This window comes from Schistocerca cancellata, chromosome 9 (genome assembly GCF_023864275.1).
Source record: "Schistocerca cancellata isolate TAMUIC-IGC-003103 chromosome 9, iqSchCanc2.1, whole genome shotgun sequence".
Lineage (NCBI taxonomy): Eukaryota > Metazoa > Arthropoda > Insecta > Orthoptera > Acrididae > Schistocerca > Schistocerca cancellata.
The window spans coordinates 402696175-403849607 of record NC_064634.1 but is presented as its reverse complement, the minus strand read 5'-3'; the positions used below and the strand labels follow the sequence as shown (position 1 = coordinate 403849607).

Genomic DNA, 1153433 nt, shown 5'->3' with positions numbered 1-1153433 from the left:
AATGCAGTCTTTCTAGAAAGGAGTTTGCTTACAAAACATTTGCGAGACCCATCCTAGAAAACTGGTCAAGTACGTGGGGTTCGAATGAAATAGGACTAACAACGGACGTAGGACCTATACAGAGAGGGGCAGCACTAATGGCCAGAGATTGTAACTGCATGGCAGATTAAAACTTAATGCCAGACTGGGGCACGAACCTGAGAACTTCACTTTTTTGAGACTAAGTGCTGTGCCAATCGAGCTATGCAAGCATGGCTCAACAGCGCTCCTCACAGCTGTGCTTTGCCAGTACTCCATCTCTTACTTTCCAAACTTCACAGAAGTTCTTCTGCATATGTATCGGGACTAGCATTCCTGGAAGAATGGACAATGTGGAGATTGACTTAGCCGTAGCCTAGAGGATTATTTCGAGAACGATTGTTTCACTCTGCAGCTGAGTGTGTGTTGATATGAAAATTCCTGGCTGATTAAAACTTCCCACTTCCGTTCATCAAGGAGTACTGGTAACAAACGGTATGCAGGAGCTTCTGTGAAGTTTGAAGGGTAGGAGATGAGGTATGGGAGGAAGCAAAACCGCGAGGGCAGGTCGTGAGACGTCCTTGGGTGGCTGAGTCGGTGAAACTCTTGCCTACGAAAAGCGATATTCGGTGGTTTCTAGTCCCAGTCAGGCACACAATTTTAATCTGCCACGAACTTTCGTATCAGCAAACACTAGCCTGCAGACTGAAAATGCTGTGTCCTCGTCGCCACTGTTGAATCCTCATCAACAGTGAAGAGTCTTGTACCATAGGAATCAAGCGAGAGGATGTTGTTTTGTGGTCGGTATCCTCTTTTTACAACACTGAAGCACACATGTATTAACAGGGTTCTTTATCTGCATGAAAAGCAAGCTACTTATCTTTAAGAGAGTCCATGTGTGTGTTACAAGCTCTTCCATAACAGTCACGTTAGCCTCATTGCTGGTGAAGTACAGGTCTCGCTATGTGATCAATGACAAACGCCAAACTGGAGTGCCAGCTGGTGCATCAGTGACTGAGCTAGTGACTAAGTGACTGCACTAGTGACTGAGACTCGGCTCTCCGGTCAGCGTCTGAGTTCTAGATACTTGCGGTCGAGGGGGCGATGGTGGCTTATTGCTTTCGAGTCTGTCTTTGGTGTCTCTCCTGGTAGCCACGCTTGATCCAGCGCATACTATCGATCTTCTCGTTCATTTTTGCCAACCGGTGTGCTGGTGACAGCTTACGCCAGCACAGAAAAAAATTATTCTGGACAGTGGTTTGTTTGATCCAGGGAGAGTGTCATGGGAGTGCTGAAGAAACAGACCTGGCAGACACTTGGATACAAATTAACTTGAGAAGCCTAGTTACAAAATTTCAAGAACTAGCTTTAAATGATGAATCTACGAATATACTAAAGCCCCCAATGAATCACCCCCATAGGGATCGCGAGAACGAGATTAGATTGATTAAAGTGCACATAGAGACATTTAAACATTCTTCCTGTGTTCGATACACAAATGGAATGGGAAGAATGGTACACAATGAGCTGACAAAAGTCACGGGATGCCTCCTAATATTGTGTCGGACCTCCTTTACAGCGGTGTGGAGCAGCAACTCGACGTGCCATGGACTTCGAAGTCCCCTGAAGAAATAATGAGCTATACGAAACTGTTGCCAGTGCAGGATTTTGTGCATGAACTGACCTCGCGCTGAAGTCAGATAAATGTTCAATGGGATTAATGTCGGGCGATTTGGGTGGCCAAATCTTTCACTCAAATAGCCATAATGTTCTTCAAACCAGTTGTGAGCACGTGTGGCCCGGTGATGTGGCGTATTGTCGTCCATAAAAACTCCATCGGTGTTTGAGAACATTAGGTCAATGAATGGCTGCAAAAGACAGCCCTGGATCAACGATATTTCCGAACCAGGGCAAACAATTGGCAGTGGTGCCCCCCCTCCCCCCCCTCGAGCGTGTGATATAGGACGTCAAAAACCTAAAAAAATCGATTTTTCAAAAATGTGTTCATTTTGTAGTGCACATTTTTCTAGAGAGTTTTATATACAGGGTGTTACAAAAAGGTACGGCCAAACTTTCAGGAAACATTCCCCACACACAAAGAAAGAAAATATGTTATGTGGACATGTGTCCGGAAACGCTTACTTTCCATGTTAGAGCTCATTTTGTTACTTCTATTCAAATCACATTAATCATGGAATGGAAACACACAGCAACAGAACGTACCAGCGTGACTTCAAACACTTTGTTACAGGAAATGTTTAAAATGTCCTCCGTTAGCGAGGATACATGCAACCACCCTCCGTCGCATGGAATGCCTGATGCCCTGATGCAGCCCTGGAGAATGGCGTATTGTATCACAGCCGTCCACAACACAAGCACGAAGAGTCTCTACATTTGGTACCGGGGTTGCGTAGATAAGAGCTTTCGAATGCCTCCATAAATGAAACTCAAGAGGGTTGAGGTCAAGAGAGCGCGGAGGCCATGGAATTGGTCCGCCTCTACCAATCCATCGGTCACCGAATCTGTTGTTGAGACGCGTACGAACACTTCGACTGAAATGTGCAGGAGCTCCATCGTGCATGAGCCACATGTTGTGTCGTACTTGTAAAGGCACATGTTCTAGCAGCACAGGTAGAGTATCCTGTATGAAATCATGATAACGTGCTCCATTGAGCGTAGGTGGAAGAACATGGGGCCCAATCAAGACATCACCAACAATGCCTGCCCAAACGTTCACAGAAAATCTGTGTTGAAGACGTGATTGCACAATTGCGTGCGGATTCTCGTCAGCCCACATATGTTGACTGTGAAAATTTACAATTTGATCGCGTTGGAATGAAGCCTCATCCGTAAAGAGAACATTTGCACTGAAATGAGGATTGACACATTGTTGGATGAACCATTCGCAGAAGTGTACCCGTGGAGGCCAATTACCTGCTGATAGTGTCTGCACACGCTGTACATGGTACGGAAACAACTGGTTCTCCCGTAGCACTCTCCATACAGTGACGTGGTCAACGTTACCTTGTACAGCAGCAACTTCTCTGACGTTGACATTAGGGTTATCGTCAACTGCACGAAGAATTGCCTCGTCCATTGCAGGTGTCCTCGTCGTTCTATGTCTTCCCCAGTCGCGAGTCATAGGCTGGAATGATTCGAACGTCTTCCTGTCGGGACACCGTCGTTCTGGAAATCTGTCTCGATACAAACGTACCGCGCCACGGCTATTGCCCCGTGCTAATCCATACATCAAATGGGCATCTGCCAACTCCGCATTTGTAAACATTGCACTGACTGCAAAACCACGTTCGTGATGAACATTAACCTGTTGATGCTACGTACTGATGTGCTTGATGCTAGTACTGTAGAGCAATGAGTCGCATGTCAACACAAGCACCGAAGTCAACATTACCTTTCTTCAATTGGGCCAACTGGCGGTGAATCGAGGAAGTACAGTACATACTGACGAAACTAAAATGAGCTCTAACATGGAAATTAAGCGTTTCCGGACACATGTCCACATAACATCTTTTCTTTATTTGTGTGTGAGGAATGTTTCCTGAAAGTTTGGCTGTACCTTTTTGTAACACCTTGTATAAATCATATATGTCGATGAAATATAAGAATTCGTGCTAGAAGGGCTCTCAACAGGGGAAGTGTCCAGGCGTCTGGGACTGAACCAAAGCCATGTTGTTCGGACATGGAAGAGATACAGGGAGACAGGAAATGTCGCCGGCCGGTGTGGCCATGCGGTTCTAGGCGCTACAGTCTGGAACCGCGCGGCCGCTACGGTCGCAGGTTCGAGTCCTGCCTCGGGCATGGATGTGTGTGATGTCCTTAGATTAGTTAGGTTTAAGTAGTTCTAAGTTCTAGGGGACTGATGACCTAAGATGTTAAGTCCCATAGTGCTCAGAGCCATTTTGAACCAGGAAATGTCGATGACATGCCTCGCTCAGGTCGCCCAAGGGCTACTATTGCAGTGGATGACCGGTAACTACGGATTATGGCTCGGAGGAACCTTGACAGAAACGCCACTATGTTATGTAATGCTTTTCGTCCAGCCGCAGAACGTCGTGTTACGACTCAAACTGTGTGCAAAAGGCTGCATGATGTGCAGCTTCACTACCGACGTCCATGGCGAGCTCCATCTTTGCAACCATGACACCATGCAGCGCATTACAGATGGGCCCACCAACATGCCTAGTGAACCGTTCAGGATCGGCACCACGTTCTCTTCAGCGATGAGTGTCGCATATGCCTTCAACCAGATAATCGTCGGAGACCTATTTGGAGGCAACTTGGTCAGGCTGAACGCCTTAGACACACTGTCCAGCTCAGTGCAGCAAGGTGGAGGTTTCCTGCAGTGTTGTGGTGGCATTATGTGGGGCCAACGTACGCTGCCGGTGGTCATGGAAGGCGCCTTAACGGCTGTACGATATGTGAATGTCATCTTCCGACCAATAGTGCAACCATACAGGCAGCATTTGGCGAGGCATTCGTCTTCATGGACGACAATTCGGGCGCCCATTGTGCACATCTTGTGAATGACTTCCTTCAGGATAACGATATCGCTCGGAGGGAGGGAGGGAAGAGATTAGTGTTTAACGTCCCGTCGACAACGAGGTCATTAGAGACGGAGCGCAAGCTCGGGTGAGGGAAGGATGGGGAAGGAAATCGGCCGTGCCCTTTCAAAGGAACCATCCCGGCATTTGCCTGAAGGGATTTAGGGAAATCACGGAAAACCTAAATCAGGATGGCCGGAGACGGGATTGAACCGTCGTCCTCCCGAATGCAAGTCCAGTGTGCTAACCACTGCACCACCTCGCTCGGTGATATCGCTCGACTAGAGTGGTCAACATGTTCTCCAGACATGAACTCTATCGAACATGCCTGGGTTAGATTGAAAAGGGCTGTTTATGAGCGACGTGACCCATCAACCACTCTGAGGGATCTACGCCGAATCGCCGTTGAGGAGTGAGTCAATTTATACCAACAGTGCCTTGATGAACTTGTGGATAGTATGCCACGACGAATATAGGCATGCATCAATGCAAGAGGACGTGCTACTGGGTGTTAGAGGTACCGGCGTGTACAGCAGTCTGGACCACCACCTCTGAAGGTCTCGCTGTATGGTGATACAACATGCAATATGTGGTTTTCATGAGCAATAAAAAGGGCGGAAATAATGTTTATGTTGATCTCTATTCCAATTTTCTTACAGGTTCCGAAGCTCTCGGAAACGAGGTGATCCAAAACTTTTTTTGATGTGTGTATTATCTCGTCGAAGTTTGTCAAAAGTTTTGCCACGTGAAAAATCAAAATGTCATTATCTAATGCTGAAAAAGCTATTAATACGAATAGTACCCAAGACTGGTGTGTTTTCTCGATTTGATTAGGTCTATTTTGTCACTGTCTGCTACATAAAACGAAATAGGCCTGTCTAATGTTGCAGCAGTTGTAACACACGCCAAGTAAACGAGATTGTTTTGGCACAAATGATCATTTTTTATGTACCTCTTTTATATAAATAACACGACAGAGCATATAGTAATTCACGAATTACCAATATCAAATGCCTACTAGGCCTAGTACAAGCAAAACGTTTTATGATAGGAAATAGTTTCACTTTTCATTCATATGCTCCAGTTTCTCAAGATGAGATTGAAAAGTGGTAGTGCGAAATTTTTACATAAATTTGGAATCGTCATATCCTTCCATATAATTTGTGTGATGTTCACGTTTCTTTCCCTTCCTCGTGCTAACAATCTTTTCATCATTAATTCTATAACTATTCCTGCCATTGTCAAAACTTATTCTCCGGTTAACTTCACTAACACTGTCAGAATCACAGGTTCGTTATACTGCGTTTATTCTACGGTTAGACGTTATTACGTGTCCATACAACGCGCTTTCCACGTTGCTCTGAGAACAGAACTTGAAGGGGCTGCTACTCGGGGACTGTACAACCGGTAGTGCAGTGATCTGGCAAAAGTTTCCTGTAAAAAATTTCATTTTCTTGGATATGCCGAGAAGATAATATGTAATCTTTCTTACCTGCTATTCCTGCTAGTCGTTTATTTCCTCTCTGGTAGTCAGAATCTATGGATTTGGCTAATAATTATAGCAACGCTGATCATTCGCACACCCAATCCACCACATAAACAAACATCGACTGGCTTTCACCCGTTCGGATTATTCGGCTCAGCTAGTATAGCTCCGTCCGCTTTTGGCTGTGGGAAAGTTTTTCACTTCTTGATGGGACAAGGATTGCCCTGCCAGAAACGTCACGTATACTAAGCCCGCATTCAGAAATCTACTTACGATTCGTTCAGAAATCAACATAGAATGTATTCAAAAATGTTCAAAGACTAACTGGGTTGCGTTTCAAAATCGTACGAGTAATTGATAGGCCAACGTCCGTTGGATGCTAGGTGCTTTATAAAACAAGGTCTTTTTCTTCGAGAATATAAATTTGGTGCCCCCTGAAATTGCCACCCAAGGCAGATACCCGGTTTGCCCTCCTCCCCTCCCCCCTAGATCTGGGCCTGGCAAACGGTCTCGAAGTAGCCAAAAATAAACGTTTCCAGTCAATGATCGGTTCACTTGGACCAGAGGACCCAGTTCATTACGTGTAAACACAACCCACACCATTGTGGGGCCACTACCAGCGTCCACAGTGCTTTATTGACAACTTGGGTGCATGGTTTTGTGATGTCTGAGTCACACTTGTATCCTGGGTCGGTTCACTTGGACCAGAGGATCCAGTTCATTCCGTGTAAACACAACCAACACCATTGTGGGGCCACTACCAGCTTCCACAGTGCTTTATTGACAACTTGAGTCCATGGTTTTGTGATGTCTGCGCCACACTTGTATCCTAGCATCAGCTCTTAACAACTGAACTAGGGACTCATCTGACCAGGCCACGGTTTTCCAGCCGCCTGGAGTCCAGCCGATGTGGTAAAAAGACGAGGAGAGACACTGCAGGCGATGTAGTGCTGTTAGCAAATGCGCGTCTATCTTCTGCTGCCACAGCCCATTAACGCCAAGTTTGGCCGCACTGTCCTAACGGATACATTCGTCCCACATTGATCTCCGCGGTTATTTCACGCCGTGTTGCTTGTCTGTTAGCACTGACAACTCTAAGCAAACACCGCTGCTCTGAGACGTTAAGTGACGGCCGTCGGCACTGCGTTGTCCGGGATGAGAGAAAACGCCTGAAATCTGGTACTTCTGTCACACTCTTGACACTGTGGATCTCGGAATATTTAAGTCCCTAACGATTTCTGAAATGGAATGTCCCATGCTTCTATCTCCAACTACTATTCCGCGTTTAAAGCCTGTAAATACATGTCTTTACGTCATAATCACGTCGGAAAGCTTTTCACATGAATTACCTGAATACAAAGATAGGTCCGCAATTGCACTGCCCCTTTATACCTTGTGTTTGCGTTACTACCGCCACTAATACACTCCTGGAAATTGAAATAAGAACACCGTGAATTCATTGTCCCAGGAAGGGGAAACTTTATTGACACATTCCTGGGGTCAGATACATCACATGATCACACTGACAGATCCACAGGCACATAGACACAGGCAACAGAGCATGCACAATGTCGGCACTAGTACAGTGTATATCCACCTTTCGCAGCAATGCAGGCTGCTATTCTCCCATGGAGACGATCGTAGAGATGCTGGATGTAGTCCTGTGGAACGGCTTGCCATGCCATTTCCACCTGGCGCCTCAGTTGGACCAGCGTTCGTGCTGGACGTGCAGACCGCGTGAGACGACGCTTCATCCAGTCCCAAACATGCTCAATGGGGGACAGATCCGGAGATCTTGCTGGCCAGGGTAGTTGACTTACACCTTCTAGAGCACGTTGGGTGGCACGGGATACATGCGGACGTGCATTGTCCTGTTGGAACAGCAAGTTCCCTTGCCGGTCTAGGAATGGTAGAACGATGGGTTCGATGACGGTTTGGATGTACCGTGCACTATTCAGTGTCCCCTCGACGATCACCAGTGGTGTACGGCCAGTGTAGGAGATCGCTCCCCACACCATGATGCCGGGTGTTGGCCCTGTGTGCCTCGGTCGTATGCAGTCCTGATTGTGGCGCTCACCTGCACGGCGCCAAACACGCATACGACCATCATTGGCACCAAGGCAGAAGCGACTCTCATCGCTGAAGACGACACGTCTCCATTCGTCCCTCCATTCACGCCTGTCGCGACACCACTGGAGGCGGGCTGCACGATGTTGGGGCGTGAGCGGAAGACGGCCTAACGGTGTGCGGGACGGTAGCCCAGCTTCATGGAGACGGTTGCGAATGGTCCTCGCCGATACCCCAGGAGCAACAGTGTCCCTAATTTGCTGGGAAGTGGCGGTGCGGTCCCCTACGGCACTGCGTAGGATCCTACGGTCTTGGCGTGCATCCGTGCGTCGCTGCGGTCCGGTCCCAGGTCGACGGGCACGTGCACCTTCCGCCGACCACTGGCGACAACATCGATGTACTGTGGAGACCTCACGCCCCACGTGTTGAGCAATTCGGCGGTACGTCCACCCGGCCTCCCGCATGCCCACTATACGCCCTCGCTCAAAGTCCGTCAACTGCACATACGGTTCACGTCCACGCTGTCGCGGCATGCTACCAGTGTTAAAGACTGCGATGGAGCTCCGTATGCCACGCCAAACTGGCTGACACTGACGGCGGCGGTGCACAAATGCTGCGCAGCTAGCGCCATTCGACGGCCAACACCGCGGTTCCTGGTGTGTCCGCTGTGCCGTGCGTGTGATCATTGCTTGTACAGCCCTCTCGCAGTGTCCGGAGCAAGTATGGTGGGTCTGACACACCGGTGTCAATGTGTTCTTTTTTCCATTTCCAGGAGTGTATATGTGAATACCGCTGTCTCATGACTCTTACCTCACTGTATAGTTGACAGTGTTTTGCAGATTATGGTTGTACATGTAGACGTGCTGTGATGAGTCGTGAAGGTGCAACACCTTGTCGCCTACTCGTTGTTTCACTGACCTTCAATGACTCTGTAGACGTGCGCGACAGTAGCACGCAAACAGCCGATCAGCTTCACTGTGTTCGTTCCCAGGCGCTGGGCGGTAACAATTCCCGTAAGTCAATTACTATCCGCAAAGTAGTTATAAAATTTTATTGTAATCAGATAGGAAACTTACAAGAACATCATTTTTCGACATGGTCTCCTTGCGTTTCAACGCACTTGGTCCATCGTTGTACAAGCTTCCTGATGCCCTCATAAAAGAAGGTTCTCGGTTGAGCTGTTAGCCAGGAATGCACCGCTTGTTTCACTGATTCGTCCGAGGCAAATCGACGGCCCCTTAATGACTGTTTGAGTGGACCAAACAAGTGACAGTCAAAAGGGGCAAGATCGGAACTACATGGAGGATGATCCAGTACTTCAAATTTGAGTTACTGAAGCGTTTCAGCAGTGTGGGCAGCAGTATGCGGACGGGCATTGTCGTGCAACAACACACCTTTTGGCAGCAAACCTCGGCGATTGCTTCGAATTACAGGCTTCAGCCTGCCAGTAAGCATCTCACTATAACGTACACTGTTTATTGTTGTGCTCCTTTCCCCATATTGTTCCAGTACTGGACCTTGTGCGTACCAAAAAACCGTAAGCATCAGTTTTCCTGTGGGCGGTTGGGTCTTGAACTTTTCCTTGCACGGCGAATTTGGATGTTTCCATTCCATACTCTGCCGTTTACTCTTCACCTCGTAATGATGGATCCATGTTTCGTCATCAGTAATGATCCTAAGAAGTTGTCCCCTTTGTTACCATAGCGATCCAAATGTTTTTTGCAGATGTCCAAGCGCGTTTGTTTATGCAACTGTGTGAGTTGTTTTGGGACTAATCTTGCACAAACTTTATGAAACTCAAGTCTGTTGTGGATGACTTCGTAGGCAGAACCGTGACTAATTTGCAGACGATGTGCCACTTCGTCAGTAGTTAATCGTCTGTCTAAGAGAATCATTTCACATGAACGCTCAATGGTTTCTCTATTTCTGGCGGGGAACGGTCGTCCGGCTCCTTCATCGTGCGTAACACTTGTGCGACCATTTCGGAATTTTTCAATCCATTCGTTGACACTCCGTTGTGGCAAAACACTGTTCCCGTACTGTACAGAAACTCTTCGATGAATTTCGGCCCCTGATACGCCTTCTGACCACAAAAAACGGATCACTGAACGTTGCTCCTCTTTGGTGCAAATAGACAGAGGAGCAGCCATGATTAACAGCACGGCAGCGATAACGAAACTAAGCATACGTCTTCAACTTAAAACGACAGTACTATCAAAATAAACAAAAATACAACTAAATTGTGGATAATAATTGACTTACCCTCGTAGTCTCTTTACCACATCACTCATCAGCAACGTCACTGGGAGGTATATTGTCTTAAACATTTGTATAAAGATTGCGACCACAGAGTCGATGTTAATATCTGTACTTTCTATGCAATAAAAGAGGGCGCAGTCTTCAAATTTTTTGAGAGCAGCTAGGAGAAGCTTGGTTGTTCAGCACTGTCTTCCTGCGTCCAGCTTTTGACATGTAAGAGTCTTGATCGGTAATTATAATAATTTCGCAATATACTAACACATCTTGAGTTACTTAAATGCTATTTCATTATCAGTTAACCAGTTCACTTGTTCAATTTCATTATCCATTATGTGATGAGTTTTAATTTTCAGAATTTCTAGCATTCTAGCAGGGAAGAAGCTGCACCGATCCACCATTCGCGTGATATCATTACCATCAGCTGTGTCCTTTCTTACCTGTTGTATGTGCGGAACCTGCAGCCATTCAGAAAGAAATCCGAGATTTTGAGATCAATCATACAGCGTAGAGCGACTACCAAATCGCGAGAGGCAAATTAAATTTTCTAAAATTCAATTGGTCCACATCCTCTGCTGCGTCACTTCCTACACCAAACTGGGGTTCATTCAGGTAGTAACATTTTATATTTGAGATGGCGGAGGTGGAAGCGCGAACTTACGCTAGCGGCCATGACAGGACAGTTATTAAATAATGCCAATTGTATACGATTGTCACTGTTTGCATTGTACTAATTGTACTGCTTGAACATAAAGTAAACAAAAATCTGAACTTGAAACGACTAGAAAGAGATAAAGAGGAAATACATGGAAAGAAATTATCAACAATAATACGGAAGCCAACTTACATTGTAATGTTGTCGCTTGTCTCTGTATTACATGTCATATCAAAAAATGAAATCCATCCTATTATAAACATATGAAGTTTAGACCCCTGGACTGAATAAAATACGTTGTTGTTGTTGTGGTCGCGACATAATTCACTGGTCATACCTCAGGTGAAACTTCGCGCCACGTCTTTTGGAAGAGCCTAATCTACGTTGTGCCAATCAGTGGAAGCTGGAAGGATATTCGGCGGAAGAAACGGAGCGCACTGGCGTAGCTGAAACGGTTAAACATTAAACTACGAGAAGATTCATTCATTCATTCGTCGTACTTTGTAGATCAAGTAAAAAACGAGAACCTTCAGGAATGTGGAACAAGTAAACATTCTCATTAAAAAAAGAAAAGGACATAACAGAAACTTAATCTGCATATTGTATTAACAACAAACCTTCACTATCCTGTTTTATGCTATTCACGCTTAAGGTTGCTGAATTTGATCAAGAAAATTAGAAATAAATGTGCCTGTTAAATAGAACTGCCGTCTCTTCAGATATGCTAAATTGTTGCTGTCTGTCATCTATTAGTAGCTTAATATTTAGTTGTTTACGTTGGCATTTGTCAAAGAAAATAGTAATTACTTACAACTGCAAGTACTACTGTATTTCCAGTACGTGTCAAATTGTCATGTAGATCTACAACAGACACCGCTATGTGCACTGTAGCTAACAGAAACCTTCAATCTAGACATTTACATAATCTGCTGGTAGAATCGACCATGAGGACTGTTTTTTTTTTATTTTTATTTTCTCTTCAACTGGTAGAGACCCCCAATTGCTTGCAGTATGCTAGATGGGAGCTTGTTGAATACCTTTGCACCTGAGTTAGTAATGCAAGCCTAAGCTCTAGAGGAGCAGGGAAACAGCACATGAAAATTATTTTAGTGTCTTATCTTGTGATTCTGAAGATAATAGTTCACCTGAAAGTTATTTCTACTGTCAGCAACAAAAACCATTAAAGAGTAAATATATAGGGAAATGAGTGTAAAAATTCCGAGATCCTTAAAAAGACTCCTACAAAATTTGCAGTTATCTTCTTTACACCGCATTGTGGCTGATCGTTTGTACTGAATAAATAGTTTATTTATTTTAGATGGCTGCGCCATGGGATGATCGCATAAGACAAAATCGATTGTAGAAGTGCAAAATAAGCTATTTATTTGGTGATGGATTTGTAATACTATCCAGCTTGGAAGTTACTCTATCTTATTCATATTTATTAATTACATAAATGTCTGAAAGTGCAAAATTTGTAATCAATAAGAAGTAAATGCATTAGATGTGCTGGCTGCAGGAACATAATTGAAGTGTATCATAACTGCTTTCATTTGCACAAATGAATCTATCTTGGGCCACAAATACATAGATTATAGTAATCCTTCATAATAAGGTTATTAAAAGCGATTAACTTTCAGAGTTTATTATCATATCAATATTAAATTTATTGATTAAATTGTTAATAAGTCACTTAACAACTTTCTTTTCAGGGTTTGACCCCGATCCAATTCACACTTATCCATCTCATGTTACAATTAAAAAGAAATTAATAATAAATCCATTTTTTTGTGTTAAGGGTCGCTGCCTGAATGAGAAAACTACTTTGATACAGACAGAATATTAGCAGGTGGACAATTAATGTAGCAATGCTTTGTCATTCAGCACAGGAAAAATCATTAGATGTCATTCTCTTCATCATTTGTTTATTTTATTTTAAGATGCTGATGATGCCCAATGTGGTCCAATGTAGACCATTTTGTGACTGTGTGAAATGAAAATATAGCGTCAACAATTTAACCAGTCACTTTGTCTGACTATAAAATCTCATTCCTCTCCAAAACAAGAATATCTGGGGACATCATTGTCTGGTGAGAAACTTTGTTTTTAATCTTCATTCCTATCCATATATAGACACTCTACTGTAATCTTCCTGTTAGTGATTTGCAAACCAGTTCCGACACATCATAGTAACCGAACTTGTCTATGAAAAATCGACTTACGAGTATACATGTCGTAGATAGAAAACAAACTCACGCTTATTCAACTGGGGTAAGCTGGCGCAGGATGACAAGATAAGTGACAATAATAGCCAGAGTATTGAGCAGCAGGGAGCGGTCGACGGTAAAGAATCCAGCGGCGCTGAAGCTGAGTGGCGGAGTGTAGGTGATCTACCGCAGGAAGGCTTCCAGATGTGGACAGCGCCGATCACACGACACTGACGTAAGGAGGATCACGCCGGTGGCTGTGTCTGTGTCCCTGATCGCCGCGCACGCCATCGCTATCGTGGACAGCTTGACCCAGCCCTGGACGAACCACATGGTCGAGCTGGTCGCTGACGAGCAGAGGCGCTCTTTGGAATACCACGCCGGTCTCAGCACCTCCAGGAGCACTTCGTACGCCGTGGCTGTTTCGCTCCAAAACGTGTATGCTATGATGGCAGCCACTGGTAGGCCAAAGTGGTTTTGGAGGAACTCGAAAGCATTTCGTAGAGCCACTTGCGCCGCCAGCAGCTGGCGAAGTCTTCGATGCACTGGAGGCGACTGAGGCACCGCGCCTGGTGGCGTCGCAAGTGGCGCTGGAACTACCTCCAGGAGGATGGAGTTGAGCGTACTGAGCCTGGTCCACACTTCCAGTACCATCAAGACGAAGTGTAGCGTTATCAGTGAGTCAAAGCACAAGTAGAAGGCATAAAAGAAGTACCGAGCGAGACCGACACAGTTTGGACCCTGGGTGATTAGTATTCCTGCTATAGCTGCGCAGTTAACAGCAAGGAGAAAGCCACCCATTACTTTCCCTTTACGTTTGTCACTCGCTGGAAGGTCGAGATCTGCACATTTCAGCTTTCTGTAGAAACACTGCAAATGTTCCAGGCCAGTCACGGTGCACTGCCCGAAAACCAAAATAAAATTGACGGCCCCTAAGAAACTTACGACTAAATATATGAACGTGATGAGCTCTGGCCTGGCCATCTTTAGCATCTTGCCGATGTTTCGATAGCGTGCTGTAGAGGCGAGAAACACCAGGAGCCATAAAAAGGAGGGGGTCATCAGTTTCTTAAACAGACTCTTCTTCCGATTTTTGCAGCATATCTGTGGGAGAGGTGCCAAACCACAGGCCTGGCACAGTCTGTGTAATGCTATGAAGGTCACGCGGAACTCCATTAATATCTTTCTGTGACGCCGAAGTGCAGTTGCGAATTCACTAAGATTTTCAAAATGCTACTACTTGCAGTAGCGGGAGAGACTCTACGAGATATGTGCGAAGACCACAGCTGGTGACTTTTGTGAAATGGAAAGGCGCTATTTTCCACACAGTCGCTATGCGCTAGTAGTTTACTGATGGGACATGAACACGAATATACAGTTTCATGCATAGCCGTGACGCGGTCACTAGCGGCTACATGCTCGTTTGCTGATGGCGTGCAGAGACAACGTGAATTTCAAGCAGAGCGCTCTCGGCCCCAACCCGACGCTGCGTTTATCGTTCTATCTCGTCGTGTAAGCACAATTCAGGCTCCTCTACCGAGAGAATAATCAATTGTGCGAACTAAGCAGCTATCTGTGGTTGGGACATTTTCCACCATATTTACTAGGTCTAAGTTGGTTAATCTTTGTAAAGATATTGGGAACAGCAGCGACCGCAATGAAGTACTAATAAAATATTATATAGAACATTCTTCATCGCATAAAAACACTTTCATTTACTTACACTTACAACTGACGACACCAGTGTGTTGTATCCACAGTTCATGCTCCGTGACGTCGTCTGTATACGTCATCACTGGTGTATGGTCAGAACATGATTCACATCAGGTCGATACCGATCACCAATTATGAGTAACAGTGATTTTATGCGATCAGAACTGTTCTATATAATATTTTATCAGCAGGTCAGTTTATTTTATGTTCTTTTACAGTCATACGCTGAAGAGCACACAGATGTGCCTCAACACGAAGTGGTATGGACTCGACTAATGCCTGAAATAGAGCTGGTGGGAACTGATAGGGGTGGAGATTTCTTCTGAACATCACGTTGCAAGGCATTCCAGATATACCCAATAATGTTCATGTCTGGGGAGTTTGGTGGCCAGCAGATGTGTTTAAACTCAGAAGAGTGTTCCTGGAGTCACTCTATAACAATTCTGGACGTGTAGGGTGTCGCATTGTCCTGCTGGAATTGTCCAAGTCCGTCGGAATGTACAGTGGACATGAATGGATGAAGGCGGCCAGACAGGATGCTTACGTACGTGTCACCTGTCAGAGTCGTATCTAGAAGTATCAAGAGTCCCATATCACTCCAACTGCACACGCCCCACACCATTACAGAGCCTCCACCAGCTTGGACAGTCCCTTGCTGACATGCAGGGACCATGGATTCAGGAGGTTGTCTCCATACTCGTACACGTTCATCCGCTCGATACAATTTGAAACGTCTCGTCCGACCAGGCAATATATTTCCAGTCATTAACAGTCCAATGCTGGTGTTGGCGGGGCCAGGCGAGGCCTAAGGCTTCTTGTAGTGCAGTCATCCAGGCTACAGGAGTGGGCCTTTGGCTCCGAAAGCCCATATCGATGATGTTTCTTTGAATGGTTCTCACGCTGACACTTGTCGATGGCACGGCATTGAAATCTGCAGCAATTTGTGGAAGGGTTGCACTTCTGTCACGTTGAACGATTGCCTTCAATCGTCGTTGGTACCGTTCTTGCAGGATCTTTTTCCTGTCGCAACGATGTCGGAGACTTGATGTTTCACCGTATTCCCGATATTCACAGTTCATTCGAGAAACGGTCGTACGGGAAAGTCTCACTTGATCGCTACCTCGGAGATTCTGTGTCCCATCGCTCGGGTGCCGACTATAACACCACCTTCAAACTCACTTAAATCTTGATAATCCGCCATTGTAGCAGCAGCAACCGAGCTAACAACTGCGCCAGACACTTGTCTTACATGGGCGTTACCGACCGCAGTGCCGTGTTCTGCCTGTTTACTTATCTCTGTATTTGAATACGCATGACTATACGTGTTTCTTTGGCGCTACAGTGTATTACACATTCATACGTTAATATGTCTTCGGCTGATATACATACAAGTAATCAGCACGTCCTGTATCACAAGCGCACTACGATATACGGTAAGTTATGCTAATAACGTGTACAATAAGATATCTTCCGTCATAAAATATTGTGTGGTCTGTTTCTATTTGTTTGTTACATGGCTGTGCGGACATCCAGAACCTCCTCTATTGGTATGAGAATATTCTACCTGAGCACTGATACCAGCATCGTTGCACAACTGATGCAGCATGTCCAACTTGTGTGGCAATTCTCCAAGAGGATCATTCCGCCACTCGGAAGTCCCCAATTTCAACCCTTCCAAACACACTCTGTCGACTGTAGTAAGTACGAGTGGTCTCCGTAGCATGGTTGCTAGCTTGTTTCAGACGTTTGACCACACTGACCCTGCTGGCTGTGAGCTTTCCGTACTAAAGGTTACACACAGATGGCGCTCTTGTTGGAATGCCGCTACGCTATCTGTTGGTGGACAACGCTGAAACCGTTCTCGCGGGTATATGCCGTCATCGGATAAAAATCGACATCGTCTTTCCAGGTGTACTATTTTTTTGCGGCAGAGTAGATATTTTTCTACCGAATAGAAGTTGCTCTCAAGGATAAACTTTTTCAGTTTGTTTAAAAATTTAACTTTGCTATGTCAGGCATTTAATACCTCTGGATAAGCGACGAAAAATTTTGATGGTATTATATTGCCCTTTCTGTGCTAAAGAAGTGTTAAAATGGAGTTGTGAATGTAATTTTTTTCTTGTGGTTTTGTAATTATGTGCATCATTGTTCCTTCTGAACTGTAGTGGGTATTTACAATAGCCTTCACGGAGCAATAAACATACTGTGTAACAGTGATCAAGATGCCTAACTCCTTAGACAGACGTCTTCAAAACGATCATGGGTAAACACCACATATTATTTTTGAAAAAAAATCATTTTGGGTGTTAGGTTGCGTCATTATTAAATAATGAAAGAACTAAAATGCCGTCTTTTCGATCGACTTTGCAACAGTCATCTTCAGGGTGATTAACTGCCCGATTCTGGTGATGGTTTCCCTAAATATATTGTCATATTGCGGTTGCCAGGTTGCTACGCCGGCCGCGGTGGTCTAGCGGTTCTGGCGCTGCAGTCCGGAACCGCGGGACTGCTACGGTCGCAGGTTCGAATCCTGCATCGGGCATGGGTGTGTGTGATGTCCTTAGGTTAGTTAGGTTTAAGTAGTTCTAAGTTCTAGGGGACTTATGATCTAAGATGTTGAGTCCCATAGTGCTCAGAGCCATTTAAATCAGGTTGCTATCGAAGTCACATTCTGAGATAAAGTTGGGCAATCTGAAGTAAACATTGCCATGTAAGGGTGGTAGTCAATAGCAGGGAAAGAGGGCTCTGACCCCAATTTGATATCAAATTGATGTGAAATTAATTAAGTTGATCAATTAATTACTCCAACCCCCACCCTCACCTGAACACCCACCTCCACCCCTACCCCTGAATGATGTAGTGTTTTCCTCAGCCAGCACGTTGGTCCCCACCCCCGACCCCGCCCATTCCCACCCATCCACCCTCTCAACCATCCCCTCCCCGTTCCCACCCTATCCTATTTGCAGGAATTCTGAATACTGGAGGGAATTTCGAATTTTTATGGGAATTTCTTTGTCCCAGAGCTGTGCTGACGTCCCACCTCATCTCCCACCAGGAAATTGACGGGGAATTAAAAAATGGCGATGCTTTTTCCGGGACTCAAACCCCAGTCCTTCTGGACAAAAAGCCCAAATGCAGCCCCCAACACAAGGAAATAGCTCAGATGCAGGAGAGGAAGGTTAGGTGTACTTTAATTATTTTTGTTGAGAAACTGAAGTAAAGATCGGTCCTAATTACTTAATTAACCATAAGTATCGATCCTAATTGTACAACTATATGTACAGTGTTACACAGGGCGTGCGTAAATTCGTAATACAGCTAATCAATTGATGATGCCATACAACCGGTGCTATCCCACTGGGAAAAAATTATTTCACAAGACCACTTGAAAGTAGTGGCAGATGTACTCAGACGCTACCCTTCACCTACAAGCCGGTGGGAAAAATAATGGAGTGGAAGGTTCTATCTTTATTTTTGGAGGGAATTTTGTTCAACTGACGAGATGCCGGTGTTAGACAGCGAGGAATTTAATAGGTCTATTACTTGCAAGCATGCAACTGAGGACAATATCTATCGCTATTTGACGTCAGAGTTGGCTGCAAAATACTCCCTCTGCATTGCTCGACATTCAGCCAACAACCCGGGTAATCAAAACCAATACATACTATCTTAACTGATGGAAAAATGCTTCACTGTCCTAATTACACATCGAAATTGCCGTGAAGAAAACAAGCACTCATAAACAATAGGTTAAAATGCAACACATGCACTGGGGATTGGGAAAAATCATCGCAATAACGTAACTATCGCAAAACTAACACCAGAAGATTGCTTCAGGAATGAGGGGCGGCAGTTGCAGTTGTGATCTCCACGATGGACGCCCTTGTGCTAACCATCTTAAAGGCAGTCTAACCCTCCCCCTCTGCCACCTCTCATCCCTCCTTCTCGTGACTGTTGTATTTCAATGGTGATGGTCAACAAAGGGATCCTTCTGGTGACACTGAATACTGTCTGCAGTCTGCGGAAATCAGTAACAGATAGACAAAAGACAAGAACAGGAAACTTCATGCAGTACGTTAAACGCATTTCTTAGAAAGACTGGGCCATCTGGAAGAACAACGAAATTCTAGAGAACTCTTCAGATCGCTTTTTCAAACGTCTGCTGCTTGGAGAACAGCATCTGCCGCCACCTCTGCTGATTGCAGCACCGGCCCTCATCGCATCTGAAGCAGAGTCGTGGCATACTGTCCTCCTGCCAGTAAATGAGTAGGTGCTCCACGTGTGGCACCTGGCCCACCTTGAGGCGACGGACCATGAATCAGTCATTTGCCAACACAAAAGAATGTATCGCTGAGCCGTGATAACAATTGCTGTTTTGAAGAGCGCGCCACAGCGCGTTTTGTGAAACAGTCGCCCTCCGTTTCTGGCTGTTGCGCAGCTGTGGCAATCGCAGCTTTGGTGTCTCCCTCTGGTAGGAAAGGTTGCCTGTTCACGTGCATTTTAGGGGCGCTGTGAGCTCGCCAGTGGGCCAGTCTGGGTGAGTCTGGAGTCTGGGGTCAGTTTCTCGTAGCCAGCTTACTAGTCTGTCTCTCGTCCGAATTTGTGGCGCAGTGAGAGAACTCAACGAGTGGTCGCCCGGTCAAGGGCTTAGTTCCTGCATCCGAGTCTGCGCGTTAGGCAGCCAGTCCGCTCGAGTTGCTCAGGCAACGGTCATTGGCGGTTGGATTGATCGGTTGGTCGGTCGCGCACCAAGACACAAGATGAGTTGTCCGCCTTGAGCGTCGGCGCATGTGAGGTCGCCACGTGAGTCCAGTGGGCCGCGCCGTTTAGCGAGGGGTAGTGGCTTCGCGGCCGCCACGAGAGCAACAGGAGTCAACCCACGACAGCGGTCTGGCCGGCTGCGACGCCGTGAGATGGGAGATCGGCGCGCCTTCCTGCGTCCGTTGAAGCGGCTGGCAGCGGACGGTTCGGGAGATCGTTTTGGGGGTGCTGCGCCAGGTCTTCGCCAGAAATCGCAGTTTATTAGAAGTTAAGTGATTGGTGATATGTAGTTTCATTTACTTGTTGAATTCTACTTGTTTTCTTGGTGAGGTCACCAGCCGCTTTGTTTTGGGGTCGTCCCACCATTCTTCTCCATTTTTCCCTTGTGGAGTAGGGGCGGGTTAGAGCAACCTGCAGTTCGGGTTGTTCGGTAATCTCCCTATCAGTCTGCGGTACGTTAATAGCAGCCTTGTCATGTTTGTCGGATTCGATGTGTTGTTGAATTTATTGCTTGAAGTGTAAGGGCCTAATTCCTGAAATATGTTTTTATCTTGCCTATCATCTTGAGAGACGGTATATATGTGTACAGTAGAGCATGGTTGGACAAACCTTGTATAATTTTATGTAAGATTGCATTTCATGGGCTTTTATTTAAATGGTCATTTTAGTATATAAAGTTGCCACCCGTCCACCGTAAGACTTTTCTTAGAAGTTAAAATCAAGTTGCACTGTCGGTGACAAATTAATCTTTTAATTATAGTGTTTTGTACCATTTCCATCCCTCCTACGGGGTACATAGTTTGTGTGCTTGTGTGAATTGTTAAAACTTTTACTTAAGGTAATCTGGTGTGTTGCAGATTTGCACCTGTGTAGTCTTTCAGAGGTTGTTGTGAGCAGTCCTGACTACGGCCGTGTCAAAAGGGAGCAGCAAGGTTATCAGCCCGAAAGCTTATACACTCAAAAATTTGTTTCTTTCTGCCTCTGAATAAATTGTAACTTGATATTTAGAGGGTGATTTCTGCTTATAATTTTAAATCTGTTTCTTAAAAAAAATCCCATTTGTTAAAAGGAATTTCATTTTTATTTCATAAGTTGCTCCCTGGCAACTACTTCCACGCTCACATAGTGTGATTAAATGTGTTAATGTTCTTGATGAATCGCTAGTAAATAAAGTCAATTCTTAAGAAAAGGTTTTGAAAGTAAATTCCCGGTTCAATCGCCAACTAAAAAAAGTGAGATAAATCAAGGCCACGCCAAGTACAACTTGTCTGTTCGTCTGAAATGAAGCTGCATTGTACCGCAATCCCCTACACCGCCACCACGTCACCCGTGGTTGGAGCGCAGCAGTGTTGGGCGACCACACACAAAGCAGGACCACCCCCAATGCCAACCATTCTGCCATGGAGTACACCTCTATTTAACGTCAACGCATCTGTTTTAAGAGAGCATCTATTAAAAAGAAAAACAGAAATGCAATGAATGTAGGTGTCCTCTATCCACGAAAATAGGTGCAGTCAATTTTGTTTAGTTTTATGAGCAAAATCAGTATAGAGCTGACCTCTGAGTGCAGGATACAATTCGCATCTCTGTCCCCCTCCCACCCCGACCTCCCATTATTTTACGACATCCAACGAAATGGAAAAAAAACTATAGCTCTGTCATCGATTACAGATGACCAAACTGCAGAGGTCGGGCTACACACTCCCTATACATGTCCACTTTGCGTAAAATCGAGAAAAAAACTTCCACTATTTTGATGCGAAAACTACTGATTACTGTAGAATGTCCTCATTATTTCGAAACCATCATGGAAGTAAAGAAAAAGTGAGAGTTTTAACTCAAAAGGAAAAAAAAATCTACATTAAACAACTTCTTTCAGCTTGATGGAAAAAATTACATGACCTGAGAGCGTCCCTCATGGTCATATCAGTGTGTGTTAATAAACTATCACGCATGTGCGTATTATAAACGTTTCCGACATGTGAAATAACGTCACAGAATACAGCATTTACTGCCATTTGCTCACATGTCAGAAAGTACACAATCATTTAACGTTCGACGACAACAAGCTATAATTCGAAAGGACATTCCTGTTTTGTACACCATGACAGCTCCAGCTTCACCAGTGCAATGCTGCGTCACACTGGCGTCCATGAAACAAATCGTGAGAACCTGTCTTGCGACAGCACCTCCTATAATCATTCGCAATAGCAGCAAATTCTTGCGTTCTAGTATTGTCAGCAATTTGATTGTCACAGTCTGTTTCACACAATCTACTCACATGTCGTAAAAAACACTATCATTTCTCTGTTCCACAATGAGCTATATTTAAAGTATTGTTACTTTATAATCTGAGGTTATGAATTTTGAAATAACACAGGACTTGCAGTAACACTGATTTTTAAACATGAGTTGTCACAATAATAATTAAGACAGTCATGATTCCATGAGAACAGATACAGCCATTTTCTGTTTTATGAGCAAAATGGGTATAGTTGTGAGAGAACTACATATGCATCCAAACTTTAACCAGTTATACCATTCCTTGTAGTAGAACCTCCTATGATATTGTATTGCATCTCTCTCTTCCGATATATCGAAAAAGGAAAACAAATACCGTCTGCATGATGACATTGAGCATATTACATATACATGTATCGTGCCATTGGAGCAGGTGGCCAGAGGTCGAAGCCACTGCACATACCTGCATGAAGTTTTGTCTGAAGTACTGGAGGTAGACTGAATCCAACAGACTATCAATCACAAGATGGCTCCTGTACTGTTTATTCATAAACAGTTCAATACTTTTTTTCCTTCGGCTGTAACACTAGCAAGCAGTGTATGACTACAGCTTTGTACACCGCCACGTCTACATGATGACTTCGAGATCTGTGTTAGGTGCTAAACCAACATTGACATGTTTCAATCCATTGGCACTCACAGAAAGCTGAACATCGCATAGTGTAAACTATGCAGCTCCCACAACACACAGGACGGTAGAAATAAAACAAGAGGTGAGGTTTCTCATTGACAAAAATGTGTAAGACGTCGCATCGTATGGAAACTGGAAGAGTTTCTGGCAATGTAGAGCGTTTCCAACAGCCATCCAATGATTTATACACTTAATCTCATCTTCCACAGTGACAGAGTGGCAGATGTCTCAGCGTACCATTCTGAAGAGCATTGTTTCTTCATTTTGCCATCATGTACATGAGTACTGTTCCGGTGTTGACTATCGCCGAAAGCTGCTGTTCACAATACGTGCAGGGTAGTAGAAATAAAAAGTGGTACTGTTATCTTATTGATGAAAAAAGAAATGTGGATTGTATCACAGCATACGGAAATCGGACGAGTCTGTAATATTAACGAATGCTTCCAAACAACGGTATGAAGGTGATGACCCCAACATTTAATTCTATGCTCCACAGTGACAAGTGGCAAATATCCAGTGTTCCGCCAAGGCTTTCTCCATCTCAACCAAGTGGTGTCAGTCAATCATTATAGGGTAATCAACAGCATACCAGTGGACAGATAGGATGGGAAAGACACTGTTGATATGGGACGATGTACTGTAATATGTACCACAATTGATAGTGCTATCAATTTTACCAATTTTTCCGTAATTTCAATGCCAGCCAATGACACAGCAGAATGCTTCCCAATTTCTGTATCATTGCTTAATCACCACACCACTATTTTGAAAATACCATACACTAGAACACAAATGCAGATGGATGACTGTGCAGTACGTCCATTTGGCCATATATGCCAAAGTGTACGAGACAGTGTCCTATACTGACGTGATTATCTTTTCTACATATTTCCAACACATCGGTCATAGAGCAGAATTTACGATTACAAGCGGTCATCTTTCCCTGTGCAGATGGCGTCACAAAGTATTCTCACATTTGTAGGACAAAGTCGGAGATTGACTGATCCCTCTCACATTGTCATTGACCAATCCTCTCTGCAACACAGTCGCCAATTTACTGTAATATGTAACTGACCAGAAGTATGAGGGTTGTGAAGGAACAGAGAGAGCTGTGTCCATAACTGCTGTTCAGCGAAGACTGTTCCACACAATCCTACCCACGGCACCCAACCAAATGCACATCTTATATCGAGGAGGGTAGCATCCCTTATTGGTGTTAGTAGACATGAGAGAGTTGTGGTGATATAACAGATGGTTAAGACGAAATGTGTGGTTTGTACACGATAGAGCTCCAGATGGACGAAGTTTGAAACATTTTACTATATCAACTTTGCTATCAGTTCTGAAATATAGGATGTATCAAAAAGAATCATCTGATTTGGAATGTCTTTATTTCTGAAACTAATAAACATATACAATGAATTTTGGTTTTTGATGAAGAGATAACTCAATAAGGTTTCTTAATACCTTTTCATAGGCTTTCAATATATCCCCCTTGAGATGCACGACATATGTCAACGCGATATTCAAATTATTCCCACACTGCAACGATCATGTCTTGAGTTTCAGCTTCCACAGCTGCTGTTATGCGATGTCTCAGTTCATTCATTGTTGCTGATATTTGAGGTACACAAACAGAGTCTTTTATAAAGCCCCGTAAGAAATATCATGTACAGTCATGACTGGTAGCCTTGGAGGCCAGTAATGTAAGGCTGAATCATTTGGTTCAGTGCGACTGATCCATCGTTCAGTAATTCTTTGATTTAAAAATTCTCACACTTCCAGTTGCCACTGTCTCAGTGCTCTATCCTGTTGGTAAATGAAGTCGCTTGAACCAGTCCCCAAATGCGGGGAAAGAAAGTTCTCAAGCATATCGAGATATCTCTTACTGTAACAGTGTTCTCAGCAAAGAAAAATGGACCATACACCTTTTTCCGTGAAATTGCCCAAATCACATAAAATTTTGGAGGGTCCCTCTTATATTCTACAACTTCATGCGGTTGTTCCGTACCCCACATTCTCACGTTAAGACGATTCACCTATCTGTTTAAATGGAATGTTGTGTCCTCACTAAAAACTAAGCGTGGGAAGAAAACTGTCGTCCTCCATCTTGCAAAGAACGAAATTACAGAACTCCACACGTTGCTGTTTGTCACCTTCAGGAAGAGCTTGCAGTAGCTGAATTTTGTATGGTTTCATGTGTAAACGTCGATTCAACACACGCCAGACACACATCAGGGACGTGTTGAGCTGTCGAGCTGCACGGTGAATGGATTTCTGCGAACTCCTTGAGAAACTATGGCAGATGCCATAGACACTCAGGGACGACCCGGTGATTTGCCTTTACACAACCAACCTGTTTCTCGGCATTGTTCATGCCATCGTCTAATGCTCTGTGTGGTAAGAAGATCCATACCATACCTCGTACGAAAGTCGCGCTCAACATTTATTACTGACCCACAACGCGCAAAATGAAGAGCACAAAAAGTTTTCTGTTGCCTCGACACAATTTTTACTAGAACTGAAGTGGGTGCAAACTGCTGCTACCTAGTGGGAACCATGTAAAACTCGAGAGTTTGCTGTTTCCAACAGTATTTTGCTCACACGCATATCTCGAATAACATAACAGTTATGATTTTTTAAAAATCGGATGGTTCTTTTTTTATAAACCTCATATTATTCCACTGTTGTCCAGAGTCAGTACCGGGAAGGTAACAGCATGAGAGAAACTATCATAGAGCATAAACAAGCACTACTATGGCTGCACAGGTCTGCACCTGTAAATGCTATATTGTTCAAGCTCTTTCTTTATTCTGATGTTGATTTCGAAATAATGAGGGCATTCTGCAGTGATCGATAGTTTTTGCAGCAAAACAGTGGAAGTTTTTTTTCCCAATTTTACGCATGGTGGACATATACAGGGGGTGTGTAGCCTGATGTTTGCAGTTTGGTCATTTGTAATCGGCGGCGGCAGAGCTGTAGTTTTTTTTCACATCGTCGGATGTCACAAAATACTGGGAGGCAAGGGGAAGAGAGAGATGCAAATTGTATCCTGCAGTTGAACATAAAAACTGCACTAATTTTGGTCAAAAAACTAAAAGAAAGTGGACTGCACCTGTTTTTGTGGAAAGAGGACATTTGTCATTTAGTAGATGCTCGCTTATAACAGGTGCACTCAGCCCTTGCGAGGCAAACTGAGGAGCTACTTGATTGAGAACTAGTGGCTCCGGTCTCGTAAACTGACGTACGGCCGAGAGGGTGGTGTGCTGACCACATGCCCCTCCATATTCGCATCCAGTGACGCATGTGGACTGAGAATGACACGGAGGCCGGTCGGTACCATTGTGCATTCGTGGCCTGTTCGGACGGAGCTTAGTTTTTAATTTTAATTAGGGCAGTGAAACATTTTCCATGTATTGGCTTCGATTACCTGGACTGCAGGGTGAATGTCGAGCAATGCAGGGGGAGGAGTCTGTAGCGAACTCTGACGTCAAACAGCGATAGATGCAGTGCTCAGCTGTATGCTTAGAGGTAATACACCTATTAAACTCCTCTCTGTCCAACACTAGCATCTCATTAGTTGAACACAATTCCTGCCAAATATATAGTACCTACCACTCCATTCTTTTTCCCCGCCAGCTTGTAGGTGAAGGGTAGAGTTTGAGTACATCTGCCACTACTGCCACTAGTTTTTCGAGTGTTATTGTGACATTTTTTCCCAGTAGGATAACACCAGTTGTATGGCATCGTCAATTTTTAAGCTGTATTGCGATTTTAGGCACTCCCTGTATAGCGCTATGCATATAGCGGCGTAATTAGGATCAGTAATTATGATTGATTACGTAATTAGGACCGGTCATTACTTCAGTTTTCCAACCACAATAAATAAAGTACACTACCTAACCTTTCTCCTCCGCATCTGAGCTTTTTTCATGTGCTGGGAGCTGCACTTAGTCATTTTGTCCAGAAGGACTGGGATTTGAGTCCAGGAAAGGGCACCGCCATTTTTAATTCCCTATCAAATTCCTGGTGGTGGTGGTGGTGGGGGGGGGGGGAGGATTAGTATGTATCACAGTCCTGGGACAAAGAAATTCCCACCAAAATTCGAAATTCTCTCCAAAATTCGAAATTCCCGCCAAAATTCTAAATTCCCGCCAATAATGTAGGAAGGGGAGGGGAAGGGGAGGTATGGGAAGTGGGAGGGGGGGACCCTCGTGCCAGCTGAGAAAAAGACATTACTGCATCCGGGGGTGGAAGTGGGGGTGGTTGTGCAGTCGGGTTTGGTGGGAGGTAATTAATCGATCAATTTAATTAATTTGCACATCAATTTGATACCAAAATTGGTGTCAGAGCTCCCTTACCATACTACTGCTGTGCTATTGTGGCAGGTGACTGGTAAGCAATCCGGAATTGACAGGTGATTTCCTGGTGTTGTGTTTTCCAGTATTGATACATTGATGCCGCACAGTGGTTCTCTTGTGGCTGCTCGTTAATGGTGTTGAACTCAGGTCATGTAGAGCTGCTGGTTGACAAATACACGCCTCCCGATTGACTGTGTTTGCTGGCAGCCAGGCTGTCGTAACTTGTAGCCTTCCTACCTACTCACTCTGTTTGGGCGTTTCATAATTTTGATAGGTTCGATTATTTTTCGCTGCTGTGTCCACAATAGCGGAGAAAGAGCACAAGTTCCTGCCATAGTTCTCGTGAAGTTCAGCTGCAGCACTAAATTATAGGCCCATCTTGTTAACATCGATATGCAGCAATGAGCTGTGCGTGGCTCATGTGCCAGCCATCAAGTATTTTACACCCTGTTTTTAACATACTTCCACCTCACTATGTTAAATTAAATTAATACTGCCATGGAGTTGCTGCTTTGCCTGACCGTGAGCGGCGTTAGCAGCGCATATCAATATATCCCCTCTCTTAGTATCTCTGTTTGACTGCTATTACTTCCCAGTCGTTGTCGGTCGTGGAACCAGTTGGTCGCAGTTCGGGTCTGCCAGTCAGTTGGAATGCGTCTGGAGTGCAGTCCGGAAGTGCCAGTCAGGGAATTGTAATGCGGCGCTAGAGCAGTCGGGTTGGAGCAGCAGTGAGGCCTGCGTCGACATGGCTCGCCCGACCATTGCCGCCACGTATCACTTGAGCCAGGCCACGGTCCTGGTCGATCGTCGGTCGGTCGTCCTACCGAACGACGCGTTTGGCTCGCCGATCGTTCATGAGTCGGCTGCGTGTGTGTGCATCGACTCCCGATTTCTCTTCGTGTTTGCTCAGTTACTGTTGGGTGTCGTTCAGGTTTTCGGGCAAGTGTTTGTCAGGTTGGGTGTGTAGTTGGCGTTATTTCCTGTGACAAGTTATTTTAAATGTTGTCAGCGTACTGCCTCTGAGAGGTCGGTCGTCTCATAGGGCGACGTGTAACTGGTTCTCTGAGCGCTTCTGGGCCACTTCAATTACCATCTTGTGGAACTTGGTCGGCCCTGTCCTGATGCAGGGATGTCGTTTAGCCAGTGGGCGTGTTTCCTCTGCATGGTTGGGTCTGGGCCACTATTTCCGCCGTCGTGTGTCTGGAAGTGTGTGGGAGACGCACCAGCAGTGCACTCGCGATGAAGCAGCAGTCGCGACGGACGAGCAGCTAGCTAGTCGGTCGGTTGTTGCGGACGAGGGAAGTTATCTCTGCGCGGTGCAGTCGGCTCGGGCCGCTGGCAGCCCCTGCGCAGTGTCGGAGCGTGTGTGGAGTTCTCCAATCGCTACAAGCTTCGTGCTTCACCGACCCAGGACGTCAAAGTTGAGTAGTGGTTTCAGATCTTTTTCGTATATAAGAAACAATACTGATCCTCAGACTGAGTCTTGTGGAAACCCGTAAGTGATTTCATTTCAGAATGAGATTTTCACTCTGCAGCGGAGTGTGCGCTGATATGAAACTTCCTGGCAGATTAAAACTGTGTGCCCGACCGAGACTCGAACTCGGGACCTTTGCCTTTCGCGGGCAAGTGCTCTACCATCTAAGCTACCAAAGCACGACTCACGCCCGGTACTCACAGCTTTACTTCTGCCAGTATCTCGTCTCCTACCTTCCAAACTTTACAGAAGCTCTCCTGCGAACCTTGCAGAACTAGCACTCCTGAAAGAAAGGATACTGTGGAGACATGGCTCAGCCACAGCCTGGGGGATGTTTCCAGAATGAGATTTTCACTCTGCAGCGGAGTGTGCTTCGGTAGCTCAGATGGTAGAGCACTTGCCCGCGAAAGGCAAAGGTCCCGAATTCGAGTCTCGGTCCGGCACACAGTTTTAATCTGCCAGGAAGTTTCGATTTCATCTCAGTCAGAAGAAACCCTCTCTGATTACACTGGTTAAATTATTAAATACAACTTTCCGAATTCTTTTGGTTAAATTTAACCTTATCCATCGGGCGGACATGCTATCATTTAGAGTAAATCTCGTTTTATCTAGGAGGATATTGTGATTTATACAGCCAAATGCCTTAGATAGGTCACAGAAAATGCCAACTCATGCTATTCTATTGTTTAATACTTGTCAAGTACGGTGATTGAACGTGTAAATGGCATTGCCAGTTAGGCGACTGTTCTGTAATCCAAACTGTGATTTCCCAAGGACATTATTGTTGTTCAGGTAGATTATTATTTTAAAGCTTTCGTAAAATTTTTAGAAATTGGTGTCAGTACTGAATCAGTTCGATAGTTAATGACATACCACATATCACCTTTTTGTATACCAGTTTAACTATGTCGTCTTTCAGTCTGTCTGGAAAAAAATACCCTGAGCTAGTGAAGAATTATATTTTTCAGACAAGACAGACGTATTATATGGAAACAAATCTTAAATAGTCTTTCGGAATACTATCAAATGCAGACGAGCTTTTATTTGTCAGAGAATAAGTGAGTTTTCTAATTTCAGTAGGGGAATTGAGCGAGACATCCATGGATTAAATTTTATGTTCTCGATGAGAAACTAACAGAGGGAGCATTAGAAAGAGCAAAGGTCATCACTGTAGGAGGAGAAAAGATAAACACAACTAAGTACGCTGGTGACTAAGCAGCTTGTTGGGTCAGTGGAAGAACTATAATTTGTGATTGAGAGGACAGTAAAAGCGAAAAAACAGTAGGAAATGAGGATAAATATGGGACAGACCAACGGACGACGGCCGCTAATCTAGAAGGCTCGATCAAAATATCATTGAATGGAATAATACATTGTATTCAACACACTAAAAATTGACGAAATGGTCAGCAGATTAAGGAAGAGGCGGACGGACAACAGAAAGTAAGGGGTGTCCTGTGGTAAGATGGATGCACCAAGAAGGATATGGACCCCAAAATTGGTTTCCCGTAAGTGGCTTTTCCACTGGCGCTTCTGGGTATCACGCAAATAACTCGACGTCAGTTTTGGGTTTCAAATCTCAAAAGCGATTTCACTTGCCGGCGAAAAAATATTTCTGTATTTCTTTTCATTAGGTGCTAACTGAACCGAAGAAATATTGGGCACTGAATCAAAAATAAATATGCATTTGGAAATGACAAGCAAAACATTTAGTCTTCGACTTCATCTTCTCTTTCTCTGTCTTGTTATACATCTCCTTTTACAGTGCAAATGACAGGTAGTGACTTCCTCGGTATGCTGCTGTTGTCCGTTAAATGATAAATTGGCGTATAGTTTACGTTCTCCCAGCTGATGGACGCCGCATGTTGAAGGACATGCTGCAATCAAATTATACACTCATGTTCAGAAAAAAACACGTTGAACGGCTAGAGATAGGGTGTTCTTATTCACAGGACATGTACATTAGTATATTCTGCAGTAATGAGTAGTATTTGAACCTTGTCGACTCGCGGGATCAAGGTCAACATCGATATCGCGGCGCAACACCACCTACCCGTAAAATGTGCCTGCGACTCTCGTTGTCGCTATAAACCGAAGTTAATGGATCAGTTTGACTTGAAGAAAGGTGCAGAATGCCTCGCAGACGTATACGCGAACCGCACCATCAAGTCATTTGAGTCTAAAAGAGGGCGCATTATTGGCATGAGAGACTGTGACGCACCGCACCCGCCCGGGAAATTGCTGCTCTTGTGGAACAAAGTGTCCCGATAGTGCAACGGGTATGCGCAGAATTGTTTAAGTAAGGGCGTAGAACAGGACGAGATGGATCAAGACGCACCGCCGGTGAAAGTGGAATGAAACATGCAAATTTGCATGAGGAGGGTTCGTAGTTGCAGCCCGCACGGTCGTTAACCTTGTTAAAATCTAAAAGAGCAATGGCTACAAAAGATTCAGCTTGTTGGGTAGGGTGAATGTCTCTTTGGTTGTCATATCACACCTCCCCGGCTGCCACGTATATTCATCCGTTTGGTTTCCTGACTCCTTTGTATTTTCTCCTCTTTGTATTTTAGCTACCAGTTAAGAGTTCCCTTGAGCATTTCTACAACTGTATCTACATCTATACTCTACAAACCACTGTGAAGTGCATGACAGAGGGTACGTCTCATTGAACCACTTATTACAGTTTCTTCCCATACCATTCAGGTATGGAGCATGGGAAGAACGATGATTCCAGTTCCTCTGTGCGTGCTGTAATTAATCAAATTTTGCTCTCGCGATCTGTATCAGAGTGATGAAGAGTCGGCTGTAGTATATTCTCGAATCATCCTTTAAAGCCAGTTCTTGAAACTTTGTAAGTAGGCTTTTTCGGGATAGTTTACCTCTATCTTCAAGAGTGTGCGTTTCACTTTCTTCAGTATCTCTGGAACACTCTCCCACAGGTCAAACAAACCTGTGACCACCCCTGCTGCCCTATTTCTGTATGCGTTCAGTTATTTGGTACGGGTCTCTCACACTTGAGCAATATTCTAGAACGGTTCTCACAAGTGATTTTAAGCAATCTCCTTTGTAGATTCATACATTTCCCCAGTATTATTCTATAAATAAACGGAAGTCTACCTATTGGCTTTAAGCACTATGGGACTTAACAGCTTAAGTCATCAGTCCCCTAACCTTAGAACTACTTAAACCTAACTAACCTAAGGACATCACACACACCAATGCCCGAGGCAAGATTCGAACCTGCGACCGTAGCAGCCGTGTAGTTCCGGACTGAAGCGCCTGGAACCGCTCGGTCACCACGACCGGCCGAAGTTTACCAATTACTTTACCCCTGACTGAGCCTATGTGATCATTCCATTTCATAGTCGTACAAACTGTTGCACCTAGGTATTTGTAGGAGTTGTTCGATTCTGTGACTCAGTGATATTACAGTCATAAGAAACTACATTTTCCGTTTTGTGAAGAGGACAGTTTTACATCTCTCAAAATTTAAAGGACGTTGCCAGTCTTTGTACCATTCTGAATTATTACCAAGATTTACACACCTTCTTTCAGTCAGTACTTTGCTATAGATAACTACGTCATTTACAAAAGTCTGAGGTTATTACTAATAATCTCTGCATGGTCATTAATATATAACATGAAGAGCAATGGTCCCAACACGATTTCCTGGAGCACACCCGAAGTTACTTGTACATCTGACGATGATTTTTCATCCAGAATAACATGCTGCGCCCTCCTCACCAAAAAATACTCAGTCCAGTCACAAATTTTGCTTTATACCACTTATGATCGTACTTTTGACAATAAGCTTGTATGTGGTACAGAGTCAAACTCTCTTCGGGAGTGAAGAAATATCGCATCTACCTGACAGGCTTGGTTCAAAGCTTCTCTTATGTCATGTCAGTTGGATTTCACATGATCAATGTTTTCGGAGTCCATGCTAGTTGGTATGGAGGAAGTCATTCTGTTCCAGATACTGCATTATGTTTGAGCTCAGAATCTGTTCTAAGATTCTACACAGAACGATGTCAAAGATACTGAACGGTAGTTTTGTGTTTTGTTTCTACTACCCTTCTTGCAAACGAGTGTAACGTTTGCTTTCCTCCAATTTACAAAAGGTATAATAAAGGTACAGTTACCGTCTCAAAACAATGAAGTTACGCTATTAACTGATTGTTTGTTTGGAGGTATATGTCTGAAGTTCTGGTGCCTATTGAAATCCCCGCGCCACAATGCCATATCACGCCACTAGGGCCGCGCGGGATAACCGAGAGATCTAGGGCACCTTATCACGGAGCGCGCGGCTTCCCCCGTCGGAGATTCGAGTCCTCCCTCGGGCATATGTGTGTGTGTTGTCCTTAGCGTAAGTTAGTTTAAGTTAGATTAAGTAGTGTGTAAGCTTAGGGACCGATGACCTCAGCAGTTTGGTCCCACAACACCTTACCACAAATTTCAATTTACACCATTAGGGGAACCAAAACAAGATGGCTCAGTCCATTAACAAAGTGGAATGTCACGCTGCAACTCCTTCTCTGCATTTCGTGACGGTACAACGCTGCAACAATCCCTGCCGTTACGGTCGCAGGTTCGAATCCTGCCTCGGGCATGGGTGTGTGTGATGTCCTTAGGTTAGTTAGGTTTAAGTAGTTCTAAGTTCTAGGGGACTGATGACCTCATATGTTAAGTCCCATAGTTCTCAGAGCCATTTGAACCATATTTGAATCCCTGCTGACTTCATGGAAATATGCGGTAATTATGCTCTTTCATATGACACAATGATTAAGTTGTGCGGACGCTTCCATTGCGGTCAAACAAGTGTGAATGACGAAGAACGAAGTGGCAGACCATCTCTCTGTGAAGAACCAGAGTTCTCAATAGAAGTGGACGTTTGGTGCACGAAGACTGAAGAATCACAATCAAGGTGAAGGTAGGAAAAGAGAAAATCAGGCATTATACCACAGACACCACAGACTTGCATCATGTACAGCCAGAGTCGAATGGAACACTCAATGAAATTCTGCGGGTTCTCCGCCCTCTTTGTTCTGACAGACTCTAATATGTCCGTAGACGACCTGCTGAAAGCTCACAGAAACAATGATAGTCCCGTGCCTACCCATCTCCTCCAGTCGTGTTATGAGCAGCTACTGAACATGACAACATAACCGATTTGGTAATAGTCGACGTGAGGCTGAGTGCTCACTAACACATGGCAAGAATGGTAAATCGAGATGTCATAGCCTTTATGGCGAAAGTGCGAAAAGGCATATCCCAGCACGATAATGGAAGACGAGACATTGCAATTTGCACCATAAACGCGTTGAATAATGTAAAAATCGCTAACTGGCTTTTCTGATCCTCTGATTTGTCACTCAAATAGTGTGTCTGGGATGCAACTGGAAGATGCATACTTTCATACCATGCTCTAGATAGTAGTCTCCATGCACTGCCGCAGCATATGTCTTAAGCATGCCAAGAAGTCCCTCAAGATGTCATTTGGAGCATGTTTATTGCCATGCATCAGCGAATACAAGAGTGCATTCGTGACCCTGGGGGTTGTACCTCATGTGCATGACTTCCAAAATTAATCATTTAATAAACAATAAGTGATGAACGTCCATATTTAGCCTGATGATTACTGGTTGCTTCATGGAGTAACACTTTCCTTCAGAGACAATGTATTATGTTACTTAATTGCTCAAGTGGAATTTGATACATCGCAGCTTGTTGACACGAAATCCTCTTCATTTTAATCTTGAGGGAAATAGTGAAACGTCCCCTTGGAAAAATTGTACACGTGACTGGGCTTAAACTAACACACAATATTTTTAGCGCAACGCAATCTGACTTTCAAAAATCCCTACAAAAGAATGGCCCTGACTAACATTAACCTGTACCTTTCACAAATCACTTACCTCACAAAAATCTTCATTACTCGAACTACTGCAATACGGCGAGCGCCACTACTGCCAGCTAAATAAAAGATTCAAACTACTGAAGGCACTAACTACTGATAGGCATAGTTAGCAAATGAAAGATTTTAATAGAGAACAAACAATGTATGTACCTTAATAGTCATCAAAAGTCATAATATATACAGCAGCTCATGACATCCATTTTTACAAATTTCAAAACTCCTCCATCTCTCTCCTCACATCCACCACTGCTAGCGGCTCACCTCCAACTGCGCAACGCTACGCGCTGTTCACATCCAGCTGCCGCTGCCCAACACTTCAATGGCAGACAACAATGCAAACTAGCCACAGACTGCACACAGCACAGCCAGTGATTTTCATACAGAGCGCTACGTAATGTTGCCAATAAGAAAACATAAACAGCCTACTTACAATAGGTCCCTTACTTTTATTTATATCTGCATAGAATTTTACATTATCAGCTATTTTAATTTAAAAATTTGCTACCTAATTATGGTTCAAATGGCTCTGAGCACTATGGGACTTACCATCTGAGGTCATCAGTCCCCTAGACTTAGAGCTACTTAAGCCTAACTAACCTAAGGACATCACACACATCCATGCCCGAGGCAGAATTCGAACCTGCGACAGTAGCAGCTGCGCGGTTTCGGACTGAGCGCCTAGAACCGCTCGGCCACCGCAGCCGGCGCTATCTAATTAATCAAGTGGATATGCAGATGGCATTTCCCTCGATGGAGGGAAGAATGTGCCTAAATCCAATGGATACCTTCCTTGAGGATGCACATCGAGTAAAAATACGAGACAGTAGAGAACTCAATTTGTGAAAACTGGGTCATTCAGTATCGAAACTCACAGATTACACTCGTTCACAATGACCATATCATAATCACCATAACGCATGTTCGTCATAAACGAACTGCTTTCATCCATTTGAATAGTACTGTATTTTACGTGGGGTAAACATAGATACAATCAAATGCCCATGTTTCGGATAGGTGAAGCTGTTTTACTAGCTGTGCTGAATAAACTTAAGACATGTAGAAACTAGTAATTCTTATATAGCATCGAAACCCTATAGAATGTTATGAGTGACTTTTGGATTCTCAAACTAAGTGCGTTCTTAAATTGTATTTCCGTTTTTGATAGTTTTGCGTATTTGATTTGTGTCACATATTGGGAAAGTTCTATGGAACACCAATACAGACATCACATTAATTCTAGTAGACAATTTTTCCAAAATGTCTATAATGACTTTTTATTTAAGACATTTTACGTCGGTTGTATTATTGTCTCGCTCTGGTGAGTGGCCACAGATAGACGCCGGCCATAGAGTGTGAAGAGGGTGCTGGACTCAGTAAGAGGACTTTGAAGACACAGCCGGCTCACAGCGTTGCTACATCAACCAGGTGACAGTGGAATGAAGTCATGCCGTCAACACTCTGGCGAGCGAAGAAGCACAGTGTCAGATCCCAGACAGGAGACTGGCATGCAGATACTACAGTCATCACAGAAGTCGGCCTTCTGGGCTAGCATAGATGCGCAGCTTCGTACAGAAAGCACCCAGGTGTGTATCAATGACCCAAAGAGCCCAGTGTAGACTCAAGAGCAGTGGCCTGCACAGACAGAGTGTGCCTGCGCAGAGCAGGCAGCAGCTCAGCAGTTAGGCCAGGTGCACATTGGGATGCAGCCAATGAAGGGCAGGACAGAGCTGGGCAGTGCTGCAGAGGTTTTTGTTACTGATGGGTGTAAATACAACAGCACAAATTGCAGTGCAGGACAAGGCAGGGCAGCACAGTGCTTGAATCTGCCATCGACATGAGTATTCAGGCACAGTGTACTGTGTGAGTGCCACGAAGATGATGGGTGGCATACAGCGTGCTGGCGTACGCTGGCGTCGGCACACCAGGTAGCGCAGGGGTTAGGAGAGTATCGACAGGGGCCAATGACAAGACTCGCTGGAAACACGCCCCCAACGCCCTCTCAGCCGCCAGTATTTAGGATCGTCGCCAGAGGGCCAGTTTAGCCAGTTAGTTCGAGCCTGTTACGTCAGTTAGTTCAAGTCTGTACGCCGTGAGAGCTCCAGCGTGTCTCCGAGACAGAGCGCAGAGTTAGCCTCTAGCACAGAGACAGGCAGCACCTAGCAACCATATAGGGAACATACGGATCTTCAACAGCATTGAGGCTACTTGGACTATACAGAAGAGAGCTTGTACCACAGCACATGGAAACACAAGTAGCTCCTTCTTTATGAATAAAGAACCCAATTATTAATTGCGTGCAGTTTACATTATAGAATGAAGATACCAGCCACCAACCAACGACCTCTCCTTGGTTTCCATGGTACAGCTCTACAGAGACAACGAGACGACATAAAAGCGGCTAAGAGAACACAGCATGCAGAGCATGTGCTATAGTGAGGTGCACGTGATAAAGGGAACTGCCTGCCAGCATGAACATGTACTGTGTCACGATGTATTTCCTTCACAGTGCTGCCCTCCTGTACACTTCGTTGGCTGTGTCACAATGTGCACCTGACATTAGTCAGTCCCAGGAGTCAACTATGGACTGGGTAGAGGTCTGTCAACAGATGGCCCCCATGATAGAAGGCACCAGTCCAGCTCCTAACAGCGTCAGACCTAGGCACAGCCCATAGTTCCACAGCTGGTAGAAGTGGCATCTAGTGACAGCAATTAGATGACCCATTTCAGGTCGACAGCTGTCGTGGAGTAGTTGTCGAAGCTGGCTCAGGTGGTGACAGAAATTGCATAGCTGAAGCAGGTGGTATTTATGGTAGATTGACCCACTTTTGGTTTGCCACGCCGTCAGTCTCCGTCATGTAGACCATGGAAGTGTCTCAGTGCTGGACCCCATGGAAGAGCGCCTATAGCACGGAAAAGAAGAGTACCGGAGGAAATATGTTAGTGCGAGAGCACAAAAAAGACGAATATGTTACTCTTTAAAAGACTGTGACGGAAAAGTTGGGAACCAGCTGCCTCAATCCTCATTCAGCCTTTTCCACCAAAAATTTTGGCACGTGAGTATATTCAGCCTCTTTTGTGTTGAAAGAGAGTAGCAGAAAGATAGTAATGGTGGAAGGAAGAGAGACAGTGCCAAAGAGAGAGAAAGAGAGAGGAGATAGTGATGGTAAGACAGAGAAAGTGGCAGTGAAAGATAAAGGGAAATGAATGAAGAGGATGGCAGTGAGAGCCAAAGAGAGATAAAATAGTGATGGTCGCTTAGAGACAGTGGCAGTAGTAGAGAAAGAGAGATGGATGGATATAGAAGCAGTGGAAGCAAAAGAGAGAGGAGACAGTAAAAACGAAAAACAGAGATGAATGGAGACAATACATAGGCCTGGGGGATCTGTATACCTCCAGATCAGCGATATTTAACGTGTAGGTATAGAGGATGACGAATTTTGGACCCAAATTTTATACATGTGGGTTTAGGGGAAAAAGTATGTTGGATTGCAGAGAATATTTGAGCTGCTGAGATATGGTAGAGACAGACAGTGAAGAAGAAAGACAAAAGGAGACAATGCTGTTGAGAGAGGAAACAGCGGCAGTGACTGGCGCCTGCCAACACGCCACCCCTCTGGAAGCAAAAGTGACTTTGTGTGCTGACGGTTCTTAGGCGGAACGTCTCCTAATGTAGTTTGTTATTGAGTGATCGTAACTGATTGCCACGATCGCCAGTGGAGAAGACGGAACTAGCTGTTGCATAGGCAGTCCTTGTGTCCTACGAATGCTCTGCTGTGTTCCCTTGATGGTTGATGGTTTCGGACGTGGGTCTCCATCTTCAGTTTATTTTTCTCCTGAGTACCAGAAAACATTGGATATTTTAGAGGGTTCCAGGTAAGAAACAAACTGCAGATGGAAACCTGTGTCCAAAAGCGTCATACTTGGGGGCAATACACCATAGAATTCAGGAGAGACAAGGCCTTCCTGCGCAGCAGCTAATCCACCTTCTCCACTGGCGGTCACGGGAATTAGTCGCGCTCACTGAGTAACAAACCACACTGCAAGACGTTCCGGCTACGGTCTGTCAGCATGCAAAGTCACGTTTGCTGCCGAAAGGGTGGCCTTTTGGCAGGCGCCAGCGGCTGTAACTACGAAGCTTTGTAGCGTCTGGATGACGTTTCCAGACACAGGTTCCTATACTTGATTTGTTTCTCAAGACACCCCCTACAATCTCTCGAAGTTTGTAACAACATTTCTGGGACGTCTTGTGTAGGTAGTGTCAATGAGAGGGAGATGGTGAGTATGGAGGTTAAACTACAAAGATAGACTGCCAAAAGGATTTAGAATGTTCAGTGTTAAAAGAGCACAGATGTGTTTGCATGCCAAATTTTTTTGTGAAGAAGGTAGAATCAGGATTAAGGCAGCTGGTTTCCAACTTTTGTGTCAGAGTGTTTTAAAGCGGAACATATTTGCGTTTCTCCGACAGGAGTATTTTTTCTTTGATGAATTTGTATGTAGCTTCCCTGAACAAACGAATGTAGTAGCCCTTCTCCAAAGTGACAACTTGGACGTAAGTCAATTTTATTTCGTGGTCGGTCCCACAAAGTGCATGGTACAATATCTCAACTTGAATCGACCCTCCCTCATCAAATTTCTCAATAAAATGTATATTCTATACACTGTAATGTGTAGAGTAACACATCCTTGCACAGCTATTTTTAATTAAAAACTACTTAATGATTTATTTTTGATAGTTACTGTCATGCAGTTCCTTAAAACATTTATCACCAATCAACAGTAAATAAAAATCCAAAGAAAGGTTGCCTACGTCTTCCAGGCAATGATGGTAGGTTCCCAGGTGAAAAAAAGTAAGCGTGTTTCAGTAAATTACCATCATCAAGTTTCATTATAATCAGGAAAGAAAATGGCGGGAGAGAAAGGGCACCTCCACTAACCTAAGTCACCCAACTGCCACCTCATCCTAGGAAATAGCAGGAAGTTTGAGTTTTGGCAGTAAAGAAACATCACTTGGGCTATCTCTACTAACCTAAGAAAATGGCGGGAAAGAAAGGGCACCTCCACTAACCTAAGTCACCCGACTGCCACCTCATCCTAGGAAATGACAGGGAGAGGACTTGACCTGTGCTTGACATAAGTCTTTATTTTGCATGCACTATATGCTCAAGGCGAACCTGTATCGCACCCCCTACTACTAAGTATAATACTTCGTCAATAACTGATCGCTGACGATACAAAATAATATTGCCCGAAAATCAGTGTTGGGTGGACATGTCTCATAAGTTTTTCTTATGTTTGCTACCACTGTATCTCAGAAAGAGAGGTTTAACTGTCTTACAAACCGCCAGATGTTTAAAAAAAACCATCCCAACAACTACTGTATGTTACCATCACAAGCGGTTTTGATTCTGTAGTTGCACACAAGCATCCATGTTAAAAGCTATACTGTCTTTATAAATCGAGGTATGGCAAGACCTCCGAATGAATTGGTTTTTCTGGACAGTCACACTGAATATAGGCGGTGGTCGCCAGAGTGTATACTGTCAGACCAAAACGTCGCCGACGGTGCAACCTCGGAATAAAATTACCGCATTTTGAAAGTGATTCAGCTAAGGAGCATGGTATGAAACTAGTATTTGCAACTCCTTCACGACGCCGTCACTAGATATTTCTCCAGTATTTGAAAAGCATTCTATCTCGATGCAATGTCAGAGGGTCAGTGATATAGCCACTGGGGTATAGGCAGTGGTTGATTGAGAAGGATCACAAACAGTAGTAGATGGTGTGATGATTGAGGTCGTAAGAAATGTACACAAGCTTTTCAGACCTCTAATGCCACGCTATCTGCTAGAAATGCTGTCTGGGATTTGGAATCAAGTCTTTCCATTCAAGCACATACCTGCGTTGGATCCTATGGAGAAGTCCATTAATGATAACAGCCACTAATGAATCATATTTCTGGCACTCTCATATCTCGAAACGAGTCACCTTTCTCGAATCTATCTGCTACAGTAAAGTTACCGCCTCGTTTTAGATAGCCCCTATGCATCCTACAAATGCCTCCTCAGACTCTACGCTACCATCCCTGCACTTTGCACACATGATCGTTCCAGTGTAAGTCGGAATTGAGTAGGGTCAGAGGAAACTATATCTACCACCTTCTGCAATCCGTGCAGAAACAGGCGAAGCTGAGCTGCTGCAACAGAACTGTGTTTTGACCATTTGATTGAAAAGAAGCCTGCACCTGTGACATCAAGTAGCATAAAAGACAGTACAGGAACTGGGGGAAGGGCGTGGCTTTTCCTACTGCATTGTGGTGCTTCTCCAAACTACATTCAAATACTACAGATCCATGTCCATTCACATCTATCTTCCCAACATGCTATCTTTGTTATTTTGTACCATCCATCAGAGAAAAATTAGGACATATAAAAGCTCAACTAACTTCATCCGATAGGTAACTAGATAAGATTTTTACCGGATCTCCCTTCTCCCATATATCGAAAACAAATACCACATGCATGCAGGCATCGAGCACATGTAACGATCCTATTAAATATACAGGTATTGATCAACTGCACAGACCAGTTTAAAGTTCCATCACCTGTACTGTAGGAGGATGACCATATCCCCCAGACCATACTGTAAGACGCAAGAGACGCTCCCTTTGACCCTGTCTCATTGTTTGAAACATATTTTCTGCTCTAATACGGTTCGTACACTGCCAAACATTTTGTTTTTCTGCCACGACTTCAGGGTCCTTGTCAGGTTCTAAACTGACATTAATACGCTCTGATCTACTGCCTCTCGCAGGCAACAAGGACGTCACGCCAAAGTACCGTTATTCAAGACGTCACACTGACGACATTCAAGATAGCTCCACTGATGTCAGCTGATGACGCGATTGACGTCATTCATTTAGACGTTCTGATCTGTGGCCTCTCACAGGCAACAAGGACATCACCCCAAAGTACACATATCCAAGACGTCGCATTGTGCGCGATTGACATACACTACTGGCCATTAAAATTGCTACGCCACGAAGATGACGTACTACATACGCGAAATTTAACCGGCAGGAAGAAGATGCTGTGATATGCAAATGATTAGCTTTTCAGAGCATTCACACAAGGTTGGCGCCGGTGGTGACGACTACAACGTGCTGACATGAGGAAAGTTTCCAATCGATTTCTCATACACAAACAGCAGCTGACCGGCGTTGTCTGGTGAAACGTTGTTGTGATGCCTCATGTAAGGAGGAGAAATGCGTACCATCATGTTTCCGACTTTGATAAAGGTCGGATTGTAGCCTATCGCGATTGCGGTTTATCGTATCGCGACATTGCTGCTCGCGTTGGTCAATATCCAATGACTGTTAGCAGAATATGGAATCGGTGGGTTGAGGGGGGTAATACGGAACGCCATGCTGGATCCCAACGACCTCGTATCACTAGCAGTCGAGATGAGAGGCATCTTATCCGCATGGCTGTAATGGATCGTGCAGCCCCGTCTCGATCCTTGAGTCAACAGATGGGGACGTTTGCAAGACAACAACCATCTGCAAGAACAGTTCGACGACGTTTGCAGCACCATGGACTATCAGCTCGCAGAGCACGGCTGCGGTTACCCTTGATGCTGCATCACAGACAGGAGCGCCTGCAATGGTGTACTCAGTGACGAACCTGGGAGTACGAATGGCAAAACGTCATTTTTTCGGATGAATCCAGGTTCTGTTTACAGCACCATGATGGTCGCATCTCTGTTTGGGGACATCGCGGTGAACGCGCATTGGAAGCTTGTATTCGTCATCGCCATACTGGTGTATCACCCGGCATGATGGTATGGGGTGCCATTGGTTACACGCCTCGGTCACCTCTTGTTCTCACTGACGGCACTTTGAACATGGACGTTTACATTTCAGATGTGTTACGACCCGTGGCTCTACCCTTCATTCGATCCCTGCGATATCCTACATTTCAGCAGGATAAAGCACGACCACATGTTGCAGGTCCTGTACGGGCCTTCCTGAATACAGAAAATATTCGACTGCTGCCCTGGCCAGCACATTCTCCAGATCTCTCACCAATTGAAAACGTCTGGTCAATGGTGGCCGAGCAACTGGTTCGTCACAATACGCCAGTCACTACTCTTGATGAACTGTGGTATCGTGTTGAAGCTGCATGGGCAGCTGTACCTGTACACGCCATCCAAGCTCTGTTTGACTCTATGCCCAAGCGTATCAAGGCCGTTATTACGGCCAGAGGTGGTTGGTCTGGGTACTGATTTCTGACGATCTATGCACTCAAATTGCGTGAAAATGTAATCACATGTCAGTTCTAGTATAATATATTTGTCCAATGAATACCCGTTTATCATCTGAATTTCTTCTTGGTGTAACAATTTTAATGGCCAGTAGTGTAATTCAAGATGACTGCTGTGACGCCAACTGATGACGCAAGTACCGCTACCCAAGGTGGCTGGAAAGTGCCACACACCCTGGCCAAGCCCCCAATGGCGGGAAGTTCGCATTTTGGAGGGAAGATAGGTCAAATGGGCTACCTCTAGACGTCGCACTGTGTAAATCATATTATTACTGCTGTTACCATAACACACCGCACACACTGGATGATTTTAAATATTAGTCATTTACAACACAAGGAAACTGGAAGAGTTTTACGGCGTTGGTGTTGGTTTCCAAACTACTTTGCGAGTATCATTGCGAATGTGGATAGATGACTGTGCAGTATGTCCATTCATTGTCAATTCTCGAACACATACACAATTAAAGTATATCAGACAGCGCTCTACATATTTCTAACACATGAAGCATAGTGATTAATTTGCGTATGGGAGTCACAGAGCATTCTCGCTGTCTTAGGGTAAAATTAGAGAGTGAAAGACCCTCCTCACACTGTCATTGACCAACCCACCCCGCAGCACCATTACCGATTTAATCTGAAACTAACTAGAAGTAGGCTGCAACCACGTCTCGTGAATGAATGGAGCTTTCTGAATCCTGATCCATCCAAATGCATAAGATTTCTCGAGATGCGACCATGGTTAGGAGGTTAGCACTCCTTATCGATGTATAGTAACATATTTGAAAGAGTCGTGATGTAATAGCAGACAGTTAAGAAGAACAAGAAACGGATGATTTTTATACTCAATGGAGCTCCATACGGATGGAGTTCGACGCATTTTTACGTAAATCAACCAAGCTACCTACTCTAAGCTATTGTTCTAGAGTCTAAGATCTGTACCTGGATGGTATTGGTGAGAGAGAACATAAACACACGCACTCATAAGGCCACAACTTTCTGCACTTAAAACAGACTATAATGTTAGGTCGCTTGCATTTCCAGCCTATCAGTTATATGGAATGTAGTGCTGTTAATATTCCAATGTAATAAATATATTTCAAGCGCAGGACATACATCCTTCTTCCCAGTTTTTCTCCGATAAACTATGTTATCGAACCGTAAAACGAAAAAACTACTTCCATAAAACATTGGCTCTGTGTGACACAAGTACAATATAGCTTTCCGGAGATGTATAGCGCCCACTGTTCACATCCGATCACGGTTCAGAAATTACACGATGCCTGCATCAGCCCTATATAAAATGGTCGTTAGTAACAGCGAGTACCTTTTATAAGGAAACAGATAAACACATAGCAGAACCGTCAGGTATGTGAAAATGACAAGTCATTCCGTCATTAACTCTGTAAACAGCACATCTGTCAGGCAGATGTGAACACGGGGATTGCAGTGCCTCACAAGCACCTATCGCTAACTTAGTTATGACGCCGAAGTCTTGATTTTACGCCCAAGATGCGACAGGGGGGATGGAGTACATCGCATAAATCGAAGTTAGTTTAGAGGAGTGTGTCAGGTTTCAGTATACATGAGATGAACGTCCTCTGATGACCGACAGGCTTACCATTAACGATCGGAAGTAGACAGTGCTTTAAACCAGATACAGAACACTTGGCTGTCTACGAGTTGAAAACTGGCTATGTCATGCGACTGATACATCCTGACAGGACAGTGGAAAAACAGACCTGCAGCAACTTCTCTCTCTTTAGAATGCATCATCAGTCAACCATTAAATCGTACCTCGTTACAGTTCCATCTCAACTGATCACCCCGTCCACTCTCTGTTATCCTTTAATGCAGATGCAAAGAAGTTTAGAGATGGATGGTTCTCTGTCTTCCTGAAAAGCATCAAATACAGTAGTCAACTCGTGTGTATCACTGCTGCCTCAATAGACATACAGTATAATGTTGCCTCGATGGAGAAAAATTGACTGCTTCCCTGATTCCCTTCGCTTCGATACCGACGTTTTCTATACTTGTTCTCAGGTACAAGTTGTTCGGCGCGAACCAGAAGATATGCAAATACTTCCTCAATTTCCCTGCATTTCGGTGTATACTCGAAAAGTTTATATCTATTCCCTCATCATTTTTCGGAATTCTATCGATTTTACGTCAGATCTATCAATGCGATCATGAGTTAACCTCTCGTTCTCTGTTCTAGCACAGGTGCCAACACTTAGCCCAATTGCACTGATCGGGGTGTGCAGTATAGCACTGTACTCGATTGTGTCCAGTCGCCTCCACATTTGGAGAGCGTTTGCTCTTCACATATGCAGTAGCATGCATTAGTTTTCTTCTCACCACACCATTCCCATCACATAATGGCAAGTCACCAATGAAACTTTTGTATGAACACTAACATAGGACATTGTTTCACTTGCTGTACCCTCCATAGTGGTTGAACCATCCTTTGCACCGCTTTAAGTTTAATGGTAATGATGTTGTCTTTCTCAGAGTTTTAAGCAGACACAGGTACTGGGCATGAAGAGATATCAAGAAAAGTCTTAGGGCATTCTTTATATGCCTTACAGGATTCCACTATCTGCATAAGCGCTATCACAATTGGCTTCACTCGTGAGCGCTGCGTGATCATGCTGTGGGTTTTTCTTTCCAGATTTGGTGCCCTGCCTCAGCCTGCTGCTGACGTCAGATGAGGAAGCAATGACCATCGATGTGGCACCATCACCGTCGAATACAGAGGTGGGCCACCATCTAGATGCCACTGTGGGTGTTCCAGGAGCTGTTGCACCTTCAAGAACGAAAGAAGTTGACATTGCTGTATGCCCTTTGGCTATTTTCTATGGCCAGTATTTATGGTCATTCACAAGATGAATGTTGAGGTGTGGGCAGAAGCTTGTCATCAGCTGCAGTTTCATCTCCTACCTCCACAGTCGCACCTGCACCCAGACCTATCCCCCACCTACTCCCCGTCATTTCTGGCAGTAGCAGAACAGCATAACAGTGAGGAATCTCGGGGGAGAAGAGGGGGAAGTGGAAAAATGTAGTTTTGTACACTATTGACTCCATTCCAGGCATTCTAAATTCAGAGGTTGGCAGTAACACATTTGACTGCCCTGCCAATCTGCAGCCAGATTGTTGACATACTCTGCAGCATGTGTGAGTAGAACCAGCACCAAATCAGCTTATGAAGATGCCACGCTGATGCCAGTTGTCTAATTATAGAGTTCACTTGGAGACTATACAGTGTTACTAGTTTGTCTCTCTGTTTTCGTGATTGTTTTTGACTAGCATACCTATGTAAGGGACTGATGTGAAATACTATTTGGACTTGCAGAAAGAAGTTAAGTAAATGACGTTGCATAGATATTATATGTGCTTCTGATTATTTTGCTCTGTGTCCCAGCACCCATCTATTCCTCACTAGCTGCTCCTTGATCAATCCAATATAAATACCATATAATGTGAACTACCAATATTGTGATAAAGCTCAGTACATATAATACAATTAACTATATAGTCAGTTGAGTGCAACTATTTATAATGTGTAGATACCCATCTTAAGCATCCCCTTAAATTGACTTTAATTAATTTGAATAAGTAAATCAAAAACTATAAATCCAATTAATCATATCATTTCTACAACAAGGAAGCAATACTAATATCTCTCATTCTATATGTCAATATTACTCAGCACCTCTCTGTGGCAAAATATCCAAATTTAGCATTAATATGTATTATAGAGGGTGTCTCAAGAAAACAACATGCTTTAGGGACAAATTCCATACACCAAAACAAAAAAAGTCTATTAAACTTGCACTCTAAAATGCATACCAGTACCTAAAGAGCTATGAGCACTTTATCATTTTTCATACTATGAAACAGATCTCTTCTACTGCAAGAACTTTGCTTTCCATATTTTGGGAGTAGGTAGTATGGACCAAACCAAGGAAACAATGTCCAGTACATGTAGCATCTAAAATGCATACTTTAAGTGCTATGAGCACTTGCTCATCTTCACTCATGTGAAACATGACTGTTATAAGTTGAATAAGTGATTTCATTACTTACTTATTCTCTTTCTTTTGACCTTCACTGTTCATCTTTTGCGATACTACTTATTCAGCCCAAAGCAAAGGTGTTGCCAACTCACAGAATCAGAGTATTTCTTCATCTTTAACCTATGTAATTACAATAAGTAACACAATTTTATGTATTTCTTTTCTTCCACTAAAAAAAAACTTCAGCTTATGCAATAAATTCCCTTCCTTTAAAATTGTTAATGTGCAGGGTATAAAATATTTGCTGTTCTTTTATACTGTCAATCTTAATGTTTGAAACTACTCTATATGTAAGCCAATACTACATATAATAATGTTTCTTTCTTTCTTTGAAGATATTACTTAAAATTATGAGAAAAATCATTTTGTCTGTATTTTTTCTTTCGATTTTGATTATGACCTTTACTTTTTGGCATCATAAAGACCTGACCATAAATTCACATCCACATAATAAGACAGAATATTTTTTGTTTTCACTTAAACACAGGACAGGATTTTTCACTAATAATGTCAGGTACACAGTTGCTGTAATAGTATCCCTTGTAAAGTATACTACTAGAGCCAAATCTACAAAAAAAAAAAAACACCACCACCACAGTTTTACTGACATTTAAAACAAAGCTTATCCAAGTCAGGCATTGGTAACTAACTATCACTATACCCAAGTATGCGTTACATCATTTCTTGGGTTCTTGTTTCATCTTCTGCAGAAGTGAACAGCAGTACTGAACATAAGTCACATTAATGGTGCCATATGGCATATAATCAAACTTAAAATTTGAGTTAATGTATTTAATTTTGTTACATTCAGGACACATATCACATGCTAGCAAATCTCCAGTTCTGGTAAAATCTGTGTACCACCTACTAAATGAATATTCAGCACCTGAATCATACCCATGAACTCAAAGCAATTCAACCTCAAAAACACAACACTAAACTAGCAACCACTCTTCCATACAAGGATTCTGTACTGGACCACCACAACAGTCTGAAATAAAATCAGAACGTACACCAGTTCCAAATAATACTCCAAAACAAATCATTAAATTGCAAGCAATCTGTTAGCATCCAATATTTAGGTTAATATTTATTTATTTACTTATTCTCCATTGACAAATACAAGGATTTGTTTTGGATAGTTTACATATTGATCATTTACCCTTATAACACTGTGGGACACAATTACATACAATAGGTCTAACAGATAAAAAGTTATGTTGCTATTTTTTTGCACATGTAAATACTATTTATACAAATGAAAGTATTCTACTCCTCTGAGAGGAATTCTTTAATACTATAAAAACACTTATTGCTGAGGAACTCCCTTATGGATACCTCAATCTACTTTAGCCTCATACGTAGACCCTATCCTTGGACTGACCAGGAATTCAAATCCATTTCAACACTGAATAATACCTGAACCATATCTATGAAGCTCTATAGAGGCCTACAGAAATTACTCAAAGCAATCTGTTAAATTACTGTATTCACTTGTAATCAGGCTCCCATTCTGATTTACCCAACCTTGTAGACATCAAACCGGCTGCCTAGCTCAGACAGACACAGTTAGACAAATCTCCAATGCAGTGACTAAAATCAAATTACTATGTTAAATACTCAGAAACCATTAAATCTGAACGAACAAGAGTGATAGTGCTAGTACCACTGTTTAAAAATTCAACATTGTATCTTATGGCCATCAGAGAATTTATCTGTCTCCATGTATGATACAGTGAAGACTGAGATACTAGTATAGCTGCATGGCTGGAAACATCTGACACCCATAGGTCACACGATCTTTCTGCTCTGATTCCATTTACAACAATTTTTCACAAACATTTATGAAGAGACATCATAAATATGCATCAAAATCACATTTTAATATAATGTATATCTGATGAGTAAATGAGTTAAAATGACACATTTATTTTTACCATGATGCCAACTACCACATATCTGGTGCATCACAAGATGTTTCTGTGAAAACATTGGAAACAGTCTTCCAGTGCCAGAGCGTATGCCTCCAAGTAATTATCAGGTCATAGCTCCTTTTGGGCACTGCATATGTTTCAGGGTGGGGTAAGGTGGGGGAGGGGGCATTGATGTTGACAGTGAACCATCTGCTACATTTTATGTAGGCAGTGTAAGGTCTTGGATTCTTCATGCTGTCTGCTAGCTACAAACAAATGATGTGTACATATAGATGTTCCTTGTAGTCTTCAAATTTGTAGGACCCAGGGTGTAAGTGGGCAGAGTGATGAGCTGTTGGGGCCAAGAAGAACACTTTACTAATATTCGGTTACACATTTTGCCACTGTAAATGTGAAGCAGACATGTCCCATCCTGTGTGGCAGAGCAGCAGCAGTCAGTGGATGGCTAGCTTCTGCCACAGTGCAGCAGAACTTGCATAGGTGTCCTTCATTGCTGATGTCAGACCACGTGGCAGCTAGTGGTCTGTCAGTGGGCCATGACCCTGACTTTTGTGGCACGTTACTTCTTCTTTCTGTGTCTACCATCTTCTGTTGAACTCCATTGCCCAGCAACCTCAGGTGTGGCTCCCATCTTTTGTAGAGGCAATGAAACACTGTCATGCATGGGACATGACCCATTGCCTCCTGGCAGGAGTCTGGTGGTGGCAGGTGCAGACAGCAGGTCTATTGTGCTGAGGCACTAAGTCCCAATAGGCAGAGTCCAAATTACAAACCCTATGTTTCAGCCAGTGTATCAACGCATTACGTCGACACCAAGGACAACAAACAAATAAATAAAGCAGGTGGAACCGCTACACCCAGGGTGGGATTAGCGCAAGAGGTGGTTTTCTTGATCTAGTCTCAGTTCTGTGGCAGCAGCTGGTGATGCCCAGTCATCTCATTGTTTAGCATAACCCCTGCATCACGGTAGAGTCACTGGACTCCCGATGAATCTGACTCCAAATTCACTGTTATTTATGCTGTTCTGGAGCCCACTTGTTGCACTATTATCTGCCACCTGGTCACATATTTCATAGCATGGTTCTTGACCTGGAGTGGGGCGCTATTCTGCCTGCTCAAGCTATTAATTTCATTGAAAACTAATTGATACAATTGTAATTAAATGAAAAATTAAAGTCTGTATGTCTCTAATAAAAATGTAATCATGCAATGAGTATGTTCATCTGTTGATGTCTGCCAGTCAATTCATGCATATTGCCTTACGTACTATAACGGGAATAAATGTAGTTATATTTGATGACGAACTACAGTTTCAAATATTCAAATGTGTTCCCGAAACTGAACTTATTTGTAATAGATTTAGATGTACTACTTAAAGCGACATACGAAAATTTGTGCCTGCCTGGAACTTGATACCGGATTTCCCGCTTATCTCTTAGGCTATCCGAGCATGCTTCCCAGACCGACTCAAACTTCCCTATGTCAAAAACCTATCTACTTCTTCTCATAGAGTATCAATTCATTTAGCCACACTTTCACATTTCATGTTTCCCATTCAGGTTTTCGAATAGGGGAGAGTGGGGGAAATACACGCACCTTAGGAAAAATCGATGTGAACCATTCGTTACGTCATTAAAACCTAAGAAAATGAGTACATACCATACAATGGACATTTCTCCACACATTCCAATCGTCTGTAAATAGTTGTAAATAGTTATGATGAACTACAATTTCAAATACTGAAATTTAGTCCTAAAATTAAAATTAATTGTAACGGATATAGATGTATTACCGACAGAGACATATGAAAATTTGTGCCAGACTCGGACTCGAATCCGGATATCCTGTTTAGAGTACGTGTATTAATTAACATGCCACAGTGGCATAAATACTTAATTGTCGACAGCCGCTTTCTACAGACTTTGCTGTCATCTGCTGGTCTTCAAAAATGTTTGTTACAAAATGTGTCCATTGTGTGTTATAATTTGATGCCAAGTTGTCCTATTAGTGGATAAAATATAGTCTCTCGAAACCAGTTGTCGAAAATAAGGAGGTATTTATGCCATCTTAGCTATAGAGAGTTTTTTTACCAATTGAAACAAATCTCTCCTTCTAAGTTCTCAACACGAGAAAATTCAATCAAATATTAACTAACATTTTATTGATCTTCCACAACAAGGACCTTACACCCACAACCTACACGGAAACATACTGGTAACTGAAATTCAAGTATGATCGAACTTATTTATTGAAAAGTACAATTATGCTAAACTCTATCCTCGGATCAGAAGCAATACACTGCACCTGGCGGACCATATTAATTGTTATCACAGACTTTTTGCCTAAGATGCAATTATGTGCCGGTCGGAGTGGCCGTGCGGTTCTAGGCACTACAGTCTGGAACTGGGCGACCGCTACGGTCGCAGGCGCGAATCCTGCCTCGGGCATGGATGTGTGTGATGTCCTAAGGTTAGTTAGGTTTAATTAGTTCTAAGTTCTAGGCGACTGATGACCTCAGAAGTCGCATAGTGCTCAGAGCCATTTGAACCATTTTTTGCAACTATGTAAAATGAAGTACTGTCTGAAAAAAGCTGCACAAATATTCAGTCGGATCATAATGAGATTTAGAAGTGGTATCAAGATTAGCGATTTGATTTAAATTTTCAGAAATGTAAAACTGTACATTTTAAAAAACGAAAAAACGTAATATTCTTTTAACACTATGTCAGTGAACGACAGTTGTTATCGGTAGCCTCATACAAATACCTGGGTGTCACCATTTGTGGGGGAATGAAAGGAACGATTACTGAGCCGTAGATGAAGCAGGTTCTTTGGTAGAATTCTAGGGAAATACAGTCAGTCTACAAACATGATTGTTTACAAAACACTCGTGCGACCCATCCTAATGTGTGGGACTCATACTGAATAAAACTAATAGGGGACACTGAACGTACATAAAAAAGGTCAGCACGAATGCTGACAGGTTTCTTTGACTCTTAGGAGAGTGTCACAGAAGAAACTGAACTAACAGGCACGTGAAGATATATGCAAACTAGCCCGAAAAGTCTACGTACAGAAGTTGAAGAACCAGTTTTAAATGATGAATCTAGGAATATACTACAACCCCTTACGTATCGCTCCCGCAGCGATCGCGAGGACAAGATCAGATTAATTACAGTGCACAAAGAGACTTTTAAATGTTCTTCATGAGCTCGATACATGAATGGAACGGGAAGAATGGTTACACCACTGGATTGCAGACTATGGCTGTACATCTAGTATGCTGTGATGAGTCGTGGATGTATAACACCTTAACGTCAACGCATTCTTTCACTGTCCGTCAATGACTTTGCGTAGACGCAACGACAGCAGCACGCAACAACCGACCAGCTTCGCTGTTTCGCGGTGTTCGTTCCCAGGCGGCAGGTGGCAAAACCCTTGATGAAGTCGCTTACGTCTCTGGGTTTCCCCATTCATGCATCGTCGTTAGAATGATTTCCCATTCGTGTCTGCTGTGCTCATATACTTTCTCTACCGTGACACTAGCCATAAAAGTGACCAGGAGGCATCCAGTATCTCGGTGGGCCGTGGTCATAATGTCGTAGCTTATCTGCGTACTACAGCTCATGTAAATAAGTACAATACAGCCTGTTATAAAGATACGAAGTGCAGGCCACTGAATTGAATAAAATTTCGCGACACACTCCACATGACTATGCCTCACAGTAAAACGGTGAACCACGTCTGTAATGAAAACCTGATCAATGTTGTGTTAATCAGTGGAAGCCTGAAACCTAACACTGTGATACTCGCCGGAAGGAAACTAGTACACTGGCGTAGCTGAGTGGGTTAAACATTAAACGACGGGTTCGCTTATTCATTCGTTCTGTTTTGTAGATCGCATCAGAAGGAGAACGTTCAGGAATCTGATACCAGTCAAGGTGTTCATTAACAAAAGAAAATTTTGTCTGTGTACTGTGTCAGTAATAAAATGTCACTCTACTGCTACATGTTACTCACGCTTCAGGCAGCTGAATGTAATCAAGAAATAATAGTAAAGGTGATACTTATTCAGTTACAGTGCTACCGGCAAAGAAAACAGTTACCTATTTCTGTATGTACTATGTACAGTACGTTACAACTCATCATACAGCTCTACATAGAACGCTGCTATTTGCCATGTAGCTAACATTAAGCTTTAAACTAGGTGCTCAGATAATTTATTGAAAGAATGGATCGTGATGAATGCTTCTAATTTTCTTTTCAACTGATAGGTATCCCCCATTTCTTGCTCTATATTAGATTGGAGCTTGCTGAATACCTTTGGAACTGTGTTCACAACTTAACATTGAACTACAGACAAACAGGCAAAGTCCACGTGAAAATTATTTTTACGTCTTGTATTGCGATTTTGCAGATCATAGTCCAGTTGAAACCATTAAATAGTGCACATGTTGGGTAGTGAATGTAAAAATTTCAAGTTCCTTAAAAAAGCTCCTGCAAAATGTGGTTTACACAAAGTTCTTGCTATTGCTTCTGCTTTATAAACACTTTATTTACGTTGAGTGACTGTGCCAGATGATGACTGCATAATACAACAGGGAGAGTAAACATGCAAAATAAACTATTTGTGTGGTTGTAGATTTGTTATATTATTCAGTATAGTAATTATTCTATGTTATTTATATTTATTAATTATACATCTGAACGTAAATGTAGCTTTTGCCATCAATAAAAATAAATGAATTAGATGTGCCAGCTGTGGGAACATCGTTAAAGTGTATCATATGTGCATTCACTTTCACAAAACGTATCAATTGTAGATAACAAATATATTAATACAAATGCCTCTTTATTAATTAAGTAATTAAGAACAAAAAACTTTCCGAATATCTGGTCGAATCACTATTAAATTTATTAGTTATGGTATTCACAAGTTACTTTAACTTACTCTTCAGTGTCTGAATCAACGCTAATTCATACTTTTCATTTTACACTAAAATTAAAAAGAAAATAATAACATATCGTTCTGTAAATGATAAGCGTCATTTGCCTAGGTGAAAAAGGACAGAATAGTAGCAGGTTGACAATTTGTGTAGTAAGTGTTACCCTAAACATAGAAAAAATCATTTTGTATTACAACGTTCAATATTTTTTAGTTTTTATTTTAAAGATCAGGTCCAGTGTACGGCAACAGAAGTTAACGATGTTAAACATTTCGTGTCTGTCAAAAGAAAAAACAGAGTAAACAATTTAGAGAATCACATTTTATGACTAAAAAATCTCATTCCTCCAAAAAATTTGGGTAGACTATCTGGGGACATCGTTGTATGGGGAGATACCGTCTTCCTAGCCCTTAGTCCTTCCCAATTATAGAAATACTGTTGTAATGTTCATATTGCTGCTTTGTAGACTAGTTCCACTACATCAGAGCAATCAAAATTACCTTTGAAATAAAAACAACTTATGAATATCCATTTCATAGATACTAACAACATTAAACTCATGCCCATCCAAGTGGAGTAATCTGGCCCAGGATGACGAGATAAGTGACAATAATGGTCAGTGCATCGACCAGTAGCGAACGGTCGATGGTGAAGAATCCAGCGGCGCTGAAACAGAGTGGTGGTCCATATGCAGTCCACCGGAGGAAGGCTCGCAGGTCTGGACAGCGTCAATCACACAACACCGAGGTGCTCAGGAGGATTTCAGCAGTGTCTGCGTCTGTATCCCTGATCGCCGCTCACGCAAACGCCATCATGGAAAGCTTGACCCAGTGGTAGACAAACCACAGGATAACATTGGCCGCTGACGTACAGTGGACCTCTTTGGTGTACCACAACGAAGCCAGCACTGCCAGAGGCACTCGTATTGAATCCCGATGCAATTTTTGTGTTTCATCGTCAATGTGATGGTCGACGGATTACAGTAAACCTTCTGTGGTGCATCGGAGTATAACACTGAGCCCCCAGGGAAGAGCCAAAAAACAGACTCCCCGAAACGTTACTCTTGTCAATATAAATCGGCATTGCGAATTTTGTATTGAATCCCGATGAAATTTCTGTGTTTCATCGTCAATGTGATGGTCGAAGGCTTGCAGTAAACCTGCTGTGGTGCATCGGAGTCTAACACTGAGCCCCCAGGGAAGACCCAAAAAACTGACTCCCCGAAACGTTACTCTTGTCAATATAAATCGCCAATGCGAATTTTGCATTGAATCCCAATGCAATTTCTGTGTTTCATCGTCAATGTGATGGTCGAAGGGTTACAGTAAACCTGCTGTGGTGCATCAGAGTCCAAGACAGAGCACCCAGGGAAGATTCAAAAAACAGACACCCCGAAACGTTACTCTCGTCAATATAAATCGGCATTGCGAATTTTGTATAGAATCCGGATGCAATTTCTGTGTTTCATCGTCATTGTGATGGTCGAAGGGTAACAGTAAACCTGCTGTGGTGCATCGGAGTCTAACACTGGGCCCCAGGGAAGAGCCAAAGTACATACTCTTCGAAACGGGACTCCTGTGGACAGAAATCGGCATTGCGAATTTTGTATTGAATCCCGATGCAATTTCTGTGTTTCATCGTCAATGTGATGGTCGAAGGCTTGCAGTAAACCTGCTGTGGTGCATCGGAGTCTAACACTGAGCCCCCAGGGAAGAGGCAAAAAACTGACTCCCCGAAACGTTACTCTTGTCAATATAAATCGCCAATGCGAATTTTGCATTGAATCCCAATGCAATTTCTGTGTTTCATCGTCAATGTGATGGTCGAAGGGTTACAGTAAACCTGCTGTGGTGCATCAGAGTCCAAGACAGAGCACCCAGGGAAGATTCAAAAAACAGACACCCCGAAACGTTACTCTCGTCAATATAAATCGGCATTGCGAATTTTGTATTGAATCCGGATGCAATTTCTGTGTTTCATCGTCAATGTGATGGTCGAAGGGTAACAGTAAACCTGCTGTTGTGTATCGGAGTCTAACACTGAGCCCCCAGGGAAGAGCCAAAAAACAGACTCCCCGAAACGTTATTCTCGTGAATATAAATCAGCATTGCGAATTTTGTATTGAATCCCGATGCAATTTCTGTGTTTCATCGTCAATGTGACGGTCGAAGGGTTACAGTAAACCTGCTGTGGTGCATCGGAGTATAACACTGAGCCCCCAGGGAAGGGCCAAAAAACATACTCCCCGAAACGTTACTCTCGTCAATTTAAATCGGCATTGCGAATTTTGTATTGAATCTGGATACAATTTCTGTGTTTCATCGTCAATGTGATAGTCGAAGGGTAACAGTTAACCTGCTGTGGTGCATCGGAGTCAAACACTGAGCCCCCAGGGAAGAGCCAATGTACATACTCTTCGAAACGGAACTCCTGTGCACAGAAATCGGCATTGTGAATATTGTATTGATTCCCGATGCAATTTCTGTATTTCATCGTCAATGTGATGGTCCAAAGGTTACAGTAAACCTGCTGTGGTGCATCGGAGTATAACACTGAGCCCCCAGGGAAGGGACTAAGTACATACACTTGGAAACGGTACTTCTGTGGACAGAAATCGTCATTGTGAATATTGTATTGATTCCCGATGCAATATCTGTGTTTTGTCGTCAATCTGATGGTCGAAGGCTTGCAGTAAACCTATTGTGGTACATCGGAGTCTAACACTGAGCCCCCAGGGAAGAGCCAAAAGACAGACTCCCCGAAACGTTACTCTCGTCAATATAAATCGGCGTTGCAAATTTTGTATTGAATCCGGATGCAATTTCTGTGTTTCATCGTCAATGTGATGGTCGAAGGGTAACAGTAAACCTGCTGTGGTGCATCGGAGATTAACACTGAGCCTCGAGGGAGGAGCCAAAAGACAGATTCCCCGAAACGTTACACTCGTCAATTTAAATCGGCATTGCGAATTTTTTATTGAATATGGATGCAATTTCTGTGTTTCATCGTCAATGTGATGTTCGAAGGGTAACAGTAAAATTGCTGTGGTGCATCGGAGTCTAACACTGAGCCCCCAGGGAAGAGTCAAAAGACAAACTCCCCGAAACATTACTCTCGTCAATATAAATCGGCATTGCGAATTTTGTATTGAATCCGGATGCATTTTCTGTGTTTCATTGCAATGTGATGGTCGAAGGGTAACAGTAAACCTGCTGTGGTGCATCGGAGTCTAACACTGAGCCCGCAGGGAAAATCCAGAAGACAGACTCCCCGAAACGTTAATCTCGTCAATATAAATCGGCATTGCGAATTTTGTATTGAATCCGGATGCAATATCTGTGTTTCATCGTCAATGTGATGGTGGAAGCGTTCCAGTAAATCTGCTGTGCTGCGTCGAAGTCTAACACTGAGCTCCAGGGAAGGGCCAAAAAACAGACTCCTCGAAACGTTACTCTCGTCAATATAAATCCGCATTGCGAATTTTGTATTAAATCCGGATGCAATTTCTGTGTTTCATCGTCAATGTGATGGTCGAAGGGTAACAGTAAACTTGCTGTGGTGCATCGGTGTCTAACAATTTTACCCCAGGGAAGAGCCAAAGTACATACTCTTCTAAACGGTACTCCTGTGGACAGCAATCGGCATTGCGAATTTTGTATTGAAACGGAATGCAATTTCTGTGTTTCATCGTCAATGTGATGGTCGAAGGGTAACAGTAATTCTGCTGTCGTGCATCGGAGTCTAACACTGAGCCCCAAGGGAAAAGCCAAAAAACAGACTCCCCGAAACGTTATTCTCGTCATTATAAATCGGCATTGCGAATTTTGTATTGAATCCGGATGCAATTACTGTGTTTCATCGTGAATGTGATGGTCCAAGAGTTGCAGTAAACCTGCTGTGGTGCATCTGAGTCTAACACAGGGCCCCAAGGGAAGATCCATAGTACATACTCTTCGAATCGGTATTTCTGTGGGCAGAAATCGACATTGTGAATTGTGTATTGATTCCCAATGCAATTTCTGTGTTTCATCGTCAATGTGATGATCGAAGGGTTACAGTAAACCTGCTGTGGTGCATCAGAATCTAATACTGAGCCCACAGGCAAGAGCCAAAAAACAGACACCCCGAAACGTTACTCTCGTCAATAAAATTCGGCATTGCGAATTTTGTATTGAATCCGGATGCAATTTCTGTCCTTCATCGTCAATGTGATGGTCTAAGGGTTACAGTAAACCTGTTGTGGTGCATCGGAGTCGAACACTGAGCCCCCATGGAAGAGACAATGTACATACTCTTCGAAACGGGACTCCTGTGCACAGAAATCGGCATTGTGAATTTTGTATTGATCCCCGATGCAATTTCTGTGTTTCATCGTCAATTTGATGGTCGAAGGTTTCTAGTATACCGGCTGTGGTGCATCGGAGTCTAACACTAAGCCCCCTGGGAAGAGCCAAAAAACAGACTGCCCGAAATGTAACTCTCGTCAATATAAATCGGCATAGTGAATTTTGTATTGATACCGATGCAATTTCTGTGTTTCATCGTGAATGTCATGGTTGAAGGGTAACGGTAAACCAGCTGTGGTGCATCGGAGTCTAACACTGAGCCCCCAGGGAAGAGCCAAAAAACAGACTCCTCGAAACATTACACTCGTCAATATAAATCGGCATTGCGAATTTTGTATTGAATCCGGATGCAATTTCTGTGTTTCATCGTCAATGTGATGGTCGAAGGGTAACAGTTAACCTGCTGTGGTGCATCTGAGTCTAACACTGAGCCCCAAGGGAAAAGCCAAAAACAGACTCCCCGAAACGTTATTCTTGTCAATATAAATCGGCATTGCGAATTTTGTATTGAATCCCGAAGCAGTTTCTGTGCTTCATCGTCAATGTGATGGGCGAAGGGTTACAGTAAACCTGCTGTGGTGCATCTGAGTCTAACACTGAGCCCCCAAGGAAGAACGAAAAAACAGGCTCCCCGAAACGTTACTCTTGTCAATATAAATCGGCATTGCAAATTTGGTATTGTATCCCGATGCAATTTCTGTGTTTCATCGTCAATGTGATGGTCGAAGGGTTACAGTAAGCTTGCTGTGGTGCATCGGAGTATAACACTGAGCCCCCAGGGAAGGGCCAAATATCAGACTCCCTGAAACGTTACTCTCGCGAATATAAATCGGCATTGCGAATTTTGTATTGAATCCGGATGCAATTTCTGTGTTTCATCGTCAATGTGACGGTCGAAGGGTTACATTAAACCTGCTGTGGTGCATCGGAGTTAACACTAAGCCCCCAAGAAAAAGCGAAAAAACAGACACCCCGAAACGTTACTCTTGTCAATATAAATCGGCATTGCAAATTTGGTATTGAATCCCAATGCAATCTCTGTGTTTCATCGTCAATGTGATGGTCGAAGGGTTACAGTAAACCTGCTGTGGTGCATCGGAGTCTAACACTGAGCCCCCTGGGAAGAGCCAATGTACATACTCTTCGAAAGGGGACTCCTGTGGACAGAAATCGGCAATGTGAATTTTGTATTGAATCCCGATGCATTTTCTGTGTTTCATCGTCAATGTGATGGTCCAAGGGTTGCAGTTAACATGCTGTGGTGCATAGGAGCCAAACACTGGGCGCCAAGGGAAGAGCCAATGTAAATACTCTTCGAAACGGGACTTCTGTGGACAGAAATTGGCATTGTGAATTTTGTATTGATTCCCGGTGCAATTTCTGTGTTTGATCGTCAATGTGATAGTCGAAGGGTTACAGTAAACCTGCTGTGGTGCATCGGAGTCTAACACTGAGCTCCCAGGGAAGAGCCAAAGAACAGACTCCCCGAAACATTACTCTCGTGAATGTAAATCGGCATTGCGAATTTTGTATTGAATCCGGATGCAACTTCTGTGTTTCATCGTCAATGTGATGGTCGAAGCGTTACAGTAAACCTGCTGTGGTGCATCGGAGTCCAACACTGGGCCCCCAGGGAAGAGCCAAGGTACATACTCTTCGAAACGGTACTCTTGTGGACAGAAATCGGCAATGTGAATTTTGTATTGATTCCCGATGCAATTTCTGTGTTTCATCGTCAATGTGATGGTCGTAGGGTAACAGTAAACCTGCTGTGGTGCTTCGTAGTCAAACACTGGGCCCCCAGGGAAGAGCCAATGTACATACTCTTCGAAACGGGACTCCAGTGGACAGAAATCGGCATTGTGTATTTTGTATTGATTCCCGATGCAATTTCTGTGTTTTATCGTCAATGTGATGGGTGAAGTGTTACAGAAAACCTGCTGTGGTGCATCGGATTCTAACACTGAGCCCCCAGGGAAGAGCCAAAGAAAACACTCCCCGGAACGTTACTTTCGTCAATATAAATCGGCATTGCGAATTTTGTATTGAATCCAAATGCAATTTCTAAGTTTCATCGTCAATGTGATGGTCGAAGGGTTACAGTAAACCTGCTGTGGTGCATCACAGTCTAACACTGAGCCCCCAGGGAAGAGCCAATGTACATACTCTTCGAAACGGGACTCCTGTTGACAGAAATCGGCATTGCTAATTTTGTATTGTATCCAGATGCAATTTCTTAGTTTCATCGTCAATGTGAGCGTCGAACTGTTACAGTAAACCTGCTGTGGTGCATCGGAGTGTAACACTGAGTCCCCAAGGAAGTGCCAAAAAACATACTCCCCTAAACGATAGTCTCGTCAATATAAATCGGCATTGCGAATTTTGTATTGAATCCGGATGCAATTTCTGTCTTTCATCGTCAATGTGATAGTCGAAGGGTAACAGTAAACTTGCTGTGGTGCATCGGAGTTAAACACTGGGTCGCCAGGTAAGAGCCAAAGTACACACTCTTCGAAACGGGACTCCTGTGGACAGAAATCGGCAAGGTAAATTTTGTATTGATTCCCGATGCAATTTCTGTGTTTCATCGTCAATTTGATGGTCCAAGGGTTACAGTAAACTTGCTGTGGTGAATCGGAGTCCAACACTGAGCCCCCTGGGAAGAGCCAATGTACATATTCTTCGAAACGTGACTCCTGTGGACAGAAATCGGCAATGTGAATTTTGTGTTGAATCCCGATGCATTTTCTGTGTTTCATCGTCAATGTGATGGTCCAAGGGTTTGCAGTAAACCTGCTGTGGTGCATCGGAGTCTAACACATGGCCCCCAGGGAAGATGCATAGTACATTCTCATCGAAATGGTACTCCTGTGGACAGATATCGACATTGTAAATTTTGTATTGATTCCCGACGCAATTTCTGTGTTTCATCGTCAATGTGATGGTCGAAGGGTTACAGTAAACCTGCTGTGGTGCATCGGAGTCTAACGCTGAGCCCCCAAGGAATAGCGAAAAAACTGACTCACCGAAACGTTACTGTTGTCAATATAAATCGTCAATGCGAGTTTTGTATTGAATCCCTGTGCAATTTCTGTCTTTCATTGTCAATGTGACGGTCGAAGGGTTACAGTAAACCTGCTGTGGTGCATCGGAGTATTACACTGAGCCCCCAGTTAAGGGCCAAAGAACATACTCCCCGAAACGTTACACTCGTCAATATAAATCGGCATTGCGAATTTTGTATTGATTCCCGATGCAATTTCTGTGTTTCACCGCCAATGTGATGGTCGAAGGGTAACAGTAAACCTGCTGTGGTGCATCGTAGTCTAACGCTGAGCCCCCAATGACGAGCGAATAAACTGACTCCCCGAAACGTTACTCTTGTCAATATAAGTCGGCATTGCGAATTTTGTATTGAATCCCGGTGCAATTTCTGTCTTTCATCGTCAATGTGACGGTGGAAGGGTTACAGTAAACCTGCTGTGGTGCATCGGAGTATTACACTGAGCCCCCAGTTAAGGGCCAAAGAGCATACTCCTCGAAACATTACTCTCGTCAATATAAATCGGCATAGCGAATTTTATATTGAATCCGGATGCAATTTCTGTGATTTATCGTCAGTGTGATAGTCGAAGGGTAACAGTAAACCTGCTGTGGTGCATCGGAGTCCAACACTGGGCGCCCAGGGAAGAGCCAAGGTACATATTCTTCGAAACGGTACTCCTGTGGACAGAAATCGGCAGTGTGAATTTTGTATTGATTCCCGATGCAATCTCTGTGTTTCATCGTCAATGTGATGGTCCAAGGTTTGCAGTAAACCTACTGTGGTGCATCGGAGTCCAACACTGAGCCCCTAGGGAGGAGACAATGTACATACTCTTCAAAACGGGACTCCTGTGGACAGAAATTGGTAACGTGAATTTTGTGTTGAATCCCGATGCATTTTCTGTGTCTCATCGTCCATGTGATGGTCCAAGGATTTCAGTAAGCCTGCTGTGGTGGATCAGAGTCTAACACTGAGCCCCCAAGGAAGAGCGAAAAAACTGACTCCCCGGAACGATACTCTTGTCAATATAAATCGGCAGTGTGAATTTCGTATTGATTCCCGATGCAATTTCTGTGTTTTATCGTCAATGTGATGGTCGAAGGTTTACAGTAAATTTGCTGTGGTGCATCGGAGTCTAACACTGAGCCCCCAGGGAAGAGCTAAAGAACAGGCTACCCAAAACGTTACTCTCGTCAATATAAATCGCCATTGCGAATTTTGTATTGAATCCCGATGAAATTTCTGTGTTTCATCGTCAATGTGATGGTCGAAGGGTTACAGTAAAGCAGCTGTGGTGCATCGGAGTCTAACACTGAGCCCCCAGGGAAAAGCCAATGTACATACTCTTCGAAACGGAACTCCTGTGGACAGAAATCGGCATTGCGAATTTTGTTTTTGATCCCGATGCAATTTCTGCGTTTCATCGACAATGTGATGGTCGAGGGGTTACAGTAAACCTGCTGTGGTGCATGGGAGTATAACACTGAGCCCCCAGGGAAGGGCCAAAAAACAGACTCCCCGAAACGTTATTCTTGTCTATATAAATCGGCATTGCGAATTTTGTATTGAATCCCGATGCAATTTCTGTGTTTCGTCGTCAATGTTATAGTCGAAGGGTAACAGTAAACCTGCTGTGGTGTATCGGAGACAAACACTGGGCCCCCAGGGATGAAACAATGTACATACTCTTCGACACGGGACTCCTGTGGAAAGAAATCGGCATTGTGAATTTTGTATTGATTCCCAATGCAATTTCTGTGTTTCATCGTCAATGTGATGGTCAAAGCGTTACAGTAAACCTGCTGAGGTGCATCGGAGGCTAACACTGGGCCCCCAGGGAAGAGCCAAGGTGCATACTTTTCGAAACGGTACTCCTGTGGACAAAAATCGGTTGTGTGAATTTTGTATTGATACCCGATGCAAATTCTGTGTTTCATCGTCAATGTGATGGTCGAAGGGTAACAGTAAACCTGCTGTGGTACATCGGAGTCATACACTGGGCCCCCAGGAAGAGCCAATGTACATACTCTCCGAGACGGGACTCCTGTGGACAGAAATCGGCATTGTGAATTTTGTATTGATTCCCGATGCAATTTCTGTGTTTCATCGTGAATGTGATGGTCAAAGGGATACAGTAAACCTGCTGTGGTGCATCGGAGTCTAACACTGAGCCCCCAGGGAAGAGCCAAAGAACAGACTCCCCGAAACGTTACTCTCGTCAATATAAATCGGCATTGCGTATTTTGTATTGAATCCCGATGCAATTTCTGTGTTTCATCGTCAATGTGATGGTCGAAGGGTTACAGTAAACGTGCTGTGGTGCATCGGAGTCTAACACTGAACCTCCAGGGAAGAGCCAATGTACATACTCTTCGAAACGGGACTATGTGGACAGTAATCGGCATTGCGAATTTTGTATTGAATCCCGATGCAATTTCTGTGTCTCATCGACAATGTGATGGTCGTGGGGTTACAGTAAACCTGCTGTGGTGCATCGGAGTATAACACTGAGCCCCAAGGGAAGGGCCAAAGAACATTCTCCCCGTAACGTTACTCTCGTCAATATAAATCGGCATTGTTAATTTTGTATTGAATCCGTATGCAATTTGTGTGTTTCGTCGCCAATGTTATAGTCGAAGGGTAACAGTAAACCTGCTGTGGTGCATCGTAGTACAACACTGAGCCCCCAGGGAAGGGCCAAAAAACAGACTCCCCGAAACGTTACTCTCGTCAATATAAATCGGTATTGCGAATTTTGTATTGAATCCGGATGCAATTTATGTGTTTCATCGTCAATGTGATGGTCGAAGGGAAACAGTAAACCTGCTGTGGTGCATCGGGTCTAACACCGAGCCCCCAGGGAAGAGCCAAATAACTGTCTCCTCGAAACGTTATTATCGTCTATATAAGTCTGCATTGCGAATTTTGTATTGAATCCCGATGCAATTTCTGTGTACCATCGTCAATGTGACGGTCGAAGGGTTACAGTAAACCTGCTGTGGTGCATCGGAGTATAACACTGAGCCCCTAAAACGAGGGCCAAAAGACATACTCCCCGAAACGTTACTCTCGTCAATATAAATCGGCGTCGCGAATTTTGTATTGAATCCGGTTGCAATTTCTGTGTTTCATCGTCAATGTGATAGTCGAACGGTAACAGTAAACTTGCTGTGGTGCATCGGAGTCCAACACTGAGCCCCCAGGGAAGAGCCAATGTACATACTCTTCGATACGGGACTCCTGTGGACAGTAATCGGCAAAGTGAATTTTGTATTGAATCCCGATGCATTTTCTGTCTTTCATCGTCAATGTGATGGTCCAAGGGTTGCAGTAAACCTGCTGTGGTGCATCGGAGTCTAACACTGGGCCCCCAGGGAAGATCCATAGTACATACTCCTCGAATCCTGTGGACAGAAATCGACATTGTGAATTTTGTATTGATTCCCGATGCAATTTCTGTGTTTCATCGTCAATGTGATGGTCGAAGGGTTACAGTAATCCTGCTGTGGTGCATCGGAGTGTATCGCTGAGCCCCCAAGGAAGAGCGAAAAAACTGACTCCCGAAACGTTACTCTTGTCAATATAAATCGGCATTGCGAATTTTGTATTGATTCCCCATGCAATTTCTGTCTTTCATCGTGAATGTGACGGTCGAAGGGTTACAGTAAACTTGCTGTGGCAATTTGGAGTATAGCACTGAGCCCCCAGTGAAGGGCCAAAAAACATACTCCCCAAAAAGTTACTCCCGTCAGTATAAATCAGCATTGCGATTTTTGTATTGAATCCGGATGCAATTTCTGTGTTTCACCGTCAATGTGATAGCCGAAGGGTAACAGTAAACCTGCTGTGGTGCATCGGAGTCTAACACTGAGCACTCAGGGAAGAGCCAAAGAACAGACACCCCGAAACATTACTCACGTCAATATAAATCGGAATTGCGAATTTTGTATTGAATCCGGATTCATTTTCTGTGTTTCATCGTCAATGTGATGGTCGAAGCGTTACATTAAACCTGCTGTGGTGCAACGGAGTCTAAGGCTGAGCCCCCAGGGAAGAGCCAAAAAACAGACTCCCCGAAACGTTACTTTCGGCAATATAAATTGGCATTGCGAATTTTGTGTTGAATCCCGCTGCAATTTCTTTGTTTCATCGTCAATGTGATGGTCGAAGGGTGACAGTAAACCAGCTGTGGTACATCGGAGTCCAACACTGGGCCCTTAGGGAAGAGACAAGTTACATACTCTTCGAAACGGAACTCCTGTGGACAGAAATCGACATTGTGAATTTTGTATTGATTCCCGATGCCATTTCTGTGTTTCATCGTCAATGTGATGGTCGAAGTGTTACAGTAAACCTGCTGTGGTGCATCAGAGTCAAACACTGGGCGCCCAGGGAAGACCCAATGAAATTACTCTTCTATACGGGACTCCTGTGGACAGATATCGGCATTGTGAATTTTGTATTGATTCCCGATGCAATTTCTGTGTTTCATCGTCAATGTGATGGTCGAAGGGTTACAGTAAACCTGCTGTGGTGCAACGCTGTCTAACACTGAGCCCCCAAGAAAGAGCGAAAGAACAGACTCCCCGAAACGTTACTCTTATCAATATAAATAGGCATTGCGAATTTTGTATTGAATCCAAATGCAATTTCTGTGTTTCATCGTCAATGGGATGGTCGAAGCGTTACAGTAAACCTGCTGTGGTGCATCAGAATCTAACACTGAGCCCTCAGGGATGAGCCAGTGTAAATACTCTTCGAAACGGCACTCCTGGGGACAGAAACCGGCATTGCGAATTTTGTATTGAATCCCGAAGCAATTTCTGTGTATCATCGACAATGTGATGGTCGACGGGTTACAGCAAACCTGCTGTGGTGCATCGTGGTCTAACACTGGGCCCCCAGGGAAGATCCATAGTACATATTCTTCGAAATGGTACTCCTGTGGACAGAAATCGACATTGTGAATTTTGTATTGATTCCGGATGCAATTTCTGTGTTTCGTCGTCAGTGTGATAGTCGAACGGTAACAGTAAACTTGCTGTGGTGCATCGGAGTCAAACACAGGGCCCCCAGGTAAGAGCCAATGTACATACTTTTCGAAACGGGACTCCTGTGGACAGAAATCGGCATTGTGAATTTTGTATTGATTCCCGATGCAATTTCTGTGTTTCGTCGTCAATGTGATGGTCCAAGGGTTGCAGTAAATCTGCTGTGGGACATCGGAGTCCAACACTGAGCCCCCAGGGAAGAGTGAATGTACATACTCTTCGAAACGGGACTCCTGTGGACAGAAATCGGCAAAGTGAATTTTGTATTGAATCCCGATGCATTTTCTATGTTTCATCCTCAATGTGATGGTCCAAGGGTTGCAGTAAACCTGCTGTGGTGCATCGGGGTCATACACTGGGCCCCCAGGGAAGATCCATAGTACATATTCTTCGAAATGGTACTCCTGTGGACAGAAATCGTCATTGTGAATTTTGTATTGATTCCCGATGCAATTTCTGTGTTTCATCGTCAATGTGATGGTCGAAGGGTTGCAGTAAACCTGCTGTGGTGCATCGGAGTCTAACACTGAGCCCACAGGGAAGAGCCAAAGAACAGACTCCCCGAAACGTTACTCTCGTCAATATAAATCGGCATTGCGAGTTTTGTATTCAAACCGGTTGCAATTTCTATGTTTCATCGTCAATGTGATGGTCGAAGCGTTACAGTAAAAATTCTGTGGTGCATCGGAGTCTAACACTGAGCCCCCAGGGTAGAGCCAAAATACAGATTCTCTGAAACGTCACTCTTGTCAATATAAATCGGCATTGCGAATTATGTATTGAATCCCGATGCAATTTCTGTGTTTCATCGTCAATGTGATGGTCGAAGGAATACAGTAAACCTGCTGTAGTGCGTCGGAGTCTAACACTGAGCCCCCAGGTAAGAGCCAATGTACATACTCTTCGAAACGGGACTCCTGTGGACAGAAATCGGCATTGTGAATTTTGTATTGATTCCCGAGGCAATTTCTGTGTTTCATCGACAATGTGATGGTCGAAGGGTTACAGTAAACCAGCTGTGGTGCATCGTGGTGAAACACTGGGCGCCCAGGGAAGACCCAATGAAAATACTCTTCTAAACGAGACTCCTGTGGACAGAAATCGACATTGTGAAATTTGTATTGATTCCCGATGCAATTTCTGTGTTTCATCGTCAATGTGATGGTCGAAGTGTTACAGTAAACCTGCTGTGGTGCATCGGAGTCAAACACTGGGCGCCCAGGGAAGACCCAATGAAACTACTCTTCTAAACGGGACTCCTGTGGACAGAAATCGGCATTGTGAATTTTGTATTGATTCCCGATGCAATTTCTGTGTTTCATCGTCAATGTGACGGTCGAAGGATTACAGTAAACCAGCTGTGGTGTATCGGAGTATAACACTGAGCCACCAAGGAAGAGTGAAAAAACAGACTCCCCGAAACGTTACTCTTATCAATATAAATAGGCATTGGGAATTTTGTATTGAATCCAAATGCAATTTCTTTGTTTCATCGTCAATGTGATGGTCGAAGGGTTACAGTAAACCTGCTGTGGTGCATCAGAGTCTAACACTGAGCCCTCAGGGAAGAGGCAGTGTACATACTCTTCGAATTGGGACTCCTGTGGGCAGAAATCGGCATTGCGAATTTTGTATTGAATCCCGATGCAATTTCTGTGTATCATCGACAATGTGATGGTCGAAGGGTTACAGTAAACCTGCTGTGGTGCATCGGGTCTAACTCCAAGCCCCCAGGGAAGAGCCAAAAAACTGACTCCCCGAAACGTTATTATCGTCTATATAAATCGGCATCGCGAATTTTGTATTGAATCCAGATGCAATTTCTGTGTTTCATCGTCAATGCGATGGTCGAAGGGTTACAGTAAACTTGCTGTGGTGCATCGGTGTATAACACTGAGCCCCTAAAAGAAGGGCCAAAAGACATACTCACCGAAACGTTACTCTCGTCAATATAAATCGGCATCGCGAATTTTTTGTTGAATCCGGATGCAATTTCTGTGTTTCATCGTCAATGTGATAGTCGAACGGTAACAGTAAACTTGCTCTGGTGCATCGGAGTTTAACACTGAGCTCCAGTGAAGGGCCAAACAACATACTCCCCGAAAAGTTACTCACGTCAATATAAATCGGCATTGCGATTTTTGTATTGAATCCGGATGCAATTTCTGTGTTTCATCGTCAATGTGATAGCCGAAGGGTAACAGTAGACCTGCTGTGGTGCATCGGAGTCAAACACTGGGCGCCCAGGGAACACCCAATGAAAATACTCTTCTAAACGGGACTCCTGTGGACAGAAATCGGCTTTGTGAATTTTGTATTGATTCCCGATGCAATTTCTGTGTTTCATCGTCAATGTGATTATCGAAGGGTTACAGAAACCCTGCTGTGGTGCATCGGAGTCTAACACTGAGCTCCCAGGGAAGAGCCAAAGAACAGACACCCCGAAACATTACTCACGTCAATATAAATCGGCATTGCGAATTTTGTATTGAATCCGGATGAAATTTCTGTGTTTCATCGTCAATGTGATGGTCGAAACGTTTCATTAAACCTGCTGTGGTGCATCGGAGTCTAAGACTGAGCCCCCCGGGAAGGGCCAAAAAACAGACTCCACGAAACGTTACTCTCGACAATATAAATCGGCATAGCGAATTTTGTGTTGAATCCCGCTGCAATTACTGTGTTTCATCGTCAATGTTATGGTCAAAGTGTAACAGTAAACCTGCTGTGGTGCATCGGAGTGCAACACTGGGCCCCCAGGGAAGAGCCAAGGTACATACTCTTCGAAACGGAACTCCTGTGGACAGAATACGGAAGTGGGAATTTTGTATTGATTCCCGATGCAATCTCTGTGTTTCATCGTCAATGTGATGGTCGAAGAGTTACAGTAAACCTGCTGTGGTGCATCGGAGTCTAACACTGAGCCCCCAGGGAGAGCGAAAGTACAGACTCCCCGAAACGTTACTCTCGTCAATATAAATCGGCATTGCGAATTTTGTATTCAAACCGGATGCAATTTCTGTGTTTCATCGTCATTGTGATGGTCGAAGCGTTACTGTAAACCTGCTGAGGTGCATCGGAGTCAAACACTGGGCCCCCAGGAAAGAGCCAATGTACATACACTTCGAAACGGGACTCCTGTGGACAGAAATCAGCATTGTCAATTTTTTATTGATTCCCGATGCAATCTCTGTGTTTCATCGTCAAAGTGATGGACGAAGGGTTACAGTAAACCTGCTGTGGTGCATCGGAGTCTAATACTGAGCCCCTAGGGAAGAGCCAAAGAACAGGCTCCCCGAAACGTTACTCTCGTCAATATAAATCGGCATTGCGAATTATGTACTCAAACCGGATGCAATTTCTGTGTTTCATCGTCAATGTGATGGTTGAAGCGTTACAGTAAACCTGCTGTGGTGCATCGGAGTCTAACACAGAGCCCCCAGGGTAGAGCCAAAATACAGATTCTCTGAAACGTTACTCTTGTCAATATAAATAGGCATTGCGAATTTTGTATTGAATCCCGATGTAATTTCTGTGTTTCATCGTCAATGTGATGGTCGAAGGAATACAGTAAACCTGCTGTAGTGCATCGGAGTCTAACACTGAGCCCCCAGGTAAGAGCCAATGTACATACTCTTCGAAACGGGACTCCTGTGGACAGAAATCGGCATTGTGAATTTTGTATTGATTCCCGATGCAATTTCTGTGTTTCATCGTCAATGTGATGGTCGAAGGGTTACAGTAAACCTGCTGTGGTGCATCGTGGTCAAACACTGGGCGTCCAGGGAAGACCCAATGAAAATACTCTTCTAAACGGGACTCCTGTGGACAGAAATCGACATTGTGAAATTTGTATTGATCCCCGATGCAATTTCTGTGTTTCATCGTCAATGTGATGGTCGAAGTGTTACAGTAAACATGCTGTGGTGCATCGGAGTCAAACACTGGGCGCCCAGGGAAGATCCAATGAAAATACTCTTCTATACGGGACTCCTGTGGACAGAAATTGGCATTGTGAATTTTGTATTGATTCCCGATGCAATTTCTGTGTTTCATCGTCAATGTGATGGTCCAAGGGTTGCAGTAAACCTGCTGTGGTGCATCAGGGTCTAACACTGGGCCCCCAGGGAAGATCCATAGTACATACTCTTCGAAACGGTACTCCTGTGGACAGAAATCGACATCGTGAATTTTGTATTGATTCTCGATGCAATTTCTGTGTTTCATCGTCAATGTGATGGTCGAAGGGTTACAGTAAACCTGCTGTGGTGCATCGGAGTCTAACGCTGAGCCCTCAAGGAACAGCGAGAAAAAAGACTCCCCGAAACGTTACTCATGTCAATAAAAATCGGCATTGCGAATTTTGTATTGAATCCCGATGCAATTTCTGTCTTTCATCGTCAATGTGACGGTCGAAGGGTTACAGTAAACCTGCTGTGGCGCATCGGAGTATAACACTGAGCCCCCAGTGAAGGGCCAAAGAACATACTCCCCGAAAAGTTACTCCCGTCAATATAAATCGACATTGCGATCTTTGTCTTGAATCCGGATGCAATTTCTGTGTTTCATCGTCAATGTGATAGCCGAAGGGTAACATTAAACCTGCTGTGGTGCATCGGAGTCTAAGGCTGAGCCCCCAGGGAAGAGCCAAAAAAACAGACTCCCGAAACGTTACTCTCGGCAATATAAATCGGCATTGGGAATTTTGTGTTGAATCCCGCTGCAATTTCTGTGTTTCATCGTCAATGTGATGGTCAAAGGGTGACAGTAACCCTGCTGTGGTACATCGGAGTCCAACACTGGGCCCCCAGGGATGAGCCAAGGTACATACTCTTCGAAACGGAACTCCTGTGGACATAAATCGACATTGTGAATTTTGTATTGATTCCCGATGCAATTTCTGTGATTCATCGTCAATGTGATGGTCGAAGGGTTACAGTAAACCTGCTGTGGTGCATCGGAGTCAAACACTGTGCGCCCAGGGAAGACCCAATGAAACTACTCTTCTAAACGGGACTCCTGTGGACAGAAATCGGCATTGTGAATTTTGTATTGATTCCCGATGCAATTTCTGTGTTTCATCGTCAATGTGACGTTCGAAGGGTTACAGTAAACCTGCTGTGGTGCATCGGAGTATAACACTGAGCAACCAAGGAAGAGCGAAAAAACAGACTCCCCGAAACGTTACTCTTATCAATATAAATAGGCATTGCGAATTTTGTATTGAATCCAAATGCAATTTCTTTGTTTCATCGTCAATGGGATGGTCGAAGGGTTACAGTAAACCTGCTGTGGTGCATCAGAGTCTAACACTGAGCCCTCAGGGAAGAGCCAGTGTACACACGTTTCGAATTGGGACTCCTGTGGGCAGAAATCGGCATTGTGAATTTTGTATTGATTCCCGATGCAATTTCTGTGTTTCATCGTCAATGTGATAGTCGAACGGTAACAGTAAACTTGCTCTGGTGCATCGGAGTTTAACACTGAGCCCCCAGTGAAGGGCCAAACAACATACTCCCTGAAAAGTTACTCCCTTCAATATAAATCAGCATTGCGATTTTTGTATTGAATCCGGATGCAATTTCTGTGTTTCATCGTCAATGTGATAGCCGAAGGGTAACAGTAGACCTGCTGTGGTGCATCGGAGTCAAACACTGGGCGCCCAGGGAACACCCAATGAAAATACTCTTCTAAACGGGACTCCTGTGGACAGAAATCGGCATTGCGAATTTTGTATTGATTCCCGATGCAATATCTGTGTTTCATCGTCAATGTGATTATCGAAGGGTTACAGAAAACCTGCTGTGGTGCATCGGAGTCTAACACTGAGCTCCCAGGGAAGAGCCAAAGAACAGACACCCCGAAACATTACTCACGACAATATAAATCGGCATTGCGAATTTTGTATTGAATCCGGATGCAATTTCTGTGTGTCATCGTCAATGTGATGGTCGAAACGTTTCATTGAACCTACTGTGGTGCATCGGAGTCTAAGACTGAGCCCCCAGGGAAGAGCCAAAAAACAGACTCCACGAAACGTTACTCTCGGCAATATAAATCGGCATGTGTTGAATCCCGCTGCAATTTCTGTGTTTCATCGTCAATGTGATGGTCAAAGGGTAACAGTAAACCTGCTGTGGTGCATCGGAGTTCAATACTGGGCCCCCAGGGGAGAGCCAAGGTACATACTCTTCCAAACGGAACTCCTGTGGGCAGAATACGGCAGTGTGAATTTTGTATTGATTCCCGATGCAATCTCTGTGTTTCATCGTCAATGTGATGGTCGAATGGTTACAGTAAACCTGCTGTGGTGCATCGGAGTCTAACACTGAGCCCACAGGGAAAAGCCAAAGAACAGACTCCCCGATACGTTACTCTCGTCAATATAAATCGGCATTGCGAATTTTGTATTCAAACCGGTTGCAATTTCTGTGTTTCATCGTCAATGTGATGGTCGAAGCGTTACAGTAAACCTGCTGTGGTGCATCGGAGTCTAACACTGAGCCCCCAGGGAAGAGCCAATGTACATACTCTTCGAAACGGGACTCCTGTGGACAGAAATCGGCATTGTCAGTTTTGTATTGATTCCAGATGCAATTTCTGTGTTTCATCGTCAATGTGATGGTCGAAGGGTTACAGTAAACCTGCTGTGGTGCATCGGAGTCTAACACTGAGCCCCCAGGGAAGAGCCAAAGAACAGAATCCCCGAAACGTTACTCTCGTCAATATAAATCGGCATTGCGAATTTTGTATTCAAACCGGATGCAATTTCTGTGTTTCATCGTCAATGTGATGGTCGAAGCGTTACTGTAAACCTGCTGAGGTGCATCGGAGTCAAACACTGGGCCCCCAGGAAAGAGCCAATATACATACTCTTCGAAACGGGACTCCTGTGGACAGAAATCGGCATTGTCAATTTTGTATTGATTCCCGATGCAATCTCTGTGTTTCATCGTCAATGTGATGGTCGAAGGGTTACAGTAATCCTGCTGTGGTGCATCGGAGTCTAATACTAAGCCCCCAGGGAAGAGCCAAAGAACAGGCTCCCCGAAACGTTACTCTCGTCAATATAAATCGGCATTTCGAATTTTGTACTCAAACCGGATGCAATTTCTGTATTTCATCGTCAGTGTGATGGTCGAAGGGTACCAGTAAACCTGCTGTGGTGCATCGGAGTCTAACACTCAGCTCCCAGGGAATAGCCAAAAACAGACTCCCCCAATCGTTATTCTCGCCTATATAAATCGGCATTGCGAATTTTGTATTGATTCCCGATGCAATTTCTGTGTTTCATCGTTAATGTGATGGTCGAAGGATTATAGTAAACCTGCTGTGGTGCATCAGAGTCCAACACTGAGCCCCCAGGGAAGATCCAATGTACATACTCTTCGAACGGGACTCCTGTGGACAGAAATTGGCAATGTGAATTTTGTATTGAATCCCGATGCATTTTCTGTGTTTCATCGTCAATGTGATGGTCAAAGGGTAACAGTAAACCTGCTGTGGTGCATCGGAGTTCAACACTGGGCCCCCAGGGAAGAGCCAAGGTACATACTCTTCCAAACGGAACTCCTGTGGGCAGAATACGGCAGTGTGAATTTTGTATTGATTCCCGATGCAATCTCTGTGTTTCATCGTCAATGTGATGGTCGAATGGTTACAGTAAACCTGCTGTGGTGCATCGGAGTCTAAGAGTGAGCCCCCAGGGAAGAGCTAAAAAACAGACTCCACGAAACGTTACTCTCGGCAATATAAATCGGCATTGCGAATTTTGTGTTGAATCCCGCTGCAATTTCTGTGTTTCATCGTCAATGTGGTGGTCAAAGGGTAACAGTAAACCTGCTGTGGTGCATCGGAGTCTAACACTGAGCCCCCAGGGAAGAGCCAATGTACATACTCTTCGAAACGGGACTCCTGTGGACAGAAATCGGCATTGTCAATTTTGTATTGATTTCAGTTGCAATTTCTGTGTTTCATCGTCAATGTGATGGTCGAAGGGTAACAGTAAACCTGCTGTGGTGCATCGGAGTCCAACAATGGGCCCCCAGGGAAGAGCCAAGGTACATACTCTTCCAAACGGAACTCCTGTGGACAGAATACGGCTTTCTATCAGCAATTTATCGTAGATCGCTGGAAGAACGTAAAGTACCTAGCGACTGGAAGAAAGCGCAGGTCGTTCCCATTTTCAAGAAGGGTCATAAATCAGATGCGAATAATTATAGGCCTATTTCGCTTACGTCAATCTGTTGTAGAATAATGGAACATGTTTTGTGTTCTCGTATTATGACGTTCTTAGATAATACAAATCTCCTTCATCATAACCAACATGGATTCCGCAAACAGAGATCATGTGAAACTCAGCTCGCCCTATTTGCCCAAGAAATTCACAGTGCCGTAGACACTGGCGAGCAGATTGATGCCGTATTCCTGGACTTCAGGAAGGCATTTGATACGGTTCCACACTTACGTTTAATGAAAAAAATACGAGCTTACGGAATATCGGACCAGGTTTGTGATTGGATTCAGGATTTCCTAGAAGAAAGAACACAACATGTCATTCTTAACGGTTCAAAATCTGCAGATGTAGAGGTAATTTCGGGAGTACCGCAAGGAAGCGTGATAGGACCTTTATTGTTTACAATATACATAAATGACTTAGTTGACAACATCGGTAGCTCCGTGAGGCTATTTGCAGATGACACGGTTGTCTACAAGAAAGTAGCAACATCAGAAGACTCGTACGTACTCCAGGAAGACCTGCAGAGGATTAATGCATGGTGCGACAGCTGGCAGCTTTCCCTAAACGTAGATAAATGTAATATAATGCGCATATATAGGGGCAGAAATCCATTCCAGTACGATTATGCCATAGGTGGTAAATCATTGGAAGCGGTAACGACCGTAAAATACTTAGGAGTTACTATCCGGAGCGATCTGAAGTGGAATGATCACATAAAACAAATAGTGGGAAAAGCAGGCGCCAGGCTGAGATTCATAGGAAGAATTCTAAGAAAATGTGACTCATCGACGAAAGAAGTAGCTTACAAAACGCTTGTTCGTCCGATTCTTGAGTATTGCTCATCAGTATGGGACCCTTACCAGGTTGGATTAATAGAAGAGATAGACATGATCCAGCGAAAAGCAGCGCGATTCGTCATGGGGACATTTAGTCAGCGCGAGAGCGTTACGGAGATGCTGAACAAGCTCCAGTGGCGGACACTTCAAGAAAGGCGTTACGCAATACGGAGAGGTTTATTATCGAAATTACGAGAGAGCACATTCCGGGAAGAGATGGGCAACATATTACTACCGCCCACATATATCTCGCGTAATGATCACAACGAAAAGATCCGAGAAATTAGAGCAAATACGGAGACTTACAAGCAGTCGTTCTTCCCACGCACAATTCGTGAATGGAACAGGGAAGGGGGGATCAGATAGTGGTACAATAAGTACCCTCCGCCACACACCGTAAGGTGGCTCGCGGAGTATAGATGTAGATGTAGATGTAGATGTGTGAATTTTGTATTGATTCCCGATGCAATCTCTGTGTTTCATCGTCAATGTGATGGTCGAAGGGGTACAGTAAACCTGCTGTGGTGCATCGGAGTCAAACACTGTGCGCCCAGGGAAGACCCAATGAAACTACTCTTCTAAACGGGACTCCTGTGGACAGAAATCGGCATTGTGAATTTTGTATTGATTCCCGATGCAATTTCTGTGTTTCATCGTCAATGTGACGGTCGAAGGGTTACAGTAAACCTGCTGTGGTGCATCGGAGTATAACACTGAGCCACCAAGGAAGAGCGGAAGAACAGACTCCCCGAAACGTTACTCTTATCAATATAAATAGGCATTGCGAATTTTGTATTGAATCCAAATGCAATTTCTGTGTTTCATCGTCAATGGGATGGTCGAAGGGTTACAGTAAACCTGCTGTGGTGCATCAGAATCTAACACTGAGCCCTCAGGGATGAGCCAGTGTAAATACTCTTCGAAACGGGACTCCTGTGGGCAGAAATCGGCATTGCGAGTTTTGTATTGAATCCCGATGCAATTTCTGTGTATCATCGACGATGTGATGGTCGACGGGTTACAGTAAACCTGCTTAGTGCATCGGAGTATAACTCTGAGCCCCCAGGGAAGGGACAAAAAACTGACTCCCCGAAACGTTACTCTCGTCAATATAAATCGGCATTGCGAATTTTGTATTGAATCCGGATGCAATTTATGTGTTTCATCATCAATGTGATGGTCGAAGGGAAACAGTAAACCTGCTGTGGTGCATCGGGTGTAACACCAAGCCCCCAGGGAAGAGCCAAGAAACTGACTCCCCAAAACGTTATTATCGTCTATATAAATCGGCATTGTGAACTTTGTATTGATTCCCAATGCAATTTCTGTGTTTCATCGTCAATGTGATTATCGAAGGGTTACGGAAAACCTGCTGTGTTGCATCGGAGTCTAACACTGAGCTCCCAGGGAAGAGCCAAAGAACAGACACCCTGAAACATTACTCACGTCAATATAAATCGGCATTGCGAATTTTGTATTGAATCCGGATGCAATTTCTGTGTTTCATCGTCAATGTGATGGTCGAAACGTTTCATTAAACCTGCTGTGGTGCATCGGAGTCTAAGACTGAGCCCCCAGGGAAGAGCTAAAGAACAGACTCCACGAAACGTTACTCTCGGCAATATAAATCGGCATTGCGAATTTTGTGTTGAATCCCGCTGCAATTTCTGTGTTTCATCGTCAATGTGGTGGTCAAAGGGTAACAGTAAACCTGCTGTGGTGCATCGGAGTGTAGCACTGAGCCCCCAGGGAAGAGCCAATGTACATACTCTTAGAAACGGGACTCCTGTGGACAGAAATCGGCATTGTCAATTTTGTATTGATTCCAGATGCAATTTCTGTGTTTCATCGTCAATGTGATGGTCGAAGGGTAACAGTAAATCTGCTGTGGTGCATCGGAGTCCAACACTGGGCCCCCAGGGAAGAGCCAAGGTACACACTCTTCCAAACGGAACTCCTGTGGACAGAATACGGCAGTGTGAATTTTGTATTGATTCCCGATGCAATCTCTGTGTTTCATCGTCAATGTGATGGTCGAATGGTTACAGTAAACCTGCTGTGGTGCATCGGAGTCTAACACTGAGCCCACAGGGAAAAGCCAAAGAACAGACTCCCCGACACGTTACTCTCGTCAATATAAATCGGCATTGCGAATTTTGTATTCAAACCGGTGTCAATTTCTGTGTTTCATCGTCAATGTGATGGTCGAAGCGTTACAGTAAACCTGCTGTGGTGCATCGGAGTCTAACACTGAGCCCCCAGGGAAGAGCCAATGTACATACTCTTCGAAACGGGACTCCTGTGGACAGAAATCGGCATTGTCAATTTTGTATTGATTCCAGATGCAATTTCTGTGTTTCATCGTCAATGTGATGGTCGAAGGGTTACAGTAAACCTGCTGTGGCCCATCGGAGTCTAACACTGAGCCCCCAGGGAAGAGCCAAAGAACAGAATCCCCGAAACGTTACTCTCGTCAATATAAATCGGCATTGCGAATTTTGTATTCAAACCGGATGCAATTTCTGTGTTTCATCGTCAATGTGATGGTCGAAGCGTTACTGTAAACCTGCAGAGGTGCATCGGAGTCAAACACTGGGCCCCCAGGAAAGAGCCAATGTACATACTCTTCGAAACGGGACTCCTGTGGACAGAAATCGGCATTGTCAATTTTGTATTGATTCCCGATGCAATCTCTGTGTTTCATCGTCGATGTGATGGTCGAAGGGTTACAGTAATCCTGCTGTGGTGCATCGGAGTCTAATTCTAAGCCCCCAGGGAAGAGCCAAAGAACAGGCTCCCCGAAACGTTACTCTCGTCAATATAAATCGGCATTGCGAATTTTGTACTCAAACCGGATGCAATTTCTGTATTTCATCGTCAGTGTGATTGTCGAAGGGTACCAGTAAACCTGCTGTGGTGCATCGGAGTCTAACACTCAGCTCCCAGGGAATAGCCAAAAACAGACTCCCCGAATCGTTATTCTCGTCTATATAAATCGGCATTGCGAATTTTGTATTGATTCCCGATGCAATATCTGTGTTTCATCGTTAATGTGATGGTCGAAGGATTATAGTAAACCTGCGGTGGTGCATCAGAGTCCAACACTGAGCCCCCAGGGAAGAGCCAATGTACATACTCTTCGAACGGGACTCCTGTGGACAGAAATTGGCAATGTGAATTTTGTATTGAATCCCGATACATTTTCTGTGTTTCATCGTCAATGTGATGGTCCAAGGGTTGCAGTAAACCTGCTGTGGTGCATCGGAGTCTAACACTGGGCCCCCAGGGAAGATCCATAGTACATACTCTTCGAAATGGTACTCCTGTTGACAGAAATCGACATTGTGAATTTTGAATTCATTCCCCATGCAATTTCTGTGTTTCATCGTCAATGTGATGGTCGATGCGTTACAGTAAACCTGCTGTGGTGCATCGGAGTCTAAGACTGAGCCCCCAGGGAAGAGCCAAAGAACAGGTTCCGCGAAACGTTAGTCTCGGCAATATAAATCGGCATTGCGAATTTTGTGTTGAATCCCGCTGCAATTTCTGTGTTTCATCGTCAATGTGATGGTCGAAGGGTGACAGTAAACCTGCTGTGGTACATCGGAGTCCAACACTGGGCCTCGAGGGAAGAGCCAAGGTACATACTCTTCGAAACGTAACTCTTGTGGACAAAAATCGACATTGTGAATTTTGTATTGATTCCCGATGCAACTTCTGTGTTTCATCGTCAATGTGACGGTCGAAGGGTTACAGTGCATCGGAGTATAACACTGAGCCACCAAGGAAGAGCGAAAGAACAGACTCCCCGAAACGTTACTCTTATCAATATAAATAGGCATTGCGAATTTTGTATTGAATCCAAATGCAATTTCTGTGTTTCATCGTCAATGGGATGGTCGAAGGGTTACAGTAAACCTGCTGTGGTGCATCAGAATCTAACACTGAGCCCTCAGGGAAGAGCCAGTGTACATACTCTTCGAAACGGGACTCCTGTGGGCAGAAATCGGCATTGCGAATTTTGTATTGAATCCCGATGCAATTTCTGTGTATCATCGACGATGTGATGGTCGACGGGTTACAGTAAACCTGCTGTAGTGCATCGGAGTATAACTCTGAGCCCCCAGGGAAGGGCCAAAAAACTGACTCCCCGAAACGTTACTCTCGTCAATATAAATCGGCATTGCGAATTTTGTATTGAATCCGGATGCAATTTATGTGTTTCATCATCAATGTGATGGTCGAAGGGAAACAGTAAACCTGCTGTGGTGCATCGGGTGTAACACCAAGCCCCCAGGGAAGAGCCAAGAAACTGACTCCCCAAAACGTTATTATCGTCTATATAAATCGGCATTGTGAACTTTGTATTGATTCCCAATGCAATTTCTGTGTTTCATCGTCAATGTGATTATCGAAGGGTTACGGAAAACCTGCTGTGTTGCATCGGAGTCTAACACTGAGCTCCCAGGGAAGAGCCAAAGAACAGACACCCTGAAACATTACTCACGTCAATATAAATCGGCATTGCGAATTTTGTATTGAATCCGGATGCAATTTCTGTGTTTCATCGTCAATGTGATGGTCGAAACGTTTCATTAAACCTGCTGTGGTGCATCGGAGTCTAAGACTGAGCCCCCAGGGAAGAGCTAAAGAACAGACTCCACGAAACGTTACTCTCGGCAATATAAATCGGCATTGCGAATTTTGTGTTGAATCCCGCTGCAATTTCTGTGTTTCATCGTCAATGTGGTGGTCAAAGGGTAACAGTAAACCTGCTGTGGTGCATCGGAGTGTAGCACTGAGCCCCCAGGGAAGAGCCAATGTACATACTCTTAGAAACGGGACTCCTGTGGACAGAAATCGGCATTGTCAATTTTGTATTGATTCCAGATGCAATTTCTGTGTTTCATCGTCAATGTGATGGTCGAAGGGTAACAGTAAATCTGCTGTGGTGCATCGGAGTCCAACACTGGGCCCCCAGGGAAGAGCCAAGGTACACACTCTTCCAAACGGAACTCCTGTGGACAGAATACGGCAGTGTGAATTTTGTATTGATTCCCGATGCAATCTCTGTGTTTCATCGTCAATGTGATGGTCGAAGCGTTACAGTAAACCTGCTGTGGTGCATCGGAGTCTAAGACTGAGCCCCCAGGGAAGAGTCAAGAAACAGGTTCCCCGAAACGTTAGTCTCGGCAATATAAATCGGCATTGCGAATTATGTGTTGAATCCCGATGCAATTTCTGTGTTTCATCATCAATGTGATGGTCGAAGGATGACAGTAAACCTGCTGTGGTGCATCGGAGCCCAACACTGGGGCCCCAGGGAAGAGCCAAGGTACATACTCTTCGAAACGGTACTCCTGTGGACAGAAACCGGCAGTGTGAATTTTGTATTGATTCCCGATGCAATTTCTGTGTTTTATCGTCAATGTGATGGTCGAAGGGTTACAGTTAACGTGCTCTGGTACATCGGAGTCTAACACTGAGCCCCCAGGGAAGAGCCAAAGAACAGACTCCCCGAAACGGTACTCTTGTAATATAAATCGGCAATGTGAATTTTGTATTGAATCCCGATGCAATTTCTGTGTTTCATCGTTAATGTGATGGTCTAAAAGTTACAGTAAACCTGCTGTAGTGCATCGGAGTCAAAGACTGGGCCCCCAGGGAGGAGCCAATGTACATACTCTTAGAAACGAGACTCCAGTGGACAGAAATCGGCATTGTGAATTTTTTATTGATTCCCGATGCAATTTCTATGTTTTATCGTCAATGTGATGGTCGAAGGGTTACAGTAAACGTGCTGTGGTGCATTGGAGTCTAACACTGAGCCCCCAGGGAAGAGCCAAAGAACAGACTCCACGAAACATTACTCTTGTCAATATAAATCGGCATTGCGAATTTTGTATTGATCCCGGATGCAATTTCTGTGTTTCATCGTCAATGTTATGGTCAATGCGTTACAGTAAACCTGCTGTGGTGCATCGGAGTCTAACACTGAGCAACCAGGGAAGAGCCAAAAAATAGACTCCCCGAAACGGTACTCTTATCAATATAAACCGGCATTGCGAATTTTGTATTGAATCCCGATGTAATTTCTGTATTTCATCGTTAATGTGATGGTCTAAGGGTTACAGTAAACCTGCTGTAGTGCATCGGAGTCTAACATTGAGCCCCCATGTCCGCCGCTCGTGGTATCGTGGAAGCGTTCTCGCTTCCCGAGCTCGGTGTACCGGGTTCGATTCCCGGCATGGTCAGGGATTTTCACCTTCCTCGAGATGACTGGGTGTTTGTGTTGTCCTCATCATTTCATCATCATCCAGGAAAGTGGCGCAATTGGACACACTTCAACTTTAAAAGAGCGAATTGGGACAGACTACAACAAATTGTTCAAAATGAGAATATATACAACATACAGGGAAGCGTGGACTACAGAGCACACAAACTGACACAAATCATCCAAACAGCACAAGAAACAGCAATACCTACGCACACACATAGCCAACAACGGGAAACACCATGGTCAGATGAATTAACCAGACTCAAACGTGACATGACAAGGAAACGAAAACTATACCAGAGGACATGGATACAAAGAGACAAACTACTAAGACTAGCTGCATATAGGGAAGCCAAAGAACTCTTCAAAAAGACATTATTTGAGACCAGGAAACAACATTGGGAGAGCTACTTGACCACACACACACAACAGAATATCTGGGGGGAACAATACGAGATCCTGACAGAAAAAATAAAGACCCCATTGGCATTAAGCACGCTACGGCCGGATGACGGCACAATGACAGTGGGGTGGAGAAACACAGCACAATATCTGCTGAACAAACTCCTCCCGGAAGATGCCACAGACTCAGACACACAGGAACAGATCACACTCAGACAAGAACTTCATGAACAGTATAACACCGACGCCGTCACCTGTCCCTTTGCGCACGAGGAAGTTGCGGTAGCGATAAGAGAGCTAAAGAATAAAAAAGCACCTGGACCCGACAGGATCCATGCAGAAGTGCTTAAGAGGCTAGCACCACAGATCACCCCATACTTAACAGAACTACTAAACGACGCCTTAAGGCTAGGTCGTGTACCGACAGTCTGGAAAACCTCAAATGCAGTCATCATACGAAAATCATCAGACAGAGACCAATCAGATCCGAAATCCTACAGACCAATATGCCTCATAAACACCATGGCAAAAATCCAAGAGAGGCTACTGTGTGACCGCTTGCAGGCTCACAGAACCCTACTTGGAATGAATCCCCACCAGTTTGGATTTCGGAAAGGGAAAAGCATCGATGATGCAATAAACAGAGCTTTAGAAATTACACAAAACACAGATAAAACATACTCTTTGGCAATCATGATAGACATCGCAGGAGCATTTGACAACCTGTGGTGGCCAGCACTGTTTCTGAGGTTACGCCAGATGGAAGTACCCGCAGCCCTATACAACAGTCTTTTAGACTACTGCAGAGACAGAATAGTGGAATGGCGCGTGGGCAACCGGAAGGTAATAAGGAAAATTACCAAGGGATGTCCGCAGGGATCGATCTGTGGACCCATCTTCTGGGACATAATTTTTGAACCTCTCCTGCAACTGCTGGAGGAGGATATGAGGACAGACGGTGCTGTCGCCTATGCAGATGACCTATTGGTGGTTATCTCAGCAAACACAAGAGCCCAGCTAGAGGAGAAGGCGAGTGGCACACTGCAAACAATAACACAATAGTGCAACACAAACAAGCTCAAGATAGCGGGCAACAAAACAACATTCACACTGCTCAAAGGGCAACTCAGACGCAATCCATCTATTAAAATACAGAACAACAACATAAAGAGAATGACGGTAACCCGCTACTTGGGCGTATACATAGATGAGAAGCTGAACTTCCATGAACACATCAGAATAACAACAAACAAGGCAGAAAAATTACTACATAAACTGGCAAGGATTAATTCAGGACAATACAGACTTCCTCTGTCAGTCACACGAACTTACCACTGCGCACTCTTCGAATCAGTGCTAAGCTTTGCGGCCAGTACATGGGCGCACAGACTCAACCTCGCCACAAACAGAACAGCGGTTAGGCGAGGGCAGAGAAGCGTCCTTCTGCGACTATCGGGAGCCTTCGGCACTACATCAGTTGAAGCACTGTGTGTTGTGCTAGGAATCTTCCCGATAGATATCACAATCAAATATCGGGCCGCTCTGTACTGGTTAAAGATGGGTAGACTAGACCAGGTCAACATATTGACTGGTTCCCCGCTTAACAATAAGCGGGACCTCAAAAAATGGAAAATCGACACATGGCAACAGGAATGGGGCACAAGTGATAAGGGACGGAGAGTCTATACATTTTTTCCGAACATAACGGAAAGATTAAGAATGAAACATGCCGATCCTAGCCGCGGCATGGTGCATTTCTTGACTGGCCACGGACCTTATCCCACGCACTTAAATCGCGTGAGTCTTAGAGACACATCAACGTGTACATGTGGAGGTATGGGAACCCCCGAACACACAATCCTATTCTGCGGGAAATACAGACAGCACAGGAACACACCTGGGATACAACACCTACAGACAGAGGAACACATATACGATGCGATCAGAACACCTGAACTTTGGGACATACTGAACGCACTAACAGACAAAATTTCTGACGAATGCCACAAAGAGTACAGGAACAGAAGACCACACAGACAATAAACCTATATGCAGCACCCAGACAGACACCATAGTGTGGAAGAACTAAACTAAGTCTCAATATAAAACAACTGACATGCAATAGACTTACATAAGTAGACCTAAAACTGACAATAGATTAATGTATAAAATTAGACATAAACAGTGTCGGCGCACCGTCGCAATTGCCATCAGCTACCATGGCACTCCAAACCTGTATACAAGTAACCAGATAGAACATAAATAGAGATATCAAACGCCATAAATAGAATAGAATAGAACTTCCTAGGCTAAGGTTAGGGGACTGAGGATCAGAGGCTTGAAGATAAATCCCAAGGCGCTCATCCTCAGTCCCCTACGGTGGTGGGACTATCATCTCTTCCTTTCCTATCGTCTTTTCTCCTCTTCAATCTAAACTATTCCTTGTATTTCCTTCTTCTATTTCAAAATTTATTTTTGTAAAAAAAAAAAAAAAAGAGCACAGACCCGCCTCCACGTGGCGGGACACGGGCAACGGTGCGACCGGATGCGGGAACTGGTGTGAGTTTCATCAACTACATCAGTGTCCGCACACCGGTCGTAGCGGCCAAGTGGTCAAAATAGACCCACCTTAAGCACTTAGGTGGTGGGTCGTAAAATGAGGGCGGCAAGTGAAAAAAAAAAAAAAATTGGACTGAGCAAAGATTGGGTAATTGTACGGGCGCTGATAACCACGCTGTTGAGCGCCCCACAAACCGAACATCGTCATCACACACTGAGCCCCAGGTAAGAGCCAAGGTACATACTCTTCGAAACGGGTCTCCTGTGGACAGAAATCGGCATTGTGAATTTTGTATTGATTCCCGATGCAATTTCTGTGTTTCATCGTCAATGTGATGGTCCAAGGGTTACAGGAAACCTGCTGTGGTGAATCGGAGTCTAACACTAAGCCTCCAGGAACGAGCCAAAAAACAGTCTCCCTGAAACGTTACTCTCGTCAACATAAATCGGCATTGCGAATTTTGTATTGATCCGGATGCAATTTCTATGTTTCATCGTCAATGTCACGGTCGAAGGGTAACGGTAAACCTGCTGTGGTGCATCGGAGTCGAACACTGAGCCCCCAGGGAAGAGCCAAAAAACAGACTCCCCGAAACGCTACTCTCTTCAATATAAATCGGCATTGCGAATTTTGTATTGAATCCGGATGCAATTTCTGTGTTTCATCGTCAATGTGATAGTCGAAGCGTAACAGTAAACCTGCTGTGGTGCATCGGAGTCAAACACTGGGCGCCCAGGGAAGAGCCAATGTAAATACTCTTCGAAACGGGACTCCTGTGGACAGAAATCGGCATTGTGAATTTTGTATTGATTCCCGATGCAATTTCTGTGTTTCATCGTCAACGTGATGGTCGAAGGGTTACAGTAAACCTGCTGTGGTGCATCGGAGTCTAACACAGAGCCCCAGGGAAGAGCCAAAGAACAGACTCCCCGAAACATTACTCTCGTCAATATAAATCGGCATTCCGAATTTTGTATTGAATCCGGATGCAATTTCTGTGTTTCATCGTCAATGTGATGGTCGAAGCGTTACAGTGAACCTGCTGTGCTGCATCGGAGTCTAAGACTGAGCCCCCAGGGAAGAGCCAAAAAACAGGCTCCCCGAAAGGTAACTCTCGGCAATATAAATCGGCATTGCGAATTTTGTGTTGAATCCCGATGCAATTTCTGTGTTTCATCGTCAATGTGATAGTCGAAGGTTTACAGTAAACCTGCTGTGGTGCATAGGAGCCAAACACTGGGCGCCAAGGGAAGAGCCAATGTAAATACTCTTCGAAACGGGACTTCTGTGGACAGAAATTGGCATTGTGAATTTTGTATTGATTCCCGGTGCAATTTCTGTGTTTCATCGTCAATGTGATAGTCGAAGGGTTACAGTAAACCTGCTGTGGTGCATCGGAGTCTAACACTGAGCTCCCAGGGAAGAGCCAAAGAACAGACTCCCCGAAACATTACTCTCGTGAATGTAAATCGGCATTGCGAATTTTGTATTGAATCCGGATGCAACTTCTGTGTTTCATCGTCATTGTGATGGTCGAAGCGTTACAGTAAACCTGCTGTGGTGCATCGGAGTCCAACATTGGGCCCCCAGGGAAGAGCCAAGGTACATACTCTTCGAAACGGTACTCTTGTGGACAGAAAACGGCAATGTGAATTTTGTATTGATTCCCGATGCAATTTCTGTGTTTCATCGTCAATGTGATGGTCGTAGGGTAACAGTAAACCTGCTGTGGTGCTTCGTAGTCAAACACTGTGCCCCCAGGGAAGAGCCAATGTACATACTCTTCGAAACGGGACTCCAGTGGACAGAAATCGGCATTGTGAATTTTGTATTGATTCCCGATGCAATTTCTGTGTTTTATCGTCAATGTGATGGGTGAAGTGTTACAGTAAACCTGCTGTGGTGCATCGGATTCTAACACTGAGCCCCCAGGGAAGAGCCAAAGAAAAGACTCCCCGGAACGTTACTTTCGTCAATATAAATCGGCATTGCGAATTTTGTATTGAATCCAAATGCAATTTCTAAGTTTCATCGTCAATGTGATGGTCGAAGGGTTACAGTAAACCTGCTGTGGTGCATCACAGTCTAACACTGAGCCCCCAGGGAAGAGCCAATGTACATACTCTTCGAAACGGGACTCCTGTGGACAGAAATCGGCATTGCTAATTTTGTATTGAATGCCGATGCAATTTCTTAGTTTCATCGTCAATGTGAGCGTCGAACTGTTACAGTAAACCTGCTGTGATGCATCGGAGTATAACACTGAGTCCCCAAGGAAGTGCCAAAAAACATACTCCCCTAAACGATAGTCTCGTCAATATAAATCGGCATTGCGAATTTTGTATTGAATCCGGATGCAATTTCAGTCGTTCATCGTCAATGTGATAGTCGAAGGGTAACAGTAAACTTGCTGTGGTGCATCGGAGTTAAACACTGGGTCGCCAGGTAAGAGCCAAAGTACACACTCTGCGAAACGGGACTCTTGTGGACAGAAATCGGCAAGGTAAATTTTGTATTGATTCCCGATGCAATTTCTGTGTTTCATCGTCAATATGATGGTCCAAGGGTTACAGTAAACTTGCTGTGGTGAATCGGAGTCCAACACTGAGCCCCCTGGGAAGAGCCAATGTACATATTCATCGAAACGTGACTCCTGTGGACAGAAATCGGCAATGTGAATTTTGTGTTGAATGCCGATGCATTTTCTGTGTTTCATCGTCAATGTGATGGTCCAAGGGTTTGCAGTTAACCTGCTGTGATGCATCGGAGTCTAACACATGGCCCCCAGGGAAGATGCATAGTACATACTCATCGAAATGGTACTCCTGTGGACAGATATCGACATTGTAAATATTGTATTAAATCCCGGTGCAATTTCTGTCTTTCATCGTCAATGTGACGGTCGAAGGGTTACAGTAAACCTGCTGTGGTGCATCGGAGTATTACACTGAGCCCCCAGTTAAGGGCCAAAGAACATACTCCCCGAAACGTTACTCTCGTCAATATAAATCGGCATTGCGAATTTTGTATTGATTCCCGATGCAATTTCTGTGTTTCACCGTCAATGTGATGGTCGAAGGGTAACAGTAAACCTGCTGTGGTGCATCGGAGTCTAACGCTGAGCTCCCAATGACGAGCGAATAAACTGACTCCCCGAAACGATACTCTCGTCAATATAAATCGGCTTGGCGAATTTTATATTGAATCCGGATGCAATTTCTGTGATTTATCGTCAGTGTGATAGTCGAAGGGTAACAGTAAACCTGCTGTGGTGCATCGGAGTCCAACACTGGGCGCCCAGGGAAGAGCCAAGGTACATATTCTTCGAAACGGTTCTCCTGTGGACAGAAATCGGCAGTGTGAATTTTGTATTGATTCCCGATGCAATCTCTGTGTTTCATCGTCAATGTGATGGTCCAAGGGTTGCAGTAAACCTACTGTGGTGCATCAGAGTCCAACACTGAGCCCCTAGGGAGGAGACAATGTACATACTCTTCGAAACGGGACTCCTGTGGACAGAAATTGGTAATGTGAATTTTGTGTTGAATTCCGATGCATTTTCTGTGTCTCATCGTCAATGTGATAGTCCAAGGGTTGCAGTAAACCTGCTGTGGTGCATCGGAGTCTAACACTGAGCCCCCAAGGAAGGGCGAAAAAACTGACTATCCGGAACGTTACTCTTGTCAATATAAATCGGCATTGCGAATTTTGTATTGAATCCGGATGCAATTTCTATGTTTCATCGTCAATTTGATGGTCGAAGGGTAACAGTAAACCTGCTGTGGTGCATCGGAGCCCAACACTGAGACCCCAGGGAAGAGCCAATGTACATACTCTTCGAAACGAGACTCCTGTGGACAGAAATTGGCAATGTGAACTTTGTGCTGAATCCCGATGCATTTTCTGTGTTTCATCGTCAATGTGATGGTCCAAGGATTTCAGTAAGCCTGCTGTGGTGAATCAGAGTCTAACACTGAGCCCCCAAGGAAGAGCGAAAAAACTGACTCCCCGGAACGATACTCTTGTCAATATAAATCGGCAGTGTGAATTTCGTATTGATTCCCGATGCAATTTCTGTGTTTTATCGTCAATGTGATGGTCGAAGGTTTACAGTAAACCTGCTGTGGTGCATCGGAGTCTAACACTGAGCCCCCAGGGAAGAGCTAAAGAACAGGCTACCCAAAACGTTACTCTCGTCAATATAAATCGCCATTGCGAATTTTTTATTGAATCCCGATGCAATTTCTGTGTTTCATCGTCAATGTGATGGTCGAAGGGTTACAGTAAACCAGCTGTGGTGCATCGGAGTCTAACACTGAGCCCCCAGGGAAAAGCCAATGTACATACTCTTCGAAACGGAACTCCTGTGGACAGAAATCGGCATTGCGAATTTTGTTTTGGACCCCGATGCAATTTCTGCGTTTCATCGACAATGTGATGGTCGAGGGGTTACAGTAAACCTGCTGTGGTGCAAAGGAGTATAACACTGAGCCCCCAGGGAAGGGCCAAAAAACAGACTCCCCGAAACGTTATTCTTGTCTATATAAATCGGCATTGCGAATTTTGTATTGAATCCCGATGCAATTTCTGTGTTTCGTCGTCAATGTTATAGTCGAAGGGTAACAGTAAACCTGCTGTGGTGTATCGGAGACAAACACTGGGCACCCTGGGATGAAACAATGTACATACTCTTCGACACGGGACTCCTGTGGAAAGAAATCGGCATTGTGAATTTTGTATTGATTCCCAATGCAATTTCTGTGTTTCATCGTCAATGTGATGGTCAAAGCGTTACAGTAAACCTGCTGAGGTGCATCGGAGGCTAACACTGGGCCCCCAGGGAAGAGCCAAGGTGCATACTTTTCGAATCGGTACTCCTGTGGACAAAAATCGGTAGTGTGAATTTTGTATTGATTCCCGATGCAAATTCTGTGTTTCATCGTCAATGTGATGGTCGAAGGGTAACAGTAAACCTGCTGTGGTACATCGGAGTCATACACTGGGCCCCCAGGAAGAGCCAATGTACATACTCTCCGAGACGGGACTCCTGTGGACAGAAATCGGCATTGTGAATTTTGTATTGATTCCCGATGCAATTTCTGTGTTTTATCGTGAATGTGATGGTCAAAGGGTTACAGTAAACCTGCTGTGGTGCATCGGAGTCTAACACTGAGCCCCCAGGGAAGAGCCAAAGAACAGACTCCCCGAAACGTTACTCTCGTCAATATTAATCGGCATTGCGTATTTTGTATTGAATCCCGATGCAATTTCTGTGTTTCATCGTCAATGTGATGGTCGAAGGGTTACAGTAAACTTGCTGTGGTGCATCGGAGTCTAACACTGAACCCCCAGGGAAGAGCCAATGTACATACTCTTCGAAACGGGACTATGTGGACAGTAATCGGCATTGCGAATTTTGTATTGAATCCCGATGCAATTTCTGTGTCTCATCGACAAAGAGATGGTCGTGGGGTTACAGTAAACCTGCTGTGGTGCATCGGAGTATAACACTGAGCCCCCAGGGAAGGGCCAAAAAACAGACTCCCCGAAACGTTACTCTCGTCAATATAAATCGGCATTGCGAATTTTGTATTGAATCCGGATGCAATTTATGTGTTTCATCGTCAATGTGATGGTCGAAGGGAAACAGTAAACCTGCTGTGGTGCATCGGGTCTAACACCGAGCCCATAGGGAAGAGCCAAATAACTGTCTCCTCGAAACGTTATTATCGTCTATATAAGTCTGCATTGCGAATTTTGTATTGAATCCCGATGCAATTTCTGTGTACCATCGTGAATGTGACGGTCAAAGGGTTACAGTAAACCTGCTGTGGTGCATCGGAGTATAACACTGAGCCCCTAAAAGGAGGGCCAAGAGACATACTCCCCGAAACGTTACTCTCGTCAATATAAATCGGCGTCTCGAATTTTGTATTGAATCCGGATGCAATTTCTGTGTTTCATCGTCAATGTGATAGTCGAACGGTAACAGTAAACTTGCTGTGGTGCATCGGAGTCCAACACTGAGCCCCCAGGGAAGAGCCAATGTACATACTCTTCGATACTGGACTCCTGTGGACAGTAATCGGAAAAGTGAATTTTGTATTGAATCCCGATGCATTTTCTGTCTTTCATCGTCAATGTGATGGTCCAAGGGTTGCAGTAAACCTGCTGTGGTGCATCGGAGTCTAACACTGGGCCCCCAGGGAAGATCCATAGTACATACTCCTCGAATCCTGTGGACAGAAATCGACATTGTGAATTTTGTATTGATTCCCGATGCCATTTCTGTGTTTCATCGTCAATGTGATGGTCGAAGTGTTACAGTAAACCTGCTGTGGTGCATCAGAGTCAAACACCGGGCGCCCAGGGAAGACCCAATGAAAATACTCTTCTATACGGGACTCCTGTGGACAGATATCGGCATTGTGAACTTTGTATTGATTCCCGATGCAATTTCTGTGTTTCATCGTCAATGTGATGGTCGAAGGGTTACAGTAAACCTGCTGTGGTGCATCAGAGTCTAACACTGAGCCCTCAGGGGAGAGCCAGTGTACATACTCTTCGAAACGGCACTCCTGGGGACAGAAACCGGCATTGCGAATTTTGTATTGAATCCCGAAGCAATTTCTGTGTATCATCGACAATGTGATGGTCTACGGGTTACAGCAAACCTGCTGTGGTGCATCGGGGTCTAACACTGGGCCCCCAGGGAATATCCATAGTACATATTCTTCGAAATGGTACTCCTGTGGACAGAAATCGACATTGTGAATTTTATATTGATTCCCGATGCAATTTCTGTGTTTCGTCGTCAATGTGATAGTCGAACGGTAACAGTAAACTTGCTGTGGTGCATCGGAGTCAAACACTGGGCCCCCAGGAAAGAGCCAATGTACATACTCTTCGAAACGGGACTCCTGTGGACAGAAATCGGCATTGTGAATTTTGTATTGATTCCCGATGCAATTTCTGTGTTTCATCCTCAATGTGATGGTCCAAGGGTTGCAGTAAACCTGCTGTGGTGCATCGGGGTCTAACACTGGGCCCCCAGGGAAGATCCATAGTACATATTCTTCGAAATGGTACTCCTGTGGACAGAAATCGACATTGTGAATTTTGTATTGATTCCCGATGCAATTTCTGTGTTTCGTCGTCAATGTGATGGTCGAAGGGTAACGGTAAACCTGCTGTGGTGAATCGGAGTCTAACACTGAGCTCCCAGTGAAGGGCGAAAAAACATACTCCCCGAAAAGTTACTCCCGTCAATATAAATCGGCATAGCGATTTTTGTATTGAATCCGGATGCAATTTCTGTGTTTCATCGTCAATGTGATAGCCGAAGGGTAACAGTAAACCTGCTGTGGTGCATCGGAGTCAAACACTGAGCTCCCAGGGAAGAGCCAAAGAACAGACACCCCGAAACATTACTCACGTCAATATAAATCGGCATTGCGAATTTTGTATTGAATCCGGATGCAATTTCTGTGTTTCATCGTCAATATGATGGTCAAAGCGTTACATTAAACCTGCTGTGGTGCATCGGAGTCCAAGACTGAGCCCCCAGGGAAGAGCCAAAGAACAGAAACCCCGAAACATTACTCACGTCAATATAAATCGGCATTGCGAATTTTGTATTGAATCCCGATGCAATTTTTGTGTTTCATCGTCAATGTGACGGTCGAAGGGTTACAGTAAACCTGCTGTGGTGCATCGGAGTATAACACTGAGCCCCTAAAAGAAGGGCTAAATGACATACTCCCCGAAACGTTACTCTGGTCAGTATAAATCGGCATCGCGAATTTTGTATTGAATCCGGATGCAATTTCTGTGTTTCATCGTCAATGTGATAGTCGAACGGTAACAGTAAACTTGCTGTGGTGCATCGGAGTCAAACACTGGGCCCCCAGGAAAGAGCCAATGTACATACTCTTCGAAACGGGACTCCTGTGGACAGAAATCGGCATTGTGAATTTTGTATTTATTCCCGATGCAATTTCTGTGTTTCATCGTCAATGTGACGGTCCAAGGGTTGCAGTAAACCTGCTGTGGTGCATCGGATTCCAACACTAAGCCCCCAGGGCTGAGCCAATGTACATACTCTTCGAAACGAGACTCCTGTGGACAGAAATCGGCAAAGAGAATTTTGTATTGAATCCCGATGCATTTTCTGTCTTTCATCGCCAATTTGACGGTCGAAGGGTTACAGTAAACCTGCTGTGGCGCATCGGAGTCAAACACTGGGCGCCCAGGGAAGACCCAATGAAAATACTCTTCTAAACGGGACTCCTGTGGACAGAAATCGGCATTGTGAATTTTGTATTGATTGCCGATGCAATTTCTGTGTTTCATCGTCAATGTGATTATCGAAGGGTTACAGTAAACCTGCTGTGGTGCATCGGAGTCTAACACTGAACTCCCAGGGAAGAGCCAAAGAACAGACACCCCGAAACATTACTCACGTCAATATAAATCGGCATGCGTATTTTGTATTGAATCCGGATGCAATTTCTGTGTTTCATCGTCAATGTGATGGTCGAAGCGTTACATTAAACCTGCTGTGGTGCATCGGAGTCTAAGACTGAGCCCCCAGGGAAGAGCCAAAAAACAGACTCCCCAAAACGTTACTCTCGGCAATATAAACCGGCATTGCGAATTTTGTGTTGGATCCCGCTGTAATTTCTGTGTTTCATCGTCAATGTGATGGTCGAAGGGTGACAGTAAACCTGCTGTGGTACATCGGAGTCCAACACTGTGCCCCCAGGGAAGAGCCAAGGTAAATACTCTTCGAAACGGAACTCCTGTGGGCAGAAAACGACATTGTGTATTTTGTATTGATTCCCGATGCAATTTCTGTGTTTCATCGTCAATGTGATGTTCTAAGGGTTACAGTAAACCTGCTGTGGTGCTTCGGAGTCTAACACTGAACTCCCAGGGAAGAGCCAAGGAACAGACACCCCGAAACATTACTCACGTCAATATAAATCGGCATGCGAATTTTGTATTGAATCCGGATGCAATTTCTGTGTTTCATCGTCAATGTGATGGTCGAAGCGTTACATTAAACCTGCTGTGCTGCATCGGAGCCTAAGACTGAGCCCCCAGGGAAGAGCGAAAAAACAGACTCCCCGAAACGTTACTCTCGGCAATATAAATCGGCATTGCGAATTTTGTGTTGAATCCCGCTGAAATTTCAGTGTTTCATCGTCAATGTGATGGTCGAATGGTGACAGTAAAAATGCTGTGGTACATCGGAGTCCAACACTGGGCCCCCAGGGAAGAGCCAAGGTACATACACTTCGAAACGGAACTCCTGTGGACAGAAATCGACATTGTGAAATTTGTATTGATTCCCGATGCAATTTCTGTGTTTCATCGTCAATGTGATGGTCGAAGGGTTACAGTAAACCTGCTGTGGTGCGTCAGAGTCTAACACTGAGCCCTCAGGGAAGAGCCAGTGTACATACTCTTCGAATTGGGACTTCTGTGGGCAGAAATCGGCATTGCGAATTTTGTATTGAATCCCGATGCAATTTCTGTGTATCATCGACAATGTGATGGTCGACGGGTTTCAGTAAACCTGCTGTGGTGCATCGGAGTATAACTCTGAGCCCCCAGGGAAGGGCACAAAAACAGACTCCCCGAAACGTTACTCTCGTCAATATAAATCGGCATTGCGAATTTTGTATTGAATCCAGATGCAATTTCTGTGTTTCATCGTCAATGTGATGGACGAACGGTTACAGTAAACTTGCTGTGGTGCATCGGTGTATAACACTGAGCCCCTAAAAGAAGGGCCAAATGACATACTACCCGAAACGTTACTCTCGTCAATGTAAATCGGCATCGCGAATTTTGTATTGAATCCGAATGCAATTTCTGTTTTTCATCGTCAATGTGATAGTCGAACGGTAACAGTAAACTTGCTCTGGTGCAATGGAGTTTAACACTGAGCCCCAGTGAAGGGCCAAACAACATACTCCCCGAAAAGTTACTCCCGTCAATATAAATCGACATTGCGATTTTTGTATTGAATCCGGATGCAATTTCTGTGTTTCATCGTCAATGTGATGGTCAAAGGGTAACAGTAAACCTGCTGTGGTGCATCGGAGTCCAACACTGGGCCCCCAGGGAAGAGCCAAGGTACATACTCTTCGAAACGGAACTCCTGTGGACAGAATACGGCAGTGTGAATTTTGTATTGATTCCCGATGCAATCTCTGTGTTTCATCGTCAATGTGATGGTCGAATGGTTGCAGTAAACCTGCTGTGGTGCATCGGAGTCTAACACTGAGCCCACAGGGAAGAGCCAAAAAACAGACTCCCCGAAACGTTACTCTCGTCAATATAAATCGGCATTGCGAATTTTGTATTCAAACCGGTTGCAATTTCTGTGTTTCATCGTCAATGTGATGCTCGAAGCGTTACAGTAAACTTGCTGTGGTGCATCGGAGTCTAACACTGAGCCCCCAGGGAAGAGCCAATGTACATACTCTTCGAAACGGGACTCCTGTGGACAGAAATCGGCATTGTCAATTTTGTATTGATTCCAGATGCAATTTCTGTGTTTCATCGTCAATGTGATGGTCGAAGGGTTACAGTAAACCTGCTGTGGTGCTTCGGAGTCTAACACTGAGCCCCCAGGGAAGAGCCAAAGAACAGACTCCCCGAAACGTTACTCTCGTCAATATAAATCGGCATTGCGAATTTTGTATTGAATCCAGATGAAAATTCTGTGTTTCATCGTCAATGTGATGGTCGAAACGTTCCATTAAACCTGCTGTGGTGCGTCGGAGTCTAAGACTGAGCCCCCAGGGAAGAGCCAAAAAACAGACTCCACGAAACGTTACTCTCGGCAATATAAATCGGCATAGCGAATTTTGTGTTGAATCCCGCTGCAATTTCTGTGTTTCATCGTCAATGTGATGGTCAAAGGGTAACAGTAAACCTGCGGTGGTGCATCGGAGTCTAACACTGGGCCCCCAGGGAAGAGCCAAGGTACATACTCTTCGAAACGGAACTCCTGTGGACAGAATACGGCAGTGTGAATTTTGTATTGATTCCCGATGCAATCTCTGTGTTTCATCGTCAATGTGATGGTCGAATGGTTGCAGTAAACCTGCTGTGGTGCATCGGAGTCTAACACTGAGCCCACAGGGAAGAGCCAAAGAACAGACTCCCCGAAACGTTACTCTCGTCAATATAAATCGGCATTGCGAATTTTGTATTCAAACCGGTTACAATTTCTGTGTTTCATCGTCAATGTGATGGTCGAAGCGTTACAGTAAACCTTCTGTGGTGCATCGGAGTCTAACATAGAACCCCCAGGGTAGAGCCAAAATACAGATTCTCTGAAACGTTACTCTTGTCAATATAAATCGGCATTGCGAATTATGTATTGAATCCCGATGCAATTTCTGTGTTTCATCGTCAATGTGATGGTCGAAGGAATACAGTAAACCTGCTATAGTGCATCGGAGTCTAACACTGAGCCCCCAGGTAAGAGCCAATGTACATACTCTTCGAAACGGGACTCCTGTGGACAGAAATCGGCATTGTGAATTTTGTATTGATTCCCGATGCAATTTCTGTGTTTCATCGTCAATGTGATGGTCGAAGGGTTACAGTAAACCTGCTGTGGTGCTTCGGAGTCTAACACTGAGCCCCCAGGGAATAGCCAAAGAACAGACTCCCCGAAACGTTACTCTCGTCAATATAAATCGGCATTGCGAATTTTGTATTGAATCCAGATGAAAATTCTGTGTTTCATCGTCAATGTGATGGTCGAAACGTTTCATTAAACCTGCTGTGGTGCGTCGGAGTCTAAGACTGAGCCCCCAGGGAAGAGCCAAGAAACAGACTCCACGAAACGTTTCTCTCGGCAATATAAATCGGCATAGCGAATTTTGTGTTGGATCCCGCTGCAATTTCTGTGTTTCATCGTCAATGTGATGGTGAAAGGGTAACAGTAAACCTGCTGTGGTGAATCGGAGTCTAACACTGGGCGCCCAGGGAAGACCCAATGAAAATACTCTTCTAAACGAGACTCCTGTGGACAGAAATCGGCATTGTGAATTTTGTATTGATTCCCGATGCAATTTCTGTGTTTCATCGTCAATGTGATGGTCGAAGGGTTACAGTAAACCTGCTGTGGTGCATCGTGGTCAAACACTGGGCGCCCAGGGAAGACCCAATGAAAATACTCTTCTAAACGAGACTCCTGTGGACAGAAATCGGCATTGTGAATTTTGTATTGATTCCCGAAGCAATTTCTGTGTTTCATCGTCAATGTGACGGTCGAAGGATTACAGTAAACCAGCTGTGGTGCATCGGAGTATAACACTGAGCCACCAAGGAAGAGCGAAAAAACAGGCTCCCCGAAACGTTACTCTTATCAATATAAATAGGCATTGCGAATTTTGTATTGAATCCAAATGCAATTTCTTTGTTTCATCGTCAATGTGATGGTCGAAGGGTTACAGTAAACCTGCTGTGGTGCATCAGAGTCTAACACTGAGCCCTCAGGGAAGAGGCAGTGTACATACTCTTCGAATTGGGACTCCTGTGGGCAGAAATCGGCATTGCGAATTTTGTATTGAATCCCGATGCAATTTCTGTGTATCATCGACAATGTGATGGTCGACGGGTTACAGTAAACCTGCTGTGGTGCATCGGAGTATAACTCTGAGCCCCCAGGGAAGGGCACAAAAACAGACTCCCCGAAACGTTACTCTCGTCAATATAAATCGGCATTGTTAATTTTGTATTGAATCCGGATGCAATTTATGTGTTTCATCGTCAATGTGATGGTCGAAGGGTTACAGTAAACCTGCTGTGGTGCATCGGGTCTAACACCAAGCCCCCAGGGAAGAGCCAAAAAACTGACTCCCCGAAACGTTATTATCGTCTATATAAATCGGCATTGCGAACTTTGTATTGAATCCAGATGCAATTTCTGTGTTTCATCGTCAATGTGATGGTCTAAGGGTTACAGTAAACTTGCTGTGGTGCATCGGTGTATAACACTGAGCCCCTAAAAGAAGGGCCAAAAGACATACTCCCCGAAACGTTACTCTCGTCAATAGAAATCGGCATCGCGAATTTTATGTTGAATCGGGATGCAATTTATGTGTTTCATCGTCAATGTGATGGTCGAAGGGTAACAGTAAACCTGCTGTGGTGCATCGGAGTCTAACACTGAGCCCCCAGGAATGAGCCAATGTACATTCCCTTGGAATCGGGACTCCTGTGGACAGAAATCGGCATTGTGAATATTGTATTGATTCTCGAAGCATATTCTGTGTTTCATCGTCAATGTGATGCTCCAAGTGTTACAGGAAACCTGCTGTGGTGCATCAGAGTCGAACACTGAGCCTTCAGGATAGAGCCAAAAAAGACTCCCCGAAACGTTACTCTCATCAATATAAATCGGCATTTCCAATTTTGTCTTGAATCCGGATGCAATTTCTGTCTTTCATCGTCAATGTGATGGTCCAAGGGTTACAGGAAACCTGCTGTGGTGCATCGGAATCTAACACTGAGCCCCCAGAGAAGAGCCGAAAAACGTTACTCTCGTCAATATAATTCGGCATTGGGAATTTTGTATTGAATCCGGATGCAATTTCTGTGTTTCATCGTCTATGTAATGGTCGAAGGGTAACAGTAAACCTGCTGTGGTGCATCGGAGTCTAACACTGAGCCCCCAGGTAAGAGCCAAAAAACGGGCTCCTCGAAACGTTACCCTCGTCAATATAAATCGGCATTGCGAAATTGTATTGAATCTGGATGCAATTTCTGTCTTTCATCGTCAATGTGATGGTCGACGGGTTACAGTAGACCTGCTGTAATGCATCGGAGTCTAATACTGAGCTCCCAGGGAAGATCGAATATACATACTCTTCGAAACGGGACTCCTGTTGACGGAAATCGGCATTGAGAATATTGTATTAATTCCCGATGCAATTTCTGTGTTTCATCGTCAATGGGATGTTCCAATGGTTACAGGGAACCTGCTGTGGTGCATCGGAGTCTAACACTGAGCCCCCAGGATAGAGCCAAAAAACAGACTCCCCGAAACGTTACTCTCGTCAATATAAATCGGCATTTAGAATTTTGTATTGAATCCGGAAGCAATTTCTGTGTTTCATCGTCAATGTGATAGTCGAAGGGTAACAGTAAACCTGCTGTGGTGATTCGGAGTCAAACACTGTGCCCCCAGGGATGAGCCAATGTACATACTCTTCGAAACGGTACTCCTGTGGCCAGAATTCGGCATTGTGAATTTTGTATTGATTCCCGATGCAATTTCTGTGTTTCATTGTCAATGTGATGGTCGAAGTGTTAAAGGAACCCTATTGTGGTGCATCGGAGTCTTACACTGAGCCCCCAGGGAAGAGTCGAAGAATAGACTCCCTGAAACGTTACTCTCGTCAATATAAATCTGCATTGCAAATTTTGTATTGAATCCCGATGCAATTTCTGTGTTTCATCGTCAATGTGATGGTCGAAGCGTTACAGTAAACCTGCTGTGGTGCATCGGTGTCTAACACTGAGCCCCCAGGGAAGAGCCAAAAAACAGACTCCCCGAAACGTTACTCTTGTCAATATAAATCGGCATTGCGGATTTTGTATTGAATCCCGATGCAATTTCTGTGTTTCATCGTCAATGTGATGGTCGAAGGGTTACAGTAAACCTGCGGTAGTGCATCGGAGTCTAACACTGAGCCCCCAGGTAAGAGCCAATGTACATACTGTTCGAAATGGGACACCTGTGAACAGAAATTGGCATTGCGAATTTTGTATTGAATGCGAATGCAATTTCCGTGTTTCACCTTCAATGTAATGGTCGAAGGGTAACAGTCAAACTGCTGTGGTGCATCTGAGTATAACACTGGGCCCCCAGGGAAGGGCCGAAAAACATACTTCCCGAAACCTTACACCCGTCAATATAAATCGGCATTGCGAATTTTGTATTTAATCCGGATGCAATTTTTGTGTTTCATCGTCATCGTGATAGTCAAAGGGTAACAGTAAACCTGCTGTGGTACATCGGAGTCAAACACTGGGCCCCCAGGGAAGACCTAATGTACATAGTCTCTGCAACGGGACTCCTGTGGACAGAAATCGGCAATGTGAATTTTGTATTGATTCCTGATGCAATTTCTATGTTTCATCGTCAATGTGATGGTCGAAGGGTTACAGTAAACCTGCTGTGGTGCATCGGAGTCCAACACTGAGCCTCCAGGGAAGAGCGAAAAAAAAAAAACAAGACTTTCCGAAACGTTCCTCGCGGCAATATAAATTGGCATTGCGAGTTTTGTGTTGAATTCCGATGCAATTTCTGTGTTTCATCTTGAATGTGATGGTCGAAGGGTAACAGTAAACCTGCTGTGGTGCATCGGAGTATAAAACTGAGCCCCCAGGGAAGGTTCAGAAAACATACTCCCCGAAAAGTTACTCTCGTCGATATAAATCGGCATTGCGAATTTTGTATTGAATCCGGATGCAATTTCTTTGTTTCATCGTCAATGTGATAGCTGAAGGGTAACAGTATACCTGCTGTGGTGCATCGGAGTCTAACACTGAGCCCCCAGGGAAGAGCCAAAGAACAGACTCCTCGAAACGTTATTCTCGTCTATATAAATCGGCATTGCGAATTTTTTATTGAATCCGGATGCAAATTCTGTGTTTCATCGTCAATGTGATGGTTGAGGTGTAACAGTAAACCTGCAGTGGTGCATCAGAGTCTAACACTGAGCCCCCAGGAAAGAGCCAAAGAACAGACTCCCCTAAACGCTACTCTCGTCAATTATAAAATAAATAAAATAAAAAATATTATTTGAATATTAATTTTTCTATCTGTATGATGGTGATTGTGATTGTATTAAATATTTGCTTATCTGGAACGTGGACGTTAATTATTCGGTATCAGACGCTTGACAATGGCTTTCTCGTAAAGGCAATGTTACTCGTAGTTGACCGTGAAATAAAACTGAAATAATCGGACTTCGTAAATAAATCGTTTCCAAAGACTGCTGCGGTAGGTGCGGACTCATAATCTAAATCTCAATATTTCAATAATTTGCCAGCCATGCCAATACGTCGTACAGAGGTGATTGTCTACTAAACATAAAAAGTTACACAGTTAGTTAAGTCAGATATATTCAATGAATAAGCCTACAGTTCATAATCCTACTTACTTTTATAAATATAAATTCTTTACAGAATCGAGTGCCTAGTCTGGTTGCAACTCGCAGTATTCTTCTATAACATGAAATATGGCGGTGTGCCAGACAATAGAATAAAATACGTGCTTCTCGCACCACTTCTACCAGAGCTCTCTCCTTTCTTAATCAAACATAAGAGTAACGTAATTGTGCTTTTTTTTTTATCAGCGACACAGCGCTGCAGTTGTGTGCCATAGGCTTTATTTATTTGTCACTGATTATTTATTTAATTAATATTTCGCGTTTTTGAGTAAACTCACGCTCGGCATGCAAATGTGCCTTTATATTGCCCCCTGAATTGCGAGGCGAAAGGGCACACCTGCAGGCGAGCAATTCACCTAAAGGCACAAGAAAATCTAAGTTATCTACAACTATTTACATGACCTACATTATACACATTATACACATTATATACAAAAGTTGAATGACGCGGGTTCGTCGTAAAAGTTCTTATGTTGGCAGATAGAGTGCGCGCATGCGCAGAAGCGTCTGTGTGACTCCGGCACTGCCGTTATATCGTACAGTTAGATCACGCGGCACAGTATTGCAGTTCATATTGTTCGTGTGCGCGCGTTTCTCAGTCGTTGCACAAAGAAAATATTCAACCAAGATTACATATGAAGACTACATTCTATGACAGGTAACTTAGTTTTAAATTTACAATATTTGTTATCACACAATACAACTTAGATTGTTGAATGTTCTTAGTTACATAGTATTGTTTTGAAATACTTCAAAGAAAAATGTCCGTATGTTTCAGGTGCGTTGACCTATACACATCGTGTCGTTATTACAGTTCATATTCATCTGCTGCACAATAATTTTTTTTTTTACAGGTTAGTATCGTCGTGGTAAAGTTTTTTTGATCACAGTAACATCGTTGTATAACAACGTGATTAATACATAAGCATGTCCATTTCCCATTTCCATTATAGTCGTTGTGATGCAGTTCGTTGTGACTAAAGGCATTGCTCATTACAGATCAGACGTGACCCGTCGAGTAATTGGTCCACGTGCAGTTCGTTTTTTTTTACATTCCGTGGAAGCTTGGTTGCAGAACCTCAGACGGCACATAGCTGGCGTCGATCCTTGGACAGTCCAGGTAAGAGTGTCCGTCACATTTCGAGAACATTTCATTCCCTGAAGTTCCAACCAAAATTCTTCCACCCGTCGTGTTGTTTTCTGGACAGGCACTTTGTGTCCATTTAATCCAGTTAACATCTTGAAGTTAGGTACTGTAGTAATGTCACTAGACGATGCACGAATTATGCCCTTCACATTTTCAGTTTTTTGCTGAATATAGCTCACCTAAATGTTCGTAGTTATTAATCAAAGAAATCATTCATCGCATTTACATAGATACGCTGCATAATGAATGGCATTAACCGTTTCTTTCACATAGGTTTCTGCGTAGTTGCAGAGTTAGTAATGTTCGTTAATGTCAGTGAACAGAGGTTCACTATGCAATGTCTTTTTGGCACTCGTTTTGTTCAAATTTTTTTTACGTAGTAACAGTTACATGATACATCAGTTAAAAAAATAAGTAATTATACATACACACGTCACATATTTTCTTAGCATAAACATAATACAGTTGCACATAAACATGTTTGCATCATCATTACATAGCTATAGGTTATTATATTGTGTCACGTGATGTCATCTGAAATTAAGATAGGTTAGACACAACATTCATTACATCAGTAGGCAAGACCAGGCGTTTTCACTACTCAATAATATTCAAAATAGTAAGAGAGAGAAAACGTTCGATTCCTCGCGTTTTGTGCGTGTGTGTGTAGAGTGTCTGTGTGGCCTTGACTACTGATAGATGCTTTTCGTGTTGAGAGATGTGCGTCTAATCTATTTCTCAAAGTAAAAGATCGCTTCACAGATGACGTCTGTCGGTTCGTCAGGTGTCATACCAAGTCAGTGGTACCTACAATAACAAATGTTCCGTGAAAAATTAATATATCATTCACTGCTACGTAATCATAAATTTTATTTTAATATTCCGTCTTCCAGGTGGTGGCGCGCGCTGAAAGAAGAGTTCTTCTGCCTTCAACTGCGACTCTGGAACCGCTGAAATGAAAATTTCTACACTACTTATTATCTGTGTTGTAACAACAGAGTTTTTCGAGTTGCTTAGCAATATTTTGATGGGTATGACTTTGACATTATTCAGCATGAAATGCTCTAAGATCTCGGTGTGCGTATTTTTCTAAAATTCTTTGAAGTGTGTCAACGTGTTCCTTCCAAGACTGTGTAGCTATCAGTATATCATCTACATAGTGTGTGACTGTCTCAACTAAATCGTCGCCAAGCACGGTATCCAGGGCTGTAATGAATACCCCAGAGCTGACATTCAGTCCGAAAGGTAGAACACAAAACTGATAGGTTCGCCCCCTGAACATAAATGCAGTATATTTCCTATATTTCCGTGAATCAGGAGTGACACCCACCTGCCAAAACGAATTAGCGAGATCTATTGTGGAAAAATATTTTGCATCTAGAAATTTCTGTAATTGCTCTTCTAAATTTTCGCGTTTTGTGTGAACTGGTAAAATTATTTCATTAATTGCTCGTGCGTCTAACACTAACCTAATGCTTCCATTTAATTTTTTGACAACAAGTAGAGGACTACAATAAGGTGAGGTGGATGGTTCAATGACCTTCCAGTCTAACATTTGTTTTAATTCTTGCCACACAGCAGGTCGTTGAGATAACGGTACGTTATATGTCTTGTGGTAGAAGATTTTGTGAGGCTTAACTTCAATCTTGTACACATACGTGTTGATAACACCTAATCGTTTGGTAAAAACTTGTAAATATTTGGATAACACTTCCTGTAGTTTTATACGTTCATGTACACTGAGAGCTGTAGCTTCACTTATCTTATGATCAAGCAATGTTTTCAAGTCCAATAGCTCTGTGTCAGATGAGTGTGTTTGCATATCTTGAATGTCATTGTCAAGTACTAACTGAACCTTGTACCCTGTACAGTGTTTGTCATGCTTTAGAGTTCTCCTGTCCAAATCAATAATAATTACACTGCCTTTATCATTTAAAATACATTTACCTTTGGAGAAGTCTATAATAGAGTCCTTCTCGCTCATAATATCTATTCCTAATATGCAATTTGTCACAAGGTTTTGTACAACCAGGAATGGCCATTGTACGGTTCCATTACCTATTTTAATGTTTACAAAAACTTGCTTTGTAACCCTACATGACTTATTACCTAGTGCAGTAGTTATTTTACAGTTTTGGGCAGGAAACTCAGGCACAGGTTCCAATTCACACATCTTTTTATAGAAATTGAAAGACAAAACGCTCACAGCTGCACCTGTATCTAGGATAATAGTAGTTGGAATCCCACCTACTACACCAGTAGTAGACGCTAAAACAATTTCATTTGTGTTTGAACGACATTGTGTATTGTCTTGTAAAAGTTCATCTGATATATTGTTATTGTAGTTGTATCTTATAAATAAAACAGGTAGTTTTTGTTTAGTATTATTAGGCATATCAATATTTTGTTGTTCAATTGTGGTGTCAAATAACTGATTAACATTGCAGTCGCCCCGCAAGAATTCTTCAGCCACGACCTGGGGCATAGAAGTGACTGTTTCTAGTTTGTCGGATTAGCATTTGTACTAGGTACTGACACAGATTGAGGTTGTGCATCAGGTGTCATTTCTATTATATTCACATTCGGATATTGCCTATTATGATCTCCAAACTTTTGTGGTTGTTGTTGCTGTTGTGCATTATAACTTACCTGTCGGTCGTAAGGTATGCTCCAATTTTGTCCTGGTGGCTGCTGTGGTAAAGCAGAGTTTGAATGGAAGTACTGATCGTTACGAGTCCAACCTTGATGCTGTCTTGGCTCGTAGTTATTATTATTTCTATTTCTGTTTGTGTTTTTGTTGTTGCCTTTGTATCCGTTGTTACCGTTGTAGTTATTACCGCGGTGCCTTTTGTATGGATTGCCGCATGAAGTGTTATTACTGTTGTAACTATTGTTTGTATTGGAATACGCGTGTTGATTTTGATTTTCGTATTGAAACGGCATGTGAGTTTGCTGTTTTTGCTGTACCGCGTATCCAACTGTGGACGCGCCAGAATTGAGTTGGCAAGCCTGCATGTTTTGCATGCCACTAGTGTAAACATTGTGGCTGCTGTTTTGCCGCGCGAAGCGCTGATCTTCAAGTAACATGTCAACCGAATCTAAGGCTGTTAAAAAATAATCTGAATCGTCATCCGGGATATGTAGGAGTTTTTCTTTAATGTTGAAAGGCAATTTGGCCTTCAACGCACGGAGTATATCACGCGTTGCGACTGGTTCGTCTAAAAAGTGTCCCATGTTCAAGTATTTTTCAAAATATCTGCGTAAGTTGCCATTTTTACTGTTAAAAGTTTCAGGTTCTAAAATTTGTCTTCTGAGTCGCTCCTGGACGGATTGCGACCAGAATTTGTTCAGAAAAGCACGCTCAAACTCACTGTACGTGGTACATACGTCAGCTTGACTGTATGCCCAGACAGCTGCATCGCCTTGGATGCAACCGACAATATATGAAATCTTTTTCCGGTCACTCCAAGTGCGTGGAAATGCGTTACTAAAAGATTTAAGAAAAATCACCGGATGAATGGTTCGTTTTTCTGGGATAAAAATCTGAAATTGCCTGTGTTTCATTAAGCTTTCTTCTTCCTTCGTATTGTGATATGGATTTATTCCACTGTAATTACTGGTATGTTCAGCTGGCGAGTAATTACGATAATGTTGCTGTGGTTTACCATGATAATAGCTTGTGTTTGTGTTTGCACATCGTGGTATGTGTTGTAGTCGTGGTGTGTTTTGTTCTTGTGTGTTTGTCGTGTGCGGTATGTGTGTGTCATACTCGAATGTATATTGGTTCCTGAACTGTGCATTTTGACTGATATTTTCGTTACATTCAGACTGTGGTCGATCGGTGAATTGTCTCATGGGTGCAGTGACGGATTGTACTGCGTCACTGATCAGCTGTTTGTTATTAGTAATGTATTGCGCTACGGAGTCGTGCACAATTGTTGGTAAATTTTCACGTAAGCATCTATCAAAATGTTTGTCTTTGTTCACTACCCAATCATGAAATTCTTTATTAATATTTTGAAAATGAGCTGTGGCATCAGATTGTAAGATGTCAGTCAGGTGTTGTTCAACATTGTCAAATTTATTCTGTACGTCAGTAATTCGTTTTTCAAGGTTGTCATGTACTGAAGGATATGTTTGAATTTGTTCAGTAAGAACTTCACACGTGACATTAAGGTTTTTTACTTGTGTCTGTAAAAGTGCTACGTCAGTTGTAGTCTTTTCTTGTCTCGTATTAAGCTGGGAAAATTTAGTACTGAGTTCAGTCATCTGTTCGGTCAGTGTGGCCTCTATAAGTTCCACACGTTTACATAAAGTGTCATTACCTGTCTTGAGTGCTATGAGGTCAGATTTAATTGCGTCATTTTGTGTCTGTAAGGTTGCCATGTTTTCGGCGTTTTGTTTCATTAGCATTTGTAACATGTCGGCAATGTTTACTGTTTGCAAGGTCTGTGCCCCCGTCGCGTCATTAGACGTGACGTCATGGATCAACATGGGCTCTGACTGAGACTTTGAAATTTTTGTAGTGGACGGCCTATTGCCAAAATTTCCGTCAACACTTGCGTCAATGTTTGATAAATCGTCACTACCGGTTGCTGTCGTAAAGTCATTTTCTAACATTTGTCTCTCGTCCGAGTCGGATTGCGTCTGAATAGTACGTCTTTGCTGTTCCATTTTTGCGTATTGATTTCTAGTTATTACCATGCCACACGTGATATATGTTTCAAGAAAATATTTGACACTGATTTTAAAATAAAATGCAGTTGAGCATGAATCGCTCGTAGCAACAATGGCTGTCTGTTAATTTAAAAATATAAACTGAATGTGAGATTATTGGTAATGGCTGCTGTCCATGTTACTACGTATCGTACAGAAGTCGGCCATATTGTACACTCGTGTATTGGTATTGTTGCATACGTTATTGTTTAAGGAAAAGTACTGAGAATGAAATTTATCACTGAAAACTGTTATCCACGAAAGAAACACTACAGAATCTACTGAAAAGCTAATACACTGAATTATACGTCTGGTCAAGCCTGCTAATGCAAAGATGCTGCGTCTTACCTTATTTTGCTGGAAGTTTCATTAAGTCTTCCCGCAAAATTTTAAAATTGGAAAATATCTTCAGATTTTTTGTTATCTCTCATACATTCACGTCCAGGTCCAGAAAGTTGATTTTTCACATGAAACAAAGAGAACAATGTAACAAATGACAAAATAACAAATCCGACACGCAGTCGCCAATATAAAATAAATAAAATAAAAAATATTATTTGAATATTAATTTTTCTATCTGTATGATGGTGATTGTGATTGTATTAAATATTTGCTTATCTGGAACGTGGACGTTTAATTATTCGGTATCAGACGCTTGACAATGGCTTTCTCGTAAAGGCAATGTTACTCGTAGTTGACCGTGAAATAAAACTGAAATAATCGGACTTCGTAAATAAATCGTTTCCAAAGACTGCTGCGGTAGGTGCGGACTCATAATCTAAATCTCAATATTTCAATAATTTGCCAGCCATGCCAATACGTCGTACAGAGGTGATTGTCTACTAAACATAAAAAGTTACACAGTTAGTTAAATCAGATATATTCAATGAATAAGCCTACAGTTCATAATCCTACTTACTTTTATAAATATAAATTCTTTACAGAATCGAGTGCCTAGTCTGGTTGCAACTCGCAGTATTCTTCTATAACATGAAATATGGCGGTGTGCCAGACAATAGAATAAAATACGTGCTTCTCGCACCACTTCTACCAGAGCTCTCTCCTTTCTTAATCAAACATAAGAGTAACGTAATTGTGCTTTTTTTTTATCAGCGACACAGCGCTGCAGTTGTGTGCCATAGGCTTTATTTATTTGTCACTGATTATTTATTTAATTAATATTTCGCGTTTCCGAGGAAACTCACGCTCGGCATGCAAATGTGCCTTTATACAATATAAATCGGCATTGCGAATTTTGTATTGAATCCGGATGCAATTTCTGTGTTTCATCGTCAATGTGATGGTCGAAGCGTTACAGTAAACCTGCTGTGGTGCATCGGAGTCTAACACTGCGCCCCCAGGGAAGAGCCAAGAAACAGACTCCCCGAAACGTTACTCTTGTTAATATAAGTCGGCATTGCGAATTTTGTATTGAATCCCGATGCAATATCTGTGTTTCATCGTCAATGTGATGGTCGAAGGGTTACAGTAAACCTGCTGTAGTGTATCGGAGTCTAACACTGAGCCCCCAGGTAAGAGCCAATGTACATACTCTTCGAAACGGGACTCCTGTGGACAGAAATCGGCATTGTGAATTTTGTATTGATTCCCGATGCAATTTGTGTGTTTCATCGTCAATGTGATGGTCCAAGGGTTACAGGAAACCTGCTGTGGTGCATCGGAGTCTAACACTGTGCCCCAGGGAAGAGCCAAAAAACGTTACTCCCGTCAATATAAATCGGCATTGCGAATTTTGTGTTGAATCCAAATACAATTTCTGTGTTTCATCGTCAATGTGATAGTCAAAGGGTAACAGTAATCCTGCTGTAGTGCATTGGAGTCAAGCACTGGTCCCCCAGGGCAGAGCCAATGTACATACTCTTCGAAACGGGACTCCTGTGGACAGAAATCGGCTTTGTGAAATTTGTATTGATTCCCGATGCAATTTCTGTGTTTCATCGTCAATGTGATGTTCCAAGGGTTACAGTAAACCTGCTTTGGTGCATCGGAGTCTAACACTGAGCCCCCAGGGAAGAGCCAAAGAACAGATTCCCAGAATCGTTACTCTCGTCAATATAATACGGCATTGCGAATTTTGATTGAATCCGGATGCAATTTCTGTGTTTCATGGTCAATGTGATGGTCGAAGCGTTACAGTAACCCTGCTGTGGTGCATCGGAGTCTAAGACTGAGCCCCTTGGCCAGGGAAGAGCCAAAAAAAAAAAAAAAAAAAAAAGACTCCCCGAAACGTTCCTCTCGGCAATATAAATCGGCATTGCGACTTTTGTGTTCAATCTCGATGCAATTTCTGTGATTTATCGTCAATGTGATGGTCGAAGGGTAACAGTAAACCTGCTGTGGTGCATCGGAGTACAACACTGGGCCCCCAGTGATGACCCAAGGTACATACTCTTCGAAACGGAACTCCTGTGGACGGAAATCGGCAGTGTGAATTTTGTATTGATTCCCGATGGAATTTCTGTGTTTCATTGTCAATGTGATGGTCGAAGGGTAACAGTAAACCTGCTGTGGTGCATCGGAGTCTAACGCTGAGCCCCCAATGAAGAGCCAAGAACAGACTCACCGAAACGTTACTCTCGTCAATATAAATCGGCATTGTGTATTTTGTATTGAATCCCGATGCAATTACTGTGTTTCATCGTCAATGTGATGGTCGAAGCGTTACAGCAAACCTGCTGTGGTGCATCGGAGACTAAGACTGAGCCCTCAGGGAAGAGCCAAAAAACAGTCTCCCCGAAACGTTACTCTCGGCAATATAAATCGGCATTGCGAGTTTTGTATTGAATCCGGATGCAATTTCTGTGTTTCATCGTCAATGTGATGGCCGAAGGGTAACAGTAAACCTGCTGTGGTGCATCGGAGTCTAACACTGAGCCCCCAGAGAAGAGCCATAAAACGGACACCCCGAAAACTTACTCATGTCAATATAACTCGGCATTGCGAATTTTGTATTGAATCCGGATGCAATTTCTGTGTTTCATCGTCAATGTGATGGTCGAAGCGTTACAGTAAACCTGCTGTGGTGCATCGGAGTCTAAGACTGAGCCCCCAGGGAAGATCTAAAAACAGACTACCCAAAACGTTACTCTCGTCAATATAAATCGGCATTGTGAATTTTGTATTCAATCCGGATGCAATTTCTCTGTTTCATCGTCAGTGTGATAATCGACGGGTTACAGTAAACCTGCTGTGGTGCATCGGAGTCTAACACTGAGCCCCCAGGGATGGTCCAAAGAACAGGCCCCCCGAAACGTTACTCTCGTCAGAATAAATCGGCATTGCGAATTTTGTATTGAATCCGGATGCAATTTCTGTGTTTCATCGTCATTGTGATGGTCGAAGGGTTACAGTAAACTTGCTGTGTTGCATCGGAGTCTAACACTGGGCCCCCAGGGAAAAGCCAAAGTACATACTGCTCTAAACGGTACTCCTGTGGTCAGAAATCGGCATTGTGAATTTTATATTGATTCCCGATGCAATTTCTGTGTTTCATCGTCAATGTGATGGTCGAAGGGTTACAGTATACCTGCTGTGGTGCATCGGAGTCTAACACTGAGCCCCCAGGGAAGAGATAAAAAAAAGATTCCTTGAAACGTTACTCTCATCAATGTAATTCGACATTGCGAATTTTGTATTGATCGGGATGCAATTTCTGTGTTTCATCGTCAATGTCATGGTCGAAGTGTAACAGTAAACCTGCTGTGGTGCATCGGAGTCTAACACTGAGCCCCCAGGGAAGAGATAAAAAAAAGATTCCTTGAAACGTTACTCTCGTCAATGTAATTCGACATTGCGAATTTTGTACTGATCGGGATGCAATTTCTGTGTTTCATCGTCAATGTCATGGTCGAAGTGTAACAGTAAACCTGCTGTGGTGCATCGGAGTCAAACACTGGGCTCCCAGGGAAGAGCCAATGTACATACTCTTCGAAACGGGACTCCTAAGGACAGAAATCGGCATTATGGTTTTTGTATTGATTCCCGATGCAATTTCTGTGTTTCATCGTCAATGTGATGGTCGAAGGGTTACAGTAAACCTGCTCTGGTGCATCGGAGTCTAACACTGAGCCCCCAGGGAAGAGCCAAAAAACAGGCTCCCCGAAACGTTATTCTCGTCAATATAAATCGTCATTGCGAATTTTGAATTGCTCCGGATGCAATTTCTGTGTTTCATCGTCAATGTGATGTTCGAAGGGTAACAGTAAACCTGCTGTGGTGCATCGAAGTCTAACACTGAGCCCCAGGGAAGAGCCAAAAAACCGACTATGCGAAACGTTACTCTCGTCAATATAAATGGGCATTGTGAATTTTGTATTAAATCTTAATGGAATTTCTGTGTTTCGTCGTAAATGTGATGGTCGAAGGGTAACAGTGAACCTGCTGTGGTACTACGGAGTCTAACACTGGGCCTCAAGGGAAGAGCCAAAGGAAACGGTACTCCTGTGGACAGAAATCGGCATTGTGGAAATTGTATTGAATCCCGATGCAATTTCTGTTGGTTTGGTTGGTTTTGGGGAAGGAGACCGGACAGCGTGGTCATCGGTCTCATCGGAATAGGGAAGGATTGGGAAGGAAGTCGGCCGTGCCCTTTCAGAGGAACCATCCCGGCATTTGCCTGAATTGATTTAGGGAAATCACGGAAAACCTAGATCAGGATGGACGGACGCGGGATTGAACCGTCGTCCTCCCGAATGCGAGTCCAGTGCCTAACCACTGCGCCACCACGCTCGGTGCAATTTCTGTGTTTCATCATCAATGTGATGGTCGAAGTGTTACAGTAAACCTGCTGTGGTGCATCGGAGTCTAACACTGGTCCCAAGGGAAGAGCCAAAAAACAGACTCCCCGAATCGTTACTCTCGTCAATATAAATCTGCATTTCTGATTTTGTACTGAATCCCGATGTAATATCTGTGTTTCATCGTCAATGTGATGGTCGAAGGGTTACAGTAAACTTGCTGTGGTGCTTAGGAGTCTAACACTGGGCCCCCAGGGAAGAGCCAAAGTACATACTCTTCGAAACGGTACTCCTGTGGACAGAAATCGGCATTGTGAAATTTGTATTGAATCCCGATGCAATTTCTGTGTTTCGTCGTCAATTTGATGGTCCAAGGGTTACAGTAAACCTGCTATGGTGCGTCGGAGTCTAACACTGGGCCCCCAGGGAAGAGCAAGGTACATACTCTTCGAAACGGTACTCCTGTTGACAGATATCGGCATTGTGAATTTTGTATTGAATCCGGATGCAATTTCCGTGTTACATCGTCAATGTGATGGTCGAAGGGATACAGTAAACCTGCTGTGGTGCATCGGAGTCTAACACTGAGCCCCCAGGAAAGAGCCAAAAAACAGACTCCCCGAAACTTTACTCTCGTCAATATAAATCGGCATTGCGAATATTGTATTGAATCCAGATGCAAGTTCTGTGTTTCATCGTCAATGTGATGGTCGAAGGGTTACAGTAAACCTGCTGTGGTGCATCGGAGCCTAACACTGGGCGCCCAGGGAAGAGCCAAAGTACATACTCTTAGAAACGGAACGCCTGTGGACAGAAATCGGCATTGTGATTTTTGTATTGAATCCCCATGCAGTTTTTGTGTTTCATCGTCAATGTGATGGTCGAATTGATACAGTAAACCTGCTTTGTGCATCGGAGTCTAACACTGGGCCCCCAAGGCAGAGCCAAAGTACATACTCTTCGAAACGGTACTCTTGTCGACAGAAATCGGCATAGTGAATTTTGTATTCAATCCCGATGCAATTTCTGTTGGTTTGGTTGGTTTTGGGGAAGGAGACCAGACAGCGTGGTCATCGGTCTCATCGGATTAGCAAAGGATTGGGAAGGAAGTCGGCCGTGCCCTTTCAGAGGAACCATCCCGGCATTTGCCTGAAGTGATTTAGGGAAATCACGGAAAACCTAAATCAAGATGGCCGGAGACGGGATTGAACCGTCGTCCTCCCGAATGCGAGTCAAGTGTGCTAACCACTGCGCCACCTCCCTCGGTGTCCATACTCTTCGAAAAGGCACTCCTGTTGTCAGAAATCGGCATTGTGAATTTTGCATTGATTCCCGATGCAATTTCTGAGTTTCATCGTCAATGTGATGGTCGAAGGGAACAGTAAACCTGCTGTGGTGCATCGGAGTGTAACACTGGGCCCAATGGTAAGAGCCAAAAAACAGACTTCCCGAAACGTTACTCTCGTCAATATAAATAGGCATTGCGAATTTTGTATTGATTCCGGATGCAATTTCTGTGTTTCATCGTCAATGTGATGGTCGAAGTGTTACAGTAAACCTGCTGTGGTACATCGGAGTCTAACACTGGGCCCCCAGGGAAGAGCCAAAGTACATACTCTTAGAAACGGAACTCCTGTGGACAGAAATCGGCATTGAGAATTTTCTATTGAATCCCGATGCAATTTCTGTGTTTCATCGTCATTTTGATGGTCCAAGGGTAACAGTAAACCTGCTGTGGTGCATCGGAGTCTAACACTGAGCCCCCAGGAAAGAGCCATAAAACAGACTCCCCGAAACGATACGCTCGTCAATATATATCGGCATTGCGAATTTTGTATTGCATCCGGATGCAATTTCTGTTTTTCATCGTCAATGTGATGGTCGAAGGGTTACAGTAAACCTGCTGTGGTGCATCGGAGTCTAACACTGGGCCCCCAGAGAAGAGCCTAAAACAGACTCCCCGAAACGTTACTCTCGCCAATATAAATCGGCATTGCGAATTTTGTATTGAATCCGGATGAAATTTCGGTGTTTCATCGTCAATGTGATGGTCGAAACGTAACAGTAAACCTCCTGTGGTGCATCAGAGTCTAAAATTGGGCCCCCAGGGAAGAGCCAAAGTACATACTCATCGAAACGGTACTCCTGTGGACAGAAATCTTCATTGTGTATTTTGTATTGATTCCCGATGCAATTTCTGTGTTTCATCGTCAATGTAATGGTCGAAGGGTAACAGTAAACCTGCCGTGGTGCATCAGAGTCTAAAACTGAGCCCCCAGGGAAGATCCAACAAACAGACTCCCCGACACGTTTCTCACGTCAATATAAATCGGCATTGCGATTTTTGTATTGAATCCGGATGCAATTTCTGTGTTTCATCGTCAATGTGATGGTCGAAGGGTAACAGTAAACCCGCTGTGGTGCATCGGAGTCTAACACTGGGCCCCCAGGGAAGAGCCAAAGTACAAACTCTACGTAACAGTACTCTTGTGGACAGAAATCGGCATTGTGAATTTTTACCGAATCCTGATGCAACTACTTTGTTTCATCGTCTAAGTGATGGTCGAAGGCTTACAGTAAACCTGCTGTGGTGCATCGGAGTTTAACACTGGGCTTCCAGGGTAGAGCCAAAAAACAGACTCCCCGAAACGTTACTCTTGTCAATATAAATCGGCATTGCGAATTTTGTATTGATTCCCGATGCAATTTCTGTGTTTCATCGTCAATGTGATTGTCGAAGGTTTACAGTAAACCTGCTGTGGAGCAGCGGAGTCTAACAATGGGCCCCAGGGAAGAGCCAAAGTACTTACACTTCGAAACGGTTCTCCTGTGGACAGAAATTGGCATTGTGAATTTTGTATTGATTCCCGATGCTATTTCTGTGATTCATCGTCAATGTGATGATCGAAGGGTTGCAGTTAAATTCCTGTGGTGCATCGGAGTCAACACTGAACCCCCATGGAAGAGCCAAAAATACAGACTCCCCGAAACGTTATTCCCGTCAATATAAATCGGCATTGCGAATTTTGTATGGAATCCGGATACAATTTCTGTGTTTCATCGTCAATGTGATGGTCGAAGGGTAACAGTAAACCCGCTGTGGTGCATCGGAGTCTAACACTGGGCCCCCAGGGAAGAGCCAAAGTACAAACTCTACGTAACGGTACTCTTGTGGACAGAAATCGGCATTGTGAATTTTTACCGAATCCTGATGCAACTACTTTGTTTCATCGTCTAAGTGATGGTCGAAGGCTTACAGTAAACCTGCTGTGGTGCATCGGAGTTTAACACTGGGCTTCCAGGGTAGAGCCAAAAAACAGACTCCCCGAAACGTTACTCTTGTCAATATAAATCGGCATTGCGACTTTTGTATTGTATCCGGATGCAATTTCTGCGTTTCATCGTCATTGTGATGGTCGAAACATAACAGTAAACCTACTGTGGTGCATCAGAGTCTAACATTGGGTCCCCAGGGAAGAGCCAAATGTACATACTCTTCGAAACGGTACTCCTGTGGACAATAATCTTCATTGTGTATTTTGTATTGATTCCCGATGCAATTTCTGTGCTTCATCGTCAATGTAATGGTCGAAGGGTAACAGTAAACCGGCCGTGGTGCATCGGAGTCTAACACTGAGCCCCAGAGATGAGCCAAAAAACTGATTCCGCGAAACGCTACCCTCGTCAATATAAATCGGCATTGCGAATTTTGTATCGAATCCGGATGCAATTTCTGTGTTTCATCGTCAATGTGATGGTCGAAGGGTTACAGTAAACTTGCAGTGGTGCATCGTAGCCTTACACTGGGCCCCCAGGGAAGAGACAAAGTACATACTCTTCTAAACGGTACACCTGTGGACAGAAATCGGAATTATGAATTTTGTATTCAATCTGGGTGCAATTTCTGTGTTTCATCGTCAATGTGATGGTCGAGGGGATACAGTAAACCTGCTGTGGTGCATCGGAGACTAACACTGGGCCCCCGGAGAAGAGCCAAAAAACAGACTCCCCGAAACGCTATTCCAGTCAATATAAATCGAATTGCGGATTTTGTATTGTATCCCGATGCAATTACTGTGTTTCATCGTCAATGGGATGGTCGAACTGATACAGAAAACCTGCTATGTGCATCCGGGTCTAACACTGGGCCCCCAGGGAAGAGCCAAAGTACATACTCTTCGAAACGGTACTCCTGTCGACAGAAATCGGCATAGTGAATTTTGTATTGAATCCCGATGCAATTTCTGTGTTTCATCGTCAATGTGATGGTGGAAGGGTTACAGTAAACCTGCTATGGTGCGTCGGAGTCTAACACTGAGCCCCCAGGAAAGAGCCAAAAAAAAAAGACTCTCCGAAACTTTACTCTCGTCGATATAAATCGGCATTGCAAATTTTGTGTTGAATCCGGATACAATTTCTGTGTTTCATCGTCAATGTGATGGTCGAAGGGTAACAGTAAACCCGCTGTGGTGCATCGGAGTCTAACACTGGGCCCCCAGGGAAGAGCCAAAGTACATACTCTTCGAAACGGTACTCTTGTGGACAGAAATCGCCATTGTGAATTTTGTATTGATTCATGATGCAATTTCTGTGTTTCATCGTCAATGTGATGGTCGAAGGGTTACAGTAAACTTGCAGTGGTGCATCGTAGCCTTACACTGGGCCCCCAGGGAAGAGACAAAGTACATACTCTTCTAAACGGTACACCTGTGGACAGAAATCGGAATTATGAATTTTGTATTCAATCTGGGTGCAATTTCTGTGTTTCATCGTCAATGTGATGGTCGAGGGGATACAGTAAACCTGCTGTGGTGCATCGGAGACTAACACTGGGCCCCCGGAGAAGAGCCAAAAAACAGACTCCCCGAAACGCTATTCCAGTCAATATAAATCGAATTGCGGATTTTGTATTGTATCCCGATGCAATTACTGTGTTTCATCGTCAATGGGATGGTCGAACTGATACAGAAAACCTGCTATGTGCATCCGGGTCTAACACTGGGCCCCCAGGGAAGAGCCAAAGTACATACTCTTCGAAACGGTACTCCTGTCGACAGAAATCGGCATAGTGAATTTTGTATTGAATCCCGATGCAATTTCTGTGTTTCATCGTCAATGTGATGGTGGAAGGGTTACAGTAAACCTGCTATGGTGCGTCGGAGTCTAACACTGAGCCCCCAGGAAAGAGCCAAAAAAAAAAGACTCTCCGAAACTTTACTCTCGTCAATATAAATCGGCATTGCAAATTTTGTGTTGAATCCGGATACAATTTCTGTGTTTCATCGTCAATGTGATGGTCGAAGGGTAACAGTAAACCCGCTGTGGTGCATCGGAGTCTAACACTGGGCCCCCAGGGAAGAGCCAAAGTACATACTCTTCGAAACGGTACTCTTGTGGACAGAAATCGCCATTGTGAATTTTGTATTGATTCATGATGCAATTTCTGTGTTTCATCGTCAATGTGATGGTCGAAGTGTAACAGTAAACCTGCCGTGGTGCATCGGAGTCTAACACTGAGCCCCCCAGGGAAGAAGCAAAAAAACAGACTCCCCGAAACGTTACTCTCGCCAATATAAATCGGCATTGCGAATTTTGTATTGAATCCGGATACAATTTCTGTGTTTCATCGTCAATGTGATGGTCGAAACGTAACAGTAAACCTCCTGTGGTGCATCAGAGTCTAACATTGGGCCCCCAGGGAAGAGCCAAAGTACATACTCTTCGAATCGGTACTCCTGTGGACAGAAATCTTCATCGTGTATTTTGTATTGATTCCCGATGCAATTTCTGTGTTTCATCGTCAATGTAATGGTCGAAGGGTAACAGTAAACCTGCCGTGGTGCATCGGAGTCTAAAACTGAGCCCCCAGGGAAGATCCAACAAACAGACTCCCCGACACGTTTCTCACGTCAATATAAATCGGCATTGCGATTTTTGTATTGAATCCGGATGCAATTTCTGTGTTTCATCGTCAATGTGCTATTCGAAGCGTTACAGTAAACCAGCTGTGGTGCATCGGAGTCTAAGACTGAGCCCCCGGGGAAGATCCAACCAACAGACTCCCCGAAACGTTACTATCGTCAATATAAATCGGCATTGCGAATTTTGTATTGATTCCCGATGCAATTTCTATGTTTCATCGTCAATGTGATGGTCGAAGGTTTACAGTAAACCTGCTGTGGTGCAGCGGAGTCTAACAATGGGCCCCAGGGAAGTGCCAAAGTAATTACTCTTCGAAACGGTTCTCCTGTGGACAGAAATCTGCATTGTGAATTTTGTATTGATTCCCGATGCTATTTCTGTGTTTCATCGTCAATGTGATGATCGAAGGGTTACAGTAAAATTCCTGTGGTGCATCGGAGTCCAACACTGAACCCCCATGGAAGAGCCAAAAATACAGACTCCCCGAAACGTTATTCCCGTCAATATAAATCGGCATTGCGAATTTTGTATTGTATCCGGATGCAATTTCTGCGTTTCATCGTCAATGTGATGGTCGAAACGTAACAGTAAACCTACTGTGGTGCATCAGAGTCTAACATTGGGTCCCAAGGGAAGAGCCAAAAGTACATACTCTTCGAAACGGTACTCCTGTGGACAGAAATCTTCATTGTGTATTTTGTATTGATTCCCGATGCAATTTCTGTGCTTCATCGTCAATGTAATGGTCGAAGGGTAACAGTAAACCTGCCGTGGTGCATCGGAGTCTAACACTGAGCCCCCAGAGATGAGCCAAAAAACAGATTCCCCGAAACGCTACCCTCGTCAATATAAATGGGCATTGCGAATTTTGTATTGTTTCCGCATGCAATTTCTGCGTTTCATCGTCAATGGGATGGTCGAAGGGATACAGTAAACCTGCTGTGGTGCATCGAAGTCTAACGTTGGGCCCCCAGTGAAGAGTCAAAAAACAGGCTCCCTGAAACGTTACTCTCGTCAATATAAATCGGCATTGCGATTTTTTTATTGAATCCCGATGCAATTTCTGTGTTTCATCGTCAATGAGATGGTCGAAGGGTTACAGTAAACTTGCTGTGGTGCATCGTAGCCTTACACTGGGCCCCCAGGGAAGAGACAAAGTTCATCTTCTTCTAAACGGTACACCTGTGGACAGAAATCGGCATTATGAATTTTGTATTGAATCTGTGTGCAATTTCTGTGTTTCATCGTCAATGTGATGGTCGAGGGGATACAGTAAACCTGCTGTTGTGCATCGGAGTTTAAAACTGTGCCCCCTGGGAAGATCCAAAAAACAGACTCCCCGAAACGTTACTCTCGTCAATATAATTCGGCATTGCGAATTTTGTATTGAATCCGGATGCAATTTCTGTGTTTCAACGTCAATGTGATGGTCGAAGGGTTACAGTAAAGCTGCTGTGGTACATCGGTGTCTAACACTGGGGCCCCAGGAAGAGCCAAATTACATACTCTTCGAAACGGTACTTCTGTGGACGGAAATCGGCATTGTGAATTTTGTATTGATTCCCGATGCATTTTCTGTGCTTCATCGTCAATGTGATGGTCGAAGGGATACAGTAAAGCTGCTGTGGTGCATCGGAGTCTTACACTGAGCCCCCAGGGAATAGCCTAAAAACAGACTCCCTGAAACCTTACTCTCATCAATATAAATCGACATTGCGAATTTTGTATTAAATCCGGATGCAATTTCTGTGCTTCATCGTGAATGTCATGGTCGAAGGGATACAGTAAAGCTGCTGTGGTGCAACGGAGTCTATCACTGAGCCCCCAGGGAAGAGCCAATAAACAGACTCCCCAAAACGTTACTCTCGTCAATATAAATCTGCAATTGCGAATTTTGTATTGGATCCGGACGCAATTTCTGTGCTTCTTCGTCAATGTGATGGTCGAAGGGTTACAGTAAACTTGCTGTGGTGCATCGGAGTCTAACACTGGGCCCCCAGGGAAGAGCCATAGCACATGCTCTACTAAACGGTACACCTGTGGACAGAAATCAGCATTATGAATTTTGTATTGAATCCGTATGCAATTTCTGTGTTTCGTCGTCAATGTGATGGTCGAAGGGATAGAGTATACCTGCTGTGGTGCATCGGAGTTTAAAACTGAGCCCCCATGGGAGAGACAAAAAACAGACTCCCCGAAACGTTACTCTCGTCAATGTAAATCGGCATTGCGAATTTTGTATTGATTCCGGATGCAATTTCTGTGTTTCATCGTCTATGTGATTGGCGAAGCGTTACAGTAAACCTGCTGTGGTGCATCGGAGTCTAAGATTGAGCCCCCAGGAATGATCCAACAAACAGTCTCCCCGACACGTTACTCTCGTCAATATAAATCGACATTGCGGATTTTGTATTGAATCCGGATGCAATTTCTGTGTTTCATCGTCAATGTGCTGGTCGAAGCGTTACAGTAAACCAGCTGTGGTGCATCGGAGTCTAAGACTGAGCCCCCAGGGAAGTCCAATAAACAGACTCCCCGAAACGTTACTCTCGTCAATATAAATCGGCATTGCGAATTTTGTATTGATTCCCGATGCAATTTCTGTGTTTCATCGTCAAAGTGATGGTCAAAGGGTTACAGAAAACCTGCTGTGGTGCATCGGAGTCTAACACTGAGCCCCCATGGAAGAGCCAAAGAACAGCCTCCGCGTAAAGTTGCTCTCGTCAATATAAATCGGCATTGCAAATTTTGTATGGAATCCGGATTCAATTTCTGTGTGTCATCGTCAATGTGATGATCGAAGGATTACAGTTAAATTCCTGTGGTGCATCGGAGTCCAACACTGAACCCCCATGGAAGAGCCAAAAAAAACAGACTCCCCGAAACGTTATTTTCGTCAATATAAATCGGCATTGCGAATTTTGTATGGAATCCGGATACAATTTCTGTGTTTCATCGTCAATGTGATGGTCGAAGGGTAACAGTAAACCCGCTGTGGTGCATCGTAGTCTAACACTAGGCCCCCAAGGAAGAGCCAAAGTACAAACTCTACGTAACGGTACTCTTCTGGACAGAAATCGGCATTGTGAATTTTGTACCGATTCCTGATGCAATTTATTTGTTTCATCGTCTAAGTGATGGTCGAAGGGTTACAGTAAACCTGCTGTGGTGCATCGGAGTCTAACACTGGGCCTCCAGGGTAGAGCCAAAAAACAGACTCCCCAAAACGTTACCCTCGTCAATATAAATCAGCATTGAGAATTTTGTATTGAATCCGGATGCAATTTCTGTGTTTCATCGTCAATGTGATGGTCGAAGGGTTACAGTAAACCTGCTGTGGTGCATCGGAGTCTAACACTGGGCCCCCAGGGAAGAGCCAAAGCACATACTCTTCTAAACGGTACACCTGTGGACAGAAATCAGTATTATGAATTTTGTATTGAATCCGGATGCAATTTCTGTGTTTCATCGTCAATGTGTTGGTCGAAGGGATAGAGTATACCTGCTGTGGTGCATCGGAGTTTAAAACTGAGCCCCCAGGTAAGAGACAAAAAACAGACTCCCGGAAACGTTACTCTCGTCAATATAAATCGGCATTGCGAATTTTGTATTGAATCCGGATGCAATTTCTGTGTTTCATCGTCAATGTGATGGTCTAAGGGTTACAGTAAAACTGCTGTGGTTCATCGGAGTCTAACACTAGGCCCCCAGGGAAGAGCCAAATTACATACTCTTCGAAACGGTACTCCTGTGGACAGAAATCGGCATTGTTAATTTTTTTTTGATTCCCGATACAATTTCTATGTTTCATCATCAATGTGATAGTCGAAGGGATACAGTAAACCTGCTGTGGTGCATCGGAGTTTAAAATTGAGCCCCCTGGGAAGAGCCAAAAAACAGACTCCCCGAAACGTTACTCTCGTCAATATAAATCGGCATTGCGAATTTTGTATTGAATCCGGATGCAATTTCTGTGTTTCATCGACAATGTGATGGTTGTAGGGCCACTGTAAACCTGCTGTGGTGCATCGGAGTCTGACACTGGGCCCCCAGGGAAGAGCCAAGTTACATACTCTTCGAAAAAGTACTCCTGTGGACAGAAATCGGCATTGTGAATTTTGCATTGATCCCCACGTTATTTCTGTGTTTCATCGGTAATGTCATGGTCGAAGCGTATCAGTAGACTCGCTGTGGTGCATCGGAGTCTAACACCGAGCCCCCAGGGAAGAGCCAAAACACAGACTCCCCAAAACATTACCGTCGTCAATATAAATCGGCATTGCGAATTTTGTATTGAATCCGGATGCAATTTCTGTGTTTCATCGTCAATGTGATGGTCGAAGGGTTACAGTAAACCTGCTGTGGTGCATCGGAGTCTAACACTGGGCCCCCAGGGAAGAGCCAAAGCACATACTCTTCTAAACGGTACACCTGTGGACAGAAATCAGTATTATGAATTTTGTATTGAATCCGGATGCAATTTCTGTGTTTCATCGTCAATGTGTTGGTCGAAGGGATAGAGTATACCTGCTGTGGTGCATCGGAGTTTAAAACTGAGCCCCCTGGGAAGAGCCAAAAAACAGACTCCCCGAAACGTTACTCTCGCCAATATAAATCGGCATTGCGAATTTTGTATTGAATCCGGATGCAATTTCTGTGTTTCATAGTCAATGTGATGGTCGAAACGTAACAGTAAACCTGCTGTGGCTCGTCGGAGTCTAACACTGGGCCCCCAGGGAAGAGCCAAAGTACACACTCTTCGAAAAGGTACTCCTGTACACAGAAATCGGCATTGTGTATTTTGTATTGATTCCCGATGCAATTTCTGTGTTTCATCGTCAATGTCATGGTCGAAGGATAACAGTAAACCTGCCGTGGTGCATCGGAGTCTAACACTGAGCTCCCAGGGTAGAGCCAAAAACAGTTTCGCCGAACTGCTACTCTCGTCAACATAAATCGGAATTGCGAATTTTGTATTGAATACGGATGCAATTTCTGTGTTTCATCGTCAATGAGATGGTCGAAGGGATACAGTAAACCTGCTGTGGTGCATCGAAGTCAAACACTGGTCCCCCAGTGAAGAGCCTAAAAACAGACTCCCCGAAACGTTACTCTCGTCAATATAAATCGGCATTGCGAATTTTGCATTGAATCCCGATGCAATTTTCGTGTTTCACCGTCAATGAGATGGTCAACGGGTTACAGAAAACTTGCTGTGGTGCATCGTAGTCTTACACTGGGCCCCCAGGGAAGAGCCAAAGTACATACTCTTCTAAACAGTACACCTGTGGACAGAAATCGGCATTATGAGTTTTGTATTGAGTGCGAATGCAATTTCTGTGTTTCATCGTCAATGTGATGGTCGAAGGGATACAGTAAACCTGCTGTGGTGCATCGGAGTTTAAAACTGAGCCCCCTGGGAAGAGCCAAAAAACAGACTCCCCGAAACGTTACTCTCGTCAATATAAATCGGCATTGCGAATTTTGTATTGAATCCGGATGCAATTTCTGTGTTTCAATGTCAATGTGATGGTCGATGGGTTACAGTAATCTTGCTGTGGTGCATCGGAATCTAACACTGGGCCCCCCGGGAAAAGAGCCAAATTACATACTCTTCGAAACGGTACACTTGTGGACAGAAATCGGCATTGCAAATTTTGTATTGATACCGGATTCAATTTCTGTGTTTCATCGTCAAAGTGATGGTCGAAGGGTTACAGTAAACCTGCTGTGGTGCATCGGAGTCTGACACTGAGCCACCAGGGTAGAGCCAAAAAAAAGACTCCCCGAAACGTTACTCTCTTCAATATAAATCGGCATTGCGAATTTTGTAATGAATCGGGATTTAATTTCTGTGTTTCATCGTCAATGTGATGGTCGAAGGGATACAGTGAACCTGCTGTGGTGCATCGTAGTCTTACACTGGGCCCCCAGGGAAGAGCCTAAGTACATACTCTTCTAAACGGTCCACCTGTTGACAGAAATCGGCATTATGAATTTTGTATTGAATCCGGATGCAATTTCTGTGTATCATCGACAATGTGATGGTCGAATGGATACAGTAAACTTGCTGTGGTGCATCGGATTTTAAAACTGAGCCCCCTGGGAAGAGCCAAAAAACAGACTCCCCGAAACGTTACACTCGTCAATATAATTCTGCATTGCGAATTTTGTATTGAATCCTGATGCAATTTCTGTGTTTCATCGTCAATTTGATGGTCGAAGGGTTACAGTAAACCTTCTGTGGTGCATCGGAGTCTAACACTGGTGCCCCAGGGAAGAACCAATTTACATACTCTTCGAAACCATACTCCTGTGGACAGAAATCGGAATTGTGAATTTTGTATTGATTCCCGATGCGATTTCTGTGTTTCATCGTCAATGTAATGGTCGAAGGGTAACAGCAAAACTGCCGTGGTGCATCGGAGTCTAACACTGGAGCACCAGGGAAGATCCAAAGTACATACTCTTCGAAACGGTATTTCAGTGGACAGAAATCGGCATTGTGAATTTTGTATTGATTACCGATGCATTTTCTGTGTTTCATCGTCAATGTGATGGTCGAAGGGATGCAGTAAACTTACTGTGGTGCATCGGATTTTAAAACTGATCCCCCTGGGAAGAGCCAAAGAACAGACTACCCGAAACGTTACACTCGTCAATATATTTCTGCATTGCGAATTTTGTATTGATTCCGGATGCAATTTCTGTGTTTCATCGTCAATGTGATGGTCGAAGGGTTACAGTAAACCTGCTGTGGTGCATCGGAGTCTAACACTGGGCCCCCAGGGATAAGCCAATTTTCATACTGTTCCAAACGGTACTTCTGTGGACAGAAATCAGCATTGTGAATTTTGTATTGATTCCCGATGCAATATCTGTGCTTCATCGTCAATGTGATGGTCGAAGGGATACAATAAACCTGCCGTAGTGCATCGGAGTCTAACACTGAGCCCCCAGGTAAGAGCCAATGTACATAATCTTCGAAACGGTACTCCTGTGGACAGAAATCGGGAGTGTGAATTTTGTATTGAATCCGGATGCAATTTCTGGTATTCATCGTCGATGAGATGTTCGAAGGGTTCCAGTAAACCTGCTGTGGTGCATCGGAATCTAACACTGAGCCCACAGGGAATAGCCAAAAGACAGACTTCCCGAAACGTTACTCTCGTCAATATAAATCGGCATTGTGAATTTTGTATTGATCCTAATGCAATTTCTGTGTTTCATCGTCAATGTCATGGTCGAAGGGATACAGTAAACCTGCTGTGGTGCATCGGAGTCTAACACTGATCCTCCAGGGTAGAGCCAAAGAGCAGACTCCCCGAAACGTTACTCTCGTCAATATAAATCGGCATTGCGAATTTTGTATTGAATCCGGATGCAATTTCTGCGTTCATCGTCAATGTAATGGTCGAAGGGTGACAGTAAAAGTGCTGTGGTGCATCGGAGTCTAACACTGGGCTCCCAGGGAAGAGCCAAAGTACATACTCTTCGAAACGGCACCCCTGAGGACAGAAATCGACATTGTGAATTTTGTATTGATTAGCGATGCAATTTCTATGTTTCATCGTCATTGTTATGGTCGAAGGGTAACAGTAAACCCGCTGTGGTGCTTCGGAGATGACACTGGGCCCCCAGTGAAGAGTCAAAGTACATACCCTTCGCCGGCCGCGGTGGTCTAGTGGTTCTAGGCAAGCAGTCCGGATCCGCGGGACTGCTACGGCCGCAGGTTCGACTCCTGCCTCGGGCATGGATGTGTGGGATGTCCTTCGGTAAGTTAGGTTTAAGTATTTCTAAGTTCTAGGGGACTGATGACCACTGAAGTTAAGTCCCATAGTGCTCAGAGGCATTTGGACCATTTGAACATACCCTTCGAAACGGTATTCCTGTGAACAGAAATCGGGATTGTGATTTTTGCATTGAATCCGGATGCAATTTCTGTGATTCATCATCAATGAGATGGTCGAAGGGTTCCAGTAAACCTGCTGTGGTGCATATGAGTCTAGCACTGAGCCCCCAGGGAAGAGCCAAAAAACAGACTCCCGGAAACGTTACTCACGTCAATATAAATCGGCATTGCGAATTTTGTATTGAATCCGGATGCAATTTCTGTGTTTCATCGTCAATGTGATGGTCGAAGGTAACAGTAAACCTGCTGTGGTGCATCGGAGACAAACACTGGGTCCCCAGGGATGAGCAAATGTACATAATGTTCGAAACGGGACTCCTGTGGACAGAAATCGGGGTTGTGAATTTTTATTGAATCGGGATGCTATTTCTGTGTTTCATCGTCAATGTCATGGTGGAAGGGTAACAGTAAACCTGTTGTGGTGCATCGGAGTCTAACACTGAGCTCCCAGGGAAGAGCCAAAAAACAGACTACTCGAAACGTTTCTCTCGCCAATATAAATCGGCATTGCGAATTTTGTATTGAATCCGGATGCAATTTCTGTGTTTTATCGTCAATGTAATGGTCGAAGGGTAACAGTAAACCTGCTGTGGTGCATCGGAGTCTAACACTGGGCCCCCAGGGATGAGCCAAAGTACATACTCTTCGAAACGGCACTCCTGTGGACAGAAATCGGCATTGTGAATTTCTTATTGAATCGGGATGCAATTTCTGTGTTTCATCGTCAATGAGATGGTAGAAGGGTTCCAGTAAAACATACTGTGGTGCATCGGAGTCTAACACTGAGCCCCCAGGGAAGAGTCAAAGAACAGACTCCCAGAAACGTTACTCTTGTCAATATAATTTGGCATTGGGAATTTTGTATTGATTCCCGATGCAATATCTGTGTTTCATCGTCAATATCGTGGCCGAAGGTAACAGAAAACCTGCTGTGGTGCATCAGAGTCTCACACTGGGCCCCAGGGAAGCGCCAAAGTACATACTCTTCCAAAAGGTACTCCTGTGGACAGAAATCTGGATTGTGAATTTTGTATTAAATCCAGATTTAATTTCTGTGTTTCATCGTCAATGTGATGGTCGAAGGGTTACAGTAAACCTGCTGTGATGGATCGGAGTCTAACACTGAGCCCCCAGTTTACAGCCAAAGTATATACTCATCGAAACGGAACTCCTGTGGACAGAAATCGGCATTGTGAATTCTGTATTGAATCCGGATGCAATTTCTGTGTTTCATCGTCAATGAGATGGTCGAAGGGTTCCAGCAAACCTGATGCGGTGCATCGGAGTCTAACACTTAGCCCCCAGGGAAGAGCCACAAAACAGACTCCCAGAAGCGTTACTCTCGTCAATATAAATCGGCATTGCGAAATTTGTATTGATTCCCGATGCAATTTCTGTGTGTCATCGTCAATGTAATGGTCAAAGGGTAACGGTAAACGTGCTGTGGTGCATCGGGGTCTAACACTGAGCCCCCAGAGAAGAGCCAAAGAACAGACTCCCCGAAACGTTACTCTCGTCAATATAAATCGGCATTGCGAATTTTGTATTGATCCGGATGCAATATCTGTGTTTCATCGTCAATGTGATGGTCGAAGAGTTACAGTAAACCTGCTGTGGTGCATCTGAGTCTATCACTGGGCCCCAAGGGAAGCGCCAAAGTACATACTCTTCGAAACGGTACTCCTCTGGACAGAATTCGTCATTGTGAATTTTGTAGAGATTCTCGATGCAATTTCTGTGTTTTATCGTCAATGTGATGGTGAAAGGGATACAGTAAACCTGCTGCGGTGCATCGGAGCCTACCACTGAGCCCCCAGAGAAAAGCCAAAAATACATACTCTTCTAAACGGTACTCCTGTGGACAGAAATCGGCATTGTAAATTTTGTATTGATTCCCGATGCAATTTCTGTGTTTCATCGTCAATGTAATGGTCAAAGGGATACAATAAACCTGCTGTGGTGCACCGGAGTCTAACACTGAACCCCCAGGGAAGAGCCAAAGAACAAACTCCCCGAAACCTTACTCTCGTCAATATAAATCGCCATTGCGAATTTTGTATTGAATCCGGATGCAATTTCTGTGTTTCATCGTCTATGTGATGGTCGACGGGTAACAGTAAAGCTGCTGTGGTGTATCGGCTTCTAACACTGGGCCCCCAGGGAAGAGCCAAAGTACATACTCTTCGAAACGGTACTCCTGCGGACAGAAATCGGCATTGTGAATTTTGTATTGATTCCCGATGCAATTTCAGTGTTTCATCGTCAATGAGATGGTCGAAGGGTTCTAGTACACCTGCTGTGGTGCATCGGAGTCTAACACTGAGCCCCAGGGAAGAGCCAAAATACAGTCTCCCCGAAACGTTAATCTCGTCAATATAAATCGGCATAGCGAATTTTATACTGAATCCGGATGAAATTTCTGTGTTTCATCGTCAATGTGATGGTGGAAGGGTAAAAGTAAACCTGCTGTGGGGCATCGGAGGCTAATACTGGGCACCCAGGGAAGAGCCAAATTACATACTCTTCGAAAAGTTACTCCTGTGGACAGAAATCGGCATTGTGAATTTTGTATTGATCCCCGATGCAATTTCTGTGTTTCATCGTCAATGAGATGGTCGAAGGGTTCTAATAAACCTGCTGTGGTGCATCGGAGTCTAACACTGAGCCCCCAGGAAAGAGCCAAAAAACAGTTACCCTGAAACCTTACTCTCGTCAATATAGATCGGCATTGCGAATTTTGTATTGATCCGGAAGCAATTTCTGTGTTTCATCGTCAATGTCGTGGTCGAAGGGTAACAGTAATCCCGCTGTGGTGCATCGGAGTCTAACACTGGGCCCAGGGAAGCGCCAAAGTACATACTCTTCGAAACGGTACTCCTGTGGACAGAAATCTGCATTGTGACTTTGTAGAGATTCCCGGTGCAATTTCAATGTTTCATCATCAATGTGACGGTCGAAGGGATACATTAAACCTGCTGTGGTGCATTGGAGTCTAACACTGAGCCCCCAGGGAAGAGCCAAAATACAGTCTCCCCAAAACGTTACTCTCGTCAATATAAATCGGCATAGCGAATTTTATACTGAATCCGGATGAAATTTCTGTGTTTCATCGTCAATGTGATGCTTGAAGGGATACAGTAAACCTGCTGTGGTGCATCGTAGTCTAACACTGAACCCCCAGGGAAGAGCCAAAAAACAGACTCCCCGAAACCTTACTCTCGTCAATATAAATCGCCATTGCGAATTTTGTACTGAATCCGGATGCAATGTCTGTGTTTCATCGTCAATGTGATGGTCGAAGGGTTACAGTTAACCTGCTGTGGTGCATCGGAGTCTAACACTGAGCCCCCAGGGAAGAGCCAAATAACAGACTCCCCGAAAACTTACTCTCGTCAATATAAATCGCCATTGCGAATTTCGTATTGAATCCGGATGCAATGTCTGTGTTTCATCGTCAATGTGATGGTCGAAGGGTTACAGTAAACCTGCTGTGGTGCAACGGAGTCTAACACTGGGCCCCCAAGGAAGAGCCAAAGTACATACCCTTCGAAACGGTACTCCTGTAGACAGAAATCTGCATTGTGAGATTTTTATTGAATCCGGATGCAATTTCTGTGTTTCATCGTCAATGTGATGGTCGAAGGGATGCAGTAAACCTGCTGTGGTGCATCGGAGTCTAACACTGAGCCCCAAGGGAAGAGCCAAATAACAGACTCCCAGAACACTTACTCTCGACAACATAAATCGCCATTGCGAATTTTGTATTGAATCCGGATGCAATTTCTGTGTTTCATCGTCTATGTGATGGTCGACGGGTAACAGTAAAGCTGCTGTGGTGTATCGGCTTCTAACACTGGGCCCCCAGGAAGAGCCAAAGTACATACTCTTCGAAACGGTACTCCTGCGGACAGAAATCGGCATTGTGAATTTTGTATTGATTCCCGATGCAATTTCAGTGTTTCATCGTCAATGAGATGGTCGAAGGGTTCTAGTACACCTGCTGTGGTGCATCGGAGTCTAACACTGAGCCCCAGGGAAGAGCCAAAATACAGTCTCTCCGAAACGTTAATCTCGTCAATATAAATCGGCATAGCGAATTTTATACTGAATCCGGATGAAATTTCTGTGTTTCATCGTCAATGTGATGGTGGAAGGGTAAAAGTAAACCTGCTGTGGGGCATCGGAGGCTAATACTGGGCACCCAGGGAAGAGCCAAATTACATGTTCTTCGAAAAGTTACTCCTGTGGACAGAAATCGGCATTGTGAATTTTGTATTGATCCCCGATGCAATTTCTGTGTTTCATCGTCAATGAGATGGTCGAAGGGTTCTAATAAACCTGCTGTGGTGCATCGGAGTCTAACACTGAGCCCCCAGGAAAGAGCCAAAAAACAGTTACCCAAAAACCTTACTCTCGTCAATATAGTTCGGCATTGCGAATTTTGTATTGATCCGGATGCAATTTCTGTGTTTCATCGTCAATGTCGTGGTCGAAGGGTAACAGTAAACCTGCTGTGGTGCATCGGAGTCTAACACTGGGCCCAGGGAAGCGCCAAAGTACATACTCTTCGAAACGGTACTCCTGTGGACAGAAATCTGCATTGTGACTTTGTAGAGATTCCCGGTGCAATTTCAATGTTTCATCGTCAATGTGATGGTCGAAGGGATACATTAAACCTGCTGTGGTGCATTGGAGTCTAACACTGAGCCCCCAGGGAAGAGCCAAAATACAGTCTCCCCAAAACGTTACTCTCGTCAATATAAATCGGCATAGCGAATTTTATACTGAATCCGGATGAAATTTCTGTGTTTCATCGTCAATGTGATGCTTGAAGGGATACAGTAAACCTGCTGTGGTGCATCGTAGTCTAACACTGAACCCCCAGGGAAGAGCCAAAAAACAGACTCCGCGAAACCTTACTCTCGTCAATATAAATCGCCTTTGCGAATTTTGTACTGAATCCGGATGCAATGTCTGTGTTTCATCGTCAATGTGATGGTCGAAGGGTTACAGTTAACCTGCTGTGGTGCATCGGAGTCTAACACTGGGCCAAAGTACATACTGTTCGAAACGGTACTCCTGTGAACAGAAATCGGCATTGTGAATTTTGTATTGAATTCGGATGCAATTTCTGTATTTCATCGCCAATGTGATGGTCGAAGAGATACAGTAAACCTGCTGTGGTGCATCGGAGTCTAACACTGAGCCCCCAGGGAAGAGCCAAAAAACATACTGCCCGAAACTTTACTCTCGTCAATATAAATCGGCATTGCGAATCTTGCATTGCATCCGGATGCAATTTCTGTGTTTCATCGTCAATGTGATGGTCGAAGGGTTACAGTAAACCTGCTGTGGTGCATCGGAGTCTAACACTGGGCCCCCAGGGAGAGCCAAAGTACATACTCTTCGAAACGGTACTCCTGTTGACAGAAATCTGCATTGTGAATTTTGTATTGAACCCGGATGCAATTTCTGTGTTTCATCGTCAATGTGATGGTAGAAGGGATACATTAAACCTGCTGTGGTGCATCGGAGTCTAACACTGAGCCCAAAGGGATGAGCCACAAACCAGAACACCCGACACATTACTCTCGTCAATATAAATCGCCATTGCGAATTTTGTACTGAATGCGAATGCAATGTCTGTGTTTCATCGTCAATGTGATGGTCGAAGGGTTACAGTAAACCTGCTGTGGTGCATCGGAGTCTAACACTGATCCCCCAGGGAAAAGTCAAAAAAAGACTACCCGACACATAACTCTCGTCAATATAAATCGCCATTGCGAATTTTGTACTGAATCCGGATGCAATGTCTGTGTTTCATCGCCAATGTGATGGTCGAACGGATACAGCAAACCTGCTGTGGTGCTTCGGAGTCTAAGAAATGGCCCCCAGGGAAGAGCCAAACTACATATTCTTCGAAACGGTACTCCCGTGGACAGAAATCGGCATTGTGAATTTTGTATTTAATCCGGATTCAATTTCTGTGTTTCATCGTCAATGTGATGGTCGAAGGGTTACAGGAAACCTGCTGTGGTGCAACGGAGTGTAACACTGGGCCTCCAGGGAAGAGCCAAAGTACATACTCTTCGAAACGGTACTCCTGTAGACAGAAATATGCATTGTGAATTTTTTATTGAATCCGGATGCAATATCTGTGTTTCAACGTCAATGTGATGGTCGAAGGGTAACAGTAAACCTGCTGTGGTGCATCGGAGTGTAACACTGGGCACCCAGGGAAGAGCCAAAGTACATACTCTTCGAAACGGTACTCCTGTGGACAGAAATCGGCATTGTGAATTTTGTAGAGATTCCCGATGCAATTTCTGTGTTTCATCGTCAATGTGATGGTCGAAGGGATACATTAAACCTGCTGTGGTGCATCGGAGTCTAACACTGAGCCCCCAGGGAAGAGCCAAATAACAGACTCTCCGAAAACTTACTCTCGTCAATATAAATCGCCATTGCGAATTTTGTACTGAATCCGGATGCAATGTCTGTGTTTCATCGTCAATGTGATGGTCGAAGGGTTACAGTAAACCTGCTGTGGTGCAACGGAGTCTAACACTGGGCCCCCAAGGAAGAGCCTAAGTACATACCCTTCGAAACGGTACTCCTGTAGACAGAAATCTACATTGTGAGATTTTTATTGAATCCGGATGCAATATCTGTGTTTCATCGTCAATGTGATGGTCGAAGGGATACAGTAAACCTGCTGTGTTGCATCGGAGTCTAACACTGAGCCCCCAGGGAAGAGCCAAATAACAGACTCCCCGAAAACTTACTCTCGTCAATATAAAACGCCATTGCGAATTTTGTATTGAATCCGGATGCAATATCTGTGTTTCATCGTCAATGTGATGGTCGAAGGGTAACAGTAAACCTGCTTGTAACACTGGGCCCCCAGGGAAGAGCCAAAGTACATACTCTTCGAAACGGTACTCCTGTGGACAGAAATCGGCATTGTGAATCTTGTAGAGATTTTCGATGCAATTTCTGTGTTTCATCGTCAATGTGATGGTCGAAGGGATACACTAAACCTGCTGTGGTGCATCGGAGACTAACACTGAGCTTCCAGGGAAGAGCCAAATAACAGACTCTCCGAAAACTTACTCTCGTCAATATAAATCGCCATTGCGAATTTTGTACTGAATCCGGATGCAATGTCTGTGTTTCATCGTCAATGTGATGGTCGAAGGTTTCTAGTAAACCTGCTGTGGTGCATCGGAGCTTAACACTGAGCCCCCAGCGAAGAGCCAATAAACAGTCTCCCCGAAACGTTACTCTCGTCAATATAAATCGGCATTGCGAATTTTATATTGAATCCGGATGAAATTTCTGTGTTTCATCGTCAATGTTATGGTCGAAGGTATACAGTAAACCTGCTGTGGTGCATCGGAGTCTAACACTGAACCCCCAGGGAAGAGCCAAAAAACAGACTCCCCGAAACCTTACTCTCGTGAATATAAATCGCCATTGCGAATTTTGTACTGAATCCGGATGCAATGTCTGTGGTTCATCGTCAATGTGATGGTCGAAGGGTGACAGTTAACCTGCTGTGGTGCATCGGAGTCTAACACTGGGCCAAAGTACATACTGTTCGAAACGGTACTCCTGTGAACATAAAACGGCATTGTGAATTTTGTATTGTATTCGGATGCAATTTCTGTGTTTCATCGCCCATGTGATGGTCGAAGGGATACAGTAAACCTGCTGTGGTGCATCGGAGTCTAACACTGAGCCCCCAGGGAAGAGCCAAATAACAGACTCCCCGAAAACTTACTCTCGTCAATATAAATCGCCATTGCGAATTTTGTATTGAATCCGGATGCAATATCTGTGTTTCATCGTCAATGCGATGGTCGAAAGGTAACAGTAAAACTGCTGTGGTGCATCGGAGTGTAACACTGGGCACCCAGGGAAGAGCCAAAGTACATACTCTTCGAAACGGTACTCCTGTGGACAGAAATCGGCATTGTGAATTTTGTAGAGATTCCCGATGCAATTTCTGTGTTTCATCGTCAATGTGATGGTCGAAGGGTAACAGTGAACCTGCTTGTAACACTGGGCCCCCAGGGAAGAGCCAAATAACAGACTCTCCGAAAACTTACTCTCGTCAATATAAATCGCCATTGCGAATTTTGTATTGAATCCGGATGCAATATCTGTGTTTCATCGTCAATGCGATGGTCGAAAGGTAACAGTAAACCTGCTGTGGTGCATCGGAGTGTAACACTGGGCACCCAGGGAAGAGCCAAAGTACATACTCTTCTAAACGGTACTCCTGTGGACGGAAATCGGCATTGTGAATTTTGTAGAGCTTCCCGATGCAATTTCTGTGTTTCATCGTCAATGTGATGGTCGAAGGGATACATTAAACCTGCTGTGGTGCATCGGAGTCTAACGCTGAGCCCCCAGGGAAGAGCCAAATAACAGACTCTCCGAAAACTTACTCTCGTCAATATAAATCGCCATTGCGAATTTTGTACTGAATCCGGATGCAATGTCTGTGTTTCATCGTCAATGTGATGGTCGAAGGGTTACAGTAAACCTGCTGTGGTGCAACGGAGTCTAACACTGGGCCCCCAAGGAAGAGCCAAAGTACATACCCTTCGAAACGGTACTCCTGTAGACAGAAATCTGCATTGTGAGATTTTTATTGAATCCGGATGCGATTTCTGTGTTTTATCGTCAATGTGTTGGTCGAAGGGATACAGTGAACCTGCTGTGGTGCAACGGAGTGCAACACTTGGCCCCCAGGGAAGAGCCAAAGTACATACTCTTCGAAACGGAACTCCTGTAGACATGAATCTGCATTGTGAATTTTTTATTGAATTCGGATGCAATTTCTGTGTTTCATCGGCAATGTGATGGTCGAAGGAATACAGTAAACCTGCTGTGTTGCATCGGAGTCTAACACTGAGCCCCCAGGGAAGAGCCAAACAACAGACTCCCCGAAAACTTATTCTCGTCAATATAAATCGCCATTGCGAATTTTGTATTGAATCCGGATGGAATATCTGTGTTTCATCGTCAATGAGATGGTCGAAGGGTAACAGTAAACCTGCTTGTAACAATGGGCCCCAGGGAAGAGCCAAAGTACATATTCTTCGAAACGGTACTCCTGTGGACAGAAATCGGCATTGTGAATTTTGTAGAGATTCCCGATGCAATTTCTGTGTTTCATCGTCAATGTGATGGTCGAAGGGATACATTAAACCTGCTGTGGTGCATCGGAGTCTAACACTGAGCCCCCAGGGAAGAGCCAAATAACAGACTCCCCGAAAACTTACTCTCGTCAATGTAAATCGCCATTGCGAATTTTGTACTGAATCCGGATGCAATGTCTGTGTTTCATCGTCAATGTGATGGTCGAAGGGTTACAGTGAACCTGCTGTGGTGCAACGGAGTGCAACACTGGGCCCCCAGGGAAGAGCCAAAGTACATACTCTTCGAAACGGAACTCTTGTAGACAGAAATCTGCATTGTGAATTTTTTATTGAATTCGGATGCAATTTCTGTGTTTCATCGTCAATGTGATGGTCGAAGGAATACAGTAAACCTGCTGTGGTGCAACGGAGTCTAACACTGGGCCCCCAAGGAAGAGCCAAAGTACATACCCTTCGAAACGGTACTCCTGTAGACAGAAATCTGCATTGTGAATTTTTTATTGAATCAAGATACAATTTCTGTGTTTCATCGTCAATGTGTTGGTCGAAGGGATACAGTAAACCTGCTGTGGTGCATCGGAGTCTAACACTGAGCCCCCTGGGAAGAGCCAAATAACAGACTCCCCGAAAACTTACTCTCGTCAATATAAATCGCCATTGCAAATTTTGTATAGAATCCGGATGCAATATCTGTGTTTCATTGTCAATGTGATGGTCGAAGGGTAACAGTAAACCTGCTGTGGTGCATCGGAGTGTAACACTGGGCCCCCAGGGAAGAGCCAAAGTACATACTCTTCGAAACGGTACTCCTGTGGACAGAAATCGGCATTGTGAATTTTGTAGAGATTCCCGATGCAATGTCTGTGTTTCATCGTCAATGTGATGGTCGAAGGGATACATTAAACCTGCTGTGGTGCATCGGAGTCTAACACTGAGCTCCAGGGAAGAGCCAAATAGCAGACTCCCCGAAAACTTACTCTCGTCAATGTAAATCGCCATTGCGATTTTTGTATTGAATCCGGATGCAATATCTGTGTTTCATCGTCAATGCGATGGTCGAAAGGTAACAGTAAACCTGCTGTGGTGCATCGGAGTGTAACACTGGGCACCCTGGGAAGAGCCAAAGTACATACTCTTCGAAACGGTACTCCTGTGGACTCAAATCGGCATTGTGAATTTTGTAGAGATTCCCGATGCAATTTCTGTGTTTCATCGTCAATGTGATGGTCGAAGGGTAACAGTGAACCTGCTTGTAACACTGGGCCCCCAGGGAAGAGCCAAAGTACATACTCTTCGAAACGGTACTCCTGTGGACGGAAGTCGGCATTGTGAATTTTGTAGAGCTTCCCGATGCAATTTCTGTGTTTCATCGTCAATGTGATGGTCGAAGGGTTACAGTAAACCTGCTGTGGTGCAACGGAGTCTAACACTGGGCCCCCAAGGAAGAGCCAAAGTACATACCCTTCGAAACGGTACTCCTGTAGACAGAAATCGGCATTGTGAGATTTTTATTGAATCCGGATGCGATTTCTGTGTTTTATCGTCAATGTGTTGGTCGAAGGGATACAGTGAACCTGCTGTGGTGCAACGGAGTGCAACACTGGGCCCCCAGGGAAGAGCCAAAGTACATACTCTTCGAAACGGAACTCCTGTAGACATGAATCTGCATTGTGAATTTTTTATTGAATTCGGATGCAATTTCTGTGTTTCATCGGCAATGTGATGGTCGAAGGAATACAGTAAACCTGCTGTGTTGCATCGGAGTCTAACACTGAGCCCCCAGGGAAGAGCCAAACAACAGACTCCCCGAAAACTTACTCTCGTCAATATAAATCGCCATTGCGAATTTTGTATTGAATCCGGATGGAATATCTGTGTTTCATCGTCAATGAGATGGTCGAAGGGTAACAGTAAACATGCTTGTAACAATGGGCCCCAGGGAAGAGCCAAAGTACATATTCTTCGAAACGGTACTCCTGTGGACAGAAATCGGCATTGTGAATTTTGTAGAGATTCCCGATGCAATTTCTGTGTTTCATCGTCAATGTGATGGTCGAAGGGATACATTAAACCTGCTGTGGTGCATCGGAGTCTAACACTGAGCCCCCAGGGAAGAGCCAAATAACAGACTCCCCGAAAACTTACTCTCGTCAATGTAAATCGCCATTGCGAATTTTGTACTGAATCCGGATGCAATGTCTGTGTTTCATCGTCAATGTGATGGTCGAAGGGTTACAGTGAACCTGCTGTGGTGCAACGGAGTGCAACACTGGCCCCCCAGGGAAGAGCCAAAGTACATACTCTTCGAAACGGAACTCCTGTAGACAGAAATCTGCATTGTGAATTTTTTATTGAATTCGGATGCAATTTCTGTGTTTCATCGGCAATGTGATGGTCGAAGGAATACAGTAAACCTGCTGTGTTGCATCGGAGTCTAACACTGAGCCCCCATAGAAGAGCCAAACAACAGACTCCCCGAAAACTTACTCTCATCAATATAAATCGCCATTGCGAATTTTGTATTGAATCCGGATGCAATATCTGTGTTTCATCGTCAATGAGATGGTCGAAGGGTAACAGTAAACCTGCTTGTAACAATGGGCCCCAGGGAAGAGCCAAAGTACATATTCTTCGAAACGGTACTCCTGTGGACAGAAATCGGCATTGTGAATTTTGTAGAGATTCCCGATGCAATTTCTGTGTTTCATCGTCAATGTGATGGTCGAAGGGATACATTAAATTTGCTGTGGTGCATCGGAGTCTAACACTGAGCCCCCAGGGAAGAGCCAAATAACAGACTCCCCGAAAACTTACTCTCGTCAATGTAAATCGCCATTGCGAATTTTGTACTGAATCCGGATGCAATGTCTGTGTTTCATCGTCAATGTGATGGTCGAAGGGTTACAGTGAACCTGCTGTGGTGCAACGGAGTGCAACACTGGGCCCCCAGGGAAGAGCCAAAGTACATACTCTTCGAAACGGAACTCTTGTAGACAGAATTCTGCATTGTGAATTTTTTATTGAATTCGGATGCAATTTCTGTGTTTCATCGTCAATGTGATGGTCGAAGGAATACAGTAAACCTGCTGTGGTGCAACGGAGTCTAACACTGGGCCCCCAAGGAAGAGCCAAAGTACATACCTTCGAAACGGTACTCCTGTAGACAGAAATCTGCATTGTGAATTTTTTATTGAATCCGGATACAATTTCTGTGTTTCATCGTCAATGTGTTGGTCGAAGGGATACAGTAAACCTGCTGTGGTGCATCGGAGTCTAACACTGAGCCCCCTGGGAAGAGCCAAATAACAGACTCCCCGAAAACTTACTCTCGTCAATATAAATCGCCATTGCAAATTTTGTATTGAATCCGGATGCAATATCTGTGTTTCATTGTCAATGTGATGGTCGAAGGGTAACAGTAAACCTGCTGTGGTGCATCGGAGTGTAACACTGGGCCCCCAGGAAAGAGCCAAAGTACATACTCTTCGAAACGGTACTCCTGTGGACAGAAATCGGCATTGTGAATTTTGTAGAGATTCCCGATGCAATTTCTGTGTTTCATCGTCAATGTGATGGTCGAAGGGATACATTAAACCTGCTGTGGTGCATCGGAGTCTAACACTGAGCTCCAGGGAAGAGCCAAATAACAGACTCCTCGAAAACTTACTTTCATCAATATAAATCGCCATTTCGAATTTTGTAATGAATCCGGATGCAATATCTGTGTTTCATCGTCAATGTGATGGTCGAAGGGTAACAGTAAACCTGCTGTGGTGCATCGGAGTGTAACACTGGGCCCCCAGGGAAGAGCCAAAGTACATACTCTTCGAAACGGTACTCCTGTGGACAGAAATCAGCATTGTGAATTTTGTAGAGATTCCCGATGCAATTTCTGTGTTTCATCGTCAATGTGATGGTCGAAGGGATACATTAAACCTGCTGTGGTGCATCGGAGTCTAACACTGAGCCCCCAGGAAAGAGCCAAAAAACAGACTCCCCAAAAACTTACTCTCGTCAATATAAATCGCCATTGCGAATTTTTTACTGAAACCGGATGCAATGTCTGTGTTTCATCGTCAATGTGATGGTCGAAGGGTTACAGTAAACCTGCTGTGGTGCATCGGAGTCTAACACTGGGCCCCCAGGGAGAGCCAAAGTACATACTCTTCGAAACGGTACTCCTGTTGACAGAAATCTGCATTGTGAATTTTGTATTGAACCCGGATGCAATTTCTGTGTTTCATCGTCAATGTGATGGTAGAAGGGATACATTAAACCTGCTGTGGTGCATCGGAGTCTAACACTGAGCCCAAAGGGATGAGCCACAAACCAGAACACCCGACACATTACTCTCGTCAATATAATTCGCCATTGCGAATTTTGTACTGAATGCGAATGCAATGTCTGTGTTTCATCATCAATGTGATGGTCGAAGGGTTACAGTAAACCTGCTGTGGTGCATCGGAGTCTAACACTGATCCCCCAGGGAAAAGCCAAAAAAAGACTACCCGACACATTACTCTCGTCAATATAAATCGCCATTGAGAATTTTGTACTGAATCCGGATGCAATGTCTGTGTTTCATCGCCAATGTGATGGTGGAACGGATACAGCAAACCTGCTGTGGTGCTTCGGAGTCTAAGAAATGGCCCCCAGGGAAGAGCCAAACTACATATTCCTCGAAACGGTACTCCCGTGGACAGAAATCGGCATTCTGAATTTTGTATTTAATCCGGATGAATTTCTGTGTTTCATCGTCAATGTGATGGTCGAAGGGTTACAGGAAACCTGCTGTGGTGCAACGGAGTGTAACACTGGGCCTCCAGGGAAGAGCCAAAGTACATACTCTTCGAAACGGTACTCCTGTAGACATAAATCTGCATTGTGAATTTTTTATTGAATCCGGATGCAATTTCTGTGTTTCATCGTCAATGTGATGGTCGAAGGGATACATTAAACCTGCTGTGGTGCATCGGAGTCTAACACTGAGCCCCCAGGGAAGAGCCAAATAACAGACTCTCCGTAAACTTACTCTCGTCAATATAAATCGCCATTGCGAATTTTGTACTGAATCCGGATGCAATGTCTGTGTTTCATCGTCAATGTGTTGGTCGAAGGGTTACAGTAAACCTGCTGTGGTGCAACGGAGTCTAACACTAGGCCCCCAAGGAAGAGCCAAAGTACATACCCTTCGAAACGGTACTCCTGTAGACAGAAATCTGCATTGTGAGATTTTTATTGAATCCGGATGCAATTTCTGTGTTTCATCGTCAATGTGATGGTCGAAGGGATGCAGTAAACCTGCTGTGGTGCATCGGAGTCTAACACTGAGCCCCCAGGGAAGAGCCAAATAACAGACTCCCCGAACACTTACTCTCGACAATATAAATCGCCATTGCGAATTTTGTATTGAATCCGGATGCAATATCTGTGTTTCATCGTCATTGTGATGGTCGAAGGGTAACAGTGAACCTGCTTGTAACACTGGGCCCCCAGGGAAGATCCAAAGTACATACTCTTCGAAACGGTACTCCTGTGGACGGAAATCGGCATTGTGAATTTAGTAGAGATTCCCGATGCAATTTCTGTGTTTCATCGTCAATGTGATGGTCGAAGGGATACATTAAACCTGCTGTGGTGCACCGGAGTCTAACACTGAGCCCCCAGGGAAGAGCCAAATAACAGACTCCCCGAAAACTTACTCTCGTCAATATAAATCGCCATTGCGAATTTTTTACTGAATCCGGATGCAATGTCTGTGTTTCATCGTCAATGTGATGGTCGAAGGGTTACAGTAAACCTGCTGTGGTGCAACGGAGTGTAACACTGGGCCCCCAGGGAAGAGCCAAAGTTCATACTCTTCGAAACGGTACTCCTGTAGACAGAAATCTGCATTGTGAATTTTTTATTGAATCCGGATGCAATTTCTGTGTTTCATCGTCAATGTGATGGTCGAAGGGATACAGTAAACCTGCTGTGTTGCATCGGAGTCTAACACTGAGCCCCCAGGGAAGAGCCAAATAACAGACTCCCCGAAAACTTACTCTCGTCAATATAAATCGCCATTGCGAATTTTGTATTGAATCCGGATGCAATATCTGTGTTTCATCGTCAATGTGATGGTCGAAGGGTAACAGTAAACCTGCTTGTAACACTGGGCCCCCAGGGAAGAGCCAAAGTACATACTCTTCGAAACGGTACTCCTGTGGACAGAAATCGGCATTGTGAATATTGTAGAGATTTTCGATGCAATTTCTGTGTTTCATCGTCAATGTGATGGTCGAAGGGATACAGTAAACCTGCTGTGGTGCATCGGAGACTAACACTGAGCTTCCAGGGAAGAGCCAAATAACAGACTCTCCGAAAACTTACTCTCGTCAATATAAATCGCCATTGCGAATTTTGTACTCAATCCGGATGCAATGTCTGTGTTTCATCGTCAATGTGATGGTCGAAGGGTTCTAGTAAACCTGCTGTGGTGCATCGGAGTCTAACACTGAGCTCCCAGGGAAGAGCCACAAAACAGACTACCCGACACATTACTCTCGTCAATATAAATCGCCATTGCGAATCTTGTACTGAATCCGGATGCAATGTCTGTGTTTCATCGTCAATGTGATGGTCGAAGGGTTACAGTAAACCTTCTGTGGTGCATCGGGATCTAACACATGGCCCCCAGGGAAGAGCCAAAGTACATATTCCTCGAAACGGTACTCCTGTTGACAGAAATCTAAATTGTGAATTTTGTATTCAAACCCGATGCAATTTCTGTGTTTCATCGTCAATGTGATGGTCGCAGGGATACAGTAAACCTGCTGTGGTGCATCGGAGCTTAACACTGAGCCCCCAGCGAAGAGCCAATAAACAGTCTCCCCGAAACGTTACTCTCGTCAATATAAATCGGCATTGCGAATTTTATACTGAATCCGGATGAAATTTCTGTGTTTCATCGTCAATGTGATGGTCGAGGGGATACAGTAAACCTGCTGTGGTGCATCGGAGTGTAACACTGGGCACCCAGGGAAGAGCCAAAGTACATACTCTTCGAAACGGTACTCCTGTGGACAGAAATCGGCATTGTGAATTTTGTAGAGATTCCCGATGCAATTTCTGTGTTTCATCGTCAAGGTGATGGTCGAAGGGTAACAGTGAACCTGCTTGTAACACTGGGCCCCCAGGGAAGAGCCAAAGTACATACTCTTCGAAACGGTACTCCTGTGGACGGAAATCGGCATTGTGAATTTTGTAGAGCTTCCCGATGCAATTTCTGTGTTTCATCGTCAATGTGATGGTCGAAGGGATACATTAAACCTGCTGTAGTGCATCGAAGTCTAACACTGAGCCCCCAGGGAAGAGCCAAATAACAGACTCTCCGAAAACTTACTCTCGTCAATATAAATCGCCATTGCGAATTTTGTCCTGAATCCGGATGCAATGTCTGTGTTTCATCGTCAATGTGATGGTCGAAGGGTTACAGTAAACCTGCTGTGGTGCAACGGAGTCTAACACTGGGCCCCCAAGGAAGAGCCAAAGTACATACCCTTCGAAACGGTACTCCTGTAGACAGAAATCTGCATTGTGAATTTTTTATTGAATCCGGATACAATTTCTGTGTTTCATCGTCAATGTGTTGGTCGAAGGGATACAGTAAACCTGCTGTGGTGCATCGGAGTCTAACACTGAGCCCCCTGGGAAGAGCCAAATAACAGACTCCCCGAAAACTTTTTCTCGTCAATATAAATCGCCATTGCAAATTTTGTATTGAATCCGGATGCAATATCTGTGTTTCATTGTCAATGTGATGGTCGAAGGGTAACAGTAAACCTGCTGTGGTGCATCGGAGTGTAACACTGGGCCCCCAGGGAAGAGCCAAAGTACATACTCTTCGAAACGGTACTCCTGTGGACAGAAATCGGCATTGTGAATTTTGTAGAGATTCCCGATGCAATTTCTGTGTTTCATCGTCAATGTGATGGTCGAAGGGATACATTAAACCTTCTGTGGTGCATCGGAGTCTAACACTGAGCTCCAGGGAAGAGCCAAATAGCAGACACCCCGAAAACTTACTCTCGTCAATGTAAATTGCCATTGCGATTTTTGTACTGAAACCGGATGCAATGTCTGTGTTTCATCGTCAATGTGATGGTCGAAGGGTTACAGTAAACCTGCTGTGGTGGAACGGAGTCTAACACTGGGCCCCCAGGGAAGAGCCAACGTACATACTCTTCGAAATGGTACTCCTGTAGACAGAAATCTGCATTGTGAATTTTTTATTGAATCCGGATGCAATTTCTGTGTTTCATCGTCAATGTGATGGTCGAATGGATACAGTATTATTTATTTCGAGTCAAAAACATTACAACAATATTTACAATATATACAATATAACAAATCAGGTCAAATCATAAAAGAACAAACTAAACGGTATTAGCCCAAAATTGTGCAACGGCAGCAGCATTGTCTGAAACATCAACAAGCTCTTGTGCGGAACATGATACAGGACATCTAGGACAGTTAATTAAATGTTTGGTTGTCTGCTCTTCTCCGCAGTCACACAAGGTGGAAGATTCCTTCATGAAGCCCCATTTAAACAGATTGTCCTTAGTTCGTCCGACGCCACTCCTGAGCCGATTTAGAGACTTCCACACTGTCCAGACTTGATTTCCACCAGGAGGAAGGGTCTCAGAAGGAGTCATCCAATCATTACTGTCAGATTTTGCTGTCCACTGAGATAGTCTGGCTGCTCCAGTCCGACCGGTGAGGGGTGTAGTAGTTCTCATGAAGCTCCTCCTAGATTTGAGTCTACTAATTGGTGGCTGGTATCCATGTAGCAGGTGATCGGTGTTATGATCTGCTTTATGTCTCTCAAGTTTGGCTGCGACTTCACGCCTTATGTCTGGAGGAGCAATACCTGCTAGTTTATGGAGTTTATCAATAGGTGTAGCTTTGAGGCATCCCGTTACTGTCCTGCAGGTTTCGTTCAGGGCCACATCAACCTGCTTTGCATGAGATGACTTGTACCATACAGGACATGCGTATTCAGCTGCGGAATAGCACAAGGCCAAGGCTGATGTTCTTAGTAGTTTGGGATCTGCACCCCAAACGCTGCCAGTGAGCTTCCGCAGGATGTTGTTACGAGCAGCAACTTTCTGCTTAGTGTTAGTGCAGTGTTTTCTGTAGGTCAACGTTCGATCTAAGGTGACACCCAGATATTTGGGGTAGAAACAATGTTCAAGCTCTTGATCTTCCCAAACCACTGTAAGTTTTCTATAGGCCTCTCGATTGCGTAGGTGGAAAGCACAAACTTGAGTTTTAGCAGGGTTCGGTCTTAAGTTATTGACTCTGTAGTACTCAGATAGGTCCTTGAGAGCAACAGTAAGCTGGTTTTCTACTGTGTCAAAATCTCTGGCTTGTGTGACTAAGGCAAGATCATCTGCATAGATGAAACTCTTTGTAAGAGAAGGTTGAGGCTGGTCATTTGTAAATATATTGAACAATATGGGGGAAAGGACACTACCCTGAGGCAAGCCATTCCTTTGACTTCTCCATCTACTCTTTCTTCCTTGGAACTCCACATAGAATCGCCGGTTTTCCAAAAGTGTCTGCACAGTTCTGGTGAAATTAATGTCTCTAGTGATGTAGTAGACTTTGTGCAATAATTGTCGATGTTGAATGGTGTCATATGCTGCTGTGAGATCCACGAAGACAGCCCCGGAAATGTATCCTTTTTCATATCCCTCTTCAATATGTTCAGTCAGATTAAGGACTTGTGCTGTACAATTCTTTCCAGGTCGGAAACCTGCTTGTTGAGGTATGAGTTGTTTTTCAACAATGGGAGTGAGTCTATTTAGCAACATTCTTTCATAGATTTTATACAAATGGCAAAGGAGCGAAATCGGTCGGTAGTTCTTGGGATCAGCTGCACCCTTTCCAGGTTTTAGTAAGGGAATAACTTTAGTTTTCCTCCAGATGGCAGGGATCTGTTTCCGCTTCAGACAACCATTATAGAATTGCAGAAGCCATCTTTCCGTGATGGGACCAAAATGTTTAATTTGCTCAATCATTAGGTCGTCTAGACCAGGCGCTTTACCATTTTTGCATTTCTGAATTGCGGTTCTGAGTTCTTGTAAGATGAAGTCATTTGATAGATGGTTGTTTTCACGTTCAGGTTCTCTTTTGAGTTTTGTTCTATCTTTAGAACAATTGACCCTTCCATTCTGAACTAGATGATGAGCAATTTGATCTGGTGCAATGTTTGCATGGCCATGATTGTGGACAGGGTCGTTGTTCAGGCGTCGCAGCAACTGCCAGGCTTTCTGACTGCTTTTAGACATATCAAGGTTCTCGAGTAACTCTATCCATCGTTCTTTTTTGGATTTGGCTAAGGCTGAGGATAAATTTTGGCCAGCAGTTAAGGTTTCAATGCTGTAAGGATTATCATTGAAAAGTTGGATATAGTTATGTAGATGCTTCACGGATTCTTCTGTCAAGCCAGGTATGTAGTTAACTCGACAGCCTCTGGGAGTTGAGAGTCTTGAGCATCTTTTCACGGCTTCTACAAACTCATCATAGTTGGAAACTGAGGGTTCTATGCGTGAAACTTCTGAGTCAAGGAGGTCAGCAAACTTCTGCCAGTCTGCTTTCTTGAAATTGTATCGCCTTCGGAATGATGTGATTCTAGGAGTAATGGCTGCAAACACTTGGCAGCCTATGGGGCGGTGTTGAGTATTTGGTATCGGATTTAGAACAGTTTTTCTGCATTGGTGAGCTATGTTCTCGCTAACAAAAATTAAGTCGGGGTTATACCCACGTTTCCAACGCCCACTGTTAAAAGATGGTGGGAGTTTATTATCATGGACAAGATTAAGATGGTTGGTATCAGCCCAAGTCAAAACTGCTTCACCATTACTGTCGTCCTCAACATAACCCCAAACACTGCTATGACTATTGAAATCTCCAACAATAAAGTGAGCTTGTTGATTGGTGTAGTTGTCTGTAGGTGAAAATTGGAAATCTGCTCCTGGGGGTTTGTAAATTGACGACACAATACAACCATTCAGTTCTACAGACAGTATTTCAATATTGTTGAATTCTGTAAGTGAGGTAGAGAGAACAGCTATATCGTTCCTCACAAAGATAGCACTGCCATATTGTCTATGGGGTCGCTCAACTGCCAGTTTCATCCCAAGGATTTTTGGTCTTCTCATGGTGTCATCTCGATGGGTTTCTTGTATACATAAAATATCACACCTAGGTTCCTTGGCAATATGTTGCAGGAGTTCTTCTTTGGCAACAGACAATCCTTCTATGTTGATTGATACGATCACAAGGTGAGGTCTTGATAAAGACCTTTGGTTTCCATTCATAGTGAAACCTATAATGCAATGCTTTTGGAATGCTGACGTTCAGTTCAGTACTGGAGAATCTAGTCCAGTACCTATGCAGGGGCACCACGTGCAGGAGTCAGCTTCACCCCCAATGGATACAGTAAACCTGCTGTGGTGCATCGGAGTCTAACACTGAGCCCCCAGGGAAGAGCCAAATACCAGACTCCCCGAAAACTTACTCTCATCAATATAAATCGCCATGGCGAATTTTGAATTGAATCCGGATGCAATATCTGTGTTTCATCGTCAATGTGATGATCGAAGGGTAACAGTAAACCTGCTTGTAACACTGGGCCCCCAGGGAAGAGCCAAAGTACATACTCTTCGAAACGGTACTCCTGTGGACAGAAATCAGCATTGTGAATTTTGTAGAGCTTCCCGATGCAATTTCTGTGTTTCATCGTCAATGTGATGGTCGAAGGGATACATTAAACCTGCTGTGGTGCATCGGAGTCTAACACTGAGCCCCCAGGAAAGAGCCAAATAACAGACTCCCCGAAAACTTACTCTCGTCAATATAAATCGCCATTGCGAATTTTTTACTGAATCCGGATGCAATGTCAGTGTTTCATCGTCAATGTGATGGTCGAAGGGATACATTAAACCTGCTGTGGTGCATCGGAGTCTAACACTGAGCCCCCAGGGAAGAGCCAAATAACAGACTCTCCGAAAACTTACTCTCGTCAATATAAATCGCCATTGCGAATTTTGTACTGAATCCGGATGCAATGTCTGTGTTTCATCGTCAATGTGATGGTCGAAGGGTTACAGTAAACCTGCTGTGGTGCAACGGAGTCTAACACTGGGCCCCCAGGGAAGAGCCAAAGTACATACTCTTCGAAACGGTACTCCTGTAGACAGAAATCTGCATTTTGAATTTTTTATTGAATCCGGATGCAATTTTTGTGTTTCATCGTCAATGTGATGGTCCAAGGAATACAGTAAACCTGCTGTGGTGCATCGGAGTCTAACACTGAGCACCCAGGGAAGAGCCAAATAACAGACTCCCCGAAAACTTACTCTCGTCAATATAAATCGGCATTGCGAATTTTGTATTGAATCCGGATGTCATATCTGTGTTTCATCGTCAATGTGATGGTCGAAGAGTAACAGTAAACCTGCTGTGGTGCATCGGAGTGTAACACTGGGCCCCCAGGGAAGAGCCAAAGTACATACTCTTCGATACGGCACTCCTGTGGACAGAAATCGGCATTGTGAATTTTGTAGAGATTCCCGATGCAATTTCTGTGTTCATCGTCAATGTGATGGTCGAAGGGATACATTAAACCTGCTGTGGTGCATCGGAGTCTAACACTGAACCCCCAGGGAAGAGCAAAATAATAGACTCCCCGAAAACTTACTCTCGTCAATATAAATCGTCATTCCGAATTTTGTACTGACTCCGTATGCAATGTCTGTGTTTCATCGTCAATGTGATGGTCGAAGGGTAACAGTAAACCTGCTGTGGTGCATCGGAAAGTAACACTGGGCCCCCAGGGAAGAGCCAAAGTACATATTCTTCGAAACGGTACTCCTGTGGACAGAAATCGCATTGTGAATTTTGTAGAGATTCCCGATGCAATTTCTGTGTTTCATCGTCGATGTGATGGTCGAAGGGATACATTAAACCTGCTGTGGTGCATCGGAGTCTAACACTGAGCCCCCAGGGAAGAGCCAAATAACAGACTCCCCGTAAACTTACTCTCGTCAATATAAATCGTCATTGCGAATTTTGTACTGAATCCGGATGCAATGTTTGTGTTTCATCGTCAATGTGATGGCCGAAGGGTTACAGTAAACCTGCTGTGGTGCAACGGAGTCTAACACTGGGCCCCCAGGGAAGAGCCAAAGTACATACTCTTCGAAACGGTACTCCTGTAGACAGAAATTTGCATTGTGAATTTTGTAGATATTCCCGATGCAATTTCTGTGTTTCATCGTCAATGTGATGGTCTAAGGGATACATTAAACCTGCTGTGGTGCATCGGAGTCAAACACTGAGCCCTCAGGGATGGTCCAAAGAACAGGCCCCCCGAAACGTTACTCTTGTCAGAATAAATCGGCATTGCGAATTTTGTATTGAATCCGGATGCAATTTCTGTGTTTCATCGTCATTGTGATGGTCGAAGGGTTACAGTAAACTTGCTGTGTTGCATCGGAGTCTAACACTGGGCCCCCAGAGAAAAGCCAAAGTACATACTGCTCTAAACGGTACTCCTGTGGTCAGAAATCGGCATTGTGAATTTTATATTGATTCCCGATGCAATTTCTGTGTTTCATCGTCAATGTGATGGTCGAAGGGTTACAGTATACCTGCTGTGGTGCATCGGAGTCTAACACTGAGCCCCCAGGGAAGAGATAAAAAAAAGATTCCTTGAAACGTTACTCTCATCAATGTAATTCGACATTGCGAATTTTGTATTGATCGGGATGCAATTTCTGTGTTTCATCGTCAATGTCATGGTCGAAGTGTAACAGTAAACCTGCTGTGGTGCATCGGAGTCTAACACTGAGCCCCCAGGGAAGAGATAAAAAAAAGATTCCTTGAAACGTTACTCTCATCAATGTAATTCGACATTGCGTATTTTGTATTGATCGGGATGCAATTTATGTGTTTCATCGTCAATGTGATAGTCGAAGGGTAACTGTAAACCTGCTGTGGTGCATCGGAGTCAAACACTGGGCCCCCAGGGAAGAGCCAATGTACATACTCTTCGAAACGGGACTCCTAAGGACAGAAATCGGCATTATGATTTTTGTATTGATTCCCGATGCAATTTCTGTGTTTCATCGTCAATGTGATGGTCGCAGGGTTACAGTAAACCTGCTCTGGTGCATCGGAGTCTAACACTGAGCCCCCAGGGAAGAGCCAAAAAACAGGCTCCCCGATACGTTATTCTCGTCAATATAAATCGTCATTGCGAATTTTGAAATGATCCGGATGCAGTTTCTGTGTTTCATCGTCAATGTGATGTTCAAAGGGTAACAGTAAACCTGCTGTGGTGCATCGAAGTCTGACACTGAGCCCCAGGGAAGAGCCAAAAAACAGACTATGCGAAACGTTACTCTCGTCAATATAAATCGGCATTGTGAATTTTGTATTAAATCTTAATGGAATTTCTGTGTTTCGTCGTAAATGTGATGGTCGAAGGGTAACAGTGAACCTGCTGTGGTACTATGGAGTCTAACACTGGGCCTCAAGGGAAGAGCCAAAGGAAACGGTACTCCTGTGGACAGAAATCGGCATTGTGGAAATTGTATTGAATCCCGATGCAATTTCTGTTGGTTTGGTTGGTTTTGGGGAAGGAGACCGGACAGCGTGGTCATCGGTCTTATCGGAATAGGGAAGGATTGGGAAGGAAGTCGGCCGTGCCCTTTCAGAGGAACCATCCCGGCATTTGCCTGAATTGATTTAGGGAAATCACGGAAAACCTAGATCAGGATGGACGGACGCGGGATTGAACCGTCGTCCTCCCGAATGCGAGTCCAGTGCCTAACCACTGCGCCACCACGCTCGGTGCAATTTCTGTGTTTCATCATCAATGTGATGGTCGAAGTGTTACAGTAAACCTGCTGTGGTGCATCGGAGTCTAACACTGGTCCCAAGGGAAGAGCCAAAAAACAGACTCCCCGAATCGTTACTCTCGTCAATATAAATCAGCATTTCTGATTTTGTACTGAATCCCGATGTAATATCTGTGTTTCATCGTCAATGTGATGGTCGAAGGGTTACAGTAAACTTGCTGTGGTGCTTAGGAGTCTAACACTGGCCCCCCAGGGAAGAGCAAGGTACATACTCTTCGAAACGGTACTCCTGTTGACAGATATCGGCATTGTGAATTTTGTATTGAAGCCGGATGCAATTTCCGTGTTACATCGTCAATGTGATGGTCGAAGGGATACAGTAAACCTGCTGTGGTGCATCGGAGTCTAACACTGAGCCCCCAGGAAAGAGCCAAAAAACAGACTCCCCGAAACTTTACTCTCGTCAATATAAATCGGAATTGCGAATTTTGTATTGAATCCAGATGCAATTTCTGTGTTTCATCGTCAATGTGATGGTCGAAGGGTTACAGTAAACCTGCTGTGGTGCATCGGAGCCTAACACTGGGCGCCTAGGGAAGAGCCAAAGTACATACTCTTAGAAACGGAACGCCTGTGGACAGAAATCGGCATTGTGATTTTTGTATTGAATCCCGATGCAGTTTTTGTGTTTCATCGTCAATGTGATGGTCGAATTGATACAGTAAACCTGTTTTGTGCATCGGAGTCTAACACTGGGCCCCCAGGGCAGAGCCAAAGTACATACTCTTCGAAACGGTACTCTTGTCGACAGAAATCGGCATAGTGAATTTTGTATTCAATCCCGATGCAATTTCTGTTGGTTTGGTTGGTTTTGGGGAAGGAGACCAGACAGCGTGGTCATCGGTCTCATCGGATTAGCAAAGGATTGGGAAGGAAGTCGGCCGTGCCCTTTCAGAGGAACCATCCCGGCATTTGCCTGAAGTGATTTAGGGAAATCACGGAAAACCTAAATCAAGATGGCCAGAGACGGGATTGAACCGTCGTCCTCCCGAATGCGAGTCAAGTGTGCTAACCACTGCGCCACCTCCCTCGGTGTCCATACTCTTCGAAAAGGCACTCCTGTTGTCAGAAATCGGCATTGTGAATTTTGCATTGATTCCCGATGCAATTTCTGAGTTTCATCGTCAATGTGATGGTCGAAGGGAACAGTAAACCAGCTGTGGTGCATCGGAGTGTAACACTGGGCCCAATGGTAAGAGCCAAAAAACAGACTTCCCGAAACGTTACTCTCGTCAATATAAATAGGCATTGCGAATTTTGTATTGATTCCGGATGCAATTTCTGTGTTTCATCGTCTATGTGATTGGCGAAGCGTTACAGTAAACCTGATGTGGTGCATCGGAGGCTAAGATTGAGCCCCCAGGAATGATCCAACAAACAGACTCCCTGACACGTTACTCTCGTCAATATAAATCGGCATTGCGAATTTTGTATTGATTCCGGATGCAATTTCTGTTTTTCATCGTCAATGTGATGGTCGAAGGGTAACAGTAAACCTGCTGTGGTGCATCGGAGTCTAACACTGGGCCCCCAGAGAAGAGCCAAAAACAGATTCCCCGAAACGCTACTCCAGTCAATATAAATCGCATTGCGGATTTTGTATTGTATCCCGATGCAATTTCTGTGTTTCATCGTCAATGTGATGGTCGAACTGATACAGTAAACCTGCTTTGTGCATCCGAGTCTAACACTGGGCCCCCAGGGAAGAGCCAAAGTACATACTCTTCGAAACGGTACTCCTGTCGACAGAAATCGGTATAGTGAATTTTGTATTGAATCCCGATGCAATTTCTCTGTTTCATCGTCAATTTGATGGACCAAGGGTTAGAGTACCTGCTCTGGTGCATCTGAGACTAACAGTGAACCCCCAGGGAAGAGCCAAAAAACAGACTCCCCGAAATGTTACTCTCGTCAATATAAATCGGCATTGCGAATTTTGTATTGAATCCGGATGCAATTTCTGTGTTTCATCGTCAATGTGATGGTCGAAGGGTTACAGTAAACCTGCTATGGTGCGTCGTAGTCTAACACTGGGCCCCCAGGGAAGAGCCAAGGTACATACTCTTCGAAACGGTAGTCTTGTGAACAGAAATCGGCATTGTGAATTTTGTATTGATTCATGATGCAATTTCTGTGTTTCATCGTCAATGTGATGGTCGAAGTGTAACAGTAAACCTGCCGTGGTGCATCGGAGTCTAACACTGAGTCCCCCAGGGAAGAGCCAAAAAAACAGACTCCCCGAAACGTTACTCTCGCCAATATAAATCGGCATTGCGAATTTTGTATTGAAACCGGATGAAATTTCGGTGTTTCATCGTCAATGTGATGGTCGAAACGTAACAGTAAACCTCCTGTGGTGCATCAGAGTCTAAAATTGGGCCCCCAGGGAAGAGCCAAAGTACATACTCATCGAAACGGTACTCCTGTGGACAGAAATCTTCAATGTGTATTTTGTATTGATTCCCGATGCAATTTCTGTGTTTCATCGTTAATGTAATGGTCGAAGGGTAACAGTAAACCTGCCGTGGTGCATCGGAGTCTAAATCTGAGCCCCCAGGGAAGATCCAACAAACAGACTCCCCGACACGTTTCTCACGTCAATATAAATCGGCATTGCGATTTTTGTATTGAATCCGGATGCAATTTCTGTGTTTCATCGTCAATGTGCTATTCGAAGCGTTACAGTAAACCAGCTGTGGTGCATCGGAGTCTAAGACTGAGCCCTCGGGGAAGATCCAACAAACAGACTCCCCGAAACATATCTCTCGTCAATATAAATCGGCATTGCGAATTTTGTATTGATTCCCGATGCAATTTCTGTGTTTCATCGTCAATGTGATTGTCGAAGGTTTACAGTAAACCTGCTGTGGAGCAGCGGAGTCTAACAATGGGCCCCAGGGAAGAGCCAAAGTACTTACTCTTCGAACCGGTTCTCCTGTGGACAGAAATTGGCATTGTGAATTTTGTATTGATTCCCGATGCTATTTCTGTGTTTCATCGTCAATGTGATGATCGAAGGGTTACAGTAAAATTCCTGTGGTGCATCGGAGTCCGACACTGAACCCCCATGGAAGAGCCAAAAATACAGACTCCCCGAAACGTTATTCCCGTCAATATAAATCGGCATTGCGAATTTTGTATGGAATCCGGATACAATTTCTGTGTTTCATCGTCAATATGATGGTCGAAGGGTAACAGTAAACCCGCTGTGGTGCATCGGAGTCTAACACTGGGCCCCCAGAGAAGAGCCAAAGTACAAACTCTACGTAACGGTACTCTTGTGGACAGAAATCGGCATTGTGAATTTTGTACCGATTCCTGATGCAACTTCTTTGTTTCATCGTCTAAGTGATGGTCGAAGGCTTACAGTAAACCTGCTGTGGTGCATCGGAGTCTAACACTGGGCTTCCAGGGTAGAGCCAAAAAACAGACTCCCCGAAACGTTACTCTTGTCAATATAAATCGGCATTGCGAATTTTGTATTGTATCCGGATGCAATTTCTGCGTTTCATCGTCATTGTGATGGTCGAAACATAACAGTAAACCTACTGTGGTGCATCAAAGTCTAACATTGGGTCCCCAGGGAAGAGCCAAATGTACATACTCTTCGAAACGGTACTCCTGTGGACAATAATCTTCATTGTGTATTTTGTATTGATTCCCGATGCAATTTCTGTGCTTCATCGTCAATGTAATGGTCGAAGGGTAACACTAAACCGGCCGTGGTGCATCGGACTCTAACACTGAGCCCCCAGAGATGAGCCAAAAAACTGATTCCGCGAAACGCTACCCTCGTCAATATAAATCGGCATTGCGAATTTTGTATCGAATCCGGATGCAATTTCTGTGTTTCATCGTCAATGGGATGGTCGAAGGGATACAGTAAACCTGCTGTGGTGCATCGAAGTCTAATGTTGGGCCCCCAGTGAAGAGTCAAAGAACAGGCTCCCTGAAACGTTACTCTTGTCAATATAAACCGGCATTGCGAATTTTTTATTGAATCCCGATGCAATTTCTGTGTTTCATCGTCAATGAGATGGTCGAAGGGTTACAGTAAACTTGCTGTGGTGCATCGTAGCCTTACACTGGGCCCCCAGGGAAGAGACAAAGTACATACTCTTCTAAACGGTACACCTGTGGACAGAAATCGGCATTATGAATTTTGTATTGAATCTGGGTGCAATTTCTGTGTTTCATCGTCAATGTGATGGTCGAGGGGATACAGTAAACCAGCTGTGGTGCATCGGAGTCTAACACTGGGCCCCCAGAGAAGAGCCAAAAAACAGACTCCCCGAAACGCTACTCCAGTCAATATAAATCGAATTGCGGATTTTGTATTGTATCCCGATGCAATTACTGTGTTTCATCGTCAATGGGATGGTCGAACTGATACAGAAAACCTGCTTTGTGCATCCGAGTCTAACACTGGGCCCCCAGGGAAGAGCCAAAGTACATACTCTTCGAAACGGTACTCCTGTCGACAGAAATCGGCATAGTGAATTTTGTATTGAATCCCGATGCAATTTCTCTGTTTCATCGTCAATTTGATGGACCAAGGGTTAGAGTAAACCTGCTCTGGTGCATCGGAGACTAACAGTGACCCCCAGGGAAGAGCCAAAAAACAGACTCCCCGAAACGTTACTCTCGTCAATATAAATCGGCATTGCGAATTTTGTATTGAATCCGGATGCAATATCTGTGTTTCATCGTCAATGTGATGGTCGAAGGGTTACAGTAAACTTGCTATGGTGCGTCGGAGTCTAACACTGGGCCCCCAGGGAAGAGCCAAGGTACATACTCTTCGAAACGGTACTCCTGTTGACAGATATCGGCATTGTGAATTTTGTATTGAATCCGGATGCAATTTCCGTGTTACTTCGTCAATGTGATGGTCGAAGTGTAACAGTAAACCTGCCGTGGTGCATCGGAGTCTAACACTGAGCCCCCCCAGGGAAGAAGCAAAAAAACAGACTCCCCGAAACGTTACTCTCGCCAATATAAATCGGCATTGCGAATTTTGTATTGAATCCGGATGCAATTTCTGTGTTTCATCGTCAATGTGATGGTCGAAACGTAACAGTAAACCTCCTGTGGTGCATCAGAGTCTAACATTGGGCCCCCAGGGAAGAGCCAAAGTACATACTCTTCGAATCGGTACTCCTGTGGACAGAAATCTTCATCGTGTATTTTGTATTGATTCCCGATGCAATTTCTGTGTTTCATCGTCAATGAGATGGTCGAAGCGTTACAGTAAACCAGCTGTGGTGCATCGGAGTCTAAGACTGAGCCCCCGGGGAAGATCCAACCAACAGACTCCCCGAAACGTTACTATCGTCAATATAAATCGGCATTGCGAATTTTGTATTGATTCCCGATGCAATTTCTGTGTTTCATCGTCAATGTGATAGTCGAAGGTTTACAGTAAACCTGCTGTGGTGCAGCGGAGTCTATCAATGGGCCCCAGGGAAGTGCCAAAGTAATTACTCTTCGAAACGGTTCTCCTGTGGACAGAAATCGGCATTGTGAATTTTGTATTGATTCCCGATGCTATTTCTGTGTTTCATCGTCAATGTGATGGTCGAAGGGTAACAGTAAACCCGCTGTGGTGCATCGGAGTCTAACACTAGGCCCCCAGGGAAGAGCCAAAGTACAAACCCTACGTAACGGTACTCTTGTGGACAGAAATCGGCATTGTGAATTTTGTACCGATTCCTGATGCAAGTTCTTTGTTTCATCGTCTAAGTGATGGTCGAAGGGTTACAGTAAACCTGCTGTGGTGCATCGGAGTCTAACACTGGGTCTCCAGTGCAGAGCCAAAAAACAGACTCCCCGAAACGTTACTCTCGTCAATATTAATCGGCATTGCGAATTTTGTATTGTATCCGGATGCAATTTCTGTAGTTCATCGTCAATGTGATGGTCGAAACGTAACAGTAAACCTGCTGTGGTGCATCAGAGTCTAACATTTGGTCCCCAGGGAAGAGCCAAAGTACATACTCTTCGAAACGGTACTCCTGTGGACAGAAATCTTCATTGTGTGTTTTGTATTGATTCCCGATGCAATTTCTGTGCTTCATCGTCAATGTAATGGTCGAAGGGTAACAGTAAACTTGCTGTGGTGCATCGTAGCCTTACACTGGGCCCCCAGGGAAGAGACAAAGTACATACTCTTCTAAACGGTACACCTGTGGACAGAAATCATCATTATGAATTTTGTATTGAATGTGGGTGCAATTTCTGTGTTTCATCATCAACGTGATGGTCGAGGGGATACAGTAAACCTGCTATGGTGCATCGGAGTTTAAAACTGAGCCCCCTGGGAAGAGCCAAAAAACAGACTCCCTGAAACCTTACTCTCGTCAATATAAATCGACATTGCGAATTTTGTATTCAATCCGGATGCAATTTTTTGTGTTTCATCGACAATGTGATGGTTTTAGGGCCACAGTAAACCTGCCGTGGTGCATCGGAGTCTGACACTGGGCCCCCAGGGAAGAGCCAAGGTACATACTCTTCGAAACGGTACTCCTGTGGACAGAAATCGGCATTGTGAATTTTGTATTGATCCCCACGTTATTTCTGTGTTTCATCGGTAATGTCATGGTCGAAGCGTATCAGTAGACTCGCTGTGGTGCATCGGAGTCTAACACCGAGCCCCCAGGGAAGAGCCAAAACACAGACTCCCCAAAACGTTACCCTCGTCAATATAAATCAGCATTGCGAATTTTGTATTGAATCCGGATGCAATTTCTGTGTTTCATCGTCAATGTGATGGTCGAAGGGTTACAGTAAACCTGCTGTGGTGCATCGGAGTCTAACACTGGGCCCCCAGGGAAGAGCCAAAGCACATACTCTTCTAAACGGTACACCTGTGGACAGAAATCAGTATTATGAATTTTGTATTGAATCCGGATGCAATTTCTGTGTTTCATCGTCAATGTGTTGGTCGAAGGGATAGAGTATACCTGCTGTGGTGCATCGGAGTTTAAAACTGAGCCCCCAGGGAAGAGACAAAAAACAGACTCCCGGAAACGTTACTCTCGTCAATATAAATCGGCATTGCGAATTTTGTATTGAATGCGGATGCAATTTCTGTGTTTCATCGTCAATGTGATGGTCTAAGGGTTACAGTAAAACTGCTGTGGTTCATCGGAGTCTAACACTAGGCCCCCAGGGAAGAGCCAAATTACATACTCTTCGAAACGGTACTCCTGTGGACAGAAATCGGCATTGTTAATTTTGTTTTGATTCCCGATGCAATTTCTATGTTTCATCATCAATGTGATAGTCGAAGGGATACAGTAAACCTGCTGTGGTGCATCGGAGTTTAAAACTGAGCCCCCTGAGAAGAGCCAAAAAACAGACTCCCCGAAACGTTACCCTCGCCAATATAATTCGGCATTGCGAATTTTGTATTGAATCCGGATGCAATTTCTGTGTTTCATAGTCAATGTGATGGTCGAAACGTAACAGTAAACCTGCTGTGGCTCGTCTGAGTCTAACACTGGTCCCCCAGGGAAGAGCCAAAGTACATACTCTTCGAAAAGGTACTCCTGTAGACAGAAATCGGCATTGTGTATTTTGTATTGATTCCCGATGCAATTTCTGTGTTTCATCGTCAATGTGATGGTCGAAGGGTTACAGTAAACCTGCTGTGGTGCATCGGAGTCTAACACTGGGCCCCCAGGGAAGAGCCAAAGCACATACTCTTCTAAACGGTACACCTGTGGACAGAAATCGGCATTATGAGTTTTGTATTGAATGCGAATGCAATTTCTGTGTTTCATCGTCAATGTGATGGTGGAAGGGATACAGTAAACCTGCTGTGGTGCATCGGAGTTTAAAACTGAGCCCCCTGGGAAGAGCCAAAAAACAGACTCCCCGAAACGTTACTCTCGTCAATATAAATCGGCATTGCGAATTTTGTATTGAATCCGGATGCAATTTCTGTGTTTCAATGTCAATGTGATGGTCGAAGGGTTACAGTAAACTTGCTGTGGTGCATCGGAATCTAACACTGGGCCCCCAGGGAAGAGCCAAATTACATACTCTTCGAAACGGTACTCTTGTGGACAGAAATCGGCATTGCAAATTTTGTATTGATACCGGATTCAATTTCTGTGTTTCATCGTCAAAGTGATGGTCGAAGGGTTACAGTAAACCTGCTGTGGTGCATCGGAGTCTGACACTGAGCCACCAGGGTAGAGCCAAAGAAAAGACTCCCCGAAACGTTACTCTCTTCAATATAAATCGGCATTGCGAATTTTGTAATGAATCTTGATTTAATTTCTGTGTTTAATCGTCAATGTGATGGTCGAAGGGATACAGTGAACTTGCTGTGGTGCATCGTAGTCTTACACTGGGCCCCCAGGGAAGAGCCAAAGTACATACTCTTCTAAACGGTCCACCTGTTGACAGAAATCGGCATTATGAATTTTGTATTGAATCCGGATGCAATTTCTGTGTATCATCGACAATGTGATGGTCGAAGGGATACAGTAAACTTGCTGTGGTGCATCGGATTTTAAAACTGAGCCCCCTGGGAAGAGCCAAAAAACAGACTCCCCGAAACGTTACACTCGTCAATATAATTCTGGATTGCGAATTTTGTATTGAATCCAGATGCAATTTCTGTGTTTCATCGTCAATTTGATGGTCGAAGGGTTACAGTAAACCTTCTGTGGTGCATCGCAGTCTAACACTGGTGCCCCAGGGAAGAGCCAATTTACATACTCTTCGAAACCATACTCCTGTGGACAGAAATCGGAATTGTGAATTTTGTATTGATTCCCGATGCAATTTCTGTGTTTCATCGTCAATGTAATGGTCGAAGGGTAACAGCAAAACTGCCGTGGTGCATCGGAGTATAACACTGGGGCCCCAGGGAAGATCCAAAGTACATACTCTTCGAAACGGTATTTCAGTGGACAGAAATCGGCATTGTGAATTTTGTATTGATTACCGATGCATTTTCTGTGTTTCATCGTCAATGTGATGGTCGAAGGGATACAGTAAACTTACTGTGGTGCATCGGATTTTAAAACTGATCCCCCTGGGAAGAGCCAAAGAACAGACTACCCGAAACGTTACACTCCTCAATATAATTCTGCATTGCGAATTTTGTATTGATTCCGGATGCAATTTCTGTGTTTCATCGTCAATGTGATGGTCGAAGGGTTACAGTAAACCTGCTGTGGTGCATCGGAGTCTAACACTGGGCCCCCAGGGATAGGCCAATTTTCATACTGTTCCAAACGGTACTTCTGTGGACAGAAATCAGCATTGTGAATTTCGTATTGATTCCCGATGCAATATCTGTGCTTCATCGTCAATGTGATGGTCGAAGGGATACAGTAAACCTGCCGTAGTGCATCGGAGTCTAACACTGAGCCCCCAGGTAAGAGCCAATGTACATAATCTTCGAAACGGTACTCCTGTGGACAGAAATCGGGAGTGTGAATTTTGTATTGAATCCGGATGCAATTTCTGGGATTCATCGTCGATGAGATTTTCGAAGAGTTCCAGTAAACCTGCTGTGGTGCATCGGTATCTAACACTGAGCCCACAGGGAATAGCCAAAAGACAGATTTCCCGAAACGTTACTCTCGTCAATATAAATGGTCATTGTGAATTTTGTATTGATCCGGATGCAATTTCTGTGTTTCATCGTCAATGTGATAGTCGAAGGGTAACAGTAAACCCGCTGTGGTGCATCGGAGTCTAACACTGAGACCCCAGGCAAGAGCCAAAAAACAGACTCCCCGAAACGTTACTCTCGTCAATATAAATCGGCATTGTGAATTTTGTATTGATCCTAATGCAATTTCTGTGTTTCATCGTCAATGTCATGGTCGAAGGGATACAGTAAACCTGCTGTGGTGCAGTGGAATCTAACACTGAGTCCCCAGTCATAAGCCAAAAAACAGTCTCCACGAAACGTTTCTCTCGTCAATATAAATCGGCATTGCGAATTTTATATTGAATCTGGATGCAATTTCTGTGTTTCATCGTCAATGCGATGGTCGAAGGGATAAAGTAAACCTGCTGTGGTGCATCGGAGTCTAACACTGACCCCAGAGAAAAACCAAAAAACAGACTCCCCGAAAGATTACTCTCGTCAATATAAATCGGCATTGCGAATTTTGTATTGAATCCGAATGCAATTTCTGTGTTTCATCGTCAATGTGATGGTCGAAGGTAACAGTAAACCTGCTGTGGTGCATCGGAGACAAACACTGGGTCCCCAGGGATGAGCAAATGTACATAATGTTCGAAACGGGTCTCCTGTGGACAGAAATCGGGGTTGTGAATTTTTATTGAATCGGGATGCTATTTCTGTGTTTCATCGTCAATGTCATGGTGGAAGGGTAACAGTAAACCTGTTGTGGTGCATCGGAGTCTAACACTGAGCTCCCAGGGAAGAGCCAAAAAACAGACTACCCGAAACGTTACTCTCGCCAATATAAATCGGCATTGCGAATTTTGTATTGAATCCGGATGCAATATCTGTGTTTCATCGTCAATGTAATGGTCGAAGGGTAACAGTAAACCTGCTGTGGTGCATCGGAGTCTAATACTGGGCCCCCAGGGATGAGCCAAAGTACATACTCTTCGAAACGGCACTCCTGTGGACAGAAATCGGCATTGTGAATTTCTTATTGAATCGGGATGCAATTTCTGTGTTTCATCGTCAATGAGATGGTAGAAGGGTTCCAGTAAAACATACTGTGGTGCATCGGAGTCTAACACTGAGCCCCCAGGGAAGAGTCAAAGAACAGACTCCCAGAAACGTTACTCTTGTCAATATAATTTGGCATTGGGAATTTTGTATTGATTCCCGATGCAATATCTGTGTTTCATCGTCAATATCGTGGCCGAAGGTAACAGAAAACCTGCTGTGGTGCATCAGAGTCTCACACTGGGCCCCAGGGAAGCGCCAAAGTACATACTCTTCCAAAAGGTACTCCTGTGGACAGAAATCTGGATTGTGAATTTTGTATTAAATCCAGATTTAATTTCTGTGTTTCATCGTCAATGTGATGGTCGAAGGGTTACAGTAAACCTGCTGTGATGGATCGGAGTCTAACACTGAGCCCCCAGTTTACAGCCAAAGTATATACTCATCAAACGGAACTCCTGTGGACAGAAATCGGCATTGTGAATTTTGTAGAGATACCCGATGCAATTTCTGTGTCTCATCGTCAATGTGATGGTCGAAGGGATACATTAAACCTGCTGTGGTGCATCGGAGTCTAACACTGAGCCCCCAGGGAAGAGCCAAACAATAGACTCCCCGAAAACTAACTCTCGTGAATATAAATCGCCATTGCGAATTTTGTACTGAATCCGGATGCAATGTCTGTGTTTCATCGTCAATGTGATGGTCGAAGGGTTACAGTAAACCTGCTGTGGTGCAACGGAGTCTAACACTGGGCCCCCAAGGAAGAGCCAAAGTACATACTCTTCGAAACGGTACTCCTGTAGACAGAAATCTGCATTGTGAATTTTTTGTTAAATCCGGATGCAATTTCTGTGTTTCATCGTCAATGTGATGGTCGAAGGGTAACAGTAAACCTGCTGTGGTGCATCGGAGTGTAACACTGGGCCCCAAGGGAAGAGCCAAAGTACATACTCTTCGAAACGGTACTCCTGTGGACAGAAATCGGCATTGTGAATTTTGTAGAGATTCCCGATGCAATTTCTGTGTTTCATCGTCAATGTGATGGTCGAAGGGATACATTAAACCTGCTGTGGTGCATCGGAGTCTAACACTGAGCCCCCAGGAAAGAGCCAAATAACAGACTCCCCGAAAACTTACTCTCGTCAATATAAATCGCCATTGCGAATTTTGTACTGAATCCGGATGGAATGTCCGTGTTTCATCGTCAATGTGATGGTCGAAGGGTTACAGTAAACCTGCTGTGGTGCATCGGAGTTTAACACTGGGCCCCCAGGGAAGAGCCAAAGTACATACTCTTCGAAACGGTACTCCTGTAGACAGAAATCTGCAGTGTGAATTTTTTATTGAATGCGGATGCAATTTCTGTGTTTCATCGTCAATGTGATGGTCGAAGGGAAACAGTAAACCTGCTGTGGTGCATCGGAGTCTAACACTGAGCCCCCAGGGAAGAGCCAAATACCAGACTCCCCGAAAACTTACTCTCGTCAATATAAATCGCCATTGCGAATTTTGTATTGAATCCGGATGCAATATCTGTGTTTCATCGTCAATGTGATGGTCGAAGGGTAACAGTAAACCTGCTTGTAACACTGGGCCCCCAGGGATGAGCCAAAGTACATACTCTTCGAAACGGTACTCCTGTGGACAGAAATCGGCATTGTGAATTTTGTAGAGATTCCCGATGCAATTTCTGTGTTTCATCGTCAACGTGATGGTCGAAGGGATACATTAAACCTGCTGTGGTGCATCGGAGTCTAACACTGAGCCCCCAGGGAAGAGCCAAATAACAGACTCCCCGAAAACTTACTCTCGTCAATATAAATCGCCATTGCGAATTTTGTACTGAATCCGGATGCAATGTCTGTGTTTCATCGTCAATGTGATGGTCGAAGGGATACATTAAACCTGCTGTTGTGCATCGGAGTCTAACACTGAGCCCCCAGGGAAGAGCGAAATAACAGACTCTCCGAAAACTTACTCTCGTCAACATAAATCGCCATTGCGAATTTTGTACTGAATCCGGATGCAATAACTGTGTTTCATCGTCAATGTGATGGTCGAAGGTTTACAGTAAATCTGCTGTGGTGCAACGGAGTCTAACACTGGGTCCCCAAGGAAGAGCCAAAGTACAAACCCTTCGAAACGGTACTCCTGTAGACATAAATCTCCATTGTGAAATTTTTATTGAATCCGGATGCAATTTCCGTGTTTCATCGTCAATGTGAAGGTCGAAGGGATACAGTAAACCTGCTGTGGTGCATCGGAGTCTAACACTGACCCCCAGGGAAGAGCCAAATGACAGACTCCCCGAAAACTTACTCTCGTCAATATAAATCGCCATTGCGAATTTTATATTGAATCCAAATGCTATATCTGTGTTTCATTGTCAATGTGATGGTCGAAGAGTAACAGTTAACCTGCTGTGGTGCATCGGAAAGTAACACTGGGCCCCCAGGGAAGAGCCAAAGTACATACTCTTCGAAACGGTACTCCTGTGGACAGAAGTCGGCATTGTGAATTTTGTAGAGATTCCCGATGCAATTTCTGTGTTTCATCGTCAATGTGATGGTGGAAGGGATACATTAAACCTGCTGTGGTGCATCGGAGTCTAACACTGAGCCCCCAGGAAAGGTCCAAATAACAGACTCCCCGAAAACTTACTCTCGTCAATATAAAACGCTATTGCGAATTTTTTACTGAATCCGGATGCAATGTCTGTGTTTCATCGTCAATGTGATGGTCGAAGGGTTACAGTAAACCTGCTGTGGTGCAACGGAGTCTAACACTGGGCCCCCAGGGAACAGCCAAAGTACATACTCTTCGAAACGGTACTCCTGTAGAAAGGAATCTGCATTGTGAATTTGTTATTGAATCCGGATGCAATTTCTGTGTTTCATCGTCAATGTGATGGTCGAAGGAATACAGTAAACCTGCTGTGGTGCATCGCAGTCTAACACTGAGCACCCAGGGAAGAGCCAAATAACAGACTCCCCGAAAACTTACTCTCGTCAATATAAATCGCCATTGCGAATTTTTTACTGAATCCGGATGCAATATCTGTGTTTCATCGTCAATGTGATGGTCGAAGGGTTACAGTAAACCTGCTGTGGTGCATCGGAGTGTAACACTGGGCCCCCAGGGAAGAGCCAAAGTACATACTCTTCGAAACGGTACTCCTGTAGACAGAAATCTGCATTGTGAATTTTTTATTGAATCCGGATGCAATTTCTGTGTTTCATCGTCAATGTGATGGTCGAAGGGATACATTAAACCTGCTGTGGTGCATCGGAGTCTAACACTGAGCCCCCAGGAAAGAGCCAAATAACAGACTCCCCGAAAACTTACTCTCGTCAATATAAATCGCCATTGCGAATTTTTTACTGAATCCGGATGGAATGTCCGTGTTTCATCGTCAATGTGATGGTCGAAGGGTTACAGTAAACCTGCTGTGGTGCATCGGAGTCTAACACTGGGCCCCCAGGGAAGAGCCAAAGTACATACTCTTCGAAACGGTACTCCTGTAGACAGAAATCTGCAGTGTGAATTTTTTATTGAATGCGGATGCAATTTCTGTGTTTCATCGTCAATGTGATGGTCGAAGGGAAACAGTAAACCTGCTGTGGTGCATCGGAGTCTAACACTGAGCCCCCAGGGAAGAGCCAAATACCAGACTCCCCGAAAACTTACTCTCGTCAATATAAATCGCTATTGCGAATTTTGTATTGAATCCGGATGCAATATCTGTGTTTCATCGTCAATGAGATGGTCGAAGGGTAACAGTAAACCTGCTTGTAACACTGGGCCCCAGGGAAGAGCAAAGTACATATTCTTCGAAACGGTACTCCTGTGGACAGAAATCGGCATTGTGAATTTTGTAGAGATTCCCGATACAATTTCTGTGTTTCATCGTCAATGTGATGGTCGAAGGGATACATTAAACCTGCTGTGGTGCATCGGAGTCTAACACTGAGCCCCCAGGGAAGAGCCAAACAATAGACTCCCCGAAAACTAACTCTCGTGAATATAAATCGCCATTGCGAATTTTGTACTGAATCCGGATGCAATGTCTGAGTTTCATCGTCAATGTGATGGTCGAAGGGTTACAGTAAACCTGCTGTGGTGCAACGGAGTCTAACACTGGGCCCCCAAGGAAGAGCCAAAGTACATACTCTTCGAAACGGTACTCCTGTAGACAGAAATCTGCATTGTGAATTTTTTGTTAAATCCGGATGCAATTTCTGTGTTTCATCGTCAATGTGATGGTCGAATGGTAACAGTAAACCTGCTGTGGTGCATCGGAGTGTAACACTGGGCCCCAAGGGAAGAGCCAAAGTACATACTCTTCGATACGGTACTCCTGTGGACAGAAATCGGCATTGTGAATTTTGTAGAGATTCCCGATGCAATTTCTGTGTTTCATCGTCAATGTGATGGTCGAAGGGATACATTAAACCTGCTGTGGTGCATCGGAGTCTAACACTGAGCCCCCAGGAAAGAGCCAAATAACAGACTCCCCGAAAACTTACTCTCGTCAATATAAATCGCCATTGCGAATTTTTTACTGAATCCGGATGGAATGTCCGTGTTTCATCGTCAATGTGATGGTCGAAGGGTTACAGTAAACCTGCTGTGGTGCATCGGAGTCTAACACTGGGCCCCCAGGGAAGAGCCAAAGTACATACTCTTCGAAACGGTACTCCTGTAGACAGAAATCTGCAGTGTGAATTTTTTATTGAATGCGGATGCAATTTCTGTGTTTCATCGTCAATGTGATGGTCGAAGGGAAACAGTAAACCTGCTGTGGTGCATCGGAGTCTAACACTGAGCCCCCAGGGAAGAGCCAAATACCAGACTCCCCGAAAACTTACTCTCGTCAATATAAATCGCCATTGCGAATTTTGTATTGAATCCGGATGCAATATCTGTGTTTCATCGTCAATGAGATGGTCGAAGGGTAACAGTAAACCTGCTTGTAACACTGGGCCCCAGGGAAGAGCAAAGTACATATTCTTCGAAACGGTACTCCTGTGGACAGAAATCGGCATTGTGAATTTTGTAGAGATTCCCGATACAATTTCTGTGTTTCATCGTCAATGTGATGGTCGAAGGGATACATTAAACCTGCTGTGGTGCATCGGAGTCTAACACTGAGCCCCCAGGGAAGAGCCAAACAATAGACTCCCCGAAAACTAACTCTCGTGAATATAAATCGCCATTGCGAATTTTGTACTGAATCCGGATGCAATGTCTGAGTTTCATCGTCAATGTGATGGTCGAAGGGTTACAGTAAACCTGCTGTGGTGCAACGGAGTCTAACACTGGGCCCCCAAGGAAGAGCCAAAGTACATACTCTTCGAAACGGTACTCCTGTAGACAGAAATCTGCATTGTGAATTTTTTGTTAAATCCGGATGCAATTTCTGTGTTTCATCGTCAATGTGATGGTCGAATGGTAACAGTAAACCTGCTGTGGTGCATCGGAGTGTAACACTGGGCCCCAAGGGAAGAGCCAAAGTACATACTCTTCGATACGGTACTCCTGTGGACAGAAATCGGCATTGTGAATTTTGTAGAGATTCCCGATGCAATTTCTGTGTTTCATCGTCAATGTGATGGTCGAAGGGATACATTAAACCTGCTGTGGTGCATCGGAGTCTAACACTGAGCCCCCAGGAAAGAGCCAAATAACAGACTCCCCGAAAACTTACTCTCGTCAATATAAATCGCCATTGCGAATTTTTTACTGAATCCGGATGGAATGTCCGTGTTTCATCGTCAATGTGATGGTCGAAGGGTTATAGTAAACCTGCTGTGGTGCATCGGAGTCTAACACTGGGCCCCCAGGGAAGAGCCAAAGTACATACTCTTCGAAACGGTGTTCCTGTAGACAGAAATCTGCAGTGTGAATTTTTTATTGAATGCGGATGCAATTTCTGTGTTTCATCGTCAATGTGATGGTCGAAGGGAAACAGTAAACCTGCTGTGGTGCATCGGAGTCTAACACTGATCCCCCAGGGAAGAGCCAAATACCAGACTCCCCGAAAACTTACACTCGTCAATATAAATCGCCATTGCGAATTTTGGATTGAATCCGGATGCAATATCTGTGTTTCATCGTCAATGTGATGGTCGAAGGGTATCAGTAAACCTGCTTGTAACACTGGGCCCCCAGGGATGAGCCAAAGTACATACTCTTCGAAACGGTACTCCTGTGGACAGAAATCGGCATTGTGAATTTTGTAGAGATTCCCGATGCAATTTCTGTGTTTCATCGTCAATGTGATTGTCGAAGGGATACATTAAACCTGCTGTGGTGCATCGGAGTCTAACACTGAGCCCCCAGGGAAGAGCCAAACAATAGACTCCCCGAAAACTAACTCTCGTGAATATAAATCGCCATTGCGAATTTTGTACTGAATCCGGATGCAATGTCTGAGTTTCATCGTCAATGTGATGGTCGAAGGGTTACAGTAAACCTGCTGTGGTGCAACGGAGTCTAACACTGGGCCCCCAAGGAAGAGCCAAAGTACATACTCTTCGAAACGATACTCCTGTAGACAGAAATCTGCATTGTGAATTTTTTGTTATATCCGGATGCAATTTCTGTGTTTCATCGTCAATGTGATGGTCGAAGGGTAACAGTAAACCTGCTGTGGTGCATCGGAGTGTAACACTGGGCCCCAAGGGAAGAGCCAAAGTACATACTCTTCGAAACGGTACTCCTGTGGACAGAAATCGGCATTGTGAATTTTGTAGAGATTCCCGATGCAATTTCTGTGTTTCATCGTCAATGTGATGGTCGAAGTGATACATTAAACCTGCTGTGGTGCATCGGAGTCTAACACTGAGCCCCCAGGAAAGAGCCAAATAACAGAATCCCCGAAAACTTACTCTCGTCAATATAAATCGCCATTGCGAATTTTTTACTGAATCCGGATGGAATGTCCGTGTTTCATCGTCAATGTGATGGTCGAAGGGTTACAGTAAACCTGCTGTGGTGCATCGGAGTCTAACACTGGGCCCCCAGGGAAGAGCCAAAGTACATACTCTTCGAAACGGTACTCCTGTAGACAGAAATCTGCAGTGTGAATTTTTTATTGAATGCGGATGCAATTTCTGTGTTTCATCGTCAATGTGATGGTCGAAGGGAAACAGTAAACCTGCTGTGGTGCATCGGAGTCTAACACTGAGCCCCCAGGGAAGAGCCAAATACCCGACTCCCCGAAAACTTACTCTCGTCAATATAAATCGCCATTGCGAATTTTGGATTGAATCCGGATGCAATATCTGTGTTTCATCGTCAATGTGATGGTCGAAGGGTAACAGTAAACCTGCTTGTAACACTGGTCCCCCAGGGATGAGCCAAAGTACATACTCTTCGAAACGGTACTCCTGTGGACAGAAATCGGCATTGTGAATTTTGTAGAGATTCCCGATGCAATTTCTGTGTTTCATCGTCAATGTGATTGTCGAAGGGATACATTAAACCTGCTGTGGTGCATCGGAGTCTAACACTGAGCCCCCAGGGAAGAGCCAAATAACAGACTCCCCGAAAACTTACTCTCGTCAATATAAATCGCCATTGCGAATTTTGTACTGAATCCGGATGCAATGTCTGTGTTTCATCGTCAATGTGATGGTCGAAGGGATACATTAAACCTGCTGTTGTGCATCGGTGTCTAACACTGAGCCCCAAGGGAAGAGCGAAATAACAGACTCTCCGAAAACTTACTCTCGTCAACATAAAACGCCATTGCGAATTCTGTACTGAATCCGGATGCAATAACTGTGTTTCATCGTCAATGTGATGGTCGAAGGTTTACAGTAAATCTGCTGTGGTGCAACGGAGTCTAACACTGGGTCCCCAAGGAAGAGCCAAAGTACAAACCCATCGAAACGGTACTCCTGTAGACATAAATCTCCATTGTGAAATTTTTATTGAATCCGGATGCAATTTCCGTGTGTCATCGTCAATGTGAAGGTCGAAGGGATACAGTAAACCTGCTGTGGTGCATCGGAGTCTAACACTGACCCCCAGGGAAGAGCCAAATGACAGACTCCCCGAAAACTTACTCTCGTCAATATAAATCGCCATTGCGAATTTTATATTGAATCCAAATGCAATATCTGTGTTTCATTGTCAATGTGATGGTCGAAGAGTAACAGTTAACCTGCTGTGGTGCATCGGAAAGTAACACTGGGCCCCCAGGGAAGAGCCAAAGTACATACTCTTCGAAACGGTACTCCTGTGGACAGAAGTCGGCATTGTGAATTTTGTAGAGATTCCCGATGCAATTTCTGTGTTTCATCGTCAATGTGATGGTGGAAGGGATACATTAAACCTGCTGTGGTGCATCGGAGTCTAACACTGAGCCCCCAGGAAAGGTCCAAATAACAGACTCCCCGAAAACTTACTCTCGTCAATATAAAACGCTATTGCGAATTTTTTACTGAATCCGGATGCAATGTCTGTGTTTCATCGTCAATGTGATGGACGAAGGGTTACAGTAAACCTGCTGTGGTGCAACGGAGTCTAACACTGGGCCCCCAGGGAACAGCCAAAGTACATACTCTTCGAAACGGTACTCCTGTAGAAAAGAATCTGCATTGTGAATTTGTTATTGAATCCGGATGCAATTTCTGTGTTTCATCGTCAACGTGATGGTCGAAGGAATACAGTAAACCTGCTGTGGTGCATCGCAGTCTAACACTGAGCACCCAGGGAAGAGCCAAATAACAGACTCCCCGAAAACTTACTCTCGTCAATATAAATCGCCATTGCGAATTTTTTACTGAATCCGGATGCAATGTCCGTGTTTCATCGTCAATGTGATGGTCGAAGGGTTACAGTAAACCTGCTGTGGTGCATCGGAGTGTAACACTGGGCCCCCAGGGAAGAGCCAAAGTACATACTCTTCGAAACGGTACTCCTGTAGACAGAAATCTGCATTGTGAATTTTTTATTGAATCCGGATGCAATTTCTGTGTTTCATTGTCAATGTGATGGTCGAAGGAATACAGTAAACCTGCTGTGGTGCATCGGAGTCTAACACTGAGCACCCAGGGATGAGCCAAATAACAGAATCCCCGAAAACTTACTCTCGTCAATATAAATCGGAATTGCGAATTTTGTATTGAATCTGAATGCCATATCTGTGTTTCATCGTCAATGTGATGGTCGAAGGGTAACAGTAAACCTGCGGTGGTGCATCGGAGTGTAACACTGGCCCCCAGGGAAGAGCCAAAGTACATACTCTTCGAAACGGCACTCCTGTGGACAGAAATTTGCATTGTCAATTTTTTGTTGAATCCGGATGCAATGTCTGTGTTTCATCGTCAATGTGATGGTCGAAGGGTTACAGTAAACCTGCAGTGGTGCAATGGAGTGTAACAGTGGGCCCCCAGGGAAGTGCCAAATTACATACTCTTCGAAACGGTACTCCTGTAGACAGAAATCTGGAGTGTGAATTTTTTATTGAATCCGGATGCAATTTCTGTGTTTCATCGTCAATGTGATGGTCGAAGGGATACAGTAAACCTGCTGTGGTGCATCGGAGTCTAACACTGAGCCCCCAGGGAAGAGCCAAATACCAGACTCCCCGAAAACTTACTCTCGTCAATAGAAATCGCCATTGAGAATTTTGTATTGAATCCGGATGCAATATCTGTGTTTCATCGTCAATGTGATGGTCGAAGGGTAACAGTAAACCTGCTTGTAACACTGGGCCCCCAGGGAAGAGCCAAAGTACATACTCTTCGAAACGGTACTCCTGTGGACAGAAATCGGCATTGTGAATTTTGTAGAGATTCCCGATGCAATTTCTGTGTTTCATCGTCAATGTGACAGTCGAAGGGATACATTAAACCTGCTGTGGTGCATCGGAGTCTAACACTGAGCCCCCAGGGAAGAGCCAAATAACAGACTCCCCGAAAACTTACTCTCGTCAATAAAAATCGCCATTGCGAATTTTTTACTGGATCCGGATGCAATGTCTGTGTTTCATCGTCAATGTAATGGTCTAAGGGATACATTAAACCTGCTGTGGTGCATCGGAGTCTAACACCGAGCCCCCAGGGAACAGCGAAATAACAGAACCTCCGAAAACTTACTCTCGTCAACATAAATCGCCATTGCGAATTTTGTACTGAATCCGGATGCAATGTCTGTGATTCATCGTCAATGTGATGGTCCAAGGGTTACAGTAAACCTGCTGTGGTGCAACGGAGTGTAACCTTGGGCCCCCAGGGAAGAGCGAAAGTACATACTCTTCAAAACGGTACTCCTCTAGACAGAAATCTGCATTGTGAATTTTTTATTGAATCCGGATGCAATTTCTGTGTTTCATCGTCAATGTGATGGTCGAAGGAAAACAGTAAACCTGCTGTGGTGCATCGCAGTCTAACACTGAGCACCCAGGGAAGAGCCAAATAACAGACTCCCCGAAAACTAACTCTCGTCAATATAAATCGGCATTGCGAATTTTGTATTGAATCCGGATGCCATATCTGTGTTTCATCGACAATGTGATGGTCGAAGGGAAACAGTAAACCTGCTGTGGTGCATCGGAGTGTAACACTGGGCCCCCAGCGAACAGCCAAAGTACATACTCTTCGAAACGGTTCTCCTGTGGACAGAAATCGGCATTGTGAATTTTGTAGAGATTCCCGATGCAATTTCGGTATTTCATCGTCAAAGTAATGGTCGAAGGGATACATTAAACCTGCTGTGGTGCATCGGAGTCTAACACTGAGCTCCATGGAAGAGCCAAATACCAGACTCCCCGAAAACTTACTCTCGTCAATATAAATCGCCATTGCGAATTTTGTATTGAATCCGGATGCAATATCTGTGTTTCATCGTCAATGTGATGGTCGAAGGGTAACAGTAAACCTGCTTGTAACACTGGGCCCCCAGGGAAGAGCCAAAGTACATACTCTTCGAAACGGTACTCCTGTGGACACAAATCGCCATTGTGAATTTTGTAGATTCCCGATGCAATTTCTGTGTTTCATCGTCAATGTGATGGTCGAAGGGATACATTAAACCTGCTGTGGTGCATCGGAGTCTAACACTGAGCCCCCAGGGAAGAGCCAAATAACAGACTCCCCGAAATTTACTCTCGTCAATACAAATCGCCATTGCGAATTTTTTACTGAATCCGGATGCAATGTCTGTGTTTCATCGTCAATGTGATGGTCGAAGGGTTACAGTAAACCTGCAGTGGTGCAACGGAGTGTAACAGTGGGCCCCCAGGGAAGAGCCAAATTACATACTCTTCGAAACGGTACTCCTGTAGACAGAAATCTGGAATGTGAATTTTTTATTGAATCCGGATGCAATTTCTGTGTTTCATCGTCAATGTGATGGTCGAAGGGATACAGTAAACCTGCTGTGGTGCTTCGGAGTCTAACACTGAGCCCCCAGGGAAGAGCCAAATACCTGACTCCCCGAAAACTTACTCTCGTCAATATAAATCGCCATTGCGAATTTTGTATTGAATCCGGATGCAATATCTGTGTTTCATCGTCAATGTGATGGTCGAAGGTTAACAGTAAACCTGCTTGTAACACTGGGCCCCCAGGGAAGAGCCAAAGTACATACTCTTCGAAACGGTACTCCTGTGGACGGAAATCGGCATTGTGAATTTTGTAGAGATTCCCGATGCAATTTTTGTGTTTCATCGTCAATGTGACGGTCGAAGGGATACATTAAACCTGTTGTGGTGCATCGGAGTCTAACACTGAGCCCCCAGGGAAGAGCCAAATAACAGACTCCCCGACAACTTGCTCTCGTCAATATAAATCGCCATTGCGAATTTTTTACTGAATCCGGATGCAATGTCTGTGATTCATCGTCAATGTGATGGTCCAAGGGTTACAGTAAACCTGCTGTGGTGCAACGGAGTGTAACCTTGGGCCCCCAGGGAAGAGCGAAAGTACATACTCTTCAAAACGGTACTCCTCTAGACAGAAATCTGCATTGTGAATATTTTATTGAATCCGGATGCAATTACTGTGTTTCATCGTCAATGTGATGGTCGAAGAAAACAGTAAACCTGCTTTGGTGCATCGCAGTCTAACACTGAGCACCCAGGGAAGAGCCAAATAACAGACTCCCCGAAAACTTACTCTCGTCAATATAAATCGGCATTGCGAATTTTGTATTGAATCCGTATGCCATATCTGTGTTTCATCGACAATGTGATGGTCGAAGGGTAACAGTAAACCTGCTGTGGTGCATCGGAGTGTAACACTGGGCCCCCAGCGAACAGCCAAAGTACATACTCTTCGAAACGGTACTCCTGTGGACAGAAATCGGCATTGTGAATTTTGTAGAAATTCCCGATGCAATTTCGGTGTTTCATCGTCAATGTGATGGTCGAAGGGATACATTAAACCTGCTGTGGTGCATCGGAGTCTAACACTGAGCTCCAGGGAAGAGCCAAATAACAGACTACCCGAAAACTTACTTTCGTCAATGTAAATCGCCATTGCGAATTTTGTACTGAATCCGGATGCAATGTCTGTGTTTCATCGTCATTGTGATTATTTGAAGGTTTACAGTAAATCTGCTGTGGTGCAACGGAGTGTAACACTGGGCCCCCAGGGTAGAGCCAAAGTACATACTCTTCGAAACGGTACTCCTGTAGACAGAAATCTGCATTGTGAATTTTTTATTGAATCCGGATGCAATTTCTGTGTTTCATCGTCAATGTGATGGTCGAAGGGATACAGTAAACCTGCTGTGGTGCATCGGAGTCTAACACTGAGCTCCCAGGGAAGAGCCAAATACCAGACTCCCCGAAAACTTACTCTCGTCAATATAAATCGCCATTGCGAATTTTGTATTGAATCCGAATGCAATATCTGTGTTTCATCGTCAATGTGATGGTCGAAGGGTAACAGTAAACCTGCTTGTAACACTGGGCCCCCAGGGAAGAGCTAAAGTACATACTCTTCGAAACGGTACTCCTGTGGACACAAATCGGCATTGTGAATTTTGTAGAGATTCCCGATGCAATTTCTGTGTTTCATCGTCAATGTGATGGTCGAAGGGATACATTAAACCTGCTGTGGTGCATCGGAGTCTAACACTGAGCCCCCAGGGAAGAGCCAAATAACAGACTCCCCGAAATTTACTCTCGTCAATACAAATCGCCATTGCGAATTTTTTACTGAATCCGGATACAATGTCTGTGTTTCATCGTCCATGTGATGGTCGAAGGGATACATTAAACCTGCTGTGGTGCATCGGAGTCTAACACTGAGCCCCCAAGGAAGAGCGAAATAACAGACTCTCCGATAACTTACTCTCGTCAACATAAATCGCCATTGCGAATTTTGTACTGAATCCGGATGCAATGTCTGTGTTTCATCGTCATTGTGATGGTTTGAAGGGTTACAGTAAACCTGCTGTGGTGCAACGGAGTCTAACACTGGGCCCCCAAGGAAGAGCCAAAGTACATACCCTTCGAAACGGTACTCCTGTAGACAGAAATCTCCATTGTGAAATTTTTATTGAATCCGGATGAAATTTCTGTGTTTCATCGTCAATGTGTTGGTCGAAGAACCCCCAGGGAAGAGCCAAATAACAGACTCCCCGAAAACTTACTCTCGTCAATATAAATCGCCATTGCGAATTTTATATTGAATCCGGATGCAATATCTGTGTTTCATTGTCAATGTGATGGTCGAGGATTAACAGTTAACCTGCTGTGGTGCATCGGAAAGTAACACTGGGCCCCCAGGGAAGAGCCAAAGTACATTCTCTTCGAAACGGTACTCCTGTGGACAGAAGTCGGCATTGTGAATTTTGTAGAGATTCCCGATGCAATTTCTGTGTTTCATCGTCAATGTGATGGTCGAAGGGATACATTAAACCTGCTGTGGTGCATCGGAGTCTAACTCTGAGCCCCCAAGGAAGAGCCAAATAACAGACTCCCCGAAAACTTACTCTCGTCAATATAAATCGCCATTGCGAATTTTGTACTGAATCCGGATGCAATGTCTGTGATTCATCGTCAATGTGATGGTCGAAGGGTTACAGTAAACCTGCTGTGGTGCAACGGAGTGTAACACTGGGCCCCCAGGGAAGAGCGAAAGTACATACTCTTCAAAACGGTACTCCTGTAGACAGAAATCTGCATTGTGAATTTTTTATTGAATCCGGATGCAATTTCTGTGTTTCATCGTCAATGTGATGGTCGAAAATATGCAGTAAACCTGCTGTGGTTCATCGGAGTCTAACACTGAGCCCCCAGGGATGAGCCAAATAACAGGCTCCCCGAAAACTTACTCTCGTCAATATAAATCGCCATTGCAAATTTTGTATTGAATCCGGATGCAATATCTGTGTATCATCGTCAATGTGATGGTCGAAGGGTAACAGTAAACTTGCTTGTAACACTGGGCCCCAGGGAAGAGCCAAAGTACATACTCTTCGAAACGGTACTCCTGTGGACAGAAATCGGCATTGTGAATTTTGTAGAGATTCCCGATGCAATTTCTGTGTATCATCGTCAATGTGATGGTCGAAGGGATACATTAAACCTGCTGTGGTGCATCGGAGTCTAACACTGAGCTCCAGGGAAGAGCCAAATAACAGACTCCCCGAAAACTTACTCTCGTCAATGTAAATCGCCATTGCGAATTTTGTACTGAATCCGGATGCAATGTCTGTGTTTCATCGTCATTGTGATGGTTGAAGGGTTAATGTAAACCTGCTGTGGTGCAACGGAGTGTATCAACTGGGCCCCCAGGGAAGAGCCAAAGTACATACTCTTCGAAACGGTACTCCTGTAGACAGAAATCTGCATTGTGAATTTTTTATTGAATCCGGATGGAATTTCTGTGTTTCATCGTCAATGTGATGGTCGAAGGGATACAGTAAACCTGCTGTGGTGCATCGGAGTCTGAGCCCCCAGGGAAGAGCCAAATAACAGACTCCCCGAAAACTTACTCTCGTCAATGTAAATCGCCATTGCGAGTTTTGTACTGAATCCGGATGCAATGTCTGTGATTCATCGTAAATGTGATGGTCCAAGGGTTACAGTAAACCTGCTGTGGTGCAACGGAGTGTAACCTTGGGCCCCCAGGGAAGAGCGAAAGTACATACTCTTCAAAACGGTACTCCTCTAGACAGAAATCTGCATTGTGAATTTTTTATTGAATCCGGATGCAATTTCTGTGTTTCATCGTCAATGTGATGGTCGAAGGGACACATTAAACCTGCTGTGGTGCATCGGAGTCTAACACTGAGCCCCCAGGGAAGAGCCAAATAACAGACTCCCCGAAATTTACTCTCGTCAATACAAATCGCCATTGCGAATCTTTTACTGAATCCGGATGCAATGTCTGTGTTTCATCGTCAATGTGATGGTCGAAGGGTTACAGTAAACCTGCAGTGGTGCAACGGAGTGTAACAGTGGGCCCCCAGGGAAGAGCCAAATTACATACTCTTCGAAACGGTACTCCTGTAGACAGAAATCTGGAATGTGAATTTTTTATTGAATCCGGATGCAATTTCTGTGTTTCATCGTTAATGTGATGGTCGAAGGGATACAGTAAACCTGCTGTGGTGCATCGGAGTCTAACACTGAGCCCCCAGGGAAGAGCCAAATTCCAGACTCCCCGAAAACTTACTCTCGTCAATGTAAATCGCCATTGCGAATTTTGTATTGAATCCGGATGCAATATCTGTGTTTCATCGTCAATGTGATGGTCGAAGGGTAACAGTAAACCTGCTTGTAACACTGGGCCCCCAGGGAAGAGCCAAAGTACATACTCTTCGAAACGGTACTCCTGTGGACACAAATCGGCATTGTGAATTTTGTAGAGATTCCCGATGCAATTTCTCTGTTTCATCGTCAATGTGATGGTCGAAGGGATACATTAAACCTGCTGTGGTGCATCGGAGTCTAACACTGAGCCCCCAGGGAAGAGCCAAATAACAGACTCCCCGACAACTTACTCTCGTCAATATAAATCGCCATTGCGAATTTTTTACTGAATCCGGATGCAATGTCTGTGTTTCATCGTCAATGTGATGGTCGAAGGGATACATTAAACCTGCTGTGGTGCATCGGAGTCTAACACTGAGCTCCAGGGAAGAGCCAAATAACAGACTACCCGAAAACATACTTTCGTCAATGTAAATCGCCATTGCGAATTTTGTACTGAATCCGGATGCAATGTCTGTGTTTCATCGTCATTGTGATGGTTTGAAGGGTTACAGTAAATCTGCTGTGGTGCAACGGAGTGTAACACTGGGCCCCCAGGGAAGAGCCAAAGTACATGCTCTTCGAAACGGTACTCCTGTAGACAGAAATCTGCATTGTGAATTTTTTATTGAATCCGGATGCAATTTCTGTGTTTCATCGTCAATGTGATGGTCGAAGGGATACAGTAAACCTGCTGTGGTGCATCGGAGTCTAACACTGAGCCCCCAGGGAAGAGCCAAATACCAGACTCCCCGAAAACTTACTCTCGTCAATATAAATCCCTATTGCGAATTTTGTATTGAATCCGAATGCAATATCTGTGTTTCATCGTCAATGTGATGGTCGAAGGGTAACAGTAAACCTGCTTGTAACACTGGGCCCCCAGGGAAGAGCCAAAGTACATACTCTTCGAAACGGTACTCCTGTGGACACAAATCGGCATTGTGAATTTTGTAGAGATTCCCGATGCAATTTCTGTGTTTCATCGTCAATGTGATGGTCGAAGGGTTACATTAAACCTGCTGTGGTGCATCGGAGTCTAACACTGAGCCCCCAGGGAAGAGCGAAATAACAGACTCTCCGATAACTTACTCTCGTCAACATAAATCGCCATTGCGAATTTTGTACTGAATCCGGATGCAATGTCTGTGTTTCATCGTCATTGTGATGGTTTGAAGGGTTACAGTAAACCTGCTGTGGTGCAACGGAGTCTAACACTGGGCCCCCAAGGAAGAGCCAAAGTACATACCCTTCGAAACGGTACTCCTGTAGACAGAAATCTCCATTGTGAAATTTTTATTGAATCCGGATGCAATTTCTGTGTTTCATCGTCAATGTGTTGGTCGAAGAACCCCCAGGGAAGAGCCAAATAACAGACTCCCAGAAAACTTACTCTCGTCAATATAAATCCCCATTGCGAATTTTATATTGAATCCGGATGCAATATCTGTGTTTCATTGTCAATGTGATGGTCGAGGAGTAACAGTTAACCTGCTGTGGTGCATCGGAAAGTAACACTGGGCCCCCAGGGAAGAGCCAAAGTACATTCTCTTCGAAACGGTACTCCTGTAAACAGAAATCTGCATTGTGAATTTTTTATTGAATCCGGATGGAATTTCTGTGTTTCATCGTCAATGTGATGGTCGAAGGGATACAGTAAACCTGCTGTGGTGCATCGGATTCTGAGCCCCCAGGGAAGAGCCAAATAACAGACTCCCCGAAAACTTACTCTCGTCAATATAAATCGCCATTGCGAATTTAGTATTGAATCCGGATGCAATTTCTGTGTTTCATCGTCAATGTGATGGTCGAAGGGTAACAGTAAACCTGCTTGTAACACTGGGACCCCAGGGAAGAGCCAAAGTACATACTCTTCGAAACGGTACTCCTGTGGACAGAAATCGGCATTGTGAATTTTGTAGAGATTCCCGATGCAATTTCTGTGTTTCATCGTCAATGTGATGGTCGAAGGAATACAGTAAACCTGCTGTGGTGCATCGGAGTCTAACACTGAGCACCCAGGGAAGAGCCAAATAACAGACTCCCCGAAAACTTACTCTCGTCAATATAAATCAGCATTGCGAATTTTGTATTGAATCCGGATGCCATATCTGTGTTTCATCGTCAATGTGATGGTTGAAGGGTAACAGTAAACCTGCTGTGGTGCATCGGAGTGTAACACTGGGCCCCCTGGGAAGAGCCGCAGTACATACTCTTCGAAACGGTATTTTTGTAGACAGAAATCTGCATTGTGAATTTTTTATTGAACCCGGATGCAATTTCTGTGTTTCATCGTCAATGTGATGGTCGAAGGAATACAGTAAACCTGCTGTGGTGCATCGGAGTCTAACACTGAGCCCCCAAGGAAGATCCAAATAACAGACTCCCCGAAAACTTACTCTCGTCAATATAAATCGCCATTGCGAATTTTGTACTGAATCCGGATGCCATATCTGTGTTTCATCGTCAATGTGATGGTCGAAGGGTAACAGTGAACCTGCTGTGGTGCATCGGAGTGTAACACAGGGCCCCCAGGGAAGAGCCAAAGTACATACTCTTCGAAACGGTACTCCTGTGGACAGAAATCGGCATTGTGAATTTCGTAGAGATTCCCGATGCAATTTCTGTGTTTCATCGTCAATGTGATGGTCGAAGGGATACATTAAACCTGCTATGGTGCATCGGAGTCTAACACTGAGCCCCCAGGGAAGAGCCAAATAACAGACTCCCCGAAATTTACTCTCGTCAATACAAATCGCCATTGCGAATTTTTTACTGAATCCGGATACAATGTCTGTGTTTCATCGTCCATGTGATGGTCGAAGGGATACATTAAACCTGCTGTGGTGCATCGGAGTCTAACACTGAGCCCCCAAGGAAGAGCGAAATAACAGACTCTCCGATAACTTACTCTCGTCAACATAAATCGCCATTGCGAATTTTGTACTGAATCCGGATGCAATGTCTGTGTTTCATCGTCATTGTGATGGTTTGAAGGGTTACAGTAAACCTGCTGTGGTGCAACGGAGTCTAACACTGGGCCCCCAAGGAAGAGCCAAAGTACATACCCTTCGAAACGGTACTCCTGTAGACAGAAATCTCCATTGTGAAATTTTTATTGAATCCGGATGAAATTTCTGTGTTTCATCGTCAATGTGTTGGTCGAAGAACCCCCAGGGAAGAGCCAAATAACAGACTCCCCGAAAACTTACTCTCGTCAATATAAATCGCCATTGCGAATTTTATATTGAATCCGGATGCAATATCTGTGTTTCATTGTCAATGTGATGGTCGAGGATTAACAGTTAACCTGCTGTGGTGCATCGGAAAGTAACACTGGGCCCCCAGGGAAGAGCCAAAGTACATTCTCTTCGAAACGGTACTCCTGTGGACAGAAGTCGGCATTGTGAATTTTGTAGAGATTCCCGATGCAATTTCTGTGTTTCATCGTCAATGTGATGGTCGAAGGGATACATTAAACCTGCTGTGGTGCATCGGAGTCTAACTCTGAGCCCCCAGGGAAGAGCCAAATAACAGACTCCCCGAAAACTTACTCTCGTCAATGTAAATCGCCATTGCGAATTTTGTACTGAATCCGGATGGAATTTCTGTGTTTCATCGTCAATGTGATGGTCGAAGGGATACATTAAACCTGCTGTGGTGCATCGGAGTCTAACACTGAGCCCCCAGGGAAGAGCCAAATAACAGACTCCCCGAAATTTACTCTCGTCAATACAAATCGCCATTGCGAATCTTTTACTGAATCCGGATGCAATGTCTGTGTTTCATCGTCAATGTGATGGTCGAAGGGTTACAGTAAACCTGCAGTGGTGCAACGGAGTGTAACAGTGGGCCCCCAGGGAAGAGCCAAATTACATACTCTTCGAAACGGTACTCCTGTAGACAGAAATCTGGAATGTGAATTTTTTATACAATCCGGATGCAATTTCTGTGTTTCATCGTCAATGTGATGGTCGAAGGGATACAGTAAACCTGCTGTGGTGCATCGGAGTCTAACCCTGAGCCCCCAGGGAAGAGCCAAATTCCAGACTCCCCGAAAACTTACTCTCGTCAATATAAATCGCCATTGCGAATTTTGTATTGAATCCGGATGCAATATCTGTGTTTCATCGTCAATGTGATGGTCGAAGGGTAACAGTAAACCTGCTTGTAACACTGGGCCCCCAGGGAAGAGCCAAAGTACATACTCTTCGAAACGGTACTCCTGTGGACACAAATCGGCATTGTGAATTTTGTAGAGATTCCCGATGCAATTTCTCTGTTTCATCGTCAATGTGACGGTCGAAGGGATACATTAAACCTGCTGTGGTGCATCGGAGTCTAACACTGAGCTCCAGGGAAGAGCCAAATAACAGACTACCCGAAAACATACTTTCGTCAATGTAAATCGCCATTGCGAATTTTGTACTGAATCCGGATGCAATGTCTGTGTTTCATCGTCATTGTGATGGTTTGAAGGGTTACAGTAAATCTGCTGTGGTGCAACGGAGTGTAACACTGGGCCCCCAGGGAAGAGCCAAAGTACATGCTCTTCGAAACGGTACTCCTGTAGACAGAAATCTGCATTGTGAATTTTTTATTGAATCCGGATGCAATTTCTGTGTTTCATCGTCAATGTGATGGTCGAAGGGATACAGTAAACCTGCTGTGGTGCATCGGAGTCTAACACTGAGCCCCCAGGGAAGAGCCAAATACCAGACTCCCCGAAAACTTACTCTCGTCAATATAAATCCCTATTGCGAATTTTGTATTGAATCCGAATGCAATATCTGTGTTTCATCGTCAATGTGATGGTCGAAGGGTAACAGTAAACCTGCTTGTAACACTGGGCCCCCAGGGAAGAGCCAAAGTACATACTCTTCGAAACGGTACTCCTGTGGACACAAATCGGCATTGTGAATTTTGTAGAGATTCCCGATGCAATTTCTGTGTTTCATCGTCAATGTGATGGTCGAAGGGTTACATTAAACCTGCTGTGGTGCATCGGAGTCTAACACTGAGCCCCCAGGGAAGAGCGAAATAACAGACTCTCCGATAACTTACTCTCGTCAACATAAATCGCCATTGCGAATTTTGTACTGAATCCGGATGCAATGTCTGTGTTTCATCGTCATTGTGATGGTTTGAAGGGTTACAGTAAACCTGCTGTGGTGCAACGGAGTCTAACACTGGGCCCCCAAGGAAGAGCCAAAGTACATACCCTTCGAAACGGTACTCCTGTAGACAGAAATCTCCATTGTGAAATTTTTATTGAATCCGGATGCAATTTCTGTGTTTCATCGTCAATGTGTTGGTCGAAGAACCCCCAGGGAAGAGCCAAATAACAGACTCCCAGAAAACTTACTCTCGTCAATATAAATCCCCATTGCGAATTTTATATTGAATCCGGATGCAATATCTGCGTTTCATTGTCAATGTGATGGTCGAGGAGTAACAGTTAACCTGCTGTGGTGCATGGGAAAGTAACACTGGGCCCCCAGGGAAGAGCCAAAGTACATTCTCTTCGAAACGGTACTCCTGTAAACAGAAATCTGCATTGTGAATTTTTTATTGAATCCGGATGGAATTTCTGTGTTTCATCGTCAATGTGATGGTCGAAGGGATACAGTAAACCTGCTGTGGTGCATCGGATTCTGAGCCCCCAGGGAAGAGCCAAATAACAGACTCCCCGAAAACTTACTCTCGTCAATATAAATCGCCATTGCGAATTTTGTATTGAATCCGGATGCAATTTCTGTGTTTCATCGTCAATGTGATGGTCGAAGGGTAACAGTAAACCTGCTTGTAACACTGGGACCCCAGGGAAGAGCCAAAGTACATACTCTTCGAAACGGTACTCCTGTGGACAGAAATCGGCATTGTGAATTTTGTAGAGATTCCCGATGCAATTTCTGTGTTTCATCGTCAATGTGATGGTCGAAGGGATACATTAAACCTGCTGTGGTGCATCGGAGTCTAACACTGAGCCCCCAGGGAAGAGCCAAATAACAGACTCCCCGAAAACTCACTCTCGTCAATATAAATCACCATTGCGAATTTTTTACTGAATCCGGATAAAATGTCTGTATTTCATCGTCAATGTGATGGTCGAAGGGTTACGGTAAACCTGCTGTGGTGCAACGGAGTGTAACACTGGGCCCCCAGGGAAGAGCCAAAGTACATACTCTTCGAAACGGTACTCCTGTAGACAGAAATCTGCATTGTGAATTTTTTATTGAATCCGGATGCAATATCTGTGTTTCATCGTCAATGTGATGGTCGAAGGAATACAGTAAACCTGCTGTGGTGCATCGGAGTCTAACACTGAGCACCCAGGGAAGAGCCAAATAACAGACTCCCCGAAAACTTACTCTCGTCAATATAAATCAGCATTGCGAATTTTGTATTGAATCCGGATGCCATATCTGTGTTTCATCGTCAATGTGATGGTTGAAGGGTAACAGTAAACCTGCTGTGGTGCATCGGAGTGTAACACTGGGCCCCCTGGGATGAGCCGAAGTACATACTCTTCGAAACGGTATTTTTGTAGACAGAAATCTGCATTGTGAATTTTTTATTGAACCCGGATGCAATTTCTGTGTTTCATCGTCAATGTGATGGTCGAAGGAATACAGTAAACCTGCTGTGGTGCATCGGAGTCTAACACTGAGCCCCCAAGGAAGATCCAAATAACAGACACCCCGAAAACTTACTCTCGTCAATATAAATCGCCATTGCGAATTTTGTACTGAATCCGGATGCCATATCTGTGTTTCATCGTCAATGTGATGGTCGAAGGGTAACAGTGAACCTGCTGTGGTGCATCGGAGTGTAACACAGGGCCCCCAGGGAAGAGCCAAAGTACATACTCTTCGAAACGGTACTCCTGTGGACAGAAATCGGCATTGTGAATTTCGTAGAGATTCCCGATGCAATTTCTGTGTTTCATCGTCAATGTGATGGTCGAAGGGATACATTAAACCTGCTGTGGTGCATCGGAGTCTAACACTGAGCCCCCAGGGAAGAGCCAAATAACAGACTCTCCGAAAACTTACTCTCGTCAATATAAATCGCCATTGCGAATTTTGTACTGAATCCGGATGCAATGTCTGTGTTTCATCGTCAATGTGATGGTCGAAGGGTTACAGTAAACCTGCTGTGGTGCAACGGAGTGTAACACTGGGCCCCCAGGGAAGAGCCAAAGTACATACTCTTCGAAACGGTACTCCTGTAGACAGAAATCTGCATTGTGAATTTTTTATTGAATCCGGATGCAATTTCTGTGTTTCATCGTCAATGTGATGGTCGAAGGGATACAGTAAACCTGCTGTGGTGCATCGGAGTCTAACACTGAGCCCCCAGGGAAGAGCCAAATAACAGACTCCCCGAAAACTTACTCTCGTCAATATAAATCGCCATTGCGAATTTTGTACTGAATCCGGATGCAATGTCTGTGTTTCATAATCATTGTGATGGTTTGAAGGGTTACAGTAAACCTGCTGTGGTGCAACGGAGTGTAACACTGGGCCCCCAGGGAAGAGCCAAAGTACATACTCTTCGAAACGGTACTCCTGTAGACAGAAATCTGCATTGTGAATTTTTTATTGAATCCGGATGCAATTTCTGTGTTTCATCGTCAATGTGATGGTCGAAGGGATACATTGAACCTTCTGTGGTGCATCGGAGTCTAACACTGAGCCCCCAGGGAAGAGCCAAATAACAGACTCCCCGAAAAATTACTCTCGTCAATATAAATCGCCATTGCGAATTTTGTATTGAATCCGGATGCAATTTCTGTGTTTCATCGTCATTGTGATGGTGGAAGGGTAACAGTAAACCTGCTTGTAAATATTGGGCCCCCAGGGAAGAGCCAAAGTACATACTCTTCGAAACGGTACTCCTGTGGACAGAAATCGGCATTGTGAATTTTGTAGAGATTCCCGATGCAATTTCTGTGTTTCATCGTCAATGTGATGGTCGAAGGGATACATTAAACCTGCTGTGGTGCATCGGAGTCTAACACTGAGCCCCCAGGGAAGAGCCAAATAACAGACTCCCCGAAAACTCACTCTCGTCAATATAAATCACCATTGCGAATTTTTTACTGAATCCGGATGAAATGTCTGTGCTTCATCGTCAATGTGATGGTCGAAGGGTTACATTAAACCTGCTGTGGTGCAACGGAGTCTAACACTGGGCCCCCAGGGAAGAGCCAAAGTACATACTCTTCAAAACGGTACTCCTGTAGACAGAAATCTGCATTGTGAATTTTTTATTGAATCCGGATGCAATTTCTGTGTTTCATCGTCAATGTGATGGTCGAAGGGACGCTGTAAACCTGCTGTGGTTCATCGGAGTCTAACACTGAGCCCCCAGGGAAGAGCCAAATAACAGGCTCCCCGAAAACTTACTCTCGTCAATATAAATCGCCATTGCAACTTTTGTACTGAATCCGGATGCAATATCTGTGTTTCATCGTCAATGTGATGGTCGAAGGGTAACAGAAAACCTGCTTGTAACACTGGGCCCCCAGGGAAGAGCCAAAGTACATACTCTTCGAAACGGTACTCCTGTGGACAGAAATCGGCATTGTGAATTTTGTAGAGATTCCCGATGCAATTTCTGTGTTTCATCGTCAATGTGATGGTCGAAGGGATACATTAAACCTGCTGTGGTGCATCGGAGTCTAACACTGAGCTCCAGGGAAGAGCCAAATAACAGACTCCCCGAAAACTTACTCTCGTCAATTTAAATCGCCATTGCGAATTTTGTACTGAATCCGGATGCAATGTCTGTGGTTCATCGTCATTGTGATGGTTGATGGGTTACAGTAAACCTGCTGTGGTGCAACGGAGTGTAACACTGGGCCCCCAGGGAAGAGCCAAAGTACATACTCTTCGAAACGGTACTCCTGTAGACAGAAATCTGCATTGTGTATTTTTTATTGAATCCGAATGGGATTTCTGTGTTTCATCGTCAATGTGATGGTCGAAGGGATACAGTAAACCTGCTGTGGTGCATCGGAGTCTAACACTGAGCCCCCAGGGAAGAGCCAAATAACAGACTCCCCGAAAACTTACTCTCGTCAATATAAATCGCCATTGCGAATTTTGTATTGAATCCGGATGCAATTTCTGTGTTTCATCGTCAATGTGATGGTCGAAGGGTAACAGTAAACCTGCTGTGGTGCATCGGAGTGTAACACTGGGCCCCCTGGGAAGAGCCAAAGTACACTCCTGGAAATTGAAATAAGAACACCGTGAATTCATTGTCCCATGAAGGGGAAACTTTATTGACACATTCCTGGGGTCAGATACATCACATGATCACACTGACAGAACCACAGGCACATAGACACAGGCAACAGAGCATGCACAATGTCGGCACTAGTACAGTGTATATCCACCTTTCGCAGCAATGCAGGCTGCTATTCTCCCATGGAGACGATCGTAGAGATGCTGGATGTAGTCATGTGGAACGGCTTGCCATGCCATTTCCACCTGGCGCCTCAGTTGGATCAGCGTTCGTGCTGGACGTGCAGACCGCGTGAGACGACGCTTCATCCAGTCCCAAACATGCTCAATGGGGGACAGATCCGGAGATCTTGCTGGCCAGGGTAGTTGACTTACACCTTCTGGAGCACGTTGGGTGGCACGGGATACATGCGGACGTGCATTGTCCTGTTGGAACAGCAAGTTCCCTTGCCGGTCTAGGAATGGTAGAACTATGGGTTCGATGACGGTTTGGATGTACCGTGCACTATTTAGTGTCCCCTCGACGATCACCAGTGGTGTACGGCCAGTGTAGGACATCGCTCCCCACACCATGATGCCGGGTGTTGGCCCTGTGTGCCTCGGTCGTATGCAGTCCTGATTGTGGCGCTCACCTGCACGGCGCCAAACATGCATACGACCATCATTGGCACCAAGGCAGAAGCGACTCTCATCGCTGAAGACGACATGTCTCCATTCGTCCCTCCATTCACGCCTGTCGCGACACCACTTGGGGCGGGCTGCACGATGTTGGGGCGTGAGCGGAAGACGGCCTAACGGTGTGCGGGACCGTAGCCCAGCTTCATGGAGACGGTTGCGAATGGTCCTCGCCGATACCCCAGGAGCAACAGTGTCCCTAATTTGCTGGGAAGTGGCGGTGCGGTCCCCTACGGCACTGCGTAGGATCCTACGGTCTTGGCGTGCATCCGTGCGTCGCTGCGGTCCGGTCCCAGGTCGACGGGCACGTGCACCTTCCGCCGACCACTGGCGACAACATCGATGTACTGTGGAGACCTCACGCCCCACATGTTGAGCAATTCGGCGGTACGTCCACCCGGCCTCCCGCATGCCCACTATACGCCCTCGCTCAAAGTCCGTCAACTGCACATACGGTTCACGTCCACGCTGTCACGGCATGCTACCAGTGTTAAAGACTGCGATGGAGCTCCGTATGCCACGGCAAACTGGCTGACACTGACGGCGGCGGTGCACAAATGCTGCGCAGCTAGCGCCATTCGACGGCCAACACCGCGGTTCCTGGTGTGTCCGCTGTGCCGTGCGTGTGATCATTGCTTGTACAGCCCTCTCGCAGTGTCCGGAGCAAGTATGGTGGGTCTGACACACCGGTGTCAATGTGTTCTTTTTTCCATTTCCAGGAGTGTACATACTCTTCGAAACGGTATACCTGTAGACAGAAATCTGCATTGTGAAGTTTTTATTGAACCCGGATGCAATTTCTGTGTTTCATCGTCAATGTGATGGTCGAAGGAATACAGTAAACCTGCTGTGGTGCATCGGAGTCTAACACTGAGCCCCCAAGGAAGAGCCAAATAACAGAATCCCCGAAAACTTACTCTCGTCAATATAAATCGCATTTGCGAATTTTGTATTGAATCCGGATGCCATATCTGTGTTTCATCGTCAATGTGATGGTCGAAGGGTAACAGTGAACCTGCTGTGGTGCATCGGAGTGTAACACAGGGCCCCCAGGGACGAGCCAAAGTACATACTCTTCGAAACGGTACTCCTGTAGACAGAAATCGGCATTGTGAATTTTGTAGAGATTCCCGATGCAATTTCTGTGTTTCATCGTCAGTGTGATGGTCGAAATGATACATTAAACCTGCTGTGGTGCATCGGAGTCTAACACTGAGCTCCAGGGAAGAGCCAAATAACAGACTCCCCGAAAACTTACTCTCGTCAATGTAAATCGCCATTGCGAATTTTGTACTGAATCCGGATGCAATGTCTGTGTTTCATCGTCATTGTGATGGTTGAAGGGTTACAGTAAACCTGCTGTGGTGCAACGGAGTGTAACACTGGGCCCCAGGGAAGAGCCAAAGTACATACTCTTCGAAACGGTACTCCTGTAGACAGAAATCTGCATTGTGAATTTTTTATTGAATCCGGATGGAATTTCTGTGTTTCATCGTCAATGTGATGGTCGAAGGGACGCAGTAAACCTGCTGTGGTTCATCGGAGTCTAACACTGAGCCCCCAGGGAAGAGCCAAATAACAGGCTCCCCGAAAACTTACTCTCGTCAATATAAATCGCCATTGCAACTTTTGTATTGAATCCGGATGCAATATCTGTGTTTCATCGTCAATGTGATGGTCGAAGGGTAACAGTAAACCTGCTTGTAACAGTGGGCCCCCAGGGAAGAGCCAAAGTACATACTCTTCGAAACGGTACTCCTGTGGACAGAAATCGGCATTGTGAATTTTGTAGAGATTCCCGATGCAATTTCTGTGTTTCATCGTCAATGTGATGGTCGAAGGGATACATTAAACCTGCTGTGGTGCATCGGAGTCTAACACTGAGCTCCAGGGAAGAGCCAAATAACAGACTCCCCGAAAACTTACTCTCGTCAATTTAAATCGCCATTGCGAATTTTGTACTGAATCCGGATGCACTGTCTGTGGTTCATCGTCATTGTGATGGTTGATGGGTTACAGTAAACCTGCTGTGGTGCAACGGAGTGTAACACTGGGACCCCAGGGAAGAGCCAAAGTACATACTCTTCGAAACGGTACTCCTGTAGACAAAAATCTGCATTGTGAATTTTTTATTGAATCCGAATGGGATTTCTGTGTTTCATCGTCAATGTGATGGTCGAAGGGATACAGTAAACCTGCTGTGGTGCATCGGAGTCTAACACTGAACCCCCAGGGAAGAGCCAAATAACAGACTACCCGAAAACTTACTCTCGTCAATATAAATCGCCATTGCGAATTTTGTATTGAATCCGGATGCAATTTCTGTGTTTCATCGTCAATGTGATGGTCGAAGGGTAACAGTAAACCTGCTTGTAACACTGGGCCCCCAGAGAAGAGCCAAAGTACATACTCTTCCAAACGGTACACCTGTGGACAGAAATCGGCATTGTGAATTTTGTAGAGATACCCGATGCAATTTCTGTGTTTCATCGTCAATGTGATGGTCGAAGGGATACATTAAACCTGCTGTGGTGCATCGGAGTCTAACACTGAGCCCCCAGGGAAGAGCCAAATAACAGACTCCCCGAAAACTCACTCTCGTCCATATAAATCACCATTGCGAATTTTTTACTGAATCCGGATGAAATGTCTGTGTTTCATCGTCAATGTGACGGTCGAAGGGTTACAGTAAACCTGCTGTGGTGCAACGGAGTCTAACACTGGGCCCCCAGGGAAGAGCCAATGTACATACTCTTCGAAACGGTACTCCTGTAGACAGAAATCTGCATTGTGAATTTTTTATTGAATCCGGATGCAATTTCTGTGTTTCATCGTCAATGTGATGGTCGAAGGAATACAGTAAACCTGCTGTGGTGCATCGGAGTCTAACACTGAGCACCCAGGGAAGAGCTAAATAATAGTCTCCCCGAAAACTTACTCTCGTCAATATAAATCGGCATTGCGAATTTTGTATTGAATCCGGATGCCATATCTGTGTTTCATCGTCAATGTGTTGGTTGAAGGGTAACAGTAAACCTGCTGTGGTGCATCGGAGTGTAACACTGGGCCCCCTGGGAAGAGCCAAAGTACATACTCTTCGAAACGGTATACCTGTAGACAGAAATCTGCATTGTGAATTTTTTATTGAACCCGGATGCAATTTCTGTGTTTCATCGTCAATGTGATGGTCGAAGGAATACAGTAAACCTGCTGTGGTGCATCGGAGTCTAACACTGAGCCCCCAAGGAAGAGCCAAATAACAGACTCCCCGAAAACTTACTCTCGTCAATATCAATCGCCATTGCGAATTTTGTATTGAATCCGGATGCCATATCTGTGTTTCATCGTCAATGTGATGGTCGAAGGGTAACAGTGAACCTGCTGTGGTGCATCGGAGTGTAACACAGGGCCCCCAGGGAAGAGCCAAAGTACATACTCTTCGAAACGGTACTCCTGTGGACAGAAATCGGCATTGTGAATTTCGTAGAGATTCCCGATGCAATTTCTGTGTTTCATCGTCAATGTGATGGTCGAAGGGATACATTAAACCTACTGTGGTGCATCGGAGTCTAACACTGAGCCCCCAGGGAAGAGCCAAATAACAGACTCTCCGAAAACTTACTCTCGTCAATATAAATCGCCATTGCGAATTTTGTACTGAGTCCGGATGCAATGTCTGTGTTTCATCGTCAATGTGATGGTCGAAGGGTTACAGTAAACCTGCTGTGGTGCAACGGAGTCTAACACTGGGCCCCCAGGGAAGAGCCAAATTACTTACTCTTCTAAACGGTACTCCTGAAGACAGAAGTTTGCATTGTGAATTTTTTATTGAATCCGGATGCAATTTCTGTGTTTCATCGTCAATGTGATGGTCGAAGGAATACAGTAAACCTGCTGTGGTGCATCGGAGTCTAACACTGAGCCCCCAGGGAAGAGCCAAATAACAGACTCCCCGAAAACTTACTGTCGTCAATATAAATCGCCATTGCGAATTTTGTATTGAATCCGGATGCCATTTCTGTGATTCATCGTCAATGTGATGCTCGAAGGGTAACAGTAAACCTGCTGTAGTGCATCGGAGTGTAACACTGGGCCCCCAGGGAAGAGCCAAAGTACATACTCTTCGAAACGGTACTCCTGTGGACCGAAATCGGCAATGTGAATTTTGTAGAGATTCCCGATGCAATTTCTGTGTTTCATCGTCAACGTGATGGTCGAAGGGATTAATTAAACCTGCTGTGGTGCATCGAAGTCTAACACTGTGCCCCCAGGGAAGAGCCAAATAACAGACTCCCCGAAAACTTACTCTCGTCAATATAAATCGCAATTGCGAATTTTGTACTGAATTCGGATGCAATGTCTGTGTTTCATCGTCAATGTGATGGTCGAAGGGTTACAGTAAACCTGCTGTGGTGTAACGGAGTGTAACACTGGGCCCGCAGGGAAGAGCCAAAGTACATACTCTTCGAAACGGTACTCCTGTAGACAGAAATCTGCATTGTGAATTTTTTATTGAATCCGGATGCAATTTCTGTGTTTCATCGTCAATGTGATGGTCGAAGGGATACAGTAAACCTGCTGTGGTTCATCGGAGTCTAACACTGAGCCCCCAGGGAAGAGCCAAATAACAGGCTCCCCGAAAACTTACTCTCGTCAATATAAATCGCCATTGCAAATTTTGTATTGAATCCGGATGCAATATCTGTGTTTCATCGTCAATGTGATGGTCGAAGGGTAACAGTAAACCTGCTTGTAACAGTGGGCCCCCAGGGAAGAGCCAAAGTACATACTCTTCGAAACGGTACTCCTGTGGACAGAAATCGGCATTGTGAATTTTGTAGAGATTCCCGATGCAATTTCTGTGTTTCATCGTCAATGTGATGGTCGAAGGGATACATTAAACCTGCTATGGTGCATCGGAGTCTAACACTGAGCTCCAGGGAAGAGCCAAATAACAGACTCCCCGAAAACTTACTCTCGTCAATGTAAATCGCCATTGCGAATTTTGTACTGAATCCGGATGCAATTTCTGTGTTTCATCGTCATTGTGATGGTCGAAGGGTTACAGTAAACCTGCTGTGGTGCAACGGAGTGTAACACTGGGCCCCCAGGGAAGAGCCAAAGTACATACTCTTCGAAACGGTACTCCTGTGGACAGAAATCGGCATTGTGAATTTTGTAGAGATTCCCGATGCAATATCTGTGTTTCATCGTCAATGTGATGGTCGAAGGGATACATTAAACCTGCTGTGGTGCATCGGAGTCTAACACTGAGCCCCCAGGTAAGAGCCAAATAACAGAATCCCCGAAAACTCACTCTCGTCAATATAAATCACCATTGCGAATTTTTTACTGAATCCGGATGAAATGTCTGTGTTTCATCGTCAATGTGATGGTCGAAGGGTTACAGTAAACCTGCTGTGGTACAACGGAGTCTAACACTGGGCCCCCAGGGAAGAGCCAACGTACATACTCTTCGAAACGGTACTCCTGTAGACAGAAATCTGCATTGTGAATTTTTTATTGAATCCGGATGCAATTTCTGTGTTTCATCGTCAATGTGATGGTCGAAGGAATACAGTAAACCTGCTGTGGTGCATCGGAGTCTAACACGGAGCCCCCAGGGAAGAGCCAAATAACAAACTCTCCGAAAACTTACTCTCGTCAATATACATCGCCATTGCGAATTTTGTACTGAATCCGGATGCAATGTCTGTGTTTCATCGTCAATGTGATGGTCGAAGGGTTTCAGTAAACCTGCTGTGGTGCAACGGAGTCTAACACTGGGCCCCCAGGGAAGAGCCAAATTACATACTTTTCGAAACGGTACTCCTGTAGACAGAAGTTTGCATTGTGAATTTTTTATTGATTCCGGATGCAATTTCTGTGTTTCATCGTCAATGTGATGGTCGAAGGAATACAGTAAACCTGCTTGTAACACTGGGCCCCCAGGGAAGAGCCAAAGTACATACTCTTCGAAACGGTACTCCTGTGGACAGAAATCGGCATTGTGTATTTTGTAGAGATTCCCGATGCAATTTCTGTGTTTCATCGTCAATGTGATGGTCGAAGGGATACATTAAACCTGCTGTGGTGCGTCGGAGTCTAACACTGAGCTCCAGGGAAGAGCCAAATAACAGACTCCCCGAAAACTTACTCTCGTCAATGTAAATCGCCATTGCGAATTTTGTACTGAATCCGGATGCAATGTCTGTGTTTCATCGTCATTGTGATGGTTGATGGGTTACAGTAAACCTGCTGTGGTGCAACGGAGTGTAACACTGGGCCCCCACGGAAGAGCCAAAGTACATACTCTTCGAAACGGTACTCCTGTAGACAGAAATCTGCATTGTGAATTTTTTATTGAATCCGAATGGGATTTCTGTGTTTCATCGTCAATGTGATGGTCGAAGGGATACATTAAACCTGCTGTGGTGCATCGGAGTCTAACACTGAGCCCCCAGGGAAGAGCCAAATAACAGACTCCCCGAAAACTTACTCTCGTCAATATAAATCGCCATTGCGAATTTTGTATTGAATCCGGATGCAATATCTGTGTTTCATTGTCAATGTGATGGTCGAAGGGTAACAGTAAACCTGCTGTGGTGCATCGGAAAGTAACACTGGGCCCCCAGGGAAGAGCCAAAGTACATACTCTTCGAAACGGTACTCCTGTGGACAGAAATCGGCAATGTGAATTTTGTAGAGATTCCCGATGCAATTTCTGTGTTTCATCGTCAATGTGATGGTCGAAGGGATTAATTAAACCTGCTGTGGTGCATCGAAGTCTAACACTGAGCCCCCAGGGAAGAGCCAAATAACAGACTCCCCGAAAACTTACTCTCGTCAATATAAATCGCAATTGCGAATTTTCTACTGAATTCGGATGCAATGTCTGTGTTTCATCGTCAATGTGATGGTCGAAGGGTTACAGTAAACCTGCTGTGGTGCAACGGAGTGTAACACTGGGCCCGCAGGGAAGAGCCAAAGTACATACTCTTCGAAACGGTACTCCTGTAGACAGAAATCTGCATTGTGAATTTTTTATTGAATCCGGATGCAATTTCTGTGTTTCATCGTCAATGTGATGGTCGAAGGGATACAGTAAACCTGCTGTGGTTCATCGGAGTCTAACACTGAGCCCCCAGGGAAGAGCCAAATAACAGGCTCCCCGAAAACTTACTCTCGTCAATATAAATCGCCATTGCAAAATTTGTATTGAATCCGGATGCAATATCTGTGTTTCATCGTCAATGTGATGGTCGAAGGGTAACAGTAAACCTGCTTGTAACACTGGGCCCCCAGGGAAGAGCCAAAGTACATACTCTTCGAAACGGTACTCCTGTGGACAGAAATCGGCATTGTGAATTTTGTAGAGATTCCCGATGCAATTTCTGTGTTTCATCGTCAATGTGATGGTCGAAGGGATACAGTAAACCTGCTGTGGTGCATCGGAGTCTGAGCCCCCAGGGAAGAGCCAAGTAACAGACTCCCCTAAAACTTACTCTCGTCAATATAAATCGCCATTGCGAATTTTGTATTGAATCCGGATGCAATTTCTGTGTTTCATCGTCAATGTGATGGTCGAAGGGTAACAGTAAACCTGCTTGTAACACTGGGCCCCCAGGGAAGTGCCAAAGTACATACTCTTCGAAACGGTACTCCTGTGGACAGAAATCGGCATTGTGAATTTTGTAGAGATTCCCGATGCAATATCTGTGTTTCATCGTCAATGTGATGGTCGAAGGGATACATTAAACCTGCTGTGGTGCATCGGAGTCTAACACTGAGCCCCCAGGGAAGAGCCAAATAACAGAATCCCCGAAAACTCACTCTCGTCAATATAAATCACCATTGCGAATTTTTTACTGAATCCGGATGAAATGTCTGTGTTTCATCGTCAATGTGATGGTCGAAGGGTTACAGTAAACCTGCTGTGGTGCAACGGAGTCTAACACTGGGCCCCCAGGGAAGAGCCAAAGTACATACTCTTCGAAACGGTACTCCTGTAGACAGAAATCTGCATTGTGAATTTTTTATTGAATCCGGATGCAATTTCTGTGTTTCATCGTCAATGTGATGGTCGAAGGAATACAGTAAGCCTGCTGTGGTGCATCGGAGTCTAACACTGAGCCCCCAGGGAAGAGCCAAATAACAAACTCTCCGAAAACTTACTCTCGTCAATATACATCGCCATTGCGAATTTTGTACTGAATCCGGATGCAATGTCTGTGTTTCATCGTCAATGTGATGGTCGAAGGGTTTCAGTAAACCTGCTGTGGTGCAACGGAGTCTAACACTGGGCCCCCAGGGAAGAGCCAAATTACATACTCTTCGAAACGGTACTCCTGTAGACAGAAGTTTGCATTGTGAATTTGTTATTGAATCCGGATGCAATTTCTGTGTTTCATCGTCAATGTGATGGTCGAAGGAATACAGTAAACCTGCTGTGGTGCATCGGAGTCTAACACTGAGCCCCCAGGGAAGAGCCAAATAACAGACTCCCCGAAAACTTACTCTCGTTAATATAAATCGCCATTGCGAATTTTGTATTGAATCCGGATGCCATATCTGTGATTCATCGTCAATGTGATGGTCGAAGGGTAACAGTAAACCTGCTGTAGTGCATCGGAGTGTAACACTGGGCCCCCAGGGAAGAGCCAAAGTACATACTCTTCGAAACGGTACTCCTGTGGACAGAAATCGGCATTGTGAATTTTGTAGAGATTCCCGATGCAATTTCTGTGTTTCATCGTCAATGTGATGGTCGAAGGGATACATTAAACCTGCTGTGGTGCATCGGAGTCTAACACTGAGACCCCAGGGAAGAGCCAAATAACAGACTCCCCGAAAACTTACTCTCGTCAATATAAATCGCCATTGCGAATTTTGTACCGAATCCGGATGCAATGTCTGTGATTCATCGTCAATGTGATGGTCGAAGGGTTACAGTAAACCTGTTGTGGTGCAACGGAGTGTAACACTGGGCCCCCAGGGAAGAGCGAAAGTACATACTCTTCGAAACGGTACTCCTGTAGACAGAAATGTGCATTGTGAATTTTTTATTGAATCCGGATGGAATTTCTGTGTTTCATCGTCAATGTGATGGTTGAAGGGATACAGGAAACCTGCTGTGGTGCATCGGAGTCTAACACTGAGCCCTCAGGGAAGAGCCAAATAACAGACTCCCCAAAAACTTACTGACGTCAATATAAATCGCCATTGCGAATTTTGTATTGAATCCGGATGCAATATCTGTGTTTCATCGTCAATGTGATGGTGGAAGGGTAACAGTAAACCTGCTTGTAACACTGGGCCCCCAGGGAAGATCCAAAGTACATACTCTTCGAAACGGTACTCCTGTGGACAGAAATCGGCATTGTGAATTTTGTAGAGATTCCCGATGCAATTTCTGTGTTTCATCGTCAATGTGATGGTCGAAGGGATACATTAAACCTGCTGTGGTGCATCGGAGTCTAACACTGAGCCCCCAGGGAAGAGCCAAATAACAGACTCCCAGAAAACTCACTCTCGTCAATATAAATCACCATTGCGAATTTTTTACTGAATCCGGATGAAATGTCTGTGCTTCATCGTCAATGTGATGGTCGAAGGGTTTCATTAAACCTGCTGTGGTGCAACGGAGTCTAACACTGGGCCCCCAGGGAAGAGCCAAAGTACATACTCTTCAAAACGGTACTCCTGTAGACAGAAATCTGCATTGTGAATTTTTTATTGTATCCGGATGCAATTTCTGTGTTTCATCGTCAATGTGATGGTCGAAGGGACGCAGTAAACCTGCTGTGGTTCATCGGAGTCTAACACTGAGCCCCCAGGGAAGAGCCAAATAACAGGCTCCCCGAAAAGTTACTCTCGTCAATATAAATCGCCATTGCAACTTTTGTATTGAATCCGGATGCAATATCTGTGTTTCATCGTCAATGTGATGGTCGAAGGGTAACAGTAAACCTGCTTGTAACACTGGGCCCCCAGGGAAGAGCCAAAGTACATACTCTTCGAAACGGTACTCCTGTGGACAGAAATCGGCATTGTGAATTTTGTAGAGATTCCCGATGCAATTTCTGTGTTTCATCGTCAATGTGATGGTCGAAGGGATACATTAAACCTGCTGTGGTGCATCGGAGTCTAACACTGAGCTCCAGGGAAGAGCCAAATAACAGACTCCCCGAAAACTTACTCTCGTCAATGTAAATCGCCATTGCGAATTTTGTACTGAATCCGGATGCAATGTCTGTGTTTCATCGTCATTGTGATGGTTGATGGGTTACAGTAAACCTGCTGTGGTGCAACGGAGTGTAACACTGGGCCCCCAGGGAAGAGCCAAAGTACATACTCTTCGAAACGGTACTCCTGTAGACAGAAATCTGCATTGTGAATTTTTTATTGAATCCGAATGGGATTTCTGTGTTTCATCGTCAATGTGATGGTCGAAGGGTAACAGTGAACCTGCTGTGGTGCATCGGAGTGTAACACAGGGCCCCCAGGGAAGAGCCAAAGTACATACTCTTCGAAACGGTACTCCTGTAGACAGAAATCTGCATTGTGAATTTTTTATTGAATCCGGATGCAATTTCTGTGTTTCATCGTCAATGTGATGGTCGAAGGGTAACAGTAAACCTGCTTGTAACACTGGGCCCCCAGGGAAGAGCCAAAGTACATACTCTTCGAAACGGTACTCCTGTGGACAGAAATCGGCATTGTGAATTTTGTAGAGATTCCCGATGCAATTTCTGTGTTTCATCGTCAATGTGATGGTCGAAGGGATACATTAAACCTGCTGTGGTTCATCGGAGTCTAACACTGAGCTCCAGGGAAGAGCCAAATAACAGACTCCCCGAAAACTTACTCTCGTCAATGTAAATCGCCATTGCGAATTTTGAACTGAATCCGGATGCAATGTCTGTGTTTCATCGTCATTGTGATGGTTGATGGGTTACAGTAAACCTGCTGTGGTGCAACGGAGTGTAACACTGGGCCCCCAGGGAAGAGCCAAAGTACATACTCTTCGAAACGGTACTCCTGTAGACAGAAATCTGCATTGAGAATTTTTTATTGAATCCGGATGGGATTTCTGTGTTTCATCGTCAATGTGATGGTCGAAGGGTAACAGTAAACCTGCTGTGGTGCATCGGAAAGTAACACTGGGCCCCCAGGGAAGAGCCAAAGTACATACTCTTCGAAACGGTACTCCTGTGGACAGAAATCGGCATTGTGAATTTTGTAGAGATTCCCGATGCAATTTCTGTGTTTCATCGTCAATGTGATGGTCGAAGGGATACATTAAACCTGCTGTGGTGCATCGGAGTCTAACACTGAGACCCCAGGGAAGAGCCAAATAACAGACTCCCCGAAAACTTACTCTCGTCAATATAAATCGCCATTGCGAATTTTGTACTGAATCCAGGTGCAATGTCTGTGATTCATCGTCAATGTGATGGTCGAAGGGTTACGGTAAACCTGCTGTGGTGCAACGGAGTGTAACACTGGGCCCCCAGGGAAGAGCCAAAGTACATACTCTTCGAAACGGTACTCCTGTAGACAGAAATGTGCATTGTGAATTTTTTATTGAATCCGGATGGAATTTCTGTGTTTCATCGTCAATGTGATGGTTGAAGGGATACAGGAAACCTGCTGTGGTGCATCGGAGTCTAACACTGAGCCCTTAGGGAAGAGCCAAATAACAGACTCCCCGAAAACTTACTGACGTCAATATAAATCGCCATTGCGAATTTTGTATTGAATCAGGATGCAATATCTGTGTTTCATCGTCAATGTGATGGTGGAAGGGTAACAGTAAACCTGCTTGTAACACTGGGCCCCCAGGGAAGAGCCAAAGTACATACTCTTCGAAACGGTACTCCTGTGGACAGAAATCGGCAATGTGAATTTTGTAGAGATTCCCGATGCAATTTCTGTGTTTCATCGTCAATGTGATGGTCGAAGGGATTAATTAAACCTGCTGTGGTGCATCGAAGTCTAACACTGAGCCCCCAGGGAAGAGCCAAATAACAGACTCCCCGAAAACTTACTCTCGTCAATATAAATCGCAATTGCGAATTTTCTACTGAATTCGGATGCAATGTCTGTGTTTCATCGTCAATGTGATGGTCGAAGGGTTACAGTAAACCTGCTGTGGTGCAACGGAGTGTAACACTGGGCCCGCAGGGAAGAGCCAAAGTACATACTCTTCGAAACGGTACTCCTGTAGACAGAAATCTGCATTGTGAATTTTTTATTGAATCCGGATGCAATTTCTGTGTTTCATCGTCAATGTGATGGTCGAAGGGATACAGTAAACCTGCTGTGGTTCATCGGAGTCTAACACTGAGCCCCCAGGGAAGAGCCGAATAACAGGCTCCCCGAAAACTTACTCTCGTCAATATAAATCGCCATTGCAAAATTTGTATTGAATCCGGATGCAATATCTGTGTTTCATCGTCAATGTGATGGTCGAAGGGTAACAGTAAACCTGCTTGTTACACTGGGCCCCCAGGGAAGAGCCAAAGTACATACTCTTCGAAACGGTACTCCTGTGGACAGAAATCGGCATTGTGAATTTTGTAGAGATTCCCGATGCAATTTCTGTGTTTCATCGTCAATGTGATGGTCGAAGGGATACAGTAAACCTGCTGTGGTGCATCGGAGTCTGAGCCCCCAGGGAAGAGCCAAATAACAGACTCCCCGAAAACTTACTCTCGTCAATATAAATCGCCACTGCGAATTTTGTATTGAATCCGGATGCAATTTCTATGTTTCATCGTCAATGTGATGGTCGAAGGGTAACAGTAAACCTGCTTGTAACACTGGGCCCCCAGGGAAGTGCCAAAATACATACTCTTCGAAACGGTACTCCTGTGGACAGAAATCGGCATTGTGAATTTTGTAGAGATTCCCGATGCAATATCTGTGTTTCATCGTCAATGTGATGGTCGAAGGGATACATTAAACCTGCTGTGGTGCATCGGAGTCTAACACTGAGCCCCCAGGGAAGAGCCAAATAACAGAATCCCCGAAAACTCACTCGCGTCAATATAAATCACCATTGCGAATTTTTTACTGAATCCGGATGAAATGTCTGTGTTTCATCGTCAATGTGATGGTCGAAGGGTTACAGTAAACCTGCTGTGGTGCAACGGAGTCTAACACTGGGCCCCCAGGGAAGAGCCAAAGTACATACTCTTCGAAACGGTACTCCTGTAGACAGAAATCTGCATTGTGAATTTTTTATTGAATCCGGATGCAATTTCTGTGTTTCATCGTCAATGTGATGGTCGAAGGAATACAGTAAACCTGCTGTGGTGCATCGGAGTCTAACACTGAGCCCCCAGGGAAGAGCCAAATAACAAACTCTCCGAAAACTTACTCTCGTCAATATACATCGCCATTGCGAATTTTGTACTGAATCCGGATGCAATGTCTGTGTTTCATCGTCAATGTGATGGTCGAAGGGTTTCAGTAAACCTGCTGTGGTGCAACGGAGTCTAACACTGGGCCCCCAGGGAAGAGCCAAATTACATACTCTTCGAAACGGTACTCCTGTAGACAGAAGTTTGCATTGTGAATTTTTTATTGAATCCGGATGCAATTTCTGTGTTTCATCGTCAATGTGATGGTCGAAGGAATACAGTAAACCTGCTGTGGTGCATCGGAGTCTAACACTGAGCCCCCAGGGAAGAGCCAAATAACAGACTCCCCGAAAACTTACTCTCGTCAATATAAATCGCCATTGCGAATTTTGTATTGAATCCGGATGCCATATCTGTGATTCATCGTCAATGTGATGGTCGAAGGGTAACAGTAAACCTGCTGTAGTGCATCGGAGTGTAACACTGGGCCCCCAGGGAAGAGCCAAAGTACATACTCTTCGAAACGGTACTCCTGTGGACAGAAATCGGCATTGTGAATTTTGTAGAGATTCCCGATGCAATTTCTGTGTTTCATCGTCAATGTGATGGTCGAAGGGATACATTAAACCTGCTGTGGTGCATCGGAGTCTAACACTGAGACCCCAGGGAAGAGCCAAATAACAGACTCCCCGAAAACTTACTCTCGTCAATATAAATCGCCATTGCGAATTTTGTACTGAATCCGGATGCAATGTATGTGATTCATCGTCAATGTGATGGTCGAAGGGTTACAGTAAACCTGTTGTGGTGCAACGGAGTGTAACACTGGGCCCCCAGGGAAGAGCGAAAGTACATACTCTTCGAAACGGTACTCCTGTAGACAGAAATGTGCATTGTGAATTTTTTATTGAATCCGGATGGAATTTCTGTGTTTCATCGTCAATGTGATGGTTGAAGGGATACAGGAAACCTGCTGTGGTGCATCGGAGTCTAACACTGAGCCCTCAGGGAAGAGCCAAATAACAGACTCCCCGAAAACTTACTGACGTCAATATAAATCGCCATTGCGAATTTTGTATTGAATCCGGATGCAATATCTGTAATTCATCGTCAATGTGATGGTGGAAGGGTAACAGTAAACCTGCTTGTAACACTGGGCCCCCAGGGAAGAGCCAAAGTACATACTCTTCGAAACGGTATTCCTGTGGACAGAAGTCGGCATTGTGAATTTTGTAGAGATTCCCGATGCAATTTCTGTGTTTCATCGTCAATGTGATGGTCGAAGGGATACATTAAACCTGCTGTGGTATATCGGAGTCTTACACTGAGCCCCCAGGGAAGAGCCAAAGAACAGACTCTCCGAAAACTTACTCTCGTCAATATAAATCGCCATTGCGAATTTTGTATTGAATCCGGATGCAATATCTGTGTTTCATCGTCAATGTGATGGTCGAAGGGTAACAGTAAACCTGCTGTGGTGCATCGGAAAGTGACACTGGGCCCCCAGGGAAGAGCCAAAGTACATAATTTTCGAAACGGTACTCCTGTGGACAGAAATCGGCATTGTGAATTTTGTAGAGATTCCCGATGCAATTTCTGTGTTTCATCGTCAATGTGATGGTCGAAGGGATACATTAAACCTGCTGTGGTGCGTCGGAGTCTAACACTGAGCCCCCAGGGAAGAGCCAAATAACAGACTCCCCGAAAACTTACTCTCGTCAATATAAATCGCCATTGCGAATTTTGTACTGAATCCGGATGCAATGTCTGTGTTTCATCGTCAATGTGACGGTCGAAGGGTTACAGTAAACCTACTGTGGTGCAACGAAGTGTAACACAGGGCTCCCAGGGAAGAGCCAAAGTACAGACTCTTCGAAACGGTACTCCTGTAGACATATATCGGCATAGTGAATTTTTTATTGAATCCGGATGCAATTTCTGTGTTTCATCGTCAATGTGATGGTCGTAGGGATACAGTAAACCTGCTGTGGTGCATCGGTGTCTAGCACTGAGCCCCCAGGGAAGAGCCAAATAACAGACTCCCCGAAAACTTACTCTCGTCAATATAAAACGCCATTGCGAATTTTGTATTGAATCCGGATGCAATATCTGTGTTTCATCGTCAATGCGATGGTGGAAGGGTAACAGTAAACCTGCTTGTAACACTGGGCCCCCAGGGAAGAGCCAAAGTACATACTCTTCGATACGGTACTCCTGTGGACAGAAATCGGCATTGTGAATTTTGTACAGATTCCCGATGCAATTTCTGTGTTTCATCGTCAATGTGATGGTCGAAGGGATACATTAAACCTGCTGTGGTATATCGGAGTCTAACACTGAGCCCCCAGGGAAGAGCCAAATAACAGACTCTCCGAAAACTTACTCTAGTCAATATAAATCGCCATTGCGAATTTTGTACTGAATCCGGATGCAATGTCTGTGTTTCATCGTCAATGTGATGGTCTAAGGGTTACAGTAAACCTGCTGTGGTGCAACGGAGTCTAACACTGGGCCCCCAAGGAAGAGCCAAAGTACTTAGTCTTCGAAACGGTACTCCTGTAGACAGAAATCTGCATTGTGAATTTTTTATTGAATCCGGATGCAATTTCTGTGTTTCATCGTCAATGTGATGGTCGAAGGGATACAGTAAACTTGCTGTGGTGCATCGGAGTCTAACACTGAACCCCAAATAACAGACTCCCCGAAAACTTACTCTCGTCAATATAAATCGCCATTGCGAATTTTATATTGAATCCGGATGCAATATCTGTGTTTCATTGTCAATGTGATGGTCGAAGGGTAACAGTAAACCTGCTGTGGTGCATCGGAAAGTATCACTGGGCCCCCAGGGAAGAGCCAAAGTACATACTCTTCGAAACGGTACTCCTGTGGACAGAAATCGGCATTGTGAATTTTGTAGAGATTCCCGATGCAATTTCCGTGTTTCATCGTCAATGTGATGGTCGAAGGGATACATTAAACCTGCTGTGGTATATCGGAGTCTAACACTGAGCCCCCAGGGAAGAGCCAAATAACAGACTCTCCGAAAACTTACTCTAGTCAATATGAATCGCCATTGCGAATTTTGTACTGAATCCGGATGCAATGTCTGTGTTTCATCGTCAATGTGATGGTCTAAGGGTTTCAGTAAACCTGCTGTGGTGCAACGGAGTCTAACACTGGGCCCCCAAGGAAGAGCCAAAGTACTTAGTCTTCGAAACGGTACTCCTGTAGACAGAAATGTGCATTGTGAATTTTTTATTGAATCCGGATGGAATTTCTGTGTTTCATCGTCAATGTGATGGTTGAAGGGATACAGGAAACCTGCTGTGGTGCATCGGAGTCTAACACTGAGCCCTCAGGGAAGAGCCAAATAACAGACTCCCCGAAAACTTACTGACGTCAAAATAAATCGCCATTGCGAATTTTGTATTGAATCCGGATCCAATATCTGTGTTTCATCGTCAATGTGATGGTGGAAGGGTAACAGTAAACCTGCTTGTAACACTAGGCCCCCAGGGAAGAGCCAAAGTACGTACTCTTCGAAACGGTACTCCTGTGGACAGAAGTCGGCATTGTGAATTTTGTAGAGATTCCCGATGCAATTTCTGTGTTTCATCTTCAGTGTGATGGTCGAAGGGATACATTAAACCTGCTATGGTGCATCGGTGTCTAACACTGAGCCCCCAGGGAAGAGCAAAATAACAGACTCCCCGAAAACTTACTCTCGTCAATAGAAATCGCCATTGCGAATTTTGTACTGAATCCGGATGCAATGTCTGTGTTTCATCATCAATGTGATGGTCGAAGGGTTACAGTAAACCTGCTGTGGTGCAACGGAGTCTTAACACTGGGCTCCCAGGGAAGAGCCAACGTACATACTCTTCGAAACGGTACTACTGTAGACAGAAATCTGCATTGTGAATTTTTTATTGAATCCGGATGCAATTTCTGTGTTTCATCGTCAATGTGATGGTCGAAGGAATACAGTAAACCTGCTGTGGTGCATCGGAGTCTAACACTGAGCCCCCAGGGAAGAGCCAAATAACAGACTCCCCGAAAACTTACTCTCGTCAATATAAATCGCCATTGCGAATTTTGTATTGAATCCGGATGCCATATCTGTGATTCATCGTCAATGTGATGGTCGACGGGTAACAGTAATCCTGCTGTGGTGCATCGGAGTGTAACACAGGGCCCCCAGGGAAGAGCCAAAGTACATACTCTTCGAAACGGTACTCCTGTGGACAGAAATCGGCATTGTGAATTTTGTAGAGATTCCCGATGCAATGTCTGTGTTTCATCGTCAATGTGATGGTCGAAGGGATACATTAAACCTGCTGTGGTGCATCGGAGTCTAACACTGAGCCCCCAGGGAAGAGCCAAATAACAGACTCCCCGAAAACTTACTGACGTCAATATAAATCGCCATTGCGAATTTTGTATTGAATCCGGATCCAATATCTGTGTTTCATCGTCAATGTGATGGTGGAAGGGTAACAGTAAACCTGCTTGTAACACTAGGCCCCCAGGGAAGAGCCAAAGTACGTACTCTTCGAAACGGTACTCCTGTGGACAGAAGTCGGCATTGTGAATTTTGTAGAGATTCCCGATGCAATTTCTGTGTTTCATCTTCAGTGTGATGGTCGAAGGGATACATTAAACCTGCTATGGTGCATCGGAGTCTAACACTGAGCCCCCAGGGAAGAGCAAAATAACAGACTCCCCGAAAACTTACTCTCGTTAATATAAATCGCCATTGCGATGTCTGTGTTTCATAATCAATGTGATGGTCGAAGGGTTACAGTAAACCTGCTGTGGTGCAACGGAGTCTTAACACTGGGCCCCCAGGGAAGAGCCAAAGTACATACTCTTCGAAACGGTACTACTGTAGACAGAAATCTGCATTGTGAATTTTTTATTGAATCCGGATGCAATTTCTGTGTTTCATCGTCAATGTGATGGTCGAAGGAATACAGTAAACCTGCTGTGGTGCATCGGAGTCTAACACTGAGCCCCCAGGGAAGAGCCAAATAACAGACTCCCCGAAAACTTACTCTCGTCAATATAAATCGCCATTGCGAATTTTGTATTGAATCCGGATCCAATATCTGTGTTTCATCGTCAATGTGATGGTGGAAGGGTAACAGTAAACCTGCTTGTAACACTAGGCCCCCAGGGAAGAGCCAAAGTACGTACTCTTCGAAACGGTACTCCTGTGGACAGAAATCTGCATTGTGAATTTTTTATTGAATCCGGATGCAATTTCTGTGTTTCATCGTCAATGTGATGGTCGAAGGAATACAGTAAACCTGCTGTGGTGCATCGGAGTCTAACACTGAGCCCCCAGGGAAGAGCCAAATAACAGACTCCCCGAAAACTTACTCTCGTCAATATAAATCGCCATTGCGAATTTTGTATTGAATCCGGATGCCATATCTGTGATTCATCGTCAATGTGATGGTCGACGGGTAACAGTAAACCTGCTGTGGTGCATCGGAGTGTAACACTGGGCCCCCAGGGAAGAGCCAAAGTACATACTCTTCGAAACGGTACTCCTGTGGACAGAAATCGGCATTGTGAATTTTGTAGAGATTCCTGATGCAATGTCTGTGTTTCATCGTCAATGTGATGGTCGATGGGATACATTAAACCTGTTGTGGTGCATCGGAGTCTAACACTGAGCCCCCAGGGAAGAGCAAAATAACAGACTCCGCGAAAACTTACTCTCGTCAATATAAATCGCCATTGCGAATTTTGTACTGAATCCGGATGCAATGTCTGTGTTTCATCATCAATGCGATGGTCGAAGGGTTACAGTAAACCTGCTGTGGTGCAACGGAGTCTTAACACTGGGCCCCCAGGGAAGAGCCAACGTACATACTCTTCGAAACGGTACTACTGTAGACAGAAATCTGCATTGTGAATTTTTTATTGAATCCGGATGCAATTTCTGTGTTTCATCGTCAATGTGATGGTCGAAGGAATACAGTAAACCTGCTGTGGTGCATCGGAGTCTAACACTGAGCCCCCAGGGAAGAGCCAAATAACAGACTCCCCGAAAACTTACTCTCGTCAATATAAATCGCCATTGCGAATTTTGTATTGAATCCGGATGCCATATCTGTGATTCATCGTCAATGTGATGGTCGACGGGTAACAGTAATCCTGCTGTGGTGCATCGGAGTGTAACACTGGGCCCCCAGGGAAGAGCCAAAGTACATACTCTTCGAAACGGTACTCCTGTGGACAGAAATCGGCATTGTGAATTTTGTAGAGATTCCCGATGCAATGTCTGTGTTTCATCGTCAATGTGATGGTCGAAGGGATACATTAAACCTGCTGTGGTGCATCGGAGTCTAACACTGAGCCCCCAGGGAAGAGCCAAATAACAGACTCCCCGAAAACTTACTCTCGTCAATATAAATCGCCATTGCGAATTTTGTACTGAATTCGGATGCAATGTCTGTGTTTCATCGTCAATGTGATGGTCGAAGGGTTACAGTAAACCTGCTGTGGTGCAACGGAGTGTAACACTGGGCCCCCAGGGAAGAGCCAAAGTACATACTCTTCGAAACGGTACTCCTGTAGACATAAATCTGCATTGTGAGTTTTTTATTGAATCCGGATACAATTTCTGTGTTTCAACGTCAATGTGATGGTCGAAGGGATACATTAAACCTGCTGTGGTGCATCGGAGTCTAACACTGAGCCCTCAGGGAAGAGCCAAATAACAGACTCCCCGAAAACTTACTGACGTCAATATAAATCGCCATTGCGAATTTTGTATTGAATCCGGATCCAATATCTGTGTTTCATCGTCAATGTGATGGTGGAAGGGTAACAGTAAACCTGCTTGTAACACTAGGCCCCCAGGGAAGAGCCAAAGTACGTACTCTTCGAAACGGTACTCCTGTGGACAGAAATCTGCATTGTGAATTTTTTATTGAATCCGGATGCAATTTCTGTGTTTCATCGTCAATGTGATGGTCGAAGGAATACAGTAAACCTGCTGTGGTGCATCGGAGTCTAACACTGAGCCCCCAGGGAAGAGCCAAATAACAGACTCCCCGAAAACTTACTCTCGTCAATATAAATCGCCATTGCGAATTTTGTATTGAATCCGGATGCCATATCTGTGATTCATCGTCAATGTGATGGTCGACGGGTAACAGTAAACCTGCTGTGGTGCATCGGAGTGTAACACTGGGCCCCCAGGGAAGAGCCAAAGTACATACTCTTCGAAACGGTGCTCCTGTGGACAGAAATCGGCATTGTGAATTTTGTAGAGATTCCCGATGCAATGTCTGTGTTTCATCGTCAATGTGATGGTCGATGGGATACATTAAACCTGTTGTGGTGCATCGGAGTCTAACACTGAGCCCCCAGGGAAGAGCCAAATAACAGACTCCCCGAAAACTTACTCTCGTCAATATAAATCGCCATTGCGAATTTTGTACTGAATTCGGATGCAATGTCTGTGTTTCATCGTCAATGTGATGGTCGAAGGGTTACAGTAAACCTGCTGTGGTGCAACGGAGTGTAACACTGGGCCCCCAGGGAAGAGCCAAAGTACATACTCTTCGAAACGGTACTCCTGTAGACATAAATCTGCATTGTGAGTTTTTTATTGAATCCGGATGCAATTTCTGTGTTTCATCGTCAATTGATGGTCGAAGGGATACAGTAAACCTGCTGTGGTGCATCGGAGTCTAACACTGAGCCCCCAGGGAAGAGCCAAATAACAAACTCCCCGAAAACTTACTCTCGTCAATATAAATCGCCATTGCGAATTTTGTACTGAATTCGGATGCAATGTCTGTGTTTCATCGTCAATGTGATGGTCGAAGGGTTACAGTAAACCTGCTGTGGTGCAACGAAGTGTAACACTGGGCCCCCTGGGAAGAGCCAAAGTACTTACTCTTCGAAACGGTACTCCTGTGGATAGAAATCGGCATTGTGAATTTTGTAGAGTTTCCCGATGCAATTTCTGTGCTTCATCGTCAATGTGATGGTCGACGGGATACATTAAACCTGCTGTGGTATATCGGAGTCTAACACTGAGCCCCCAGGGAAGAGCCAAATAACAGACTCTCCGAAAACTTACTCTCGTCAATATAAATCGCCATTGCGAATTTTGTACTGAATCCGGATGAAATGTCTGTGTTTCATCGTCAATGTGATGGTCGAAGGGTTACAGTAAACCTGCTGTGATGCAACGGAGTCTAACACTGGGCCCCCAAGGAAGAGCCAAAGTACTTAGTCTTCGAAACGGTACTCCTGTAGACAGAAATCTGCATTGTGAATTTTTTATTGAATCCGGATGCAATTTCTGTGTTTCATCGTCAATGTGATGGTCGAAGGGATACAGTAAACCTGCTGTGGTGCATCGGAGTCTAACACTGAGCCCCCAGGGAAGAGCCAAATAACAGACTCCCCGAAAACTTACTCTCGTCAATATAAATCGCCATTGCGAATTTTATATTGAATCCGGATGCAATGTCTGTGTTTCATCGTCAATGTGATGGTCGAAGAGTTACAGTAAACCTACTGTGGTGCGACGAAGTGTAACACAGGGCCCCCAGGGAAGAGCCAAACTACATACTCTTCGAAACGGTACTCCTGTAGACAGAAATCTGCATTGTGAATTTTTTATTGAATCCGGATGCAATTTCTGTGTTTCATCGTCAATGTGATGGACGAAGGGATACAGTAAACCTGCTGTGGTGCATCGGAGTCTAACACAGAGCCCTCAGGGAAGAGCCAAATAACAGACTCCCCGAAAACTTACTCTCGTCAATATAAATGGCCATTGCGAATTTTGTATTGAATCCGGATGCAATATCTGTGTTTCATCGTCAATGTGACGGTCGATGTGTAACAGTAAACCTGCTTGTAACACTGGGCCCCCAGGGAAGAGCCAAAGTACATACTCTTCGAAACGGTACTCCTGTGGACAGAAATCGGCATTGTGAATTTTGTAGAGATACCCGATGCAATTTCTGTGTTTCATCGTCAATGTGATGGTCGATGGGATACATTAAACCTGCTGTGGTGCATCGGAGTCTAACACCGAGCCCCCTGGGAAGAGCCAAATAACAGACTCCCCAAAAACTTTCTCTCGTCAATATAAATCGCCATTGCGAAATTTTTACTGAATCCGGATGCAATGTCTGTGTTTCATCGTCAATGTGATGGTCGAAGGGTTACAGTAAACCAGCTGTGGTGCAACGGAGTCTAACACTGGGCCCCCAAGGAAGAGCCAAAGTACATACTCTTCGAAATGGTACTCGTGTAGAAAGAAATTTGCATTGTGAATTTTTTATTGAATCCGGATGCAATTTCTGTGTTTCATCGTCAATGTGATGGTCGAAGGAATACAGTAAACCTGCTGTGGTGCATCGGAGTCTAACACTGAGCCCCCAGGGAAGAGCCAAATAACAGACACCCCGAAAACTTACTCTCGTCAATATAAATCGCCATTGCGAATTTTGTATTGAATCCGGATGCCATATCTGTGTTTCATCGTCAATGTGATGGTCGAAGGGTAACAGTAAACCTGCTGTGGTGCATCGGAGTGTAACACTGGGCCCCCAGGGAAGAGCCAAAGTACTAACTCTTCGAAACGGTACTCCTGTGGACAGAAATCGGAATTGTGAATTTTGTAGAGATTCCCGATGCAATTTCTGTGTTTCATCGTCAATGTGATGTTCGAAGGGATATATTAAACCTGCTGTGGTATATCGGAGTCTAACACTGAGCCCCCTCGGAAGAGCCAAATAACAGACTCTCCGAAAACTTACTCTCGTCAATATAAATCGCCATTGCGAATTTTATATTGTATCCGGATGCAATATCTGTGTTTCATCGTCAATGTGATGGTCGAAGAGTAACAGTAAACCTGCTGTGGTGCATCGGGAAGTAACACTGGGCCCCCAGGGCAGAGCCAAAGTACATACTCTTCGAAACGGTACTCCTGTGGACAGAAATCGGCATTGTGAATTTTGTAGTGATTCCCGATGCAATTTCTGTGTTTCATCGTCAATGTGACGGTCGAAGGGATACATTAAACCTGCTGTGGTGCGTCGGAGTCTAACACTGAGCCCCCAGGGAAGAGCCAAATAACAGACTCCCCGAAAACTTACTCTCGTCAATATAAATCGCCATTGCGAATTTTGTACTGAATCCGGATGCAATGTCTGTGCTTCATCGTCAATGTGATGGTCGAAGGGTTACAGTAAACCTGCTGTGGTGCAACGGAGTCTAACACTGGGCCCCAGGGAAGAGCCAAAGTACATACTCTTCGAAACGGTACTCCTGTAAACAGAAATCGGCATTGTGAATTTTGTAGTGATTCCCGATGCAATTTCTGTGTTTCATCGTCAATGTGATGGTCGAAGGGATACATTAAACCTGCTGTGGTGCGTCGGAGTCTAACACTGAGCCCCCAGGGAAGAGCCAAATAACAGACTCCCCGAAACTTACTCTCGTCAATATAAATCGCCATTGCGAATTTTGTACTGAATCCGGATGCAATGTCTGTGCTTCATCGTCAATGTGATGGTCGAAGGGTTACAGTAAACCTGCTGTGGTGCAACGGAGTCTATCACTGGGCCCCAGGGAAGAGCCAAAGTACATACTCTTCGAAACGGTACTCCTGTAGACAGAAATCGGCATTGTGAATTTTTTATTGAATCCGGATGCAATTTCTGTGTTTCATCGTCAATGTGATGGTCGAAGGAATACAGTAAACCTGCTGTGGTGCATCGGAGTCTAACACTGAGGCCCCAGGGAAGAGCCAAACAACAGACTCCCCGAAAACTTACTCTCGTGAATATAACTCGCCATTGCGAATTTTGTATTGAATCCGGATGCCATATCTGTGATTCATCGTCAATGTGATGGTCGAAGGGTAACAGTAAACCTGCTGTGGTGCATCGGAGTGTAACACTGGATCCCCTGGGAAGAGCCAAAGTACATACTCTTCGAAACGGTACTCCTGTGGACAGAAATCGGCATTGTGAATTTTGTAGAGATTCCCGATGCAATCTCTGAGTTTCATCGTCAATGTGATGGTCGAAGGGATACATTAAACCTGCTGTGGTGCATCGAAGTCTAACACTGAGACCCCAGGGAAGAGCCAAATAACAGACTCCCCGAAAACTTACTCTCGTCAATATAAATCGCCATTGCGAATTTTGTACTGAATTCGGATGCAATGTCTGTGTTTCGTCGTCAATGTGATGGTCGAAGGGTTACAGTAAACCTGCTGTGGTGCATCGGAGTGTAACACTGGGCCCCCAGGGAAGATCCAAAGTACATACTCTTCGTAGCGGTACTCCTGTAGACAGAAATCTGCATTGTGAATTTTTTATTGAATCCGGATGCAATTTCTGTGTTTCATCGTCAATGTGATGGTCGAAGGGATACAGTAAACCTGCTGTGGTGCATCGGAGTCTAACACTGAGCCCCCAGGGAAGAGCCAAATAACAGACTCCCCGAAAACTTACTCTCGTCAATATAAATCGCCATTGCGAATTTTGTATTGAATCCGGATGCAATACCTGTGTTTCATCGTCAATGTGATGGTCGAAGGGTAACAGTAAACCTGCTGTGGTGCATCGGAGTGTAACACTGGGCCCCCAGGGAAGAGCCAAAGTACTAACTCTTCGAAACGGTACTCCTGTGGACAGAAATCGTAATTGTGAATTTTGTAAAGATTCCCGATGCAATTTCTGTGTTTCATCGTCAATGTGATGGTCGAAGGGATACATTAAACCTGCTGTCGTATATCGGAGTCTAACACTGAGCCCCCAGGGAAGAGCCAAATAACAGACTCTCCGAAAACTTACTCTCGTCAATATAAATCGCCATTGCGAATTTTGTACTGAATCCGGATGCAATGTCTGTGTTTCATCGTCAATGTGATGGTCGAAGGGTTACAGTAAACCTGCTGTGGTGCAACGGAGTCTAACACTGGGCCCCCAAGGAAGAGCCAAAGTACTTAGTCCTCGAAACGGTACTCCTGTAGACAGAAATCTGCATTGTGAATTTTTTATTGAATCCGGATGCAATTTCTGTGTTTCATCGTCAATGTGATGGTCGAAGGGATACAGTAAACTTGCTGTGGTGCATCGGAGTCTAACACTGAGCCCCCAGAGAAGAGCCAAATAACAGACTCCCCGAAAACTTACTCTCGTCAATATAAAACGCCATTGCGAATTTTATATTGAATCCGGATGGAATTTCTGTGTTTCATCGTCAATGTGATGGTTGAAGGGATACAGGAAACCTGCTGTGGTGCATCGGAGTCTAACACTGAGCCCTCAGGGAAGAGCCAAATAACAGACACCCCGAAAACTTACTGTCGTCAATATAAATCGCCATTGCGAATTTTGTATTGAATCCGGATGCAATATCTGTGTTTCATCGTCAATGTGATGGTCGAAGGGTAACAGTAAACCTGCTTGTAACACTGAGCCCCCAGGGAAGAGCCAAAGTACTTACTCTTCGAAACGGTACTCCTGTGGACAGAAATCGGCATTGTGAATTTTGTAGAGATTCCCGATGCAATTTCTGTGTTTCATCGTTACATTAAACCTGCTGTGGTGCATCGGAGTCTAACACTGAGCCCCCAGGGAAGAGCAAAATAACAGACTCCCCGAAAACTTACTCTCGTCAATATAAATCGCCATTGCGAATTTTGTACTGAATCCGGATGCAATGTCTGTGTTTCATCGTCAATGTGATGGTCTAAGGGTTACAGAAAACCTACTGTGGTGCAACGGAGTGTAACACTGGGCCCCCAGGGAAGAGCCAAAGTACATACTCTACGAAACGGTACTTCTGTGGACAGAAATCGGCATTGTGAATTTTGTAGAGATTCCCGATGCAATTTCTGTGTTTCATCGTCAATGTGATGGGCGAAGGGTAACAGTAAACCTGCTGTGGTGCATCGGAGTGTAACACAGGGCCCCCAGTGAAGAGCCAAAGTACATACTCTTCGAAACGGTACTCCTGTGGACTGAAATCGGCATTGTGAATTTTGTAGAGATTCCTGATGCTATTTCTGTGTTTTATCGTCAATGTGATGGTCGAAGGGATACATTAAACCTGCTGTGGTGCATCGGAGTCTAACACTGAGCCCCCAGGGAAGAGCCAAATAACAGACTCTCCGAAAACTTACTCTCGTCAATATAAATCGCCATTGCCAATTTTGTACTGAATCCGGATGCAATGTCTGTGTTTCATCGTCAATGTGATGGTCGAAGGGTTACAGTAAACCTGCTGTGGTGCAACGGAGTCTAACACTGGGCCCCCAGGGAAGAGCCAAAGTACATACTCTTCGAAACGGTACTCCTGTAGACAGAAATCTGCATTGTGAATTTTTTATTGAATCCGGATGCAATTTCTGTGTTTCATCGCCAATGTGATGGTCGAAGGAATACAGTAAACCTGCTGTGGTGCATCGGAGTCTAACACTGAGCCCCCAGGGAAGAGCCAAATAACAGACTCCCCGAAAACTTACTCTCGTCAATATAAATCGCCATTGCGAATTTTGTACTGAATTCGGATGCAATGTCTGTGTTTCATCGTCAATGTGATGGTCGAAGGGTTACAGTAAACCTGCTGTGGTGCAACGGAGTGTAACACTGAGCCCCCAGGGAAGAGCCAAAGTACATACTCTTCGAAACGGTACTCCTGTAGACATAAATCTGCATTGTGAATTTTTTATTGAATCCGGATGCAATTTCTGTGTTTCATCGTCAATGTGATGGTCGAAGGGATACAGTAAACCTGCTGTGGTGCATCGGAGTCTAACACTGAACCCCCAGGGAAGAGCCAAATAACAGTCTCCCCGAAAACTTACTCTCGTCAATATAAATCGCCATTGCGAATTTTGTATTGAATCCGGATGCAATATCTGTGTTTCATCGTCAATGTGATGGTAGAAGGGTAAAAGTAAACCTGCTGTGGTGCATCGGAGTGTACCACTGGGCCCCCAGGGAAGAGCCAAAGTATTACTCTTCGACACGGTTCTCCTGTGGACAGAAATCGGCATTGTGAATTTTGTAGAGATTCCCGATGCAATTTCTGTGTTTCATCGTCAATGTGATGGTCGAAGGGATACATTAAACCTGCTGTGGTATATCGGAGTCTAACACTGAACCCCCAGGGAAGAGCCAAATAACAGACTCTCCGAAAACTTACTCTGGTCAATATAAATCGCCATTGCGAATTTTGTACTGAATCCGGATGAAATGTCTGTGTTTCATCGTCAATGTGATGGTCGAAGGGTTACAGTAAACCTGCTGTGGTGCAACGGAGTCTAACACTGGGCCCCCAAGGAAGAGCCAAAGTACTTAGTCTTCGAAACGGTACTCCTGTAGACAGAAATCTGCATTGTGAATTTTTTATTGAATCCGGATGCAATTTCTGTGTTTCATCGTCAATGTGATGGTCGAAGGGATACAGTAAACCTGCTGTGGTGCATCGGAGTCTAACACTGAGCCCCCAGGGAAGAGCCAAATAACAGACTCCACGAAAACTTACTCTCGTCAATATAAATCGCCATTGCGAATTTTATATTGAATCCGGATGCAATATCTGTGTTTCATCGTCAATGTGATGGTCGAAGGGTAACAGTAAACCTGCTGTGGTGCATCGGAAAGTAACACTGGGCCCCCAGGGAAGAGCCAAAGTACATACTCTTCGAAACGGTACTCCTGTGGACAGAAATCGGCATTGTGAATTTTGTAAAGATTCCCGATGCAATTTCTGTGTTTCATCGTCAATGTGATGGTGGAAGGGATACATTAAACCTGCTGTGGTGCATCGGAGTCTAACACTGAGCCAACAGGGAAGAGCCAAATAACAGACTCATCGAAAACTTACTCTCGTCAATATAAATCGCCATTGCGAATTTTGTACTGAATCCGGATGCAATGTCTGTGTTTCATCGTCAATGTGATGGTCGAAGGGTTACAGAAAACCTACTGTGGTGCAACGGAGTGTAACACTGGGCCCCCAGGGAAGAGCCAAAGTACATACTCTTCGAAACGGTACTCCTGTAGACATGAATCTGCATTGTGAATTTTTTATTGAATCCGGATGCAATTTCTGTGTTTCATCGTCAATGTGATGGTCGAAGGGATACAGTAAACCTTCTGTGGTGCATCGGAGTCTAACACTGAGCCCCCAGGGAAGAGCCAAATAACAGACTCCCCGAAAACTTGCTCTCGTCAATATAAATCGCCATTGCGAATTTTGTATTGAATCCGGATGCAATACCTGTGTTTCTTCGTCAATGTGATGGTCGAAGGGTAACAGAAAACCTGCAGTGGTGCATCGGAGTGTAACACTGGGCCCCCAGGGAAGAGCCAAAGTACATACTCTTCGAAACGGTACTCCTGTGGACAGAAATCGGCATTGTGAATTTTGTAGAGATTCCCGATGCAATTTCTGTGTTTCATCGTCAATGTGATGGTCGAAGGGATACATTAAACCTGCTGTGGTGCATCGGAGTCTAACACTGAGCCCCCAGCGAAGAGCCAAATGACAGACTCCCCGAAAACTTACTCTGATCAATATAAATCGCCATTGCGAATTTTGTACTGAAACCAGATGCAATGTCTGTGTTTCATCGTCAATGTGATGGTCAAAGGGTTACAGTAAACCTGCTGTGGTGCAACGGAGTGTAACACTGTGCCCCCAGGGAAGAGCCAAAGTACATACTCTTCGAAACGGTACTCCTGTAGACAGAAGCTGCATTGTGAATCTTTTATTGAATCCGGATGCAATTTCTATGTTACATCGTCAATGTGATGGTCGAAGGGATACAGTAAACCTGCTGTGGTGCATCGAAGTCTAACACTGAGCCCCCAGGGAAGAGCCAAATAACAGACTCCCCGAATACTTACTCTCGTCAATATAAATCGGCATTGCGAATTTTGTACTGAATCCGGATGCAATGTCTGTGTTTCATCGTCAATGTGATGGTCGAAGGGTTACAGAAAACCTACTGTGGTGCAACGGAGTGTAACACTGGGCCCCCAGGGAAGAGCCAAAGTACATACTCTACGAAACGGTACTTCTGTGGACAGAAATCGGCATTGTGAATTTTGTAGAGATTCCCGATGCAATTTCTGTGTTTCATCGTCAATGTGATGGTCGAAGGGATACAGTAAACCTGCTGTGGTGCATCGGAGTCTGACACTGAGCCCCCAGGGAAGAGCCAAATAACAGACTCCCCGAAAACTTACTCTCGTCAATATAAATCGCCATTGCGAATTTTATATTGAATCCGGATGCAATATCTGTGTTTCATCGTCAATGTGATGGTCGAAGGGTAACAGTAAACCTGCTGTGGTGCATCGGAAAGTAACACTGGGCCCCCAGGGAAGAGCCAAAGTACATACTCTTCGAAACGGTACTTCTGTGGACAGAAATCGGCATTGTGAATTTTGTAGACATTCCCGATGCAATTTCTGTGTTTCATCGTCAATGTGATGGTCGAAGGGATACATGAAACCTGCTGTGGTGCATCGGAGTCTAACACTGAGCCCCCAGGGAAGAGCCAAATAACAGAGTCCCCGAAAACTTACTCTCGTCAATATAAATCGCCATTGCGAATTTTGTACTGAATCCGGATGCAATGTCTGTGTTTCATTGTCAACGTGATGGTCGCAGGGTTACAGTAAACCTGCTGTGGTGCAACGAAGGGTAACACTGGGCCCCCAGGGAAGAGCCAAAGTACATACTCTTCGAAACGGTACTCCTGTAGGCAAAAATCTGCAATGTGAATTTTTTATTGAATCCGGATGCAATTACTGTGTTTCATCGTCAATGTGATGGTCGAAGGGATACAGTAAACCTGCTGTGGTGCATCGGAGTCTAACACTGAGCCCCCAGGGAAGAGCCAAATAACAGACTCCCCGAAAACTTACTCTCGTCAATATAAATCGCCATTGCAAATTTTGTATTGAATCCGGATGCAATATCCGTGTTTCATCGTCAATGTGATGGTCGAAGGGTAACAGTAAACCTGCAGTGGTGCATCGGAGTGTAACACTGGGCCCCCAGCGAACAGCCAAAGTACATACTCTTCGAAACGGTACACCTGTGGACAGAAATCGGCATTGTGAATTTAGTAGAGATTGCCGATGCAATTTCTGTGTTTCATCGTCAATGTGATGGTCGAAGGGATACATTAAACCTGCTGTGGTGCATCGGAGTCTAACACTGAGCCCCCAGGGAAGAGCCAAATAACAAACTCCCCGAAAACTTACTCTCGTCAATATAAATCGCCATTGCGAATTTTGTACTGAATCCGGATGCAATGTCTGTGTTTCATCGTCAATGTGACGGTCGAAGGGTTACAGTAAACCTGCTGTGGTGCAACGGAGTGTAACACTGGGCCCCCAGGGAAGAGCCAAAGTACATACTCTTCGAAACGGTACTCCTGTGGACAGAAATCGGCATTTTGAATTTTGTAGAGATTCCCGATGCAATTTCTGTGTTTCATCTTCAATGTGATGGTCGAAGGGATACATTGAACCTGCTGTGGTGCATCGGAGACTAACACTGAGCCCCCAGGGAAGAGCCAAATAACAGGCTCTGCGAAAACTTACTCTCGTCAATATAAATCGCCATTGCGAATTTTGTACTGAATCCGGATGCAATGTCTGTGTTTCATCGTCAATGTGATGGTCGAAGGGTTACAGTAAACCTGCTGTGGTGCAACGGAGTGTAACACTGGGCCCCCAGGGAAGAGCCAAAGTACATACTCTTCGAAACGGTACTCCTGCAGACAGAATTCTGCAGTTATGAATTTTTTATTGAATCCGGATGCAATTTCTGTGTTTCATCGTCAATGTGATGGTCGAAGGGTTTCAGTAAGCCTGCTGTGGTGCAAGGGAGTCTAACTCTGAGCCCCCAGGGAAGAGCCAAAGAAAAGTCTCCCCGAAAAGTTACTCTCGTCAATATTATTCGGCATTGCGAATTTTGTATTGAATCCGGATGCAATTTCTGTGTTTCATCGTCAATGCGATGGTCGAAGGGTAACAGTAAACTTGCTGTGGTGCAAAGGAGTCTAATACTGAGCCCCCAGGGAAGAGCCAAACAACAGGATCCTCAAAACGATACTCTCGTTAATATAAATCGGCATTGCGAATATTGTATTAAATCCGGATGCAATATCTGTGTTTCATCGTCAATATGATCGTCGAAGGGTTACAGTAAACCTGCTGTGGTGCATCGGAGTTTAACTCTGAGCCCCCAGGGAAGAGCCAAAAAACAGACTCCCCGAAACGTTACTCTCGTCAATATAAAACGGCTTTGCGAATTTTGTATTAAATACGGATGCAATATCTTTGTTTCATCGTCAATGTGATGGTCGGAAAGTTACAGTAAACCTGCTGTGGTGCATCGGGGTCTATCACTGAGGCCCCAGGGAAGAGCCAAAAAAGAGACTCCCCAATACATTACTGTCGTCAATATAAATCTGGATTGCGAATGTTGTATTGAATCCGGATGCAATTTCTGTGTTTCATCGGCAATGTGATAGTCGAAGGGTAACAGTAAACCTGCTGTGGTGCATCTGAGTCTAACACTGAGCCCCCAGGAAAGAGCCAAATAATAGATTCCCCGAAAAGTTACTCTCGGGTATATAAAACGGCATTGCGAATTTTGTATTGATCCCGGATGCAATTTCTATGTTTCATCGTCAATGTGATGGTCGAAAAGTTACAGTAAACCTGCTGTGGTGCATCGGAGTCTAAATCTGAGCCCCCAGGGAAGGGCCAAATAACAGACTCCCCGAAAACTTACTCTGGTCAATATAAATCGCCATTGCGAATTTTGTACTGAAACCAGATGCAATGTCTGTGTTTCATCGTCAATGTGATGGTCGAAGGGTTACAGTAAACCTGCTGTGGTGCAACGGAGTGTAACACTGAGCCCCCAGGGAAGAGCCAAAGTACATACTCTTCGAAACGGTACTCCTGTAGACAGAAATCTGCATTGTGAATTTTTTATTGAATCCGGATGCAATTTCTATGTTTCATCGTCAATGTGATGGTCGAAGGGATACAGTAAACCTGCTGTGGTGCATCGAAATCTAACACTGAGCCCCCAGGGAAGAGCCAAATAACAGACTCCCCGAAAACTTACTCTCGTCAATATAAATCGCCATTGCGAATTTTGTGTTGAATCCAGATGCAATATCTGTGTTTCATCGTCAATGTGATGGTCGAAGGGTAACAGTAAACCTGCTGTGGTGCATCGGAGTGTAACACTGGGCCCCCAGGGAAGAGCCAAAGTACATACTCTACGAAACGGTACTTCTGTGGACAGAAATCGGCATTGTGAATTTTGTAGAGATTCCCGATGCAATTTCTGTGTTTCATCGTCAATGTGATGGTCGAAGGGATACAGTAAACCTGCTGTGGTGCATCGGAGTCTAACACTGAGCCCCCAGGGAAGAGCCAAATAACAGACTCCCCGAAAACTTACTCTCGTCAATATAAATCGCCATTGCGAATTTTATATTGAATCCGGATGCAATATCTGTGTTTCATCGTCAATGTGATGGTCGAAGGGTAACAGTAAACCTGCTGTGGTGCATCGGAAAGTAACACTGGGCTCCCAGGGAAGAGCCAAAGTACATACTCTTCGAAACGGTACTTATGTGGACAGAAATCGGCATTGTGAATTTTGTAGACATTCCCGATGCAATTTCTGTGTTTCATCGTCAATGTGATGGTCGAAGGGATACATTAAACCTGCTGTGGTGCATCGGAGTGTAACACTGAGCCCCCAGGGAAGAGCCAAATAACAGAGTCCCCGAAAACTTACTCTCGTCAATATAAATCGCCATTGCGAATTTTGTACTGAATCCGGATGCAATGTCTGTGTTTCATTGTCAATGTGATGGTCGCAGGGTTACAGTAAACCTGCTGTGGTGCAACGAAGTGTAACACTGGGCCCCCAGGGAAGAGCCAAAGTACATACTCTTCGAAACGGTACTCCTGTAGACAAAAATCTGCAATGTGAATTTTTTATTGAATCCGGATGCAATTACTGAGTTTCATCGTCAATGTGATGGTCGAAGGGATAGAGTAAACCTGCTGTGATGCATCGGAGTCTAGCACTGAGCCCCCAGGGAAGAGCCAAATAACAGACTCCCCGAAAACTTACTCTCGTCAATATAAATCGCCATTGCGAATTTTGTATTGAATCCGGATGCAATATCCGTGTTTCATCGTCAATGTGATGGTCGAAGGGTAACAGTAAACCTGCAGTGGTGCATCGGAGTGTAACACTGGGCCCCCAGCGAACAGCCAAAGTACATACTCTTCGAAACGGTACTCCTGTGGACAGAAATCGGCATTGTGAATTTTGTAGAGATTCCCGATGCAATTTCTGTGTTTCATCGTCAAAGTGATGGTCGAAGGGATACATTAAACCTGCTGTGGTGCATCGGAGTCTAACACTGAGCCCCCAGGGAAGAGCCAAATAACAAACTCCCCGAAAACTTACTCTCGTCAATATAAATCGCCATTGCGAATTTTGTACTGAATCCGGATGCAATGTCTGTGTTTCATCGTCAATGTGATGGTCGAAGGGTTACAGTAAACCTGCTGTGGTGCAACGGAGTGTAACACTGGGCCCCCAGGGAAGAGCCAAAGTACATACTCTTCGAAACGGTACTCCTGTAGACAGAAATCTGCATTGTGAAATTTTTATTGAATCCGGGTGCAATTTCTGTGTTTCATCGTCAATGTGATTTGCGAAGGGATACAGGAAACTTGCTGTGGTGCATCGGAGTCTAACACTGAGCCCCCAGGGAAGAGCCAAATAACAGACTCCCCGAAAACTTACTCTCGTCAATATAAATCGCCATTGCGAAATTTTTATTGAATCCGGATGCAATATCTGTGTTTCATCGTCAATGTGATGGTCGAAGGGTAACAGTAAACCTGCTGTGGTGCATCGGAGTGTGACACTGGGCCCCCAGGGAGGAGCCAAAGTACATACTCTTCGAAACGGTACTCCTGTGGACAGAAATCGGCATTTTGAATTTTGTAGAGATTCCCGATGCAATTTCTGTGTTTCATCTTCAATGTGATGGTCGAAGGGATACATTAAACCTGCTGTGGTGCATCGGAGACTAACACTGAGCCCCCAGGGAAGAGCCAAATAACAGGCTCTGCGAAAACTTACTCTCGTCAATATAAATCGCCATTGCGAATTTTGTACTGAGTCCGGATGCAATGTCTGTGTTTCATCGTCAATGTGGTGGTCGAAGGGTTACAGTAAACCTGCTGTGGTGCAACGGGGTGTAACACTGGGCCCCCAGGGAAGAGCCAAAGTACATACTCTTCGAAACGGTACTCCTGTAGACAGAATTCTGCAGTTATGAATTTTTTATTGAATCCGGATGCAATTTCTGTGTTTCATCGTCAATGTGATGGTCGAAGGGTTTCAGTAAGCCTGCTGTGCTGCAAGGGAGTCTAACTCTGAGCCCCCAGGGAAGAGCCAAAGAAAAGTCTCCCCGAAAAGTTACTCTCGTCAATATTAATCGACATTGCGAATTTTGTATTGAATCCGGATGCAATTTCTGTGTTTCATCGTCAATGCGATGGTCGAAGGGTAACAGTAAACCTGCTGTGGTGCAAAGGAGTTCTTATACTGAGCCCCCAGGGAAGAGCCAAACAACAGGATCCTCAAAACGATACTCTCGTTAATATAAATCGGCATTGCGAATATTGTATTAAATCCAGATGCAATATCTGTGTTTCATCGTCAATATGATCGTCGAAGGGTTACAGTAAACCTGCTGTGGTGCATCGGAGTTTAACTCTGAGCCCCCAGGGAAGAGCCAAGGGACAGACTCCCCGACGCGTTACTCTCGTCAATATAAATCGGCATTGCGATTTTTGTATTGAATCCGGATGCAATTTCTGTGTTTCATCGTCAATGTGATGGTCGAAATGTTACAGTAAACCTGCTGTGGTGCATCGTAGTATAACTCTGAGCCCCCAGGGCAGAGCCAAGGAAAAGGCTCCCCGAAACGTTACTCTCGTCAATATAAATCGGCATTGCGAATTTTGTATTCAATCCGGATGCAATTTCTGTGTTTCATCGTCAATGTGATGGTCGAAGGGTAACAGTAAACTTGCTGTGGTGCATCGGAGTCTAACACTCAGCCCCCAGGAATGAGCCAAAAACCAGACTCCCCGGAACGTTACTCTCGTCAATATAAATCGGCATTCCGAATTTTGTATGAATCCGGATGCAATATCTGGGTTTCATCGTCAATGTGGTCGTCGAAAAGTTACAGTAAACCTGCTGTGGTGCATCGGAGTCTAACACTGAGCCCCCAGGGAAGAGCCAAAAAACAGTCTCCCCGAAACGTTACTCTCGTCAATATAAATCGGCATTGCGAATTTTGTATTGAATCCGCATGCAATTTCTGAGTTTCATCGTCAATGTGGTGGTCGAAATTAACAGTAAACCTGCTGTGGTGCATCGGAGTCTAACACTGGGCCCCCAGGGAAGAGCCAAAGTACATACTCTTCGAAACGGCACTCTGGTGGACAGAAATCGGCATTGTGAATGTTGTATTGAATCCGGATGCAATTTCTGTGTTTCATCGTCAATGTGATGGTCGAAGGGTAACAGTAAACCTGCTGTGGTGCATCGGAGTCTAACACTGAGCCCCCAGGGGAGAGCCAAAAAACAGACTCCCCGATCTTTACTCTCGTCAATATAAATCGGCATTGCGAATTTTGTATGAATCCGGATACAATATCTGGGTTTCATCGTCAATGTGGTGGTCGAAAAGTTACAGTAAACCTTCTGTGGTGCATCGGAGTTTAACTCTGAGCCCCCAGGAAAGAGCCAAAAAACAGACTCCCCGAAATGTTACTCTCGTCAATATAAATCGGCAATGCGAATTTTGTATTGAATACTGATGCAATTTCTGTGTTTCATCGTCAATGTCATGGTCGAAGTGCTACAGTAAACCTGCTGTTGTGCATTGGTGTCTAACTCTGAGCCCCCAGGGAAGTGCCAAGAGACAGACTCCCTGAAACGTTACTGTCGTCAATATAAATCGGCATTGGGAATGTTGTATTGAATCCGGAAGCAATTTCTGTGTTTCATCGTCAATGTGGTGGTCGAAAAGTTACAGTAAACCTTCTGTGGTGCATCGGAGTTTAACTCTGAGCCCCCAGGAAAGAGCCAAAAAACAGACTCCCCGAAATGTTACTCTCGTCAATATAAATCGGCATTGCGAATTTTGTATTGAATCCGGATTCAATTTATGTGTTTCTTCGTCAACGTGATGGTCGAAGGGTTACAGTAAGTCTGCTGTGGTGCATCAGAGTCTAACTCTGAGCCCCCAAGGGAAAGTCAAGGAACAGACTCCTCGAAACGTTACTCTCGTTAATATAAATCGGCAATGCGAATTTTGTTTTGAATCCGGATGCAATTTCTGTGTTTCATCGTCAATGTGGTGGTCGAAGGGTAACAGTAAATCTGCTGTGGTGCATCGGAGTCTAACACTGAGCCCCCAGGGAAGAGCCAAAAAACAGACTCCCCGATCTTTACTCTCGTCAATATAAATCGGCATTGCGAATTTTGTATTGAATCCGGATGCAATTTCTGTGTTTCATCGTCAATGTGATGGTCGAAGGGTTACAGTAATTCTTCTGTCGTGCATCGGAGTCTAGCTCTGAGCACCTAGGGATGAGCCAAGAAACAGACTCCCCGAAACGTTACTCTCGTCAATATAAATCGGCATTGCGAATTATGTATTGAATCCGGATGCAATTTGTGTGTTTCATCGTCAATGCGATAGTCGAAGGGTAACAGTAAACCTGCTGTGGTGCTTCGGAGCCTAATACTGAGCCCCTAGGGAAGAGCCTAACAACAGACTCACCAAAACCATACTCTCTTTAATATAAATCGGCATTGCGAATATTGTATTGAATCCGGATGCAATATCTGTGTTTCATCGTCAATGTGATGGTCGAAGGGTTACAGTAAAGCTGCTGTGGTGCATCTGGGTCTAACACTGAGCCCCCTGGGAAGAGCCAAAGAAGAGTCTCCCCGATACATTACTCTCGTCAATATAAATCGGCATTGCAAAATTTGTATAGAATCCGGATGCAATACCTGTGTTTCATCGTCAATGTGATGGTCTAAAAGTTGCAGTAAACAGCTGTGGTGCATCGGAGTCTAACTCTGAGCCCACAGGGGAAAGCCAAAAAACAGAATCCCCGGAATGTTACTCTCGTCAATATAAATCGGCATTTCGAATTTTGTATTGAATCCGGATGCAATATCTGTGTTTCATCGACAATGTGGTGGTCGAAAAGTTACATTAAACCTTCTGTGGTGCATCGGAGTTTAACTCTGAGGCCCCAGGGAAGAGCCAAAAAACAGGCTCCCCGAAACGTTACTCTCATCAATATAATCGGCATTGCGAATTTTGTATTGAATCCGGTCGTAATTTCTGTGTTTCATCGTCAATGTGATGGTCGAAGGGTTACAGTAAACCTGCTGTGGTGCATCGGTGTCTAACTCTGAGCCCCAGGGAAGTGCCAAGAAAGAGACTTAAAGAAACGTTACTCTCGTCAATATTAATCGGCACTGCGAATTTTGTATTGAATCCGGATGCAATTTCTGTGTTTCATCGTCAATGTGATGGTCAAAATTAACAGTAAACCTGCTGTGGTGCATCGGAGTGTAACACTGAGCCCCCAGGGAAGAGCCGAAAAACAGATTCCCCGACAAGTTACTCTTGTCAATATAAATCGGCATTGTGAATTTTGTATTGAATCCGGATGCAATTTCTGTGTTTCATCGTCAATGTGAGGGTCGAAGGGTAACAGTAAACCTGCTGTGGTGCATCGGAATCTAACTCTGAGCCCCCAGGGAAGAGCCAAAAAACAGACTCCCCGAAACGTTACTCTCGTCAAAATAAATCGTCATTGCGAGTTTTGCATTGAATCTGGATGCAATATCTGTGTTTCTACGTCAATGTGATAGTCGAAGGGATACAGTAAACTTGCTGTGGTGCATCGTAGTCTAACACTGAGCCCCCAAGGAAGATCCAAAGAACAGACTCCCCGAAACGTTACTCACGTCAATTAAAGTCGACATTACGAATTTTGCATTGAATCCAGATGCAATTTCTGTGTTTCATCGTCAATGTGATGGTCGAAAAGTTACAGTCAACCTGCTGTGGTGCATCAGAGTCTAACACACGGCCCCCAGGGAAGAGCCAAAGAAGATACTCTTCGAAACGGTACTCCTGTGGACAGAAATCGGCATTGTGAATTTTGTATTGAATCCGGATGCAATTTCTGTGTTTCATCGTCAATGTGATGGTCGAAAAGTTACAGTAAACCTGCTGTGGTGCATTGGAGTCTAGCACTGGGTCCCCAGGGAAAAGCCAAAGAACATACTCTTCGAAACGGTACTCCTGTGGACAGAAATCGGCATTGTGAATTTTGTACTGAATCCGGATGCAATATCTGTTTTTCATCGTCAATGTGATGGTCGTTGGGTTCCACTAAACCTGCTGTGGTGCATCGGAGTCTAACGCTGAGCCCCCAGGGAAGAGCCAGAAAAGACACTCCCCGAAACTTTACTCTCGTCAATATAAATCGGCATTGCGAATTTGTAATGAAGCCGGATGCAATTTCTGTGTTTCATCGTCAATGTGATTGTCGAAGGGTAACAGTAGACCTGCTGTTGTGCATCGGATTCTAACATTGGGCCCCCAGGGAAGAGCGAAAGTACATACTCATCGAAACGGTACTCCTGTGGACAGAAATCGGCATTGTGAATTTTGTATTGATTCCCGATGCAATTTCTGTGTTTCATAGTCAATGTGATGGTTGAAGGGTTGCTTTAAACCTGCTGTGGTGCATCGGAGTGTAACACTGGGCACCCAGGGTATAGCTAAAGTACATACTCTTCGATACGTCACTCCAGTGGACAGAAATCGGCGTTGTGAATTTTGTATTGAATCCGGTTGCAATTTCTGTGTTTCATCGTCAATGTGATGGTCGAAGGGATACCGTAAACATGTTGTGGTGTATCGTATTCTAAACCTAAGCCCCCAGGGAAGAGCCAAAATACATACTCTTCGAAACGGTACTATTGTGGACAGAAATCGGCATTGTGAATTTTGTATTGATTCCCGATGCAATTTCTGTGTTTCATCGTCAATGTGATGGTCGAAGGGTTCCAGTATACCTCCTGTGTTGCATCGGAGTCTAACACTGAGCCCCCAGGGAAGACCCAAAAAACAGACTCCCGCAATGTTACTCTCGTCAGTATAAATCGGCATTGCGAATTTTGATTCCCGACACAATTTCTGTGTCTCATCGTCAATGCGATGGTCGAAGGGTAACAGTAAAGCTGCTGTGGTGCATCGGAGTCTAACACTGGGCCCCCAGGGAAGAGCCAAAGTACATACTCTTCTAAACGGTAGTCCTGTGGACAGAAATCCGCATTGTGAATTTTGAATTGAATCCGGATGAAATATCTGAGTATCTTCGTCAATCTGATAGTCGAAGGGATACAGTAAACCTGCTGTGGTGCATCGTAGTCTAACACTGAGCCCCCAGGGAAGATCCAAAAAACAGTCTCCCCGAAACGTTACTCACGTCAATATAAATCGGCATTGCGAATTTCGTATTGAATCCAGATGCAATTTCTGTGTTTCATCGTCAATGTGATGGTCGAAAAGTTACAATAAACCTGCTGTGGTGCATCGTAGTCTAACACTGAGCCCCCAGGGAAGAGCCGAAAAACAGACTCCCAGAAACGTAACTCTCGTCAATACAAATCGGCATTGCGAATTTTGTATTGAATCCGGTTGCAATATCTGTGTTTCATCGTCAATGTGATCGTCGAAGTGTAGCAGTAAACCTGCTGTGGTGCATCGGAGTCTAACATTGGGCCCCCAGGGAAGAGCCAAAGTACATACTCTTCGAAACGGTACTCCTGTATACAGAAGTCGGCAATGTGAATTTTGTATTGATTCTCAATGCAATTTCTGTCTTTCATCGTCAATGTGATGGTCGAAGGGTTACAGTAAACCTGCTGTGGTGCATCGGAGTCTAACACTGAGCCCCCAGGGAAGAGCCAAAGTACATTCTCTTCGAAACGGTACTCCTGTGGACAGAAATCGGCATTGTGAATTTTGTATTGATTCTCGATGCAATTTCTGTGTTTCATCGTCAATGTGATGGTCGAAGGGTTCCAGTATATCTGCTGTGTTGCATCGGAGTCTAATACTGAGCCCCCAGGGAAAAGCCAAATAACAGACTCCCCTAAACGTTCTCTCGTCAATATAAATAGGCATTGTGAATTTTGTATTGAATCCGGCCGCAATTTCTGTGTTTTATCGTCAATGTGATGGTCGAGAAGTTACAGAAAACCTTCTGTGGTGCATCGGAGTATAACACTGAGCCCCCAGGGAAGAGCTAAAGAACAGACTCCTCGAAACGTTACTCACGTCAATATAAAGCGGCATTGCGAATTTTATATTGAATCCGGATGCAATTTCTGTGTTTCATCGTCAATGTGATGGTCAAAGGGTGACAGTAAACCTGCTGTGGTGCATCGGAGTCTATCACTGGGCCCCCAGAAAAGAGCCAAAGTACATACTCCAAGAAACGTTACTCTCGTCAAAATAAATCGGCATTCCGAATTTTGTATTAAATTCGGATGCAATTTCTGTGTTTCATCGTCAATGTGATGATCAAAGGGTGACAGTGAACCTGCTGTGGTGCATCGGAGTCTATCACTGGGCCCCCAGGGAAGAGCCAAATTACATACTCTTCGAAACGGCACACCGGTGGACCGAAATCGGCATTGTGAATTTTGTATAGAATCCGGATGCAATTTCTGTGTTTCATCGTCAATGTGATGGTCGGAGGGATACAGTGAACCTGCTGTGGTGCATCGGAGTCTAACACTGAGCCCCCAGGGAAGAGTAAAATAAAAGACTCCACGAAACGATACTCTCTTCAATATCAATCGGCATTGCGAATTTTGTATTGAATCCGGAATCAATTTCTGTGTTTCATCGTCAATGTGATGGTCTACATTAACAGTAAACCTGCTGTGATGCATCGGAGTCTAACACTGGGCCCCCAGGGAAGAGCCAAAATACATAGTCCTCGAAACGGCACTCGGGTGGACAGAAATCGGTATTGTGAATTCTGTATAGAATCCGGATGCAATTTCTGTGTTTCATCGTCAATGTGATGGTCGAAGGGTAACAGTAAACCTGCTGGGTGCATCGCAGTCTGACACTGGGCCCCCAGGGAAGAGCCAAAGTACATGCTCTTCGAAACGGTACTTCTGTGTGACAGAAATTGGCATTGTGAAATTTGTATTGATTCCCGATGCAATTTCTGTGTTTCATCGTCAATGTGATGGTCAAAGGGTTACAGTAAACCTGCTATGGTGCATCGGAGTCTAACACTGAGCCCCCAGGGAAGAGCCAAAAATCAGGCTCCCCGAAAAGTTACTCTCGTCAATATAAATCGGCATTGCGAATTTTGTATTGAATCCGGATGCAATTTCTGTGGTTCATCGTCAATGTGATGGTCGAAAAGTTACTGTAAACCTGCTGTGGTGCATCAAAGTCTAACACTGGGACCCCAGGGAAGAGCCAAAGTACATACCTTTCGAAATGGTACTCCTGTGGATAGAAATCGGCATTGTGAAATTTGTATTGGACCCGGATGACATTTCTGTATATAATCGTCAATGTGATGGTCTAACGGATATAGTTAACCTGCTGTGGTGCATCGGAGTGTAACACTGAGCCCAGAGGGAAGACCCAAAAAACAGACTCCCCGAAACGTAAGTCTCGTCTATATAATTCGGCATTGGGAAATTTGAATTGAATCCGGAATATAATTTCTGTGATTTATCGTCAATCTGATGGTCGAAAGGTTGCAGTAAATGAGCTGTGGTGCGTCGGAGTCTAACACTGAGCTCCCAGGGAAAAGCCAAAGAACAGACTCCCCGAAACCTTAGTCTCGTCAATATAAATTGGCATTGCGAATTTTGTATTGAATCCGGATGCAATTTCTGTGTTTCATCGTCAATGTCATGGTCGAAAAGATACAGTAAACCTGCTGTGGTGCATCGGGATCCTACACTGAGCTCCCAAGGAAAAGCCAAAGAACAGACTCCCCGAAACGACAGTCTCGTCAATATAAATCGTCATTGCGAATTTTGTATCGAATCCGGATGCAATTTCTGTGTTTCATCCTCAATGTGATGGTCGAAAGGTTACAGTAAACCGGCTGTGGTGCATCGGAGTCTAACACTGGGCCCCCAGGGATGAGCCAAAAGTACATATTCTTCGAAACGGAACTTCGGTGGGCAGAAATCACCATTGTGAATTTTGTATAGAATCCGGATGCAATTTCTGTGTTTCATCGTCAATGTGATGGTCGAAGGGAGACAGTAAACCTGCTATGGTGCATCGGAGTCTAACACTGAACCCCCAGGAAACAGCCAAAAAACAGACATCCCCGAAACGTTACTCTCGTCAATATAAATCGGCATTGCGAATTTCGTATTGAATCCGGATGCAATTTCTGTGCTTCGTCGTCAATGTGATGGTCGAAGGGTAACAGTAAACCTGCTGTGGTGCATCGGAGTCTAACACACGGCCCCCAGGGAAGAGCCAAAATACATAGTCTTGAAACGGCACTCCGGTGGACAGAAATCGGCATTGTGAATTTTGTATAGAATCCGGATGCAATTTCTGTGTTTCATCGTCAATGTGATGGTCGAAAAGTTACAGTAAACCTGCTGTGGTGCATCGTAGTCTACCTCTGACCACCCAGGGAAGAGCCAAAAAACATACTCCCCGAAACGTCACTCTCGTGAATATAAATCGTCATTGCCAATTTTAAATTGGATCCGGATGCAATTTCTGTGTTTTATCGTCAATGCGATGGTCAATGGGTAACAGTAAACCTGCTGTGGTGCATCGGAGTCTAACACCGGGCCCCCAGGGAAGAGCCAAAGTACATACTCTTTGAAACGGTACTCCTGTGGACAAAAATCGGCATTGTGAATTTTGTATTGATTCCCGTTGCAATTTCTGTGTTTCATCGTCAATGTGAAGGTCAAAGGGATACAGTAAAACTGCTGTGGTGCATCGGAGTCTAACACTGAGCACCCAGGGAAGAGCCGAAAAACAGTCTCCCCGAAACGTTACTTTCGTCAATATAAATCGGCATTGCGAATTTTGCATTGAATCCGGATGCAGTTTCTGTGTTTCATCGTCAATGTGATGGACGAGAAATTACAGTAATCCTGCTGTAATGCATCGGTGTCTAAAAGTGGGCCCCCATGGAAGAGCTAAAGTACATACTCGTCGAAACGGTACTCCTGTGGACAGAAATCGGCATTGTGAATTTGGTATTGAATCTGGATTACATTTCTGTGTATCATCGTCAATGTGATGGTCGATGGGATACAGTAAACCTGCTGTGGTGCATCGGACCCAACACTGAGAACCCAGGGAAGAGCCAAAAAAACGTTACTCTCGTCAATAAAAATCGGCATGGCGAATTTTGTATTGAATCCGGACTCTATTTCTGTGTTTCCTCGTCAATGTGATGGTCGAAAAGTTACAGTAAACCTGCTGTGGTGCATCGGAGGTTAACACTGGTCCCCCAGGGAAGAGCCAAAGTACATACTATTCGAAATGGTTCACCTGTGGGCAGAAATCGGCATTGTGGATTTGGTATTGAATCCGGATGAAATTTCTGTGTATCATAGTCATTGTGATGGTCGAAGGGATACAGTAAACCTACTGTGGTGCATCGGAGTCTAACACTGAGCCCCCAGGGAAGAGCAAAGGAACAGACTCCCCGAAACGTTACTCTCGTCAATATAAATCGGCATTGCGAATTTTGTATTGAATCCGGATGCACTTTCTGTGTTTCATCGTCAATGTGATGGTCGAAGGGTAACAGTAAACCTGCTGTGGTGCATCGATGTCTAACACTGGGCACCCAGGGAAGAGCGAAAGAACATATTCTTCGATACGGTACTCCTGTGGACAGAAATCGGCATAGTGAATTTTGTATTGAATCCCGATGCAATTTTTATGTTTCATCATAAATGTGATGGTCGAAGGGTAACAGTAAACCTGCTGTGGTGCATCGGAGACTAACACTGAGCCCCCAGGGAAGAGCAAAAAACAGACTCCCCGAAACGTTACTCTCGTCAATATAAAGCTGCATTGCGAATTTTGCATTGATCCGGTTGCAATTTCTGTGATTCATCGTAATTGTCATGGTCGAAGGGTAACAGTAAACCTGCTGTGGTGCATCGGAGTCTACCACTGAGCCCCCAGGGAAGAGCTAAAAAACAGACTCCCCGAAACTTTGCCCTTGTCAATATAAATCGGCATTGCGAATTTTTTATTGAATCCGGATGCAATATCTCTGTTTCATCGAAAATGTAATGGTCGAATGGTAACATTAAACCTGCTGTGGTGCATCGTAGTCTAACACTGGGCCCCAGGGAAGAGCCAAAGTACATCCTCGTCGAAACGGTGCTCCTGTGGACAGAAATCAGAATAGTGAATTTTCTATTGAATCCCGATGCAATTTCTGTGTTTCATCGTCAATGAGATGGTCGAAGGGTTACAGTAAACCTGCTATGGTGCATCGGAGTCTAACACTGAGCCCCCAGGAAGAGCCAAAAAACAGGCTCCCCGAGACGTTACTCTCGTCAATATAAATCGGCATTGCGAATTTTGTATTGATTCCCGATGCAATTTCTGTGTTTCATCGTCAATGTGATGGTCAAAGGGTAACAGTAAACCTGCTGTGGTGCATCGGAGTCTAACACTGAGCCCTTAGGGAAGAGCCAAAAGACAGACTCCCTGAAACGTTACTCTCGTCAATATAAATCGGCATTGCAAATTTTGTATAGAATCCGGATGCAAATTATGTGTGTCATCGTTAATGTGATGGTCGAAGGGTAACAGTAAACATGCTGTGGAGCATCGGAGTCTAACACTGAGCCCCCAGGGAAGAGCCAAAAAACAGACCCCTCGAAACGTTACTCTCGTCAATATAAATCGGCATTGCGAATTTTATATTGAATCGGGATGTAATTTCTATGTTTCATCTTCAATGTGATGTGCGAATGGTAACAGCAAACCTGCAGTGGTGCATCAGAGTCTAACACTTTGCCCCCAGGGAAGAGCTAAAGGATAGACTCCCGGAAACGTTACTCTCATCAATATAAATCGGCATTGCGAATTTTGTATTGAATCCGAATGCAATTTCTCAGTTTCATCGTCAATGTGATGGTCGAAGGGTAACAGTAAACCTGCTGTGGTGCATCGGAATCTAACACTGAGCCCCTAGGGAAGAGCCAAAAAACAGACTACCCGAAACGTTACTCTCGTGAATATAAATCGGAATTACGAATTTTTTATTGAATCGGTATGCAATTTCTGTGTTTCTTCGTCAATGTGATGGTCGAAGGGTAACAGTAAACCTGCTGTGGTGCATCGGAGTCTAGCACTCAGTCAGCAGGGAAGAGCCAAAAGACAGACTCCCTGAAACGTTACTCTCATCTATATAAATCGGCATTGCGAATTTTGTATTGATTCCCGATGCAATTTCTGTGTTTCATCGTCAATGTGATGGTCGAAGGGTAACAGCAAACATGCTGTGGTGCATCGGAGTCTAGCACTGACCCAGCAGGAAAGAGCCAAATGACAGGCTACCTGCAACGTTACTCTCATCAATATAAATCGGCATTGCGAATTTTCTATTGATTCCCAATGCAATTTCTGTGTTTCATCGTCAATTTGATGGTCGAAGGGTAACAGCAAACATGCTGTGGTGCATCGGAGTCTAGCACTGAGCCAGCAGGGAAGAGCCAAAAGACAGACTCCCTGAAACGTTACTCTCATCAATATAAATCGGCATTGCGAATTTTGTATTGATTCCCGATGCAATTTCTGTGTTTCATCGCCAACGTCATGGTCGAAGGGTAACAGTAAACCTGCTGTGGTGCATCGGAGTCTAACGCTAATGCCCCAGGGAAGAGCCAAAAAACATACTCCACGAAACGTGACTCTCATCAATATAAATCGGCATTGCGAATTTTGTATTGATTCCCGATGCAATTTCTGTGTTTCCTCAACAATGTGATGGTCGAAGGGTAATTGTAAACATGCTGTGGTGCATCGGAGTCTAACACTGTGCCCCCAGGGAAGAGCCAAAACACAGACTCCCCGAAACGTTACTCTAATCAATATAAATCGGCATTGCGAATTTTGTACTGATTCCCGATGCAATTTCTGTGTTTATCGTAAATGTGATGGGCGAATGGTAACAGTAAACCTGCAGTGGTGAGACGGAGTCTAACACTTAGCCCCCAGGGAAGAGCCAAAATATAGACTCCCCGAAACTTTCCTCTCATCAATATACATCGGCATTGCGAATTTTGTATTGAAACCGAATGCGATTTCTGTGTTTCATCGTCAATGTGATGGTCGAAGGGTAACAGTAAACCTGCTGTGGTGCATCGGAGTCCAACACTGAGCCCCCAGGAAAGAGCCAAAAGACAGGCTCCCCGAAACGTTCCTCTCATCAATATAAATCGGCATTGCGAATTTTGTATTGAATCCGGATGCAATTTCTGTGTTACATCATTAATGTGATGGTCGTCGAAGGGTAACGGTAAACCTGCTGTGGTGCATCTGAGTATAACACTGAGCCCCCAGGGAGGACCCAAAAGTCAGTCTCCTCAAAACGTTACTCTCATCAACATAAATTGGCATTGCGAATTTTGTATTGATTCCCTATGCAATTTCTGTGTTTCATCGTCAATGTGATGGTCGAAGGGTAACAGGGAACATGCTGTGGTCCATCGGAGTCTAACACTGAGCACCCAAGGAAAAGCAAAATGACAGACTCCCTGAAATGTTACTGTCATCAATATAAATCCGCATTGCGAGTTTTGTATTGATTCCCGATGCAATTTCTGTGTTTCATCGTCAATGTGATGGTCGAAGGGTAACAGTAAACCTGCTGTGGTGCATCGGAGTCTAACGCTGAGCCCCCAGGGAAGAGCCAAAAAATAGACTCCCAGAAAAATACCTCTCGTCAAAATAAATCGGCATTGCGAATTTTGTAATGAATCCGGATGCAATTTCTGTGTCTCATCGTCAATGTGATGGTCGAAGAGTAACAATAAACCTGCTGTGGTGCATAAAGTCTAACACTGAGCCCCCAGGGAAGAGCCAAAAGACAGACTCCCTGAAACGTTACTCTCATCTACATAAATGGGCATTGCGAATTTTGTATTGATTCCCGATGCAATTTCTGTGTTTCATCGTCAATGTGATGGTTGAAGGGTAACAGTAAACCATCTGTGGTGCATCGGAGTCTAACACTGAACCCCCAGGGAAGAGCCAAAAGACAGACTCCCCGAAACGTTACTCTCGTCATTATAAATCGGCATTGCGAATTTTGTATTGATTCCTGATGCAATTTCTGTGTTTCTTCGTCAATGTGATGGTCGAAGGGTAACAGTAAACCTGCTGTGGTGCATCGGAGTCTAAAACTAAGCCCCCAGGGAAGAACCAAAATACTGACTCCCCGAAACGTTACTCTCATCAATATAAATCGGCATTGCGAATTTTGTATTGATTCCCGATCAATTTCGGTGTATCATCGTCAATGTGATGGTCGAAAGGTAACAGTAAACCAGCTGTGGTGCATCGTAGCCTAACACTGAGCCCCCAGAGTAGACTCAAAAGACAGACTCCACGAAACGTTACTCTCATCAATATAAATCGGCATTGCGAATTTTGTATTGAATCCGGATGCAATTTCTGTGTTTCATCGTCAATGCAATGGTCGAAGGGTAACAGTACACCTACTGTGGTGCATCGGAGTCTAACACTGTACCCCCAGGGAAGAGCCAAATAACAGACTCCCCGAAACGTTACTCTCGTCAATATAAATCGGCATTGCGAATTTTGTATTTAATCTGGATGCAAGTTCTGTGGTTCATCATCAATGTGGTGGTCGAAGGGTAACAGTAAACCTGCTGTGGTGCATCAGTGTCTAACACTGAGCCCTCAGGGAAGAGCCAAAAGACAGATTCCCCGTAATGTTACTCTCGTCAATATAAATCAGCATGGCGAATTTTGTAATGCAATTTAAGTGTTTCATCGTCAATGTGATGGAGGAAGGGTAACAGGAAAACTGCTGTGGTGCATCGGAGTCTAACACTGACCCCCAGGGAACAGCCAAAAAACAGACTCCAAGAAACGTTACTCTCATCAATATAAACCGGCATTGCGAATTTTTATTGATTCCCTATCCTATTTCTGTGTTCCATCGTCAGTGTGATGGTCGAAGGGTAACAGTAAACCTGCTGTGCCGCATCGGAGTCTAACACTGAGCCCCCAGGGAAGAGCCAGACAGACTTCCCGAAACGTTACTCTCAAAATATAAATCGGCATTGCGAATTTGTATTGAATCCGGATGCAAGTTCTGTGATTCATCGTTAAAGTGGTGGTCGAAGGGTAACAGTAAACCTGCTGTCGTGCATCGGAGTCTAACACTGAGCCCCCAGGGAAGAGCCAAATGACAAATTCCACGAAACGTCACTCTCGTCAATATAAATTAGAATTGCGAATTTTGTATTGATTCCCTATGCGATTTCTGTGTTTCATCGTCAATGTGATGGTCGAAGGGTAACAGTAAACCTGCTGTGGTGCATCGGAGTCTAACACTGACCCCCAAGGAACAGCCAAAAAACAGACTTCCTGAAACGTTACTCTCATCAGTATAAATCGGCATTGCGATTTTTTTTATTGAATCCGGATGCAATTTCTGTGTTTCATCGTAAATGTGATGGTCGAAGGGCACCAAAAAACCTCCTGTGGTGCAACGGAGTCTAACACTGAGCCCTCAGGGAAGAGCCAAAAAACAGACTCCCAGAAACGTTACTCTCATCAATATAAACCGGCATAGCGAATTTTTATTCATTCCCTATCCTATTTCTGTGTTCCATCGTCAGTGTGATGGTCGAAGGGTAACAGTAAACCTGCTGTGCCGCATCGGAGTCTAGCACTGAGCCCCCAGGGAGGAGCCAGACAGACTTCCCGAAACGTTACTCTCGTCGGTATAAATCGGCATTGCGAATTGTGTATTGATTCCCTATGCGATTTCTGTGTTTCATCGTCAATATGATGGTCGAAGGGTAACAGTAAACCTCCTGTGGCGCATCGGAGTCTCACACTGATACTCCAGGGAAGATTGAGGAAACGGACTCCCCGAAACGTTACTCTCATCAATATAAACCGGCATTACGATTTTTGTATTTATTCCCGATGCAATTTCTGTGTCTCATCGTCAATGTGATGGTCGCAAGGTAACACTAAACCTGCTGTGGTGCATCGGAGTCTAACACTCAGCCCACAGGGAAGAGCCTAAAGACAGACTCCCTGAAACGTTACACTCGTCAATATAAATCGGTATTGCAAATTTTGTATTGAATCCGGATGCAATTTCTGTGTTTCATCGTCAATGTGATGATCGAAGGGTAACAGTAAACCTGCTGTGGTGCATCGGAGTCTAACACTGGGCTCCCAGGGAAGAGCCAAAGAACATACTCTTCGAAACGGTACTGCTGTGGACAGAAATCAGCATAGTGAATTTTTTATTGAATTCCTATGCAATTTCTGTTTTCATCGTCAATGTGATGGTCGAAGGGTAACAGTAAACCCGCTGTGGTGCATCGCAATCTAACACTGAGCTCCCAGGGAAGAGCCAACAGACAGTCTCCCCGAAACGTTGCCCTCGTCAATATAAATAGGCATTGCGAAATTTGTATTGAATCCGGATGCAATTTCTGTGATTCATCGTCAATGTGATGGTCGAAGGGTAACAGTAAACCTGCTGTGATGCATCGGAGTCTAAAAATGAGCCCCCAGGAAAGAGCGAAAAGACAGACTCTCCGAAACGTTACTCTCGTGAATATATATCGGCATTGCGAATTTTGTATTGAATCCGGATGCAATTTCTGTGTTTCATCGTCAATGTGGTGGTCGAAGGGTAACAGTAATCCTGCTGTGGTGCATCGGAGTCTAACACCGAGCCCCCAGGGAAGAGCCAAAACAGAGACTCCCTGTAACGTTACTCTCGTCAATATAAATCGGCATTGTGAATTATGTATTGAATCCGGATGCAATTTGTGTGTTTCATCGTCAATGTGATGTTCGAAGGGTAACGGTAAACCTGCTGTGGTGCATCCGGGTCTAACACTGGGCTCCCAGGCAAGAGCGAGAGAACATACTCTTCGAAACGGTACTGCTGTGGACAGAAAACAGCATAGTGAATTTTGTATTGAATTCCTATGCAATTTCTGTGTTTCATCGTCAATGTGATGGGCGAAGGGTAAAAGTATACCTGCTGGGGTGCATCGGGGTCAATTACTGAGCACACAGGGAAGAGCCAACAAACGGACTCCCCGAAACGTTAGTCTCGTCAATATAAATCGACACTGCGACTTTTGTATTGAATCCGGATGCAATTTCTGTGTTTCATCTTCAATGTGGTGGTCGAAGGGTAACAGTGAACCTGCTGTAGTCCATCGGAGTCTAACACTGGCCCCCAAAGGATGTGCCAAATGACAGACTCCCCGAAACGGTACTCACGTCAATATAAATCGGCATTACGAATTTTGTATTGAATCCGGATGCAATTTCAGTGTTTCATCTTCAATGTGATGGTCGAATGGTAACAGTAAACCTGCTGTGGTGCATCCGAGTCTAACAATGAGCCCCCAGGAAAGAGCCAAAAGACAGACTCCCCTAAACGTTACTCTCGTCAATATAAATCAGCATTGCGAATTTTGTATTGAATCCGGATGCTATTTCTGTGTTTCATCGTCAATGTGATGGTCTAAGGGTAACAGTAAACCTGCTGTGGTGCATTTGAGTCAAACACTGAGCCCCCAAAGAAGAGCCAAAAGACAGACTCCCAGAAACGTTACTCTCGTCAATATAAATCGGCATTGCGAATTTTGTATGATTCCCGATGCAAGTTCTTTGTTTTATCATCAATATGATGGTCTATGGGTAACAGTAAACGTGCTGTGGTGCATTGGAATCAAACACTGAGCCCCCAGGGGAGAGCCTAAAGACAGACTCCCCGAAACGTTACTCTCGTCAATATAAATCGGCATTGTGAATTTTGTATTCTATCCGGATGCAATTTGTGTGTTTCATCGGCAATGTGATGGTCGATGGGTAACGGTAAACCTGCTGTGGTGCATCGGAGTCTAACACTGGCCCCAGCAGGGAAGAGCCAAGTCACAGACTCCCCGAAACGTTATTTTCATCAATATAAATCAGCATTGCGAATTTTGTATTGAATTCGGATGCAAATCCTGTGTTTCATCGTCAATGTGATGGCCGAAGGGAAACGGTAAGACAGCTGTGGTGCATCGGAGTCTAACACTGGGCCCCCAGAGAAGAGCAAAAGTACATACTCTTCGAAACGGTACTCCAGTGGACAGAAATCGGCATAGCGAATTATGTATTGTTTCCTAATGCAATTACTGTGTTTCATCATCAATGTGATGGTCGATGGCTAACAGTAAACATGCAGTGGTGCATCGGAGTCTAACACTGAGCCCCCAGTGAAGATCCAAATGAAAGGCTCCCCAAAACGTTACTCTCGTCAATATAAATCGGCATTGCGAATTTTGTATTGAATCCGGATGCAATTTCTGTGTTTCATCGTCAATGTGATGGTCTAAGGGTAACAGTAAACCTGCTGTGGTGCATCGGAGTCTAACACTGGGCTCCCAGGAAAGATCCAAAGAACATACTCTCCGAAACGTTACTCCTGTGGACAGAAATCAGCATAGTGAATTTTTTATTGAATTCCTAAGCAATTTCTGTGCTTCATCGTCAATGTGATGGTCGAAAGGTAACAGTAAACCTGCTGTGGTGCATCGAAGTCTACCACTGGTCTCCCAGGGAAGAGCCAAAGATCATTCTCTTCGAAACGGTACTCCTGTGGACAGAAATCAGCATAGTGAACTTTTTATTGAAATCCTATGCAATTTCTGTGTTTCATCGTCAATGTGATGGTCGAAGGGTAACAGTAAACCTGCCGTGGTGCATCGGAGTCTAACACTGAGCCACCAAAAAGAGCCAAATGACAGACTCCCCGAACGTTACCCTCGTCAATATAAATCGGCATTGCGAATTTTGTATTGAATCCGGATGCAATGTCTGTGTTTCATCGTCAATGTGATGGTCGGAGGGTAACAGTAAACATGCTGTGGTGCATCGGAGTCTAACACTGAGTCCCAAAGGAAGAGCCAAAAAACTGGGTCCTGAAACGTTACTCTCATCAATATAAATCGGCATTGCGAATTTAATATTGAATCCGGATGCAATTTGTGTGTTTCATCGTCAATGTGATGGTCGAATGGTAACGGTATACCTGATGTGGTGCATCGGAGTCTAACACTGGGCTCCCAGGGAAGAGCCAAAGAACATACTATTCGATACGGTACTCCTGAGGACAGAAATCAGCATAGTGAATTTTGTATTGAATTCCTTTGCAATTTCTGTGTTTCATCGTCAATGTGATGGGCGAAGGGTAAAAGTATACCTGCTGTCATGCATCGGGGACAAACACTGAGCCCCCAGTGAAGATCCAAATGAAAGGCTCCCCAAAACGTTACTCTCGTCAATATAAATCGACACTGCGAATTTTGTATAGAATCCGGATGCAATTTCTGTGTTTCATAGTCAATGTGATGGTCGAAGGGTAACAGTAAACCAGTTGTAGTGCATCGGAGTCTAACACTGGCCCCCCAGGGAAGAGCCAAATGACAGACTCCATGAAACATTACTCTCATCAATATAGACCAGCATTGCAAATTTTGTATTGAATCCGGTTGCAAATCATGAGTTTCATCGTCAATGGGATGGTCGAAGGGTAACGGTAAACCAGCTGAGGTGCATCGGATTCTAACACTGGGCTCCCAGAGAAGAGCTAAACTACATACTCTTCGAAACGGTACTCCTGTGGACAGATATCAGCATAGTGAATTTTGTATTGAATTCCTATGCAATTTCTGTGTTTCATCGTCAATGTGATGGTCGAAGGGTAACAGTAAACCTGCTGTGGTGCATCGCAGTCTAACACTGAGCCCCCAGGGAAGAGCCAAATGACAGTCTCCCCGAAACGTTGCCCTCGTATATATAAATCGGCATTGCGAATTTTGTATTGAATCCGGATGCAATTTTTGTGATTCATCGTCAATGTGATGGTCGAAATTATCAGTAAACCTGCTGTGATGCATCGGAGTCTAACAATGAGCCCCCAGGAAAGAGCGAAAAGACAGACTCCCCGAAACGTTACTCTCGTCAATATATATCGGCATTGCGAATTTTGTATTGAATCCGGATGCAATTTCTGTGTTTCATCGTCAATGTGGTGGTCGAAGGGTAACAGTAAACCTGCTGTGGTGCATCGGAGTCTAACACCGAGCCCCCAGGGAAGAGCCAAAAGAGAGACTCCCTGTAACGTTACTCTCGTCAATATAAATCGGCATTGTGAATTATGTATTGAATCCGGATGCAATTTGTGTGTTTCATCGTCAATGTGATGTTCGAAGGGTAACGGTAAACCTGCTGTGGTGCATCGGAGTCTAACACTGGGCTCCCAGGGAAGAGCCAGAGAACATACTCTTCGAAACGGTACTGCTGTGGACAGAAAACAGCATAGTGAATTTTGTATTGAATTCCTATGCAATTTCTGTGTTTCATCGTCAATGTGATGGTCGAAGGGTAACAGTAAACCTGCGGTGGTGCATCCGAGTCCAACAATGAGCCCCCAGGAAAGAGCCAAAGTACAGACTCCCCTTAACTTTACTCTCGTCAATATAAATCGGCATTGCGAATTTTGTATTGATTCCCGATGCAAGTTCTGTGCTTTATCAACAATATGATGGTCGATGGGTAACAGTAAACCCGCTGTGGTGCATTGGAGTCAAACACTGAGCCCCCAGGAGAGAGCCTAAAGACAGACTCCCCGAAACGTTATTCTCGTCAATATAAATCGGCATTGTGAATTTTGTATTCTATACGGATGCAATTTGTGTGTTTCATCGGCAATGTGATGGACGAAGGGTAACGGTAAACCTGTTGTGGTGCATCGGACTCTAACACTGACCCCCAGGGAAGAGCCAAATGACAGACTCCCCGAAACGTTAGTTTCATCAATATAAATCAGCATTGCGAATTTTGTATTGAATTCGGATGCAAATCCTGTGTTTCATCGTCAATGTGATGGCTGAAGGGAAACGGTAAACCAGCTGTGGTGCATCGGAGTCTAACACTGGGCCCCCAGAGAACAGCAAAAGTACAAACTCTTCGAAACGGTACTCCTGTGGAAAGAAATCGGCATGGCGAATTTTGTATTGTTTCCTAATGCAATTACTGTGTTTCATCATCAATGTGATGGTCGAAGGGTAACAGTAAACCTGCAGTGGTGCATCGGAGTCTAACACTGGGCTCCCAGGAAAGATCCAAAGAACATACTCTTCGAAACGTTACTCCTGTGGACAGAAATCAGCATAGAGAATTTTTTATTGAATTCCTAAGCAATTTCTGTGCTTCATCGTCAACGTGATGGTCGAAAGATAACAGTAAACCTGCTGTGGTGCATCGAAGTCTAACACTGAGACCCCAGGGAAGAGCCAAATGACAGACTCCCCGAAACGTTACCCTCGTCAATATAAAACGGCATTGCGAATTTTGTATTGAATCCGGAAGCAATATCTGTGTTTCATCGTCAATGTGATGGTCGAAGGGTAACAGTAAACCTGCTGTGGTGCATCGGAGTCTAACACTGAGCCCCCAAAGAAGAGCCAAATGACACACTCCCCGTAACGTTACCCTCGTCAATATAAATCGGCATTGCGAATTTTGTATTGAGTCCGGATGCAATATCTGTGTTTCATCGTCAATGTGATGGTCGGAGAGTGAGAGTAAACATGCTGTGGTGCATCGGAGTCTAACACTGAGTCCCAAGGGAAGAGCCAAAAGACAGACTCCCTTAAACGTTACTCTCGTCAATATAAATCGGCATTGCGAATTTTGTATTGAATCCGGATGCAATTTCTGTGTTTTATCGTCAATGTGATGGTCTAAGGGTAACAGTAAACCTGCTGTGGTGCATCGGAGTCTAACACTGAGACCCCTGGGAAGAGCCAAAAGACAGACTCCCCAAAACGTTACTCTCGTCAATATAAATCGGCATTCCAATTTTTGTATTGATTCCGGATGCAATTTCTGTGTTCCATCGTCAATGTGATGGTCGAAGGGTAACAGTAAACCTGCTGTGGTGCATCGGAATCTAACACTGAGCCCCCAAGGAAGAGCTAAATGACAGACTCCCCAAAACGTTACTCTCGTAATATAAATAGGCATTGCGAATTTTGTATTGATTCCCGATGCAATTTCTGTGTTTCATCGTCAATGTGTTGTCGAAGGGTAACAGTGAACCTGCTGTGGTGCATCGGAGTCTAACACTGAGCCCCCAGGGAAGAGCCATAAGACAGATTCCCCGAAAAGTTACTCTCGTCAATATAAAACGGCATTGCGAATTTTGTATTGAATCCGGATGCAATTTCTGTTTTTCTTCGTCAATGTGATGGTCGAAGGGTAACAGTAAACCTGCTGTGGTGCATCGGAGTCTAACACTGAGCCCCCAGGGAAGAGCCAAAAGATATACACCCTGAAACGTTACTCTCATCAATATGAACCGGCATTGCGAATTTTTTATTTATTCCCGAAGCAATTTCTGTGTTTCATCGTCAGTGTGATGGTCGAAGGGTAACAGTAAACGTGCTGTGGTGCATCGGAGTCTAACACTGAGCCCCCAGGGAAGAGCCTAATGACAGACTCCCCCAAACGTTTCTCTCGTCAATATTAATCGGCATTGTGAATTTTGTATTGAATCCGGATGCAATTTCTGTGTTTCATCGTCAATGTGATGGTCGAAGGGTAACAGTAATTCTGCTATGGTGCATCGAGGTCTAACACTGAGCCCCCAGAGAATAGCCAATAGACAGACTCCCTGAAACGTTACTCTCGTCAATATAAATCGGCATTGCGAATTTTGTATTGAATCCGGATGCAATTTCTGTGTTTCATCGTCAATGTGATGGCCGAAGGGTAACAGTAAACCTGCTGTGGTGCATCGGAGTGTAACACTTAGCCCACAGGGAAGAGCCAAAAGACAGACTCCCCGAAACGATACGCTCGTCAATATAAATCGGCATCGCTCATCTTGTATTGAAACCGGATGCAATTTCTATGTCTCATCGTCAATGTGATGGTCGAAGGGTAACAGTAACCCCGCTTTGGTGCATCGGAGTCTAACACTAAGCCCCCAGGGAAGAGCCATAAGACAGACTCCACAAAACGTTACTATCGTCAATATAAATCGTCATTGCGAATTTTGTATTGAATCCGGATGCAATTTCTGGGTTTCTTCGTCAATCTGATGGTCGAAGGGTATCAGTAAACCTGCTGTGGTGCATCGGAGTCTAACACTGAGCCCCCAGGGAAGAGCCTAAAGACAGACCCCCCGAAACGTTACTCTCGTCAATATAAATCGGCATTGCGAATTTTGTATTGAATCCGGATGCAATTCCTGTGTTTCATTTTCAATTTGATGGTTGAAGGGTAATTGTAAACCTGCTGTGGTGCATCGGAGTCTAAAACTGGGCCCCCAGGCAAGAGCCATAAGACAGACTCCCCGAAACGTTACTCTCGTCAATATAAATCGGCATTGCGAATTTTGTATTGAATCCAGATGCAATTTCCGAGTTTCATCGTCAATGTGATGGTCGAATGGTAACAGTAAACCTGCATTGGTGCATCGGAGTCTAACACTGAGACCCCAGGGAAGGGACAAAAGACATACACCCTGAAACGTTACTCTCATCGATATGAACCGACATTGCGAATTTTTTATTTATTCCCGATGCAATTTCTGTGTTTCATCGTCAGTGTAATGGTCGAAGGGTAACAGTAAACGTGCTGTGGTGCATCGGAGTCTAACACTGAGCCCCCAGGGAAGAGCCTAAAGACAGACTCCCCGAAACGTTACTCTCGTCAATATTAATCGGCTTTGTGAATTTTGTATTGAATCCGCATGCAATTTCTGTGTTTCATCGTCAATGTGATGGTCGAAGGGTAACAGTAATTCTGCTGTGGTGCATCGAGGTCTAACACTGAGCCCCCAGAGAATAGCCAATAGACAGACTTCCTGAAACGTTACTCTCGTATATATAAATCGGCATTGCGAATTTTGTATTGAATCCGGATGCAATTTCTGGGTTTCATCGTCAATGTGATGGTCGAAGGGTAACAGTAAACCTGCTGTGGTGCATCGGTGTCTAACACTGAGCCCCTAGGGAAGAGCCTAAAGACAGACTCGCCGAAACGCTACTCTCGTCAATATAAATCGGCATTGCGAATTTTGTATTGAATCCGCATGCAATTCCTGTGTTTCATATTCAATTTGATGGTTGAAGGGTAACAGTAAGCCTGCTGTGGTGCATCGGAGTCTAAAACTGAGCCCCCAGGCAAGAGCCAAAAGACAGACTCCCCGAAACGTTACTCTCGTCAATATAAATAGGCATTGCGAATTTTGTATTGAATCTGGATACAATTTCTATGTTTAATCGTCAATGTGAAGGTCGAAGGGTAACAGTAATCCTGCTTTGGTGCATCGTAGTCTAACACTGAGACCCCAGGGATGGGTCAAAAGACAGACTCCCCGAAACGTTACTCTCGTCAATATATATCGGCATTGCGAATTTTGTATTGAATCCGGATGCAATTTCTGTGTTTCATCGACAATGTGATGGTCGAAGGGTAACAGTAAACCTGCTGTGGTGCATCGGAGTCTAAAACTGAGCCCCAAAGGAAGAGCCAAATGACAGACTCCTCGAAACGTTACTTTCGTCAATATAAATCGCCATTGCGAAATTTGTATTGAATCCGGATGCAATTCCTGTGTTTCATCGTCAGTGTGATGGTCGAAGGGTATAAGTAAACCTGCTGTGGTGCATCGGAGTCTAACACTGAGCCCCCAGGGAAGAGCCATAAGACAGACTCCCCGAAACGTCACTCTCGTCAATATAAATCGGCATTGCGAATTTTGTATTGAATCCGGATGCAATTTCTATGTTTCGTCGTCAATGTGATGATCTAAGGGTAACAGTAAACCTGCATTGGTGCATCGGAGTCTAACACTGAGACCTCAGGGAAGGGCCAAAAGACATACTCCCTGAAACGTTACTCTCATCAATATAAACCGGCATTGAGAATTTTTTATTTATTCATAATGCAATTTCTGTTTTTCATCGTCAGTGTGATGGTCGAAGGGTAACAGTAAACGTGCTGTGGTGCATCGGAGTCTAACACTGAGCCCCCAGGGAAGAGCAATAAGACAGACTCCCCACAACGTTACTCTCGTCAATATATATCGTCATTGCGAATTTTGTATTGAATCCGGATGCAATTTCTGGGTTTCTTCGTCAATGTGATGGTCGAAGGGTAACAGTAAACCTGCTGTGGTGCATCGGAGTCTAACACTGAGCCCCCAGGGAAGAGCCTAAAGACAGACCCCCCGAAATGTTACTCTCGTCAATATAAATCGGCATTGCGAATTTTGTATTGAATCCGGATGCAATTCCTGTGTTTCATATTCAATTTGATGGTTGAAGGGTAATTGTAAACCTGCTGTGGTGCATCGGAGTCTAAAACTGAGCCCCCAGGCAAGAGCCATAAGACAGACTCCCCGAAACGTTACTCTCATCAATATAAATCGGCATTGCGAATTTTGTATTGAATCCAGATGCAATTTCCGTGTTTCATCGTCAATGTGATGGTCGAAGGGTAACAGTAAACCTGCATTGGTGCATCGGAGTCTAACACTGAGACCCCAGGGAAGGGCCAAAAGACATACACCCTGAAACGTTACTCTCATCGATATGAACCGGCATTACGAATTTTTTATTTATTCCCGATGCAATTTCTGTGTTTCATCGTCAATGTGATAGTCGAAGGGTAACAGTAAACCTGCTGTGGTGCATCGGAGTCTAACACCTAGCCCACAGGGAAGAGCCAAAACACAGTCTCCCCACAACGTAACTCTCGTCAATATAAATCGGCATTGCGAATTTTGTACTGAATCCGAATGCAATTTCTGTGTCTCATCGTCAATGTGATGGTCGAACGGTAACAGTAAACCCGCCTTGGTGCATTGGAGTCTAACACTGAGCCCCCAGATTAGAGCCATAAGACAGACTCCACGAAACGTTACTCTCGTCAATATAAATCGTCATAGCGAATTTTGTATTGAACCCGGATGCAATTTCTGGGTTTCTTCGTCAATGTGATGGTCGAAGGGTAACAGTAAACCTGCTGTGGTGCATCGGAGTCTAACACTGAGCCCCCAGGGAGGAGCCTAAAGGCAGACTCCCCGAAACTTTACTCTCGTCAATATAAATCGGCATTGCGAATTTTGTATTGAATCCGGATGCAATTCCTGTGTTTCATATTCAATTTGATGGTTGAAGGGTAACAGTAAACCTCCTGTGGTGCATCGTAGTCTAACACTGAGCCCCCAGGGAAGAGCCAAAACACAGTCTGCCCACAACGTAACTCTCGTCAATATAAATCGGCATTGCGAATTTTGTACTGAATCCGAATGCAATTTCTGTGTTTCATCGTCAATGTGATGGTCGAAGGGCAACAGTAAACCTGCTGTGGTGTAACGGAGTCTAACTCTTAGCCCACAGGGAATAGCAAAAATCAGACTCCCAGAAACGATACGTTCGTCAATATAAATCGTCATTGCGAATCTTGTACTGAATCCCGATGCAATTTCTGTGTTTCATCGTCAATGTGATGGTCGAAGGGTAACAGTAAACCCGCTTTGGTGCATCGGAGTCTAACACTGAGCCCCCACGGAAGAGCCAAAAGAAAAACTCCACGAAACGTTACTAACGTCAATATAAATCGGCATTGCGAAGTTTGTATTGAATCCGGATGCAATTTCTGTGTTTTTTCGTCAATTTGATGGTCGAAGGGTAACAGTAAACCTGCTGTGGTGCATCGGAGTCTAACACTGAGCCCCCAGGGAAGAGCCTAAAGACAGACTCCCCGAAACATTACTCTCATCAATATAAATCGGCATTGCGAAATTTGTATTGAATCCGGATGCAATTTCTGTGTTTCATCGTCAATGTGATGGTCGAAGGTTAACAGTAAACCTGCTGTGGTGCATCGTAGTCTAACACTGAGCCCCCAGGGAAGAGCCAAAACATAGTCTCCCCACAACGTTACTCTCGTCAATATAAATCGACATTGCGAATTTTGTATTGAATCCGGATGCAATTTCTGTGTCTCATCGTCAATGTGATGGTCGAAGGGTAACAGTAAACCTGCTGTGGGGCATCGGAGTCCAACTCTGCGCCCCCAGGTAAGAGCCGAATGACAGACTCCACGAAACGTTACTCTCGTCAATATAAATCGGCATTGCGAATTTTGTATTGAATCCGGATGCAATTTCTGTGTTTCATCGTCTATTTGATGGTCGAAGGGTAACAGTAAACCTGCTGAGGTGCATCGTAGTCTAAAACTGAGCCCCCAGGCAAGCGCCAAAAGACAGACTCCCCAAAACTTTACTCTCGTCAATATAAATCGGCATTGCGAATTTTGTATTGAGTCCGGAAGCAATTTCTGTGTTTCATCGTCAAAGTGATGGTCGAAGGGTATTAGTAAAACTGTTGTGATGCATCGGAGTCTAACACTGACCCCCCAGGGAAGAGCCAAAAGACAGACTCCCTGAAACGTTACCCTCGTCAATATAAATCGGCATTGTGAATTTTGTATTGAATCCGGATGCAATTTCTGTGTTTCATCGTCAATGTGATGGTGGAAGGGTAACAGTAAACTTGCTGTGGTGCATCAGAGTGTAACACTGACGCAAGGGAATAACCTAAAGGCAGACTCCCCACAACGTTACTCTCGTCAATATAAATCGTCATTGCGAATTTTGTATTGAATCCGGATGCAATTTCTGGGTTTCATCGTCAATGTGATGGTCGAAGGGTAACAGTAAACCTGCTGTGGTGCATCGGAGTCTAACACTGTGCCCCCAGGGAAAAGACAAAATCGGACTCCCCGAAACCTTACACTCGTCAATATAAATCGCCATTATGAATTTTGTATTTAATCCGGATGCAATTTCTGTGTTTCATCGTCAATGTGATGGTCGAAGGGTAACAGTAGACCTGCTGTGGAGCATCGGAGTCTAACACTGAGCACCAGAGAAGAGCCAATAGACACACTCCCTGAAACGTTACTCTCGTCAATATAAATCGGCATTGCGAATTTTGTATTGAATCCGCATGCAATTTCTGTGTTGCATCGTCAATGTGATGGTCGAAGGGTAACAGTAAACCTGCTGTGGTGCATCGGAGTCTAACACTGAGCCCCAGAGAAGAGTCAATAGACAGACTCCGTGAAACGTTACTCTCGCCTATATAAATCGGCATTGCGAATTTTGTATTCAATCCGGATGCAATTTCTGTGTTTCAACGTCACTGTAATGGTCGAAGGGTAACAGTAAACCTGCTGTGGTGCATCAGAGATAACTCTGAACCCCCAGGGAAAAGCCAAATGACAGACTCCCCGAAACGTTACTGTTGTCAATATAAATCGGCATTGCGGAATTTGTATTGAATCCGGATGCAATTTCTGTGTTTCAACATCAATGTGATGGTCGATGGGTAACAGTAAATCTGCTGTGGAGCATCTGAGTCTAACACTGAGCCCCCAGGGAAGAGCCTAAGGACAGAGTCCCAGAAACGTTACTCTCGTCAATATAAATCGGCATTGCGAATTTTGTATTGAATCCGGATGCAATTTCTATGTTTCATCGTCAATGTGATGATCTAAGGGTAACAGTAAACCTGCATTGGTGCATCGGAGTCTAACACTGAGACCCCAGGGAAGGGCCAAAAGACATACTCCCTGTAACGTTACTCTCATCAATATAAACCGGCATTGAGAATTTTTTATTTATTCCCGATGGAATTTCTGTTTTTCATCGTCAGTGTGATGGTCGAAGGGTAACAGTAAACGTGCTGTGGTACATCGGAGTCTAACACTGAGCCCCCAGGGAAGAGCCTAAAGACAGACTCCTCGAAAGGTTACTCTCGTCAATATTAATCGGCATTGTGAATTTTGTATTTAATCCGGAAGCAATTTCTGTGTTTAATCGTCAATGTGATGGTCGAAGGGTAACAGTAAACCTGCTGTGGTGCATCGGAGTCTAAAACTAAGCCACCAGGCAAGAGCCAAAAGACAGACTCCCCGAAACGTTACTCTCGTCAATATGAAACGGCATTACGAATTTTGTAATGAATCCGGGTGCAATTTCTGTGTTTCATCGTCAATGTGATGGTCGAAGGGTAACAGAAAACCTGCATTGGTGCAATAGATTCTAACACTGAGACCCCAGGGAAGGGCCCATAAACATACACCCTGAAACGTTACTCTCATCAATATGAACCGGCATTCCGAATTTTTTATTTATTCCCGATGTAATTTCTGTGTTTCATCGTCAGTGTGATGGTCGAAGGGTAACAGTAAACCTGCTGTGGTGCATCGGAGTCTAACACTTAGCCCACAGGGAAGAGCCAAAAGACAGACTCCCCAAAACGATACGCTCGTCAATATAAATCGGCATTGCGAATCTTGTATTCAATCCGGATGCAATTTCTATGTCTCATCGTCAATGTGATGGTCGAAGGGTAACAGTAAACCCGCTTTGGTGCATCGGAGTCTAACACTGAGCCCCCAGGGCAGAGCCATAAGACAGACTCCACGAAACGTTACTATCGTCAATATAAATCGGCATTGCGAATTTTGTATTGAATCCGGATGCAATTTCTGCGTTTTTTCGTCAATGTGATGGTCGAAGGGTAACAGTAAACCTGCTGTGGTGCATCAGAGTCTAACACTGAGCCCCCAGCGAAGAGCCAAAAGACAGTCTCCCCACAACGTTACTCTCGTCAATATAAATCGTCATTGTGAATTTTGTATTGAATCCGTATGCAATTTCTGCGTTTCATCGTCAATGTGATGGTCGAAGGGTAACAGTAAACTTGCTGTGGTGCATCAGAGTGTAACACTGACCCCAGGGAAGAACCTAAAGGCAGACTGCCCGAAACGTTTCTCTCGTCATTATTAATTGGCATTGTGAATTTTGTAATGAATCCGGATGCAATTACTGTGTTTCATCGTCAATGTGATGGTCGAAGGGTAACAGTAACCTTGCTGTGGTGCAACGGAGTCTAACACTGAGGCCCCAAGGAAAAGCGAAAAGACAGACTCCCCGAAACGTTAAGCTCGTCAATATAAAACGGCATTGCGAAATTTGTATTGAATCCGGATGCAATTTCTGTGTTTCATCGTCAATGTGATGGTCGATGGGCAACAGTAAACCTGCTGTGGTGCATCGGAGTCTAACTCTGAGTCCCCAGGGAGGAGGCAAATGACGGGCTCCCCGAAACGTTACTCTCGTCAATATAAATCGGCATTGCGAAATTTGTATTGAATCCGGATGCAATTTCTAAGTTTCTTCGTCAATGTGATGATCGAACGGTAACAGTAAACCTGCTGTGGTGCATTGGAGTCTAACATTGAGCCCCCAGGGAAGAGCCTAAAGACAGACTCCCCGAAACGTTATCCTCGTCAATATAAATCGGCATTGCGAAATTTGTATTGAATCCGGATGCAATTTCTGTGTTTTATCGTCTATGTGATGGTCGAAGGGATACATTGAACCTCCTGTGGTGCATCGGAGTAAACTCTGAGACCCCAGGGAAGGGCCAAAAGACAAACTCCCTGAAACGTTACTCTCATCAATATAAACTGTCATTGAGAATTTTGTATTTATTCCCGATGCAATTTCTGTGTTTTATCGTCAATGTGATTGTCGAAGGGTAACAGTAAACCTGCTGTGGTACATCGGAGTCTAACATTGAGCCCCCAGGGAAAAGCCAAAAGACAGACTCCCCGAAACGTTACTCTCGTCATAATAAATCGGCATTGCGAATTTTGTATTGAATCCAGATTCAATTTCTGTATTTCTTCGTCAATGTGATGGTCGAAGGGTAACATTAAACCTGCTGTGGTGCATCGGAGTCTAACATTGAGCCCCCAGGGAAAAGCCAAAATACAGACACCCCGAAACGTTACTCTCGTCAATATAAATCGACATTGCGAATTTTGTATTGAATCCGGATGCAATTTCTGTGTTTCATCGTCAATTTGATGGTCGAAGGATAAAAGTAAATTTGCTGTGGTGCCTCGGAGTCTAACATTGAGCCCCCAGGGTAGAGCCAAATGACAGACTCCACGAAACGTTACTCTCGTCAATATAAATCGGCATTGCGAATTTTGTATTGAATCCGGATGCAGTTTGTGTGTTTCATCGTCTATATGATGGTCTAAGAGTAACAGTAAACCTGCTGTGGTGCATCGGAGTCTAAAACTGAGCCCCCAGGCGAGAGCCAAAAGACAGACACCCCGAAACATTACTCTCGTCCATATAAATCGGCATTGCGAATTTTGTATTGAATCCGGATGCATTTTCTGGGTATCATCGTCAATGTGATGGTCGACGGGTAACAGTAAATCTGCTGTGGTGCATCGGAGCCTAACTCTGAGCCCCCAGGGAAGAGTCAAAAGACAGACAACCCGAAACGTTACTCTCGTCAATATAAATCGGCATTGCGAATTTTATATTGAATCCGGATGCAATTTCTGTGTTTCATCGTCAATGTGATGGTCGAAGGGTAACAGTAAACCTGCTGCGGTGCATCGGAGTCTAACGCTGAGCCCCCCGGAAAGAGCCTAAAGACAGACTCCCCGAAACGTTACTCTCGTCAATATAAATCGGCATTGTGAATTTTATATTGATTGGGGATGCAATTCCTGTGTTTCATCGTCAATGTGATGGTCAAAGGGTAACAGTAAACCTGCTGTGGTGCATCGGAGTCTAACACTGTGCCCCCAGGGAAAAGACAAAATCAGACTCCCCGAAACCTTACACTCGTCAATATAAATCGGCATTGTGAATTTTGTATTGAATCCGGATGCAATTTCTGTGTTTCATCGTCAATGTGATGGTCGGAGGGTAACAGTAGACCTGCTGTGGAGCATCGGAGTCTAACACTGAGCACCAGAGAAGAGCCAATAGACACACTCCCTGAAACGTTACTCTCGTCAATATAAATCGGCATTGCGAATTTTGTATTGAATCCGAATGCAATTTCTGTGCTGCATCGTCAATGTGATGGTCGAAGGGTAACAGTAAACCTGCTGTTGTGCATCGGAATCTAACACTGAGCCCCAGAGAAGAGTCAATAGACAGACTCCGTGAAACGTTACTCTCGCCTATATAAATCGGCATTGCGAATTTTGTATTGAATCCGGATGCAATTTCTGTGTTTCAGCGTGACTGTAATGGTCGAAGTGTAACAGTAAACCTGCTGTGGTGCATCGGAGATAACTCTGAGCCCCCATGGAAAAGCCAAATGTCAGACTCCCCGAAACGTTACTCTCGTCAATATAAATCGCGCATTGCGAATTTTGTATTGAATCCGGATGCAATTTCTGTGTTTCATCGTCAATGTGATGGTCGAAGGGTAACAGTAAACCTGCTGCGGTGCATCGGAGTCTAACGCTGAGCCCCCCGGAAAGAGCCTAAAGACAGACTCCCCGAAACGTTACTCTCGTCAATATAAATCGGCATTGTGAATTTTATATTGATTGGGGATGCAATTCCTGTGTTTCATCGTCAATGTGATGGTCAAAGGGTAACAGTAAACCTGCTGTGGTGCATCGGAGTCTAACACTGTGCCCCCAGGGAAAAGACAAAATCAGACTCCCCGAAACCTTACACTCGTCAATATAAATCGGCATTGTGAATTTTGTATTGAATCCGGATGCAATTTCTGTGTTTCATCGTCAATGTGATGGTCGGAGGGTAACAGTAGACCTGCTGTGGAGCATCGGAGTCTAACACTGAGCACCAGAGAAGAGCCAATAGACACACTCCCTGAAACGTTACTCTCGTCAATATAAATCGGCATTGCGAATTTTGTATTGAATCCGAATGCAATTTCTGTGCTGCATCGTCAATGTGATGGTCGAAGGGTAACAGTAAACCTGCTGTTGTGCATCGGAATCTAACACTGAGCCCCAGAGAAGAGTCAATAGACAGACTCCGTGAAACGTTACTCTCGCCTATATAAATCGGCATTGCGAATTTTGTATTGAATCCGGATGCAATTTCTGTGTTTCAGCGTGACTGTAATGGTCGAAGTGTAACAGTAAACCTGCTGTGGTGCATCGGAGATAACTCTGAGCCCCCATGGAAAAGCCAAATGTCAGACTCCCCGAAACGTTACTCTTGTCAATATAAATCGGCATTGCGGAATTTGTATTGAATCCGGATGCAATTTCTGTGTTTCAACATCAATGTGATGGTCGAAGGGTAACAGTAAATCTGCTGTGGAGTATCTGAGTCTAACACTGAGCCCCCAGGGAAGAGCCTAAAGACAGACTCCCCGAAACGTTACTCTCGTCAATATAAATCGGCATTGCGAATTTTGTATTGAATCCGGATGCAATTTCTATGTTTCATCGTCAATGTGAAGATCTAACGGTAACAGTAAACCTGCATTGGTGCATCGGAGTCTAACACTGAGACCCCAGGGAAGGGCCAAAAGACATACTCCCTGAAACGTTACTCTCATCAATATAAACCGGCATTGAGAATTTTTTATTTATTCCCGATGCAATTTCTGTTTTTCATCGTCAGTGTGATGGTCGAAGGGTAACAGTAAACGTTATGTGGTACATCTGAGTCTAACACTGAGCCCCCAGGGAAGAGCCTAAAGACAGACTCCTCGAAACGTTACTCTCGCCAATATTAATCGGCATTGTGAATTTTGTATTGAATCCGGAAGCAATTTCTGTGTTTAATCGTCAATGTGATGGTCGAAGGGTAACAGTAAACCTGCTGTGGTGCATCGGAGTCTAAAACTAAGCCACCAGGCAAGAGCCAAAAAACAGACTCCCCGAAACGTTACTCTCGTCAATATGAAACGGCATTACGAATTTTGTATTGAATCCGGATGCAATTTCTGTGTTTCATCGTCAATGTGATGGTCGAAGGGTAACAGAAAACCTGCATTGGTGCAATAGATTCTAACACTGAGACCCCAGGGAAGGGCCCATAAACATACACCCTGAAACGTTACTCTCATCAATATGAACCGGCATTCCGAATTTTTTATTTATTCCCGATGTAATTTCTGTGTTTCATCGTCAGTGTGATGGTCGAAGGGTAACAGTAAACCTGCTGTGGTGCATCGGAGTCTAACACTTAGTCCACAGGGAAGAGCCAAAAGACAGCCTCCCCAAAACGATACGCTCGTCAATATAAATCGGCATTGCGAATCTTGTATTCAATCCGGATGCAATTTCTATGTCTCATCGTCAAGGTTATGGTCGAAGGGTAACAGTAAACCCGCTTTGGTGCATCGGAGTCTAACACTGAGCCCCCAGGGCAGAGCCATAAGACAGATTCCTCGAAACGTTACTATCGTCAATATAAATCGGCATTGCGAATTTTGTATTGAATCCGGATGCAATTTCTGTGTTTTTTCGTCAATGTGATGGTCGAAGGGTAACAGTAAACCTGCTGTGGTGCATCGGAGTCTAACACTGAGCCCCCAGCGAAGAGCCAAAAGACAGTCTCCCCACAACGTTACTCTCGTCAATAGAAATCGTCATTGTGAATTTTGTATTGAATCCGGATGCAATATCTGCGTTTCATCGTCAATGTGATGGTCGAAGGGTAACAGTAAACTTGCTGTGGTGCATCAGAGTGTAACACTGACCCCAGGGAAGAACCTACAGGCAGACTGCCCGAAACGTTACTCTCGTCATTATTAATTGGCATTGTGAATTTTGTAATGAATCCGGATGCAATTACTGTGTTTCATCGTCAATGTGATGGTCGAAGGGTAACAGTAACCTTGCTGTGGTGCAACGGAGTCTAACACTGAGGCCCCAGGGATAAGCCAGAAGTCAGACTCCCCGAAACGTTAAGCTCGTCAATATAAAACGGCATTGCGAAATTTGTATTGAATCCGGATGCAATTTCTGTGTTTCATCGTCTATGTGATGGTCGAAGGGATACAGTGAACCTCCTGTGGTGCATCGGAGTAAACACTGAGACCCCAGGGAAGGGCCAAAAGACAAACTCCCTGAAACGTTACTCTCATCAATATAAACCGTCATTGAGAATTTTGTATTGAATCCGGATGCAATTTCTGGGTATCATCGTCAATGTGATGGTCGACGGGTAACAGTAAACCTGCTGTTGTGCATCGGAGTCTAACGCTGAGCCCCCAGGGAAGAGCCTAAGGACAGTCTCCCCGAAACGTTACTCTCGTCAATATAAATCGGCATTGTGAATTTTATATTGAATGGGGATGCAATTCCTGTGTTTCATCGTCAATGTGATGGTCGAAGGGTAACAGTAAACCTGCTGTGGTGCATCGGAGTCTAACACTGTACCCCCAGGGAAGAGGCAAAAGGCAGACTCCCCGAAACGTTACACTCGTCAATATAAATCGGCATTGTGAATTTTGTATTGACTCCGAATGCAATTTCTGGGTATCATCGTCAATGTGATGGTCGACGAGTAGCAGTAAATCTGCTGTGGTGCATCGGAGCCTAACTCTGAGCCCCCGGGGAAGAGCCAAAAGACAGACTCCCCGAAACGTTACTCTCGTCAATATAAATCGGCATTGTGAATTTTGTATTGAGTCCGGATGCAATTTCTGGGTATCATCGTCAATGTGATTGTCGAAGGGTAACAGTAAACCTGCTGTGGTACATCGGAGTCTAACATTGAGCCCCCAGGGAAAAGCCAAAAGACAGACTCCCCGAAACGTTACTCTCGTCATAATAAATCGGCATTGCGAATTTTGTATTGAATCCGGATTCAATTTCTGTATTTCTTCGTCAATGTGATGGTCGAAGGGTAACATTAAACCTGCTGTGGTGCATCGGAGTCTAACATTGAGCCCCCAGGGAAAAGCCAAAAGACAGACACCCCGAAACGTTACTCTCGTCAATATAAATCGACATTGCGAATTTTGTATTGAATCCGGATGCAATTTCTGTGTTTCATCGTCAATTTGATGGTCGAAGGATAAAAGTAAATTTGCTGTGGTGCATCGGAGTCTAACATTGAGCCCCCAGGGTTGAGCCAAATGACAGACTCCACGAAACGTTACTCTCGTCAATATAAATCGGCATTGCGAATTTTGTATTGAATCCGGATGGAATTTCTGTGTTTCATCGTCTATATGATGGTCTAAGAGTAACAGTAAACCTGCTGTGGTGCATCGGAGTCTTAAACTGTGCCCTTAGGCGAGAGCGAAAAGACAGACACCCCGAAACGTTACTCTCGTCAATATAAATCGGCATTGCGAATTTTGTATTGAATCCGGATGCAATTTCTGGGTATCATCGTCAATGTGATGGTCGACGGGTAACAGTAAATCTGCTGTGGTGCATCGGAGCCTAACTCTGAGCCCACAGAGAAGTGTCAAAAGACAGACACCCCGAAACGTTACTCTCGTCAATATAAATCGGCTCTGCGAATTTTATATTGAATCCGGATGCAATTTCTGTGTTTCATCGTCAATGTGATGGTCGAAGGGTAACAGTAAACCTGCTGTGGTGCAACGGAGCCTAACTCTGAGCCCCCAGGGAAGAGCCAAAAGACAGACACCCCCAAACGTTACTCTCGTCAATACAAATCGGTATTGCGAATTTTGTATTGAATCCGGATGCAATTTCTGTGTTTCATCCTCAATGTGATGGTCGAAGGGTAACAGTAAAACTGCTGTGGTGCATCGGAGTCTAACGCTGAGCCCCCCGGAGAGAGCCTAAAGACAGACTCCCCGAAACGTTACTCTCGTCAATATAAATCGGCATTGTGAATTTTATATTGATTGGGGATGCAATTCCTTTGTTTCATCGTCAATGTGATGGTCAAATGGTAACAGTAAACCTGCTGTGGTGCATCGGAGTCTAACACTGTGCCCCCAGGGAAATGACAAAATCAGACTCCCCGAAACCTTACACTCGTCAATATAAATCGGCATTGTGTATTTTGTATTGAATCCGGATGCAATTTCTGTGTTTCATCGTCAATGTGATGGTCGAAGGGTAACAGTAAACCTGCTGTGGTGCAACGGAGCCTAACTCTGAGCCCCAGGGAAGAGCCAAAACACAGTCTCCCCACAACGTTACTCTCGTCAATATAAATCGGTATTGCGAATTTTGTATTGAATCCGAATGCAATTTCTGTGTTTCATCGTCAATGTGATGGTCGAAGGGTAACAGTAAACCTGCTGTGGTGTAACGGAGTCTAACACTGTGCCCCAGAAAAGAGACAAAAGGCAGACTCCCCGAAACGTTACACTCGTCAATATAAATCGGCATTGCGAATTTTGTATTGAATCCGGATGCAATTTCTGGGTATCATCGTCAATGTGATGGTCGACGAGTAACAGTAAATTTGCTGTGGTGCATCGGAGCCTAACTCTGAGCCCCCAGGGAAGAGCCAAAAGACAGACACCCCTAAACGTTACTCTCGTCAATATAAATCGGCATTGTGAATTTTCTATTGAATCCGGATGCAATTTCTGGGTATCATCGTCAATGTGATGGTCGACGAGTAGCAGTAAATCTGCTGTGGTGCATCGGAGCCTAACTCTGAGCCCCCAGGGAAGAGCCAAAAGACAGACTCCCCGAAACGTTACTCTCGTCAATATAAATCGGCTTTGCGAATTTTGTATTGAATCCGGATGCAATTTCTGTGTTTCATCGTCAATGTGATGGTCGAAAGGATACAGTAAACCTGCTGTGGTGCATCGGAGTGTAATACTGAGACCCCAGTGAAGGGCCAAAGGAGAAACTCCCTGTAACGTTACTCTCATCAATATAAACCGGCATTGCGAATTTTGTATTTATTCCTGATGCAATTTCTGTGTTTCATTGTCAATGTGATGGTCGAAAGGTAACAGTAAATCTGCTGTGGTGCATTGGAGTCTAAAACTGAGCCCCCCGGAATGAGCCTAAAGACAGACTTCTCAAAACGTTACTCTCGTCAATATAAATCGGCATTGTGAATTTTATATTGAATGGGGATGCAATTCCTGTGTTTCATCGTCAATGTGATGGTCGAAGGGTAACAGTAAATTTGCTGTGGTGCATCGGAGTCTATCACTGTGCCCCCAGGGAAGAGACAAAAGGCAGACTCCCCGAAACGTTACACTCGTCAATATAAATCGGCATTGTGAATTTTGTATTGAATCCGGATGCAATTTCTGGGTATCATCGTCAATGTGATGGTCGACGAGTAGCAGTAAATCTGCTGTGGTGCATCGGAGCCTAACTCTGAGCCCCCAGGGAAGAGCCAAAAGACAGACTCCCCGAAACGTTACTCTCGTCAATATAAATCGGCATTACGAATTTTGTATTGAATCCGGATGCAATTTCTGTGTTTCATCGTCAATGTGATGGTCGAAGGGTAACAGTAAACCTGCTGTGGTGCATCGGAGTCTAACGCTGAGCCCCCAGGGGAGAGCCAAATGACAGACTCCCCGAAACGTTACCCTCGTCAATATAAATCGGCTTTGCGAATTTTGTATTGAATCCGGATGCAATTTCTGAGTTTCATCGTCAATGTGATGGTCGAAAGGATACAGTAAACCTGCTGTGGTGCATCGGAGTGTAACACTGAGACCCCAGTGAAGGGCCAAATGACAAACTCCCTGTAACGTTACTCTCATCAATATAAACCGGCATTGCGAATTTTGTATTTATTCCCGATGCAATTTCTATGTTTCATCGTCAATGTGATGGTCGAAAGGTAACAGTAAACCTGCTGTGGTGCATTGGAGTCTAACACTGAGCCGCCCCTAAAGAGCCTAAAGACAGACTCCCCGAAACGTTACTCTCGTCAATATAAAACGGCATTGTGAATTTTATATTGAATGGGGATGCAATTCCTGTGTTTCATCGTCAATGTGATGGTCGAAGGGTAACAGTAAACCTGCTTTGGTGCATCGGAGTCTAACACTGTGCCCCCAGGGAAGAGACAAATGGCAGACTCCCCGAAACGTTACACTCGTCAATATAAATCGGCATTGTGAATTTTGTATTGAATCCGGTTGCAATTTCTGTGTTTCATCGTCAATGTGATGGTCGAAGGGTAACAGTAGACCTGCTGTGGAGCATCGGAGTCTAACACTGAGCCCCCAGGGAAGAGCAAAGTGACAGACGCCCCGAAACGTTACCATCGTCAATATAAATCGGCATTGCGAATTTTGTATTAATTCCGGATGCAATTTCTGTGTTTCTTCGTCAATGTGATGGTCGAAGGGTAACAGTAAACCTGCTGTGGTGCATCGGAGTCTAACATTGAGCCCCCAGGGAAGAGCCTAAAGACAGATTCCCCGAAACGTTACTCTCGTCAATATAAATCGGCATTGCGAAATTTGTATTGAATCCGGATGCAATTTCTGTGTTTCATCGTCAATGTGATGGTCGAAGGGTAACAGTAAACCTGCATTAGTGCATCACAGTCCAACGCTGAGCCCCCAGGGAAGAGACAAACTACTCACTCCCCGAAACGTTACACTCGTCAATATAAATCGGCATTGTGAATTTTGTATTGAATCCGGATGCAATTTCTGGGTATCATCGTCAATGTGATAGTCGAAGGGTAACAGTAAACCTGCTGTGGTGCATCGGAGTCTAACGCTGAGCCCCCAGGGAAGAGCCAAATGACAGACTCCCCGAAACGTTACCCTCGTCAATATAAATCGGCTTTGCGAATTTTGTATTGAATCCGGATGCAATTTCTGTGTTTCATCGTCAATGTGATGGTCGAAAGGATACAGTAAACCTGCTGTGGTGCATCGGAGTGTAACACTGAGACCCCAGTGAAGGGCCAAATGACAAACACCCTGTAACGTTATTCTCATCAATATAAACCGGCATTGCGAATTTTGTATTTATTCCCGATGCAATTTCTGTGTTTCAGCGTCAATGTGATGGTCGAAGGGTAACAGTAAACCTGCTGTGGTGCATCGGAGTCTAACACTGAGCTCCCCGGAAAGAGCCTAAAGACAGACTCCCTGACACGTTACTCTCGTCAATATAAATCGGCATTGTGAATTTTATATTGAATGGGGATGCAATTCCTGTGGTTCATCGTCATTGAGATGGTGGAAGGGTAACAGTAAACCTGCTTTGGTGCATCGGAGTCTAACACTGTGCCCCCAGGGAAGAGACAAGAGGCAGACTCCCCGAAACATTACACTCGTCAATATAAATCGGCATTGTGAATTTTGTATTGAATCCGGATGCAATTTCTGTGTTTCATCGTCAATGAGATGGTCGAAGGGTAATAGTAAACCTGCTGTAGTGCATCACAGTCCAACGCTGAGCCCCCAGGGAAGAGACAAACGACTCACTCCCCAAACGTTACACTCGTCAATATATATCGGCATTGCGAAATTTGTATTTAATCCGGATGCAATTTCTGTGTTTCATCGTCAATGTGATGGTCGAAGGGTAACAGTAAACCTGCTGTGGTGCACCGGAGTCTAACGCTGAGCCCCCCGGAAAGAGCCTAAAGACAGACTCCCCGAAACGTTACTCTCGTCAATATAAATCGGCATTGTGAAATTTATATTGATTGGGGGTGCAATTCCTGTGTTTCATCGTCAATGTGATGGTCAAAGGGTAACAGTAAACCTGCTGTGGTCCATCGGACTCTAACACTGAGCCCCCAGAGAAGAGTCAATAGACAGACTCCCTGAAACGTTACTCTCGCCTATATAAATCGGCATTGCGAATTTTATATTGAATCCGGATGCAATTTCTGTGTTTCATCGTCAATGTGATGGTCGAAGGGTAACAGTAAACCTGCTGTGGTGCATCGGAGTCTAACACTGAGCCCCCAGGGAAGAGCCAAAAGACAGACTCTCCGAAACGTTACTCTGGTCAATTTAAATTGGCATTGAGAACTTTGTATTGAATCCGGATGCAATATCTGTGTTTCATCGTCAATGTGATGGTCGAAGGGTAACAGTAAACCTGCTGTGGTGCATCGGAGTCTAACACTGAGCCCCCAAGGAAGAGCCAAAAGACAAAGACCCCGAAACGTTACCCTCGTCAATATAATCGGCTTTGCCAATTTTGTAAAGAATCCGGATGCAATTTCTGTATTTAATCGTCAATGTGATGGTCGAAGGGATACAGTAAACCTGCTGTGGTGCATCGGAGTGTAACACTGAGACCCCAGGGAAGAGCCAAAAGACAGACTCCCTGAAACGTTACTCTCATCAATATAAATCGGCATTGCGGATTTTGTATTGAATCCAGATGCAATTTCTGTGTTTCTTCGTCAATTTGATGGTCGAAGGGTAACAGTAAACCTGCTGTGGTGCATCGGAGTCTAACATTGAGCCCCCAGGGAAGAGCCTAAAGACAGACTCCCCGAAACGTTACTCTCGTCAATATAAATCGGCATTGCGAAATTTGTATTAAATCCGGATGCAATTCCTGTGTTTCATCGTCAATGTGATGGTCGAAGGGTAATAGTAAACCAGCTGTAGTGCATCACAGTCCAACGCTGAGCCCCCAGGGAAGAGTCAAACGACTCACTCCCCGAAACGTTACACTCGTCAATATAAATCGGCATTGCGAATTTTGTATTGAATCCGGATGAAATTTCTGTGTTTCATCGTCAATGTGATGGTCGAAGGGTAACATTAAACCTGTTATGGTGCTTCGGAGTGTTACACTGAGCCCCCAGGGAAGACCCTAAAAACAGACTCCCCGAAACGTATCTCTCGTCAATTTTAATCGGCATTGTGAATTTTCTATTGAATCAGGAAGCAATTTCTGTGTTTCATCGTCAATGTGATGGTCGAAGGGATACAGTACACTTGCTGTGGTGCATCGGAGTCTAACACTGAGACCCCAGGGAAGAGCCAAAAGACAGACTCCCTGAAACGTTACTCTCATCAATATAAATCGGCATTGCGGATTTTGTATTGAATCCAGATGCAATTTCTGTGTTTCTTCGTCAATTTGATGGTCAAAGGGTAACAGTAAACCTGCTGTGGTGCATCGGAGTCTAACATTGAGCCCCCAGGGAAGAGCCTAAAGACAGACTCCCCGAAACGTTACTCTCGTCAATATAAATCGGCATTGCGAAATTTGTATTGAAGCCGGATGCAATTTCTGTGTTTCATCGTCAATGTGATGGTCGAAGGGTAACAGTAAACCTGCTGTAGTGCATCACATTCCAACGCTGAGCCCCCAGGGAAGAGACAAACGACTCACTCCCCGAAACGTTACACTCGTCAATATAAATCGGCATTGCGAAATTTGTATTGACTCCGGATGCAATTTCTGTGTTTTATCGTCAATGTGATGGTCGAAGGGTAACAGTAAACCTGCTGTGTTGCATCGGACTCTAACACTGAGCCCCCAGAGAAGAGTCAATAGACAGACTCCCTGAAACGTTACTGTCGTTTATATAAATCGGCATTGCGAATTTTGTATTGAATCCGGATGCAATTTCTGTGTTTCATCGTCAATGTGATGGTCGAAGGGTAACAGTAAACCTGCTGTGGTGCATCGGAGATATCTCTGAGCCCCCAGGGAAGAGCCAAAGGACAGACTCCCCGAAACGTTACTCTCGTCAATAAAAGTCGGCATTGCGAATTTTGTATTGAATCCGGATGAAATTTCTGTGTTTCATCGCCAATGTGATGGTCGAAGGGATACAGTAAACCTGTTGTGGTGCATCGGAGTGTTAGAATGAGCCCCCAGGGAAGACCCTAAAGACAGACTCCGCGAAACGTATCTCTCGTCAATATTAATCGGCATTGTGAATTTTCTATTGAATCAGGATGCAATTTCTGTGTTTCATCGTCAGTGTGATGGTCGAAGGGATACAGTAAACCTGCTTTGGTGCATCGGAGTCTAACCCTGAGACCCCAGGGAAGTGCCAAAAGACAGACTCCCTGAAACGTTACTCTCATCAATATAAATCGACATTGCGAATTTTGTATTGAATCCGGATGCAATTTCTGGGTTTCATCGTCAATGTGATGGTCGATGTGATACGGTAAACGTGCTGTGGTGCATCGGAGTCTAACACTGAGACCCCAGGGAAGAACCAAAAGACAAACTCCCCGAAACGTTACTCTCATCAATATAAAACGGCATTGCGAATTTTGTATTGAATCCGGATGCAATTTCTGGGTTTCATCGTCAATGCGATGGTCGATGTGATACGGTGACCGTGCTGTGGTGCATCGGAGTCTAACACTGAGACCCCAGGGAAGAGCCAAAAGACAGATTCCCCGAAACGTTACTCTCATCAATATAAATCGGCATTGCGAATTTTGTATTGAATCCGGATGCAATTTCTGGGTTTCATCGTCAATGTGATGGTCGAAGGGATACAGTAAACCTGCTGTGGTGCATCGGAGTCTAACACTGAGACCCCAGGGAAGAGCCAAAAGACAAACTCCCCGAAACGTTACTCTCATCAATATAAATCGGCATTGCGAATTTTGTAGTGAATCCGGATGCAATTTCTGTGTTTCATCGTCAATGTGATGGTCGAAGGGATACAGTAAACCTGCTGTGGTTCATCGGAGTCGAACACTGGGACCCCAGGGAAGAGCCAAAAGACAAACTCCCCGAAACGTTACTCTCATCAATATAAATCGGCATTGCGAATTTTGTATTGAATCCGGATGCAATTTCTGGGTTTCATCGTCAATGTGATGGTCGAAGGGATACAGTAAACCTGCTGTGGTGCATCGGAGTCTAACACTGAGACCCCATGGAAGAGCCAAATACAAACTCCCCGAAACGTTACTCTCATCAATATAAATCGGCATTGCGAATTTTGTAGTGAATCCGGATGCAATTTCTGTGTTTCATCGTCAATGTGATGTTCGAAGGGATACAGTAAACCTGCTGTGGTTCATCGGAGTCTAACACTGGGACCCCAGGGAAGAGCCAAAAGACAAACTCCCCGAAACGTTACTCTCATCAATATAAATCGGCATTGCGAATTTTGTATTGAATCCGGATGCAATTTCTGTGTTTCATCGTCAATGTGATGGTCGAAGGGATACAGTAATCCTGCTGTGGTGCATCGGAGTCTAACACTGAGACCCCAGGGAAGAGCCAAAAGACAGACTCCCCGAAACGTTACTCTCATCAATATAAATCGGCATTGCGAATTTTGTATTGAATCCGGATGCAATTTCCGTGTTTCATCGTCAATGTGATGGTCGAAGGGATACAGTAAACCTGCTGTGGTCCATCGGAGTCTAACACTGAGACCCCAGGGAAGAGCCAAAAGACAGACTCCCCGAAACGTTACTCTCATCAATATAAATCGGTATTGCGAATTTTGTATTGAATCCGGATGCAATTACTGTGTTTCATCGTCAATGTGATGGTCGAAGGGATACAGTAAACCTGCTGTGGTGCATCGGAGTCTAACACTGAGACCCCAGGGAAGAGCCAAAAGACAGACTGCCCGAAACGTTACTCTCATCAATATAAATCGGCATGCGAACTTTGTATTGATTCCGGATGCAATTTCTGGGTTTCATCGTCAATCTGATGGTCGAAGGGGTACAGTAAACCTGCTGTCTTGCATCGGAGTCTAACACTGAGACCCCAGGGAAGAGCCAAAAGACACACTCCCCGAAACGTTACTCTCGTCAATATAAATCGGCATTGCGAATTTTGTATTGAATCCGGATGCAATTTCGGTGTTTCATCGTCAATGTGATGGTCGAAGGGATACAGTAAACCTGCTATGGTGCATCGGAGTCTAACACTGAGACCCCCGGGAAGAGCCAAAAGAAAAACTCCCCGAAACGTTACTCTCATCAATATAAATCGGCATTGCGAATTTTGTATTGAATCCGGATGCAATTACGGTGTTTCATCGTCAATGTGATGGTCGAAGGGATACAGTAAACCTGCTGTGTTTCATCGGAGTCTAACACTGAGACCCCAGGGAAGAGCCAAAAGACAGACACCCCGAAACATTACTCTCATCAATATAAATCGGCATTGCGAATTTTGTATTGGATCCGGATGCAATTTCTGGGTTTCATCGTCAATGTCATGGTCGAAGGGTAACAGTAAACCTGCTGTGGTGCATCGGAGTCTAAAACTGAGCCCCCAGGCAAGAGCCAAAAGACAGACTCCCCGAAAGGTTACTCTCGTCAATATAAATCGGCATTGCGAATTTTGTATTGAATCCGGACGCAATTTCTGTGTTTCATCGTCAATGTGATGGTCGAAGGGTAACAGTAAACCAGCTGTGGTGCATCGGAGTCTAAAACTGAGCCCCCAGGCAAGAGCCAAAAGACAGACTCCCCGAAAGGTTGCTCTCGTCAATATAAATCGGCATTGCGAATTTTGTATTGAATCCGGACGCAATTTCTGTGTTTCATCGTCAATGTGATGGTCTAAGGGTAACAGTAAACCTGCTGTGGTGTATCGGAGTCTAACACTGAGCCCCCGGGGAAGAGCCTAAAGACAGTCTCCCCGAAACGTTACTCTCGTCAATATAAATCGGCATTGTGAATTTTGTATTGAATCCGGATGCAATTACTGTGTTTCATCGTCAATGTGATTGTCGAAGGGTAACAGTAAACCTGCTGTGGTGTATCGGAGTGTAACACTGAGCCCCCAGGGAAGAGCCTAAAGACAGACGCCCCCGAAACGTTACTCTCGTCAATATAAATCGTCATTGTGAATTATGTATTGAATCCGGATGCAATTTCTGTGTTTCATCGTCAATGTGATGGTCGAAGGGTAACAGTAAACCTGCTGTGGTGCATCGGAGTCTAACACTGAGCCCCCAGGGAAGAGCCAAAAGACAGACTCTCCGAAACGTTACTCTGGTCAATTTAAATTGGCATTGAGAACTTTGTATTGAATCCGGATGCAATATCTGTGTTTCATCGTCAATGTGATGGTCGGAGGGTAACAGTAAACCTGCTGTGGTGCATCGGAGTCTAACACTGAGCCCCCAAGGAAGAGCCAAAAGACAAAGACCCCGAAACGTTACCCTCGTCAATATAATCGGCTTTGCCAATTTTGTAAAGAATCCGGATGCAATTTCTGTATTTAATCGTCTATGTGATGGTCGAAGGGATACAGTAAACCTGCTGTGGTGCATCGGAGTGTAACACTGAGACCCCAGGGATGAGCCAAAAGACAGACTCCCTGAAACGTTACACTCGTCAATATAAATCGGCATTGCGGATTTTGTATTGAATCCAGATGCAATTTCTGTGTTTCATCGTCAATGTGATGGTCGAAGGGTAACAGTAAACCTGCTGTGGTGCACCGGAGTCTAACGCTGAGCCCCCCGGAAAGAGCCTAAAGACAGACTCCCCGAAACGTTACTCTCGTCAATATAAATCGGCATTGTGAATTTTATATTGATTGGGGATGCAATTCCTGTGTTTCATCGTCAATGTGATGGTCAAAGGGTAACAGTAAACCTGCTGTGGTGCATCGGACTCTAACACTGAGCCCCCAGAGAAGAGTCAATAGACAGACTCCCTGAAACGTTACTCTCGCCTATATAAATCGGCATTGCGAATTTTATATTGAATCCGGATGCAATTTCTGTGTTTCATCGTCAATGTGATGGTCGAAGGGTAACAGTAAACCTGCTGTGGTGCATCGGAGTCTAACATTGAGCCCCCAGGGAAGAGCCAAAAGACAGACTCTCCGAAACGTTACTCTGGTCAATTTAAATTGGCATTGAGAACTTTGTATTGAATCCGGATGCAATATCTGTGTTTCATCGTCAATGTGATGGTCGAAGGGTAACAGTAAACCTGCTGTGGTGCATCGGAGTCTAACACTGAGCCCCCAAGGAAGAGCCAAAAGACAAAGACCCCGAAACGTTACCCTCGTCAATATAATCGGCTTTGCCAATTTTGTAAAGAATCCGGATGCAATTTCTGTATTTAATCGTCAATGTGATGGTCGAAGGGATACAGTAAACCTGCTGTGGTGCATCGGAGTGTAACACTGAGACCCCAGGGAAGAGCCAAAAGACAGACTCCCTGAAACGTTACTCTCATCAATATAAATCGGCATTGCGGATTTTGTATTGAATCCAGATGCAATTTCTGTGTTTCTTCGTCAATTTGATGGTCGAAGGGTAACAGTAAACCTGCTGTGGTGCATCGGAGTCTAACATTGAGCCCCCAGGGAAGAGCCTAAAGACAGACTCCCCGAAACGTTACTCTCGTCAATATAAATCGGCATTGCGAAATTTGTATTAAATCCGGATGCAATTCCTGTGTTTCATCGTCAATGTGATGGTCGAAGGGTAATAGTAAACCAGCTGTAGTGCATCACAGTCCAACGCTGAGCCCCCAGGGAAGAGTCAAACGACTCACTCCCCGAAACGTTACACTCGTCAATATAAATCGGCATTGCGAAATTTGTATTGAATCCGGATGAAATTTCTGTGTTTCATCGTCAATGTGATGGTCGAAGGGTAACATTAAACCTGTTATGGTGCATCGGAGTGTTACACTGAGCCCCCAGGGAAGACCCTAAAGACAGACTCCCCGAAACGTATCTCTCGTCAATTTTAATCGGCATTGTGAATTTTCTATTGAATCAGGAAGCAATTTCTGTGTTTCATCGTCAATGTGATGGTCGAAGGGATACAGTACACTTGCTGTGGTGCATCGGAGTCTAACACTGAGACCCCAGGGAAGAGCCAAAAGACAGACTCCCTGAAACGTTACTCTCATCAATATAAATCGGCATTGCGGATTTTGTATTGAATCCAGATGCAATTTCTCTGTTTCTTCGTCAATTTGATGGTCAAAGGGTAACAGTAAACCTGCTGTGGTGCATCGGAGTCTAACATTGAGCCCCCAGGGAAGAGCCTAAAGACAGACTCCCCGAAACGTTACTCTCGTCAATATAAATCGGCATTGCGAAATTTGTATTGAAGCCGGATGCAATTTCTGTGTTTCATCGTCAATGTGATGGTCGAAGGGTAACAGTAAACCTGCTGTAGTGCATCACATTCCAACGCTGAGCCCCCAGGGAAGAGACAAACGACTCACTCCCCGAAACGTTACACTCGTCAATATAAATCGGCATTGCGAAATTTGTATTGACTCCGGATGCAATTTCTGTGTTTTATCGTCAATGTGATGGTCGAAGGGTAACAGTAAACCTGCTGTGTTGCATCGGACTCTAACACTGAGCCCCCAGAGAAGAGTCAATAGACAGACTCCCTGAAACGTTACTGTCGTTTATATAAATCGGCATTGCGAATTTTGTATTGAATCCGGATGCAATTTCTGTGTTTCATCGTCAATGTGATGGTCGAAGGGTAACAGTAAACCTGCTGTGGTGCATCGGAGATATCTCTGAGCCCCCAGGGAAGAGCCAAAGGACAGACTCCCCGAAACGTTACTCTCGTCAATAAAAGTCGGCATTGCGAATTTTGTATTGAATCCGGATGAAATTTCTGTGTTTCATCGCCAATGTGATGGTCGAAGGGATACAGTAAACCTGTTGTGGTGCATCGGAGTGTTAGAATGAGCCCCCAGGGAAGACCCTAAAGACAGACTCCGCGAAACGTATCTCTCGTCAATATTAATCGGCATTGTGAATTTTCTATTGAATCAGGATGCAATTTCTGTGTTTCATCGTCAGTGTGATGGTCGAAGGGATACAGTAAACCTGCTTTGGTGCATCGGAGTCTAACCCTGAGACCCCAGGGAAGTGCCAAAAGACAGACTCCCTGAAACGTTACTCTCATCAATATAAATCGACATTGCGAATTTTGTATTGAATCCGGATGCAATTTCTGGGTTTCATCGTCAATGTGATGGTCGATGTGATACGGTAAACGTGCTGTGGTGCATCGGAGTCTAACACTGAGACCCCAGGGAAGAACCAAAAGACAAACTCCCCGAAACGTTACTCTCATCAATATAAAACGGCATTGCGAATTTTGTATTGAATCCGGATGCAATTTCTGGGTTTCATCGTCAATGTGATGGTCGATGTGATACGGTGACCGTGCTGTGGTGCATCGGAGTCTAACACTGAGACCCCAGGGAAGAGCCAAAAGACAGATTCCCCGAAACGTTACTCTCATCAATATAAATCGGCATTGCGAATTTTGTATTGAATCCGGATGCAATTTCTGGGTTTCATCGTCAATGTGATGGTCGAAGGGATACAGTAAACCTGCTGTGGTGCATCGGAGTCTAACACTGAGACCCCAGGGAAGAGCCAAAAGACAAACTCCCCGAAACGTTACTCTCATCAATATAAATCGGCATTGCGAATTTTGTATTGAATCCGGATGCAATTTCTGGGTTTCATCGTCAATGTGATGGTCGAAGGGATACAGTAAACCTGCTGTGGTGCATCGGAGTCTAACACTGAGACCCCATGGAAGAGCCAAAAGACAAACTCCCCGAAACGTTACTCTCATCAATATAAATCGGCATTGCGAATTTTGTAGTGAATCCGGATGCAATTTCTGTGTTTCATCGTCAATGTGATGGTCGAAGGGATACAGTAAACCTGCTGTGGTTCATCGGAGTCTAACACTGGGACCCCAGGGAAGAGCCAAAAGACAAACTCCCCGAAACGTTACTCTCATCAATATAAAACGGCATTGCGAATTTTGTATTGAATCCGGATGCAATTTCTGTGTTTCATCGTCAATGTGATGGTCGAAGGGATACAGTAAACCTGCTGTGGTGTATCGGAGTCTAACACTGAGACCCCAGGGAAGAGCCAAAAGACAGACTCCCCGAAACGTTACTCTCATCAATATAAATCGGCATTGCGAATTTTGTATTGAATCCGGATGCAATTTCCGTGTTTCATCGTCAATGTGATGGTCGAAGGGATACAGTAATCCTGCTGTGGTCCATCGGAGTCTAACACTGAGACCCCAGGGAAGAGCCAAAAGACAGACTCCCCGAAACGTTACTCTCATCAATATAAATCGGTATTGCGAATTTTGTATTGAATCCGGATGCAATTACTGTGTTTCATCGTCAATGTGATGGTCGAAGGGATACAGTAAACCTGCTGTGGTGCATCGGAGTCTAACACTGAGACCCCAGGGAAGAGCCAAAAGACAGACTGCCCGAAACGTTACTCTCATCAATATAAATCGGCATGCGAACTTTGTATTGATTCCGGATGCAATTTCTGGGTTTCATCGTCAATCTGATGGTCGAAGGGGTACAGTAAACCTGCTGTCTTGCATCGGAGTCTAACACTGAGACCCCAGGGAAGAGCCAAAAGACACACTCCCCGAAACGTTACTCTCGTCAATATAAATCGGCATTGCGAATTTTGTATTGAATCCGGATGCAATTTCGGTGTTTCATCGTCAATGTGATGGTCGAAGGGATACAGTAAACCTGCTATGGTGCATCGGAGTCTAACACTGAGACCCCCGGGAAGAGCCAAAAGACAAACTCCCCGAAACGTTACTCTCATCAATATAAATCGGCATTGCGAATTTTGTATTGAATCCGGATGCAATTTCTGTGTTTCATCGGCAATGTGATGGTCGAAGGGATACAGTAAACCTGCTGTGGGTCATCGGAGTCTAACACTGAGACCCCAGGGAAGAGCCAAAAGACAGACACCCCGAAACGTTACTCTCATCAATATAAATCGGCATTGCGAATTTTGTATTGGATCCGGATGCAATTTCTGGGTTTCATCGTCAATGTCATGGTCGAAGGGTAACAGTAAACCTGCTGTGGTGCATCGGAGTCTAAAACTGAGCCCCCAGGCAAGAGCCAAAAGACAGACTCCCCGAAAGGTTACTCTCGTCAATATAAATCGGCATTGCGAATTTTGTATTGAATCCGGACGCAATTTCTGTGTTTCATCGTCAATGTGATGGTCGAAGGGTAACAGTAAACCAGCTGTGGTGCATCGGAGTCTAAAACTGAGCCCCCAGGCAAGAGCCAAAAGACAGACTCCCCGAAAGGTTACTCTCGTCAATATAAATCGGCATTGCGAATTTTGTATTGAATCCGGACGCAATTTCTGTGTTTCATCGTCAATGTGATGGTCTAAGGGTAACAGTAAACCTGCTGTGGTGTATCGGAGTCTAACACTGAGCCCCCAGGGAAGAGCCTAAAGACAGTCTCCCCGAAACGTTACTCTCGTCAATATAAATCGGCATTGTGAATTTTGTATTGAATCCGGATGCAATTACTGTGTTTCATCGTCAATGTGATTGTCGAAGGGTAACAGTAAACCTGCTGTGGTGTATCGGAGTGTAACACTGAGCCCCCAGGGAAGAGCCTAAAGACAGACTCCCCCGAAACGTTACTCTCGTCAATATAAATCGTCATTGTGAATTATGTATTGAATCCGGATGCAATTTCTGTGTTTCATCGTCAATGTCATGGTCGAAGGGTAACAGTAAACCTGCTGTGGTGTATCGGAGCCTAACACTGAGCCCCCAGGGAAGAGCCTAAAGATAGTCTCTCCGAAACGTTACTCTCGTCAATATAAATCGGCATTGTGAATTTTGTATTGAATCCGGATGCAATCTCTGTGTTTCATCGTCAATGTGATGGTCGAAGGGTAACAGTAAACCTGCTGTGGTGCAACGGAGCCTGACACTGAGCCCCCAGAGAATAGCCAATAGACAAACTCCCCGAAACGTTACTCTCATCAATATAAATCGGCATTGCGAATTTTGTATTGAATCCGGAAGCAATTTCTGTGTTTCATCGTCAATGTGATGGTCGAAGGGATACAGTAAACCTGCTGTGGTGCATCGGAGTCTAACACTGAGACCCCAGGGAAGAGCCAAAAGACAAACTCCCCGAAACGTTACTCTCATCAATATAAATCGGCATTGCGAATTTTGTATTGAATCCGGAAGCAATTTCTGTGTTTCATCGTCAATGTGATGGTCGAAGGGATACAGTAAACCTGCTGTGGTGCATCGGAGTCTAACACTGAGCCCCCAAGGAAGAGCCTAAGGACAGACTCCCCGAAACGTTACTCTCGTCAATGTAAATCGGCATTGTGAATTTTGTATTGAATCCGCATGCAATTTCTGTGTTTCATCGTCAATGTGATGGTCGAAGGGTAACGGTAAACCTGCTGTGGTGCATCGGAGTCTAACACTAGGCCCCCAGAGAAGAGCCAAAGTACATACACTTCGAAACGGTACTCCTGTTTACAGAAGTCGGCATTGCGAATTTTGTATTGATTCCTAATGCAATGCAATGATGAGAAAGTACGCCAACTGTAAGTAGGCTGTTTATGTTTTCTTTATGTAAGTTTGCTGTTTATGTTTTCTTATTGGCAACGTTACGTAGCGCTCTCTGTATGAAAATCACTGGCTGTGCTGTGTGCAGTATGTGGCTAGTTTGCATTGTTGCCTGCCATTGTTGTCATGAACTGCTATAGCTGGATGCATGAACTGCTATAGCTGGATGCGAACAGCGCGTAGCGCTGGGCAGTTGGAGGTGAGCCGCCAGCAGTGGTGGATGTGGGGAGAGAGATGGAGTTTTGATGATTTGTGATACTGGATATCAATTATGAATATTAAGGTAAATACATTGTTTGTTCTCTATTAATATCTTTCATTTGCTAACTATCCCTATCAGTAGTTAGTACCTTCACTAGTTTGAATCTTTTATTTATCTGGCAGTAGTGGCGCTCGCTGTTTTGCAGTAGCTTGAGTAGCGAAGATTTTTGTGAGGTAAGTGATTTGTAAAAGGTATAGGTTAAAGTTAGTCAGGGCCATTGTTTTGTAGGGGTTATTGAAAGTCAGATTGCGTTGCGCTAAATAATATTGTGTGTCAGGTTAAGCACAGGCTTGTATAATTGTTCTAAGTGGACGTTTCACATGTAAAATTGTTCAAAGGGGACGTTTCATATGGCGACCCTGAGCCTAGGATACCTCACTGGAATCTTCTGATTTTTTTCTTGTAGTTTGTGTAATTAGTGTAGATTTTGTTTATTGCTAGTGCGTAATTGTAGAGGGAATCTCCTTTGTAGTTGCAGTCTTTCATTGTTGTACTGTAAAACAGTTGTGGTATGCATGTAGATTTGCACCAAGTATTTCGCAGCTGCAATTAACTAGATATTATTTTCAGTGCTATGTTAATGTGTTCTCTTATTTTTGCTCTTCAAATTGTGTTTTTGTGTGTTATCGTGTGAAATATTGTCACAATAATGGCGTGTGAAAAACGTAACACTCGGCTCCAAAGTAAACTGAGAAACGACAGTGAAGACGAAAGCAATGTGTTAGCGCCACTGTGTAATGAGTTAACTAATGTTCAAAGTAGTAATTTGGTAACTGTGCATAGGGAAATGGAGCGGACGTCAAACAATGGCGTAGACAGTCAAACAGGTAGTGAACAGGGAAGCATTATCGATCGGTCGGTCGGCAACAGCTCGCCTCAGGAATCCGAAATGATAGGACACAATATTGCAAATACTGTAGATTCAGGTTTTGCGTCCTCACCGTTTTCTCAAATAAGTCAAGACACATTTTCAGCTTGTCAAAATGTGAATGTTGCCGGCGCAAATGCACTGCCGAAAAGAGCAGAGGAACAGATTCCAGACACTAATGCATTGTTATTACAACTAATGCAACAAATGGAACAAAATCAGAGACAGATGGGACAAAATCTTCAAAAGTTAGACACAATGGAACAAAATCTTAAAAAGTTAGACACAGTGGAACAAAATCTTAAAAAGTTAGACACAGTGGAACAAAATCTTCAAAAGTTAGACACAATGGAACAAAATCTTCGGAAGTTAGACACCACACTTGAACAAACACGTGAAGATCTAACTACTGAGTTACATAACATTGAATCGAAATGCCAAAAAGTCTGTAATGACGTAAAAACACAAATTTGTGAGCATTTTCAGCCTATTTTTTCGCGGCATGAAAATGCATTACAGAATCACGAAGCAGCCATAAAAGAACTGCAAACTATTGTTCATGAAAATCATGAGACCTTGCAAGCTAAAATGGACTCAGTTGCATCTACCGATTCGGTTACGCAACTTGCAAAAACTCAGGAAAACTTAAAGGACACAGTAGAAAGACACATGGGGGAAATTAGTTCATTATCAGAGAAAGTAGCCGAACTTTCGGATCAGGTCACTAACTTATCTACAAAGGTAGATGATGATCTGAATGACACAAGACCCGTAGCCTTCACTGACACAGAAGAGTATGAACAAATTAGAAAATTCAAACAAAATCAAAATCAAATCAACACACAGTACAAAAGAGAAATGCGGGAATTACAAGATCAGCTGACACAGGTAATACAAGAATTACCTATTTCAGAGGATACTCGCGCTCCAACACGGGAAGAGGAACTTAGAAATACGGAAAAGCCACAAAATAATAGCACAGGGCATTTCGGTAATTATGAAAGAAATTGGCAAGGTACACCGAATTTTGAGATGGAACCGCCGAAACGACGTGACAATGACCGACATGCTACTCGCCGACACGATGATTTTGACTATAAGCTGTTCATTACTACACGTAAATTCAAAACATTTAAGAATTCTGGCAACGACATTCATCCACAAGCATGGCTCCATCAATTCTCTCATTGTTTCCCTCCCAACTGGTCATTGGAGCACAGGTTAGAATTTATGTGTGGCTACTTAGAGAATGAACCAGCTGTAAGAATGCGATCGGTCATTCACGATTGCCACAGTGAAGGAGAATTTTACCATGCCTTCCTCTCAGCATATTGGTCTCAAGCCACACAAGACCGCGTAAAACATAGCATCATGATGATGAAACACTTTGAACAATCTGAATTTTCCAGTCTTGTCAAATATTTTGAAGACATGTTGCACTACCTATCAAACCCATACAGCCCCTCAGAACTCATCCGCATTTGCTTAATCAAACTGCCTGAACATTTACGACATATTATTTTGGCAGGACGTTGCAAAGACGACATTGAAGCTTTTCAGGGATTGTTACAAGAACTGGAAATTGACACAGACAGTCGCGGGATGCGAAAACAGGAAAACAATCACTACAGGTCACATCCGTCTCAATTCCGTGACGACAGAAACAATAAATGGCCACGACAAACCTATTCTTACAACGTAAATCGTGACCAAAACAGACACCACCCATATGACAACCACTGGCAGAGTAATAGTTACAGGGAAAGATCACCTTTCCGCGGTAATGACTATCACAGAGACAATCAGAGAAACAGACAATATGGGAACCAATATAACTATTATCAAGGGAGACAGAATAACTTTAGACGCAACGGTCCAGCACGCAGTGACGACTCAGGCAGAAATTCTCCACCACATGACCGACAAGAAAGAAACTATCGAACCTACCGACATGACGACAGACGATATGATCGTAACGACAGACCTGAATTGCATCAGAACTGGCGAGTTTTAAACAGAGCTGGGCCCTCTGGGCAAGGCGAATTTGTGGAAGTTAGGTCTCCAAATCCCAATAACGACGCGCGCCAACAAAGAGACAATAGGCGATGACTCACACCGCTGGCGGCCACAATATGTACTTATGAAACTGATGACGCTGCTGCCGTAGCTAGTAATTACGTAAAAATGGAAGACATTAGAGACATCTTACTCCAGGAACACGACGTAAAACATAACAACATTGCATATCCTGTGATCCACATTACTGTAAATGACGTAAAATTTACGGCAGTACTTGACTCTGGCAGTCCCATTTCAGTAATTAGTGAAACAGCTTTTAGCAAATGAAACAAATCGAACGATTGCCCCACACTTCCGTTACGTAAGATTAAATTACAAGGTGCAATCTTTGGAAAAAGTGTAGATGTACGCCAACAAACCAATTTAGAATTCTTTTGCCAAAGCCACAGCTTCTCTATGAACTTCCTTATTGTTCCATTATTGTCGACGGAAATTATACTGGGAGTAGACTTTTTGAATGAATATAAAGCAATCTTAAGCTTTCACGATGCTGAAATAAGTTTAGAGAAAGAAGGTATGTCAATAGCTTTGAAATTTGAAGACTGGCTCTCAAACCATGATGAGGAAATTAATCGGCTTTACGTTCTGTTAGACAACAGTTCGGAATTTTCTACGGAAGTAGACACCAACAATCACTCTGCAAGTACTGACAGGGTTGACATCGACGGCATATTTGAAATTAATGAGTTAATTCAGAATAAAATTCAGACAATTGAGAATTGTAATGACACTGATAGGCAGGACCTTTTTGAGATTTTACAAGCACATTCCACAGTTTTTACTCACAAAACAGGAACAATCAAGGGGTTTCAATACCAATTTCGTGTTCGTGAGCATACTAAATTTTGTGTTAGACCATACGTAATTCCGGCGCATTATAGGGACCGTGTTAGAACAGAAATACAATCTATGCTTGACGAGGGCATTATTGAGCCTGCAGTAAGCTCATACAACAATCCGTTACATGTTGTTGAGAAGAAAAATGGATCGATCAGACTTGTCTTAGATTCGAGACAAATCAATACTATCATTATTCCTGAAACAGACAGGCCGCAGACGATGGAAGAACTTCTTCAAAATTTTAATGGTGTAAAAGTGTTGTCTTCCATTGATCTCAGATCCAGCTTTTATCAGATCGAACTTCATCCAGAATGTAGAAAATACACAGCTTTCCTTTGTTTCGGCGTTTGTTATCAGTTTCGGAAACTTCCTTTTGGTTTGAACATTTCTTCAGCAGCATTCATTCGCGGGTTAAATTCCATATTACCTGAGTTCTTAAAACGTCACATCACCTTATATGTGGACGATATTCTAATAGCAGAAGCTTCATGGGAACAACATAACCGCATACTCAACAGTTTGTTACGTATTTTTGCAGAATCTGGAATTACAGTTAACTTGGAAAAGTCTGAATTCGGTAGGACGAAGGTGAAGTTTTTGGGACATATTATTTCTTCTGAAGGCATTCAGCCGGATCCTGAAAAGTTAGAAGCAATTAGAGCCATTCCAGTTCCATCCACAAAAAAACAAGTCCGCAGTTTTCTAGGTCTCGTAAATTTTTACCGTCGTTTTCTGAATATGCAAATTCTAGTTACACCAAAACTTTGTTCTCTCACTGGAAAAAATACTATTTGGAACTGGGACGAACAAGCACAGTTGGAATTCAATTCTTTGAAAGAAGCGTTACTTCACGCGCCAATACTAGCTCATCCAGATCTGTCACAAGATTTCTGCCTTAGCACGGATTCTTCCAAAGTTGGTCTTGGTGCCCATTTATTTCAAGAAGCCATAGAAAATGACACTACCATACAGAAAACCATTGCTTTTGCTAGCCGAGTGCTAACAAAATCTGAAAAAAATTATTCCGTTACTGAATTAGAAGCTTTAGCTATCGTTTGGGCATTTAACAAATTTCGTTTCTTTCTTTCTGGTAAGCACGTAAAAGTATACAGTGATCATCGTGCATTACAGTTTCTTATGTCTTCAAAATTAAATCATGATAGGTTAAAACGTTGGGCATTGTTTCTGCAAGAATTCCGCTTCACAATAGTCTACATTCCCGGCAAGGAGAACATTGTTGCGGACGCGCTGTCACGCGCACCGGCTGGGCTTGAGAAAAGTAACACAGAAAGCAACCTCGAGAAAAATTTCAGTATTCTTTACATTCAGAAAGTCGCCTTTGAAAACTTCATCACCACATCTTTAAAGGACATTGCTCATGAACAAGATAAAGATCCGATTTGGAAAGATATCAAAAGTAAATGGCATGAAAAGACACACACTCAGATTCGGCATTATTACCTGGTTAGAAACAACATACTCTTCAAACGCTGCACTGTTGATGACAAGCTATGGGTACTTTGCATTCCAGACGATTTTGTTAATAAGCTCATTTGGTACATTCATTTCAGCTACGCACATTTTGGTCCACGAAAATGTTATCATATTCTTCGAACGACTTGTTATTTTAACAATATGGAAAAGCGAATTCGAAGAGTCTTGTCTATTTGTAAACTTTGTCAAAAGGCGAAACCATCTACTATCTCACATCGTGCTCTGTTGTTTCCTATTATTCCTTCCAAATTAAAAGAATTTGCTGCTGTTGATCTCTTGGGACCCCTTGTCACAACATCGAATGGATTTTCGTACGTTCTAGTCGCTGTTGAACTTACTTCAAAATTTGTTTCTTTCACTCCGTTACGTAAAGCCACTGGACGGTCTGTATCCAACGCCTTTGTTAAAAATTTCTTACGTGAAGTGGGACACGTTAGTAAAGTCATTTCAGATAACGGACCGCAATTCAGATCTGCTGTTTGGTCACGCATGCTTCGGAATCATAAAATCAAACCTGTTTTTATTTCATTGTATTCACCACACTGTAACCCGTCTGAACGGATTATGAAAGAAATCAATAAGCTTTGCAGACTTTATTGTCACAGAAAGCATCAGCATTGGGACAGATATTTACACTTATTTCAAAATGTGCTGAATGAAATGCCTCATGATTCCACTGCTTTACCACCTACTCTTGTACTGAAGAATGTAGAACCTCCGAACAGAATCAGAGAGCTTGTACCTTTCCCGAATACACGTAAACTTCGACACAAAGACATAATTGATTTGGCTCTTAAAAATATAAAATCTGCAGCAGACAAAAGGAGAAAACTACACGGTAAAGCAAATGCAAAGAAATTATGTATTGGTCAGAAAGTTCTCATTAAAGCTCATTCATTGTCAAATAAGAAGAAACACTTGAGTCACAAATTCTTTCTAGTTTACAATGGACCTTACAGAATCCGACGTATACCACATGATAATTGCGTTGAAGTTGAAACTCTGCGTACTAGGAAGAGTAAAGGTTTACACCACATTTCTCATGTAAAACCATTTATTGACAGATAATCTGTTTTTAACTTAGTCTTTGCAATTTTCACTTCACGCTACTTGTACAATTTGTCAGACTTAAGAAACTGTTAACATGCAACATTTTGGTTTGCATACGAGTGGATTCTGGATTTGAGGTGCTTTCTGTGAAATGCCAGATGACACAGTGGTTGGTTTGTGTGACAGCTACACGATTATATCACGACGTTACTAATGAGTGACAATTTACAATGTTGCTTTTGCGGTGTATCTGTTTGATATCTGCACAGTTTTTCTGAATTATTTTGGAAAGTAAAACATGTTTTAGTAGTAACTTTTGTGGTGTAGCTACAATGAGACAGCCTTTTCCGTAGCACAACAATACTTTACAGCACAGTAATTTCTTCATCACGGCAATAAGCGTAATAAGTAAGATATCTATACGCAAAGCATTTCACTTTTGTGTATCATGAGGTAAGTACATTGACTTCTGCAGAACTTAGCTTTCGGAGGACGATAACTACGACACTTCCCAGAGATTATCTTAGAGCAAAACGCACATTTAGCGCTACAGGACACGTACTTGAGTGATTAATTTTGTACTTAAAACATTTATTTTTAAAGATTTTTGAATTACAAAGAAAGTTTTTCGTGATACATTTCATTCCATTGCTGTAATCTGTAACACCTGAGGGTATAATTACAACAAACCTCAGGGGGGTACACGCCTACTTTGTGTACCATGTGTTTGGCAAGCACAAGGAGCCCTAGCTAATATGGTATTTGCTTATACAACTTTACACATCGGTACCATATTTCTCTAACACATAAATTACACACCTATCTGATCATTTAACAGAGAAACAAACATCCTTTTACTACGTCAGTGACACATGTTTACGCCATTACAGAGTTGGATTACTTCACACTTAAGAAATTGTACTTTGTCTGTACTTTGTGCACTGTTCATATTTTTTTTTGGAACCATTGTGATACTATGAGAACTTTGAATGATGTATTTGGTAAGGGAGTATGATTTTAAAGTACGTTGGAGGTAGATGACACTTTTGACATGAGCAGAGAATTTTTTTAGGTTTTGAAATTATTGGAGGAAGCTACGACGATTTTGAGATTTGACTGAGGTTTTATGATGTTATTTTTACGACGACGATGTGTATTATGCTGTTGCGGTAAGTTTATGATCCATAAGCTGATGCTATATGAGTTATTTGATTATGCTATGTATCTGTTATGATGAAATATGGAAAAAGTGTCGACGAATAAGGTAAGGAGTAATGAATAGTGGTTAGGGACTCTTGACCTGTGAAATATTTTTATATGAGACTGTCACTGTAGCGGAAACTGCTGTCGTAAATATTTCCGTAAGAAAGTTAAGTGACCACCTGCAGATAATGTGACGTGGGCACCCAGGTGTGTCAGACACCTGGAGAACAAGCCTTTTCAGACGCTCAGGTAGAAAAGAAAGCCATTAGGGTGTGCCAGAGGCACAGGTGGAAGAGAAGGACAAAGAGAGGGCTATACCTCTGTTAATGACATTCCTTTGTAGAGGGCATCGCTAATGCGACACGCTCGCTACTTGAAAACATATGATTTTTGTAATGCGTTGTGGGCACACAGCTGTGTCAAACACCTGGAGAATAAGCCATTAGGATGTGCCTTTCATCGCTAATGCGACACCCTCGTTACTTAAAAAATTTATGATATTTACTGAAATGCCTAACAAAATGACAAGAAATATTTTTACATCTGCACACCTGATTATGACAAGAGTCTTTGTACGAGAGTTGAGAGCAATTAACTTATGAAATGAAATGTCACATGACTACTGAATGACATTTTTATGCTTTGGTTTGCGTAATTGCTTATTTCATTTGATATCTGGTTTCCAGCTGTGTTGCAGCATTGCTTTTATAAAATGAAATGCATTTGCTAATGTGAACTCTTTCTGTCAACAGATTTATTAAATAATTATTTTATGATCCACATTCTTTAAAAAAGGAGCACTTGGAAAGGAAAGAACAATAAGAAGGAACTAGCAACAGTAAAACAAAATTTTCTTTTCAAGTACATGGTAATATTTTTTTTACAATAAGTTGTTATGGTGCACCACTTTAATTACATAGACATTAAGATGACCACTTTAATTACATAGACATTAAGATGTGAATATGCATTTCCCTTGTCTGCATTGTTGTTTTTACTGTAATATTTTTTCTGCTTGAGCTATGTCATGTTTAGGTATAAGTTGCTGCTGTTTGCCAGGCATAGTGTTATTGAATTTGACTTTTGCTAATTTATGCTGCTAGCTTTGCCAATTTGCATTTTTTGTCATTTTTGTTTGTGTTGATTTGTTGTGATGCTGCATTGCCTCGTCCCTTAGTTTAGCATCTGAGCTCAGTAGATTTAAGTTAGCTTAAGAGGGGGTAGACTATATAAGGAACTAACTATGATGACTTGGAAGAAATGTATTGAGAAGCTATAAGAGAATAGTTTGGCCAAAAAAAAAGTAGTGCACAGTGGAGAAAAACTATTTTTGAAAGAGGATGTGAACAGAATACAGAAAGCATGCTTGGATAGGATTTTTTTGGTGGAAACAAATGTTGAAATAAGACGAAAGATCTATCGAATGAAGTTGTGGGGTGGACTGCAGTACCAAATGCTACACTGAAAACAAACCCTGTCCTTTCCTTTTGTGTTATTCCGCTATATGTTTGTGTGCCCTTGTGTATTTGTGTTTTTCCTGTCTTTATGTGTTTAGCTGATGAGAGTTATGCTGTAGAATTTTTCTAATACTCTGTTATTTTCTTTGTAAAGATGTTAGACATTATTTATTCTGTGTTGTTTTAATGCTCATGTGTGAAGTTGAATTTTTTAAAAGTGATTCTGATCTTTTATGTATGTACTCATGTCATCATTCCTGTAACACTGATGTATATGTTTATTTCTGTTGTTTTGTAAAGCCTGCACTACAAATATTATCTGTATTGTTATGTTTTTAATGATGTATTTTGTATCTTTGTAATTGTATTCTTATGTTATATAATTGTAATTGACACCAGTTACTCAAATTAAGTAAATTGTAAGCATTCATTTCACTGCACACATTTCTGTTGGTCATAGTATATGGACAATATGTGAGAAGTAGGGACTGATAGTGTTTGCACGTATGTTACTAATTCAGCAAGGGACTGGATAACAGCATTGCTGGTTCTAAGGACAATTCCAAAAACTTTGTGAGTGCACAAGTGGTGGTTATGGACTTGCTCTATTATCCGCAAGACTCTTCAATGGTGATTGTGCACCTGCACAGTCGCAACAGATGGCTGCTGGCCATCTCTACAAGGACTACAGTGGGTCTGCATCTCTGATGACCCACCAATACCATTATTTCTACAAGGACAACAGTGGGTCTGCTCCTCTTGTGGCCCACCAATACCACAATCTCTACCAGGACTACAGTGGGTCTACTCTGTGATGACCTACCTACCAATATTCGTCGAAACTTCGAATGACTCTGCTGTGGGTTTGTTCCATTGTGGCCCATTACCTGTCAGCATTTCAAGAGTCAGCACTGTCCTTCCGTTGGAAGGACAACACTACTTCTTCAAGACTGCATGGAAATCCACTACTTCCGTGTGCATTGTATTTTACTGCTCAGACTTTGAGCAAACAAAGTGCAGGTTTACTATTATGATGAACAATCTGGACTGTCTTTATGGACTGTGAGAAAATTTTAGCTTTTGACCAACATTGTATCAATAAGTGTGTGCATTGGATATCTTTGTTAGTGTAATTATGAAAAATTTTATTAAATCATTATTGGCCACTGGCCAAAAACATTATGTAAAATTTTTTGTGGGGAGCATGGGGGCTATGTAAGTAGGCTGTTTATGTTTTCTTTATGTAAGTTTGCTGTTTATGTTTTCTTATTGGCAACGTTACGTAGCGCTCTCTGTATGAAAATCACTGGCTGTGCTGTGTGCAGTATGTGGCTAGTTTGCATTGTTGCCTGCCATTGTTGTCATGAACTGCTGTAGCTGGATGCAAACAGCGCGTAGCGCTGGGCAGTTGGAGGTGAGCCGCCAGCAGTGGTGGATGTGGGGAGAGAGATGGAGTTTTGATGATTTGTGATACTGGATATCAATTATGAATATTAAGGTAAATACATTGTTTGTTCTCTATTAATATCTTTCATTTGCTAACTATCCCTATCAGTAGTTAGTACCTTCAGTAGTTTGAATCTTTTATTTAGCTGGCAGTAGTGGCGCTCGCTGTTTTGCAGTAGCTTGAGTAGCGAAGATTTTTGTGAGGTAAGTGATTTGTAAAAGGTATAGGTTAAAGTTAGTCAGGGCCATTGTTTTGTAGGGGTTATTGAAAGTCAGATTGCGTTGCGCTAAATAATATTGTGTGTCAGGTTAAGCACAGGCTTGTATAATTGTTCTAAGTGGACGTTTCACATGTAAAATTGTTCAAAGGGGACGTTTCATACAACTTCTGGAGGACCCTGCATACAGAATTCTGGAGTGTGACCCCACGGACAAGGTGGCCAAGAAGACTAGTGCTCTCTTGAAGGAAACAGGGATGCCCGATAAGGTTATCAGACAACTACGGGAAAAAGCGCCAGTGCCACCTACACTGTATGGTCTACCTAAAATACACAAGGAGAGCGTGCCCCTACGGCCTATTGTCAGTAATATTGGGGCACCTACGTACACAACAGCCAAGTACTTGAAAGGTCTCTTGTCTCCATATGTGGGGAAATGTATTCACCACATCCGCAACTCAGAAGGTTTCCTGCAACGCCTCAAGCAACTGCACATCACAGATTCGGACATCATGGTTAGTTTTGATGTGGTATCGTTGTTCACCAGGGTCCCACTGAAGGACTCACTAGAACCGATTGCAGAGAAATTTGACGGTGCTCTGTTGGACCTGTTCAGTCATACACTGACATCCACGTATTTCCTGTACAGAAACCAATATTACGAGCAAACTGAAGGTGTAGCTATGGGCAGCCCACTGTCCCCTGTGTTTGCCAACATGTTTATGGAGAGTTTTGAGGAGAGGGCATTGGAGACAGCCACATTTAAACCCACATGCTTCTTTAGGTATGTGGATGACACCTTTGTGATCTGGCCACATGGGATGGACAGGCTCAATTAGTTTCTTGAACATCTTAACTCATGCCACCCTAATATCAAGTTCACCATGGAACTGGAGAAGAATGGCCAGCTGCCATTTCTGGATGTACTAGTCCAGAAGAAAGCAGATGGATCAATTGGCCGCAGTGTGTACCGAAAACCAACACACACTGATTTATATCTGCAGGCCAGCAGCTGTCACCACCCTGCACAGAAGAATGGAGTTCTGAAGACTTTGGTCCACAGAGCACGTGCCCTGTCAGACCAGGAGAATCTACCTATAGAGATAGAACGTCTCAAAACAGTTTTCTCCAAGAATGGATACACGGACAGACAAATTGGGAGGGCACTCCAACCAGCCAATATACCACAGGTTCCTGAAGAAGACCAAGATGAAGCAAAGAAGGTGGCGTATCTGCCCTATGCTGGCTCTATTTCTGCCAGAATCAGTAGGATCCTCCGTAAACACAATATCAAGTGTGTTTTCTGTCCATCCAACAAGATTGGGGGACTGCTGGGGAGTGTCAAAGACGACCTGGGGTTACGAAAACCAGGGATTTACCATATACCTTGTCAATGTGGCATGTCCTACATTGGCCAGACGACAAGATCTGTGGAGATCAGGTGCAAAGAACATCAGAGGCACACTAGATTAAGACAGGTGACTAAGTCAGCCATTGCTGAACACTGTCTAGAACTAGACCATGCCATGAAGTATTCCCAGCAGGTCGCAGGGAATGGGCGCGGACCACAGAGGAAGCGCCTGCAGCCGTTGGTGGAGGGGGAAGGCCATAGGCATAAATACTGGACCAGATCCAATCGAGGAGTAGTCTCAGGTCGCACCTGATGAAGGCCACGAGCTACGTGACCGAAATATCGTGCAAGTACGACGCTGATATCCGGCAGAACACCCGACAACCCAAGATGTCATTAGATCGCCGGGAAAGCCTGAAGAGTTACATCAAAAGTCTCTACGGGGAGGAGATGTATCAGAATATCAAGAAGCTGGACAAGCAACGGCAGAAGAAAGGGAAGATGCTGAGTTCTCTCAGTTTTTTGCTGAGGTGTCGAGATGGAGAAGTGGTACCAGTATTTGCCAGAATTAAACATCACCTCAACTCCAGAGCGGCGAACAAGATAAAACGCAGAGCCAGCATGGCACTGGTGAGAGAGAGGATTCGAGATATGCGCCACAGGTTAGATGTTGTGGCCAGGGAGCTGTTGCACATTCATCTGTACATGGCAGCCTCCTTAACAAGAGAAGATTGGGATTGGGTAGACCGTGCCACCTGGTCTTTAGCTGAGTGTGCTAGAAGGAATACCTCATCTTGCCAATCTGCAAAGTTTGACCGCATGAGTAAGAAAGCACAGCAGATGGAAGAGACACGCACTGTGACGAATCTGAGTGGCATACAGTTTGATGATACAACATTAAAGGTACTCAGCAAGGGTCTCAACTTTGCTACGACCCCTAGAAACGTACCCATTTCAGGTTTCGTCAGTGCAGTAGAGCAAGTTGCAGCCACACTTCCACCTAATGTGGCAGAGGAAGTCCGCCGAGAGACTTGCAGGGCCCTCACCAAGGCCAGGCCGCCGAAATCGAACATCACAACCGAGGAGAGGCTTGCACTCAAGAAACTACGGGAAGACAACAGCATTGTGGTACTGCCAGCAGACAAAGGGAACTCCACTGTCATCTTGCAGCGGGTGGATTATGATGAGAAAGTACGCCAACTTCTGGAGGACCCTGCATACAGAATTCTGGAGTGTGACCCCACGGACAAGGTGGCCAAGAAGACTAGTGCTCCCTTGAAGGAAACAGGGATGCCCGATAAGATTATCAGACAACTACGGGAAAAAGCGCCAGTGCCACCTAGACTGTATGGTCTACCTAAAATACACAAGGAGGGCGTGCCCCTACGGCCTATTGTCAGTAATATTGGGGCACCTACGTACACAACAGCCAAGTACTTGAAAGGTCTCTTGTCTCCATATGTGGGGAAATGTATTCACCACATCCGCAACTCAGAAGGTTTCCTGCAACGCCTCAAGCAACTGCACATCACAGATTCGGACATCATGGTTAGTTTTGATGTGGTATCGTTGTTCACCAGGGTCCCACTGAAGGACTCACTAGAACCGATTGCAGAGAAATTTGACGGTGCTCTGTTGGACCTGTTCAGTCATACACTGACATCCACGTATTTCCTGTACAGAAACCAATATTACGAGCAAACTGAAGGTGTAGCTATGGGCAGCCCACTGTCCCCTGTGGTTGCCAACATGTTTATGGAGAGTTTTGAGGAGAGGGCATTGGAGACAGCCACATTTAAACCCACATGCTTCTTTAGGTATGTGGATGACACCTTTGTGATCTGGCCACATGGGATGGACAGGCTCAATTAGTTTCTTGAACATCTTAACTCATGCCGCCCTAATATCAGGTTCACCATGGAACTGGAGAAGAATGGCCAGCTGTCATTTCTGGATGTACTAGTCCAGAAGAAAGCAGATGGATCAATTGGCCGCAGTGTGTACCGAAAACCAACACACACTGATTTATATCTGCAAGCCAGCAGCTGTCACCACCCTGCACAGAAGAATGGAGTTCTGAAGACTTTGGTCCACAGAGCACGTGCCCTGTCAGACCAGGAGAATCTACCTATAGAGATAGAACGTCTCAAAATAGTTTTCTCCAAGAATGGATACACGGACAGACAAATTGGGAGGGCACTCCAACCAGCCAATATACCACAGGTTCCTGAAGAAGACCAAGATGAAGCAAAGAAGGTGGCGTATCTGCCCTATGCTGGCTCTATTTCTGCCAGAATCAGTAGGATCCTCCGTAAACACAATATCAAGTGTGTTTTCTGTCCATCCAACAAGATTGGGGGACTGCTGGGGAGTGTCAAAGACGACCTGGGGTTACGAAAACCAGGGATTTACCATATACCTTGTCAATGTGGCATGTCCTACATTGGCCAGACGACAAGATCTGTGGAGATCAGGTGCAAAGAACATCAGAGGCACACTAGATTAAGACAGGTGACTAAGTCAGCCATTGCTGAACACTGTCTAGAACTAGACCATGCCATGAAGTATGAGGATACCAAGATTCTAGCACAAACACCCAGATTTTGGGACAGTGTTATAAGAGAATCGATAGAAATTAAAATGGCTGACGATCTTACGAACCGTGACACAGGGTACCAGCTAAGCAGAGCCTGGGATCCGGCTCTGGAATTGTTAAAGGAGCAGCAGGGCCACCTGCAACACTACACAAACCGAAGAACCAGAGACATGGAGATGGAAAACGAGCCCCTGACGGACGGCCAGGCGCACCAGACCGAAGATGAAACACCCAGAAGTGGGACTGGTGGGCGCGGACCGCAGAGGGAACATCCAGAGCCGCAGCGGACGAAAAACGTAGCGGCAACGCTCCAACAGACCGCGGTGAGCGGGCGCGGACCGCAGGGGGAACGCTTGGTACCCCAGACCGTAGATGAAACCCCCAGGAGCGGGTTTGGTGGGCGCGGACCGCAGAGGGAACACCTGGAACCGCAGCGGACGGAAAATGGAGCAGCAACGCTCCAGCAGGTCGCAGGGCATGGGCGCGGACCACAGAGGAAGCGCCTGCAGCCGTTGGTGGAGGGGGAAGGCCATAGGCATAAATACTGGACCAGATCCAATCGAGGAGTAGTCTCAGGTCGCACCTGATGAAGGCCACGAGCTACGTGACCGAAATATCGTGCAAGTACGACGCTGATATCCGGCAGAACACCCGACAACCCAAGATGTCAGATCAAGTGTAGTTGGGCCCACCACCTGTCTCACCTATGTTTCGATGGCAAACACCCTGCCCCACCCCCTGGAGGCGTGTGAGTGCTGTTCTTTACATTGTTCTTTTCATTGTGTTTAATGGTGTGTTGGTAATCTATTATAGCCAATGCTTTAAAGGAAAATTTTTTTATTGTGTTTTATGTAAATCAAGGGCGTGCAGCCCGTATAAGTTAAGTTTTAATTCTGGCAAGTGGATATTTTGCTGAAAGTTATTGTTGTTGTGCTATCTTCTCATTTAGTGCACTGTCAGCGACTTCAAACTTAAAGGTTTAAGGTATTTTGAATTTTTGGAAAATCCATTGTGGGCCTTCAGCTGCTTAAAACCTTATTCTTAAATTTAATTATTGTCGTTGCATTGCCTTTTCATTTAGTGTACTTTTGGCCACTTAAAACTTAAAGGTTTTAAGCTATTTTTTGAATTTTTGGAAAATCAACTGTGGGCCTTCAGTCGCTTAAAGCCTTTTTCTTAAAATTTCCACTTAAGCGAAAACATTGTGGCCTTCTGCCTTAAAAGATTATGGTAATATATTGTAAAATTTTGAAATTTAATTGTGGCTTTCAGCCATTGGCATTGCACCTTGTTTATGTTTGTTCTATCCACCTTTTCCCTGAGGCTTTCAGCCTAGCTGCGACATATACATATATATTTTAATTATTTTATTTTCAATTTTAACTGTGTGTCTTCAGTTACTTGAAATTTATCTTGTTGATTTTTAAGATTTCTTGTTCGTAGGCCTTCAGCCATGAAAGAATTGGATTTTGAAACTCGTACTTGTAAAGGTTCGGCTATGTGCCATTTGGTTTAAATGTGTTATTAAATTACAATAAATTACAATTTTGAAGTGAAACTGACCGCCACCTTATTTGGCCCTTTCCACAATCCTAATCACATGTTCTGCCCTGCGGGTTTAGCAGGCGTATCAACTACTAACACCTCCATAGATCTCTGTGCCCACTCGAAAACTACCCTATCACCTGCGAACATTTTACATACATAACAAATATGTTTCAAGCTGCTATACAAAGCTTGATGTAGGCTACATCACACCAGTATTATCGATTACCCTAGCTTCCAAATCCCACACTCTGATTGAGTGTAACAACGGTTGTCTATATACTTCCACAAATACCTTGATCCAGCTTTATGTTTCCAGAAGAAGCAAGTCGTCTTTCTCAGTGATTTTTTTACCGTTACATGTTCGAATGGAGTGTGCCAACCTATACCATCCTAGCAGCACCCAAATGCTTCTGCTTCGCATATCAGTCATATAATGCGAGCAAATGTTGGCTCACAGGATTGGTAGACAGCAACTAAATAGCGTCGACATGTCGAATCGATGTTACTGTTCACTACTATGTGTCATTTAACCACAAACGGGTCTATGCGTGTTAATATCAGTATAGCAGCTGACAAGACCTCAAAGTTATAATGGAAATTGAGAATGTATAGTAAGGTACAATAGTGGGACTCGTTCATATAGAGTGGGGGAAGGTCTGTGGCAAAGTGACACATATATTTAAGGCCACTTAGCGCCTAAGTACGACACATTCTGAATCGGCATTCCCGTCTGCGACAGAGGAAGTGTCAGTGCTTCTATATTCATTGTGCTTGCTGTGCTTGGTGTTGCTACATTAAAATTAAGAGCTCGAAAGTGGAGGCACTAAGATGGAGATGTGCTGTTCATGATTTCAGTCATTCAGTCATTCTGAGATCAAAGACAGTTCATTGCAATATAGTATACCTACTCCAGCAGGTTTTGCATACCAAAAAAAGTCGCATGTTTGCAAAGGGCTCTCAGTGCGACTTAAGTACAATGTACTCCTTCCCACCATAAATAAATGTTCCACTAAAACTAGAGGTTCCCAGACCATATGCGTGCATATAGACTCCATTCTGGTTTGAAGATGTAATCTGCTTACGACGAAAATACAGCCTATCCAGTGAAGCAGTGGGATCAGATGTCGATAACATAGTTATCTATTATCTATGACATAGTTACCAAACATCTGTGAACGCATTTTAAGTAAAGCTAAGCTGTGTGTGGTGCTCACTCCTACCAACAGTATGTGTGCCATTAAAAATATAATTTCCCATGCCATATACCTGCATGTACCTACTAAACATCTGTCAGTGCTATTTAAATGACATGAAGCAGTGGGTGTTGCTCCTGTCCACCATTAACAAATGTGCCATTAAAACTATAGTTTCTCATGCCATGTACCTGCGTGTGGACTAGTTGCTGATTTCGAAATGTAATTTGCTTAGGAACAAAGTAAAATACCCAGTAATCCAGCGGTGCAATGGTGTGAGAAGCATGTAACTTAATCTCCAAACGTCTGTCAAGGCTATTTTTAATACAGTGAGGCTATGTGTGGTACTCCCATCCATCATTAACAAATGTTCCATTAAAACTAGTGTTCCACTTCACGTACATCCCATACTGATTTTTGAAATACTCTTTCGCATCATCAGCACTTACACAAATCAAACTCTAACAGTCCGTTTCCATTGTTATAGGTCAGTGCTTAAAAGCCAGGCGAGGATTACACTTACATTGTTATAAATCAAAGCTTAAGAACCAGATACTTTTTAGTGGAGGAAGATGTAAACGTTTCTCCATATCATTATGTAGTCACACATATCCATTCTGATCTAGTCAATTTCAGTGTCAACCAGTTCTGCTTCAGATCGATTTTTTTATGTTCTCGCTGCATCTGTACCAATTTCTCCTAAAATACCTCATGCTTGTCTTGGAAATCAGTATACCTCAGAATTTTATTATGATATAAATTTACCATGACATCATTATTTCTAACAATGTGCTAGTTTTAGCAGATAAACTATGATGGCATCACACACATGCCATGTAGGTGTCATTTAGCAAAAGTTCATCAGATGCAGTGTGATATTCCTCATCAACACAGATGGCACTGTGATTGGCTGAGAGCATCATGATGTTGACATGATAAATCATGATGCAATGTCATATGATGTGACATGACAGTGATGTAATATCGACAGGAGTGGAATGAAACTCACATAGTTGGAAAACTACAGAAGATATGAAAAACATGTGTGACTGAAAAAAGTGGACAAATGTGTAAAACTGTGGGAAATATACAAAATATTACGAAATTGATTCCTTTTTGTGAATATGTATTGACGTCAGCTGTTTGTGACAGATGTGGATTTGTACTGGACCAGGACTTGAACCCAGATTTCCCACTTATCGTGACTCATCATCCAAGCATGACTGCACAGCCAATCTAAAATTTCATATGTCACAGAGTCTACAACCCTTACACTCATATATTTCACATGATATGAAGATACAAACACTGTATAAACACAGACTTTTTAACTGTTATGTTGCGAGTCAGTAACCATTATGTTCCAAGGAACCAAATATTATGTCCTCACTGTTAATGTGGAAGATGACAAAAGGATCTGTCGCTGTAGGAATCTAGATAGACAAGTGAAAGATTAGCTGACACAAGTGCACCTTAAATAAATGTATTGCACTGAATTTGTAGGAAAAAATGTTACACTGTTGCCAAATTGTGTCATTCGTGGCTGGATATAACCAAAGGCCCGACTCAGGCGTACTTACATTGACACAGAATGTTTTCCGGTACAACTAGCTGTCGACAACTTAATGTAACTTTCAGCACCAACTACGACACAGAAGTAATATCGACTAGAAGACTGATGCCTAGGTGCCTGCCACTTGGAACGCCACCTAGGAGGTCTTCATTGGTTGGCAGACTGCCAGTTCTTCATTGGAGGTGATGTTCAAAGCACTTCGTAGCACCACACAGCACCCACAGGAACACTCTTCCTGACTCTAGCAGTGTCAATAAGCTACAAGCTACAGGATACATGAATTATGTACCCATGCCTCGATGGGCTAAAATGTTGGTAAAATATTTCTGTCCCTGTGTGGGAATCGCAAACTGTGGAAATGTGAAGGATGTGGACTCTGTTCTATACGGAGGGATGTTTGTATCGGAGCAATGCTTGGATAGTGGAAGTAATTAAGACGACCCCTCACGATAAGTGGGAAATCCAGGCTCAAGTCCTGGTCCAGCCCTAATTTTCATCTGTCAGAAACAGCTGATGTCAACTCAGATTCACACAAACACACTATAAACGTAGTGTAACAATCAAATATGAAATAATGTGAGTACTTACGTATCTGCCTGGGTGTGGTCCCTGATGGTGCTTCAAGTAACAAAGATCTCAAAACATTAACTTTAATTTGTTATTAATAAATAACCCCACGCTAGATATCGAGTGGCATGACTCAGTGTAGTGACAATAACATTAATGTGTTGTTAACAAATAGCTACACCTTGATCAACTGTCTATGGTGCACAGTTTCAGAATGGTCACCTACCTAGGTGCCCCAGTTGTAAAAGCAGGAGGAAGGATGCAGTGCTGAATCTTATTGGTCTAGAGGAGGTGCGGATAAGGGAGGGATGGGAGGAGGTGGGGTGACCTTGAATATCCAGTCCAGTTGTATAGGGCCTGTGAGTGGTATGGTGATTCCTATCAACTGCAGGTGATTCCCAGCATTATAAATCTTGCCCTTTTAAATCACATCTCTTAATCTATAGCTGGTACATTAAGTCACATTTCTTGATTTCCAGTAGATTCTTTGCTATTGCCTAATAAACAAAATACTAGCATACAGAATACAATACGAGTATTACGTCTCTATTAAAGCACTTGTAGATAATAGAACCCATGTCATAATGAATGCAGAGAAATCTTCAGACATAAAGTTAGCTTTAGGCATACCGTAATAGAGTGTAATGGGAACATTAATGCACCCAATACCTATAAACATCTTAGTCTATAACTTAATAATCTCCTTAAGGCTATTAACAGATGCTACTGCTCATATGTAGCTGTGATGTGATGTGACACCATGAAAATTGTAGCGAAATGCATACAGACTTGCAGACAGCTGAAGCCAGGTACAAGAAATTGCAGCTGACACTCACCATAAGGCAATATAACATACTGTGAATAAATCAGTGGAAAGACCCATTATTGTTTTATTAAATTGTTGCTGAAGAATTAGTGAAAAGCGCAAATATATTAACGATCTGGGACTATGCATACGGAGCAATTAATAGTGGAGGATCCAAATAAAACTAATCACATGCAAGGGAGATGGTGAAACAAGATTCTGTGGAAGAATTTTCAGGCAACATAGTACCCTCATGAATGAAATAGCTTACTAAACCCTTGTTGTGTCGATACTTGATTATTACTTCTCAGGCTTGGACCCTAAGCATGTAGTACTGATGGAGGAAACAGAGAAAATTCAAGAAAAAAGCAGTTTTCTTCTTCATTTGTTAGTTTAGCTGGTGCAAAATCATAACTTATTACAACCTCGGGTCACACAAATGCTATCATTACAGTTTTCACATTATTAACAAGTCGTCAAAGATTATCTGTTTCGAAAAAGAAGGAAACTGGAGGATGGTAAAATACTATAAAAATAAATTAAATACCAAATTACCCTTATAGATAATCATACATACTTGGTTACTTTACATAGTAACTCTGCAACTGAATGAGAGGGACCCACACAAAGTAAACATATCTGCGTTCTGATTGTTGTAACTGAAGGAGTACAGTAAACTCATCCTGATGCTCTTCAGACCACACACATACACCACAAGCTCTATGACACGTTGCATTGTTCTGCCGGTAGATGTCATTGTACCAAGGAGAAACAAGCTGTGTATGTGGGTGAATATGGCCCCCAAGGAAAGATGCATATTTGTGTTGCTCCATTGTACCTTCCAGAATGACTAGATCACCCAGAAATGCCAAGAAAAGATTCCCCAGGCCATAATGCTGCTCCTTCGGCTTACATCCTTTTGTCCATTGTTGCAGGGTGTTTGTTTCCAGGCGTTTCATACCTTCCATGCCAATGGCCATCTGCCTGATGTAGAATAAAACATCACTCATCTGAAAAGGCCACCTGTCGCCACTCAGTGGCTGTCCAATTGTGCTACTGACACACAAATTCCAACCTTTGTCACCGATGAAGAGCAGTCACCATTTGTGCATGAACCAGTACCTGCCATGGAGGTCCAGCAACATTTGCTGAATGGTCATTGAGGAGACACTGTTAATAGCCCCTTGGATGATTTCGGCGGTCAGTTGCTCAACAGTTGCAAAACTATTTGCCTATACACAACTCCCCACCCATCGTTCACCCCTGTTACCTATGGGCTGTGGTGCACCACAGTTTCCTCAGCACTAGTTTTGGATAGCGCCATCTTGCCAAGCACAGTAAACTTTAAGCCTGGTGCCGTGTAAATAGTTTGTACAGTTTGCTGTTTCGGAAATGCTTCCACCCAAGGCCTGAAAGTCAATGATCATGCCCTTTTGGACGTCAGATAAATCGTTCCATTTCCGCATTATGACAATGACTGCACTGTTTTCTGTCTCCCACACCTTGCTTTTCATACACCCACTGCAATGGCCGTCTGTGGATGGATACTGCACATTGATGTCAGACATAGACGGTGGTCACATTAATGCGACTGGACCATGTAAATTATAAACTAATGTAAAAGCCAATTTGGTCCCAGAAATTTAGATGTACAGCAGATGCAAACATGGATCACATTTAGAACATCGTTAACAAATTAGTGATAGGAATGAATGAGTGGAAATATATACAAAGCTTACAAAAGCCTCTGACTGTGTCGATCATAAAACACTATAACAGTCGTCATTAAACCACACAGCTCAAAGTCACATCCATTGCCTGTAGTTTCCAGGTGCGAAGTACTACTTCATACCCTTGTTGTCACATATACATTGTAACAGTGAAGTAGCTCAGTGGCAGCTGAATTTTCTATGCTCCCATGCGATGTCAAGTGTTCACATTGCAAGGGTTCATCTACATTTCAAGTTGTCTCATTGTGATCTTCAGCCTGAAGTAACCTGTGAACCTCTGCCTTGTTAAATACTCTTCTTATCTGTGGAATAATGTCATTGGTAATAAAAACCATGAATTGGCAACTATGATTTTCTAAGGCTTTTATTGCGTCTTTAAACATAACATGTATTAGATGATAAATGGTTCAAATGGCTCTGAGTCCTATGGGACTTAACTACTGAGGTCATCAGTCCCTAGAACTTAGAACTAGTTAAACCTAACTAACCTAAGGACATCACACACATCCATGACCAAGGCAGGATTCGAACCTGCGACTGTAGCGGTCACGCGGTTCCAGACTGTAGCGCCTAGAACCGCTCGGCCACCCCGGCCGGCCTTAGATGATAAGTATCTTGGCACATGAAACCTTTCGTACAACTAATAAGAAAGTTTTTTTCAATATGTACATATATACATTATTTATAGAACCTTCTGGTCATTGGTATACCTTGACAGTGAGTCAGGTGCAGAAGACCCTTTGCCACTTTTGACTACTTTTCCTGTCAATGCTCCAACTACCTCTTCAACTCTCTTGGAACAGCATGGAGTCCAGGCAGAATTTCTCATGCAAATGATAAAATACACAAAACAGCACTTCAGGACTTCATATTCTGAACAATTATTCTGGATAATAAAAAATGCATGTAATTCTAATAATAAAGCTTGTTCATTTATATCCAAAATTAGTAGAGATTTCGCTCTGACTCGACATATTTATTTATTTCCAAACTTTGACTGCAAAAATCTGGAAAATCTCATAACCTCACAACTTGCTGCACCTTATAAATGAACAAGCACTTGATTAGTAAGTAGTTTCTTCCGATAATAGACCAATGAGAAAATAGCTTTAACTATATTTCTTACATAAAAACAGTATTCGTAATTTTTGAATTCAAAAAATTAACAAGTTCATATGTTTACAGTACCACCATCACATACATGGAATTGGAAGAATTTTACAATTTTAATTATTCACACTACAACTGTTGGACTATAGTCTGCATCTTTCTGACTATTCATTACACCTGTTTATAACCATTTTAGTATGTATCTTCCACATACAGCTATATGTATATCAGTCTTTAAGTCCACCTACTGCCACATATTACAATTAAATAGCAGGTATGTAATGGATAGAACAGAATAGATTGCTTGTTTATCCTATGAAACATGTCAATTCCATATACTGTGATGTTTGGTAGTATATTGTTCAAATTCATCATTGCACGCAATTGATGAAAAAATTTCCTTCAAATCTTATTACAGCGTTGACTAATACCCAATAGTTACCAACTAACATTTCCACTGCTGGGGATGCACTACCTTGGGCTGATCTTGTTAAACAAATTTTATAGACCAGATATAAAGAAGCGTTCATGTGATGGAATTATTACATGTGAATAGAGGAAAGAAAGAAAAAGGAAAAACTAGGAGGGTAAGGATAGAATACAGACCACAAAGATTGGTACCCTTCTATGGAATGCTAATGGAAAGTATGACACGATTACCTAGTTGGATTATTTGAGAGAAATGAGAGAATAATGAAACCTGAGACTATTATACTACATCATACACCTGCTTATTCAAAGGTTTCAGAGACAATTGCTTGTTTCTGTAGAATAGGAGTGGATTCTACTTAATAATTTAGTACAGCTACCCTCACCAAACAAAAACTCGTACAGCCCATACTATTTCATTAAAATATGCAAGGTGTAATCCCTGTCACCACGATAATTATTCAAGCTACATCTACATTCCCATAAAATAGATAGAAATACTCCCTCAACATCGAGAACGAGTCTCTTCTAAATCACAAAATTCTACAAACTTCAAAATTACACAAAATTTTATATTTTCCAGTGAGCCAATCATTGGTCCAGTTTAATATTCCATATTATCTGGCCATTTAGGTAAAGATATATATATAGATCAGAGACCATAGATAAGTTAAAGTTTTATTCACTCACAATTCTTACTATCTACAGTATTTGGCATTCCATGTAACCAGGACCTATAATACATACATCTTTAGTACTCTTCAGTCAAGGATGACCGATTCAAACATTTTCCACACCAGGAACAGCCTCTTTGCCAAATTTTGCACTCTACATGTATACTTCAACCTATACCCAATCAATATCTTTTGGATTCATTTACCCTTTTAAACTAGACTTTAAAGTCAATTCGATTTCTTCATTCCCCAACACAACACAACAAAACATTTGAAAGTTGCTACCAAACATCCACATTAACACCTTTAATATTGTAAGCACACACCTTGTGCTGCCTATTTTTCAGAGCCTCCTTTCAAAACCTACAGCTACTTCATCGCCCTACAATCATACTGACATCACAGACTCTCTATTCCTGATGGCCCTTACATAATGGGCGAAATTAGCATGTATTTTTTTCACATTTTCACTCTTTTTGTGACCCCTAACTAAAACCATCTGTCCACCTTGTACTGTTGGTCTACCTTTCTCCCATCTCTTTTACCTTTTCTCAGCCTCTCTCATCAGCAAATCATTCATGTTATTGCTCAGTGACTCCTGTGTACCAACATCCTCCTGTGGCCATTCGAGTCACTTTGCAAGCGATTCTCCTTCTATTTGTTCTCCTACTATTTCCATTGGGGAAATATTGGTAACTGAGTGTGGAAACTAATTTAGTACCTTTTCAAATTCTCTTACCATATCTGTTCATTCTGAATGTCTACAAACACAATACGTCCGACGAAGCCGACCCAACTTGCATATGACCCTTGTTGTTGAGTTACTTTGCTGAGGATGTTTAGAAATTAGTATATGGTTCACGCCTTATCACGCCAAAAATTCTTTAATCTGCCTGGCTAAAAACTGTGTTCCATTATCCAATAGTAAGTTTTTTGTTTACTCACATCTTTGAAATGATCTCTTAGTTTCATTATAACATTATGAGATGTTGGCTTTCTTAATGGGTATAATTTTATTAGTTCAGCCCAGCATTCCAATACCACAAATATGAACATCATTCTTTCCCAGCCTCTAGGCAGAGGACTGCCAAAGTCCACAGACGTTAAGCCCTATAAATTACATGGAGTGATGGGATACATTGCCTTGTGGACCTCAACAGTTTGTACCTTAACTTTCTGACATATATCATAGGATCTCAGAATTTTTCTAATTAGGCGATTCATATTCTTAAAGTAGTAAAACTTGTTCATATACATTATACATTTTTGGGCCGAAATGGGGGTATCATATGTGTGCATGCCAAGTAATTAATTAATATTATTATGTGGGATGCATAGTAACCATCTATGTGAGATGTCTATCCTATGAAACAGTATTTTTTGTACCATTTCCAGTTACCCTTTAGATCAGTATGATTTTGCTGTAAGGCATCAGTATAATAAGTGACTGTCCTTACATTGTTCACATCCTAATTTTTTTTACATTAACTTTTTTATATCTTCCTCATATATATTTCCTTTTAGAAAATAAACCGCAACTTTGTCCATTTCCTTTACCTATAGGTAGTCGAGAGAGTGCATTGGGTATTAAATTATTTTTCTCCTTTATGTATTTAGCTGTAAAACGAAATTCCCATGGAAAGAGAATTCATCATGTTAGCCTACTGTGTTGAAGTTTTCTCTTTAACAGAAACGTTAATGCACTGTGGTCTGTATATATTACGTCTCATATCCACTAGTAGGTATTTAAATTTCTTGAATGTCCACATTATTTATAATGTTTCCTTTTCCATAATGCTATAATTTCGTTCATGTTGTGTGGGGATCCCACTGGCAAAACCTATTGCTTTTTGGTCTAATGTGTGATCAATCACATATTCTTGAAATATGTGACACCCCAAGCCATTATCTGCTGCATCCACCACCATTAGAATAGAATAGTAAAATTTGGGTTAACCAATAGATGACATATTGACAATACTTGGTTTTATTTTTGAAATTTCTTCATGACAATATATATCCCATCTCCACACTGTGTTCTGTTTTAATAACCTCATCAAACCTGGTACATTAAGCACTGAATTGGCAATGAATTTTCTTTATAATCCTACCATACCTAAAAATGATTTGAGTTATTCTTTGTTAGTAGATTTTGTGCACTTCAAGATCGCATCTAATCTTTGTGGTTCTGGCTGAATACCCATCGTATTTAGAATGGGTCCGAAAAAATTCACCTTGTTCTACCAAATTGCGATTTTGACAATGTAATGGTGTCACTTTAGGAACGTAATTCATAAGTTCTTCCCATGCTGTGGCTGTTACAACTGTATCATCAACATATAACAACAATTCATTTTCCAATGCTTTGTCCAAAGCTCTTATAAAAACTGAGATTGATACATTTAGGCCAAATGGCAGCATGTGGAATTTGTATGACCTTCCTTCAGATAGGAATGTCATATACTTCTACTAATCTTGGTAAAGGGCAATCGGCCAATAACCTCTATCAGATGCATTGTGCTGATGCATTTTACTGCTTTAAACTTTGCAAGCAGTTCCTCTATTATAGGGGGTCTGTCTCTCTTTGGCTCTGCTATTCTATTAATAGTTTGTGCATCCAACACTATGTGTGCATCATCTTGTTTTTTTAACAACAACTAATGGATTGTTATAACAGCTACCAGACATATCTGTAAGTTTCCATTGCAACATTCTTTCAATTTCTTTTTGTATTAATAGCTTCATCAATACTGGTATGGAACAGTGTCAGACATAAAATGGATTGTGTGGTTTAATCTTCAACCTATAAACAAAGTCTTTAATAGCATCTGGGCATGTAGAAAATACTTTAACATGTCTACATAATAAAGAAATCATTTCTTCTTTTTTCTTAAGGCTTAGATTCTGTGCTTTGTTAATGTTATCAGTTATGTCTGCCTCATTCACTTGTAGTACATCTGTCCCTAACTAGTGCCTGTTATTCTGTTCTAACGTAGCTCCTGTCAATAAAGCGAATCCTGATATGCCTTTGTTGCTTTGCTCAAAATGAATGACTGCCATGTCATCGTGTTGCCCACATGGGAACGCCTAAAATCGTGGGTATATTTAAACCCTGAACTACAAACATTGCTTGGTGAAATTTGTATGCATTTAATGTAAATTCGATATACAATCCTGCATGTACAGATTTTCTCGTCATACCTGTTACCCCAGTTATCTTTATTCCTGCGACTAGTAGCTGAAGGAATGCATTTAACAAATTATTTTGCAGTAAAAAAATAGTGATCTACTACTGATTGTCAGCACCAGAGTCTAAAATAATTTCCACAGTCATGTTATTTACAATGCATGTCAATTTTGGTTTCATATATTCTTTTATTTGTGTATTTCCTCCATGTAATAGAGTATCTGTTAAACTATGTCCATAATCATACCAAATTCAGCTAGAACAGATTTGTGGTCGCTCATTTTCTACCACTTCAGAGGACTGAGCTTCTCCCCGGGAGCATATTAGTTTTTCCTCTTTGTCATACTTGTATTGTCAAATGTGTTATTGCGATTATTTCTGTTATTGTTCCCATTTCGGTATCTGTTCCCTGAATGGTTATAATCATGCCCACTGTGTATCCTGTTGCTTTCATTCATAGCACTCTCTCTAGTTGGATGAGGTCCTATGTTAATTTTACTCTTTTGATTATTATTATTGGTATTGCTGTCTGTGAGCCATCTTTCTGATTGCCTTTCCATGTGTCATCTTGTTCTAGATTTCCAATAAGTTGTTCACTTTTCCTTAGTCTTTCCCTGACAATTTGTCCCTTACAGAGCCAAGGTAATCGGCTAATGACAACTTCTAATAAATGTTCCTCTGTTATGAGATCTTGCTTTGTTAAGATACTGTTCCACAAAATCTCTATACCTGTTCTATGAACTACTGGTTTCGATCATAAAAGCTCTAATTTTAATTTCTTTCCAGCTCCCTCACTCCAAAACCTTGACGTAAATACTGTTTCGAAATCATTGTTGTGAATTCTTCTAGCTTTAACACACTCACTGTGCAGCATCACCCATAGAATGAGTTATCAAAAATCATGTCTTATTAAATCTGATCAGGAAGTGGGTAACATGCCCTTAAATGACTTTAAAAATAAAATTGGGTAAATATTGCATGAAGGTGAAAACTTGGGAATTTTTATTTAATCCTTTGCTTAGCATTGTGGAGAAGTCATCGCAATTATTAGTTACTGTCCTGTACTTTACTAAAAAGTCTTCTACCTCTTTTCTTTGTCTCCTCTAAGCCCATCATTAGCTCAGAGTTAGTATGTATCACTGCATTTGTGTTTGAACTTAAAATATGACTGTTAGTATTTCTGACACTGCAGATATAGTCTTTGTAGAGGTAGATTTATTGTCTACCAACTCCATACTACATGTTTCCTTACTAAATTCATGTTTCTGTATCCTTGGTTCCAAATCGTTCATTATTGTCTACAAAACATAAATATTTTTGTTAGTGTAAATATGTAACATTATTTTAGTATTCATCAGTTTTTTTTATCTAATATCTCAATTCTCCTTTCTAATTTGTCATTTTCTGCTTTGATAGTATGTACATGCTATAAGGTACCATCTTATCTAGCTTCATCTGTTTCTAAGTGCCTATCTATTTCGAAAAAATTATCGATCCCACGTTCAATCTCATTTCCAGCATACTTCTCCTACTGTTATGTTGGGCAGAAAATGCATCAAACTGTTTCTAAATTCGTGAGTCTGTTGTCAATTTGTGTCAATATGTTTTCTAGTTGTGTGAACTTGTCAACTATATACATAACTGTAGTATTTAAGTGAGCCAACTGTTGTAAAACAGACTGCATTAATTCTACCGTGGTCACGCTGTTTTCTACGTGTGTCATCGTATTATTTCCAGACTAGAACAAATTTATAACTATCTCACATATTAATGTACTATACTGAACTATACACAACATGAGAAGTCTTAATTGTGGAGCGGGTGTAGGTATATACTCCAGAATGGTCTGGTTTTCTGTTTACTGTATGTATTAGTACGGTACTCATAACAATAGAACATTTGAATGTCACAGTTATCTGACTGTAAGAAACTGTATTCACTGAAGTTATCGCAACCAAATTACTGTACTAGCAATTCACTTTAATCTTTATATTCATGTGACCACACTACTACACTTTGAAAAGAAGAAGAATAAAAGTCAGAAAACATCGAGTTACGGTGTTATGCGACTTGTGGACGGCTGCAAAGATGGTAGCTGGATGGCGTCGTCTTCTGCTGTTGATATCAGCGTGGTATCTCGCGGTGGTTCGGCGAACTGCGACCTGATGGACGGCTGCCAACATTCTATGCCCTTACAGCGGCATATGGTGATTGTCAAACATCTGCTCGCTGAGTCGCAGTTAGTGTGGTGTGGTCGCTTGCTGCTTTCCGAGCGCCAATCGGCCAGTGTTCGCCTTACCCGCTGCTTGTCGGTCTTTCGTCCCTCTTCAAACGGCGCGAATGTTCGCCAAGCAGTGCTTTGGATTCACATCCACACATTCGTGCCATTGCAAATGCACGTAGTGCCGTTCGTCATGGGCGCTCCGATTATTCGTATATTGGTAGATATAGTCGTAATTCCATGGTTGTTTAGTTGCTTAGTACTTGATTCCAATCGTGGTGTTATAAACATGTTCATACATGAACAGAAATTTCCAATATATGATAAAATCGTTTATGTTGTTCAAATTTGTTGAATTGCACTTTTTGTGCTTTTGGTTTTGCTGATAGTTGATGTTTCAGCGTCGTATAATTGTTTGTATTAGCTCTTGAATAGTAGCGTGGTTAGTAAAGCGTTTTACCAACTCCTATTACTTCGTTAAAGTCGTTACTTAGAAGAACATACATTTCGACTATATCTGTATTGCCTGGTTAATAGTTGCTTACTGTATTAGCACTTTACCTTTCGTACCCAGCTCTTCCTTATTGACTTTAAGTCTTCCTACCCGATATTAATTAATCGTCTTCCAGCCAGTCTCACACCAGGATCACCATGTGCAAGGGTTCGTTTATATTTTAAGTTATCTCATTGTGATGTTCGGCTCACAGTAATCTGTGGACCCCGACTTGTTAATATTCTTCTTATCTGTAGAATAACTAGAATAACTTAATTTTTAACAAAAACCAGAACTTGCCAGAACTTGGTAATTCCAATCTTTTAAGGCTTTAATTGTGCCTTTAAATATAACTCATATTAGATGATAAGTATCTTGTTATGGGAGACCTTCCGGGCAATGAATAACAAATATTTTTTTCAATATATATATATATATATATATATATATATATATATATATATATATATATATACTCCTGGAAATTGAAATAAGAACACCGTGAATTCATTGTCCCAGGAAGGGGAAACTTTAATGACACATTCCTGGGGTCAGATACACCACATGATCACACTGACAGAACCACAAGCACATAGACACAGGCAACAGAGCATGCACAATGTCGGCACTAGTACAGTGTATATCCACCTTTCGCAGCAATGCAGGCTGCTATTCTCCCATGGAGACGATCGTAGAGATGCTGGATGTAGTCCAGTGGAACGGCTTGCCATGCCATTTCCACCTGGCGCCTCAGTTGGACCAGCGTTCGTGCTGGACGTGCAGACCGCGTGAGACGACGCTTCATCCAGTCCCAAACATGCTCAATGGGGGACAGATCCGGAGATCTTGCTGGCCAGGGTAGTTGACTTACACCTTCTAGAGCACGTTGGGTGGCACGGGATACATGCGGACGTGCATTGTCCTGTTGGAACAGCAAGTTCCCTTGCCGGTCTAGGAATGGTAGAACGATGGGTTCGACGACGGTTTGGATGTACCGTGCACTATTCAGTGTCCCCTCGACGATCACCAGTGGTGTACGGCCAGTGTAGGAGATCGCTCCCCACACCATGATGCCGGGTGTTGGCCCTGTGTGCCTCGGTCGTATGCAGTCCTGATTGTGGCGCTCACCTGCACGGCGCCAAACACGCATACGACCATCATTGACACCAAGGCAGAAGCGACTCTCATCGCTGAAGACGACACGTCTCCATTCGTCCCTCCATTCACGCCTGTCGCGATACCACTGGAGGCGGGCTGCACGATGTTGGGGCGTGAGCGGAAGACGGCCTAACGGTGTGCGGGACCATAGCCCAGCTTCATGGAGACGGTTGCGAATGGTCCTCGCCGATACCCCAGGAGCAACCATGTCCCTAATTTGCTGGGAAGTGGCGGTGCGGTCCCCTACGGCACTGCGTAGGATCCTACGGTCTTGGCGTGCATCCGTGCGTCGCTGCGGTCCGGTCCCAGGTCGACGGGCACGTGCACCTTCCGCCGACCACTGGCGACAACATCGATGTACTGTGGAGACCTCACGCCCCACGTGTTGAGCAATTCGGCGGTACGTCCACCCGGCCTCCCGCATGCCCACTATACGCCCTCGCTCAAAGTCCGTCAACTGCACATACGGTTCACGTCCACGCTGTTGCGGCATGCTACCAGTGTTAAAGACTGCGATGGAGCTCCGTATGCCACGGCAAACTGGCTGACACTGACGGCGGCGGTGCACAAATGCTGCGCAGCTAGCGCCATTCGACAGCCAACACCACGGTTCCTGGTGTGTCCGCTGTGCCGTGCGTGTGATCATTGCTTGTACAGCCCTCTCGCAGTGTCCGGAGCAAGTATGGTGGGTCTGACACACCGGTGTCAATGTGTTCTTTTTTCCATTTCCAGGAGTGTATATATATATATATTTATATATATATATATATGTGTGTGTGTGTGTGTGTGTGTGTGTGTGTGTGTGTGTGTGTATACATTATTGGTGTAAACTTCTGGTCTATGGCATTCCTTGACAGCATGGTTGGTGCAGAAGCACTTTGCCACCTTTGACTACTTTTACTATCAAGACTCAAAGTACCTCTTCAACTCTTTTGAAATGGAACGGAGACCCGGCGCAATAGCTCATGCAAATAATAAAATACATGAAGCAGGACTTATCCACAGTAAATCTTCTTACATAATAAATAAGACTTCATATTGTGAACGATTATTCTGTATGACATAAAATGCATATAATTCTACTAATAAAGCTTGCCCATTTACATTAAAAATGAGTATGAAATTTTACTTCCCTTAACGCAGTTGTTTATTTCCAAACTTTGGCTGCAACATGTCTGGAAAGTCTTGTACCCTCACAATATGTGGTTTCAATCTTTCGTTGAAAGATGCAGCGACTTATTTTTTATAGTGAGCGAAATACAGGAACAAGGAACTGCGGGTAGTGCTGCACCTGCCAGTGTGCATAAAGGACGAGAAGAAATTCGAAAAGAAACTGAAATTGTTGTGTCAACCATATTCATAAACCGACAGAAAAAGGTTGTGGTGTTTTCGGGTCGACTGCAAGCCATATTAATAGAGCAATAACATCACCAGGATCGACAGGTTGAATACATGTTTTGATTCTCCAAGATAGGGATAAAAACGAGAACGAAAACCTGCAGAATGTGATGGTTTTTAACAAAGAACTAGTACATAGAACTGTCGTTGGTTTCTACAACAATGGAGAGTATCTTACATCTAGAAAAATACACGGTGATCTCCGCGAAAAACTTAATTATTCTGGCTCAGAGATCTCTGTTCTTCATCTTCTCCACTCGCTTGGATTTCGATTCAGAAAGTGTAATGATGGACGACAGTTTTTAATGGAATGCAGAGACATTGCAGCAGCAAGACTAAATTTTTTGCATAAAATGTACTTATTGGATACTGAGGACCTAGATGTGAGTATTCTTGGATGAAACGTAGTATTTACAAATTCATAGCAATAAATACATATGACATGACCCCAAAGAAAAAGATGGTTTGAAAGTTCCTACTGCTAGAGGTGGTTGACTAAAGGTAGCCCATGCTGGTTCATTGGAGGCAAGTTTCATACCAGAGGCCAAATTTGTTTTTCTTGGTGGCAGAAGTTTTTACCAATCCGATTATCATTCAGAAATGAATGGATAACTTTTTAAGAATTGGTTTATTCGATTGTAGTCTGCGCTGAAAAAACACTCCGTTATCATAATGGATAATGCCAGCTGTTATTCCATTCAAATCGAACATCTGCTTCTAGCAATCTGGCGCAAGACAGACACAATGGGGTGGCTGAACAGAAAGTCTCATTTTCGCTCAATGAAAGGAAAGCTGAAGTTCAACCTGAAGAAGAAATTCTATGTGCGAAAAAGACTGATGAATTAGAACAATTGACAAACGAAATGGAACACTAAGTGGTACCCCTGACACCATATCATTGCCAGTATAACCTACCGAACTGAGCTGGGCCCAGTTTAAACAAGAAGTGGGATGTGCATGCATGTCTGAAGAAACAATGCATCGTTCCTCTTAACACCATACACACTATATTATCGAATTTACATACCGATTCCAGCCAGCGATTTTTAATTAAAATATCCTCCCCCTTATGGGAATTACATAATGTGTGTATGAATACCTCTATACTAACTGGATGTAGAACTACAGCTGTCTGATTGTGCCAGCCATACATGGTCATACTTCATTTCTTGCCAAACTACAACATGGCTGCTAGGAAATATCACTAGAACACGAAAAGAAAATACTTTTCGAGTCTGTTCCCACATCAGCCTATTACATCAGATGCTGACATAAAGTTCAAAACAAGAAATCAGTCTGCAATTATTTTTCACATACAGACCGATGAAAATTTGTTTGCTAAACTACTTCATGGCAGACGATGCAAGTGAATCTGCAGACACACTGCAGAAAGACCAGACTTCAACATCCAGGTTGTATAGGAATCACTGATGATTACAGATTGTGATGGAGGATCAACGACATGGGGGTCTGGCCATGATGTGTTCATGGATAGCCAGAGTGATCAAGAGACCGTTCACATAATGTGGGAAATACGGATTTCTGTACTCATCCAGTACAAATTTTTATTGTTGTCATTCCCTTATGATGGTTGTTCGTACTCGCATTTGCGAAAACACTTCATGTATTTCACAATGGTTGTAGTTGCCACAGTGCCTGTTCATTCAGACATGCATGTGTAGGTAGTGTGGAACGGGCGTGGTAATTACGAAGATAAATAATCACTCACACTCCTGTCACTATGGATACTTTTACTCTTGCAAGAAATGCAAAATGTGTGTAGCATAGAGCGCGTACTGTAGAGATCTGGCAAAGATGCAGTGCTCCAGTAGGGCAGCGATATTATTGGGAGGGGGGAGGGGGGGATGTAGAGCCAGTGGTTCTATGTCCCTACACATGCATATCCGAAGGAACGCTGCATCATTCTTTTTAACGACAAAGGCACTGCAATATCGTCTCTACAATTTTATTCCTGACTTGCCAATGGTTCATTGTGGCATTCCACATTGAAATGCTGTGTTTGATTAAAATGTGCGATATAAGATAGTATTAATGAAATGGATAAATTGTTTAAAGGCATCATATTCGCCATTGACAGTAGAAATTATTTACTTCACTATTGCAATTTCGGCCTTTGGTCCATTTTCAAGTGGTACAGCAAAAAATTTTGCTTCAGCGCCATGGAGTTAGCCTTCTGCCGCCGAGCAGTGTGTCAGCAGTGCGCAAGTAGCAGCAAGTGCCTTATTTAGCTGTCATATAAGTGTAGTAGTCAAGTTCAAAATTTGTTTGAGTGTTCTTAAGGCACTTGTTCAGTTAAATCCGTGAAATCATTGTGTAGTTTAGTAATTAGCAGGGACAGATTTGCATTTTAATATATGTGACATATAAAGTCACACAGTCGTCTGTCATTTATTTATTTCTTTCAAATAGTCTTTGTACGTTACTGTCAGTCCAGTTAGCCTTCTGCCACCGAGCAGTGTGTCAGCAGTGTGCACGTAGTAGCATTACTGCATTTACTAGGCAGTCTTGTATTTTTAATAACCGTTTAAATTTTGTGTCGAATTGTTTGTGCTCTCTGTAGATTAGTTCAGACGTTCTTATCACAACAGTATTTAGCATGGATAGGGACTGTGACTGCTGTGTTCAGATGCGGGCTGAGTTGGCATCCCTTCGCTCCCAGCTTCAGGCAGTGTTGGCTTCGGTCACACAGCTTGAGGCTGTTGCCAATGGGCATCACTGTGGGGGTCGGGACGGGAATTTGTCGGGGACGGCCAACTCGTCCCACGCATGCCCCGATCGGACATCGACTGTGGCTGGCTGGGATACTGCCCACATTGAGGTTGACCCCTCACCTGTGGTACAGTGGGAGGTCGTCTCGAGGTGTGGCAGGGGGCGAAAGACATTCTGGAGGGCTGAATGGAAGGCCTCTCCAGTTTGTCTGACGAACCGGTTTCAGGCTCTGTCTCTGGCTGATACTGATCTTCAGCCGGACATGGCTGCTTGTCCTGTTCCAGAGGTTGCCCCTCAGTCCACAAGATCCGGGCGGTTGCAGAGGGTGGATTTACTGGTAGTTGGGAACTCCAACGTCAGGTGCGTAATGGGGCCCCCCAGGGATATGGCTGCAAGGGAGGGAAGAAAACCAATGTGCACTCCGTGTGCATACCGGGGGGAGTCATTCCAGATGTGGAAAGGGTCCTTCGGATGCCATGAAGGGTACAGGGTGCACCCATCTGCAGGTGGTCGCTCATGTCGGCACCAATGATGTGTGTCGCTATGGATCAGAGGAAATCCTCTCTGGCTTTCAGCTGCTATCTGATTTGGTGAAGACTGCCAGTCTCAGTAGTGGGATGAAAGCAGAGCTCACCACCTGCAGCATCGTCGACAGGACTGACTGTGGACCTTTGGTACAGAGCCGAGTGGAGGGCCTGAATCAGAGGCTGAGACGGTTCTGTGACCGTGTGGGCTGCAGATTCCTCGACTTGCGCCATAGCGTGATGAGGTTTCAGGTTCCGCTGGATAGGTCAGGAGTCCACTACACACAGCAGGTGGCTACACGGGAAGCAGGGGTGGCGTGGCGTGGACTGGGCGGTTTTTAGGTTAGATGGCCTCGGGCAAGTACAGAAAGGGCAACAGCCTCAAAGGGTGCAGGGCAAAGTCAAGACATGCGGGGACCAAGCAGCAATCGGTATTGTAATTGTAAACTGTCGAAGCTGCGCTGGTAAAGTACCGGAACTTCAAGCACTGATAGAAAGCATCAAAGCTGAAATCGTTATAGGTACAGAAAGCTGGCTGGAGCCAGACATAAATTCTGCCGAAATTTTTACAAAGGCACAGATGGTGTTTAGAAAGGATAGATTGCATGCAACCGGTGGTGGCGTGTTTGTCACTGTTAGTAGTAGTTTATCCTGTAGTGAAATAGAAGTGGATAGTTCCTGTGAATTATTATGGGTGGAGGTTATACTCAACAACCGAGCTAGGTTAATAATCGGCTCCTTTTACCGACCTCCCGACTCAGCTGCATTAGTGGCAGAACAACTGAGAGAAAATCTGGAATACATCTCACATAAATTTCTTCAGCATGTTATAGTCTTAGATGGAGATTTCAAATTACCAGATATGGACTGGGACACTCAGATGTTTAGGATGGGTGATAGGGACAGAGCATCGAGTGACATTATACTGAGTGCACTATCTGAAAATTACCTCGAGCAATTAAACAGAGAACCGACTCGTGGAGACAACATCTTGGACCTACTGATAACAAACAAACCCGAACTTTTTGACTCTGTAAGAGCAGAACAGGGAATCAGCGATCATAAGGCCGTTGCAGCATCCCTGAATATGGAAGTAAATCGGAATATAAAAAAGGGAGGAAGGTTTATCTGTTTAGCAAGAGTAATAGGAGGCAGATTTCAGACTACCTAACATATCAAAGCAAAAATTTCTGTTCCGGAACTGACAACGTTGAGTGTTTATGGAAAAAGTTCAAGGCAATCGTAAAATGCGTTTTAGACAAGTACGTGCCGAGAAATACTGCGAGGGGCGGGAAAAATCCACCGTGGTTCAACAACAAAGTTAGGAAACTATTGCGAAAGCAAGGAGAGCTTCACTGCAAATTTGAACGCAGCCAAAACCTCTCAGACAAACAGAAGCTAAACGATGTCAAAGTTAGCGTAAGGAGGGCTATGCGTGAAGCGTTCAGTGAATTCGAAAGTAAAATCCTACGTACCGACTAACAGAAAATCCTAGGAAGTTCTGGTCTTACGTTAAATCAGTAAGTGGATCGAAACAGAATATCTAGACATTGTGGGATGATAATGGCACTGAAACAGGGGATGACACACGTAAAGTCGAAATACTAACCACCATTTCCAAAGCTGTTTCACAGAGGAAGATGGCACTGCAGTTTCTTCTCTAAATCCTCCCACGAACGAAAAAATGGCTGACATCGAAATAAGTGTCCAAGGAATAGAAAAACAACTGAAATCACTCAACAGAGGAAAGTCCACTGGACCTGACGGGATACCAATTCGATTCTACGCAGAGTACATGAAAGACCTTGCCCCCCTTCTAACAGCCGTGTACCGCAAGTCTCTAGAGGAACGGAAGGTTCCAAATGATTGGAAAAGAGCACTGGTAGTTCCAGTTTTCAAGAAGGACCGTCGAGCAGATGCGCAAAACTATAGGCCTATATCTCTGGCATCGATCTGTTGTAGAATTTTAGAACATGTTTTTTGCTCGCGTATCATGTCATTTCTCGAAACCCAGCATCTACTCTGTAGGAATCAACATGGATTCCGGAAACAGCGATCGTGTGAGACCCAACTCGCTTTATTTTTTCATGACATTCAGAAAATATTAGATACAGGCTCCCAGGTAGATGCCATTTTCCTTGACTTCCGGAAGGCTTTCGATACAGTTCCACACTGTCGCCTGATAAACGAAGTAAGAGCCTACCGAATATCAGACCAGCTGTGTATCTGGATTGAAGAGTTTTTAGCAAACAGAACACAGCATGTTGTTCTCAATGAAGAGACATCTATAGACATTAAAGCGGAGTGTTATGTGACCATAGCTTTTTACGATATATATGAATGACCTAGTAGATAGTGTCAGAAGTTCCATGTGGCTTTTCACGGATGATGCTGTAGCATACAGAGAAGTTGCAGCATTAGAAAATTACAGCGAAATAGGCACTTGGTGAAGGGAGTGGCAACTGACTCTTAACATAGACAAATGTAATATATTGCGAATACATAGAAAGAAGGATCCTGTATTGTATGATTATATGATAGTGGAACAAACACTGGTAGCAGTTACTTCTGTAAAATATCTGGGAGTATGCGTACGGAACGATTTGAAGTGGAATGATCATATAAAATTAATTATTGGTAATGTGGGTGCCAGGTTGAGATTCATTGGGAGAGTCCTTACAAAATGTAGTCCATCAACAAAGGACTACAACAACAAAGGAGGTGATTTATAAAACACTCGTTCGACCTATACTTGAGTATTGCTCATCATTGTGGGATCCGTACCAGGTCGGGTTGACAGAGGAGATAGAGAAGATCCAAGGAAGAGCGGCGCGTTTCGTCACAGGGTTATTTGGTAAGCGTGATAGCGTTACAGAGATGTTTAGCAAACTCAATTGGCAGACTCTGCAAGAGAGGCACTCTGCATCGCCGTGTATCTTGCTGTCCAGGTTTCGAGGTGGTGCGTTTCTGGATGAGGTATCGGATATATTACTTCCCCTTACTTATACCTCCCGAGGAGATCACAAATGTAAAATTAGATAGATTCGAGCGCGCACGGAGGCTTTCCGGCAGTCGTTCTTCCCCCGAACCATACGCGACTGGAACAGGAAAGGGAGGTAATGGCAGTGGCACGTAAAGTGCCCTCCGCCACACACCGTTGGGTAGCTTGCGGAGTATAAATGTAGATCTAGGTGTAGATGTCACACTTTAAAAACCACTTGAAAATGTCCCAAAGGCCGAAACTGCTGTAGTGAAATAAATAATTTCTACAGTCAACAGTGAATATGGTGTCATTTAGAAAATTCTACATGACAGTGAACCCTGATGTCTTTAATTAAGTTTGGCAGAAAATCACAGATCGAAATACGGTAAATTGGAGTAAAAGTAACTTATTGCTCCTTTATTTATTGCTATCAAACGTTACACCAACCGTAACAACAAAACAAAAAAACAAAGGTCTAATTTTATAATAACATGGAACACAACCACACACCAAATGAACATAAATATCTGGCGCATTCACACACCGAAAACTGAAAATGAAGCCACTAAAAAAACTCAATACAACAAGCTCATTGCTGTCAGCACTCCCACTCTTGTTTTATACAGTTTGTTTTAAGATCATTGACAGAGATTTTCTGTTTGATATGAATTTGTCTCTAGTTAAAGGTTTTGTGAATAAGTCTGCTAACTGTTTATCAGAATAAACATAATGAACTTCAGTCTCATTATTTTCAACATGTTCACGTATATAATGGTATTTATTGTCAATGTGCTTGGTATGTTCGTGATGTTCTGTGTTTTTAACCAGTCAAATAGTACGTTAATTGTCAACATGGAGCGTTGTTGGTTTGTCTAACTGAAAACCAAGTTTACTAAGAATAGCACACAACCAAACAAATAGCAGCGTCTGAAGCTACGATGTATTCAGCCTCCATTGTTGATCAGCTTACACGTTTCTGCTGAGGTGAACACCATGTTACAGGTCCACCTGCTAACAAGTTTACATAGCCTGTTGTTGACCGACAAGTGTCACAACCACTAGCAAAGTCGGCATCGAATAGACCACCAGACCAGTAGAGTCAGTTTTTTACCTTATGGTCAGGTACCTGGTCCCCTACAGATACTTCATAATCCTTTTAAGAGCATGCCAATGATCGATACCCAGATTATGTAAAAACCTACTCACCATGCTCACAGCGAACATGATGTCTGGCTGTGAGATAGTTGCTGCAAACATTAAGCTGCTGACTGCCTGCCTATGTTTGCTTTCCATCTCCTTTACCTCATATTGCTTTGCAGGAGACTACCCACTGTGCAACATGGTTCCAACATCAAAGGAAGTGGAGTTAGGTTTTGAATCATCAATGTTGAACTTCTGAAGTAAACAAATGATGTATCTTTGCTGGCCTATATAGATTTCTTTTGTCGAAGGGCTTTGTTCAATTTTCAATCCACATAAGTATTTTCCATTGCCCACAGAAATTTCAAACATTGATCCTGGTGCTGCCAAAACATTTTCCAGTATTTTTGGAGACTTACAAATAAGCAAGCCATCATCCACACGAAGTGCCAGGTAAACATCAGTGTCATCTATTAAAGCATGGAAAACACATTTGCCTGCATTCAGTTGCGTAAAGCTAAACATTGTCAGAAACTGTACAAATTTTTGATTCCAACAACATGGTGATTGTTTGAGTCCATATAGACTCTTCTTTAGTTTGCAAACATCATTTGAGCCTTCTACAACAAAACCTTTTGGTTGCTCCATGGAAGCTACTGCTTTCGAATACCCATTCAGGACTGCAATCTTAACATCAAACTGCCTAATTCCCATATCTTGTGAAGCTGCTATGGCTAATAAAACTCTGATTGAATCATTCGGACCACAGGAGAGAATGTCTCCTCATAATCAATGCCTTCTCATTGTGAATAATCTTTTGCACATAATCTAGCTCTAAAGTGGTCAGTTTTCCCCTCAGAATTCTGCTTTACACTTACATCTAACTGCCTTGCGGTTGTGTGGTAATGGTACTATACCCCCGCCGGCGAAACATTGCACTTGACAGTTCGCTTTTTGCTAGTTAGGTTGGCTATACTGTAATAGCGACGTTGCAACAGCAGCCTCTATACACACAGCAGACGATACAGATTTCCGTCCCGTCTCGTAAATGCAAGCGATTGAGCAATTTCAGTGTATATAAAAACTCGTTTTTAGTTGTACTACAATGACAGGAAGTAAGCAACCGTATAATAATGCATATAAAAGCATAACAATGCGCACCAATTCGATAACGGAGCAAAGAAATACAAAAAACAAGCATCTGACGACTGGTACTTTAAAATCAATAATGTACAAAGTTCACAAAATAAATAATAACCGAGATTGCAATAAATAACCAATATTAGTAATTTTTCACTCACCAATTTACAGCGATAATGGCGCAATTCCATCCAGCTCGCCATCGTCACTGTTGTCCGATTCATCGCCAAAACCGTCTTCATCGTCGTCATCAGCAAGACAAATCATCAATTGTTCATGGCCACTGATAATGCCTTCTATTGTCTGTGCTGCTCGTATAAGCTACTCGACGTGCTCTACTTTTTTTCTCCATGAGGCTGCATCCACAGTCACAAGAGCTTCACGCAACAGCTTTTCCACCTCTGTTATTGTAAAGGACTTGTTGTTGTTCCTTACATACATTTTTACATCACTCCATATTAACTCAATAGGGTTGAAATGGCAGTGATATGGCGGCAGCCTTATTACAGTATGACCCTGCTCCTTGGCAATTTCGTCTACTACATATGTAGGTGTCGTAGGCTTATTTTCTTTAACAAGAGAATATAACAGAACCTTTGTCATACTCATATCAGCTGCAATATTTCGAGCCTGTAACCACTGCAACATAACTTCTTTCCGATCATTTGTGGTTGGGGCTTTGTTCTGTATCACCGAATGATATGGAGCATTGTCCATTACAATTGTTGTAGGGACAGGAAATTGTTTTAAAAGGTTCCTGAACCACTCAACAAATCGTGTGTGATCCATATCTTCATGGTAATCACCAGTCTTTTTTGATCTAAAAACTAAAAGTGCGTCAGGGACAAAACCACTGGAGGAGCCTGCATGGACCACAATTAATCTAGCTCCTCTTCCCGTCGGCTGATGGCCACTACTGCTGGGTGTGTTATCCGTCCAACATTTACTTACAGCTTCCCCGGCATTAACCCACGTTTCGTCTAGCCAAATTATGGAATGAATGTCTCTGCCCACAATTTTGTGCAAGAAAATGCTACGAGCGGTAACAATATGTGCCCTCTCTAACAGTACTTTGCGTCCGTCTAGCGTTTTGTAACGGAAACCCATGTTTTTTAGCACAATTTTTAGTGATGTTTTACCACCCCTAAAGAGTTCACTTTCTTTTAAAGAGATTAATAACTTAGCTACAGTCGGATACTCTTTTCTGCTGTAGTAAGCATAAACATGCCTACGAATTGCATCAGTCTGGAAAGAATCTGAATCTGTGATAGGACTAGGTCGCTTTTTCTTCTTTCCTGGGGTTGATAAAAATGTATTATTTGATCCAGACAGCTCGGAATCATTACGGCTCACTTCAGTATCTTCCAAGTTTTGTAGTAATACTCCTTTACTTACTACGGTTCTTGCACTAATACCAAGAGTTTTCGACGTACGTTCCACCACTTTGTCGGCAGGAATTGATGGCTGTCCATGAATGCTTACATAGTTTTTCTCCTGCTCGTAAAACTCACGAGTTCTGCGTAGTAACTCCAGTGCCTGGCTGTTTAGGGGCACCCCTCGACGCAAAGGATTGTCATTGGGTGAACGAAGTCTTTTCGGTGGCATTTTCCAAGTATGTACACTCACAACGTAACAAAAGTCACAACGATATAGCACACAGTACAACGAAAACACGCGGTAAACAACATACAATTCACGTTGTATACACATCCACTAAACAAAGCCGGCAACGCGGGAACTTTGACGTCACAGCACGTGAGTAACAGCTGTGCTCACTGCGCTGTGATTGGCTGGCGCCCCACGCTGAACGCCCAGCGCCTATCGTTCTTCACTTGTTACTCTGATACGCTGCCAACTTCATACGCAAACGTGAAGTGCAATGTTTCAGCGGCCCGGGTATAGATCCCAAGTTTTGTTCTTCTTCAAGGATATAATTGCCTCTTACATTGGTTGTTTCCACTTCTTTCGATGCCACTGTTGAAGTTTGAGGTTCAAAGATAATGGCAGAACAAGCTATATCTTGCCCCCAAAATCGAACATGTGTTCGCAGATTAGACTGATCTCTCAGATTCATCTTTTGATTTTCTTTCATTTCACCCTCTTCAGGTTCCTCTTGAAAATATTCTGCAGCATGGTCTCCTGGGTGAAATTCACTATATCTTTTTACTGTGTTTATGCTGTGGGTTTGTTCTTCATTGGAAGATACATTGCAGGAGATTGTAATTATCTTTGACTCAGGATCATAGAGGTGATAATTGGTACTATACCCATCATAGCCAATCATGATCAATTTTTTTTTTTATTTACTATCCCATTTTGATCGAAATTTATCGGTAACGTGTATATGCTGCTGATCTAAACTTCCTTAAGTGTCCTAAAGGTTTTCCAAACCATTTTTCATATAGTGTAATATTGTTGTTTACTTTACATGATCGATGATTTAAGATATATGCAGCACAATTTACTGCCTCTGCCCACAATTTGTTATGCAAGTCAGTACTTAATAGCATAGTGCCTGCACACTCAGCAATGGACCTGTTTTCTAGTTCAATTCGGTCCATTGTCCTGTGGTATATAGGGACACGTTTTCTCATGTATTATATCATTTTGCTTGAAATAATCTTCAAATTGTTTTTTTATGAATTCAGTCTTATTCTCACTTCTCAGGTTTTTGATTTGCTTACTTTTAAGAAAATACACGAATATGTATGAAGTGCAATCATCCTTGAAAACTATGTACAAATTTGCACCTCTAAGAGACGGTTTGGTCATCCATCCACTCAAATCTACACTCATGCTCATAAACTAAGGATAACTGCATAATGTGGTGCCATAAAATGTGGCACTACACAAAACTAGCGCTAATAGCATAGGCACATAGGGAACACACATGACACAGATCTGAAAGTCCACAGTATTGGTGATAAGTTGAGAAAACCGTCCCAAAACACATGTGCTACAAAACGCCACTGTTTCCTGAGCATGTATGGGATATGATCACCATGCACACGTACACAGGCTGCACAACGGGTTGGCATACTCTGGATCAGGTGGTCGAGCAGCTGCTGGGGTATAGCCTCCCATTCTTGCACCAGTACCTGTCAGAGCTCCTGAAGTGTCCTAGGAGTTTGAAGACGTGCAGCAATACGTCGACTTAGAGCATCCCAGACGTGCTCGATGTGGTTTAAGTCTGGAGAACAGGCAGGCCACTCCATTCGCCTGATATCTTCTGTTTCAAGGTACTCTTCCACGATGGCAGCTCGGTGGGGCCATGTGCTATCATCATCAGGAGGAAGGTGGGACCCCTGAAAAGGCAGACATAGTGGTGCAAAATGATGTCCCAGTACACCTTACCTGTTACAGTTCCTCTGTTAAAGACTTGCAGGGGTGTACGTGCACCAATCATAATCCCACCCCACATCTGGTTCCGGGTCATGCTAGATGAAAATCCGGCGAGATCACACTTTGTGGCACACGGAGGGCCCGTGCTGAGACCTGATGTGTTTGACTAGCCTCCAGTCGCCCTAGTATTCTACCCCTCACAACGTCATCAATATATGTTCTTTGTGCCATTTTCAACACACAGTTACCATTAGCACATCTGAAACCATCTGCACACTTACTCGCCGCACCATACTCTTGACATGCACCAACACACCTCTGTGTATGTGAACTGTTGCCTACAAAGCATGATGGCGGCGCATATGGATGTAGTGGCAAATCGCTCCGTGAATATCGGTAAATTACCATCAGTGAATTGTATGCTATGTGCAAAAAAAGTGAAAAAAGGTGTTAAAATATGTGTAGTGGCACATAAATGGTATCATCCTTGTTGTTTCGTGGAAGCAAATCTCGGTCAACATAGGCCTAAATGTGACTGTGGAACTGAGTGCAACGGTCTTGAAACTGCATTTGAAATGTGCAACGCTGGACTCGAAATAAATGTGAGGGAAGAACTGCAAAGTGACTTAAGTAAAGCTAGACAATATGCAGAAATGCTGAAAAGTTTGATCGACTATATGGACCTTCCCACAGATACGCAAACAGGCAAACGAGAGTGTGTATATACTAGGCCTAAGAAAATCTCTCGACCTGTCTTAAATACCAATGTTTTTCGTGTTCCACTAATGAATAAATACGATGTTCTAAGTGCAGACAGCTCAGAATCATGGACAAAAAATCTCAGTGTAACAGGTAACTGCTCGGAAAGATCTGCTGAACAAAAAAGTGCCAGCAGAAACACGTTACCATCAAATACTATTAAACGAAAAAATCGTGTGAGAGCAACTTGTAATAAAACTGAACACGAGACAAAAAAGGAAAAAGAGAAGAAGAAGGAAGAAATATACATATTATCGACGAGTCATGGCAAGGGACTGGCTACAATCATGTCTGATATGCAGTCCGAATATAAAGTGATTGGAATTTCGAAACCTGGTGCTCCTCTACGAGAAGTGCTGAAAAACTGTGAAAGTTCCGTGAAAAGCGACGTCAACTGTGTCATAATCGGAGGGGGAAACGATGTCTATAAAAATGAAAGCAGCCTTGCTGTAAGAACACTGAAAGAATCGCTAGGAAAAATTTCACAGGCGAAGGTATTTGTTGTAAACATTCCCTACAGACACGACTTAACGGAAGACTCGTGTGTAAACAAAGAAATCATCGCGACAAATCGGAAATTCAGGAAGATTTGTAGCGGTTTTGTGCACACGACTTTCATTGAAGCAACGAGTTCAGTAAGAGAGCATTTTACTAGACATGGACTGCACAGAAACAACCTAGGCAAGAAAGTGCTGGCCAAAGAAATTCTCCAGGTGATAAAGACAGCAGGAGTGGATGCCTATGTAAAAATAGCACTACCTGCAACAGGTTTTCTGCCAATGACAACAGAAAAGAAAAGTGCACCAACAGCATATGAGGAAGAAACACCCTACGATGAAAAAATTACAACTGTGCAAACATGTAAAGCGTCACAGTCACCAGTGGCATTATCAGTAGCAGCAGTGGAAAAGGAAGTAACAGTAGCATCAACAGCAGAAGTTTCACCAGCAACAGTAACTATAGTGCCTCTAAAAGGAGAAATGAGAATTGCAGCAGGAGAAGCAGCATCAAGTGTTACGGGTAGACGGAAAACAGCACCTCCTGTCCGTCTAAATGATTTTTTAGTGGAAGGTAGCAAGATGAGGAAGCCCACGAGATAAGTAGTGTAACAAATTTCATAACACCTCACCAAAACGTTCAATCTAAAATAAACAACGATTATGATCTTAAAATTTGCTATCTGAATGTTCAAGGACTAATAGATAAAGAATTTATTGTAAACAGTTTTGGACTAGATAACAAATTTGATATTTTCTGTCTGAGTGAACATTGGGTTACTGAGAGTGTACTTCCAGTTGTCAAACTTGATAACTATAATGTAGCAAATAGTTACAGTAGAAAACTGCATATAAGAGGTGGTGTGGCAATATATATTAATCAGTCATTCAGCTGCTCCAGTGTTAAGATGGACCTACATTATTTATGTGAGGAACAGAACTTTGAAGCCACTGGTATAGTTATAGACAGTCTTAAGTTAGTAATAGTATCCCTTTACAGGTCACCTAAGGGTATCATCAATGTATTTCTAGAAAAATTGGACATGCTGTTAGATGTACTAAGAGGGACCAGATGGTTGCATTATGACATAGTAATTGGTGGAGATCTGAACGCAGATTTTGATATAACAACACATAAACGTACTGTGACTGAGTTGAAAAACCTTCTAAGACAGTGCAATTTGCACTCAATCAATAACAGGCCCACAAGAGATAAAGCATGTCTTGACAATATTTTTGTCAACTTTAAAACTACAGAAGAAACATGTGCTGTTACAGCATTTCCATTTTCAGATCATGACTCTGTATCTTTAAACTATACAAGTAGGTTCTGTATTGATAATAGTAATATTCCTAAGCCTGTCCCAAAAGTTATAATCACCAGGCCTGTCACAGATGACAAAATTGTTCAGCTCTGTAAGTCCCTTGCTGAGAGAGACTGGTTCAACCAATGTCATGGTGACACAAGTTATAGTCTTAGTGCTGATTTGTCAGGGAAACTATTATTTGAGAGATTTTTTAAAACATTTCTGACACAATTTAATGACAACATCCCCATAAAGAAATGCAAATTAACTGACAAAGGCTTTACAAACAGGGCTACAAACAGACAAAATTCATGGTTCACTAAACAATTATCAAATATGAAAAACCAAGCTATGGTGTTGCACAATATATGTAGCAATCAGAAAACAGAACATGCCAGATTAGCCTATATAAAATGCAGGAATGAGTATAAAAAAGCCATCGTGGAAGCCAAAAAAGCACATAATTTCAATACCATTGATAATTCCACAAATAAGTGCAAAGCTGCATGGAAATTAATAAATGGTGTTGCTAAAGATGTGAGAAGCAAAAAAATTAATATAAGTCCCCAAAAATTCAATGATTTCTTTATTAAATCTGTTGAAAATGTAGGAAATACTATAATCAAACCTGATATCAGTTCATCAGAGTTACTTTCTAAAAATGTTTGCAGAACACCAACAGACACAGGTACGTTTATGTTCTCCGAGATCTCACCTAGTCATGTCCTAAGCATTGTAAAACGGATGAAATCTTCAGACAGTGTAGATATATATGACATATCCTGTAATTTACTAAAGAAAGTAATAGACTATATTGTGTACCCCTTAACATTCTGTATAAATAAATGCATATCTGAAGGATATTTTCCCGAAGAACTCAAAGTGGCTAGGGTAATCCCAATATATAAAAAGGGAGATATGGACTCACCTTCCAGTTACAGACCAATCTCCATAGTCCCAGCTTTTTCTAAAATACTGGAATGTGTAATTTACCAACAGCTATCTGTCTCCAGAATGAGATTTTCACTCTGCAGCGGAGTGTGCGCTGATATGAAACTTCCTGGCAGATTAAAACTGTGTGCCCGACCGAGACTCGAACTCGGGACCTTTGCCTTTCGCGGGCAAGTGCTCTACCAACTGAGCTACCGAAGCACGACTCACGCCCGGTACTCACAGCTTTACTTCTGCCAGTACCTCGTCTCCTACCTTCCAAACTTTACAGAAGCTCTCCTGCGAACCTTGCAGAACTAGCACTCCTGAAAGAAAGGATATTGCAAAGACATGGCTTAGCCACAGCCTGGGGGATGTTTCCAGAATGAGATTTTCACTCTGCAGCGGAGTGTGCGCTGATATGAAACTTCCTGGCAGATTAAAACTGTGTGCCCGACCGAGACTCGAACTCGGGACCTTTGCCTTTCGCGGGCAAGTGCTCTACCAACTGAGCTACCGAAGCACGACTCACGCCCGGTACTCACAGCTTTACTTCTGCCAGTACCTCGTCTCCTACCTTCCAAACTTTACAGAAGCTCTCCTGCGAACCTTGCAGAACTAGCACTCCTGAAAGAAAGGATATTGCGGAGACATGGCTTAGCCACAGCCTGGGGGATGTTTCCAGAATGAGATTTTCACTCTGCAGCGGAGTGTGCGCTGATATGAAACTTCCTGGCAGATTAAAACTGTGTGCCCGACCGAGACTCGAACTCGGGACCTTTGCCTTTCGCGGGCGAGTGCTCTACCAACTGAGCTACCGAAGCACGACTCACGCCCGGTACTCACAGCTTTACTTCTGCCAGTACCTCGTCTCCTACCTTCCAAACTTTACAGAAGCTCTCCTGCGAACCTTGCAGAACTAGCACTCCTGAAAGAAAGGATATTGCGGAGACATGGCTTAGCCACAGCCTGGGGGATGTTTCCAGAATGAGATTTTCACTCTGCAGCGGAGTGTGCGCTGATATGAAACTTCCTGGCAGATTAAAACTGTGTGCCCGACCGAGACTCGAACTCGGGACCTTTGCCTTTCGCGGGCAAGTGCTCTACCAACTGAGCTACCGAAGCACGACTCACGCCCGGTACTCACAGCTTTACTTCTGCCAGTACCTCGTCTCCTACCTTCCAAACTTTACAGAAGCTCTCCTGCGAACCTTGCAGAACTAGCACTCCTGAAAGAAAGGATATTGCGGAGACATGGCTTAGCCACAGCCTGGGGGATGTTTCCAGAATGAGATTTTCACTCTGCAGCGGAGTGTGCGCTGATATGAAACTTCCTGGCAGATTAAAACTGTGTGCCCGACCGAGACTCGAACTCGGGACCTTTGCCTTTCGCGGGCAAGTGCTCTACCAACTGAGCTACCGAAGCACGACTCACGCCCGGTACTCACAGCTTTACTTCTGCCAGTACCTCGTCTCCTACCTTCCAAACTTTACAGAAGCTCTCCTGCGAACCTTGCAGAACTAGCACTCATATCAGCGCACACTCCGCTGCAGAGTGAAAATCTCATTCTGGAAACATCCCCCAGGCTGTGGCTAAGCCATGTCTCCGCAATATCCTTTCTTTCAGGAGTGCTAGTTCTGCAAGGTTCGCAGGAGAGCTTCTGTAAGGTTTGGAAGGTAGGAGACGAGGTACTGGCAGAAGTAAAGCTGTGAGTACCGGGCGTGAGTCGTGCTTCGGTAGCTCAGTTGGTAGAGCACTTGCCCGCGAAAGGCAAAGGTCCCGAGTTCGAGTCTCGGTCGGGCACACAGTTTTAATCTGCCAGGAAGTTTCATATCAGCGCACACTCCGCTGCAGAGTGAAAATCTCATTCTGGAAACATCCCCCAGGCTGTGGCTAAGCCATGTCTCCGCAATATCCTTTCTTTCAGGAGTGCTAGTTCTGCAAGGTTCGCAGGAGAGCTTCTGTAAAGTTTGGAAGGTAGGAGACGAGGTACTGGCAGAAGTAAAAGCTGTGAGTACCGGGCGTGAGTCGTGCTTCGGTAGCTCAGTTGGTAGAGCACTTGCCCGCGAAAGGCAAAGGTCCCGAGTTCGAGTCTCGGTCGGGCACACAGTTTTAATCTGCCAGGAAGTTTCATATCAGCGCACACTCCGCTGCAGAGTGAAAATCTCATTCTGGAAACATCCCCCAGGCTGTGGCTAAGCCATGTCTCCGCAATATCCTTTCTTTCAGGAGTGCTAGTTCTGCAAGGTTCGCAGGAGAGCTTCTGTAAAGTTTGGAAGGTAGGAGACGAGGTACTGGCAGAAGTAAAGCTGTGAGTACCGGGCGTGAGTCGTGCTTCGGTAGCTCAGTTGGTAGAGCACTTGCCCGCGAAAGGCAAAGGTCCCGAGTTCGAGTCTCGGTCGGGCACACAGTTTTAATCTGCCAGGAAGTTTCATATCAGCGCACACTCCGCTGCAGAGTGAAAATCTCATTCTGGAAACATCCCCCAGGCTGTGGCTAAGCCATGTCTCCGCAATATCCTTTCTTTCAGGAGTGCTAGTTCTGCAAGGTTCGCAGGAGAGCTTCTGTAAAGTTTGGAAGGTAGGAGACGAGGTACTGGCAGAAGTAAAGCTGTGAGTACTGGGCGTGAGTCGTGCTTCGGTAGCTCAGTTGGTAGAGCACTTGCCCGCGAAAGGCAAAGGTCCCGAGTTCGAGTCTCGGTCGGGCACACAGTTTTAATCTGCCAGGAAGTTTCATATCAGCGCACACTCCGCTGCAGAGTGAAAATCTCATTCTGGAAACATCCCCCAGGCTGTGGCTAAGCCATGTCTTTGCAATATCCTTTCTTTCAGGAGTGCTAGTTCTGCAAGGTTCGCAGGAGAGCTTCTGTAAAGTTTGGAAGGTAGGAGACGAGGTACTGGCAGAAGTAAAGCTGTGAGTACCGGGCGTGAGTCGTGCTTCGGTAGCTCAGTTGGTAGAGCACTTGCCCGCGAAAGGCAAAGGTCCCGAGTTCGAGTCTCGGTCGGGCACACAGTTTTAATCTGCCAGGAAGTTTCAGCTATCTGTCTATTTTGAAAAATTAGGAATAATTAGTGAATCTCAGTATGGTTTTAGGAAAAAGTTGTCTACTGTGGATGCTATAGACTTTGTAGTCAAATACTTACATCAAGTGTTTGAGGATAAGGGCTATGCTCAACTCACATTTTGTGATCTAAGCAAAGCTTTTGACTGTGTAAAGCATAAGCCACTCCTAGAAAAACTGGAATTCTATGGCATTAGACATAACAGCCTTAAATTAATAAAATCATATCTTCAGAATCGTAAGCAAGTTGTTTGTGTAGGGAGAGAAATGTCGAGTATAGAGCAAGTCAAGGTAGGTGTTCCGCAGGGATCTGTGCTGGGCCCCTTTTTGTTCCTGATAATGATAAATGATCTGCCGTCGTTTATCAAGTCCACCACTGTGTTGTATGCAGATGATACAACATTTCTTCATGCTAGTGAGGATTTCAATAGTCTTAAAACTTGTGCAGAAAAGACAATTGACCAAGCATCCTATTGGTTCAAGGCAAATGGATTCCTGCTGAATGAAAACAAAACACAGCAGATGGTCTGTAGTCTTAGAGACAAGCTTCTGTCAGATGATCCAAGTTATGTCAAATTTTTGGGGGTATACATTGATGATAAATTATCTTGGGGTCAACATGTACAATATATTAGTGGTAAATTGTCAAGAGTTATTTACCTGTTAAGGCGACTTATGGATTGTGTTCCTGAAAAATATGTTAGAACATCCTATTTTTCATTCTTTCAAAGTATAATAACATATGGAATTATTTTGTGGGGGAACTCTAGCTGTGTACATGACATATTAATACTGCAAAAAAAAGCTATTAGGATAATTACTGGTTTTGCATATAAGGCACACTGTAAACCATTGTTCTGTGAACAGAAAATCATGACTGTTATAAACTTGTACATATACTATGTTCTAATTTATACGAAGAAGAAATTACCAGAAACAAAAACCAGAGAAAATGTACACAGCCACAATACAAGAAGGAATAGGTGCCTCTATATTCCTTACCACAGATTGTCAAAGTCACTCAACAGCTACGAAATCATGGGGTACAAATTATTTAATAATCTTCCTCAATCTGTTCAAGAATTACCTGAACAACTATTCAAACAAACAATTCATGACTGGCTAGTCCTCCACCCATTCTATGACATAAGAGAATTTATCAATTGTAATATAATACTATAATGTTAACAAGAAACCTGTTGTTTCTTTCAAACTATTAATTCTATTTTAGCATGTATTTGACGTTGTCTATTGCTGTAATGGCCGAATGACAATAAAATTATTATTATTATTATTATTATCATGCATGACTGCAGGTCAAATGCACCGCATGGTCACACCCCGAGGTGATTTAAACCCGCAAACCGCCCACTAGAGCGTTGTTTCATCATGTATCAGCATTATCCTTAATTTATGAGCATTAGAGTACATGAATAAATTCGCCAGGAACTTCTGATCTTGATTCCAAATTTGTATGAAAAGATTTTCTTTTCATCTTGCCATACTGACATGGTTCACAATGACAATATTCCAGTTTATTCATATTGAAACCAGGTATTAAGTTCAGATCAGCCATATTCTTGAGGCCACTGAAATGAATGTGCCCAAATCTCTCATTCCAGTTCATGGTGGAATTCAGGGAAGCAGGATTTGCCTGTAGTACATCTGGATATTTAAACAACATTTGATAACACTGATTGTCCATCTTAATTTCTGCTGCAGTTAGGCCTGAACTGTGAACTTCCATTCTCTTGTCGTCAAAAATAACTTTCATTCCCCTTTTTGCGACTGCTCACACTGAAAATAAATTTTTCTGTAGCTTAGGAATATATAATGAGTTTTCCAATGTGCGAGGTTGCTATTTACGCTCAAAATACCTTCTGCTTTGACGATCGAGTTGTCTCAAATTTGAACAAATCAGTCATCTGACTGAATTAGCTTAAATGTGTTGAACGACTCTTTGCGTGACAGCACTGTCAGCTAACCAAATGCTTTCACAACCTGGAGCGAAACCATGTGCATGTTCTGCACTCAAAGTTTGGTGCTCAGACGAATTAGTTTTCTTATTAAGTTTTTCTAAAAGTTTTCTGCACTCGGGTTTAAAATGTCCTTTTTTGTGACAGTGATAACATTCAACGTCTTCTCTACTGACCATGTTAGACGCACTGTTGTTAGTGGTATTTGAACTGAATTTGCGTGTTTTGTTGACATTAACTGCTGCAAAGACTATTGGATTTTCATCACATTGTAAAAGATTTGTTCTTCTTTCAATAACCTTAAAGTCAAATTGTCAAACGTTTGTTGACCTTCAGCACACAAGTCCCAGGCAGTTGAAAAAATTGCAAACTTTGCTGGCAGACTTACCAAAATTTTAGCGATTTTGTCAACTGCTGTAACAGATTCCCCAATATCAGCTAATGCTTGTACCAAGGACTCGACTGATGTGTTGTGCGAATGTGTCTGTTGGTGACATTCTGTAATCAAAACATTTCTTCTTCAAGGCCATTTTATTAACTGCGGGTCATTGTTCGTGAATAGTCTTTAGTCTAGCCCACATTTCCGCTGCATTTGTGCGCGTCGTAGAAGATTGCAATTGGTCAAATTCCATTACAGTAGATATAATGAGCATCGCCTTCGCATTTAAGTCGTCCCAAGCGGATTGAATCTCACCAGCTTCATCTGGCCTCGATTTCCCCTCGATGATATCGTGCGCTTTTTCAGCACGAGAAATAATATGCAATTGATATTTCTACAGTTAGGAATTTTCTGGATACTGTACGTTTTCAATTTATCCATCTTCGTGTAGGCTGAATGTAAGTCAAACTTATAATAGTTCCAAACAAAAACGGAGATTTTCCACAATATACCAGCGAAATACGACGGTCCCAGAACTTGAGCGTCACGGTTCACGCTAATAAAACTCCGATCAAAAGCAACGAATTCACAGAACAAAACAAATACCGTAAGTATGCATTTGCCTGGGCTCGTAACCTGATGTCTTTAATTATGTTTGGCAGAAATCACAGAGCGACGACCATGAGAACATAATCGGATGGGTAAATCTTAGTAATATTTTGTTGGCGATGGTGAGGAACCTGATGTATCAGTAGGCCTACCAGTCGTATCCTTACATTCTTTCTCTCTCTCTGTAGAAGAATTAAAGCATAATTCCTATTTTGAGCAATCGTCAGAAATAATTTGCAAGAGAACAAACTTGAAACCCTGTAACTTACATCGAGAAGCCTGTGTTTTCCCGCACACGAACCAATCACTCCTTCGTAAAGTGGCGGGACGGACATCCTTGTCAAAAGTTGTTTACATTTTGCTAGCCGAGTGTTTCGTAGTGTTGCTACCGATGTCAGCTGAAATTTGCCATGAGATTTTCTCAGACGTTTAGGACAAGTGGGTGGCATTGTCAATTGTCAACTAATGGAGGATTCATTGCTAGCGCACACCAACATCAGCTCGTAGTTAGAAGATCAGAAACCGGCGAAATTGTTCAGTCCTTTACGTGTGATGACGCTATTGAGGTTAGTGCGATTTGCGTATTATTGTTAACTGTGACGAATAAAGTAGAACTTTTCATCTTTTGTAGTCCTGTCTTCCTCAGTTGCGTGTATTATTACGGTATATTGATAATTTTTGCTTTATGGACCGTTTGACAGCAACTGAATGAAACACTATTTTAGTCTCGCTTTTATTTTCTGCAAGGCATCTTCAGTGGCAGCTTTCAGGGACGATTTCCTACATATTACGCTCCTGTTGCATTTTTGGTGTTGTTATTTTTCTTCTAAAAGCCAATTTGTGGGTTTTCCCCATATTTCACAGCACTATGTACTTGACACTTGTTTCGATGCAAGTGTCAAGTCTATAGGTGAGTCTATATTAAAAACAAGTTCCAGTACAGGTGAGCTCCAGGATAAGAAAACTACCAAAGAGAAGCAATGAGTTTTTTATGGTTGGCTCCAGGGAATCCCTTTTGCCATCAGTGCCTGGTCCCAAAACCATCAAGCAGTTAGCATCATGTGTTACTAAGCCAACTCCAAGTCAAAGAGTAATTCACACTTGAGGAGCTCGCAAACAGATGTACAATTGCAAAACAATTTAGTCCCACCATCATGTAACAGTGAATCAGTTTTAATAAATACCATGCTTTTTAAGAAATGATATTGATAATTTGAATATTCTTTTAGGAAAGAACAAAAACATCACATTATATGTTAGAGAATTTTGGTTAAGTGAAGGTCAGTTCGATTTGTATATACCACCTGGCTAACTTTGGTACTGCTAACAGCCTTTACATATGACCAGAATTTCTTTGGGTTCTGTGAAAGCTCACTTGACAGTATTTTGCTACAGTAGTCACTGAAGGCATCACACATTGCTGCCTTAACAGCCAAATTCATTTCATTCAGGATTTCTCTATCTATAGTTTATGCTTTTTTTTGTACACCTGTTATGCAGTAATCTCTGTTTCTTTACAGTGACTGTATACCATGGAGGTTCCCTCCCATTATGAACTGTTCTACTGGATACATATCTGTCTAGTGCATGGTAAACTGTTCTTCTAAACTTGAGCCAGAGTTCCCGTTCATGCTCCTGACCTGTGCTGAAAGTTTCAAGTTTCTCATTTAGGTTCCTTTGTTGCTACTGAGTCATAAGGATGCTATCTCTTTCCTATAACATTCTGAACACATTTTGTCTGCATGTGAATGGAAAGTGGTTCATTTAAGTAATATCATAAAATCAATTATAAAATTAAGCAGCTCAAAAGCAGAAGACATTTATGGTATATCTAATTTTGTATTTAAAGAAAAGTAAGAGTCATAATAGCATACTGTCTTTGTTTACTTATAAATTGGATATTTACTAGTAGTTGTTTTCCAGCATGTTTAAAAATGACAGTGGGCACACTTTTACACACAATCTTCTCCAGGATACAGTTAAATAGTATTGGTGATAATCCATCACTCTCTTGCCCACCTGTCTTGGAAGTTATGCCTGTTAAGGTTTCTCTGATAATGTTTGCCAGTTTGTTTTTGACTCCAAATTCTCTGATGACCCTACTAGGGTCTGTCTATCCACTGAGTCAAAGGCTTTTTGAAGTCAATGAAGGATACCATTATATTTTAGCCATTCAGCAGTCATGTTGGATTATTCATTTCAAATTTAAAAGCTGTTCAGCATGGGAGCGGCCTGTTCGAAACCTACCCTGTTATTCTCCAAGTTGTTTATCTAGGATTCCTTCAGTTCCATTCAGCAGTACCTTTGAGAAGATTTTGTAGGTGGGTGGGAGTAGTGTCATGCATCTGTAGGTTTGTCACCTTTCTGATGGAGTGGGTGGATCAGTGCCATTTTTCATTCATCTTGCAGTTTTTCTGTCTCCCATTGCTGGAAGATTCGGTGTAAATTGTCAAGGATTCCCAGTTCTGCCCTTTTCAGCATTTCTACTGATACTGAGTCTTTTCTGCTGGCCTTGTTGTGTTTGAGATATTTTAGGGCTTCCTTTATTTCTTCTTTTGTTGGTCACGTATCATCTTCTAGGTTCTCAGGAGGAGCCAGAGGTTCCAGTTGGGTAGCTGGAGATGGGCAGATGAGCAGCTCCTTGAAGTATCTGGCTTGTGTATTGCAATTTTCTTTATTGTTCAATCCAGTTTTGCCCTGTTCATTTTTGAAGCTTACACTTGGGAGCTGGTATCCTTTGAGCTTGTTGTTGAAAGTTTGAGAGAAATCTCTTTTATTAATTTTTGTGAAGCTATTCTGGAGATTTTGTAATTTTTCATTCTCAAGTGATCATTTTACTCTGCAGAATATCCTTGATGTTTCTTTCCTCTGTTTTCTGAATTGTCCCCAGTGTTCCGTATTTCCTGAACTTTTCCATCTTCATCATGTGTTGACTCTCTCTTCAAGTGCTTTCTCACATTCATCATTCCACAAGATTGTCCGTTTTGTCTTTTCCGTACAGAGTGTTTTCTTTGTGGCTTTGCCAGGTCTCTTTTCTAGAGGAGTGGTTTTCTTCTATGAAGTTATTTATAATGTCTTGATTGATGTTCGTTATATTTGGTCACTTTGGGGGAGAGGGGGGGTCTCTCTTTCGTTTTGGTGGGAGAAAACGCATTTTAACTTTGGAGAGGTAGTGATCAGAATCGAATTTACCATTTCTGATTACTTTAACATTCATCACTTCTCTGTTGTTTGTCCTGATTATTGCTACACAGTCTAATTGGAATTCTCTTAGGTTGGAATTTGGAGATAACCATGTCTTTGCTTTTCTTGGGAGTTTTCAAAAATGAGTTGACATTAGCTTCAACTGGAAAGTTTTTCAGAGTCCAGTGAGCCTTTCTCTGTTCTGATTTGTTCTCCTGTGTGCTGAGTAGTCTCTCACTATGTCTCTATACTTTCTTTCTCTCCAAATTTGTGTGTTGAAGTTCCCAGTAGGATTTTTGTTTAATTCACAGTTATCTGGAAAATTTCTCTTCTCAGCAGATCCCAGAAGTCATGTACAGGGTGATAATAATTAAAGTTACACTTTCAAAACAATGTACAAATAACACCACTGATCAGAATGATGCCAAATTACAACGGAATATTATTGGAGAAGGAGAAAAACGTATGACTGAAGGAAAAAAATAGTGTGAAAATTGATCAGTAGGTTGCACTGTATGCATCAGAGTATGTAAACGAAAACACCTCATGAGCATGACCTATTGAAGTTGGAATAAACACACTGGGTACACATCTTTTCCTCCTTTTGCATCTGCAAAGTTCACCATGACTTTCTCAATGCAGGATCACTCTCTGTTTGTAAAGCTGCATTACAAAAATGATGAGTGTGCACACATCACTCTGCAGACGTTCCGGACACTGAAGGGTTTGAAAAAAGTCGTTGGTCCGATGACTGCTGTGGGTCTAGAAAAAATGATTTGGAAATTTGAAAAGACGGGTTCTTTTGGTCTGCAACACATGGGGAAAATAAATGATTTGACGTCAGTGGAAGCAGTGGCCACAGCAATGCAGGAGGAGATGAGTGGTGGTGTGCAAACACGTGGTTCATGGAGAATTGCCCGAACATTGGACATACCTGTGAGCACCGTGCGTAAAATCCTACGAAACATCCTCCTTTGCTTTCCATTCAAAATTACCTATGTGTACGAGTTGCTTCCTGATGACCTGCCAGCAAGAGAGACCTTTGCTTCAAAATTTCATGCTCACATTGAAGTGGACAATGATTGGTTGTGGTAGATTTTGTGGACACATGAAGCCTACTTCTATGTGACAGGATATGTCAATGCACAGAACTGTCAAATATGGGCAATGGAAAATCCACATGCAAATCAACCAGTACCACTTTATCCTGAAAAGGCATCATTTATCATAGGGCCGTATTTTTTTTGAGGAGACTGGTGCTTCTGGTCCTGTTACCTGTACTGTCACTGGTAAGCAATGTGATTACACAACCATGTCATTCCAGCTCTCCAACAGGATGGATGTGTGGATGGGATCATTTTTATGCAAGATGGCGCACCGCCGCACATTGCAAATCCAGTTAAGCAGCTGCTGAAGCGCCATTTCGGAAGTGCTAGAATTATCAGCTGCCGTTTCCATACAGCCTGGCTGTCCCAATCACCTGATCATAATCCATGTGACTTCTGGCTGTGGGGCTATCTGAAAGATGTTGTGTTCTATGTTCCGACTTAGCTGCACTGAAGGCACGCCTTGCGCAGCACATTCTGAACGTGACCCCGGAAATGCTTCTGTCAGTTGTGGAACATGCTGTTTCTCGATTTCAACTTGTTGAAGAAAACATTGGACAGCATACTGAACACGTTTCGCGCCAGCCACACGGAAATTAATAATCTGAATTGAATTTGATTGATACTTTTTATGTAGTTTTTGACTTCAGGACAATTAAAAACCAAAGTGATTGATGCTTTTTATGCAGTTTTTGGCCTCAGGAGAATTAAAAACTGATTTTTCCCATCCGATGTGATATGACCTTGCGTGATGGATGGGCTTACATAACTAACAGTATCACACCTGTACACCCATACACACAGAGTAGTAAAGTTTGTTTAACATCAAACATACACCTTAGGCATTGTTGTATGATTCATTTGTCATTTGTAGTCGACCACTATTAAATGATGATGATTATAGTGCCATCTATTGCTACATTTTTTAACTTTTTAGTTTTCTTCTGCCATATATTTCCCCCTTCTCCAATAATATTCTGTCGCAATTTGACATCGTTCTAACCAGTGGTGTTATTTCTACAGCAGTTTGAAAGTTTGACTTTAATTATAATCACCTTGTACTTTCTGTGGGTTCTTCTTGTTTTTGTGCTTGATTGTCAGTATGAATAATCTTTCAGATTTTGATGAAAAGTCTATGATGCTGTTCACTATTGCTTTGCTTATGTAAAAGGCAGTCCCCAGGAGAGGGGTATTAATCATTATCTTTATTGCTGGCTTTCCTTTGAATACTCTGTAGTGTTATGTGTCCATGATGTGCTTGTCCAGGAATCTGGTCTCTTGTACAGCAAGATCTGAATTTCTTTCAGGAGCTTTTCCAATTTTTTCTGGTTCCTGACTCAGAGGAGTGAATTTATGTTTATGGTGCCAATGAAGTATTTCTTCCTAAATTTCAGTTTGGAAAGTGTTTCAAGACACTCTGACTCATGTCATATGCAGGTGGTGGGACTCCCCAGAATCCCAGGTCCCGATTCCTTACCACCTGGGTTAGTCCTCTCATTTAGCAACTTTTCCATTCTGCATATGAAATTGTTTTGTGTAGGTGGAGGAAATACATTCCAAAGAAAGATCGGATTGTTACTCCAAAATGATTGTTTTTCATAGTTTACTCCACTTGGTACTTCAACTCTCTCACCTGTTAGGAACTGAGATTCTTCTTCCACCTTTGAGACTGTTGACTGGGTTTCACCTAGTATCCCTAGGCAGGGGGCTCTTACTGGGTGCTATCATCCGAAGCCAGATGGACCCAGGTTTTCAGGGTTTTTTTTATGAGGTTGTTACTCCTCCCCCTCCTCCTTCCTCATCTCTTGTAAATGAGGCTCCAGGCTTCGGACCGGCATAGCGGAGTTAAAAAAAGTCTGTTATATTTTTTTAAATCTTTTTTGTTGGAACTAGTTTTGCTTAATTTTATGTCAGAAATTCTAGTACAGTGGATGTATCGTATCATTGAAATCTTTGTCTTCTTAGGTATAAGTAAAGTTCAAATTTTCACCTCTCTTGTATTTTTTGGGTACTATCATAGACAAGTGATAATTTGGTTTTTGTATTCATGTATTTCTTTATTGTAATTTCATGGTAATATTTAGCATAACGCTGCTTCTTGTGTGTATTACTCCTCCTTCCAGAGTGAAAAACAACCCTCCCTTAATTCAGTGTACGTTCTGTAATTTTTTTTCATTATATCATTGTCATGTAAGTTACATTGGAACTCTGTATAATTTGACACATTCCATATCCTTAAGATTCATGATTCACTCGCTCCCTTGATCTATGGAACACTAAATAAATAAATAAAATTGAGAAATAAATATTATTTACATTTCCAAATGGTTAACATAACACAACGTGTCTGTTGTGTTCATGTCGTTCCCAACTTGAAACTGTTACTTTTGCTTTAATGGCGTGCTTGATCCACAAGATATTTTCTTTTGTTTTGCCTGTCCATCTCTGCAACAATTTTTGCTGTTCACTTAAGGGCTTCATTCATCTTTGTTTAATCTTTGCGAGTAAAGGAGACCACTCACCGAAAACCAGAAGCATTGAGTCATTAACAGGTGCATGCAAAAAAGAAAGAAAACTTGCTAGCTTTTGGAGTAGTCATTTTTTGACACACACACACACACACACACACACACACACACACACACACACACACCTGTGCCCCCACATTGCGCCAACTGGACATAAAGTGCCAGTATTGCATTTGAGCGTGTCGTCTATGATGGGGTGGGGGATTGAGTCAGGTGGGTGGGGGAGAGACGGACAGAGGGGTTGGGAGTGTGTGGCTAAGTAGCTTGGAGGAAGGCAGCCAGTTTGCCAGCTAGGAATGCAGGAGCGAGGATAGGCAAGTGCATTGTCTAGACATGGGATGCACAGTTGTCAGATCCAATGGGGAGTGATGTAAGCTGAAGGTGACATGGGGACATGTACTGGTGGTGGGAGTGACAGGATGGAGGATGAGAGTACTTGTGGGGTGAAAAGTGTGGAGGCAGTGAGACATCTGAGGACCCTAGTCCACCTGCCGAAATAGAGCACTGTAATTATACATCCAGCTGGGACCATGTAGGGATAGAGAGAGAGTGTGTGTGAGTGTGAGTGTGGTATTCCTAAAGTATTTATATTGTACCAGACCTTTCCTTCAGTGTTGAATTTGTTGTTTAATTTAATTTCATATATTGTTTTCTTAATTGAGTTGTCTTAATCTACATTTCTCACTTTCTTCCTAATCAGTTGTTTTAGTTTCCAGATTTGTATCTTTTTGTACCCTGTACCTTACTGGTAATAGATCACACAAAACTGTGAAGCAGTTTAGAAATAGCTCAGTCTGTATCATTTGTTTTTTCACATTATAGAATATAGTTATTTCATTTTTAGTTCTCTTTGGTTATTTCCAAGGCCATTTTCCACAGTTTTTCCTTACTTTTGTATTTATCATTACTGTTTATCAAGGTATTTGTATAACATTACAGTTATCATAGATTGTGTAGTTGCAAAAATTGTTATGCAATATGTAAACAGAATACATACATAAAGAAATTAAACTATTACTGCTGCCAAACAAAGTACTGTCTATTTCTTAAGTCCTTATCTATACATATATTAAATCTAATACTATGACATAGTGGAAATAAGAACTAGCTTTAAAATCATTAATATTAAATACATTATAGATAATGAAAGTGATGTTTACGACAATTGTAATTTATTTTTTAGTAACTATTATTAGTTAGTGCAGCATCTTCAAGGAGATAGGTGCAAGGAAAACAAGATGATGAATACTTGAAGTACCTTGAGCAATGTTTGATGAGTACCGTATTTTAAGAATGATAATTGAACTATGAGACAGGCGAAATACTCTCAGACATCAAGAAGAATATAATAATTCCAATCCCAAAGAAAGCAGGTGTTGACAGATGTGAAAATTACTGAACTATCAGTTTAATAAGTCACGGCTGCAAAATACTAACGCGAATTCTTTACAGACAAATGGAAAAACTGCTAGAAGCCGACCTCGGGGAAGATCAGTGTGGATTCTGTAGAAATATTGGAACATGTGAGGCAATACTGACCCTACGACTTACTTTAGAAAATAGATAAAGGAAAGGCAAACCTGCATTTCTAGCATTTGTAGACTTAAATAAAGTTCTTGACAATGTTGACTGGAATACACTCTTTCAAATTCTAAAGGTGGCAGGGGTAAAATACAGGGAGCGAAAGGCTATTTACAATTTGTACAGAAACCAGATGGCAGTTATAAGAGTCGAGGGACATGAAAGGGAAGCAGTGGTTGGGAACGGAGTGAGACAGGGCTGTAGCCTCTCCCCGATGTTATTCAATCTGTATATTGAACAAGCAGTAAAGGAAACAAAAGAAAAATTCGTAGTAGGTATTAAAATCCATGGAGGAGAAATAAAAACTTTGAGGTTCGCTGATGACATTGTAATTCTGTCAGAAACCGCAAAGGTCTTGGAGGAGCAGTTGAACGGAATGGACAGTGTCTTGAAAGGAAGATATAAGATGAACATCAACAAAAGCAAAACGAGGATAATGGAATGTAGTCGAATTAGTCGGGTGATGCTGAGGGAATTAGATTGGGAAATGACACACTTAAAGTAGTAAAGGAGTTTTGGTATTTGGGGAGCAAAATAACTCATGACGGTCGAAGTAGAGAGGATATAAAATGTAGACTGGCAATGGCAAGGAAAGTGTTTCTGAAGAAGCGAAATTTGTTAACATCGAGTATAGATTTAAGTGTCAGGAAGTCGTTTCTGAAAGTATTTGTATTGAGTGTAGCCATGTATGGAAGTGAAACATGGATGATAAATAGTTTGGACAAGAAGAGATTAGAAGCTTTTGAAATGTGGTGCTACAGAAGAATGCTGAAGATTAGATGGGTAGATCACATATCTAATGAGCAGGTACTGAATAGAATTGGGGAGAAGAGAAGTTTGTGGCACAACTTGACTAGAAGAAGGGATCGGTTGGTAGGACATGTTTTGAGACATCAAGGGATCACCAATTTAGTATCGGAGGGCAGCGTGGAGAGTAAAAATCATAGAGGCAGACCAAGAGATGAATACATTAAGCAGATTCAGAAGGATGTAGATTGCAGTAAGTACTGGGAGATAAAGAAGCTTGCACAGGATAGAGTAGCAGTCTCAGGACTGAAGACCACAACAACAATTGAACTATACAGTGCCAATTTGAGGCATTAGTGGAAGTGATAGTTACACCTCTGAACGTGAGTACTATGAGTGAGCTTGAGAGGAAGGTATGTCCAGAAACTAAGTACTGTTTTGGGAAATAGCTGGTTAAAGAAATTTTTTCAAACCAAAATTTATTTTTACAAGAAGGGGAATTTCTTAAACTATTTTTCAGTGTTGTTGCCACTATTGTTCAGATGTTTGTTGTAGCAGGAAATTAACTTTTCTATATCCTCTTCATAAAAGATGCCACCATTGAAGACTGCTACTGCCGAACACTGGTTTTTGCGTTGTCATTGCTCGCAAAGTGCCTTCCTCCAAAAGTGTGCTTGTAGTTAAAGAACAGGTGGTGGTCAGAAGATGCGAGGTTGGACTTCGATGGGTGATCAAAATGCTCCTGACCAAATTGTTGAATAAGGTTTTGAGCAGCCACGGCAGAATGGGGACGTGCATTGTCATGAAGCAACACAGTGCCTTGACTAAACATCCAGTGCCTTTTGTTTTGAATGACAAACCAAAGTGTTCTGTGTTTTACAGTATCTCACCATCCGGACAGGACACAACCCCAATTATTTTTTGTGCTGATAACATTGTTCTGAATTTTAATTTTTTGCAAGACCATGAGTGCCTTGTTTTTGATTCTGAAGTGACAAGACAAATTCATCTCCCTGACCACTGTACTGGGTAAGAAATCTGAAAGCACTCCCAAGCCAGTTCATTTTGTGGACATCAGTAAGCATTTTCAGAACCCAACGGGGACAAAATTTGTGAAAATTTAAGTGATTTGTGTCAATTTCATCCAAAATAGTTCTCTCTCTCTCTCTCTCTCTCTCTCTCTCTCTCTCTCTCTCTCTCGTGTGTGTGTGTGTGTGTGTGTGTGTGTGTGTGTGTGTGTGTGTGTGTGTATGTGAACTCATCACAAAGCATTGTTGTTGTGAACCATCTGTTCGCATGAATTTTCTCATTTGTTTTTTCTCAACCAAACCATCATGGACAAAAGGAGGCCGCCCACACAGTGCTATGAACATTGGGTTGCCCACCATTGAATTGTCTCACCCACTTTTTCACCAATCCATCATACATTTTCACCATGAATCTTTACAAGTTAATGACAGATATCAGTTTGCTTAATATTCTTTAAGTTAAAAACCCATATTATAGAACACACTTTTCAATCGGCAGGCTCAGAGATTGTCTTAAACATTTTGAGTGATCATTAACAAATATAAACACAACATTATCCAGCTTTAGTAGCATCAGTGGAAAGACAGTGAACCCGAGAAATGAGCGTGAATGTGCGGAACTATAACACTAGTGCCGCAGTGGCGGTAGAACAACACTACCTACACTGCAGATACATGTTGTACTTTCTGCTGCAAGAGACATGGAATTAATAGCTGATTGATATGTTGGAGTAAGCCTTGCAAAACTTTGAGAAAATCCAGGAAAATAGTGGAGACGACCTGTAAGATATCTTGTCCCACTGAGGTAGACACATTAACTCCAAAAGTGGAAAGGGAGAAGGGTTTCTGGGGGAGTCCCAAACCCAGACTTTATACTATATTTTAAAATGTGTGTCTGATTCTATATGCTGTTCTTGAGCATGGGATGAGTCAGCTCTCTGTAAGCAGCTGGAAGTTGACCTGACTACTGCAAGTGAATTTAAGCTGCTATGAATGGCTGAGTTGAGAGGGCTGCTGAACATTGTGAACCAGAAATACCAAACATACCTACATTGCTGTCCTCTCCTGTGGATCATTTCTCATCTACAGAAAGTATGTGATGTATCACTATTCATCAACTCAGCTGTAATTGGCATGTTAGTTGTAGGGTTAGGGATCAGGGAGAAGGCATTCACAATCACCAGCAGGGAAACTGCAGCAAAGGATGGGAAGGAATGTCAAATGTACTCAGTGAGTATGGCTGGGGGCTTCAGTCATTGAAGAGGGTGTTCCATCAGTCATTGAGGTAACAGAGTGCACTTGACTGCTGATTGCAATGCATGTTGGAACAAATGATACCTGTTGTACAGGCTCTGGCATAATTCTTTGACCATTCCTGCGACTGCAGAGATGATGAAGGCAAGCTTTGCTCATAGAGTTTGAATGAAGCTCACAGTTTGCAGCTTTATACCCAGAACTAATAGTGACCCTCTAGTCCTAAATTGAGCAGAAGGCAGGAACTAGAGACTCCAATGGCTCTACGACAAGACAGGCTGTGACTTCTTAAACTTGCATTAGTGCGCTTAAGGTTGAGAAGTATAGGGTCCCCCTAAATGGGTCAGGCATGCAGTGATCAGAGGCTGCTATCCAGGTAAGGTGACTGTGTGTGAGATGTGCAGAAGTTTTTTTAGATTAGGATATTCTCCATCAAGACCAGATAATGATAGTTTTAGGAGACTCAGAAGTGTTGGTGTAAAATAAAAAATAAAAAAAATCCTTTGCTGGGTTGAATACTAAAACACTAGTGATTAGCTGTCAAAGAATTCACAACAAGTGCCACTGTTTGAAGCACTCCTCAAAAGCAGTGGACCTCATATAATACTAGGTGCAGAAAGCTGATGACAACTAGAAATTTAAAGCACTGAGATTTTTGGAGAAAATGTAAGTACATGTCAAAAGAATAGGATAATGGGAACTGGAGGTGGTGCATTTGTCACAATAGAAAAGAAACTCAGATCCATCAAAATACAAACTGATGCTGCATGTGAGATTGTTTGGATAAAACTTAGTATCAAAAATGGGCATAAACTTACTACCATTGTCTGCCAGACTCACATATTTAAGTATTCGAAAACTTTAGAGAAATTCTCAGTTTGCTAGTACGTAAGTGTCCCAATGATACTAAGTATATCAGAGTCATTATGGTAAATTACGGTTTTGTAAATGGGGGCATGGCAAAATGTATTGTAAAACATTACTAAATGCCTTCTCTGGAAACTACCGAGAATAGATAGTTTGGAAGCCCACTCATGCTGGAAATATATTGAATCTAATGGCAAGGGATAGATCTGACCTCTCTGAGGATATCCACGTTGAAACCATTATCTGTGACCATAAGACAGTTCCCACAACGGAGATTACTTAGGTACAAAGGGCAACTAAACAAGTAGGCGGATCTGTACGTTCAGCAGACCTGAACAGGAGCATGTAGAAGAACTGTGGGTCAGGTTTAAAAGAATATTGACTATGTGCTTAATAAGTACGAGCTCATTAGAATAGTTCATTATGGGAGGGACCCCCATGGTATACAGTCACTGAAAAAAAAAAAAAAAAAAACTGCTGCATAGTAGGTGTAAAACAAAGCATAGGGCTACAGATAGTGATGATGAATGAAACACACTTTGCTTTTTGGGAGGGAAATGCATGAAGCATTCAGTGATGTCCATAGCAACATCTTATTGAAATATCTCTCTCAAAGCTCAAAGAAATACTAGTCAAATGTAAAGCCTGTTAGTTGTGCCAAAGTGAGTGTCCAGATACTGAGGGGCAAAACAGGAACTGCTGTTGAGGATAGCAAAGCAAAAGCAGAAATGCTGAACTCAATTTTCAAATAATATCCACATCTATTGCCCAAATTAAATTCTTGCACCACTGCAAAGATGAGTGCTAAAACTGGTATGTAGCACTGACAGCTAAAATCACTCAAATAGAAGAAAGCTCCAGGGCCCTGTGGAATCTGTCAGATTCTATACCATATTTGCAGCTGAGTTATCCCCTCTTTTAACCATAATATAACATCCATCCCTCAAACAAAATACTGTGCCCAGTAATTGGAAGGTAACACAGATTGCACCCGTCTAAAAAAGGACAGTAGAAATGATCCACAAAACTTACTGTTCAGTATCCTTGCTCTCACTACATTTGAGCTATAATCTTTCAGAGCTCAAATGTAGTGAGAGCAGAATGACCTCCTCCACACCAACATGGGTTACAAAAGTGTCGGTCACGTGAAACCCAACTTACACTTTCATTGCTTGACATTCTGAAAACCATAAATGTGAAGGCATTTGGATAGTTGCAGTATTTCTTGACTTCTGAAAACCATTTGATTCAGTACCACACCTATGATCATTATCAGAAGTATGATCATATTAAGAGAAATTTGTGACTGAATTGATGATTTCTTGGTTGGGAGGATGCAGCTTGTTCTCTTGGATAGAGTGTCATAGACAGATGGAGAAGTAACTTTATATGTTTTGAGAGTGAAAACATGGTCCAAGAAGGCTGTATTCTTTTTATTATTTGCGCAACTGCCCAATATCACCTTGGGTCATTTTCAAGTACATGTCATAAGCTTCCAGGTTCATTTCTTAAGCTTAAGATATGTGCTTGAAGATTACCCAAGGTTAAAATTGGCTGATTGCACAGATAATAAAAAGAATGCAGCCTAATTGGACCATATTTTCGTTCTCAAAACACATTGATACTGTGGCCCACACAAAAATAAAATCTAAAAAAAACCAGATGTGCCCCTGAGAGTGCGTTGAGAACATTGGTGTTAATGTTGTACTTTAATGACATTGCAGACAATATTAACAGTAACCTCAAACTTACTGCAGATGACACCATTGCCTATAACAAAGTACAGTCTGAAAGAAGCTGAACAAATATTCAGTCAGATATTGAAAAGATTTCCAAGTGATGCAAAGTCTTACATCATATTTTAAATGTTCAGAAATGTAAAATTATGCACTTCACAAAATGTAGTATCCTATGATGACAATCAGCAGTTCACAGTTAGAATTAGTCTATTCATACAAAAAACCTGGATGTAACAGTTTGTAAGGAAGTGGAACAGAGCAATCAAAAAGATCAGTTGTAGGTAAAGTGGGTGGCAGATTTTGATTCATTGATAGAATACTAGGGAAGTGCAATCACTTTACAAAGGAGACTGCTTGTGAAATACTCATATGACCTGTCCAGTGTTTGAGATCCATTGCTAACAGGACTAAAAGAAGATATTGAATGTATATAAAGAAAGACAACAGGAGTGGTCACAGGTTTGTTTGAACCACACGAAAAGCTTATGGAGATTCTGAAGAAAATTAACTGGTAGTCACTTGTAGGTAGATGCAAACTACATAATAAAAGCCTATTTACAAAGTTTCGTGAGGCAACTTAAAGTAATGAGTCCAGGAATATTCTACAACCACCAACATGATGCTACTATAGTTATTGCAAGGATAAGATTAAACTAATTACAGTTTGCACAGACACAATTAAGAAATCCATCTTCTCTCACTCCATGTTTGAATGAAATTGAAAGAAACACCGATTATTGGTAAATGAGAAGTACTCTCTGCCATGCATTTCATAATGATTTGCAGAGTATAATTGTGGGTGTAAATGATTACCTTCTCGTTGCAAAAGTGAAGAAAATTGCACGTGGAAGGAAATTATGAAGTCTTTCTAAAGTCATTTGAGAGAATGCACCAGTGCATAAACCTACATCACTGTACTCCAGAAGCCACTGTACCGTGAGTGTGAGATAGTATGTACTTCGGCAGTCGATCATCCCCCCTCCCCACCACCACCACCACCACCACCACCACCACCACCACCACCTCTTTCCGCTTCTCCTGTTCTGTTTTTGAATGATGTTCAGGAAAAATGAATGATATCAGCCCAAATTTCTGTGATGATACCCATGATAATTTTGCAATATATATATATATACGAGGAGAATTTGAGCCCTCTTCACTGAAATTTGGTGCATGTTTAGGTGACATATAACGGCTCTATAACTCTCACTTGGGATACATTTATGTATGACTGTTGCACCATGTTAGAACTTGGCAAGTCATTTGGAACTTCTAGAATGTGCTTAATATAGTCACAAAGCTGGTCTGATACTTCCCAGGCTCATGATTTGTTCATTAGGTTACAGTGCAAGACCAACCTAGGGGTTATAATCTAGTGTCTTCTTGACTTTGTGGACAAACTTGGGAAACTGTTTTCCAAAAGGTTGCTGTTTGTAGAATCTGTATTAATTCCTAAAGAGGAAATTTTTGTTCTTCAAAAAGGACATGAGCATAAAATGTCCCTTAACTCTGAAAGAGTTTGATGCAAACCTTTAGTTTATGCATTTGTTAGGTGACTTGTGTCGTTAACAATCATTGAAATGCTTTGTTGCTCCAGCTCTTTTGCATTAGCTATATTGAATTATTCTGGTGTTTCACCACCTTCAGTTATCTTACCTTCAAGCCATTTTAGTTGACTTTATATTCTGCAATCACTTCAAACATCTGTCTTTTCAGTGTGTATGCAATGTTTGAAAGGGGACTGTTTTAAACCCTTTTGCAGTGTCCCTTTTCTGGAAGACCAGAATAAGTGAGCGACTGTATGGATCACATTTATTCATTTATCGACATTCCTTAACATCAGAAGTAATAATTTTTTTTCATTAAAACAGCCACTAAATTTACACTTTTGACTTACCTGAGCATTTCCATCCTTCACACCACTGCATGATGTGCAGATGTTTACAGCATATTGTACTATATTTTTCACCTGTATCCACAATACCCCACATCCTCATCATCAGATGTTTGATGTTGGTTGCTCAGATAATTTGCAACTGTTTTCTATTGCACTTGTTAAGAAAGAATATTTTGCTACCTATCTTAACATCCCTTTTGCCATTTGGTGTCATTGAAGCTATAACATCCTTAGTGCCACATGTCATGCTTATGGAATATTCCCCCCACCCCCAACAAAAAAAAAAGAAAAAATCCTGTATGCATATGACAGGTACTATCTAAGTAGATGCTTTCTGTGTGGAGAGCCCACCTGAACTATTGAATAGGACTCTACAATAATCTTGTCAACAGCAGAATCACGAAATCTGCAGGTGAGATCATTGCATAATTGTCAGAGTTTCTCGTTCAAGCCCTCTACTTGATTCTGAACAGGAGAACAATGATTGTTTGTGGATAAGGTGCTGCAAATTAAGTCAAGAAGGAGGCTATGATGATTTGTGGAGGTAAGTGTTATGCCCCTGAGGGCTGGCAACCCATATTACACCACAGAGGACAGGGTTGTCTATGTCCAAGACGTACCAAAAGCACCATGGTAAACATCGGCTATTTACATACAAGATAATGGAAACAGACATTCGGAGCACTACTTCCTGCAGGGGGAGCTCAAGACGCGGCCTGCAGGAAGTATCAGTACGCCGAAACCTGATTGGCTGGATACAGATATTTAGAGGCTAGAACCAGCCCCAAAGTTCAGTTCATTCCAGATGCTGACCTCGTGGATTGTGACTGCTGAAGATTAGGTCTCCGTCTCTGAATTGGGCTTTTACTAGTTACTAGTGTGTGTGTGTGTGTGTGTGTGTGTGTGTGTGTGTGTGTGTGTGTGTGTACCATGAACCTTTGTGGAAAATTATAAGTGAACTTTTGTTTGCCTCAATTCTCAATTAGGAGACTTTTACTGGCATTGTTATTGTTACATTTCTTTTGTTCTTTAGTCATCAACCTTGTAAACTTACATAAATAAAAGTTGTGTTTGTGAAATATTGCAAATTGTCAGTCACAACAGTAAGTACTTAGAATTTCAGTGATTAATGCAAACACTGAGCTATTGTGTACAAACATTCCTCCATTAGGCTGAGATCTGCAATGCAAAAATTTTTGAAGAGTTACAATTTGTAGTGATAGTTTTATGTTCAGAACTGATAACAAGAAACAAAAAGAAGTTAAACAAGGTAGCATTTATCAAATTAGGAAGTTAGCAGCAGTATTTCTTCAAAGGACTGCTACAATGAAATGCAGTAATTCAGGATGTCATCTGGTTAATTTGGTTATTTTACTTCATTGCTGATGGATTGAAGTCACTGACTTATAACTGTGTAGAACATACTATACCAAAATGCATCCCTTTATGGCAACTTGATCGAATTCATTAACTAATTTACAAAATGTCATACATGAGAATAATATGGACAACATGAAATAGGATAGATTGCTACTAACCACAAAGAAGATGTGTTCTCTCTCTCTCTCTCTCTCTCTCTGACTATAGACAAGTTTTCTGCAAGTTATTGTTACCAACTACTTTTATAAAGAATTACATCAAGCAGTCTTCTTTCAATGAACCTATCTTCCACTCAATGCCTGCTTCATATGGTTAGCTGCAAGCTATCTCATTTCATATTGTAAGAAAAACTGTGGTGGATTGTATGTTTTTTCACTGGCAAATGTTTTACTTTCCAGTCCCATTGTTGATAAATCTTTTTCTTTTTTCCTCCTTCTGCAGAAAATTGCATGGTCTCCGGATTCTGAATACTTGCTGTGTGCACTCTACAAAAGATGCAGAGTGCAGATATTTTCCCTTACTGATTGTGACTGGAGGTGCAGAGTAACAGAAGGCACGAGTGGTCTCATAGATGCTTTATGGTGTCCTGATAGCAGACACATTCTGACCATAGGTGAATTCTATGTAAGTTTTTCTATCCATCTAGCTTCATAAAAAATTTTAATATTGTGATGTCCTGAATGAAGTGTGATTAATGACCAGGAGAGCCTATTTAGCTTTTAGCCGAAATATTAAATGTAAGAAGTATTCGTGACTCCTAGGCTTTGTACATTAGAGTGTACACATAGGTGCGGTAGTGCTTCACCCAACAGACCTGATAAATATATTATTTTTATCTTACCTGTCATGTAATGTATCATTTATTGTCAGTTTACGACGTTATTGTGACTGAAGGAAATTAAGTATGTTGTGTCTGAGAAATGAATGGGCATTTGAGCAGGCACTACAGCTGTATTCAGTACTTTAGAGTATAAATTTTTGCTAGGAACTTATGGTAGTAAAGACCTATTGGCCTGTTCATGCATAATTTACAATAGGATTAACATTCCATTCCAGTATATTTATACTTTTAGTAAAGGTAATGGCAAATAACAAGTCTGTTTTGAATGGATTGTGATGTGTGTCACCACAGTACAAAATATGAGAGGTATTTCTGTCATCATCTTATGTACAGAGATCAGGCATATGCCTACTCAGTTTTCACAGAATTTATGTCCACCATTTCCTTGGTCAATGAATGTTGTTCCCCTTCCTTTTGAGTAATTGTTCAGGATTTTTTTTGAAAGTCTTTAATCTTCTATTCTATTCACATGTTTACATCTCTCTCTGTATTAAGATGTTTCCTCATTAACAGCATGTACATTTAACTCATTTCAAAATCAAATGTAAACCAGGTGATATGATTGAAGTATGAAGCTAGATTATGTGCAAAGGGATGTTCCCAGAAACTGGCACATGATTGTGAAGAAACTCCTTCACCTGTTGATATGTATGAATCAACTTGTAGTCATTTAGCTTTGAATAGTGTGTGATATCAAAATGAAGCAATGTAATATGGAGACTGCCTTCCTTGATAGTGACTTGCAAGCCTGCCTGATGGAACAGCCTGAAAGTTTCATCTATGATTATGCAACTTTGGTCTGCAAATTAAAGAAAGTCCTTTATGGACTGAAGTGATCTCCTCAGTGTTGGAATCAAAATATTGTTGTCTAGTTATTTGTCTTTTCAAACAGCTTTATTCAAATAATTGTGTGTTTCATGTCCAGGTTGATGCCCAATAGGTGTTTTTAGCTATTTTTGTTGATGACTGACTAGTTCTGAGTAAATCAACAGCAGCTGTAAATAAAATACTTGAAGAATTCAGGATTCATTTTGAAATTGTGGTTGATGATCCAAAGCTTTGTAGGACTGGAAATCGGGCAAGAATTTGAAATTTAAAAATTGCCCATGTGTCAAGAGGACTATATCAATTGCATCTTAGAATAATTCAACGTGAACAACATGCAACGCCTACTTATTACACTTTATAGTTGAACTTACGACAGTGCTCATTTGTTGCCACTGTAACAAGACCAGACATAATATCTCTTGTTAGTCAAGTATGTCAGTTTCTCAACAATGCTGGACCTGAGCATTTGACTGCAATTAAATGCATCCTAAAATATCTACAAGTTTCAAAAAACAAAGGTATTGAATGCAGTGGTAGCAGTCTTGAACCTCTTGTGTACATGGATTCTGATTTTCCTACACCTGCATCCACATGATTACTCTGCAATTCACAATTAAGTGCCTGTCAGAGGGGTCCTTCAACCGCCTTCAAACTATATCATTACTGTTCCACTCTTGAGCAGCATTCTGGGAAAACACACTTAAATCTTTCCATGTGAGCTCTGATTTCTCTTATTTTATTATGATGATTATTTCTCCCTGTGTAGGTGGGTGCCAACAAAATATATTCACACTCTTGAGGAGCAGATCCTGCTGCAACCTAGAATGCCTTTGTTTTAATGACTGGCACCCCAATTAACATGTCATATCTGTGGCACTCTCTCCACTATTTTACGATAATGCAAGATGAACTGCCCTGTTTTGAACTTTGTCAGTGGTCTTTCTCAGTCCTACCTCATGCGGATCCTGCACCACACAACAGTACAGCAGAAGATAGTGGACAAGCATAGTGTAAGTAGTCTCTTTAGTAGCCCTGGAAACATTGATGTTCATCGTTTAACGTTGGGGTATGTCAGTGTACTAACAAGTGGACTTGTTACCTGGCCATCTTGCTCGCAAAAATCTGTTGCCAGATCTACAACAGAAGCAGCATATGCAGCAGCATCCGAATGAGCTGCTGAAATAATGTGGCCTTGCTCATCCTTACAGGAGCTCAGTGTCAACATGGAGCAACCAGCTCAGCTCTTTAAGGACAGTCAGAGTACACTGCAGTTGTGGAAATAATAATGAACATCACAAAAGGACTAAATATATGGACATAAAGTTTCATTGCATTCAGGAGAAGGCAAACAATGGTTCTATTCTTTTGTCCTATGTCGAGTCATATTAGTTGGCAAACATGGTTGCACAAGTAGTTACCAATGAAAAGTACAAAATTAATTGTAGGTCATTATCAATTGTGTTTTGGTCTAATGATGTCAGAACTCTATATAATAATCATCTTTGAGCTGTGAAGACAAGTGCTGGCACGTTTCATTTCTTCATTGTATCGGAAGGTGTCAGACAGGGTTGTATTCTGTCTCCCCTCCTCCCCCCGCCTCTGCCCATCAACTGTTCAATATCTATGCAGAACGTGTCATTAGGAGTGCTCTTGATGGTTAGACTCTCGAAGGCACCTCAATCACCTCTATTGGTTGTAGAACTATTAACAACCTGTGATTTGCTGATGGCACCGTGCTTTTAGCTAGCAGCTAAGATGGACTTGCCAAACCACTAACAAAAGTAAAGGATGTTAGACTATCATGGATTAGACATCAATCTCAACAAGTCCAAACTCATGACAGTCGATCAAGGAGCAAAGCTTCAACTTAAAGGGGGATTAAAGGAAATGGAAACCATGCATTCTTTCATCTATCTTGGATCAAGCATCTGCAACACAGGAATCGGTGAAGATAAGATGGCAGATTACGCTAGTGTGGGTGGGTATGAAGAAGCTGCCCAAGATCTGTCAAAAAAGAGCAATGACAAACACCAAAAACGTTAAGCATGTTGAAACCTACATATTTTTCCATCTCTTTGATGGTTGCAAAATGTAGACACTTAAGGCCAGAGATAAGCAGCATATTGATGCATTTGAGCTTTGGTACATGCACAGGATGGTGTGCATAAAATGGACTGAAAGAAGAACAAATGTGTCTGTTAATGAGCTCTTAGTATTTTCAGATGCCTTTCTTCTCATGTCAACCTTAGAGTTTTCCAGCTTTTTATCAATTATTGTGATAAGAGATGGAGAAAATCTAAAGAATATAATTGTGGAAGGGAATATCTAGTGCAAGAGAGTAAGAGGAAGAGCAGCAAGTGGGGGATGTATCAAATTAAAATTATCTGTGGTATACCCTGTCAGCAGGCTGTAAGAAAAGCTGGTAACCATCTGGGATGGAGATGCTTGGTTCGTGTGGTCACTAATTTCGGCAATTAGTATGACGAGTTGTGATATTGATGATCAACTGTATGTTTAAAACAGCAAAAATGAGTTGGAGTGTTATGTATTATGGCATGTTCTGCTGATTATCTTGTGATGTCTGTGTGCAGGTGGACAATATCCTTGTTAGTGCATCTGATATTTTTGTATGTTTCCTACTTCCGAATGACATATAATCTTTCATTCCTTGGAATACTTTTTTGCTGTATTACCATTATTAATTGAGTCTGTTCTGCATCTTACTTTTGAAGTGTATTTTTTTCTTCTATTCAAGTAATAAAATTTATTCACTGTTCTATATACTGAAAAACCCTACTTGATGGGCACTTGAAGACAGAAGCCAGTTGGCCCATGAAAGCTTACTTACAAAGTTTTGAAATCAGTATTAAGTGAAGAATCAATAGAGATATTCTTCAGTCCCGTACTTATCATTCTTGTAGGGATCATAATTGTAAGATTAGGCTAATTTCAGCTTGCTCAGAGCCATTTAAGCAGTCATTCTTCCTATGCTTCATACACTATTGAAACTGGAAGAAACTTAACACGTAGTACCTTGTATGTTTGTTCTGCCATGTACTTAATTGGTTTGCAGTGTGTGTGTGTGTGTGTGTGTGTGTGTGTGTGTGTGTGTGTGTGTGTAAAATGTAATGAAACATCCTGTGAGAGGGGAAAATGTAGAAATAGACTTGTTTGTTGGACCAGTTCACATACTTACAAGAGTTGGTAGTCTTATCTTTATGCTCCATAAGCCACAGAATGCTCTTCTTTGTACTTACCTTGCTTACAAGAAATTTTCCAATAGTAGCTTTACCGTAAATGTTTCTCTGCCTGCGATTTACACTCGGCAGAGAGTTATGTGACTGTGGTGTTATCAAAGGTTACAGTCCTCTTTATTGTCCTCATGTCTCTACTAGGACATTGCATTTATGTTTCACTATTGCATTTAGCAGACAAAGATATCCCTTGAACCCTGCAGATCTAGACAACCCAGGTGGGTTGGGATTGCAATCATAAACACAATAATTAAGCAGGCATTTGAAATATACCCTGGCACTGAAATCTGTAACATCTGACATGACAGTAAATAAACACACCACATTTACGGATGTATTTGGGGTGCGGAAAAGTTCTGTGCCTATTGTAATACAAGTGGAAAATAAGGCTATGTATGTGGGTTGCAAATAAGTTGTAAAAGGAGTTCCTGAAGAGAGGTATTTGTACCAGGGTGTTCATGTTATTTTATCCTTCCCGTGTGAGTGTAATTTAGACAACAACAATTGTTTTTGACAAATATCTAAGCCACCCATCATTAACTAACTTCATTCATTCATTCATTATGTTCTGTAGGTCCCATTATATAGGAGAATTTTCAAGGATTTGTAATGAGTTAAGGTACATGTAACAAAGTGGATCGGCTGTTACAAACAAGATTAAAAGTTAATCATCATTAAACTACTACAAATTATTTAAATTACTTGAGCCCAGTTTATCATAACAAATTCATATGAAAAATATTACCTGACAATTGCTCTAAAGAAGCAGTTTATCTCATCTACATCTCATAGTAGCACATGTTTTGACCCATTTCATATTTATATGGGCTGTTCTTTGTAAAGTGGTCTACAGGTCACAATATGTGAATGAATGCATTAGTATTGTTTGCAGCCTTTGCTGACTGTGTTTTAAAGTACGGTACAGTGATTAGGTTGGAGACTTCTGTTGCAATAAAGTTCGTCAACTGAAAAATGTCAACTAGTAAACAGAACAGTGGGATCACACAAAAAACACTCAAAGTGGAGGCTGGCAAATTAAATGTAGCTTTACAAATAGTGTATCTTCAAAACACAAAAATAATTGACTAATACTTGAATTTACTTTGAAATAATATGTACTGAAACTTTTACTCTAAAAATGGGTGTCTAGAATCATTGTGCACATAACACTGCAGGAGACTTTAAGTGAGAAAATACTGTCATCGAAGGTATTTCTTGTTAATTAATTGTTAATTTAATGTTTCCATTTTCAGGCATGTGTCAGCATCTGGTCACTTGTAAACTGTTCTGTCTTATATATACACAATCTAAAGTCGACAGCCTCTCCTGCTTTGTCGTTTAGTCCTGATGGCAGTTACCTAGCAGTGATAGAAGACCATGGGTCCACAAGCAAGATTTCATTCTTTGACCCGACAGCCTGGAAACTGATTAAGGTATGCATTTATTTATTTATGGGTGTTTGGTGTGCACACCCTGCAGACACCATGATATTACTTAAGTGATACATCTGATTACTAAAAGAAATTTTTAGAAGTATGTATAGAACACACAGTAGACAATAACTGATGATACCAACACATTCTGGTAAATGACACCAAATAAAATTCTGCTTATGGTGAGGGGAAAGGGGGGTGAGAGAGAGAGAGAGAGTACGTAGTAGAACAAGTACATGGAATTGTTCTGAAGCGATATTATGAAATTATCTTCTGACTTCTGATTACACAATAGCTTCTTTAAGATAAAGGTTAAAAATATGACCTACAATCCATCATATGGCACATAAACTCTCCGTAGTATTAGACTCTCAGTAACGTCTGCGAATTGCAATTTCATAAAGTCCATGATAATTCAATACGTTACTATATTTTCTGACACAAAAGTAGGTGTGGTGGAATTGGGAAACATGTTTTGATTTACGTTATGAAGTTTCTACAATGGAAGCCATCCTTATGGTGGACGTTAGGTATTAGGCCACGTGTCTGATCTACAAACCACAATCTATTGAGTTAAGCAGGTTACAGATTATGGCACTGGGAATGTCTCTTTGCTGTCACATATCTTGCTACTCTTTTTCGTTCTGTGCATTACAGTTCCCATTTTAATTTTGGAGATGTAGTCAAATGCATTGATATCAGGGACAAGTAATGCTCCCTGTCCTCATTCTATTGGAGACCTTGATACTATGGTACCCAGAGAAAGTTCACCGTACTTCCATACATCAGCAGCTCAGTTATCTTCTTCATTATGTTCATAACACAAAATTTTTTCCTTTATTTCTGGGGCATTAAACGCTAGTAGTACATTTAGGGCCAATTGTATAAACGTCGCAGAATAGAGGTAAATTTTGATCTTAGTCCAGATAGTGTACCCAGTCACATATTTGCTATGTTGTATGACTCTAAATTCAAATCAACTGAATCGACTAAAGTATTCATATGAATTACCATGAAAAATGCTCGTGATAATAAAACAAATTTCCAACTGAAGCGGTATTTTCAACCTCTAGTATAATGCTCAGTTGTGGATGTTCATCCAACAGGATTGTTTGTACTAAATTGGTTATCAACATGAATATCACACTTTGACTGCTGAAATTAACCATGTGTCATAGAGGCACATTATTTATCATTGCAAAAATGGACAAAAGTAAGTGGAGAACGGTGCATTCTTCAAACTCCCCCATAACAGAAAGAGATCATAATAGTCTGATATCCATAAAGTAAATGGAAAGAAAGACTATAATGCTCAGCATCAGGCCTATTCAGGCAGTGTGTTTTCACATCAGTGTTGTCAGAATTATCTTTATAAATAATTTGTGGAGAATACATCATTTTGCAGCTGATAATTCGTGGTCACATGGCATTGGCCATTAGGTAGAGTGGCTGATTTGACTGTAAACACAAGCTGTTGATGATAGTGGCATTTCATCAGCATTAAATATCATTTGTCAAGGTGTTAAATGGCTTTTTTTTTTAGACAAAAGTTTCAATAGTTCACAGGTTTTTAAAGAATTGTTACCACCACAAAAGTAGACATTTGTATTTTCTGCTTAGGCACAGCTCTCATCACCCCAAATGTTGGTTTGACCACTGCAGTGATTACTGGACATGATCATTTTTTAGATGATCAGGGTGTATACACCCTGGGACAATTGAGAGATCCAGGAAAAACCCGGGAACTTTTTCATCCAGTAGAAAACTGGGAAAAACCCAGGAATTTTTAAGAACTCCGGAAATTTTTCATTGTCTTACTTTTGAGTTAAATTTTTGTAATTTTGACTGGTAAGAACTGATACTCTAACAAATAATTTTACTTCAGCTTTCTACTTTAGAATGATACTGCAGCAATAAAACATAAACGAGAGAGAAACGCCACTACAGCAAAACACATTGCGCACATGATTGATTGTCGACAGCAAAATGTCAAAGGCTTCAGGACGAATACTATGCAGTACTTCACAATAACTGCTTTTGATGAGTGTGACATCATAAAAGTTTACATTTCAAACACATTGCGGGAAAATATTGAAAATGGTAGTGTGAGAAGCGGTACTTTCAAAGTAAATTTCCTTTTACGCAAGATGAATTATGTTATGTGTGAAAATGTGAAATGAATTTCTTAAATCACAGAATGATTGACTCTCATTCAAAACTTAACACTTTCAGGACCAGCCACTTACAAGAATTTCAGGCCAAGTAGACAAGAAATTTATGTCGTCATTTAAAATTTTACTGGCACGTTTGTGTTTGATATATCTTAAAGGGTAACACTTGCAAAAAAAAAAAAAGAAGAAGCAAACAGTATTATATGTGAAAGCTTAACTTTTCTTGTAGCTATACTACAAGTATATTAATTTAAACCATAAACTTTTCCTATTTGTGTGTCCGTTCTACTTGACAGTGATGTAGCTATTGGCTGACTGCATCAGGTATCCTGTCTTCTGAATATCGGCTTTCATTTGCTGGCGAGATAATGTGATGTGAGCTGTGATTGGCTGACAAAAGCAAATCACAATCTGGATTTCAATGCTTCGGATACTAACATGCTGTGTTTGGTGGAATTCGTATTTATACTTCCGTAATACGAAAATATGCAGCGTACACGTTGCTGCACATCAAAGATCTTTCCAAACTGCTTGCCCCCCCTCCCAAAGTGCTGGAAAGTGGTGTATATAACCTTTACCACTCAAGGAATTGATAAGTTTTACAGTTCTGAGGGATATTTTCACCCAGGAAAATGTGTATTTTCACCCGGGAAAAAGTGTATTTTTATCCGGGAACTTTTTCCTTTTCTGCGTATACACCCTGGATGATGTACTCATGCCTCTGTTAGAACTCTGAACAGAGAGACCCATCTGTGAATCAACTCTAGATTTTTCTAATTAATAAACACTGCCAGAGGTAAAAGAAGTAATAAGTGGCAGAGGTGGCAGGAATGAGACCAACCAGGGATCGAAATCCAGACATTTAGAACTCTAGATCCAGTCTGTAACCATTGAGCCACAGAGGACCAACACATTGGCCAATGAAGATAACTTGTCATAAATGTACAAACTATTTCTATTTATGCAAATGCAGCTATAGCAATTTAAGCACATGTTTGGTACTGATAGTAAAAGTATGTAATTACTGCTTTTCAAACATGTTGTTGTTGTTGTGGTCTTCAGTCCTGAGACTGGTTTGATGCAGCTCTCCATGCTACTCTATCCTGTGCAAGCTTCTTCATCTCCCAGTATCTACTGCAACCTACATCCTTCTGAATCTGCTTAGTGTATTCATCTCTTGGTCTCTCTCTACGATTTTTACCCTCCACACTGCCTCCAATGCTAGATTTGTGATCCCTTGATGCCTCAAAACATGTCCTACCAACCGATCCCTTCTTCTAGTCAAGTTGTGCCACAAACTTCTCTTCTCCCCAATCCTATTCAATACCTCCTCATTAGTTATGTGATCTACCCACCTTATCTTCAGCATTCTTCTGTAGCACCACATTTCGAAAGCTTCTATTCTCTTCTTGTCCAAACTATTTATCGTCCCTGTTTCACTTCCATACATGGCTACACTCAATACAAATACTTTCAGAAACGACTTCCTGACACTTAAATCTATACTCGATGTTAACAAATTCCTCTTCTTGAGAAACGCTTTCCTTGCCATTGCCAGTCTACATTTTATATCCTCTCTACTTCGACCATCATCGGTTATTTTACTCCCTAAATAGCAAAACTCCTTTACTACTTTAAGTGTCTCATTTCCTAATCTAATTCCCTCAGCATCACCCGACTTAATTTGACTACATTCCATTATCCTCGTTTTGCATTTGTTGATGTTCATCTTATATCCTCCTTTCAAGACACTGTCCATTCCATTCAACTGCTCTTCCAAGTCCTTTGCTGTCTCTGACAGAATTACAATGTCATCGGCGAACCTCAAAGTTTTTACTTCTTCTCCATGAATATTAATACCTACTCCGAATTTTTCTTTTGTTTCCTTTACTGCTTGCTCGATATACAGATTGAATAACATCGGGGAGAGGCTACAACCCTGTCTTACTCCTTTCCCAACCACTGCTTCCCTTTCATGCCCCTCGACTCTTATAACTGCCATCTGGTTTCTGTACAAACTGTAAATAGCCTTTTGCTCCCTGTATTTTACCCCTGCCACCTTCAGAATTTGAAAGAGAGTATTCCAGTTAACATTGTCAAAAGCTTTCTCTAAGTCTACAAATGCAAGAAACGTAGGTTTGCCTTTTCTTAATCTTTCTTCTAAGATAAGTCGTAAGGTCAGTATTGCCTCACGTGTTCCAACATTTCTACGGAATCCAAACTGATCTTCCCCGAGGTCGGCTTCTACCAGTTTTTCCATTCGTCTGTAAAGAATTCGCGTTAGTATTTTGCAGCTGTGACTTATTAAACTGATAGTTCGGTAATTTTCACAACTGTCAACACCTGCTTTCTTTGGGATTGGAATTATTATATTCTTCTTGAAGTCTGAGGGTATTTCGCCTGTCTCATACATCGTGCTCACCAGATGGTAGAGTTTTGTCATGACTGGCTCTCCCGAGGCCATCAGTAGTTCAAATGGAATGTTGTCTACTCCCGGGGCCTTGTTTTGACTCAGGTCTTTCAGTGCTCTGTCAAACTCTTCACGCAGTATCTTATCTCCCATTTCGTCTTCATCTACATCCTCTTCCATTTCCATAATATTGTCCTCAAGTACATCGCCCTTGTATAAACCCTCTATATACTCCTTCCACCTTTCTGCCTTCCCTTCTTTGCTTAGAACTGGGTTGCCATCTGAGCTCTTGATATTCATACAAGTGGTTCTCTTCTCTCCAAAGGTCTCTTTAATTTTCCTGTAGGCAGTATCTATCTTACCCCTAGTGAGACAAGCCTCTACATCCTTGCATTTGTCTTCTAGCCATCCCTGCTTAGCCATTTTGCACTTCCTGTCGATATCATTTTTGAGACGTTTGTATTCCTTTTTGCCTGCTTCATGTACTGCATTTTTATATTTTCTCCTTTCATCAATTAAATTCAATATTTCTTCTGTTACCCAAGGATTTCTATTAGCCCTCGTCTTTTTACCTACTTGATCCTCTGCTGCCTTCACTACTTCATCCCTCAGAGCTACCCATTCTTCTTCTACTGTATTTCTTTCCCCCATTCCTGTCAATTGTTCCCTTATGCTCTCCCTGAAACTCTGTACAACCTCTGGTTCTTTCAGTTTATCCAGGTCCCATCTCCTTAAAATCCCACCTTTTTGCAGTTTCTTCAGTTTCAATCTGCAGTTCATAACCAATAGATTGTGGTCAGAATCCACATCTGCCCCAGGAAATGTCTTACAATTTAAAACCTGGTTCCTAAATCTCTGTCTTACCATTATATAATCTATCTGATGCCTTTTAGTATCTCCAGGATTCTTCCAGGTATACAACCTTCTTTTATGATTCTTGAACCAAGTGTTGGCTATGATTAAGTTATGCTCTGTGCAAAATTCTACAAGGCGGCTTCCTCTTTCATTCCTTCCCCCCAATCCATATTCACCTACTATGTTTCCTTGTCTCCCTTTACCTACTGACGAATTCCAGTCACCCATGACATTTTCGTCTCCCTTCACTACCTGAATAATTTCTTTTATCTCGTCATACATTTCATCTATTTCTTCATCATCTGCAGAGGTAGTTGGCTTATAAACTTGTACTACTGTAGTAGGCATGGGCTTTGTGTCTATCTTAGCCACAACAATGCGTTCACTATGCTGTTTGTAGTAGCTTACCCGCACTCCTATTTTTTTATTCATTATTAAACCTACTCCTGCATTACCCCTATTTGATTTTGTATTTATAGCCCTGTAATCATCTGACCAAAAGTCTTGTTCCTCCTGCCACCGAACTTCACTAATTCCCACTATATCTAACTTTAACCTATCCATTTCCCTTTTTAAATTTTCTAACCTACCTGCCCGATTAAGGGATCTGACATTCCACGCTCCGATCCGTAGAACGCCAGTTTTCAAACATAGGGAGCATATTTGTAAGAGGTGTTCAGTCATTATTGGCTACTGTCAAACTCTGTGTACTTAACTGTTAACTGCAAATAGTTCAGATTATCATTTCTTACACTGTTGCTAAGTTTCTACCAGAATTTGGAAACTTGCATTTCGAAAGCTACTAAGTTGCAATTAAAGTTACTTCAGAGGAATATATTAAGCATCATCACAGCTACTGTCAAAAATAATGACTGTTACTCAATTGTAAATAAATTATGAACCCCATACATTTGGAAAGGAAACAACCATTAATATCAATAAATAATTAAATCCATTGTCTACAGCCTCTTCTACGTCAGTGCACCTCAGATGAACTGCTTCTTCATTTGCAATGAAAGTTGTTTTTCAAATTTTTTCTCCCCTAATTTGACCCTCATTGCCCTCAACATAATATCAGTGATACTGAAAATTCTATGAATGCAATGATAGGTATGCCTGTATTATATTTAATAAAGAGGTTCTTGACTGTGGAAAGCACCTTGAGCATCTGTATATCTGATGAAGAATTTAGGAAAAATTATTCAGGATCCTGTTGAGCACACGAGATAAGTATATTTTGTCTCTCAAAGCAAAAAAACCTCCCTCCACATTCTCAAGTACTTTTGCTTTGCCCTTGGCCGACACCCCTCCCCCTCCCTTCTAACCCCCCCACCCCCACCCTCATCTCCCCCCCAGGAGGGTCACAGTTCTTTTGTGAGTTCATGCATGACGCCCATGATGCCCCGACCTAATGCAGCCCATCTTTCCTTTCCGGGCTGCATTTCTGTTCCCATGCCTCTCCCGCCACTCCCTTGCTCCTTCCCCACTGCCTCCCACTTTCCCCCACCTTTGACCTTGCTATCCACCTGGTTTCCTGTGTTTCTTGCACTTTTGTTCCCTTTGCCATTTCTCTGTCATACTTCCTTTTTGGCGTTTTTGGTCCCTCTTTGGATTTTGACCTCCACTTCTAAATTTTTTGTCTGTAGTGTGAGTCATTTGGGGAAGAACTCCTTCCCTAGCGTCTGCAGTGTGGATTCCTCTCCCCTCTTCCTTCCGTGTTGTAGGTCCCCTCTGCTCCCCTAGGTCACCAGCATGTGTAGCCAGTCTGTGGTGTGGGGCTGTTATTTACCCTTCTGATACCTAAGGTGTTGCCTTACCACGTATGCCTTAGGAATCATTGCTTGTCATTCCAGAACATCAGAACTCCTGGCAATGGCCGCCGTTCCAGATGACCCTTGCTGTAACTGGGTAGTACCCATAGGGAAAGCACCTGATTGGAATGGATGGTATCAGGTCGAATGCTTTGTGCATGAAGTGTATCAAGCTCCAAAAATCTGGCCATTCTCCTACGGCTGTCCCCTTGAGGGTAGTGGATCATTGAATACTGCTTTATATGACCCTGTGGCCTTCCCTTCCCTGGCTACACACTGGGAGGAGGGCCAGGCTTGTCTGCTTGGGGTGAAAGATTTTCTCTACAACCTGGTCTGTACTAGGGCTATTGATAAAATATCAGTATTTACCCTAGAAAATATTGATGTATATTGGCAATAATTTCTTCCCTGCTATATTGATATCAAAATACAATAGGGAGCTCTGATATTTTTATTTTATATTTATTTTTTTCGCAATTTCCAGTAAATATTCGAAATAGTTCTTTTGAAATTGTAGTAGAATATGTTTTTACTTTCACTGTGTGAAGGAGTTGTACCACTTTCTGAGTAGTCTGATTGCACTTGGGGGGGGGGGGGGGGGGGGCTGTGAATGGAATAACTAGATTTCTGATCTGAAGAAATAGCACAGCAGTTGCATTAAAAAACAACTTGTAATGCAACTAGTGTGCTATTTTTTCACATCAGCATTGCTCAGTAACACTTGCTGAAAATGATAAACAAAAATATAAATGACAAGACTGCTCTTTGTGGTGGCTGGAGGCATGTGAGGTCAAAAGCTGACATAATCAGAACTCATTGCTAACAGCAGAAGCTGCAAAATTTAGCTTGACCACGCAATTATCCTACACCACCCACTCCATGAGGGTGGCCCTGTGTTCTGCCACATGTGTGTAAATTGCCACGACCGTCACTTTCCACGCTCAACAGATTGCCCAACTTATAAGAAATAAAAGAAGCTGTAAGAGTATAAGTCTCTGGATTGTTTCTTACACTGAGGCTCATCAGAAATTTGATGAACTTCATCCTGTGTTTATGAGTTTTACTTTTGCCTCTGTTACATCTTTTCCCCCTTCTCCCTCTTCCTTACCCCAGTCCCATCCTCCTCTCTTCTCCCTTGCCCCTTGCAGTTCCCACACCATTCCCTCTGGATGCCGCTACCCCTCCCCTGCCGAGAAAGTGCCCCCCTTCTTCGGCACCTGCAGAAAGTGTCCCCCTTCTTCAGCACCTGCAGAAAGTGGCCCCATTCTTTGGCAACGTATTGGTGATGGAGCTCTCTCCCAGGACCCCAGTCCTGGCGTGTCTCAGACCAGAGGTCTGCTACCCCAACTCGACCAAGGGGCACACAGTCTCTGTGCCCCAAGCTCACCCACTCTCTTTTGGTTCCAGATCTTGCAAAAGCCTGCTCTTCCTCTGTGCCCTGCTCTCCTCAATCTGTCAAAGAGAAGAAGAAGAAAAAGTGCCACGAACCAGGTCTCCGCGGTGCCCCCGGAGATGCCATCTTCCCCCTCACAACCTGAGTCTGACATCTTTTTTGTGGCTGTCACCCCATTGTCATTGGTGGTGATGGTGACCCAGCAACATGATTGGCTCCAGCCCATTTGCCTCCCATTTGGGTACACACTCCATGATTATTCAGTAGAACTGTAATAGATACTTCAGTCACCTAGTAGTGTGGCAATCCCTTATTGTCTTTTACTCGGCAGCTTTCGTCATTCTCCAGGGATCTCATTTTACTGATCCTCACTCACTGACCCTTTGTGGGTTCCATGCTTTTTTCAGAATGAGGTCGGCCCTTTGAGGGCTTCCGGTGGCATCTGCACATTGGTCGGTACAGATATTGTTAGTACATGGATCCCAGTGCATACACCATTGGAAGCAGGGTCCACTTGGACTCTGCCTTCATGGTTTGAGGTCTCTACATCTGCCATCCTAACTGCCCTCCTTCAGCAACTCCCCCTTGCTTTCCTCCTCCTTGGAAATTTTAATGCCTGTCACTCATTGTGGTGCAGTGCTTCTACATCTCATTGGCAGCTCCTCATTGACCAGTTTCTTATGGACCATGACCTGTGCCTTATTAATGGTGGTTCCCCTACTCGTTTTAGTGTGGCACATATAACATTTTCTGCCATTTGATCTTTCACTCTTTTCCTCTCCCCTTCTTCCTTCCTTACACTGGTTGCCACATATTGATCTCTGTAATGGGAACCACTTACCTTGATTCTCTCATTCCTTTCTGACCTCCCGTTGATCCAGTTACCCCAATGGGCTTTTCATCATGCTGATTGGCCTCTATATACCTCCCAAATCATGTTTCCACCTTATTTGTCTGGTTGTATTGATGAAGTCATCTGTGATCTGTCCAGTAAGATAATCTATGCTGCTGGCATTGCCATTCCCCACTTGACAGGCCCCATATGCCATCGGCCAGTTCCGTAGTGGAGCATATCCATTGCCACCACTATCCATGATTGTCGTTGTGCCTTGCAACATGTTAAGAGGCACCCGTCCACCTCCAGTATTATTATCTTTAAACATCTTCAGACCAGAGCCTGTTGCTTAAGCAAACAGAACAAATGGGTGTGTTGGGAATGCTTTGTATCCTCTGTAGGTTTTTCTGTTCTTCATCATGCACCCTCTGAGGTTGTCAGCGGCAGTCTGCCATTTTGGGTCTTAGCCTTCCAGGTGGCCTCTGTACAAATCCTTCAGTTCTCATGGAATACCTCACTACCTGTTTTGCAACGGCATTGGCGTCAGCCTCCAGTCCAACTGCCTTCCTCCTACTGAATTTGTTTTAGGGAATATGGATGTTTGCTCTAAATGAAAGTGAGAATTGAATATGTCAACTTTTTCAGGTGTATTGTTATAGATGTTTAGGATATTTCCTATTTAAATAAAACAAAATACTTAAAACTGACTTCAAGGAAAAGTCTTATCTGTACATGTTTTTTATGTTCACTGTGGAGCTCTGACTTCTTTGTACTCTTTTCCCACCAGCACACAGTTTGTGATGAAAGGAATAATTTTTTCCAGCCATTTTAGTGTAAGCTGCCCAAGGTATGCATGTCTCTGCTTCCTTCTCCATGTCTGAAAGATGTGGAAATGAATGTAAATCAGAGACTGCATGTTATTCATGTGAGATTAGTTGCATGACTGCGGTATACTCATTGTTGCATATATAACCTTCAAATAAAAATGTTATGAAAAAATGAACATGAATTAAATGCAATGACGGCACTAAAATTTATAATCGGACATCAGACACTTCCTGTATGCGTTTTAGAATATGATGCACAAGTGACAATAATTAATAAGTAGCAGACATATTGTCGACTTAGTGACATCAGGAAGAAACAGATAGAAAAATATGTGGAAGAACAAAATGCTAATGAGGCGCGGTGTGCAGCTTAGTTGTGAGAAGGAAATGTCACCGGAGGCAACATTGAATTCAAAGGTTTTCAGCAAGCGTAACACACTTATTGTTGAAAAGATTTAATTTTGAACCAAATATTGCTTTGTTTCCCAAAATAAAGACCCAATTTTACTGTCTTGAGATTCTCACTACATGCCGTAAAAAAATAATGACACTTTCATTACATTATTACGTATAAAAGTAACTTAGTTCCAACTAAAGTTACTGTATGGAAATAACACTGCCATTACCCTTGAAATATAACTGTTACTAGTAACGGCATTACAGGTAATGGTTTCTATGAAATGTCATTAAACTTTTCACATTTTAATTAAAAGTAGTCTCCAAGAATTCTTATGGGAGCAATCATTAACTGCACTCTTTGACTCAGTGACATGTGCACCATTGACATTCTCCTCAGTCTAACTTTCTATATCAAAAAAATTATATTGAACTTATTTTCTTTTCCTGAACTTATATTTGTGCAACAGGAAAGCTGTTCTTTTTTAGTGTCACTAGGCTGTGAACTAATGATTGCATCTGCGACTTTCTGATAGGAAAGTTGATCTCAGTTCATAGTGAAATATCTGAAATTAACATGTACACCATGCAGATTTCTGAATTCAGCTCGATCAAAGTTCATCATTTTCTGATCCATGATCAACATCTTTATACAATTCGCCATTAATGGATTAGATATGATAGAGATTGTTCAGTCCCAGTGGCCTGATTAATTGGAAAGCTTGCATGAAGCCTGCTGGCATATTCTGAGGCAATAAGGACAAGATGTAGCATTGTCCACAAATTATTGATCAGTTATTTTTGACCTGTCAGTGAATATTTAAATGACGTTTTGCCATGGCATTTGCATGGTTGTCATGAATATGGTGTTAATGTTCAGCATTTCATATTTGAGGATCAGATGAATACTGTACAAAAAGAGTAGCCCAGGAAAATGGCATTCGAAAGTGTTGATGTTTCTGATTAGCAGCATAGGAGGGAAACATTTATTTTACAGCAGTACACTTTTGTTTCAGTGGATAAATGATAATTGCTCTGGAGGTACTCCCGGGACTCTAGAGTATGGCTTCTCCACAACGTGAATTGACCTGCCAGAAACTTGCAATGAATGTGAGGTAGCATTCCTGCTGCAGAGCATTGTTTGAGGCAGGCTGTGTGTTAAAACAGGTATGGGCTGCCATACAGAGAATGTTTCTCATTTGTTCTGGCCCTGACAGATGACAATATGATGTGGGTATACCATTTCAGCCATAAGCTGTATCTTAATTTCAGGAACTGCACAGTTTAAATTACTGACACTGTATGGTCACCTAACGTCATCCTTAGAACAAGGTACTTTACACATTTCTTAGTAAATGCCAGTACTCTGAATTTGAAGGGCAATACTGTTTGTCTGTTTTTTAAGCCAGCTATCAGTGTGAATGGAAGTATACACCATCTGCATATTGTGGTACAAGGGCTATTCATAAAGTAACCTCAGGTTAGCTATAAAAAATAAAGAAATGCTTGTAGGTTCATGCTGCTCTTGTGGTTGAATAAGGGAACATCGGAGATCATATTGTTTCATTCAGCTGACTCTGTTACAACAAAGATAAAAAGTCAGTTGTCAACTGCACAAGAAAAATCTTATTTGGTTCACTTTATCAGTTTCAACAGTTTAAACACTCATCATCATAAATTAAATGGGGCTAAAATCTTTCGTAAGCCTGTGTCAAAATGATAATCAGACTGTAGTGACCTACAAAGGATTGGCGCGCACACACACACACACACACACCCTCGTTAAAAATCTCAGGCCCCTCACAAGGACTAACACCTCAATCCATTGAATTCTTACCCCACCCAAACCACGGACCCCCACCTTTTATCTTCTACATAAGATCCTGAAACCCAATCACCCTGGTCGTCCCATAACTGCTGGCTTCAAAGCACGCACTGAATGTATATCTGCCATAGTTGATCAACACCTGCAACTTGTGCACAAGTATTTTCCTCCTGTATTAAAGATACCAACCATTTTCTAGATCATCTGGAATGTTTTTCCAATCCACTACCACCACACACGTTTGTCACCACTGATGCCTCCTCCCACTACACTAACATCCCCATGTATATGGTCTGTCTGCTGTTCCTCAGTCAGCGCCTCTTACAACATCCTTCCTGCTTACCTTGATCAACTTTATACGTATCAACTACTACTTTACCTTTGAGGGGCAAACATGCAAACAGATTAGGGACACAGCCATGGGAACCAGGATGACTCCTTCCTATGCCAGCCTTTCCATGGGTCGCTTAGAGGGGGCTTTCTTGGGTCCATAACCTTCCAGTCCCTGGTTTGGTTTAGATACATTGATGATGTCTTTGACAGGTGTACTCATGGTGAGGCTGACCTGTTAAATTCTTGGAATTTCTAAATACATTCTCCCAGTTAAATTTCACATAGTCATATTCTGAGTCCCATGCCATTTTTCTTAACGTTGATCTCATCCCCGCCAAAGGTCAGCTACACACTTCTGTTCACATTAAACCTACTAACAAACAGCAGTACTTACATTTTGATAGGTGTCATCTTTTCCATGTCAGATGTTCTCATCCATACAGCCTCGGTATTCAAGGCAAACATATGTGTTCAGATTCACACTCTTTACAGCAATACACCACCATTGTCGCCCAGCCTTCAATGGAAGTAACTACCCCACCAGCCTAGCTCAAAAGCAGATTTCCCAGGTCATCACAGCCAATCCTGATACTGCTGATCCTTCCAAAAAACAACCTAGGAGTACACCACATGTCACTCAGTATCATCCTAGTCTTCAATGTATTAATCAGCTACTTCAACCAGATTATGACTTTCTAAAGTCACTGCCTGAATTGAGTTCCATTCTGTCTGACATTTTGCCCACCACGCTTAGAATAGCTTTTCATCATCCTCCCAATCTCTGAAATATCCTTGTACCCTGTGCTCCTTCTGCACCCATTTCCTGACCCTATGGCTCCTACCATTGTGACTGCCCGCTGTAAGACTTGCTCTATGGACCCTCCTACTACCACCTATACCAGTCGTCTAACTAGTGAAACACATACTATCAAAGGGAGAGCCACATGTGAAACAACACACGTTCTATACCAACTGTTATGTAAGCATTGTTCGACCTTTTTCATTGGCATGACTACTGTGAAGTTATCAGGATGAAAGGGCATAGGCAGAAGATGTGTATCAGCAACACACACTATCCTGTTGCAGAGCATGCTCTGCAACATGACAATCATGACATCGGTGCCTCTTTCACCATACGTGCCACCTGGATTCTTTCCCCAGACACCAGTTCCTCAGAACTCAGAAGGTAGTAACTGATGCTGTAACATGGTCTTGGTTCTTGCCACCCACCTGGCCTTCATTTACATTAATTTATTTGGTCTCAGCATTTCTTTACAGTAACTGTTCCTTTCTTCAGTCCCTTTCAGTTTTCTACATCTTTTCTACATCTGACCTATCTTCTTTTTTGCTGTCCTCCTCCCTCCTCTTATCACGTACTATGCACTTAGCTTTACACTTGTATTAATTCACGCACAATATTTTAGCAGTGATCTTTGTCTTGCACATTAGCCTATCTTCCACATTTAAGCTCTCAGGTTTTCAAATGTTGTCTGGTGCAGTCTCCAACAGTCAGTCATTCCTTCTCATTCTGTCTGGTAAGCATCTCCTGACCCTTGGTTTTGGGTGACTTATCCGAACTCTGCCCCTTTCCCTTAATCTCACCAGTCCTTTTCCTCCATCTCTCTTCCTCCCCCTTCAAGCCTTCTGCCAGAAAAAGGAGCTGCTGGTTCCAAAAGTTGGCAACCTTAATAGCACTACTTGGTGAGTAGATTTTCTATATATATCCAATTACATTGTACATAAAGCAACTATGTTAAAAACAAATGAACTAAGATTGAACAGCAGAAATAAAACAAGTTTGTTAAAACAAATGTAAAGTAGTTAAGCTTGAAAGACACACCATACCTTTTTCTACGTAATCAACTATATAGAGGGAAATTGCTAAAAATATATATGATGAGTAGCAAACAATGAACTGTCAAATCGCAAGTTGTACATTGTATGTGCGACAAAAGTCAGTCAACATGCTGGTAACATAACGGGCATTGAATACACCTAACTACAAAGTGGGAATGCTAGTGTACATATAAACTGTAATAGCAATGGGGGTGCATAGAATGTAATTCTCCGTGATGCAGTCAAATTAAATTGTTTGAGAATTGACAGAGGATTGGGCAACTGTGCCCACAGAATTTTCCATCTGGTGTGTGACAGTATTCTGACATGGCCATATTTTCTGTTTTTAACCAGTTTTATTTCTGCCATATGACTTACGTAAGTGCTACAACTGAACAAGGCACAGAGTGACCCTGAAGCATTTCCTTTGTATTATTTCAAGAATCGCTTGATGCTCACATTCATGTGTTTCTATCTGAGATAATTTTTCTCTGTGGGCTGCTGTTTAAAAATCTTGAAATGCTGATCTTGGAGCAACAGCCTAAGAACGTCATATATTAGGCTATGTATTGTAGAGATAGTGAACAGTTTTCCTTGAAATGCTTGTAGAAGCTGCTCTCCCCAGTGCATCTATGAGCCAGTCATATGTCATATGGCTAATTAATTTGTGAGGGAAAGTGTTATTTTCCTCTCTTACTTGTGTCAATTGTATTCCCAGTCAGGTCTATAAATCTTTTATTTGCAGGCTCCCAACTGTCTAGAGCAGAGAAGGTGTGTCACAGTGATCAGGATGGGATAGTAATTGGGCCCTGTTGTGTTTTTCAGGACACACCAGATGCACATGAGAGCAAATGGAAATAGGAACAGCTGAGTTTGTTTGGTAATGCGAAGAACCATCTTGGTTGAAGAAATTCAAGCTTTAGGTCTTCCATTAATGAAAGACTACACCATTTTGATCTGTTGCCTAACATCCCCATACTGTTGGAGGAGCATTATCATTAAATTACGCAAGATTGCTGGATCCATGAAAGTGTTTTTTCCTGTGCATAATTCTTTATACAAAAATGATATTTATGCATGAAAAGTTTATGTGCTGCACACTGTTAAAATTCTGTAGGTCGTAATTTCAGTAAGCTATGAGGAATTTCTGTTTATTGTATTACTAAACACATATAAGTTATAGAATTTGCTTCACCAAAGAAAAAGTTTTGAATTTACTGTACCACTGTTTCATAGTAAATACATTTTCTTATATTTGCAGAATAAGTATTTATCAAAACAGAGCCATAATCCAGCACTGTTATATCTGGCTAGTCACAAATAACTCACACTAATTTCTGGTTATTTGCTAACAAAGTTCTTTTATATAACCTGGAAACGCATGATTCAATTTTCTATCTGGCTACATGCTTTCTACTCTTTTTCTTAATCTAAGTTAAATTTTAGTTTGTAATTACTCAGATATCTAAATGTAAATCCTGTTTTTCTCACTCCAACTTTTGTAATTATTATAGCTTTCTTATAGCCTTTCTTTTCATGGGAAGAGAAAGATATTATTTTTGTTATTTGTATTCTTTCTGGATAATAGTAGGTCAAACTGAAAAACAGAAGTTAATTATATTTTAGTGCTACTAATGCACATATAAATTTGTCTTTCCAGGCACACACTCATTGCTTCCAAGCTCCGCTATGTTCCCCAGTGGTAGTAACTTGACATTTTCTAACACAGTCTTTTATTGCCATCACTACTGTAGCCCAATCACTTACAGGTTTCAGTAACAAATCTTGTGCATTTCAAGTGTTAGCATCTATCTAACACTAATGATTTGTGGATATTTGAAGCAGCATTTACGTTAAGTTGAAATTAGTGCTTTTCCTAGTTATTCTATAGTTCCACAGTACCACTGGTGAAAGAGGTAATTTGATGATTTCTAGGTTGTGTTTAGTATTAATGGTATCATGTAATGGTTCAAATGGTCCGGTAAACAACAATAGTGACCTCTGTTACACCATCAAACTCTGAAGTTTATACCACATGCTTATAGTTAAACTTTCCTTATTTAACACATTACAACATGGAAACTAATTACCATACAGGTACCAAACTTGGTAGCATTAATGTCCAAAGTACGGGGTGCATGATTTCCATGTGTCACAGTGTCACCATCTAGTTCTAACAATGGCCACCACATGCCATGATCAGTCACTGTGATTCGTAGTCACAAAACACACCCTGACCAGTTGCAGTTCAGTTGTTGGAGTGTCAACATGAGCTTGGACAAAAGGAGCAGGGCATTATTGGTGAAGCTCTATTATCAAAACAACAGTAATGCTGAGACTGCACTTCAAGAATATCGTTGGCTGAAAGGATTATGGAAGGGACCTCTTTCTCCACCTGCTGTGCAGAGTATGAAGGAGAAGTTCAAATCAACTGGAGAACTGGATGTCACTCCAGGGAGAGGCCGGTAACCGGTTGCACCATAGGTGGTTGATGAAATCACTCTTGCTATGGCAGACAATGCTGCATGAAATTACTGATCGTTAGGCAGTGCACATGGTGTGTTCACGACAGTTGAACATCCCATGGTCCAGTGTATGGAAGGTGCTTTGAACTATTGTCAAAGAGTACCTGTACAAGATCCATATCATACAGCAGCTTGCACCACAGGATGCACAATGACTTGTTAACTTCGCTCTCCACTTTCTCACAAGGATTGAAGTTGACGAGTGCTGGCCATGTACCATCCTATGGACAGCCAAAGCTCATTTTTCTCTGACGGGTGAGGTGAACATACAGAATTGCCGTGTGTGGGGATCTTCTATGGCGAACCTGTCACAGTGTGGTGAGGCTTGTGTCACAGTATGGTGTGGCTTGACAGCTACATTCATCATTGGTCCATTCTTCTTTGAACAAATTGGTGCCCAAGGACCAAAAACGTGTAGTGTAACTGGCCAGTGTTACTGCAATATACTTCACCAGCATGTTGTACCCGCCCTACAGGAAAGAGAGACACATTGAACTCAATGTTTTTCATGCATAACACATTGCTCATGAAGTTCACCTGTTTCTCTGAAACACTTTTGGAAATGATTGAATTATCAGCCAATCATTTCCAAATACTTGGCCGGCATGATCACCTGATCTCACTCCCTATGATTTCTGATTGTGGAGCTACCTGAAGGACAGTGTTTACCAGGAGAATGTTTACACATACACTAATCTGAAGTGCAGCATAACAAGAGAGGCAGCCAGCATACCTATGGACATGCTTCGTTCTGCTGTACAGAATGCAGGCCTGCGCTTGCAGACTCTCTTGGACACTGATGGATGCTATACCGTTTGTAGCAGTAATGGTACCAGTATGTAATGGTATGATGTACTGTAGCAGCCCATTAAAAGTGTTGAAATTTAATTGGTTCTGCATTATTTCTCTTCCCCATGTCCTTGACATTAATGCTTCCAAGTTTAGTTGTCATACGGTAATTAGTTTCCCTGTTATAGTGTGTTAAGTAGGGAAAGTTTACTTGTAACTACTCGGTGCTTTCTCAGCACTCAATTCGACCACCCTGCTGTTCTTTCCACACAAAAAAGAAACAGTAACTTCTCTCATTGTAGAAGGGTCTGCCAGTGCATAGCTGCCTTAAACTGGATAACGATTAAAAATACTACCCACCAAAAACTATTCCCTTTCAAACAGCTGTATCAGTGGTTCGAGACATTATTGATTCAATGATCACTCTAGTTTTACTCAACTGATAATTTCTTTATCTGTTTGTCCTATACTATGGTAGTGAAAGTCAGATCACTGTGTTCTGAAAACTGTGGACATTTCATCAAAAAACCCTTATAGTTGAAATTGATCTATAGACACAGAAGATAATACTTGAATGTTCTTCACAGAATCAGGGAGGAAAGGAATATATGGAAAACACAGACAAGAAGAAGGGAAAGGGTGATAGGACATCTGTTAAGACATCATGGAATAACTTCCATGGTACTAAAGGGAGTTGAAAAAGGTAAAAACTGTAGAGGATGACAGAGATTGGAATACACCCAGCAAGCAATTGAGGATGTAGATTGCAAGTGCTACTTTGAGGTGAGAGGTCGACACATGAGAGGAATTTATGATGGGCTGCATCAAACAAGTCAGAAAACTGATGACCCAAAAAATAAATAAATAAAATAAAATAAAATAAAGTGCTAGTGGTGGTGGTAGTGGTGGTGGTGGTGGTGGTGGTAGTAGTAGTAGTAGTAGTAGTAGTACTACAACTGTACCAGTATTTTCAATTGTGAACAATTTACAGAACAGTTGTGGATGTCCCACTAGCAAGACTTTACATATCTGACTCACCTATTCTAGTGGAATCCCAGTCCAAACATCAGCTGACAAAAACAAAAGTCCTCTGTAACACCTAAACAACAAAGGGACAGTGCTATTAACATTTTTAATAATAATCATATTGTATGTAGTTGCTGTTTGTGCTTCAAAGGTTATTAGTATTTGAAGTGGTGTGACTATTACACTTGTGACAGTAAGTACTCAATTTTGGCCTGGCATGCACTTTGTAGTTGACTGTGTTCATTCCCTTCTTGTCAGAGTGTTTACTCATCTGTGTTCATTTGTGGCAATCTGTCTAATGGCACCCACTCAACTTATATCCAATCTACAAATTTAGTGTGAAGTTGGTCTCTTGAGACCACAAAAACACTTAAGAAATCAGGCAGAAATAAAGTTTTGCATATTTTGCTGAAGCAAAAATTATTTTTTTTTTACTAATTTTTAAACATTGATTTTCAGCATGTCTCGTGCGATGACTTTCTGGGTGTTGGCGGAATGTCTTGGTCCCCTAATGGCTCAACATTATGTTTGTGGGACAACGAGCTCCACCAGTGTTCTGTAAAACTGTTTTGCATGGAAACTGGGTCATGGATAGGCCAATATAAGCACAATTGTCTTGGTGCCAAAGTAGTTGCATGGTCACCATCAGGACAGCTTCTTGCCATTGGCTGCTGGGATGGCACTGTAAGTATTATATAATAGCTGTTCCAAAAATTAATGTGTGGTTACTTCTAAGATAGCTACCCCTGATGTCTATTGGTTAAGGCTGTTTATGAAAAGGAAAGTTGCTGCTCACCATATACGAGGGTAGTTTGAAAATTTCTCGGAATCACCTCAAGAGGTCAGCACTATCGCAACGAATTGTTCACGTAATATTCATTGGACTGTTGCCTGTAAACAAGTGCCACATCAGTGCTCTTGGAAGAGAGCTGTGGCGGTGACATGGCTCTGTTGTTGTTCCCACTTAGTGAATTGCGAAGATGGGAAAAATAGAGATTTGAGCAGTTATTAAGTACTTTGTAAAGAAAGGTATGAAAGCAAAGTACATTCATGCCGATTTCCAGAATACACGGGAGACTTTGCTCCTTCATATTCAACTGTTGAGTGGACAAACAAATTTAAATTTGGTCAAGAGAGCTTAGATGATGATCCGCTCAGTGGTCGGCCAAGATGTGTCACTACTCCATAAATCGTTGCAAAGGTGCGCAAAATGGTCATGGAGGATTGCCAATGGAAAGTGCATAAATTGCTCATGCTTGCTAGATGTAATCTGAAAGGGTATATCACATTTTAACTGAAGAATTGGAAATGAAAACATTATCTGCAAGATGGGTGACACGACTCTTGATGCTGGATCAAAAACGCATGCGAATGGACATATCAGAACAATGTTTGACCCATTTTAGGAGAAACAAACAAGATGTTTTGTGCCGGTTTGTGACCACAAATGAAACTTGGGTGCACCACTATACCCCAGAGACAAAACAACAGTCAAAGCAGTAGAAACATGCAGATTCTCTGCCACCAAAGAAAGCAAAGACAATTCCTTTAGTGGGAAAGGCCATGACATCCTGGACAAATTGCAACAAAAGATATACAAAAAAAGGCCAGGTTTATCAAGGGAGAAATTCATCTTTCCTCAAGACTGTGCGTGCCCGCACACGTGCTGTCACCCTGGCAAAATTACATGAACTAAGGTATGAATTGTTGCCACACCTGCCTTATTCACCTAATATGGCTCTGTCAGACTTCCATCTCTTCCCAGAACTGAATTTTTTTTTTTTTTTGGTGGATGAAGATTCACTTCAAATGAAGAATTGGTAGTCAAAGTTGACAACTATTTTGCAGGCCTGGAGGAAACTCATTTTCGAGATGAGATCAAGGCACTGGAACATCATTGGACCAAATGCATTAATTGACAAGGAGACTACATTGAAAAATAAAAAAAGTTTCAGTGATGTAAGTACTTTTTTTTCTATTCCATTCTCAGAACTTTTCAAACCACCCTCGTAGCAGAGATGCTAAGTTGCAGATAGGCACAACAAATAGACTGTCACAATATAAGCTCACACACACACACACACACACACACACACACACACACACACACGAGACTGCAGCCTCTGGCAGCTGAAGCCGCACAGTGGATATGGATATGGGGCTTACAGGGGCCGAGCTTAACAGGTAATAGAGTCGTGAAGATGAGAGACAGCCACAGGCCTTTCACATGTAAGTCTAGCACTCTACTTGTAGTCTTTCTTAGTTGCTCTAAATCACAACATAGTGCTTCAGCAAAGTAGTGAATTCCTTCCTCTTTCATTTTCAAAACTAAATTCTTAATCTCTCCAATAAACTTATTGTCAAGACAATAGCAGTTTATAGCAAGAATGGAGGACAATGTGGTCTTTGGAAATACAATTAATCTTACGGATCATAATGTACATAAAAAGGCAGAATAAAAGGAAATTTATTCAGAATTTAAACTATAATACAAAAAATAATGGAGTAGTAAATGGGTATAGGAAAGGGATGAAGGAGTAATACGATTATAATAAAAATATTAGGGAAGGGAAGGAGAGTTTTGGAAGTGGCGAATGATCAATATTTTATAATTTTCGTTTTGCACTCAAAAGAGGAACATTATTCTACAACTCAAGTGTTTTTCAATAAGTGTTATACATTACCAAAATACATTAGTTAGATTTGATTGTTATTAAATGTGTCCAAAGGAAAATGCACTCAAGAAAACTACAAAATTGACACACATTTTCTGGCCAATAGTAACCTTCAGGAGAAAAACTAGAATGTGATTTTCACTCTGCAGTGAAGTGTGCGCTGATATGAAACTTCCTGGCAGATTAAAACTATGATGGTGGAGCACTGGCCCGCGAAAGGCAAAGGTCCCGAGTTCAAGTCAAGGTCCGGCACACAGTTTTAATCTATTTGCTTTTACACATAGAAAAGTATGTATATTATTACTAACAGACTAACCCAACTCATGGTTTATGCTGCCAGTTGCAGGTTGCCTGCCTAACAGCTTCCAGGAGTAACAGAAATTTGATTTTCAGTATTTCATATACTTATTGACTGAATTTAAATATTTAAAATGCTGCCATGATCTACCAATTAGCAGGTGTAATCTTACATTAAAGGTTTAGCAAAATAAAAGTATTACAGTTGGAAGCTGCGTATATGTCTTGAAGCGATGTAACTGACAGCATGTAAATTACACTGACCATATTCTTCCAGTATTTGAGAATGACACCACTTAGTGACTTCCAACCAACTTTAAACATCTTCCAGTAATTTTTGGGTTTGTAGCTGGATCCCATCAACATTCTGCCATGGTACTCTGGCCCAGAGACATCCGGCCATCCCCAGGTGCATAGACAAATTACTGAAGAGACCTGATGCAGTCATCGTAATTAGAGCAAATTCTGCGCATGCGAATCATACTGGCACTTTACAGTGCATGCGTTAGGAAGTGACATACGTGAGGCAGCCAAGTAGTGTGTGCTTCCCTCAGTGATGAAGTGAGTATAGTGAGCATGTCAATTCCATTGTGACCGCATAATGTTAATAATAGGATTCCAGTTTTTATCCAGCTGAAAGCCGTTATCACTATTCATTAAATTATCAGCAAGACATATTTCCACGTATTCTTTAATTACAGAGTCCCAGAAGCTGGAAACCTGTGCTAAAGCTTTGGTATTATTGTATTCCATTCAATGTCCCATGGAAATGCAGTGTTCTGCCACTGCTGATTTTAAAGGTTGTTGCAGATGGGTGTGTCTTTCATGTTCTACACAGCATTCCTGGACCATTTACGTCATCTGACCTACATATGCAGAGCCACACTCACACGGAATTTTATAAACTTCTGCCTTTCTCAATTGTAAATCTTCTTTAACGGATCTGACTAAAGCCCTGCTCTTTGCTGGTGGATGGAAGATGCCATTAATGTTATTCTTTAAGCAATCTGCCTATTTTAGAAGAAACGTTCCTGGCTATGGAAGGAACACAGTAGATTTATAGTCGTCATCAAGTCTCCTCTCTTCTTGTAATTGTTATTGTACATAACCTTCCATATTTGATGTGACGTATAGCCATTCTCTTTAAAAACCTTCTCCAGATACACTAATTCTTCGTGAAGGCTATCAGCATTCGATATTACATGCATCCAATGAATTAAAGTGCTGAGAACGCAGGCTGATGGCAGCTGGTGTACACCGAATGTCCCAAAGACCCATCATTCTTTGGGTGTACTAACACGTCTAGAAAGGGCCAAGTCCCATCTTTCTCAGTCTCCATTGTAAACTTGATGTTCTCATATAAAGAGTTTAAATGACAAAGGAATTTTTCCAGTTCTTGTCTGCCATGTGGCCATACAACCAAAGTATCATCTATGTAACCCCAGAAAACTGTAGGCTTTAAGACAGCAGACTCAAGAGCATTCTCCTTAAAGTCTTCCATTAAAAGATTGGCCACCACATGGGACAAAGGACTCCCCATGGCAATTGTCATGTTCAAGAAAAGACATAAAATCATCACTGACCAATTTACCAATAAGATGTAGAGTGTCAAATAAAGGCACTTTGGTAAAAAGTGGGACCACTTCAAAGCTAACTAGTAAATCCGAGCTGCTCAGCTTAACGGTCTTCAAAAGATTGATAAAATCCTTGGAATTACGTATATAGTGGCAGCACTTACCCACATAGGGCTTGAGTAAGGAAGTCAGATGTTTTGCGGTCGAATAAGTGGAGGCACCAATATTACTCAGTATCAATCGTAGTGAACCCCATCCTTGTGGATATTGGGCAGCCCATACAGTCTTGGTAGAACAGTATTGTGTGGCCTCAGCCCCTTTATAGCTTGTTCAGAAAAAGAACTATCATTGAAAAGAGTAACAGTTTCTCTGGAAATATGGCTTGTTGGGTCCTTATCAATTTTGTGGTACATAGAATCACTTATTTGACTATATATCTTCTTGTTGTTGTCTTCCCTTGTCAAAATGACCATGCACAATTATAATAGCAAGAAGCAATGCTCTGAGAAGACTGATGATGACTATAAATCTCCTACATTCCTCCCACATGCTGGGATCGCGTCTTCTAGAATAGGCAGATTGCTTAGGAAGAATAATATTAATGTCATTTTCCATCCACCAACAGAGAGCAGGGCCTTAGTCGGATCCGTTAAAGACGATTGACAATTGAGGAAGGTGGGTGTTTATAAAGTTCCTTGTGAGAGTGGCTCTGCATATGTATGAATGACATGCATCTGTATGCATGACACGAACAGTCTAGGAACGCTGTTTAAAACATGAAAGACACACCCATCTGCAGCAACCTTTAAAATCAGCAGTGGCATAACATTGCATTTCCATGGGACATTCAATGGAATACAATAGTACCAAAGTTTTAGCACTGGTTTCCAGCTTCTGGGACTCTGTAATTAAAGAATACATGGAAATATGTCTTGCTGATAATTTAATGAATCATGATAACAGCTTTCAGCTGGATAAAAATTGGAATCCCATTTTAAAATTATGCGGTGACAACGGAATCGACATGCTCAGTCAATACTCGGCAATTAGTTTGTTCTTACTTAACCACTTTGGGCAGCACACACATCTTGGCTGCCTAGCACATGTCGCATCCTAACGCATGCACCATAAACCGTCAGTACGATTCGCATGTGTGGAATTCGCTATAAATACCATGACTGCATCAGGTCTCTTCAGTAATTCGTCTACTCACCTGAGGATGGCTGGACGTTTCTGGGCCAAAATATCGTGGCAGAATGTTGATGGGATCTGGCTGCAAACCTGAAAATTACTGGAAGGAGAAATATGCCAGGAAATTTTCAGAAGTCACAACTTTAAACATAATTCAAATCATTACAAAACTTTTTATTGCGGACACTCCCCACAAAATTATGTAGGAAAAATGTTTCTCCTTAAATTTTTGCTGTTCTTGCAGTAAAACTTCAGTGTCAACATGATGTTTTAATTTATTACTTTTTTGCTAGATAACTCTATTCACAAGACTTTAGCAGTCAGTATCGATATGTAACACTGAATATATCTGCAAAATTATACCACTGTACAAGATGTAGTTCAGGAGATATGATGTCATAAACACTGAGATGTGTGAAAAACTAGCTTTTGCTTAAAATGGAACATAAATTGCCCAGACTACATTTATACATTGTTTCATAATGAGAGCACTTAGTGACTTCTGACAAACTTAAAAACATAATTTCAAATCTTTTCTAAACTTTTTCTCTCTTATATGCTAAATGTCAAATACCTAACTCATTAACTTATTAGTAATGTAATAGTATGTTTCAAGGTCTTTCATAAATGGGAGTTAGATTCTTTAAAGACTCAGGGGGTTACTGATACTACACTATATTAGAGAATGAGATAGTTCAGGAAGGAATAAAAAAGGAAGGGCTGACCATTAAGATCTTAAGATGAGAGGGACTGTGTCATGAAGAGAAGTGGAGAGAAGAATGAAGGGGAAGGCTTCAGAGAGCATAGGAAGTCAAAGGTAGTACATTGGTAAGGACTGTACCAGCTTCAGTCCAAATGATTCCAGTCAGTTTTTCAGTGTTTTTGGAAATTTGACCTCTAGGAGGTGAAATGGGAGATGAAAGTTTTTATGAAAACATTTTATTATGAAAGCCTTACTGAAGCTAAATCTCTGAAAATTTGTATTTGGCTTTTCAGCTAGAAATAAAAAATGTGTTTTTATTTGGAAAATTCAACCTTTAAGGGGGTGAAATAAGGGATCAAATTTTATATGAAACTATTTCATTAAATTAAAACATTTTTAAAGCTAAATCTATGAAAATTTGTATTTGACGTATAAAGAAATATGTGTTAGGGGATGAAAGTTTCCATGGCAATATCACCACAAGAACTCAAAAGGCAAGATTAACACAGACCTCAGACTTCAGCTACCAGAATCGGATTTGATTGGAAGTACCTTTGGAAAAGACCATGGTTCTATGGCCTTAATCAAAACGAAAAGTACAGATGATGTTGTCATTTGTGAACAACATAAAAATTCAATTTAAAAAAATTTGTGCCGATCATATAATCTGCTTGAGGAAAGCAACGGTGCTAAGTTACATAACCATACTCCTCTACTAATACCATTGTTTATATTTAACCCCAATTTTCCACTAAAACAACAAAAATATCATCATCATCATCATCATCAGTGTATTGATAAAATTAAAACAACAAATTTCTGGCTTCTACTAATCTTCAGGAGGCAGAACATTTAGCATTGTCAACTGACTTATCTTAACCCTAGGACTCACTCTGCTAAAATTTCCCTAGTACTCCATCTGGGGTCATACATGACCCCAATCAATATATAATTGACTGTGCGTACTAATCATTCAGAGAACAACGTACTGTCATTTAATACTGTTTGTTTACATTTTATTTATTATTTAGACATATTTCACAGCTTTTTTAACAGGTATGTACATAGTAGAATTAAATTACATATGGCAGAGTAATTACATATCAGAAGTTACAGTATTACTCTGTCATAATTTGTTTCACTCATAAATGTTTCACAATGGCTTCAAATTTACAGAAAATGTGATGAACAACTCAACAGGAAACATAATTCTAACCGGAATCCGTACCATAGTCATTTGCACATATTTTGCAAGTAGTAACTATTTCAGAATGTTCCTTGCAAACAAATTTGTTACACTTTTTGCATGTTGAACTGTATTTCGTGTCCTTTGATCGGGAGCAAATGGAGCATCTGCCTCGCTTTCTCTTCTGATTGTCGGGTATTACGTCTGGATGTCCATTGTCTAACAGAGCATCAAACCCACACCGTTTGATACTGCTAATAATATCCTTGTTCCTTGCTTGTGGTAAACTCAAACGACGTTCCACTTGGGACTTTGCCATTTCTTTGGCCAACTTCATTAGAAAAAGACGTCTCTCTGTTTTTTCAACAGCAACACAGAAGAGTCTGTAGGCATTGAGTGCAGCTAGATCGACAAGATCATTAGATACTGTTGATGGCCAACGTTTTGTACGCTTTTTCTCAGAATAGTAAGAGCTCATTTGATCTAGCGTATCAACACCTGATTTTGTTGAGTTGTAATACAACACCACTTCTGGTTTTCGTTTCAAGTTGTTTTCTTTGGGCACTTCAAATGATTGATGTTGTGTTGACAGGAGTAGCACAGCCTTATTTCTTTTTGGAACATAAGAAACTAATAGGATTTTACCACTGTATGCAAATCTGGTAGTGCATTCTTCCCTAGTTTTCGAAGGCAAAAACTCTTTTGGGACTTCTTTTCTTGTAGAACGTAGAGTACCTACAAGTATCAACTTCATTTTCAACTATTCTTGGACAAGGTCATAGCTCGTGAAAAAATTGTCAGTGGTAATATTCCTACCACTGCCAGCCAGATGACGCACTAAATCTAAGACCACTCTCTTGCCTTGATTCACTTCTCTCACATCACCACTCTTTCCAGTGTACATTTGAAGATTTGTCAGATAACCATGTTCACAGTCTACTGCGCACCATATCTTGATGCCATACTTTCCTGGCTTTGAAGGAATGTAGACCTTGAAACTGCACCGACCTCTGTATACGCAAAGATGTTCATCAACAGTAATGTTGCTGGAAGGTATAAATGATGTTTGACATTGCACGGCAAACAAATCGAATATTTCCTGTACAGCTTCAGCCTTATTTCCAGTCCTCTCTTTCCTTTCAAGTCTTGTGATGCGGTCGTCAAAACAAAGTGAACGCAGAATGTCCTGATAGCTCCTCCTCGACATAGTAGCACGGAATAGAGGAGTGCCATATTCAGAGTCCCAAAATTCGTCAATAGGTTTCCCCCAGCTCTTCTGTACGCCATACAGAATCAGCAAGCCTAAAAATGAAAGAAGCTCACATCTGTCTGTATCACGCCAGTCAACTAATTTTCCAGACACTTTCAATTCATTTCCTCGTTTATTTGTGAACTGAACTATTATATCCAGCAATTCATTAGTAATAAACTGCCTAAAACAGTCAACAGCTGAGCTAACACTAACTGTACAAGGAATACCTCCTGAAAATCGTTGTATGTTGCGGATTGGAAATCTACGAATTGATGGTTCTTTTGTACTCCATGCAATATCTCGACCCCTGCGTACCAGTACTGCACTTTCATCTTCTCCACTGTCATCATTTTCAACAAGAATATCATTTTCTTCTAATTCATGTAAACAAATTTCATCACTTTGGTCTACCTGTGTCTCTGTTCCATCATCTTCAGCGTCACTACCTTCTGAATCACTACTGCTACGAAATAAGTCTTCCATAGCTTGTTCTACACTATAGCCAGGAGGAAAACGTATTCCATCCATGCTGAAATTACACTGCAACAACAAACGTACAAACGAACTTCCAGTTTGAGGTTAGTTCTGAGTAACACCTGAATTCAGTGTTACCAACTCAAAATACCTAAGAAAGAGATTGATAGTTGATAATCTATACATTCTATGAATGTTACATGTAATCTATCTGGGGTCATAATTGACCCCAACAGTAGTTTTTGTTAATTATTGATTTAAATGTTGCGTCAAGAATTCTAAAAATTTTTGTGAGAGAACTACAATACTGTGTGGTAAAAGTCATAAAATTCTGGATTTTTACAAGAAATAGAAATATTATTTTATCCATAGTAAAGATGATTGGGGTCACCTATGACCCCAGAGTGAGTCCTAGGGTTAAAGTATATGACACTGTCCTACCTTTTGGCAATATTTTAGGGATGAGAAAGGGATAGGATGAGAGGGACCCACATGCTTTGAGCACGAAGAGGAAAGCATCAGAGTGAGAGTAGGCACTGAAGCTAGTACATGGTACCAATTGTGCCAGCTACAACACAGTAAATGTAGAAAACTAGAGACTGTGGAATTAGAGAAGGGGGATGGGGGTGGGAAGGGAGGGGATGAAGAATAAAAGTGATAGAGAAAATAACTGATTAAAAAAGACTTGAGAAGCCAAATATAAATTTTCTTCCATTTAGCTTTAAAAACATTCAGAATGAAATATTTTCATAAAAATGTCCATTCCCTATTTATCTTCCTTGGGGGTTTTATTTCTGAAAACATTGAAAAACTTATTTTTTTAAATTCCTTACCAAAAAGTTAAATACCAATTTTCACCAGTTTTCATAGATGTAGCTTTAAAAATGCTTTAGTAGTTCTTTAACTTGGATTTATTTTCAAAGAAAATTTTCACCCTCTAAGGGGTTAAATTTTCAAAACTGCTGAAACATGTATTTATTTATTTCTGGCAGAGAAACCAAACACACAATTTTCAAACAATGGAAAATCCAGTACGGAATGTAACAATATTATCTGCATCTCTGTTATATGATAAGTGGCAACTTTCCTGTTCATAAACGCAAAATTTTCATAGTTCTCACTTCATAATTGCATTAATAGCAACATTTTTCAGCCCATTAGAGGTGGGATTTTGAGAAGTCCTTTCTTAAATGATGCCTGCAACACCCCTTCTCAGAATTCAAGTTTATATCCTTAGTGTTTACGCTAGGTGGTGATAACTCTGTCAGTCAAGTCATAGTATTCCAATTTGTATGTATAGAGATGAAATGTAGTTGAACCACCTTTGTTTTCCTCATTGTGTTGTCAGATAAATTTTAACAAAAAAAATGAACAAGGTTAAAAATAGACCTGTATATCAGTACTAAGATTTAAATAATACGCAACAAATGTTTAAAAGAAAATAGTACTATTAACAATGCTCATAGATCACATTTGTGTGTGTTTTTATTTAGGGGAATTGAAGGTGACAGGCTGGATATGAATAAAAGTAAACTGAAGAGTAAAAGTGCTTTTGGAGAAAGTAAATTGGTTTCCCAAAATTAAGCTACACATGTCTAAAAAGGAAAGTGTATGAAGAGGTTTGCTTACAACAGTGAAATATGGACTTTCAGTGTGAAAACATTTAAGAGCTTGAGGATTGATAACCGAACAATGGAGAGATATTTGTGGCAAATTGCTTTGAGATACATGATAACAAAGAAATGTATCAGGGAACAGACTTGAATGGAAGACATAATTTGTCATTTTAATGAGTATGTCAGGCATGTAGCCAACTAAAAAGATAGTGTATTGACCAAGAAAGTTTTTGCTGGATTTCAAGAGATAAGAAAAGGCAGAGATGATAATCTGGTAGAAGTGGGAATACAGGCCATTAGACTATGTGGAGAAGGCTGATGGGTGGGAAAAGCTACAGGAGGCCTTCATACAGCTGCAGTTGCTGGTGGTAGTGACAGCTGCTGGGTAAAGACAACCACTCATTGCACAAGGGAAGTACTGAGCAGTGGATAGGTATAAACAAAAAGTTAAGCCTGTTCATGTACAGAGGGTGAAAAGATAAAAGTTTTCATCTCAATAGTTCAGAGACTCATTACACAGAAGACACAGCAATGAATATGTGGCAGTTACTGAGAGTTGTATTTGTTGATAGGGAATGTGTACTTTGTCATGTGTGATTCAACCTGTGATATTGTAGGTTTTGTCAGTGAAAAATCTGGTCAAAGGACATGCTTGGGACAGGTTTTGCTGAAGTAGGAATTCTGGTGTAAATATGGTAGGAGATACCAAAGGTTTCAACTTAGTAGTAAATATTTGCAGTGTAATAAGAGATAACTGGCTTTTGCATTAAGACTAATCATATAATAGGTATGATCTCATTTTTAAGTCTGACTTGAGGAACTCTCCCATCTATTTGATGTTTTTCTTAGGTCTGTAACTTTGCTTCTGCCATTTGGTGGCAATAGATGGCAGTAGTGATGAATGGTGGTCCAGGTGACACCAGTGGTTGTAAGTGTCATACAGTAAGCTTAGGCATTTGTAAACATAACACCATTTAAAAAAAATAGTCTAGTTGTGATTGCATCATAAAGTTATTCTCGATTGAATATGTTACTTTAAGAACCCAATTCTCATCATTTGTGAGAAGTTTTAATTTTCTGCTTTAACGTGAAGAAATCTACGGCTGAGGCTCCTAAAATGCTAGGTAAAACCTATGGTGAGGCACCTATTAGTGAAACAACACATCAGAGAATGGTTTCAACACTTCATGAATGCTCATTTTGACATCAAAGACTGGCATGGTGGTAGAAGAGAGAAGGTTTTTGAAGTTACTGTAACCAATAGAAACAATCACAGGAAATTGTTATTGAAAGCAATTGATGCATTTGGGCCGAACATTGAAAGTGATACATGAAAAGGTGATTTTTCAGCATGACAGTTCTTGATCCTGTGTTGTAAATCCTGTCGAAACAGGCTTGGAAAATTTGGAATGGGAAGTTGTGCCCCACCTGCCATATTTTACAGGCATGGCTCCCTCTGACTGTCACTTTTTTCTATCAGTGGCACACAGATCAGCTGACCAGCACTTCTGGTCGTATTAAAAAATGCAAAATTGATTCATGGATCTCCTCAAAAGACACACAGTTCTTCTGCCGCAGGGTTCACACGTTACACAAAATATAGGAGAAAGTAATTGCCAGTGACAGCTAGTAATTTGAATCATAATTTTTTGTAAGTTTTCACAATAAAGCCTTGAACTTTGAGAAAAAATAGCAGAAGCAAAGCTATAGACCTAATAGTTCACCACACTTTACATTTTTATTCTAAATAGAAATTTTTGTGATGAGTTTGTATCTGACAGGTGCTGCTATTGAATTATATAACATGGGAACCTCTTGTGGTGATCAAACATAGCAACGAGCTGAGTGACTCAGACTGCACCATTTACAGACAACCAGTAGATAAGGAGAAAACTGACATCAGCTATAGCAGTAAGTACGTAGGAAATTTTTAAATCTTTCACTATTAAGTCACACTGGAATTGAAATATTTAGCATTAATTTCAAAATCAAGGTAATATTGTGTCAAATTTAGATAGTGCTCTGGAAAACTCTAGGTCTGGACTTGAGCCCAGTTCTGCTCATATATTTAATATCTCGTGAAGATTTCTTGGTTCACACACTGCACTGCAGAGTCTAAAATTTCATTCATGGATTGGCCTTAAGATGTGGCTACAGCATTTTTTATCATGATTTTGGTCAATGTATGCTCTTTGTGCTTTGTGACCTGAATAGTCTATACCTTTTTGTAGTGTAGAAAAAGATGTCGGAAAATGTTTCATTGTTTTGCGACCAGAGTTTTGTTTGATCAGGAACAGAAAACTGACTGCAAAAGTCACTCATTCAGGTTTGAGACAACCAGGAAAATCCATTTCCTTGCACCCACTGATGCTGCATAAAACATCTAACTCATCAACCTGTAGTCATTCCACTAAAAACTGGCACTAACTCTCTACCCCCTCCTGCCCCTCCTCCCCCACCTGCCCCTCCTCCCCCCTCTCCACCCTCTCGCACCCCCCCCCCCCCCCGCGCCCCCCCTCCCCCCCTGCGGGTCCGGGGGTTAGAATAGGTCCATCGGGGATTCCTCCGCAATGGATTTCTCTTCTTCTCTCTCGACTTCTGCCCAAAAACGGAAACTTGACCAGCCACCAGTGACAAAAGTACTACCGCCTGCCCCAAAGTTCCTCGTAGTTTCTCGATCTGAGGACGGAAAGGATTTTTCATCTGTCAACCCTTTCGTTATCCAGAAGGGCGTAGATGCCATAGCCGGATCTGTCAAGTCTTGTACCAGGATGCGTAATGGTACCTTGTTATTAGAAACTGAGAGTGCATTTCAGGCACAAAAACTGCTTCGGGCCACACCCCTGTACACGTTCCCTGTACAGGTGGAGGCTCACCGCACTTTGAATTCGTCGCGTGGTGTGGTATATACTAAATCACTCGACGGATTGACTGACGAGGAGATTCAGTCTTTCCTCGCTGAGCAGGGCGTGACGGCCGTCCATAGGGTCATGAAAAAGGTCAACAATGACCTTGTACTGACCCGGACACTTTTCTTGACCTTTGATAGTGTTCAGCTGCCGTCGCACATCAAAGCGTGCTACAAGGTTATTTCTGTTCGCCCCTATGTCCCGACACCTACGCGCTGCTACCAGTGTCGGCATTTTAATCACACTTGCCAGTCTTGTTCTAATGCGGCTAAATGTGTCACTTGTGGCAGGGATGCCCATGAGGGTGACTGTCCACCTCCGTCTCCTCGTTGTGTGAACTGTCAGGGTGACCATGTAGCGTCCTCCCGCAACTGTCCCATCTACAAGGATGAATGCTGTATACAGGAAATTCAGGTCAAAGAGAAAGTGTCCACCTCGGCTGCTCGCAAGCTATTTGCTAGTAGGAAGCCCACGCTGCTCCCAGTGGGAAAATACAGTACTGTCCTTGCCTCTCCTTGGACTACCAGGGAGGTTGCGACGCAGACATGCGATCTGACCTTTAGCACTACGGACGTCCGTTCGGCCAGTGCTAAGATCGCCCGGTCAGCATCTCCTCTTCTTCCCGTCACCCCTAAGACACAAGCACCTTCATCAGCTTCTGCCAAGACGAAGACCCAGAAGTCAGATGCATGAGCCTTCAAGAAGGAACCGTCCCGTGCAGACTTCCTACGTACCTCGAACTCCCAGCCATCGACCAGTACTTCCACTAAATGACCTTCCAAGAAGGCTCATAGGAAGCAAAGTTCTCCTTCTCCGCCACGGCGCGTTTCTTCTCCTGCGCCACCCAGCGGTTGCCGCCCCAGGCCCTCATCCGTTTCGCCAGGAGAATGGGGTGCCACAGGGCTCAGTTTTGAGTGTCGCTCTCTTCGCCATAGCACTCAATGCAATAATGGATTGCCTCCCAGCTGATGTATCAGTCTCCCTTTTCGTGGACGATTTTACCGTCTATTGCAGCGCGCAGCATACATGTTTCCTGGAGCACTGTCTTCAGTGTTGTCTTGACTGTCTTTACTCCTGGAGTGTTGCCAATGGCTTCCGTTTTTCTGCCGAGAAGGCGGTCTGTATTAACTTCTGGCACTACAAAGAGTTTCTCCCACCGTCCTTACGACTCGGTCCTGTTGCTCTCCCATTCGTGGAGACAACAAAATTTTTAGGTCTTACATTTGACAGGAAACTTAGCTGGTCTCCACATGTGTCATATTTGGCTACCAGTTGTACCCGTTCTCTAAATGTCCTCCGTGTTATCAGTGGTATGTCGTGGGGAGCGGATCGAACCATCCTACTTCGCCTATAGCGGTCGATCGTCCACTCAAAGCTGGATTATGGGAGCTTCATATACTCCTCTGCACGGCCATCCATCTTAACGCCGCCTCAACTCTATACAACATCGGGGTTTACGTCTTGCAGTCTGAGCGTTCTATACTAGTCCCGTCGAGAGTCTTCATGCTGAAGCTGGTGAATTGCCACTAACCTACCGGCGCGATATACTGCTTTGTCAGTATGCCTGTTGGCTATTGTCAATGCCCGACCACCCGTCTTATCGTTACTTTTTTGACGACTCTCTCGACCGTTGTATACAGGTTGTATGCCTCTGCCCTGCTACCCCCTGGAGTTCGCTTTCGCACCTCCTTCAGTGCCTTGATTTTTCATTCCCTGCAACCTTTCGAGTGGGCGAGAGCCAAACGCCACCTTGGCTCCAGGCTCAGGTTCGCGTTCACCTTGACCTCAGCTTGCTCCCGAGGGAGGTTACCCCCGCTTCGGTATACCGCTCCCGTTCTGTCGAACTTCGTTCGAAGTTCATTAATATGATCTTCATTTATACAGATGGCTCTAAGACCGATGACGGTGTCGGGTGTTCTTTTATTGTCGGGGCACACAGTTTCAAATACTGGCTTCATGGCCATTGTTCGTTCTTTACAGCTGAGCTATTTGCCCTTTACTAGGCTGTTCTTTACATCTGCCGCCACCGACATTCTGCTAATGTCATCTGCTTCGATTCCCTGAGCGCCATCCAGGGCCTCAGTAATCCGTATCCGGTTCACCTTTTTGTGCAGTGGATCCAACGCTCTCTTCAGCAGCTGGTGGACGACGGTTCTCCGGTTACGTTTATGTGGGCTCCTGGCCATGTCGGTATCCCTGGGAACGAAGCTGCAGATGCCGCAGCCAAGGCTGCAGTCCTCCAGCCTCGGACAGCTTCTTGTTGTGTCCCTTCATCAGATTGTAGCAGGGTCATTTGTCAGCGCATTTTATCACTGTGGCATGCCGATTGAGCTGCACTTATGGACAACAAGCTTCGGGACTTGAAACCTCTTCCCATAACTTGGATGACCTCTTCTCGCCCTTCTCGGTGGGAGGAGGTTGTTTTGGCCCGGTTACGAATTGGACACTGCCGGTTCAGCCATCTCCATCTGCTGACGTCTGCGCCGGCGCCGTTCTGCCAATGTGGGCAATGGCTGATGGTACGCCACATTTTAACGTCCTGTCCGAATTTTAATACACTGCACTTTGATCTTGGCCCGCCATGTACTCTGGATGCTACTTTAGTGGATGACCCAGGAGCAACTGCTCGCGTTTTTCGTTTTATCCACTTGACAAACCTGTCTAAAGACATTTGATTATGCTGTTTTTTTAATCCTATGCCTGCCAATATGTCTTTTATAGTGTTGTCCCTTTTAGTTGCTGTTTTAACCTTGTGCCTCGCGGTGCATTCCAAACTTAGTCTGGGCACTAATGACCATTGTAGTTGTGCGCCCTAAAACCACAAAAAAATGCTCCCTCTCTCTTCCCCCCTCTCTCTTCCCCCCTCTCTCTTCCCCCCTCTCTCTTCCCCCCTCTCTCTTCCCCCCTCTCTCTTCCCCCCTCTCTCTTCCCCCCTCTCTCTTCCATCCTCTCTCTTCCCCCCTCTCTCTTCCCCCCTCTCTCTTCCCCCCTCTCTCTTCCCCCCTCTCTCTTCCCCCCTCTCTCTTCCCCCCTCTCTCTTCCCCCCTCTCTCTTCCCCCCTCTCTCTTCCCCCCTCTCTCTTCCCCCCTCTCTCTTCCCCCCTCTCTCTTCCCCCTCTCTCTTCCCCCCTCTCTCTCCCCCCTCTCTCTTCCCCCCTCTCTCTTCCCCCCTCTCTCTTCCCCCCTCTCTCTTCCCCCCTCTCTCTTTCCCCCCCCCTCTCTCTTCCCCCCTCTCTCTTCCCCCCTCTCTCTTCCCCCCTCTCTCTTCCCCCCTCTCTCTTCCCCCCTCTCACATCCCCCCACACACCCCCACACTTCCCCCCTCTCTCTTCCCCCCTCACACAACCCCCACACTCTTCCCCCCTCTCTCATCCCCCCCCTCTCTTCCCCTCTCCTCCCCCGTCTCTCTTCCCCCTCTCTCTTCCCCCTCTCTCTTCCCCCTCTCTCTTCCCCCCTCTCTCTTCCCCCCTCTCTCTTCCCCCCTCTCTCTTCCCCCCTCTCTCTTCCCCCCTCTCTCTTCCCCCCTCTCTCTTCCCCCCTCTCTCTTCCCCCCTCTCTCTTCCCCCCTCTCTCTTCCCCCCTCTCTCTTCCCCCCCTCTCTCTTCCCCCCTCTCTCTTCCCCCCTCTCTCTTCCCCCCCTCTCTCTTCCCCCCCTCTCTCTTCCCCCCCTCTCTCTTCCCCCCTCTCTCTTCCCCCCCTCTCTCTTCCCCCCCTCTCTCTTCCCCCCTCTCTCTTCCCCCCTCTCTCTTCCCCCTCTCTCTTCCCCCCTCTCTCTTCCCCCCTCTCTCTTCCCCCCTCTCTCTTCCCCCCCTCTCTCTTCCCCCCCTCTCTCTTCCCCCCCTCTCTCTTCCCACCCTCTCTCTTCCCACCCTCTCTCTTCCCACCCTCTCTCTTCCCCCCTCTCTCTTCCCCCCTCTCTCTTCCCCCCTCTCTCTTCCCCCCTCTCTCTTCCCCCCTCTCTCTTCCCCCCTCTCTCTTCCCCCCTCTCTCTTCCCCCCTCTCTCTCCCCCCTCTCTCTCCCCCCCTCTCTCTCCCCCCTCTCTCTCCCCCCTCTCTCCCCCCCCTCTCCCACCCTCTCTCTCCCCCCTCTCTCTCCCCCCTCTCTCTTCCCCCCTCTCTCTCCCCCCTCTCTTCCCACCCTCTCTCTTCCCCCCTCTCTCTTCCCCCCCTCTCTCTTCCCCCTCTCTCTTCCCCCCTCTCTCTTCCCCCCTCTCTCTTCCCCCTCTCTCTCCCCCCCTCTCTCTCCCCCCCTCTCTCTCCCCCCCTCTCTCTCCCCCCCTCTCTCTCCCCCCTCTCTCTCCCCCCTCTCTCTCCCCCCTCTCTCTCCCCCTCTCTCTCCCCCCTCTCTCTTCCCCCCTCTCTCTCCCCCCCTCTCTTCCCCCTTCTCTCTTCGCCCCCTTCTCTCTTCGCCCGCTTCTCTCTTCGCCCCCTTCTCTCTTCCCCCCTCCCTCTCCCCCTCTCGCTCTATTCCCCCCTCTCTCTCCCCCCCTCTCTCTCCCCCCTCTCTTCCCACCCTCTCTCTTCCCCCCTCTCTCTTCCCCCCCTCTCTCTTCCCCCTCTCTCTTCCCCCCTCTCTCTTCCCCCTCTCTCTCCCCCCCTCTCTCTCCCCCCTCTCTCTCCCCCCCTCTCTCTCCCCCCTCTCTCTCCCCCCTCTCTCTCCCCCCTCTCTCTCCCCCCTCTCTCTCCCCCTCTCTCTCCCCCCTCTCTCTTCCCCCCTCTCTCTCCCCCCCCTCTCTTCCCCCCTCTCTCTTCGCCCCCTTCTCTCTTCGCCCCCTTCTCTCTTCGCCCGCTTCTCTCTTCGCCCCCTTCTCTCTTCCCCCCTCCCTCTCCCCCTCTTGCTCTATTCCCCCCTCTCTCTCCCCCCTCTCTCTATTCCCCTCTCTCTCTTCCCCCCTCTCTCTTCCCCTCTCTCTTCCCCTCTCTCTCCCCCCTCTCTCTCTCCCCCCCTCTCTCTTCACCCCCCTCTCTCTTCACCCCTCCCTCTCTTCCCCCCCTCTCTCTTCCCCCCCTCTCTCTTCCCCCCTCTCTCTCTTCCCCCCTCTCTCTCTTCCCCCCTCTCTCTCTTGCCCCCTCTCTCTCTTCCCCCTCTCTCTCTTGCCCCCCCTCTCTCTTCCCCCCCTCTCTCTTCCCCCCTCTCTCTCCCCCTCTCTCTTCGCCCCACTCTCCCTCTTCCCCCTCTCTCTTCGCCCCCCTCTCTCTTCCCCCCTCCCTCCCCCCCTCTCTCTATTCCCCTCTCTCTCTTCCCCCCTCTCCCCCCTCTCTCTTCCCCCCTCTTTCCCCTCTCTCTCCCCCCCTCTCTCTTCCCCCTCTCTCTCTTCCCCCCCCTCTCTCTTCCCCCCTCTCTTACTTCCCCCCTCTCTTTCTTCCCCCCCCCCTCTCTCTCTTCCCCCCTCCACGCCTTTCTTATGGCTTCATAACCCTGAGTGATTCTTTGCCTTCTTAACAATTTCCTTACATACTGCCCTCTTTTTTACATTCCTTCTCCAGCCTCTGATTCCTAGGGCTCTGATGTTTTCTTTCATGTTGTCCAGCCATCGTTTGCGTAGTCTTTCGTTTAATCTTTTCCCTGTCAGTTTCCACTGAAGACCTACTTTGTGTCCTCCTCCCTTTGGATATGAATTGGTTCTTGCTGTCCAGGTACCATCATATTTACTTTATTAATATTAGCCCCTCTTGTTGTTGTTGTGGTCTTCAGTCCTGAGACTGGTTTGATGCAGTTCTCCATGCTACTCTATCCTGTGCAAGCTTCTTCATCTCCCAGTACCTACTGCAGCCTACGTCCTTCTGAATGTGCTTAGTGCATTCATCTCTTGATCTCCCTCTACGATTTTTACCCTCCACGCTGCCTTCCAATACTAAATTGGTGATCCCTCAATGTCTCAGAACATGTCCTACCAACCGATCCTTTCTTCTAGTCAAGTTGTGCCACAAGCACCTCTTCTCCCCAATTCTATTCAATACCTCCTCATTAGTTATGTGATCTACCCATCTAATCTTCAGCATTCTTCTGTAGCACCACATTTCAAAAGCTACTATTCTCTTCTTGTCTAAACTATTTATCGTCCATGTTTCACTTCCATACATGGCTACACTCTATACAAATACTTTCAGAAGCGACTTCCTGACATTTAAATCTATACTTGATGTTAACAAATTTCTCTTCTTCAGAAACGCTTTCCTTGCCATTGCCAGTCTACATTTTATATCTTCTCTACTTCGACCATCATCGGTTATTTTGCTCCCCAAATAGCAAAACTCCTTTACTACTTTAAGTGTCTTATTTCCTAATCTAATTCCCTCCGCATCACCCGACTTAATTGAACTACTTTCCATTATCCTCATTTTGATTTTGTTGATGTTTATCTTATACCCTCCTTTCAAGACACTGTCCATTCCGTTCAGCTGCTCTTCCAAGTCCTTTGCTGTCTCTGAGAGAATTACAATGTCATCTGCGAACCTCAAAGTTTTTATTTCTTCTCCATGGCTTGTAATACCTACTCCAAACTTTTCTTTTGTTTCCTTTATTGCTTGCTCAATATACAGATTGAATAACATCTGGGAGAGGCTACACCATCTCACGCCCTTCCCAATCACTGCTTCCCTTTCATACCCCTTGACTCTTATAACTGCCATCTGCTTTCTGTACAAATTGTAAATAGCCTTTCGCTCCCTGTATTTTACACTGCCACCTTCAGAATTTGAAAGACAGTATGGTATGTCGTGGGGAGCGGATCGAACCATCCTACTTCGCCTATAGCGGTCGATCGTCCACTCAAAGCTGGATTATGGGAGCTTCGCTGGATTATGGGAGCTTCATATACTCCTCTGCACGGCCATCCATCTTAACGCCGCCTCAACTCTATACAACATCGGGGTTTACGTCTTGCAGTCTGAGCGTTCTATACTAGTCCCGTCGAGAGTCTTCATGCTGAAGCTGGTGAATTGTCACTAACCTACCGGCGCGATATACTGCTTTGTCAGTATGCCTGTTGGCTATTGTCAATGCCCGACCACCCGTCTTATCGTTCCTTTTTTGACGACTCTCTTGACCGTTGTATACAGGTTGTATGCCTCTGCCCTGCTACCCCCTGGAGTTCGCTTTCGCGCCTCCTTCAGCGCCTTGATTTTTCATTCCCTGCAACCTTTCGAGTGGGCGAGAGCCAAACGCCACCTTGGCTCCAGGCTCAGGTTCGCGTTCACCTTGACCTCAGCTCGCTCCCGAGGGAGGTTACCCCCACTTCGGTATACCGCTCCAGTTCTGTCGAACTTCGTTCGAAGTTCATTAATATGATCTTCATTTATACAGATGGCTCTAAGACCGATGACGGTGTCGGGTGTTCTTTTATTGTCGGGGCACACAGTTTCAAATACCGGCTTCATGGCCATTGTTCGGTCTTTACAGCTGAGCTATTTGCCCTTTACTAGGCTGTTCTTTACATCTGCCGCCACCGACATTCTGCTTATGTCATCTGCTTCGATTCCCTGAGCGCCATCCAGAGCCTCAGTAATCCGTATCCGGTTCACCTTTTTGTGCAGTGGATCCAACGCTCTCTTCAGCAGCTGGTGGACGACGGTTCTCCGGTTACGTTTATGTGGGCTCCTGGCCATGTCGGTATCCCTGGGAACGAAGCTGCAGATGCCGCAGCCAAGGCTGCAGTCCTCCAGCCTCGGACAGCTTCTTGTTGTGTCCCTTCATCAGATTGTAGCAGGGTCATTTGTCAGCGCATTTTATCACTGTGGCATGCCGATTGAGCTGCACTTATGGACAACAAGCTTCGGGACTTGAAACGTCTTCCCATAACTTGGATGACCTCTTCTCGCCCTTCTCGGTGGGAGGAGATTGTTTTGGCCCGGTTACGAATTGGACACTGCCGGTTCAGCCATCTCCATCTGCTGATGTCTGCGCCGGCGCCGTTCTGCCCATGTGGGCAATGGCTGATGGTACGCCACATTTTAACGTCCTGTCCGAATTTTAATACACTGCACTTTGATCTTGGCCCACCATGTACTCTGGATGCCATTTTAGTGGATGACCCAGGAGCAACTGCTCGCGTTCTTCGTTTTATCCACTTGACAAACCTGTCTAAAGACATTTGATTATGCTGTTTTTTTTAATCCTATGCCTGCCAATATGTCTTTTATAGTGTTGTCCCTTTTAGTTGCTGTTTTAACCTTGTGCCTCGCGGTGCATTCCAAACTTAGTCTGGGCACTAATGACCATTGTAGTTGTGCGCCCTAAAACCACAAAAAAATGCTCCCTCTCTCTTCCCCCCTCTCTCTTCCCCCCTCTCTCTTCCCCCCTCTCTCTTCCCCCCTCTCTCTTCCCCCCTCTCTCTTCCCCCCTCTCTCTTCCCCCCTCTCTCTTCCCCCCTTTCTCTTCTCCCTCTCTCTCCCCCCCTCTCTCTCCCCCCCCTCTCTCTTCCCCCCTCTCTCTTCCCCCCTCTCTCTTCCCCCCTCTCTCTTCCCCCCTCTCTCTTCCCCGCTCTCTCTTCCCCCGCTCTCTCTCCCCCGCTCTCTCTCCCCCGCTCTCTCTTCCCCGCTCTCTCTGCCCCGCTCTCTCTCCCCCGCTCTCTCTCCCCCCCTCTCTCTCCCCCCTCTCTCCCCCCTCTCTCCCCCCTTCTCTCTCCCCCCTTCTCTCTCCCCCCCTCTCTCTCCCCCCCTCTCTCTCCCCCCCTCTCCCCCCCCTCTCCCCCCCTCTCTCTTCCCCCCTCTCTCTTCCCCCCTCTCTCTTCCCCCCTCTCTCTTCCCCCCCTCTCTCTTCCCCCCTCTCTCTTCCCCCCTCTCTCTTCCCCCCTCTCTCTTCCCCCCTCTCTCTTCCCCCCTCTCTCTTCCCCCCTCTCTCTTCCCCCCTCTCTCTTCCCCCCTCTCTCTTCCCCCCTCTCTCTTCCCCCCTCTCTCTCCCCCCCTCTCTCTCCCCCCTCTCTCTCCCCCGCTCTCTCTCCCCCGCTCTCTCTCCCCCGCTCTCTCTCCCCCGCTCTCTCTCCCCCGCTCTCTCTCCCCCGCTCTCTCTGCCCCGCTCTCTCTGCCCCGCTCTCTCTGCCCCGCTCTCTCTCCCCCGCTCTCTCTCCCCCCCCTCTCTCCCCCCTCTCTCTCCCCCCTCTCTCCCCCCCTCTCTCCCCCCCTCTCTCTCCCCCCTCTCTCTCCCCCCTCTCTCTCCCCCCTCTCTCTCCCCCCTCTCTCTCCCCCCCCTCTCTCCCCCCTCTCTCTTCCCCCCTCTCTCTTCCCCCCTCTCTCTTCCCCCCTCTCTCTTCCCCCCTCTCTCTTCCCCCCTCTCTCTTCCCCCCTCTCTCTTCCCCCCTCTCTCTTCCCCCCTCTCTCTTCCCCCCTCTCTCTTCCCCCCTCTCTCTTCGCCCCACTCTCCCTCTTCCCCCTCTCTCTTCGCCCCCCTCTCTCTTCCCCCCTCCCTCTCCCCCCTCTCCCCCTCCCTCTATTCCCCTCTCTCTCTTCCCCCCTCTCCCCCTCTCTCTTCCCCCCTCTTTCCCCTCTCTCTCCCCCCTCTCTCCCCCTCTCTCTCTTCCCCCCTCTCTCTTCCCCCTCTCTCTCTTCCCCCCTCTCTCCCCCCTCTCTCCCCTCCCTCTCTCCCCCCTCTCTCTCCCCCCTCTCTCTTCCCCCCTCTCTCTTCCCCCCTCTCTCTTCCCCCCTCTCTCTTCCCCCCTCTCTTACTTCCCCCCTCTCTTACTTCCCCCCTCTCTTACTTCCCCCCTCTCTTACTTCCCCCCTCTCTTACTTCCCCCCTCTCTTACTTCCCCCCTCTCTTACTTCCCCCCTCTCTTACTTCCCCCCTCTCTTACTTCCCCCTCTCTTACTTCCCCCCTCTCTTACTTCCCCCCTCTCTTACTTCCCCCCTCTCTTACTTCCCCCCTCTCTTACTTCCCCCCTCTCTTACTTCCCCCCTCTCTCTTCCCCACTCTCTCTTCCCCCCTCTCTCTTCCCCCTCTCTATTCTCCACTCTCTCTTCCACCCTCTCTCTCCCCCTCTCTCCTCGCCCCCTTCTCTCTTCCCCCCTCCCTCGCCCCCCTCTCGCTCTATTCCCCCCTCTCCCCCCTCTCTCTATTCCCCTCTCTCTCTTCCCCCCTCTCCCCTCTCTCTCTTCCCCCCTCTCCCCCCTCTCCCCCCTCTCTCTCCCCTCTCTCTCCCCCCTCTCTCCCCCCTCTCTCTCCCCCCTCTCTCACCCGCCTCTCTCTCCCCCCTCTCTCTCTTCCCCCTCTCTCTCTTCCCCCCTCTCTCTTCCCCCCTCTCTCTCTTCCCCCCTCTCTCTCTTCCCCCCTCTCTCTCTTCCCCCCTCTCTCTCTTCCCCCCTCTCTCTCTTCCCCCCTCTCTCTCTTCCCCCCCCTCTCTCTTCCCCCCTCTCTCTCTTCCCCCTCTCTCTCTTCCCCCTCTCTCTCTTCCCCCTCTCTCTCTTCCCCCCTCTCTCTCTTCCCCCCTCTCTCTCTTCCCCCCTCTCTCTTCCCCCCCTCTCTCTTCCCCCCTCTCTCTCTTCCCCCCTTTCTCTCTTCCCCCCTTTCTCTCTTCCCCCCTCTCTCTCTTCCCCCCTCTCTCTCTTCCCCCCTCTCTCTCTTCCCCCCTCTCTCTCTTCCCCCCTCTCTCTCTTCCCCCCTCTCTCTCTTCCCCCCTCTCTCTCTTCCCCCCTCTCTCTCTTCCCCCCCCTCTCTCTTCCCCCCTCTCTCTCTTCCCCCCTCTCTCTCTTCCCCCCTCTCTCTCTTCCCCCCTCTCTCTCTTCCCCCCTCTCTCTCTTCCCCCCTCTCTCTCTTCCCCCCCTCTCTCTTCCCCCCTCTCTTACTTCCCCCCTCTCTTTCTTCCCCCCCCCTCTCTCTCTTCCCCCCTCCACGCCTTTCTTATGGCTTCATAACCCTGAGTGAGTCTTTGCCTTCTTAACAATTTCCTTACATACTGCCCTCTTTTTTACATTCCTTCTCCAGCCTCTGATTCCTAGGGCTCTGATGTTTTCTTTCATGTTGTCCAGCCATCGTTTGCGTAGTCTTTCGTTTAATCTTTTCCCTGTCAGTTTCCACTGAAGACCTACTTTGTGTCCTCCTCCCTTTGGATATGAATTGGTTCTTGCTGTCCAGGTACCATCATATTTACTTTATTAATATTAGCCCCTCTTGTTGTTGTTGTGGTCTTCAGTCCTGAGACTGGTTTGATGCAGTTCTCCATGCTACTCTATCCTGTGCAAGCTTCTTCATCTCCCAGTACCTACTGCAGCCTACGTCCTTCTGAATGTGCTTAGTGCATTCATCTCTTGATCTCCCTCTACGATTTTCACCCTCCACGCTGCCTTCCAATACTAAATTGGTGATCCCTCAATGTCTCAGAACATGTCCTACCAACCGATCCTTTCTTCTAGTCAAGTTGTGCCACAAGCACCTCTTCTTCCCAATTCTATTCAATACCTCCTCATTAGTTATGTGATCTACCCATCTAATCTTCAGCATTCTTCTGTAGCACCACATTTCAAAAGCTACTATTCTCTTCTTGTCTAAACTATTTATCGTCCATGTTTCACTTCCATACATGGCTACACTCTATACAAATACTTTCAGAAGCGACTTCCTGACATTTAAATCTATACTTGATGTTAACAAATTTCTCTTCTTCAGAAACGCTTTCCTTGCCATTGCCAGTCTACATTTTATATCTTCTCTACTTCGACCATCATCGGTTATTTTGCTCCCCAAATAGCAAAACTCCTTTACTACTTTAAGTGTCTTATTTCCTAATCTAATTCCCTCCGCATCACCCGACTTAATTGAACTACTTTCCATTATCCTCATTTTGATTTTGTTGATGTTTATCTTATACCCTCCTTTCAAGACACTGTCCATTCCGTTCAGCTGCTCTTCCAAGTCCTTTGCTGTCTCTGAGAGAATTACAATGTCATCTGCGAACCTCAAAGTTTTTATTTCTTCTCCATGGCTTGTAATACCTACTCCAAACTTTTCTTTTGTTTCCTTTATTGCTTGCTCAATATACAGATTGAATAACATCTGGGAGAGGCTACACCATCTCACGCCCTTCCCAATCACTGCTTCCCTTTCATACCCCTTGACTCTTATAACTGCCATCTGCTTTCTGTACAAATTGTAAATAGCCTTTCGCTCCCTGTATTTTACACTGCCACCTTCAGAATTTGAAAGACAGTATTCCAATCAACATTGTCAAAAGCTTTCTCTGAGTCTACAAATGCTAGAAACGCAGGTTAAGTCGTAGGGTCAGTATTGCCTCACGTGTTCCAGCATGTCTACGGACTCCAAACTGATCTTCCCCGAGGTTGGCTTCTATCAGTATTTTCATTCGTCTGTAAAGAATTTGCGTTAGTATTTTGCAGCTGTGACTTATTAAACTGATAGTTCGGTAATTTTCACATCTGTCATCGCCTGCTTTCTTTGGGATTGAAATTATTATATTCTTCTTGAAGTCTGAGGGTATTTCGCCTGTCTCATACATCTTGCTCACCAGATGGTAGAGTTTTGTCAGGACTGGCTCTCCCAAGGCTGTCAGTAGTTCTAATGGAATGTTGTCTACTTCGGGGGCGTTGTTTCGACTCAGGTCTTTCAGTGCTCTGTCAAACTCTTCACGCAGTATCGTATCTCCCATTTCATCTTCATCCTCTTCCATTTCCATAACATTGTCGTCAAGTACATCGCCCTTGTATAGATCCTCTATATACTCCTTCCACCTTTCTGCTTTCCCTTCTTTGCTTTGAACTGGGTTTCCATCAAAGCTCTTGATATTCATGCAAGGAAATCATTTTGAATTTAATTAATTTAAGAGTTATTGAAGATTTGAAATAGTGTCCATGGATCCTTCAACAAACAAATGTTTTTATGTAAGAGCATAATCTTTCCAACAAATTTTATGCTTAAGCAATTATGACAATCATTTATTACATATGGTAGCTTGCATTTGAAAAAAAGTCCTTTCCCAAGGCAGTGATTTTCCAAACACATGGAATCTAGAGTGCAAGACTCTTTCACAATACTGGACAAGAGTTCTGGTCAGTTTCCGTAACTACAATGAATCTTTGTCATTGTGAAGGTAGTCTTCCTTCAAATAGCAATTAATTTCTATAATGGGAGTAGATGTGTGTCACTCAAAAGTAATAACAAAAGTGGCATAATAAAAGTATTTTTAGCAGGTATATGAAAGAATTCTTAAAGATTTGTAGCAATTGCTCTAAGAACAGAATTATATTATCCTAGAGCTGCTGTATGTACTTGTAGGTTTTTAGTGGTAATCTTCTGTGGAAACCTTTCCAAAAGCGAGAAATTTCCAATATTTTCTGAAATATTTGCTTGTTTATTCTTTATGGCTTGTTCTGTGTTTGCTGTGTTATTTTGGCTCTGTACAGTTGACCTTAATTGATGCAATGAGTTTTCGTTGAATGGGCAGCAACAAGTCAACAACATAAATCTGGGGGCCAAGGAAGTTGACACTGCAATTGTTTTGTTACACTCATTGTCAGTATCTCTTGTTCATGTAGTCAGTTCTTTATGTAGTAGACTGACCACATTAACACCACCACAAAGAATTTTCATTTATTTATATTCTTGCAAACATCTATGAGGCCATCTGTGGGCCGGCCGGTGTGGCCGTGCGGTTTATGCGCTTCAGTCTGGAACCACGTGACTGCTACGGTCGCAGGTTCGAATCCTGCCTCGGGCATGGATGTGTGTGATGTCCTTAGGTTAGTTAGGTTTAAGTAGTTCTAAGTTCTAGGGGACTGATGACCACAGATGTTAAGTCCCATAGTGCTCAGAGCCATTTGAAGCCATCTGTGGGAATCAGAACATAATAATGTGTCACATGCTGTTTGTTACTTACCTGAAGTCACTTTAAATTATTTCCATCTTTCACTCAGTTCTTTGCATTTTGCCCACTTCTCTTCTGTTAAAACTGGAATGTCTTTATTAGTGTTACAGTTGTTTTTATAGCATCCATTAGTAAGTTTCACTTCCCCTTTCAACACTTTAATTTATTTGACAGCATCTAGCAGAATTAGGTTCAGCATGTGAGCAAAACATCCAAAACTAAAGTTAATTTGTTATCTGTCATATTTTTCATGTTTGCCATATATATTACTGATTATGGCTAGAACCTTATCTGAAAGGTTAAACTGCATGTTCTTGATTTTTCTGCCAAGTGAACACTATTATGAGAACCCACTGTCAACATTCTTGGGACCCATGAACATGGGACCTTGTGGATGTCAAGTACAACACTTATGATGTGTCCAGCTTGTTCCAGAGAGATGCCCACTTTCTCAGCAATGTAGTGTACTGCCATGATGATGTCCTGGACTGCAGTGACTTTTTCATTTGTACTGATCATTGCCGGTCTTCTCTGTGTGATGCATCTTGGACGCAGGTAGTACCCCTCTTGAATTCTGCCACCCAGTTTTTGACCATGGAATAGAAAGGGGAATCCTTCCCTAATATTCTTCCATCATGACATTATAGATCTCCATTGCACTCGTGTCCTTTTTCAGCAGGTTTTGGATGACCACAAACTTGCTCTCCTTATTCATTTTTCAAAATGTGTACACTTTGGACCCTTCAAACTCCAATATCTGGAGAAACAAATAGATGTTAGTGAAAAATGTGGTATGTAACCTAGTAAAGGTAATGTACCACTTGTTGCTCAACTGACATTTGGCTGGAACAAGTATTTCGTGGGTGAGCCAAGAACTTTTCAGTCACCCCTTGTATAATCCGTTCTCATACAGCATTCATAAACATATTGTGTTTTTATGGAACCATAGTTCCAGTAATTACTTTTCTGCTCAGAGAACAATGTTCTTGATTCAAATACTTGTAACTACAACTGGCTTGACATTGTTATGAATAAATTTAAAATAATAATATTTTATCCAGAAGTTTCCATTGTTTTTATAGATTTAAAGTAAGTCCTTCTAGTTTCTTTCTCAGTGTTTCGGTTACCAGCTTGAATTGTTGAGGAATATGCCAGAGATTCATGTGAATAATAATGAACAATGTATTTTGAAGAGTTTTGAAGCTGCTGAATATTCTTTTGTATATTGACATCATCAATATTATCACAAACAGCACTTGGTCTGATCTGTGAATGAAACATACTATTCAGTACCTTCACTCCACATGTTTTGCTAGATTACTTGCAGCAGTTTTGAAAAATCACGTTTGACCACAAATATCACATTGCGTAATTTGGTTATTTGCATCACACATGGAAAAATATCTCCACAAATAATTAGATTTTGATCTTTTATTCATGGTTGACAAGCACATACACTCTACACCCAAAATTGAATGTAAAATTTATATACTTCTCTTTCCTATATAACATTTCTATAATGCATGAATACTGGCTTGTAGCCAAGAATGCACAATACACTTGGAGCTGTAAATGTGTGGCAGCTACCATATTGGAATGGTGACACTGCTTCTGCAGTGAATCAATAGTAAATTTGGCAATCCTCCACTATCAGCTGTTACAGAAGGAAGAAAGATGTTGCAAGCATGCAAGTAACACCCAGCACAGGAGGATTCCGAAGGAGTGAACACATTGAAGCATGCAAATAACTCCCTGGCAGCACAGACCTATCTGTACATGACACAGGACTCTGAGACTGCCTATTTCAGTAAGAAGGCATGAATGATATTCATTCATTTAAATTTAACAAAAACTGATGGGAGTAACAAAGACTTTTCTGTTGGTGAATCATACCCCATTCAAAAATTAACAGGCTCTATTATGGAATGTAGTATATGCTTAATAGATATGACTCAGTAACAAATATATTTCAGTAGCTGTGTAGCATCTGGAATATTTACCTTAATGACTCAAAAGCTATTCTCAGTAAATTTGATCTTCTAATTTCACAGTAGGTACTGATGCATTAAAGTATTTCACATCTAACAAGACCTTTCTGATAGGCAACAGTAGTATATTAACCATCTAAATCAAAGAATAAATTAATGTTTCATTTTTGTAGTGTTGATGTTTATTTTACAATTAAAATTTATGTGCTTTGTATGCTTATCATTTTTCATGTCTGTAATTGTCATTATTGGCTATTTTTGATCAAATTTCATCATTTAATCATTCCCTCATTTTAATATGTGATGAAATTTTATGAATTCTGCTGGTAAACTGCCTGTCACTACTACACTGTAATTGACTTGTTGCAGCTGAAGTAGTAAAATATCGCCCAGTGACAGTGATACCATTGGCCTGGGACAAGGGAGGTGACAGCTGGAAAAACCGGGGTGTCGGTGTGTTGAACTTCAGTAGCTGTGGCTCGTGGCTGGTGACACGCGATGACAGCATGCCTGCTCTTGCATGGGTCTGGGATTTGAATGGCTGCCTTGTCAGTGCTGTCATCCACAATGAGCCCATTACAGGTCAGTGAGATGTAACTCCTTTTGACACCTTTGTAAAAGTAGCAGGGGAAGAAGAAGACCAAGTCAGAATGAGTCACTTTTAATCTGCCAGGAAGTTTCATATCAGTGCACACTCCGCTGCAGAGTGAAATTCTCATTCTGGAAACATCCCCCAGGCTGTGGCTAAGCCATGTCTCCGCAATGTCCTTTCTTTCAGGAGTGCTAGTTCTGCATGGTTCGCAGGAGAGCTTCTGTTAAGTTTGGAAGGTAGGAGATGAGGTACTGGCAGAAGTAAAGCTGTGAGGATGGGGCGTGAGTCATGCTTGGGTAGCTCAGTCAGTAGAGCACTTGCCCGTGAAAGGCAAAGGTCCCGAGTTCGAGTCTCGGTCTGGCACACAGTTTTAATCTGCCAGGAAGTTTCAAGACCAAGTCAGGTTATGGACAGTCAGTCTTGGAGTTCCATCTCCACCACGTATCCCTCTAACTCCTGATTTATATCTCTTGCTCCCTGCCCCATTACAAGTACACATGGGGAGCTATAATGGCATTTGCAGATCACTCAATAGTTTGTGTGCTGGACATGTCATTGTGGAGCATGCATACCTATTTGGATTGGGGAGCATAACAGAGTTGTGCTGTTAGATCAAAGTTTTATTGCAAAATCCTGGAATCGTCATAGCAAATGCCTGTTGTACACTTCAAAGAATAAGAGTATGTATAATCTGTCATTAATTCTTGAAAGATCTTCAGGTGCAGGAAGTCTGGATTACAGTTGGCACATAAAAAGTGGCTTTAGTGTTTCAACATCCACTATGTGACTTTATATTTAACACACACAAGAAAAAAAAAAAAAAGGATTGTATGGCATGAGTGGCAGGGACACCCAGAAGGGCAGGTTCAGCCACCTAATTGTGAAGGTTTTCCTTATACTTAATGCCATCAGGCACCTTTCTGTTGTAAAATGTGAGATGTGTATGTAAGTGTAAGTGAGAGAGAGAGAGAGAGATGTAGTGTTTTTTATTATGTTAAAGATGATAAGAGAAGGGAGAGGGTGAAAGCCTGTGCCGACCTGTAACCTACTCCTTGCAGATAGCACCAAGGGGGCCAATGAACTTAACGTCCCTGTCCGACAGACAGATTACCATCAATGGTGTCACCTGATATCACTTCGTGAGACACTGTGGAGTTGTTCAGAATTTTATCCAGGACATTGGTGCAAAGACCGATGACAAAGAACTTCACGTCACCACCTCTCTTCCCTTTGCTGGCCAAATACTGGCAGTTAAAATTTCATCCACCAAGGATTCGAACTGGTTCACACCCATGTTGACTGTCACTGCACAAACATGTGTTAGTGAAATTGGCCACTGAGTGCGGATTTAACACACAATGACTACATTTGTGATCTGCGAGCAGAACTGCTTACTCTACAAAGGAGAAATATCTTTAAGCAAGATCTAGTACCATATATAAACATACCAGGACATGTTCCCAGCACGAAAATATGAAAAGCAGTACATCTTTTTAAAATAGCACCTTAATTTTCTTTTATTTTTCTCATATTCCATTTTCTCTCCCCAAGACCTGTTCAGAATCGTATTACAATGTGCCACTCATGCAAGCATAATGTTAAATATGTAACACAAAAGTTGATTTTGACTTTCCTGTGCTAGCACACGTTGCAAATATCCAGAGTAATGTAACACATTCACTGGAAGCACAAGGAAAACACAAGAAAACACTGGTCATTCAGTCAAGCATCTTCAATTTAAGATTTGTATATGTACAATATACACCAATGAAGAGAAGGTAGAAATGTAAATGTAAATGTCATATAGCATTATTGGCTGGGATATCTCATAGAACTGTCTTTCTGAAAGTGTTTTCTTCCTCTGTGCGCATTGGCTCCTTCCAGTGCGGATATGTGAGAGCTGTGTCACACATGTATTTGTAGGGTGTAGGCAAGTGTAATGGGTGCATGTGTAGTGTCGTGTTATGTTTATTGTTTGGCCATAAGATAGAAGGAAATGGAACAGTGCCACATGCCCTCACTTCGTGAGACACTGCAGAGAGTTGCGATATTTAATCCGCAACACTAGTGCTAAGACTGGTGGTCAGGAACTCTGCACTCCTTGCTGGCCAAATACTGGCAGAGAAAATTTCCTTCACCTCAAGGATTCAAATCACCTTACCTCAGCATTGAGTGCCTGTTGCAGGTGTGCATTAGGAACTTCTGTTGGGGTTGCATGTAGGGTGAAAATTCTGCTCATCTATGGAGAATTAAGTTAGTAAAACAATAATTGCACTGCTGTTTCCTTATTTACAATGTGGATTCATGTATTACAGTACTGTGAACCATATGTTATTGACAGAAAGACAGTCATTGATTAAAAACTGCTTCATCATTAAGGGTTTTTTTTCCCTCCTGTATTGGGTTGAAGGTAGGTTGGCAGTTGACTGAATGACCAGTTTACATCTTCCTAGTGTTTTTTGCATTTGTTTGGCGTCTACTTCATCAAGTGGACAACTTACATTGCAGATAAACTTTATGTTGCCTGGAAACAAATGAGCAAAGTGGCAAAGAGAATGCATCTGCTACATGGTTACACTTCTTTCAGTGTCCTGGAAGTGCTATATAGTTTTAAGGATTGAGGTTGGTTTCACATTTCCAGGAATATGTACATTGAAAAGAAATAAAACTAGTTGCTTGAAGTATCTCTGCTCAAACCTTTTTCATAAATTTCATAGTTCAGAGAATGTTTCAAAGGAAATAAATGTCATGGAGGAAAAATTTTGTGTAGTTATTCAAAGGATATATAGTAATTTCTCAGCAGAAGTTATAAAACTGTTAAAAAGAAAATGAATTTTAAATCACATGTGGTTTTGGAAAGTAAGGTTATAAATGCAAAATGTGTTAGCAACACAGAATTGGAAATCTGTTAGTAATACCTTTCATGTGCAGATAAGATCTAAATAGGGGAATTATTTGCTTTAAGTAGTTTTTCTGGAAAGATATTGCAATATAATAATTTATTTGTCGTATGCAATCTAAGCCATAACAGTCTTAGATTTACGTACATGCAGAAACTATGAATAGCAAAAAAAAAGAAAATTTTAGAAAGAAAAATTACAAATATCTAATAATAATAATAATAATGGTGATGGTGGTGATAGTAACAGTAGTCATACAGTGAAGGCTTTCATGACCAGATGTTTGAGCTGCCGAGAATTCTTCCAGGTCGTATGGCCATGGTGCATGGAACTCTTCTATCCCTGACATTTTGTCCAAAGCTATGTTGGACATCTTTAGAGGTGCTTCTGTTTTGGAGGTGCTCCTGGTTGTGCTGAGTCTTGCCATCTGATGAGTTGGACGTCGAAGAATGGCCTAAATACTGTGGAAAGAGGGTGCAATCTGGATTTCACGTGATAGAAGAGATAAACCTTGTCAAGAATAAAATATAACTATTGATCATAGTATGCCAAAGATAAAACTTCTCTTTGATTCTGTAGCACCACTGTCCATATATCGCTGAGTTTCATAGCTTCTTCTTTTCTGTTAAAATTATCCTCATGTTTATATATTTCGATAGGACACAGCGATGGAAGAATACAGTTTCTCTACCCTTCATCAAAAAAAAGTACTGGGTCAAATCAGTAAGATTTTAAGGAAACATAACATTCAACCAATTTTCAGACCAATTAATAAAATAGGCTAAGCACTTTGTTCCATTAAGGATAAACGCCCCCATCTCTCTGCAAGTGGTGTATACAAGATACCATGTACATGTGGTAGGGTCTACATTGGAACTACAAAGAGGAGTGTGAATACACGGTTGAAGGAACATAAAAGTCTTTGCCGACTAGGGGAAGCAGGCAAGTCAGCCGTGGCGTAACATGCTCTTCAGTCGGGTGATCACATAGTGAAATTTTCAGAAACTGAAGTTTTATTTACTATGACGAACTATTATCCATGGCTACATAGAGAAGCCATCAAAATATATAAACATGAGGATAATTTTAACAGAAAAGAAGAAGCTATGAAACTCAGCGATGTATGGACAGTGGCGCTACAGAATCAATGAGAAGTTTTTATCTTTGACATACTATGATCAATAGTTATATTTTATCCTTGAGGAGGTTTAGCTCTGCTATCACATGAAATCCAGACCACGCCCACTTTCCACAGTATTTAGGCCCTTCTTCAAGGTCTGACTCGTCAGTTGGCAAGACTCAGCACAACCAGGAGCACCTCCAAAGAAGGAACACCTCCGAAGATGTCCAACGTAGCCTTGGACAAAACGCCAGGGATAGAAGAGTTCCATGGACCCGGAAGAATTCTCAGCAGCTGAGTAATAGTAGTAGTAGTAGTAGTAGTAGTAGTAGTAGTAGTAGTAAATAATAATAATAATAATTAATTATTATTATTGTTATTATTAACAACTCAAATCACAAATTCTATGAAAAAAATAGCTTTAACACAGCATTCACCATTTACAGATCTTTATTTATATTCAGTATCATCCATTTCCCAGAATATCTTCTCATGGAGTACTGTTGGACAGTGTGTTACACAGTATGCTCTGCTGCTCATCAGTCGCATTCAATGCTATCAGCAATGTCGCATCTGTCTGGGGTAGATGGAGTTCTGGGTTGGTCTGTTTGGATTCTATTTAGGTGACCCCAAATCTTCCTGGATAATTCAGACCCTAGTGCTGGTATATGGTGGTAATGGTAGCCATTACGATAGAAGCCTTTGTAAGATTCAGTATCTTACCATTCTTACATCAGAAAAAAAGTATGACACTGCAACTGACTATGATTTCCTACACAGGTCAGCAAGACTTCAATGGGAGTTTGGAGCATTATTCAGTAAGGTGTGGACTGTAAATACTCTTGGGTGGATGGCTCGAAGATTCTTATGTTCTTTAATTCTCAAAGATTCTTCTATTCTTTAATTATAGCATGGTCTCATTTCAGGCCAAGACATGCACTTGAAATGTTGGATGCTACTTCAGCATTCAAGTAATAATGCAAAATGGCTTATTTATGTGTACATCCTCATTTGCCCAATGCTTGGAGACACTACACTGTGTTTGGTGTGGACTAACTGATCAGGTCAGCCTGTCAGCTTTACCGTGTCTGCTGACATAGCCTGACTGCTTTAGCAGACAACATTGAGTTTGGCAAGTTGTCTGGTTTTGTATGTGAAAGAAGACAGGACTCACAATGTTAATGGCACTTGAAACAAAACTCAGTACAGTGAAGACAACACACAAAGATGTTGACAGTGCCAGCACACGCTATACTGTATACCGGGCTAAGGTTGGCAGCAATGTAAAACACCTTGCAATTGGATGCCTCATAAATCAGAGACCAGCTCGTTTTGGCACAGTACAGTGATGTTTGTCATTTTTTTCTGCCTTACTCAGTTGATTAGTGTTCACTCCATCCACAACCCCACTACTCCCTCTACTTGATTTGCTTTGTGTGTGGGAAAGATGGAATTAATGACCAAAGGCTAATTGCTGACCCCAGGTGGCATAATGCCAAATTCAGCAGGCAGTTCAAATCCCTTAACTGGATCTTGGACTCAACTTGTGCCATCTCGGTTATTCCTCCAGTTGCCCCTGTGTGTGACAGTGAGTACTCAGAAGAGGAGGTCTAATCCATTAACAAGCAGCTATGCTATCACATTGCGCTATATTCCCGTCTTTGTAATTAAGTGTTCACACCATAGTGTGTGAGTAAGTATAATGTTGGCAAGGTATGGTGTCACATTTGTACTGTGTGCAGTGTTTGGGAACTAGTATAGGATGTAATGATGCTGCAGAAAATGAAAGTGTCTGTTTCAGGTGCTACTGGTGCTAGATGTGGACTACTTTATAGATCCTAATGTGTTGAGTGGAAACGATATACAAAATTTTAAGAGACTGTAATAACCATTCCCACCTAATTCGGAAAAAGCTAACAACCTACTTTTTTAGTACCGTCCAATGACTTCTTAGGAACTACCACTATGTTGGCAGACCACGGGCTTTCACTGTTCTCTATAATAATGTCCCTTAGCTGTTGATTCATAAATTCTTCCACTAGTGGTTGTAGGTTTTGCTATCCTGTATGGTTTTCTACAGACCGGCGGACTATCGCCAGTCGGTATACGGTGCTGTGTAATAGGAGTTGCTGGTAATGGACCTCCTGAATTAAATAAATCTGATATTTTCCACATTCTCAAACTGCTGCTGCAGGATGTCAAGTTCTGTATTAATTCATATTCTTTTAGTTGGTTCTGTATTTTCGTAAGTAGATGAAGAATTTCATCATTTCGGTTTCTTATTATATATATCTTGACTGATATGATACAGTTCTTCTACCCACAACACATATCACAACTCCCTCTTACAACTAACTTGTTACATACTGTATCTAGTCCCAGTTTGTACTGAACAAAAACAGTGTGACCACCAAAGAGGGTATGAAAACCTTATATATTACACAAATATATAAATATTTCTTTAATACAACTTATTTGTCAAAACAATTTTAATTTTAATATGATTATTTAAAATGTTTTGCTACAAAACAAATTATCATAAATCTTGTTTTGACTGATTGAACTGAGTTGTAAAATAGAAAACTGATTTGGTTGTGGCAGAAGCACACAAATTTATAAGAAATAACAAAAATGTGCCCTTATGAAAATTTAAATGAACAAACTGAAAGCATAAGATTAAAAATATCACAAAATGAACAGACTGAACAAAAAGTTGTTTCTGAAGATACCAGAGAATGTGATACTAACATGCGTTGTTAATGCGAAGCTATGTAGATGCAAGAGCTCCAGTTGTAACATTGTTGGATTACTGTGATCAGAATAGGTCCACTTATAATGAACTGTGATCAGATGGGATGAATTCTAATTAATTTATGGATATATTGAACTACAAATTAAAAATGTCAAAAATAATGTAAACAAAAGCCCAATTTGTAAATCGTGAAATTTGTACATAGAAAAGTAATAAAAATTACAACACAGGCAACTATAAAGACACAGGATTTACGTTAGGAACAAAAGTCACATTGTATTTCTAAAGTAATAAACAGAAATAATTAAGACATTGTTATTGATGTACATTTCATGTAACTGTAATGTGAGAACTGAAATATTTCGACATGCAGATGCTTTCAGGAACATTGTAATGAATTACAAAGCTAAATTTGAAAAAGCATTGAAATCTTAATCATAAATGCAGATTTGTTTAATTGAAACAATGCGTAATGTAACTTCATAATAGTTGGAATCTATATAAATTAAGTTAGTATTGTTTCTGCTTTGGAAGTCAGTCTTATGGTAGATTTTGTACACTAAACCAATGTCAGCTTTTTCTGTGTTGTGAGGCAGTAAACATATTTCAAAACTCCTATGTGTGACATAGATGATATTTTACATGGAGAACTTGCAAGAAACCTGAGGTATACACAGTAATCAAATCGTCAATTATCAGCAAGTTTTCACTGGATCTGTCTCTTGCCTTCTGTTATTCTGGGTGGATGTGTTGCGTGTGTGGCAGACTGGTGGATTTTATTCAGGAGGATGGCACTTCAAACTCACATCCAGCCATGCTGATTTAGGTTTTCTGTGATTTCCCTAAATTGCTTCAGGCAGATGCCAGGATGGTGAAAGGGCACGGCCGATTTCCTTCCCCATCCTTCCCTAACCTGATGGGACTGATGACCTAGGCGTTTGGTCCCCTAAGCAACTGACCAACCAAATGAGCTAATTTTCTGTTATGTGCAAAACTTTTGAAACTGATATATTACCTGTACTGTATGAAGAATAGAGTAAACAGTATCATACTGTTTCGTGAGGAAATTTTTTGTATGGGTGTGCTGTATCAGTAAAATGTCTCCAACTCCTATCCAGTCATGTGTATTGTGCTGTCAGTTTGCCATTACAAACGAGGTGAGTTAATGACAATTAACTTTCATTTTCTTAAAACATTGGGATGTGACTCCATGCAGTATAAATATGACTAAGTGGAAGGTAACAAATATGATATATGAAATCCAGCCCTTACTTCTAAAAATGAGTAAGTTGGGGTGGAGTGAGGAAAAGATCTTCTCAGTGTCAGAGGGAGGAAAATGTCCTCTTCGTGTCAGTGGATGGGTGGTAAAAAAGAAGATAAACAAATACAACACCCATACATCATACCTGCCAAACACTGGATACCAATACCTTGCTAAAATAGGGTGAGACAGTGAATGTAGTTCTTGGTGAAAAAGAGAGCTGCAATATTTTTAGATGTAGAAAAAGTAGTTTTGACTCTGAAATGTTCAACCTACTTGTGTTTCTTTAAATTTGTAAATCAAAAAATAAGTTAAAATAATTTTTATTAAAATTGTTGTGGTATCAGCTTCTATTCTGTTACACCCTCTTCAGTCCTCTTCTCCCAAATTTCCTTACTACAACTAGGTAAAAAAAGAAAAGAAGGATTATTAAGATTATTTTATGTTGCTGGAGTATTTACAGACTACAGGTCTACAGACCGAACTCAGTCAACATTCTGTGTATAACTCTGCAGTCTTTTGAAGCAAGAGAATATTAGAATGGGAAGACAGTTACCTAGTTATTATTAGAAGCTACTGGAATGTTATTTACTTCTTGCTCTTCATGTAAGGATGCCCTAGGATGCACATGAAAAACCTCTTCTGCTGAAGACACTCTTATCATCCAGTTTGACAAGTTCGTTGTCTTAAAGCAGTTTTTCTAACTGTAATCACTCATGCTCAAATTTAACATATGTTATTTTAATTTGGCTATAATTGTAGAATTGTCTATATATTATAAGGGCTAGATATTGTACTGCGAAAGTAAACTTATGAACAACTGAATTAAAAACACCGACTACTATATCTTAGTGTGAGCCATAGCATAGCAAATTCTGCCATTACAATGAAGGCACTCTTACATCATGGAAGTAATCGTAGCATGTAATTCTCTACCATCAACTATATTTTGACAGTGTACAAAAACAATTATGAGATTAACATTATTACACTGTCAGAATATAATAGTTCTGTTGAACTGCAAAGAACAGTAAACCCAAACATGGGTCTTAGAATCATTGTGATATTTACAATGCTGTGGTTCACTGTGTTACAAAATATTGACACCTATGGCATTAGAGAGGAGACATTAAAGATCAAGCAATAAGGGCAGTGTACATAAAAGTAAAAATTATGCCATTCCATTGTGGCAGGGCACTACAGAAACCAGTATCGAAACAGCCTTGGTTGCAGAATTATTTAATGTCAGTGTTGATATTTAATGTTGAAATTGACATTAAATAATTCCACAAACAAGACTTCTTTTTATTCTGAAATAAGTACATAAAAGTAATGAGAAGGCAGTAGATGTACTGAATATGTTGACAATATATCTAACTATTTGGTTACCTGTATGTGTTTTGGGACTGTTCTTGACTTATACAGTAAGTTAGTAACTTGTTTCTGCTTATGTTAACCTCATATGATATTAACTTTGTAGGACATTAATGCAGAGCAGAAGTTACTGATATTATTTGCTTAAGAATATCATGTTATAAGAAATTAAAGTTCTAACTAGTGTGTGTAGCAAAGGATTTTGCAAATTATCATACAATGTAAGCAAATTATGTTTGATTTACTAATTATTACTAGCTCTTTGGTTATTGATGAGTGGTCTTTGATACAGAAATTTATGCTCTTTATTTTACCCAAATGATGGGAAACGAACTTATAGTTTAACGTACAATTGACTGTGAGGTGAAGTTGCAGCACTACCTCAGGTTGGATGAGGCCGGCTTCTTGCTGAAGGAACCAATCTGGCATTAAACTAATGATTTAGGTAAATTGCAGGGAAATTTTCACGGGGCCAAATGAAAATGTAAAGCACTGCTTACAGGGTAAGATTCCTTGTCTGAACTGTGGTATTACTTGGCTTCGTCATGTTTTATCAAAGTTAAGTGACAATCCATTTGGAAACAGGAAATCTATAATTGTTGTAAAAAATATACTTAATTTGCATTCTGATGATACAACATAAAAGTTTACAAAAGAAATTCGAGCAGGTATGGTGTTCAACAATATACTGAGTGGCACTTTACAAATGGAGCCACTTAACTAAGATAAAATCAATATCTTAATTTCTGGAGAAAAATAACCACAGTGCAGGAGAGAGTTCATAAACAAAACAGGATCTGAAAAATGTTTAACATTAAGGAAGCAAGAATAGGATTTGGAAATCACATTGTGGAACTCAATAACTGTTGCTCAGTGTTTCATTGTTGATTTTATGATTACAATGTGAGGAAATGAACCTTTAATATGAGGTTTCATTGAGTATTAAGTAGTAGTTACAAGGAAGGATGTAATAAGAACAAAATGTGATAGTCTTTGATAAAACTCTGAAAACATTTCAGTAAGCTACTAAGGATACTAACAACAACACAGTTACAACAGATATACTTCCATGTCTCATTGAGTCTATCGCTGATTTCAGTTAGTGTTCTATCCTACCCACTTTCTGCATTAATCAAAGACAGGGTGACCTTTTTTAATCTAAACTGGAGATATTTATTTTTCTGTATCTAAAAAGTATTGGTTTGTATCAAAAGTGAAAATTTTCTTCAGAATTCGCTTGCAGTGACATGGGATTGGTTGGTCAGTCCTGCATCTACACCTTAAAAGTAGGGAAAAAAATTGTCCCTAGCTTTCATAACTATTTGTTTTGTAAGGAGGGAGAGGTTTTGGAAAGGAGGGACGAGTCCTTTAGAAATGAGTTTCAGAGGGACATATTGTACTGAGTGTTCAACAAATGTCCAGTAACTTGTCTCTCATATCCAGCATCAGATGTGCACTTTATATATAATTCTGAAGTTTGTGACTGTTTTTCTTATTTACTGGCTTGCACTATATTGAAATTTTAAATTAATCAAATTATTTTTTTGAACATTGCCAAAATGTCAAAGAGAAGTAGATATTTGTGAATGCAAGATGAACATAATTTATGTATGTCTAAATGATAATTGACTTAATAAATTGTTATATCAGCAAATTGAAGTACTGGTTAAAGTACTGGAATTTTTTTTTTTTTTTTTTTTTTTTTTTTTTTTTTTTTTTTTTTTTTTTTCCCCTCCCGGGATGGGTGAAGTTCAAATTGTGGTCCAACCATCCTTATTTAATTTTTTCTAGTATCTATGAATTGCTTTTATGGTTCACTATTCACAATTTATTTGGTATTTGAGTGTTCTGCTTGCCCGTAAAAAATGTGTTTCTTTTGTTTCCTATGTCATTTATTTGTTGGTTAATGGTACTCATATCGAGGTATAAAAGAAAGTATGTTGAGGCTTTGTTACTTGAAAGTTGTTTGTTGCTTACTAGTCCCAATCAAAATACTTTGGGGGCCCTCCTCTTACAACTTTTATTGTTGTGGAGAAAACTTCAGAAGCTCATTGTGTGCTTGTTTAGTTATAGTGTGCTGTGTCATAGTAACAGGAATATCATTTGTACTGCCCTCTCAGGAGATAGTCAATTTGACTGCTTATTCAACTTTTATTGTTTCTGATGTACCAGCTAATGTTTGCTAAGAATTAATTTTACAGACGTTTGCTTCATTGCATTTTAGGTATGATCTGGGATCCACAGAAAGCATGTTTGCTATCAACTACTAACACTTCTACCATCACCATTCTAAATGTCACTAAAGGAGCAAAATGCATGACAGTACCCAATGGATCAGCTCTTGGTGAAGTTTTAGTGAAGAGGATATTGTGTGACCCATTTGGGCGGTATGCTGTCCTTGTAGGTAGAACTCGATTTGTCATTCTCTATTCAAAGTAAATCTTCAAGACACTTGGAGATGCCTTTGTACTGAGGACTGTTTTGATTGAAGTGTTAAAGTTCTATTGATTATCTGCATCATTTGGACAATAGATGGCTTTTGATATTCGTGTTGTCAGAGATTTTATTTTACTGAAACATTGCTTGTTCAGTTTCAGTTGTTTAGTAAAGTGATACTGTTATTGATTAATCTACTTAGTTTTATGTACCGGTATATCTAGCTTGCATATTTTGGCTTGTTCATGCCTGTTTAAAAGATACTGCATTATATTTGTAAAGCAGAATAGGAATGTATGAATCACTTCAACACATATAAGTTGTTTATGTTGAGTCATTGTTGTACGTATTTTTTCTCCATGAATCATGAAACAGATGGTATTTATAAAGTTCTGTACATGTAACAGCAGTATTGCAATAACTGTACTCTTTTTTTTAAATAAAAATTTAATAAGGAAATTGATACATCCTGTATTTAATGTTAGATTACAGTACAGATGCTACCCCTTTTGTACATAATCTCTGATTCATAACATAAACAGTATTGTGCTACTAAAGTTGCCACTTAAAATTATTTGAAAGAATACAAATGTTTTTCAGTTTTATTCTCTCTAAAAAGTTGGTAGGACTATATTTCATTTTTGTTTGTAATCAAGTACTTCATCTTACCCATCCTTTTTATGTGCCATTCGTTGCTAATCTTAGTTATATTTTTTAGTTATATCTAACAAATGTACACAATTACATTTTTTCAGAGTATTTTTAACATCAAATTTTAGTGTTCTATATTTTTGTTTACGTGTAGTCATTGTGGTTAATGGTGGTACATTGGTGCATTTGAAATGATGATATTTTTGTGATGCACTTTTGGTAATAAGTTCCTACAACTTTAAATTACATCACTGATTTCATGAAGATTTAATTGTGAGAGTCTTTTTGTTGTGCCTGTCTGCGGTTCAGCATCTCCGCTATATGGGGAGTAGCAACTTTCCTTTTCATAATATTGTTACTTCCATTCTGGATTTTCCATTGTTTGATTCCTGGTATCTTCAATGAGATGTCTAGAAACCCTTCTGTTTTGGAGAACAATAGGGGAGCAAGTAATATTTGGATAGCTTTTATCACTATATTCACTGAATACACCATGTCTGTTTGTTAACTAATATTTATATTTTGTATGTTTCTAAATCTTACATTCCCATACCTTACTAAATTTCTCAATTCCTTTCTTTGAGTGGATCCATGTTTCCATATCAAAAGCAAAATTTTGTTTTGCACTCAACTGGAGATTACCTCATTTGTGATTTTTCCCAGATTTTTCACAAAGACTTATGCTTAGAATATTCTCATATCCAGTGACATCACTCTGCTTATTGGTTTGCTCTAATTACCTAATATTTTGAAGAATCTCTTCTGATAATACTTCAGTAATATTAGTGTTATAGTCCTTATTTTTTACTTTTACTCTTAATAATCTTCATTAAATCTTGTGCAAAACCGTATCTTTTGCACTGGATTTCCACTTAAATGCTTAACATTAAACATAATTATGAAAAGGATAGATTGCTACTCAATGTAAAAATGAAATGACATGTTGAGTTGCAGACAGACACCATGAAAAGATTATTACACACTGAGCTTTCAGCTGAAGCCTCCTGTAGAAAAGAATGGAAAGGAAACACACACACACACACACACACACACACACACACACACACACACACACACACACACACACACACTGATCAGGCACATCCCAAGCACACCTGATTGCAATCTCTGACCTTTCAGGCCAAATTGCAACAGTTGCATTGAACAGAAGCTGCTATCCAGAATGGGGCAGAGAAGGGGGAGGAATAGAACGATAGGAATGTGAGGAGAGAAGAGTGCTGTTTGCTGACCATGTAGGGACAAGAAGATGGCAGGATAGGGACACCAGGCACAGTGTCAGGAAGCTGGGATGGAGTGGGGGTAGGGGTGGGGGTAGGGGAGGGGGGACTGGAGCAGAGAGGGGAAGAGACTTTGTGATGAAGCAAGTTGGGATGTTTGTACTTCCCCTCTTGTTTTGCCAACTGCCTCTTTAAATTATTTTTTTTTTTTTCAGTTTTACCATTAACATACAATCAAACAATGGAAATTCCAGGATGGAATGTAACAAAGGAAAGTTGCTACTAACCATACAGCGGTGATGCTGAGTTGTGATAGGCACAACAAAAAGATTCACACAATTGGCCATTAAGGCCTTTGTCAGCAACAGACATACATACACACACTCATGCAAATGCAACTTGCACATATGTCTGCTGTCTCAGACAACTGAAACCATCAACATACGTGAGTGTAATCTCTATTTTCGTAAAGGAGAAAGGTTGGCCCTCAGTTTTAAAGAATATAACACCAGATCTAATTTTGTGCTTAGTTTTATGTATGAAATTGGTTTTCTAATTTATTTCGGCTATGCCTAGTTAGTAATTTTTGTTATAGGGTGAAATCAGTAATTGTTTCGTAACTTAAATTTTATTGTTGACTTATAAACAAATATAAATTCTGTAATAATTATAAACATTTGGAAGACGAAATACTAGTAATCTTAAAGTATCTATTTGGCTCTCTTCAAAAACATGTTAGCAAAACCAGCCCTTTATTAATTAATTCTAAAGTAATTATTAGTTTTCTCAAAGTATTGTTTACATAACTATTTATGTTAATTTAATCATTAAAAAAATAATTCGGCCTAAACCTTGTGGTAGAAGAAACTGTTAAAAGGAACGAATTTTTTGGTGTATGCAGTTAATTTAATGAGTTAAGTTTTGATTGTAATTTCTGTAAATTGAATTTCGAACAATGTGTAGTTTCAGTACCTATTATTGTGATGATATAGAAGAGCCCGATTTTTGGTCATGAGACAGTCAGCCCATGGCCGAGTTTCAGACCAGGAACCTGTGTTTGTTAGAACGACAACAATGCGTCAACTTAACAGTGTAATAAGGTTTACACAGTTAGGCAGTATTTTAAAACAGTAACAGTGTCTGCTCCATACATAACTTTATATTCTTCAAGAACTGTGAACTTTGTGGTTAGGCTTTTACTGCTTGTATATGTTCAATAGTAAACTATTGTAACAGTATGTTCAGGTTTTCCTGCACGCTATTAATGAGGCTTACCGAAAGTTAAACAATAGTGCGCTGGCCATATAACTGTGTATTATTAGGGGGTTGTGAACAGTGAAATTAAAGTACTGTGAAACACAACTGTGCACCTGTCGGCTACATTATTTACAGTAGTCAGTGTCAGAATCAACAACCCATTTTTCAGCCAGTGTAGCAGCGCAGTACATTGACACTGAGGACAACAAACGAAGAGGTAAATAAATCAGGCAGAACCGCTACAACTGGTGGGTGCATTGGCAGGAATTGGCCCACAATGAGGATGAGGGGACGTGAATCGGGAGGAGATGATAGGATAGAAACTATTGGGTGAAGTGTATGGGAACAGTAGGTTATCATCAGTTGAGGCCTAGATAGTTTTAGGTGCAGAGAATGTGTTGTAAGAATAACTTCCACCTGTGCATTTCAGAAAAGTTGGTGTTAGAGGATAGGATCCAAATGGACTGGGTTGTGAAGCCGCCATTGAAATCAAAGGTGTTATGTTCAGCTGCATGTTGTGCCACAGGGTAGGCCACCTGTGAAAGCAAACATGTCCTGTATCAGCTCTGCTACAATCATTCACCATGTGGTTGAATGTAATATCTGTAAAATAATTAACAGAAGTGATTACAACTTTGTGTTGATGTATGTTTCACTTAACTTTAGTTCAAGAAGCGAAGTATTTTGACATGCTAACTATTTCAGAAAAATTACAATGAATTATAAGGCCACATTCTGTAACCAATTTTGTGAAACCATTGAAATCATAATTGAAAATCCAATTAACTTCTGTTTAAACAATTCCTAATGTAACTTTGTAGTTGTTGGAACCTACATAAACACCCATGGCAGTAGTTGTATTGCATCAGTCTATGTTATTTGTACACTAAACCAATGTCAGTTTTATCTGTATTGTGATGCAATAAACTCACTTAAAAAGTATAATGTCCATTTTGCCTATGTTATTTCTTCGTTAACATGACATAAATTGCCTCATGTGTGTAAAACTTGATCCAGATATCATTTTGGGTGGAGGAACTGCAACAGACCTGAACTACATACCTCATTCAAATCATTGATGATCAGCAAGTTAAGTAACTAAAATGTAGCCATGAAAACTGGTTGTGTTTTACAGTGATTATGCTAATGACTGTGTACTGCATTACAAACAAGAAGGGAGAAAAAGACTGATGGGCTATGCATCTTGAGAACTTAACAAAGCATTAGTTAACTAGAGTGCTACTCAGTAGGAGCTATTAGCTCTGGTATTTGGTGTAAGTTATTTCATAAGCTGTCTTAGTGGCAGCCATTTCATGACCATGCGACAGTCCTAAGGCTTTCACACAGAAAAGACCCAAGTAGCCAATTGATAGAATGGGCACAGAAACTCAGTGAGGCAGTGATGAAATCCAGCAAACTACACCAGAATGCTGATGTATTAAGTGGGAAGGCTTGCGTGTTGCAGATAGGTGCAGTGCTTGTAGCCGAGTTAGGCTGACAATTTGCCACCTTGCCAGAATTTGTTTATACCACAAGGATAAGGAAGGGAACTTTATTTAATTTCTGTAATAGTGAGTTAGATCACTAACAATATTAATCTTGTAACAGTTGAGTGCTCCTTTCACCCATACACAGACAGACTCAGACTCGTTTATTTTGCGACGATTCCTCGTCCTTATTTACAGAGATGCCGCATTACTACAGGAGGAGAAGACTTCGTGCCTTACAAGGAAACCAAATTGTTATGATGAAAATACCCCAGCAAAGGGCAGTGTCATGACAGTATTCAAGCTTATCATAGTGGGAACCTGGCTAGAATGCATGTGTGACCACTGTGTCTTGGTGGAAAAACCAATGGCAAGGTATAAAGGAACGTATTTGCAGTAGAATTCACTGTGCAACAGACTAAGCACAGGATTCCATCACAGCTGCTACTTGAAGTTGCCAGGTCATTTGAAATTGTTACTCTAGAATACTTGGGACCATTCCAAAGCTCCAACTAAATAACAACAACAAAAATAAATGATTGACCATTCTTCACAGTATCTGAGTAGGTATACTGCTGACATTACAACAAAACCTGGGGTGAAGGTGTTCATTATAAACTTGGTTCTGTGTTTTGCAAGTCCCAACGAAGTTCTTACAGACCAAGGGGCAAATTTTGTGCCTTTGTTACTGCCCAAATTTCCAAACTATTGATAGTGAAAATGTGGTGGAGAACATCTTTTCATCCTAAAACATAAGGAATAGTGGAATGAGTATCTAGAACTGTAACAAAGATGCTTTTCTTTATTGTTAATAAATCCCTACTGATTGGGATAGGCTTCCTATGCAGCTTGAATATTAATAAAACCAACAGATTGCAGGGACGGATTCCTGAATGGAGATGGAGAAAACAAGGTCCTGTGAACATGGGCATGGAAATGCATCGTTGTCATGGTAGATGGCACTGATGAGTGAAAGTTCCTCTGACTGTGTGCCATGTTTTCAAATAATGCAAAAGCAATTGCCAGATGAATAGAAAGAAGTAATAAACACTCAAAATTACCACCTCACAAACCAGATTACTGAGTCTTATAAGGGTCAGTCAAATGAAAACGAGACTAATGGAAAAAAGTAAGTAAACTGTTTATTTATTAAACTTAGTATTATGACCTTGCCATGTATATACATACTTCAATGTCTCTTGTACATTAAAAAGAACTTGTCTAGTTTTGATCTGAATTCTGATGTACATAGTTATAACACATGACACTGTAATGATGTAAGAAAAGACTACTGCTCATATACCAAAACTCTAAACAGCTTCAAACACACATTTGTAAAGCTATTTAATAAACTACCAGAGTCAGTTAAGAGTCTGGAGCTGAAAAAATTTAAGGTATTTGTAGGAACTTTATTAATTCAAAATTGTTTTTATACAATGGAAGATTTCTGTGAGCATAATTTCTAACATAGATTAATTATTTGTGTATTTATTGTCATTGTTGTTTGTACATTTATTGATGTTGCTTATACAAGCTTTACATCCCTGTAAATGTTTTGTTTTTGGGCAATAAAAATCAATCAGTCAATTATTTCAAGTGTAATTGCCATAACTGTAAATATACATATTCTACTTTGAGAATGGAAAGTTGTTTGCCTTGTTTGTACACAGGCATGCCTCTCTTTGTCTGAAGTAAATAGAGAGACATGACTCCCATCCTTTGAGGTTCCAACAATGTCGAAAACACTTGGGGAGAGATTGGGACTGTGTCAAATATGTGTAAGGGCTTCCCTGCAAAATTTCTGCAACATAGTCAAAACAATCTTGGCAACATGTAGACGGGAATTTTGTTGGCAAGTTGTTTCTGCTGTGCTACAGAAGTTTCACTAGAAAGCACTTATCCATCTTCTATACAGTTCAAATCTCTCGACATGTGATTTCCATATTTTTGGAACCCTGAAGAAAGATCTATTCACTTTGCATGAAAAGGTATGTGCCTAGATGCAATCATGGTTCCATCCCCAAACATTTTTCCATGAAGACATTGACCAGGTTGTCTCAAAGTCAGATAAATGTATTAACAGTTGTGACAACTACTTTTGAAATAATAAACACCTCACTTTCATTTTTCCATGTTGCTCATTTTCAGCTGACTGCCCCTTATATTAAGAAATCGTGCAGTTAGAAATGGGAAAACTAACAAATCCTCTGCCACTCACGGATGATAATGTATTTTGCAGTTAAGGTTTCCTGTCAATACTGAATTACAGCATCCCAATTGTAGCTTGATAGCTCATTGCCACTGTTAGATCCTTCAGACAAGTGGTAGCTTTTGTCACTGCAGAAGTGTATTGAAGTACACAGTTTTGTTTGTGAACTGACACAGCTTCTCATAAGAAAAGACTTATTGTGAAATTCCTCTGTGTTCTTTAGTTTAAACTCCAAAATTTTGTGCATGTTTGTGTATTTGTTAGGCACAGTTCTGCATTTTAATAACCACCTAGGGTGTATTTCTGTTGCCTTTAGTATGAATAGAAACTGTGATTGCTCTGTTGTGATGCGAGCTGACTTGGTGACCCTCTGCTCACATCTCCAGGTGGTGCTGGATTTGGTCATACAGGTTAAGGCTGTTGCCAACGGGCATCACTGTAAAGGCCCAGATGTGGGGATCCTATGGATGTCTAGCACATTTTGATTGGTCCACTGCTGTGACTGCCCCAGGTACTGCCAGCACTGAGTTGACCCCTCACCCTCGTCAAGTGGGAGTGATTCCAAGCTGTGGCAGGTAGTGGACATCCCAGGGGGCCAATTGGAGGACGTCCCCAGTTTATCTGATGGACAGGTTTTAGGCACTGACTGTGTCTGATAAACATACTGATCGGGATGCAGTCACTTACCCTTTTTCAGGGGCTGCCTCTTGGCTTGGAAGATCTGGGCAGTCATAAAGATGAAACTAGTTGTTGCTGGGAGCTCCATTGTTAAGCATGTAACGGGGTCCCTTAGGGATACTGCTGCCAAGGAGGGTAAGGAAACCAGTGTGCACTCTATATGTGTACCGGGAGGAGTCATTCCAGATGTGGAACAGGTGCTTCTAGATACCATGAAGATACTGAGTGCAGCAAACGGCAGCAACTCATGTCGATACTAACAGTGTGTATAGCTTTGGATTGAAAGAGATACTGTATGGTTTCAGGTGCTAGCTGAATTGGTAAAGACTGTCATGTCACTTGCAAAATGAAAGCAAAGCTCAGCCTCTGAAGGGTTGTCGACAGTATTGAGTGGAGGGACTGAATATGAGGCTCATACGGTTCTGCGACCATGTAGGTTAAAGTTTCCTCTACTTGTACCATAGGGTGGTTGGTTCTGGGGTTCCACTTAATAGGTCAAGGGTCCATTACACACAGGTAGCAGATACACAGATAACAGGGGCTGTGTGGAGGGGACTAGGCAGTTCTTTTAAGTTAGAGGGTCATGGGGAGAATACAGATAGAGGTTGTCAGTCTAGAAGGGTGCAGGTGAAACACAGGATGAGAGTAGACCTAACAACAATCAGTGCGGTAGTTGTAAACTGTTGTAGCTGTGTTGGGAAAGAACCACATTTCCAAGTGTTAATAGAAAGCACTGAAGCTCAAATCATTGTAGGTATGGAAAGCTGGCTAAAGCTGAATATAAGTTCGGCCAAAATTTTTGCAAATGACCTTACTGTGTTTGGAAAAGATAGATGATTAAATGCAGTTAGTAGTAGAGTGCTAATTACTGTCAGAAGTAGTTTACCTTGCAGTGAAACTGAAGAAGATAGTTCATGTAAGTTAGTGTGGGTAGAGATTGTGTTTGACAACTGGAATAAATTAATAATTGGTTCCTTTTAATGACCCCATCCACACATAGATTTGGATGATAGATTAGATTAGATTTACTTTCATTCCAATTGATCCGTAATGAGGAGGTCCTCCAGGATGTGGAACATGTCAGAAAAACAACAATACATGACAAATATTTGCAACTAAAACAAATAAGCTAATGTACCATTCCACAGGTCCCAAGTGTAATGATCATCATTTTTTAATGAACACTAATGAACACTATATGAAAGTCATTTTACAAATACTAATGCACTGAATTTAAAATAAAAAAGTTTTCTATTTATTTATAAGGTAATAAACATGTAATAGAACTACTATAATACTTATTTACAATGAACACATTACTGCACTGAAATGGTGCAGAAGTTAGATTGTACTTACACACACACACACACACACACACACACACACACACACACACAGACACACACATTTACAATGAACACATTAATGCACTGAAATTGCACAGAAGTTTATATATATATATATATATATATATATATATATATATATATATATATATAAAAAAAGAAAGATGATGAGACTTACCAAACAAAAGCGCTGGCAGGTCGATAGACACACAAACAAACACAAACATACACACGAAATTCTAGCTTTCGCAACCAACGGTTGCCTCGTCAGGAAAGAGGGAAGGAGAGGGAAAGACAAAAGGATTTGGGTTTTAAGGGAGAGGGTAAGGAGTCATTCCAATCCCGGGAGCGGAAAGACTTACCTTAGGGGGAAAAAAGGACAGGTATACACTCGCACACACACACATATCCATCCACACATATACAGGCACAAGCAGACATTTGTAAAGGCAAAGAGTTTGGGCAGAGATGTCAGTCGGGGCGGAAGTACAGAGGCAAAGATGACGTTGAAAGACAGGTGAGGTATGAGCGGCGACAAATTGAAATTAGAAATTAGCGGAGATTGAGGCCTGGCAGATAGCGAGAAGAGAGGATATGCTGAAGGGCAAGTTCCCATCTCCGGAGTTCTGACAGGTTGGTCTTAGTAGGAAGTATCCAGATAACCCGGACGGTGTAACACTGTGCCAAGATGTGCTGGCCGTGCACCAAGGCATGTTTAGCCACAGGGTGATCCTCATTACCAACAAACACTGTCTGCCTGTGTCCATTCATGCGAATGGACAGTTTGTTGCTGGTCATTCCCACATAGAACGCTTCACAGTGTAGGCAGGTCAGTTGGTAAATCACGTGGGTGCTTTCACAAGTGGCTCTGCCTTTGATCGTGTACACCTTCCGGGTTACAGGACTGGAATAGGTGGTGGTGGGAGGGTGCATGGGACAGGTTTTACACCGGGGGCGGTTACAGGGGTAGGAGCCAGAGGTGATCTTAAGGCTGACCAATCCATCGTCATTCTCCCGGCGGACAAGGGTTCCACGACTGTGGTACTTGATCGTCGGGAATATGTGGCTGAGGGACTGTGTCAGCTTTCAGACAACACTACTTACAAAGTTTGCCAAGATAATCCCATTCCTGATGTCCAGGCGGAGCTTCAAGGAATCCTCAGAACCTTAGGCCCCCTACAAAACCTTTCACCTGACTCCATCAACCTCCTGACCCCACCAACACCCCGCACCCCTACCTTCTACCTTCTTCCCAAAATTTACAAACCCAATCATCCCGGCCGTCCCATTGTAGCTGGTTACCAAGCCCCCACAGGACGCATCTCTGCCTACGTAGATCAACACCTTCAACCCATTACATGCAGTCTCCCATCCTTCATCAAAGACACCAACCACTTTCTTGAACGCCTGGAATCCCTACCCAGTCTGTTACCCCCGGAAACCATCCTTGTAACCGTTGATGCCACTTCCTTGTACACAAATATTCCGCATGTCCAGGGCCTCGCTGCGATGGAGCACTTCCTTTCACGCCGATCACCTGCTGCCCTACCTAAAACCTCTTTCCTCATTACCTTAGCCAGCTTCATCCTGACCCACAATTTCTTCACTTTTGAAGGCCAGACATACCAACAATTAAAGGGAACAGCCATGGGTACCAGGATGGCCCCATGGCCAACCTATTCATGGGTCGCTTAGAGGAAGCCTTCTTGGTTACCCAGGCCTGCCAACCCAAAGTTTGGTACAGATTTATTGATGACATTTTCATGATCTGGACTCACAGTGAAGAAGAACTCCAGAATTTTCTCTCCAACCTCAACTCCTTTGGTTCCATCAGATTCACCTGGTCCTACTCTAAATCCCATGCCACTTTCCTTGACGTTGACCTCCACCTGTCCAATGGCCAGCTTCACACGTCCGTCCACATCGAACCCACCAACAAGCAACAGTACCTCCATTATGACAGCTGCCACCCATTCCACATCAAACGGTCCCTTCCCTACAGCCTAGGTCTTCGTGGCAAACGAATCTGCTCCAGTCCGGAATCCTTGAACCATTACACCAACAACCTTAAAACAGCTTTTGCATCCCGCAACTACCCTCCCGACCTGGTACAGAAGCAAATAACCAGAGCCACTTCCTCATCTCCTCAAACCCGGAACCTTCCACAGAAGAACCCCAAAAGTGCCCCACTTGTGACAGGATACTTTCCGGGACTGGATCAGATTCTGAATGTGTCTCTCCAGCAGGGATACGACTTCCTCAAATCCTGCCCTGAAATGAGATCCATCCTTCATGAAATCCTCCCCACTCCACCAAGAGTGTCTTTCCGCCGTCCACCTAACCTTCGTAACCTCTTAGTTCATCCCTATGAAATCCCCAAACCACCTTCCCTACCCTCTGGCTCCTACCCCTGTAACCGCCCCCGGTGTAAAACCTGTCCCATGCACCCTCCCACCACCACCTATTCCAGTCCTGTAACCCGGAAGGTGTACACGATCAAAGGCAGAGCCACTTGTGAAAGCACCCACGTGATTTACCAACTGACCTGCCTACACTGTGAAGCGTTCTATGTGGGAATGACCAGCAACAAACTGTCCATTCGCATGAATGGACACAGGCAGACAGTGTTTGTTGGTAATGAGGATCACCCTGTGGCTAAACATGCCTTGGTGCACGGCCAGCACATCTTGGCACAGTGTTACACCGTCCGGGTTATCTGGATACTTCCTACTAAGACCAACCTGTCAGAACTCCGGAGATGGGAACTTGCCCTTCAGCATATCCTCTCTTCTCGCTATCCGCCAGGCCTCAATCTCCGCTAATTTCTAATTTCAATTTGTCGCCGCTCATACCTCACCTGTCTTTCAACGTCATCTTTGCCTCTGTACTTCCTCCCCGACTGACATCTCTGCCCAAACTCTTTGCCTTTACAAATGTCTGCTTGTGCCTGTATATGTGTGGATGGATATGTGTGTGTGTGCGAGTGTATACCTGTCCTTTTTTCCCCCTAAGGTAAGTCTTTCCGCTCCCGGGATTGGAATGACTCCTTACCCTCTCCCTTAAAACCCAAATCCTTTTGTCTTTCCCTCTCCTTCCCTCTTTCCTGACGAGGCAACCGTTGGTTGCGAAAGCTAGAATTTCGTGTGTATGTTTGTGTTTGTTTGTGTGTCTGTCGACCTGCCAGCACTTTCATTTGGTTAGTCACACATCTTTGTTTTTAGGTATATATATGGTTATAATAGAAGGAAACATTCCACGAAGGAAAAATATACCTAAAAACAAAGATATATATATATATATATATATACGAATATAATAGAGGGAAACATTCCACGTGGGAAAAATATATCTAAAAACAAAGATGATGTGACTTACCAAACGAAAGTGCTGGCAAGTCGATAGACACACAAACATACACAAAAAAAAAATATATATATAGATACACTCCTGGAAATGGAAAAAAGAACACATTGACACCGGTGTGTCAGACCCACCATACTTGCTCCGGACACTGCGAGAGGGCTGTACAAGCAATGATCACACGCAAGTGGCTCTGGTTATTTGCTTCTGTACCAGGTCGGGAGGGTAGTTGCGGGATGCAAAAGCTGTTTTCAGGTTGTTGGTGTAATGGTTCAAGGATTCCGGACTGGAGCAGATTCGTTTGCCACGAAGACCTAGGCTGTAGGGAAGGGACCGTTTGATGTGGAATGGGTGGCAGCTGTCATAATGAAGGTACTGTTGCTTGTTGGTGGGTTTGATGTGGATGGACGTGTGAAGCTGGCCATTGGACAGGTGGAGGTCAACGTCAAGGAAAGTGACATGGGATTTAGAGTAGGACCAGGTGAATCTGATGGAACCAAAGGAGTTGAGGTTGGAGAGGAAATTCTGGAGTTCTTCTTCACTGTGAGTCCAGATCATGAAAATGTCATCAATAAATCTGTACCAAACTTTGGGTTGGCAGGCCTGGGTAACCAAGAAGGCTTCCTCTAACCGACCCATGAATAGGTTGGCGTACGAAGGGGCCATCCTGGTACCCATGGCTGTTCCCTTTAATTGTTGGTATGTCTGGCCTTCAAAAGTGAAGAAGTTGTGGGTCAGGATGAAGCTGGCTAAGGTAATGAGGAAAGAGGTTTTAGGTAGGGCGGCAAGTGATCGGCGTGAAAGGAAGTGCTCCATCGCAGCGAGGCCCTGGACATGCGGAATATTTGTGTATAAGGAAGTGGCATCAATGGTTACAAGGATGGTTTCCGGGGGTAACAGACTGGGTAGGGATTCCAGGCGTTCGAGAAAGTGGTTGGTGTCTTTGATGAAGGATGGGAGACTGCATGTAATGGGTTGAAGGTGTTGATCTACGTAGGCAGAGATGCGTTCTGTGGGGGCTTGGTAACCAGCTACAATGGGACGGCCGGAATGATTGGGTTTGTGAATTTTGGGAAGAAGGTAGAAGGTAGGGGTGCGGGGTGTTGGTGGGGTCATGGGGTTGATGGAGTCAGGGGAAAGGTTCTGTAGGGGGCCTAAGGTTCTGAGGATTCCTTGAAGCTCCGCCTGGACATCAGGAATGGGATTACCTTGGCAAACTTTGTAAGTGGTGTTGCCTGAAAGCTGACGCAGTCCCTCAGTCACATACTCCTGACGATCAAGTACCACAGTCGTGGAACCCTTGTCCGCCGGAAGAATGACGATGGATCGGTCAGCCTTCAGATCACGGATAGCCTGGGCTTCAGCAGTGGTGATGTTGGCAGTAGGATTAAGGTTTTTTAAGAAGGATTGAGAGGCAAGGCTGGAAGTCAGAAATTCCTGGAAGGTTAGGAGAGGGTGATTTTGAGGAAGAGGAGGTGGGTCCCGCTGTGACGGAGGACGGAACTGTTCCAGGCGTGGTTCAATTTGGATAGTGTCTTGGGGAGTTGGATCATTAGGAGTAGGATTAGGATCATTAAATCCCATGCCACTTTCCTTGACATTGTCCTCCACCTGTCCAATGGCCAGCTTCACACGTCCGTCCACATCAAACCCACCAACAAGCAACAGTACCTCCATTATGACAGCTGCCACCCATTCCACATCAAACGGTCCCTTCCCTACAGCCTAGGTCTTCGTGGCAAACGAATCTGCTCCAGTCCGGAATCCTTGAACCATTACACCAACAACCTGAAAACAGCTTTTGCATCCTGCAACTACCCTCCCGACCTGGTACAGAAGCAAATAACCAGAGCCACTTCCTCATCTCCTCAAACCTGGAACCTTCCACAGAAGAACCCCAAAAGTGCCCCACTTGTGACAGGATACTTTCCAGGACTGGATCAGATTCTGAATGTGGCTCTCCAGCAGGGATACGACTTCCTCAAATCCTGCCATGAAATAAGATCCATCCTTCATGAAATCCTCCCCACTCCACTCCACTCCACCAAGATGGGAACTTGCCCTTCAGCATATCCTCTCTTCTCGCTATCCGCCAGGCCTCAATCTCCGCTAATTTCTAATTTCAATTTGTCGCCGCTCATACCTCACCTGTCTTTCAACGTCATCTTTGCCTCTGTACTTCCGCCCCGACTGACATCTCTGCCCAAACTCTTTGCCTTTACAAATGTCTGCTTGTGCCTGTATATGTGTGGATGGATATGTGTGTGTGTGTGCGAGTGTATACCTGTCCTTTTTTCCCCCTAAGGTAAGTCTTTCCGCTCCCGGGATTGGAATGACTCCTTACCCTCTCCCTTAAAACCCAAATCCTTTTGTCTTTCCCTCTCCTTCCCTCTTTCCTGACGAGGCAACCGTTGGTTGCGAAAGCTAGAATTTCGTGTGTATGTTTGTGTTCGTTTGTGTGTCTGTCGACCTGCCAGCACTTTCATTTGGTAAGTCACTTCATCTTTGTTTTTAGGTATATTTTTCCTTCGTGGAATGTTTCCTTCTATATATATATATATATATAAATCTGTTGGTTTCACTGAGAAATTCATCAATGGAGTAGAAGGAGTTGGCCACCAATAAATCCTTTAGGCTTCTCTTAAACTTAATTTCATTGGTTGTTAAGCTTTTTATGTCTGCTGGCAAGTTATTCAAAATGTGTGTTCCTGAACAATGCGCACGTTTTTGTACACGACTAAGTGACTTTAAATCCTTGTGAAGATTATTCTTATTTCTAGTATTGATTCCATGAATTGAGCTGTTGGTTTGAAAAAGTGATATATTTTTAATGACAAATTTCATTAAGGAATAAATATATTGGGAAGCAGTATCCCTAGTTCCCTAAACAGGCTTCTGCAGGATGTTCTTGAGTTCACACCACATATAACTCTTACTGCACATTTTTGTGCCCGGAAAACTTTAGCTTGGCTTGATGAATTACCCCAAAAAATAATCCCATATGACATTATGGAATGAAAGTAAGCATAGTATGCCAGCTTTTTCATTTTTATATCCCCTATGTCTGACAAAATCCGCATTGCAAACAGAGATTTGTTAAGATGCTTCAGCAGTTCTGTGGTGTGCTCCTCCCAGTTGAATTTATTATCAAGCTATAATCCCAAGAATTTAACACTGTCCACTTCTTCTATCTTCTTGTCATCGTATGTTAGACATATACTCGTGGGACACCCCTTACAAGTTGTGAACTGCATGTAGTGTGTTTTTTCAAAGTTTAGTGACAAAGAATTGGCTAGGAACCAGTGATTAATGTCCACAAATATTTTATTAGCTTATCTTTCTAAGACTACGCTTGATTTGCTATTTATTGCAATCTTTGTGTTATCGGCAAACAAAACGAACTTGGTATCTGGTAATGTTACTGATGAAAGGTCATTGATATACACAAGAAAAGGTAAGGGCCCCAAAATGGAACCTTGTGGGACCCTACATGTAATTAGTTCCCAGTTAGATGATGCCCGATAGCTTGAAACATGTCTCTTTCCTAATAACACCCTTTGTTTCCTGCCAGAGATATAAGATTTCAACCATTTTGCAGCATTTCCTGTTACACTATAATACTCTAATTTACTTAAAAGGATATTGTGATTTACACAGTCAAATGCCTTTGACAGATCACAAAATATACCAGTTGCCTGCAATTTTTTGTCTAATGAATTAAGCACATTTTCACTGTAAGTGTAGATAGCGTTCTCAATATCAGAACCTTTTAGAAATCCAAATTGTGACTTTGACAGTATGTTATTTGAGATAAGATGGTTATAAAGCCGAATGTACATTACTTTTTCGAAAATTTTTGAGAATGCTGGCAACAGTGAAATTGGATGGAAATTTGATGCTATTTCTTTATCTCCCTTCTTAAACTGTGGCTTAACTTCAACATATTTCAGCCATTCAGGAAATATTCCACTGATAAATGACTGGTTACACAAATAGCTTAATATGTTACTTAGCTCAGAATCACATTCTTTAATTAACTTTGTTGATATTTCATCATACCCACTAGATGTTTTTGATTTTAAAGATTTTATGATGGACATTATTTCTGTTGGGGTAGTGAGAGTCAAATTCATATTATGGAAGTTGCTTGAAATTTCTGGTCTGAGATATTCCATAGCAGCATCTACCAAACCTGACAACCCCATCTTTTCAGTAACAGTTATAAAATGTTAATTAAAAAGTTCTGCAACACTATACACATCTGTCACCAATGTATTATTTACTCTTAATGCTATTTGTTCCTCTTCATGTCTGGTTCTACCGGTCTCCTCCTTCACTATGTCCCATATTGTCTTTATTTTGTTATCTGATATGACTATCTTTTCCTTGTAATATATTTGCTTTGACATCCGTATTACAGTCTTTAATATTTTGCAGTATTTCTTGTAATGTGCTATAGCATCAACATCGGAACTGTTTCGGATTGACGGATACAGTTTTCTTTTTGTTTTACAAGATACCCATATTCCTCGAGTAATCCATGGCTTTTTTGTAGACTTTGCTCTAACCTTGGTAAGTTTTGGGGGAAAACAGTGTTCGAATAAGGTAAGAACTTTATTAGCAAAAGTGTTATATTTTTCATTCATGCCATGAGCACTGTAAACATCAGTCCAGTGAATGTCTCTGAGGAGTGTCCTAAAATAATCAATTTTTGGCTTATTGATTACCCTCTTGAGCTCAGATTTAACAGATTTTATATCCTGTTCAGTATTAACATTTAACAGAAGGAACTGCATGTCATGGTCTGAGAGGCCATTGACTATTGGTTTTGTAATATAATTTTGTTCATTGGACTTTTCTATAAAGATATTATCAATGGCTGTTTGTGAGCAAGTGGCTACCCGAGTGGGGAACTTTACAGTGGGAATTAAGTTGAATGATAATGTTACTAACTCAAATAAGTTCTTATTGGGAGAGTCTTTAAGGAAATCTACATTGAAATCACCAGCAACCACTATTTCTTTGTTTTTGGTTGTTAAATGGGCCAGTACAGCTTCAAGGTGGTTTACAAACAGATTAAAGTTACCTGCAGGTGCTCGATATACACTTAATATTATGAAGGATTTTTTGTGAAATTCTAATTCTGTTGCACATGCTTCCATATGCTGTTCTAGGCAAAATTTATGAATGTCTATGTTCTTAAATTTATGACAGTTCCTAATGAATGTGGCAACTCCTCCTTTCTCCATTTCTGATCTACAAAAGTGAGATGCTAACCTAAACCCTGTAACACTTAAAAGTTCTATACCAGTGGTCACATGATGTTCAGAGAGGCAGATTATGTCAGCTGGGTTTGAAGAATCTAATTCATCTATGCAGATAGTTAATTCATTAATTTTATTTCTCAGTCCTCGAATATTTTGATGTAATAAAGATAGCTGACATTTCACATTGACTGAGTTAAAATTTGGTAGAGTTATAATATCTGCTGACTGTTGAAAATTCTTAACCAATAGCTGTTTATGCTGATGTAATAAGCTGGAATTATGTATTTTGATTTCTTTCTCAAACTTAAGGTTTGTCTCAGTTCTAACCTCTCTTAAAATTTGCTTTCTTTCTGTCCTCCCTACCGTAAAAAAGGGTCTTTTCTGAACCCTATAACCACTGGTATTTTACCACTCATGACAGTGCCTCCCCCCTTTAACTTTCCTGCTATTTCCCCAGCCAATTTACCCTCCCCCTCCTGTTGAGGTGAAGGCCATGCCTAGTATAATCCCACCTACTGAGAGAATCAACAGGAACCACACCAACGTGTTCTCTGCACCCAACATAAGCAGCCGTTCCAGCTCCAAATTAACTCTCTTGACAGAAGAGTTCAAATGAGGTCGGTCATGGCGCCCAAGAACAGATACAAACTCAACACTAGTATTCTTCGATGCTGATACAATCTTCACGAGGTCACACTCTATACTGTACCCAGGATCTCTGTCAATACTGTTACCTGCCCCACCCACTATAATCATGGTGTCTTCCTTAGTGAAATCTTTGCAAAGTGATCCTAAATCCTCTGTCACCTGCTCCAGACCAGCACTAGGTTTAAAAAAATTGGTGACCTGGTATTCTGATCCTAATCCATCCTGCAAAAGTTGGCCAACACCTCTTCCATGGGAACTACCTAACAACACCACTTTCTTTCTCTTTGCTGATTTCCTTACATTCTTACTTTTCAATTTGCTGCTGAAAGTTTGTTGTGCTCTGTCTACACCTGCAACTGCTTGAAGCTCACCAGCTTCTAACTGAAGCAACAGGTCAAATCTATTTTCCACCCCCCCTGCGGGTCCGGGGATTAGAATAGGCCCGAGGTATTCCTGCCTGTCGTAAGAGGTGATTAAAAGGAGTCCATCCCCCTCACGGGGGTAGTTAGTGCCTGCGTCCGGAGACGGACGGTTCCACGACCTATAATTGTGGTCTTTCTGGTTTTTCACTTCTCGTTTCTTCCTTCCTTTTGTTGGTTCCTTTCTTTGCTCTTCTCCACCTCACTGTCTTCCTTACTCTTTCCCTTGACTTCTCCTTGCCTTCTCATTGCCTTTTTCTCCTTGCCTTCTCATTGCCTTTTTCTCCTTGCCTTCTCATTGCCTTTTTCTCCTTGCCTTCTCATTGCCTTCTTCTCCTTGCTTTCTCATTGCCTTCTTCTCCTTGCCTTCTCTGGTCTCCGCCTCGGCATTTGAGACAGTCTGTCCTCTTTCTCCCTCTCTTGCCTTTTTCTCCTTGCCTTCTCATTGCCTTTTTCTCCTTGCCTTCTCATTGCCTTTTTCTCCTTGCCTTCTCATTGCCTTCTTCTCCTTGCTTTCTCATTGCCTTCTTCTCCTTGCCTTCTCTGGTCTCCGCCTCGGCATTTGAGACAGTCTGTCCTCTTTCTCCCTCTCTCTCTTCTTTTTCCTCTTCTTCCTTCCTCCCTGTGCGTGCCTGAAGGCCGACCCACGCGTTCGCATGCGTAGCCGGTGACGGGGTAACGCATAAGTCCCCGCCCTGGGTAGACATGTAAGGCACGCGCGTACCCCCTGGTAAAGGCCAGGCCCGGGGAGGGGTGATTGCCTGAGCTGATATCTTCTGACCATGCCGATTGGTCCCTCCGTCTGTTTCTCAGGAGGTGTGACCTGAGGTGTAAACATTCACCTAAGGCGGGAGTGCCCTCTGAGAGGGTCCCCACAAGGAAGGAGCGCGCCATCGGAGACGCTGGCAATCATGGGGGGTTCCTCCGCAATGGAATCTACTCCATCGCTTTCGGCTTCTGCCCAAAAACGGAAACGTGACCAGCCACCAGTGACAAAAGTACTACCGCCTGCCCCACAGTTCCTCGTCGTTTCTCGATCTGAGGACGGAAAGGATTTTTCCTCTGTCAACCCTTTCGTTATCCAGAAGGGCGTAGATGCCATAGCCGGATCTGTCAAATCTTGTACCAGATTGCGTAACGGTACCTTATTACTAGAAACTGAGAGTGCCTTTTCAGGCACAAAAACTGCTTCGGGCCACACTCCTGTACACGTTCCCTGTCCGGGTGGAGGCCCACCGAACTTTGAATTCGTCTCGTGGTGTAGTCTATACTAGCTCCCTCGACGGATTGACTGACGAGGAGATTCAATCTTTCCTCGCTGAGCAGGGTGTGACGGCTGTCCATAGGGTCAGGAAAAAGGTCAACAATGACCTTGTACCGACCCGGACACTTTTCTTGACCTTCGATAGTGTTAAGCTGCCATCGCGCATCAAGGCGGGCTACGAGGTTATTTCTGTTCGCCCCTATGTCCCGACACCTACGCGCTGCTACCAGTGTCAGCATTTCAATCACACTCGACAGTCTTGTTCCAATGCGGCTAAATGTGTCACTTGTGGCAGGGATGCCCATGAGGGTGACTGTCCACCTCCGTCTCCTCATTGTGTGAACTGTCAGGGTGACCATGCCGCATCCTCCCGCGACTGTCCTGTCTATAAGGACGAACGCTGTATCCAAGAAATTCGGGTCAAAGAGAAAGTGTCCACCTCGGCTGCTCGCAAGCTATTGTCTAGTAGGAAGCCCGCGCTGCTCCCAGCGGGGAAATACAGTACTGTCCTCGCCTCTCCTCGGACTACCAGGGAGGTAGCAACCCAGACATGCGATCTGACCTTCAGCACCACGGTCGTCCGTTCGGCCAGTGCTAAGATCGCGCGGTCGACGTCTCCTCTTCCTCCCATCACCCCACAGGCACCAGCCCCTTCATCAGCTCCTGCTAAGACGAAGACCCCGAAGTCAGATGCACGGGCCTTCAAGAAGGAACCATCCCGTGCAGACTTCCTACGTTCCTCGACCTCCCAGCCTTCGACCGGTACTTCCACCAAACATCCTTCCAAAAAGGCTCATAGGAAGCACAGTTCTCCTTCTCCGCCACGGCGCATTTCTTCTCCTGCGCCACCCAGCGGTTGCCGCCCCAGGCCGTCATCCGTTTCGCCTGGCCGCACCGCTGGTAGCCGTACATCTGGCCGTTCACCGGCGGAGGAAGCTCCCCCTCCCGGCCATCCTCCCGAGATGGCCGATGAACCCATAGACCCAATGGACGATGACTGTCTGCCTACTGATAGCGGCGGCAGTGCTCGCTCGAAGCCAGGCCCTCAGCGGCCTTCGAGGTGACCCCTTCTTTCTTCTTCCTTTTCTTACGATGGCACTTATTCACTGGAATATTCGCAGCATTCGCTCCAACCGAGAGGACTTGAAGTTGCTGCTCCGCTTGCACCGTCCGCTCGTCGTAGCCCTCCAGGAAACGAAGCTACGCCCATGCGATCAAACTGCCTTGGCACACTACACCTCTGTGCGTTTTGACCTACCCCCTGTGGTAGGTATCCCAGCTCATGGAGGGGTTATGTTGCTGGTCCGGGATGATATTTACTACGATCCCATCACGTTGCACACCGGCCTGCAGGCAGTTGCCATCCGCATTACTCTCCCCACTTTTACGTTTTCCTTTTGTACCGTTTACACTCCATCGTCATCTGCCGTTACCAGGGCAGACATGATGCAACTTATTGCTCAGCTACCTGCACCATTTTTGTTAACTGGAGACTTCAGTGCCCACCATCCCCTTTGGGGCTCTCCAGCATCCTGCCCGAGGGGCTCCTTGTTAGCAGACCTTTTTTACCAGCTCAATCTTGTCTGCCTCAATACTGGCGCCCCTACTTTTCTTTCGGACACATCTCACACCTATTCCCATTTAGACCTCTCTATATGCACTCCCCAACTTGCACCCCGGTTTGAGTGGTATGCACTTGCTGATACATATTCGAGCGACCACTTCCCGTGTGTTATCCATCTCCTGCAGCATACTCCCTCTCCGTGCTCCTCTAGTTGGACCATCTCCAAGGCAGACTGGGGGCTCTTCTCTACCAGGGCGACCTTTCAGGATCAAACCTTCACAAGCTGCGATCGTCAGGTCGCACACCTCACGGAAGTCATTCTCGCTGCTGCTGAATATTCCATCCCTCACCCTACTTCTTCTCCACGTCGCGTACCGGTCCCCTGGTGGACCGCAGCATGTAGAGACGCTTTACGTGCTCGTCGACGTGCTTTACGCACCTTTAAATGCCACCCTACAGTGGCGAATTGTATTAATTATAAACGATTACGTGCTCAGTGTCGTCGTATTATTAAAGAAAGCATGAAAGCCAGCTGGGCTGCTTTCACAAGCACCTTCAACAGTTTTACTCCTTCTTCTGTTGTCTGGGGTAGCCTGCGCCGGCTATCTGGCACTAAGGTCCACTCCCCAGTTTCTGGCTTGAAGGTCGCGAATGATGTCCTTGTGGCCCCTGAGGCTGTCTCCAATGCCTTCGGCCGCTTTTTCGGAGAGGTTTCGAGCTCCACTCATTACCACCCTGCCTTCCTCCCCCGCAAACAGGCAGAGGAGGCTAGGCCACCTGACTTCCGCTCCTTGAATTGTGAAAGTTACAATGCCCCATTCACCATGCGGAAACTCGAAAACGCACTTGGCCGATCACGGTCCTCCGCTCCAGGGCCTGATTCTATTCATATTCAGATGCTGAAGAACCTTTCTCCTGCGGGTAAAGGTTTTCTTCTTCGTACATACAATCGCATCTGGATTGAGGGACATGTTCCCGCATGCTGGCGCGAGTCTATTTTTGTCCCGATTCCTAAGCCGGGGAAGGACAAGCACTTGCCTTCCAGTTATCGACCTATCTCGCTTACCAGCTGTGTCTGTAAAGTGATGGAGCGAATGGTTAACTCTCGATTGGTTTGGCTGCTCGAGTCTCGACGCCTACTTACCAATGTACAATGTGGATTTCGTAGGCGCCGCTCTGCTGTTGACCATCTGGTTACCTTGTTGACCTTCATTATGAATAACTTATTGCGGAAGCGCCCGACCGCGGCTGTGTTCTTTGATTTGGAGAAGGCTTACGACACCTGTTGGAGGGCGGGCATTCTCCGCACCATGCATACATGGGGCCTTCGCGGTCGCCTCCCTCTTTTTATTCGTTCCTTTTTAATGGATTGACAGTTCAGGGTACGTGTGGGTTCTGTCCTGTCCGACACCTTTCGCCAGGAGAATGGGGTGCCACAGGGCTCAGTTTTGAGCGTCGCTCTCTTCGCCATCGCGATAAATCCAATAATGGATTGCCTCCCAGCTGATGTATCAGGCTCCCTTTTTGTGGACGATTTTACCATCTATTGCAGCGCGCAGTGTACACGTGTCCTGGAGCGCTGTCTTCAGCGTTCTCTTGACCGTCTTTACTCCTGGAGTGTTGCCAATGGCTTCCGTTTTTCTGCCGAGAAGACGGTCTGTATTAACTTCTGGCGCTACAAAGTTTTTCTCCCACCGTCCTTACGACTCGGTCCCGTTGCTCTCCCAATCGTGGAGACAACCAAATTTTTAGGCCTTACATTTGACAGGAAACTTAGCTGGTCTCTACATGTGTCATATTTGGCCGCCCGTTGTACCCGTTCTTTAAATGTCCTCCGTGTTCTCAGTGGTATGTCGTGGGGAGCGGATCGAACTGTCTTACTTCGTCTATATCGGTCGATCGTCCGCTCCAAGCTGGATTATGGGAGCTTCGTATACTCCTCTGCACGGCCATCCATCTTACGCCGCCTCAACTCCATACAACATCGGGGTTTACGACTTGCGATCGGAGCATTTTATACTAGTCCCGTAGAGAGTCTTCATGCTGACGCTGGCGAATTGCCACTCACCTACCGGCGCGATATACTGCTTTGTCGGTATGCCTGTCGGCTACTGTCAATGCCCGACCATCCGTCTTATCGTTCCTTTTTTGACGACTCTCTCGACCGTCAATACGGGTTGTATGTCTCTGCCCTGCTACCTCCTGGAGTTCGCTTTCGTCGCCTCCTTCAACACCTTAATTTTTCACTCCCTGCAACCTTTCGAGTGGGCGAGAGCCACACGCCACCTTGGCTCCAGGCTCAGGTCCGCGTTCACCTTGACCTCAGCTCGCTCCCAAAAGAGGTTACCCCCGGTTCGGTCTACCACTCCCGTTTTTTGGAACTTCGTTCGAAGTTCATCAACATGACTTTCATTTATAGAGATGGCTCTAAGACCAATGACGGGGTCGGGTGTTCCTTTATTGTCGGGGCACAAAGTTTCAAATACCGGCTCCATGGCCATTGTTCGGTCTTCACAGCTGAGCTCTTTGCCCTCTACCAGGCTGTTCTTTACATCTGCCACCACCGACATTCTGCTTATGTCATCTGCTCCGACTCCCTGAGCGCCATCCAGAGCCTCAGTGATCCGTACCCGGTTCACCCTTTCGTACACCGGATCCAACGCTCTCTTCAGCAGCTGGTGGACGTCGGTTCTCCGGTTAGCTTTATGTGGGTTCCTGGCCATGTCGGTATCCCTGGGAACGAAGCTGCAGATGCCGCGGCCAAGGCTGCGGTCCTCCAGCCTCGGACAGCTTCTTGTTGTGTCCCTTCGTCCGATTTTAGCAGGGTCATTTGTCGGCGCATTGTGTCGCTGTGGCATGCCGATTGGGCTGCACTTACAGACAACAAGCTTCGGGCCTTAAAACCTCTTCCCGTGGCTTGGACGTCCTCCTCACGCCCTTCTCGGCGGGAGGAGGTAGTTTTGGCCCGGTTAAGAATTGGACACTGCCGGTTCAGCCATCGCCATCTGCTGACGGCTGCGCCAGCGCCGTTCTGCCCATGTGGGCACTTGCTGACGGTTCGACACATTTTAATGTCCTGTCCATATTTTAACACACTGCGTCTAGATCTTAACCTGCCAAGTACTTTCGATGCCATTTTAGCGGATGACCCACGAGCAGTTGCTCGTGTTCTTCGTTTTATCAATTTGACAAACCTCTCTCAGGACATTTGATGATGCTGTTTTTTAATCCTATGCCTGTCAGTCTGTCTTTTATCGTGTTTTCCCTTTTTGTTGTTGTTGTCCACTTGTGCCTCGCGGTGCATTCTTAGAGTAGTCAGGGCGCTAATGACCATTGAACTCGTGCGCCCTAAAACCACAAAAAAAAAAAAAAAATCTATTTTCCACATTCACCATGAAGCTGTCAGACAAAGTTCTAGGCCTGTTCCTCCTGTTGCCTATTGCCACTTCCCACCTCTCTTTACCCTTCTCCCTCCTTAACCCGTCAAGATCCCCCCTGGCCTTGTCTAACTCAGCCTGTATCTATTACAAATAGATACACCAGTCATACAATTATAGTTGGTGGTAACTTTAATCTACCCTCAGTATGTTGGCAAAAATACATGTTTAAAGTCAGTGGTTGACATATAGTGTCACTCGAAATTGTACTGAACACTTTTCCAAAAAATTATTTTGAACACTTAGTTCAGGAGCTCACTCAAAGAAGGAACTGTTGCAAAAACATATTTGACCTCTTAGTAACAAATAATGCAGAGCAAATAGAAGGAGCATTATGGCGGATACAGGGATCATCTATCTACATCTACATCTACATACATACTCCGCTAGCAACTTGATGGTGTGTGGCGGAGGATACCTTGAGTACCTCTATCAGGTCTCCCTTCTATTCCAGTCTCGTATTGTTCGTGGAAAGAAGGCTTGTCGGTATGCCTCTGCATGGGTTCTAATCTCTCTGATTTTATCCTCATGGTCTCTTTGTGAGATATACGTAGGAGGGAGCAATATACTGCTTGACTCCTCGGTGAAGGTATGTTCTCGAAACTTCAACAAAAGCCCGCACCGAGCTACTGAATGTCTCTCCTGCAGAGTCTTCCACTGGAGTTTATCTACCATCTCTGTAATGCTTTCGCGATTACTAAATGATCCTGTAACGAAGCACGCTGCTCTCCGTTGGATCTTCTCTATCTCTTCTATCAACCCTATCTGGTACAGATCCCACACTGCTGAGCAGTATTCAAGCAGTGGGCAAACAAGTGTACTGTAACCTACTTCCTTTGTTTTTGGATTGCATTTCCTTAGGATTCTTCCAATGAATCTCAGTGTGTCATCTGCTTTACCGACGATCAAATTTATATGATCATTTCATTTTAAATCACTCCTAATGTGTACTCCCAGATAATTTATGGAATTAATTGCTTCCAGTTGCTGACCTGCTATATTGTAGCTAAATGATAAGGGATCTTTCTTTCTAGGTATTTGCAGCACATTACACTTGTCTACATTGAGATTCAATTGCCATTCCCTGCACCATACGTCATTTCGCTGCAGATCCTGCTGCATTTCAGTACAATTTTCCATTGTTACAACCTCTCGATATACCACAGCATCATCCGCAAAAAGCCTCAGTGAACTTCCGATGTCATCCACAAGGCCATTTATGTATATTGTGAACAGCAACGATCCTATGACACTAGTGACCACTAAGTTGTTCTAGCAAGACTGAATACCATGACATGCAAATCCACCAAAAATAAATGCAGAAGATATCTGCTTAAAAAAGGAGCTGAATGTTGGTTGACACCTAACTAAGAGAGAGTCTTCACTCCTTCCAGTCTGGTTTAAATGTGTAGTAACAGTATTGACAGTGACTATACCAAATAATTTAATAAGAGGTGGTACTGATCCCACATTTTACACATAACAGCTCAGAATATCGTTTCAGAAGCAGCAGAAAAACATGCCAAATTTAAAAGAATGCAAAGTCCCCAAGATTGGCAAAGCTTTACAGAAGCTCAAAATTTAACATGATCTTCAATGTGAACTGCTTTTAATAGTTTCCACAACGAGACACTATCTGAAAATCTGGCAGCAACACCCAAATACCTCCTGGTCGTATGTAAAGTACACCAGTGGCAAGATGCAATCGATACCTTTACTGTGTAATAGTAATGCTAATATTATTGATGGCAGTGCCACAAAAGCAGAGTTATTAAACACAGTTTTCTGAAACTCCTTCACCAAAGAAGATAAAGTAAATATCCCAGAATTTAAATCCAGAACAACTGCTAACATGATTAACTTAGAAGTAGGTATCCTCAGTGTAGCAAAGCAGCATAATCACTCAATATACACAAGACCTCTGGTCCAGATTTATACCAGTTATGTTCCTTTCAGAGTATGCCAACACAATTGCTCCATACCTAGCAAACATATCCAACCACTTGCTCATCGAAGATCTGTACCTGAAAACTGGAAAGGCACCTGTACCCAGGAAAGGAAATAGGATTAGAAGGATTAGGCTACTGCTTTTTGAGTCATCAGTCTTCTGACAGTTTGATGTGGCCTGCCACAAATTCCTCTCCTGTGCCAACCTCTTCATTTCAGAGCAGCACTTGCAGCCTATGTCCTCAATTACATGCCGGATTTATTTCAATCTCTGTCTTCCTCCACAGTTTATACTCTCTACAGCTCCCTCTAGTACCATGGAAATTATTCCACGATGTCTTAACAGATGTCCTATTATCCTGTCCCTTCTTCTTGTCTGTGTTTTCCAAATATTCCTTTCATCTCTGATTCTGCGCAGAACCTCCTCATTTCTTACCTTATCAGTCCACCTGATTTTGACATTTGTCTGTAGCACCATATCTCAAATGCTTCGAATCTCTTCTGTTCTGGTTTTTCCCCAGTCCATGTTTTACTACCATACAATGCTGTGCTCCAAACCTACATTCCCAGGAATTTCTTCCTCAAATTGAGGCCTATGTTTGATACTAGTAGACTTCTCTTGGCCAGGAATGTCTTTTTGCCAGCACTAGTCTGCTTTTGATGTCCTCCTTGCTCTATCCATCATTGGTTATTTTGCTGCTTAGGTAGTAGAATTCCTTATCCTCACCTACTTCATGACTATCAATCCTGATGTTAACAATACTATGAAAAGAAAAGTTGCTACCCATCATATAGTGGAGATGCTTAGTTCCATGTAGGCTCAACAAAAAGACTGTTACAATATAAGCTTTCAGGCAACAAAGCCTTTGTTGTAAATAGACACCAACTGCACGCGCGCGTGCCCACCCACTTACACACACACACACACACACACACACCTGCAGCCTCTGGCAAGTGAAGTCATACTTCAACTGCCAGAGGCTGCAGTCATATGTGTGTGTGTGTGTGTGTGTGTGTGTGTGTGTGTGTGTGTGTGTGTGTGTGTTGTCTATTTTTTACAAAGACCTTATTGGACGAAAGCTTGTATTGCGACAGTCTTTTTTTTGTTGTGCCTATCTGCGACTCAGGATCTCTGCTGTATGGTGAGCAGCAACTTTCCTTTTCATATTATTTTTACGTATATATTGCATTTTGCATTGTTTGATTAATCCTGATGTTAAGTTTCTCAGTGTCCTCATTTGTGCTGCTTCTCATTACTATTTTATTTCTTTCATTTACTCTCAATCCATATTTTGTACTCATTAGACCAGTCGTTCCCAGCCTGGGGGTAATTACCCCCTGCGCAATAAAATGAAATTTTCGTAGGGCTAAAAACTAAACAACTCAATTCTATTTCAGCCATGAAATTAAATTATTTTCAAAATATCATCACAATTTTGTATAACTCTAATATTGTTTATATAAGTTATCAATAATCACTTTTTCTCAATTAGTAGCATTAATCTGGTGTAGTTACAGGTTCCTCACATAGTCCACCCAATACACACATATCTTGTGTTTTATTCCATACATTGTTGATTATAAAGTGAGACGTATACATAATAAATGCTAAATATCTCCAGAAAATGTCCTCTCCAAGTTGTAGATAGTACCTGCAATTGGCCAGAAATTGTTTCATTACTTTCTTCGAAACAGCTAAATGAATTAATTGACAGCACAACACAGTGGTGACTACATAAGGTTGTGCACAGTATTATCATTAGATGGGTTAGGCACAAAGCATGAACAGGCTGAATTCAGCCCACTCATGCCAACTCAGAAGTAAGAGGTTCAGCAATCAAGTGATTCCTAAACAGTAAGCATAGTGCACACACCTGAACTTATTTCATTTTAAATGGGGTTGCAGTGTGCAGGCCAACCAAGTCCCATAGAGGAGAGGAGTAATGCAGGGGAAGTGTGTTTTGTAGCAATTGTCTGCTCTCACTGTGAATAGTAAGCTTTTTTCATCTGAGAAGGAGTTGTGGGTAGCACTTGTGATGCACCACAAATTGCTTCAGCATTCATTCATTCATTCACACTCACACACACACACACACACACACACACACACACACACACACACACACACACACACATTAAATATCATTCATCTTTCACAACTTTGATCATTTTAAATACAAAAGTGTTCGAAGAAAAGTCTTTCATTCTACAGTTAAGTTAAGTGCTGAAGTTGATGATAATGTGTGTGTGTGGGGGGGTGGGGGGGGGGAGAGCAACAATGGCAGGGAGAAGGAAGGTCAGGGGTACTAACTAACATCTAATTGCATTCAGGAGTAATGGTCTAAGAAAGGTTGGGAACCACTGCATTAGAGACTGTTCATTCTATTCAGCAGGTCATGTAATTCTTCACTTTCACTGAGGATAGCAATGTAATCAACAAACCGTATCATTGACATCCTTTCACCTTGAATTTTAATTCCAGCCCTTAACCTTTCGTTTATTTCCCTCATTGCTTCTTCAACATATATATATCGAACACTGGTGATGAAAGACTACATCCCTGTCTTACACCCTTCTCAATCCGATCTCTTCATGCTTGGTCTTCCACTCTCATTATTACCTCTTGGCTCTTGTGCATGTTGTATGTTATGTATCTCTCTGTATCAATATTATGAGAAGGAAAGTTGCCACTCATCATATAGTGGAGATGTTGAGTCGCAGATAGGCACAACAAAAATTATTTTCACTCTGAAAGCTTTCCGCAAATGGCCTTTGTCAACAATACACACACACACACACACACACACACACACACACACACACACACACAAAAACAACCCACACACACAAAAAAGCAACCCACACACACAACTGTAGTCTCAGGCAAATGAAACCACACCGCGAGCACCAGTACCATTGTATGATGGGAGTGGTGACTGGGTGGGGGAAAGGAGGAGGCTGGGGCGGGGAGGCGGATGGATAGTATGGTGGGGATGGTGGACAGTGAAATGCTGCAGGTTGGGCAGTGGGCGGGGTAGAGGTGGGGAGGGAAGGGGGGTTGAGTAGTGGAAAAGGAAAGAAAAAAAATAAAACACCTCATGGCTCATACCCTTGTAAGAGACCTAGGTGCAAGACCTGTCCCATAATCCTCCCACCACCACCTACTCCAGTACGGTCACTAACATCACCTATCCCATCCTCCCCCTCCCTGCCCCAACCTCCTCCTTTTCCCAACTCAGTCGCCACTCCCATAATGCACTGGTGCTGTTGCTCACAGTGTGGTTTCAGTTGCCTGTGACTGCAGTTGCATGTGTGAGTTGTTGTGTTTGCGTGAGTGTGTGTGTGCATATGTGTGTGTACTGTTGACAAAGGCCATTGGCTGAAAGCTTTAAGTATGAAAATCTCTTTGTTGTGCCTATTTGTGACTCAGCATCTCCACTATATGGTGAGTGGCAACTTTCCTTCTCATAATATTGTTACATTCCATCCTGGATTTTTCATCTCTCTGTATAATTTACCCCTAATTTCCTGAGAATTACAAACACCTTGCACCATTTAACATAGTTGTATGCCTTTAGCAGGCTGACATATCCTAACTGTACATCTTGATTTTTCTTAGTCTTATTTCCATTATACTACAACATCAGAATTGCCTGTCTGGTGCCTTTACCTTAACTAAAGCCAAACTGATCATCAACCAATACATTCTCAATTTTTTTTGTTCTTTTGTAAATTTTTCTTGTCAGCAATTTGGATGCATGAGCTGTGGAGCTGATTGTGCCATAATTCTCGCACTTGTCAATCTTGGAGTCTTCAAAATTGTGTACATGATGTTATTCCAAAAGTCAGATGGTATATCCACAGACTCATACATTCTATGCACCAACTTGAATTGTCATGTTGTTGTCACTTGCCCCAATGATTTTAGAAATTCTGGTGGAATGTTATCTATCCCTTCTGCCTTATTTGATCTTAAGTCTTCCGAAGATCTTTTAAATTCTGATTCTAATACTGGATCCCCAATCTCTTCTAAATCAACTCCTGTTTCTTCTTCTACCACACCAGATGAATCTTCCCCCTCATAGAGGACTTCAATATACTATTTCCACCTCTCCGCTGAATTTAACAGTGGAAATCCTGTTGCACCCTTACTGTTATCACCCTTGCTTTTTTGTTGTTTTGAATTTCCTACATGCTAAGTCAGTCCTTCCAACCATCATTACTGTTTCAATTTCTTCTCATTTTTCATGCAACCATTTCACCTTAGCCTCCCTACACTTCCTATTAATTTCATCCCTCAGCAACTTCAATACCTGTATTCCTGAATTTCCCTAAACACTTTTGTACTTCCTTCTTTCATTGATCAGCTGAAGTATTTCTTCTGTTACCCATGCTTTCTTCTTAGTTACCTTATTTTTACCCATGCTTTTCTTTCCAACTTCTGTGATTGCCCTTTTTGGAGTTATCCATTCCTCTTCAACTATGCTGCCTACTGATTTATTCCTTGTTGCAGTATCTCTAACCTTAGAATATTTCAAACATATCTCCTCATCCCTTAAACTTCAGCCTGCTCTTCACCACTACTAAATAGTGATTTGAATCTACATCTGCTCCTGGGTATGGCTTACAATCCAGTATTTGGTTTTGGAGTCTCTGTCTGACCACAATGTAATGTAACTGAGTTCTCCCATATCTCCCGGCCTTTTCTAAGTATACCTTCTCTTCCTGTGATTCTTGAACAGAGTATTCACTATTACTAGCTGAAATTTATTGCAGATCTCAATTAATTGTTCTCCTCTCTCATTTCTAGCACCAAGCCCATATCATATTCTCCTGTAACACTTCCTCCTAGTCCCTATAGCCACATTCCTGTCCCCCATGGCTATCAGATTTTCACCTCCCTTTATATACCACATTACTCAATCAATATCCTCACATACTTTTCTCTATCTCTTCAGCTTGTGACATCAGTATGTATGCCTGAACTGTTGTTGGTGTTGATTTGCTGATGATTCTGATGAGAATAAACCAATCCACGAACTGTTCACAGTAACACTCTCTGCCCTACCTCCCTATTCTTAATGAATCCTACTCCTGTTTTACCGTTTTCTACTGCTGTTACTATTACCTTATACTCATCTGAACAGAAATCCTTGTCTTCTTTCCATTTCATTTCACTGACCCTCACTATATGAAGATTGAGCCTCTGCTTTTCCCCTTTCAGATTTTCTAGCTTCTCTACCATGTTCAAGCTTCAGACATTCCACAGTCCAACTCATAGAACATTATCCTTTTGTTGCTTATTCAATCGTTTTCTTAAGGTCACCTCCCCCTTGGCAGTGCCCTCTCACAGGTCTGAGTGGGGAACTGTTCTGGAAACTTTTGCCAATGGAGAGATCATTGTGACACTTTATCAATTACAGGCCACATGTCTTGTGGATACACAATATGTGGTTTGAAGCAGTGGATTTCATTACCTTGCTGATTCTTCTGCCTTTAGCAGCAGTTTCCCACCACATGGGCAAGTGAGGACCCTGAACCTCTGCTTCTCCACCCTCATAGACAAGGCCATTGGCAGAACGAGGGTGACTTCTAATGCCGGATGTATTCAGCCATCAACGCTGATTATTGTTAAAAATTTAAGCGGGGATGGAGTTTGAAACCAGAACTGAGGACCTTTTGATTACTAATCAAAGACACCCTCTAGACCACTGAATTACAGACCCATATCACTAACATCGATTTGCTGTAGGATTTTGAAACGTAAATTGTGTTTCGACATTACAAATTGCATCGAACAAAACAATTTATTGACAAATAGCCAACATGGATTCAGAAAATATAATTCTTGATAAACAACACTAGCTCTTTATTCTCTGAAAGCAATGAGTGCTATTGACAGGGGATGTCAAACTGATTCCATATTTACAGATTCCCAGAAAACTTTTGACACTGTTCCTCACAATCGATTTCTGATCAAATTGTGTGTCTACGGAGTATTGTTTCAATAGTGCAACTGGATTCATTATTCCCTGTCAGAAAGACTAAAGTTCATAGTAACTGATGGAACGTCATCGAGGAAAAGGGAAGTAATATCTGTCATTCCCCAAGAAAGTGTTAATAGGCCCTCTGCTGTTCCTAATCTACATAAAAAATTTAGGAGACAATCTGAGCAGCCCTCTTAGGTTGTCTGCAGATGTTGCTTCATTTACCATATAGTAAACTCATTAGATGATCAAAACTGATGCAAAATTATTTAGAAAAGATATCTGTATGGCGCAAAAAGGTGCAGTTGACTCTAAAGAATGAAAAGTGTGAAATCTCAACATGAGTACTAAAAGAAATCCGCTACATTTCTGTTACATGGTAAATCACACTAAACTAAAGGCTGTGAGTTCAAGTAAATACTGAGGGATTACAATTGTGAATAACATCAATTGGAGTGATCACGTAGATAATGTTGTGAGGAAAGTGAACCACAGACTTACAAAGCACTTAGAACATGCAACAGGTCTACTAAGGAGACTGCCTACATTACACTTCTCCATCCTCTGCTGGAGTGTTGCTGTGTAGTATGGAAACCACATCAGATAGTATTGACAGAGAATACTGTAAATGTTCAAAGAAGGGCAGCTCGTTTTGTATTACCACGAAATATGTGACAGAGTGCCATGGATATAATATGCAAATTGGTGTGGCTGTCATTTTAATGAAAATGTTTTTCATTGCAGCAGATCTTCTCATGAAATTTCAATCACCAATTTTCTCCTCTAGATGCAAAAATCATAATAAAATAAGAGAAAGCACAGCTCACACAGAAAGATTTAAGTTTTTGTTTTTGTTTTTCTCGCACGCTATTGGCGAATGCAATGATAGAGAAATAGATGGAAGGTGATTTGATGAACCGTCTGCTAGGCACTTGACTGTGAACTGCAGAGTAATCATGCAAATGAAGATGTAGATGTAAATAAAGCTGTAATGGTTCCTGTCAGCCCACTATGTGTTAGTCCTGGCACTTCACAAAAGGCTAAACAGCATAAAAGTTTCCATCTTCCACACTCTGTTGATACACTTTGCCCTCTAAACAAACATTCATATGAATTAAAATCAGAATATTGTAAACTGGTGTTTGTTACTTCTTGCTGTTTTCATGTTCATACCATCCCTGACTTCTGCATTCTGTATCTTTCCCTTTCCTTCTTATTGACACCTTTAGAACTCATTGACTTTGTATGCTCGTATCTTTACTGTCTGCTTTGCTACAAGTATTTGGCTGTCCTCTGCTATGGTTACATCTATCAGATGTAACAGTAAGGCCATGAGTCTGTGCAGTATCGTATTGGAATGCTGTAACGATAAGATGCATTGACATCCTGACATAAGGTGAGCATGTTGCATCTCGCTACTCTAATAGCCTTGCAAATGCACCAGGGAACTGAAGACTCCCTTTTTATTGCTTATATTTGCTCAGCATTTCACACATTATTGAATGTTTTCTTTGTCAATCAATTTTCAGCCCATCTGCTTGTTCAGACATTACATGCATTTAAGACCTCACTTTATGTTCTGTAAACAAGTGGAGAGATTAATTTACCCATTTTACTGGGTGTTGAGCTCCACGGCTGTGGATTATGTTACTTTAAGGAATGCGCAGATAAAGTAGGTTTACAAATTTCGTTTCAAAAGACAGAATTTTTCTGTACGAGAAATTCCATATACACAGTTTGAACACAAAATATGGAAAAATAAACAGAGTAAAACATTTTAAATACCTAGGTGAAATTTTGGAGCCAACCGGAGGAGAAAAAGTTGCACAGAAGATCAGACAACAGAAAATGAAGAGAGCATATGGTATGACACATGAAATATACAATAAAAAATGCATCTCCTCGAACACAAAAATGAGACACTACTGCACAGTAATTAAGCCAGCAGCACTATATGCTAGTGAAACGCTCACACTCCACACAAAATGTGACTTAGAAAAAATACTAAAAGAAGAACGCAAAATTATGAGAAAGATTTTAGGTCCAAAATTAACAGAAGAAGGATACCGGATACAATCAAGAAGAACCACAGAAACTATATCAAACCTGGCAGCAGACATAAGAAGGCGAAGATTAAAATTTTATGGACATGTCACTAGACTTCCCCCCACACGACTCACCAACAGAATTCTCACTTACATAGAAAAAGTCAAATCAACAACACCATGGATTAGCCAAGTAAAATTAGATTTACAAAAAGCAAATATTGAACTTAAAGATGTCAAAGATAGAAAAACTTTTAGAAATAAGGTGGAAAAGTGGATTGTATTGTCGGAGAAGGAAGCACTAAAGAGACCAGGAACAAAATGGACAGAAGAAAGAAAAAGAAAACATGGAGAACGAATGAAAGAAGTATGGAAGAAACGACGTCAGAAAGCTTTGCGTGATCCTTCTGGGTCCATTCGCGATAAGTAAGTAAGTAAGTAAATACATGTTTCAGACTTTTGTATACCTTTGATTGGTGTAATACATCTTTAAATCATAGCACATCATCAAGGACACTGACTGCACTTTTGATGCTGCTGCTCTCATATGCAAAGTAACAATTATTTTGCGAGTTGTTAATATACAATGTATTACATGTTAGATGCACTACTTTCTATTCTGATTTTACTGTTCCTGTTTTCCACATTTACACAAACATTTTTGTTTGTGTGATACACAAAAACAGCTGTCAGCAACGTGGTAAAGACTGCACTGTTTCTCTGCATCATACAAAAGAAAAGCATTTGTGCCCTGCTTGTAATACAGAAAATAGGAACAATTACAACTAGAAAAGAAAGTAAATGCATCTAACAAATGTATTGTAAATATACAGTGCATGAAGTGTAGGAGATAAACAAACTTATTACTTTGTGTGGGTCAGTTACAGCAGCCAACTAGCATTTGATAGTTTTAATAACTACCCCCATGAACCATTGACCTTGTCGTTGGCAGGGAAGCTTGCGTGCCTCAGCGATACAGATGGCTGTACCATAGGTGCTACCACAATGGAGGGGTATCTGTTGAGAGGCCAGACAAATGTGTGGTTCTTGAAGAGGGGCAGCAGCCTTTTCAGTAGTTGCAGGGGCAACAGTCTGGATGATTGACTGATCTGGCCTTGCAACACTAACCAAAACAGCCTTGCTGTGCTGGTAATGTGAACGACTGAAAGCAAGGGGAAACTGCAGCCATCATTTTTCCTGAGGGCATGCAGCTTTACTGTATGGTTAAATGATGATGGAGTCCTATTGGGTAAAATAGTCCGGAGGGAAAATAGTGCCCCATTCAGATCTCCGGGTGGGGACTACTCAAGAGGACGTTGTTATCAGGAGAAAGAAAACTGGCGTTCTACGGATCGGAGCGTGGAATGTCAGATCCCTTAATCAGGTAGGAAGGTTAGAAAATTTAAAAAGGGAAATGGATAGGTTGAAGTTAGATATAGTGGGAATTAGTGAAGTTCGGTGGCATGAGGAACAAGACTTTTGGTCAGGTGAATACAGGGTTATAAATACAAAATCAAATAGGGGTAATGCAGGAGTGGGTTTAATAATGAATAAAAAAATAGGAGTGTGGGTAAGCTACTACCAACAGCATAGTGAATGCATTATTGTGGCCAAGATAGACACGAAGCCCATGCCTACTACAGTAGTACAAGTTTATATGCCAACTAGCTCTGCAGATGATGAAGAAATTGATGAAATGGATGATGAGATAAAAGATATTGTTCAGGTAGTGAAGGGAGACAAAAATTTAATAGTCATGGGTGACTGGAATTCGAGAGTAGGAAAAGGGAGAGAAGGAAACATAGTGGGTGAATATGGACTGGGGGAGAGAAATAAAAGAGGAAGCCGTCTGGTAGAATTTTGCACAGAGCATAACTTAATCATAACTTGGTTCAAGAATCATAAAAGATGGTTGTATACATGGAAGAATCCTGGAGATACTAGAAGGTATCAGATAGATTATATAATGGTAAGACAGAGATTTAGGAACCAGGTTTTAAATTGTAAGACATTTCCAGGGGCAGATGTGGACTCTGACCATAATCTATTGGTTATGAACTGTAGATTAAAACTGAAGAAACTGCAAAAAGGTGGGAATTTGAGGAGATGGGACCTGGATAAACTGAAAGAACCAGAGGTTGTACAGAGTTTCAGGGAGAGCATAAGGGAACAATTGACAAGAATGGGGGAAAGAAATACAGTAGAAGAAGAATGGGTAGCTCTGAGTGATGAAGTAGTGAACGCAGCAGAGCATCAAGTAGGTAAAAAGACGAGGGCTAGTAGAAATCCTTGGGTAACAGAAGAAATATTGAATTTAATTGATGAAAGGAGAAAATATAAAAATGCAGTAAATGAAGCAGGCAAAAGAGAATACAAACGTCTCAAAAATGATATCGACAGGAAGTGCAAAATGCTAAGCAGGGATGGCTAGAGCACAATTGTAAGGATGTAGAGGCTTATCTCATGAGGGGTAAGATAGATACTGCCTACAGAAAAATTAAAGAGACCTTTGGAGAAAGGAGAACCACTTGCATGAATGTCAAGAGCTAAGATGGAAACCCAGTTCTAAGCAAAGAAGGGAAAGCAGAAAGGTGGAAGGAGTATATAGAGGGTCTATACAAGGCCAATGTACTTAAAGACAGTATTACGGAAATGGAAGAGGATGTAGATGAAGATGAAATGGGAGATACGATACTGTGTGAAGAGTTTGACAGAGCACTGAAAGACCTGAGTCGAAACAAGGCCCCGGGAGTAGACAACATTCCATTGGAACTACTGACGGCCTTGGGAGAGCCAGTCCTCACAAAACTCTACCATCTGGCGAGCAAGATCTATGAGATAGGTGAAATACCCTCAGACTTCAAGAAGAATATAATAATTCCAATCCCAAAGAAAGCAGGTGTTGACAGGTATGGAAATTACTGAGCTATCAGTTTAATAAGTCACAACTGCAAAATACTAACGCAAATTATTTACAGACGAATGGAAAAACTGATAGAAGCCGACCTCGGGGAAGATCAGTTTGGATTCTATAGAAATGTTGGAACACGTGAGGCAATACTGACCCTACGACTTATCTTAGAAAATAGATTGAGGAAAGGCAAACCTACATTTCTAGCATTTGTAGACTTGGAGAAAGCTTTTGTCAATGTTGACTGGAATACTCTCTTTCAAATTCTTAAGGTGGCAGGGGTAAAATACAGGGAGCGAAAGGCTATTTACAATTTGTACAGAAACCAGATGGCAGTTATAAGAGTCAAGGGGCATGAAAGGAAGTACCGGTTGGGAAGGGAGTGAGACAGGGTTGTAGCCTGTCCCCGATGTTATTCAATCTGTATATTGAGCAAGCAGTAAAGGAAACAAAAGAAAAATTCAGAGGAGGTATTAAAGTCCATTGAGAAGAAATAAATACGTTGAGGTTCACCGACGGCATTGTAATTCTGTCAGAGACAGCAAAGTACTTGGAAGAGCAGTTGAACGGAATGGACAGTGTCTTGAAAGGAGGATCTAAGATGAACATCAACAAAAGCAAAATAAGGATAATGGAATGTAGTCAAATCAGGTGATGCTGAGGCAATTAGATTTGGAAATGAGGCACTTAAAGTAGTAGATGAATTTTGCTATTTGGGGAGCAAAATAACTAATGATGGCCAAGGTAAAGAGGATACAAAATGAGTACTGGCAATGGCAAGGAAAGCATTTCTGGAGAAGAGGAATTTGTTAACATTTAATATAGAATTAAGTGTCAGCAAGTCTTTCCTCAAAGTATTTGTATGGAGTGTAGCCATGTATGGAAGTGAAATATGGACAATAAGTAGTTTTATACAAGAAGAGAACAGAAGCTTTTGAAATGTGGTGCTACAGAAGAATGCTGAAGATTAAATGGATAGATCATGTAACAATGAGGAGGTACTGAATAGAATTTGGGAGAAGAGGAGTTTGTGGCACAACTTGACTAAAAGAAGGGACCGGTTGGCAGGACATGTTCTGAGGCATCAAGGGATCACAAATTTAGTATTGGAGGGCAGCGTGGAGGGTAAAAATCGTAGAGGGAGACCAAGAGATGAATAAGCAGATTCAGAAGGATGTAGGTTGCGGTAAGTACTGGGAGATGAAGAAGCTTGCACAGGATAGAGTAGCATGAAGAGCTGCATCAAACCAGTCTCAGGACTGAAGACAACAACAAACAACAACAACAACAACAACAACAACATCATATTAACCTAAGATAAGCAAAAGCTGAAAACATGTACTGGCATAAATGAAAATACATAAAGAGGCTGATTGCTGTATTTTATAAAGTAAAACAAGTGGATTTTGGGAGTGTTTCAAATGATAAAATGGTGAAGCCTTAAGACATTGTATGCACTGATGTTAAGATTGCTTAACATGTGACATATTCCTGCTACCAGTTATTCATTTACTCAGTTTAAATAAAAAGTCTGTGGAGGGATTTTGTTTAGGTTTTTACAATAGTTAGGGATTTTGGATTTCCACTACTGTTACTGTGAGGAGCTGCAATTGAGCCTTATGGTGCTGTAGTCACCAGACTATGAACTCTAACGTCAGTTTGTTTTTTATGGGTGGGCTTCCATTTTCCACAATCAACCAGTTCTCATTTCTGCCCAACATTTCTCTCTTGAGCCTTGTGCTGTATGAAACCTATTCTTTTCTGTATTTTCGTACAAAGTATTGCACTTACCTTCCATGGTACAATTACCCGTACCTTCAGAGTCCTAGTTTGAGAAATCCAATTCAGCAAACAAATGAGGTGTGAACCTGAGAAAAATGTTGGGATTTGAATGCACTGTCACTAAAAAAAAAAAAAAAAAAAAACCCTACTTTTTCCCTCAGTCAGTACCAATGTTGCAAATTTGAAACATTAGGTATAAATTTTTTGAAGTTCCCAAAAGCTTTTGCAAAATTCCCATTTGCTCTGATAGAAGGCATATCTGCAGCAACGCTTCAAAATAACATCTGTAAATGATATGTGTTGCAGTTAGTGTGTCATTGAATTTCTCACTGCAGGAAAAGAAACTGTGGGGAATATTCACAAATATTTGTGTGAACTCTGTGGAGCATTTGCGGTCAACAGGAATAAGTACCATTAGTTGGTGGACACAGGGGGTGACGTCATCAGAAATCGTTTTGATAGAGCTTCATGACTTGTGGCAAGTGAGAAGACTATCCACATTCATCACTCGACATGTTACAGCCCGCTGAGGCTCTCATTCACAAAAACTGATGCATTATGACTTGTCGGTTGGCACTGCTGCTGTCAATCAGCAATTATGTGTGTCCTTGGATACTGAAAGGTGTGCAAGATGTGTTCCGTCACAACACAGCCCAGAACCCTTCATGTAACAGTGTTGGACAGTGTTATCCCATCTACCCTACAGTCTTGACCTAGCTCCCTCAGATTTCCATTTGTTTGGGCCATTAAAGGATAGCATTCATGGAAGGCAATTTGGGGACAATGAGGAGGTGGTTTGTGTAGTGAAGAAATGGCTCTCTAACCAGATCAAGCACTAGTACTCACAGGGTATACATACTCTTGTGCTCTGTGGAGGAAGGCCATAGAAATGGAAGGAGATTACATGGAAAAATAGGCTGTGTAGATTGCTGAAGGAAAAAAATATGAGGCATTACTTTCTTGGCAACCCTCATATAACAGGATGGTTTGCAAGGTGGTGGTGTTTCCTAACTTAGTCTCACTGAGCTTGCAAGGCTTTGATGAACTTCTCAGAGTATCCACTCCATGGAAACCAGCAATTCCCTTGCAAACATGTCATTCAGCTTTCTTCAATGCATGGTATCACTGTCCCTGTCCATATTTGGCCATGTTCATTATTTAGATCACTTTTTTCTCTCACTTTTAATGCTAATAAATATCTATTTATGGAGATGGTTGTCCCTCAATATGTCATTTTTTTTATACATACCCTAATATTTAGCCAGTGCATTTGGACCATTCTCCATTGTCATTTGCTTTGTTAATTCCACATAACTTGCTCTTGCTGTTCTGCATCATTGTGTTTTGGATAAACTGTGAACGCCAGCCCCACATAGTTTCCAATTTGCTATGAAGCACATAGTGTAGTAGATCATGTACAAAGGAGAAATTACTTCATCACACATCTCAATCTTTGACCTCTGAGCTCCATCCTGTGTTGTCTTCAATGGTTTCCTATGAAGCCCCGACTTAGGTCTAAGTGGAAGATAAAAGCCAAAAATATTACACAATGTTTTTTGCCTTCCAGAATGTGCCACAAATTGAAGATGTCTTACCTTTGAAAACCCTTCCTAGAAAGTACCCTAATATTTCTCTCACTTCTGTGACATACTACTAAATAAATAAATATAAATAAATAAGCCTAGTTTACCCCTTGTTACTACTCTGCGATTGCCCTCCACACATCAAGTTTTACCTTACTTTTCTATCTGTAATGCACTCATTACATGTTCAATTACTGGCAATTCTGAAATGTTGTATGTATCAACAAGCAACAAAGCTTTTTTCATAGCCAAAGGTGTGATGGCGATGAGCTGATATTTGTTGTTATACGGGGTGAGACACTAACATTACCACTAAAAACACCTCCCAAGCCACAAAAAAACACTGAATAACCAATTCCACAGACCAAAAGTGAGGAGAGGGGCTCGTGGAATTGGTTAATATAAACCACTGAGGAATGCACGGAAGTATGATTTTCAATACATACTTACCGAATGTTTTTTTGAATGGCAACCTGTTATTATTTTTAGCACAACTGAAAATAGAAACAAATACTTCATAAATGCTGTTTATTACACTGTAAAATGTTAAGTACATCCAGAGTACTTTGTAACATAAAGCTGATGCCTGAAACCTCAGACGATCAGTTGCGTGTTGTAAAAGACAAGATCTGTAGGTTTATGTTCACGAAGACTTCAATGTTTACTAGTTTGGCTGTCTCAGTGTCTGCATGTAGCACTTGCTGAATTAGTCATTGTACTCAGAATAACTGTAGTACACTGTGTTTCTGGATGTCTGTAATAGTGTACTGTACACAAGTAAGAACAGAAGTATGCACAGTAGGAACATGAGGAGGTCGCAAGTACAACAGTGTGTACAGTGTTGTAAGAACTGTGAAATGGTTTATTCTAACTCTGAAAAGGTAGAGATGATACTGGTGTATGGTGAGTGTAGACAAAATGCAGCTGCAGTCTACAAGCTGTATGCAGAAAAGCACCCGGACAGAGATCATCCAACCCGCTGCACATCTGAAAACATCTACAAACAATTTCCTCCCCATGAACCATGGACCTTGCTGTTGGAGGGGAGGCTTGCGTGCCTCAGTGATACAGATAGTGGTACTGTAGATGCAACCACAACGGAGGGGTATCTGTTGAGAGGCCAGACAAACGTGTGGTTCCTGAAGAGGAGTAGCAGCCTTTTCAGTAGTTGCCGGGGCAACAGTCTGGATGATTGACTGATATGGCCTTGTAACACTAACCAAAACGGCCTTGCTGTGCGGGTACTGCCAATGGCTGATACCAAGGGGAAACTGCAGCCATAATTTTTCCCGAGGGCATGCAGCTTTAATGTATGGTTAAATGATGATGGCGTCCTCTTGGGTAAAACATTCCGGAGGTAAAATAGTCCCCCATTCGGATCTCTGGGTGGGGACTACTCAAGAGGACGTTGTTATCAGGAGAAAGAAAACTGGCGTTCTACAGGTCGGAATGTGGAATGTCAGATCCCTTAATTGGCAGGTAGTTTAGAAAATTTAAAAAGGGAAATTGATAGGTTAAAGTTAGATATAGTGGGAATTAGTGAAGTTTAGTGGGAGGAGGAACAAGACTTTTGGTCAGGTGTATACAGGGTTATAAATACAAAATCAAATAGGGGTAATGCAGGAGTAGGTTTAATAATGAATAAAAAAAAATAGGAATGTGGGTAAGCTACTACAAACAGCATAGTGAACGCATTATTGTGGCTAAGATAGATACGAAGCCCATGCCTACTACAGTAGTACAAGTTTATATGCCAACTAGCTCCGCAGATGTAGACAAGATTGATGAAATGTGTGATGAGATAAAAGAAATTATTCAGATAGTGAAGGGAGATGAAAATTTAATAGTCACAGGTGACTGGAATTCGATAGTAGGAAAAGAAAGAGAAGGAAATTTAGTAGGTGAATATGGAGTGGGGATAAGGAAAGAAAGAGGAAACCGCCTGGTAGAATTTTGCAGAGAGCATAACTTAATCATAGCTAACACTTGGTTCAAGAATCATGGAAGAAGCCTGGAGATACTGGAAGGTTTCAGATAGATTATATAATGGTAAGACAGAGATTTAGAAACCAGGTTTTAAATTGTAAGACATTTGCAGGGGCAGATGTGGAACCTGACCACAATCTACTGGTTATGAACTGTAGATTAAAACCGAAGAAACTACAAAAAGGTGGGAATTTAAGGAGATGGAACCCAAATAAACTGACAGAACCAGAGGTTGTAGAGAGTTTCAGGGAGAGCATTAGGGGACAATTGACAGGAATGGGGGAAAGAAATACAGTAGAAGAAGAATGGGTAGCTTTGAGGGATGAAATACTGAAGGCAGCAGAGGATCAAGCAGGCAAAAAGATGAGGGCTAATAGAAATTCTTGGGTAACAGAAGAGATACTGAATTCAATTGATGAAAGGAGAAAATATAAAAATGCAGTAAATGAAGCAGGCAAAAAGGAATACAAATGTCTCAAAAATGAGATCGACAGGAAGTGCAAAATGGCTAAGCAGGGATGGCTAGAGGACAAATGTAAGGATGCAGAGGTGTATATCACTAGGGGTAAGATAGACACTGCCTACAAGAGAATTAAAGTGACCTTTGGAGAAAAGAGAACCGCTTGTATAAATATCAAGAGTTCAGATGGAAACCCAGTTCTAAGCAAAGAAGAGAAAGCAGAAAGGTGGAAGGAGTATATAGAGGGCCTATACAAGGTTGATGTTCTTGACGACAATACTATGGAAATGGAAGAGGATGTAGATGAAGATGAAATGGGAGATATGATACTGCATGAAGAGTTTGACATAGTACTGAAAGACCTAAGTTGAAACATTGCCCCGAGAGTAGACAACATTCCATTAGAACTACTGATAGCCTTGGTAGAGTTAGCGCTGACAAAACTCTACCATTTGTTGATCAAGCTGTACAAGACAGGTGAAATACCCTCACACTTCAAGATGATTATAATAATTCCAATCCCAAAGAAAGCAGGTGCTGACAGATGTGACAATTACCAAACTATCAGTTTAATAAGTTACTGTTGCAAAATACTAACATAAATCCTTTATATAAGAATGGGACACCTGGTAGAAGCTGACCTCAGGGAAGATCAGTTTGGATTCCGGAGACATGTAGCAACATGTGAGGCAGTACTGACACTACACCTTCTCATAGAAGATAGGTTAAGGAAAGGCAAACCTACATTTTTAGAATTTTAGACTCAGAGAAAGCTTTTGACAATATTGACTGGAATGCTGTCTTTCAAATTCTAAATGTGGCAGGGGTAAAATACAGGAAGCAAAAGGCTATTTACAATTTGTACAGAAACCAGATGGCAGTTATAAGAGTTGAGGGGCATGAAAGCGAAGTAGTGGTTGGTAAGGGAGTGAGACAGGGTTGTAGCCCATCCCCAATGTTATTTCATCTATATATTGAGCAAGCAATAAAGGAAACAAAAGAATAATTCGGAGTAGGAATTAAAATCCATGGAGAAGAAATAAAAACTTTGAGGTTCGCCAATGACATTGTAATTCTGTCAGAGACAGCAAAGGACCTGGAAGAGCAGCTGAAAGGAATAGACAGTGTCTTGAAAGGAGGATATAAGATGAACGTCAACAAAAGCAAAATGAGGATAACGGAATGTAGTCGAATTAAATCGGATGATGCTGAGGGAATTAGATTAAGAAATAAGACACTTAAAGTAGTAAATGAGTTTTTGCTATTTGGGGAGCAAACTAACTGATGATGGTCGAAGTAGAGAGGATATAAAATGTAGACTGGTATTGCCAAGGAAAGCGTTTCTGAAGAAGAGAAATTTGTTTACATCAAATATAGATTTAAGTGTCAGGAAGTTGTTTCTGAAAGTACTTGTATGGAGTGTAGCCACATATGGAAGGGAAACGTGGACGATAAATAGTTTAGACAAGAAGAGAATAGAAGCTTTCAAAATGTGGTGCTACAGAAGAATGCTGAAGATTAGATGGGTAGATCACATAACTAATGAGGAGGTATTGAATAGAATTGGAGAGAAGAGGAGCTTCTGGCACAACTTGACTAGAAGAAGGGATTGGTTGGTAGGACATGTTTTGAGACATCAAGGGATCACCAATTTAGTACTGGAGGGCAGCGTGGAGGGTAAAAATCATAGAGGGAGACCAAGAGATGAATACACTAAGCACATTCAGAAGGATGTAGGCTGAAGTAGGTATTGGGAGATGAAGAAACTTGCACAGGATAGATTAGCATGGAGAGCTGCATCAAACCAGTCTCTGGACTGAAGATCACAACAACAACATACAAACAATTGTATGCAGCAGGTATGGTCATAACACACCAACATGTCCGTAAGAGACCCATCACAGGAGAAGCAGGTGCAGTTGCTGTGAGCCCTGCTGTTGCTGTGAACCCACACGAGTTCACTTGACATCATTAGAGGGAGTGCAATGAGTCAAAATAGTGTAATGCGCATACTTCATTGTTGCATATTTCACCCATATCATGTGTCACTGCATCAGAAATTACATGGAGATGACTTTAATAATCTAGTGAATTTATGTCGATGGGCATTAACGGAGAATCCGTTGCAGTTCTGCCTGTTTACCAATGAAGCAGGTTTCACAAACCATGGTGCATTGAATTTACAAAACATGCATTACTGGTCTGTGGACAATCCTTGCTGGCTTTGACAGGTAGAGCAACAGTGACTGTGGAATGTAAATGTATGGTGCAGAGTAATTGGTGACCATCTCACTGGTCCTTGCTTCATTGAAGGCACCCAAACAGCTGCAAAATACATCAAGTTTGTACAAAATAATATGCTAACATTGCTAGAATATGTCCCACTGGAAATGCTTAGAAATATGTGGTATCAACATGATGGTACTCCTGCACATTCTGCAATGAACACTGGGCTGATCCTTGACAGAATGTTTGACAGGCATTTCATAGGATGTGGTGGACACATTAATTGGCGAGCCCATTCTCCTGACCTTACACATTTAGACTTCTTTCTGTGGGGTATGTTAAAGAGAACATGTACTGTGATGTGCTTACAGCCCCAGAGGATATGAAACATTGTATTGAGGCAACCTGTGGCAACATTACACCAGATGTACTGCATTGTGTAAGACATTCATTATGCGGTAGATTGCAAATGTGTGCAGCAAATGGTGGGCACCACTTTCAACAGTTTTTGGCCTGAAATGTCAGGACACACTCTTTTACATTCTGTCATTGAAAACAAAAAGTAAATTCGTAAGTTTAACTACATTCTCACATTAATGTACATCTTCTTCTAACAAATCAAGTGCTGTACAATATTCTTTAGAGAAAAAAAACTAATAAAAATATTAGTATGTGTATGTAACATGCTCTTCATGTCTCTTCTTTACCTACATTACATCACTGTTCTTTTTGTCTCCATAATTAATTCGGTTCTCTCCTATACACATGATTAAACTGCTGAGGAGTTGCTCAAGTGTTAACTTTATGTTACAAATTACAAATGTAATTAACATTTTACAATGTAAAAAATGGCATTGATTAAGTATTTGTTTCTATTTTCAGTTTTGCTAAAAATAATATGTTTCCATTTTAAAAAACATAACTATGTGTTGAAAAATCATACTTCCATGCATTTCTCAATGGTTTGTATTAACGAATTACACCAGCCCCTCTCCTCACTTCGGTCTTGGGAATTGTTTATTCAGTGTCTGTTGTGGTTTGGGAGTGTTTCCAGTGGTAATGTTAGGTGATTCACCCTGTATATGGATACACTGCACAAGGTTGAATGTTTTGTAATTGTGCTTGTAATTTTATATTGTAAAAGCTCACTGGTACAGCTGCACCAATGGAAAATGCACTCAGCTTGGCTGATACTCGTGCGAGGACAGAACGTTGTTTGTTAGTTCATGCTGACAGCGTGTGCAAAGTGTTGTATTGTTCAATTCATGGAATGTGGAATAAAAGAAAAATTGAGCCACACTTCAGAAGCCAACTTACTGTGAACACTTCTTTGTTGCATGACAGAGAATACTTGGTGCTTTTTGTTAACAAATTGGCTTGTATTGTACTAATCAAGCCAAGAATTGCATTTTACATGACATGATTTTCAATTACTACTCCATGGTGCTAAATCTGTATTGCCAAAACTTTTGGTATTATTCCCTCTTTGCCCACCCAGGCCTCTTCCTTATGTATTTAAGACAATTTAATGTGACTGACAGTGACATCTGTTTCTTTTATTACTTCTCAGAGTTCACAGTGCCTGGCAAAACCATGAATGTCATGAGTGGTTTTGTTATGTGCAATTTTCATTGTAAAACTTGGTGATCAAGTTATATGTTACATACATTTTGTTCTCAATTTGACTTTCACTAATATGGCTTGGCTTAGCTTTGCTTATCTACATGGGAAGAAGTTTAGTTGTTAACTTCAAGTAATTGCCTTTCTCAGGGCATGTCACAGTACTTATGTTTGTATGTATTCAAAATAGTAGTGTCATTGTGATATTAGCAAACTGTTTTCCATACCATTTTAAAAATATTTTTGTCAATTTACACTTGGTATGTGTGCTTGCTAGGGAATTAACATTTTTCTTTTAATCCCATTGTGTTTCAGCTCTTAGCCTTTGATGGATTCAGTTACCTGTATTTTGTAATTTAATGAAGACTATCAAAAGATGCTGTTAGATTTTGTCACTAGTTAGGTTTTTGGATGTGGGGAAACTCATTAGCTAACTGATATTTAATGTTCTAACTGAAGTATTGTATAACACAAAATGTTTCCATAATAAGTATATTCTTGCTCTCGTGGCATCAAGTTCACACATTCTGTAAGTGTGTTGCAGGCAACCAACTATTCCTGTTGCTGATATCACTCAACTGCTGTGGATGATAAAAAATGGCTCTAAGCACTATGGGACTTAACATCTGAGGTCATCAGTCCCCTAGACTTAGAACTACTTAAACCTAACTAACCTAAGGACATCACACACATCCATGCCCAGGGCAGGATTCAAACCTGTGACAGCAGCATCAGCAGCGTGGTTCTGGACTGAAGCGCCTAGAACCACTTGTCCACAGCGGCCGGGCACATTCACTGTACATCAACGATTTATCAAGTACGGTCAACAGCACCATCAGTTTATTCACTGACGATGTTACTGATTACACAGAAGTATCATCATGGGACAACCATAAGGAAACCTAGGCAGACATGTACAAAGTTTTCACTTGTCTTTAAATGGGGATAAATGCAAAGAGAATGAACCAGATTACAAGATTAGTCGTGAACATCTGGAGCATATCATGTCATATGTATTTACGCATAATACGAAAAAGGAAGCTCATATGGGACAAACATATAATGTAAGTAGCAGGGAAGTTGAATGGAAAAGTTAGATGTTGGAAGGGTGCTTCCAGACTGAAGTGCCTAGAACTGCTTGATCACAGTGCAGGGAGGGGGGGGGGGGGGGGGGGGGAGAGAGAGAGAGAGAGAGAGAGAGAGAGAGAGACTATAAAAACCTTTCATAAGCCAATCTGGCAAATTTTACATCATATTACTTCTTCTGGCTACTAGTCCCCTTGTCCCCTTATTCGGAACACCCTGCCCCCGGCTCTTCCACAATACATGGGCGCAATGTGGAAGGAGGGGGGATGTATAGGTCACCTAGAAAGTCTAATTACTTCCATGAAGTTTTCCTTAAGTATTTTCCTATATTCAACAATAAAAAATACGAACTGCATTGTAACAATATTATGAAAAGTATAGTTGCTACTCACCATATAGCAGAAATGCTGAGTCATAGATAGGCACAACAAAAAAGACTGTCAGAAAATGAGCTATTGGCCAACAAGCCCTTCATCAGAGAAAGAACGTACGTAGGAGTTTGGAACATATACAGACACACACTCATACAAGCATAACACACAGTGTGCTCTACATGCCAAGTGAGAAAATTGCCTCAGCAGAGGTTTTGTTCTTATGAAACTTGGGCATCTGACAGTCTGCCATCTATGCCCTTGCTGTGTATAGCCAATAGGGATTTTGGAAGAGAAGTCACACGTTGACTGCTGCCAAAATCAACCCCATCTATATTTTGTATATAAGACTAGATTACACAGCAGGTTTTTGTTCAAAACACACATTTCAATCACATTTGTGAGAAGATCATATTACGTCTTATCTAAGGAGGTGAAATGCCTATCATCAAGCATAGAATTCAACAGCCACATGATCATGGCCTACTGACTGCAGTTTATTGTTCTATGATACAGTTGCTCATGTTAGTTTGGAATGGAATTACTGTAAAAGTTTATTGTTAGGAGTTAATTACATTCTGTTCTTGTCTGTGTAGGTTTGTAATTGGTTCCTCACATGACACCCAGTTTAAAAGATTTTACTTGAAAGACATTTGAGGGTGTTGCAACAGTATAAATTTGCATGATGTCCATGTATAGTTGTTAAGTCCCTCTGACAGTTTAAAATTAATATTTTTCGTTTGGTTAATGTTAAAAAGATTAGTAGAAATTATATGACGGGATGTTAAAATTTTTGAAAAGTTGTCCTTACATAATATTGGTTCTGAGTTGAGTAGAAGGATTGAACCAGAGACTTCGAAGGCTCTCTGGCAAGTTAGGCTGTGACTTCCTGGGCTTTCGCCATAGGGTTGAGAGCTGCAGGGTTCCCCTAAGTGGATCATGTGTGCGCTACACAACAAAGGCTGCTACTCAGGTAGCTGACTGTTTGTGGGGTGCCCACAAGAGTGCAGTGAAGCAGTGAAGTTCATATAACATTAGGAACATAAAGCTAGTTGAAACCTGAAATTGATAGCAGTGAGATTTTTGGGAAAAATTTAAATGTTTATTGAAAGGATAGGCAACTGGGAAATGGAGGTGGTGTATTTGTTGCAGTAGACAAGAAACTCAAATCCACCTAGATAGAAATTAAAACTGCATGTGAGATTGTGCAGGCAAGACTCAGTATCAGGGCTAGGCATAAAATAATAACTGAGCCTTCTATCACCCACCAGACTCATCTTCTGATGTAACCAAAAACTTTAAGAGAAAACCTTGGTTCACTTGTACATAAGTTCCCCAATCATTCTGCAATCTTCAGTGGAGACTGTAATCATCCAACAGTTAATTGGGAAAATTAAAGTCTTGTTAGTGGTGGGCATGATAAAACATCCTGTGAAACTTTACTAAATGCCTTCTCTGAAAACTAACTAGAACAGATAGACAGGAACCCCACTCATGATGGACACTTACTGGATCTAATAGCAGCAAACAGACCTGATGTGTTTGAGGATGTCCACACGAAACTGGTATCTGTGACCGTGATATGAACATGGCAACAATGATTACCAAAGTACAACTAAATATGTTCAGCAAAGTAGATAAAAAATTGAAAGTGTCATATTTCAATGAGGAACTTGAAACATAGGCGCAAAACAAATTTTACGGCTATAGATAGAGACATGCTGAATGGAATGCATTTGGCTGTCAAGAGAGCAATGTGTGATGCCTTCAGTGACTACTATAGCAGAATATTGTCAAATTATCTTTCACAGAACCCAAAGAAATTCTGGCCATATGTAAAGGCTGTTAGTGGCACCAAAGTTAGTCTTCAGTCCCTAGCAAATGAGACAAACTAAAAATGAGGGTAAAAAAACAAAATTTGAAATGCTTAACTCCATTTTAAAATGTTCCTTTACAAAGAAAAACACAGGAAAATTTGCCTAAGTCAATCCTTTTACCACTGAAAAGAGGAATGAAACAAGTATCAGCATCAGTGGCACTGAGAAACAAATGAAATTGTTAAAGTTGAACAAAGCTCCAGGTCCTGATGGAATCCCAAAAAACTTCCCAGTTCTTGGAAAAAGGCACAGATCACACCCACCTACAAGAAAGGTCATAGAAGTGATCCACAAAACTACTGTCCAATACCCTTGACATTAATTTGTTGTAGAATCTTAGAACTTATTCTGAACTCAAACATAATCAGATATGTTGGACAGAATGACCCCCTCAGGGCCAACCAGCTTGGATTTAGGAAACAATGATCATGTGAAACCTAGCTCGCACTTTTCTCTCATGACATACTGAAAGCTTCAGATCAAGGCAATCGGCCAGATTCTGTATTTCTTGATTTCCAAAAAGTACCAAATACCAAACATATGCTTATTGTCAAAAGTATGATCATATGGGGTATCAAGTGAAATTTGTGATTGAATTGAAGACGTTTTGGTAGGAAGGATGCAGCATATTATCTTGGATGGAGAGTCATCGTCAGATGTAGAAGTAACTTCGGGTGTGCCCCAGAAAAGTGTGTTGGGACCCTTGCTATACATGTTGTACATTAATGATCTTGTGGACAATATTAATAGTAAAAGCAGATTTTTTGCAGATGACACAGTTATCTTTAATGAAGTACTATATGAAAGAAGCTTGATAATCTTTCAGATCTTGATAATCTTTCAGAGTGGTGCAGAGATTGGCAACTGTTTAGAAATGTAAAATTTTGCACTTCACGAAACAAAAAAAGTAGTTGCCTATGACTGTAATATCAATGTGTAACTGTTGGAATTGGCCAATTCATACATATACCTGGGTGTAACACTTTGCAGGAATAGGAAATGGAATGATTACAAAGGTTCAGTCATCATTGGGGGAAGTGGCAACAAAACGACTATTCACATTGGTGTGTAGAATATATGAGTCTGGCGATATACCATCTGACTTTCGGAAAGCATCATCCACACAATTCCGAAGACAGCAAGAGCTGACAAGTGCGAGAATTATCGCACAATCAGCTTAACAACTCATGCATCGAAGCTGCTTACAATAATAATATACAGAAGAATGGAAAAGACAATTGAGAATGCGCTAGGTGACGATCAGTTTGGCTTTAGGAAAAGTAAAGGGACCAGAGAGCAATTCTGATGTTATGGCTCTTAATGGAAGCAAGGCTAAAGAAAAATCAAGACACTTTCATAGGATTTGTCGACCTAGAAAAAGCGTTCGATAATATAAAATGGTGCAAGCTGTTCGAGATTCTGAAAAAAGTAGGGGTAAGCTACAGGGAGAGATGGGTCAGATACAATATGTACATCAACCAAGAGGGAATAATAAGAGTGGACAATCAAGAACGAAGTGCTCGTATTAAGAAGGGTGTAAGACAAGGCTGTAGCCTTTCGCCCCTACTCTTCAATCTGTACATCGAGGAAGCAATGATGGAAATAAATGAAAGGTTCAGGAGTGGAATTAAAATACAAGGTGAAAGGATATCAATGATACGATTCGCTGATGACATTGCTATCCTGAGTGAAAGTGAAGAAAAATGATCTGCTGAACGGAATGAACAGTCTAATGAGTACACAGTATGGTTTGATGGTTTGAGAGTAAATCGGAGAAAGATGAAGGTAATGAGAAGTAGTAGAAATGAGAACAGCGAGAAACTTAACATCAGGATTGATGGTCACGAAGTCAATGAAGTTAAGGAATTCTGCTACCTAGGCAGTAAAATAACCAATGACGGACGGAGCAAGGAGGACATCAAAAGCAGACTCGCTATAGCAAAAAAGGCATTTCTGGCCAAGAGAAGTCTACTAATATCAAATACCGGCCTTAATCTGAGGAAGAAATTTCTGAGGATGTACGTCTGGAGTACAGCATTGTATGGTAGTGAAACATGGACTGTGGGAAAACCGGAACAGAAGAGAATCGAAGCATTTGAGATGTGGTGCTATAGAAGAATGTTGAAAATTAGGTGGACTGATAAGGTAAGAAATGAGGAGGTTCTACGCATACGCAGAATAGGAGAGGAAAGGAATATGTGGGAAACACTGATAAGGAGAAGGGACAGGATGATAGGACATCTGCTAAGACATGAAGGAATGACTTCCATGGTACTAGAGGGAGCTGTAGAGGGCAAAAACTGTAGAGGACAACAGAGATTGGAATACGTCAAGCAAATAATTGAGGACGTAGGTTGCAAGTGCTACTCTGAGATGAAGAGGTTAGCACAGGAAAGGAATTCGGGAATTTGTGGCGGGCTGCATCAAACCAGTCAGTAGACTGATGACCAAAAAAAAAAAAAGCTGTTGGTAGAATTTGGTTACAAGTCACTCCTGTGACTAGTTCCAGAATATTGCTCAAGTGTGTGGGACCTGTACTAGACAGGACTGACAGAATGTATCAAAGGTTTGTTTAACCTATGGGAGAGTGCCACAAAGATATTGAAGGAACTGTACCAGAAGACTCTTGAAGATATACGTAAGCTATCCCACAGATGTCTGCTAACAAAATTCCAAGAACCAGCTTTAAATGGTGGCTCTAGGAATATACTACAAACCCCTACATACCACTCATATAGGGACTGTGAGAATAAGTTTAAAATAATTATTATATGCACAGAGGCATTCATAGTGGTTTTATAGGGTGGTGGTAAGTTCCTATGGGACCAAACTAACTTACACTAAGGACAACACACACACCCGTGCCCGAGGGAGGACTCGAATCTCCGACGGGGGAAACTGCGTGAACTGTGGCAAGGCCCCTCAGACCGTGCGGCTACCCTTAGCGGCATGGTGGTTTTCAGAATATAGATGTAGATGTAATACTGCACATCACTCATGGATGCCAAGATAGGATTGGGAGAGGTTGCAGACAACAGCTGCTGGGAACACTTACAGATGTTGACTTGGTGGTCTGTTTTCTTCGAGATTCCAAAAAAAAAAAAACACCTATGATTTATTCCAGCTCTAACACTCTAACACCTGGACTTACAATAATTAGACAGGTGTTAATATTGAAGGTAAAATCTGGCTGTTGTTTCCAACTCTTTGTAGAGAAAGTGATCCACCATCTTGAAACACTGTCCAAATACAATCAAAGACAGTCAAGGACAACTTTTTTTTTCTTTCTTTTAACTGCTCATAGATTTGTAGTGATGGTTCACCTTTACACTTTGGTACCTTATCACGAATGCCCTTTATAAATAACTTTACACAGAGAACATGGAACCCCACTTTACTGAAATATTCCCCAGTGCTATTGCTAACATCTCAGATACCAAATCCTTATGAACTTTCTTTCCAGAAGCTCAACTGGTGACATTTAAAGAGCAAATAGTGATTTGTAGGTGTTGACTCATAAGAAAACACAAAAACTTCTATATAGAACTAAGACCAGCTAGAAAGCAAAAGACTGCATTTTTACTCCCTTTATTGATTGCTGTAACATGGCATATGGGGTTAACACTTACTGTATTGATCAGTACCAAGTCAACTAGTACATTGGATATTACAATTGTGTGTTGTATGTTGTGCACATTGACTGATTTCTATATGCATGTTGTTACTTCTGCATAAATTTTAATTTGGGTTCTATTCAGTTGTTTATGCAAATTAAAGAAAATTCTTGTAATTGTCAACATATCAATAATTCTGGAATCAAATCTTAACTTTTTTCACACCATAAGTTGTACATGCAATAGAATGTACTTCATACACAAAAACTGAAATTATGATACTAATTAAATAAAATGTTCAAAGTAATTAAACTGTAATCAAAATCATGAGTTGAAAGTATCATTAACGAACTTCTCATGAAATTGAAACATATTCTTGATTGAGATTATAACAACGAATTTCCTACAGTGTACGGTAATTCATATTGTTTGTAACTTTTTGCAAAACTATAATATTTCTTTGGTGATTAGTTTGTATAATCTTTTCAGTAATGGAAGAAGAACCCACTGAATAGAATATTTGCAATAAAATGTTCTGTAATTTAGGTACATAGATTATGTACGCCTCACAAAATCTGTTCAGTTTACAGTATCTAAAATTTTGTAACTATGATGTTAATTTCCAGAAATGTTGTGGCTAAAATTTATTAGGTATCTTAGCAAAACTATAGTTAGAATCAGTAAAACTAATGTATTTTATTGGAAAACTGACAATGCAAATATATACTTGGACTTACTCCAGAGATGTACATCATAAGATGCTAAATAAATAAATATATCTAAAAACAAAGATGATGTGACTTACCAAATGAAAGTGCTGGCAGGTCGACAGACACACAAACGAACACAAACACACACACAAAATTCAAGCTTTCGCAACAAACTGTTGCCTCATCAGGAAAGAGGGAAGGAGAGGGAAAGACGAAAGGATGTGGATTTTAAGGGAGAGGGTAAGGAGTCATTCCAGTCCCGGGAGCGGAAAGACTTACCGTAGGGGGAAAAAAGGACGGGTACACACTCGCACACACACACATATCATATGTATCTGGACTGGAATGACTCCTTACCCTCTCCCTTAAAATCCACATCCTTTCGTCTTTCCCTCTCCTTCCCTCTTTCCTGATGAGGCAACAGTTTGTTGCGAAAGCTTGAATTTTGTGTGTATGTTTGTGTTTGTTTGTGTGTATGTCGACCTGCCAGCACTTTCGTTTGGTAAGTCACATCATCTTTGTTTTTAGATATATTTTTCCTTCGTGGAATGTTTCCTTCTATTATAAATAAATAAATAAGTACATGTGATGACAGAGGGTATTTGAGATGACTTGATAGAGACCACATGTACAGTCTTTGTGAAGCTCAATTGATTTGTCTGTCCCAGTGAGTGTAATTGTTGTGAAGATCAATGTAATTTTTTTTTTCAATATATTGAAAATTAAGAATAATTATCTGAAGTATGTCATTTGGCAGTTAGAATGCTACATGCATATTCTAACATATGGAAATGAGCTCATGTACAAAAATTTCAACTACAGTGGTGATACAGATGAGTTATTGCCTTCTGGCAACTGTTTGAAATTCAAGTCAAGTCAAATCAAATTCTAGTAAGTTCAAACTCGGTGTATCTTGGTGGATCCTAAAATATGACTCAGGGTACTTAAACTGCCTTGTGTTCCTTCTGATTAACTAATGCTGTCACTTTAACTATACAACATACTGCTCAAATGCAGGTGACCATTTGCAGCTCTTTCTTTAGGTTAAATACTAGTTACTACTTTAATTAAGTAATAATTTCTGTATCCTCTCAATTGGGCTCAACTTCTATCACAAACCTGAGTTGTCTTTCAGAGCATTGTTGAATGTGTTGCATTTGGTGCAAAAGCTAACTTGCATGTAATACTAATAGGAATATAGTAAATTTTACTTTATGATGAGCTTGTTGAGGGCTGCGGTGGTTGTGAGTCATGCAGACAGCAAAAGTATTTTAGGTTATAGTCTGCTTTTGAATGAAACTTTCTGACCTCAGGAATCAGCAGTAACTCTGACAGGCCAAAAGATGATTACAGAGAATGAGCATTCCTCTCATCAATAATTTGTTAATACCAATATGTTGTTTAACCTGGCACAAAAGTAACCAAAATGAAGCCCAATTGTTGAACTATTATCTTATGGTCATAGTAAGATGACAATTTTTGTCATATTTTGTTGCTTCTTAAATCCATAAAAATCAAAGTAGTAGCAGCTGGCTTGTATCCCCTCTGTGCAATAGAATTGTGACATTAGTTAAAAACCAAGTAGAAGTGTTAATAGTTATAGGTACTTTTCATTTGCAACATAATTCAATGAGGTATCAGTTTTTCCAGGTTGTAAATGGGACTCTTTAGCCAAGTTTAATTTGTAGATGTATTAAATCTTTTCCATGTTAAATATTTAAGGTAATTATTTGGGATAAATGCTCCAATTGTGCACATACAGTTCATGTAATAGTCATAAACATGTACAAATGAGAAATTTAATAAAACAGTTCAATCAGATTTTTGCATACTTACAAAGTTATAGTAATTGCACTTGTGGTACTTTAATAATCTAGGATTTTAAGAATCCAGATTATCTTAAATTTTTCACATTTTTTTGTACTCAATGCATTTTAGTTAGAATCTAATGGCTGTAAGCCACATTCAAACTGCATTTCTTTGATTGCATACCTTCAAATCTAAAATGTGATTTAAAACAATTTCATGAAAAAGTGAATTAAAATTAATTTATTTACATAAACTAGCATAATTCTATGCTAGATAATTTGATATACACACTAATTCTGCCTATTGCACACAGATAACATTATTAAATACATATTATTACATCATGTACAAAAATAATTTATATGGTACAGTAGTGTTCGTAAAATGTTTTAGCTTAAAAATAAAAGTGGAACCTTTTGATACATGGTAAACTTTTTGTTATCAACGACATCTATACAATCTAAATCCAATCAACAACAAGTAAGTAACATTTTGTTTTATTTACAATGAAGAGATTTTGACTTTCCATGTCAAATAGAAATAGTTTTATTTTCTGATGCTGTGGTTTTTGAGATCATTTCTGTATTTTTATTCACTTGCCAATAAACTATATAAATACGTACAACAGTTAATTATACCATGGTTGGTGCTCAAATTTCATGCTTGCTGCATTGGACATATTCAGTAGGATAATCTTTAATCTTTGTCTCATCGCTGGAACAGACCAAAGAGACGACGAGAGGGTGCTCGCTTCTTGCTAGATGAACTGGCACTACTAGAACTGCTACTTTCATAATCACTAGTGTTAGCTTGGTTTGTTAACTTATGTTTCATTTGTTCATCAAGTAATGCTTGCATATCCATCTGTAAACAGAAAAACATGAGAATTACAATTTTCAGTAATTGGTTGTCCAAATGTAGTTTATTTGCTTTTTTAAATTTTTTTCTACAGAAGTCACAGTAACCAGTTCCCATAAATTTTTTGCAGTCTGTGTATTTATTGTAAGTGGAAAGATAATCATGCCAATGTCAAGTTTTTCTGTGCTAACCTTGCACCTAAAATTGCTTTAACAAAAGTGTAATAGTCTATTATTTTCACATGGAAAAGTGTAAGAAACCAGAATTGTTTCTACTTTTTTACTGTTGTGATACCCCCTCTTCCTTAACACAGCAACTCAGTGCATCATTATTCATTAATATTTGTTTAATAGGTGACTTTTTTATAAGCTGTCTGCATTAGATAACCTGAATTTAAAATTAACAACATAAAAATAGTCCAATGTTCATGGCATAAGTCCCTCATTAAAGTCAAAGTCATCATATATGTCACTGAAAATATGAATCCAACCACAGTATGTCCCATAAAAATCCAAATCATGCTAGTCCTACAGTGGGAAGAGATTTCTAGCTGGAATACCACATCACATGCAGTTCCAGCTGCTGCATGTCATGAAACAGTAAAATGTTTTTGCCTTCTTGGGCTCTGTACTCACAGAAGTACTTAATACAGTGTAACACTAGTTTCTCATCTGCAATGTGCATGCCTAGTTATAAAAAGTTTGCAAATACATTTTTGTTGTTATTGTTGTCGCCGTCTTCAGACCAGAAACTGGCTTGATGCAGTGCTCCATGCTACTCTATCCTGCGCAAGCTTCTTAATCTCCAAGTAACTACTGCAACCTACATCCTTCTAAATCTGTTTAGTGTATTCAGCTCTTGGCCTCCCACTATGATTTTTACCCTCTATGCTGTCCTCCAATACTAAATTGGTGATCCCTTTATGCCTCAGCACACGTCCTACGAGCCAATCCCTTCTTCTTGTCAAGTTGTGCCTCAAACTCCTTTTCTCCCAAATTCTATTCAGTACCTTCTCATTAGTCACATGATCTACCCATTTAATCTTCAGCATTCCTCTGTAGCACCACATTTAAAAATCTTCTATTCTCTTTTTGTCTAAACTACTTATTTTCCATATTTCACTTCCATACATGGCTACACTCCATACAAATACTTTGAGGAAAGGCTTACTGACACTTAATTCTATATTCAATGTTAACAAATTTCTCTTCTCCTGAAATGCTTTCCTTGCCATTGCCAGTCTACATTTTATATCCTCTTTACTTTGACCATCATTAGTTATTTTGCTCCCCAAATAGCAAAATTCATCTACTACTTTAAGTGCCTCATTTCCGAATCTCATTTCCTCAGCAACACCTGATTTGACTACATTCCATTATCCTTGGTTTGCTTTTGTTGATGTTCATCTTAGATCCTCCTTTCAAGACACTTTCTGTTCCATTCAATTGCTCTTCCAGGCCCTTTGCTGTCACTGACACAATTACAGTGTCATCAGCAAACCTTAAATTTTTACAATTAATAAAACATTCTGGGCTATTATGCCATGGTCAAACTGTTTAAATATTGCCTCACAACCATGTATTTCAAATGGAACAAAGAGTTCTATGAACAGATGGATGGTGTCACTATGGGGAGCTCCTTAAGCCCAGTTATAGTGAACTTCTTAATGGAAAAATTCAAGGAGCAGGCATTGGAAACTACGAACAAGGAACTGAATATTTGATTCAATTATATGGGTGATATGTTTGTTTTGTGGCAGCATGGCAGGGAAGAACTGGATTGTTTTCACAAAAATGTGAACTGGATCATTTTGAAGATTCAGTTTACCAAGGGGGATGAAGCAGGTGAAAGAGGTGAAAGATTAAATTTTCTTGATGTGCTAGTTTTCAAGAAAGAAGATGGTAGCTTAGGCCACATGTTTACCAAAAACCCACACACACATAACATTACTTACACTGGGATTCAAACCACCACCCACAACAAAAGCGAGGCATAATAAAAATGCTGGCAGATAGAGCAAGGACAATGCGTGAACCAGAGCTGCTTGACGCAGAATTAAAACATCTCAACAATATCTTGCTCAAGAATGATTATTTGTTTACTCATGTGGAAAGAGTATTAAGACCACCGCATGGAAATCATAGTGATGCTCAAAGTGCTGGTGAAATCAAATGTTTTCCTGCCATTCATTAAAGACATGAGTGACTGCATTGGAAAAATCTTGAAAAAGTGGGAGATCACGATAATTTACACACCCACACGGAAGATACAAGATCACCTAAAATCTGCCAAGGATGCTCACCAACTGCTGGAAAAAGCTGGAATTTATAGGATTCCATGTAGTTGTGGGGAGGTGTATGTAGCTACTACAAAAAGAACTGTCAAAAAATTACTCGAAGAGCACAAGGGCAATTGCTGCATACCATCAAAGGCTATAGAGAGAGGCCATAGAGATTGTGAAACACCCAGGAATTTCAATTGGAAGGAGGAGGGCATGAAATTGAATGAAATTTGGATTCTGGCGCTGAAAAAAATGTGTACCAGTCTTCCACCATGGGATGATGATAATAGTGGACAACCGCAGTTGGCAGCAGCCAATTGCACTCATGCTTTCAAAACATGTGACATCATACCATTGCACGGGAGCCGACGGAAACGGAATTTTGCTGCAGACAGTAGCAACCCAGAGTGTGAATCGGACATTCAACAAACCTAAGATCCTCCCTGAAAATCGGGTTTTAAAGTGAAATCTCTTCAACCATGGCATAACAACCTGGAATATTTTATAAATTGTGACAATTCCAGCCATGAAAGTTTTCATTTTACAATTAAATTTTTTCATCGCTCATAAAACGCGCTACCAAACTTTAGGAAAAAAGCTATGTTTCTTCCCAGCAGAACTTTGGCAGTACCACACAAATGCACTCTTAGCTTAGTTTGCAGATGCTGGCTCTAACTCTAGTTATGTGCTGGGACATATCAAACTTAAGGAAAGACATTATAGTCTGAGGAAGTTGCAAAAGCAAGGATGATACATATGACTGAAATTAACTTAATACGACAAATGAAAACATGAAATTCATAGGATAATGGAAATGTGTATGATCTTCAACTTTGAGAATTATTATCTTGTTGGGCTCCTGAATACCATGGCATGAAATCAAAGAAGATATGAATATGTTCCTACATAATTCCCTTCTACATGGAAAATCCAGGATGGAATGTAACAGTATTATGAAAGGGATAGTTGCTACTCACCATATAGTGTGGGTGCTGAGTCGCAGACAGCCACAACAAAAAGACTGATACAAAATAAGCTTTCAGCCAACAAGGCCTTTGCCAAAAATAGACCCCCCCCCCCCCACACACACACACACAAATGCAACTCACACATACATGACCACAGTCTCTGGCAGCTGAAGCCAGACTATGAGCAGCAGCAGCAGTGCATGGTGGGAGACGCAACTGGGTGGGGGTAATGAGGCTGCAGTGGGGAGGGGAAGAGAAAGCAGGGTAGCAGTGGGAGATGGTGAAGTGCTGCTGGGGGTGTGCAGGGGTAAGGTGGAGAGAGAGTAAGGCAGCTAGGTGCAGTTGGGAGGTTAGACAGAGGGCAGGTGAGAGGGGCGGGTGAGAGAGCCGGGGTAGGGGGCTAACAGGAAAGGAGAGAAGTAAAAAGAGTGGGTGCATTGGTAGCATAGATGGGTGTGTAGTGCTGGATGGGTGAGTAAAATGACTAACAAAATCAGGAGGGTTACAGGAACATAGGATATATTGCAGGGAGAGTTCCCACCTGTGCAGTTCAGAAAAGTTGGTGTTGATGGGAAGGATCCATATGGCACATGCTGTGAAGCAGTTATTGAAATGAAGAATGTCATGTTGAGCAGCATGCTTAGCAACAGGGTGGTCCAGTTGTGTCTTGGCCACAGTTTTTCGGTGGCCGTTCATGAGGACAGACAGCTTGTTAGTTATCACACCCACATAGAATGCAGCATTGTGTGTGTGTGTGTGTGTGTGTGTGTGTGTGTGTGTGTGTGTGTGTGTAGGAAAAGGGGAGATCTCAATGGCTTGTATAAGAGAACATGAAGCACTGACAGTGACTATTGGAACACCATACCAATGAACTATGCCAAATATATTTCTTGAAGAAATGCTAATCAGCACTTCAGATTGTTAGAATGGTAGAATATAACATCCATGCACCCCATCACTGAAGGAAAAATATGAGGATAAACCAAATATAAATAGGATTTTATTTAAACAAACAAAATTATTTATTGAAAAATAAAAGGCAGAAATAATTTTTCTGTAGTTATCTCCTTTAGAAATACATTTTTCTCAGTAAGAAGGAAGGTGTCTTTTGTTAAAATCCCACACTTGTAGACTGAAGCTGGTTGCATCAGGAGCCAATTTCACACAAATCCCCCAACACCTTCACCACCTTCAAATCATTGTCCTCCTCGTACTTCTTTAAGCAGCCCAATCATATGAAAATCACAGGGTGATAGGTCCAGGCATTAGGGAGGATGATAAAGCTGAGTCCACTACATTTCTTCAAGTTTTGAGACCTTCAGAGTTGCAGTAAAGAGCCTGGAATTTGTAAGAGAGTGGCCTCTCACATCAGCTGGTCTTGTCTTTTGTGGCAATATGCAGCCCTCGTCTGGCTCAACAGCTCACAGTAATAAGAAGCACTTGTTGTGCCTCGCTGGTGCAAAAACTCAAAACCTTGCCAGTTGAAGGAAACAGTTAAGACAGCCTTGTCAGCTGACAGTTGAGCCTTGGCTTTCATTGGGGCTGACTCCCCTTTACTAGTGGTGTACTCATGTTTTGCCTCAGGTGATGATCTCAAATCAAAAATATGTCACACTATTTCACAAACCTTGCTGTGAGCCGCTGATAGACCTGCAAACTTCTCAACTTCTGATCTGCAGTCAAAAGGTGATGGGCCCATCTTATGCAAACATTACAAACTTTAGAACATTTGTGATCATTGCTTGATAGCTCCCCTAACTTATTCCAACCTATTCCTCAATTTCAGATACACTCATCCATCAATCTTCTTCAAGAACATCTTGGACTGTGGGAATGTTTTTGTCTGTTATGCTGGGCTGAGAGCAGCAATTATGCTCCTGATTTTCTACTCATTTTCACCCTTCCTTGAGCTCTTTATGTCAACACACAGATACTTGACAGTGCCCAGACTGTGTAATAAGTCTCTGAAAAATGTTCATTGCTTGTTTGAGCTCATTTACCAGCAAGAAATTTTGTAATTACTCATTCTGCAATGCAGGGAATGTTCAAGGGTCAGCTCTGCCCCCCCCCCTCCCCCCTCCACCCTCTCATCCCCTGTCTTCAAAGCTTTCTAGAAGTGTCGGCCCAGTTCTGCCAAACATAGACACTCATAAACAAGATTTTTGTTCCTATTTGACTTACCTTTGTAGAAGCAGGTGGTCATAAGCACTCAATCGAGCTTGCCAATCATTATGTCTGTCATGGGATTTGTGTGTCCACTGCAATCTTACATGTTTATAGTGTCTGGGCTGACCCTATAGCAAACATGTCACCAATGCCAGCTGCAGAAGACTGTGTCAAACTGTAAGCCCCTACAGGTCCACACCTATTGCAAGGTGTCAGTGTAGTAGCAACACTTTCTATGAAAGGATGTGATATTGGATGGTTCAGTATCCCCTCATTGTTTTATATTGCTCTCCATCCACTGGTTCACATGTGTCACTGTTATACCAAAATGCATAGTATGTGCTGGGGTTTCATGGGGTGCAAACGTATTTCCTGGGGGCCAGTTATTTTCCCCCATATGAACTCAGTAACATCATGATATCGTCCCAATCGATGTTGTGTGGTTGATAGGTTCTCCCTGTTGTATTTCCACTTCATCTGATCAGTGTTCACCTTTTTGGTCTCCAAAACTGGATGCTGCAAATGCCTACACATAAATCATCCTTCTGCAGTGACTGGTACACTGCTCCACACAAACTCCAAGTTAGGATTCATTTTCGAATTTGCAGTTTTTCCAAATATTGATATAGAATCTCTCATTTCGACCTCCATTGTCTATGAGATTGAGTACCTGAACATGTTAAATGCACTGTCTAGGAGAATATTAACATTTTATTTCTAATTTATTGTTCATTCACTTTCGTCTCATAATACTTCACTCATGTTGAAAATAGTGGATTGTATACTAACAGTGGTGTGACACTGACATGAAGGTTTCAGTGTAATGTGATCTTCACCGTTACCTACATCATCATGTTAACTCAAATTTCCAAGGCCTCAGAGAACCATCTGACACAGACAAGTTAGAAGTTAGCTTGATATTGGTGCTGAATAGATTAATTACAATAGCAAAGAAATTGCAGCATAAAGAAATACATCTTTGAACCAAAAGAGAATTGGAAGCTGATAGGGAAAGATATTATGTGTGACACACATGATATATAATACTTACCTGCCACTGCTCAAGTTGTTGGCTGAGTTCTACTTTCTGCTGAATGGCTTCCAAGAGTTGACTGTTAACCTGCATCACATCGATGCGAGTGCGGGCCAGTTCCACCTCAGTGGCATTCTTACGTGCAACTGCACCATCACGTACTTGCCATGCCTTATTTATAATTTCATCGCGTGCCAGGTGTGTATTTTGCATATCAAGTCTGGCCTGATCACGTTCCTCTTTTGCTGCTAGCAGTTCTGCTTCACGGACACTAAGCTGTAACAGAGTTTAATTTATTTCCTCAATACATTTTCTTATGAAAATGCATCCAGTATGCTAGTGTCAAAATCAAGGGTTCAGATACAGCATGTTGGTAAACTGAAGAGCAAGCCACACTTATGATGAGAGAAAGTGGCCTTTCACGGAAGAGCACTCCACCTGCCTGCCACACAGGACGACTAAGAATCACTTTGCTGTCTACCATAGCAGTGCATTGTATGGTAATTTATGTAGATTTTGTTAACATGTGTTTCTTGCATTAGTTATATTAGTTTCTAATTTCTGTATTCTGTTTATTGTTAACACATTTAGGGCCAGTATAGGATAGTGAAGCAACCTGTAGTTGCTCCTTGTAATGTAGCTGGGTAGAGAGAGTGGAGACTTGCCTGCTCGCACTTCAGTTTACTCACAGACTAAACTTATTTGATAATGCTGAAAAATATTAAAATTAACAGATGTGAAATATTAACATGATTCAGTCAAATTGTCAATAAATCTGTATTTTTAGTAAACTGTTCAAAGATACACAAACACTGGGTGGTGTTGTATGGCACTGGGTATTATATTAAATTGCACAAAAAAGCAATGTTGGTGTCTATGAAATAGATGTTACATTAAGAAAAAAATGTTGATCACTCTGTTTTGAAAGAAATTCTGATTCAGTCACTACACCCCAACTTTCATCAAACATACTCATTCTCTCTCTCTCTCTCTCTCTCTCTCTATGTGTGTGTGTGTGTGTGTGTGTGTGTGTGTGTGTGTGTGTGTGTGTGTGTGTGTGTGTGTGTGTGTATTCAGAAATACATATCTCTGTACCATGTGAAATCATAGGCTGTGTACTATTGTTAGTCTGGCTGCCACATATACCAGTCAGATGGAGTTGCACCTAAAACACAGCTATCTATATTGTTGAAGCATGCAAGCCAACCTGATGTGGCAGATTCACAGTTCATGGAAGAAAGGGGAGAACATAAAAATGCAGCAAGTGAAGTGGCAAAAGGAAATAAAGACATCTAAAAAATGAAACACATAGAAAGTGGAACATGACCAGGCTGTAGAAGCATGTTGTGTACAGGAAAATTGGAAAAAATCCTTTGGAGAAGATAGAAGCTATGTTGAGCAATAGTATGCAAGAAAGCTGAGATCAACTTGATGCATTGCTGAAATGGTGGCAGCTCTGTGTTCTAAGTTTCTCACACTGTCTACCCCAAATCAACTACAAATTTAAACATGTGTTCTTCCTGCATTGCTGTATAATTCCAATAATTAGTGTTTCGGTACTTGGTTTCCTTCCTGATGTAGCAGTTTTAATGGTCAATAGTGTGTATAGAAGTGGAAGCAACCCTAAGACAGTATTATGTGAAGGAAAGAGGAAGTGGGTAAAGGTGAGTATGAGATACGATACTCTGAGAATAATTTGACACAGCACTTTCAGTAGGCAACTTTTCCTCAATTATATTAAGATTCTTGAGAGAACCGATCATGCCAAAATTGTTCCACCCTGGTCTGAAGGATATATGAGAGAAATGAAATACCCTCAAGGCTTCAAAAAGAATGAAATAGTATTAATGCCAAAGCACAAAGATATATTTCTGAACTATAATTTTAATAAGCAATGGTTCCAGAAGGCTAGATTGAACAGGTAGAAGCTGAGTTTAAAGAGAATCAGTTTTAGTTTTGTTGAAATGTAGTAATATATGAGAGAACACTTATCTCAGAAGATAGTTTGAAGAAAGACAAATATAGATTTATAGCTTCTGTACATTTAGAGAAAGCACACTTCAGTGCTGACTGAAAAAAACAGCTCTACAGAAATCACTGACTGTGTTGTAAACACTATCGATTCTCTGGAAGCCTGGTTTCAATTAAATGGTCTGAAACTGAACATTACAAAAACACAACTCACACAGTTCAAAACAAAACGATCTAAACCAAATGAGATCTATGTCCTACATAAAAATGAGAAGATAGAACCAGCAAGCACAGTGAAATTCTTAGGACTAAACTTGGACAAAAACTTAAGCTGGCAGGCACACTCAGAATATTTAGTTAACAAACTAAATAGCCTTTCTTTTGCAATGGGAATATTACATGACGTAATAGACATGGACAGCCAAAAAACTGTGTACCATAGTTACTCTGTATCTGTCATTTTTGGGGGTAATTCAAGTTATATGGTAATGATATTAAATCTTCAAAAAAGAATCATTAGGAAGATGTGTGCCACATATCTGAGAACCTTATGTCTCCCATTGTTTAAAAAACTAAATATATTGTCTGTCCTGTCACTATACATTTTTGAAATTCTAATTTTTCTGTACAGTAAACCTGAACTTTTCAAAGAATTTCACTTCAAGCACACTTACATAACTAGGCAAAAACAAAATTTTATGCTCCCTCCAGACTGATTAAAGCTATATTCTATGACTCCTCAATACATTAGCATGAAAATATACAATAAGTTAAAGGACTGTGATATTCTGAGCATGAAAATTGGTCATCTAAAGAAAAAATTACATGAACTCTTGGTGGAAAAATATTGTTATTCAGTGGAGGAGTTTATGAATGATGAGGTGATAATTTAAACAGGGGAACTAACATCTCTGTAAAAAAAAAAAAAAAAAAAAAAGTACAAAAATGTAAAAGTATTGTACTGCTAGAAATTCTTTTTATTATTATACTTGTTGCTATTTTTAAGTCTGTAAACTAAATACTTAAAATTACACACTGACATGTCTCCAGTACAACAGATCATATGATCTGAATATAGTATGTTATGAGATGAAATAAATCAAATCAAATTAAACAATGCTGGTTGGAGTACAACACACCCTTTAGAATTGTGAGTTTCTCAGGGACCAAACCTTGTACAGAAGCCAGATGGTAGTTCCATTTGTACAGAAAACTAAGATGAATTTGTAAAATGAACTTTGGTTCAGAGACAAGAAAGAAAAACAAATATTACAATTTACTGTAGATATGTCAGAGATAGAAGTTTAATAGAACTGCTAGTATCTTGAAAAAATTAACAACAGTACAAGAGAAACAAGGATAGTGGAGTGAACCTGAATTCAATCAGGCAATGCTGAGGGAACAGAGTTAGGAAATGAAACACTAAAAGTAGTAATGAGCTTTTCTGTTTGGGCAGAGAAATAAAAAATGGCAGCAGAAGTAGAGAAGATATAAAATGCAGTTTGGTCACAGCAAGAAAAGATTAAGTGCAGCCATGTACGGAAAGTAAATGTGGGACATAATGCTTTACAAATAAGAAGAGAATAGCTTTTGAAATGCAGTACTACAGGAAATGCTGAAGATTAGATTGGTAAGCGGGTAGCTAATGAAGAGGTACTGGAACAAAGTGGGGAGGGGAAATAACAATGTGAAAAGTATAGATTGCTACTCATCACATAGAGAAGTCATTGAATGCAGACAGGGGCAATGAAAAAGACTGGTAAACATTTGAGCTTTTGAATGAAAAAGTCCTTTGAAATAGAGAAACCACACACATTCACACAAGCAAAACTCTCTCTCTCTCACACACATGCAGTCACTGTCTCCAGGTCCTGGCGCCTGACTGCAACTGTGTCTGATGTGAGCAGCAATCTGTTGGAGTGAATGTGGGGGTGAGGAGGAGGCTTGGATGGGAAGGATAGCAGGGTAGGGATGGAGGAAGAAGCTGTGCTGCTTATGGAAGCATGTGGGGAAATGGTGGGGACAGAACGGGATTCTAGGTGCAGAGTTAGGAAGGGGTGTGTGTGTGTGTGTGTGGGGGGGGGGGGGGGGGGGATAGAGTGTAGAGTGAGGAGAGGAGGAAAAGACTGTAGATGCATTGGTCTGATAGAAGGCATGTGTGGAATGGGAGCAGGGTATGGGATATGGGACAGGGGCTAGTGAAGGTTGAGGCCAAGAGGGTTACGGAAATGAAGTATATGTTGTAGAGAGAGTTCCCACTTACACAGCTCAAAAAAGCTAATGTTGGTAGGTATAATACAGATGGGAACTGTCTCTACAACACATTCTTTGTTCCAGTAACCACTGTGGCATCAACCTTTCTTACTCCCTGTCCTCCACCAACCTTCCCCCACACCAAAACTACACATGCCTTCCATATCACCAATGCACCTACATACTAGTCTTTCCCCCTTCTCTATTCCTCTCCCCTCCACTCTCCCTTCTTCCTCCAACTACTGCTCCCCCTCCCTACCTCTCTCCCGCACAACTTCCTGACACTGTATCTAGTGGCCCATCCCATCCCCACCATGTCCCTGCACAGCTCCACAAGCAGTACAGGATCTTCCCTCATCCCTACCTCACTGCTACGCCAACCCATCACCACCTGATGCCTTCTCCTTACCCCTATCACTCTCTCTAGCAGACTTCTGCTCACATCAGGCGCAGTCAGTCACAGTTTTTAAAAATAAAGATATTTAATTAGTGTGTAGTGGATTCATTATAGAACATTTTGGATGTCAAGTTGGTTATCATTGTCTTAGAATGATCTGAATTATTTTAGTACCAGTAACTGAAAATCATTTTTGACAACATACACATACTTTAATTTTTAACTAGTGTAACTGCCATACATACTTTACTCTTGAGTTGCAGCACCTCATCGGTTCGTTTTCGCAGCTCTTCGGTACGCTCCTGCAGCTGGCGCTCTGTCTTTTCGAGGGATTCACGGGTTCGGTGAAGCTCGACTTCCATCTCCAGTACACTGCCAGTACCACTACTGCAGCTGGACTCTCGTCGTCCCCCTGGCTCGCAAAGTAATGTCATCAGCTCTGACATCGCACCAGATAACATTCCGGGCTGAAATATGACAATTTTTAGTTCACCAAAAGTAGTAGTGGAAACAAAACTGTGTCACAAAAATGAAACTTCTGAATTAGTTCTTTAGTATTAGCAGTAGGATCATTTGAAAGTTAAATACACGCATAAAATATAAAAATTGCAAACCGTGTGCAAATTTGAAGATTGGAGATTACTTCTTGGAAGCTGCAGGCATGATAGCCTGCAAGCTAAACTGTAAATGATGATGGTATTTCAATTGAAATTATTAGAGCTAGAAGAGACACAAAAAAAAAAAAATCACTCACAAAATTGAAATTTTCTGGCAAATTAAAACATTGGATTGGGACATGAACGTACAATCTTGCCTATCACAGGCAGTTCTCTTAGTGACAGCTATCCAGGCAGCCTCAAAGCTTCACTCTCATCAATAATTCTCTCCTACCTTCCATCTTCACAGATGCTGGTAAGAGTAACATTCACAAAAGACAAGGTTCCATGTTCCAGTACCAGTCCAGTGCACAGTTTTATTCTACTTAAGTTTCAACACTGTGCACAGTACATTGCAAAGTGAAAAATTTATGCTATTTACAGAATGTTTGTTGAGGAGCACAATTCTTCAAAATTATTTCTGCACAGTTTAAATTGTTACCATATAGGATAGACAGTGGACATCAAAGAGGTTCCAAGGAGGAAAGCTCACTTTGTATTATTGTGAAATAGGAGAGAGAGCATCACAGGTAAGATATGAGAGTTGGGATGGCAGTCATCAAAACAAAACATTTTTCAGGTGCCAAGGTCTTTTCACAAAATTTCAATCTTTAACTTTGTCCTCTGAATGCGAGAATATTGTGTTGACTCCCACCTACATAAGGAGAAATGACCATTGCAATAACATAAGGTAAATCAAATTTTACACTGAAAGATTTAGATGTTTGTTTTTCCCACGTACCATTGAAGATTGAAATGGTTGAGAAATAGTCTGAAAGTGGTTCTGTGAACCCTCTGCAAAGCACTGAAGTGTGAATTGCATCATCGCTATGTATATGTAGGTGAGAACATTGCTGTAATTGTTATGCTTCCCAAGAAAGGAGACTAACAAGTAAAAAAGAACTATAGACTTACTACCTTCTTTTCTGTGATGTACATCAATAATATCTTTACCAACTGAGCAGAAAAACTATCAATTTTCAACCAATCAAAGAAACAAGTTGGCTTTACAATTATCCACTGCCCAGTGGATCAAGTTATGAAGAAATTACAGAACAACATAATGAGCATGCATTTCCCCTCAGTGTATGAACTAAAAAAATCTAAGAAAGCTTTAAAGTCAGTTTCAGCAAAAACTGTAATAACAGCTCTGGACACAACATATTGCTTCAGGCTGGTTTACTCGATAGTATACAAGGATCAGTCAAAAGGTGAAGACCATTTTGAGCTTATGAGCCATGCAATTCCACTTCCATCCTGACCACCAAGTCATAGACCTTCCTAATCATTAGTGCCAATATGATGTTAACAAGCAGGAATGGTCATTGACTGTTTATTTGTTTGATTTTGAAATGTGTGACAAAATTAATGATATTCCAATATGGTTTCTGAATGAAAAAGTCCACCCTATCAAAATTTACATACCAATAATTGAATTTAATGGAAATATGATGAGTGAAGCTTCAGTTCTAAAATGATGCATCACATTTAACAGCAGATGATGAGTAATAGGCTGACTTCCAGCTGTGCCTGACAAGACTTGTGTTTTCATGAAATTTCATGATCAATTGTTTATCAAATTGTTAGTGGTGATTTGAGCTATAGAGAAGTGTATGCAAGGTAGGCTTCTCAATTTCTGACAGATGAACACAAAAAACAACAAGTATGAGCTGCGTCGACTTTTCTGACTTGGTACGAAGATGATAGCAAAGAGTTTTTGAACCACTGAGATTGATGAGACCTGGCTTTCACACAAAATCTAGAAACAAAGTTACAGTCAATGGAATGGCATAATTCATTATTCCAAAAACCAAGAAAATCCAAACAGTATCAAATGGGTGTCCTGATTGACTTTAGCCCAAAGCGGAGACCATAAATGCTGCTCCATTCAAAACAAACTGCATGGATTGTTGTCCAGAGGTATTGTACTTCTTGATAATAACATTTGCCTGTATTCTGCTGCATTGGTGAAGGATTTGCTTTGGCAGTTTAAATAAGAAATTTTTCAACACCTTTCTTATATCCCCAATTTGGTCCCCTGTGATAAGCATCTTTTCCTTAAAACGAAATATTTTTTGGATGGAAAGTACTACAGATATGCCAATGAACTGAAGAGGACATTAGTGATCAATTAAAAAACTTGTTGGTAATTGAGTATGCAGAAAGTATTGGAAAATGTTTAAATTTTTGATGCATCTATGTAGAAAAATAGCTAAGATACCAAAATATGTTTTCTTTCATTATCTTGAATAAAAATATCTGGACAAAACAAATATTCTTTACTTTTAGGGTGACCTTTAACTCATTAATGCTAAAAGTGTCCATTAGGCTTCATCCAGATAGCAGGAAATTCAGAATTTAAAGAGGAGTCAGGCATAATGATTCTATAGCAGCTAACTGATTCTCAGCAGACCAAGAGGAAGTTTTGAAATTGTTAAATTGGGAAAATGAAGGAGGAATAAAAAGTTAATGGAAGATATGTGAAGTACCTTCATTTTTCTCTTTATATTCTACTTCCACATTCAAACTTCACAATTAATGGAAGGATTTAATGGGGAAATTGTGAATGTATGCCTGGAAATGAAGTATAATCAGGATGGTTACTGGGTTAGTATAGTAAAGGACAATGGTGGGAAGTTAATATGTGCATATAAAGTCTTTATGGTACCATATAAATAAAATACTGTAACAAGCTTTTCAAATACTGTTCAGAGAACTGTTCCACATTTCCAGAATGGATTGGATCTTACATTTTTCACCAATATAGAAGTAAAAATAAATGTATTGTTCCTGAGTGTACATTCTTCTTTTATTGGTTTATGTATCTACTTATTCTGAAGCTTGGATGTCAACCATTTGTATGAGGTACATTCAAAAAGATATGAGCCAGAGGCCATAAAATGAAAACCAATAAAAGGATTGTAATGATATTGTCTGCAAAGAAAGGTATGGTTCCTGTAAGAGTGCAGTCTCTTGTGGGACATGGGTGCACAGCCACAAGATGACTGAGCAACTATGCACAAGTGTTTACTGTCCACTGCACTCAGTCATGCTAGAAACAGTGAAATGAAGGCTTCAAAAAAAGAGCTGGGGTTGTATCACATTTTGTGTGGTGGGGATCCTACATCTTCCACTGGAGACTTATCACTTGGACTCTAGTTCGAAATGATGAAACCAGGTCTTGTCTCCACGTATGCCTCATGACAGGAACTCATTCCCTTCCTTGGCATATTGCTGCAGCTGTTGAAGAGAGAGTTTCATTCAATATGCTTACTGTGCTGGTTGAAGACTCAAAGGCAGCCATTGAGTCCAAACTTTCGAAATTTCAATCTGTCATTAATGATGGCTTGAACATTTCTGATGCTCAGTCTTCACTCTGTGGCAATGGCTACAACTCACTGGTATTGAATAATGATGGCCTCCAGTTTCTGGGCAATGGCATTTGTATTGCAGTGTGGCATTCGACTGCACAACATCAGCCAAAGACATCCATCCTTCACAGATTCATTTGTGCCATGCCTTGATCCTTGCAACAGAAGTGAAACGATTTCCATACATTTATGAAATTCTTCAATGAATTGTCATTCCCTGCACTACTTTTTCAGGGAATGCACTGCACCCCTTTGCTCTTCTTCTGAAGCTTCCATTTCATTGTTTTCAGCATGAATGAGTGCAGTGGATGCAGACACATGCATATGGTCACTCTGTCATCACATGGGTACACACCTAAGTCCCTCTAATGGAGAGTGCTCTTATAGAGACCATACTTTTTTCCACTGCCAATGGCATTACAATCTTTTCAGTGATTTTCATTTTACAGCTTCTGGCTTATTTGTTTTTGACTGCATCTTGTTGTTGTTGTTGTTGTCATCGTCATCTTCAATCCAAAGATGGGTTTGCTTCAACTCGCCACACTTCTCTATCCTGTGCAAGCTTCTTCATCTCCAAGTAACTATTGCAACTTACATCTTCCTGAATGTTCATACTGTATTCATCTCTTGGCCTCTCTCTACAGTTTTTACCCCCCCTCCCACCATGCTTCCCTCCAGTACTTAATTTGTGATCCCTCGATGCCTCAGTACATGTCTTACTATCCAATCCCTTCTAGTCAGGTTGTGCCACAAATTTCTCTTCTCTCCAATTCTATTCAGTACCTCCTCACTAGTTACATGATACCCATCTAATCTCGAGCATTCATCTGCAGCACCACATTTCAAAGGCTTCTATTCTCTTCTTGTCTAAACTCTTTATTGTCTATGTTTCAATTCCATACATGGCTAGACTCTTTCAAACACTTTCAGGAAGGTCTTCTTGACACTTAAAGCTATACTTGATGTTAACAAATTTCTCTTCATCAGAAACACTTTTCTTGCCATTGTGGGTCTGCATTTTATATCCTTCCTACTTGGACCTATGTCAGTTAATTTGCTTCCCAAATAGCAAAACTCATCTACTACTATAAATATCTCGTTTCCTAATCTAATTCTCTCAGCATAACCTGATTTAATTGAACTACATTCCATTATCATTGTTTTGCTTTTGTTGATGTTCATCTTATATCCTGTTTTCAAGGCACTGTCCATTCTGTTCAACTGCTCTTCAAAGTCCTTTTCCGTCTGTGACAGAATTACAATGTCATTAGCAAACCTCAAGGTTTTTACTTCTTATCCCTGTACTTTATTTCCTATTCCAAATTTTTCTTTTCTTTCCTGTACTGCTTGCTCAATATACAGATTGAATAACATCTGAGATAGGCTACCACCCTGTCTCACTCCCTTTCATGTCCATCAACTCTTATAACTGCCATCTGGTTTCTGTACAAATTGTAAATATTTTACCCCTGCCACATTTAGAATTTGAAAGATAGCATTCTAGTCAACACTGTCTAAAGCTTTCTCTAAGTCAAAAATTCTATAAATGTAGGTTTGCCTTTCCTTAGCCTATCTTCTATGAGAAGGTGTAGCATCAGTATTGCCTCACATGTTGCTACTTTTCTCCAGAATCCAAACTGATCTTCCCCGAGGTCAGCTTCTACCAGTTTTTCCATTTTTCTCTAAAGGATTTATGTTAGTATTTTGGAGGAACAGTAACTTATTAAAATGATAGTTTGGCAATTGTCACATCTGTCAGCACCTGCTTTCTTTGGGATTGGAATTATTATTTCTTCTTGAAGTGTGAGGGTATTTCGGCTGTCTAGTACATCTTGCTCACTAGATGGAAGAGTTTTGTTATAGCTGGTTCTCCCAAGGCTGCCAGTAGCTCTAAAGGAAGGTTGTCTACTCCTGGGACCTTTTTTTGACTTAAGTCTTTCAGTGTTTTGTCAAATTCTTCATGCAATATCATATTTCCCTTTTCATCCTCATCTATGTCCTCTTCCATTTCCATAAAACTGCCCTCAAGCACATCTCCCTTGTATAGACCCTCTATATACTCTTTCCACCTTTCAGCTTTCCCTTCTTTGCTTAGGAGTGGTTTTCCATCTGAGCTCTTTATACTCATACTGGTGGTTCTCTTTCCTCCAAATGTCTCTTTAATTTTCCTGTAGGTAGTATCTATCTCACCCCTAGTGATATATGCTTCTAATGCTTACATTTGTCCTCTAGTAATTCTTTCTTAGACATTTTGCACGTTCTGTAAATCTCATTTTTTAGACATTTGTATTCTGTTTTGTCTACTTCATTTATTGAATTTTTATATTTTGTCCTTTCATCGATTAAATTCAATATTTTTGCATTACCCAAGGATTTCTACTAGCCCTTGTCTTTTCACCTACTTATCCTCTGCTGCCTTCACTATTTCATCTCTCAAAGCTACCCATTCTTCTTGTACCATATTCCTTTCCCCTGTTCTTGTCAATCATTCCCTAATGTTCCCTCTGAAACTCTCTATGACCTCTGGTTCTTTCAGTTTATCCAGCTCATATCTCCATAAAATCCTGCCTTTTTGCAGTTTCTTCAGTTTTAATCTGCAGATCATGACCAGTAAATTGTGGTCAGAGTCCATATCTGCCCCCTGAAAATGTCTTACAATTTAAAACTTGGTTCTGAAATCTCTGTCTTACCACCACATAATCAATCTAAAACCTTGCAGTGTCTCCAGGTGTCTTCCCTGTATACAACCTTCTTTCATGATTCTTAAACCATGTGTTAGATGTGATTAAATTATGCTCTGTGCAAAATTCTACCAGTTGGCTTCCTCTTTCATTCCTTTCCTCCAGTCTATACTCACCTACTACTTTTTCTTCTCTTCCTTTTCCTACTTTCGAATTCCAGTCCCCTGTGACTATTAAATTTTTATCTTCCTTAACTATCTGAATAAGTTCTTTTATCTCATCATAAATTTCCTCAATCTCCTCCTCATCTGCAGAGTTAGTTGGCATATAAACATGTACTACTGTGGCAGATGTGGGCTACATTAATGCGTTCACTATGCTGTTCATAGTTGCTTATTCGCGTTCCTATATTTTTTGTTCATTATTAAACCTACTCCTGCATTACCCTCTTTGATTCTGTATTTATAATGCTATATTCACCAGACTAGAAGTCCTGTTCCTCCTGCCACTGGACTTCATTAATTTCCACTATATCCAACTTTCACCTATCCATTTCCCTTTTTAAATTTTCTAACCTACCTGCCCAATTAAGGGATCTGACATTCCACGTCACGATCCGTAGGATGCCAGTTTTGTTTCTCCTGATAACAATGCCCTCCTGGGTAGTCACCACCTGGAGATCCAAAAGGGGGACTATTTTACCTCTGGAATATTTTACGCATGAGGACATCACCCTAATTTAACCATATAGTAAATCTGCATGTGCTTGGGAAAAATTATGGCTGTAGTTTCCCCTTGCTTTCAACCATTCACAGCATCAGCTCAACAAGGACATTTTGGCTGATGTTACAAGGCCAGATCAGTCAATCATGCAGACTGTTGTCCCTGCAACTACTAAAAAGGCTGCTGCCCCTCTTGAGAAACCATATGTCTGTCTCACCTCTCAACAGATACGCCTCTGTTGTGGTTGCACCTCTGGTATGGCTATCTGTATCGCTGAGGCACACAAGCCTCCCCACCAATGGCAAGGTCCATGGTTCATGGGGGAGGGACTGCACCTAATAATATTCTTTTCATACAGTAGTTTTCCTTTAGCTGGATAACTAAATATTAACAGTAGGAACATTGTGTTCCATTGTGTTTCCATTAATTAAACAGAAGACAAATGTGAAGGTTTTGCTGAGTCAAATATAAACGAGTGAGTAAACAATCAAGAAAAATCAATAGCTATGAACAGGTGACTATTGTTTAACATCTTAGCAACTGTTGTTAAGTTTGAAGTACATATGTGCTCTGCACACTTGTGGAGTGAATCAATATACTTAGAGCAGTTGTAGAGCTTATGCTGAGTTTCATCTGCTGGGTGCATTGCAATAAGAGCCTAAGTATCTGTCACATGTTACAGGGAGGGGTGGGACAGCTGTTTTATGCTGTTATGGCTACAACATAATTTATTGTATGTTTACCACAATGTAAAAGGTGTTTTCCTCATACGAAAGAGCTCAAAATTCATCAAGCAGCTTTTGCACCAAGATTTCGATCAGAAGTAAAATTTGGAAATGAGATGTATCTCTTGTAATATTCTGTCTGAACAGTTTTTTGTTGCCAACTACAATGTGAAGTTGCATGCCGTTTCTCGCACTTCCAATGCACTTTCATTACAGGTTCACTCTTATTGTTCTAAATTCCTGAACTGCAAGATATACTCCATCCATCCTTGTAACACCACATTTTCCAACATTATCATGGCAAAGATTACCCTTTCAAGAACTGGGTACCTTTGAAACTGCCCAACTGTTATAACACCTCATTTTCTCATTATATTTAGCAAACTTGAGTGACACTACTTACAAAACATATAAATTATATTTGCTTAAAGATGAGATACCATCAATTCCTAGGCATCATTAAACAATGAAGATAAGGAGAACAAAAGCATGCATTTGCTTGGTGAGTTTACATATAATTTGTCTTGCAATTATAGTGAAAATCTTGAGACAGAATTGCTGGACAGTGATTAAGTTCACGAGGAATATCAGTACTACTGACATATACATATAAATGAGTATTCCCAATCCTAGCTTTCTGAACAATAGTTCCTTCCTTGGGGAAGAGAGAGGGATAGACTGAGGAAGGAAGGAAGATTAGGGTTTAATGTCTTGTTGACATTGAGGCCAGTAGATATTGACATAAGCTCAGAATGTTTCAAGACTGAAAAGGAAATCAGCCATTCCCTTTCAAAGGAACCATCCTGGCATTTGCCAAGAATGATTTAGGAAAATCATGGGAAACAAATTTGGATGGCCAGACTCTGATTTGAACCACTGTCCTTCTGAACGCACATCCACTGAGCTAATCACTGCACCACCTTGCTTGGTAGGAATACACTGGGGAAGGAAGGGCAGGATGGCAGGGACCTACCCTGTAATTAGAACAAGGGAAGCAAAAGTTTGATTCCTCTCACCTTGAGGTCTGAGTGACGAGCCCTTCTCTTTAAAACTTTGTAATGCTATCCTTCTCTCCTCCCTGAGAAAGAAACTACTAGTTTAGAAAACCTGTAGTGTGTATGTACTTTTATTTGTGATTATTGATATTATTGGCATTTGTCCTGAAGGTTTATATTGTCCAACAAAAAAATGGTTCAAATGGCTCTGAGCACTATGGGACTTAACATCTGAGGTCATCAGTCCCCTAGAACTTAGAACTACTTAAACCCAACTAACCTAAGGACACACACACATCCATGCCCAAGGCAGGATTCGAACCTGCAACCGTAGCGGTTGCGCTGTTCCGGACTGAAGCGCCTAGAACCGCTCGGCCACACCGGCCGGCATTGTCCAACAGACCTGTATTGTAACTTTATAGCTTTCTTAAGAGTTCTCCTTTTGATATAATAAATGTTTCAGGGTCATAAAAACTAGGTTTACAAACTTTAGCTTATGACACACACTGGAACGACGCTTCAAAAGCCTAGCCATTGTTACTAATTTTGTATATGCCTGTGTGATACTTGGCATTTTGTCATGAACACAAGTAGTATCATGTCTGCTGTGTAGTTGTGTGTTTCAATACATTGGCTAAGTCTCACTTTATAGAAAAAAAGAATGTTTAGGGCAGAAAACAGAGTTACAAATAGACCTGTGCTATGAGTAAAATTGTTCTCACCTTTAAGATGTCAACTGGTATACTGTCCATGGGCAATGATTCAGGATCTGAAGTTATTGAGTCATTTCTTTTCCTGTCCCATTCTGCACATAGTCTCCTCAGTTGCATATAAACTGAGAAAGCTTCTTCTTTAATTTTCACCTGAAACATAAAATACATACCATTAAGAACCCTGCTATTATTGCTAATATATCATACAACAATGTACACTGACCAGCACACTCACATTAGGCAAGAGTTTGAATACATTTGTTTTACTTACTATCTGCTTATAATTTTTCACAATGCTGTTAAGTTCCCTGAACTGAATCAACTATACTACATATGTTTTGATCATTTTTATTGCTTTTGCCTCCCCAAATCCTCAATCCACATTTATCTTCTTGCAATTCTGTGTACTTTAGTCTGATGACTCATTAAAACTTAACATAATTTCTTAATGGCCTTCTACAGATGAACAAAACTTAAATTGTAACATAGCATCTGAAGAAACACATACTTTCCCGATAGCACAAAATTTTGTACAGGGCACCTTACAAAGTTTGTGTACTGATTTTGACTACCAGAAGTTCAAATATGTCATAAGGAACTGTGGTTCAGCCTTGAGCAAATATTTTTTTTTGTTTTACTCCCTCTTCAGTGAATTTTATTTACTATCTGTTGAACAATATACAAAGAGTTTATGCATTGTGATTTAGCAGTTTTTGTGAGCATAGTATTTACATTACTGTGAAGTATTGACAGAAATATTAACATGAAGAATGAATATATACCTTATTACTGTATCACAAGTTTGTTTGGTATTTGCATCACAGCTGTAATTACTGCTTTGCAATATGTCATCTGCAGTTAGTAAGTGTTTATCATTTTTTAATGTAATTTTGCAAAAAATGTTTTAGTCCTAGTATGATATTATCTATTTTTCAGATTTGTTTTTTCCCCTTTTTCTATTGCACTATTGTCACTTACTATTTTTGACTAGAGGTTTATATGTTAAAGTAGTGTTTTTAAAAAAAATGTGTTGAAATGTGTACTGATTATGATTAGGCTTCATGAAATGTTGATTGGAGTGGGGGAGCAGACTATGATTTCACAAAACCTAATCACTATCAGCATACATCACAACACATTTTTTTCAAAAAATAGTACCGTAAACTAAAAAACACTAGTTCAAGAGTAAAACAGTGAATCTTTGTTTACAATGCAACATAATAGTAGTGCAATATAAAAAGGGGGAGAAAATGAAACTGAAAAATCGATAATATCATAGTATGCATAATACAACTGAGAAACTATGTTTAAAAAGTTGATAAATGCTTATTAATTAGAGATGAAATACTGAAAGCAATAATTATAGCAGTGCTGCAAATACCAAGTAGACTTACAAACACCAATATGTAATAATAAAGTATACATTTATTCTTCATGTTAATATTTCTGTCAATGGTTATAGTAATGTAAATAATATAATCTCACAAACTGCTAAATATCGCAATGTATAAATTCTTTGTATGGTGTTCAACAGATGCTAAATGAAACCCACTGAAGATGGAGAAACTTCTCCAAAGTATGTATGGATAGTAAAACAAGAAGGAATTGTGTTTGCTCAAGGCATAAACATATTTCCCAATAACACATTAGGCAGCAAACATAGATAAGGAAAGAGCTTTGAACACAAAACAGAATTTCAAAATTCACATGCAATTTGTGACTTCTGTATCTAATAAAAAGGGTATTTTAACTCCAAGAAAATTTTCTCTATTGTGTCAGATGTTTGCAATATGAATACATTGTACCTATATGATATGCTGTGGCGATGAATATACAATTAACTGAAATCACCACTGAACTACATCAATAAATACTCTGTTTTGAAATGTACCTACCGCATCTGGTGTAAGTGTTCCAAGGAGTGGTGATGCTTCTCCATTGGCTTCATTTTCACACTCCATTTCGGCAAGTAAGGAGCGATGGCCGGCAACTCCGGAGCTGTTATTTGAGGACGCTGCTGCTGTGGATGCGAGTGCTTCCAGTCTCTCACCAAGGGAGCCATTTGCTGTTCTGAGGTGATCAAGTTCCCGTTGTGCATTCCTTAGCTGTAACACGAATAAGGTTTGTTCATATCTTTCGTATCACTGTGCAACTTGTGACGAAGCAAGCTGGGATACATTTACTTCCCCTCTTGTTTTGACATCTGCCTCCTTAAATTAGTTTTTTCACTTTTAACTAATTACCATTAACATACATAAATATAATCTGCTTTTCATAAAAGAGAAAGGTTGGCCCTCAGTTTTAAAGTTTTGTGCTTAGTTTTGTCTATGTAATTGATTATCTAATTTATTCTGATTATTTCTAATTAATATCTTTCATTATAGGGTGAAATCAGTAATTGTTTCACAACTTAATTTCTATTGTTGACTTATAAACAAATAAAAATTCTATACTAATTGTAAACATTTGCAAGGTGAAACACTGGCATTCTTTAAGTATTTATTTGGCTCTATGAGAAAACATGTTAGCAGAGCCAGCTCTTAATTAATTCCAAAGTAATTACCAGTTTTGTCCAAAGTATTGTTTGCATAACTATATCTGTTAATTTCATCATTTAAACAAATAATTCAGGCTAACTCTTGTAGTAGAAGGAACTGCCAAAAAGACAGAATTTTTCAATGTATTCAATTAATTGAATGAGTTAAGTTTTAATTGTAATTTCTGTAAATTAAACATAAAAAAATGTATAGTTTCAGTGCCTATTATTGTGAGGACATATAAGGGCCAAATTTTTGGTCCCGAGACAGTCAGTCCCCAGTAGAGTTTCAGACGAGAAACCTGTGTTGGTTAGAACAACAACAATACATCAACTTAACTGTGAACTAAGTGTAATAGGCTGTGTGTTAAAAAAATGACAGTGTCTATTCAATACATACTGTAATATTCTGCAAGACTTGTGAACTATGTGGTTAGCTTTTTACTGCACATAGATATTCAACAGTAATCTATGGTAGCGGTATGTTGATGTTTGTCTGAAAACTATTAATGAGGTTTATCGAAAGTTAAACAATAGTGCACTGTCCATATTAACTGTGTACACTGGGGTGTTGTGAACAGTGAAAGTAAAGAACTGTGAAATGTAACTGTGCACCTGTTGGCTACACCTTTTACAGTAGTCAGTATTGAACTTCCACACCCCATTTTTCAGCCGGTATCACAACTTAGTACGTTGACACCAAGAACTATCAATGAAGAAATAAAGCAGGCAAACGTCACAGACTGTTGCATAGATGATGAATAAATTATACAGTGAATAACTGAAAGTAAAGTAATTGTTCAGGAATAACCTTCACGTGGTTGTATTTCAAAAATAGTTGTTTGCAAATATTCGAACTAATTATTTCTCTGTGTTTTACAATCAATGCTTGAAAGGACAAGAACAACCCAAAAAGAAAATTTTAAACATCAGTACTTACTATCAGAAGAAATGTCAGTATTGCCTATAGACACACATAGAAGTACACAGCCTATCCTACATTTTGGAACTAATAGTTCCTTCCTGGGAGAGGAGTGGATCATGAAACATTAAAAATAAATGACAGGTCACTCAGACCTGAGGGGATGTTTTGGCGCATTTATTGTGTAGTCCACATCTCATGCCAAGTAACTCACATTTTCAAAATTGAGAATTTCCTTTTTTTGTAAGACTTATGCAGATGAAGACACAATTCAAGAGGCATTGATAAATTAGTTGTGAGAGGAGGCAGAAAACTTCAGAGTGGTTGGCAGGTGTAAAGTAAATAAATGTGGATGGAGTTAATATGAAAAGATGATGTTTCAGGTAAATTTATGCACTGTTTTAGTTCTTTGTTTCATTATGATTAGTAGCAAGAAATATCAATTGCTTTATGCAAGCTATATTATGTGAGGTCACATTACAAGGCGTTGAAGAATGTATTACCTTATGGAAGAATGTTTCTTTCTGCTAAAGATATGGTATCATTTAATTTTTGATGAAATATGTTACACATTACAGCAGAGAGAATTCATTTTAACTGAGCACATTAAACATGCAAGTTATGCCAAGAGTGCCTTCACTGAAAAGTATGGCAAGGATGCATCAAAATAGTTCAGCACCAAATGGCTGTCTAAACCTCAGAAAGCAAGAAATGCACTGGAAATCTGAGGTAGGAAGATTTTAGATAAAATGTGCATATGGGTGTATTTCCAATTTTTCTAGACACGAAGGTTGGAAAAGTATGTTTACTGTTGTGGCGATGCCAGAGTGGCCTACTGCCAAGGGGTTGGCAAGTTTGGGAACAAAAGAGTTTCAAAACAAGAGCACTGCTACTCGACACAGCAAACGACAGGCCTGGCTGTAGTGCATTCTTGCTTGATCACATGACTCGGTACAACCACATTCCAGTTTAAAGGAGTGTGCAAGGTTACCTCATAGTGCAAGTACAAAAAGTGATTACAGAAACTGTCATCATGAGCAGTTTTGGCAGGCTGTTATTAATATCATTAAATTTATTGATGCTGAAAAGGAAAAAAGGGCTCCTGTGCAGGCCAGAATATACATGGAAAAATTAGCACTATGATCTAAAAATTATGGCAGTAGGGAATTGATGCTTAGAGTGGTATTCAAATATTAACCTCAAAGAAGACTAAGTAATGTGCACAACACAACAGATACCTCATTAACAACGTGAATGAATTTGTGATATTATGAGCCATACAAAGAGATACAAAATCTGTGATGATTTCACACCTTTTGTTGCAAACAACTGAACTTTAATTGTAGTAATAATGTGCAAATCAGAGGGTATAGTTCAAAATGTGAAATAATACACATTACACTGTTAATACATTGATGAGCCAAAGCATTATGACAGCTGCTGTTCATGAAACTGAATGCCATCTGGCAGCATTGCAGGTATGTTGGCATGGATTGAATATAAGAGGAGTAGAAATGAATAGAGAATCATTAAAAAGGGAAATCTACTGACATAAGCAACTTTGACAAAGAGAAGACTGTTATGGTCCAGCAGCTGGGGACGACCATCTCAGAAACAACATTTTGGGTTGCCTCCTCACGTGCTACTGTTGTGAGCACTATGGAAAGTGGATGAAGGGTGGTGAAACTGCAGGTAGGTGATAAAGTGTTGTGGATCCACATCTCACCACATACTGTGGAGGCCGGGGGCTTACCCAGTCTGTAAAGCTGGATAGGCAGCAATCTTTGGCTCATCTGATGACAGTGCAGGTGCATTACACTGTTTGGCACACACTGCTGAACATGGATCTCCACAGAGGATGTATCCTATGTGTTTAGTTTTGATAATGACATCATTAATTACAACAGTTGGCATAGGATCATCAATATTAGACCATAAATCAATGGAAATGTGTGTCTGGTTGGACAAATCACATTTTTTGTTACACCATGTTGAGGGTTGTGCCAGGATATGCCATTAACAGGGCAAATCACTGTTCAGAAGATGTGCTCCATCACAGACAAAGGCTGATGGGGGCAGCATAATGCTATGGGGGGACATTTACCTTGGATGTTACGGGACCTACAGTAGTAATCAAAGGCTATGTGAACATCATTGCAGGCCACCTGCATCCATTTCCTGCTTGGTGTCTTCTCTGATGGCAATGGCATTTCCAGTGGGATAACTGTCTATATCACAAGGCTATAATCATGCTACAGTGGTTTGAGAAGTATGATAGTAAACTCACACTTTTTTTTTGCCCTCCAAATCTGTGCTCGATGGGACTCTACTGGGAGTCAACTCTGTGCTTACAAACCAGCAGCCTGTAATTTATGAGAATTGAGTGGCCTTTGCATAAACATTTGATGCCACATAACTCTACAAATCTAGCAAGGACTTGTCGAATCCAGGCCACACAGAATCATTGCTGTAATGTGGTTTTCAAGGAAGACCAAAAAACTGTTAGGCAGATGGTGATAATGTTTTGCCTCATCAGTGTAAATTATGTCAAACTACAAGAGGCATTCAATAAGTGATACAACACATTAATTTTCTGAAAGCAGGAGGCTTTTATTCACGATTCCAATACCCCATATTATTCCCCACTCTTTTGGTTACAAAACCCTATTTTTCAGCATAATCTTCATTCAGTGTGATGGCCTCCTATTGCCTTACTGAGGGGGCCGGTGTGCCTGCATGTTACCAGTCTTCTGATCAATGTCAGAGCCATGGTGTTTCTGCACCAATAATCTCCCCCATCATCCATGTACTGCTTCCGGCCTTCATTGGGCCAAACAGATGAAGTCAGAGGTGCAAGATCTGAGATGTAGAATGGATGAGGAAGAACAGCCCAATGAAGTTTTGTGAGATCCTCTTGGGTGTGCAGACTTGTGTGAGGTCTTGCATTATTTGTGTTGCCACGGACAAGGAGAAGTTCATTTGCATTTTTGTGGTAGTGAACATGCTGAAGTAATTTCTTCAATTTCCTGAGGGCAGCCCAGTAAACTTTAGAGTTTATCATTGCACTATTAGTGAAGATATGAAACAGAATATTGTCTTCAGTGTACCAGAAGACTGTCACCATGACTTTACTGACTAAGGGTGCAGCTTTGAACTTTTTATTTGGAGGAAAGGTGATGTGGTGCCACTCCACAGATTGTTTCGAGTTTAAAGTGATGAACCCACGTTTCAACATCTGTGAAGATGTTCGACAAGATATTGTCACAATCATTCTCTTAACACACAATCAACTTCACACAGATGGTCCTTCGTTGCTCTTTACGGTCTTCCACTAGCGGGTACACATCATTGAGTATCCCAGCTGTTGGTCGAGTGTGTCACACTACCAACAGAGATGTCCAGTTGAGCAGCAAGATGTTTGATTATGATCTGTCGATCATCTCAAATGAGATTGTCCACATGTTCCAACATTGCAGGAGTCGCAGCTGTGGGTGGCCAGCCAGCATGCGGGAGATCGGAGAGGTTTGTGTGACCTTGTTGTGATGATGACAGGGGCCTCACCCAATGAGTCACTGTGCTTTTGTTCACTGCCAGGTCTCAGTAAACAATCTGCAAGTGCCTATTAATATATGTGATGCTCTGGTTTTCTGACAAAAGTAACTCAATGGCATCTCTCTGCTTGGAACGCAGCTCCATTACAGATGCCATTTGGAAGGCTACATATAGCACCGCCACCTAACATAACTTCATGAACCTATGGGGACTGAAGCAGATATATGCCATGATGTCCCATAGCAAATTCCTCGTTCTGTCAACTGGAAACTGGCCTAGCAAAAAATTGTGTTGCATTACTTATTGAATGCCCATCATATTAGTGTGTGACGAGTATTGTGAAACAAAAGTATTGGCCAGTGTTTGATTGATATTATGCTGTGCAGTGGCGTACAGATGTATACCGTGTGACAGCACTCCACTTGTAAGAAGACTGTAGTGTATGCTGTTACTGTCTCCCCTTCCTATTTTTGTGTGTATAAACGATGGTGCTGCCATCGTCTCAGGCCACCAGTTCACTTTGTCAGGTGATATGAAATAAGAGAGTGGTGTATAGATTTGCAACTCACCTGCATCTCCTGGTCGCGTACCTGGTGCTCGAGCAGCACGACACGGTCTGTGGCGTCCTCCAGGGCTGCCCTGATGGCGTCCCGCTCCTCCAGCAGTGTGCGAATGCGCCGCTCCAGGTCACTCTTCTTCTCTGATAGCAGCTGCACCTGTGTCCGTGCTTCATTATGAGTATATTACGAGGGCAGCCAAATCAGTTTTTACAGAACCAATGAAAAAACTTGTTTTCTGCACTGTCAGCTGGGACAACTTTGCCACGTGTCTCAACTTCGCCAGTTTTTGAAAATGATTGCACACTGCTCTGCAAAACTGAAGGACGAGCTAGATAAAATAACATATTAACTACTGGGTGCAAATTAATGAAAGAGTGGGAGCATGTTGCCATAGGTCTTCCAGTCATGCACAGAAAATTGAACACCACATGGTGTGACGTAAGAGTAACTGTAGTGCCAAATGGGCCCGGCTCCACAACATGGAGGCAGCTGAAGGAAAGGAAAAAGACAATTTGTATCACTCAGAGAGCCATTATGATGCACTGTGGCAGTTTTCTTCATTTCAATACGGCATGAAGACAACATATGGATGACTTCACTCGGGGAACAATGATTGGGAAACTGGAAGAAGGATGAAGTGTGACAAGTGTAACACTGTAATTGTTCATAGCATTGTTTCACGTGCGTGGGAAGCATTCCAGACCACATATACTGCCGCACGAATTAGAGTAATTTGTCGACCTTGGTCAGCTACAGCAGCAGATGACTGCAACATTGTGCAATAGGCAAGAAGTGACCCACGTTCAACAGCAGGTGTAATTGCAGTCACATTTTACTGAACTGCGTTGGATGCTATTTCACACTCTACAGTTGCACGGCAACTGAATGGAGGTGGTCACTTTGCCTGACGACCAGTATATCATGTTTGGTTGACACTTGCGTATCAGTGACACCGTTTGCGAGAGTGCCAAGAGCACAGAGACTGGACCAATGAGTAGTGGGGTTGCAGGCCCTTCTCAGATGAGAGCAGATTCAGTCTGGTTAGTGATTTTGGACTCACTCTCACACGGTGAGAGGTGGGAACAAGTAGTGCACCCAGTAACACTGTCAAACATGATTGTTGTGGTCGTACAGGTGTTATCGTGTGGGGAAGCATAATTTTGCATGAGTGTACTTGACCTCCAATTCTTTGAACACTGTACATTCACTGGTCAATGTTATTGTGACAGTGTACTCCTTCCCCATGTGTGTCTTTTCTGGGATGCATTCAGCCCTGACTTTGTTTTCATGGATGACAATGCATGGCTGCATTGAACAGTGGAGGAGGAGTAGCTCTTGGAACGAGAGGATATTTGGTGTATTTACTGGTCTGCCCGTTCCTCCAATTTAAATCCCACTGAGCATGTGAGAGATACACTGGACTGGGGGTGACGTCCAGCAGTTGTCAATTGCGGCACTGGAGCAATGGAAGGCCCTTCCGTAAGAACTCCGTAACAACCTTGTGGCCGACATGGGAGCATGTTGCAAAACATGCATTTTTGTCTATGGTGATCACACACTCCATTAAGAACAATGTCCCGGACTTTATAAAGTCCATGGAGCCATCATGGATCTCAGTGACTTCATTATAATTATTGTCTTTGGACAAAAGTGTCAGTATTTCCGTCCCATTGCATGTATCTTTCAATTATCCTCTGACTACAAGATGCTAATATGTAAGGTCCAAGTTCCATTGAGCTATGTTACTTCACAGTGTCACATCATGCAAAAGTCAGTTTCTTCCTTCAGTTTTACACACCAGTGTATTTAGCGCTCTGTGAAGTTCCTGACCTAACCAATAGAGGCACCACTGTTCGCATCGCACGTAAAATACATTTACGAGGCAATTAAAATTAAAATTAACATTTACGAGGGTAATCCTAAAAGTAAGGTATCCTATTCTTTTATGAGTACAGAACTCTGTTTGCCGGCCGCGATGGTCTCGCGGTTCTAGGCGCTCAGTCCGGAGCCGCGCGACTGGTACGGTTGCAGGTTCGAATCCTGCCTCGGGCATGGATGTGTGTGATGTCCTTAGGTTAGTTAGGTTTAAGTAGTTCTAAGTTCTAGGGGACTGATGACCACTGATGAACCATTTAGAACTCTGTTTGTGTGGCAGTTGGTCACACTGTTATGAAGAGAGCTTCACGCGCTGTGCGTAAACATGCGCACGCCGCGCTGAGCTGTCTTGGCTTGGCAGCCGTTGAGAATGGAGTTCCCGTTGTATGTTACCGCCATGTGCGAATTGCGCGTAGTTACTCGGTTTTTGAACGGAAAGGGCACTGCGCCGATTGAAATACATCGCCAATTGACGGAAGTGTATGGTGAGTCGTGCATGGATATCAAAAATGTTCGTAACACCGCTCACAGAATTTTAACGGAAACGTTGACCTTCCAGAAAGTGTGCGCAAGATGGGTGCCGCGTATGCTGACTGAAGACCACATGCGTCAACTAGTTGATGCTCCCCGCGCATTTCTTCACCGCCTTGTAGCCGAACAGGACAACTTTCTGGTCTTAATTGTCACGGGTGACGAAACCTGGCTATACCACTTTACGCCTGAGACCAAGCAACAATAACAGCAGTGGCGGCATCCTTCTTCGCCAAAGCCGCGGAAATTCGAACAAACACCGTCTGCTGGTAAAGTCATGACAACCGTTTTTTGGGATCGGAAAGGAGTATTGTTGGTCGACTTTGTGCCCACTGGGACGACAATTAACGCTGACAGGTACTGTGATACTCTGAAAAACTCAAACGGGCAATTCAGAACCGGAGAAGCACCTGTTCCCTAAGTTAAAAGAGCATTTGGCAGGAAAGCGATTCAGTTCCGACGACGAGGTGAAAGAAGATGTTCATAACTTTCTGAACAGCATGACGGCGAACTAGTATGACATGGGCATACAAAAACCGCCACAGCGTCTACAAAAATGCATCGATAGGATTGGTGATTATGTCGAAAAATAGCTAAATGTTCAAGCTGTAAACTGATGTAAACCACTGTAGAAATAAACAGGTCTATGTACTTATAAAAAAATAGGAGACCTTACTTTTGGGATTACCCTCGTTATAACGGCGATTTTGCGTGATTTCGGCGTTGTTACCTGTTTACAGTATTTTTTTTTCTTTTTATCTTCGAGGCTTTTTTGTCTACGTTAAGTGCCTTGCCTATTAATTCATATTTGAGTAAAAAAATACTTGTTTTGCTTAATAGAGGATACAACTGCCTTTCAGAATTGCGTTTTAGATACTTGTATCCATATTATGTTTCACATTATTCGGCAGTGTTGCACCATGATATTCAATAGAAACAAGACAATATTGCCAACTACGAATATTATAATTTTTTCCAGTACTTCCGTAATTCAACTCAGGTAGCTCGTTTCTCTTCCTATTTGACATGTTAAAATTTCAAGGTGGATCAGGACCAAGCTGAGAGTTCTCGGGTACCATTGTAACGATATATTGCTCTGCACTTATCTGTGCAGTCTTTAGTAAGAAAATGAGCAGTGGAAAAGCAGTTGAAAGGTATACTATTATGCTTGGAACCATTAAGAGACAACAGGGCGCCAGACTGCATTGAATAATGATGAGGAAGAAGAGACCCTCAAATTGGCCCTTGTCATCAGTTCTGTGTAGAAGGTGAGTTCTAGGTCTCATCTCTTCGAACAGCTGATGGAGGGTTCTAATGGCTCTGAGCACTATGGGACTTAACAGCTGAGGTCATCAGTCCCCTAGAACTTAGAACTACTTAAACCTAATTAACCTAAGGACATTACACACATCCATGCCCGAGGCTGGATTCGAACCTGCGACCGTAGCGGTCGCACGGTTCCAGACTGTAGCACCTAGAACTGCTCAGCCACTCCAGCCGGCTGATGGAGGGAAACAGTTTTATTTCCCTAACACTCTTCATGAAGATTAACTCAATGTGCAAGAAATTATGTATATACTTGGCCTGTACAATGAAACATGGGGAAGATCTGCCTTTTCTGACGAACATTCCAGAATTTTCTCTGAATTCTAAAGCACCGATACTTATTTCCCAATAAAGAGTATTCAAAATATAAATAATCTCTTCTCTGGTGTTGATTGTTTTAACACAGTTTGCAAAGTTGACCTGTTTTGAGGTAACTTAGCCATCGCTGTTTGCAAATTTTTAATGTAAAAATAGTTCATTTATTTCTCTAGTTTCCAGAGACTGAAACTAGAGGTCAAGCCTAATGATTTATGACCATCTTAAAGATTTATTTATGCATCAGTTTGTACATAATCTGTAAGAAAGAGGAAAAAAGTGGCAAAGCTGTTCTTGTTGGCGGTGCAAACTGTTTTATTGTCTCTAAAAATATTTGTCTTTACAATTTAGATGCTTCTGCATGCATTCGGCCAATTCTGGAAACATTAATTTCCACTCATATTGATATGTCGAAGATATAGTTTTAGAAGGCTTTAACAGGCTCTTGGGACGGATGAAAATCTTTGCCCACTTATTATTTGCGTGACATAAGAGGAAAAAATCAAAGTCATTAGTCGATACATTATGTTAATATGGGTGATTAAGCATCAATTCGAAGTTTTTCTCCGTCAAATAACCGACTGTTTGACAGAGCCTCTGACAGCTTGGACTGCCGTGATGATGAATGATATGACGTTTTCTACTTTTCCCCTGATTTCACCAATGACTTGTAGCAAACAAGCATTCAGACCTAACTGTACTTCGATCCTTTAAGCAATGAAGGCCAAGAATTCTGCACTGCTCTCGCTTGTGAGCGGAGTTCTGTCGCTGGCTGCCCACTGCTAAAGGAACGGCACACTGTACTGACAAGGGAACCTCCCCATCGCACCCCCCTCAGTTTTAGTTATAAGTTGGCACAGTGGATAGGCCTTGAAAAACCGAACACAGATCAATCGAGAAAACAGGAAGATGTAGTGTGGAAGAATGAAAAAAAAAAACAAAAAAAATATGCAAACTGAGTAGTCCATGTGCAAGATAAGGACAACATGCGTGCAGGAGCGCCGAGGTCCCGTGGTTAGCGCGAGCAGCTGCGGAGCAGAAGGTCCTTGGTTCAAATCTACCCTCCAGTGAAAAGTTTAATTCTTTATTTTCAGGCAATTATTATCTGTCCGTTTGTTCATTGACGTCTCTGATCACTGTAATAAGTTTAGCGTCTGTGTTTTGCGACCGCACCGCTAAACAGTGCGATTAGTAGACGAAAGGACGTGCCTATCCAATGGGAACCGAAAAAGTTTGATCGCAAGGTCATAGGTCAACCGATTCCTCCACAGGAAAACACGTCTGCTATATTCTATACGACACTGGTGACGGCATATGTTGTCGACCCGCCCTTGTACACTTGGCGAATGGGCGGGTACCTTGCCCGATTTAGGTTTTCTTGTGGATGTGATAATCACTCCCAAAAAAGTGATCGCATCGGAAGGACGGACGGACAGATAATAACTGTCTGAAAATAAAAAAATAAATTCTTCACTCGAGGCAAGACTTGAACCAAGGACCTCTCGTACTGCAGTTGCCCACGCTAACCACGGGACCACGGCGCTCGCGTGCTTATAATTTACTTTATGTTGCATATGTTGCACATAGACTACTCAGTTTGCATATTTTGCTTATTTTTTTCATACTTCCACACAACTTCTTCCTGTTTTCTCGATTGATCTGTGTTCAGTTTTTCAAGGCCTATCCACTGTGCCAACTTATAACTAAATCTGAGGGGGGTGCGATGGGGAGGTTCCCTTGTGAGTGGTCCCAAGAAGGACCGAGCAAAGCCTGACATCGGACGCATGCAACACATCTTGCACACGTGTAGTTTTGCATGACGTGACTGAATCTGCTTTAAAGGAATGGTCACCACGTGTTCAATGTAATCAAATGAACAAGCAATCACTTTCCTTGAGAATGCTTCGTGGGCGAACCAGTTTCATTGGTTTCGGTTCACCTCCAAATACCGAAAAAGCTGGCTGTTAGCTTACTTTTTGGCTCGTGTGGATATGTACATGTTTCGTCTTCTGTTACGATGTTGCACTTCGACGGTCGAATTTTTTGAGCATTTTCTTACATCAGCTTCTTACGAGCCTGAGCTTCATTCATATTGTACATACGTCACAGTAAATCTCATGTTGACCTTGTGGCACATAGTATCGTAGTTCTTCGGAAGAAAAGCTGATTTTAGTACAACTTCACGAAATTCGTCACAGCTGAAAGAACGAACATGACGAAATTCAGCATGCCAATTTTGAATAGCCTTCTCTGAAAGCGACAGAACCCCGAAGTTGAATGAAGCGATTCTAGGGATTGTTGCCCACGGGAACAGTAATAACAACTTATCCAACAGAAACCTTCTCGTGAAGGTGCCAGAAACACCGATATCATGTGTTTGATCGTTCTCCCCTTTTCCTACACACACACACACACGTGCACACACACACACACACACACACACACACACACACACACACACATATTCTAACTACTTACAGCGCCATATTTTCACCTGGTGGCAAATAGTGGAACTATTATTTTTCAGCATACTTTGCGAGCGCCCCGATTAATGAACATACCTATGATGTTTCAGTGTTCTGCGACGTGTACAGCCCGCACCGCAGCACTCGAAACTCCATCAGTTTAGTTATAACCACGCATAATACAACGAAAAGGACTACGTGTGTCCACATTGCCTTTATCGAGTGTGTCTACACTCCCACTCTTCCGTGTTTACCGAGCGAGGTGGCGCAGTGGTTAGACACTGGACTCGCATTTGGGAGGACGACGGTTCAATCCCGCGTCCGGCCATCCTGATTTAGGTTTTCCGTGATTTCCCTAAATCACTCCAGGCAAATGCCGGGATGGTTCCTCTGAAAGGGCACGGCCGACTTCCTTCCCCATCCTTCCCTAATTCGATGAGACCGATGACCACGCTGTCTGGTCTCCTTCCCCAAACAACCAACCAACCAACCATCTTCCGTGTTTCAGTCACCTCATTGAAACTACATATGTACACTTTAATGCTGAATAAGAGAAGAATGTATGAAAATACAGCAACTTCTATTTTGGGAAAGTCACTCTGTGTATTATGTGTGTTAAAATACATTGTTTCGAGCGATGTTTAGCATTTCGCCAAATAATACGTAATTTATGATTGTTGTGAATGTGATGGTCATAATCATCTGATAGAAGCTATTATTCCTTCTGTGACTTCTGATTCTGCGCTCTACTACATAGAAAGACGCCTGTTAAGCCTGTTGTTAGTTTTGAGATGCCACGAGAGTGGCATTCTGTCCAGTGAACTTTAGCGAATGTTTTTCATGTGTGATGTAGTAAGTAGTCTCTGAGGAAGGCTTACCTCATCCCTGAGGACCTCGAGGCTGCTGACATGGTCCTGGAGGCTGGACTTCTTCAGGTTGCACTGGTCTCGCAGGCCCTGTAGCTGTGACGTCAGCTGCTCCTCCGTCCTCGCAGACTGCACCAACACAGTTACACAGCTCAGTTAACAGAAAGACTCATACGGAAATAGACAGACAAGGAATTTGGAGTTTATAATAATTTTGGAAGCACGTTATTGCGGATTTTATGAAGGTGACATTAACTGCTTATTGCAATTATGTTTCTAGCTGAATATTCACTGTGTCTGTGCGATTTATTTGTCTGCCTTCGGGGTGTAAACAATAACTGTTTACGACGTACCACAGTACTACAGGGAACATCCAGACGAAAAATTTGATAAAAGACACTTGTGGTCCATCCAGCCAGGGTAAACCTCAAACTGTCCTACAAAAGGTCACCTTAGTTACAGCACATGCGCGCCGCGCGAAATTTTTAATACCCTCCCGCCCTTTTACGCCACCGGATTCGTCGTGCACTTACAAATTGTAAAACTGACGTTTGTGTAAATTTTAACTAGCAATTTTGTGAATTCTAAAAACGTGAAACTAAATTTTATTTTTTTTCGCGGCCAGGTTACTATGTGACAACTGTTCTTTTAAGTATTAATTTTTGATCGAAATGGAAACGTAATTACTTTTTGCATAACTTGTTCGAGAAGTCTTTTCCGTTTATTACCCACACAGGTAAGGTTAACATACTAACGTTAACGAAGGCCGGTGTCATAAGAGAGCGAAAGGATATTCAAACCTCGCGTGGCGCGCATGCGCTGTAGCGTAGATGATTTTTGTAGTCCAATTTGAGGTGTCCCTTCCCCCCACCCCTTTCATAGAAAGGTAGGTTGTGTGAAAGAGTCATAAACAAATAAAACCTAGAAGGTATGCAAAGGATGAGTATATCTTGGAAGAAGGATATAGAGAGTTGAAACAAAAGCTTGCAGAAAGGTAACAGTGTCGAAATAGGAACTCCAGTAGAAAGAAGTGGCCATCGAGAAGTGTGCAGCAGATAGTTCTGAGAGAGGACAGGGAAGATGTTTGTAGTAAGAAATGTTGATATTGCAAAAAACGAAAAAGATGGAAGAAAGCAACGAGATAGTGAGTAAAGTGGATTTATGGAAGAATGAGAAAGATAAGATGAGAAATAAGATGATTGATGATAGACAAGGCAAAATACTGAGAGAAGAATGCCTCAAGGTGAGAGAAAATAAATTCGATGAACGACGGGGGACAGGACATGTAGAAATAGTAATTATGATGAATAAGAGGAATGTTTTGTTTTCCATCATCATCCTGGATTAATTTATCAAACCGCAGCGTGAGATATATGATCAAGGGGTCAAGGTGATCGCTCTACTGAACCGCAGGCCAGTTACAATCAACATCTCTGTCTTTTCCATTCATGATGAAGAAAATAAATGGCTAATAGATATAAAACATTACCTGCAGAGAGGGATAGTAGGGTTTAACGTCCAACTGACGACAAGGCCAAAACATATTTTTTTATTTAAGTGTCATGATCACAGAGTTTTTTTAGAACAGAATTGCCGATTTTTGGTATACAATAGCCATCTTCAGAATCTCTCATTCTGCTGTACTGCAACAAGTCATAACTATGTAACAATGATCTGAATTCGAGGTGTGACACAGTTACATAAGAGACATGCGACCATTTTATACGCATAAACTTCATTTATTCACCTCCACGCCTCCTTTTCTTCCCTTTAATCGATACTGATATACCTAGCATTCACAGATTATATATACAGCCTGTGTAAATCAAGTGTGCACTACACTTTATTATCATATTTTAAAATGCAAATTCATTTTGCAATGGTATATTTCAACTAGCACTTTGACAATAATTTGTCTTCATTCATATTTTGGCACTATATAATTGCTTATAAAACAGTTTTTTTTCTTCAAATTTCGCAATGTAGTTGCACACGCATTTCCTTGTGCTTTTTGTCATTGTTATCTATTATTAAAATTGTATTTTTTATTGCATACTATATTGTGTTATTCACTGTTTGTGAGTGTATGTAATAAACAAAGGTTGTCAGTAGGTGCCTCCTTTCCCTTCCTCTTCCCATTCTTAATTTTAGCCGTACGAACTTTAATTTAGCAGTGCAGCTTAATAAGATACAGTCTTTTGTGAAACGTAATGTTATGTATTTCCTTCTTTTTCAGTAATACGAAACATGACTCCTGTCGCACGTAAGTTTCATCTGTTTTCTCCCACGCCCTCATCCTTTATCTTAGATTTCGTTTTTATTTTTGTTGGCTTTGTCTTGTTTTTGCTCTGTTGTTACAATTTATTTCATAGTCTTTGCTCTATAACGTCGCAGGCCGCGGTGGCCGATCGGTTCTAGGCGCTTCAGTCCGGAACCGCACGACTGCTACGGTCACAGATTCGAATCCTGCCTCGGGCATGGATGTGTGTGATGACCTTAGGTTATATGTGACTGTAGGCTTTCCCGGCGTAAACCGTTGATGAAGGTTTCTCGGGTCTCCAGCCGGGTGGTAGCGTTGATGTCTCGCGACGTTTCGGGAAGTGTCATACTACCCATATTCGCCAGAAGATGGATAGTACGACACTTCCCGAAACGTCGCGAGACATCAACGCTACCATCCGGCTGGAGACCCGAGAAACCTTCATCAACAGGTCTTAGCTTAGTTGGGTTTAAGTAGTTGTAAGTTCTAGGGGACTGATGACTTCAGATGTTAAGTCCCATAGTGCTTAGAGCCATTTGTATAACGTCCTATTTTATATTCTTTGTTTTTGAGTAATTTTACATCTGTGTTTGCTTGTCGAAAGCGTTTAGCAATACCTTGCACCACTATTCACGCCACCTGGTGGTCATGTTTGTTACATTGTAACGTCATAGTTTCTCAGTTATACTCTGATGGTTCCTGTACATGACACTATTCCATGTGTATAAAGCTCCCTACTCCCTTTGGCATGATATTTTAATTTATGCTTTTCTTAGTTGTAGTCACTTTTATTATTTGGTAATTACTAAAAATAAAAAGCTGTGTTCCTCATGACTTTTGCAACCTTCGTGCAGATATTGTGAAGACGAGTTTTGGTTGGTACTATTGTTACATACTAACGATTTATTGCAGTGCAGCAAGAGAGATTCTGATGATGGTTATTCTGTTCAAAAACCTGCGATCAAGACAATTAAATTAAAAAATTATGTACATCATATGATCGCTTTTCTCTAATTTTATGTCAAATTATGTTTAAGGTCATAGAAGAGGGGGCACAAGCTGGGATGGAAAAGAACCATCCGGCATTTACCGTAATCGATTAAGGGAAACCGCAGAAAACAGACCTGGATGCCTGGTCGGGGATGTGAAACACCGTTAGATGATTGGAGATCTGTTTCGTTAACCAGTGCATCATCGCGGACGATGGAACTTGATCGCTAAAGTAAATTAAGTATTTTTTTACCTAGCGTTTATCATGCTGTAGGGGTTCAGCTGATTTCATGTTCTGATAAAGTTATTTTTATTTTTATTTAATGATCGGGAGCTCTTTCCGTCGCCACAGCAATTAGTTAACCGAAGGGCGCCGTCTGTCTCTAATTCTTGTAAGCTTTGTTCTGAATGTGGCATATTTTCTGAGGTTAGGTCTGGTTGGTTTGGGGAGCGGGGGGCTCAAGCGTAGGAGGGAAGGGTGTTAGCGGATTAAACAGCGATGTCATCGTTTCTCCTGCGTGGGATAGTTCACTTGGAATAAGTGGCATCAGCTCTAGAAACTGACTGGCTACCATGCTGGGCATTGGGTGATCTTCCTCACATCACCTGCACTTCTGCGAAAATTTTTGAGAAGTTAGAGATTAAACTCAGATCTGGGAAGCAAAAGTAACTTCTGTGAAAGATATTAAGATTGCAGCAGAGGAGAGGAAGAAGTACTGCAATGGCTAGTGGCCAATGCTCGCCACTTAAGTTCGCTTAACTTCTGTGCAGATTCGATCCGGCACTCGTTTACAGCCTTGTCCTGCAAGTCTGTGTGGCTTGTGTTAACGATAAGGTCGCTGGGAAATGAAGTACTTGAACAATAATAATGAAGAAGATATACATGTAATATCACAGTACACTACTGGCCATTAAAATTGCTACACAAGAAGAAATGCAGATGATAAACGGGTATTCTTGGACAAATATATTATACTAGAACTGACATGTGATTACATTTTCACGCAAGAAATCAGTATCCAGAACAACCACCTCTGGCCGTAACAACGGCCTTGATACGCCTGGGCATTGAGTCAAACAGAGCTTGGATGGCGTGTACAGGTACAGCTGCCCATGCAGCTTCAACACGATACCACAGTTGATTGTGACGAGCCAGTTGCTCGGCCACCATTGACCAGACGTTTTCAATTGGTGAGAGATCTGGAGAATGTGCTGGCCAGGGCAGCAGTCGAACATTTTCTGTATCCAGAAAGGTCTGTACAGGACGTGCAACATTCGGTCGTGCATTATCCTACTGAAATGTAGGGTTTCGCAGGAAGCGAATGAAGGGTAGAGCCACGGGTCGTAACACATCTGAAATGTAACGTCCACTGTTCAAATTGCCGTCAGTGCGAACAAGAGGTGACCGAGATGTGTAACCAATGGCACCAGATGCCATCACGCCGGGAGATACGCCAGTATGGCAAAGACGAATACACGCTTCCAATGTGCGTTCACCGCGATGTCGCCAAACACGAATGCGACCATCATGATGCTGTAAACAGAACCTGGATTCATCCGAAAAAAATGACGTTTTGTCATTCGTGCACCCAGGTTCGTCGTCGAGTACATCATCGCAGGCGCTCCTGTCTGTGATGCAGCGTCAACGGTAACCGCAGCCACGGTCTCCGAGCTGTTAGTCCACGCTGCTGCAAACGTCGTCGAACTGTTCGTGCAGATGGTTGTCGCCTTGCAAACGTCCCCATCTGTTGACTCAGGGATCGAGACGTGGCTGCACGATCCGTTACAGCCATGCGGATAAGATGCCTGTCATCTCGACTGCTAGTGATACGAGGCCGTTGGGATCCAGCACGGCGTTCCGTATTACCCTTCTGAACCCACCGATTCCATATTCTGCTAACAGTCATTGGATCTCGATCAACGCGAGCAGCAATGTCGCGATACGATAAATCACAATCGCGATAGGCTACAATCCGACCTTTATCAAAGTCGGAAACGTGATGGTACGCGTTTCTCCTCCTTACACGAGGCATCACAACAACGTTTCACCAAGCAACGCCGGTCAACTGCTGTTTTGTGTATGAGAAATCGGCTGGAAACTTTCCTCATGTCACCACGTTGGAGGTGTCGCCACCGGCGCTAACCTTGTGTTAATGCTCTGAAAAGTTAATCATTTGCATATCACAGCATCTTCTTCCTGTCGGTTAAATTTCGCGTCTGTAGCATGTCATCTTCGTGGTGTAGCATTTGTAATGGCCAGTAGTGTATATTTACTGTAGAAAGATAAAAAGTGTCAAGGTAATGCGTTATAACACGGTAGTGATACCGAGTGCCTCTATGCAGGTAAATGCCTTCCACTGGATTACAAAGTGCTGAATGTTGAAGGGTTCCGAGACAGAACTGGTGGGAGGTGGTCTGACGAAAGAAAAGAAGAGACCTGGTAAAAAGACGAAATAAGTTGGAGGAGATTGGGGAGTGGGTAGGAACTGAGATTGTCAGTTGGTGCCTAGGAAGTCGAAATGGTAGGTGAAAAAGAAAAAACAAAAAAAAAAAAAAAGGAGAAGGGAGCTAAGGAGGCGTACAATAATGCCGTAAGGCTCAAGGGCGTGGTGCATGTGTTTGGGCCGCAGACGGGGGCAGAGGGTGGTCGGTGCGGGTGTGTGCCCTCCTACCTCCTTGAGCCTGGCGGCGAGGCGCAGGTTCTGCTCGGTGAGCTCGGCGACGAGCGCCGCCTTCTCGCGGTCGGTGCGCCGCAGCTCGGCCTCGCGCTCCGCCAGCTGGCGGGTGGCCGCCTGCAGGTCGGCCTGCAGCTCCAGCAGCCGCGACTCCGCCTCCGACCGCGCCGCCGCCAGCTGGCGCCGCAGCTCGTGCCGGTCCTGCTCCAGCCGCTGCAACCACACACCCACACGTCACCGTCAGCCTTCTGCTCTCTGTGAGGGCGGCGCAGCGCTGCGCAGAAAACTGACACACAACATGGGAATATCTCAGCTGCAAACATGATTATATGATAGCGGAACAAACACCGGTAGCAGTTACTTCTGTAAAATATCTGGGAGTATGCGTGCGGAACGATTTGAAGTGGAATGATCGTATAAAATTAATTGTTAGTAAGGCGGGTACCAGGTTGAGATTCATTGGGAGAGTCCTTAGAAAATTTAGTCCATCAACAACGGAGGTGGCTTACAAAACACTCGTTCGACCTGTACTTCAGTATTGCGCATCAGTGTGGGATCCGTACCAGATTGGGTTGACGGAGGAGATAGACAAGATCCAAAGAAGAGCGGCGCGTTTCGTCACAGGGTTATTTGGTAACCGTGATAGCGTTGCGGAGATGTTTAGTAAACTCAAGTGGCAGACTCTGCAAGAGAGGCGCTCTGCATCGCGGTGTAGCTTGCTCGCCAGGTTTTGTGAGGGTGCGTTTCTGGATGAGGTATCGAATATATTGCTTCCCCCTACTTATACCTCCCGAGGAGATCACGAATGTAAAATTAGAGAGATTAGAGCGCGCACGGAGGCTTTCTGACAGTCGTTCTTCCCGCGAACCATACGCGACTGGAACAGGAAAGGGAGGTAATGACAGTGGCACGTAAAGTGCCCTCCACCACACACGGTTGGGTGGCTTGCGGAGTATAAATGTAGATGTAGATGTAGATGTAGATGCAAATTGGGGAGGGAGGTTGGGAAGGGGGTGGGGCACTTCCCCCTTACAACTATCCAAGGCTATCTCATTTTTATAAACTAGAGAACGTTCGGTAGTTTTGTAGTAGTATATATTACCGGTAGTATGCTGGTAGGGTAACATAAACGAATGTGGGAAAGAGAACCAGGGAGCCAATGACTTCTCTCTGTTCGCTAATGACCTTGCTGTTTAGCGTTGTCCACCATAAATCATCCATCATTCTCTCTATTTTTTGTTTGTTTGTGTCGCACTTAATTAGAACTGCGCATCATTCTGAGGTAGTTCATTGTGTATCTATATCCTTAATATACCAGGTGGTCAAAAAGTCAATATAAATTGGAAAACTGAATAAATCACGGAATAATGTAGATAGAGAGGTACAACTTGACACACATGCTTGGAATGACATGGGGTTTTATTAGAACCAAAAAAATTCAAACGTTCAAAAAATGTCCGACAGATGGCGCTTCATCTGATCAGAATAGCAATAATTAGCATAACAAAGTAAGACAAAGCAAAGATGATGTTCTTTACAGGAAATGCTCAATATGTCCACCATCATACCTCAACAATGGCTGTAGTCGAGGGATAATGTTGTGAACAGCTCTGTAAAGCATGTCCCGAGTTATGGTGAGGCATTGTCGTCGGATGTTGTCTTTCAGCATCCCTAGAGATGTCGATCGATCACGATACACTTGCGACTTCAGATAACCCCAAAGCCAATAATCGCACGGACTGAGGTCTGTGGACCTGGGAGGTCAAGCATGACGAAAGTGGCTGCTGAGCACACGATCATCACCAAACGAAGCGCGCAACAGATCTTTCACGCGTCTAGCAATATGAGGCGGTTTTTTGGTTCTAATAAAACCCCATGTCATTCCAAGAATGTGAGTCAATTTTTACCTCTCTATCTGCATTATTCCGTGGTTTATTAAGTTTTCAAATTTATACTGACTTTTTGATCACCCGGTACATATACTATGTGATCAAAAGTGTCCGGACACCCCTAAAACATACGTTTTTCATATTAGGTGCATTGTGCTGCCAACTACTGCCAGGTACTCCATATCAGCGACCTCAGTAGTCATTAGACATCATGAGAGAGCAGAATGGGGCGCGCCGCGGAACTGACGGACTTCGAACATGTTCAGGTGATTGGGTGTCACTTGTGTCATACGTCTGCAAGCATGATTTCCACACTCCTAAACGTCCCTAGGTCCAATGTTTCCGATGTAATAGTGAGGCGGAAACGTGAAGGAGCACGTACAGCACAACAGCGTACAGGCCGACCTCGTCTGTTGACTGACAAACACCGCCAACAGTTGAAGAAGGTCGTAATGTGTAATAGGCAGACATCTATCCAGACCATAAAACAGGAATTTAAAACTGCATGAGGATCCACTGCAAGTACTATGACAGTTAGGCAGGAGATGAGAAAACTTGGATTTCGTGGTGGAGTGGCTGCTCAGAAGCCACACATCACTCCGGTAAATGCCAAACGAAGCCTTGCTTGGTATAAGGAGCGTAAACATTGGACGATTGAACAGTGGAAAAACGTTCTGTGGAGTGACGAATCACGGTAGACAATGTGGCGATCCGATGGTAGGGTGCGGGTATGGCGAATACCCAGTGAACGTCATCTGCCAGCGTGTGTAGTACCAAGAGTAAAAATCGGAGGTGGTGGTGCTATGGTGTGGCCGTCTATTTCATGAAGGGGGCTTTCACCCCTTGTTGTTTTGTGTGGCACTATCACAGCACAGGCCTACACTGATGTTCTAAGCACCTTCTTGCTACCACCTGTTGAAGAGCAATTCGGGGATGGTGACAACATCTTTCAACACGATCGAGCACCCGTTCATAGCCGCGTGGAGAGGCCGTGCGGTTAGAGGCGTCATGTCACTGATTGCGCGGCCGCTCCCGCCGGAGGTTAGAGTCCTCCCTCGGGCATGGGTGTGTGTGATGTTCATAGCATAACTTAGTTTAAGTAGTGTGCAAGGTGGTGGGGCACTTCCTACTTATAACAATCCAATGCTATATCATTCTTATAAACTAGAGATTGTTCGGTAGTTTTGGAACAGTATATAAATGACGTAGTAAATCGTATGATTACCGGTACTATTCATTGTGCTGGTAGGGTAACAAACATAAATGAACGTGCGAAAGACAACCAAGGAGCCAATGACTTCTCTCTGTTCGCTAATGGCCTTGCTGTTTAGCGCTCTTCACCATAAATCATCCATCATTCTGTTTTTTGATTGTTTGAGTCACACTTAATTAGAACTGCGCATCATTCTGAGGTAGTTCATTGTGTATTTATATCCTTAATATATATACATATACTATGTGATCAAAAGTGTCCGGACACCCTGTAACACCTCGTTTCAGTTCACAGTGATAAAAGCTATAGAAAGAATAATTTAAAATTAAGAATAGAATTTTTACAGGGGAAAATAGTGTAGAATCAGAGTTCGGCAATTGCAGATCAAAATTATAGTATATCAGCAAGTAGTTTAACGTATAAGTACAGCAAAGCCACGGAAGCTCCGTCATGGAGAAGGCAGTGACGTTAAACTCTTGTGATGAAAAACCTATATAGAGGCCTGATCGTCATTAGCCGCCTTTTTTCCTTGATTGTTTCGTTAAAGGGTGGGGAACCCGTGTCAGTCAGCGAGACAATAATTAGATTGGACTTTATCGTGTTAAGATTCACGATAAACTGTTAGAATATTACGGAGATTAAAAGTGATGTAGTGTACCATCTCTGACTGTTGGTAGCAACGGAGTATTAAGGGGATTTCAAGACTTTAGTGCTAGATTGGAACTTTACGGACATAGACGACAGAAACTCAAATTATCTGCTGATACGAGTGAATTCAGAGGTACCGGTATTCAGATATTAACGTGTGGACTTTTGAAAGTGTCGTGTGCCGTTAGTTGCGAATCTGGACGTAGAGCGCGTGCATATCGGCATTTGCGGACTATTTAGATTCCTCCAGGCTAGGAACCTTTTAAATAGACCATCATCCATCACCATCTTAATCCTTGAAAATAGAGTGAAAGTGAAATACAAGAGTGTTGTACTTATTTCATTTACCTAGTACTAATCAGTGAAGGTGTAAGTCAGCACCATCTAGCGGAAAGCGTAGGCATTAACTAACACGCTAACTGAAGTGAACGTTTACGTGTTTTACCGACTGCTTAATATGAACTTTTGTGACTCTTCGACGTCCCCACTCCCTCCGAAAGGTGGCGCAGGCTGTCTTAACCATTAAAGGGGAGAGTTTTAGCCGAGCAAATTACTAAATAAAAGCGATATTTACAAGACTTGCAGTAACAGCAAAACACAAGGCCCGCACCTCATCGGAGAGTCGTCACTGTCACGTCGGGAAGTAAAGCCGGAAAAACTACCGACGATACGTATCTACGAGCAGACGTCGACGTGGAGTACCAAAAAAGGGAACCACAAAAGAGTTGGGGATGCTTCAACCCCCATAAACATACGTTTTTCATATTAGGTGCATTGTGCTGCCACCACACACGTAGACTTAAAGCTGTGCACTGTGTTGGTGACATATACAATTGTGCCGAGGAAAAAGACATAGGAATTCCCTTCAGCCTGGACCCTTCTGAAGATTGTTGCAGAGTGTTTGCTTTCAGATGTTTCATGCTATAAGTTCCAGCGCCCATCTGCCCAATGAAGCTTAAAACGTGATTCATCTTTAAAGGCCACTTGTCACCATTCAGTGGAAGTCCAGTTGCGGTATTGGCACGCAAATGCCAGCCTTCGTCACTGATGAAGAGCAGGCAGCTCGGGTGTATGAAGCAAGCACCTGCTGCGGAAGTCTGTACACAGCAACACTCACTGAACAGTTGTTGAGGAGACACTTTTGGTAGTCCCTTGCTTTATCTGGGTGGTCAGTTGCTCAACAGCTGGTCGTCTATTCATACATAAGTATCTCCACAGCTGTTGTTCATCAACGTCATCTACAACCCGTGCAGCAGCACAGTTGCCTCGGCGCCGGTTTTGGATAACACTATTTTACCATGCACAGTATAAGTTAACCATGGAGGCACACGAACAATTTACAAACTTAGCCATTTCTGAAATGCTTCCACTTTTGGTCCGAAAGCCATTGATCATCCCCTTTTGCACATCGGATAAATCGCTCCGTTCCCGCATTTCGACAACGACTGCACTATTTTCTGCGCCCCCCCCCCTCCCCCAACACTCTTTCTGTACCCTCCACTGCTAGTGCTGCCACCTGCTATCTTCGAGTGGTTACCACACATTTCTGTCGAACACAGGCAATGGTCACATTAATGTGACTGGACCATGTAAATGTGATGAGCAGGATGAATTTGTTTTTCTTGCATTGTTTTAAGGAAATGAAAGATCTTTTCCGTGCTTACCTTGTTAAAAGCTCCTCTCTAGCCATCGAGATAGGTTTCCTGATAGGGGTATTAGCATACTGTCTTTCCCTGCCATCTCCGACTCTTTGCTAAGAAGATGAGGTGTTTTGTTCCACTTTGTCAACTGGAATGCTAATCTCCATGGGTCGTCTATTCTAAGACCACAAGATCGCTTTCCCATTTCAAAAAGATAATCATGGATTTCTCTTTCTTGTTGAACACATACCAGCTACTGCATCTGTCATTTCCTAGAACTCTTTTTTTCTTTAGTTAGTTAAATCAAAATCGTCACAACGGGATATAACGAGGGATGACAGCTTTTTATGTAAAATAATTTAGAAGTAAATCAATAGTACTATACAGGGTGTCCCAGCTATCTTGTCCACCCAAAATATCTCTGGAACAATAACAGCTATTGGAAAACGACTTTCACCGGTATCAATGTAGGGCTGGGGCCCATGAATGTACATAATTGGAAACATTCTAAAACGAAAGCATATGTGTTTTTTAACACAAACTTATGTTTTTTAAATGGACCTCCTATATTTTTTCTTCAGCAATCCATAGCATGACAAAGCACATACACAATGGCGTTGATTGCATCGCAATATTCCCATTACATCCCGAGATATTGAGACGCGAAGTTGACGCTTCAAACACACGACATGCGCTGCTAGCGCACGTCCTGAGGCTCAGGCGTGAACCACATGCTGCCCGTAATCGCAGCAGGATAGCAGCAGACCGTATTATTCGTTTCGGACCTCTTGATAAGTATGGAAGTGTGATTACGCATGTGAATCACATCGCGATAAAAAATATAGGAGGTCCATTTAAAAAAAAAACATAAGTTTGTGTTAAAAAACACACATGCTTTCGTTTTAGAATGTTTCCAAATATGTACATTCATGGGCCCCAGCCCTACATTGATACCGGTGAAAGTCGTTTTCCAATAGCTGTTATTGTTCCAGAGATATTTTGGGTGGACAAGATAGCTGGGACACCCTGTATATGATATACAGGGTGGTCGGAAATTCCCGTTACAGACTTCTAGGACTTGTAGAGTGGAGTGAGTACATCGTATGTTGAATAGGAACCCATGTCCGGAAACGTCATCCAACGAGACTACAGGAAGTCAAAGTTAGAGGCGCGGGTGTCTGTAAAAGTGAAAGTTATCAACTTTACACTCTTCGCAACACAAGAACCGGTACACGTATTCAACTGTCAGAGGTATCAGAACGGTTTTCGTTTATAACTTTCGACTCGTTCGTTTCCGGTACAGGTATCCTTACTTCAAATTAATACATTTATCGTTCTCCATTATCCTAAAAAGTCTGTAACATCATCACGGAATCACCCCACGTATACGTATATTTACGGATGCCCGCGCCTATAACTTTGACGCTCTGTAGTCTTGTAGGATGACGTTTCCGGACATGCGTTCCTATTCAACATACCTTGTACTCACTCCCCTCTATAAGTCCTAGAAGTCTGTAATAGGAATCTCCGACAACCCTGTATAGAAGTAAATAACTTATGGGAGTGAGTACCTCGGCCACTTTTCCCAATCGGACGCTACGTCGGTATTAGAGGTTCACTGGTGAAACTATCAAACTGAAAGAAACAACAAGGAGCTACATTTGTAAGGCAAAAGAGGTTGTTTAAACACTGCTGTTGTAAAACAGCATTTCTCTGTGTTTAAGCACAGTAAGCAGAATAATGTAAATTACTTACATCATATCACACAGCTGAAAAACAGAAAAGTTTTTACTAAAAAATAACAGACAAGCGTCCTCTGTCAGACTCAGCGACAGCAATGGTAGTGTACAGCGTCTCCCAGAAATGTGACGGGCTTCGAGGGTGTTTTCGGAAGAAATGGAGGTCTGAAACTCGTGTCCAGAAATGTCACTCAGCGACGCTACACAGGTCTAAGTTATAGGCACCAGCGCCCGCACCTAGGCCGTCCCTTTAGCATGACATTGCAGGGTGATGGACCGTAGGCGGAATGTTTGGCAATGTGGAGCAAATAGAGCTAGCCGCTGCGTAGACAGGCCTTGTCTCTTATAAATGCGATGCGTTGTTGCCTTCGCGGATGACGGATGCGGATGCAGTTTGTTTGTATTCAGTATACAGAAAAATATTGCAGACGGAAATCGGTGTCCGAAACCGATCATCCATCGAGGAAACAGACTATCGCATCCATAAGAGAAAAGGAGTTTCTACGCGGCAGCTGGCTCCATCTTCTCCACTGGCAGTCGTGGCCATCAGTAGCTATCACTGATAAACAAACAATACTGCGAGACGTTCCGCCTATGGTCTGCCAGCAAACAAAGTCGAAACCACTGGTTTGCAGACATTGTCTTGTACTCGCCTCTTTCGTTTCTACATATAAGAGTCAAACAGCTTGTAAATGTAGTAACTGTTTCGAGCATTTCTGGAACCACCGAACCCGAGTGGAAAAAAATTTCTAGATGCGAGTACGGCTCCCGCTCCGCGGGTTCCGTCCAGACTTAATTATGATTATACACAGTTCATCCATCCTGGGAGTCGAGACCCTCTACGATTTTTACATTTTATCGACAATATTACAGGCAAGCTATCGGTCCAGGGAATATCAAGCTTTTTGAGAATTTAACAAATGACGAAAATAGTTTTTTGTGATATACGAAGGGCGTTTGAAAAGTCTGTGGAAAAATAAAAACTACTTACGTGTTTGGGGCAAACGTTTTTTATTTTTCGACATAGTCTCCTTTTAGACTTATACACTTCGCCCAATGCTGTTCTAATTTGTTGATCCCTTCCGAATAATAGGAATTGTCCAAGTCTGCAAAATAGCTATTAGTTGCTGCATTTGAATAAAATCTTTGTCCCGCCAGCCATTTCTTCAAATTGGAGAACATAGTCCGAGGGAGCCCAGTCTGGAGAACAGGGGGGATGTGAAACGAGTTGCAATCCTATTTCCATTAATTTTTCGACCGCAACTGCTGAGGTGTGTGCTGGTGCATTGTCGTGATGGAAGAGGACATTTTTGCGGTCCAATCGCCGGCGTTCCTCTTGCAGCTCGGTTTTCAAACGGTCCAATAACGACGAATGACATTCATCTGTAATAAAAAAAAATGGGTGTGAAATCTTATGGGACTTAACTGCTAAGGTCATCAGTCCCTAAGCTTACACACTACTTAACCTAAATTATCCTAAGGACAAACACACACACACCCATGCCCAAGGGAGGACTCGAACCTCCGCCGGGACCAGCCGCACAGTCCATGACTGCAGCGGCCTAGACCGCTCGGCTAATCCCGCGCGGCCATCTGTAATAGTTTTACCCTTTTCTAGATAGTCGATGAGGATTATCCCTTGCGAATCCCATAACCTTTCTGGCCGAAGGAATGGTCTTCGCCTTTTTTGATGCAGATTCTCCCTTGGTAACACATTGTTTAGATCGTTGTTTGGTCCCATAGTAATATATCCAAGTTTCATCCACAGTGACGAAACAACGCTTAAAGTCCTGCGGACTCTTCCTGAACAGCTGCAAATCATCCTTGCAACACTTCACACGATTCCGTTTTTGGTCAAGCGTGAGCAATCGCGGAACCCATCTTGCAGATAGCTTTCTCATGTCCAAATGTTTATGCAAAATATTATGTACCCGTTCATTCGAGATGCCCACAGCACTAGCAATCTCACGCACCTTAACTCTTCTGTCATCCATCACCATATCACGCTTTTTATAAATGATTTCTGGAGTCGTAACCTCCACAGGGCGTCCAGAACGTTCAGCATCACTTGTGCCCATATGGCCACTCCGAAAATTTTGAAACCAGTTATAAACTGTTCTTATCGAAGGCGCAGAGTCACCGTAGTGTTTATCAAGCTTCAAGCGTTTTGCCTTTCATGAAGTAATGTTTATCACCACACGAAATTCTTTTTCGTCAATTTTTTGACAATCACTAGACTTCCTTGATTCACACGAATGCCGAACAGAAACAGACCAATATGACTGACAATTGGTGTACGTTCTTTCCAAAGATGCTACTAACTAAACATGACTTCTATACGCGCTGGTGGTGCCATCTCTCGGACTTTGCACGGACTTTCCAAACGCTCCTCGTAATTACAGATTAACAGTTTTCCAATTTTATTTCCTTTACTTGTACTGTGAAACATTGCCTCTTGCCAAATTTCAGAATTCTAGGTCAATGGGAAGTACCCTACAAGTTTTGATGCATAAATAGCCGTATCTTTTGATGGCATTGACTTAGAAGCTTAACTTTCCTAGACAGCCAAGGGACCATGGACCTTAATATGCGACATAAATTTCAATGTGATACGTCTACCTGTTCCTGAGAAAAAGGGGTTTTTAACAGTCGGACAGATAGAGAGAGAGAGAGAGAGAGAGAGAGAGATATGGACAACTAAGTAATCCTACATTTACCGCCGGCCGGTGTGGCCGTGCGGTTCTAGGCGCTTCAGTCGGGAACCGCGTGGCCGCCACGGTCGCAGGTTCGAATCCTGCCTCAGGCATGAATGTGTGTGATGTCCTTAGGTTAGTTAGGTTTAAATAGTTCTAACTTCTAGGGGACTGATGACCAGAGCAGTCCCATAGTGCTCAGAGCCATTTTTTGTAGAGATCTACCAGGAATGAAAGGGGCCCCGTTTATTCCCGGGAAGTTGCACGGCAGTGCTAACGAAACCCGACCTGCCAGTCGGCAGGGGACTGGGCGTGGTCGCCGGTCGCATCGCGTGGCAGTCAACACGCGCCTTCCGGGGGTGCCGGCTGCGCAATTACTCAGGGCGCGACGCGGATGAGCCGAGGTGTGCTAGGTCTCCCGCCCCCACGCTACTGACCTCGCCCGCACACAGCCAGCAAGGGCGGGTCACGTCCTCCCTGTCTCGCCAGAGCCCTTGGGGCACGTCAACAGCGCGCCCCTTTTCGATTGACCCGCTCTTGAATGGCGTTGCATTAAAAATGAGTATCCCATGAGTCCGGTGCAGTTAGTCCACGAAGCTGCCACGGGAAGCGCTCTTGCGGCGAATGACACAAGACAATCGCTTTAACTCGCGACGCCTCCGCTTGGCGGCGCGAGAGGGTTCGTAGGTGAAGAACCTGTAGAGAGAGTAGCCAATTCTCAGGCGGCCGCCTTGTTTCTTTCCACACCGTAGGCGGGAAGTGCAATTCTGCAAACCATCGCGAAGTGCATGAAATAGAGAATGTGCCATTGTAAGAATTATTAGGGCTTTTTCCCGTGCCATACACTGCGGGAGCGTGGGAAGCATGACTTAAAATGATTCTGTGCCATCTGTAATCAATCTGATCTTGTCCTTACGATCCATACGTTCCCAGATTAATAATTTATAGCCGGTTCTTTAAACTTTGTAAGTATGGAAGTTCAGTACATTCAGCATCTCCGTAACACTCTCTCACAGGTCAAACAAAACTGCGACCTTAGCCCTATTTGGTGCAGGTCCCACACACTTGAACAATTTTGTAGTCTGGGTGGCACAAGTATTTGTAAGCAATCCCCGTTGTATTCTATCAATAAACCAAAGTCTGATATCTGCATTACTTACGACTGAACCTCTGTGACGATTCCATTACATATTCCTACAAAGTGTTCCACCCTAACCATTTATTATAGTTTTCTTGACATTCCGAAAATGTGAATCGTGCAGATAAAGTTTCTCATGTTTTACTTCGTATGTTCCGATGTCATTTCAGTTTTTGCTACTGGGAGATATTCATCGCTGAAAAGTTGGTAGACGCTAAGCTTTGAATATATACATATTCTTCAATGCGCCATTGTGGACCAAATAACTTTTTCTTATACTGGGAAAATCTAGGAAACTTATTTCTGCACAATATGAAACACCAAAAATCGGAAATACAATTTCACAACAGCTGATTTTCGAAAATGAAACACACACTTTCTACCCTGATACTGATAACTGATTATCCCATTTAGAAACGCTACAAGCTACCCATTATCAGATTTATATTCCTTGACCTTCATTTTCCATAATCAATAATTTGCACTGAGGATGTCAATAAACAATAACTAAAATCAGTCTGTAAATAACAAACTGCGTGGGCTGTATTACTACAGACACATCTCACAAGACGAAAATCATTGATTCACATTAACAAATAACTATCAGGGATGAAGATATTTCTCTTGCACTTTGTCAGCAACAGAGACTGTCTAACGTCACTGAATTTCCGCGCTCTGCTGAATGTCGCCCCACGAAACCCGGAAAAACGTCTACCGAGAAATACACGGAGGTTATGAAAGTCATGGCATGCCTCCTTTTGCCAGGCATAGCGCTGTAACTCGACGTGTCATGAACTCAACAAGTCGTTGGAAGTCCTATGCATAAGTATTGAGCCAGGCTGCCTCTACAGCCGTCCACAATTGCGAAATTGTTGCTAATGCATGATTTGTGCACGAACTGACCTCTCGATTATATCCCAGAAATCCTCGACAAGATTCATGTCGGACTATCTGGGTGGCCAAATCATTAGCTCGAATTGTTCAGAATGTTCTTCAAAACAATCGCTAACAATTTTAGCCCGATGACGTGGCGCATTGTCGTCCATAAAAATTCAATCGTTGTTTGGGAACATTAAATCGATGAATGGCTAGAAACTATTCAAAGCAGCCAGACGTAACCACAGCCAGTCAGTTACCCAATCCATTCCATATAAACACAGCCCACATCATTATGGAGCTACCACCAGCTTGCACAGAGTCTTGTTGGCAACTTGGGTCCATGACTTCGTGGGGTCAGCGCCACACTCGAACCTTACCATCAGCTCTACCAACTGAAATCGGGACCGATGACCTCAGCAGTTTGGTCCCTTAGAAAGGTGCGCGCGCGCACACACACACACACACACACACACACACACACACTGAAATCGTTACTCATCTGAAAAGGTCACCGTTTCCCAGGCGTCTAGGGTACAACCCAAATGGTCACGAACCAGGAGAGGCTCTACAGGCGAAGTAGTGCTGTTAGCAAAGGGTCGTCTGCTGCCGTAGCCCATTAACCCATTAACGCCAAATTTCGCAGCACGGATACGTTCGGCGTACATCCCACTTGATTTCTGCGGTTATTTCGCGAGGTCTTGCTTGTCTGTAAGCACTGACGACTCAACACCAACGCTGCTGCTTTTGGTCGTTAAGTGAAGGCCGTCGACCACTGCGTTGTCCGTGGTGAGAGGTAATGCCTGAAATTTGGTATTATCGGTACACTCTTGACACTGCAGATCTCGGAATATCAAATTACCTAAAAACTTCCGAAATGGAATGTGCCATGTCTCTAGATCAATCTACCATTCCGCATTCAATATCTGTTAATTTCTGTCATGCAACTATAATCACGTCGGAAATCTTTTCACATTAACCACCCGAGTACAAATGATAGCTTCGCCAATGCACTGCCATTTTATACCTTGTGTAAGCAGTACTACCGCCACACATCGCTATCCCACGACTTTTGTCATCTCACTGTAGCTACGTGTGTTCATTAAGGATGGACGCGAGTTAGATTTTTCCATCTTTTGTTTCATTCTGTCTGTCAGTATTCCACTGTGAATAGCATTTGATGCGAAAAGGTCTCACTACACTACAATAGCAGTCAATGATGATTAAATTTTGGACTGTGTCGTTCAAGGGAAAGGAAGACGGAAGTTTTACGTTTAACATCTGGTCGTCGACGAGGTCATTACAGACAGGGCACGAGCTCAGATTGGGAAGAAAATTGTTCATGTCCTTTCAAAGAAACCAGCCCGGCATTCTCCTCAAGCTATTTATGGAGGTGTTCGTAGAACGATTAAGTTCCGGAAAACCAGCACTGCATAAGTTATTTTTCCGAATGTGTCCTAAGAAGTGCAAAAAATGGTTCAAATGGCTCTGAGCACTATGGGACTTAACTTCTGTGGTTATGTCCCATAGAAATACTTAAACCTAACTAACCTAAGGACATCACATGCATCCATGCCCGAGGCAGGATTCGAACCTGCGACCGTAGCTGTCGCGCGGTTCCAGACTGTAGCGCCTAGAACCGCTCGGCCACTCCGGCCGGCCAAGAAGTGCATATTTTGCCTTAAGTCGATATGGCTGGCTGGCGGTCGCGTGCTTGTCGGCTATAGTCGCGGCCGCTGGTAAGTCGATATTTGAGTATCGATTGCAGGCCAGCGACCTCGGCGTGCATTTGCATGAAACTCGTTCGGTCACCCTCCGAGATGGCCAGTACTTACAATATGTTGAAACTACAGGCAACTGCAGTGGAGGAAGTGGCTTACGTCCTCACAATACCGACGCAGTTACGTAATTCGATTGCTTAGCTAGTTTCCAGGACGGACCCGGGAAACGGATGTGCACCGTGCTCATTTGAGACTATTTAAATAACAGTCACTGAACTGCAAATTAGTCGGTCTAGTGAGGCATGCCACTGCCTCTCCAACGCGAGTGGAACACAGTCACAGTAACATTAACTTCGCACATTCCTTATTTAAAAATTAACCGCCATATGAAAAAAAGTGTAATACACGTACATACTGCAAGAAGGCTGAATATGAGGCATCGCATCGCATCCGTACCTAGAATTTGGCTCGCTCTGTATGCCTTCTAAAACCGGCCCCGTATAGTTGAAATATGTTTATGGCCTCTTGACCAACGTACATCGCATTATACAATTGTCTTGATTGTCAGAAGCTAGCATTCAGAACGAAGTAAAAGAAACGCATTTGTGAAGTAGTTAATGTTTGCAATAATTAGATGTCACTTGGTAAGGAAAAATAAATAGATTTTATGAGCAGTTCCGGGGAGCGAAGGCGTGCAGTAACTATAGCGAAAATTGTTTTCAGCGAGTAAAATACGAAAACATGTCGGTGAATTGTAAAAATTTTCTATTTTCTCACTACTTTCAAGACGGGTAAGGAAACAAATTTTTCTAAACAGCGTTACATAGCACAACCTCGGTGCTAAATGTGTCAGTTGACATATCAGAGCCGGCCGTTGTGGCGGAGCGTTTCTAGCCGCTTGAGTCTGGAACCGCTCTACTGCTACGGTCGCAGGTTCGAATCATGCCTCGGGCATGGATGTGTGTAATGTCCTTAGGTTAGTTAGGTTTAAGCAGTTCTAAGTCTAGGGGACTGATGACCTAAGATATTAAATCCCATAGCGCTCAGAGCCATTTGAACCATTTGACATATCAGATGTTCATTGTCGCATTAAATGTGCAGCTGTGTATCTTTAGCAGACAGAAAATATTTTCAACTTCCGTGTAAATGCAGGGAAACTACCACATCCAAAGAGCCATAGCTAAGAACAAACATGTCATAAACGAGCAGATATATTTCAGTACAGACACTCTACTGAACTTAATACATGCCAGAAAAACACCTCCAGAAAATATTTCCTAATGGGTGTTAACAAAATTCTCGTTTACAGAAACATTTTTCTTGCTACTGACAGACTACGTTTTCTGACCGTTTTCAAACAAGTGCCGCTCAAGCGTCAGATCTCATTCGAAGACTTCTCTGCCGGGCTGGCAGAAGTCACTGCCTATGAGTCAGTCGTGGTATTCTGCTGCACATACAAAGACGATGTTATTTTGTTCAACATGAATTTGTATCAGAACTTTTACAATGCGTGTCTTAAGCCGCGTGCCGACAAATCGAAACAGTTGAGAACAAGTAGTTGTTCGTCTGTTGAAGGATGCTTACGCTTTAGTTCACCGACGAGAATTCTATGAGTGATCCTATAAAGTTTCATAGTGAAGTGTTACAAAGGAAGGTACAACTAATGTTGTCTTTCAACTGCAACGAAGACAGTTAATGACATTAAATGTCATAATACACAAAAAGGTCAGTTTTTAGGAATCCATCAAAACGGTTAATACTATTTTCGTGTTGATTTGTTATCCACCTGTCTGTCCGTTCGAATACTACTCAGACTTGCCATGTTTAAATTAGTGTTTTAATCACGTGTTAAAAGCACTGCTTAATAGACTTTCAAAATAAAACATGACTTTACTAAAATGTTTAAATCAATGTAATTTTTCCAAATAAAGACATGGTTGGAGACTGTAGCTGTTACAAGAAATAAATTGTTGATGGTGTACGGCAGCCAGCCACAAACTGGTTCTACATTACTTTATTCAAAAAGTACCGTTACCGGTTTCGAATTTTTCACATTTCATCAATGGTTTTTTACGCATACATCGAAAAAATTATACATTTGTTTCCTGTGAGTTGCCTTAGAATAAACAATAATTCATAGTTACAAGCTTATAACCAAAATGACTTCGCTGCATATTTGCGTTGGAATGCAACTAACGTGAAGTGTCCATTTGGCGCATTTGTTTTTGCAGTATTCTTGCAACGAAATGCATTCTCAAGGATGTTAGTATGTTCAGTCACAGACGTTGCACTGTACTGTAAACCACTTTCGTTCAGAGAGAAAACGAATTCTGAATGCGCACCACATGTTTTGATTTACAATATAAGAAAACGAATACACAGTTTACAAAGTACAAGAGTGGCAAAGATACTGCAGTGCAGTGATACAAAGATATGGCATATTTGGGAAAGGAAACGTAAATTACTGATTCGTTGGATTGAAAAAGTGTTTTACATTAAATCTAGGGCATTAAATGCGAACAGAAACGACAAATACATGCTATTTTGTGAAATATGGCACTGCGAACTTATTTTACATAACGACAGAGATACAAATGTGGACAAAAAGTGTGTGAAATCATTATGCGCTATTTGAACATCGATTATGATAATAAATTAATTTTTTTTTCAGTATTTAGTGCCATAAATAATACTGCCTTTTGCAGGTACCTGTAATATTATAAGATTAGTTACTTGACCTGCAACCAAGTATGCAAATATAATTTATATTGGAGCGTACAAAGTACTTTCTCGAAGTTTTCAGGAAAGGAGTGTTATCCAGTTCAGTTCCTGACACTCAAATCTATACTAGATGTTAACAAATTTCTCTTCTTCAGAAACGCTTTCCTTGCCATTGCCAGTCTGCATTTTATATCCTCTCTACTTCGACCATCATCAGTAATTTTGCTCCCCAAATAGCAAAACTCCTTTATTACTTTAAGTGTTTCATTTCCTAATCTAATTCCCACAGCATCACCCGACTTACTTCGACTACATTCCATTATCCTCGTTTTGCTTTTGTTGATGTTCATCTTATATCTTCATTTCAAGACACTGTCCATTCCGTTCAACTGCTCTTCCAAGTCCTTTGCTGTCTCCGACAGAATTACAATGTCATCGGCGAACCTCAGAGTTTTTATTTCTTCTCCCTGCATTTCTCTAAGTCTACAAATGATAAAACGTAGGTTTGCCTTTCCTTAATCTTTCTTCTAAGATAAGTCGTAAGGTCAGTATTGCCTCACGTGTTCCAACATTTCTACGGAATCCAAACTGATCTTCCCCGAGGTCTGCTTCTACCAATTTTTCCATTCGTCTGTAAAGAATTCGCGTCAGTATTTTGTAGCTGTGACTTATTAAACTGATAGTTTGGTAATTTTCACATCTGTCAACACTTGTTTTCTTTGGGATTGGAATTATTATATTCTTCTTGAAGTATGAGGGTATTTCGCCTGTCTCGTACATCTTGCTCACCAGATGGTAGAGTTTTGTCAGGACTGGCTCTCCCAAGGCCGTCAGTAGTTCTAATGGAATGTTGTCAACTCCCGGGGCCTTGTTTCGACTCAGGTCTTTCAGTGCTCTGTCAAACTCTTGATGCAGTATCCTATCTCCCATTTCAGCTTCATCTATATCCTCTTCCATTTCCATAATATTGTCCTCAAGTACATCGCCCTTGTATAAATCCTCTATATACTCCTTCCATCTTTCTGCTTTCCCTTCTTTGCTTAGAACTGGGTTTCCATCTGAGCTCTTCATATTCATACAAGTGGCTCTCTTTTCTCCAAAGGTCGCTTCAATTTTCCTGTAGGCAGTATCTGTCTTACCCCTCGTGAGATAAGCCTCTACATCCTTACATTTGTCCTCTAGCCACCCCTGCTTAGCCATTTTGCCTGTCGATCTCATTTTTGAGACGTTTGTATTCCTTTTTGCCTGCTTCATTTACTGCATTTTTATATTTTCTCCTTTCATCAATTAAATTAAATATTTCTTCTGGTACCCAAGGATTTCTACTAGCCCTTGTCTTTTTACCTACTTGATCCTCTGCTGCCTTCACTACTTCCTCCCTCAGATCTACCCATTCTTCTTCTACTGTATTTCTTTCCCCCATTCCTGTCAATTCTTCTCTTATGCTCTCCCTGAAACTCTGTACAACCTCTGGTTCTTTCAGTTTATCCAGGTCCCATCTCCTTAAATTCCCACCTTTTTGCAATTTCTTCAGTTTTAATCTACAATTCATAACCAATAGATTGAGGTCAGAGTCCACATCTGCCCCTGGAAATGTCTTATAATTTAAAACCTGGTTCATAAATCTCTGTCTTACCATTATATAATCTATCTGATACCTTTTAGTATCTCCAGGATTCTTCCATGTATACAACTTTCTTTTATGATTCTTGAACCAAGTGTCAGCTATGATTAAGTTATGCTATGTGCAAAACTCTACCAGACGGCTTCCTCTTTCATTTCTTAGCCCCAATCCATATTCACCTACTACGTTTCCTTCTCTTCCTTTTCCTACTGTCGAATTCCAGTCACCCATGACTATTAAATTTTCGTCTCCCTTCACTACCTGAATAATTTCTTTTATCTCATCATACATTTCATCAATTTCATCATCTGCAGAGCTAGTTGGCATATAAACTTGTACTTCTGTAGTAGGCGTTGGGTTCGTGTCTATCTTGGCCACAATAATACGTTCACTATGCTGTTCGTAGTAGCTTACCCGCACTCCTATTTTTTTTATTCATTATTAAAGCTACTCCTGCATTACCCCTATTTGATTTTGTATTTATAACCTTGTATTCACCTGACCAAAAGTCTTGTTCCTCCTGCCACCGAACTTCACTAATTCTAACTATATTTAACTTTAACCTATCCATTTCCCTTTTTAAATTTTCTAACCTACCTGCCCGATTAAGGGCTCTGACATTCCACGCTCCGATCCGTAGAACGCCAGTTTTCTTTCTCCAACGACTTCCTCTTGAGTAGTCCCCGCCCGGAGATCCGAATGGGAGACTATTTTACCTCCAGAATATTTTACCCAAGAGGACGCCATCATCATTTAACCATACAGTAAAGCTGCATGCCCTCGGGAAATATTACGGCTGCAGTTTCCCCTTGTTTTCAGCCGTTCGCAGTACCAGCACAGCAAGGCCGTTTTGGTTAGTGTTACAAGGCCAGATCAGTCAATCATGCAGACTGTTGCCCCTGCAACTACTGAAAAGACTGCTGCCTCTCTTCAGGAACCATATGTTTGTCTGGCCTCTCAAGGTCCATGGCAAGATCCATGGTTCATGGGGGGGGGGGGGGGGGGGGGGGAAGGTATATAGTACATTAATAAAATTAAAGTTTGTACTGACTGGAAAAGATGCAGTACTTTATAGGTCACATATTAAAAAAGATCTAAGCCGGAAAGGCGACGTCGTGAACAGTTGTGAGATGACGAGCCGCTAAGGGCTGCTCGTACTGTGAACAAGGGTTGCAGCAAGACTGAGGTGCCCACTTTAGAAAGTGTGGGCAAGTAAACATGGTGTTGCTACGAGCGCCATCTAGTAGCCGCAGAAACAACTAGGCTACTGTACATTCAAAATTAGACACATGAAATTGTGATGCAGCAGATTCAGGCATAACGTAAGCATTAATAATATCTTTTTTCCTTAGATATTAAAAATCTTTATACCAATGTCCCGGTACATGAGACGCTCATCATTGTGGAAGAAAACTTACGTCAATTTAAAAAAGATCTATCAGATGAACAGATTACCGACTGTATGAATCTCATTAATGTCGTAGTCAAGTACAATTACTTTGAATTCAACGGACAACTGTACCAGCAGTCTGATGGGCTCGCTATGGGCAACCCTTTAGCCGGCATCCTTGCCGACATCTCTCTCAATTCCTTGGAAAAAAAGCTGTTTAACCGTGTCTCATCCGCTTCACTAGGTATCCTTTCTTACACAAGATACGTTGATGATATTCTAGTCATCTATAACGCACCCGCCGATAGAATTGATCATATATTTAAACTTTTTAACGACCCCCAGGAAAAATTTTCTTTCACTATTGAACTCGAAAACGAAAACCGCCAATTACATTATTTAGACTTGACGCTTACAATAGAAGACAATAACATCACTTTCAATATTTTTCGAAAAAAAAACAAACGTATACTGATCAAATCGTGCCTGCTTCCTCTTTTCATCCACAGTCTCAATAAATGGCCTTTTTTCACTCTTCCGTCCACCAAGCTACCTCCATGCCACTTTCAACAGAAAAGTTTAATGAGGAGATTAATTTACTTAAAACCATAGCAGTCAATAATGGATATACGCCTAACATAGCGGAAGATATCCTAAAAAAGAAGCCGGCCGGTGTGGCCGTGCGGTTCTAGGCGCTTCAGTCTGGAACCGCGTGACCGCTACGGTCGCAGGTTCGAATCCTGCCTCGGGCATGGATGTGCGTGATGTCCTTAAGTTAGTTAGGTTTAAGTAGTTCTAAGTTCTAGGGGACTGATGACCTCCGATGTTAAGTCCCATAGTGCTCAGAGCCATTTGAACCATTTTTGAACCTAAAAAAGAAAACTGCAAGAACTACCATGCTCAACACCTCATGCACTGAAATTAACCCAAAAAAACGTTTTTCTATTCCTTTCATAGGACCCACTTCCTATCAGAATCAGCGCATGCTTCGCAAGAAATACAACTGCAATGTTGCCTTCTCTACTAATAATAATCTAAAAAGAAACTTCATTCATAATTTGAAATCCATTCGCTCCCCTACAGAAAGTTCTGGCGTTTATAAGATCATCTGCGATACCTGCTCCTCCTATTATATAGGGCAAACTGGACGTGCTTTCACCATCAGATATAAAGAACATCTTTTGAGAAAGAACGGCACCAGTCCCCTAAATTCATCCTTTGCCGATCATCTCTTAATTACTGGACACGTGCCTAAAGCCACAGGCGATAACAATATTTTGCATACCGAAAAGAAGGGGCGTAGGTTAGATGTCTTAGAGGAATTGGAGATTTTGAAACATCTCACTCGTCATGATGGCCTCATTCTCAACGAACAGCTGCAGCTGCGAAATAAAAACTTTTTGGACTGTATAAAGCCATTGCTTGATCTTTGATTCAGATTTCCTCGTGCAGTTTACCAAAATGTTGTTTTCCTGTCACATCTTTGCTGTTTTCTTGTATGTCATAACTAATGTTTTTTACGTTACAAAATGTATCTCTATTTAAAGCAGATAAATATGTAACTTTATCCTGTTATTATTAATGCTTACGTTATGCCTGAATCAGCTGCATCACAATTTCATGTGTCTAATTTTGAATGTACAGTAGCCTAGTTGTTTCTGCGGCTACTAGATGGCGCTCGTAGCAACACCATGTTAACTTGCCCACACTTTCTAAAGTGGGCACCTCAGTCTTGTTGCAACCCTTGTTCACAGTACGAGCAGCCCTTAGCGGCTCGCCATCTCACAACTGTTCATGACGTCGCTTTTCCGGCTTAGATCTTTTTTAATATGTGACTTGTAAGTACTGCATCTTTTCCAGTCAGTACAAACTTTAATTTTATTAATGTACTATATACCTAATATGTTTTAGAACAGTTAGTCTGATTCTGAAGACAACGCTCATAGTAGCGTCGAAACCAGGTCAATTTTGACTTAATATTTGTGACCGAGGGCTTATTTGTTCCAATACAAAAAAAAATCATTTTTACGTATTTTTGCCCGACTAAGGGATAAACCTCACGTGACGGAGATAGGGTGGCGGGGTGGGGAGGCTGAGTACCATCAGATCTCACTAAACAGGAAGTGAGGAAGTACAGGTTTTAAAGAAACTGTAGTTACTGGTCGTCCCCTTTGAAGTCCCGAGATTGCATCTACATGTAGCGTGGTGTTGCATACGTAACAGGCGTCCGTCCAGCAGAGAACTGCATAGGAAAATGAGCGTTAATATATACAGCTCATAGCAGTTTAGATTTTAAAACCAATGCACATAGATTCATATCAGTCTGCGCAAAGATACGTCTACTACGATTCACATTGATAGATTAGCAGACTGGAAACAAAAGCTGTATTAGACTTAGACTGGCTGTGGATGAGCAAATGATTTTGTTTTGAATAAGGTTTTTTACAGCCATAGAAACTCGAGGCCCATCTACACATCTACACCATCGAAGAATTAAGATGATGTATATAGTTGTTCTTACTGGTATATCAGCTATCTCGGGGGTAAGATATTCATTCTGCCTAAGAAAACAATCATTACGACACCTGAGCTGCACAACATAGTTTCTATACGCCAAGGAGCTTCTGGATGACTAGATAGTACCCTAGATAGTATTCCAAATCAGAGCTCGAATTAGTGAAATAGTCTACAAGGGACGAAGCAATCATCCAGGCATACGATATCACGAATCTGATCGAACACGCTACTAGAAATCAAGGAGTTACCGCGACACGGGTACAAGCTTGCTGCAGCCTTCCTAGAAATGAAACAGTAGACTATCTGAACAAAGGAAGCACTTTTGACAGGGAGGGGATATACGGGAATCCCAGCTGCGGATCTCTGAAGCATTCTAAAACTAGTAACCAGAGAGAAATGGCAAGTCTCACCCAAATATAAAGGTAGATGTTACGCCAAAATTAACAGAGCCTGATAAATAAGTTCTGACACAAGAACCATCAATACTCCAGAAAATTGAAGCAAGCTGTAATACAGTATACTTTCACGCATGGTTGCTACTGGGAACAACTGAACCGCACAGGCTTAGTGGCATTCCCAATATGCGAATGTGGCAAAGAAGAGTACAACAACCGCTTCTTCTTTGACTGTCCAAAAAGATACGGGACCACATGTGAACTACTACAGCATCCGATCAACGTCTCCTGCCTTCTGGCAGCTTCGATAATCGCGCTAAGCGCAAAAGGCTTTTTATATTTGTTTTTAATTGAACTGCAACTTGAGGATACAGAATGCAATGAAAACCATTGCGTTAATGACACGTAACGTGTAGCTACAGAACACGTGGTAAGTGACTGAAAAACAGTGTCATGACTATCTCCCCATTAGCAGAAGATTCCGCATTAGTCATTATTCGACATCTGGGAGGGGCCTGTCAAGGGACAGTTAATCATAAGAAAAAGAATGAATAACAAACAAAAACGTAAATGTCAGAATGTGAAACGTGGCAGGGAAGCCAGAAAACCTGAGAAGGGAAACGCAAACGCTCGGTGTAGATAGTGGAGTCAGTGAAATGAAACGGAAAGAAGTATTTCTGGGTGGACGAAGATAGGGTGATATCAACAGCTGCAAAAAATTGTATAGCAGTAGTAGGACTCATTTTTAACCGCAAGTTAAGACACGCAGTGAATTACTGCGAATAATTCAGTGATATTGTTGTTCTCATCGGGATAGACAGCAAACTAACGCCAACAACAATAGGTCAGGTATGCATATGGACATCGCAAGTACACTATGGAGAGATATGTAAAGTATACGAGAATATTGAATGGGTGACCAGTCTGTAAAGGGAGATGAAAACCTAATAATAATGGAGGATTGGAACGCGGTAGAAGGGGAAGGAATATAAGAAAGAATTACGGCAGAATCCGGGCTTGATAGTAGAAACGAGAGAGAAGTTAAGCTATTTGAGTTACTGCAATACACTTCGGCAAGTAACAGCGTATAAATTGTTCGAAAGTCACAAGAGGAAAAGGTATACAAGGAAAAGGCCGGGAGATTAGGGAAGATTCAAGCTGGACTACATTATAGCCGCACAAATTCCGAAATAAAATGTTGGATTACGAGGAGTACCCAGGAGTAACTATAGAGTCGGGTCACAATTTAATAATGGGCTGAAGTTTAATCAGAATCAATACGGAAAGATGATGATGTTTGGTTTGTGGAGCGCTCAACTGCGCCGTCATCAGCGCCCATACAAAGTCCCAATTTTTACAGTGTCCAATTTTTGTACTTACTCCAACCTAGCCACTATCACGAATGATGATGATGATGATGATGATGAAATGATGACACACAAACACCCAGTCCCCGGGCAGAAGGAATCCCCAACCCGGCCGGGGATCGAACACGGGACCCCGTGATCGAGAGGCAGCAACGCATTTTGTTCGTTATGGTTTGTTGTATTTCGTTGTAGCGGACGTCACATGACATCCGTCGAAACTCGTTGTTGATCTTTTCACTTTTTTTTTAAGGGCAGCCAGCTCTCTGACCGAGCACGCCGAGCTACCGTGCCGGCTTCACTAAACTACTAGCAAAACGGAAAGATGTGGGACAATGAGGTACTGCTGAATGATGCGATGTGTTTGGTTCTAAGGCAGTACACATTGCGGTAATGAATACCACAGCAGGCAGTTCATTTGAGAGGCACGGACATCTCTAAAAAAGGGAAAGTACAGAAGTAACGGAAAGAATATTTCAGTTGTTCGACGAGAAAAGAAAGTACAAAAATGTTTATTGAGGGAAATACTGGAATTCAGGAAAACTAGTCACTTAAGTGCACGGAAGTCAACGGGAAAAGGTTGGAAGAAAATGGAAGAAATTAAAAAAGAAATTATTCTTGGAAGGAGTGACTCAGAAAAGTTGAAACAATCTTAGGTGAAATCAGAAAGGAGGTTGGTATTGTATATCATTAAGAATGTAATAGCAGTTCCACTGTTAAGCGCAGAGGAGGGAGAGGACACGTGGGAAAGTCCACTGCATTCCTCTGCGAGCCTGAGAACTTCTTAGTTGATGTCGTAGAAGAAGAAATGAGGGTCGATAGAGGGGATCTAGTATTAGATTCAAATGGTTCAGATGGCTCTAAGCACTATGGGACTTAACATCTGTCATCAGTTCCCTAGACTTAGAACTACTTAAACCTAACTAACCTGAGGACATCACATACATCCATGCCCGAGGCAGGATTCGAATCTGTGACCGTAGCAGCAGCGCGGTTCCGGACCGAAGCGCCTAGAACCGATCGGCCACAGCGGCCAGCGATTAGAGTGGAACAGTGCTTTGGAAAGCTTAAGATCAAATGGAGCAGAAGAGATAGATAACATTTCTTCGGAGTTTCTAAGATCATTGAGAAAATGGTAACAATACGACTATTCAAGCCAGTGTGTAGAACCTACAAGAATGACAACATACGATCAGACTTACGGGAAAATATCATTCACACAATCCCGAGGAATACAAGAGCAGGCAAGTGCGAGAACTATGGTACTATCATTGTAACGTCTCATGCATTCAACTCGCTGATCGGAATAAGAAGAATGGAAAAGAAAATCGAAGATCTGTTAGATGACGACCAGTAGGGCTTTAGGAAAGGTAAAGGCACCATACAGACATTTCTGACGAATTTGATAATGGAAGGAAGACTTAATAAAAATCAAGATACCTTCACAGAATTTGTCGACCAAGGAAAAGAAATGGACAATGTAAATTGGTGTAAGATATTCGCAGTTTTCGGAAAAATAGGTATAAGTCATATGAAGAGGCGGGTAATATACATTATGTACAAGGACCATGAGCGAATAATAAGAACGGAAGATCAACAATGAGTTGCTCTGATTAAATACAGCGTACGACAGGGGCGTAGTCTTTCGCCTCTACTGTTCAATCTAGACATCGAAGTAGCAATGTCGGAAATAACAGAAAGGTTCTACAGTGGGATTAAAATTCAGAATGAAATAATTAAAAGTAAAGGTGGTAACATTAAGAGTGCGACCGGAATTCAGAGGAGAGAGCGAATAGGTGGAAAGAGTAAACTGAAGGCCTCTATGATAGGTAAGATTTGTTTGATGTGATAGAAGAAGAAACAGGAGTCGATTTAAATTAGGGATCCAGTATTAGAATCAGAATTTAAGAGAGCTTTGCAGGACTTAAGACCAAATAAGCCAGAAGCGGTCGATAACATCCCATTAGAATTTCTAAAACCATTAGGGAAGTTGCAAAAAAAAAAAAAAAAAAAAAAAAAAAAAAAAAAATAGGCCATTCACGTTAGAGTGTAGAATGTATGAGTCCGACAATATACCGTCTGACTTTCGGAAAAATGTCATTCACACAATCCCGAAGACGGCAAGAGCTAACAAGCATGAAATTATCCCTCAATCACCTTAACAGCTCATGCATCCAAGATACTGACAAGAATAATATAAAGAAGAATGGAAAAGAAAATTGAGGATGTGTCAGACGAAGATCAGTTTGGCTTTAGGAAAGGCACCAGAGAGGCAACTGTGACGTTGCGTTGATAATGGAAGCAAGGCTAAAGAAAGATCAAGACACGTTCATAGGATTTGTCGAACTAGAAAAAGCGTTCTACAATGTAAAATGGAGCAAGATGTTCGAAATTCTGAGAAAAATAGGGGCAAGCTATAGGGAGAGATGGGTAATATACAATATGTACAAGAAACAAAAGGGAATAATTAGAGTGGACGACCAAGAACGAAATGCTCGGATTAAAAAGGGTGTAAGGCAGGGTTGTAGTCTTTCGCCCCTAGTGTTCAATCTGTACATCGAAGGAGCAATGATGGAAATAAAAGAAAGGTTCAGGAGTGGAATTAAAATTCAAGATGAAAGGGTATCAGTGATAAGATTCGCTGACGACATTGCTATCCTGAGTGAAAGTGAAGAAGAAGCATATGATCTGCTGAATGGAATGGACAGTCTAACGCGTTCAGAATATGGATTGAGACTAAATCGAGGAAAGACGAAAGAATGAGAAGTAACAGAAATGAGAAGAGCGAGAAACTTAACATTAGGACTGATGGTCACGAAGCAGATGAAGTTAAGGAATTCTGCTACCTAGGCAGCAAAATGACCAATGACGGACGGAGAAAGGAGGACATCAAAAGCAGAATATTACTGGCAAAAAGGGCAACTTCAAACGGTCGTTCGCTTAACAGGTGTTTTCATTTACGTATTTGACACATACAGCGTCATTTATTGATCAATTTTCACACTACTTTTTTTCTTCTGCCATACGTTTTCCCCCTTCCCCGATAATGTTCCGTTGCAATTTGACGTCATTCTGACCAGTGGTGTTATTTCTACAGCGTTTTGAAAGTTTAATTATAATGTGCCACGGAAGTCAGACCCCGATGTCTTAACAGATGTCCTGTCCATTCTCCTTGTCAGCATTTTTCATACATTCTTTTCCTCTCCGATTCTGCGCAGAACTTCTTGATTCCTTACCTTATCAGTCCAACTAATTTTCAACATTCGCCAGTAGCACTACATCGAAAATGCTTCGATTCTCTTCTCTTCCGGTTTTCCCACAGTCCATGTTTCACTATCATACACTGCTGTGCTTGAAACGTGTATTATCAAAAATTTCTTCTTCAATTGAAGGCCTATGTTTGATACTAGGGAATGTTGACCCCTGTCATTTATGGTCCGTGGTACATCACAGTTGCCCCGGCGCCAGTTTTGGATGGCGGAATTTTGCCATGCATGGTGTACTTTAACCATGGCGACACGTGAACAGTTAAACTCAGCTGTTTCGGAAATGCTTCCACTTTTCAGCTGAATGCAAGACGTCAGATAAATAGTTCCGTTTCCGCATTCTGACAACGGCGGCATTCTTTCCGCATCGCCCTACTACGCTTCCTGTATCCTACACTGCTAGTGCTACTACCTGCCGTCCGTGAGATTGTTCCACGCTGACGTCGAACATAGATGGTAGTAACATTGATGTGACTGGACCGTGTATGAGCCAGGGAAAAGCTAATTCCACAGCGTATTGAAAATAAAATATGCTAAAAATTGCGCCGGAGCTTCGTGCGTCGTTCACTTTGAATAGTCTTAATTTTTTGAATACCGCAGATTCTCGCTGCAAAATCAGGAACGAAATAATGCACGACGCTCTCAATCAGTGTTACACCATGCCTCGCTTTTGGTAGGAATTTCCAAAGAGCGAGTTAAAGCTTAATGTTCACGAGTGCCAGCAAGTCTCGTTTGACGATCTTCACTGGATTTTCGAGACGACATAGTCGTGTAGCCATTCTGGTGTATTGAGAAAGACTCGGCCGTTTTCTAGACATTTTTATTCATAAACGAAAGAAAACAAACTGTAATGAGTAGGTACCAAAGTCACAAAGCGAATTTAATACAATCTTTTTTCCTAGAAGAGAATATAAATAAAAACTACGAAAAGAATGGAAGGTATATCCTTGAGTTTTTAATATACACTCCTGGAAATTGAAATAAGAACACCGTGAATTCATAGTCCCAGGAAGGGGAAACTTTATTGGCACATTCCTGGGGTCAGATACATCACATGATCACACTGACAGAACCACAGGCACATAGACACAGGCAACAGAGCATGCACAATGTCGGCACTAGTACAGTGTATATCCACCTTTCGCAGCAATGCAGGCTGCTATTCTCCCATGGAGACGATCGTAGAGATGCTGGATGTAGTCCTGTGGAACGGCTTGCCATGCCATTTCCACCTGGCGCCTCAGTTGGACCAGCGTTCGTGCTGGACGTGCAGACCGCGTGAGACGACGCTTCATCCAGTCCCAAACATGCTCAATGGGGGACAGATCCGGAGATCTTGCTGGCCAGGGTAGTTGACTTACACCTTCTAGAGCACGTTGGGTGGCACGGGATACATGCGGACGTGCATTGTCCTGTTGGAACAGCAAGTTCCCTTGCCGGTCTAGGAATGGTAGAACGATTGGTTCGATGACGGTTTGGATGTACCGTGCACTATTCAGTGTCCCCTCGACGATCACCAGTGGTGTACGGCCAGTGTAGGAGATCGCTCCCCACACCATGATGCCGGGTGTTGGCCCTGTGTGCTTCGGTCGTATGCAGTCCTGATTGTGGCGCTCACCTGCACGGCGCCAAACACGCATACGACCATCATTGGCACCAAGGCAGAAGCGACTCTCATCGCTGAAGACGACACGTCTCCATTCGTCCCGCCATTCACGCCTGTCGCGACACCACTGGAGGCGGGCTGCACGATGTTGGGAAGTGAGCGGAAGACGGCGTAACGGTGTGCGGGACCGTAGCCCAGCTTCATGGAGACGGCTGCGAATGGTCCTCGCCGATACCCCAGGAGCAACAGTGTCCCTAATTTGCTGGGAAGTGGCGGTGCGGTCCCCTATGGCACTGCATAGGATCCTACGGTCTTGGCGTGCATCCGTGCGTCGCTGCGGTCCGGTCCCAGGTCGACGGGCACGTGCACCTTCCGCCGACCACTGGCGACAACATCGATGTACTGTGGAGACCTCACGCCCCACGTGTTGAGCAATTCGGCGGTACGTCCACCCGGCCTCCCGCATGCCCACTATACGCCCTCGCTCAAAGTCCGTCAACTGCACATACGGTTCACGTCCACGCTGTCGCGGCATGCTACCAGTGTTAAAGACTGCGATGGAGCTCCGTATGCCACGGCAAACTGGCTGACACTGACGGCGGCGTTGCACAAATGCTGCGCAGCTAGCGCCATTCGACGGCCAACACCGCGGTTCCTGGTGTGTCCGCTGTGCCGTGCGTGTGATCATTGCTTGTACAGCCCTCTCGCAGTGTCCGGAGCAAGTACGGTGGGTCTGACACACCGGTGTCAATGTGTTCTTTTTTCCATTTCCAGGAGTGTATCTGAACTACTAAGCTGAGCAGACAATTTTGGACAGAACTTTGAAGTAGGATATCTTTTTTTCCGTGATCCGCTTTTGATGAAATAAATCCTGCGCTCAAGTTACCAAAGTTCGTCTCGCTGTTTGGAAGATTAGCGTGTACAAACAAAAAGAAAGAGAGGCAGGCAGGCAGGGCGGTCTTACAGTTTTATTGTTAGTATACGTTGTCCACGGGAAGCCTTGCAATTTCTGCCGATTGGTGACTGAAAAGCCGAAGAACGAACAAGCAGAGTGCAGACAGTAGGTTGCATGGTAGGTGGTTGGCCTGAGGTGGGATGAGTCACAGGTTTGGCCCACGGCAAGGAGAGACGGTGCACCTAGCGACACGGCCAGCTAGATCTCTCGGCCTCCGCAGCGTGACGCAAGCAGCGGGGCTGTCGGCCGGCTACTGGTCCGCCGCTCTGCCCGTTCGCCTTGATCCCGCCCACGCACCTCAAGTCACGAGTGTGGCCATATGGCCAGCCCCGACACACACTCAACTCTGCCACGTCCTCGGAGCACTGTGTCAAGCTGCCGAACGAAGCTGCGGATCCAGTGTAAATAGAAACGAGACCCATTGCTGTGCGATTACGCTACTGGCGATAAACTAATGAAAACAGTAAATGCAGTGCGAAAGTTTGAAAATCTTTCAAATGTTTTGCGAAATTACTTGTTTAAAAGTAAAAAATAAAATGTATTAAAGAAACATTTGACATGCCCTTCAATCATAATCGAAATCATATATAGCAGACGAGCAGAATAAATGTTTCTCTAATCTATTTCTTACTTTGAGACAATTTGACCTTTTTTCCAAATGTTTTCTTTATTTTTATGTTTAGTTCAGAAATCGTGAAATATAATAGGCTATATTTAAATGTAGACTGGTATTCTGTTATTATTAAGAGTAGTTAGATCAACAGGAAGCAAACAGAATTCAATTGATATCTTACTATGATTTACTATTAAAAACAGTCTTGATCACGATTTATTTATTAAGGTGACCGGATTCGACCATTGAGTAGGAACCTCTTACTGCTGGAGAATCACTACAGTAGTGTTTCTCCAGCAGAAAGAGGTTCCTACTCAATGGTAATTCATCGTTTTATAGCTTTATAACTAAGAATTTAATGTATGTAGCCCTCTAATTAAAGCTTTGTATACGACTTGTAGGTCTGAAGATGACCACAGTAGTGGTCGAAATCGGTCACCTTAATAAATAAATCGTGATCAAGACTCTTTCTAATAGTAAATATTTGTAATACATCGATCACTGTCACTCCCAAATGTATTCTTACTCCGTTGTTTACATTATTTCCTCAACGAAAAAGGAAAAAACTCCTCAATTTCTACACCAATGAACTTTGCGTGCGCAAAATATTTGGACCATGAAAAGATAAACTTCTTGCGTTTCTTTTATATAACTAGCAGTAGCTGTTCGTGAACTATTTCAATTTCCTTTCAAAATTACTGATTAAGGTTTTCTTTATTACCACCATTATTTTCAAAATGGCTCTGAGCACTATGGGACTTAACATCTATGGTCATCAGTCCCCTAGAACCTAGAACTACTTAAACCTAACGAACCTAAGGACATCACACAACACCCAGTCATCACGAGGCAGAGAAAATCCCTGACCCCGCCGGGAATCGAACCCGGGAACCCGGGCGCGGGAAGCGAGAACGCTACCGCACGACCACGAGCTGCGGACATTATTTTCAATCAATTAAATATTTAAACTTCCTGGCAGATTAAAACTGTGTGCCCGACCGAGACTCGAACTCGGGAAAGTTTGGAAGGTAGGAGACGAGGTACTGGCAGAAGTAAAGCTGTTGAGTACCGGGCGTGAGTCGTGCTTCGGTAGCTCAGTTGGTAGAGCACTTGCCCGCGAAAGGCAAAGGTCCCGAGTTCGAGTCTCGGTCGGGCACACAGTTTTAATCTGCCAGGAAGTTTCATATCAGCGCACACTCCGCTGCAGAGTGAAAATCTCATTCTGGAATTAAATATTTCTTTGCGAACCAACATAACACTGGTCAATTTGACATCCCGTTTGTCCAGTTCCCGCTCTGCGTTTGGCTATGATAGTTCGGACAAAAATCCACTGTGCGATTTCTAGTAAGTCTTGTTTGCGCTCTGCTCAAATATTTGAGCAAAAGAATGTCCATGAGTAACAGCCCGTCAGCAGCGACCTGATGTGGACAGTTTACATAAAACTACTCGTAACAAAAGCTCCACTGGAATAACCTTAAGGAAATAGAGCTCATCAAAAGTAGCTCAGATGCCGCTTGTAAGACTATCTTTACAAAGAGGCTGGAGGAGAGAAGAAAAGTTCAACGTACCCTCTTGCCCTAGAGGTGGAAAACTATCTTTAAAAGGCTGAAGACACAGGAAGGATCAGTGGCATCAGGATGCAGAAGGTAAAGCAGACCACTGCATTAAAGACAATGTATATCCACGGGACATAAGGCCTGCAGTTGATGATATCTCCATCCGTAAAAGATACCACATTAGTCACCCATTTGGATCTGCAGGAGGGGAATGCAAAGTAGCAATTGACCACGAGAAAAAAACTCAACAACCAACAAAATGGGAACATTCAACGAGTCACAGGGTGGAAAACCAGATATCGGTATGTGATAGACAAGCTTGAAAATCTGAAAAGGAAACTGCAAAGGGCCAATCTAGATATAGTGAGGGTCATTGAAATGAAATGGACAGAAGATAAATGTTTCTGGGCGTACGAATATAGAGTAATATGAACAGTGAAAGGAAACGGTGTAACGGGCGAAGGACTTCTTATGAATACGGGCATAGAGTGAGTTCCTGTGAACAGTTCAGTGATAGGATTGTTCTCGCCACAAGTATACGAGTACGATAGATGGAAATAATTCACTATGTGAAGGGAGGTTAAAGCTTAATAATCGTTGACGATTGGAATGAAGTAATGGGGAGGAGGCAGAAAACAGATCTACAGGAGAATACGTGCTCGATGGGGAAAATGAGAAGAGAAACACAATAACTGTTCTGTAAAAACAGTTCAAAAACCGCAAGAGGCGGTGGCACACTTGTAAAAACGACACGGGACGATTCCATCTCGACTATAACAGGGTAAGAGAGAAGTTCCAAAGGCGTACCAAAGAGCAGATACAGATTCAGATCACAATTTAGTAACTTAGAAATATGTAGAATACTGAAGTACTGAGGAATATTGAGATTTGTTTGTAGTTCTGTAATGTAGGTAGTGTGACAATGAATGCCACAATAGGCAGCTTCATTGAACAGGGATGGATGGATATCTCTGAAATGTGGTACAGACAGTTCTAAACATAAAGAATGTAATAGCGAAGAAACCTTGAGTAACAGAAGAAACACTCGACTCATCGACGAAAAAAAGAAGCACAAAAATGTTCCGAAAATGACAGGAATACAGAAATATAAGTCAATTACGAATGAAGTACAAAAGAAATGGAGGAAAGCCAAAGCGAAATGATTGCAGGAGTAAGATGGAGAAATCGAAAGCTCATCGGAGTGACAGATTCAAATTACAGAAAGAGACAAAAGACCCTTCAGTAAATTAAAAGCAGAGGTGTCAGTACTAAGAGCGCAAAGGGAATTCCACTGTCAAGCGCAGAGGAAAGACCATATACGTGGAATGACTACGTTGAAGACCTCGGTGAGTATCGACTGCGCTCGAAAAGATTTACTGTTTGCCCCACTGCGCAAGAGCAGGTTCAGCATTACCTCAACAAACACGTCGACCGCTAGCGCTAGCGTTTTATTTACTACTTGCTAATGTTTGCACTGAACTGTTGGTACCACTGTTAACACTAGTCACTTTCTCCTACATTAAAATGAATGACACAGATAGGCGCCACCGATCTAATAGGTAAAAAAAAAAAACACGTGCAGCATATGTAGCAACTGATTTTAAAGAACCGAAATGAAAATATGACACGTTTCAGTTTTTTTATTATTATTATAATTATTTTCCTTATAATTATTTTCCTTTCTCAGACGTTATTATTACTATTATTATTTTATAAGCATAAGAAATCATTATCAAAAGAATTATGAGCATGATTATTTTACCAGGCATTTTAATCTTGGTCTAGCTTCGCAGTCAGAGAGAAACCGACCTATGTGAAAATCGGAAGGAAAATTCTGCAGTGCCAACTTAGCTTGTATTTCCCTCCGCGCGCACGTGACTCAAAAAATGACCAGCACGTGCAGTTGATCGTTTCAAGAAGGGTAAAATTTTGGGTCTGCGCGCAGTCAGGATCACCCGGAACACCTCTACGAGGGGGAAGAACAGTCTGATGAAGTGATGGAACAGGAACTGGAAGTCGAAGTGCAGGTTGTAGGGGATCCGGTATTAGTGTTCGAGTATAACAGAGCTTTTGTTCTGTTATGTTTGTGCAACCAGCCATGCACAAATATGATAAAACAAAAGCACTTCATAACTGAAAAAAACAACATTTAAGGTCTTATACCCTACCGGTTAAGAATGAGCCATCGCTCGAAACCGCTAGCAATAAAGGGAACATAAAAAAACAGTTTTGGTGGATTATTGTTACAATAATATGTACTTCATACTCAGGACTAGTTTAAGACAGAAACAGCCACTTCGGGCGCAAAGATGAGAGAGGCGCAAAACTGCAAGATTTGTGTACATTGTGTTTTACAATTAGTAGCGATAACTGACACGGAACGAAGTGTACGAGGAAAAGGAAGGAGGGGGGACGACGCCAAATGATAAGTCGCTTGCGTGGAGAAACTTTCTCGAACCGGCACCTGCTCACACTATCTACATCGTCCAACTGCTCTTCCAAGTCCTTTGTAGCCTCTGACATAACTGCAATATCATCAGTAAAAAGTCAAAGTTTTTATTTCTTTCGCTTGAGCCTTAATTTCCCCTTTCCAAATTTCTTCTTTGTTTCGTTTTGTGCTTGCCCATTGTACAGACTGAGTAACATCAAGGTAGCTTACAAACCTGTCTCATTCCCTTCTCAACTACTGCCCTCCTTCCATACTCTTCTACACTTCAACTGCAGTTTGGTTTCTGTACATATTTTATCATTGCTATCATCAAAATTTCAAAGAGCGTGCCGGCCGGAGTGGTCGATTGGTTCTAGGCGCTATAGTCTGGAACCACGCGGCTGCTACGGTCGCAGGTTCGAATCCTGCCTCGGGCATGGATGTGTGTGATGTCCTTAGGTTAGTTAGGTTTAAGTAGTTCTAAGTCTAGGGGACTGATGACCTCAGATGTCAAGCCCTATAGTGCTCAGAGCCATTTGAACCATTTTTTCAAAGAGCGGAGTCCGGTCAATATTGTCATAAGCTTTCTCTAAATCTTCAAATGCTAGTAACGTAGTTATGTCTTTCTTCAGTTTATATTTTAACGTATGACGTAGTGTCAGTATTGACTCATGTGTTCGAACAATTCTCCGGTTTCCAAACTGATCTTCCCCAAAGACATCAGCTAAGATTTTTCCATTCTTTTGTAAACATTTCTTGAGAGTACTTTGTAACATTGAGTTATTATGGTGCTTCAATAATATTCGCACCTGCCAGTACCCGCCTTCTTTGAAACTGGAATTATTGTATACTTTATGAAGTGTGCAGGTATTTCACAAGTTTCATATATCTTGCATAACAGAATAGTTTTGTCAAGGGTGGCCCACTCAAGGATCTGAATAATTCTGAGGGAATGTCGTCTACTCCAATGGCCTTGTTTCCATTTAGCTCTTTTAGTGTTCTATCAAATTCTTCTCACAGCATCGAATCTACTATCTCACCTTCGCCTAAATCTTCTTCTAATAATACAATCCCAACAGCCATTATTTAGGTCTTATTATTAGGCTACCAGTTTCGGCTTTACATTACTTCATCTTCAGGCTTGCTTAAATCTAGTAACCTTCGTTATACAAAACCCAGCAGCACTGTAACTGGTCTCGAGAAGATTATTTCACACGGGCATGCGTGCTCCTTGGACCGCTGTCAGCAACCGACAGGAACAGGAACTCATTCCCCTCTCGCATTTATTGCATCAAGTGATCGAGGCTCATTCCTATTCTTCCTTTTCTGAACATACAACCATTTGACGAGACATGACCTCTTCACGATGCACTGTCTATAGGGGTCCAAGGATGACGGACACACCAGCCCTAGTGCCCATTCATACCGGATAACAGCACGCATATCCATTGGCAACCACGCTACCACGTTGTCAATACACATCCGTCCGTCATTGTGATGTGTGCTCGAGAAATCTCGGGCATGTAGATCTGCTACTACTATCTCTTCTTCGAAGCTATATGCATGCGACATTCCTCCTCTACTGACACCGCTTCCGTCGTTAAACAAGCGACGGGTGTGGATTCGTATACCGTTTGTTTGTCTCACCTATTGTACTATCTTCTCTTTCAAAAACAGTGACGAAACTTACTTTCAGAATGTCCCTCGTATACGGGGTGAGTTCTACATCTACATCTACGTGATTACTGTGCTATTCACAGTAAAGTGTATTTCAGAGGGTTCAATGAACCACCTTCAATCTGTCTACCTATCGTTCCACTCTTGAACGGAGCGCGGGAGAAACGAGCCCTTAAATTTTTCTGTGCAAGCCCAGATTTCTATTATGTTACCGCCATGATCATTTCTCCCTATGTGGGTGGCTGCCAAAAGAATGTTTTCGCACTCGGAGGAGAAAACTGGTGATTAAAATTTCATGAGAAGACACCGCCGCAACGAAAAACGCCTTTGTTTTAATTATTGCCACTCCAATTTACATATCATGTCTGTGGCATTATCTCCCCTATTTCGCAATAGTACAAAACGAACCGCTCTTGTTTAGACTTTTTCGATGTCATCTGTCAATCCCACCTGATGTGGATACCGCACTGCACAACAATACTCCAGAATAGGGCGGGCGGTGTGGTGTAAGCAGTCTCTTTAGTATATCTGTTGCACCTTCAAAGTGTTCTGCCAATGAATCGAAGTCTTTCATTTGCTCTACCCACACTATGAGATCGTTCCAATTTAAGTTACTTGCAATTGTAATCCCTAAATATTTAGTTGACTTTACAGCCTTCAGATTTGTGTGACTTATCGCGTAGTCGAAATTTAGCGGATTTCTTTTAGTACTCATGTGAATAACTTCGCACTTTTCATTATTCAGGGTCAATTGCCACTTTTCGCACCACACAGACATCTTATCTAAATCATTCTGCAATTCGGTTTGGCCATCTGATGAGTTTACAAGACGGTAAAAGCATCATCCGCAAATAATGTAAAAGGGATACTCAGATTGTCTCCTATGTCGTTAATATAGATCAGGAACAATAGAGGGCCTATAACACTTCCTTGTGAAACGCCGGATATTACCTCTGTTTTACTCGATGACTTTCCGTCTATTACTATGAATTGTGACCTTTCTGACAGTAAATCACGAATCCAGTTGCACAACTGAGGCATATTCCATACGCACGCAGTTTGGTTAGAAGACGCTTGTGAAAAACGGTGTCGAAAGCCTTCTGGAAATCTAAAAATATGGAATCAATTTGACATCCCCTGATCCCCTGTCGATAGCACTCATTACTTCATGAGTATAAAGAGCTTGTTGTGTTTCACAAGATTGATGTTTTCTGAATCCGTGCTTTGTGTCAATAAATCGTTTTCTTCGAGGTAATTCATAATGTTCGAACACAGTATATGTTCCAAAATCCTACTGCAAATCGACGTTAGTCATATGGGCTTGTAATTCGGCGGATTACTCCTATTTCCCTTTTTGGGTGTTGGTGCGACTGGTGCAATTTTCCAGTCTTTAGGTACGGATCTTTCTGTGAGTGAGCGGTTGTATATAATTACTAAATATGGGGCTATCGCATCAGCATACTCTGAAAGGAACCTGACTGGACCGGCGGCCTTGCCTTTATTAAGTGATTTAAAGTGATTTGCTACACCGAGGATATCTACTTCTATGTTTCTCATCTTCGCAGATGTATACGTAACAGTAGTGTGACATAGCGGAGAACTGAGGTGTATGTTGCGGTGGTGCGTGTTGTGAGCAGGGCAGAGCAACAGAGGGCAGTGGCGCCTCGGGGCTTGGCAGGGCGTGCAGGCCGCCAGCAGGGAACTCACCGTTGCGCTGCCATGGCGCCAGGCCACAGAGGCCACCTGCTCTCGCGGCTGCAGCGCCACCCACCTGCAACAAACAAACACAGCCTCATCACTTCCACCCTGCACTGCGCCCTCACATGTAAGCAGCAATGCACCAACTCAGCAGCAGGAACCATACCCTAGGAAAAACTGTAGGCTTAGATTGGTACGTCAAACTGCAAATAGTAAATACAACAGCAGTGACAAATTACTGAAACAATTTCAAAATGAACTAAAAAGCAGACCACTAGCAAACGAAAATACAGATGCGAATCACTGCACCATCTGTGGATGAGCCTACAAATCTTCTAAACAAGTTGTGAATATTGACGAAAAATGTGTTCATTTTATATTTATTGGTGACATACAATGAAGCGCCAAAGAAACTGGTATAGGCATGCATACTCAAATACAGATATATGCAGGCCTAAACAGGCAGATTACAGCGCTGCGGTCGGCAACGCCTATATAAGACAAGTGTCTGGCGCAGTTGTTAGATCGGTTACTGCTGCTACAATGGTAGGGTATCAAAATTTAAGTGAGTTTGAACGTGGTGTTATAGTCGGCGCACAAGCGATAGGGCACAGCATCTCAGAGGCAGCGATGAAGCGAGGATTTTCCTGTACGACCATTTCACGAGTGTACCGTGAACGTCAGGAAAACAGTAAAACCACAAATCTCCAATATCGCTGCGGCCAGAAAAAGATCCTGCAAGAACGGAACCAACGACGACTGAAGGTAATGGTTCAACGCGACAGAAGTGCAACCCTTCCGCAAATTGCTGCATATTTCAGTGCTGGACCATCAAGTATCAGCGTGCGAACCACTCAACGAAATACACTCCTGGAAATGGAAAAAAGAACACATTGACACCGGTGTGTCAGACCCACCATACTTGCCCCGGACACTGCGAGAGGGCTGTACAAGCAATGATCACACGCACGGCACAGCGGACACACCAGGAACCGCGGTGTTGGACGTCGAATGGCGCTAGCTGCGCAGCATTTGTGCACCGCCGCCGTCAGTGTCAGCCAGTTTGCCGTGGCATACGGAGCTCCATCGCAGTCTTTAACACTGGTAGCATGCCGCGACAGCGTGGACGTGAACCGTATGTGCAGTTGACGGACTTTGAGCGAGGGCGTATAGTGGGCATGCGGGAGGCCGGGTGGACGTACCGCCGAATTGCTCAACACGTGGGGCGTGAGGTCTCCACAGTACATCGATGTTGTCGCCAGTGGTCGGCGGAAGGTGCACGTGCCAGTCGACCTGGGACCGGACCGCAGCGACGCACGGATGCACGCCAAGACCGTAGGATCCTACGCAGTGCCGGAGGGGACCGCACCGCCACTTCCCAGCAAATTAGGGACACTGTTGCTCCTGGGGTATCGGCGAGGACCATTCGCAACCGTCTCCATGAAGCTGGGCTACGGTCCCGCACACCGTTAGGCCGTCTTCCGCTCACGCCCCAACATCGTGCAGCCCGCCTCCAGTGGTGTCGCGACAGGCGTGAATGGAGGGACGAATGGAGACGTATCGTCTTCAGCGATAAGAGTCGCTTCTGCCTTGGTGCCAATGATGGTCGTATGCGTGTTTGGCGCCGTGCAGGTGAGCGCCACAATCAGGACTGCATACGACCGAGGCACACAGGGCCAACACCCGGCATCATGGTGTGGGGAGCGATCTCCTACACTGGCCGTACACCACTGGTGATCGTCGAGGGGACACTGAACAGTGCACGGTACATCCAAACCGTCATCGAACCCATCGTTCTACCATTCCTAGACCGGCAAGGGAACTTGCTGTTCCAACAGGACAATGCACGTCCGCATGTATCCCGTGCCACCCAACGTGCTCTAGAAGGTGTAAGTCAACTACCCTGGCCAGCAAGATCTCCGGATCTGTCCCCCATTGAGCATGTTTGGGACTGGATGAAGCGTCGTCTCACGCGGTCTGCACGTCCAGCACGAACACTGGTCCAACTGAGGCGCCAGGTGGAAATGGCATGGCAAGCCGTTCCACAGGACTACATCCAGCATCTCTACGATCGTCTCCATGGGAGAATAGCAGCCTGCATTGCTGCGAAAGGTGGATATACACTGTACTAGTGCCGACATTGTGCATGCTCTGTTGCCTGTGTCTATGTGCCTGTGGTTCTGTCAGTGTGATCATGTGATGTATCTGACCCCAGGAATGTGTCAATAAAGTTTCCCCTTCCTGGGACAATGAATTCACGGTGTTCTTATTTCAATTTCCAGGAGTGTATCATCCATATGGGCTTTCAGAGCCGAAGGCCCACTCGTGTACCCTTGATGAAAGCACGGCACAAAGCTTTACGCCTCGCCTGGGTCAGTCAACACTGACAATGGACTGTTGATGATTGGAAACATGTTGCTTGGTCGAAAGAGTCTCAGCGCAAATTGCATCGAGCGCATGGACGTGTACGGGTGTGGAGACACCCTCATGAATCCATGGACTCTGCATGTCAGCAGGGGACTGTTCAACCTGGTGGCTCTGTAATGGTGTGGGGCGTGTGCAGCTGGAGTGATATGGGACCCTGATATGTCTAGATATGATTCTGGCAGGTGGCACGTACGTGAGCATCCTGTCTGATCATTCCGACGGACTTGAGCAATTCCAGCAGGACAACGCGACAGCCCCACACGTCCACAATCGCTACAGAGCAGCTCCAGCGATGTTCTTCTGAGTTTAAACACTTCCGCTGGGCACCAAACCCCCGTCACATGAACATTATGGAGCGTATGTGGGATGCCTTGCAAAGTGCTGTTCAGTAGAGATCTTCACCCCCTCGTACTCTCACGAGATTTAGGGACAGCCCTGCGGGATTCATGGTGTCAATTCCCTCCAGCATTACTTCAGACATTAGTCGAGTCCATGGCGCGACGTGTTGCGGCATTTCTTCGTGCCCGCGGGGGCGCTACACGATATTAGGCTGGTGTACCAGTTTCTTGGCTCTTTACTGTATTTGAAGAACAGAAATCCTGCTATTTATGCTATGCAAAGAAAAGAGATGACATGAGGGCATATGGTACATGTTTGATAAATTTAAGTTTCATGTCGTGTTAAATTGTTCAAGGCAGTAAGATTCATTAGATGAAGTGTATAAGAAAGGATATTATCCCCTTTTTCGCCGAAATCAAGCTTTACTGTCGTACATATTCACATAAAACGGGCATCCATAGTAAATAGTAGTGTAAAGCAACTAGCTGAGCAGAGGTATAACAAACATTGGAACTGTTCAGTTATACACGCTCCATACGATATTTATTCTTTGCCTTTAGTTCATGGTTAATTCTCTGTGTATGGGTACCAGATCTTGTTTTGAAAGGAGATTGTTTGAGCTGAGAACTGTCCGGAGACGTACTGATTTCTGTACTAACAATTAAGTTGTACGTTAAAAGTGTGGAAAGAAGTTGTAAGGAGGCAATCAAGAATTACGATAGTGTTCTCTGTCGAATTATTTGGATGCAAGAATTGAAAGACCAATAAATGTCTTCATCAGTCCATTGCTAGGGAAATCAAATTTCAGTTCCACGCCTGCTCATTACACTAATTAGTCACAAATATGCACGATCGATGGCATGGGCACTATAAGGGGACACCAGTTCGGCAGATGAGCCTGCAGTAAATCGTAAATTGTATTTCTCTGCACCACTACGAGAACACGACTGCCATGTTGACACACACTTTGCATAGAGGGTAGTCTACTGGACATTTTTTCTCTCTTTTTTTTCCAGGAACATCAACGAAAGGAACATTCATTTAGTTAGAGATTTGAAATTGGTTTAATTTCTATGACAGCAGTATAAGTATGACATTTAAAAAGTAGTGATGAAATACAATAGGCATAATAGTACTGGGACAAAGTGTGTTCTGGTGCATACATCCAAGGGCAAGCACATATTCAGGAGCAAATGATACCCCTCTCCTTAACCTGTTGTTTTGCTAACTGACTTCTGACCCCTTGGGTGTTGATTTATGACACACTGGGGATAATCCATCCTTCTGAGAAACTCCCACCCCTCCCCCCTCCCCTATCTCTCTGGGAAATCCCCAACTGCCCTCCCATTCACTGATCCTGGTGCACATTTGATATCAAATTAATTGACTAATTAATGAACTTGATTAATTAATTAATTAATTAATTAATTAATTAATTATCCCTCCTCTCCTCTCTCCTACTTCACTCATCCCCTCCCCATCTGGAAACTGGGTGTGTGTGTGTGGGGGGGGGGGGGGGGCTCTCAGTCAGTGGGAGCTGCTGGAGAGGAAGGATGTAATTTACTGTCTTTTATTTAATCACTTCATTTATTTTGACTGAGAAAAAGAACTGACAATTACAGCACAGTCTTGCTGCTTGAAATTCAAATACACACAACTGCCTAAAATTGGTGGGACTACAGAAAAACGCTGTCACGAAAAAACAGATCTCAAGACATGAAGTGGATGGTAAATTCCAGCAGAGGTCATGTTTGTTTATTTAAACATTAATTACATTAATTAATTAAATTGTTGCAAAATGTGTTCAATTGATGAGATGTTGGTGTTGGGCAGAGAGGAATTTAATAAGTGTATTGCATGTAACCACACAGCTGAGGATTGCATCCATAGCCTTCTACACAAGGAATGGAAGAAGGTGATAATGGAAGAATGTAAGGGGAATACTTTCCAGCAAATAATGACGACGCAGCAGGATGAACTTTACAACTCATTGAGACTACTGCCTGTGCTGGAACTGTTCGTGTTTTCTGATATGGCTGACCAATCCAAAGTGCAGGAGAGAACTTCGTCCTATTCCACTACCCCTGACTAAATAAACCAGAGGTGCTCACTTTGATGTATGGATCTCAACTGAGGACACTTGAAACGGGTTTTGAATCCCATTCTGATTGCATGTGTGTATATGTTCATCTTACTGAGTGCTCTAGTCCACAATACCACTTCAAATTCGTGGAGAACTGTCCTACAGCTGCTGCCAGAAGAGTTGCCTCCTACTGATGTACAAGTGTTTAGCTAATGAGGAACTTGTAAGCAGATACATAGTAAGAAGTGGTAGGGCATCAAACTATCACTGTAGTGTAGGAAGCCAATATATGCTATCAAAACCATTGCCCTAATTACACATATTGTTGAGGAAAAAAACATCATTCATAAACAATGGGCCACAATGCAACACACACTAAGAGTTGAGAAAAATCGTTGTAATAACACAACTACTACAAAAATTGACCCTAAAAGATTTCCCCAGGAGAGTGTGATGGCAGCTTCACATGCGTTGTCTCAATGATGCGGATACAAACTAACCAGCTTAGAAACGGACTTACCTCCCCTTCTACCTCATCTCCTCCCATAGGTAGGGATTACGGTAATAATTGGCAACCAATGCTGTACAATCGCAATAAAGTCATGAGATGTTCAATTGACTCTTTTATTTGTCCATGTTACGAGTTTCGGGATTACACTCATCTTGCGATATCACAAACTTCAACTCTTTCCTAACCAACCAGGCGTGCAGCCTTGACAACTCAAAGAAAGTGTCCAATAACATATGACTATAACTGTGACGCAAGCAGTCTTGAAGCGCACCTGGTTGGTTAGGAAGGAGTTGAAGTTTGTGATGTCTGAAGATGGGTGTAATCCCGAAATGCGTAACATGCTCTAATAAAAGAGTCAATTGAACATCTCATGACTTTATTGCGATTGTACAGAATTGGTTGCCAATTATTAACATAAAAATGATCGCAGACCTCAGACGGGGTTTTATGTCCTGTATATCAGGGATTACGATTTTCCAGGCCTGTTCTAGCCTCTCTCTCTCCCTCCATCTTCGTCCCCCCCACCTCCCTCTCTCTCTCTCTCTCTCTCTCTCTCTCTCTCTCTCTCTCTCTCTCTCTCTCTCTCTCAAGTGGTTGCTTCCTGTTTGTTGCCTCCTGTCTCCCACATTTGAAATGGCGGAAAAAACTCAGTCTGCATTGAGCTGCCAGACTAGGAGGATCTCACGACGTGAAATGGGTGTTAAATTGGAGCAATAAATTATTTATTTTTTACTTATTTAAGTATGAATTAAATTGGTGGGAAGCGCTGGACTGTGGTTATCTTTATTTAGGCAGGAGAAATATCCACTCTTATGACTCCACAGGACAAGGGGGGGGGGGGGGGGGAGAGCTGCCACAGTTGCGGTGGCTGGAAGTAGTCCATTTGCACTACCCCACCAAAGTAACTGTTAACAATTTACAGGAGTCAAACAGATCGCTTAAAATACTGACCGGCCGGCCAGAGTGGCTGAGCGGTTCTAGGCGTTACAGCCTGGAACCGCGCGACCGCTACGGTCGCAGGTTCGAATCCTGCCTCGGGCATGGATGTGTGTGATGTCCTTAGGTTAGTAAGGTTTAAGTAGTTCTAAGTTCTAGGGGACTGACCTCAGATGTTAAGTCTCATAGTGCTCAGAGCCAAAATACTGACCATCACCTTATGACGAAATTCCCACGTATACACGTCTGCTTCTGTTATTACCCGACCAGCATGCTGACTTGTTTGCTGTCAGCCATCCAAGGGGTGCCAGGGGATTTCCCAGAGGTACGGGGGAAGGGGAGGTATGGGAACTAGTTCAAAGGATGTATTATCGCCAAGGGGTCACAAATCAACCACAGAGGATCATAAATCGATAAGCATAACAATAGGTTAAGGGAAAGTTTATAATTTGCCCTTAGTTGGCCTTGACTGTATGTAACCTGCACAAACGAAATGCACTGGAATCCGCTTTGTCCCAGTACTCACATCTTAAATGATATGTTACTTTCAACATTGATGAAATACACTTTTAGTAAAAGATTTTTCTACAGGCATCTTGAGAAAATATATGATTATCTAACTTGCTTTTCTACCGATACTGTGTGATGGACTCAAGATGTTGTCTGTGGCATGTTACGCGATCCATGCTGTTGCGACCCTGTTCGTCGCAAAAAAAAAGTGATTGTAAGCCACAGTGCTGTGCTTTAAAGTCTACTTATTCGACTGAGAATGCCCTTCCCATTGTTCAGCAACTTTAAGAAATTTCCAAACGGGAAATAACATTAGGAACTGGCTCATTGGATTGCCAAGTCGCACACCATGTTATATGACGAGCATTCAAAAAGTAATGCGACACATTTGTTTCTCTCGCCCAGTTTCGGTTGAAAAAAAAAGTGGAATTGGTTGTAGGGCTTCGTACAATATTTCCGCTTCAGCCCCTATAGCCCTGAGATAGGTGGTGACACTATTGTTGCCTTCAAAATGGCGTCTGTAACAGAGGTGCGTTCCAGGCAGAGAGCTGTCATTGACTTTCTTCGGGCGGAAAACCAAAGCATCGCAGATATTCACAGGCGATTGTAGAAAGTCCTCGGAGAACTGGCATTGAACAGACGTACGCTGAGTCTTTGGGCGGTGCGTCTGTCACTATCGCAACAAGGTGGCGCGAACCTGTGAGATCTCCCGCGTGCCTGGTGACCGCACACAGCTGTGATTCTGCGGTGTTGGAAAGTGCGGATGCCCTCATTCAAGGTGATCGAAGAATGAAAGACATGTCGCTGCTCAACTGTACGTCTCTGTTGGTCGTTCTGACACTCATCCACGAGCTGGGAAACTCTACTGTGTGTACCCGCTGGGTTCCCTGCCACCTAACATAAGACCTTAAAGAGTAACTAAAGGCTACCTGTGTGCAATTGCTTGCGCGTTACGAGGCTAATTGTGGTGTCACCGCCAGACACCACACTTGCTAGGTGGTAGCTTTAAATCGGCCGCGGTCCATTAGTACATGTCGGACCAGCGTGTCGCCACTGTCAGTAATTGTAGACCGAGCGCCACCACACGGCAGGTCTAGAGAGACGTACTAGGACTCGGCCCAGTTGTACGACGACTTTGCTAGCGACTACACTGACGAAGCCTTTCTCTCATTTGCCGAGAGATAGATAGAATAGCCTTCAGCTAAGTCCATGGCTACGACCTAGCAAGGCGCCATTAACAATTTCTAGAGAGAGTCTCACTTGTATCATCAAGAATGCTGTATACAAATGATGGATTAAAGTTAAGTATTCCAGCAGCTACGTACTTTTCTTTATAACATTCATTACGTATCCTGTTTCAGACTTAAGCAAGCCTGCGTGAATTAAACGCGTGCCCTTCGGTTACCCGTCACTGTGGACTGGCTGTCTTGTCAGTCCACTACACTAATAGTCACAATTTATGGTTGAACATCGTCACAGGCGATGAAATTTCCCGTTTGGAAATGTCTTAAAGTTGCTGAACAATGGGAAGGGCGTTCTCAGTCCAATAAGTAGACTTTAAAGCACAGCACTGTGGCTTACAATCACTTCGAACTGGAAACAAAAAGGTAATCCATGCAGTGGCCCACAATCACCTCTCTTCCGAAGACGCCGGCCGCGGTGGTCTCGCGGTTCTAGGCGCTCAGTCCGGAACAGCGCGACTGCTACGGTCGCAGGTTCGAATCCTGCCTCGGGCATGGATGTGTGTGATGTCCTTAGGTTAGTTAGGTTTAAGTAGTTCTAAGTTCTAGGGGACTGATGACCTCAGAAGTTAAGTCCCATAGTGCTCAGAACCATTTGAACAATCTTCCGAAGAAAAAGTTCTAAATTGCATCGTCATCCAGTAAAGTCTAAGTCTTCTGGTACTCTGAAGGTGTTATTCTGTTTGATGTCCTTCCTCATGGTGCAATTATCAACTCGGAAGGATATTGTGCTACCTTCGGCAAATTGAAGAAACGACTGCAATGTGTTTGTCGCCAGAAAAATGCAAGCCAACTTCTTCTTCATGGCCACGCAAGGCAACACAAGTCTGTGCTCCTGAGAGTCGCTCACGAAGCTTCACTGGACTGGTCCTCCTCATTCGCCCTACAGCCTGGATGCACCCTGCGGAAAGCAGTACGAGTATGATGGGGAGGTTGTTGGTGCAGCAAGATGTTGGCTCCGACGTCGACTAGTAGACTGGTACCATTCAGGTATACAAGCCCTCCCAATAAGGTGGCGTAAGGCTATCGCAATGAACGGAGATTAGATTGAAAAACAGTGTTCGCAACCAAAAAAAGGGGGAATAATATGATGTAAATTAGAATTCTGAATAAAACTATCCTTCTTTCAGATAAAAAATGTGTTGCGTTACTAAGTGAACGCCCCTCGTAATTCGATATCCTGAAACGTCGTGTCGAATTGTATCAGGGACAAATTCACTTCGCAGAAAGAGCGGTAAAATTCCATTTAGTGATGGTAAAACTCACTCACTCACTCACTCACTCCCTCACTCCCTCCCTCCCGACTTCGGCTTTAAATTTCTGTGAGGATAGAAAAATTGCCTGTAACAGTGAATCCAAACACCTATCGATCGCTTTCCTGGTTGAAATCAGCGGCCTCTAAAGACTGTTTCACGCCGTTCAGCAGTCGACATACACTTTGTTGACACGGAAGCAGCTCCTTTGGGATGTGTCAGCACGGGCTTTGTGCCTGGCGGCAGTGTATTTTTTTTTCAATAAAATACGGATCTAAATAAAAGACGCATGTTAACACTTCGTCAGTAGTTGTTGCGATCTCGTGCGGAGCTGTTATTCATTTGTTTTATTGTTGTCGAGGCTTATAACATATTTTTTCATCGATAAAGGTCCTAAAAATCGTTAAGTTGATAGTGAACACAGGAAAGTTTTGCTTTGGTGGACTGTAATCGTTTTAAGCTGCCTGATAGGCCTGGAGTTGTCCCAGTTTGCCCCACATGCAACAAAACTGTCTTCTTGTTGAAAGTGCCTATTTAAAGCGACATTACGAAACACCTGATCAGCAGTTGCATGCAGATTTTCCTCTGAGTAGTGAATCTTGTCGAGAAAAAATTCCGAAAAAAAAGAAAGCACGGCCTTACTAAATCGCTCTATGAGCTGGCATTAAAAATCTGCCAAAGCAGCATTGCATGTGTGTTGGACGCTTAATAAACATCAAAACCCGTTTTTAGACTCTGAGATAGTAAAAAACTTGGGTTTTGGAAGTGGCCGCGGCATTCTTTGAAGAGAAAAAGGATGTTGTTATTGCAATTCAAGGTATTCCATTGTCGGAAAGATGCAATACAAGGAGAACCGAAATTCTGGCTGCTTACAATAAAAGTATTTTGCTCGATCTTCTGCAGAAGGCGCCATGTTACGCCATAACACTTGACGAATCATGTGGCTCTGTGACTGAAAAACAAATTTCTGCTTTCGTACCTTTTTCAAAAGTGAAAGTAGCACATTTAGGGAAGAACTGCTAGATGCATTGCCGTTTAAAAGATAGATGGACAAGATTTATTCAAGGCTTTCGACGACTTCATGGCAAATCAAAGATTAATTATGACAAAATGTAGTCTTTCCATTGACGAGGCCCTAGCAGTGATCGGCAAAGAAAGGGGACTGGCAAAGAGAATCGATTGTAATCTGGGCTACTGTTTTGTCAGTGCATAATTCAGCAGGCAGCCCTTTATGGAAAATCTGGTGCCACTCTGAAAGAAGTAATGGATAGCTGATCAAGTTGTTTAATGTTACGAGATCTTGCCCTGTTCTTCAGCACATACCCTTCAAAGAGTATCTATGTGAGTGTGATTCGGAGCATTCTGACTTACTGCAGCACAACGATGTTCACTGGCTACGAAAAGGCGAATGAAAGATGTAGTAACCTAATTCTCAGACAACTTGGGTACACAAGAAGAATGGAAGCATCTGGAGTTCCTAGCAAACGAATGCAATACGGTAGCTGTAGCTTTCAAAATGGTTCAAATGGCTCTGAGCACTATGGGATTTAACATCTGAGGTCATCAGTCCCCTAGACTTAGAACTACTTAAACCTAACTAACCTAAGGTCACCACACACATCCATGCCCGAGGCGGTCGCGCGCTTCCAGACTGGAGCGCCTAGAACCGCTCGGCCAGCTGTAGCTTTCTGAATTATTTAAATTCGCTCAATACCGAGCGACAAGGGAATAGGAAATTAATGTGTGCTCTGGTACAGATCGTGTCTTCTTTCCGTCGCATGCATGATATCTTTGAAAAATACATTGCAGGTAGAGAATTTATTCATTTTCCAACAATTCTTGAGTATAAAAATAATTCCGAAATAGACATTGCAGTATTTTCAAATTTTATGTCAGATCTTAGGACGGAATTTGCAGCAGGATTCCAAGACTTCGCAGAGAGAGAGAGAGAGAGAGAGAGAGAGAAAGTTGTCACGATTCTTAAAATCGCCTTTTGAAATTTCTCCAGCGGCAGAATCGACTGATAAGGCTGCGAAGTTGTCCGCCTTTCAAATCCTTTACCCCAAATGAAGGTAATAGCCTTGCAGGAACACATTTACATGCAGACGTATAAAACTGCATCTGACAAAGAATTTTGGAGGAAACATGTTCCAGAAAAACATGGAAATTGCAAAAAATTAGCATGAAGTGTTGAGTGCTTTTGACAAGGGATTTCAGATCGATTCCATATTTCTGGATTTCCGGAAGGCTTTTGACACTATACCCCACATGCGGCTTGTAGTGAAATTGCGTGCTTATGGAATATCGTCTCAGTTATGTGACTGGATTTGTGAATTCCTATCAGAGAAGTCACAGCTCGTAGTAATTGACGGAAAGTCATCGAGTAAAACAGAAGTGATTTCTGACGTTCGCCAAGGTAGTGGTATAGGCCCTTTGCTGTTCCGTGTCTGCATAAACGATTTGGGAGACAATCTGAGCAGTCGTCTTCGGTTGTTTGTAGATGACGCTGTCGTTTATCGACTAATAAAGTCATCAGAAGATAGAAACAAACTGCAAAACGATTTAGAAGAAATATTGGAATTGTGCGAAAAGTGGCAGTTGACCCTAAATAACGAAAAGTGTGAGGTTATCCACATGAGTGCTAAAAGGAACTCAAACTTCGGTTACACGATACATCAGTCTAATCTAAAAGCCGTAAATTCAACTAAATACCTAGGTATTACAGTTACGAACAACTTAAATTGGAAGGAATACATATAAAATGTTGTGGGGCAGGCTAACCAAAGACTGCGTTTTATTGGCAGGACGCTTAGAAAATGTAACAGACCTACTAAGGAGACTGCATACATTACGCTTGTCCGTCCTTTTTTAGAATACTGTTGCGCGGTGTGGGATCCTTACCAGATAGGACTGACGGAGTGGATCTAAAAAGCTCAAAGAAACGCAGCACGTTTTGTATTATCGCGAAATATGGGAGAGAGTGTCACAGAAATGATACAGGATTTGGACTGGAAATCATTAAAAGAAAGGCGTTTTTCGTTGCGACGGAATCCTCTCACGAAATTCCAATCACCAACTTTCTCCTCCGAAAGCGAAAATATTTTTTGACACCGATCTACACAGGGAGGAACGATCACCACGATAAAATGAGGGAAATCAAAGCTCGTACAGAAAGATATAGGTGTTCATTCTTTCCGCGCTCTATAGCAGATTGGAATAATAAAGAATTGTGAAGGTGGTTTGATGAACCCTCTGCCAGGCACTTACATGTGATTTGCAGACTACCGATGTAGATGTACCTGGCCACAATGTTTGACTCCACGTATATTTGGGAAACTTCACACCCAAAAATGAATTTTTGAATAACTTATGTCACTCGAGATTGACAGCACCCACCTCGAAGGCACACTACGCATAAGCTGCTCCCCGTGTGAACTTAACTTTAAAAAACTAGCTGAAGACCGCAAATTTCATATCTACCACAGAAGTTTTATACCACTGCGGCTATCTATTGTATTTCATATTAGTTTGTATATGAAAATGAAAATTAGTAAGGAATATGAGTCGTTTTGGACCTCAATAAAAATTTCCAAAAGTATCCGGACTCCACCTAAATTTACTTGCCGATCCTGCTCTACAATATAACGCGAAATTAACGATATTTTTAATCGTCGATTACTCGCACACGGCCCACCAGGGTGAATTTCTGTATCATCGTATATGTGGTTTCAGAACACTGATCCCGCACCTGCAGGACCTCTCCTTGTGAGTCACCGAGCCACATGAAACCAGCTGTAGTGGCTGACAAGTCAACAACAGAAAAATGAAGTCACTTGGTGTAATAACAATTCCATATGGCTCAACAGCATAGTGCAGGTCTTCCAACTGTACGGTGCTTTGGCAACTTACGTGTCCGTGAACCAACGGCATTCAATGTGCCCCGGATCTCAACCATCCAAGTACACACCTGGGCGCGACGTAGCTTAACTTCAGCGATCTAGCGAGAGCCGGTGTATCCGGCAGTGGAAGATCGTTGGCATCAATTGATGAAAACGTGTTTAAGAACTACTTTGACTTGCTGTAGTTTCCTAAACCATTTTCACTCTATTTTCATTTTAAATTCAAATTTCTTTCATTCTTGACCGGCTGTGTAGTCTGGAACAGCCTCACGGTGAAGTGTGGGTGAGCCTAGATGCGGCACACTTGCTTGCACACTTATTCGAGAGAGAATTTTCAGTAACTAGATGTCGCCAGTGTAAGCCCCTTTTCGTGCGCTTTAAACTCTCAGTGGCGACCACTTGTTGGACAACGACAGCAGAGAGTATTAGCCCGTTTTCAAGGCTTTTGAATGTCTAAATTTATCCTTCCGCTAAAGCGACCTCGGCAAACTAGCGCAGGGCTTAGAAACCCTACGAGCAGCGAATGCAGCCACCTGTTGCCGCCGCTGCGACGGGATTTGACGGTCACGTGTGTACGACGCTGCCGCAACAGAATTCACGTGTCGCAGTACTCGCTGAAACCGTGCTTGTGTCTTATTTTAACTGTCATTAATTTTTTGTTTTCTAGAAAGCGTTAATTACATACGCATTGAACTGCCAAATTTAAGTGTAACAAATCAAAGACTATTATAATACAAGAACCCATACTACTTTATTCTTACCACAAAACAGACTAGCAAAAACAAGCAGCAATCATACCTACATGGCAATCAAAATGTAGAACAACCTGCGTAAACGTGTCACAGGCATGCCAGTCAGATCATTTAAGGAAAAGATGCACAGCTTCTTGTTAGCTAACCTATTTTATTCTTTAGAATAATTTTAATGCAAATATGTATTTGTAATATTAATAAACATGGTAATTGGATGTCTCTATAGGCCCCCGGGCTCACCAGCTGTTGTGGCAGAGCACCTAAAGTAAAATTTGGAAAATATTTCGAGTAGATTTCCCGAACATGTTATAGTTATGCCTGGAGATTTTAATTTACCAGATGTAGACTGGGAGACTCAAAAGTTTATAACGGGTGGCAGGGACAAAGAATCCAGTGAAATTTTTTTTAAGTGCATTATCTGAAAACTACCATGAGCAGTTAAACAGAGAACCGACTCGTGGCGATAACATATTAGACCTTCTGGTGACAAACAGACTCGAACTGTTTGAAACAGTTAACGCAGAACAGGGAATCAGCGATCATAAAGCGGTTACTGCATCGATGATTTCAGCAGTAAATAGAAATATTAAAAAAGGCAGGAAGATTTTTCTGTTTAGCAAAAGTGACAAAAAGCAGATTTCAGAGTACCTGACGGCTAAACACAAAAGTAGCGGTAGGTAGATCGAAACAAAAACAGAGGATGACAGACTAAAGGCCGAAATACTAAATGCCTTTTTCCAAAGCTGATCCACAGGGGAAAACTGCACTGTAGTTCCTTCTCTAGATTGTCGCACAGATGACAAAATGGAAGATAACGAAATGGATGACAGAGGGATAAAAAACAATTAAAATCGTTCAAAAGAGGGAAGGCCGCTGGACATGATGGATACCAGTTCGATTTTACACAGAGTACGCGTAGGAACTTGCGCCCCCTCTTGCAGCGGTGTACCGTAAGTCTCTAGAAGAGCGTAGCGTTCCAAAACATTGGAAAAGGGCACAGGTCATCGGCACAGGTCATCCCCGTTTTCAAGACGGGACGTCGAACAGATGTGTGCCGCAGGGAAGTGTCGTAGGACGGTTGCTATTGACAATATATATAAATGACCTTGTGGATAACATCGGAAGTTCACTGAGGCTTTTTGCGGATGATGCTGTAGCATATCGAGAGGTTGTATTGACAATATATATAAATGACCTTGTGGATAACATCGGAAGTTCACTGAGGCTTTTTGCGGATGATGCTGTAGTATATCGAGAGGTTGTAACAATGGAAAATTATACTGAAATGCAGGAGGATCTGCAACGAATTGACGCATGGAGCAGGGAATGGCAATTGAATCTCAATGTAGACAAGTGTAATGTGCTGCGAATACATAGAAAGAATGATCCTTTATCATTTAGCAACAATATAGCAGGTCAGCAACCGGAAGCAGTTAATTCCATAAATTATCTGGGAGTGGGCATTAGGAGTGATTTAAAATCGGGTGACAATATAAAATTAATCGTCGGTAAAGCAGATGCCAGACTGAGATTCATTGGAAGAATCCTAAGGAAATGCAATCCGGAAACAAAGGAAGTAGGTTGCAGTACACTTGTTCGCTCACTGCTTGAATACTGCTCAGCAGTGTGGGATCCGTATCAGATAGGGTTGATAGAAGAGATAGAGAAGATCCAACGGAGAGCAGCGCGCTTCGTTACAGGATCATTTACTAATCGCGAAAGCGTTACGGAGACGATAGATAAACTCAAGTGGAAGACTCTGCAAGTGAGACGCTCAGTAGCTCGGTACGGGCTTCTGTTGAAGTTTCGAGAACATACCTTCACCGAGGAGTCAAGCAGTATATTGCTCCCTCCTACGTATATCTCGCGAAGAGACCATGAGGATAAAATCAGAGAGATTAGAGCCCACACAGAGGCATACCGACAATCTTTCTTTCCACGAACAATACGAGACTGGAGTAGAAGGGAGAACCGATAGAGGTACTCAAAGTACCCTCCGCCACACACCGTCAGGTGGCTTGCGGAGTATGGATGTAGATGTAGATGTACTGACGAAGTCCATTGCATATACAAATGCTGAACGACTAATAAGGAATATGAATCTGAAAAACATGTATACACGCATAAGGTTTATTTTGAAAACTTACGAATGGTTACCTGACTGGTAGCTGGAGGAGGCAATAAAAATACCGATACACAGAAAATAAAATCAGATAAAGACCTCTATTAGTCAGATACAGACACTGCTTAGTCCTCCTGATTGGAATGGTCCACAGAACCTGCAGCGTCATGGTCATGTTTGTCTTGCATTTACATCTGCTTCTACATGGATACCCTGCAAATCACACTGAAGAGCCTGGCAGAGGGTTCATCGAACCACCTTCACAGTAACACTCAATTATTCCAATCTCGAACAGCGCGCGGAAAAGAACACCTTTTGCTCTTCATTATATTTTATTATGATGATCGTTTCTCCTTATGTAGGTCGGCGTCAACAATTTTTTTTGCATTCGGAGGAGAAAATTGGTTATCGAAATTTCGTGAGAAGATCCCGCTGCAACGAGTGACGCCTTTGTTTTAATGATGTCCATCCCAAATCCTGTATTATGTCTGTGACGCCCTCTCCGCTACTTCTCGATAATATAAAACATGATGCCCTTCTTTCAACTTTATCATTGTACTCCGTTAACCCTACTTGGGAAGGAATCCACACCGCGCAGCACTACCCCGAAAGAAGACGGAGAAGCGTAGTGTAGGCAGTCTCTTTAGTAGATCTGTTCCATCCTCTAAGTGTACTGCCAATCAAACGCCGTTTTCCGTTCGCATTTCTCACAACATTGTTTGTGTGTTCTTTCCAATTTGAGCAGTTCGTAATTATAATAGCTAGGCATTTAGTTGAATTTACGTACTTTGGATTTGATTGATTTCTAGAGTAACCGAAGTTTAATTGATTCCTTTTAGCACTTACGTTAATGCCCTCACACTTTTAATTATTTAGGGTCGATTACCAATTGTCGCCGCGCGGTATTAGCCGAGCGGTCTCAGGCGCTGCAGTCGTGGACTCTTCGGCTGGTCCAGGCGGAGGTTCGAGTCCTCCCTCGGGCATGGGTCTGTGTGTGTGTTTGGCCTTAGGATAATTTAGGTTGAGTAGCGTGTAACCTTAGGGACTGATGACCTTAGCAGTTAAGTACCATAAGATTTCACACACATTTGAACATTTTAAACCAATTGTTACACGTTACAGACATTTTTTTCAAATGGCTCTAAAAACTAGGCGACAACATCGGAGGTCATCAGTCCCCTAGAACGTAGAACTACTTAAACCTAACTAACCTAAGGACATCTCGGCTAACCGAAGTTTAATTGATTCCTTTTAGCACTTATGTGAATGCCCTCACACTTTTAGTTATTTAGGGTCGATTACCAATTGTCGCCGCGCGGTATTAGCCGAGCGGTCTCAGGCGCTGCAGTCGTGGACTCTTCGGCTGGTCCCGGCGCAGGTTCGAGTCCTCCCTCGGGCATGGGTGTGTGTGTGTGTGTGTGTGTTTGGCCTTAGGATAATGTAGGTTAAGTAGTGTGTAAGCTTAGGGACTGATGACCTTAGCAGTTAAGTAACATAAGATTTCACACACATTTGAACATTTTAAACCAATTGTTACACGTTACAGACATTTTTTTCAAATGGCTCTAAAAACTAGGCGACAACATCGGAGGTCATCAGTCCCCTAGAACGTAGAACTACTTAAACCTAACTAACCTAAGGACATCTCGGCTAACCGAAGTTTAATTGATTCCTTTTAGCACTTATGTGAATGCCCTCACACTTTTAGTTATTTAGGGTCGATTACCAATTGTCGCCGCGCGGTATTAGCCGAGCGGTCTCAGGCGCTGCAGTCGTGGACTCTTCGGCTGGTCCCGGCGCAGGTTCGAGTCCTCCCTCGGGCATGGGTGTGTGTGTGTGTGTGTTTGGCCTTAGGATAATTTAGGTTAAGTAGTGTGTAAGCTTAGGGACTGATGACCTTAGCAGTTAAGTAACATAAGATTTCACACACATTTGAACATTTTAAACCAATTGTTACACGTTACAGACATTTTTTTCAAATGGCTCTAAAAACTAGGCGACAACATCGGAGGTCATCAGTCCCCTAGAACGTAGAACTACTTAAACCTAACTAACCTAAGGACATCTCGGCTAACCGAAGTTTAATTGATTCCTTTTAGCACTTATGTGAATGCCCTCACACTTTTAGTTATTTAGGGTCGATTACCAATTGTCGCCGCGCGGTATTAGCCGAACGGTCCCAAGCGCTGCAGTCGTGGACTCTTCGGCTGGTGCCGGCGGAGGTTCGAGTCCTCCCTCGGGCATGGGTGTGTGTGCGTTTGGCCTTAGGATAATGTAGGTTAAGTAGTGTGTAAGCTTAGGGACTGATGACCTTAGCAGTTAAGTAACATAAGATTTCACACACATTTGAACATTTTAAACCAATTGTTACACGTTACAGACATTTTTTTCAAATGGCTCTAAAAACTAGGCGACAACATCGGAGGTCATCAGTCCCCTAGAACGTAGAACTACTTAAACCTAACTAACCTAAGGACATCTCGGGTAACCGAAGTTTAATTGATTCCTTTTAGCACTTATGTGAATGCCCTCACACTTTTAGTTATTTAGGGTCGATTACCAATTGTCGCCGCGCGGTATTAGCCGAACGGTCCCAGGCGCTGCAGTCGTGGACTCTTCGGCTGGTGCCGGCGGAGGTTCGAGTCCTCCCTCGGGCATGGGTGTGTGTGCGTTTGGCCTTAGGATAATGTAGGTTAAGTAGTGTGTAAGCTTAGGGACTGATGACCTTAGCAGTTAAGTAACATAAGATTTCACACACATTTGAACATTTTAAACCAATTGTTACACGTTACAGACATTTTTTTCAAATGGCTCTAAAAACTAGGCGACAACATCGGAGGTCATCAGTCCCCTAGAACGTAGAACTACTTAAACCTAACTAACCTAAGGACATCTCGGCTAACCGAAGTTTAATTGATTCCTTTTAGCACTTATGTGAATGCCCTCACACTTTTAGTTATTTAGGGTCGATTACCAATTGTCGCCGCGCGGTATTAGCCGAGCGGTCTCAGGCGCTGCAGTCGTGGACTCTTCGGCTGGTCCCGGCGCAGGTTCGAGTCCTCCCTCGGGCATGGGTGTGTGTGTGTGTGTGTGTTTGGCCTTAGGATAATGTAGGTTAAGTAGTGTGTAAGCTTAGGGACTGATGACCTTAGCAGTTAAGTAACATAAGGTTTCACACACATTTGAACATTTTAAACCAATTGTTACACGTTACAGACATTTTTTTCAAATGGCTCTAAAAACTAGGCGACAACATCGGAGGTCATCAGTCCCCTAGAACGTAGAACTACTTAAACCTAACTAACCTAAGGACATCTCGGCTAACCGAAGTTTAATTGATTCCTTTTAGCACTTATGTGAATGCCCTCACACTTTTAGTTATTTAGGGTCGATTACCAATTGTCGCCGCGCGGTATTAGCCGAGCGGTCTCAGGCGCTGCAGTCGTGGACTCTTCGGCTGGTCCCGGCGCAGGTTCGAGTCCTCCCTCGGGCATGGGTGTGTGTGTGTGTGTTTGGCCTTAGGATAATGTAGGTTAAGTAGTGTGTAAGCTTAGGGACTGATGACCTTAGCAGTTAAGTAACATAAGATTTCACACACATTTGAACATTTTAAACCAATTGTTACACGTTACAGACATTTTTTTCAAATGGCTCTAAAAACTAGGCGACAACATCGGAGGTCATCAGTCCCCTAGAACGTAGAACTACTTAAACCTAACTAACCTAAGGACATCTCGGCTAACCGAAGTTTAATTGATTCCTTTTAGCACTTATGTGAATGCCCTCACACTTTTAGTTATTTAGGGTCGATTACCAATTGTCGCCGCGCGGTATTAGCCGAGCGGTCTCAGGCGCTGCAGTCGTGGACTCTTCGGCTGGTCCCGGCGCAGGTTCGAGTCCTCCCTCGGGCATGGGTGTGTGTGTGTGTGTTTGGCCTTAGGATAATGTAGGTTAAGTAGTGTGTAAGCTTAGGGACTGATGACCTTAGCAGTTAAGTAACATAAGATTTCACACACATTTGAACATTTTAAACCAATTGTTACACGTTACAGACATTTTTTTCAAATGGCTCTAAAAACTAGGCGACAACATCGGAGGTCATCAGTCCCCTAGAACGTAGAACTACTTAAACCTAACTAACCTAAGGACATCTCGGCTAACCGAAGTTTAATTGATTCCTTTTAGCACTTATGTGAATGCCCTCACACTTTTAGTTATTTAGGGTCGATTACCAATTGTCGCCGCGCGGTATTAGCCGAGCGGTCTCAGGCGCTGCAGTCGTGGACTCTTCGGCTGGTCCCGGCGCAGGTTCGAGTCCTCCCTCGGGCATGGGTGTGTGTGTGTGTGTTTGGCCTTAGGATAATGTAGGTTAAGTAGTGTGTAAGCTTAGGGACTGATGACCTTAGCAGTTAAGTAACATAAGATTTCACACACATTTGAACATTTTAAACCAATTGTTACACGTTACAGACATTTTTTTCAAATGGCTCTAAAAACTAGGCGACAACATCGGAGGTCATCAGTCCCCTAGAACGTAGAACTACTTAAACCTAACTAACCTAAGGACATCTCGGCTAACCGAAGTTTAATTGATTCCTTTTAGCACTTATGTGAATGCCCTCACACTTTTAGTTATTTAGGGTCGATTACCAATTGTCGCCGCGCGGTATTAGCCGAGCGGTCTCAGGCGCTGCAGTCGTGGACTCTTCGGCTGGTCCCGGCGCAGGTTCGAGTCCTCCCTCGGGCATGGGTGTGTGTGCGTTTGGCCTTAGGATAATGTAGGTTAAGTAGTGTGTAAGCTTAGGGACTGATGACCTTAGCAGTTAAGTAACATAAGATTTCACACACATTTGAACATTTTAAACCAATTGTTACACGTTACAGACATTTTTTTCAAATGGCTCTAAAAACTAGGCGACAACATCGGAGGTCATCAGTCCCCTAGAACGTAGAACTACTTAAACCTAACTAACCTAAGGACATCTCGGCTAACCGAAGTTTAATTGATTCCTTTTAGCACTTATGTGAATGCCCTCACACTTTTAGTTATTTAGGGTCGATTACCAATTGTCGCCGCGCGGTATTAGCCGAGCGGTCTCAGGCGCTGCAGTCGTGGACTCTTCGGCTGGTCCCGGCGCAGGTTCGAGTCCTCCCTCGGGCATGGGTGTGTGTGTGTGTGTGTTTGGCCTTAGGATAATTTAGGTTAAGTAGTGTGTAAGCTTAGGGACTGATGACCTTAGCAGTTAAGTAACATAAGATTTCACACACATTTGAACATTTTAAACCAATTGTTACACGTTACAGACATTTTTTTCAAATGGCTCTAAAAACTAGGCGACAACATCGGAGGTCATCAGTCCCCTAGAACGTAGAACTACTTAAACCTAACTAACCTAAGGACATCTCGGCTAACCGAAGTTTAATTGATTCCTTTTAGCACTTATGTGAATGCCCTCACACTTTTAGTTATTTAGGGTCGATTACCAATTGTCGCCGCGCGGTATTAGCCGAACGGTCCCAAGCGCTGCAGTCGTGGACTCTTCGGCTGGTCCCGGCGCAGGTTCGAGTCCTCCCTCGGGCATGGGTGTGTGTGCGTTTGGCCTTAGGATAATGTAGGTTAAGTAGTGTGTAAGCTTAGGGACTGATGACCTTAGCAGTTAAGTAACATAAGATTTCACACACATTTGAACATTTTAAACCAATTGTTACACGTTACAGACATTTTTTTCAAATGGCTCTAAAAACTAGGCGACAACATCGGAGGTCATCAGTCCCCTAGAACGTAGAACTACTTAAACCTAACTAACCTAAGGACATCTCGGGTAACCGAAGTTTAATTGATTCCTTTTAGCACTTATGTGAATGCCCTCACACTTTTAGTTATTTAGGGTCGATTACCAATTGTCGCCGCGCGGTATTAGCCGAACGGTCCCAGGCGCTGCAGTCGTGGACTCTTCGGCTGGTCCCGGCGCAGGTTCGAGTCCTCCCTCGGGCATGGGTGTGTGTGTGTGTGTTTGGCCTTAGGATAATGTAGGTTAAGTAGTGTGTAAGCTTAGGGACTGATGACCTTAGCAGTTAAGTAACATAAGATTTCACACACATTTGAACATTTTAAACCAATTGTTACACGTTACAGACATTTTTTTCAAATGGCTCTAAAAACTAGGCGACAACATCGGAGGTCATCAGTCCCCTAGAACGTAGAACTACTTAAACCTAACTAACCTAAGGACATCTCGGCTAACCGAAGTTTAATTGATTCCTTTTAGCACTTATGTGAATGCCCTCACACTTTTAGTTATTTAGGGTCGATTACCAATTGTCGCCGCGCGGTATTAGCCGAGCGGTCTCAGGCGCTGCAGTCGTGGACTCTTCGGCTGGTCCCGGCGCAGGTTCGAGTCCTCCCTCGGGCATGGGTGTGTGTGTGTGTGTTTGGCCTTAGGATAATGTAGGTTAAGTAGTGTGTAAGCTTAGGGACTGATGACCTTAGCAGTTAAGTAACATAAGATTTCACACACATTTGAACATTTTAAACCAATTGTTACACGTTATAGACATTTTTTTCAAATGGCTCTAAAAACTAGGCGACAACATCGGAGGTCATCAGTCCCCTAGAACGTAGAACTACTTAAACCTAACTAACCTAAGGACATCTCGGCTAACCGAAGTTTAATTGATTCCTTTTAGCACTTATGTGAATGCCCTCACACTTTTAGTTATTTAGGGTCGATTACCAATTGTCGCCGCGCGGTATTAGCCGAGCGGTCTCAGGCGCTGCAGTCGTGGACTCTTCGGCTGGTCCCGGCGCAGGTTCGAGTCCTCCCTCGGGCATGGGTGTGTGTGCGTTTGGCCTTAGGATAATGTAGGTTAAGTAGTGTGTAAGCTTAGGGACTGATGACCTTAGCAGTTAAGTAACATAAGATTTCACACACATTTGAACATTTTAAACCAATTGTTACACGTTACAGACATTTTTTTCAAATGGCTCTAAAAACTAGGCGACAACATCGGAGGTCATCAGTCCCCTAGAACGTAGAACTACTTAAACCTAACTAACCTAAGGACATCTCGGCTAACCGAAGTTTAATTGATTCCTTTTAGCACTTATGTGAATGCCCTCACACTTTTAGTTATTTAGGGTCGATTACCAATTGTCGCCGCGCGGTATTAGCCGAGCGGTCTCAGGCGCTGCAGTCGTGGACTCTTCGGCTGGTCCCGGCGCAGGTTCGAGTCCTCCCTCGGGCATGGGTGTGTGTGTGTGTGTTTGGCCTTAGGATAATGTAGGTTAAGTAGTGTGTAAGCTTAGGGACTGATGACCTTAGCAGTTAAGTAACATAAGATTTCACACACATTTGAACATTTTAAACCAATTGTTACACGTTACAGACATTTTTTTCAAATGGCTCTAAAAACTAGGCGACAACATCGGAGGTCATCAGTCCCCTAGAACGTAGAACTACTTAAACCTAACTAACCTAAGGACATCTCGGCTAACCGAAGTTTAATTGATTCCTTTTAGCACTTATGTGAATGCCCTCACACTTTTAGTTATTTAGGGTCGATTACCAATTGTCGCCGCGCGGTATTAGCCGAGCGGTCTCAGGCGCTGCAGTCGTGGACTCTTCGGCTGGTCCCGGCGCAGGTTCGAGTCCTCCCTCGGGCATGGGTGTGTGTGCGTTTGGCCTTAGGATAATGTAGGTTAAGTAGTGTGTAAGCTTAGGGACTGATGACCTTAGCAGTTAAGTAACATAAGATTTCACACACATTTGAACATTTTAAACCAATTGTTACACGTTACAGACATTTTTTTCAAATGGCTCTAAAAACTAGGCGACAACATCGGAGGTCATCAGTCCCCTAGAACGTAGAACTACTTAAACCTAACTAACCTAAGGACATCTCGGCTAACCGAAGTTTAATTGATTCCTTTTAGCACTTATGTGAATGCCCTCACACTTTTAGTTATTTAGGGTCGATTACCAATTGTCGCCGCGCGGTATTAGCCGAGCGGTCTCAGGCGCTGCAGTCGTGGACTCTTCGGCTGGTCCCGGCGCAGGTTCGAGTCCTCCCTCGGGCATGGGTGTGTGTGTGTGTGTTTGGCCTTAGGATAATGTAGGTTAAGTAGTGTGTAAGCTTAGGGACTGATGACCTTAGCAGTTAAGTAACATAAGATTTCACACACATTTGAACATTTTAAACCAATTGTTACACGTTACAGACATTTTTTTCAAATGGCTCTAAAAACTAGGCGACAACATCGGAGGTCATCAGTCCCCTAGAACGTAGAACTACTTAAACCTAACTAACCTAAGGACATCTCGGGTAACCGAAGTTTAATTGATTCCTTTTAGCACTTATGTGAATGCCCTCACACTTTTAGTTATTTAGGGTCGATTACCAATTGTCGCCGCGCGGTATTAGCCGAGCGGTCTCAGGCGCTGCAGTCGTGGACTCTTCGGCTGGTCCCGGCGCAGGTTCGAGTCCTCCCTCGGGCATGGGTGTGTGTGCGTTTGGCCTTAGGATAATGTAGGTTAAGTAGTGTGTAAGCTTAGGGACTGATGACCTTAGCAGTTAAGTAACATAAGATTTCACACACATTTGAACATTTTAAACCAATTGTTACACGTTACAGACATTTTTTTCAAATGGCTCTAAAAACTAGGCGACAACATCGGAGGTCATCAGTCCCCTAGAACGTAGAACTACTTAAACCTAACTAACCTAAGGACATCTCGGCTAACCGAAGTTTAATTGATTCCTTTTAGCACTTATGTGAATGCCCTCACACTTTTAGTTATTTAGGGTCGATTACCAATTGTCGCCGCGCGGTATTAGCCGAGCGGTCTCAGGCGCTGCAGTCGTGGACTCTTCGGCTGGTCCCGGCGCAGGTTCGAGTCCTCCCTCGGGCATGGGTGTGTGTGCGTTTGGCCTTAGGATAATGTAGGTTAAGTAGTGTGTAAGCTTAGGGACTGATGACCTTAGCAGTTAAGTAACATAAGATTTCACACACATTTGAACATTTTAAACCAATTGTTACACGTTACAGACATTTTTTTCAAATGGCTCTAAAAACTAGGCGACAACATCGGAGGTCATCAGTCCCCTAGAACGTAGAACTACTTAAACCTAACTAACCTAAGGACATCTCGGCTAACCGAAGTTTAATTGATTCCTTTTAGCACTTATGTGAATGCCCTCACACTTTTAGTTATTTAGGGTCGATTACCAATTGTCGCCGCGCGGTATTAGCCGAGCGGTCTCAGGCGCTGCAGTCGTGGACTCTTCGGCTGGTCCCGGCGCAGGTTCGAGTCCTCCCTCGGGCATGGGTGTGTGTGCGTTTGGCCTTAGGATAATTTAGGTTCAGTAGTGTGTAAGCTTAGGGACTGATGACCTTAGCAGTTAAGTAACATAAGATTTCACACACATTTGAACATTTTAAACCAATTGTTACACGTTACAGACATTTTTTTCAAATGGCTCTAAAAACTAGGCGACAACATCGGAGGTCATCAGTCCCCTAGAACGTAGAACTACTTAAACCTAACTAACCTAAGGACATCTCGGCTAACCGAAGTTTAATTGATTCCTTTTAGCACTTATGTGAATGCCCTCACACTTTTAGTTATTTAGGGTCGATTACCAATTGTCGCCGCGCGGTATTAGCCGAACGGTCCCAAGCGCTGCAGTCGTGGACTCTTCGGCTGGTGCCGGCGGAGGTTCGAGTCCTCCCTCGGGCATGGGTGTGTGTGCGTTTGGCCTTAGGATAATGTAGGTTAAGTAGTGTGTAAGCTTAGGGACTGATGACCTTAGCAGTTAAGTAACATAAGATTTCACACACATTTGAACATTTTAAACCAATTGTTACACGTTACAGACATTTTTTTCAAATGGCTCTAAAAACTAGGCGACAACATCGGAGGTCATCAGTCCCCTAGAACGTAGAACTACTTAAACCTAACTAACCTAAGGACATCTCGGCTAACCGAAGTTTAATTGATTCCTTTTAGCACTTATGTGAATGCCCTCACACTTTTAGTTATTTAGGGTCGATTACCAATTGTCGCCGCGCGGTATTAGCCGAGCGGTCTCAGGCGCTGCAGTCGTGGACTCTTCGGCTGGTCCCGGCGCAGGTTCGAGTCCTCCCTCGGGCATGGGTGTGTGTGTGTGTGTTTGGCCTTAGGATAATGTAGGTTAAGTAGTGTGTAAGCTTAGGGACTGATGACCTTAGCAGTTAAGTAACATAAGATTTCACACACATTTGAACATTTTAAACCAATTGTTACACGTTACAGACATTTTTTTCAAATGGCTCTAAAAACTAGGCGACAACATCGGAGGTCATCAGTCCCCTAGAACGTAGAACTACTTAAACCTAACTAACCTAAGGACATCTCGGGTAACCGAAGTTTAATTGATTCCTTTTAGCACTTATGTGAATGCCCTCACACTTTTAGTTATTTAGGGTCGATTACCAATTGTCGCCGCGCGGTATTAGCCGAACGGTCCCAGGCGCTGCAGTCGTGGACTCTTCGGCTGGTGCCGGCGGAGGTTCGAGTCCTCCCTCGGGCATGGGTGTGTGTGCGTTTGGCCTTAGGATAATGTAGGTTAAGTAGTGTGTAAGCTTAGGGACTGATGACCTTAGCAGTTAAGTAACATAAGATTTCACACACATTTGAACATTTTAAACCAATTGTTACACGTTACAGACATTTTTTTCAAATGGCTCTAAAAACTAGGCGACAACATCGGAGGTCATCAGTCCCCTAGAACGTAGAACTACTTAAACCTAACTAACCTAAGGACATCTCGGCTAACCGAAGTTTAATTGATTCCTTTTAGCACTTATGTGAATGCCCTCACACTTTTAGTTATTTAGGGTCGATTACCAATTGTCGCCGCGCGGTATTAGCCGAGCGGTCTCAGGCGCTGCAGTCGTGGACTCTTCGGCTGGTCCCGGCGCAGGTTCGAGTCCTCCCTCGGGCATGGGTGTGTGTGTGTGTGTTTGGCCTTAGGATAATGTAGGTTAAGTAGTGTGTAAGCTTAGGGACTGATGACCTTAGCAGTTAAGTAACATAAGATTTCACACACATTTGAACATTTTAAACCAATTGTTACACGTTACAGACATTTTTTTCAAATGGCTCTAAAAACTAGGCGACAACATCGGAGGTCATCAGTCCCCTAGAACGTAGAACTACTTAAACCTAACTAACCTAAGGACATCTCGGCTAACCGAAGTTTAATTGATTCCTTTTAGCACTTATGTGAATGCCCTCACACTTTTAGTTATTTAGGGTCGATTACCAATTGTCGCCGCGCGGTATTAGCCGAGCGGTCTCAGGCGCTGCAGTCGTGGACTCTTCGGCTGGTCCCGGCGCAGGTTCGAGTCCTCCCTCGGGCATGGGTGTGTGTGTGTGTGTTTGGCCTTAGGATAATTTAGGTTAAGTAGTGTGTAAGCTTAGGGACTGATGACCTTAGCAGTTAAGTAACATAAGATTTCACACACATTTGAACATTTTAAACCAATTGTTACACGTTACAGACATTTTTTTCAAATGGCTCTAAAAACTAGGCGACAACATCGGAGGTCATCAGTCCCCTAGAACGTAGAACTACTTAAACCTAACTAACCTAAGGACATCTCGGGTAACCGAAGTTTAATTGATTCCTTTTAGCACTTATGTGAATGCCCTCACACTTTTAGTTATTTAGGGTCGATTACCAATTGTCGCCGCGCGGTATTAGCCGAACGGTCCCAGGCGCTGCAGTCGTGGACTCTTCGGCTGGTCCCGGCGGAGGTTCGAGTCCTCCCTCGGGCATGGGTGTGTGTGCGTTTGGCCTTAGGATAATGTAGGTTAAGTAGTGTGTAAGCTTAGGGACTGATGACCTTAGCAGTTAAGTAACATAAGATTTCACACACATTTGAACATTTTAAACCAATTGTTACACGTTACAGACATTTTTTTCAAATGGCTCTAAAAACTAGGCGACAACATCGGAGGTCATCAGTCCCCTAGAACGTAGAACTACTTAAACCTAACTAACCTAAGGACATCTCGGGTAACCGAAGTTTAATTGATTCCTTTTAGCACTTATGTGAATGCCCTCACACTTTTAGTTATTTAGGGTCGATTACCAATTGTCGCCGCGCGGTATTAGCCGAACGGTCCCAGGCGCTGCAGTCGTGGACTCTTCGGCTGGTGCCGGCGGAGGTTCGAGTCCTCCCTCGGGCATGGGTGTGTGTGCGTTTGGCCTTAGGATAATGTAGGTTAAGTAGTGTGTAAGCTTAGGGACTGATGACCTTAGCAGTTAAGTAACATAAGATTTCACACACATTTGAACATTTTAAACCAATTGTTACACGTTACAGACATTTTTTTCAAATGGCTCTAAAAACTAGGCGACAACATCGGAGGTCATCAGTCCCCTAGAACGTAGAACTACTTAAACCTAACTAACCTAAGGACATCTCGGCTAACCGAAGTTTAATTGATTCCTTTTAGCACTTATGTGAATGCCCTCACACTTTTAGTTATTTAGGGTCGATTACCAATTGTCGCCGCGCGGTATTAGCCGAGCGGTCTCAGGCGCTGCAGTCGTGGACTCTTCGGCTGGTCCCGGCGCAGGTTCGAGTCCTCCCTCGGGCATGGGTGTGTGTGTGTGTGTTTGGCCTTAGGATAATGTAGGTTAAGTAGTGTGTAAGCTTAGGGACTGATGACCTTAGCAGTTAAGTAACATAAGATTTCACACACATTTGAACATTTTAAACCAATTGTTACACGTTACAGACATTTTTTTCAAATGGCTCTAAAAACTAGGCGACAACATCGGAGGTCATCAGTCCCCTAGAACGTAGAACTACTTAAACCTAACTAACCTAAGGACATCTCGGCTAACCGAAGTTTAATTGATTCCTTTTAGCACTTATGTGAATGCCCTCACACTTTTAGTTATTTAGGGTCGATTACCAATTGTCGCCGCGCGGTATTAGCCGAACGGTCCCAGGCGCTGCAGTCGTGGACTCTTCGGCTGGTGCCGGCGGAGGTTCGAGTCCTCCCTCGGGCATGGGTGTGTGTGCGTTTGGCCTTAGGATAATGTAGGTTAAGTAGTGTGTAAGCTTAGGGACTGATGACCTTAGCAGTTAAGTAACATAAGATTTCACACACATTTGAACATTTTAAACCAATTGTTACACATTACAGACATTTTTTTCAAATGGCTCTAAAAACTAGGCGACAACATCGGAGGTCATCAGTCCCCTAGAACGTAGAACTACTTAAACCTAACTAACCTAAGGACATCTCGGGTAACCGAAGTTTAATTGATTCCTTTTAGCACTTATGTGAATGCCCTCACACTTTTAGTTATTTAGGGTCGATTACCAATTGTCGCCGCGCGGTATTAGCCGAACGGTCCCAGGCGGTGCAGTCGTGGACTCTTCGGCTGGTGCCGGCGGAGGTTCGAGTCCTCCCTCGGGCATGGGTGTGTGTGCGTTTGGCCTTAGGATAATGTAGGTTAAGTAGTGTGTAAGCTTAGGGACTGATGACCTTAGCAGTTAAGTAACATAAGATTTCACACACATTTGAACATTTTAAACCAATTGTTACACGTTACAGACATTTTTTTCAAATGGCTCTAAAAACTAGGCGACAACATCGGAGGTCATCAGTCCCCTAGAACGTAGAACTACTTAAACCTAACTAACCTAAGGACATCTCGGCTAACCGAAGTTTAATTGATTCCTTTTAGCACTTATGTGAATTCCCTCACACTTTTAGTTATTTAGGGTCGATTACCAATTGTCGCCGCGCGGTATTAGCCGAGCGGTCTCAGGCGCTGCAGTCGTGGACTCTTCGGCTGGTCCCGGCGCAGGTTCGAGTCCTCCCTCGGGCATGGGTGTGTGTGTGTGTGTTTGGCCTTAGGATAATGTAGGTTAAGTAGTGTGTAAGCTTAGGGACTGATGACCTTAGCAGTTAAGTAACATAAGATTTCACACACATTTGAACATTTTAAACCAATTGTTACACGTTACAGACATTTTTTTCAAATGGCTCTAAAAACTAGGCGACAACATCGGAGGTCATCAGTCCCCTAGAACGTAGAACTACTTAAACCTAACTAACCTAAGGACATCTCGGCTAACCGAAGTTTAATTGATTCCTTTTAGCACTTATGTGAATGCCCTCACACTTTTAGTTATTTAGGGTCGATTACCAATTGTCGCCGCGCGGTATTAGCCGAGCGGTCTCAGGCGCTGCAGTCGTGGACTCTTCGGCTGGTCCCGGCGCAGGTTCGAGTCCTCCCTCGGGCATGGGTGTGTGTGTGTGTGTTTGGCCTTAGGATAATTTAGGTTAAGTAGTGTGTAAGCTTAGGGACTGATGACCTTAGCAGTTAAGTAACATAAGATTTCACACACATTTGAACATTTTAAACCAATTGTTACACGTTACAGACATTTTTTTCAAATGGCTCTAAAAACTAGGCGACAACATCGGAGGTCATCAGTCCCCTAGAACGTAGAACTACTTAAACCTAACTAACCTAAGGACATCTCGGGTAACCGAAGTTTAATTGATTCCTTTTAGCACTTATGTGAATGCCCTCACACTTTTAGTTATTTAGGGTCGATTACCAATTGTCGCCGCGCGGTATTAGCCGAACGGTCCCAGGCGCTGCAGTCGTGGACTCTTCGGCTGGTGCCGGCGGAGGTTCGAGTCCTCCCTCGGGCATGGGTGTGTGTGCGTTTGGCCTTAGGATAATGTAGGTTAAGTAGTGTGTAAGCTTAGGGACTGATGACCTTAGCAGTTAAGTAACATAAGATTTCACACACATTTGAACATTTTAAACCAATTGTTACACGTTACAGACATTTTTTTCAAATGGCTCTAAAAACTAGGCGACAACATCGGAGGTCATCAGTCCCCTAGAACGTAGAACTACTTAAACCTAACTAACCTAAGGACATCTCGGCTAACCGAAGTTTAATTGATTCCTTTTAGCACTTATGTGAATGCCCTCACACTTTTAGTTATTTAGGGTCGATTACCAATTGTCGCCGCGCGGTATTAGCCGAGCGGTCTCAGGCGCTGCAGTCGTGGACTCTTCGGCTGGTCCCGGCGCAGGTTCGAGTCCTCCCTCGGGCATGGGTGTGTGTGTGTGTGTTTGGCCTTAGGATAATGTAGGTTAAGTAGTGTGTAAGCTTAGGGACTGATGACCTTAGCAGTTAAGTAACATAAGATTTCACACACATTTGAACATTTTAAACCAATTGTTACACGTTACAGACATTTTTTTCAAATGGCTCTAAAAACTAGGCGACAACATCGGAGGTCATCAGTCCCCTAGAACGTAGAACTACTTAAACCTAACTAACCTAAGGACATCTCGGCTAACCGAAGTTTAATTGATTCCTTTTAGCACTTATGTGAATGCCCTCACACTTTTAGTTATTTAGGGTCGATTACCAATTGTCGCCGCGCGGTATTAGCCGAGCGGTCTCAGGCGCTGCAGTCGTGGACTCTTCGGCTGGTCCCGGCGCAGGTTCGAGTCCTCCCTCGGGCATGGGTGTGTGTGTGTGTGTTTGGCCTTAGGATAATGTAGGTTAAGTAGTGTGTAAGCTTAGGGACTGATGACCTTAGCAGTTAAGTAACATAAGATTTCACACACATTTGAACATTTTAAACCAATTGTTACACGTTACAGACATTTTTTTCAAATGGCTCTAAAAACTAGGCGACAACATCGGAGGTCATCAGTCCCCTAGAACGTAGAACTACTTAAACCTAACTAACCTAAGGACATCTCGGCTAACCGAAGTTTAATTGATTCCTTTTAGCACTTATGTGAATGCCCTCACACTTTTAGTTATTTAGGGTCGATTACCAATTGTCGCCGCGCGGTATTAGCCGAGCGGTCTCAGGCGCTGCAGTCGTGGACTCTTCGGCTGGTCCCGGCGCAGGTTCGAGTCCTCCCTCGGGCATGGGTGTGTGTGTGTGTGTTTGGCCTTAGGATAATGTAGGTTAAGTAGTGTGTAAGCTTAGGGACTGATGACCTTAGCAGTTAAGTAACATAAGATTTCACACACATTTGAACATTTTAAACCAATTGTTACACGTTACAGACATTTTTTTCAAATGGCTCTAAAAACTAGGCGACAACATCGGAGGTCATCAGTCCCCTAGAACGTAGAACTACTTAAACCTAACTAACCTAAGGACATCTCGGGTAACCGAAGTTTAATTGATTCCTTTTAGCACTTATGTGAATGCCCTCACACTTTTAGTTATTTAGGGTCGATTACCAATTGTCGCCGCGCGGTATTAGCCGAACGGTCCCAGGCGCTGCAGTCGTGGACTCTTCGGCTGGTGCCGGCGGAGGTTCGAGTCCTCCCTCGGGCATGGGTGTGTGTGCGTTTGGCCTTAGGATAATGTAGGTTAAGTAGTGTGTAAGCTTAGGGACTGATGACCTTAGCAGTTAAGTAACATAAGATTTCACACACATTTGAACATTTTAAACCAATTGTTACACGTTACAGACATTTTTTTCAAATGGCTCTAAAAACTAGGCGACAACATCGGAGGTCATCAGTCCCCTAGAACGTAGAACTACTTAAACCTAACTAACCTAAGGACATCTCGGCTAACCGAAGTTTAATTGATTCCTTTTAGCACTTATGTGAATGCCCTCACACTTTTAGTTATTTAGGGTCGATTACCAATTGTCGCCGCGCGGTATTAGCCGAACGGTCCCAGGCGCTGCAGTCGTGGACTCTTCGGCTGGTGCCGGCGGAGGTTCGAGTCCTCCCTCGGGCATGGGTGTGTGTGCGTTTGGCCTTAGGATAATGTAGGTTAAGTAGTGTGTAAGCTTAGGGACTGATGACCTTAGCAGTTAAGTAACATAAGATTTCACACACATTTGAACATTTTAAACCAATTGTTACACGTTACAGACATTTTTTTCAAATGGCTCTAAAAACTAGGCGACAACATCGGAGGTCATCAGTCCCCTAGAACGTAGAACTACTTAAACCTAACTAACCTAAGGACATCTCGGCTAACCGAAGTTTAATTGATTCCTTTTAGCACTTATGTGAATGCCCTCACACTTTTAGTTATTTAGGGTCGATTACCAATTGTCGCCGCGCGGTATTAGCCGAGCGGTCTCAGGCGCTGCAGTCGTGGACTCTTCGGCTGGTCCCGGCGCAGGTTCGAGTCCTCCCTCGGGCATGGGTGTGTGTGTGTGTGTTTGGCCTTAGGATAATGTAGGTTAAGTAGTGTGTAAGCTTAGGGACTGATGACCTTAGCAGTTAAGTACCATAAGATTTCACACACATTTGAACATTTTAAACCAATTGTTACACGTTACAGACATTTTTTTCAAATGGTTCAAATGGCTCTAAAAACTATGCGACAACATCGGAGGTAATCAGTCCCCTAGACTACTTAAACCTAACTAACCTAAGGGCATCTCACACATCCATGCCCGAGGCAGGATTCGAACCTGCGACCGTAGCAGCAGCGCGGCTCCGAACTGAAGCGCCTAGAACCGCTCGGTCACAACGGCTGGCCATTTTTTCAATTTGTTACGATCTTCTGATGACTTTACTAGACGATGAACGACAGCATCATATGCAAACAATCTATGACGGCTGCTCACTGTCTCCTAAATTGTTTATACAGATAAGGATCAGCAGATGGCACGTAACATTTCCCTGGGAACGCCAGAAATCGCTTCAGTTTTACTCGATGACTTTCCGTCTATTAGTGACCTCTCTGACAGTAAGTCACGAAACTAATCGTGAAACTCACGTTATTCCATAGCACACAATTTAATTACAAGCCACTTGTGGGATACAGTGTCAAGAGCTTTTTGGAAATCTAGCAATACGGAATCAATTTGAAATTCCTTGTCGACAGCACTTAGCACTTCGCATGAGTGAAGATCTAGTTGTATTTCACAGAAACGATGTTTCCTAAATGCGTGTTGACTGTGTGTCAATGGAGGTAACTGATAATGTTCGAACACAATACGTGTTCTAAAATCTTGAACCGCGGGACTGCTACGGTCGCAGGTTCGAATCCTGCCTCGGGCATGGGTGTGTGTGATGTCCTTAAGTTAGTTAGGTTTAAGTAGTTCTAAGTTCTAGGGGACTTATGACCTAAGATGTTGAGTCCCATAGTGCTCAGAGCCATTTGACCATTTTTTTCTAAAATCTTGTTGCGTATCGACGTTAATGATACGGGCCAGTAATTTAGTGGATTACTCCTATTGCCTTCCTTGAATATTGGTGTGACCTGTGCAACTTTCCAGTCTTTTGGTACGGATCTTTCGTCGAGCGATCTGTTGTATATGATTGTTAAGCGTGGAGCTATTGCATCAGCAGACTCTGAAAGAAACCTAATGGATATACAGAATGGACCAGAAGACATGCTTTTATTAAGTGATTTAAGTTGCAACGTTACTTCGGGGATATCTAATTCTAAGTTACTCATGTTGCCAGTTGTTCTTGATTCGAATTCTGGAATATTTACTTCGTCTTCTTTGGTGAAGGAATATCCGAAAGTTGTGTTTAGTAACTCTGCTTTGGCAGCACTGTCGTCGAGAGTATTTCAATTGCTATGGCACAGAGAAGGCATTGAGTGTGTATTGTCGCTAGCGTATTTTACATACGACCAGAAAGTATTTGGATTTTCTGCCAGGCTTCGAGACATAGTTCCGTTGTGGAAACTACAACAAGGATCTCTCATTGTAGCCCGCGCTAAATTTCGGGTTTCTGTAAAACACCACCAATCTTTGGAGTTTTGCGTTCTTTTAAATTTGGAATGCTTTTTTCGTTCTTCCTGCAACAATGTTCTGATCAGATTTGTTAATTTATTTGGTATACAACTGCTCATGATACTATTTCTTTGAATTCAAGCCATATCTGGTATACACACACATTATTAATTTGGAAGGAGCGGAGACTGTCTGTCAAGAAGACGTCAACCGAATTTTTATTTTCTTTTTTGAATACGTATATTTTCTTTTATTTCTAGAGTATTTGGAAGTTATTGTAGTCACTCTGGCTACGACAGTCCTGTGTTCACTAATCCCTGTATCCGTTTTGATGCTCGTTTTTACCTCAGGATTATTTGTTGCTAAGAGGTCAAGAGTTTTTGCACAATTGTTTACTACTGGAGTGGGCGACCCGTTCCACATCTGGAATGACTCCACCCGGTATGCACACGCAGTGGACATTGCCTTTCTTTCCCTCCTTGGAAACTATCTGCGTAAGGCGTCCCATAACGTGCCTAACATTGTAATTGCCAACTACCAGTTATCCCATACTCTTGTGTTCGCGCGGGCGTTGCAGGCTGAGAGATTTCCTCTGAAAGAGGACAAGCGACTGCACCTGGCTGAGGGGACACTGTCAGCCACAGATAGCAGCTGGAACCTGTTTGTCAGAGTAACCAGGAGGCCCCACGTTCGGCCCACCGGGAAGTCCTTTGTAGCCTGCCACGTCCCGAAGCAACCTCAACGAGAGCAGGAACTGAGCTGCCATCAGCGCGGACCGATCTGCGCACTAGTGGATCGTGCTCGACGTCCATTGGATCCCTACGGCCGGCTCACAACAGTGATGCCCCTCCACTGCAGTCTGAAGCTGTGTAACCGTAGCCAGCACAGCTTGGAGCTGACAACTCGGCTCGTATTCGCGCACAGCCGTCACAGGCCCTATCGACGCTGAAGACACTGAAGACCGTACAAAACAATCGACTATCGACACGCGCTACGAAACTCTGCTGTAGACAGTGACGAAAACGCAAGAAGTGCCTGTAATAAATTAGATTAATATGCAGAGATCCAAAAACTAAACTACCAAGCACGCAGGTGGAATTACGTAATTTGCTCCTGGTTAGGAACTCGTAAAATTTCGCAAAATCTGTTACTTCCTTGCTACTGTTGCTGCTGCTGTTGCTGTTGTTTACCAGCGGATAGCTGCTGCCTGACTCCCGTGGTAGATCGTCTTCATTCCTATCTAATGCATTTTTTGCGCAGCCCTTCTTAAAGCCGTTCACAATTGAAGCATTGTACGAGGCGTGTTTTTTAAGTAAGTACCGTTTTGAAATTATAAAAGACGTGCTAAGATATCTCAATAATTTTATTTTTGCATGAAAGCCTCTACCTTAATCTACTTTTAATTTCCGTCAATATTGAGACACTTGTCATAACGTTGTACCAATTTTTGAATACCCTCCTCATAGAAGTCTGCCGCCTGGCTTGTTAACCACTGCATCATCACTGTTTTGACTTCGTCATTGTCTTGAAGACGCTGACCGCCCAGGTGTTTCTTCAAGTGCAGGAGCAGATGGTAGCCACTGGGCGCAAGATCGGGGCTGTACAGAGGATGATCTAGAGTTTCCCATCGAAAAGATCTGATGAGATCTTTGGTCTGATTCGCCACATGCGGACGGGCATTATCTTGCAGCAAAACGATGCCCTTGTTCAACTTCCACGTAATGTTGCTTTGATTCTGGTGTGACGTAGGCCATCCATGTTTCATCGTCCGTAACAATTAGACTTAAGAAATCATCACCGTCATTGTGGTACCGCTCAAGGAAAGTCAATGCACTGTCTAAACGTTTAGTTTTGTGCACATCCGTCAACATTTTCGGTACCGAACGTGCGCACAATTTTCGGTAATTCAAGTGCTCGGTCACAATGCCACACAAAACACTGCGAGAAACATAAGGAAAGTCATCCCGCAAGGAGGAAATCGTAAAGCGCCTGTTTTCTCTGAACTTATTGTCCACTTCCTGCACCAAACTTTCATTAACGACCGAAGGACGCCCACTCCGTTGTCCATCATGCACATTTGTACTGCCCTCTTTAAATGCTCTCACTCACTTTCTTACCATTCCATCACTGATAATTTTTTTCTCCGTAAACTGCACAGATTTCACGATGAATATCGATCGCTTTTAGGCCTTTAGCACTAATAAATCTCATAACAGCCCGTACAGTCGGCGGGACTCAAGATTATCGGAGGCATCTTAAACACTCAGTACACAATGTAAACAAGGAAGAATCAGACTGTAATGGCGTCAGTGCGTAGATTAAGGTACAGAATTTCATGGAAAAATAAAATTATTGAGATAGTACGTCTTTTTTTAATTTCAAAACGGTACTTACTTAAAAAACACGCCTCGTATTTGCGGGTCCAAGCAGTCTCGATCCATTCCGCAATTAGAGATAATTCATCAGCTTCCCGGTAGGGATCAGAGCTTGACCATCTTGAAGTAACCAGTTGCTGTACAGCTGCTTCTAATGGCCTTTAAATGGCTTACTCACCACCACATGTAACACCTGTGGCTGCGAAGTTATGCCTCCTGGTATGACGATAGGATTTGTGTTTAATTTCAGGATTTCTGCCTTCCTTGCTGGTGTCAGATGCCTCTTGAAAATACCAAGGATCAACGACCCTCTCTAGCGCATAGAACAAAACACGGCCTTCTGCTCCAGGCTGTACAGACATGACTTATAATGAACTCGTTGACCGTCCATCCTTTTCGTTGCAATGAAATATGACACAAGGCGAAGCTTTTCCTTTGGCACAGTTTTACGACCGAGGAAGACATAGGGTCGCATCTTTGTTCCTCCGGCAAGCACACACAACATCACGATGAATCGCTATTTCTCAGTGCCCGCACTGCACTTTTGGTGCCTTTTTCTTCAGCAGTTGTACTGGATGGTATCTCGAAGTAAACTGTCTCCTCTGCGTTTCCGATTTCCCTTAAGAGGTAAGCATTTTCCTTTCTGTCTTACAACGTGTCGCTGATACCAGACGAACTTCTCATACAGACGATGCTAGAAGCCGCTGAGCAAGACACCGTGTTCCTGTGCCAATTCGCGCTCTTTATTTCGTATGACACCGCGGGAAACTGCCATTACTCCTGTACGTCCCTCGCGCGCAAATGCCTCTACTTCCATTCCAGTATTTTCGAAGCGTCCACTCTGTGAGCTAATGAAAGCATTTCTAGTAGATGAGCAGTGCTGCGGCTCGCGTTGGTGCTGTTGCAGGCCAGGCGGTATCGTTGGCATGGTTGCGGTTGTTTGTCTTCTTCTTGTGTTGACTGGCGCCGCTCGGTTTAGCAAGCGTTGCCTGTCCGCTAGTGGCAGCAGCGGCGGTTATCGATATGTAGTAACTGTTGCCCTATCTTCGGAGCGACGTCGTTGTTTTTCCGGGTCGTGTGAGTGGGCAGTTCGGTTGGGGACTCAGGAGGAGCCAGATCCGCGCAGTGCCAGAACACGCCGGGACCGCTGACGACACGCATGGACTGCCAGATGGAAGGTATGTGGCCACGAGGGTGCACGACCTCGTCGTAAACCAGATCCAGCAAGCTTTAAGATGAGTGCATTTCAATCGTAGAGAAACCTCCACCACTGTTATATCTCGCAATTCTACAGTGCCTTGGGCTCGTGTTGTTGTTCGTAGTGTCGCCAAGGCGAAGAGCAGCGAGTGGAGTGCTTGGGGAAGGCGGATCTGATTAGCTTTCCTCGACTTCTTATTACTGTTTATTGCGTTCAACTTGTTGCAATTTGTTAAGTTCAACCAGCGGTAAGTTTTTCTTGCACGGTGGCCGCTAAAGCCCCAGTTACCTGCCGTGGGGATTAGTGTATGTAACGGCAGTGTACATTTCCTCGCCTTGCCGCTGCTGTCCGGTAAGGCGTGTAGTTTGACAGATTTCTTGATTGTAGGCCGGTTGGTGATTCTTCTATTCGGGTGATAACGATTCCTTTCTCGTTCCGGGTGCTTTAAATATAGTATTCTGGACGTAGTGCAGACCGCCGGTTCCGGCTTTGGCGTATTGTTCCATCGTTGCATTTGGTTTATCGGATGTCAGGTAGCTTCAGCAAGATTATCATTAGTCATTTGTTAGACTGCCACTAGTCTGAGTTACCATCTTGTGAAGCGAATGCAACTCTTGGCTGCCTCTCACATCGCTCGCGAAAGTCTTTGTTGCCGGACCTTCTCAGAGGTCGAGTCCTGGAGCACCGTCAGGATTAGTTTTTTGATTTTTTAGTTAACTTTTGCTATTGTATTTGCTGTTTTACAGCAGGTTTCAAATTTTTTTTATATTATTGCCGTGTAAGGCCTTCAGCCGTGTTTGTGGTCATTTATCTTAAAATTCTAATTTGGAATTTGTATTTCAGCAGTAAGCCTTTAAAACCTTATTTACTGCCATTCCTGGCGTCTGATGCCGTATGCTGTGTTTGTGGCGACTTGCCTTTAATATTTCAATACTTGTAATCTGTAAGTTGCAGCTAGTTTTAAGCATTTCTTAATTTGCTGCCATTCCTGGAGTGTAAGGCCTTCTGCCCAGATTACAGTGGCTTGCCTTTAAAACATTATCTATTGTATCTGTATTTAATGGTATTTTGCTAAATTGTAACTCACTGAAAGCACTATAATTTACACAGTTGTTATTTCTTCATTAATAAAGTGTGGTATTTTTTATTTATTGTTGAGTCTGGAATTATTGGTTTAAAATAAATTGTGTGCAACTGTAAAAGGCAACCAATAGTAACTGATTACGGCCCCGTCCACAATCGTAACCGAATCCTGCCTTTCCTTGACTACCAGGTTTCAGTAGACTTCGCATTTTTTCAGTCGTAGATGGAAGTGTGCACGTTCATTTGTAGCAATTACGAGTTGTCAGACTGTGACACGGACGCTGTTTTATTTGTGAGACGGACGTGTTATCCGCTCTGCGGAGGCGGCGGCCTGTGACTCATACACGGCAGGCCCTGTGGGGAAACCGGCTTCTCTTCTACACGCCGACGGACGCCGCTTCTTCGTTTGTAGCGATCGCTGCTGAGTCAGACGCTACTCCGTCTCGCGAAAGCAGAGAAACTTGTCGGAGGAGGAACTGTTAGCGTCGATGACATGCAACGCTATGGACAGACGGGTCGCGCCACAGGTTGTACGTAGCGGCTTCCGGCAGTACTTGAATTCCGCCTTAAGCAAGACATCTTTGCAGTACTGATTTCACCCAGACATAAGTCAGCACTTTATGGGCTATCTTCGGTGGGTTTGTTTATTTTGCTTCTGTAAAATAGATGTATGTTAACTTTTAAAGAAACTTTTGGTAGAACATATTTACAGTTGTAAACTGAGCGATTATTGTGAAATCCTGAGGTGAGCCATTCTATCTTTTTTATTTACGATATGTCTAAAGTTTCCAGTTTTTTTGTACATATAGAAATAAAGTGGACGTATGAATTTGTTTACGTATCTCACATGGAGCTATTGGATCTGTATGCTAGTAGCTTTAGGTATACTACGCAGTCTAAAAAACAACAGAAAGCTATTTTAGTTTTTTGATTAGTATGTATTTCCGAGAGAGAATCACCACGTGTCGTGTTGTTTGATGCGATTCTTACCTTTTTTTATTCTGTAGTGTTTTTACATTCTTGTGTCGAGGTAACATGCTTATTTATTTTATTTTTCTCGTTACACATTCACTTTATACAATTTCTTTCCAAGTTCAGAGTTTTCGCCGCCGATACTTGTAGTCGTGAGAGTGTACTGTTTATTTGTTTCGTGGAATGTATGTTTCGGATATGGCGCGCGGATTTCAAGTGTTGTGTGTGTGTGTGTGTGTGTGTGTGTGTGTGTGTGTGTGTGTGAGAGAGAGAGAGAGAGAGAGAGAGAGAGAGAGAGTTGTGGATAGCCATGTAGAGTAAATGGTGTGCATTATGGAGACAGGAATTTAAATTTAGCGTCTGATCGTGGGCAAAGAGAGTTTTATTACACATTGATGTGTATTCTTTTATTACTTTCTTTCTCTAGGCTATTGGTAGTTCTCTTCTATTGTTAATTTTTGGTATAGGCTGTTACTAATGTCTCGGTGAAAACAGTACTACAATGGTCTCTAACATAAGGTGGAATTCCCGTCCTGTTTTCTTAGCAAGCACGGAAATGTGAAGTACTGAAACATTCTCAAGACGATTATTCAGACAGTAAGTTACACTTTCCGTCTCGCGATACGACCATAGCGCAATACTAGTGGCGCCTTGTCAGAAGAGAGTACACGTTCCCGGATTCCCGCGCGCACACACACACACACACACACACACACACACACACACACACACACACACACAGTTCCGCTGCGTTACGGATAACAGGTCCGTCACAGTGTGTGTGAGTGAGATGGAGCGGCAACTGAAGAAATATCCGGCATAATACGACTCCCGTGGGCAGGACGTCTATGTTGTACACTAATTTACCGTGAAATTCTAGCTGTATATGGGTCAAAAGCAATGCCGTGACCGGCCGTAGTAAAACGGTGTCAACAATTTGACCAAGGCCGCACAGATGTGTGAGATGCAGATTGCGAAGGAAGGCCATCGACCTCGGCCACAGACAGCAATCTCCAGGCAATCGAGAAACGGGTTCGCAGCAATCTCAGACTTTCCAACGGTGAAGATGCTGTCACAGCAGCTCCGCGAATGAGCAGCGTTTGATGTCGTCGAGGAATTGAACGGTTAGGTGTAACATCCCGAGCTTTATTTTTGAGATACTTAGTGACAATGTTTAAAAATATAAGGCGGTCAAAAAGTTTACGTTTGAAGGCGCTGCTCCGATGCAGGTATATAAGCATAGAAATGTATACAAGGGATTAGTGTGGCATTCATCTCTCTCCGACGTGGGTGTGGTAAATGAGGAAAAATTAACTATGGCGACGTTATTACCCAATGCGTCTAAACAAGACCAACATGTTAATATTCAGCAGGATCATTACGTCATCTTGACAATATTTCAGCGGTCCAACTGGCCGCCATCTTCAGGTGAGAGTGCTGGTACACGATCTCGCCGGAACTAACTTCTCAGCGCAAGCGGCGGCCCCTATACAGGGTATTACAAAAAGGTACGGCCAAACTTTCAGCAAACATTCCTCACACACAAATAAAGAAAAGATGTTATGTGGACATGTGTCCGGAAACGCTTAATTTCCATGTTAGAGCTCATTTTAGTTTCATCAATATGTTCTTCCACCTACGCTCAATGGAGCACGTTATCATGATTTCATACGGGATACTCTACCTGTGCTGCTAGAACATGTGCCTTTACAAGTACGACACAACATGTGATTCATGCACTATGGAGCTCCTGCACATTTCAGTTGAAGTGTTCGTACGCTTCTCAACAACATATTCGGTGACTGATGGATTGGTAGAGGCGGACCAATTCCATGGCCTCCACGCTCTCCTGACCTCAACCCTCTTGACTTTCATTTATGGGGGCATTTGAAAGCTCTTGTCTACGCAACTCCGGTACCAAATGTAGAGACTCTTGGTGCTCGTATTGTGGACGGCTGTGATACAATACGCCATTCTCCAGGGCTGCATCAGCGCATCAGGGATTCCATGCGACGGAGGGTGGATGCATGTATCCTCGCTAACGGAGGACATTTTGAACATTTCCTGTAACAAAGTGTTTGAAGTCACGCTGGTACGTTCTGTTGCTGTGTGTTTCCATTCCATGATTAATGTGATTTGAAGAGAAGTAATAAATGAGCTCTAACATGGAAAGTAAGCGTTTCCGGACACATGTGCACATAACATATTTTCTTCCTTTGTGTGTGAGGAATGTTTGCTGAAAGTTTGGCCGTATCTTTTTGTAACACCCTGTATAGGCCGCCGAAGGCCCACAACACGTGCGCGAGAAGGTGCCGAAACTGCCTTCTAGCGCAAGTAAACATACAGCGCCCCAGTGGTGGAAAGAGGCGAAATCGAGATATGGCTATCAAAAATTAAAAATGTGACTGATGACCTCAGAAGTTAAGTCGCATAGTGCTCAGAGCCATTAAAAATTATTCCGACGATCGAAACACAGACCGTTGTTTTTTAATGTCTGATAACACCGGGTTCCAAGTCTTACTTAAAAGGTAACGCTTCTCTCTATTAATAAGATTATCAGATAATCGAAGCTCTATGGATTCTTTTAAAACACAGTCCCAATAGAGAGATGCAGGGGCAGACATTTGTGTCTCTTCATACAGCACTGTATGTCCTTCGGTGAGACAGTGCTCCGCCACTGCAGATTTCTCAGGCTGAAGCAGCCGTGTGTGCCGCTGGTGCTCAACACATCGGTCCTGAATGGTCCGGATTGTCTGAACAATATAAGCCTTCCCACAGTGGCAAGTGATCTTGTACACACCGAGCTTCCACAAACCCAAGTCATCCTCAACTGAGCCAAGAAGCGCTGTACTCTTGGCAGGCGGACGTTAAATACTTTTGAAGTTAGTTCCACCGAGGTCGTATACCAGCACTCTCACCTGAAGGGTTGTTTGGGGAAGGAGACCAGACAGCGTGGTCATCGGTCTCATCGGATTAGTGAAGGATGGGGGAGGAAGTCGGCCGTGCCCTTTCAGAGGAACCATCCCGGCATTTGCCTGGAGTGATTTAGGGAAATCACGGAAAACCTAAATCAGGATGGCCGGACGCGGGATTGAACCGTCGTCCTCCCGAATGCGAGTCCAGTGTCTAACCACTGCGCCACCTCGCTCGGTCAGGCGGCAAGTTGGACCGCTGCAGTATTGTGTCAAGATGACGTTATAATCCGGCTGCACACCCGAGAAGAATATTATCAATTATTACGCCGGGAAAGCCTTAGTAGTCACAAGACCAACGTGTTGTTATTCTATTCTTTGTTGTTGAAGTGCAACCATCTGTAGACATTCATCGGAGAATGAAGAATGCCTATGGGGCAGCATATCTGTCGAATTGCGGGATGGCGCGCCGGCGACCTGGGAGGTCAGCCTCATCCATTGAGAACAAGTGGGAGACACTCGAGCACCCGTCCTGTGGTGTTAATGATCTCCCACCAAGCGATTATTACGCTTCCGAACCCTTAAAAAACAGATCTTGAAGGCGTTAACGATTCCTACCGGACGATGATGTTCAGCAGGCAGTTACAGACTTCTTCACACAGCAAGACACGGTGTTTTACCAAATGGGTATGCACAGCATGGTACATCGGTGGAGTGATGCCTCAATGCACACGGTGATTTTGCTTTGTTGGCATACCTGTTCTGGAGGCCTTCGAATGCCTCATGTACCTGTGTAATTTTGAGGTTTAGTCCAGCGTTCAATAAAAGCTACATGGCCTGCCATAATAATGTGTAACTTAGTAGTAATAGTAGTAGTAGTAGTAGTATAATTCATTCGTAGATCTCTTTTTACAAGGATATAGGATATTTACAAGTTCAGATCAATTTAAAATAAGCTAATTCGTTTACACATATATTTACGGACTTCTAGTTAGAGACAATCATTAGAGTTATACAATACTTTTTTTTACAAATAACTTATTAAATAATGTAATGCCACACTGTTCACTCTTATCTCATTATCAGTCACTGCACACACTATACACACATTGTTTCATAACACTTCACACACACACACACACACACACACACACACACACATTATTTATCTTGAAAAACTGACTCAGCATCCCTCCATAATGAGTGAGAAGTTGAGCTCAGAAAGAGAAAGAGGTGTTAGTATTGTGCTACGCATAGCTTGGAGGTTAGTATTACTAGAAAGGAGAAAAGAAGGGAAAAATATAAAGTGAAGGTGTTATGAGGAATGTTGGATGTTTTATAATCATTATTATTATTATTATTATTATTATTATTATTATTAATTTGTATAACATTTTTTTATCAAACCCCTACTCTGTTTTATCTAAGTAATCCTTCAATGTATAAAATGTATTTCATAACAGATACACTTTAGCTGCCTTTTTAAATAAGTGTATTTTTGCAATGTCTTTTATCTCTTTTGGTAATTTATTGTACAGTTTTATTCCTTGGTAGAAAATGCAGTTTAAAGTTTTATGTTTATTTTTTCTTGGTAAATGTAAGTTGGTGTCTCTGTTTCTGTATGGTCATGGACAGAGCTGTTTGTGCAGTAATTACCAATGTTACTTTTGATGTCTTCTCGCAATTTTTAGTGGCTAAATAGTATACCCACGTTGAAGGCCAAATTTTTTTCGTTAAGTTTGAGTCCGGAATCACCATCACAATTTACATTTTGTTAGTACCTCTCCCCTAATTTCCACACTTCACAGAATCTTACCCGCATACCACTCTGGACTGACATTACTGAGGATAGCTCAGTAGTTAGCATCATCTATGAACCGTTCTGGATTTTCCCCCCTTTAGTGCAGCAGGATTGGCAAAGCTAGTTTTTTCAAAAATCTCATTGTTTATGTCTCCTGAATAATGTGTCGTACGATAACGTAATTTTTTCAGGTGCATTCTGTGACATATGTGGACACTGTCTATAAAACGAGCTGTGAATGGGGTTAGTAGTAAGGAAATAAAATTAAAACATCCCTGATGCTGAATCTTCACTCCAAGAACAGAGAAAATGTAGCAAGCGATTAACTTTTCTGTCTTTCTTCATTTGTGACGGGTGTCAATGAGAATATGTAAAAGTTTGAAATTATGTGTAAAGTTTGCAGTAAATGTCTAAGAGCTGTCATTTGCACATACTGTACTAAAACTATCTGGGTATTTTGCGCCTCGTGAGTTACGATGCCTCAAGATATACACAGTTTCTAACTCTAATATTAGACTTATTGCATTAAACCTTCAAGGTAAGGTTATACCTCTTAATGAGTAAATGGTGACAGCATCGTACGTTTTTAAATTCTGTCAATAATTATAACAAACATTTAAAACTAAATTCGTTTTGCCCCTGGAAGCAGATAACATTTCACTATATTACTACACTCTTAAATGCCGGAGAGCGGAGAGACTTTAAATTCACTGGGGTCAGTGAACCCACCCGTTGAGACAGCTAGCAATGATAAACTGAGAGACTACTACCGAAATAATTCTGCCGCACGCGATCCTGCAATGCAGGGAAATAATTGGAAAATTATCAGATCGCACAACTCCAAAACAGGGTTGTGATGGGCAGAGCAAGTAAATTTGGAAACACTCTGCATAGTTTGTCGCGTTTATCATCAGTGTGAATATCCAGATTTAATTTAATCTCAAGGTACAAAACCAGAAGTTAAGATAATCGTCGCCATGACAGTTGTTACTCGTAAACCTTAAGGACAATATTGTATCTCAAGTTTTGGTGATGTGTAACTCAGTTCCTTCCATGTGATAGTCTGCTCTTCATTTTCTCCTTGCTTCGTCGGTCACACACTATTTTATTTCCATAGGGGAAGAATCCCTTAACGTCGTCTACACCGTGATCACCAATTGTCTTGGCAAACTCATTTCTGCTACTGCTCATTACTTCTTCACTCTCCTTATATTGCTCATTACATTCAACAACTCGTAACTTTTCTTAATTTTCACAGACGATAGCAATACCGTCAGTGAGTCTTATCATCATCTTGCATTTTAATCCTATTCCTGATCCTTTTTTACATTTCCCTCATTGCTTCTTCGATGTATACATTGAGAAGTATCCTTACATCCTTTTTAATCGGAGCATTCCTCTCTTTGGTGCTCCACTCTTGTTGTTCCCCCTTCGTCCTTATGCACGCTCTATATTGGGCTATACAGTTCCTAATACCGAAGCTCGAAGCGACAAACTTGCAAGGTCATTTTATGGAAACAAAATAAATGCATGAGCAGCTGTTATTGTATTAGAGGAGTTGTGGCATTACAAACCTAATTTGGAGGAGTTGTTAAGACAATTTAGAGAAGCTTATCGAGAATGTGTGTTTATGCCTAATGGTATAAGATGTGCTAATAGTTATGATTTTAGACAGGGGCGGTATCGACTTCTGTGGTATACATATTAGAGCCGCTGTAAGTAAAAACCTTAGAAGTCATACCTCAGACGCACAGCCGAAGGCCCTCCTATCAAATTGCCTCGTGGTTAAGGAGGCATCCAATATTATAGGGTAATATGGTTAGGCTTACAGTTGTTGCAAAAAAGAAAATATAACTTTCTGTCTGTAGCTGTGTTAATAAGAACTGCGTTCACTGGAGATCTGAAAAGATTCATAGGCTGTGTGAAGTACTGTATTTCACAGGATGGCGTCATACTACCTGTCCAGAGAGAAGCAGCAAGAAAAACGTAGTTCTGAAGGGGATGCAACGAGAACGAGCACAAGGAATTCGACATCATAGATACATATTTCGCCTCCGACTGAACATTATCATCAGCTTTAGGCTCACTACCACTTACAGGAACACCTACATAAAATGGATTAGTCTGAAAAACAGTATTTCTGGCACCACATGTTTTTTCAATACTTGTCCAATCAATAACACTACTTACAGGAACAGATTTCTCCGGACGACTATATGTCACAAAACGATATGAATTTTTATCAGTATACTTCTTCCACGGAACACCAGTACAATCAAATCCTTGAATACTAGATTTACCAAGCTTATTACTAATACACAATTTATCTTTCTCCATATTTCCTTGTCCTTCAAAAAAAAATTTATTAGCATTATTATCCAACGTTAGTCTTTCAGCCCTACCATTAATACGATAGAACATGTTTTCACCTTGTTAATGATTATGTTCTAATATTTATTAGTAAAAAAATTAAATTCATCCTTAACATTATAATGCCTAATACTCACTTTTCTAAGAGCTTCAAGTTTTTAAAATCATTTTACACTACTTAACTGTATCTGTCGATCAGAAAGTCTTATGAAGGTATCTTGATTTTTTTGTAATACTGGTCCCCGTTATCAAGTGAGACGTTAGAATTACCTCAATTCCAATTTCTATTCTTCTTCCCTTCTTGTTCAGTACGAAGATTGGTGTGATGGAGCTTTTCACACTAGACTATCCTGTACAGGCTTCTTCAACTCTACCTGACTATTGCAGCCTCTATCCATTTGGACCTATTTACTGCATGCAAGCCTCTCATTAGCATGTGAGTTACCTAAAGATGACTTCTTTCAGACAAGGTGTATGATAAATTACTTTTCTTCCCAATGAAATTCAGCACATCGTCATTAGTAATCGAATGTACCTATTTAGTATTCAGTATTCCTCATTTCATGCCGGCCGCTGTGGCCGAGCGGTTCTAGGCGCTTCAGTCCGTAATCGCGCTGCTGCTACGGTCGTAGGTTCGAAACCTGCCTCGGGCATGGATGTGTGTGATGTCCCCTTGGGTTGGTTAGGTTTTAAGTAGTTCTAAGTCTAGGGGACTGATGATTTCTAATGTTAAGTCGCATAGTGCTTAGAGCCATATGAACCATTTGTACCTCATTTCATTGGGTGTACTCAGCCCTTGTGAGGCAAACTGAGGAGCTACTTGATTGGGAAGTAGCGGCTCCGGTCTTGTAAACTGACATACGGCCGGGAGAGCGGTATGCTGGCCACATGCTCCTCCATATCCAATGACGCCTGTGGGCTGAGGGTGACACGGCGGCCGGTCGGTACCGTTGCGCCTTTCAAGGCCAGTTCGGACGAAGTTTAGTTTTTATTCCTCATTTCAAATGCTTCTTTTCTGACTGAATTGTTTATCAGCTATGTTTAACTTTCATACAAGGCTGCACTCCAAATAAATACCTCCAGGAAAAAGACTTCCTAAAGCTTCAGTGTAATTTGTGTGTTAACAAATTTCTCTTTTTCAGAAAACCTTTTCTAGCTGTTGCCAGTCAGCATTCCGTGTACCCTCTGCTTCCGTCATCGTCACTTACTTTTCTGCCGGAATAACGTTCCTGCTTTGAAAGGTGAGACCCCTAATCCTGAAACGCCTAGTTTCACCTTGACGGCTGCAGTACGAGTGTTTCGGCGCTGTCCCCCTGCTTCGACAAACGTGACGCGTGCCTGCTCTCACAGCTTCCCGCCGCTGACAATAAATCCTGCGCGGTTTTCAGGAACTGTGAAAGAGAAAGCGAACCTCCTGCACGGCGTTGTGTGCACGCGAGGCTGCTTCCTAAACTTAATTGGACACGGTAGGGGAGGGGGAGGGGGTGCCGGCGGGGAGGGAGGGGGATGATTGACAGCGGCGGCGCCGCGTCCGGCCATTGTGGGCCACCGAGTCGAGACACGCGCTGCACTAATTGCGCCAGGTCTTAGCAGCAGCGGGGTAAGGTAACCAGGCTGTGCCACAACGGGACGTGGGCTTTTCTGCTGCTCCTCGCTTCGTGAAGTTCGCACAGGAACTGCCTGCCCTGCGAGCACTTAACTGTGCGCACTTCCTGCCCTCCCGCTCGAGAAGCGAGACCCGTTACCACCGGCGAGGCACACCCACAATAACGCTTGTGCCTTCAGTGAGGCTGCACAGTGCTCCAGCGGGAATCCATAATTAGCGAGCATGGAAGACATCGACGGGGACTGTAGATAGCTGGCGCTAGGTGGGAGTGAGTCGGCCGGGCAGTCTACCGAGATAGGCCGGGCATCTGCGATCGACACTGTGTCCGGGTGGCGCAGTGGTTAACGCAACAGGTTAGCAGCAGGAGATACCGGATTCGAGTCCCAGTCCGGCACACACTTTCGCTCGTCATCGCTGATTTCACACAAAGTCCCCCACGCTCCCTCCCCCTTCAATTTACACAATATGTGCCCTAAGCGATCGGCTCAGCTATGACTTTCCGGTAACTGGTATTTCTAGCTGTGATTTTTCACAGTATCAAATCACATTTTACGAATTCACAATCTGTGAATCCTCCGCTTTCTACCAAAATTCCCGGTAAGCAGCAGCATTGATCAGGGCAAAAGATATGCATGAGCTACTTTTCCCACCCTGGCCACTTTGTCCCATCTTCCCCTTCCTCGTCCGATGACACCATGGTAGAGGACGACACTATGGTCAGTCGTTCCAGATTGGTCTGGATTGGCCAATCACGGTCTTGCATTATTTTCTTTAAATACATGTCACTTATCTCATAACAAAAACAAGTTCCACTAAAAATTATAAATGCTTGCTAAAACACTCTGAACCCCCCACCCCCCGTAAGAACCATGGACCTTTCCATTGGTGGGGAGGCTTGCGTGCCTCGGCGATACAGGTAGACGCACCGTAGGTGCAACCACAAGGGAGGGGCATCTGTTGAGTGGCCAGACAAACGTATGGCTCTTGAAGAGGGACAGCAGCCTTTTCAATAGTTGCAAGGGCAACGGTCTCGATGATTGACTGATCTGGCCTTGTAACAATAACTAAAACGGCCTTGCTGTGCTGGTACTGCGAACTGCTGGAGGCAAGGGGAAACTACAGCCGTAATTTTTCCCGAGCGCATGCAGTTCTGCTTTATGATTAAATGATGATGACATCCTCTAGGGGAAAACATTCCGAAGGTAAAATAGTCTCCCATTCGGATCTCCGGGCGGGGACTACTCAGGAGGACGTCGTGATTAGGAGAAACAAAACTGGGGTTCTTCGGATTGGAGCGTGGAATGTCAGATCCCTTAATCGGGTAGGTAGGTTAGAAAATTTGAAAGGGAAATGGATAGGTTAAAGTTAGATATAGTGGGAATTAGTGAAGTTCCGTGTCAGGAGGAACAAGACTTCTGGTCAGGTGAATACAGGGTTATAAATAGAAAATCAAATAGGGGTAATGCAGGAGTAGGTTTAATAATGAATAAGAAAATAGTACCGCGGGTGAGCTACCACGAATAGCATAGTGAACGCACTATTGCAGCCAAGACACACACATGAAGATCACGCCTACCACAGTCGTACAAGTTTAGATGCCAACTAGCTCCGCAGGTGATGAAGAGATTGAAGAAATGTGTGATGAGATTATTCAGATAGTGAAGGGAGACAAAAATGTAATAGTTATGGGGGACTGGAATACGACAGTAGGAAAAGGAAGAGAAGTGAAAGTAGTAGGTGAATATGGAATGGGAGTAAGGAATGAAAGAGGAAGCCGCCTGGTAGAATTTTGTACAGAGAATAACTTAATCATAGCTAACACTTGGTTTAAGGGTGTCATGAAAGAAGATTATACACGTGGAAGAGGGCTCGAGACACTGGATGGTTTCAGATTGATTACGTAATGGTAAGACAGATTTCAGAACAAAGTTATAAATAGCAAGACATTTCCAGATGCATATGTGGACTCTGACCACAATTTACTAGTCGTTACCTGCAGATTAAAACGGAAGAAACTGCAAAAAGAGTGAAAATCTCATTCTGGAAACATCCCCCAAGCTGTGGCTAAGCCATGTCTCCGCAATATCCTGCAAGGTTCGCAGAAGAGCTTCTGTGAAGTTTGCAAGGTGGGAGACGAGATACTGGCAGAATTGAAGCTGTGATAATGGGTCGTGAGCCGTGCTTGGGTAGCTCAGAGGTAGAGCACTTGTCCGCAAAAGGCAAAGGTCCCGAGTTCAAATCTCGGTCTGGCACACAGCTTTAATATGTCAGGAAGTTTCACATCAGCGCACACTCCGCTGCAGAGAGAAAATCTCATTCTGGAAACATTCCCAAAGCTGTGGCTAAGCCATGTTCCCGCAATATTCTTCCTTCCAGGAGTGCTAGTTCTGCAAGGTTCCCAGAAGAGCTTCTGTGAAGTTTGGAATGTAGGAGACGAGGTACTGGCAGAATTGAAGCTGTGAGGACGGGTCGTGAGTCGTATTTGGGTAGCACTTGCCCGCGAAAAAGCAATATTACTTTCACTTATTATTTTGTAAGTTGGCGAGAAAAGTATCTTATCTGAGACACGCTACTGAGGATAAATAGATAGCCTCTACGTGCCAAGGGTAGTCAATTAAGGCACGAATGTAGCTCCTGTAAAAGAGGCTTAACGCACCGATCGTGGAGGCGGAAGTCGCAAAGAGCCGGAGGTGGGGGTGGGTGGGGGAGTAATGGAGCGGGGGCGATAGATGTGGGATAGGTGGGGTCGAGTTCCCAGAAAGCGACACTCCATTAGGTGCGGCCGGCGCCGGAGAAGCGCGCCATTACGCGATTCAATTAAGAGCGGACCGCTTCTCGGAAGTTGTAGCAGATAGCCCGCGGGTCGATCACAGCGTGGGCCGAACTGCGGACACAGCGCGACGGCAGAGCTGCGAAAGCCTTCTGTGCGCTTCACACCTCTATGTCTGTTGACTCGCTCAATACCTGTGGTGCATGAATTTCACTGCAGTGGACAACTTTTAATGGTCAATTCTCTGGCTTTTTCAATCAGTCACGAGGCTGCAAATGCACGCAGGACACAACACCAGTAGGGAGTGCCCACTGCAGTGAACTGTGTGCATTTGCAGCCTCAGGACTGATTGAAAATTCCAAAGAAGCGACCTTTCACAGCTGTCCACTGTAGTGGACGCTATGCGCCACAGGGTTAAGAAGGAAATCATTTAGACGAATATTTCAGAACTGCTAAAGCACACCTGACAAGAACCAGTAACCCCGCAGTCCCAAGAGACGTCACATTAACATTGTGAAGCTTAGCATAAAGCCTGTATAGTGGCCTTCATTCGGCGAGGAGCAGTTTCCACAAGTTTCTTCCAGGTGTGGTTTATCGAGATGGAGGCACTCACTGGCTGTCAGATTTCATAATGCTACCATACTGAGGGGTGTTGGCAGCTACGATTTACCCGCAGTTACAAATAAGCTGCTGCCCAAAATTAAAGCAACAAACCGCTGTTTTGCCGTCCTGTGTCTAATTCACGATATAGTCATACAAAATGTAAACAGATTTCCGTACGATCGTGTTCTGCATTTCAAATGGCATTCCGGTCAACGGACAACCTCGCCAACGATGACGTCAGGGCATCTATAAAACGGCGTAATGTTTGCCGCATAGTCGCGAAATCGCTGTGTATACAGTCACAGTCAGTGCAGAATGGCACCGAGGAGAACCTACCAGACTCTCTGCGGTGGAATATCATAGGAAGAATGGAAGCAGGACAGTCACGCAAAATGATGTAGCCCGATGGCTTAATGTGAATCTTTTGGTTGTTTCTCGGATGTGAAGACAGTTTACGCAGACCTACACTTTATCCCGAAGACCAGGACAGGTCTGACCACGAGTGACATCAGAAAGAGAAGACCATTATTTGGCTGCAAGATTATGACGGTACCGCCTTAGTACTGCACGGCGACCGGCATCCTACCTCGCACACATTTTAACTTGGTTGATTGTAAATGAGGTCGCAGTATGCAGGTCAAGTAATTGCCCCAATGGAGAAGAGTAATCAGTAAGCATGTTTTGTAACAACCGTCTTCCCGCACAGTGGATAGTTTACCTTTCTTTTCATACACACACGAACTAAATATCATTCGTCTTTCATCATTTTAATAATAAAAGTGTTCCAAGAAAAGTCTTTCATTCTACAGCTCAGTTAGGTGCGGCGATAATGTGAGGAAGGAAGGGGACAACAGATGGCAGCGGAGCGGGGGGGGGGGGGGGGGGAGGAAGCGGGGGTACTAGCTATATTGGGAACTATTTGTTATAATGTTTTGGAGAGGCGCGGCACAGCACAGCGGCACTATTACAGAAACATCCCCTTGAAAAATTATGAATGACTGTGCTGGTAAACTTCTACGTTATTTGATTTTCAAACAGCTGAGCAAAACTCAACGTATTCAAACAGTTTTCTCTTTACTTATTCTGATCATCACTAAACTGACACACAATATTTTTAGCGCAACGCAATCCGACTTTCAATAATCCCTACAAAAGAATGGCCCTGAGTAACAATAACGTATACCTTTCATGAATCACTTACCTCACAAAAATCTTCGTTACTCGAACTACTGCAATACAGCGAGCGCCAATACTGCCAGCTAAATAAAAGATTCAAACTATTGAAGGCACTAACTACTGATGGGCATAGTTAGCAAACGAAAGATTTCGATAGAGAACAAACAATGAACACTACTGGCCATTAAAATTGCTACACCAAGAAGAAATGCAGATAATAAACGGGTATTCATTGGACAAATATATTATATTAGAAATGACGTTATTACATTTTCACGCAATTTGGGTGCATACATCCTGAGAAATCAGTACCCAGAACAACCACCTCTGGCCGTAATAACGGCCTTGATACGCTTGGGCATTGAGTCAAACAGAGATTGGATGGCGTGTACAAGTACAGCTGTCCATGCAGCTTCAACACGATACCACAGTTCATCAAGAGTAGTGACTGGCGTACTGTGACGAGCCAGTTGCTCGGCCACCATTGACCAGACGTTTTCAATTGGTGAGAGATCTGGAGAACGTGCTGGCCAGGGCAGCAGTCGAACATTTTCTGTATCCAGAAAGGCCCATACAGGACCTGCAACATGCGGTCGGGTATTATCCTGCAGAAATGTAGGGTTTCGCCGGAAGCGAATGAAGGGTAGAGCCACGGGTCGTAACACATCTGAAATGTAACGTCCACTGTACAAACTGCCGTCAATGCGAACAAGAGGTGACCGAGACGTGTAACCAATGGCACCCCATACACACCACGTCGAGTGATACGCCAGTATGGCGATGACGAATACGCGCCTCCAATGTGCGTTCACCGCGATGTCGCCAAACATGGATGCGACCATCATGAAGCTGTAAACAGAACCTGGATTCATCCGAAAAAATGACGTTTTGTCATTCGTGCACCCAGGTTCGTCGTAGAGTCCATCATCGCAGGCGCTCCTGTCTGTGATGCAGCATTAAGGGTAACCGCAGCCATGGTCTCCAAGCTGATAGTCCATGTTGCCGCAAACGACGTCGAACTGTTCGTGCAGATGGTTGTTGTCTTGCAAACGTCCCCATTTGTTGACTCAGGGATCGAGATGTGGCTGCACGATCCGTTACAGCCATGCGGATAAGATGCCTGTCATCTCGACTGCTAGTGATATGGGGCCGTTGGGAACCAGCACGGCGTTCCGTATTACCCTCATGAACCCACCGATTCCATATTCTGCTAACAGTCGTTGGATCTCGACCAACGCGAGCAGCAATGTCGCGATACGATAAACCGCAATCGCGATAGGCTACAATCCGACCTTTATCAAAGTCGTAAACGTGATGATACGCATTTCTCCTCCTTACACGAGGCATCACAACAACGTTTGACTAGGCAACGCCAATCAACTGCTGTTTGTGTATGAGAAATCGGTTGGAAACTTTCCTCATGTCAGCACGTTGTAAGAGTCGCCACCGGCGCCAACCTTGTGTGAATGCTCTGAAAAGCTAATCATTTGCATATCACAGCATCTTCTTCTTGTCGGTTAAATTTCGCGTCTGTAGCACGTCATCTTCGTGGTGTAGCATTTTTAATGGCCAGTACTGTAACTACTGAAGTACTGATAGGTATAGTTAGCAAATGAATTATTTTCATAGAGAACAAACAATGTATTTACCTTAATAATGTTCATCATATATATCTATCAATTCATGACAACCATCTTTACAAATTTCCTTTTTCTGGAGGACACACCTCCAGATCGTCCGCTTAAAACTCTGCCATCTCTCTCCCCACATCCACCACTGCTGGCGGCGCACCTCCAACTGCGCAACGCTACGCGCTGTTCACATCCAACTGCCCAACACTACACAAGCGAATATTCCAACAATGAGTCCAACCAGCCACAGACTGCACACAGCACAGTCAGTGATTTTCATACAGAACGCTTCGTTGCGTAACCAACATAAAAACCTGAACAGCCTACTTACATTACCGGCGTCATGGTGTAATAAGCCATCAGGTATGATTTAAGGTCAAGGCTGGTAGTAAATTGAGGAATATCTCATAGCACAACGTTATGTCACGGGCATTCTGGATTCTCGTCCATTACCTATCATGAGAAAGTACCGCGGTGCCGTTTTTCAACAGGACAATGCTCGCCCGCACATGGCATGTATCCCTATGAACTGTCAGTGTGATGTTGAGGTACTCCCACGGCCAGCTAGATGACCAGATCTGTTCCCGATAGTATATGTGTGGGACCCGCTATGACATCAACACCATACCAGAGTCAGTATTCAGGACATCAAGGACCAGCTACAACACTTGTGGGTCAGCTTGCCCAGGGAGATGATACAACGACATTATGCCACCCTTCCCAACTAAATCAGAGCTTGCACCAAGGATAGAGAGGGTGCAACGCCATACCAATAACTGGGTTCTTTGTAAATTTGATTCGATTTTGCTATCACTGAAATAACACCACTTAAATTCTCAATCCGTGAAGTTTCATTGTGTTTCCTACTCTCCTTCTGGGTACTTCACTTTTTGTCAAGCAGTCTATTTCCATATGTTTGATTTTGGTCTTATATTTGTGCTTCTCACATTTATTTTGCTTTTCCATCAAATAAATAAGTAAAATTTGTCCAACCGCACATGCATGTTAATAATTATTTTCTCAAAATTAAGGGTACCCATTGACAATTTTCGTCGTAGATGTGATTCAACGTAGGACATTGCCACGGAGTCCGGGAAGTAGGAACTGTACGCCATTTCATAAATCACTTCATCTTAATTTTCATTAACACGTTTGACAACTTCGTCACAAAATCTGTGTACTGTAATTGCAAGAGCGTTTATACTTCGGCAATGTGCGTTTCGAAGTCACACCGTCACCATCAGCGCTTCTGCTCATATTAAGGACGTTTATTAAGATGTCAACATGCTAGAAACGAGTGGATTTCTCATGGACGCTATAGTGGTTGTCAGAAATCTAAGTTTCATTGTTTTCATAACCCTCGTCTGGCAGCGTTAGTTAGCTGTTTGAAATGGCTTCTATGCTGCAGCAACATTGAAGTAAGAAATAAAGCTTTAGGTTTGTTTTAGCCCAGAAAACTTTGAAGTTTTCTCGCCCCCTGCCCCCTACTCCCTCTCTAACTTTGTTCTGTGTGTTATCATACTTTACCTGTTTGTTTAGCATATTTTCTAGGGAAAAGACTGAGGACGGGCCTAGCATCTACCCAACCGAGCGTGGAAAACCGTGTAAGAACCATACTCATACTGGCCTGTGTAGCAGTAGTTAATCCGCCGTTTGGATTCGATCCCCCAGCTCGCAAACTAGATCATTGTACAGTGACTCATACGAGCAGATCATTCTTCCATTCGAAGAATTACACTGCCCGGATACTATATAATAGAGAAGCTGCTTATGAAGGAGAAAAACCAATAACACACATTACAACAGTAAGTAGTGAAACATGAGCGCTGAATGTTTTTGTAAATTTAACAGTATTCCCTTCGTAGTGGCTTATTTTTCCTCAACAGTTCAAACTGTATAGGTATTTCGGGAGGTAATCTTCCTGGTGGTGGTAACGTTTCAGACAGCTGTGATGAGAATTGGAATTACGATCCGTGTGACATGAACGGGGAGTACTCGAGAGCAGGGTCATCTGGAATGTATGCTCTGCGGGTAGCCTATGAAGTAGGCGAGTCCAGCTGCGGGAAGGTTATGCAGTGTTCAGTCAAAACTGTTTTTAAGCTTCGGCTGAGTTCCACTCTGTGTTGATCCGCAGTGTTTCCATACACACGTCAATACCTACTGTCTCTTAGTACATTCCACTGCGCAGTCTTCCTAACGCGTATGTGAGTACAGCCTCACGTGTTTTTAATATTAGTTAGCCTGCCGCACAATTCAATATCGTCTCCTCACGCTCGACTGAGTTAACAGTTTGCATTGTAGCAAGCTAGCAATCTTTCATTGTGTACAGTGTTAAACGTTAGAACAAGCTCCTATCACCGACCGTACTTACAGTACCTTTTATAAGCATTGGGCGCGTCCATTGTTATCGTAGAATCGAATAACTTTTCGCGTACTGTACATCGTATGCCTATCAGCTATGTGACATTTGGCGTCCCATATCCTATGCATAGACAGTAAACGTCCACGTTATCAGATGTCTTGCTATACGCACTCTGCGATCGCCTCTTATTTTGGCGAACAGCTGCCTATACTTTGTTCAAGGAAATTTCGGAATTCCCAAGAATAGTTTGCAGTCACCGTTGTGACCTAAACCTACAAAACTCATAAATTTCGGTTTGTGATTCTTGAATACATCGTGTAAGAGGGCGTGCTGAGAAGTAATGCCTCCAAAAATTTTAGTCTGGTCTCAATGTCGGTTGAGCTATTACCTATCACACATATAACTCGGTAGACTTGCCCCCTTCGTTGACGCAAGCAACAAGTTTCTGCCCCAAGAGGGCTCCAAATTGTAGCGTGTAACATGGCGGTATGTAACGTTACTACGCTGAGGGCAACAAATCGCGACACCAAGAAGGAGTTGCGTGGCGTAAACGAAAGTTGGTAGGCGTGTTTCTATATCTGAAACATGGTGTCAGCTCCAGTCACCTAAGCGTAGCGCTAGTAGCGCCAGTATGAGGATGCAAATCAGGTTTGCTTTAAATACACGCTGTAAAGGCCTTGAGCGTTAGTTACCTTCAGGATTGGACGCGGTGAATCGATATTAGTCAAGAATGCCTTTAAGACGACAAAGATGGAATTATCAGAACCTCACTGAGTTTAAACGAGGTCGTGGGTTAGGAGAAGCTACACTCCTGGAAATTGAAATAAGAACACCGTGAATTCATTGTCCCAGGAAGGGGAAACTTTATTGACACATACCTGGGGTCAGATACATCACATGATCACACTGACAGAACCACAGGCTCATAGACACATTCAACAGAGCATGCACAATGTCGGCACTAGTACAGTGTGTATCCACCTTTCGCAGCAATGCAGGCTGCTATTCTCCCATGGAGACGATCGTAGAGATGCTGGATGTAGTCCTGTGGAACGGCTTGCCATGCCATTTCCACCTGGCGCCTCAGTTGGACCAGCGTTCGTGCTGGACGTGCAGACCGCGTGAGACGACGCTTCATCCAGTCCCACACATGCTCAATGGGGGACAGATCCGGAGATCTTGCTGGCCAGGGTAGTTGACTTACACCTTCTAGAGCACGTTGGGTGGCACGGGATACATGCGGACGTGCATTGTCCTGTTGGAACAGCAAGTTCCCTTGCCGGTCTAGGAATGGTAGAACGATGGGTCCGATGACGGTTTGGATGTACCGTGCACTATTCAGTGTCCCCTCGACGATCACCAGTGGTGTACGGCCAGTGTAGGAGATCGCTCCCCACACCATGATGCCGGGTGTTGGCCCTGTGTGCCTCGGTCGTATGCAGTCCTGATTGTGGCGCTCACCTGCACGGCGCCAAACACGCATACGACCATCATTGGCACCAAGGCAGAAGCGACTCTCATCGCTGAAGACGACACGTCTCCATTCGTCCCTCCATTCACGCCTGTCGCGACACCACTGGAGGCGGGCTGCACGATGTTGGGGCGTGAGCGGAAGACGGCCTAACGGTGTGCGGGACCGTAGCCCAGCTTCATGGAGACGGTTGCGAATGGTCCTCGCCGATACCCCAGGAGCAACAGTGTCCCTAATTTGCTGGGAAGTGGCGGTGTGGTCCCCTACGGCACTGCGTAGGATCCCACGGTCTTGGCGTGCATCCGTGCGTCGCTGCGGTCCGGTCCCAGGTCGACGGGCACGTGCACCTTCCGCCGACCACTGGCGACAACATCGATGTACTGTGGAGACCTCACGCCCCACGTGTTGAGCAATTCGGCGGTACGTCCACCCGGCCTCCCGCATGCCCACTATACGCCCTCGCTCAAAGTCCGTCAACTGCACATACGGTTCACGTCCACGCTGTCGCGGCATGCTACCAGTGTTAAAGACTGCGATGGAGCTCCGTATGCCACGGCAAACTGGCTGACACTGACGGCGGCGGTGCACAAATGCTGCGCAGCTAGCGCCATTCGACGGCCAACACCGCGGTTCCTGGTGTGTCCGCTGTGCCGTGCGTGTGATCATTGCTTGTACAGCCCTCTCGCAGTGTCCGGAGCAAGTATGGTGGGTCTGACACTGTGTTTTTTTTTCCATTTCCAGGAGTGTAGTTGGTTCTTCTGCGATATTGCAGAGAGACCTGGTGGGAATGTAGCCACTATACATGATTGCTGGCAGTGGTGGTCACGAGAACGTACGGTCTCAAGAAGACCAGGCTCCATCACGTGACGCTGCCGAGGGGTAGGACCATCGTGTTCGGCGTATGGCTCTGGCGCATCGTACTGCATCTGCAGCAGCAATTTGAGCAGCAGTTGGCACCACAACGACACAACAAACTGTTATAAATCGACTACACCAAGAACAGCTCCGTGGGAGATGCCCCTATAACGTACATTCCGCTGACCCCAAACCACCGCCATTTGAGACTTCAGTGTTGTCTAGTGAGAGCTGACTGGGGAGTACGGTGGAGGTCTGTTGGGTTTTCTGATGAGAGAGGTTCCACCTCGGTGCCATTCATGGTTATAAAGTTGCCAGTTGAGGGCCTGAAACCAACCTGTCTGCATGCTAGAGTCACTGCACCTACAATCGGAGTTATGGTCTGGGGTGCGATTTTCTATGACAGCATCAGCACTTTCATGGTTATTCCACGTACCTGACCGAAATTGTACGTCAGTCTGGTGATACGACCTGTTGTGCTGCTATTCATGAACACCATTCCAGGGCATGTTTTCCAACAGGATAACGTTCTTCCAGATACCGCTCTTGTAACCCAAAATGCTCTACGGATTGTCGACATGTTACCTTGGTCTGCTCGATTATCAGATCTGTCTCCAATTGTACTCACATGGGACATCACCGGACAACAGCTCCAGCGTCATCCATAGCCAGCATTATCCGTCCCTGTATTGACCGACCAAGTGCAGGAGGCATGGAACTCTACCCCACATACCGATACATGTACAACACAACGCATGCATCTTCGTATGCTTGCATTACACATTCTGGCAGTTAGTTATTAATGTACCAGCATCTCACATTTGCAATGGCTTATATGGTGCGCACATAGCCCGTGATCTTACAATAATGTGGGGCCACAGTCATAATATATTTCTTTAAAGTCAGCACCGCCATTACACGGTTTTTTATTTGCAGTGTTACATTTACACGGTCATGATTTCGGCTTCAAAGTGCCATTATCAAGTGCTTTAATGTTATACAGTGCCTAAGGTGGCAAACTGTCGTATTAGACACATTGTATAGTGTATTTTAAATACGACAGTATGTCATCTTATTCACTGTATAACATTAAAACACTTGATAATGGCACTTTGAAGCCGAAATCACGATCGTGTAAATGTAACACTGCAAATAAAAAACAGTCTAATGGCGGTATTGATTTAAAGATAAATTCCCGAAATCTCACTAATCTTCACTGATAATTTTTTGGTGTTGCGTGGGGAACAGCGTGCTGTAATGGAGTTTCTAAAGGAAACAGTTCGTCCACACATGGAAAAACCTCTCCTAAAACAGAACACATGCGAGCACTGCGACATCTGTAGCAATCTGACACCCTGGGTTCACTGTCATCAATCATCCTACACACAGTTTCAACTTGGTCCCATCTGATTTTCATCTGTTTCCGCAACTTCGAGGACTTCACTTTGATAGCGATGGTGCGGTGAAAGCAGAGGTGAGGTTGGGTCTGTCAATACAGTCAAACATTCTACTGTGACGGTGTCAACAAACAGGTTGGGAAAAATGTGTTCACGGGCTGGGTGACTACACTGAGGTAACAAAAGTCATGGGATACATCATAATATCGTATCGGACCCCCGTTTGCCCTGTGTAGTGCAGCAACTCCACGTGGCGTGGACTCATTAAGTCGATGAAAGTCTCCTGCATAATATTGAGCTATGCTACCTCTACAGGCGTCCATAACTGAGAAAGTCTAAAGGGCCATATGAATAAAACTGAAGCACAAGCTTGGAGCAAAAGGTAGAAGTGAGAGCATTCACTTGGAAGCAAAAGGTAAAAGCAGAAGCATTAGCTCCTAATTGTAAGAATAACCTTTTGCTTTTCCTCCCTACCTTTTACTTCTAACACAGTAACAAAAGCTCCTAGCCGTCTGCTTGGTACGCATTGTCAGCGAACCAATGTTGAGCAAGAGCAGGCTTCATCACTGATTCCTTTGCCGTGCAACTATGTTTCGCTTCATTTATATTCAGTGAGTACTGTCGCTTATCGACTGAAGATGTCCTCGTCCGATTCAGATGAAAGCTCAGTATGTGCAGAAAGTACGATGTTGTTTTTAGTCACGGCTTTAGAAAATCATCCTGAGTTATTAAAGAAGTTACAACTTCCAGAAGCAAAAAGAAAGAAGAAGCAATCCTAAATGTTATACATTCATTTGAAACTAATATCGGCATTAAAATTGACAGGACAATTGCCAAAGAAAGTTAGTAACATGAAAACGAGACTAAAAAGGAAAACGGATAAGAACAGAACGGGAAATATACCGATTGTTTTACATGTTTGGGACAAAAAGTTTCACAGCTTGCTACAAGGAGATGGGAATCCCGCAATGAACCAGATACCAGGTAAGATATATTATAAGCTCGTGTAATGTTAATATTTTTTTATTTTCATTCGGTAAAAAAAGTTACAATCTGTAAATGTTAAAATGAGGTTTTTTCTTTTTTTTTCTTTCAAATCGTTAACTTTCAGGGACAGTGACGCTAGGGGTTGCACCGTCCATATCTACACTATCGCCAGTAGAGCACTAAGTCGTCTGGTAAGATTCAGTTCTAGTTTTTGTTAGTCAAACTAATTACTGCTACTTATAAAGATACTTGGGGAAATTTGTTTTTCACGAGAGTAGCGAAATGTTCTTATTACTGTATCGTAAGTTCTACTACTACTACTACTACTACTACTACTACTATCATTAGTGGTGCTAGCAGTAATATGATATGTAAGAGCCATGTTTGCTATTCAGTTTCATTAAGTGCCATGGTTAGAGTTAACTTGTGCCGCCAACATTTCGTAACCCTTTGCGAAGGAAAGTGTCCGCTGTTATCTTTGTAAAGTAAATCTTCATAAAAATGCAAACACGCGATAAGTTCTACCGTTGTATACATCTCTGGCATACATGTGTGTTTCTAGGAACAGATATTACAGCTCGTGCTGGCCCACCATCCTCTTCGTCTAGAGCAAGTCCATATGCCAGGCCACCACCCCACCACCCTTGAAGAAAGGAGAATTGCCAGAAACAGACGAGACGAAGATGCTCAGTACCACAGAACTACATAGGCTGGTGCTGCTGGAGCAACTGAAGCTCACTCGACTGCAAATTGAAAAATAAGCTATGTTAATGAACTTTCTTAATATAAAGATGAATAATGTAAACAATTTGCAACAGGAGGACAATGAAAGTAGTTTTAATGTATATACCGTTCTGTAGACTGTGTTATTCCTTTTGTTGTAGACGATCGGTAGTTTTGTATCTTTTCATAAATAAAAAATTCAAAATCCTGCATATTGTATTAGAGCTGCAATTTCTTGTCTTCTTTGACGTCTTCTCCGAAGACTATCCGCTTCAGTTAAAGGCACCTCCTCCTCATTATCACCATCTTCATGTAAGCCCTGTGTCGTGTCTTCAAAATCTTCATCTTGTACATGTTTCGCAACATTATGCAGTATAAAGCAGTAAGCTATTATTATTGGAACATTCGGTAAGACAACTCTGCACATATACTGCAAAACAGGAAACCGCCTCTTCAGCTGAGTAAAGCAACGCTCTATCACAATTATCTTTTTTTTTTTTTTTTAAGGTTATTGAATGGCTTATGAGTGTTCTTAGTTGGATTGCGAAAGGGGGTCATCAGCCAGGGCTCTAGACCATACCCTTCATCACCCAAAAGAACAGTGTTCTTACATTCACTCAGCACTTTTCAGACACTTGAATTTCTCCATATTCGATTGTCATGTACTGACCCGGGTCAGCTAGCCTCAACACTAGTCAACTGTTCCTTCACACTGCATGTAGCCTGCACCTTTATACTAGCAAACCCCTTTCCGTTGATATATTCGTCGCCAAATTGCATAGGTTTTGCAATTCGCACATGTGTACAGTCAATTACACCAATAGCACTTGGAATTTTACATTTTTGTAGCCACCCATTTTTAGCCACAGTAATAACATGTGCTGATGACGGAAACTTGATCCACAAATCTGTTTTTCCATTATCTTTTTAGAAACACTACTCACTGTTTTACTCACTGTAGTTTGAGGAATTCCCATTTCTTTTGCTATTCCACACTGGAATCCTGGATCAGCTACATGGCGAAGGAAAATCTTCATCTACTGTTCCGAAGATAGTGCTCCACCTCTTCTTTCCCCTGTCTCCATCAGAAAATGCTTCGCATTCCACTTAACATTTTCTTCGTTGAAACGATACAGAGTTTTATAATGCTCTCCAGGTGGACATCGACGTGGTCTGTAGCATTTTTCGCGGCGTAAACGTGCTGCTATTTGAGCCATATCTGCACTCTGCGAACGTGAGCCTGCTACTGACCAGTCTCCAAGTTTTACAAGCAATTGCTTCCAGAATGAAGTCAGAGCTCCTCTTTATTCTTACAGTTCATCTAGTACCGAAGCAAGAGCTCAAGGGGAAAGCAAAAGCTTTCATTGTTCTTTTTGTTCCCACAAGCAAAAGCTCTTGCTTCACGTTTTATTCATAAATTCCGAAGCTTTAGCTTCGAAATTCGAAGCAAAAGCATTTGCTTCACTTCATTCTTACAGCCCAAGTTGTTTTCGCTGCAGGATGTTGTGCACGAATTGTCCTCTCCATTATGTACCATTAATTGTCGGGGCGATTTGGGCTGCGTAAATATTCGTTGGAATTATCAAGAATGTGCTTCAAACCGATCACGAACAATTGTGGCCCAGCGACGTGGCGCATTGTAATCTATAAAAATTCCATCGTTGTTTGGGAACAATAAGTTCAAAGGTTCAAATGGCTCTGAGCACTATGGGACTCAACATCTGTGGTCATCAGTCCCAACTTAGAACTACTTAAACCTAACTAACCTAAGGACATCACACACATCCATGCCCGAGGCAGGATTCGAACCTGCGACCGTAGCTGCCGCGCGGAACAATAAGTTTATGAATGGCTGAAAATTGTCTCCAAGTAGCCAAACATAACAACTCCCTATCAATGATCGGTTTGGTTGGACCAGAGGACCCAGTCCATTCCATGTAAACACAGCCCACACCATTACGAAGCCACCCCATGTAGAGTGCCTTAGTGAGAAATGGGGTCCACTGCTTCGTGGAGTCATCAGATCATACTAAATAAAATAGGGACTCATCTGCGCAGCCCACGGTTTTCCAGTCGTGTAGGGTCCGAACGATAGGGTCACGAACGCAAGAGAGGCGCTGCAAAGTGATGTCGTGATGTGCTGTTAGCAGAGGCGCTCGGGTCGGTCGTCTGCTGCCATAGCCTAGCAACGCCAAATTTTGGCGCACTGTCGTAACGGGTACGTTCGTCGCACGTCCCAAATTGATTTCTGGGGTTATTTCGCGCATATTGCTTGTTTTGTCGACGCTACGTAAACGCCGCCGCTCTCTCTCGTTCAGTAAAGGTCGCTGGCCACTGCGCTGTCCGTGCGGGGAGGTAATAATTGAGATCTGGTATTCTAGACACACACTTGACACTTTGGATCTCGGAATATTGATTTTCCTAACGATTTCCGAAATGGACTTGTCCCATACGTCTAGCCCCAACTACCATTCTGCGTTCAAAGTCTGTCAATTCCCACGTACGTCGGAATCCTTTTCACGTGATGACACGAATCACCTGATTACAAAAGAAGTTCCACGAACGCACTGCCCATTTATACCTTGTGTACGCGATGTTACCATCTGTATATTTGCATGTCGCTGTCCCATTAATTGTGTCATCTAATAGTATGTTAAGAAATAAATATATTGATATGAATAAATAAAGATGTAGAGTGTGAATAACGTCTGTTTTAGTTAAAAAGCTTTAAGGGTTTTCGTACCGAGCGAGGTGGCGCAGTGGTTAGACACTGGACTCGCATTCGGGAGGACGACGGTTCAATCCCGCGTCCGGCCATTCTGATTTAGGTTTTCCGTGATTTCCCTAAATCGCTCCAGGCAAATGCCGGGATGGTTCCTTTCAAAGGGCACGGCCGACTTCCTTCCCCGTCCTTTCCTAATCCGATGAGACCGATGACCTCGCTGTCTGGTCTCCTTCCCCGAAACAACCAACCAACCAACCTTTAAGGGTTTTCACATGAAGAGTCTTCGTAATATTTCGTTATTTGCTACCGTGTCTGAAGTTGCAGTGTTAATGGCCGCTGTGTAGCTGGCACAGATGGTCCATTAGAGGAGGAGGGACATTGGTGGCCGCTCCAGCATCCCGTGACCACGGAGAGCTGCCGGTTGGGCGACAGGCTGAGCCACAAGGCCGCGGCAGCGGCGAGCGGTAGGTAGGCAGTCCCCCGGGACAGTACGGGCCACGCCCCGCTACCGCCAATCGATGTTTCGACCGTCGACCTCAAGGTCACGCCAGGTGACTCTGCACTGGAGTACACGGCCTTGTCTGGCGGCTAGCTGGCCTGCGTTCGAGCGAGAAGTCCAGCACTTTTTCTTTTAAAAGTTCCAGTTTTTTGAGCCACAAGAGTCTGTGACAAGTCCTTGGACCCAGACACCATCTGCCGTTTCTCAATACACCTCAAAATTGGGAGCGCAGATGGCGACTGCAGTGTAATGGGGCTGGTCTTAGCAAAGCCAAAGTTCACGCGCATGCGCAGACGTCAGGACGCTCAACATGCTCTTCACCATGTCTAAAGCATATATGTGTAACTCCGTTCCCAGTTGTGGAATATACATTCAAGTATGGATTCAACGGGCGTCAGATCACTGTGCTGTTGGGTTTGCTAGCGCTTGGAGGGGTGACCGTCCGGGTCTGCCGAGTGCAGTCGACAAGCAGGATGCTTCACTTTTTTGATATTCAGTGTCTTCGGGAACTCGGTCAAGTCGTCTGAAACGTCAGACAAAACGTCCGCGCATTCATCGTAAATAATCGTATCGTCTCTTTCGTCTGCCATGATGAAAGGGCACGTACTTGTTGACGTGTGCAACTTATAGTTACCTAAACAAAACACCAACGGAATGCAAAAGATACTAAAGTGCTGTCGCCGGTCACTGCGCGGTACTATGTTCATGACACCACTGTGTTGTCGCCGGCCGTTGACCGCTATTTCGCGCATGACACCACTGTGGTGTCGCCGGACGGCATGGTGTAAAAAAAAAAAATCTTCCCCTATGATGGTGAAGAAGAGAATGGAACACGTTTTTTATATTAGTGAACATAACCAGTGTTAAAAATTATTAAATTTGTATAGCTGCTTCAGTAGTAGTATTATACACAGGCGCGCACTCCACCCACGCCCCTCTGCACGCACCGCTTGGCAGTCACACGACGCGTGTCACCACGTCGTACGTTGGAGGAGACACTTGAATGCAACTGACATAACTGTACATGCAACAGCTTACCTGCTCACCGTCAGACCATCAGTCATCATAACAAATCTACTGGTATGCGAGCGGATCTGTGGGTAACAGCTATGGAAACCACAAAACACGATGCCCTTTCTTCTTCATAGAAGCCACTATGACTGCAGTACACCTAAATTAGGTTACGTTATCTGTAACAAGAGAGAGAGAGAGAGAGAGAGAGAGAGAGAGAGAGGGGGGGGGAGGAGGAAAGGGAGAGAGAGAGGGGGGGGGGAGGAGGGAGAGAGAGAGAGAGAGAGAGAGAGAGAATCACATGCCTTCAGATCAAATGTAGGAGCGTATCCATAAATACTTCATGAATTAGGCTACCATTTGCCACAAAAAATGGTTCAAATGGCTCTGAGCACTATGGGACTCAACAGCTTAGGTCATAAGTCCCCTAGAACTTAGAACTATTTAAACCTAACTAACCTAAGGACATCACACACACCCATGCCCGAGGCAGGATTCGAACCTGCGACCGTAGCAGTCCCGCGGTTCTGGACTGCAGCGCCAGAACCGCTAGACCACCGCGGCCGGCCATTTGCCACAAAGTGAAAAGTTGTACATAGTACAAATTGCTCCATTCTGCTCCAGCCTGATACAGTAACTGTGGTTTCATGTTCCAAATAAAAGACAGCCTCTGTGGCAATGTTTGGTGATTAACAACGCGATTCGCGCTCTTGCCACATCTTTAGATTAACTTCAAGACGTGAGTGAGTGTGTGTGTGTGTGTGTGTGTGTGTGTGTGTGTGTTTTAGAAACACATAGGTATCGTCAGATTCATGATTTTTGTAAATATTTATAAAATTCTAGGAGGCACGTGATGTATGCTGCGACTTTTAGAACTTATTCCAATATTTTTTCCCTTTGTACTATTTTTCTTGTTATTTAATCGTCGCGACCAGGTATGTGGTACCTCTTGCTTACGGAATGGTTCATATATGGCGCCAAATGTCAGCAAGGTAGATAGTTGGTGTGATTTGCCTCTTCGTAAAGGATGTACAGAGTACTGATCTCAGTGCCATTTCAAATAGATTTTTAATTATAAGTACAATAAAAACAATATACTGAATTGCTAATATTAACGAAGTATATGCATCTAAACCAATGAAACACGGGAAAAGTTATGTAGGTTCAAAATTATAGCCATCGTACTCACACAGTGTTACGTTAATGGCTGCTACATTTTGGCAAGAAGGCAGGACCTATTTCGTACCCTCTGATCGTATCCTTCACCGTTTCCTAGCAAGCAGTTTTCATAACAATCATTAATCAGTTTGCAGCCATCAAAAAATTTTATACTATCGTCTGACTATGTACTTGAATTTTTTAAGATTGACAGTGGCTAAGCTGCTAGCCGAAATCTAGATTTGCTGCTTTAATAAAGCTTGAAAGGAACTTCTGTTCTCCATCATTTTGATTGGAAGACCTATTGAATGGAATGAACAGCATAATACATACAGAATATGGATTGAGAGTAAACCAAAGAAAGACGAGAGTAATGAGAACTAGCAGAAATGAGAATACCGAGAATCATAAGATCAAAACTGGTAATCACGAAGTTATGGCATTCTGACATCTTGGAACCAAAATAACTTATGATGGATGACGCAAGAATGCTATGAAAAGAGGACATTCTTAGCCATGAGAAGTCTACTGATGTCAAACGTAGGCCTTAATCTGAGGAAGAACTTTCTGGAAATGTACGTTTGATGTATATCGTTGTATTGTAGTGAATCTTGGACTGTGAGCAAACCGGAACAGAATGGAATCGAGGCGTTTGAGAAGTGGTGTTACACAAGAAAGCTGAAAATTATGTCGACTGATAATGTAAGGAATGAGATGGTTTTCCGCTAGTTTTCCGCAGATGGGGCGAAGAAATGAACGTATGGAAAGCACTGACAAGAAGAAGAAATAGGATGGTAGGAAATTTTTTAAGACACCAGTGAATGACCTGCATGATTCTAGCGGTAGCTCTAGATAGTAAAAGCTCTACTCAAAAGTAAAGAAATAAGTCAGGACAAAATGTTCAGTTCACAGATTCCTGATGTGCAGGCTTTTATGGCTCGAATACTAGATACTGCAGAGGTGGTGACGGAATAAGTGTTGCCAACGACATGGGGACAAACTAGGCGTCCTACTGGCAACAAACGGACCAAATGTGGAAGTGTATCTATAAAAAAAATACTATTTATCCTACCATTTGTAACAAACTGCGTAGCTGTATCCAGCACAGTTCCTTAGCAATAAATTTCTGTAACCAGGGAAAGACTTCTCGCTCACCCTGTACTTTTTTTATTCCGTAAGAGGGCCGCCAAGGGGACACTGGCTCAGTGCCTGGTTAGCAAACACACTGCGTCCGGCTTATCTGCAGCGCCGCTACGCTCCTGCAACCACCGGCGGCTTACGAGTCGGAAGGAAAGCGGCCTCCGCGATTACGTCACTGGTGCTCCACGCGGCGCGGATGCGGGCGTATCAAGATGGGCGGGGCGTGCCCCGTGACGTACGTGTCCAACATCACGCCATTGTCTGCACACGCGCCTCTGTTTCGCGAAACTACCCCTTTTAGAGGGCCAGGCCTTTGTTTCACTGCCGGTACTCTACATATCAAGTTATCTACCACAGGATTTACGGTATGTCGCGCACGTCCTTTCTTGCCTCTCTCGCTTTACCTACTTCACTCCTCTCCTCCGTACATCATACTCACAAATGTTTACTGTCCTACTCCTCCACCTCCTCTATCTCTTTTCCCATGAAACGTCAGATTAATGCGCCAATCACCACCAAATAAACGATAGTGATTCTCTGTATAGTTACAAGGCAGTGCTGTTGTTTTTGTCATCATTCGCGTTATATTTAGTCCGAAGACTGGGTTCAACGAGGTCTCAGTAACAGTCTGTCCTTTGAAATTCTCTTCACCTCTACATCCTGCATACCACTAAAACTGCCTACTGTTAATCAAGCCTTAGTCTACCTCCACAGTTTTTACGTCTCATCTTTCACAAACGTTCCTCCATTGACAAAAACTTAAAGAAGCCGACCTAGGAGAAGATCGGTTCCGAGAAATGTAGAATCACGCGACGCAGTACTGTCTGTATGATGCATCGTACAAGACAATTGAAGAAAGGCAAACCCATGTTTATAGCATTTCTAGATTTAGAGAAAGCTTTTGAAAACGTTGACTGGACTACATTCGAAATTCTGAAGGTAGAAATGAGTAAAACAGAGGGTACGAAAGGTTGTTTACAACTTGTTTAGAAACCAGACTGCAACTGTAAAGGTAGGTGTAAACCCCATGACCATACTGTGTATGTGTTGTTGCCTAATATTGTCTTTGCAATGGAATTTCCAGGCCTACAAATGATTAATCTACCCTGCCATTGACAACCTATACCTAGGGATTTCCATCGAACGAATTATCGTGTTATGGTTTTATTTCAATTTAGTTTAGCATACAAACCAATAATTCATATTGGGATGTTACTAGAATGAATCGCAACTTGAATACTATAAATGACGTATTCTCAAAACATACAGGGAGCGCAAACCATTGTGTAAATATGAAATATCAGATTCTATACTAATTGTGATTTCGAGAGTGGCAGAACATGTTTCACTCTCTTTAGACCGCGCCTCACATTATTAGACTGACAAAAAGTTGACTGATGCGGATTGTCAGTGAGAAATAGATGACCTACACCTTGTCTGGCACTTTCAGGAAAAGCCCAGTGGTCAAGCAAATGGAACTCACACGTTGACCGTGAGCTTTCCCTATCCGCCGAACTGAAGTGCACATATCACCTACTGACGTATAGACAACAGTTTTACTGCAACGATGATCCGTTCGTTGGCAGTTGGTCGCTGTCAGATGCTGCACGTGCCATACCTGTAATTCTCTGCCTGCACAGGGGACGCAATATGTCGTCCGCAAACCCCCAAAACTGAAATTACCTGAGTACAGGACAGAACACGAGTCAAGATTTATGTTTGTTAACCAGCCAGGAACAGAAATTCGACTCAGGTATTCTGAACTATATTCACAGAGCAACGATTTCACGCACTCCTAGTGGCGACATCAACACTTCTCAAAATCTAATCGTCACATTCTCTGCTGTGGATGTCGCCAGCGAAGTCTCTAGGTCGATACCCAGATGGAAGAGTCTTCGACTGATTCCCACAGGGAAGAGTGTCGCCATGTTATACGCCCACTCTCTCCTCGGCACATAGTGTCTACATTTTTGCTCAGGCTATGAAACCCTGCGTCTGTCACAAAAACATTACCACCCATTACATGGGTCATGATTCTGTCAGTCATCAGAAGCTCCTTTCAGAAAATTTTCTAGATGTTTCCATTTCCCCTTCTACACCCTTAGCACACTGTCCACTAAATACGTGTCTCTGTTTTTTGGTGGGAAGTGTGCTCGGCACTTCCTGTAAGAAGATTCCTTAGAGGTCAGCTCATGACCACTTTGTGACCCTGCGTATTCCTTTGCCTTAAAAAAAGGATGTGTTTTCGCCTTGTTCCACCCCGGTTGCTCTCCACCTTGTACGCTATACTGAAATTTTTTTCGGCCAATCAGAGTGCTGTCCACGCAATGGGATTTCTGCGGGGTACAGCTTTGTAGACGGTTGCATCCTAACGCTGTTCTCTCTCAGAGCAGTAAATGTCCACCCCAGCACATCACACGACAACTCTCTTCCCAGCCCTTCTTTAGCCAACAGCTACTTCAGAGGAACGTGTGGCTCACGTCGCCCTTTCTGTCAACAACACTCAGGACTAATTAAGATTCATGCTTTAGAATTGTAGTGTTATAGAAGAATGCAAAAGAGTATATGGATAGATCGAAAAATGAGAACGCACTGAACCTAACCAGTGAAAAGGAAATTTATGGCACAACATGGCTAAAAGATGGGTCAGCTGATAGGACACATCCTGAGACATCAAGGACCCGTCAGTTCGGAAATGGAAGGAAGTGTGTGGTGGTAAAAACTGTAGATAGAGGCGATGGCTTGAATTCAGTAAGCAGGTTGCAGTATTTATGCAAAGATAAATAGAGTTGTACAGGATAGACTAGCATGGAGAGCTGCATCAAACCAGTCTCTGGACTGCAGACAACAACACCACCACCACCACCACCACCACCACCACCAACAACAACAACAACAACAGTTCATTTGTCTCTTTCTTTAAAGTCAGTACCTCCATCAGACTCTTTTTTATTTGCAGTGTTACATTTACAAGATCATGATTTCGGCCTAAAATATTATCAAAGGTTTCCTGAAAGCAAGTTAGACAATAACAGTGAAATACATAACAAGTGATATAACCATAAGAATCCATATTTATAATGCTTACTTATAAGATAGGCAAGGGTCTTGTGTGGCATTCGTGTCTTTCTGGCATGCATGCGATGAACGCGGAAACGTGAACTATGCCGATGTTGTTACCGAGTGCGACCAAACAGGACCAACGTGCTGTTATTCTTTTCTTGGCTGCCGAAGGATAAACATCGGTAGACATCCATCGGAGAAGGGGGCAGCATATCTACTGGAAACGATCGTTGCGGAATGGTACGCGACAGGGTGTGCTGGTGCTTCATGATAACGCAGGTCCCCATATAGCAAATGTCATACCGCAGAAGATACACCAACTCAAGAGGGAGACACTCGAGCCGTCTAGTGTGATCTCTCGATGATGACTTATGGCAGAGGGCGAGTCTGATCTCTCCCCATGCAATTATCACATCTTCGGTCTCATAAATAACTCCCTGAAAGGTATTCCTGTCGGGCGAGCATGTGCAGCAGGCAGTTGAGGACTTCTTCAGGCAGTTGAGGACTTCTTCACGCAGCAGGACACGGTGTTTTACCAAACAGTTATATTCAACATGGTGCGTCGGTGGGATGATTGTCTCAACGCTCACAGGGATTTTGCCTCATTGGCCTAACGATTCTTGACTGATACTTTTTGATTGTCTCTTATAATTCGTTCTGAAACGGCAAAGGACTTGGAAGAGCAAGTTGAACGGAATAGTTACATGTTTTTAAAAAAAGGTGTAATAAGTTCACTATCAATAAAAGTAAAACTAGGGTAGTGGAATGTAGTCAAATTAAATCAGATGGTGCTGGGGGAATTAGATTAGGACATATCGTACTAAAAACAGATGAGTTTTGCTATTTAGGCAGCAAAATAACTGATACTGCAGTGTGGTGTCTGAGCCCTCTGTTTATGATCCAAAAAATGGCTCTGAGCACTATGGGACTTAAATTCTGAGGTCATCAGTCCCCTAGAACTTAGAACTACTTAAACCTAACTAACCTAAGGACATCACACACATCCATGCCCGAGGCAGGATTCGAACCTGCGACCGTAACGGTCGCGCGGCTCCAGACTGTAGCGCCTAGAACCGCTCGGCCACCCCGGCCGGCATTTATGAGCCACAACTGCATTAAGAATGAAATTGCAAATCGCGGTTAGTGTTCCGCATCAGCTGTAGAATATTTCAGAACGAAATGAAAATTTGTGCCAAACCACGAATCGAACCCGAATTTCCCGCCTGCCACAAGTGCTCGCCTTAACAACTTCGGCTATCCGAGCACGCTTCTAGGAGCGACCCAAATCTCCATTTGTCCTGGTGTCTACTCTGCCTTGTGCTCCCACTGTATTACCGTGATTCTCGCGTAGGATGTATGCTGTTTCCTCTCGTCTTGCTATGGCAAGAAATGCTACAGTCCAGTGTGTGAGACACTGCATTAATTATCAATAGCTGCATTCAATTAAGAATGAAATCGCAAACTGCGGTTATAGTTCCACATGGACTCCTAATCTGGCACAATTTTTTATTTCTTCTGAAACATTCTACAGCTGATGCGGAACCATAACGGCGATTTGCGAGTTTCTTTACATAATAGCTGAGAATGGCCAAAGTAGAGAGGATATAAAATGTAGAGTGGCAAACGTAAATAAACCATTTACGAAAATGAGAAATTAGTAGGCATTGAATATAAATGTAAATGTTAAGAAGTATTTTGTTTGGGGTGTAACCTTTTTCGGAAGTGGAACACGGACGATCAGTAGCTGAGACGAAGAAGAGAATAGAAAGTTTTGAAATTTAGTGCTATAGAAGAATGCTAAAGATAAGAAGATCGAATAAATAACGAAGCAGTAGTGAGTCACACTGGGGAGAAGCTTATGTCACAATTTGACTAAGAGAAGGCATCAGTTGATAGTAGACATCCTGAGGCATCAAATAATCATCAGTTTGGTAAAGTATGGACGTGTCGGGCGTAAAATATAAAGTGGCAGACCAAGGCTGCGCCGCAACAGGCAGATTCAAATTGATGTAGGTTACAGTAGCTACACAAAGATAAAGATGCCTGCACCGAATAGACTGGAGTGGAGGTACATAAAACTAGTCTTTGCTGAAGACCACAAAAGCAACTCTGAAGCTGGAGCTGGTCGTGGGAGTGTGTGTGACGTGACCTGCCAGTAGGGAGCGCCAGTGATTGCTACCTGGTTCGCCCACCAGTAATTCCTTAAGCACTCGGCCGTCTCACCTCTCTGTGACTCTGCTGCCGGAGACGACACGAGAGCTTCGTTGTCTGCAACCTACGCCGCCAACACCAGGGGTACCAACAGGTGAAAACCTCTGGCGCTTAGTTCACTCACGGTATTTTCTAAAAATGTATAACAAATAATGTGAACTGCAGTGTTCTCTGTAAGGTGACTGATGTGGCTAGTACCATCCATACGTCCAGCCATTAAAGGTCCGCGTGGTTACAAATAAACTGCAGCTACTCACGGAGGTGCACTGTGGGCTGTAATTATTGCATGGCCGCGAAACCTGGTAGATATGGTAATGCGTTAATGTGGAACCACAATGGTTCATATGGCTCTGAGCACTATGGTACTTAACATCTGAGGTCATCAGTCCCCCAACCTAAGGACATCACACACATCCATGCCTGAGGCAGGATTCGAACCTGCGACCGTAGCGGTCGCGCGGTTCCAGACTGAGGCGCCTAGAACCGCTCGGCCACAGCAGCCGGCAATGTGGAATCGCTGGAAAACAATTAATTCCAATTTTGGCCACCAGGTGCGAATCTGGCGCTGTACAGCGTCGACCTTTCCGGTACCGATATTGGAGAAACGGTGTAAGCGGTAGTTAATAATAAAATCAACATTGTGCCATTCTCACTTGTTTGACCTTTTCTGCCAACGTCCCGTTCCTAATCCATTACGTATCTAAACCTTTCTATACGTCTTCCATGCATTCACAGCGCCAGATGTGTACATGGTCTCCAAAATTTGAACTAATTTTTTCCAGAGTAAATCGGTTCCGCATTAACGCATTAGTATTTCTACCATGTTTCGCTGCCCACAGTGAACGGCTATGAGTAACTGCACCGTAATTATAACCACGCGTTACCTAACATGATACTATACGCTATACCCAAGCTACCGATTGTCTAGGAAAACTTAATATGTTCAATAATGGGCATGTGTGACAAAAAAAAAAAAAAAAATAGACGGAACCCTCCAGAATTTTGGGAAGAAATTACGCAAAAATACATCCTTTGCTGCTGGATGGCTTGATGACCGCAGCTAAAAGAAATATGTGCAACGCATTAGTGTTACAGCTGTGACTTGTGGGGAAGAGGTGTACGTATTCATATCTTATGACAGGGAGCTTGGGTTCGTCAGTAATCATAGAGAGTCTGTCTGCCGGCAGGTAATCCGTCTTTCGATATTTTGTGATGTTTACAAATGAAACATCCCTGGAACATTAAGCATAAAATTTCCGCTGAGCGATGCCAACTAAGTACTGACTTATGTTTGCGTAACTGTACTCTTAATGTTACTGCAGGTACAGTTTTGATTTTCTGAATGCGCTTTATCTGTTTCATATCCGTCATGAGAGCCGCGTGCAGCGTCAGAGGTGGGGAGTGATGATGATGATGTTTGGTTTGTGGGGCGCTCAACGGCGTGGTTATCAGCGCCCGTACAATTATCCAATCTTTGCTCAGTCCAATTTCGCCACTTTCCAGGATGATGATGAAATGATGAGGACAACACAAACACCCAGTCATCTCGAGGCAGGTGAAAATCCCTGACCCCGCCGGGAATCGAACCCGGGACCCCGTGCTCGGGAAGCGAGAACGCTACCGCGAGACCACGAGCGGCGGACGGAGAGGTGGGGAGTGCGCGGTACTGCCACCCGACCGGCGGTCAGCGAGCACCTACGAAGCTGGGAGACATCATTGTATTATTCCTTTGATTGAAACTGAAATTAAATGAAATGTAAAACTGTTGCTAATACGGTTGCATCTGAGCTAGTGAGCAGATCATTAAAAAGTTGTTCTATCTATAAAATCTTCGTCTTATGACTATTAGCGATTGGAGATGATTATGAAGGGATGTAATGCGGAGTTTCGAACCACTGAGCAGATACAATGAAAAAAATTATTGTTTAGTTTCATAAGGCTTCTAGCCTTAATTTTCACAAGGCCGCCAGACAGTTTGAGATTTTTAAGTGAAGATTCTCATACTGACATCTTACAGGAAAAAGAATGTGTGTGAATTCATAAGTTTACACACTACTTAACCTAAATTATTCTAAGGACAAACACACACACCCATGCCCGAGGGAGGACTCGAACCTCCGCCGGGATCAGCCGCACAGTCCATGACTGCAGCGCCCCAGACCGCTCGGCTAATCCCGCGCGGCTCATCTTACAGGAAATAGGATCATTCTTAGGTGCGAATTGCTATGAGCGTCAAGTATAAAACAGTATCTCTGACTTTATCGAATTTTACTGTGGCGAAACCTATGCAACTCGTTACATGTCTGATCATGAAAGGTTTCGGTGATGTATTGTATTGTAAACCAGGGGCCTAGAAATGACGGAGAGGCTCCGTCCCCGCCGCAGCCGTCCACAACCCCACGACGACTACCGCAGTCCACTTCACCACTCTGCCGCCCCACACCGAACCACGTTTTACTGTGCGATTCGGCCACCTCGGCCACCGGTCGACGAGTTTTAATACGAATTTTACACCGAGGACTTTTTCTTATTGATCTATTCGCGGAAGGAATCGCATCCCATTGATATGAAGAAAATATGATTACGAAGTGGTGGATGATTGCCTGTTTGTATCGAAAGCACGGATTCCCGTGTTATACGACCACTCGTGACTAGCGACAACACGGTCTCTGAGGTGTCACCGCCAGACACCACACTTGCTAGGTGGTAGCTTTAAATCGGCCGCGGTCCATTAGTACATGTCGGACCCGCGTGTCGCCACTGTCAGTAATTGCAGACCGAGCGCCACCACACGGCAGGTCTAGAGAGACGTACTAGCACTCGCCCCAGTTGTACGGACGACTTTGATAGCGACTACACTGACGAAGCCTTTCTCTCATTTGCCGAGAGACAGTTAGAATAGCCTTCAGCTAAGTCCATGGCTACGACCTAGCAAGGCGCCATTAACCATTTCAAGAGAGCGTCTCACTTGTATCATCAAGAATGCTGTATACAAATGATGGATTAAAGTTAAGTATTCCAGCAGCTACGTACTTTTCTTTATAGCATTCATTACGTATCCTGTTTCAGACCTAAGCAAGCCTGCGTGAATTAAGCGCGTGCCCTTTCGGCTTCCTCGCCTTGTGTCTAGACTGTCTTGTCTAGACACAACAGTCTCAACATTATTTAATTAAGGTAACACTGTAAGTCTTTATCCGTTAGGCAAATATGTCGCAGATAGGAACGAAACGGAGACTACATCTGGTAGGGTGAATAAAGCAAATTCTTTGAGTTCCTACTAAAAGCTCCACACAATGTATTGGAAACTTGCCCAGAATAGACACTGAAACGATCGGTCCTTCGTTTGTAAGATACCTCCTGACATGCATGGTATCTTTAAAAAAAATTTATCAGTACTATACATCAAAGGCAACATCCAAGCCAAAATGATCCGATGGGTACAATGGTTGGACTGTAGTGTCTCCTCTACACAGAAAGTTTTCCTTGATATGTTACGTACTATTATGATGAAGGCCGTTAACGTTTAGTCCGCAGGGTTTTCTTGTGCTCATAGTGATTAGACAACAATAGCCCAATAAAGAAGTTTAGAGTCATTAAATAGAAAAGCTTAGAGCATGATATAAACAAGTATCCTTCCGCGATCAGTGTGAATTACATTAAATCCTTCTGAGTGTTGTGAGAGAACAATTATTTGATGTTTTTCGTATTAAAAGCGTTATTTCGTTATGAGAACGCGAACAGAAAAGTTGTCGAAACGTACCAAAACAGACTATCAATATGGTGGTCGAGGAAAGGACACGAGACAGACAGTTGAGAATATTTTTCGAGGTCCTTTAGGTACAAGAAATTCAAATCTACTCTCCCACTGAATATTTTCTACTAGTTGAATTCAATTGTAATGGCGACACTTAAGTGCTAATGCAGACGAATAAGAACTAATCTGTTTTATTTTTGTCCTGCGTGAAAAAATTTTACACATACAATGTGTCAGATTAACAAGTGAGTCATTAACAACAAGTGTACTATACTTATGCTCAAATTTTTGCAGATATTTATACGTTTGCGTCTCTGTTGTTAACAATAAACGATTTTCTTAGTACTAAAGCTATTATATTTACGAGAAACTGTTATTCACACTGTTTTATACCGAAAAACTGACAATTCTTCCTTATTTAAATTGTGTGTTATGTCATTATATGAAAAGAATTGTAAGGGTTTTTTTTTAAGGGAAATTGAAACAGCTGTCAAGCGCCCTGAGCGTTGGACAGTTTAACAAGGAAGCATCAAGCAATTTAAAGTTAAAATGTAAACCTGATGGAATATCGGAATATGGTTGTAAACTGTGTTGGGTGAGATGCTTACGTGATTACTTCAGTCATTTTAGCTACTTCGATACCTTATTTAACCCGTGCCGATAGATGATTTATGGGACTGGGGTGTCACTGTATGACTACTGAACACGCTTTTCGTCCGTCGCCGGATTTCCAGGGGCGTGGCGCCAAGTTCCTGTCGCGTCCAGAATCCATGTAGTCTTAGCGATGTGCGGCGCTCAAGACAAATTAAACTACGTCTGGCTTCCCAGATTTAATAAACCCAAAAATAATTCTTCATACTGATACTCAGTCAAATAAGGGGCACCAGATTCGCTTTGACCTGCGAGACAGTGCTAAACTCTATTCCAAAGTCAGTAATTAAATGAGTACACAATATTTTGAATAGGAACCCATGTCCGGAAACGTAAACGTACCGTTTCAGAGCAACAGCCGTTCGAGAACATGTTTGCTAGGTAGGTGTGCAACAGGGTAGTCACGGTGTAGCGGGAAGGGGGGGGGGGGGGGCGGTTACGTCGGATCTGCTGATGTCATTTGATTTGACCCCTCTGACCTGGTTCGAGTCGAGCCTCATTCACTAGCTGTGACTGTGTTACAGCAATATGGCTGACTACACGTTTGCGGAATACACTGACATGATTTTCCTGAATAGCGAAACATTCGACAGTGAAAGAGCTGCTCGTCGCCTTTATCATGATCGTTATCCAGAACGTCCTACTACATCGCATACCCTTTTCGCCACAGTTACGCAACGGCTTCTAGAGAAGGTACATTAACCGTCAGTAGGCGCGACTGTAGTGCTCCATGGATACGGCGCACACCAGTCTTGGAAAAGGCATCACGTTGAAGAGAACCCGTCAAGGAGTACACGAGCAATTTCTCTGGCTATTGATGAGTGTAATTGTAAAACAAATAATTTGATGGGCCACGCCCAATCAATTACTTGTAAACGCAATCGCATCACCAATTTATTTTCAGATGATTGTAGCACGGAAGTGGTACGTTTCCGGACAGGAGTTCCAGTTCAAAATATCATCTACTCACCCCTCTCTAAGTCCTAAAAGTTTGGAACGGAAATTTCCAAACACCTTATATAAGGGGCATGGACAGCGTCAGAGGTAGACTAATCACTGTGAAGGGCACGGAGATGCTGTGAGACAGCAGTGTCAGCACCTAACAGAGTTGGAAAGGCCCTCATTGTAGATCTCTATTTTGACAGCTGATCGAATCTTGCAATATCCCAATTTGTTACGCCTTCGGAAGTGACGGTGGTCCGATATTTGACTGATTGGGTACATGAAGACAGGCATACTCGTCGTCAAGGCTCAGGTTAACCAAATTTGCACACCGCAAGGGACGATTACCGTATTCTGCACCAAGTACATCGCAACCTCTTCACATTTGCGGCTGCCATTCTGTTAAAGGGAGCAAACTTCTAGGTCATCAGTTTCTTTTTCCTCGGACAGACAGGTGTACATGATCAGAGACTTCCTACCGTGCAAAGCCCAGAGGAAAACACCACCAATGTGTACGAAAGGTTAAACTGACCACGCTAGAGGGAGAAGAAGAGTAAAACAGCAGTTAGGGTGAGGACTGGGGTGGACCAGCACGTCCAGACAGCTGCAGACCAGTCTGTGGAGGGGAGGCAACAGAGTGATAACAAGTAACAGACCACTGCAACTTCTGTCGTCCCAGGCCATACCCGGCCATTGGTAGGAGACTAATAGCAGCCAGACGAGGGAACTGCTGTAGAACGTGTACACTGTTGTTATCGCCACAACACAGCTGCTTTTGCTGTGCTGCCATGGCCAGGAGTCATGGACTGCTGATGAAGAACATCGTCGCATTTTGTTCAGCGATGAACCGTGGTTCTGCCCGATCCTGGTTGACTGTTCTCGCCGAGTATCACAGTGACCTGATGAGAGGTTCCAGTCTTCCAATGTTTTGGAGAGAAAAGGCGGTGCTACTCCCGGCCCCACTGGGTGGGCACCCATGGGCTATGACTCAGGTCATGGCTGGTAGTGATTGAGGAAACTCTGACGGCACAACTGTACGTCATGGACATCCTGCATCCTCATGTGTTGCCTCTCACGGGACAATATTGCGGTCATGCGTCGCCTCTCATGGAACAGTATTGTGGTGCCATTTTTCAACACGACAATGCTCGTCCACACATGACATTTCTCCTGTGAGTTGTCTGAGTGATGATGAGGTACTCCAGTGGCCATAAAGGCCCCTAGATCTTTGCCTGGTGGTCGTTAGACGTGTAGAACGAGCTCGAACGTCAGCCAGTCGCAGTGCCATTGTTCAGTATATGAAGGATCCTTTGCAACAAGCCAAAGGTACAACGCCTTTGTGACACCATTCTTAACAGAAAGAAGTGCATGCATCCATACCAGATGGGAGTACAACAACTTGCTTATAAGTGGGCTCATACTGTCAAATTCTTTGTATATATGACTTGATACTGTAATCACTGAAATAACGTCACATACACTCTCAACCAGGGAAGATTCATTTCGATTTCTCCTATCCTTCTGCGTACTTTACTTTTCTTGTCAGGCAGAGTATGTAACACGACACCACTGATGAATTAACCATCAGTAAGTAGTCAAACCAGAAAGCCCAAGTTTTTCCTTACTACTGCAACGCCAAAATGTAAAATCCTTAAAAACACCAAAATGCATTGCCGGAAAAAAAAAATTAGTACACGTGGAAAGACGACGACGATTTTGATCCGATGACAGCCTATGCCATCTGGGGGATAGTATACATATTGATAATGGTCTCTACATCGTCCACCAACAGATAGTGTAGTGGCATAGCCACGGGAGCGGCATCTGTGCCTATCCTCCAATAGGGAATGCTCTCAGTCATAAGGCACATCAGTATGGTACAAACGTGTGAAGGAAACTATGCCACTGAGACGCACTCGTCTTCCTGCAACCAACTGAGCGAGTTTTAAAGGGATCAAAGAATGGCCTTCCGAGTGGTGGGATGGTCCTTTCGGATGACTACCACACAAGTTGGACGTGCTGCGTCAGTTGTGCAACGATGCTGATGTCAGTTGCAATGTGAACGTTCTCACACCCATAGTCGACGTTCGGGACGCGCACGTAGTAGAGACACCCGCCAGGATCGCCATATCGTAAGGGTAACAGTGACAGCAGTGCAGCTACCACAGCACGCCTAAGTGGGCTTGTGAGTCCAGACGTGTGAACACGAACTGCTGCAAACTGGTTACTGCACTCATAATCATAAATTAAGGATAATGCTGATACATGGTGAAGCAACGCTGTGTTGGGCCGTTTCCGGGTTTAAATCACCTCGGGGTATGACCATGCGGTGCATTTGACCTGCGGTCGTTGCATGATGACGCTGGCAGCAGTCCACACACGCAGAGGTGTGTTGGTGCATGTCAGAGTACGGTGCAGGGAGTAAGTGTCCAAACGTTTCCAGATGTGCTAATGGTGACTGTGTGTTCAAAATGGCTCAAAGAACATATATTGATGAGGGGTAGAATACTAGGGCGACTGGAGGCTGGTCAAACACAGCAGGTCGTACCACGGGCCCTCCGTGTGCCACGAAATGCGATCTCAAGATTATGGCAACGATTCCAGCACACAGGGAATGTGTCCAGGCGCCACAATACGGGACGTCCACAGTGTACAACACCACAGGAAGACCGATATCTAAGCATTAGTGCCCGCAGACGACCACCGAGTACTGCAGGTAGCCTTGCTCGGGACCTTACCGCAGCCACTGCAACAGTTGTCTCCAGACACACAATCTACAGGCCACTGAACAGACATGGTTTATTCGCCCGGAGACCTGCAAGGTGCATTCCACTGACCCCTGGTCACAGGAGAGCCCCTAAAGCCTGGTGTCAAGAACACAGTACATGGTCATTGGAACAGTGGTCCCATGTTATGTTCACGGACGAGTCCAGGTATGGTCTGAACAGTGATTATCGCCGGGTTTTCATCTGGCACGAACCTAGAACCGTGTACCAACCCCTTAATGTCCTTGAAAAGGACCTGTATGGGGGTCATGGTTTGATGGTGTGGGGTGAGATTATGATTGGTGCACGTTCACCCCTGCATGTCTTTGACAGAGGAACTGTAACAGGTCCGCCTTTTCAGGGGTGCAGTGGGTCCCACCTTCCTCCTGATGGATGATAACTCACGGCCCCACCGAGCTGCCATCGCGGAGGAGTACCTTGAAACAGAAGACATCAGGCGAATGGAGTTGCCTGCCTGTTCTCCAGACCTAAATCCCACGTCTGGGATGCTCTCGGTCGACGTATCGCTGCGACAACCCCTACGACATTTCATGAGCTCCGACAGTCACTGGTGCAAGAATGGGAGGCTACACCCCAGCAGCTGCTCGACCACCTGATCCAGAGTATGCCAACCCGTTGTGCGGTCCTTGTAATTATGTATGGTGATCATATCCCATATTGATGTCGGGGTACAAGCGCAGGAAACTGTGGCGTTTTGTAGCACATGTGTTTCGGGGCGGTTTTCTAAAGTTATCAGCTACATCGTGGACTTACAGATCTGTGTCGTGTGTGTTCCCTATGTGCCTAAGCTACACTCCTGGAAATGGAAAAAAGAACACATTGACACCGGTGTGTCAGACCCACCATACTTGCTCCGGACACTGCGAGAGGGCTGTACAAGCAATGATCACACGCACGGCACAGCGGACACACCAGGAACCGCGGTGTTGGCCGTCGAATGGCGCTAGCTGCGCAGCATTTGTGCACCGCCGCCGTCAGTGTCAGCCAGTTTGCCGTGGCATACGGAGCTCCATCGCAGTCTTTAACACTGGTAGCATGCCGCGACAGCGTGGACGTGAACCGTATGTGCAGTTGACGGACTTTGAGCGAGGGCGTATAGTGGGCATGCGGGAGGCCGGGTGGACGTACCGCCGAATTGCTCAACACGTGGGGCGTGAGGTCTCCACAGTACATCGATGTTGTCGCCAGTGGTCGGCGGAAGGTGCACGTGCCCGTCGACCTGGCACCGGACCGCAGCGACGCACGGATGCACGCCAAGACCGTAGGATCCTACGCAGTGCCGTAGGGGACCACACCGCCACTTCCCAGCAAATTAGGGACACTGTTGCTCCTGGGGTATCGGCGAGGACCATTCGCAACCGTCTCCATGAAGCTGGGCTACGATCCCGCACACCGTTAGGCCGTCTTCCGCTCACGCCCCAACATCGTGCAGCCCGCCTCCAGTGGTGTCGCGACAGGCGTGAATGGAGGGCCGAATGGAGACGTGTCGTCTTCAGCGATGAGAGTCGCTTCTGCCTTGGTGCCAATGATGGTCGTATGCGTGTTTGGCGCCGTGCAGGTGAGCGCCACAATCAGGACTGCATACGACCGAGGCACACAGGGCCAACACCCGGCATCATGGTGTGGGGAGCGATCTCCTACACTGGCCGTACACCACTGGTGATCGTCGAGGGGACACTGAATAGTGCACGGTACATCCAAACCGTCATCGAACCCATCGTTCTACCATTCCTAGACCGGCAAGGGAACTTGCTGTTCCAACAGGACAATGCACGTCCGCATGTATCCCGTGCCACCCAACGTGCTCTAGAAGGTGTAAGTCAACTACCCTGGCCAGCAAGATCTCCGGATATGTCCCCCATTGAGCATGTTTGGGACTGGATGAAGCGTCGTCTCACGCGGTCTGCACGTCCAGCACGAACGCTGGTCCAACTGAGGCGCCAGGTGGAAGTGGCATGGCAAGCCGTTCCACAGGACTACATCCAGCATCTCTACGATCGTCTCCATGGGAGAATAGCAGCCTGCATTGCTGCGAAAGGTGGATATACACTGTACTAGTGCCGACATTGTGCATGCTCTGTTGCCTGTGTCTATGTGCCTGTGGTTCTGTCAGTGTGATCATGTGATGTATCTGACCCCAGGAATGTGTCAATAAAGTTTCCCCTTCCTGGGACAATGAATTCACGGTGTTCTTATTTCAATTTCCAGGAGCGTATTAGCGCCAGTTTTGTGCAGTGCTACGTTGTGTGACACCGCATTCTGCAATTATCCTTAACTTATGAGCGTGAGTGTAGCACTGAGACTGCGGGCATGCACACCTCTAGCCCGTCTTCCACTTAAGCCACAGCATCGGCGTGCTGGGCTCGACTGGAGCCGTCATGGGATCTTTTGGAATGGCGCGCCGTGGTCCTCAGCGATGAAAGCAGATTCTGCCTGGACGCAAGTGATGCTTGTTCGTGGGTACAGCGTCCGATTTCTGCCTCACTGTGTGCATTCATCTAAGACACAATGACCCCACCCCAGGCCTTATGGTTTGGGGTGCAATAAGCTACAATTCTCTTAGATCTTTGGCGTTTCTGGACGGGATCCGTTCTTTTGCCGTCCATGCAACAGGTAGGTGACGTGTTGTAACAACAGGATAATGCTCGCCCACACACTGTTATGAAACTCAACGTGCTCTGCAAGACGTACAGCTACTTTCCTGGCCAGCACGACCTCCGGACTGGTATCCAGTCGAGCAAGTCTGGGCTATGATGGGACGAGAAGTGACTCGTGCGACTCGTCAGCCAACAGCTCTTACGGAACTACGTGAACAGGTCGAGCAGAAGTGGCAAATCGATCCTAGGACAGTTCTCGACTCAGTACGATCGACTGGATGCCAGAATCAGCGCCTGCATTGCCGCCCGTGAAGGTTACGTCACGTACTAATATGGGCGTTCCAGCATGAGTCGATACCTCGTACCTCAGGACCGCTTGTGCTATTGTTCTGTAAATGTAATCATTTCATGTATTCCATATGTACTGTTGAAACAATAAATCTAGGGTGAATTGGAGCGCATACTATTGTGACGTGTCGGCCGTGCTTTCCTCAAGAGCCTGAAGAGGGTTCCTGCAATACGGTCGAAACTCTGGTCGCTGTGTTACTTTTAGAAAATATATATTATGATGCAGCGGTGCAGCAATTGGGATATTAACGAAATCGTCTCGAACCTTTCTACTTAGCCTGTTTGTCGGCAGATGCACCGCTTGATTAAACACGGCTAGAATTTGTGAGACATAGGATGCCATCCCGTTTGACTGATGTGCGCTAGCGTGAGTTGTTGTGGCCGTGACAGAGCGCTCCCGGGGCCTTGGACGGGCATCGACCAGCGGTCTCCTGGAGACGCGCCCAAACATGGCCCCTGACGTCAGTCGCTGTATGAACCAGCACTTGCGTCGCAGTGGGCGCGACTTCCGCCAGTCACAGATGTCACGTACGCCGCCTCTTAATCACAAGCTACTGTTGGTCCTCTGCTGCAACACTTCTTTCGTGAAGGACGGAAGGACGGTTGGCTAAAATTTCTTTCCACGCAGAGGTCGTCAGAGACTGACCATTCCCCTACATTCACACACACACACACACATATATATATATATATATATATATATATATATATATATATATATATATATAACAAATTGGCTATCATGTTGTATTGGGATCAGAGAGACTGGACGGTGGATAATTGGAAATACGTCACCTGGTCGGATGGATCACGTTTCGGATTACAGCACGTCAACGGCCGCGTCCGCACACGCCATCACCCATGCGAACGACTGCTGTAGACATGCTCTGCTGCACCCATGCAGGTCGGTGGCGGCACTGTAACGCTATCGGGGACATTCACCAGGACTTCCATGGGACCTGATGATGATGATGTTTGGTTTGTGGGGCGCTCAACTGCGCGGTTATCAGCGCCCGTACAATTTCCCAACCATTGCTCAGTCCAATTTCGCCACTTTCCTGGATGATGATGAAATGATGAGGACAACACAAACACCCAGTCATCTCGAGGCAGGTGAAAATCCCTGACCCCGCCGGGAATCGAACCCGGGACCCCGGGCTCGGGAAGCGAGAACGCTAATTCCATGGGACCTGTGGTAGTAGTCGAAGGCACCGTGAAAGCTGTGGCCTGCGTCAAAATTATTGTGGGCCACATACGCTTGGACTTGTGCTCCACCAAAACTACAGTTTGGTAGTTTTGGTACAGAGCATAAATGCCGTAGTGTATGGCAGGATTACCGATGACAATGGTATAGAAAGAAACATAAGTGGATGTTTGAGTAGAAACGGAAGCCAGCGACCTCTCTTTGTTTTTTGTTAGTTACTTTGTTTTGCACATAATCAGAACTGCACATTGTTCAGTGTTACAATATTGTGTGTTGTATATATTGCATTTTATAAGTAATAAAAATTAGTTGATCGCATAATTTCTGTTCTTTTATGCAACCAAATCAGTTAGTTTTGATGCAAGTACAGTTTACATGCAGAAACATAAGAAATCTATATAATTATTGTTGTTATTTAGTACTCAATGAGAAGTTCTTCATAGAGTTTCCTATTGTTACTGATAAGTGCGAAAGTTATTTATGAATTCCAAGAACATGATTTATATAAGCTCGACGAAGTACTGAACCGATGTTTGATATGTTTTTATTTGCGTTTTCTTAAAACAGTTACCCCTTTTGAGGTAATTGCGTTTTCTTTCGCCATATGATAAGCCTGTATTGCAACTTTATTTCTGCTACTGCATCCCTCTGTTTCACGTTAAGATAATTAATTCTCGAATAGAACCTGAGTTAAACAATGATATTTTCAATTTTTCTATAAATACTGTTTATTTTTTAGTAACACACAGGTGGATAAATATGTAGAACAAAAATGTTCTGTAGGTTACACAGCCCTTTATGTATACTCAGTTTCTAGAAGGTTCACCGCTTCCGGTTTCTAATGGAATCTGACCGCATAAACAAAGCGATGAAAATGAGGTAGAGCCCCTAATGTACAGGTGACGCGGTTACGATCTTAACCGACCAAGGCTACTAGGATAACTATCGTAGTCTACGCTTTCTTATGATAGCCTAAGCTAGTTTTACAACTCTATGTCTTCCCTGGCTGTGATGACTTTTTCCAGCAGAATAAATGTCCGTCTTAAAATGCCAGAACCGTTCTACAGCGGTTTCAGGCAAATGATAGTAAACTCAAGTTGATGTCTTAGTCAGAAAATTTGTCTAACCTGAACCCGATAGAGCACAACTGGAGCGCTGTCAGATGCCAGCTATGCGTCCGCAAAGCACCAGTCCGTAATTTATAGGAATCGCGTTACTTATGCGTAGACATCTGATGCCAGATACCTGCAGAAACATATGAAGGACTTGTCGCATCCATGCTATGCAGAATAGTAACTATACTTCGTTCCGAAAGCGAACCACCATGTTATTAAGCAGGCGACGCTAATGTCTGGGAACATCATTGTATTTATAGATGATTTAATGGATAATATCGAAAGACCTCTTGAGGCTGTTTTCAGGTGATGTTGTTGTCTGTAGAAAGGTAGTAACGCCAGAAGATTGGATTCGTACAGTGACTGGCAGCTGCCCCTGAACGTAAATAATTGAAAGGCATCGTACATAAATAGGCAAAAAAGTCTACTTCAGTTACACTATTGGCGACAAATCACAATTGTAATATACCTACGAATAAAAGTTGGGAATGACCTGGAATGTAATGACTACATAAAATTAGTTGTATGAGAAGTAGATTCCACGACAATATTCACTGGAAGATTCTTGAGGAAATGCAGTTGATTCACGAAAAAGTGGTTTCCTAAAAATCAGCAGATGCTACAAGATAGGCTTTGCGTACCATGGCGATGTTTGCTGTTGAAATTCCGAGAACGTACTTTCAGGGAAAAGTGCGGCAACTTCATAATTTCCTCCGACATACGTCTCACGAAATGAACGCAACGAGAAAAATCAGGAGCTAAGTCTCACACGGAGATTTACAGACAATGATTCCTCCCATATGTTAGTGAATGGAACAAGGCAAAGGGAGCGGGGAGATATACTATCATAAATACCTCAGTGACTCACTATGAGGCAGCTTGTGGAGTGTAGATGTAGACACACAATTTCGTGGTGGATTCCACGGCGGAGACAAGAGGCCATAGTTTTGAATGGACTGATAAGACAAACAATGAGGAGGTTCTGCACAGAATTGGCGAGGAGAGGAATATCTGGAAAATATAGGAAGGAAAAGAATGATAGAACATGTGTTAAGACGTCAAGGAATAACTTCCACGGTAGTTAAGGGAAGTGTAGAGGACAAACATTGTAAGGGAAAAGAGAAACTGAAATATACAGGGTGTTTCAAAAATGGCCGGTATATTTGAAACGGCAATAAAAACTAAACGAGCAGCGATAGAAATATACAGTTTGTTGCAATATGCTTGGGACAACAGTACATTTTCAGGCAGACAAACTTTCGAAATTACAGTAGTTACAATTTTCAACAACAGATGGCGCTGCGGTCTGGGAAACTCAATAGTACGAAATTTTCCGCATATCCACCATGCGTAGCAATAATATGGCGTAGTCTCTGAATGAAATTACCCGAAACCTTTGACAACGTGTCTGGCGGAATGGCTTCACATGTAGATGAGATGTACTGCTTCAGCTGTTCAATTGTTTCTGGATTCTGGCGGTACACCTGGTCTTTCAAGTGTCCCCACAGAAAGAAGTCACAGGGGTTCATGTCTGCGAATAGGTAGGTCAATCCACGCCGCCTCCTGTATGTTTCGGATAGCCCAAAGCAATCACACGATCATCGAAATATTCATTCAGGAAATTAAAGACGTCGGCCGTGCGATGTGGCCGGGCACCATCTTGCATAAACCACGAGGTGTTCGCAGTGTCGTCTAAGGCAGTTTGTACCGCCACAAATTCACGAAGAATGTCCAGATAGCGTGATGCAGTAATCGTTTCGGATCTGAAAAATGGGCCAATGATTCCTTTGGAAGAAATGGCGGCCCAGACCAGTACTTTTTGAGGATGCAGGGACGCTGGGACTGCAACATGGGGCTTTTCGGTTCCCCATATGCGCACAGTTCTGTTTATTGACGAAGCCGTCCAGGTAAAAATAAGCTTCGTCAGTAAACCAAATGCTGCCCACATGCATATCGCCGTCATCAATCCTGTGCACTATATCGTTAGCGAATGTCTCTCGTGCAGCAATGGTAGCGGTGCTGAGGGGTTGCCGCGTTTGAATTTTGTATGGATAGAGGCGTAAACTCTGGCGCATGAGACGATACGTGGACGTTGGCGTCATTTGGACCGCAGCTGCAACACGGCGAACGGAAACCCGAGGCCGCTGTTGGATCACATGCTGCACTAGCTGCGCGTTGCCCTCTGTGGTTGCCGTACGCGGTCGCCCTACCTTTCCAGCACGTTCATCCGTCACGTTCCCAGTCCGTTGAAATTTTTCAAACAGATCCTTTATTGTATCGCTTTTCGGTCCTTTGGTTACATTAAACCTCCGTTGAAAACTTCGTCTTGTTGCAGCAACACTGTGTTCTAGGCGGTGGAATTCCAACACCAGAAAAATCCTCTGTTCTAAGGAATAAACCATGTTGTCCACAGCACACTTGCACGTTGTGAACAGCACACGCTTACAGCAGAAAGACGACGTACAGAATGGCGCACCCACAGACTGCGTTGTCTTCTATATCTTTCACATCACGTGCAGCGCCATCTGTTGTTGAAAATTGTAACTACTGTAATTTCGAAAGTTTATCCGCCTGAAAATGTACTGTTGTCCCAAGCATATTGCTCGTTATTTTTTATTGCCGTTTCAAATATACCGGTCATTTTTGAAACACCCTGTATCAAAGAACTTGTGTGTGTGTGTGTGTGTGTGTGTGTGTGTGTGTGTGTGTGTGTGTGTGTGTGTGTATTATTTTAGAGTTCAAGGGCGATCAACGGTGAGGTTATCAGAGCTCTTACGAATATCAAAAAAAAAAAAAAATGTGGTTGAAATGGTTTGAAATGCTGTCACATGGGGGAGGAGTCAACCTAAAAAATGACACTCACTCAATCACTCCCACCTCACTCGCGACGTCCCACACAATACTCCATCTCACACGCCGCAAAACAAAGGAAGAAATAGTGAAAGATGCTATACCTCGGCTTAAACCATGAATAAAACGCAGAGGAGCTGAATTAGCAGGACGGGGAAATATGACTGGCTGGCCATTTAAAAAGAAAAAAGCAGCATTGCTAAGCCAGTCATCTGGCCGAGTTCGAGTCTCGGTCCGGCACACAGTTTTAATCTGCCAGGAAGTTTGTAACCATATTCGTTTTAGGGCAGATGTGCTGGAAAATCTGCCTGTCATCTGGTCTCGAAATAAAACAAAATGTAGTAAAACGTGGCTCACAGTGGTGTCTAAGCCCAAGCATCATATACTGGAGGGTTCCGTCGCCAGAGAAAGAAGCCTCCTCGCGTTAGAGAGCAGTGGCCTACGCGAAGATAAGTAAGGAGGAGGACCCCGGTCCTGTCTTCGTGACTGAAAGGAGGTACATGACTCTGTACCTCAATACCGAGGCCATAGGATGCACTGGGATGGCACACTGAACTAACTGAGGATGGTAATACGCCTTCTTGTCTGCTACACGCGCCCTTTCGTTCCCGCAGTACCCATGTGTCCTGGTACCCAGCGGACATACACCTCCTTCCCCAGCCTTTGTAGTTGGAGGAGGGCGTTCTGGATATTCTGGACTACCTCTATCGGACGACGTTGGATGCAAGTGTTACTCTGAGATGAACAGGTTGGCACAGGGCAGGCACTCTTGCTGGCATTGTCAAAACTGCCCAAATTCTGACAACGCCCACCCCCTAAAAAAAACTGGAATGCTACGATCGTAGCATTGCAACTCTAAATTAATATGACACCCCCTATCATGTTAATTTGATAGGCTCAAAGCAGTTCGAACAATAACATATTGGATTGTTGCATGAGTTCGTGGCATCTTTCCATAATAAACGCAAAAGACACACGAAACAGACTCTAGCCACCATCATTATTCTCTTTCACTATTTACAAATCTACCAGCGCTGGGGGTAGGTTTTCCATTCTGAGACTATAGAAATCACGTATGGAGCGCATTTTCATTCGGAAAGTTCTGTGAAGATTGTTTGATAGAGAGCGCAAAAGGTTAAAATCTGAGGGCGCAAGATCAGGCGAATAAAGTGGGTGCGGAATGACTTATCAACATAGGTCCTATGCTGATGCTGTATATATGCTGTAGTATACAGAGAAGTTGCAGCATTGGAAAATTGCAGCGAAATGCAGGAAGATCTGCAGCGGATAGGCACTTGGTGCAGGGAGTAGCAACTGACCCTTAACATAGACAAATGTATTGCGAATACATAGAAAGAAGGATCCTTTATTGTATGATTATATGATAGCGGAACAAACACTGGTAGCAGTTACTTCTGTAAAATATCTGGGAGTATGCGTACGGAACGATTTGAAGTGGAATGATCATATAAAATTAATTGTTGGTAAGGCGGGTGCGAGGTTGAGAATCATTGGTAGAGTTCTTAGAAAATGTAGTCCATCAACAAAGGAGGTGGCTTACAAAACACTCGTTCGGCCTATACTTGAGTATTGCCCATCAGGGTGGGATCCGTACCAGGACGGGTTGACAGACGAGATCCAAAGAAGAGCGGCGCGTTTCGTCACAGGGTTATTTGGTAAGCGTGATAGCTTTACGGAGATGTATAGCAAACTCAAGTGGCAGACTCTTCAAGAGAGGAGCTCTGCATCGCGGTGTAACCTGCTGTCCAGGTTTCGAGAGGGTGCATTTCTGGATGAGGTATCGAATATATTGCTTCTCCCTACTTATACCTCCCGAGGAGATCACGAATGTAAAATTAGAAAGATTCGTGCGCGCACGGAGGCTTTCCGGCAGTCGTTCTTCCCGCGAACCATACGCGAGTGGAACAGGAAAGGGAGGTAATTACAGTGGCACGTAAAGTGCCCTCCGCCACACACCGTTGGGTGGCTTGCGGAGTATAAATGTAGATGTAGATGAAATGTTTTTTGTCACTCCAGCAGACTGCAGGTGGGCGTTATCGTGGAGTAGAGTCACTTCACACTGACCTCTTGTTCGTAGTTTTCGGATTGCGTCTGCAGGACGTCTCAGTTGCTGGCAATAAATGTCAGCTGCGATGGTTACACCACAGGGAAGCAATTCGTAGCACAGCACACCACACCGTCTCTGTCCCGTCAGAAGCGTAACATTATCTTTTGTCGATGTGCGCAGGGTTTTGTACGGGAAGTTGCTACTTTGTTTGCGCTCAACCATTCCTTTCTTTTGCTTATGTTGACATTGAAACGTCCCCTTAGAAAAATTTATACATGACTGTGCTTAAACTGACACACAATATTTTTAGCGCAACGCAATCTGACTATCAAAGATCCCTGCAAAAGAATGGCCCTGAGTAACATTAAACTATACCTTTCAGAAATCACTTACCTCACAAAAATCTTCATTACTCGAACTACTGCAATACAGCGAGCGCCACTACTGCCAGCTAAATAAAAGATTCAAACTACGGAAGGCACTAACTACTAGTAGGCATAGTTAGCAAATGAAAGATTTTAATAGAGAACAAACAATATATTTACCTTAATATCATCAAAAGTCATAATATATGTAATTTCAAAACTCCGCCATCTCTCTCCTCACATCCACCACTGCTGGCGGCTCACCTCTAACTGCGCAACGCTACGCGCTGTTCACATCCAGCTGCCGCTGCCCAACACTACAATGGCAGACAACAATGCAAACTAGCCACAGACTGCACACAGCACAGCCAGTGATTTTCATACAGAGCGCTACGTGGCGTTACCAATAAGAAAACCTAAACAGCCTCCTTACAGCATAAAGACAGCATTTCTCCTCACCAGTAACGATGCCCTATAGGAATGGTCTGAGTTGTCCACGAGCCAAACGACGACGAGCAGAGATGCACGTATGGCCACCCGCAGATTTTTTTGTGATTTTGGCTTAGAGCATCCGGTACCCGTACATCCGATTTTTGAACCTTCCTCACTGCTTGCAAATGTCGCACGATGGTGTAACGATCACGTTTCATCACATTTGCTAGTTCTCGAGTACAGTGACATGGATTATTGTGGATTAATCCATTTAAATGATCTTCATCAAATCCTGAAGATCTTCCTGAATGCGGAGAGCCACTAATCCCAAAACGATCCTCCACAAAACGAGGAAACCATTTTCGTGCCGTGATTATTAACCCATACACGGCACAAATGTTTCTGGCTGTCTCCGCTGCTGTTGCCCGTCTACCGAATTCAGAACAACAAGTCGGCAATGATTAGATTTCTCCACTTCGCACTCCATTTCCTAGCGTCCACATATCCATCCACTATACTCAGATGATAAAAAGACAATATGGAAACCCAAATAGCAACAGTGGACTACAAATAAAAGCGACGCTCGATAAATAAGCCCATATCAACCGGAACAACAATACGCAAAACAAAAACGCTACGAACTTATGCACCAACCTACACTACTGGCCATTAAAATTGATAGTCCAAGAAGAAATGCAGATGATAAACGGGTATTCATTGGACAAATATATTATACTAGAACTGACATGTGATTACATTTTCACGCAATTTGGGTGCATAGATCCTGAGAAATCAGTACCCAGAACAACCACCTCCGGCCGTAATAACGGCCTTGATACGCCTGGGCATTGAGTCAAACAGAGCTTGGATGGTGTGTACAGGTACAGCTGCCCATGCAGCTTCAACACGATACCACAGTTCATCAAGAATACTGACTGGCGTATTGTGACGAGCCAGTTGCTCGGCCACCATTGACCAGACGTTTTCAATTGGTGAGAGATCTGGAGAATGTGCTGGCCAGGGCAGCAGTCGAACATTGTCCTGCTGAAATGTTGGGTTTCGCAGGGATCGAATGAAGGGTAGAGCCACGGGTCGTAACACATCTGAAATGTAACGCCCACTGTTCAAAGTGCCGTCAATGTGAACAAGAGGTGACCGAGACGTGTAACCAATGGCACCACATACCATCACGCCGGGTGATACGCCACTATGGCGATGACGAATACACGCTTCCAATGTGCGTTCACCGCGATGTCGCCAAACACGGATGCGACCATCATGATGCTGTAAACAGAACCTGGATTCATCCGAAAAAATGACGTTTTGTCATTCGTGCACCCAGGTTCGTCGTTGAGTACACCATCGCAGGCGCTCCTGTCTGTGATGCACCGTCAAGGGTAACCGCAGCCATGGTCTCCGTGCTGATAGTCCATGCTGCTGCAAACGTCGTCGAACTGTTCGTGCAGATGCTGGTTTTCTTGCAAACGTCCCCATGTGTTTACTAAGTGATCGAGACGTGGCTGCACGATCCGTTACAACCATGCGGATAAGATGCCTGTCATCTCGACTGCTACTGATACGAGGCCGTTGGGATCCAGCACGGCGTTCCGTATTGCCCTCCTGAACCCACCGATTCCATTCTGCTAACAGTCATTGGATCTCGACCAACGCGAGCAGCAGTGTCCGGATACAATATACCGCAATCGCGATAGGCTAGTCAAAGTCGGAAACGCGAGGCATCACAACAACGTTTCACCAGGCAACGCCGGTCAACTGCTGTTTGTGTAAAATCGGTTTGAAATTTTCCTCATGTGAGCACGTTGTAGGTGTCGCCACCGGTGCCAACCTTGTGTGAATGCTCTGAAAAGCTTATCATTTGCGTATCTTCTTCCTGTCGGTTAAATTTCGCGTCTGTAGCAAGTCATATTCATGGTGTAGCAATTTTAATGGCCAGTAGTGTAATAGAATTGGTGAGTGTAACGCCTTGTTTGTGACACCTTCCGGTATCTTGTGCGGTGTAGACGCGGGTGAAGAATTTTGTGATGCATTCCGCGACAGAGGCAAGCGGTCAGGAGCGGCGGCCGTGCCTCAGGCATCCCTGTTGAGGCACGCGCGACAGTCCTGCCAGAGATAAAGGGACCGGGAGACGGGCACGTACACTGGTATTTCCCGCAGGCCACAGCCCGTGTCTGCACGGCAGGTCGCCCAACACGATGTCGTCTTCTGAGCGCCGTGTTTGTAGCTCATCTGTTCGGCGCTGAGCTCGGCTTTCTCCTGGCTTAAAGGAGAAATAGAAGCGATGACGAAGTCATTAGAGATGGCGTCTGAAAGCCGTCTGCGGGATAAACTAGCTGACAACCGCGTGAAACAGTTTAAGCGTCTCGCCGCAATCTGTATCTTGCAACGGTTAGGCAGTTACGAGCAGCCTTCACCTACATCTTCATCCACTGGGGTTGCACAGAAATATGGAAACACTGAGAGAAAAGCATGCTTGAATATAAATGCAGATGTTTCCCTAACCTGCAGGTTTCGCAGTTGTGTGTGACCACCAATGATACCTTTGCAATATCCTCAACATGTGGTCAGGACCGTGTTCTAGGTAATTGTGAGTAAATTATGTCGGAGATAAGTGAATTCGAACATGGGCGCATTGTTCGTAGACGAAGTGTTTGATGTTTCAGGAGGCGCCGTATCGAAGATTTGCAGCCCACACAGGGAAAGCGGAGAAACATCAACTGATAAGTCACAATGTGGGAGAATGAGTGTGTTGAATGATTGTGAGACAGTCATAGAAGAAAATTGTGACGAAAAATGAGAGAACGAAGTCACTGCAGAGCTGAATGTCGCACTCGCAAACCGTGTCAAAAAAAAAAAAAGAGAGAGAGAGAGAGAGAGAGAGAGAGAGAGAGAGAGAGAGAGAGAGAGAACACGAAGAAGGCTCCATAAGCTCATAAGCTGAGAATTGCAGGGCGAGTTGGAATTCGTAAACCACACATCAGTGGTGCAAATGACCATAACAAAAATCATGGTGCCGAAGTCATAAAACCTAGCCTATGCAGGAATCCAAGAAAGTCGTTCAGTCGGATGAGTCTTGTTTCGCTCCGTTTCCAACTTCTGGCCGAGATTACATCCCAAGAATGAACATTGTGGCTCCGCCGCATTTCTGCCAAGGATTAAGTGTTTACTTTGGTTCATCACGTCCATCACACGGTACGACGTTTGTGATCCATTAGTGGTGCTGCATTCCAAGAAGACAGGGTTGCTGTTCAAATAGTTCGCATCGCAGGACTGATTTAGTGAGCACGAGGATGGGAAATGAAGAGGTGAGAAACATAAGAAGAATCATGACGATAGGAGATGTGTTAAAGACATCAATGAATAACTTCCGCAGTACTTGAGGGGGCTGTAGAAGGTAAAAACTTTAAGGGAAAACAGGGATTGGAATGTATCCAAGAATCAACGGAGATCGTTGGTCGCAAATGCTACTCTGACAAGGGAACTCTGCAGTGCGACTTGTCGAGACCTGTCCTTAAATCTTTTATACAGGAAGGATACAGCGATGAAACACAATATCAAAATTTAGTAACTAACAAGGGAAAATCCCCATCGCACCCTTCTCAGATTTAGTGGTAAAATGGTCCAGTGGATAGCCTGTCAAAAACTGAGCACAGATCAGTCATGAAAACGGGAAGAAGGTGTACTGAACTGTGAAAAAAAAAGCAAAATAGAAACAGTGAACGGTCCAAGCTCAAGATGTGCAACATGAAGCGAACTGCAGGAACCACGGCATCGTGGTAGTGTGGTCACCGTGTTTGACTGCAAAGCGGCAGATCCGTGTTCAGTCCAAATCTCTCTCGTGCCCCCCCCCCCCCTCCTCCCTTTTTTTTAACAAAATTATGAAATTTTCGTCCGGTTCCATTACCGTCACATAAAATACGATGAACAGTGAAAGAAATCGTAATGCCGCATAGACCTCCCACAGAAGGAAAAACAACAAATAAATGGGTGTGAACTATCTTACAACAAAGGAATTCGAGAGTCATCGTCCAAAACGGAACGCCACGTAACATGTGGTATTTGCTTGTATTGTATTGTATGTTAACCGGGGGCCTAGAAACGACGGAGAGGCTCCGTCCCCGCTGCAGCTGCAGTGGTCCACAACCCCACGACGACTACCGCAGTCCACTTCACTCCCCCGCCACCCCACACCGAACCCAGGGTTATTGTGCGGTTCGGCCCCCAGTTGACTCCCCCCCAGGGAACATCTCACACCAGACGAGTGTAACCCCTATGTTTGCGTGGTAGAGTAATGGTAGTGTACGCGTACGTAGAGAACTTGTTTGTGCAGCAATCGCCGACATAGCGTAGCTGAGGCGGAATTCGGGGAACCAGCCCGCATTCGCCGTGGCACAGGGAAAACCGCCTAAAAACCATCCACAGACTGGCCGGCTCACCGGACTTCGACACAAGTCCGCCGGGCTGATTCGTGCCGGGGACCAGGCGCTCCTCCCCGCCCGGAAATTCATGCATTCATGCGTTAGACCGCACGGCCAACCGGGCGGGCAAGGTACTTGCTTAGAACAAACAGGGGATATGTACGTCTGGTGGTCCCTTCCTTACATCTCGCTAGTGCAAACGGACACAAATTTGAGTACAGCGAACAGACACGTCAATGACCGGACGAAAATTTCATAATTTTGTAGAAATAAAAAGATCCGAGGGAGATTCGAACATGGATCTCCCCCTTTGCTGTCCAACGCCGTGACCACAGCGCCACGACGTATTGACAGTTTATGTTAGCTCTATGATGCACATTTTCAGCTTGGGCCGTTCACAGTTCAGTAAATCATCTTACTGTTTTCATGCATGATATGCGTTCAGTTTTTGAGTGGCTTTCTACTGGGGCATCGCACCACTAAATCCGAGGGGGATGCGATGGGGAGTTTCCTTTGTAAGACACACTGGAAGTGTGTTTTTAATATTGAATTTCGCCAGGCAGCTGGAGAAATGTAAACCCGTGCCACAGCTGTAACAGACAGTGCATGTGGAACACGGCGTGCACGCATCCTTGACTGACGGCACATCGGTAAACAGATAACATGGCACTAAGCGATTTCAGTTTCCGTTGATCTACATCTACATCTACATAAATGCCCCGCAAGCTACCGTGTGGTGCGTGGCGCAGGGTACCCTGTAACACTACTAGGCATTTCCCTTCCTGTTCCATTCGCAAACACAGAGAGGGAAAACCTACTGTCTACAAGCCTCCGTATGAGCCCTAATTTCTCGTACCTTACCTTCGTGGTCCATACGTGCAGTGTACGTTGGCAGCAGTAAAATCATTCGGCAATCAGCTTCAAATACCGGTTCTCTAAATTTTCTGAATAGTGTTTCTCGCCTTCCCTCCAGGGATTCCCATTTGAGTTCCCGAAGCACCTCCGCAACATTTACGTGTTGTTCGAATCTACCGGTAACAAATCTAACAGAGCCCCTCTGAATTACTTCGATGTCTTCCTTCAGTCCGACCGGTTACGGATCCCAAAAATTCAAACAGTACTCAAGAATAGGTCGCCCCGATGTCCTGTATGCAGTCTCCTTTACAGGTGAACCACTCTTTCCTAAAATTCTCCCAAGAGACAAAGGTCGACCATTCTCCTCAGTTCTCACATGCTCGTTTCGTCTCATATCGCTCTGCAACGTTACGCCAAGATGTTTAAACGATCTCACTGTGCCATGCGTGATACTAGTAATGCTGTATCCGAACATTACAGGTTTGATCTTCCTACTCATCCGCATCAGCTTACATTTTTCCACTTGTAGGGCTAACTGGCATTCATCACACCAACTGGAAACTTTGTCTGAGCCTTCTCGCATCTTCCTACAGCCATACCTTACCGTACACCACGGCACGATCAGCGAACAACCACAGATTGCTTCCCACCCTGTTCGCTAAATTGTTTATGTATATGGAGAACAACACCGGACCTATCACACTTTCCTGATAGTTTCTCTGGTAATTGATCACAGTTACTGTTCACTCGAGTTTGCAACTCAATATCCATAATAATTAGCGCCTGCTTTTCCAGTATCGCAAGTTGCTAACAATAGTGATAAAACTGAATTAATTCCTTTGTGTTTTCTTCGTATATACATGCTAATAGCAATTGTCTCTCTCCCGGTTCCAGAGTATCACAGTAATGTAGAATCCAGGTAATGTTTTCAATCTTGTAAAGGTAAAATATAAAGGACGTCGTAAGCAATCGAAATCACCTATTTCTCCTAAAGATCTGCTTATGTTTTATTTATAATTAATTTCTTGTACATTCATTCGAATGACGCCGACATTTCGTTACAAGTGGTGCAAACAGGAAATAATTTTATCGATTCTGTGAATTGTTGTTCGGACGATGATTTTTGTACAAGTTAAGTCCAGAACAAAAACACAGTAACTTCGAAGCCCACAGGAAACATGTACAGTAACAGCTTTCAGTGAGGAAGAAAACGCTACAAATTTTTTAGTTAAACGAAGGAGATTGAAAACGCTTATATGTAAGCAGTATGCAAAGCCGGTTTCGTTTCGTGAATTCTAAACATGAATTGTACGAATGGAATAACGATTTACACGAAGTACGAAATATGCCACAAAGTGAAACTCGCAAAAATACGAAAAAAATCGAAGGATTTAGATGTGCTCGAGGGAGTCAATGCACCATCACCGAAGAGATCTATGAAACTGCGAGCTCTGCATTGCAAGTGAGATGAACATTACTGGTTACTTCATTCATTTTGGGTTGAGTATTTCCTGCAGTGTAACATTACTGATTTCTAGACTTTTTCGACCCAGTTAAATATACTCAGGAAATTATACGGAAAAGGAAGTCGTAAAATTACAAAGTTTACCTCAAGAAAACGTGGAGAGGAAGCTTCATTAATAGGCAGTACTACAGAGAAATTCGTGATTATGTGAAGACAAAATTTCTTGTTGTCCATAAAGCCAATCAGCCAAGCTTTGTGCAAACCACAATTTATCACTTCGAGAGAGAGAGGAAAAAAAAAAAAGAGTCGATGAATGCTGTGACAGATTCGTAAACAACTATGCCAGTCCTGTCAGTGGATATTTGTTTTCACAGCTTTATATCTGTCTTCAGGGACATCACGGCAAATTAAGACAAAAAAATCCTGTTTATTTGGAAGAATCTTGTAATCGACGTTGCAAAATCCGGGAATACTGAGAATGATTTGCAGTGCTACATCTGAAACGTCTTTTTACCATTTCCAGAAAATAATCCAGTGCTTCTGATTCAATTCTTGGTCTGGATATAGCGACACTTCTGTCTTTAAGACGACGGCAAAAAGACTTACTATAATTCGGATCCACACAGGACTAATAGCGTAATTCAGCCTCTCCATAAAAAAATTCAAAAGTCTGTAGCATTTTTCAGAAAATTGTCAGGCAATATAATTTCCGTTACTTCTTTGACATTTCAGGATTATCAGCAGAATAGAATAGTTAAAAACTGAGTCAATTTTGCGTTATCAGTTTGCATCACCACATTTTTCGAATTTGATGAAATATGTCTGGTAATCTGCATAGCATGCAGAACAACGGCGGTAACCATGTCTCACTCCATTCCAGTTCTATGTAAATAAAGTTAGAATTTAGTGTGAAGTGCCTGAATGCATTAGTTTTTCTTTTATCAGGTGTGTCTGGTTGTTTTCTTCATCCAAGACACTTCGCATTTTTGACAACTACAGGAAATAAACAAGGAACTGTTTCATTGTTAACAAAATATATATTATTCAAAAATTATCATAAGACCTGTGCTACAGGAGCAGTTATAAAATATTTAATGCCAACTACTTGAACTCTTGGTCGATGTAAGTCGTATGTAATGTAACCTCATGCACCGCCTTGATTTTATTTCCTCTGCTAGTCACTTGTGTTAAGAATTACAGCAGTTTAGCTGTCGATATGAACTGCAAGTTGTTCAAAAATTGATGATTTGAAACATTTTTGATACATTTTTAACCGCTTAAAATTCGAGTTTGTGCACTTAGCGTTATGTTACGGTCGTGTCTGCTTATTTGCCGACTCACGCACTAGGCAGGCAGGGCTCTACACAAAACGCTGATATAAGTGGTTCTCCGCGCGGCAAAAATGAGTAACTTTAACATTTTTTTAAAAAGATATAGGTACTGGCAATGGCCTTGGCAGTCAAAATTTTGGCAGTGTATTGCTTTCGCTGTATTCTTCCTGTGCGAAAAATTTCAGGGTATGTTTCGACATGTCGGATTGGACCATACCCTTGGGAGATGTAGAAGTTGGTACTAGAGAAGAATTCGTCGAAGGCCGCATGAAATCAGTCCGAAGGATGATAAAACAAACAGTGACTGACACGACTGTAGCAGTCCGGATCACGTCATACTCTTACGAGATATGGGGCGGCAATGTGTGTCTGAATTAGTTCGATATCGGGTGTGATGTCTGCTTGACAAGGACTTAAAACCACCCTGAAGTTCTTTGATTTTTCACATCGCTTCTCAGTATCCGCTTTAAAATTTCAACGTTGGGATGTACTCGGGATTAGTTCGGCAGTAATCTTATAATCGGATTTTGTCGGGTTCTCTCTGTTTCTTATACGCGTTATCTTCAAAATATCGGCAGCTGTCAGTCATTGCACCACGGTAAATTTCCTTACGATCGTCCAAAGACTATACTGCCTTAAAAGACAGCAACTGAGACTGATGTCAAGGTAGCCGCGTGTTGCAGTCGCCAACCGACTCAAAGAATGTGATCTGATTTTGTCCATTATACATGGATTTTTGAAAGCGTGCAACTTTGAAAACAATGGGTTTGTTTATATATAATTGTCTGCTACCAGTCTTGATTTTCTTTTATTTATGTTTTACACGACGCGATCCAGGATATGATTCCCATTTTCAAGTGTGTATTTCTTTGTATTATGCCATTTTTTCGTAATGTTTTCGAAGTGTAAGGTTCTGCTATGTTTTGTTGACTTTACTGCATTATATAAAAACGCGCAATTTTTAGTTAGTTATCGATTTTTGTATGTAGTTAGTGGCGAAATTTCTAAGAACTTGTACTTAGAGTTTTCTTATGCTCCACTTGTGCAGAGTCTCGCCCATGTTAAACATCAAGTTATTTTGTATCTTCCTTGGTGATACAAAATGTTAACTATATTTCTAAATGATACCACCATTGCACAGAAGGCATCGTGAGATGATTCAGTACTAATGTGTTGTCTCGGTAGGGAAACGAAGTAGCAGTCAGAAGAAGCTCAAGGTTGTCTGTATGTCAACAGCTCATGACTCACAGGTTGCGCCCGTCTTGGCTGCTTGCTTAGTGATTCGCGCAACTGACGAAGGGAACACTTTGGAAGACCTTAAGTTCTTGCAGGTAGTATATGTCGAGTTTTGAAAATAAGCACTGGACATAACTTTAATCCTATACATAGCACACTGTAAAATTACGTTTTAAGGAGGTCTTAATGTAATGGAAATGTAACAGTTGAATCACTTGTTAGTTTCCCGTTATTTTTAGTCGCTTGTAGTACCAACACAGCAAGACCAAGTGCGTTAATGTTACAGGAGCAGAGCAGTCAATCATCCAGAGGACTGTTCCCCCACAACTGAAAAGGATGCTTGCCCCTCTTCAGGAGCCACGGGTTGGTCTGGCGTCCTTACAAATAACGCCCCCCCCCCTCCTCTCCGCTGTAGTTGCATCTACGGCACGCCTATCTGTACCGTCGATGCAATGCAAGCAAGGCACCCGACGTTGGCAACGTCTGTGGATAGTGGGAGGGGAGAAGTGGGAGAATTAGAAGATTACAAACGTATTTTGCATTGCACTGAAAATATCCTACCTATATTACTAAACGACTACCACAGAACCCAATACCTGTTATACGTTGCGTATCTAACGTCTTCCAGGGGAACAAAAAAATTGATTTTCAATATTTAGCATAATTATTTATGTTAAAAATGTAAAATGCTGTCATCATATACTCATTAAGAAGTACGCTCTTATGTTAAAAATTCAGTATTTGAGAATGAGAGTACTAAGCGACTTCCAACAAATTTTATACATAATTCCAAACATTTATGGCACATTTTCTCGCTGATACCCCACACAAAACGATGAGAGGAAAAATAGTTTATCGACTATTAAATTTTCGCTGTTCATGCAGTAAAATTTCTGCATCAGGCAGGAGGTTTTCATTCATTACTTTTTACTACTAACTACAATATTTTTGTAACTAAACCTACGACCAGCTTAGAGACACGAGTGATGACACTTTCTGCAGAACCTGACCATCATTTTGTAGGACAATGCCCAAGCACGTACAGTGCAAGTTGTTACTGATTTGTTTGACTGCTGGGTGTGCTAAGAGCTATACCACCTACTGCATTCCCCTGACTTGAGACCTCGTGTCCGGGCCAAAAATCTCACGAAATAAGCGTCAAACGAAAAAACTACAAAGAACGAAACTTGTCTAGCTTTAAGGGGGAAATCAGCTGGCGCTATGGTTGGCCCGCTAGATGGCGCTGCCATGGCCAAACGGATATCAACTGCGTTTTTTAAAATAGGAACCCCCATTTTTAGTACATATTCGTGTAGTACCTAAAGAAATATGAATCTTTTAGTTGGACCACTTTTTTCGCTTTGTGATAGATGGCGCTGTAATAGAAACATACGGCTCACAATTTTAGACGAACAGTTGGGAACAGGTAGGTTTTTTAAATTAAAATACAGAACGTAAGTGCATTTGAACATTTTATTTCGGTTGTTCCAATGTGATACATGTACCTTTCTGAACTTGTCATTTCTGAGAACGCATGCTGTTACAGCGTTTGTGAAGGAAACACTTCACGGCATTCGCTTCAGAACTGCTACAAATTCGTCGGGCAACAGACCACGCAGCTCGAACTGTCAACAAAACTGGCACTGCTAAGAGTATCCTACGACTTCCACATCGCTGGCAACGGGTTATGAACAATGCTGGTGACTACTTTGAAGGTCAGTAAAACTTTGAAACACGTATCTATTTTGTACGAGCTGTAAATAAATAGTTGTCACTATTAAAATTGCAACCCTCGTGCATGGGCATTCAGTTCTTTAAAGAATCGAGGGTTTACTGTTACGTGATGTGGGAGAAGTGAGGATGATTCCGTCAGTTGTAAAGAGGACACTGAGGAGCAAGACAGTGGAGGTAGTGCCGGGCACACCCGGTCTAAACACAGGCGCTGCGTTATTGCCGGAGCAGCTGACTCGGCCGTGGCGCGGCGTGTCCGGCACTCGACACGTAGCAGGCAGGCACCAAGGCGGGGGCTGCTCAGCACTTCCGCAAACACAGGTGGCGGGGACTCCGAGCGAGTGATTCACCTTAAGGGCACACACGTCACACCCGCGACTCGGCGCAGTTCTGACGGCTAACTCAACATACGAGGGTTGCGCCCTAGGCACTTTACATGGAATGTCTGCAACCGCGTGTTGCTTGTGGGCAAGACAATCAGAACTGGGAGAGAAACCTATTCGGAAAGTAAGATCACGAGACGTGATAGAAGAACGCACATACACTCCTGGAAATTGAAATAAGAACATCGTGAATTCATTGTCCTAGGAAGGGGAAACTTTATTGACACATTCCTGGGGTCAGATACATCACATGATCACACTGACAGAACCACAGGCACATAGACACAGGCAACAGAGCATGCACAATGTCGGCACTAGTACAGTGTATATCCACCTTTCGCAGCAATGCAGGCTGCTATTCTCCCATGGAGACGATCGTAGAGATGCTGGATGTAGTCCTGTGGAACGGCTTGCCATGCCATTTCCACCTGGCGCCTCAGTTGGACCAGCGTTCGTGCTGGACGTGCAGACCGCGTGAGACGACGCTTCATCCAGTCCCAAACATGCTCAATGGGGGACAGATCCGGAGATCTTGCTGGCCAGGGTAGTTGACTTACACCTTCTAGAGCACGTTGGGTGGCACGGGATACATGCGGACGTGCATTGTCCTGTTGGAACAGCAAGTTCCCTTGCCGGTCTAGGAATGGTAGAACGATGGGTTCGATGACGGTTTGGATGTACCGTGCACTATTCAGTGTCCCCTCGACGATCACCAGTGGTGTACGGCCAGTGTAGGAGATCGCTCCCCACACCATGATGCCGGGTGTTGGCCCTGTGTGCCTCGGTCGTATGCAGTCCTGATTGTGGCGCTCACCTGCACGGCGCCAAACACGCATACGACCATCATTGGCACCAAGGCAGAAGCGACTCTCATCGCTGAAGACGACACGTCTCCATTCGTCCCTCCATTCACGCCTGTCGCGACACCACTGGAGGCGGGCTGCACGATGTTGGGGCGTGAGCGGAAGACGGCCTAACGGTGTGCGGGACCGTAGCCCAGCTTCATTGAGACGGTTGCGAATGGTCCTCGCCGATACCCCAGGAGCAACAGTGTCCCTAATTTGCTGGGAAGTGGCGGTGCGGTCCCCTACGGCACTGCGTAGGATCCTACGGTCTTGGCGTGCATCCGTGCGTCGCTGCGGTCCAGTCCCAGGTCGACGGGCATGTGCACCTTCCGCCGACCACTGGCGACAACATCGATGTACTGTGGAGACCTCACGCCCCACGCGTTGAGCAATTCGGCGGTACGTCCACCCGGCCTCCCGCATGCCCACTATACGCCCTCGCTCAAAGTCCGTCAACTGCACATACGGTTCACGTCCACGCTGTCGCGGCATGCTACCAGTGTTAAAGACTGCGATGGAGCTCCGTATGCTGACACTGACGGCGGCGGTGCACAAATGCTGCGCAGCTAGCGCCATTCGACGGCCAACACCGCGGTTCATGGTGTGTCCGCTGTGCCGTGCGTGTGATCATTGCTTGTACAGCCCTCTCGCAGTGTCCGGAGCAAGTATGATGGGTCTGACACACCGGTGTCAATGTGTTCTTTTTTCAATTTCCCGGATTGTATATTGTGCAGGACACACCGCATAAGTAAGTATTGTACAACAATTTATTTAATTCAAGAAAGAACTTACAAGCAGAAATCCAGTGTGGAAAGAAAACAGGGAGACATTAAATTGTTTAGGAAACGCTGATATTAATTTGAAAATAATTTGACGTCCAACAAATTATTACAAATGTTAAGACAGTCGATATGTCTTTGTTCCTTACAGGATAACGTACACGTCAATTTCGGTAGCCGCATCTGATTATTCAAATAATTTTAAGTCTAGGAGTACAAGTTAGCACCAGTGTCAACAAGTACGCGTGACACACTATCGCGCTTGCGCTCTCGAGGCTCTAGCCAGTTCCAGTACACCATCCGTTGCTGCCGTACTGCGGTCGCGAGGTCGGGCCGAGGCTGTTTCCCAAATAAGTTATTGCATTATGACGATGTATTACTATATCATAGTTTTTAGTTTTTGACGTTTTCCATTATGGACAAATCGTAGTTCATTTTATTCTGAAGAAGGTTGGGTTATCCCAACTGAAACCTAGCTAAATCTAGGTAAACATTGCAACTGAGGCTGTTGTTAATTTAAAATTAATATTTATACGGTTGCTGACAGGGCCGCCAAATGTTGAAAATATTTAAAAAACGCTGATATTTTATCGTGGAAGTCTTTTATATCGTTAATCTACACTCCTGGAAATGGAAAAAAGAACACATTGACACCGGTGTGTCAGACCCACCATACTTGCTCCGGACACTGCGAGAGGGCTGTACAAGCAATGATCACACGCACGGCACAGCGGACACACCAGGAACCGCGGTGTTGGCCGTCGAATGGCGCTAGCTGCGCAGCATTTGTGCACCGCCGCCGTCAGTGTCAGCCAGTTTGCCGTGGCATACGGAGCTCCATCGCAGTCTTTAACACCGGTAGCATGCCGTGACAGCGTGGACGTGAACCGTATGTGCAGTTGACGGACTTTGAGCGAGGGCGTATAGTGGGCATGCGGGAGGCCGGGTGGACGTACCGCCGAATTGCTCAACACGTGGGGCGTGAGGTCTCCACAGTACATCGATGTTGTCGCCAGTGGTCGGCGGAAGGTGCACGTGCCCGTCGACCTGGGACCGGACCGCAGCGACGTACGGATGCACGCCAAGACCGTAGGATCCTACGCAGTGCCGTAGGGGACCGCACCGCCACTTCCCAGCAAATTAGGGACACTGTTGCTCCTGGGGTATCGGCGAGGACCATTCGCAACCGTCTCAATGAAGCTGGGCTACGGTCCCGCACACCGTTAGGCCATCTTCCGCTCACGCCCCAACATCGTGCAGCCCGCCTCCGGTGGTGTCGCGACAGGCGTGAATGGAGGGACGAATGGAGACGTGTCGTCTTCAGCGATGAGAGTCGCTTCTGCCTTGGTGCCAATGATGGTCGTATGCGTGTTTGGCGCCGTGCAGGTGAGCGCCACAATCAGGATTGCATACGACCGAGGCACACAGGGCCAACACCCGGCATCATGGTGTGGGGAGCGATCTCCTACACTGGCCGTACACCACTGGTGATCGTCGAGGGGACACTGAATAGTGCACGGTACATCCAAACCGTCATCGAACCCATCGTTCTACCATTCCTAGACCGGCAAGGGAACTTGCTGTTCCAACAGGACAATGCACGTCCGCATGTATCCCGTGCCACCCAACGTGCTCTAGAAGGTGTAAGTCAACTACCCTGGCCAGCAAGATCTCCGGATCTGTCCCCCATTGAGCATGTTTGGGACTGGATGAAGCGTCGTCTCACGCGGTCTGCACGTCCAGCACGAACGCTGGTCCAACTGAGGCGCCAGGTGGAAATGGCATGGCAAGCCGTTCCACAGGACTACATCCAGCATCTCTACGATCGTCTCCATTGGGAGAATAGCAGCCTGCATTGCTGCGAAAGGTGGATATACACTGTACTAGTGCCGACATTGTGCATGCTCTGTTGCCTGTGTCTATGTGCCTGTGGTTCTGTCAGTGTGATCATGTGATGTATCTGACCCCAGGAATGTGTCAATAAAGTTTCCACTTCCTGGGACAATTAATTCACGGTGTTCTTATTTCAATTTCCAGGAGTGTATATCGATATCAATTTGCATCCACAGAACGATTAAAAGCTACGTCGGATTGTGAATAATCAATAATTTATTAGATTGTCAGGCTGAGAAAGCGTTACTCCGTGACCATCCGGCGTGGCTTTTAATCGTTCTGATGATGGCTAATGGTGGCCGATACCAGGCAACTACAGAAAATATTTTCTTTGGTTCAAATGGCTCTGAGCACTATGGGACTTAACATCTGAGGTCATCAGTCTCCTAGACTTAGAACTACGTAAACCTAACTAACCTAAGGACATCAGACACATCCATGCCCGAAGTAGGATTCGAACATGTGACCATAGCAGCCGCGTCGTTCCTGACTGAGGCTCCTAGAACGGCTCGGCCACCACGGCCGGGTGTTCTGAAGTACTATGCAGGTATGTACTTCAGAACTACACAGGCGTTGCAATGTCGTATTTAAATATGTCTGCTGACACCAGGTAAGCACTTTCAATTAAAATGTCTACTCTGTATAGGAATATATATAATCTAGGCTGCAAATTATAGACACATGGTTGATGACATATGGTAGTTAGGGTCTGGCCGTAAGTCGTGTTCGGGTACCCTAATAGTAAGCGGGAAGAGGGAAATCCACGTTCGAGTCCCGGTCCGGCACAAATTTTCACTGTCGTCATTCCATTACGATGTTTGTCCCTATTCGCAAATGCGAATATGCGTCATGCTTATTTAAATATGTGTATCCGCACTCACTCGATAATGTTTTCAGAATCTTTGTAAACAGCATTTCGGGAATACTTGACGTCCGCCGGCCGCGGTGGCCGTGCGGTTCTGGCGCTGCAGTCCGGAACCGCGAGGCTGTTACGGTCGCAGGTTCGAATCCTGCCTCGGGCATGGGTGTGTGTGATGTCCTTAGGTTAGTTAGGTTTAAGTAGTTCTAAGTTCTAGGGGACTTATGACCTAAGATGTTGAGTCCCATAGTGTTCAGAGCCATTTTTGAACTTGACGTCCGAGCGTCTGCCAGTTACGGTTTTTATTTTTATTTTGGTGTTTTCGTGACGCTCTCCCATGAGTCAAAAAATGTTTCAAATGGCTCTGAGCACTATGGGACTTAACATCTGTGGTTATCAGTCCCCTAGAACTTAGAACTACTTAAACCTAACTAACCTAAGGACATCACACACATCCATGCCCAAGGCACGATTCGAACCTGCGACCGTAGCAGTCACGCGGTTCCAGACTGAGCGCCTAGAACCGCACGCACACCTCGACCGGCCTCCCATGAGTCAATCAGGCCTGTGAGCACTTATGCTGTATTCGTTTGTACACATTCATTAGATCCTGTTAGTCCTATTTCGTATGGGTTCACAGATTTGAGTAGTATTCTAGGATGGATGGCACCAGTGTTTTATACACAGTCTCCTTTCTAGACTGGCTGAATTTTCCCAGTATCCTGACAATGAACGAAGTATAGTACCGGAATAAACGGTCGCGATTTTCCCCTGCGCCATTACGGTTCAGTTAAGCCACATGCACATGACACCTAAACGGAGGACCATATTGTCTGGAGACCGACTGTACCAGTCACGGAAACATATTGTGACTACAGAAAAGATCGGACTTTGGAAAAAACGTCCAACAGCGCCGAGAGCTCTACTTGTCATAGCCAACCTAACAGTGCTCATTTGGACAGTTTCGAGAAGGTTACAAAGTTAAGTAAGTTTGACAAACACTACCTTCCGCTAAGGTTCAGGAACGCTTCTTGTGCGCTTCGTTCGTGTATCCATGCACAAAGGGACCGTTCAAACTTAAAGAGCTTCCTACAAGGGAAAACGCTACCTTGTCAACAATTAACAACTTTTGAAATAATAGCATTCACGAACCGCAAACTTTACGGACAACACTTCTATACTGTAGCATCATAACTTTATTTGATACCTCTCGTCCGCCCTCACAATACACGTAAAATCACATATTCCAAAGAGCCGCGCGCGAAAATACGATTTTTTTTTCAGTGTGTCACCTTCGGGTTCTATTTATCACATGGATAAGCGGTCGACTGTTTTGGATAGCCCTTGCCCTAGCGACCATTTGTACACCTATCAGCAGAATGGGCGTACTGTAGCTATCCTACACTACAGGGTCAAAATTTAAGCATTACACACTTCCTCCAGTCCTCGCAAACTGAGCAAATCGGTTGGATCTTTTGCATTAGGTGGGGCCTAGGACCGGTCTTAGACGGCTATTAGAAGCACTTTAGAAATCACAGAAAAACCATGATTTTTAGGTACGAAAAGTACTTTTGCGGAGATAACGACTTCTATAATTTCTATTCGTAGCAAATCATTGAAATTTTAACCATATGTTCTTAAGATAGTGTTCTCGAGAAACCCTAAAACTTTTATCCATACTATTATACGTTGCCGAGATCCATACGTTCAAAATGCTAGTAATGTCCGGTCTGAGGTGTAAACGTAGTTAATTTTACACGTATGATGGGTTCTGGGGCCATCGAAAAGGTTATGAGGCCACCAAACTAATTTTAATTGCTTTTTTTCATCAATAAAACTTTATAACGCGCTGTCTGTGTATAATTAGCACTTCACGCACATACAGGTTGTCTTGACCTGGAAATTATTCGATCATGTCTCCTGCCGGTGCAGGTCCGCTACAAAAAATAATGTTGTCCTATGAAATTATTTATACTTGCAAATCAAATACCGCACTTTTTGATATACTGTAGTTGTAACCTAAAAATGTCCATTTTTATTTTAAGTAGTGTAAAACGAATTTTCGCAGGATGACACACATTTTGTGTTATTTTTACTTATTTGAATGTCTGAAAGTATGTAAATATGCAGAAGCATGTAAAAAATGTCAAAACTTTACTGGCCTACAGAATTTTTTCTACGTTAGTAGCACACCCTGCTGTAACTGGGTGGGGGGGGGGGGGGAAATGTAACCAACTGAAAATGCTCCTGTCAGAGCACAAAAAAGGTGAATATGCTCCTGCTTAAAAGACTCAAAAAAATGGGAAACCAGTTGTCTCAGTTCTCATTTCCCCTTTCTCAACAAAACTGGGCATGCCAACATATTCGCGCTTTTTGTGCTGAAAGGCAGCATTAGAGAGAGAGAGAGAGTGACAGTAACAAAGAAAGAGAGACGAGACATGATGGTGAGAGGGGGAAAGTGTCAGTGAAACAGAAAGAGATATATGAAGACAATGGAAGAGGAGCCAAAGAAAGAGGAGAGTGATGATCAGTGAGAGGCAATGGATGGATGGAGACAGGGAGAGCAAAAGAGAGAGGATACAGGGTAAATGAAAAAGAGAGATGAATGGAGACTGTACATAGGCTTTGGGGGAAGGGGGGGGGGGGTTGGAGGGTCTAGATCCTTCCAGACTGGTGAACTTTACCACGAAAAAATTTGCCCACGTTTCCCTATCCCCTATACCCACGACTTACTGTTTTCAATTCTGGACTTAAAAAACCCAAGCGAACCGTCCCCAAGGACATGTGTGGAGAGTAGTCAATGATTGACGAAAAGAAATACAGCAGACTGTAAGTGAGAAAGACAGAGATAACGGAAATTGAAAAGAAAAAGAATGGGGCAAAGAAAATGGCAGTGGGATACAGAAACGGTGAAAGTGGCAAAGAAGGGAGACAGCGATAAGGAAGAGCGAGAGAAAGGGATGAAGACAGCGACGGTGGAAGAGACAGACAGAAGAAATTCCAATTCGAGAAAAAGAGGACCGGAATAGTGACTTATATAGCCAGTGCTAGTGAGAGAGAGAGAGATGCTATCAAGGCTTCAGTATAAAGAGAGACTTTGCAAAAGGATTAAGAATTTTCTGTGTTAGAAGAACGCAAATATGTTCGCATGCCACAATTTTTGTTGAGAAAGGTGGAATGAGAGTTGAGGCAGCTGATCCCACTTTTCTGTCAGAGTCTTTTAAAGAGGAGCATATTCACTTTCTTCTCAACTTGTATTAATTGCTATATATAGCAGTATACGTATCTGATAGGGTCTTGTTAAGCTGTAATCATGCTAATCCAAATGTGGCGATAACAGTAGGTGGTCTAAGGCGTTGCAGTCATGGACTGTGTGGCTGGACCCGGCGGAGGTTCGAGTTCTCCCTCGGGCGTGTGTGTGTGTGTGTGTGTGTGTGTGTGTGTCGTTAGGATAATTTAGGTTAAGTAGTGTGTAAGCTTAGGGACTGATGTCCTTAGCAGTTAAGTCCGATACGATTTCACATACATTTTTTTCACATAGTAGGTGACTGCCGAAAAGTGTGGCATCACAGAAGAGCCACATAAAATTCATCGTATCAAAGGCAGATGCCGAACAGATTCATGGGAGAATCATCAGTAAGTGCAGTTAACCTACGAAAGGAGTAGTTTACAAAACACTCGTTCGACCGATACTTTAATACTGCTCGTCAGCATGGGACCCATATCAAAAACGATTGACGGAGGAAATAGATACGTTCGAAAGAAGAGCAGCACGTTTCGTCACGGTTTCGTTGAGTTAGCAGAAAATGGTCACGGAGACGGTCATCCAACTCTAGTGGCAGGCACTACAAGAGAAGTTTTCTGCACCACGGTGTGGTTTACTGTTAAAATCCCGAGAGCGTACAGTTCTAGAAGTGGCAACCAACATAATGATGCTGCCTGTGTGAGTGCGTCAAGAACAGACTACGAAGGTAAACTTAGATCCCCACGCATCATTCGCGAATGTAACACGAAGTGCGAACAGAGGTGAGACGGGGATGATGATAATAGTGGTATACAAAGTACTCTCCATCACATACCCTAAGGTGTCTTGCGCAATATGTAAATGTAATTTCAACACTATTCAGCATCAACATCAACTTGGCTGCATGCACCCTTACGTGTTACGCTTCTATCCTTCCGTTTTAAGCTTCTAATGTGGCTTATCTCTTCCTATTCCATAATCACAGCAGAGTCACATGCTTGCACCAGAAGAGTCCAGTGACGAGTCAGGGACAGTACTACCAACAGTCATAGCGTCTAAGCAACACCATATTTAAAATGTGTAATAATTACGTAGTTGGGAGAACATATACGTCACACTCCCTTACATATAAGCAAGGAAGTGCACTTGGTAAACTAAATCATCTACACAGATGAGATATAATTCCACATTTGTATAGTAGAGGCATCTCAGGTGCTTGGCTCAAAACACGTCCTGGAGGACCTTACGTAAGCGCAACACGCTACAGATGCTCTATGTGGCTCCAAGGTTGCAAGTTCACGCTTAGCAACACGCTAAATCGCCAACTGAACGCTCCTACTTCGACGTGCACGATCTGGAAAATTTCATCTAACTAAATCGACTGTCCGCCCTTCAAATGAAACACTTGAGGTTACTTACTTCCAAGTTTACGTTGACTGCAGTGTAAACGCGAAATGCAGCTCACCTGTGAACAAAAGAAAGAGGAGTCAATTTCATACAGTGGCAACATACATACACGAGAGTTCTACGCTAAAATTTCAATTTCAAAGGACGATTATATATACAATAGTTGAATCTCTACAGACGTAATACTTCTACTATTTCTCTATCAGAACTGCGACGAAGTTAGAATATTTCTCTTCTTTTTTGTGATATCAAATCCATAGTTCGCGAAGTTTTCGTGTATCGGGGGACCACACCAGTTTCTACCAAGTCATGTGGGAGTGGGAGCGTTTTTAATTGAACTATACCCAACCATACACTAATGTAAATTTGTGATAGCTGGACTAAGGGATCTGCAATTGATTTGTCTGCTTCCAACCACTAGATCAGCACTTCAGTTTGCAGAATTATATAATATGGTTGACACCCCACCCGTCAACCCAGTTAAACCAATGTGTTATATTGTCCGATCATTAACGACAGCATTCTGTGTTCCAACAGGTGATGTGCCAATTCTCTGATACTGCGAAACAATATCGAGACTTGTGGCCTTCACATCCGTCCTCCTGGTTCGTATTTGTGAAGTTCCAGTGTTAATCGATGCTGGCTGAGATTTTCTTAGTGCGAAGTGGTAAATAAAGTTTTAAAATTTTAAAAGTCGAGACTGCTCCCTTGACAATTTATGAGAAGGATGTAGCTACTGGATGTACAACATTTAGCATTTTACAGCTTGAATAATAGCTCATTATTACGAGGATAAGTAAAAAGTCCCCCCCCCCCCCCCACATACACACACACACACACACACACACACACACACACACACACACACACACACATCATTAATTTATCACAACAATACAAAATTCACCACATCATCATCTTCCCACATAGCCGGCATGCTTTTCAGTGGACTTGGTCCATTGCTGCACAAGGTTTCCAGTGCCTGTTTTTAAAAGTTTGTTTATGCATTTCGGGCGTAGCCCATCACTAGAAATTCATATAAAAGGATGTGATTCACAGTATTGTGCGTAATATGAATCAACGTTAACATTATCAGTTATTTAGAGGGCGCAAGTGAGAAGGGTGTGTATGTGTGTGTGTGTGTGTGTGTGTGTGTGTGTGTGTGGGTGGGTTTTTTTTTTACTCGATTTGTTGGTGAATCAATGTGGACTGTTCAATGTGTTTACAGGGAATGATGTACTACTTGCAGCAGTGTAACACAACTGTCTACTAAATCATTTATATAGGCTGCCGGTCGGTATGGCCGAGCGGTTCGAGACGCTTCAGTCCGGAACCGTGCGACTCCTACGGTCGCAGACTCGAATTCTGCCTCGGGGATGGATGTGTGTGATGTCCTTAGGTTACTTAGGTTTAAGTAATTCTAAGTTCTAGGGGACTGATAACCTCAGATGTTAAGTCCCATAGTGCTCAGAGCCATTTATATAGGCTAGGAACAGTCAGAGTCAACAACACTTCCCTGTGGAACGGCAGATATCATTTTACTCGATGACTTTCCGTCAGTCACTATGAGCTATGGATGTCCACATAAATTTTTATGGTTCTTGCAGGACATGTAATTTTCTTTTTATCAAGAGCTGTCTAGAGATCGACTTTTCCAGCAGTGTTTTTCTAGAGCAAATTCAGAATTGGGCTGGTGATATGTCAAAATGTAATGTTTGTGTCATGTTAAGCTGATGGATAACTTGGCCACAACCGTCTTTTTCTTCTGAATCACTTGGATTATGATAAGTAAGTAAAGTGGCGTACGCTGTCAGTGTCGGCGCCGTGTACACAGAGCGCCGCGGCTGCCCTCTGGTCGCTACGTGACCGGAGCTGCGTCGGCGGCTGCGCCAGCACGCTTCCGCGAGGGCCTTGTAAGGGCCACGGCACTGGACGGGCGGGCCTGGTAGCCAGCCGGACAGTCTGAACACAGCGAGGTCGCCACCGCCGCACCGCGGCCGTGCCTTGACGTAACCCACAGCTGCGCTCTTTCGCCTTTCCAAGCGTACACCGGGCAGTGAGGCGCAAGTTTCTCACGCCTGTGTTTGTGACGATACTGTACTCGTGCCTAACTCGGTAAAAACTGAACCTTTATAGAACCGCTTTCTCCGTCTTTCTGTCTGTCTCTCTCTCTCTCTGTCAGACTGTTAAAAACCCTTTTCCTCAATAACGGGTAGACGTAGCAAGTTGAAATTTATATCACATACTAGGGTCTACGGTCCCTAGATGGTCTATAAAATACAAGCTTCTGCGTCAATGCAGTCAAAAGATACGGTTATTTAGGTCACATATTTTAATACTCGCTACCTTACTCAACAGAAGCTATAGGGTACTTTTCTTTGGGCTAGAATAATGAAATTTGGCAATAAGGAAGATTTCACAGAACAATCAAAGGAGAAAATCTGAAAAATGTAAATTTGTAATTACATGCAAGTTTTTTGTTATTTATTATCTGACACTCTGTTCGTCCATCTGTTGAGATCTGTTTTTCTTAGGTACGGGTACATTTCCAGTTGAAATGTGTCACATCCTAAGGCCTACGTTCCCTCGGCGATCTAAAAAGCGAAGTCAAAAGGTATGGCCATTTAATATTTTTGATACTCGAAAACTCACTCTTCAAAACCTATAAGGGAATTCTCGTTGGCCTAGAATCTTTAAATTTTCCAAGAATCAAGACTAATCTGAGAATATTTGTTTTACATACAAACTGAAACGCCATATCTTCTTGCAGTGACCTCCCCCCAGATGACTCATGGTGGATAAATTCCGTAACTTGTCGTATGAGCAATAAAGTCTTCCATGCCCGTTGACTGTCCCTACAGCAACCCAGTCAGCATGAATGGAGAACTACTCATTATTATAATAATAGTCTCTTGCCTCCTGCCGACTTTACGTCACATTTATATTATTGAAACTAAAACATTCTCGAAAATCTTGGAATCCCTGGGACCGATATCTTGGCAGTGTGAATGTAGATATCGAGCAAAAATGGTGGAGATTCTCGATTCCCGGAATGGATGAACTGTCTGTATGCGTAATCAAGTTTGCACGGAACCCTCAGAAAAAAATGAAATGACCGTGTGGCATTGATGGCCGGGAGGCCCCATCTGCGGAAGTTCGGCTGCCGGGCAGCAAGTCTCTTTTTCAGGTGACGTCACACTGGTCGACTTGCACGTCGGTGGTGATGAAATGATGGTGAGGACAACACGACACGCGGTCCACGAGCGGAGAAAATCTCCAACGCGGTCGGAAATCGAATCTGGGCCAGCTGCATGGTAGGCAGACACTCAGCTAAGTAGGCGGACGGAATTCTCAGTGCGCGACTCCTACTCGCACCTGGCCATTTTTTAAGGCAAAAATGAAATGATATCCGAAAAATTACCTTCAGGAACGAGTTCGCGAGGCGGTTATAATTAAAGTGCAGCCACTCACGGAGTTCTAGTGTCGGCTGCAATCATCGTATGGCAGCAAAACTTGGTAGTCGTGCTAATGCCTTAATGCGGAACTGTACAGCATCTCGTCGACGTCTCCGGTTCTCACATTGAACAAACTGTGTAAGCGACGACTAATAATAAATTAAACACAATGCCTTTGTCACTAATCTTTTCTGCCCACCTCACATTCCTGATCCATTACATATGGAAACATTTCTATGCGTCTTTCTTCCACTCAAAGTGCCAGATCTGCACCCGGTGGCCAAAATTTGAACTTCTTTTTTTTCCAGTGTAAATCGGTTCCGCATTAACGCATAAGAAGTTTCGCTGCCGTATGACGACACACACTGGACCTCTATGAGTAGCTGCACGTAGATTTGCTTCATCGCAATTGGACTATTTTCTTTCGAGGAGCAGTAGACAACTTGTTTTTTAAATCTAATTCCACCCCCTACGCAGAGCGAGCTGTTCAAGTAACAATCTATGCGGAGTCCGATTAAATGGGAAGTGAGCTAGTAGGCGGGCAGAGGGAGTATTGCTTTACAACGAATGGAAAGCTCCCGAAAACATTGGCCAGAACAGGCGGAAGGGAACTAAATGTGATTTAATTTTATTCTGCGACAATACAGGGTCTCCACATGAATTATGCCAGATTTCCCAATGCAGCTGAAAAAAACTGTGAGACATCGAGACTTGCAGTTTTCGGCATCGTATAAAGCAACTCAAAAAGTTTTATATACATTTGTTTCTGAACGATTCCTTTCGCTTAGTTTTAGGTGCTAAATAATTACCAGAAATGACTACAATTCAAGAGGGAGCCCAATGTGAGTTGCTTTAAGCGGACACGAAACCATGCATTACTGTCCAAAGAAATTTTGGATGTTAAGTTCAAAGCAAGCCAACAGATGTTCAGAACATTAAGGCTTAGTAAGACGGGACACTAGCCGTTGCCAATGTAATCAGACAGACAGATTCTAGCAGCAAATGTACATCTGATGAAGCAGTAGAGAAGACCAGAGACTTTTCTAGGAGCCCATGAAAGGCAGTTCGCCGAGCATGACGAGAGCTAGACTGCTCACAAGGTGCTGCATGAACGACTTGGCTTACAAAGTTCAAACTGCGAAAGCACCGAAGGGCAGTGATTTGCAGGCTTGCCACTGATTTGCTGTTGAGATGTCAGATAGGATCGGGCAAAACCACAACTATCTAGGAAATGCAGTTTTCTCTCACAAAGCAACCTTCCGCACCTGTGAGAAGGTTCCTCTGGACATTTGCGTCTAGCGTTCGGAGTACCCTCCCGTTTTTGGTGACATGTCAGAGATAGCGAAAAACTGAATGCGTGTTGTGCAGTGAAGAAAGACAGCATAGTTGGACGATTTTTTTTTTTCATCGAGAAAATAGTAACAGAAACCGTTTATCTGGGCACACTTGAGCGATTTGCTGCCCTTCAGCCTCTTCCCCTTCAGCCAAATTTGACCTTCGAGCAGAATGAAGTATCACTGCAGTGGAATTTAAATGACCGAGACTCTTTGGACCGAACACTACCTCAGCGATGGATAGGATATGATAGACCAACCAAGTGGTTACCGCGACCGCGATCTCCGGACATATGCCTCTGAATTTCTTCCCTGCGGTTATTTGAAAGATATTGTGTATGCAATAGCCTGCACCACCCCAGACATACTTTTGCGCACGTTGGCTGAGATAGTTTCGTCTAGATATTTTACAGGTTTCGAAGGTAACACACGTAGAAGTTTGTCCCGGCGGAGGTTCGAGTCCTCCCTCGGGCATGAGTGTGTGTGTTTGTCCTTAGGATAATTTAGGTTAAGTAGTGTGTAAGCTTAGGGACTGATGACCTTAGCAGTTAAGTCCCACAAGATTACACACACACACACACACACACACACACACACACACACACACACACACACACAGAAGTTTATCAATTTCTCGTACAAAATGTTTTGAGTTACTCTACATAACGCCGCAAACAGCAAGTATCTATGTCTCAGTTTTATTATTTTTAAAAAAAATTGTATTTTGAAATCAGGGGGTGTTCATGTCGACGTTCTGCTTGTCCAAGAAAAGAAGTGAAAGTTTTGGGTATGTGACATTCTATTTGTTGATAAGTGTACAATATACCAAGTCTATGAGTTTCCCACATGTGCTGTGTACTTTTGTTGCTATTTATCACAGCGGATGCTAACAATGACGAACCTTCCTCTGTAAATGGGATGAGATTAAATATTGCATTATCGCGGCAGCCACGCTACACACAAATCCGAGAATGAAGAAGTTTACGAGTACAGTCGGGTGCTTGGAGTGTGCAGTGCACCTGCCAGCCGACTGCAACCGTAACATTTCTCTGTTCTCAGCCGTGTAAACGATTTCTGTTGCTGTTTCCATCCATATAAGGTTTGAGTCTCTTTCCATCCATCCCTCCCCCCCCCCCCCCCTTTTCCGCTGTTCCACCCGATGCAGTACGTAATGCAGTCTTTCATTTGTACAAGAGATAATCTGTGTCGAATCCTTGTAGAACCGATGTTCCTAGCGTCTAGTCTCGTAGAGTGCATTCACGCTGGCCCCACGTCAGGTCCTGCGATCTGGGACGCGACAAGGTACAGCTCTCTGTCACCTTTGATGTTTCTGGAAGGGACGCTAACCAGCACTCGGTACGTGCAGGATGTTGTTAGACCCGTTCTTTTGCCGTTCATGCAACACCAAGGTTACATGTTTTTCCAACAGATAATTCTTGCCCACACACTGCCCGGGAAACTAAAAGCGCACTGCAAGACGTGCAGCAACTTCCCTGGCGAACATTTGTGGGATATGATGGGACGAGAATTGGCTCGTGCGACTCGTCAACCAATAATTCTTATAGAACTACGTGAAAAGGTGGAACACGCGCGGAATAATGTACCCCAGGACAGCATTCGCCATCTTTACGATCGATTGGCCGCCAGAATCATTACATGCATTGCTGCCCCTGGAGGCTACACCACGTACTAACATGGTTGTATCAGCATGGGTCGATACCTGGTACCTCAGAACGTCTTGTACTATTGATGTGTAACTGTAATCATTTCAGGTAATCCATATGTATGGTTGCAACAATCAGTCTTGAGCGAACTGGAAACCTTTAAAAGGAAGTGCTAATTTTTTTCCGACTATGTAGTTTTTGGTTTGTGTTACAGCAGCAATAACACATCTATACATGCGACAATACTGAATCCACTGCAGCGTTTCTCGTTCTGTATGTATGTAACCTAAGGACCTACTCAGGAAATTTGATACGGTTTTCATTACTAGATAAACTAATTCATGGGGAATGTTTTTGTGTACACTTTATTATTGCTACGTCATACAAGTCGTTGCTTGTATATACTTAGTGCAGTCCATGCGAAGTCAGGACATCTCCGTAATCTTAACTGTAATTAGGAAAGCAGTGCGGCACTGTTACACATAGTAAGGCTTTACATTTTCATGGCGACTCAGAAGGGTCAGCGAGGCCTTCGTATCTGAAGATTCTTGACGCAGTTCACCATGAGGGTATCAGGCTGGCCACTGGGGCCTTCCATACCAGTCCCATCCCCAGCCTGCGTGCTGAGGCGGGGGAACCGCCTCTCGCCATCCGGCGGAAACTCCTCATGGTGCGACGGGTGTGTCAATTCCTTGCCTGTCCTACCTCCCCTGCGTACCCTACTGTTGCCCGACCGCCTATGGAACGTCTCTTTTCCAGTCGCCCAAGGGCAACGAGACCATTTGGGATTCGTGCCAAGCATTTGCTTGAGTCCCTTGGTGTGGAGCGTGTGGCACCCCAACTCCAGGGTTTTACCCGTCTGCTTTCCTGGTTGCTCCAGAGGCCCAGCGTCCTTTTAGACTTGTCAGAGTACCGGAGGAGCTGCACCCCTGCGTTTGTTTTTACCTCCTTATTTTACGATATTTTAAACCAGCATCCCGACCATGTACCAGTATTTACGGATGGCTCTAAACAGGGGGACTCTGTTGGGTGTGCTGTTGTTTTCCCTGATCGAGTCGTCAAGTTACGGCTTCCTGCGGCGTTTACCATTTTTGATGTCGAATTGTTTGCGATCTTGCGGGCATTGGAGCGGATGAGATGTGTTCCCAGTCTTAAGTTTCTCATCTATTCTGGCTCCCTGAGTGCCCTTCAGACAAAGCAACACTTGTACCCAGCGGATACGGTCGTCCAGAACATCCACGATACCCTACTCCACCTGCAACGGCAGGGGAAGGAGGTTTTTTTCTGCTGGGTGCCGGGGCATGTGGGTATTAGGGGAAACGAACTGGCGGATGTGGCTGCCAAAGATGCATGTTCCCTCCCTCACGTTGTTGAATGTGCCGTCCCCCTCCATGCTGTTACCTCCCTTTTGCGTTTTCGTGTTATGCGTCAACGGGAAGAGGAGTGGCTGGTAGTCGGTGAAAATAAGCTGCGTCTGATCAAGGCCACCACACGGCCATGGCGTACATCCTACCAGTCATGCAGGCGGGATGAGGTTCTCCTCACTCGCCTCCGAATCGGACACAGTCCCTTAACGCATGGTTTTTTACTCCGGCGGGAGGATCCCCCAACCTGCAGTGCTTGTGGCGTCCAGATTACTGTCCGCCACATTCTACTTGACTGTCCTTTATTCTCTGACCAGAGGGCGGTGGTTTCCTTGCCACCGGATTTGCCCTCTATTTTGCAAGACGACGCAACGACTGTGGTTAAGGTCTTACGGTTTTGTGTCCTGTCCAATTTGTTGCCTCGGATTTTAGGGAGAGGATTTTAATGTGCTGCTGGGTGACTGGCTCACCCAGGTTTTAGGTAAGAGGTCCGCCAGTGACGATTAGCTACTTGTTTCACTTCGATTCTGTTCTCTTTTCCTTGTGTTTCCTTTCCTTTTTTAGTGCGTTTCTTTTCCACTTGTTTTGCCTCTGTATATGAGTATTTGGAACTGCGTCAGGCCTGTGTCTTTTAGCCGTTCTCCTTGTTCGCTGTCCGTCTTCGTCCCTTCACAGCATGTGTTCCAGTTTCTATGCGTTTGGGCGCTGATGACCACGCTGTTTAGCGCCCGAAAACCTCAAACCACACACACACACTATAATCAGTTTGAAATGTGGCCACTGTTTGAAAGAAGAAAACCTTCAGTCTGCTCTTAGTACTTTGCCAATCAGTTCACGACTTTAGGAGCCAATGCACGTGTACCATTAACCGGGAGCGACACTAATGGTCAAGTGTATGGTCGGTCTGCAGCCCCTGCTGCTTGGAAGGCCAATGAACAGCGCCAAGACCAACATTATCGCCGCAACGTTGCTATCGCTAATCGAATGGTCGATTAGCGTGGTATCTCTGGTCACCTCACTTAGTCTCACTTTGTCCTTCTTTTGTTACAATACATGTATCAAAAATTCAAGCAAGGATGTTTAGGGTAACATTTTCCGGACTTTTCAAAAGTTCAAATGGTTCAAATGGCTCTGAGCACTATGGGACTTAACATCTGAGGTCATCAGTCCCCTAGAACTACTTAAACCTAACCCAAGGACATCACACACATCCATGCCCGAGGCAGATTCGAACTTGCGAACGTAGCGGTCGCGTGGTTCCAGACTGAAGCGCCTAGAACCGCTCGGCTGCGGAATTGTTTATCCGGGTCTTATTTGGTGCAGGGTTTCAAAACCTACGACAGTAATAACTGCAGTAGTAAAATTTAACAATTCAAGCTTTTCCCTGATGCTATGTAAACGTAAGGTGAGGAGTTGGAAAAGGAAAGGAAGGGAAGTATTGATGTCAGCTACATCGGGGCGCTATGAGAAAACAGCCGGACCGAGAATCGAACCCGGGATCCCCTGCTTACTAGACAGTTCTGTTAACCCCTGCGCCACACTGACACAGTGTTAATCGCAACTGCGCAAACTATCTCGTCACGCGTCCCAGCCGACCCACACTCCCATCTAGCGCCAGCTGTCCGCAGTCCCATTCCACATCCTCTATGCTCGCTACTTTGAGATTCCTGCAGGAGGTCCAACGTATATGTGGATCCGCACTGAAGGCGGTGGATTCATCATACAGTTTCCCAAATGAATAATAAGCAGCAACTGCGTATTAAATCACAGACCACCACAATCTACTACAACGGTATGGTAATATACACTCCTGGATATGGAAAAAAGAACACATTGACACCGGTGTGTCAGACCCACCATACTTGCTCCGGACACTGCGAGAGGGCTGTACAAGCAATGATCACACGCACGGCACAGCGGACACACCAGGAACCGCGGTGTTGGCCGTCGAATGGCGCTAGCTGCGCAGCATTTGTGCACCGCCGCCGTCAGTGTCAGCCAGTTTGCCGTGGCATACGGAGCTCCATCGCAGTCTTTAACACTGGTAGCATGCCGCGACAGCGTGGACGTGAACCGTATGTGCAGTTGACGGACTTTGAGCGAGGGCGTATAGTGGGCATGCGGGAGGCCGGGTGGACGTACCGCCGAATTGCTCAACACGTGGGGCGTCAGGTCTCCACAGTACATCGGTGTTGTCGCCAGTGGTCGGCGGAAGGTGCACGTGCCCGTCGACCTGGGACCGGACCGCAGCGACGCACGGATGCACGCCAAGACCGTAGGATCCTACGCAGTGCCGTAGGGGACCGCACCGCCACTTCCCAGCAAATTAGGGACACTGTTGCTCCTGGGGTATCGGCGAGGACCATTCGCAACAGTCTCCATGAAGCTGGGCTACAGTCCCGCACACCGTTAGGCCGTCTTCCGCTCACGCCCTAACATCGTGCAGCCCGCCTCCAGTGGTGTCGCGACAGGCGTGAATGGAGGGACGAATGGAGACGTGTCGTCTTCAGCGATGAGAGTCGCTTCTGCCTTGGTGCCAATGATGGTCGTATGCGTGTTTGGCGCCGTGCAGGTGAGCGCCACAATCAGGACTGCATATGACCGAGGCACACAGGGCCAACACCCGGCATCATGGTGTGGGGAGCGATCTCCTACACTGGCCGTACACCACTGGTGATCGTCGAGGGGACACTGAATAGTGCACGGTACATCCAAACCGTCATCGAACCCATCGTTCTACCATTCCTAGACCGGCAAGGGAACTTGCTGTTCCAACAGGACAATGCACGTCCGCATGTATCCCGTGCCACCCAACGTGCTCTAGAAGGTGTAAGTCAACTACCCTGGCCAGCAAGATCTCCGGATCTGTCCCCCATTGAGCATGTTTGGGACTGGATGAAGCGTCGTCTCACGCGGTCTGCACGTCCAGCACGAACGCTGGTCCAACTGAGGCGCCAGGTGGAAATGGCATGGCAAGCCGTTCCACAGGACTACATCCAGCATCTCTACGATCGTCTCCATGGGAGAATAGCAGCCTGCATTGCTGCGAAAGGTGGATATACACTGTACTAGTGCCGACATTGTGCATGTTCTGTTGCCTGTGTCTTTGTGTCTGTGGTTCTGTCAGTGTGATCATGTGATGTATCTGACCCCAGGAATGTGTCAATAAAGTTTCCCCTTCCTGGGACAATGAATTCACGGTGTTCTTATTTCAATTTCCAGGAGTGTATATGCATGGGCAATTCGAGCAAGGATATTCAGGGTAACATTTCCCGAACTCTTTATCCAAGTCTTATTTGATGCAGGGTTTCAAAATCTAAAATAGTAACAACTGCAGTACTAAAATTTAATAATTCAGGCTTTTCCATGATGTTATGTAAACTGAATATGTGTGTGTGTGTGTGTGTGTGTGTGTGTGTGTGTGTGTGTGTGTGTGTGTGTGTGTCGAAAAAACTACAAGGAACGAAACACGTCTAGCTAGAAGGGGAAAACCACATGGCGCAATGGGTTGACCCGCTAGATGGCGCTGCCATAGGTCAAACGGATATCAACTGCGTGTTTTTTTTTTTTAAATAGGAACACCCATTTTTATTACATATTCGTGAAGTACGTAAAGAAATATGAATGTTTTAGTTGGACCACTTTTTTCGCTTTGTGATAGATGGTGCCCGGTCACGATCAATGGAAAGTTTGTGTGGGAGTCGTGCTGGCGAATATTATGTCTGTATCTATTCATCACTTTGCTTTGTATGAGTGACTTCTTAGAGGAACTAAATTCCACTCGTTTTGATTGTCCCTGTATGATACTTTAACAAATGTCACTGTACTAAAATTAATTTGCAACTAATGCGATATTACTCGCTGCTTGAAAACTGAACACTGGCTCCAAGAAATTTTACGTACGTCTTAAAAAAATGGTTCAAATGGTTCTGAGCACTATGGGACTTAACATCTGAGGTCATCAGTCCCCTAGAACTTAGAACTACTTAAACCTAACTAACCTAAGGAAAACACACATATCCATGTCCGAGGCAGGATTCGAACCTGCGACCGTAACGGTCGCGCGGTTCCAGACTGAAGCGCCTAGAACCGCTCGGCCACTGCGGCCGACCACGTACGTCTTAAGAAAAGTTGGATAAGAGACTGGCCAGGGAGAAAGGTTTACGGATCCGTACAACAAACAGGCAAAGACAGAACGTGTCACTTTCTGCAAGTTCCAGATGCTGTGTGCCCGCGGATGTCGACTTATTACATCAGAATGATCTGTCAATGTGTGAGGGTACATTTAATTTACCGAGCATTATTTCTCCATTGGTACACGATGGTGGAACTTTCCATGCAGGCTACGTGTTAAGAAACTAATCGATAAACATCAAACCGAGACAACTATTGTATCATACGTGTCACTTAAGTGATTTCAACCACGGGATATCAGCATTATTTTTTTCCCTCAATTTCTGAGAAAAGTATTACTACGTTTCTTCGATGAAATGAAAGCTGAAATCATACTCTTGGATGTCGTGATTTAGTCTCTGGGGACATCTTAAGTAAAAGTATGCTACACAGTCACGTTAGCTAGATTGATGGTGGCTTTCTTTCCGTATTTGTTGGCGTGGCAGCATTTAACACACAAACGCAGCCTTCCCTTCCGGAAGCGCGGCTCGGACACCTACAAAGGATTTCCGTGGAAACAGTGTAGGCCCACACACGTGAGGAGCTCCGTCATCACGTCTCGTTTGTGAGACAGGACGGCCGTTCACTCTGCCGAGGCGCGCTGCCACTGTTTAGCTAACCCGGGAGAAAAACTGGGCCACCTCGTTCCGACAGCCCGGCAGACCATTATAAACTGGCCTCTTTGACAGTCTATAAATGCCTTCCCACTTCTCTGCTACCACAGTTTCATTCAGAGTGTAGGAAAGAAAGCCCTCACGACTCGAAGCTGTAATTAATGACTGAAAAGAAACTCTGCCTTTAGAAAAACACAAACTGCACTATATATTCAGATCTGTTCAACTAATAGTGTAAAACCAATCACTTTAGTAGCGGTTGTCAGCAGGATTTGAGTCCTTAGCCCTCTGACTGGTTTGATGCGGGCCTCCACGAATTCCTCTTCATCTGAGAGCAGTATTTGCAAACCACGTTCTCAATTACTTGTTGGATGCATTCCAATTGTCTTCCTCTGCAGCTTTTGCCCTCTATAGCTCCCTCTAGTTCCATGGGGGTTGTTCCTTTACGTCTTAACACATGCCCCATCAGCGTAAACCTCCTTCTTGTCAGTGCCTTCCATACCCTCCTTTCTTCGCCATTCTGCAGAGAACCACCTTGTTCCTTATCAGTATTCTGTTCCGCCACAACTCAAACGCTTCGATCCTCTTTTGTTCCGGTTTTCTCACTGTCCAATATTCACTACCATACAGCGATGTGCCCAAATGGACATTCTCAGAAATTTCTTTTTCAAATTAAGGTCTAGCCTATGTTTGATACTGGCAGATATCTCTTGTCCAGGAATGTCCTCTTTGCCTGTACTTGTCTGCTTTTTATGTTCCGTCTGTTTTGTCTGTATGTTTTGTTTTTGTTTCCAAGGTAGCAAAATTCCTTCACTTCGTTTGATTCGTAGTTCCTAATTTCGATATTAAGTTTATCGCTAATCTCAATTCCGCTACTCATTATTACTTTCGTCTGGCTGATCCCAAAATTAGTGTTCATTGGACTTTTCATTCCATTCAACGGGTCATGTAGTTCTTCTTCACTTATACCGAGGGTAGTGGAAATGTTATCAGCGAATCTTATCATAAACATTTTTTCACCCTGAATTTTATTCCCTCTCTACGAACTTCGTTTGATTTTTGAAATTGCTTTCTCCACTGAACGGTAGCTATCTGACACCATTCTTAATCCGAGCAATTCGTTCTTGGTCTCCCATTCTTATTGTTTATTCTTGTACATGTTGCATATTACCGCGTCATTCCCTGTGGCTTACACCAGTTTTTCTGAAAATTTCAAACAGCTGTCACAATTTCACACTGTGGAAACCTTTTTTTAAGTTGACAGATCCCATGATTCTTAACTCTTGCTTCCCATATCAGTCGGAACGTCAGAATTGCGTTCTGGTGCCTTTATCTTTACTAAAGCCAAACTTATCGTCATCTAACAGTTCCTTAATTTTCATTTCCGGTCACCTATATACAATTTTAGTCAGCAACGTGGATGCGGGAGACGTTAAACTGATTGTACGACAGTTCTCGCACCTACCTGCCCTTGCTATTTTTGAAATCGTATGGATGATATTTTTCCGAAAGTCTGACGGTACGTCGGCACTCTTTTGCATTCTACACACCAACGTCAATAATCGTTTTGTTGCCACTTTCCCAAATGATTTTAGAAATTCCGAAAGAATGTTACCTGTCCTTTCTGCCTTATTTGATGGCAAGTTTTCAGTATGTCTTTCAATTCTGACTCCAATACCGGACCTGCTCTATGACTTCCACATCGACTCGATATTCTTATATCACGCCACTGGACAAGTCCTCTCCGTCATAGAAGACTTCGAAGTACTCTTTCCACTTTCTGCACTCTTCTCTGCGTTTAACAATGGGATTCCAATTGCACTCTTGAGATTAGGACGGGATGTCCCTAATTACAGATTGTGCATACAACGGCCAGTCATAATTTTTGAATTATCACCTCGAAAATATCAGACTGCGGCCATGACATGTGATGATGGTGTTACTACTCCTCGGTATGTTCACTCTTCGATGCGAGACATTTTTCCCAGCAGTGGATGTCTTGGTAGAAACCTTGGTTCTACAAGACTGAATTTTGGCTATCCGGAAAATGTTCTAAAACAAAAATATCCCCGTCGTCGTTATGGAAAGGCGTGCCAAGCAATGTTTTCTCCCTCCGATGAAAGAGGAGGAAGTCACTGGAGGCCATTTCAGTAGAAAAATGCGAGTAAAACAAAATTCGATAGTCCAAAATGGCAGCATGTGAGAATGTAACATGTTTAGAAGGAGCTGAGGCGTTTCGTGAAGCAAAAACAACCCTCGGGCACCTTCCGCCGACGATTTGTCATCACAGCCTTCGGTAATCTCACCAGGAGATTCTGGCAGGGTGCTCATGTGACTGTTTGCTCCCATAGGACCACAGTCTGTTTCAGCACCACGTCATGGGCAGGCCCAATAAGCACTCAGCATCAGAATGTCTGATGTTGCTTGAGTCTTCGTCTCTTTCGGTGGTGGTGAATCCACTTGTTTCTAGTGGTTGGCACCTTTATCTCAGGGTCATAGCGACACAGCCAGTTCTCGTCCATGGTGATTAAGTGCCCGAAGAAATGACGTTGATTGGGTTAGCACAGCTGCAACAATTCGGGTGCTGCCTAGGTTCGGCGGTTTTTTTAATGGCTGTGATCTGTAGCGGATCCTAGCGACCTTTGTCAAAAGGTCTCTATCTACATGATTACACTCTGCAATTCACAATTAAGTGCCTGACAAAAGGTTCACTGAATCGTCTTCAAGCTATTTCTCTACCGTCCAGCTCTCTAACAGCTCGCGGGAAAAATGATCAATTAAATCTTTCGTTGAGAGTTCTCTGAATTCTCTTATTTTATTACGATGATCATTTCGCTCTATGTAGGTGCCCGCCAACAAAACATTTTCACATTCAGAGGACAAAGTTGGTCATTGAAATTTCGTGAAAGGATCTCGCCAAACCGAAAAGAGCCTTAGATTTAATTATTGCTAACCCTATTCGCGTATCGTATCCGTGATGCACCCTCCCCTATTTCGTGATAATACAAAACTAACTGCCCTTCTTTGAACTTTTCCGACGTCCTCTGTCACTCCCATCTGATGAAGATCCCACTCCGTGCACAATTACTCCAAAAGAGTGTACGCTGTCTATTTAGTAGACCTTTTTGCATTTTCTATGTATTCGGCCAATAAATCGCAGTCTTTCGTTCGTTTTTCTTTAAGTACTCAAGTGGATTACTTCATACTTTCTGTTGTTTAGAATCAATTGGCACTTTTCACAGCATACAGGTATCTTGCCTGAACCATTTTCCAATCGGTCTTGATCATGTGATGACTTTACAAGACGGTAAATTATAGTATCACCTGCGAACAGTCTATCAATGGAAGAGTTGAGCAACATACTGAAACTGATCCGTGACTAATTTTCACTTCTTCCAATATCGTTTCGATTGTGGTATGCTGGCCTATGCACGCTAGGCCTTCAACGTCTGCTGGGATTTCCGGCCCTCCACCATGCTCTGCTGCGTTGTTCTTCGTGATTCAGGACCGTTTTAATCACATTTAAAGCGTCTGACCACCTAAGCAGTGAGTCATACAATGGCGCGTTGTTACCGTACACATTCACGAACTCAATATGGTTTGCCTCTTCATAGGCAGAAAACGAATTACCGCACGATACTAGACATGGGATCCACCACTTTGTTTGGTCTCCTGTAGCGGTGTATTGTGGTGATGTGGAGCGGAAGTTTCAGTGTGTACCAAGACAGCACATGTACACCTGCAAACGAGGAAAAAATTTCATTACATAACTTTATTTTTCCGAGGTGATAACTACAAACCTATGCGTAGCTGGGAGCGTAATTAATAAATCTTTTAACGACTATCGAATTAGAGGGATAACACAACAATAACGCTCATTACAGCATCAAGAGATGTGTGGCGGAGCACAGATCTTATGGTATTAGTATGGGGAGGAACATTCTGCGTTATTGCTTGTAGTTCTGAGGATGTTACAATATGTTGGAATCATCAGGACAAAACTAAACCTGGTGAATGGGTGTCTGATTATTGTCCAAGACTGGAGAAGGTACTAACGTGACGCGCGAGCCGAGCGACAAGAGGTATTTCCACGTATTCAGATAAGAAGCAAAGGCTAGTTTGGTTACAAGCTCTACAATGGTATGCAAGCGGCGCCACGCAACGGAAGACTGTGTGCCCAGCGAGTGAGCCTTCCGGATGCATGCCATATGGCGAAGTCATGTGCAGGCAGCGTGCCAGTCCTATCGCCAAGCTGCTATCAGACAGAGGCGCGGTTCCCCTGTGTGCGTCTGTGGCACTATCAGCGGCGTTGATTATGTTATCGCGAGAGTTATCTCGCAGTGGGCAGATCTTATCATATCAGGGTGGGGCGGAACATACTGCTTCATTGCATGTACATCTCAGGGCGTTACAAAGCTTTTTCGACAAACTCTCTGCTTAAATCTCAAGCTTAATGTTTATCCTTGGAGGAGCTGTCTGTGTTTTAATGTTCTAATATAGTTATTATTAAGTTTAAAAATATTTTTTATTTCATCAGGTAGACGATCTGGCTTTTGGTAAAAGTTTTAGTGTTAAGATAAGCTGACCGAAAAAATATTATTAGCTTACTGAAATAGCACACTAGTCGCTTTAGAGCAAGCAGACGGTGTACAAATGTTACCAGGTTGTTAGGTGGCCCACTGTCGCTGCTGCACGTCATGGCTGCTGAGTGGTATTTATTTGCCAGTTGGTGGTATCGGATAGGTTTCCTGATTGGACGTGCTCGATTTATTTGCGTATGAACTCACACTGACAAGCATGTTTATAATATACTATTCGTAGCCATTTATTGGGTTGGTGCACAAGTTCGTAGCGTTTTTCCCTAAGTTTAATAATGACAACAGATACACATAACATGCGTTTTAGACAGGTACGCGCCGAGTAAAATTGTGATTGACCGGAAAAACCCGCCGTGGTTCAACAACAAAGTTAGGAAACTACTGCGAAAGCAAAGAGAGCTTCACTACAAGTTTAAACGCAGCCAAAACCTCTCAGACAAACAGAGGCTAAACGATGTCAAAGTTAGCGTAAGGAGGGCTATGCGTAAAGCGTTCAGTGAATTCGAAAGTAAAATTCTATGTATCGACTTGACAGAAAATCCTAGGAAGTTCTGGTCTTACGTTAAATCAGTAAGTGGCTCGAAAAAGCATATCCAGACACTCCGGGATGATAATGGCATTGAAACAGAGGATGACACGCGTAAAGCTGAAATACTAAACATCTTTTTCCAAAGCTGTTTCACAGAGGAAGACCGCACTGCAGTTCCTTCTCTAAATCCTCGTACGAACGAAAAAATGGCTGACATAGAAATAAGTGTCCAAGGAATAGAAAAGCAACTGAAACAGAGGAAAGTCCACTGAACCTGACGGGATACCAATTCGATTCTACACAGAGTACGCGAAAGAACTTGTCCCCCTTCTAACAACCGTGTACCTCAAGTCTCTAGAGGAACGGAAGGTTCCAAATGATTGGAAAAGAGCAGAGGTAGTCCCAGTTTTCAAGAAGGGTCGTCGAGCAGATGCGCAAAACTATAGGCCTATATCTCTGACATAGATCTGTTGTAGAATTTTAGAACATGTTTTTTGCTCGCGTATCATGTCATTTCTGGAAACCCAGAATCTACTCTGTAGGAATCAACATGGATTCCGGAAACAGCGATCGTGTGAGACCCAACTCGCTTTATTGGTTCATGAGACCCAGAAAATATTAGATACAGGCTCCCAGGTAGATGCCATTTTCCTTGACTTCCGCAAGGCGTTCGATACAGTTCCGCACTGCCGCCTGATAAACAAAGTAAGAGCCTACGGATGATCAGACCAGCTGTGTGGCTTGATTGAAGAGTTTTTAGCAAACAGAACACAGCATGTTGTTCTCAATGGAGAGACGTCTACAGACGTTAAAGTAACCTCTGGCGTGCCACAGGGCAGTGTTATGGGACCATTGCTTTTCACAATATATATAAATGACCTAGTAGATAGTGTCGGAAGTTCCATGCGGCTTTTCGCGGATGATGCTGTAGTATACAGAGAAGTTGCAGCATTAGAAAATTGTAGCGAAATGCAGGAAGATCTGCAGCGGATAGGCACTTGGTGCAGGGAGTGGCAACTGACCCTTAACATAGACAAATGTAATGTATTGCGAATACATAGAAAGAAGGATCCTTTACTGTATGATTATATGATAGCGGAACAAACACTGGTAGCAGTTACTTCTGTAAAACATCTGGGAGTATGCGTGCGGAACGATTTGAAGTGGAATGATCATATAAAATTAATTGTTGGTAGGGCGGGTGCCAGGTTGAGATTCATTGGAAGAGTCCTTAGAAAATGTAGACCATTAACAAAGGAGGTGGCTTACAAAACACTCGTTCGACCTATTCTTGAGTATTGCTCATCAGTGTGGGATCCGTACCAGGTCGGGTTGATGGAGGAGATAGAGAAGATCCAAATAAGAGCGGAGCGTTTCGTCACAGGGTTATTTGGTAAGCGTGATAGCGTTACGGAAATGTTCAGCAAACTCAAGTGGCAGACTCTGTAAGAGAGGCGCTCTGCATCGTCGTGTAGCTTGCTGTTCAGGTTTCGAGAGGGTGCGTTTCTGGATGAGGTATCGAATATATTGCTTCCCCCTACGTATACCTCCCGAGGAGATCACGAATGTAAGAGAGGCTTTCCGGCAGTCGTTCTTCCCGCGAACCGTACGCGTCTGGAACAGGAAAGGGAGGTAATGACAGTGGCACATAAAGTGCCCTCCGCCACACACCGTTGGGTGGTTTGACGAGTATAAATGTAGATGTAGTCATCAACAATATATTCTCCTTCACTATATTCAACCGTTTGCCAATGCTGGGGTAACATTCCGTTTCCGCGACTGTAGAAATCACATGGTTTTGAAGCGAAGAACCCTTCGAGCGACGTTCGGAACGTATTTTCATCAGGAAAGAAAGTTTCTTGACAATTAAAATCTAAGGGCGCAAGATCAGGCGAATAAGGTGGGTGGGGAATGACTTCCCAACCCAACTTCTGTGTAGCGATTTTTGTCAGTCTGTCGGAATGCAGGCGGGCGTCACTTCACGCAGTCCTCCTGGTCGTTGTTATTGGCCTGCGTCTGCAAGACGTTTCAATTGCTGCCAGTAAATGTCAGCAGCGATGGTTACAAGTCAGGGAAGCGTCTCGTAATACACCACACCATCGCTGTTCCACCAGATGCATTACTGTATCTTTTGTGGATCCGCCCAGGTCTTTGTACGGGGAGTTTATGCATTGCTTGGGCTCGACAAGTCCTTTCTTTTCCTCGTCACCAATAACTATACGATGTGGGAATTGTCGGTGTTGTTCACGAGCCAATTGATAACGAGGAAGCAGAGTTGCACGTATGACCACCCGCTGATTTTTGTGATTTTGAGTTAGAGGATGCGGTACCCACACATCCGATTTTTGAACCTTGCCCACTATATGCAGAATTTGCACGATGGTGGAATAATCATAATTCATCACATCAGTTCTCAACTACACTGACGTGGGTCATTGTGGATAAAACGTTCAGACGATCTTTAGCAAACCCCGAAGGTCTTTCAGAACGTGGAGAGTCACTAATGTCAAAACGATCCCCTTCAAACGATAACCGTTTTCTTGCTGTGCTCTATCCCCATACAAGGCGCATATCTTTCTTCCTGCGCTACTTTTTTTTTTTTTTTTTTGGTCATCAGTCTACTGACTGGTTTGATGCGGCCCGCCACGAATTCCTTTCCTGTGCTAACCTCTTCATCTCAGAGTAGCACTTGCAACCTACGTCCTCAATTATTTGCTTGACGTATTCCAATCTCTGTCTTCCTCTACAGTTTTTGCCCTCTACAGCTCCCTCTAGTACCACGGAAGTCATTCCCTCATGTCTTATCAGATGTCCTATCATCCTGTCCCTTCTCCTTATCAGTGTTTTCCACATATTCCTTTCCTCTCCGATTCTGCGTAGAACCTCCTCATTCCTTACCTTACCAGTCCACCTAATTTTCAATATTCGTCTATAGCACCACATCTCAAATGCTTCGATTCTCTTCTGTTCCGGTTTTCCCACAGTCCATGTTTCACTACCATACAATGCTGTACTCCAGACGTACATCCTCAGAAATTTCTTCCTCAAATTAAGGCCGGTATTTGATATTAGTAGACTTCTCTTGGCCAGAAATGCCTTTTTTGAACAGCTTGCACCATTTTATATTGTCGAACGCTTTTTCCAGGCCGACAAATCCTATGAAAGTGTCTTTACTTTTCTTTACCCTTGCTTGCATTATTAGCCGTAACGTCAGAATTGCCTCTCTCGTCCCTTTACTTTTCCTAAAGCCAAACTGATCGTCACCTAGCGCTACTGTAACCCGTCTATTGAACTCAGCAGAAAAATACTTCGGCTAAGCTCCGATTTCTCCACTCGGCACTCCATCTTCTAGCGCCCTCACTTCAACTGACTATCTCCAAATATCAAAATGACAGCATGTAAGCTCAAATATCAACAATGAACGACAAATAAAAAACAACAGTCGATAAATAAACCCATAGCAAACGGAATATCAAATAATCGTAACCGATGGGGTCCGCAATGCAGCGTCACGCTTTGACAATGACAGCCAGTTTCAAAACTTACAGGAATTGCTGCTGCCAGTGAATGCTGGTCTATCGTAATCACCTTCCGAGCTTACTTCGCAAAAGCATTGCATGCAGTGGATATTTGGAAACAGGTATCTCGCAAATCGCCAAGGCTGACAGCGGCACATACAGCTACGCGTGTTCAGTGGACCAAACTTCACTAAGTAGCTGGCTAGCGGTCTGTAGTAAAGTCCGACGAATCGTGGTTTTGCCTTTTTCAAGTACAATGCTTCTAGTGTTCGGTGTTCCGAGAAGGTGGTACGCACACCACTTTTGGTACACAACGACATTTCAGTTGGTACTGATACAAGTAAACAAAATACGTATTAGTAAAGTAAAATGACAGTGAGAAAACTAACTGTTAAAATTAGCCCTGTGACAGACTTAGTGCTGAAGAAAGGTTATGAGGAGTACAATCGAGTGAGACTTTGAACCTTTGACTAAAGATAAGTACCACCATGCTTCCAGATGGAACAAGGAGATTTCATTTCATCAGAATCTAAATTTGAAAACTCACTGATTACTGAATTTGAACTCTGTTGCACTGTGAAAGTTCCATTTGTTCCCAAAGTATTTTATTTTTTGGATTGTAATTAACATTAATCAGTTTATTACTCTCTTGCACAACTGGTTTATATTATTTGTTACGTCAAAGTTGAACAAATATTTGAATGTCACTCCTCTCTCACTCATTGAATATTTGTAACAGAATAGCTTAACTGAACTTCGTACTGTTTCCTGTAAGTAAATACAACATGTGAACATGAACGACTCTGTAAAAAAAATGTACTTTCACGAAACATTATTACCTGTGTGTTTTACATTTCTGCCATACATAGTAGTTGATCGGCACTACGCACAAACTGTATATGCAGTGTCAGCACTGAACAAGATGGCGAAAATTATACCCTCGTACCGCTGCTCATCCCTGCGACAGTCGCCGCTCGATCTTCTGCATCTCCCCCCCCCCCCCCCCCGCCCCCTTCCTATAACAGGATTCGTTAAACAAGTGAACAACCTGTATTAGTACGCCCAAATTTCTAAAAATGTAAAATGGTACGCAGTGAGAAAAATTCTTGGAACCCCTGGTCTACTGTATCGACAGCCCTTTTTGAGTCACTTTGGTTTGATGCGGCCCTCCACGAATTCCTCTCCTGTGCCAACCTTCTCGTCTCAGAGCAGCACTTGCAACCCACGTCCTCTGTTTGCTGGTTGTATTCGAATCTCTGTCTTCCTCTACAGTTTTTACCCTCTACAGCTCCCTTTTAATACCATGGTAGATATTCCCTGACGGCTTAACAGATGTCCTGTCCCTTCTTCTTCTTCTGACTTTTTTTCCATATTCCCCTTTCCTCGCCAATTCTGCGGAGAGCCTTCTCATTCCCTAAGTTATCAGTCCACGTAATTTTCAACATGCGTCTGTAGCACCACATCTCAAATGCTTCGATTCTTTTCTGTTCCGGTTTTCCACAGTCCATATTTTATTACCACACAATGCAGTGCTCCAAACGTACATTCTCAGAAATTTCCTAATAAATTTAAGACCTATGTTTGATACGAGTAGATTTATCTTGGCCAGGAACACCCTTTCTTCCAGGGCTCGTTTGCTTTTTACGTCCTCCTTGCTCCGTTCATTAAGGCTTATTTTGCATCCCTGGTAGCAGAATTTCTTACTCTACTTCGTAATCGCCAGTTTTGATATTAAACCGTTATAGGCGTTTAAGTCTCTGTGCGTGGAGAGTGCAGTTCAAGGTAAAGGTAGTTCTGTGATGTTTCGTGGATGACCTTCGTACCATGAATATGAGGCAGGATATTCATTCCAACTTTGTCGCTGAGCAAGTCTTGTCCTTTCCCCTATATCTTCATTACGAGTGTGGCGTGGACAGTTATCCAATATGGCAACAGCTGTGTTCTCAAGACTACAGCCACACGTTTGTGGTTCACAAACATTTAAGAAACTATTGCACCTCGCCCACTATATCATGCGGTCTTAATCCCGTTCATGATGCCATGGACTATTTGGAGCAGTGGGCGGATCGCAGCTATCAATATTCCCTCCTGTATGTAACTCTACAGTATCTAATCATCAATGGGTAGCTTCCGCTGGATATGGCATACCAGAAGAAACTAGTGTCCTCTTACCCTCGTCGAACTGAGAACCTTCTCTAGGCTAAAGGACGTGTTACTTGCTACTAGCGTGATATCTCCTGAGATGACTAATTTTTTTGTTTAGTGTGCTTATATACAGGAAGCAGACAAAAATATAGAAACACCAAGAACACATTACCAAGCGTAATACGGTGTAGGAAAACAGTTGGCACTCTAAACAGCTTCCATTTGTCTCTAAATGAATTAATACAGTTGCTGTATGATTTTCAAGGGAATGTCGTAACATTTTTCCTGCAAAATAGTGACAAGTTCAGGTAACTAATGTGGAGGTAGATAACGATCACTCACCCTTCCCTCCAAAATAAACCACAGAGGCTCAATAATATTGAGATCTGGTGACTGTGGTAGCCAGGGGAAATGTAAAAATACATTCTAGTGCTCACAAAGCCGGTCCTGGACGATGCGAGTTGTGTGAACGGGGGCCTTGTCGTCATGGGCCACAGCATCACCATCATTAGGGGACAGACGTTTTACCATGGGATGGACCTAATCAGTCGAAATGGACTCCCAGTCATTGGCAGTAATGCGATCCTGCAAAGTAACAAGGCGGGCCAAGTAATATCCTATGATTCCCCAAATTATCACCGACCGCCCCCCCCCCCCCCTCCATTTCACTCTTGGGACGTAAACTTGGCCAGACTTTGGAAAGAGTGTGAAACAAGACTCATCTGACTAAATGACTTTCTTCCACTGCTCCGTAGTCGAAGTTTTTTGGCTCCGGCGCCACGTTTTCCTGTTACTGGCATTTGCATCACTGATGAGTGGTTTTGGAATTCCACCTTTCCTTGCAATTTCGAGCTTACGGTGCACCCTTCACGTTGTTTTGCTGTAAGTTTCGCGAGAACGACATTCAGCACAGCAGTGACTTTTGCAGCTGTCGTGCTCCTATTTTCCGTCACAATCCTTTTCGCTGACCATCCGTCACGACCACTGAACGTACACTTTCGTCTGCGTCGTGACTTAGCGGACGATGTTTTTCCACTTTCCCTTTCGCCACTGTGACTCTTACATTCGATGCCTCTTGAAACAGCAAACACTTTCTATGTTGGTTACAGAAGCACCCATCACACGAACAGCAACAATTTGCGCACGTTAAAATTCGAGTATCTCTGACACAGCGCACTCACAAGTACACAGAACACTGTCCTGACACGACTGGCATTTAGAACGTATCGAGGGCACTGTACACTTACCGTTCGTGTTGAAATACACTCCTGGAAATTGAAATAAGAACACCGTGAATTCATTGTCCCAGGAAGGGGAAACTTTATTGACACATTCCTGGGGTCAGATACATCACATGATCACACTGACAGAACCACAGGCACATAGACACAGGCAACAGAGCATGCACAATGTCGGCACTAGTACAGTGTATATCCACCTTTCGCAGCAATGCAGGCTGCTATTCTCCCATGGAGACGATCGTAGAGATGCTGGATGTAGTCCTGTGGAACGGCTTGCCATGCCATTTCCACCTGGCGCCTCAGTTGGACCAGCGTTCGTGCTGGACGTGCAGACCGCGTGAGACGACGCTTCATCCAGTCCCAAACATGCTCAATGGGGGACAGATCCGGAGATCTTGCTGGCCAGGGTAGTTGACTTACACCTTCTAGAGCACGTTGGGTGGCACGGGATACATGCGGACGTGCATTGTCCTGTTGGAACAGCAAGTTCCCTTGCCGGTCTAGGAATGGTAGAACAATGGGTTCGATGACGGTTTGGATGTACCGTGCACTATTCAGTGTCCCCTCGACGATCACCAGTGGTGTACGGCCAGTGTAGGAGATCGCTCCCCACACCATGATGCCGGGTGTTGGCCCTGTGTGCCTCGGTCGTATGCAGTCCTGATTGTGGCGCTCACCTGCACGGCACCAAACACGCACATGACCATCATTGGCACCAAGGCAGAAGCGACTCTCATCGCTGAAGACGACACGTCTCCATTCGTCCCTCCATTCACGCCTGTCGCGACACCACTGGAGGCGGGCTGCACGATGTTGGGGCGTGAGCGGAGACGGCCTAACGGTGTGCGGGACCGTAGCCCAGCTTCATGGAGACGGTTGCGAATGGTCTTCGCCGATACCCCAGGAGCAACAGTGTCCCTAATTTGCTGGGAAGTGGCGGTGCGGTCCCCTACGGCACTGCGTAGGATCCTACGGTCTTGGCGTGCATCCGTGCGTCGCTGCGGTCCGGTCCCAGGTCGACGGGCACGTGCACCTTCCGCCGACCACTGGCGACAACATCGATGTACTGTGGAGACCTCACGCCCCACGTGTTGAGCAATTCGGCGGTACGTCCACCCGGCCTCCCGCATGCCCACTATACGCCCTCGCTCAAAGTCCGTCAACTGCACATACGGTTCACGTCCACGCTGTCGCGGCATGCTACCAGTGTTAAAGACTGCGATGGAGCTCCGTATGCCACGGCAAACTGGCTGACACTGACGGCGGCGGTGCACAAATGCTGCGCAGCTAGCGCCATTCGACGGCCAACACCGCGGTTCCTGGTGTGTCCGCTGTGCCGTGCGTGTGATCATTGCTTGTACAGCCCTCTCGCAGTGTCCGGAGCAAGTATGGTGGGTCTGACACACCGGTGTCAATGTGTTCTTTTTTCCATTTCCAGGGTGTACAACAGCGCAACCTGCAGGCTTGGCTAGCATATGCATCTATGTTCAAGTATAAATTTCTCTCGGTGTTTTCATATTTTAACTTAACCTCTGTAGGTTAGCATGTTAGGCGTAATGCTATCGCAACAGGATGTTTTTATGAAGCATGTAACCCAAACCCTTTGTCTTAAATATTTGGAACCATGGAACGGAGCACCTGATGCTGAAGGTAATTTAATGGTTTCGCTTCTTTTCGAACTGTGTTAAGCTCGAGATCGCTCCCCTTGAGACGCTGGCAGCCGTCAGGATTTCGCTCAGACTCCAAAAGTCTCCTCACAGGCACGAAAACAGCAGAGCTCCGCAGTACAGCAGGTAGTCTGCCTCGTAGGCGGCGGAGTAGTAATGGATGCCACCGCCTTCGTGTATGAGTGTAGATCTTCAGTTGCGCACACACGAAAAATATAACGCTGCACTTTCATCGTAACGTAAAATGTTAATGAGAAAGGTGTTTTGATCGGCCGTTGTAGGAGAATTGTCAACTATCGATTTAGTAGAAATGATTTGTCTCTCTACCCGTTCCATTGCATTTGGATTCTACAAGTGAACTTCTGTCTTAATAATATTTATCGTTTCGTATTTCACTGCGAAGTTTCGACTAGTGGTCGGTGTCTAGATGTATAAGGGCAACGGAAATCTAGTCAGAAAGTTAACGCTATTATTATGATAGGTAATAGTTAAACAACGTAATTGGTATTGTCGTAGAAAGACAACAATAAAAACCCATGACACTGCGTATTACTAAACTTGTGAGCTAGTCATTTTTATGCTGTTGAGACAAAGGTCATAGGTTAAGCGGCAATTGACTTAGTTTCTTTTTCATGTGCAAAATAACAGAGCCTGTAGCAGCAGCAGCGTTACTATAACGAAAACTGTGCTTCACTTATGGCGCTTTCCCTCGTGGGAAACAGTATATGGCGTGACCGTAAATTTCTCGACAACTGTCTCCGCCACGGAGCCTTGAGAAATCAATAACGACTGCAGTCACCTCCTACAAATTTCATTACAATTACTTTCTGAAAAGCGGCAGTCAATACACACCATTTAGCGAAGGAAGCAGCTACATCAGGAAATATAAAGTCCAACAGGGTGTGTGTGTGTGTGTGTGTGTGTGTGTGTGTGTGTGTGTGTGTCGGCTCGCGCGCACGCTTTTGGCGTGAAGGTCGTCCATTATCAGTTATATCAAGTGCTGTCTTGCTCGCTGTAGTTGCTACCGTGTTTATCTGTTTTCATCAGCTACAAAACAATCGATCCATAATTGCGGGAGGGCGCCGAGTCAGTTTTGTTTTTCGTGTAAGTTGTGTGCTTAAGACGTTACGTAACAAGGCAGAATAATACATCAACCTTGCTACGAGCCAACGCCGGCAGAACTAATAAAGATACAAACTAACGAGAAAATATTATTACTACTGTACAATGACACTTCAGTCTGATATATATGGAAGGGTTCCCACACGAAATAATTCATTACATGAAAGAAAACTTAATGGTGACTTTTGCTTACAATGAAAGTTGTAATAACTGAAGTATCAGCAACAACCTGCTCAGTAAGGGTAAGATACAGTATACAACAGTGCAGCTTTTTACAGCCTTTATCCACTTCTGGTGAAACCAGTGAAGAGCAGCATATATTGATCGATATCTTCGTAACGAATCTAGTCTTCATCCAAGACAGACTAGAGTTATAATTAAAATCTTCATGGACGGGGCAAACAAAATCTGCGGGCCACGTTACATACAGGGTGAAAAGTATTTAAACCTACGAACTCTGGGAGGTTGTAGGGGACATCAAAACAAATATTTTTCCCTAAATACTTTTCACCCTGTATAATAAGAGCTTAGTTACTTATAGTCGGTTAATATGAAGGTAGAATGAGCATTACGGAAAAGAAGGATGATATCTATAACTAATGCGTAACAACTGCCGCCAACGAGGAAAGATTCTTGCCCTTTACAGACAAGACTAATGACAACACTACAAAAGTTCTGCCAAAGCATGTGGTTAAAACGATTTTTAAGCCCACTAGCAAGATTAGTGAAGTTCTTGCCTCTAGAAATGCACTCTGTCAATCGTTGGAGATAGATGTGTATCAGAACTCCTGCAGCTATGACAAACTATATATTGGAGCCACGATAAAATAATTAGCTGTCGTTTAGCCACAAACAAGAGTAATTGTTCTTTTCGACAAACCACATTGACTGACAAAGAAAATGAAGTACCTAGAAGTCATGGTCGGACGTCAATCTAAAGTTGCAATACTCTCTGGTGGGTAGAACATACACCAGTGAGTATTAGTGTCGTTCGTGTTTGGTGTTGTTACCAGGCGGCCTCGTACGGTATATACACTGAAGTGTCAAAGAAACTGGTATAGGAATGTGTATTCAAACAGAGAGATATGTAAACAGGCAGAATACGATGCTGCGGTTGGCAACGCCTATATAAGACAACTGTTGTCACATCGGTTAATGCTGCTACAATGGCAGGTTATCAAGAGTTAAGTGAGTTTGAACGTGGTGTTACAGTCGGTGCACCAGTGATGGGACACACCATCTCCGAGGTACAGATGAAGTGGGGATTTTTACGTACGACCACTTCATGAGGGTACCATGAATATCAGTAATCAGATAAAACATCAGATCTTCGACATCGCTGCGGCCAGAAAAAAATCCTGCAAGCACCGGATCAACGAAGACTGAAGAAAATCTTTCAACGTGACGGAAGTACAGCCCTTCCGAAAATTGCTGAGCCATCAACAGGTGTCAGCATGCGAACCATTCAACGAAACGTCATCGATATGGGCTTTCGGAGTCGAAGTCCCACTCGTATACACTTGATGACTGCACGACACAAAGCTTTATGCCTCGCCTGGCCCCGTCAACACCGAAATGGGACTGTTGATGACTGGAAAGATGTTGCCTGGTCGGACGAGTCTCGTTTCAAATTGTATCGAGCGGATGGACGCGTACGGATATGGAGACAACCTAATGGATCCATGTACCCTGCATGCCAGTAGGAGACTGTTCAAGCTGGTGGTGGCTCTGTAATGGTATGGGGCGTGTGCAGTTGGAGCGATATGGGACCCCTGATACGTCTAGATACAACTCTGACAGGTGACACGTACGCAAAACATCCTGTCTGATCACCTGCATCCATTCATGTCCATTGTGCATTCCGACGGACTTGCGCAATTTCAGAAGGACAAAGTGACATCCCACGCGCCCAGCATTGCTAAAGAGTGGCTCTAGGAACGCTCTTCTGACTTTAAATACTTTCACTGGCCACCAAACTCCCCAGACATGAACATTATTCAGCACATCTGGGTTGCCTTGCAACGTACGAGGTGCATTCAAGTTCTAAGGCCTCCGATTTTTTTCTAATTAACTACTCACCCGAAATCGATGAAACTGGCGTTACTTCTCGACGTAATCGCCCTGCAGACGTACACATTTTTCACAACGCTGACGCCATGATTCCATGGCAGTGGCGAAGGCTTCTTTAGGAGTCTGTTTTGACCACTGGAAAATCGCTGAGGCAATAGCAGCACGGCTGGTGAATGTGCGGCCAAGGAGAGTGTCTTTCATTGTTGGAAAAAGCCGAAAGTCACTAGGAGCCAGGTCAGGTGAGTAGGGAGCATGAGAAATCACTTCAAAGTTGTTATCACGAAGAAACTGTTGCGTAACGTTAGCAGGATGTGCGGGTGCGTTGTCCTGGTGAAACAGCACACGCGCAGCCCTTCCCGGACGTTTTTGTTGCAGTGCAGGAAGGAATTTGTTCTTCAAAACATTTTCGTAGGATGCACCTGTTACCGTAGTACCCTTTGGAACGCAATGGGTAAGGATTACGCCCTCGCTGTCCCAGAACATGGACACCATCATTTTTTCAGCACTGGCGGTTACCCGAATTTTTTTTGGTGGCGCTGAATCTGTGTCCTTCCACTGAGTTGACTGGCGCTTTGTTTCTGGATTGAAAAATGGCATCCACGTCTCATCCATTGTCACAACCGACGAAAAGAAATTCCCATTCATACTGTCGTTGTGCGTCAACATTGCTTGGCAACATGCCACACGGGCAGCCATGTGGTCGTCCGTCAGCATTCGTGGCACCCATCTGGATGACACTTTTCGCATTTTCAGGTCGTCATGCACGATTGTGTGCACAGAACCCACAGAAATGCCAACTCTGGAGGCGATCTGTTCAACAGTCATTCGGCGATCCCCCAAAACAATTCTCTCCACTTTCTCGATCATGTCATCAGACCGGCTTGTGCGAGCCCGAGGTTGTTTCGGTTTGTTGTCAGACGATGTTATGTCTTCATTAAACTGTCGCACCCACGAACACACTTTCGACACATCCATAACTCCATCACCACATGTCTCCTTCAACTGTCGATGAATTTCAATTGGTTTCACACCACGCAAATTCAGAAAACGAATGATTGCACGCTGTTCAAGTAAGGAAAACGTCGCCATTTTAAGTATTTAAAACAGTTTTCATTCTCGCCGCTGGCGGTAAAATTCCATCTGCCGTACGGTGCTGCCATCTCTGGGACGTACTGACAATGAACGCGGCCTCAATTTAAAACAATGCGCATGTTTCTATCTCTTTCCAGTCCGGAGAAAAAAAATCAGAGGCCTTAGAACTTGAATGCACCTCGTACTGTTGAGAATTGACTTCCATCCCCTCGTTCGCTTACGGATTTATGGACAGCCCTGCAGGATTCATGGTGTCAATTCCCTCGAGCACTGCTTAACACGTTACTACATGCCACGTCGTGTTGCGGCACTTCTGCGTGATCGCGGGGGCCTACGCGATATTAGGCAAGTGTACCAGGTTCTTTGGCTCTTCAGTGGAACAGGCGCGAACAGTGTCGATGTTGAGTGTTGACTGTGTAGGACACGGACGCTGCGTACTGGTTTGATAAAGCGTTATGAGCACCTGACAGAGCTTGAAAGAGGGCTTATTGCAGGTCTCCATTTGGCCGGCTGGACGAGTCAGTGGCCTGATGTTTGTCTGCATGGGAACAGGAGTGCAAGAATGCTCGTCTTCCAGATTCCGGTTGGCCACGTCGGACCAGCATAAGACACGATAGGCGTATTTTGCTGCTAGCATATCACACCTGTGCCTGCCTTTCGACAATAAATAACTTCCCTGCAACGTTCTGTGTTATCCCGCACCATTGGTCAGAGACTAAAAGCAGTCGGACTGGAGACTTATCGTCCGATGCATAGATTGTCGTTAACGCCACAACGGCTGCGTCTGGAATGGTTCCGTGACTGGGAAGAATGGCCTGCCGCTGAATGGAGTTGCATTGTTTAGCAACGAATCGGTGTTCTTCACTACTCTTTATGACCGACGTCGGCAAGTATGGCGGTGACCTGGGGGAGAGGTTGCGTTCATCCAGTGTTTTGGAGAGGAGAGAACACAGCGTTGTTACGCGTGGTGTCATGGTGTGGGGAGCCACAGCGTACGACTTCAGGCCACGAACGTTAGTGATTGAGGGAACTCTGACGGCACAACGACACGTCACGGGTATCCCGTGTCCTCATGCTTTACGTCTTATGCGACGGTATGGTGGTGACATTTTCAACAGGACAATGCTCGTCCACACACGGTACATAATCAGTAAGTTCCCTCAATCTGTCCCTGACAGAACATGTGTGGGAGCTGCTCCGATGGCAACTCGGTCCAGTGGCAGTATCCAGGATATTAAGGACCACTTGTGGGCCAGCCTGGCTCAGGAGAGGATACTTTGCCTTATGACATCTCTCACAGTCGAATCAGCGGGGAATATCGAGGACAGAACGACTGCAACGTCTTACTGATAAGTGGACTCAATACTGTCAGGTTCCTTGCAAATTTGACCCGATTTTGTAATCACCGGAATAACATCACATACCCTCTTAACCTGTGACATTGCTTTCCGTTTCCGCTCCTCCTCGATGCTGCAATTTTTTGACAGGCAGTGTAGTAAGTCAGACGTAGGAAGATATGCATTACAGTGTGGAGACCCCGAAGTAAAAATTCACATGACAAGCGTTTAAGACAACCAAGACAACGCATTTTCATGCCCTCTTCTATAAAGATGCAATAGAAATTTATTAACACTGTAATAATTTTAAGACAAAAGGGACATGGAGTTAAATAAAATATCGTGCCGAATTGTAGCGACTGTATATTATTGGGTTCGCGCTGACTTTTTGTGTGCAACCACCTTTCTTAAACAAAAAGAAGAGAAAAAGAGAAACAGATGGCTGAACAGGAATTGGAAGTCAAGTAGTATGCTTTGAGAGAGCTTGGAGAAAAGGGGGGGGGGGGCGGTTTCTGGGAACCTGTAAGGATATGTTACGTTACCAAAGATAGCTGTCATTTTGAAGGCGCCATCTTGGACGCAAGTCGTAATTTTCCGATAGAAACAAGGTCTTTTGATATATCAGTTAGATTGGGAACTGCACGAGAAAAACGATGGCGTTTTTTGTCTGACCATTGCTTTATTTGTTCTCGACTTAAGCTGTATTTTGTGCAGAACACGGTAACAAATGCAATGAGCAAACTGTGCTGTCGAGCATATTGTAACGTAGTTGTTATCCCCTACGTTCATTCCTCTCAACAAACGTTCCGGAATGGAAGAACAAACCGCTCCCTGACGGGTGTAAGGTTGCTGAGCTTACCGCACACACACAATTGCTTTCGTACGTTCCCACAGACAGAAATCTAATGGGCTTCAATCTTAAAAAATTGGCGGCCACTCCAACGCACCTCTACAAAGTATTTATTAGTATCTCCGTGGAAACTGGATATTCCGGTATGGTCCGGGCAGCTTGCCTGTAATGAGACAGGGCACCATCCTCCTGATGGATTAACGTCCCATTTCCCACTGGTCCGCTCCCCCCCCCCCCTATCTCTCTCTCTCTCTCTCACACACACACACACACACACACACACACACACACACACACGGCGCCACAGATTTGTTCAGTCAGGTTCAGTCAGCTTGGGTATCGGTTACCGCGACGGAGCAGCTCGGGTTGCATGCGGGCCAGTCTGGCTAGCGTGCCGAGTGGTCTGTGCTGCAGGCCCTGGACCAGTTTTCACTGCGACATGGTGGCCCACTGCCGGCGATGGCCACGACTAATTAGTTAGCTCGTGCCTGCTGGTCCGACACGCCCCCCAAGAACTGTTTACGCGTCTCCGATTTCACAGTCCCCCTTCGCTAGAGGATTAACGCCCTCGCAACATTCTTCGCTGCCTTGTAATCGTGCACGCGTATGCTCCTGTGTGACTGTGAACGAAACCTGCCAAACGCAAGTTGAAAAGTTGGACAGGGACCACATATACAAACATTCAGGAATTTGATGTAACTCCGTGGCAGCAAGGCACTGTAGCAGTTCATCGACAGCATATACATCACATTTAAGTCCGGCAGGGCAGATGGAAAACGATGGAAGTTGTCTGTCTTAGATGTGTTGGTCGAATGGAAGTCGTATGGACTACATGGCCATTCTGTGTATAGAAAAACGCGCCCCATCAAAGTGTGCCACCCCCGTGATGTATGGCAACCAACCAGATGCCGCCCTCTAGACATGAAAGTGTCAGGCTCGCAACCTTCACGACAGTCAAACTTAGTTTCTTGCAACGATGACGGAGCCAGTCATAGAACCGGATTTTATCCGAATATGACGCGGCAAAATAACCAAGAAATTTTTATACAAGGACTCCGTCGCGAAATACTTCGTGGTCATTCAGGAATTTTTTTTTTAAATTATATTGTTAATAGATGCAGCCATTCTCACTCACCTGGAGACTTGTTCCTACAGCTTACTGCACAGTGTACTAACTTGAAACTGGAAGGTGAGCTGCCTCGTGTGGAATCCGCACGATTAACGATCGTGAGTCTGCTAACTGGGCACCCTGAGTGCGGTGTTTGGGCCGTTTTCCACACTAGCTTATGCAAATGATTTGCTGGTCTCCGACTCATTAGCAAACAGAACTAAGTTTACACGATTCACATAGAGCGGCCAAGACTACTTCGGACAGGAACCATTTTGGCACCGAGATTAATCATCTGACGACGGAGCTCAGAAGGAACACGTATTCACTCCTTGATGTTATGTCAACGTTGAGGAAACCAAGACGCAATGCCGCTCAACAAAGCCAGGAGCAAAGCCTGGCTTGCATTCTGCGATGTTCAAACCTAGTAATATATGTGGAGCCCTAAACAACCAAGGAATCAGGCCCGTCTTCCGGCCAGCCAGGAAAATTAATAAATGTTGTGACCTGTTAAAGATAATCACGGCATGAGAGTATCAGGAAATTATAATGTTTCTCGTGAGTGTACCAACAGTTACATGGGGTAGTCTGTACCGACTACTGTCCATCTATGAACGGAACATCAACGTTACCTTAAATACAGTACTTTTGAAAAATGAGTGGTGGTCGAGCATAGTCTGAAAATAAACACGAAATTATGTTTGAACTTATGAGAATCCTGGCTCATGCTTCGCTTAGATCTATTGGGGATTCTGTTGTTCAGGGTAGCCGTGCAAATTATTCTTCAATAGAGACACCGGCTGTGCTCTTATCAATGCATGAAAGTGTGCACTTAATGGAGGAAGACCATAGAGGGGGTTCCACAAAGTTTAACGCCTCGCCTGCTATGAGTGGTGGCGCTAATCCCTGAAAGAAAGAGTGCAGTGAGGGAACATACATCCCCCTGCCGCTTACCAGAGGTAGTCAACTTACAGATTGCCTTGGAAAGACTAGCAACACGGACAGGGCAAGAGGCACAAGATTAAAAACTAACAGACCACACGAAAGGGGGGAAGAAGAGTAAAAGGGTAGGTAGAGCAAGGACCGGGGTGGACCACCAAGCCCAGACAGCCGCTGCCCAGTTTGGGCAGAGGAGGAAACATTCTGTTAAATCCTCAATGGGGCGATAAGGTTAAATGGTCCTCCGTCAAAGGGAATAGTAAAAGACCACATGACGAATAAAACTTGAAAGTAAGCCGTTGAGGCATTGTCTCCTAACACCAGGGGTAGCCAGTCAGGGCGGCTATGTTGGGGACAGCCCAGCAAAACGTGGACCACAGTCAAATGGGAGCTACCGCGACAGTGGTGTGCGTCCTCGTGACAGAGGAGATGACAATGAGTCAGCAAAGTATAGCTGAGGTCTGCAAGGAGGACCTCCACGGATTCGTAGTCTCCTTTAATACCTGTACTTAGTTTGATGACGTCAGACTGAGCAACTCCGTATTCCAGGCACCTAAAACTTGACGGCATAATACCTATCGGAGGTCTGTTTCCGGAATACTGATCCGAAGAGTCGGTTTACTGGTAGCCAGGCTATCGGCGAGTTCATTCCCTGCGACCCTGACGTGGACCGGAGTCCAGACAAACGTCACTGAGCAGCGACTCTGTTCAAAGGCATACAGGGAATTCTGCATAGCGATGACCAAGGGATGGCGAGGATAGCACTGGTCCAGAGCTTGAAAACTGCTAAAGGAGTCGCCGCAGATGAGAGAGAACAGGAAAGCTCAAGAACACGAGAGATGAGAACCAACTTCGCAGTGAAAATGCAATACCCATCGAGCAAGCAGCGCAGTTCAGTGTGTTCCATATGAGTATAAGCAAAGCCTACATGACGAGCAACCATTGAGCCATCAGTGCAACCTACTCCTATACCTTAGATGCGCCAAGGATGGAGAAAAATTGGCGGTAACGGTTGAGTCTTTTGAATCTTATGATAGGTCAAGATGAAGCTGTGTCTGAGGGGTGCACCATAGAGGTGTACATAAGTGGATCCAGAGGATAGCTGGAAGAGGAAACACTGAAGTTCAGAGAGGAGAGACCAGATGTGGATTGCAATTGTAAGCCCTGATCTAGGTAGGCATTATGGGAGATGGAATGTTTGGAAGGAGGAGATGGTAGTTTGGATGCTCAGGCGAGCTGTGAACATAGGTAGTATAATTGACAAGTTGTTGTTGGAGGGACCCCAAGCTTCACGAGTAAGCTGTTCACAGGACTAGTTCGAAAGGCTCCTGTCGCACGTTGAACCCCACAGTGATACCTGTTCGTTGAGGTAAAGTTCTGGTTGTAGGTAAATGATATGAAATCGAGAGAAGTGCATGGATGAGACTTGCTGGCTGAAAATCGAAAGCCGTGGGTGACGACCCTCCCTTTACCTTTTCTATGGCGCCTTGCAGTCTATGTTCGATGACTTCCACACTAGTGGGGCAATAGTAGAGACGAAAGCCGTCAGCATACAAGGGCCATTGAAGGCTACTAGAAAGAGAGGGACACTCAGCACAGAGCCCTATGGGACCCCTTCTCTGCCAAGCGAGGCGGCACAGTGGTTACCACACTGGACTCGCTTTCGGGAGGGCGACGGATCAAATCAGCGTCCATCCATCCTGATTTAGGTTTTCCGTGATTTCCCTAAATCACCTCAGGCGAATGCCGAGATGGTTACTTTGACAGGGCATGGGCAACTTCCTTTCCCATTCTTCCCTAATTCGATGGGACCAGTGACCTCGCTGCTTGGTCCCTAGCCCCAAATAAACCCGCCAACTCCTTCTCTTGGATATGGAGGGAACTATGGGAAGCATCGACTTGAACCAGGAAGTTGTAGATGAAAACTGGGAACAGATCCAGGAAACCCCACTCGCGTACAGTAGCAAGGATGTGGTGTCGCCTTGTGGTGTCATAAGCCTTTTGTAGGTCAAAGAAGATGACTATAAGGTGCTGCCGTTGGGCAAAAGCTGTTTGGTTGGTAGACTCTAGGTAAACCAGATTATCAGTAGTGGAAGAGCCTTTATGAAAACCACCATAGGACGGAACCAGAAGACACTGAGACAAATGGAGCCAACGCAGCCTCTGGCTCACCATGTGTTCAAGCAACTTACAGAGAACACCAGAGAAATTTATTGGCCAATAACTGCACACCTCTAGAGGATGCTTACCTGGTTTCAGTACTGGGACAATGCTGCTTTCTTGACATTGCGATGGGAACTCGCCCTCCCTCGAGATGTGGTTAAAGATGGCAAAGATCTGATGCTACAATCCGCCAGTAGGTGCTTCATCATTTGGTTGTGGATGTGGTCCAGCCCTGGGACTGCATCACGGCAGTGGGCTAGAACACTGACGAATTCCATTCACTGAATGGAGCATTACATGGCTGCAGGTGGCACATAGTAAAAGATAATTGCTTTTGCACCAACCACTGTTTTAAAAGGCGGGTTGGCAAGTCTCAGATGCTGAGCATTGAGCATAGTGCAGAGCAAAATGTTCGGCAATGGTGTCTGGCCAGTTGCTGGTGGCCGAGCGGTTCTAGGCGCTTCCGTCTGGAACCGCGCGACCGCTACGGTCGCAGGTTCGAATCCTGCCTCGGGCATGGATGTGTGTGATGTCCTTAGGTTAGTTAGGTTTAAGTAGTTCTAAGTTCTAGGGGACTGATGACCTGAGATGTTAAGTCCCATAGTGCTCAGAGCCATTTGATCCAATTTGATGGTGTCTGGGTCAATGTAGACAATCCCATTTAAGGTAAGGAGAGGTACGTGGTCCGATGAGTCAAGCATAATATTCCCAGCGTTCTTACTTCTGTCTTTTTATTAAGTGGCAGACCTGAGCGTGGAGCCACTTCAAGGCAAACAGATGTTCCATCAATGGGGGCCGCTTATGGCATTGCACAGCCTGCCTATGATCTCTAAGGGCCTATGCGATTACTGATTACCGCCAAGGTAGGGCCTCCTCTTGAGGGATCGCTAAATGAGCTGCTGAAAGAATGGCTGTAGTTGTATTCTGGACTGCCTCATCGATATCGCCATGTGGCAGGGAGCCAAGGTCAACAGAGGTGGAAGCACCCCAGTCAGCATCGTTGAGAGCCCATCTGCGCAGGCATCCAGGAGAGTGATCGTTAGGGATAGAGAGGAAGTGATCACTACCACACAGGTCGTCGTAGACCCTCCAGTGGACGGATGGGAGAAGACATAGGCTGCAAATGGAAAGGCCAGTGGCCGAGAAAGTTCTTTGCGCCACACTGAAGTGTGTATGGGTACCAGTAATCAAGAGGCAGTAAATTTTCGAGGTCTTTTCAGCGGCTAGTGATCATGGTTCCACCCCGTAAAAGGTTATGGGCGTTGAAATCACCCAAAATTAGGAAAGGTGGGGACAGCTGACAAACCAATGCAAAGAGTGTGTTCTGAGACACTTCGCTATCAGAAGGGAGGTAAACATTGCAGATGGTAATGTTCTGAACTGCCACAATCTCCAATGGTGTATCAAGAGGCATGAGTTCCCAGTATACAGTGTGTAGAACAAATGTGCAAACTCCACTTGAAACCCTGTCGTACGTAACACGATTCTTGTAATATCCCTCGTATCCATCAAGGGCCAAGGTTTGTGTCGCTGCAAACCAAGTCTCATGAAGAGCAATGCAGAAGGCAGGGAAAGTGCTTAAAAGATGCCATAACTCTGCCAGGTGGAGGAAGAAACCGCTGAGATTCCACTGGAGAACAATGTTGTCGATGTACAGTGAGGCTATTAAGGGACCAAGGGAGCAGATTATGCCTCAGAGTCACCTGATGCCTTTGGTTGAAGGGTTATGGCATCAATATACACAAGTTTCAGGTTCTTGTCTTTCCTCTTCTTAGAGGATTTTGACGATTGCGGCAGCTTCTCTGAATCAGTTTCGGGGAAAGATGATGACTGCAGAGCCCTGTAACCAGTAGCCTGTGGCTCCTTCAGCCCATGGCTGGTGTCCGATCACAGACCGGTGGAAACCTTGGAAGAAAGTTTCCTGCAGGACCCCTTCCTGGTGAGGGAAGCTGGAGGAAGGTGATTTGTCCATGGCTGGGATGTGGGGACCAATGTCCCTGGTGGGTGGGAAGCCATCGAACCCGAAGTAGGAGTAAGAGAAGCAGCAAGAGGGGAGGAAGCCCCAACATTCATGGTGAAACGCATGGTTGAGTGGCGTTGAGGGCCCACTGTAGGAAGTGTAACAGGCGGGGCGGGAGTACTGTCCCCACAGGTGGCGACATCATTGTAAATGTAGCATATGGCATTGTCTGTCAAGCTGGGAGCAACTGCTCGTACTTCTTCTTGGCTTCTTGGTAAGTGAGTTCTTCCAGAGTCTTGTATTCTCTTATCTCTTTGGAAAACAGTGTAATCTGGTGAGCACAGAGAAGGGTGCTTTCCACAGTTGAAGCAGATGGGGGAAGGAATACAAAGAGGTTTTGGATGTAGTGCTCGTCCACAGTCTCGACTGGTTGGGCTAGTCTTGCAACGTGAAGACACTTGAAGCATTGCTTTGCGAGGGGAGGGGGGGGGGGGCACATACAGTTACTTATTGTATCAGTATACAATCACTTTACCTTTCCAGGCAATGAATAGTACTTAAAGGCCAAGATGAAGGCACCCATAGCAATCCTATTGTCCTTTGGCCCCCTTGTATACAATGGTCAAAGTGTACACCACATTGCTCCATTTGGTGCATAGCTCATCATCAGATTGTAAGAGCAGGTCTCTGTGGAAAATAATGCTCTGAACCAAATTTAAATTGCGTGTCAGCCAGCTTGTTTTAAGTGAGCGGAGCCTGTAACTGGACACAGGATGTTGTTTTGATCAATATTAACCCACTTTTCATTTTAGAGATGTCTTGTAAGTTTTCCACAAAGAATAAGAGCTTTGTAGCCAAGAAGGAATCACCTTCAGTCCTTGGACAAACTATTGCAGGGAGTATAGCTCTGCTTGCCACTTAGTCCTACATTCCTCCCACAGCACAGCCAGGGAAAGGAATATTTTAGCACTGTATCTCTCTGCACAGAAAGAGGACTGTCCTTACATAGAGACTGTTGGAGCCATATGGCCACCAGTGGGAGATAACTTCATCCATTCCATTTGAGCCTCGTCCACCATGGTACCACCCACTCTGAAAGGGGGCTCTCCCCATGATCACCACCTAGCCTCAGCGATGGCCACCTGGCCAATAATCCATTGCTCAGCATGCCTCTGTCCTAGCCAAGATGAGCACTTACTCCTTGGCAGGCACCAACAATGCGATCCCTGCATGGTCAGGGGGCTACCACTATGCAGGTACTTGACAACCCCTCTTTCCCAAAACAGACTGGCTAACATGCTGGATTTTGGATGTGTTACCTTATTAAAGGGAAGGGTGCACAGATGGGAAGGCACAAAGAAGGAGCATACACCGGATTGAGCGACCTTCCCTGCAAGATCTGCACCTCTGAAGAATTTTGAAAACTGGTGGCAGGTCAAATGCAACAATGGGGACCATGTGTTTATTTAATGGAAAGTTGTGGAATACGATGGAATTGTACACTCAAGGTCCAATCATAAACCAGGTCCAAGAAGGGTCAGCTCAAAGAAAACCATCCGATGGAGAGGAGGAATAGTGGGAGTATAACCTTGCAACATAGAGAGGAAATAATACTGCAAATGCTGGAGTCCTGTGCTAGCCAAGCACGTACTCACAAGAGAATTGTGAGCCCCTTCGGGGTTCTAACCTTCTTACTTTCATTTCCACCAAGTAGATCATATGTTATGTTTCTTTATCAGTCTCGTCCATAAGTTTTGCGTAACAGTGTATTACCCCCTCTCGCGTTCAGTCTCGCGGAAAGAAATAACGGAAAAGTCAGAGAAATTAGATGTCACTTTGAATTTTCTATCACTTATTTCTCCAACACACCATTCATGAGTGGCACAGGAAAGAGAGGGGTATTATAATGGTACCAGAAGTACTCTCCATCACACTCCGTAAGGTAGTGTGCACAATGTGAATGACGATGTAGGTTAAATGAGAGAGAGTGCTTTGTCTACGGCCCACTCTATCCACGTCTCTGGAGAAAGCAAGTGCAGTAATTCGCTTCGGAGTGAGCGAGAGGTCACCACACGTAGACCTGCCCTGTGACTCACAGTCGCGTCACCAACCGGATACGTCCGCCAACTCGCGGACGCGGACCCACGGACCGACATCACTGTGCGCCGAATTAAAGACCATCGTAAATTTCACCTCGACATTCTTCGTAGAAAATGGTACAAATATCGACTCAATCTGAAGGCGTTGCAAAATTACGAGAAAATATGTTAAAATTGACAGTTGCTTAGTGTCCACAATCTGTGAAATAGCTGTGGGACAATTGTGAGAAAAGTAAGTGAAAGTTTCGAGAACGAAAAAGGAACAAAAATAGGTAGATTCCATTCCGTATAATCGGGCGATGGAATGTTACTTGGGCACCCATCTGACGTTTTTGTACCTTGTACACTACGTCGATCACCTTCTCTATCACTGGTCGTGTTGCGAAACACAGTCTCCGAAATGGCGATCGCCGGACGGATTTTTTTTTTTTTTTTTTTTTTGCCATTCTGAAAATATACCAATGACAAAATATAGGTTGCGCTCTCAAACGCTAACATATTGCTGTATAACATTTGAATGTCCAATTATTTTCTTCCAATTCCTTATTTTTATCAATCTGCCGATTTCGTTCCTCGTAATATATATCAATGCCTTTCTATGCTATTTGCACGGTTGAAAATCAAACATTCTTGTTATACTACCAACAATCCATATCATTTTCTGCCCAAGTTCATCTAGACTGGTGTTGTTACTCACTTTAATATAGCCGTGTACATGTGTACGATTACCTACTGAAAAGCGTGCCTTATCAAAACAATATTCACAAATGATGTATAATGTAAACTGAAGCGACAAATGACAATATGTACCAAGGGCGGGATTCGAACATGGTCTCCTGCTCACTAAACGGATGCGTCTAACCACAACACTAACCTGGCACAGTGGCTTTGAACAACTGCACGGACCACCCTCGCAGTTCTGCCTCCCCAAACCAAATTCTCATTCACGCCTCAGTCCACTTAGTATTTCCCCTAAACTCTAAAACCATTGCACAGGCTCTCAAACTGTATTGGAAAAGCACCTCAGCATCAAATAGAACGGGGTATCCTGCCTGAGACATACATACATTATAGATGTTTGAGAGTTGAAAAGAACTCTGAACCACACAATTTCATTTGAATATTCACAAACATCACATTCCTCTTTCAATACATTGTACTAATGGTCTTTACTAGCGACACTAGAACAATTGTATATGCAAATGTAACAGAGCAGGTTGCAATTATTTAAATGCGCAAATAATAGTTCGCTCATGGGAGATTTCGGAATTTTCAGAATGGTGAATAACGTTCTTCCTGCGAATGGCACTTAGAAGGCTGCATTTTTTCGACATGGCCATTGGTAGAGGAGGTGGTCAATGGAGTGTACAAGGTACAGAGCGCCATATAGATGGTCGAGAAACGTTCTATTGTCCGGAGATGTGAAATGGATCTCCCCATTTTTATTTCCTTACTAACCGACTTCTTGGACGATCATGTGACAAATGAAAGTTGCGACTGAAGATGTAATAACTTCATACACAGATGATACGGAATTTAGGATGTTTAAAATTATGAAATTTATACTAAATTCAGATTTCATATCAAAAGCATTTTTTATACTCTAGACACGTTTCAACTCTAATGCTTGATCTTCAGTTGATGTTGTATACCTAATTACATGAACAGTTTTAAAACGTAGTTTTTGTACATTTTAATACTGTTTATGTAATTAGGTATACTCGTACAGTATCAACTTTAGCTATTACTACGTTTTAAAACTAATCATATAATTATAGTGTCAGCTGAGTATACAGCATGTTGTTGTTGCGGTCTTCAGTCCAGAGACTGGTCTGATGCAGCTCTCCATACTACTCTATCCTGTGCAAGATTCATCATCTTCCAGTACCTACATCCTTCTGAATCTGTTTAGTATATTCATCTCTTGGTCTCCCTCTACGATTTTTACCCTCCACGCTGCCCTCCAATACTAAACTGGTGATCCATTGATGCCTCAGAATATGCCCTACCAACCGATCCCTTCTTCTAGTCAAGTTGTGCCACAAATTTCTCTTCTCTCCAATTCTATTCAATACCTCCTCATTAGTTATGTGATCTACCCATCTAATCTTCAACATTCTTCTGCAGCACCACATGTCGAAAGCTTCTATTCTCTTCTTGTCCAAACCATTTATTGTCCAAGTTTCACTTCCATACATGGCTACACTCCATACAAATACTTTCAGAAATGACTTCCTGACACTTAAATCTATACTCGATGTTAACAAATTTCTCTTCTTCAGAAACGCTTTCCTTGCCATTGCCAGTCTACATTTTATATCCTCTCTACTTCGACCATCTTCAGTTATTTTTCTCCCCAAATAGCAAAACTCCTTCACTACTTAAAGTGTTTCATTTCCTAATATAATTTCCTCAGCATCGCCCGATTTAATTCGACTACATTCCATTATCCTCGTTTTGCTTTTGTTGATGTTCATTTCCTTTCAAGACACTGTCCATTCCGTTCAATTGCTCTTCCAGCTCCTTTGCTGCCTCTGACAGAATTACAATATCATCGGCGAACCTCAAAGTTTTTGTTTCTTCTCCATGGATTTTAATTCCTACTCCGAATTTTTGTTTACTTTACTGCTTGCTCAATATACAGACTGAATAACATCGGGGATAGGTTACAACCCTGTCTCACTCCCTTCCCAACCACTGGTTCCCTTTCATGCCCCTGGACTCTTATGACTGCCATCTGGTTTCCGTACAAATTGTAAATAGCCTACGCTCCCTATATTTTACCCCTGCCATCTTCAGAATTCGAGAGAGAGTATTTCAGTCAACATTGTCAAAAGCTTTCTCTAAGTCTACAAATGCTAGAAACGCAGTTTTGCCTTTCCTTAATCTATTTTCGAAGATAGGTCGCAGGGTCAGTATTGCCTCACGTGTTCCACGGTTTCTACGGAATCCAAATTGATCTTCCTCGAGGTCGGATTCTACCAGTTTTTCCATTCGTCTGTAAAGAATTCGTGTTAGTATTTTGCAGGCGTGGCTTATTAAATTGGTAGTTCGGTAATTTTCACATCTGTCAACTCCTGCTTTCTTTGAGATTGGAATTAGTATACAGCATATGAGTCGAAATTTGTCTGAAGCACAAAAAGTGAATACAAGTAACTGTGTTTCCAAAGGTACACCTCTAACAACATACTGATGTTTCTGAAGCACAAGCGAAATCTGGACGTAAGTAAGGAACACCATAATGTTTGTAACTGACACGTCAGCCATTTGAGGAAATGATCGTGTGGCATTGTTGGCCGGGAGGCCCTATCCGGGGAAGTTCGACCGCCGGGTTGCAAGTATTGTTTCAGGTGACGTCACATTGGGCGCGACTTGCGCGTTGGCGATGATGATGATGGCGATGATGATGATGATGATGATGATGATGATGATGACGACGACGACGACGACACAACATCCAGTCCACGAGCGGAGAAAATCTTCAGATCGCCCGGGAGTCACACCCGAGCCCGCTGCTTGGTAGGCACACACGTTACCACCTAGCTAAGCAGGCGGCAACCATTTAAAGAACACATAACTGAGAAGTGCGACCTCGAACAGGACTGGAGACGTAGTCCGGGGGAGAGCAGTGAAGGCTGGAGGAAGTAGGAAACTGTGGCACACGGCCGAGAGGCCGTGCTCGCAGGACGCAGTCGGCAAATGAACTCGACCGGAGTTGTGATTGGCCCGGAGCTGTTAATTGCCGCAGCCCTCTTACTGGGTGAGACCCGTGGAGACCGGACTCACGCTTTCTACTCCGCCAAGGACGCCACTTCCTCCGGGAGCAGATCTCACGCAGCACAATGCCGCGGGCAGCTTCCCGAATTAAGAGCCACAACACCGCATTCATTCTTTGGTGAGGCTCCCAAAACACTGACCGTACCCAAACAGGAAAAGGTGCGAGGGGGGGGGGGGGAGGAGGAGCGAAGAGACAGATAATCGAGACTAAAACAGAAAATTGAGGAATATAGTACAGTGTCCCAGCACCCATAAACAGCAACACAATTTTCTATGCAGTCAAGAGAGCTGCGAATCGGTCCTCCTTTTAGCGGTGTTTGGCGTTCGCGCGCACGTTACAACTCTTACACTGTCAAAGCCGTTGCTGTTTTTTGCTACTAGTGGTGGTCTTCATTCTAAAGACTGATTCGATGATGCCTATCCTGTGACAGTCGTTTCTGCTTAACCTGCAACCTTCATCTACCAGAGTCTGTTTACTATGGGCAAACCTTGACCTCCATCCACAATTTTATCCCCTCTATACACACCACGGGTCTGGATGCTCTGGGGTTCGAGCACCGACATAAGATAATCTTGTGGATGCGGCGGCACCCACAAGATTTTCAGTTTGATAAAAACAAAATAAATATTTCTCACTTGACATCATCAAAAAATAAATAAGCAATTAAAATGTTGACATGCAGGATAACATTTCAACCCTTTAAAACATAACTGTTTTTGTTTCAAATATGTTTATGCAAAGGCAACTAAGCAACACACTCTACCCTTCCTCACCTGCCTCTGGCCAAGTCAAAACAGTTCCCATAATAATAATAATAATAATAATAATAATAACAAAAACAATACTAATACTACTACTACTAATAATAATAACAATAAAATAAAATATAAATATGTCGGCTACACCACTGCAATTTCATAACCACTTCTACAACCCTTTAGATCACATAACATCAACAGATACGAAGAAAGTAAATTGGAAAAAGAAAACACTACATGGCAAGCACCCGTATCATCTAACACAGCCACACATCGATCAAGACGCATCCAACACATGGCTAAGAAAAGGCAATATATACAGTGAGACGGAAGGATTCATGATTGCAATACAGGATCAAACAATAAACACCAGATATTACAGCAAGCATATTATTAAAGATCCCAATACCACAGCAGATAAATGCAGACTTTGCAAACAACAAATAGAAACAGTAGATCACATCACAAGCGGATGTACAATACTAGCAAATACAGAATACCCCAGAAGACATGACAATGTAAGCAAACATAATACACCAACAGCTTGCCTTACAACATAAACTTATAAAACAACACGTTTCCACATACAAGTATGCACCACAAAATGTACTGGAGAATGATGAATACAAATTATACTGGAACAGAACCATTATAACAGATAAAACAACACCACATAACAAACCTGACATCATACTCACCAATAAAAAGAAGAAATTAACACAACTAATCGAAATATCCATACCCAATACAACAAATATACAAAAGAAAACAGGAGAAAAAATTGAAAAATACATCCAACTGGCTGAGGAAGTCAAGGACATGTGGCATCAGGATAAAGTTGACATTATACCAATTATACTATCAACTACAGGAGTCATACCCACAATATCCACCAGTACATCAATGCAATACAGCTACATCCAAACATACGTATACAACTATAGAAATCCGTAATTATTGATACATGTTCAATTACCCGAAAGTTCCTAAATGCAATATAACATATACCGTACAGTTAAAAGGAAGTCACGCTTGATCAAGGTCCGCGTCACTTTCCATTTTTGACCGGACAAAACGCCTGAGAAAAGAAAGAAATAATAATAATACAAGTACAGGGTTGTTCTAATTAAACTTTCGCTACTTGAGCCGGAGTAGACGGAAAACTATTTATCGTATGTTTACCCAACTCTAGAAACGATGTCAGACTGTGCACTGCAGCATTTGCGTTGTTTGTAGTGTTCGTGTCATGTTTTGTTCTTAGGTCCCGGTATTCCTACGGCAACGCAGTGTTGAAACACAAACATCAGTGTGCATAACAGTTGCAGTCAGTCAGTATGGGTTTGGGCAAGGTTAGCAGGCATTCACTAGTAATGTTGTTTTATCAAAACGCAGCAGTAGTGCTGTTGCTCTTGACGAGTATCGACACGAGAGGAGAGGTCCTCTTTCCTCAGCGGGGTTTGGTTGGTTTGAGTTCTTTTGGGGGAGGAGACCAGACATCGAGGTCATCGGTCTCATCGGATTAGGGAGGGACGGGGATGGAAGTCGGCCGTGCCCTTTCAAAGGAACCATCCCGGCATTTACCTGGAGCGATTTAGGGAAATCACGGAAAACTTAAATCAGGATGGGCGGACGCGGGATTGAACCGTCGTCCTCCCGAAAGCGAGTCCAGTGTGCTAGCCACTGCGCCACCTCGCTCTGTGGACATTATTTGAAAGCTCGAATTAGCTGGTGATTTGAGAACTGCTCCGGGAAAAGGCCGAAAGTCGGAGAATGCCGCACTCAATGCGCGATCTTAAGCAGTGCGCGAGTTGTCACAGCAGCTGGGCATTCCGTAGTTCAGGATGCAGTAGAGCAATCTGCAGCGCGGTTCCAGGCTGTTGGAGACGATCGTCACATTGAGCAACGTTTGTAGCCTGGAACGTATACGTGGTACGCAGTTAACAAATCCCTCTTACATAGAAATTAAAACGTGTTTCTTTCAATGGTTTATTCGTTACTTCTCTTCCGCTTGTCCTTACAAATGTTTACACAATGTTTCATTGTCCTAGGATCAATCATCTGTCATGGGGGCCCTCCAAAACTGCGGAAGTTTAATCATAACCATCCTGTATATTGTGAATGGAATCCCGTCTTTTCGGCTTGCTTGCATGTTTCCTTACAAGTGACCCACTAGAGTACGCCCACCCCACACGTCAGCAATTATTGTTTTAAAATAGCTGCTGCCGATACTGAGCACTAATGAGGAATAAACTGACTAGACAACCAACTGTGACCTACTACATCAATAGCTGATTTTTTCGTCTTTTGTTTGTTTCAGTCAGATAAGAGCGGCACGGTTTACGATTTCAGTGTAGCTATTTTTATGTAATCTGGATGATTATCGTTTTGTTTGTTCTCGATGAGAGAATGGCTCGAAAGGACGCGAGAGCTTAACACAGCAAACTGGGAAGTTCTGATTTCCAGAAAAAAGGGGCGTTACCGTGTTAGTAGTTAGTACAAAGAAGAGGGTCCACTGACCCGAAGCGCTGAGCGAAAAATATTCGCCGGGGAAAAATTTGCACAATTTTAAAATGTGGTACGATTACTGGACGCGTGTGGAAAACTGAAACATAATACTGAGTTTTGCTTGTTAAGATTATTCCCAGTCAAATAGTGGGCTTGCGACTCGATGTGGCCCGCATCTCGTGGTCGTGCGGTAGAGTTCTCGCTTCCCACGCCCGGGTTCGATTCCCGGCGGGGTCAGGGATTTTCTCTGCCTCGTGATGGCTGGGTGTTGTGTGATGTCCTTAGGTTAGTTAGGTTTAAGTAGTTCTAAGTTCTAGGGGACTGATGACCTAAGATGTTAAGTCGCATAGTGCTCAGAGCCATTTTTTGAGTCGATGTGGACAAATTCGTCAAACGTCTGTCGTCGTCATCAAAGGTGGATACTACTGATCCTTAACACATTGAAAAGCATATTCATTCAAAAAATAATGAATCCGAGAATATGTCTTCTGTCATTTCCTATAATACATTAGCACGTATCAAGAAATCGTCAAGCAGGTCCTGCCATGAAGGATGGAAAAAACCATTACTTTGGATCCATTACGACAAAGAATTGATCAAAGTGTTGTGTAGTGTGCGTAAAAACGCTTTTGATGCCAGTTCGTGCTTCCGTCGGTAAATGCTACTTCTTCAGACAGGGATTCGTGTAATGCATTTGTTCGGAATGAATTGTCCCGTCGGCAAAATAGAACTGAACGTTTCAGGTTTCGCGAAAAATGTTTTCTAAAGGTAACACCTCTCTATTTTTAAGCCAACAGGAAAAGTTTGAAATCTTGGCCGCAGCAAACTACATATAAGTGGGTTTTTCACGATATATTGAACGAAACCGCACCTTTATTAAGAGAGATATACATCAAAATACTGCGAAATCTATTAAGCCTGCACAATCTATTTCTCTCATTGTAGATGAGAATTACAATATATCAGTGAATATCCATAAGCTTGAGACTTGTCGATAAAAATCTACAAACTGAAGAAGTGTTTATAAGCTTCTATGAAGTACCTCCAGCAAGTGATAGAACATTGTTTGAAGTCGTCCGGGATTTCATACGACGTGTATCTCTCGACATAAAATCCTGGTATGGTCATTATAATCATGGCGCAAGTAATGTCATTGGAAATTTAACAGGCTAGCAAAGTACGATTTCTCACTTGGATCCGTGAGTTATATTTGTTTATTGCTGGGCGCATAACATGAATTCGGTGGTGCGAGATGGTTGCACGATATTAGTTATGAGCGAAACTTTCTGGTGACTCATTGTGAATTTATATCATTTGTAAGACATTCGCCAAAGATGTTAGCAGAGTTTCAATCGCTACAAGAAGGCAACGATGATGGTCTTATACACTCCTGGAAATGGAAAAAAGAACACATTGACACCGGTGTGTCAGACCCACCATACTTGCTCCGGACACTGCGAGAGGGCTGTACAAGCAATGATCACACGCACGGCACAGCGGACACACCAGGAACCGCGGTGTTGGCCGTCGAATGGCGCTAGCTGCGCAGCATTTGTGCACCGCCGCCGTCAGTGTCAGCCAGTTTGCCGTGGCATACGGAGCTCCATCGCAGTCTTTAACACTGGTAGCATGCCGCGACAGCGTGGACGTGAACCGTATGTGCAGTTGACGGACTTTGAGCGAGGGCGTATAGTGGGCATGCGGGAGGCCGGGTGGACGTACCGCCGAATTGCTCAACACGTGGGGCGTGAGGTCTCCACAGTACATCGATGTTGTCGCCAGTGGTCGGCGGAAGGTGCACGTGGCCGTCGACCTGGGACCGGACGCCAGCGACGCACGGATGCACGCCAAGACCGTAGGATCCTACGCAGTGCCGTAGGGAACCGCACCGCCACTTCCCAGCAAATTAGGGACACTGTTGCTCCTGGGGTATCGGCGAGGACCATTCGCAACCGTCTCCATGAAGCTGGGCTACGGTCCCGCACACCGTTAGGCCGTCTTCCGCTCACGCCCCAACATCGTGCAGCCCGCCTCCAGTGGTGTCGCGACAGGTGTGAATGGAGGGACGAATGGAGACGTGTCGTCTTCAGCGATGAGAGTCGCTTCTGCCTTGGTGCCAATGATGGTCGTATGCGTGTTTGGCGCCGTGCAGGTGAGCGCCACAATCAGGACTGCATACGACCGAGGCACACAGGGCCAACACCCGGCATCATGGTGTGGGGAGCGATCTCCTACACTGGCCGTACACCACTGGTGATCGTCGAGGGGACACTGAATAGTGCACGGTACATCCAAACCGTCATCGAACCCATCGTTCTACCATTCCTAGACCGGCAAGGGAACTTGCTGTTCCAACAGGACAATGCACGTCCGCATGTATCCCGTGCCACCCAACGTGCTCTAGAAGGTGTAAGTCAACTACCCTGGCCAGCAAGATCTCCGGATCTGTCCCCATTGAGCATGTTTGGGACTGGATGAAGCGTCGTCTCACGCGGTCTGCACGTCCAGCACGAACGCTGGTCCAACTGAGGCGCCAGGTGGAAATGGCATGGCAAGCCGTTCCACAGGACTACATCCAGCATCTCTACGATCGTCTCCATGGGAGAATAGCAGCCTGCATTGCTGCGAAGGGTGGATATACACTGTACTAGTGCCGACATTGTGCATGCTCTGTTGCCTGTGTCTATGTGCCTGTGGTTCTGTCAGTGTGATCATGTGATGTATCTGACCCCAGGAATGTGTCAATAAAGTTTCCCCTTCCTGGGACAATGAATTCACGGTGTTCTTATTTCAATTTCCAGGAGTGTAGAATACATTCCCAGACCGAGTTTGTGACTATCCTGTCCCACAAGATGGTGTGTGAGGGTACAATCACTAAAATCGTTGAAAAGTAACTACGACGTTGTCTTTAGATCACTTATTTTTCTGAAAATATTAGTTTCATATTTCACCATGATTGTACATCTTCATTCTTGTTTCCAGAAGAAATCCTTGTCATACCGAACAATCAGAATTTTGCTGGAAACTTCGTCTGCAAATTTAGCTTGACGAAGGGATATATCTTTTGAGTCGTGAAATTAAATTATGAGAAAAGCGGAGGAATGGAATATTCATGTACCAGTTTTTTCAATAATATTTCATTGCCACAGAATCGTTAGCAGCGCGTTAGTATTAATTGTACTAAGAGTTGTCTAGCTGTCAGAACGTAGTGACAGATTGGACAGCTTGTTGTTACTTTTCTCAAAAATATATGTAAGTCTCGTGTAAGAAGTTAACAAGCTCTCACAAATGTAGAAAATTTAGCATTAGCATCACAAATTACAGCAAAAGATATAATCAGCTGCTGCTTTAGTAATTTTGTTGGAGTGGCTACCGTGGTGTAACGTTACGTGGCAGATGAGATTCCTTCTGGAGTTCAATGTATCTGTCTTTGCTGTAACCAGACGTCACGCCCGCTCTTCGCCTGAGACCAGGCGGTCACACAAAAAGAGGGTCTCACAGTGGCCAGCCGTCCATGCCAGAGTCGTATACCATACTGTACTGTTCTATACTGTACTGTGCTATACTATACTGCACTGCAGTAGAGCTGTAAACTCGCCGCTCAGCTCCACCGCCTCAATGTATACCCCACGCGGGCGCTCTTAGCGTTTCTCTGGCCTGGGAAGCTGATTTTACACTTGGCCTTCTCTCAGACACACCACTTATACCATCTCATCATGAATCCCACATCCACCTCTATATAAAAGCCTCCTCTAGACAACTTCTTCCATTACAGGCTTCATCTATACACATCCATGTTGCTACTGAACTTTTTCCAATGCCACCTACGTACACTACTGGCCATTAAAATTGCTACAACAAGAAGATGACGCGAAATTTAACCGACTGGGAGAAGATGCTGTGATATGCAAATTATTAGCTTTTCAGAGCATTCACCCAAGGCTGGCGCCGGTGGCGACACCTACAACGTGCTGACATGAGGAAAGTTTCCAACCGATTTCTCATACACAGACAGCAGTTGACCGGCCTTGCCTGGTGAAACGTTGTTGCGATGCCTCGTGTAAGGAGGAGAAATACGTACCCCCATCACGTTTCCGACTTTGATAAAGGTCGGATTGTAGTCTATCGCGATTGTGGTTTATCGTATCGCGACATTGCTGTCGCGTTGGTCGAAAGCCAATGACTGTTAGCAGAATATGGAATCGGTGGCTTCAGGAGGGTAATACGGAATGCCGTGCTGGATCCCAACGGCCTCGTATCACTAGCAGTCGAGATGACAGGCATCTTATCCGCATGGCTGTAACGGATCGTGCAGCCACGTCTCGATCTCTGAGTCAACAGATGGGGACGTTTGCAAGACAACAACCATCTGCACGAACAGTTCGACGACGTTTGCAGCAGCATGCACTATCAGCTCGGAGACCGTGGCTGCGGTTACCCCTGACGCTGCATCACAGACAGGAGCGCCTGCGATGGTGTACTCAACGATGAACCTGTGTGCACGAATGGCAAAACGTCATTTTTACATCACCATGATGGTCGTATCCGTGTTTGGCGACATCGCGGTGAACGCAAATTAGAAGCGTGTATCCGTCATCGTCATACCGGCGTATCACCCGGTGTGATGGTGTGGGGTGCCATTGGTTACACGTCTCGGTCACCTCTTGTTCTCATTGACGGCACTTTGAACAGTGGACGTTACATTTCACATGTGTTACAACCCGTGGCTCTACCCTTCATTCGATCCCTGCGAAACCCTACATTTCAGCAGGATAATGCACGAGCGCATGTTGTAGGTCCTGTACGAGCCTTTCTGGATACAGAAAATGTTCGACTGCTGGCCTGACCAGCACATTCTCCAGATCTCTCACCAATTGAAAACGTCTGGTCAATGGTGGCCGAGCAACTGGCTCGTGACAATACGTCAGTCACTACTCTTGATGAACTGTGGTATCGTGTTGAATCTGCATGGGCAGCTGTACCTGTGCACGCCATCCACGCTTTGTTTCAATGCCCAGGCGTACCAAGGCCGTTATTACGGCCAGAAGTGGTTGTTAGGGGTACTGATTTCTCAAGATCTATGCACCCAAATTGCGTGAAAATGTAATCACATGTCAGTACCAGTATAATATATTTGTCCAATGAATAACCGTTTGTCATCTGCAATCCTTCTTGGTGTAGCAATTTTAATGGCCAGTAGTGTATTTTCCTTTACGTCGTCGTCTTAGTTGTTTCTTAGGAGAGTGGTCTGAAAAGTTCTTAGGCCTGACAGTGAGAATGGGAATTTATGTTTTCAAAAAGCTTTTATTTCTGAACATAGTCTCCTATAACGCTAACTCACTAGATCTCTGTAGTGCACTTCCCGAAGTACTGGTATAGCTTTTCCGTTGGAAGCTGACAAGCAAGGAAGACTGAGTTTTGGGAAGAGAGAGAAGTCTGCGGAAGCCAAATCTGTGCAGGTTACTCAATTTCCTCGTTAGCAAAGGCACCTTTCTGAGTAATGGCGTTGTCTGCCTGAAAGATGATTTCTTCCCCGTGCAAACCACGACTTTTTTTCGAACTTTTGTATCCGGATCAATTGGAAGATTAGAATAATATTCCCCAGTTACTGTTTTTTTCCTTTTTAATGTAGTCAATTATAGCATCCCAAACCATCGATGCCATGACATTTCCTACTGGCGACATAGCTTCTTGTCCAACCGAAGTAATACTTCTTTGCACGGTTTCGACTGTTGTTTTGATTCTCGTGTGTAGCGCCGAATCCACATCTCATCTACCATTACATGCAGGAAATCACTTTTATCGTTACGGTAATGCGCCAGACACTGATCGTAAATTGTCGCGTGTATTTGATTCAGATCCGCCATGTTCAGACGCGGTACCAATCTTGCACAAAGCTATTCCACGTTCAGTTCTTCATATCAAAATATAGTCGGCGTGTTCTTTCGAAATCATGCAGTCTCGACAATTTCACGCACCGAGATCATAACGTGCACTTTCTCGACGATTTTCGGACGCCCTTCACGTGGAGCACCTTGCACTCTTTCGCGGCTTGTTTAAATTGGGCAACCCATTTCTTCACGGACGCAGCTGGTGCACAGACAGCTACCTAGAGTCACCAATTTTTTCGACAGAATGACTTGTATCTTCACACGAAGCCTGTTGTAAGTCGCACCAATGTCGGGAAAAAAAATCTCGTGCTGTGATCTATGGGCAGAGTCGAAAAATTTTAAGGCCGCTGTCGAGTCCCTTGCGATCTAGCCGATAAACTCTTTGGCCCATCTGCCGTACATTTGTCTGGCTACTTGCGGCGCCGAACTCAATTTCTTTTTCATCACATTCATAATTCCATCTTTGACTTCGCTCTGTTCCCTTACCTATTTTTCGTTTTCCTGCTTCTCCTATTAATTAGCAACACCTGTTGCTCTGAACAGTTTTCCCGTGAAAGGCCTATTCTTACTGACGTAAGTCGGAACTGACAGCACATGCAGATGATAAACTTTCCGTGTCAGGAGCATCAAATGCTTAATTTTGGAAACACTATTTACTTTAACTAAAGTGGTCCAGAGCATTTTTACTTGTATATTATATCCTGTTTCCATCCAGTCACGTCTTCAACTACCTCTAACACAAGAGATCGTTAAATAGTTCTTAGTTCATGTGTTGGTTGCACAATACTTCAATCTCATTATAGTTGATTTTCATTCAAATGTGCTCTGTTAAGTTACTCCTCTGCTGTTGAAGCTATCTTTACTAGAGGCAATCAGTACAATGCCATCAGTAAATCGTGTTTGTTTCTGGTGTGATCCATCAACATATCCCGTTTCTTCTAGGTGATTAAACGATTTTCATGATACGCAACCTCCATCCATAACTGTTATTTCAATTCCGAATTTCCCACTATTCTAATAAAGTTTCCAAATACTGACGTTCGATTTAATTTAGACTTTTTTCCTTATTTTTAGTCCGCGCTATACAGCAAGTTTCTTTACTTGATCAAAATTTTCTCGGTATTATCGCACTTTTATTTGTGGAGCTTTTTCTCTCTCTCTCTCTCTCTCTCTCTCTCTCTCTGTGTGCGTGTGTGTGTGTGTGTGTGTGTGTGTGTGTGTGTGTGTGTGTGTTAGAAACACTATTGCCAAGTTTATTCTCTTGATGGACATTATGTGTGATCTCGACCTTTTCCAAGTCTTTTTACTCCTGTATGAACCATAACCCACTCAATAAGTAAACGATGACTCGATCTGACAACCTTTGCTATTTACGTCCTCAATGTGCCATTAATAGCCTCCTTACTCTTCAAATGGTTCAAATGGCTCTGAGCACTACGGGACTTAACTACTGAGGTCATAAGTCCCCTAGAACTTAGAACTACTTAAACCTAACTAACCTAAGGACATCACACACATCCATGCCCGAGGCAGGATTCGAACCTGCGACCCTAGCGGTCACGCGGTTCCAAACTGACGCGCTTAGAACCGCACGGCCACACCGGCCGGCCCCTCCTTACTCTCAAACAACACTCTTGGAAATAACAAACATTTTCCTCCATAAATCTAGAGAAGGAACTGGTCAGTAATAACAATAAGGAATATCCAGAGCAAGTAAAGGAGTACGAAAAATGGCAAGTAACTTCTGGAAGCACTTGCTGAACTGTTTTCATTGGAACAACAGCCAAACCAGAGCAGCCGCCGACCTTTGTTGCGTTATGATTATTCTTGAATAAAAATCCTGGCGAAAAACAAAATGTTAGAAGAAAGAAATGTTTGGGAGGACAATGGACGCAGAAGCGTACATATTAAAATAATCAAGAAATACTATTGAGTGCCGGCCGTGGTGGCCAAGCGGTTAAAGGCGCTACAGTCTGGAACCGCGAGACCGCTACGGTCGCAGGTTCGAATCCTGCCTCGGGCATGGATGTGTGTGATGTCCTTAGGTTAGTTAGGTTTACGTAGTTCTAAGTTCTAGGGGACTGATGACCTCAGAAGTTAAGTCCCAGAGTGCTCAGAGCCAAATACTATTGAGTGAAGTAACATCAGAGAGTTCACTCATACTTTCTGAGAATGTCGTACGATAGTTCGAACATCTCTTGTATATTACACAAGTAAATATTCGGAAACAGGATGCAAAAACGCGGCAAGCTTTGTCACCAAGAGGTGGTCTTTTAATTACTCTGCGATTTTTGCAAATATTGCATCTACGTTTAGCTAACATTTCAGATATAAGTTAAAATTTAAAGTCGCCTGCGCTTCGCCTTCTGGTGAAACAGAGTAATTGGTAAATTCATTTCGCAATTCCTCGGTTGCGGTGGCCAATCATACAGGGTGACAATCATTGAACTATATGAAATGGAATCGACATAACTTCTGAACGGTTTACGTTAGGACGTTCAAACTGCACGGATGGCCCGGGGGCAGGATAGGAATTAGCATGTGCATGCACGTCTGGTTTAGCGACGAAGCTCATTTTCATTTGGATGATTCGTCAATAAGCAAAACTGGCGCATTCGGGGGACTGATAATCCGCATTTCACGATCGGTAAGTTTCTTCACCCTCAACGGGTGTGGTTTGCAACGTCCAGTCACGGAATAATCGGTGCGATATTCCTTGATGGTACGGTGACTACCGAACGGTACGTGAAGGTTTAGGAAGATGATTTCATCCCCATTATCCAAAGTGACCCTGATTTCGACAAGATGGGGTTCATGCAAGACGGAGCTCGACCCCATACAAGCAGGAGAGTGTTTCATGTCCTGGAGGAGCACTTTGGGGACCGCATTCTAGCGCTGGGGTACCCAGATGCCGCTCGCATGGGCCTCGATTGGCCACCATATTCTACAGATCTGAAAACATGCGACTCCTTTTTATGGGGTTGTATTAAAGACAGGGTGTACAGCAATAACCCCAATACCACTGATGAGCTGGAAACAGCCATTCAGGAGGTCATCGACAGCATCAATGTTCAGACACTTCAGTGGGTCATGCAGAATTTCGGATTTTCCTCTGCGCCACATCATCGCCAGTGATTGTAGGCATATTGAAAATGTCATATCCTAATTCTGAATATCCGTAGTGCCGTTTACATGTTGAATAATGGGTGTGCACGCCGTAGTTTGTAACTAATTTACATTTTCTTCACATAGTTCAGTAATTGTCACTCTGCACATGTTCTGTACATTGTTTCGGCTCATCTCTCTTCGCGCTATTCTCTTTTTCGATATTGAAATTTTCGCACTGTTATTGAACGCACAAAACTTCTGCAAGTTTCAGAAAACTTGCAACAACTGGCGAGTTCGGCAAGTACTTGCAGCAGAATACAAGAAACTGTAGTAACTACACTACTGGCCATTAAAATTGCTACACCAAGAAGATGACGTGCTACAGACGCGAAATTTAACCGACAGGAAGAAGATGCTGTGATATGCAAATGATTAGCTTTTTCGAGCATTCACACAAGGTTGGCGCCGGTGGCGACACCTACAACGTGCTGATATCAGGAAAGTTTCCAACCGAATTCTTGTACACAAACAGCAGTAGACCGGCGTCGCCTGGTGAAACGTTGTTGTGATGTCTCGTATAAGGAGGAGAAATGCGTACCATCACGTTTCCGACTTTGATAAAGGTCTGATTGCAGCCTATCACGATTGCGGTTTATCATATCGCGACATTGCTGCTCTCGTTGGTCGAGATCCAATCACTGGTAGCAGAATATCGAATCGGTGGGTTCAGAAGGGTAATACGGAACGCCGTGCTGGATCCCCCAACGACCTCGTATCATTAACAGTCGAGATGACAGGCATCTTATCCGCAAGGCTGTAACGGATCGTGCAGCCACGCCTCGATCCCTGAGTCAACAGATGGGGACGTTTGCAAGACAACAGCCATCTGCACGAACAGTTCGACGACGTTTGCAGCAGCATGGACTATCAGCTCGGAGACCATGGCTGCGGTTACCCTTGACGCTGCATCACAGACAGGAGCGCCTGCGATGGTGTACTCAACGACGAACCTGGGTGCACGAAAGGTAAAACGTTATTTTTTTCGGATGAATCCAGGTTCTGTTTACAGCATCATGATGGTCGCATCCGTGTTTGGCGACATCGCGGTGAACGCACATTGGAAACGTGTATTCGTCATCGCCATACTGGCGTATCACCCGGCGTGATGGTATGGGGTGCCATTGGTTACACGTCTCGGTCACCTCTTGTTCGCACTGATGGCACTTTGAATAGTGGACGTTACATTTCAGATGTGTTACGACCCGTGGCTCTACCCTTCATTCGATCCCTGCGAAACCCTACATTTCAGCAGGATAATGCACGACCGCATTTTGCAGGTCCTGTACAGGCCTTTCTGGATATAGAAAATGTTCGACTGCTGCCCTGGCCAGCACATTCTCCAGATCTCTCACCAGTTGAAAACGTTTGGTCAATGGTGGCCGAACAACTGGCTCGTCACAATACTCCAGTCGCTACTCTTGACGAACTGTGGTGTTGAAGCTGCATGGGCAGCTGTATCTGTTCACGCCATCCAAGCTCTGTTTGACTCAATGCCCAGGCGTATCAAGGCCGTTATTACAGCCAGAGGTGGTTGTTCTGGGTACTGATTTCTCAGGATCTATGCACCCAAATTGCGGGATATGTAATCACATGTCAGTTCTAATATAATATATTTGTCTATTGAATACCCGTTTATCATCTGCATTTCTTCTTGGTGTAGCAATTTTAATGGCCAGTAGTGTAACTTGTGGGAGTTACTTCTCCATGTTGACGAAACTTGCGGAAGTCGACTTACTGCAGGTGCTTCGACATCAAATTGCAGAAGTCGCTGCAGCAAGCAGCTTGCGGAAGTTTACTTGCTAGTCGGCACACGCCTCAGCGTTGAGCTGCTTGTCTCTTCCATTCAGTATTCTAGTACCCTTTTCATTTCTCCTTCCCTTCTGGAGTTCTGCAGAACAATAAAAAAGAAATCAGTTGGCCAAGTATAGAGCAGTTTAGTGAAGCAATTTGCCGCTGCATCAGAAACACTGTCGCGCCTGCATAACGGGTGGCGAAAGTGGCCGCAAGGTAAGTCGGCTACGTTACGAACCTCTCCAAGGTAGACAGAGGACTGCGCAATCTTTTAGCATCTCTTTACCGTTATAAACTTGCGTGGAAAATCACATCCAAAGGACAAAGAAAATCGCAAATTAACTGTCCTTGCCTTTATAAAAGGCGTTTGTGTCTACAGTCTCGTAAAATTATCTCTGTCACCTTCATGGACATTGAAAGTTTCTTTAAACGCAACGCAGTTATTACGTTGTAACGAATTTTAGTTTCGTATCGTGGGTCTCAAACAATTTTATTACTAAAATTAAAGAAATACTGCCCGATTATTGTAGTCATAGTGGCTATTCGAGTCAAAACCGAAACATTGCAATGAATGGAAAACGTTATAATAAAAACCATGTACTATTCTTCAAATAGCGTTTCTATTTTGTCAATGTACATTTTAGAGTCACATCGTCATTCAGTATTATGTTAAAACTCAAGAAAAGCGAATCTATGTATGTTATAGAGCGTTCGTAATTGCCATTTGCAAAACTACGGCGAAACATATACAAAATTACAGATGAATATCTATACAATGTTTGTTAAGACTTTTGACATATTTACTCCTGTGTGAAAGTCCCATGATCGTTAAGGAACTTAATTATGTTTATATCATTTAATACTAATTCTCATGTTTAATTTCAACTATTGACAACAATAAATAATATTCTCTGTCACAGGCACTCCAAAACGTTTCGTCATGTAGTACCGACTCTGATATTTACATAGTGAAAGTAGTCCGCTCTGTATATTCGTAATACTTGTGAGAGCGATCGTTTCATTTTCGCGCGGTTTTTGTTCGTATGAGGATAGCAGACAGAAGTAAGTGGCGATGATGTTGCTAGTGGGTTTTAGAGAATACTCAGGATGATGTAGAGATTACTGCTAAGAGAGAGAAACTAGAATCTACATATTATCTACGCAACGATATAAGTCACAGTCAGTGTGAATTTGCCGGTGAAGGAACAACAAACAGTTTCCAGTCTATCACATGGAAATGACAGGTTTATCATGATGGCAGCCTTATCGTTGCTGCATTCAGTCCAGTGACAGGGATACGCACTTGTTCAAAGCGCTCGCCCACACAGGGCCAGTTTACTGACCAAGCGATACAAGCGAACACTTGGGACGTCAGGCTGAAAAGGGGCGCCAGGGGTATCCAAGTGCACCACTTGTACACAAGGAGGTGAAGGAGGCGTTCCAGTTGTTGTCGTCACATAACAATCCATTACTGCACTTATCTCTACAATGACTAACGATTTCAGTCATACACCAGTGGACCACGTCGTGAATTCTGACAAGACTGTAATACTCGCTGCTCCAGTTTTACTGTATCTACGAGATTATTGAGGGTTGAGGTCAGGTTTTCTTGGAGGCTTAGGCACAAGCTGTGCTCCAGCTATGCATCATCCTGGAATGTAAGAAGTCGTTTTTTATCAGCAGCAAAATGTAACAATGCTCCGTCATAGTTGTACCACATTCAGTATTCTGCGAGCTAGGTAAACTGTGGGTAAAATATAAGCCCAGTTAGATGGGAACTTCATCGAAACTTCGACGTTTCATGTACAGAACACTACTTGCTACTAGGGTCAATAGTGGTTTGTAATCAAATACATGCAGTTATCTCGCAAACAGGTCTTGTCTTTTGGACCAATGTTTGCTGGTTCATTATTGCTTCTATTACTGCACAGTTGCCCATGTTCAGTTCTTCCTATTAACTGTAATCCATCATGTATATCTAAGAACAAAAAATTTTATTGTAATGTTTATAGTTACATCCGCTATATATGTGAAACAGATTGTATGTGTGTATATCAAGAATCTTCTTCCAAACCCCAATATCGATTTCAGCAAAGTATGGTACAAAAAAGCAGGCCTCGCAGGTATCTGCACTGTGGGGTTTATAAATTCCTAGCTCCAATAGGAGCGGATAAATGGGCAAAATGTTTTTCTCAGCTAATGGAATATAGGCTGACCTGCACAACAGGAAGAATGGTATCGGCCTACCTATTCAACCTGTTTATCAGGGCAGCCCACATGTCAGGGGCAAAAAACGGTTTCCATGCCCTGACATGTGGACTGCCCTGTATGATAAGCATGTAGTAGTAGTAGTAGTAGTAGTAGTAGTAGTAGTAGTAGTATTGGCCTGCTTTGTTGAACTACTAATGAGCATGGCTGGGGCAGATTGACATTGATAGAGGGGATGGGCAGAGAGAGAGAGAGAGAGAGAGAGAGAGAGAGAGAGGGAGGGAGGAGGGGAGAGCAGGGTAGAGGCATGAGGCAGATGGAAGGCATAGAGGGGTACAGGTGGAAAAGGAAGAGGGGGGAGAGGGCAGTGGAGGCGGAAAGACAAATAGGGGGACAGGGCAGTGGAGGCGGAAAGAGAAAGAGGGAGAGGGAGGAGGATATGCTGATAGAGATTGGGTGAAGGAAATGGACTACTGTAAGAGGGGGAGAGGAGCAGATGAAGTACACAGAGAGATGTAAAAGGTAGACAGAGGGAAGGAGAGGTGGATGGGAAGAGGGGGAGGAAGGGGGATATTCAATATGCATGTTCAACACACATGTGAGCAAGGCCATGGGGCAAAGGCTAGTAAGTAATAAATGTTGTGTGGCTTACAGTTCAGTGCAAACATTTTCAATTGATTCCATTTCACTGATGGGCATGACAGGTTAAACTACTGCTGTCATCAGTAATTGAACCCAGTTCCATTGTGTTAAAAGGCTTGAATGCTACCTCTGAGCTACAGATGGGGATAATTATAAAACGTGTATCAGGAGGAATGTTCAGTATTCAGGGTTGTGATAAGATCAATCATTCAAAGCGGAAAAATTCTAATAAACATGGGCTAAAGCTATGAACACTTGTTCGGTCGAAGAGACGTTCTCAAAAGTAGCGAAAATGAGCAAGTGCTCATAGCTCGTAAGTTATGCATTTCAGAGCCCATGTTTACTAGATTTCTTCGCATTCAGTGATCGTTCGTGTCATATCCCTGAATATTGACCATTCCTCCTGGGACATCCTGTATTTATGACATTGGTATTAGCCCATGTTTACTAGATTTCCTCGCGTTCAGTGATCGTTCGTGTCATATCCCTGAATATTGACCATTCCTCTTGGGACATCCTGTAATTATGACATTGGTAAAATAAGTAAAAGTCCAAGCAAGGCAAGTTATTTGTGATTAAGGGAGGACGAAGGTGCGTGTGAAAAAAATGTTCTCGAACCAGCTTCTTGCCCGACGATGGAAGCCAAATATTTCCAGCTCCTGTTATGTAAAAACTTATCCGCTAAATCGTGTTCACTTCAGAGAAAATATAGGTGACTCCACTAACAAAACATTCATTGGGACAACGACGGAAAGGTGTCCCATATGTAGAAAGTCTCTGTTAGGCGTAAAATCGTAGCTGTAAACGTGAAAGTTGGAAATAGGTCAGGTGACTGGCTAGATCGAACCCCATGCTCAGAGGCACTTTTTCCTCGTTTCAGATTTTTGCAGACCCATATCCCAAAAAAGAAGGGAGAGGGCGATTGGCAAAAAAAGAAAAAAAAAAGAAAAGAGGACCAGGGAGGAGTGTTTCCGGGTGGCAGGATAGGGCAGCTTCCGGCACGGGCACGTCACGCCCACCCAGGCAGAGAGCGAGGTAACCGAATACACGCAGCCGGCGCCGCGCGTGCGAGGGTGGGTTCCCGGCAGTCAGCACCTGCCCGCAGCCGGCCGGCTGGTTCCTCGCGGGACCACCGTGACGGTACGGGGGAGGGCGCGCCACCGAAGTTCCGCCGTCAAAGCGGGCGGACGTGCGTAAAGCTCCTCAACGTTCCGGTTAAATCGCTTTCCGGTATTCCACAGAACGCGTTTCTGGAACAAGTCACCACCATAGTCTAACAAACACAGTCGTGACACTTCTGTTCACGGTTGTTACACACTGCTGTAACAGCACTCCGAGCGGATAGAAAGCAATGCTTATGAAACTATATCGTAGAAATGCGAATAGTATTGCTTATATAGATTGGTAACATAGTTTTTACAATAAGGAACGTATGCAGTGCCATAAAAATGGGTAATAATTAAAAAATTACAGCACCTTTGTCTGTCTTTAATTTATTGAGGGCTCTGGGAGCTATGAAACGCTACATCCTAGGATAATTTATTTACGATTCTCTTGTGACCTACAGACATTTACTGAAGAATGTCTTTTCCTTTTTAAGTACCAAAAAATGGTTAGTAAACAGTAGAAGACCAGACCTTTTGCAGAAAGACATCTCATATTAACTCAACAACGTGAAGTTTTCTTCACTACACTTCCAGTCAAGTCAGTGAATGTGGAGCGTCAGAAACCTTTACGTAATACCTACATTATTTAACGTACCCGATATGACACCACAACTGTAGCTGAAAGGAAAACCAAACAGTCGTGATCGTCAAAAGCAATAAAACTGTTACCCAACACCGATTCCAAAATTGTTGCTACATCTAAGACTCTCACGGTAATGATCTTCTACACATTCGCTTTTGAAATAAAAGCAATTACATGTACAAAAACATTCGTGCATTAGAAAGTCGAGTAAGGAATTAGAACATGCAAATCGTTAGATTACATACAAAATTGTTACGTGTTGAGAAAAGTGCCTGTTATAATAAGAACACACAACAACAGAAATATATGCTTCTCATGCATGAAATGTGTGTTTATATTTTCTTACTTTCAGCGGAGAAACATACAGTTATACACATATTCGAAAGTATTTCTTCATCATTAAGTTGTAACTTATGTCACTAAATCCGGGAGATTTGCCTATTTTTACATCTATATCATGATCATTCGCGTCTCTTGACAATGTATTAATGCTTGGAGCGGAAAAGTATAACAACTATTTGGTAAATTATGTACAAAAATAATTAAAAACAAACATTAAAATTTCATGTGCCTTTCTCGCTGCAAGGGGCGTTCCAACTGTCAGACGGTAGCTGTTTTCACAGGCAGTGAGTGTTGCAACTGTATGTGTCAGAGTGTGACACCACACTCACTGGTCTTAGTCATTATATATATATATATATATATATGAAATTGTGTGTGTGTGTATTTATGTAAATATGTTGGTAATAATTAAAGTGCAGCTGCTCACAGAGGTCCAAAGTGGGCTGTAACTATCATGTGGCACCGAAATCCTCTAGATATTCTAGTGCGTTAATGAGGAACCGATTTACGCTCGGAATGATTAGTTCCAATTTTGGCCACCAGGTGGAAATCTGGCGCTGTAAATGCAAGAATGACGTGCTAAATGGAGTATTATGTGAACACGTTTTGCATCATCGTTTACTGCGTACGGTAGAGGAGCAGTTCAAAGACTACGATTGTATCAGCATGAAGATCTGAACCCAATGGAACACCTTTGTGATGAGTTAGAACGTCTAATTTGCTTCAGACTTCAGCGTCCAACACCATTACCTTGTATGGCTTCGTGTCATGAGGCGAATGAGCTGCCATTCCTCCACAGACATTAAGACACCTCAACGAAAGTCCACTAATAGGTGTCCAAATACTTCAGATGAGACAGTATGTGTATGTATGTAGCATCTGTGTAATATGTATGTATATACCTAGGTATGTTCCACATCTCCTCCTAAACTACTGAATCTATTTCAGCGTAATTTCATACACATCACTTACTGAAACTTCCTCGCAGATTAAAACTGTGTGCACGACCGGGACGCGAACGTGCGACTTCTGCCTACTCAGCTATTCATGCGCTAATATTTAACATGTTTGATTTTTTATTGGATTTATTTAATTTGATTCCTCTTACGAACATACGCTTCTGAGTATTTTAAAAATAATAATGAACATCAATTTCAAACAGACATGGCATTATAACCTGGACTTTTTGAGAGTGACAGAAACATTTCCAGGCGGTGCATTATTACAGTCAAAGAACCGGTTTATATTAAAAAAGCAGCAACAAGCACGCTTGGACGTTCTTCTAAACACATATTGTCGATATTTCTTTGCTGGAAACAATGAAAAGCCGCCGACAATCGAAGATCGTATGCACCGCGCAGCCGTACCTCCCGCGCAAGCGAGCCAGCTGTTCAAGGGTACCTTTCACTCCTCACGCACGTACCGCAAACGTAAAGTGTCGATACTGTAGTACACCGACTTATGTAAGTTTGTGTCAGTTATGTTCGTTAAGATTTTTTTTAGCTGCTCATGGATTTATTTGAATCTGCCAATGTATCATCGACAAAATGTACATGATGTACGGGTACATAATCCGATTTGAGCCATATGTTCGGGATTTTCGAAATCTCTGCCCGGTGTCGGCAGTATTAGTGATGACAAAGTTGATGCCAACCAGATATTAATGTAACACCATCCGTTTGTTTCTGAATATTAGAGCCAGGAACGCATTTCAACAAGTTTTCATTAGGCCGCTTCATTGTCTGTTCGGTACAAATTTTGCAATTGACTTTAAACTAAGTTCCGAATCAGCTTGTGTTCTCAAACGTTCAGCACAGCTCAGAACTGGGTGACAATGCAATATTAACTCGCTTTCTTGTGTGTCCTGTGACGGAGGGTACTTTCTGTACCGGTACTATTTCCCCCTTTTGCTGTTCTAGTTTCGAATATTTTGTGGTAAAGACGTCTACTGTTAAGTCCCCGTGTGACTTCTAGGTCTTGTCGTGAGATAATCGTAGGAAATTATTGGTTGATTGAGGTGAACAGAAACTGAAATAATTCTGAAATTTGCTACACACCTCTGTTGACATCTCGTGAAACGTTTGAAATCGATTGAAAAATCTGACACACACACACACACACACACACACACACACACACACACACACACACACAGAAGACTAAAAAGCGGAAAAGAACTATTTAAATAAAAACTTTTTAATACAACAAGTTTTAGAAACGTACAAAATTAATTCTCCCAGCCTCACACAGACAGTGTGACTTGTGCCTCCCGTCGGGTAGACCGTCCGCCGGATGCAAGTCTTTCGATTTGAAGCCACTTCGGCGATTTACGCGTCGATGGGAATAAAATGATGATGATTAGGACAATATAACACCCAGTCCCTGAGCAGAGAAAATCTCCGACCCAGCCGGGAATCGAACCGGGGCCCTTAGGATTGGCATTCTGCTGCGCTGACCACTTTGCTACCGGGAGCGAACACAGACAGTTTCGAAAAAGTATGTTTGTCAATATCAATAGCTGTGAAATTACTTGTAGAATTTAAAACTAAAAAGGTGAGGTGCATGCAAAACATAACTGATGAATGTTCAGCTCCTTACTGTTACCTATTGCAGGACTATATGTGGTTAGGGATCTGTATGGCGCTAACAGAAATTATTTTATAGCTTTTAGTCCGTTTTAAATGAAACAGCTATGTTAAAAAAGCTTTTACTTAAATACACTCCTGGAAATGGAAAAAAGAACACATTGACACCGGTGTGTCAGACCCACCATACTTGCTCCGGACACTGCGAGAGGGCTGTACAAGCAATGATCACACGCACGGCACAGCGGACACACCAGGAACCGCGGTGTTGGCCGTCGAATGGCGCTAGCTTCGCAGCATTTGTGCATCGCCGCCGTCAGTGTCAGCCAGTTTGCCGTGGCATACGGAGCTCCATCGCAGTCTTTAACACTGGTAGCATGCCGCGACAGCGTGGACGTGAACCGTATGTGCAGTTGACGGACTTTGAGCGAGGGCGTATAGTGGGCATGCGGGAGGCCGGGTGGACGTACCGCCGAATTGCTCAACACGTGGGGCGTGAGGTCTCCACAGTACATCGATGTTGTCGCCAGTGGTCGGCGGAAGGTGCACGTGCCCGTCGACCTGGGACCGGACCGCAGCGACGCACGGATGCACGCCAAGACCGTAGGATCCTACGCAGTGCCGTAGGGGACCGCACCGCCACTTCCCAGCAAATTAGGAACACTGTTGCTCCTGGGGTATCGGCGAGGACCATTCGCAACCGTCTCCATGAAGCTGGGCTACGGTCCCGCACACCGTTAGGCCGTCTTCCGCTCACGCCCCAACATCGTGCAGCCCGCCTCCAGTGGTGTCGCGACAGGCGTGAATGGAGGGACGAATGGAGACGTGTCGTCTTCAGCGATGAGAGTCGCTTCTGCCTTGGTGCCAATGATGGTCGTATGCGTGTTTGGCGCCGTGCAGGTGAGCGCCACAATCAGGACTGCATACGACCGAGGCACACAGGGCCAACACCCGGCATCATGGTGTGGGGAGCGATCTCCTACACTGGCCGTACACCACTGGTGATCGTCGAGGGGACACTGAATAGTGCACGGTACATCCAAACCGTCATCGAACCCATCGTTCTACCATTCCTAGACCGGCAAGGGAACTTGCTGTTCCAACAGGACAATGCACGTCCGCATGTATCCCGTGTCACCCAACGTGCTCTAGAAGGTGTAAGTCAACTACCCTGGCCAGCAAGATCTCCGGATCTGTCCCCCATTGAGCATGTTTGGGACTGGATGAAGCGTCGTCTCACGCGGTCTGCACGTCCAGCACGAACGCTGGTCCATCTGAGGCGCCAGGTGGAAATGGCATGGCAAGCCGTTCCACAGGACTACATCCAGCATCTCTACGATCGTCTCCATGGGAGAATAGCAGCCTGCATTGCTGCGAAAGGTGGATATACACTGTACTAGTGCCGACATTGTGCATGCTCTGTTGCCTGTGTCTATGTGCCTGTGGTTCTGTCAGTGTGATCATGTGATGCATCTGACCCCAGGAATGTGTCAATAAAGTTTCCCCTTCCTGGGACAATGAATTCACGGTGTTCTTATTTCAATTTCCAGGAGTGTAGTTCAGCTCTTTACTGTTACCTATTGCAGGACTATATGGGGTTAGGGACCTGTATGGAGCTAACAGAAATTATTTTATAGCTTTTAGTCCGTTTTAAAAGGAAACAGCTATGTTAAAAAAGCTTTTACTTGACCATCCGACCGCCATGTCATCCTCAGGGGACGGGCGTGGGGTCAAGCACACCGCTCTCCCGGTCGTTATGATGGTATTCTTGACCGAAGTCGCTACTGTTCGGTCGAGTAGCTCCTCAATTGGCATCACGAGGTTGAGTGCACCCCGAAAAATGGCAACAGCGCATGGCGCAGGGATGGTCACCCATCCAAGTGCCAGCCACACCCAACAGCGTTCAACTTTGGCGATCTCAGGGGGAACCGGTGTATCCACTGCGGCAAGGTCGTTGCCATTCTCTTTTAGGGTGATATGCTACTATATATTTCAATATTCGCATCTATTTTTGAAAGATCGTGCCTTTTTAATAACTGTCCTTTTCATTAAAGAATACCCCACTTTAAAATTTTACCATCTGGTAACCCAACTTATTTTCTACTGAAAATTTGTGCACTAGGGATGAGCGGCCTCAGTATGTGCTACACGGATAAACAACTTCTGCACTCGGCATCATAATCTTTCGATCTCTGTTCTGCCGTGCCACATCCATTAGGGCAAACGTCAAATTATTCTCCATTAGATGGACTGGGCGTCCGCAGCTGATAAGAGTCGCGGGCGCTCGCGTCCGCGGCAGCCGACGCAGTTGGACACGGCAGGCGGCATAACGCGCGCACATCCGCGAATCGAAACCGCTGTTTACGTCAGAGAGTCGGCCACGTCTCGCCTGTCCTTCAGCAGCCGCTCCAAGGAGAACGGCGCCCCGCGCCAAATCCGGAAAGCACGCCCGGCAACTCCCCGGCAGCCAATAGCCGCTGTCAGCGAGATCACCAGACTCACACATCTACAGAGGACGCAGCGCAGATACTGGGTGCGATAAGGCGTGCTAGTTATCCCATCTTACTGCGATAAAGAACGCAAAGCTGCGGTTGTATCGTATCGGTCTGTCTAGATACGTTTTCGTCGATGTGTGACTAACGATAGCCTACTGAGATAATATTCAGTTTGTGCACTCGCTGCAGCCGTAACAGAGACAGTCACCAACAGCTACCATCAATATTACGAAATGGATTCACGTTCTGCGAATATACACAGATGTCAGCTGTTTGTGACACACGAAAATTTTGTACCAGACCGGGACCCAAACCCAGTGTAAGCGTGCGGTCGCCATAACCCCTTCGGCTATCCGTGCACTCCTCCAGAACCGACCCAAATATCCGTATGTCACTTTGTCCACAACACATTTCGTGATTCCCACATAGGTAGGCACAAATACTTTACTGTCATTTTAGCCCGTCGAGGCGTGTGTACAGGGTGGTCAGGTGCCCCTACGTATGGATTGTATGCAATCAACAACACCTTCAAAAACCGTGGATATGATTTTCATATTCTCTCGCTCGTTACGTGCAAACTATTCGTTCTACCGAAAAAATAAACAGGGCCTTTTTGTAGGAAATTTAAAGCGTTAAATTTCATGCTGGGACATGTTTTCGCTGGAGGCCATGATCTTCGAGTTATTTAAGAACAACGCGTTTGCAGGTCACTTTTGTATGTTTTTCTTGAATAATTCGAAGCCTACAGGCTCTAGTAAAAATGTATACCGGTACAAAATTTAATGACATTAAATTTGCTACAAAAAGGTCTTGTTCATTTTTTTCTGCAGGACTAATACGTTGTGCGTAGCGATGGAGAGCATATGGAAATATCGCTTGTGGTTTTTAAGGTGTGCGGGCTGCATAAAGCCCATACGTAGGGACAGCTGAATCACCCTTTATGTTAATTGCGATTACAATGTCTGTGTCTGTACAGCGTATGTATTTTTACATTACAATGACCTTCCGACATGCATGACGATTACAGTTGTTGTAAATAGGTATTAACAAATGGATTCGCATCTTATTAATAGGTATACGCGTCTGCTTGTGTCACATGAAAATGTGTGTATGTTTGAAGTATACTGTGATCATTGATATAGACTAACCATACATTGCAGAAAATCACTAATAATATTCTCCCCCCCCCCCCGCCCCCCCCCCTCTCTCTCTCTCTCTCTCTCTCTCTCTCTCTCTCTGATAGCTTTGCTCCTATTTAAAGACCACAGGGATAAGTCTACGTGAACAGATTTTACAGAAAAGCCATTTCAAAACTGAAAATAATACATTCAGCAATATTCTGTTCCCGAAGTCTTATTTTATTTTCAGTAGGGCATACTCACGGGAGTTATTGTACTGGGCACCTTTTGTTTGTTATAAAAATGCTTGAATAGCACAAATAAATGCAAGCGATATATGACGTGACTTACTGAGGGGCAAATGATAATTTATGTGTACAAGAACGGCTACTTTATTTCAAATCACTTACTTTCAAAAAATAAAATAAACATTTTTTCGAAAATTCTACTCTTCGTCATATTTCTTCGCCTCTTCTGTCAACTTCAGAAACTGAAACTAAACCATATCGAATATTGCTTACGCAACACTCGTTCGATTTGTCCTGGAATTCTGCTTAAATGTGTAGGAACCTATACCACATAAGACTAATTGGGAATATTCAACGTATTCCGGGAAGGGCGGCACGACTGGTAGCAAGTTTATTTGACCCATGGGACGGCGTCATGGCAACACTGAAAGAAATGAACTGACAGGCGTGTGAAGATACGCCTAAAATATCCCTTGAAGGCCTACTTGGTAAGTTTCAAGAATCATCTATAAAAAATTAATCTAGAAACGCCGTTAAACCGCCGGGCGGATTCGATCCGGGGCCGGCGTGCCTACCCGAGTCCAGGAAACAGAGCATTAACTTACCTATCACGTACGACACCAAGATAATTTCAAGGGTTCGGAATTCAGATAAACAACACCATTCTCATTGTTAAGGTGCCTCAGGCGGATAAATTATGCTTTGGTGGAAGAACAACTGTATGACAGACAAAATAGTCTTACAATACTTATTTACTACATGACAATAGGCGATACAAAATTATTCTTATAGTGTATACATGGAAAACACCGTACCAAGTATCACAATAAACAATGGTCTTTTACATTTGGTTTGTACCGAGAATTGTTCTAGTTTTTCACACACAGAACAATCTGTACTACGGGCTATTCTACACGTGTCAGCGTGAAATGATTAACACAATTAAGTCGCGATGTCTTATTAGAAGTACGTTTATTTTTGCCATACATTGCTTAACAGTGGGTGTGACTCTATTGGTCACGTGTCTTAGGTTGTATGTGAGACTGCGGATGATTACTCGCATCGTCTCCCTTTATATCCCGACTCATATGTAATCTACTTGTACTTCGCACCGTGATTGCTTACGTATACAAAGCTTTAGAATATCTCCATTTGGAAACAATAATAACCGTGTATTTCTTGAGATTATTAGCTACTCCTTAAACATCTGGCTGAATCGAAAGGCTGTACTTACAGATACGGAATGCTGTTGAGTTTCACCGTAGCAATTAAGATAGCGATCTGCTCCCAGTCCGGTGTGCTTTCATCCGTTTCAAGCATCAAACGTGTATTTGCCACTGTTATCGGTAAGACAGTTTAGAAAAAAAAAAAAACTCAGTAAGATACGCATACGAGGAGCGATTAGCAATGAACCCCGCCGTTTGTCTAACAATTTTCTGTATTTTTAGCTTGTTTTCATTTTTGTTTCACACATTTTCGGAATGATTATTTAGAACGAGATACGACGTTAGTTGCCTGGGTTCGGAAGGAACACACGGTGACCGCCCAGAAGGAACTGCTCAGAAGTTCACCTGAGTGATTTTGGAAGGAATCCCTAATGAGAATGCTAGGACCGGATATTGAAAGCAGTAACTTTGCAAGAAAAAACTCTTAACTACTCTGCACATTTCTTAATCTACTAATTTCGTGCAACTCTAGTCTGCAACTGTGTGTTACTACTTATTGGGAAACGAAATCGTCAAGCAAATACGAACAACAGATTGTCAGTGTTCAATGGAGTTTTTGTTAAACTCGTAAAGGAACAACGTAGTGTCTTTTTCGGAAAAGGAACACACAGTCTGTTCAGGGCACAAAAACTGTGGTCAGAACAGCATCGATTTACAATGGCAGCCATTAAAACTGCAACATCTACATCTAAATCTACATTATTACTCTGTAATTCACAGTTAAGTGCCTGGCAGAGGGTTCATCGAACAACTTTCAGGATACCACCCTACCGATCCACTATGGAACAGCGCACGGGAAAAACGAACACTTAAATCTTTCTGTGCGAGTTCTGATTTCTCTTATTTATTATGATAATGTAGATGGGCACCCTATGTAGATGGGCACCAAAAAATATTTTCACTCTCCGAGGAGAAAACTGGTGATTGAAATTTCATGGTAAGCTCTCGCCTCAACGACAAAGCCTTTGTTTTAGTCATTTCCACCTCAACTTACGTAACGTATCTGTGGCGCTCTCTCCCTGTTTCGCTATAATACAAAACGAAATGCCCTTTTTTAAATTTTTTCTGTGTCCTGTATCAATTCTATTTGATGCGTATCCCACACCAGAGAGCAATAGGTTACCCCAGAAGGGAACGCACAAGTGTAGTGTAGCCGGTCTCTTTAGTAGATATGTTGCATTTTCTCAGTGTTCTGCCAATGAATCATAGTCTTTGGTTTATTTTACCTGTAACGTTATCGTTCCAACTTCTGTTATCCGTAATTGCAGTCCCTAAGTATTTATTTGAATTTACAGCTTTTAGATTTCTGTGATTTATCGTGTAACCGAAATTTAGCGGTTTCCTTAGATATAATAGAAACTAAACGTGGTTCGAATGCCAAGATAAACTGTAAGTTGTACGGTTTCTAGTTTATTTTTGATACTCAGGGAAGGTGGTGTGAGCTTTATATTTTCATTGGATGTGTCATATTTCATACTTGCACGCTAAACATTTTTCAAACAGAAGTTTACGATAGTCGCAATGTTACGCCACTGAAGTTCTGAGGTCAAGCTCCGTTATCTTTGATTGTCAGTAGCTTTGTTCTTGCAGCTGCCTCTCCAAGAGGTAGTGAAGGAATCGTGTGTTGGCTATGGCACTAAACTGTCTGAAATAGCCTTCAGAGAACATAGAAAAGGATAAAAAGAATGATGAACTTTGGAATATGATTGGTAAAGTTTAATTTGACAAGGGAAGCTATAAGGTAATGTTGTTGCTGCACTGCTTGTTTGCACGTGGTTATGATGTATGAATAACAGAAGGGTTTTACGGAATTTTTCTTTATTAGTTTTGGTTGGTTAGTTCATTGTTCAGGCAAGAATAAGTAAAATTACCAATTGACTTTGCCTGCACTCAGCTATTGTAGTTTTAACACCTCTTTACCATTTTCATTAATTGATTTCATGACAGAGAAATGTTCTTTAAAGGACATTTCTTTTGAAAAATCATTGTAATTGTTGAGGAATGGCTATTAGTTTTTGCAATACAGTTTTTCGAAGTTTAGATTATTCTGAATCATTTAGTATGTTCAAATTGCATCGTCGTTGCCACACGAAAGAATTTCATATTTTCTGATTATGTATGTCGGCACATTGCTCTTTGCGGAGAACAGCAATACTGAAGCACGAGTTGCTCAGAATAGCTGTACGTCCCTGCCAGCACTGCACTGCGCAAGGCAGCTTCTTTCCTTTTAGCTTAGCTGCTGCAGCTGCGAAGCATATTTTATGTTCATCACTTCCAGCAGTACCGAGGTTCCGTTGCTACAGGTAAGCCACAAAAATTTGTTAGTTCCAGTCAGGATGCAGTGAGATCCTTTAGTTAAGCACTGATTTTCAAAATTACTATCGGTTACAGTTTAGGTAAGATCAGTTCCGATTTCATTTCATATACAGACAGTTCGATTTCTCAGTGTAGCGTTACATTCGCGTGTGCATTATTCTGTGTTTGAAATTTTGTATAGTCGGATTGCGTACGTATATTCATAGAGCATTTTTATAGAAAAATTTTAGGTTTTTATTCTGTCAATATTTGATTAGTAATTTTATAGAGTATTTTTTATTTGTTAGCTTTGTGTATATTAACCGCAAGTGACGTACTGTGACGTCAGGCATTGTAACAGTGCTCATTCCTACAGAATATGTAGCTTCACAGGTTTGATTATTTAGTTTAAAATTTTCGCTTTCCAATTAATTTTGTTGAAGTTAATTAACAAACAGTTGTACAATTTCAATTTTGGTGACTCATTTCTCACCACTTGCATTGTTCAGGATTACAACAAAGATACATTCGTTATAAAGAACGACAGTTCAGCTTACTCCAGTTTCAGTTCACAAGATTAAACACGGAAATGTTACAAGGTTCCTGACACACAAGTCATCGAAATGGCGTCCAGTTCAAAGAACTCGCAAACATACCTCTTGGGGGACTCCCGGTCATTCACACTATACGAATTAACCTTTTAATTTGCGAGAAGATCGTGTCAGTCCTCGTGTGAGACTGTGAATGCACCACGTGTCGGAATCAGACATCACGAGGATTGTGGCCTATCGAGTCGGCAGTTCATCGTTCCGCGATATTCTGTCCCCGTTCCTCGGGATATCATGCAGAGTTGGAATCCTCGGCCTCGAATGTGCCATTCTCAACACTGTGCAGGTATACAATGGCTTCGACGACTAGCGCCCGAGAGGTCAGGCATATCGGCATATGTAAGGGTAATATCCGGAGTACTACAGAGAAGTGTGATAGGACCGTTGCTGTTTACAATATATTTAAATGATCTAGTAGAAAGCGTCGGACGCTCTTTAAGGCTATTCGCAGATGATGCAGTTGTCTATACCAAAGTACAAACGCCAGAAGATAGTAAGAATTAGCAGAACCATCTGCAGAGAATTGATGACTGGTGCAGGCTATGGCAGTTGACCCTGAAAGTAAATAGATGTAATACACTTATGCTCATAAATTAAGGATAATGCTGATACATGGTGAAACAACGCTCTGGTGGGCGGTTTGTGGATTTAAATCACCTGGGGTTATGACTATGCGGTGCATTTGACCTGCGGTCGTCGCACAGTGGCGCTGGCAGCAGTCCACATACGCAGAAGTGTGTTGGTGCATGTCGGAGTACGGTGCAGCGAGTAAGTGTGCAGACGTTTTCAGACGTGCTAGTCGTGACTGTGTGTTGAAAATGGCTCAAAGAAATACTGATGACGTTATGAGGGGTAGAGTACTAGGGCGACTGGAGGTTGGTCAAACATAGCAGGTCGTAGCACCGACCCTCCGTGTGCCACAAAGTGTGATGTCAAGGTTATGGCAACGATTCCAGCAGACAGGAAACGTGTTCAGGCGCTACAGTACGGGACGTCCACAGTGTACAACACCACAAGAAGACCGATATCTCACCATCAGTGCCCGCAGACGGCAACGGAGTACTGCAGGTAGCCTTGCTCGGGACCTCACCGCAGTCACTGGGTTGTCTCCAGACACACAGTCTACAGACGACTGAATAGACATGGTTTATTCGCCTGGAGACCTGCAAGGTGCATTTCACTGACTTCTGGTCACAGGAGAGCCCTTAAAGCCTGGTGTCAAGGTCATTGGAACAGTGGTCCCAGGTTATGTTCACGGACGAGTCCATGCACAGTCTGAACAGTGATTCTCGTCGGGTTTTTGCCTGGCTTGAACCAGGAACCAGATACCAACCCCTTCTCGAAAGGAACCTGTATGGAGGTCGTGGTTTCATAGTGTGGGGTGGCATTATGATTGGTGCACGTACATCCCTGCATGTCTTTCACAGAGAAACTGTAACAGGTCAGGTGTATCGGGACGTCATTTTGAACCAGTATGTTCGCCTATTCAGGGGTGCAGTGGATCCCACCTTCCTCCTGATAACGCACGGCCCCACCGAGCTGCCATCGTGGAGGAGTACCTTGAAACAGAAGACATCAGGCGAATGAAGTTACCTGCCTGTTCTGCAGACCTAAACCCCACGCCTGGGACGCCCTCGGTCGACGTATCGCTGCACATCTTCAAACCCCTAGGACACTTCAGGAGCTCCGACAGGCACTGGTGCGAGAATGGGAGGCTATACCCCAGCAGCTGCTCGACCACCTTATCCAGAGTATACCACCCCGTTGTGCGGCCAGTTTATGTGTGCATGTTGATCATATCCCATAGTGATGTCAGGGTACATGCGCAGGAAACAGTGGCGTTTTGTAGCACATGTGTTTCGGGACGGTTTTCTCAACTTATCACCAATACCGTGGACTTACAGATCTTTTTCGTGTGTTCCCTATGTGCCTATGCTATTAGCGCCAGTTTTGTGTAATGCCACGTTGTGTGGCACCACATTCTGTAATTATCCTTGTTATGACCATGAGTGTATATTGAGCATACATAGGAAAAGAAATCTATTACTGTACAGATACACTATTGATGACAAACAGCTGGAGACAGCGTCCGTCGTAAAATATCTAGGCGTAACTAACCGCAGCGACCTTAAGTGGAATGACCACCTAAAACAGATAGTGGGAAAAGCAGAAACCAGGCTCAGAGTCATCGTAAGAATCGTAAAGAAATGTAACTCGTCCATGATAGAAGTGGCTTATAAGGTGCTTGTTCACCCGATTATTTTCTTCATCTATCTGGGATCCCTATCAGGTAGGACTGATAGAGCAGATAGAGAAGATCCAACGAAGCGCGGCACGTTTCGTCACGGGAACGTTTAGCTGGCGAGGGAGCGTTACGCAGATGCTAAACAAACTCCACTGGCAGACGTTACAAGAGAGGGGTTGTGCATCACGGAGAGTTTTACTATTGAAATTTCGGGACAGCACTTTTCAAGAGGAGTGGGACAACGTATTACTTCTCCCCACATACATCTCGCGTGTTGACCACGAGGAGAAAATTCTAGAAATTAGAGCCAATACAGAGGCTTACCGACATTCTTCCCACGCATTATTCGTGAGTAGAACAGGGTTGGAGTGATCAGATTGTGGTATCGAAAACACCCTCCGCCACACACCGTTAGGTGGCTTGCGGAGTATGATGTAGATTTAGATCGATTGCTCGAACATGCGGCTGCGCCATATACCAGGAAATGGGATCGTCTGCAGCAAGACATGCTTGCGACACCTGTAGCACCGCGGACTGTCTACATGGCTGCCATTGTCGCAGCTTTCCTTGACACCACAGCGGAGGGAGCCCGGACGACAGCGGTGCGCCCTACACACATTGTCCAGTCACATTAAAGCGACCACCTTTAAAAAGCTTGAATGACCATCTTTTTCAGCGCGGACCATTGCGAGACGTGCAGACAGAATGTCAATGAGGATTTGAAAGGTACTGACAGGGATGTGGGGATATGTTAACTCCAGTGGCGTGCCCAGCTGCGCTGGGTCTCTCGGACGAGGATGCATGGCGCCAACAGCTCGATCGAAGTGATCCAAGAAATTATCGGTTGGGTTTAAATCTGGGGAGCTTGATCGCCAGGCTAGTATGGTAAACTAATCCTGGTGCTCTTCGAACCACTCAAGTACATCGCGAGCTGTGCGAGACATTGTATTGACGTGCTGGTAGATGACATCATGCCCAAGGAAAAACAAACTGCATGTAGGGGTAGACGCGCCCCCAAGGATAGATGCATACTTTAGTGGATCCACTATACCTACCAGAATGACGAGTTCAACCAGCGAATGCCACGAAAACTTTCCCATGACCGTAAAGTTCCCTCCTCTGGCCTGTTCCCCTTTGGTTTCAGACATTTCACGCCGTAGGCGAGAACTGTCATCAATCTGATGGATCTAAAAAGGGCACCTGTCGCCACTCATTAGAGATACCGCTGCGGTACAGGCGTGCAAATTTCTGGTGTGTGACGTAGCTGCACGGTTGAGCCATTGATTTGCCTGCCGTATCGGGCGCTAGTCGTCGAAGCCTCTGAGATCTAGTGTTGAGTATGGCACACTTAAGCCCGACGATTCCAAGTCCGCATGACATCCAGAGCAACGGCGACACAAAATCGCCGAACGATAAACTGCCGACTCGATAGATCACGATCCTCGCGATGTTTGATTGGGACCGTGTTGATTTCACAATCTCATACGAGGACTAACACGATCTTCTCGCAAATTGAAAGGTAAATTCGTATGGTAAGACTGACTTGACCGCCCCAAAGAGATATTTGGGTCACTCCAAAAGAATACAGTTTTCATTCTGCATGTGTGAAAGTTTTACAGTGTGTAGATACATCCTTCCCGCTTGTTTTCAAACTTAGTTCAACCTCTTCCCGTGAGTGGCGCCGTCACAGCATGTCTTCAAGATGGCTGCTACACTTGACGTTCGTCAGAAGCAACGTGCTGTCATAGAATTCCTGTGCTGTGAAAAAGACACAGTGGAAAACATCCACAAGAGGTTGAAAAAGGTGTATGGAGATGCTGCAGTCGATCGCAGTACAGTTGGTGGGCAAGCAGGTTACGTGATGAAAGCGGGGACGGCAATATTGAGGATTGTCCTCGCAGTGGCAGGCCTCGTACTGCACACACTCCAGATAATGTGCAGAGAGTAAACGAATTGGTGACTGCTGAAAGACGCATCACAGTGAACGAATTGTCATGCTACGTTGGGATAGGGGAAGGAAGTGTTTGCTGAATACTGAAAGTGTTGGCATTAAAAATGGTTTGTGCCAGGTGGTTTCCCAGAATGTTGACAGTGGCTCACAAAGAAACAAGAAAAACGGTATGCAGCGAACTTTTGTGACAGTACGAGAATGGTGGAGATGAATTTCTTGGAAGAATTGTGACAGGTGATGAAACATGGCTCCATCATTTTTCCACCAGAGACGAAGAGACAATCGATGGAGTGGCATCATGCAAATTCACCCAAGAAAAAAAGTTCAAAATCACACCTTCTGCTGGAAAAGTTATGGCTACGGTGTTTCTCGATTCCGAAGGACTCTTGCTTGTGGACATCATGCCAAGTCGAACCACCATAAATTCTGATGCATATGTGACGACACTGAAGAAACTTCAAGCTCGACTGAGTCGTGTTCGACCACATCGGCAAAAGCAGGATGTTTTGCTGTTGCACAACAATGCACGGCCACATGTCAGTCAAAAGACCATGCAAGCGATCACAAAATTCGGATGGACAACATTGAAACACCCGCCTTACAGTTCTGACCTGGCTCCATGTGACTATCATCTCTTTGGAAAACTGAAAGACGCTCTTCGTGGAACAAGGTTTGAAGATGAAGACTCCCTTGTGGCCGCTGCCAAACAGTGGCTCCAACAGGTTGGTGCAGAATTTTACCGTGCGAGTGTACAGGCGCTGGTTCCAAGATGGCGTGAGGCAGTTGAGAGGGATGGAAATTATGTGGAGAAATGAAAATATTGTTCCTAAAGGATGTATCCACACAGTCTAATGCTTTCAAAGATGTAGAATAAAATATGGATTTAAAAAAAAAATAGTGTGCATTTCTTTTGAAGTGACCCTCGTATGTTTGCAAGTTCTATGAACTGGATGCTATTTCAGCCAGTACCTCGTCTCCTACCTTCCAAACTTTACAGAAGCTCTCCTGCGAACCTTGCAGAGATACTGGCAGAAGTAAAGCTGTGAGGACGGGGCGTGAGTCGTGCTTGGGTAGTTCAGTTGGCAGAGCACTTGCCCGCGAAAGGCAAAGGTCCCGAGTTCGAGTCTCGGTCCAGCACACAGTTTTAATCTGCCAGAAAGTTTCATATCAGCGCACTCTCCGCTGTAGAGTGAAAATTTCATTCTGGACGATATTTCGATGAACAGCAGTCAGCAAGAGTGCATGAACCAGAGCCCCCTGCTGCGGAGGTTGATACGCAGCAACTTTCGCTGAACGGTGGCTGAGGAGACACGACTGGTAGCCCCTTGGCTCATTTGGGTAGTTTGCTGCTCAACATGTCTGTTCGCCCGTATACATCTCTGCAGCCCTCGTTCACCCCTGTCATCTTTGGCCCGTGGTGCGTCACACTTGCCTCTGCTCCGCTTTTGGATAACGCTGCTTTGCCATTCACGGCAGCACGTCAACAGTTCACAAACCTAACCGTTTCAGAAATGCTTACAGCATTGGCCCTGAATCCAATGATGATGCCCTTCTGGACGTCAGATAAGTCAGTTTCCATATTACATGGAATGCATTGTATTCCCGATCCTCCCGACATGCTTTGTATACTCTCCACTACTAAAGCTGCCAGCTGCTGTTTGTGAGTGGTTATTGCGTGTTAATGTGACTGGACCGTGTCTACAGTTAGAACATAGATTAGCAGAAGAAGTCAGAAGTTAGAAGAATGAACATACACTCCTGGAAATGGAAAAAAGAACACATTGACACCGGTGTGTGTCAGACCCACCATACTTGCTCCGGACACTGCGAGAGGGCTGTACAAGCAATGATCACACGCACGGCACAGCGGACACACCAGGAACCGCGGTGTTGGCCGTCGAATGGCGCTAGCTGCGCCGCATTTGTGCACCGCCGCCGTCAGTGTCAGCCAGTTTGCCGTGGCATACGGAGCTCCATCGCAGTCTTCAACACTGGTAGCATGCCGCGACAGCGTGGACGTGAACCGTATGTGCAGTTGACGGACTTTGAGCGAGGGCGTATAGTGGGCATGCGGGAGGCCGGGTGGACGCACCGCCGAATTGCTCAACACGTGGGGCGTGAGGTCTCCACAGTACATCGATGTTGTCGCCAGTGGTCGGCGGAAGGTGCACGTGCCCGTCGACCTGGGACCGGACCGCAGCGACGCACGGATGCACGCCAAGACCGTAGGATCCTACGCAGTGCAGTAGGGGACCGCACCGCCACTTCCCAGCAAATTAGGGACACTGTTGCTCCTGGGGTATCGGCGAGGACCATTCGCAACCGTCTCCATGAAGCTGGGCTACGGTCCCGCACACCGTTAGGCCGTCTTCCGCTCACGCCCCAACATCGTGCAGCCCGCCTCCAGTGGTGTCGCGACAGGCGTGAATGGAGGGACGAATGGAGACGTGTCGTCTTCAGCGATGAGAGTCGCTTCTGCCTTGGTGCCAATGATGGTCGTATGCGTGTTTGGCGCCGTGCAGGTGAGCGCCACAATCAGGACTGCATACGACCGAGGCACACAGGGCCAACACCCGGCATCATGGTGTGGGGAGCGATCTCCTACACTGGCCGTACACCACTGGTGATCGTCGAGGGGACACTGAATAGTGCACGGTACATCCAAACCGTCATCGAACCCATCGTTCTACCATTCCTAGACCGGCAAGGGAACTTGCTGTTCCAACAGGACAATGCACGTCCGCATGTATCCCGTGCCACCCAACGTGCTCTAGAAGGTGTAAGTCAACTACCCTGGCCAGCAAGATCTCCGGATCTGTCCCCCATTGAGCATGTTTGGGACTGGATGAAGCGTCGTCTCACGCGGTCTGCACGTCCAGCACGAACGCTGGTCCAACTGAGGCGCCAGGTGGAAATGGCATGGCAAGCCGTTCCACAGGACTACATCCAGCATCTCTACGATCGTCTCCATGGGAGAATAGCAGCCTGCATTGCTGCGAAAGGTGGATATACACTGTACTAGTGCCGACATTGTGCATGCTCTGTTGCCTGTGTCTATGTGCCTGTGGTTCTGTCAGTGTGATCATGTGATGTATCTGACCCCAGGAATGTGTCAATAAAGTTTCCCCTTCCTGGGACAATGAATTCACGGTGTTCTTATTTCAATTTTCAGGAGTGTAGATAGAGGAATAGGTACAATACTTTCATTCTACGAAAGGCTGTCTTAATGGCGGAACTAGCAGCTGTGGCCAGATTGCAGAACTCGGGATCGCCGTGACGGTAAGGGCGCGCACCTGGAGGCGCAGACGGCAGCTGCGGTGAAAGGCGGCTGAGTCAGCGCGGCTGTTGCCTCAGAGGTTGCGGAGCTCCGGCGCTGGACGTGGACGCCGGGCAGCGGCCGCTGACTCAGGCCGCCTTGCGGAGGCGTCCGCCGGCCGTGGCAAGGCCGCGCCCGTGCCAGCCGCCATCACCGTCCACGCAGCGACACCCTGCCTGGCCAGCAGCAGCACGAGGCCGCTCAGCTGCCGTGGCAAAACTCTGGTAGGACATTTCCGCCGGAAAAGGGCCGTCGGACAGCTACGCTACTTCTGTAAAATATCTGCGAGTATGCGTGCGGAACGATTTGAAGTGGAATGATCATATAAAATTAATTGTTGGTAAGGCGGGTACCAGGTTGAGATTCACTGGGAGAGTCCTCAGAAAATGTAGTCCATCAACAAAGGAGGTGGCTTACAAAACACTCGTTCGACCTATACTTGAGTATTGCTCATCAGTGTGGGATCCGTACCAGATCGGTTTGACGGAGGAGATAGAGAAGATCCAAAGAAGAGCGGCGCGTTTCGTCGCAGGGTTATTTGGTAACCGTGATAGCGTTACGGAGATGTTTAACAAACTCAAGTGGCAGACTCTGCAAGAGAGGCGCTCTGCATCGCGGTGTAGCTTGCTCGCCAGGTTTTGAGAGGGTGCGTTTCTGGATGAGGTATCGAATATATTGCTTCCCCCTACTTATACCTCCCGAGGAGATCACGAATGTAAAATTAGAGAGATTAGAGCGCGCACAGAGGCTTTCAGACAGTCGTTCTTCCCGCGAACCATACGCGACTGGAACAGGAAAGGGAGGTAATGACAGTGGCACGTAAAGTGCCCTCCGCCACACACCGTTGGGTGGCTTGCGGAGTATAAATGTAGATGTAGATATCGCTGTGGTTCGCTGGCCCTCTGCCTAAGTGCCGGACTACACTACAGGCCATTAAAATTGCTACACCAAGAAGAAATGCAGATGATAAACGGGTATTCATTGGACAAATATATTATACTGGAACTGACGAGTGATTACTTTTTCACGCAATTTGGGTGCATAGATCCTGAGAAATCAGTACCCAGAACAACCACCTCTGGCCGTAATTACGCCTTGATACGCCTGGGCATTACGTCAAACAGAGCTTAGATGGCATATACAGGTACAGCTGCCCATGCAGCTTCAACATGATACTACAGTTCATCAGCGACTGGCGTATTGTGACGAGCCAGTTGCTCGGCTACCATTGACCAGGCGGTTTCAGTTGCTGAGAGATCTGGAGAATATGCTGGCCAGGGCAGTAGGCGAACATTTTCTGTATCCAGAAAGACCTGCAGCATGTGGTCGTGCATTATCCTGCTGAAATTCGCAGGGGTCGAATGAAGGGTAGAGCCCGGGGTCGTAACACATCTGAAATGTAACGTCCACCGTTCAAAGTGCCGTCAATGCGAACAAGAGGTGACGGAGACGTGTAACCAATGGCACCCCATACCATCACGCCGGGTGATACGCCAGTATGGCGATGACGAATACACGAATCCAATGTGCGTTCACCGCAATGTCGCCAAACACGGATGCGACCATCATGATGACGTAAACAGAACCTGGATTCATCCGAAAAAATGACGTTTTGCCATTCGTGCACCCAGATTCGTCGTTGAGAACACCATCGCAGGCGCTTCTGTCCGTGATGCAGCGTCAAGGGTAACCGCAGCGTGGTCTCCGAGCTGATAGTCCATGCTGCTGCAAACGTCGTCGAACTGTTCGTGCAGATGGTTGTTGTCTTGCAAACGTTGTTGACTCAGGGATCGAGACGTGGCTGCACGATCCGTTACAGCCATGCGGATAAGATGCCTGTCATCTCGACTGCTAGTGACACGAGGCCGTTGGGATCCAGCACGTATTACCCTCCTGAACCCATATTCTGCTAACAGTCATTGGATCTCGACCAACGTGAGCAGCAATGTCGCGATACGATAAACCGCAATCGCGATAGGCTACAATCCGACCTTTATCAAAGTCGGAAACGTGATGATACGCATTCGTCGTCCTTACACGAGGCATCACAACAACGTTTCACCAGGCAACGCCGGTCAACTGCTGTTTGTGTACGAGAAATCGGTTGGGAACTTCCCTCATGTCAGCACTTTGTTGGTGTCGATACCGGCGCCAACCTTGTGTGAATGCTCTGAAAAGCTAATCATTTGCATATCACAGCATCTTCTTCCTGTCGGTTAAATTTCGCGTCTGTAGCTCGTCATCTTCGTGGTGTAGCACTTTTAATGGCCAGTAGTGCACATAGCCACAGACCTGGGGTTCGATTCCCCAGTGATCGTAGGATTTTGTCGCTTATCGCTTCTTTCACCTATAGGTTTTATGGATGTTGGGTACTTAAAAGTGCCTTTGGAAAGTTGCTGCAGGTCGTAGCCAGGAAAGATACGAGATCTGGTTCGGCTTCTGTCTACGTAGATTTGTAAGATTTCCAGAATGGACTACAAAGTCGGTAGTGTTTGAGATCTAAATGCTGCTTATAATGCAGTACGGCTAGATGGCCTAACGCTGAAGCTGAAGTAAACTGTACCTTGTTTAATGCTAACAATACTGTCGTCCAACACGCTGAAAAACCAGTATTCCGAGTCTATCCTCACGACAAAACTAGCAAGTCATACGAAAATCAATAACGGTCTGTCTCAAGGATCTGTCCCGGCGGCACTGGTGTACAACCTGCGTGTAAGTGACGGGCCAGGAACTGTATCCAAGAAGTTCTGCTACGCACTTGATACTGCTATTGCATCCAAAGCAGTCACATAGAGGATAGAGAAAATTGCTCACATAAGACTTGAGACTAGTTGGTGATTGTTACAGAAATCGGTGATTGTTCCCTAACCCTACAAAAACTGAATAGCCCTCTACCTCAACAACCACTTAGGAAACCAGCCGCTAAAGGTCTTCTTCTGTAACAAAAGGGTTACAAACTACCCTTGCCCTAAGTATCTCGGAATCACATTGGATCGTCCACAATGTTGCTGGACTCACTTCACGTCACCTGAAGAAAATGTATAGACCTGGAGTAACATTATCCGAAAACTAGTTGGAACTTCTTGGGGGGGGGGGGGAATTGAACTCTTCGTACAGTGGCTTTCTCTCTGTTATATTCTGTGGCTGAATACTGTGCACGAGTATGCTACAAGAGTGTGCATGTCAGTAAGGTGGAACTTCATTTGAAAGACACCATGACAATCATAACGGGCAGCTTGAAATCAGCTCCTCTACCTTCGCTGTCTGCTCTCAGTAACACTGCTCCACCAGGTTTGAGAGGACAAGACGCAGTGAGTCGTGAATGGGAAGAAGAGTTTTCCCAGAGGCTACCTGTCGAGGAAGTTGTACTCAGTCCCACCAGCGTGCGTCTGTAGAGCAGGTAACCATTGTGCGCAGCTTATGAGTTTCAACCATTGAAGAAGTGTGAAAGGAAACATTGTAAAACAACACCAATATACGTTGTCGTGGCCTCGAAGACCCCACACGTAATTCAGGCTTGGTAATGCATGCAGTCAACTGAACAGAATCTCATGCGGACACGGAAGAACTAAGATCTTCATGTACAAATGGGGGCTCTCGAACTCTGTGCCTGCGAAACTTCAGAGTCGACCATAGACCACATCCTACACGAATGTCCCAAGATATGTTTCAGTGGAGACAGCATGGATATCCTCAATGCCTCTCCAACAACATTGGAATGGATAGACGGATAGACTCTTTGCACATCACTCTGTAAGGCCAATTGAGACCTGAGATCTCGCATATCCCTTTTACTCTTTATTGGGTAAATACTGCTGTGAACTGCTTATGTATGTCCATACGATAACTTCTTTCACTTACGGAAGCGTTTGTTACTGTGAAAAATACCGAGTTCTACCGCGGATCGGAGTCCACATTAAACTGCTTGTAGGTGCCTCTATAACTGCCTCGGTAAGTTAGTTCCAAGGTCGGAGGAGGACAAAGCCATATTACCTCGCCTATTACATTATTGTGCTTCTCAAACCAACCTTCGAGTTGATGACTGCATTACCGTTTATGCTCACGTCAGTCTATTGTAGAATTATGGAGCAAGTTTCATGCTCGCGTATTTTGAACGTTTCCGGGAACGAATAGATGCTCTATAGAAAGCAACATGTATTTCAAAGGCACGCCGTGGAAGTCTGCTCGCTCCGTTCATCCAGGAAATCGAGAGCGCCGCACTCAGTGGAGTCCTGTTTGGTACTTCTTTAACTTCCGGATGGCATTCGATACTGTTCCGTACTCCATATTACCGCAGGAACTACGAGACTGCATAGTATCGGAAAAGATTCATAACTGGATTCAAGAGTTCCAGAAAACTGTAGCGAACTTATCGGAAACCCTACAGAGGACTGACGACTAGTGCAGGGACTGACTACTGGCTGCCGATTGAAATAATTTCAGTACATTGCACACAAGTAGGCGAAAAGACGCACCACTTCCACTACACCATTGGAAATAAATAATTGGTAACACCAACCCCCGCAAAAATAACGATTCGGAGGGATCTAATGTGGGATGACCACATAAATCTATTATTGGGAAAGCAGATAGCAGGCTGAGATATTAAAGATATGTAACTCATCTATAGAAAAACTGGTTTTTGAAGTATCGCTCGGCAGTCTGTCAAATTTTGGAAGGATGGAATGAGGGCGGGGGGAGGGGTGTAGGGAGGGAGGGGGGTAGGCGGGAGAGGGGAGGGGAGAGGGGATAGGGTAGGGGGAGGGGAGAGGGGAGGGGGGAGGGGGAGGGAGGGATCCAAATGAGAACAAAGCGTTTCTTCAAAGGTTGTTTTACTAAGCTGTCGAGTAGTATTACCAGATGTCTCGATTTGTACGTGATGTCGAATGTCCCGACTTTTGAGCACCGCTAACAACTCTAAATATAAATGCGTATTGACTTCAAAAACAAGTTTCAGACAGAGTTTCTGAACCCGTCGATGGCGGTAAGCAAAAAAAAAAAAACAGAATACGGTGCGCCAGGAAGTCGCGATCAGCAGACGAACTATAGAGGCGCTTCAGCGCAAGCCGGAATTGTACGTTTCGGGAAAACCCAGCCGCGTGACTTCCATTGCTGTATTATTATCGCCATGACGCTGTATTCCCTCCCCCCTCCCTCTCGCCCATTCAATGGCTGCCACTTTTGTTGGCCACATTACTTTAGAGGTCAGGTAACCGCAGCAAAAGATGACATGGTGAATAAAATCTTCTGCACTGGCTGTTGAAATACTCTCAGTCACGACAGGTTTCGCATCAATGGAGATGCATCTTCAGGTGATAAGTTTAAAAAAAATAAAGAATTAATCATGGGGGGGGGCAAAATAAATGCTACGAGCCGAGTCCCATCGTATATAATCAAGATGGGGTGCCATTTAATACGTATCTGAAACACGCATGTTCGATATCGATGCTATTTGCTTCATGTAACATCTGTGTTACTATGTTCTTTGGTTCGTCACATACGTAAATAATTGTTCTTGTTTACTGTAAAATTATTCAGCAAAAATTAATTTGTCTCTGTAATTTTAGAAACTGTGTTCTTTTATATTGTAAATGTGCTAAAACGTTATTTATATACAAAACCGGTTCATTCTTAATGTACGTAGGTTACACAGATCTAAGACCTGGAGGGATTCCCACCGCAGCGCAACTATGAAGGCGGGAAGGTAAACCTGGTTTGGCACGAAGTACTGTAAGAAGTCTTTGGGAGAAAGAAAGAGTCGGTGGCTAGTTTGCAAACAGCAAAAACATTAAGTGATAAAGGAGGAAAGGATAGCAACAAGATTGAGGACATTAAGCCTCTGATGTGGATGTACATTAATCAGCCATAACATAATGACCGCCTATCTAATAGCCGTTATGTCCAACTATGGCACGGATAATGACTGCGACGAGTCGTGGCATGGAAGCAATGAAGGCTTGGTGGGTCGCTGGAGGGAGTTGGCACCACACCTGCACACACACACAAGTCATCTAATTCCCGCACATTACGGGGAGGGGGTGATGAGCTTTGACTCCACGTTCAGTCACACCCCCAGATGTGCTCAGTTGGATTCAGAGCTGGCAGCGCATCAATTGGAACTCGCTGCTGTGTTCCTCGAACCATTCCATCAAACTCCTGAACTTGTGACATGACGCACCATCTTGCTAAAAAAATGACACTGCCATCGGGAAATATGATCGTCATAAAGGGGCGTATGTTGTCTGCAACCAGTGTACGATACTCATTGGCCGTCATGGTGCCTTGTACGAGCTCCACTGGACCCATGGACCCAAACGTGAATGTTCCCCAGAGTATAATGGAGCCGCCGCCACCTTTTTATAGTAAAAGCGCGGGGAATAATACGGTGCACTGGAATCCTGAATAAACCCAACCTGCTTCGAAAAAAGTACTGCATAACACCGTCGTATACAGGCTGTAAATTTTAAGCTGACAAACCAGAATAACTCGAAAAATAAGCTTTTTTTCCTCTTTGTTTGAACACCACGAGCTATCTGCCACTTACGACTTCGCCATTGTCAAAACGTAAGAAACCCCAACCATGAAATGTTAAATCCGGTTGTCCGAACGAGTATTTGAGTCCTACTGCTCTGTAACAGTAGCAGCACACTCCTACGGCGTCAGCTCTCCCGTGTGGCTACCCACTAGTTCTCCTGCTGACGATGTCTTCAGGCTGGACCAGCGTGTGTTAGCCGGTGACATACTGCACAGATCTCAGCAGGAACTCCGGGAGAGCCTTTTGCAAAAGGCGACAGATGCGATTCCATATAGCGCGCGTATCAGGACCACGTAACACGCCGAAGCGACAGCTGGCACTTGGAAGAAAGCCGAGGAAACGGTCCGTAAAGCTGCAGACTCATTGCTAAGTAACGACAACATCGTGCTCACGCACCTGCTATTGGTACCTCGTTCTGCCTCTGCCTGAAGTTCTCCTGCTGTGGGAGCACTGAGGTTGCAGCATCTATGAGTTTCTCTTGCTGTAATACTGCTCCACTGCCATGCATATGGCTCAAGAAAACACGATCTCACTATTGACTGATAACCGAGATACTCTGTACAGCCGTGTCACCAAGAAAGTGAAAGGCGAATATTCAACAGAAATGCAAGTAACATTGTTGTGCCCCTAGGAAGCGCAAGAGGACCTTTGATGTTCTCATTAGACATAAACGATTTATCAAATACGATCAAGCAGCACTGAAAAATTGCGCTATAGAAGCTGTTGCCTGGGCAATCGTAAGGAAATGAATTTGAACAAAATTTCCGTTAATGTAATGAAAGACAGCTCCCTTAAACGGCTCATCTATTCACGTTAGTTTCCATTCCACAGTGAAAGAAATCCTCAGCGCCCGAGTTAGAGGTAAGTGGTAAACTCTGATGCCTGTCGCACTGTTTACGTGTTTAGAGGTAATACACTGAAGCGCCAAAGAAACTGATTTAGGCATACGTATTCAAACACAGAGTATTTAAACAGGCAGAATACGGTGCTGCGGTCGGCGACGCCTATATAAGACAACAAGTGTCTGGCGCAGTTCTTAGTTCGTTTACTGCCCCTACAATGGCAGGTTGGTGTTATAGACGGCGAACGAGCGATTGGACACCGCATTTGCGAGGTAGGGATGAATTGAGGACTTTCCTATACTATTATTTCACGAGTGTACAGTGAATATCAAATCTGCAACATCGCTCTGGCCGGAAAAAGATCCTACAAGTACGGGACCAACGACGACTGAAGATAATCGTTCAACATCACAAAAGTGCAACTCTTCCGCAGATTGCAGCAGACTTATGCTGGGACATCAAGTGTCAGCGTGCGAACCATTCAACGAAACATCATCGACATGGGGTTTCGGAGCCGAAGACCCTTGTTGGCTGCACGACACAGAGCTTTACGCATCACCTGGGCCCGTCAACACCAAGATTGGATTGTTGATGACTGGAAACATGGTGCCTGTTCGGACGAGTCTCGTTTCAAATTGTATCGAGCGGATGGACGTGTACGGATATCAAGACAACCTCATCAATCCATGGACACTACATGTCAACAGGGGAATGTTCAAGCTGGTGGAGGCTCTGTAATGGTATGTGGGTGTGCAGTTGGAGTAATATGGGACCCCTGATTCGTCTAGATACGACTCTGACAGGTGACACGTACGTAAGCATCGTGTCTGATCACCTGAATCTATTCGTGTCCATAGCGCTTTCCGACGGAGTTGGGCAATTTCAGCAGGAGAATGCGACACCCCACACGTCCGCAATTGCTACAGACTGGCTCCAGGAACGCTCTTCTGAGTTAAACATGTGCTGGCCACGAAATTCCCCAGACATGAACATTATTGAGCGTATCTGAGATGCCTTGGAACGTGCTGTTCAGAAGAGATCTTCACCCCTTCGTAGTCTTACGGATTTATGGACAGCCCTGCAGGATTCATGGTGTCAGTTCCCTCCAGCACGACTTCAGACATTAATAGAGTCCATGCCACGCAAGTCGCAGCACTTGCATGCTGACGGGTGCCCTGCACGATATTAGGCAGGGGTACCAGTTTCTTTGGCTCTTCAGTGTATTACGAGGCGATATCAAATGGAACATCACATCAAGTCATTATTAGGGAATGGAAGACTTCGATTTGTTCTGCGGCATCAAGGAAAGTGAGATGCATCTGTAAACGAAAGCTCATACAGGATGCTACTGCCAACAATTCTAGAGTGCAGGTCTAGCACTTTCAGTTTCTATTAAGTAGGGATGAAGTAGAGTTACAACAAATTCAAAGGCGATTCAATAACTGTAATGCACTGTACAACGGGGTGACACGAGTATTTGAGAAACTAATGTTTTTCACCGAATGAGGGAGTGTGTGCAAAAGCACAAGTTACCAAGATTTACTGATTGGCGAAAACTTGGATTAAAAAATTACAAAGTGAATATCTTCTGATATTTGGAGGGCACTGTTGTTTTAAGACCAAAGTGTGCTGTGCGGCTGGTCCCGGCGGAGGTTCGAGTCCTCCCTCGGGCATGGGGGTGTGTGTTTGTCCTTAGGATAATTTAGGTTACGTAGTATGTAAGCTTAGGGACTGATGACCTTAGTAGTTCCATAAGATTTCACACACATTTGAACATTTTTGAACGTGTGTGTGTGTGTGTGTGTGTGTGTGTGTGTGTGTGTGTGTGTGTGTGTGTGTGTGAGAGAGAGAGAGAGAGAGAGAGAGAGAGAGAGAGAGAGAGAGAGAGGGACGAAGGGAGGGAGGGAGAGCGACTGTGCGAATCTTACCCCCCTCCCCCATTTTTAACGAACCACAAATGCCCATACTCATTTGAACCTGCTTAGTATACTGAAGGCTTAATCCGTATGTACAATGTTTGTCCGCTCACCTCTTTCCATTATCAAATTTAAATCGCTTGATACCTCAGTATTTGTCCCATTAACTGATTCATTGTTTTAGTCAAGTTGTACGAGAGAGTTTTTTTTTCTCCGATTAGATTCAGTGAAATGCGCGAACAATGAGAAGAAACAACCACTGACTGAAAATATTTGGTGATTATTCAAACTTGCAGCGTTAGTGTTCCTTCTTTCGTGTCTGTCCTCACAGCGCAAGAATACGTAATGTAAGAAACTGCTCGCTACTGCCAGTGTACAGTGGAGTTTCGTGAAACGTCACATCGGGTGGTCGTAGTTTAATGATGAAAAACAGTCTACCACGCCACGACAAATTGTTCCTTAGTAATGAGGGAAGTTAACTTTATGTGGTCTCGAACTAGTACAATCTTCTATTGAAAAGCTCTGAACTTCAATGGAAGAAGAAAGCCAGCGGTTGTTTCTCATACGGATAGGCCGAGATCAGCGTAAGCAAAGATTGTTTTGTCGAAGGTTTCGTTCAACGGCCACTTTCAATGGGGAACTGTCGTTGTTATCACAAAGTCAGTTTCAGATGTAATTTAATGTTTCAGATCTATAAAAAGGCCTGTATTAAGCGTGCTGCGATGCTTATTGTTGCTGATAACAAAGCAGGAAAGAATACCAGTCTGGTTTCTAGCCAAATCGCAGCACGACGACCGCTCTTATAAAAGTGACTGACGAACTGAAACAAGATATGGACTAACCACAGGAGACTTTTATGATTTTTTCGACACTGTTGACTTTGACCTTCTACTTATTACACTCACAAGTCAAAAGTTTTCTTCTAGTGCTGTACAATGGTTTCATTCATACTTTACATCCCGTAAACAGTGTGAAATGACCGTAACTAGAATGTTTGTAGTATCGGGGGTCCCACAGGGATCAGTATTGGGCTCATTACTTTTCTCACTGAATGTTAATGATGTGTCAACTATTCTCTACCATTGCAGATACCTCCTACATGCTGACTACCTTCCGTTATTTCTAAGTGCAAGTTCAACACTTATGCAGAGCCATACAGCTTGTAAATACTGATTTGACTCATCTGAGTGGGTGCAGACGATAGGTTTGAAACTTAAAATCAACTAAAACGCAAGCAGTCATAGTCGCTCACAAAAGACTTATTACCACACAGTTCAGAGAATTTCTTCCATTCTTAATATTAAATGGCACATAAATGACCTTTCCCTCCTCTGCAAGGAACTTGGGGTTGATTAGGGATCATGGAGTGAAAACACAATTCCAGTCTATAAGGTGTCTGCGTCACTTCATTCTCTACGGAAATACACTCCTGGAAATTGAAATAAGAACACCGTGAATTCATTGTCCCAGGAAGGGGAAACTTTATTGACACATTCCTGGGGTCAGATACATCACATGATCACACTGACAGAACCACAGGCACATAGACACAGGCAACAGAGCATGCACAATGTCGGCACTAGTACAGTGTATATCCACCTTTCGCAGCAATGCAGGCTGCTATTCTCCCATGGAGACGATCGTAGAGATGCTGGATGTAGTCCTGTGGAACGGCTTGCCATGCCATTTCCACCTGGCGCCTCAGTTGGACCAGCGTTCGTGCTGGACGTGCAGACCGCGTGAGACGACGCTTCATCCAGTCCCAAACATGCTCAATGGGGGACAGATCCGGAGATCTTGCTGGCCAGGGTAGTTGACTTACACCTTCTAGAGCACGTTGGGTGGCACGGGATACATGCGGACGTGCATTGTCCTGTTGGAACAGCAAGTTCCCTTGCCGGTCTAGGAATGGTAGTACGATGGGTTCGATGACGGTTTGGATGTACCGTTCACTATTCAGTGTCCCCTCGACGATCACCAGTGGTGTACGGCCAGTGTAGGAGATCGCTCCCCACACCATGATGCCGGGTGTTGGCCCTGTGTGCCTCGGTCGTATGCAGTCCTGATTGTGGCGCTCACCTGCACGGCGCCAAACACGCATACGACCATCGTTGGCACCAAGGCAGAAGCGACTCTCATCGCTGAAGACGACACGTCTCCATTCGTCCCTCCATTCACGCCTTTCGCGACACCACTGGAGGCGGGCTGCACGATGTTGGGGCGTGAGCGGAAGACGGCCTAACGGTGTGCGGGACCGTAGCCCAGCTTCATGGAGACGGTTGCGAATGGTCCTCGCCGATACCCCAGGAGCAACAGTGTCCCTAATTTGCTGGGAAGTGGCGGTGCGGTCCCCTACGGCACTGCGTAGGATCCTACGGTCTTGGCGTGCATCCGTGCGTCGCTGCGGTCCGGTCCCAGGTCGACGGGCACGTGCACCTTCCGCCGACCACTGGCGACAACATCGATGTACTGTGGAGACCTCACGCCCCACGTGTTGAGCAATTCGGCGGTACGTCCACCCGGCCTCCCGCATGCCCACTATACGCCCTCGCTCAAAGTCCGTCAACTGCACATACGGTTCACGTCCACGCTGTCGCGGCATGCTACCAGTGTTGAAGACTGCGATGGAGCTCCGTATGCGACGGCAAACTGGCTGACACTGACGGCGGCGGTGCACAAATGCTGCGCAGCTAGCGCCATTCGACGGCCAACACCGCGGTTCCTGGTGTGTCCGCTGTGCCGTGCGTGTGATCATTGCTTGTACAGCCCTCTCGCAGTGTCCGGAGCAAGTATGGTGGGTCTGACACACCGGTGTCAATGTGTTCTTTTTTCCATTTCCAGGAGTGTATAAGAAGAACATTCCTTTAGAGCTTAAAAAGAAGCTCGTGGAGTCACTGACACTCCCCATATTGATGCTATTTTCCAACGACTTTCGTGCGAAGGATCACACATGCTAGAACTGGCGATGAATGCTTTTGTGCGTTACATCTGTGAGGTACGCTAATTCGAGCATATCACTCCTGCCTACAAACAGTTATCATGGTTGCGTGTCGATAGGCGTGGATACTATCATAGTGTACCTATCGTCTTCCCAATCATTGCACTGCCGCTTATTTAACTTCAACTTTTACACTACTAACTCAGGAGCATAGCAGAAATATTCGTCCTCTCTGTACTATCAAGTAACACTGCCATGCTCTCTAAATCATTTTCTGAACCGGTAACGCGACTTTGGAACAATGTTCTTCAAAAAATCAGAGAAATTAAATTCCTTCCAAACTTTAAAAGATAGCTAATGGTCTACCATGTATCACAGTATCCATCTCTCCCATATACTAGTCTTTCGGTTCACTTTCGTCAATACCCGCTTCCCCATAACTTTTCCCTCCTCCTTCTTAACAGAGTTCTTTATTTAAATTCTGTTCTTTCCTAACAGCCACTGCCACTATCATTTCAATCTTATCACCTTTCCTTATCCCCGCAAAGTCTATAATATTAGTCATGTACTCAACTGTACTAAACTAATCTTTAGTCATGTACTCAAATTGTACTAAACTAATCTTTATCATTCTTAATGCCCTTTACTATTATTAACAATATTATTATTGTCAATTATTATTATTATTATTATTATTATTATTATTGCCAATTATTTTCATTATTAGTGTGTCTTACTTTTTTCCTGTGAATTTCTTAATATCTTTAGTATGTGTTGTTCTTGGTTCAATGTAAGAGAAGCCCTTAAGGATACAATCAGGTTAGGCTAAATAAGCAATAAACAAATAAATATAAGGTGTTTCCGATAGTAAACGGTTATCTGTGGCGACTTTATACCCTTAACAAAGAAAAACCTCGGTCGTTCGTGGCTGGTATGAGGGATAAGAGTTTTTTTTATTTGAATGACATTTCCTCCACTTGACTATAGAAACTTCTTTACTTTATATTGCCACTATGATTCAGGCCTTACCAATACTTACTAATATTCTATCGAAGTTACCCATGTTCACTGCACATGCAGCTGCTATGTTGATGTTCATTCTGTGGCCCAATATTTCTACGGCTGGAAAACATGTTTGCTACGTGTTGCCATGTATTTCGGTGATTTTGTGTTTATGTACAAGCTGGAATACCCAGTTCAATGGATCTTGACGATGACTTCACTCAATAAAGTCTACTTATACCCGACATTGTTGTACTTGATAATGGCCAAAGGCCGAAATCATGCTAGTAATACAAAATACACACGTTTGTACGGTTAAATGGCGGAAATACCATTCAAACATTAACACATAATTGTGGTCGAAAATAATGAAAAGATTACGGAATCATACCGGCTTTCAAATAAAGCATTCTAAGGAAATCACGGCCTGAACTGGACTATGGTGAGGATTTGAAAAGTCTCCTTCCGAATAGTCGGTCGTAGCTGTAAACCAATGAGCCAATTCGCTCGCAGAGAAACCCGTTTGGAGCTTGCGCAGCGCCGATTTGGCCGCCGGTATAAACTGGACCCAGTAATTAGATTCGGCACATAGGAACGAGAGAAAGAGAGACCAGTTTGTCCCCGCAGGTCGGGATTTGGGGCACTTCCGCGGCGTAGGGACGAAGCGAGAGGGCGGAGAGGCGAGACTTCCGCAACGGCCGCTGCCCGCCGCCAGTTGGGATTTCTCTTGACGCAACGGTGATCACTCGGCGGCGGCGGCGGCGGCGGCGGCGGCGGCCGCCGTTGCAGAAGCTGGCCGAACCAGCTGGCAGGCCGCACTGACGCAACGCCAGGCGGAACAGTCGCGGTGGTCAGCCTCGGCTGCAACCTCACTGCTGCACCTGTACGCCGCACGTCACCTTACGGCGGGTCGCGGAAGGTACCACAAGTAACACTTAGAGCTGTTGATAAAAATATCGATATTTCCTCCGGAAATTATCAATATACGGGGTGATCAAAAAGTCAGTATAAATTTGAAAACTGAATAAATCACGGAATAATGTAGATAGAGAGGTACAAATTGGCACACATGCTTGGAATGACATGCAGTTTTATTAGAACCAAAAAAAAAAGTTTAAAAATGTCCGGCAGACGGCGCTTCATCTGATCAGAATAGCAATAATTAGCATAACAAGGCAAAGATGATGTTCTTTACTGGAAATGCTCAATATGTCCACCATCATTCCTCAACAATAGCTGTAGGCGAGGAATAATGTTGTGAACACCACTGTAAAGCATGTCCGGAGTTAATGGTGAGGCATTGGCGTCAGATGTTGTCTTTCAGCATCCCTAGAGATGTCGACCGATCACGATACACTTGCGACTTCAGGTAACCCCAAAGCCAGTAATCGCACGGACTGTGGTCTGGGGACCTGGGAGGCCAAGCATGACGAAAGTGGTGGCTCAGCACACGATCACCACCAAACGACGCGCGCAAGAGATCTTTCACGCGTCTAGCAATATGGGGCGGTTTTTTTTTTTGTTCTAATAAAACCCCATGTCATTCCAAGCATGTGTGTCAATTTTTACCCCTCTATCTACATTATTAAGTGGTTTATTAAGTTTTCAAATTTATACTGACTTTTTGATCAACCCGGTATATCGGCGATATTTCCTTCCGATATATTGATACGTCGATATCAAAACGGCAATATCGATTGCTGAGACTTTTATTTATTTTTCACAATTTTTGATAAATATTTGAAATTTTTGTGTTGAAATTGTAGTAGGACATAATTTCACTTTCACTGAGTGAAGGAGACTCATTACTTTTTAAGCTTTCATCACGTCCTGTCTACGTTTTGACTGTGAAGCGAGTATGGGTGCCACAAAAGAAGTAGTCCGATTGCACTTGGGGACGCGGGAGGCAGTGTAAAGGGAATAACTGTATTTCCGATGTAAGGAAATAGCACACCATTTACATTAAAAAAATAACTTTTATCGCAACTAGTGTGTTATTTTTTCACATGGGCATCCTTCAAAAACAGCTGCTCAAAACGATGAACAAAAATCTAAACGACAAGATTGGTCTTTAGGACGTGTTAGGGGAAATGTTGACGTAATCGGCGCCCGGAGCTCCCAACAGAAACTGCAACATTTAACGTTTCCGCATCCTACATCAGCGTAAAAAAGATTTACTTCGACATGTACCCAAAAACAAATTAAGAAAACAAGGTGTGAGCGGTTAACTGGAATGAAATATTACAAGACAGTGCACCGCGTACACAGTTATTAATTAACGAACACAAGAATAGACCAAAAACGTATTCTAATACAAGATTTTCATCTGCACGAAGTCCCGTTATTAACTTACAGATTTTCAAATTAGATGTTTTCCTTTCAATTCTTGCTCTAAGGGCAGTAATCAGGCTGCTAACTTGTTCTTGTACAGAATATCTAATAATAAATTAGTACTTAGATACACAACTCTAAAACTGGCAGTACTTTTACAATGCGCAGCTGATATTATAGGTACGTATGTCGATACTTTTCCCCTCGATATATTAATACTCTATGTCGATGGGGGACTGTCAAATTTTAATATCGATATCTCGGATACCCGATATTTATAAAAGTGTCTACAGTTCGAGTCCATGTTCCCCCCCCCCCCCCTTTCCTTGGTCAGTTCAACGAATGGTACGAGGGAAGAATGATTATATATGAGCAGTATGGGCTCCGATTTTCTCGTCGTGATCACTTCAGGAGGCGAATTTTGGAGGATGATGTTGACCGACTCAGCGACGTATTCCCTCGGAAACAATGCTAAACCTCTCTGTGATGCAGAACGTCTCTCTTGTAGCGTGTGCCGCTGGACTGCGTTGAGCATCTCCCTAATGCTCTCACGCCATATAAACTATTCCGTCTCCAAATGCGCCGAGATTCGTTGGATTTTGGCAAGGACCAATCGGACTAATCGTTTGTAAGCAACTTCTTTCGTAAATGAATTATACTTCTTTAAGATTCTTCGAGAATCTCAGCGAGGTATCTACATTTCCTACAGTTTATTTTAGGTGGTGTTTTCACCTTTGATCGTTCCTGATGGTTACTCTTAGCTATTCTACAGTTACTACTGTTTCCACTGATCTGTCACCAATAACTTAATCGATTTATATGCAATACGTTACATTTATTAGGTTCACGGTCAACTGCCAGTGACTGCACCAATCATCGATCCTCTGCACGTCTTTCTACAGATTTACGGCTTCGCAGTCTCCCTACAGACAGCAGCATCCTCTGCGAACAGTGTCGCAGAGGTTCCGACATTACACACAATATCTTCGTACATACTGTAAACAGTGACGTTTCTATAATCTCCCCCTCCCCCTCCCCTCGGCTATTCCTGAAATTACATCTTTCGATGTTGTTCTGACTTACAACGTCCTGTTAAACGCGCAGCCACAGTCCGTGTGCCACAAGCGGCATTGTACCAACTTTCTGGGCAGGTGGTTTTGCACCGCACGTATGACCCTGAAATCAAATTTCTTGGTTTTTAGTACGTTCTGTTCTTTCCAGAATCTTGGGATCTGACGTTTCGCTCTTTTCACTGGCGAGTCTTTTGGTAGCTGGCAACCAAAGAGCACTGGCAAATTTTTGTAAATTGAAGGGGCATATTTCGGTCGCTTATCGGCGTAAACGTTTATGATTTGGTCTTGATGATGTTCCCTTCATTGGTGGAAGCCTTCACATGCGACGTGGCCGAGGGGGGGGGGGGGGGGAGGGGGCGGGATTCCAGGCGGGGGCCGTGAGTGGTTCCTTTACGTTTATGCTTGCAGCCTGAAGCCATCACCACACAGAGTGACATTCTTTGGTGATGATGAGTATCGCTTCTGTTTCTGGCCGCCAGATCGGCGGGTGGCGATCAAAAAGTTTCTGTTTCATGGCGTTGCTGCAGTGGATACACAAGGTAGCGCGACTCCGGTATTAAAGCACCGACATGTAGCCAAGGGATTCGTGTGACATTCGACCAAACGGGAATAACGTGCCGCTGTTCTTTTCATAGCTTCCGAAGGACAAACGCTGATACACATCCATCGGAGAATGAATTATGTTTAGGGGACACCAAATCTATCGAAAACCATCGATTTGGCATGCTTCGCCAAGAAAACCTGCGATAAAGAGTGCCGCTGCTTTACGATAACGCAGAAGTTACGTCACCTCAAGAGGGACACACTCTATCACCCGCCCTATAGTGTTGATCTCTCCCCATGCGATTGTCACGTTTTCGTTCCTTTACAAAAAGCCTTGAAGAGTCGACGATTTCTGTGGGACGAGAATGTGCAGCAGACGGTTAAGGACTTCTTCACGCATTAGAACACGGTGTTTTACGAAACGGATATCTTCAACCAGGTTCGTTGGGGGGGGGGGGGGGGGGGGGGGAGGCACGATTTCCGATTTCTTAAGTGCTCTCGGCCATTTTGTCTTATTGCCATTCTAATTCTGGAGTGTATGACCTTCGAGCGCAAACTTTTTAATCGCCAATTATAATTGTTGAAGGGATGATAGAAAGTTTGATACTATTTGACAGAAAAAGGCAAACCCTGTTGTTCTACTCTTCGTTGCCACGGAGTCAGAAGAGTTATTACAGTAGGATAATACAACCACCCCACACTGCTGCTCACACCACATTGGAAGAGTCCCTGATCGGACTTTCCGATAACTGATTTGTCATCCATAGAGCAACTCTGGGATGCGATGGAAAGACGAATAGTTTCATAGCAAACTTCAGCCAACAATCTTTCTGAAGTGACAGAGTATGTGTTCCAGGTATGCGAAACAGACATTCGGAGACCGTTTGGTTCCGTGCAACTAAGAATATAATAGCGTAATCGTGACCGTGGGAGTCACACCTGATCAAATGGTTCAAATGGCTCTCAGCACTATGGGACTTAACATCTGAGGTCATCAGTCCCCCAGAACTTAGAACTACTTAAGCCTAACCAACCTCATACACATCCATGTCCGAGGCAGGGTTCGAACCTGCGACCGTAGCTGTCGCGCGGTTCCAGACTGAAGCGCCGAGAACCGCTCGGCCACAACGGCCGGCCAGTCACCTCTGATACTTGTACTGACGAGAAACAGCAATTCCAAGTGACATGAAAGTTTGTTCACGTAGCACTAGTTTGATACATGTCGAAATCGTACTTCGTGTCGCAACACTTTCCGTTCTATTCAGCCTCTTTAGGAAGTCTAAAACGATTCTGATTCGCGACGAATTTTATTTCAGCAGCGCAGGCAGAAGGGGGTTTATCGTTATAGCAAGTGATTTATTTTCGTCCCGGCGTCGACGGGACATTTAAATCGTAATAACAGACGGCGCGAAGACGTTTCCACGTGTTCGCGTGCGGCGCGTGCTGGTGGTATTTTCCGCTGCGGAGACAGGGGCGCCGGCCTCCGCTCGCAGCCTGCGGCGAGCCGCGACTCCTGCAATGCGGCAGGCGGCGGCACGAGGCCCACCACGCAGCCTCCTCGACGTCGGCCTTGCGTGTCCGCCGCCAGCCAAGTCCCGCCACACAGCCAAAGCCTCCATCAAAAGCTGCCGCTTCCGACAAACCGAGACTACACGCAGCAACCTCTCCCGGATCCCTGCAGCTTTTTGCTGTCACCCATCGGTGTCCACTGTCGACACAAAGCAGTAAATACACTACTGGCCATTAAAATTGCTACACCACGAAGATGACGTGCTACAGACTCGAAATTTAACCGACAGGAAGAAGATGCTGTGATATGCAAATGATTAGCTTTTCAGAGCATTCACCGAAGGCTGGCGCCGGTGGCGACACCTACAACGTGAGGGAAGTTTCCAACCTATTTCTCATACACAAACAGCAGTTGACCGGCGTTGTCTGGTGAAACGTTGTTGTGATGCCTCGTGTAAGGAGCAGAAATGCGAACGTGCCATCACGTTTCCGACTTTGATAAAGGTCGGATTGTAGCCTATCGCGATTGCGGTTTATCGTATCGCGTCATTGCTGCTCGCGTTGGTCGAGATCCAATGACTGTTAGCAGAATATGGAGTCGGTGGGTTCAGGAGGGAAATACGGAACGCCGTGCTGGATCCCAACGGCCTCGTATCACTAGCAGTCGAGAAGACAAGCATGTTATCCGCATGGCTGTAACGGATCGTGCAGCCACGTCTCGATCCCTGAGTCAACAGATGTGGACCTTTGCGAGACAAGAACCATCTGCACGAACAGTTCGACGACGTTTGCAGCAGCATGGACTGTCAGCTCGGAGACCATGGCTGCGGTTACCCTTGACGCTGCACACATCTGATGCAGATGTGTTACGACCCGTGGCTCTACCCTTCATTCGGTCCCTGCGAAACTCTACATTTCAGCAGGATAATGCACGACCGCATGTTGCAGGTCCCGTACGGGCCTTTCTGGATACAGAAAGTGTTCGACTGCTGCCCTGGCCAGCACATTCTCCAGATCTCTCACCAACTGAAAACGTCTGGTCAATGGTGTCCGAGCAACTGGCTCGTCACAATACGCCAGTCACTACTCTTGATGAACTGTGGTATCGTGTTGAAGCTGCATGGGCAGCTGTACCCTTACACGCCATCCAAGCTCTGTTTGACTCAATGCCTAGGCGTATCAAGGCCGTTTTCGGCCAGAGGTGGTTTTGCTGGGTACTGATTTCTCAGGATCTATGCACACAAATTGCGTGAAAATGTAATCACATGTCCTAGTATAATATATTTGTACAATGAATACCCGTTTATCATCTGCATTTCTCCTTGGTGTAGCAATTTTAATGGTCAGTACTATACAATCATAGTTCCATGCCCCCACAGCCCATGTTTACATCAATGTGTCCGCTAATGGTAACTCAACTCGGAAAAACTATATATACTCTGAGTACCTACACCTATCAAAAATTGGTACTACATTTGAAATAATAATTATTTCGATATTACAGCACAACTAAGTCTGTAAAATTAATGTTTCAAAAGCGATATAATCTTGATTTTGTTTTATAATATACTTCATAATGTAATAACAAACAAATGAAGGTACTGTGAACATAAAGCAGTCGAAATAATTTGGTGATTAGTACTAAATTTAGTACTGTTTGGAGTTAATTGTTTACAAACTATATTTACTAAAATTTTTATAAAAATAACTTTTGCTAAAATTTTAGTAATGTCAAATTTGTAAAAAGCGAGACACTACTCAAATTTTATAATTTCGTATTTTTTATTGTATGTTTATTTTGGCTAATATTTCAATAATAGGTTGGTATATGGCAATTGTTATGTATTCGCACATGGTCTTTAGGCCAGCCCGGTTAGTCAAGCGGTCTAACGCACGGCTTTCCGGAGCCGGAAAGAGCGCCGGTCCCCGGCACGAGTCCGCGCGGCGGACTTGTGTCGAGGTCCGGTGAGCTGGCCAGTCTGTGGATGGTTTTTAGGCGGTTTTCCATCTGCCTCGGCGAATGCTGGCTGGTTCCCCTAATTCCGCCTGAGATAAACTATATCGGCGATTGCTGCGCAAACAAGTTCTCCACGTACGTTTACACCACCATTACTCTACTACGCAAACGTAGGGGTTACACACGTATGGTGTGAGACGTTCCATGTTCCTTGGGGGGGGGACCCGCACCATAATCCTGGGTTCGGTTGTGGACCACTGTGGCTTCATCGGGGACGGAGCCTCTCCATCGTTTCTAGGTCCCCGGTTAACATAACAACATACATACAACTACAGGGTCTTTCGAAGTCTTTGCATCACACGTCTACGGGTGACAGATCACGTCATAGGGAACAACTTTTGTTAGAGACAGAAACTTTAGCCGACTTTTTATTGCATTTGCCAGCCCTGTCACGACGAGATTTCACAAAACCAGCATCGTCTATAACAATGTCCCCCGCGTCTGCTTACTACGTACACAAATAAATTGACAGTGTGATTTTCAACAAGAAAATCTCAAGAATTAGTGTCTCTAAGAGGAGAAAAATATTTTGGAAGCGAGCCAGGTACTTCAATTATACCCTTTCACGCGCACACACACACATTGCAGAGTGCTTACGCCATAGCGCCTGTCAGGGGCACAACCAGGGCGCCTAGCGTCGCCCGGAAGCGACAACGAGCTTTTTCTCTCAAACAAACGCGTTCTCCATGATGTGATCTATCATCCTTAGACATCTGATGCAAAGACTTTGAAACGCACTGTATTGAGAATGGCGGCGACGCCCGTCGGGGGGGCAGTGGAGTTAGGCGATTTCTGTCTGCACTGAGTCCATGTCAGTCCTCGTAAAGGTTTGGATCATGCACATATATTGTGAAAAGTTGGTTTGAAAAGAGGAAATACAGATCAAAAATGCACATAAAACAGCCCACTTTGTTCCCCTTCTAAATTATTTGGTGGAGAGCATGTACGAGATCTCACACGCATGGCTTCCCAGGCTAACTTTCTGCAGCACTTATTCTCAGCAATTATTCTATGGACGTATCCGAAAGAATGAACACCATACATTTATCAATAAGGTGCGACGACTAAAGATCTATTCTTTCAGTGCAAGCGTGCGCCGTGCTCCATCTCTTGCGGGAATCTGAAATGCGTGAATGAACCTACAGGCTGGGGAATTTGAATCAAATGGGAAGAGTGTAAGCATGGCCGAGGCGGTGACGCCGAATGTTCGCGTTAAATGGGAGATCAGGATCCGAGTAACGGTCAGGCTCAAATTAAAACTGATTCATTTCAATGCCCAAATGCAACTAACTTCATTGAAACCCTTTAAACAGTATTTCTATTGCCGCTAGATCTCTCTCTCTCTCTCTCTCTCTCTCTCTCTCTCTCTCTCTCTCTCTCTCTCTCTCTCTCTCTCCCCATCCACACCCCACACACCCCCGCCCACAAACATACACATGTACATTCGCAGCCCGTTATCAAGATGCGATTCAGGAGATAAGTATCTCGAGTGTAAATATCTGTTACAATTTATTTTTGTAATACGTTTCAAAAGTAGCAGAAGCAAAATACAAATTTATTTTCGTTTGTAGAGGATTGTTACAGTGTAGACAAGGTAGGTAAGCATTATTTCTCAATTAACACTTGGCATCCAAATTTCGTAGATGAGTTTTTACCCACTTTTACATAATATCCGTTGAACCTGGGAATAATGCACTATTTTTAGTTACGGAGTTGTTTGCTGGAAATTTAGAAAGTTAGACGAGGCATGCGGCACTTTACGACACGCAGTGTGACGCAGTTATTTGAGACGAAAACTTTAGATACCTCACCCTGTACTCTGTCGACTGAAATCAGTACAGCACGAAGTGTACAACAAGGGCGCAGGCGCTCGGTGACTAGGAGGAGCTGAGCAGGCACGCGCTGTTACAGGGAGATTAGGCGCGTCCCGAGCTCACATTTTGCTGCCCGCAGCGCGCGTTCGTATTACGCTCGTCTGGCTGCAAGACGAAGCCGGGGGGCTCCTTCCGACGCGCCGTTGGCGATTCTCGCGCCTAGAAGCACTTCCTGCAGGTCGCCTCTTTCAAATACACGAACGCAAATACACTTCTGGAAATGGAAAAAAGAACACATTGACACCGGTGTGTCAGACCCACCATACTTGCTCCGGACACTGCGAGAGGGCTGTACAAGCAATGATCACACGCACGGCACAGCGGACACACCAGGAACCGCGGTGTTGGCCGTCGAATGGCGCTAGCTGCGCAGCATTTGTGCACCGCCGCCGTCAGTGTCAGCCAGTTTGCCGTGGCATACGGAGCTCCATCGCAGTCTTTAACACTGGTAGCATGCCGCGACAGCGTGGACCTGAACCGTACGTGCAGTTGACGGACTTTGAGCGAGGGCGTATAGTGGGCATGCGGGAGGCCGGGTGGACGTACCGCCGAATTGCTCAACACGTGGGGCGTGAGGTCTTCACAGTACATCGATGTTGTCGCCAGTGGTCGGCGGAAGGTGCACGTGCCCGTCGACCTGGGACCGGACCGCAGCGACGCACGGATGCACGCCAAGACCGTAGGATCCTACGCAGTGCCGTAGGGGACCGCACCGCCACTTCCCAGCAAATTAGGGACACTGTTGCTCCTGGGGTATCGGCGAGGACCATTCGCAACCGTCTCCATGAAGCTGGGCTACGGTCCCGCACACCGTTAGGCCGTCTTCCGCTCACGCCCCAACATCGTGCAGCCCGCCTCCAGTGGTGTCGCGACAGGCGTGAATGGAGGGACGAATGGAGACGTGTCGTCTTCAGCGATGAGAGTCGCTTCTGCCTTGGTGCCAATGATGGTCGTATGCGTGTTTGGCGCCGTGCAGGTGAGCGCCACAATCAGGACTGCATACTACCGAGGCACACAGGGCCAACACCCGGCATCATGGTGTGGGGAGCGATCTCCTATACTGGCCGTACACCACTGGTGATCGTCGAGGGGACACTGAATAGTGCACGGTACATCCAAACCGTCATCGAACCCATCGTTCTACCATTCCTAGACCGGCAAGGGAACTTGCTGTTCCAACAGGACAATGCACGTCCGCATGTATCCCGTGCCACCCAACGTGCTCTAGAAGGTGTAAGTCAACTACCCTGGCCAGCAAGATCTCCGGATCTGTCCCCCATTGAGCATGTTTGGGACTGGATGAAGCGTCGTCTCACGCGGTCTGCACGTCCAGCACGAACGCTGGTCCAACTGAGGCGCCAGGTGGAAATGGCATGGCAAGCCGTTCCACAGGACTACATCCAGCATCTCTACGATCGTCTCCATGGGAGAATAGCAGCCTGCATTGCTGCGAAAGGTGGATATACACTGTACTAGTGCCGACATTGTGCATGCTCTGTTGCCTGTGTCTATGTGCCTGTGGTTCTGTCAGTGTGATCATGTGATGTATCTGACCCCAGGAATGTGTCAATAAAGTTTCCCCTTCCTGGGACAATGAATTCACAGTGTTCTTATTTCAATTTCCAGGAGTGTAGAAACTGTCACAACATGCAGCATCAGTCTGATATTTATCAAAATTTATGGACATATTCATCATATAACCGATATTAAGTGGTTAAACTTTCATTACATCCCGAACTTATAACCATTGTGAATATCAGTATCCGGTGTCATTCTCACACAGGCACGAATGTATCTTGTACATCTTGTGGCGTGGAAGCAGTCTCTGAACGTCAACTTGAGGAATTTCTCGATACGCCCGAAACACTTGATGCGTCGCTTGTTGGAGACGGGTGGCTGATACGAAATCGTGTCCCAGGAATGTTCTATGGGAGTACCATGAGGCTATTCGAGAACGATGCTGTTGCAGATAAAGAAGTCGCAACATTAGAAAATTGTATAGAAATGCGATAACACCTGCAGAGAATCGACGCTTGGTGCAGAGGCTGTTAGTTGAAACTCAACGTAAACAAATGGAACGTACTGCGTAAGACACATTGTAAGATTATACGATTGTAGAACAATACTGGAACGTCATATCTAGACGTATGCGTACTGAGCGATGTGAAAAAGGATCACATAAAACTAACGCGGCTGCTACAGTCGCAGGTTCGAATCCTGCCTCGAGCATGGATGTGTGTGATGTCCTTACGTTAGTTAAATTTACGTAGTTCTAAGTCTAGGGGACTGATGACCTCAGATGTTAAGTCCCAGACGGCCTGTGTGGCCGAGCGGTTCTAGGCGCTTCAGTCTGAAACCGCGCGACCGCTACGATCGCAGGTTCGAATCCTGCCTTTGGCATGGATGTGTGTAATGTCGTCAGGTTAGTTAGGTTTAAGTATTTCTAAGTTCTAGGGGACTGATGAACTCCTATAGTGCTCAGAGCCATTTGAACCATTTGTTAAGTCCCATAGTGCTTAGAGCCATTTGAACATAAAACTATGCGCGGGAAAGAAATATTCCGGAAGGAGATTCGTTGAAAGAATTACCAGGTTCAAAAATGGTTCAAATGGCTCTGAGCACTATGGGACTTAACATCTATGGTCATCAGTCACCTAGAACTTAGAACTACTTAAACCTAACTAACCTAAGGACAGCACACAACACCCAGCCATCACGAGGCAGAGAAAATGCCTGACCCCGCCGGGAATCGAACCCGGGAACCCGGGCGTGGGAAGCGAGAACGCTACCGCACGACCACGAGATGCGGGCAATTATCAGGAAATGTAATTCGCCCACAACAGAGAGAAATTACAATACCCGCTTTCGTCTAACGCTTTAATACTGGGTGCCAGTCTGGGATCCGTGCCGGAAAGGACTGAGAGACAAGAGAGAGAAATTACGAAACCCGTGTTCGTCTAATGCTTTAATACTCGCTGCCAGTCTGGGATCCATACCGGAAAGGACTGAGAGGGAAAGTAGAGAAGATCCGAAGAAGGGCAGCGCGTTTCGTTACAGTTTCCTTTAGTAAGCACGAAAGCGTCACAGAGATGCTCACTCAACCCGAGAGGCAGACGCTGCGAGACACGCGTTCTGCGTCATAGTGAGAGAGCGTGTGTTTCTAGGAGAATCAAGCAATATATTGCCTCCTCCTACTGTATTACTTCCTCCTATGTATATCTCGCGGAAAGGCCGATCGTTCTTCTCGCTAACCATTCCTAACTGGAGGAGCAGTAGGGGGGGAATGACAGTACACCACAAAATACCCTCCGCCACTCACCGTAAGCTGCCTTGCAGCATATTGACGTACATGGGTGAGGAATGAGGGGTCTGTGCAGGCCGGTAGTCGATCTGTACATTACGCAGCGAGTTTGTCACGTGACCACAGCATGGGGTCTTGTATTATCCTGCTTGATAATTGCATGTAAGTTTTTTTCTGTCACACATCATAAGTTAAACACACTTGTCGCCTTCCTCTACACGGTGTCCTAGAAGGAATGGTCAATAATCAGGGGTATGATAGAAACGATTATTGTAAGCAGAAAGTGGTCTAGTAAACATGGATACCTTAAAGCCTATGAGTACTTTGCCTTCGATACTGTGAAACAGATCTCTTCTACTGCAAGCCTTTGCTTTCCATATTTTGAGAGGAAGTAGTATGGACCAAAACAACAAAAAATATCCAGTAAACATGAGATGTAAAGGGCACACATTAAGAGCTGTAAACACTTGTCCATCTTCCCTACTACGAAGCGCATCTCTTCTGCTGAAGGAGAGCTTATAGCTCTTAAGGCACGCATTTTAGAGCCCATGTTTACTCAAGTTTTTTCATGTAATGAGCCTCCCTGTCATATCCCTAAATACTCACCATTCCACTTGGGACACGCACATAATTCACCTACTTATTAGAGCATTCATTATAGCAATAGCAGTGTCTTACCATATTACGTTGTGATTACTCGCCGCTATTTTGGTAAATCCGAGATCCACTGATTCAGCCGAAAACTGTTATGTAAAACTATACACCAAAATTATATGTAACATATTTGGTTTTAATGTAACATAACACGCACTTTCGGTGATTGCATAAAACTGCTTGAAATTATTCGCCCTCTCCATATGGGTATTTTAATTTTCATTTACTTTTTAGCATTTGTTCGTGCAGTCCAACATTATTCTTCTTACTTTTGACACATTTTTAGAAAAGCCTTTGAAGCAACTGATATACTTCAGTCGAAGTCCGAAATTGCTTCGATCCCTATAATTAGTTTTAAGCGAAAGACGATGCTTCAATTGCTATTAATGCATTAAAACATCTATAAATGTGTCTCGATAACACATTTAATAGTTTGCCTGGACAAAATCCAATTTCAGTTTGATAGTCCTCTGACGAAACGGAGTCGTTTGACGTACAACGCAATAACATCGTTTGATTTTTAATTCGGCATTTTTGTATGTTTCTAGTCCTTCCAGCCCTCTTTCAATCCGGCCCAATCAGTATATTATAACCACGATTTGTGTGCGAGCGGAACTATCAATTAGACGCACTGAGCTACCCATATTAATACTTAAAATTACATGAAACTTAATTTTATTCATAAGACACGCCGTAATTCTGACGTAGGGCTTGTTTAACATCATGGGAATGACGTTACAAGGCACCAGATAACAAGGACAATGTCGGCTGAACGTAGGCAGTTGTGTGGACAGTTTTGGGGTGCTCGGTTCCTTAGGCCAGTGATCCTGAATTTTCTATTATCAAACAGTATGTTTGCAACAGTGGCTAATCAAGTGCAGTGTGCCTCTGTTTTTCGACTGAACAATAAAAAAGCAGCATTATTCAGTTTGTTATTCGTAAAGCCAAGGTCAGCACAATGATGAAATGGACTTGTGCACCTGCAACACTGGTCAACCAACTGCCGTAAGATAATTGTTTTTGCGCGAGATGTGAATTTGAGAGCCTGCTGTGAGGGTGTCGCTTTTCGAAAATCAAACATCGAAACACAGATAGATCTCAACCGTCCCACTGATCATATAAGCCATTATCTCTATGCACATGACTGTACCACCTAGACGTGGAGCGATAGAAACACACCGCGCACGTCGCTGGATAGAGGAACGTTCAAAGTTTTGACACAGATGCGCTGTTCGTTGTTTGTAGCGACATGGTGACTAAACCGCAAGAGAAATCATTTTGCGAATGCTACCAGTGTGTCAGCAACTTCTTTTAATCAGTACAACAAAAACTAGCCGACGTTGCAAATTTCACTTTTTTATTCGCTCGATGACTAGTTTAGGGCCGGGACAAATTTCCAAATCACTTGACTATGTTACGATGATTTGAAATGTGTCCCGGCCCGAAACTAGTCATCGAGTGAATAAAAGTTTAACTTGCCACTTTTGGCTGGTTTTCCGTACTACTGAAATCATTTTGTATGTTGGAATTAGCTCGAAAACATCCACTGTTCAAGTGGAACCTGCATTCCGTCGTCGACTCAGTAAGAATCAGCCTCTGCAGAAGCAGATTTATGACTTTGAAGTTGGTTGCATTTTCAAAGGGAAGAGTACTGCCCGGCTAGCACTTCTCATCAAAATGTCGAGCGTTCACACGGAGCCCTCGGAAGTCCACAAGACGGACAGGCCAGGAACTTCATCTTCCTCAGACAATACTGTGGCGTGCTCTGAAACGACGCCTGCAACTGCGGCGACTGTAACAGGAGGTACGAATTCCGCACTTCAGTCTCCAGGAGGTGGTAGAGGACACTTTTTCTGAACGACTCATCTTTTCGGAGGAATCTACGTTCTATCTACCGCGCAAAATAAATCACGATCGTGTGAGAATTCGGGGGTCACAAAATCTAGGCGTCGTTGTCGGACATGAAGAGACTCGCCGAAACTGAATGTGTTTGTGCCGTTTCCTGTTCACAAAGTTTATGGACCTTCCTTTTTTGCGAAGTGAACTGTGACAGGATCATCACACCTGGACATGCAGCAAAATTGGTTCTTTCCTTAACCTCCCGAAGATTTGAATGACTTCATTTTTGTGCATGACTGCGCTCCGCCTCGGTTTCACCTTGAGGTGCGGCGTTATTATTAATCACACTTCACACAGATGGCCAGATGGCCAACAAGATCTTGTTCACTGCTTTCGGCCTCCAAAGTCACCAGATTTTTTCCCCGTTAGGGTACATAAAAGACAGTCCTTGTCCTTCGTATGGCAGCTACTTTTTAAGAGCTGAGAAATCGAATTGTTGAAGCTGTCTATGCAACAAACAAGGAACTTTTGATTCGCGTATGGAATAAAATGGACTACCGTTCCAATATTTTCTGAGAAACACACGGCTTTCATGTTAAGTGTAGGGTCCGAGAATAAAGCTTTGAACCTCCTTCTATCCAATGACACGCGTAATGTGTTTCTATCTTTCATAGTGCAACGACCTTTAAAAAATAAAAAATCTTCGTAATGCATTGGATGAATACGTGTGCATACAAATATTTAAATTGTCTTACCTCTAAAGAAGCAACGGTGAAACGCGATACATCCTGGACTCTTATGAAAAAAATAAAATATGTTAGCTACAGGTCCACCAGTGTGCAGTGCTGGCCATAATATTTTGGAATGCACATGGAATTCTTTTGGCTGATAAATGAAAACATTTAAGAAAAATCCAACTTACCTGAAGAACAAATGACCTGGACAGGGAGCCGGTACTGATTGTGGTGAATTTTTTTAGCGAAATTATATTGCAAGTTAAGTTTGTCTCTTCAAAAATATTTGACAATAGAAGTTACATTGTTTAGAATTGTACATATCATATTTACTAATTGATCCAGAAACAATGACATTTTTTACAGCAAGTATTATCTAACCTCACTAAACCAGCATAAATGCAAGTCATCAAATTACATATTGCTGTGTTAACAAATCTTCGAAACATTACAAAAGTGAAATATCTGTCAATCAGTTTACATATATTCTGGGGCCATTCAACAATTATAAATTATCAGCCATTAACGCTCTGGCAAAACGAAAGTCATAATTATTTAACATCTTTACCTTGCTTGTGAGAAGACTTCTGGTTACACGTTCTCGTAATTCCTATATTAATCTAATACCTGGTGGCTTCACAGAGAACACCACAAAAACTGCCTACTCCGTCATCTTTCACTCACAGGCAGTTACCAACAATTGCGCGCCAAGCGCTCTCTTATTCCAACACTACAATCTCAGACCAGAAGCAATATCTTTGGCTTTGCGGCCGTGAATAGTCAGCGATCCGCATTATGAAGACTATTAGACATACTTCGTTTATAATATACTAGTTTGATTTTAGTTTACATCCACGTTATTATCGTATTCGGGTGCCACATACAAGAGTGCCCCAGTAGACTCCTTTCAACAGTTTGTCCCCGTTCTTTCTTCTTCAATCACCCTGTAGAATAGAACCAAGTATTGAGCCGTGGCTGGCTCATGTTATGGGTTGGATTAAACCCTGATTGCTATTCTGTGTTTAGTCTCCCGCGGTTATCGCTATTATGTTGTTATCCTCTCTCTCCGCGAGTGGCAGCAGCGGTGTGTATCGATATTCGCACCTTGCACTATCTTTGGCCTGGCGCTTATAGTTTCCGGCTGTGCTGTGTGCGGGCAGTTGGTCGGTTGGCGTGGAGCAGCGCGTAGTTTGGCCCGAGCCCGCTGGCGGCGCAACGCGCTGTCGGAGTGTGTGGTGCTGTTGCCATTGCTCACCGATCCTGGACACGAAAGTTGAGTTTTGACTTAATCTACCAGCAAGTCACGACTGTTCACACTGTGTCGTTTGGATTTCGTTGTCGGCTGTTGGGACATTCCCGCGAGCGACAACGTGTGTTTTCAACTTGGCAAATTTTAGCCATCCTCCGGTAGAGTTTAACTGGGTTATTTTGAATCGAAGTGCACCAGCGGAATCTTCTGCCTTGTGGCCGTTAACGTTCTGGTTACCTGCCCTGGCCATTGACGTAAATTCAGGCAGTGTATTTTCCTCATAGTGTTGTCGATGTCCAGCACGGTGTGTAGTTTGACAGCTCAATGTTTAATTGGTCAATAACTTCTACGTTGTTCCGTTGAACTCCCTGTTGTGCCCTGGTCGGGTGAAGCGGAAGTTATCTTGTCAGTGGGTCCGTTGACTGTCCGTCGGTTGGGTTGTCGTCGGATAGAGAATGGTTGGGCCGACTGCCTGTCTCACCTAAGCGAGCATTAGTCTTTGAATTCCAGGCCGTCCCTCGGAAACGTCTGAGGGCCGTTGGCTGTACTGCTTTTTCTTATTTGTTCTTGTTGTTTGTATTTGTATGGCTTCTAGCCGATTTTTAATTAAGGTTGTTTGGCTCTTAAGGCGTAAGATTGATTGTTTGGGCCTTCAGCCTAATTTAAAGAACTGTTTTAAGGGAAGGTCTTTGGCCTTTTGAAAATTTATTTTGGTTTGAGTCTTAAGTGATGGGCCTTCAGCCGATTTTTTTAAAATTAAAGTTGTTTTCTCTTAAGGTGTGAGATTGTTTGGGCCTTCAGCCTAATTGAAAGAACTGATTTAAGATAAGGCCTTCTGCCTTTTAAATTTCTGATTTTGGTTTGAGTCTTTTCAGCCGATTTTAAATCAAAGTGGCCTTGCTCTTAAGGCATGAGATTGTATGGCGCATTCAGTCGGTAATTAAGTTCCAAAAATTAATGCCATTTCTCTAAAAATTTTCTTGGCTCTTGTAATGTTTGGTCAAATAAATATATTTGGACGTTCGAGTGTAACTGACAGCCGCTTAATTTGGCCTCTTTCCACAATTTAAACTACCTGTCTTGCCCCGCGGGTTTAACAGGGCGTCTCAAGTATATATTCTGAACGTCAGGTTTTTCTTTGTTTTTCCTTTCTTTGCTTTATCTGCGCCTACTTGCCGCTTAAGAAATGTCACGGACGTTAGTAAGGAACTCGTACTTTGAAGCAAGCCGCCGGTGAACCGTGTTCTGCCACTTGTAATTGGCTGCCCACAGTGACAAAGGAGAGAAGCGCGCACAGGTGGGAATGCGCAGGCGCCGCTCCTTTCTCTGGGCCGGCCTTGGAGTCCACGGTAGCGCTCTGGCGGTGCTCGCCCAGCAGGCGGGTTATACAGAGAGCGCCATGCGTCACAACAGCCGGCTGTTTCGCTAGAGGCGGGTGACGTCAGCGCGGCGCCTAGTTAGCGTGTCGACACCAAACAACGGGAAAACCTCTGTAAGAAGTCTACCATCTCGCTTCCGAAATGGAGGCGTCAAAGCCTTTCACTACAGGTAAACTAACTACTGTCCAATCACATTAATCTGAGCACCTCCAATGTTCGACGTCAAAGTGTAGTAAAGATTCATAGACAGCAGGTGGCAGCACTAGCAGTGGAGTGTGTCGGGGGGACGCGGAAAACAGTGCAGTCGTTGTCGTAGTGCGGAAATGGAGCGATTTATCTCACGGCCAAACGAGCATGACCATTGACTTTTGGGCCAAGGGTGGAAGTATTTCCGAAACGGCTAAGTTTGTATACTGTTCACCGTGGTTAAAGATAACCTGCACTGCAAAATGGCACTATCCAAAACCGGTGCGGCTCTAAAAAATGGTTCAAATGGCTCCGACCACTATGGGACTTAACTTCTGAGGTCATCAGTCCCCTAGAACTTAGAACTACTTAAACCTAACTAACCTAAGGACACCACACACATCCATGTCCGAGGCAGGATTCCCCACGGGCCATAGATGCCAGGTGTGAACGACGGCTTCAGACACGTACGCGGACGAATTGTGGTATCGATATTGGTATACATGTTCCATATTAATCTTTATTTATATACAATAGAGAAGTAGTTGTGGTCATACGGGGGTGCGTTTCATTTTTTTTTTGTTAGTGTTTTTGATTTTTCTTTTTTTTCTTTAAATATTTGAATCTTTTATTTTTTCTTAATTTGATAAATTTTCAAATTTCTTATTTTTTGTTCTTAAAAGTTTTATTCTTGCTTGTTTATTCACTTTTTCTTTGTATTATATGTAAGTTTTGTTAAACTAAATGTTCTTTTTGCAGTAATTTGATTTAATTATCAAGTGATTTTGGATTTAGCAATTGATTTAGTATCGGCATAATTCGTGCCAGCAGCCGCGGTTATACGATTGATACAAGTGAATATTAATGGTTAAAACAGTTGTTTATATTATTATGGTGTGGAACCATCTCGATCGTGTAGTTTGCACCATGGATCCTCAACTGAGGAACCTAGTGCAGCAGACCATGCCACTGCAATCGGCATGCATCCACATCTCTGCCAGTGCCTTCCAGAAACTAAATGACACACTTTCTGCACGTTCGCGCTCCAATAGGTCATCATCCAGGCTTTTGACATGCGGTGAAATTAATGTGACTGAACTGTGTATATCAAAATTAAGTACCAGTAAAAGGGAAGTAAAGGAGTGATCAACTAAATACTGATTGAACCACCACAGCGCTTTGCCAGGCATGGTCTTATTGGAGGTACCTTCTTCAAACCAGCCGGCTAAAAGGTGTGGGGGTGGTGCTACAGTTTAGAGAGGACTCCGAATATGTTGCAACTCGGCATTTTCCACATTAACAGACATTTATAGGGCTGAAAGAAGGAATAAGTAGCAGATCAAATTCCTAGAATTGACCATGCATTAATCCGAGACCTTTGGATCCATAGTCAGTTACTTTACCACTGAACCATCGCATAATAGGACATGACTTGAAAATACAAATTGCTGTAATCTTTCACATTTATTGAATATTGGCGTGTAAAAGGACGAATCTAACTTTTGCGTGTTGTTTCACTGCCAAGTTCGGCACCAAAATACTACGAAGATATGGCTAAAACACATCCAAAATTTTGACTGTTTTGTACGGGTTTGCCCTCAATGTACGAGGGTAATCCCAAAAGTCAGGTCTCCTATTTTTTTATAAGTACATAGACCTGTTTATTTCCACAATGGTTTATATCAGTTTACAGCTTGAACATTTAGCTATTTTTCAACATAATCACCATTTCTGTCAATGCATTTTTGTGGATGCTGTGGCAGTTTTTGTATGCCCATTCATACCAGCTCGCCGCCATGCTGTTCAGAAAGTTATGAACCTCTTCTTTCACCTCGTCGTCAGAGCTGAATTGGTTTCCGGCCAAATGTTCTTTTAACCTAGGGAACAGGAGATAGTCACTGGGCGCCAAGTCAGGACTATAGGGTGCGTGAGTGATTATATCTTCCACTGAAACTGTTGCAGGAGAGCATCGATTTGCCGAGCGATGTGTGGGTGAGCGTTGTCATGGAGAATGTGTACGGCTTTGCTCAACATTCCTCTTCTCCGGTTGTGAATCGCCCGTTTGAGTTTTTTTCAGAGTCTCACAGTACCTGTCAGCGTTTATTGTGGTACCAGCGATTCAGCTCCAATGACGAGGTGAAAGAAGAGGTTCATAACTTCTGAACAGCATGGCGGCGAGCTGGTATGACATGGGCATACAAAAACTGTCACAGCGTCTACAAAAAAGCATGGACAGAAATAGTGATTATGTCAAAAAATTGCTAAATGTTAAAGCTGTAAACTGATGCAAACCATTGTAGAAATAAACAGATCTATGTACTTATAAAAAAAATAGACCTTACTTTTGGGGTTACCCTCGTATTACGAGGCCTGAATCAAGCAGACTAAATTCCATGCCTGAAACAGGCCTACCGCCATAGATCCAGCCTATCCAACGGATTGACTTCGTTTACAACAGTGGTCGTCAAATTGGCACTTCGTGAAATATTGATGCCGCCCGCGGTTCTCAGCGATATTTTACAATAACATGCATCTAACAACTAACTGCCGAATTCAAAAATGCCCATCAACGGCATCTTAGGCGTATGGTTTTCCTGCTCAGTAACAAGCAAAAATACCTACAGGGTCAATAAAATTTTAAAATGTGCGTACTTTTAACTGATATTGGTTAATCCGACAGTGAGCTGAGAGAGAGAGAGAGAGAGAGAGAGAGAGAGAGAGAGAGAGAGAGAGAGAGGGGGGGGGGGGGGGAGGAGGGGGAATGTATCAATGTTTATCTTCCAGTACTGAAAAAAAAATGGTTCAAATGGCTCTGAGCACTATGGGACTTAACGTCTGAGGTCATCAGTCCCCTAGAACTTGGAACTACTTAAACCTAACTAACCTAAGGACATCACACACATCCATGCCCGAGGCAGGATTCGAACCTGCGACCGTAGCTGTCGCGCGGCTCCAGACTATAGCGCCTAGAACCGCTCGGCCACAAAGGCCGGCCTCCAGTACTGACAACTCATTGGCGTTCACGACTCGAACCGATCAACTATGATCTAAATTTTGACATGGAAGTAACATGGATTCTTGAATGTGCATTACCGAGGTGGTTAGTTCAATGAACATTAATTAAGGCAGTTCAGATAATAATGCAGCGAGTAAAAGTAAAATGACATTCAATACATTTAGCAAACATTTGTTGACACACTGCATAATACATTTAAGTACAGTTAATTATCCAATTACATAGAAAACACAATAACACTTCGTCAGATAGTTATCCAACTGCCATGCACCTGGGTTTTCCCTGGATTTGTCCTAGTTTTCTGGGCGTCCGGAGACGTCCGGGGGGGGGGGGGAGGGGGGGTGGCGTTGTCTAATTTTCCGGAATAAAGCCGGGACTTTTCTGTGTCTGGGGAAATTCGACTGATTAGAAATAAATAGATTTCTATAAATCTTAACTGGCGAGAAGGTAGTTTCGTTCCTTTATACATACACAGGACCCAGCCGCTCAAGTCTACGTTTCACTCCACACATCCTGGCTGCAAACACATAGTGTTTCGCTACTGCAGTACACCGATTTACGTAAATTTGTTTCAGTTACATTGGTTAAGATTTTTTATCTCGTCATGGTTTTATTTACAACTCTTACCAATTTCTTGTCAGTGAATGGCACTGAGAACTATGGGACTCAGCATCTTAGGTTATCAGTCCCCTAACTAACCTAAGGGCATCACACATATCCATGCCCGAGGCGATTCGAACCTGCGACCGTAGCGGTCGCGCCTATAACCGCTCGGCCACACTGGCCGGCTTTGTCACTGAAGGCGTGCTATACTCACGCTGTTAAGAGCCCTAAAATCCCCGATAGCAACAGCCTAACCGTTTCTCCAGATGCGAAAAGCCAAAATACAAATGCATATTTAATAGCGATTTGGAAAACAAATATTCTGTGATAAAAAGAGGAAATCATGACTGGAAAGTAATCTGCACACTTTTAACCACTTCAATTAAAAATAAGGTACCCACGGGACACAGTGGCAAACTGGAGAGTTACCATCGGCAGACTACATGTGTCCACGAAATTAATCCGATTTGGCCCAGATGTCTAGGGTTTTTGAAGTGTTTGTCTGGAGTTGGCAATTTAAGTGATGGCAAGCCTAGTCAATTACAGCGCCACAATTTTGAGGTCACAGAGGGTGGCACAAATGTGATTCTGAACGGTGCCGATTTTTAACGATCAGTACTTGGGGGCGGGAAGCCGACTTATAGCGTCCCTACTATGTCTAGACTATTGGGGACTCAAAACATACTAATTTCTGTAGGTTGACAATTAATTATAAGATCCCACATATGGGGCTCCAGGTGTCGCTCCACATTGTCAGTGCCACATTGTCAGTGCTGGCTCTAGCTAAAATGTTTGACGACCACTGGTTCACAACATTTGAACATATGTGAATCCGAGTAAGACACCGATTCAGCAAGCAAGCTTGAGTCTTCGGCGTTATTTGAGAGTCTGGTGCGGTGTCGAGCGCTGAGCGACCGGACGGGGGTGGCTACAGGTAAAGACCGGAGCTGACTTCCGGCCGCCGCCACTGCAGCCGGCTGGGTAGAACGCTTCACTGGACGCCCTTTGTTTTAATTTCTTTCCCGGCTTTTATCCCCACCACAAAGCCAGTGGCAGCTAACACAGTACGGTGCATTGCCCTCTGTACTCTGGGAACGCAACCGCTCTAAAGCGATTTCATCAGTAACTGCGCTTATTTCACTCACAGTGATTTTACACTGAAGCGCCAAGGAAACTGTTATAGGCATACACACTCAAATACAGAGGCATGTAAAAAAAAGGCAGAATACGGCGCTGCGGTCGGCAACGCCTACATAAGACAAGATTCTGGCGTAGTTGTTAGATCGGTTACTGCTGCTACAATGTCAAGTTATCAAGATTTAAGCGAGTTTGAACGTGTCGTTATAGTTGGCGCACGAGCGATGCGATACAGCCTCTCCGAGGTGGAGATTAAGTGGAGATTTTTCCCGTGCGACCATTGCACGAGTGTAACGTGAATATCAGGAATCCGGTAAAACATCAAATCTCCGACATTGCTGCGGCAGGTAAAACATCCTGCAAGAACGGGACCAACACGACTGAAGAATCTTTCAACGGGACGAAAAAGCAACACTTCCTACAAATGGCTTCAGATTTCAATGCTGGGCCATCAACAACTGTCAGCGTGCGAACCATTCAACGAAACACCATCGATATGGCCTTTCCGGGCCGAAGGCCCACTCGCATATCCTTGATGACTGCATGACACAAAGCCTGTGCCGGTCAATACCGACATTGGACTGCTGATGACGGGAAACATGTTGCCTGGTCGGACGAGTCTGGTTTCAAATTGTATCGAGCGGATGGACGTGTACCTTATGGGTCCATGGACCCTGCATGTCAGCAAGGGACTGTTCAGGCTGGTGATGGCTCTGTAATGTGTGGACTCTGACAGGTGACACGTACGTAAGCATCCTGTCTGATCACCTGCATTCTTTCATATCCGTTGTGCATTCCGACGGACTTGAGCAATATCAGCAGAACAATACGACACCCCACGCATCCGGAATTGCTACAGAATGGTTCCAGGAACACCCTTCTGAGTTTAAATACTTCCGCTGGCCACCAAACTCCCCAGACATGGACATTACTGAGCATATCTGGGATGCCTTGCAGCGCACTGTTCAGAGGAGATCTCCATCCCCTCGTACTCTTACGGGTTTACGGACAGCCCTGCAGGACTCATGGTGTTCCCTCCAACTCTACCTGAGTCATTTGTCTAGTCCATGCCACGTCGTGTTGCGGCACTTCTGCGTGCTCGCGGGGGCCTTACACGATATTAGGCAGGTGTACCAGTTTCTTTGGCTCTACCGGTGTATTTTTGCATAAGTTCCTAAATTCGGTATCACATTAGTGAGTTTACAAAATTCTATGATGTAATGAGATACGAGAGAGAGAGAGAGAGAGAGAGAGAGAGAGAGAGAGAGAGAGAGAGAGAACGATCGAAGATAGGGAAACGATAACGGAAAAGAAGCAAATACTATTGTTGACTGTCGACACATATGCATAGAGGAAAAGTTTCAATTACCATAACAGTTAATACGCCTGGTAAAAATGCGTTTAGAGGACGTTATTGCAAAGTAAAGATCAATAAAGAAATATCAGATCATTTTGAAGTCAGAACGGGTCTTAGTCAAGGAGACCCATTATCTCCAATACTTCTTAATTTAATATGAGTAAAGATAGACAGAGAATACCAAAAATTAAACCAAGCAGGTATAAAACAGGGGAAAAGAAAACAAATCGGATTGCATATGCAGACAATGTTGTTGTAGTAAGTGGTAGTACAGAGGACTTGCAGTTCATGAGAAGTTCTGACAGAAATATTGCAAGGAAAACAGGTTTTTCACATTAACGAAGAGAAAACTGACTACGTGATCGTGAGCTAGGCACCCAATAACGGTATCCCATTTACAGTTAATGAAGCAACTATAAAAAAATGTACGCGTATAAATGTTTGGCATACGTTTTTTGCGAGCAGTAAAGTATAGAAATAAAGGCAGTTACGAAACATGCTGTGCAGTAGAACAGTTTCGAGAAGTTTTAAAATCTGATTCTACCAGAGCGTAATTCTCCCGTTAGCTCTATATGGCTCTGAAACATTTACATTACTCAAAACAGAGGAACCAAAGCTGCTAGCCTTCGAGAGATGATGATGATGTTTGGTTTGTGGGGCGCTCAACTGCGTGGTTATCAGCGCCCCTACAATTACCCAATCTTTGCTCAGTCCAATTTCGCCACTTTCCTGGATGATGATGAAATGATGGGGACAACACAAACACCCAGTCATCTCGAGGCAGGTGAAAATCCCTGACCCCGCCGGGAATCGAACCCAGGACCCCGTGCTCGGGAAGCGAGAACGCTACCGCGAGACCACGAGCGGCGGACTAGCCTTCGAGAGAAAGAGTTTAAAGGAAAATATTCGGCACCAAGAGGGACCCCCAATCATAGGACTGCTCGATATTGAAAGACCCAGAACAGGTAGACCTATACTCGCAAGCTGATATTGACCGAAGCATGGAGGAAAGAAGACTGGCGTGAGGAGGACACGTAATTAGGATAGAAGAAGAAACTCTGACGCAAGAACCACTCTCAGCAACCGAGGAAGGCAGCAGAGGCAAAGGAAGCCCACGAAATGGATGGAAGTACGATATCAATAGGGACACGGAGGCGGTGGACCTGAAAAGAACGGCCTACAAAAGCCAGGAATAGAAATCACTGGAGGAGGAATGAGGAGAACGCATATGGTCTCACAAACCACAGCGACAATTAGAAAGAAAGACAGACGAGAATTTACTTACGTGAATAGGATAGGTGTAAAGTTTCAAATGAACGGTTTGAAAATAATGTGAAATTAGTGTCCAGTAAAAGTAATTTTCGGAACTGACATTAAGCATGCTTTTTCACTTCTCTCTAAAAGAGCACTGTAGATCCGCCCTCGTCGTGAGTACTGCTGTGCGGTGTGCGATCTGCAGCAGATGGCATTGACAGAGGACATCGAACAAATTCACAGAAGGGAGGCTAGTTTCGTATTACCGCGGATTAGTGGGGAGAGTGACAAGGACAGGATACGACGAATTATGGTGGCAAGCATTGAAACAAAAGAGTTTTCCTTTGCAGCAGGATATTCTCTTGAAACTTCAGTCACTAACTGTCTGCGCCGGTTGCGAAAATATTCTGTTGGCGCCCACCTACGTAGGGAGACATGATTATCATGATAACCTAACAGAAATTAGAGCTCGCACAGAAAGATTTAAGTGCTCGTTTTTCCCGCGCCCTGTTCGAGAGTGAAATGGTTCAAATGGCTCTGAGCACTATGGGACTTAACATCTATGGTCATCAGTCCCCTAGAACTTAGAACTACTTAAACCTAACTAACCTAAGGACAGCACACAACACCCAGCCATCACGAGGCAGAGAAAATCCCTGACCCCGCCGGGAATCGAACCCGGGTACCCGGGCGTGGGAAGCGAGAACGCTACCGCACGACCACGAGATGCGGGCGAGAGTGAAATGGTAGAGAAATAGCTTGGAGGTGGTTCGATGAGCCCTTTGCCAGGCACGTAATTGTGAATTGAAGAGTAATTATGTAGATGTACTCCAGTGATGATACTCCTGGCGGAAAGATACTACAGGCGCCTTGGTCAACGTAATTCTACGTTCAGCAAGAAACATCGAACTTCCGCTCTGGCTTAGAAGAGAGCGAACGAAAGGGGAACGTCACAAGGAAGTGTATTCCAAAGCTGCCTTAGTAAAGAAATACGAGAAATATAATGACCGGGCGTTCTTGTTAAAAAAAAAAGTTTCAGCTTCGTCGTACAAAACGGTGCCTCTTATAAACTCGATTTTATGGCGACGCAACAATTTATGGCTTTGTTCTAGATGTAACTTTGTGGGTTAAAAGAATGGCAAGCGGAGGTTTAGTACAATGTTGCCGTCCTGTCGATTTCGCCGACTTCGCAAACTGAAATATGCAGATTTACTCACCCAGGAAAATACCTCGGGATACTGACCCCATCCGATGTAGTCTTCACCTTCAAGCACACAACGAGAATCGATTTTGAGTCCAACCGACGACGTTGGCGCAAAGCTATAATTAAGAGTTTCGCGCGAGCTCCTTCTGTATCACGGTGCGTAATCTTCCGACCTACGACTTGCGAGCAAACTGTGCTCTGAATCGGATATTTGCCGAAGTCTGCCATGGAGGCAGCACGCTACCACAGACGCCAGGCGACCATTAGATCTCTAACAAAGAGTGCAACACAGCGGAAGGAGCAACTGTAATACCACGGCTGTTAAACGCCAGTGACACGCTCACCCGTTATACCCGGAAAGAAACTACTGCTGTTTTTACTACTGCAGAATCCGTTAAATAAGTTCACAGCCTCGTTCTTTCACATACGAGAGGAGTAGTAGTAGTAGTAGCAGCTGTAGTAGTAGTAATGAGGGACTAAAAAAAAATTAAAACCTACAGCTAAAAATAGCGTCATTTTCTGTCACTCGCACTCGAATCACTCAGCCACTCTCAGCCGTCCGTGCTTTAGAACTGTATCTGCCCTAAAGTCTAGTAACGGGTAAGTTAACAAGGCTAAAACACTAAGTTACGGTAGTGTTGTCGGCTGATTGCTTACAAAATAACTGGGCGAGTCATGATATTAAATTCTCGCCTAGTATCATTTAAAAAATAGATCAAGTATTTCGCAAAATGTTAAGATATCACAAACTCGTCTCTTCGTTAGCTTAAGTCAAGGACAGTCCGTTAGTAAGCTCGTTGACGCACCCCGACATGACATAAAACACATCGTGTTAAAATCTGGACACAAAAATTTGTAGGCCACAAGCACCGTACATTCATAGTCAGAAACCACATAACTAATGAGGAGTGTTGAATAGGATTAGGGAGAAGAGAAGTGTGTGGCACAACTTGACTAGAAGAAGGGATCGGTTGTTAGGACATGTTCCGAGGCATCAAGGGATCACCAATTTAGTATTGGAGGGCAGCGTGGAGGCTAAAAATCGTAGAGGGAGACCATGAGATGAATACACTAAGCAGTTCAGAAAGATGTAGGTTGCAGTAGGTACTGGGAGATGAAGAGGCTTGCACAGGATAGAGTAGCATGGAGAGCTGCATCAAACCAGTCTCATGACTGAAGACGACAACAACACAGGACAGAGACTGCGAATTCACATCGCGCCTGTCACTTGACAGCAACGCTACAGCCAGATGGTTCGTAGAGTTAAGCAACGACACACACGGGTAAGTAGGTCCTAAACCTAGGATCATCATCATCATCATCATCATCATCATCATCATCATCCTGCTCCTTCTCCTCAAGGACAACAACAACAACAACAACGTCATAGTCAACATCGAAAATTTGTATTGTCAGTATGACAATTCACCATCACCATTGTAAACTCCCTCTATCATTATTACAAAAATATTCTGTACTCTGATAGTCTCTTGTTACTATTCACTAGCACCTGTTACAGAAAGTATATAGCAAAGAAAGCGATTTAACCTGTACTTCAGGGATGTTCTGAGATGATATTTTTCCTATTTTGTAACGAAAAGTAGGTAGCACTGTACATTTGTGACAGCAAAATTTGTGCGGCCGGCTGGGGACTATAAAACAGATGAGAAAGCTCTTATCCAAAATGAAGAAGCATAATGAGTAACATGCATTTATTTTCAGGAAATATAGGCTGTAATAAACATAGTTTACAGGAGATAAAGAGATATTTTTTTATGTGGCAAAAATGTCGCACGTGCACCGTTTCCCTACTAGGGGTCCATGGAGGTTTTAACGCCAGTGATGTTCAGGGACGCTGTTGAGACTGCCGTATAAAGAATATTGTCTTAGAGATATTGCTGACCTGTGGATTTCCTTTTGTGAGTGTGGACGAAGCGTGTCGTGTGCAAGACACCAGACAACATTGCAATACAGCTGGTTGCTCACTTCGCTGAAAATGCAGCAGTTGTTTGAGGAATTTCTTGTTGTTTTGAGAGTGTTAGTCTATCGCCCCACTCTGATTCTTTTAAGTATTCGAACTCTCATGTACGAAGTAATTTTTCACGCATATCAATGTTTATGAGCTGAACTATGTGTCACCCGATAATTTAATTTCTCCGGTACATTTAATGGCACATGCTGATACTGTCTGCAGATTTGTGAATAGAGCTAGTAGTGCAGGAGTAATAAATTTTAATACCAGGCAAAATGCCTAAGTTTCACTGCAAGGAGAACGAAACTGTAGTAAACGCTACACTTCATTCCTTTCTATTTTTGTAGAGCTTGTGAGTGAGGAAAAGGCTGGAAGTTATGTTTGTTGGAAATCGCTAAGTGCTCTCATTCTGAAGTACTGGATGAATATAGACAGGGTAATTTGCACGCCATGGGGTACGCAGCGTCAATATATACACACTGTTTCTAACTGTAATACTTGTCTTCTTATACTTTTAATGGAAGGTTACATCTCTTTAAGAGTGGATTACGACTGCGTTTAAAATTTTTGAATTCCGTCAATAATTTTATGAAATACTGAAAATCAAACGTTTGTTGCCCCTACAAGCCGTTGTTTAGGCAAACAGGGACTGTGACGTTGCTCTTTAGCAATATTCGTAGATTAGCACTCAGATGTCTTGTGCATTAATGTAAACGGATGAAATTTTCAGCGCCCTCTCTAAAACAATATTCATCACATGGTGTTTTGAACACTGTCTCTGGACTTAACTAGCATCAAAGCCTGCCGGTGTGGCCGTGCGGTTCTAGGCGCTACAGTCTGGAGCCGAGCGGCCGCTACGGTCGCTGGTTCGAATCCTGCCTCGGGCATGGATGTGTGTGATGTTCTTAGGTTAGTAAGGTTTAATTAGTTCTAAGTTCTAGCCGACTGATGACCTCAGAAGTTAAGTCGCATAGTGCTCAGAGCCATTTGAACCAACTAGCATCAAAACTTCATGGACGCCTAGCGGGGAAACAATGCAACTACAGAATTTTTATCAGATAAAAAAATGTTTATTTTTTCTCCTGTAAACACTGGAAAATTTTGTAGTTCTTTCATTTTTTTTCCTACACCATGAACATTGACCACCTACCAAATGTATTACCACTGTTTTAAAGCTGTTAAAATTTCTGTTTAGCGCAACGAGTGATCTGTATCAATATTCGTCGAATCGACCAATAGTTGACCAAGCTCTTTTGGATTTGCTGTCATACGTAGCACTCACTACACGCGCGACTGCTCCAAACCAGCCACTAGTAGCGTCTTCACACAGTTCCGATCGTGGGTTTGAGTTACTTAAGTGGTAGCCTGAGAAGGTGAAACGATCTGTATACGGGACTGGAACAATCATTGTCATTTCAGAGAAGAAAGAACGACCGCGCACGCGATCATCAGAGCAGCTTCGCAGTAGGAGCTGAACTATTCGTGGTCACCTGCAGAGCCGCCTCAGAGCGTGCCTGTGGAGCTGTAGGTGAGCTCCCCTCTCGGAACAGTTCCAGTTCTTCGGGAAAGCCGTGTGACTGGCCAGAGCGCGTTCCGCCACGGCGGCGGCGTCGGGATGTGGAAAGCCGGCCGAAGAAAATAAAACACCGCGGGTACACAGGGGTCAGTAGGGTCGGACGGGACGTGGAACACGCCCCGGGGACGACATGGCGTGCGCCACACTGCAATCCAGGTTAACTACCTAACACTTCTAGACTCCACTTTCAATTGGGAGCTACCAGTTTTTCTTCTGGATGCTGTCTAAAAACCTGGCAGGAACGTCTGCCCGTGTGGGGAGTATGCGGCTATTATATTACTTTCTTGGAAAATTCTAGGCCGTGGGTCAAGGTCAGGCTTAATGGAAGAGTGATTCTGCAGAACAGAAAGAATTTTCGCGTTGTTAGCAAATGTCTGTAATACTGTGCTCGTTAGCTGGAAAAGCTGAAATAATGCGTTCCTATTATTTTGTTATTCATTGTCCCCAACTAAGAAGAGCGTCTGAATTTATATAGAACTTGTTTTTTTTCTTTACCTCCCTCTGCGTTTCGGATTCTTTGATTTCCGTTCCTCGACCCATCCCGAAATTTTTCAGGTAACACTATATCTGAGGGTTTAGTGCAATACATAGTGTCCCAGGAGGAAAGATCAGTACTCAAGGATACGACAAGAAAGCTTATTAGGAACACAACAGTCTAGTAAACATAGGTTCTAAAATGCATACGATAAGAGATCATTTCTTCATCTTCATTACTGTAAAACAAATCTCTTCTACTTCAAGCTCTGTGCTTTCCATATTTTGAGATTTGGCAGTACGGACCACAACAAAGAAAAACTGTCCTGTAAACATGGACGCTATGAGCATTTGTTGATCTTCAATACTGTGAACGCATCTCTTCTCGTCATATCTATTGAGGTATGTGCTTTAGAGACCAAGTTTACCAGACATTTTTTTGTTGTTTTGGTCCATACTACGTCCTTCCAGAATATGGAAAGCAAGGCCTTACAGTAGAAGAGATTTGTTTCACAGTATGGAGGATAAAAAAGTTCTCATAGTTCTTAAGGTATGCATTTTAGACGCCACGTTTTCTTTACTTTTTTGCCTCGAATGACCGTTCGTGTCATATCCCTGAGCACTGATCATTCCTCCCAGTGTACGCTGTATATTTGATTTTTGAGACCGTCTACGGCTCTTATTTATGCAGCTATGAAATGTCACCACTTTTCCCTAATTTTTGCTAGTAGCTTGACCGTAATCTAAATGATTGAGCGATAGACGCCTAGAGGTACGGGAGAAAATTCAAGCCTGCGTCACTTTCAGAACAGGAAGCAGTAGGGCACGTATTTTAGTAAGGCCACACGTCACCAGGCGAAGATTTGGCAGACAGGTAACATCGCTCAAGTGCGTGTTGTCACCGGCAATTGACACTCGAGGAGTTTGGGGCTTAGCTACGACTGTGCGAGTACATCTTCCCCAAATATTTCGAGATAGACAAACTGACGAGCATATGTATTAATGGACACTGCTCAATGTTTCATTGACGAATCTGACCCACTGTCAACATTTTCAGCTACCATCATGAGACAGAATGAGACACGCTACTGTAAAGAGCAGGGTAGGAAACTCATACGGCTGCAATGTACAACATCCAGTGATGGCATTGCTTCGATCAATTCGGAGGAAGAAAGAATATAAAAACACTAGCTGGCTATTTCCAGAAAATTCGTAAAGGCAGCCTAAATGTTACTGTCGCCAGTGGACTTCACTCTAAACGCCCGTCAGGATATATTGATTCGACCACGTGTTTTGTTTTGTAATGCAGTTCAGCAAATTCTTTGCATGCAATAAAGGCTGTCACATAATTACTATCACAGGCTTCTAGGAGGTGAGGCGGGGCCTCGTAGATAAAGTTTCGATGCGGAACCATGTCCAGAAGTGTACCATTCAAATACAAGTTTGAAGATCGGGTATCCAATTTCACTGTACGGTGTGTAATGGTAGAAGTATACAACGTATGTATCGAGAACGTTTTCCGTATCGCCTCTCCGTCACACAGCATTTTCGTCCGACTACACCATGGGCTGAGAAGCTACGATGTTCGCAACTGGTGCTCCACGGACGCGCACCAGGGTTGTGGACCACGTGTATGAAAGCGTGCGTCGCAGATACATGTTGTGCATCCAACGGCAGTGTCGCTACATGTAGCATCACGGGCCAGAGATCGTTGTTCCCGCTGTGTGCATACGGTGATTCGGGAGGTTTGAAACTGATCAGATCTTCAAGAGTATTTTACACCCAAACGATACATTTCCAAATGTGGGTTCCTCATCGAAACATTACCTACCGCGTTCCCTCTAAAACCTCTAGCAGCCTGCTATAGGACTTTTGAAACACCCCGTACATGGACGTTGTGTCCCGAACTACTTAACGCAGATTTAATAGACGATGCATCATTTCATTACCGGTACTGCGATTGTGCATGCAAATTCCGCTCTCTCCACTGAGACATGATGAAGTCATCAGCCAATGGTAACTCGGCTACTGGATAATGCGGCCGCATCAGAACAACATCACTTAGCTACAGGATTACTGGTCCCTCATTTACTGTTGAGTTCTTTTGATTCTGTCAACTGCTGTGCCATAAATGTTTTTGTCTGTACAACAGACTGTTTCTTTTGCTGGTTTTCTGTTTCCTCGGTTCCAGATGCAGTGCAATACACCACCTCTCAGAGGGGATCTGGTGTTAGCCTAGTTGTGATGGGATATAGTGTCGGTAGGTTTTTATGTTTTCATACATTATACTTTCCAGCAGCGTTATATAACGTGCCCGAGTGTTTTTATTTTTTCAGATGTGTTTCATATCATATCATACTTTCATGATTTAGCTGCATCACTGATTTGCTCATTGTGCATGTTGTACTTTTCAGCAGTGTTATGTAAAGTGTTCGCGTGCTTTCATTTTTTCAGTAGCGATTTTATTTTGAGAATTTCATGTTGTTGCTAAATCATTGATTTACTTCTTATGATTGTTGCAGTCGCAACGTAGACAGTGTATTTGTGATTCCCCTTCGAATCACGTACCGAGCGAGATCGCTACGCCAGACTTAGGAACGGGGTTGATTCCGTGTTCGGCTGTCCTGATTTCGATTTTCCATGGTTTTCCCAATCTGCTAATGTGAATGCCGGGATGGTTCCTTCGATTAGGCCATGGGCGACTTCGTGCCATATCCTCAACTAATCCTAATCTACTTTGTTTTATATATGTCTATATTATTTCTGTACTGTATCTGACATGTCCGATATTGTTGTACTAAATGGCCTAAGGACGAATAAATAAATAAAATAAAAATAAAAGTAGCCAGCTTTTCTTCTAACAGACGACAGAGTTTGTGATCGAAACCTTGTATTCAGAATGGTAACGAGGGAACTAGGACACTTTCATCCATGGTTGACGTCACTAAAAATTTCATTCGCCACGAAATGAAATTAATCGCAGAGTGTCGAATCATGAATCAAGTCTCTTTTACGCTTTGGTATACACAGTAACACCCTGCTGCAGCGTTTAGGTTGCCGGCACCAATCAACGTTTAGGATATTAAAATCAAACTGAATACCAGATTAGAGGATACAACGGTCAACTGAGACTTGAAACGCGGTCGCGGTGGCGTGTAAGTGAAGGGCGTTACGGGCAGAGAAAGGAGCGTCACGAATCGATTATTGCGACTCGATTAGATAGTAACGTAGAAAGGGCTCTGAACAGCCTTTCAATACGCGACGAATTCGATCTTGTCTGGTAAGATTCTCTGTGAAACGTAAGCCACTTATGTTCGTTCTGACTTTACGAATATTTCTGTGCGTCTGTTTTGGACCAGCGCCATGTTTCTCTTCTACAGTTGTCATCTAACCAGTGTTATAGTCACCCGTTTTGGCTTATGAGTAAAATGAGTCACACGTCGCTATCCGCTACGAAACGCAGAACAACATACAGCAGAAAAGCAAACAGATGTCAGTCTGGTCTCCAGTGAAAAATTGGCATAGAGGTAGAGAGGGGCTAATAGATTCACACGAGTCGTGCCGCGGTAGCTAACAAACCCGCAGTAGAAGGCCTCTTAATTGATATATTTCTCCCGTATGATGCAGACGAACGATAACACACTTCAAAATTTAGTATATTCTGCATCCATGGACTTTTCACGGTTACAGAGTACGACAACAGAAACAGTGTCAACTACAATTCATAATATATGTATTATCAATAAGAAGAAATTAGGTCAAGTATAGTCTACCCGGAATATACTTCAACAAATGAAAATTTATTTAATTTTGTAGGTAGAATTGTTCTGACCCTTGAAGGCGAGTTACTGACTAAAGGTTACAAATATGCTCAGAAATAAGTCTACAAAACGACAACCTTACTGAAGTTCACACAAGAAATTAATCAATAAAGCTTACAGCAAATGCAACTAAAACATGACTGCAACAGACAAGTAAACGCTCTTAGAAAGTTAAATTTTTTTTTTTTTTAAATTGGACGATAGTGAAGTGTTGGTGGACAAAGGGGCAGATGGTAGGGGGAGAGGGGGGGGGGGGGGGTAGGAATTCGAGCACCCGTGTGCCTGAAGATAATACAGATTATATGAAGAACATGGAAGACTTCTTTAAAGTAGTGAAACTTCAGAAGCTGAGTAAGTACACCACGAAGACATTCAGTGAACAAGTACGACGCCTTGTTAATAACGGCACCTGCATTTTCTGAGTCTGAAATAAGAGCTACAAATCCTTTTGCGTTATTTCTTTTTGATTTGTGTAAATACGCACAGCAACAACTTTGCCAGTTATGCTAGACAATTTGAGTAATAACGTCAAACGTAGGTTACAAAAATAAATAGTTACTGAAACAGCAACAACTGTTTCTTTTCTCAAATTATGTTTCACGAATACCCACAGTCAAACCAATAAAAAATATTCGGAGTTCACCATATAAAACAATCACGCGTGATGTGTTAATGCCGAGCTCACGCCAACCGTGTACTTGACCTAATTTCTTCTCATTGAATTGTAGTTGACACTGTTTCTGTTGTCGTACTCTGTAACCGTGAAAAGTCCATGGATGCAGAATATATTAAAGTCTTTTGAAGTGTGTTATCGTTCGTCTGCTCTGTCTCGAATTTCCAAGATGCTGGAAAAACAATGATTTACAGAAAATGTAACTGCGGAAAACGTCTACGAGTCTTTTTTTTTAATAGGGAGTCAAGGTGTACGGGACAAACTTTTTACACATTTTTTCTCATTCTAGAAAATACCTTGAACACTTCATTTAGTGATGTTGCTTCATTGTGATTCGTGACGACTACGTTGACCCATGTCTTTGTTTACAGACGTTAGTTCAAGCCCAGTGGCTGGACAACTGCACTTCTCGGTCTGTGGAATCTGATTGGCATGGCAATGAAACAACAACAACAACAACAACAATAATAATAATAATAATAATAATAATAATAATAATAGTTGTATACCATGACTATAACAAGCTACAAAGGACCTCGGGACAACCCAGACAGGAAACAAACTATTACTTAGCGTGGGCGGAGAATGAGGTTCCAGAAAGAATCAGGAACCAGGTGGACTGAAGAAAGGTATACGAAATTTCAGAAAAAACTAATCGAAAAGCACTTCGTTATATAATAAGGTCCATGTGCAAATATTATTATTATTATTATTATTATTATTATTATTATTATTATTATTAATACATATTATTTACGAGAAGTGAGAGTTATATCTGTTGGGGGTCTCCATCGTGGTGTTCTTTTAAAGTTTCTTATAGTAAAATAAGTAAATGTAAGTTTCGACTTGGAAATGAAGGATACGTTGAGCCACATGACTGAAACGAATGTCTTTCATAGAAGACTTAGTTTCCATTCTTTCTAGTAAAGTGTTTTCTGTGAACGTATTCGATTGAGAAGTGTACGTGCAGAGTGCTGTGTTACGGTAGTGTAGTTGATGAGAGAAATTAAGAACGGTGAACGTGGTACCTTCCGTCTGGAAATAGTGGGTACCCTGGGTAACATCATGTAGAACAGATGAATTTAGGAAACTCATTCAGAGAACAGCCGAGCGAAACAATAAAAATCTAGAAATCAGAAACCTTTGTCTCATGGGTGTTTAATCTGTTTGTGCAAATGGTGTGGAATGAATTGCCGAAAGAACGGTGGCTGTAAAGATGAGCTCGGGACGTAAGAGACCTTTACGCAAGCGATGGCTGATTTCATCCGCCGGCGGTCGATGATATCATCGTATCTCTGACTACGTCTTGAGGGCATGTCAGATAGGATAAGAACATTTTCAACCTTCAGGGGTGTAGTTTCGGTCAGTTATTGTTTGGTGCCGCGCGAGAGCACTTCGTTCTGATCGATTTGTTTGTAACACAGGACACAGAAAAGTTGAGAAAGATGTTTTATGAATATTTGGAGCTCCAAGAGCCAATCTAGAGCTCAGAAAGTGCTGATCTTATAGACTGTATAGCAAAAAAATAAATATTAGAGTCTGATGCCCGGCGAGAACCAGGGAATCAGTGACGGAGCACAAGCTCGCATTACGAAAGATTGTGGAGGGAAACTGGCCGTGCTCTTGTGAGAGTAACCAAGAAAACTTTAATCTGGTTGGTCGGACGAGAATATGAATCGTCGTCCTCCGGAATGTGAGACACTGGTGCGCTAAATCACTACGACATTTCGCTCATTGACTGCGTCGCAATAAAAAGACTGAAGTTACTGTAAAAATACCGTAATTTGGAAGGCGGATTAACACATATCCAGAGTTACTTGTGCTGAATAGCTAAAGCAAGAAGATTTATTCAACGACGATCAGACATCTGAAAAAGTCGCTTGACGCGTGGGAGAGCACTAAACTGCGAACCGCCAAGAGACACTGATGATCCTTTGTCAAATGATTTATCCTCACACGGCAAATGATCATCTATTCCTGAATGTTTATAAGTCACCATCATCTCTCCTTAACCCGAGTTTATCTTAATTTTTAGTTCAAAGTGTAACGCGTGTGTCACGCGTTAGGTCTAATTTTCAACCGTCTCGACTGCAAAAGTAAGAAATTTCAATAATATTGCTTCAATTACATCGATGTGCCAATATGTGCTCCACTATACATGATGTCTATCTGTATATGTTGGCACAATTATATAACTGAAAAAATATAATCAACATTTTTACATCTGCAATCGAGACACTTGAAAATAGACTCAAAGCGTAATACGTATTGTAGCTTGAAGTAAAAATGAAGCTAAATAATTTGTCGCGGAGGTGAAACTATGCAGTAAATATTTGGCATAGAACATGAAAGATATTTCTGCAAATCAGCAAGAAGATAATATTAACGTTCCCATCCGGCGGACGCGCAGCAAAATCCCATGCCCTCACTCTCGAAGACACTGTGCACTAGAGAGAGTAATAGCATACAGTATGACGATTAGAAATGGTGCGTCAAGAGCGGTCCTCCACTTTCCCGTTGAGGAAATTTTCTTCCACCACGATTCTAACCGGTTAGCAGCCGGTCGGGCGGTACCAGTTTTCGTGTGACTTCGACTAAGGATACTGGTACTGCGTGTAGAAACATCGATTATTGTAACACGTGGAAGAACCTTTCAAATTCCACATCGCGTATGTGCCTAGCCGATCAGGAGTGGAAATCAAGCTCAAGAATCTTAGTGTTTGCAAGAACGGAGCCGAAACCAAACCAAAGTGTATAGGTTCCAGATTTCACGATACTAGCGTACAGCCTAATGCGTCACCAGCTGCACACCTTCCGGTGTAAAAACGCTGACGATAGTTTCTTCCATCACAAAGATTCGCACAAGTTACCATCAAGTAGGGCGATTCACAATTTCATATGTCAACGCTCTCGGTAACCGAGACGGAGGTTTCTATGCGTAGAAAAACTGACTGTTGGAACACGCGAGTAAACGTCTCAGATTTCGCATCGGCTATGTGCATAACTACTAAGGTTTGTAGGGCAAGCTCAGGAATCGTAAAGATTTCAGGCGCGGACCGGAAAGCAAACAATCCGTAATGGTGTGAAAAGTGTTCTGCAGTCCAGTGTCGGTTCTAAGAGGAGGGGGCGGAGGAACCGTAGATCGTTACTTTACCCTGCCACAACCCTAAAAAACTTCGTCACTCACGCTTTTAACGTGCCATAAATACCTATGATTTTAATAATAAGATGTTAATAAGATGTTTAATATGATAATAGCGCTTTAAAGTGAATACCGAGTGCACTGTTTTTCTTCCAGCTTTCTGCTTGTGGGCTATCTTCAGGATACAATATAGCCTAAAATTAGTTTGAAATAAACAAAAAATTAGTAGAACAAGAACAGCATGCTTATTACTCAAATATGGAACTGTACTACCATAAAGTAACAGAAGAATCCATAGATAATAGCAATCCTCAGTACATCGCTTTACCCTAACGTCCGCTTACATGGGCGATGCAGATAATTTCTCCTTTTCCTCCTCCTCCTCCTCTTCCTGCCTCCCTCCCCCCCTTTCCATGGATTAGGTGATTCCGCCTGTTCCGGTCAACAAGACCCAGCCACCCCTTCCGTTGTCTTCCCCCCTCTGTCTTGTCACTGTAGGTCTGTAGTCGAAAATTTGTTTTGAAAATCTATTTTATACATTCTCTCTACATGCTCCCTCCATCTGTTTTTGTTTGAATCTATTTTCTTGTGCACTGTAACAACTTTTAATTCATTTCTGATGTCTTCGTTTCAGAAGTGCTCTTCTGTTGGACACTGTGACACCACGGAGAAATCTCATTTCCATAGAGTAGATCGTGCATGGGAACCCTAGTTTCAGATCCATATTGTTCCGGCGTAAAGTCAAGCCCCGGCACACCGGACAAGAACGTTAGAGCAGAGAAGGCTGTGAAGAAGACGTCATCCAATAGTACGCTGACCGACCCCTCTCTAGGACAACACCGAGACAGCAGCGGGCTCTAGGCGAAGCGAACATATGCGCAGCGCAGCGCCGGCTGCCACAGCCCTGTTGAAGAGTAGACGTTTTACGAGCCCTACAGCAGCGGCTTAGAAACTGTGTAATTTCACTTGTATTGTGAATTGTATATACTGAAGAGACTTCTTATATGTCTGTCGCCATTTGCTTGCGACACTATGTTGTAAATTCTCAAAGTTAAGTATTGTCATTTATCTTACTGTAATAAAATTCATTTATACGATTTGCTTGAATTGTTGTCTAGCGATCCGAGAAAGCAGGTTTCCTAAGCACTCCATATTCGACGAATAGGCAGGACACAACACATATCGCATTTGTAATTGTTCCACAGACTGTGTAAAATATTAGGATATCGTTTGCAATTTTTCTGTGTCACATCAGGGAGACTAAAAGTGGGTCACCTGTTCCAGTATTACATTCTTTATTATAATTTTGAACTTATAGGCGACTTCCCCTTCAATGACACAGCCGTTGTTTTGGTGGTGGAGATGCTCATTATATTTAGAAACCAACAAATTAAGGTGACAACCCGCACTTTGAAAATTATCTTGATTTTCTTGAGTTGTTATTTGATCGTCTGGCTCTAATAAAATATTAAAATATTTCCCCCTGTTGATCTTTATTCCCTGGGTGATATTTTCAATCCCTAACTAGCTTATTTATGCAGATGTTTAATAGATTTGGAGACAGATCACGTCCTTGTCTAACTCCCTGTGCTATTATGATTAAGCGCTTAGAAAAGTTATCTGCATCACCGATTATAATTTTTGATTCTTTGCAAACAGCTTCTACAGCCTAATTAGATGCGCTGGGAAGCCTCTTTCTCTGTAATAAGTATCCACGGACTTTGTCGAAACCTGTCTCGTAATCTACAAACCCCATGTGCGTCTGTAAGTTAAATTCTTTTCTCTAACAATTGTTTCAGACAAAGTATCATCAATGCAGGATTATTCTTTGCCAAAACCGACTTGTTATTATAATAAAATTTAAGAACTATAATAGTAAAACTTGTCACGACTTTACAAAGTCATAACTGAAACAATACAAAACATAGGTGTGCGCTCACCATTGAAAGTACTTCACTTAGCACTACGACTGTGAACACAAATACCGAGACGATGGCTTTGCCAGCGGGTATGGTATTTGTTTTAGTCCTTCCACCCACGTTCAGGAAAGTCTCGCTGTTATTTATCCTTTTTAGCGGAGGATCTCACCCTTTGCGTCTTCTTCCTTGACGAAGTTTTGTGTAGTTGCTGGTTGGGATCATGAATCGTGTCGCATTTCTCGTTGATAGCGGGCACAGTCAGCTAATGAATGTGGAACTATCTGGTTTGAATGTTTCTGGTCAGGCTGCAAGCACATCCAAATGGGTAAACCCTCAGGCAAGCAAAAGTATCGTCCGTTAAGCCATCGGCACACGGACCGTGCTATCAAACGCTGAGCGTGCCGAGTTTCTGACGTCATAGCGTGGAATAGCACGCTGGAAAGTCTCTCCGAACCTGCTGAGGAATATCTAGCATGTCAGATATTCTGAACGTGCGATTGAACGTTGACTAATGAGATGGCAGAACGTCACATGCACGCCATCTCCCTTCGGTGAAGAGTTGTGAGGCGCCATATTGGCTTTCAGTTGAAGCCCGTATGTATATATGCCGTTTCCGAGCAATAGAAAATTGGGGAGGTCTCCAAAACCCTCCGTTAATTGTATGATTCGTTGTAATAAAATGACAAGAAACGTCATATTCGTGGTAAGAGAATTATTGTAACTTGCGTTTTATGAAGTCGGCCATTTGAAATCAACAGCATACTGAGGCTCCATTAAAAACGCATTGCTCTTGGTACAGTTTGTTATAGTTTTCAATTAGTAACAGAGCTACAATTAAATCTTGCAGGACATCGCAACATATTAGATATGGTCTCGAAATTCTCGTTGTCGCGGTAGCGCAATGAGTAGCATATTAATTTTTGTAGGAATTTGGAGGAATGTTAGTGGGTCAAATCCCACTCTACACAATTTTTTTTTTCAAAGCATCACTTTTGTATAGGTTCTGATACTTTCTTCTTAGTTTAATATAAGTATATGCTATAATATTCGATGTTAGCATAAATAGAAGGGCACTATATTTGAGGGGTGAGTTTGTTCAATTGGATTAATCGACAGGACATCTTGCACTAATTGCAGAAGATAGTTTGCCTTTTTTTTAAAAAAAAAAAAAAAGTTTTGTATTCGCGTGTAGAGATTCTGCTACTGAGTAGGAACAGTGGTCAAGTAACAGCGACCTTAGGGTTTTATTGAAAAGTTAGAATGATGAAATAATGTTTATCCTACATGGAGAATTATTGCAAACTTGTATCACGCTAATTCTAATGGAACTAACATAAGCTAATGTCCTCAGTGAGCGGACGTGGTACTTTCCTTTTTGAATTATAACACTTTCACGGACATAGAAGTTTTTATTTGTATGTAGTATAGACAGAGCAAGATAACTAGCATATGGACAAGGCACGGAAGTACGTTTTAATAGAGCTCCTATAGCAACCTTACGCGCGCTCCATTCGTAAATAGCGTGATTTGCGAGCCAGATACAGTCGACAGCTGCCGCTGGAACACGTTGCGATCGCGTATACCACGTTGGGGCCCACGTACCGTGTGCACGAGTCGCATCGTTTCTGAGCATTCAGTAGCACGGTGAACTCAGCACGCTCAACGTTCTCGTTCGACAGCACGGTCAGTGTGCCGACGGCTTTAAACGTAGCTTCTAACTTGTAGAATTCCTTCCCATTTTCGAGACGTTTAATTTTCATGCCACACAATTCTCTGAAAGTTCGCTACGAACTTTGGAACTTGATATACGAAAAAATATAAACACATCTACTTTATTTTTCGGAGCAGGATGTTATAATGCACACGTTGCCTGACTCCCTTGGATACCCGCTCGGCCGCACCCATGGCAAAACCTAAAGTGTCCGAACTGGGCCACTCGATCTTCAGATAAGGTAACACAGCAGTGATGCTCCATTAAATCACAAGGAGATCGATTATTGTTCGGAGAACAAAGGATGCTGGTGAATGTTATCGCGAGTGGAAGCTGCCCCAGATTAGCAGATAGGCGGCAGGAAGGTAACACCCGTAGCAGCTCTTGCGACGTGCGATGTGGTGGTCAGGAAGCGTGGGGTGGTGAGCACTTGTTGACTGCTTCCCCGGGAACCGGTCTTCCCACAGACGCCCCCGTGGCTCCCTGGGGATACAGGGTCACAGCCCGGGGTCACTGACCGCGGGGGGGGGGGGGGGGGGGGGACAGCAGAGCGGATCTGTCCAAAAAGCCACTGCCGCCTCTGCACCGTGGGCGAGTGCGAGCTAATAGCCGGTGGGGGCAGCGGTCTACACGTTACCTGTAAGGCCATCACTCGAGGAAGCAGTCATTTCTGCAGGCTGAAGGAACGAGCTAGAGAACTTCTATTAGGCTAAAGTCTCTTTTTAGAGTAAATTTCTTGAAGCAATCGATCTTTCGTGGCAAGTAAGTCTACTAGATCGCCCCTGCCGTATTATTCCTGTAATGAGGTTCGCTAGTCACGAGTGGTCGTTTTTGTTTATGAAGGAAGATTAGGCGTTAATGTCCCCTCCACAACGCGGTCAACTACATCTACAGCTACATCTATATCTATATCTATACTTCGCAAACCACCATGCGGTGTGTGACGTAGGTCTTGATAAAATGACCGAGCGGTTCTAGGAGCTTCAGTCTGGAACCGCGCGACCGCTACGATCGCAGGTTCGAATCCTGCCTCGAGTATGGGTGTGTGTGGGTTTAAGTAGTTATAAGTTCTAGGAGACTGATGACGTCAGATATTAAGTCCCATAGCGTTCAAAGCCATTTGCACCTTTTTCTTGTTGATAAAATATCGATTTTTCTCCAGAATATAGAGACATATAACAGCGATATTTTCTTCCCAGATATATTTGAAACTACTCGTCCGAAATTGTAATAGAACATTTTACTTCCACCGTGTGAAGAAGTCTTAGAACATAGTTTCTGAGCTTTCGTCACGTCCCGTCTTTCTCTTTGACTGGGTGAAACAAGTAAAGGTGGCACAAAAGAAGAAGTCCGATTGCACTGGTGGGAAGGGGGTGGAGGGGGCAGGTGGCGGTGGATGTGTGAAAGGAATAACAAGATTTCCGATGTCATGAAAAACAATTTTTAAGGCAAGTAATGTGCTATTTCTTCACATTGGCACTCTTCAAAAATAGTTCAAATGGCTCTGAGCACTATGGGACTTAACAGCTGAGGTCATCAGTTCCTGTAGACTTAGAACTACTTAAACCTAACTAACCTAAGGACAGCACACACATCCATGACCGAGGCAGGATTCGAACCTGTGACCGTAGCAGCAGCGCGGTTCCGGACTGAAGCGCCTAGAACCTCTCAGCCACAACGGCCAGCAAAAATAGTTGCTGAAATTGATGAACAAAAATCTAAATGACAAGACTGATCTTTGCGGTGTGTGGAGACATGTAATGGGAAATGCTGACGTAACCGGCGCTCGGCGGAACCAACAGGAACTGCAACGTTTAACTTCACCATGCAATTTTCCTAGATTAGCGTGAAACAAGATTGTTTCGACATGTAGTCAATGACAAATTAAGAAAATAAGGTACGAGAGGTTAACTAGAATGAAATATTGCATTACAATGCACCATGTACACAGTTGTTAATTAACAACACAACTGTCGACAAAAAAATTGTAATAAGAGCTTTTTATCTACACAAAGTCCCATTATTAACATACAAATTTTCAAATTAAGTATTTTTCTTTCAATTCTTGCTCTACGTGAGATAGGCAGGCTGCTAGCTTGTTGATATACAGAATATCTAATAACAATGCAGCACTTAACTCTAATATTCACAATTTGCAGCCTCTCTTTAGAGACCGATGTGTCGATATTATTTCTTTCGATTTATCGATATTTTCTGTCCATATTTCGAGGGAGATTAATGATTTTTCTTAAATATCGGTATCTCGGATTCAAAAGTAGGATTCTTTGTGCACCACGGTGACTTCGCCCTCTCCTGTTCCTGTTCCTCGCTCAGCGTATTTTGTTTACTTGTCGGTGCGAAAGCTGTGTGTGCTGTGACAGCTGTGTGCTGTGACAGCTGCCTGCTGTGGAAGTGAGATTACGTGGGCCCTCTTCCTTACAGAAAGTTGGAACGTAGTACCATCACTAACAAAATAAAACTGGTAAGAGTTTATGAACAATCAAAGCCAAATGGATAGTGCACGTTCTTGACAAATATGAAAAGTCCCGCACACTACTGCAGACGGAAAGAACAGCGAAAGAGTCCTGCAAACGCTACAAAACATTTATTTGTCCGTGAAAATAAATCCACACATACACATTAAAGAATATTCATAGGCTGCTACATCACGTCTTTTCAAATTATTATTTGTGTCTTGTTTCCTTTGTAAGTGGAAATAATGGTCAAAACTATTTTTCTGCTTCAATACAACTGACTGTTTCAGTGTTGAAATACTTTTCGTTAAAAACTATAGTCTGTTTACGTTCTTATTTATGTGCAGTATAGGCAGTTTCTTTGTCCAGGTACCACGAAAAATAATTTTTCGCTTTAGTATATTTGGTCTCTTTAGTGGGAGTGCGAGGGGCTCGAAGACATCTTAAATAACAGAGCCCAGTATGTTTTCATCGAAGGCGAAAGTTAACCAGTGACAAGGGTATCGTCAGGAGTGACTCAGGAGAGAGTGATGGGACTCCTGTTGTTCTCTATACACATAAATTATTTGGAGGACAGGGTGGGTAGCAATCTGCGGTTGTTTGCTGATGATGGCGTACGGTAAGGTGTCGAAGTTGTGTGGCTGCAGAAAGATACAACTTAGAGAAATCTTCGTACATCCATATTTAAGTAACTGCCCGCCATCCATGTGGAGCATGTATTACACTCCTGGAAATGGAAAAAAGAACACATTGACACCGGTGTGTCAGACCCACCATACTTGCTCCGGACACTGCGAGAGGGCTGTACAAGCAATGATCACACGCACGGCACAGCGGACACACCAGGAACCGCGGTGTTGGCCGTCGAATGGCGCTAACTGCGCAGCATTTGTGCACCGCCGCCGTCAGTGTCAGCCAGTTTGCCGTGGCATACGGAGCTCCATCGCAGTCTTTAACACTGGTAGCATGCCGCGACAGCGTGGACGTGAACCGTATGTGCAGTTGACGGACTTTGAGCGAGGGCGTATAGTGGGCATGCGGGAGGCCGGGTGGACGTACCGCCGAATTGCTCAACACGTGGGGCGTGAGGTCTCCACAGTACATCGATGTTGTCGCCAGTGGTCGGCGGAAGGTGCACGTGCCCGTCGACCTGGGACCGGACCGCAGCGACGCACGGATGAACGCCAAGACCGTAGGATCCTACGCAGTGCCGTAGGGGACCGCACCGCCACTTCCCAGCAAATTAGGGACACTGTTGCTCCTGGGGTATCGGCGAGGACCATTCGCAACCGTCTCCATGAAGCTGGGCTACGGTCCCGCACACCGTTAGGCCGTCTTCCGCTCACGCCCCAACATCGTGCAGCCCGCCTCCAGTGGTGTCGCGACAGGCGTGAATGGAGGGACGAATGGAGACGTGTCGTCTTCAGCGATGAGAGTCGCTTCTGCCTTGGTGCCAATGATGGTCGTATGCGTGTTTGGCGCCGTGCAGGTGAGCGCCACAATCAGGACTGCATACGACCGAGGCACACAGGGCCAACACCCGGCATCATGGTGTGGGGAGCGATCTACTACACTGGCCGTACACCACTGGTGATCGTCGAGGGGACACTGAATAGTGCACGGTACATCCAAACCGTCATCGAACCCATCGTTCTACCATTCCTAGACCGGCAAGGGAACTTGCTGTTCCAACAGGACAATGCACGTCTGCATGTATCCCGTGCCACCCAACGTGCTCTAGAAGGTGTAAGTCAACTACCCTGGCCAGCAAGATCTCCGGATCTGTCCCCCATTGAGCATGTTTGGGACTGGATGAAGCGTCGTCTCACGCGGTCTGCACATCCAGCACGAACGCTGATCCAATTGAGGCGCCAGGTGGAAATGGCATGGCAAGCCGTTCCACAGGACTACATCCAGCATCTCTACAATCGTCTCCATGGGAGAATAGCAGCCTGCATTGCTGCAAAAGGTGGATATACACTGTACTAGTGCCGACATTGTGCATGCTCTGTTGCCTGTGGTTCTGTCAGTGTGATCATGTGATGTATCTGACCCCATGAATGTGTCAATATAGTTTCCCCTTCCTGGGCCAATGAATTCACGGTGTTCTTATTTAAATTTCCAGGAGTGTAGATTCAACGCGGTCTTCTATTATTCAACCACACATAATTGATTTCGCCAAAGTGTACGGGCCTGAAGATGGCGTTGATACAACGTCGAAACTAGTAGCCAAATAAATATACAATCTTAAGTACAGCTGGAGGAGTTTCATTTTTAATAAAAAGAAACTTAGAGAAAGTTTCCATTTGGTGTGATTAATCCCTAAGTGTAGCCCGCCCCGCTAGCCGCGCGGTCTAACGCGCTGCTTCCCGAGCAGGACGGCGTGCCGGTCCCCGGCCCGAAGCCGCCCGGCGGATTAGTGTCGAGGTCCGGTGTGACGGCCAGCCTGTGGACGGTTTTTTGGGCGGTTTTCCATCCGTCTCGGCGAACGCAGGCTGGTTCCCCTTATTCTGCATCAGTTACACTATGTCGGCAATTGCTGCGCAAACACTGGTTCCACGTACGCGTGAACCATAATTACATAACCACGTAATCATTTTGGGTTACACTCGTCTGGTATGAGACGTTCCCAGGGGTGGGGGGGTCCGAACCGCAAATAACCCTGGGTTCGGTGTGGGGCGGGGGATAGGGTGGGTGGGCGGCTATGGTCTGTTGTGGGGTTGTGAACCACTGAGGGCTACGGCGGGACGAAGCTCCTCTGTCGTTTCTAGGTCCCCGGTTTAAATACACAATGCCTAAATGTGGAAAAATGTAAGTTAATGCGGACGAGTAGGAACATCAAACCTGTCAACACTGGTTCCACGTACGCGTGAACCATAATTACATAACCACGTAATCATTTTGGTTTACACTCGTCTGGTATGAGACGTTCCCAGGGGTTGGGGGGTCCGAACCGCAAATAACCCTGGGTTCGGTGTGGGGCGGGGGATAGGGTGGGTGGGCGGCTATGGTCTGTTGTGGGGTTGTGAACCACTGAGGGCTACGGCGGGACGAAGCCCCTCTGTTGTTTCTAGGTCCCCGGTTTAAATACACAATCCCTAAATGTGGAAAAATGTAAGTTAATGCGGACGAGGAGGAACATCAAACCTGTCATACTAGTATACTAGCGTTGTGCTTGACACAGTCAAATCGTTTAAATATCTGGGCGTAACGTTGCAAAGCGATATGAAATACAGCGAGCATGTGAGAACGGTGGTAGGGAAGGCGAATGGTCGACTTCGGTTTACTGGGAGAATTTTAAGTAGGGGTTCACCTGTAAAGGAGACCGCAGTACAGGACGCTGGTGCGATCTATTCTTGAGTACTGCTGGAGTGTTTGGGATCCGTACCAGGTAGGCTTGAAGGAATTCAGAGGCGCTCGGCTAGATTTGTTACCGGTAGGTTCGAACAACACGTGAGTGTTACGGAGGCCTCGGGAACTCAAATGCGAGTCACTAGAGCGAAGTCAACGTTCGTTTCGAGAAAGGCTACTGAGAAAATTAAGACAACCGACATCTGAGGCAGACTGCTGAATGATTCTTCTGCCGCTAACGTTATCGCGCGTAAGGACCACGGAGATAAAATACGAGAAATTAGGGCTCATGGGAGGCATATAGCTTTATTTGCAAGTGGAACAGGAAACGAATCGACAAGTGGTGGTATAAGGTGCCCTCCGCCATGCACCGTATGGTGGATTGCGGAGTATCGATGTAGATGTAGACTTGTCTGATGATGTGATAAAGAAACAGGAGTCGACAGGGAAGACATAGAGATCCAGTATTAGAATTTAAAACAGCTCTGGACGCCTTAAGATCAAGTAAAATAGAAGGAATAGATAACATTCCACCGGAATTTCTAAAGTAATTGGGGCAGAGACAACGAAACAATTATTCAAGTGAGTGCGTATGATCTGAGAGACAGGTGGCATAGCATCAGACATTCGCAAAGATATCATCCACACTATTTTGGAGATAGCAAGAGCCGACTAATGCGTAAATTACCACACAATCAGCTTAACAGCTCATGCAGTCAAGTTACTGACAGGAATAATATACAGAAGAATGGAAAAGAAAATTAGGGATGTGTTAGATGACGATCAGTTTGGCCTTAGGCAAGATAAAGGCAGCCCTGACGTTGCGGTTGACAGTGGAGGAAAGACTGAGGAAAAATTAAAACGCGTTCTGAGGATTTATCGATCTGGAAAAAGTGTTAGACAATGTCAAATCGTGCAAGATGTTCGAAATTATGAGAAAAAATATGGATAAGCTACAGGGAAAGATGGGTAATATACAATACGTACAAGAAACAAGAGGCAACAATAAGAATGGAAGACCAAGTACGAAATGCTCACATTAAAAAGGGTGTAACGCAGGGATGTGGTCTTTCGCGCATACTATTCCGTTTATAAATCGAAGAAGCTATAAAAGTTTCAGGAGTGCAATTAAGAGTCAAGGTGAAAGTATATCAATGATAAGATTGACTGCTGACGTTGCTGTCCTCAATGTAAGTGAAGAAGAATTACAAGATCTGTTAAATGGAATGGTCTAATGAATACAGAATACGGACTGAGAACAAATCGAAGAAAGCTGAAAGTAATGAGAAGTAGCAGAAATAAAAAGAGCGAAAAACTTAACATCGCCATTTGGGATCACGAAGTAGACGAAGTTAAGGAATTCTGCTACCTAGTCAGCAAAATAACCCATGATAGAAGGAGCAAGGAGGAGGAAAACGGAGACTAGCACTGGCAGAAACTGCATTTCTGGCTAACAGAAGTTTGCTAGACCTTAATTTGAGGTGGAAATTTCCGAGAATGCACGTTTGGATGACAGCGTTGTCTGATAGTGAAACACGTACTGTAGGAAAACCGGAATAGAAGAGAATTGAACCATTTGAGATGTGTCGCTACAGACGAATGTTTAAAATTAAATTGACTGTTAAGGTAAGGAACGAGGAGGCCCTCCGCACAATTGGCGAGGAAAGAGGTGTATGGAAAACACCGACAAGAAGAAGGGACAGGATAATAGGACATCTGTTAATAGGGAACAACTTCCGTGGTACTAGAGGGAGCGGTAGAGTAAAAATTGTAGAGGAAGACACGCTTGGGACACATCCAGCAAATAACTGAGGACTTAGGTTTAACTGGTAAAGACGGTCGAAGACTTTAATTCCACCCACATCTGCGGCAGTCTTCAGAGGTTCTACATGTAACTACTTTACTTTTCTTGTGTACTCCGATGAACTGAGTGTAGCCTTAACAGCAGCGTAACTGGCATTAAGTCTACCGTTTTGTGAACTGTACAAATTGCCTTAAAGTGACAAACCGCATGTTGGCTTTCGGGATCTTGGGCTGACGTGTGTTTAATGGCTAAATGTTTTTTGAAGCTGACAATGGATGAATCTTTGACAAAGCCAGACACTTGTCTTAGGGAAACGTCGGAAAAACTACTGAATAAACGTCGACCGAAGATCCCGAAATGAAAGCCAAGCTATAATACCTCAACAAGGGGTTACCAAAGCTTAAGTAGTTTTGTCTTAACGTGTTCGAGGAAATGGAACTTTTGATAAGACGGTGAAAACGACCCACCATTGCTTTCAGTGCGCACATAAAGCAATATGACTGCAGATTACTACACCTCTTTAACTGCACCAACGGCTTTTGTAATGTTTCAGCATCCATCTCTTATGCGTGAACACGTCAGGTTCTTGCACAGTACAATTGCCTTTAATCTCTCTCTCTCTCGTGTTTTACGCATATGAATGTATACTGTTTTATTATGCAACGAGTTGCGACTTTTACTTCTACATCACTTAAAGCAAATGCCTGTATACGACCTTCAGCGAAAGCATTGCCTAGTACTTCAACGCTCGTCTCGCAACTTCCTGGACTGGACTTCCGGTTCCTTGTATCTTTTTTATTTTTAGTTTTAAATTTATTGGCTTTTGGCTTTAACCATATAAGCAGAGAAGTGAGTGAGTACAGATCTGGTGTGTAATACCATATATACAACATAGACATTAGAAATTAGGTTAATTCCACATAAACTTCGCAGTACATTTAGTATATTCCTTCTCGATTTGTCCCTGCTGCTCGCGGGACGTTACTGCCTCAAAATATTGAACACACTGTATCACTTTGTGTACTTCAAAATTTTACTTTTAACAGAGTCCATGGCCATGAAATTGGTTTTCTGGATTGGCTTTTCTCTTATCCATTTTACTCTTATGTTTTATACTGTTTCAAGAAATTCATGCTGTAATTATTTTATTATGGTAATAACTTGCAACCTCTCTTCACTCCAGAATAGTGTTTTAACGTAGTTATATCTCTCTCACTTAATTAAACGGCTTAATGCAAGAGCCAACGTCAATTGTTCATGAATTTGATATTCTTTAAGTAATCGTCTAAGAAAGTTACCATGTTTTATATATAGGAATAACCGAAGTCTAACATTAACGATAGGACATGGCTTGTGGAAAACCCATGTCATACCATAAACACGGAAGCACTTTATACAACATGTAACACTACCGCCCTGTCGGACGTGCGTTAGCTCAATAAAGCCTGTACTGTAATAAGTTCACGGGCTTCACCTTGTAAACAAGGATTTAGTACATAAGTTGACCGCGTGTACCTAATGGAAGCAATTCGAACTTATATTCAGTCAGTAACTACAGTGATGCGTCAAGCAAATGTAAAGTATAATTACGCGTCCGCATGGACAAGAAGTACACACAGTAGATACTACCAATGATAAACAATACGGTCGCCAGCCTAATTAGGCATTGAGTGAGTTTTCCTTGTACAAGTGTGTGCATGTATAATCATAACAACACGTAGTAATGTTGCGTTTTATAGCAAAATTTAGAACCAGAAACGATCTACTGAACTAAGGTTTTCTTCTTTTGTATTAGTTTGGATGAGTTACTTTTACACAACACCACACAGCAATGATTACTACGAGCTGCACTTTGTATATTGATCAGACTGAAATCGGGCATAGATTATCCTAGAATCAGCAATTTTGAAAACACACATACAATGTCACTATTAAAATTGGAAAAAACACTTATACACTTAGGTTTAATATAGAAATTAATTTTACTGTTCAATTCCGATCAGTACACTTCAAAATGTGCATGAATAAGCAAGAGAAAGGGGGGGGGGGGGCCTAAATCTGTTATGGTTGTTATACTGAAACTAGTAAGTCCTGAAGGTAAATTAACACTCAAAATTATCAACCTATGGATAACTACTTTTCTTTTCTTATTTTGGAATTAATTAGTTATCATTATTTCAGTCACAAATCAATTAAATAACATTGCTAGCTCAATTCAAAATTTATCTTTCAATTTAATCACACTGTTGTTCTTTACTAACATCTGCGTTAACAAACATGAATTTAAACATCTTTATAGCATAGATTAGTCTGCAGATGATTTATTACTAACTGTAAACTTTCAATTCGGGATACTCGGGTTGCACAATATGTGGTAAGGACCCTGTCTAGGTCAATGATAAGGATAAGTGATGACTAAGGCAATTCTGGTAAAAGTCACGTTATTATTGAACATTCAGAACAGTTTCAACACTGGTCCACACAGATACACTTCTAAAGATGAAATAAATGTTTGACCTGTGCACGTCGTTGCGGCGGATGGCGGGCAGCGAGATAGCGGGCAGCACAGCACACATACAAGCACGGCTAAGGCTCTCACAGTATCGGCACTTTCATTCTTCTTGGCGTCGTAATCTTTCCACTTTTGTGCCTAAGGATATAGCCATGCCAAGTAGTCGTCGGTATCGGCCCACCCGAGGCTTAATGGAATCCAGTTTTCCTAGATAGCCTCCTCGATACAGTACATGTTCCTCTGACCGATGCCCAACTCCGACTGTTTTACTGAGCCCGTTGTGCCGATCCGCGCCAGTGTGCATTTTCCCGCGCTCGCCTGCATCCACCTTTTCCCGCGCCCCTACAGGTAGGGTATGCACCACAGGTTTTCTACTACACATATTCTAATGCATTACCTACGTATGGACCAAGTGTTTAAATTACAATTTTCACATTATACAATAGTTTTAACATTAAATACACTTTCCTTTGGTTATCAAATTGCTTGAAATCTAACATAAATAATAACATTCATTTCAAAAATTGTTTACAGTTTCTTTAACATGACACGAAAAGGAAAAAAAATCCACAACATTATTTACATTATTTTACATAAATTCAGAAAGAAAAATTTATCTAAATTCATAAAGAAAAACATTATTATAGGTACATTATTGTTACAAACAGACGTATACACTGGTGAAGAATGTTCCACGTCTCCACTGCTAGAGTATCCATGGCCAACTTTGGTTAATGCAATGCTAAAATGCGCTTAGTTATTCCGTGAGTTCATCTCTGACTGACATTACAAACACGGTGAATATTGAAAGGAGGACGTATTTCAGAAAATCTTTAAGCGAACAACGCGATAAGTCAAAAACTTTAAGTTTTTGTTGCGTGGGTTATGAATTATATTAATATAATCTCAAAAGCTGTGAGTTAGTTCAGTTCAGTTTTATTAGACTGGGGACATCTGGTCTAAAAATGATTTGTTATTTCAGAGAGAGGTGTTAATTTTTCTGGTGATAGTTCCTATAAGAACTCCACACATTAAGCTACTACTACTGACACGTCTATATCTCGTACGTCTGAAAGTGATGCAACTATGGAATTAAACGTTGAGTCGAACGCAAAACATCTGCACGACATACATGCATCTGAAACTTATTTCTGCTGATTCATTGTTTTCAGAAATGTATCCCAACTTCAAGTTCCGATTCTTCTGATTTTGCAGTTTTAGCTTCCGACAGTAGACAAGGTAAGAGAAAACGTATTATTGAAAGTAATGGTAATGCTGACAATAGGTTAACAGCTGGTAGAACAGCACCAAGCAATTTTCAAGAAAAGAAGTGCACAAGAAAGCGAACACCTGACATAGCAAAACTGGCTCATAATGTTAAAAAAAAAAAAACCCAGCCAGGATACAAGGGAAGCAATACATACTGATAGGAGTACAACAGCATGATAAACAACTGGACTAATACAGGCAGCACTAAATTTTGCGAACTTTCAATTGAAATCTACTGCTCCCTGCATTAGACTGCACGAGTATGTTACAGGATCGAGCGATGTCGTTCAGTGGTCAGCATACCAGACTCGCATTCGAGAGGATAGCAGTTCGGGTCCCCGTCTTGTCGTCTTAAGCGTTCCGTGATTTTCCTAAACCAATTTAAGCAAATGCCAGAAAGGTTTGCATGAAACGGACACGACCGATTCCCTTAACCGTTTCCTAGTACCAAGGTACATATCATGTTGCTAAAAAAACATAAACGAGGTTGTGTTAACAAGTCTCCAATCGGTAAATAGTCAACTCAACTAGACCCATCGTCAAACAGCACAGACAATTTTCTACCGCCTTCTCACAATATACATAAATGACCTTGTGGATGACGTCGGAAGTTCACTGAGGCTTTTTGCGGATGATACTGTGGTATATCGAGAGGTTGTAACAATGGAAAATTGTACTGAAATGCAGGATGATCTGCAGCGAATTGACGCATGGTGCAGGGAATGGCAATTGAATCTCAATGTAGACAAGTGTAATGTGCTGCGAATACATAGAAAGATAGATCCCTTATCATTTAGCTACAAAATAGCAGGTCAGCAACTGGAAGCAGTTAATTCCATAAAGTATCTGGGAGTACGCATTAGGAGTGATTTCAAATGGAATGATCGTATAAAGTTGATCGTCGGTAAAGCAGATGCCAGACTGAGATTCATTGGAAGAATCCTAAGGAAATGCAATCCGAAAACAAAGGAAGTAGGTTACAGTACGCTTGTTCGCCCACTGCTTGAATACTGCTCAGCAGTGTGGGATCCGTACCAGATAGGGTTGATAGAAGAGATAGAGAAGATCCAACGGAGAGCAGCGCTCTTCGTTACAGGATCATTTAGTAATCGCGAAAGCGTTACGGAGATGATAGATAAACTGCAGTGGAAGACTCTGCACGAGAGACGCTCAGTAGCTCGGTACGGGCTTTTGTTGAAGTTTCGAGAACATACCTTCACCGAAGAGTCAAGCAGTATATTGCTCCCTCCTACATATATCACGCGAAGAGACCATGAGGATAAAATCAGAGAGATTAGAGCCCACACAGAAGCATACCGACTATCCTTCTTTCCACGAACAATACGAGACTGGAATAGAAGGGAGAACCGATACTCAGGGTACCCTCCGCCACACACCATCAGGTGGCTTGCGGAGTATGGATGTAGATGTAAAAAATACCTAACCAGCTTATCACGAGAGCTGCTAAGTTCCATTACATAGCCTACCGTTTTGAACAGGAAATTGAAGTGAAGGGCAGCCCTAAAACTAAATGACATTATGCGAGTCCGACGGACCGTATCTGGGACCTCCGGGGCCAGCAAGGATTATTACGCCTTAGAGGCCAGCGGAAAGGAAGTCCTGGCACGCCTCAACGAGCAGTGGTCCCGACAGAGGCAGCAGCCGAAAGAGCGAGTGGATACTTGGTGCTGAGAAATGATGGGAGTTGGCTTTAAGTGCTGACATGATTGCTGGCCTCCGTAAGGAGTTTTCATCACACATTATGACGATTCATTGTTCAGAAGGCCGAATCTCGTACGAATGAATTTTCTGTCAGTTGTAAGAGCGGTGCTGACCCAATAACGAGTTGAAACTAAAGAAACGTGGAATAGACTTGGATGCACATATGCATGCAGGTAGGATTAAAGGCAAAAGTCGTAAGTAGGGTCGTGCGTTGTATCTTGGAACACTTTCCAGACAGCACAGTGACAGAATTTTAATATATCTTTCACGCGATTTTTGTGTACTGCAGTCTCTCTTACGAAATTAAAAAAATTCCTTAGAAAACTAAGGTTTTTCCAGGTGTGAAAAATGCTACACGAAGCAACATCGGTTTGTAATTACGAACAAATATCCTACTGATATGTAAAAGTGTATCAATCGAGAAAACCTTGTCAATACTGTATTAAATAGCCTATCCGTAACATTATTATTCTACTATACACCAATGATCAGTAAGTGAAAGCCAGTTACAAATCCAATACATTTTGAAACAGAAACTGTGGAAATAACACACGCCTCCATTTTCAAAGCAAGTAAAATTATTTTATTTGAAAATCTCACACACTACATGGTAGAAGACATCCTTCCGTTTCAATCAGATCACACACAGCTGAAGAATCATGGCTTAACCATCCACACGTTATCTACATCTACATGGATACTGTGCAAATCACATTTAAGTGTCACCTTCACAATTCTCTATTTTTCCAATCTCGTATAGCGCCCGGAAAGAATAAACAACTATATTTTTTTCGTACGAGCTCTGATTTCCGTTATTTTATCGTGGTTATCGTTTCTTCCTATGTAGGTCGGCCGGCCGGAGTGGCCGAGCGGTTAAAGGCGCTACAGTCTGGAACCGCACGACCGCTACGGTCGCAGGTTCGAATCCTGCCTCGGGCATGGATGTGTGTGATGTCCTTAGGGGACTTATGACCACAGCAGTTGAGTCCCATAGTGCTCAGAGCCATTTCAACCATTTATGTAGGTCGGTGTCAACAAAATATTTTCGCATTCGGAGGAGAAAGTTGGTGACTGGAATTTCGTGAGAAGACCCCGTCGCAGCGAAAAACGCCTTTCTTTTAATGATGTCCAGCCCAAATACTGTATCATTTCTCTGACACACTCTCCCATATTTCGCGATAACACAAAACGCGCTGCCCTTCTTTGAACTTTTTCGATGTACTCCGTTAGTCCTATCTGGTAAGGATCCCACACCGCTCATCAGTATTCTAAAAGACGACGGACAAGCGTAGTGTAGCCAGTCTCCTTAGTAGATCTTTTATATTTTCGAAGTGTCCTGCCAATAAAACGCAGTCTTTCGTTAGCCTTCCCCACAACATTTTCTGTGTGTTCCTTCCAATTTGTTTGTAACTGTAATACCTAGGTATTTAGTGGAATTTACAGCTTTTAGATTAGACTGATTTATCGTGCAACAGAAGTTTAACGAATTCCTTTTATCACTCATGTGGATGACCTCACACTTTTAGTTATTCAGGGTCAACTGCCAATTTACGCGCCATTCCGATATGTCTTCTAAATCGTTTTGAAGTTTGTTTTGATCTTCTGATGACTTTATTAGTCGATAAACGACAGCGTCATCTTGTAACAACCGAAGACGGTTGCTCAGATTGTGTCACAAATCGTTTATATAGATAAGAAACAGGGAAGGGCCTATAACACTACCCTGGGGAACGCCAGAAATCACTTCTGTTTTACTCGATGACTTTCCGTCAATTACTAAGAACTGTGCCCTCTAGGACAGGAAATCACAAATCTAGTCACATAATCAGACAATATTGCATAAGCATGCAATTTCACTACAAGCCGCTTATGTGGTACAGGTCACAAGCCTTCCGGAAATCCAGAAATATGGGGTCCATCTGAAATCCCTTGTCAATAGCAGTCAACACGTCATGCGAATAAAGAGCTAGTTGTGTTTCAGAGAAACGATGTTTTCTAAACCCATGTTTACTGTGTGCCAATATATGTAACTAGCGAGCTAACCATAGCGCCATCTGGTTTTCCCCTTCAAGCTAGAAGAGTTTCGTTCTTTGCAGTTTTTTCGTTTGATGCTTATTTCGTGAGATATTTGGCCCGGTCACTGTCAATTGGACCACCCTGCATAAGACAACAAGTGTCTGGCGCAGTTTTTTATATCGGTTACTGCTGCTACAATGGCAGGTTATCAAGATTTATGTGAATCTGAACGTGGTGTTACAGTCAGAGCACGAGTGATGGGACACAGCATCTCAGAGTTAGCGATGAAGTGGAGATTTTCCCGTACGGCCATTTCACGCGTGTACCGTGAATATCAGGTATCCGGTAAAACATCACATCTCCGACATCGCTGCAGCCGCATAAAGATCCTGCAAGAAAGGCACTAACGACGACTGAACAGAATCGTTCAATGTGACGGAAGTGCAACCCTTCTGCAAATTGCTGCAGATTTTAGTTCTGGGCTATCAACAAGCTTGCGAACCATCATCGATATTGGCTTTCGGTGCCGAAGTCCCACTCGTATACCCTTGATGACCGCACGACACAACTTTACGCGCCGCCTTGGTCCGCCAACACCGACATTGGACTATTGATGACTTGAAACATGTTGAGTGGTCGGACGAGTCTCGTTTCAAATTGTATCGAGGGGATGGGCGTGTACAGTTATGGAGACAACCTCATGAATCCATGGACCCTGCATATCAGCAGGGAACTGTTAAAGCTAGTGGAGGCTCTGTAATGGTCTGGGGTGTGTGCAGTTGTTATGGGATCCCCCATACGTCTAGATACAACTCTGACAGGTGACACGTACGTAAGCATCCTGTCTGATCACCTGCATCCATTCATGTCCATTGTGTATTCCGAAGAACTTACACAATTCCAGCAGGACAATGCGACAACCCGCACGTCCAGAATTATTGCTACAGAGTGGCTCCAGGGACACTCTTCTCAGTTGAAACACTTCCGCTGGCTACCAAACTCCGCATACATGAACATTATTGAGCATATCTGGGCTGCCTTGCAACGTACTGTTCAGAAGAGATCTTCACCCCCTCGTACTCTTACGAATTTATGGACGGCTCTGCAAGATTTATGGTGCAGTTCGCTCCAGCACTACTTCAGACATCAGTCGAATCCATGGCACGGTACTGTTGCTGCACTGGTGCGTGCTCGCGGGGGCTGTACACGACATTAGGCAGGTATACCAGTTTCTTTGGCTCTTCAGTGTATATTTCCATTTCATGATAAATATAGATTTCTTTAATTAAAAGTTAAAATAACTACCATTGGAGAGAATCGAACCAAGAGGCTCACGAATTCCAACTTTTACGCATCACTTATAGCTATCAGTGTCTGTATTAATTTGCTGCAAATGTTTTGTATGTCCGGAAATCAACTAAGCTTCGTTGGTGAGTTTCTCGACCTTTTTCCTTTTGATAATTGCGTTATAGTGGTTCAGGAAATTACTGTGGAGACACTGACCTTCAGTTGCTGTAAGTATGAAAAAATGTAAGAAGGCCAGTCGATGAGGTCTCCTTTTAACCTCGAACTGACCCTCCGAGACATATTGTGAGACTGAGCAGCCCGCAGAAGCCACTGCGTCCCGCTGACAATCTGGGACACAGAGCCCTCTACGAAACACTACTTTTACCCCAAGTACACAGTAGGCTGGTTGTACATAGCAGTTTCCTGTATCCAAACGAGATTAAGAAGGATGTTGAGAAACTGGTTTACGATTTCTAAGTAAAAAACTACCAAACTATGCTAGTCCTAAGGATGATGCAAAGATTTTTTGCGCAGTTTATATCACTTCTGATACTTTGACTGAAAAGAACTACAAAGTCACAAGATGATCATCACTGGCCAACAGCTTTCAGCGTCTAATGTGTGGCCAGCCTAGTTTATTCTCGTCACCCTGAAGAACACTAACTAGTACAAGATAGATCACGGTTTGTGAACTTCGATATTGTCACACTTCAGGAAGTCTAGATCGCATGCATGAGAAAATATGTAGTAGTGTGTGTGTTCCTGGTGGAGTGAAGGGAGAGTAGCAATTTTTGACTGCCGGCGCCGCAGCTGGCCAACAAAAGCGTCAGAGCGAGACCACGTATTGCTTCCATAACCGGTCCGCCCCGCCTCGACTTACGCAACCCAAATCGTAACACAACCCTGCCACTGGAGGCCGCTTTGGCGCTGCTGAAGCAGGTCTTTGCTGGAGACTTTTCAAAATAAGAACTTTCTAACCAGTTCTCGCATCTTTCTCTTATTGTGATTCTACAGAGTGAAACGACGTCGTTCTAACGCTTCAGATCTGTGCGGGTACTTCGAAGTAATGCTCTACTTTGAAGAGGAAACTACTGATTGGTATCTCAGAAAGAAAGTTACCGAGAAATAAGTTCTACTATTTAATTTACATCCCGGAAAATAATTTCTGTGGTAAATAATGTTTTGGGATGTAGGATTCCATTGTGACCAGAAAGAGCGTAAATCTCTGAATAACCAATATCTCCGAAAACATCTACATCTACATTTATACTCCGCAAGCCACCCAACGGTGCGTGGCGGCGGGCACTTTCCGTGCCACTGTCATTACCTCCCTTTCCTGTTCCAGTTGCGTATGGTTCGCGGGAAGAACGACTGCCGGAAAGCCTCCGTGCGCGCTCGAATCTCTCTAATTTTACAGTCGTGATCTCCTCTGGAGGTATAAGTAGGGAGAAGCAATATATTCGATACCTCATCCAGAAACGCACCCTCTCGAAACCTGGACAGCAAGCTACACCGCGATGCAGAGCGCCTCTCTTACAGAGTCTGCCACTTGAGTTTGCTGAACATTTCCGTAACGCTATCACGCTTACCAAATAACCCTGTGACGAAACGCGCCGCTCTTCTTTGGATCTTCTCTATCTCCTCCATCAACCCGACCTGGTACGGATCCCACACTGATGAGCAATACTCAAGTATAGGACGAACGAGTGTTTTGTAAACCACCTCCTTTGTTGATGGACTACATTTTCTAAGGACTCTCCCAATGAATCTCAACCTGGCACCCGCCTTACCAACAATTAATTTTATAAGATCATTCCACTTCAAATCGTTCCGTACGCATAGTCCCAGATATTTTACAGAAGTAACTGCTACCAGTGTTTGTTCCGCTAATCATATAATCGTACAATAAAGGATCCTTCTTTCTATGTACTCGCAATACATTACATTTGTCTATGTTCAGGGTCAGTTGCAACTCCCTGCACGAAGTGCCTATCCGCTGCAGATCTTCCTGCATTTCGCTGCAATTTTCTAATGCTGCAACTTCTCTGTATACTACAGCATCAACCGCGAAAAGCCGCATGGAACTTCCGACACTATCTACTAGGTCATTTATATATATATATTGTGAAAAGGCAAGGAAATATCAGTCACGAGGACACATTCCATTCGAGATTTTGGTATTGTAGCCAGTATGATGTAGCCGATCCTACTTTTTTCTACCTTTAATGACCTAGTTATAAACAATATAACGTCTTCACACTAACAACGCAGTTAGTCGAACCATTTCTTAAAATAAGAATGTTGCTGATATAAAGAATGTAGAAACCAGTCGCGGAAATATTATTTATTTTGTTGCAAATCGATTTCGGCTGATATCAGTCATCATCGGTGCATTTTTCTAACCGATACATGCCATATGTAGAAGTACTGACTTTGGCAGATTTCTATCATGACTTCATGATAGAAATCTGCCAAGGACAGTACTGCTACCTATGTATCGGTTAGAAAAATCCACCGATGATGACTGATAGCAGTCGAAATCGATTTGCAACAAGATAAATAAATTATGTTTCCGCGATTGGTTGCTATATTCCTTGTTGTTGTTGTGGTCTTCAGTCCTGAGACTGGTTTGATGCAGCTCTCCATATTACTCAGTCCTGTGCAAGATTCTTTATAATTTTATATTCCACGGTCGCTGCAGAGAAAGGGAACCTTATGGAGCCCAAAATTCAAATGTTGCTGTTGTTGTCTTCATTCCGAAGACTGGTTTGATGCAGCTCTCCATGTTACTCTATTCCTTGCGAGCTGCTTCATCTCCAGTAACTACTGCAATGTATATCCGTCCGAATCTGCTTACTACATGCATTACTTGATCTCTCTCTACGATTTTTACCATCTACACTTTTCAAAACAGTTCAAATCGCTCTGAGCACTGTGGGACTTAACATCTGAGGTCATCAATCCCCTAGAACTTAGAACTACTTAAACCTAACTAACCTAAGGACATCACACACATCCATGCCCGTGGCAAGATTCGAACCTGCGACCATAACGGTCGCGCGGTTCCAGACGGAAGCGCCTAGAACCGCTCGGTCACACCGGCCGGCATCTACACTTTTCTCCAGTAATAAGTTGGTGATCCGTTGATGTCTCTTAATGTGTCCTCTCAACTGATCCCTTCTTTTGGTTAAGCTGTGCCACAAATTTGTCTCCCCAATTTTGTTCAGTACCATCTCATTAGTTATGCGATCGTCACATCCAATATATATAGCATTCTGCTGTAGCACCACATTTCGAAAGCTACTATTCTCTTTTTGTCTAAACTGTTTATCGTTCATGTTTCCCTTCCATACATGGCTACACTCCAGACAAATACTTTCAGAAAAAGAATTCCTCACACTTAAATCTACACTCGACGTTAACAAATTTCTTCTCTTCAGAAATGCTTTCCTTGCCATAGCCAGTCTAGTTCGGCAATCATCAGTTATTTTGCTGACCAAATAGCAAAACTCATCTACTACTTTGTGTGTCTCGTTTCCTAATCCGATTTCCTTAGCATTGCCTGATGTAATTCGACTACTTTCCAATACCCTCGTTTTGTTTTTGTTGATGTTCATCTTCTACCCATCATTTAAGGCACTGTCCATTACGTTCAGCTGCTCCTTCAAGTCCTTTGCTGTCTCTGACAGAAATACAATTTCATTGGAAAACCTCAAAGTTTTTATTTCTTCTCCCTGAACTTTAATCTATAATCCAAAGGTTTCCTTTACTGTTTATTCGATGTACAAATTGAATAATATCAGGATACGCTACAACCCTGTCTCACTTCCTTCTCAACCACTGCTTCCCTTTCATACCACTCGGCCGTTAACTGCTGTCTGGTGTCTGTATCAGTTTTAAATTGCCTTTCGTTCTCTGTATTTTAACCCTGCTATCCTCAGAATTTCAAAGAGAGGGTTCCACTAAACACTGTAAAAAGTTTTCTCTAAGTCTACAAATGCTATAAACGTAGGTTTGCCTTTCCTTAACCTATCTTCTAAGAGAAGTCGTAGGATCAGTATTGCCTCGCGTGTTGCAACATTTCTCCGGAACTTTCCCCGAGATCGGCTTCTACCTGTTTTTCCATACTTTTTCATTTTGATATTCATACAGCATACAAGAATAATCGTCATAAAGATTGAAAGTCACTTACCTTGGTCCAGAAACGTTTTCATTATGCGGAAAGATAGGGTTTCAATAACTTTCCGGCAGTTACGCAAAGTTTAACTGCTAATGAAGTTCAGTTTAAGAAGAACCTAAAGCGCTTAATAGTACGCAACAAGTTCTGCCGCACTGACAAATTTCTTACTACATTCGACTGTTGTGTATGTATGATTAATAAAATTCAGTAGGGAGTCGTTTACGTAAAATCCGACTTCTTCTCCTCTTTAGTGCAATAATGAGATAAATGTAGATACGAATTGTACATTTATGTTCTCTTTGATGACTGGTAGCTGCAGCAGCCTAATATTTACCAGATGTTCCCCAGTGTATTATACGTATGTTCGTTTTGCGTCAAACTTCTTATTACCTCTGAAATAATTTAATTTTTTTACTGTCATAAAGACCATTTACTTAGGATGTGTGGGAGACATATTAACATATCTGTTCTTTTTTTGTAAATATGTATTCTTGTTTTATGACATGTTTTTGGCCAGAGGGGCGAATCTGGCCCGTGTGACCGGTTAGCCTGCCTGTTTAAATAAAAATAAATAACGCACAAAGGATATATTCGTTCGTAGGTCAAATAATACAGTACCTCTTTTGGACATAATTTACACAAAGACAGATTAGGGAGAGAACTAATAAGTCTCTAGTTGACATCATAACTAAACATAAAGTAAACATGGATATATACAAACTGTTGTAAACTTAAAGTAAACGGCACAGAGTTTATGGAGAAAATACAGCGTTCCTGGTAGCCGCTGCGGAACTAATTTGACAGGGCGTGATCGAACACTCGCGCGCTTCACTGTACAGAACTTCTGGCTGCGGTGTTCTACATTCTTCAGGATCCCCTCACTACGCCTAATCTAATAAAATTTTTCTTACGTCAAAAGAGGGGCGCTGACTTAGGTGTGTAAAACGAGTGAACGAGCAAGCATTTAGCAGTTTGAATCCGCTCACCGTTAAGCTGCCATTTACCGGGCGAGCTGACGCATTCGCAAAGACCTTGACTCGCGTTCAGGGCGAGGTGAGCGTGTGCGGCAAACAGTTCTTCCTTCTTCGATTAATTGTAAGAAACACAGAACTGTCACAATAAATGTAGCAAATATAGCCTTCAAATGTAGGCACTACTGAAGTTTACAACAGAATTAAGTGCCAAAAGAATACCTACCTGCAATAGCAGCAGCAACCAAAAAAATGATTGATTTCTTGTCTGACACGCAACTAATTGTGCCGAAAAATTACACAGAACAAATACATTTAAATTCTTCTGGGCCTGCAACGTTATAGATATCGTAAGAATATTATGTATACAGTAAGCCAAGACGCTGCTATTTTCAAAGATTTTTTTTACTAAGGTGTTATTTTCCGGTTCTACAATCTTATTTCGGCTCAGTGGCCATTAACAAGTCATCTGTAAGCATCTGTAGTTGTTAGTACATATATCTATGTCTATTTGTAACTAATAATCTTGTACGTGTCATAGCACTTATTTCCACAAGACATCGTTAAAGCTCTCGCTGTCTAATACATAATATTGCTACATATTCTCTGTATATGTACTGTCTTAGCAGCGAAATTTGTTGCTGAGCAATATTCGCTGACACCTATTTAATATTTTCCTTGACAGCTAAGTCAGCGATGTTATATGGTTACGTAGATGACTTATTCATCTATGGAGTTGTGCGTGATAGTAGTAAATTCTTTGCTAATGTTCGCTGGTGTTGTCTTAGCCAATAAATTAGTTTTATCCGTAATTGCGTTATTTCTATAAAATTGTCAATGTAATTTTTTTGTGTTAAGTCGGTTTGTTCGTTAAGAGTTATGTTCACTAACAACTCCATATGGTTCCAAATAACTTGATAATAGCCATGGAGACGAAATAAGCTTATTGCGCCAGAAACTATCTTAACAAAAAGTCTTTGAGTATAGAAGCGTTTGGCTTACTAAACATATAACTACAAATCTATTAACTTTTACCTTTACTCAAGGACAGTACTTTGTTATAAGTGCACTTTAAAAGGGCTCGGCTAGATGGCTGATGGAAGTGGTCGAATCGATTGAAACCGAATGCCATTATCTGGCACTATCTTTTCCGGCAGCTATCAGCTTTAGGTAACAAGATGACACTGCGATCGATGATTAACAAGTCAGTAAGTAAGATGTCAAACACAGTTTTGCACATTTGCACAATCATTAGCTCAACGTGTCACTCACTACTGCGTTGTTACAGTGGCGGATGTTTAAATCAGCGAGTACCTGTCGGTGTAACTCGACTTCTATCGATTCAAGTTCTCCCATCCCGTTCTCGCTTCCCGAGCACGGGGTCCCGGGTTCGATTCCCGGCGGGGTCAGGGATTTTCACCTGCCTCGAGATGACTGGGTGTTTGTGTTGTCCTCATCATTTCCTCATCATCCAGGAAAGTGGCGAAATTGGACTGAGCAAAGGTTGGGAAATTGTACGGGCACTGATAACCACGCAGTTGAGCGCCCCACAAACCAAACATCGATCATCATCAAGTTCTCCCATCAGCCACCTTACCAATGCTATCCTTTGAGTTGTGTCGGTATCAATGCAAGTCGTGACTCACATATGTGATCCGACGCAAACCCACATGGCTTAGTGCACACATATTTCAGAAACGCTTCTCTGTAAATGTGTGGCGTGGTACGACAGATAAAGAGTTGATTGGGTCTGATGTGCTAAAAAGGAGCTGGCAACATTACTGGAATAGGTTCCTTCGGTTACAAGGATTGGTAAATTCTTCCAACATGACAACGATCCTGCACATGTCAGGTGAAACATACTGTGAGATCGAAAGTATCCGGACACCACCCCAAAACGTACGTTTTTCATATTAGGTGTATTGTGCTGCCACCTACTGCCAGGTGCTCCATACCAGCGACCTCAGTAGTCATTAGACATCGTGAGAGAGCAGAATAGGATGCTCCGCGGAACTCACGGACTTCGAATGTGGTCAGATGACTGGGTGTCACTTGTGTCATACGTCTGTACGCGAGATTTCCACACTCTTAAACATCCCTAGGTCCACTGTTTCCGATGTGATAGTGAAGTGGAAACGTGAACAGACACGTACAGCACAAAAGCGTGCAGGCCGACCTCTGACTGTCGGCTGTCAGAGACCGCCGACAGTTGAAGAGGGTCGTAATGTGTAATAGGCAGACATCTATCCAGACCATCACACAGGAATTCCAAATTGCATCAGGATCCACTGCAAGTACTATGACAGTTAGGCGGGAGGTGAGAAAACTTGGATTTCATGGTCGAGCGGCTGCTCATAAGCCACATATCAAGCCCGTAAATGTCAAACGACGCCTCGCTTGGTGTAAAGAGCGTAAGCATTGAACGATTGAAGAGTGGAAAAACGTTGAGTGGAGTGACGAATCACGGTACATAATGTGGGGATCCGATGGCAGCGTGTGTTGGGTATGGCGAACGCCCGCTGAACGTCATCTGCAAGCGTGTGAAGTGCCAACAGTAAAATTCGGAGGAGGAGGTGTTATGGTGTGGTCGTGTTTTTCGTGGAAGGGGCTTGCACCCCTTGTTGTTTTGCGTGGCACTATCATAGCACAGGCCTACATTGATGTTTGAAGCACGTTCTTGCTTTCCACTATTGAAGAGCAATTCGGGGATGACGGTTGCATCTCTCAACACGATCGAGCACCTGTTCATAATGCACGGCTTGTGACGGAGTGGTTACTCGACAATAACATCCCTTTTGCCTATTTTTCGACCGTGACTGTCACAAGAAATATGCAAAGTTTTTTTGTTTAAATTACCGCCACAAGTCACAAACTTTGTCAACTATTGTATTACTTATTTATTTAGCGACATGTTTGGAGGGAATACCTCATCTTCAGGCTTAATGTCATTAAAAAAACAACTTTACAATCAGGTCATAGTGATGTTACATAGCCTTTTCGGAAATGCTGTGGTCATCCTGTGGAAGAAGAGAAAACTTAGTAACAGCGATGTCACTTTGGAATCTGGACTGATGTTTGTACGAAAATGTTTTGTAACGGTCATTCACTTTGTTGTTCTGGCGTGACAGTCTCCTTGTGATGCGCTGAGGTGTTTACATTTCCATGGCTCTCTTGGTCACTGTTCACAAATTGTCACTAACATAGCAGTAACTTGGAACCGCGATCACAAACAGTTCTGTAGTGCAGTGGACAAGATGACGGTCGAAATACAGCTGGTTTCGATTTGACTATCGATTGGTCGACCTATGTGGTGTCAAATGTTTACATGTCTTCTGCAAGTCTTGTTATCGTATTACAGATGTAGATTGACGAAATACGTTACAAATTGAGCACCTGTTGCAATATTATTGAACACATGATATAAACAATTTATTTTACATATTTCTAAGCTATTGCTGGGGCTAGACTCAAACGACTGACATGTTATGAATCTTTTATTCTAAGAGTACTATATTGAAATTGGAAAAGAAATGTAAATTTTTGAAGTCTGTTATTCCCCAAGAGAACTCCGGAAACGAACACTAGCTGACGGTTTACTTGACGTATTTCTCATCATTCATGCCCTGTTCCGGAGCTGTTCCTCTCCTCTACAAGACGTTCAAAAAATGTTCAAATGTGTGTGAAATCTTATGGGACTTAACTGCCAAGGTCATCAGTCCCTAAGCTTACACACTACTTAACCTAAATTATCCTAAGGACGAACACACAGCCATGCCCGAGGGAGGACTCGAACCTCCGCCGGGACCAGCCGTACAGTGCATGACTGCAGCGCCTAAGACCGCTCGGCTAATCCCGCGCGGCCTCTACAATACGTCACTTCCTTCTGCCGTGTACAGGCATTAATCGACATGCATACGTCTTTTGGCTGCTTGTGAGAGGAATAACTAGGGATAGCTTGCCCCCACGGTGCTCTCTGCAAACTCTCGCCGCAATCACAGCACCGGGCGGGCGCACGCCTCGGCCCGTATCCCGCTGCCTAGACCTACATGAAAGGCCTCCGCGCCGGCCTTGGGCAGCCAGCAGCAGGAACCACAGATTCGTCCTTTCGCTGCCGCAGCTCTGGCGCTCTTGCTAATCAGCACCCAACGTAGCTGCCTCACCACGCTTCTGTATTTACACGCTCGAGCAATCAAGCGAACCATGCTACAAGATACCGGGTGATCAAAAAGTCAGTATAAATTTGAAAACTGACTAAATCACGGAATAATATAGATAGAGAGGTACAAATTGACACACATGGTTGGAATGACATGGGGTTTTATTAGAACCAAACAAATACAAAAGTTCAAAAAATGTCCGACAGATGACGCTCCATCTGATCAGAATAGCAATAAATAGCATAACAAAGTAAGACAAACCAAAGATGTTCTTTACAGGAAATGCTCAATATGTCTACCATCATTTCTCAACAACAGCTGTAGTCGAGGACTAATGCCGGCCGTTGTAGCCTAGCGGTTCTAGGCGCTTCAGTCTGGAACCGCGCGACCGCTACTGTCGCAGGCTCGAATCCTGCCTCGGGCATGGATGTGTGTAATGTCCTTAGGTTAGTTAGGTTTAAGTAGTTCTAAGTTCTACGGGACTGTGACCTCAGTCCCATAGTGCTCAGATCCATTTGAACCATTTTTCGAGGAATAATGTTCGGAAGAGCACTGTAAAGCACATCCAGAGTTATGGTGAGGCATTGGCGTCGGATGTTGTCTTTCAGCATCCCTACAGATGTCGGTTGATCACGATACACTTGCGACTTCAGGTAACCCCAAAGCCAATAATCGCACGAACTGAGGTCTGGGGACCTGGGAGGCCAAGCATGGCGGCTGAGCATTCGATCATCACCAAACGACGCGCGCAAGAGATCTTTCCCGCGTCTAGCAATATGGGGTGGAGCGCCATCCTGCATAAACATCGTACGTTCCAGCAGGTGTTTATCAGCCAAGCTGGGGACGATGCGATTCTGTAACATATTGGCGTACCTCTCACCCGTCACGGTAGCAGTTACAAAACCAGAATCACGCATTTCCGCGAAGAAAAAAGGCCCGATAACGGTAGATGTGGTAAATCCAACCCATACCGTCTCGTCTTGCAATGGAGTTTCCACGACAGTTCTAGGATTTTCGGTACCCCAAATTCTGCAGTTGTGGGCGTTGACAGATCTCGGAGCGTGAAATGAGCTTCGTCGGTCCACAACACGTTACTCAACCAATCGTCATCTTCCGCCATCTTTTGAAACGCCCACACCGCAGATGCCCTGCGTTTCACTAAATCGCCAGGTAACCATTATGCCGATGGATTTTGTACGGATAGGGATCGGAGGGTACGCGTAAGTGCCAACCAAACAGTAATGTATGGAATGCCGGTGCGACGTGCGACTGCACGAGCGCTGACTTCCCCGTGCATAGATGAACCCGCTACAGTCTCCATTTCTTCCTGAACTGTCTCAGCCGCATTACGCCTTGTGCTCTATCGTCTAAAGAACCCGTGGCTTCGAACTTCGAAATCATTCTCACCACAGCTGCATTTGTCAACGGACCTTTACCCGTTCGAATCCCCTTGCTATAGCGATAGGATCGTAATGCTGAACTAGCACATTCCCCATTTTGATAATACAGCTTCACTAAAAGCGCCTTTTCAGGTAAGGTCAACATGCTGCGACTGCTGGCACATCTGATTCTCTCTCCCATTACAGTTCCTTTTATACACGATTGTCATGCGCAGTCACTGACGTTCTGCTGTCCAGCGCCATCTGTCGGACATTTTGTGAACTTTTTTTTTGTTCTAATAAAACCCCATGTCATTCCAAGCATGAGTGTCAATTTTTACCTCTGTATCTACATTATTCCGTGGTTTGTTAAGTTTTCAAATGTATACTGACTTCTTGATCACCCGGTACTTTTTTTCGCTACTAAATTCCATGAATCTACATCCACTCTCAGTCGTCCTCACACGAGACGTGTATCTCGTCTTGAAGCAAGCCAGGCGTGGTTGCCCTCGTGGTTGCTGCACGCTCAGCTCGGAAACGAGCTGCTACATCAAATGCTACGTGCTCCTTATCGAGGTTTGAGACCGCGGTGCACTCTGCTCGCAGTTAACTGTGCAAGTAGCCTCTTTGTGTATTTGTATGTTGACAGCGCTATAGGCTGCATTAATATCGCTAACAGCGTTCTGCGCCCTCGGACTAGCAGTTAGCGAGCGGATAGAGAAGGGCTTGGACATGATTTTTTAGTGGAGACTCAATGTTGGTAGGACATGCATTACAAAATGAGGATGAATGTAGTTGGTAATGCTTGGGTAGTGGAATTATTGACAACTATATAATTACAACTTTAAACTTAGCTGTGTGCAGCAACCGTGAAAATATTTTTTTTACAGTAAAGACAGCCCACTGTTTGCAATGGATTTTATAGTCGAGTTGACCATGGTTTCGACTCCTAAACTAAGGGAGTCTTCATCAGAATTTATATTACATCCGTAAAAAGTTGAGCATATCAGCTCTCGTCATACAATTTTAACACCGACAAGGCCACGTCACATAATAAAACATCCTACGTAAAAGTTTTACTGTCATTTCTAGTTAAAAATTAAAGATTGCGCTAAGGGCTGCTTGTGTATACTGGAACAGACGGCATCAGACTCCCTTAGTTTAGGAGTCGAAATCATGGTCAATTCGACTATAAAATCCATTGCAACCAGTGGGCTGTCTTTACTATTAAAAAAAAAAAAAAAGAAACTATATAATTTTTGGTACTGGATGTCACATGAATAAGGTAAAATCTTCTAAATATATTGTTTGCTCTTCAACAAAATCTTTCTTTTGCTGATAATGTGCCTCCTAGTAGGATCTTTTTATTTAGCTGGCTGCAGTTGCTGCTTCCTGTAATTGCTGTAGTTCATGTTACGAAGATTTTCTGTCAGTGACTTATGAAAAAGTATGGGTTATTGTTAGGATTTCTTGCAATTCAGGGGCATTCTTCTGTGTTAATTATTTGAAGCCATGTTGTCACTGTATAACAGTCAGATTGCGTTGGGCTTGTATACTGTGGGTAATAAATGAATAGGTTAAGTTTGAGTTGTCTTTGTCATGGAAAATTCCGTAGATCACTGTTTAAATGCAAAAATAAGTAAAGAGACAGCAATTTCGCCAGTAGTTTCACCTACTCAGTAATTTCAAGTGAATCTCGAAAGAAAATTGTTGATTGTAGCTGCATGTCACGTGTGGTGGTTCAGTCTGGCAAGTGTTCTGTTATTTTATGTTTATGTGCATTCAAAAAGCTAGTCAGGAGCGCAATAGCTAGAGAAAATTAAGAACTGAAAGAACAACGAAGTGCTCGGATTGGAAAGTGTATAAGACAGAGTCAGAGCTTTTCGCCCAACTTTTCAATCTGTATATTGAAGCAGCAACGACGGCAATAAAAGAATTAAGATTCAGAGTGAAAGGATATCGATGTGAAGATTCGCTGATGACGTTGCTATCCTGACAGAGTAAGGAGGAATTGCAGCAGCTGTTGAATGGAATAAACGATCTAATGACAGCACACTATGGGTTGAGAGTAAACCGAAGAAAAGACGAAAGTAACGTGGAGTAGAAGAAATGCAATTAGGAATAAAATTACTATCAAAATTGGGAACCACGATGAAGACGAAGAGAAGGAATTGTGCTACCTTGAAAGCAAAATAACACACGACAGAGGAAGGAAGGACATAAAAAAGCAGGGTGACAAAGGTCAAGAGGGCATTCCACACCAAAAGAAGTAAGTCTGTTCTGTCGGACATATTCAACAGAACTGTCACCACTCAAGTATATAGATTTCTGTAACAATGACACGGATTCTTGACGCTTGCTTCAGTACGGATGCACTAATATCGTCTTAACTCCTTCGGGGGTCAATAATTTGCGCGTAGGGAGTTAGTGGACGAGAAACGTCGCACTGCAGCGTGCGATAAGTTGGAATTTTGGATCGGCCAGGGACTGTGTCCGGTTGCCCCAGGCGGTTAAGGCAACAGCTCATGAGAAGCGGTAAATTCGAGTCCCGGCCCGGCACAGATTTTCAACTTTCGCCGTTGCATTTCTATAACGTCCTGTACGACCCGAAATCACTGGTTTCCCACCCATCCGTTCCCTTTCCTTCCCATTCCTTTATTTCAAATACAGAAGAAACCTATTGATATCAGACATTTCTGAGAATGCATATTTGCAGCATCGACTGCGGGAAAACCAGAGAAGAACATAGTCGAAGCGTTTGAGATGCGCTGCTATAGGAAGATGTTGAAAATTTGGTGGACTGACAAGTTAGGAAATGAGGTGGTGTTTCTTTGTAGGTTCGGTGAGGAGAGGAATACGCAGGGATCATTGACGAGAAGAAGGGACGGGACCATAGGACATGGGTTAAGACATCACGGAAGAACTTCCATGGTAGTGTTATAGGCCCTTTGCTGTTCCTTGTCTGTATTAACGATTTTTTCATTCTATGTCCACGACGAGTACGTTAAAGCTTGCCACTGATGATGAGGTAGAGGACATTAAATTTCCGGGACTTTCATCGAAGACATGTATTCATTATACCCTGTTTGATCGCTGACTGTCTCCAGCAATCTTTTGAAAGACATATCCATTATCATCTGCAAAAGTTGAACACATCTATCTTTACGATCACAATAACATCCAGTGCCGAAACCTGTGACACACTTAGCATTCTTTAATTGCTTGATGACGCATGGGATAATAATTTTCAACAACTTAGTTCAAGCACAAAAGATTCTCTATCTTTACGCATATGACGCTGGAGTTCCGACATGTCTTCTGTTTTTTTACAGTTTACGACTGTTAATGTTGCAGATTTACTCAGATGAGTAAGAGCTACAAAATACTGATCTTCTATGACGGCTTTAGTTTCTTATTTGTTATATGTTTCCGAAATCATTCCTGGCGAACGAGGAATGATTTGTAACCATGAATACTTGATACGGTACAGTACATCTTAAACCTACCCAAGAACGACAAAAAACGAGAACAAAAATAGTTTCAGAGCTTTTTTCCGACAGACAGACAGACAGACAGACAGACAGACTGCGAAAGTAGCAACTTGCGTCACGTCGCGCTGCTATACTGTTCCACATGAATCCGGATGGTCCTTTCCACATATTTAATCAAATTGGTCGTGAGAGTTTGTGCAGAAATGCGCAGCTTTCTCAGTTTTACGATGACGGTTAGAAATTTTTCGGCGACCATTAAATTTTACTCCGCAGAATACTCAGTACTGTAGTACTGCGTTAGAGAGATTTTCGTTTTCATTTCTGGTCCAGCATCTTGCCTATGCCTCTGCATGTCTCTCCACTTTCTCCTCCAATTCAGAAAAAAACAAAAGCTTATGAATGGCTTAGCCGTTCTGTCCGCACATTCCAGCTATTTTCTTCTTCTTCTTCTTCTTCTTCTTCTTCTTCTTCTTCTTCTTTCAACATCGCCACATTATTTTCATTCTCTGTCTCTCGAGTTCACTCCCACCTACCTGTTCTACCTTTTTCCTTGTCTCTATTGCTTTCCCTTTAACTCTTCTGCTGATTTTTACTATTTCTTCTTTCTCTTTCTCTGATTAACCTAATTCTGGTGTTTATTTTATTCTTTCCAAACCGTTGTAATGCTTTTCTAATAGTATATTACTGCTACTTGTTGACAGGTATTACAAACGCGGATCTGATAATGTCCAGAGGACTGACATAATCATAAATATTTTCTTCGTCATTGTTACCAGCATCATGATTTTTATTATTAATTCAATTATTTATATGTCTAATGTAAGAAACAGCATTCACAGAGCACACGGGTATTTTATACGCAAAGAAAATCTCGAAAAAGATTCCGGGGTAAATTTTGAAGATGGCTTAGAAGTGGTAGTTACGATGTACAACTTACTTAAGGATAACAATAAATAAATCTAGGACCAGAGTATTGAAGAGGAACATAAATGAGAACAACAAACGGCGAAACGTTGAAATTAGGGAAGACACAATGAAACAAGTGAAGAATTCTGGTGTGTAGGAAGCAAAATGGTATGATCGAGATAGGCAAAACACATCATCATAGGTGTACAAACCATTCTTCAGGAAAAGAAATCTTCTGGTGTCAAGCACTCGCATATCTTTTTTCGGAAGAACTTTCTGAAATTATGTACTTGAAGAGAAACAGTAAATAGGAATCTACTTTAGACCATGGCAAACCTGAAAAAAGAAAATCTGCTGCATCAAGAGCTTGGTTTTTAAACGGACGGTCAAAGAAAACATGAGTTATTCAAGTAGAAAACGAAAGAGAGGTAGAAAACGTTTAGTAGGAGGCACATGTAAAACGTCGTCCAGAAACTGCAAATACGTCAACAAAAGTTAGCAATACTTGGCATTGTTATTATAGGAGTAACTGATAACAGTATCGATATTTCAAGTAGCAGATGCCCAAAAATGAAGGCATTAGTTCGAGACAGAAACAACTGCACCATAGCAAACAAATTAATAATGACAAAAAATTATAAATTGTTTCTTCATTTGTGTGGCCATATTGTCGGTAGTTGCTTTACAGTTCTTGAGGGTATTTTTATTCTGTCGTTGTAAGTACTCAAATGCGTAATTTTTTTTCGCCAGGCGCGTTTTTCTTTATTGAAGTAAAGCATCATCAGTGGTCTGTAATTAATTTATTTACATTTTGATTTCCTTTGAGATCCAAAAACAGTTCGTTAAGAATATATTGATTTGTACTTACGGTGATATTCGCTTGATTTCTCGCTTACATCGCGAAATGCCGTCTGCTAGCACATCGTTGTTTTTCTGCATTAGACACTCATAATTTTGGTCTAATTTTTAGTTGTTCTGCAGCAATATGCATTTCTTATTGTTGTCTACGCTACATTTGATTTGCGGAAAGGCAACGGCAACACACATTGCACCAAACATGCAGTTCTCAATACGCTTTTGCTGATATCCTGTATACTTTTTACACTTTATGTGTATTCCCCTTGGGCATATACCGTCAATGTTAGTAGAACTACCACAAGACGCTAAAGTACCTCCCGAGATCGAGGGCGACAAATTTAGCTTCCTTCGGGATGCACAGTTAATGTTTGATTTCTATTATTTGCTGTTCTTAGTGGAATATGTGACCAGTACTGGGTCTGCTTTGTCTTCCTGCAGATCGACTATTGAAATTTTAAAACTCACCGTCATCACGACCATCAGCATTATGCTGCGCCCTTACCTGAAACAAAATTATCTCAAATTACAATCACATTGAAATAGACCATCATATAACACTAGTAATGAAAACACTAAATGTGAAGTTTACTTTTTAATTCATCGCTACTGTCTACAGCTTGACCAGCAACCACCCTTGATACCGATTTTATTCGGTTGTACGGTTTACTTCAATTGCTTTGTCGTGCGGTGAACTACTTGTTTATGGTAGCCTGGTGTTTATACCTGCAACTCACTATCTGCTGAAAACCTTTGTAACTGACGCCCATCCTGCGTCATAAGAACATAGTTTCTTAGAAGTACTAGTATAACGCATTATCTGATAAGTGCGTGTGCATTGTGATGACGTGTTTGTGTTATTTACTGCTACAAAAAAATGGAAAAAAGCAAATCCAGCGCCGGCATCTAACCTAGGGCTCTCTAAGAGTACTTGAAACCGACTTCCCTGTCCAACGCGCGATCACCAACAGCGTCACATACGTTCGCCCCACGAGGTACTGTGACTCCCGTTCACAGGTCCTGCAAGCCCACAGGTACAAACCGACCGCCTCTCCAAATGGCGTCACTGGAAGCGGTATGAAGGGATGTGAGGCCAGCACAGCGCTCTCCAGGCCGTTGTCAGTTTTCGCGACCTGAAGTCGCTACCACTCGGATGTTTGTATTTAACAGCAGAGCAGTAGTTCGAAGTCAGGCAATCAAGAAGCTTGGTTCAAATGGCTCTGAGCACTGTGGGACTCAACTGCTGTGGTCATAAGTCCCCTAGAACTTAGAACTACTTAAACCTAACTAACCTAAGGACAGCACACAACATCCAGCCATCACGAGGCAGAGAAAATCGCTGACCCCGCCGGGAATCGAACCCGGGAACCCGGGCGTGGGAAGCGAGAACGCTACCGCTCGACCACGAGATGCGGGCATCAGGAAGCTTATGCCATTTCATCTAGTCCCAAAATCACAAAAAGGCTCTAGGGCCCTGTTACCGGTGATTGTCCAAAAGTTATGAACATCCTTTTGTTTCCTCGCCGAGTATTCAAGACGGACTGTTTGACATATCAGTCCGCTGTACAGTTCGAACCTTTCCAGCTAAATACCAGCGGGCAAGACTGGAGCAGACGTGTTTGGCAATTGGGAAAATATAGGACATTTTTTCCTCACTGCCTCAACATTGTTCCAGTCAAACACGTGTTAAGATAGCAAGTCTGATGACGTAGATAAGAAAAGGATAGATCCACTCACTATACACAGGAGACGTTGAGTTGCAGACAGACTCAACGAAAAGACTGCTATACATTTTAGCTTTCGGCCAGTTTTGTGCCTTAGAAGTAGGACTTTTGACCAAAAGCTAAAATTTATAGCATTCTTTTCGTTGAGCCTGTCTGTGACTCACCGTAGTCTCCATGCGGCGAGTACCATTGTATCCTTTTTCATAATACTGTTGTTATTCCGTACTTGACTTACATATGTACTTGTGCTTGATTTATAAAAGACGATGTTCAAGGACTGTCGCCTTCTTCGGGGTGTTTTTCAAATTTAGATTTCTTAAAATGTTATTTTAACGCTTTTCTGAGCATTTTAAATGCACAAATACAATGTTTGTTTTACATCGCTTCAACAGCAGCAAAAGTTCTTTCGTACCACACCTCAAAATCTGCGGTTCTGATTTTTTCTTTTATCAGAGGTACCGGTTTAGTGTACCGGTGCGTACCATCACAAATCTCCCACTACCTATAAGTACGTGTACTGAACAACATTACATCAGCATTTATAATAAAAATAGGTCCGGAAACCAATTGTCTTCCCTATTCAACATATGAAAACGTGCAGTCATACAAGTTTGCATATCGAAAAACTGCAAGTAAGACGTAAATTACAAAGTGATAGAATCCTCTCGTTCGTTCGATCTTATCATCATTCTGGATGCCTATGTGCCGGTAAATAATGTTTTGGCAACAAGTGTGTAAATCGCAGCCGCCAGTATCATGGCCTCCCAGGTCAGCCGAATTGAACCCGTTGACTTTTTTGTGTTGGATATTTAAAAGGTTTAATGTGTTCCATCCCTATTGATAGTGCCGATGAGCTCCGAACGGCGTTGTGGATGGCTGCCAACGCATCTGCAACACACAATGTATTTTTGTACGTGTTCGGGCATCGATGAGACGTTCTGAACCCTACTTTCACATGAACGGTAACCGAATGGAACCCTTGCAATGTTTTTGTCCTCATATGCATATGTGAAGTTTGGATCCTTGGCGACCTTGTTAGAAGGTCTTCATGTACTCAGCCGTAATGCGTCGCATCGGGTAATTTTTGTGGGAAATAAAGATTCCTGATATAAAGGAAGTATGGTTAGGAACTGGGAGATGGGGGATCAGAGCTTTGAGCTATCTGTAACTTGTTTCTGATGAGTGGCTTGTCACGGAGACACTGTGTGGGTTTAGTTTTCACAAGGTGTTCAGCAGCGCTACAGCCATATTTGATACACAAGCGAGGCGGAAAGTAACTCTTCGTTGATAATTTATTGCAATTTTTTTAGTTATAGAATTATTTTGACGACGTATAGGTCTAATACAGGCAGTGCAAGCCATATTACCTCACACAACAAATATAGGAAAATTATTCTGGTCTTAAAGACAGAATGGCAGATGTTTGAATCCATGGAAGAATTCTGTCTTTCACAAACATATCTAAATGACTTCTGCCGGAACTGACTGGAATCGATGTATTGCCTCCACACTGTTCCATAGAAAAACATTTTACGACAAACAGTTTAATTTGTAACGTAAAAGACCAAATTAATTTATTTCCATAATTATAGAACTAAATTAAAACAAAAATTCAACTTCACTGCAATAAAATTGTTATCTTTCACAGATATAATTTCCTGGAATATAATAATTAACCTGTTCTACACTTGTTTCTTATCTGTGGGTCATTAAGATATTTTCCTCTGCGTTCGTGTTCACTCGTTATCGAAGTGCAATATCACCACACCACACGAAATATAAATTACAGCAAATTAATATTATTGATACTGAAGCATTAACGCGTGTTTCGGCAACTTGACTTCCGAGTTTTAAAAATTCTCGTGTGTTTAATTAGAAAAAAGGTGGGTTGAATGCTTAAATAATACACTCCTGGAAATTGAAATAAGAACACCGTGAATTCATTGTCCCAGGAAGGGGAAACTTTATTGACACATTCCTGGGGTCAGATACATCACATGATCACACTGACAGAACCACAGGCACATGGACACAGGCAACAGAGCATGCACAATGTCGGCACTAGTACAGTGTATATCCACCTTTCGCAGCAATGCAGGCTGCTATTCTCCCATGGAGACGATCGTAGAGATGCTGGATGTAGTCCTGTGGAACGGCTTGCCATGCCATTTCCACCTGGCGCCTCAGTTGGACCAGCGTTCGTGCTGGACGTGCAGACCGCGTGAGACGACGCTTCATCCAGTCCCAAACATGCTCAATGGGGGACAGATCCGGAGATATTGCTGGCCAGGGTAGTTGACTTACACCTTCTAGAGCACGTTGGGTGGCACGGGATACATGCGGACGTGCATTGTCCTGTTGGAACAGCAAGTTCCCTTGCCGGTCTAGGAATGGTAGAACGATGGGTTCGATGAAGGTTTGGATGTACCGTGCACTATTCAGTGTCCCCTCGACGATCACCAGTGGTGTACGGCCAGTGTAGGAGATCGCTCCCCACACCATGATGCCGGGTGTTGGCCCTGTGTGCCTCGGTCGTATGCAGTCCTGATTGAGGCACTCACCTGCACGGCACCAAACACGCATACGACCATCATTGGCACCAAGGCAGAAGCGACTCTCATCGCTGAAGACGACACGTCTCTATTCGTCCCTCCATTCACGCCTGTCGCGACACCACTGGAGGCGGGCTGCACGATGTTGGGGCGTGAGCGGAAGACGGCCTAACGGTGTGCGGGACCGTAGCCCAGCTTCATGGAGATGGTTGCGAATGGTCCTCGCCGATACCCCAGGAGCAACAGTGTCCCTAATTTGCTGGGAAGTGGCGGTGCGGTCCCCTACGGCACTGCGTAGGATCCTACGGTCTTGGCGTGCATCCGTGCGTCGCTGCGGTCCGGTCCCAGGTCGACGGGCACGTGCACCTTCCGCCGACCACTGGCGACAACATCGATGTACTGTGGAGACCTCACGCCCCACGTGTTGAGCAATTCGGCGGTACGTCCACCCGGCCTCCCGCATGCCCACTATACGCCCTCGCTCAAAGTCCGTCAACTGCACATACGGTTCACGTCCACGCTGTCGCGGCATGCTACCAGTGTTAAAGACTGCGATGGAGATCCGTATGCCACGGCAAACTGGCTGACACTGACGGCGGCGGTGCACAAATGCTGCGCAGCTAGCGCCATTCGACGGCCAACACCGCGGTTCCTGGTGTGTCCGCTGTGCCGTGCGTGTGATCATTGCTTGTACAGCCCTCTCGCAGTGTCCGGAGCAAGTATGGTGGGTCTGACACACCGGTGTCAATGTGTTCTTTTTTCCATTTCCAGGAGTGTATGCTACATTGACCCTTGGGAACAATCGTTGGGACAATTGTTACCTTTTACACCTGGAATAGCTTAAGCTGTTATCTGCTTATGTACAAAGAGCCTCGTATTTTTAGATTTGCAGGAAGAATGCCAAGCCCCGTTGTTACGTTATCGGCTCATTTTCAAGAACAAAGGAAACTTACCGGAGCCGTAGTACCTACCCGCTGCAGACAGCTTGGAAGAAGACAATGAAAATTCATACAACAATCCCTCCAAGGGTCCGTTGACACGGCTATAATCCGATACTATTTTTGTTATATGGATTACTTACCACTATTTCTAAAACATTCCGGATGCTGCAATCGCTCTTTCTACACAGGTTTCATTTTTTGTAAAGACCATAAGATGTTGCAGCTATAACTTAACTGTCATTCAGCAGGGGGATTAGACACCAAAAGTATTAGGAATGAGGAAGCACAAGTTTTCTGTTAACGTGCTATGAAAATGTCAACATTCAGTTTTCCGTGCAATATTTTAACCACCTATCTGGGAGCCTTGATTGTCAAATATCTTAACGCTTTAAATGGGCATGACGGATGTATCCCATTCATGGATTCCCCGTTCTCAGTGGGTTCGACTGATATATACATCCGCAGCAATTAGTGGCTTGCAGCTAATGGGAATGACGAGTTGCAAGCCGGCTGCTATTATAATAGTGTTACTTGTAGTTAATATTTCCTCCACTAGATGGTACCTAGTCAGCCATGACAGGATATTATCGATCAGTAATAATGTATTTCATTTTTTATACTGGTAGGGACACAATTTATCTTTAAAAGAATATAACTTCTCGAATTGCTTTGCAGTTTGCACATGATTTGCCTCTGAATGGTAATTGTATTTACCTCGACAATTAATACACTGGCCCCCATTTTGTTGATGGATTAACAAGCAAGAAAATATACGTTTTCGGCACTATGCGAAAAAACAAAAAGTAGTTCCCTGACTTAATGTCAAATTACAAACTGAAGAAGCGCAAATAGTAAAGGTGTACAGAAATAATCAGATAGTGCCGAAATGGAAGGATACGAGAGGCTACGTGACGCTCAGCACGTTCCACAACCATACATTTCAAGACGTAAATTCAAAGTCTGGCATTCTATTTTCTTGTTAAAATACCAAGATTATCGGTTACCCTTGAGCTAATAAGAGACAAGCAGTTCTCTGGTGAATATTGGTATGTGCCCATAACAGCGCTCGAGCAGCAAGCGTTGCAGCAGAGCAAGTGACAGTACGTAGCTGGTCTACGAGGTGTAGTGCTTATGTCACGCCAAAGTGCTCTTCAAGTTCTGTTACGGCGCAGATGCAGGTCGCTGATAAGGCCAGCTCACACACTGTTACAGCATGTGCACATACAGCGCGCTGCGACGTCGTGTTAGCCTTAAGCTTCACTATCAAAATACTGAGTTATGGTTCATCTGTCACAAACTCTGCACCCCCACCTTCCCGTATAACATTTACGCAGCCTTGTTCCTCTCTGACATCCTACGGCATTTCAGCATTTTGGGACAAGTCGGCACTACCAGCAAGCTTTTTTACGGAATACTACAGTAGTCAGTAATGGAAATATAGAAATGGACAAGGATATAAAGAAATTATGGTTCAACATATGTATTTTATTGTGAGTGAGTGCTAGATGGAAAGTAAGAGCAAAAACACTAACCACTATTTCTTACAGCAGACTGAGTCGCGACTGAAGTTTAATTCTTCCCTTGCGTTTAAGACAGAAACTAAACTAAAAGAGAAAGAGAATAATCTTGCTCGCGTTGGAAGTTACTGTTGACAATTTTTTCCGTGTTTGCAATTTAAAATTTGGGATTTTTTCAAGCTCTGCCTTAAGCAAAAAACAATTTGGTTCATTTTATCTACCCAGACATGTTTCGACTCATATGTGATATTTGTTTTGCATCAACACTATTTTAATTACATTGCTAGTGAAAACGTATTTTTTCAGATCAGCTATCCTGTGTCCTTTTTAGTATTTTTGACAGCACGTCATTTTTTCGTTCTGTTGTGTGTATCTGGTGGATCACCCTTCCTACTGCTATTCTGTTCGCTGTTTTCACACCGTTTTTTTGTATAATTTTACTCTCACCTTTTCTCTACGCTTGTATTTTTCACGAAAAGCGATTTGAGGCAACATTTACGTCTCCATACGCACTTTTGTGGAAAATACGTGTGTAGAAAGAAGGTGACAGTGAAATTACATAAAAAATTGTGTGAAAACAATGCAGACAATAACAGTAGAAATACATATCAACCAGAGATGTGCTGTCAAATGAAAAAACAGAAGGTGCAGAAAAACTGGTCTGTAAAACTGTACCTTCATTTATGGCAATGTATCTTTCAGAAATAAATTTGACCCAAAAAGACACACAGGTGTCGAAACATTTCTGGGGACATAAAAGTAACTAAATTGTGTTTTGCATAAGGTGGAGCTTAAAAAAACCAAGTTTCAAAAGAGAAAGAGGAGATTCTAAATAATATGGTTGATCTTGTTGCCTCAAACCGTTGTTCCTAGTTCAGAAGAGTAGTGTCTTGGCTTGGTCCGGTTTTTATATCAGATACAATCATCATCATAACGAAAATAGTGCTCATCTGAATGCTAATATGTAATTAAGGAAGCTTATCAAATTTTTCTGAGAGTCGTTACTTCATCAGACGTAGAAGAGCTGCAATATATCAGTCCCACGCCTCCTCTGTGTGCCATTCCTCTGGCTGTTGCCTAAGACAGGATCGGTTTTCTTGGAAAAAGGTTTTCTTCAGACTAGAGCTGATGAGTCGGACATTCTCCTAAGTAGATAGTGGTCTGGGAATAAGAGTCTGGCTCAAGTCGTGATCTCCCCAGGGCGCCCGGTGTTTCAAACAACCGCTGCAGTGAAACTTGTAGATGTCTTCTCAGGAGGCTACACCTTACAGAAGCTGTACAAGTGGGACCAGGAAATGGGCAATGAAAATCTCTACACCCTGCTCCGGAGTCTGGCTGAAAGGCCTAATACTAAGTAATTTCGCACAGCGTTTGCGAGCTGGAGAAATCGAGGAATGGGACGTCAGCCCGCTTGGGATGTAGAGATGTGTACCCTCTGGGGAGGAAGTGGAGTTTTCGTAGTGTACTCCAGAAGTCGGAAGCAGGTGATACGTTGCGATCAGACGAAATGCGTTTCCGTGTGCCGGTGCCGATTTTGTGATGAACCACTCCAGCTTTTTTTTTTTTGGGGGGGGGGGGGGGGGGGGGGAGCGTTGCCGTCTGGACGTTGGTGTCTAGTGAACGAAAAGAACTTGACAAGCTTGCCACTGAAATAAATACTTTATATTCGTTTCCTTGGAAACCTGATACAGTGCTGGAATTCAATATGGTGTTGGCCCACCCTTAGCCTTGATGACAGCTTCCACTCCCGCAGGCATACGTTCAATTATGTACTGGGAAATGGTAGCCCATTCTTCACGGAGTGCTGCACTGAGGAGAGGTATCGGTCGGTAAGGCCTGCCACGAAGTTGGGGTTTCAAAACATCGAAAAGGTTTTCTGTAGGATTCAGGTCAGGACTCTGTGAAGGTCACTCCATTACAGGGATGTTATTATCGTGTAACCACTCCGCCACAGGCCGTGCATTATGAACAGGTGCTCGATCGTGTTGAAAGATGCAATCGAATTCCCCTAATTGCTCTTCAACGGCAGGAGGCAAGAATGTGGTTAGAACATCATTGTAGGCCTGTGGTATGATAGTGCCACGCAAACAACAAGCGTGCAAGCCCCACCCATGAAAAACACGACCACACCATAACACCACCGCCTCCGAATTTTACTGTTGGCGCTACACAAACTGACAGATGACGTTCACCGGGCATTCGCCATACCCACTCCCTGCCATCGGATTGCCAAATTGTGTACCGTGATTCGTCACTCCACACAACCTTTTTCCACTGTTCAATCGTACCATGTTTACGTTCCTTACACCAAGTGAGGCGTCGTTTGGCATTTACCCGCGTGATGTGTGGCTTATGAGCTACCGCTCGACCATGAAATTCATGTTTCCTCACCTCCCACCTAACTGTCATAGTACTTGTAGTGGATCCTCACGCAGTTTGGAATTTCTGTGTGATGATAGATGTCTGCCTATTACACACTACGACTCTTTTCAACTGTCGGCGGTCTCAGTCAGTCAACAGATGAGATCGGCCTGCACGCTTTTCTGCTGTACGTGCCCCTTCACGTTTACACTTCACTATCACTTCGGTAACAGTGAACCTAGGGATGTTTAGGAGTGTGTAAATCTGGCGTACAGACGTATGCCATAAGTGACACCCACTCACCTGACCACATTCGAAGTCCGTGAGTTCCGCGGAGCGCCCCATTCTGCTGTCTCACAATATCTAACGACTGCTGAGGTCGCCGATATGGAGTACCTGGCAGTAGGTGGCAGCACAAAACACCTAATATTAAAAGCGTATGTTTTTGGGGGTGTCCGGTTACTTTTGATCACATAGTGTATTCCAGTTCAGAGTTAGGTTCTCCGAAACTATCTAGAAGTGTTTGGATTGCTCCAGTGCTTTTAATTATTGATTTCGAAATTAGTTCGGAGGCGTGCTTTAAATTCGCGAGAACTGGACTGATAGCAGTACACGAGGTCACAATTTCGTAAAGTAAACTGGAGCCTCTTAAGTAGAAATTATAAAAAAATAACGGTTACCAATAATCAGCTTTATTCAGATGCGTCGCGGACTGCTAAATACGTCAAGACCAAACCCTAATAACACAGTTTCTCCATCCGGTAAAGAGTTCATTCAGAGATGTACCTGTACTGATGTAAGCATTGGGATTGGTAGGAAGTCTTCCCCTCCCAGTTAGGGATGAGCCGATTGACCATTAGCGATACTCCGTCATTTTCCGTCACTCGTCCTTCGGATGGCTGACAGGACGGAAGGAGTCTGTGCAAGTCTCCGTCTAGCAGTCTGATAAATTTCAAAGAGATTACTAATCCGCTCTTTTTCAGTGCTGTCGTATTCAGGATTACGTTGCGACCACGATTTTTCATCATTTTACAATAAAATCATGGGTTCCGTCTTAGATGTGTAAGTGACATAACGATGGTCATCTCAGTCCAGTCATCCGAACTTAATCCTGCGGTGCCTTCAACGCGTTTGATGTTCACTGAGTTCTTTTTTCAGTTCTTTTGCATTTATTTGTTTTAGTTAACTTGTTTTCTGAGTATTTGATGATTTTTCATTTGTAGGGTGGGCATCACCCTTTTGCTTCCGTCAACAATGTGGTTGCAACAGTCGTAACAAAGAATGGGGAATACAATTTTTTCAATTTAGACTTTCTTGAGTGAAGTGTGAAATATTCAAGTAATCTTGCATGTGAAATTATTTGTTTTTGTTTCTGTTTGGTCCAATGATCATCGTGTCCTTACTGCTCCATGTGTTGCACCGCATGGAGAAGGGACCATCTGCATTTCAAGTTAGTTGAGAATAGGACTTGCGTGTGTAGCGTATGAAATTTTGCTGTTAATCCAGGAACGATCCACTTAGTGAGTACACATCTGAGCCATTGATTTCCAGTTTCCTACATGGAGTTGGCTGCGCCATCATTGTACTGCTGACGTTCCGGTGGAAATTCAATATACGTCATGCGTGTGAAACTTTGTGAGCAATCGAAGAACAATCGAATATGAGTAAATATTTATAGCACTGAGCTCCAACATCCTGAATGGTGTTGGCTGTACGGCCTTTGCAAGATGATCTTTCTTGTGAAATTTCATGATCGGAAAATCGTGCGATGAATTTGTTAGGATATATTCATGATTTGTATACATGTTGTCACGTGTACTTTTGTCTGCTTGACTCCTTCTTTCCCCAGTTTGTGTCAACTTTATGTACAAGACTTTCCCGGCAAATCCATGCATACCCATGTAGGCATTTGTATAGCTGAAACTTCCTGGCAGATTAAAACTGTGTGCCCGACCGAGACTCGAACTCGGGTCCCGAGTTCGAGTCTCAGTCGGGCACACAGTTTTAATCTGCCAGGAAGTTTCATATCAGCGCACACTCCGCTGCAGAGTGAAAATCTCATTCTGGATTTTGTATAGCTGATTATTAGAATTTGTAGCCATTACCCCTCTGTGTAATTTACGAGTCCGACTAGGTTATATGGAGCGCTATCAGTGCATGTAATATATTTATTGTGGTTATTCCCCACTGAGATGCGGGAGAAAAGTCGGAATAAATTGTGTATGTAAATGAGAACCCACAAACATTTTGGCTAATGATTTGAACCACCTGTCCCACTTGTTAATAGAATACTGGATTGAATTACCAAAGATTAAGATTCTAATACAGTCAGTAGTTAAAAGTTCGACCCTTGTAGCAATTGTGCTAATTGTTACGGCGTAAAGTCAAGTGCCAGTACGCCAGTCTGGAACGACAGGGAAGAGGCGGCTGTGAGAGCCAATCGGACGCTGATCGACCGCCCTTCCAGGGCGACAATGCGACAGCAGCGGCCCTAAGGTGAAGGGCCATAAACGCCGCACCCGACTGGTGGCGGGACACCTCTATAGCAGCGTCAACGACAACGACTTCGATAGCAGTCCAGGATAGAATTTTTTTCAGTTGGATTATCAGCAGTCACTGCAAAAACTGATTATTTCGTATGTCGCCCTTTGCTTGCGACAAATCTGTGTAATTGCCAAAGTTAAATATCTGAAAAGGTCTTTTTTGTAATAATACTCATTAATACGAGTTGGTTGTTTCATTGTCTACCGAACCGAGTAGGCAGGATTCCTAGACACAACACCAATGCACTACTGGCCATTAAAATTCCTACACCACGAAGATGACGTGCTACAGACGCCAAATGTAACTGGCAGGAAGAAGATGCTGTGATATGCAAATGATTAGCTTTTCAGAGCGTTCACACAAGGTTGGCGCCGGTGGTGACACCTACAATGTGCTGGCATGAGGAAAGTTTCCCACCGATTTCTCAAAGACAAATAGCAGTTGACCGACGTTGCCTGGTGAAACGTTGTTGTGATGCCTCGTGTAAGGAGGAGAAATGTGTACCATCACGTTTCCGACTTTGATAATGGCCGGACTGTAGCCTATCGCGATTGCGGTATATCGTATCGCGACATTGCTGCTCGCGCTGGTCGATATCAATGACTGTTAGCAGAATATGGAATCGGTGGGTTCAGGACGGTAACACGGAACGCCGTGCAGGATCCCAACGGCCTCGTATCACTAGCAGTCGAGATGACAGGCATCTTATCCGCATGGCTGTAACGGATCGTGCAGCCACGTCTCGATCCCTGAGTCGACAGATGGGGACATTGGCAAGACAACAACCATCTGAACGAACAGTTTGACGACGTTTGCAGCAGCATGGACTATCAGCTCGGAGACCATGGCTGCGGTTACCCTTGACGCTGCATCACAGACAGGTGTACTCAACGATGAACCTGGCTGCACGATTGGTAAGACTTCATTTTTTCGGATGAATCCAGGTTCTGTTTACAGCATCATGATGGTCGCATCCGTGTTAGGCGACATCGCGGTGAACGCACATTGGAAGTGTGTATTCGTCATCGCCATACTGGCGTATCACCCGGCGTGATGGTATGGGGTGCCATTGGTTACACGTCTCTGTCACCTCTTGTTCTCATTGACGGCACTTTGAACAGTGGACGTTACATTTCAGATATGTAACGACCCGTGGCTCTACCCTTCATTCGATCCCTGGGAAACCCTACATTTCAGCAGGATAATGAACGACCTCATGTTGCAGGTCCTGTACGGACGTTTCTGGAAACAGAAAATGTTCGACTGCTGCCCTGGCCAGCACATTCTCCATATCTCTCACCAACTGAAAACGTTTGGTCAATGGTGGCCGAGCAATTGGCTCGGCACAATATTCCAATCACTAGTCTTGATGAACTGTGGTATCGTGTTGAAGCTGCATGGGCAGCTGTACCTCTACACGCCATCCAAGCTCTGTTTGGCTCAATGCCCAAGCGTATCAAGGCCGTTATTACGGCCAGAGGTGGTTGTTCTGGGTACTGATTTCTCAGGATCTATGCACCCAAATTGAGTGAACATGTAATCACATGTCAGTTCTAGTATAATATATTTGTCCAATGAATCATCTGCATTTCTTCTTGGTGTAGCAATTTTAATGGCCAGTAGTGTATTTTCAATGAGTTACCTTCTTTGGTTGTTTTTGTCCTACCCTTGCCTTATCCGTTGTGGGAAATTGTTCCATTTAATATTTGAATCACTCCTGATCAAGTAGACGTGCCGAGCCGACCCTCTTTCATGAATGATCAACAAGCGTTGAACCGGAGAAGGTAGAAGTGTTTGTTTATCCGACACATTAACACACAACATCAGGTAACGGTCTCCAAACAGATTCGATGTGCTTTAAAAATGAGAGGTCAGTTGAAAAACAAATATAACAACAAAAAAGTAAGGCAAACTTTCAACTTCTATTGATCAATGCCGCATCAAATTGCAGTGTGTGCATACTTTTTATCAGAAAATGTATCATATGAATTATTTTATTCGACACTCAAGCGTAATGTATATACTAAGTAACTATTTTTTTTCCTGTTTAGCTCAAGAGCTTTAGGCGTCTATTTGAATTGAAAACTCGACAACGATCCGAAATTGTTCTCTACTATGACTCGCTAATAACATTACGATGAATACAGCTCACGGTTCGAGGAGAACTTCCGCCTAACTCAGCTCCGCTTTCCAATGCCTGCGTCGCCTGACAGCATGCAAGTCTAGCGCTTCTAGCCGCTATCTAGCAGGGCAAATTATGGATTAGACGCGGATCAATATAAGCCACCCTGTGGTTAGCAACGCAGTTTCTCTATGGCCTCTAACTACAGGAACGAGCGAGGAGACCGGAGATTTGCACCAAGCTGTATCTCTGCGGTAGCTATGCGGCTGGCGAAAGTAGATTTCGAGACTGAGAGAAAGGGTTAGAGATCCGACGACGTATCAAGTGATAGTTTTGTACTGAGCATATAACACCGAAGGAACGGCGGAGAAATCATGATATTGTACTGGTAGGCGAGAGGAGCTAAGTTCAATCAGCCGTCCGCATATACAGTTTTACGTATTTCGCGGGCTTTCCTAAACGAACGAAGTTGATTATCAGGATATTAGCTCCAAGTACACCACAAACGACTCCTCCGTTTCACTCTTGGTCAGCTGAGTTCTTTATTGACGATTTATCTCTGATCCGCAGGTGGTGAAGCTTGCAGATTTACACATCCACCACAGTCTCTCCACTAGCTTTTGAATGGAGTGTAACCACTACTTTCGTGCGTGCGTGGAAGCTTTCATTTATTCCGCTTAATTTTATTTTCCTCCGATTAGGTATTACGATAGCTGAAATGATCGTGAAAGTTATGAAATCCAGAAATACGCGGCGCGCACTAACTTCATCGACAAAATTCCGTACGTTTTCCAAGGATATTTTCTGAATATTTTCGGATAACAGTCCTTTCGTCTCCAATGGCTCCTTTCAGAGTAATAATAATAATAATAATAATAATAATAATAATAATTCGTTCGGTTTTTATCCAACTTGTTTTTGAGAAAATAAATTCACAGCAATGAAACCTTCTGTAACGTACAGCTACCAAAACGAACCACACGAAACAAGGATGGCCCAACAACTCTCATGCGCCGAAGTACACTATCTGACCAAAAGTACCCGGTACCTATTAGTCGACTTTAATGTGGGGTGTGTCACCCTTCACCTTTATTACGGCTTGACCCCTGCTGGGCACACTTTCAATGAGGTGTCTGAATGTTTGTGGAGGAACCTCTGCCCATTCTTCCACAAGAGCAGAAACCAGAGATGGCAGACGTGTTGGACACTCATCACAAACGTGTTCCATTGGGTTCAGGTCAGAATTCGAGGGAGGCCAATCCACTTCAAGAATCTTGTCCACAAATAATTGCTTCACAGATACTGCTTTATCTTTACATGATGGTACCTACAATCATCTCCAGATAGTTCCTTTACTGTGCACAGTACACAATTCCATTAAATGTCCTCATATTCTTCCACATTTAATGTGTTCATAAGAATTGTCATAGGGTGGTTGATCACTCCAAATCGTTGGCTTCCAGTCATCCACTTTCCAATGGCGTCGCCCTTCACAGTACCTCAAGCGTCGGTTAGCACTGACTACAGAAATGTGTAGATTATGAGCATCTGTTCGACCACTGCACTCCATTCTTTTTATCTCCCTACGCACAGCCACTGTGCTAGCTGGACTGCTGGCAGCACGTTGGAACTCACCGGTCATTAATTCGGCTGATTTCATGCGACTGTTTACTACCACACTCCGCAATGTTCCACGGTCCGTATGCGTTGATACATGCGGACTATCTGGTATTGTCTTAGCTGTAGTTATTCCTTCGCGTTTCCAGTTCACAATCGCGACATCGACAGTCGACATGGGCAGCTCTGGAATAGTTGTAATGTCGCTGGCGGATTTGTGACTCCGGTGACATGCAGTGACTGGACCACGTTCCATTTCCTTGAGCTCTCCTGACTGACCCATTCTGCTGTTATTGCTTTCGTACTGACAACGCGATACTTCCCGCCTACTTTTATACTGACAGTCCGCTTCTTGTGACCTCTGGTGGTGAATCCCGCATTACACACTGGTGTCCCGACACTTCTGATCAGACCGCCTACTCTGATGTGGATACCGTCGCTCACATAGCGTCTTTGTTGCGCTCTTCCACTGAATTCAAATGGCTCTGAGCACTATGGAACAACAACTGAAGTCGTCAGTCCCCTAGAACTTAGAACTACTTAAACCTAACTAACCTAAGGACATCACACACATCCATGTCCGTGGCAGGATTCGAACCTGCGACCGCAGCAGTCGCGCGGTTGCAGACTGAAGCGCCTAGAACCGCTCGGCCACTCCGGCCCGCCCACTGCATTCAGTGAGCCCATAGACAAGATGTTTTTCGGGCAGCTCTTCGTCAGTAAAACTGTCCATAGCGCTGCGTATTACTACTGTCGTGCGAGTAATAACGGTGGAAAAAATCTGACACGGCACCTAGCAGTACTGAATGCAAGTTTGAGGGCGGACAGCATAGAGCGCATTGGTGTTGTCAGCAGCAAGTACAATGAGTGACTGGAACGAGCTTGTTTCCGAAAAAGACTACATAGCCGATACGCCGACATTGCACATTTTTTTTGTCATCAGTCTTCTGACTGGTTTGATTCTGCCTGTCTGCCTCCTGTGCTAACCTCTTCATCTCAGAGCAGAACTTGCAGCCTACTTCCTGAATTATTTGCTGGATGTATTCCAACTTCTGTCTTCCTCTGCAGTTTTTGCCGTCCCTCTAGTACCATGGAAGTCATTCCCTCATGTCTAAACAGATCTCCTATCATCCGGTTCCTTCTCCTTATCAGTGTTTTCCACATGTTCCTTTCCTCTCAGAATCTGCACAGAACCTCCTCATTCCTTACCTTATCAATCCACCTAATTTTCAGATCTGTAGCACCACATCTCAAATGCTTCGATTCTCTTGTTTTCCGGTTTTCCCACAGTCCATGTTTCACTACCATACAATTCTGTACTCCAGACGTACATTCTCAGAAATTTCTTCCTCAAATAAAGGCCGATATTTGATATTAGTAGACTATTATTGGTCAGGAATGACCTTTTTGCCATTGCTAATCTGCTGTTGATGTCCTCCTTGCTCCGTCCGTCATTTGTTATTTTACTGCCTAGCTATCAGAATTCCTTAACTTCATCTACTTCGTGACATCAATCCCGATGCTACGTTTTTCGCTATTCGGATTTCTGCTACTTCTCATTACCTGTCTCTTTCTTCGATTTACTCTCAACCCATACTCTACACTAATTAGGTTGTTCATTCCGTTCAGCAGATCATGTAGTTATCCTTCATGTTCATTCAAGATAGCAGTGTTATCAGCGAATCGTATCAGTGATATCTTTTCACTTTGAATTTTAATTCCACTCTTCAACCTTTCTTTTATTTCCATCATTGCTTCCTCGATGAACAGATTGAACAGTAGGGGAGAAAGGCTACATACTTGTCTTACACCCTTTTTAATACGAGCACTTCGTTCTTGGTCGTCCACTCTGATTATTCCCTCTTGGCTGTTGCACATATTGTATATGACCCGTCTCTCTCTCTCTCTCTCTCTATAGCTTACCCCTACTTTTTTTCAGAATTTCGAACATCTTGCACATTTTACATTGTCGAACGCTTTTTCCAGGTCGACAAATCCTATAAACTTGTCTTGATTTTTCTTAGTCTTGCTTCCATTATTAACCGCATTGTCAGAACTGCCTCTCGTGCCTTGACCTATCCTAAAATCAAACTGATCGTCATCTAGAGCATCCTCAATTTTCTTTTCCATTCTTCTGCATATTATTCCTTGTAAGCAACTTGGATGCATGAGTTATTAAGCTGATTGTGAGATAATTCTCGCACTTGTCAGCTCTCGCCGTCTTCGAAATTATGTGGATGATGCTTTTCCGAAAGTCAGATGGTATGTCGCCAGACTCGTACATTCTACACACCGACGTGAATAGTCGTTTTGTTGCCACTATCGCGCAGATATTTTGAATTAAATACAGATACGAATATAAACGGCGATATGAAATCAAACGAAATGTAATTGCTCTGTAACGAGCCACCGGTGACCACCGGTTCCTTATACCAAAATACTCAGAAAATATCCTTGAACGACTTCCGAGATTTTGTCGGTGAAGTTGAGATTCACCCTGTACACAAGACGTATTTGGAGGAGTTAACAAGATGGTAATTTCATTAACATTTCATATGATAACACAGAAGAAAATCTGCTTACTGATGAGGCCTTCTAGTTTTGTACCAAAATGTGCTCCTGGTAATAAGAAGAATTGTGTGGCCCGTGGATAATGGGCCTCCAACACATTTTAGTCATATTGTTCGAGATACACTGCCCAGTATCTAGTAACACATGTAACGGGAAAACTAATTCCCTGTCCAGCATGCTGCGCATTCTTACATCGCTGGATTTTTATGACGGGACATCTGAAAGAATTAGATTCATGCAACAACCATTCCTACTGTATATATGTTTCAACATTGTGTCTCGGTAACCTTCAAAATCTTCCGGTACGATATGAAGTTCTTTATAGTTCCACATTTCACACTGAGGTAAGAATTGCAAACAAATGATATCGCCTAAGTAACGCCTTTTGAATGGCAATTAATTTGCTGACATGGCGTTTTTTCTTGTACTATTGACAGAAACCAGACTTAACGTTTGGCAAAGCATTTTCAAACTCATTGTAAAATGTAGCACATGTAATGAGTGTCATAGGATGGTCCTGCTGGCAATGAATGATGATGATGATGATGATGATGATGATTGGTTTGCGGGGCAGTCAACTGCACGGTCATCAGCGCCAGTACAAAGTCCCAAGTCCAATACAGTCCAATTCTGACACAATTCAATCTAGCCAGTGTCACGAATGATGATGATTAAATGATGATGGCAACACAAACACCCTGGCAATGGAAACAAGTCGGTAGTATACCCAATTTCTATTGACTTCGAGGTATGATTGCTGAGTAGCGGTGTTAGATGCTAAGCCACAAGTTAAAGGTACCTAATGAAGTTGTTGCTTGGCTTAAAGCTATTTTGCCAGATAATGACAATATCGGAGAAACGTGTCTGCTACGTGGCATACAAGATTAGTAAGGGACGCCAGGAAATAACGAGAAAATATCCATTTCATTATGTTGAACACAAAGTGTGAGACCAGCCCTGAGCCGCAGTGTGATGCGGATGTGTTGTGTTCACACACAATGCGGCTGACGGGGGACCTGGAAAGGGGGGAGGGGGGTGGGGACAGTAGGGGGTTCAGGTGGGGGGCAGCGCCACCTGCCCTGCTCCCGCGGGGCCCTGGTGACCACTCAGGCGGAAAATACGGAGCGGCCACTTTGGTGTAGGGCGCACGCATCTCGTCTGCGCCTCGGTGAGAGCGTGTAACGAAGTATACTAGCAGAGAGTGTGTGTGTGGCCTCCCTCGCGGATAATTAACTCTCCCACAAAATCATTCCAATCCGAAGATTTCTTTCCGCTGGACACTTACGCGATGGCCATTTCGCTTGTCGTTGCTGCCGTCAGAGAACACCGTTTGGACTACTTTCGCATTCACAATACTAGTATATATAAAATTTCCTACTACAATTTTTTTCTCCTATGATTCGATTTTGATGAAATAAAACCTGTACGGTGCCCCAAGCTATGCTCAAGTTATCTGCGAAGAGCCCATGACAATTCGTGTTTAAAAAGGCAGGACAGTTTTACAGATTTATTGGTGTAGATTAAGTATTTTTTCACGCTTTATTCACAAATCTAGCAGCAGCTTTCGTAAAATATTTCATTTTCCTTTCAGATCAGTAAGTTTGTCTCAATTACCCTGATTACTTTGAAGCAATTAAACCTAGCATTTTCTGTTGCAAAACTAGACCTCATGGTGTTCAATTTGATACCCCATTTGCACATTTTCTGCTCTTCGTTTAGCTACGAAAATCTGGTTAAAATCCTGGTATGAATTAACTCCAGCCAAGTGCCTGACTTTCATCCAACGCCGCTTCCAGTTAGCCACAGGTCCCACGCCCTGCTCTGAGACCTCTCTTTACCGAACAAGGCTACGCTCACTAATCCGCGGCACTCGCCGACGTAAAAACAGGAAATTTACTTAGGCAGAATTGCACGCCCGCGCCCGATAATGCACTTCGGTTTCTCTCAGTCTTCCGTAATGGACTAACTAACTTTGTTGTTCACCTGTCCCCAGGTTTAGAAATTCACAACGAAAACATCATCTCCGCCCCAGAAAACACACGACTCCATTTCGTGATCTCCAGACCGGACCACTAAATTATTTCACATTTAGTCCTTTCGGTCGTTCCGAATCAGGAGCAGAATGTAAGCATATTCATTGGTCGTTTCCTGTTCACCATTATAGTACTTATGTCAGCGGTGCTTCGTGATAGTACTTTTAGAAATCTCTCTCCACAGATGCTGGAAAACACGGGCAGTAACGCAGAAAATACTCGCTCTTAAAATCAGTGTAGTCAGCTCCGACAACCACCCATTTAAGAGGATTAGTGAAAGACCGGTGTATCATCTCCAGATCAAACAAAAAGCGCCTTCCCCTTGAAAGTGGACATTGGCCGTGCGGCCACAATAATGCACAGGACTAGCATACACAACGCGGCTCGGAAATTACTACGGTGAAGATTCTGTAATGATTGTTTTTGTTAATTCTGTAAGTGCTGAGTTTGAGCATCCGACTAGAGATTCTGTGAATATTAATTGTCGATACGAATATCTAAAATTGCATCACTATCTCAATAATATCGGTACGTATTGACATTTTTTATCTCTAACACTATAAAAATGGAAAAATGAAAGTAATGCTATGCGTTCATGCATCATCTTGAATATGAGAACAAATAGAAGTGTGCAGAGGACAAATACTCCAAAAACGAACAAAACGTAAACCACGATATAAAATTTATGCTATACGTACGTGGTACTATCACTGTCTTCACTAAAAGCGTTCCTTTGAGACAAAAAAAACACTCATTGACAAATAGTACCACTTAAAGCTTAAAGCACTGGTTTCGACTGCATCGAGAAATATTAGGAAGCAATTCGAGTTTAAAATCGATACTTCAATCACTTAACATTACTGGTGTATGTTGCGGAAATGTATGTATGAATTATAGTCTGGGAATGGTATATACTTTTACTAGTCTTCTTATGTGCCCGTGTTCTTCGTAGATAGTGCTTTCACTTTACATCTCTCTCAACTGATAACAAAAGTTATTACTGTTTCCGGGCCTATCCGTTATCGATGCTCTGATACTTTATACGGTACTATGATAGTGACAGTTACTTAATAGATACCGACAGCGCAGGTATCGAAACGAAGTATCGATACTATCTCATATAACTAATATTCGAACATAGCTATACCAGACATCATATAGGTCGCATGTAGCAATATGGTAATGTAATGAAACATCAAGCGTAGTAGCATATCGGAAGTTTTACACGTCCGCAAATAACAAAGCTTTGAGGAAGGAGGCAAAGATGGTTGGGGGGGGGGGAGAGAGAGAGAGAGAGAGAGAGAGAGAGAGAGAGAGAGAGAGAGAGAGACTGGAGAGAGGGAGGGACTGGAGAGAGGGAGGGAGGGAGGGGAGAGGGAGGGGGAGAGAGAGAGAGAGAGAGAGAGAGAATGAATCTTTTACTTCCTGCCTGTACAAAATTATACAACACAGTTTATGACGATGAACTTAGCAGATTGAAAAACGAGAAGAATTGAAATCACTGCTTTATTCAACCATATTTTTTAACATCATTATGAACAGTTGTGTTTTTCGAGAACTAAACAAAACGTTGAGATTCACATCCATATAAAAATCAGTATTTTCAGATTTAAAAAGAATATACTGTGACTAAAGGTAAAGAGGTTTGTTAAGCAAATGAAAGATAATAAAGGGGACGTACCGATCATGCAAATTTGACCTATATTTCATTCAAACACAATACTTTTCCAAATAATCAACCTTAAAACAGAAGTTTTATATGATCTCATCGAATAATTGTTTTGTACCTAAACTTCATATTAATGTAGCATCTGCATCTACATTTACATTATTACTCTGGAATTCACACTTTAAATGCCTGGCAGAAAGTTCACCCCATCACCTTCAAACTATTTCTCTACTAGAATGAGATTTTCACTCTGCAGCGGTGTGTGCGCTGATATCAAACTTCCTGGCAAATTAAAACTGTGTGCCCGACCGAGACTCGAACTCGGGACCTTTGTCATTCGCGGGCAAGTGCTCTACCAACTGAGCTAGCGAAGCACGACTCACGCCCGGTACTCACAGTTCGAGTCTCGGTCGGGCACACAGTTTTAATCTGCCAGGAAGTTTCATATCAGCGCACACTCCGCTGCAGAGTGAAAATCTCATTCTGGAAACATCCCCCAGGCTGTGGTTAAGCCATGTCTCCGCAATATCCTTTCTTTCAGGAGTGCTAGTTCTGCAAGGTTCGCAGGAGAGCTTCTGTAAAGTTTGGAAGGTAGGAGACGAGGTACTGGCAGAAGTAAAGCTGTGAGTACCGGGCGTGAGTCGTGCTTCGGTAGCTCAGTTGGTAGAGCACTTGCCCGCGAAAGGCAAAGGTCCCGAGTTCGAGTCTCGGTCGGGCACACAGTTTTAATCTGCCAGGAAGTTTTATTTCTCTACTGTTCCATTCTCGAACAGCGAGAGGGAAAAACGAACACTTAAGTCTCTCTGTGCAAATTCTGATCGCTGTTATTTTACGATTATCATTTCTTCCTTGTAGACGGGTGTCAACGAAACATTTTCGCATAAGGAGGAGAAAGTGGAATATTGAAATTTCATGAAAAGATATTGCTGCGTCGAGCAACGCCATTGTTCTATAGATTTCCACGCAACTCGTGTATCATATTCGTGACACTCTCTCTCGCATTAAATGATAGTACAAAACTAGCTGCCTTCTTGCAACTTACGACATCTTCATAACTTTGAAAATATCACTTTCAGCAGAGAGTGAACCTAAAATGTTGATCATATCTTCTAAAATGAAGGTTCGAAACCTGTTTGATGAATTTCTTTTGATAATGACCTTTATCGACCGCTATTTGTGGTCGTATGTGGCAGGCACTTTCTAAACGGAACATCTTTGACGTTTCTCGCATCACGCCAGCCGCCCAGCACAGCCACAGGCAACAGAAACAGTGACTGGCCTCGATGGTGACGTCATTCTTGCCGCTCCCTTATAACCTTCTGACACCGCGAATCCGGTAACTGCAAAGAAATCCTGGAATCTGTCCTGCCCTTGGCAGACTCTGTGGCGGGCAGACCTGTCTGAACTACGACGAGGACGATGATAAATGAGGTTTCCAAGCGATGCGACAGCGTGTTGTTAGTCTCTTATTCCCACAATCAATGGGGTTTTGCGAGTAATATGCGAGAGGCATTTAATAAATAACGTACATATTATTAAATAGGAGAATACCTTCTAATTGTCAGAACTTTCAGTTAATATACGTACTTTTTGTTTAGTTCAATCCTTATTTTTTTGACACTATGACGATAATGCATTCCTCTGACACTTTATCCCAAGGGAATCATAAGCAATTATCATTTGATGTGAATCTTCAGGTTTTGGCGGCGCAAAGACTGTTCCATTAAGTTTAGAAACTTAATGGAACAGTTATCATTTGTTTGATCTTTGATTCACCTCGATGAATTCATTATGTTTGCGGATAACACGGACCCCTCCACTAGCTCTACTGTGGTTTCAACTCCGTCTCTAAGACAAATGTCATCAGTTGGGGCGGTTTGAAGCAAGACACCTTACCTATAACGTCATATCTTTGGTGCAGGATGGTCACTGTGTTTAGGCGTTTGCTGTTCTGTTCAACACCCAAGATGCAACGGACCCATCGCGCAGAAATTTTTCTCCTGTTCCATATGTTAGTGGGAATACGGAATACTGATGTATGGACTTCCCGTAGCTTCACAGATGTCCTCACATGCAGCACGACGAACCTCTTCGCTGTATATAAACCCATTCATCTGTTGATGTCGCCGTTTTGAAGGCTACGTATACAGCAAACCTATCGGAACTTCATGAAACTATAGGGGCTGAAGCGAGGAAATTCCACAGTGTTCCACAACAAATTCCGCATCTTTTTCGGCCGAAAGTGGCAGAGAAAAAAAATGTGTCGCATTACTTATTGAACGCCCCTCGATCTTTATCCTCTCCTGCGGCTGCATGTATACTGATGCACCAACAGTCGTGGGTAAGCTGTGTCCAGTGATAAGAAAACAACCTTTACCTGTCAGCAATGTTTCGTGGTTTATCGTTGTCGTTCGCGCTGTGTGTGCACTGGGCGAGGCAGGTTAGTAGCATTTATGAGAGATAAGTGCGTCATTGTGTGTGTCATGGCACATAGGATGCTCAGTGAGAGATTGATTAGTCGTGTCAGAATTGTGAAGCCTTAATGTCAAAGAACTTCTCGAACTTCCTGGCATGCAGGCATTTTTCAGACGTGTATTTTCGATTGGTTGTTCGTGTAGCAAGCCAAATATTAAATAGTAATCTTGTAACCCATAATTGACTATTCTGACTTACTGTCTTCATTGCTCGCGTCACCTTCCGTTCCCAACTCAAATTTTACCATAACCTATAGCATTGAAAGCAGTGCAACTACATCCAGAAGAATATAGATATTGATACTCAGTACCATCAAAAGGAATACACCTACATCCAGAAAAACATAGATTTACGATCCACAGTCTGGGAAAGGATAAAGGTTCGACTAGGAGAAAAGGAGATGATTGATGAGACATTAGCATTGATGCGACTGTCCCGGACAGATAAGTAGGAGGGTAATTTCCAATTGTCTCTCAACCACTGACCTATCCTCAAACAATTTACTGGTAACCTACAGTTCACACCCTTCTTTACTTGAGAACTTCTGTCAGTGGTGTGCATATGCAGACTGAAGTGACGACTGAAAATTTGTACCAAGGCCAGAATTCGACCCCACGTCTCCTGCTCACTAGGCAGACCCGCTAACCCCGACGCCACCCTGCTACAAAGGCTTTGCACCACTACACGGAATACCCTAGGGCCTGCCCCCCTCCTCCTTAATCCAAATTCCCGTTCACGCCTCAGACCACTTGATATTCCCTTTAAACTATAACAGCTTTGCAGTGGCTCTCCAACTGTTTCGGAATAGCGTCTCGAAAGAAATGGGAGATCCTGCCAGAAACCCAGGCACAGGTTGGTAAAAATTTTTGAAGAGCGCGCCGCGGCGCGTAGTGTGAAGCAGTCGCCCTCCGTTTCTGGCTGTGGTGAAGCTGTGGCAATCGCAGCTTTGGTGTCTCCCTCTGGTGGGAAAGGGGAAAGGTTGCCTGTTCACGTGCATTTACGGGACGTTATGAGCTCGTCAGTGGGTCAGTCTGGGTCAGTCTCTCGTCCCCAGTTTGCTAGTCTGTCTCGTCCGAATTTGTGAGGCATAAGAGATCAGCGAGTGGTCGCCAGGTCGGGGCTTAGTTCCTGCATCTGAGTCTGCGCGTTAGGCGGACAGTCTGCACGAGTTGCTCAGGCAATGGTCATTGGCGGTTGGATCGATCGGTTGGTCGGTCGCGCACTGAGACACAAGATGACTTGTCCACCTTGAGCGTCGGCGCATGAGAGGTCGCCACCTGGGTCCAGTGGGCCGCGCCGTATAGCGAGGGGTAGTGACTTCGCGGTCGACACGAGAGCAACAGGAGTCAACCCACGACATCGCACTGGCCGGTGCGAGCTGCGACGCCGTGAGACGGGAGATCGCCGCGCCTTCCTGCGTCCGTTGAAGCGGCTGGCAGCGGACGGTTCGGGAGAGCGATTTGGGGGAGCTGCGCCAGGTCTTCTCCAGAAATCGCAGTTTATTAGAAGTTAAGTGATTGGTGATACGTTGTTTCATTTACTTGTTAAATTCTACTTTTTTTGGGTGAGGTCAACAGCCGCTTTGTTTTTGGCCACCCGCGGGAAGGTGGTTATTTATGAATTGGGTGGTCTGTTTTTTCCCTTGTGGAATAGGGGCGGGTTACAGCAACCTGCGGTTCGGGTTGTTCGGTAATCTACCTATCAATCCGCCGTACGTTAGTAGCTGCCTCTGTCATGTTTGTCGGATTCGGTGTGTTAATGAATTTATTGCTTGGGGTGTAACGGCCTAATTCCTGAAATATGTTTTGATCTTGCCTATCATCTTGAGATGCGGTGTATGTGTACTGTAGAGCATGTTAACTCCTTTGGCCAACCTCGTATAATTTTATATAGGATTGCATTTCATGGGCTTTTATTTAAATGGTCATTTTAGTATATAAATTTGCCAACCTTCCACCGTAAGACTTTTCTTAGAAGTTAAAATCAAGTTGCACCTTCGGGTTTTGTACCATTTCCATCCCTCCTACAGAGTGCATAGTTTATGTGCTTGTGTGAATTGTTAAAACTTTTCGTTTAAAGTAATCTGGTGTGTTGCAGATTTGCACCAGTGTAGTCTTTCCGAGGTTGCTGTGAGCCATCGTGACTATGGCCGTGTCAAAGGGAGCGGCAAGGTTCTCAGCCCGAAAGCTCATACAGTCAAAACTTTGTTCTTCCTGCCTCTGAAGAAATTGTAACTTGATATTTAGAGGGTGCTTTCTGATTATAATTTTAAATCTGATCTTTAAAAAAAACGATTTTAGGAATAAAATTTCCATTTGTTAAAAGCAATTTGATTATGATTTCATCAGTTACTCCCTGGCAACTACTTCCACGCTCACATAGTGTGTTTAAATGTGTTAACGTTCTTGATGAATCGCTAGTAAATAAAATAAATTTTTAAGAATATTCTTCGAAAATAAATCCACGGTTGACAGGGTCTTTAATCAAATGAAATCATGCACTTCCAGGGACCTTTTCCAGTCTCAAACATCTTTTATGTACACTGATCATCCGGAGTATTGTGACCACGTACCTAAGAAGCGGTATGTCCACCTTCTGGGCTGATAACAGAGGCGATGCGTGGCCTTGGTGGGTCGCACATCTACACCAAAAGTCACCAAATATCCGTAAATTCCGGGATGGGGCGTTGATCTCTGACGCCACGTTCAATCACATCCCAGATTTGTTCGATCGGATTCAGACCTGCGAGCTGGTGAGTCAGCACATCAGTTGGAAGTAGCCACTGTGTTCCTCGAACCACTCGATAACACTTCTGTCCTTGGCGCATTATCTTATTGAAAAATGCCACTGCTCTCGATAAAAATGGTTCTCCTGAACGGGTGTACGTGGTCGACGACCAGCGTACGATACTCCTTGGCCGTCATGGTACTTGTACGAGTTGCAATGAATCCACGGATACCCATGTGAAGGTTCCCAGAGCATAACAGAGCCGCCGCCACCTTCTCCGTGCCGCAGCATAGGTGTCAAGGAACTGTTTCCCTGGAAGACTACGGATTCTCGCCCTCCCATCGCCATGATGGAAGAAGGTAAGGGGATTCATCAGACCATGCAACGCTCTTCCATTTCGCCAACGTACAGTTCCGATGGTCGCGTGACCATTTCAGTCGTAGTTGCTGTTGTAGTGTTAACGATGGCCGGCCGGAGTGGCCGTGCGGTTCTAGGCGCTGCAGTCTGGAACCGAGCGACCGCTACGGTCGCAGGTTCTAATCCTGCTTCGGGCCTGGATGTGTGTGATGTCCTTAGGTTAGTTAGGTTTAATTAGTTCTAAGTTCTAGGCGACTGATGACCTCAGAAGTTAAGTCGCATAGTGCTCAGAGCCATTTTGTTAACGATGACACATGCACGGGTCGTCGGCTACGGAGTCCCACCGTTGCAACTGTTCGGTGCACTGTTGTACTCCTCCTAGCATTAACGTCTGGTGTTAGTTCCGCCAAAATTCGCCACCTGTCCTGTTTTACCCGGCCTACGCCATCGGAGATCTGTAATGAGGGATGACCGCCCAATCCCGCGACGTCTGAACGTGGTTTCACCTTGGTTTTGTCACGTGTTGGAGACACCCACCACAGCACTCTTCGAACACCCGATAAGTCGCGTAGTTTCCGAAATGCTCGTGGAGCCTCCAGGCCATCACAATCTGCCCTCGGTCAAACTGAGATAGATCGTGCACCTCCCCCAGTCTTCACACGGTCAGCACGGTCACTGCTACTACATGCACCGTGCGTGTGTCTCACCAGCAGTCATTCCTCGCCAGGTGACGCTAGGCGGGGGTTACATCGATAGTAGGTCGGTCGTCATAGTGTTCTGGCTGATCCGTGTATATATGTATACTGAAACGACGAATGAGAATTTTCATTGGTGGCTTCAATCTGCATATATACATCATAGAGATTGAAGACTTAAAAAGGACTCTGGAAGCATATAGTTCCATTTAACTTCTACCAGTATTGGGGAGAGCGGCGGGGAAGGGGCGGGTGGGATAGGAAGGGTAACTTCGTGCAGACAGGTCGCGAAAGGGAAGCATTTAGTGCGAGGCTTCGTACTGCACTATCTAGCTCAGCGCTCGCCTTTGCGGCCACTTTCACTGTTTCTGGCAGCGCACATGGCCACGTACAGGGGACAAAGAAACCACCCGGCGCTCTGTCACTCTCTGCAGCGAGCAGCGAAAGTCCGGCTCCCCGGCGGAAACCTCTCAAGCCCACACTTAAACTTGGTTACGGCCTCAGCATTTTTCGTATGACTGTTCCGGCGGCTGCTTTCTCTCAGCGCTGCTCTTCAGTCAACGCGTCAACTACCGGTAAGACTGAAGAATTTACGGCGAGAGATTGCGACTGTTTTCGCTTGTGTGCTGGAATGTTACTGGGGCTCTGTCTTTTACGACTCTCTTGCGTAAAGATACAACTGTTCCAGGCCGGGATTAGAAGACCAACCCAACGAAAGCCGAAATGAGCGTAGGAAACGGTCCAAAAACGATACTCAGCCTGGGCAATGTACCAGTCCATAGTCTTTAATCACCTTCCTCACTCGCTGATATCGCACTTCTCGTTGCGCTATATCAGGCATATACTGAGAACTAACAACTAACTAAAAGGTCTGTAGTTATTTCAGGCAGTACAATGGAAGAACGCACATTGCCAATGCTTCTATGGAAGTATTACGAGGTTTCTTCAGTGACAAAATAGTTTAGCTCAGTTCTGTGAGAGAATGTCATTGACACACGCCAGGTTTCAACACGACTAATTCTTTGAACGTCTTGCAAAGCCAGTTTGTATCTCGCCTTATTCGGCGTAAATCGATACGCCACATGCCACAGTCCAGGAACTGGTAGTAGTGTATACTATCTGATCAAATGAATTGGGACACTTTATAGTGGACATTAATATGGGGGTGTGCCCACCTTTCGCCTTAATGACGGCTTGATCTCTATTGAGTCTGGATCACTGTGGAGGAATGGCAGGCCAGCCTTCCTCAAGAGCCGAAACCAGAGAAGGTAGCTATGTTAGATGCTGGCGCCTGGACTGAAGTCTACGTTCCAATCCGTACAAGAGATACGTGGAATGTATTCGAAGTTGCGAATATGGACGGCCATCAGCTATGTAATGGAATGACGGAAATGAAAATTTGTGCCGGACCAGGACACGAACCCAGATTTCTCACTTATCGCGAGCGGTCGCCTTAGTTTTGGCTAACCAAGCACACTATGGCGCGACACACACACACACACACACACACACACACACACACACACACACACACACACACACACACTTTCAAATGTCTTCACACTTGCTTTATTACATTCCCTGCATGGGAATACACATAATGTACGAATGTTGGTTGTCAGTACATAGCTGGCGTATGGATTTTTGGGTATGGCGGTGAAGCATGCGCTACCACTAACGATGATAGGGAAATCTGGATTCGAGTCCCGGTCCGACAAAAATTTTCACTGTCGTCATTACATTATACAGCTTTCATCCATATTCGCAACTGAGAATACATTCCACGTATTTCATGATGGCCGCAGTCGTTGCAGCATCTGTTCCTTCGGACATGCACACATCATACTTCTGAATGACACAGACATTGCAACATCATACGTAACAATGGTTTTCCATTGGGATCGGGGCAGGTCAGTCCATTTTGGGAACATTATTGTCCACAAACCATTGCCTCACAGATTTAAGGTGTAGCGTCATGCTGATACAAACAACCATCGTCTCCAAATTGTCCCTCTGGTGTACGCAATACACAGTCATGTAAAACGTGTTCATATCCTTCCGCATTGAGCGTTTTCTTAAGCGCAATAAGGGGACCACACCCTAAAGACGAATTACATGCCCATACTGTGTAACCTCCCCACAGAAACATTTAAATTAAATGAACTTAAAATATTGTAACCTCCGCACAAAATAATAATTAAATGATTTTTTTTTATTCTAACCTCTGAACAAAATTGGCTCCCATTTATAATCTCTGTGCAGAAATGCATTCACATTTAATGTACGCACAAACTTCTCTTCTCATTTAATGTTAAGTTCGAAACAGAAAAATTCCTAAACACCAAAAATAATAAAAAAAATTCAGTAACCTGGTAAATTCTATGACGACAAAAGCGCTGCGCCTCGGCCCTGTATTCTGAATAAAAAAAAGGAAAAAATTCTTACCTCAATAAAAACTGCAAATATATCTGCTCTTACGTAAAAATTTTTTTGGCACAGCTTCGTGCAATGCTGGCCTATATTTTTTCTGATTCTTAGAAGGAATGAGCATGCATTGGAAATATTCTTTAAATGGAAATGAATGTTTTTTTTAAATAAAAATTACTTTATATTATAAAAATTATTATTGGGGGCATTTTTTTAAAGAAATTAATGACAGTTAATATACATTACTAGATATGCGCAAGGCTGCTTCTTTACCTTCTACAATAATACTTATCCTCCAGAGTCCTGACCAGAGCAGACTGCCGACACGCGCAGGCACGCGCCGACTACTGTCGACTACAGCAGACTACTGAAGACTACTGCTTACTAACACGGACTGAAGACTAATGCAGACTCACGCCGACTAGCGACAAGCAACAACTAACTACATATTACTCTCTGGTCAGAGACTCTGCCATGCCTCGCCCATCACCGGCAACGCATACGTCTTACAATTGTAACACCACTTCCTCCATACTCCACTGTTAGAAGTACGTAAAATGACACGTAAACTTCTCGTCTTTCATCGGACTGCCACAGGGTATAGCGTGATTCATCACTCCTTTCCAGACATGTACTGTCCAATGTCATCTCTTAGCATTAACTACAAAAACGTGTGGCTCACGCGGAGCTGCTGGACCTCTCTATCCCATTCATTTTTAACTCGCTAATACGCACAGTAATTGTGTTAGCTGGATTGCAGGTAGTACTTTGAAACTCAAAAGTGATTCCTTCCACTCCTTTCGTGCGATATTTTGCAGCCACCATGCGTAACGCTCGTCGGTGTCAGTACATGAGGTGTGTTTGGTCTTTGTTCAGCTGTGGTTGTTCCTTCCCGTATCCACTTCACAATCACATCGCTAACAGTCGCCCTGCGTAATTTTACGAGGGTTGAAATGCCCCTAGTGGACCTGGTATTAAGGTGACATCCCACGAATAGTCACCATTATCTCATACTTTACACATGTTTTCTCTAAAGACAGAAAACAATAAAATATCTTAAACAAGGACAGAGTCGCGGAGGAAAGGGAGCGTGGCACTGTGAATGGGTTGAAACAATGTGGGTTTTACATCATTTGTAGCACGTTTTAACTCTGAAAACGGAAGACAATACAGGATGATTCAAAAAGAATACGACAACTTTAAAAATGTGTATTTAATGAAAGAAACATAATATAACCTTCTGTTATACATCATTACAAAGAGTATTTAAAAATGTTTTTTTTTTCACTCAAAAACAAGTTCAGAGATGTTCAATATGGCCCCCTCCAGACACTCGAGCAATATCAACCCGATACTCCAACTCGTTCCACAGTCTCTGTAGCATATCAGGCGTAACAGTTTGGATAGCTGCTGTTATTTCTCGTTTCCAATCATCAATGGTGGCTGGGAGAGGTGGCCGAAACACCATATCCTTAACATACTCCCATAAGAAAAAAATCGCAGGGGGTAAGATCAGGGCTTCTTGGAGGCCAGTGATGAAGTGCTCTGTCACGGGCTGCCTGGCGGCCGATCCATCGCCTCGAGTAGTTGACGTTCAGGTAGTTACGGACAGATAAGTGCCAATGTGGTAGCGCATCATCCTGCTGAAATATGAATTGTTGTGCTTCTTGTTCGAGCTGAGGGAACAGCCAATTCTCTAACATCTCCAGAAGCTTTCTGTTGAGCGGTCGCCATCTTAGCATCAACTGACGCTGACGCCTAGTCAACAGCGCCTCAAGCGAACAAATGTACAACTAAATGAAACTTCATAGCTCCCTTAATTCGCCGACAGATAGTGCTTAGCTCTGCCTTTTGTCGTTGCAGAGTTTTAAATTCCTAAAGTTGTGGTATTCTTTTTGAATCACCCTGTATTTTTAACACGATGTCGAACTATCTGGTGGGAAAAAATTTCAACGTTTTTTGTCCAAGTTCATACATATCACTTCTTAAGAGACACTGAATAGGCGATTATATACGTTCGATGTTACTGGTTCTCTACTGATAACACGATATTCTCCGCCTCCTTTTACATTGTTGGATCGGCCTCACGTGACGTCCGATGTTCAGTGCTGCAAGCCATATCGACATAGAGGTGTATGGATACTTCTGACACGGTACTACGAGGTGTTTTCAATTACAGGACAGTCTTGCCCAGCTCTGTGAGCAGATACTACTGACTTGATCAGTCTGAAGTGCTTAACAACACGACTGTTTTATCGGACTCCTCCAGTTCGGCTAGAACCGATACGCCATCTACCACAGTCCGAGCAACAAATGGTTGAAATGGCTCTAGCACTATGGGAAAACATCTAAGGTCATCAGTCCCTAGAACTACTTAAACCTAACTAACCTAAGGACATCACACACGTCCATGCCCGAGGCAGGATTCGAACCTGCGACCGTAGCGATCGCGCGGTTCCAGACTGAAGCGCCTAGAACAGCTCGGCCACACCGGCCGGCTTCCGAGCAACAGGCCGTAATGTATGCAGCGCTCGGAGCCTTCCTCCCCGGCATTGGTTCCCGCGCAACTCCAGAAACCGAGACACCGTGCGGCATCGCGAGATGTGAATGTCCAGCTACATAAACGCCGTTGTATTCGCCGTGTTTACTGTGGAACCCTCGGCCTGCGGGCTGGCCGCTGAGATGCCGATGTTGGGGGACGCGGCGGTTCCACACCGCTGCGCCAGCACCGCCGCCCCGGAAGGAGAAAGTCTCTGACCGGGCAGCTACAGTTACGCAGCGCTGCATTCCGCGGGCTGAGGTAACGTCCGGATTAACGCAAACACAAACAGCGGCGGCAGCAGCAAAGCAGGACTGCCCCAACCCCGTCCGGCTTTCTCGCTCTGCAGCCGTATCTCTACTTGATGGCCCGTTGAGCGTTACGTGCCTTATTTGCCTCAGCTCGTCTTACCTGTCCGGAGAAACGCGTCCGATAACTTTCTTCGCAAGCGGAAACGAGTGCTGTTTCGAGACCGGAGAATGTTTTCGCCTTCTCATATTTCGTGTCAGCCCTACGTGAGATGCCTCTTTAAAACAATCCGGTTGTAACTGTCCGTGTACGGTATCACCTGCTTTGTCCTCATTTCACTTTTTATTTGCAACTAAAATCTGCTCTGCAAGATTGTTTATCGCTATGTATAGTATGATCTATTTCCGCCAAAATGCGTACTTTCATATGACTCAGACGAACTGTTTGCTTATGGAGATAATCGCCTATTCAGCGTCTCTTAAGAAGTGATATGTATGAAATTGGACAAAAAATGTTGAAATTTTTTCCCACCAGATAGTTCGACAGCGTGTTAAAAATATTGTCTTCAGTTTTCAGAGTTAAAACGTGCTACAAATGATGTAAAACCCACATTGTTTCAACCCATTCACAGTGCCACGCTCCCTTTTCTACGCGACTCTGTCCTTGTTTAAGATATTTTATTGTTTTCTGTCTTTAGAGAAAACATGTGTAAAGTATGAGACAATGAGGCCATTTACGATGCGATTAATTGCGACTTATTAAATAAATGCAGACTTGGTAGAACACAAAATCTGAATGAACTCTTTAGTAACCTCATTTAGTAGAAACGCCCGAAGACAACATTTTGAACGTGTACTACCCTTAAAACTGCCTCTTATGGTGCTTGTCTGGTGTTCAGTGATGGTAATACTGGAAGAACCACGATCCTTATGAGACCAGAATCTGATGCAGGTTGCTTCACTGAAAACCAGTTGAAGAAGACTGTGATGTGCGTATCGCTAGCTGTGAAATGTTAGTGAACGACATTGCCAAAGGGCATGCCAGAAGGATCAGATTAGAAGAAAAGAGCTACACAAAGACCAGAAAGGCCAATTGTATGGCAACGGCCTACATTAAAGTACTCGTTTCTGACATAAATGCTAGTAAAATCTTTTTTCTGCATTTCTCTTAACAAGCATTTTTATGTATATAAGAAATACTTTTTGCTGAACCACTGCAGATAAGGTGAAATTTCTTACAGACTTTTTACATACTATGTATTGTGTATTGAACGGGGGACCCAGAAACGACGGAGAGGCTTCGTCCCCGCCGTAGCCCTCAGTGGTTCACAGCCCCACAACAGGCTACAGCAGTCCGCCCACCCCACCGCCGCCGCACACCGAACACCAGGGGTTATTGTGCGGTTCGACCCCCAGTGGCACTGCCTTGGAACCAACATACAACTTCTAAAAAATCCGTTTGTTGCAACAAGTGGAGGGCGGCAACTGTTCGTTCAGTATGTAAAGAAAGACGTGGTGTCACTTTTTCTTGCGGAAGACGAAATGTTTCGTGAACTGGAGCAAGATTTAGTTGACAATGAAAGTGAAGATGACTTTGTCGACGACTCAATTGACAATCCTGACTTTTTCACTAGAAGAATTGCATCATAGCTCAAATGAATATTGCTCGTTTTGATTTCGTAAAACGTTCGTTGATATGTTGCGTTCCTTTGTGATCTTTTTTTCCATTTTCTGAAGTATGAAACACACTTTATTTGTTTCAGGTAAACGGGGGAGGGTGAAGAAAAAAAAAGAAAGAAAGAAAGACGCCACATACCGCTGCAGCGAGGGCAAGGCAGCTATATGCAGACAACCTTGTTTCAAAGTGTATCACGCACAAAATATTATATACTACGCGGAAAAATGTGCAACACTTTATAATTATGGTTTCAGGTTGTAAGTTTTCAAGTACGTAAAGTAGAACAGTGGACTAGAATGGTAAATAAAAACTATTCTGGCCTTGGTAAACTTTTGTATTGTTTGTAAAACCCAAAATTCGTTGACAATACACGGAAAGAACGGTCACAGAATCTCGAAATATGTAATCCATAAGAACAAGTTTCAGGCTTTCGTACAAAGTTAAATGATGGCTAGCACTCTTAATAAAAAACACTGAAAAACCAAATCAATGGCTGGCTTCCTAAGAAAACGCAAGGCTTAAGTGACCGGAAGTGAAAGCGTCAGAAAAGTTTCAGATTCTGTGCAAAATAAAACTCGCAATTAAAGCACCACTTATACTAGTACAGTGAGAAAGTAAAGGTATATTGCGGACATTTTACGAGCCCATTTGTTTGGAGACAACAGTGAATATCTTCTCTCAGATCTGTGCAGACGTCACAGAGGTATTTACCTAGTATGGTTTTAAGAATATGGTCCCACGTCTCATTCAGCACGTAAACCAATATCAACTGTAGGAGATGTATTCGCATGCCGGCCGCGTCATGTCGTGAGATGTGACATCGCCCGGCCTCGTTCCTCGTAAGATTTATATTCTACCGACCACATCTTACCGGAATATTTGAAGCACATGTACACTGAAAACATGCCCCACACAATTTAAGAGCTAAACGAATTCGGTAGGACAAACTGTTTGCAAATTTCAGGAGAAATTCTGAGGAAGGCAACCGACATTGCTAAGCGATGTGCGAAGGAGTATTCGGAGAAGACTGGAGCTACCCTCACTGCTCTGTCTTGAACACATTTCAAAGATCTGTAATTTTTTCTTATTTTAATTGAAAATAAATTTCCATTATTTCAAATTTGACTTTATTGTACTAGCGGACAATGCAAGTATCCGGGATAATGTTTAACGTGCTCGATCACAGGCGTCGGCACATATTTCGCACTTGTGTCTCTATATGACACACGTCAATCAACTACTTACCACGCCCATTCAGCATGAATAAAAATCTCTTATGGAAGTTATCCACACGTGACCTCTCGTGAGTACAAAACACCAGTTAGTCGATCTCAGATCCCTATACAACAGCAGCAGCAGCAGCAGCAGCAGCAGCCACAACAACAAAGATTTCCCGTCGTTCCTTGAGCCCGCAGAAATCCTTCGCTCCCTTCAGCTTCCCACATAATCGAAGGAAAACGACCGAGCTTGTAATTGTGCGAAACCCTTAACTTGTAGCGTCACGAGTGGAATATCCCTCGAACACAGCTGCACACTAATTCTGAAATTTCCATTCTTTAAGACTTCTAGCTGTGAGAAACAGTGCTCACAACACGAGTCTGAGCAGTTCATGGTTTACGGGTCGAAGACAGATGTCAGGGACTCCCCAACTTGCTGGTGCGATTCAAGACAAGATAATGCAAAGCAAGCAGTATTTTCCGATTAGGAGTTTTCCAATCAGTGTGTCACGCAACCATCAGTTTCACACTAGTATCGCCACAGTCCTAGCATCAGAAGACAACTTACAGAATAATCCCTGACTTTTTAAGAGTTTGCAACTTGCACATACAGCTGTCCATTCTCAAGGAGAATTGCTGTCCATTCTCAAGGAGAATATCACCGATTGTCTGCCAGGTGAAAGTGCCCATATTTACGCACAGGTTAACCGTTCTCTGATGAAACCCATCGTATAACCAAAGAATTTGGCAGAAATTTCATTTCAGTGCTAGCACGTTTAGTTTTACTATGTTTTTTCTTTTGTTTCCGGAGAACATCCTGCTCATCGCGCCTTCCATGCGACGACCAGTGTCAACGAAATGCCTCTCTTTACTGCTCGTTACAAACAAAATTATTTTTAAGTGAAATTTTGAGTTTCCGTTCGATAGATCGGTTCCATAATAGTCTAGTGCGATATCCGTTTTATCGATTTACATTAAGAGAGATAGTATAGCATTAGGAATAGCCGGTACTCCAACAGCGACAGAGTAGTGCTGCTGCGCGGCCGTCACAGACATTGCGAGGCAGGGAGGCACGCGAGTCGCTGCTGGAGTATTGCTCTACTTCGTGTTGTACTGTCCCTGTTAATACTCGTATCGATAAAACGGATATCGCACTGGACTATCATGGAACCGATCTATCGAACGAACACGTAAGATTCCGATTTAAAAATCATTTTGTTCGTAAATGAAACAGACCGAAGCTTGCCATCGATAGTGGGCGCCGCACGAACGACGCGATGAACAGTACTTGTTTGAGTTGACTCCTGCGACACATTCCAAAAACGAAATTATAAATAGCTGGTGAAACAGCAGACAAAATACGCCTGACAAATCTTAGGAGACACATCCTTTTTTCTTTATCCCGCGTAATACCAACTATGTAATAAGGCATACAGGGTGAGCTATCTAAGACAGGCAACTCGAAGCAAATCCAAAACGAGTGACTACGTCGAAGTGAAGCTTTCCTAAGGTACGATGGAGAATAGGTTGAATTTTCTGCTGTACGCAAGAACTTGTTAAAGTTTAAAGGTGCCGAATTATGATAACCGCTTTTTAATGGAACTATTTTTCTCCTCCGTGTAACGTCTCCTAGAAAAATTTAGCTCAGACTGTAAGTGAATTGTGTGAAAATGTGGTTAACAACACGGAACATAGGAATTTCATCGGAGTTTTCAAATGAATATACAAGTCATCTCTATCGTGCGAGAAAACCAAAGAATATTTGAATAAATTGTTTCTTTTGCAATGTAGAGACTACGCTCTTCTTTATTCTGAGAGTACTGTAGTGAAATTGGAAAAGAAATGTGAATTTTTGAAGTCTGTCATTTCATTCTGGATCTCGTTGTGCCCCATGTGGCCATGGATGAATCTTTCCATTTCTTCCGAGATGTTCATATTCCAGCTCTTTTCTAAATTATGTAGTACTTTGAGATCGTTGTCTATTGTAACACTGTCCAATTTCACTACAGTGTTTTCAAATAAAAGATACATAACATGACAGTCGTTTGCCTCTATCCCCAATAATAGTTTAGAAATATGTAAAATAAATACTTTATATCATGATGTGTACAATAATATTGTAACAGGTGCTCAATTTGTAATGTATTTCGTCAACCTACATCTTTAATACGATAACAAGACGTGCAGAAGACATTAAACATCTGACACCACACAGATCGACAAATCGATAGTCAGATCGAAAGCAGCTGTATTTCGACCGCCATCTTATCAACTGCACTACAAATTTGTTTTTGTGAATGTGTTACGTTAGCGAAAATTTGTGAACAGTGGTCAAGAAAGCCAAATGAGCCACGGAAATGGAAACACCTCAGCGCATCACAACGAGACTGCCACGCCAGAAGAACAAACTGCGTGACCGTTACAAAACATTTTCATGCAAGCATCAGGCCAGCTTCCTAAGTGATATCGACTCGTACTAAGTTTTCTCTTCTTCCACAGGATAACCACATCATTAATGAAAAGACTATGTAGCATCTGTATGACCTTATTGTAAAATTGTTTTTGTAATGTCATTTAGCCTGAAGATGAGGTATTCCCTCGAAACATGTCGCTAAATAAATACGAGACTGTGTGTGTGTGTGTGTGTGTGTGTGTGTGTGTGGAGATATATATATATATATATATATTTTATATGGGTGCTTACAAAGTATTATTGAGTTATTTCTGAACATAAGGTCCAGAAAACAGAGCAAAAGTGGAGATGAAAATAAACTGCACAAAACTGACTGCAGTTACACAAAGATCGCAAGCAAAGATTACATATTTACTTACAGTTTCCATATAAATCTTTGAGTAATACATTTCCGATAGAAAAATACTGCTATTCTAATTTTGTCTATTTTATTTCTATTCTTAACACTTTAATTAATATGTGTATTTTATTTCTATTCTTAACACTTTAATTAATATTTCGAGGAGAAGAAACTGCAGTTCCTTCCGAAATTCTGTTTCCTTTCTATCTAGACAGTGCAGTTCGTTCTTTGGCTACTATTTTCAAGAGGGTGGAATAGGTTAACATCTTTATTAGACTACTGGAAGCATGATCTCCTTAAACACACTAACGACGCACCAAGCCACACGCGCGCACGTTATTGGCACAGAAAATCTCCAGTTAGTATCCATAATCTTTACCTAAACTAAAAGACTACAGTAATGTTACACTAAAGGTGTGTCATCAGACGGTTGACGACTGGGATTCCAGGAAACAGAAGATATGGCGATAAAGTCTTTGTTACAATTCTATGATCATGAAGGTAGGCTATTGAACAAAAATTCCTGCTGGCGTGCGCTATGAGAGACTGCGTAGACACGCAGTATCCGTATTCAATTAATAATTAACTCGCAAATTGCGATTATGGTTCCGCATCAGCTGTAGAATATAACATAACAAATGAAAATTGCAGTTTTTCATGTCATAGCAAGGCAATGACGGGCGTCAAGGTAATACAGTGTGAGCACAAGGGAGTGAAGACACCCGGAAGAATGCAGATTTCGGCCGCACTTGGAGCAGTGCTCGGACAGCCAAAGTAGTTAAGATGACCCCTCGCGACAAGCAGGAAAACCGGGTTCGTGGCTCAGTCCGGCATAAATTTTAATTTGTACTGAAATATTCTACGCGGAACCGTAATCGCAATTTGCGAGTTCGTTCTTAAAAATTCCTGCACAGATATCTCTTGATTCGTAATAAAGTGATCGTAAAGAACGTTCTCAGAATTATTGCTCCCTGAGGCTAGTGTCACGCGGGGAACCATGGCCTTTTACGTTTCGTCGTTTAGCGTTCTGTTAGCACTTCCCCCAGCTCACGACACTGCCGTCACTATCTACAAGCGCTTAGAAATGAGTCAGACTCGTTTAAGTGGTCACATATCTCGAGCAATATGTAGAAATCAAGTGGTTATTACGTAACAAAATGTGTTACACCTGTGTAGGACCGAGTGAGGTGGCGCGGTGGTTAGCATACTGGACTCGCATTCGGAAGGACGACGGTTCAATCCTGATTTAGGTTTTTCGTGAGTTTCCTAAATCGCTCCAGGCAAATGCTGTGATGGTTCCTTTGAAAAGACACGGCCGACTTCCTTCCCTGTCTTTCCCGAATCCGATGAAACCAATGACCTCCCAGTTTCGTCTCTTCCCCCCACCCTGTGTAGGAGATATTCAGAAAATACACGTATAATGTTTTCAATGAAAACGTCTATGAATATCAAAGATTGTGACCTGTTCCACAGGATAGAACAGAGTATTTCGGTGTTAATTGGTTCATATATGATTATTTATAAATCACAATAAATTCTGCAACTATTTTGTCAGGGCTTGATGACTAAGCAGGTTACAAACAGTGTTTTTTTTTTCTTTTCTTTTTTTTTACGTAGATAATGAAACGGAATCAGACTAGCAAGAGTAATGTCCGATGACGTTCGTGTCGCAAAAAGTACTTAAACTGTCAAATGTTAGAGCACATTTTAGCTTTTTTGAATGATAAAAAGTGCTGTTTGTAACAGCACCACACAGTTCGTGTTACAAGTAAATACAAAAACGGGCGCCGGCCGAAGTGGCCGTGCGGTTAAAGGCGCTGCAGTCTGGAACCGCAAGACCGCTACGGTCGCAGGTTCGAATCCTGCCTCGGGCATGGATGTTTGTGATGTCCTTAGGTTAGTTAGGTTTAACTAGTTCTAAGTTCTAGGGGACTAATGACCTCAGCAGTTCAAATGGCTCTGAGCACCATGGGACTTAACATCTATGGTCATCAGTCCCCTGGAACTTAGAACTACTTAAACCTAACTAACCTAAGGACAGCACACAACACCCAGCCATCACGAGGCAGAGAAAATCCCTGACCCCGCCGGGAATCGAACCCGGGAACCCGGGCGTGGGAAGCGAGAACGCTACCGCACGACCACGAGATGCGGGCACCTCAGCAGTTGAGTCCCATAGTGCTCAGAGCCATTTGAACCATTTTTGAACAAAAACGGGCCATAGTGATAAACAGCCACGAAAATAATTTATGTACGGTGCACTGAATAGTCTTCTGATTTAAAATATAGGAAATTACGGTATACGATGATAACTGCGTATGATATTTGATTTGGCTATCACAGTATCCTGAAAGTTATTTCATACCACTGTCAATCGACATTCCTCCTCTGAGTAATGAGGACGAAGGGAAACGATTAAAATTTTGCAACGAAATATTTAAGTAAACTAGACTAACAAAAGTTCGTGGCGAATATATGGCTTATATCTCAAGAAGCTGGTTCCTAAGAACAACTTTGAGATACCGTGAAAATTGACACAGTGAGTGAGACAGACCGAGAGGAGAGGAGAGGAGAGGAGAGAGAGAGAGAGAGAGAGAGAGAGAGAGAGAGAGACGTTATTTTTATTATTCGAATGAAAATATTGATAACGGTGATCTGATCGTGGTAATATCCTGATGTACAATTATTTGGTAAAGATCAAGTAGCCAATTTGTACACATGCTGTCGGTTGTACTGAATTTAACATGCCGTTCTTGAATCTTAATTAGCTAGCCGTATCTCGAGATTACCTAACACGCCACGACAAGTCCCTCACTTCACATCGTCATGTTTAATATGTACAGTATGAAGATTCGTGACTAGCTACGGTCGAACAAATAGTAATGAGGGGGGCTTCAAAGAGTATTATTATGGCACACCAAGTAGCTTTTTTTTTAATGCTGCAGTACACTATTTTTCAACATAGTCATCTTGTCTCTGTAAGCATCGAATGGTTCAAATGGCTCTGAGCACTATGGGACTTAACTTCTGAGGTCATCAGTCCCCTAGAACTTAGAACTACTTAAACCTAACTAACCTAAGGACATCACACACATCCATACCGAGGCAGGATTCGAACCTGCGACCGTAGAGGTCGTGCGGTTCCATACTGTAGCGCCTAGAACCGTTCAGCCACTGCGGTCGGCTCTGTAAGCATCGGTCGGAACATTCTATCAATAGTTCAACTACCGGGTGATAGAAATCCGTTCTCGGTCATGGAGCCTATCGATAACCACTGTGTCAACGACCTCATCATAGGTTTTGTTTTAATTTTCTATGCCTCTGTTCTTCACGACGTTGTGCAGCCATACCAGCACGAAGCGGCATTAGTGGTCGTGCCTTTTGCCATAAACTCGATGTACACAACTCCACGGTCGAGGAATATGGTGACCATGACCTTCCCTGGCGACGGCGCCACTTTGCATTTCTTCCGCGAAGACGAGAGGTGTCTCCATTCAATAGACGCTCTTTTGTTGCAGGTGTGTAATGATGTCTCATCGCCTGTAACGATGCTGCTTAGGAAATCAGTGCCTTTCACGGAGTAACGCTCAAATCCAGAGACACCATAAACCTTGAGCATTTGTGTACAGATGACAGTGACTGCGGAACTCTGCGTGAGTACAATTTCCTACACTGCAGACGACAGAATGGGCACTGCCCATTGAAATGCACATCTGCTGACACATGAACAACACCCGCGATGATGACTTTGCAATTGCTGCGCATAAGTTTGATTTGCCTGGACATTATCGACTGCAATCGATGACGAAGGCCTTCCTTCCCGATCAGCTTCATCCGCTTCTGTGCGTATTTGATGATCAAATTGTTGGTACCACTTCATTGCGGATAGACACCACATTGCATTTGGTCCATATGCCACTAGAGTTTCTGAGTGAATGTGTGCAAGTTATACGATTTGTCCACAAGAAACGTACTGTTGCGTGTACTTCAACTTTGGAGTATGTTTCCATTTGCAGCGCCATTTCACTCGCACCATGTGATGCACCTGTTATCTTACTGTATCTACAGGGAACCTGGAACAGTTTCTCCCTCCTGACACTGCACCAGTCTTCTTGCGCAATGGTGTTAGCTTGGGATTACACGTGTAACTTACTTCCTGAAGCCCCGGCGTATATGATTCTAGCCTACACCTACGTGAATTTTACAGGTATGAGTCATTTGACAGAGTCTGACACAGAACGGTAATTATCAGTAAAGCTAGTCGCCCCTCCCTCACCTTGCTGATTCCGCCGTTTGTCACCCACAGAGCAACGTGCATTAAGTCGGCTAATGTTGTCAGCGTCAGCTTATCGTATCGCAGGTGACGCAGCGGGTGGACAGGTAAACGACTGAAAGCATCGTCGCCGATAGCGAGCTACAGTACAAAGTCAAGGACCTTTCAAGGGCACGGTCTCTGTGTTTCCATGTTGCGTATTTTGAGCCACGTCAGCCAAGTCTGTTCCCAGGATCGAAAGAATTTTAGTGCGACACACTCTTATCCACGGAGCTGTGTGTTTCTACATCAACATCAATACATCTAAAAAAGAATGAGCAATATTCCTTTAGTCACTGAGTAGCGCACGTCACCAACTACTTCGTACCGTTGCCAGAATGAATCACTCACTCTGCAGTGGAGCACTAGTGCCGCAAGGTATGCAGGAGTGGTACTGGGAAATTGTAATGTGAGGCTGTGATGGAGGATACTGAGTCGCAACTGAAAATTTGTATCAACAGTGCGTGACAATACTCCCTAAACAAACTAGCAAAATACTGAGGGAAGGAGCCACAAGACTCTCAACAATGATCTTCCGAATGTGTCGACCGTTAGACGTAACACCTCCAATTTATATTTGTCCAGAAGGCAAAATTTACACACATGTTTCCAATTACAACACAGAAAAAAGCTACATAGGAAAGGAAACGATATGGCAGTTCTTAGAAAGCGGCTGTCAACAATTAATCCAACTCGCTCGTAAGCATCCTATGACAATCAAATACGCTCACACAAATTGCTCGGAACTTTGGAGAAACGCCCAGGCAAAGAGTTTATCCACAGATATTATAGCTGCTTTGCTAGTCGTCACTACTGGAACGTGCTCAACTCTAGCTAAGGAACTTATTGATTGGCGACTCCATAGAGTGCTGTGTGCACAACGACCACATGACAAATGAAATTAGAAGGAAGGTCAGCGTTGGCCGTAATTTTGATGATTTTTTAACAGTAAAATCGATTTTCGATCACATAATGATTATCTTCAGTGCTTTAGCGTACAAATGTCTAGTTATTAGCAGTAACAGAATCTATGAAACGATCACAATAAAATTAAACTGACGTCCTGCACTTAATGTGACATGTGCAATGTGGAAGCGCATACCCCACTCATACATCTATGCAAGAGAACTATTACCATTTGTAATAGAGTCAGAAAGATTAACTGTATCACCACGAACACTGTCATAAATATAATAACGGTGGCCCAAGTTTCCCGGACGCTAAGCACCTGGCTTCTCGGTCATTTGACATCTGACATAGGCCTCCTGGGATTCATTGACTCTTTTGACTTTGCAACAGTGGAGATCCAAATTTCATCTAGTATCTATATATGGACAGAACACAAATATCTGTGTGTCAGAGGCGGCTTAAGATCTGAAAAATGACGAAGACTTCACGTTCAAAACTACAGCACAATCACCTGATGGAAGACGACTGTTGGGAAAATCTAGAAGGAATTATAAAGAAAACAATCCAAAAATAATTTTACTACAAGAAATACAGCGACACTCACATTTTTATTTATGCCAGTACGCGTTTCGGGCTTATATCCAACTGCAGTTGTGTAATACACATCTGAATCTTCTGTTAGTACAGACAGCACTTTGGATGATGCAGCTGGCCTGTACAAAATTAACAATTTTGTACAGCTATTATACTTCAGGAGTTACATATTTACGATACGTAACTGGTTAGATGTACTTACATTAAAATTTACACTATTTTGAGACTACTTATGAGGATGTAGTAGAAACAAGAGTACTCTTTTGTGTAATGTTGGCGACTTTTCTAATAAAGGCAAATTTCTGACGTATTTTACGTCTTACTTTTATTATGTAACAAAACCTGGAACTTATCACTTTCATCTACAAGAAATTAGAGAACACAATTCTTATGGTTAACTTATGTATCACACGTGCAGATTTTCTGTAATTTAGGTGAAATTATTATTTACGGTAATGTATATTCTGTGCCAATTGCAATTCTAGTGTTTAGTTTCTCTTATTCACATCTAAAACCAGTTCAAGCACTATATCAATGTTGCATTTCTGCTTATTTCGGTCTAAAAAAACTTTTAGAAAAAAAAAGAGAGACAGCGCTCAGTAGAACACTTGAAAGAGAAAGGTAAAGGAGCCAGAGCTGAATCCCGGTCCCGGTCCAGCATACGTTTTTAATCTTGTCGGGAAGCATCAGATAACGGTAGTTTCTTCAAATCTAGGTTAAATTTCTTTTTGGTCTGGCTACCTCTTCTGTAAGGGCAGTCAAATGAAAACGGGACAGATGGTGAAACTAATTAAACTGTTTATAACTTCAAAAGTATCGCCATAACTGTTAATACATCTATCCCACTGTGAGACAAGACGGTTGTTTGCAGATTCCTAGGGAAGCGGACGAAGAGGTGCATACCTGGGCACAATCATGGACCCGTAAGCAACTGCTAACCTATGAAACTTCCTGGCAGATTAAAACTGTGTGACGGATCGACACTCGAACTCGGGACCTGTGCTTTCCGCGGGCAAGTGCTCTACCATCTGAGCTACCCAAGCACGACTCACGCCCCGTCCTCACAGCTTTACTTCTGCCAGTACCTCGTCTCCTACCTTCCAAAGTTCACAGAAGCTCTCCTGCGAACCTTGGAGAAAAATGGCTCTGAGCACTACGGGACTCAACATCTTAGGTCATAAGTCCCCTAGAACTTAGAACTACTTAAACCTAACTAACCTAAGGACATCACACACACCCATGCCCGAGGCAGGATTCGAACCTGCGACCGTAGCAGTCCCGCGGTTCCGGACTGCAGCGCCAGAACCGCTTGACCACCGCGGCCGGCGAACCTTGGAGAACTAGCACTCCCGAAAGAAAGGATATTGCGGAGACATGGCTTAGCCACAGCCTGGGGGATGTTTCCAGAATAAGACTTTCACTCTGCAGCCGAGTGTGCGCTAATATGAAACTGCAAGCCTTTTTCCATGAAGGCATTGACCGTCTTGTCTCAGAGTGGGGTAAATGTGTTAACTGTTACGCCGATTACTTCTGAAGTAATGAACAGTTTCCTTCCTTTTTTCCATCAGTCTCGTTTTCATTTGACTGCCCCTTGTATGTATAGGGGACTCCTATAAGAGAAGTACGTTGTAAATGACATATGAAAATGACCTGCACATGGTCATATAAAAAGACATTTTAAAAAAGAAATATATCCACATTCTTATCGTTCGCACGTTTCATGCAACAATGTTCATCGTAAAAAACTAAAATCAGTTAAGTAGTATGGAAGGAGATACGTACCACAGGAGAAACAGTGAATGCGTGTGTCCTCTAGTGTTTAACGAGCGGAACCCCTACCTAAGCTGGCAGGCCGCGTGTTCCTGGTGCCTCGTGCAGGACAGCGCGGCAACGCCCAGGTTAGTCGTGCTCGGCCAGCTGGCCACATTGCGACATTCCGAGAGAGTGTCGCGTCGCGCTGGACCGCCTGTTTGGGCGCTATGCATCACCGAACGGTGTTGTCAACCGCAGTCTTGCTGAATTGACGGCTACCCTACTTCATAACTACTACACAATTACATTAACTAAGTAGTCACACCGAGAATATACACTCCTGGAAATGGAAAAAAGAACACATTGACACCGGTGTGTCAGACCCACCATACTTGCTCCGGACACTGCGAGAGGGCTGTACAAGCAATGATCACACGCACGGCACAGCGGACACACCAGGAACCGCGGTGTTGGCCGTCGATTGGCGCTAGCTGCGCAGCATTTGTGCACCGCCGCCGTCAGTGTCAGCCAGTTTGCCGTGGCATGCGGAGCTCCATCGCAGTCTTTAAACACTGGTAGCATGCCGCGACAGCGTGGACGTGAACCGTATGTGCAGTTGACGGACTTTGAGCGAGGGCGTATAGTGGGCATGCGGGATGCCGGGTGGACGTACCACCGAATTGCTCAACACGTGGGGCGTGAGGTCTCCACAGTACATCGATGTTGTCGCCAGTGGTCGGCGGAAGGTGCACGTGCCCGTCGACCTGGGACCGGACCGCAGCGACGCACGGATGCACGCCAAGACCGTAGGATCCTACGCAGTGCCGTAGGGGACCGCACCGCCACTTCCCAGCAAATTAGGGACACTGTTGCTCCTGGGGTATCGGCGAGGACCATTCGCAACCGTCTCCATGAAGCTGGGCTACGGTCCCGCACACCGTTAGGCCGTCTTCCGCTCACGCCCCAACATCGTGCAGCCCGCCTCCAGTGGTGTCGCGACAGGCGTGAATGCAGGGACGAATGGAGACGTGTCGTCTTCAGCGATGAGAGTCGCTTCTGCCTTGGTGCCAATGATGGTCGTATGCGTGTTTGGCGCCGTGCAGGTGAGCGCCACAATCAGGACTGCATACGACCGAGGCACACAGGGCCAACACCCGGCATCATGGTGTGGGGAGCGATCTCCTACACTGGCCGTACACCACTGGTGATCGTCGAGGGGACACTGAATAGTGCACGGTACATCCAAACCGTAATCGAAACCATCGTTCTACCATTCCTAGACCGGCAAGGGAACTTGCTGTTCCAACAGGACAATGCACGTCCGCATGGATCCCGGTATCCCGTGCCACCCAACGTGCTCTAGAAGGTGTAAGTCAACTACCCTGGCCAGCAAGATCTCCGGATCTGTCCCCCATTGAGCATGTTTGGGACTGGATGAAGCGTCGTCTCACGCGGTCTGCACGTCCAGCACGCACGCTGGTCCAACTGAGGCGCCAGGTGGAAATGGCATGGCAAGCCGTTCCACAGGACTACATCCAGCATCTGTACGATCGTCTCCATGGGAGAATAGCAGCCTGCATTGCTGCGGAAGGTGGATATACACTGTACTAGTGCCGACATTGTGCATGCTCTGTTGCCTGTGTCTATGTGCCTGTGGTTCTGTCAGTGTGATCATGTGATGTATCTGACCCCAGGAATGTGTCAATAAAGTTTCCCCTTCCTGGGCCAATGAATTCACGGTGTTCTTATTTCAATTTCCAGGAGTGTACTAACGAAATCGTTTCATATTTCAAGCAAGCAGTAGTGCGACATTCGAGGCGCCAAACAGAGTTATTCGGTACACCTACATACATACTCCGCATGCAACCGTACGGTGCATGGCGGAGGTTACACTGTACCACTACTAGTCATGTCATTTCCTGTTCCACTCAAAAATAGGGCGAGGGGAAAAACGACTGTCTATATGCCTCCGTATGAGCCCCAATTTCTCGTACTTATCTTCAAACTCCTTACGTGGAACGTTTGCTGGCAGTAGTGAAACCGTTCTGCAGTCGGTTTCAGATGCTGGTTCTCTAAATTTTCTCAAAAAGAACGTCGAAAAGAACGTCGCCTTGCCCCTGGTATTACGAAGCATCTCCGTAATACTAGCGTGCTGTTGAAACCTATCGTAAACAAATCTCGCAGCGCGCCTCTGAACTGCTTCGAGTCTTCGTTTAATCCAACATGTTGCGGAGCCCAAGCATTCGAGCAGAACATTCAATAATACATTGCCCTACGGTCCTATGCGCCTTCTCCTTTACAGATGAACACACTTCCCCAAAATTCTCCCAATAAACCGAAGCCAACAACTCGCCTTTCCCAGCACAATATTCACGTGTTCGTTCCATTTCATTCGCTTTGCAACTTTACGTCTAGATAATTAAATGCCGTGTCTCCGTCAGGGTGCACACTACTAGTGCTGTATCGGAACATCACGGTTTTGTTTCTCCTACTCATTCGCATTAACTTTACACTTTTCTATATTTAGAGCTAGCTGCCATTCATTAGAACAACTCGAAGTTTTGTCTAAGTCATCTTGTATCCTCCTACAGTCACTCAACTTCCGGCACATCACAGTATCATTAGCAAACAACCGCCGATTTCTGCCCACCCTAGCGGCCAGATTATTAGTTTATAGCGAAAATAATAGCAGTCCTACCACACTTCCCTGGGACACTCCGACGAAATGCTAGATTATCCTTCATCAAAGAATGAAGTCTTCTGTATGGTTAAGCACTGCCTTCAATCAGCCTTTGCATTGACGTAGGTTATACTTCTTCATAGAAGAGGAAAAGTAAGAAACTTGTGGAAAACATTGACAAGACGAACGACAGGCGTTAAGAGATCAGGGAATAACTTCCATAGTAGAAGAGGGAGCTGTAGAGTGTAAAAACTGCAGGGGAAGACAGATACTGGAATATGTAGAACAAATACTTAAAGATGTTGGGTGATGAAGAGGTTGGCGTATGAGAAGAAGTCTGGCCTACAGAACATCGAAAAATCCTTAGTCACTGGAAGAATCCGTAATACTTGACGGAACCCTCACGAAATATAAAAAAATGCGAGGGTTGAATGAAAAGTAATGCCTTAATCTTCGTTAATTGGGTTTGGATGGGAATATTTTAATAAATTAAATGCAGAAATAATCCTTAGAATGTGATATTTAATTACCAATATTCACTTTTCCACTTAATCACCAGTCAATTGGATACATTTCTGCCAACGATGAACAAGTCTTCTGAAGCCGTCACGGAAGAAGTCGACATACTGTTTCCGCAACCACAGTCTCACAGTTATCTCAACGCCTTCATCAGAAGCATAGTGATGTCCCCGCAGATCGTCTTTCACTATAGGGAACAGATGAAAGTCAGACGGTGCTAAATCTGGACGGTATGGACGATGCCGTAAGGTGGTGAGATTCGGTCTCTGATGTTCTGTTGTAGTGGCACGTGAAGTGTATGGTTTGGCATTGTCATGCTGCGGGAAAACATTTCCCTTTTCCTTTCGGACCCATGTTAGCCGTCATTTCAGAGTTCGCAGCGTTGTGATGTAGCGCTCTGATCAAGGACATAAACATGGACAACACCATTTGCGTCCCAGAACACTGTGGCCATGATTTTTCTGAGGGCTGCATCTTGAATTTCTTTTTCTGGGGCGAGACTTTGTGTCGATATTCCACAGAATGACGTTTCTGTCTCCGGGCCGTAATGGTGTTCCCACGTTTCGTCCTCTGTCGCAATTGAATGGAGAAAAGCGTCACCTTCATTCTCGTAACGCGAGAGGAGTTCCTGGCAAATTTGAAGTCAGTGCGCTTTCATTTCAGGAGTCGGCATCGAGGGTTCCCATCGGACACACGTTCTTGTGAAATGCCGATTGTGCTTGCAATTTCTCTGATACGATCGTCCTGAATCAATCTTTCAACATTTTGCTTGTAAAATTCGGTGGTTGCTGTGACAGGACGTCCAACTCTCTGTTTGTCACGCAGTTCAGATGTATCTGCCTCAACATCTTTAAACTTATTCGTCCAACGAGGCACAGTACTCACATCAACCCAATCACCATAATCTGCTTTCATTCTCTGATGAATCTCCTTTGGGGTGACACCTTCTGCTGTCAAGAATTCCATGACTGCACGTTGCTTAAATCGCACTGAACGACCGTCTGCGCAGGGTTCTATACTTTATACTGTAACAACACAACTGTTCAATGCTAACGTTTCCCGCCAACTGGAGATGTAGAGTAGAAGCTACGGAACAAGCCAGTACCTGCCGCATACCAATGCTGCCAACTGTTGAAGAGTTACGAAGGTGGAGGCATTGCTTTTCAGTCAACCCTCGTATGTAGCTGTTCTCGGCAGAAGAAGCATTTTGGTAGTTAACCAGTGGTAAATGTAGTTTGTTTCTGTCAAACACTGCGGGAACACAAATCGAGATATTCTATGCCAGCCATGTTCTGGAACTAAATGTACATGCGCGCCCAAATACGACTTGGTGACCAACATATTTCCTGTAGGAACTATGATAATGTTTCATCATCCATCCCCCTTCCTGTTTCCACTTCTTCTGAATTCACGACCCGTTAACATTGCCATAGTGATGATTATATGCAGAAGGCTCCATCTCTACGGCTTGGTGGGCTGCGACGTTTACAAGAAAGGAGATGTTTTGGTCATGGCGGTTCTATCCTGGATGAACTATTGGAATCATTTTAGGATATTTTTTTCCTTGAACATACAGTCATTTGACACACTGAATCACACATTAAATTCTAAGCCTCACACACTAATCATTTGCATCCAAGTACGTCATCGATTAACACAGCTTTGAAACGAATTTGAACTAGGCCCTTTGTACTCCCAGTTTTACCGCTACTTCACTGTACACATTTTCAACTTTCGTTCAAAAGAACACATGTTTCATGTGTCGATGTCTTTTCATTTGATGTCAATAGCGCTTCATTTGTAGTTCACATCACCGCCGCAAGCTGGTTGATGTTCATTGTATTGCAATAAACTGTGTACCACAACATTTTTATTCTTTTCGATATAATAAGTTGTGTGTAATTGGCAACGTTATTGTCTGTGTTTGTACGGTATCGTTTATTCCTTTATTTATTTCGTTAGACAAAATCTAAAAGCGACGCAAGCTTACAACCATTACGGCAGTTGCTCCCATTACTTTTCCGTTTAAGTCGTTGCATATGACTATTTGAGACAAGTTGTTGGTTTCCACACTCAAAGTCCCAAACATCACTAGAGCTGTTCTGGAGATGTCTGGTTTAGCGCACCTTCCAGCTCTGGACTCATTTCCTGTAGAGTGTAGACCCTTCATCTCATTCATGTGCAGCGGTATTATTCTTTTCGATTTCAAGTCAAAGATGTTGCGTATTGTACATTAGGGAATCAATCATTACGGCCATAAAATCAAACTCCGCTTTTGCGCAATGTGTTCGCGTTTCTTCGTATATTAAAACACACGGTTTTTTTTATTTTTACCATGTAGATATCGTAGATTTCTGCCCGGTTTATGGTTTATATCTCTGTCTGTATCCCAGAACATCAGAGAGAGATCTGTCACTTCCGCTTTCGTGCAATGGGTGAACGGTCTTCCAGTCTTTCGCGGTGAAACACTTTCGTAAGATTGAATTCCATATTTCGGCTTCGCTCTGTCCTCTTCTGTCTCGGTGGCAGAATGGTCACTGGGCGACTGAATAGATGATTTCTATGTGCTTACTGACTTTTCGTAAGACTTATACTTCTTAGGATTTTTAATCGAACTATTTGGCAAAATTTTACGTTCAAATTCTTTGAATACTTCTCGCATTGCTTTTCTTACGCTCTTTTTGGCTTCGTTCAGTTCTTGATTGTCATCTAGGCTTAGTGGTCGCTTAAATTGAAGATGAAGCTCTCTTTCCTCTCGTACCAACTTTCTGCGCTGGATATTGAACAACGGTGGGTCTTTTCCATCCCTCACATGTGTTGGGGGTAAAAAGGACAAGCTAGTCACAGATATCTATCAGGAAAAAACCACAGTGGGGAAGTAAAGCTCTCGTTAACACGGCAGTAATGCTCGATAGTTCTGCAAGGCATTTTAGTCCAATTACAGCCAAAAGGAAGAATGCCGATAAAGGTTTAATTTTTCATCGGCCACAAGCTCGGATTGGTCGGGAGTATGGGGAAAGAAGTTTGCAGTGCCGTTGTTTAAAAAAAAAAATCTCTCTTTAGCGATTTAAGAAAACAGTGCAAAACCTGACTTTGGACTGTCCGATACTGTCCTCCCAAACGGTCTGAGGCGACTTGCCACAGTCCGTGCGATTCCCCCAGTGGGAGGTTCGAGTCCTCCCTCGAGCATGGGTGTGTATGTTTTCCATAGCGTAAGTTAGTTTAAGTCAGATTAAGCAGTGTGTAGGCTTACGGACCGATGACCTCAGCAGTTTGGTCCCATAAGACCTTACCAACAATTTCCGAATTTCCGTGTCTTATCACTGCGAAACCTCCCATGGTTATAAATACACTCCTGGAAATTGAAATAAGAACACCGTGAATTCATTGTCCCAGGAAGGGGAAACTTTATTGACACATTCCTGGGGTCAGATACATCACATGATCACACTGACAGAACCACAGGCACATAGACACAGGCAACAGAGCATGCACAATGTCGGCACTAGTACAGTGTATATCCACCTTTCGCAGCAATGCAGGCTGCTATTCGCCCATGGAGACGATCGTAGAGATGCTGGATGTAGTCCTGTGGAACGGCTTGCCATGCCATTTCCACCTGGCGCCTCAGTTGGACCAGCGTTCGTGCTGGACGTGCAGACCGCGTGAGACGACGCTTCATCCAGTCCCAAACATGCTCAATGGGGGACAGATCCGGAGATCTTGCTGGCCAGGGTAGTTGACTTACACCTTCTAGAGCACGTTGGGTGGCACGGGATACATGCGGACGTGCATTGTCCTGTTGGAACAGCAAGTTCCCTTGCCGGTCTAGGAATGGTAGAACGATGGGTTCGATGACGGTTTGGATGTACCGTGCACTATTCAGTGTCCCCTCGACGATCACCAGTGGTGTACGGCCAGTGTAGGAGATCGCTCCCCACACCATGATGCCGGGTGTTGGCCCTGTGTGCCTCGGTCGTATGCAGTCCTGATTGTGGCGCTCACCTGCACGGCGCCAAACACGCATACGACCATCATTGGCACCAAGGCAGAAGCGACTCTCATCGCTGAAGACGACACGTCTCCATTCGTCCCTCCATTCACGCCTGTCGCGACACCACTGGAGGCGGGCTGCACGATGTTGGGGCGTGAGCGGAAGACGGCCTAACGGTGTGCGGGACCGTAGCCCAGCTTCATGGAGACGGTTGCGAAGGGTCCTCGCCGATACCCCAGGAGCAACAGTGTCCCTAATTTGCTGGGAAGTGGCGGTGCGGTCCCCTACGGCACTGCGTAGGATCCTACGGTCTTGGCGTGCATCCGTGCGTCGCTGCGGTCCGGTCCCAGGTCGACGGGCACGTGCACCTTCCGCCAACCACTGGCGACAACATCGATGTACTGTGGAGACCTCACGCCCCACGTGTTGAGCAATTCGGCGGTACGTCCACCCGGCCTCCCGCATGCCCACTATACGCCCTCGCTCAAAGTCCGTCAACTGCACATACGGTTCACGTCCACGCTGTCGCGGCATGCTACCAGTGTTAAAGACTGCGATGGAGCTCCGTATGCCACGGCAAACTGGCTGACACTGACGGCGGCGGTGCACAAATGCTGCGCAGCTAGCGCCATTCGACGGCCAACACCGCGGTTCCTGGTGTGTCCGCTGTGCCGTGCGTGTGATCATTGCTTGTACAGCCCTCTCGCAGTGTCCGGAGCAAGTATGGTGGGTCTGACACACCGGTGTCAATGTGTTCTTTTTTCCATTTCCAGGAGTGTATGTAGAAATCGAGAAAAGTGCGCAAGATAGAACAATATGTAGCGTGTCTTCGATGAAGTTACAACAACCATAACTCATAAACAGGAGCTTTATAAAATAATTGCAAGGAATACAGTAATGGCTATCTCTGAGACACCAGATCGATCATCTTCGTAGTGATGAAATTGGGAAATTCGCTAAAAATAGTTTTTCTATGTAAAGTAGATTGGTTCCATCAGGGGCAGTTGATATGGACAAATACATAACCGACGATAAAATCATTGGCTACTTTATTTTATACTATACACATATTTTGTATCAGAATTTAAAAATGTTCTTTTCATAGCACAAAAAAGGCTAATATTCCTGGGTAGAGATAGGAATGTTAAAAAGAGGGAACTAGCTTTTTGACTTTCCTGGCAGCTTCAAAGACATTTAAATCAAAACCTCTTGACATATTCACGTCTTTTTACTTGCTAGTATTAGTATGTATCTCATGTAACATAATGCATAGTGTCAAGCAAAGTAACACGATACGTGACTTCTTGTCCGATACACCGGTGGATCAAATTTGAATCGTCTGTCTCGCTCCAATCCTGAGTTCTTTAAGTGAGTCTGTTTTTGCGAGTAAAATCCGAAATAAGGTGAATGTTTTTTGCATGTAAAATTCGAAAGGCGCACATACAAATGGAGTCATTAGATGAGCATTAATTTCAGCGCAGTTAACATCTTTACCAAAAGGAATTAATCGATTGGCACAGTTTGCTGTGCGCTAGTTCCAGTCGTCGTTCACTTCTTGATTACTATACTGTAACATAGATACAGTAAGACAGCTGTTCGAGTGGCTGTACAAATGGCCGCTGCTCCAGTCTAAACCAAAAACTTTTTTCTCCATGTTCCTAGCTCAACTCAAATAGGAACGGAACACAAATATCACTCTCAAACCGCGATTCTGCGCGCGGAATTTTCAGACATAATTGTTACAGCGTTTTCGCGCTGTAAGGATTATTCACGTTAATACGACTATCTCTTGCCGAAATTCTAAACCTAGCTTTCAAAAACTCGTTTACGGTAGAGGACTGCAGCACCAATGCCCCTTTCCATTATCGAACGCAAGGATGGCTGACAGAGTGTTTAGTGTATCTGGGGTTGTAAAACAGTTAAGATCCTTAGACGCCAGGAAGGCTTCTGGCCCAGACGGTACCCCGTAAGATTACATGTTGACTATGCTGCAAATATAGCATCAACATCTATCAGAGATCGTTGGAACAGCGGAAAGTTCCACGGGACTGGAAGAAGGCCCAGGTCATAGCAACCTATAAAAAGGGTAGAAAATCGGATGTACATAATTACCGGCCAACTTCACTGACATCTACACTCCTGGAAATTGAAATAAGAACACCGTGAATTCATTGTCCCAGGAAGGGGAAACTTTATTGACGCATTCCTGGGGTCAGATACATCACATGATCACACTGACAGAACCACAGGCACATAGACACAGGCAACAGAGCATGCACAATGTCGGCACTAGTACAGTGTATATCCACCTTTCGCAGCAATGCAGGCTGCTATTCGCCCATGGAGACGATCGTAGAGATGCTGGATGTAGTCCTGTGGAACGGCTTGCCATGCCATTTCCACCTGGCGCCTCAGTTGGACCAGCGTTCCTGCTGGACGTGCAGACCGCGTGAGACGACGCTTCATCCAGTCCCAAACATGCTCAATGGGGGACAGATCCGGAGATCTTGCTGGCCAGGGTAGTTGACTTACACCTTCTAGAGCACGTTGGGTGGCACGGGATACATGCGGACGTGCATTGTCCTGTTGGAACAGCAAGTTCCCTTGCCGGTCTAGGAATGGTAGAACGATGGGTTCGATGACGGTTTGGATGTACCGTGCACTATTCAGTGTCCCCTCGACGATCACCAGTGGTGTACGGCCAGTGTAGGAGATCGCTCCCCACACCATGATGCCGGGTGTTGGCCCTGTGTGCCTCGGTCGTATGCAGTCCTGATTGTGGCGCTCACCTGCACGGCGCCAAACACGCATACGACCATCATTGGCACCAAGGCAGAAGCGACTCTCATCGCTGAAGACGACACGTCTCCATTCGTCCCTCCATTCACGCCTGTCGCGACACCACTGGAGGCGGGCTGCACGATGTTGGGGCGTGAGCGGAAGACGGCCTAACGGTGTGCGGGACCGTAGCCCAGCTTCATGGAGACGGTTGCGAATGGTCCTCGCCGATACCCCAGGAGCAACAGTGTCCCTAATTTGCTGGGAAGTAGCGGTGCGGTCCCCTACGGCACTGCGTAGCATCCTACGGTCTTGGCGTGCATCCGTGCGTCGCTGCGGTCCGGTCCCAGGTCGACGGGCACGTGCACCTTCCGCCGACCACTGGCGACAACATCGATGTACTGTGGAGACCTGACGCCCCACGTGTTGAGCAATTCGGCGGTACGTCCACCCGGCCTCCCGCATGCCCACTATACGCCCTCGCTCAAAGTCCGTCATCTGCACATACGGTTCACGTCCACGCTGTCGCGGCATGCTACCAGTGTTAAAGACTGCGATGGAGCTCCGTATGCCACGGCAAACTGGCTGACACTGACGGCGGCGGTGCACAAATGCTGCGCAGCTAGCGCCATTCGACGGCCAACACCGCGGTTCCTGGTGTGTCCGCTGTGCCGTGCGTGTGATCATTGCTTGTACAGCCCTCTCGCAGTGTCCGGAGCAAGTATGGTGGGTCTGACACACCGGTGTCAATGTGTTCTTTTTTCCATTTCCGGGAGTGTATTTCTTGTAGAATAATGGAACATATTTTGTGTTCAGACATAATGACATTTCTAGACTCTGAGAAGCTCATCTACAGGAACCAGAACGGTTTTAGGAAACAGCGGTCATGCGAGACACAGCTGGCCCGCTTTGTGCATGGTTTACAACAGGCTTTTGATACCGGCTGCCAGGTTGATGCCATATTTCTCGACTTTCGAAAGGCGTTCGACTCAGTTCCGCACTGTCGCTTACTCCAGAAAGTGCGCGCTTACGGACTATCCGATGGGATATGCGGTTGGATAGAAAGTTTTCTAACAGGCAGGGAGCAGTTATGTCGTCCTGAACGAGGTGACTTCAACAGAAACAAGCGTGCCACGGCAGCGTAATAGGTCCGTTGCTTTTTAAGATTTACATAAACGATTTGGTTGATGGTACTGACATTAGACTGTTTGCCGATGATGCTGTAGTCTACAGGAAAGTAGTATCACACGAAAGTTGTGAACAAATCAATGAGGATTTGAAGAAAATAAATGCGTGGTATAATGACTGGCAGTTATCTCTCAATATTAGTAAGTGTAACCTACTGCGTATAACAGTATTTGTACGAGTACAAAATAGATGCCCAGTCTCTGGAAGCGATAACATCCGTCAAGTATCTGGGTGTGACTATTCGAAATGATCTCAAATGGAATGATCAGATTACACAAGTAACGGGTAAGGCGAACTCTAGATTGCGGTTTATTGGTAGAATCCTGAAGCGACGCAGTCCTTCAGCAAAGGAAATAGCTTACAATACGTTAGTTCGTCCAGTATTAGAGTATTGTTCGTCTGTATGGGACCCTTACAAGCTGTGTCTGGTTCAAGAGATTGAGAAGGTCCAAAGAAGAGCGGCAGGATTCGTGACTGGTACATTTAGCCATCGCGAGAGCGTTAAAAATCTCATAGAAAGTTTGAAGTGGGACACACTTGCAGATAGACGGCGCGCTAAACAGAAGGGGCTGCTCACTAAATTCCGAAATCCGATCTTCACCGAGGTTGTAGAGCTTATATAATTGCCGCCAACTTTCAAATCGCGCAGTGATCACCACTCGCCGGCCGCGGTGGTCTAGCGGTTCTGGCGCTGCAGTCCGGAACCGCGGGACTGCTACGGTCGCAGGTTCGAATCCTGCCTCGGGCATGGGTGTGTGTGATGTCCTTAGGTTAGTTAGGTTTAAGTAGTTCTAAGTTCTAGGGTACTTATGACCTAAGATGTTGAGTCCCATAGTGCTCAGAGCCATTTGAACCATTTTGATCACCACTCAAAGATAGGGAAATAAGAGTTCGTACTGAGGCGTTCAGACAGTCGTTTTTCCCTCGCGCGATCTGCGAGTGGAACAGAGGGGAGGGGATATGACTGTGGCGCGAATTGTGCCCTCCGCCACATACCGCTTGGTGGCTAGCGGATGTAGATGTATTCTTCTGTGGCCGCACTCAACGCTTTCGTCAACGCCTGTGTTGAAAGATAAGTTCGGTTGTTGCCACAGGCGGCCTGAACTGATTTGAGAAAAGCCCCGGAAGTAAGAGAATAAAAAATTGGAGGAAAAAACTGTGACTGCTTCGTTATAAGCGTCAGCCAGCTGCGGTTTGGCTCGCAGAAGCCATCTGTATCGCTACGGAGTGCGGGAGGCAGAGAGTGGACTGGCACCTCGTGTCACGTGACAGGGGCACGGGGGCAGGGAACGTGTGTGTGGCGGTGACACGTGTGGGGTGGACGCAGCTGGCGGGCTGCCGGAAGCAAACACCGCTCTGTGCACCTGGGATGTGCGGACTGGTGTCGCAGCAGCCCTGCCCCTGTCTCTCAAACGCCCCCGCTCCAGGTCCTCGCAAACGACATAGCGTGGCGGCTAGCCTCACTGGTGACCGCGGTCGAGACCCACGCGCTCTCAACTACAGTTTACTTCAGTCAATGTCCACATAAATTGTTTAATTGCTGTACTATTGATAAACTACCGCCCAATAAGTCTTCATAACAACCGTTACAAACTGTAAGCACGAATAATCAGCCGTCTTAAGGGGAGTAGGACGTCAAACGGGCCGACTTGGAGCAGGAGAGGCATCACAGGACATTTTAATTTCCACTGTATATACTTTTACAAATAAATTCATAAAACTTTGTCAGTATGACCAGGAAGGATTCAGAATTCACGCTCATAGGAGTGGAAGTTCGGAAACATAAGGAAATGATTTCTTTTACATGTGAAATTTCATCATTTTTTCACTTACTAATGGAAGTATTTGTTGCTATAGGTATACTTTTCTTCATAAGTAAGAGAGATTCTTCGATGAATTTTGCACAGCATACTAACCATACTTAAAGGTGTATGAAACTCTAGAATTTTCCAAATCTATTAAAAACTGTGGTAAAAATAGGGGTAATTAACTATAAAATTTGTGTTTTTTCTAAACATGAATTTTACAATATAACAGTTCATTAGTTTTTTCATAAATTAAATAAATTCTAGAGTTTCATACACCTGTGAGTGTGGTATGTTTGCTGTGCAAAATTCATCGAAGAATCTTTCTAACTTATGAAGAAAAGTGTACTTATAGCAACAAATCCAGCCATTAGTAAATGAAAAAAATGATGAAATTTCGCACGTAAAAAAATATTTTGTTATGTTTTCGAACTTCCACTGCAATGAGTGTGAATCCTAAATCCTTCCTGGTGTTGCTGACAAAGTTTTATGAATTTATTTGTAAAATTATAGACACTGCAAATTAAAATGTCCTGTGATGCCTCTCCTGCTCCAAGTCGGCCTGTTTGACGTCCTACCACCCCCCTTAAAATCACAGGCCACTCACTACTAATGAACGAGAACGACTTTACGACGAGTTCTTGCAGTAACAATATTACTGTTATAAGACAAAGAATACAAAAAGGAGGGAGTGATATGAAAACACACATAGATTTTACAGACTACGAAAATCCTTTCGACTGGATCAGCTGACTTATTTTATGGATTATTTTAGAAAAACTTGAGTGCAGGTCGCCCCGCCCCCTCCCCCTCAAGCACTTAATACAAATTATTAAAGTACTATATCAAGGTGTGAGACAACAGTGTAGCTTGTCCCCACTTGTTTAGTATCTGTATTGGCAATACTGTTAGTCAATATAAAAACCTAGACCAGTTATGCTACGATTTTATGTTTTATTAGCAATAGTTACATTATGACTTTTAAACTAAAAGACGCCGTACGTTCCAAAATAGTGTTAAGTAGTCATGTTTTAGAATAAGTTTCCAGTGTTAACTTCCTAGGTTGTGAAGCAAGCTACAAGCTTGAAAATGACATACACAACAAATTAAATAAATATCACATAATGTAAAACACTAGACAATAAAGGTGTGGAAAGAAACAAAAGTAAAATTTGATATATTAATAGCTACACCTGTTTCGACATACGGCTCAGTGATGAACAATAAGGAACCAGACGAAATGTTTACACAAGCCGCTGAAATAAAATTTGTGAGACGCACGGAAGGTTACAGTCCGAGTGATTGGATGAGAAATGAAAATGTCAGAGTTGAGTTACGGCATTTACTCAGTTACGGCTTTAATAAAATAAAACAGTGTAAAAATGGCTTTAAAATATCGATAGGATGCCAGGAATAACTATAAACCAGAAGCAAAAGGCGATATTCGAAGACCACGAAAGAGATGGCTCGACTGAGATCGAAACGGGCGAGGAGCCTCATCCGTGAACTGAAGAAGAATAAGAAGAAAAACAATGTCTCGTCCCAGTCAGTCGTCTAGCAGACTCAAGCAAATGTTGACGGCTACCCTGTTTTGGTGCAGTCATCACCTCTCCGTTCATGAACGACATTGTTCGATTTTGTAAGCGTGGCAGGGAACATGGACCATCGCTTTGCAAGCTTGCTTTCTGTGTTATTGGCTGCTTCCCTAGCATTTTAGCACACTATTATTCCACACACAGAACTACTTGGCTAGCATATGGACAAATGAGCAAATGTATCCACATCTACATCCATACTCCGCAAGCCACCCGACGGTGTGTGGCGGAGGGTACCTTGAGTACCTCTATCGGCTCTCCTATTCCAGTCTCGTATTGTTCGTGGAAAGAAAGATTGTCGGTATGCCTCTCTGTGCGCTCTAATCTCCCTGATTTTATCCTCATGGTATCTTCGCAAGATATACGTCGGAGAGAGCAATATCTGCTTGACTCCTCGGTGAAGGTAGCCCGTATCGAGCTACTGAGCGTCTCTCTTGCAGAGTCTTCCACTGGAGTTTATCTATCGTCTCCGTAACGCTTTCGCGATTACTAAATGATCCTGTAACGAAGCGCGCTGCTCTCCTTTGGATCTTATATATCTCTTCTATCATCCCTATCTGGTACGGATCCCACACCGGCGAGCAGTATTCAAGCAGTGGGTGAACTAGTGTACTGTAACCTACTTCCTTTGTTTTCGGACTGCATTTCCTTCAAGCGAGAAGTGCAACGTTGTCATTAGAATGTACTCCTTAGCAGACACAGTGAAAGAGGAGCAGTGTTTTTAAAATGATACAAGCAACAATTACCAGTATAAACATGCCAACCCGAGGCGCTTGCCCGACTATTTAAAAAAGTAATATGCTTTAGGTCGGAGTTAAGAATTCCAAGGGAATGCCAACACATTATTAAATACGTATAAAGAGTTAGCGCTAACAGAGATAACCGACAGCTGCAGCTGCGGAGAGCTGCGGTGGAAAATCACGTTGTGGAGCACCTTCCAAGCGATGTGCCGGCTCTTTTCTGAGCCTGCACTAACCACACGGAAAAACCATCTTTGTCGTGTTTGACATTGAGAATCCAGTCAGCAATTTTTCAAGCCGTTATCCTTCAAGCGAGAAGTGCAACATTCTCATTAGAATCAAGTTATGACTTGATATACACTAGCGGCCATTAAAATTGCTACACCACGAAGATGACGTGCTACAGACGTGAAATTAAACCGACAGGAAGAAGATGTTGTGATATGCAAATGATTAGCTTTTCAGAGCATTCACACAAGGTTGCGCCGGTGGCGACACCTACAACGTGCTGACAGGAGGAAAGTTTCCAACCGATTTCTCATACACAAACAGCAGTTGACCGGCGTTGCCTGGTGAAATGTTGTTGTGATGCCTCGTGTAAGGAGGAGAAGTGCGTACCATCACGTTTCCGATTGTAGCCTATCGCGATTGCGGTTTATCGTATCGTGACATTGCTGCTCGGTTGGTCGAGATCCAATGACTGTTAGCAGAATATGGAATCGGTGGGTTCAGGAGGGTGATACGGAACGCCGTGCTGGATCCCAACGGCCTCGTATCACTAGCAGTCGAGATGACAGGCATCTTATCCGCATGGCTGTAACGGATCGTGCAGCCACGTCTCGATCCCTGAGTCAACAGATGGGGACGTTTGCAAGACAACCATCTGCACGTACAGTTCGACGTTTGCAGCAGCATGGACTATCAGCTCGGAGACCATGGCCGCGGTTACCCTTGATGCTGCATCACAGACAGGAGCGCCTGCGATGGTGTAGTCAACGACGAACCTGGCTGCACGAATGGTAAAACGTCATTTTTTTCGGATGAATCCAGGTTCTGTTTACAGCATCATGATGGTCGCATCCGTGTTTGGCGACATCGCGGTGAACGCACACTGGAAGCGTGTATTCGTCATCACCATACTGGTGTATCACCCGGCGTGATGGTATGGAGTGCCACTGGTTACACGTCTCTGTCACCTCTTGTTCGCATTGACGGCACTTTGTACAGCGAACGTTACATTTCAGATGTGTTACGACCCGTGGCTCTAACCTTCATTCGATCCCTGGGAAACCCTACATTTCAGCAGGATAATGCACGACCGCGTGTTCCAGGTCCTGTACGGGCCTTTCTGAATACAGAAAATGTTCGACTGCCGCCCTGGCCAGCACATTCTCCAGATCTCTCACCAGTTGAAAACGTCTGGTCAATGGTGGCCGAGCAACTGGCTCGTCACAATACGCCAGTCACTACTCTTGATGAACTGTGGTATTGTGTTGAAGCTGCATGGGCAGCTGTACCTGTACACGCCACCCAAGCTCTGTTTGACTTAATGCCCAGGCACATCAAGGCAGTTATTATGGGCAGAGGTGGCTGTTTTGGGTACTGACTTCTCAGGATCAAGGCACCCAAACTGCGTGAAAATGTAATCACGTGTCAGTTCTAGTATAATATATTTGTCTAATGAATACCAGTTTATCCACTGCATTTCTTCTTGGTGCAGCAATTTTAATGTTCAGTAGTGTATAAGCAGGCTCAGTAATAGGGCTTTGAATGTATGATCTCAACAGCATCATTCACAGGTATTACGTTTACATAGTGAGCATGTTTTCACTCGGCATGAGGCAGGCAGCAGAGAGACCTGGGCGCGCATACTGCGCTCGTCGGTTAGCGCTGGGCTCTCCCCGGACCGTGACACTGCACCTGCTGTGACGTCACGCGCCGCGGACCACAGCGCGGTCCCGCCCACGCACGGCGCGGGAGAGGCGCCAACGGCAGTGCCGTCACAATGACTTTCCCCACACTGGCAGGCGCACAGCCTGCTGCGGTAGCAGAATACGCAAGCGTACACAGGTAGTGAAGCAAGACCGTCGCGAGAAATAGACGCCGATCAGGACCCCATGACCATGAACGGCAAACAGATGATCTAATATATGCTTTGCAGATTATTGACCTTTATCCTCATACAGCTTACTCTCGTCAATGGGATTTTATTTCTGAGAATTTAAAAAAAAAGTCAATAACGTCTTGGTCCACCTCTGGCCATTATCCAAGCAGTTAATTATTTATTATTCATTATTATTATTTAGCGTATGGCTAATACAGACGTATCATGAAACTAAATTACATACACATATGTACATATTGACACACAAGAAACTCGAGTTTTGCTTTACAACTGAATATCCAGTCCTTCAATCCAGCGCACTGCATCTGGAATTGCTAGCAGGAAGTCCTCTTCGGCGCCGTGATAGGCTCGAAACCTGCATTCACTGACAATGTGGTACGAAGCCCCGCAGTCACAGGCTGGATTGGGCAGCTTCTTCCACTTAGAGAGAACATCCCTGCATCGGCCATGGTATGGTACGGATTCTGTTGAGAATACTCCAGGTCTTGCGTGGTAAGTCGAATCCACTTGGAAATTTAGCACCTGAGAAGATGTTATGAAGGCGCACATCTGTCACTGCTTCCCACCGACCTTTCCATTCTTCGAGAGGTTTGAAATCCTTAGCAACCATGTCAGCAGCATCGCACGGAGTTGGATGGCGTGATTTCAGTCTCTTACGATTTAAAAGTGGCTGGTCGCTATGCGCGGGTAGGTCAGAATTCCTGGAGATCTTGTGGAATTCTCTCATAAGAGCAGTACATCTGCGTAGATCAGGAGCAATTATTGTGCTTATAATTGATTAATAGAGTTGTTGGATACCCTCATGAGGGGTATCGTGACAAAGTCTGTCCAATTGGCGCGTTAGATTGTCAACATGCCGAGATGCTTAGAGAACCTTCCCTATAATGCACCACGGACTTGGCCACCACGGTAGGGCTAGGCAAGCAGGATGACAAGTAATGGAAATTCTCGCTGTGTGCGGGTGGGAGTAATCTTGTTAAATCTAAGCCCAGTACGGCTTGCCATGAAGACCAACATAATAAGAAGCAGAATATCGTCGACGTACCGCTGTGTTGGTAGGGTACTGCCGATGACAACCAAAGGGCTCTAGCTATGAAATCACACTCCTGGAAATTGAAATAAGAACACCGTGAATTCATTGTCCCAGGAAGGGGAAACTTTACTGACACATTCCTGGGGTCAGATACATCACATGATCACACTGACAGAACCACAGGCACATAGACACAGGCAACAGAGCATGCACAATGTCGGCACTAGTACAGTGTATATCCACCTTTCGCAGCAATGCAGGCTGCTATTCTCCCATGGAGACGATCGTAGAGATGCTGGATGTAGTCCTGTGGAACGGCTTGCCATGCCATTTCCACCTGGCGCCTCAGTTGGACCAGCGTTCCTGCTGGACGTGCAGACCGCGTGAGACGACGCTTCATCCAGTCCCAAACATGCTCAATGGGGGACAGATCCGGAGATCTTGCTGGCCAGGGTAGTTGACTTACACCTTCTAGAGCACGTTGGGTGGCACGGGATACATGCGGACGTGCATTGTCCTGTTGGAACAGCAAGTTCCCTTGCCGGTCTAGGAATGGTAGAACGATGGGTTCGATGACGGTTTGGATGTACCGTGCACTATACAGTGTCCCCTCGACGATCACCAGTGGTGTACGGCCAGTGTAGGAGATCGCTCCCCACACCATGATGCCGGGTGTTGGCCCTGTGTGCCTCGGTCGTATGCAGTCCTGATTGTGGCGCTCACCTGCACGGCGCCAAACACGCATACGACCATCATTGGCACCAAGGCAGAAGCGACTCTCATCGCTGAAGACGACACGTCTCCATTCGTCCCTCCATTCACGCCTGTCGCGACACCACTGGAGGCGGGCTGCACGATGTTGGGGCGTGAGCGGAAGACGGCCTAACGGTGTGCGGGACCGTAGCCCAGCTTCATGGAGACGGTTGCGAATGGTCCTCGCCGATACCCCAGGAGCAACAGTGTCCCTAATTTGCTGGGAAGTGGCGGTGCGGTCCCCTACGGCACTGCGTAGGATCCTACGGTCTTGGCGTGCATCCGTGCGTCGCTGCGGTCCGGTCCCAGGTCGACGGACACGTGCACCTTCCGCCGACCACTGGCGACAACATCGATGTACTGTGGAGACCTCACGCCCCACGTGTTAAGCAATTCGGCGGTACGTCCACCCGGCCTCCCGCATGCCCACTATACGCCCTCGCTCAAAGTCCGTCAACTGCACATACGGTTCACGTCCACGCTGTCGCGGCGTGCTACCAGTGTTAAAGACTGCGATGGAGCTCCGTATGCCACGGCAAATTGGCTGACACTGACGGCGGCGGTGCACAAATGCTGCGCAGCTAGCGCCATTCGACGGCCAACACCGCGGTTCCTGGTGTGTCCGCTGTGCCGTGCGTGTGATCATTGCTTGTACAGCCCTCTCGCAGTGTCCGGAGCAAGTATGGTGGGTCTGACACACCGGTGTAAATGTGTTCTTTTTTCCATTTCCAGGAGTGTAGATGGCACCATCATTCCTGGCTGTCGTGCCGTATCACTGGTAACAGGTCTGGTAAGTACCTCACTGCAGTCCGGGGAGTCTCTAGATACATCTTAGGCCTGCAGTCTTATTGACTGAATTATAATTGCCTTCAGTGATGAATCTCACTTCTAACTGAGCCCCAATGACTAGCGTAGACACCCTTACAGCACGGCGGTACGTCTACGATATTGTTGTTCTTCATGGCAAGCCATCCTGGGCTTGCATTCAACAAGATAATGATCGCCCGCACACAATTCGAGTTTCTATTTCATGTCTTCGTCTTGCCAAACCTTACCTTGCCCAGCAAAGTCTTCAGATTTCTCCCCAGTTGAGGAAGTTTGGAGTATTATGGACAGAACCCTCCAACCAGCTCGGGGTCTTGACGATTTAACGCGCCAGTTGGGCAGAATATGACATAGTATCCCTCAGGAGGACATCCACCAGTTCTCTGAATCAATGCCAAGCCGAATAATTGCTTGCAGATGTCTACCAACGCGTTATTGATGTTCTCAATTTGTGAGGCTCCTTCTCATGAATATATCATCCAATATTTCTGAAACTGTAACAGTTTGTTTGTCTCGCATATCCATCACAGCTACCGATTTCCGCCCCATTCGGATAATTAGTGGTGCATAGTCTTTTTGTCTTCGAGTGTATAACCTTCGTTACTGCTACTTATTGTAGGTTTCTGTTTCCATCGTGTACTGTGCACCGTAAATTCTCAGAGTGATGTTTAATATGTGGGAGTTTCTGCATAAGAGAGCTACAAGAAAATCTTAAGTCAAACAGCTTTTTCCAAATTGGCGTTCAACTTATATACAGGGTGATTTACGAAGATATGCAAATATATACGTTATTCTACAAGTAAAACTAAAGCATAAAGTTAATTTAAATATAGGTCCGCAAATGTTTAGTTACAGTGTTACGGCTAATGAAAGATTTTGCCTGAAAATTAGCAACTTCGCTAATATGAAGCCATCGAAAAACTGTACGAGGTTAAAGTAAAGCACGATTTCCATTTAGTTTGTTGTTGATCTGATGAATCTAATAAGCATCCATAATATCCCAATTATCGTCTTCACGTATCGAGTGCTTGTGCTGATTACGAACGCTGGGTAGAGAACCTGTCGCCCGTAACATTCGAAATATTCCACTAATGGTTCATGCATCCGCAATTCTCCGAGTTGGCTAACTGCAGCCGTAGCATTACCATCACATTCATCATAAATAAACGCCATATCGGCGTATTCCTCTGACGTAAATTTGAAAGGCATCCCTATTTCATAAATAATCTACAAACTACAACAGTTACTATGTGGTTAAATGCACTGCTGTTATGTTCTTTCACTGAACAATACAGAAAACTAACTCGTTTCAAGGTGAGGAGACGACTGAAACAACTCACTAACGGTTGCCAACAATGACAAATGTTTCTAAATTCTTAATGGAAAGTAAACAAATTTAATTGTATAATAAACTTTGCTTCTCTGAATGTTCTAGAAAACTACTGCATATACACTCTAGGACATGTTTTATTAGATACACTAGACAACAAAATAAATGGAAATCTTGCTTTACTTTAACCTCGTACAGTTCTGCAATGGCTTCGTATTAGTGAAGTTGCTTAATTTCAGGCAAAATCTTTTACGAACCATAACTCCATAACTAAACATTTGCGGGTTTTCTTTAGCTTTACTTGTAAAGCAACATAATAAAATATTTGCGTATCTTCGTGAATTACTCAGAATAAATTATTGGTGAAACTTCCTGGCAGATTAAAACTGTGTGCCCGACCGAGACTCGAACTCGGGATCTTTGCCTTTCGCGGGCAAGTGCTCTACCAACTGAGCTACCGAAGCACGACTCACGCCCGGTACTCACAGCTTTACTTCTGCCAGTACCTCGTCTCCTACCTTCCAAACTTTACAGAAGCTCTCCTGCGAAACTTGCAGAACTAGCACTCCTGAAAGAAAGGATATTGCGGAGACATGGCTTAGCCACAGCCTGGGGGATGTTTCCAGAATGAGATTTTCACTCTGCAGCGGAGTGTGCGCTGATATGAAACTTCCTGGCAGATTAAAACTGTGTGCCCGACCGAGACTCGAACTGTGAGTACCGGGCGTGAGTCGTGCTTCGGTAGCTCAGTTGGTAGAGCACTTGCCCGCGAAAGGCAAAGGTCCCGAGTTCGAGTCTCGGTCGGGCACACAGTTTTAATCTGCCAGGGAGTTTCATATCAGCGCACACTCCGCTGCAGAGTGAAAATCTCATTCTGGTAAATTATTGGTGTTTGTATTTTACAGTAGAGGCAACAGTATAATGCAGCAGCTCACGTAATGCAAAACATCACGCGTAAACGCCATAATATTCGGAAAAAAAGCTCACTAGAAAATCAGAATCACTTCCCAAAAGTCATCGAGCGAGAAATAAATGAAACGAAATCGTGACTATCAGCCGCAAAAGTTACATTATAGCAAATTAACACATTGAAAAATATAAGCTTATCGAATGGTTCAATAACAACTGTATACTATAAACAGTGATCCAAGCATAGCTGCTCCACCGGTCCCTGAGAAGAACGGTTACGTGGCCTTAGTGACAGTCCGTCTGTAAGACGAGTGCCAGGCAGTTTCCGGCGCACTTCCGCGCTGCTTTAGGGAGAGTCCCGGCAGCGACCACAAAGGAACAGTGGAGGGCGAGGGCGCCGGGGCGCGCGACAGCGGCGCTGCACGGAGAGGGCGGTTACGCAAGCAACGGAAGGAACTGGCGCTGTCGGGAGAAACCAGCGGACACAGTTTACACGCACTGGGCTGCCGAATTCCCACGTCAGCCAGCCTTTCTCATCCCCCACACGGCTGCAGGCTGGCTCTGTTCTCCCACAACGGCCCGTTAACACCGTCTGTGGCGGGAATCTGCCACAGGATACATCTTTATGGGTCGGCAATTCCAATGTGCCGTGCTAGCTCGACAGCCTGTAATATTGTTCCATCGAGGAAAATGTGAACCCCAACCCCGGATAAGAGACCTGTGTCTCGGCCACTGCACTATCTCCACGCGTAGAATGGACACAAAATACCGTTTTGAAAAATTTCATGTTGCGGTCTAGATCCGCTGGTAAAATTGTTCATTTACAAAGCAGTATCTGACGTCTGCCCATCATCACGTTCCTATATACCAATAAAATGATACATAAATAGTATTACAGGCTTGAAATGTCTCGAATCTGTTAACTCCCGTACATGTTAACGACAATACATACGCAATAAAAGTCACGTACTCTCATCAAAGTATTCACAGCATCATGTTAGGAGAAATATAAAATGAGTATCGTCAGGTGAACAAACCATGTATCATAATCTTTCCTTCGTGTGGCAACACAGTCTTATAGAATTTCTTGAAAGAATTTCCACCATTTGACTGTTAACTGTTCATTTATTTCACAGACTCACGATTTCGGCTTTGCAGACAATCTGAAGTACATGTTAAAATGTTAGGGCAGACATACATCAGCATTTTAACATGTACTTGAGAATGGCTATAGAGCCGAAATCATGATTGTGTAAAATAAATGAACAAACAAATGTTGGAAATTTCTTTTAAAGAACATGTATTATACATTGAAAACAAAACGTAGTGACGTGACTCATTATGATAGCCACATACCATAAAAACGTAAATGGTTCACCTTTATGCAGAGTTACCTGTTATCATATCGTAACATAAGGTACGTCGTCGGTCTATAAAAACTGTGCTAGATAGTGTACTGATCCATGTAATCGGCGTTGAGCTGTAAAGAGATTAATGCCACACACAGTTCATCGCTGTTTACTGATAGAAACAGAGACAGTCACAGAGGTCTACATATATCGATAATGACTAGTATTTTACTATTAATAAGCTGTGTGTCGCCTACTACGATAAGTACATGTGACGTCATAAAAGATGTTACTACATGTTGCAGCTAATAGCAACCTACTTGAGTTAAAATCACAGCCCTGGTGACAGAAAACAAAATGCATAGAAGCTATGGCTTAGATGTACTCATAGGCACTCGTGTGAAGCGAGTTAGAGTCACATTTATACAGAGGGGTCCAAAAAAATGTATCCACTGTTTAAAAGTCCATAACTGGCAAACTAATTGACGGAGTTGTCTCATCTTTGCTAGTGTAATAGTTTGTAGTTCCGGCAATCGCCACACAAGCGTTGTGTTACGTTGTTTTGTTTTGTCAGATGACAGTCGCCAGATAGTGTTTTGTTCTTAGTTGCACCTAGTTACTCGAGTAAACATGGCTGGCGCAAGGCTTACATTCGATGAAAGGAAGTCAGTTTTGAAGCGGTATTTTAAGTACGAAAACGTTAATGAGGTTCAACGGCAATGGCGAAATGAGTATCAAACAGAGCCACCGACACGTTTAACGATTCGTCGCATTGAGACAAATTTGAAGCCGAAGGCTGTGTTAAATATGTACACAAACAACGATCTGGACGACCTGTAACAGTAACAAGTCCAGCTAACTCCCGTCGTGTGTTACAACAATTCACTCGCTCACCACAGAAGTCTGTGAGACAGTGTTTCCGTAAAACTGGAGTGAGTCGCTCAAGTGTACGGCGAATTTTGAAGACAGCAAAGTGGAAGTGCTACATCCCACGATTGCTACACGCAATGAACGATGACGACCCAGATCGCAGAATGGAGTACTGCGAGTGGTTTACTAACATAGTGCGCAACGATGAAGAGCTTGCAGAGATGATTGTGTGGTCTGATGAGGCACAGTTCAAACTCAATGGTACAGTAAATCGTCACAATTGCATCTACTGGGCAGCCGAAAATCCGAACGTCCATGTAGACAAAGCCGTGAATTTGCCAGGAGTAAATGTGTGGTGTGGATTGTCTTACCGGGGCTTGATTGGCCCAGTCTTCTTTGACGGCACAGTTACCGGTGAGGTGTACCTTCAGAAGCTTCAGACATCCATTTTACCTGCCATCCGAGACTTGTATGGAGACGGAAGAGTTTACTTTCAACAAGATGGTGCCCCAGCCCACTACCAAAATCGTGTTAAGGCGTATCTCGACGAAAATCTACCAGGCAGATGGATAGGCCGTAGAGGTGCTGTGGAGTATCCACAACGTTCCCCAGACCTAACTCCTCTGGACTTTTACCTGTAGGGAACACTAAAAGACATCGTTTATCGACAAAAGCCACGCACATTGGCTGAACTTCGAGAATCCATCGTACATTCATGTGCAAATATCCAACTGAACACGTTGCAGTCAGTAGTTCGTGCTGCAGTTCGGCGGCATCGTTTGTGTGTGGATGTTAATGGTTACCATTTAGAACACCTACAGTGACATCTTTAAGTTGGACTTTAAGCTACACTTTCACCAAAAATAAGACAACTACGCCAATTACATTGCAGGTTATGGACTTTTAAACAGTGGATACATTTTTTTGGACCCCTCCGTATTTACAGTGGTCCATCGTGCTGCAAGTTTTATGAGACGGGTCGTACAGATACCTAAAATATACGCCTAGCCGAATTGTCTATTACAGTATAACAAACGTACTTATCGCAGCAGATGACACAAGCAGATGACACAAGCAAAGAAAGCAACCAGTGGAACCTTGTGGATTCACAAATGCTGAGAAAAAGGCGAATATACAACTGCGGAAGGTGATTGCGTTTTGGGAGTACCATGGAGAGGTGACAACGCATTATGCTTCGCAAGCGGCAAATCCTCGCAGGATCATATTACTGAAAACTCCACGCGAAGTTACGAGAGGCTTCTCCGTCGTTTCTAGGCCCCTAGTTTGAAGCCTAGTTTACACAACGCCACTAGGTTGCAGGCAATTGCGCTACGGGCCACTGCGCATGCGCGCCGCGCGTTTGCGCAACTCGTTGGTGAAACTGAACACTTTCGGAGTGTTCCAACTTTGGTGACACTGGTTGCAGGAGTTTTGAGGTAATGTGTGTTCGTAGAGTGTAGACAAACTGAAATATGAAGTGGGGAACGGAAAATGATGTTCGCTTTTTGGATCTCTATCCTTTGCATAGGTGTTTGTGGAATTTCAGTGATGCTGATTACAAAAATAAGCAACATATTGCTGCCGCTGAGACCATCATGTCCGATCATAACAGAGATGGTCTGACATTATCTGAGGAGCAGGCAAAATTTATTGAGTGAGGAGCACATATACAAATGCATTAAGAAACATACAAGCAATTGTAATTCTAGCTGTGGCAATGCTCTCGTTTACTAGACTAAAAGCCCATTGTTTGAGTTGGCCAACACTTTGTGACGGAATACTGTTGACAGGATGGAAGGCTACAGAAATTCAAGAAGCTGCATTCTTTGTTCAATATTCATCTATTTAAAACGTTTCTGCAGTGCTCCCCACTCACATATGTTAGAATTTTGAAATATTGTTACTGTACAGATCTATCTTCAAGAGAGTAAGTTGCACACCATTCTCTTCTTAATGCGGCCGGCTTCGAATAATTATTGTTGCTAATGTTAATAATTATTACTGTTAATATTAATAATTATTGGTTTTAATGAAAAACCGTCATTACCAACTAAAACCATATCATATAGCATGCCGAATGTTCCCGATTGTAATGCAAGCAATATGATATGTAATTTCAGTTCTGGCGACAGTGTTTCATGTATTACAGTACAGTACATGGCATAATTAGCTCTAGTTAGAAGAAACGAGAGCAGTTCTGGTGACATTCTAAGATAATTAAAAGAACTTCTTGGATCATCCGTTATAAATTACACTACTGGCTATTAAAATTGCTACACCAAGAAAAAATGCAAATTATAAACGGGTAATCATTGGAGAAATATATTATACTAGACCTGACATGTAATTGCATTTTAACGCAATTTGGGCGCATAGATCCTGAGAAATCAGTACCTAGAACAATCACCTCAGACCGTAATAACAGCCTTGATAAGCCTGGGCATTCAGTCAAACCGAGCTTGGATGGCATATACAGGTACAGCTCCCCACGCAGCTTCAACACGATAGCACAGTACGTCAAGAGTAGTGACTAGCGTATTGTGACGAGCCAGTTTCTCGGCCACCACTGACCGGAGGTTTTCAATTAGTGAGAGATGTGGAGAACGTGCTGGCCAGGGCAGCAGTCGAACACTTTCCGTATCCAGAAAGGCCCGTAGAGGACGTGCAACATGCGGTCGTGCATTATCCTGCTGAAATGTAGGGTTTCGCAGGGATAGAATGAAGGGTAGAGCCACGGGTCGTAACACATCTGAAATGTAACGCGCACTGTTCAAAGTGCCGTCAATGCATACAAGAGGTGACCGAGACGTGTAACCAATGGCATCCCATACCATCACGCCGAGGGATACGCCAGTATGGCGATTACGAATACACGCTTCCAATGTGCGTTCACCGCGATGTCACTAAACACGGATGCGACCATCACGATGCTGTAAACAGAACATGGATTCATCCGAAAAAGTGACGTTTTGCCATTCGTGCACCCGGATTCGTCGTTGAGTACATCATTGCAGTCGCTCCTGTCTGTGATGCAGCGTCTCCGAGCTGATAGTCCATGCTGCTGCGAACGTCGTCGAACTGTTCGTGCAGATGGTTGTTGGCTTGCAAACGTTGCCATCTGTTGACTAGGGGTCGAGACGTGGCTGCACGATCCGTTACAGCCATTCGGATAAGATGCCTGTCATCTCGACTGCTAGTGATACGGGGCCGTTGGGATCCAGCACGGCGTTCCGTATTACCATCCTGAACCCACCGATTCCATATTTTGCTAACAGTCATTGAATCTCGACCAACGCGAGCAGCAATCTCGCGATACGATAAACCGCAATCGCGATAGGTACAATCCGACCTTTATCAAAGTCGGAAACGTGATGGTACGCATTTCTCCTCCTTACACGAGGCATCACAACAACGTTTCACCAGGCAACGCCGGTCAACTGCTGTTTGTGTATGAGAAATCGGTTGGAAACTTTCCTCATGTCAGCACGTTGTAGGTGTCGCCACCGGCCCCAACCTTATGTAAATGCTCTGAAAAGCTAATCATTTGCATATCACAGCACCTTCTTCCTGTCGGTTAAATTTCGCGTCTGTAGCAAGTCATCTTCGTGGTATAGCAATTTTAATGGCCAGTAGTATATGCAACCACTTGCGCGCAACTCATTCCACGCAACGGGTGGCACAACCCAATGTAGTCGTGGAAACTAGGCTTAATACACAAACCAATCACCATGGTTCGTGGTCGCATTTTGAGTCTTGTGAGGTGATAGTTAAAACTCTGTAACTACCCCTCATACTTGCTTCCGAGGTCCACGGTTGGCATCACGAACTGAGCACGGGATTAGAGCCTCAGTGCTCCGCAGTCCGCACGCGCCCGCATTCCCACAGTCTGTTGTCGGTTCGCGACGCGCCGTGCAGTGCCTTCCGGCAGCGCAGCCCGCTCGAGACGGCTCACTTCTCCGTGTCAGCAGAGCGGTCGGACAATGCCACGCGGGGCTGACGGTGTAAACAAGAGCAGCCCAGCCAAGGACACTTCCCGCGAAGGTCCTGCCCGCACCCCAAACACGACCGCACCACCGGACAGGCCTGAGTCCAGTGGCTAAAAATACACTGACCTGCGACACGACTACGTGGAGGTAGTGTCGCTGGTCACTTGAACCGTGCATCGTGATGTGTCAGTTTACGGATTATTTAAAATAGTTTTTGTTGTTTGTTGTTGTTCTGCGTGCGTTACAGACCAGCTAAGGAGTACTTTTAATCCACTAGGTTCTGCCATGAGCAAGCACAAATTCTTCTTGTTTCACGGGCAAACATGTTTCGGTGAAGTTTCACCATCAGTGTTTTCATTTATTTTCCCTCAAGCAGTATGTACTGAAATCTTGCGTAGTAACGCGTAATAGATTTGAGCTTATAGCATTTCCGTTTATAAAATTATTAACAGGAAAAATATACATCTCAGTATCACATACTGTTTTTGCGGCTGTCTGACATTTATCGTACAGGTGATTGTATTGTATGTTAACCGAAGACCTAGAAACGACGGAGAGGCTCCGTCCCCGCCGCAGCCGCAGTCTTCCACAGCCCCACGACGACTACCGAAGTCCACTTCACCCCTCCGCCGCCCCACACCGAACCCAGGGTTATTGTGCGGTTCGGCCCCCGGTGTATCCCGAGGGAACGTCTCACACCAGACAAGTGTAACCCCTATGTTTGCGTAGTAGAATAATGGTGGTGTACGCGTACGTGGAGAACTTGTTTGCGCAGCAATCGCCGACATAGTGTAACTGAGGCGGAATAAGGGGAACCAGCCCGCATTCGCCGAGGCAGATGGAAAACCGCCTAAAAGCCATCCACAGACTGGCCGGTTCACCGGACATCGACACAAATCCGCCGGGCGGATTCGTGCCGGGGACCAGGCGGTCCTTCCCGGCCGAAAAGTCGTGCCAGCCGGGCGGGTCAATGGTGATAGTTTGTTCCGGTTTGCCACCTGCAATTAAAAAGGATTTTTCGGTATTATATTTCGTTCATTTAGCAAAAGTGTTAGCCCTAAAATGAAATTATTGATCTTTCTCAGTTTGCCAATGCAAGATTATAGTACTACTGTCATTGCATTGCAGTGTGCTGTCAACACTGATTGGTTGTTGCATTTTATAACTATCGTTTGTTACACAAAAGAAACAGTTTTCGAAAATGTTTTGGACACTTTATTGAAATAAATGGTTCAAATGGCTCTGAGCACTATGGGATTTAACAGCTATGGTCATCACTCCCCTAGAACTTAGAACTACTTAAACCTAACTATCCTAAGGACATCACACAACACCCAGACACATTATTGACTTTTTTAAACTGGCAAGTGTGGGGATGAGGACTGCCTACGTAAAGTGAGTGTACTTACTTTTTGCTGATTCTCCTTTAATGCTTTTACAGGGTGTGGAAACTATGGTTTGTAACATGTACTGTCACTGTTTATCAGATATTCATTTGTTCTGCACCTTGCATTGGGTATTCTGGACGGCAAATACGATTCTGGACGGCGATTCCGAACTTTGTAATGATTCTGTGTGTGTGTGTGTGTGTGTGTGTGTGTGTCCTGATCTGACAATCATTATTTTATTATTTCTTTCCTTTTTACTGTGGCTTTTTGTATACGGTAATTTACTTCCGTCAGAAGTTCCCGTGAAGGGCTCTGTCTGCATTTGAGAATTTTTAGATCGGTGTTCCTGCATCACCGTTCTAGGCAAGATCCTAGTGAACATACCCGAATGAATTTTCAGTCTGCAAAGGAGCGTGCACCTACATGGAACTTCCTGGAAGATTAAATCTGTGCCGGGCGGGATTAGCCGAGCGGTCTTAGGCGTTGCAGTCATGGACTGTGCGGCTGGTCCCGGCGGAGGTTCGAGTCCTCCCTCGGGCATGTGTGTGTGTGTGTGTGTGTGTGTGTGTGTGTGTGTGTGTGTGTGTGTGTGTGTGTGTGTGTGTCCTTAGGATAATTTAGGTTAAGTAGTGTGTAAGCTTAGGAACTGATGACCTTAGTAGCTAAGTCCAGTAAGATTTCACACACATTTGAACATTAAATCTGTGTGCCGGACCGAGACTCGACCTCCGCCGACCGAGCTACACAAGCACGACTCACGACCTGTCCTCGCAGCTTTACTTCCGCGAGAACCTCGTATTAGGAAGGTAGGAGGTACTGGCGGAAGTTTCTATTAGCCTGTGACTCATTCTCGGGTGTTAAATAAGAATAGCTTGTGTCTGCTCAGGAGAGAACAGAGATCCAAATAGTTATAATTACGAAGCAGTCACAGACAAAAAAAAAGTGTGTTTTAACTGCAAGATGAATACCTCTAAGTTAACTTTATGGTTACTTCAGTATTCCTTCAGCTGTCCAGCGTTCTTTGTTTCCTCTTCTGCTGACTATCTATTGAGAACTGTTTTATCTTAGAAACGTCTTCTCCTCTTATTTTTGTTTCTGTGTTTTGTTCTGCATTCAATTTATTGCTTATTTAGGCAATTTCTCATAAGTCTTCGAGTGCTTTCCTAAGCTAGTTGGCCAGGCCTTTTTATTTTTCAAAATGTTGTACACTTTTTCTGTCAACCTGTTAGGGTTCATTCTGTGGATATACCTATACAACATTCGTCTTCATTTTCCTGTATTATTGTATAACTTCGGCTTTACATCTACAATTCTGCCCGAGTTACTGCCTTACAATAAAGTTTTTACATTTCTAGACCGATTTTCTATTATAAATACCTTCTGTCGAGTCTAATTACAAGTTAATCTTGTTCAATCTTGCTCTCCAGTTCACAAGTAACACAGGGCTCTCTTTACAAAGGGTAAACTTTAAATTTGCAATAAAAAACCTTGCGCGAAATTATAACAGAAGATCAGATGAGCTTTTTTAACTTGCTTTTAAATTTAGTTTTGCAATACGTCGGAAATTTTATATCATTAGGACAGAGATGATAGATTTTGGTGGCAGTAATATTTAACGACTCCTCGAAACGAAGTTAGTTTTACTCAAGGGTAATGGAAGCCATTTCTTAAGCTGAGCATTTTTCTCTTGGTCTTCGCTTCCTATTGTTCCCTACGGTTATCGTAGATACTGTGTAATACCCATTTTTACTTGTACCTTGTATCTAAGCTGCTGCTATTCTCTAATATAGTGAACCATTTTACGCTGTCGTGGCCATTTTCCAAGTCCACAAATCCTATGAGGGTGTCTTGATTTTTCTAAAGTCTTTCCTGTATTTGCAAGCACAACGTTGCAACTGGCTCCCTGGTGCCTCTCCTTTTCGTAAAGACAAACTGATTGTCATCTAAAACATCCCCCATTTTCTTTTGCGTTATTCTGCATATAATTCTGATCAGCAACTTGCAAGTACGAGCAGCCAACAAGATCGTGCGATAGCTCTCACAATTTTCTGCTCTTCGGGGTTATGCGGGTAAATTCCTTCCGGAAGTTCCATGGTACGTCTTTAGTCTCACAGATTCCACAACTTGAAGAATCGATGATTGTTTGCCATCCCCCACCCCACAACCCCCCCAACCCCATCGCCCAATAAATTAGAAGTTTCGAAAGAATTATGTTTGTTCGTTCGCCCTTGTTTGATCGCAAGTTTCCAGAAACTTTTCATAGGACTGCAACGGCAGAAAGAGAACCCAAGTGGAAGAGAAGTTGTGAGATGAGTGAACACACGGAAACTAAGCCATTCTGCAGAAGGACGCCCGCAAACTATGCACTACAGTAATATCACTAAGCCATCAGATGCGATTTTTAACAACAGATTTGTCATAGGGATAAGATTATTTTTGATGTATGTTTTTGTTTGTAATATATATATGGTTTATTACGAAAGATAAAGAAATGTACTTGCTGTTAGGATTTGTAACACCATAACCGTTCATACATAGTTCCATTGTTTATGAGTCGTTTTTCACTTTTCATAAATATTCATACACAGTTTAGTCCCGTATGGTACATTGTGGAGCAATTGTGCTCATCAACAACAGCTACACATAATGTTACATTCAAAACAGGTTTCACCACAACACCCTGGATTATAGTAAACTTTACACCATATAGGGGCACACACTTTATAGGGGGCAGTTTTCTTCTGAGTCTGCGTTATTTTCGCTGGAAAATGTCCCAAGCCTCTGGACTGCCTTGTTTTGGCACCCCTTACCACTGTACATGTGGAAAACTGCTCAGCCACATTGAGCCTGAATATTGTTGATATCACCATCTTGGGTGCTGAATTCAGTATGTGGAAAATTACGCTTGCATTTAGCGTTTACTTTATTTATAATTTTGTTATTTCCCTTGAAATATCTTCTCATACGTAGGCAGCGCTTCGTTGCGTTGGCACACGTTTCTTGCGTCAACAAACTTTGTTACACGATGCCAGATTCATCTGTCGTCCAAAACTCTACTGTTTTCAATACTTGATAATGTGTCGCTTGAAATGTCATAAGCTGCACCATTACTCAAATTCCTACCATCACTTTCCTCCAAAAAGCGCCGATTTCTCGCTGCCTCTGCTTCCTAGGGGTGGTAAGCTCGTATTAATGCCTAAATTTCTGGAACGTACAACTAACGGTATGCATAATTATAACAGAAAACAGCGAGCTACAGAAAAGTGGCGTGTTGCGTCTAAAGAACTGTGACGGGTGTAACCGTCATTATGCGCGAATGGATCGACGTATGTGGTGAGTCAGACCGTCCCACGGCTCAGCGAAGGGCCCGCCGGCCACTGGGTCGGGAGCTTCGCCGACCCACGGTCCCGAAAGATGGTTCCCACAAAGCAGAGCAGGCCAGCAGGGCCGGAAAAGCTCTAACACGCCACAGCACAGTTCTCACCGCTGCGTGATTATTATGTCTTCGGAACGTGACGAGACACAGACAAATAAAATCCAGGCACAGCGCAAAAATTACTCATGCATAGTCCAAAACGGAGGGATTCAGCACGGGGGAGCAGATGCATAATTCCTGCATCACGTTTCTAGGCAAGGTCCTGGTGAAAATATACTAAACTACGTCCGAACAGGCCTTGGAAGGCTCAACGGCACCGACCGGCCGCCGTGTCATCTTAAGCCGAGAGGTTGGTTGGTTGGTTTGGGGAAGGAGACCAGACAGCGTGGTCATCGGTCTCATCGGATTAGGGAAGGATTGGGAAGGAAGTCGGCCGTGCCCTTTCAGAGGAACCATCCCGGTATTTGCCTGGAGTGATTAGGGAAATCACAAGCCGAGAGGCGTCACTGGATGCGGAGGGGCATGTGGTCAGCCGTATGCCCGTTTCCGAGACCGGAGCCGCTACTTCTCAATCAAGTAGCTCCTCAGTTTGCCTCACAAGGGCCGAGTGCACCCCGCTGGCCAACAGCGCTCGGCAGACCGAATGGTCACCCATCCAAGTGCTAGCCCAGCCCGACAACGCTTAACTTCGGTGATCTGACGGGAACCGGTGTTACCACTGGGGCTAGGCCGAGGGCGCCTGGTGAAAATACCCGAATGAATTTTCAGTCTGCAGAGGAGTGTGCACTGATATAAAACTTCCTGGAAGATTAAAACTGTGTGCCAGACAGACACGCGAACTCGCGGCCTTTGCGTTTTGCAGGCAAATGGTCTGCCGGCCGAGCTACCCAAGCACGATTCACTACTTGTCCTCACAGCTTTGCTTCTTCCAGTACCTCGTCTTAGGGTGGTAGGAGGTACTGGCGGAAGTAAAGCTGTGAGGACAGGTCGTAAGTCGTGCTTGGGTGGCAAAGGTCCGGTCCCGAGTCTCGGTCCGGCACACAGTTTTAATTTGCCAGGAAGGCCTTCTTCCATCATGTTATCGTTACGTGTATATGTGTGGGTGACTCTAATGAGTGAGTGCATAGTGTAGCCTTGAGTTATAGATAAAGGGAGGGACAGCGTGAACCCTGGCATCCACACCTCATCAACGACAAACATCTCCATATCGTAACACCACCTCCTCCGTACTTGACTGTATGCGCTACACATCATGACAAGTGACGTTCTCTTGGCATTTGAGAAAGTCAAACCCTTTCATCAGACTGATAAAGAAAACATGATTCATCACTCCAATTCACTGTACAGCGGTGTATCATGACAAGTGACGTTCTCTTGGCATTTGAGAAAGTCAAACCCTTTCATCAGACTGGTAAAGATAACATGATTCATCACTCCAATTCACTGTACAGCGGTGTCACTTTTCATACCATCTCATCAAGTGTCTTTTAACATTGACTACAGGAATGCGTGTCTTTGTACCCTACTGTTTTTAACTCTCTGCGCACAGCAAGTGTGCTAGCAGGGCTGCACGTAGAACTTTGGAACTCACGACTGATTCCTTCAGCTGATTTCATGCAATTTTATACACCGTTCCTCCGCAATGCACGAGGGTCCCTGTCCATGAGTTCTATCTGGTCTTGGTTTAGTTGTGGTTGTTCCTTCGCGTTTCTACTTTACACTCACATCGTTAACAGTTTCAGAAGTACTGAAATGTTCCTCTTAGATTCGTTACTCACGTAACATGCAGTAACTACTCCACGTTCGAAGCCACTGAGTTTTCCTGATCGACTCACTCGGCTCTTACTGCTTCTCAACTGACAACACAATACTTCCCGCCTCCTTTTATACTGGCAAGCCCGCCTCGCGCAAGATCTGGTGGAAAATTGCGCTATACTTAGGAGAGACTGTTCGGATAGTACCTGTGAAGTGAAAAAGAATGAGAAGAAGAAGAAGTAATTCACGAGATTTTACAGTTATTTTCATCAGAATAATGTGACATGATTTTTTTTGCAGTCCGCCTATGAAACCACGACCTTCATCTAGAGTTGTCTTTCATTAGGGTGACAACAAAGTCGAAACATTACATCACTACTTTCAGCATGTGGCTTTAGGTACAATTCATTTCTTTTTTACCATTACGTAGATAGTTACATCGTAGATTTTATAGATTCTACGAGGACGTACTGTAATGGCTCGCCCCCGAATTTATTGTTTGAAAACTCGTAGAAGTTTTTAAATAAAACGTTATTCAAATTTTACGTCGTAATTCTTCATTTTCACATATTAACGAGGGTCACTCCAAAAGAAATTCACACTATTTTTGTAAAAATACAGTTTTCATTCTGCATGTGTGAAAGTTTTACAGTGTTTAGATACATCCTTCCCGCTTGTTTTCAAATTTAGTTTAACCTGTTGCTGTGAGTGGCGCCGTCACAGCATGTCTTCAAGATGGCTGTTACATTTGACGTTCATCAGAAGCAACGTGATGTCATAGAATTCCTGTGCTGTGAAAACGAGACCTTGGGAGACATCCACAAGAGGTTGAAAAAGGTTTATGGAGATGCTGCTGTCGATCGCAGTACAGTTAGTCGGTGGGCAAGCAGGTTACGTGATGAAAGCGGGCACAGCAATATTGAGGATAGTCCCTGCAGCGGCAGGCCTCGTACTGCACGCACTCCAGACAATGTGCAGAGAGTTAACGAATTGGTGACTGCTGACAGACGCATCACAATGAACGAATTGTCACGCTACGTTGGGATAGGGGAAGGAAGTGTTTGCAGAATACCGAAAGTGTTTGCGTTAAAAAGGGTTTGTGCCAGGTGGGTTCCCAGGACGTTGACAGTGGCTCACAAAGAAACAAGAGAAACGGTGTGCAGCGAACTTTCGGAACAGTACGAGAATGGTGGAGATGAATTTCTTGGAAGAATTGTGACAGGTGACGAAACATGGCTCAATCATTTTTCACCAGAGACGAAGAGGCAATCAATGGAGTGGCATCATGCAAATTCACCCAAGAAAAGAAAGTCAAAACCACACCTTCTGCTGGAAAAGTTATGGCTACCGTGTTTTTCGTTTCCGAAGGACTCTTGCTTGTGGACATCATGCCAAGTGGAACCACCATAAATTCTGATGCATATGTGACGTCACTGAAGGAACTTCAAGCTCGACTGAGTCATGTTCGACCACATCGGCAAAAGCAGGATGTTTTGCTGTTGCACGACAATGCACGGCCACATGTCAGTCAAATAACCATGGAAGCGATCACAAAATTCGAATGGACAAGACTGAAGCACCCACCTTACAGCCCTGAGCTGACTCCATGTGACTACCATCTCTTTGGGAAACTGAAAGACTCTCTTCGTGGAACATGGTTTGTAGGAGATGACTCTCTTGTGCACGCTGCCAAACAGTGGCTCCAATAGGTTGGTCCACAATTTTACCGTGCGGATATACAGATGCTGGTTCCAAGATGGCGTAAGGCAGTTGAGAGGGATGGAAATTATGTGGAGAAATGAAAACACTGTTCTTAAAGGATGTATCTACACACTGTAAAACTTTCAAACATGTAGAATAAAAGATGGATTTTTTTTAACAAATAGTGTGCATTTCTTTTGGAGTGACCCTCGTACTTCTCAAGATAGTCCCCCCAGCGACGAACTCATTTCTACCAACGAGAGACCAATTTGTTTACACCGCCACTGTAGAATGTTTGATTTCGTTAACGGAGCCAGTCTCGCCCCTGCTTGCACCGCTTCATCACTACCACCGTGAAGCCCTCCAAGGTGTTCTGTAAGTTTTGAAAACAGATGAAAATGGATGGAGTCAAGTCAGGATTGTATGGAGCATGATCGATTACAGTGAACCGAAGGCGTCGGATTACTGCAGACGCCGCAGCGCTATTGTGTGGTCTGGCTTTGTAATGCTGAAGGAGAGGGGGTTCCGTGTGGACGACCTCTTCAAATTCTAAACTCGATTACAGCACGCTGTTTCCCACGCAGCGACATACACTCCTGGAAATGGAAAAAAGAACACATTGACACCGGTGTGTCAGACCCACCATACTTGCTCCGGACACTGCGAGAGGGCTGTACAAGCAATGATCACACGCACGGCACAGCGGACACACCAGGAACCGCGGTGTTGGCCGTCGAATGGCACTAGCTGCGCAGCATTTGTGCACCGCCGCCGTCAGTGTCAGCCAGTTTGCCGTGGCATACGGAGCTCCATCGCAGTCTTTAACACTGGTAGCATGCCGCGACAGCGTGGACGGGAACCGTATGTGCAGTTGACGGACTTTGAGCGAGGGCGTATAGTGGGCATGCGGGAGGCCGGGTGGACGTACCGCCGAATTGCTCAACACGTGGGGCGTGAGGTCTCCACAGTACATCGATGTTGTCGCCAGTGGTCGGCGGAAGGTGCACGTGCCCGTCGACCTGGGACCGGACCGCAGCGACGCACGGATGCACGCCAAGACCGTAGGATCCTACGCAGTGCCGTAGGGGACCGCACCGCCACTTCCCAGCAAATTAGGGACACTGTTGCTCCTGGGGTATCGGCGAGGACCATTCGCAACCGTCTCCATGAAGCTGGGCTACGGTCCCGCACACCGTTAGGCCGTCTTCCGCTCACGCCCCAACATCGTGCAGCCCGCCTCCAGTGGTGTCGCGACAGGCGTGAATGGAGGGACGATTGGAGACGTGTCGTCTTCAGCGATGAGAGTCGCTTCTGCCTTGGTGCCAATGATGGTCGTATGCGTGTTTGGCGCCGTGCAGGTGAGCGCCACAATCAGGACTGCATACGACCGAGGCACACAGGGCCAACACCCGGCATCATGGTGTGGGGAGCGATCTCCTACACTGGCCGTACACCACTGGTGATCGTCGAGGGGACACTGAATAGTGCACGGTACATCCAAACCGTCATCGAACCCATCGTTCTACCATTCCTAGACCGGCAAGGGAACTTGCTGTTCCAACAGGACAATGCACGTCCGCATGTATACCGTGCCACCCAACGTGCTCTAGAAGGTGTAAGTCAACTACCCTGGCCAGCACGATCTCCGGATCTGCCCCCCATTGAGCATGTTTGGGACTGGATGAAGCGTCGTCTCACGCGGTCTGCACGTCCAGCACGAACGCTGGTCCAACTGAGGCGCCAGGTGGAAATGGCATGGCAAGCCGTTCCACAAGACTACATCCAGCATATCTACGATCGTCTCCATGGGAGAATAGCAGCTTGCATTGCTGCGAAAGGTGGATATACACTGTACTAGTGCCGACATTGTGCATGCTCTGTTGCCTGTGTGCCTGTGGTTCTGTCAGTGTGATCATGTGATGTATCTGACCCCAGGAATGTGTCAATAAAGTTTCCCCTTCCTGGGACAATGAATTCACGGTGTTCTTATTTCAATTTCCAGGAGTGTAGTTATGTTAGACACCGCCATGTTAGGAGCCCTCTAGCGGCATAGGGTTGCAGCTTCTGCTCAGCGAAGCAGGCAAGTCGACAGAGTAATATGCACGACATATATCATCTCATCCGACATTGACAACAGAGCAAGAAATTCGGAGGCATTACTTTTCAAGCACGTCCTCGTGTAACAATTCCTTGTCTTCTTATTTACTGACATTCTGAAGGTGATAACTGACAGGTCGTACCCGAGTAGTGCATTGTGAAATGCTCATTATGACGCAAAACTATAAAAATAAAAGAACATTATCCGTAAGTTATTTAACCTCACGCTTAAAAATTAGTCTGGATGACAGTTCCTTAGAATGAAATGTAATCTTTACTACTGCTTACAGTGAGTGAAGCGTCATTGCGAGCCCTCCGGCAGCAGCGCAGATTCTTATATTTCGCCCTAAGGACTGTTACGCATTATAAAAAGCAACCTGACGTCGATGAAAAATTCGGCAGTTTGTGCCTTGTCGCAGTCTCCAGATGATTACGTCTAATGATGCAAAGGTGTTTAATCAGAGGACAGAGAGGAAAAACAGCGAGTTTCGGTGGCTTAGAAAGCGGCGCTGATGTCTTCAGCGTCGCTTCGGCTGGTCGCCGGTCGCTTTCGGTTTCTGCGCCCGCGCTGCGTGAATTAGCCGGCTGTGTGGGAGTAGGTTGGGCAGGCGGCGCCGGCCTGCGAGGTTAGCCCGCGGCTGGCCGACGAAATGTTCGAGGGAGGAACGGTGGAAGATTAGAGCGCAACATAGCGTCGGCAACGAAGTCATTAGAGACGGAGCACAAGCTCGGATTGTTTCGAGGGTGGAGAAGGAAATTGGCCGTGTCCTCTCAGAGGAACCATCTCGGAAATTGCCTGGAACTATTTAGGAAAATCAGGGTGTAAGACGTGTATATTTCTATTAACTATCGTCAAACGACAATTTATGAAAGATGTTTATATTTTATTAATAGGATTAAGTAGGAATAATTAATATTTGTTATGTTGGAAATAATTGTGGTAGCAGGGAATGTCTGCACCAAAGTATTGTTGGCAGGAGAGACCGCACATTGATATAATTTTAAAAAGGGCGGGAGAGACCACGTATGGATACATTTTAAGATAAGCGCGGGAAAGACCGCGCATTGATACATTTTGTAATGGTAGCAGGGATTGTCTGCACCAGAAAGCATTGTTGACGGGAGAGACCGCACTTCAGCGTTCGCAGGAAGTCAGTAGTAAGCGAGACGTGTAGCGAGTCGGTAGCAGGTCTGAAGCGAGAGGTTGAGAGGAGCGGTGTGCCTGCCAGCCACCAGCTAACTATTATCATAAGAGGAACTAATATTATTGAATCATTTTTTTTCTTTTTTTTTTTTTTTTTTTGAGAAACTGAAGACTACTGAAGGTACGTTTGCGCAATGCTACTTGTAAGATTATTGTAAAAAGTAAGTCCCATTTGAACGTTTGTAAAATCATTTCATTCAGAATACAATTAACTTTTGCTAGCAGTATTCCATTACTGATTATAATCCATCCCAAAAACCATCAACGTAAAACATTGCAAAATTTTATTGTTGTCAAGAAAAAATATAACTATGAATTACGTAGCTTCAGTCAAATTAATTAAAGAATAACGTCAGCTTTGCTATTAAAGAATGTCAGCTTTGGTAAAAAATACAGCCACTTATTATGACAGCCCACCAGCAGCTAATACAGTATTGTAAAACAGAGTAAATATATTCATATCGCAGTTCGATGTAGCAGTCAGATGGCGATCCAGTAACAGCAAAAAAACGTACGGAACAGTTTTGGGTTATTGCAGGTAACGACTGAGGGCCACGACGACGACACGTTCTATGTTTCGTCGAAATAATCAGAAAATCACTTTTAATAAGCAGCATTTAAATTTGTATGCGAAGATTGAGAAAGAGAATTAATTTCAAAGGGAAGATTTCATTTGTTATTATTAAGGAAGATATAGAAATCCTAAGGGAAGGTTTCATAGGTTATTGTAGAAGGGAAGGTTACGTAACAAGAGAGATATAGAGGAGACGGGAAGGTTTCAAGGGAAGACCTAAATTTGGATGGTAGAATGCAGATTTCAACCGTCGTCCTCCCGAATGCGAGTCCAGTGTATGAACTTATTGTGGCAACTCGCTTGGTGGGGAGTTCAAGGCGGCGTGGTGGCCGCTGCCTGCCGTGTTGTGCGGCCGTGGAGCCATCCTCACACGGGACGAGAAGCGTTCGTGGACGAAGAGATGGTCGAGTTTTGTGACGTCACAGCGTGGAATTTCATGTTCTTCGGCGTTCCATGGAGTTAAAGACTGAATGAACCAAGTCAGATATTTGCTTCGTGGAGGGGAGCGTGACAGCTTGGCGACTGAGGTACAACATCGCATTCTACATCTCGAGCAGAACTTGGGAAACACAGTACTGCCTATCGTCGTTTGTGAATTGAAGTCCATACTTGGTAAGTTTTATAATAATAACCTGTGGCTATATGCTGTTTGAAAGAACCTGCACACTGAGGGTCTCTCGAAAACGTGTCGTTCTTGTACTATTTGTTGTAATAAAAGATAGGAAACACCATATTGGTGGTTGAAGAGTGATCGTATTTGGTTGTTTCCGTAATATAACTTGCTCGTCATGAAGATATGCTATTTGAAGGCAGTGGCCCATTGAAGATTTATCAAGAACAGTTTGTTCTTGGCACGATTTGCTATAATTAAACTTCAGTTAATGACCAATCGGCGATTAATGCCTACAGGAGATCGCAATATAAACAGCATGGTCGCAGCTTATGCAAGTTGTAAGTAGGCTGTTTAGGTTTTTATGTTGGTAACGCCACGTAGCGCTCTTTATGAAAATCACTGACTGTGCTGTGTGCAGTCTGTGGCTGGTTTGCATTGTTCGAATTTTTGCTATTGCGGTGTTGGGCAGTTGGATGTGAACAGAGCGTAGCGTTGCGCAGTTGGAGGTGAGCCGCCAGCAGTGGTGGATGTGGGGGTAGAGATGACAGAATTTTGAGAGCGGACGATCTGGACGTGCGTCCATCAGAAAGAGTAAATTTGTAATACTGTATATATATATATATATATATATATATATATATATATATATATATATATATTTTATTTAGCTGGCAGTATTGGCGTTCGCTGTATTGCAGTAGTTCGAGTAACGAAGATTTTTGTGAGGTAAGTGATTCATGAAAGGTATAGGTTACTGTTAGTTGGGGCCATTCTTTTGTGCCTATTATTGAAAGTCAGATTGCGTTGCGCTAAAAATATTGTGTGTCAGTTCAGTGTTGATCAGAATAAGTAAAGAGAGAAATGTCTGAGTACGTTCAGTTCTGCTCAGCTGTTTGAAAACCAATTAACGTAAGAGGTTATCAGCACGGTAATTAACTAATTTTTCTAAGGGGATGTTACAATGTTCAGTATAGTGTAGAGGATAGAGCACAGAGTTGGTTCGTGTCCTGCTATATCTAAATATTTTTTATACACCTTCACATTTTCTAAAAGGTTCTTGGACTTTCTTATTGATGTAACAGAAGTATATTCTGTGAAACAGGCGACTTGAGACAAAAAATTCAAATTTAGAATAAAGTTCACAGTAACGCCGCAGGAAAGTATAGTTGCATGATGAAAGTAATTGACTCAGCTAGAGGTTACTGTAGAATGCGGTACATCGGACTATTGCCGTAGTGGGTACTTTCATAATACTTTATCTAAAGCCTGTCTTTTCAGAATTTCCATACCTGTGAAGAGATGCTTGTTTTTATTTGAAATTTTGTTTTCCTAAACGTAAGCACACTCATGGATTAGCCCTTACGCACTTTCCGACCGTCCAACTGCTCAAATGGTTCAAATGGCTCTGAGCACTATGGGACTTAACTGCTGAGGTCATCAGTCCCCTATAACTTAGAACTAGTTAAACCTAACGAACCTAACGACATCACACACATCCATGCCCGAGGCAGGATTCGAACCTGCGACCGTAGCGGTCGCGCGGTTCCAGACTGTAGCGCCTAGAACCGCTCGGCCACTCCGGCCGGCGTCCAACTGCTGCCTTACATGGTGGTACTAGGTGCGATCTGCACTGAGGCGACAAAAGCCACGGGACAGCCACATGCCCGTATACAGACGGCAGTAGTATCGCATACACAAGGTGTATCCGATGTGACTACGACTGCACGATAAGAATTAACAGGCTTTGAAAGCGGTTTGGCAGTTGGAACTAGATGAATGAGGCATTATATTTCGGAAAGCATTAGGGAATTCAATATTACGAGATCTACAGTGTCCAGAGTGTATCGAGAATACCAAAGTTCAGGCATTACTTCTCACTACAGACAACGCAGTAGCCAACAGCCCTCATTTAACGAGCGAGAGCAGCGACATCTGCGTGGAGTTGTCAGTGCCAACAGACAAGCAACACTGCATGAAATGACCGCAGAAATCAACTTGTGGAACGTAAGACGAACGTACGCGATAGGACAGTGCGGCTAAATTTGGTGTTGAAGCGGACGACCGACGCGAGTGCCTTTGCTAACAGCACATCACTTGCAGCGCCTCTCCTACACTCGTGCCCGTATCGGTTGAACGCTAGACGACTGGAAAACTGTGGTCTGGTCAAATGAGTACCGATTTCAGTTGGTATGACCGGATGGTAGTGTTAGCGTGTGACGCAGACCCCATGAAACCGTGGACCCAACTGTCAACGAGGCTATGTGCAAACTGGCGGTGGCCTCATAATGGTGTGGGCTGAGTTTATATGGAATAGACTGGTGGGTCCTCTGGTTCAGCTGAATCTATCATTGACTGTAAACGTTATGTTCGGTTACTGGGAGACCATTTGCATTCATTCATGGACGTCATGTTTTCAAACGTGTCACTGGGCCACAACTGGACAAATCCAGAGAGTGATCTGGCCACTCAGATCGCCCGATATGTATCCTACAGGGTGTTTCAAAAATGACCGGTATATTTGAAACGGCAATAAAAACTAAACGAGCAGCGATAGAAATACACCGTTTGTTGCAATATGCTTGGGACAACAGTACATTTTCAGGCGGACAAACTTTCGAAATTATAGTAGTTACAATTTTCAACAACAGATGGCGCTGCAAGTGATGTGAAAGATATAGAAGACAACGCAGTCTGTGGGTGCGCCATTCTGTACGTCGTCTTTGTGCTGTAAGCGTGTGCTGTTCACAACGTGCAAGTGTGCTGTAGACAACATGGTTTATTCCTTAGAACAGAGGATTTTTCTGGTGTTGGAATTCCACCGCCTAGAACACAGTGTTGTTGCAACAAGACGAAGTTTTCAACGGAGGTTTAATGTAACCAAAGGACCGAAAAGCGATACAATAAAGGATCTGTTTGAAAAATTTCAATGGACTGGGAACGTGACGGATGAACGTGCTGGAAAGGTAGGGCGACCGCGTACGGCAACCACAGAGGGCAACGCGCAGCTAGTGCAGCAGGTGATCCGACAGCGGCCTCGGGTTTCCGTTCGCCGTGTTGCAGCTGCGGTCCAAATGACGCCAACGTCCACGTATCGTCTCATGCGCCAGAGTTTACACCTCTATCCATACAAAATTCAAATGCGGCAACCCCTCAGTGCCGCTACCATTGCTGCACGAGAGACATTCGCTAACGATATAGTGCACAGGATTGATGACGTCGATATGCATGTGGGCAGCATTTGGTTTACTGACGAAGCTTATTTTTACCTGGACAGCTTCGTCAATAAACAGAACTGGCGCATATGGGGAACCGAAAAGCCCCATGTTGCAGTCCCTTCGTCCCTGCATCCTCAAAAAGTACTGGTCTGGGCCGCCATTTCTTCCAAAGGAATCATTGGCCCATTTTTCAGATCCGAAACGATTACTGCATCACGCTATCTGGACATTCTTCGTGAATTTGTGGCGGTACAAACTGCCTTAGACGACACTGCGAACACCTCGTGGTTTATGCAAGATGATGCCCGGCCACATCGCACGGCCGACGTCTTTAATTTCCTGAATGAATATTTCGATGATCGTGTAATTGCTTTGGGCTATCCGAAACATACAGGAGGCGGCGTGGATTGGCCTCCCTATTCGCCAGACATGAACCCCTGTGACTTCTTTCTGTGGGGTCACTTGAAAGACCAGGTGTACCGCCAGACTCTAGAAACAATTGAACAGCTGAAGCAGTACATCTCATCTGCATGTGAAGCCATTCCGCCAGACACGTTGTCAAAGGTTTCGGGTAATTTCATTCAGAGACTACGCCATATTATTGCTACGCATGGTGGATATGTGGAAAATATCGTACTATAGAGTTTCCCAGACCGCAGCGCCATCTGTTGTTGACAATTGTAACTACTGTAATTTCGAAAGTTTGTCTGCCTGAAAATGTACTATTGTCCCAAGCATATTGCAACAAACGGTGTATTTCTATCGCTGCTCGTTTAGTTTTTATTGCCGTTTCAAATATACCGGTCATTTTTGAAACACCCTGTATATATCGGATATAAACGAGAGGTGAATCTGTTGTTAATGTGTAAGATCCCACTTTTTGTTACCACTGTCAATGTATACAGGCAGGGAAGGGAGGGAGAAGGCTGTTAAATATGCCTCGTGACGACAGTGTGCAGGAGGTTGAGCGGTCAGGGTTTGAGAGTAGGCATTCGGGGGTGCCGTTAAATGACAAAACAGGAAATTAGGTACAATAAAGAGGATATATTTCAACGTATGGTGTACATAGGGCCTGCCTAGGGTCGGAAGTTACCAGGTTTGGCCAGTCTAGGAGGTCGAACAATTAATTGAAATGGGCAACGGAAGGGAAAGCGGTTCATGTTAACTTACGTTGGTGGCCGGTCGTGAAAAGCAGAGCCAGAGGCTCTGCCTTCCGAAAAGACGTCTGTTGTGCTCGAAGTGTGGATTACAAGAGAGAGAGGGGCAACTGTGTTCCGCACTGCAGAACACTCCAGCGTCCACACACGTGACCTATACCCCACGCAAGCTATTGGCTAAAACCAATGGCGTGCATTCGCTAGCAGTTTCAGCAGAGGTCTCAGGGCGTCTCTTGTCAGCAGCTTTAACTGGACAGAACTGCCTCGGTTTTGAAAGGCATGCGACTTGTGTCACGAAGGCACAACGTAAGTTGTTCTAGGAGTAAACTTGGAAAGATTTGACTGGGCCTTGAAATAAATTTTTTACACCAATTCCCTAAAATATTCCTTGACTGGTTGCCAGCTTGTGCACTATGTACAACATCCTGCACCGGCAACAATTCCGCGAATATGGATGGCTACAGAGAAAGGATGACTCAATGTTTCTGCAGGTGTTTGCCAACGATTGTTGAGTCCGTGTCACGTCGAGTTGCTGGACTACGCCGGACATATGGAGGTCCGACACGATATTAGGAGATATCCCGTGACGACTTTCACCTCGGCATAGTGTGGTAACATGTTATGGGATCTATACTCCGTTTTACTACTGCCAGCTAACGCGCGGTAATGGGCTCTCGATTCGCATTGTTTTTTCAGCGCGGTGCCGTTACTACGAGTCGGATCTGCGCTGCGGCAGCGTGCGTAGCAGGGCCGAGGAGGCGCAGGCGCGTCTGCGAAACAAAGGCGCTCTGCCGGCTGCTGGCTGCGTTGCCCGAGGGCATAACGGGGGGCGGGCGGCACGTCTCAGCGAAGCGGACCGCCGCTTCTCCGTATCCCAGCGCGGCGGGCAACCGCGAGTAGAGAGCGCTAGCGGGATGCAGGCAAAGCATCCCAGTCGTGGCTGTGCTAAAGGCCCGGCGCAGACACGAAATCCTTGTAAGTACGAGGGCACTTCAATAAGTAATGCAACACATTTTTTTCTCGGCCAATTTTGGTTGAAAAAACCGGAAATTTCTTGTGGAATATTTTCAAACATTCCCAATTCGTCTCGTATAGTTTCATTGACTTCCGACAGGTGGCAGCGCTGTACGGAGCTGTTAAAATGGCGTCTGTAACGGATGTGCGTTGCAAACAACGGGCAGTGATCGAGTTTCTTTTGGCGGAAAACCAGGGCATCTCAGATATTCATAGCCGCTTGCAGAATGTCTACGGTGATCTGGCAGTGGACAAAAGCACGGTGAGTCGTTGGGCAAAGCGTGTGTCATCATCGCCGCAAGGTCAAGCAAGACTGTCTGATCTCCCGCGTGCGGGCCGGCCGTGCACAGCTGTGACTCCTGCAATGGCGGAGCGTGCGAACACACTCGTTCGAGATGATCGACGGATCACCATCAAACAACTCAGTGCTCAACTTGACATCTCTGTTGGTAGTGCTGTCACAATTGTTCACCAGTTGGGATATTCAAAGGTTTGTTCCCGCTGGGTCCCTCGTTGTCTAACCGAACACCATAAAGAGCAACGGAGAACCATCTGTGCGGAATTGCTTGCTCGTCATGTGGCTGAGGGTGACAATTTCTTGTCAAAGATTGTTACAGGCGATGAAACATGGGTTCATCACTTCGAACCTGAAACAAAACGGCAATCAATGGAGTGGCGCCACACCCACTCTCCTACCAAGAAAAAGTTTAAAGCCATACCCTCAGCCGGTAAAGTCATGGTTACAGTCTTCTGGGACGCTGAAGGGGTTATTCTGTTCGATGTCCTTCCCCATGGTCAAACGATCAACTCTGAAGTGTATTGTGCTACTCTTCAGAAATTGAAGAAACGACTTCAGCGTGTTCGTAGGCGCAAAAATCTAAACGAACTTCTCCTTCTTCATGACAACGCAAGACCTTACACAAATCTTCGCACCCGAGAGGAGCTCACAAAACTTCAGTGGACTGTTCTTCCTCATGCACCCTACAGCCCCGATCTCGCACCGTCAGATTTCCATATGTTTGGCTCAATGAAGGACGCAATCCGTGGGAGGCACTACGCGGATGATGAAAAAGTTATTGATGCAGTACGACGTTGGCTCCGACATCGACCAGTGGAATGGTACCGTGCAGGCATACAGGCCCCCATTTCAAGGTGGCGTAAGGCCGTAGCATTGAATGGAGATTACGTTGAAAAATAGTGTTGTGTAGCTAAAAGATTGGGGAATAACCTGGTGTATTTCAATGCTGAATAAAACAACCCCTGTTTCAGAAAAAAATGTGTTGCATTACTTATTGAACTGCCCTCGTATACGGGGCCGGACATAAATAAGCTCACGTAGAGAGAGCTGGGTTAGAGGACATCCGATCGAGAACAATTTTCCTCCAAACCATACGTCAGAAATGCTCCGTTGTAGGACTGCAGATACAAAACGACAGCCAGTCAGCAACCAGCACGCAGAAGTATGGGCATTTGCCCTCTTCGCTTCCCCCATATCGTATGCCACACGCGGAACTGACCGGTAACTCTTGTGTGTGTGTGTGTGTGTGTGTGTGTGTGTGTGTGAGAGAGAGAGAGAGAGAGAGAGAGAGAGAGAGAGAGAGAGAGAATATCTAAGGGACCAAACCGCTGAGGTCATCGGTCCCTAGACTTACACACTACTTAAACTAACTTATGCTAAGAACAGCACACACACCCATGCCCGAGGGAGGACTCGAACCTCCGGCGGGAGGGGCAACTTTTGTCTGCGTACAGAACAGGTGCAGTACTTAAGACACACATGCTAGTAGTTTGCTCGTCTTCCACGAGGTATCACTGTCCATCCCATCAAGTTTCAGCGCTCTGAGTGGTCAGTTATTCAAGTCAGCTGTTATTTACCTAACGTCCGCAGTGGAACAATACCAAAACGATGTCGAGATTCTGTTAAATGTGAGTTTTTAGTCATTTATTCACATCCCGACTGCCTTGAATCGATGCTATTTTACTGCCAAGAAACTGTTAACGGTACTTTAGCACCTTGTAACGCTAAGGTAGCACTTTCCAATATTTTGTCGCGAGAGTTTCATGTGTGGCTCGTATATGGCATAGTGCATTTGTATTTCGTAGCAACGTTTGTTCGTTTGCAAATATTCTGCAGTAATTTGTTATCAGTTTTGGCACTTTTCGCTATTTTTGTGTGACAATATGCGAAGTAGTACAAAAGTAATAAGAGAACAATAACGTCGTTGAAGGGAAAACAAGTAAAATTTTTCCTTAATGTCAGAAAATGAGAAACGTCATGAGCAGCAGAAACCATTCGACTTTGACCGCAATCTGTCAGAACCTGATGAAATGATGAGGGTTATGTCTTTGTCCCACCCGAAACAGAATCTGTAGTTTTTTCGTCCGATGACGACTCAAACGTGACGGGTCCCCTACTACTTGTGCCACAACGACGAGGTAAAACTCCTAGGGGTCACACAGACGGGTTTGTGCCCCTGCCACCTTCTACAGCTTTTGAAGATGTAGTTTGGGAAGAAATGGACGATCAACCAACCAAATACTTCAGAAAATAGAGCAGAGATTTCCGTTTTCCACATGTACAAACCAGATGTCATTTACGCGTACTGGCAAATCACTAAACACAACAGTTGAAGAATTTTTTTTTTTAATCTGTTAACACAACATGCTTTGTATCAAAGCCTAACTATTTTTCCATGCACAGTGATGTAATTAAATAATTTCTATGCGCTAGTTTCCTCTTCATTATAAGTTTACAAAATACAAAATCAGTGTATCATCCAAGTATGCTCGGCCACATATTTCCAAGCTTATTTCGACCACGCTTCAGTAGCTTCGGTGAGAAGCCATCATACATCCTCCACACAGTCACCATCTCTAGATTTCTATAGTTTTTGGAGCCCAGACAGACATTCGTGGCCGTCGACTTGCTTCGAACAGAGGGGTGCACGCCTGGTTATAACCACCGTTCCGTAAGCAACGGCAAACATTTTTCCTTAAACACAGTGATCGTCGTCTATCACAGTAACATTAAATGTATTAACAGTTATTGTGATTATTTTTGAAATAATAAACAGTTTATTATTTTTTCCATCTCTCTCGTTTTCTTTTGACTGTCCCATAAAGCAAAAATTAGAAAAATGTTTTCAAGTGAATATTCAAAATATAAGTAGCACTATTCGATAACGGAAAAATCTAAACGGAAGTACAAAATCCCCACTATAGACGAAATGTTATTTTCACTTTTGAGCAAATTAAGTAAGCTCCTATATGCTACGAACTGTCTGCACAGAAAGAGCAGAGTATACCCTTCGAATTTGACGAGATAAATAACATTCCTCACGGGTTTACTATAGAACAACACGTCGTACGAAAAGACTCAATGCATTTCTGAAACGAAACGGAACGCAACGTTTGGCGATAAGAGAAATGAAGTAATAAGCACCAATAGGATTAACTGGTTCAATCGAGAATATGTTCGGAAATATCTTCACAACCTAGAAGGTTTTTCCACCAAATCCTAAGTAAGCCAAAAGTGCAAATGGAAATGGAGGTTTACGATAACCAGGGACGTAACTACAGTTTGGTTCTTGAGGGGAGAGTCACGGGCTTATGACTTCTTCTTTGTACATCGCTACAGTACAGCACTGAGAAGCTGAATTTCAGAAAAACACAGACTTTGAAAGACGCACGTTCAAAAATTACAGTGTAGTTTTACGCATGGCAGCATCGGTTCAGTGAAATTTGGCGCTACTTACGTTCCAGTTGCGTTCTTCGCCTCATAAATACGCAATGTTACTCACCTGGAACAAAAGAAACAACTATTGTCAATATGTAATTCGTGGCTAAGAAAAGAAGTCAATAATTTAAAATAGTCAGCACTGATTTTAAGGTAAAGAGAGAGTAACTATTGTACGCCATATCAACTATAACACAGAACATTATTTATTTATTTACTTATTTTATGCGTGAAAGCTTTCACAGATTTTCGTCTATTTAACATATGAGAATTTTGCAGGGAATCAACTGCACTGCATGGAATATGTTATAACACTCAGCTAATTTTCATAATCACGCAGAACCTGTCTCAAGTATTTTGCAATATCACAAACAAACACAAAAATGTTTTGATTTGAAACAAGGAAGTATAGCCCAAACTTGAGTGGGTGTTTAAACTTTGCTGCTAGCCTTAACCTGAGCAGAAACTATATTACGATAAATTGTAGAAATTACATCACGTAAAATTTTAAGATGCTGTTCAATTTATACTTTACTAGCGGCCTACCCCAGCTTCAATTGAGTAGCGCTAAGTATCTACGATAGGAGGATTTTTCTGAAGTAGTTTTAATTTTGTTTGCGGATCACTGAATGATTATGATTAAAATTCAGAGAACGACGTTTGGTAACTTTAATATCGTCGCATTCATATAACCAACGATTCAAGCAGAGCACGCCAGGTAAATTCTCACGATACCCCTTAAACATTGGCTCCATAACAGAAAAATATGTTATTATCAGCTTAATATCTGATACATCTTGCATCACAGGTCGTTAGGAAGTTGAGATATAATTTATGTAATCGATTATCAATTATGGGGCAAAGTTGATCATAACACATTGCAAGAGACTATTCGACTCTAACCTAACTTTATATTACGTAAATTCTATTTTTGTTACATACACGACATGTTTCTAACATTAACACAACATTGGTGACTGTACGCCGAAACATCCTGAAACTGTACTTTCATGTGTATGGGTTTGACAGGTATTGATTCTTGTGCAACATGTCTTCAAAATATTTCACAAGACTGGAAAATTCAGATTGTTCGAAGTGTTTCCTCATCATGATGCTATGTTTCACTCGGTCCTGTGTGGCTTGAGACCAATATGCTGAGAGGAAGGCATGGTAAAATTCTCCTTCACTGTGGCAATCGTGAATGACCGATCGCATTCTTACAGCTGGTTCATTCTCTAAGTAGCCACACATAAATTCTAACCTGTGCTCCAATGACCAGTTGGGAGGGAAACAATGAGAGAATTGATGGAGCCACGCTTGTGGATGAATGTCGTTGGCAGAATTCTTAAACGTTTTGAATTTACGTGTAGTAATGAACAGCTTATAGTCAAAATCATCGTGTCGGCGAATAGCATATCGGTCATTGTTACGTCGTGTCGGCGGTTCCATCTCAAACTTCGGTGTGCCTTGCCAATTTCTTTCATAATTACCGAAATGCCCTGTGTTATTATTTTGTGGCTGTTCCGTATTTCTATGTCCCTCTTCCCGTATTGGGGCGCGAGTGTCCTCTGAAATACGTAATTCTTGTATTACCTGTGTCAGCTGTTCTTGTACTTCCCGGATTTCTCTTTGGTGTTGCGTATTAATTTGATTCAGATTTTGTTTCAGTTTCCTAATTTGTTCGCACTCTTCTGTGTCATTAAAGACTACCGGTTTTGTGTCATTCAGATTATCATCTACCTTCGTAGATAAGTTAGTGACCTGATCCGAAAGTTCGGCTACTTTCTCTGATAATGAACTAATTTCCTCCATGTGTCTTTCTGAACCAATTTTCAGAGTATCTACTGTGTCCTTTAAGTTTTCCTGATTTTTTGCAAGTTGCGTAACCGAATCGGTAGATGCAACTGAGTTCATTTTAGCTTGCAAGGTCTCATGATTTTCATGAACAATAGTTTGCAGTTCTTTTATGGCTGCTTCGTGATTCTGTAATGCATTTTCATGCCGCGAAAAAATAGGCTGAAAATGCTCACAAATTTGTGTTTTTACGTCATTACAGACTTTTTGACATTTCGATTCAATGTTATGTAACTCAGTAGTTAGATCTTCACGTGTTTGTTCAAGTGTGGTGTCTAACTTCCGAAGATTTTGTTCCATTGTGTCCAACTGTTGCAGCTTTTGCTGTGTTTGCCTCTGATTTTGTTCCATTATGTGTAACTGTTGCTGTGTTTGTCTCTGGTGTTGTTCCATTGTGTCTAACTTTTGAAGATTTTGTTCCATTGTGTCTAACTTTTGAAGATTCTGTTCCATGGTGTCTAACTTTTGAAGATTTTGTCCCATTTGTCTCTGATTTTGTTCCATTTGTTGCATTAATTGCAATAATAATGTATTAGTGTCTGGAATCTGTTTCTCTATGCTTTTTGGCAGTGCATTTTCACCGGCAACATTCACATTTTGACAAGCAGAAAATGTGTCTTGACTCATTTGAGAAAACGGTGAGGACGCAAAACCTGAATCTACAGTATTTGCAAAATTGTGTCCTATCATTTCGGATTCCTGAGGCGAGCTGTTGCCGACCGATCGATCGATAATGCTTCCCTGTTCACTACCTGTTTCACTGCCTACGCCATTGTTTGACGCCCGCTCCATTTCCCTATGCACAGTTACCAAATTACTACTTTGAATATTAGTTAATTCATTACATGGTGGGGCCAACACACTGCTTTCGTCTTCACTGTCATTTCTTAGTTTACTTTGGAGCCGAGTGTCACGTTTTTCACACGCCATTATTGTCACAATATTTCACACGATAACACAGAAAAGCACAATTTGAATAGCAAAAATAAGAGAACACATTAACATAGCACTGAAAATAATATGTAGTTAATTACAAGCGCAGCTGCGAAATACTTGTTGCAAATCTACATGCATGCCACAACTGTTTTACATTACAACAATGAAAGACTGCAACTACAAAGGAGATTCTCTCTACAATTACGCGCTAGCAATAAACAAAAGCTACACTAAATACACAAACTACAAGAAAAAATCAGAAGATTCCAGTGAGGTATCCTAGGCTAAGGGTCGCCATATGAAACGTCCCCTTACAAACATTATACATATGAAACGTCCACTTAGAACAATTGTACAAGACTGTGCTTAACCTGGCACACAATAATTTTAGCGCAACGCAATCTGACTATCAAAAATCCCTGCAAAAGAATGGTCCTGACAAACATTAAACTATACCTTTCACAAATCACTTACCTCACAAAAATCTTCGTTGCTCGAACTACTGCAATACAGCGAGTGCCACTACTGCCAGCTAAATAAAAGATACAAACTACGGAAGGCACTAACTACTGATAGTCTTAGCAAATGAAAGATTCTAATAGAGAACAAACAATGTATTTACCTCAAGATTCATAATATATACAGCAGTTCATGACATTTTTCAAAACTCCGCCATCTCTCTCCCCACATCCACCACCGCCGGCGGCTCACCTCCAACTGTGCAACGCTACGCGCTGTTAACATCCAGCTATAGCAGTTCATGACAACAATGGCAGACAACAATGCAAACTAGCCACAGACTGCACACAGCACAGCCAGTGATTTTCATACAGAGCGCTTCGTGGCATTACCCATATAAAAATCTAAACAGCCTACTTACACATGTCTGTCTAAGAAATAACAATTCGTATGTTGTAACCAGATGAATTCACAACCCCATATTTTGCTACCAGAAATTGAGGATCTATATCAACAAAAGATCACGATAGGATAATAGTTTTCATGGAAGAACAACTCTTTTTGGCGAATTACAAAACTGTATCACACACGGACAGAAGTATCCACTGTGCAATATCGAATTTCAAATAAACGTCGTTTTCAAATAACAGGGCCTTCAACTAATCTTTGGGAACAACACACAACGTTTTACATCTATAACTGGATCGCAAACATATCAGGTTAATTAATATTAACGAAATATTTATACATATTAATCTCAATGGTTCGTTATAAATAAGTTTGGAGAAATGGCGGCTACTCGAAAGCTAAGACCAGTTTTGGAGTCAGCACAACAAATGTATTAAGGTGACATTTTACACAACATTTTAAATTTCGTGAAAGTTAGTGATTTTATTTTGCTGATTTGGCAGAACAATCTGTGGATAAAATAGGTTACTCAAATAGTATAACTATCACACTTGTATATATTTCAATTGATTTAATTCGCAAACGCCAAGCCGAAAGAAGAGACACCATATACATGTAAGTATACAGTTCGGGCAATACCGGCCATGACCTCCTCCTCCTGTGCGGATGCACACATATTCTCCGTACTCTTACGGGACTTGGTAAGAGTGCCTTCCACGAGTAATGAGTGTGTTGGGGGTGGGACACTACGAATGTAGTGTGTGGACATACAAGGGGAGAACGTGGGTCTCGCGGGAGGCGTGCACGAGATAGTCCCTGCAGTCGCGCTATCCTCTGTGCCCTTGGTGGCTTAGATGGATGGAGCGTCTGCCATGTAAGCAGGAGATCCCGGGTTCGAGTCCCGGTCGGGACACACATTTTCACCTGTCCCCGTTGATATATATCACCGCCCGTAGCAGCTGAAGGTATTAATATCATTCTAATTTCGTTCTAAACCGCTGCAGGTGCCTGTCCGCAGACACGGTATCCATATCAGTACATGCTGCTCTGGTCGTCAATGTTTACTGCTGCAGCTCACTGAAACATTCTCCAGAACTGCCCACTACCGGGTAAAGCAGTTTCTGTTATTACGACGTGCGGTGATACACTGAGAGGAGTGATATGTATCTCAAATGTATTCTCACTGGTGAACGAAACTCGCACTCGAAAGTTATATTATAAATAACAAAATTACATAAAGCAACACTAGGCTCTGTGTTATAACACATGCACTTCCAAACAACATTAACTGACAATACATGTGCATAGAACTTTAAATTTTGTATAGGTCACCATGCTCAAAGTAGGATGATGGCCTAGAAAGAAAGTAATATGGGTTCAATGCCCCATGGTTAATGTGAGATTTCCGTTGTGGCCTAGAAATAAATTAATATGGGTTCAATGCACCAGTTTCCGACCATGGTTGTTGGGAGATTTCCGTTGTTTGTAAGGTGTATGCTGGAACTGACAAGCCCCTCCCATTTACCTCCATCGCGATCCTCAGCCCCCCCGCCCCATCAGTTTGCCTAACTGGCTGAACAGATTATGATGATGATGATGATGATGATGATGATTGGTGTTTTAGGGCGCACAACAGCGAGGTTATCAGCGCCCGGGGCTGAACAGAACTGCGACACTTAAAATAAAAGATATGTACAGATATAGTGCGTTGTTTTCATTTTTATTTAGCACATGGGGACCTATGTAGAGAGACCACAAACACTTTCAGCACGAGACAGTGGAAATAAGCATTCCATGTATCACCATTCTATCCTGGAGATATGAAGACTTCCCAAGAACTGAGAAATTAACAGCCTAAGCATGTTGTAAGACACTGTGTAACGCGAACTTTTTTTTTCCAAGCTGTCCTGTAACTTACGTAAAATCTTTAAGGGAGAGTCCAAACTAACTGTAACCAATTAACTCCTACCGTATAATGAAATGTGAATCGATACCAGTGATTGACAGTACTTAATGACTTATATTACTATTTCCTATATTAAATCGCATGCGCAGCCAAATGAGAAGTCAGCATGGAAGCAAGCTCGACTCCATGGAGAATGAGGGAAGCGCTGTAGGGCCATAAACCGCAGGGAGTAGTCCCCCAGCCCCTTTTGCAGAATAGCCTCTCGCCTACGTCCGAAGGAACCCGCCAGGTAGGGCCAGGCTGTGTTCGGAAAAGCCGCCGCCTCGGCGCTTCTCACTGTTCGAAAATCGCAAGAATTGTTATTCAGGCAATCGCAAATTACGCGACACCGAAAAAGGCAGGGCACAGAGTTTTCCTTACCGGAAGCGCTCTGCAGACAGTGACTTGCCAAGTTGGCGTTCTGATGGGAAGAATTGAGTGGGAGGCTTCTCCATGGGCAGACTTAACTCCTAGACTCGTCCTGGACGAGAAGCTTTCATTCGGCTGAGTGAAAATTAGAAGCAGACACAAGACGTGTTGTCGTTTCAAACCCTGTGACTGATTTTGAAGCCACATCTACGGGCACTTCAGATTATATGGCGAGATCCACTCGCAACAGCGAAGCGGACTGTAGAGAAAGACGAATCGTTTATAATGACGTTCAGTATGATCACGCTTCATTCTGAAACTGCTTTTCAGTTAAGATTCAACACGCTTTGAATTCGCAATAGATGCGCAACGATAAAGCAAATACCCTCAAGAGCCAAAGAAACTGGTATAGCAGCCTAATGTTGTGTAGGGTCCCCGCTAGCACATAGAAGTGCCGCAACACGACGTGGCATGGACTCGACTAATTTCTGTAGTGCTGGAGGCAATTGACACCATGAATACTGCAGGGCTGTCCATAAACCCGTAAGGGTACGAGGCGGACATCTCTTCTGAACAGCACATTCCAAGGCATCCCAGATATGCTCAATAATGTTAATGTCTGGGGAGTCTGGTGGGCAGCGGAAGTGTTTAAACTCAGAATAGTGGTCCTGGAGCCACTCTGTAGTAATTCTGGACGTTTGGGGTGTCGCATTTTCCTGCTGGAATTGCCCAAGTCCTTCGGAATGCACAGTGGACATGAATGAAGGTAGGTGATCAGATAGGATGCTAACGTATGTGCCCGTGTCAGAGTTGTATCTAGACGTATCAGGGTCCCATACCAGTCCAACTGCACACGCCCCACATCAATGCAGAGCCTCCAGCAGCTTGAACAGTCCCCTGCTGATATGCAGGGTCCTTGAAATCATGAGGTTGTTTCCATATCTGTACATGTCCATCCACTCGATACAATTTGAAACGAGACTCATTCGACCAGGCATATGTTTCCGATCATCAACAGTTCAGTGTCGGTGTTGACGGGCCCAGGCGAGGCGTAAAGCTTTGTGTCGTGCATTCATCTAGCGTACATGAGGGAGCCTTCGGCTGTGGAAGCCCCTATCGATGCTGTTTCGTTGAATGGTTTGCACGCTGACACTTTTTGATGGCCCAGCACTGAAATATGCAGCAATCTGAGGAAATGTTGCACTTCTGTCACGTTGAACGATTATCTTCTATCGTCGTTGGTCCCGTTCTCGCAGGGTCTTTTTCAAGCCCCAGCGATGTCGGAAATTTGATGTTTTATCGGAGTCCTGATATTCGCGGTACACTCGTGAAATGGTCGTACGGGAAAATGCCCACTTCATCGCTACCTCGGAGAGGCTGTGTCGTATCGCTCGTGCGCCGACTACAACAACACGTTCAAACTCACTTAAATCTTGATAACCTGCCATTGTAGCAGCAGTAACCGTTCTGACAACTGCGCCAGACACTTGTTGTATTATATAGGCGTTGCCGACCGCAGAGCCGTATTCTACCTTTTTACATATCTCTGTATTTGAATACGGATGCCTACACAATTTTCTTTGGCGCTTCAGCGTATAACAACACTTATCTGAAAAGAAACGAATAATTCGAGCAATTTTACGTTGTAGCGGAAACTGTCTTATACATTGGTGTGCAAAACTTAGGGGACAAGAGTCAATTTCGCATGATGTGTCACCGCCGAGTTGACATAGCTCGATGAAAGTCGGACCATACTTTGGAAGACGTGTTCTAGTATGGTAGACCACCATAAATCGCGATGACTTCAGTGCAATTATCGTCTCTGAACAAAACTGTCATTTCTGATCGTGTCATTACCTTCTCTACTACAATGCTACGGTTCTTTCTATGCGTGGACCAATTTTCATTGAGGCAATGAAACATCAAGCGAAAGTTATTTTAATGAAATGGAACTGTAAGGTTCCAGACATCTTTTCAAGCTATTACATCACTAGAAAGTTACTTTCGTGTTTACCTTTTACTCTTCGGTGTATTACCTAAGCGCCAACTTTTATTGCGCAGCTATTTAGGTTATGATAAACGTAAACGTTCACCGCCTGAAACAAAACCATTTGAAATAGATGTAATGCACGTAAATCGACTGTCAACCGATCTTCGAATCACAAAAAGCGCGGAGAATTCAACAAATTACGTCACGGCACGCGAGTCAGAAGGGTGGTACGAACTTTTTTTTGCGCATTTCGTGAGTACTGCTGTACGTCGAACGTTGCGACAACTCCTGGATAAATGTTGACGCTAGAAGTCTTTGCTACTGGCCTGAGTTGTTCTTACTGGTGGCCTCGCAGACTGGGATTTCAGAGCGGGTGGCGGCCGTGTTGCAAGGCGGCGAGCGCTTTGTGTCCGAATGCTTTCAAAGGACGGCGGCCAGTGGCTAGGCCAGTCCGGACTTGCCTCACGCCGTGGCTAGCCGGCCACCGGAGAAACACACTCGCAATTATTTTGCAATTTCGCGACTGTAACGGCGGCAGCAGACAGTATCCGCAGTAAGCTTGCCACAGTCACATCACGTCAGCTGTCGCAACACCAGGAGATGCGGTGCCCGCTGAGAACATAACACTGGCGAGGAAAAGAGGACAACCCGCTGCACGCTCCCACTGTCGTCACATTAAATTCTGTTCCACCAGCTGCACTGCCGCACCTGATTCTAACGGAAACATCCTCTCAGGCTTCGCAACCTCTCAGGGCAGCACTGCACTTCCGCAAAGGGAAACTTGCACCCATCTTGGACGTACAGGCATGGATCTCAAAAATGGTTCAAATGGCTCTGAGCACTATGGGACTCAACTGCTGAGGTCATTAGTCCCCTAGAACTTAGAACTAGTTAAACCTAACTAACCTAAGGACATCACAAACATCCATGCCCGAGGCAGGATTCGAACCTGCGACCGTAGCGGTCTTGCGGTTCCAGACTGCAGCGCCTTTAACCGCACGGCCACTGCGGCCGGCGGCATGGATCTAGCATTCGGTTCTGAAGGCAGTCATAGTGTGTTAATACCCTCCCTTTTCCAAGCCGTCTTGCCCCACGTTAAAAGTATCACAGATCCACATAATTTTAATAGTGACTGTAAAGTATGAAAAATATTTTAATATAACAGTAATAATAAAAGCAATAATCTTTAAATGCCAAAATTAGACATTACAAAACAGTAATTAAACCATCAATGTTATATGCCATCGAAACCTTGGCACTAAACAGGAAAACTGATATAGAAAATCTAAAGAAAGAAAAATAATTACGAAAATTTTGGGACCAAGATGGACAGAGAATGGATATAGACTACAGAAAACGTCCAAAATTGAAGAATATTTTAACGTAGAGACAGACATGAAGAAAAGACGCCTCAAATTCTATGGCCACATAATGAGGCTCCCCGGAACACAGACTGCCAAAAAGAATAGTAAAATACGTGGGTTCCCTCGCTAATGCAGGAGAATGGATCCAAAATGTTAAAAGACTTGGTATTAGCCAAAATAATCAAAGAAAAAATAGATGCAAGGTTCAAATGGCTCTGAGCACTATGGGACTTAACTTCTGAGGTCATCAGTCACCTAGAACTTAGAACTACTTAAACCTAACTAACCTAAGGACATCACACACATCCATGCCCGAGGCAAGATTCGAACCTGCGACCGTTGCGGTCGCGCGGTTCCAGACTGTAGCGCCTACATGCAAGGAACAGTTTTAGAATAAAAGTAGAAAAATGGGAGGATAAACAAATGACAAAAGAACCAGAACAAAATGGAGAGAAGAAAGAAGAGCTAAATTCTCGCAAACAATGAAAAACTGGTGGGCAAATAAAAAGAACCAGAAGATCAAGAAGAGCGGAAAAGGAACAATCTTTACTTAGCTTCTTCCACTCTGGGAGCTTTGGGAATAATAATAATAATAATAATAATAATAATAACAATAAAAGCAATGAGACACTAAAAGTAGTAAGAGTTTTTCCATTGAGGAGAATTAGATAGAATATAAAATGATGACTGGAATAGTATGAAAAGCATATTTAAATGTTTGTTAACACAGACCATAAATTTAAATGTCAAGAAATCTTTTCTAATGGCGTTTGTCATGAGTGCGTCCTTGCATGGAAATGAAACGTGGACACATTCCGTGCAAGACGACAAGAAGGGATCAGAATCTTTTAAAACCTTGCGTTACAAAAGACTACTGGAGTTTAGATGGATAGATCGGGTAACTATTGAAGACTTACTGAAGCGAATTGGGGAGAAAAAATATTACGGCACAGCTTGACTAAAGAAGGGCCGGTTAATAGGACACGTTCTGAAGAATCAACGAATCGTTGATTTTCTATTGGAAGGAGATAGACAGGATAAAAACTAGTGTGAGACCAATGCTTTCTAAGGAAAGCAGACTGCAATGGATGTAGGTTATTATAGTTACGCAGACAAAAAAGACTTGTAGAGCATACACTAAGGTGACAATGGTCATGGGACAATGATGTTCACATATACAGATGATGGTGCTATCGCGTACAAACATTACTATGGAGATCTTCATCAAAGCAGTCTTCATACTAAAGACAACAATATCTTAGTACTGAACTACAAATTTCACAAACTTGTAGTCCTAGAAAGAAAAATCATTCGAAAAATACTCGAACCACCAAAAAATACAGAGGTATGGAAATTAAGAAGCAATGAAGAAGTTTATCGCAACATAGGAAACATAAATGAAACACTACGAAAGAGGCGACTTTTATTTTTTGAACACTTATGCAGAATGAATGGCAACAGGTTAACCAAACACATTTTTAAATATCTTTGGGACAAGAAGTCAACAATAGCCTGGATTCAAGAAGTTAGGAACGATTTGGAAAGAAACAAAATAGTGAAAAAGATGCAACAGAAAGAGAGAGTTTCAAGAGGAAAGTGTTAAAAATGGAGGGATTCCAAGGCAAGAGGGAAAAGAAGACAGGGCCAAAATGGTCCGAGGAGAGAAAAAGAATACATAGTGAAAAAAGATGAAAGAATACTGGAGGAAAAAGAAATAACAACAAAGAAGGAAGCATTGAAATTGATGCGTGGTCCTTAGATGACCCAAACGAGGAAAGAAAAGAAGAAGAACGACGATATGTAAAGAATAAAATGAGTAGTACTAGTAAACGACGTAAAGGAATAAGCATCGTGAGCGGTGAGAGTTTGGCAGGAGTGAGAGTGGCTAGCGACCTCCGGTGACCCCCGGCCTGTCAGCGTGGCCGCCATGCTTGTTGGGACCTGCGCGGTGCATCTACTACCGCCGGCTGCAGGTTAGAACGGAGGGGACCGAATGGCGACTCCCCTAACCTTGGGCCGCCTGCCTCCCTTGTCCTCGCCCGAGGACAAAGGCTCGGCTTGTACTTTCACCTCCACAACGCCTCCGCCACCAAAGCGCCCCTACAACTGCCTCCAACGAATGCGAGGAAAGCTTTTAACATCCTTTTGATTTTTCTGCGATACGCCATATATGATATACTCCATAATGATCTTCGAAACAAATACAGCACTTCTTCCATAAAAGATAACAGCGTTCACGACTGGTGAGGCATGCACCGACAACGTGTTTATCACATAACAATCGAGAGAGGATGGAAAAGAATATAACAAAAAATATACATGGCATTTATAGACTATATGAAGACGTCTGTCCCAACAGAGACAACTTACCTATAGCGTTAGAGAAGAAAGCGGAACCACCCCGCTGTTATATAATACTCGTATTAAAGTACACAGAGTATTTCACAATTTCTGTTACAGAATTCTTGGGGGACAGAGAGGAGTTAGCTGATAATGTTTTGAAAGGGAACTCGTATCCGGAAATGTTCCATTTGGATACAGAGTAAATCTGAAGATCGGATCACTTTCAAATCTCTCATTTCAGGGTACTCACACAGGCTGAGAAAAGAGCACGTCGTCAGTCCCCGTTGTAATTATTTATTTACTATTTATTTACTGTTTATTTATTTTGTAATTGCTTATTTAGCCTCATGATATAAGGGCCTTAAGATCGTCCCTCACATCTGACCAGGAGCAGCACATGCCAAAGATATTACAATACCTCCGTAATAATAATAATAATAATAATAATAATAATAATAATAGTAATACTAATAATGTGACTAATCATGATAACTACAATATGATAATAACAGCAAATGACCTTTAGAATATTATAGATTACCTTAGCACATTTGAAGCTGTGCTTAGCATTATCGGAAGCGGAGTGAATAAAGGACGAGGAGAAGATTGGGATGACAGTGACAATCGCTCTTAGGAATGAACAGGATATAAATAGAGAACTCTGTCCAAAAGGGTCACAGAAAAGTTCTGGGGGAGAGGAACAGACGAGAATGAGCTGCCTGGAATGAAGGAAAGGTGGCTATTAGGATAAGTTTTGGACCATTAGTTGTCTTTTGAAGCTCGGAAGGAATTTAATTTTTCTGAGATTTTGAGGAAGATTGTTCCAAATCGGGTTTCTTGATGCAGCAAATGACTTAGAAAACATGGGAGTGGTATGTGATAGTATAGAGGGAATTTTAATTTATTGAAAACGAGCATTTCTGCTGTGCTGCTGAGATAGCAGAGCAAGAGTTCAAGCCAATAAGAGGGAGCGCAATGACTGAGAAGACGATAGAGCAAATATAAGAGTATTTGCAGTTCAAATGGCTCTGAGAACTATGGGGCTTAACATCTGAGGTCATCAGTCCCCTTGAACTTAGAACTACTTAAACCTAACTAACCTAAGGACGTCACACACATCCATGCCCGAGGCAGGACCGTAGTAACCGCGCGGTTCCGGACTGAAGCGCCTAGAACAGCTCGGCCATCGCGGCCGACGTATTTGCAGTCTCTACTTGTATCGGCACAGTCATGACAACTGTTCGTAGGCTATTGTGAAGCGGTCGAAAAAGTGTACGTTACAAATTATCGTACATAAACATTCATCCCCAGTTCCAACATGTGTGATCTTTGACATTTCATGCCATCTTCGTAAGTCAACAACAAAGTCTGCGAGCAACCGGTGCGTTCGCAACTACGAGTGTTTCCTGCGGTGCTGGAAGGACGCGTCACACTCTCGACTTTGAAGAGGACGTAGAGAACCCGACGACGATGGAAACAATGCCCGTGCCACGGGCTTCTGTATGGCACACAGTTCAGATCTTATTGTGTCCGCTGGACATACCGTGAAGCGCGAGATTTCAAAGCTATCCGAACCTCAAACTTCTTCTTTCTTTTTTTTTTAACATCCGAACGCTACGTTTCCAAAGCTGGGTTCTTCATCAAAACACCCTCTACTAAAAATGTTCAAATGTGTGTGAAATCTTATGGGACTTAACTGCTAAGGTCATCAGTCCCTAAGCACAAACATACACACACATGCCCGAGGGAGGACTCGAACCTCCGTCGGGACCAGCCGCACAGTCCGTGACTGCAGCGCCTGAGACCGCTCGGCTAATCCCGCGCGGCACCCTCTGCTACTTGGGCTTGATATATAAATGAATTTACAAACGCGGTAATCCCATAAAACCTGTATGTATTGATAATGCATTTTAGTGCACAACCTACAGTAATAAAAACGCCCAGCAATTCGATTATCGTGGCAGAAGACAATCGCGCCAGAGTCTTGCTACGCACTAATGGATTACCTGCATACTGCAACGTGGTTTGCTGCGGCGACAGTGACACCAACGGCGCTCGGATCTATCGTAAACAGAGGCGCATTCTTCAACGATACGGCTGACGTCACGCCTCTTCCTTCCATCCCGAAACTGTTGGGCCTGTTTTCCGCTGTTCACTTCAGAGGATCTGGCACGGGCCTCTGCCAGGTTGCCAACACAACTGGTGTCGAAGGCTCGCTTACCCCCACAGGACCGACAAAAGTATTTGTCGAGTTTCCTGGTAAGGTCGGCTTTACACGAGGTCCGAGACTGACGTCATCGTTGTCTTCACCGCGTTTTTATTTATTCAGTTATTTATTTACCTTTGGCGTTAAACATTTGGCAAGTAATTATAGATTTGGCATACAATATTCAGCATAGGCATTAGAAATTACATTAATACCACTTAACCTTCATAGTACACTTTGTATATTCACACATTCGACACTCCGTACATCACAGCTTTTCACGCTGGATCCTTGAGTCAGACTTATAACTTGGTATCCGCTTCTTGTAGAAATCGGCCAATACCGACATAGGCTATTGTGGGCAGATGCTGAAAGAGGTCTATCACAGATGTAGATTGGGGAATTCCTGCTCTGATTAAGACCCCGAGGAACTAGTGGCATTGCCTGTCATAGCCTGAACACCCTGGTATCACACGGTTGAGGCTTGCAGCCTCAGCTGGGTGGACTTCGCAGTGTGGGTATGGTTGCACTTTCATCCTATAAAGATGTGAAGGACAAAGCCGTCACTCAGCCTGATGCGCCTTATAATAGTGGTTTGATGTCTAGATAGCTTTATTTGGGAGAACCAGGTTTTTTGCAGAATGCTCGGTTGTATTGCGCCAAATGTTTTCCCTTGGACTATCGTGATTTCTCTACGTCTATGGGCACTTGTAATGGACTTTTTGTTGTAGGCTAGCAACAAAATCTGTTTGTGGAAGGCACTTATTACTGTATGTTTCGTCACCGCTCACACGGCGGTTAGTGCTGGAGCCCCACTGCTACTCCTCCAGGTTTTCCAGTGCGCTCCTCGAATATGAGGATGCTGTCGAACATATTTGCCGCATATCGAGGGCCTCCTTAAATGCAAGAATTTTGGCAATGAAGATGCTGTTTGCCGTCGAAAGCTTAAACATAGCCCAATATAGTGGAACCCTGCAGAAGTAAGCAAAACCGGTGCCCTCTATAGTTTTGGAGCCGTCAGTGAATATTTTGACCGATGACGGCCACGTTGATGCAATCAGATGACTTCGCCGAGTTTGAATGTTCTCTCTCTCACTTCCTACCCCAAGAAGCGGTCGTTGTACAGCAGTCCCCCATCATGCGGCCATGAGCGACGATGTGTCGCCAAATATACGTCATGCTGCTGTTCTGCTCCCTCGTTCAGTTTACTGAAATTTTAAAAGTGTGTCTATAGATGCTTAACATTGCTCCAGTATCCCTTGTCCAGCACTGTGGTGACAGATCAAAACATTCTTGTCACTAAAATGACGTGCTAAGGGCAACTATTGATCTTATTCACACACGCCTGACCACAATTTTTAATGATTCGTCGCTGCATGTTATTCAGATGGTGTAGTGAGATAATCGATTAGGAGCTTCACGAAAGAAACCTACCATTCAATGGTTTGTAACTGCTTTAGAAAGCATGCTAGGAAGTTAATCAGCGCAGCCTGTCTACAAACTGCAACTCCGTGTTTCAGAGTTTGTACCATTATCGTATTTCGATGTCCTGTTCATAACTAGATCACACGTGTTTCTCAACTTAAACTGATGAGTCATGCTGATAAATTGCGCGCGACTCAGTAAGCCACGCACACGAGAAGTTAGACGTAACGCTACTGAACACGTTAGACACAAGTGGGCCGTGTGTTACGGCTGAAGAGGCTGCCGCATAAGGTAGGGCAATAACGGACGCTTGTTGTGCAAAGCTGTAGACAGGTGAGTCTCTTATATTACAGCTTTTCCCTGGTAGCTACTGTGACCTGGAGTCGACAATGTAGTAACATGGGTTTCAGTATGAGGAAATAAACCAGCTTAGAGAAAATGTGTAAAGAGAAGTACGCCTAGACAGTGAACTGTACTAAGTTTCGCAGTTCCACCGTCTGTCGCATAAATACTAAGCTGAAATCTAGAAAAAGTTTATTTCTAGTGAGAAAATGAGTAGCCCATTAATAGACGTTTGTACATTTCCAGCTGGCCGGTGTGGCCGAGCGGCTCTAGGAGCTTCAGTCTGGAACCGCGCGACCGCTACGGTCGCAGGTTCGAATCCTGCCTCGGGCTTAGATGTGTGTGATGTCCTTAGGTTAGTTAGGTTTAAGTAGTTCTAGAGGACTGATGACCTCAGATGTTCCCATAGTGCTCAGAGCCATTTGAACCATTACATTTCTAAATCCACTGATTTTGTGCACATTATTTTCTTTTTGATATCGTTGTAGTCTCCAGAAGTACTGGTATATGGCGTCTTTGGATATGCGAGGTTATTTTACTTTTGTGTGATCACTGGGTAACAGAAGAAACTTACGTAATTTTATTTTCAAGTTCCAGTTCAGGTTTAAAATATATGAATAAATATAAAAATCTGCAGCCAAGATCACTACGTATTTTTATTTTTGAATTTTTTATTTTTTATTTTTTGCTTCACAATGGTCCGTTTCGATAGGATGTTGCTGACATCATCGGATGCATGCATGTAACCAACATACTAAGAACACTTTCCATTCATACGAAACAATTCCACGTTGGCGAGCATATAAAATGTCTACTGCACCAACTGTGCGCCCGGGACTGGGGCTAAACACATAGAAAGTGAATTCTTGGCACAAGCACATCACAGAACAGTTTGGCACCATATATTTACGGTAATAAGAATTTTCCGACGATTCGATGATAACAGCAAGGTTCTGTCAAAACTGGTCATTGTAAAATATAAAAGAAAAACCCAGCTGTCTTGGTTGCAGAAGATTTTCCTATTCACAAATGACAGATATCGCTCCCTGCGAACATGTGCAACCTATATACACTGCCAGAACATTATCACCACCGATTTGCTACGATATAAACCTGTCCAGGCGATAGGAGCGTCACCTGGTGAGGAATGACAGCTCGTCAGACACGCGTACGGTGCATGCAGTATCGCGAGCGTACTGTCCATGTGTGGAAGGGCGAAGGAGCGCGACCTTTGATCGAGGGAAGACTGTCATGGCCCGGAGGCTCGGCACGATGATTTCGGAAACTGCACGACTTACTGAGTATTCGAGGAATGCTGTGGGTATTCAACACGGGCGAATTCAAGGTGAAACCACGTCCAAACGTCATGGAGTTGGGTGACCAGCCCTCATTACAGGTTTCGGACGTCATAGGCTGCGGAGACTGGCAACACAGGAGGGGCAGTTAAATGCGGTGAAACTGACATCAGACTCTAACGCTGGGGAGTGTACTAGTGCGTTTGAACACTACTAGCGAATCATCCATGTGCCAATGTTAACACCATGACATCGGCTTCTATGACTGAAACGAGCACTTGGTCATCGGCACTGGATGTTAGCGCGGTGGCAGAGCGTTGCATGGTCTGATGAAACCAGATACCTTCTTCATCATGTCGATGGCAGGGCGCGGATTCGTCGTCTTTAAGGGAAACAGCTCCTCGACACCTATAATGTGGGACTGACATAAGCTGACGGCAGCTTCATAGTGCTCTGCGGAACATTCAGGTGGGCATCCATGCGTCCAGGAGAGCTCGTGCAAGGCGTCATGACGGCTAAGGAGTATCATACACTGGTTTCAGACCACGTACATCCCTTCATGACTATCATGTTTCCCGACGTCAGCGGCATTTTTCAAGAAGATAATGCGCCATGTCAGTCGGCCAGGAGTGCGATGGAGTGGTTCGAAGGACACAGAGGCAGATTCCAATTGATGTGCTGCCCCCCCCCCCCCCCCCCATCAGGCCAGATCTGAACGCGATCGAACGCACCTGCAATGTGATTGAAAGAGGCGTCAGCGCTCATCATCCCCCTCCCTGGAATTTATGGGATTTAGGTGACTTGTGTATGGAGATGTGGTGCAAACTCGCTCCAACGACCTACCAAGGCCTCATCGGTTGCATGTCACAACGCGTGGCCGCTGTTATCCGTGCCAGAGGTGGACATACCGGCTTTGGTCATAACGTTCAAACTGAACAGTGTAAAAAAATATATGGCAAGCAAAGCGTTTCTGAAAAAGAGAAATTTGTTAACATCGAATATAGATTTTAGTGTCAGGAAGTCATTTCTAAAAGTATTTGTATGGAGTGTGGCCATGTATGGAAGTGAAACATGGACGATAAATAGTTTGGACAAGAAGAGAATAGAAGCTTTCGAAATGTGGTGCTACAGAAGAATGCTGAAGATTAGATGGGTAGATCACATAACTAATGAGGAGGTATTGAATACGATTGGGGAGAAAAGACGTTTGTGGCACAACTTGAATAGAAAAAGCGATCGGTTGGTAGGACATGTTCTGAGGCATCAAGGAATCACCAATTTAGTACTGGAGGGCAGCGTGGAGGGTAAAAACCGTAGAGGGAGACCAAGAGATGAATACACTAAGCAGATTCAGAAGGATGTAGGTTGCAGTAGGTACTGGGAGATGAAGAGGCTTGCACAGGATAGAGTAGCATGGAGAGTTGCATCAAACCAGTCTCAGGACTGAAGACCACAACAACAACTCTCTCTCTCTCTCTCTCTCTCTCTCTCTCTCTCTCTCTCTCTCTCTCTCTCACACACACACACACACACACACACGTCATCTTTTAGTCCAGTTTATATCTCACATAAAATTATATAATAGTAAGGCCAACTCTTCATCAGCGCATCAGTATAAAACCAGGAGTCCCTTGCAGACTGTCGGCTCGGTATATATGCAAAGCGTTTACAGTATGTCGTTTGGACCGGACTGGCATAAAGACACAAGGGATATAAACATAAAAAAACAGATTTTCTTTATAAAACCAACAAAGCAACAGGTGAATAGAACGGCATTACGTTTATTCAACCATACCACATTTGATTTGGAGAGTATGAATATGCAATCAGAGATGTTGAAGACAATGCATCTGCAGTGTTATCCATGTATTCTTATTGACGTTTTAATTAATTAATTAAAACGTATTGCAGGTAAATATAGTTGTGTGACTTGGGATACTTTAACCTCCTGCTTCGATAGCTCAAATGTTTAAAAAGACTGTTTTAAAAAGTGGCAAATCATCAGATGAACAGTACTCTTATATAAGGCTTCGTGGGATTAAACTTCTGGACTCCATCCAGCAAAAATATCACTGCGATTACGTCTTTGACTGTCAAATTCTGGGAAAGTTGGGCGTCTTACAAGCTCCGCGTTCCGGCTTTGAGGACAACAAGATGTCTACCGGTGACGCGGGGTGTGGGGTACTACGTCAGCACTCCGCCCATCACTTCCCATTCAAGTCGCTCCTCAATTGGCACCACGAGTCAGTATTCACTTAGTTCCAGGTCTCTCACAAGGGAAAGTCGCTGGCAGTTGTGACAATTAAAATTGTATCCTGTCATACATTTTTTTTATTTGTAGAAGTCATAAATGGAATTGACATATTTGTTTATGTCTGTTTTCCTGTTATAAAACGCTTCTCCCAGTATCGAGCTAATCGCCAAAAAGGTTTATTTAACTTTAAGTATTCTTGCACATCTACGACATTTCCTTTATTTGAATTGAGTTAAACATCTACAGGGTGATTTATAGCTCCACCGACAAACTTTCCCAGGTGGTAGTACGGACCAAAACAAGAAAAATGTCTAATACACATGGCCTGTAACATGCATACTTCAGAGCTGTGAGCACTTGTCAGCAAAAAAGATTTGCTTCACAGTATCGAAGATGAACAAGAGCTCATAACTCTTAAGATATGCACTTTACAGCGCATGTTTATTGGATCTTTTTTTAAATATCTGTGTCTTCCCCACCATATCTGATCTTAACCATTTTGTCTGGACAACATGGCAGAAATAATCGTTCGCATTAGAGAAAAATCCATTCTGTCCCACTCCATCGTTCAGCCACTCTCTCGAAGTCCTTCTCAGTAGCAGGAACCCGACTCTGGAATAACCCCTTCCAGTATGTGAATGACGTCCCCAGCTTCAGAAGACATTTAATGACATATCTACTAAAGCAACAGTAACGATTACCATTATCCCTGTATGCAGTAGTTGCCCATGTATATCCTTCTTTCCCTATATTATTAACTGGTATGTCGGAGTAGTCAGCTTTTCTGGTTCTCGAAATCTTCCCAGTAGTGTTTCTCCAAAAGAATGTCGCCTTCCATCCAGAGATTCTCATTTGAGTTCCCGACGCACCCCTATAATAATAGCGTATTCATCGAACCTGCCGGCAACTAATCTAGCAGGCCGCCTCTGAATTGCTTCGAAGTCTTCCTTTAATCCGTCCTGGTACGGATCTCAAGCACTCGAGCAGTACTCAAGGACAGGTCGCACTACATGAGGCCTCCCTTGAGGATGAACCACACTTTCCCAAAATTCCAGCAGTAAACCGAAATCGACCATTCGCTTTCCCCACCGCAATGATCGCTCCATTTCATGTCACTTTTAAACGTTACGACCAGATATTTATATGACGTGATTGCGTCAAACAAGACACTACTAATGCTGTATCAAAACATTACGGGTTTATTTTTCGTACTCATGTGCATTAACTTATATTTTTCTACATTTAGAACTAGCTGCCATTCATGATACCAACAAGAGATTTTGTCTAAGTCATCTCATATCCATCTACAGTAACTCATCGTTGGTACCTTACCGTACATCATCAGGAAACAACCGGAGGTTGCTGATCTCCATGTCCGAGAAATCACAAGTAAATAATTTTTTTTAAAACTTCCTGGCAGATAAAACTGTGTGCCGGACCAAGACTCGAACTCGGGACCTTTGCCTTTCGCGGGCAAGTGCTCTACCATCTGAGCTACCCAAGCACGATTCACGCCCCGTCCTCAAAGCTTTACTTGTGCCAGTACGTCTCCTACCTTCCAAGCCTCTCCTGCGAATCTGGATTTTTTTTTTTGTTTTCGTCCACACTACCACGTATGAAAGTTGGTCGGAGGAGTTCTGGATCCAAATTTCTAGTTCACCCTGTATAATGCTGAATTTACCTCTCGCGGGCGACTGGAAACACTGCAGATATCCATTTATATATCTCAAACATAACCGCAACAGTTTAGAAATCGTAATTTTTGCGTAAATGTTTTGCCTACATCATTAAGTTGTATATAGTTGCAGGTGACAAACTGTAAAGAAAAACAGACACTATAAAAACGTAATACAGCATTAAAACCACACCATGTGGTAAGAAGGTATGAATACACAATTTTATGTGCTCCTCAAAAACCTGTTACCACGATTTAGAAACTAATATTTGTATGTATTTAAACAGTAAAGAACATTCCTTATGTTTAACAGCCAAAACAATAAAAAAACCACTGATGATGCAGCAACTGCGGTAAAACATATCTGGGACAAAAAACAAAATTGTATTTTGCTAAAGGCGGACCCCACTCAAAATGGTTCAAATGTCCCTGAGCACTATGGGACTTAGCTTCTGAGGTTATCAGTCCCCTAGAACTACTTAAACCTAACTAACCTAAGGACATCACTCACATCCATGCCCGAGACAGGAGTCGAACTTGCGACCGTAGCGGTCGCGCGGTTCCAGACTGAAGCCCCTAGAACCGCTCGGCCACTCCGGCCGGCCCCACTCAAAAACGTATGTTATCAAAAATATTATTTGGCCGCCGTTGGCGAGAGCGTTTGTTTCCACCGCTCACGCTCGTGTGACAGTGGAGTCTAGCAGGAGAGAAAGGCGTAGGGGAACTTGAGAGCTGCGTGTTGCAGAGGAGAAAGGCGCGCCCTGCGGCCGACTGTCGTCAGGGCGGCGACGTGACCGCCGCTCGAAACAGACGGCCCTCCATCAGTTGCGCCAGCGCCACGGCCGGACAAGATGGCTGCCACGACGCATCCCGCGCGGCCGCCGGCGCCGTGTCTCGCTCCAGTTACCTCGGCGAACGCATGCTCCCCGGTGGACGACAAATAGGAGCTCGAGGACTTTGGGAAGGGAAAGAATAGTCCGGATACCTACACTGTTAGCTATTCAAATTGCAACCACAGCTAAGGTAACGATTAACGAAAGTTTGATAGTGGGTATACTGTAGAGGAGGTCCGTTCAGCTATCTGCTCGTGCGAGCTGGCTCACGTTCACGCTGCAGCAGTGAGCGAACGGCCGTTTGCTTGGTTGGGGGGGGGGGGGAGGGGGGAGGGAGAGGACCAGTCAGCGAGATCGTCGATCCCATCGTTTTAGGGAAGGATGGCGAACGAAGTCGGCCGTGCTCTTTCAAAGGAACCATCCCGGCATTTGCCTGAAGCGATTTAGCTAAATCACGAAAAACCTAAATCAGGATATCCGGACGTGGGTTTGAATCGTCGTCCTCCCGAATGCTAGTGCAGTGTGCCAACCACTGCGACACCTCGCTCGAACTGCCGGCACTCTGCGAGTAATGGAAGGAGAATCGGAACAAAGTAACCCGGCACAAGAAATGAGCTGCTTCTGCGCACCGCTAATACATTCAAGCGCCAAAGAAACTGGTACAGGCATGCGTATTCAAATAGAGAGAGATGTAAACAGCTAGAATGTGGTGCTGCGGTCGGCAACGCCTATATAAAGACAAGTGTCTGGGGCAGTTGTCAGATCGGTTACTGCTGCTACAATGGCAGGTTATCAAGATTTAAGTCAGTTTGAACATGCTGTTATAGTCGGCGCACGAGCGATGGGACACAGCCTCTCAGAGGTAGCGATGAAGTGGGGATTTTCCCGTACGACCATTTCACGAGTGTACTGTGAATATCAGGAATCCGGTAAAACATCAAATCTCCGACATCGCTGCGGCCGAAAAATATCCTGTAAGAACGGGACAAGCGATGACTGAATAGAATCGATCAACGTGACAGAAGTGTAACACTTCCACATATTGCTGCAGATTTAATACTGGGCCATCAACAAGTATCAGCGTGCGAACCACTCAGCGAAACGTCATCGATAAGGGTTATCGGAGCCGAAGGCCCACTCGTGTTGCCTTGATGACTGCACAACACAAAGCTTTACGCCTCGCCTGGGCCCTTCAACACTGACATTGGGCTATTGATGACTGATGTTGCCTGGTCGAACGAGTCTTCTTTCAAATTGTATCAAGCGGACCACATCACATCACAGCACGCATAAATTAAGCCACGACTCACGGTAAAAAGGACATTATTGTCTCAGCAATGCCATACAATTCTTAGGTCATATGTTTGTTGCTCGTTTCTGCCGGTATTGCCATTAATAGCAGCGCTGATAGGTCTTGCCATTTTCATATTCTAAACTAATGCAAATTTTATGGATAAAAATCACTCTTTTTTTAAAAACAATTCGGCACTACTGCTATGGCTGACTGATATTTCGGTTTTTTATTGAGTTATTAGTAAAAAATAAAAGAATACCCCTTTTAAGAAGTTTCTTTGCGTGGCCATCCTTTTATAACAGAGACCAAATAAATACCGAAAATACCCGTTTTTCAGAACTGAAATACCGGTATCGGTTTTAACCGATCGGTTTTTCCCGTCCCTTTCCTGCACTGACTTGATATAAATTGATAGTGATGTGTCTAACCATAGTTTTGAACTTCTTAACCCCAACATAATGCTACTTTTCATCGATCTCAAAAAAAGCTGCTCTCCACTTTAAGCATTGCGCCACTGCCGCTAATTTAACACATGGTCATTCCTCTGAAGACATCGTACAGTTTGCAGTACCACTGTGTCACGTAATGACGTCTGACAGCCACATTCTACCGCGAGCGCTCACTACCCAGGCGGCGAGCGAGCATCAGCGTTCCTGCTCGCTTAGTCCCAGCCCGAACACGCCTGCTGTAGAGCACAGAAGGAAGAATACATGGTCAAACTTGTACGTGATTTTAGAGTATACAGGGAAGAAAATGTAGCAGATTCGAAGAACGTGGCGGCCAGAGTGTGAAACTGAAGCACTCAGCATAAATCGTTGACATGAATCTATTGCACAATTATGGAACATGTTTTACGCTCAAGAATTATGAAGTTTTAGAAGAACGAAAATCTCCTCTGTAAGAATAAACGTGGATTCCGCAACAGAGATCCATAGCGCTGTAGGCAATGGCGCTCAGACTGATGCCGTGCTCCTTGACTTCAGGAAGGCATTTGACTCCGTCTTGCACTGCAGTTTAGTGAATAAAAAAAGAGCTTATCGAGTAGCGGTCCAGATTTGCGACTCAATTGCGGATAGAATTCAACACGTTGCTCTTAACATGACTGAAGACGGCTATATCGTGTGCTCCCGATAGCTGAGTGGTTGCCGGCACGGTAGCTCAGCGTGTTCGGTCAGAAAACTGGTTGGTTGGCCTCTGTAATAAAAAAAAAATAAAAAATAAAAAAAACTGAGTGGATCAACAAACGAATTTTAACGGATGTCATGTGACGTCCGCAACGACCAAACGCAACGACCACCGACGGAAAAAAAAGTGGTCAGCGCAACAGAATGTCAGTTCTAAGGACCCGGTTTCGATTCCCGGCTGGGTCGGCGATTTTATCCTCTCAGAGAATGGGTGTTGTGTTGTCCTAATCACCACCATTTCATCCCCGTGCGCCGAAGTGGCGTCAAATCGACAGACTTGCACCCTGCAAACGGTCTCCCCCACGGGAGGCCCTAGTCACACGACATTCATATTTTTTTTTACAGCAATATCCCTTTAGTTGTTATCTGCGACTCCCTAATAGCAAAACGGTACATCGACGATATTCTACGCCACGTTTTGTTGCTCTTCATGGTAAGAGTTTCTACTCTTTTTTGTTATGCTTGCCAAACCTACCTTGGCTAGCAAGGTCGCCAGATTTCTCCCTAACTGAGAACAAGCTCGGGATTTTGACGACCTAACGCGCCAATTGGACGTCAAACAACTCTGTCAACAAATGCCAAGCTGAATAGCTGCTCGGACAAGAGCCAGAGGTGCGCCAATGCGTTATTGACTTGCGGAATTTGTGAAGCTCTTTTGAGCAAATCATCCAATTTTTCTGAAATTGTCATCATTTGTTTGTCTGTAAATATGCATGAAATCTACCTATTTCCGGCCCATCCTGATGATTCCTTCGTGATGCTTTTTTTTGTGTGTTTTATGGCGAAATAGGGGTGAGAGTGTCGTCGATATAATAAGCAAGTTGGGCGGTAATAATTAAAACAAAGGCGTTTTTCGTTGCGCTGGGATCTTTTCACGAAATTTGAATCACCAACTGTGTCCTCTACAGTCTATTGTGAAATGATATTTAAATCAAGACCCTAAGCTGTCGACAGGTGTTGATATACATCAACTACGAATGTAGTGTATGGACATTAAGTTGGGAATGTGGGTATCATAGGGAGTGTGCAAGGGATAAATCCCTGCAGTCGCACTTTCCTCTGTGCTCAGATGGAGAGAGCGTTTGCGAAGTAAGAAGGATATCCCGGGTTCGAGTCCCGGTCGGGGCACACATTTTCAACTGTCCCTGTTGATGTGCATCAACGCCAGTCGACAGCTTATGGTCTTGATTTAATTATCATTTCATTCTAAGAGAGCTGCATGGACATGTCCGAAAGAACCGATACCATCTTCATATACAGTCTATTGTCGCTGACGCACATAGGCATAAATGATGAAACCTTCCCGTCTCCTCTATATCTCTTTTGTTACTCAACCTTCCCTTCTACAATAACCTATGAAGGCTTCCCTTAGGATTTCTATCTCTTGCTTAATAATAACAAATGAAATCTTCCCTTTTAAATTAATTCTCTTTCTCAATCTTCGCATAGAAATTTAAATGCTGCTTATAAACGTGATTTGCTGATTATTTCGACGAAACATAGAATGTGTCGTCGTCGTCGTGGCCCTCAGTCGTTACCTGCAATAGCCCAAAACTGTTCCTTACCTTTTTTACTGTTACTGTATCGCCATCTGACTGCTACATCGAACTGCGACATGAATATATTTACTCTGTTTTACTATACTCTATTAGCTGCTGGTGGGCTAATAAGTGGCTGTATTTATTACCAAAGCTGACGTTATTCTTTAATTAATTTGACTGAAGGGACGTAATTCATAGTTAAACTTTTTCTTGACAAGAATAAAATTATGCAAAGTTTTACGTTGATGGTTTTTGGGATGGATTATAGTCAGTGATGGAATATTGATGGCAAAAATAAATTTTATTCTGAATGAAATGATTTTACAAACGTTCAAATGGGACTTTTTACAATAATCCTACAACTAGCATTGCGCAAACATACCTTCAGTAGTCTTGAGTTTCTAAAAAAACAAGTCAATAATATTAGTTCCTCTTATGATAATAGTTAGCTGATGTCTCTGTACATCCGTTTGTAATCTCTTGTAAATCATAGCTGGTGGCTGGCAGGCACACCGCTCCTCTCAACCCCTCGCTTCAGACGTGCTACCGCATCGCTTCACTTCTCGCTTATTACTGACTTCCTACGAACGCTAAAGTGCGGTCTCTCCTGCCAACAATGCTTTCTGGTGCAGACAATCCCTGCTACCATTACAAAATGTATCAATGCACGGTTTTTCCCGCTCTTTTCTTAAAATGTATCCATACGCTGTCTCTCCCGCCCTTTTTAAAATTATATCAATGTTCGGTCTCTCTTGCCAACAATACTTTGGCGCAGACATTCCCTGCTACCACAATTATTTCCAACATGACAAATATTAATTATTCCTACATAATCCTATTAATAAAATATAAACATCTGTCATAAATTGTGGTTTGATAATACACTCCTGGAAATTGAAATAAGAACACCGTGAATTCATTGTCCCAGGAAGGGGAAACTTTATTGACACATTCCTGGGGTCAGATACATCACATGATCACACTGACAGAACCACAGGCACATAGATACAGGCAACAGAGCATGCACAATGTCGGCACTAGTACAGTGTATATCCACCTTTCGCAGCAATGCAGGCTGCTATTCTCCCATGGAGACGATCGTAGAGATGCTGGATGTAGTCCTGTGGAACGGCTTGCCATGCCATTTCCACCTGGCGCCTCAGTTGGACCAGCGTTCGTGCTGGACGTGCAGACTGCGTGAGATGACGCTTCATCCAGTCCCAAACATGCTCAATGGGGGACAGATCCGGAGATCTTGCTGGCCAGGGTAGTTGACTTACACCTTCTAGAGCACGTTGGGTGGCACGGGATACATGCGGACGTGCATTGTCCTGTTGGAACAGCAAGTTCCCTTGCCGGTCTAGGAATGGTAGAACGATGGGTTCGATGACGGTTTGGATGTACCGTGCACTATTCAGTGTCCCCTCGACGATCACCAGTGGTGTATGGCCAGTGTAGGAGATCGCTCCCCACACCATGATGCCGGGTGTTGGCCCTGTGTGCCTCGGTCGTATGCAGTCCTGATTGTGGCGCTCACCTGCACGGCGCCAAACGCGCATACGACCATCATTGGCACCAAGGCAGAAGCGACTCTCATCGCTGAAGACGACACGTCTCCATTCGTCCCTCCATTCACGCCTGTCGCGACACCACTGGAGGCGGGCTGCACGATGTTGGGGCGTGAGCGGAAGACGGCCTAACGGTGTGCGGGACCGTAGCCCAGCTTCATGGAGACGGTAGCGAATGGTCCTCGCCGATACCCCAGGAGCAACAGTGTCCCTAATTTGCTGGGAAGTGGCGGTGCGGTCCCCTACGGCACTGCGTAGGATCCTACGGTCTTGGCGTGCATCCGTGCGTCGCTGCGGTCCGGTCCCAGGTCGACGGGCACGTGCACCTTCCGCCGACCACTGGCGACAACATCGATGTACTGTGGAGACCTCACGCCCCACGTGTTGAGCAATTCGGCGGTACGTCCACCCGGCCTCCCGCATGCCCACTATACGCCCTCGCTCAAAGTCCGTCAACTGCACATACGGTTCACGTCCACGCTGTCGCGGCATGCTACCAGTGTTAAAGACTGCGATGGAGCTCCGTATGCCACGGCAAACTGGCTGACACTGACGGCGGCGGTGCACAAATGCTGCGCAGCTAGTGCCATTCGACGGCCAACACCGCGGTTCCTGGTGTGTCCGCTGTGCCGTGCGTGTGATCATTGCTTGTACAGCCCTCTCGCAGTGTCCGGAGCAAGTATGGTGGGTCTGACACACCGGTGTCAATGTGTTCTTTTTTCCATTTCCAGGAGTGTAGAAATATACACGTCTTACAATGATAATCATAATGAAGTACGATAAATCAGAGCTCGTACTGGAAGATGTAAGTGTTCATTTTTCCCACGCGCTGTCAAGTTAGTGGAAGGGTAGAGAAATAGTCTGAAGGTCGTTGGACGAACACACTGTCAGGCACGTGAGTGTGAACTGCAGAGCAGTCATGTAGATGCACGTGCACCAATACGGTGTGTGTGGCTTTGTTGTGGTCGCTTCTCGCACAAGTACTGGTCTGCCCCGCTCTGTTTGGGCAGGGGACACGGCTGGGGAGGCGCAGGACAATGCTGCTCCCCCACCACCTGTCCCGACATCAGAGCGCCGTGACGGCGCCCGCTCAATGTGGCAGCAGTGGCCAGACCCGGGCGCCAGTAGCCCTGGCCACGGGCCATTCGCAGGTCATCGCTCGCGGCACGAGAACATCTCCCACACAAGTCCGTCTAGGACCAAACACCGTCACAGCACGTCCGTGGTCATCGCATTTCCATTTTCATAATCTACATCTATGTAAAGCTGTCATCAGCCCCAAGGCTTATTTGAATGCCAGAGTACTTGACTAGGCACAGTCCTGTTCGTATGAACATGAAAGACATTTTATTTTATATCCAAAATCGGTGTTATTTTCTGCCAGTTTCGGTGAGATTTGTTTGCCAATATGTAACACTTGTTGCTAAATTAGATGCTACTGTAAGTAGGCTGTTTGTGTTTTCTTATTGGCGGCGTTGCGTGGCGCTCTGTATGAGAATCACTGGCTGTGCTGTGTGCAGTCTGTGTCTAGTTTGCATTGTTGTCTGCCATTGTAGTGTTGGGCAGCGGCAGCTGGATGTGAACAGCGCGTAGCGTTGCGCAGTTGGAGGTGAGCCGCCAGCAGTGGTGGATGTGGGGAGAGAGATGGCGGAGTTTTGCAATTTGTCATGAACTGCTATATATATTATGACTATTAAGGTAAATACATTGTTTGTTCTCTATTAATATCTTTCATTTGCTAACTATCCCTATCAGTAGTTAGTGCCTTCAGTAGTTTGAATCTTTTATTTAGCTGGCAATAGTGGCGCTCGCTGTTTTGCAGTAGTTCGAGTAATGAAGATTTTTGTGAGGTAAGTTATTTGTGAAAGGTATAGTTTAATGTTAGTCAGGGCCATTCTTTTGTAGGGATTTTTGAAAGTCAGATTGCGTTGCGCTAAAAACATTGTATGTCAGTTTAAGCACAGTCGTGTATAATTGTTGAAAGGGAACGTTTCATACTACTATTTTGCCTGCCAGAGCGAGCCATTTCTTGCCATATCCAGCGTTTCTTTGCCCAGAAGAATTGCCCCAATGTGACTCTCGCATCACTGAAAAGATGAGGGAAATAAGTGTTAGTGTCAGTGGTGTTGAGAAACAGCTGAAATGAAATCCTGGCAGTTTAAAACTGTGTGTCGGACCGAGACTCGAACTCGGACCTTTGCCTTTCGCGGGCAAGTGCTCTACCGACTGAGCTACCCAAGCACGACTCACGCCCCGTCCTCACAGTTTTACTTCTGCCAGTACCTCGTCTCCTACCTTGCATATCAGCGCACACTCCGCTGCAGAGTGAAAATCTCATTCTGGAAACAGCTGAAATCGTTAAAATCCAGTGCTCGGTGTATACTGAACTTGCGGCTGAGTTAGCCCCACTTCTAACTATAATTTATCGTAGATCTCTCGAACAAAAAACCGTTCCCAGTTCTTATAAAAAGGCACAGATCACACCCATCTACAAGACGGGTAGTAGAAGTGACCCACAAAACTACCGTCCAATATCCTTGACATCGACTTGTTGTAAAATCTAATAACATATTCTGAGCTCAAACATAATGAGGTATCTTGAACAGAATGACCTGCTCACTGCCAACCAGCATGGATTCCGAAAAGATCAATCATGTGAAACCCAACTCTCACTTTGTCACATGACATACTGAAAGCTTTGGATCAAGGCTATCAGGTAGATGCATTACTTCTTGATTTCCAAAAGGCATTTGACTACCAACGGTTGTGACACTGCAGTCTGGAACCGCGGGACTGCTACGGTCGCAGGTTCGAATCCTGCCTCGGGCATGGGTGTGTGTGATGTCCTTAGGTTAGTTAGGTTTAAGTAGTTCTAAGTTCTAGGGGACTTATGACCTAAGATGTTGAGTCCCATAGTGCTCAGAGCCATTTGAACCATTTGAACTACCACATCTACGCTTACTGTCAAAAGTTCGATCATATGGGGTATCAAGTGTCTTTGGTAGGGAGGACACAGCATGTTATCTTGGACGGAGAGTCGTCGTCAGATGTAAGTAGCTACGGGTGTGCCCTAGGGAAGTGTGTTGGGACTCTTGCTGTTCATGTCGTATATTAATGACCTCGCCGGCCGCTGTGGGCGAGCGGTTCTAGGCGCTTCCGTCCGGAACCGCGCTACTGCTACGGTCGTAGGTTCGAATCCTGCCTCGGGCATGGATGTGTGTGATGTACTTAGGTTAGTTAGGTTTAAGTAGTTCTAAGTCTAGGGGACTGATGACCTCAGATGTTAAGTCCCATAGTGCTTAGAGCCATTTGAACCATTAATGACCTCGCAGACAATATTAAAAGTAAAATCACGCTTTTTGCAGATAATGTAGTTATTTACAATGACGTACTACCTGAAAGAAGCTGCATAAATATTCAGTCAGGTCTTGATAGCCGCGCGGAGTGGCTGCATGGTCTGAGGCGCCATGTCAGCAGCTTGGTCCCTCGGGAACTCACACACATTTGAACATTCTCTTGATAAGATTTCAAAGTGGCACAAAGGTTGGCAACGTGCTTTAAATGTTCAGAAATGTAAAATTGTGCACTTCACAAAGCTAAAAGCTATAAACCAAAGTATCCTATGACTATAGTACGAATAAGTCACAGATGGAATCGGCCAAGTCCTACAGGTACCTGGGTGTAACACTTTCTAGGGATATGAAATGAAATGATCACATAGGCTCAATTACGAGTAAAGTAAGTGGTAGAGCTCGGTTTACCGGTAGAATACTGGGAAAGTGCAGTCAGTCTACAAAGGAGATTGCTTACAAATCACTTGTGTGACCCATTCTAGAATATTGTTCAAGCAATCCTAAATATGACAAACAAGGGATATTGAAGCTATACAGAGAAGGACAGCAGGACCCGCAAGAGAGTGTCAGATAGATGCTGAAGAAACTCAACTGACAGACACTTGAGGATGGACGTAAACTATCCCAAGAAAGCATACTTATGAATTTTCAAGAACGATGTTAAAATGATGATTTGGGAATAGACTACAACCTTTTGTGTTTCTCGCTTGCATAAGGATCGTGAGGACAATATTAGACCAATTGGAGTATACACAGAGACATTCTTCCCGCGCTCAATAAGTGAATGGTAGACACCCTAATAACTGGTACAATGGGACGAACCTCTGCTGTGCGTTTCACAGTGGTTTGCGGAGTATAGATGAAGGTGTATATGTACATGTAGACTGCAGTGGGCACGAGCAGGGGAAGTTATACCCGCTACACGGATGCAATTTCCTGTTCTCCCTTCAGAGCACAGCATTGAATCACGTCCCGTAATTTCGCTCCTAGACAGCGCTGCCCCTCTTACGCATGCAGCGGGCGACACGTTCTGAAAAACTCGCCGGCGCACTTGCGAGACGAGTGTGGAATACCGCCGCGTCACGCGCTATTCAGGCTGAAGTGTGTTAGTGTGAGCCACCGAACGCAGAAGGATTGCGTACATCCGGAGTCTATAAAAGACTCAACTGATCTTTGTGGGTCACGCCGAGTCGCGCTAACCCATTTCTTTTTAACTTTTATTGTTACCTTATGAACTGCACATAGCGAGTTCAACATTTTAAATTTTTGTGCAATGGCAATATTTTGAAGGAAAAAATATGAGAGTTTAACTTCGCGTCGACAGCACATTAGAGGCAGCGTAATGATTTGACATAAAAGAATAAAGAGATAACAAAAAAGTAAACGAGCAAAATAGTATTTCACAAAAAAGAAGTCCATTTTTACTCATAAGAAGTCTTTTACGTTCCATATTCATGATCCTTGCCCAGAGACGATATTTGCATCTGTGAAGCTGACACCGAGCAGAAGGAAGGATGCTTCGGTCATCGGCTGCGTCAGGTTTCTGTCCTGGTCTCGTCACGACGTGTTCCTGTGTTTTGATGCTGACTGGACTCCACCGGTTCAGTGTTCTTACACAGTTTGCTGCAGGCGTGGTTGCTATTATCTGTCATAATTTTTTTAAAGGCTGTGTCTAACGCTATGACAAGGATGTTGTTGAAGATTTCTTTGTACGCTGTAAGAAAACAAAAAAAACTAGGCACTGCGAAGTAATTGTATAAACTGGTCTCAAATTGATATAGGTATTGACGGAAAATGCAAAACAGTAACCTTTGGCGGCTGGTGGTTGAATGTGTTGCCCTGGAGCACAATTTCGCCGCAGAGCTGGCAAGGATAGTAAACAGCTGACATGTTGATACCAGGCCAATAAGTCTTTGCGAATTTCATTCTGTGTACTCAGCTGGACATTAACTATGCCTCGTAGAAAGGCGCATGAACAACAAACACAGATGTTTAATGAAATCCGACACTAGTGGATTACATGGGTGCGCATATGAGATTAAGTCTTGGAAAGGTTTACTTGTATTATACAGGGTGTTACAAAAAGGTACGGCCAAACTTTCAGGAAACATTCCTCACACACAAATAAAGAAAAGATGATGTGTGGACATGTGTCCGGAAACGCTTAATTTCCATTTTAGAGCTCATTTTCGTTTCGTCGGTATGTACTGTACTTCCTCGATTCAGCGCCAGTTGGCCCAATTGAAGGAAAGTAATGTTGACTTCGGTGCTTGTGTTGACATGCGACTCATTGATCTACAGTAACTAGCATCAAGCACATCAGTACGTAGCATCAACAGGTTAGTGTTCATCACGAACGTGTTTTTGCAGTCAGTGCAATGTTCACAAATGCGTAGTTGGCAGATGCCCATTTGATGTATGGATTAGCACGGGGCAATAGCCGTGGCGCGGTACGTTTGTATCGAGACAGATTTCCAGAACGAAGGTGTCCCGACAGGAAGACGTTCGAAGCAATTGATCGGCGTATTAGGGAGCACGGAACATTCCAGCCTATGACTCGCGACTGGGGAAGGCCTAGAACGACGAGGACACCTGCAATGGACGAGGCAATTCTTCGTGCAGTTGACGATAACCCTAATGTCAGCGTCAGAGAAGTTGCTGCTGTACAAGGTAACGTTGAGCACGTCACTGTTGGAGAGTGCTACGGGAGAACCAGTTGTTTCCGTACCATGTACAGCGTGTGCAGGCACTATCAGCAGCTGATTGGCCTCCACGGGTACACTTCTGCGAATGGTTCATCCAACAATGTGTCAATCCTCATTTCAGTGCAAATGTTCTCTTTACGGATGAGGCTTCATTCCAACGTGATCAAATTGTAAATTTTCACAATCAACATGTGTGGGCTGACGAGAATCCGTACGCAATTGTGCAATCACGTCATCAACACTGATTTTCTGTGAACGTTTGGGTAGGCTTTGTTGGTGATGTCTTGATTGGGCCCCATGTTCTTCCACCTACGCTCAATGGAGCACGTTATCATGATTTCATACGGGATACTCTACCTGTGCTGCTACAACATGTGCCTTTACGACACATGTGGTTCATGCACGATGGAGCTCCTGCACATTTCAGTCGAAGTGTTCGCGCGCTTCTCAACAACAGATTCGGTGACCGATGGATTGGTAGAGGCGGACCAATTCCATGGCCTCCACGCTCTCCTGACCTCAACCCTCTTGACTTTCATTTATGGGGGCATTTGAAAGCTCTTGTCTACGCAACCCCGGTACCAAATGTAGAGACTCTTCGTGCTCGTATTGTGGACGGCTGTGACACAATACGCCACTCTCAAGGGCTGCATCAGCGCATCAGGGATTCCACGCGACGGAGGGTGGATGCATGTATCCTCGCGAACGGAGGACATTTTGAGTATTTCCTGTAACAAAGTGTTTGAAGTCACTCTGGTACGTTCTGTTGCTGCGTTTTCCATTCCATGATTAATGTAATTTGAAGAGAAGTAATAAAACGAGCTCTAACATGGAAAGTAAGCGTTTCCGGACACATGTCCACATAACAGATTTTCTTTCTTTGTGTGTGAGGAATGTTTCCTGAAAGTTTGGCCGTATCTTTTTGTAACATCCTGTAGTGCCTCATCAAATTTTGTCCGCAGCTCGTGGTCTAGTGGCTAGCGTTGCTGCCTCAGGATCATGGGGTCCCGGCTTCGGCCCCGGCCGAGTTGGAGAATTTCTCTGCCCGGGGACTGGGTGTTTGTGTTGTGCTCATCATTTCACCCTCATCAACATCATTCGTGACAGTGGCCCGATTGGACTGTGTAAAACTTTGTACGGGTTTTGACCGCGCAGTTGAGCGCCTCACAACCCAGTCACCATCATCAGACTGATTTTCATTTTTCAGTTAACACTCCAAGTAACTGGGTGTTGTTCTTTTCCTTCTGAATCTGGAGCGAGCATTGAGCTTCGTGGGTGCTGAGGACGGGTTAACGGTACGGCTCAGGGTGGCTTGCTGGAAGCGACCCCCTGGTGTCAGTCTGGGAATTGCGGCCCTGGCAGCAGGTCAGTGACCGCAGGTGGGTCAGACGGCGTGTATTGTGAATCGGCGCCACGAAACAGCCTTCGCTTCGGGGAACGATGCGGCGGTTAGGCGTCCGCTGTGTGCCGAATTCTCCCGGGTTAAGATCTGCCGACAATGGGTATTCTTCCGAAAAAGGTCAACATAGAGTAGGTGTGTGGGAAGTACTGGGAGTGTGAGGGACTCGCCTCTCGTCCAGCCTTTATGCTTTCTCGCCGACTCTGTAGTGAGGCTAGATATTTAACAGAAGGCACAGATTGGTCAACAGCTCTGTGACGTCAAATTGACGTCGGTGATCTGTTTAACAGTTTTTTTTTTTTTTTTTTTTTGGAGGAAGAATAACGGCAAGGCAGCTTTGAACAAAAATTATAGACCAATATCCTCAACATCGGTTTTCTGCAGAATCCTTGAACACATTATGAGTTACAATATAATAAATTTGAGACGGGTAATCTTATTTCTACGAATCAGCATAGTTTTCCAAAGAATCAAAAATGGTTCAAATGGCTCTGAGCACTATGGGACTTAACTTCTAAGGTCATCAGTCCCCTAGAACTTAGAACTACTTAAACCTAACTAACCTAAGGACATCACACACATCCATGCCCGAGGCAGGATTCGAACCTGCGACCGTAGCGGTCGCGCGGTTCCAGACTGTAGCGCCTTTAACCGCTTGGCCACACCGGCCGGCTGCAAAGAATCGCTCGCGCGAAACTCATCTTGCTCTTTTCTCACATGATATACTGCGAACTACGGATGAAGGGCAATAGGGAAATTCTATATTTCCAGTAAGCGTTCGAGACGGTACCCCACAGCAGGCATATGGAGTAGCTTCACAGATATACCGGCTTGAAAACTTCTTTAGTAACACGACCCAAATGTGCGCCGGCCGAAGTGGCCGTGCTGTTAAAGGCGCTGCAGTCTGGAACCGCAAGACCGCTACGGTCGCAGGTTCGAATCCTGCCTCGGGCATGGATGTTTGTGATGTCGTTAGGTTAGTTAGGTTTAACTAGTTCTAAGTTCTAGGGGACTAATGACCTCAGCAGTTGAGTCCCATAGTGCTCAGAGCCATTTGAACCATTTGAACGACCCAAATGTTGTCCTCGACGAGTGTTAATCGGAGGCAAGAATATCGTCAGAATTGCCCCAGTGAAGTGTGTTAGAACCGCTATTATTCTCTGATTACATAAATGATGTGGCGGAGAGGTTGCGCAGCAATCTGCGGCTGTTTGCCGATCATTCTGTGGTGTACGGTAAGATGTCGAAGTTGAATAACAGTCAGAGGATACATGATGGCTTAGACAAAATTTCTAATTGGTGCGATGAATGGCAGCTCGTTCTAAATGTAGAAACTGTATGTTAATATGAATTGGTAGGAATAACAAACCCATAATGTTCGGATACAGCATTAGTAGTGTCCTACTTGAAACAGTCACTTCTTTTTAAATATCTGGGCACAACGTTGCAAAGCGATATGAAATGGTAGGGAAAGCCAATGGTCGACATCGGTTTATTGGGAGAATTTGGCAAAGTGTGGTTCATCTGCAAAGCAGACCGAGTATACGACGCTTGTGCGACCTATTCTTGAGTAGCGCCCAAGTGCTAGGAATCTGTATCAGGACGGATTAAAGGAAGATATCGAAGAAACTCTGATGCGGGCTGCTATATTTGTTACTGGTAGGTTCTAACAACATGCAATTGTTATGGATATGCTTCAGAAACTCATATTGGAATCCCTGGAGGGAAGACGATATTCTTTTCTAGGAACACTTGAGCTGTGGTCGGCTCCTGCTGATGACTTTTCTTTTTTTTGCATTTTGTCACCATCGAGTGGCGTCATATTGCTCCCTCAGCTACTACCTGACCGAGTTGCTCACTTGCCTCCATCAGTGGCAGCAGCAGCGTTTATCGCTACTATTAGTGCTGTACCTTCTTTGGTGTGGCCGCTATATTTCTGTGTCATGGTGTGTGTGAGGCAGTTGGTCGATTGCAACGGAGCAGCGAGGAAGTCTCCGTGGCGTGAGGTCAGGCCGGGGCCGCCGGCGTCGTGCACGTGCACGCCCGGTCAGTGTTGTGTGGCTCTAGCTGCGAGAACTGCAAAGTTCGTCGCCCAACGAACCTCCATACTGGAGTTGGGTAATCAGTGAAACTGTTGTGAAACCTCAACTGCTCTGACATCTCTTCGTTAATTGCTGGTTGTTGCTTCCTGGGTTGTCCCCTCAAGCTGCAACATGATGGTGTGATGGAGTTGGCAAAATTTTGCAGCCGTCTTCCTGTTTCGTGCTTAACTTTTTAAATGATTATAATTTGTTAGTGAAATGCACCAGCAGTATCTTCTGCCTTGTGGCCATTAACGTCCCAGTTACCTGCCCTGGTCATTAGTGTAGTTTTCCTCGCTAGGTTGATGCTGTCCGGCGCAACGTGTAGTTCAACAGCTTGATGTTGTTCTCCATTTTTCTTAGAGTGGTTATTGTCCTTGACTGTGTTTAGACACCAATTATTAAGACATAGTCCTGCTGTGATCCTCATTCTCGCTGATATTTTTGGTTGTCGTCCCATTTGTTGGGTGGAAGGGAATTGATTAGGTTGTTGGTTGGTTCTTCAGCCGTCCCTAGGTCGTGCTGCCACCCAATTATTTACTGTTACGCTTGGCCGCCTGTCTCACCTAAATTGTTGTTGGAGTTTCCTCCCCAGGCCGACCCTTGGAACACTTCTGAGCACCACTGTTCTGTTCTTTGTGATTATCATTTTCGTACTCACAAGTACAGTGCCAGACCTTTAGCAATGTATTAATTTTGTCAGTATATGACCATCAGCCAAATCTTATGTGAAGTATTTTAAGATTAGGCCTTCAGCTGTGTTTTAGTTAAAAATTTTGTTTGCTCTGTATTTATGCCTTCAGCCGCGTTTGTTTTAAAATCTGTGCCTTTCAGCTGTAATGTGTAAATTCTCTTTAATTATCTTGAATTCTTAAAATGGCATTCAGCTGTACTGTGTAAATGCTTATCTTAAGGTTTGTCTTTAATTATTTTGAATAATTGTTTGGGCCATCAGCTGCCAAGATATTTCAAGTTTTCTCAAGATGGTTTTCTGTTGTACTGTGTAGTTGCTTGTCTTTAAAGATTGCCTTTTATTATGTTGAAAAATTATTAGGATTTCAGCTGAGGGATTAATTTAAATTTTCCTTAATATGGCTTTTAGCCGAGATTTGTAAGTGCTTGCCTTTTAAAGAATTTCCTTTGCTGATCTGAAATACTAATTGGGCTTTTAGCCGAGAAGCCGTTTTCCTAAATCCTTGTGTTCTAAAAGGATTTATTTAAACTGAATTATTGAGAAGTTACTTGGGCCCTCAGCCGTGAATAGATCCTTGTTGTTTAAAAGAGAAAACTGTGCATTGGTTTTCGAGGAATAAAGTTATAAGTTCTTGTGTAATAAACAGTAACTGATCCTGGCCCCTTTCCACAACCTGATCCGCTCTGTCCTCTGAAACCAGATATCAACAGTATTGAGAAAATTTAGAGAACCGGCGTTTGAAGTTGACTGCTGAAAGATTCTACAGCGTCCAATATACATTGTGCGTACAGACCACGAAGGTAAGATAGGAGAAATTAGGGATCCTACGGAGGCGTGGAGACAGTCGTTATTTCCTCGTTCTATTTGCGAGTGAAACAGAAAGAGAATAACTAGTAGTGGTATGTGGGTGCCCCCTGGCACGCGACGTGCAGTGGACTGCGGAGTGCCTATGTTGATGTAGACATAGGTGACCAACGGAGAATAGCAGAGTCCATTCCGGGGCTCCGGAGAGTGGGCAAATCGTAGAAGACTTCGTCGTGCGCAGCGGTGGGTCGTCTTTCACCGGCAGTCCTGAGTGGCAGATTATCGCAAGTGCTGTACTGGTTCGCAGCGTGTCACCTCGACATAGCTGAACTCACGTGAAACACGAATCATGGCGAGCATGAATGCAGCATCGGCCTTTTCGATATCGGATATTAGAATTATATTAGTGGTTATCATACGTACTGGCAGTCCATCAGCGGACGCTCAGAGCGATGGTTCTTTATCACTTCATCTAACAGACGGTCAACCACTGGAGGCAGCTGACAGACGAGACAAGCACTAGGTACGATATTACACTCCTGGAAATGGAAAAAAGAACACATTGACACCGGTGTGTCACACCCACCATACTTGCTCCGGACACTGCGAGAGGGCTGTACAAGCAACGATCACACGCACGGCACAGCGGACACACCAGGAACCGCGGTGTTGGCCGTCGAATGGCGCTAGCTGCGCAGCATTTGTGCACCGCCGCCGTCAGTGTCAGCCAGTTTGCCGTGGCATACGGAGCTCCATCGCAGTCTAACACTGGTAGCATGCCGCGACAGCGTGGACGTGAACCGTATGTGCAGTTGACGGACTTTGAGCGAGGGCGTATAGTGGGCATGCGGGAGGCCGGGTGGACGTACCGCCGAATTGCTCAACACGTGGGGCGTGAGGTCTCCACAGTACATCGATGTTGTCGCCAGTGGTCGGCGGAAGGTGCACGTGCCCGTCGACCTGGGACCGGACCGCAGCGACGCACGGATGCACGCCAAGACCGTAGGATCCTACGCAGTGCCGTAGGGGACCGCACCGCCACTTCCCAGCAAATTAGGGACACTGTTGCTCCTGGGGTATCGGCGAGGACCATTCGCAACCGTCTCCATGAAGCTGGGCTACGGTCCCGCACACCGTTAGGCCGTCTTCCGCTCACGCCCCAACATCGTGCAGCCCGCCTCCAGTGGTGTCGCGACAGGCGTGAATGGAGGGACGAATGGAGACGTGTCGTCTTCAGCGATGAGAGTCGCTTCTGCCTTGGTGCCAATGATGGTCGTATGCGTGTTTGGCGCCGTGCAGGTGAGCGCCACAATCAGCATACTGCATACGACCGAGGCACACAGGGCCAACACTCGGCATCATGGTGTGGGGAGCGATCTCCTACACTGGCCGTACACCACTGGTGATCGTCGAGGGGACACTGAATAGTGCACGGTACATCCAAACCGTCATCGAACCCATCGTTCTACCATTCCTAGACCGGCAAGGGAACTTGCTGTTCCAACAGGACAATGCACGTCCGCATGTATCCCGTGCCACCCAACGTGCTCTAGAAGGTGTAAGCCATCTACCCTGGCCAGCAAGATCTCCGGATCTGTCCCCCATTGAGCATGTTTGGGACTGGATGAAGCGTCGTCTCACGCGGTCTGCACGTCCAGCACGAACGCTGGTCCAACTGAGGCGCCAGGTGGAAATGGCATGGCAAGCCGTTCCACAGGACTACATCCAGCATCTCTACGATCGTCTCCATGGGAGAATAGCAGCCTGCATTGCTGCGAAAGGTGGATATACACTGTACTAGTGCCGACATTGTGCATGCTCTGTTGCCTGTGTCTATGTGCCTGTGGTTCTGTCAGTGTGATCATGTGATGTATCTGACCCCAGGAATGTGTCAATAAAGTTTCCCCTTCCTGGGACAATGAATTCACGGTGTTCTTATTTCAATTTCCAGGAGTGTAGAACAAGTGAGCAGCGCATTCCGTCCTCCTCCTGCAACTTCGCCACGCAGCAGTTTCTGGTGATACTTGACGTTCAGCATTGTGAAGCAACGATTTTAAATTATTAATATTTTGTGAGTAATTACGTTTCCACAAGTTAATTTTTGGGGAAAAAACCAGCCAATTAAAATTTTCATCTGACTTATTCCATTAGCGAATAATTCCCTGATCATTTGCAATAAATTCAATAGTAAAGTTGTGATTCCTCCAACTACAGTTTTAATGCTAGGGCTGTGATCTTTTTTGCGTTATTACATCCATTATGCATATCTCACCAGCACTGGATTTTAAGGTTGTGTCTGAATTAGGACTAGGTCCGATTCAGTAACCTTACCCACCCACACTACATTATCAGCTATATCTATTCACCGTAACTCATTTTAAGGTGTGTGACAGAGGATACCTCTAGAACCACTATCATTTCCCCCTTTCTCTGTTCCATTCGCAAAGGGTGCGTTGGAAGAACGCCTGTCGATGAACTCTAATTTCTGTGATTTTCTCGTCGTGGTCATTTCGCGAGAGCCGGCCGCTGTGGCCGAGCGGCTCTAGGCGCTTCAGTCTGGAACCGCGCGACCGCTACGGTCGCAGGTTCGAATCCTGCCTGGACATGGATGTGTGTATTGTCCTTAGGTCAGTTAGGTTTAAGTAGTTCTAAGTGCTAGGGGACTGATGACGTCAAATGTTAAGTCCCATAGTGCTCAGAGCCAATTGAGCCATTTCGCGAGACGTATGTTGCTGGGAGTAATATGCTGCTCAACCATTCTTCGAATATATTGTCTAGGAATTTCAGCGGTACCCTTCTCCCTGATGCATGACACCTCTATTGTTGTGACTGCCACTGGAGTTTATTGAGAGTTTCCGTAACGCTCTTACGCTCACAAAACTATCCTGTGATGAAACGTTCCACTCTTCTTTGGAGCTTCTTTCTCTCTTCCGTTAATCCTACTTGGTAATGGTTCCAGATTGATGAGCACAACTGGACGAAAGTTTTGCAAGCCACTTATCTCTCGGATGAGCTATATTTTCCCCAAGAGTCTTCCAGCGACTGTCACCCTGGCACCTGCTTTTCATAAAATTTCTTTTATGTGGTCATTCTGAGAGTATTTTATGTCGTTCCGGATGGTTACTCCCAGGTATTTTATCTTCGTTACTGTTTACAGTGATTTCTCATCAGTGGGTCAGTGTTATAGCAAATAGATTTCTTCACCTAGTTACGGGCAATGTGTTACATTTAGTTTCGTCAACAGGCAAATGCCAGCTCTTGCACCAATCATTGATCCTCTCCAGGTGGTTCTGCATTTCGCCACAGTCTTATGGTACTGCAACCTTGCTGCAGACAATAGTATCACTTTAAAAAGCCTCATACAAATTCCAACGCTATCCACTGGATCGGTTTTACATGTACTAAACCGTAACAAGCCTTGAACACTTCCGTGGGGTGCTTCAGAAATTACCATTACATTTGTCGGCTTATTCCCTTTAAGAATAACGTGTTGAGTCCTCGCTCTTACACCTAAATCCAGTCATAAATGTGGTCGGATACTCGATAAGGCCGTACTGGGTGGCTGTAATTAAAGTGCAGCTACTTATAGAGGTCCACTGTGGGCTGTAATTATCGTATGGCAGCGAAACTTGGTAGATTTTCTATTGCGGTAAGACGGAACTGATTTACACTGGAAAGAATAGTTCCAATTTTGGCCACCAGGTACAAATCTGGCGCTGTGAATGCATATGTAATGGATTAGCAAAGGGGCGTAGGCAGAAAAGGCCAAACAAGTCATAATGTTAATTTTATTATTAATCGCCGATTACACAATTTGTTCGATATGAGCACCGGAGACGACGACGAGATGCTGTAAAGAGCCAGATTTGCATCTGGCGGCCAAAATTCGAATCTTTCTCTTTTTCCCAGCGTAAATCGGTTCCGCATTAACGCACTGGCGTATCTACCAACTTTCGCTGCCAAGTACGTCAACGAGGAACTGTATAGAATGCCTTAGGGAACTCAAGAAACAACGTGGGCGGCTTTGTCTACGACGCTCTGTGTTTCACTGGCGATCAGAGCGCACCGTATTAAGCAAATTCTGTTTCCAGAATCCTTGTTGTTTTTTATAGAGGAGATTTTCGTTCTCCAGAAACTTCACAATGCGTGAGCACACAACATGTTCCGTTTTTCCGTAACAATCTGTAGAAGTTGCGTCTCCAAGAGAAGTCAGTGTGCCGTTGTCTCGCTTGCAGATCCGCGAGCCACAGTCCACCGTCCAGTGTTGGACCTTCCGGTGTGGTTATTTGGCAGGCAGACTCTCCCAGGTCCGCTGCTGGTAGTACTCGTATACCGTGGCGGGTGGCGTGTGGCGCTGCGCTGCTATTCCGGGAACTCTTATTACCTCGCGATTCTCTACAGGCTGTCTCCCCTCCCTTACCCGCAGCTGACGGCTTTACGGGCTCCGCTTATCGCCTTACCAGTTCCCCGCGGCGACTGACGCGCTTTCCGTTCCTACACGACGTGTGTTGCTGTCTCTCGCTGCACCAAGCTACCTTCTACACAACACTTCTACATTCGCAGCTGCCAGAGCCCAACCGTACGCCGTTCTAGGACTGTACCCCCCTCTCCCCTTCTCTCTCTCTCTCTCTCTCTCTCTCTCTCTCTCTCTCTCTCTCTCTCCTCCTCCCCCCCCCCCGCCCTGGTTTGGTACGGTCCCACGCGACTTCCTTTCAACCCCAGCGTAGCACTTGTACCGAACATACTAAATTATTCTTGAAACTTCCTGGCAGATTAAAACTGTATGCCCGACCGAGACTCGAACTCGGAGACCTTTGCCTTTCGCGGGCAAGTGCTCTACCAACTGAGCTACCCAAGCACGACTCACGCCCCCTTTCTCACAACTTTACTTAGAGCACTTGCCCGCGAAATGCAAAGTCCCGTGTTCGAGTCTCGGTCCGGCACACAGTTTTAATCTGCCAGGAAGTTTCATATCAGCGCACAGAGTGAAAATCTCATTCTGAAAACTGGTAATGTAAATAGTTGTCTAGTATGACTCAGTGATGGTTAACGTTCCATAGCAACTGTCAACCAATGAATATAAAGGGAGAGAAAAGGAATTTTCATAGTTACAAAACCAAGAATGTCCAGATGCACTACTTTCAATCTGTTACAAAAGGAATACCACATTTAGATAGCAGTTTTTACACAAATAGCGCGTATGAGGGCCTACTTTATTAAGTCAGTCAGAGAAGGTCTTTGTGCGTATTCAGCAGCCACCTCTTGGTCCAACAGGTTATGTTCGATGTAAGACCTGGCGGTAAAGCGACCGTGGACAACGACAATTCAACACTGAATCCATCCCACATCACCACGAAGCCTTGGAAATCTATCGATTTCCTAGGCTACACTTGGCAAGTATCACTCACATCGTGTCTCTGCACACGAACACTGCCATCACGTTGCGTCATAGCGTATCTGGACTCGTCTGTGAGTAACACGTTTCGCCAAAGACGAAGTTGCCAGTTGGCATGCGAACGGCAGTACTGAAGGCGAGCTGAAAGATGTTGCCGTGTGAAGCGGGGTACTTTAACAGCGTCTGGGTCGGAAGGTCCTTTCTCGTAACGTGTTCATTACAGTCTGATCGAACACAGCGGCTCCAGTGGCCCTTCTGAGATCGTCATACAGTACTCTCGCGGTATCCGTACCACGATGCAACGCAGAGATGGCCATTATTCGATTTTCACGTGGGGTTAAATGCATCGGCGACCTTGTCCAACTCGCCTTGTCTAATGACCTATCTCCATGTTGCGTGTCCACAACCTATGAATGACACATGGAGACACATTATCTGCAGCAACGTGACCGAAAGTCCATGCTATGTGGATCAAACAGTTGCCCCTTGCAACTTGCATGTGTTAAGCTGTCGCATTGAATCTGCTTGGTTGAATACAACGTACACAAATGACAACTGCCATCTCAATAGAAAACACTGCGACACTGGTACAAATTTTCTTCTGAGGGGTCATCTGACATCGTAATGCATAACACAGCTAATAGATGGCGAATGATTTTAATTGTTGCCTATACTGAAAGCGAAGATCTAAGGCCACGCATGAAGACCACAGTACCGCTTATATCAAAGTAGACATAACATACTGGCCACTGATACAAGTGTTCCCTTAATTCTTTTGAACCATGTACATATTAGCTATAGCAAGAAAAATGTTCCTGAAAAAGTGAAATTTCGTATCAAACATAAATTTAAGTGTTCGGAAGTCGTTTATGAAGGTATTTGTCAGGAGGGTAGCCTTGTATGGGAATGAAATGTGGAAGATAAACAGTGCAGACTAGAAAAGAATAACAGCTTTTGAAATGTGGTGCTGCAGAAGATTTGAAGAGTAGATAGGCAAATGTAGTTACTAATGGAGAGTTAGTGAATCGCACTGACAAGCAAAGAAATTTATGATGCAGACTAAGAGAAGGAATCGCTTAATTCAACACGTTCTGAGGCATCAGTAATCGTCAGTTCGGTAGTGAAAGAAAGTGCAGCGGGTGGGGTGGGGGTGGAAGATTAATTCTAGAGGTAGACCAAGGCTGTCATTCCTAAATGCGGTACAACTATTTAGTTCTGCGGTACAATATAATTGTGGCTCATCAACGAAGCTGCTCGCAAATGATGGTATTGTATACAGAGAAGTCGCTACGACTGAAAATTGTAGCGAAATGCTAGAAGACCTGCTGAGGATCGACGCTTAGAATTGGGTTTCACAGTTGGCCCTCAACCAATTTAACATACTACGCATACGTACGCGGAAAGACTCGGTGTTGTACGGGGTGGTTACAATTAAACGGACGGTGTTCTGAGTGCTGCAGAGCAGGCTGTATACATCGCAGGAGCTGAAATACCATTGTTATGTTCATTAATTGGTGCACTGACGGAATACGTTGGAAAAAATAGTTTCACTTTCTGCCACCAGGAGAAAATATGGCACTGTAAGCAGTCCGAATGTGAAATACTCCCTGTTTTCATGTCAGTATGCTGTTTGTCACTTGGCGACGCGTGCTGATTTCTTTCGTGAGTGATCGTTGGTTTAATGGATTAAGAAAGCTGATATTTTCCGTTCGAAACGCAATGACTATTGGAAGAAAGACCATGCATTGTTGGTAAAGCTGTTTCAATCAGAGCGGCAGCAACAGTAGGAACATCGCCGACAGAAACAGCTGTGAAGAGGTACCGTGTCAATAAATGGGCTAAAGAATACGATCAAGAAACTTGAAGAAACAGGTGAGTTAGATGGTGCAGCAGGAAGAGGGAGAAGGTCCATTCCTATGACACTTGTTGTTGAAGTTTCTGTGTCATGGGAATTCTCTCCTCCCTGGTAAACAGTTCGAAAGATTTTCCCACGTATTTTACGTTGGTATCCCTAAAAGATACAGAATATGCCTCAAATGAAGCCCCAAGATAGGCTACAATGCAGCGACTTTGGACAGTTATTCGGCGCGTATGGGAATGGATAATCTTTGGCTGAAGAATATTCTTTGAACGGGCGAGGCACATTTCACTTTGCACGGTGTCGTGAAAGCACAGAACTGCCGCATGTTGTGCAGGAACATCCACTGCATTCAACTTATCAAACTGTGTGGTATTTCTTCACAAGTTGCTTCATTTTCGATCAATTTTTCTTCGCGGGGATGACAGGTGTACACCGACATCTGCACGTTCTAAGGATCTCCTTCTTTAACACGTGACTTGAGCTTTGCAAGAAGACAACTGTGTTCACATCATTATTTTCATGCAAGATGGGGCGGCACCACACGGGATTTTCCGGGTGAAAGATTTGTGTCAAGAAACATTCGGTAACGACGACATCGTCTCTAGGCAATTTCAAGGTTTGTGGCCTTACAGATCCCCTGACCTAGAACCATGCGACATCTAACTTTGGGGATATCTGAAAAGTTGTGTCAATCAGGGATGTATCAAGACTCTTCTTGGTCTGAAAGATAGCACACGACGGCATATCACTCTGATTGCTTTGGATACGCTGAGAACAACTGCCGCCCATTGCATATTGCTGAGTCGGGGGACTATACTGAACACATGTTGTAACTTGTGACCATATTCTAATAAACTTGGCAGAACCACCGGTATGATGTGTTTGATCGTTTCTCGCCTTTTCCTGCACGTATATCACATTGTCAGCTTACAGCACTGGTGGCAAAAACTGGGGCTATTATTTTTTTCAGCATACTCCGCGAACGCACGAATTAATGAACATACCTACAATATTTCCGCATCCTGCGGTGTATACAGCCCACACTGCAACGATCGGAACACCGTCAGTTTAATTATAATCACATAGTATGATTACACAATAGTTAATCACTAGAAACAGTCACATCCATTAAATATCCAGAAGAATGTGTACGGAGCTATTTAATGTGGACCGGCTACGTAAAACTAATCGCAGGTGAGGCATATCTCATTCTTTGAAGAATACTAAGGAAATGAAGTCTACCAACAAAGTATGTAGCTTACAAAATACTCGTTCGACCAGTAGCTGAACATTACTCGTGGGATCTATACGAGACAGGATTGATAGAGCAAATAGGATCCAAATAAGAGCAGTGCGTTTCGTTACACGTTCATTTAGTAGCTTACAGAGCTGTTCATCCTGTTCCAGTGGCAGACACTACATGAAAGGAGTTGTGCATCAGGTTGTGGTTTTCTGTTAAAACTCCTAGAGCGTAAATTCTTATAAGAGTCAACCAATATATTGTGCTACGAATATCTTGTGAAAAGATCATGAACGCAAAATAAGAGAGATCTAAGACCACGCGGTCACCAACTTCCCGCACAGCATTCGCAACTGTAACAAGAAAGGGAGAGGGGAGTAACTACGTTGCACACAGACAAAGTAATCCCCGCCACACACCGTGATGCTGCTTTTGCAGCAGCTGTATATATAGGCTCCTGCAGTCAAACGGTATGACGACTGTACTTTTCGTGAAGAACTCAAGTTTATATTTCTCTGCATTTAGATTTAGTGGCCAATATTTACCTAGGCTAAAATTTCTTCAAGATCTAACTGTATATTACCGCAATATGTGAAATGTGTAAAGCAAGTGAATAGTTGAGAAGATCTCACATTTCTAATCCGAGCAGCATCCGAGCACCAAATTATGGACACTGTCTTATTAGCATTTCTCCAATATTAATAATCAACAGTAGGGTAAGGTTGGTTCAGTTTCTCTTTGGATATTGGCAGTAGCCGGTTCCTAGCAGTCATTCAGTGTACCCCACGTTGCCAAAAAATTTGCCATCTTTGTGGTGAGTTGTTCCACGAAGACCAATAGCAACATGAAAGAAGGTAAGGTTTGCATTATGCTCTTATAAGACTAGTATTAATGACTGAAACGTCGCAGTGACATGATAATATCGATTAAATTTCTGCAGTCAGCATTGGGAAGTACTAGCAATCCGCACCATTTTGTAGTTTTCACAATATAAAATTACGTGCTGTGTACGAAGACTAGGTGGTGTTAAGCGATGCCATGCGAATTGCCTTAAATGAGTTTTGTCTAATCTTAGGCCTAAATGGGCCACATGGACAAAATTTAAACAACAGTTTTCTTTTCGTTATACTTTTCCTAATAATTTGTGTTTTGAAACTCAGTCATATGTGTTTTCCTTCCCTTCTAAGAGGAGATTGCTCTCTTGGTTTGCTAATACGTGTTATTCGGGTTCAGATACCAATGAAAATACCCAAAAATATGAAAGTATTGATTCTTACTGAGACGTCCACAGTATTTAACAGACATTACACTACAGGCCATACATGGCAACTGCCTGGTCCAATGAGGGACCAGCCACCTTGATTCTTATTTTCCAAATATTTTATTAACAGTGAATGTTTATGACTTCTGTGTCTACTATAGTGAAATACAAAAGATAATGTTCAAGTTACGCTGAAAATAAAGCATTTATAACAATATCTAAGAATTTTATTACACGTTTTCTTTACGTGGCCCATCGATAGCAACCTTCCCCTATCTTACGGATTTCTGGCGGCTGGTTACCAACTATTCTTCAGTCCTTCCCGCGCCAGAAGAAAACAGCAGGACTATATGACGTGTACGCATATCACTCTGCGTTGTCAGAGATGTGGTCCTAGCTGCCGGCCATGCCGAGGAACCATAGCTCGGGGTGTAGGAGGAAGTCGTCAGAGCAAGATTAATTTTTAAAAAATGTGTGACATTACTCGCAGCCGAGAGCCAGCACGGAATGCAGCGCCTTTCCCCGCAGTGAAATCATTTCCGCCAGGAGATGAACGCGCAGCCGAGAAGTGATTTCAACTCAAATTCTTCACAGAAATAATAGAATTTGATGGCTCATGGTTGAAGAATCCGGTAAATACGGAAGTCCCAAAAGAATCTAAATTGCTGTTACGCATCGTAGTCGAGTTGGATGTCGATCGAATACAACTACAGAAGCAAGAACGAATGCTATAACTTTCACAATACTGCTACTAATCTCACTGCCCTTTTAATGACGAACATTGTCGACCTTAACTTTTAAACTACCTTTCACGACAGTAGGGCTTAATGAAAGCAGTAATAATCTCAACTCGAAACCGAAAGCGCCATAGCATATCTCACATAGTAGTGTGTGCAATTGTGGCAACGTGGGAGTAAGAAATCCAGCCATGCACCAACTACAGCGGTCGATAGAAATGATGTGAACACTTGTGTAACAACAGTACCGGTATTCGAAGAAAACCCGACGTGTACTTCTGCCATTTGTTGTCATATTGTTCAAGCGTACTGCTAGTGACCGAGGACGTACATACGTCAATCTCTTGGCAGCAGTGATAACGGTTGTATGCTAAACATATTGAGATATACGAGTAAATACGTTATGATCGTTATCTCAGAGTCCAGAAAAGACATTATTCGGGAGGGGGTGCTTTGCTGGAACCTCGGCCACGAAAGTATTTGTTTTACTGGTGTCCGAAATATCTATATGTCGACTGTAATGGCAAGTTACAAGGGTTGGACAAAAATACGAAAACACTGTGAGAAATGCATATTTGAACGTACACGGAAGAGCCAAAGAAACTGGTAGACTTGCCTAATATCATGTAGGGCCCCCGCGGTCACGCAGAAATGCCGCAACAAGACATCGCATGGAGTCGACTTACGTCTGTAGTAGTGTTGGAAGGAAATGACACCATGAATCCTGCACGGCTGCCCATAAATCCGTAAGAGTAGGAGGGGGTGGAGACCTCTTCTGAACAGCAAGTTGCAAAACATGCCAGATATGCTCAATAACGTTCGTGTCTGGTGCGTCTGGTGGCCAGCGGAAGTCTTTAAACTCAGAAGAGTGTTCCTGGAGCCACTCTGTAACATTCTGGACGTGTGGGGTGTCGCATTGTCCTGCTGGAATTGCCCAGGTCCGTCGGAATGCACAATGGACATGAGTGGATGAAAGTGATCAGACGGGATGCTTACATAACTGTCACCTGTCAGAGTCATATCTAGACGAATCAGGGGTCCCATATCACTCCAATTGCACATGCCCATTACAAAGCCTCCATCTAGTTGAACAGTCCGCTGCTGACATGCAGGGTCCATGGATTCATTAGGTTGTCTCAGTACGAGTACACGTCCAACCGCTCGATACAATTTGAAGCGAGACTCGTCCGACCAGGCAAATGGTGCTTTTGTATTTGACCACGAACGGCGCCTGTGCCATGTACCCAATACGTCGCAAGCGTCAGAACGGTGTTCTGTGTGGTCGTGTGTGCACTGTGTAGAAGCTAAGCGAATTAAATTCAAATGGCTCTGAGCACTATGGGACATAACTTCTGAGGTCATCAGTCCCCTAGAACTTAGAACTACTTAAACCTAACTAACCTAAGGACATCACTCACATCCATGCCCGAGGCAGGATTCGAACCTGCGACCGTAGCGTTCACGCGGTTCCAAACTGAAGCGCCTAGAACCGCACGGCCACACCGGCCGGCCCGTAATAGTGTTGGTTGGTTGGTTGTTTGGGGAAGGAGACCAGACAGCGTGGTCATCGGTCTCATCGGATTAGGGAAGGATGGGGAAGGAAGTCGGCCGTGATCTTTCAGAGGAACCATCCCGGCATTTGCCTGGAGTGAGTTAGGGAAATCACGGAAAACCTAAATCAGGATGGCCGGACGCGGGATTGAACCGTCCCGAATGCGAGTCCAGTGTCTAACCACTGCGCCACCTCGCTCGGTCGTAATAGTGTTCAAAAGCCATTATATATACAGGGTGGTCAGAAAATGTGTGAGATGCTTGTAGGGATGTTACAGGGCAGGTTGTACTGAGACATAAATGTTAAGAAAGAAATTCGATACGTTATTTAGCATAGAATTTAGCCAATCGGGGCGTCGCACGCTCGCATTCAAGCGGCCTGCCAGGGGCGGTGTTGCCCAACGAGTGCCTTGTCTCGTTAGCTGAAACCTGAATTTACGCGCGCGACGATCTGATTGGCTAACTTCAATGTTAAATAACTCGGAAACGGCGCAACGTATCTAATTTCTTTCTTAACATCTATGTCTCAGTACAACCTGCCCTGTATCATCCCTACAAGCATTTCACTCATTTTACTTCATGACATCCATTTCCTTTTTCTGACGGACACACGTCCAGATCGTCCGCTCTCAAAACTCTGCCATCTCTCGCCCCACATCCACCACTGCTGGCGGCTCACCTCCAACTGCGCAACGCTACGCGCTGTTCACATCCAACTGCCCAACACTACAATAGCAAAAATTCGAACAATGCAAACCAGTCACAGACTGCACACAGCACAGTCAGTGATTTTCATACAGAGCGCTACGTGGCGTTACCAACATGAAAACCTAAGTAGCCTACTTACATTTTTCTTTCGGATCTTGAGCAATAATAGGCTGCTATTCCTCCACAGACATTCAGGCACGTTACAGAATACGTCACCAACAGAGTCCGAGCCGTCATAAATCTACATCTACATCCATACTCCGCAAGCCACCTGACGGTGTGTGGCGGAGGATACCTTGAGTACCTCTATCGGTTCTCCTTTCTATTCCAGTCTCGTATTGTTCGTGGAAAGAAGGATTGTCGGTATGCCTCTGTGTGGGCTCTAATCTCCCTGATTTTATCCTCATGGTCTCTTCGCGAGATATACGTAGGAGGGAGCAATATACTGCTTGACTCCTCGGTGAAGGTATGTTCTCGAAACTTCAACAAAAGCCCGTACCGAGCTACTGAGCGTCTCTCCTGCAGAGTATTCCACTGGAGTTTATCTATCATCTCCGTAACGCTTTCGCGATTAGTAAATGATCCTGTAACGAAGCGCCTGCTCTCCGTTGGATCTTCTTTATCTCTTCTATCAACCCTATCTGGTACGGATCCCACACTGCTGAGCAGTATTCAAGCAGTGGGCGAACAAGCGTACTGTGACCTACTTCCTTTGTTTTCGGATTACATTTCCTTAGGATTCTTCCAATGAATCTCAGTCTGGCACCTGCTTTACCGACGATCAACTTTATATGATCATTCCATTTTAAATCACTCCTAATGCGTACTCCCAGATAATTTATGGAAATAACTGCTTCCATTTGCTGACCTACTATATTGTAGCTAAATTATAAGGGTGGGCACATCCACTGTTAATGTCAGGTACTAATGTCCAGATATTTTGGATCATCTAGTGTATGTATGTAAGATCCACCACCATCATCAACTTTCAAGGTTGCAAATTGTGTCATTTAGAGTTTCTAGAAGAGTACTCCTCTTAATACCAGAAGTGTTGCAGCCGTCATTCAGGCTCGTAACTGATACGCACTGGAAGGATCATCTAATTCCCTTCGAGAACGACACAGATGCGAGAGCTGGTGGTTTTTGCACGTGTGTCGCAAGACGTGTGGGTGACGTCTGGGCATTGGGACGCAGGCGGGCCGGGTACGGTGCCAGGAGCGGAGGCTGTCGTGACCGCCGCTGCGCCGTGCCTCTCCGTTCCTGGCGGCCATCGATCGCCCCACACCACAGCACAGCACAGCACAGCACGGCACACCACTCCGTCACCACCCACTGTGCTGCCTTGGCCTGCTACATAAAACACACGCAGTCCGCGAGTCCCCAGCCGGGCCGGACCGCCACGCACCGTCTCCGCTTCCCAAGGAACTGCGCCACGTGCTCAAGGCGGTGCTGGATAGCCAAAAAATCTTTGTGTTCCATCCTTGTAATAGATGGCTAGAAGGACTTCCGCTGTTCAATATGAAATACCTGCAGCTGCCTCTTTTGCATTTAATTCATTTACTCATCCAATTTTACTGTTCCTTTACACCATATTTTGGCCAAGGACCAACGTAAACTGGGAGGAATCCAGATTCGTATGCAGGAGCAACAGGAGCCAATACTGGCCATTAAAACTGCTACACCACGAAGATGACGTGCTACAGACGCGAAATTTAACCGACAGGAAGAAGATGCTGAGATATGCAAATGATTAGCTTTTCAGAGCATTCACACAAGGTTGGCGCCGGTGACGACACATACAACGTGCTGACTCGAGGAAAGTTTCCAACCGATTTCTCATACACAAACAGCAGTAGACCGGCGTTGCCTGGTGAGACGTTGTTGTGATGCCTCGTGTAAGGAGAAGAAATGCGTACCATTACGTTTCCGACTTTGATAAAGGTCCGATTGTAGCCTATCGCGATTGCGGTTTATCGTATCGCGACATTGCTGCTCGCGTTGGTCGAGATCCAATGACTGTTAGCAGAATATGGAATCCGTGGGTTCAGGAGAGTAATATGGAACGCCGTGCTGGATCCCAGCGGCCTCGTATCACTAGCAGTCGAGATGACAGGCATCTTATCCGCAAGGCTGTAACGGATCGTGCAGTCACGTCTCGATCCCTGAGTCAACAGATAGTGACGATTGCAAGACAACAACCATCTGCACGAACAGTTCGACGACGTTTGCAGCAGCATGGGCTATCAGCTCGGAGACCGTAGCTGCGGTTACCCTTGACGCTGCATCACAGACAGGAGCGCCTGCGATGGTGTACTCAACGATGAACCTGGCTGCACGATTGGTAAGACTTCATTTTTTCGGACGAATCCAGGTTCTGTTTACAGCATCATGATGGTCGCATCCGTGTTTGGTTACATCGCGAGAACGCACATTGGAAGCGTGTACTCGTCATCGCCATACTGGCGTATCACCCGGCGAGATGTTATGGGGTGCCATTGGTTACACGTCTCGGTTACCTCTTCTTCGCACTGACGGCACTTTGAACGGTAGGCGTTACATTTCAGATGTGTTACGTCCCGTGGCTCTATCCTTCATTCGGTCCCTGCGGTTCCCTACATTTCAGCAGGATAATGCACGACCGCATGTTGCACGTCCTGTACGGGCCTTTCTGGATACAGAAAATGTCCGACTGCTGCCCTGGCCAGCACATTCTCCAGATCTCTGACCAATTGAAAACGTCTGGTCAATGGTGGCCGAGCGACTGGCTCTATGCACCCAAATTGCGTGAAAATGTAATCTCATGTCAGTTCTAGTATAATATATTTGTCCAATGAATACCCGTTCATCATCTGAATTTCTTCTTGGTGTAGCAATTTTAATGGCCAGTAGTGTAAATAACAGGTGCCCATAGATTTGCTGTTTACACCACAATATCGTTTCGTTCATCAACCGGTAACTATCAACACAACTGTCATCAGTTGTTAATAACAAATGTATGGACACCGAGATTGGATTCCTCCCAATTTACGTTGGTCAAGGGTCCTGTAGGTGGGTAATGGAGCACTGAAACTGGTTATGTAAACAAACTAAATGAAAAAGAGAAGAGTGCCGGCGCTTTGATTTCCATTTCAAGGCGGAATGGGAGAAATTTTGTGTAGTCGTGTATTTTTGTACAGTAGTAGCAGGGAGTGCCATAAATGGCATGCTAAAAATTCTGACTGCTGGAATATGAGGGTGGGTGTGAGGGAGAGCGAGGGCGTTTAAAGGTCACTCTTTCATGAATCTTCCTGGGAGATTAAACCTGTTTGCTGTACCGAGACTCCAACTCGATACATTTACATTTCGAGGACAAATGCGCTACGGAGTGAGAGGTAGGAAGCACGACTCACAAGCGGACTTATAGCTTCCGCTAGCGTCTCATCTCCTACGCTCCAACCTTCACAGCAGCTCTCCTGTGAAACTTGCAGGACTGGCACTACTGCAGGAAAGGATATTGCGGAGACATGGGTTAGCCACAGCCTGAGAGGGGAGCGGGGGGAGGGGGGGGAGAGGTGTCTTTGCAATATGAAATCTGGAAGGTACGAGATGAAGTACTGGCGAAAATAAAACTCTGAGGACGGGTCGTGTGTCGTACTTGATTAGCTCATTCGGTAAAGCACCTGTCCGCAAAAAGCAAAGGTCTAGAGTTCGAGTCTCGATCCAGCACACAGTTTTAATATGTCAGGAAATTTCACATCAGCGCACACTTCGCTGCACAGTCAATGTTAAATGCTGGAGCTTTGTGTGTTTCTTGAGTAACTCGAAAACCGCAGCTTGTAAAGAAAATGTTTTCCAATAAAAACTGAAGTTACATTATATTTCCTATAAAATGCCCAAATTCGTTTTTTTCTGTAGGACTAGTAGTTTCTGCATTGCGGGGGATGGAAAATTAGCAGATTATTAAAAATATTGTATTAATGTTTACTGTTGAATGAAGTGCGTTAAGAAGTATTAAAAGCGTGTACCACGCCTAAGCGCTGCAGGGCCGTATTAAGGAATAAATTGTGTTCAGTGTGCGTAACAGGATGGAGGGGGCGGGAGTGGATTGTGGAAGTGCGAGGGAAGTTAGGTCACAGGACTGTGGTCATGCACTTTCCACTTTCATTGGTCCGCAAAGTGAAAAGCACGTGGATTGTTCCCCGCCTTGTCCACTCCACTACGTCACAAGAAGCAACAGCAGTTGCAGAGCAGTCACAGAGTTATGCCGGTGCTCCGCAGCGCGCCTAATGAATCACTGGCGACGCAGTGCGCGGACATGCCCGACTTGTATTTGTTATCCACGAAGTGCACTGGCACTGCATGGAATGCGGATATAAATTATTGATAATTCTAACGCAAGAAACGCATGTGGACAGATTCTACCTAAATCTCTGTACACTGTTCTACACTCCTAGAAGGGAAACTGATTCTTAGTCACCCTGTACGGCAGCCGTAGCGTTCTTCCGGGAAATGGAACTTCCCCTACAAGAGCGCTGCTAGTTCCTAATTTTGCAATCCGTCTATACCTCCCCAACATTTCCTGTCCACTTCTCTTATGTGAGTAGACAAAATAACTTCACTGAGGCGAACTCATTATCTGTCTGAAGTAGGACGGAACACGTAATGGGTACTCACTAGAACCAAGTTTTTCCGGAACCACTTGGGGTAAAATCTCAAAAATGTTTCGCCGTTCATCAAGGAACTAATATGAGTTACACAGAAGAAAGTGCCTTAAACTGGACTCACACTCAAAGATAAACCCCGTTGTCTCTTGGCTCTGTGTTCGCCTGAACTCTAGTGGAACCAACTGTAAACCGCTGTTTAGACTTCTACCATTTCGTGACGGGGCACAGGAATCGGTCGCTTCACTCGTTACATATCATATATGGATATGGTGTCTGTTCATTAGGACCTGCAGCCGTCTAGAACGAAATTAGTCTGCCATGTAAGCAGGAGATCCCGGGTTCGAGTCCCGGTCGGGGCACACATTTTCACCTGCCCCGTCGATATATATCAACGCCCGTCAGCAGCTGAAGGTATTAATATAGTTCTAATTTCGTTACATATCATTTCGCCATTACGTGTTTTGACAATGGAAGAAGTTTTTACATTGCGCTACATTTTACGTTACTTCCCTTACATAGTGGGAGATATGACAGTCAACCTACGTATGTCCTTGAATAGTAAGATTTAAGGTTAATGTTTATAATCAAACCATTTCATTTATATTTTTGGTTAAACATTTATTTGGTTAGCAAAATGTAGGTTGTAGTTGCGTAACATATACCCCCTAGAGCAGCTGAAACCAGGCCCCTAACTTTTCCATGCTTAAAGTCTGCCTGTGTAACTACACACACACACACACACACACACACACACACACACACACACATACTCTCTCGAAATTTTATCGCAGGTTCGAAAAGGCTGGGGTGCTATTCCATTATAAGAGAGCCCCGGCAACACTGACGATTTAAGGAGGAGAAAATCAAGACGGACTGAAGTGAGAATTGGAATTTGTGTTAGGGAAGGCACTGGACTGCGTTAGCCACAATGCCAGGTTGGTGCAGTGGATAACGTATCTGCTTAGTATGCGGGGCACCCGAATTTAAGTCGCGGCTTTGGCACAAATTTTAATTCATTACATCAGCTTCTATCCTTCTCAGAGCTACTTTGCAGTTCAGAAGATCATGGGTTGGGAGGAGGCCAGTAAACATTTTAATGTTCCAAAAACAACACTTTTGAAGTTGTCCAATATGAAGCACAGTCGAAGCAGCAAAAACAAAAACAGGAGCGTTTTGTCGAACATCGACACATGCGATGAAAAATGGGTTCGTTACCCAACCGGAAACAAACGGCAATCCATTGAGTGCCGCCATACATCGTCTCCTCCAAAGAAAAAGTTGAAAGTCGCACCGTCAGCCGCTAAAGTCATGGATGGTGACGGTCTCCTGTGGCTCTGAAAGAGGTATCCTGTTTGATATCCTCCCTCACGGTGCAACGATCAGCTCTGAAGTTTATTGTGCTACCCTCAGGAAAGAGACGACTTCAGTGTGCCTGTCGTATAAAAAAAAAAAATTTTAAATGCAAACGAAGTTCTCCTTCTCCATGCCAACGCAAGGCTTCACACAAGCCTGTGTACACGAGAGGAGTCCACAAAATTCATTGGGCTGTTCTTCCTCATCTACTCCACAGCAGGGGGTTTCGCACCTTCTGACTTCCATCTGTTTGGCCCAACTCCTCGGGAAGCAGTACATGGATGATGGGGAGGTTAGTGATGCAGCAAGACGTTGGCTCCGACGTCGACCAGTAGAGTGGTACCATTCGGACATACAGGTCCTCCCAACAAGGTGGCTTAAGGCCGTCACATTGAACTGAGATAAGTTGAAAAATGGGGTTTTGTAGCCAAAAGAGTGGGGATTAATGTGGTGCATTGGAATCCTCAATACACCTCAATGCTATAGAAAAAAAGCGTTGCATTACTCGCTGAACGCTCCTTGTAGTATCAGAATTAAAGAAATACCATCGGTAAACTTCGTTAATGTGCTTAAAGTAAAATACTTAACAATGCCATAACAAAGTTTGCGTGATTAATTTTCAACGCTGATGAGAAGTGAAGCAATAGAAGATGATCCGTTCAACATTTCAAAACATCGACTGTTATTTGATCGCGAAAATACACAAAAACAAGTCAAAAAAATAAGTAGAAGACAGTACATTGAGCTCTTTACGCCGGCCCCTGTGGCCGAGCGGTTCCAGGCGCTTCAGTCTGGAACCGCGCGACCGCTACGGTCGCATGTTCGAATGCTGCCTCGGGCATGGATGTGTGTGACGTCCTTAGGTTGGTTAGGTTTATGTAGTTCTAAGTTCTAGGGGACTGATGACCTCAGACGTTAAGTCCCGTAGTGCTCAGAGCCATTTGAACCATTTGAGTTCTTTGCGTTATAGATTACATTTGTTTCCTTTCTAAGAACTAAATAACACCGACGCCTACTAATTTTTTCTGCTACAAAAGAGCTTGATTATCTGGTTGAGAAAAGGTTTTTCTGAAGGATATTGACTTATCCGCTTATGCTCTTCTTACGTACAGTGTACAAGTTTTCTTTGTCCATGTATTGTAAAACAATCTTTTTTCTACTTTAAGATTTCTGACCTCTTTAACGAAAGAATACACTGGAAAAATATCCAGTATTGTCTACAAGTGGTATGCGGGATTTCGCGAGCAATAACAGCAAAGGAAGTGTTTAACGTCCCGGCGACAACGGGATTGTTAGAGACGTAGGACAAGCTCAGATTGTGGGTGGATGAGGAGGGAAATCGACCGCGTCATTTTTTGTATGAAACATCCTAGCATTTGCGTAGAGCTATTAGGGGAAGTGACGGAAAACCTAAATTTAAATGACTGGACGCTGCTTTGGACCACCGTCGTCGGAATGCGAGTCCATCTCTCTCTCTCTCTCTCTCTCTCTCTCTCTGCATGTGCGTGTGTATGTGTTTTTGTTTATTTGCAATAAGCTCCGTTATAATATTTGTAACACTACACACTACGAGGGTGAGTCAAATGAAAACCTTAAATTTTTTAAAAAATATTATTTATTGTGCAGAAGTGGTACAAAGGTGTTTCAATTTTCAACATAATCTCCCCCACACTCACTGCAAGTCCTCCAGCGCTTACAAAGTGCATAAATTCATTTAGAAGAAAATTCTTTTGGGAGTCCACTCATGCGCCGCGTGGCGTACCTCTTCATCAGAACGGAACTTCTTTCCTCCCATTGCGTCTCTGAGTGGTCCAAACATATGGAAATCACTCTGGGCAACGTCTGGTGAATATGGTGGGCGAGAAAGGCACTCAAAATGCTGGTCTGTGATTGTTGCAACACTTTGTGAAACTGGAGCACATCATGCACAATGTGGTAAGCTGACCCATGACTAATCTGTAAACATGCTGCAATGTCATTCAGTGTCACTCGGCGGTTTTCCTTCACTATGGCTTCAACTGCTGCAATGTTCTGTGAAGTCACAACTCGTTGTGCCTGACCTGGACGAGGAGCAACTTCCACTGAAGTCACACCATTTGCGAACTTCATACTCCATTCGGAGACTTGCTGCTGTGACAAACGTGCATCGCCATACTGAACCTTCATGAATTTCAATTGGTTTCACGCCTTCACTACGCAAAAGCCGAATAACAGAACGCTGTTCTTCCCTGGTGCAAGTCGCAAATGGGGCGGCCATCTTTATACTGATACTGCGACGGTGTGTGTGCATCTGCACTATGCTGCCACCTCAAGGCCATTCTGCACGCTGTTTGTAGCACGCTTACCAACTTACAGGATAACGGCGCGAAATTTCGATTTGTTATTACAAATTTGGTTTTCATTTGACTCACCCTCGTATAGTGTGTGTGTGTGTGTGTGTGTGTGTGTGTGTGTGTGTGTGTGTTTGTGTTTGTGTGTGTGAATGTGTGTAGCGTATTGGTTGTGGTGGTGGTGGTGAAACCCTGTGCCGGCAAATAGCGTGCTCCTCGTCAACAGCACCAAGGGGGCCGCGAAGCTTAACGTCCCTATCCGACAGAGGGATCACCATCAACAGTGCCACACACCCGCCCTCCATGGTAGAATGCGTAGGGGTTTGGTGTTTATACCAGGACATTGATGCCAAGTCTGATGATGAGAAATTTCACGCAACCACCCCTACTCTCGTTGCCGGTCAAATACTGGCAGAGGAAACTTTTTTTCCACTACCAGTATTCGAACCGGTTTACCCCGGGTCGAGTGCCACCGCACACGCCGGCATTAGCGACCTTCTTTGTCATCTTCATTGTTCTCGGCATATCATCCCTTCAAGCTCAGTGGTTGACTCCTTCACTCAGGTGTTTTTAGCAGAGGGCAGGCAACCCTCCCTCTGACCGAACACGCTGCCGACTACGACCTCACCCACGGAGGCGCGAGTGAGTGAGTGTGTGAGAGAGAGAGAGAGAGAGAGAGAGAGAGAGTCTGGAACAATGTTCGACTTGCGAAAACTTTAGGTTTCACCCGTCTTAATTTGTGACTCCAGCCACACATTCTCCCAGTGACATAACTTTTTCGTCTTCAACAGCGATGTAATAGCACACAAGGGGACAGCACGGGGCAATAATTACGTTCCTTGCATGCGTCCCTTGCTGCTGTGGCAGCTCGCTCATTTCCCAGTATTGCGACATCGACCGGTACCCAGCAGAATGATACTGCGTTCCTTTGACATTGTAGTATGCTCTTTCAGATTGACATAGTGTTCCGACAGACTTGAAAGCTGCATCTTCAGAGATGCAACGCTAATTCTGTTTGCCTCCGCGTGGCGAAATAAGCAAGTAATTTATGGTAGTGAGTCTATTGCTGCCAGCCTGCAATACAGGAATCATGGATATCCTCATGGCGACGTAGGAGTGCTATACAGATTGAAGGGGGAAAAAAGGAGGAAAAGGAGACGCGGACCGAAACTTGGTGTCTTTAGCGCCGCCACAATGCTCGACGCAGACGTGTTTACAAACACAACGCCGGGCATTAAACCCAACAGTTCTGCTCTTCCGTGTCAGCCACCCGCGCTATATACAGCGCGCGCTCCTTCGTCTGGATCTCAATAGGTCTACTTTAAGGCGGCCGGCTGTTCGTCTTCGTCTCCTCTGAGAAACAGCCTGTCACGTCCTGTTGCCGAATTACGAGTAGTTTCACACTCCATCGACTAGCAGTGTTATTTCAAGACGAAAATCGTAGAAGACGCGACAACGTTTTGTTTAGATCGCCGGTGCAGAGTGTGGATGAAATCACGGTCATTACGGTCTCGTTACTAAACACCGCTTTGTTGGAGGCCACGTTGTTCCCTAAGGAGAAAATCTGTTTTATTTTCGACGCTCCTCTAAAACAGAATTTAGTGATGACTGCTGCCTAACAGAATGCTATACACTGAGGACATAAAAGTCACTGATTAGCGAAATGCACATACGCAGAGCGCGGCAGTGACGCGTACACGTGGTGTAAAATGACACTTCATTGGCGGAGCTGTCATTTATATTAGGGTTATTCATGTAAAAAGGTTTCCGATGTGACTACTGTCGCATGACGAGAATTAAGGGAGGAAACAGTATTAGGAGGTTCAAAAGAATGGTTCAAATGGCTCACAGCACTATGGGACTTAACATCTGAGGTCATCAGTTGCCTAGAACTTAGAACTACACTACTGGCTATTAAAATTGCTACACCACGAAGATGATGTGATATGCAAATGACTAGCTTTTCAGAGCATTCACACAAGGTTGGCGCCGGTGACGACACATACAACGTGCTGACATGAGGAAAGTTTGCAACCGATTTTTCATACACAAACAGCAGTTGGCCGGCGTTGCCTGGGAAACGTTGTTGGAGGAGAAATAGCGTACCATCACGTCTCCGACTTTGATAAAGGCCGGATTGTAGCCTATCGCGATTGCGGTTTATCGTATCGCGACATTGCTGCTCGCGTTCGGCTAGATCCAATGACTGTTAGCAAAATATGGAATCGGTGGATTCAGGAGGGTAATACGGAACGCCGTGCTGGATCTCAACGGCCTCTTATCACTAGCAGTCGAGATGACAGGCATCATATCCGCATGGCTGTAACGGATCTTGCAGCCACGTCCCGATCCCTGAGTCAACAGATGGGGACGTTTGCAAGACAATAACCATCTGGACGAACAGTTCGACGACGTTTGCAGCAGCATGGACTATCAGCTCGGAGACCATGGCTGCGGTTACCCTCGACGCTGCATCACAGACAGGAGCGCCTGCGATGGTGTACTCAACGACGAACCTGGCTGCACGAATGGCAAACGTCATTTTTTCGGATAAAACAAGATTATGTTTACATCATAATTATGGTCGCATCCGTGTTTGGCGACATCGCGGTGAATGCACAGTGGAAGCGTGTATACGTCATCGCCATACTGGCGTATCATCCAGCGTGATGGTATGGGGTGCCATTGGTTACACGTCTCGGTCACCTCTTGTTCGCATTGACGGCACTTTGATCAGTGGACGTTACATTTCAGATGTGTTACGCCCCGTGGCTCTACCCTTCATTCGATCCCTCCGAAACCCTACATTTCAGCAGGATATTGCAGGACCGCATGTTGCAGGTCCTGTACGGGCCTTTCTGGCTCCAGAAAATATTCGACTGCTGCCCTGGCCAGCACATTCTCCAGATCTCTCACCAACTGAAAACGTCTGGTCAATGGTAGCCGAGCAACTCGCTCGTCACAATACACCAGTCACTACTCTTGATGAACCGTGGTATCGTGTTGAAGCTGCACGCGCAGCTGTACCTGTACACGCCACCCAAGCTCTTTTTTACGCAATGCCCAGGCGTATCAAATGGTTCAAATGGCTCTGAGCACTATGGGACTTAACATCTGAGGTCATCAGTCCCCTAGAACTACTTCAACCTAACTAACCTAAGGACATCACACACATCCATTCCCGAGGCAGGATTCGAACCTGCGACCGTAGCAGTCGCGCGGTTCCGGACTGAAGCGCCTGGAACCGCTCGGCCACCACGAGGTTAAAAAAATCAGATTTTTTTTATTGCATAAATCGTTAGCTTAACTTTCCAAGACTACGCTGTCAGAATTTCAAAGTGAAATTCGCATTCGTTTAGATTTTATGAGCATAGGACCGAGTGCACAGAAGGAAATTCTTCCAACATATGAGGATTTATCAGGGGATTAATTACTGGAGAGGTGTTAAGGTGGCCAGACACAAAATGCGAATGAAAGTTTTAATTCCCCTATTTGGCGATTATCTCCTAAACACTTGCACTCGGGACTAATAGTCGTTGAATTGGCATCGTATTTAGCAGCGGTCTTATTCAATGAAGGAAATTCATCCCTTCTGATGATCGTGAACGAGGCAGAATTGTAGCAAGCACGCAAAGCTTCAATTATGCCGAACAAATGGATGACCAGCGCGTGAGCCGGCAGAATCGACGTAGTTCATCGGAATCGAAGGAAGGTCGGAAAGATCAGAAAGCATTGCTGCAAGCACAAAACGAAGCTTATGAGGAAGACGAAGGATTACTATATGGTGCTGGAATCGCAGATTAATCGGTAAGCATTTTACATTGTTGTTAGCTTCCTTGAATTTCTAGTTTCCGAGAATTTATTTTTCCAAACGCATTTATCTCGAAATGACTTTTTTCACATTTTCGTGCAGTCTAGCTCAAAAAGTATAAAACCGATCATTATGAAAATTGATAGTATGATTCTCTGTAAAATTATGAATTATATGAACCAACTTGTGAGACGATATCATGATTTTAAGGGTATTTTTCTTTGCTTAATTAGAGAAAAAACAGTGAAAATCAAAGTAAATTGTTCCAACGCCTGCAAAATTTTTAATTTTCATGATTTTCACCTTATTGAGGTCCATATTTTAAGACAATAAATCAAATCTTTTTGATTTCAGGTGAAAATCAGAATGGCTATACTGCATGCAATTGGAGAACTATACTCACAACCTTCAGCTGACATCACAACGTAACTCTGATATTTTTGGCTAAAATTATAAAAAAAAAAAAAATCACAAAAACTATTCGAAATATGAATGAAATGATCTTAAGATTTGATTTAATTCTAATTATTTCTTCCCATCCAAAAAAACTCCCAGTGTCAACAGCCTCCTAATGTGGTTTCCCCCCTTAACAGAATATGACCGCCGAATGGTAGTTGGAGCTAGACGCGTATGACATTCCGTTTCGGAAATCGTTTGGGAATTCAATGTTCCGAGATGCACGGTGTCAAGAGTGAGCCGAGAATTCGCAATTTCAGGCATTCCCTCTCCACTCGGGTAACGCAATGGCCGACGGCCTCCACTTAACGACCGAGAACAGCGGCATTTGCGTATGGTTTTCAGTGCCAACAGAAAAGCAACACTGCGTGAGATAACCCCAGAAATCAATTTGCGACGTACGAGGAACGTATCCTTTAGGATAGTGCGGAGAAATTTGGCGTAAATAGGGTATGGCAGCAGCCGACCGACGCGAGTGCATTTGCTAACAACACGATATCGACAGCAGCGGCTCTCCTGGGCTCGTGACCATGTCGGTTGGACCCTAGACGACTGGAGACCCGTGAAACCGTGCCGATCACATCAGTCGCAATTTCAGATGGTGAGAGCTGATGGTAGGTTTAGAATGAGCCGCAGAGCCCACGAAACTACGGACCCGAGTTGTCAACAAGGCACTATGCAAGCTGGCGGTGGCCCCATAATGGCGTGCGCTGGGATCTGGTCCAACTGAACCGATTATTGACTGGAAATTGTTATGTTCGGCTACGTGGAGACCATTTGCAGCCAGTCATGGACTTCACGTTCCCAAACGACGATGGAATTTTTATGGATAACAGTGCTTCATGTCACTGGGCCACAACTGTTCGTGATTGGTTTGAAGAACATTCTGGACAATTCGAGAGAATGATTTGGCGACCCAGATCGACCAACATGAATCTAACCGAACATGTATGGGAAATAATCGAGACGACTACAGAGGCGGCACGGCTCAATATTTCTGCTGGGGACTTCCAATGGCTTGTTGAGTCCATGCCGTGTCGAGTTCCTGCACTGCGCCGGGCATAAGTAAGTCCGATATGATATTAGGAGATATCCCATGACATTTCAACCTCAGTGTACTTACTGCATACTCATTCTACAGGTCCGACTTTATATACACTCCTGGAAATTGAAATAAGAACACCGTGAATTCATTGTCCCAGGAAGGGGAAACTTTATTGACACATTCCTGGGGTCAGATACATCACATGATCACACTGACAGAACCACAGGCACATAGACACAGGCAACAGAGCATGCACAATGTCGGCACTAGTACAGTGTATATCCACCTTTCGCAGCAATGCAGGCTGCTATTCTCCCATGGAGACGATCATAGAGATGCTGGATGTAGTCCTGTGGAACGGCTTGCCATGCCATTTCCACCTGGCGCCTCAGTTGGACCAGCGTTCGTGCTGGACGTGCAGACCGCGTGAGACGACGCTTCATTCAGTCCCAAACATGCTCAATGGGGGACAGATCCGGAGACCTTGCTGGCCAGGGTAGTTGACTTACACCTTCTAGAGCACGTTGGGTGGCACGGGATACATGCGGACGTGCATTGTCCTGTTGGAACAGCAAGTTCCCTTGCCGGTCTAGGAATGGTAGAACGATGGGTTCGATGACGGTTTGGATGTACCATGCACTATTCAGTGTCCCCTCGACGATCACCAGTGGTGTACGGCCAGTGTAGGAGATCGCTCCCCACACCATGATGCCGGGTGTTGGCCCTGTGTGCCTCGGTCGTATGCAGTCCTGATTGTGGCGCTCACCTGCACGGCGCCAAACACGCATACGACCATCATTGGCACCAAGGCAGAAGCGACTCTCATCGCTGAAGACGACACGTCTCCATTCGTCCCTCCATTCACGCCTGTCGCGACACCACTGGAGGCGGGCTGCACGATGTTGGGGCGTGAGCGGAAGACGGCCTAACGGTGTGCGGGACCGTAGCCCAGCTTCATGGAGACGGTTGCGAATGGTCCTCGCCGATACCCCAGGAGCAACAGTGTCACTAATTTGCTGGGAAGTGGCGGTGCGGTCCCCTACGGCACTGCGTAGGATCCTACGGTCTTGGCGTGCATCCGTGCGTCGCTGCGGTCCGGTCCCAGGTCGACGGGCATGTGCACCTTCCTGCGACCACTGGCGACAACATCGATGTACTGTGGAGACCTCACGCCCCACGTGTTGAGCAATTCGGCGGTACGTCCACCCGGCCTCCCGCATGCCCACTATACGCCCTCGCTCAAAGTCCGTCAATTGCACATACGGTTCACGTCCACGCTGTCGCGGCATGCTACCAGTGTTGAAGACTGCGATGGAGCTCCGTATGCCACGGCAAACTGGCTGACACTGACGGCGGCGATGCACAAATGCTGCGCAGCTAGCGCCATTCGACGGCCAACACCGCGGTTCCTGGTGTGTCCGCTGTGCCGTGCGTGTGATCATTGCTTGTACAGCCCTGTCGCAGTGTCCGGAGCAAGTTTGGTGGGTCTGACACACCGGTGTCAATGTGTTCTTTTTTCCATTTCCAGGAGTGTATTTTCGACACATCGTGCATAGATTGAAGCAATATAACAGCTTACCACCAAAACGATCTAGCTAAGCCGACAATTCTAGGTTTCCAATCGCCATTGCTCTCAGCATCGTTGGGAAGAAATTATGAAATATCAAGAGTCTGATACATGTTCTCCACTAGCTCTGCATCTTCACAACCTTTCATCATCTTTGAACAAAATTTCAGTGTTCTCCCATTACTCGACGGCGTAATTCGTCTTCGTATGTTTGGACTTCAAAGTCCAAATCACCGAATACCAGCATCGCCAGCCGTTGACGTCACGAAACATTACAATCCAACCACGAGGTAACACGCAGTCAACGCAAAGACCTTCTGTTCAAAATGGTTCAAATGGCTCTGAGCACTATGGGACTCAACCGCTGAGGTCATTAGTCCCCTAGAACTTAGAACTAGTTAAACCTAACTAACCTAAGGACATCACAAACATCCATGCCCGAGGCAGGATTCGAACCTGCGACCGTAGCGGTCTTGCGGTTCCATACTGCAGCGCCTTTAACCGCACGGCCACTTCGGCCGGCAAAGACCTTCTGTGACTGACTTAATAAAGCAGGCCCTCATACGCGCTATTTGTGTATAAACTGCTATCTAAATATGGTATTCCTTTTGTAACAGATTAAAAGTAGTGCATCTGGACATTCTTGGTTTTGTAATTAAGAAAATTCCTTTTCTCTCCCTTTATATTCATTAGTTGACAGTTGCTATGGACGTTAACCATCACTGAGTCATACTAGACAACTATTTACATTACCAGTTTTCAGAATGAGATTTTCACTCTGCAGCGGAGTGTGCGCTGATATGAAACTTCCTGGCAGATTAAAATTGTGTGCCGGACCGAGACTCGAACTCGGGACTTTGCATTTCGCGGGCAAGTGCTCTAAGTAAAGTTGTGAGGAAGGGGCGTGAGTCGTGCTTGGGTAGCTCAGTTGGTAGAGCACTTGCCCGCGAAAGGCAAAGGTCCCGAGTTCGAGTCTCGGTCCGGCACACAGTTTTAATCTGCCAGGAAGTTTCATATCAGCGCACACTCCGTTGCAGAGTGAAACATCCCCCAGACTGTGGCTAAGTCATGTCTCCGCAAAATCCTTTCTTTCAGGAGTGCTAGTTCTGCAAGGTTCGCAGGAGAGCTTCCGTAAAGTTTGGAAGGTAGGAGACGAGATGCTGGCAGAAGTAAAGCTATGAGGACGGGGCGCGAGTCGTGCCTGGATAGAGCCCTTGCCCGCGAAAGGCAAAGGTCTCGAGTCTCGGTCCGGCACACAGTTTTAAGCTGCCAGGAAGTTTCATTACCAGTTTTGCTTACCAAATTATTTTGTTTCGTAATTTAAAACTGACAGGCAGAGGCTGCTTGTGTGAAGCAGCGCAAATCATTAAATACTTTTATTTTAAGTCACATTCCATCCCAACAGTATTAAAAAATGATTTACTGTTCCGATCAAGTGGAAAACTGCTACTGAAAAGCTAGAGGAACTGCCGTTAATCGTCATAATTACGTACTGCACAGTACTCTGGTCAAGTCGAGGGACATGCCTGGAACGATTTTTCGATTTAAAACTTGCTATTGTTGAATTTACGAAGGGGAAAGGAGTGCAGGAACGAAAATTAGAACATACAGAATGGATTACAGACTTTGTGTTTGAGGCAGACTTGACTGCTCACTGTCCACAGTAAGGCATCACAAAGTATCTTTTCTGTTTTATGGGGATGCATTTAAAAATAAAATCGAATTGTAGAAGGGAAACGTTCAAGGGGGTCCATAGCTATGGCAAGCGGAGAGGGGTGGGGGGGTGGGGGGTGGGGAGGGTGTGTGTACCCTCCTAGCTCTCACAGAAAGCAAAAAGTATAAGAATTACAAGGATAATTTTATAAACGTTTTGAGGACACTGTCAATCTTACATCTGTTTTCGAGACCGTCTGCTCTTTCAGTTGAAAGCGTCCCTGTCCACGAGCAGATGTAAATGACTGACGTTCAAGGCAATTCCAGTTTTAATGACACTCTTTTTACGTTAAAACGGTCCAGCACACCTACATTGCTTTTCTCAGAGTATCCAAGTCTCCATAATGAGGTTACAAAAGCGCTACAACATTTTGATCAACATATTTGTGTGAAAGACCTTTTTTCTATTGTGAAACTAAATAAGTTACGATTACGTGGCAACCTGAGTGCAAAAAACTGTGAAATCGTCTGTGTCTGTCCGTATGCCCTCAATTTGTACCAGATAAAAATTATGTCTTCAGCGCGCCACAAATAATTAAAGAATACTGAAAATTTGCTTTGTTTGTGATCTATGTCGCTGGGACGTGGGAAATATAAAATCAAATCATATGCAGTGCGACTACACTGCCACTGAAATGCAGTTTACCCCTCTTCCCCCTCCTTGCACTCAGACAGTATGGTGTGGTGGTGGGGTAAGTGTGAAGTGAAGCTGAGTGCTTTGGCACTCGTACCAGGGCACAGTCCTAGACATGAAATCTTGCCCGCCCCCCCCCCCCCCCCCCGATTTACAGGATCACTTCGTCGTCTGTCTGCCTGTTGATCCGTCCATCTGTTACGACCCCTTTTCCTCTGAAATGGGTAAATGTGTCAAGTTGAAATTTATGTCACATACTAGGGCCTAGGCTCTCTTGGTAGTGTAAGTCAATCAAAAATATAACAATTTATGTCACATTTTTGATACTCGAAAACTCACCAAAACCTATAGAGTATTTCCAGTTCACCTAGAATCGTGAAATTTGGCAACAAGCAGGGTTTCACAATAGAAATAAATCGAAAAATAAACAAAAAATGTAAATTTGCAATTATATCACACAAAGTATTTATTTTGCTATTTATTATGCCGAATTCAAATTTAAAACACTCTCCAGTGTCTTGGAATTCCCGGAACCGATAACAGGCAAAAAATGCCGAGATTCCCGATTCTCGGGATGGATGAACTGTGTGTACATAATTAAGGTTTTAAGTTTGTATGGAATCCTCAGAGCGGAAACCCTACTCACCCTCTGGACCTTTTTTTTAGTGGTATTACATACTAACAAATTCTAATAAAACATTTTCAACAATACGAACTCAGCTCATCTCTTGCATATACGGTCAAATATACTTTTAAAGTTAGATTGACCGCCTTCATTTTGTTACAACGTTAAGGTAAGGTTGGAATATTTACAGCAGTCTCCTTCCCATATTCCTTCTGTTTAATGAAACAGGGAAAAGTACTCTGTGCTACACTCTTTTTAATATTTTTAGAGCAGAAATACAGCATTCTAAGTAAAGGACATATACTGAATTTCTTTCGGCGGAAAATAAGATCATTACAGACATTCAAAGCGGGTTACAAAATGTCTACAGACACCGGGCAGATGACAAAAGCACAGTAGGTCACTGCCAGAAGTGGAAGTCGTCAACAAAACATCTGTCTCCCACACGCACGTGGACCGCATACAACTGTGATGTGCACAATTTTGCAATGTGCGGACACTTTTTCCAGGTGATCGACGAATGACAGTCAGGAAACTCAGTGGACAACTTGACATCTTCGTCGGTAGCACTGACACAGTTGTCCACCAGTATTCAAAGGTTTGTGCCCTTTGGGTTCCTCGATGCGTAACTGAACAGCGCAGCAAAGAAGGAACTTGCTTGATCATTATGAGGCTGAAGGTCATTTCCTATAAAATAGTATTACAGGCGATGACAGATGATTTCACCACTCTGACCCTGAAACAAAAAGGCTACCATGGACTCTTGCCACAGACCGTCTCCTTCAGAACACTACCCTCAGTCTCTACAGCCATGCCTACATACTTCTGAGACTCTGAATTGGTTTTCTATTCGATGTCCTTCCTCATGATCAAACGACCAATTCCGATCTCTACCGTGAGAAGTTGAAGAAACGATTACAGCGTGTTCGTGGCCACAGAAATGCAGACTCACTTCTCCATGATAACGTAATGTCACACAAGTCTAAACATCCCAGAGGAGATCGCAAAAATTCGGTGTATTGTTATTCTCTATTCGCCGTACAATCCTGACCTCGCAACTTCTAACTCCCATCTCTTCGGATCACTAAAGGTTGGCCTGTTAGGGAAGCACTACAGCAAAGATGGAGAAGTTATTGTTGCAGCAAGAACTAGGTTCAGATGCAGAACAATAGGGTTGTACCGTGACGGCATACAGGCTGTAACATTGAGATTAACTAAGGCCATAAAATCGGAGATTACATTGAAAAATAGGGTTTCATAGCCAAAGAATTTGGGAACAATATGGTATATATAAATAATGAATAAAACCCAGAATGAGATTTTCACTCTGCAGCGGAGTGTGCGCTGATATGAAACTTCTTGGCAGATTAAAACTGTGTGCCCGACCGAGACTCGAACTCGGGACCTTTGCCTTTCGCGGGCAAGTGCTCTACCAACTGAGCTACCGAAGCACTACTCACGCCCGGTACTCACAGCTTTACTTCTGCCAGTACCTCGTCTCCTACCTTCCAAACTTTACAGAAGCTCTCCTGCGAATGAATAAAACCACCCTCCTCTGAGAAAAAATGGAGTTTTATTAGCTATTGAATGACCGTCATATAAATCTCACCAACAGCGAAGTATGCTACTGTGTATCGGTGAAGATACCGTTAAATGTTTTTGAACGCAATGACCTCCATAACATGGGTTTGCTCCTTGTCTCGTATCTGATCATTCCTGCATCCTTCTACTGCCACAGACAAGTGAAACCGCCCGTAGACTCGTGCGAAGCGCAGCACTTTACGAGGAAACCGGATAGAGAGACGCTCGCTTTCGATACGCCACTAATTGCTTTCAACTAGCGCAGGAAAGCGTGGAACATACCCACACATTTTTGAGGAATAACGAGCCCTGATCTCACTGTCTCAGTGCCCTCGGAAGAGAATAAACGCATCGTCTCTTGTGTGAAGTGGCTTTGTTCTAAAGACCAGTACTGCGGGATCTCGCAAAGGAAAACCGTCCCTCAGACTGATGTAGCAGAGTCGTAGTTAGGCTCCGGTATTCTTAGTGAAAGTGGCTGACTCTGTTCCCGGAAGATAAATTGGTCATTGTATCGACTGGGAAGGAGAGACGGTGGTCTACAGTTCCTGATACATCAGTTAGTGATATCTTCCCTGGCATCTGGCATGTTTCACGAAAGGAAGGAAACTTAGAGCTCAATTTTATAATCGACGACAAGGTCATTAGATGTGGATATCATTATTATGATATTTATGATTAGCGTACATTTAAAGTGACGCAACTACTTAGTTATTAGTCCCTTCCTTCTCACATATTGTTTGAAGATAAATATGCAAGACTGATTTTTATTATCGATAGTAAGAACGCTATCATGTGTGTTACATTCGGTCGAGAATCGTGAATGACGTGATGCAAAATAGTTGCCATAAGGGAAAAATTTATATCATTGTGTAAAAACGACGAAAATCTGCTCTGTAGGTTATACCTGCATCGTTCAATGATGGAAATGAAATACAGTATTATACTCTGACAGAAAAAAAGTGAAACTGCCAGAAGGAGAAAAGGAAATGAAATGGAAGATATATGACGTTATTTCAATGATTGCAAAATCGTGTCAATTTTGTGAAGAACTTGGCAAATTGAGCCCATTGTTGTTACACCCCCACTGGCGCTGATGCGAGCTCTGCTTCGGGTGGGAAGATGTCAAAGCAGTTGTATCTACGGAGGCCAGCTGACCCGCAACTGTTGACTGGTCCTTCATATCCTGGAGGCTGGTACTGGGATGGAGTTGACTTTCGAGCTTCTCCCACACATTTTCCGTCCAGAATAGGCATGGGGATCTTGCTGGTCACGGGAGTACCTCAGCGTCAAACAGATAGTTCATAGAGATACGTATTTTGTGTAGACGAGCATTGTCCGGTTGAAAATTGACGCTAGTATACTGTCGTGTGATAGCGAACACTGAGTACACAGTAAGTCCGTTACGTACTGTTGTGCTACCAGATTTCCATCAATAACTACCAGTCCTGACCAGGAGTCACGCTGGGTGGCTTCCCACACCATGAAACGAGGATTAACACTGCTGTGGCTTTCCAAAAACACTGGAAGACAGAGACTCAGGTCGCCACCATACTCACCGACAATGGCCATCCGAAGTAGGAGAAGATCGATTCACCAATAAACTCAACAGGACGAAGTCATCAGCACTCCATGCTTGTCACGACAGTACTCCAAATACAGCCGTTTGTGTTGTGGGATGGTAATTCTCTAGGTTGGCTATTGCTGGTCTCTGACCATCGATACGCAACGAAAAAATGTTACAATGAATCCATTACTTGATCTCAGATGGCAGCGCAGATGTGAAGGAGTTACAATGTGGCTGGTGCACAACACGGCGGTCCTCACTTGTGGTGGACAGACGTAGTTCACCGGAACGTTGGCGACGAGTACGCCTTCCTTCACGTTACCATGGAGTCCAACAATGGATTATTATCACATCTGAATACCCAAAAAATCTGCGTACTGCAGGATTTGATCAGCCAGACAAATGGAGACCCACTGTGGGGCTCATTCCAAACACTGTCAGGTGCTGATTGCGTTATTTGATGCGAGTATGCGTCATCTTCACATCAACAGCAATCATTCAAAACGTGACGCTGTTCACGCTCCTTACATAACCTTCCAGGTCTGGTAGCACTAATGCCCTCTGGTGGCCGCTCTACCTCTTACAGACAATTCGAATCACCATCATTTACATACCTGCCGAGGGTTTATATGTGTACGAATACACGTTGGCTTCCAACCATGTATTCCGGGTGCTTGACTTCTATTTTTATTACGTCTATTGCGACCTGCCAGGTCAGTCGAGAGCGCTAAGGCGCTACTTTCTGGACTCGGGTAGGCGCGCCAGCCCCAGATCGAATCCGCTCGGCGGATTACGGACAAAGATTAGTGTGCCGGTCAGCTTGGTTTTTAGGCGGTTTTCCGCATCGCACTAGGTGAAAACTGGGCTGGTCCCCACGTCCCACCTCAGTTACACAAGTCGCCAACATCTGAACACGGTCACACTATTCCATGGATTACACGCAGACGGGTACTGTTCCGCGGGGGGGGGGGGGGGTTAACGGAATGGCGACAGGAAGGGCATCCGGTTGCCTCTTCCCGACCCTAATCATACCGACCCTGCGAAACCGCAGGACAAAGGCACAAGCAAAAGAAGAAGACATCTATTTCAGATGTGGAGAGCTGATTGGAGGCACCTTGTTTTGTAAAAATCTGAGTGTGGTCCTAGCTTTATCAGACGTTTGTCAAAGAACTTTGACAGCGTAATATGAGGCTAAGCCGGTGCTGGTAATGGGGGAGGGAAGGACGGTGCTGAGGAGGAGGAGGGAGGGGGACGGGAAGAAGGGGACTAAGTACCGGCCGTAGGGAAATGATGGCGAGAGACCACGTAAACCTTTGAACACCGCTCTACTCCCGCATGCTAGCCTATTGTTTTAACTAGCGTGCCACTTCACTCGGCCGTACACTCACGAAACCAGGCGCTGTCGAGGCCGCAACAACGTGTGTGTGTGTGTGTGTGTGTGTGTGTGTGTGTGTGTGTGTGTGTTGTCCGTGGCCCAGTCTCACCGTCTGGGAGCCGTGAGGCAACGGCCCAGCTACCGCAGGATCTGTTGCTGTGTGGAACTTCGCTGGCCCTGTAGCGGAGAGAAGACGTTTGTTTAGTGATCTTTCTGAAGTTTCGCAAACGCAAGTGACTGGTTTTGTCGAAGATTCACCCTCCATTGCTGTGGTAGACTGGAGTCAAGGCCGCGGTCGAAGATTATAGGCAGTCGTCGTGCCAATGGCTGAGGGTCTTCCCTGGACGTTAACGTTGTGGTTCTCCCCTCGTTACCTACAACGGTAGAACGGGAATCAAGGGTCCGTTTAGCTTCAGGCTTTCTTCTCTCTTGTTACAATTGCTGTCCTGTTCGTGAACTTCTACGGCTTCACCGATCAAATGGACATGGTAGCTCTTCTCCACAGCGAGAAGCTGCGTGTCAGCGAACACAAACAGTATTGGATGTTGGGACAGGAGGAGAAATATATATTCCGCAAGCCTCCGTGCGGTGTGTGGCGGAGGATATATTGTACCACTGCTCATTTCCGTTCCTGTTCCAGGCGCAAATAGAGCGAGGGAGCCTGCCGAAGTGGCCGAGCGGTTCTAGGCGCTACATTCTGGAACCGCGCGACCGCTACGGTCGCAGGTTCGAATCCTGCCTCGGGCATGGATGTATGTGATGTCCTTAAGTTAGTTAGGTTTAAGTAGTTCTAAGTTCTAGGGGACTCATAGTGCTCAGAGCCATTTGAACCATTTGAAGAGCGAGGGAAAATTCCTCCGTACAAGCCCTAGTCTCTAATCTTGGTGGTCGCCGCGCGGGATTAGCCGAGCGGTCTCAGGCGCTGCAGTCGAGGACTGTGCGGCTGGTCCCGGCAGAGGTTCGAGTCCTCCCTCGGGCATGGGTGTGTGTGTGTGTCCTCAGGATAATTTAGGTTAAGTAGTGTGTAAGCTGCGGGACTGATGACCTTAGCAGTTAAGTCCCATAAGATTTCACACACATCTGAACATTTTTCTTGGTGGTCCTTAAACGAAATGTACGTTCAGCTTCAAATTGCGATTCTCTAAATTTTCTAAATAGCTTTCCTGGAAAAATAAGGTCGTCTTCTCTCCAGGGATTCTCATTTGAGTTCCCGAAGCATGTCCATAATACTTGTGTGTTGATAGAATCTATCGGAAACAAATTCACCAGCCCGCCTTTGAATTCAGTCCGACCTGGTGTGGATCGTAAGCACTCTAACAGTACTTGAGAATGGGTCACACTAATGTTCCTTGCGTGATATCCTTTACAGAACTCTCTCAATAAACCGAAGTTGACCATTCGCTTTCTCCACTACAAACCTTAATACTCTAATACTACGGGATTGTTTTCCGTAATCATCTGCATTAACTTACATTATTCTACATTTAGAGCTACTTTTCAGTCATCACATCAACTAGAAATTTAGTCTGACTCCTCTTGTATCCTCATACAGTACCGAGCGACGATACCGTCCCAGAAATCACGGCATCATCAGCAAAGAGCCGAGCATTGCTGCTCACTCCAACCATCAGATGATTTATGTACGTAGAGAATAACGGCGGTACTATCACACTTTCCTAGGGTACTCCCGGCCATACCGTTGTCTGTGATGAACATTCGCCGTCTAGGACAACATGCCAGGTCCTGTTACTTACTTCACATATCTGTGAACCTACTCCGTATGCTCGTACCTTCGTTAACAGTCTTCAGTGCAGCACCGTGTCAAACGCTTGTTGCCGCCCTTCACCCATAGTTCGCAGGATACTGGTCATGGCGGATCACACGCTCTGCGAGATCGACCGCTGTGGAGAAGAGGTACCACTTCCTTTAGTCCGTGGAGGCCACAGAAATTCACAATCATGACAGCAGTTTTAACAAGAAAGAAGAAAGCCTCAAGGTAAACAGATTCTAAAAATGGTTCAAATGGTTCTGAGCACTATGCGACTCAACTTCTGAGGTCATCAGTCGCCTAGAACTTAGAACTAATTAAACCTAACTAACCTAAGGACATCACACACATCCATGCCCGAGGCAGGATTCGAACCTGCGACCGTAGCGGTCACGCGATTCCAGACTGAAGCGCCTTTAACCGCACGGCCACACCGGCCGGCACAGATTCTAGATTCCCCTGTTGCAGCATATGACCGTTACAGGTAACTAGGGGAGAACCGCAGCAATAATTACCAAGGAAAGGCCTTCAGACACTGGCACAACAGGAATACAAGGTGTTCAAAAAAAATCGGCGGCAAAACTTCAGGAATGAATTCCTCACTTTATAAAAAGAAAAAATTTCTAGTAAACACGGGTTGTAAAATGCATACCTTAAAGAGCTATGATCTCATCGTCTTCGATACTGCGAAACAAATCTCTCTTACCGAAAACTCTTTGTGGTACTACGGACCAAAATAAGAAAAAAATGACGCTGAGCCCTACAAGACTTAACATCTGAGGTCATCAGTCCCCTAGAACTTAGAAATACTTAAACCAAACTAACCAAAGGACATCACACACATCCATGCCCGAGGCAGGATTCGAACCTGCGACCGTAGCAGTCGCGCGGTTGCGGACTGAAGCGCCTAGAACCGCTCGGCCACCACGGCCGGCAATATAAGAAAAAAGCGTCCAGTAAACATGGAATCTTAAATGAATTCCTTACGAACCATGAGAGATGTGCTCATCTCATACCTCCTCAGGTATGCATTTCAGAGCCCATATTTGCTAGACTTTTTTTTCTTCTTGTTAGATGAAAAAAATCGTTCCTGAAATATTGCCGTCAATTTTTGGAACACCCTGTACCTGATCTTCGGTCAGGGACTCCAGTCCACCACCATCCATGAAAGGCGAAAATCTACAATGCCGGCCCTCTGTGCTTACAAAGCGTCAGAAAAACAAACTTCAGCCGAAGACGGTGAGACGAAAGCCAACAAGTAATATTGTAAGTAGGCTGTTTAGGTTTTTACGTTGGTGACGCCACATAGCACTCTGTATGAAAATCACTGACTGTGCTGTGTGCAGTGTGTGGATGGTTGGCATTGTTGGAATATTCGCTATTGTAGTGTTGGGCAGTTGGATGTGAACAGCGCGTAGCGTTGCGCAGTTGGAGGTGAGCCGCCAGCAGTGGTGGATGTGGGGAGAGAGATGGCAGAATTTTGAGAGCGGACGATCCATCAGAAAGAATAAATTTGTAATACTGGATATCATGAACTGATTATATATATGATGACTTTTGAACACTATTAAGGTAAATACATTGTTTGTTCTCTATCAAAATCTTTCATTTGCTAACTACGCCTATCAGTAGTTAGTGCCTCCAGTAGTTAGAATCTTTTATTTAGCTGGCAGTATTGGCGCTCGCTGTATTGCAGTAGTTCGAGTAACGAAGATTTTTGTGACGTAAGTGATTCATCAAAGGTATTGGTTATTGTTAATCAGGGCCATTCTTTTGTAGGGAGTATAGAAAGTCAGACTGCGTTGCGCTAAAAAACATATTGTGTGTCATGAAACTTCCTGGCAGATTAAAACTGTGCGCCCGACCGAGACTCGAACTCGGGATCTTTGCCTTTCGTGGGCAAGTGCTCTACCATCTGAGCTACCGAAGCACGACTCACGCCCGGTTCTCACAGCTTTACTTCTGCCAGTATCTCGTCTCCTACCTTCCAAACTTTACAGAAGCTCTCCTGCGAACCTTGCAGAACTAGCACTCCTGAAAGAAAGGATATTGCGGAGACATGCCTTAGCCACAGCCTGGGGAATGTGTCCAGAATGAGATTTTCACTCTATAGCGGAGTGTGCGCTGATATGAAAGTTTGGAAGGTAGGAGACGAGATACTGGCAGAAGTAAAGCTGTGAGTACCGGGCGTGAGTCGTGCTTCGGTAGCTCAGATGGTAGAGCACTTGCCCGCGAAAGGCAAAGGTCCCGAGTTCGAGTTTCGGTCGGGCACACAGTTTTAATCTGCCAGGAAGTTTCATATCAGCGCACACTCCGCTGCAGAGCGAAAATCTCATTTTGGAAACATCCCCCAGGCTGTGGCTAAGCCATGTCTCCGCAATATCCTTTCTTTCAGGAGTGCTAGTTCTGCAAGGTTCGCAGGAGAGCTTCTGTAAAGTTTGGAAGGTAGGAGACGAGATACTGGCAGAAGTAAAGCTGTGAGTACCGGGCGTGAGTCGTGTTTCGGTAGTACTTGCCCGCGAAAGGCAAAGGACCCGAGTTCGAGTCTCGGTCGGGCACACAGTTTTAATCTGCCAGGAAGTTTCATATCAGCGCACACTCCGCTGCAGAGTGAAAATCTCATTCTGGATATTGTGTGTCAGTTTAGTGTTGATTAGAATAAGTAAAGAGAGAAATGTCTGAGTACGTTCAGTTTTGCTCAGCTGTTTGAAAATCAAATAACGTAGAGGACTGTCATTTATAAATTTTTTTAAGTGGACGTTTCAATATTCATTGTTGCTGATGTTCATGGTGAAGAGTCATTAAAAACCAGATCTTGTGATGATAGCATGGAATTTCCATTGTTTGGAAACGAGAAAATATAGGAGAACAGAGTCAGTGACAAGATAATTGCTACGAGTGTGTGAAAGAAAAAAATGGAATGATTGATTCAAATGGCTCTGAGCACTGTGGGACTTAGCATCTGAGGTCATCAGTCCCCTAGAACTTAGAACTACTTAAACGTAACTAACCTAAGGACATCACACACATCCATGCCCGAGGCAGGATTCGAACCTGCGATCGAAGGGGTTCCGGACTAAAGCGCCTAGAACCGCTCGGCCACAGCGGCCGGCCGGAATGATTGAAATATACATACTGTGATAGGGCTGCGTTTTAAAGTTGCGAACATTGAAAACGCAACGTTCAGTGAGCCGCCAATTGGGTTATTAATCAGCTCTTCAGTTGTTAACTAGAGTCTTGTACGAGCCTTGTTACAAGACGCCGAGCTGAATGATGTTCCTGCCAAGAAATCTAACCACACGGTCTCGCAGTGATACTTAGGAGCAAAACAGACGAGGAATGGGAAAGAGGAGGGTTGGGTGGCAAAAATCTCTGGTCTGGGGCTGCATAAGTCATGAGATGACGCTTTCATCTTCGTGTTATTTTCCGTACAGTCGTTGCGGGACTGTATTCTTCCGCGTGCAGCTGCAATGACATCGGCCTTTCCTGTGGTGTAGTTGGCCCGTCACTGTCACACCGGTGTGTTCGTTCCGTGGTGTTCGTAGCAAGCAGTAAGACGGCCCTACCAAGGTGCGCTTCTTTGTCTGCAACGGCCCTGCCTTGCCAGGAATAGGCGCAGATAGGCGGCCGCTACGAGCACACCAAGAGCAGCAGCCTGCGAGCAAGGCGTCCTCAGTGTTCACGGAAGCACGCGGTGGAAGGCGGAATCTACACTGGTATGGAAAACTTAAGGAAGAAAGTAATTCTGTTGTGTCACTGCCAATCAACATAGCTCGGTCAAATCTGCTCCATGCATATATGAACTGTTCAGTATAATACAGAAAGTAAGCACGCGGTGGAAGGCGGAATCTACACTGGCATGGAAAACTTAAGGAAGAAAGTAATTCTGTTGTGTCACTGCCAATCAACATAGCTCGGTCAAATCTGCTCCATGCATATATGAACTGTTCAGTATAATACAGAAAGTAACTGAAAGAAACACGGAATGACACTTTTATTCGATAATTATACTAACGTCATCGTGATTTATGATGGTCCCCTGGGCATCACAAGCGGCGGAACATCGTTTTTAATAGAGTGTGTGATCATACGTCAGCCATATCATCCTACAAAACGGGCTCCCACTTTGGCCACGAGGTTGGTAAGGAGTTCTTGTGGTAAGGAGCTGCATTCATCACGTTTACGATTGACAACTGCTGGATGGTAAAGTCTCCCCTACGCATCCCACACGCGCTCGAAGAGATTTAGACTACTGACCATTAAAATTGATACACCAAGAAGAAATGCAGATGATAAACGGTTATTCATTGGACAAATATATTATACTAGAACTGACATGTCATTACATTTTCACGCAATTTAGGTGCATAGATCCTGAGAAATCAGTAACCAGAACAACCACCTCTGGCCGTAATAACGGCCTTGATGCGCCTGGGCATTGAGTTGAACAGAACTTGGATGACGTGTACAGGTACAGCTGCCCATGCAGCTTCAACACGATACCACAGTTCATCAAGAGTAGTGACTGGCGTATTGTGACGAGCGAGTTGCTCGGCCACCATTGACCAGACGTTTTCAATTGGTGAGAGATCTGGAGAACGTTCTAGCCAGGGCAGCAGTCGAACATTTTCTGTATCCAGAAAGGCCCGTACAGGACCTGCAACATGCAGTCGTGCATTATCCTGCTCAAATGTAGGGTTTCGCAGGTATCGAATGAAGGGTAGAGCCACGGGTCATAACACATCTGAAATGTAACGTGCACTGTTCAAAGAGCCGTCAATGCGAACAAGAGGCGACGGAGACGTGTAACCAATGGCACTCCATACCATCACTACGGGCGATGCGCCAATGTGGCGATGACGAATACACGCTTCCAATGAGCGTTCCTGCGATGTAACCAAACACGGATGCGACCATCATGATGCTGTAAACGGAACCTGGATTCATCCGAAAAAATGAGGTTTTGCCATTCGTGCACCTAGGTTCGTTGTTGAGTACACCGTCGCAGGCGCTCCTGTCTGTGATGCACCGTCAAGCGTAACCGCAGCCATGGTCTCCGAGCTGATAGTCCATGCTGCTGCAAACGTCGTCGAACTGTTCGTGCAGATGTTTCTTGTCTCGCAAAGGTCCACATCTGTTGACTCAGGGATCGAGACGTGGCTGCACGATCCGTTACAACCGTGCGGATAAGATGTCTGTCATCTCGACTGCTAGTGATACGAGGCCGTTGGGATCCAGCACGGCGTTCCGTTTTACCCTCCTGAACCCACCAATTCCATATTCTGCTGACAGTCGTTGGATCTCGACCAACGCGAGCAGCAATGTCGCGATACGATAAACCGCAATCGCGATAGGATACAACCCGACCTTTATCAAAGTTGGAAACTTGATGGTACGCATTTCTCCTCCTTACACGAGGCATCACAACAACGTTTCCCAGGCAACGGCGGTCAACTGCTGTTTGTGTATGAGAAAAAAAATGGTTCAAATGACTCTGAGCACTATGGGACTCAACATCTTAGGTCGTAAGTCCCCTAGAACTTAGAACTACTCAAACCCAACTAACGTAAGGACATCACACACACCATGCCCGAGGCAGGATTCGAACCTGCGACCGTAGCAGTCCCGCGGTTCCGGACTGCAGCGCCAGAACCGCTAGACCACCGCGGCCGGCTGTGTATGAGAAATCGGTTGTAAACTTTCCTCATGTCAGAACGTTGTAGGTGTCGCCCCCAGCACCAACCTTGTGTCAATGCTCTGAGAAGATAATCATTTGCATATCACAGCATCTTCTTCCTGTCGGTTAAATTTCGCGTCTGTAGCACGTCATCTTCGTGGTGTAGCAATTTTAATGTCCAGTAGTGTAAATCGGGGTACAGGCAGGTAGCCCATCCACCGATATCCTCTCGTTCCAAGATCACCGGCGCAGTTTGATTTGCTCCTGCACTGTCCATAATAAAGTCAGGGTCGAATACATAGCCGGAAAGGCGCACACGGGTAAGAAGAACAGTGTGGCAGTAACGTCGACCAATGAGCGTACCGTGTATAAACGGTGCGCCCTTACAAAACTGTGCCTCCACACACCATAAAGCTTGGACCACCAGAACGATCACGTTTGACGATGTTCCTGGATGCATTAAGTGTTCCCACTTCTCGCCACACGAGGTTACATCCATAATCGCTACTTTCACTGAATCTGCTCTCATCCCAGAAAAGACCGCGGCTCCACTCGTCGTTGATCCAGTCCCTATGTTCTTGGTACTATCGGAAACGGTACCGTCGATGAGCAAGTGTCAACGGAACACAATGTATTGGTTGTCACATTCAATGACGCCGCATGTAAAGGTTGGTGAATGTGAACGGGTTACTCCTGTAACCGAAATTGCAAATCTGAAGATGGTTCTAGAGGAAGCATTAGAAAATTGTTGTGAAATGCAGGGAGATCTGCAGCGGATAGGCACTTGGTGCAGGGAGTGGCAACTGACCCTTAACATAGACAAATGTAATGTACTGCGAATACATAGAAAGAAGGTTCCTTTATTGTATGATTATATGATAGCGGAACAAACACTGGTAGCAGTTACTTGTTTAAAATATCTGGGAGTATGCGTGCGGAACGATTTGAAGTGGAATGATCATATAAAATTAATTGTTGGTAAGGCGGGTACCAGGTTGAGATTAATTGGGAGAGTCCTTAGAAAATGTAGTCCATCAACAAAGGAGGTGGCTTACAAAACACTCGTTCGACCTATACTTGAGTATTGCTCATCAGTGTGGGATCCGTACCAGATCGGGTTGACGGAGGAGATAGAGAAGATCCAAAGAAGAGCGGCGCGTTTCGTCACAGGGTTATTTGGTAACCGTGATAGCGTTACGGAGATGTTTCACAAACTCAAGTGGCAGACGCTGCAAGAGAGGCGCTCTGCATCGCGGTGTAGCTTGCTCGCCAGGTTTCGAGAGGGTGCGTTTCTGGATGAGGTATCGAATATATTGCTTCCCCCTACTTATACCTCCCGAGGAGATAACGAATGTAAAATTAGACAGATTAGAGCGCGCACGGAGGCTTTCAGACAGTCGTTCTTCCCGCGAACCATACGCGACTGGAACAGGAAAGGGAGGTAATGACAGTGGCACGTAAAGTGCCCTCCGCCACACACCGTTGGGTAGCTTGCGGAGTATAAATGTAGATGTAGATGTAGATGAAACCGGTCGTGTGAATAAATATTTTGCAATCAAGACGGATTATAAGTAACGACTTGTGACTGTTGATGAAACGTCAATCCATGATTACGCACTAAAGTCAAACCGCCATTCAAAACAATTGACAAAGGCTGATGAAAGTGCACCGAAGAAGGCAAAGACCATTTTGTCAATTGGCAAGGTGATAGCCACTTCCAAGGAATAATGTCCATAGATTACTTGGAGAAAGGCAGATTCGTAACTGGACCCTATTATGCTTGATTATTCGATCGTTTGAAACTTTTGTTGGCTAATAAAAAAGGCGAAGGGTGGCATGCAAAAACGTGCTCTTTCACCAGGATAATGCACCATCCCATACATCATCGATAGCAATGATGAAAGAGCACGAACTGGGCTTTGAATTGGTTCTTTGTCCACCCTATTCAGCAGACTTAGCCCCTAGTGAGTTCCCTAACTTGAATCTTTGGCTTCCTGGGAAAAAAATTCTCACGAAATGAGAAAGTGACACTTGCAGTCGACGAGTATTTCGTAGAGTTTGACAAACCCTATTTTCAATGGAATGAAAAATCTGGAGGATCTCTAGACAGAGTGTATAAATATCAAACGAGACTATGTCGAGGAGTAAGCTGAATTGTTTACGAAACGAACATTTTAATCGCTTTTTTTACCAGATTTATCAAACCACCGCAGTATATAACTATGCTTTATATGCCCCACGTGTACCAGAGCGTTCTTTGTTGCCGCGGGTGCAAAGAACGGGAAGGAAAGATAGAGGTTAGCACTGGCAACAAAGCATGAAACAGGAGAAGCGCGTAGGATAGGACAGGACAACGACCCTCACGGCTAGACGGCGCGGTCGTGGGTCGTGACGCGGCGGTCGTGTTCTGCCGGCGGGACGCCTTTGCTGTTGTCGCCGCTGCAAGGATTATACTGCTCGCAACGCCATACCGTACCAGTTGTGCGGTGACCTCATCCTCGGAGGGCTCAATTGTCACCTAACATTTTTATTATTGCACTGACGATTAAAATTCCTTGAATGTAAACCAGCTGCAGTGCCTGGCGTTCCCTGGGGTGTTTAATATCTGCCGCAAAAAGTGATTGGCCCCGAGCCTTGTTGATATTCATTGCGAATGCAATCCGCATGGAAAACAGCAGTCGCTTTCGAAGGGCAAATGTAAATCACTGGGTCTCAAGAAAATGCGACGAATGAATACGTCTTCACCTGCGGTATTCATAAAAAATCAGGTTCTAGGCTTCTGAATTTTGCAAATGTACACCAGTTTCAAACCAAAAGTTTAGTAGTAATAATTACGTCATAGATTACAGTTTGATTCCTTTTTAAATTACAAATTAAAGTAATGTATCTGTAATGCACAACCTACGCAAAATATAGCTGTAAAATACATACTTCTATCATTTCAATGCACTTCATTTTCTGTAAGAAATATTTTGAGTCTAAAAATACGTGCGTATGTGGAATGAATTAATATTTTAGGTATTTATTAATATTTTGTACAATTTAAATCTATATTTACAAGCATCAGAGGTAAAAAAGCCCTTAATTACTTAAAAAGACATACCGCTTTAGGTGTTTCTACATTGCAACCTGCGAAACTTTTGTTCACGAAAACATAATGAAAGTTTATTTACAGTCAGCAAACGTATTATCTCCAAGAAGGATTGTATTGAACTGTGGTCCTAGAAACGACGGAGAGGCTTCGTCCCCCCGCCCTCATATATATCCGCCCAAATGTTCACTAGGGGATCATGTATAAAGTTCTTGGCCAATTTATTTCAAAAATTATGAGTCGGATGATAGTAGCTCAGGGAGCGTGCGTGCAACTTACTGAGAAAACTAACATCTGGAACAGAATGTCGATGGTACAAGAAAGACGCGAGTATTTAACGAAACAAGAACAGAAGTGATCATGTTCGACGTAGGATCTAACATCATCAGTAATCTAGATTGTGCGATCGGTGCTAGTTCTGAATATTAACAGACTAATCACCTTCCCATATATCGTTATCTGGAAGAAGTAAGGCACTCAGGCAGGGCCCACCGGTATGTGACAGGTAAAACAGAGCACGTTATCGGCATGTTCCGCAAATCATCTCTTCCAAGCGTAACAGCCAGATGACATTTTTTGCCACAAAGACTATGGGAGTCAGTGCTCAAAAATAAATATTGCGTGGTGCAGTTTCTCTCGTATACGCTCTGCTTCAAGACTGCTTGTGTCGCAGTTATAGTCATATGCTATTGGACACTTTCTTTGAGTTGTCAAGGCTGTGCGCCTGGTTGGTTAGGAAGGAGTAGAAGTTTGTGATGTCTGAAGATGGGTGTAATCCAGAAACACGTTCTAATGAAAGAGTCAGCTGAACATCTCATGACTTTATTGCGATTGTACCGCATTGGTTGCCAATTATTAACATAAAAATGATCGCAGGCCTCAGACGGGATTTTATGTCATCATACATATTGCACATGAAACACAAATTGTACCACTCGTCCTGGAAGTAAGGATTTCAAATCGCGTTCGGGAAGCGCCTCAACAGCGTACCAGCGTTGGGTGTACCCTCAGACAGTATTCAACACTTATAGGTTGGAGAACTGGGAACTCTATACTCACAGTCAAGCAAGGGTGGCTGGCTCCCAAGTCAAAATCTACTTCTATACGAGAGCGAAATATTCCAGGAGCGACTCAGAACTGAATCCCAGACCTTCCGGTGATATCTCGCAAGTTTGAACTCTACCATCGTCTGTTAGGGAGGTGGCCAGCACAACGTCTGACTACATCGCAACCACCTGGCATCCGCTTTAAGAGCAAGATTGCTGGTTCTGCAACAAATTAGCAACAGCTTGATTCAACTTGGACTGAAGGCACCCTATCAAGTTTCAAGAGGACCTCGTGTTGGGCCGATAGCTCTGGATCCAGTAACGGAAAACAAGACATATCAAAATCATAAAGCAGTCCGACACGAAGCGGGAAGCGGTTCAAATTCCAGCCGGAAGAGAATATCGTAAACCGGAAATAGAATGTCCTTCATAAAAAAGAAAAAATTTACTGACATTTTTTTCTGAATCTAATATGGGAATATCGTGTGCGTCAGAGTAACAAGGCCACGTGTGTTTACGGCTTCCTCACAAATCAGAGCTAGCATTCAGATCGTAAATTGCAGACCAGCGACAAAAATTCCTCAGCACGCTCCTCTGTGGCGAACACAAAACTTCCTAGTCTTCGCGTGACTTTTTTTTATTTTAAAAAAAGACGAGGCACAGAAAAATTATGGCCACGTTAGACGACGGAGAATCACGGGAGTTCTAAATGCCATAAATTCAGTGCAGACGTATGTAGAGACGTAATGGCCCGGACGGCCGAGCGAGTCGAGATTTCAAAATACGATAAAAGTAACATTTAAAGTCTTGCTAGTTCCAGCGATACCACCCTGCCACAAGGAATAAGGTCTCTCACGTTTTCAGTGTATACAAGAGGTTCATCAGATAGGGTCAAGCATCACTCCAAGATTGTTCACTGAAAGGCGAAATTTTGTATTCTGCACTAAAAAATGTGTTCAAGCAGGAGGATACTGCCATACCAATGCTTCATCACAGTACGAACTCAGAAATGACATCGATTTAGCACCCCTGGTATTTAAACACAATTAAACGTTGACTTCTTAAAGTGCACAAGGCCCCGGACTCTGATGGGATTGCAATAGCATTTTATCTTAAATATGCCGCGGAATTAGCTTCCTCCCCAGTCCATATTTAGCAGGAATCTCAACCAGAGTGAATAGCTCCGTGCGACTGCAAAACAACGTAGCTTATTCGTGTTTCCAAAAAGGATAAACGAACGAATGTACGGAACTGCGGACCAGTATCGCTTGCAAGTTTCCAGAGCTTATTCTAACGTAAAATATTATGATATTTTCTCGAGGAAAGGACAACTCACACCAAAGAACCAGCGCGGATTAAGGAAAAATCTCTCGTGTGACACACAGTTTGCTTTAGTCATACACGACGACTAGCGAACAACAGGCGCAGGCAGTCCGGTAGATTCCGCCTTCTTAGATTTCCGAGAAGCGTTCGACATTACACCACGCTTCGCCACTAAGAACAAACAGAATATGTTCGCAAATGTGTGATTGGCTCGAATAATATTTGACTAACACGATCCACTGGATGGCGAATTTTCCATAGAACCGCGAGTACCGTCGGTTATGCCACAAAGGAGCCTAACAGAATCCAAAATATTCCGGAAATATAGGATGTCCCAAAAGCCCGTTAACATTAGAAAATTCAATACTTTACGGAATAATGTAAGTAACAGGTTAAAATAGACACTCATGCTTGAAATGAACTTGGGTTTCTTTTCAAACCAAAAACACGTGCACAAAATGATTAACAGATGATACAAACGCAATAATCAGCATAAAAATTGATTTTTAGAAGAGACGACGTTCTTTCTAACACATGCTTAACATGTTAGCCATCATTGATCGACAATACCTGTAGTCGAGGGACATTTTTGGGGACAGCTCTGTACAGTATATCAGTAGCTATGGTGAGAACCTACCGTCAGATGTTCTATCTTAGCTCTTAATGAGGTCAGACGATCGCGGCAGACTTGTGACTTCAGGTAACCCCACAACCAATAATCACATCGACTGAGGCCTGGGGAGCCAAGCGTGAAGGAAATGGCGACTCAGCACGCGATCGTCACCAAGCGATGTGCGCAAGAGATCTTTCACACGTGAAGCAGTGTGGGGCGCAGAACCATCCTGCATTAAAGACGTACCTTCCAGCAGGTGTTTGTCAGCCAAACTAGGGATGTTGCGATTCTGTAACACATCGGCTTATCTCGAACCGATCACGCCCATGCTGAACAGTGTGGGGCGGCGCAGTGGTTACCAAACTGGACTCGCATTCGGGAGGACGATGGCACAACCTCACGTCCGGCTATCCTGATTTAGGTTCCCCGTGATTTCCCTAAATCGCTTCACGTACCGGGACGGTGCCTTCAGAAGGGCACGGTCGCTTTCCTTCTCCATTCTTCCTTAATCCGAGCTTGTGCCCCGCCCCTAATGACCTCGTTATCTACGGAACGTTAACACTAAATCTGCTCCTCGTTTTTCGTTTCAATAAAACCCCATGTCACATCAGGAACGTGTATCAAGTTTTACCTCTCTACCTGTGTTATTCCGTGTATTAACGCATTTACAAATGTTAACGGATTTTTGGGTCACCCTCTACAGAAACGACTTATCGGTCAGGAGCACCAGCGCTGTAAGACTGTTCGCTGATGATGCTATCCGTACAGGAAAGTGTCGTCGCTGTAGGATCGTAAGGAATTGCAGAAAATTTGGACAGAATTTTCGCTTAGTGTAGCCTCTCTCTAAATCTGAAAGAAAAAAGAAATAGAATAATGGCTATAACAAAGACAAAGAACCCGATAGTATCTGTTTACAGGATTAGAGGTGGACATCTTGATCATTTCACATCGTATTAATACTGAAGGGAAGGATAATAATAGTAAAAAGGACCCGGCCGGGGTGGCCGAGCGGTTCTAGGCGCTTCAGTCTGGAACCGGGCGACCGCTATGGTCGCAGGTTCGAATCCTGCCTCGGGCATGGATGTGTGTGACGTCCTTAGGTTAGTTAGGTTTAAGTAGTTCTAAGTTCTAGGGGACTGATGACCTCAGCAGTTAAGTCCCATAGTGCTCAGAGCCATTTGAACCATTTTTGAATAAAATGGAAAAACACTTCCTAATAATCTGTAATATTATATTTATTTGGTAACGAGCCGGCTTCGGCTTCTCAGGCCATCTTCAGGTGACAACTGAATGTCGCAAACACAGATAAACAAGATGTGCGACTTACACAGGTATTGTATGTACAGGAGATACAAAAATGAAATTGTTTATATAGGAAACATTACAATTTTGTCACATAGAAATACTTACATCAATTAAAGAAGGGGGTAAACAAAGTTGTTCTTGTTTGAAGATATACGAGGGTAATCCATAAAGGTCTTTTATTTCTACAATGGCTTACATCAGTCTGCAGCTTCAACATTTAGCTATTTTTCGACATAATCACCATTTCTGTCGATGCATTTTTGTAGATGCTGTGGCACTTTTTGTATGCCCATGTCATACCAGATCGCCGCCATGCTGTTCAGAAAGTTATGAACCTCTTCTTTTACCTGGCATGATTGTTGCTTGGTCTCAGGTGTGAAGTGGTATGCCCAGGTTTCGTCACCCGTGACAATTGAGTCCAGAAAATTGTCCTGTTCAGCTGCAAGGAGCTGAAGAAATGCGCCGGGAGCATCAACTCGTTGCCGCATGTGGCCCTCAGTCAGCATTCATGGCACCCATCTTACGCACACCTTCCGGCAGTTTAATGTTTCCGTTAAAATTCTGTGAGCGGAGCTTAGGGAAACCTCAGGAACCAACGTGCAGAGATCATCCATGGTGAGCCGCCGATCTTCACGCATAGTTTGCTCAACCTTCAACACTGTCTCCTCAGAAATTGACGGTCTCCCGCTCCTTTGTTCGTCGTGAATTTCTCTCCGACCAGCTGCAAACTCTCTACACCACTTACGAACATTTTTTACATCCATGCACGACTCACCATACACTTCCGTCAATTGGCGATGGATTTCAATCGGCGCAGTGCCCTTTGCGTTCAAAAACCGAATAACTGCGCGCAATTCGCACTTTGGCGGTAACATCCAACGGGAGCTCCATTCTCAACTGCTGCCAGGCCAAGACTGAGCGCCTCAGCGCGGCGTGCGCATGTTTACACACAGCGAGTGAAGCACTCTTCATAACAGTGTGACCAGCTGCCACACAGAGTTCTGTACTTGTAAAAAAAAATAGGAGACCTTACTTTTGGGATTACCCTCGTATTTAACAACTGGCGAGAAACAAGATGAATTTACAGTCTGAATCTAGTATTTGTAACGAAAACTTAATTTAACACAGGGGAAAATGAAAACTGAGCGTGATCATTTCTGTGTTGTGAGGTTGTTGATTTCCAATAGGGTAATCTTCGTGCTTTCTTTGACAGAATGTAAAACTTCACATTCTAAATCGTATTAATCGTTTGAAGATACAAGATTATCAGCAAAGGTTGGTCTTTCTTCCTTAATCTCCAGCATCCCTAATGTTCACCTAGTCCGACACAACTCTGCCTGACTAGCCAATATACATTTTTCCACACTGCGACTGATTTTATATACATCACTCCGTGCCAAGGGTTCCAGTTTGTCTTTACTGTTGAATAAAAACTTCGATATTCTTATTGGTATTACAAAATGCAGGTCTGTAGTTGCGAGACTAACTTTTATACACTCTTTTTCGTAGTATATTGTCAATCAGGACACTGCTAGAAGCGATATGTTTGATGATCTATAGTTCTGTTTAACAGGTTCATACAGATAATGGAACAGTTATATGAATCGAATGAAAATTCGCCTGTTTATGGCTCCATGGATGCTGGGAGCATGCACGGATTACCTCATCAGTACCTGAGTTTTTCTATAAATGCTATGTAAGTGTCTTTGTGCATTAATATCTATATTAAAATCTTCTTATGTTGTGAGTAAATGTACTAATATATCTAATTTCCTTGAGGCCTGAGAAGCCGAATGCCGATCCGTGAGCAAGTAAGTATAATTTTGCAGAACGTTGGGAATTGTTTTTCCTTTAATATTATCACATCATGCCACGTACTGAAGAAACCAATTCAAGGGAGGTCTGATAAAAGAGTTAATTTTTGTTAGAAGGGTTCTAAGAAAGTATAGCGCATCTTTTAATAAAACAGCACACACGAGACTACAGAAACTAATTCTTGAGTGTTGCGTGTGGAGTCCTTATCAGTTTGGTATCACAACATTACGACGGGTAAATAGCGGATTCAGAGACGCTCTGCTGGAAGTGGCTGTTATAATCCATAAGAAAGTGTAACAAAAATTATTGGGGAACTGAAATGGGAATCACTGGAACAATGGAGATGATGTTTTCGCGGAACTCTATTGGGAGTCAGGCGAGGAAATTTCGAGCTACTGGGATTCTTAGCAGTCTTTGAAAGAGAACGAATGGAACACACCAGATCCACCTTCGTTCTGCTGCTGACACTGTTCTGTTTACCTCCAGCGCACGGGATGCCTTATTAAACTAAGCTTTAAATAAAAGGAAGGACGGAATATTCAGAGTTTAACGTTTCATCGACGACAGGGTCATCGGAGAACAACCTTGGGTTAGGAAAGGACTGGGAAACAAATCGGCGGCACACTTTCAAAGGAACCGCCTCGAGTGATTCAGGAAAATCACGGAAATGTGAATGGTCGAGCGGGATTTCGAACTGCCATGCTCCCGAATACAACTCAGTGTCAAACTGCGCCAGCTCGATCGGTAAACAGCGGCTTAGTGAAAGCACCTGTGCTAGAGGCAGGGTGGGGGGTTCGTCGCGAGCTTAAATGAAGTCGAGAACCATTGGACAAATATATTATACTGGAAGGGACATGTGCTTACATTTTCACTCAATTTGTGTGCATAGATCCTGAGAAATCAGTACCCAGAACAACCACCTCTGGCCGCAGTAACGGCCTTGATACGCCTGGGCATTGAGTTAAACAGAACTTGGATAGCGTGTACAGGTACAGCTGCCCATCCAGCTTCAACACGATACCACAGTTGATCAAGAGTAGTGACTAGCGCATTGCCACGAGCCAATTGCTCGGCCACCATTGACCAGACGTTTTCAATTGGTGAGAGATCTGGAGAATGTGCTGGCCAGGGCAGCAGTCGAACATTTTCTTTATCCAGAAAGGCCCGTACAGGACCTACAACATGCGGTCCTGCATTATCTTGCCGAAATGTAGGGTTTCGCAAGGATCGAATGAAGGGTAGAGCCACGGGTCGTAACACATCTGAAATGTAACGTCCACTGTTCAAAGTGCCGTCAAGAAGAACAAGAGGCGACCGAGACATGTTACCAATGGCACCCCATACCATCACGCCTTGTGATACGCCAGTATGGCGATGACGAATACACGCTTCCAATCTGCGTTCACCGTGATGTCGCCAAACACGGATGCGACCATCATGATGCTGTAAACAGAACCTGGATTCATCCGAAAAAATTACGTATTGCCATTCGTGCAGATAAGATGCCTGTCATCTCGACTGCTAGTGATACGAGGCCGTTGGTATCCAGCACGGCATTCCGTATTACCCTCCTGAACCCACCAATTCCATATTCTGCTAACAGTCATTGGATCTCGACCAACGCGAGCAGCAATGTCGCTATACGATAAACCGTAATCGCGATAAACCCTAACTTTATCAAAGTCGGAAACGTAATGGTACGCATTTCTCCTCCTTATGCGAGGCATCACAACAACGTTTCACCAGGCAACGCCTGTCAACTGCTGTTTGTGTATGAGAACTCGGTTGGAAACTTTCCTCATGTCAGCACGTTGTAGTTTTTTTTTTTTTTTTTTGTGGGCGCACAACTTCAATGGTCATTAGCGCCCAAGCACGTTGTAGGTGTCGCCACCGGCGCCAACCTTGTGTGAATGCTCTGAAAAGCTGATCATTTGCATATCACAGCATCTTCTTCCTGCCGGTTAAATTTCGCGTCTGTAGCACGTCATCTTCGTGGTGTAGCAATTTTAATGGCCAGCAGTGTACAAGCAGTCCAGGAGCGCCACCCAAGAAGGGTACATCTTGGCGGGGGAGTCGAACGAAGTGCGTCTCACAACTAAGGGGATGAGGCGGGGGAAAGGGGAGGGAGAAGGGGTGGAAGGAGGAGCAAGGGGGAGGGCGGCCCTACAGATGTAGTGATGCCGAATTCCCTTGGGGAGTAAACCCCTACAAGAAAATCAGGCAGGTTGGAGAGCCGTAATGTGGCAGCCCCGCTATCCAACTACACCTGTGCAGCCAGGCAAAATCGGAAATTGCTCGCAAGGTACGTAACAACAGAAGGCGGACGAGTCCAGTTTGACGAACCGGAAAAAGGACAAGGACTTTGGTATAGCAGAATTTGTAAAGACCGCCATGCAAAAAAAAATTCTAAACGTCTTTATCCAGCAGTGGGCGTGAAATGGTGGTGATGGAGATGATGATGATGTTGTTTGGTTTGTGGGGCGCTCAACAGCGTGGTTATCAGCGCCCGTACAATTACCCAATCTTTGCGCCACTTTCCTGGATGATGATGAAATGATGAGGACAACACAAACACCCAGTCATCTCGAGGCAGGTGAAAATCCCTGACCCCGCCGGGAATCGAACCCGGGACCCCGTGCTCGGGAAGCGAGAACGCTACTGCGAGACCACGAGCGGCGGACGATGGTGATGGTGGTTGGTAATTATGATGACGACGGTGGTGGCGATGGTGATGGTGACCACTTGCGGTGGAAAATCACAGGAGATTCGCATTTATTGTGCAAGACACAGCGATGCGTAACTATTGTGTAAAACAAGTAGAATGCAATGTTTGACCATCATGATGGATCTTCATTATAGATTGAGTTGACTCGTACCTAATGCGTTGGTGGAAGCGTTCATGTACACAGGATAATGATGCAGAATGATATTCTGCTCATCGATTTCCTACCTTGGGGTGAAATGGCGATTGCTGCGAAACTGCGAGAGATGAGAACAAGATGCACCGGATACTTAGTGTTATTTTCGTTGATCCACGATAATTCTCCATCAGAACCGGTCTAGCGTTACGCAGTAACTTATACATAAATAATGTCCATTTCTTGCTACTACAGGAATTCCTATCTGGTAAACGTTTGTACAATAGTAGATCTCTGTGACACAGCAATCAACAGCATGAGAACTGTCTAATTTCCAGTAGTTTATATGTTAGTTCCAGCAATTGCTTGTGTTTATACCCTGAGAGAAATTTGTTTTCTGGATAATTATTACCGCATTTATGCCTGGAAACATTGACGCATCGGCTAGGGCTCTACACCACGTTTTTTCCCGCACACTGTATAATGAGGTGGGGGTCCGCCGTCAGACGTAAATTCTTTCCCGGAGGGACTCTTCTGCCGCCAAGTCGACAGAAAAGACGTCCAATTAGCCGTCTAATGTTACGCCCTGATCAGCCGTAAGGCAGCAGGAATTTCCTGTCTATGCTTGGGTGAGAATTAGTCCAGAACGGTGTTCGGGCAGGCCAACATCAAACTGCCACAGCAGTTTCTAGCTTCAGTATTTCGTATAGATGGCAACCACTTCTAACGTTAAACAGCTGCATGTAGTTTGGGGCCCAACAGGTCGGCACGTAGTTCTGAAGCGGACGACCCGACATTAGCGAATGCAGAACTCTGCTTACCTCAGGGAAGTATTACATGACGGTAATGACCGAGCAGACGATGTTCGCAGCTTCTCAGGATGCTCGCTGACAACTGAGTAGTGAAAATTTAGTAATAAGAGAGATTCATTTCTAAACGTAAGTGACAAGAAACGTGATACGACGCTGTCTCTTGATCGCACTGGAGCACGTAACAGACGTTATCTCACTGACATCTTTCCAAAAGGTATCAAATATCGTCAAAGAAGTACATCATTCTACTTTAAACACACATATATTTCCGTTAACATTTGCTGCTATGTTTCTCAGATGCTACTTCAATTGTGCACTATCATACAGATACGAAAAATTTCCTTCTGCAACCGAATCTTTTATTTGTGCCTAGCAAACACGTTTCGTCTATTTATACGGGGAATTATAGTTGACCTATAATTATTTAATTATAGATACTTTGTTAGAAGATATGTAGTGATTTTTGGCAGCTTAATTATCTAACTGTTTACAAATATATAGTTGTAATTCTTTTTACACCTAGATTCATTTTATATCCTTATTTCTATGTATCTGTGTTTCCCTGCGTGTAGCAAATGCACGTAGTACATATTTCCAAATTATATGTTACATTTAAAGATTTCTCTGCACATAACTTATTTTGGTGCATTCTGCCTGTAATCAGGACCATGCTGTGTGCAGCAGGACAAGTTATGTGCGGTTAAATGTTTCAACGTGACCTATCAATTAGAAAACTTTACTACGTGCCTCTGCCAAATATAGAAAAACACATATACATGAGACCGACATAAAAATTATTGCAAATGCAAAAATAAAAAACGCAACCATGTATTTGTAAATAGTTAGATATATGCACTCCGTCTTCAGGCCACAAGTGGCCCATCGGGACCATCCGATCGTCGTGTCATCCTCAGATGAGGATGCGCGTAGGAGGGGCGTGTGGTCAGCACACCACTCTCCCGGTTGTTATGATGGTTTTCTTTGACCGGAGCCGCTACTATTTGGTCGAGTAACTCCTCAATTGGTATCACGAGGCTGAGTGCACCCCGAAAAATGGCAACAGCTCATGGCGGCCCGGATGGTCACCCATCCAAGTGCCGACCGCGCCCGACAGCGATTAACTTCGGTGATCTGACGGGAACCGGTGTATCGACTGCGGCAAGGCCGTTGCCAGTTAGATATATGAGCTGTCAAGAATCACAACATTTCTCCTACCAAAATATGTGTATGAGCAGTTTTCTTTACATCATACTCAACTGAAGATGCGTAATACGGATACACACAAATAAAAAGTACAGTTGCAACAGATGGATTTTTTCCTTATCTAAGTGATGAAGCATGAAACATAATTGTTCAGCGTCTCGGTTCATAGAGATACAAGTGTAAACGTAGGCCTCAGCGACCATTGTCACAGTCAATAAAATTCTTCTGGGTTTGAGGCCGCACTGACATCTGTAAAATTCCAACTTCTCGGCGACTGTTGCAAGGCGCCTTCATCAGGATGTGATGCTAACTGTTGTGACAACGCGGCCTCAAACCCAGAAGAATTTTATTGACAAAGATACAAGTGTCTTCATTTGCTCCTCTGCACGTTACCATTTCCTAGAAATTTCGTTTCGATACTTGCAAACGTTTATGAAATATCTGGAATGTCCAAATCACACGTTTCATCTAGTACAGTAACGACTGTGCCGAGGTCGATACACCGGTTCCAATGAGATCACCGATGTAAGCAACCGGGGGGGCAGGCGGGGGCGTGGCCAGTACTTGGATGGGTGGCCGTTCGTGTAGCCGCGCACTGTTGACAATTTTTCTCTCTTCCTTTACGGCAGAGGGGACAGAAGTCGTGGTGGCGTAAAGTCTCTGTTTCCCCGTCCTTGCACCAATGTCCCAGACTCAGTTCCAAATCTCTCCAGAGTGTGTCGTGCAATGAAGGCATGCGACACGTTGATGGTGACCCGTCCGTCGGATTGGTACGTTAAGCTCGGCGCCCCCTTGGTGCTTTGGCTGTGTGATGGCATCGGGTTTCCCATCATTTCCATCACGAACACGATACTACAGTACACACACACACACACACACACACAGTGCAGTACAGTTGGCTACACTTAGGAGGTAAAAACGCCAACACCGCTACCCTAAGAGGTTTCCCAGCCATTCGCATATCACTTTACTTTTTTACCTAGTACAATGAGTTTCCCACCTAAAAGAATTAAGGCGACTTTTCACTCGTCGTTTTTAAGATATTTTGAATTTCGTCCTCGTAATACATAACAGCCAACGAACATAGCGTATCACGTATTTCTCATGACGTCTAGTGTCAACGGAAAACATTGTTCCCACTCAATAATTCAAATATTGTACAAAATGATCTCTCTCTAAACATTTGAGGAGGAGACGATGGTTGGTTGATCTGGGGGAAGGGGACCAAACAGCCGGCTCATCGGTCCCATCGGATTAGGGAAGGGTGGGGAAGGAAGTCGGCCGTGTCCTTTGAAAGGAACCATCCCGGCATTTGCCTGAAGCGATGGAGGAAATCCGGAAAACCTAAATCAGGATCACCGGACGCGGGTTTAAACCATCTTCCTCTCGAATGCGAGTCTAGAGTGCTAACCACTGCGCCACCTAGCTCAGTTGGAGATGACGATGATGGAGATGATGATGATGATGATGATGATGATGACGATTAAATGGTTCAAATGGCTCTGAGCACTATGGGACTTAACACCTGAGGTCATCAGTGCCCTAGAACGTAGAACTACTTAAACGTAACTAAGCTAAGGACATCACACACATCCATGCCCGAAGCAGGATTCGAACCTGCGACCGTAGCGGTCGCGCGGTTCCAGACTGTAGCGCCTAGAACAGCTCGGCCACCTCGGCCGGCTCTAATTACATCGGATATGCTGCAAGCAGCTATCGACTATGCCGTGTTACGAATGCAACATGTTGCTGAGTCGGGGGAACGTAGTGAAAACATGTAACTTGTGACGATATCCCAACAGAGGAACCACAACCACCGTTATCTTGTGTTTGATCCTTCCTCCCCTTTCCTGTACCAATATCATATTCTAACTGCTTACAACGCCACTAGTGGCAGACACTGGAACTATAACTTTTTCAGCATATTCTGCGAGCGCACCGATTAATGAATGTACCTACGATGTTTCAGCGCCCTGCGATGTATGCAGTTCGCACTGCAGCACAGGAGACACTGTCAATTTAATTATATTCACCCGGCACTAACCCGCATTGGGTTCAAAAATGGCTCTGAGCACTATGGGACTTAACATCTGAGGTCATAAGTCCTCTAGAACTTAGAACTACTTACACCTAACTAACCTAAGGACATCACACACATCCATGCCTGAGGCAGGATTCGAACCTGCGACCGTAGCAGCAGCGCGGTTGCGGACTGAAGCGCTCGCACTGATGCAGATTTATTCATACGATGTTATCAGGATACCCCTATGTAATTCGCGGTTGTCCACTTGATGTCAAGAGAGGCGGAGTCGCCAGTATGAAAGGAGGCAGGGAGTATTTTGTAGTCAGTAGAGACGCAGTAGCTGCAGAATGGCTTTGGTTAAAAGAGTGAAACGACTTCCAGCGCGGAATTGTCACTGGATGTCACATGAGTAACATATCCATTAAGGACATTTCAACCCTTATAAAGCAGCGCAGGACGACTATTCGTTACGCGAGTGTGAAGTACATATGCAAGCAATAACCACAGCAGAATCACGACGAAGCAGACCTCGTATACTTACGGACAGGGACCATTGAGAAATTCTGAGGATGGTTGAAACAAAAAATCATGGAGTGGAAGGGATCACCCGTGAGGTCCACAGGGCTAAGAGTAGTCCAGCTAGTACAATGACTATGTGTAGGTATTTACTATTAAAAACAGTCTTGATCACGATATATTTATCAAGGTGACCGGTTTCGACCACTACTGTGGTCATCTTCAGACCATTGAGTAGGAACCTCTTTCTGTTTAGTGATTCTCCAATAGAAAGAGGTTCCTACTCAATGGTCTGAAGATGACCACAGCAGTGGTCGAAACCGGTCACCTTGATAAATAAATCGTGATCCAGACTGTTTTTAATAGTAAATATTTGTAAGACATTGATCACTGCCACTCCCATAATATATTCAAAAGTAATTATGTGTAGGTAGTTGAAATGAATGATGTACACTCCTGGAAATTGAAATAAGAACACCGTGAATGCATTGTCCCAGGAAGGGGAAACTTTATTGACACATTCCTGGGGTCAGATACATCACATGATTACACTGACAGAACCACAGGCACATAGACACAGGCAACAGAGCATGCACAATGTCGGCACTAGTACAGTGTATATCCACCTTTCGCAGCAATGCAGGCTGCTATTCTCCCATGGAGACGATCGTAGAGATGCTGGAAGTAGTCCTGTGGAACGGCTTGCCATGCCATTTCCACCTGGCGCCTCAGTTGGACCAGCGTTCGTGCTGGACGTGCAGACCGCGTGAGACGACGCTTCCTCCAGTCCCAAACATGCTCAATGGGGGACAGATCCGGAGATCTTGCTGGCCAGGGTAGTTGACTTACACCTTCTAGAGCACGTTGGGTGGCACGGGATACATGCGGACGTGCATTGTCCTGTTGGAACAGCAAGTTCCCTTGCCGGTCTAGGAATGGTAGAACGATGGGTTCGATGACGGTTTGGATGTACCGTGCACTATTCAGTTCCCCTCGACGATCACCAGTGGTGTACGGCCAGTGTAGGAGATCGCTCCCCACACCATGATGCCGGGTGTTGGCCCTGTGTGCCTCGGTCGTATGCAGTCCTGATTGTGGCGCTCACCTGCTCGGCGCCAAACACGCATACGACCATCATTGGCACCAAGGTAGAAGCGACTCTCATCGCTGAAGACGACACGTCTCCATTCGTCCCTCCATTCACGCCTGTCGCGACACCACTGGAGGCGGGCTGCACGATGTTGGGACGTGAGCGGAAGACGGCCTAACGGTGTGCGGGACCGTAGCCCAGCTTCATGGAGACGGTTGCGAATGGTCCTCGCCGATACCCCAGGAGCAACAGTGTCCCTAATTTGCTGGGAAGTGGCGGTGCGGTCCCCTACGGCACTGCGTAGGATCCTACGGTCTTGGCGTGCATCCGTGCGTCGCTGCGGTCCGGTCCCAGGTCGACGGGCACGTGCACCTTCCGCCGACCACTGGCGACAACATCGATGTACTGTGGAGACCTCACGCCCCACGTGTTGAGCAATTCGGCGGTACGTCCACCCGGCCTCCCGCATGCCCACTATACGCCCACGCTCAAAGTCCGTCAACTGCACATACGGTTCACGTCCACGCTGTCGCGGCATGCTACCAGTGTTAAAGACTGCGATGGAGCTCCGTATGCCACGGCAAACTGGCTGACACTGACGGCGGCGGTGCACAAATGCTGCGCAGCTAACGCCATTCGACGGCCAACACCGCGGTTCCTGGTGTGTCCGCTGTGCCGTGCGTGTGATCATTGTTTGTACAGCCCTCTCGCAGTGTCCGGAGCAAGTATGGTGGGTCTGACACACCGGTGTCAATGTGTTCTTCTTTCCATTTCCAGGCATGTACAATGGTAGAGCGTGAGTCACATTTCAGTAGGGAATAACCGACGTTTGGGGTGGCCTAAAGAGCCACGCCACTGGACTGAAAATGAGTGATTTCGAGTAATTAATAACGCTGCACCCCCTTATAATACTTAGAAGGATTTGGGCTTGGCATTGCCTGGAGTACTTTAACTGACACCGTGCGTAATGCCAAAAGCGAAGTAAGGAAGAAGCGGTTTTACAGTGTGGGGTTGTTTTTCGATGTTAGGGTATGGTCTTCTTATTGCGCTTAAGGAGGATATGCTGCAGAAGGATATGACAAAATTTTTCAGCGTACCACGTACGTTAGAGGAAAGATGATTGCATCTTGTCATAAACAAGCATCTGTAAGGTAATGGATTGAGGACGACAACATTCCTTAAATGGACTGCCCGAAGTCCCGACTCGAATACCTCCGGGATGAGTTTGAAAGTCGACTTGACTCCAAACCACAGCGATCATCATTACTGCTTTCTCCGGTCGCGCTTCTTCAGCAAGATCAGGTTGCCATAGCTCCAAAGACAGAATCTCACTGAAAGTGTCCCCAGCAGCGTTTAAGCCCCCATGAAGACGAAGGATGCACACATCTCATATTAAGGGAAGGTTTACTGTCTTTGGCCCGAAAAAAGCATGTTCTTTGAGAATTTTTTTCTCGGGATGTGTTATAGATATCAATGTCAAATTTGGTCAAAATTTTCATTGTTATTTCCTCTATAAACTGGAAGTTTTTCGACCGGAAATGTCGAAGAACAAAGGCGGGAGTGCCGTCGGAACGAATCAAAATTTCCATGTAGACCTCCACGCGCGGTATGTCACAGGTCAGCCGTCTCTTGTGAAATCAAAATTGAGTTGACGTTAGCGAAGTATATAAGATTCTTTAGGAGTTGTAACTCGCTTAAGGGGGGTAGGACGTCAAACGGGCCGACTTCGAGAAGGAGAGGCACCACAGGACATTTTAATTTACACTGTCTACACTTTTACAAATAAATTCATAAAACTTTGTCAGCATGACCAGGAAGGATTCAGGATTCACACTCGTAGCAGAGGAAGTTCAAAAACACGAAAAAATAATATTTTTTAATTGTGAAATTTCATGATTTTTTTTCATTGCTGTTTCCTGCATTTGTTGCTATAGGTACACTTTTCTTCACTTTTCTCACCTGCTCCAAGTCAGCCCGTTTCACGTCCTACCCCCCTTAATTTATTTGGACCATAGGACACAAAATGGCCATTTGAAAAAATAGGGTTTTTTTTCATCGATTTTTCGACTTTGTCGGCCAAGTAAAAATATTTATTTTTGATGGATCGGGATAAAAGTGGTACACCTCCTAGACAATTTAGTTACTTCGTCGGAAACAAAGAATCATGTCAATCAGATCAGTAGATTTGAAGTGACCATACCGCGCGATAAAAAAAAAAGTCATTTCGAGAAGAACGCGTTTGATGTTTTGACTACATATAAATGCAATATTATGCAACTTACGTTCAATCTGCTATTCCGGGTCCTAAATTAGTCCTTCCTCTTCCTCATAGAGGGCGTTCTGCTGAATCTGGGCCATCCTGCGCTGTTCCAGAGCCGCTCGTACGACCGGTGACAAGCCATTTTCGGCCGCTTGAATCCTGTGGTAGTCTGAATGCTTGGCGAACTGCGTCGAATAGAGTCCCAGGGTGACGTCCGTCTTTGTCATGGTCTTCAGAATTGCTGAATACCCTTCGTTGAAGCTGCTCACTGCCAGAAATGTCGTAATCTCCACAGTCTTCGCACCAGAATGCAAATGCTTGGGGGCTAACTTCCAAACACACGCTTTCAAACTTTCATTTGAAATTTGCGTGTTTCCTCCCAAGCACCGGTACAATAACTCGTCCTCCGGAAGAAAAAAAAAAAAACTGGTGCTTGAAAATGGCCGATTTCAGGCAGGTTCATTTTTTATGTTCAATCGCAAATAACAAAAATTTCCGTTCCGTATTCCGAAAAATCGTTTCAGGGGTGGATTCTAAACACTTTTATGGGTCCAAAAATGCAATTTTAAAAAAATCGATTTTTTTGAAGCAAAAGATAGGAATCCTCCCCTTCATGCCCACTAATAGTTGTCTGGATACTTTCGATGAGATAGTTTACCTCCATGACACGACTGTACGTAGTGATTTTGCGCAGTCAAACTAGTGTTCGGAAAGATAATTCCGACTAAAAATTGATAAAAATCAAAGCTAAAGATGATGCAAAAGTTTTTTTAGCAGTTTGCATGAATGCGTGCATTACATCATTCCTTAAAGGATCCGCCTGGGAATGAAACAGCGAGGGGGACCAACATTCTTATTCATTGCTCCACATTGCGTGGCAACTTGCACAGTTCAGATACGGCAAGTAAACTTTTCCCTACTCAAGGGCGACAGAGCCAAAAAGTTCCCACCACGCGAACCAGCAATTATTCGCCGCACTTACTGCTTTTCGGGTCATTCTGGCACCTCGTCTCGCGAAGTTGTCAAGGTAATGCACGCGAACCGAAGCAGCTTCGATTTTCGGGATTATTACGCGACAAAAAAGGAGTGCCATCTGCCACTTCTGCCTGCACATCGATAACAAAGATAAGCTGTACTCAGGTGCTCATATCTGTCCGGTGCTTAGCGGAGATACGATAACAAAAGGTGACGCATATGGAAAATTATAATTTAGGGTTTTTAACTGTTCAGTTACCTGACTGAAATGTGGTTGTCTATTGGTCTCATGCGAGTTATGCACTACTTGTGCGGTTGTAATGCTCGACTGTACTTTCATGATGTTGGAGCAATTCTTCGAAGGCGATGATACTTTGAGCCATGTACATCGCTATCTCTGATCACCTGTCTTCTCTTGAGAAATTTTGACTCGATATGCGAAGTCTCATAATGAATTGGTTAAATCGATGTCGACTTTACAGTCATCGCCATAATAGATTCACCACATCTCTCTCTTGGCAACGGCCTTGCCGCAGTGGATACACCGGTTCCCGTGAAATCACCGAAGTTAAGCGCTGTCGGGCGTGGTCGGCACTTGGATGGGTGACCATCCAGGCCGCCATGCGCTGTTGCCATTTTTCGGGGTGCACTCAGCCTTGTGATACCAATTAAGGAGCTACTCGACTGAATAGTAGCGGCTTCGGTCAAGAATACCATCATAACGACCGGGAGAGCGGTGTGCTGACCCCACGCCCCTCCTATCCGCATCCTCCACTGAGGATGACACGGAGGTCGGATGGTCCCGACAGGCCACTCGTGGCCTGAAGACGGAGTACATCTCTCTTTTATGTATTTTTCGGGTTATCTGTTGAACATCCGGTCATATTATTTCTGAAAAGCAGCAAAGGGAAACCACGTTTTTTGTAACCATATACACCTTTTCACGTGTTAAACGAGGAAACTTCAAAAGGTAAGTTACATGTTATTGTAGCAGCCCAAGTAACTTTTACTGAATGCTGCACTGTATTACTACATGACTCAGGTACAGTATTTTTCAAATAGTCCCCAACACACTGTAACCAACGGTCGACACGTTCTATCAATTGTCCAATCCCTTGGTGATAGAACTCCGCTCCATGGTCACGATGCCATTCGTTAACCGCTGCGCGAACATCCGTATCGTCGGAAAATCTGCGGTTACTGCGACTCAGTTCCTCGATTGCCTAGACATTTGTCGTCTGTTCTCGATGTCAATGGACTTCCTTCCCGATTATTATCAGCCATGTCTGGGTGGCCGTTGTCAAATTACTGGCGCCATATCACTGTGGCTGTTCGCGACATTGCATTTGGTGGCATATACGGCCAGAACTTCATGGCGGATTTCTGTTCAATTTAGATGTATTGACCAGGAGAATCGTACTGTCCCACGTCTTCAACTATGGAGTACATTTCTAGTTGCCGCGCCATTTCACGCCCAAACTATGATGCACGTGTGATTCGTACCGCAGCAGAAGGGCATCTGCAGGAACCCCAGAAAATGAAGCTGGACTTAAGGTCTCAGTGACAAGAAACAATTATCTGGACCTAAAGAACAAATTATCTACATAATTCTTCCGTTAATTACTCTTATTTTCTCAATGAAATTCAATTAAATTAAACAATCAGAAATAGTATATAGATATATTCAACTTCAGCGTGAGGACGCCAGGGAAAGCCGTGCTGTAGGGGATTGAGAACGAGTTTTGATTAGGCTTGGAATAAGACAGTTATATCTCTGAGCTGAGCAGACGTCACGGAGTGTCCGTCGTGAGTTGTCGGTTAGCGCAGCAGTTTGGAGATGGGAGGCAAATCGCCTTGTATTATGTATAACTTTAATTTTACGTTCTCTTCTGAAGTTAATGTTAAAAGTGAAATACTAAGTGAGTTACAGAAGAGAAAAATGCGTATCAGAAATTATTTCAAGTTGTGTCCCAAAAGAAGCTTACAGAAAAAGAATTCTGCAACAAGGAAATGAAGTCCGTATAACTGCACTTCTACACAGGATCCGACGAATAATTCATACGTCATCGCCTCTTAGACAAAATAAGAGATGCCAGGTACTGTTATAACTGATTAGCAACAATTCTAACAGTAGAGAACAGTTCTGTATATAAATAAATACTCTGTAGGAGGCCGGTTTATTTATGCTGCGATCGGGAACTAAATACTGGTGTTGCAGGACCGTATCCAAAGCTATCACAAACTTCCAATTCAATATATTTAAATGTAGATGCATACTCTAATTTATATAATTAACGAATATCTCTATATTACCCATCTTTTATAATTTAATTACATTTTTATTAGATCCTGCTACAACATCTTCTCTCTTCTGACAATGCTCCGCCCTTGTTGCGCAATGGTCTGAGGGTGGGGCATTGGTAATTTACTTTTTGAAGTATCCTCATATTAGTGAAAAAATTTTACCCGCCTTCTTTATTTTGAAGAAACTTTTCTTAATACTTATTTATCAAGGCCAATATCCGCTAGTAACACCACTGCTCGTGTTTGATATTTTGGCCTACGCACAGTGTGTTGTAGCCAATTACATTTAAGGAATTTCGAATAACTACTACTGGTAAAAAAGACCGAGTGAACGGAAAATTTTAATAGGTTTTTTCCGTTGTTTCTGAAAGGGGAAGTTCATAGCTAATGCGAACTTACCCGTGCTGTCTTATGGCTGTGTGCCAGAGAATTTTTGATGCGAAAACAATTCGGAAACTGAGGGTTGCTCGTCTATCTTTGGACGAACGCTTATAGTCAATTGCTAAGATAAACAAGGAAATTAATAAATCAGTCAAGGATGAGACTGAAATGGAAGAAACGATGTGACTGTACTGAAAAATAAAATGAAAGTTGGTAGACAACGCAGCCATTATAGTTCATGGTAGAGGGAACATAGAAGTTTATCCTAGGTTCCAAGGCGAAAAAGAAATGAGTGACCTAACTGAAGCAGGTCTGATGATATTAGAAAACACGCGGAAGCAAGATCCTTATAACCAAACGAGTAACACAGTGCACGGTTCCAGTCGCAATTTGCCTCTCTAACATCCTAGCCATTTCCAATGATCATTTCAGTTGGACCAGAGGACCTAGTCCATTTTACGTAAACACACATCACATCATTGCGGAACCACCACCAGCTCGCGCAGTGCCTTGTTGACAACATGGATCCATGGCTTTGTGGGGTCTGCACCAAACTCGAACCCTACCATCAGCTCTTACCAATTTCCAATCGTCTTGGGTGTAACCGATAGGGTCACCAGCCCTGAGGCGCGGCAGGCGATGTTGTGATGTTAGCAAAAGCACTTGCGCCGAGCGCCTGCTGCCATAGCCCATTAACGCCTAATTTCTCACACCGTCCTAACGGATACGTTTGCCGTACTTCCTAGATTGATGTGTGCGATTATTTCACGCCGTGTAGCCTGTCTTTTAGCGCTGACAACTCTACGAAAATGACGCTGCTCTGTGTCGGTAAGTGACGGCAATCGGCCACCGCGTTGTCTGTGTCGAGAGATAATGTCTGAAATCTGGAATTTTCAGCACATTCTTGACACTGCGGGTCTCGGAATGTTCTAACAATTTCCGAAACGGAATGTCCTACGCGTTTACCTCCAACTACTATTTCGCTTTCAAAGTCTGTCAGTTCTCGTCCTGCGGTCATAATCATGTCGGAAATGTTTCCACATGCATCGCCTGAGTACAAATGAGAGCTCCGCCACTGCTCTGCCCAAAACCGAGTGAGGTGGCGCAGTGGTTAGACACTGGACTCGCATTCGGGAGGACGACGGTTCAATCCCGCGTCCGGCCATCCTGATTTAGGTTTTCCGTGATTTCCCTAAATCGCTCCAGGCAAATGCCGGGATGGTTCCTCTGAAAGGGCACGGCCGACTTCCTTCTCCATCCTTCCCTAATCCGATGAGACCGATGACCACGCTGTCTGGTCTCCTTCCCCAAAACCAACCAACCAACTGCTCTGCCCTTTTGTAGCTTGTGTACGCGATACCACCGCTATCTGTATAGGCGCATATCACTATCCCATGATTTTTGTCACCTCAGTGTGTACTATGATAGCAGCAGAATTGTGACACAGCCGCTTCAACTGCTGCTTCTCCAAATTTACCCAACAGGTTTACTCGACATAAATACAGGGTGTTTCAAAAATGACCGGTATATTTGAAACGGCAATAAAAACTAAACGAGCAGCGATAGAAATACACCGTTGGTTGCAATATGCTTGGGACAACAGTACATTTTCAGGCGGACAAACTTTCGAAATTACAGTAGTTACAATTTTCAACAACAGATGGCGCTGCAAGTGATGTGAAAGATATAGAAGACAACGCAGTCTGTGGGTGCGCCATTCTGTACGTCGTCTTTCTGCTGTAAGCGTGTGCTGTTCACAACGTGCAAGTGTGCTGTGGACAACAAGGTTTATTCCTTAGAACAGAGGATTTTTCTGGTGTTGGAATTCCACCGCCTAGAACACAGTGTTGTTGCAACAAGACGAAGTTTTCAACGGAGGTTTAATGTAACCAAAAGACCGAAAAGCGATACAATAAAGGATCTGTTTGAAAAATTTCAACGGACTGGGAACGTGACGGATGAACTGGCTGGAAAGGTAGGGCGACCGCGTACGGCAACCACAGAGGGCAACGCGCAGCTAGTGCAGCAGGTGATCCAACAGCGGCCTCGGGTTTCCGTTTGCCGTGTTGCAGTTGCGGTCCAAATGACGCCAACGTCCACGTATCGTCTCATGCGCCAGAGTTTACACCTCTATCCATACAAAATTCAAACGCGGCAACCCCTCAGCGCCGCTACCATTGCTGCACGAGAGACATTCGCTAACGATATAGTGCACAGGGTTGATGACGGCGTTATGCATGTGGGCAGCATTTGGTTTACTGACGAAGCTTATTTTTACCTGGACGGCTTCGTCAGTAAACAGAACTGGCGCATATGGGGAACCGAAAAGCCCCATGTTGCAGTCCCATCGTCCCTGCATCCTCAAAAAGTACTGGTCTGGGCCGCCATTTCTTCCAAAGGAATCATTGGCCCATTTTTAAGATCCGAAACGATTACTGCATCACGCTATCTGGACATTCTTCGTGAATTTGTGGCGGTACAAACTGCCTTAGACGACACTGCGAACACCTCGTGGTTTATGCAAGATGGTGCCCGGCCACATCGCACGGCCGACGTCTTTAATTTCGTGAATGAATATTTCGATGATCGTGTGATTGCTTTGGGCTATCCGAAACATACAGGAGGCGGCGTGGATTGGCCTCCCTATTCGCCAGACATGAACCCCTGTGACTTCTTTCTGTGGGGACACTTGAAAGACCAGGTGTACCGTCAGAATCCAGAAACAATTGAACAGCTGAAGCAGTACATCTCATCTGCATGTGAAGCCATTCCGCCAGACACGTTGTCAAAGGTTTCGGGTAATTTCATTCAGAGACTACGCCATATTATTGCTACGCATGGTGGATATGCGGAAAATATCGTACTATAGTGTTTCCCAGACCGCAGCGCCATCTGTTGTTGAAAATTGTAACTACTGTAATTTCGAAAGTTTGTCTGCCTGAAAATGTACTGTAGTCCCAAGCATATTGCAACAAACGGTGTATTTCTATCGCTGCTCGTTTAGTTTTTATTGCCGTTTCAAATATACCGGTCATTTTTGAAACACCCTGTATTACCCAAGCATCGCTGTCACCCTTCAATAGTGCTATAGCGGTCTGTTCCGATTCTAGCAAAGCGCCTCTGAATTTTTTTAACATCTACTGTCATGTCCACTCGATAAGGACTCCACGCGCCAGAGGGCCAGTACAAAATTGGACGGACTACCTACTCGTATGTAATCAGGTCCTCTGCAACTTTGCGGAACACTTGCTAAAAAAAAAACAAAAAAACACGTTATTTGAGCGCTTCACCTGCTACAAATTTCGCGTGTTCGTCTAATTTTATACTTGACTAACAAGGAGATTGCCGGCCGCTGTGAACGAGCGGTTCTAGATGCTTCAGTCCGGAACCGCACTGCTGCTACGGTCGCAGGCTCGAATCCTGCCTCGGGCATTGATGTGTGTGGTGTCCTTATGTTAGTTAGGTTTACTTAGTTCTAAGGTCTAGGGGATTGATGACCTCAGAAGTTAAGTGTCCCACAGTGCTCAGAGCCATTTTCAACCAGAGTGGGAGCTCCAGACAGGCAAGCGTTTAGAAGAAATAGCATTTGTGGGGCGGGCAGAGAAAGGAATGAGCCATTTATGTTAGTTTACAGGTAGCAGTTGGCGCAGTGGAAGGCTTACAGAACGGTAATCCCAGGGTCGTGGTGTCGAGTACGTACGTGGAAATCATTTTTATTTTCAATTCTTAGTTTACTTACACTGCAGATAAATGCAATTATGCTCAATACACTATGTGATCAAAAGTATCCGGACGCCCCGAAAAACATACGTTTTTCGTATTAGGTGCATTGTGCTGCCACCTACTGCCAGGTACTCCGTATCTGCGACTTCAGTAGTCATTAGACGTCGTGAGAGAGCAGAATGGTGCGCTCCGCGGAACTTACGTACTTCGAACGTGGTCAGGTGATCGGGTGTCACTTGTGTCATATGCCTGTACGAGAGATTCCCACGCTCCTAAACATCCCTAGGTCCATTGTTTCCGATGTCATAGTGAAGTGGAAACGCGAAGGGACACGTACAACACCAAAGCATACAGGCCGACCTCGTCTTTTGACTGACAGAGATCACCGACAGTTGACGAGGGTCGTAATAGGCAGACATCTGTCCAGACCATCACACAGGAATTCCAAGCTGCATCAGGATCCACTGCAAATACTATGACAGTTAGGTGGGACGTGAGAAAACTTGGCTTTCATGGTCAAGCGTCTACTTGTAAGCGACACATCACGCCGGTAAATGCTAAACGACGCATGGCTTGGTGTAAGGAGCGTAAACATTGGACGATTGAACGGTGGAAAAACGTTCTGTGGAGTGACGGATCACGGTACACAATGTGGCGATCCGATGGCAGGGTGTGGATATGGCGAATGCCAGGTGAACGTCATCTGCCAGCGTGTGTAGTGCCAACAGTAAAATTCGGAGACGGTGGTGTTATGGTGTGGTCGTGTTTTTCATGGAGGTGGGCTCAAATGGCTCTGAGCACTATGGGACTTAACTACAGAGATCATCAGTAGGTAGGTAGGTAGGTAGGTAGGTAGGTGGTGAGTGTTTAACGTCCCGTCGACAACGAGGTCATTAGAGACGGAGCGCAAGCTCGGGTTAGTGAAGGATCGGGAAGGAAATCGGCCGTGCCCTTTCAAAGGAACCATCCCGGCATTTGCCTGAAACGATTTAGGGAAATCACGGAAAACCTAAATCAGGATGGTTGGAGACGGGACTGAACCGTCGTCCTCCCGAATAGAGATCATCAGTCCCCTAGAACTTAGAACTACTTAAACCTAACTAACCTAAGGACATCACACACATCCATGCCCGAGGCAGGATTCGAACCTGCGACCGTTGCAGTCGCTCGGTTCCAGACTGTAGCGCTTAGAACCGCTCGGCCACTCATGGAGGTGGCTTGCACCCCTTGTTTTGCGTGGCACTATCACAGCAGAGGCCTACATTGATGTTTGAAGCACCTTCTTGCTTCCCACTGTTGAAGAGCAATCCGGGGATGGCGATTGCATCTTTCAAAACCATCGAGCACCTGTCCGTACTGCACGGCCTGTGGCGGAGTGGCTACACGACCATAACATCCCTGTAATGTACTTGGCCTGCACAGAGTCCTGACCTGAATCCTATGGAACACCTTTGGGATGCTTTGGAACGCCAACTTCGTCCACGCCTCTCTGAGCGACTTCCCTCCGTGCAGAATGGATTCTTCCCTCCGTGAAGAATGGATTGCCATTCCCTAAGAAACCTTCCGCCACCTGGAAGCCTGCGAGAGTAGCAAGGCCAAGTGTGGGCCAACACCATATTGAATTCCAGCATTACCGATGGAGGACGCCACGAACTTGTCATTTTCAGCAGAGGTGCTCGGATACTTTTGATCACATATTGCAATTATTAACATAATATATAAGAAACTATCAGCGTCGATTGCGGTAATGAAACCAACCTTTACCTAGGTTTCAGCCCAATTGAGAAAACTTTCTAGACCATGCCCTCTTAGACAAATTATAGATTCAGGTATATCTTCTGAAGAAGGCTCAATTATTTGGGCTGAAACCTAGGTAAAGGTTGGTTTAATTACCGCAATCGAGGCTGTTAGTTTCTTATATATATTAGATTATCACGATGGCTGACTGTGCCGCGATGTTGAAAGTACAATTATTAACATATTCAGAAGAGGCTTGAAAACGAAAGGCAAAAAATCGCGGTTACATATAAATTTGCAAGGAAGGATTGTACTTAACAGCGTTCACGAGGACTCTGCAAATAAAATTTCAAGTAGGGTTTGCAATTAAAGCGCGTAGAATTTCGTATTCAGTTAATTTCGTTTTAACCTTAGAAAAGACTGCATAAGAATACATTCCATGGCATATCACCAGCTATCTTTGCCAATATTTGGCGAAATTTTTCGTTGAGCGTGGTTTGTAACCAAACTGTGCGATGTGGGAGACCCTTCTATAAATGTAAACAAGCTGCGTTTTTCTGTATCAAATTTAAAGAACCATGTAATTGTAAAAATGCTGCCTTTATAACGTGTGCAAGATGCCGAGACTATTACCGCTTACACTGATTTTACGATGAATATTACCGCAGCCCGTGTAAATCATCCATCGAAAAATTAGAAGAGAGTGGAATTTTACGTACGAATTTCTCGTGTATGCGTTACAATCCCGTCATGGAAATTCATTTACAATTCCAAATTTACCTTTGCATATCTTTTTCATTTTACGAAAAATGTTAATAAACATAATATATTGAATATTATGTCTATTTACCTGCAGTGTAACGTAAAAATTGCAAATAGAAAAAGTTTCCACGAAGGTGTAGACCCCGTGACCCTAGGATTACCGTTTCGCAATTCTTCCGCTGCGCCAACCGCTTCCTGGCTACGACGCTAACAAAATGGATATGCGTCGCCCAACCCGCCCCAAAAATGCTATTTTCTTTTCTTAACGCTTGGCTTTCTTAAGCTCCCTCTCTTGACACCATGCGTATAATACCATAAGTTTGGACAAAATAGACGATGAAAAGTAGGCGTCGTCCCTTTGTAAGTCATACGCATACGAAAGTTAAGTCGCAGTGACCAGCAGGCGCTGAAATATGCAATCTTGTCAAGGTAAGCAGCTCATAATGTGGTCAAATAATTAATGACTTGGAATCAACACCATACAGATCCTTGACGACTGGAGTCAACTTTCAAGCCTTTCGATAAGTACTAAATAAGCTGTGAAAATGTGTTATCCAATAAAAAAAAAGAGCAAGACGAAACTACTAGTTAGACATTGTCAAGTTACGTGCAAGTTTCAATGTTATCACCTGTGTGGGGTTACGCAAGCGCATTTCTGATAACGGAATAATGTGGTTGCTACTGACTATAGGGTGTTTACGAGACCAAATGAGTCGTCATATCAAATAAAATCTCTCTCTGTCACTGAAATATGTCGTGCCGGCGGTTGTGGCCGTGCGGTTCTAGGCACTTCAGTCTGGATCTGCGTGACCGCTACGGTCGCAGGTTCGAATCCTGCCTCGGGCATGGATGTGTGTGATGTCCTTAGGTTAGTTAGGTTTAAGTAGTTCTAAGTTCTAGGGGACTGATGACCACAGATGTTAAGTCCCTTAGTGCTCAGAGCCATTTGAACCATTTTTGAAATATGTCGTCGTCGTCACCGCTTTGTGAACGTCCACATCGTTGCCATCTGCCACCCCCCCTCCCCCCGGTCATACCTTTGCCTGCCGACTGCATTAACATTGACGTTAGTGGTTGATGACAATGGCCTCATTGCTGGATGCTTTTTTTTTCTTTCCCCTACAAGTACTCTATACATATATAAAAGGTCGTGTCCTTGACTGAAAGACTCATCATTGCCCACCCCAAACCGTTAAGGATAGAAACCTGAAATTTGGAGAGGCTGTTGATCTTGTACTGTAGGTGTCGTTTAAAAAGGGATTTTTTTCAAATTCTTCCCCTAAGGGGATGAAAAACTTTTTAAAACTATGCCACTAATAATTCTGCCTTAAAAGTCAAAAATTGGTGTTTAGTTTCTCGGTCAGAGACAAAAAAGGTATTTTAGCAATTTTGGAAATGTAGCTCCTAAGGAGCTGAAATAAGGGGTGAAACTATTTTTTAAATTAATCATTATTAAAGTACAAATGAAGTATTTTTAAAGCTATATCTATGAAAAATGGTATTTGACTTCTCTGTTACAAATAACAAAATACGTTTCAGTGTTTTTGCAAATTCATCTCATAAGAGTGTAAAATTGGGGATGAAAATTTTTATAGAATATTTCGTTATCAAAGCAATTTCGAACCTAAATCCATGCAAACCTGTATTTGCTTCTCTATTAGAAATAAACAATACGTCCCCATTTGTTTCTGGAAATTCATCCCCTAAGGGGTCGAAACAGGGGATGAAAATTCTTAAGAAAATATTTCGTTATGTTAAAAAAAAAGCTAAATCTATTAAAATTGAGGCTTCACTTCTCGGTTAGATGTAAATAAATACGTGTTAGGGGATGAAAGTTTCCATGGCAATATCGCCACAGGAACGCAACAAGCATCTTAAACAAAAACTTTGGACTCATCTACCAGAATCGCTTCATGGCTGGGAAAGAAAGTTTGGATGAGGTTGCAATTTGTGAACATAAAAATTCAATTAAATAAAAACAAAAAAATTCTTTGGAGATCATACAGTCTACGCGATCGAAGCAGTGGACGCTAAGCTAGTGTAAAATTAACGTGAACAGCTGCCTGCAGATGCAGCCGTCGGATCGAAACAAGTAACGGCGCTAGTTGTAACAGCACCATTAACAGTCACTGGTTGCTGTTTTTGTCTTTGCACGAATCAACTTTTCTTTTATATACAGCCACAGTCTTAAAGTTTTCGACAAAATTGCAGGGAGAAGGTTTCTGTTCCAAGTGCCGAGAATACTGTGTACAACATTTTGTGTTAATATAATCACAGAAACACTGCCTTAGGTTTTGAACTACTATACCTCTTTTTCAACAAAAACCACAACCAATATCGTTTAATTTTGGAACTCCTGAGGAAAGCACAGCTTGGCCATCTACTAACGCTTGTTTAGAGGACTTTCTCCGTGACTTGGTATGGATACCAAGTCCAGGGGCGCGCATCAGTGTACCACAACACAACAGCATTGAAAAAGCATTTTACGAAAAGGAAAACGGCACTGAGAACGGTTTTCGTTATCATTGTCCGTTTGGTTTAATACGGCAGTATGATAGACCTGCTGACACCGTCAACTACTTAGCTTCGAAAGACAGAAGTTCGTCCATTAATGGATGAAAATGGTATTGTAGCCATTGTAGACTTGGCCGGGTGGTCGCTGGCCTGGTGTACCCAGATAAAAAAACGTTATTAAAACACAGAAGGTTCGAGTGTGGTACTGCTTCTCTGGTTTATGCTCCCCCATCGAAATTTTGATTGTGGTGACAGACGATTAGTGTAGACTAGTGCCTAGTTTAGGCCGGAAGGTGACAGTTTAATAATACGTTGCTGAAGCCCACAAATGTAAATACTAAATGGCTGTGGTAACCACCTGATCTGCAGTGTAGAGCGAACTCTATATTCGCTTCATATTCAACATTTTTTTTCGTTATAAATAATGTATTGCAAGATAAATTCAGAAAAGGTCTGTTACACAATAGCCAAATTTCGGACGAGTGCTTTTATGCATGTGTGTGTGTATACAAGGAACAATTTACGAAAAACACAAGGGGGACTCCTACGCAACTACTATCATATAGTTATTGTCATTTACACACACACACACACACACACACACACACACACACAGACAGACAGACAGACAGACAGAGAGAGAGAGAGAGAGAGAGAGAGGGGGGGGGGTTAACAACACTCTGGGGTATACTCATTACTTAATAAACAAACCCACTGAAATAGATAGATCCAAATCAGCAAATAATAACAGGCAAGGTAATTCTTTAAGGTACGGATTAATTAGCGTTAAAGACTTTCTACGCTGCTCCAACAGAAAATACTAGAAGACAGCAAGTATAAAGTATTACTTAAAACGGAGTTTCGTGGTTTGAGGATTAATCGATAAACATCTAGATCCCATTTGTAATATTTATGAACTTTCTTTACTTTCTTTTTCGTTATTGATTTGAGGATACAAGAACTGCAGCGTGTGCTGAGAATATGTCAGATATATGCGAGAGAAAAACACACAGTTCAGCTGGCGATCAACGATGTCTTTTTCATATCCCGGCAGAACGAACATCGCGACACCAAGCTCACTCAAAGACTCCAGCCCACGATTTGAGAGCACGCTTACAAACTATCGATACAGCAGAGTGCAGCGTTGTCAAAATCTCTTGCGGCAGCAGTGCTTCAGGGACCAATTGAAGCACGTCTGCAGTTCTTAATGGCTAGCCAACGCACCGCACGAGTACATTAAGCCATTAATGTTCCCGCCCTAGCAACGCAGCCGGAGAGAGAGACGAGAAAATTCCGCTTCCGTTCCGTAATCACTGCCTCGTATTTTATTCATGTCCGCTTCATTAGAACGAGAGTATTTGCTACACGGTACTTCATAAGTACGTCGCAGATCATTTAAAATACCAACCGTAATTCCAAGCAACAATTACATAAAGTCCGTACCGCCATTAGGTTTGTTTATTTACAGTGTTACATTACACTTACAATATCATGATTTCGGCTTCAAAGTGCCATTATCAAATGTGTTAAGTGTTATAAATTGGCTAAGATGTCATACTGTCGTATTAAAATACACTATTAGACACATTGTCTAAGAGTCGATATTTCTGGCAAAGTCTACTGCTTTGTTTCATTACTGAGTGCACCATCTTGACGGAATGACAGTTGGCTAAGTGTCTATAAATGACAACATGGTTCCATAATTGGCTTAATCTGTAACTTTTATTTTCGTGTAACTGGTGTTTCAGTCATTGGGCCATATTCAAACACTTAAACTGAAGCCAGTTCCGTCCATACATATGTTCGTACAAACTGCAAAGAGCTGTACTTTACTAACGTTGCGGTATCTCTACATCCCCGTCTGGACGTAATTCACCCCACTAAACGAACTGGCAAACTAGTCTGAGAGACTTTGGCAAGTTATATTTTGTTAACATGAGAAGTTAGTCTCTGGACATTATACTATACAACGTCGTACGAGACATGAATCGCAGTAACGGTCAGCATATGTTTCCCGTACGAAAGACGATTTCCGATGTATTCATCGGTCAGTATAGACACCTGACAGAAAAGCTTCACGTACGAACTATAATGAACAAATTGAATTCTAAATGATAACTGTTGATAATATGCAACAACTGTTATAAGAATAAGTCATATATGATGACTCCGTTTTTTAAATAAGCATAGATAAGACGCGCCTGTGAAGTGCAGTGAGTGATCTCAGAAACTGAACGAAACAAGAGTTACAAACAAAACATCCAATTACCATTAATTACAACCACCTCTGACTTCGGTCGCAAAACTTTTGGAAACTGTCAACAGACGCTTCTTGTGTAGTCGCTCAAAGCAGCGTGGTCACGCGTTATTGGATATCCGTATCATTACAGGTGACACGGCGCTGCCGATAAGATCTGGAGGCTAATCGACATTCATTGGCATGTCGTTCATCGTCTTCCCTGCCCCCCAAAAGATGTCGGCTGATGTTAATGGCCTTTTTCGACAGCAGGGGCTTTCTGATCCGTCATGAATTCCTGTCTATCCGACGGAGGTGGGGAGCCGAACACCATGCCATTGTCAATCGCTTGTTCTGCGAATCTTATTGCAAGCACCAGGTCTCATCTCCATGTACTGATGCGCATGGCCAACAACGCGTCACCAAGGTGTTTCCAGCGATTCTACAAGGAGCGATTCTTTACAGTCTCCAACATCTTTGCAACCTATGTCATAAGTGTATTGTAGCTAATAGCGATTACTATGAAGGCAATATTCTTGTTTCCTTTTGTCTGAGACGCTTTACGGAACTTTTCAGACGCACTTTGTATATACAGTACAAGCCAGAACTTCACTGCCAAACATTCAGAGGTGGTAGTTTGGACCAATACAGGAGAAGAATGTCCAGTAAACATGGGCTCTAAAATGAAAAGGTAGAACGAAGAGAGCTCTTATTCAGTGGACTATACGCGTTTCACAGTAGCGACGGTGAATAAGTGCTCACAGCTTTCTAAGTATGCATTTTAGAGTCCATATTTATTGGGCACTTTTTCTTTTTTTGATCCACACTACCATCTTCTAAAATATGGAAAGCAGAGAGCTTTCAGTAAATGAAATGTGTGTCACAGTAGCGAAGATGAGTAAGTGCTCATCGCCTTATACATATCCGTGAAGACGTAATAAGGAACGCAGTTACGCCAACGTCCCCTTCACCACAGTAACACTACCTAAGTATGGCTGGCAATTATTCTAGAGGCCCTCTGGCCTGATTCAAAGTAGTGTGCTAAAGATACAAATCTAGGTGTAATGGTAGCAATTCGACCAACGGTACACCTCCATTTCACGTATGCTGTTTGCCCATTGTAGTAAAATAGCGAGACAGCCCCGTCATCGAGTTGTTTACGTCGGAAATGGTTCACTTTTCCGAAGCAATTTCCAAAACATACACGACAGTGCACACGGCGGCAGGCATGCACTCACCTCTAGATTCTGCGAGTACTCCTCTGCGATCCGCTCGTTCTGCTTGCTGAGTTCTTCGTTCTTTTCCAGCAGCGCCTTGCCTAGTTCGGCGGCTAGGATGAGGTCCTTTTCCTTTTGCTGTAGTTGCGTGTAGACGTCCTGTTCTTCGTCGTCGGCCGCCGACGCGGCTTCCAGGCTACGAGCCTCCATCTCGTAAATGTAATCCTCGAGCGCGTACTTGGGTTTCATCTTATCCTGCAGCATCACTAGCACGCGCCCTTCGTTCCTTAAATCTCACCGCAGCGCGAAGCAGTAGTGCCCGTGTCGGCGCGCTGATACGTTACGCGTGTTCACGGAGGCAGACATCGGGGCTGTCTGCCAGCAGCGACACTACACGACTCGACAGCTGAGAGCACTTGACGCGCGCGAAAGAGAGCGCGTTCGAGGGACGTAACGCGACGCACGCTCACCGGTGACAGCCAGTGCACTACTGAGCTCTGTTGTTTGGCCGCACTCCGAGTGCGCTGCCACCTGGCGGGCAGTTCGCGAAGCTTTAGCGACGCGGCATACCTAGTGCCACCTGCCGACACCGTGCGAAAGCCGATTACAGGTGAGTGTTGCCGCGCAATATCTCTAGTTAGCACGGTATGTGATTAGGACCAAGTTTGTGGAAAACTCAAGGCAGTTGGCGCTATTGGTTATATATTAAGGCTCCTGCACACAATCAAACAATTTGTCAAACTTTACTGTATTTGCCTACCAGTGTACTGTCCTGTTTGATGTGTTTGTCAAGCATAAATAGTGTTGGTGAAAATTTTTGAAACTCGGACGTTGCGTCGGTGTTCCACTGCATAATTATGTTTAGTGAAAGATAGTTTTATTACAATTTATTTCATTTTATCGTGAGTTTCCACAATTATTGAAACTAAGGTCAAGAAAAAAAAAACAGCACTGATAATTGCCAAAATGGTATTGGTGTCGCATCTTTCCCAGCCGCAGGGAAAGAAGAAAAATCAATATTCTACGCGTAACTTATAAGTAGGAGTGCAATGAAATAAAAAAAATTAGGTTCCTTGTTTCCCCCACGGATGATGTGGGCTACATGTTTCCTCGTTGTGGTATTTCAATGAACTGTCATTTAGAGGACCAAGTAAAAGGGAATAAATTTTCACATTCTTGTGTCTTTGTTTTTCTATGTAATGGCGACTAACTCTAAGCAAGTTACTGAAAGTTTCACTGCTCATCCACAAAAATGTTCTGAGTGTAACATTTCTCTCCCTTTTTAAACAATTCCCTGGACCCATCATCTTGTTTATTACTTCTTTGTTAAACATAGTGCCACAGTCAACCTTAGAAATGCTTCATCTGCGTTTGTAACCAGTCCTACTAGTGTAAAAACACAGAATACTCGAAAAAGTCTGCTTCAAAAGTAAGGTTAAATTGACAAATTGGTTCTGTACTATTTCTTCACGAAGGAAATTGACAAACTTTGTTGGTACGTGTACGGGTTTGTTTGACACATCCGTGGCCAAATATCAGAAAATAAGTTTGCTCTTTTACGAGGGCCTTACGTAGCGTTTTCTTCTTCATTAAAAACAGGGCCAAAGCAACGCCACCTACAATCCTGTCAACGCAGACTCCAAGCGGCAGTGACGTCATCACGTTTGGTCCGTTGATTTGCGAGTTGCCGTCATTGTATTGTTTGTTTTTGTTTGTGCGACCGCTTTCGAAGTGTGAAATGTTTTATTGTCTATAGCGTGTCATATTGTTCCCAATTCCTTACAAATTATCATTGCCTAACTGTAGAGGGAATTACACAAACGGCCCAAAGGTCAGTGTCTTTTAGAAGGCGAAGTAGAAAAACAGCTGTGGTTGGTTGGTTGGTTGGTTGGTTGGTTTGGGGAAGGAGACCAGACATCGTGGTCATCGGACTCATCGGATTAGGGAAGGATGGGGAAGGAAGTCGGCCGTGCCCTTTCAGAGGAACCATCCCGGCATTTGCCTGGAATGATTTAGGGAAATCACGGAAAACCTAAATCAGAATGGCGGGACGCGGGATTGAACCGTCGTCCTCCCGAATGAGAGTCCAGGCAGCTGTGGATTCGAGCCATCTGCAGAGATGATTTTACGCCAACGAGTAATTCCAGGACAAGTAATATGCTTATCCTTAAATATGTTGTAGCATCCGTAGTTCGTTAATATGATTTTAATAATCTCTAATTGTAAAACAGACTGCGAAATAATGTTATGCCGTTTTTATCACCTAGGTCTGTGAACTGCATTTTCAGTAGCAGAACGTGGAAAGACAAACCAGTTTGTATGACAGTAAAACTGGAAGGCTGTTAACGGCACCCTTATTGAAGCCTAGGTTGGTTAAAGGTAAGTCATTTTTATATTTGGCAAGCATTCCAATAGAAAATAATTGAATGATCTATAGAATTTAGCTAGGTTATTAAGTTAGATCTGTTTTATCTGAGCTCATTGTTTATAACTGTTCCTACGGAAATTGTTACGAACTTCTTTTGTTACAATAACTGTACCATCAGTGTTTCAAAAATGTCCGTCGTCTATGTAAAAAACTACAGCAAGGAAGGAGGATCCAGAAAGTAGAAGAACGGGAAAACGAAATAAACAGCTAGCTTTTGCACTTACAGAAAACGAGGAAACACTGTCTGAAGCTCGTAGGCAAGATACCGTTCAAGACAGTGATGAACTACAAATGAAACTAAATTCCAAAACATTGCAGCCTGACTGGTTTATTGTGCAGAAAGGAAAAGTGCTATTGTTTATAATTGAGGAACTTCAGCCAAGAATGATGTGCTGCGTCAGTATTAGTGAAGATTTAACTTTATCACTGTGTGGAACGTTAACACGTGGTACAGTTGACTAATAAAACTGAACCATGTTATTTCACTGAATTGCTGGTTTGACAAGCATATATATAATTTTTGTGGATTCACTGAGATTTACTCTTACGTCAGCATCTGGCTCAGGAGTCAACTGAAGAATGGGATTCATCTCGCCGACTTTGACGAATGACGACTTATTTTAGTCATATATATTAATTTGTTTATTTTCGAGCTACAAGTGACCGTGTTATTATCTTCTGTGGAGAAGCGTCATAATCGTAAATAGAAATAAATGAGGTCAGCTGAAGAATAGGTTACTAGTACCATCAAGAGAAAGAGAGCGGCGTACGTAACACTGGCATCCTGTACCTCGGCCGAACTACGAAGGATGTATCTTATTCTACAATTGACCTGTATAGGTCAGCTTAAGCAAACGATCCAAATTTTTCGTTTGTCGCTTTTTTCGCCTTCGCCAGTGCTAGTATCAGACGGCCTGTTTAAGTCAACTGAAGCACATTATCCAAATTCTACGTTTGTCGCTCTTTTCGGCTTCGCTTCCTATTCTTCAGTTGATCTAAGTACAGCATACAAATTTTATGTTTGTCGATTTTTCCGTCTTCACTAGCAACAGTATCGTATTCTTCAATCCACACTAGAACTAGCGAAGGCGAAAAAACCGACATACGTAAAATGCCAATGTTACGTACATTGCGTTTTTTGCTTGCGCTACCACTAGTATCCTATCCTCCAGTTGTTCTATATTGGTCAACTCAAGAATAGTATACTAACTTTTCTACAGTGAAAAAAATGATATACGTAACAAAAAATGGTTCAAATGGCTCTGAGCACTATGGGACTCAACATCTTAGGTCATAAGTCCCCTAGAACTTAGAACTACTTAAACCTAACTAACCTAAGGACATCACACACACCCATGCCCGAGGCAGGATTCGAACCTGCGACCGTAGCAGTCCCGCGGGTCCGGACTGCAGCGCCAGAACCGCACGGCCACCGCGGCTGGCAATATACGTAACATTACTTTCGAAATATGGATGTACATGATATATGTCCACGATCTGTTTTCTCTGCACTACAATCGTTTGTTTCTCAACATTCACCCATGCTATTAAATCTTTGCATCTTTGCATCTGTGGTATCATGCGACGTCATTGGTCAAAGCCGAAATTCTTCAGTATTTTCCATCCTTCTACAAGCATGTACTTGGTCGGCGCTCACGCTTCGAAAGGCACTCACGTGCCGGGCTCTGACAGTCAGCTGCTCGAAGTCTCCACAGCAGTCCCGCAACGACCCCGCCACGCCCGCCGCTCCTGCTGCCACCAAGGGGTCGTGCCGTCCTCTCTGTGAGCCATGTCTACCGCTGAACCTCCCCCACAGCGACTTCCGAGGGCACCGCATCGCAATGTTCGCATGTGACTGTCTACAAAGTCATCGCCTTGTGGGGCCATGTCATTTCGGCGCCTTGTTGCGCAACTGTGGACTGCCTGTGAACACCCAGCCTCACAGGACTGCATGAAGATGGTATCTGTTCTTTCGGACATGTCCGAAAGAACAGATACCATCTTCATATAGTTAAGGCTAACCGGCCATTGATTTTCTTCTTCTGTGCTGGATGCACATGCATTGCCCGAACTCTAACGAGACTCGGTAAGATTTTCTGCCGCGAGTAATGAGTGTAATGGGCAGGGACACTACGAATGTAGTGTGTGGACATTAAATTGGGGATGCGGGTCTCACAGGGAGCGTGCAAGGTATAAATCCCTGCAGTTGCACTATCCTGTGGTCCTTCGGTGGCTCAGATGGATAGAGCGTCTGCCATGTAAGCATGAGATCCCAGGTTCGAGTCCCGGTCGGGGCCCACATTTTCAACTGTCGCCGTTGATGTAATCAACGCCTACCGACAGCTTAGGGTCTTGATTTAATTATCATTTCACAGGACTGTTGTGGTTGCTAATCTTCTCTGTTCCTCAAGAAATTGCTGCTCTCAAGTTGTGTAGAAATTCATTATCAGAAGTTGTGTTTAGTTTGGTTCTTGTAATAAACGATTGTTATTTCGAAGAATGCCTTTCACTACGTCTAGCCGCACCACTCAGCAAAGGATGCTACATTGGCGACGATGTAAAAGGTTTCCTGTGGTTTTCTAGTGCTCTTCTCTCGTCCGCCATATCACATTGGCGACGAATCTGTTTCTCACGCATGCTGTAGTGCTTTCTCGTCTACAGCACTGTCGTTGTTTACTACTCCTCTCGTCCGTCATATTACACTGATGGAAAAAAAAAATCGCAGCACGAAGAAGGAGTTGTGTGACATAAACGAAAGCTGGTAAGCGTGCTTCTACATCTGAAATATGATGCCTATTCAGATTTCGCACCAGTCGCATGAGAATGGCGCTAGTAGTGCCACTATGAGGATGCAAATCGGGTTTCCTCGAAATACACGCTGTAATGGTCATAAGCAGTAGTTACCGTTGAGATTGAATGTGGTGAGTTGATGTTAGTCAAGAATGAAATGATAAGTAAATCGACATCCTAGCTGCAAACAGGCGTTCATATATATCATTGGGGACATGTTGAAAATGTGAGCCGCAAGTGCAACTCGAATCCGCGATCTCCTTCTTACATGACAGACGCTCTATCCATCTGAGCCAACGAGGGCACAGAGGATAGTGCGCCTGCAAGGAATTATCCCTCGCACGCTCTCTCCGTGACGGGCAAACATCTACGAATGTAGTGGTGTGGACATGTTGGGAATGTGGATCTCACAAGGAGCGTGCAAGGGATAAGTCCCTGCAGGCGCACTGTCCTCTGTGCCGTCGGTGGCTCAGATGGACTGGTTCAAATGGCTCTGAGCACTATGGGACTTAACGTCTATGGTCATCAGTCCCCTAGAACTTAGAACTACTTAAACCTAACTAACCCAAGGACAGCACACAACACCCAGTCATCACGAGGCAGAGAAAATCCCTGACCCCGCCGGGAATCGAACCCGGGAACCCGGGCGTGGGAAGCGAGAACGCAGCCGCACGACCAAGAGGTGCGGGCTCTCAGATGGACTGCCAGCACGTTAGCTCAGCGTGTTCAGTCAGAGGGTTAGCCGCCCTGAGTGAATAGATCAATAACGAACTTCAACGGGCGTCAGGGGACGTCCGCCACGAACAATTGCAACGAACTATAACGAAAAAAATTAGATAAAAAAAAGATGTAAGCAAGAGATCCCGGGTTCGAGTCACGGTCGCGGCACACATTTTCAACATGCCCCCAGTGATGTATATAAACGCCCGTTTGCAGCTCGGGTGTCGATCTAATTATCACATCATTCTAGAGAAGCTGCACGGTCATCAATGGTATCTGTTCTTTCGGGAACCTTCACATTTAGTCAAGAATGCCTTTAATGCGACAAAGACGCCATTATCTACACTGAGTTTGAACGAGGTAGTGTAATACGGCTAGGGAATGTAGCCACTACACATGAGTGCTGGCAGCGATGGTCCCGGGAATGCACGGTCGCAAGAAGACCGGGATCCAGGCAGCCACGAGGCACTACCGAGAGGGAAGACCATCACGTTCGGCGTGTGACTGTGGCGCACCTGCAGCAGCAATTTGAGCAGCAGTTGGCATCCCAGTGACACATCGATTTATATATACTTGACGATGCTGGTGCTGATTCCGCATTTAACATTTGACGATGCCACTATGGCTACAGTACATTAGGACTTTGTTTTTATGAAACAGATCTGATGATGGTCGTTAAAGACCGAAACCAGTAATCTGTTAACAAAAAGTTTGTGACCATAGACGTAAATTAAAGGAAACTTATTACATCGGTTACAAATCGGTTACTTCGAGGGCACCTCCGTGCCAGACTCACTGTAAAGTACATTCCGCTGATCTAAAACCACCGTCATTTGCGACGTCAGTGGTGTCAAGCGAGAGTCAATTTGGGGAGGGCGGGGGGTGGGGGAGGGGGGGCCGTGAAGATGTGTTTTCTGATGAAAGCTGATTCTGTCTCGATGCCAGTGATGGCCATGTATTGGTTAGAAGGAGGCCAGCTGAATGCCTGCAACGAACCTGTCTGCATGCTAGACACACTGGACCTACACCAGGAGTTATGATCTGTGGCGCGACTTCGTATGAGAGCAGGAGCACTCTCGTGGTTATCCCACACCCGCTGACTGCGCATGTGTACGTTAATCTGGTGATTCGACCTGTTGTGCTGCTATTCACGAAGAGCATTCTAGGGGGCGTTTTCCAACAGGATAACGTTCGACCACATACCGCTGTTGTAACCCAACAAGCTCTACTGGTTGCCTTGACCTGCTCAATCACCATATCTGTCTCCAGTCGAGCACATATGAGACACGATTGGACGACAACTCGAACGTCATCGAAAACGGCAGGTCTATCCCTGTATTGACCATTCAAGTGCAACAAGCATGAAACTCCGTTCGCTTCCCGGCGGGGTCAGGGATTTTCTCTGCCTCGTGATGAGTGGGTGTTGTGTGCTGTCCTTAGGTTAGTTAGGTTTAAAGTAGTTCTAAGTTCTAAGGGACTGATGACCATAGATGTTAAGTGCCATAGTGCTCAGAGCCATTTGAACCGTGAAACTCCAACCCACAAATTTGAGAGGTGGCATGAGCCCCCTCTCATATTTCTATCTTACGATTTTCCTCTCTAATTGCATGCAGTGAAAAGTCGCTATTCCTTCACACGCGGACTTCCCACACATCGTCTCTTGTCACCCGGGTGGTCCGGTGACAGGCGGGCTCTGCTGACCTGGAAAGCATTAAGCCGACGGGTGTGAGGAAGTCGAGTGAATGCTTTGCAGACGCCGACATTGTCAAAAGACACGCCCGGAGGGGTCTGAAGTAGCGGCTGGGCTAGAGGTTCCGTTACTTCGCAGAAACTTAGCGAAAACACTTTCTGGCGGGCTACCAGCGAGGCGTGGGAATGACTTGTGTACCCAGGCAGTTGTGGCGGGAAAATTCCCGCGCTTTCTGCAAAATAGTAACTGTGATTGGCTTGCTCAGGGCATAGCTCCGTGACGTTGCAAAATCAGCGCAGAAATTGGCGCCAAGAATCTCCATTGGTGGAATGGTAGTGCTCCGGCAATAGAGTGGAATTTTCCGCCGGTTTTCGAGTTGCTGATTGGAACGTTTAACCACGGCCACTGTCGTGGGGGCGGGAATGTTGTGTGTTCGGCCTGTACGGGTGCTCTAGGTATTCGGCTCTCGCCTTTCGGTCGAGAACGTCGAAGCAACCAGCCATCGCCTCCAGTACGCCAGATCGTGTTCTGGCAGTTAAGAAGACAGTTTGGTGATGTATGTCCGCAGCACCGGCAGATAGGGATTTTCCTAGGTGATAATCAGAGCTCAGTAGAGCGCGCCTGTTCGTCTTTTTCTAACTTTGTTCTGTCTTGAGTAGCAGCAATTAATATTGGGTTAGCTGTGTGTCTCTCTTAAGATTTGAATGGCAAGGAATTGGCTCCACATACCACTTCGTCTTAAACCTCACAATCTAGTTTAGGGACAACTTCACCTTCATAGCGTTTGTTTGAGTATCCAATTTGAGCCAATTTGATGTATTATAAATGTTTCATGTGTTTTTGTTTATTATTTTGTGTTTAGTCTTAATAAATCATATTGTTATTTTGGACAGAACTTTCATTCTGTTAATTGGTAGAGCAACCCCATCATTCCTCACTATGTTAATGAAACCTTCGTTTATTTAACTTATTTATCAAATTAAATTATTGCAGGTGCCAAACTCTCTTCTACTCCACTGGCAGGGTTGATTAGAGTCAGTTTGCGTATTTTTTTTAATCCTTGTGCAACAGCAAAAGTTGGAGTTAGAATAGGGGGGGCTTAGAGCATCATTTACATATGTAGATTCTAGAAGAATTGAGTGTTAAATACACTGCTAGCCCCGGCACCTCGCAAATTGACATCCAGCATCTGCAAAACACGATACATGCACGTCTGCATTCAACATTCTGATATTAATGTACCAGCATTTCACATTTACAATAGCTTATGGCTCAAATGGCTCTAAGTACTATGGGACAACACCTGAGGTCATCAGCCCCCTGGACTTAGAACTACTTAAACCTAACTAACCTAAGGACATCACACACATCCATGCCCGAGGCAGGATGCGACCGTAGCAGCAGCGCGGTTCTGGACTGAAGCGCCTAGAACGGCTCGGCCACAGAGGCCGGCGCAATCTTATCTCGCACATAAATTAATCTGTGATCTTGCAATGTCAATCTCTTAAATATATAACATAGACAAATGTATTCCCAAAATTTCATTACTCGGTGTGGATCTATTTTCGTGTTGCGATTTTTTTCCGCCTGTGTATATTGGTGATGAAGCAGAAAGCTTTTAGTATTCTGCAAGTGTGTTTTCTTGTTTGTCGTGTATTAGTCGGATTTGCTGGAGCATGCATTTCTTTTTTCAAGTTCGCTCACGTGGTTTTCAACTAAGTGGATTTTTTCTTCTATACTAGTTCATTCTGTGGGGTAGAGTCTTTGCCTTCTCGCGTTGTTATTGTCTGCATGCAGTGGTGTTCATCACATCTGCGATTCCTATAACAGGGAAAGTTTCTTAGTTTATGCACGTTCGTGAAGCAAGCTTCTTAGTAGTTATTATCTTCTCTTTATAGTTCAGGGGGTCCATTCATATGTTGCAAAAGTGCTGTTGGTTGGCATTGTTTTCGGTCGTTATTTGTTGTAGTTTCGTGCTTTAGTGCAATTCAGTAATTAAAGGTAGAGGTTTCAGTTTGCTAGCAGCGTATTTTCGCGTAAGCTTTGAACGTCCTGATTTATCGTGTTTGTCCGATCGTCGAAACTACGTTTGATTCAAGTTCTTGCGTTATAGGGCCAGCACACTGATACACTGCTGCAGACCGTAACTCGGCTCACTCAGGTTTTGACTGCGGAGGCCACAGCTTGGCAACCCTCTCACCCATTGGTATTTGACGGCCAGAAAGTCATAGCGTAGCGAGATGCACATGCACAGGTGGCGGTAGCATCGCGTACAGAAGGTATAAAAGGACATAGCATTGCCGGCGCTGTCATTTGTACTCAGGTTTCCGACGTAATTGTGGCCGCACGACGGGAACTGGCCAACTTTGACGGTGGAATGGTAGTGGGGCTAGACACATGGAACATTTCATTTCGGGAATCGTTAATAATACTGAATTTCGAGATGGATTGTGTCAAGAGTGTGGCGTGAATACGAGAATACCAGATTTCAGGCGTTACCTCCCAGTATGGACAACATAGAGGCCGACGACCTTCACTTACCGACCGAGAGCAGCGGCGTTTGCTAAGGTTTTTCAGTGACGGAAATACTGCGTGAAACAACCGCAGAAATCCATGTGGGACGTGTGACGAACGTATCGGTAGGACAGTGCGGCGTAATTTGGCGTAAATGGGTTATGGCAGCAAACGGACGACGTGAGTGGAAATGGTAATGCCGTGGGGCTAGGGCCTCCCGTCGGGTAGACCGTTCGCCTGGTGCAAGTCTTTCGAGTTGACGCCACTTCGGCGACTTGCGTGTCGATGGGGATAACACAACACCCAGTCCCTGAGCGGAGAAAATCTCCGACCCAGCCGGGAATCGAACCCGGGCCTTTAGGTATGGCATTCGTTCGCGCTGACCACTCAGCTACCAGGGGCGGACAACGACGTGAGTGCCTTTGCTAATGGGATGAGAAAACCTGCAGCGACTCTCCTTGGCTCGAGACCATCCCAATTTCTGTTGGTAAGAGCAAATGGTAGAGTGTGACGCAGACCCCAAGAAGCCATGGACTCAAGAGCTAACAATGCACTGTGCAAGCTGTTGGTGGCTCCATAGTGGTGTGGGATGTGGTTATATGGAACTGATTCAACTGAATCGATCGTTTACTGAAAATGGTTATAGTTGGCTATTTGGAGACCTTTTGGAAGTTTTATCGATGGCAATGCGCCATATCATTGGGTCACAATTGTTGGCGATTGATTTGAAAAACATTCTGGACAATTCGAGTGAATGATTTGGCCACACAGGTCGCACGACACGAATCCCATCAAACATTTATGAGGCTTAATCGAGATGTCAGTCCGTGCACAAAGTCCTGCACCGGAAACGTTTTCGCAATTATGAACTGCTTTAGAGGTAGCGTGGCTCAGTATTTCTGCAAGGGACTTCCAATCGCTAGGTGAGTACATACCACGTGAGTTGCTGCACTATGCCAGGCAAACGGAGGTTCAACACGGTATCAAGATATATCCCATGACTTTTGTCACCTCAGTGTATGATTTATACAGAACAAGTGGAAGCTTTGGCTTTAATAAAGGTGTGAAGCAAGGTGATAGTCTCTCCACTGTCCTATTCAATATAGCCCTGCATAGTGCAGTAAATAAAATCAACAAAAGAGGCACCATATTTATGAAAACTAGTCAGATATGTGCATACGCTGATGACATTGCTATAGTAGGAAGAAATACCAATACACTCCTATAAATATACCGAGCAATGGAAACAGAAGCCATAAAAATTGGCCTCATAGTAAATGAAAACAAAACAAAATCACTGGTAATGTCACAATCTGAGGCCAGAAGAACCTCTGAAAACCTATATATCAATGGGAAATGCTTCAAAGGGATGTCCTCTTTTAACTACTTGGGAGACCTAGTAACAAATGATAACAGTATGGGAAAGCCTATAAGGGGAAGAATACAAGCAGGAAACAGAGCTTACTTTGCAAATATGCAACTTTTCAAAAATAGCCTTGTTACAAGAAAAACAAAACTGCTAATATATAATTCCTTAGTCCGCCCAGTTATCACATACGGGTCAGAGGTATGGACGTTGACAGAACACGATAAAAATGCACTAAGAACCATTGAGCGGAAAATACTACGCAAAATCTATGGGCCAATAAGGGATGAAGAAGGCTGGAGAATACGCTACAATGCCGAATTACAAGAGTTAATACAAGACAGGGACATAGTAAAATTTGTGAAATCACAGCGAATACGATGGCTATGACACTTGGAGAGAATGGCATAGAATTCCAAAGAAAGTGATGAAAGGTGTGATCCATTCAGCTAGGCGAAAAGGGAGACCTAGAAGAAGATGGATCGACGAGGTAATAATGGATATCACCAGTATGGGAGTCCGGGGGTGGAAAAGAGCAGCAAATAACCGAGAAGAGTGGAGGAAGATTGTTGAAGAAGCCAAGGCTCACCAAGGGCTGTAGTGCTACTGAAGAAGAAGAAGTGTATCATTTATTGGTGGAACAGTTAGGTATGCATTTTGAGAGATAGTTGTTTCCGTTCGCTCAGAGTGTGTACTGAATTTTTTGTTACTGACGGTCTCTGCCGTAGTGTTCGAGTGAGATTGTTCCTCAACAGCATTCTTCCCTACAGTGTTAGAGTGGGTGTGTTTCTGAACAGTGTCTGGACTGTCCCTCAATGAATTTTTTCTGTGAAAAACTGGGCTAATTTCAGTCAGGTTGTAATGTATCACGCGGCACTCAGTTTCTTTTTCACAGAGTTCTACCGAGGCAGTCCGGCCGTTCTCAGCGCAGCCCTTGTGTGTGACGACGTCAGCCGCCAGCCGTGTCCTGTAGCCCTATTCTGTATCGTCCACACCACTCGGTTCCGTAGCTTAGCCTCGGTAATGACGTCATTTTCAGTCCGATAATCGAAGCTGCTATTCTGTGCGCTACTGAGGCCTATTAATGACAGGTCTGCCTGCCGATTTTTCGTCTGCTGTACTGAGAGGTGGAGATGTGTCAGTAACGCCATTCATTCGGTTTGATGTGTTTTGTTGCAAAGATAATTTGTTATTTCAGAAATATTAAGTGACTTTAGTTCTGTGTTTAGTGATTACGTTTTTTTGAAGAATCGCCAGGACACATCCGTGTGGAAAGTGAATTCATGAATGTTGTTGCACATGCATTTCAGCCAAGAATTATGGAAGTGGTCGTGATGTGCACGGTATTGTTAAGAAGAAACCAAGATGGATGAAGATGGACAAGGCGGCTCGAGTAAATGCGGCGCCATTTGGTAACATAATCTGTGGGACGAGACAAACCCGTTTGAAATGCATGAGAGCAACTTTGTGGTACGGTACAGACTGAGCACAGAGGCAGGTCATACTTTGGTAGCCGGCTGGGGTGGCCGAGCAGTTCTAGGCGCTACAGTCTGGAACCGCACGACCGCTATGATCGCAGGTTCGAATCCTGCCTCGGGCACGAATGTGTGTGATGTCCTTAGGTTAGTTAGGTTTAAGTGGTTCTGAGTTCCAGGGGACTGATGACCACAGCAGTTAAGCCCTATAGTGCTCAGAGCCATTTGAACAATAATTTGGTTGGCGAACTGCGGCCGAACACTAGACCCCATCAAAGAGCTACAGCCATCCCTTTGCACCTGGGTACATTTGTTTAGAAAGCCCTGAAATGACTAGATCTATTGAACAGTTCTTAGCAGTCATCAAATGCAATGGTTATTTTTTTCTTAACTTCTTGGGACATGGGTTTGATCAAAAGCGAATAGTGTCTGATAATTCATCTGTCATAACTTGGGCAAGTATCTCAATTTGCAATGACAAAGTTGTGAGAGCTATCAAAGCACATGCAGTTTTGAGGGCTTGTGTCCCCTTTTCTGAGGCGCAAGAACATAAGTTTCTTATTATGTGGAGGTATTATATGCGTTGTACCTCTGACATGCTGAATAGCGATTCCTTACATTAAAAGTTATTGCGTTCATGCAGCCTAAATTGCTGGTTTTGTTTCGAGTGTAGTACACATACATATGTAGTGGCAACTCCTGCCACTGAATGTAACAGCAACACCAAATGTAGTGGGAAAGGGTAGAAGGCACCGTATTAAGACTCGCCTGAGCTTTCCAAAAGATTTATTGTTTCCAACTACATTGCCCCGTTCCTCCCATTTTGCATCACTGGGTCCCACAATGCTGAGGACACCACTTCACTGTCTGCAAAACGGCGTGGCGCTGAAAGGCTGCCTCAGTGAGCCATGCACGCACTGCTGTGTGTCGGCCTCGTACAGCAGCAGAGTTGCGGTGTCGCCAGGATGCCAGTAGTTGACTCAGTGGTCTGAGTCCCTGCTGACTCAGCAGGGTTCAGTGTGAGCCGAGGTGGCCAGCTGCGTGCTTCTCGCCGGTGTGGCTAAGATCACGGCGACAACAAGCACCCGCGATCCGGAGTCTGAATCTGCGGCCCCCGCCTCAGGATGCCTCCGGCATGTGTCGGAAGCCAGGACGATTGCCCCCATGGTAGCGAGCCGTGGAGTACCCGCCGCTGGCTGGCTACGGACCCTGCGCCGGCCTCAGAGGGTCGAACCGGCGCCCCATCTGCTGCTGTGTGTAGCTGGTGGTGTGACATGTCCCCCGGTCCAGGAGAGCTGCCACACTTGAATGCATCTCGTTAGAAAGCCGCACCTATTTATACGCAGCTGTGCGCCTCTGTTTTGCCATATGCACCGCTTCACGTAACATGCTCGTAACATGCTTGGTTGGCAAGCGGGCCTCTCCTGCCTGTGATTTGCAACATGAAAAACTGCTATGTATACTCTTTCAACAATTTGGCCTCTATTCTACTTCGCAACTGTTGGTATGCGTAACTCACTGCAATCAGGCCCACACCAGGCTGTAACTTGTGCTCAGAACATTGCACAAAGGCCTATTCTAAATGGTAGTGCCGCTACACATAAGAAACACACAATGGTAATATGCGAAACCATTTCAGTGTAATTGGAATGTGGATGTACTAATCTCCTCATTTTCTTCTATCATTTCCACTTATATGACCAACACAATTGACTGAAAACTCACTTTTCGAAAACGATAATGGAAATAGCGCATCTGGTAGTTGTTTCAGCTAGCGGCTGTGGATGCTATGCGCACTGTGGCGGACTGTGCTGGGTGCGCAGCCATCGAGTGTGCGCGCCTGCAGCTGTGGTCACACGTCTTCGATTGACTGGCGCAAGGACAGACGCCAACACGGCACAGATCCGCCTCATTTCCTCGGGAGCTGAACCGACTCGCTACCGCACAGCTTACGGAATTGCGCGGAGGCTCGGTTGCGGTAATCCTATGGCTCGATGTGCTCACATGACGAACTGGTTGGAAGAGCAACCGAACAATAGAGAACAGGGCTACTGTTGGCGCCAATTGTTAGCGTCGACGTCGGTGCATTCTTCAGTCTCCTCGCCACCAGCTGGCGCTGGTGTCGACAGGGCTGGCGATGGCAGGAGGGCCGGTCGAAACAGAGCTGGTGGCGAGAAGACTGCCCTGTCAGTGTGTTCGTCGTCCGTCCTGCCAGGAGCTCTGTTCTGTACGGTTTGGTCTGTGTAATATTTATGCCTTTGCAGACATCATTAGGGCCCGGATTTTAATTACCTAAAAACAGTGAAATATGCAAGCATTTATGACCTAAAACTTACATAAATATGACCTTAAAAAATAAAATATGACCTAATAGAAGTTGATTAAAAGCATTCTTATTTGTTTATTTAATTTCTCGAAATATTGTAAGTATAGTTCTTTCTTTCTGTAGGGTTTGTGGCTAATTTGCACCTATTTATTGAATGTCTGAATGTTTTATTTTCTAAACACAAAGTACAGGGAAAAGACCATCTACCGAAACAGTAAAACAATCGTTTTATTTCTACATAGTATTTAAAGCGTTTCACATTATTTAATACCATATGTCAATTTTCAGTACCTACAAAGTTGCACTGGATCACAAGGCGCATTTTCAGGTTTTCCAAAGATCTACGGTTGTCGCTGAGGATAGTTTTGCAGCTGGAAAAGCTCCTCTCCACTTCACAAGACATCACTGGAGCGTATTTGAAGGCAGCCAGGTCACTGGAGTTCAGCTTTGTTCCAGTATCTTCAAATGTTGCGGCATTCCCTGAAAGACTGTTACTAATTTTGCGCAGTGTAGAATATCCGGGTTTCCGTTGGAGAACACTTTGCAATTTGGTTGTCACTTTGTCAGCCAAATGACCACGAGCTCGAGCCAACTCACTCTGCACATGTTGCACAATACTCCGGGCCTCACATAGCTGAGTGTCAACAGCTTCCAGTCGTTTGATGGCTTTTGATATCACTGAAAAATTGGCGTTGATGTATGCCAAGTTTCGAGACAATGTATCTGTAAAAACTTCTTTCACAATTTTGATAGCACTTGATTCATCGCTATCAAGCTCACTGAAGATTGTCTTTATTTGGGTGTAGTTGGTGCAGTGCCAAGAACCCCATCGTGTAAGAACAGGTTTAGGTGGGAGGGGCGTTGAAGGTGCTTGTTCCTTGAATTTCTGCACCCGTAGCAGAGCCTTCACATAGATTTTCTTGCCAAAGGAAATTAATTTTTCCACGTCAGGGTAATCTGATCGCACCTCTTCGGCAACTCTGTGCAACGCATGTGCAAGGCAAGTGGCGAAGACCATACTGGGGTAGAGAATGTGAAGCTCTTTGGCTGCTTTAGTCATATATGAAGCACCGTCTGTTACAAGCAGCAAAACGTTGTCTCTTTTCACACCATTCGGCCACAGTAGCTTCAGAGAGTTGTCAAACAAAATAGCAATCGTAGAATTGTTTACTCTATCGAGAGCTTCACACGTTAGTTGGTTCGTTGGTTGTTTCGGGGAAGGAGACCAGACAGCGAGGTTATCGGTCTCATCGGATTAGGGAAGGACGCGGAAGGAAGTCGGCCGTGCCCTTTGAAAGGAAGCATCCCGGCATTTGCCTGGAGCGATTTAGGAAAATCACGGAAAACCTAAATCAGGATGGGCGGACGCGGGATTGAACCGTCGTCCTCCCGAATGCGAGTCCAGTCCACACGTTAGTAGGAACATATCTTCACGGCCATCAACTTTTAGAACAACAATATTTTCAATATATCGTCCACTAATATCTGTAGTTTCATGTATCGACAGCCAAATCTTTTTCTCGGCAATAGTAATTCGTATTTTGTTGAGCACATCATTGCAGCATACGGATAGATAGTTCATTCTCAGTGTAGATTCATCTGGAACTGGATGTGTTTGCAGGACACCATAATCTCACACAAATCCTTGCAGAATGATTGCACGGTTGACGATTGACCTGTCTGTTCAAATAACAGCGTTTGCCTGCTGTTATTTTCAGCACTTCGTTTCACACAGCTGCTGTGTTTAGCGGTATTACAGTGTTGTTGCACATTAAAGCGCTTTTCTGCACTAACTTTAACTTCACACAGTTTACAAAATAATATTTTCTCATCAGTACTAAAGAACTTCTCTCAAAATTCTCGAACATATCCTCGCAACTTCACGCTGTCGGAGCACTTTGCTTTAGGCATGTTGAACAAGGCAAAGGCTGTATTCAAACTGGTTAGTGGGAACACCTGTGCGACTGCAATGATTATTACTGCAGAAGCCGCCTTTGTTGGCTCTTAGAGCGTATTGTCGACTCTGCGAAACAGTGTTTTATGTTCGAGAAACGACTGTTGTGGTACACCGATTTTCTGCTACAGTCCTGAGCTGTGTACTAATTGATCTGTTTATCTTTCATAATAGCACGTTAAATATTGTCTCGTGAGCAACATATTCATTTTCTTATTCGTGTCTCCCATAAGATACGAGAAAAACGGCACATGCGTTTATGGCAAAAGTTGACGGAAATATGACCTATTATATTAAAAGTTAGCTGCAATATGACCTATTACTAAAATTTGTTGAAATATGACTTAATATTTACAATCAAAATACATTTTTCGACACTAAAATGGCTAAATTTGTGTATAAATAGTTCTAAAATTCACCCTATAGTTCAGAAACAAATATGACTTGTCATTTAAATCCGGGCCCTAGCCATCATATTCGGCTACAAGAAGCTCTTTTTAGAGCAGTTGAGAAGGCAGCTGCGGTAATATGATGTAATGTAGTGTGAGGTACCAATGACAGATGGTTTGTTAGTCACGGGTATCGTGGGAAAGACCGCCTAAATTGTAGTCCTTCTCTGCGATTGGCTGCTGCTTTCGGAAGTTGCGCGCCAAAATGGTTATCTTTTATTATTAATATTAGACAAACTACACAGGGTATTTACATGCACGTCATACCTAAAGTATCTCTCAGTAGCGTGCTATCATTCTGTTATTTCATAAGTATTAATAACCAGCAGGATTATAAAAAACTGCAAAACGAAATGTCAGACGAATCACTTAGGTGATCTTCGGATCGCGCCTAGCTTGGATGGCAGGCAAAGTGGTTCAGCTATAAGATGACATGTGGTTCGCCGCGGTATCAGTTAAGACTTAATTTGCAATGTCTTGTTTGTAAACAGAGCTCGCTCGGCAGTCTCGGAGGATGGAGATGTTATCCACCATGGTTAAAACTTAGTTAGCAATGTCTAGTGTGTAACATCAGAGATGGTTCGGCAGTGTCGGAAGACAGTCATGTAGTTGAGAACAGTGTGATGCCAGCTACGAAAATACGCAGTTCATTAATTTGTTGAAGAATAGAAATCATTTGTGACTCTGAAAAGGAATCTAATTGTACAGTTTCTCGTGTTCTGCTAATAAAAAGCGAGTGGATTCCCGTATAAACAAACTGACTGAAAATTTAATTGTTTCTAAAATAACAGTTCCTCGCCAAGAGTTTCTTACACCCTCGAGATTACGGATTTACGGCCTACGTGCTGTTTTCTGTGTAGGGGACAACTACTATAGAAGACTACAGGCTGAGCCGTGTGCGGCTCGCGTTTATCCCATTTATTGTTTGTCATCTTCTGTTACGGTACTGCCGCCTCGTTTTCTTATTCCATTTACTGGCGTCACTAACTTCCTGCCTTACTTGGCCGTGAGCGGCAGCAGCAGCGCGTATCGATAAGTGCACTGTCGCACCATCTCTGGAGCGACCGATAGTATTTCTGGGTCGTCGTGTGTCTGGCAGTCAGTTGGATACTGACTAGCAGTGCAGTCGGGACGCAGCAGCAGTGAAGTCGGCGACGGCGAGCTGGTGAGGCGCCCACTGCCAGTGCTCGCTGACCGCTGGCGACACACACGAACTGGCCGACGGAGGGAGACAGGAGCGGGACGACCGTTGGATGGTCGTCCGGTTGGTCGTCTCATCGGCCGACTTATATTTGGTCGTTTCACCGTTTCCTGGCCTGGGCAGTTGGTTGGTTGGCATGGGCAGCGACGAAATCTCCGCAGCGCATACTTTGGCCGGGCCCGATGGAGGTCTCTATGCGGTGTCTGAGTGTGTGGTGCTGATCCCATTGCTACGAGGTTCGTGTATCCTGGATCCTGGACATAAAGGTGAGTTTTGAATTAATCTACCAGCAAGTCACGACTGTTCACATTGTGTCGTTTGGAGTTCGCTAACGGTTGTTGGGATATTCCCGTGAGCAACAACGTGTGTTTTCAAGTCGGCAAATTTTAGCCACCCTCCAGTGGAGTTTAACTGTATTTGGTTATTTGAATTGAAGTGCACCAGCGGAATTTTCTGCCTTGTGGCCGTTAACGTTCCAGTTACTTGCCCTGGCCATTGATGTAAGTTCCTCATCGTGTTGTTGCTGTCCAGCACGGCGTGTAGTTTGACAGCTCAATGTATAATTGGTTGTGGCCGCCAATACCTTCTACATTGTTCCATTGAACACACTGTTGCGTGCTGGTTGGGTGAAGCGGAGCTTATCTCGTTGGTGGGTCGGTTAGGTTGTCGTGGACTGCCTGTCTCACCTAAGCAAGCGTTAGTGTTTGAATTGCAGGTCAACCCTCGGAACTTCTGAACGCCCTTGGGTGTACTGCCTTTTCTTGTTGTTTGTATTCGTACGGCTTCCAGCCAGTTTTAGATTAAGGTTGGTTTGCCCTTAAGGCGTCAGATGGTTTGGGGATTCAGCCTAATTTAAGAACTGTTTTACGTAAAGCCTTGGCATTTTTAAAATTAATGTTATTGAGTCTTAAGTGCGGGCCTTCAGCCGATTTTTAATTTGAGTTGTTTGCTCTTAAAGTGTCAGATTCTTTGAGCCTTCAGCCTAATTAAGGAACTGTTTTAAGATAAGACTTTACCTTCTAAATTTCTGGTGTTGGTTGAGCTTTAAGTTATTGGTTTTCAGCCGTTTTTAAATTAAAGTGGTCTTGTCCTTAAGGCATGAGATTGTACGGCGCATTCAGCCGCTAATTAAGCTCCAAAACTAAATCTGTTTTTTGGCTCTTGTAATGTTTGATCAAATAAAAGGTTCTATGTTCGAGTGTAACTGACAGCCGCTTATTTTGGCCCCTTCCCACAACTTAAACTACCAGTCCTGTCCTGGCTGGTTTAGCATGGCGTCTCACAGGTTGCTGAACATTTGTTAGAACTTAAGCATTCCACTCAGGGTGGTGGAAGCAAACAGGTACCGCTTGTGTACTGCAATCTTAGTACAAATGAGATCAGTGGCACATAGTCTGGTAACACAGAGGGCTGGCCGTTGTGGCCATGCGGTTCTAGGCGCTTCAGTCTGGAACCGCGCTGCTGCTACGGTCGCAGGTTCGAATCCTGCCTCGGGCATGGATGTGTGTGATGTCCTTAGGTTAATTAGGTTTAAGTGGTTCTAAGTTCTAGGGGACTGATGACCTCAGATGTTAAGTCCCATAGTGCTCAGAGCCATTTGACCCGTTTAACACAGAGGAGGTATGAAGAAAAGAAATGTTTTTGAGGGAGGAGGTTTGCAATACATACACATACATCCCTTCTCTCCCTCACACTCTCTTTTCCAACTTGCCGTATCTGTCTGCAGATCAGTTCGTTAGGCGAGCGCACCGAGCGGAAGGGTTACTGCAACTGAGCCTCTGTGCAGTACCGTAAGCCGTTCAACAGCGAGTCGGAGCGGCTCCAGAGGAATCGAGATGACCTCGTGCCTGGCACGGCGCAGCCAGCCGATGCAGCTACCAGACACGGTATTTCCATTATCGTTTTAGACTGCAGGTGCGTTGGGAGTTCTCACAATTTCGTTAGTGCACGTGAGACGCTTGGCTCACTCATGGCAGCTGAATTGTCAGCCCCTTCCCCCTTTTGACTAGATGCTTGTCCCAACAAGTTAAGAGATGTAAAAGCCTTGACGGAAAAAAGTAACTATTACATATGATGACTGATAAGAATTGTTCAACTGATTTAGTCATTTCAGGACTTGCTAACCAAATGATGGCTGTAGTTCTTTCATGGGCTCTTATGTGTGGACACAGTTCAATCTGTAGCCCACCACAAAGCTGCTCTCAGGCATTTCAAAGGGGTTCGTCTTATGCCGCAGGTTAAGGGGAGGTTTACTATCTTTTAGTTCAAAAAATCATTTTTTTTAAGTTGCATTTTTGGATCCGTAAAAGTTCAAAAATGTTTCAAATGGCTCTGAACACTCTGGGACTTAACTTCTGAGGTCACCAGTCCCCTAGAACTTAGAACTACTTAAACCTAACTAACCTAAGGACATCACACACATCCATGCCCGAGGCAGGATTCGAACCTGCGACCGTAGCGGTCGCGCGGTTCCAGACTGTAGCGCCTAGAACCGCTCGGCCACCCCCGCCGGCGATCCGTAAAAGTGTTTAGAATCCACCCCTGAACGGTTTTACCGAATACGGAACGGAAATGTTTGTTATTCGAGGTTGAACAAAAAAAAATGGACCTGCCTGTAATCGGCGGTTTTCACGCACCAGTTTTTTTTCGGGAATTTCGACTTTGTAGTCGCCAAAAATTATTCTATGTGTTCGCCCGTAACTGAAACTGATAAAGTGATCAAGGAGCTTACGACGTACTACGGTTTGGCAATCCGACGGCATTCCAATTCGGTGGAACAGATCAAGAAGGCAATTTGGGCAACGTATTTCCACACGTGTTCGACGGATGACCACCCACAACACCAAAATTGTCCAGCTGGGGAAACTAATTGGTGCTAGTGGCGCATTGCAGAGGCTACCGGACATCTGGACGAATATCAACACGAACAGCCGCTCTCCAAAGAAGTTCAAAAAGTGATTGATCTGATCTACGAGGCCCCTTCGGAGGACGAGTTATATTGTACCGGTGCTTGGAAAGAAACACACAAAATTCAAATGAAAGTTTGAACGCGTGTGATTGGAAATCAGCCCCCAAGCATTTGCATTCTGGTGCGAAGACTGGGGAGATTGCGACTGGCAGTGAGCAGCTTCAACGAAGGGTATTCAGCAATTCTGAAGACCACGACAAAGATGGACGCCACCCTGGGACTCTATTCGACGCAGTTCGTCAAGTATTCGCACGACCACCGGATTCAAGCGGCAGAAAACCGCTTACCACCGGCCGTACGAGCGGCTCTGGAGCAGCGTAGGATGGCCCAGATCGAGCGGAAAGCACTATGCGAGGAAGACTAGTTTATGGACCCGGAACAGCAGATTGAGCGTATGTCGCATAATGTTGCATTTATATGTGTCAAAACGTCAAACGCGTTTTTCTCGAAATGACTTTTTTTTATCGCGCGGTATGGTAACTTCAAACCTACTGAACCGATTGGCATGATTCTTTGTTTCCGACGAAGCTAACTAAATTGTCTAGGAGTCGTACCACTCTTATTCCGATCCATCAACTATAAACATTTTTAGTTGGCTCGCGAAGTCGAAAAATCGATGACAAAAACCCTATTTTTTTCCAATGGCAGCCATTTTGTTTCCTATGGTCCACACAACTTGAGCGAGGTACAACTCCTAAAGAATCTTATATACTTCGCTAACGTCAACTCAATTTTGATTTCAGACGAGCCGGCTGACCTGTGACATACCACGTGTGGAGGTCTACATCGAAATTTGGTTTCGTTCCGACGGCACTTCCACCTTTGCTCTTCGACATTTCCGGTAGAAAAAATTCCAGTTTGTAGAGGAAATATCAATAAACATTTTGACCAAATTTGACATTGATATCTATAGCACATATCGAGAAAAAAATTCTCAAAGGACATGCTTTTTTTTCGGGCCAAAGATAGGAAACCTCCCCTTAAGTTGCGAAATGGCGCCGCATTTCCTCCACCTGCCTTGCCCAGCTTCATCGCTCTTGCTTTCTTCCTGATGGTGGTAAGTTTCTAAGGGACCCGCCTGCTAAGACCATCGGGCCCTGGACTTACACACTACTTAATCTAAATTAAACTAACTTACGCCAAGGACAACACACACACAGCCATGCCCGAGGGAGGACTCGAACCCCAGATAGGGCGAGCCGCGCGAACCGTGGCAAGGCGCCCCTGACCGTGAGGCTACCCCGCGCGGCCCTTCTTCCTAAAAGCACTGTGAGCAGTCTACTTCCACGATTCCCCGCTGAAATGCTCGTATAATAACATTCATGAACTCACTTTCCACTTGGATGTGTCCCAGTGATTCTTCAACAAAACCTAATCACTAAATCCAAAACTAAAAATCACTCAATATTTCTAAAATAACGTATTATCTCCGTAAACAAAGCACACTGAACTAAACTGGAGGCCAGTCGCCAGTCCCCACACAGTCACGGCGTGCTTGTTCTGTTAGGATTAAAGACCGCTACGGTCGCAGGTTCGAATCCTGCCTTGTGATGTCCTTAGGTTAGTTAGGTTTAACTGGTTCTAAGTTCTAGGGGACTAATGACCTCAGAAGTTGAGTCCCATAGTGCTCAGAGCCATTTTTGTTAGGATTAATTTTTGTGCTGTTCACAGTGTTGCTAACTGTCCCATATAACCCGCGAAATCCTGTATTTTCACCTAATTTGGACGAAAACCCGGTGTCTCGCATTTTTTAGATATGTCCCGTATTTTCAGAATTCCCGCCATGTATTCTTTTAAATAGCTGATGACTGCTTTGATGCTCTTTCTCACTTCCTTTCCTCTGGTTTCCTCCTCCTCCCATTGATGAATTCTGGCTCGCCAATATGACTTCCGTTCGGTGTTGCGCTGGACCGATACATCTGGATACGTGACGAAGGTATTCCTGTTTCACTGGCGCTCAGTGGTTGTAGTTGTATTCTGATAGGACAGTGTGTATTCGCGAGGCATTGAATTATTTTGTAAAAAGTTAAATATGAGTGATGCTGGTGTGAAGCACACCCGGTTAGCCGTGCGATCTAACGCACGGCTTTCCGGATTGGGAAGGAGCCCCTGGTCCCCGGCACGAATCCGCCCGGTGGACTCGTGTCGAGGTCCGGCGAGCCGGCCACTCTGTGGATGGTTTTCAGGAGGTTTTCCATCTGCCTCGGCAAATGCGGGCTGGTTCCCCTTACTCCGCCTCAGCTACCTATGTCGGCGACAGCTGCGCAAACAAGTTCTCCACGTACGCGTACACCACCATTCCACCATTACTCTGCCACACAAACATAGGGGTTATTCTCGTCTGGTGTGACACGTTACCTGGGGAGGGGGGGGGGGAGGGGGGGAGGGGGTGTCCACCGGGGACCGAACCGCACAATAACTCTGAAAGAGTGGTTCGGTGTGGGGCGTCGGAGGGGTGAAGTGGACTGCAGTAGTCGTCGTGGGGTTGTGGACCACTGCGGCTGCGGCGGGGACGGAGCTTCTCCGTCGTTTCCAGGCCCCCGGTTAACATACACTCCTGGAAATTGAAATAAGAACACCGTGAATTCATTGTCCCAGGAAGGGGAAACTTTATTGACACATTCCTGGGGTCAGATACATCACATGGTCACACTGACAGAACCACAGGCACATAGACACAGGCAACAGAGCATGCACAATGTCGGCACTAGTACAGTGTATATCCACCTTTCGCAGCAATGCAGGCTGCTATTCTCCCATGGAGACGATCGTATAGATGCTGGATGTAGTCCTGTGGAACGGCTTGCCATGCCATTTCCACCTGGCGCCACAGTTGGACCAGCGTTCGTGCTGGACGTGCAGACCGCGTGAGACGACGCTTCATCCAGTCCCAAACATGCTCAATGGGGGACAGATCCGGACATCTTGCTGGCCAGGGTAGTTGACTTACACCTTCTAGAGCACGTTGGGTGGCACGGGATACATGCGGACGTGCATTGTCCTGTTGGAACAGCAGGTTCCCTTGCCGGTCTAGGAATGGTAGAACGATGGGTTCGATGATGGTTTGGATGTACCGTGCGCTATTCAATGTCCCCTCGACGATCACCAGTGGTGTACAGCCAGTGTAGGAGATCGCTCCCCACACCATGGTGCCGGGTGTTGGCCCTGTGTGCCTCGGTCGTATGCAGTCCTGATTGTGGCGCTTACCTGCACGGCGCCAAACACGCATACGACCATCATTGGCACCAAGGCAGAAGCGACTCTCATCGCTGAAGACGACACGTCTCCATTCGTCCCTCCATTCACGCCTGTCGCGACACCACTGGAGGCGGGCTGCACGATGTTGGGGCGTGAGCGGAAGACGGCCTAACGGTGTGCGGGACCGTAGCCTAGCTTCATGGAGACAGTTGCGAATGGTTCTCGCCGATACCCCAGGAGCAACAGTGTCCCTAAATTGCTGGGAAGTGGCGGTGCGGTCCCCTACGGCACTGCGTAGGATCCTACGGTCTTGGCGTGCATCCGTGCGTCGCTGCGGTCCGGTCCCAGGTCGACGGGCACGTGCACCTTCCGCCGACCACTGGCGACAACATCGATGTACTGTGGAGACCTCACGCCCCACGTGTTGAGCAATTCGGCGGTACGTCCACCCGGCCTCCCGCATGCCCACTATACGCCCTCGCTCAAAGTCCGTCAACTGCACATACGGTTCACGTCCACGCTGTCGCGGCATGCTACCAGTGTTAAAGACTGCGATGGAGCTCCGTATGCCACGGCAAACTGGCTGACACTGACGGCGGCGGTGCACAAATGCTGCGCAGCTAGCGCCATTCGACGGCCAACACCGCGGTTCCTGGTGTGTCCGCTGTGCCGTGCGTGTGATCATTGCTTGTACAGCCCTCTCGCAGTGTCCGGAGCAAGTATGGTGGGTCCGACACACCGGTGTCAATGTGTTCTTTTTTCCATTTCCAGGAGTGTACAATACGATACGATGCTGGTGTGAAATGGTGAAGAAGAAAATTCGCTAAGGAAGAAAGTAAAGGAATTACAATGTTGAGGCAAAACATTATGACCTCTGCGCACAGCGATGTTGTATGCTAGCTGGTTTCACTGAGTGCACATGACGCGGTAAGAGAAGTGTATGACCGGTGCTGAGTCGAATGCGGTATTTTTCTACTGACGATAAGTGGCGCAAATGCGGAAATCTGCCGACTTAAGCGACTGTGACAAGAACCAGATTGCTGCGGCCCAGTGCCTGGACGCGAGCATCTCGGAAACGGCGAAGCTGGTGGTCTGCTCGCATGCTACTGTCGTGAGCGTCTATGGGAAGTGGCTGAAGAACGCTGAAGTAACGACTAGGCGACAAGAAGTTGGACGCCCATATCTCATCACAGAACGTAGGTAATGGAGGCTTGCCCGCTCTCTAAAGTAGGATAGGCGGCGATACTTGGCCGATCTTAACGACGGGGTACTGTGCCGGCGCAAGCACAAGCGTTTTGGAACACACCGTTCAGTGCACAGTTTTTGAACGTGGTGTTCCCATGTCGACCCAAGAACGACGTTAGTTGTGATTCCAATGGGCACGGGATCATCGAGATTGGACCACGGATCAATAAAATCGTGTTGCCTGGCCGGATGAATCCCGTTTATTGTTAAGGTAGGTCGATGGTCGTGTCCAGATACGCCGTCATCCAGACGAACGGCTGCTCGAAACATCCAACGCGCCATGGGCCCAGGCCGGTAGGAGCCACATTATACACTACTGGCCATTAAAATGGCTACACCAGGGAGATGACGTGCTACAGACGCAAAATTTAACCGACAGGAAGAAGATGCTGTGATATGCAAATTATAAGCTTTTCAGAGCATTCACACAAGGCTGGCGCCGGTGTCGACACCCACAATCTCCTGACATGAGGAAAGTTTACAACCGATTTCTCAACACAAACAGCAGTAGACCGGCGTTGCCTGGTGAAACGTTGTTGTGATGCCTCGTGTAAGGAGGAGAAATGCGTACCAACACGTTTCCGACTTTGATAAAAGTCGGATAGTACCTATCGCGATTGCGGTTTATCGTATCGCGACATTGCTGCTCGCGTTGGTCGAGATCCAATGACTGTTAGCAGAATATGGAATCGGTGGGTTCAGGAGGGTAATGCGGAACGCCGTGCTGGATCCCAACGGCCTCGTATAACTAGCAGTCGAGATGACAGGCATCTTATCCGCACGGCTGTAACGGATCGTGCAGCCACGTTTCGATCTCTGAGTCAACAGATTGGGACGTTTGCAAGACAACAACCATCTGCACGAACAGTTCTACGACGTTTGCAGCAGCATGGACTATCAGCTCGGAGACCGTGGCTGCGGTTACCCTTGACGCTGCATCACAGACAGGAGCGCCTGCGATGGTGTACTCAACGACGAACCTGGCTGCACGAATGGCAAAACGTCATCTTTTCGGATGAATCCAGGTTCTGTTTACAGTATCATGATGGTCGCATCCGTGTTTGGCGACATCGCGGTGAACGCACATTGGAAGCGTGTATTCGTCATCGCCATACTGGCGTATCACTCGACGTGATGGTAGGGAGTGCCATTGGTTACACCTCTCGGTCACCTCTTGTTCGCATTGACGGCACTTCGAACAGTGGACGTTACATTTCAGATGTGTTACGACCCGTGGCTCTACCCTTCATTCGGTCCTTGCGAAACCCTACATTTCAGCAGGATAATGCACGACCGCATGTTGCAGGTCCTGTACGGGTCTTTCTGGATACAGAAAATGTTCAACTGCTGCCCTGGCCAGCACATTCTCCAGGTCTCTCACCAATTGAAAACGTCTGGTCAATGATGGCCAAGCAACTGGCTCGTCACAATACATCAGTCACTACTCATGATGAACTGTGGTATCGTGTTGAAGCTGTATGGGCAGCTGTACCTGTACATGCCATCCAAGCTCTGTTTGACTCAGTGCCCAGGTGTATCAAGGCCTTTATTATGGCCAGAGGTGGTTGTTCTGGGTACTGATTTCTCAGGATCTATGCACGAAAATTGCGTGAATATGTAATCACATGTCAGTTCTAGTATTATATATTATATATATTTGTCCAAAAAATACCGGTTTATCATCTGCATTTCTTCTTGGTGTAGCAATTTTAATGGCTAGTAGTGTATTATGGGGGAAATTCACTGTGGTAGTAATCGAAGGCAGCAAGACATCTGTGGGCTACGTGAACATTATTAGGGACCACCTGTAGCTTCTTATGCTTGATGTCTTCCTAAACAGCGATGGCATCTTCCAGCAGGATAACTGCCCGTGTCACAAGACCAGAATCGTGCTGCAATGAATTGAGAAGCATAATACTGAACTCACACTGATAACTTGGCCATCAGATTCGGCTTATCACTATCCGATGAAACCCAACTCGGACGCTATCGGACGCCAGTACCAAGTCCACAAAAAAAAGGCTGTAAGCACTATGGGACTTTACATCTTAGGTCATTAGTCCCCTACAACTTAGAACTACTTAAACCTAAGGACATCACACACATCCATGCCCGAGGCAGGATTCGAACCTGCGACCGTAACAGCAGCGCGGTTCTGGACTAAAGCGCCTAGAACCGCTCGGCCACATCAGCCGGCAGTCCACAAACCAGCTGCCCGTAAATTACGGGAAGTGAGTGACCTGTGAGTAGGCACCTGGTGCCACAGACCTCTGGAAACCTATCAAGTACTTGTCGAATCCATGGCACGCTGAATCACTGCTGAACCGCCTTCCAGAAGTGGACCAAGAAGGTTTTAAGTAGACGATCATAATGTTTTGCCTCACCAGTGTATGTGTGTATCGCTCTAATTGGGCAGAAACGTATTCGTGGATTGCACATGTAACGAATAATCGTCTAAAAGCACATTGTTCTTTCTGCAAGAAGGATTTTACTATTGCACGTGGTGACAATACAGACAGTCTTCAACATTCGAAAACGTTGGGTAAGTAGCATGAGTTATAGCCTTATAGGCACTGTTTATTTTACGTTATTCAATTTGTAATTTAGGAAATGCAGAAGTGACTGATTAGTTATCTTTAGGTCATGTTAGGTCACAAAGAGAGGGAAAGGTAAGTCAAGCAGGCAAATAAAACATCTAACTTCCTCATCGGCGCATCACAAAAAGAATTATGCAGCGTAACTGCAGAAGAACTGGCATTTGTGTATCACAATGTAAAATACAACCTCAGTTATAATAAGGCTATTGAGAAAGTAGGGAACGTTTCCGTCTGACGCCACTAGGCGCGCGCCGATCGCGTATGTTTTGGTATGTGCGTGCTCGGCAGCTCAGTCGACATCCATCTGCGACGGAGAGAACGTCTCTGCGCGTCTGGTTTTTTCGATATTCGAATTTGAAATGTGCGCTGCAATCGAAAAACCCGCCAATTGTGAGGTACGGTCTGTGATACGGTTTTTGTAGGCAAAAAACCTAAAACCTATAGAAATTTGTCGTGAACTGTGCGAAGTGTACGGAAACAACGTAATGAGTGGATGTTCCGTTCGGAAATGGTGCATTCGTTTTAAAAATGGCCGAACCAACGTTCATGATGAAGAGAAGAGTGGACGCCCAAGCATTGTGACTGACGATCATTTTTCACTTCTGTTACACACTATTATGTCTTATCACCACTTTAAATAGTTGTCAACCCTAGCTGCTTAGCAGTTTTGGTTTAGTACACACATATGCCGAGCGCATAACTTTTGGAAGTTATCGAGTGTTGGATTTCAGTAGACCAGCACATGTTCAGCGGTCTTGTTAGTTGTTTCTTGCATTCTTGTTCAAATGTTTATGCCGTGTCTGGGGTTATTTCTATGCAGAGTGTTTTGGTTCTGTTCCATGCTTGTAGAATTCAAGGTAGTGTTACAGTATTCTGTAACTTGGTCAGTTCTCAGGCACATGGTTACCTAGTGGCTGTATGCGTTGTTCCATTCCAGTTGTTTGGACAGTCCACAGCTGCAGCTGTTTAAGAAATTAGGTAAAAATTCGCTTGATACCTTCCTGAGAGACAGACTCCGACCTGACTACGTAAGCGTAGACCAGATATGGTTTTAATTCAACGAAGTAGTATCGACGGCAATTGAGAGATGTATACCAAATAAATTAATAAGAGGTGTACTGATCCACCATGGTACACAAAACAGGTCAGAACACTATTGCAGAAGCAACGAAAAAAGCATGCCAAATTTAAAAGATTGGAGAAATTTTACAGATGCTCAAAATTCAGCGCGAACGTCAATGCGAGATGCTTTTAATAGTTTCCACAACGAAACTCCGTCTCGAAATCTAGCAGAAAACCCGAAGAGATTCTGATCGTATGCAAAGTACAAAAGTACGTCTATGACTAGACGCGATAACTATGGTGATGTCACTGATGACTGCCACTACAGCAGAGTTACTAAACACGATTTTCCGCGATTCCTTTACAAAAGAAGACGAATTAAATATTCCAGAATTCGAATCAAGAACAACTGCCAATTTGAATAACTTAGAAGTAGATATCCTCGTTGTAGCGAAGCAGCTTAAAACACTTAAGAAAGGCAAGGCTTCCGTTCCAGATTCCATGGTAGTCAGATTCCTTTCAGAGTATGTTGATACAATATCTCCATATTTAGAAAGCATATACAACTGCTCGCTTGTAGAAAGAGCCGTACCCAAAGACTGGAAAGTTGCAGAAGTCACACCATATGCGAGAAACGAAAGAGAGTAATCCGCTGGATTACAGATCATATCAGTAACGTCGATTCGCAGTGGCGTTTTGGGACATATATTGGGCTCGAACATTATGAATCACCTCGAAGAAGACGATTTATTGACAAATAATCAACACGGATTCAGAAAATATCGTTCTTGTGAAACACAACTAGCTCTTTATTCTCGCGAAGTGATGAGTGCTATCGACAGGGGATGTCAAATTGATTCCATATTTTTAGATTTCCAGAAGGCTTTGGACACCGTTCCTCATAAGCGACTTATAACTGAACTGCGTGCCTATGGAGTATCGTCTCAGTTGTGTGACTGGATTCGCAATTTCCCGTTAGAGAGATCACAGTTCGTAATAATTGACAGAAAGTTATCAAGTAAAACAGAAGTAATATTTGGCGTTCCCCAAGGAAGTGTTATAGGTCCTCTGCTGTTCTTGATCAACATAAACGATTTAGGAGACAAGCAGATGATGCTATCATTTACAGACATGTAAAATCATCAGAGGACCAAAATGAATTGCAAAATGATCTAGACAAGACATTTGTATGGTGCAAAAAGCTGCAATTGACTCTAAATCATGGAAAGTGTGCAGTCATCCATAAGAGCACTAAAAAGAATCTGCTGTATTTCAATTACACTATAAATCACACAAACGTAAAGGCTGTAAACTCAACTAAATACTTAGGGATTACGATTACGAATAACTTACATTGGAACGATCACATAGATAATGTTCTGGAGAAAGCAAACCAAAGAATGCGATATTTGGCAGAGCACTTAGAAAATATAAGTGATCTACTAAAGAGACTGCTTATGCTACGCTTGTCCGCCTCTTCTGGAGTATTACTGTGCGCTTTGGGATCAACATCAAATAGTAGTGACGAAGGACATCGAAGAAGTGCAAAGAAGGGCAGCTCGTTCGTTTCGTATTATCGCGAAATAAGGGAGAGTGCTCTACGGATATGATACTCGGATTGTGGTGACAGCCATTAAAGCAAAGACGTTTTTCGCTGCGGCAGGATCTCCTCATGAAATTTCAATCACCAAATTTAGAATGTGAAAACATATTGTTGGCACTCACCTACATAGGGAGAAATGATCCCTATAATAGCCGGCCGGAGTGGCCGAGCGGCTCTAGGCGCTTCAGTCTGGAACCGCGCAACAGATACGGTCGCAAGTTCGAATCCTGCCTCGGACATGGATGTGTGTGATGTCCTTAGCTTAGTTAGGTAAGTAGTTCTAAGTTCTAGGGGACTGATGACCTCAGATGTTCCCATAGTGCTCAGAGCCATTTGAACCATTTGATCCCTGTAATAAAATAAATCAGAGTTCACACGGAAATATTTAAGTGGTCGTTCTTCTCGTGCCCTGTTGTAGAGTGGAACGGTAGATAAGTAGTTTAAAGGTGGTTTGATAAACCTCTACCAGGCACTTAATTGTGAATTTCATGCAACTGTATATGTTAGATGTGTTGTGCCTCCTCCGTTGGGCAATGCACTCCTCGGAGATGGTTGAGCCATCTCTTAGAGGAACATGCGATATACAGGACGAGCCTGGCAGGTGCGAGCGTGTGAGACAGAACATACTACGGCGCATGCGGTGAGGCACAAGGAAACCATTTTCAACACATACTGTAACTGGCTGCGCAGTCTCTGTAACAATGTATGATTGAATAAATGGTCTCTCGCATGGAAACCGTGCATTTCTGAACATAATAAGTTCATTACACTTTTTTGGTCTGTACCCTAGCATCGATCAGTCCCTAGAGTTTGTACGCTGTGGAAAAAAATCATCCTATATAGAGACTTGGGGCGTCCTGATCTCCTCAGAAAATAAATGTCTTCACGGGTGTACCCACAATCAAAACGAACCGTTCAACAACCTCATAAGGACTTGTGCACCTAAGAACATATTTACCGACATAAAAACTTTGAAATGGGGAGTTAGTGATTCGTTATTTTATTCAATGAAGGTCATGTGGGTAGGTTAAAGGTCATCAAAAGGCGTGGCATTGTTTCTGGTGTTAACCCTATCAGAGGTCTCCAGCTTCTGGGCAAATTGCGAGAAAGCAAGGCTAAGTATGCAGTTGAAATTAATACAAAAAAAGCAAGGGTAGCAAGAAGAAGAAAGCTTCTAGATGAAGAAGAAGAACCAGATGATGACCCTGATTACTCTGCTTGTCATTTTTGATAACAGATTAAGAGATATTTGTGAAATTTCATAATACATTATTTTAATCGCATTTTCTGGCATTTCAAATTTTTAGTGTTACGTGTAACTTTACCTCACAAACCACTAAACCAATAACATTCAGATTTTCAGAAATACTATAAAGCAGTTAAAGGAGGCCACCGAACTGGAATTATACCGAGAACTGGCTTATTCTCTGAATCAGGGAACTTTAAGTTAAGTTTTTCCAAATAAAAATGGTTTAACGGTATGAAATTCTTGAATAATACGCCAACAAACGAAACAAAAAACATTGGTTCTAGTTCAGTGAGTTTAATTGTTTTTGGGGAGGAGACCAGACAGCGAGGTCATCGGTCTCATCGGATTAGGGAAGGACGGGGAAGGAAGTCGACTGTGCCCTTTCAAAGGAACCATCCCGACCTTTGCCTGGAGCGATGTAGGGAAATCACGGAAAACCTAAATGAGGATGGCCGGACGCGGGATTGAACTGTCGTCCTCCCGAAATGTGAGTCCAGTGTGCTAACAACTGCGCTCCCTCGCTCGGTCTTGTTCAGTGAGCTAACAATATATGCTGAAAACAGCTGCCAATTTATAAATATAATAGATCCAGAGAAAAAGGTATATAAATTTAGCAAATTTAACACTGGTTGCCTTTGTATACAGCCAGATCAACAAACCTCATTGAATCGAAACTGCACATGACAGCACTGAAGACCGAGTTTGAAAACCGATTATCAGATTTCAAGCCAATGAACCCTCTTCTACCTTTCATAACTAACTTAAAGAAAAAAAAAACCTGGACCTGGAAGATATTCCAAGTACAATGAGTGCTCTTATCTCTTATAGTGCGACAGCTTGAAAAGGCTCTCAAAATGACATTTCCTTGCAATTAGAATAGCTTGAAGAAACTTCTAGAAATTTGTGAGTGTAAAAACCTACCCTAAAATTGTAAAAGTGGTATCGTAATATTTTTAATCAGCTCATATACATGAGACACCTTCCACCGACGTAGAAATAAACGGAATGACCCTCATCTTTCATACTATGTAAGGTTGGCTCTGACAAATTGTTCGGCAGATTGTAATAAACTTAGCAAAGACATGCAAAGCCAAGAATCTCAGTGAACTTTTTTCAACATTTATGATGATGTATATTTTAGTTTTTTCACATGTGTAACATCTTGAAAATTGAATAGTAGGCTTACAACTTTTGATGGAGACAAAATTACTTTTTATGTTTCTTGAGTAATTAAAATGATTAAATGTTTTGTTCTTAAATATTTACGCTTTCTTAAGTCAGTAGATCTCCAAATGGACTTAACTGAATATAGTAGATCTCAAGCCTAAAAAGATTGAGCGCCCCTGCGCTAGAAGTTGATCGATTTGACGAAATTTATACATAGATGCTGATTTCAACACGGATTCAACATCTGTAACGCGTATTTCGATTTAAATTTCTTCCAGCGATATTAGAATAACGAATATTACTACCAATTTTTCACTTACTCTGTAATTCAGCGTTTGTGAAAATGAAATACAAGATGTACAACTTTGCTTCCGCCGTCAACATAACCTCATTCAAACATTAGTCGATTTGTGTCTGCGTCATAAAGTTGTTCTTGATTGAAAACGTCATCTTACGACCCTAATTCTAGTGATTTGCGGGAGGTGTTACTGTATCTCATCGAATGCTCTCAAGTACGTATGGTAAGGACTCTGTTAGTGAAAGAACTTGTCTTGAGTGGTTTCAACGCTTCAGGAACGGTGATTTTAACGTCGTAGACCGGCATATTGGTGGAAGAGAGGATGTTTTCGAAGATGCAGAATTGGAGACATTGCTGAGTGAAGGCTCGCGTCAAACTCAAGAAGAATTGACATGATTAGTGGCACAGCAAGCCATTTCAAAACGTCTCAAGGCTATGGGCATCATTCAGAAAGAAGGAACTTGGGTCCCGTGTGAGTTGAAACCAAGAGACGTTGAATGGCGTTTGTGTGTTTGTGAACAGTAGCTTCAGAGGCAAAAACGGAAGGGATTTCTGCATCGCATTGTGACCGGGGACAAAAAATGGATTCATTGCGATAACCTTAAACGCAAAAAAACATGGGGCTATCCCGGCCGTGATTCCACGTCGACGGCCAAACCGAATATTCACGGCTCCAAGATCATGCTCCGCATTTGGTCGGACCAGCTCGGCGTCGTGTACTATGAGGTGTTATAACCAAGTGAGACAATCACAGGTGTTCGTTATCGAACGCAGTTAATACGTTTGAATACAGCATTAAAAGACAAACGGCTGCAATACAGCGAAAGTCACGATAAAGTGATTTTACAGCAAGAGAACACTCGACCCCACGTTGCAAAAGAGGTCAAAACATACATGAAAACGTTAAAATGGGAAGTCGTACCCCACCCGCCGTATTCTCCAGACATTGCTCCCTCTGACTATCACCTGTTTAGATCAATGGAGCATGGCCTGGCTGACCAACACTTCCGATCTCATGAAGAAGTCACTAATTATATCGATTCGTGGATCGCTTCAAAAGAGGAACATTTTTTTCGACGGAGGATCCGTACACTGCCCGAAAGAAGGGAGAGTGTCCAGCGATGAAAAATACTTTGAATGATACATGTGTAACCAATTTGTTTCATTAAAACCTCAAATGTTGGGAAAAAAAGTTGTACACCTTGTATGTTTGTAACACATCTTTTTTTACGTAATTTCACAATAAACACAGGCATTTAATGTCAAAATGAAACGATACGTGCTACCCTAACAGAATCAAACCTATTCTACTTTGTGTCAAAAAATGGCACTGAGCTGGCTATAAACGATACACTATCTCTTACTTCGTTACTCTGCCATCTACGTTACACGATAGATAAGCTTACAGCCTCACAATACTAATTTGGTTTCTTGGCCCTATAATCTGCTCCAGTTTTCTGTCTTACCTCAGGAAGTCCCAAACTTCTCGATAGCTCTCCTCACCATATGTAGCACACGTGTGTGTTTTCTGGTTATATACATATATTTATTTCCTCTACCTCTTCTTTATTTTATTATCTGGCTTGGATTTACTGAAAAACTTGGTGTAAATATAAAATCATATGTGCAAAGGAATCACAATAATATAAGTAGTGCGAACAGTGATTGTAAATTATTTTGTAAGTTTAACATAGGTTCAAAGCATATAGCTAATGAATCGTGACATGTCACCTATAGACAAAACAGAACACAAACAAGAAAACTCAACAGAAGGAGATTAGAATGATTACGCAATCACGGACAAAATACCTAATTTCATAAACACACATTACCATCTCGTATAAAGCGAAAAAGGACTTCGCGTCTTTGAGGATTTTCTTGACAAATTAAAATAGGACCACTTGTTGGAAGAGACCCCCTTAAGTATCGTTAAGTGCTGGCAGTAAATGGTGTTGCTGCGCTACGCAGAAACTGCAGAAAAGCAACAAGTGGCTTATATCTTCTTATTATTATTTATTCTTAGTCTCAGGAAGGGTATCTTTGACGTCTATCTGATGTAAATGGTACGGAATCGAACTGTGGTTGGTAAGAATTCGTATCAAGGTAAATGTCAGTTTACTGCTCGCCAGAAATTTTCGAAACTAGGAGAAGCTTTTACAGTGAAGAGCCAAAGAAACTGGTACACCTGCCTAATATCGTGTAGGGCCCTCGCGAGCACGCAGAAGTGCCGTAATATGACGTGGCATGGACTCGGCTGATGTCTAAAGTAGTGCTGGAGTGAACTTGCACCATGAATCCTGCGGGGCTATCCATAAATCCGTAGAAGTACGAGGAGGTGGAGATCTCTTCTGAACAGCACGTTGCAAAGTATCCCAGATATATTCAATAACGTTAATGTCTGGGGAGTTTGGTGGCTAGCAGAAGTGTTTAAATTCAGAAGAGCGTTCCTGGAGCCAATCTGTAGCAATTCAGGACGTGTGGGATATCGCATTGTCCTGTTGGAATTGCCCAAGTCCGTCGGAATGCACAATGGACATGAATGAAGGCAGGTGATCAGACAGGATGCTTACGTACGAGTCACCTGTCGTATCTAGACAGGCGCTCCAACTGCTCACGCCCCACACCATTACAGAGCCTCCACTACCTTGAACAGTCCCCTGATTCACGAGGTTGTCTCCGAACCCGTAAACGTCCATCCTCTCGATGCAATTTGAAACGAGACTCGACCGACCAGGCAACATGTCATAAAGGGTTCATGAGTGGGCGTGGGCATTCGGCTCTGAAAGCCCATATAGATGATGTTTCGTTGAATGGTTCGCACGCTGACACTTGTTGATGGCCCAGCACTGAAATCTGCAGCAATTTGCGGAAGGCTTGCACTTCTACCACGTTGAACGATTTTCTTCAGCCCTCGCTGGTCCCGTTCTTACAGGATCTTTTCCTGGCCGCAGCAATGTCGGATATTTAATGTTTTACCGAATTCACGTATTCACCGTACACGCATGAAATGATCGTATCACCACTTCATTGCTACCTCGGAGATGCTGTATCCCACCGCTCGTGAGCCGACTATAACACCGCGTTCAAACTCATTTAAATCATGGTAACCTGACATTGTAGCAGCAGTAACCGATCCAACAAATGCGCCAGACACTTGTCGTATTATATAGGCGTTGCTGACCGCAGCGCAGTATTCTGTCTGTTTGCAGACTGTATTTGAATACGCACGGCTATACCAGATTCTTTGGCGCTTCAGTATAATGTTTAAATCCCACTGTAGTATTGATCTTTATGGCCCAATCTTCCTCGCCCAGCTGCAGCATCCATAACTTGAAGTCGGAGGATAATAGACCAACGTTCATTACATGACCATGAAACACTGGCCTCTTTCGCCAACTGAACAATCTTCTACATGAGCTGCGGCCCGTAGGAAGGAGATTCTCACATCTCTTCGTTTATTTATCATTCTCGTACAATTTGCAGTATTTGAATAGTCAGCCGGCCAGGGTGGCCGAGCGGTTCTCAGCGCTACACTCTGGACCCGCACGAGCGCTACGGCCGCAGGTTCGAATCCTGCCTCGGGCATGGATGTTTGTGATGTCCTTGGGTTAGTTAGGTTTAAGTAGTTCTAGGGGACTGATGACCTTAAAAGTTAAGTCCCATAGTGTTCAGAGCCATTTTTTTAATAGTCAGTTTATTGTCTGATTTTCGGTTTTCAGTAGTTTGCAATAGGTTTTTTGAGTGTGACACTTATCAGCTTCTGGAGCCCTGCTTGACCAAATTTGAGAGCCTCTCGAATCGCTAACGCGTTTGGGGACAGACGAAATTGTTTGGAATATTTCAGTTTGGAGATAAGAAATGCGCTTCCTACTACTGGAGTCTCTTAATATCAAGAGCCGTAAGTATACACATGAACGGAGTGTGATTGATCATGATAATGTAAGCACTGAAACTTGAACTGATTGTGGTGAAGCAATTTTTCATAAAACTGTAGTATCGAAGTATTCCACATGACGTCTGAATGGAATAGTAAATGGGACTATGTAGCTACATGTCTAAACCCAGAGGTCGATAGTACGCACAGAGTCTAATACTGCACTAGTCAGGGCCACGTTCTGCATTTCCGATGTAGACCATATGAGCGGAAGAGTATATCTAAGGTAGTCCTCTTGACGACGATGATGATGATGATGATGATGGTTTGTGGGGTGCTCAAAATCGTGGCCATCAGCGTTCATACAAGTTCCAAATCTTTCCCTTTCCATTCTCGGCACTTCCCGACTTATGAGATAATGAGGACAACACAAAAACCCAGACCGCGGGTGGAGAAAATCCCCGACCCGGCCGGGAATCGAAACCATGACCACTAGACCACGAGCTGTGGACACAGTCCCAACATTGTATGGGGTCGAACGATTTTTTCTCGAATCTTACATATGCAAGGTGAACATTAGTGGAACCGACGAACTGAAAGGACGGATTTCTCACTGGAAATGAAGGAAAAAAGGTCCTATGAACATGGGTCCGGAAATGCATCATTGCCATGGTAGATGGAGCTGACGGATGACATTTCCTCTGATCGCCTGCCATGTGTTTGTTGTGTGTTGTAGGCTGTGTGACTGACGCAGTGTGCTGCAAGCAGCAGAATAGTCCGTTATTCACGTCGGGGACAAGCCAAGATGTGTTTGTGTAAGGCCAAGCCGATGGGAACGGTCGAGAGGCAGCACTGCTATACCAAAAGAAATACCCTCACAGAACAAACCACACCACACATTTCAAGCCCATTTTGGGCGTTTTTGAGATCATGGGTCCTTTCAGACAAACGAACGTGCAGGGAGGCGGCGGACACTACACGCAGCAAGCGGCTACACGGGTGGCAGGGGTTGTGTGGCGTGGACTGGGCGGTTTTTAGGTTAGATGGCCTTGGGCAAGTACAGAAAGGGCAACAGCCTGAACGGGTGCGGGGCAAAGTCAGGACATGCGGGGACCAAGCAGCAATCGGTATTGTACTTGTAAACTGTCGAAGCTGCGTTGGTAAAGTACCGGAACTTCAAGCACTGATAGAAAGCACCGAAGCTGAAATCGTTATAGGTACAGAAAGCTGGCTGAAGCCAGAGATAAATTCTGCCGAAATTTTTACAAAGGTACAGACGGTGTTTAGAAAGGATAGATTGCATGCAACCGGTGGTGGAGTGTTCGTCGCTGTTAGTAGTAGTTTATCCTGTAGTGAAGTAGAAGTGGATAGTTCCTGTGAATTATTATGGGTGGAGGTTACACTCAACAACCGAGCTAGGTTAATAATTGGCTCCTTTTACCGACCTCCCGACTCAGCAGCATTAGTGGCAGAACAACTGAGAGAAAATTTGGAATACATTTCACATAAATTTTCTCAGCATGTTATAGTCTTAAGTGGAGATTTCAATTTACCAGATATAGACTGGGACATTCAGATGTTTAGGACGGGTGGTAGGGACAGAGCAACGAGTGACATTATACTGAGTGCACATCCGAAAATTACCTCGAGCAATTAAACAGAGAACCGACTCGTGGAGATAACATCTTGGACCTACTGATAACAAACAGACCCGAACTTTTCGACTCTGTAAGTGCAGAACAGGGAATCAGTGATCATAAGGCCGTTGCAGCATCCCTGAATATGGAAGTTAATAGGAATATAAAAAAAGGGAGGAAGGTTTATCTATTTAGCAAGAGTAATAGAAGGCAGATTTCAGACTACCTAACAGATCAAAACGAAAATTTCTGTTTCGACACTGACAATGTTGAGTGTTTATGGAAAAAGTTCAAGGCAATCGTAAAGTGCGTTTTAGACAGGTACGTTCCGAGTAAAACTGTGAGGGACGGGAAAAACCCATCGTGGTACAACAACAAAGTTAGGAAACTACTGCGAAAGCAAAGAGAGCTTCACTCCAAGTTTAAACGCAGCCAAAACCTCTCAGACAAACAGAAGCTAAACGATGTCAAAGTTAGCGTAAGGAGGGCTATGCGTGAAGCGTTCAGTGAATTCGAGAGTAAAATTCTATGTACCGACTTGACAGAAAATCCTAGGAAGTTCTGGTCTTACGTTAAATCAGTAAGTGGCTCGAAAAAGCATATCCAGACACTCCGGGATGATGATGGCATAGAAACAGAGGATGGCACGCGTAAAGCTGAAATACTAAACACCTTTTTCCAAAGCTGTTTCACAGAGGAAGACCGCACTGCAGTTCCTTCTCTAAATCCTCGCACAAACGCAAAAATGGCTGACATCGAAATAAGTGTCCAAGGAATAGAAAAGCAACTGGAATCACTCAGCAGAGGAAAGTCCACTGGACCTGACGGGATACCAATTCGATTCTACACAGAGTACGCGAAAGAACTTGCCCCCCTTTTAACAGCCGTGTACCGCAAGTCTCTAGAGGAACGGAAGGTTCCAAATGATTGGAAAAGAGCACAGCTAGTCCCAGTCTTCAAGAAGGGTCGTCGAGCAGATGCGCAAAACTATAGACCTATATCTCTGACGTCGATCTGTTGTAGAATTTTAGAACATGTTTTTTGCTCGAGTATCATGTCGTTTTTGGAAATCCGGAATCTACTCTGTAGGAATCAACATAGATTCTGGAAACAGCGATCGTGAGAGACCCAACTCGCTTTATTTGTTCATGAGACCCAGAAAATATTAGATACAGGCTCCCAGGTAGATGCTATTTTTCTTGACTTCCGGAAGGCGTTCGATACAGTTCCGCACTGTCGCCTGATAAACAAAGTAAGAGCCTACGGAATATCAGACCGGCTATGTGGCTGGATTGAAGAGTTTTTAGCAAACAGAACACAGCATGTTGTTATCAATGGAGAGACGTCTACAGACGTTAAAGTAACCTCTGGCGTGCCACAGGGGAGTGTTATGGGACCATTGTTTTCACAATATATATAAATGACCTAGTAGATAGTGTCGGAAGTTCCATGCGGCTTTTCGCGGATGATGCTGTAGTATACAGAGAAGTTGCAGCATTAGAAAATCGTAGCGAAATGCAGGAAGATCTGCAGCGGATAGGCACTTGGTGCAGGGAGTGGCAACTGACCCTTAATATAGACAAATGTAATGTATTGCGAATACATAGAAAGAAGGATCCTTTATTGTATGATTATATGATAGCGGAACAAACACTGGTAGCAGTTACTTCTGTAAAATATCTGGGAGTATGCGTGCGGTACGATTTGAAGTGGAATGATCATATAAAATTAATTGTTGGTAAGGCGGGTACCAGGTTGAGATTCATAGGGAGAGTCCTTATAAAATGTAGTTCATCAACAAAGGAGGTGGCTTACGAAACACTCGTTCGACCTATACTTGAGTATTGCTCATCAGTGTGGGATCCGTACCAGATCGGGTTGACGGAGGAGATAGAGAAGATCCAAAGAAGAGCGGCGCGTTTCGTCACAGGGTTATTTGGTAACCGTGATAGCGTTACGGAGATGTTTAACAAACTCAAGTGGCAGACTCTGCAAGAGAGGCGCTCTGCATCGCGGTGTAGCTTGCTCGCCAGGTTTCGAGAGGGTGCGTTTCTGGATGAGGTATCGAATATATTGCTTCCCCCTACTTATACCTCCCGAGGAGATCACGAATGTAAAATTAGAGAGATTAGAGCGCGCACGGAGGCTTTCAGACAGTCGTTCTTCCCGCGAACCATACGCGACTGGAACAGGAAGGGGAGGTAATGACAGTGGCACGTAAAGTGCCCTCCGCCACACACCGTTGGGTGGCTTGCGGAGTATAAATGTAGATGTAGATGTAGACTGTGCGTACACCAGATTTGGAAGACTGTGTTCTACAAGACATTGAGACGAGCCTTAGTACTAACCAGCTCCACTATGTTTACATGCGACACAGCTTCCGAAAGACGAGAACCAAATTCCGGAAACTGTTTTTCGCTGTTGTGTTTACACGTTAAGTCTGAAGCGGATTTGCTAGCCCAGTTAAATATGGCGACTGGAAAGAAGCTGATATAGTTTATGATTTAGTCAGCGCAATCGCTATTTCTCTTCAATACGACGATCTGTAAATATCTTCAGTCTAATATTCCTACTTATCCTTCACTGCACAAAGAGTCATTCCGACCACATTCGCCGAAAATTTTTAAAAACCAATGAAACCTGAGAGCCCATGCACGTTTCAATACCGGTTGCGTTTACATGGGAGCGAAAATCGATTGCGGAATTGGAAAACCGGCAACCAGAAGCGCATTCCCAGAATCGATTTTGAAGTATTTACATGACCATCCAGAAGCGGTACTGGAAATCCGGTTTACGAAATTCGGTTTTGGGAACCCCATGTAAACGCGGTGACAATGTGCTTTCTTTCAACCATTCTTTCAGTTTCTGCAAGCTCCCGGCAGGTGTCAGAATCTGTTTGAAGAACGCTGTTTATCACAATATTAAAATGACTGGGAAATTAAAGTAATTTCGGCTTGCTTTCAGTAATTTCAACTATAATGTGTGTACAGTATGCTGTGATATGGTAATATATCCTATGCTAACAAATAAGTGGTTGTTTATCTCTTCACAACAATACTGCAAAACTTTTTTTTCGGTTTACATTCAGCAACGACTTATATTTCCACGATCACAAGATAAATACAAGAGGAAGAAGAGGGTGAAGAAATTGATGTTGTTGTTGTGGTCTTCAGTCCAGAGACTGATTTGATGCAGCCCTCAATGCTACTCTATCCTGTCAAGCTTCTTCATCTCCCAGTACCTACTACAACCTACATCCTTCTGAATTTATTTAGTGTATTCATCTCTTGGTCTCCCTCTACGATTTTTACCCTCCACGCTGCCCTCCAATACTCAATTGGTGATCCCTTGATGCCTCAGAATATGTTCAACCAACCGATCCCTTCTTCTAGTCAAGTTGTGCCACAAATTTCTCTTTTCTCCGATTCTATTCAATACCTCCTCATTAGTTATGTGATCTACCCATCTAATCTTCAGCATTCTTCTGTAGCCCCTCATTTCGAAAGCTTCTATTCTCTTCTTGTCTAAACTATTTATCGTCCACGTTTCAATTCCATACAAATACTTTCAAAAACGACTTCCTGATACTTAAATCTATACTCGATGTTAACAAATTTCTCTTCTTCAGAAACGCTTTCCTTCCCATTGCCAGTCTACATTTTATATCCTCTCTACTTCGACCATCATCAGTTATTTTGCTCCCCAAATAGCAAAACTCATTTACTACTTTAAGCGTCTCATTTCCTAATCTAATTCCTGCAGCATCACCCGGTTTAATTCGACTACATTCCATTATCCTCGTTTTGCTTTTGTTGATGTTCATTTTATATCCTCCTTTCAAGACATTGTCCATTCCGTTCAGCTGCTCTTCCAGGTCCTTTGCTGTCTCTGACTGAATTACAATGTCGTCGGCAAACCTCAAAGTTTTTATTTCTTCTCCATGGGTTTTAATTCCTACTCCGAATTTTTCTTTTGTTTCCTTTACTGCTCGCTCAATATACAGATTGAATAACATAGGGGATAGGCCACAACCCTGTCTCACTCCCTTCGCAACCACTGCTTCCCTTTCATGCCCCTCGACCCTTCTAACTGCCATCTGGTTTCTGTACAAATTGTAAATAGCCTTTCGTTCCCTGTATTTTACCCCTGCCACCTTCGTAATCTGATGTATAAGAGGAATTTTATGACAAAGATGATTCATTTCCAGTGTGAAAACGCCCCAGAACACCAAAGCCTGTGCCAATACCAACAGCACAACTTTTCCATGCTATGCATCTAGCTGATATCGTGAATAAAATCGAGAACATTCGTTTCAGTTATAAGTTCCCTCATTTGTGCAATGCATATTTAGCCAACAACAGCTTATCTCCGTCTGCTAAAGAAGGACAACGAGGTAATGAGGCAACAACTTTCTATTTCCTTAACCTCGAACACCAATCCACAGAAAAATCTCAATCAATACAAAGAATGCTAATAAAACTCAAAGTGTAAAGCAGATTGTCCGCGCGTTCGTCGCCACAGAATAATGCTGCGTCTCACTCTGCATTCACAAATGATGTTCTGGCGACTACCACTCAGCCGCCGCCACCGCCAAGCGTGACAGAAATGGCGACTTGAATTCAATATGGCGTTGGCCCACCCTTAGCCTTGATGACGGCTTCCACTCTCGCAGGCATACGTTCAATCAGGTGCTGGAAGGTTTCTTGCGGAATGGCAATCCATTCTTCACGGAGTGCTGCACTAAGGAGAGGTATCGATGTCGGTTGGTGTGGCCTGGTACGGCGTTCCAAAACATCCAAAGGTGTTCTATAGGACTCAAGTAGGACTATGTGCAGGGGGGTCCATTACAGGGGTGTTATTGTCGAGAAACCACTCCGCCACAGGCAGCGCATTGTGAACAGGTGGTCGATCGTCTTGAAAGATGCAGTCGCCATCCCCGAATTGCTCTTCAACAGTGAAAAGCAAGAAGGTACTTAATACAGCAATGTAGGCCTGTGCTGTGATGGTGCCACGCAAAACAAGGGGTGCAAGCCCCCTCCAGGAAAAACACGACCACACCATAACACCAGCGTCCTCGAATTTTACTGTTGGCACTACACACGCCTGGCAGATGAGGTTCACCGAGAATTCGCCGTACCCACACCCTGCCATCGGATCAACTGTTCAGTCGTCCAATGTTTAGGCTCCTTACACCAAGCGAGGTGTCGTTTGACATTTACCAGCGTGATGTGTGGTTTATGAGTAGCCGCTTGACCGTGAAATCCATGTTTTCTCACCTCCCGCCTAACTTTCAAAGTACTTGCAATGAATCCTGACGCAATTTGGAATTCCTGTGTGATGGTCTGGATAGATGTCTGCCTATTACACATTACGACCCTCTTCAACTGTCGGCAGTCTCTGTCAGTCACCGGACAAGTTTGGCCTGTATGATTTTGTGCTGTACATGTCTCTTCACGTTTCCACTTCACTATCACATCGGAAACAGTGGACCTAGGGATGTTAAGGAGTGTGGAAATCTGGCGTACAGACGTATGATATAAGTGACATCCAATCACCTGACCACGTTTAAGTCCATGAGTTCCGTGGAGCGCCCCATTCTTCTCTCACACAATGTATAATGACTACTGAGGTCGCTGATATGGAGTACCTGGCAGTAGATGGCAGCACAATGCGCCTATTATGAAAAACTTACGTTTTTCGGGGTGTCCGGATACTTTTGATCACATAGTGTAATGCTGACAGTCTGAAAACAGCACGACAGATTTCCTCGAAGAATAAGGGTGACACGATTGATGTGCTAATTCCACACCACACCGTGTCTTCCTCGTAATATGACTGGGTTTCCATGACAGTTCTAGGATTTTCGGTACCCCAAATTCTGCAGCTGCAGGCGCAAGTGTGAAATGGGTTTCATCGGTCCACAACATGTTACACAACCAATTATCGTCTTCCCCCATTTTTCAAATGCCCACACTGGAAGTGCTCTCTGTCTCACAAAATCTGTGGCTTACAGTTCATTATGATGCTGGATTTTGTATGGATAGCACTGGAGGGTATGCCTTAATGCTCTACAAACAGTAGCGCATGGAATGCCAGTGCATCTTCAGGAGTGCTGACTTCACCTTGCAGAGCTGAAGCTGCTAAAGGCTCAATTTCTTCCGGAACTGTTCGAACAGCAGTAACACATGCATCTTGTCGTCCACTATGCAGCCAGTCGTCTGAACAACCTGTCACTTCAAACTTCGTGATCATTTTCTTCACAGTAACACTTGTCACAGGACCTTTTCCCATTTACATACTATTCACAAAGCTGCAGTAGCAAATTCTTCATTCGGGTATTAAAGCATCTTGACTTTAGCAGAAAAGGCATTGTTAGCGAAGCTTCACTAACAATATTTTTTCTGGTAAAATCAACATGTCAGAACTGCTGGCGCTTCTAACTACAGCTTATATACGATTTTCGTACGGCATCACTGGCATGTTGCTGTCTGGCGCCATGTGTTCTCCAGTTTTTGACACCCAATGTCATTACAGGCATATGTGTCAACTTTTACTGCTCTACCTACATTATTCCATGAATTAGTGCATTTAAAAATGTTAATGGGCGTTTCGGTCGCCCTGCATGTCCTCATACCACAGGAAAAAATTAACTGTTTTTTCAATTCCATAAAAAATAACAGAATAGACCATATATATGTGGACTCCAAAAAATATGTTACACGTGTCGCCCCACACTAAGATCATTATCCAAGAGTGGCATACTGTCAGAAGAGACTATATGATCAAGGTGTCCTACAGACAATTTATACTGTGGAACAGATAAGAGGTGCATCACAGCATGTGTGAAAGTCTGGCGGTATATGAAACAATTGCAATGCTGCATCCAGCCATAGTGAAACGGTGCCCACAGTTTGACCAAGGCCACACAATGTGAGTGATTTGTGTCATACGCACTCCTGTCAAAATGGTGAAACATGAAAAGAAGAGTTAAAAACGACTATACGTCAATCCCAATCGAAGGAAGATAAGACAGCTAAAAACAGGGAAGAGAAGAAAGGTTCACAAAATACGCCACAGAGGCAACAGAGGTTCAGAAGCAAAAATTAAATGGCCTCCGCCATATTGCTACGACAGATAAAAAATAAAACGTTGTTGACATCCCGCACGTCGGTCGTTAAAATGCCCGATAACTCAGACGGCAAACCCAAACAGGAAAGTAAACGGTTGAAAAAGGGCATTCAGCCAGGAAATGGCGGACAGTTAAAAGTTGGGCACAATGTGCACAAAGTAGTGGGGGAACAGCGATTAACAAATGGCGATGGTTAAAAATGCAGTGCTCAATGTGCAGCCTAGTTAAAATGAGCTCCTCGCGGCAGGAGGGCCTAGAGGAGTCGTCCAAGCCACTGGGAGAGGCTTAATAACACCGAGCTTATTCCCGTGAAGGGAGGTCCAGTGGGGATGCAAAAGTGACACCACCACCTGACAGACGGCAACAGAGAGATCATCAGAGGGAATGTAAGAAATAGTAGGCTGAGGTACAAGGACTGGAGCCTTTACAACAGCGCCAGCAGCCTTGTTTGCTGTCAGACCGACTTGACCAGGAATCCACATAAAAATCACAGTGGCTCCATCAAAAGTGAGCAAGTGACAGCTTTCCTGGGCCCGCTGCAATATGGGATGGATAGTGTACAGCACATGGAAGCTTTGAAGGGCACAGAGATGACATTGAAAAGCCAGATGTACTGCGTGGCCTGACACGGAGCAAAGAGCTCTGCTGTAAATACGAGCAGTCTGCCGATAGCCGATAACGAAAAACGTCGCCGCCAATGACGAAGACACATCCGACACCACAGTAAGTAAGAGCCATCAGTGCACACTAAGGTACTATCATGAAGTTCCATGCAAAGACTATCAAACTGAAGACGTTAGAGTGAGGCTGCAGTAGTGTCCTTAGGAAGTGAATGAAGGCCAAGCTGAACATGGGCTGCCACACGAAGCCAAGGGGTGAAGGCTTCACAGCCGATGGAAAAGTTGGAGGGAGCATGAAGTTAATCTGCTGGAGTAAGAGCCAAAAGCTAACTCCAGGAGGTAACAGAGAAGAGGGACGCATCTCATACTGGTGATCAAAGAAGTCATTGAAGAAGGAGCCATAGGGTGGGTGGCCACGCATGGAAGACAAACGGCATAGCGGTAGGACAGCAGTTGTTCAGCAGCTTCTGATACAGACCCTCAACCGGGCTAGATGCCAGTGGCAAACAGATGCCATGATCGTGAATAGTATTGAGATGGCGTAAGATGCGCAGACATGCAGATGCATAAACAATGCACCCATAGTCTAGTGTCGAGCAATAAAGGGACCGGTACAAACGGACGAGGATGCAGCGATCTGCTCCCCAGGAAGTACCAATGAGGACACACAGGACATCGGAAACCGCATACAGCAGGCTGCCAGGTAAGCCATGTGGGAGGGCCAAATTTCATAGTTACAATGAACAGAAGAGTGACAGGCCCAAAATGTAAAGATGGTGACAGAAACCAATTGCGCCGCCAGAAATTCATATACAAACGGTTTTGTCAGAGGAAAAACGAAAGTCATTTTCGATACTCCATTAGTAAAGACGATCGAGACATCGCTGAAGACGCCGCTCAATGAGACAGGACCATGGAGAACTTCAATAGATGGCGAAATCGTCAACGAAAAGGGAGCCGAAAATGCCCGGCAGGAGACAGCCCATTATAGGGTTAATGGCGATAGCAAAGAGGATGTTATCCAGGACGGAACCCCGAGGCACACCGTTTTCCTGGATAAAGGTGTCTGCAAGGCAGAACCTACATGTACCTTAAAATCTCGGTGTTTTAAAAATTCCTCAGGGGGCATGTGGCCACAGAAGCCCCACATGTACAGAGCATAGATACCAGTCCTCTACCAGGTGTAATATGCATTCTCCAAATCGAAAAACACGGCTACAGTCTGGAATTCCCGCAGAAAACCATTCATGACTTCAGTGGATGAAGTACGGAGATGGTCAATTGCAGAAAGGCACACTCGAAATGCACACTGTGCAGTTGTTAGTGAACTGCAAGACTCGAGCCACCATACCAGCCACACATTAATCATACATTCCATCAACTTTCAAACACAACAGGTGAGAGAAATGGGGCGGTAGCTGGAAGGAAGGTATTTGCCCTTACTGAACTTAGGTATGAGTATGGCTTCACGCCAGCATGTGGGAAACGTGCCCTTTGCCTAGATGTGGTTGTACATATGAAGCAGAAAGTGTTCGCCCTCAAGACAAAGGTGCTGCAACATCTGAATGTGAACTTAGTCTGGCCCTGGGGCGGAAGATTGGATTGTAGTGAGAGCATGCTCTAGCTCCCTCATAGTAAAAGCGGCATTGTAGCACTCACAATTATGAGAAGAAAAGGGTATCGCCCGAGCCTTCTCCACTTGTTTCCAACGCAGAAAGGCAGGGTGACACTGGGAGGAGCTCAAAATCTCTGCAAAATGGAGACCCAAGGTGATGGAGACACTGACATCGTCTGCTCCTGTCAGGTCGGAAATTGGGATTGGATCTTGGTCCTAGAGAGCCGTCGGAGGTTGGACCACATGATAGAAGAGGGAGTGGAACTCTTAAAAGAACAAGTGAATGAAATCCAGCTAATTTTTTTGCTATCCCAAAGAAAACGACGACACTATGCAGGCAACTGTTTATAAAGAATGCAGTTTGCCATCGTAGGATGATGTTTAAGAACGCGGGGGTTGAAGGTCATGAGCATTCCATTGGAGAAGAGTCATGATGAGGAAAAAATGAAGGGGGTGTCACCTAGGCGGCTGCCAAGTGCCAGCCTGTGAAGACTTGCTGCTACAGGGCACAGGGGCAGAAGGATCCTGCTCCATGAGGTCCACAGAAGCGTCGGCTTTGTTCTGCTGTTGGCCTTCAGAGTCCAGCACAGAAGAGCAGTTGGTGGTGTGCACCAGCAACATGGAGGCCAGCCAGGCGTGCATATCACATGGTTACACTGTTGAAGAGGTCCGGCACACAGTTTTAATCTGCCAGGAAGTTTCATATCAGCGTACACTCGGCTGCAGAGTGAAAATCTCATTCTGGAAATATCCCCCAGGCTATGGCTAAGCCATGTCTCCGCAATATCCTTTCTTTCAGGAGTGCTAGTTCTGCAAGTTTCGCAGGAGAGCTTCAGTTAAGTTTGGAAGGTAGGAGACGAGGTACTGGCAGAAGTAAAGCTGTGAGGACGGGGCGTGAGTCGTGCTTGGGTAGCTCAGTTGGTAGAGCACTTGCCCGCGAAAGGTAAAGGTCCCGGGTTCGAGTCTCGGTCCGGCGCACAGTTTTAATCTGCCAGGAAGTTTCATATCAGCGTCCACTCCGCTGCAGAGTGAAAATCTCATTCTGTTGGAGAGGATCTTCGAGTCTGTGAAGAAGAATACCATTTGCCTTTGCTGGACTACATCGAGCCTTTCCGGTTAGCAGAGGAAGACTCGGGTGTTGGTTGGCTGGAGGGACGTAGGAAGTCTTTGCGGGAGTATTCCTTCTGTCCTTTCTGGCCGCCTGGTAGTGTAGCTGGTGATTTCGCCCCATGAGGCGAGAGTTTAATGGCTTGTTGCACAACTGGGAGAGGGGATGGCGATGCTACCATGACACTGAGCAATTTCACAAGCCCAGAGCTAAATTTGAGGTTGCATGTCTGAGTGGCCATATCCTTCACGCAACAAGATGTAGCAAGAACAGCACTGTGAGTGTCAGGTGGTAGAACACAGAGTTTGTGACTAGCCAATAACTTATGAGCAACCGGGTAAGGTACTTTTTTCCTTTACCTAGATCTCCTGGAATGCCCACTCTTCGAAATACATGGGACCATCTAGAGAGGCAGCAGCATGGTCACCATTGCAGTTGATACAGTGGGGAGGAGGCGGACAATCGCCCTCATGAACATCCTTACTACAAGTTACACATTTGGCCGGGTCTCAACAAGACATTACATGACGACACTGGTAGCAGCACATCACGTTCGGAATGTATGGTTGGACTGTGGTAACTTCATAGCCTGCTTTCATATTGGACGGAGGCACCACTCTATGAAAGGTGAGAAAATGAGTATGGGTGGGCATTTACCTTTCTCATCGCCCGATGGACGGCAATGACACCTTGACCAGACATGTGTTTGAATTTCTGTGTCAGTGACACCATCGAGCTGCCTAATGAAAATAACACCATGGAAAGAATTCATAGTTCTATGGGCCTCGACACAAACAGGATAGCCATGGAGAAGTAAAGCGGCAAGCAGTTATTGTGCTTGAGAATCGGAAGTAGTCTCCAAACGAGAGCAGGACTTCACAGGGCCGGCAATTGCTGCAACACATTTATGATTAATAAACGGATTTACCGTTGTGAAGGGCTGACTGTCTTCAGTATGTAAACCATGAGGAACTGTGGTGCAGCTGGAAGGGTCTTTGAATCAAGAGCTTCATTCCGTTTACGTTTGGTAGACGTTGTCTACAAAGATGATGATTGGCTCATTGTGAGGAAATCCCCCACGACTGCCAGCATCTCTGATGGAGTGCTCCTTCTAACTGGGGGCCCCTTCACAAGGGGGCACACAAGCCTTAGGTGGTTGTTCACGCCTCAGGTCACAGCTCCCGAACACCTGACATAGGGACCAATTGGCAATTTAGGAAGGTAACAGCTCAGGCTATCACCCCACCCTGGGCCTGGCCTGTACCAGGAGGTACGTGCGAGCCCTACCTGTTGGCTGGGACTGGGAATTATGTGTTAACTAGTCACCTGTTATGTATCAGACGTGTGGCCCAGCCTTCAGGATTGCACAAGAAGGAGCCTGAAACGCCAAAGTGGAGGAAGGATAGGTGCAGGTGAATGAAGAAAGGAAAGTGGGACGAAAAACAGCGTGGAAGATTCCCAAAAACATCCCAGCCACGCTCCCCAAGCGAGAGGAAAAAGAATAGCAAGAGGATAGACATGCAGCACAGAAAGGAAAAGATGCAGCAAAGGCTGGGGCTCTTTGGTAGCAAAGCACGAACCCGCCAAAGAGTGGCGAGCCCCCTGGGGGGACAATGGGAGTGTTGATGGTCGCCAAGAAGGCTGTCGCCAACAACCACAGGCCACAATGTACAGACAAATGAGGAACATATTTGCACCAATCACAGTTTCCAGTGATGAGATTCACACAAGATATTCTTGACTACAAGACTGAGGAGCAGATTTCTATTGTCGAGGATTGAACGATTGGTAGAATGTTACGATGATTGTTTACTTGGATTTGGTTACTATGTTGAAAAATAGTTGGAACTATCTCCATCACTTTGAGGTGTACTGCAGTATTCAGTAAATGTTACTGCTATAGTAATATGCGACTTAAGTTTAAGAAGTCCCCTGGTGTGACAAAGTTTCAAATTGTATTTTCAGATGTAATAATAAAATGTTTTGTGGTACCTCTGTATTTAAGTAGTCAGTTTATAAATAAAATCCATGAAATGAATCCCTGAAAACATATTACAAGAACAAAAAACTTCGGGGTCCCGATGTGAAATACACTCCTGGAAATTGAAATAAGAACACCGTGAATTCATTGTCCCAGGAAGGGGAAACTTTATTGACACATTCGTGGGGTCAGATACATCACATGATCACACTGACAGAACCACAGGCACATAGACACAGGCAACAGAACATGCACAATGTCGGCACTAGTACAGTGTATATCCACATTTCACAGCAATGCAGGCTGCTGTTCTCCCATGGAGACGATCGTAGAGATGCTGGATGTAGTCCTGTGGAACGGCTTGCCATGCCATTTCCACCTGGCGCCTCAGTTGGACCAGCGTTCGTGCTGGACGTGCAGACCGCGTGAGACGACGCTTCATCCAGTCCCAAACATGCTCAATGGGGGACTGATCCGGAGATCTTGCTGGCCAGGGTAGTTGACTTACACCTTCTAGAGCACGTTGGGTGGCACGGGATACATGCGGACGTGCATTGTCCTGTTGGAACAGCAAGTTCCCTTGCCGGTCTAGGAATGGTAGAACGATGGGTTCGATGACGGTTTGGATGTACCGTGCACTATTCAGTGTCCCCTCGACGATCACCAGTGGTGTACGGCCAGTGTAGGAGATCGCTCCCCACATCATGATGCCGGGTGTTGGCCCTGTGTGCCTCGGTCGTATGCAGTCCTGATTGTGGCGCTCACCTGCACGGCGCCAAACACGCATACGACCATCATTGGCACCAAGGCAGAAGCGACTCTCATCGCTGAAGACGACACGTCTCCATTCGTCCCTCCATTCACGCCTGTCGCGACACCACTGGAGGCGGGCTGCACGATGTTGGGGCGTGAGCGGAAGACGGCCTAACGGTGTGCGGGACCGTAGCCCAGCTTCATGGAGACGGTTGCGAATGGTCCTCGCCGATACCCCAGGAGCAACAGTGTCCCTAATTTGCTGGGAAGTGGCGGTGCGGTCCCCTACGGCACTGCGTAGGATCCTACGGTCTTGCCGTGCATCCGTGCGTCGCCGCGGTCCGGTCCCAGGTCGACGGGCACGTGCACCTTCCGCCGACCACTGGCGACAACATCGATGTACTGTGGAGACCTCACGCCCCACGTGTTGAGCAATTCAGCGGTACGTCCACCCGGCCTCCCGCATGCCCACTATACGCCCTCGCTCAAAGTCCGTCAACTGCACATACGGTTCACGTCCACGCTGTCGCGGCATGCTACCAGTGTTAAAGACTGCGATGGAGCTCCGTATGCCACGGCAAACTGGCTGACACTGACGGCGGCGGTGCACAAATGCTGCGCAGCTAGCGCCATTCGACGGCCAACACCGCGGTTCCTGGTGTGTCCGCTGTGCCGTGCGTGTGATCATTGCTTGTACAGCCCTCTCGCAGTGTCCGGAGCAAGTATGGTGGGTCTGACACACCGGTGTCAATGTGTTCTTTTTTCCATTTCCAGGAGTGTATATGAGCCCAAATAATATGGTGAATCACAACTATTTTTTAAATTTACTATTTTACGCTTATTTTGAGCAGATGTAAACTTTTAATTCGCAAAATAAAGGCTCAAGACTGAGGACACTCATCCCGGCAGTTTCCCCTGCAATGACTCAAAAATTGTCCCCCTCCTCACAAACTGTATCAGCCGTGCCTTACCACAGGTACCCATCAAGTGAGGTTGCACCTACAGTACCACACACACCAGACAACCTGTCACAGTAGGGACCAGAGGGATTTGGTGCCTGTGGCCAAGGAGTGTGAAAGGTAACAGCTGAAATGCACAGGTAGCAGCTGTTTGTTTATTAACTGAGAAAAAGAACTCAATACACGGTTTCTGGCTCTGAGCACTATGGGACTTAAAATCTGAGGTCATCAGTTCCCTAGAACTTAGAACTACTTAAACCTAACTAACCTAAGGACATCACATACATCCAAGCCCGAGGCAGGATTCAAACCTGCGACCGAAGCAGTCGCGCGGTTCCGAACTGAAGCGCCTAGAACCGCTCAGCCACCAGCGGCCAGCACACGGTTTCTGTTGACACTACTTGATTATAAACTGAAAGGTCAATTCCTGATGTTGCCTGGAATGGCTCACAATGACAAGAGCCACAGTTGGTGAAGAGCAGATTAATTGCATTTTTATGATTAGTGATAGCTTCCAAGCAGAAAGTTGTAGTTGAAGGTAGTTGAAGGAGGACAGTTGAGACAAAGTTCTCAACAATGAGCTTGGCAGTGGCCAAGGCAGATCCAATGGAGCATGGTACTCGAGGCCAGCTGTCCAGAGAGCTTTCAATGACAGGTGACTATGGCGATGTCTCGTTTGATGGGCCTGTGTCGAGCCTGAAGAGTGCACTGACTACAGAATGGCAAGGCAGTGGTCTAATTCCAGCCAGCGGATGGATACTGGCATGGCGTTTAGTGGACATGTGATTTTGTGTAGGAAAGCAGTGTTGCGACTGCAGTGCTGTTTACTCTGATCTGCAAGCTGTGTATTGGCAATGCTGGTATACCCTGATACTGTGAAGACTGAGAGGCTTCGTTGTAAACAGCCTGGTGAGTTGAGTTGATGTCTGATATTTACATTTGATGTCCCAGTATAGTGTTAATATTGGGCCAGGGATGTGGCTACCCACAATACACATCTGTAAGAGTCTTGTCCACATAAAAGATTGCAGCCAAACATATACAATAGAGGAGTTAATCACATCTTTAGCATTTCCTTCTTGCACAAAGGGCAGAGTAATGGACATAAACAATAAGTGGCAACTGAAACCACCCCTCCCCAAAACTCCATCAACCCAACAGACATTTCAGTTCAGTATCAAAGCTGCAACACTTCCTGGAGCAGCAAGTGTACTAATAATATAAAAAAATCCCACAACGCTGTTTTTTCTCTATTCAATAATGGTTTGTTTAACATAAAATATTTACCTGCACTTAAATTCATACAACAATGATGAGCAAAATGAGAAGTTACTTTCACATTGTGCATAACTGCCAAACAACAGCTCATTACAACTTGGCACCATACATATGAAGGTCTGATACAGTATAATACAGAAAATAACAGGAAGCACACACTGAGATGAACAGAAACTACACTTTTATTCAAAAACAGTAATTACACTGAAGTCAGTGCCATTTATGATAGTCTCTTGGACATTACACAAGATGGGACATAGTTCTTAATCGGTTTTGTGATCACCACAAATGGTAGTGCATGCTACACAGTGCGCTCCCATGCTGACCATAAAGTTGGTAAGCACTTCTTACGGTAGAGCATTCCATTTCTCCATAAACATGGTCAACAACTGTTGGATGGTTGCTTGTGCTGCAATATATCTCCCCAATGCATGTTACATGTGCTTGATTCAATTCAGGGGATCGAACATACCAGTCCATCCGCCGACTATTCTCTCATTCCAAGAGCTGCTCCACCTGTGCAATTCGATGTGGTCACACATTGTTATCAATACAAATAAAGTCAGTGTTCAGACACTGACTTTATTTGTATTGATAACAATGTGCGACCACATCGAATCGCACAGGTGGAGCAGCTCACAGGGAAAGGAGTACACTGTCATTATCAAGGATGACCAGTGATATTGTTGTTGTGGTGGTCTTCAGTCCTGAGACTGGTTTGATGCAGTTCTCCATGCTACTCTATCCTGTGTAAGCTTCTTCATCTCCCAGTACCTACTGCAGCCTACATCCTTCTGAATCTGCTTAGTGTATTCATCTCTTGGTCTCCTCCTATGATTTTTACCCTCCACGCTGCCTTCCAATACTAAATTGGTGATCCCTTGATGCCTCAGAACATGTCCTACCAACTGATCCCTTCTTCTAGTCAAGTTGTGCCACAAACTCCTCTTCTCCCCAATTCTATTCAATACCTCCTCATTAGTTAAGTGATCTACCCATCTAATCTTCAAAATTCTTCTGTAGCACCACATTTCGAAAGCATCTATTCCCTTCTTGTCTAAACTATTTATTGTCCATGTTTCACTTCCATACAAATACTTTCAGAAAACGACTTCCTGACACTTAAATCTATACTCGATGTTAACAAATTTCTCTTCTTCAGAAACACTTTCCTTGCCATTGCCAGTCTACATTTTATATCCTCTCTACTTCGACCATCATCAGTTATTTTGCTCCCCAAATAGCAAAACTCCATTACTACTTTAAGTGTCTCATTTCCTAATCTAATTCCCTCAGCATCACCCGGTTTAATTCGACTACATTCCATTATCCTCGTTTTGCTTTTGTTGATGTTCATCTTATACCCTCCTTTCAAGACACTGTCCATTCCGTTCAACTGCTCTTCCAGGTCCTTTGCTGTCTGTGACACAATTACAATGTCATCGGCGAGCCTCAAAGTTTTTATTTCTTCTCCATAGATTTTAATTCCTACTCCGAACTTTTCTTTTGTTTCCTTTACTGCTTGCTCAATATACAGATTGAATAGCATTGGGGAGAGGCTACAACCCTGTCTCACTCCCTTCCCAACCACTGCTTCCCTTTCATGCCCCTCGACTCTTATAACTGCCATCTGCTTTCTGTACAAATTGAAAATAGCCTTTCGCTTCCTGTATTTTACCCCTGCCACTTTCAGAATTTGAAAGAGAGTATTCCAGTAGACACTGTCAAAAGTTTTCTCTAAGTCTACAAATGCTACAAATGTAGGTTTGCCTTTCCTTAATCTTTCTTCTAAGGTAAGTCGTAGGGTCAGTATTGCCTCACGTGTTCCCAACATTTCTACGGAATCCAAACTGATCTTCCCCGAGGTCGGCATCTACCAGTTCTTCCATTCGTCTGTAAAGGATTCCTGTTAGTATTTTGCAGCTGTGACTTATTAAACTGATACTTCGGTAATTTCCACATCTGTCAACAACTGCTTTCTTTGGGATTGGAATTATTATATTCTTCTTGAAGTCTGAGGGTATTTTGCCTGTTTCATACATCTTGCTCACCAGATGGTAGAGTTTTGTCAGGATTGGCTCTCCCAAGGCTATCAATAGTTCTAACGGTATGTTGTCAACTCCCAATGCCTTGTTTCGACTTAGGTCTCTCAGTGCTCTGTCAAACTCTTCACGCAGTATTGTATCTCCCATTTTGTCTTCATCTACATCCTCTTCCATTTCCATAATATTGTCCTCAAGAACATCGCCCCTGTATAGACCCTCTATATACTCCTTCCGCCTTTCTGCTTTCCCTTCTTTGCTTAGAACTGGGTTTCCATCTGAGCTTTTGATATTCATACAAGTGGTTCTCTTTTCTCTGAAGGTCTCTCTAGTTTTCCTGTAGTCTGTATCTATCTTACCCCTAGTGAGATAAGCCTCTACATCCTTACATTTGTCCTCTAGCCATCCCTGCTTAGCCATTTTGCATTTCCTCTCGATCTCATTTTTGAGATGTTTGTATTCCTCTTTGCCTGCTTCACTTACTGCATTTTTGTATTTTCTCCTTTCATCAATTACCCATGTTACCCATGGATTTCTACTAGCCGTTGTCTTTACCTACTTGATCCTCTGCTGCCTTCACTATTTCATCCCTCAAAGCTACCCATTCTTCTTCTACTGTATTTCTTTCTCCCATTCCTGTCAATTGTTCCCAGTGATATTACCATGTTGAAAGACTTTGAGGTCAGTACGTCCATGCAACATTGTTTCCCCACACCATAACGCACATCTGGACGATCTAAATGATCAGGTTCGACAATGTTCCTGGGTGCATTGTATCTCCCCACCTCTTGTTTGTGTGTCTATCGACCTGCCAGCGCTTTTGTTTGGTAAGTCTCAGCATCTTTCTTTTTATATATATATATATATATATATATATATATATAAACAAAGATGATGTGACTTACCAAATGAAAGTGCTGGCAGGTCGACAGACACACAAACATACACACAAAATTCAAGCTTTCGCAACAAACTGTTGCCTCATCAGGAAAGAGGGAAGGAGAGGGAAAGACGAAAGGATGTGGGTTTTAAGGGAGAGGGTAAGGAGTCATTCCAGTCCCGGGAGCGGAAAGACTTACCTTAGGGGGAAAAAAGAACGGGTATACACTCGCACACACACACATATCCATCCACACATATACAGACACAAGCAGACATATTTAAAGACAAAGAGCTTGGGCAGAGATGTCAGTCGAGGCAGAAGTGCAGAGGCAAAGATGTTGATGAATGACAGGTGAGGTATGAGTGGCGGAAATTTCAAATTAGCGGAGATTGAGGCCTGGTGGATAACGGGAAGAGAGGATATATTGAAGAGCAAGTTCCCATCTCCGGAGTTCGGATAGGTTGGTGTTAGTAGGAAGTATCCAGATAACCCGGACGGTGTAACACTGCGCCAAGATGTGCTGGTCGTGCACCAAGGCATGTTTAGCCACAGGGTGATCCTCATTACCAACGAACACTGTCTGCCTGTGTCCATTCATGCGAATGGACAGTTTGTTGCTGATCATTCCCACATAGAATGCATCACAGTGTAGGCAGGTCAGTTGGTAGATCACGTGGGTGCTTTCACACGTGGCTCTGCCTTTGATTGTGTACACCTTCCAGGTTACAGGACTGGAGCAGGTGGTGTTGGGAGGGTGCATGGGACAGGTTTTACACCGGGGGCAGTTACAAGGGTAGGAGCCAGAGGGTAGGGAAGGTGGTTTGGGGATTTCATAGGGATGAACTAAGAGGTTACAAAGGTTAGGTGGACGGCGGAAAGACACTCTTGGTGGAGTGGGGAGGATTTCATGAAGGATAGATCTCATTTCAGGGCAGGATTTGAGGAAGTCGTATCCCTGCTGGAGAGCCACATTCAGAATCTGATCCAGTCCCGGAAAGTATCCTGTCACAAGTGGGGCACTTTTGTGGTTCTTCCGTGAGAGGTTCTGGGTTTGAGAGGATGAATATATATATATATATATATATATATATATATATATATATATATATATATATATATATATATATATACCTAAAAACAAAGATGATGTGACTTACCAAATGAAAGTGCTGGCAGGTCGATAGACACACAAACAAACACAAACATACACACAAAATTCTAGCTTTCGCAACCAACGGTTGCCTCGTCACGAAAGAGGGAAGGAGAGGGAAAGACAAAAGGATTTGGGTTTTAAGGGAGAGGGTAAGGAGTCATTCCAATCCCGGGAGCGGAAAGACTTACCTTAGGGGGAAAAAAGGACAGGTATACACTCGCACACACACACACATATCCATTCCTTCTATTATAACCATATATATATATATATATATAAATTTTTTTTTTTTTTTTTTTTTTTTGCACACTATCGACAACAGATGTATTACCCACAACCAGTTACACCAGCAAATAACACAGAAGCTCTCATATTTTCATTCTATGGTACACAGACTGATCAACTTACTACTGGAAAAAAGAGCTAAATTTCTCTAAAATGTTGGTATAAGTAAAGGGTATCTAGAAACTTAGGACCCAATATTCAGAAAGAAAACCCATTAAACACACCAATCCCATAGATAAAATAACTTTAATCAGAGACACAAACGAATAGGGAATCAAAGTTATTGTACGGTCATATCTAGATATTGCTTCTGACAAAATTATTCAAAGTTTCAAGAATACAGAACTATACACTAGGTACAGGAGCACTAACAATCTACAATGATTGAGACATATACCACAGAATTCAGAGCCTTTTTCACAATCAGGAATCATCAAAATTAATTGTGAAGATGTTCAAAATTTTAAATTTGACAAACATGAAGGAAAGCAAGCCCACATTTTAAAGAGCACGACACAAAGTGACAACAGCCAATCCACTCTTGCTGCACACACAAAAGACACTAACCACAAATCACTGCCTACAATTACTTGTCATTCGAATACAAAATATGTATCCAAGAAGATGGGGTAGCAATGGGTTAATGCTTGGCACGTACACTAGCTGGTATTTCTGTTAACATGTGGCTACATTTTCACACCTTACAAGCACTCATTTACATACTTTGCCGTGATTTACAACCACAATTAGGTATCATTTGATAGGTTGTATATATGAATACTTAAAGAAGACTGACATTGTCACATACACCTTGTAAATAGTTGTTAACGCTTATTGCATGAAAGGTGACGGAGTGTCTTTACTATCAAAATGTCGTAATGAGTGATTGTCTATACTAGTAGAGCTTGGAACACCAGTGGAAATGAAACGGCAGGTGTAACTCAAGCCCTGGGTATAAAAGCCCGCACAGGTGTGTTGCTACTGCTTCACATAGGAAGTGCCAAGACGGAAGGTCTGGGCACCTGAGCACAGAAGCACAATACAGCAGCAGCCGGCCGGTTTTGTAGTGGGGTCGGAAGGATAACCGGATAGTGCTTTGGAAACTCTGAAAATCTCAGACACAGCAGAAAGGAATGAGGAAGCGTTACCTCGGAAATCGCAGGCTGGGTTATTTCCGAGGATTTTTTACTCTGAGAAGTGTATTTCCTCGCAAACTTTCCGCACTAAATGACAAAAGACTAAAATATGGTTGGCTGGCATTCGGAAGAATCTGTAGAGAGGAAGAATATCCTGTGGTTTCGAGAATATGATTCACCTTCTGAGCTACGAAGGAGGGGAGCCGAGGTTTGCTGGGAAGCCAGCGGTGGAGAGAAGCGGTCTTCCATTTTGAGCACCCAAGTTTGACAGTCACTCAGTATCAGCTTTTGTTGGTATAGATGGACTTCCTGTCTTTGTTCCCAAGAGATTTTATAGTTAGGACGATTAGGCACTGTACTGTTGCGAACTTGTACGGTTCTGGATTTTGCCTCTGAGTAGGGTGTCGTCACCAAGTATGCAGCGTTCAGTGATTGAGAGCACTTCTTCTGTCTATACTCTCATAGAGACATTATCTGAATTCCATCCTTGTGGCCGGAAATTTGTGTTTGTCTGTAGAACACAGAGAGGAGAAAACAGTATTAGATTATAATGGTCACAGGACCGACTTATGCCATCCTAGTGTTTGAAAGAGTTTTATTTTGTGGCTGGGATCCTTCCATAGTTGCAGACACGTACAAGAACCATCACTCCAACACACCGGATTCAGTACACACATATTGCTAATTCCTTCAGCTTATTAAACAGCTGTGATCATGTAAATTTTATTTCCACTGAGGTTGCACACCACTGTAGATGATCTTTGAAAGTAGTGGCTTCTAGTGTTTGGTACGTAGACGATATCGGTCGTCTCGTGTTATTTATATTAGATCGTGTAGCCCTATGAGCGGCGGATTTGGGCAATTGATCAATTGTATTAGTTAAGAAATTCATTTGTATCTTCTTATGTCCATTGGACATTGATACATAAACATTTGTAATATGAAGGGGTTTTAATCTACAATAAGTGTTTAAGTGGAAACAGCATTTATCATTTGGCAGTTACTAGTTCCCTTAATCATTCATTTATGTTTATGCTGTAACTTATATGTTAAAGAGCAAAGAGGAGATAAACACCATTAACCGATACTAAGATTTGCTTCAGGGGGTAGTCAAACAGGGCCAAATCTTCATTTTCATGTTCAGTATTTCCATTGCGCACATTCATTTTACACCCACCTGGAGTACCATCTTCGAAACACTTCAGAAGAAAAATACATTACATATGTTACAGAAAGGTAAAATCGTGGATGTGGTGGAAGAAATTTAAATTTACACCCACCTCAAAGACCAATTACAGTTTTAAGTCACTAAAAATACCTGCAAAATGGGAAATTCCTAGACAACTTTACAACAGGTGTATGGCGAAGCATTACTGAAACACAGAATGTATAGATACTGTTACACTCATTAACAAATGAGCACAGGATCACACAACCATGAAAGATGTCATGAAAGGTTCTCATTTTTTAATGGTTTTCAGTACTGTCTGATTAGAGTACTATGATCAACTTCACATGTAAGAGCTTTGTAACAACTATTAAAAAATATGCTCCCACAATAACAGAACAAATATTTACAAGTCTTTTCAAAAAATTTGCATACAGTCACATTCACGCCAATCATGAATGATAAATATAATTGAGAATGAAGACATATATAGCTCAATGAACAAATTTCTGTAAAATAATCATGATCATACTAGTGTAAGTATGTTAAAATATGAACCATATACAGGGTTATTACAAATGATTGAAGCGATTTCACAGCTCTACAATAACTTTATTATTTGAGATATTTTCACAATGCTTTGCACACACATACAAAAACTCAAAAAGTTTTTTTAGCCATTCACAAATGTTCGATATGTGCCCCTTTAGTGATTCGGCAGACATCAAGCCAATAATGAAGTTCCTCCCACACTCGGCGCAGCATGTCCCCATCAATGAGTTCGAAAGCATCGTTGATGCGAGCTCGTAGTTCTGGCACGTTTCTTGGTAGAGGAGGTTTAAACACTGAATCTTTCACGTAACCCCACAGAAAGAAATCGCATGGGGGTTAAGTCGGGAGAGCGTGGAGGCCATGACATGAATTGCTGGTCATGATCTCCACCACGATCGATCCATCGGTTTTCCAATCTCCTGTTTAAGAAATGCCGAACATCATGATGGAAGTGTGGTGGAGCACCAACCTGTTGAAAGATGAAATCGGCGCAGTCGGTCTCCAGTTGTGGCATGAGCCAATTTTCCAGCATGTCCAGATACACGTGTCCTGTAAAGTTTTTTTCGCAGAGGAAAAAGGGGCAGTAAACTTTAAACCATGAGATTCCACAAAACACATTAACTTTTGGTGAATTGCGAATTTGCTGCACGAATGTGTGAGGATTCTCTACCGCCCACATTCGCACATTGTGTCTGTTCACTTCACCATTAAGAAAAAATGTTGCTTCATCACTGAAAACAAGTTTCGCACTGAACGCACCCTCTTCCATGAGATGTTGCAACCGCGCCGAAAATTCAAAGTGTTTGACTTTGTCATCGGGTGTCAGGGCTTGTAGCAATTGTAAACGGTAAGGCTTCTGCTTTAGCCTTTTCCGTAAGATTTTCCAAACCGTCGGCTGTGGTACGTTTAGCTCCCTGCTTGCTTTATTCGTCGCCATTTTGTCTCACTGCGCTCTGGCGGCAGAAACCTGAAGTGCGGCTTCAGCCGAACAAAACTTTATGAGTTTTTCTACATATCTGTAGTGTGTCGTGACCATATGTCAATGAATGGAACTACAGTGAATTTATGAAATCGCTTCAATCATTTGTAATAGCCCTGTATATGAACTTTGCAACAGCTACTGAAAAGTAACATGCTCCTAAAATAGCGAAAAACTATTTCTAATTTATTTTGATAATTCATTGGATCGAGGACGTACAAGACATAATATACAAGTAGATAAACATCCATAAAGTTATACTTTTCCTAGTATATCTTGAGATATAATCTGTACCTATGTTAAATTCCTAAGTGTTACTAATCCATTCAATGTATAATGGTTCTATTTTACATACCTGAAAATGTCCTAAGGCCAAAATTGTACATCAAATGGCAGCTGAAGGCATCACAAAATCTTTCAAAAAATTCATCACAGCTGCGGACTGTATCACAAAAAAGATAATAGATAATTAACCTACCAAATTATGGAAAAATAGGAAAGAATAATTTTTTTTTAATTTCACTGAAACAAAGGCATTTTTTTGCGGCGAGATCTATTTGCGAAACTTTAATCACCAACTATCTCTTCCGAATGCGTAAATATTTTGTTCACACCCACCTACGCAGGGAGAAATGATAATCATAATAAAATAAGGGAAATCAGAGCTCGAACGGAAAGATTTAGGTGTTCCTTTTTCCTACGCACCATTTGAGAGTGGAATGCTGTAGTATGAAAATGGTTCGATGAACCCTCTGCCAGGCACTTAACTGTGAATTGCAGAGTGAATAAATTAGAACTGCAAAGGCAGGTAGACTGCTTCAACTGCACTAGACACTAGGTCTCTACAAAGTTATTACCAGAAATGGCAGTGTACTTTCAAATGATGAATCAATTAACTATTCAGGTTGAAAATGGGTCTCACAATCTGTATCCCCTGTGCAAACTATCATAAAATTCTTTTCTTGATAAAAATGTCATCAACATGACGAAAACTGTTTTGATGCCAGTTCACAAAGATTTTATACGCCCTCATGATAGCCACGTCACGTCTGTACATTTCCACATGCACTGCCGATTGTGACAGGGATATGTATCCATATACACACACTGCACACCACCTTATGGTGCATGGCCAAGTGTTTCTGTACTACCATAACATTTCCTTTACCATTCCCCTTGCAAACAGGGAGGGAAAAGCGGCTGTCTAGATGCTTCCGTGCCCAGATTTACCTTTGTACCTTTACCTTATGTGAATAATATGTTGGCAGCTGAAAAATCATTCTACAGACAGCTTCAAATGCTCGTTATAAATTTTCTCAGCAGTGTTCCATAAAAAGAACGTCTTTCCTCCAGTGATTTCCGTTTGAGTTCAGGAAGCATCTGCAATGCTCACATGATGAACAAATCTACCACACACAAATCTAGCAGCATGTTTCGACATCTTCCTATAATCCAACCTGGTGGAGATCTCTGGCACTCTAGGAGTATAAAATTTAATTTCCATTCCAATTTGTCCATGTATTGTAATGTGCTAGAACTCCAACAGCTACAATTCCAATTTCTCTGCACAGAGGGGAGGGGGGAGATAAAGTGATGTAAAGGTATTTTCAGTTAAATTCTGTGCATAATTGTTCAGTATTTCTAATGTACTGGAATATCACCACCAAAAAAATACATTTAGTTTCAAACTTCTGGTATTAAGAAAGACTAGGGTTTCAAACCCAATCAATGACTAGGGTGTGGCACAAGCTTGAATATGGAAGTATTTGGAATAAATTAGCCATTTTATTTTCTAGGAAAACTCTGACATTTGCCTTCTTTGGCATAGGGAAACCAATGACCATAAAGAATGACAGTCATATGCAAGGTATGTTCAAAAAATTTCAGTACTTTGCCCACAAAATTTTCATACACTTACCTTTTATTGTGCTTTGTGTCCTTCAAAATACTCTCATACACAACCAATATATCACTACCAATGCCATTACCACTTCTGGAAGCAGTCTTTGTACACCTCTTGCTGGATTGCATAAAGCACCGTCTGAATTTTCTTTTATATCGTCTATCATCGCAAATATACATCCTTCCAATGGAGTTTTCAACGGTGGAAATGAAAAAGTCCACAGGGGCGAAAATGGAGAGTACGGAGAATGAGGCACCATGGTGATTTCATTTTTTGGCACAAATTCAGGATGAACTAATCCTTCACAGCCAAAGAAAAGTATCAGCATGGCTTTGACATTTGACCTGACAAGGTTTTTTTTTCATCTTTGAGAAGATTGTACCTCAGTCACAACATTATAACACAGACCCAGATCTCCTCTCTTAAGGAGGGTCTCTAGCTCATTTGTGCAATCCATAAACTCGTCACAGATTGCAAGGCTAAGGTCATTCTCACCTTGATTCATGAGCTGTGGTACAAACTTGGCACCAACATGATGCATTCCAACATGGTGTCAAGATTTCATGAGATGATCCAACTGAAACGTTACATTCTTCTGCAATCTCTAGCAGTCAGTCTTCAATTGGCACGCACATGCCATTGATGTTCCCGACAGTGTCGCAGGTGGACACCGAAGGGTGTCCTGAACAAGGGTCATCTTTAACTTCTGTCCGGCCATTTTTAAATCATGTGAATCGTTTGTAACACCAAGTACAGCTTGCACTAATCGTAGGTTTCCTGCATCAGTTGATGTGTGTCTAAAGTGTTTCTTCAGTTTCACATAAAATTTAATGTAGATGCGTTGCTCCCCTAACTCTGCCATCTCGACACTCGTAAACTGTTTTACAATCTACTCAATACAGCACTGCACAATAACAGACATACAACAATAAAATTTCCGGCAGTTACACATTAAAGAATATGCATAGATGCCAACTGCATTTTTCTCCAACACACCACTGATACGGAAATATGAATGTTCTGGAATTTTTTGAACAGACCTCTTAGGGATTCGAACTGTGTTCAAAACAACTGTGCCCAAAGCCTTACTACTGCACCATTTCACCCTGCTGTTTGGTTGGTTTCGGGGAGGGGGGGGGGGGGGGGGGAGACCAAACAGCAAGATCATCAATCCCATAGGATTAGGGAAGGATGGGCAAGGAAGTTGGCTGTGGCCTTTTGAAGGAACTATCCCGGCATTTGCCTCGAGATTTAGGGAAATCAAAGAAAACTTAAATCAGGGTGGCCAGACACAGGTTTGAACAGTCATTCTGAATAAAACTACAGTGTACTAAAAAATGTGCCACCTCACTTAGTTTTCACTCTGCAACACTGGAAGAATACAATCAGTGTAATTCTACATACTACAAAGTGGCAGAATTTTTATGGCTAGTCTTCATAAATCTTTCCCATCTAACAAGCAAGGTGGCATAGTGGTTAAGAGAAGCATCATTCGAGAGGATGGCAGCTCAAATCTCTGTCTGGTCATTCAGATTTATAATTTCCACGATTTCACACATTTGCAAAAGGCAATTGTTGTGTAGTTCCTTTCAAATGCCATAGCCCATTTTCGTACCCATTTCAAGCTTATGCTCAGCCTATAATGACCTTGCAACTGCTGGAATGTTTAACCCTAGCCTTCCTTCAACCACAGACTGGAGGCAACTCTTAAATGAATTAAGAGACTGAATATAAACATCAACTGTCCACAAGATCATCTAGTGTATCGTAAAAACACAATTTTTGTTACAGTCTTTTCATTACTTATAAGGTAAGGTAAGATTATTGTTACTGTAGTTAGTCAGCTCGAATTTTGCATAGAGGGTAAATACGTACATCAAATGGTGTGGAGGTCGCCATAACAGCAATTCACATTGCAGGAGACCTGTGTACCTTTGTACAGTGCAACACTATACACAAGTAACTGCACTTTGCAAATACCAATTCACAATGTGCTGAAGACCTGACGACATTGGGCAGCAGATAATGGCAGACACTGGCCACTGATTGATGCAGAGGTAAGGACTTGACAATTCCCAAGTTAATACTATAGGACTCATATTAATCTGGTATTAAACACCTTTGTCATTGTGAGGAGAGTGAAAATCTATGTGAAACATTCCCTAAAGATTCTTTTGAGTGCATTCTGAGATGAATGAAAATTTCTCTTACTATGTCATACCCAACCCATACTCCCATTTTACAATCCTGAATCTGCATTGTCAATTCCACCTATATGGCGTACTGTACAACTCAATGTCACGTGAGGTACGCAGTTGGGTATATGCCCAACTAAATGAGTTGGTGATAGAGGCGTTTTGAAATTGTGGTTACACAGAGAGAATGTGGTTAAAGACTTGGCAAATGTGCTGAGAAATAAAGATGATGCGTCAATATCACCTTAGCCCCAACACAGAAATGCCTGATAATTTCTATAATTTTTGCATTTATCCTTATAAGTAATAGCAATTTGAAATAAATACTCTTAATATCCTCAAAAAGCCAAGGACACACGTACTCTTGTGCTTTAGTTTGTATTTATTAACTGCAATCACAAGCACATGGTCTCAATTTGTAGTAAATCTTTATTCAACTTTCAAGTAAAGTCCAACTTTAGGATTAACTTTCCTTCATGAAATTCAAGCTATTTTCCCTGCATATGGTACTGTCTTAAGTTTTGCTTCCATCATGACTTCAACATGGTTTACAATGAACTTCTTGCAATTACTGAATTTTCACATGAGAAGTTTCTACACTGCTGTGAGCTTTAACCAGATTCTCGTTCAATGCAGCTGCCCACATTATTATATCTCGTGCAAGTCTCTTTGCATAGCTACTACAACTTACACTTACTGATCTCCATATTATGTTATGAAAAAACAAAATGCGAACTACCTTAGTTCTGTCAATTACTGACCCGAATAGTTTGCTCCCTCCCTCATTTTTTAAAAGTAAGCTGTTCACAGTGCACACTGTACACATTTTCACCAAACAAACAAGCGATTTCCACAATGCTGTAGAAACCATGAACCTTTAATACAAGTGTTTGTGCTTAGAAATACTTTGGGGCTGGCAACCAATTGGACTTGTATTCATTCCAAATGAAGACTTCCACTTTAAAAAAGCTGGGATGGTGTAACATGTAAATCCATGGACACAAAATGCCACAAGCAAATAATGGGATTAATTTAAAGGCGTCTATAGAACACATCAACAAAGATAACTTTTGAAAATATAATGTAAATGGACAGATACAAAATCTATCCACCAACCAGAGGCAGGAGAGAAAGGATATGAAAGCTTCTAGAGCCAACTACAACTACAACAACAACAACAACAACAACAACAACAACTACTACAACTACTACAACTCCACCTCCTCCTGGCTGAAGGGTTGGAGGGGAAAGAAGAGAGGAGAAGGAAAAGGACTGGCGAGGTTTGGAAAATGCAAAGAGAGATGTAAAAGTCGCCTAGATCCTCATGTCTCCAGAGATGTAAAAGGCGAGATGTGAAAACCTGAGAGTTTAAATGCAGAAAAAGTAATAAGCACAAAAGATGATTAACAAAACATTCCTTTCTTCATTCAGTTTTGTCCCATCTTCCCCTCCAGCACTCTGCACTTTGCTTTCCACTATTCTTAACTCTTGCACGATGTCTGGTCAGTAATCTTCAACTTCCTTATTATCCTATATTCCTCAAGTTCTCAGGTTTTCAAATCTCATCCATAACAGTCCTCAACTATCAGTCTTTCCTTCTCATCCCACACAGTACGTTTCTCCAGACCTGATGTTCTAGGCAACTTTCCTGTAACAGTAACCACTTCCCAAATCTAGCCAGTCTCCCATTCAATCCTCCTGACATGAGTCACTTACTCTGAAAGCTTCCAAATTTACTGAATATTTGTAAATGTTTTCTCCTGCTGCCTTTTGGTGAGGAGACACTGTCTATCAAATAACACCAAGTCAACAGAATGACAAATTCAAGGCAAGCCCAAGGAAAAATTGTAACCTTATTACCAGCTCAACAAAATGCCGATCATGAGGCTCCAGATTTCACCCATTTGTTTCATAGGTATCTTGTAATGACCCACAACAGGTTACTAATCACTGTCACCATAATCAATGCTTCAACTGTTTGCCTTAGTAGCTGTTGCATTTTATAAACTTAAGTAATTAAGCTTTCTAAAAAGAAAGATGATGAGACTTACCAAACAAAAGCGCTGGCAGGTCGATAGACACACAAACAAACACAAACATACACACAAAATTCTAGCTTTTGCAACCAACGGTTGCCTCGTCAGGAAAGAGGGAAGGAGAGGGAAAGACAAAAGGATATGGGTTTTAAGGGAGAGGGTAAGGAGTCATTCCAATCCCGAGAGTGGAAAGACTTACCTTAGGGGGAAAAAAGGACAGGTATACACTCGCAGACATGCTTGTGTCTGTGTATATGCGGATGGATGTGTGTGTGTGTGTGTGTGTGTGTGTGTGTGTGTGTGTGTGTGTGTGTGTGTGTGTGCATACCTGTCCTTTTTTCCCCCTAAGGTAAGTCTTTCCGCTCCCAGGATTGGAATGACTCCTTACCCTCTCCCTTAAAACCCAAATCCTTTTGTCTTTCCCTCTCCTTCCCTCTTTCCTGACGAGGCAACCGTTGGTTGCGAAAGCTAGAATTTTGTGTGTATGTTTGTGTTTGTTTGTGTGTCTATCGACCTGCCAGCGCTTTTGTTTGGTAAGTATCATCATCTTTCTTTTTAGAAATATTTTTCCCACGTGGAATGTTTCCCTCTATTATAAGTAATTAAGCTGTGTGACATACATTAAACAACAAACACAGTACTTTAAAAAACATGCATCTAATCCCTCAACTAAGTTGGTTTAGTATTCAATGTCTTCAGTGTTTTCACTAAATAGTCTATTGTTTAAAAGTCAAGAGAATCAACAAATACGAGGTATATTTCCACAAGTTTTACAGGCTGTAATGGAAATGAGATTTACACTGCCCAGATAGTATGACATGAAACAAAGAAATGGTTAATATTTAGTGGTGTCAAAACTAATTTGTATTCTATGGAATAATGATAATTTAAAAACTTTTCACTGCTCTCATTCACAAAACTGGAGACTATTATTTAAATAGTCTTTCATTTTTATAAAAAAACACAATGAAAAAATCAGCACCATCACACACTTCATGAAGGTTATTTGTAATTACAAAACAGCAAATATTCTGTACTATTTAAGAGTAAGGATACTCTCTGGTTCATTTACAATGAATTAACATGCTAAACCTGTTTACAGTAGCAATATAGTTCTAAAATAATGTATGAATGCACCAGTCTTCTCTCCATTTACGATTTATATACAAAAGAACCACCACAAGCAGTACAAACTTCACAGCACACACACTCGCTCTTGTTTCACTCATAATAAAATAATTTTTAAAGAACAGTAACACAGTGAAGTTTCAATAAATTCATTCCTGAAATCAGGAACATAATCACTTTGCATTCCACACAATGCACTATCAGTCCTCAAACTTTATAGAGTTAACAGCAACCGAGATCTGTCCTCCACGGTATGAACCACGTTTTTTCTTAGTTTTCTCGTGTCTAAATGATTTTCCCCTCGTGAACTTCAGATCTTGGTATGCACGTTCACCCCATGAACCTCTTGCTCCTCTCTGAAATTATAAAAACAAATTTTAGTTTTGCTGCACACAAATTAAATTTGCACTAAATTTGCTAACCAATGATTCTGATTCTGAACTGTAAAGAATTTTAAGTTTATTCAAATCTATACATTTACTTATATTCCTTCACAAATCACTGACAAGCTCTGACCATATTATCTACGAACCATGTAATTTGGAAACATTCTATGATTACTAAGAACGTTATCTTACAGCATATCTTCTTCATTAAAAGGTTTGCCAGTCCAGAAAATTAAGCAACTATTAACTGGAGCGATTAGAAAAGCAAGTGAGGATAAGAAAATAATCAGGACAATATTCTGAGTGATGTTTTAGAGAGGAAGATGAAGTCAAATTTTCCAGCAACAAGATCTGGAGGCTCACTGGATATAGATTAACCAGTAATAAGAGAGCAATCTTAAGGCTTTGCAAACCCATTCAAGTAAGTCCCTAAAACTAACCTCTTATCAGAACAGTTAAGTGCTACCAACTGCTTCTGAACAGCATTAATGGTCACACCATGCAGTAAATAGGTAAAATTTATCTGGTCAAATTGGTTTATACACTTACGTAACAATTTTCAACATATATACAGGGTATATGTTAAGTCTGGGAACATACTATTTATTGCACAAGAAGCAAACATTGTACAGATATCATACATATGTAGTCATTTTGAAGAGAAACCATGAAAGTTTTTATCTTCACGTATACCGCCACAGTGTGGTTTGGTAATTTGCCAATAGTCAGCGCTAGCTGCAAACAGGCCAAGTTCAGGTGCGGAGCGAGCTTTCTGTGTGCTTGAGTTCGACAAAAACAAGTGTGCTATAGCTGTTCACTGGATGTTTAGAACTAAGTATGGTAAGAAGCCATCAAGGACACACATTCATAATTCATGTGCCACCTCTACCATATGATGTAGCAGAGCTCCAGGAGACACTATGGGAAGCGACTGTCACGGTCGACAATGCCATGTTGGGACGGGTATGCCAAGAATTTGATTACCGTATTGACGTCTGCCGGGTCACTCATGGTTAACATATCGAATGTTTTTTTACTAACTTTCAGAGTTACTCTTCAAAATGAAATATGTATGACATCTGTACAATGTTTAGTTCTTGTGCAACAAATAATTGAAAATGTTCCCAGACTTTATTTATACCCTGTATTAACTTTTTTAAAAGAAGCAGCACTAACTCACAAAACAGACATTTGGATAGCCACTTTGTGGTCCATATTCCACTGCCAGTTAAGTATGGACATTCAAGTACCGTTCACAGCTTGCCTGACTGACTATTTTATATTTCTCCTTTACTAAGAAGACATGAAATTATTTCAAGTTAAATGCAATCACTGAAAGGTTATAGGCAACAGCAAGTTGCAACAACCTGGGGAACAGGATTGGGATGCATTGGCTAATAAAGCACATTAACATAGCTAACAACAAATTTAAACAAAGTAGTTCAAAACTGATTAATTTACTGTGAAAAGAAAATTCAACAATGATCTACAAGGAGATAAAGATTTAACTATCACCTAAAAAAAAAAAAAAAAAAAAAACACACAGTTTTGTTTGGATATAAGTGTATGCAGTTTTAGACAATACAATTTCCTTGACACAGTACCATAATTTGATACTGTAAGAGGCAAAACAATTGGACAGCACAATGACGAAAACGGTATGCATTAAACACACAGGGAATTTTAAATCTGTAAAATCAGCTTGAAGACTTGGGCTTCAACATCTCTGCCACCACTGCAGATTTCGTTATTCCAATTCCACCAATTCATTTATTACATTGATGTACAAATTTGAATAATACGACCACAGTAAATACTAGGAACTCGACTCAGTTGGCCCAGGACTCCTAAAGACCATATGTTTAGCACAACCATGCTGAAAGAAGGCAATGAATTCTGCTGAAACCACAGCCTAGGGGGTTAGTCAGAAGAAAAGGCACATGCTTTCAGTGATATTGGTGATTCTGAACAAAAGGACTTCAAATTAACATATGCCCTTTTCTTAACTGTATCAGACATATAGCCGTTTGAAAACAAACCACAGGCATCAGTCGCATGTGATTTTTCACCAGCATTCACATGTGAATATGACCGAAGTGACTGACAACAGTGTTATCTTTACTGACTATTTCCATGTGTGCATCACTTGCACACATTGAGAGTCCTGCAAGTGAACAAGTTGCTTACCTCATGTCTCTGTACTACAGCGGTTGCACCACTGTACTACAGTGTTACATCCACAGTCAGAGCAGTATAGGTCAATGTAGTGAAAATGCAACAGGTCTTCACATATGAGGACTGGTGACATGATCTTCATCCACAGGTTTTGCAAAGGGAATTCCAGAGCCACAGTTCAAAAATCATGTTTTTCTAATCACAGAATTCTGGATAGCAAGGTGTCTGGCAGATTACATGAGTGTAGTATGCTTCCCAGTGTACATGTATCTAAATGTCGGGTCCAACAGGATCTTAGTGAATTTGAGAACATTCTTGAACTAGTAGAACACAGTCCAACTATCAGTCCTAGAACAACTCCTCTGCAGCTACAAGAGCTGCGAAGTGCACTGAAATTGACATTTTTCTCAGAAAATTAAGAGGAAATACATTCATATGACTTTTTTTATTCACAATCACAAATATCATTGTCCCTCAGAGCATGTACATTTCCTCCTGACTCACCATTTATAATTTTTCACAAACTGGCAAAAAATTCATAATCCATAAATACTGACTGGACCGGGAAAGCAACACCTGAAATGTGGTGTGCAGCCTGCATATGTAAAACTTGTTCTTGAAATACATGTCTCAAGACAGTCTAAAACATTTCATTCATAACAGATACTCTACTTTTCTCAACACAGTAAAACGTATTCATTGCCTAATAAAGCAAATAGTAAATGTGACAATTTGTACCTCATACTGAGGCCACAGACCATCTGTAGTAGCCCACTCCTCTCACATGTTACACAATTTTATACAATCACAGCATAACAAAAATCTGAAAGTCACTGTACTTGTCATTCCCAAAGGGAATATGATAAATATTCTCAAAGTTGATGCAATGAATACAATTAAATAAGTCATGTTTATGGAAGCAGTTCAGTTCACATGTGCTGTATCATGTCCAACAGAAAACAGATACTTCAGCAACAAGTACGTTCCACTAGTTTATTGTAAACTGTTGAATACTGTCAAAGACAAAACCAGTGTGGAAAAAAAGTTAAATTAGAATCATGATTAAAATTCTGTTTCACTGGAGTATCAACAAGATGTGACATCCATTCATTTCAATCCGTATGCATCCCCCGATGAGAGATAGTACAAATTAATGTTGTTCACTGGAAGTTACATTGAATACACCTTATTTACCCAATTAGACGAGGTTTTTTTTCCTAACTTCATCATTCAAAAAATGCAGGGCAGTCATTCACATATCAAACCATTGCTGCTGACACCAACATTAACACTGTTTAATAGACGATTATAGGGGTCATCTTACATTTACAGGTGAAGCTTTGGCCATTGAGGTTTTGTACAAATTTATTTTGAAGATTTTAAAGTGTAGCAGGGTTTGGCAAATAATACTTTTATTCGAATAGGTCCAAGATTTCCTCATATGCATAAGCGTTCAAAACAGTATTGATTTTGCTCAATCACGTGACATTCGACTCACAGTGCTAGTGCAATGCATAGTTGAGAAACTATGAACTAACCACTACATTACTTGATTCTGAATCCCAGTCAACGTTTTATTTGATTCTGAGAAACTGAAAATTTATCAACTGGGTTGCAAATGAGAAATTTGGTCACTGATCATGTAAGAATACTGGGGAAATCATTACAAGATGGTGACATTCAAATGAAATGAGAAAGAACATTAATAAAGAATTAAATGCCTAACAACTAAAAATCAATCAGCAATCATCATCGTAAGAATAGATAATGGCGAAAGGACCCATTGGGGAGATAATACAGACAGACAAGACAGCACTAGATTGCAGAACAAGTGAAATCTGGAGAACTGTACTGAATCACAATTGGGATGATCTATTTACATACTAGTTGCAGTTATATACAACCACTCTAGAAGATATTGCCATCCACATTTCATTGTTGCTCAAGTACAGCACTACAGATCGGCTGGAAGGGGTACTGTGACACCATCTTGGCTGAGAAGTTTAACTACAATCAGCGTGGGGAGGGAGGGTGTTGCACAAGCAGCAAATTTTGCTGTGCTGCCAACCAGGGGAATCTACACTGTGTATTTTGGCTTTTAACAAATGCCTACATCATTTAAACTGCAGTTTGCCTGAATCCAATTATAATCTGAATTGAACTGACTGTAAAATAGGGCAAACACTCAACAACAGCACACATTTTTGCAGGAAATGGTAAAAGTCTACATGGGAGCTAGTGGCATACTTAAGGGTTTCGTGCACCAATGTTGATGCTCACTGTGAGGTATGATGGGAACGAAGAGAGGCTGTGCGAGTTGCTGGTTCTACACAGCCAGTGAGAGAGTTGTGGGCAGACGATATATATTTGGAGACAAGAGACACTGTAACAGTCTCGTATCAGTTGATAAACAAAATCGACAATGAAGACATACATTTTACAGTTATCTTCTTAGGGTGATACCACAGGTGACAGCATAACTAAACAAAAAGGTAGTGAAGATAAAAACTGAGTTAAACAATTTATTTTTGTTTACTACTCCTTGTATTGTTAAAATATGGATGATCAGTAAATGGCAAAGTTTAGAATATGTGGAACGTAAACTCTTTAGGCAGAGACATTAGGTCAATGAAAGTTTGTAATACTGAGTAGTCAGAGTATGTTAAACTTATTTCTCCCAAGCAGCCTCTTAAAAAAAGGTGACTCATCTTATATAAGGGGTTTTCTTAGACTATTAAATATGACAATTTACAACCAAAATTAAAGTGAAATTTAGTTACTCACCAGTCATCGGCATTGTCAAATTTAATTTTCTTATTCTCCTGCTGACCTCCAAATGAGTCTCTCTTCTGGAAATTTCCTTGTCCTCCCCTACCACCACCAAATCCTCCCCTACCTCTCCCTCCTCTATCACCACCACGGCCGCCTCTAAATCCACCTCTCCTGTCACCATCACCCCAACTCTTGCGGAAACCGCCTTTCTCGCCATCACCGTCACCATCCCCATCTCCCCAGCTTTTACGGAAGCCACCACCTCCACCAAACGAATTCCTATTTCCTCCACCTCTGCCACCCCAACCACCTCTTCCACCTCTGTCACCACCAAAACCACCTCTACCACCTCTTCCTCCTCTGTCACCTCCACGACCTCCTCTGAAACCGAAACCACCTCTGTTCCCTCTAAAGTTCCCACCACCACCGCCACCTCGTCCACCAAATGAACCACGACGATCTTCCCAGAATTTTTTCTGCCCGCCCTCATCTTCATCTTCATCCTGGACAAAAGAGAACAAAAAGTTAGACTTGCCACAAGACAACGTGCACAATGGGAGACGATCTGCAGCATGTGTAGGTACCTGTAAACAAGGAGGTGAAAATTACAACTACAATGCCATGTTCATGAAACTTGTGTAACAATATTAAAGATCTACAGAGGTACAGGCCTGACCCATGGCTGGCTTTCACTGCAACAAACTGTTGCTGGCTCTGACACTTTGAAACAATCTGAAAAACTAATAAATACTAAGGCAACAAATATATTAACTGCCATTTTTAACTAATCATCTCCCTTGTGACACTTGTCTTGCTTCAGTCTGTCAGACAGCCAGTATTTCCATTCTTTACCTTTGCGTCAAATGAATTGTTTCTCAGCCGTGGGTCAATTTCAACCTCGTCTGAACGAATTCTCCGAAAAGGTGATGACCTGCGTCCCTGCAATGGCACCAACCCAAAATACTGACTAATTAATACATGGACATGGCTTTGCATTTAATATAAACACATCACGACACTACAGATCAACTGTTCCAGGGCTACCATGAAGCAAAACTGAAGCAAATGTGTACAAAGGTGTTGATGAACAATCTCCATCCAATAGCAATGACAAAACTGCACATTAACTACACACCAACATTTACTGCTAATTAACTTTTTTTTGCAGTATGCAAATATTTTTACACATTTATATTTCTACATTTTATTCTTCTGAGAAAGTAGCGAATCACTTATCTACAACTTAAAAATCCAACAATGGAAAAAGCCAGGATGGAATTTAACAATATTACAAAAAGGAAAGTTACTACTCACTATATAGTGGAGATGCTCAAATGCAGATAGGCCCAACAAAAAGACTGTCACAAATTAGCTTTTGGTCAGTATAGCCGTCATCAAAAATAGGCTGTGCGTGTGAGCTGTGTTTGCACGTGTATCTATTTTTGACAAAGGCCATACTGGCCAAACAGCTAATTTGTGACAGCCTTATTGTTGCTCCTATCTGCAACTCAGCCTTCTCTGCTATACGGTGAGTTTTCATAACATCTGATAACAACCATTAAAATTCTAACACTGTCTTTACAGAATTACTTCCTCATACTGAAAACAGAATTTAAATGTGTAAGTGGATTCTGTATATTGTATAAAAATCTATATGGCTTACCTTTTCACCATTCATGGTTTCACCTTTGACAAAATTGTTGTAGTTGTTTGCAGGCTTCTTCTGAAGAAAAAAAGAAAAAAAAAATACTTTAATGGTGCACAGAGAGAGAGAGAGAGAGAGAGAGAGAGAGAGAGAGAGCGCGAGAGCTCACACAGTTCACTGGAAGCAATGTCTCTATGATTCCCTGGTTTTAACACTGCTCAGTCCAAGTGGAACTGAGAACTGATGCGCGAAAACCACATACACAACAAATCTATACACCGACAGCTCTGCCATCCACATATTTCCATAAGTATATGGTCTGTGTCACTGGCAGACAAAGGTTCACCCAAGTTTACTGACAAACACTCAGCCCAAGCTCATTAACAGACATTTGGTCAATGACAGATTTAGACCCAAATGAATAAGATAAGACTAAACAAAAGAACATCCTTGTCTCAATGTGAAATGAGGGATAACTGAATCCTATTTTTTTTAGCAGGCAATTTCACAAGAACCCAGAAATGGAATGTCAGTTCCATGATCGACTTTAACATGTGCACGTTGTCTTTCTTTATGTAGGATTGTCAAATTTACAGGCCTCTCTTCAAACCCGACCTGCAAGGGGCTACACTGTTACAATTTCCAACAAGCAACTACAACAATTATTTTCAACAGAATGCCAAATGACATCCAATATTTGCAGGGAATGGCAACAACAGCAAGAAAACTCAGAACACAGATTGCTATTAAACAAATTTGAACCTGATCCGAGATTTCCACTATTTATCTAGAATTCAATTCTTTTACAGCCTTTTATACCTCCAGATACCTTTCTTCCTCACAGGTCCAATTCAAACCCTTATATTTCCGATCTCAACTTTACTGGGCTTTCTACTATTAATTTACATATATTTAACACATGTAACAAACAACCTTACAATTAATGACCAAAAAACCTGACTTTTTGCAAGAGAGAGTACTGCCCTTCTTTTGTCTACCGTTTAAAGTTCTGTATGAGTATAGTCTGTCAATAGTGAAGTATCCAACATGAGACTTTCAAAAAATTTCTATAATTTTCCTACATCATCAAATATTTTACTACCGCAAAGGAAATTGTGTTTTAACAAGTATACTTTATGAAAATGTATTAGAGACCATTACACATTTAACAATTACACAACAAATTTTAGTAGTGTACAAAAACACTACAAAAAACGTCTGACAAGTGCTCATTACTATGTTAAAACTAACCACAGTACCTAGCTTTGGCTTTAATTGCCATGAAAGAAACAGTCATGGTTAAATGAATTATTCAATCTTTTGGTTGTAAATGGAATGAAAATCTTGTGAGTCACAAGAGCAACACACAAAACAAATGTTTTACACACATGAGAGAAGGGACTCAAGAATCCTTCACATTTATAAAGCCATATGTTAAGCAATCAACATTTTGAAAATTCCATTCAATGCAACCAATAAATTTTATCAATTCATTTGCTTCTAGTCTATGCAAAATACAAAAATGAGGAGTAAATGACAATTCAATATCAATTATGTGGAGGAAGCAGGTCATCAGTTAGCACCAGGAAAAATTTTGCTCTTTTAATTTTGGGTCTCTGGGTCAAGCAAATCATTGCTGACTCATCTATCGAAGCGGAGATCTAGGGACTCCTCCCCTTGTGCCAACTGGGAAGAGATTTTGAAATATAGTTCCAATGCTGACTAAGGTATACCTTTTGGCAATCTGCTCAAACATGGTTATAAATAACTCAGGAAATATCTTTGCTTGACAGTTACAAGACTGAAAATTTTTACAATTTTCATTAATACCCACATTTGATGGTGCAGCAGAGAACCTAACTTGAAATATACTCAGAACAGACAAAAATGGCGCAGAGTTTACAGAAGACCTTGGGGACATCAGTGACATAGTGGAATACTGCAGAACAGATGACACACAGAGCACTGAAGGAAAATAGATGAGTGTATGAAGATGGTATCTGTTCTTTCGGACATGCCCGATTACCATTGTAATCTAGCAGCTCTTGAAGAATTAAATTACTATGAAATCCAGACCATTAGCTGCTTACAGGCATTGATAAATATCAACGGGTACAGTTGAAAATGTGCACCATGAGCGGGACTCAAAGTCGAGATCCCTCTTACATGGCAGATGCTCTATCCAACTGAGCCATCGAGGACACAGTGGATAGTGCAACTGCAGGAACTTATCTCTGGCACACTCCCCATGAGACCCACACTTCCAACTTACTGTACACAGACTAAATTTGTAGTGCCTCTGCCAACTATACTCTTTACTTGTGGCAGTCAATCTACCGATTCCCCTAAGAGTTCGAGCAATGTGAGTGCTTCTGCATTGCTTAAACTGTTACGGGAATTTGTAGATTAACTGCCACGAGTGAAGAGTACAGTTGGCAGAGGCACTACAAATTTATTGTGTGGACAGTAAGTTGGAAGTGCAGAACTCACGGGGAGCGTGCCAGTGTTAAGTCCCTGCAGTCGCACTATCCACTGTGTCCTCGATGGCTCAGTCAGATAAGAGTGTCTACCATGTAAGCAGGAGATCCTGGGTTCGAGTCTGTCGGGGCACACATTTTCAACTGTCCCCTTTGACATTTATCAACACGTGTAAGCAGCTTATGGTCTGGATTTCATTGTAGTTTCAATAGATGAGTGAGGTGGAAGGAAATAGAAGAGGCCTTTAGTCATCAGTATAAGGATAATACATTAACTGATTGTTTCACTTATAACATGTTACTTGCAATCACCGCCTCACTGAATTTCTTCTTTTGGTCTCCTGTACATCATTTTAACAACTGAAAATGTAACATTCTTATAACCAAAGCATTAGCTTTGCCAAGCAATGCATATGGATTTGCATTTGTTTTCTGCATATTACATTGACAAACTCACCTTGGGTTGTTCATTATCTTCGTCGTCATCATCGTCATCATCATCATCATCGTCCTCGTCTTCCTCCTCCTCAGGATGAGGTCGCTTGACACCCCCTTGTGCTTGTTTCACTGCAGGTGATGGTTTTGCTACAATTAAGTGAAATGTCAGTAAGTGTCTCCTATAAATAACATGACTAAAGTAAACAAATACACCAGTACCACAAATATTTTGAAACCCTACTGAAACACAAAGCTAACAGTATTTTAATAGCTGCAGTATCCAAGACAATGAAGTTAATTCCTCTATAAAATTGTAGTGCAGAAAAAGTTGAAATTAATTATTACAAGTACAACGCATGAACAGTAGTATAAAAAGGATCCACACTACTACACTTATTTCAAATGCTATGCGAATAGATTTTTACGAGAAGCACAGGTGGCAAACTGTTAATACATTATATGAGCAATTAAAAAATTAGATCATATAGTGACAACATAATGCACTTAAGAAAGAAAGCCTATAACAGACAATTATTGAACTGATGAGTCACATCTTTTTGACCAAATAGTATTCAGCCTACTCAACATTTTGCCTGTGCTACAGCCATTTGAGTTCACTATAGATTTAGCTCATCTAATGAATACAATTTAAACTAGTAGATCGAAGCTCACAGTGATGCCTTCCATGTTTAGATGAAAGAAAAGACTGCAAAAACATTATGTAGTAAACAAAGTATGAAGGAAATGTACATTTAATTGTGATGGAAAGTAATGATACACACTAAACAATTATCACCGGCTTTCTGTAATAGTCATTTTATGGGCTTAATAATCTGACGACTAATTTCCAAACAGGAAAATATGGAAACGTATCTATAGATAACATAAAATAATCTTTGTTGAACACATGCATACAGAGTTCATATAAGTAAAATCATCTGCATTTGCATACTCTATGCCAATAATAATGAGATTAAAGCACCTGGTGTATCCTCTGAACTGTCAGAGTCGTCATCAGAAGACTCCTCTGCTGCAGCAGCAGCAGCCTTCTTTGGTGGTGGTTTGGTAACATTTTTCTGCATTGTTGGTCTGGCTGGCACCTTTGCTGGTTCATCTTCATCTGAACTGTCATCAGAGTCATCTGAGCTCTCTTCTGCCTTTGCTTGCTTGGGTGTTTGTGAGGCCTTGCCAGGTGGTATTTTTGCTATTTGAAGTGGCTGAGGGGTTTTCTTAGCTGGAGGCTCATCGTCAGAACTGTCATCAGAGTCGTCAGAACTTTCATCATCAGCAGCAGCAGGTTTCACTGCTGCCTGTTGCGATTTCTTGACTACTGGTGTACTCTTCTGTGCTACAAGCTTAGTTTTCATCGTCTGTGGGGCTTCTTCATCTGAACTATCATCTGAATCTTCTGAGGAACTCTCCTGAGCCGGAGTGACAGGTTTTTTTGCAGATACTGCCTTCTGAGGAGTTTTGGCACCCGCCTGTACAGGTGTCTTCATCCCCTTTTTCTGAGCTGCCAATTGGGGTTTCGGTTTTACAGTAACATCGTCTTCAGAACCTAACACAGAATTTTTCAGGAATATTAACATTCAAAGACATCAAACAACAATAATAAAATATAGCAAAAACATTACTCACTATCATCGGAATCAGAACTAGATTCTTCTTTCGCTTGCGGCTTTGCAGCTACTTTCTGAGGAACATTTGCTTTTGGCTTCACTACAGCAGTCTTTGACTGCTCTTCCTCTGATGACTCTTCTTCACTGCTATCTTCCTCAGGTTGAGCTGGTTTCTTCTGCACAATTGCCTTTCCAACAGCAGGCTGCTTCTGTTGATTTTTCTGTTGCTTTTGGTTCTGCACTGGCACTTTAGCTGCAGGTTTGGTCTTTGGCTGTTCATCTTCAGACGATGAATCATCACTGCTGCTTTCTTCAGCTACAGCTTGCTTTTTCTGGTTTGCCTTTGTGACAGGAGTTTTCAACTGTGGAGACTTTGCAGGAACTAGAAAAATATTAACAATTTACAGTTAAGGCTAATATGAAATAGAAAAACCAACAAGAAAGCAGAAGTTCCCTTACATTTCAAAGTAACATTGCTGGTGACTGACTGCGTTATAAACAAGTTCAATTCATTAATTGAGTCACACAGAACAAACTCCAGGGTTTGATTGCAAAGGCAATAATTCCTATCTTAACAACACATTACAACTATCTTAAATCGCAATGAGGTCCGCATTGAAGTGCAGGACCCCAACAGTTTGGAATTTTTCACAGTTGCATCTCATCACAACCACCCCAATAACACCTCCAGTAAGACCATACTCCGTAAAGCTGCGCTCTGAAAAACTTACTATCTACTCTTAACCCCAGAAACCTTCAATTCTTTACAGCTGGAACTATTGGAGCAATTTAACCTAAATGTTTTACGCATGACTTAATGGAAAAATGTCTAAGACATTCTTTGCACCCCAGAACTGATGGTGGCGTGTGCAACTTAAAAGTAAATGAAAGTGACCAATATTGCTAACAGGTCATGCTAAATCAAACATTCACTAGAACTCTACAGTACAGCCATTTGATACAAACCACGAAAAGCTTCCTCACTTTTGAACAACAGATGTTTAGCTGCTATTACATCATAGGTGAATAATTGTTGAAGTAGATATCCCGTTTGCCCAGAAGCCTCAAGCCACAGCAAATTCAAGAACATTAAATAAGACAAAACTTGTAGAAACAAAAAGAAAGTGCAAGCTCTCCGAACATACTGACAACGACTGATCCTTACCATCTTTCACGATGAAGGGAAAAACCCAATCCACACCATCTAGTGTTGCAGAGTGGGCAACACACTGGCAGCCAACATGGGAGGGGCGAGTGACTTTCAGGGTAAGAAGTCTTCCTCTACCAAGTGACAATGGTCTTCCACAGTAGATAAGAATGTAGAAGTGCAAAGCACTCTTGCCCTTGGGATGAAAAACTGTCCCTCAAGGCAGAAGCGCCAATGAAAACAGTCGGACATACAGGATTAATAATCTTTTAAGTATTTTGTATTAGCTGAAAAACTGCTGCTAACAAGGAAACCCCTTCCAACTGGGGAGTAAGATGGGAAGTCAAATATGGAAAACTACATGTGGTATCCAATCCACAGTTGCCATGGGGAGCACGAGCAAATCAGATTCTGAAGAACTTGCACAAACAGGATGGAGAGAGCCTGAGATTTTTGAAAACAGGCAGAACAAAAATAAAGCACGAGCAGAAAAATTCACTTCTGAAAACTGGAAAGCTTCTACAGAGGATATTCTTACTAAACACAACATACTCATTACAGCAATGCAAGAAATAAAATTTCCAGACGAGTATGCCTCTAAAGGAGGAAGCTACAGAATTTTTAAAGGAAAAGTAGGGGAAAGGTTTTATGAAAAATGACCACATTTTGAAACTGCTTTCACTGTCAACTGCAAAATTTTAGATTCCATAAGAGATTCCCAGTCACTTAATGGAAGACTATCCATGCTATCCTTCACACGCACCAATCAACCACGCCAATAAAACAAACAGAAGACAGAAATTTTGGGAAGAACTACGAAATTACTGCCAAAATTCCAAAGAAACACACTATAATACAGCCACAGGATTTAGTGCACAAGTGGGCAGAGAGAAAAATTCAGATGCACTGTTGGGAACTACCCACCTTACAAAAGGACGAAAACACCGAAACACTAAAAGGACTCTACAGAGAACCAATCCTGTAATGAAATTCACTGCTTTTAGGCATCTCCCCAAAAAACAACAAGCTCTCCAAACCCAAATTTAGATGAATTTAAAATATTTCCAAATAATCCTCCCAAGAAATCTAGACTGTTAAGATAATAAGGAATTTAAGTTTCATCCTGGATAAATAGTTGTTAGAATTTAACTTAAATTCCAACAAAGGAATACGAAGTGATAAGCCAAACCCAGGACTCAAATATAACATTGAAAAACTCAAACAATGAAGTAACTTTTGCAATAAACTGGAAACAAAAAATCCTGAAAATTGCAAACTGAAAATTTTGTTTGAAGAGCAAAAGAAAAGTCTTCTTGAAAACCAAAAGCCATGTGTAATGGAATTTCTGATGTTATTAAAAAGCCACAACACAAAATGCATGGCTAAAATGGAATAAAGCCAAGAATGTGCAGAACTGGATAAGATTCCTTTAAACAAGGGAAGAAACAGAAGCAAGGAATATCAAGACCAATTATGATAAAATCAATTAGACTGCAAAACGAACAAGACATTTTTACAACACTTTAAAAGGAAGTTATATATCAACACAGTTACTGAAGAAATACATATTTAGAACAGCTTCTCCAATAAAAGTCAATAATAATGTATCGGAATAAAGGATCTAAAAAGATTGCATTATCAGTTCTGTCAAATTCAGGAGAACCTTTGACTAAGTTGATTCTTTGGGGGGAGGGGTATTATGACCAACATAAAAATTTAAGAAACAATTTTAATAGATACTGATGCATATGAAAGGTCCAGAACCCGAAAATATCTTTTAGCACAATATAAGAAGATCAAACATTTTCCATAATGTGCACACCTAAAAATACAGGTTTCTTTTAATTATTATAGTTAAGTTTTATTCACAACCTACTTTTTGAAAATACATAGGTGTACAAGATGGAGCTTGAAAATATGAATATGATATTTGTTGTGAAAATTCACATTTACAACTAATACTAAATTTTTTGTTACATTTGACTGAAAAATTTAAAAAAATGCAATTTGATGTAAGAAATCATTAAAAACAATATTTCCAATAGGGAAAAAAAACAACAAGTTGCAAATATTTCATCCTTCATTCGATAACTAGTTTCAGGCCAAGATCCATTTTCAAGTCAACATAAAAAGTCTAAAATGGTAATTCCGAAGCTGTCAAAAATATGTAATGTACGTTTATAGTGTGTACAAATAACTGTATGCACCCGTGTGGAGTTGTTAGTCTCCCACATGGCACCTCCCCAGGTGGTGGATAGGGGAATGTTCACTGGATATGGTGGACAACAAAACTTCAACAAAAAGCCAGATGGATAAAGAATGCCTGACACGACACAGACTAGGCAATTATGGAAAGAAAGAAAAACAATATAAAGTGTAAATCAGATTTATTCATCAGTACTGGCATGTGAGATCACTATACCAGCCAGGAGCTCTGAAAGTGATGCTAGACCAAATAATGAACCTGAAGCTGAGCATCATAGCATTACAAGTAGTAAGATGGACCATAAGTGGAGTCCTAGAAAAGAAAGGAGCAGACGCATTATATAGCTCCAGTGAAAGGAAACACGAGTTTGGGACAGGATTTGTGGTGCATTATCAACTAAAGTGCTTAGTACTGGATTCAACCCCATAAACCCAAGACTATCAACACTTAGGATAACAGGGAAATTCTCTAATTACTCCATAATTAGCCCCCACATACCAACTGCAGAATCTGGGAATGAGGAGAAAGAAGCTTTCTACGAATCTCTGGATAGAGCACATGATTAATGCCCACAGCACGATACAAAAATGCTCACCAAAGAGCTAAATTCCCAGGTGGGTAGGAAAAGATCTACAGATCAATAATCGACATCTATAGTAAACATGTCGTAGCAATGACAACGGGGCAACGTTGATACTATCTGCTACATCTAGAAACATGGTGGTAGGCCCAACATTGTTCCCACACATGGACAGCACAAGATGGAAATACAATAGATAGACCATGTACTAATTGATGCATGGCACAAGTCAGACTTACTGGATGAAAGGAGTCCAAATATACACACAGATCACTTCCTAGCTTAGGGACAGGTGAGGGCAAGAATATCCAATGGAGTGAAATGAACCTGGCCAAGGACACAGAAATATAACCAACAGCTTTAGAATCCGAAGAAGCAAGAAAACAATATCAGGAGAGTGTAATTCAGACCCTAGAAAACACTGGAGAATGTAACACTAAAGATCAAAGGAAAGATCCATCACAGGGAAAAGAGGGAGTGGATGAAGGCAAATATTGAAGAAATGGAGCTTCTGAAGTGCAAACAAGGCAAAGAAATTTTATAGGTACGTGAATAAGGCACAAATCTTTCAAGAGCAGAGCACATATAATAAAAGAGGAAAATGGCGAAATTGTAAGTGAAGAGAAGAAGGCAAGAGATGGCCTGGTCGCTTTGATAAACCTCTTAATACAAGGCCACCTGTATCAAGTAACCCAACAGACAAAGGAAGAAGATGACTCAGATAATAGTGTGGACCCACCTAACTTAGACAAGGTGAGAACTGCAATGAGGAAATTAAAGAACAAGACAGAAACAGCAGAACTTTCTGAACAAGGAGGTTCAAAATTTGAAATGTACATCCTGAAACTGGTTAAACTAATATGGGAGGAAGAGGAAATGCCTCAAACAAGGAAAGTGGGAATTATATACCCTATATATAAGGAGACCAGATGGAATGTGGTAACTATAGAGAGATAACACTGCTTAATATGGGATATGAAATCCCCTAACACACTGTACAACTGACTCCTTTCGATAATAGTGTGGGAGACAGGGCTGTAGCAATGTGGATTTATCCCTGGTATGTCAACTATAGACCGATATTTACCTCAAGACAAATTCTGGAAAAATTCTGGGGCCGGAACATATGTTTTTATGAATTTTAAAGTAGCGTACAATAGTATAGACAGAAAAAATATATCTAGCTCTGGTGGCTTGGGTATTCCGGGGGCGGGAGCCTGATGAGGTTAGTAAGAACGACAATGAAAGAAACAAGACTGCATAATGTGGAAATTAAAAATGGAGTTGGTTGGTTGGTTGGTTTAAGGATTAAAGGGACCAAACTGCAGAGGTCATCGGTCCCTTTTTCCAAAAAACTAAAAATACCCACAGAGAATAAAAAACATTCAACACAATAGGAGACAGACGACACAGAACAAATGAAACGTAGACAAGGACCAGACAAAACGAAATAAAATCTCACAGAGTGTGACGGTGGTTGGCCGACCATAGGAACAAAAAAAGGAAAAGCCAACCACCGAAAACACATTAAAAACTGAGTTTAAAACCGTAGGCCAAAGCCAGAATCAACACAAAACAATAAAATAAAACAGAAACACTCATATTAAATGATAAAAACCCCCTGCCCGAATAAAACTCATAACTAAGCCAGCCATAGCAGGGCCATCTGTTGAAAGGGCAGGTAGCGTGTCAGGCAGTGCGAACGTCTGCCTGAGCACAGCTAAAAGCGGACACTCCAATAAAATATGGACCACAGATAAAACGGAGCCGCAGAGACATAGAGGTGCGTCCTCAGGGCGCAATAAGTGGCCGTGCGTAAGCCGAGTGTGCCCAATGCGCAGCCGGCAAAGGACAACAGACACCTTGCGGGAGACCCGCATGGACGACCGCCACACAGTCGTCGTCGCCTTGATTGGATGGAGTTTGTTTGGCGTGGACAGATTGCGCCATTCAGCGTACCAAACCGATAGAACTTCGCGGCGTAAGACTGCCTGCAAATCAGCCTCCGGGAGGCCAATCTCCAGAGATGATTTACTAGTGGCCTCTTTCACCAGGCGGTCAACATTCTCATTCCCAGGTATCCCAACATGGCCTGGGGTCCAAACAAAGACCACAGAGTGGCCGCAACAGGTAAGAGTATGCAGGGACTCCTGGAGAGCCATCACCAGAGGAGAACGAGGGAAACACTGGTCGAGAGCTCGTAAACCGCTCAGGGAATTGCTACAGATAACTAAGGACTCACCTGAGCAGGAGTGGATATACTCTAGGGCACGAAAGATGGCAACAAGCTCAGCAGTGTAAACTGCTGTAGCCATCAGGCAAGGAACGTTGTTTGGAATGGTCCCCTAGAGTTAGCACATAACCGACAGGACCAGCAACCATCAAACCGTCAGTGTATACAATGCCAGAGCCCTGATACGTGTCCAGGATGGAATAAAAGCGACGGCGGAAGGCCTCTGGAGGGACTGAGTCCTTCGGGCCCTGTGCCAACTCCAGCTGAAGGCGAGGGCGAGGCACACACCACGGGGGTGTACGCAGAGGTGCCCAGAAAGGAGGTGGAAGAGGTAAAGCCCCAAGCCCAGAGAGAAGCTTTCTGACGCGGACCGCGATCGTACAACCTGACCGGGGCCGACGTTGTAGCAGTTGGACGACCGATTGCGGGAACAGGAGACGGTAGTGCGGATGCCCGGGCGTGCTGAAAACATGGGCAGCATAAGCGGCCAGTAGATTTTGGCACCTCAACCGCAATGGAGGGACACCTGCCTCCGCAAGTATGGTGTCCACTGGGCTGGTCTGGAAAGCACCAGTGGCAAGGCGTATTCCACTTTGTAGGATTGGGTCCAGTACCCGCAGCACAGATGGGGATGCTGAGCCGTAAGCCAGGCTCCCATAATCCAGACGAGACTGGATTAACACCTGGTAGAGCCGTAACAGGGTAGATCGGTCGGCGCCCCAGCGGGTGTGGCTCAAGCATCTCAGAGCATTGAGATGCCGCCAACACGCCTGTTTAAGCTGCCGGATATGAGGCAGCCAAGTCAACCGGGCATCGAAAACCACCCCCAAAAACCTGTGTGATTCCACCACTGAAAGAAGTTCGCCGTCAAGAGAAAGCTGCGGCTCCGGGTGGACAGTACGTCGCCAGCAGAAATGCATAACGCAGGTCTTGGCTGCCGAAAACTGCAACCCATGAGCTACAGCCCAAGACTGCGCCTTGCGGATAGCGCCCTGTAGCTGACATTCAACAGCTGCAATGCCAGTAGAGCTGTAGTAAAGGCAGAAGTCGTCAGCATACATGGAAGTGGAGACATAATTTCCCACCGCTGCAGCGAGCCCGTTTATCGCGATTAAAAACAGGCAGACACTGAGGACAGATCCCTGTGGTACCCTGTTCTCCTGGATGCGGGAGGAACTGTGAGACGCCGCGACTTGCACGCAGAAGGTACAATACGACAGAAAATTTCTGATAAAGATCGGCAGAGGGCCCCATCCATGTAGCGTAGATAGGATGTGACCGATTGAACAACCGCATCAATGTCATCACTAGAGAGAGGCTCAATAGTGGCAGTGGAGGAAAACAAGTCTCAGTCAGCCTTATTCATAGCCCATCTGCTGGGGCACCCAGAAGAGTGACGCTGTGGCAGTGACAGAAAGATTGGGAAGTGGTCACTACCACACAGGTCGTCATGCACTCTCCATTCGACAGACGGTAAGAGGCTAGGTCTGCAGATCGAAAGGTCGATGGCGGAATACGTGCCAGGCACCACGCTGAAGTGTGTGAAGGAACCATCATTTAAAAGCGAAAGATCGAGCTGTGCCAAGAAATGCTCAATGGTGGCACCTCGACCTGTCGCCACCGACCCACCCCACAGCGGGTTATGGGCGTTGAAATCGCCCAGTAACAAGAAAGGTGGCGGCAATTGGGCTATCAGCGCAGCCAGGACATGCTGCGTGACATCACCATCCGGTGGAAGGTAAAGACTGCAGACGGTACCAGCCTGCAGTGTCCACACCCTAACAGCGACAGCCTCCAAAGCTGTTAGTAGAGGGACAGACTCGCTGTGAAGAGAGTTAAGGACAGATGCAGACGCCACCAGACACCCTTTCATAAGCTGCCGGTTGTTATAATAACCCCGATAGCCACGGAGGGCGGGGGTTCGCATTGCTGGAAACCAAGTTTCCTAAAGAGCAATGCAGAAGAAAGGGTGAAGGCTGATAAGTTGGCGGAGCTCAGCTAGATGAAACCGCTGCAGTTCCACTGGAGGATGGTATTGTCCATGGCTGAGAAAGGCGTGACGGGACTGGGAAGGCAGATTACGCCGCTGGGTCACCTGCTGCCTCGGATTGAGCATCTGAGCTAGTGCTATCCATGGCGTCTGAGGGAACTGCGAGATTGAGGTCCTCAGCGGACGCCAGAATCTCCACCTCATCCTCAGATGCAGAGCTGGAAGGTTGCGGTGGGGTGGCTGCCACCGCGAGTTCCTTGGGCTTAGAGCTCTTCTTGGATTTCTCACGCTGCTCCTTGGGTTTAACTGGCTGGGAGGGCTTCACCGATTCAGTCTCCGGGACTGAGGAGGATCGTGAAGCCCTTCGACCAGCTGATTGTGGGCACTTACGCCACTGTCTGTCGTCAGCCTTCCCATTGGTGGAAACCTGGGAAGGGAGGGACCCAAGGGACCCCTTGCGAGGGTGAGAAGCCGAAGAAGTTTGACACTTCTCCGGCTTAGAAGCAAGGACGGACGTCCCCGATGGGGGGGATGGTGTTGCCCTGAGGTAGGTGGTGCAGAAGCAACCCAGTGGGTAGAGCCCCCCACTGGCAAGGGGGCAGGAGGAGTCTTACCACTCGTCGATCCAGCCGGAAGTCGCAAAATTGATGGGGCGAGCACAGGTGTTGTAGCAGTGGTGTAGGAAGATTTCATTCTCACAGGATGTAATCGGTCGTATTTCCTTTTGGCCTCAGTATAAGTCAGTCAGTCCAGGGTCTTATATTCCATGATTTTGCGCTCTTTCTGGAAGATTCTGCAGTCTGGCGAGCAAGGTGAATGGTGCTCCCCGCAGTTGACACAGATGGGAGGCGGGGCACATGGAGTATCGGGATGAGATGGGCGTCCGCAATCTCGACATGTGAGGCTGGAAGTGCAGCGGGAAGACATATGGCCGAACTTCCAGCACTTGAAGCACCGCATCGAGGGAGGGATATAGGGCTTGACATCACATCGGTAGGATCACCCTCGAAGGCCAAGATGAAGGCACCGGTAGCTATCTGATTTTCCTTCGGACCCCAATGAACGTGCCGGACGAAATGTACACCTCTGCTCTCTAAGTTGGCGTGCAGCTCGTCATCAGACAGCAAAAGGAGGTCCTTATGGTAAATAACTCCCTGGACCATATTTAAACTCTTATGCGGTGTGATCGTAACAACAACATACCCAAACTTGTCACAAGCAAGTAACCATCGTGACTGGGCAGAGGATGCCGTTTGTATCAGAACCGATCCAGAGCGCATTTTGGACAAGCCCTCCATCTCCCCAAACTTGTCCTCTAAATGCTCAACGAAGAACTGAGGCTTTGTGGAGATAAAAGACTCCCCATCAGCTCTCGTACAAACTAAGAATCGGGGCGAATAACTGCTACTGCCATCCTGAGATTTACGGTCCTCCCACGGTGAGGCCAGGGAGGAGAATGTTTTCGGATCGTACTTATGAGCGTTAAATTGAGCCCGAGAACGCTTAGAGACCGCTGGCCACCAGCTAGAGACGATGTACCACGCTTCATTGCGGGTCATCCGCCCTGATGCCACCTACTCCGACCAAGAGCCCTCCCCACGGGCGCCACCCAGCCACAGCAAAGGCCACCTGGCAGGATGGCCATTGCCGGGAGTCCCGATACCCCAGGAGGATAGGCATCTACTCCTTGGCATACGTGGGGAGTTAACGGCGCAGGCATCAGTAGAGCCATCCCTGTGTTGTCAGGGGGCTACAACCAACAGGGTAAATGGCGGCCCCACCACAACGGACTGGCTACCGTGCTGGATGTTAGGTAACATGTGGTCCATGGTCGTCGTCAGTGCAGCAAGAGGCACTGCACAGTGCAAGGTGTAATCTGCACGCAGGAACGTAGTCATGCCCAAGAGATAGAGAGCGGGCAGGACTGCAATTCAACAGCGAATAAGCTGGCGAAAGGTCTGATTGCAAGATGGCCACAATGCACCAAGTAGGGCGCCCTTCCCCAATTGGCTCGCTCTTCGGAAAATTTTGAGAGATGGAGGTCAAACCCAACAGGGGACCATCACAGAAGGCTGAAAAATTTGAGACTCCTTTTAGTCGCCTCTTACGACAGGCAGGAATACCGCGGGCCTATTCTTACCCCTGAACCCGCAGGGGGGAAAAAATGGAGTACGACAAGGTGAGGCACTGGCATGCCGCCTATTCAACGCGACCTTGGAGAAGGTGAGGAGAGCTGCAAATATCTTGAATAGGATAATGATTTTTCATAAATCTGTGCAGATACTGGCCTAAGCGAATGACACTGGCATTGTTAAAAAAAGAGAGAGAGAGAGAGAGAGAGAGAGAGAGAGAAAAGAAAAAAGGCCAGTAGGAACATTGCACTAAATATTAATGAGCAGAAAACTAAATAGCTAGCAGCTGGGAAAGTGCATAGGGAGAACATGCCAGCCAAAATAACAATTGATAGTTATGCCTTTGAAAAAGTCTATCAAGTACTTCGATTCTATTGCAACCAGCTAATGATACGTCTTGGTGATGACTATGAAGATGGTTTCAGTATCAATTCCCGCAACAGTGACGATGGGAGCTCAATGAAACTGCACCATTGTCGCCGTAAACTGGTGAGTGAAGAGCTATGAATATCTTATTTATTGCATTACTGTCATAAAATCTAGAGCAAGACATTAATACCTTGGTTATTATTTATTTTTCTAGAGCGAGAAATTAATACCTCAGTTATTTATTTTGTAAACTATAAATCATACTGTTTCAACGTATCTGCCATAATCAAATGCTTATTTCCAGTATTTTTTTGCTCAGTTACCAAAACTGTGTGCTTTGTTATACTGATGTCTACAGTATTATGCAGTTGTTTATTTGCTGTCATTGTGGTAGTAACTCGAAAATGATTTGCAGTTGCTCAGCAAGTTACATTTACGAGGTGGAACAGAAATCCATATGGCCTGCAGTGTGTATGGAGGTGGTTGTTACACCATTCCCATTAACATGTGATTAAGCTCACTTTGGCAGAATAATGGTACTTTTTCTTTTCTGCATGCTTTCACTGCTAACTTAGTGTCACACAAAAACATGTAGCACAGAAAAATGCAATAAAAACAAATCAACAATTTCATTATTGATCACATGCACTATTAGCAACTAACAAGTTATAACTTGAGGTAGCAGAGCAATAGGACAACAATGAACATTAAAGACTGTGTAAGCTAATTTTCTAGTTGTTGCCCTGTTAACTGCCCTGTACACAACTAACTATAATTAACTGACTATAGTCAACTTAAAGTAAAAATATTAAAAACTAAACAACGCTATTTATCATTAGAATTCTCACTTCGAAATTGTTTTAGAATGTTGAAATTAACATATCATTGTACTTTATATAATAAATTACATTTATTTATACACACAAGCATCTGTGATATAAGAAACTGCTAATGTACCTAACATTGGCAAAGTAGTGAATTTTCAAGCAGGGAGAAGATATATCAAAATTTGATTATCTTCTTACAGATACCTTTGGGCGGAGGTGCTTCATCACTGTCATCGCTGTCTTCACTGCTGCTGCTCTCTTTTTTTGCTTGCACTGAGGCCTTTGGTGTTACTGGAGCAGCAGTCTTTGCCTTCTGATTTACATTAGTTTTGACAGTTGCAACTTTGGCCGCAGGAGTGTCATCACTATCCTCTATAAATGAGAGTTTTAACGTTAACTCAGCTTGAGCAACGTTCTTGGGGCACATACTACTAATATTTAGCAAAATTTTGAAGCACATGTCATAGTCGGATAAAAGGTACAAATGATAATACAAAGACAAATTAATGCCTTGACATTTAAAACGTAGTCAGTTCCATTTGGCCCTATTTATGTTCCTCTTTCAAGATCAACCATATTAACATATAGATTCGTCGTATACTGGGACGATACAGTGTGACCAAGATAAAAAAGGCCTCATGTTATACTGAATTTGATATTTGAAGCTGAGTGGTGTTATTTCTTAACACTAGGGCAGAACTCAAGAGGGGTCACATAATGTCACGTTGCATTGTCAATGGTTCTGCAAAACACTTTTTCAGTGAAACAGAGAGATTATTGTTGCAACTCTTTGGATGTGAATTGTTTAAAATGCTACACAAAAGGTTCATGATAGAATACCCAGAGAGAGCGGCTCCTGCAAAAGGTGTTGTGCAGAAATTGATCACAGAGCAATAGGTTCAGTTACTAATGCCAAATGTAAAATGTCGCCGACAGCCCATGCGTCATTTGCTAAAACGGCTGGTAACTAGACAGCAAACACAAACGAGAACGTAAGGGGTTAAAGAAAGGGCATTCCATGAGGAAATGGCGGACTGTCAAAGGTTGAGTGCAGGGAGTACAAATTGGTGGGGCAGCACCCCTTAAATGGCAATAGCTAAAAAACAGTGCCCATTGTGCAACCTAGCTAAAATGATCTCGTGGTGAGAAGGATGACAGGAAGTCATCCAAGTTGCTAGGAGAGGCTTAATAACCTGGAGCTTGTTCCTTTGTGAAGGGAGGACCAGTGGTGATGCTGAAGGGACACCACCACCTGACAGATGGCAATACAGAGATCATTTGGGGGAATATAAGAATTAGTGGGCTGGGGCCTTGGCATCATCATAATCATCATCCGCCTTGTTTCCTGTCAGACCAATGTGAGCAGGAACCAACATAAACATAACACTGGCTCTATCAAGAGTGAGCAAGTGTCAGCTTTCTTGGACCCACTGCACTACGGGATGAACAATGTACAGCACACACAGGTTTTGAAGGGCACAGAGTCTAAGCAGATAACACAACTGAAAGTTCCGTGTCTATGTACTGCGTGGCCTGATACAGGGCTAAAAGTTCTGTTGTAAATACTGAGCAGTGTGACAGAAGCCAATACTTAAAAACATCTGTGCCAATGACCAATGCACGCCTGAAACCTCCTTCAGTGTACACCATGGTACTATCGCGAAGTTCCATGCAAATGTCTTGAAACTGAAGGCAATTGAGTGAGGCTGGAATGAAAGCAAAGCCAAGGTGGTGCAGGGATCACACCCATTGTGAAAGTTGCATGTAGCATTAAGTTGCCTCAGCAAGAGCCGAAAGCAAACTCCAGGAGATAAGAGAAGAGGGACATGCCCCATACTAGTGACCAACAGAGTCATCAAAAAAGGAGCCATAGGATGTGAGGCCACGCATGACACACAAATGGCATGCATAGATGTGCTGAGGAGAAAGTCACGGCGGTAGGACAGCCATGGCTCGACAGCTTCTGAATACAGACTCTCAACAGGACCAGTGTAAAAGGTGCCAGTGGTCAAATGGATGCCACAAAGGTGGATAGTATTGAGATGGCATAAGAGGGACAGATATGCAGATGCATAAACAAAATACACAGTCTAGTTTCATACAGACAAGGGACTGGTACAAACAGAGGAGGGTGCAGTGATCTGCTCCCCAGGAAGTACCACTGAGGTCACATAGGACATCAAGAAACCGCATACAGCTGGCTGCCAGGTAAGATGTGTGAGGACTAACAAAGTTTCCTCATAGTTTCAACAGACGGAAGAACAACTGGCCCGAGAGGTAAAGACAGTGGAAAAAAAAAACAATTGTGCTGCCAGAAATTCATAGAAACTGTTTTGTCTGTGGAAAAACAAAAGCCACTGTTGATGCTCCATGAGTGACGGCAATCGAGACATCACTGAAGATGACGCATTATGAGACAAGCCCATGAAGAACTGCAATAAACGGCAAAACCGTCAATGAAAAGGAGCCAGAAACGTCGGCAGGAGACAGGCCATTATAGGAAACCATGAGGCACACTGTTTTCCTGCACAAAGGTGTCCGACATACCTTCAAAACTACAGTCTGGGATTTCCACAGAACATCAATCATGACATGGGTGGTCAAAGTGACAAGATCGTCAACTGCAGAACAGCACATTCAAAATCCTCACTGTGCAGTGGTTAGTATATTGTGAGACTCTAGCCACCCTAACAGCCAGGTATGAATCATACATTCCATCACCTTGCAAACACAACTGGTGAGAGAAATGGGGCAGTAGCTAGAAGGAAGGTGTTTTGTCCTTACTGGGCTTAGGTATGGGTACGACAGTGGCTTCACGCCAGTATCTGGGAAACATGCCCTCTTCCCAGATGCAAATGTACATATTAAGCAGAAAGTGCTTGCCTGCAAGAGAAAGATGCTGCAACACCTGATTGTTAACAGTGTCAGGCGCTGGGATGAAGTGCCAGCATGAACTAACATCCTCATAGTAAAGATGAATCAGTAGGAGAGACAGCCATTCCAGGGTAATTAAACCAGTAGTGTCCCTACTCCACCCAATTTAATCACCCACTAACATTATCCATTCTGAACAAACATGCCGCCAAAAAATGATGTAAGTGTACTTAAGTCTTACGTGCACTTAACACAAATCCTACCACAGCAGAACCACCATCATTTGGACATGATATACATATTGTACTTTTCACAAACACAAAGTCAGTCCCACCACATTACTTCTGATTAAATGAATCAATCACAGCAACTTTCAACAAGTGATTGGCTGCAAGTGCAGGGTATCCTGATTGCATCACTGGTCACAGTTAAGTACAATTACACCAGGCAAAATCCTGAAACTCACTTATCTCAATCTGACACTTTGTGGTTTCAATTGCTGTGCACACCTACACAACTGCAAGGTCACCTACACTGGTTGGTAATACAATCACAAACATAATTTTGAGAAATATTTACTTGGCACATTTACAGAGTCTCACTATTTTTACAGTGCACACTGGTAATGTGGAAGCTCTAATGCGGGTGGGCAACCATACTGTTGAAAACATCGATCTGCAAGCATCACAACTGCCTTTGTGAACAGAGAAAAGGTTAATCCATTGAAGCAAACTGCAGACAAACTGCTGAATTGTCTAAAATTGCAGCTTAGAAAAACTTCCACATTGGTGGCACCTGACAAGCAGAATTGACAATCCCAATGTCAAGAGAACATACTACAATCATTCACAAAGATCTTCATTTATTGACAAATATGAGACAATAGTTAATAATTACAGCGAATTACAACTGAACTAACAACTGGAAAAAACAAATGTGCATTTGACCAGTCAGTTGCGAGCAAAAGGGCTTAGTAATGAATGTGCAGCCATAGTGTAGATTTTTCACATATCACAATGCAGTAACCTCCCTATATAAGGTGTTCAAAACATTCTCCAGAATGTTTTGAAAAAGAGAAACGTGTGCGAAGTTTGTACTGCACACCTGAACTCCCAAACAAAAATGATGCAAAATCGGGAAATTCTTCTCAGGCAAAAACCATGATTAATAAGACTTATCGACAGAAACTTACCACAAAATGACAAAGTGCAGAAATTAACATGAAGAATCAATAGTTTGCCAACAACCTGCATCCAAGCCAATGCGACACTGCGAAAGATGTTCCTGACAGTTTTACATGGTTGTACAAATGTTCTAAGCTTTGTACTCACGTACAACATCCGAGGTATAAAAAACCACCAACTTAACTTTTTTCCTACTTTATATCAATGCAGTCTCAGAGCTTTTTTGATTGACAAACTATGCTAGCATCACAAAGATGCTGCACAGATGTTCCAGCAAATCACATGCAGTATGAAGTCAGTCAGCCTTCATTTTTATCTACTTATGCAGCCTTCATTTTTATCTATTTATGAGTGTTTGTCATCTATAATGGTCTAGCAGCCACTTCAGTCACTACAGATGTAGAACATTTGTAAAGAGCAGAGGTTAGCGATCAAAACGTGAAAGTGCTCATGCAGAACAACAGAATGCAATTTGTGACAAAATGAAGAAGGGATACGACAAACAGTATATTACTTGTGTTGATTTTTAGCATTACTAAACTTAGCAGATTGGTACAGAACCACATTGAAGGCTAGATTAACCTATGACTAGTAGCACATCCTTGTCCTAATGGTGGACATTTCCGTTAGAGAGCTGCATTATGAAAATGGCAAACTGGCATTGTAGCAAAAAGCTAGTGCCTTCTCAGTGAATTAGGCCTACTCCACACCTACACACAAGCCGTATGTCATGATCATAAAAAAATTACAGCAGGAGCTCAATGCCCCAGAAGATGCAGTCTCGCAGCAATACAATTATGACCAACTACAATGACTAAGTCCTCTCCCTACTACAGTAACAAAATTAAGTTAAAGACTTCATTACCTAATACAGGTTTTTTGAATTTATCTTTCAGTTTATGTTCTTATAACAAAATGTAAAATGGTACTGACAACACATTATGTTAAGATTCATTTGTTACCACAATCTTCGATCCACGTTACGAGATGTGGAACTGTCAAATATAGGTACTGAAGGCTGGACTTGAGAACTAAGGAGAGGTGTGACAAACATCAAGGATAACTCCCTAAAACTAGGAAATTAAGTCTGACATGACAAAACCTTAAAAGTTGTACTACATTCATCTGATTAATAGAGGGAAAAATCTGTCATTAAACAAGCTGCTACCCTCACGTATGAAAATAAGAGACTAAAATGAGGCACACTGACCTATACACCACAGGTACCACACAATGGGGAGACTACTCACTAAAGACATGTCAAACTGTAACATTGTTGCTGTATTTTTTCTCTTTTCCTCCATGCATCTCTGTACTTTTTGGTTTGCCCTACAGTACAGTACAAGCTTTGTACTTAGTGTAATACATTGGGAACATAAAAAATTAAATCTAATGATTACACAAGCCTCCCTATTCTTGTTACACACACCTGAATACTTGCATGAGCATACATAACCAAAATTCGATCAAATGTCAAGCTTGCTTGTACCATCCTGTTGCTTGCACACATTTATACTACACACACTCTAGCATGCTTAGGCAAGCACACTTAAGCATGCAGCTACATGTGTAGCAGCCTTAAGAAGAGCCTCATCCCATCTGCATGGCTGCCGCAAGTATGGTGACAGCTTACTGATTACTGGGTCACCACAACATGCTCCATTGGCTGTTACATCCATTAGTTTGTTTCCCTTGATACCCATGTGCCTAACACTCAGCAAAAAGGTACTTCCTTCTGCAGTTTTTGTGAGTGGAGACAGTCATCTTTGATAGTTATCTTCACTGCACTGATAATATCTCTAGTGTATCAGGATCAATAAGCACTCCGTGTGTTACACACTGGGAAGAAATATAATAGCCATGTTATCCAACATCACACGGATTTTCAGTGGTCTTCTATTCCAAGCACACTTAAATAAAAATATCCTAAACTTTTCATAGCAGATGTACATGCTGTGTTTAAAAAAATACTTGCCAGAAAGACTATTACATAAGACAGCTTTTCTGAGTGTACCACCAGTTTTAGTGCATTAAATCTGGCACAAACATCAGATCACTCTTATCCACAAACAACTGTGTCCCTTAATATTGTACAAAGCAACACCACCACTTATGAACTGCAGTTTGCAATATACGCCCTATTTGTCCACAATGCGCAGTGAAAGTCTAGAATGGGGCCAGTGGCATACTTACGTGTTTCGTGCAGGAATGCTGTCAAATTTTTCCGTGAGGTATGACTGAAGAAAGGAAGGTGTCAGCTATTTGCATTACACAGCCAATGAGAGCAGCAGTCTGCCAAGTGGTTTTCATGTAGTACATTTAGAAAAAAGATTGCTGTAAACAAGGCTTAAAATTTAATTACTCCTTGTTTGAGTCACAGCTATCTATAGTGTGCTAGTGTCTGCCAACTGACAGCAGCACAACTTTTATATTTTCAAAAATAACAATGGTTAATTGATTTGGGGAAGGGGACCAAACAGTGATGTCAATGGTCCCATCAGATTAGGGAAGAATGTGAAAGGAAGTCAGCTGTGCCCTTTCAAAGGAACCATCCTGGCTTTTGCCTGAACTGGTAAGAAACACCACTTCTCTAGTCAGTGTTGATACACAATTTATCTGTATGAGCACAGCAAGTGGCTCAGTTATGATATGTGGATCAATGTTTATTAGTAAAGGGGTAAGTCAATTATTATCTGCAATTTAGTTATATTTTTGTTTATTTTGGTAGTACTGTCGTTTTACGTTGATGACGCATGCATGCTTTGTTTATTTGTTGTTATATCTTTGCAATTTTCAAGCTGCTAGGTTATTTCGTTATCACTGCCGTGCTGTTAATGATGGCTGCTCTGTTGTCTATTTGCACCAACGAAGAGCAATATTCAGTGATCCATTTTTTGTGGTTGGAAGGCACATCAGGCCGAAATTCATGTAAGACTTTCAGTACAGTACAGGAACAGTGTTTTGCCACAACGGAGTGTCTACGAATGGTTTGAAAAATTCTGAAATGGTCACAAGTGTTACCACAATGAAGGAGCCAGACGACCGTTTACCGCCACAAAGTGAAGAAGCCATCGAGCATTCACATGAAACAATTCTCTTAGACAGATGATTAACTATTGACGAAGTGGCACATCATCTGCAAATTATTCACGGTTCTGCCTACAAAATTATTCACAACAGTCTTGGGTTTAATAAACTATGTGCAAGATGGGTCACAAAACAACTCACACAATTGCTTAAAAAAACAAACTTGGACATCAGCAAAATACATTTTGACCGCTATGGTAACAAAGGGGACAAGTTCTCAGACAGGATCTTTACTGGTGACAAAACATTAATCCATCATTATGAGCCAGAGAGTAAACAGCAGAGTATGGAATGGAAACATCCAAATTTGCCGTGCAAGAAAAATTTCAGGACCCAACAGTCTGCAGGAAAACTGATGCTTACAACTTTTTGGAATGTACTAGGGCCAGTACTGGAAAATTATGGGGAAAGGGACACAGCAAAAAACAGTGTACATTACAGAGAGATGCTTACTGCTAGGCTAAAGCCTGCAATTTGAAGCAAAAGCCGAGGATTGCTGTCAAATGGTGTTGTGTTGTTGCATGACAATGTCGTGTCTGCATACTGCTGCCCACATTGCTGAAACACTCCAGAAACTCAAATTTGAAGAATTGATCATCCTCCATATAGTCCCGACCTTGCCCCTTCTGACTATCACTTGTCTGGTCCACTCAAAGAGGCACTAAAGGGGCTGTCGATTTGCCTCTGATGAAGCAGTGAAAGATGTGGTGCATTCCCGGCTTGCAGCTCAACCGAGAACCTTCTTTTATGAGGGCATCACAAGGCTACACTACAATGATGGACCAAGTGCATTGAAACGCAATGGACTATGTCGAAAAATTATGTTCTCGTGTGTTTCCTATTTGATCAGAATAAAATTTTGTAACTACTTAGCAGATGATAATTGACTGACCTTCATATATTGAACATGGGCTATTACTAAAACTGAACACTTTTCTCCTACAACTGAATTAAAAATCCCTGATCCACCTGAAGTGGCAGCATTTGCTGCATATCCAGAAGATTCCATCCACACAAACCTTTGATTATTTAAGAGTTATTTCACCACCCAATCTGTTACACCTTGAGCCTCTGCAATCCACCAATGAGACATGTACTAATGACAACACAGACATGCAGAACTAAGTCAGTCCACATTATAACACCTGGTGTCAATCAAAATATTTCTCCCAAAACCCACTAAAACAGCAAACAAGAAATAAGTTTCAATTTCGGCATTACAAATACAATGCATCTGTTCTTGCCTCTCACTAGTTATGTGAAACAACTATCCCAAGCACCACACAAAACTGATGCGTTGCCAACTTATGAGCAACACATATGCACCAGTGACTTCTGCTATTCCTGATTTAGACTTAAGCCCAATCATCACGTGCAGAAAAGAAACCTGTGTCCCACCTACCTCAATAGTCAAGACAATTTAAATCAGACCTTCTCATTATCAAAGACAGCCATGGCAAGAATTTTTGAATTATATTGTGCAGTTTGATCTGGAAATAAACATGGTGCATGGGTGGGGAAATTAGCACAGAAGTACTTACATTTCACCACAACTGCCAATCCAGAATGACGCAGATATATAAAATATTTAAGATAGCTACAATCTGAATGACTTGCATGGCTTAGTAACAGATTCATATAAACTATCATGACTATAAAAACTGAATAACTTCACGAACACACTACAAATTTATTCAAGTACTATAAAACACATCTCAACATCAACCTTTTCGACAAACATTCGTGACTCACCAGAGCTCGAGTCTGATGATTCTTCTACGTCACCATTCTTCAAAACAATCTTTTTCGAGGACTTTGTGTTATAAAATTTCACAATCTCTTTCAATGATGGCCAGCCTGGAGAAACAGGGCTCTGAAAGGGCAATTAGAAACAATAATGAAATAAAATTAAAGTCATATATATAACTGAGCCAGCTGCATCATAGTGTTTACCTCTCGCGTAACTACACGTGTGCAACATGCTGCAATGTTTGTTTGTAATTAAATGATGTGTGAAATCTAACATTGAGCATTGTACGCATTGATATATTCTTTGTGATATTTGTTTGGCACAGGAATACCAAAAACTGCAAATGACGCTATGTTTACACGTAAAATTAAACTGAACAGCCGGCTTCACAACTTATGTGGCTACACACACATTAAAAAATATATATACATACACTTCGCTCATGCATTAATCATAATGTTGTTGATAATAAACAGAAGCTATAGTCAATTACACCGTAATTGGCAGGTGCCGTACCACGTGCTTCTCAACAAGCCAATAACACAATCGATAATTAACGCAAAGTTTCAAAAGTCTGATTATTAATAACCATAGTAGCAGACAAGAACAATACTTACAGGCTTTGCTTTCTTTTGATACACCGCGGCTAGAGATGGGCAAGTTGATAATAAATGCTGATGCACAAGAGAATTTACAACACTCTCATCCACTGCCGCCATTTTGAACCGAAAGAGCGAGCAACGCGTTACCTCCACTACGAACACTGTGCAAGCAATGATTTTCGGTAGCGGAGAATGCCGTGCACAGCGATAACATATATCATGTGTTATATCTTCGACCATAGATATCTATGGTCGAAGATGCATTACGCAAAGATAATAATATCAGAATGGGGAAATCACGTGTACACCGATTGTTCATTTTTACTTATCAAACCTAAATTTTTCTCATGTTTATCATTATTATTTAATTTTTTTTTACTGTTACTATTATTAGTTTTATCATAATTTGTATGTATAGCACCTGTCGTAAAAATACTGCCAGTACTTACTTTATTAGGTCTTAGTCATTATTCTTTATTCATATTGTCGCTAGAGTAATCTAATTTTCTTATTTAAAGTATTGTCATGATGTAACTCTGATGTGTGAAATGCTGCATGTGTGAAACACTGGTCCGATGTAAGAGAGGGCCTGATGGCCCTAATCTGATCAGGTTAAATAAATAAATAAATAAAATAAATAAATAAAAGTAATTCACGATGATTTAAATTACCTTGCTTTGAATAACGATTTTTAATTAGGATGCATGTGTAAAAACATACAAACGCAAAGCAACACACAGGAGAGCAAATATATTAAAGAAACAGGGAATGCACATTGCTTACAGAGCGAGAAACTCAGTCCAGTCACATTGTCAAATAACATAAAAACAAGATAAATACCAAGGATCAGGAACATACCAATCAGAATGCCGAGAATGTGAGTCAGTACATCTGGAGATGAGAGGTAGGAATTTTAAAACAAAGTATAAAGAACGTAAAGGAGCTGCAAATATGAAAATAGCCATTCTCTCTCCGCCGAACACATGGTAAAACATAAAATATAGACACAAATCATCAAGGATGGAAAAAGACACGAAAGTTATTGGAGAGAATAATCACAACAAAAAACTGCTGACATTACAAAAGAACTTCCATATAGAAAGATCAATGGAAAAGAAAGTACAGTCTTAATGACAAAATCCATGTAAGGAATAACTCTCTGATTATGCTAGCCATTTATTTGTTTATTAATTTATTTACATTTTTTGCTTGTTGGCCATCAAGCTGAAGACTTTTGCAAATGTCATACACAGGTTGAGCAGGTAACATAGACATCACTTACATACAGTAGTGGTATATACATTTATCTTAATGTTACAATTATACTACATGTTACAACATTTGGTAAGTAGAATAGCATTAGCTGAGTGAATATAAACATTTATTTACTAAGAAGGCTTTTAACTCCCTGTGGAACAGTTTTGATTCACAGGTTTTTAAAGCATGTGGCAGCTTGTTGAACTATATCTGCCCATTAATATATGGACTATTCTTAGTTATTTTTAATTTTTTCATCTGTCTGAAGTAGTTACCCTTACTTCTAGTATCACAATTATGTGTATCATTGCACTTATATACTTCGTTTTTACTATTCAGAAAAAAATAGGAAGTTTTTACAGATACAATGAATGTTTATGTTGGACAAGGTTTTCACGGCAGGGCTCACTGGACTTTAGTCCATGCATCAATCTAATGACTCTTTTGCTTAATATTAATATTCTGTTCTGGTGCAGGTCTGCCACACAACCTCACATTTCGATACCATAATTAAGAAATGGATAAACTGTTTCATAGAAAACAATTTTTAATATTTGACTTGGTACTATTTTTGCCCTCCGACTTATCAGATACTAGCTACTGCTTATTTTCTTACATACAAAAGTAATGTGGTTTACCAAACGGAGATTTTTCTCCAGGTGGACACCACGAAATTCGGTGTTATCCTGCTGATGTAATACCACAAATCTTTTTCATTTCAGCCTCATCAGAATCAGTTGCTTGAAATGTTAGTAGCTGAGATTACTGATGCTGTTGTTTAGATCCTGGTGTAGAAAATATGTGGTTACTTCCGTCACATATTTAGCATCAGCTGAGTACAATGTCTCAAAGGTCTTTTCATAAAGCGAGAGGCAGGTGTCAGCAGCATAGGTTACTAGATGTGAGTTGAAGGGTTCCATCATGTCACTGACATAAACCAGAAGAGAAAGAGACCAAGGATCAATCCCTGCGATACCCCCTGGAATACTGTATCTCTAGAAGATTGGAAATCTATTACCTTATTGTCTATTTTACAAGAAAGTTTAGTACACTGTTTGTGATTTGTTGAGTATATGGTCAATAACTGCATTTTTAATCAGCATGTGTGTTCTGACATGTTCAAACAAAATGACTAAGTCCTCTTATAGGAGAATGAAAGATTTTTTTTTACTTGGTAAGTTATGCCCAGTCATAAGAATGCGAGAGACAGTTATCTTTACAGAGCCACAGTCATCAGGAGGAGGTATTCCTGATACTTCGCTCACTATCGAATGTCGCATTGACACTGCAAACATATCACTTAACTGTAAGTACAGTGATAAAATACATGTGGCTGGTTTCCAAGACGATTCTGTTTAGCGTTTAAGGAGCGCGAATCGGTGATGGCCGATGTATCTGAAAAATTGATATTTCCGCCTTATGGTGGAAACCATCCTGCATGGAGAAGCCAGCTGGGGAACAGGAATGTTGCTGACGTAACACTGCCGCCCTCTAGGCGGGTGAATATGTATTGGGCAGTCCTTGTGATCGCATGTGTTCTCCCTGGAAATTTAAGAAGATTCAGTATGGGTGTGTGTTTGCGCTGGACAGTTATTCCCTCCCATTTAAATTGTCCAGATGACTGCTGCTATGCATTTCCCGTCATTATGTGATTGAGAGAACATCGATTGTGGTGTATGTTGTGTGCATCTAGATGGTGAAAGACAGCTGGAAGAGACGTTTGCTGGTCTTCTCTTGACATGAGAAACATCTTAGTTGACTTTGTAAGGTGGAAGGATGATTTGAAATCTGTTATATCACTGACATCGGTGTTCAGTAGTGGAGCTACCAGTTACCTCTATTTCTTTCGGGTTGTCACATAAAAATCTTCGCTGATGCGATAAGTTTCTAGTTACTCAGTGGTTTGCAGCAATTTCCATCTCAGAGCACATCGCTAAAGTATCAGGTTTCTAGAGAAAAATTTCCACTCTTAATCTTTAGAATTATACTGCAAAAGCGATACTGCTATGCAAGCGATATTGCAATGTGCTCGAAATCGAGAACTTTGTGGTAAATGGTATATGCATGAGAGTCTGGTGGTCGATAGCTGTATGCACATATGCAGGATGCAGAAGTGATGATTTTGTATGGTGCAGGACGGAATTATGTATTTACTACATTGATATGGTAGGTGGTATTATAGCCCGGTTTGAGATCGGTAACATGCTGAAATATTCAAGCTTTCCTCGACAGTAGCAGAACGATGTAATTGAGGAAGTGTCTTTGGTGGTAGTCTCCTTATTTCATGATTTGTAGATCACTTTTGCAGGGTTTAACTATCAGTGCTATGTGACTGCTGCATCTCTTTTTTTCGATCTGTAGAAAATTAAAAAATCAAGTGTGTGTGAAATATTATGGGACTTAACTGCTAAGGTCATCAGTCCCTAAGCTTACACACTATTAAACCTAAATTATCCTAAGGGCAAACACACACACCAATGCCTGAGGTGTAAAAAATAGTTTTGCTGCTGAATGTCTCGTAATTGCTCTGTCTCCAGAAAAATACAGAGCTCCCACACTGGCAGCAGCAGCAGTTTGGTGGGTAAATTCAGTAAGAGCCAATCAGAATGTTCCATGCACAAGACATTCTTTGTGCGGAGTATAGGAGCCTCTACTGACTGGTTCAAACAAAATGGGGCAAGGTATATACAGAAAATTCTGTGACGTCTGAGAGTAATCTGATGTCTTCATTGTTCGAGTGTTCAGAGACAAGTCCAAACAGTCCGTCCACCTCTGGCGGGATGCTGTCCCTCAACCGCCATTGTGGCCTTAGAGCATCTCCAGACCAGTAGCTGTAGGAAATCGAAAATTCCAGCCATTTTTCTCGTCCGTAGGACAGCACTGCGAATTCTGTTTGTGTAATTGTTCTGATTTTCCCGTCTGTGCTTAGACACTAGTTTGTGCTTCGAGAGGTAAGGAAAATAA

At 43.6% G+C, this 1153433-nt stretch overlaps 3 protein-coding genes, 1 non-coding gene and 3 pseudogenes across 7 annotated transcripts; 2 read left to right on the top strand and 5 right to left on the bottom strand.

The window, feature by feature from the left end:
- Positions 1–4772: 4772 nt before the first annotated feature.
- Trnaa-ugc (transfer RNA alanine (anticodon UGC)) lies at positions 4773–4845 on the bottom strand. Its single transcript has one exon. It is a non-coding gene; the product is annotated as a tRNA-Ala (tRNA).
- Positions 4846–326140: 321295 nt separating this feature from the next.
- On the top strand, positions 326141–411681 carry LOC126100373 (WD repeat-containing protein WRAP73-like). Its single transcript, XM_049910982.1, has 7 exons — positions 326141–326531; positions 343717–343899; positions 349452–349631; positions 369123–369347; positions 381413–381542; positions 398709–398921; positions 410563–411681. Exons 1-7 carry the CDS (start codon positions 326376–326378, stop codon positions 410775–410777), a joined length of 1302 nt encoding a protein of 433 aa, XP_049766939.1. The 5' UTR covers positions 326141–326375; the 3' UTR covers positions 410778–411681.
- Positions 411682–466382: 54701 nt separating this feature from the next.
- On the bottom strand, positions 466383–1046508 carry LOC126100954 (bicaudal D-related protein homolog). The gene is made up of 9 exons (XM_049911615.1): positions 1046027–1046508; positions 510275–510490; positions 504365–504481; positions 496984–497130; positions 491300–491509; positions 489414–489554; positions 479786–480007; positions 474938–475195; positions 466383–468477 (listed from the first exon to the last, which is right to left on the bottom strand). Exons 1-9 carry the CDS (start codon positions 1046267–1046269, stop codon positions 468322–468324), a joined length of 1710 nt encoding a protein of 569 aa, XP_049767572.1. The 5' UTR covers positions 1046270–1046508; the 3' UTR covers positions 466383–468321.
- On the bottom strand, positions 912539–912656 carry LOC126102463 (5S ribosomal RNA; annotated as a pseudogene).
- On the bottom strand, positions 1024119–1024236 carry LOC126102305 (5S ribosomal RNA; annotated as a pseudogene).
- On the top strand, positions 1031649–1031766 carry LOC126102391 (5S ribosomal RNA; annotated as a pseudogene).
- A 69822-nt stretch (positions 1046509–1116330) lies between the features above and the next one.
- LOC126100277 (nucleolar and coiled-body phosphoprotein 1-like) lies at positions 1116331–1149387 on the bottom strand. Of its 4 annotated transcripts, none has more exons than XM_049910874.1 (9): positions 1149228–1149386; positions 1148613–1148733; positions 1139920–1140087; positions 1128251–1128613; positions 1127595–1128170; positions 1126632–1126759; positions 1123716–1123775; positions 1122905–1122991; positions 1116331–1117075 (listed from the first exon to the last, which is right to left on the bottom strand). In XM_049910874.1, exons 1-9 carry the CDS (start codon positions 1149327–1149329, stop codon positions 1116920–1116922), a joined length of 1761 nt encoding a protein of 586 aa, XP_049766831.1. In that variant the 5' UTR covers positions 1149330–1149386; the 3' UTR covers positions 1116331–1116919. The 4 variants fall into 4 exon arrangements, with proteins under 4 accessions (XP_049766831.1, XP_049766828.1, XP_049766829.1 ...); XM_049910871.1 differs by lacking the exon at positions 1122905–1122991 and adding an exon at positions 1122065–1122555 and having other exon boundaries at positions 1116947–1117075; XM_049910872.1 differs by lacking the exons at positions 1122905–1122991; positions 1123716–1123775 and adding an exon at positions 1122065–1122555 and having other exon boundaries at positions 1116947–1117075; positions 1149228–1149387.
- Positions 1149388–1153433: the final 4046 nt, after the last annotated feature.

Bases quoted from the DNA above. Each gene is read 5' to 3' on its own strand.
- LOC126100373 (XM_049910982.1), top strand. From the start codon at position 326,376: ATGAGATTTTCTCAGACGTTTAGGACAAGTGGGTGGCATTGTCAATTG. The intron at 343,900-349,451 runs GTAAGTTTTTCT...TTCCATTTTCAG, and splicing joins TGACCATAGGTGAATTCTAT to GCATGTGTCAGCATCTGGTC. The intron at 349,632-369,122 runs GTATGCATTTAT...ATTGATTTTCAG, and splicing joins CAGCCTGGAAACTGATTAAG to CATGTCTCGTGCGATGACTT.
- LOC126100277 (XM_049910871.1), bottom strand. From the start codon at position 1,149,329: ATGGCGGCAGTGGATGAGAGTGTTGTAAATTCTCTTGTGCATCAGCAT. The intron at 1,128,614-1,139,919 runs GTATCTGTAAGA...ATATTTTTCTAG, and splicing joins TGAAGCACCTCCGCCCAAAG to TTCCTGCAAAGTCTCCACAG. The intron at 1,123,776-1,126,631 runs GTGAGTTTGTCA...TTTTTTCTTCAG, and splicing joins AAGATAATGAACAACCCAAG to AAGAAGCCTGCAAACAACTA.
- LOC126100954 (XM_049911615.1), bottom strand. From the start codon at position 1,046,269: ATGCTGCAGGATAAGATGAAACCCAAGTACGCGCTCGAGGATTACATT. The intron at 480,008-489,413 runs GTGAGAACAATT...GTCATATTTCAG, and splicing joins TACCAGTTGACATCTTAAAG to CCCGGAATGTTATCTGGTGC. The intron at 475,196-479,785 runs GTATGTATGGCA...ACTCTGTTACAG, and splicing joins TGCTGCAACTCAAGAGTAAA to CTTAGTGTCCGTGAAGCAGA.